The sequence below is a fragment of the Prenolepis imparis genome, unplaced genomic scaffold (genome assembly GCF_030444845.1).
Source record: "Prenolepis imparis isolate NDT839.2.m4 unplaced genomic scaffold, iyPreImpa1.0 SCAF_1, whole genome shotgun sequence".
Taxonomy (NCBI): domain Eukaryota; kingdom Metazoa; phylum Arthropoda; class Insecta; order Hymenoptera; family Formicidae; genus Prenolepis; species Prenolepis imparis.
The window spans coordinates 2,108,196-3,010,118 of record NW_028141159.1 but is presented as its reverse complement, the minus strand read 5'-3'; the positions used below and the strand labels follow the sequence as shown (position 1 = coordinate 3,010,118).

At 32.4% G+C, this 901,923-nt stretch overlaps 34 protein-coding genes and 9 long non-coding RNA genes across 97 annotated transcripts in view; 17 read left to right on the top strand and 26 right to left on the bottom strand.

Annotated features, from left to right (window-relative positions):
• Positions 1–41,249, bottom strand: part of Chi (LIM domain-binding protein 2 Chi) — a 151,056-nt gene extending 109,807 nt beyond the window's left edge. The window contains exons 1-2 of one of the 2 annotated variants that reach the window (XM_083048878.1): positions 38,266–41,249; positions 36,823–37,477 (exon numbers count right to left, since the gene is read on the bottom strand). In XM_083048878.1, coding sequence (XP_082905004.1) covers positions 36,823–37,477; positions 38,266–38,290 — 680 coding nt within the window. In that variant the 5' untranslated portion in view covers positions 38,291–41,249. The remainder of the gene's footprint in view (positions 1–36,822; positions 37,478–38,265) is intronic. The other variant, XM_083048886.1, reaches the window with a different exon arrangement.
• Positions 41,250–44,166: 2,917 nt separating this feature from the next.
• LOC145942306 (uncharacterized) lies at positions 44,167–55,154 on the bottom strand. The gene is made up of 4 exons (XR_014426347.1): positions 54,557–55,154; positions 54,250–54,295; positions 46,564–46,597; positions 44,167–44,791 (listed from the first exon to the last, which is right to left on the bottom strand). It is a non-coding gene; the product is annotated as an uncharacterized LOC145942306 (long non-coding RNA).
• A 2,712-nt stretch (positions 55,155–57,866) lies between these two features.
• On the top strand, positions 57,867–153,868 carry LOC145942252 (uncharacterized). The gene is made up of 7 exons (XR_014426341.1): positions 57,867–58,037; positions 58,203–58,724; positions 59,012–59,056; positions 81,475–81,685; positions 81,792–81,840; positions 128,201–128,267; positions 153,742–153,868. It is a non-coding gene; the product is annotated as an uncharacterized LOC145942252 (long non-coding RNA).
• Positions 65,147–216,073, bottom strand: LOC145942219 (uncharacterized). Of its 3 annotated transcripts, none has more exons than XM_083048725.1 (7): positions 215,859–216,073; positions 188,038–188,289; positions 75,890–76,367; positions 71,430–71,714; positions 71,041–71,191; positions 70,674–70,887; positions 65,147–70,288 (listed from the first exon to the last, which is right to left on the bottom strand). In XM_083048725.1, exons 1-7 carry the CDS (start codon positions 215,871–215,873, stop codon positions 68,063–68,065), a joined length of 3,621 nt encoding a protein of 1,206 aa, XP_082904851.1. In that variant the 5' UTR covers positions 215,874–216,073; the 3' UTR covers positions 65,147–68,062. The 3 variants fall into 3 exon arrangements, with proteins under 3 accessions (XP_082904851.1, XP_082904860.1, XP_082904870.1); XM_083048734.1 differs by having other exon boundaries at positions 71,472–71,714; XM_083048744.1 differs by lacking the exons at positions 75,890–76,367; positions 188,038–188,289; positions 215,859–216,073 and adding an exon at positions 73,350–74,184.
• On the top strand, positions 153,905–282,794 carry LOC145942258 (uncharacterized). The gene is made up of 3 exons (XR_014426342.1): positions 153,905–153,926; positions 154,027–154,068; positions 282,660–282,794. It is a non-coding gene; the product is annotated as an uncharacterized LOC145942258 (long non-coding RNA).
• On the top strand, positions 216,257–240,364 carry LOC145942232 (transmembrane protein 230). Of its 5 annotated transcripts, XM_083048756.1 has the most exons (5): positions 216,257–216,534; positions 224,263–224,353; positions 239,115–239,227; positions 239,370–239,492; positions 239,705–240,364. In XM_083048756.1, the coding sequence occupies exons 1-5, from the start codon at positions 216,490–216,492 to the stop codon at positions 239,840–239,842; spliced, it is 510 nt and encodes a 169-aa protein (XP_082904882.1). In that variant the 5' UTR covers positions 216,257–216,489; the 3' UTR covers positions 239,843–240,364. The 5 variants fall into 5 exon arrangements, with proteins under 5 accessions (XP_082904882.1, XP_082904891.1, XP_082904908.1 ...); XM_083048765.1 differs by lacking the exons at positions 216,257–216,534; positions 224,263–224,353 and adding an exon at positions 236,541–236,713 and having other exon boundaries at positions 239,705–240,363; XM_083048782.1 differs by lacking the exons at positions 216,257–216,534; positions 224,263–224,353 and adding an exon at positions 236,599–236,747.
• LOC145942204 (uncharacterized) lies at positions 241,077–248,721 on the bottom strand. 3 transcript variants are annotated; one of them, XM_083048694.1, is made up of 13 exons: positions 248,614–248,721; positions 247,475–248,308; positions 246,812–246,964; positions 245,613–246,503; positions 245,294–245,519; positions 244,684–245,080; positions 243,780–244,602; positions 243,391–243,627; positions 242,639–242,857; positions 242,193–242,375; positions 241,843–242,060; positions 241,490–241,645; positions 241,077–241,329 (listed from the first exon to the last, which is right to left on the bottom strand). In XM_083048694.1, the coding sequence occupies exons 2-13, from the start codon at positions 248,103–248,105 to the stop codon at positions 241,126–241,128; spliced, it is 4,338 nt and encodes a 1,445-aa protein (XP_082904820.1). In that variant the 5' UTR covers positions 248,106–248,308; positions 248,614–248,721; the 3' UTR covers positions 241,077–241,125. The 3 variants fall into 3 exon arrangements, with proteins under 3 accessions (XP_082904820.1, XP_082904829.1, XP_082904838.1); XM_083048703.1 differs by having other exon boundaries at positions 247,475–248,212; XM_083048712.1 differs by lacking the exons at positions 241,077–241,329; positions 241,490–241,645 and having other exon boundaries at positions 242,046–242,060; positions 242,193–242,219; positions 242,342–242,375.
• LOC145942197 (uncharacterized) lies at positions 278,153–281,491 on the bottom strand. 2 transcript variants are annotated; one of them, XR_014426336.1, is made up of 3 exons: positions 281,144–281,491; positions 280,624–280,803; positions 278,153–278,815 (listed from the first exon to the last, which is right to left on the bottom strand). It is a non-coding gene; the product is annotated as an uncharacterized LOC145942197 (long non-coding RNA). The 2 variants fall into 2 exon arrangements; XR_014426335.1 differs by lacking the exons at positions 280,624–280,803; positions 281,144–281,491 and adding exons at positions 278,919–279,092; positions 279,164–279,270 and having other exon boundaries at positions 278,155–278,815.
• A 1,138-nt stretch (positions 282,795–283,932) lies between the features above and the next one.
• Positions 283,933–285,760, bottom strand: LOC145939549 (hypertrehalosaemic prohormone). Its single transcript, XM_083043946.1, has 3 exons — positions 285,684–285,760; positions 285,227–285,431; positions 283,933–284,412 (listed from the first exon to the last, which is right to left on the bottom strand). Coding segments are annotated over exons 1-3 (252 nt in total). The 5' UTR covers positions 285,686–285,760; the 3' UTR covers positions 283,933–284,367.
• A 1,989-nt stretch (positions 285,761–287,749) lies between these two features.
• Positions 287,750–425,125, bottom strand: Shg (DE-cadherin). 2 transcript variants are annotated; one of them, XM_083048655.1, is made up of 17 exons: positions 424,681–425,125; positions 305,040–305,113; positions 299,924–300,059; positions 298,993–299,231; positions 298,047–298,070; positions 297,403–297,591; positions 296,675–296,976; positions 296,276–296,546; positions 295,578–296,157; positions 295,310–295,491; positions 293,876–295,217; positions 293,235–293,458; positions 292,944–293,159; positions 292,528–292,867; positions 292,275–292,427; positions 291,994–292,180; positions 287,750–291,752 (listed from the first exon to the last, which is right to left on the bottom strand). In XM_083048655.1, exons 1-16 carry the CDS (start codon positions 424,763–424,765, stop codon positions 292,038–292,040), a joined length of 4,500 nt encoding a protein of 1,499 aa, XP_082904781.1. In that variant the 5' UTR covers positions 424,766–425,125; the 3' UTR covers positions 287,750–291,752; positions 291,994–292,037. The 2 variants fall into 2 exon arrangements, with proteins under 2 accessions (XP_082904781.1, XP_082904792.1); XM_083048666.1 differs by lacking the exon at positions 298,047–298,070.
• Positions 295,388–301,769, top strand: LOC145942193 (uncharacterized). The gene is made up of 2 exons (XR_014426330.1): positions 295,388–295,516; positions 301,670–301,769. It is a non-coding gene; the product is annotated as an uncharacterized LOC145942193 (long non-coding RNA).
• A 123-nt stretch (positions 425,126–425,248) lies between the features above and the next one.
• LOC145942179 (uncharacterized) lies at positions 425,249–443,946 on the bottom strand. Its single transcript, XR_014426317.1, has 3 exons — positions 443,322–443,946; positions 442,682–442,715; positions 425,249–425,363 (listed from the first exon to the last, which is right to left on the bottom strand). It is a non-coding gene; the product is annotated as an uncharacterized LOC145942179 (long non-coding RNA).
• Positions 443,947–451,483: 7,537 nt separating this feature from the next.
• On the bottom strand, positions 451,484–454,261 carry Eif5 (eukaryotic translation initiation factor 5). Its single transcript, XM_083048616.1, has 3 exons — positions 453,188–454,261; positions 452,636–452,821; positions 451,484–452,205 (listed from the first exon to the last, which is right to left on the bottom strand). The coding sequence occupies exons 1-3, from the start codon at positions 454,259–454,261 to the stop codon at positions 452,068–452,070; spliced, it is 1,398 nt and encodes a 465-aa protein (XP_082904742.1). The 3' UTR covers positions 451,484–452,067.
• Positions 454,262–454,549: 288 nt separating this feature from the next.
• Positions 454,550–462,967, bottom strand: LOC145942142 (uncharacterized). The gene is made up of 3 exons (XM_083048621.1): positions 462,501–462,967; positions 454,889–455,258; positions 454,550–454,686 (listed from the first exon to the last, which is right to left on the bottom strand). The coding sequence occupies exons 1-3, from the start codon at positions 462,520–462,522 to the stop codon at positions 454,647–454,649; spliced, it is 432 nt and encodes a 143-aa protein (XP_082904747.1). The 5' UTR covers positions 462,523–462,967; the 3' UTR covers positions 454,550–454,646.
• Positions 462,968–464,838: 1,871 nt separating this feature from the next.
• Positions 464,839–467,409, top strand: LOC145942123 (uncharacterized). Its single transcript, XM_083048609.1, has 3 exons — positions 464,839–465,057; positions 465,463–466,051; positions 466,584–467,409. The coding sequence occupies exons 2-3, from the start codon at positions 465,544–465,546 to the stop codon at positions 467,048–467,050; spliced, it is 975 nt and encodes a 324-aa protein (XP_082904735.1). The 5' UTR covers positions 464,839–465,057; positions 465,463–465,543; the 3' UTR covers positions 467,051–467,409.
• On the bottom strand, positions 467,384–468,579 carry LOC145942128 (uncharacterized). Its single transcript, XR_014426311.1, has 2 exons — positions 468,173–468,579; positions 467,384–467,633 (listed from the first exon to the last, which is right to left on the bottom strand). It is a non-coding gene; the product is annotated as an uncharacterized LOC145942128 (long non-coding RNA).
• Positions 468,580–468,745: 166 nt separating this feature from the next.
• LOC145942106 (cytoplasmic 60S subunit biogenesis factor ZNF622) lies at positions 468,746–471,411 on the top strand. Of its 2 annotated transcripts, none has more exons than XM_083048595.1 (3): positions 468,746–468,935; positions 469,468–470,184; positions 470,700–471,411. In XM_083048595.1, the coding sequence occupies exons 2-3, from the start codon at positions 469,527–469,529 to the stop codon at positions 471,182–471,184; spliced, it is 1,143 nt and encodes a 380-aa protein (XP_082904721.1). In that variant the 5' UTR covers positions 468,746–468,935; positions 469,468–469,526; the 3' UTR covers positions 471,185–471,411. The 2 variants fall into 2 exon arrangements, with proteins under 2 accessions (XP_082904721.1, XP_082904728.1); XM_083048602.1 differs by lacking the exon at positions 468,746–468,935 and adding an exon at positions 468,974–469,080.
• Positions 471,412–471,576: 165 nt separating this feature from the next.
• Positions 471,577–475,896, bottom strand: LOC145942093 (arylalkylamine N-acetyltransferase 1). 2 transcript variants are annotated; one of them, XR_014426308.1, is made up of 4 exons: positions 475,231–475,896; positions 474,406–474,675; positions 473,900–473,984; positions 473,026–473,158 (listed from the first exon to the last, which is right to left on the bottom strand). XR_014426308.1 is itself a non-coding variant. In XM_083048584.1 (3 exons), the coding sequence occupies exons 1-3, from the start codon at positions 475,516–475,518 to the stop codon at positions 473,000–473,002; spliced, it is 717 nt and encodes a 238-aa protein (XP_082904710.1). In that variant the 5' UTR covers positions 475,519–475,894; the 3' UTR covers positions 471,577–472,999. The 2 variants fall into 2 exon arrangements, 1 of the variants encoding a protein (XP_082904710.1); XM_083048584.1 differs by lacking the exon at positions 473,900–473,984 and having other exon boundaries at positions 471,577–473,158; positions 475,231–475,894.
• A 351-nt stretch (positions 475,897–476,247) lies between these two features.
• Positions 476,248–478,352, bottom strand: Vha36-1 (V-type proton ATPase subunit Vha36-1). Its single transcript, XM_083048580.1, has 4 exons — positions 478,235–478,352; positions 477,565–477,682; positions 476,893–477,378; positions 476,248–476,819 (listed from the first exon to the last, which is right to left on the bottom strand). Exons 1-4 carry the CDS (start codon positions 478,273–478,275, stop codon positions 476,727–476,729), a joined length of 738 nt encoding a protein of 245 aa, XP_082904706.1. The 5' UTR covers positions 478,276–478,352; the 3' UTR covers positions 476,248–476,726.
• Positions 478,353–478,710: 358 nt separating this feature from the next.
• On the bottom strand, positions 478,711–480,230 carry Alkb (alpha-ketoglutarate-dependent dioxygenase AlkB). Its single transcript, XM_083043729.1, has 4 exons — positions 480,089–480,230; positions 479,930–480,029; positions 479,566–479,716; positions 478,711–479,339 (listed from the first exon to the last, which is right to left on the bottom strand). Exons 1-4 carry the CDS (start codon positions 480,179–480,181, stop codon positions 478,763–478,765), a joined length of 921 nt encoding a protein of 306 aa, XP_082899855.1. The 5' UTR covers positions 480,182–480,230; the 3' UTR covers positions 478,711–478,762.
• Positions 480,231–482,911: 2,681 nt separating this feature from the next.
• Positions 482,912–511,999, top strand: Atf3 (Activating transcription factor 3). The gene is made up of 4 exons (XM_083048543.1): positions 482,912–483,046; positions 502,851–503,135; positions 505,387–505,520; positions 507,703–511,999. The coding sequence occupies exons 2-4, from the start codon at positions 502,883–502,885 to the stop codon at positions 508,147–508,149; spliced, it is 834 nt and encodes a 277-aa protein (XP_082904669.1). The 5' UTR covers positions 482,912–483,046; positions 502,851–502,882; the 3' UTR covers positions 508,150–511,999.
• Positions 512,000–512,243: 244 nt separating this feature from the next.
• LOC145942062 (protein transport protein Sec61 subunit gamma) lies at positions 512,244–513,621 on the bottom strand. The gene is made up of 4 exons (XM_083048553.1): positions 513,495–513,621; positions 512,732–512,838; positions 512,547–512,649; positions 512,244–512,460 (listed from the first exon to the last, which is right to left on the bottom strand). The coding sequence occupies exons 2-4, from the start codon at positions 512,823–512,825 to the stop codon at positions 512,451–512,453; spliced, it is 207 nt and encodes a 68-aa protein (XP_082904679.1). The 5' UTR covers positions 512,826–512,838; positions 513,495–513,621; the 3' UTR covers positions 512,244–512,450.
• Positions 513,622–514,298: 677 nt separating this feature from the next.
• Positions 514,299–516,824, top strand: LOC145942049 (ecdysteroid-regulated 16 kDa protein-like). Its single transcript, XM_083048532.1, has 4 exons — positions 514,299–514,401; positions 515,760–515,873; positions 516,093–516,274; positions 516,461–516,824. The coding sequence occupies exons 1-4, from the start codon at positions 514,317–514,319 to the stop codon at positions 516,542–516,544; spliced, it is 465 nt and encodes a 154-aa protein (XP_082904658.1). The 5' UTR covers positions 514,299–514,316; the 3' UTR covers positions 516,545–516,824.
• Positions 516,825–517,225: 401 nt separating this feature from the next.
• LOC145942033 (NPC intracellular cholesterol transporter 2 homolog a) lies at positions 517,226–523,539 on the top strand. 4 transcript variants are annotated; one of them, XR_014426288.1, is made up of 5 exons: positions 517,226–517,388; positions 520,415–520,528; positions 520,776–520,957; positions 521,245–521,379; positions 523,215–523,539. XR_014426288.1 is itself a non-coding variant. In XM_083048513.1 (4 exons), exons 1-4 carry the CDS (start codon positions 517,241–517,243, stop codon positions 521,326–521,328), a joined length of 528 nt encoding a protein of 175 aa, XP_082904639.1. In that variant the 5' UTR covers positions 517,226–517,240; the 3' UTR covers positions 521,329–521,417. The 4 variants fall into 4 exon arrangements, 1 of the variants encoding a protein (XP_082904639.1); XR_014426290.1 differs by having other exon boundaries at positions 521,936–523,539; XR_014426291.1 differs by lacking the exon at positions 523,215–523,539 and adding an exon at positions 521,725–521,743.
• LOC145942022 (serine/threonine/tyrosine-interacting protein) lies at positions 522,085–524,364 on the bottom strand. Of its 2 annotated transcripts, none has more exons than XM_083048488.1 (5): positions 524,126–524,364; positions 523,541–523,654; positions 523,129–523,280; positions 522,556–522,744; positions 522,085–522,298 (listed from the first exon to the last, which is right to left on the bottom strand). In XM_083048488.1, the coding sequence occupies exons 1-5, from the start codon at positions 524,171–524,173 to the stop codon at positions 522,085–522,087; spliced, it is 717 nt and encodes a 238-aa protein (XP_082904614.1). In that variant the 5' UTR covers positions 524,174–524,364. The 2 variants fall into 2 exon arrangements, with proteins under 2 accessions (XP_082904614.1, XP_082904623.1); XM_083048497.1 differs by having other exon boundaries at positions 523,545–523,654; positions 524,126–524,363.
• A 10,574-nt stretch (positions 524,365–534,938) lies between these two features.
• On the top strand, positions 534,939–539,214 carry LOC145939417 (uncharacterized). The gene is made up of 4 exons (XM_083043716.1): positions 534,939–534,987; positions 535,505–535,567; positions 536,561–536,683; positions 538,395–539,214. The coding sequence occupies exons 1-4, from the start codon at positions 534,976–534,978 to the stop codon at positions 538,608–538,610; spliced, it is 414 nt and encodes a 137-aa protein (XP_082899842.1). The 5' UTR covers positions 534,939–534,975; the 3' UTR covers positions 538,611–539,214.
• Positions 539,215–541,454: 2,240 nt separating this feature from the next.
• Positions 541,455–543,608, top strand: LOC145942013 (uncharacterized). Its single transcript, XM_083048481.1, has 3 exons — positions 541,455–541,552; positions 541,959–542,006; positions 542,747–543,608. The coding sequence occupies exons 1-3, from the start codon at positions 541,541–541,543 to the stop codon at positions 542,963–542,965; spliced, it is 279 nt and encodes a 92-aa protein (XP_082904607.1). The 5' UTR covers positions 541,455–541,540; the 3' UTR covers positions 542,966–543,608.
• Positions 543,609–550,438: 6,830 nt separating this feature from the next.
• On the top strand, positions 550,439–582,433 carry Nep5 (M13 family metallopeptidase neprilysin 5). 3 transcript variants are annotated; one of them, XM_083048451.1, is made up of 17 exons: positions 550,439–550,723; positions 552,508–552,577; positions 552,712–552,809; positions 553,934–553,990; positions 554,173–554,230; positions 554,524–554,714; positions 554,917–555,154; positions 555,406–555,655; positions 556,050–556,326; positions 556,447–556,602; positions 556,820–557,055; positions 557,465–557,574; positions 557,665–557,723; positions 557,960–558,008; positions 558,156–558,342; positions 559,408–559,584; positions 581,952–582,433. In XM_083048451.1, the coding sequence occupies exons 1-17, from the start codon at positions 550,708–550,710 to the stop codon at positions 582,123–582,125; spliced, it is 2,403 nt and encodes an 800-aa protein (XP_082904577.1). In that variant the 5' UTR covers positions 550,439–550,707; the 3' UTR covers positions 582,126–582,433. The 3 variants fall into 3 exon arrangements, with proteins under 3 accessions (XP_082904577.1, XP_082904583.1, XP_082904593.1); XM_083048457.1 differs by lacking the exons at positions 557,665–557,723; positions 557,960–558,008 and having other exon boundaries at positions 550,440–550,723; XM_083048467.1 differs by lacking the exons at positions 550,439–550,723; positions 552,508–552,577; positions 552,712–552,809; positions 554,173–554,230 and having other exon boundaries at positions 553,942–553,990.
• A 963-nt stretch (positions 582,434–583,396) lies between these two features.
• LOC145939408 (uncharacterized) lies at positions 583,397–588,918 on the bottom strand. 2 transcript variants are annotated; one of them, XM_083043694.1, is made up of 7 exons: positions 588,869–588,918; positions 587,398–587,736; positions 586,767–586,832; positions 586,113–586,178; positions 585,886–585,933; positions 585,489–585,660; positions 583,398–584,547 (listed from the first exon to the last, which is right to left on the bottom strand). In XM_083043694.1, the coding sequence occupies exons 1-7, from the start codon at positions 588,893–588,895 to the stop codon at positions 583,721–583,723; spliced, it is 1,545 nt and encodes a 514-aa protein (XP_082899820.1). In that variant the 5' UTR covers positions 588,896–588,918; the 3' UTR covers positions 583,398–583,720. The 2 variants fall into 2 exon arrangements, with proteins under 2 accessions (XP_082899829.1, XP_082899820.1); XM_083043703.1 differs by lacking the exon at positions 586,113–586,178 and having other exon boundaries at positions 583,397–584,547.
• An 11,093-nt stretch (positions 588,919–600,011) lies between these two features.
• LOC145942593 (uncharacterized) lies at positions 600,012–603,325 on the top strand. The gene is made up of 4 exons (XM_083049464.1): positions 600,012–600,032; positions 600,834–601,016; positions 601,995–602,126; positions 602,961–603,325. The coding sequence occupies exons 1-4, from the start codon at positions 600,012–600,014 to the stop codon at positions 603,258–603,260; spliced, it is 636 nt and encodes a 211-aa protein (XP_082905590.1). The 3' UTR covers positions 603,261–603,325.
• Positions 603,326–605,054: 1,729 nt separating this feature from the next.
• On the bottom strand, positions 605,055–607,813 carry LOC145941991 (uncharacterized). The gene is made up of 3 exons (XM_083048444.1): positions 607,739–607,813; positions 606,847–607,143; positions 605,055–605,823 (listed from the first exon to the last, which is right to left on the bottom strand). Exons 1-3 carry the CDS (start codon positions 607,745–607,747, stop codon positions 605,530–605,532), a joined length of 600 nt encoding a protein of 199 aa, XP_082904570.1. The 5' UTR covers positions 607,748–607,813; the 3' UTR covers positions 605,055–605,529.
• A 9,519-nt stretch (positions 607,814–617,332) lies between these two features.
• On the bottom strand, positions 617,333–620,295 carry LOC145941981 (uncharacterized). Its single transcript, XM_083048433.1, has 4 exons — positions 620,223–620,295; positions 619,169–619,438; positions 618,652–618,861; positions 617,333–617,630 (listed from the first exon to the last, which is right to left on the bottom strand). The coding sequence occupies exons 1-4, from the start codon at positions 620,232–620,234 to the stop codon at positions 617,505–617,507; spliced, it is 618 nt and encodes a 205-aa protein (XP_082904559.1). The 5' UTR covers positions 620,235–620,295; the 3' UTR covers positions 617,333–617,504.
• A 7,727-nt stretch (positions 620,296–628,022) lies between these two features.
• On the top strand, positions 628,023–672,679 carry LOC145941961 (uncharacterized). The gene is made up of 4 exons (XR_014426267.1): positions 628,023–628,785; positions 633,670–633,922; positions 634,166–634,207; positions 672,400–672,679. It is a non-coding gene; the product is annotated as an uncharacterized LOC145941961 (long non-coding RNA).
• LOC145939401 (uncharacterized) lies at positions 640,247–646,129 on the bottom strand. The gene is made up of 7 exons (XM_083043681.1): positions 645,964–646,129; positions 644,701–644,804; positions 644,314–644,470; positions 643,072–643,194; positions 642,431–642,561; positions 641,528–641,804; positions 640,247–640,988 (listed from the first exon to the last, which is right to left on the bottom strand). Exons 1-7 carry the CDS (start codon positions 646,104–646,106, stop codon positions 640,616–640,618), a joined length of 1,308 nt encoding a protein of 435 aa, XP_082899807.1. The 5' UTR covers positions 646,107–646,129; the 3' UTR covers positions 640,247–640,615.
• On the bottom strand, positions 646,956–656,930 carry LOC145939393 (uncharacterized). The gene is made up of 5 exons (XM_083043668.1): positions 656,559–656,930; positions 653,330–653,410; positions 651,824–652,080; positions 649,394–649,625; positions 646,956–648,438 (listed from the first exon to the last, which is right to left on the bottom strand). Exons 1-5 carry the CDS (start codon positions 656,733–656,735, stop codon positions 647,809–647,811), a joined length of 1,377 nt encoding a protein of 458 aa, XP_082899794.1. The 5' UTR covers positions 656,736–656,930; the 3' UTR covers positions 646,956–647,808.
• Positions 666,082–668,388, top strand: LOC145941880 (very long chain fatty acid elongase 1-like). 2 transcript variants are annotated; one of them, XM_083048274.1, is made up of 4 exons: positions 666,082–666,398; positions 667,063–667,334; positions 667,547–667,874; positions 668,045–668,385. In XM_083048274.1, the coding sequence occupies exons 1-3, from the start codon at positions 666,359–666,361 to the stop codon at positions 667,847–667,849; spliced, it is 615 nt and encodes a 204-aa protein (XP_082904400.1). In that variant the 5' UTR covers positions 666,082–666,358; the 3' UTR covers positions 667,850–667,874; positions 668,045–668,385. The 2 variants fall into 2 exon arrangements, with proteins under 2 accessions (XP_082904400.1, XP_082904392.1); XM_083048266.1 differs by having other exon boundaries at positions 667,547–668,388.
• Positions 672,680–672,721: 42 nt separating the features above from the next.
• On the top strand, positions 672,722–870,879 carry LOC145941969 (uncharacterized). Of its 3 annotated transcripts, none has more exons than XR_014426268.1 (7): positions 672,722–672,767; positions 709,486–709,546; positions 721,189–721,399; positions 721,488–721,529; positions 732,393–732,591; positions 755,207–755,253; positions 870,680–870,879. It is a non-coding gene; the product is annotated as an uncharacterized LOC145941969 (long non-coding RNA). The 3 variants fall into 2 exon arrangements; XR_014426270.1 differs by lacking the exons at positions 672,722–672,767; positions 709,486–709,546; positions 721,189–721,399; positions 721,488–721,529 and adding an exon at positions 732,041–732,094.
• LOC145941952 (organic solute transporter alpha-like protein) lies at positions 673,579–682,318 on the bottom strand. Its single transcript, XM_083048385.1, has 6 exons — positions 682,113–682,318; positions 678,447–678,642; positions 677,173–677,404; positions 676,197–676,353; positions 675,413–675,553; positions 673,579–674,486 (listed from the first exon to the last, which is right to left on the bottom strand). The coding sequence occupies exons 1-6, from the start codon at positions 682,195–682,197 to the stop codon at positions 674,311–674,313; spliced, it is 987 nt and encodes a 328-aa protein (XP_082904511.1). The 5' UTR covers positions 682,198–682,318; the 3' UTR covers positions 673,579–674,310.
• On the bottom strand, positions 693,292–786,287 carry LOC145941893 (octopamine receptor beta-1R). 12 transcript variants are annotated; one of them, XM_083048288.1, is made up of 6 exons: positions 786,126–786,287; positions 774,733–776,431; positions 774,062–774,359; positions 705,617–705,728; positions 701,142–701,390; positions 693,292–698,130 (listed from the first exon to the last, which is right to left on the bottom strand). In XM_083048288.1, exons 2-5 carry the CDS (start codon positions 775,381–775,383, stop codon positions 701,180–701,182), a joined length of 1,272 nt encoding a protein of 423 aa, XP_082904414.1. In that variant the 5' UTR covers positions 775,384–776,431; positions 786,126–786,287; the 3' UTR covers positions 693,292–698,130; positions 701,142–701,179. The 12 variants fall into 12 exon arrangements, with proteins under 12 accessions (XP_082904414.1, XP_082904502.1, XP_082904436.1 ...); XM_083048376.1 differs by having other exon boundaries at positions 774,122–774,359; XM_083048310.1 differs by having other exon boundaries at positions 774,733–776,385.
• LOC145941835 (octopamine receptor beta-1R) lies at positions 799,223–870,224 on the bottom strand. 12 transcript variants are annotated; one of them, XM_083048198.1, is made up of 6 exons: positions 863,984–864,786; positions 863,431–863,738; positions 861,953–862,548; positions 848,400–849,757; positions 810,842–811,063; positions 799,223–803,693 (listed from the first exon to the last, which is right to left on the bottom strand). In XM_083048198.1, the coding sequence occupies exons 4-6, from the start codon at positions 849,128–849,130 to the stop codon at positions 803,387–803,389; spliced, it is 1,260 nt and encodes a 419-aa protein (XP_082904324.1). In that variant the 5' UTR covers positions 849,131–849,757; positions 861,953–862,548; positions 863,431–863,738; positions 863,984–864,786; the 3' UTR covers positions 799,223–803,386. The 12 variants fall into 12 exon arrangements, with proteins under 12 accessions (XP_082904324.1, XP_082904336.1, XP_082904301.1 ...); XM_083048210.1 differs by having other exon boundaries at positions 863,431–863,730; positions 864,621–864,786; XM_083048175.1 differs by having other exon boundaries at positions 863,431–864,786.
• A 784-nt stretch (positions 870,880–871,663) lies between the features above and the next one.
• Trbd (ubiquitin thioesterase trabid) lies at positions 871,664–882,858 on the bottom strand. 5 transcript variants are annotated; one of them, XM_083048099.1, is made up of 9 exons: positions 880,754–881,400; positions 879,773–879,906; positions 878,896–879,697; positions 878,236–878,517; positions 877,796–877,997; positions 877,158–877,435; positions 876,719–876,948; positions 875,842–876,271; positions 871,664–875,447 (listed from the first exon to the last, which is right to left on the bottom strand). In XM_083048099.1, the coding sequence occupies exons 3-9, from the start codon at positions 879,612–879,614 to the stop codon at positions 875,369–875,371; spliced, it is 2,220 nt and encodes a 739-aa protein (XP_082904225.1). In that variant the 5' UTR covers positions 879,615–879,697; positions 879,773–879,906; positions 880,754–881,400; the 3' UTR covers positions 871,664–875,368. The 5 variants fall into 5 exon arrangements, with proteins under 5 accessions (XP_082904225.1, XP_082904207.1, XP_082904200.1 ...); XM_083048081.1 differs by lacking the exon at positions 880,754–881,400 and adding an exon at positions 882,748–882,858 and having other exon boundaries at positions 878,896–879,906; XM_083048074.1 differs by lacking the exon at positions 880,754–881,400 and adding an exon at positions 881,882–882,398 and having other exon boundaries at positions 878,896–879,906.
• Positions 881,499–898,837, top strand: LOC145941796 (NADPH-dependent diflavin oxidoreductase 1). 6 transcript variants are annotated; one of them, XM_083048149.1, is made up of 13 exons: positions 881,499–881,641; positions 882,729–882,986; positions 883,399–884,898; positions 885,034–885,116; positions 891,956–892,073; positions 892,276–892,357; positions 892,443–892,582; positions 892,855–893,000; positions 893,184–893,269; positions 893,349–893,495; positions 893,725–894,030; positions 894,364–894,566; positions 894,723–898,837. In XM_083048149.1, the coding sequence occupies exons 2-13, from the start codon at positions 882,814–882,816 to the stop codon at positions 894,847–894,849; spliced, it is 3,111 nt and encodes a 1,036-aa protein (XP_082904275.1). In that variant the 5' UTR covers positions 881,499–881,641; positions 882,729–882,813; the 3' UTR covers positions 894,850–898,837. The 6 variants fall into 6 exon arrangements, with proteins under 6 accessions (XP_082904275.1, XP_082904248.1, XP_082904240.1 ...); XM_083048122.1 differs by lacking the exons at positions 881,499–881,641; positions 882,729–882,986; positions 883,399–884,898; positions 885,034–885,116 and adding exons at positions 886,088–886,370; positions 887,628–887,783; positions 888,228–888,516 and having other exon boundaries at positions 891,953–892,073; positions 894,723–898,832; XM_083048114.1 differs by lacking the exons at positions 881,499–881,641; positions 882,729–882,986; positions 883,399–884,898; positions 885,034–885,116 and adding exons at positions 886,088–886,370; positions 888,228–888,516 and having other exon boundaries at positions 891,953–892,073; positions 894,723–898,832.
• Positions 898,838–899,086: 249 nt separating this feature from the next.
• Positions 899,087–901,762, bottom strand: Kaz (E3 ubiquitin-protein transferase Katazuke). Its single transcript, XM_083048055.1, has 5 exons — positions 901,432–901,762; positions 900,655–901,066; positions 900,065–900,377; positions 899,544–899,853; positions 899,087–899,334 (listed from the first exon to the last, which is right to left on the bottom strand). The coding sequence occupies exons 1-5, from the start codon at positions 901,468–901,470 to the stop codon at positions 899,233–899,235; spliced, it is 1,176 nt and encodes a 391-aa protein (XP_082904181.1). The 5' UTR covers positions 901,471–901,762; the 3' UTR covers positions 899,087–899,232.
• Between the last annotated feature and the right edge of the window lie 161 nt (positions 901,763–901,923).

Below are 901,923 nucleotides of genomic sequence, written 5' to 3'. Positions count from 1 at the left end.
AAGCAGTGGTATCAACGCAGAGTACTAGGGAGGAAAGAGAGAGAAAGAGAAAAAAAAATAATAAGCTCTTTCTTCCTGTTGAAACTCGACCTGCTCCTTAACAAGTTCGAGGATAAGTCCTAAGAAAATTGATAATTGTAAATTCGCGCGTACGCGAGACAACGTTTGGTCGCGAAGGGAGCGGGAAAATGTAAATAAGTACCGTTAAATATTTTAGAGAAGAACGACTCATTAGCCTTTGACACGCCGAATAAACCGTATTCTAATTCCACGAGATCTCAGCGGCTAAATTAGATAGCGCGTGTAAAGAGAACAAAAAGAAGCTCTCACGCATGTGTTACGCGAAAAATACGACATAATTTTCCTTAAATACTACTTTATACTCATCTACTACTCTTATCTCGTTGTTTTTCTTGCCTTCTTTTTTTATATGAAACAGTCGCAACAGTGTTTCGTAACTTACTTTTGATTCACTCTCAATATAATAACCATATTTGCGTATATCAATATCAATATTTTAGTGGCTTTTTTAGCGACGAATTCCAATATCTTCTCGAGAATGCATTAGCATTAATTATTATCTCGCCAGCGTAAATCAACGTAAAATAAACGATCAAAGTTTACGTTCGACGACTGGAAATAATAAGCATCCTTAAACTGGATACGAATCACAATATTGAACTGTCACAAAATATTGTAAAAATATCTAATCTATATACTATTTAAATGTCTATCTGATATTAATTATTTAATTTATCTTACTCATTATTATTAAATCTATCTATTATTTAAAATCATGTCTCGATTTTGTCGAGGAAAAGCGAATTCCAGGTATGTCAAAGAATCGTTGGATAAAAAATTAAGTGCACGGTGCCTCAACGCGAATTATTTCCGTTGTGAGCGCGCCGACCGTCGAGAACGCTATTTCGAAAAAAAGACGACTGAAAAAAGAGCGAAAACGGCAAGAGCTAGAAAGAGAGAGATCCTGAAAATGAGAACGGCGTGTTTCCTTTGATGGATCCCCGTGTCGCCCTGGCCAGATCAACCAGATAGCGATGGATTGTGCGCGGCCACCCGCAGCGGAAACTCGAGGAGGCAGGAAGATCGAGGGAAAAACAGAGGTCGACATGACGAGATTCATGTATAATTGTATGGCCCATTCCTATCGCATTCAATTTCGCTGCCATTGACGAGTTTCGTTGCTCAAGAAAAATTTTGAGATAGTCTCTTAAAGATTCAAATGCGCGCGCATAAAAAGTTTCAGTAATTAATTCTTTACTTGAAATCTGAATAATTTTCATCGATAAAAGAGTAACGCTCAGAACATCTCCTCTTTGAGCAGAAATAAATAATATCATATAAAAGTTAATTTTTTAATGATTGTATATACTTTTATATATTTTTATCATGTTATCATTTTGGATCAATAAAATAATAAAAACTGATTATTCATAACTGAAATCTATTCAAGTCACTTGTAGATGGCAATAAGGAAATTGGATGTCTCGTTATTTTATTACACTTGATTATATTTTGTTTCGCGTTATTTGTTGCAAATTTTTAACAATATTCAGTATTAAATACCCTTTAAATTATATATATAAATTTAATAAAATAAAATTTAATTGAGAATGAGATTAAAATGAATAAGCTTCTTGTTCCGTCATTAAAATTTAATCGATAGAAGTAGAGTACACACTGTGTATATAATCCGACAATAGCAATATAATCTCGAACGTGGGTGGTTCGGCCTAATCCAGCGGAATATTTTGACACCAGGTCGTGCGCAATCATGCAAAGGAAGAAAGCCAGAATGAGCGGAAAAGGAACTCCGTTACACGGAGCTTATGTCGGAAGGACAGAATAGAGAAGCTTTCCCGCCTTGGGGATGATTCGCCTCGAAATATCAACAGTTTCGCGAAAAAAAGAGATGTTATGAGAATGCGCGGAAATTGTAACGTACTCGATTTGGCAAAGAAATTTATGGTAAATGTTAGAGGCCGACGTAAAAACCTGTGCTTGAAAATTTTATTCCGAGAATTTCGGAGATGCTTAATTATACCTCTATCAAATTTCCACATCATGGCATAATTATTTTTAGCTGTCGTGTTATTAAGATTGCATACACAGTGAAAAAAAAATTACTATATATTTTGTCGATATCAAATATATTATCGTAACATTGAGTTCGGTATAAGTTTGAAGGGTCCCAGTCTATAATTACGGTTCCTCCCTTTTTTTAGGTACCATCGTTAAGATACGAGAACGCGGAGTCGCCCTCAAAACTGATACGGCCGCAAAGTGTATTTACCGTGAATTATCGGTAAATAGAAACACGCGAAGTCGATATTCGATTGTCCTTGTCATATGGGTCGCGGGTTAAGATCGAAATGGAATTTAAAGTGCGGCTTAACGTCAAAGGCGCGGGGCAATCGCCGGCCGAATTTACGTTCTCGTGTTTCGCTTAAATTTGACGTCGGGGGGAAAACGTTCCCCGCGTATATACGGGGAACCGGTTCCTCGGGACTTCATAAAAATAACGTAGTTCCGCGCGCGCGAGAACGGAACGCACCGCCGCTCGATAAAGCGCGCCGCGTAATTTATTCGCGAACGATCCGCAGCCCGGTATCGGACGAATCCTCCTCGCGGTCCCTCCTCTCTCTCTCCTCTCTCTCTCTCTCTCTCTCTCTCTCTCTCTCTCTCTCTCTCTCTCTCCTCTCTCTCTCTCTCTCTCTCTCTCTCTCTCTCTCTCTCTCTCTCTCTCTCTCTCTCTCTCTCTCTCTCTCTCTCTCTCTCTCTCTCTCTCTCTCTCTCTCTCTCTCTCTCTCTCTCTCTCTCTCTCTCTCTCTCTCTCTCTCTCTCTCTCTCTCTCTCTCTCTCTCTCTCTCTCTCTCTCTCTCTCTCTCTCTCTCTCTCTCTCTCTCTCTCTCTCTCTCTCTCTCTCTCGACGGACGGCCGTCGTCTCGAGAGCAAACGGGATAACGAGCAGATTACGGGAGCGAGTATCATCTCGCGAAACGAAATGGCGCGTCTCTCTCTCTCTCTCTCTCTTTCCCTTCCCCTTTTCCCCCGTCGCGATTCGTTGCGGAACGCGGTAAACGCATACCTGGCATACACGAGCGCGAAGAAGCGCGTGCACGCGGCTTTTGCGCGCGACACACGCGAACGTGAGAGGAGCACGTGCACATCGCGAGTTGTGCACGATGAGAAAGAGAGAGAGATAACTTATGCGCGCGCGCGCGCGTACACACGCATACATGTATGCATGTATGATGCGGCGCATCGTATGCGCGCACACGGCTCATGTCCGCGTATATACCAACGAATGGCACATAGAGCTAGGTGATACATGCTGGGCTATGTGCACACAAGTATCTACATATTTGCTCGCACATCCGAGTATTTACACGGATGTACATGTACGCGTACATGTGTGCGTGCGTACGTGTGTACATCGTACATACATATATGCATTTATATATACATATATGTATGTTATATGTATATATATATACATACAAAGAGATAAAGAGAACGCGTGAGGAAGAGTGAGAAGAGAGGGAGGAAGCATAGAAGATGAGACAGAGAGAGAGAGGAAGAGCAAGAGAGAGTCCAGGGTCGAATGATCAGCCATAAACTGAATCAGCGGGGATAGTATTGTCCTGTGTTTCCCCTCTGGCCGCTGCAGAGGGCCATCGTCTCATCCCTCTTCTCCCAGAGGGTCTCCTCAGCCACCCCGCGGATGCCACCTCCGTAGATGCGGCTCGACGAGCGAGAAGCGCGAAAGGAGAGAGAGAAGAGAGAAAGGGAGAGATGACGCCATGAAACTATCGTGTATAGTACATGTCGTTGTCGCTGAAACTTCGTTATATTTGGAGCAAGATTCTCCGAGTCTCCGCGCGAGTTTAAATGGTTCCTACGACCCTTGACCGACATTATTTGTCGACGAAATAAGGATCTTATGCGCGCCTTACATGTCGAAATAGAATAGAATTAACATATTATTAACATATGCTTTATCGTAACGCAAAATATACAATTCTCTGGAAAAATAAGTCGTATTCAAAGTTTCATGATATATACTCGACGTAAGTCTGAAAATTGTCTATTATATTAAGAATTTTCACGATTCTTTTGCAGTCCAAAATTCAATCTCAAAAGAAAAAAAATTCCTTCGCAATGATCGTAAAGTCGCAAAGTCTTGTCGGGATCGCGCGAGATTCGCAGGTACGTAAATCGCCCGAGTTATCTGTTGGCTGAATCGAACGCCGTGAAGTATGGCGTGTCGAAGTGTTCGCCCAACTTTCCACCCCCGGCGAATGATTTTAATGGAATGCACTGTTTCCAATCTCTCGAGCGTGGTCCACGCTCCTCTCACGATATCATGCGCGCGCACGTCACGATTGACATTTTCGCCCACGAGTGCATTAATTTCGCTCTTCCTTCGTCTGGCATATAATCTTTCGAGGAGAAAAAGAATTTATTAATATCTCGCGAATTCCGGACAAAGTAAGGATTAATCTAAACGTGTTCTCACATCATTCATCTCATACTAACTTTTATTTATTTATTTATTTTTTTTTTCCAAAATATAAAGTGTTTTTTTTCATTGTCAGGAAAATCGAACACGACGATAATGAGAAACCTACAAGAAGTATTAACATTCAGTCGGATGGTAATAATACGCCGACGCTCGTACGTAAGCAGGTAAGCCTCCCTTCGGAGGTAATCCGTCTCACGCTCGTGTTACATGTTCGTTAGAGGTGAATATCGGCGAAATGTTCGATTAATCAATTTCGCCGCTCCATGACGGATTACGAGCGCTCACGGTAGACAAGGCGTGAGGGAAGGTGCGCGGTGACTTGTTGAGAGTACTTTGTCGACGTCTGTGGAAGAGAAAGAGACTGCGGGACACACGCGCGCGTCGAGCCCCCGACGAGTGTGAACCGAGCTTAAATCGATCATCGTGAGCCGCAGGAGCGGCTCAAGAAACACGCCCGGTGCATAACCGGAGGGCCGGTATAAGCAACGGTGGCATGCAACAGGCCACTAGCATCGCTAAAGAAAGAGAGGCGCGCGCGCTCTCCTCGAATCAAAGGCACTTACGACGACGGGTACTTATGGCTGCTCCTTTCGTTCAGGATAAAAACATTCCATTCATCACGGGCGCATCGCGGAAGCCAATTACCGTGCCGCTCTGTTTCTTAATTAGAACCGGTTGCAACCCCCAACGAGCGAGCGAGTCGCGTTCCAATTTACGGCGAAAGCTTACCGAACAATTTCGTACATCTCTCATTCAGTTCCGTAGAGCAAAAGTGAAAGCGAGTCATTGAGGTACGATTCGTTACGCGAAAAAAAGTTTTGATTTTATTGATAATTTGAAATGAGGACAAAACGTCATCGTTCCGTCATTCAGAAATCATTTAAAACCCTGGAATGATCGCGCTGATGACATTAGCCACAAATCTGTAATTTTCATTTTTCTCGCATGTCAACAATTTTTTCTTTTAATTTAAGTTTAATGATACATGTATTTAAATAAATAATATGCCCATAACATGTGTCTTTATTTTAATTTGTTTTTTAATTTATTTTGTCTTATTTTATCTTTTAAAAATAAATGACAGATGTCATCCATCAGACTTCCAAAGTTTTATTTAACAACGCGACTTTAAAATTAATATTGTAACATTTTCTCTGCTGCCTTCGATTTCTTTTCACAGCATAGCTTGTAGTATCAAGATTATTGATTATATAATGTTTTATTACCCTATATGTAATTACATAATTTGCGACGAATAAAACTAGCTTGCAGATACTCGTATCTAAAATTCGAATATAACTGCGTTCTAGATTCAAATATTTCGCAAGTACAATATTATAGTAAAATATTATTTTTTATGAGTATTATTCGAATTCTAGAAGTTGAAACTTACTTATTGGATTTAACTTGGATTTTTAGTACATATTGAACTTGATCCCACCACTAAATGAAACTTTAGTACTTTGCAACTTCATCATGTAATTTCGTGTCGGAATTATTTTCGATATATTTTTGAGATTCCAATTGTACGTCTTACGAATTGTCATCGTCAAGTATTCGCACTTGCAAAGCGCAACATCCGCGGTATTTCGCAAAGGGAGCCGTAATGCAATAACGTTCAATGCATTCGCGAGACTCGCTTAGGCAAAAGAGGTCCGAGAGTGCAGCGAGAAGACCGGCCTTTTCATCGATGTTGCACGTAATTGCGAAGACTAACTAAGTTACCGCTTCGCAGTAATGATAACGAGGATGTCACAACCCCCTAATTTGGGTCTACGTCGATTGACCATATCAGTGTTACGCGACACCCGATAATACTATCAGCCGAAATGAAATACGGTAATGTCAACGAGAAACAATTTGATCGAAATTTATTATTCGACATAATTTTCTGGTAAATTATGTCGAATTGCAATTTTTTCGATTAATTATGAAGAGTGATGCCCAGAAAATCTTTTTGAGCAGAAATTAAAAAATATGAAAAAAATATCAGATAAAGTTAATTTTTACTGATTATATATACTTTTACTGTGTTATGGGCCAATAAGATATAATAAAAATTGCTTATTTCACAATAAAAAGTTCATTCAAGTCTATTGTAGATGACAATAAGAGGAAATTGACACATTTTTATGCCACTTCTGTTCACTGATAAAATAAAATTTTTTAATGGGATTTATTATCGCTATTGATTGTGCATCACAATAATTAACTATTTAGGCCATTTTGGGCGTCACTCTTTATGCAACACATTACGAAACGATTAAGATTCGCGTCCATCGAGATACGTACGAGATAAAAAAATAAAACACTTGCGTAGTTAACAAAAAAAAAAACGCAGTTCGACGATCAACTGTGTACGAAACAATTTTCGAGAAGACGTGGGAGCGTGCGTGCCATAACTCGACGATTTTGACACCACTATACAAATGTACCTGGGGGGTTAACTTATGCATAAGCAGAGGAAGGCGGAGCGATTAAAGCTTGGAGTTGCATAAAACGATGAATGAGAACGTCGGGCCACGAACGACCGACGATCCTGCGGACGCCTTTCGTAAAACATAACCCGGCTTCGTCTCGTTGTGGTTTTATAACCGCAGCTACACCCACTGCTTAGCCAATAGATTCGCCGTCGAGATAGCTATCTACACTCGCTGTATACACGAGCGAGTGTATATAGAGTGTCCCGAGGGAAAGAATACGCGGCGGAGGATACGTACGTACCATTTCCACGGAAACGCCCTCGTCAAGGTCGCGGCGAGGTGAATGAGGCGAGTTTTCTCAGGCGATATTACTCGCGCCGCACGAATTTCTCTTATTAAGTTACATTGTTTCCCGAGGATGTTGTTTAGCGCGATTCTAACGAGCGAGAGAATCCGACGATAAAATCAGACGAAAGCAAAGTATGGTACTTCGTTCGAAAAATTTTATCCTGCTGGAATCTAAAATTTATTCTTTCTTTCACTCCATCTTTCAATTATCTCGTTTTCAGCATAAAGATCGATCGAATGATTACAACATTTTCGCGAATATCTGCTAATGTAGAATTGTATAATGATTCACTTCCCTAAACAATAAAGTGACTACGATTAAACTTTGAAATAAAATCTGAGTGTCGCCCAAGGATAAATTAAATTTGATTAATTATTACATTAAAAAAAAGATCTCATAATTTTAAAGATAATGATTTTAAAAAACTAAAGCCATCCGACTAATAAATCTCGTCTCGATCAAGAAATAGAGACACATTCGATGAATAATTAACATAAACTAACTTAGTAATACGCGACATTATGCGATGTTATATAACATTATATAACATTAGTCAAGTCAATTCTCAACCAAGGATGTTGTTTTCCGCCTTTATCATAATTACGCATTGTCATCAACCAAAGCTTATATTTGTATATTAACATCAAGAAAAGAAGTATCATATAATCAGATAAATATCATAATTTGATCGCACAGAGATCAAAGAATTTACAAAAGCCTCCGCTAAAGTATGTTCTGTAACATTCGATCACGCGAAAAAATGTTAATAAATGTTCATTTCCTTTTTAAATATTTTAACAAACTCTTCTGTGTCTCTTTAAAAAATAATCATAAATTTAAATAAAGAATAGTAATATATATATAAATTAAATTCACGCAAGAGAGAGAGAGAAAGAGAGAAAGACGATCATTAGTCTGTCGCTGTCCGAGGAGAAGAAGAACGAGAAAGGGTGAACCGCACAAGTGTTAATGGCATTAGCCAAACGATCAACGGCGAAAAGGGGGGATAGGGGGGGTCGTAACACAGGGGTCGTGGCATCGCGGCAAATATTTATTCGCCGTTGTGGCAGCGTAAAATTGAAAATCTTCATAATGCGGGGCCACCGCGGCGCATACTAAGTCCCGTATTAGCATACATCGCTTAAATCTCGATTCGAGTTTACGGGCAACGAGGCCGTAACCGCGCTAAGGGTGCCGCCCGGGGCGATGGCCCGTCGCCACTCGGGACTCGCTAACCGCGAGGAGGAAACTAGACGTAACGGGTCCTGTGGTGTGATGAAAGTAGTCGTCGGTTATATTAAAGGCGGGCCTGACAACGGTACGCATTATTATTTTATACCGTATATAGTAGAGAGAAAGAGAGAGGGAGAGAAACGGCGGCAAAACGAGAGGGGAACGAGCGAACGGACGTTTTTCTTGCGGTTTTCCATAGTTTTTCACGAAAATTCCAATGTGTATATACGATGCGTATGCACACGCGTATGTGTGTACGTACGCGTTACGAGCGTGTAATATTTAGGTAGGAGCCGATACGGTATAAATCAACATCGATTGTTTATCTGTGTCCGCGGTACAATATTTACCGTCAAACGAAGTATTTTTTTCACGACGGTCTCAAAGCATTTTTTTACATGCGTATATGCATACGTACGTGTCCGTGAGCGATAAACTACGCAGCATTACGTAATCGTCTATCGCGACGCACGTGGAAAAATTATTGCGAGCAAAAGTCTTGACATGTAAATGTTGGTTTTTTTTATGCGCGTGTCTGTCGATACGCAAAAATTCACTGGAAATAAATCTTTATAACAAATTATTTTTTTAAGTTTAAGATATCTTATTCGCGTCAAATTAACATATTTATATATACGCAAAGTAAATTGTACAGCCGATTAAAATTGCAAAGCGGAGATTCTTAGAGAAATATATCAAAATTTTTATCCCGTACACAATAATAAAAAAAAGTGATGCTTTTCAAAACGATTAGTCGATTTTACATTTATCATTCGAAATTGTCTATATATTTTGTGTCTGATTAATGTATTATTCGAAATAATTATTAATCTTGAAAATATTTTTGTCGTACAAAAAAAAATCAAAATTTAATTGAAGACAACTCTATCTCTCTCGAAAATCTCGAAAAAGTTGCGCTTGCCATCTCGCCGGTGGAGTTTACGATCGGTTGAGCGTCACTGGCAGAACGCGCGGGGCACGGACAAGTGCACCGATCGACGTGTGCACGTGTACGTGTACATGAATATAGGTGTGTGGACTAGCGTACGGACGCTTATGTACGTCGTCAACGTCGTTTCGTGCACGTGAACGCGCGCGCGCATGAGCGTGAACGTGTAGCCACCGACAGCTCCGCCCGCGTCCTCCTTCCGTTCGTATATCTAACTGGCCATGTACAAAAGTATCCAGCACATAATGTAATACATAAGCGCATTACATAGAAAGGGGGAGAAAGGGGGGGAGAGAGAGAGAGAGAGAGAGAGAGAGAGAGAGAGAGAGGAGGGGGAGGAGAAGGTAGTAAAAGGGAAGGGCGTTCACAAACAGGGTGTTCCCGAAAAAAAATTCGACGGGAGATCTCTGTCTCTTCTTCCTCCCAGCCTCTCTGCAAAGACACACCTACGTCGTCAAAAATCACGTTCCGTGGAGAAGTGATCGCGACGACGATTCCAGATCGATCGAGATACGTATGAGATCGCGCGAAATAAGGAAAATAATACAAAGAGGCTGCTTTGCTCTCTAGCAAGTTAAGCTCGTTTCGCCCCGATATAAGGCACGCAATTAAATTTACTCAGGTACACCAAGGAGAACCCTCCTGCGTACGGGGCGCGCGAAGGAAGTAAAGGGTACGCGTGTCGTTTACTTCTTCGCCACCACCTCGTACATCCGAGAGTACAACATGTACATGTTCGCGCGGGAGTATAACGCGTATATTTCATACATAAGCTATAGATATGTAGACCAACACGCGACAGTACATAATGTGATATAAACACACGTATCTGGCAGAGTATCTATGTGCCGGCGTACATATATATAGATGAGAGAGAGAGGAGGGGAAAAGATAGAAACAGGAAAGGTAGGGGAAGCTGAGAGAGAGAAGGGCGAAAAGCCGCAGGAGAACTATTGACCGGACGAGGTATTAACGAGCGGGAATGCTATTGACAAGGGATCGGTCCGAACATCGAGAAAAAGGGAGACAAAAAATCGCCGGCGACGCAATAGATCCTCGGAGGTATCGAAAAAGCGCGGACATGAATACGGTTGACCGAATTTCTCCGTGGAAAAAAAGTGGGAGCGTCGTTGTAACGAGAAGGGATGAAGAGGGGATCATCGAGCGCGAATCAATGGCCGTTCGTGTAATACAAACGTCGATTAAAATTAAAAGTAATTGAAAATAAATTATTTCAGATACTTGTTTCTTCTTATATTTTATAATAAAAATAATAATTCCCTTGTTTTTCGAGTATGTACTAAAAGAAAAAAATAAGACATACATGTGTTTGAAAATATTAAAATTCTTGGAAGAAATATGTATTTTAAAAGAATAAAGAAATTTACTACACAGTCCGCTTAAAACCTATCTACAACTACAAAATTCGCAATTATTGTTAAAAGGGAAAATAAAGGAATATACTGCAAGTTATATATATAACATATGCAAATATGCCTCTGTCTGCGATGCAAACAAGCAACGTAAAAGGCTATTCGCTGCTAATTATCGCAAAAAAATGAGCTCCGCCGATGCAGCGTTGTACCCTTTGATGCAAGGGCATTTTTCTCGTCTCACGGAACAAGCGTGGAATTGAAAACGGACGAAATATTAAAATAGAATAGAGAGAGAGAGAAAAAAATAAAAGAGTTTACCGAGAAAACTAGTTTACACTCTACGAATCGCGCGCGATGACGTATATCATATACATATGTACGTCCCGTAAATAAAACTCTTTCGAATGGGCATGCGAATACGCGACCGAGCAATCAAAAGACACGGCGAAGGCATCCTTTACGAATGTTAAAAGGGCTTTTTAATTATTTCCATCTTTTTCATTTATTTATCTGGGAGTCGCGCGATGCGGGGATCCCCGGTCAGGGAGGGCGCTGCCCTTTAAACGGAGGTGGATAAAATATTGCGACGCGCAAACGGCGGCGCACAAACGGCGGAAACCGCTGCGAAGAGAGAACGAAAGAGCTGGGCAATAGTTTTACGCTCGTTTCGCGAGAAAAGACAATTTCATCGCCGTCCAGGCGAGAGAGATGGAAGTCCTATATTTCCCGCGTTTCTTATAACGATTTTCCATATTTTCCTTACCGGCGGCGCTCCGCAGAACGAAATTAAAGCTTCGAGAAAGCGAGGTAGCGATATGAATTTCCCGCGACTTTTCTTATATCAAGTATTTCCATTCGTGGTCTATCAAATTAATCAACAAGTTCCTCTAATTTTATTATAAATTTGAGGAACCGTTATATTTTTTTTATTTTTAATAATTAACACTTACTGTTTAATTCATCTTATATTCACTTAAATAATAGGGTATCCTATTTTTTTGTAAACTTAATCAAATTCATTTTATATTAATTTATTATATTTTTCACCACAAATAAAAATTTTAAATAACTTTATAATTTAAAAATTTTCCTATTTCTTTACATAATTAATTCAATTAATTTTTTTCTATTAATTTAACTACAATTGCTGGCATCTACATTTATTAATAATTATTTTCTCTCTATTATAATTTTTATTCATATAATTATTTTAATTCTATATAGTGTATATTAATTTTATAAAATTAAAAATTATTTAAATGTTTAATTTGTTTAAAAAAAGTTATTTATATTCAAATTAAAAAATTAATTTTAAAAAAATCGCCGTTTGTTAAACCGACTTTCAAACGGAGAACGCGTGTCCTTTATACTAATTTAAATATTTTTGTCGGAGAATATTTTCATTCCCTAAAGAGGTATTTGATCTTTTAACACGTGAACAAACGTTTCTATAACGCGCTCACATAAATTATATTAAATAATTTTTGAAGTCAGTGGTTGCACGCATAAATGAAAATAAGAACACAAGCTAAATTGAAACAAGATTAAAAGAAAAAAGGAAAAAAATTATTCGTCTCACAATGTCACGAAATTGTAGGCGATAATTGCAGTTATTTTTAAATTAAAGAGTCGATACTTGTCTGTTAATAATTATCGGTAGAAAGTCAAATTATATATGTGTTTGCAATGGTTTAACGTAAATTAGAAAATGATTTCACGGAAATGGGGACTAAGAAATTCATGCAAAATAGAATTTACAGAAATGCATCAAAATCAACGAATTAAATTTTCTAACAACTGCGATAAAAATGTGTAACGAAAATTGCACGTTGCAGAAATTTGATAAAGGCAAGATGCAATAATTTTAAGAACTTTCCATTAAAAATATTGTATATCAAACATACAAGCAATCTTTATTTATCTTTAGAAAGAATTGAAATACTTTAATCTTTTTTAAAAATCCCTATTAATTTCATAGTATGCTATTATAATTAATATATCAAGCCTACAAATATCTATAGTGAGAAAGTGATTGATATTTTTATAGAATTTATTGATGATGGTTACAAATCACTGGCTATGTTTAAAATTAAATACATTCATTAGTAAGTTTATTAAATCTCAAACTTTTTAGAATAAAAATAAGCAATTAAATTAAATTAAGTCATCAGTAATTTTATAAAATTACAGATTGTACGAAAAGAGCAATTTTTTATCAACCTACCCAGTGTAATTCAAGATAGAAATATCCGAGATTTTGTAGAATATCGTCGAATTAAGAGTATATCTTCGCCATAACTTATACACTCGTACCTTTTTGTCATTAATTGAAAGCATAAATTTTCATTATTCCACCCACTTGTAACACTGTCGCGAAATAATATAATTGCATGATGTGTTTCCACCCACATTTGTATCCGCGACGACTTTCCTTAATAATGTCGAAACCTAAATCCGAATGTGAATCACGTTTTGCGTGCGCATTAAGCGCGTCGCCGATAATTATATTTTCTCGCCATGGCGTCGGGTCGGACCGAGACGCCCGACAGATCAATCCCAGGCAGCTGTATATTTATCCGCGAGATCGATCGCGGGATCGAGTACGTCGACTGAGAGCGACGTAACGTTGTTACGTCTCGCAAAGGTCGGAATTGGTTAAAGCGACATAGAAACAAACGTAAGAGGCGGTATAGAGAGAGAAAGAGAGAATAGATAGAATACGTAGAGACGAGAAAAGAAAGAAAAAGAAAGATTGCGAAGAAAAGGCGAAAGAAGATGATAGAGAACGAGAAGGATCTTTCTCTCCGGAGTCGAGAAAGAAATAGAGATAGGGAGAGAGGGGGGGGGGGAGAGAGAGGGGGGGGGTAACGCCGCAACAAAGGACAATGATTGTTCCGCCGAGGACGATGTGAACTTTTGCGCTGTCGGACAATACTATCGCTGTCAGCTGTGCACCGCGTGACAAAACTTTGCCCGGTTTTACATGAGGATCGGCTGGTCCTCAGCGCGCGAGATCTCCCTCCCTTTACCCACCCTACACTAAACTGCCCTCTCCCGCGCGATGCGTCTTCCTTCCTTCATTTGAGACGATGCCGGGCGAAGCGAGAAAGGCTCCGCTTCCGAGAACGAATCTACATCTCGAGAAACCGGCCGAATTTTTATACCGCTATGGACGACCCGAAAACAAAACGTCTGCTTTCCTGCCAATTATCGGAAACGAGGTGCGGGGGCGGAGAAGACAAACAGTCCGAAAGAGAGAGAGAGAGAGAAAAAGTGTAAAAGAGATAGAAAAAACGAGTGTTCTCTCGTGGGAACGTATAAGGGGATTTATCGAGTCAACAACAGAGGATTGAAAACAAAAAAAAAAGACAGCGGGCCAATTGGGCGAGAGTGTCGGAGAAGTTTCGGAACGGAAGTGAGCGGCCGCGATTATCGAGCACTTTTAAGCGGATTTAAGAATCCTCTTCGCGGGCGTCCGTTTACACGGCTCCCATCGTCCTCGTTGCGGATAAAGCCGCGAATTCAGCGGCGTCGAATCCCTTCGTCTTTGAAGACGAAGACGAGGTTGACACGGGTATCGCATCCCCCTTCGTTACCCGGCGAAGTAATAATCCGACATCCGTTGGAAATTTCTAGCCAAGAATCTCGACCGGGTGTACTACTCGACTTTTGCGGCGACGGCGACTGATGATCCCTTGCATTTATGTGTGTATACGTTGCCAAGGAGGAGAGAGAGGGTTCGGTTAGTCGGAGGAATCTAAAAGGAATCCCCCTCAAGGGTGAAAGCGTGGGTTTGCGAGAAATGCTGATTAAATCCTCTTTGGCTGCAGCCGATCGCATTAAATAGTTGCGGATGGACATTATCCGCGACTTTTATTCGCGTAAACGAGAGTTTCCTCACGAATTTTCGCCAACCAAAAAGCGGCTGAGTATAACGAACAGTCCTTCCGGTACTGACAAGAGAACCTCGCGAATTCGAAAATTCTAATTTTGATGAAAATTTATATACATATATAAGTGGGTCGAAAGTTATTCGAGATGTCAAAAAAATGTTTTATTCAAAAATTGGTACACCTGTATTCTGTATTTAACCATTAATAATATTTTAAAAGAATAATTTTTGAAAAACATTTTTTTAATTTTTAAAAGAAAAATGATTGAATTTTTCCTGCTATAATGTTTGTAGTTTTTAACATTATTCAGTTTTGTATATGTTTTAAGTCACGATAAAAGACTTGGTTTGAAATTAATTAATTATTAGATTTTATTCGTATTAATTATTAGCTTTCTTTCTTTTTGATTTCAGCCGTGGAAATTTAATTGCAAATTAATCAGTATACAAAATATTTATAGCAATGTTGGCAAGCTTATCACTTTAAGGCAGATAAACATATTTGTACGAAATAATGCAGTCAAAACATATCGGAATTATGTTTTAAATATACAAGCATTTTGTATTATAATCCTTTCTATCCTCAAAATTGGACTATAGCGAAATTAATACTTTATAAGTACAGTGATATAATTAAACCTGCAACGTAATACCTGAATGCAATATATTAATTTTTCCTACAAACTTTCTTTGTTATATCGACATCACTTGTTCGACTACATTAGTTTTGATTTTTTAATATAAAAGAAATGAAAAAGATATACCCATACTTAATCGGCATATGCTTAATTACGACAAAATTATATAAAACGACATACAATCATATAAAAAATTCTAGTAAAAATAAACTAAAGAATTGACAGCCAACAACCATAGTTTGAAGAAAACTCCAAAAAAAAATAGATTCCGTGCGCGCAAAAACATGGAATTATTCTACACGGTTATTCTCCACGAGAGAGTCGGCGAGATCTCAAGGACATCGAATACCCAGGCCTTTTGTCGGGAGAAAAAAAGAAAAGAAAAAAAACAGAGATGCGAAAAATGGCGGACGAGATGCAAATATATTCGCTTCACGGCGAAGTCAACAGGGCGAAAGTGTGCAGAGAAGGTCAGTCTCCGTCAGCGACAGGTGATCACATATACATATATGTATACGCACAAAGATGAAATTCAAGGTGGAGGTGAATTACCTGGCCACAATTTAAGGCTAGGTCACCACCTTCCCGAGTGACCCTGACTCGTCGAGCCTTTCCCTCCTTCCTCCCCGCCAAGTATCTCTCCAACATTCGTATATCCTTGATCGATGCGACGCGCGCGCGTGTTATCCGAAATATCTGCGGTTCGACGATCGATCACGCGCGGCACCCACAGACCCCTCGATTACGACTCACGCGAACTTCACGCATGCCAAGAGTACACGAACACATTTAAACGAAATGATACGCTGTCTTATACAAGATGTAACAAAAATCTGGGCCGCTACTTCAGAAGCGTATAAATAGAATACGCTTTTGTTATACTTCATGTATATCTATAAATCTATGTTATAACTTGCAGTAAAAAAAATTTTTAATCATAATTTTAATGTCACCTCCCTTGACAAGTCGCGTTAATTCTTAAAAACTCGCGAGACAAATGTTTGCATTATATATATATTTTTTTTTATTTTTGTGTGCTAAATTTATTCTTAAAGTTATATTCACATTTTGCGAAAGAAATAAAATGCAGAAATAAAAATTACACACGTGTAACATTTTTGTATTTCAATTAACGAAAATTGTTAAGTACGTACCATTACGCGTGTATAAGGAATTAAAGCAGCACAACCCGAGTTTTTTTTAGCCGCGGTAGGTGAATGTAAAAGAGCGGAGGCGCGTCAGTTTTTACGGCGGCGCGAGAAATCGCGGCATCGCGAGATACAAAGTAAATTTTTTTTTTTTTTTCGAAACGAGAGAAAAAAACGCGACGGCATATTCGCGTGACACAAGAAACTCGACCGCGCGTTTCAATTTTACTAATTGCTCAAGTTGTGCTTACGCTCGCGCGACCAATCTCCGCGGAGACCGCGTCCACGTGCTGCTGGAGTTAACTTAATTACAGCCAATTAACCGAGCGGCACGCGCGTATATACGTCAGCGTCCGTCCGGTTTTGTATGTACATACGTGTCAGATTAACGAGACGCGGCCCTCAAGACATCGCGAATGCGCGAGGGTCCTCCCTCCTGCGGAAACGGAAGCGTACGAATTAACGACCGCGACACGGTTCTTTGAAAACTCCGCGGTACGAAGATAGTCGGATGCGGACGCAGGTGTAAAAAATAAATGCATCGTAACCGGAACAGTAAGTATACGCGAGCGAAAAAAAGACAGTTGCATAAAATATCAATAACGCGATGCGGTAGAGAATTGTTCGCGGCTTTGCCGATGGAAGAATGTCATTTTTTCGTCAAATTCGGCGCAAAAATATCCTCTGCAACATCCTCAAAAAAAAATATCCTCGCGAACAAACACATTTATTTTGATATTAACTCTCTGTAGTGATCGCGCGAATGACATTAGTCATCCATGTCCACAAATCTGTATTTTTTTTCATTTTTTTATGTCTCAACATTAAAATTTAAGTTTAATGGTTAATATATGTATTTAAATAAATAATATGCTCGATAAAATGGATGACAGATGTCATCTAGGGTAAGAAATCTATTGATGACAAGCTCGAAGATTTTTGCTTAAACGAGGGTTTTTCCTATATATAACGTAATTAAATTAGGTATTTATTCGAAAACGTCGCATTAATATTGTTCATGTCAAGAGAGTCGACAGTCTTTTCTTCGACATCAAATAGATCCGTCCAACAGCGTCGATATCAGTCGCATTCGCGAGACAACGAGTCGCCGCAATAATTAATGACACTCGTCGAATCCTTCGCAAAAAGTTGATCGCTCAGTCGAGAGGAGAATGCGGACTCTACATGTTGTTCCAGAAATAAAGCTGTCATCCGTGCTCGTTTCGTACGAGATGGCGCGTCGTGAATAAAAATCGGAACATAAAAATACCATGTAATGTTACACCGGGCCAATTAGCCGAATTAAAATTTAACAAGACATACACGAGGTTTTTTTTTAAGTAAACACTTCAAATTAATTACAGAGTAATAAAGTACAAGCGAAAAATAAGTATGTAATTGATTAGTGGATTTTGGTATTTGTATGATTGTTAATTTTAATCTAACGTAAATTTATTAATAAATACAAAAAATTGCAAAGCGAAAAAAACATGTGACCGATAAGTAGTAAGTAAAAATCCGACTGAAAATAAAATAATAAATATGTACATATAAATAAACCGAATTTTCCACCGAAATGGTGAAAATCCGCTTTACTTTGGGTATCCATGCTTGAAGAGTATATCGTAAAAATCGTAAATACTTTTGACGTAAAACGCGAATGTTGTAAAATAATATATTATCGGATTGAAACAAAAAGCTGTCGTATATGTATTTAAATTTAAAAAAAATATATATATGTATAAATAATATATGTTACGTAGAGAAACCATCTGGCGAAATATTCTACATTAATACCAATATATCACGTATAATACCACGTACAAATAAAACGTGTAATGTTGCTGCGCGCGCGATCTAAAAAAAACACATTCTAAAATCCTAAATATTCTACAAGGCAAATGTATGCAGCACGAAGAGGGAAATTAGCAACGTGTGGTCGCGCTCAACAAATTTAATTCCCCTTCGCGGCCTTTGTCTGTGACTCATGCTCCATTTTTTCGCACCAGCAGGTCTCTCACTTGGAAGAAAACATTCCCGAGGCAAGAAAGACGGGAAAGCAAACGTTTTTCCTTATTAATCTCGGCCATTATACCCGACAATGTCGCGCCGATTAATACCGTCGTGGAACCAATTAAGCGGACCCACGCCAACGTAACGCGTTGTCGCTTTTATATCGCCGATCTTTTTTACTGGGCCGCTCGATCTCGTGCCTCTACCCACGTGCCGATTAATGAGGCGCGACCGGGATAGGAACCGGAAAGAATCGGTGATCTGGTTTTGGGAGACGGCAGAGAGAGAAAGAGAGAAGGCGGGAAGCAGTGAAAGAAGAAAGCAAGACGATTATAGCGAGGAGGAAAGGAAAGTGCATGAGAGAGAGAGAGAGAGAGAGAGAGAGAGAGAGAGAGAGAGAGAGAGAGAGAGAGAGAGAGAGAGAGAGAGAGAGAGAGAGAGAAAAAGAGAGAGAGAGAGAGAGAGAACGACGAAAGTATGTGTCGCTAAAAGCTAAAAGCGCCACGCGGTCGCGTGAATAATAATCCGTGATTAATAGAGTGCTAAGCCAGCAATGGCGCGTCCGCCGCATGAATGGCCGTAGTACTATTAAGCGGCGGCATCTATATTACACCTATGGTGATACGAGCGAGAGTGTGGAACACGGTTGTTGTATTCGGGCACGCGGCTAATTTTGTCGGCGCGACGTGATGCAAAGGTGCACGCCCGGAGTTATCTGATCGTCATCTGATCGTCGCGTGAGTTCGCACGTTAGAGATCTCCCGATCTCTTCTCGATATCGAATAACACATTTATTTTTAACACGGGACGAGTAATTCCAAATCATTGTTATAAGTAATCGCAGTGTAATTACTTGCGATTATTTTTTTATGACATATAATATAATGTTGTTAGGCCAACGTTGTGTTTTTAGATTACATGTATAGATATATATGCTCTTGATTGTGAATTAATTATATTTTTTTCATTTTTTAAAATAACTAACTAAAATTTTAGAAAAATATTAATTATTAAATACTTTAAAAAAATTTTTTTGATTATAATATATGTGTATAAAATAAATTCAAATTTCAACGGTAATGTATGTATGGACGGTACACATAATGCTACATAAATTTCGCATTGTTAGGATTAATGGAAGGTAACAATCGCTAATAAATGATATTTTGCGAAAATTGAATATCAGGAGAATGTTATGTTATCTATGCGGGTGTAACACCTAAGCTGCTCAATGCGCCGAATACCGCGGTGTCTCGTCAGGATTACGGCGCGAGGCGCGGATTCAGAGGGAACCAAGAACGTAATTTCGGAGGTAGCCGTGACCGCGGTCATCGGTTGGCGGTTCGCCTACGTAATACGTACTACGTATAAGTGGTAGATAGAGGTATGCGCAAACGGCAAACAAGAAGTTGCTACCGGCTGCTTCCACAGGTGGTCGGGTCACGAACTGACCCCACTCCTCTCGGCCCACCTTTCCCTCCCTCTCTCTCTCTTTCTCTTCTCTCTCTTTCTCTTTCCTCCTTACTTTAGTCTATCTTTTTTTCTCTCTCCTATTTCTTTTCTCTCTATCTATCGCGTCTTTGCGGTTTCTTGTACAGCGATCTCTCTTTTTCTCGATTGCTTCTTCTATGCTTCTCTCATGTTATTTCTTCCTCGCATTCTTGTCTCGCACAACGTTCTCGTTCGTTTTTCATTCTATTCTTTTTTTTGTCTCTCTTTCTCTCTCTCTCTTTCCCTCATCTTTTCTCTTTGTCGAAGCTCACTCGTCTACTGCTTGTGACCCATGGCACGTTAGGTTAGATGTGTAGGTATACATAGTAGGTCGAGTGAGCCATCGAAGGAAGAAGAAAATGACGCCATGACTACCTAGCATTCGCTAACGCTGACATACCATAATGTCTTCCCGACATTTTGACTTGGTTTCTGTTAGGCTACAAACTAAGCACGCTCTAATTTTCCCTGTCTCTCTTAGAAAGTACGCTCGAAAAGTATTTGTAAATTTACCAATCGCTAAACGTGAAATTGAACGTGAAATAACGTATCGTGTGTTATATTAGTAGGATATTTTTAGATGAAATTTACAAAAGAAAAAAACATGTAATATTTCATCGAGACATCAATTGCAAAATTTAAATTGTGACATAACATTGTGTTTCTATAATGTATATTATATATAATATATTATTTGATCATTTATTAATTTTTTTTTTATTTAAAAAACACGTTTACATTTTTCACGTTTAAATTTCTCCTCAGACGCGATAATTCTATTCTGAAAAAAAATCTGCACGTCGGTCTCTACAGTAGTTTTCGCACGACCCAATTTCGGTTATCTACTAGATAAAAGTTATCTCTGTACAACAATGCATTGCCTCTGTGAGTCAGCCGCGTTTAGTATTTATGATCGCGAAATAGCCACGAGGCTATATCGCGTTGGAACGAGTTGCGTATGTACACGTGAAGTGGCCTGGCAAACTTCACGAGGAAGTCAAGGCCGTGTTATGTCGAAACCTCAGATATATATTCTGCATCGCATTGGATGTAAGAGCGATTCGTCAAAGATCATTCGATGATATACTTGGTATATAACATGTACAACAGTACGAAAAATTGTTCGAGAATTGATCTTGCTAAATTTATAATTATAAATTTTATTTTAAATAAAATAAATTTTTATTATATCGATATTTATTTAACATTGCAATAATAATTTTAACATATTTCTGGTTTATATCGAAATCGTAATAATGCAAATTAAATGTATATGACATATGAATACGATCCCGTAATATTTTAAAAAATATTCCGTTCCTACAGAGGCTATCTTCATATTAAAAACCTACTATAATATTTATATTTCACTATAATATTCATAATTTCATATATATTTATATTATTGTATAATGTGCAGGGGGGGCAAAGATAAACAGATTTAATGTATTACATTTACATAGTAAAAATTTAAGCTAAAAAAAATGATGACTATTTTAAAATTACGATATTAGGAGTTTTCGGAGTTTAATGGGAAAGAGAGAGAAAAAGTAAAATCTATTTTAGTTTCAATAAAAATTTAATTAGATAGTTAATTATACCGAAATATTTTATATTGATAATTGACTGACAAACTAATATTTTCATTGATTCGTTGCCGAGAGAGAATAACTTGAATTTTTAAATTTACAAATAATTCTCGAATATATGTATCATTAATTTCAATTACAAGGTTTAATAAAATTATAGTCCATGCGAGTGTAAAAGATCCGTGTGCAATAAATTTATGCGACCATCTACCGAACTTTAAAGTTGATAATAAAAGATTAGAGATGCAAATGTATAATTTTGTCATATATATTCACTTGTATGTCCGCCTCTGAATCATTAATTAAACAAGAAATACTTGACAAATATTACCGTGAAATGAAATAATCAGGGGAGAGAAAGCATTTTATTATAGGGAACGCCCGCAAAAAATAAAAAATAAAAAAAAAGAAACGCGGAAAGTACATTCGCGGATTACCAATCCGTGGTTGTTTATTCAATTCCATCAACGGCGGTGCAAACGCGCCGCCGATGTCCGCGGAAAACCGTTTCCGACCGGTCGGCGCGCGCGCGCATCCGGATTCCGAAGTCCGCAGCAAGAGAACCGGGTTGCGCCGCCGCTCGGTTGCTCGGTTGCCTTCAGTCGTAGGATGCTGAAGGCACTGCGGTTGCCATGGCGACCCACCACCACCGCAGCCCGATGTAATTATTTGAAAAACGCCCGCCGCAGCCCCATCCTGCTGCCCACCACCCCCGGGGAGGTTACCGAGTACAGAGCGATGCAAAAGTAGCGGGGTGCGGACTTTTGCATCGATGCGTTATGTCGAGATATGATCAATGTCACCGTCTCCTTCCCACGGTCGCGTCACGAAGCGTCATCGAGATACGAAAAGATCCCCGACAAAGAGGAGGACATTTCTGTCGAGCCGCGTGACAATTTTGCGACCTGTCGATCTTCGTTGCGACACGCATACCTGGTCGCGATCGCGACGTAAGAATTTTTCTCTTTTTTTTTTCTCCGCACAAAGCAGCGTCGAGCACCGGGCAACGATTTCCGAATTTTGTCGCGGACTGTACAATAAATATGCGGGCTTCCGCTTCGTAAATTGGTTCGCTCGAAATAATTAAATGCGAAATTTCCCGCCGCTTTTTGAGATAGCGAAATTTTATTCGCGAATTTTTTGCGATCTCCGCGCGAGAGATCCGTCGAGAGTAGCGACTATTTTCGGGCGAAAATTCAACTCGCGGGGGGATTCGGTCGCGAGATCCACAATGTGGCAATCCGTAAATCCGCGTATCACGCTCGTATTGGATTCTGAATTTTTCGGCCAATTTTCCCGACGATCGGTTCAGCGGTTTAACTGCACGCACATACGCTCGTACGTTTCGGATTCTGGCCTTTTCCGGTAGATATGTGATTGGAATGTGACGTACCGAATCCACTCGACGATTATTACACAATGGCGTTCTTCGATTTAGCAATTTTAACGTTCATAATACATATATATATGTATATATACATATGTATATACAAATATATAATATAATATACGAGTATCGCAATATATATAAATTCGTTACATCTGTAATTAATCGTAATGGTATTAAAACGATTGTTATATATTTACATGTATGCAATTACAATTACCGCCCACGTAGCGTACGGAATTTAATGATTCAGCGGTCTATAATTTTCTTTGAACTTTTATTCGTCTACAGAAAAAAAATTTATTTTTTTCTACATTTATTAAAATATCCTGTTTCACATTTTTTCGCGTCAAGGATTCTCGAACCAATATTCAGACGTATAGTTTCAAATTTAAAAAATAACACATTCGAGACGTAAAAAAAACTCGTATTTTTAATTCTTGTGTCCTGAAAACGATCGATCTTTTCAAATCATTGAATATTCGCATTGGATTGTCAGGGGAAAATTCGAACGCAAATAAAAAAATGTGTCGGAAACGTATAACTACATAGAATGGTGAATATTTATTGCATAAAAAATTATTTCTTAAAAAATGAGGCGAAAAATAGAATATTCTTGCTACAATGTTTTTTTAAATATGTAATAGCCCCCCCAAAAAAATGTTTTCCTAAGTTGGCTCCAAATTGCATAACTATCTTCAATTAAAAGACGCTGTCGACTTCTGAGTCGGAATGTACCCAAACCCTTTACCACCCCTTTCTTCTTCGATACGTCTACGTCTGAATGCTCAAGGGTGTATATAACACGGCGAAGTCGGAGTGTGGGTCAAAAATCGCGTAAAACGCGCGGTAGTAAACTTCCTGTATCGCGGCCCCTCGCCCGCGCTTGGTCACCTCGTCAAGCACCACGTAGGGCGAGTATAAGTGCGACCTGCTAAAAATTATAATTAGAATTATGCGTCCTCGACGCTCACAACCCTCTTGCTCAGCGAAAAGGACCGTGACCCCGCTTATTTATACCTCGAATTTCCAAGGTGCATTATTATTGGATGAGAAAAGAAAATTATACGTGTCCTCGACTAAAATCGACTCAGTCCTTTAAGATAATATCGGTATTAATACGTCTTAATTTAATGCTAAAAATTTTTTAACAATATTTCAATTGATAGAAATTGTAAAATACAGAAAAGACGTAGAAAAATATTTCAAACTATTCGTAAGTGTAAAATGATATAACTTGCCGTAATTTTCTAGTCTACAAATTACATTTATTGACTATTATCAATTTAAAGATTTTCGAAAATAACTTTGCGTACAAATAGTAAAATAAAAGATATAATTGAAATGTGATAGAGGAACATGAAAATCGAATGAGTCAATCGCCGATCGGAAAATATGCTTTCCCGCGTATTTCGCGACCTATCTCGAGGAAGACTATGTCGATCTACGGAGAAAGGAACGGAGAAGGTGAGTCGAGAAGATGAAGGGGAAGGAGACTCAAGACGGAGAGAGAGAGAGAGAGAGAGAGAGAGAGAGAGAGAGAGAGAGAGAGAGAGAGAGAAAGAGAGAAAGAGAAAGAGAGAGGTCTGTGGTGATGCTCACTTGTTGCTCGCTCGACTAATTGCCAAGTAATTGGCCCCGTACCCCCGCTCGTATAAAGTTTGCTTCATTGTCTTTAATAACGCCGTGACCTGCGCTAATGGCTCACGTCGCATTCGTCGGAAAAGGGAGACCTACGGGCACTCGATAAACAGAATCCAGAGAACTTTACGAATCGGAGATACTCGAACAATTGAAAAAAAACTGATATAAAACGTGCGTAACTGATTCGTTAAGCGCTATTCTTATAAACATACGTAACATGGGTCGAAAAGTTATACGAAGGCTGTGCGTGTACGCTTTTGGAGGACATGTGCGAGTTTCCACCTAACTTTTCGAATCACGAAGGAAACGCGTTTGTCATTGTCGTTTACCCCCATCTGTTCTCTTTCTCCCTTGAGATCATCCCCTCGACCGGTCTGGCGCGCAATTAGCACAAACACTACCGTATTCGCGTCACATCAAAAACCTTTAGGATAGTTTCTTTTACGCGAATTATGAAAGGAACATCCGTTCCTTCCATAATTCGCGTAAAAGAAAAAATATGATCTTTTTTATGTCTAAATGTAAAAGCCTTTCAGTTGCTAGTTAAAAAACTTGGTCAATTATTCACAATTTTTTTTTTCTTACATATTTCTAAAAATTCTGTCAATTCTGAACTCGTTAATGGATATATTTCTTCTCGTTGTAATAAAGTATAATAAAAAAAAAAACAAATTAATGCCACAAAAATCATGACGTGGATTCGGGAACGATGCGCACTATCATCAAGCGCCAGCGAATTCAATGTACAATTGCCAATTAAAAAGAAAATCTTCAAAAGTAAAAATTGGCGGAAGCAACTTTAAAGATATAGAAACAACAATTAGCACATATTGCAAAGACACCGCGTCGTGAAATCCTTCAATGTAATAGTTTTCAATTATCTCAATTTTTCATATCTTTCTTAATAGCGAATTATTAAAGATTGTGACAGTAGATAGCGAAATGTTGAAAAAAATTATTAAGGTTGCATTCTTGACACACTTGATCACAGCCACTCACAATCTGTGCTGCATATTATCAATTATCAGATAGAATGGGGAAATTTTTAAGCGAGCGAGTAATTTCTCGTGAAAGGCGTGGCAATTAAAGCGAGTAGCCTGCATTTTTTTTTTTCAGTGTTGCCGGAACAAATCGCACTAGAAAATTACAGTGGAAGGAAAGCGCATATTACCTAGATACATTAATAATTTATAATTATACCCCATTAGGTTCTCATTATTATTTACTATTTAATAGATGTCTATTATTATCGGTTTCTCTGCTCGTATCCACGTCATGCATGGCATTGTCCCTTCGATGATAATTAAGATTATAAAGAATGAATTTCTATTCTAATAGCTAAAAAAATATTCAAGACGCAAAGAAACGCATAAGAAATCGCTAGTAGAATCTCATCGCGATTGTTTGCTTCAAATAATAGAAAAATAATAAAGAACATAAATGGTTTGCACTTGTTACAATGTATACTTGATATTTTTTATTTTATTTATCTTAGATTACATCGATCTACAAGTAAATGCCCTTACTTGTAGATCGAAATGTGAATAAATAAAAAAAAAAAAAAAAAAGACGCGAGTACGCACATAACTTTCCATCATATACGTACAAGACAAATACCTAAGGGATAACGGACATAACGAGATGAAACACTTGTCCCGCAGCGAGATACCTTGATGTACCGCGTGCGTCGCATGTGCGGAAGTAAGAAGCTGAGCGCAGCATCCGCGCGCGCTCCAGGAACCGGGGGGGACAATCCGTGCGTGACCAGATGTCTGATTGTGCGCGGAATCGCACGGAGTGTGACTCATGCCTCGACCGATATAAGGGGACAACAGACGTTGAAGGATCTATGGCATGCACATGACTACCTATCGGCGTACATCGCATAGATATCGCGATGATATGCGACCGATCGCTTTTTGACGTCGGCTTATTGACTACAATGTCCCCCGGATTACAATATCCCCGAGGATCGATCGTGATACCTTTTCTCGGAAATAAAAGTGCCAGATCCTTTACGCGAAATTGTTATAATTGTCATAATATAAAAACGTGAGAGTCGATTAAATGAAATTCGAGTGAAATCTGAGATGATAAAAAGAGCGAACGACGTATCGTAAATAATAGATATCGTTAATAATTATGCGATAATGATTTAAGCACGTATTTAATTCGTGAAGTGTTTTTAAAACCAGACTCGAGATGTTTCTCTGCACAAAATGATCAATCATGATTAGATGTCACGAATTACTTTACATCATTAAAACTTAAGCAAGTCAATTATTTTTTAATTATTCTTTAAACATATATATTCATGAATACAAGTTATTTTAAATTGAAATACATCTAAATTAAAGTAGCAATATAATTTTTTTTCTTTTCATCATTTTTTACTATTAAAAGTGTATCATAATATTTTTCTTTTTATCATTTTCTGTATCATTAAGACAATTTTTTTTCTTACTTTTACCAAGAGAAAATATATTATTTTCGCGCAACTGGTTGATCATGGCCCACATATGAAAATAGCGTATAATTCGTTAATTAGGCTTTTGACATATCATTGTACTATATAACGAGAAAAAAATCGCCGAGAATCTTCGAGAGTAAAACTATTTATGATTGAACAATATAAATTATGATGGCCTCTATTTTTTTCGCGGTTGAAGAGATAACATCGCTCTAACGAGACGGGCCTTTCGAGTCGGATTAGCGACGTCATCACTGTTGTAATTTTCTTTAAAATGCACAAAAGGTACTCGACATATATTATACACAAATGCGTAAGCTTCTCAAACAAATAAAATGATTGATCTCTCCTTTAGAAATCACGTTAAAATACTTGACAATATAAAATGGCAGACAATATAGAATTAAATTTTTTAACTGCTTAAATACTCAAGATTATATGGTTAAACAATTCAAACAGTTTAAGATGTAAGCTTTAAAATTCAAGATTAAATTAAAACTCAAAATTTGAATTATTTAAATTGTTCGCAAAATTTCTACAGTTAATATACATATATGTAAATTAAGAAACTATTTTTATTATAATGACGGATAAAATGAAAAAATTGGAAATCTTAAATTGAAAGAAATACGTTTCTCTCTATTTTTATCACTCTATTTTATAATGAGAAAATATTACTGTACACAGCGTATATAGGTGCAAAGAGGGTACTGAATTAAATATCTTTCTCCAAACTGCTTATTTACGATTTCATCCTTCAGAAGGAGGGCTTGACCTGTGTAAATATGTCGTTGGGCAAAACTAGCTTTGAACAGTTGAAATATTATAGCTTCGGAAATAAAACCGAAACCGCGCATCGCGAAATATGGCGATATAGCGATCCTTCGAAATATACAACAAATGAATTGAAACGCGTTTTTTTTTTAAAACTGCCGCAAACCTCGACGAGAGCCGCAAGTTTTGCACGCAAAATTTTCACACGATAAATCGTAACTATGTAAACGTGACAAAGCGGTCTCGACCGCTTGTCATTTTTCCAATTCCTGTAAATAAAACTTCCTAACCAAGGCAGTAAAAAATCGTGTGCCTCCCCATTGCAAACCTCCCCATTCACCCCTAACTCAAGGTGCTCATCCGGTGAATGAGAGAGATACACCATGTTCCAAATTAATAAAGATTCGCTCGTGTATAAATACATTCATATACAGATATACAAGATGAAAAGAACATTTAGAAAGGACATGGAGAAAAGGACGACAGGATGACGGGGGTGAAAAGTGAGGGGGATGGAGCAGACAGAGGAAACGGCGGAGACGAAGAATCTCAGCGACGCGCCGGCTAGACGGCATCGTAAACTCTGGCGAAGAACTTTTGAATTTTAGTAAGAGAGGCGCTCCTCTCTTTTCCCCTATCCCTCACTCTCCGATTCCGATGTGTCACTTCCATCCCTCTTTTTCTCGCGCGCGCGTTCTTTCTCTCTCTCGCTTTTAGTCCTCTATAAATTCGGATTCCTCCCACATTTTACCCCCTTTTGCAACTGTGCTACCTACGCTCGTACACTAGCGCCGATTAGGGGAATACCGTAGCAGAGTTTCTATATCCATGGAGTATCCACTTCGCGGAGTTCCTCATCAGGGTTGGCAGAGGTCGCCAGGGGCAACAAAAAAAAATAGGGGGTGGAAAAAGAAAGGTGATTCCGAAGGGGTTCGTGTCCCCCCCCCCCCCCCGGAGTGACGCGATATAATGCACCCCGGGTGCAAGGAGTCAATAATTTATCGTTAACACGGAGCACCGATGTTTCGGATAAAACACGATCGTCGATCTTGAAAACAAAGAACCGGTACAATATTAATTAGATTATAGACGCAAAATTGTTTTTAAATCGAAACATATCGCGTTAAATAGCAATCAATTTTCGAGCTAAATAAATAATTTAGAATTCTATTAAGGTGTTGCTAATGTTGGCTCGCGCGAACGATTCGTCGAAAGGATCAAAAGTAACAAAACGAGAAGACAAAGACTTACGCAACACACACTCAAGACATCTATGTTTATTATTTATAATTTCCCGTCGGGACGAATTTATCTCGTAACAGTGCATCGGGGAGTTGGAAACTCCGAAAAGTAACATGACTGTTGTTACAAAGCTACGTTCGAGGAAAAGAACCTAGTTTTTTCGTCATTGCTCAACGCGCACTTAGCATAGAAATGTCCTTCCGGGTCATAGGTATTCAGATTTTCTATATCTGGCACTCAACCTCTCTCCCTCTCTCTCTCCTTCGGGATACGCGAAGGGTGCCTGTGGAGGGTGGTTCGAAAGGAACGATGAAGCCAGGACGCGCGAAGCAGAGGGGAAGGTGAGCGGAAGGGGGGAGGAGGGAGAAGCAGAAAGGGGGGCGGAAGGGAGTAAAGGAAAGGAAGGCGGCAGCCATAAAGAGGGAAAGAGAGAAAGAGAGAGAGAGAGAGAGAGAGAAGGGGGGGGGGGGAGAGAAGGGATAATTCCACGGCTAAATATCGGTAAAAATCAATACTATCTCTTTTCCTCGACGCACTGCCGTCGCAGCTAATAATGCACGCAGAGAACGCGAATCCAAAGAACGATCAATAAATCATTTCTCAACGATTTCTATGCATCGATCGCGAACTATACGCGCTTCCTATCGCGAGAATTCCCTCATGCGAAATGCATTTCACGATAACGTCCTACATAGTCGGCGAAAACATTCGTCATCGACGAAATTATGGAGGTAGAAATTTGCATTGCCATTGCAAAATGGGAGATTTCCCCAGATACGTGCACATGCGCGACATTAACAAGTAATAATAATAATAATATATGTATAGGGGTATATTATTAAAAAATCCTATTTTTGCACCCCCTATTTGGAGTTACTTTAACAAAACTGAGCTCGTAATTCGAATGCTTTATATACGTGTTGTTTGAACGATATTAGATATATACAGGGATAATCTTTATCATCTTTCTCTATAACGCGACAGTTTGGGAGCCGGGAGTGATTTCAATGCAGCGAAGAGGAAGTTGGTCGTAAGCGGACGAATATCAATACGAATACAGTACAAACAAGTTGCTACCAAGGTAGCAAGGAAATACCCGCGTAAGAAGGGCGAGATATTCGAGCCAGGGGAAACAAGTTGCACGGCCCGAGAAAATTATCAACCATAAATTCAAGGCAGTGTCTGATACATGGCGCCTCGTTGCCATTTCTAAGTGCGATGCAACTTATACGCGTTTTCTATGCAGCTGCATCTCTGCGACGTTATAGTAGTATTAATGATCCCGTAAAAACCTCATCTCCCCACCCAACACATTGAGAAATTCTATTAAATATAGAGCAAAATCATTTTTAATGATGTAATAAATCGTAATTATAAAAATTAGATTACTTTATATAATACAGATAAGTGTGTTGATATCTCATATAATTTTTAAGCTTTATTCTTTGTCTTGTTATTATTTTTGATTTTATCTTATATAATGATAAAGTCAAAAATAATGTTCTTTTTCGCAAAAATATTAATATTATATATTTTTCCACAAAGCAACACTATCAGATTTCTATAGAACGCGAACGCAAGTCGCAAACTCGACTCGTCTTGCTAAAGAGATCCATTTCAAAAACCCGTACACAGTTCGCCTTCAATTTTATACTAACAATAAAATACCAAAGATCACGAATAGAGGTCCATTAACGAGTTATATCTCCGCGTAAATCTCTCGAAAAAAAATCTATTTTGCGAGATAAACATGTCGAATGTTTCTCCGGTCGTAAATTATATTTTTTTCGAGCACTGGAAATATTTACATATCACAGTAGCGAGATATGGAACGAGACGATTCGTGTCTCTCGCTGCATCTTTCGAGAGAGATCAAAAGAGAGCGAGCGCGAGCGAGCGAGAGAGAGAGAGATCAACAGAAAAAGAAGGGAAAGAGAAGAATCGCATTACAGAGCAATTCGAATTTTTGTTCATTGTTTTGTGAAATGCGGCGAAAGTAACGACGTGGAACCGCGAGCTCGACCACGACCTGAGACAAACGGTAACGAAACGCGCGCCTGCCGGAGATCCCCGCGACGTTCCGAGGTATCCCTTTGCACGCGAAAGTGTAAACGGCGGTGGCGGATGCATGAGCGAGAGCTACGTCAGCCCGAGACCAAGGGTCCGACCGACCGACCGACCAACCGACCGACCAACCAACGCCTCCTCCTGCCTGGTCCTTTCTGTCCCTGTCTCTCTTTCTTTCTCTCTTTCCCTCCCCCCTCCTCACTCACTCTCTCTCTCACTCTCTTTCTCTCTCTGTTTCTACCACCAAAGGAGGAATAAAAAGGAGAAGGAAACCCAAGTGGTTCTCAATAAGTATCTTGTAGAAAAATAACCTTTTACCTATTCTCTACCTCTGATACCAAGAATTCTTTTTTGGCACGAATATTGTAATAGTATCATCTTCAACCATATTTCATATGTGGATAATTAATAATAAATTTGAAAAAGCTCTGATATATATATAAACACAAAATCAGGTATGAGGGGGGCTAATAAGAGGGAGCTAAGGAGCTTAAATTGAATTAAAATTTATATCTACCTAATATATCTACGCCTGGCTCTTAGTCCTTCTCATACTTGATTTTGGATAATTAATATTTTTTTCTAATAATTATAATTAGATAGAAATTCGACAACGAAATAAAAATATTTAAGATATCTTGGGATGAGAGAGAGTGTAGCAATTTGTTATATTATTACATTGTTCCTTGTATGAAACATCAATGTTATACAATGACCAACGATGTATTATATTATCAACTTTTAGTAACGTTACGTGTTTCGTGTGATTTCCTCTACATTTTGGTCTATATTTAAAAAAAACTGCGCAGAGCAATTGTAATATAATATCGTCGCATAATTATTGTAAGAATTCCTCTTTCGCGAATAATATTATTCGGGAGCACAATAAAGGGACATATAATTTTCTCCTCTGTTCTACACTGCCATAGAAAAAAAGGGCACAGCGAGGCGGAAAAAGGGAGCGTTTTCGCGAAATTTGTGAAATTGCTGTAACTTTTGTGATACCTTTAACACGCTCTAACTATCGATCCGAGCGTCACGTCACGACAATCGAGAGTCCTTCGTCCGCCGTGCATCTCGTTTCTCTGAAGGAATCAACAAAAGAACGGCATTCGAGCGTGCTAAAAGGCGAAGAGCGTAGAACGGAGAATGACAAATAATTTGCAGACAGCAGTGCGGAGATATCGTGAAAAATTAAAACACTGGAAATATGAGAACCTCCGTTCACTCTTTTCCCCTCTCCCCTCCCCCTTCCCTCCTCACCCCATTCGCCTCCTTCATACCCCGACCCACCCTCCGTAACACGGGGTGGCTAGGAGGGTTTAGGGTGGAAGGGGGGAGAGTAGGGAAGGGGAAGGGAGGTGTACAACACTGTACAAAAGTCCGCGTCACCTCTCGCGCGGTACAACTCGTGCCAAAAGTTCACGTATACTTATTTTATTCCGTCCTCGGACAATGTGCCGGAGATACTTATAACATGGGGAGGGAGGGAAAAAGAAGAGGGAGAAACACATTTTATCCCGGCTAATTTATCTTACTGCAATTTCTCCATTCCTCCTCTTCGGCCCCAAGTGCGTGTACTCACTCTCTCTTTCTCTCTCTCTCTCTGATAGAAGAGAGAGGAGGAGGAGGAGGAGGAGGAGGAGGAGGAGGAGGAGGAGAAAAGTGTTAACTTAAGTTGTGACAGGTGGACGATTATTCAACGTCCACGAAATTATATAGGGTTACCCTATAATTTATGTAAGTTAATTAAGAGTGGACAGGAATTAAAATTTATATTAGTGCGAAACTGCATCGCACGATTTTGTCGTTTCAATTTCATAAATTCTTTGCAATGGCGCGTAACCATCATCTCGACTACTTTATAATCTTCGCATATATCGCTAATTAGAATGATTAAAGGCAATCTATCGTGTCTCCGAGATGTGGTGGAGCTGATTAATGACACGCGCGACTCCCGTACACCGCGAGGCTATAATAAATTTCATCTAGACGTGCGCCGATGTCGATTATGTTCCTAGTGCATTAATTCTTACTCGTAGCAAAAAAAATTATGATAATTCAATATATGTTATTATTTATTATTCAATATACGCTATTAAATCAATTTTACATCGTTACTGCCATAAATTTGCACAAGTCGGCAAAATACTTTCAAAAGAAATATTTTCTCAATTAGCTTAATAAATTTAGCGTTTATTAAAAGCGGTTTTTCTTTTTTCAACGTTCGTTGAAAAGAAAAAGAAATCGATAATTTTCGTTGCAAAACTTGCGACATTTACTTGATTACACGACGCGAGAGCGTTATTTATCTCGCGGCGCATAATAGCATCAATGGAGTACGAGATATTAATTTTCATCAAAGGATCGGTCGACCATTTCCACGTGCATTTAATCCAGAAAGAAACAAACGGCATTTGACTCGTGATATTAATTTCCTAAAGCCTCTCGATGCTACGAGAAATGAATGTGTGCACCACCCACGTGACGCGCCTTCGCAAGCAAAACTTCCTTTTTAAGTTGCGTTTATTCGCGGCTCGCCTCATTTCAATCCCCTCGGGGAAATAGAGGAGAGCTTATAGCATCGTACGCTAATGATGTTGTTCTACTTCCCTCACATTCTTCATCGACGTACTACCGAACACGATCCCTCAAAGTTGAGCTACATTTTCGGAGCGAGCCGATATCGAGTATCGTTATCGAATACATTAAAGCACATACACACATACAGACATATATATTACGAATATATTTATAAAATGTCAAAGGTTATATAAAAATGCTATATCAATGTAGTATTTCGCGATTACTTTACTCTTGTATAAATTATTTTATTCTCTTAAATGTCCAGTCAAAGTTTTTAAATAACAACGCAAAAGTCTAGGTCTTTTTTTAACTATATCAAGTAAATATCAAGTCAACGTTTCATTCCGCGGAAACTTTAGATAGCATCAAAGAATACAATTTATACTTTTGAAATTTTATGCACAATTCTTCAACTTTCGATGTAAAGTCTTTATAATAAATGAGTATTCAAATTCTTCTCGAAATTCGCCATTGAAATGTCGGGATTTTTCCAAACATTCACAGACTTACTATTGCTCTGTATATATGTATAGAAATCGGTAATATATTAATATATTATATATATATATATAAATTAGACATTTCTTTTGTGCAATTTCTATCGACTGTTTAGAATTTTATCGCTAGGAAAAGTTGCGTTCCTTTGCGTTACTCCTCGCGTACCGCGTCTGTTTGACGCAATCGGTTCGGCGGTTTACCGGAATTTAGAATATTCCGCACACACCGACGAGCACACATCGCTCGTTCGCACCCACACCGTGCACGCGGACACGTGCGGCGCGCAAAGTACACGTATAAATGTGTGTACGTGTTGCGCGTGTTCGGTGGGTATCGCGAGTGAATCTATACGTCGCGACCACACGTTTCCATCGAACGTGTCCGTGCCTAAAAATGTGGCCCAGGTTTATAGTACGGTATTAGCTCGGTGTGTATACCCATGCGCGCGTGTGTGTATGTGTGTATGTATATACCGATAGCTATTAGAGTCGTAACGGATTTTTTTCACCGATCCATCTCGCATTCCGGTTTCATCGTGGAAATTTCGAATAATACGTTCCGCCTCATTCCGCCTCATTCGGCCGATCGAACCGGGTCGCGTAACAGTCCCGGACGCTTGTTACAAAACTATTCGAAAAACTGGTTTCTGCCGTTCGAGCGAGCAACCCCGCGTTCCCCCTATATATATGCGAACATCTTGGCGCGATTTGTGCACGGACGTTCCAAATGCGTGATAAGTTAGTCGAACATAAGAGCGCACGAGCGTCGTCTGTCGCGATGACGACTCGTCACAAACGATTAAGACGGATCCTGAAGGGAGGTAAAGGCAAGCGTGCCCGAATAGGCCTACTATCAGTAAGAATGCGGACCGACCGGAAAATGAGCAATAAATAACTTAGCTACCTGTGGACCATGTCCTATCTAGGAATGTCAAACGACATAAGCGACATAAGTGCACGCTACTCTCTTATCTCGCGTATCATTGTCGTACCATTATTTTATCTTCACTTCTTTTGTTTAAGAAAGAGACGACGATATATTTATACGAACAATCATTTTTACAATGATTATTTTTACATGAAGAACGCACAAGGTTTCTACCAGACTTTGAGAAAAATGTTTCGAGAAAATTTGAATTTTCTCTTAACTAATTAATTTGTATTATACACTGAGAGAATGTTCTCTTAGAATTTACCCTGAAAATCATGATAATCGTGGGACAATATGGAAAGAATTTTATGAGAATTTCTCTGATTAATATTTATCACAATAAAAATAATATCTATCACAATAAAATATAAAATACGTTTGATTAATTTTACTATGCAGTTTAGTAAAATTAATCAAACATGTTTTATATTTCATTGTGATAGATATTATTATTTTTATTGCGATAAATATTAATCAAATTCTCATAAAATTCTTTCCATGCCCCATATTGTCCCACGATTACCGTGATTTTCAGAGTAAATTCTGAGAGAAAATTCTCTCTGTGTATTTCTCGATTATATTAGAATCTTGCATCAAAGTTTAAGTATATTATATTTTCAGAAATTTATGTAGATTTTTAGATTAATATTTTTTTTCGTTTTCTACACTTGTCTTATTTTGGGGGTTTTAGAAAAAAAAAATTAATGTATAGAAAAATAAATTGCATATTTAAAAAATTATTTTTCTGTATTTCTTAAAGATTTTGTAAAAATATAATATATAGTTATATATATTATATAATACTGTTCTCACGTTATGGTTCAAGCTATTATATTATTAAATGTTTAATAACATAATTGTCATTATGTTTATAAATTATTATTTACAAACAAGCTCTGTAGATATGTGGAATAGATTTCCCTAGTAATATCACGAATGTAAAGGTATATAACATTAATTTACTACGATAAAATATACATTGTAAAGTTTAACGTTGATGTTTCCCAAATACAACAATTTGCATTCTCTAACCCAAAATTACTGCAAATCAGAATAATGGCAACTTTCACTGCGATTAATAATCATTAGTGTAACCGCTGCTGTGTTCAACTTTCTCTACAAATCGCGCTCCATTTCTCGGTGCATAAAATCTTTCAAAAGTTTTCTATATAATTAAAAGATGCGTCTTAATTGAAAATAATATGTTTTAACGTCTGCGAATATTTATAATAAACTGTTCGCATTTGCATTCACGCAAGTAGGAACAATATTTGCGCGTTATTGCGCTCTTGATCGAACTTAATCGCTCGCTTCGATCAGTAAACGCACGAGTCTCTCGATCATCGGTTATCCAAACATAAATTTTACATGCAAAGCAAAAGCGAGTAAGGACTCTATATCTCAATATCTATAAAACTCTGTTGAAACGCCTCTGCATAGAAAAAACGCAAACATCTTCTCCAATAACAAACATTGCGCACCACGTATATTACGTATTTGATCGTTTGACAATTATTTTCCATACTTGAATATCGAATATAGAATAATTACTCGCTTCGTAAAAAGAAAAAAACACTCACCCTTGATCCAATCTCTCAACAGGTCCTCCAGGTCCCATTATCGCCGGATGTCCTGGACCCATGGGTCCCGCCATGGGATGACCTCCCGGTCCAAATGGACTTCCAGGTGGTATGCCGTACTGCGGGCCTCCGAACGGCTGACCATGCGAGGGGAAGTGCGGATTACCGGCACCAGGTGGTACAAACGGTGGTCCCGAGGAGCCGGGTCGACCGACGAATTGCGGGGGCGCGCCAGAGGGCGAACCGAACGGACTGGGCCCGGGCCCGTTGTACGGCGGACCGGTGTTATTCGGGGGTGGCGGAAAACCGGTGGAATTTGGCGGCGGTCCGGGTCCGGGGGTCGAGGAACCGCTCGGCGCGGGGGAGGCGGTGTATTGCGGCGTCGCCGAACCGGGCGGGGGGCCTTGATAAGGCGGTGCACCGGCCGGACTACCGGCACTGCCGGGAAACGGACTTGGACCTTGGAAGCCCGCATTACTAGGTGGACCGCCCGTGCTGTTGTACGGACCCGAACCAGGACCACCGCCCTGACCGACGGAATTGGGCGTAAAGGGCGATGCCTCTGAACCGGGCGGCGGGCCCTTCCAGGAGGCTGGCGTACCCGGATCCTCCAGCGTGGTGGTGGCTGCCAATGGCGTGTTCAGGCGGCTACAGCCTGTAAAGAATAATTCAATGTTAATTATTTTCACCGTATTCATTATAAATGCTTAATATCACTATTTTACATGCTAAATGTTACATATTCTCTATTGATTTGTCAATGTAACTTTAGTAATTCAATAAAACAATGAGAAATAATTTTAAAAATCAAAGTGTGAAAAGGAATGTGTAACTGCGTACTGATTCAAATAACACTTTCATGCTTAATATAATTATTATATATGTTGAATATTATATATTGATTCATCGATGCAATTTTAAAAAATGAGAAATAAAAAAAGCCAAAATGTAAAAAGGATTAGATTGTAACAGCGTACTCATTCAAATAACACTCTCTCTTTCACAGTATAGTCAATCGCAGTACATATACTGTGACATATAAAATGACTGTAATATATGTTAACGATAGCACATTGACAACCAAATTTGTTTGAGTACTGTTTTAACGTAAGAATTCAGGTTAGAGTACTGCATTTAAAATTAACAATCCAATAATGCTTCCAACAATCTTAATTGCATCATACTCATAACAGAAAGAGTAATTAGAAGCAACTAGTACAAACTGTCACAGAAATAAGCCTTGCGTACTACATAAAGACTACATAAAGATGTACGCTGACAAATATGCAACATCATGAAGAATCTCATTCTATCCAAATAACAATGTAATACGCAAGTACTATCATAGACTACTATTTCTCTAATACAGACTAAAGTCACGAATTCGACTCGATACATGATCACACAATTCCAGACATAAGTACACATATACGAGAAAATCACCATTGTTTGTCCCATTGGCCTTCATTGTCCCGTGGTCTCACCCAGTTCATTCCATCTCACCGATCACCCAATGCGCGGATATAACCAACACGAAACCCGGACGAACTCGACGCACGAACTCGTTTCGATTCTCTCCCGCGAACGACAATCCCGCGGATAAATAGCAACGCGCACAACGATGCACTGGCACTCTGGTACCGCTTTAAGGTTATGTGCCGGTACACCTAACCTACACGCAGTAGGCGAGACGCGCGACGTCCAGCCGGCTCGCGGCGAAGGCACACCAACTGTCAAACTCGCTGCTTCAGGAGTCCGCGGCGACGTCGCTCGTCGTCGGTCGCGACACCCCGCGCACGGTCGCGAACTCTCGGTGCGGTAGCAATATCGGCGGCGGCAACGACGACAACAACAAGGGCGGTCGCGTCGCCGGCATTTTTCCAACGATCGTCGATCCGCTGCTGGCGTACTGCTGCTGCCTGTCGCCGACTCAGGACGCCTCGGAGGCCGGCGCGCGTTCGTGTTTCGGTCGCGCATTCGCTCCCGGACGCGTGCACTGCTGCGACATGACGCTAGTAACCATTCATCCCCCGTGTCGTCACATTGCAGAAAAGTTCACGACGTTCCAAACACAAGAGCGACCCCGCGAGTGCGCCCGCCCGCGCGCGCACGCGCTCTCTCTCGCTCGCTCTTTTATCTATCTCTCTCTCTCTCTCTCTCTCTTTCGTCCGATGGAGAAAGAGAGAGAGAGGGAGAAACCGCCGGCGTCGTACGTGCGAGAAAGAGAAAGAGGAAGAGAGAGAGGGACGAAGCGAATCAGACCCGAGCGCGAATAAACACCACCGAAGTCAACAGACGAACTTTGCGGCCAGGAGTGTAACTTGTACGATGGCGCCCCAAACGTCATTCATCACACCATTCACGCGTATATATATGTGTACACTCGAATTCTGCAGAGTAAAAAATTCACACCAAAAAATTTGCCCATTCGAAATACTAGGAAAAAAAATTGCAGATATCAACACTTCACTAAGGATCTCTGTACGAAGACGTACGCGTTGAATCGCGAGAAAATTCGCGTCACTTGTATCACGACGTTGACAACCATTATTCGTAAACACTCACCGAGAAACAGTCATTCACGACGACGACGACACTTTGGGGAAAATGCACGTACGCACGTGCGCCAGGAGTGTAACTAAACCACGCACGCACCTCGCCCCTGCCTATTCCCTCGCGAACCACGTGTTCCACCCTCCTTTTCTCTTTCTCTTTCTCTCTCTCTCCCTCTCCCTCTCTTTCTTCTTCGTTCCTCGCGCTTCTCGCTACTCACGCCCGAATGTCAACTGGATTTCTTCCTCGGTCGCAGACGATAATTGCTATTCCACTCGAGGATGTCGAAGAGGTCTGCCATTTTTCCGCTATTTTACTCCGCTTTTCAAACGTCAAACGATATGATGACAGCCGATGGAGACTGAGAGTCGCAGCTGATCGCGAGCTTCGTCGCGCGACACGAAGATCTACCACTCCCGCGGAGAAACGTCCGTTGTTCTTCCACCTCCTCCCTCTCTCCGTCGTCGCCCTCGCCCTTCCACCGCCGCGTGGTTTGTTGTTTCGCGCGACCACCTCGACGCCGGTCTCGCGCGAATGGCGCCGCGCCACGCCGGCTCGCGTCACCGCCAGGCGTCGCGTCGACGTCGACGTGCGTGTCACCCCTCTTTTTCTCCCTCTCTCTTTTTCTCTCTCTCTCCGGACAGCGATCACGATATCGTCGCGAAAAAACGCACCGACGCCTTTCCTCCGCACTGCCGTTGAATCGTCGACGGTCGTCGGAGATTCCGTCCGCTACAAACCTCGCCGGGTATCGATTGTCACTCGCGTGCGCCGCGCTTCGCGGCTAATTTCACGGCTAATGTTCTCTCGGGGCGGTCGCTCCTCCTCTCTCGCGACGATTTCGTCGTCCTCGGCGACAAGTGTCTTTTTTTTTCCTTTCTCTCTCTCGCGTTGCTCGATTAATAATCTTTTTCGGAAGGATGAGAATTTTTTTTCCACGTCGATCCAGCTTGATCGCGATTTTTAATTCGAATTCACGAAACACGCGTGTTATATTACTCGGACGCAAATTTCCGATCGATTAAACAAGAGGAAACTTTGGCAACGCGGTGTCGCCTGTTGCATGCGAGCGACGTCGTGTGTTATACGCGTGTGGAGTCGATGGTCGTACGCGTCCGAATTCGCGAACGCGTGAGAATGTCACCTGGTGAACCCGAAGTTCGATGGACATTTCTGAAGGTGAATAAATTTCACGAAAATCCGTGGCTCTTTTATCGCTCTCCAAGAGCGATTCTCCCTTCGCGCACTTCACTTCGAGCGAGCACGCAAGATTACTTCAACATCCCGTTATTATTAAATCCCACGCGTGCCGATCCAAGAGCAGCTACTCCAATCGCTTCCAATTCTTCCGATCACACCGCGTGACTTTTAGAAACGATCCCATGATCGCGAATCGCGAGCAAGTACGTATAAAGGGATAGCTGAGAAGCCACGTTTTTCCCCCTTCACGCAGCAACTCGTACGTCACTCACGTCTGCCAGCGCGACCCCTATCTCGGAGCCGGGAGAGCGGAAAAATGTCGGGTGGGAATAAAAGAGAAATAAAAAAAAGGCTATAAAGAGCGAGGAAGAAAGAGACAGCACGGAAGAAATAGAAAGAGAGAGAGAGGGTAAACGACGATCACTACCACGGGGGGATTCGCCGTCGTCGTCGCTCGACTCGCACCTCCTCCTCCTCCCCCTCGGCCCCCTTTTCCCTCACGTTGTTTCCAACCACCCGCGTGTGGAGTATCCGTCCGACGCGAAAAAGATGTCAAAGACGAACGATTGCGTGCGATTACGTTACGAGAGGCACGCCGAGAGCACGCTTCCCACGTGGAGCGTCTCCCACGAAGTTATACGGCCCTGCGCCCCGAGAGAAAGCTGCACCCCCGACCGCAACGGGACTGCGCCGCGATTCCCCTTTATTCCGTCGGCGTCGCCGCCGCCGCCGCCGCCGTCGACGACGACGACGCACGAACGGCGGAAAAAACGTCGCGCAGCCTCGCCCGTGGGTGCGCGTATCAACTAAGCCTCGGGCGATCTTGGGGCAGTCGTCGACATCGACGGCACGCGATCTGTCCTGATCGACGCGCGACGTCGTCGACGGAGAATCGAAGGAAGACGTTTCCCGCCTGTCACCGAGGAATCGAAGGAAGACTCGACGCGAACTTTTATACGCGTCGCTCTCGGCCGCGGCGCATTTTTTTTCCCCTGATTCGTGGCTGTCGTTTCAAAGTCGCCCGTCGCGGGGGACTCGACACTCGCCGCCGGTTGACAGTGTCACCCTAAAAATCAATAAGGGGTTCACCCCCGGCCTTGCCCGCTCTCCTCTGCGACTCCTCTCCGCGTTTCTACTCGCTCTCGCTCTCTCGTTTCCTACGTATCTATCTACCTATCTACCTACCTACCTACCTATCTATCCCCTATCCCAGGAACGTCGACAGCGGGGGTCGACCGGTCACGGAGGTTACGAGACGACAGACGGCATGTCATTCTATCAAACAATGATGCACCGAAATTTCAGGTCGCACGTTAATGCCTTTCCTGCATTTCATAACATCTTACTAACAATGAGAAATACTTTTTTATTTCGAGAATGAATAAGATGTTAAAAAGTATAACAACGCTTGGTCATTACGAACAGATTCGAAAATCACGTGCAATTATCGCATTTTGCAGAGACAACCGAATTAATTTAATTTTTGCTCTACTTATAAAAATGTAGAATATTTCGAATAAGTCATTTAGAATTTTTTCTCAAAAAGAGATTCTTCAAAATTAATTTGCTTCGTAAGATATCATATCAGAAAAAAGACTTATAAGATTCAAATGACGAAATATCCGGATACTTGGTGTAATATCGCGGAAATTCAGTGTTGCAGATCCTACTGAAAAATTTAGTTCGCGTTAAATTATCGAAAAATATGCAGGAACTGCCATATACGAGAGGAAATGCGTCCTCTTTTCTACACGTGTATGTGTGTATGTGTTCAAGACAACTATTCCTACATTATTATGTCTTTTTCGATCCTTTCTGCTGTTATATATACTGTGCTACGGAAGATTATTATATACTGACTCATTGTCCCTGAAAAATTTGGAAGAAAAAATTTTCAGATTAGAGTTTGCAGTAATTTAATATTTTCTATAATGTGTGTGTGTGTGTGTGTGTGTGTATGTGTGTGTGTAGCAGTTATAGAAACAGATATTCGTGTCAAAATGATCTTTGCATAAGCAGATGACATTTAAAAATAACGAAAACGATTTGTATGGCTAATATTTAAATAATGTTTGTTATTTATATGTATATATTAAAAGTAGATTCACAAATCTATTTAACTCTTATAGAAACAGATATTCGTGTCAAAATGATCTTTACATAAGCAGATGACATTTAAAAATAACGAAAACGATTTGTATGGCTAATATTTAAATAATGTTTGTTATTTATATGTATATATTAAAAGTAGATTCACAAATCTATTTAACTCGGCTTAGTCTTTTGCGGCAAACAATCTGTTTTACATATACATATAATTTAAATAAATTAATCTAAATATATACATATATATATATATATATGTGTGTAAAACAGATTGTTTGCCGCAAAAAACTAACAAGTCGAGTTAACTAAATTCGAGAATCTACTTTTCACTACTTGTATATATATATATATATATATATATATATATATATATATATATACACACACACATATATACATATATACATATATTTAGATTAATTTATTTAAATATATATGTATATGTAAAACAGATTGTTTGCCGCAAAAGACTAAGCCGAATTAACTAGATTTGAGAATCTACTTTTGAATCCGATAAACATTATTGATCCGCGGTTTTCAAACTCGAACTTTATACGCCTTTGTAAAAAAACATGAAAATTCAGATCGCAGCTGATCATTCACTAGTGTGATTACTTTTCCTCGGATTATCTATGAATATTGTAACTTTATTGCAAACTCAATAGACATGTGACAATTCGCGATCAACTCGAGCTTTGTTCGAATCGGTTCGCGATTATTTTAATATGATACATGAATTACATTGACACACAATTGTTATCAAGTAGCCAAACTCTCGAGTGCGGACCGAGAAGACAAAATTTGACGTGCTTTCGAATCGAGAGATCACACCGGCTCTTCCCGACTCATTCACGTGGTTCCACGTCGTCGATAAATATCTTTTCGCGCGAAAACCTTTCCGGCGAAAAAGTTTTCCGGCTCATCATCCGTCCGCCGCATTTTTTCGTACACACGAACGGAGATGTAACGGGCAGAAATATCTTTCCGGCACACATACACACACACGTGGTGTACCGTGAGGTGAATGACAGTTGCAGACAGTTCGTACACACAAGCATGTTCCAGTGACCCTGCTCGCGGACAGCGATTCTCTCTCTCTCTCTTTCTCTCTCTCGCGAAAGCACGCACGTGCTCTTTCGTCTGTAGCCGCCTCTCGTGGCTACCCTATCTAGCGGGATAGCCGAAGAAAGCCGCACGCCGTTCAGAGATATTAGGATAAGTTTCATTCATACAAACTTTGGAACAAATCTCGACCTTCGGAAACTACTGGCCGCACGCTGGCAAAATGTGCGAGCGACTCTCGAGATGGAACAAGATCGTTTAATATACATGAAACAACGGTCGAGTATATGAAATTGTAATAATAACATAACAAGAATTATAAGAATTATGATAGAATTATGATGGAATAAAGATAAATATTTAACAAATGTCATTTACAATTAGTTAAATTTACTACAGGTGTTACTTGAGAATAGTGCAGATTTGTAAAGTTCAATTCTTTTACAATCAGTATCGAGTATTTCAGCGAAAAAGCAAATTGCAAATGATGTAAAAATACAATAATTGATATTATTGATGCATATATCTATTTTATACATTTTGCATCTCTCCTTAAATGCATTGGACTGCGATTGTCTCAGGGATAACAAAAAAGTTTCTCGAGGACAACTCGCGACCTTTCCTAACTGAACTCGGAACTCGGAAGCCTCGGGAGTTAAGGATACACAGAAGCAAGTTGAATTCGTGGGAAGACACGAAGGGAAGACCAGAAGAAGCAAGTTCGTGGTTGGCTGAGCGGAGTGGCACGAGGAGGTAGATGTGAACAAGCACGGCAGGGTCGAGGCGGCGGAGGAGGAGTGGGGAATAGGTCGATACGGTAAACTATTGTCTGGCGGGTGAAGTGCTCATGAGAACCGAGCGGAAGAGACGGAGACGACTTCGGCTTCTCGCGCAGTCACCAATTTCACACGAAATGCGAAGATGTGGCGTCACTTGACGCGATTAAGAAATCTGCATATCTCTATGTCCACGTGACCTTCCGTTGTTGTTGATCGATATACCCTCCTTACTTGATGACAATCCTGTCGTACGCAAACTAAGAGACTGACTAACGATATTTTATGTGACAAGTATCGATAAATAATTTATCAATAATTAAGATGACTTACTGTACAAAATTGCTAGATTTACTGCAGTAATAGCATTTTTTTGTTTTGAATATTATATTATTATTACATTTTCATGCTTTTAGATTTCATATAATTGCATTTTATCGTTAATTTTTTTTATTATTATTTTATCTTCTTATCATCTACCCTGTTCATATTATACTTGATATATTCGCCATTGCATTAATTTTATACAATTTTATAGCCAACTTCTGGTCATTCAGCTTTTCTTTGTCATTATAATAACGAAGGTAAAACGAGGGGTAAACCGCTGAGGGCATTGCGGTGTACAGATTTGGGGATATAGTGGGCATTAGTGGGCATTGGTGTACATTAATGGGCATTACTAGCCGGGTTTTATTAGCTATTAATTAACGTCATTATTATTTTTTTAGAACAGAAATAGTTTTGTTCGAGCTTTTCGTCCAATGCGCTTCATAAATAATATATTTTTTATACTTGAAATTTAGAGAAATTTTCATGTTTATTATAAGCGGTTAGGGTTAGGTTAGGGTTAGGTTAGGCATTATTACGCATTACTAGGGCACAGTAATGCCCAATAATTGGGCATTAGTAGGCATTGGTGTACACAATTTTGGTCAGCGGTTTACCCCTCGAGGTAAAATATATAGATTGTTGGATCGTTGCAATAAGTTTATAAAAAAACTGGATGCAAAAGCGACTATTTTTTCAAACAGATTTATATGAAATACATAAATTATATAAACTTCCCAAAAAAGTTAGAGAGGAAACCCTTGTTCCTTTCTAAAAAAGGCATGTTAAGTCGATTCTCGCAAGTATTGTTGTCTCTTTTCCGCGATGCTGATTGACTGTCTCGATTCGTTGCGTTATATTCCTAGCATCGAGAAGCTGTCATCGCGAGAGTTAGCAGTTTGATAGTTTAAACAAAATAAAATTAAATAAAATAATATGTTTTAAATAATATATTTTAATACTTTAAATTCAATTAATATTTTTGACAGTTATCAGCTGATGTCTGTCAAAAAATATTAATCCGCAGATAAAGTATTATAACATATTATATTACTTACAAAATATTATTATTTTAATTATAATATGTTGCAAATAATATAATATGTTATAATATGATATATACTTTTTCCGCGATTAATATTTTTTGACAGAAATCAGCTGATAACTATCAAAAATATTAATCAAATTTAAAGTATTAAAACATATTATTTAAAGCATATTATTATTTTATTTAATTCTATTTTAAATAAACTGTCAAACTGCTAACCCTCGCGATGACAGCCTCTCGATGAGAGGCTGTCCAAAATAAAATTAAATAAAATAATAATGTTTTAAATAATATGTTATAATATTTAAAACTCGGTTAATATTTTTGACAGTTATCAACTGATAATTGTCAAGAATATTAATCAAGTTTAAAGTATTATAACAAATTTAAAACATTAATAATATTTTATTTAATTTTATTGTGGACTAACTGTTAAACTGCTAAACCTCGCGATAAGCGATGACAGCCTCTTGATATTATGAATATAACGCACAACGCGTATCGAGATAGTTGATCAGCATCGCGGAAAAGAGGCACCAATATTTCGAGACTTTATAAATATATATATATATATATATATATATATATATATATATATGTATTAAAATATTTAATATAATTTTCACAAATACATTATCTTGAAATTTTTTAAAATAATTCAACACTCACCAATTTGATGTGCGGAATTGTAGACAATGTGAATCTGTAAAATATAAACGTATAAATATTATATAAAACAATTATTAAAATATTTAAGTCATTTATAATATTTCAAATTATTTTTTGAAATATTAAAATTAATTTGAAAATTTAAATATTCATTTTAATGTTTCAAAAAATGATTATATATATATGCGCATAGTTAACTTTTGTTTACTTTAAGATATTAAAAAACTACATGATTTGCAAAGAAATATTTTTAAAAGAAAGATAGAAATAAAAAATTTATATACGTATGTCAAGTCGAAAAATTTCTATGTTCCAATAAATAAAAATTTTTCAAAAGTTCTGATAATCAGGCTTCGACCATTAATAGTTATTGATAGAACTAAAAAAAAAATCAAAACCGTAAAGCTCTACCTGTTATAGTTTCCGAGATATCGATTTTTTAAATTAATATACAGTTTTACGAAACATTTAAAAAATCACGAAATCTTGTCGAAAATCTGGAGTTTTGAATTGTACACGATAAAACAAGAAAAAAAGTGAAACCTGCATAGCTCTACCTGTTATAGTTTCCGAGATATCGATTTTTTTTCTTCATCGAAACAGAAATTTTTCGACGTATGTCAAGTCGAAAAATTTCTGTTCCAATAAATAAAAATTTTTTAAAAGTTTTAATAGTTTTGTTGACAATTTTGGGTAGCACCTCACGAGTTCTACCAATAACTATTAATGCTCGAAGCGCTAAAATTGATATATAAAAAGTTATCGCAAATTTTCGTATGACAGGTCGAAAAATTTCTATGTCCGACGTAAAAGTGAATTAATTTTAAAAAATCGATATCTCGGAAACTATATAACAGGTAGAGCTATGCGGTTTTGATTTTTTTTTCTAGTTCTATCAATTATCAATAACTATTAATGCTCGAAGCGCTAGAATTGATATATATAAAAAGTTGAATCGCGGAAATGAACGAGTAATTATTATAATTTTGCAAGTAATAAATAATAAACGAAATAAGTTATAAATCTACTTACGTCAAGGTTGCTCCGTTGTTGCCCGATGCCACCCCGGGCCTGCTCCTCGTAGAAGCTTCGAAACACATGCACTCGCGTTACTTTTTTTCGTTCGCGACGCGCGGCCACGCTCGGATTTTAACTATCACAATCTTCGACGCGTTTCGGTAAAACGCGAGAAACGCGAGAGCTATTCGCGCACGACCGATGCTCCATTTTCACGTCGCCGCTGTTTTCAAGGCTAACTTCTCGAAGAGCCTCATCGAACGAAGATGGCGACTTTTCTCGCGACGCACTAAAAGTCGCCGATATTCCAAAATTGGCGCTACACTCGCACTATAATACAGTTTCACATCGTTCGTAATCACCGGTCGCGCGCTTCATCGCCGGGCCACAAAAGTACGGGTATTAATTAGGATCATTACGCCGTTAATTATCGTATAAATCCGATCGCGTCCCGTGAATCGACATCACGATCACAATCGCACGCGCGAAATTGATCTCGTCGGCCGTGAATCTCACATAACGGTTCGTTTATTACTGGTCAGTGGTCAGTGCCAGTTCCGGGACGCGCGACCCGTCTCGACAAGATGGCCAAGTGGAATGGAGGGGGTCGCCCGGGCCGAGCTCGCACGTACGCCGCTACCCCCTCCCCTCCCGCCGCCACCAAAACGACTTCGACCTTGGCGTATTGCGCGTCTCGAAATTGCGACTAGAAAACGACTACATTACGCGAGATTTCCGGCCGACGAGATCAATTTCGTACGTACGATCGCGATCACGATGTCAGTACACGCGACGCGATCGTATTTATACGATAATTAACGGCGTAAAGACACTAATTAATACTCGTACTTTCGTAGACCGGCGATGAGCGTGCGAACCGTTGAACACGAACAACTCAAAAGTGCAGTAGAGGGCAGCATCCTACTCCTCTAGATCGTGTTCGGAAATATAGTCATCAAAATGCAACATTCGACCGACCAATCAGAGACCGAGAATCTCTTTGTCCTGATTGGTCAATCGAGCTCTTCGCGCTAGATGAATATATTTCCGAACACAATCTAGAATGCTGCCCTCTTATACACTTCACATCGTTCATAATCAACGGTCGCGCGCTTCATCGTCGGTTCACGAAAGTACGAGTATTAATTAGTGTTTTCACGTTAATTATCGTATAAATCCGATCGCGTCGCGTGTACTGATATCGCGATTGCGATTGCGCGCACGAAATTGATGTCGTCGGCCGAGAATCTTGCATACGTTTACTCGTGCCAGTCTGTGCCAGTTGCGGAACGTGCAACACGTCGCGACAAGGGGTGCTTTCCAATTAGTGACACAAATTAACACAAGTCGACACAAGCGTCATTCTGTCTTTTTTCAACATTCAGGAATAATAAAAGTTAGAATGATACTTGTGTCGCTAATAGGAAAGCAGCCAAGGGCTGCGGTCGAGAATACACGAATGCTTTGAAACATCATTCTATCTTTATTCTTCTGGAATGTAGAACAAAGATAGAATGATGTTTCAAAGCATTCGTAGCGTATTCTCGACCGCAGCCAAGATCGCCAAGGTTGGAGTGGTGGGGGTTGCCTGTCTCGCCGAGCTCGCACGTACCCCCTCCATTCCGACTTGGCCATCTTGTCGGGATGTGTTGCGCGTCCCGTAACTGGCATTGACCAGTAATAAACCAACTGTAACGCGATATTCCCGGCCGACGACATCAATTTCGTGCGTGCAATCGCAATCGCGATATCAGTACACGGGACGCGATCGGATTTATACGATAATTAACGACGTAAAGACACTAATTAATACTCGTACTTTCGTGGCCCGTGGATGAAGCGCTCGACCGTTGATTACGAACGATGTGAAAATGTATTATAGTGTGAATGTAGCGCCATTTCGTGGAATATCGGCGACTCCTGACCTAACTTGAGTGCGTCGCGGGGGAGTCGCCGCATCTCATCGTCGTTCGACAAGGCCCTCCGAGAAGTTGGCCTTGAAAAAAGCGGCGACGCGAAAATGGAGCATCGGTCGTGCGCGAATAAGCTCTCGCGTTTTGCCGAAACGCGTCGAAAATTGTGATAGTTAAAACCCGGGCGTCGCTGCTCGTCGCGAACGAAATAAAGTAACGCGAGTGTAAAGTGTTTCGAAGCTGTGCTTCTACGAGAACATTTCCCGACGCAGAGGTTTCCCTACTGGTGCCGGCGAAATGTGAGTCGAATTATTTATATCATTATTTATTGATTGTAGAAAAATATGCTGCGCGTCCCGTAACTGGCAGTGCCAATATAACATATTATTTTAATTTTTATAACATATTCAGAAATCAGCTGATTAAGGAATTAATTTGCTAATTAATTATTAAAATAATAATATATTAAAATAATTAAAATACTAATATGTTTTAAATAATATGTCACAATTCTTTAAACTCGATTAATATTTTTGAGTTATCAGCTGATTTCTGTCAAAAAATATTAATCGCAGATAGGTCATTATAACATATTATTTACAACATATTACTATATTTTACATTTTATAACATATTTTTATTTTAAAATTTAATTAACAAATTAACACCTTATTAATATTTTTTGTCAGAAATCAGCTGACTAAGTAGTTAATTTGCTAATTAATTTTTAAAATAATAATATGTTATAAAAATTGAAATAATAATATGTTTTAAATAGAGAGAATGTTATAGTACTTTAAACTCGATTAATATTTTTTGATAGAAATTAGCTGATAACTGTCAAAAATGTTAATCGAGTTTAAAGAATTATAACATATTATTTAAAACATATTATTATTTTAATTTGTATAACATTTTTATTTTAAAATTTAATTAACAAATTAACACTTTATTAATATTCGTTGTCAGAAATCAGCTGATTAAGGAGTTAATTTGCTAATTAATTTTTAAAATAGTAATATGTTATAAAGATTAAAATAATAATATGTTTTAAAAAATATATCATAATTCTTTAGACTCGATTAATATTTTTGACAGTTATCAGCTAATTTCTGTCAAAAAATATTAGTCGCAGATACGGCATTATAACATATTATTTACAACATATTACTATTTTACATTTTATATAACATCTTATTATTTTGAAAATTAATTAGCAAATTAACGCTTTAATCAGCTGATATCTGTCAAAAAATATTAATAAAGCATTAATTTGCTAATTAAATTTTAAAATAATAAGACGTTATAAAATGTAATATAGTAATATGTTGTAAATAATATGTTATAATACCGTATCTGCGATTAATATTTTTTAATAGAAATCAGCTGATAACTGTCAAAAATACTAATCGGGTTAGAAGAATTATGACATATTATTTAAAACATATTATTATTTTATTTTTTATAACATATTATTATTTTACAATTTAATTAGCAAGTTTTTGCTCTATTAATATATTTTGACAAAAATCAGCTGATTAAAGCGTTAATTTGCAAATTAATTTTTAAAATAATGTTATAAAAATTAAAATAATATGTTTTAAATAATATTTTTTCATATTTTTAACAGTTATCAGCTGATTTCTGTCAAATAATATCGATTGATCAAGAATAAAATAATATAACATATTGTTCACAACATATTACTATTTTAATTTTTTACCATCTTATTATTTCAAAATTTAATTAGCAAATTAATGCTTTAATCTTTAATCAGCTGATTTCTGTGAAAAAATATTAATCGAGTCTATACAAACATATGATATATTATTTATTTTAAAATATCATTCTTTTTAACATAAGACCGAAGAATGGCGCGTGCTTGTATTATTCTAGTATTAAATATTTATTATGTTATTAATTTATTAATATGTTTAATAAAATAAATACTTGGATTTACGATCTGACAAAATTTTACTTGACGGAAAATTGTTCCACCACCGATGCGATATACATATTTTATTTGTGCATAATATAACACAATCACTCGTTAATTTGTTGGCATTGTTTATATAACGCCCTTATTTGTAGACTTCTGTGAACTTGGCACATCATACTTGAAAATTTAAAAGTTTTTTTAGAGTTCTGGCATTCTTTCGAATAGTTCTAGAGTTCTACGTAAATATTTTAAATAATTCTGATGATTAAATACAAAAAAAATCGAATTTGAAAACATGGTGCGTCAAGCAGCGCACCATATCATAAAAATAAATGATTTCTTCGAAGTTCTAGTTAGTTTTATAACAGTTCTACAGTTCTATGTTAATTATACCAATACTTCTAGCAATTAATATAAAAAATCAATTTTGAAAAACTCAGTGCCCAAATTGTAATTCGTATATAAGAAAAGTAACAGTTCCGATCGGATCATACGAATTCTAACGCAAATATATATTGCGATATATTCTTTCTAATATTACATCGTTAAATAACATGATAAGTGAAATAATATTTCAAATATTATTTCTCGATTTTCTAATGCGTGTATAAAAGGAGTTCGAAACAAGCAGGTGGCCTTGTACAAAAAATAGGCGAAATCGCAGTTCGCGGAAGCGAGCTCGCTGAGCTTATCGCGGATAGACGCACGTGCATTTCGAGGTGAGGAGCGTCAAAACGTGTACGAAAACAGGAAAATAAGTAAACGCTTCTTACCTAAAACACGTATAAAACGCAACCAAATTAAAATACTACGTAAATATTATATTAAATATTTATACAAAAATTAATATATTTTTATATATATCGAGGGATGTCTCACTCTCGCAATACATGTACATTTTTTCTGGAATTACGCATTACTTCGCATTGATTTACAAGCATAAAACAATAATAACCCAGGCAAGATTACTTAAAAATTACTTAAAAATAATGTTGTTATGTTTTTTTATATAATATATATTTTATTAAATATTATAATTTATGTGAAATTATTAATATTTGATATTTAATACAAATTTCTTTTATATAAACTTGAACACACACAAACTACAAATAAAATTAGATTAGATATGAACAAATTAAATATCAAATATTAATGATTTCATAAATTATAATATTTAATAAAATATATAATAAAAAAACATCATAACACACATCATTTTTACTTTTTAAGTAATCTTGTCTCGGTTATTATTGTTTTATGCTTGTAAATCAATGCGAAGTAATACGTAATTTCAGATAAAATGTACATGTATTGCGAGAGACACCTCTCGATATATATAAAAATATATTAATTTTATAGTATTTTTATTTGGTTGCGTTTTATACGTGTTTTGGGCAAGAAGCGTTTATTTATTTTCCTGTTCGTACACGTTTTGACGCTCCTCGCCTCGAAATGCACACGTGTGTCTATCCGCGATAAGCTCAGCTCGCTTCCGCGAACTGCGATTTCGTCTATTTTTTGTAAGGCCACCTGCTTGTTTCGAACTCCTTTTATACACGCATTAGAAAATCGAGAAATAATATTTCAAATATTATTTCACTTGTCATGTTATTTAACGATGTAATATTAGAAAGAATATCGCAATATATTTGCGTTAGAATTCGTATGATCCGATCGGAACTGTTACTTTTCTTATATACGAATTACAATTTGGGCACTCTGAGTTTCAAAATTGATTTTTTATATTAATTGTTAGAAGTATTGGTATAATTAACATAGAACTGTAGAACTATTATAAAATTAACTAGAACTTCGAAGAAATAATTTACTTTTATGATATATAGTGCGCTGCGTGAACTTGACGCATCATGTTTCAAATTCGATTTTTTTTTAATCATTAATCATAATTTTTATTTAGCATCAGAACTTTTAAAATACTTACGTAGAACTCTAGAACTATTCAAAAGAATGCCAGAACTCTAAAAAAATTTTTAGATTTTTAGGTATGATGTGCCAAGTTCACAAGAGTTATTTGTATAGACAATATTTATTTTTATTTAAAAATCATAACTTAGATGTGATAAGACAAATAATGATACTGATTATATTTTCTCTTATACATTTATACTCGTTCATATTCGATAGATCAAATCTGCACCACATAAGCATCTAAAAGCCGCAAATAACCACATGACTATATTATACAATTAAAAAATTTATATTTTCATGTTAAAAACGATCCCCGTTAAAATTTTTGTGTTAAATATTTAACACATTCATGTGTTAATTTAAAATATTGCTGTTATGTTAATTAAACTCAAATGTTAAATGTTGTTTATTTTATGTTGAAATATTAACACAATATTCCAGTCACCATTTAACATATCCGTATTATGTTAAATTAAATATACAAAAATATCTGTGGGCCGTTTGGGACATGTGATATTTGTTAAATTTAACACTTTTCAACTATGTACAATGGAAGATGAGACGACAGTATATGTATATCTTAACTTCCAATCAACTTCAAATTTTTTAATTATGTATAATCTATTTTTAATGATTATTTAGAATCTACTTATTTCATTCAAAAAATATTTCTTCAATTTTTAAATAATTTGTATATAAAAATTATAATGATATAAATAATTTTATTATATTTTATAATAATTATTAAATATAATTATATTAATTTTATAATTATGAAAGCTATTATCGAAATATTATATTGCAACATAAAAATAATCGCGAACGAAATCAATGGACAATCGCACACATACAGTCGTAATAAATGTAAAATATAAATTCACTCACCGAATCGACCACACACCGGTATTGTTGCATTCCTCTGCAGAGGATCCTGTAAGCATAATTATCGAAAATGTAAAATATCAATTTCAAATAACCGAATAGATGATAAAGGGAAAACTAAAATATATAATAATTTATTTAGATAATTCATAATTTTTATTTCCATAATTTAATTCACTGAGAATGCGAGATGAATGCCAAAGTTTAACAATTATTATAGCGAGCAATGATATATTAAATTACAAATTCGTGAACAAATTAAGCAAATACAATTCGTTGCACGAATATATGATAAATGAATTTTACTCACCAGCATCGCCATCGCCTTCTCTCACTCCAGCATCCTTGTCTTCTCTCGGACAAACACTTTAACACGATGCACTCGCCCGTTGATATTCACGATACTTTCGATACTTTTATTGCACTCGCGATGCGTTTTAAACAAGTAAATGCGAAAACCGACCGTAACTTTATTCAATCTTTCGGCGACGAATTCAATTGAGGCGATCGAATAATCCACGATCAATTAACGCGAAACGATAATATCCGTTTACACTTTTTACGACACATTTATGGCAGCCGCGACGCACTTCTGCCTTCTGCCCTGTAAATCACAATAAAATATTAATCAAAATATAATAGTCAAGAACACTCACGTTACAATAAACGGAAAATTCAAATCGAGCAAATTCACGTCGCTGTTTTATTATCGCAGGTCATAACCTCTCTTTTTATCACCATAGGGAAGCTTATTGTTAATAAATCTAATAACTATTAATTATTTCATAAGATGTATGAGATATTGGACAACTATGTAATCACTACTTTGCTCGATTGACGCGATTTCGTGAAGAGAAACCTGAGAAACACGCGCGAGCGACAATCCTTGGACGACGAATTGTCACGAAGAGAAGACAGAGAGAGACTGACTGACAATGAGATAAGCGCGCGATGTGAAATACGATGAGCGATGAAAGCGCGAGGGTGAGGGGCTTTAAAACAAAAAACGAGCGCGCTGCCCGGCACGATTCCGGGAATCGAAATTTCCAAGGGAGAGATAAGAATTTGTTGGCTATTGCGCGCGAGGGGAATTAGCTTTCTATCTCTCTAGAAAATGATCTTTCTAGAAAACTTTCTTTTCAGGAACGACAATTGTTATACAACGCGCGTACGCTTGTGTATAGTAATAATTAATAATAAATTATAATGCTCTGAATTTATATATTACTAATAAATTATATTGCAAATTATATTGCAGAATATATGCAATAATTACAATGATAGATTCTGTTTCTTTTCGACATTCACGAGATGCTCGTTTGCATTGGATTAATTAAATCTGTATCACAAACGTTAATAAATAATTGCACGTGGTCAAAGACGAGATCTTTTGATATAATCTAAATTTCCTGTGGAATAAAATCCCGCCTCAGCTAATTGCTTCTTAGAGTAATATTTCGTTTGAGACCATGATGCAAAACTTTGAAGATGAGCTTGATAAAAGCGATATTTTTAAGATGCTTACTACACAAAAAGCAGTAACGTAAGAATATTATTAAGAATAATAATGCTTTCATATTTTGTTTGTTTTTCGTAATTTGCAACAACATAAAAAAAACTGCCAGTAAATAATTTATTCATTTGTTCCACAGTATATAAATATTTGCAGAATAAGAATTATAGTGTTTTATTATCGCTATGTCAGAATGTTTAAAATTTTATGTAAAAAAAAAGAGTAAAATTTCCCACAAACCATCAATGTATACGGCGCTGTAAGTCTACTGCATTATAATAAATTCCTTCGCTATTTGTTTTTCTTTTCGGAATATATATATATATATATGTATATATATATATATATATGTATATATCAAGAAGAATGCTGCAGGAATTTTTTGTCACAAAGAGACAAAATGTTTATGTTTCGTAATACATGGATTTGGAGATTGCACATATTGAGCTATTTCTATAGTTGCTTATAATTGCTTAAATACTTTTTCTGTCCGCATAATTAAAAAAATTAAAATATAATGCGAACTAGTTCTATAATGCAAAATAGTTCAGTTTTGTATGCAAGTTAAATTTTCAATTAAGAATGTCATGTTTCTCAATTTTATTTTTTATTTATCTTGTTCCTAAAATCAGCTTTTTGTTAACCAACAGCTATCAAGCTATCAATAACAGTTCCGTATATTGACATAAAAATTGATCGAATAAACATTATAAATTATAAAACATTTGTAATATAAATTTATCGTAAAAGTATGAATTAAAATAATGAATCAGAGTGTATTCAATTAGTTTCAATAGTTTAAAATTATTTTAATTATAATCTATTTACTGCATGGTTGCTCCGCCGTTGCCCGATGCTTCCCCGGGCCTTCTTTTCCTCCGTCACTTTTATTCGTATTTATAGCCTCTTTTCGGCACTTACACAGCATCCGCTCGCGCATTAATTAGCAAAATAAAATAATCGCACGACAATTTGAACGACACTCCCGATGTAAATACGTTAATCGCATATACGCGACTCTATACGGCACTTCCGATTTTAATCGCGTAGTGATACTTTATGCGGAATTCCTGACATTAATCTTGACCTTTCATACTTGAGCATTCCCGCTTTTAATCGTACGCATATTTTATGCGTTTTTGTTAATTAATTATATACGACGCATATTTGAGAGAACAACACGCGACAATTATAATTATACGAAGGTTGATCCGCTGGGTGCGACGCACGAAATTCACGGGAAGTCGTAGTGATGCCAACTGTCTAATTAGAAATTATCAGTCTTTCGCGATTAATCGATCATTGAAAAGATCGATTAACATAGAGCGCTTTACTCGACGTGACAAAAGGTTTGTTCGCGTCGCGTGCCCCAAGCATGCCCCAAAATGCTTCTTCTCACTTCAATGCGCTTTAATGGAGCGCATTAGAGTGAGAAGAAGCATGTTGGGGCATGCTTGGGGCACGCGACGCGAACAAACCTTAGTGCATCGAACAATATTTTGATCGACCAATCAGACGAAAGAAACATTTTCCTTTTGCTTCAGAGCGGTTTACTTTTAATCGAGACAGAAACATTTTTTTCTTGTCCCGATTAAAAAAAAAATATTGTTAGGTGCATTTGTGACGCCGAGTAAGGGCCACCGCACAAGCTTTTCCATAACGCGTTACGTTATGTTAAATACTGAAAATAATTACGTTAATTACGTTACGATTTTCTTTGTGCGTTGATTAGAGTTTAAGATTACGTATACGAGTTTAAAGTCAGTACTTAACATAACGTGTTACGGAAAAGCTTGTGCGGTGGCCCTTAAGCGCTCTATGTAAATCGATCTTTTCAATGATCGATTAATCGCGAAAGATTGATAATTTCTAATTAGACAGTTGGCATCACTACGACTTCCCGCGTGAGTTTCGTGCGTCGTGTTACGTGAATCGTAGTTTCGTATAATCATAGTTATCGCGTGCTGTTTTCTCAAATATGCGTCGCATGTAATTAACAAAAAAGTTTTATTTTCAAATTTTACTAGACACCCTGAATTAGACAGTTGGCACCACTACGACTTACCGCGTGAATTTCGTGCGTCGCGTCGCGCGGATCGTAGTTTCGTACAATCATAACTTTCGCGTGCTGTTCTCTCAAATATGCGTCGCATTAACAAAAAAAGTGTCGCGCACAAAATATGCGTACGATTAAAATCGCGAATGCCGTATAAAAAGTTACGTACGATTGACGTCGGGAGTTCCGTACAAATAAGTGTCGCATGCGAGCGATGAACAGGTGAGGTTACTAATGGTGCAATATATATCTCAATATTTATTAATTACGTAGCATAAAATTTCCGCGTTTATTTAATCTGGATCTGTTTAAACATATATTTTATATAATTTATTCGACGTAATGATTAATCGCGAAAAACTATAATCTCTATAATAATTTTAACAGTTGGTATCACTACAGCGACTTCCGCGTACTTCGAGAGTTGGCTATTTAGAGTTGGCATCATTGCGGCGACATCTCGCGTAAGTTTCGTGCGTCGCGCCCCGCGGATCGTAGATCGTAGCTTCGTATAATTGTAATTGTCGCGTGCTGTTCTCTCAAATAAGCGTCGTATATATAATTAACATAAGCGCATAAAACATGCGTACGACTAAATGCGGGAGTGCCCAAGTATGAAAAGTCAAGTACGATTAATGTCAGGAGTTGTGCACAAAAAGTATCGCGCGATTGAAATCGGAAGTGCCGTATAGAGATTATAGAGTCGCGTACGATTAACGTATTTACGTGTCCGGAGTGTCGTTCAAATTGTCGTGCGATTATTTTATTTTGCTGATTAATGCGCGCGCGTGATTGTATTTTCGCGAGCATGTGCTGTGTAAGTGCCAAAAAGATGCTACGAGTATGAACAAAAAGTTGGAGGAAGAAGAGGCCCGGGGAGGCATCGGGCAACGGCGGAGCAACCATGTGGTAAGGTTATATTTGAGACAAATGTATATATGATATTATATAAATATATATAAATATATAAATAAATTATATTCATACATATATATTATATAAATATATAAATAAATTATATTCATACGTAAATAAATTATATAAATATATATCAATAAATATATAATTTAGTTACATATATAATTTATATAATTATATATATATAGTTTCATTGCGCATTATTGACTTTTTCAAATATTAATTATTTTGAAAACTATATTTCGTATACATATAATTTGTGTTTTTATATGTTATAGATCAACCCTTTGTACCATAGAGCTCCACTGCTGCTAGTCGTATCGGTGAGTGTATTGCATATATACATATACATATAACATTATCTGTAGATATATGTAGATTAATCACCCGAATTAACTAGAGCGCAATTTCGAAAAAGGAGTTAAGAAATTATACATTAACTTTATATAAAAAAAGATTTAAGAAATTTTATGTTGACTTTTTTATTAAAACAATTAAATACATAATTTTCTTAAAAAAAAAAAAAAAAAAAAAAAAAAAATTAGAAAGTATATGACAAGCAAATAAAAGTGTTAAATATTTTCGTTTTTTTGGTTCATGTACATTTACATATTCATGAATACGATTAAAACTTTCTGGCGATTATTTCTGTGTTATATATTGTGTGTGTGAAATATACAAATATTGTGCTATTATGAAATGGCTCACTCTAGAAACAAAATAATTTCGCACATGTTTGGCCCCGAAAAATTTGCAAAAACATAATACAATATTTAAATAGTTTAATGTTTCGATATTTTTCTAACATAATTTATTGAAATCGAAGTTTGCTTCAACTAAATATGAAGTTTTTGTATAATTTTAGAATTTATTTTCGATCTAGAGAATATTTATCTTATTGTTAGTTATCGAGAGCTCCACATTTACGAAAAAGATAAAATTGTCAAATATTTTAGTTTGTGATAATTTGCAACATTTGCCATAATTTTTGTAAGAAATAAATCCGTGATCGTAATTTTTTGATATACCTATATCTATCATGCGCAGATCAGAGATTCTTCTTTTTCTAATGAAGAATTATAATTATATATATTAATATATAATTTGCAGATGAAGTTATTATTAACAAAAACCGAATTTTATTGAACAGATTAGTCAGAATTTTGTCTTATCTTTTTATCGTTAACGATAAAATAATGTATGCATCTTTGTTTTGAGTAACACTTAAATGCTATTTTCACTTTTTTTATTTTGTTACCGATTTTACCTTTTACGAATATATATCAGCATTTCTTTATGGTTGATAAGCCAAGTCTTTTACTAAATCGTCCAGAGTGTTGCTCTTCTTTATAATATCAAATTTATAAAAATAATTGCTCAATCTCGGAGTAGTAAAAAAAGAGTAATGTCGAATTTGTTTTAAACTATTGAAACTATTGAACACACAATTCATTATTTAACGTTTATTAACATTGTCCCGTTTAATTGTCGTATCATATATTTCAATACTAATCTTTTCAATTTCAATTTTATTTTAATTCCTGTATGCGTTTAATTAATTCTAAACTGATATATACAAGGTATCAATAAAGGTATCGATAATAATCGCCGCAAACTCGTTTTTAGTACACCGCACAATTTTTTACATAATTATATAAAATTTAGTCGACAAGTGGAATTGTATAAATATTAAAATCGTTATTTAAAAAAGAGAATAGAGATGGCAAGGGTTTTCTTAGCATATATATTAATGTATATTAATTAATCCGCGATAAATTATCGTTTGCCAATTATCATAATTATTTTCTTCTCATGGTTTAATTGAAAAATCGTGGTTTGGGAGATGCATGTGATCCGCATGGCACGTGCATTTCACGATTTACGATGGAATTTTCTGACCTAAATAATACACGTGGAATCGATCTATATAATCCGCGCGGAGTCATCGAGCGATGACCAATGATCCAAAGCCGTTCGATTCTCAATCCAATAGAAAAGTCGAAATTTATTTCACTCGCAAAACATCTCGTTTCATTGGTGAAACAACGCGTCTTATTGGCGTTTCGAATTTCCTTCTTTCTATCCTTTTCATTCCTCGTCGCGTCTCATTCTTTTTCATTCGAGTCCACGCGGACTTGAGCTCGAGCCACTTTTTCTCGCGTCCTTCTCTATTCCCTTTCTCCTGTCTTTCTCGCACTTATCTTATCTCTTAGTCCTTATATGGCACGCTCGGCGAGCGAGCACCGGCTCGGCCTCGGTTCTTCGATAGGTAAACAAAAACTGAAACTAGATATGCCGAATACTTTTTTCACAATTTTCAGTGGTTTTAGGTATCGCACATCGCATCTCGAGGTTTGAAACTACATGTTGAGCTGTCATCGAGTTTCTTATTGCGGATTTTTGGCTTTTAGTTACTCGTACAAATTTTTTTCGTATGTACTATACACGCGAATATATCGTCGGTGTAGTTTCGAGCATTTTTTACGAATGTAGGAAATAAATGTATACACATCTTTTAATGTATCAAATCTTTTACTAAATCATCTCCAAAGTGTTGCTCTTTTTTATATCAAATTTATAAAAATAATTGCTCAATCTCGGAGTAGCCAAAAAAGAATAATGTCGATTTTTTGTCATTGAAACTATTGAATACACAATTCATTATTTTAATTCATACTTTTACGATAAATTTATATTACGAATGTTTTATAATTTATAATGTTTATTTGATCAATTTTTATGTCAATATGGAATTGTTGTTGATAGTTTAATCGCACGCAGTTAGTTAACAAAAAGTTGATTTCAGAAACAAGATAAATAAAAAATAAAATTGAAACATAATATTCTTAATTGAAAATTTAACTTGCATACAAAACTGAATTATTTCGCATAGAACTAGTTCGCATTACATTATACTTGCGCATTAATTTTTTTAATTGTGCGGACAGAAAAAGTATTTAAGCAATTATAAGCAACTATAGAAATAGCTCAATACGTGCAATCTTGAAATCCATATATTACGAAACACAAACATTTTGTCTCTTTGTGACAAAAAAATCCCTGCGGATATTCTTCTTGATATATATATTTCGAAATTATATATTCCGATAAGAAAAACAAATAAAAACGAAGAAATTTACTATAATGCAGTAGGTAGTCTTACAGCGTCGTATGCGCATTAATGTTTTGTGAGAAATTTTACTCTTTTTTTACATAAAATTTTAAACATTCTTACATATAGCGATAATAAAACACTAATTCTTCTTCTGCAGATATTTATATACTGTGGAACAAATGAATACATTACTTACTAGCAATTTTTTTTATGTTGTTGCAAATTACGAAAAACAAACGAAATATGAAAGTCTTTGAGACCTCAGTATTGTTCTATACGTTACTGCATTCCGTGTAGTATAAGCATCCTAAAAATATCGCTTTTATCAAGCTCATCTTCAGTTTTGCATCATGATCTCGAACGAAATGTTACCCTAAGAAGCAATTAGCGGAGGCGGGATTTTATTCCACAGGAAATTTAGATCAGATATGTTGTTTTTATTGCGACTTATGTTTGATAGATTTGGACGACAGCGATTCCTGCACTGAAAAAAAAAATTTGTTAACTTGACTAAACCTTTCAACTAAATATTATTTTGTTAATTGAACATATAGAAATATTTAAATTAAATATAACATATTAAATTTAACAAAACGTATATTTGACTCAAGTACTAATATATGTTCAATTAACAAAATAATAATTTAGTTGAAAGGTTTAGTCAAGTTAACAAATCTTTTTTTTCAGTGTGGGAAAAGCATTATTTTTGGAGTCGTAAATGCTTTTATATACTCGAAAGGTGAATTTCTATATTAACGGTTCATCACCTCCGATTTGCTTCAAAATTTACAGGAAGCTTCTTTTTGATCTATAAAGATATATGATGTTTTTAAGCCGGGCAAAAACAATATGTCTTTAGAAAAAAACGCCACTTGACGATTTTTCCCAAAGACAACATATTGTTTGCCCGGCTTGAGAAAATCATATATCTTAATTGTAAACTAAAAAGAAGCTTCATGTATAAATTAGAAAATAGAAAGGCTATTCGAGCCATACGCGGATGTCGGTGCGTCGATTCCAACGAAAATTAATTTTTCGTTGAAATTAACTAATTGTGCACGGGGCACGCTTCATGTAAATTGTGAAGCAAATGGGAAGTGATGACGTTAATATAGAAATTTATCTAAAAATTTTATGTAAAATAAATTTATATTATGTAAATTAATTTTCAATTATACATATAAGTAATATATTATAAATTAAAAATATAAATTATATAATATTTTATAAATTAATTTGATAAAATTTTATAAAATTGATTTATAATTTTCTAATTGCACAAATTAATAAAATAATCCACGTTTTCGGCGGCCGACAAGCACTCTCGTTATTCGCGCAAGCTCGGTTTGCATCGACGAAGAAATCAAAGCGTTTCCCGCGCGAGAATCGCCGTCAATGACAAAGCTCTCGCCTTAACCGCGATAGTAACACGCGGCTGCTCCAGCCGGATTCTCGTGGGCGAATGCGGGTCTAAACTGCGATCCCGCAGTGTACATAGGGGTGGTTTGGCATGCGGCGATGCGCGACAATACTACAACGACCGTGTGTTTGTCGATTGTCACCGGGGGGATCGAGAGGTAAACACAATTTTGCCCCACTACCTTAATCATCGCTCGTCGTGCGTGCGTGCGTGCGTGCGTGCGAGGAGGACCAACGCATACATACAGACCCCAACGTTCATATACACTTTAGCTATTATAACAAACGCGAAATCACGAGGAAACTTAACTTTTATTTTACAAGCGAGAGATAGGATTTCGTAGTAAATCGTACTATTGATTTGACGTATTATAAACATTAATTGACTTGAATTAATTATACACCCTGATAAAGTTATGTTGCATACGATTCTTTATGTATGCATTAATCATTTTTGTATATTTTATTTTTATTAAATATCACATAATGGATATCATAATTAAATCAAAGTGCCCCAAAATTATAATTATATGCTAAGGAGAACCCGCTGAAAGGAATACAAAACGATATAGAACGAGATGTAAGCACGACGCTCTTTGGTCGAAAAAAATAAATCTTTACCTCATAAGGCTTGTAAAATGGAGAGGACTTCGAATAATCTTGCTTTTCGCATAACTTTGTTGGCAATTAAAATTAAAAATACCCGAGCTGTGTGACAAATAATTATAAAACGGAATGTCTTTGTGACAAAATTTGACTTTAGAATGAGCGCGTTTGACCGCTGCCAAAAGTAATCTGTTCTAATATGCATCTATTATTTTCTAATTTCATATTCGCTAACGAAATCGTGAGAACTTGTGTAAGTGCAGAGCGCTACGTAGCGATATGTAAAACAAAGAGATCCGCCTGTCCCTCGGAATGAAGAAAAGAAAAAAAAAAATAATAAACGCGAGAAAGAGGAAACGGTGGAAAAAACGAAATAGGAATGATTTTGCGAAGGTAAAACGTCCGGTGTCCGCCAGTTCACCAGGGACTGGTTAAACAGGTTATCAGTTTATAGCTGCCGTAAAGAGATTTTAAATTTCGCGGCATATGTGCCCGTGCATTCCACGCCGCGATACTCGTGTCTTCTTTTCTTTCGTTTTTCGGTCGTTTTGTCGAGTTCAGAACAGACAGTCGTGCTAATGGAAGCGGTTTTCTCTATTTAGGGCGAGCCGCGCGATTTCTGCATAAAGCGCATATTCTCTCTCATAAGTATACGAAGCATCAAGCAGACATCTTAATCTCTAATCGTATTCTTCCCGCGATTTCTACTTTATATACGGCACTGAAATCTCGAGGCTTATCTTTATATATAGCTATAGCATAATTAACTTCTACGGCCCTGATGCGATAGTAATATGTAAATGTCAATTGCCAATGTCATAATGTGTATAATCAAAATTAATATGCAATCACATACAAAAGGATTCTTCTTATATATTTATTGTAAGATTACTCAGATTATTGATCTATTTTTTTAATGTATGATACTGACATATATATAACAAGCCTGGGAAAAATTTGATTTTATCAAATTATTAAATTACTATTAAATTATTATTATATATACATATAAACTATAAAAAAAGATATACCTACCGTATAGAAAATGTAAATATTTTCAGGATAAAAATCTCTCTATATATATTTTTATATAGTGTATTTCTCAGTGCTTTGGAAAAATTCTGAAAAGAAAAAATTTATATAATTTGCAAATACGCGCACGATATATATATATATATATATATATATATATATATATATATATATATATATATATCACTCTCTTGCTTGGTATTTGTGTTTATGCAATGAAAAAAAAAGTCCGTTTGTAGTAGATATTTTATTTCCAACTTAGGAACTGAAATGCCCATATAATAAAAAATATTTATATCGTAATAATAATAATTATTATTATTAAAACGGAAAAACGCGCGAGGGTTATGCTAAAATCGTTCTACTAAGTATATAAATTGAAAAAAAAAATTCGCAAGAACGAAAACAAATTGACTTTTTTCTTTGATCATTCGCCAAGATTCTTTCACGATTCATTCATTCACTCACTCATTGACATATCCCGTACACTCGCACACGTGCTACAAAAGGAGAGATTTACAGAATAATCGCGGCAACAGAATATAAACGAAAAAAAAATCATATAAAATCTTCCACATGGAATTTTGCACATTATTATTATTATTCTTTATTTTTTTTCGATTCACGTCTATCTTCTTAGTTTCTCTAACTGTTAAAGGGCTCGTCAAAAGCATATACAAATGACCGTCGCCATTGTTCGTAATCGCTATCTAATCAGTTTCTTTTATGGCACGTATTCTCGTACACAAGCCCTTTTCCTTCCGGATATTTCGACAATATCCGCTTTGCTATCCTTTTCGCCAGCGTTGCGTTTTGCTTCCTCGTCGCTGTACGAACATATGTATGACCCCGCGATATTACGGCGAGTCGCAACCATAACGAACTCGTATATATTCGACTTTACTCTCTTTTTTTTTACACATACGCTAGAACCCGTGGAGTCCTTTTAGCTTCTTCTTTTTTTTTTGTATACGATTATCAGACTTGGACGTGAAGATCTATTATATCTTAAGATTGTATAGTTCTTTCGGGCGATCGCGCGCCAGAGATCCACTGGTACCCAACAACGCCCGTTAAAATTTTCGAAAAAGACTTACTAATAGAATTTTTCGTCGCATAGCACCATTTCGAAAAGTGACGCGACGCGACGATGAAGAGTCGCGACGCGCCCGGATCGCCGGAAGTCAAGCCGCGGTCTTACAAAAATAACAACAGTGGTAGCGTATAGGTTTTTCGCGTCTTATCTTGTGCCCGATTCTCGCGCTCTGCAATCGATAATTCTTGTTTTCTCGACTCGTTGAATACCACTGGAAGGAAGGCTTGTTGTTTATCAGCCGCGGTCTCGCACTCGGCGCCGGAACGCCTACTTTCTTATCACGAAAGAACCATCCGAAAAAACGTGAACAACTCATACTCTTGAAAGACATCAATATAGAAATCTGATTTTCTTTTTTTTTTCTTCACCAGAGAATGACCCGGAATGGATCTTTTTCTTCCTTCTTGTACGTTTTAGGGTTACGAATGTTTTAACATTATTTTCATATTTATTTCTTTTGATCAGAATATTCCTAAAACGAACATATTCTATCAATATGTCTACATTTAACATGGATATACCGTCGGTAAAATTTTTTTAAATCTGTTTTCTCAAGGTATTGCGGTGGCCCGCGATGTCCGATCACGCGTTCGGCAGCGACCGCGTAACAATCAGTCAATTGCTTTAGTTTTCTTTAGTTCCTATCGAAATATTAAATGAAATAAAGTGAAGTGAAAGGATACTACGTGCTCTCCCGCGCATATCGATACACGGTGTTGAAAAATAAAAAGATCTTCAAATGTTTCTTCCGAGTGAAAAAAAAGAAAAGAGACCAAAATTGGAAATATATTCTCTGCAAAATATCGTTTTCGTTCTTCGTAAAGAAACAGCGATACGACAATCGTTGGCCACACGAGTAAGACAGCCTGTACATTTACTAAACTTAACTTTCTTACGTAATGTTGAAAGATAATGCAGGATTTATCTAGCTTAATGATTTACGTGATTATATACACTATATACATTTCGCTGCTATAACATTGCATGCGTGCGCTTATTAATCATTAGAAGTGACTACAGATCGGTGTATGCGATTGTGTGTGTTTACGTGTATGTTTGTACGAGTGCTTTTTTTATTAGAATGAAAATTGTCTAACTTATACATTACATAGGGTTTTCGCGAGCGTTACTACATAAGATTTACCATTATACAGTAAACAATTACACATTCCGATGATCCGCCGGTCACAAATATTAGCTATTTTCTTCTCTTTTTCTATTTCTTCTTTTTTCGAATCTTTATCACACAGTACATTCAAATAAATCATAATATGCCTTACAAAACGAAAACCGAAAATAAAAATTGAATGAACTTGAAATTAACGATAATAATACATCTGCATTTGTGTGTACGCTTTAAAAAAAGAAAAAGATAATTTTCATGGAAAATGTAACGAAAAATATTTGGAAGCTCTAACGTGACACTGAAAATGCAACCTTCTAAATCAGAATTTTTTGCCTTGCAATACAATTGAGAAACTGAAAAACACGCGTAAACAATTTACATAAAATAAACATATAAAAATAACAATTTTCCACGGTAATACTCCATCGAATGTCTTCTTGAATAATAATCTATTTTAACGCATTTTTTATCACAGGGAGTATCTTTTTTTTTTCTTAATATCGATAATCTTCCAAAATCTCGAGCGATAAAATGAACGATGAAAACTCTAACGCATTATTGCAATTCGTCGAACGCACATAATCTAAATTACATAAATACTTGTAATCAATTACGTAACCAATCCGTCCGTCCAATATTTCATTTTATCTTTGCACGAGACTCTGGGGGACTATTCTTGTTCCACCATAAACGAACACTGTGAATAATTACCGATTGTCTACTAATCGAATGAAAACAACATAACTGAATGATACTAGATAATCTCAATGTGCCGCATTTATATTCACCCATACAATACGCGCTTCGTGCGCGGCATATATTTATATACCTATATGTATATTTCGATAGCGAAACAGTCCGACGGATCCATGTTTCTCTAGTAATCGAAGCATCCCTCGCTATGCCGGAAACCCTACAAGTTGAGATCCCATTGTCTATTTAGACGTTGGGGCGGCCGGCTGCTGATACGGCGGCTGCCCCGTTATCCCCGTCAGTCTTGGTTGCGAGGAAACTAGTAATTCCTTGTAATACGCGCTAAATTCCGGCGGTAGAAACGGTGTCGCGGCAGCGGTGGCCGTGGGCGGAATCGGTGGCGGAAACAAGCCGTTGTAAAACGCAGGGTAGTACATAGGGTCCAGCATCGGTATGAATTTGCCGGGCGCGTTTGGTAGTTGTGGCAACGGGTATGCGGCACAATTGTTTTGTGGTACCGTCGGCACAAAACCCGATGGTATGCTGGGTAAACTGTGTCGTCGGCCGGTTTCACTCTGCCTGGACTCTTGCTGTTGTTGTTGTTGCGCCGTCAAGGACGACTTGTCGCTCTCGCTGATCCTACGATGCTGATGATCCCTACCAGACTCCGCGGCCGTTTTCCTCCTGTCAATGCTCATCTGTTGTTGCGGCATCGTCGTTGCCTGCATTCTGGGAAACGAATTTCCACTGTGATTTAGGTGATTCAGGTTCGGTACGTTTGGTATGACGGGATGACTCGGCTTCCTCGGCGTATACGGTGAAATCGGTTCGTTTCTCACCGCATACTTTCCATTCACTTGATGCTGTTGTCTTCTCTGCGCGCTACTACTGATCGTCCCCATTGCGTTACTTTTATTAGGTGGACTCGGTATCTGGACGTGAGATGGTGTACTTGGATGATGATTGTTTTTCTGCTTGGGATTTACGAGAGTAATCTCGAGGTTGTTCGAAGCGATTGTTCGACTGTCAATTACGTTCTGATAGGTAGGAAAAGGTACTCGCTTCGAACAATCGGCGGAAGATCTGTCTAAAGTCGGTTTGTCCTTAGCCGCGGAAAAATTCCGCACTTCCAGATTTAACGGATTAGGCCTCGGCACTACAGGTACTCTGACTATTTCTAGACTGGGCCTGGGGAACGGTTTCTCGTTGGACTTTTGCGTAAGATCGAGAACACCTCCTTGTCCGATGTCGTTGCTCATTTGCGAATATTGCGAGCGTTGCTGCGGCGACTGTTGATGCGGATGCAACGAACGATATTTCGGAGAGATAAGAACATCCTTGGGATTCCCGTAAACCATTCTTTCGTTATGCATGAATATCGACTTCGACTGCGTCACCTTAGGCGGCAACAACCTGCCATTCGGAACGTTTGGTTGTATGAAGCGATTGTTTGGCTGCGGAATCGTCGTCGGTGGTGCGACGTTCGCGTTCGCATATAGTTGCAACAGCGCAGCGTTGTTCGAATTACCGAGATTTATTATCCGACTGTTCATTACATTATTGTTGTTCATCGTGCTATTATTATTATTATTGTGATGAGCCGGTTGTTGCTTGCCTATCGGGGCTCGCGACTGATTATTCTGATGTTCCTGCGGTGACGGTAGCATGTGTCCTATGTCGGGCGTCACGGTGACGGATATTAATTTGGAAACGGAGTTGTTGGGCGTAGTCGGATACGGCAACATCGACGGTTGTTTCTCCTCGGTAGACTTCGTGGCCGGAGGTGGCGACTGTTGCGATGGTGTAGCGACGTTGCTCTGGATCACGCTCGGCCGCACATCCAGATCGACGGCGGTAACCTCGAGACCACCCTCGCGGAGAATCTCGAGCTTGCGTTTCTTGAAGCTGGGAATGATTATCTTGTCCCGACTCGTATCGCTCTCGTTCTCGAGGTCGATCACTTCGGGCGATCTGGAAACCGGCGGTATAATCGTCTTCTCCGCGAATTTCTCGCCGCCGAACAGCGGTATGTTCTCTTTTCCCTGCGCCAGTAGAGTCGTTTGCTTCGAATCCAATTTAATCTCCTTCATATCCTTCTCCGGCGGTGGTGTTAGGGTGACGACCGCCGACGCATTCGTCGCTACGCTGGTCACAGGCAAGCCCGGTGGCGAACACGATGGTGAAACTTGTTGGGATATCAAAGGACTGTTGAGCTGTCTCTCCAATACGCTCTGATTATTACTGGTACCGTTCGTTGGCGTTGTGGAGGGTGTGCTGCTCGGGGTCGAAATAGACGTGTTGGAAGATGGCGGTGGACTTGGCAGTTGGCTAGCTTGCTGGCTGGAAGGTGTCGCGCTATTGGCTATTATTGTGTTCAGGGACTTTAGACGTTCCGGTTTCACTCGTACGCTACGCAACGAAGACGTCTTGCCGGACTCTGCTTTGGGTTTCTCGTTCGAAAGGAGAGTCTGAAAGTGAGAGATACAGTATAAATAATCTGTGCCACAAATATAAGATACATAAGAAATGTGATAGACGTATCTCTATATATCTTCGTGTTAATTAACCCTTCTGTCAATGTATAACTTTCACCTTTCCATCAATGTATAAGTACCCGGATGTATCAACTATATATTTTTTAAATCTTTTTTTGACACATTGCATTGTAACAATTTCTTTATAGCACTTGCTGAGTATCGAACATTCTTTATATTTTAGATTTCCGAATACAAATACTCGCGGTATTTTGTTTCGGACGGAGAAAAATTCTGACACATTTTTAATATTGAAAATTGCTTTAGATATCCGGGAATCTGTTCATTGACAGAAGGATTAAATTAAAGCACCATTTACCGTCGTTGCTGTTGATATTATTGGCTGCAGAGGTGATATTGTGGTCGCGGAAATTGCTTCTATAGGTGGAGGTGTCTTTGATGGATACGAATCACTAGGCTCTTCCTTGATATCTGAATCCTCGAACACGCTCATACTCTTAGTACGTCGTCCGTGATTCAGTCTTACTTTTGTATCTTCGCCTCGCTGATACCTCTCGTAAGGTAATAACAATCTGCAAAAAATTCTCTGTTATCGTACAAGCACAGCTTAAAAACATTGCTACTAGGAAGAAAAAAGATATTTATTAATTAATAAATAGAAATATCAATGTTCAGTAGAAATGTAACAAGAAAATCTATTAAATATTTATTAGAACACATTTTACCTTTCATAATGTCTACGTGTAATAGTCGCCGCGCTCGTAGAACCCGTATTACCGCCGATGTCGTCGTAGATGGTCTTCCAAAGACGGCCGGCGCTGACGGAATCGTAACCACCGAGCATTTGCACCTTCGTGTAGAACAGGAACAGATCGACTGAAGATAAAAAAAAGACACACCGTTAAAATCGTCGTTCGGAATCGTAAACACACGGGGCGTGTGATCGTGAGATTTTGATTTTTGCGAGAAGGAAACCCTCTGCTGTACGTTAGCTCTCTGCAGTCTGACGGTCGAATCACGCGAATTGAAATTCGAAACATTGAAAAAAATCGATCGAGCCATCCGGTGGCAAGACCGGTCATCGGATACCGAGGAAAAAGAACTAGATACTGACTCTGCCTGTAGCCCAGCAGTGGCATCTTTCCGACCGGCGTACCCCGAGAGTTCATAAAATTCTGCACGTCGGTGATAAACTTCTTTTCCTCCGCGCTGGTCTTCCTCTCGCTCCGCCGTATCGCGGAGGAGGGCGGTCTCCCGACTGTGGGAATAACTAGGTTGGTAGTCGCAGGCGCGCTCCTCGACGTCGACGCCACCGAGGCCTCGCTCTCGTTCGAAGACTCGCCCGGCGAAGCGCTACGCTTTTTACGTTTTCGCCGAGGTCTGCCCTTTAATTTCGGCGCTGAAAAACAGAGATAAACATATTAAATCATTGTTAAGATTCACCTCCTCTCTCCCCCACCAGGCTCTTGCATATTGTGCAAGCTACATTCTCTATTCATAAATAAATAAATTTTCTTTTCTAAAGAAGACTCGACAGCCAAAGAAGTTAAAGTTACACAGCAATTTTATTGCTGCGTACATACATATTTCGTGTCACTAGTAATTGTTTCGATACCGTAACAATGCTAAATTATTTATCTTTCCCCTTAGGTTTGCATAATAAATGCTACATTCTCTATTCATACATATTGATTTTTTTTTAATAAGGCTCCATTAAAAAGAAGTTAGCTACAGCAATTTTATTACTGTGTAAATATTTTGCGTCACAACAATTGTTTCGATATATCATAAGAATGCTAAATTATTTATGTCACTTAATGATGACTGAAATAATGATCGCCAGCTAAAGCTAACAATAAGATAAAGAACGTCAGATATTTTGACCTAGGTTGGCAAATTAAATATTTTGACATTATTTAACGACTAATCGAAATTTATTAAATATATCGCATTAAGATAATTGAGACATTTTTCATTTCGCGTGTCATATCTGAAAATTAATTTTTATAATACATTTTATAATACATTTTTAAATTGAAGTATATATTTTTATGTACATGTAACATTTTGTTTACATGGACAGCAGACACTCAATGTTTTTAAAATTAAACACACATGTATTTTATACGAAACAATTGTTTCATGATAATAATCGTAAGCAATAGTAAATATTTCATGTGAATATTTCGGTTGAATATTTCATAGTAGTGTACGAGGTTACAAGGTCGAGAAAGTATCTGTCTATTTTGATGGGAACAATGTTATTGATAAACAGATTGGAACGTCGAAGTGTCTCGAAAATTCGTAGTAACATAATTTAATGCGATTTATTTATGATACACGATCGGTCCCATACGAAACTTTATTAGTTTAACTATTTAATAACACTCTTTACAACAAAATATGAATAAGTTGTTGTAATATCCACATAAAGCAATCCACAAATGCAATTTTCTCTCTCTCTCTTTCTCACTCTTTTGTGATTGCATAAGTATTATTAATTATTTAGAAACAATATTTACGAAACTGCAATCGTAATTTTGAATTATCTTTAATACCCGATATATGTTTATATCGTTTATTTTATAAGATAACAAAATGTCATGTGAAACGTGTTGTGTAAGTTTTTAATTATGTGCAATCATTCTAGACTATAAAATATTATATCGACAATTTTCAGAATTCAATTTTATCAGTAATAATAAATTTATTCGATTCTCTGCAAAAATGAATTGAAAAATATATATACATATATATATATATATATATATATATATATATATATATATATATATAAAGCAACACGTGCTTGACAAATGCTTTAAAAAAGTTCGACAATGACTCGTATATTTTTCATATATACATATTTAACACGAAGTGTCAACTACTTAACTTCCTGTTATATAAAAATCGGTCTTATGTATATGACGTTGACAAAATGTATGTCACTACGTTCAACAAAATAGATATGAGAACGCAAAATTCAGATTCATTTCGGCAATTTCCTTACAAAATATATTCCATTGTTTCTTACCAGGTATATTCAGATAAACTACTTGATTATTCCGAATTCTCATTACGATGGCCATTGCGTCAGTGTGTCGTAAAGTCCCAGTTACTCGCTATTATATCCTCATCGAGAATCGTACAATAATAATACTAATTTTCACAGCAACAGTTTAAACGACGTAAACTTCGCGGATAACAATATATAGACACTCCGTGAAAATACGATGAGCAAAAGAAAAACAGACGACACGTTGCGATTCTTTCTTTCATCGAGCTGTTAACGAAAATAAATTCGCCTATAAGCTTTTTAGTTTAGAGTTTTAGAAACTATTATAATCAGTCTATTCCCGGAAAATTGCACATGTAATCAACACAACACAAGTCAATTAGATCGCACGATGTTCCTTCGCGTTATCTTCGTCAGACATAAAACACAACTTCTTATGCACACACAAAACAATAGTACGCTCGTCGAATCGCGATAGACGATAAACCGTGACAACACAATAAAAGTGTCCCGATGGCGATGAATTAGATCGATGGAAAAAAAGAAAAAAAAAAACACTTAACGATCGCGACACGAACACTCCTCTTTGATGTCGCCGGCGTTTTCGATCCGCGGAATCGACGTGGAACACGTTGCACGGAGTAGGACGATTATTTCTTTCTTCGATCAGCCGATTCGAACGCAAGTGCACGTGAGTCGTCGCGTGTCGTCGCGCGCTCGCCTCGCTTGTCTCGCTTTACGCGCGCGATCGATGTGCGTCGGGAAAGAAAACAACGAATGCGAACGTCGGCGACGGATTCGCGCTGACAATGGGATCTAGGCTCTTAGCCATTCGATACCGCTCGTGACGCTTGGGCCTTATCTGATCTATTACATCCTACGGGATGTTGTTGCCGGCATCGCACACGCGGCCCAATGAAACGAGTTTACCGCAAAGTCAGTTTTTTTTGTCAGCGCCGGCGCGGACATCCCCCCCGGTCCTTCAATAGCTCCGTCCATCGTTAAGGTCGCGGCGCGGTGTGTTTGCAATCGGCATCTCTTTGTATGGATGTGTGTACATGTATGTTAGCTATTGTGTTTCCTCGCCAAAAAAATATATATATAAAAACGAATGGAAAATAATACCGCGCGCTCACTTTTCAAGATCGTTTCCTACTTTCAAATTCTTCTTGAAAATTGTGTACAAGGAGATAACGACGAATTTATGACGAATTTTTTTTTCTTTATCTCTCTCTCGCATGCAAAATTTCAAAAGATATTAGAAAACAAATTTATGGTTATATTATATTAAGTGAAAATATCAGTGCGAGATACATTATTTATTGACATATATAAAAGAATTATATTATTGATTTTTATCGTATTTGCACGACAAATTGACGAGATTTTAAATATTTGAATATCAATTACGGTCTAAAGTTTCCTTCCAATTACAATTTCACCATGTTCTCCGTATTATAATGTATTTATTAGTAGTTATTAATATTTAATACTTTTTTCATACGCGTCAATTATGGATTTTTTACAACCAGAAATGAAGTTATATTCAAAACATTGTTTTAAATAAAGATTATAGAAGAGAGAGACATCCATTCTAAATCATAGTATAACCGGTGAAAAAATAATTCTCCTTTTTATATGAAACAAGAAAAAATACGAAATAACTTTAGATAAAAGAAAGAGCAGAGGAAAAAAGAGATAAGAGAGAGAAGTATTATATAAAATTTTAATATCAAAAGGATACCAGTGCTTTCATGATTGCTAATATGTTTCAAAAGATAAATAAAAGTAAATAATAAATATCGATGCTTAATCGATATCTATGTTTATAATATTAATAGATAATGTGCTCTATATATAGGAATATACACATAACGTACACAGTATATATACGTAGTGTCGTGTAAGTAAACTTTATAAGGTCACGTATTACAAGCGTCTTACAAGATAAACGTACGCACAAGTGTTTCAATATCTAATTATAACAGATAAATATTTTAAATAAATACTTAAATTTTTGAAAGTATTTTTCTTCGAAATTATACGTACAAGCGATAAAAAAAATTATCATATACATTTTACTTGTTTTGAGGAGAATTATTTTTTGGTCGCACGTGATTGTATCACAATATTTACGAGACATTTTGTGTTATCTACAATTGTATAAAAATAGAAATATAATAAACATCGAAGCAAATTCCCTTGTAAAATCTTTCTCTGCGAATCGAATTGAAAACTAAATGATGAACAATCGTATATATCTATTATTAATTATAACACGAATAAATACATATTTTACATAAATACTTCAATTTTTGGAAGCATTTTTTTCAAAATTATATACACAAGCAATATAAAAATTATCATATACATTTTATTTGTTTTGAGAATTATTGTTCGATCGCACGCGATTGTATCACAATATTTACGAGACATTTTGCGTTATTTACAATTGAATAAAAATAGAGATATAAAAAATGAAACAAATTGTAGACTTTTCTCTGCGAATCGAATCTTGAATCGACTTCAAACCAAAAATGATAAACAATTATACATACCTAAATGATTACATAGTAGCTCGTGAGTTTCGAGATCGGGATAGTCGAAGGTGTCTCTGCAGAAGAGTACCCTGGTGCCGGGGGTCGCGGTAAAGCCCCCTAACGCGGCTGCAATAGATGAGCAGAGCCAGGAAGGCTCGCCACCCTCGAGTCTACGTAGGAGCGCTCGGTAACGGCAGTACCTGGGATACGAGAGCACCACCACCTTCGTCTGGGAGCTGTCTAATTTCCTCGAAGAATTCAGGTTGCTCTCGTATTCCTTCTGCTGTTTGTCGACGTCCGAGAAGTCGATTCCTGGGTCCGTTAGCACCTGGGGCTGCGGCATTTCGTATCGCAGAGGACTGGTCTCCGGAGATGACGTCGGGGTCGTCGGGTAAGACACCTCTCGACCCCATGACCATTCCAATGTAGGCGAAAGCCACGTGACGAGATCGTGTACACGAACAACCACCTTTTCCGATATCGTCAGCACCTCATCCTGAGAGCAAAAAAAGAAAATCGAAATTAGCAATATTTCTAATGAGAGAATTTCTTGAATTTATTTCATCAATTATATTTATTATTGATAATCTATCTGCTATCGATATTATCTTATCGTCTGTAGAAAATACGCGTTGAAACACAAGATAAATCTTTATTTTTGTTAATGACAACTGATACAAATACATGAGAACAAATACATGAGAACATTTTGCCAAAGCTATTGTATCTTCATTATAACAATTTAATAATATAATTTCTCATGAAAATTTTTATCTCGGCAACCAAGACAATTGCTATTAAGAATCAATGTAATATAAACGTTGCAATTCGGCAATTAATATCGATTGCGTATAATTAATAGAACTTTTATTCTACCAGAGAGAGATTCTTCCGTGTCTGATCGCGCGATAGAAATAAATCAAGATCGAGAGATCGAGAGATCGCGAATTGGCGCGAGGGAGAATTCGTACGAATTCGCTGATTTCGGCAGGAATCTGGGCAGGAATTTTGTTCGACAGGGCATCCTCTTACGTTTACCTATCTATAATGTGGCCCTCGTCGCATTTGCCGACTTTCAATTGAGAGGTAGCGACTCTACGTGAGAATGCCAGGAACTTTTGCGCTCGAGCTTTCGCGGAGAGATACAACTGTGTCGGGACGAAAGAGAGAGAGAGAGAGAGAGTGTGTGTGTGTGTGTGTGTGTGTAACAATCTCTCTTCTGTCTCTCTCCTTTCCTCCAACTACGTGGAATGTTATATATGCACATAATCCACGCGACATAACCCAGTGGTTTATGCTGCACCCTCGAGTGCATCGTTATCTACCGCGCCTCCCCGATAATTTAATTGTTCGCCTGCGCTTGCAGAGCGATGTCATTTTCGCCAAGTTTGACTTACTACTTGCCCCGTATGCATCCGCTTTTCACATTAAACGCATAAATTATTATCACCCATTTGAGCAGAGTTCAAACGTTGCGCAAACTTCAACGATATCATATCGCATGACTACCCAAATGACTTCATGATCTACGCTATGTATTATATATATACATATGTATAAAAATTTGTTTCATTGATTAATGTATTTGCTTATTTATTTTTTATTTTTCTCTCCGATACAAAATTATTATTCCATGAAGAATTATCTATTTATTTTTATATCTATTTTTAATATTATGTGTGTGTAAGAGAGAGAAAGAGAGTAAAATATAATAATTATCTGAAAAGAGCTATACATTTACTTATCGATGCACAGAGAGAATAATTTTCTTTTAGAATTAACCCTGAAAATTATGCTAATCGTGGGACAATATGGTATGGAAAGGATTTTACGAGAATTTCTCTGATTAATATTTATCACGATAAAAAATAATAATATCTATCACAATAAAATATAAAATATTTGATTAATTTTACTATACAGTTTAGTAAAATTAATCAAACATATTTTATATTTTATTGTGATAGATATTATTTTTTATTGTGATAAATATTAATTCTTATAAAATTCTTTTCCATACCATATTGTCCCACGATTACCATGGTTTTCAGAGGGTAAATTCTAAGAGAAAATTCTCTCTGTGTACATTTATCTCTTTACCACAAACGATAATAATTATATAAATGTATATTAATTTGTCGGAGCTTTTAGGGGGAACAAAAATAATTTTTCTCGTGTTTCTCCGAGCGTGGCTTCTCTCTTTCTCTCTCTTTCTCTATGGCCACTGACTCTATATAATCCGATAAATTTTCCGCACGAGTGAAAACCCGCGCGCCGTAAGAAAGACACTCTTTCGGTAATTGTGCAACGCGCCGAACGAAGCGTGATTTACCTCGTACACGCCCAGGGCGATTTTATACGGTAGCTAGCGGAAGATAATTTATTGGCGTTGCAATATCTATCGGGCCAAAGTTGGGAAACGACTTTATTTATACGTGACATAATGTTCTATTTGGCTTGGGAGCCACTGTTGCCCGGGTTATACTTTCATCTTTTAGCTCTCTGGTATGTGTGTATTCGTTCGTATTTTCCTCCCAACCCCGCAGATTCACTCTCCCCTTCCCCTTTCCACTACCACTATGCTTCCTCCCTTCCTCTTGTGCCCGAGAGAGTTCTTCCAATAGTAGTTTCCCTTCTACTATAACCTTTCTACCCCGGTCGGCTTCTATCGTCTCTCTCTATCGTTTCCTATCCTCCCTTTCGTTCTTTCCCCCTCAACCCCTTTCTTGCTCCCCTTGTCTTTGTTTCATACCACCCTTCCCACGCTACATCCCTCTGTCCCTGCGCACCCTCAACCCTCCCTCCCCCATTCCACCATGGGCTTCATTCCGTCGTCCCCACTTATTCGCTGTGCTTCTCCCCCAACGTGTGTTTCTCGTCTCTTTCCTTCCCGGCTTCCGAACTGACGCTAGCGATGGGCCCGATCCAATTCCCGAGCTGTAATTTTCAATCGATTCACAAGCGACTCTCTCTCGTCGAAAGCCATCGACGGACGTTAGAATAATCGCTGTCCGATCTAATAATTTAATCACGCTCGCATCGCATTTCATTACTTTGCGTTAATTCCTCGCGCAATGTTAAACATCGTTCAAAGTTGTCAAAGCGTAATTTTCGTTTAAGAAATAAACAGTCTTGGATTTTATTTTTTATTTCAATAACATGGAATTTTAGTCTGAAAATATATCAATCATAATAATCCCCTTTAATAATCGCCTAATTCCATGGACTCAATTTATAGTGCAAAATATAACTGAAAATATAAAGAGAGATTTATATTTTCTTGTGTATATATTTTATAGAATTGATTATAAATATGAGAAAATATTTTTAAAATATTTTAACGTGAACTAAACTAATTATTAGCTACTCATTAATTATTACGTTATTATTCTGAAATCTTACTGCAAACGGTTATAATTTTAAACAAGCGAATCGATATAATCATGAGAAATTGTACGTCTATCAAGGTGCAATGTACCTTGCAACGCGACGTTAGAGTAACTCACAGAAGGCTCTAGCTATGAAGCAATTCTGAATACGAGGGGTTAATTCCACGGAAGAGAAGGTCGCGACCTTCAGAACCGCGATTGACCTTCCGTATTCGATGCTTCGTCGAAAAAAAATATCAGTACCGTTTAAATCACGCTTGATCCCATCGCTACATTATCCTGCCTGCCGACTCGTTCTATCTCTCTTTCGTGTCCGGGCGAATTTCGATTCTGAAAACAAACCTTCCAGACGAAGACACGCGAAAAACTACGATTGAAGACGTCGCGTGAGACGGACAAACTTGACGGAAAATAAGCTTTCGTATAAGAAATTCGTTAAAATTTTTTTCTATTTCGAATATATAATATTTTGCGAGTTTTCCTCTAAACATTTTTGTAAAAATAATAAACGAAAATTTCTAAAAGTAATATATGAACATTATTCCTATATTCTTCTTCTATTTTTATTCTTATTGATTGAAAGTTTTATTTTCTCCTTTTTTCCTCTGCTTTTGAAGATTCCCTATAGATAGAAAATTTTTGGGGAGAAGTTATCTCAGTTACATCATTATTCCAACCAACGCGAGGCGAATTTTCTCCACTTTTAGTCGATTTATTACGGACGATTTCCCGAGAGTGTCCACGGAAGATTTCGGATTTCACGACACGACTAATCGACTTGCCGAGCACGATTCCGCTGATCGATTGTTTTTGTTCCCGTCTACGACGCCGGTGATCGTGATTTTTTGCCAAATCTGATGTAATTCAATCTTGAAGTTCGCGCAAAGTCGCGGATTTTGAACGTTGTTCGACGATAAAACAGCGCATGCGAAACAAATATATTGATTTAAAGTTGGAGTACTTTGCGAGAGAGAAGTTGGACTTATTATACGAAACTTCTTCGTTGAAAATATGACACCATTTTGTGCCATCGTATTGTATATTCTATTGTGCTGTAAAATCTTTGTACTGGCTGCAACTGAACGAAATCGCTTTTCAACTATAATGAACAAAGTGCGAGTTTAGCATAAGAGACGTCATTGGATCACTCTACTTTAGCAATAAAAAATTAATGAATAATTTCTATATACTAAAACAACATTCTTCGGTTTTATGTTAAAAAAATAATATTAAAAAAAAATAATGTAAAGTTTATTTAAATTCGATCAATATTTTTTCACAGAAATTAATTGATTAAAGCGTTAATTTGCCAATTAAATTTAAAAATAATAATATGTTATAAAAAATTTAAATAATAATATGTTGTAAATAATATGTTATAATACCTTATTTTCAATTAATATTTTTTGACAGAAATCAGCTGATAACTGTCAAAAATATTAATCGTATTTAAAGTATTATAACATATTATTTAAAACATTATTTTAATTTTTATAACATATATTATTTTAAAAATTAATTAGCAAATTAACTCTTTAATCAGCTGATTTCTATCAAAAAATATTAATAAAGCGCTAATTAAATATTCTAACTTACATATTTATATTTATATTGTGTATGTTATAATTTGCTAATTAAATTTTAAAATAGTAATATGGTAAAAGTTATAAAATAGTCATATGTTGTAAATAATATGTTATATAATACCTTATTCTCGATTAATATTTTTTCTTTCTAAAGCTATATCTTTTCGAACAAATCTCCTCCGAGTTTTAATTAATTATTAATATTAAGTCATGTATGTATATAGTATCGCGCGCGCTATTAGAATGAAGTTGCCGATGTTTATAGCCTCGGCCATTACCGAAACGCCGCGAGTATCGGGCAGTTCGAGCTGCGTCCCGCTGTAATTAATTAGTAAGCATAATCGTTAGAAACGATTTCTAACCTTTGTATTGTAATATTTATCAATCGCATATCATAATTTCAACGTTAATATGTAGGCGTAATTGTTCGAAACGCATATTTCGCGAAAAATTGGATGCAAAATCTCTTGCCAACATAACCCAACTTAATCTGTTTTCGCGCGCGCGGATGTGTTGCGATCCGTGGATATATTTATCGTTAATTCTAGTTTACATATTTATATTGTGTATGTTATAATGCGAAATAATAAGATTATTCTAATATATGTATGTATTTGATTTGTTACAGGTAGCATTGCGATACACAGTGCGATTCACGCGTCGTGTCGGGAGTGCCGTGTAAAGTATCGCGCGTCGGGAGTGCCGTGTAAAGTGTCGGGCAATCATAATTATTCGTATTTTCGCGAGTGTCGTGAGTGCTATGAAGGAGCAATGACGATCGACCAAGGGAGGAGGAGGAGGCCCGGGGAGGCATCCGGCGACAGCGGAGCAACTATGAGGTATGCGAAATAAAAACATTTTTTCTAAACTGCATTGTTTATGAGATATTCGACACACATGTGTATATGTGTATACATATGTGTAATTTGAATATTTTGTTTTCAGATCAACGTGTGCTGCGTACTACAACTCCGCTATTGGTGATCACGTATCGGTGAGTGAGAAATTATTTATTTTATAACTTTTCTATAGCGGTGTATATAATATGTTGAAAATATTAAAATATTAATGTTTTAATATGTTGTAATATCTTATCCGCGATTAATATTTTTTGACAAAAATCAGCTGATAATTGTCAAAAATATTAATCGAATTTAAAATATTATAACATCTCTTTCTAAAAAAGGCATGTTAAGTCGATTCTCGCGAGTATTGTTGCATCTTTTTCGCGATGCTGATTGACTGTTTCGATTCGCATTGTGCGTTATATTCGTAGCATTGAGAGGCTGTCATCGCGAGGGTTAGTAGTTTAACAGTTTGTTAAAAATAAAATTAAATAAAATAATATGTTTGAAATAATGTTATAATACTTTATCCGCGATTAATATTTTTTGACAGAAATCAGCTGATAACTGTGAAAAATATTAATCGAATTTAAAGTTTATTATTTTCATTATTATTACTAATATTATTATTTTATTTTATTTTATTTTATTTTGAACAAACTGTCAAAATGCTAACCCTCGCGATGACAGCCTCTCGATGCTACGAATATAATGCACAACGCGAATCTTGACAGTCAATGAGCATCGCGGAAAAGCGACAACAATAAACTTCGATATATGCGAATATCGACTTTACATATCTTTTTTAGAAAAAGAATCGTTTTTAATAGAGAAAAATATTAAACCGTTCTTAAATTATTATAAAAGCAAAAAATTACGTAGAGTGTAATCAAAAATTTATTTCGCTATCATATACATATATACTCATATATTTATTAATCTTCAATTTTTTATTTTTTTAAAAATATATTATAAAACATAAAATAATAATAATTCTAATATATGTATATAAAATACTAATTATTATTTTATATATATTCTTGTACACTGAAAGAATTTTCTCTTAGAATTTACCCTGAAAATCATGGTAATCGTGGAACAATATGGTATGGAAAGAATTTTATTGATTAATATTTATCACAATAAAAATAATAATATCTCTCACAATAAAATATAAAACATGTTTGATTAATTTTACTAAACTGTATAGTAAAATTAATCAAACATATATATTTTATTGTAATAGATATTATTACTTTTATTGTGATAAATATTAATCACAGAGAAATTCTCATAAAATTCTTTTCATACTATATTGTCCCACGATCCACGATTCACGATTATCATAATTTTCAGGGTCAATTCTAAGAAAAAATTCTCTCTGTGTATAGTATATATATATAATTAATCTTTTAATATAGAAAGAAAAAAAATATATAATTCTTTTTCATTTCATATATTAAAAGATTAATTACAATAACAATCAAGTAAAATTCAATAAGTATAAGACCGTACGAACTTTCGCATTTCCGATCCGCGTCTTCCGCCTTTCGCACGAGAAACGAGAGCTGTGTGTAGACGCGTAGTGTCATTATGATTGTCTTCACGTGGGTGCATCCGTGCGGCCGAATGCAACGACGTGCCACGCCGCGCCGACTCTAGTTCAGAGCTCTCTGTAGCGATATATACACTGATGCACACACATACAATAGATACAGATTCGCCGTGACATCGACGCGATGCCGTGCGTTGAATCAAAGTGGAAATGTATTCTGACGTTGCTATGGCGATTCATTCGCGTCCTAAGCACACCGATAACCTATCAATCCCCAAGCTTGTGCTGTACGTAAATAACACATGTAAAGAGCATATGAGCACCTGTTTTTATTGTAGAGAAATCGAGTATAGCTCCGATTACATTGGAGAGAATAATTTTTGAACTATCTTAATTTAATATTAATACAATTATTATAAATCATATCTCTCAGAAAAAAATTAATAATTTGTTTTGCCATTTTTATTTAAAATTTTCAATGCGACGTTTATTTAAAAAGTTTTCGTAGTTTTAATTTGGTTGAAATTAGCTCTTTGAAATATAACGATAATACGCTGTTTGGAATAGAAAAATTAACATTGGACGTTAATAAAAATATAAGAACTCGGTAAAGAAAGAGGAAGAGAGAGAAGTTTAAGTTTTGCATAAGAACTCAAAAATACTAACTACATCATTGCAAAACACCAAGAGGTCGATCAATGAAATATTATAAGCAACAATGTTTCGTATTACTAAACGCAGTAAAGAGGGGAGAATAAAGTTAGAGGCTTAGACTAACAATAAGTTTGGACGAGATTAATTATCAATACGAATGAGCGGATAAGGGGTTAAGGTTAAGGGGGGAATAGAAGGATGCAAATTACATGATTAAATTTCAAAGGGGGTTACAAAAATTGAGAGAAGTATAGATTTAAAACTTTCATGGAGGTTTAAATTATAAGCGGTTACAAGTTCGTAATAGGAACGTATGATCGATATATGGAAACTGAAAAGAGAATTTTATTTTTATCTTACGTTGCTTCTACATTTTATTATATCTCTATTAACGTTCAGTATTATTTTTATAGTACAATATATATATATATATATATATATATATAATCTTTTATACGAGATTATATATATATATATATAAATATTATATATTATATATATATATATATAATCTCGTATACACGCTGATATTCAGTTTTCTTTCTTAATAATGTATAGTAAGTGATACATATATTTTAAAATAACGAAGTTATCTCTCTTCTCTCTAGTAAATGACCTTTTGCATTATACGCAGCTGCTGGATCTAATTTTACAAACATATATGTTATCATGTATAAACAAAGGTGAAGTATATTCACTATATTATTTAGTGTAGCCATTAAAATAATATCCTTTTTCACTAAACTTCTTAAGCGGCCTTTTGCAACTTAAATTAAAATCAATTTCAAAATATCTCTCTCCCTCTCTCGAATAAGGGGTGGAAAAGAGAAGGGAAAGAGAAACATATGCATGCATAGAGAGAGCTCGAGTTTCGGCTGGCGATAAAAATGTTTGTGTGTCACGACGCGCCTGTACTCTTATCATTTTCCGAGTTATCTAGAGCTAGAGTCATATGTAAACGCGAGACATAATTACAAAATAATAATCTCAAATTAAAATTCAGTGTGTCGTTCGCTCGGCCGTCGTTGATAATGGATATATTCCTGCAAAACGCTATTCGAATTAAATAATGGCCTTCGTTTTTCACTGTTGCTCGGAATTATATTCCGCGTTTGTTACGAGGCGCATAAATTTTATCGTGCAAACGAGTAATTGTAAAATAACGAAAAAAAAAAACAAAGAATCAGAGTCCAGTATAAATCCGCGATACTGCAGTTGACATATTCGCCGAGCGTACATAACACATTCATACGCAGAACGGGATATGTAGCATCTCGACGCAGTGGTGGTCAATTTCTTGATCAATATTATAGAAAATCAAGAGTGATTAGAGAGATTACATCAGGTGATAAGAGATCTCGAAGTAAAATGAAAAAAAAAACCGTCAATTTTAATAAAAAAAACTTGCATCAAAAAAGCAATATATACAGTATATACACGATACATTGATTAATTGAAACCAGATTGATGAAGCAGTGAAATTATAAATAATATACGCGTATGAGATACAAAATTTTCAAAAAGTTTTTATAACCGTATTTTGAATCGCGACGCTGGAATTATTGCATTCGATCAAATGAAATCAATGCAACAAGAGACAAACATACTCCGCGCCATGTATTTTTCGATAACATGCAAGTACGAGTATCAAAAGTTTGCATCTATTTATCCACATCGCGCATTTCTTCTTTTAAAAGCTAACCATGCAAGGTAAAATGTAAACCAAACATTTTTGCGATACCATCGTAACAATGCCAACGTGAATTCAATATACCGGGCAGGGACGAGCAAACACAATTAGAGATAATAATAAATTGTTATCGAAGACGAAACGTGTTTTTCGCAAAACTGAAAAAATAAACGCGTTGACAGCAAGAGAGAAAAAGAGGAAAAGAGAGAGAGAATCGATAGAATTAATCTGAATCAACAGCAAGTAATGTGAATCAGCGTTATTGAGAGCCGCTGGGAAGCATAAATCACTGTTAGATTAAACCCTGGAGCACGCAGTAGTAGATGGGCCAATGGTATGCTTTCAGGAAATATAGGGTGACCCAAAAGTTCCGATCCATATTTCATCGACCCACGTGTAGTCACTGTGCAGACGTCAAACTCGAGAAGTGAATATCTATTACCTTTTATTAACATGCCAATTTTATTTCTCTAATTTTAAAGTAGTATAATTTTAATTGTTTATCATATATATATATATATATATATATATATATATATATTCATATTTAAAATATTTTTTTATATTAATACACACATTATTTATATAAAAATATTAAATATATTTCTCTCCCTCTAATTAATTATTATATTTTTATAAATATCGATAGTTATTAGCTAAATAATTTTATAATTAATTATACATCAGACACTTAATGAATACAGTTATATTAATTCTGCATCAAACACACAATATAAAAAATATTTTCACAATTATATTAATTATTATATTTTTTTAGAATCTAAAATTATGTTTATTCTGACAAATTTGCGAGCTACTCGAAAGGTAATAATTTTCGAAAGCGCAGTTCATCAAATCAATGCAAAAATTGTATGACTAACGATCGATTGTTCTTTAATTCCCACCAATCGACTGATTTGTAATTTTTCGCGCGCGCGCGCGAAATTGTATACTGTATAGACTGCAAAATTATTGCTAAACGAGGCAATTAAACCAGGCCAGCAATTAGAGCGCGCATAATGGAGACTTCTCGTCTCGTCCTAGCAAAAGTCGAATCTTAATTCTGGAGCGATAAACGAGAGTTTTTTTGTACAATTCGACTATTCTGTGAATAAAAACAGAACCATCTTGGTATATCGCGCACGAGCTCGAGCTAAAAGCAATTTGATTATGCTCGATGGTTTACACACGGTGCTTCTGGATCGATGCAGCTTCGTGGCTCCCTCCTCTATTTCTCTCTCTCTCTCTCTCTCACACATACACACATATATACACTCACTCTCATCGCCCTGTCCCTTCCGTTCCTCTCTTTTGCACCATTTGGCCTTTCGCCTTTTTCGTCCCGCTGCATATTATATATAACTCCAAGTATTGCCATGTAGTATGCAAATATTGCGTATGGGCGTGTACACAAAAATATTTGATTCACACACACACACACACACACACACACACACACACACACACACACACACACACACACACATATTTTTTATTTTAATCTAAATTTATATGACGCCATTTTCTCCCAACATATATATACAGATAATATGATAACTCTGTGATTCAATAAATGTTTAAACGGCAAACACACCGATTTTGCCAGCGATATAGCACGCCAAGAGATGGCTGAAGACGCTAAGAAAATCGTTCTTTCATGAGACGCGCATTTCAACACGCCATGTATACGCAATCCCTGTCGCTATATTGTGTAATACGCAGAGAATTAACGAAGTAACTGGATATAGTATTTCATTAAACCGGTAGGAGAAACGCTGGACGATTAAACATAATTGATTGCAGTCCTTCGCCAACGTCCTTAATCCAGCACGCCGGGCTTTATCGATTATTTCGTATGTATACACAAGTCGCGCCACACAAAGACACAAAGTTTATAAATACGCCATCAAATTATTAAAATTACTCTAGACATTTGCTGACAAATCCTCGAAACGATTGGATCGCACTCTCGAAATTAATTAATTAAATTAATACTTATCCTAATATATTTTATAGGTATTTGCTGATTTAAATGCGGGGGAAAGGGGGAAGGGGACGAGAAATATCGCGATCGGAATGAAATCAAATATATATATCCGTTACTGTCATCAAATTTTGCATCTCTTTCCACGGACTGTAATTAAACACGCATATGATACATTTCATTTCATTAATTAATAATAAAACGGTAATGGACACACATATTCATTTAACAAAATTGAACGAAATTGCACACATATTTATATGAATTTTATTCAATCTCTCTACTCCTAGATAGAGTATTCAACAGCGTGACGTTCGTTTTCTTCCTGTGAAAGTCTTGCTGGGAACTACAATAACAGAGGGATCGAGCGCGGTTGCTTCTTTAATTCAATAACCTCGTGAAACTGATACGAAACGTCCACACTGGAAATTGCAGCAGCGAGCTCAGCAATCGATACTCGCGTAGAATTTCAGATTAAAACCGACAGTAAATTTTTTCTTTATATTCCATCAATTAATTGGAAACATGTTTCTCCCATAAAAATTACATATAGAATTTACGTTCTTTGAAAAAAAAATGAAATGAAATATGAAATATTTGCATTACAGTATAAATTATACATATATACATATATGTGTGTGTGTTTTTGTTGCTCTAAATTAGCGTAAAAAAATTATATTATACAGAGATATCAAGATTTAATCATTTATATCGTGCATTTATGCAAATGTACGTCCGCTGAATATAAAATGTTATTAACGATCCATGAGGACAGTGTGGATTCGCGGCATTAGTTATTCAAGCGTAAATAAAAGACGACTTGAGTGAGAGGATTCCATTTGAAAATAAATTTAGACGAATACCTTTGAATTGGCATTCGGGCGAAATGTCTGTGACTATATCAAATGCAAACGAGTATATTCAACTGCGCGCAGCGATTGTCGACCTCCCCCTTCTCCCCCCCTTTCACGTCATCTTCTTTCGACCCTCTCTCCTTCGTCGTAGATTGTCGTAGGACTTGTCTAAAGGACGGACGAATTATCGTACTAACGTTTTAATTATCTACATCGAAATATATTTTAATGCTGGATCATATTTATCTCGGAAAGTAGACCAATAAATTGGAAAGATTGAATAATTTAATGTTATTAAATGTTTAATTTATTTTTAAATTTATTTATTTTTGCGCTATTTATTTTTAAATTTATTTATTTATTTTTGTTATTAATTTTTAAATTAAATTAATTTTTGCCATCTACTTATTAAATTTAGCAGATAAGATAAAAGAGTTGCATATAATTTATGTATATATGCGTTCTCTATTTTTCAACATGATCGGTATCGTTATTGGCGAGACTGTGAAACGATGTGTGTATGTAAAACGCGAAGGCCTTGTCCGCAGCCGGATAAGAGAGACGGACGAATGTTGCGGTCGATGCACGTGTATTTATCGATGCACGCGTGTTGGTGGTGCTCACGCAAGGTCAAGATGATTCGTCGTGCATCCGATTGATCATATTCTTTTATGGCTGTCGTTACCGTCACATTGTTGAAACGCCGCTTTAAGTATGAGTCTATGCGCGATAATTCGCACAACGTCCTTAAATGGGACTTTCGTGTTTATTTCCAGTGCATTTCGAGAAATACGCGTCGAGTATATATCGAGAGACACCATACGAAGGGTTAATATAAACCGGTACGTATTTTATCGGGTATAGTTGTACATCGAGTTGTTTCGCTGATCGCGAAATCCATCTCGCTCGGTAATCCCGACATTGTAAGGCCATTCCAGAACAGGTTTGGGCGAAGGCGCGCGTGTTCTCCATTTTCTTTTTTTTTTTTTTTTTTCTTTGTTGCGAAAATACCAAGAATATTTTAATAAACGATATTGTATGACAGGATATGATGTGAAAAGAATCAAAGGCATTAATGAATGAAATCTTGTCAGGTATAAAATGATTAAAAATAGTGTTTCTTATTTTTCGATTTTGATAAAATAAAATAAAATAAAATAAAATAAAATAGAAAATATAACGCGTCATGTAAAATCCATTAAACAAATAGAATTCATCGCAACACACACACACACAGACTTAATAATTATCATTGTTAAATAGAGGATTATGCAAATTATGCAAGAGACATGTGTACAAGATATCTTACCTACAACTTTTTCGCGAAGATACCAAGAATATTTTAATAAACGATATTATATGACAGAATATGATATGAAAAGAATCAAAGGCACCAAGAATTTGAATGAAATCTTGCCAGATATAAAATGATGAAAATAGTGCTTCTCATTTTTCAATTTTAATAAAATAAAATAAAATAAAAAATAAAAAAATCAGAAAATATAATGCATCATGCGTAAAATTAATTTAAAACATGGAATTCTCCGCAAAATACACACATACATTTAATAATTATTATTGTTAAATAACATTATGCAAATTATGCACGGGGTATATATGCAAGATGTTATCTACGATTTTTTCGCGAAGATACCAAGAATATTTTAATAAACGATATTGTATGATATAATGAGAAAAGAATCAAAGGCAAGAATGTGAATGAAATCTTGCCAGGTATAAAATAACCATTTGAAAATAGCTGCTTCTCACTTTTCAATTTTAATAAAATAAGATAAAATAAAAAATTAGAAAATATAACGCGTCATGTAAAATTAATAAATAAAAAAAATGAAATTCACCGCAACACACACACACATTTAATAATTATCATTGTTAAATAGAGAATTATGTAAATTATGCAAGGGGCATATGTGCAAGATATCTTACCTACGACAGTTGAATTATCTTAGCAACGAGCTATTTCATGAATATTTATGGAAGTGTGCGAAAGCGTTACGGGAACGTAGAATATCTCTCGCATGTTCCAATCTCCGCGCATGAAATTATTATTTGTTTAATAGTACTAGAAATTACAATCGTAATAAAAGTCTCGTACAGAATATACAGTGCGTTTAAGTAGCGTGTATAAGTATTATTCCTGACTGCTATACGCGGAAAAGAATAAAAAATAAAAGACAAAGGACTGTGACGAAAAAGAAAATACTTTCGAGGATATGATTATGCGGCTTATTTAAAGAAATAAAAATCTCCCGGCCAAAACAATAGCCGCCATGCCGCCATTATCGTACCCTTTTCACCCGCGTATAAGCGCGATAATCATCCTGTTGTGAGCAATGTCGGAAACGGCGCAATGTCAGGATGTCTCGTCTCGATCTTCGAGGCAATTAAAAATGGTTCGGCGGCCGTGACGTTGCGCGCGCGGAAAAGCGCAAGAAACCGCGTGAGAACCACTTTGTTTCTCGCTTTAGATTCCGCGAATCGACACGGTCCGATCACTAATTGCTAATGGAACTTCTGCTAATGAACCGATGATAAGACAATACAATTTTTACTCGCGTCGGCGATTTGTTTTGCTGTAAGCTCTATCTATATGTAATATGAATTCATGATTCTACTTATATAAATTTTTTTCTCAATATATATTATAAACTTATTTTTTTTTACAATAACTTCAGTTAAAAGTTAAAATAGTAAATTATGAATTTTTATACAAATTTAATGCAAATGATAAGGAATAATGGAAACGTTACACATATATATGTACATGTATATATATTTTAATTAGAACTCTAGTTGGACACTGTCGTAGATAAGTGTGTGATTAGAACATTTCGAAGATATAGACACAATCTCATAACGAAGCTTTGGCGACCGTATAACCGGTGAATGCGTTCTGCTAGACGCCAATTAGGAAGCGGTTAATGAGCGTGGGAATTAATGAGGCTAATGCTCAATCGGAATATCGGAGTAACGTGCTTCGAGCACAAGATGAGAGAAGTTCTTGTACCAGCGGATAGTGACCGGACCTTTACGTTCACCAGCAAGCTAAAAGCTATTCTATAAGTCTCAAACATAATAGATTACATGCATAACGTAGTCATGCAACATCGGCGCGGTTGCTATTCCTGCGGTATGACTCGTCTCCAGCGGTTCTCTATCGACGAATAATTCAATTTAAACGAATGATTCGAGTCGTTTAAATTGAAAAAATTAAATATTAAAAGAGAAAAAAATTGTAAAACAATATTGCGTTTATTTATTTATTTACTCATCTAAAATCTATTATTTATATATTATTTTTTTGTTTATAATTTAATTAATAGGCATTCTATTTTCTAGATAATCTTCCATATTATTTAAATAGGTTCTAAAATTATTTTATATGTTTAATTAATTACGAAGTCATTTTTTATTCACGCATTTGGTCAACAGATAACTGTTATTGTGACGTTGCCACAAATAGAATAGTTTAATAAGAAAGAGATGTCAAAAAGATGTCGATGTGTATAATAATTATATTATAATGATAATTTCAATTTTATTGATTTGATATTTTTAAATATTAAAATAATAATATAATAATATAATAATATTACCTTACATTTTGTTGGGAATAAAATATAAACAATTATAGATTCGGCATTTGGGACAATATTCGATCTTTCTGTACATATTTATTATTTGAAAAATGTATTTATTTCCTCCACTTTACGTATTATATCTACATATAAGAATTTGTATATAAGAATTTGAGTCACACATAAGAGAGTTTTATTGCTAATAACGTACCAACCGCACACAAAAGAGAAAATAATATTTTATTCCAATAGTGCAAGAGAAGAGAGAGAGAGAGAAAGAGAGAGAAATCGCACCTACACATCAGTTCTTTATAGCGATGTAAAAGTAATAAGCAAATTCTAGTCCGACTCGTGTCTCCTTTACCCTCAGTCATTTCGCCCACCCTTTGAGCACACCTTGGACAATTCCTGTGCCGCCACAATCCCCTTATGCCGTACAAAGCATGGCAAAAAGGGTCGCAAATTTACATTAAAGTCGCTGTCGTGACTCCTTCTTGTCTTTCCCACATTTTCCAACTTTCATGGAATTAAGAACAAAATATGTGTATCCGTAATCGTGATGAGTTGTAAACATAAATTACATAAATCTATGTGTTTCCGAATTATATAAATATATTTGCAATATGCGTGTGTATCTGTGTATATATGTACATATATATATATATATATATATATATATATATATATATATATCTTGAATTTAATTTCAATATTTCCAAGACGCTTATATTGCCATAATTGTACAAATGCGTACGTTTATTATATGTAAACGCAATGGAGGGGCTATTTGCAATAGAATTAAGGATAGCTTTCAAGCTCTCAAGTGCAATCGGAAATTGCAGAATCACGGTTTGAAATTACGTTGACTGTTGAAAAGATAACGAGTTATATGCATCGTCTCCGGTTCTCTTCTGATAAGAAGAGAGAAGATTAGCGTTAAGTTAATACGTACCGTTAAATTATTATCATCGTCCTTATCTTAATCGTCGCTTTGTTATTTCGGAAGTGCGAATACACGGATACACACATATATGTGGCAAAGATTATAAAAGAAAATCCAAACGACACATTCTGATAACAATATCCCGGGCGTTATAAGTAAAAATATATAACAGCAGAGAGATACGGCAAATGGGAGTAAAGAACTAAATTAGTAAAAACGTTCTCCAGAAATATTCCGCGCTGTTTTCTGCTATTTCAGAGATAATAACATAATTTTTTTAGGAAGATATATTTTAACGAGAGAGAAGATTCCACAGATTTCATCTCGCTGTACGACGAATTTGATGAGTCGCGTGCATCGGGAAAAAGGGGGTACAGTCGAGTATAAATTCATCAAATTAACGCTACGTTAAACGGCACGTTATGGCAATTGCTCATTACATTTTACGTGAAGCGTGTATGAGTGTGTATGTGCGCGGGCGCACGCTCGATTGTTAGATCTATCCCATTATCAGTCAACGTACTGAGCTATCTCCGGGCGGTTGCAGGAAGGGCATCGGTAAAGCAGTTACCTGCCTGCCGGTATCATTTTTCAAACGCTCTCCCGAGTTATTCTTTCGCGACGTTGATTGATGACGGAGACGTGTTCGCATAAAAGATTCCACGGGGCTTCGCTGTGGAGCGATGAAAGGGAAGATCTAAAGGATCTTTACCCGGCTATAAATTGCTAATGTTTTATTGCCGTAATATTGTGCGACGCAGAGAGGGGGGAGGGGATAAAAATCGCGCCGAAGGAACTTTAAACTATTTCGATCCGATCGATTAATATCGCAAGGTCGAAGGTGTCCGCGAAATTCGATGACGCGACAGAACAGAAGAGAAATCCGGTTATTAACAACAGCTGTTGTTGTAATGCAAGTATATGACTCGTTAAAAGGCCCGTTTGAGCTTAAAATAGCTTTGATGTAGTTGACACTAACGTACAAAACGCTATTGAGCTAAACATGCGCGCATCTCCTTCTCTCCTAAAGATTAACTCTAACAAATAATTTGCCAAACGAGAGAAATCAAAGTGCGCTGCAAACGAGCTTGTATTTCATATTAATTTGCATCGATGCACAATAACTGACACTGAATTGTTATAATTGGATTGGTAATTATATTATTAATTTAAAATCATTATCAAAAACCAATTTGATCAAAATTTTCTTGAGAAAAAGATTTATAAATAAAAGTTTCTATTCTCTCTAATACTTATATATATATATATATATATTATATTATAAAATTATTATAGTAAATAGCTTCTCTTTTTTGAAATAATATTAATTATATTATTAATTTAAAATCATTATCAAAAACCAATTTGATCAAAATTTTCTTGAGAAAAAGATTTATAAATAAAATTTTCTATTCTCTCTAATACTTATATATATATATATATATATATATTATATTATAAAATTATTATAGTAAATAGCTTCTCTTTTTTGAAATAATATATGATATCAACTAATGCTACAATGATTTTATAATTAATATTATATCGCGAGTAATAAATTTGTTAGCGTGTAATATTAATACTCTATTAATATTATTCCCGCCAATGATCAAAGTCGCGAATATTGTATAACTCGAGAGAATATTATAATTTTATTTTTAAAGAAAAATAAATATTATGCTATTTAATTTTTGAAAATGAATCCTTCAAAGTGAAAATTGAATATTGATATTATATTATTTCTCATTAAGTATACATATTATTAAGTATACATATCATTTAATATTATATGATAAAACATTTAGTTAATAAATATTGGATCATGTATACATTATGATCTAGTAAACAAGTTCTTGCGAATGCATAATTAAACCTAATATCCTTTGAAATAAACATCATATATATTATACATTTGCAATAAGAGAAAAAACAGGCATTTTTAAATATTATATATTATATAATATTTAAATTATATTATAATAATATAGATGTATATTATATGTACATGATTTAATCAAATCAATCAGTTAATTAATTGCTAGATAAATAATCTCGCGCATTGTATCTAATGAAAATGATTAAATCACGTTATACTCATTGGCCTCAATTAGCTTAAGGCGAAACATCGTTAATTATATTACAATATGTAATAATATTCCATCGCGAATGAATATATTGAGCAGCTTTTCATGTACTTATCATGAAGTTGTGAATCGAAGGATATTGATCGTTTTTGCACTGCTCGTTCAAAGTGTCCAATATTCTGTAAATGTCTTGTGCGAGGAGCAAATTCAGCCTTTTAAAGCTAATTACTTAAAAAACATTCACGCATTCAACTCGAATAATAAAAGCGACTTCATTGATTGAATTTTCAAGAGAATAACAGGAAAGATTTTCTTAATTTTCTACTTTCTACTTTCTAAAATTAATAATATCTAATCTATAATCTTATAAATCTATAATTCAACGTGCTTTTTCGATATTACCAAAATGAACTAGTAAATCTAAGAGTAATGCCTAGATTTTTTCGACAGGATTTATATTATCGTTATTGTTGATTGTTGCATGATAATAATTTACATCATTTGCGTAATGATATTAAGGAAATATTTGTATCATCTATAATAAAAATAATAACATTACAAAATGTTATATAGCTGATATCATAACAAATGTTATTATTATTTTTATTATAGATGGTACGAATATTTCCTTGACTCATCATTACGCAAATGATGTAAATTATTATGATGCAACAATCGACAATAGCGACAATATAAATACTGTCGAAAAAATTTATTTCATCATTGAACTGAAGTGGCATAAGAATATGGCAGTGCCAATTTCCTTATTGTCATCTACAAACTTGATTTCAATGGATATTTTAATTATAAAATAATCAACTTTTATTATTTCATTGATTCAAAACGGTCCATGATAACATGATAAAAGTATATATATTTTTACTTTTTCGTCAGTAAAAAATTAGTTTAAAAAAATTAATCTGATATTTTTTTTCATATTTTTTTTATTTCTGCTCAAAAAGGAATTTTCTGGGCGTCACTTTTTTAGTATAACTGTTCGCGAATGCACAGCTTTCATGCAACATTGCGGAGCAATTCTCAAAAAGTGAGTAAAACTGACTGACAGACAATGTCTGACAGCGTCGCGCGAATGAAATCTCGCGAGAATGAGAAAGGCGAGGGAAGGAAATTTATTATATACATTGGTTTGGATCGAGAGGAGGGGAGGATAGGGAGTTAGAGAGGATGGCGGAACAGGGGTCCGCTCGATGCCGAGTTAGAAATTTGTTTGCGAGGCACCGAAGTGGTGAGCGCGTTATGAGACGCGCATCCCGACGTTGTGAGAAACTTCTAGACGAGCAATTTTCGATCGCACGAAGAAGTAGTCAAGTTCTCTTTTCATCGGCGGCGAATTTCGGAACCGAAGATCTTCCGGAATTATATTCCGGTCATATTAAATTCTTCAGCGAGGTAGGATTTTCGCGATGGCGCGGCGACCGCATTGTGAAAAGGATATTGTTAAAAATAATTCGCATATTTCGATACTTTGTATAGCGTAGCGCGCGTTCCCGGATACGCGATATTAAAATAAACATTTTTTTTTAAACAGATGTATAAAAACATATGATATTGTGAAAAATATTTATCAAGTATTTATAATGATTAATATTTTATAATAATAATTTTATAAATATTATAATATTTATCATAATTACAATTATGTAATTTCGTGAAGATAAACCACAATCGAAATAATGCGAAACGGTAATAAATTATGATACTTAATTGAACATAAAATGAATTTGCCCTTAGAATATCTCTCAGTGAAACTAGGTTATCCTCCTAGTCGAGGTCGTTATTTACTGTTACGTACTAAGGAGGAAATTGCAAATTAATCAAATTGCTTAAGCAAATCAATCAAGTTACTCGCCGTCGCATTACGGAATTTCACGAAATATCATTCCGTATTTCTCTATATACCTCGAATATAATTATGCTTGAAATATAATTTCCCCATATAAGAAATAAGGGGGTGAAGTATATATGCAAGGTCCTTGGCTCTCCATAGGCAGCTGCATTTACATCTTTATATATACGCTGACAGGCATTAAAATTTGCGCATGTATGTCAGATGATTTTAGGTAGCCAGACCGCGCGCACATTTTCGTAAAATTCGTCGGTTTTGTTCCTTGTAACCGTGGGCGTTTTAATATCTACAGCGCGTTCTTTATTCAATTATGCCTCCTAAATTCAACAATTTTCCACGGTGCTCAGCGCGCGGATATTTAATGTAAGAGCGTAACTCGACTTGGAACATTGCCATGAAACTTATTCCAGAGAATCCTGTCGAATCGCGAGTGTATGACACGAGGCCAAAAGAGAAATACGCGGATAATTTACCGTGTACTTTAATTTCTTTAATTTTTAATTTTAATTTTTTTTTTGCGATATTTGATTTTTTTTTTTTTTTTTTTATTAAAAGTCTTTCTCGCGCGAATTAATTGCAGTGTTTCGTTAGAGCATCGCGCACTCAAACAGGTCATCGAGGCCAATTCATGGTCAGCGCTGTCACGCTGTCAGTTTGACAGCTGTTGCTGTCAAAATACTTAACTCCGCGCTTTTATGCGAAACGCTAATCTATGGAATCGTCCTGCGATGTAGCTCTCTGCCGGGTCGATAACACGCGAGACGTTTCAAAGCCGGTTACACCAATCCCGGTTAAAACTAACCGTGAGTAACGCGAATCCGCTGTTCCTAATCTGTTTTATAGCCGGAGCTATATTCCCAGAAAGAGAGAAAAACAGCGAAATTGGCTTATCCTCTCTCTCTTACGGACAGATTTGTTGAAATAAGATTTAATCAGATTATCTATAAAATAATTAAGATAGAGACGTGTATTATATATCGATAAATCCATATATCAAACTGACATTCGAATTCGTGCAAGTCTACGCAAAAGTTAACCGTGCCATGACAGGCGATCAGTTTCCAACGGTAATTCGAGAATTTCAGTCACAAACGTCGCTTTTCGAGGGAGTTTCCGGGTTGAAACTGCAATCGCGCGAGGCGAGATGAAAAAAAGAATCGGCGCTTACCAGTCCTCCCCAAAAAACGCGCGGTACAACAAAATTGGAAAATTGTATTGTATTTCAGAGGGACATACATGCATTGTATCCGCGTTTACATGAACAAATATTTATATCGCGTCGGTACGGTTTTGTTTATAAATGACAGCTTTTCCGCATCCGCGCTACAATATACTTTCAAGCTGGAAAAGGTAGGAATTGAGGTTTTTATGTTTAAAAAAAAAAAATTGGACGCTGTATTTTATTTGCCGGCAACAAAATATGAATAAATCAAAACAACGCGCGCGCAAGATTTTTATGCGATTTAAATTGATCATAATGTCTTGCTTCGCGCAGTAAATAACGGATTTTTCATTCTCGCGCGAATGAATCGTACTGAAGAAACTGTCAGTGTATTTTAGAAATACTCGCCGAGAATATCAATTAAAACTTCATCTGTCCAATTAAGAGTTCAATATAAACGAGCCAATTTCATCTCTTCCTCGCGATATCGGTTTATTTCAAAATACAGAGAGACTATTGAGAATATACGCGTGCAAAACATACATAAGTAACATGCGCGATGCAGCTGCATGTTATTACGAAATATTTCGTGATCCACCGTCTGGTTCTTAAAGTCGAGACTCTCAGACTCACGCGATTTCAAAGCAATATTCGTTGCTTGACGCCTTTTGAGCACTCCGCGTTCCAAATTACAGAGATTAGCCGTTCAGATAATATGGGAACAAAGTCGGAGGTAATTCTGATATCGCGATGCGAGGCGCAGATTAATCATAAGGGACTCTGCCCTTCATCGTGTCTGACAAGCGGTGCAGAAGCAGCTTTGCCTTCAATCCCGAGAGAACTCACGCGTGCGCATTTGTATGATCGATGCTCTTCCTTGCGATATACTAACCGTAATAAAGATAATAGTCAGATATAACATTATGGTAAAAATTAATTAATGCAAACGATCTAAAAAAAAAAAAAAAAAATGAATTGCGATCTGTATAGATAACATATGTGAAAAGTTCTGTATCTTATATAATTTTAATTTATTCGAAACTATTATTTTGGTAAATTAATGAAAACTAATTAACTAACCAACTTACGTTTCTAAGGGAATAGCTAAATATATGTATAGCGTCCTTCCCAGTAAACTTTATCGAAATCTTATCCAACATGCGATCAAGAGGAGTATAAAATAAATAGCAAGATTATATCAGAATTCTCGATAAAGATTACGTCAGATATTTTGCTTCATAAAGAAAAATTCTCATTTCTGCAATAACATTTAATTTTGCATTTATTACATTTAATTTTGCATTTATTAGATTACGTCAGATATTTTGCTCTTTAAAAGAAAAAATTCTCATCTCTGCCGGAATATTAAATTTTGCAAAGGTAATAAGAATGTTAATTTCAAAAATAATAATTTTATCAATTAAATAGAAATAAGAAAGATCGCGACGCTTATACGTATATCTGCATTTGATTGCAAAATACAAGATTGAAGATCTGAGAATCGTCGAATCGTCTATTGTAGATAATTGCGATTGAAATATACATTCGCTTGTGATTCTCTATTCGTAAGTGTCTCCGTTAACGAGATTCGAAACGCGGTTTTAGCTTGTCTCATATGCACAGTTCCCTCGCGATGGACCGTTAACGAGTATTGTTTGCGGACGACACATGTTGACAAATGGAACTCGCGACGATGAGAGACGTTAATATTGGCAGACGCAGAATTAGCGCTGATTTCACGAGACAATTTGGCAAAATAGCCAAATATTGAAAAATCGTCACATCGATCGATCGATAGCAAAATTTTGCAACGCGTATATTAAAAATTCCCGATACGTATTTGTTTGAAATTCGTCGCATTGTTTTTTCGCATTTTTTTCTTACATCTCGACGATCGTTAGACATCTCTAATGAAAAGTTCGATGAAACCACGATGTGCGATCGCATTCCCCGAACGCTATAAAGTCCACCGATTGATCCGGAGATTAATTAATTAAGCGTTGCTTAAATTCATGGCGATTGGACGTTATCGGAAGAGGAATGATGGGTCGATAAAATGCCGAGCTCGCTGTAATCACTCATTGGCACTCGCTTCTCGACAGAGACGAAAGCGAGTGTTTTACGAGCGAAATACGACGGTAAATATTAGGGGTGGAGTTATTCTTAACGAGTTTATTCGCGAAAAAGCAACCGGATAGATCTAATTAAAATCAGGGAGGGAGAGGGAAGACTCTGCGAAAAGATCGTGGACTTTCGAATTTTCGACTCCTCTCATTTGTCTGTGTATTCGGGTACTAATTAATAATTACGTAAGCGCGCGCACTTGAACACAGAAGGCACAAGACTACTTAATGTACGAACTGTGATCGATAGTCGTTAACATTAAAGTGACTACGTTAGCCTAACCGGGCCGCCTGGTAAACGGAAATGATTTATGAGAAGCGTAAGAGACGGCATGTAAAATGCATTCAGCTCTACATAAATAGTGTAACAAAGTTGCAACGGCGTAAACGAAGAAAAAAAGAAGTTCTTAACGATGACCTTCGCGCCGTTTTGTAAAAACGAGAGTAAAGCATACGCGGATGAATTCATATTTTTAATCGTTTTTAATCGACTATTTAATCTCGAGATAATCATATGAAAATGTCGCATTTTATGTCTCACAGCTATCTTTCTCAACAAGTCTGAAAAATATTATTACTCTACAATTTTATCGCAATTGCTTCAATGAATGCTTAATAAATATTTAATAATTGAGTAATGTAATGTATGCGCGAAGAAAAGGAAAATATGTACATAAAAAATTGTATTTGATGCGCATATAATCCAAATAACACATCTGATTTATGCGATACACGTGTCTTTTAATATTCTTTTATTATTTTCATGCTTATCGTGACTCACAAGGGTAGAATATACGATCATATTTGTCGTACATATCGTCGACCATTTTTTTAGGTAGTTTAGACACGTAGAGGGAAAACGAATGCAAATGAAACCGGATCGATGAAACTGAAAGCCATACAAAATTTTTGCGAACGACTATACTCGTCGCAAGTCGGCAGCTGGCTTATCGCGCAGACTGTATCTTGAGAGAAAGATAAAGAGAGAGAGAGAGATAGAAATACAAATTAATAAAGTTTTAATAACCGGCACGCCGTTATGCTGGCGAATAACATTGTCTTTGATTACGCGAATAGAATTACCATTGATTCCTCCGATTTAACGAAATTTAACTTCATCGTCGTACTTCTACATAACGAGAAGTAGACACTTTGAATTTGTCGAATGCACAAAGGAGGGAAAAATCAGCAGTCTCATCTCTCTTTCTTTCTTTCTCGTCGAAGAATTTCAAAATTCGAATTAACAGGCGTAAGCCGAGTCGACTATTTATAATTTACGCTAATTATAGCCTTACAGAAAGCCGGATGGCATAATTCGCTTTTTCTTTTTATTCTCGTAACGACGTCATGGCCTTTAAACTTTTCAACGCCGTTCACTCAGCTGCGTTGTTTGCATTTAATTACATCGTGATTATATCAAAATTGTAATAATAATCTATATACACACGCGAATGTAATTTAAATTAATTGATATTGCAATTTCGGTCGCTGAAAATTCCTACGAGCCAATAAACGGTCAAATACATTTGTTTTCCTTCGCAAAAAAAAAAAAAAAACATTCTACATTGATTAATCCTAAAGTGGTCGCGCTATTAAATGGGACGTTAAAGGTCGCATGGATGACATCTGTCATCCATTTTTAAAAGACGAATTAAAATATAAAGGACATATATTATGCGCATATTATTTACTCAATTACATGTATTAATCATTAAACTTAAAATTTAAATAGAAATCGTCGATATGTAAGAAAAATGAAGAGACTTGCAGACCCGTGCCCGTGGATGACTAATGTCATCCGCTCCAACCGGTTAAAACCGATAAATCGCGAAACAATAATTACGAACGTGATCGTGTCGAAAAAAGTCGGTCGAGTGAGATACAAGTGATTCTCAAAATTCTATGTTTTCTTTCTCTCTCTCCGTGAACTTTCCATGAAATCCGATATGAATACACGCCTTTGTAAACACGCGCGATGTAAATACGGTTATCGTATCTTATCGAGGCCGAGAGCTTACGGACAAAGCCGTATCGTAACGCAGCATCTTTTCTCGCTGCATAATTATATCCGATAGACCTCGCAGCGCGAGTGTGACATAAGAAAGGGTTAGCCGGCGGCGACACGATTTGATCCGAATCGAGCTCTCTGATTATGGTATAGTTAATGCTGGCTACAGATTTCGTGTGAAGAGAAAACTTTTCTAAGTCACTGTCGATTCTCATATATATATATATATAGGGTGCGCTTAATGCTCCGACTATAAATATTATCATCTCCGATATACCGCAGAAAAAGGAGAAGAAGAGAGGTTTCGATAGAATGTCAGAGGAGGAGAATGACCATTTTCGCCAGATTTTTTTTTTCCTCGCTGAGAAAATCCGTGCTACATGTTCTGTAGAATATTTTTCGTAATATAATATGGAGACTCTAGGAGCACTAAAAAATGAAATATTCTTTCTCGTACACGCGGAGAATTCTTCGAAAGGCTCAGATATTCGACAAATTGTATTATAGAATTTTTCAAAAGTAAGGTAGAAAATCTATTTTTCTCGTTCTTGATTCGTCAGCAAACAGAGGAAAGAACTATTATTTCTAACAACGTTTCTACTTTATAGCATTTTAATAAAAAAACCTATGATTGTTATATTATTTCATCATATTTATTGATATATTCACGGAGACGTTATTTCAATAAAATTTACTTTATAGCGATAATGAGATAATGCAATGAAATTTTCGACGGTAATATATAGCAATTTAAGTCATCAGCAATGTGTATCTGAAATGCGGTCTTTTTTTACATCTTTCTTTGATTACAGTTTTCAAACGTCCGTTTATTAATAAAGACCACGTTTAGCAACACGCTCCATTAGCAGGAAAATATAAATTCGCGAAATGTATATATACTGTCTCGCGATCTGCAAAATAACGCTTCGTTAAGAATGCCGCTTGAAAATGGTCGTTTTTAGCGGAGAAGAGGGAGCAAACGGCGCATCCTCTTTTAAATTGAATGAGAAAGAGAGATAGAGAAAAAGAGAGAGGGGGGAAAGAAGAAAAAAAAAGATACAAGCAAGATTTACAAGCGAGCCCGGGCTCTTTAATGCCGCACGGAGCGCTCTTTAAAGAGAAGTTCGATAGAAAGTTAAGCCCATCCAACAATGAAGACAAACTCCGCAGTAGACTTCAAATTACTCGCAAAACGAAGTTATTTGTACGATAAAGCGTTTTATGTTAAAGAAATATCGGCGAGGAGCACGCAACGCGCGAAAAAATATAATATAATACTATAGATATAGCGAGTGCTGTGTGTTTATATTCGCGTCAAATAAGTTGTATTAAAAAGGATTTCAACTTTCGATTTTGCTTTTTTTTTCTTCTTTTTTTCCCCCCTCTCGAGAAAGCTTCACTCGCCCATTCGATCTTCGTAACGATGGGCGTTTTTATCAACTTTCGCGATAAATAACAATTAAACCGCGGTTGAAAATTTACACGGGGAACGTAAGGGGAAGGCAATAGTGTTTGCCAGCAAACTGGTAATTAGTAATAACATGCGCTGGATTACGGACTTAATTAATTAAATGCGTATCGACCGGCTGGAAGGCGGTTCGCAACGTGTAACGTGGTCCGCGCTCTTTCATGGAATAAAGGGAACAAGGAGAGGAAGAGGGGACAGTCAACCTGCTAGCTGCAGCGGTTCTCATTTGCTATACGAATTGCAATTTTTCCTCATCATTTTCTGCGTTCTGGTTATATAAGCGCGATCATCCTGGCCAATGAGTCATAAAATTTCGCCGAGAAAGTCTCGGTGAACAAATAACGTTTCGCGAGCTTTTATTAGAGCCAATTATATCACTGCTGCATGAACGTTAAATGGCACAACGAGAACTGAAATACATATTCTCTTTATTGAAATAATTTTAAATTTTGCGAATGATTTTTCATACTGAAAAAAAAAACATGGCGACTCACGCTCGTTTTAAATTAAATTTTTATGATTAATTACACGACTATTATATATATATATAGTGTTTCCATAAATACTTTCATCCATGTAAGTGCGAACCCTCTTGTGTGCCGGCGTTGTATTAAGCCGTGTGGAATTTATAACGCGACGCCCACGGCTTCATTTAAAATAAACTAATACACGAGCGAATGGGCTTTCTACGTAATATATATTCGTATTTTTCACATTAATTTATTAATCTGATTCAGCATAAATTTTCCGTTTTTTTATTCGATAATTTTCTTTTGATATTAAAAATGTTTATTTTAAATTCTCTTTCAACGAAATTCGATTAAAAAAAAAAAAACACGATAGTTCGTTACAGTTTCACAAGAGAGTCGCGTTTACGCTATTACTATTTGTGTTTATTAAACATTCGACGGCGATGCATCGATATTGTTAAACAATGAAACAATGTTTAACGCGCTATCGACAATTAGCGACAACATTTGCATTTTTCACATTAATCTGATTAATTTTCCATTTTTGTATTCAATAATTTTTTTTTAATATTTAAAATTTTTATTTTAAATTCTCTTTCAACGAGATTCGATAAAAAACGAGTTTGTTTTAGTTTTATATGAAGAGTATCGTTTATACATTTTTATTACTATCTATTTGCGTTTATTAAATATTCAACGGCGACGCACCAATATTCTTAAACAATGAAACAATGCTTAATGCGCTATCAGCAATCAGCGACAATAAAATTAGCGGTCTTCATAGTGAATTAAGATTTCTGTATAATTATCGCCTACGTGTTTTCTCGCGTTCTTCATGAAGATAATAGTATCGATTACCAAGCAAAACAGCGACCTTAAAATCTTACTTCGTAAAAGCGGAGAAAGCGGAACGCGTTTATGCGGCACATACTCGTTTTCATGAACTAAAAATATCTTCTGTGTGTATGTGTTACATAAAGTATATAATTGTCTCGTCGTCATACTGTTAAATAAATACTACCGTCATGATCCCAAAATAAATGATGGAAGTCGTTCGCGCTAGACATGCTATCACAGATGCACACTTGAATATACATATATAAAAAAGCATAATTTTTTTTCCAAAGCAATATAAACATTTTTTACTCTTCTAATATTAGAAGTCAGTGCATCTCAAATGTCGTAGCTTTTAATTTTATGAAATAACGCTCTTATATAAATTAAATGTCTCGTCTTCTCGCAATCAAATATTAGATTAAAATTACATATTTTTTTTTGCAAATATAGACCAATGCAGTTTACGCAAAATTTTTACTATTCAAGTTATAATAAATTTATGGAAACGTAGAAAAAAAATTGGAAACATAAACTTTCTACTTTCTGCGATAGAAATAAAATTACGAAAGTAGCTTTCTCATTGAGAAAAACTTTTTTAAGTAAAAGTAAATTATTGAATTTCCTCTATTACATTATCTTCAAACATTTCTTTAAAAATTTTAATATAAGAACAATATATTTTATATAAAACGATCTGGAAATATAATATAATATATATACATAATATCTAGATAAATATATTAATATATATATAATATAAATAAAAAATAAATAAATAAATATGTATATATAATAAATATATAAATGCATATATTCAATATAGAGAGAATGTATTACAAAATTACATATTCACCGACTGTAAGCTTCATGGATCTCCTTATTATCGACGCTAACACCGATGTACTAGTTAACGTAACTATGATATAACTCAGAAATGTCGCATATACGTTATCGTCGACCGTGTCGACCTCGATATTAGCGCATGAATTAAGCGAAGACATAATTCGAGAAATTAGCGTGATCAATTCTAACAGCGGAGACGTATTCAGCGGGTTTTATATAATCGATGTCTCTCTCTCCAATTATTAAACTTGCAACTTTCGTTCGCGTATATTTATTTCTCAGATTATCAAAAAGCCCTTATTTATAACTCCATCATCCTATATATATATTGATATAACCGAGCTGTCAATCACTATCCAGTATATCGGAGAAAATCTGACACCGGCCGCTATAGTCTTGCATAGAAACTCTCTACTATCGAATATCAATAATGAAAATTCACAGAATTTTTCCACAGCATGATTTTTTCCCTTTTTTTTGTGAAGGAAATAAATAATTTTAATATAACTTTTCTATTAATTTAAAAGCTTTTCTGTTAGTAGTTGTTTCAAATTCAAATATAATATGAATCTGCGCAAATTATCTACCAATATTTGATGTTAAACAAGATGTAATTACGAAATGGAAAATCACGAGAGAGGCTTGTCAGTATTACACAAATAGAAAGGATTTCAAATTATTTGTAAACTTTATTATATATATATATACTTGTATATTATTGACATTATTTTATTAATCAATTCTTAATAATTATATATATATATATATATATATAAATCTATTAAAAATTTTTCTTTTTATACATGGTATGTATTAAGACTGACATTTTGTGTTTATTTATTGTTTAAAATCTCAATTCTGAATTTTGATAACTTCTTACTCCGCAATAAAGATTAATTTACCGAATCTATCGAGGAATTCGACGAAATAATATGCTATCCAGATACTCTGTATTTCTTCCCACGCAATTTTCCATTGAAGTTCACCCTCGTGGATCCATTCGCAGCTGCGGGCGTAAGGATCATTTCGAATCCGAAGAAGGTCGAATAAGCCGTGTAAAAGATTATGGGAAAGTATATATGCCTACGTGGGGAAAGTGAACTATTGTCGAAGAAGAAAAGGAGACAAAGATGTGAGAGGAGAGTTCGATATTATATGTAGTGCTCCATCTCACCCTCTGTCTCTCCCCCTTCCTCTCTCGCTCTCACGTGACTCTATCACATTTGTTTATTCTCTCCCGCCACTTAACCTTTCCAATATTGATGGCCGATCTGCAACGCGGTATTTCCGCCCTGCGGTGACATACAAGCGTAGTGTATGCAACAGCAATCAATAAACGTGAAATGTATCTGTTTGTGAGCCAAATGGGCGCGAATGTGATCGATAACTCCCTTTCTCTTCCTCTCACATCACACTCTGAATAGACATCTATTCTCGAAAAAGAGGGATTATCGCTGGCGAGAATTTGCTTATTACATTTCTTTATCGAGATCTAAAGATATATATTTTTTTGAATTTTTGCGAAATAAAATTAGAAAATAGAATATATTAGGTCGATCTCGATTCTTTTTTTTTTTTTTTTTTTCTTCATTTAAACATAAACGCGAATATGATCACATTCATTCTCGAGCAAAATAAATTTTTCATTTTTATATTTCTCATTGTTTCTTGTATTTTGTTCCTTTTTTTCGTAATAACATTTCTCGACCTTTTCACTCAGTATGAAAAGCGACACGCGTTTCAAAGAATTTGCTTATTAAATTTCTTTATCGAGAGCTAATGGTATATATTTTGTTGGAAGTTTTGAAATAAAATTATAAAATAGAATATATTAGCTCGAATTCAATTCTTTTTTTTTTCTTCATTTATATACACGAATATGATTGCATTCATTCTCGGGCAAAATAAATTTTTCATTTTTTTACATTTTTCCCTGTTTGTTGTATTTTTATTCATTTTTATTTTTTTCGTAACAACATTTCGTCTTTGAAATCTATTCAAATCACTTGAATACATTCGCATTTGTGAGTTTTGACCTTCTCACCCAGACATAGAAAGCGACACGCGTTTCAGAGAATTTGCTTATTAAATTTCTTTATGGAAAGCTAATAATATATACAATTTCTTTACGAGGTTTTACGAAATAAAATTAGAAAATAGAATATATCAGCTCAATCTCATTTTTTCCCCTTTATTTATACGTGAATATGATTGCATTACTCACATTCTCGAGCAAAATAAATTGTTCACTTTTATATTTCTCATTGTTTCTTGTATTTTTGTCTTTGTTTTCGCGTAGCAACATTTCGTCTTTGAAATCTATTTTGAAAATCTATTTTCCCTCTCGCATATATTCGCATTCGTGTATCTCGACCTTCTCACCCAGACACAGAAAGCGACACGCGTTTCAGTTTCGACGTAACACGCAGATTTCACTTCGTCGAGCTCGCTTGTCCGAGGTCATGTATATGAGATGTTACGGCGACTCGAATGAAAATGAGGTCTCGGGGATAGGACCCCTAGCGTTGTAAGAAGGTTAAGCAGATCCGAGCAACTCTCTATTGTATCCGCCTTTTTCGACGGTTATTATGCTCGGTGAGTTGAATAAACGATATTCCAGGAGAAGGGAGCTATAGTATACATTCGAATCCGGAAAGTTTCAAATCTGTTCAATGGCAAAGAAACGTTTCCCGTTAATACAAAAGTTTCCACTCGAGCTTCCATTCTTCTATTTATTATCAAATATTATTTTACTTGCATTAGACATTTATGTAAAATAGAGTGTAAAATAATTATTGTGTTACGTAATGAGATTTTTTTTATATTTTGACATTTAACAGGATTAAAAACTTTCCAATACATTAATTGTTTGTATGTAGTGTCATCAAGCATCATCTGCGTTGCCTTCGATGCTTTTTGCGATCGCGACATCACCGCTAGTAATTGGAAAACATGAGTCACTAATAATATTCTCCGCATCAATAGTGCGTCATTATCGTTGATTGATCTCACGAATCGCTGGGTTAATTCTTGTTTATTAAAACGATGGAGTGAAGAGCTACAATTTTTTCGTTCAATTATATAAATTGCTAAAATAACCAGACTAAATTAATCAATAAAAGAGAAATAATGAATTAATATTGCGCGATGACCAAAGAAATAATATCTGCTTCTATACATAATATACATATCGTATAATATATTAATTATAATTTGAAACTTTCGAAATGTTTGATAATAATAAAAAATACATGTCGTACTACGATTTCCCCGAGTTTAACATCGGATATCGGATACAATATCGTTGTTGAATTCTGTCGGGAATTAAACTCCATTTCTCCACCGGACGTAAAAACGTGCGCATTTAGGAATGAGAGAAGAACAGAAAAAAAAAAAGAAATGGTGAAACGCACGCGTGATAAGCGACGTTGTACGATCGCGTAGGGCGGCGGTAAATTTGCTTTTATTGCTTCATGAGTAAGCGAGAGACAAGGGAAGCGAGTGGTTTATTGAGAATTACTGTGATAAATAAGGCAAAGGCGAGTATGTGGAAGAGATCGGTCACGGGTGTATGTGTGTGTTGTGTGTACGCGTGGGACGATCATCACTTCTTGGATTCGTCACGCGTGCACTTATGCGCGTATACATGCGCCAACATACACACATACCAACGAGCAAAGCTCACCGCGTATGCAAATTGTGGCACTTTGAAGCCGAATGGAATTTCAATACCGCTTTGAGATTTCTTATCAGAGACGGATGAGAATATTTGCGAGACAAAAGAGCGAGATCGAGAGGAACGATTTGGAGGATCAACGGCTAAATGTAAATTTTGTAATAATACAAAAGAATTACAATCTCTCCTCTCATATACGTGATACATAATATCGATACTTTGAAACGAGCACAGTCATAACATTTCGCAATTTGAAAGTAAAATGTTATCTACGTATATATTACAAATTATAGAATATTTCTCTTCTCGTGAAATGAATTAATTTTTCTCTCGGTACAAGAAATCTTGATCTCGTATTTTATATGTGATATATTATTATATTATATATATCTCATATTGTATAATATCATACGTACTTTTACGACTGTATTAATTAATCAGCAGTCTATATATATATAAGCGAATAAGAACAATTATATTAATCAATTATTATACTGGCAACTCGCGATTGATAAATTTTACAAGATATTATCATAAGAGAAAATTCTAATTAATGATAAAAATGTTAATTCGCCATAAAAATTATTATATATATTATAAATTAATATTATATGTATAATATTATACAATATACGAGAGATATAATGTAATAATATTGTATATATGTGTATAATGCTTTTCATGGCGAATTGCATTAACATTTTTATAATCAATTAGAATTTTCTCTTATAATAATATCTTGTTAAACTTCATCAACTGCTCTTGCCTGGTATTTCTGCATTACATTTTGGGGCGGGCGATATCATATCCTATTACGGCATACCTTTGCGGGTAACGAGAAATTTATAATTTATCTCGGCGACTACTAAACAGTTTTAACGACGTATCTCGTTGCAAGGACAGCATTGTGCTCTACCCACTGCGCTTCGGTAATAACGAGTTCAGACGGCGAGTAGCAGTATTTTCCGGCTCGTTTGTAAACCGCATCTAGTCTCGCGAAAAATCTCGAGGGAGAATAAGTGTAAATTCTTCATTCTCGGATGATATACCTTTTATCATCTCGTTGAATAACACGTTGCCAATAATAATTCATTAATCTATACTGCTTAATTGATATTGATAGAGAATAGATCAAAAAGCACAATATAAAAGAACAAATTTAAATTGAAGAATAAATTTTCTACGTACAAGCATGGCTAAAAAAATTAATTATAAGTTAAAAATTAAAAGAGAGTTAATTATGTTATTTCTCTTTATTTAAGAGATGATCGTCCATTGTTGAGATAAGCATCATAATAACGTTTATCAGAATATGATTAGACGTTATAACTACTAACATTATAACAACGTTATCAGAATATTACTAGATAATAAAATACTTCCTTCTTTTTAAAAATAAGATTTTATTTTATATAATTATACATATATTATATACGTATACGTACTTTTTTTCATATATTCTTCTTTTCCTCTCTTCTAATATTTCAGATCATTTTCTTATTTTTCTTAAATGAATTATTAGAGAATACTAAAGATATATTTTTAAGCAAATTACAAATTGCATAGCACAATTGCTCTTTAATAAAAATGTCACAAAACGTCGAGCATTCCAACTTTATAGAGCGATAAAATGTATGAAATTTGAAAAACTTATTTATTATAGTAGATATTAAACCAGCCAAAGAGATATATGGATATCGTGGGACACATATATTGGATATCGAGGGGGAGAATATCCATTATACTATATCCCTATGCTAGCAAGAGTAGAATGATTCGTTACCATCATCTCAACGACATTTACTGAGAATCCGGAAACTGAATGAGGATAATAGTGAAAGGAAAAATAAGCATGACAATGAGATGGATGTATCGATCATTACCTACTATCACGTTCTCGGCACACATTGATTTCTACGTCTGACGTATAAAAATAATTGTCGAACTTAGCGAAAGTTCTCAATCTACGACTGCTGTTACGTTCGAATAGTTTCGCTAAAGCGATCGTAAAACCGCTCAATGCCCAATTCATGATTTCGCATAGAGGAGCTTACGTAAGCGAGCAGAGATGCAGGAAAAAGTTTGTGAATTTTCCACGAGCGACGAAAGTTTTCTCTTGTAATATAGAAACATTCATATTAAAAAGAGGGAAAAAGAAAGAGAGAGCTAATTTTCTCATTTCAAAATATATAAACTTTGGTAACGTTCGTAGATTTCTAATCTTATTAATTGCAAAATTCGTTTATAGTCGAAACGCAATAGACTTTTAGTAGAAATTCATGTAAATAATAAGAGCGAATATATATTTTTCTCTAATAAGAAACGTAATATCGTTTCTCCTCTCGAGAGCCAATTTGCGAGACAGATCATCGATATTATTAATCGCCAATTTTCTCCACCCACGGCATTCATCATTTCATTCCGAGAATTTTCTATCTCTCTTTGCCAGCGTTAATTATCTTAAGAATCTTATTGATTCTGCCGCAATTCGATGCGCGCAGACGGAAGAGACAGAAGGTTCTCTGTTTTTTTTATTAAAAAAAAAACTTGTATCTTACGTCGCGCGGGGTTAATTGTCGTTTTTTTACATTTATGGGCAAAGAAAATCAGCGGCCAGATATTCATAGGATGATCCGTGGTATTTCTGATACTTCTCATCCGGTTGAAATGCGAAAGGGTACAAAAAAAATCTGAAGAGAGAGAGAGAGAGAGAGAGAAAGGCGAGTACTTAAGGCTTATAAGGCTTATAATTCCTGCTCTTTCAGCAGTCCGTATCTCACGAAATCTTGCGTAAAATAAACCAATTTTCAAAATTTGTATGTGTATGCAAATTTGTCACAATGACATACACATACACACATGACTAATAAATTTATATTTATAACTTTAGCATAAATTCAACAAATATCATAAAATTTCAAATGATTAAAATTAGACATTTTTTCAAGAATGCATAGAAAAATAATTGACTTTTTAACGCATTGTATTTTGTTTTATTTATTCGACATCTATATTTGAATCGATCAAAATTAGTTTACCATTTACACCTCATCTCCTTCTTGCTGAAAAATTTATGATATTATTTTCCCGTTGATGGTGCGCTCTTGAATGGCATTTGAAAGAATTCTACACATTGATTTCTCCACGTTGTGAGTTACGACGCGAAAAGATGCTTCCGTTCCCGCAATCCAACAGAAAATTTATGTGGGAAAGCGAGGAGTTACGGAAGTCTTGTAAATATTCTAAGAACTCGATTGAAGAAACTCACATGTTTCCGATCTTTTATGTATATATAAAATTTATATTTTTGCGAGTACACAAAAGAAAACATCGTATACAGTGAAAACTATATTTTGTCAATATATCTCGAAAATACGTAGTGAATTGTTAAAAGTTTATGTTTCTAGATAGTCTTGTCAAAAATTTTCTTCTTTTGATTATATTATAATTATAATTATATCATAATTATAATTATATTATAATTATAATTATATTATATTATAAATATAATTATATTATGGCCGGATTTAAAAATCACATTTATTTATAATTATATTATATTATAAATATAATTATATTATAAATATATATTCTAAATATAATTACAATTATATAAATAATTATTTATCACTGATATTATATTACCAAATAGTAAACTGTATAAATGTCAATAATAATAGGAGAGAAAGATATCTTGATTATTCTTAAAAGAATTAAAAGTTTTTTCCGCTTAAAAAATAAGTTTTGCTCGAATATTTTGTTGCGGATCAATTTATCGTCATTTAATTAAATTTAATTAAATGACGATAAATTGATCCGCAACAAAATATTCGAGCAAAACTTATTTTTTAAGCGGAAAAAACTTTTAATTCTTTTAAGAATAATCAAGATATCTTTCTCTCCTATTATTATTGACATTTATACAGTTTACTATTTGGTAATATAAATTTTTAATTAAATTTAATTAAATTTAATTAAATTTAATTAAATGAAAAAAATAAAATAATAATGTTAACGCAAGCTTTTCTGCAATTTACATCGGTATAGTGAAATATTCATTAAACGGAATGAAGTAATCTTTTTATATTAACTATAATTTGCCATGGGAAAGTAAATTCAGCTTCCGCCTCGTGTAAAGCGAACTCGCCGCCACGATTTCATATTCCGAGGAAGAAAAGTATTTTGCATAATTTATTTTACTGCAACTTCTTTCCACCTTGTCCCCACCCCTCGAACCACATCACCTCCTCTTAAAACTCGTCCGACTATCTCCGCGCACACAGAACCCGAGACCTGAATTGAGTGTATAAGAATCAATAATCTTCTTGTCTCTCAAACAACGTGATTACTTTTTCGATATTGATATTATGCCAATATTTTCCTTTATTTGCTTCGTATTTTTAAAAGCACGTCGCTTAATTTGCAATTTGTATAATTTACACATACACAGACGTTTCTCTTTCTTTCTCTCTCTCTCTCTCTGTGCAATTTATTTAAATTATATAATTATATCTCTAGAGAGAGCAGAGCGCTGATTAAACTTCCTCATTGAATGCGAAAAGGTACAATACGAACTTTGATTCGCTGATGAAATTCTCATTAATTCCAAGCATCTGAATTTTATTCATTATCGGAATACCTGTCGCTTTTAAAATCCACTCTCGAATACGATATAATCATTATCGATATCCAGCGATGAATAATTTTTCGCCCAGCGTTTGTTCCGGAATTAAATCTTTCCAAAATTGTTTGCCCATAGATATTAAACAGGACGATTGATCGTACATCCGGAGAGCACCTCTCAAACATGGCGCCTATGAACACTTCCGCGCAAATTCTCTCGAATTCGTGTTCCCGATGATAATGTCGTGTAATTACGCAAAATTACGCACCCTACGCGCATTGTCAACGACATTTATGCCGGCACGAAATCAGGTTTGGCTTGAACGAGGCTCGGGGAGAAGGGATAGATTGGGGGACTGTGCGACCGCTAATTAACGTGAGATTAACGAAAGGTTATTAGTCACAATAGCAATAATTAATCCGTACGATCTACATCACAGATGCAGACGTGTAACGATGAGAGACAGAGAGGGAGAGAGAGAGAGCGGGCATTAGCATGTCAAGAAATTTTAAATACCAAGGACAATTTTAGTTTTTTCACCGATTATCATTCGATGGAATAGTGTCAATAACGCTCTACATTATTACGTAACTGGTCGTCATTACGTAAGCTGTCGTGTTATTTGTCCCATATACGAAGATATACTCGCTCCGAAATTGAGTTTGCGTTTGACGAGTTTAATTACGAAGAGTTACATCTCTATTTCTCTCTTTTTTTCTCTTTCTGTTTCTCTCTCTCTCTCTCTCTCTCATTTTCTCTTTGGCACGTGCCGCATATAGCGTCGCAGATTTTTCATTTAAATCCACGAGGTAAAATAATTAGTGGAATGGAATTAGAATGGAGATTATATCTCTGAGTCGAGTTACTGGATTGATTCCAGCAGCCGACTATTCGCGATCATCGGAGAAACAATATCGCGCCGAGTGAGATATATATCTGGGTTTGAATTCGAAATTTCTCTCTGCCTCTCTCTCAGCGCGAATTCCTTTGGCCACAAACTCGACATAGATGACTCATTGATTGTCAGAATCGGATCGCCGTTCGAGATTTTATTCATTTTGTCGTCGCATGACAGCGATGGTATATAACCGGGCGTGAGAAAAATAACAAACTTTGTGTGCCACACACAACGAGACGGCCGATGGCACGTGTACGTACATGTACAACGTGCGTGTTGTAAGCTTGGCGCCTCTTAAAAGCATGCAAATTGCAACGAGAAGTCGCGGTACGTGCTCGGCTTAAGTGCGCGGGAGCCAGCGACGATATGCATATAAAGTCATATATAACGTTTTTTTTTTTTTTTTTTTTTTTTACCAACACATTTTATTTTTCGCATTTAACTAACATTATCCGCCGATCTGACAAAGACAATCGCCTTCTCACGCTCTTCTGCAAACGATACACGCTGTTGCATTGCATTCTTCAACGACTCGTCAATGTTTTCGCACGCACTACTGATTAGTACTTAATTGTTTTTTCATTACATCATAGATCGATCGCGTTGAAAGGTTAAAGTGAAACGGGACACGCGAGTTCTAATTTAATGATTACATCGTTAATATTAAATATTAATCTATTCTGTTTCTACTCCTCTTCCTGAAAAATTAAAAAAATATTATAACTACCATTCACGTTATAAATGAATAATTAATTAAATTATTAATTAATTAAGATAATTAATTAAAATAATGTAATTCAATAACTCCAATAAAATTAACATTTTAAACTAATTTAAATATCACTATTTTTACTAGCAAAATTTATTATTAATTTAATACAATATATAATGATAAAATTAAAACGCTTCAAGGATAAATATGAAATGATAAAACTAAATAATCTTTTAAATAAATTAAAGTTAAATTTCTCTCCCTAGAGAACCGACCATGCTGAATATATGAATATATAATAAATATAATGAACAATCTCTCCTAAATAAAAATTTATTTGCCATTTCGCTAATTAATAACTTGGATGTAACTACTTTATTAATTAATTTAGTTTGTTGAAAAACTTTTACATCTATAGATCAACGTGTTATAAATATAAAATTATTATTTGGTCGATAAATTGTAATTTCTATATAGTTTCTGTAATCAAATTTATATCAAGAGAGGGGATAATCATTAATCTCTCATTTACATTGAAGCGCTGAAATTGATGACACGATGTAGCGATACGGCTAATATTATAAGCAATTCAAAAGCGGCGATGTGAATGCTAAATTATTGATAACAATGAGAACATCTTTAATTGATGCGGCTGATGAATTTTCATTTTTTTCTTCTATTCGCATAGACATTCTGTTTGCATAATTAAAACTGAGTTGTGTATCAAAACGCAACGAAGTCAATTACGGCCGACACCTGCCGACACGTCCAGTTTATCCGTCCAGCCTTCAACGCCGTTCATTTTGTTTATCAACGCGAATAAATTTAAAAATCGCTTTAAACAGGACTATGATTACGGCGGGTCATAAAGAGGGCAGAAGGGGGAGAGAGAAGGAGAAGGAGGAGGGTGTTCGTGCTATTCTAGTACAGGCATGGTGTGTCCCCGTTTGAGGTCACGTTTGATATTCTAATTGACTTGCTTTGCATATAAAAGGACATTCGGCCGACGCGAAACGAACTTTAATTACGTTGCGAGTTGGCGTTTGCATCGTTAGATACCGTGCCGTAATATCAGGTAGAAAATAATCTTGAATAGTAGGAAAACTTCATGGAGCTCTCTCTCTCTCTCTCTCTCTCTCTCTCTCTCTCTCTCTCTCTCTCGACGTTGTCTTTAATCCCGCGCCTTACTAGAGATAATCTTGAACTCCGAACGAGATAATATAAAATTATGAAAAGTTTGTTAGTTATGCTAGTTCGACAGCGCAATATCGGCAAAATTTACCAATTTTGATTATTTATCAGACGAGTCATAAAATATAATCAATTTTAGTTAATACCGCCACATGAAAAAAAAATTAATGTAAATTACTTCTCGGCCATTCATGGAATATTCAGTTCATGCTCTTAAAATTTTAAGCGAGAAAAACTTTTAAAACTAAATTTATAAAATAATAATAAGTTTAATCCGAGAAGATATAAAATGCAGTTTTGTATATTAAAGCATCGCGAATATATATATATATATACCAATATATCGTAGTTTCTTTCATCCTATAAAACCCAGTATATTTTTTTCCTCGTCTAACGTTATAAAAATAAGTCTTATGCGAAGGGGATATTCTTCGTGGAAACGGCTATTGACTGCAATGTTACACAATTATCTGCACCTGTCGCGAGTGCTCCGGAGTAAACGGACGTTTGCATAAAACAGACCCCCGAATAAGAATGCTTTTGGCGTATAAGTGTGATAACGGTAACAGAGGATATATCTGCGACTGTTTATAATTTTGTTCTACGCACCTCCGTCCCGGAGAAATCATTCTGAAATTAAATTTCACTCGCAAATTATTTTATCGTATTTTCCGCATTTCTCGAAGGCCGCACGCTTCCTTTATCGTCTTTTCCACTCGCATATTACTGCATTGTCAATGAAACAAAAAGGGAGGGAGGAATCGATAGAGTATATCATTCGGATCGGTTGCTATCGCGGAAAATATAGTTTCGATTACAGAATCGAGTTAATTTTAGCACAAAACGTTTATCCAAACATCGCACGCGAAACTTTGCGAGATAATTGAAGCCTAAGCACGCGATATAAATACGCATTCTCGACATATATATGCCGCGCTTTTAATTATCTCTCTATATGTATCAAAAACTCTAGATCCTGGAAATAAATATCTATTGTGTATTATATATGTAGAGGAAAAAGAAATAAAATTAGCAGAGTCTAAGCAGAAAACGAGAGTGAAAACGGAAGTTCGACAAAGTCGTATAAGCGCAGAAAACCGTAAAAGGGGAAGCTAGGGGATGGGAGGCACGCCAAAAGGGGGATGAGATTGTGATAAGAAAATGGAGAAATCCATCTCTCGACGTGAAAAGCTTGTAAAAGGACGCGACATTCAATTGGGCTCAAATACCATCTTTTATATAAATGCTCAGCTTCTTAAGGTCCCTTTATTACTTTCTGCTGGTGAATGACTCCAATGAGTCATGTGCGTTTCAATTTTATAAAGTATCTATGCTATTAAATATTGTGTATGTGTAAAGACTTACTGGGATAAAAGAGTAGTGCAAAGTTATCATGTAGGTATCTAGGTATATGTTGCATAAATAATAAAAATACTTGACTTGTGATTTCTAATAAATAATTCATATTCGGCATTAACATTAACGTTTAATGAGAACTCATTTAAACGCTTTAAGAAAAATATAGTTCATCGATGTAAAATATTTTCATTTTTTAAAATATTAAATAAAAATACTTGACTTGTGATTTCTAATAAATAATTCATATTCGGCATTAACATTAACGTTTAATGAGAACTCATTTAAACGCTTTAAGAAAAATATAGTTCATCGATGTAAAATATTTTCATTTTTTTAAATATTACGATTTTTGTATTAGACCACGAAAATAACCGTCTATATATATATATGATTTTCACATTATTATTCTATCATGATTTTTCGACACACTTTTCGATTTTCTCCGCGACACTTTCCTACTTATATGACACAAGCATAATAGATGGCGGATGAAAAACGGGATAAAAAACTTTGTCGACCCGAGAAGATATTCCACGATCACCGTCGCGAGAGAAACGAGTATTAAAAAAGAAAAAAAGAGAAAAGAAAAAAAATATCGTGGGGAGAGAATGACGAATAAAATGGACAAACAAACGGGCAACTAGCGGAGCGCGAGCGTGCACATGTACCAAATTGAATCTCGGGATGTATTCCGTAAATAAATAAAAGCCCCTCGAGTGGCAACAAAGCTATGACGAGCGGCGGGGCTGGAAGAGCGGGGGATTTACAGGGTCGTTACATGGCTTGTGCCCGTGTGCGTGCGCGCGTACGCATGCGCACACACCCGTAGTATTTATATCTTCTTCGCTGTATGAATGGCGATCGCTAGAATGTGCGAACGCACGTACGCTACACACGCAACATATGAATAACCCGGTGCGTAAAATCCCGATTACACGAGGCGGAAAAGATCATCTTGCTCGCGTTTCTTACGTGAAAAAAAAAGAGAAAGAGAGAGAGATCATGTAATGTTTCCTCGTGACACGAAATCGCATGATTATCACCATGCTGTTGAAAAAATCCACAGTGTTTTTCGAATTAGGCCCAAATTCTAGATTTTTGCGTTAAATCTTCTTACTCACAATTGTAGAATAATTACGGATTAATATCTCTCGTGAGATATCGAGATACAATTGATGATAATCCTCCTGTAATCCAAACAGTCAATTGTCGAGCGAAAAGGTTCTCTTTACCAAAGTCTGTGATTAAATTAAACGAATGACATCTCTCAGCACAGATAGTTTCTCTTATTCCTTAACTTTAACGCGCGGCTTTGTAATAAAGGTTTTGCAGAAACCATAGAGAGTAAGTGAGAAACTCTTTCTCGTTTCTTTTTCTCTTACAACTCCATCCTTATCAGAGTTACGTTAAATGGGATTTAAATTATGTGAAATAACGCGCAGAAAAATCAGCAAAATTGCTAAAAGGTTTGAAAATAAGAGAGAGAGAGAGAGAGAGAGAGAGAGAGATCATGTCAAGAAACATATTGGAACACTTCCGACATACAATAGTAAGAAGAAATTTATGAAATCCGATTGTGAGAAGATTGAATAGCAAGAGGAGTAAAATTTATGATGCTCTCACTGGAAGATTGGAAAGGATCAATATTCGTCCATTAATTATCTAGAAGAAAAAAAAATTGATCGACACGGGTAATGAAAGTAATTTTTCTACAGAAACATTCCATGTACACGCATCTTGAACTTTGAACTCCCAATATATCTGCATTATGCTAGCTCGTGTTATAAAATAAATGGCGATTCTCCCAACTTAACGGAATAGGACGGGTATAAACGCGAGGGTAACGACGCTTAATATTATTATATGAAATTCAATTACTTGGTGTGTGCGTATATGATGAGAGAACGGAAAACTTGTCCGTGTGGGCTGTGTCATTAACAGCACACCGGCGGATTAGGTTAGGCTAGGATTAGCGGAATGTTCCTCATTATAACGGCGCGAACTCCGATTCAACTTGATTCGCCCTGTACAAAGTAACGTCGAATGGAGGGCCAGAGGGCATTGTGGTTACACTCGCGTGTCTGTTCGTCCAGACTGTTATATAGGGGATGGGGAGGGACGGCATTTAGAGGATCGGAAGGGGTTGATGAACAAACGCGAATGCGAAGGTAACCCCGAGATTCCGACAAATCTGCGAGGATGCCATTACAATGACGCGTTGCTCTCGAGAAAGACGAATTCCGCGAGATATATGTATTCCAAAAAGCATTCGCGACTCGATCGACGCAAAAATTTCAACTTTTAAGACTTCCGAATAGAATCGAGCTAGACGAAATTACACATTAGCGAGGCTACACATTTAACGCAACACTGATCGCGGATAATGTGTTTATTTTATGCGGCCAATTGCAACAAGCATTAATGGGCACATAACGCGCGTAACTCGCATAAATAATTTATGCGCTCGATATATCCGTCCTCTCTCTCCGCTGTGTGCTAATATACATATTAATATGAAATTTATCAACAAATTTTAACTCGTGAATAATTTAACATTTAACCGCGCCCGTATCGATGACTGTTTAAAGTTTAATACCGGCTACAATTATTGCGTGAATCGTATAAAATCGATACGTCAAAATGAAAATCTTCTCGTCCCGTCCTCCGCCCGTTTCTCCACGCTCGACTTGCTTCTCTTTTTTACATCGCTCTTCGGCATAATGAAATAAACGCGCGTTATGCGTACTTGTTTGTACGTAGCCCGAACGCGAGTGTTCCGATTTATCGGGGGTAAAATGCGATTGACAGAAACATGCACGCGGAGGGTGCGCAACAAGAAGAGGGTGCCTCTCCAATATTATGAGCGCAATATTACGAAGGCGCTGCGAAATCATATTTACTATAATTCGTCGTTTTTATTCATTAATTATGCCATGAAATTCGATGTCGTGTTTAATAAAAAAATAAGATATCTTAAAATATACTTGAAATAGGCTGGATTTTTAGAAAATTATTTTATAGAAAGTTTATTTTAAATTATCGTTTATGCATACGTGGAAAAGATTCAAAAGAGTATCTCCAATATTATGAAAGCAATGTCACGAAAGGGATGCTATGAAATAATTTTTACTATCATGATTTGGCGGTTATTATTTATTGATTATGATGTTTGATGTCGTGTTTAATGAATAAAAATAAGTTCTAATAAAAAATATCCTAAAATATCGTTAAAGTAGTCTAGATTTTTAAAAATGTATTTTATAGAAACTAGTTTATTTTAAATTATCGCTGTGTGCACACGTGTAAAAGATTCAAAGGAGTATCGCTGGAAAATCGAAAGGATTAAGTGAAAGTTTTCTTGGCACAAACAGTTTTCTTGTCAAATATTCATCGAAGTTTAAAGCACTCGAGACAACAAAACCAAACGCTTCGGGACAGACGATGATTCTTTCAAGATCACGTCCATTCTCTGAAAACGCTCGCTTTTCGCGGACGTTTCATACAAATTTTGCCGACGAGCGGCTGATCGTGTTAGGGACAAATCGCTGCATAATAGCCGAAAGAAGTCGGTGGGAGGAATATGGGTCTCGCGAATGAAAAAGGAGCTTGGAATCCGAGCTTTCGGGAACTCGATGGTCGCCAAGCGGGTTGCTATAGCAACATGTTAGAGAAACCGATAAAATATTGTCCGCCAACGAAGATGAAGCGAAAGAAGCAGCAATGGCGAAAACGATGGAAGGTAACGGCAATGCCAAAGCAGGAAAGACCGGGGTAAATCAAGGCGTCGAGGGATGGTAAGAAGGGCGAGGGGGACGGGGGTACAAAAGAAAAGAGAATTACGTGGGGTATATTTATGTAGCTGCAAAATGCAAGTACCGGCTGAACAAATTCCGGAAATCGAAACAAAAATCGGATATTTCATATCTCACAGACATTTCTCAATTCGGAACAATGGTATTTTTATGTATATATATATATAGTCAATAAACTGTCATAATATATTAAAGCAAGTTTTTCCTGAGAAAGAAAGAAACAATTTTCTCTCAAAGTGCTTTCTAAATGTTTCGAGAATGTGATATTATTAAGAACGATATATCAATTTTTCAATATATTCAGAAGTGATTGATTCTTAGTATACATCTATAATAAAAACTAAATTTTATCTGAATCAATAGAATAGATAAAAACATAATGTATATCTTAGGAAAATCAGCTGATAATGTAAAAAAAAAAACATCGGATTAAGTAAAACCTCAAGTTGATAAATGGGACGCAATATTCGTTCGGCATTATCAGTCATCATGGATAAATCAATTTGTATCGGTTGATTATTTAGCTCAATGCGGGATATAACGGAAAGCTTTTACCGCGCAGAGATAATGACAGATGCCGGCGAGAGAGCACACGCGCGCGCGCGCGAGAGAGATAAACGTAACATATAATAATATATATTCGATGATGTGTATGCAAATGTAGAATATATCTCGGGATAGAATATCGCCGTCGATATTCTATGCAAACGTTTTGGTTTACGATGGAAATTTAATATCAGAGAGCGATACACACAAAGCTCCGCGCGGCAGCGTGTGCTTCAATAATATCTCACGAATTCGTTTCTTCGCGCGGAATGCAAATTTGCGCGTACCGCCATACGGATTGTTATCTGTTGTTAAGTCGTTTCGTTAAGCTTGAGGCATTTTAACTAAATAAATCACGAATCATAGCAAAGAGAGCAGCAAAATTGCAAACGAACGGGAAAAGGCGTAGAATAAAAGACGCGAATAAAAAAACTGAGAAAATCCCCCTTTTGAGCAGAAACAAAAAAAATATCAAAAAAATATCAGATTAAAGCTGACTTTTCACTAATTACAAATATACTCTTATCATGTTATTATGAGCCATTTTGGATCAATAAAATAATAAAAGTTGATTATTTCATAACTAAACTCCATTGAAGTCAATTGTAGATGGCAATAAGGAAATTGGCACTACTGTATTCTTACGCCACTTCTGTTCACTGATGAAATAAAGTTTTCCGACAGGATTTATATTATCGCTACTGTTGATTGTTGCATCATAATAATTTACATCATTTGCGTAATGATGAGTCAAGGAAATACTCGTATCATCTATAATAAAAATAATAATATTACAAAAATATTATTATTATTATTATTTGTATATACATATATTGCAGTCAAATAATGATTGCAATGTTTCATTTTATTTAAAAAAAAATCTCGTTTACTATTTATAAATTAAACAACTTAACTGGAACTTTTATCCACTTTAAATCTCGAATATACTTTGATATCTAAAATTAGACGTCGTAATAATTTGCAAATAATGATCTGCCTTTGAAAACCTTTCCAATGGTACCCCTTACTCAATTCAACATTTTCTGCTCAAAGAGGGAATTTTTAAAGGTCATTTAAGGGCATCACTCTTTTAATCCGACCACATATGTATCGGGAGCATCGAATCTACATTAAATTATGTTCATTACAATTTAAAATTCATGATTATTCAGTTTTTAATAGAAAATGACTTGTATAAAGAGAATAAATAATATATTTTTACTGGCATATTTAAGTTGAAAACAAATTATTAGTAAATTACTATATCTTAGATTGGGATATCTACATTTAATTATAAAAATGTAATTTTCAAAATTTCTCTTTTAAATATTTATAAATGCGACAATCTATATTTTCAAACTAGAGATATCGTTATTAAAAATTAAATTGCATTGAAATTTTAAATTATTTTATAATATAATTTTTTCCTTAAAAACATAAAACGTTATTATACGATGAAAATTTCGCGCACACGATATTTTCTCATACCGAAAGCTAAATAATATTGCATGATAAACAAGTCTACGGTCCATTGCGTTTATTAATTACATCAATGCATCGTCACAAAGCGACAAGTATTAATTATTGAGTTTGAGCATCGTGAATAATAAATTAAATGTGTATTACTAAAAGATGTAAAATAACATTATTATAAAACAACAAAAGCTTCCCCATATAATAATCAGTTAAAAAACATTATTTTGAACAACAGCCGTGTAATAATGGGTAATTAAGAGTAAAATGAAGCCGAAATATAATATATCGACCCGATAAAAGAGAGAAAGAGAGAGAGAGAGAGAGAGAGAGAGAGAGAGAGAGAGAGAGAGAGAGAGAGAGAGAGAGAGAGAGAGAGAGAGAGAGAGAGAGAGAGAGTCGTGCATTTAATTTGCATCTCTGGCTGGAAATAAATGTTATTGCGGATCTTTCTGTTCGTTACATTTCAGAATTTCATATATTTCTAATAAATATTTATTTATTTTATATAAATAATAATTTTAGAGATGTTATAAAATTATTATACATATATACATATACATGTGAAAATAATTATTTTTTAATCAAAGTAGTTATCTACAAAATAAAAAAAAATTGGCACAAAATTCAGAAGCGCAAATGTCATGTACCTATGCATTTTGCTGTGCAAATGCTTCCTAATGCATGTAGTAGATAGAATGGGGGAGACAAATCAAATGAACGAGCACTAGAGACGTGGCAATGACCGGATACACTCGCCCCAACGTTTTCCGTCTTTTTCTTTCTGTCTACCACTCGCCTTTTCAATCGTGTGCATTGGCATACTGGTTGTGTATTTCAATAGCTCCGTCTTCCTCGCATACTTGCGGTACTCTCTTCTCTTCTTCTCTACTCATGAGATATGCACAAACACGCATGTGCATCACGGCGGCGCGAAATCGATGGGTACGAGAGAAGGAAGAGAAGGAGAGAAAACCGATGTCTATTATTTCGAGTTAATTGTCATTGTCGACGATAAATCGATTAAAAAAAGAAAAAAAATAATAATAATCGCAAAAAAACATAAAAGGTCGAGATGGCACGAGATTTCACAGAAATTATTCATGATCTTGCGCGTTTTTCTTTTTCTTTATTCTATCACACAGATAAAACTTACGTAAAGAAGGAAAAGAAAGATTATTACGTAACGGGAGAAAAAGCAGAATTTATTTCACAATTATTATTTTATTTATTCTATTGTTGATTTATTCTATTCGCGTGCGCGCGATACGAAGTAACCATTTTCGGTTCAATATTTTCGTCGTTTGACGGCACGCAAACGGGTAAACTTTTACACAACGGATCAAAAATTCGGATACAATGGTCTGGCGTTAGTCACGTTGGACGACACCCATTCGAGACTAACGAAACGAGGCAACAACAACGGGACGCTCATAAAAAAATCTTTTTTCGCTGCCGCAGAGAGTCGACGATTTCCGCGCAGAGTCCGCTCTTTAAATTCATCGCTCATTCATACCCATTTTATTCGACGGAACGAATCCGGGACCCCGCCGGCAGCTGGCGTGCTTCCAATTCACTCCCTTATGTACCAGTCACGGTGATAATATCAGACGTATCGCGGAATTAATTTCCGTGATGGTAAACAACATTCTGTTTACCTAGAAAATATTTGACTACTTTCAACTCACAATATATATATCATATACGTATAATAGTTACACAGAGAGAATTTTCTCTTAGAATTTACTCCGAAAATAATGGTAATCATGGGATAATATATAGTATGGAAAGAATTTTACGAGAATTTCTCTGATTAATATTTATCACGATAAAAAATAATATTACCCATCACAATAAAATATAAAATATGTTTAATTAATTTTACTAAAAGTATAGTAAAATTTAAAGTACGGTAAAATTTACTAAAAGTATGGTAAAATTAATCAAATATATTTTTAAAATTTTGTCCATACCATATTGTCCCACGATTACCATGATTTTCAGGATAAATTCTAAGAGAAAATTCTCTCTGTGTACATATTTATGTAACGTAAAAAATGTGTTGCGTAAATAAAAAATAGTGTAATACGTTATTTATACATTTTTAAGGTAAAATAATATTTTTTTATACTTTTTTAAATTTAATTTTTTATTATTTTTTATTTGATATTAAATAAATGAAATATTATTTAATATAACAATATTGTAAAATAAATACTATTAACACACAAATAAACCAGCATTTATTCAAATAAAATTGTATTTAAAACACTAGCTGGAAAAAGAATATATGAATAAAAATATTGTTTCGCGAAATTCATTTAAGTTTTTTTTTGTGTTACAGAATATTTAAAAAAGCAACTGTAATTCTTTCTCTCCCATTAATAGTTAGTAAAATTAATTTCCGTGATAGTATATAAAAACAACATTTTGTTTACCTAGAAAATATTCGGCCAACTCTTTTTTTCACTCACAATATATATCGTATATAATAGTTACCTATTTATGTAACGTAAAAAATGTGTTGCGTAAATAAAAAAATGTAATACGTTACTTATACATTTTTAAAGATAAAATGATATTTTTTATACTTTTTTTTATTAAATATTAAATAAATGTAATACTATTTAATATAATAGCATTAAAAAATGAATACTATCAAACACAAATAAATCAACATTTATTCGAATAAAATTCTAATTAAGACAATAGCTGGAAAAAGAATATATAAATGAAAATATTGTTTCGCGAAATTTATTTAAGATGATTTTTTTGTGTTACGGAATACTCGGATAGCAACTATAATCTTTCTCTCCATTAATAGTTAGAAAAGTTGAAATTATCTCTCTCATGAATATTATGGAATATTTTATTTCATAAACAGATCTCGTGCTGTAGTATAACATCCATCCTATTAAAATAAAATTCATGTAGCATAATAGGAAAAATTACTTGCGAACGTAGCGCATATAATTCTATATACTTTATGCTTCGAGATCATGAAAAGCGAGTATTACATTTTTATTTCGGATTCTCATAGCTTCCTTTTAAAATGATAAACGTCACGCGCAAAATTCGGATCGGTACCTTTGTAACCGGTGACCTGTTTTCCACGAAGGCACTTTCATACACTTTTCGTCATTCTCCGACCGCGTGTTCAGATAAAATTCTTCGAGCCGTGTCGGTTTAGGTGTGATTGCTACCGGAGACAATCTTATATGTACACATACACATATGTAACACGTCCGGTTGTATCAATTGACGACGTAGGAGTTTCAGGTACAAATATTTAAATGAAACACGTGTTCAAATTCACGCTGCACATACAAAACAGATGCTCCCTCGCCCCGACCTTCTTTGGTCACCATGCTTGCGGCTGCCTTCCTCCCCTTCCCTTCTTAACCGCAGTCCGCGTTGCACTTGAATGTTATGTCTTGACGATGTGCGATGCACTTGACTTCGGTGTCGCCGAAGAAGGATTGCGCGCTTTCAAGCTGTCGTTGCAAATTGACAAAATATGAAATCCGCGGAATGTGTTTCTTTATTTCTTATGGCTCCTGGCTCCTTTCTGACCCATGTCGAAATCGTGACGTCAGAGGCGAGAAAATACACACTAAAATTTCTTAGATGCCATTTCGAAATAAAAAAATATTTCGATGACAGCACTTCAGATGGCTTTAGCACACTCTTAAAAAACCCTGAAAACTATCCTTTCCCCTTTATAATTGCTGTAAAATGTAATATTATGAAGCCCAGTCCGTCTGGTCTTTGCACATGCGCAGTCATTCCGCATGTCAAAGTCTGATATCTCGATCATTTTACAGATGTTGATTGATTATAAAGGGAAAAGGATAGTTTTCGGGGGTTTTTAAGAGTGTGCTAAAGCCATCTGAAGTGCTGTTTGATCGAAATATCTTTTCATTAAAAAATGGCATCTAAGAATTTTCAGCGTGTGCTTTCTCGCCTCTGACGTCACAATCCAATATGGCCGCGGTGAGCACCCAGGAGCCTTAAATTGCGAGAAAAAGTGCGCAATAATGGGGTATACTCAAAAAGAGATTTTTTTTTTCTTTTCAGAGCAATATTCACTGGAAGGGGAATTGAGTATCGAGAGCTGAATACAAGAGCTGTGCGAGAGAGAAAGGTAATAATTGACTATCATCCGTAATATGCATGTGCTGATATCATCGTTGAGACGGTTTGTTTGATTTGACACTGACTTTGAATTTGTCAAAATCAAATCATCCCAGTCAGGCTCATTCCCTGAAAATATAGACAAATCCCCTTCTTTTGATATACTACCTATGTTCTAAGATCGTGTTACGAAAAATTTTTCGACTCCTCAATTATTTATATTTTTAATATTTTTTATTTCTCATATTATACTCAAAAATAATTGCAAAATATCATTAATTTGCAATAGCAGAACAATATAACTTGCTATGCATACAACGTGCATGTATATGATGATTTTTTATAATTAAATAATTAAATTGCGTTACGAGTATATGTGTGAGGCATGAATGAGAGCTTTAATCAGTTTCAACACGCGCGTCTCGAAATCTTAATTATGTAATATTCAACTTGTGCGCGCAGCGACTGCAATAACAGCACTTCATTCCTGGATTCATTTTACGACGCGAGCGTGGAGGCCGTGATGCAGATATCGATCTGTGACCGGCGTTTAACTGTCACTTGCAATGTTGTTTCATTTAAAATACGCGACCGATGAAACTTCAATATTTAGCATGACCTCGCTCATCATTTAATAGCGAGCGATAAATCATTTTCCCTGCTGAACAAAAGCCACGGAAACATAATTAATCAGTTAAAAGACGCTCCATGTGTCATCGAAGATGAAAGATGCTTCGAATCGATCACAATCCACGTGCAATTATAAAAGCAAGGATATATAACGAGTTCTCTTGAAGATCTTACTTTTAATCTCTCTTAAAAGTCATAGCTTTCAAAAACCTTTCAAATATTTAATAAAAAAACATGCTTGTATAAATGCAACCGAAAAGCAAACAATTCAAATTTTAATTTTAATAAATTTTCTCCTTCCATACGCAGAGTTAAATACGTAGAGTAATGCACATTTGTGTATCTTGAGTATACAAACGAGGAGGAAATGGAAAGCCGAAAGGTACACATACATGTACTTTAGGTCGAAAAACGTAAAACACTTACCGAAAGAGAAAACAAATAGAAATTGTGAAGATGTATGTATATATTTAAAAAGTTTGAAAAAATATTTTTTTTTTTTAATGAGATGTGTCATTATACATATAATATTTAGCATGATAGATGGGAACGTTAGACGCGAAATGAAGTTTTCATGAATCACGAAATTATTAAGCGAGATTAGTTTTCGAGATGCCAAACCGTAAGTACGCAAACTTATATTCAGGTTTACTCGTCATGACAAACCGTAAATGAAGGCGCGCCAAATTAAAGCCAGACATCGTGGCTTTTAATTACAAGCTTAAGAACGTGCGTAAGTTAAGATCATGCGGCTTCCTCCGTAATTTTACGCGGCACGAGAGTGTACGATCGCAAAAGCCCAGTGGTTTTCAAGTCGCGCGAATCGACAGTTCTAATATTTCAAACGGCGACATTTAATTTTCTACGAGTGGGTCTTTTGTGCAAGAATTAAGGCCGTAGCTAACTATGTCGCATTCCATCAACACGTATTAATTTCACGTATTTAATTGAGAGCTATTGTTTTGACACATGCAATTATCAAGTAAAGTAATAGTTAAGAGACAACTGTGTAAGGAGACAAAGAAAGAGAATTAAAAATATATATATATATATATATACCGGGTGTCCCATTTTAAAGGACCCACTCAAATATCTCAGAAACACTGCGTTAAATCAAAAAATGTTTCCTACAAAAGTTGTAGGGTTTCGAGGGGGACATAACATAGTAATATTCATATGACCTTGGGCGGCGTCTCCAAGGTCAAGTGAAGGTGAGAATAAATTTTTTCAATGGAAACCCATATTTTTTATTATAACATCTTTTTCTACTAATTAATTTAAACAGCTTTTATCTGAAGCATTTTTTTATTTTCTTCAAAATTCACCTTCTCACCTTCAAATTCTCACCTTCACTTGACCTTGGAGATGCCGCCCAAGGTCAAATGAATATTACTATGTTATGTCCCCCTCGAAACCCTACAACTTTTGTAGGAAACATTTTTCGATTTAACGCAGTGTTTCTGACAATGAGATATTTGAGTGGGTCCTTTAAAATGGGACACCTGGTATATATATATAATCCTTTATTGTATATTGTTAGATATTAAATACGACACTTGTGAATAATTATCGAGCAAAATTAGCGAGACTGTGCGAATCGATAGCGACAAAACTGTAGCGAGTCAAGTGTGGCATAGCGATAGTCGGCACAGCAGCATTCTAAATACAGTAGCAGTACCGACGAGCAAGCGGCATAGATCACGCCAAAGTGGATTACGAGCGATTAACTACTCAGGATGTATTTCCAGATAGCGATAGATTTCTCTGCAGAGAAGCAATAAAAGCAATACGAAGCCATTTACTTCGGAATAAACGGTTCAATTTCGATTTCGTCGAGAAAACACGTACGATTATACGGGAACAAATAATATAAAAAAAGAAAGAAAAAATAGAGAGAGAAAAGATGTAATACATTTTTCTGAAACATAATAAGATTCCGAGAAATTTACTCGCATACATAGTATATATACATCTTAATTATATTTAATACTTTATGACAACAAATAACCTGCTGCACGTGCGAATTTCGAGGAAGAATGAGAACGCAATATTGCCGCTAATCTGAATAAATGGAGCGGGGAAAATCCGCGCTATGTTTCATTCAACGAGGCGATTTCGTGTAAAACAATACAGGCATTTCACATCCTACGGGGCGCCGTGAACTCGACTCCTAATGCTCGATTAAATTTTCCGTGTGAACGGGGTAAAGGTGCGAGTCGATTCTGCATTTCTCTAAGCGGCTTTTATATATGGCAAACGCACGCATTAACGAAGAGGTGATTAGCGGTCGCGTGGCTTTTTAATTGAACGAGTTTAATTGCGTACACGCTCCTTTCTTCCCCCTCTCTACCAATCAGTGAAATATTTCACTCGATCAGACGCTAAAAATAATGGCTGCTAATTCTGAGCGTATTTAGATAATATAATAGGTAATTTTATGTACTCTGTTCGATTACTCGTATTGAAATTAATGATTCTGTTGATAGTCCAAAGTGTAGAGATTGCGAGAATGTTAAAAACAAAAGTGTAAAAGGCATTAAACTGAGTAAATCGCGATAAATCAATATAAATGGAAAAATTAACCTTCAGAGATAATTGCGACGTCAGAGATAATATAAGACAGTTTTCGGTTTTGATAATACAGACAACATACTTCGCTATCGCTTATCGCACGCGATGTATAAACAAAAGAAATATCTTTTCATTATTTAGACGTTTACGAAAGGTATTCTAAGCATCTTTTAATTTCACAGATTTCTTTGTACCTTGCAGAAAAAAACCTAAAGAACTAAAAATTTTATTAGGAACATAATGACAGTATTTATTTTCAACTCGAAACCCTATGAAGTATCCGGTGGGTGGGTTAGCTTTTTCGCTCCATATGATGGGTATCGCGAAAGTTATCGCCGGAGATAAATCTACGGCTGTCAATCGCGCCATCGGATATGTGCCATCGTAATTTATCGAAGCACAGGCGCTTCTTGAGCTCTCCGAGATCATTCAAATTCCGCGATTACTTCAATCAGTCGGCCATCTCTCCTTCCCAGACGGGCGAAATAATCCGGAATGCGACGATTCGTGGAATTTCGCAAAATTCTTTGAAATATCGCCGGAGACTGCTGCGGGGGAGAATTGGGATCCGCTTAGATTTATTTCCCGGCGTCATCCGTCCGATATTTGAGAATGATAGCCGCGCGCGTGCGACGACCGCGATTTATCGTGTCACGCGTGACGAAGCGTGCGGCTACGTCGCGAATAAATCCCGAATTTTGCTGTCATTTAACTCTTACAAGGAAACCTCGCGCAAAACTCGAAAATTCGGATTTTTGTGAAACTTTACATATATGTGGGAGGGGGGGGGGGGGGGCAAATAGATAAATTTAGAAATCTTCAGTTGCTGCCCAAAAACTATTCTAAAGGGTGAGACCATTCCTCGTATGTAAAGCGACTCTTTGCTTTTTTCGATATATCTCGAAAAGCATTCGAGATATCAAAAGTATTTTATACAAAAGTTTCAGTTTAAGAACGTCTCTATTTAACCACATTAATAAAATTTTGAAAAAATGATTTTTTTCTCAAATTTGTAAGCTTTAAAAAAATTTTTTTTTTTTTAAATAATCCCTTGTTAATGGTGGTCTATTTGTATAATGTAATTAGTCACGCGGAGTCATTCGTATTATATTTTTTATCACATGTTATAGTCGTCACACTTTAGAAAATAATGATCTTACGTAACTTTTTTAAAGTAATATATTTATAACTTTTATTCTGCGCATTTTCTGCACATTTCCTGCACATTTTCTTCATACACCGTATTCATATAGGGTATGTATAGAGTTCTTATATAAAACTTCATGTTTGTATAATCAATTAATTAAAAGTTAATTTTCGAATGATGGAGCTATCGGAACATATTTGAGATTTCAGATTACTTGCAATTGGTTTTGCAGTTGCGTACTTGTAAACTTCGCTTATGGAGAATTAAATTGCTTTTTTTAATCCTTATTCTTATAAGATTTCCCAGCTGATCATCTCAAACCACCATTTCTTTATGGCACCCCTTGGATTCTTGGTATTTAAATTCCGTCATAGCAGCTGCGGCAAAATACCCCGCAGATTCTTTTTAAATTCCGCGGGTGTTCTTATGGAGTGAATCAATATTACGGAGAATATAAATTCTTTGGAACTGTGCAGTTTTTATCTCTTTCCCTCCCCGTTCTTGCGATAGCTATGCTATCATGTGTATTTCTTTCGAATAGATACCGAGTAAGTTATTCTTCTTTAATGTACATCCGCGTGTCTAATAAATAAATTTTTCGCGTTGTGAGCACGTTTTTCTTCTACAACGCATTTGCACGTTGTGCAAATTAATCTTTTGTGAAGCGCAGTGTGGTTAAGAAACCTTTTTAATATTTTTTAAATGGGATGCATATTTTCAAAGGCTGTAGGTATATTTAAAAAAAAATAGAAATAGAAAAGAGATATTATTTTTAATTTAATCCAGATATTACAGTAAAGCTCAAATTTAATTCAAAATTATTTAAAAACTTTTATTACCAAATAAATTTAATATAAAATATAATATAAAATAAAATCTCTTTTTTCATAATTTGAATAATTTCAATTAATTATATTCTAGGACAGTATAAAAAGATTTACTTTTGCAAATTTTTATCTATTTAAAAGATACAATAATATAAAATTTATATAGATGATGTTGTCCATTAGTAATTTTGATAAGACTAGAAATGCGTAATGCTAATGGTTGAAAATACTCTTGAGAAACAATATTGTAAATAATAAATGAATACACGCGAGAAAGCAAACTTTTCACTTTACGCGCTCGTGCATTATCTATAAAATCCGCGTATAGCGATGCGCGAGATCGCCAGAAAAATCTCGACGTAATATTTTCCCCACGGTGACTTTTCCGTAGTCTGTTTTAAAATAGATGCCGTATCGACGGCGGAGATTCCAATATTCTGTCGCGTACAATCGCGTTTAGCACAGCTGTATTATTCGTTTCAAGCGAATATTCCGTCATTGTATATATGTTTTACTGTCACAGGCGTGAATCAAATCGACGTTAGATGAATATGTTGATCTTCATTTTCTTTTTCAAAAACATTCACATATAATGAGCAATTTTTTAGATCGGGCTTGAAAAAATAAATCTCTATATTTGTCCGTCCATGTACCAAATCAAATATATCGTCATCTGTCATATTTAATTTTTTTAAATAAACTTTAATTAAATTTATAAAAAATAATTGTATAGATATAATTAAGATAATTATAATAGAATTATTATTATTATTAGAGAAGGGTACAATTACGCGAAACATAATCGAAAAGAGATGCACTGCTGTAATCCGTGCGTGCGAATACCTTGTATCGAAACCCGTTTAAATGTGTGTACGATAATTGGCACATGAATCATGCTCTCGAGTGTAACCACGTCCGTTGTGCGGGCACAAGCACAAACGTGTGCCACGTGTGCGTTACTAGTTCAAATTGCGCGATGGCGAGACTGCTGCTGCTGCTGCTGCTGCTGCTGCTACAGCTTATTATGCATACAATGCAAAATAATTATTGCTGAAACTTGGATCGAAGCAAGCTCAGCTAATAGCAAGTTCTAAAATTTTGTTAGATCGCGTAGATAACCAAAAGCAGAAAATTCCATCGCGAAAAGGAAATTTCTTGCTGGCTTCGAAATTTTTAATCAATAATAATGCAATTTTAGCCTGATTCAATAAAAGAGAATATGCCATTTCCACCATTATCACTAATTCACCAGTGCTGAATGAAAATCATATTATTATATTTACCATCATTTTCTGTAATTAAATACATATAAGAATTGTTTTATACAGGGAATTTAATCTATTATTATTTTCGAAGTCATCATTTAGAATAAGCAATATAGGTGTAAAGAGAGAATGAAAATACAAATATATAAAAAAGTTTAGATAAACGACAAAGAAATTACTAATTTATATATTATATATTATATATAAAACATTATATATATATAATTATTTTAATTAAAATATATTTAGCAATTACACTCGAAGCAACTAATTATTGCAACAATTAACTCCTGTGAACTTGGCACACCATACCTAAAAATCTAATAGTTTTTTTTAGAGTTCTGGCATTCTTTCGAATAGTTCTAGAGTTTTACGTAAGTATATAGGTCCGATGATTAAATACAAAAAAATTGAATTCGAAAATATGGTGCGCCAAGTTCACGCAGCGGATCATATCATGAAAATAAATTATTTCTTCAAAGTTCTAGTTAATTTTATAATAGTTCTACAGTTCTATGACAATTATACCAATAGTTCTAGCAATTAAACGCAAAAAATCAATTTTTGAAAATCCAATGCCCAAATTGTAATTCGTATATAAGAAAAATAACAGTTCCGATCAGATCGTATTTATGCAACATTTTAACCTGATTTTGTACGAAATTTTAATTATTTTCGTTCAGAAAAATAACCATTTTTCAAATAAATCCATTTGAAAATCAACTTTTATTAAAAACAATTTTTTTTTACGTTAATTTATTTTTAAATATTAAAAATGGCGTTAATTTGAAAAATAATTATTTTACGGGAAAAGTTATAAGCTCGATATACATATATAAAAATATATTAATTTTTATATAAATATTTAATATAATATTTACGTAGTATATTTGGTTGCGTTTTATACGTGTTTTGGGCAAGAAGCGTTTACTTATTTTCCTGTTTTCGTACACGTTTTTGTGCTCCTTGCCTCGAAATGCACACGTGTGTCTATCCGATAAGCTCGGCGAGCTCGGCTTTCGCGAACTGCGATTTCGACTACTTTTTGTATGGCCACCTGCTTGTTCCAACTCCTTTTATACACGCATTAGAAAATTGAGAAATAATATTTCAAATATTATTTCACTTATCATGTTATTTAACGATGTAATATTAGAAAGAATATCGCAATATATTTGCGTTAGAATTCGTATATTAATTATATAAAATTTTTAATTGAATTTTAATGAACCACGTATCAATATTATAATCAGTAATTATCATACCAGAAATGAATGTTAAACGCGAATTAGAATCCTTATCGCGGAATAATAATTTTGCGCGGACAATCGATGATTGCTTTTTTCAATTAATTAATTAATTGCTTAGAGTAAGATACTTTTAAGTAAAGCTGCCAGAATAAAATCACAAAGGAACTCGTTTTGAATTAATACATTGTTACATTTACTCTTTTTATTTTTCATTCCATTTAATTAAAAATAAAAATTTGAATGAGTAAAAAAGTTGACGTTAAACAATTAACGCATTCTATTGATGGGATTTTAATACGAATAATCGGTATTCCCTCCCCCTCTTCCCCCCCACAACATACACACAAAAGGTTATTTCCGGTTATAAAGATTTTCTGTAAAGAACTCGAGGAACGCAGAACTCTTGTCAGATCGGCAAAGACTCGTAAAAAAATTTTTTAAAAATAAAAGTTGATTTTTAAATGTTAAAAATGATTTTTATTTGAAAAATAATAATTTTACTGAAAAATATAATTAAAATTTCTTACAAAATCAGGTTGAAATGTTGCATATATAAATACGATCCGATCGGAACTGTTACTTTTCTTATACGAATTACAATTTGGGCACTGGGTTTTTAAAAATTGATTTTTTGCGTTTAATTGCTAGAAGTATTGTTATAATTGACACAGAACTGTAGAACTAGTGTAAAACTAACTAGAACTTCGAAGAAATAATTTATTTTCATGATATGGTGCGCTGCGTGAACTTGGTGAAAAAATACCTTATTTATTTTCAAATTCGATTGTTTTGTATTTAATCATCGGAACTATTTAAAATACTTACGTAGAACTCTAGAACTATTCAAAAGACTGCCAGAACTCTAAAAAAACTTTTAGATTTTTAAGTATGGTGTGCCAAGTTCATAGGAGTTAACAATTAAGAATAATTTTGGGTGCGTGTTTTTACATATATTAATAATTAGAATCAAGTTTATATATTATTATATTATTATATAGAATAATAATAAAAATAATCTTTCTTTTTACTTGTGTGTCTGTGTGTGAATGTGTTTAAAAATTTATTTAAAAAATACAAAAATAATTTTTCAACAATGAAATAATCAGAGAGCAATCTTTTTAGAGTTTTAAGCTTCAAAAGTGTTGCACGACACAGCAGAGCGTAATTAACAATTCATTGAACCACTCTGTTCTGCGAAACACGTACATTTTCCCGCGAACGCGCGTCTCCATTAAGTTAAAAATGAAATTCCAAAGGTGTGGGCGAACGGCCGCTTAGTAATACACCTAGCGTGACGGATAACAATGTCATATATACATTTCAATGGCTCCTTAACGATTCGTATCGCAGTCCGCAAACCTGTTTATCGAGTTATCTCTAAGCGCAATAACATCCGCGATGCTATCTTTACGCGCTTCTGCCGAGTATTAAGAGATTTAAATCGCGTCTACGGTACGGTTCATTAGCGATTGTTCTTATCGCGATACATATCATTTTAATGTAAAGAGTGACGCCCAGAAAATCCCTTTTGAGCAGAAATAAAAAACTATGAAAAAAAATATCGGATTATAAAGCTAATTTTTGCTTTGTTTGTTTGTTTTATGAAGCTCGTAAATAATTAATTTGCAAATAATGAGCTATTTAAAAAATTTTTTTTCCAATGAATATCTTACTTAATTTAAGTTTTTTTTTTGTTCAAAAAGAGGATTTTTAATTTTGGGTGTCAGTTTTTTTGGTCACCTTTATTATATATGTAAATACATCCAACGTTTTTTCGTAAGTTTGCAGAAAAAACGTATTGACCATTATTCATTGTTATCTATTTTTCTTCATTATTCATTGTTGTTTCTCTCTCTGTTTTTTTCTCTCTCGTCAATATATTTTTCTCATATATAATTACTATAATTATATACTACAATTTGCAAAGCGTCGCATTGTGTAGCGGAATGTTTGTGCTAACGCGGTAAAGACATGGCATTGTGAACGGGCAAAAAAAATATTACGCGACGTTTAAAAGAGAATAAACAAATATCTATCAATGATATTGCGTAAACAGAAACAGAGGTAATGATCTTTTTTACGACGCCACGCAATTTTACGCTCGTCCGCGCGAGTGAGCAAATATTGGATGTACCGCGATTATTATTACTTTGTTTTATTAGCCGTGCACGCGTATGAATTTCTGGCCGCGACACATCGTTCCATGTATGTAATGTAATGTAATGTAATGTACATACCCATCGTCGCACCACGCGTGTGTCATATGTAAATCAGAGTATGTAATTTCGATCGGAGCGCGCATATGCACTTTTGCGCACGCATTTGCGCGCGCCGGTGACGCCGATGACGCGGCATCTGTATGCATATGTCAGGCACAGGAACAGAAACGGACGGTAAATCGCTTTTACGAGCCGATCCGCCCCCTTTGTCGTGGCCTCGTGCGGACCCCCTGCGAACCCCCTTCGAGCGTGTCATTTACCGAAAATGTAATCGGCGCGACTGAGCGCATAAAATTTTTTTTTTAATCTCGTACACGATCGGATTCATTACAAGTGTCTTCGAAAAAGGGTTGAAAGCGTGCCGCTTTTTAAAAATAAATTGAATGTCCCCGTTGCAGACGGGGGAGGAGATAAACGGGGCGAAGATAATGTTTGAATTATTTTATTTTATTTTTTATAATAATTTGTGTAATTTATTTTTTTCATCCTCCATACACGATGTTTCGTTGTTCTTTTTTTTTCGTACGCATATATTTTTTTTATTAATATCGGCATTTTTATATCTTTATTTTGCGTCGAGAGTGAGTTCGATAGAAATTTATACTAGAGTGTAATAAAGCTAGTACAATATAATCGAGTTACATTCATGAATTTTCCAAAGTATCACGGTCGAGTAGAATTGTTGCGTGTTTCATATAACTCGTATCATTCTCTTCGCGAAAAAAAAAAAAAAAAAAAACGAATAAACACGACGCGCGTTATTGTTAATATATAGGAGTTTGAGAAACTATACGTGGCCTCATACGATCACCAAGATTACAAATTTCAATATTATCAATTCGTGCTCGCTATATCGCACTCGTGATATTGCTCGAGGGAGAAATTTTCTTTCTCCTCTGTGGGTATTACAACTTTTTTGAAGAAGCAACAGACACTTTTTCAGAGCGGTTATTTCTGCCCTGCACATACATACACACACATACATACGATCGCGGAAAACAAATTCCTCTGAATTTCAAAGCGACGCTCGCGCGAGTGCTTTTATTCGTTAAAAACTTGTATGAATCCGACACTGAAAGAAAAGAGAGAGGGGGACGGGGGATTTAATATTACAACATACATTTTCGAGCCATAGTCGAAAGCAACGTCACAACTACGCATTATTCCCACTTTGAGGAGGGGGGAGGTAACATTCACGCCCTGATTAGGAATAGTTGTTTACTATCCAATACGTAAACTGCCAACGTTGGAAGTAATTATTCGCCCACCGTTCATTTGGAAATAATCAAAATAGAGAGACTTGACGGCGTGGATTAATGCGTTTACTCAAACACAGCGCATTTCCATTGCGTTAACGCGACATAATTACACATACGTAACCGGCAAATGTATAAATGTGTTCGACGGAAATTAAATAAGCTCTGCGGTGGTGTCCTTCGGCCGAGAAAGAGAGTTGTGTGTTGGGCGAAAATTAAAGCGCCACACAGAATGAAAATATATTATGTGAAGCGCACTCGTGTCACACGCACTACGTTGACAGATACCGCGTATGCGCGTTCACTTTTTTTGGCGCAGTTATTAATCAACTAGACGAGGCTGCACTCTCTCTCTCTCTCTTTCTCTCTCTTTTTAAGCGCAACGACGATAAAGCAGCGCGACAATAAAAACTTGTTTCTTTCTTCGTGACATTATCTCGAGTTCTAAGTGTCAGGCACACGAATTCTCCTATTTTATCGGAAATTCACACGCCTCTCCTCTCAATCCCCTTTTATCGGAAAATTTAAATCGAACATTGCGTAATAAATGTACAAGAATCAATTCGTTTTCAACTCGAGTCGATTCGAAATTAAAAATCACACAACACCTGGCCTTTTCTATTGAATATCTCTGGAAAATGTTACAATATGAACTTTTCGTCGGTATGCAATTTCATTAAAGTTACGATTTCGCCGAGGGCTCTCAATAAGCACATACGATATTATTACAATATTTATTGCAATTTACAATCGACGATATATAAAGAATAAATAAATTTGTCTCTATAGTTAGTAATGCAATTAAAAAAAATAATAGTCAAAGAACATGACAATGATTGAGTAATTTATACTGAACTAAAATTAGAATTTAATTTTCTTAACGCCTCTCTCTCTAGTGTTTTATATCTGATCTTTTCAATTTAGCTAAATAAAGATGAAAGTATTTAAAACATTGATAATTTTGAGGCACTAGCAGATGAGATTGCTGAATTAAAAAATTCCGGCATACATTAAAGAGTACAGATACAATCGTTAATTCTGACAAGCCAAATTTCCAACAGTGACTATGCCAATTAGCCGAGAGAACTTCCAGTTATTCCGATAACTACTTGATCGAGTACAGCCGCTGCGAGGGTGTAACGAGATTGAATGAATCGTTAAAACTAATTTCGGTGACGAACCGTCTGTGTTTCGCTATCGTCGAATCACGCCTGTACGTTTTATTTCGGTAATGCTGGTACTCGATCATGTAAATCTGTAATGCAGAAAACGCTGATGCAAAAGCGGACATATTGCAGACTGCATGACAATAATTAACGGCGTGATTAACAAGTTGTATCTGATAATTATCAACAGAATATGAATTCATGCTGATAAATTTATTATTAAAGTTACTATTAATATAATATATTATATTAATATATAATATATTATAATATATTATATATTATATATTAATATAATATATTATTATAATAAAATATATTAAATATATTTATATTATTTCCTGTACAGTATTAAACTAAATATAATTTAATATCTACAAAAATACGAAAAAGATCTATCTTTATACATAAATAGAATTATTTTCTTTATTTTTTTCATTTATTGATGCATGCAAAATTTATCTGACATGTGTGCTAATAGAAATATATTATTCAGTAAAGTATATCTTTTTTTAAATTATCATATGACAGACAAATATCAATTATTATCAATATCATGCGAGAAACTCGCTCATTAACTCGAATCATTACCACATCACGCGTTGCATAATCGATCTGTGGCGCGGGAAGAAAAAAAATCTGATTTCTAGCGATGCAATGCACGTGACATCTTTTCTCTTCCGCGTGTCGCGTCTATATTTTTATCAAACTGACATCTCCGAACCAACTTAATTTCGATTCGATAAACACATGTATATGTATATACACTCGCGATCATCATCACCGCCCGTTATTTTACGTACGCGGTCGATAATTTTCCCACGCGAGTCGCATTTTCCGCGTTCGTCGGAAACGCACATTCGTGACCACCGTCGCAAAATTATTGTCCGCTCATAATATTTGCCTCTCTGCGAAAGAGGCACACACGGGCGCCCCTTCGATTTGTCACTTGTCAGATTTTTTCGTTTACATTGCCAGCACAGAGGGATCCGGTTTGCAAGACCGCAAACATCGTGATAATCATGCAGAAATAAAGAAAAAAAAATAATAAAACAGAAGGTTGCATAACCAATAGTTTCGTGAAACAATATAAATTTATCAACATATGCTAATTACCTGAAAATCATCTATCCAAACAATATTCAAACATATAAATCTTTAATTAATATTACTATATTGTTATTTTGTCTACATTTGATTTATATTATATATTATTTTTTAATTTTTATTTATTATTAATTTTTATTTATTATTCTATTTTTTGTTCGCGCTTTTCTTTATTTATACAACTTTTATACGGATAATGAATGTAACATATTTCGCGCTGCGTCCTTATTGTGTTCGCGATAAAAATCGTGCAGAAAAATCGTTGAAATCATCGAGCAGTTATTGTTCATTTATCCGATGCATTGCGGAGACGTATATATAGTCTGATGAATGGCTCCGATACTGTAAATTAATGTTGCAACGTGTCGACCGTCGATATAAAAGAAGGGAGACGGCGCGTGAAATTTGAATTTTAATTAAGGGAATAGGGTGTCGCGATGACGAAACGCACTATATATTTTTTTTAAAGATACTTTGTTGTTTCGCATTGTTCTTCTATGCATGTGCATTTGCTTCAATAGAGTGAAGCCATCCCGTTGCAGCAAAAGTCGTTTCATAGGATTGCTTTATACATTTATGAGATTTGTCGTAAATAACGGTGCTTGCTTTACAGCTAAACATGAATAAAATAAGCCCGTTGATTCATGCAAAGCACAAAAGCAATTATATTATTTATCCTTATTCTTTCCGTATACGACGTGTGTTGTGTGTCTATTTTTTATTTTTTATCGTACAATTATTTTTCATCATACAAAAATCATTACTAGTAAAATTGAAATATATCCTAGATATCGAAAAAAATAAAATTAATAAAATTGTGTTGTAAGTATATATGAGATAAAAATATACATTATGCTTATTAAAGTAATTAATAATCGATTAGGTTATATATTGCGACTTGTGTAATATAAAAAGAAGTCTATATTATGTATCCAAGGAAAACACGATAATCATGTGTATATAAAAAAATTCTTTCAATATCACTGTCACATCGTTTCTCTATACTTCTCTATATTTCTCTGACGTACTCGCATTATGAAATATTGATGTAATACTCAAAGATGGAGGAGAGGCGAGAAAGAGATTTTCGATACCAAAGGGACACCGACAAGCTTGATGTCTGTCTTATCGACAGCTTTTGATACAACGATATAACAATTATTATTATTGGCGTTATCCGTATACCGTAAAAATCAATAACCGTGCAAATTTAACTTGGCCGACCATTACACAAACCGACAAATTAAACTTGTGTCTTACTGTAGCTCGATACTCTCGCGAGCTTCTATCGCGTTAAAATTGGATAAGTGCTTTCGGTACACACACAAGTTTCTCTTATGTAACCACACGTTTCTGTATAACACGTATTATACTGCCGCATATACATATACGTGGATCATCATTTACCGTAGTAGTCAAGTTTCTCCAACGTGAATTTCAAAACGAGTCATATTCATTACGCCCCAAGGACGAGGAGCGCTCATTTATTTATCGAGTTTAAAACCTACGAATTACTTGCTTAGCACAGCACACGGTACATATAAACTTATATGAATAAAATATATTGAACCGATATATACGATTGCGAGCGAGCGAGCGAGCGTAATAATCATGCGCACGCGTGCGTTCATAAAATATGCGTTTCGGCGACAGTTGCGTTTAATGCTGCTACCGCTTAATTATTCATTAATGCGCGTTAGCGCATTGATGGTACAATCCGCCAATAAATAATTTTTTTTTATTAGTCCTGAACGCGTGCATATATCTATAAGGGTTAAAAATTTCGCCACTGATATATTCGATATTGCGTATATTATGCTACGATGGAAAAATTTAATAATGCATTGCGTATAATCGATATACAAGAGGAAAAAAATGTCATTTTCAATTTTATCTAAATTTTGACCATTGTAAAAATTCAGCCATCAATCTTAATCGCCCAAATATTTAATATTGCATAATTTAAAAAAATACTTTCACATTTGATCTAATAATAATATAATTATATATTAATAATAACATAATTATATTAATTAATAATCTAATATATAATTAATATAATTAAGAACCTAATAATAATGTAATATAAAAGTAATATAAAATTAATTATTATTAATATCCTAATAAAAGTAATTGAAATAAATTATTATTAATATCCTAATAATAATATAAATAAATAATAATATAAAATAAAAAATAATATAAATAAATAAATAATAATATAAAATAAAATTTGGTATAAATAGCAGTGACAGAACGTTTTATGACAGCCGCTGTTCGTGTGCGAAAAACCACGCCCGTATTGTCATACTTAATAATATCGCGCAGTTTCGATGCTGCTCGATCATTCGTTAATAATAGATAGAACGGCGAGATGGGCGAGGCCGCGCGCGCACACGCGTGTGCGTACGCAATTTGTAGTATATAACTCCGTGATACACTAATTATACATATATCGCGGAGCGCAATAAAATTTAATCAGTCGTATATACAGCGAGCGTATACGGAGAATCCAATAAATTCGTCGCGATCGGATAATCCGTCTGACATAGTCGCGAGATTCGTTCCCCCGTAATGCATTCTCCTCCCTCACCCCCGCTCGTTGCATCACTACGGTAATCCTTCGAGCAGCAGCCTCTTTTTCGTGTTATCGTTCTGCGCACGTCCGCGTTTCGTCATAATTTATAGTATCACGCGCGATAAAGTGACGCGTTAGCTGATATTACGTTTCTCAAACAATCGCGAGAATAAATAATATGGCGGCCAGAAAGAATAACTGATTCACACCGTGTCTAATTGTATCGTTAATTGCAGAGTGCAAAAAGAAAGAGAGAGAGAGAGAGAGAAAGCATTTTGTGAATAGAAACTTAAAGATTAATATCAGTAATTATAATATCTTAGAAAATAAAAATTTAAGCACATATACACAATCACGGCAAATTCATTTAATTAAACCTGTAAATGAATGTCTATAGAAGAATGGCGCGAAAATATGTAGAAATATTACAATGTGTCGGGCTTGCTCGTTTACTTATCTGTCAGTGGATAATAGCCTGAAGAAATTGTTCGTATGAAGATGTATGTAAATGCAAGGAGCTAAGTCATAAGATTTACGATCCGCCAGTCCAGTAAAATACATCTTTGCTGCGTGCAATTTAATGAACGGGAGAGGAGGCAGAGAGGTCGAATGCCTCGATTACATCTAATTTTGCAAAATAGATCACCGTATCGTTATACGTTATAATTTGTTCATAATTGTGCGATGAAAGATAAACGCGATGCTCTTGAAATATTAAACAAATGTTATCGTCATTCGCACAGTCGACTGCGATACGCGTAATCGAACCTGTAATTGCCATATTGAATACAAATTCTCCTGATATTTTTATTCACACGGAAAAAAAGCACATTAGATTGTAATATCGAATATTCGGATTGGCACATATTTCCACGGCTCTTGTTTAATTTTATTTTAATCCCGTTTATGCGCCGCGAGTGATTTATTCTGGCACGTCTCTCTTTCTCTCTCTCTCTCTCTCTCTCTCTCTCTCTCTCTCTCTCTCTCTCTCTCGTTTATCGTTCTTATCGTGCCAGTCGGATTTTAACTCGCTCGAAAAAGAGAAAGAGCTCTCTGTGCATTATTAAATCGTATAGTACGTCGAGTTGTTTCGTCGGTGCGTATATAACATTTGCAAGCCTAAATGCATTTGTAAGATTGCGCAATTATATCTTTAGAAACTGTGACTCGTTCCATCGACGACGAGTAAGATGTCAGTATAAATAATGTCGAAGCGTGACAGAAAACGCTGATAGCGATAATAAATTTTGCTTTAGACGCAGCGAGGCATTTATGATTAAAAAAAATAACATGTTAGATACTTTACATAATTTATATATAATATTTATATATTATCCATTTCCTTTTTACATAGCCACAAAGTGTTATGTAATTTTTTCCCAATATTTTTCGAAATCGTGATAGATCTAATTATTTTACATTGTTTTAAATTTTAGTCTGATTAATTTTTTTTTTTTTTAGTAGAAGATACTTAGATCGATAAATGTGCAAACACGAGCGACAAATATCAATATTGTACTTTCGTGAGATTGCATTTGCACGTGAAACAAATGTATCAAACGTGCGATATACGGCCGATATAAAGCATTGCATCACTGTGCATACAGTCAAACACAATTGAATGCATGTCTCTACTTATGAAGCGTCGATTTGACGCACAATCAGACCTCACCCACACTTTCGTGGTGAAGTGTCATCTCTCGTTATTCCTTTTTCAGGTCAACACCATAATTTCAGAGATACTGTTGGAGTTTTGTATAGTAACAAATAAGCTATGATATGCTAGTGTTTCATGAAAGAAGAAACCTCTACAACGCGATAAATTAATCGATGCATGTAATAAGGTATACAAAATTCAGGGATAATTTCTATTTTTTTTTTGTGAGCAAACAATATTTCTATATATCCAATTTAAAAATGACACATCTCTCTAAATCTGTCTCGCTTAACTATTTATCAAGCGAGTAATTATAAATTGATCGATGCGCGCATAATAATAATAAGGTATAATAAAAATTCATAATTTCTATTAGTTTCTTTTCGTGAGCAAACAATATATCTCTACATATCCAATTTAAAAGTGACACGTCTATCTAAAGTTGTCTCGCCCGAATCATTTATCAATCGAGTAATTATAACTCGTGATACTCGTGGATTACATTGTTATCTCTATTATTGTGTCTCGTTACAAGTGGGATCGGCGTAAACAAAATATAAGCAAAATCGCGTTGTTTGAGAAATTCGCGACGGCACAATTATTTTCACGCGGGGCCCATCCATCAGGCCGATGACATTTAGAAAAATGAAGAGCCGCCTTCAATGTGCGACTTGGTTAACTTTGCGTGACGTTCAGTTCGTTTTACACGCGATTACCGCGTGCGGAAACGATGACTCGGCGCCGATCGATATCGAGACAACGTTCAGAAACGAAATTAAACGCCGGAAGACAAGTATTCGGAAGAAGTTACGAAAACAAAGCGGGGGGAAAAATACATGATGAAAGAGAGAAACACGGCCGTCTTGAGAGAGAATTGCCGCTGTACGATCGGATGCAAATCCGCGCCGATCGTAAAAACAGATGCAAATTCGCGACATAGCTGGAGGATGATTATAAAAAAAAAGAGAGAGAAAAGATCGGAGCAAACGCAACAAAGGAGAAGGGTAATGAACCGCGAGCAAAGAAAAATCCGATAAACCTCGAGTTTCTCTATCCTTATCACTCTCCTTTCTCCTGTTCCCTATTCTAAACCCCGTGCAACTCTTTGCATGGTGTACTCACTCTATATATATCTCTCTCTTTCTCTCTCTCGCTAATAGCCAACTGCCTGTTATCGTTTTGCATCTCTCGCAATCTCCTTCTTCGTAGCCGGCTTTCTCGCGTCTTTTAGTCCCTTCGCTTTCATCTCGTCCCCTTTCACGCCACTTTTCCCTGAGACATTTTTTTTTAGGACTTTTACGCTTTGCCGCTTAATTTCACACTATAAATTAGTAAAATTTTCTCCCCTCCATACAAACGATATAAAGTGATATAATAGATGATGGAAATAAGCGTGATTTATGAATATAACTGCGTAGTAAAGAATTGATGAAATAAAATTCGCAGTAAACGATTCAGGCGAGAGAAATATGAACAAAGAATTATTTTTTTCTAAATTTTTTTATCATTATATAATATTAATTTCAATTATATTTATTCTGTCAACAAATATTATATTGTATATGTAAATACATCTCACTATTATTATTTTATTAATTCACTCTTTAAAAATTTATTTAAATTTATCAATATAAAATTCGAATTATATTCAAATTTATATTCAATTATACTATTTTAATTATAATTAAAAGTCTCTACTAATTTTTTTTACATTTTTCGACAATATCAATTCGATAACGTTAACTTTTATTATTTCCCGTGTGTCAATAATTAAAGACAGCATTGCGCAAATTAAAATTCAACACAATCATTATTAATTTGTTACATTTTTGTATAGAATATAAATAATAATATATTTCCCTAAATAAAATTATATAATAATATAAAAAAATATATTTTCCTAAATCTATATAGTTATTTCATCATATCTTGAAAGCTATTTGTATTAATTAAATGTTATTAATAATAACAATATATATAAAAATCTAATTAAGAATAACGAGCGCAAACAAACGATAAAAATAAACACAGTAAAGTATTCAGGAGTAAAATCATAACGAAAGAGAAAAAGATTGTAACAATACCAATTCAACGTTGCTTCGTAAAAAAATATTTAAAAAATAAAAAAAAACACGATGCAATATACGCGATACGCGTCCCATTTTTTGTTTCTTGTTTGTGTAAAAAAAAAACAATAGTGAAAGAGAAACGTAACATCGACAATCGATGATTGAGGAATATTCACGACATGTGACGCGCGTTATTCGTAGAATATAACCGATACGCATCGAAAAATAGCGATCGCGAAGTCCGTTTGCCATATTTTGAGATATTTGCCGTACATATATATAAGCGCCGTTGCGCAATTTTCGCTGATTTTAATCCATTCGCAGACGTAATGCACTTGCATAATTAGCGCGTTTTAAAACGCCGCAAAGAGCCGGATATTGTATTCACAGTCGCTTTTACACCTAGCGTTTTTAATGGTATCGTATATACGAACATGCGTTATTACGTTATGCTGATAACGCGACGAATACAGACGCCTGAGTGCACGCGTGTGTATATACGTGTCGAACATTCCTAATCGCGTGTAAGCAGAAACGCGATAAATCATTGTCACTTTCATAAAAGATGATACTCTCTAGCGATAGGAAGATATTTTTGCAATACGTTATTCATCGAAATTTTTCCCGACTTACGATAGATTTTATTTTATTATATTTATTATATTTATATTTTCTAACACAGAGTGTGTATTAAATTAATAACACTTTTTTTTTCGCACACACCGGTGTGGAAATATAATCAATTTAATATAATAAATATAAATATAATAAATATAATATATTTAAATTTGCGGTAATATAAATAGAGCATAAAGTATGATAAATGAATAGGTATATAATATAAATGAAGCATATATAAAATAAATCAACTCATTCTCCCAAAATTGTTTTTTTAACGAAACTAAAGATACTTGAATAATACGATTTATATAAAAATATCTAAATGTGTATATATTTAGGACGATTATTGATTTATGCAAAATGCACCATTTTGAGAGATTATCCTACACATCATATTCTCATGTTTTAAATTTTAATTTCATGATTTAAAAATGTATTTCTCTTATTATATATATTTTATATTATATAAAATATTTTATCCCTACTACCGATTTATCATTTTGCTAGCTTTACCAGAAAAAAAATTTTAAACTCCGTGGGAATGTAATAGAAAAGAATTTCTCGTTTGTAAAAATATCATTAATTCTATGAATTGTCTGTTACAAATGATAAACTATCTGGCATTTGGTTTTTATACGGTACGATTGTAAAGGTACGAGAAGAATTGCGGTGATATTCGCTTATGAATATTTATGACAAAATACGAAGAAGAACGAAATAAGATCTCTCTCTCTCTCTCGTAGTTATATATTAGCAATGTGCAGTCCGCTTTCGTTTCGCTTGCTTTGCATTCGCGAGCTCGTTCATTCGCTTGTTGGAATACTTAACACCTTCTGATACGCGATAGGTAAGGAACAGGTTTTTGCCGCTTATTTTTAGATCGGTAGGGGAGGAACCTCGCAGCATAATGTATCGATGTCGCGATATCTACGTGTCTAATTAGCAAAATTGCACAATTTTTAGGCATATCTTTTTTACACAAAATATATTATCGCTCGTTTTTGCAATAGAAGTTGCGAGAATAATCGTAATTTCACAATTATTCACTCGATCGTTTCGACGTGAAGCAATCGTGACAAACAAGCTGACGTTTATTGCTATTAGAGAGATTTATTTGATTCAGTCGAGATGTGAGAAACACGCACGATCGATAATAATTATGAGTACTGTCCGAACGATGACGTAACGCAGCGGGAAAATTAGTTACTTCCGAAAATTCGCTCGTGAAACTGCGTTTGCAAAAGCTCGCCATACATGGTGAGCCATTTTTATTTTTAATGTCCCATCGTAAATATCTTTTTTATGCCTTTTACAAAAAAAAAAAAAATATTTTTTCGCACAAAAGTTGTTTGACTAAGCAGATCTACAACTTTTGTTTAAAACAAAAATCGAAAGTGGCGCGATTTGTAAACAAATTGATCTCTCTATCTTGTGTCCTCCTTAAAGTCAATTTTTGTGCGAAACATTTTTTTTGTAAAAGGCGTAGAAAAAAGATATTGAAAATAAAACGTTAAAATGATCCACCCTGTATAATCAACGTCAAATCGTGACTTGTTTCAGATTCGCTGTGCAAAAAAGCGTAGATAGATGAGTATATATAATACACACACGATGCACGCCATGCGGTAATGAAACAATAAATATGACGTAAGAGTTTCCCCCTCTCCGTCGTATTAAATAACGATTTGTTTATTACGGCAAACACATTCGAAACGCTCGTATATGTAAAATGTAAATTACGATACTTTGTGAATAGAGCATACATATATCGACGCGCTCGCCGTGCGTGAATGCATGCAGAGAAATAAAAGCAGACAAGTGCACATACACACGAACGGCTGCACATACGTGCACTTGCAAGTGCAATCACGTATGGAGGAGTCAAAGAATTATTTTCCGACTACGCCGGTGAACGGATAAAGGGAACGACGTGTCCTCCCTTTGCGCGTCGTTCGTTTCCGCGTTTCGAGCTTCTAACACATTGTCGGCCCTCCGTTATTTTTTTCCCGCTACTTGTTCTTTTCTTCGTAAATAAATACAATATTTTATGGAAATAAAAGAGAGAGAAAAACTCTGTTACCTTGAACCGCCGCGCGTGAATTCATCGCGCGGTATCCTTCACGAAGACGTTCACGGAAGAATTATAATCAAGGCTGAACATATATACTTGAGTAATAACGTATATATGACAGCCGCGCGATAACGAAACATTAATATTCTCTTTAAAAATAGAAAAAAAAAAAAAAAAAAAAAAGAACGGATACGAATATACTATTTCTGCCTCGTCTCTCATTATATGTATATATATTTTATCTTATTTTCTTGTAATAATGTCACGTTGTCGCCACGCAATTTATTTTCGAAATTGAATGAGATATTGTTTTTGAATGCGGTTTATATGCAACATGCAATCAACGGGTGGGTACGGTGTTCCCAGGTTGATAATACTGCCAGTCTGTGAATAAACTTGCTCGATACAGCGAATATTCCGCGGAAACAGCGTCACGTAGATGGAATAATTAATTTGTATTTAGGGAAATATTATTACTGCGCGCGCGCGCGCGTGTATTTTGTAAATTGTAGTTAATACGAAATTAGTGCGTGTTAAATCGTTGCACGTATGCTCCAAAAAGTACGACGATCAATTGATAATAACTTTGATGGATGTAATTAAAATACCGGCGTATATATATATCGACATCGACATCGACGTGACTAATCGAGAATGATGCAATCGCTTGCATTTAATCTTTACTTCGACCTCGCGCTGCGATTGTGCTCGACATTTCAATGATTAATAAATTAATTATTATATGAAAATGAATTCGATATACCTGCATTATATATTGTTATATTATTCTATTTGACAATATTATTATTATTATTGTTCTTTAGTATTCTCGATGAAATATATTATTCTGACAAAATATAAATGTGGCACGATAATTAATGTTAAAAGAAAAAATATACGTGGAAATTTCAATTTTATGGGTATCATCCTCGTAATATGGTAGACTTTCAGAATTAAACGTATATCGGTAAAATAGAATTTTTGACCTGTGTGAATATTCAGATGGCAGTAATAAAATATTGAAGTGACCTAATTGTGTAAAATCGGAGGAATTGCGGATATGTGAAATGTACGCGCGTGCGTCTCGACATCTCGTCGAAAAACATTTCGTCGATTTACCTCTCTCGATTGTGCTTTTGCATACATGTGCGCTCGATATATTTTTCTCAAAGTAAGTAAATTCTCTCTTGCGAGATGCGTCATACCTGAAACAGAAAAAAAATACCAAGACCTTTAGTGTCGTCAATATATCATGTATTATTCAACACAAATATACAGTTTGATTTTTCAGCGTCAAACGATATAACATCAAACATCTTTAATCGTGATTTATTCGATTTAAGAGTAACTTGATAAAAGAACTGTAAAAATAATGTTTTTACAGCGAGTATTTCTGCAATTTCTCTGTAAATGTACTCAGCTTCTAACTAGAGAGATGTAATATATGTCGCCGAATGTTGATCTATTTCGCCTTTAACGGAAGATAATTGACTTTCAGATTATTACGTGCAAATTTAGTGTCCTCTCGTGCAACATGAAATTCAGATTTAGAACAAGCCCCGCGTGCGCGCGCGCTTGCTATCGTATTATATCTCATCCGTTATTGACCGTTCCTGTTTTCACGATAAATACTCGTTGCTGAATACGATAAAATAACGAAGATTATAATTTTCAAATTAGATGATAAGCCAAACACGCGCGTGACACAGAATTATTTTTCATTACTCAAATTACTGCGCGCTTCGCGGTTTTACATTTTGTCACGTGTAATAAATTTGCGGAATCGACATATAAACTCGCGTTGTATAGATGAGATTAAATATCTTACAAATAGATTCGAATTTGTTTGCATGATTTTAAAAATTATGAATTTGAATTCTATAATTTTACTTCGAAAAAAAGAAACAATACATCCAAGTAGACTCGAACTTGGACGAGACTAATTTCGAAAATTTTTATATATTTATATATATTATAAAAATATATTATTTATATATTATTTTTATATATAATAGAACAACACAAGTGCGCCATTCTTCGATTTTATATTAAAACGAATGATATTTTAAAAAATAATATAAAGTTTGTTTAAATTCGATTAATATTTTTTTACAGAAATCAGCTGATTAAAGCGTTAATTTGCTAATTAAATTTTAAAATAATAATATGGTAAAAAATTAAAATAGTTATATGTTGTAAATAATATGTTATAATACCTCATTTTCAATTAATATTTTTTGACAGAAATCAGCTGATAACTGTCAAAAGTATTAATCGTGTTTAAAGTATTATAACATATTATTTAAAATATTATTTTAATTTTTATAACATATTATTATTTTAAAAATTAATTAGCAAATTAACTCTTTAATCAGCTGATTTCTATCAAAAAATATTAATAATTTGCTAATTAAATGTTCTAGCTTACATATTTATATTTATATTGTGTATGTTATAATTTGCTAATTAAATTTTAAAATAGTAATATGGTAAAAGTTATAAAATAGTAATATGTTGTAAATAATATGTTATAATACCTTATTCTCGATTAATATTTTTTCTTTCTAAAGCTATATCTTTTCGAACGAATCTCCTTCGAGTTTTAATTAATTATTAATATTATATATAAGTCATGTATGTATATAGTATCGCGCGCGCTACTAGAATGAAGTTGCCGATGTTTGTAGCCTCGGCCATTACCGAAACGCCGCGAGTATCGGGCAGTTGGAGCTGCGTCCCGCTGTGATTAATTAGTAAGCATAATCGTTAGAAACGATTTCTAACCTTTGTATTGTAATATTTATCAATCGCATATCATAATTTCAACGTTAATATGTAGGCGTAATTGTTCGAAACGCATATTTCGCGAAAAATTGGATGCAAAATCTCTTGCCAACATAACCCAACTTAATCTGTTTTCGCGCGCGCGGATGTGTTGCGATCCGTGGATATATCTATCGTTAATTCTAGCTTATATATTTATATTGTGTATGTTGTAATGCGAAATAATAAGATTATTCTAATATATGTATGTATTTTATTTGTTACAGGTAGCATTGCGAGACACGCGTCGTGTCGGGAGTGCCGTATAAAGTGTCGCGCGTCGGAAGTGCCGTGTAAAGTGTCGGGCAATTATAATTATTCGTATTTTCGCGAGTGTCGTGAGTGCTACCATGGACCAAGAGAGGAGGAGGAGGCCCGGGGAGGCATCGGGCGACATCGGCGCAACTATGAAGTATGCAAAATAAAACATTTTTTCTAAACTGCATTGTTTATTAAATATTCGACACACACACATATGTATACAGTACATAATATGAATATTTTGTTTTCAGATCAATGTGCTGTGTACTACAATTCCGCTATTGCAAGTATCGGTGAGTGAGAAATTGTTTATTTTATAATATTTCTATAACGGTAATGGGGATATATGTTGAAAATATTAAAATAGTAACATATGTTTTAAATAATATGTTATAATATCTTATCTGCGATTAATATTTTTTGATAAAAATCAGCTCTGATAATTGTCAAAAATATTAATCGAATTTAAAATATTATAACATCCCTTTCTAAAAAAGGCACGTTAAGTCAATTCTTGCAAGTATTGTTGCATCTTTTCCGATGATTAACTGTTTCGATTCGCATTGTGCGTTATATTCGTAGCATCGAGAGGCTGTCATCGCGAGGGTTAGTAGTTTAACAGTTTGTTCAAAATAAAATTAAATAAAATAATATGTTTTAAATAATATAAACTCGATAAATATTTTTGATAGTTATCAGTTGATTTCTGTCAAAAAATATTAATAAAGCGTTAATTTGCTAATTAAATTTTAAAATAATAATATGATAAAAAACTAAAATAGTAATATGTTGTAAATATATTGTTATAATGTCTTATCCGCGATTAATATTTTTTGATAGATATCAGCTGATAACTGTCAAAAATATTAATCGAGTTTAAAGTTTTATAAAATATTATTTAAAATATATTATATTATTTTATTTAATTTTATTTTGAACAAACTGTCAAACTGCTAACCCTGGCAATGACAGCCTCTCGATGCTACGAATATAACGCGAATCGAGACAGTCAATCAGCATCGCGGAGAAGAGGCAACAATACTTGTCAGAATCGACTTAACATGCCTTTTTAAAGAAAGAATTTCGAAAAACAAAAGCACAGTGTTTCCAAGTATATTCCAACCTGGATCAAGTATGCTTGAATCTTTTATGAGTATTTCGAAACTTTATGTTGTTATACGAATAAATGTGTTTATATAAAGCAAAAACTATTTTAATATAATTAGAAATTTTTACAAATAATAAAAAGTATAACTAAATATTATATAATATATTATATAAATATATTTAAATAAATAAAAATATATAAAATATATTTTATAAAAATAAATATACTATATATAATATATTATTATATTTTATATTATATAATATTTAATATTATACATAATATCTAATATATACATAATATCTAATAATAAATTTGTCGCGCGTAATAAATCTTCGAAATCGACATGTAACTGGCGTTGTAATTCATAATGCGACTCAAAAGCCATTAGAGGTAACTTTCCAGCCGCAGTGCTGCTATATACCATTCCGCTTGTAATATTCTCAAGATCTGTGAGTATAATAAACGTAGATCTCATTTTTAGCCGCTTTCCGTTCTAAACTCGTCCGATTTCATATCCCCCGACTGTGTGTGAAAACGTGTGCGGTCCACAAATTCCATTCGCAATGCGGATCTGCAGATATTTAATGATCGGCAAAGAATGCATGGCCTAATTGCTTGGCAAACCTTCTCCGGAATCGGGGGAAAACGAATGTACCTGCAACATTCGCGTAATGCTTCTCGAATACGAAGGAAAATTCTCGTGCTATTCATTTCGACTTCCTGCTTGCACCTTGTCCCCTTTAGTTCGTTTCTCATCTTCTCTCTCTGCCTCTCTTATCCTCTCCTCCTTCTTCCCTTTCTCACATTTTGTACTACACCAGCAATCCCGCTCGTCTTATCCTCTCTCTCTGTCCTCTCTTTCCCTTCCTCGACTTCATTACGAAACGTCGGGGGCAAGCTTGTTTGCAGCGTGATTTGCGCCTTTTGTCGTGGTATATGAATATAACGTCCTTCGGGCATTCTATATCATTTAAGTATTCGCGAAAGATTACGCATGAGTCATTTATGAGCGAAAAAAATCGAATGACTCTCCGAATAAATAAAAACGCAAATATTTGCGGAAATTTAATTATAGCACAAAGTACAAATAGATGAGATCGTTTTATTACTCGTGACGCCCTCGCGATAAGAATGTTCCGAGAATATCGATTCTGACCGTATTCGCCGAGGCACAAACTCGTTAAAAAGTCAAGATTTATTACCAAAAGCCTTATTCAGAAATAATTCTCAATTTTATCCGCAGTTTCGTATTTTTTATACCCTGAAAGTAATCTTGAAAACCATGGCATTGCCTTTTAATATCGCTACCTGTTTTTATCCGCAACGCAAAACTTATTCATTTAAAAGTAGCCTGCGTGTATAAAACATAATATCGCTAAATTTAAATAGAATCCTTATCTTACCTAATATATATCTCGTCGTATACAAACATTCTAAAGTATATTAAAATATTTTCATTAGAGAAATTAAAATAATAATTTATTTACATATTAATATATATTATTTTATATTTAATTTTTAACAACACATTTTTCTACCATTTTCCTATCTTATATTATATTGCAATGATACATGATATTGCAGTTTCACATTGTTGTCCCACATAGTTTTATCATTTAAAAATAACGTGCGCATATAAAGCATAATATCACTGAATTTAAATGAAATCCTTATCTCATCGTGCAAAATTCCAAAGTATAATAAATAATATTTTTCTTGGATATTAAAATATCTTCATTAAAGAAATTAAATTATAATAATTGATTACACATAAATTAATATATTATTTCATGTTTAATTATGAATAACTCATTTTTCCACTCTCTTGTTATATTATATTGCAATGATATTCGATATTGCAGTATCCGTTTTACATTGCTGTCCTACATTGTTATTGTCCAACGTTCCTGAAGTGGAACGACAAGCACTGATCGCGCGCTCAAAGTTATGAAAACTCTTTCAAAGACCCTTTTCGAATCTATAAAGGGAAAACTCTCTGAGACGAAGTTGGGAAAACGCGGAAGTATTCTACGCGCGACTCTCTATTGATCCACAGAGGTCTCCGTGACGACAAATACAAGCGGAAAAGCTGACTGTGCGCCTAATTAAGTTAATACGTCCGATTAATATGTCAGTGAGATTGCGAGCACGCTGCTGCTTTAAATCCGTTTCCTCTCAGTAAAGTTGATTCGCGAGTGATTTTGTACGATGCCTGACTCTGACTCTAAACGAATTTAACGTTCGCGTGCAATCAATGTGAATGATGGACAAACCTTGGATGCATTTAACCCTGTCCTGGTTTTCAACTGGACTTTAATTTCAACCGAAGAAAGAACATACATATATACACATGTACATATATACATATACGTACACATTGCAACAAAAATATTACTTAAAATTTTTCCACAACTTTTATTTTCACCAGCAAAACACTCTAATTGTAATTTTTTAAATTAATTTTTTCAATTCTCTCTCTCTCTTTTCAAACATATCTCTTTTTTTAATTAACGTAATATTATATATAATATTGACATTATAAAAATAGAACGAGTTAAAAATTTAATCCATTTCGCTATATTATAAAAATGTTCAGCTCACAGATCCGGAATATTTTCCAACTCGGAGCTCTTTTTGCGAAAATGGATTTAAATGAATTTTCTACAAATGACGCTTATATACACACACGCATCGCCGATCTTCGTACACGATGTAAAACTGTGTCGTGTGGGACAACACGACACAGTAGAGAGAATCGTTTAGATTTCTCTCTGAGTTCTCGGTCCTCGCAAAGTTGCTTCTCGCGAATCAGTCGCGTTGATACTCGACACCGGGTGGTTTCAACCTTGTTCAACTTCGATGCGTAAAACCGACGAATGGAGAGGAAAAAAAAAGAGAGAGAGAGAGACACATAGAAGAGAACGCACGAATAGAAGCACAGATGAAAATTTGTTTAGCCCACAGAGTTCTCTACCTCGATATTTATCACCCGGAAATCGATAGTAATTGTCTGACATTTCAATTTCCATCGAATTGATCCCGATTAATTTTTCGCTATCATCGTGTATATTTTGTAACTCTTTCAAAACGAGTGCGGAGTCGTCATTTTACAGATAGTGGTATCATAAGTGTTGGCAATGATCGAGCTTTTGACTGGAAACATGGACGTATAGCTGCACTCCAGAGAGCGATAGTACCATTTTCCCGAGCTATTTATCAGGTTGTGGCGCACGGAAATAGCTGTTATATATATATATCAGTGACTTTCTGACAATTTAAAAAGAAATTAAATATATCACGTTGAATTCATATTTTTCGGTAATAAAAAACAATCTTCCAAGGAAGAATAAAATAATAATCAATATTATAATAATCTTTCTCACATTTATATGGTTTTAATTCCAAAGTGACATTAATCATGCACAAATCTGCAATTTTTTTCATTTTTTTATGTATTTAAATAAATAATACGCTCGTAAAATATGTCTTTACATTTTAATTCGTCTTTAAAAATAGATGACAGATTTTATGCGACCACTCTAGGAATAATTTACTAATTTTCAAAATCGGAAGGATTAAAAATCTCTTTGTATCTTTGTATCTCGAGGATACAAAGTTGAATCTTTTTCGCATAATAATAAATGTGTTTAATTACGAGAACGTGTTACAAAACGAGTCTTCTCAAAAAATCATTTATGCCACGACGACCTAATGAATAATTTACCATAATTTTCCCCTTTTCTCTTTTACGTATACGATCGCGATGTTAGATGAACTAACTTTTAGCACTTTCGAATTCATTTCCATTGGGGACGCGATATTTTTTGGGTTAAACGGATTATCGATTTGACCTAACCGCGCTCTAACCTCAATGCGAGGTGCAACATGCCGAGCTATAACACACACACACACACACGGTATACCTACATAGAGACACATCAAACACTTCTCTCTGCGCGCGTTCCATCCTAATAGAAATTGACAATTGCTGCTCGGCTCGTTGAACTTTCTCACTAATGTCTAACATATGTCTCATCAACCGTGACGCGAGAGATGCGCATCTCTTTTCTCCTCTTTCTTTTTCGTGGCTCCGATTCATCGTGACACCTCTGATCGAAGATTTGAGAAATAAGGGATGATCGTGGAATCCGGGACTTTAATGTAGATTGGTATGCGTGTCAAATCGCATCAGGTTAAAATATCGCGATGAGAGTGCGAATTAACGACGAGAGAACAGATAGGGAACAGAGGAGAAAGAGAGGGTTCAAGGCGCATCAATAATAATAATGTGTGCAACAAGGCCAAGAAGGCCAAGAGAGAGAGACAAGCGCGCTTTTGCCGATCACTGTATTCGACAGGGTGGTATATATGATCGTTTCTATCTATCTGTTTCCATCATACGTGGATCGCGCGGCTACGAAAGCGACGGTGCATTATAAATAACTTTCGGTATCCTGATGTGTAACCACTCGAAGAGCAGCGCGAGTAACACACCGTGGTCTCTCTCTCTCTCTCGTACGTTCCGCAAAATTATGGTCATGCGGTAAAGCAAAATAAGAGAGAAAGAGAGAGAGAGAGAGAAGTTGTATTAATTTTCAAGCAGCGATAAAATCTTATTTCTCTGATTTACTCAAGCCTCGCGCAGGTTACGTGAATTTCTCCCTCGCATATCGAATAGCACAATTAAGATGAAAAAAATATGCAACTGTCGGGAGCAAAGACAAAGAAGAGGGGGGAGAGAAAGATGGAGAGTGCGCGTGTGCTATATTAGAACTATTTTCGGCTTAAATGTCGGTCGGGTATACGTCCTCCTTCTCATCTATTTGCATCCCCCTCCCTCTCGTAATTACGAAAACAGCATCTGAGAAACGCTGTAATAACTAATAACGCGGCCTAAATTGATCGCAGATTGCGAGTCGAAGATACACTTTATTATCTTTCGTTTGAATCCATAAGTAACGCTCTCGCTACCTTTTTGATCGCGAATAATCTCTGAAAATAATTTTTATTCCTGACTTACACACACATACACACACATACACATTGGCTAGTTTATTTCCCGCGCTGACGTATCCTTGCACGCGCGATAAGCGTTTAATTCTCGCAGAATCATCTCAACCGTGACATGACAAAAGTGACTGAGGCAGAAAAAAACGGAAATTATGCAAATGCTCAAATAATTTTTAAAAAATCGTTACCTGAATAATAATACAAAAATATAGCAGTACACTTTACAATAATTTTAAAAATGCGGATTTTCTCTGTGTAGAGACATATACGAGACATTTAAAAAATAATATTATAATAAAATGTATGATAATATTATGATAAAAATATTATGGTAAAATGTATAATAATATTATGATAAAAATAAAATATTATGATAAGATATATACTATTATACTGAATGTGTGTGTACACAGTTGAAAAATTTGTGTTAAATTTAACAAATATCACCTGTCCCAAACGGTCCACAGAAATTTTTGTGTTAATTTAACATAATACGGATATGTTAAATGGTGACACGAATATTGTGTTAATATTTTAACATAAAATAAATGCAAACTTCAAATAAACTTAAAATAAATTTTGTGTAAAATTAACATAGTTTTAATGTAAAAATTAACTAAAAAAATTGTTAATTTTACGTTTTATCACCCCCACTTATATTATAAAGTAAAATTAACATTTTTTTTCTGTAAATTTTAACAGATAAATCTTGTCACTAATAATACGGAACATATTTATGGTGTAAAATTAAAAATAGATATACATTGTGTTATTTTTACACTTTTTTTTAGTTGTGTTAATAATTTAACATTTGAGTCCAATTAACATAACGGCAATATGTTAAATTAACACATGAATGTGTTAAATATTTAACACAAATTTTAACGGGGACCGTTTTTAACAAGAAAACACAAATTTTTCAACTGTGTATATACGCGCTGGAAAAATTGAATGACAAAAAACATTGAATATTGAGATCGTTGGAGATTCATATTTCGATTCCATTTTTCTTTCTCGGTACTATAGAGGAATAACGAATGTTTAACGCGGTAACGCCAATTTTTGCGCAATCAATTACGATGCGTCATACGGGAATGTATGCAGAACCGCGAATGACGAACATTTTGAGGAGATATATGCGACCGCGTTTTGACTGAATCGAATTGGGATGCGCATTATTTCCAATGATAATAATATTCTTGAGAAATTCCAATCCCACGGCGCATTTCTCTCTCTTTCTCTTTTCATTCTCTCATTCTTCTCCACCTTTCGGCCTCTCCCTTCTCTTCCTCAGGAGAGTGTGCACGCATACGCATGTGTTGCATGTGTGTATGCGTCATGTGCGCGGATAACGATTCTTCCGAGATGCTGCGCGAGCAACATGGAATTTCAGTAAAAACTTAATCCATCATACAAGAAAAAAAGCGAAAATGACTATAATTTATTATACAATATTTTTCTAAATGTAATTTTAAATTATATTGTATTTAATTATATTTTATTAGGTTTTTAATTATATTGTAATTAGAAAATAATAATAGTAATCTATATTATAAGAGATACAAATTAATAATATAATAAATTATTAAAAAAAATAATTTATATATATATATATATTATTTTTAAATTATAATAAAATATAATAAATTTTTATTTCTTTTTTTTTATTATATTATTAATATCATATTTTACTCTCTCTTTTTCTATCTTTTTTTCTTTTTTCCTCTCTTGTAAATAATAAAGTTTGACGTTTTTCAGCGCGTTATCAATTTTAAATATATATACTCACACAATACATATCTAAATCCATTGAACAATATTCGCTATAAATCCTTAAAAGATATTACAGAAATATTACAATTTTGTTGAATATTTTGATCGTATAAATAATTTGGTATATTCTCTTAGGGCTTTGAGTGTGAATAAGCCATCATTCGCTAATCCCAAGATAGCTTTACCGAGATAAGCAACCTCTTGAATTTGCGATGGTAAAATCTGTTGTTGCTATTCCTGATGCACCTCCGTCTGATGCATCTTGCGCCATGTAATACGCTTTGATGTATTAAATTTGATAGTTTTATAACTTGTTCTTGCTCATTAACGTTTTCTACATCGCGAATGTATATATGTGTACGCGTATATATGTGTGTGTGTAGAGAAACTCCACTCCGCGGTGTACAGTAATTGCCAAAAACAAATAATTAACCATTCTTAAGAATATGTATGAGTAATACGAGTATTTATACATGAATATTTCAAACGGCATAGTATAATATTTATTTACGAAAGTGTGCGATTGTGAGATTACGCGCCACGCATATAACAGAAGCGACGACAAATTTTTCTACTTTCTTCCGTGAAAGTTTGACTACAATACGATATTTCTCTGGAGCACTATTGAATTTAAAAAAATATATATATTATACTAAACTGAATAAAATAAATATATGTATATCCGTTTTGAAAGATATTCGTTGTACGTAACGTTAAAATTATATTTTTGTTAAAACTGCAAATTAATAATTAATTTTATTCCTTAATAAAATTCCTTTAATAAAGTTCCCCTTAATAAGTTTCCTTAATAAAATTAATATATCGATTTGATATTTTTATTTATAAACTCTCTTCTTACTTAAATTGATAAACTTTCAACTTCGATAAGAAATATTATATTACGACAGGAAAATAGAAATCTTCCATAAACAAGAACCGGTGTGATGTTTGAAATTATCGTGCTAGAAATAAGCGAAGATGCGCCAAGATACTTTTCAGATTGTGTATACCCGGTCATCGGAGTATGAATACATGACGTCAGGTAGATATACATTCCTGTGCATTGATGCTAAACACAATGGTCCCCTATTTGCCTTTTTCCCTATCTTTTAATATGACCTATCGAGCAGCCGCACGTTGTGAGATTGTGAGTCATTAAAGAATGATTGCATCAGCTGTACACAATAGTGCATCATTAATTAATTATTTTCTTGCTTAAATAGTAACGTAGTTCTTGTACAAGTACAGTAAGTTTCGGTATAAACATTAAGGTATAAGATTGCGTTGCAGCGGGAGAACCAAGAAAAAACGGAGAAAGAGAGTACCGAATTGTTTAATCAGTTAATTTTAATTAACACACAGAAACGCGCCGTACACAAAGACCCTGCGCATTAATTAAAGCGTCGCTCGCTATTTCCTCTCTCCCTCCTTCCCTCTGTTTTAATTACACGTCGCGGTCTCCCCTCTCCCCTCCTCAGCGGTTTCTTTTCTCTTCTCTTGTACGCGTTCACGCCTAATCGCGCGTACACGCATCATCGGGTACACGCAATAATAATGGCTCTCCTCTCTCGCGAAGACAGAGAAAACATCTTTTACAGATCTTCAAACTCCTACTCTCAGGACCGTCCGCTCTCGGTTTCTTTGTTTTATTCTACGCGGCGAGAGAGAACGCATAACTACCAACATGTATAGTCGTATATGCACAAATGCGTCACCGTCCGCTTTATCACTGTCGCACGCGCGCGTGCGTGCGTGAGTGCATGCGTGCGTGCGAGTCGGGCGATGCACCGCAACACCTGTATGCCGTGGCGCACGATGCAAGATGCTCGTCGACGAGAAAGAGAGAGAGAGAGAGAGCTCGCTTGAGTATGCGTTTACATTAACGACTATGCGCGCGTTACAGAGGCGCTAAACCGCTTTTACAGCGACGATACGCGTCGAGAAGAGTTCTTGAACCTTCAACGATCGGAGCAATAAAGGAATTGATTAGACGAGCGAAATTATATGTGGAGGTCAAACGAATTTAATGAGATCGTTTCTTACACGCGGCAATCGGTCGTACGAATAAAATAGAACGAATATTTGTTGAGCGCTTTGAAAAATAAATGTAAGAATCTTTCATTTTTATTTGATGCATCTAAAATAAAAAAAAAATCGCTCGTATAAATGAGAATTTACATGTGTATATGTATATGTAAATTCTTATAAGAGCGATTTTTTTTATTTCAAGTATAAATAAATGCTGAAATAAGAGCCTTATTTTTTTTCAAAGTTATTGTACATATTAATTTTAATATATTATATAATATATACTATTTTTAATATTTTAATATACATATATAGTATATATTACTTTAATATATACAATATTGATATATTATACATATATGTATATACAGAGATAAAATATTGTAAAAATAATATCTACAATAAAAAAAAATATAAACTGGATATTTTACAATAATGTTTGTTAAATTTAAAATTAACGTTGATACACTAGAATTACATTTGTAAGGCAACGTTTCGTAGCAAAAGAGATTATTCATGCAAAATGTAGGATACGCTCTCGCTTCAAGCTTTTACTTCAAAACAACTGCTTTTACTTTTACCTTCTGCTAGAAGCATTTGCTCCACTTTTATTCATACGACTGAATATTTCGCTCTACAGGAATATAGAGTAATGCCGATAAAAAAATAGCCGCGTTTGTCAAAATGTTTTGTATTTTTGGATTAATTAATTCGTAAATAAAAAAGCTATAAAATTTTCAGTCAGTCGATTGAATTTTCTCGTGCGAGACGGAATTATGCGTGATAAAAAGAGAGACAATCTCGTCTTTTATTGGATTTGACTATTTCCACAGCTCTGACTGCGATATATTTATCAACGTATACTATTTATTAAAAATTTCGAAAGCGATCAGCCCTTTCGAACGGTGTAAAATAATATCGTTATCAAAATACAGATCGTTATTAAATTATAGTGAGAAATAACCGCTTTGGGTCTGAATAGCGCGAGGGTTGCCTTTTTTTCCTATTATTGTGAAACCCTCGCCGACTATGTATCGGGTGATATTTTGTCCGTCGACGGGTGCATCAAGTGGTTTACACGCGGACAATAGTTGATCGGCATCCCAAGTACCAAGGACGGTACATAGGCGTCTGCATTAGTGGCTGCGAGAGCGGAGCCTTTCTCTATTTTTTTCGACGACTCGCATGTAAAATCAGAGAACTCGGAGGAGAGAGATGAGGAGCCGGGCGCACAGATTACGTTTAATTCGTACGACAAAAGCCGATCTTTTGAAAGTTTGACATACCGCGAAAATATACCGGAGAGAGAGAGAGAGAGAGAGAGAGAGAGAGAGAGAGAGAGAGAGAGAGAATGCAAATGCGCATTCGCGAATCATCATTATTTGTACCGCATTTAGTTTGCCCGTCATATGACAAATTTATTTAAGTGAAATATTAAAAAGATTCAACTTCTTTGTGAAATTTTTCGCAAAATTTTATGTCACAATATTATCGGACACAGCGCGACGGAAATTGTATTTTTCGATTATCAAACACATCGATTACGTCATTATATATAAATAGATGTCATTAAAATATACGTTTGTAAAAATATATTATTTCGCATCGCGTTTATATGAAATTTCAGTTTTGTTAATCTTCCATCGATGTAAAAACAAGCTTTCCCGCTAAATAGAATTTATAAAATATCGAAAATATGCACAACCAGCGAACATGAATCACACACTCGCGCATATGTGCAATAGATATGCGAGATATTTCCTTTGTTGTGTGAGCGCTTGTATTACCACTACATCTACGAAATGGCAATATGCGCAGGCATCAGGTTTATGGCAAAGATTTATTAAGCGAAATATTTCGCCACGATTCGAGGAATCGTTAATAAATCGTTTTATGACATGCAGGCACATAGACTCTTTGCCGGCGGTAAATATTAATTGGAAAAATTCGAAATTAATTATTTGCCGCTATTTATCCTTTCTCGCGATCGATTATAAAATCAAACGATTAAGAGGAGACTATAATAAACGCGAATGAGAGAATTTGCGCGATGGAAACATTAACGCGGAAGATGACGATGGCGTGGGCAGATTGCCAGCGGGGATTGTCGTTTGTCGATTTGTAAATTTGTAAGGTGTGTGCACCACGAGAATGCAGAGCGACATTCGCGCCGAAACGCGCTGACGCCAATGACTTTAAACAGACTGCAGCAGCCTCGCCTGTGTATCACCATTGGCGTATAACGTCTCGCTAATCGCCGCTATGTTTGCCGTCGTAACGCGTTATCCGTTCACCGCGATCATTCTATATACGAAATCATTATTTCCGTTATTTACCGTGTACCCGTAATAACAATAATTATAAGATGTAATAATAATTTTATGATCGCGCGCAGTCGATTAATTTTATTAGAAGTGACGTGAACCTGTTCTGAGGTAAACGCATTAGAATTTTAATGACGCGAATATAAATAATCGCGTATCGATTTTAGCATTTAATCTCAAAATTATATATATATATATATATATATATATATATATATATAGTGGATAAAAACCACTTTTTGAAATAAAGTCAATTTAAACATTTAATTGCTTTTTTTTGCTCAAACGTCGTTTCTCGAATAAAATCTCGCGAAAGTTCGGTTATATTATTCATGATTACAAACGGAATTCCATAAAGCTAAATCACTATTAATAAAAAATTTCTTGTTATATTTTATATTTATTTTATTTTATATTTCATTTTTTATTATTCCTATATATTTGCACAGTCGATTAATTTTATTAGAAGCGACGTTTTGAAACCAGTTTTGAGATAAATGCATTAGAATTTTAACAACGTGAATATAAATAATCGCGTATATATGGATTTTAGCATTATATATTCTCAAAATTATATATAGTAATAAGTAAAAACCACTTTTTGAAATAATCAATTTAAACATTTATAATTGCCTTTTTGTTCAAAAACGTATTATTTCTCGAATAATAATAAATCTCGTGAATGTTCGATTACATTATTCACGATTACAAACAAGAATAAAATTCCATAAAATCTTAATCACTATTAATAAAAAAGTTTCTTGTTATTTTATTTTTTTATTATTCCCATATTTCCGTGGCGGGTGCATTAATATGAAAATATTTCGCGACTACTTAATTAAATCCGTTGCAAATGGATATAAAAATCATAAATAACATATAAAATATAATACATAGAGAAATATGTGCTCGTATTTTCAACGAAGCACTCCATAATAAGCCACGTGGTCCTCTACATTTTCCATATTTTCGTTATCATAACTGTTATCTCTTTAGCTCTTTAGTGCATTTATTCTGCCTCATGCGCGCAAGTTATATATTTCCGGCACGTAACGGGCGGTTAAATTTCATAGTATTTATATATTTTTAATAATGTATAGTATACACACTTCGAAACTTTTTGCTAAAATGTAAAAAAATATTTTATTATAATATTCGCCATCGCGTAACAAGAAAGTTGCTGCTAATATAAAATTTAGCGTGATCAATGTCCTGCCTTTAAAAAATATCGATTAGATATTAATAGTTGGTAAGATATATTTTATCTAGTGCGTATTATCGAGAAATATCAAATTCCATGTATGCGAAATTTAATAACACAAACAAGATCGATATCGTCGACGTGGCGCCATCATTTCATTGTGTCATTTAAACGAGTACATTCTATTCGTGCTGTTTTTTTTTCGCTCTCTCATATCAGAAACAATATATATCGATGATAATCTAAATATTTTAAAAGGCCGCCAACGATAATAAACTCGACGTTAAAAGTTTCGTTTATCTCTCTTCGCGACGAGGAATAAAAATTTCTCAAAAGGTGTTGATTAATGTCCACGAATGGAAAAATACTTGATATAAAATTTTATATATTGTTGTTGAAATATTATATTAAAAAGTTAATAATAAATTAGATAAAGAAATAATTAATACTTTCAAATCAAAGTGTTATCAAGTTGTATAAATGAGTTATACAATAAAATAAATTTAATAGCAATGCAATTCTAATTTTAATTTTGTTCAAATTGATTTTTTAATGTAAAATTATACAAATTTATAAGTCGAATTTTAATTAGATTATGTATAAATTGCGCGTCATTCTTATTCATTTTAATTTAAAAAAAAAAAGATCGTGACAAAGTGAATATAATGGAAAGTGTATTTGGATTTTTAATATATTAATAAGGGAAAAAAAAATTAAATACAAAAATTTTACTTTAATAAAACTAATTCATTTATATAATGAGAAGATAAATAATTAAAAATATACTTATTAAAATTTTAATAAACTAATTAAATTAAATTACGATTAAAAAGTTTATTGATTAATAAAATTACATTTAAGATAAAAAGTATAGTTATGAGTAGAACATATATATCTCTTTTCACAGAAAGCTCTTCGCAAAATTATTTGTTTCTATTTTCCGAGATGTGTGTGTAGATACTATTACACCGAAAATTTATACGGTTGGCTGAAAAACAATTTCCGAAAAAAGATGCTCTCATCGTCGCGTATATTCACGCGACGTGGACACATCGCCGTCGTCGTGTCGCGTCGGAAAAAAATTTCTATCGCTTCGCTCGAGCGCGATTACACAAGCGACGAACTAATCAACGGACAATGAAAGTTATTTACCGTATTCCAGCGGGAAAACGCGCGTGGTTTTGACACCCAAAAGAAAACGTTACGTACATCTCCCGCTCTCTTCGCGCGCGAGATTACTATTGATCGTTGTCTCTGAAGCTAAATTGCGCGAATAACACGCCTTTTGTCTCACGCGTCGTCGTTGAAAATTTTGGTACTCACACATTCCAGAGTTCTTACGAAAGTATTTTATTCAAACAACATTTGTACGTGGTATTTTATTCAAACAACATTTGTCGCGAGTATTTTATAAATACATTTGTACTTTAAGATAAGGACAAACGACATTCCAAGAAAATGACTCTCCCGAGAAAATGATTATGACATGACGAATTAGATAAATTATATTTTCTCAACAAACTAGTAAGTTTCGAAAATCATATCGCGTGGAATCATCATCGCTATGATATATGATTCGTCATTGTACTGTTTCAATCTCGAGATTGAATCACACTCGGCGGTTTATCCGCATAAATGCGTGAGATCATAACCGTGACACGCGAATTTATCCCCCCGCGGTTGATTCGCTTACGGAAGCTTAAATAGACCCGTATGTTTCAAAACTTGAACGTACGTGTACATTTCGTAAATATTGCACAGCCTTCAGCGTAATGCAGTTTAATTTTGTTAGTAGAGCATATTTATAGCGATGCGATTTACTATCTTATAAGTAGATTCTAATTTATTTGCATGATTTCGTACTTTGTATGATTACTTCGGAAAAAAAATACTTTCAAATCTGAATCAATATTTAAAACTATTTAAAAAATTGGAGTAACATTCTCGAATATTTTAAAATTATTCGAAGCATCAATTTATAAATCTTCTTTACCACGTTATATAAATACTTTTTTATTTCGATTTTAATTCAAGATTTAAATATTTGAACCAACACAATGTACTAATTCTAAAATATCTTTTATATATAATAACACTTATAATAGGAACTAAAAAATGCGAAATATCGAATCGTGAATAAAAAAGTTAATATATATTCAAATTTATTCGACATTTAGTTTAACATATATACATATTTAAAATTATTCGAAGCGCTCGATTTTTTTATAAATCTTCTTTATCGCGCTATTCATTAATTAGGATTTAAATTTTTTATTTCAATTTTTCATTCAAGATTTAAATATTTGAACCAACACAAATGCACTAATTCTAAAATACTCTTTAGAAACTCAAATATCATGAACAGGGAAGCTAGTATATATTCGTATATTTAAATTTATTCGAATGTCCGAATAATATAATTATCCGCATATTTACGATTTGAAAGCAGAGCGACTCGGGCATTTCTGTCATCACGAGACAAATGTCGAGCCGTGACGACAGAAACGCGGCCAATAACGCGCGAAAGATTCACTCCTTGCCTCCTCACCGTCTTCCGCGGTTTTAATAAAGGCGACTATCGAAATATGTACCTCCTGGACGCGATTCAAACGAACGCGTACAATTATTGCTCTGCTTTCTCGGCGCGATTTGCGATGCGAGCCAATTTCTAACAAGTCAGCCATCGATGTCACGAAACGAGAAAGATCGATTTCCGCATCGACCAGCGAAAGAGAGGAGGGAAATTGCTAGACTCTACTAACTCCTGAGAGAGATGTCGAGGGTCAGGTTTAAGGACCGTAAGGGGAGAATAGATCCCGGCCTGTTTTCGAAACACACTACAATCAAGCTAAACTCCTCTTGAATATCAATTAACGTGAATCACATGGATATGCAAAATTTGAAACTGTATCATCCTTTCATTCTACCTTTCTTGGGTCTTTTCTTAGATTTTTCTTTTCTTCTATTTTTCTGTTTGTATTTTTTTGGGGGAGGAACGAATATTGAACAAAATTTTTTGGTGGTGATTTATGAATGGTCGACGAGGCAGAAAATCACAGCGGATGAATCTGTGCGTACGCCAGATCGTTTACAATTATGTAACCGTAATCGCGTTCTCGTAATTACTTGGAGATAAATCAATTCAGGAGAGCGAGTTTATCTCCGCGCGTGATCTCGACGGAATCTCCGTATTTGACCCCTGTCATTCTCCCCGCCTCTTCATAATTCTCTCTCTCAAGTGTGATAAAAGATCATTGACCTTTGGTAGGGTCATTAGAAAAAAAGAGAGAAAGAAGGCAGCTGAAAGAAGAAGAAGGAGAGGAGAATGATACCTTCATGAGAATCCGTCGTCGTGAAAAGAGAGAGAAAAAGAGAAAGAGAAAGTTGGTTTCACGGTCGGTGGATGTCGGGCCTCGAGTATTGACAATGAATAGTTTTCTTCCGTGGTGGCAAGAGCCGGGGAGGGTGAATCGAGGAAAAAAAAAGAAATAAAAAGAGAGCATGTGACTTGGAGTAAGCGGTGCGAGAAAGATGAGACTAGTAGATGAGGGTAAAGAGAGAAAAAGAGAACAAGAGAACAAGAGGGGTAGAGGAGAGAAAGAGAGAAACATGGAAAGGGAGGGAGAAATTTGATAGGAGGGGTAAGTTACCATGGAAACGCGTCGTTCTCTCCCATCCAGATACTCAGATAGGAATATATAGGAATATAGTTATACGTGTTTACACATGCTTACATTCTATATATACATAGGACCCTAACACGGTGTAAGTAGCGAGCATTCGTAGGGAAGTCATATTTTATGAGACGATTTCTCGTTCAGGATTGCGTTACAACGTGTCGCGGGATTAAATTTATATATATATATTTTTTTTTTTTTTGGAGACAGAGAAAGACGCAGAAAGAGAGAAAGATTATCAATCACGATCGGACACGACGCTGGATCCATCTGTTCATCGTGGCCGCATAATTTCCCGCTTAACGAAAATCTATTCGCGAACGAATTGATAGACCCGAGAAAATTATCGACATCGTAAATTCTGGAGATTCTTGTGCTATTCATTCGCCATAAGCGAACGTGCAGCAGAATGCGACACATTGGACACGCGAAGCGGAGACACTATATCATTAGCATTTATATTAAATTAAACTTTCATATACATTTTCATGTACTTTCGAACCGTAGCGAAATCGAAATTACCCACTCCGTTGCAATTAACCGCATGCTACGAACTTGTCAGTCATTGTCACGGAACGTAAAAAGTAGAGAGAGATGGAATTAAATTCAATATGTACTTAAAAATCGAGTCGAATCCAATAATTAAGTTTTATTTTCTAGGATTCGAATAGCACTCACAAAAAATATATTGCATATATTATACTTGCGAATTAATCTTTTACAAGTATTTTACAACTCTTTTACAACTATTTTTTTAAGTAATTTTTTAAGTAATTACAGGAAGTTCGAATCTATGTATCTCGTCCATGTTCGAGTCTACTTATTATTTTTTCCTAAGTAATCATAGAGAGTTTAAATCTATCTCGTTCAGGTTTGAGTCTACTTGAAAGTACTGTTTTTTTTTTCTTTGAAATAATTATAGAAAGTTCGAAACCATGCAAACAAATTGGAATCTACTTATAAAATACTTAATCCCATTGCTAGTAAATAAGATCGTTGGAAATAATAATAAAAACGATATAGGTCTATATAATGACAACGTTTGCTCAGCAGTTACCAAAATGTTATATAGGATCATAAATTTTCGAAAATAATCATCGTTCTTGCAGATAAAAACTGCAGACGAGAAGCAACGTCCGGTCACGAAATTATATCGCGCTAATTGCGCGTCGTAAGATAATTAAATTTGCCCGCTAAAAATTTTCAAGACTGATCTCATCAGTCCCTCCTCATTTACCTGTCAAAGGTAGAAATCAGTGGCGTGTCGCGTGTAAGGATGAACGATTCCGGAGGTCAATGGAGCCTCGGGGAGGAGTGCAAACGCGTCTTCCGCCCGCGCGCGCGCGCCGAACTCCGGGAGGGCACATTGGCGTAGATGAACGCGCGGAAATAGAAATTCGATAAATTTAAAAGCGATTATTATGTGACACACGCCGACGTGAACGTTTCCCGTTCAACGTGTCGACCGAGATAATAAGTACGTCACACATATTATTACCTGATGTAAATCACAATATTTCTCGCGCACTACTTTTTATTATATTTCTTTTATTATATAAAAGTCAAATTAAACTCTCTAAAGTTTGCCCTATTACGACTTTATAAAATAACGACATCATAAAGCAAAGATTAATCCACTTTTATATATATGTACGATGTTATTATAAAATTGTTTTAATTAATTTATTAAAAGTCGTCAAAGATTTATAATAAAATTGAGATATTATTTCTTAAATAACAGTTTGTTATTTTATAAGGACTATATTTCAAAATATGTGCAGCGTTAAATAATAATTATGATAATTTACGTATGTTGAATTTAATACAATTCATATCACATCTTGAAATTATTTGCTCGCAAATGCGCGAGTATAAAGCATACAGAAAAGCTTACCATGGCACAATATTCCAATTCGTTGAATACTCGCCGCACATATATGTATACATACATATATATACATATACAGATACATATATGTATATCGATCCCCCAGAGATCGAAAGCGAAGAAAACAAGCGATATAACCGGAGAATGCTTTATTATAAAAACTTATCAGAAGATTGAACCGCGTAATTTCAATAAGTGCAATACAATATTGAATTTTCACCGTAAATAAAATGGCACAGCAATAAAATATCAATTATCTATATATATAAATTGAGATAAAAGAAAAGATCTGAGTACTCGTTTTTGAAATATAATGTTCTGCATTTTTCATGAACCTTATTACTCGTACATTTATTTTAGCTCTTTTTTTATTTCGCTTGTTTTGTTTTAATAATTGAGAGTCCTATTATAAATTATAATCTTATATATTTTTACTTTTTAACTCAACATAACGTTTCTCAACAAAGCAAATACACCTTTGCCGCATTATTATATATTTTACTAAGAAAGAACTATAATTATATATATATATATTATAAAATAAATAATTATACACTGAGAAAACTTTCTCTTAAAATTTGCCCTGAAAATTATGGTAATCGTGGGACAATATGGTATGGAAAGAATTTTATGAGAATTTCTTTGATTAATATTTATCACAATAAAAATAATAATATCTATCGCAATAAAATTTAAAATATGTTTGATTAATTTTACTAAACTGCATAGTAAAATTAATCAAACATATTTTAAATTTTATTGCGATACATATTATTATTTTCATTATGATATAATATATATATAATCAGAGAAATTCTCATAAAATTCTTTCCATACCATATTATCCCACGATTACCATAATTTTCAGGGTAAATTCTAAGAGCAAATTTTCTGTGCATAATTATATAAATTATAAATAAACAATTATTAATTATTATATATAAATTATTATTTTTTTGTATGATATACAATAGTGTCTGACGATATCTCTCGTCTTATTGTTAGAGATTAAAAGGACCTGCGATATCAGAGTTTCATCAGTTTAGAAGAGGAGACTGATAATTTATTAACCTCGTCTCCATACGCGCATCGTTAATGAGGAACGTGATTATTTCCTCGCGTGTTAATCTTATTGTCGAACTCTTCTCCTCCCCCTCCCCCCTATCCCGTGCCTTATTCATTAACAATCTATTTTGCTCCGCGCTCCATGTGCAGCTTCCCCCCGGAGCGTGAACTGGTTTCGAACGAGTGCCATGCCTTTTACGTTTTCTGGTTTTTGTGCTCTTCACGGAGGGAGACAAGGGCCGACGACTTTTAATGGACGACAGGGCGAGCCGCATAGGCGTAAAACTGTGATTTTATCTTCGCTCATAGAGCGATAGGGCATGTCCCGCATTGTTAATTACGACAGCATTAATTACGGTAACTCTTGTATCTTTGTACATATTTACTATATCGATCAAAAAGAATTCTTTCTCCCTTTCGTCCCGCGATTCGCGTAATTCATCTTAATTTGATTTACATATGTGTTAGTATGATTATTAAAAAGTTATTTCACAAACATGCTTTTATATTTCAAATACAAATTTCAATATACATTTTTGAATTTATTGTTTCATTCAACAATAAAAATGTTTAAAAAAATATATAAATATAATCTTTCAATAAAGTAAAATTAAAAAGATAAAAATCGTACACGCGTGTGTATATTTGTGTTATTTTAAAAATATTAATTATATAAAATATACAACGTAAATATATCTGGGTATAACTAATTTATTGCACGATATATATTTATATACATATATTACACACGATGTACATATATCATATACAAATGAAAATGCTGTGACGTATTTTGTTAAAGGATATTTATTATATTTACGAAGGTATATTAAATACATATTTTTATTTCAATTGGAACAGATGCATAAAAAAATCCCAATTTTCATAGTTTGTTAAACAATACACAATTGGCAAAATCGGCATAGCAAAATCAATTATCGTTCGAAATTTTTAATTTTATAACGCCCATTAAATAATTGGTTTACGTTTACAATATTTCGTTTTCATCAAACACGGATATAAAATAAATAAATAGTAAACTGATGCGCAATGTGCTTTTCGGTCGACAGCCGATTATCGAAAGCAAAGCTCAAAAACAACACGTTTATATGTTTGAGCTCGTTGGAATGGTTCGATACGAGAAAATGAGGCCACACCCATACCAGACATTTCAATATAAAATAATACAGCTCCCCCCATTTCATCATTTTACGAGAGATATAATATTTGACGGCTCTATATATACAATATATATTCCGCAAACATTTCAAACAAGATTTAAAAAATAAAAATAAGCAAAAAACAATTTATTGTAAGATAGAAAATTAATTTGAGAGAAAAAAATAGTCAGAGATAGTGCGCGCTTTAATTGCTCGTTTCATTGAAATATTTCATGCATGAAATGTATTCGCGAAAAACTATACGAAATTGTATGGTATTTTAGCGCAATAGTTTTCCCATACGCGATTAAATGTTATTATTTCGAAATAATGGATGTGAGACTTTTAAGAGAAAAAAAAAGACGAACGAAAAACAAGTTGCGTTTCTTCGACGGGAATAATCTTCATAAATGATTTTGTGTGTGTGTGTTGTGTGTGTGTGTGTTGTATGTATATGTATGTAAGTATGTATTAAAATGTAACAGTGAGCGTGTAATTCTCCACCGATAATGCGCAAGGTAAACAGGCGACACCGGTGTTGGTATAGACTTTTGGAATTTGTTATCACTCCGCCCACACATCGCCGCTACAAGTAATCATTTTGCCGTGAAGGAGAGAGAGAGAGAGAGAGAGAGATCGGCTTTAAAAATACCGGGAGAACGAAAATAACCGAGGCACTCTTGCGCCTCGGAGCTTTAAATAAAATCTCCGTGCGAGAAAAATTGCAACCGCAAAAATGTTGCCGGCGGTCGATCTGCCAGTTGAGGATTACGCGAATTGGCGAATATATTTTACGTTGCGCGGTTTTAAACGATAAAAAGTGCAATTTTGGACATTTATGCGCGTTTGTCACAATTAGAGCACAAATATACGTACATAATTTTGTGCGCGAATAACAATTCACAGCATGTACGACACAAACAGTTTTACAGAATTATGATTACATAATTTATAATATTCTTCAAATAATTTGTATTTTATATTTGACATAATTTTAATTAAAAAATATATGTATAATATTTCTCGTCAAAAAGTAGAAAATTATTATACATTATTAAACATCAAACAGTACACAATTATTATTCATATTATAATTAGAGATTTATAAATTATTTATATTTCTAAATATTTTTTCATGATTAAGTGTCTTTAAAAAAAAAAAAAAGAAAGAAAGACAAAGTTTGTAACCTAATGCTTTTTCAATTACTGTCGCTTTAAAAGTTTTTTTTTTTTAATTGTGTGAGGTTGTAACTTTCTTTTTCAATTAAAAAATCATGATAAAGTTTCTTAGTAAGTGGTATCTTTTATCTTTGTCCTCATTTCTCTCTTTCTCTTTCTCTCTTGTTAAAATGACGAAAAATTATGATTTCTATAATACATGACAAAAAGCAAAAATTAACGATTTAATTTAAGAATTTCCCATTCAATAGGCTTCTATTGTCCTCTTATACATACAGATATAGATATATATATATATATAATCACGCATATATTCGTACAAGAATTCATGGACTTTCTCTGTTTTCCCCTCGAATGCGAAAAGACAAAATGCTCAGCTTTGGCGAAGCAGAAAGAGCGAGTAAGAAAGAAAAGAACAATTATAGAGCAAGCTCAGCTGTCCTTTTCTTTCAATCTTAGGATAAAGAAAAGACGATGAGAAACTCGGCTAAGAAAGATGAGAAACTCGACAGAAAGAGCGAGACGGGAGTATGAGGGAAGAAATCCCTGCCACATTCCTATAGTAGGAGAATCCATACAGTCGTTCGGGAGTTGGTTAAAACTTGTTACAAGCACAAACACGCGCATGCGCGATTATGTATCAAAATTACCAATTTTATCCAAGAAGGAATGTGTAAGCCATATACAAGTAAAATATATATAAAGTATATAAAGTTCGTCTTTTTTTTTTCCGCCGCCGTCATTCTTTTCTCTCCTCTTGTTTGATCAAATTTCGATTATACATATGATCGATGATGAAGCCCGCAACATCGATTCGGCAGTAGAAATAACGCGTCAAGGACAAAGAGGATTTTTTTCCCCTCAGTCTGGCTTGTTGCAAAATTATATGAGAGAAAAGGCGGGCGCAACAATTTGGCCGAACAACGCGGCAAGCTTAATGTTTTGTAGCAACGCCGGACTTTATTATGGAGCGTGAAGCACTCCGCGAGACTCGTTCGGTGCGGAATTTTAGCCCCCGACTCTGGGATAATTTAATGCTGCATCGATCGCCGGGGAGTTGCACGGGAAGCCGTAAATTCGAATTTTAAACAAGCACCGCGCTAATGATATTAGTATAATAATTATTACCACGCCCGTGTGCGATATTGCATTGAGCTGCGAGTATTTGTGGGAATGGCATTTTCATTAACCGGAGATTCGACTGTATCCCGCGTACATTTTTTTTTCGCAACGTTAGATTTAATTTTTGTACGCGACATAAAGCAAAACGGTTCAAGGTGATAATAAATTTTTTTAAGTAAAAAAAAATATTAAATTGAAGAAAAAAAGAAAGAGTGAATTTGTGAAATATTAACAAATATATATAAATCGTGCGACTAAATCTGACTTATCGTCGGAAAATAGATAGAGTGAGATAAAACGCGAGGGAATCGTAATTTCCCTCTCCTGACAATCCAGATAAATAGAAAAAGTATACGGAGAAATTGCAAGCTTTCCATTATAAATAGCAGTGCCTCCATTAAGAAATAATAAATAAAAACTATAATCGTTACATAAATGCAATTTCTAATTATCACCTAGAAATTAGATTTAATAATGAGAGATATCACAAAAATAAGAGGATTAGAGAGTTCAATATGTACTTAAAAACCCAATGTGGAATCCAATAATCAAGTTTTATTTTCTAAGATTCGAATAATATTTATAAAAAATTATATTTTTTTATATATAATTTTTATTTCTTTTATATCCTTTTCTATATATTCTACTTGCGAAATAATCGAATCTAAAACAATTATATTCGAATTTTAGATCGAGTACTTGCAAGGTTCAAAATAGTGTTAGTACTTTCTATCGTAAAGAATCGAATCTTTTAAATATTATATATATATTAAATATTAAAAATTATATAATATTAATATTCTATTATCTAAAAAAACTAAATATTATATCTTGAATATTTTGTGTTACTTTTTATTGTTTGTAAAACTTTCTAATTATAATAAAAGTAATATATTAAAAGTTTTAATTTTATACAAATATTTTGAATCTATAATATGATAATATTATAAATATTCTCGAAACAACATAAAATTTCCAAGTACTCATAAAAGTACTCATAAGTTTGTTTTTAAGTAATCGTAGAGAGTTAGAAACAAATTGGAACTTACTTGTAAGATATTTAATCCCATCGCTAATAAAGAGGATTACGCGAATTCATAAAATCGCGGCTCGTGCCGATCGATCGAATAATTGGCGTATAATAACGCTGATATATTCGCGATTACCATATCTTGTTGGCATTTCAGACAATCTTGAAAATGATGGAAACGATTTGAGAGCGCAAGTCGCTCGCGACTTGTGCGGCAACGTAATAAAGCTATTAGCGTAATGTTACGCGCAAACTTCGATGGAGTTACGTTACGTTTCGAGGAAACGCCGGGTCCCTTCGACACTTCCTGCCCCTTCCACCCCCCGGAAAATGTACACGGCATAAACTTTAGTCCATCTTGCGAAAATTACTGATTGCGAGCGTCAAAATACACGACTACGTGCATTTAATCATACCTGAGAATTAAACTCGCACGTTACTAATAATTAAGAACGATGTTTAGCAACGAAGCTACGAGAAACTTGATTGAAATCGCGCATGAATAGACACGCTCGGGTGTGATATATAAGTAAATACGTGATTACAAAATTGCTTTTCTAAATTAATCAGGAAATATTGTCTTTCGTTCTTTTTCTTCGCTTTCTCTAAAGATATATAAAATATAATAATATTACAAGAATAAAAATAAAAAGATAAAATGAGCTAATTATAATATATTAATATATATAATATACATATATTTCTAAAATTATAATATTAAGATTATATGTAAAATAATATATAATAATTATATATAAATTATAAATATAATATAATATATGTATATAACTATTATATAGAATAATATATATAATTAATTATAATATATATATTAATATATATATATATAATAATTTTATTAAAAAAGAATAATATAATCTATAGTAGTGTTAGATTGAAAAATAATCTAATAACAAATTCGACAGTCTATTTTTAGACGATTATCTAATTAGATTATTCCATTTGCATTTTAGTTTGTGAAAATGTATTGCGTATGAAATGTAAACGATTAAGCGGATTATTGTTGGATGTAAGGTAAACAGGAAGCGAATATACTGTTTAAGCAAGTTTCAACAATTCCACGAGAAACTTATCTCTTTGATCGTAAGCAAGCAAAATGTGCTCAAGATGCCTGTGAATGCGCTTTAAGGAATTGCTGCAGGTATCAAATGCACACTGATAAAAGCTACTTGTAATATGTGTATACATATATGCGCACACAAAAGCGCAGCGCATCAGCTAACATACACACCTATACACACACACACACGCATATAAACCGTCAAGCTATCCCTTGCTGCGCATCATCGTTCAGAAATGCTACCTGCTGCAATTTAAAGATTAACGTTGCTGGAAGAGTCGATGCTTCCTTCGGTATCATTATTGTCATTGACATCATCTCGAGACATAGTATAAATAAATCTTTAATTTTGCAAGAATTCGAAACATATCGAAAATTAAAATTCTAATTTCTTTCGGAGGAGAAGAGAGGGGAGAGGAAAGATTACATTTACCGCGTTTGTCTTTTATTATTCTCCGGTCGTCCTCTTTATAAAATCGAATTACACAAAATATTCGCATTTCGAGATAAACTTTCCTGACTCTGCATTAGCACTCATAATGATGTGTAAATTAAGCTGAGCAAGCTTACTGGGAATACTGATAAGATGCAAGTAACTGCGGTGCTTAAAATGTAAATAGAATATCACACATTTGCGTATTTATATGTATATTAAATAAGCCCTGCACAGATTCGGATAAACTAATAATTATTTAAGTATTTTTTAAAGAGTTGTGTGCGGTGGAAAAATATTACGAAATTTATTAAAACCCTATAAAAGTCTCGAAACTTGTGTAGGGCGAAAAAAAGATTTCTGGAGGGGGGGAGGGAGGAAACAGTAGAAGAGCGCGGTCTTGAAATTTTCGTCGATTCCCATCACATCGCAAACTTATCGAATGATTTTTTTTCCCCGAGATCCTCGAGATTCGAGGTTTGCGCAGTGAGAGGAAGGTATTAAATTGCCAGCTCCTGTCATAATCTATCTCACCTCCGGCCGGTTAAACTTGGCTAATAATTCGCCAGATTGGCGCCGGCAGTAGGCATGCGCAACAAAAACCAATAACACTGACTCTCTCTCTCTCTCACCCCCTCTTTCTCTCTCTTTCTCGTTTCCAGTTACCCCATACAGTGGCTCGAAACCCCTCTTACCCTGCTCTATAGGTTCTCTTCGACACCCCCGTTGGCCTCTATCTCCCTGTTCCTCCCTTCGTTTCCCTTCCCCAGTTTCCATACCCACGGTCGCTCTCTACCAACCATGCCGACCACATTGCAACGGCAACGCACCAATACCACGTTGCACTGTATCATAGCAAAGCGCACACGCCGAATTGCATTCGCATAAATCCATTCGAATACCTGATACTCACCAAATGCCAGTCGTCGAAGAAAGGGAGGAATCTCTGATTTATTTTATCACGATGATAAATGTAATTAAAAATTAAAAGATAATTGCCAGATAAAAATTCATAAGAGACTGTGGTGTGAGGGACTCCAATTATCTTTTGCTGATATTAATAAATGCAATCATATTTGTATAAGATCCCTAAAGAAACCCCTTTTCCTGTTTATAAATAAATAAATAATTATTTAATTAAATAACGTGTGTTTCGAATAATAATGTTAATTAATTTAATGTTATTTTTCTCGAAGCACATGCATAATTAAAGAGAAGAAAATGCTACGAGAAAGAGCTCTTGAAAAAAAACAAAACAGATGCAATAACAAAAGTGATAATAAAAGATTGTCGAAACACAAGTGATTAGAATGGCGGAAAGAGCGGGGGGGGGGGTGGTTAAGGGAGGGGGGAGGGGGGATATTGCTACGCGACGTCGCATCGCGGTCGAAAATCGATGACCGACATGTCCGACGAATCGTCCAAATCCAAAGCTTCGCAGCGATCTCGTTGCTTTGCTAATTCATCAAATCGACTCGATGAATATATTAATTGCCTTGTTGTAACACAACAGCGGGCTGGCTGATGAAATTACGCGTTCACTGACCTTCTATCGACGTGCACACCACTCTATTGTGCTTTCCCAATGCAAACGCAACAACATGGTTCTTGAATTGGTCGATTAATTAAATTCGCCAGACAAATCGTTCGATTAAGAGCAAGTTTTCAAAGGAAAAATTTTTAGAATCATTTCAATATCCCCTTTTAATCGTTCAATCCAAATATGCACAAATCGCTACATATTTTTTTCGACACACGCATACTAGTATTGCATATCTCATTTTTTTTTCTTTTTCTTCGACTCGTTACATCAAACTATCAATTGACATTTCTTACGTCAAGCTTTTTTTAAAAAAAAAAAAAAAATGAGTAATGGTTCATATTATTAAATCGTTCTTTTCTAAGAAAGAAGAGATTCGTTTTTTTTTATCTAATATTATATCGCTATATACAAGCAAAGTATTTCAATTTTCTCGTTAATGAGGAAAGTTGTAACAATAATAATGATAATACTGGCAACTACGTCGACATTGTTGTCGTTAATGAGAAGAGCTTGGCTAATGATAATGTCGCAAGGAGAGAGGAGCATTATATAATGTTGACTTATTCCCTTATACCATGTTTAATATCTCTTTCATATCTATATTTTCCGCCTTTTGCACCCAAGACACAAAATTATTCAAATGGAATGAAATTAAATATTGAATTTTATTCTCGTTGCTTTTATTGCGAAAAATGTACGCGATAGAATAATAGTACTTATAATTAACAAATAACGCGCTACGGAAAAAATAATTACCATAAATACGCTTTTGCACTCTAATTACTAAAAAATTTAATTATTAAATTTTTAAAATGCATGTTATTAATTTAATTATTTTCCTATTTGTTGTTTGTAATAGTAAAAAATAATTTATATATCTCTCTTCTCTCGCTTAGTCTGTATAGAATTCTCTAAAAACTAAATTAAATGGAATGAAATTAAATATTGAATTTTGTTCTCGTTGCTTTTACTGTGAAAAAAAGTACGCGATAGACTATAGTATTACTTATAATTAACAAATGCATTACGGAAAAAATAATCATCGTAAATACGCTTTTGCACTTTAATTACTAAATAATCTAATTATTAAATTTTTTTAAATGCTATGTTATTAAAGTAATTATTTTGCTATTTGTTGTTTGTAATAACAAGACATAAAAAATCTCGTTAATCTGTATAAAATCTTCAAAAACTAAATTTTTTTTACAACAGTAAGATTCTAAAAATGTAATGTATATAAATCTAATTGGATAATTAATGTAATTTGCTCACATATATACATATATATTTATATTTATATAAAATAGTTCCGTTAATTATATATTAAATATAAATTATAAAATTATTATAATATGTATTATAATTAATATAATAAATAGTAATTATAATATAATTTATTTCTTCGGTATTAAAAAGTACTGGAATTAAGATATAATAATAAGATATAATAATAAAGATATAATATTTAAATAATCATTAAAAGCCATAAGAAATCGCATTAAGAAATCAAATTTAGGGGCTATAAGTATATATAATGTATATATGTGTGTGCGTAATATAATATGTATTTTATTGTGCAATTAAATCAATGTGAAATATTCAATGCAGCTATTAATTCTAACGATTTCATTTGAGTGGATTTAATATACATAGCAGAATAGTTCCATTCCAATTAATTTTACTCTTGAAATGGATAATTTAATATGTTTCTCATGTGTATGTATGTGCAAAGCTCACAATTTGAGTAATGGAATTTAATATAATGGACATATATTAAACATAGCGAAAAGGAAACAATTGTACATAATGATACAATCGCGGTTCTCTCGTTTTCAAAATTCATCAAAGCGAACCGTGTCCGAGCGACATGAATCTTAATCGCGCGATCTCTCTCGTTGTGTGACGGGCTTAAGGGTACATTCACCCGTCGCAGATTCTCCTCCGTCCTCCAGCGGCCAAACAACAACCGCGTGCACGCGAATTCCGCGAGTTTTATTTAGAACATCGAATTATTCTAACGTGACGAGTGCGCCCGCGCGTTCCCGTATAAACAGGGTGGGGGTAAAAAAAAATAAATAAATAAATAAATAAAGCGATAGGGAGAGAGAAAGAAAGCGCGACGTAGGCACGTCGTAAATTCGCGATAGGGGAAGGTCGTAACAAATCGCGCATTCGTATATTTTCGCCGTATGTAAACTCAATTCGGGATGAAAAATGATAAAAGATTATCTTGTCTCTCGAATCTATACCTTGAAGATTAAACTTCCCTCCTCCTAATTGTATACGGCACGGTATAATGACACGCATAATTGCTTTATCGAACGAATCAGAGCGAGAACAAGAGAGTATGAGAATTTTAATTAAAATTTTGCACATTGGATAAAAAAATGCATACTTTCGCCCGTGCGCCAAGCAGGCGAATTTAAAATTACGAAAATTGCGGGAGGAGTGGGTGTGCGGTGTTCTTTGAACTATTACAAAGTAACGAGGCAGGATGCGCGAGCGCGAGCGTCCTATCTCTTTTCACGTTGGTAGGAAAGTAAAATCGTTGTTGCATCTGATAAAAGCCAGGCGGGTCGCGCACGCGCGAATACGCGTCTCCGATGCGGGTGTGTGTGTGTGTGTGTCGGTGCATTAAGACACACGTAAACAAGTTTGCTGCATTCCACGCGGACCGGCTGTACCTCGCTGCACGTAATCACGCTCGAATAATTAATTAGCTTATTTTGTATTACTTAAACGGAGTTAAAAACGACGTCTCGCCGACTAAATAAACTGATCGCGAAGAAATTTTTCATTTACAGCTTAATATTTATTTTTCAAACAGACACGACGGCCCGCGTATTATAATTTAGCACAGGATAATAGCAGAGATAAAAGTATTATGTAGTTTTTTTATTTGAAAATTTATAATTAAATATTTTAACGGTCTTGTGTAATTTAATCAACTTTTCTTGTCAAGAAACATTCTTGATTTTGAAACTCGATTAACTATATAGTTTCTCAGTAGCTTCATAATGAAAATAGTTTCGATGCAACGTCGTTGATGTACTGAAATAAATTGATAACGTATATATACGACAGATACAAGAAAATTAATTTAACGTCACTTTTCATTAAGTTTGTTTTTAAACGATTGATTTTATGATTATTAAACATTCACGAAGAGAAAAGTTTTATCTCTCTCCAATTTTATATTTTTCGATATTTCTTTATTTAAATTTACAATATTCGCAGTTTAGTGATGTTATATATATATATATATAAATATTCGCCGTAATTGAAATTTCTCATGACTTTATGCAAACTAATAGCGGTTACACGAAAATCAAGTTTCGCGAAACGGATTCTCGCTGAGTTTGTGCCAACTTTCGGTTGGCAACACCGTGCAGTAAAAATAGAGAATGCAATGTAATCAACTTTGAATTGCAGAGTAAACAATTTCGATAAAATTTTAATTAAGAATCGAATCAATGGAATAATATTACGGAATATATAAAAGTATTGCTGCAACGGATGTCGATTGCGATAATACGTAGGTATAATTATTGACTTAATACAACAAGGTTCCGTTCCAATAATCAACTGTACCATGCGAACCTGCTAAACATTCTTAGTTTCAGATTAGTATGTATAAATAAAGATAAAAATATAAAGTCATTAATTATAAAATATTTGAGTTATTTCGTTCGATATTTAAAAGTATTGAAAAATTACAAAAATATAATTGTAATATAATATTTTAAAGAATCATTAAGACATTATTAAAAAATAGAATTTAAAATAATTGAATTTATTTAAAGAATCATTAAGACATCATTGAGAAATTCAATTTAGAATAATTAAATTATCATGATGTAATTGCAGAATATTCGATTAGTACACAATCAATTTATTTCATTAGAAATATTTGAATATGCATATTTTTCAATTTAGAAAAAATCTGTTGTAATCATTAGAATTTTTATAATTCCTTTCAATTGTTACAACTTGTGAGACAATGTACCAAGTAATTATTCATAACATAATAATATTATAATAATATGCAATTATAATATTATAATTAATAATATTAAATTATAATAATATTAAATTACAATTACATTGCAATTATTATTCATTAAAATTATAATATTTCTATAAATATATCCGGTGTACACATTATTGTTATTTGTAACAATTTTTCTTCCCACGTTACAAAAGTAACCGAAAACCGGATTGCCAGCAGCTGTTGGACAAATATTTTGCTTCGATAGTCAAGATGAAGCAAAGTCCCCATTCCAACCGGGCTCATCAATCACGTCAATTACACACGACATGGTCGATTCGCGATAACATGCGTCTGCGCACGCGCGCTCGAAAGAAAATGAGAGAGTAAAATAGATAAAAAAAAGAGAGAAAGTACATATGACAAAATAAATAAAAAAATCAATAAAGTAATTTACAATATCGCTTTTGAAAATGGGACAAGGAAAAAGCGCTACAATGACGCCGAATAATGCTTTCTATCACATTGTTCGACATAATTGTTGGTGAGAAAACGTTCAGTTCTTTCTAGAGTAATTACGAGGAACAAAAGGGTCAAAAGTAACAGCCGCAGTTATGGGTTTTCTCTCTATCTCTGGTTCTCTCTCTTTCTTTCTCTATCTCTCTCATTCACCTTTCTCTCTCCCTCTCATTTTACTATCTGAATATGAATTATATTCCATGCCGTTGTTTAAAAAAAAACGAGGCTATTACGAGCAATTTCTAAACTCGCACGCAAACTCGAAGACAATAACGAAGGGGGATACTCACTATAGACGTTCATAATATTCCCATCAAAGAACAATCCCCCCTCCCTCTGGGCTCATTTTTTTTTTCCTATAAACAATATTTCTATTCGTTATAAATCGATCTATCGTCCCAACCGTGCACTAAATGCATATCGATCGTCTCGAGGGTTTTGCGACAAGAAAATTTCGTTTCGCGATTTGGAATAAAGGGAAGAAAATATATATAAAGAGAATTAAATTAAATTTATGATAAACAGAGCTGTCGGAGGAATTTATCTCGCGCATTTGTACGTAGCTAATATAGACAAAAGTGAAAAGAGAAAATGACAAAGACGACGATTCCGAGGGCGGATACTGATTACAGTCGACTTTGACCGCCCCTTCCGAAATAATCGGCCTGCAAACAGTGAAAATGACGAGCGAAGGGGTGCGCTTAATTGACGATGTCTCAATGGAACAACAGGGCGGGGAGCGTGACGACCCCAAAAGCTACCCTAACAGCAGACCGAGCCGAGGGGTTAGTCGTATCCTTTCAGACCTCCAAGTGGCTTTGAGGCCATACCAATATTTCACAAGTTTCGTTTGCCCGGCCTTTCCTCTTACTTATGCGCCCCGGGGCGTTCAACGTATTTCCGTATATTTGAATAATGCCTCTTTCGTGATTCGCGTGATTCGCGTTCGATTTAATCTCGTACATGAAAATAGTTACATCGATGCGCAATGTTGTGATTATATGATAATTCCGCCATCGCATTAAGTCGACCGAATATAATGAATATGTTTATAATGAATATGTTTATAATGAACATGTTTTTATAATGAATATTATATAATTAATGTGAATATAATAGATTTTCAATGTGTATGTATGTACACTTCAATATAAATATAAAATATATATATACAGAGAGAATTTTCTCTTAGAATTTACCTTGAAAATCATGGTAATCGTGGGACAATATGGTATGTAAAGAATTTTATGAGAATTTCTCTGATTAATATTTATCACAATAAAAAATAATAATATCTATCACAATAAAATATGTTTGATTAATTTCACTATATACATAGTTTAGTAAAATTAATCAAACATATTTTATATTTTATTGTGATAGATATTAATTAGAGAAATTCTTATAAAATTCTTTTCAAACTATATTGTCCCACGATTACCAAGATTTTCAGAGAAAATTCTCTCTGTGTATAAATTCCTTTATATATATAAAACTATATGTATATAAGATTTAAAGAGTGACCCTTTTATATTAATAAAATTAATAACTTAGGAATACACGTATATTTTCTCTCTCTCTCTTTCTAAATAAAAAAATCGATATACTCGACCAAAATGGCGAATAATATTCTATTTATTAACTTTCCGTAGAATTATACGCATCAAAATAATAGTGAACTAAAATAACACGAAGTATACAGGAAAATGATAAGGCTAAAGTATCATATAACACATCCGTTATCGACGATGGTCGGCAAAGGAGAAATTGCCCAAGTAATAAAGTTCAGGCACAACATTATAAAACATTGATAAAGTGATTTAACGGATATATTATTTAGATAAAGAGTTTATATTTTCAAATCGTATCAATAATAAAGACTTTGTGATACATAGTTTCTATTTGAAATAAAAAATATAGATTAAATTATAAATTTTATGAAAATTAAAATATAAATTTTATGAAAAATATAAATTTAAAATAGTTTGACAGACGTAAACTCTGTTTAAATGACAATTAGCGCGGTAATTAAGTGACATCCGAGAGTAAGGTATATACATATATTCGTTTGCGCCTCACGACCGTATATATATTAATAGAAAAATCCAGATATCTTTGAAATAAACTCACCTCTCCGTGCGTGTCCCTCCTTCCGTCCGGCGTGTTCTCAGGTAAGAAATAAAGCCGTAAAGACGCCAAAGGCTGATTCGGTCCACGACTGTCCATCCACAGCAGCTGAAGCTCCCCGATGCTGACGAGATCGGCATCGCTCCACAATTTCGTCAGGAAGAAACTACCGAGACGAAGGACGCGGCCGTTACCTATCCTTACCGCTTTGTAAAATGTGTAAGGGCCATGGCTGAAGCAAGCACCGCCCAATAACTGAAAGCAGAAGTCAAAAATAACTCATAAAAATTTACATTCGAGTTCATGTGTTCTCTCTCTAAAAAAAAAGAAAAAAAAGAAAAAATTACAAACGTATATTATATACGATGGGAAAAAAATTCGTCATGTAAAATACGTTCCCTCTATATAATTTTCCGCGCAATGTTGCTTCTAATAATACGCTTGCGGCATATATACGCCATTTAATAGTTATTCTCGTATTATTATTAATATTATAATTAACATACATTAATACTTAATGAGAAATCCGTTGGAATATTACAGCGTATTACCCTGCAATATTAATCGGGTGATAAACAGGTGCACATTTATATTAAAATAGGATGGATTAACGTAGCAAAGAGCATATTTCTGCGCATCGATAATTTTAGTGATTTAATTAAAGATTATTCGATTAATAAGGATATATGTACCTATAGGGGATATTTTTTTGAAAACTCAGCGAAAACTCGTTCAAGTCGGCTTTTAAAATATCATCTCCCCCGGATACGACCACCGCGAGAAAGATTCGTGGCGCAGGCAGGGGATGATCCCGCAGAAAAGCGGAGGGTTACGCCTCCCTAGAGAGTATTTGCAGTGCGAGGCACAAAGCACATGCACATTCGGACATGTTACACATGCGTGTGCACGCACATACGCGGGATAAGCGGAAAGAAAATCCTTTTTGCGTTAAAAGAGTGGCACGTGGATTTTTTTCGACTCGGGCGCGATTAAAGATCGATAAAGCGTGACCAACTCGTGACCGCAAAATAATAAAGGCTAAACGCGCGCGTGAGAAAAATTAATCGTCATCGGAGTTAAGAGATATATAAGATATATATCCGATAAAGAACGAATCTTGCTTGACGAAAAGAACATGACGTTTGATTTCTGTGATTTTCATAAAAGATAAAAAAAATAAATAATAAGTTAAAGAAAAGAAGAAAACTCGCGTACATGTGACGTTGATTTTACATCGTAGTTTTCTCTCCTCGTTGCCCTAGAAAAACTATTTATTATTCAATGAGAAAAATGTTTATTATCCGGCTCCTGAAAAAAATTCCGCAAACGAAAGAGCAAACGAACCGTGCACGCGGCGGGGTACAGTCCGTCGTAAAATTCTTGGCTGAATCTCTACGCGATTATCAGACCAGCGATTTGCATCCTAGTCTTTTACGCTTCTCGCTTCACCTTTTTTTTCTACTAAAATTTGAACTGTCAATATACGTTAATTTTAGCTCGATAGATATAGATTAGTTTTTTTTCTTATACGATTAAGACAACACGCCAGTTTTCTAAGATATTTGAATACGGAAAAATTCTCAGCGCAAGTTTGCAAAAATTTTAATGCCGTCATTTTTTTTTTTTTTTTTTTTTTTCTTTCTTCATACATTTTTATTCGATATATTTCTCGTGTGGTTAAATACTCGTGGCGCATGGAAACGACAGATGAAGATATTATGCGCGTCTTTTGCGACTACAGAGAACAGGATCGTCGTAATTGGAACACTCGATATCGAACCGATGAAAGAGAGGAAAAACACGATGAGAGAGGTCCGTTCACATACACACACATACTTACGACGCGGACTGTACGGACGTCTGCTGCTTTGCAGCGGAAACTTGTCCATTACTCCCTTTGCTTTATTTATCCGGGCGAAATTTCAAATGGATCGGATTTGGACGTAAAAGAGACAGGCGCGCAAAGATCGATGCTCGAGAATATTTACGTAAAATGCTCAACATTTTTATTCAAATCAATAAAATTTCTCTTTTGATTTATATTGTACATTTTGATATTTATCGTTTTATATTAACATTGAAACGTGTCTCCAAAAGAGAGGAAGGGAGAGAGAGAGAGAGAGAGCAATGTATCGATTTCACGTATCGAGAAAGATGATTCCGAAAGACTCGCCTCGAATAACAAGGTCCTTTAATTGCCGATGAAATGAATTCGATATTGGGTCATGTTGGTCGCACGCTTCGGGCACGGGTCAGTCAGTCTCGAAACTCATTTGTTGGAGGATTGAGCGACGAGCGAGTACATGCTTCGCTATGCAAAATTGTCGCTAAGTCGCTCATTACTGCGCAAATGGACGAGCGAGCGAGCTGAGCGACGTCGGCATCGCCTCGCGATATCAATCGAGCCCCGCATTACATAATTGAATCAATAATGGCCATCGAAGCGGTCGTTCGACGAAATGAGCACCGCTGCCATAACTATTTCCAATGTTTTAAGAGTACAGTCGCGGCCAAGAGTTCGCGATCCGGCCGCACAAGACGCGCGGGCGAAAGATCAGCCTGCCGATGGTATTTATAGCGGTTAATCTCGTTTCTTCGCCGCGAAACTTACTCGTCATTGATATCGCTGTTACATCTCCACCCGACGCTCTTTTATCTTTTATGTGTATATATACACGGGGACAAGTGCATCGATGCAAATCGCGCGCACGCATTTTCCCCCTTCCCTCCTCTGCCCCTCCACATTTAACGCATATACATATATGTACATGTGGACAAAATTTGCCAATTGATTTGATTTTTTGTTATTATGATTTTTTCATTATTTTTTATATTGGGACCACGTACCAATTATGTGTGCATATTCTCTCTCTCTCTCTCGCGAGTCGCTAAATATTTCACCACGCATCAATGCACAATGCCGCACGTATATGCATTATTCATTGTACGACGTTATATACGCGCGCTTTTCCTTTCGTAAAAACACTTCCATCGCGGATAAATAAATATATCCATATAGCGAGAGACCACTAATTCTCTCTTCTCATTGTTCGTTGCTTCTCGATGTGTTAAAGGAACGGGCGCGCAAAATACAAGCAAGCATATAAAGTGCATATTTAACACGGCGCATATTTAAATTGCCACGACGTTGATGAGGATTATTTCTTTTTAAATGAAAGGAACAACACACACATTATATATATATGATAATGAAATCGGACATTTATATCACATTAAGAACAAATAAAATATTGTTCTGAATTTAAAACATTGTTCTATAATTGTTCTGAATTTGAAAAATTTGTTCCAAGCATAAATTAACATAATAATAAATAATAATATAAATATATAATAAATAATAATAATAATAGTACAAAATATTAATAATAATAATAATAATAATAAATAAGAAACGAAACGAAAGCGTTGTCTCTTCAAAGATGTAGAATAACTAAAAAGTATATCGAGTATAAAAAGTTTATATACGAGAAATTCTTGTCAGCCACTATATATACGACGCGCGCAAAGATAATTGTTATCTTTCTTAATAATGCGTTATCCGTCGAGAATATACCGTAACATTACGCTCGAAACTTCTGCAGCTTTATATAATGATCGTTGTCTGTTTTCCTCTTGCAACAGAAACACTCGCTAAAACGGTCGGAAAGGGGAAAGAGAAGCGGGGGGGAGAGCGGCAGAAGGAGGAGGAGGAGGCGACAATAGTTAGAGGGAGAGAGAGAAAAATGCGTCACGTAACATTTTAAGGCCACCGCGAGTAGAATAATATATGTGTATGTATATATAGAGTTCTCTGTATTTTTCTTTCCAGTAAATGTTTAAGTTTGTATTTTTTTCATTTGTATGAATATTGAATACTAAAGACGAATATTAAAGATACAATTAACAAGATATTGATCGATTCCGTATAACATTGATCGAATCCGAGGAAGGAAAACAAATTCCATATATAATATATTTTTTTTTAATCTGACAATGAGTAAATTAATATACGTAACGCGTATGCTTTGTGTATATAATTTGTTCTTATAGAGGAATATTTTCCTCGCATTTATCCAAAATGCGGAACAAAAAGAAAAGGAAACGAAACCTCAAAAGAACGATCTTATTTACATAAGAATCGATTATGTCTGAAAAATATCTCGCGTGGAATTTTTTAAGACCATTATGCGCTCTCTCTCTATCTTTCTTTCTTTAAAATAATGACTGTGTCCCTCTTCTATTTAAAAAAAAAGCGTGAGAAAGAAAAATCAAACGCGATGTGAAATTAATCAAACATATACGAACAGTAGTCCAAAGCAGTGAATATTATAAATATTCAAAGCTCTCTCCATTGCTATGCCGATGCATTCGTCGATTAAAAGATACGAAAATGCTGAATAGTCTCGTATCACTTACGGAGTAACTTCATTCTACATGCGACATTGTATTCATTAAATATGCAAAAAGAAGGGGCGGACGGTGAAAAGGGTAGAAAGGTGGACGAGATCGTGCGCGAAATTAGTAAATGCAAACGACTAGAATAATGCGAATAAATCACTGTTGACAGCTTTCTTAATAGTACTGTGTACTAATGGTTTTTACGTAATGACTCGCATTGCCGGAAATATATAACCAACGAGACACATCATCGCAATCGTGTCTCATTATCGAGAGAAGATACGAATATAATAGAGACGTATTCAGATTATTAGACTCAATATTTTTACTGTTTTAACGATTTATTTGAGGAAATAATCTTAATTGAAACATATAGAATATTCAAAATTATATTTTATATATATTATATTATATAATAATATTATGTAATATTATTAATATTATATAATAATATTTAGTAAATAAATCTGTTTTCTTCCCCAAAATTTTGACGATTGTTTAAAAACATTCTTTGTTGTCAAATAACAATTATAATTCAATTAAAATTAAAGATAAATTATTATTTATTAAAAAAGATGTTTCCGAATAATCTCCAGGTCAAAAAATTAGAATAAAGAAATCTTCAATTTTTTATTTAAAAAAAAGCTTAAATAAATGTGACTATTAAGAAACGTGAAAAGTATGTCAAATAATTTCAACATAAAAATATGTTTGACTGTTTGAGTCATCAAATAATCTGAACACGTTCGTAAACGTCGATAATTAAAATATTTTCATCGAAGCGACAGAAGCGCACGAAAAAAAGAGGAAGAAAAGAAAATAAAATCACACGATACTAACGATTACAAATTGCAATCGCAGCACCGATTCCGCACGGATTCCGCGGATCTCCGGAGAAGGAGCTTCGGAAAATTGTCAAACGTAAAATATTTCATATTACATATCCCACGTCGACTGACATTTGAGATTGCTCGTGATTGCGAAACGCGACGTTTGCATTATATAATTAACCTTTCTCAGCGCTCGCGCGCGAATCGGATATCTTCATGCGTTCGGATATCTCGAGTAAAAAGATCTCGCACGCGCGCGCGCGCGGCGGGTCAATGAGAGAAGAGAGAGAGAAAAAAAACGTGGCCGCGCACCCAAGGGATCGAAAAAAAAAGACGGGATATAGGGCAATGCACCCCATCCCTCCGTTCACATTCCCCTCTCTCCCCTCTTCCACCCCTCAGTCATTGTATACCCTCACCGCGTGTAATCGCATATATATACGAAGCTGTCCGCCGCCAAGCCACCGTCCCTCTCTCGATATCTCCCTTTTTCATTTTCCCTCCTTGTTACTCTGTGTCTATATTCCTGCTCATCTGTCTCCCTTTCAGATGATTTTCTCTCTAGAACCCCTCGCGCTGTCTCGCTCGCCCTCGTGTCTAGATTCCTCACAGGGTTCTCTCTCTCTCTATCTCTCTCTTCCTCTTCAGAGGCGAATGAGTTTTACTAACCGCTTTAAAGCGTCCGTCACACATCGTATGAATCACCGTGGTCAGAGGATTAAGAAACACTCGAACACGAACGACTCAATGACGTTGTGTGTTAATAATGAGACTCGAGAATCCGACAAATAGAAAGTAAACGAGCTGTTATGTTCGATGACAATGCTATGTTCTTCGTTTGCTCTCTCATCGTAACATTGTTACGCGTGAAACAGAATTATATATATATATATTTTTTTTTTTAATATAAGACAGTTTTATAATCTCTAAATTCTGTTAAAGATAAACGATAAGATATATACGTCGCGACGAAACAAAAAGAATTATTAATTACACATTGATTAGATATGCAGTCCTTCGTTTTTATGACACCGAAATTAAGTACTCTACTAATCTGCGCGTGCAATATTTCATCGGAAATATAATATTTCATTCATATTTACGTCCGCGTCCGAATTAAATTACGTCTCATAAATTAACGTAACGAGTCCAAAGATAAGCCTCATAATAACGCCGCCTCCGCTACTTTTGTCTCATTTTCCGAAATGAAGATGGCGGATATATCTCGAGCTATCTTTCGACGCTAGTTTTTAATTAAAAACTTCCGTGAACTGTATCGTGTGAGCGGACCTTTAACCCGCGTTGCACGTGTGCACACACGCAGAGGGTCCCGTATGTGTCCCCCCTCGTCCCCTTCTATATGCGCGCGCGTGTATTGTATACGAGCACCATACTAGCACCGACCTAATGTACATGGAATTTGACTCAGGTACGTTACGCATACATATGTATACGCAGGCGAATCAACGGACAGGCACACTTGACTCATCAACGCACATAATCTCACAAAGCCCGTCTATGCGGACATTTAAAGATCTCATTTGGGAGAATAAGTATATATTGTGTCGAAAATGAAGTTTATCAATTTTACGAAAAAAAAAAAAAAAATTATCTCTCTCTCAGACGCTTCAGATTTTTGCTTATCTGTATTTGTTAGCGATCTATATCTTATCCCCTTGTGCGTGCTACGAATCAATTACGCGCGGTCGAGCGATGTTCTGCAAAGAAACCCTACATTAGATATTCCGTGCAAGTAAGGCACATAGTAAGAGGATAGGGAGCGAATGCAGCAATGCATCATACAATATTAATAACAAATGTAATATGTTTGCGTAAAGTGCGTCGCGCGCGGAAAGAAAATTTAAATAAATATATTTAAATTCGCACACACATACACACACACACCGGAGAATTAAATTGAATTTCGCAAATTTATATGCTGTGGATATGTGAAATTGTGTGATGGTTCAAAAGATTTTAATTAAAAATTAATGATGCGCTTTTCCGATTATATCCGCAGTTACTTTGAACTATTGTAGAAACCTGATATAACCAGAAATCGATTGTATGAACTCAGCAAACATTTCGTCAACGTATATTTTATCAGAATGTGTGTGTGTGCGTGTCTGGTTCTTGTATCAATCGATAAGCCAAATTATATTACTGAACACGCTGCATGATAAATATGCCATTTATCGATAACAAATGGACTTTTATACTTCCGTCTCAGTTGGAAAAATAAACAAAAGAAAACATTAGATGAAATTATTTTTAAACAAAGTAAAATTTAGACGTTTATAGATAACAAAGTTATCAGATATCATATCGTATATATATACATATATATACATACACACACACACACACACACACACACACACACACACACACACACACACATATATATATATATTACAATCATATTATATCTCAATATCAAGATTGTTAAAATGAACACAACTCACAAAACTGATTCGTTGAAGATTGCTAGAGATGTGTAACACTCACGCATATCAAGAGTGTACAGGGTGTTTCAAGTTTCTTTATACTTCATTTTATCTGCATTATTTGTTTAATTTGTAATTGATATCTAGCTGACGAAAATTTTCAATGTATTTTTTTTACACTCTTTGATGTACAACTCTTAATATAAATCTCCTAATCAATATTCTGATGAAATAAAACGCATTAATTATTATTAGAAAGAGAAATTTCATATTTTTTATATATTTAATATTTTAATATTATATTATAATATTATTAAATTTAATAAAATTAATAATTAAAAGTTTATTATTATTTAAATATGATAATGTTTAATTTCAAGGAAAAATATATTGAATTAACATTAATTAGAAAGAAACTTTATATTTGTTATATTTGATGAAAATCCGCTTGCATCAATTTCATTAAGATTTCCGTGTTCTCGTGTTGTGTCGATTTAAAAGTTTAATTTTCTTTAAATTTTTATTCAGACAGAAATTTCAAGTTTATAATATACCTACTTTTTTATCACAACACATGTATTTAAATAATCTTGATAAACTATTGCTATTATTTTTTCCTTCATAATAGTTTTACTCAAATAATTGAATTATTAATATTTAATTAAACATATTTGGAAGAGAGATAATGAAAATATTTAATTAAATATATATTTAATTAAATATATTTGAAAGAGAGATATTAATAAAGAAAATTATCTGAATTTTACAAACAAATTTAATTTTTTTTTTTTTTTTTTTTTTTTTCCCCCCATTTTGTTCTACATCAAAGAGTTGAAGAAAGATTTATTGAAAAATGCTCAAAGAGAGAGGATTCGCGCACGAAAAAGAAAGAACGCGCGAGAACACGGTGTATATCGTGCCTTTCAAAAGCACGCGTTGCGCTCGCACTGTTCGTTTTCTTGCCGACCGTATCGTCGTCCCTCTTCCTGCCTCCTTTCCTTCCGTTCCTTCTCGTTTCCCCGCTAAAGCCCCTTGGCATCGTTCTCATCGAGTTATTATTACACAGCATAGGGTCACTATCGTCGTTACTCTCGCGGAAGGTTCTCATTCGCGAAAGACGCGTCGCGTCGATCGGCAATAAAAGATATCCCGGCTTTGGCAAATAAATCGGTCCGTTTCCCCCGCATAAAAGGAAGGGAGGAAAGAGAAAGAGAGAGAGAGAGAGAGATCTTCATCTTGCAGATCAAAAGTCACCTTCACAACGGCATTCAAAATAAAACCGGTTCTTGAGAGATACGAAATTGGGTTCCTGTTTTGGTCGAGGGATATCCTTAATCAATGTTTATTTTCACATTTATCTCAGGTACGGAAAAAATGCAATCTCATTACGTAGCATTATCGGGACATAGATTACCGTCTACTGATTATCTCTATACTTAGACGATGATGAGTGTCGAGTATGATAAACAGGCTTAATTAATTTTCTTGACAAACTAGCTTAAAATATGTATAATCGCGCGCGCTGGCAGGAAAATATTATCTATTATAGAAAAAAAAAGACAAATTACTTTTCAAAAACATTCGCTCTTTTTTTGATTTATTTGTCGCAAATGTATTTTATATTAAATTTTTCTCTTCGTTTGCGAGGCGAAAATAGCATTTCATAAAATATCCTTTTATATAACATTTTGGAAAATTGTTGTTGTGTTTCCAATTTGCATGTTCTTTATATTCGCACTTGTAAAATATTTAATAATAGCGGACAAATGGCGTTTCATTTACGTTACACTCGCTTTAACGATATTACACGCGTTTGCAGCGAATAAACTGAACTATTAATGCAATTCCAGAAAAATAATTATTTTTTTTTTTTTTTTTTTACAAAGAAAACGAATTAAAGCCATAACGTGCAATGTGTTTGCATCGAAATATAAATACGTCCATCGAAATTAAAAAAAAAAAATCGCAAAGTGTTTATAAAATAAAATATTAAACAAAAGAAAACATTGGTGTATATAATCTCGCGAAGAATAATTTCATCATATATATATATATATATATATATATATATATATATATATGATATAGACAGGCTAATTTATGTCATCTTTGACACGAGGATAATCGTGGAAACGTTTGTGAAAACAGATATTATGAACATGATTTATCGGATTTTGTCCGGTATCGCGTTCCCTCGCATCATTCCTGGAATTTTTCAATGTTTTCCAACGTGACGACCAAGGTTTCATGTGTTTCTGGGACGAGATTTTTTTTTTTTTCAAATCGCATATGGTGACCGTCGATGTGTTACAAAGCGACTTCATCAGGCCGGCCCCGTAAATAAGTATACGTAAATCGCGAATTGTGCTGTCTTCATTAAAGTTTACGACGTCACGTGAGCGACCTACGCCTACGGAACTAACTATAGAGCAGAAGTTAAAAAGTTATGCGATTTTCCCCGTATTGTGGCAGTAGCACTAACGGAGAAAGAGAGAGAAAAAGAGAGAGAATATGCTGTAACGCTGGTGCAAAATTGTCAACGCCGAAGAATGTGACGAAACGATTTTATGGTTCGCTCGCGTACATTCCGATCTTATGCGCAACGAAAATAACGATAAGATACCGAATGCGGATGCGCGCCAAAATAACAAGACTCACAATTATTATGCATCGTGATAATCAAGCATAGATTAAGACGGATGAAAAATTTCGTGATTTTAAATATTGTAAAAAATAGATAAATAACGCTAGAGCAATCAAAACGGTGTGTTAACATATAATAAATAGCAGAGAGAAAAGCAAAGAAAAATTTTAAATTTCTAAATTTTTAACTTTAAAAATTTCATAATTGAGATAAATACTATAAAAATAAAATTATTTTATATGTTAATGTATAACGAAATTAAAATATATTTTAAATAATTTAAAATATAAATTTATTAAGTATAAGAAAATATATACCATAAATGTAATATAAATGCAACATTATAAATAACTAATAAATAAATGTACTATATATTCCAATATATAAATATTATAATATTTAAATGATATAGAAAAAAAAATTGTTAACTTGACTAAATCGTTCAACTAATTACTATTTTGTTGATTAAACATATAAAAGTATTTAAATTAAATACAACATATTAAATCTAATATGTGTTTTGACTTAAACATATACATGTGTTCAATTAACAAAATAATAATTAGTTGAACGATTTAATCAAGTTAACAACTCTTTTTTCTCAGTGTACACCCACTCATTTACATGGAATGCGATGTCCTAAAGATTTCGATAGAGACCATAAAGATAACATTTTGAGGGTAAAGAATGTCTAAAAAGAAAGTGAAGATTATTATTATCGCGCGTCAGAGAAAGAAACAGGGTCAAACTCTAAAATTATGATAGTTTTAATCCCTACTACCGAGAATATATGTATACGATGCTATCTCATCCGAGTCATTTTTGCATTTACATGCAGTTTCGCGCCGATAATGCAACGCGCTATTGCAGTCACGATTTCCCAATCGCGCACGGGGAAGTGAATGTACGGAGAAAGGAAGAGGGGATGTGTATTGTCGGTTAGATTCACTATGTGTGTGCGTGTATACACGAGAGGAGAGGCAAGAGGGAAGAGAGAAGGCAGAGAAGAGGGAATACATCGTACGCGAACTATGTATATACGCATGCGCACGCGTACACAGACACGCACGATATACGTGTTATAGATCCGATATCGCATTATTATTAAATTCTAACGCAAAAAATGAAAAAAAAAAAAAAAAAAACATTATTGAACCGCTCGCGAACCGCTTTCGAGAGACCGACCGCATTTATTCTTCTTTATGTCGCGTAATTGCGTAATTTGATTCGACTATGCTCGTTCGCACCACAAAAATTAACAAGTCGCGATATTAATAACACGACGAACTTGAATCGTTATTGGGACATTTTTAGAAAATTTGCAAAAAAAGCAGAGAGATCGAGTTATCTTCTCTTCATTTTTGTCTCTCTCTCGAATCTAAACTCGCTCTCTCGCGAGTTCTCGTGTATAAAAAAAAAAGAAATGCGCGTATAAACTTGACGTTCGAGGATTTTAGAAATTTAAAACACGCTTAACGCAAGTTACGAGCCTCGACTTGAATTAATCCGTGCCATTAACGGTAATGCTCTGGAACAACACTCTCGAAATAATGTTACCACATAACGTAAAAAAGAGAGAGAAAAATAGAGATGAGAAAAAAATAAAATATAAATTATTTTTAAAAAATTAAAGGAAAAATTATAATTTACATAAAAAAATTTTTTAAATATATATAATTTTATACATACATAATTGCATTTTGATGCAGTTTTATTTGCTACGCCGTTTAATTTATATTATACTTCGTTATTTTTCATTCTGTTCTCTGTGAAGAGATTAATCTCATCCCGCGTTTCCACCCTCTCTTAAGAGAGGGAAAGGGGGAAATCGTTCCCCCGTTCTCTTCCTCTCTTCTATGTCCGGGTCTCGACTCTTTCCGAGCATCTTTCCTCTCACCTACCCGCTCCATCGACTGGATTCAATTCACTTTTCTCCAAAGAGCAACTCTCGCTGGGCGACTTCTCGCCTCGTTTATTTACTTCTTCCGGCTCGTGCTACGCGTTTCCGAATATGAGCAAATTCGCGTTCAATAATAAGGAAAGACAGAGAAAGAGAAAGAGAAGATTGTGTGATATCAAAATTTACGATAATCTAAAGTTTATATCCTAGAATATATACGCGTACTGTAAATATTTGTATTAGGAAGTTTATTTCCTCTCCTACGCTTTGTGTATATATTCTCTTTTTAAATTTTTAACTTTAAAAATTTCAGAATTAAAAAGATATAAAGAAAAATAAAATTGTTTTTACATATTAATCTGTATAGCGAAATTAAAAAATATATTTTAAGTAATAAAATATATAAAATTTATAAAATATATAAGAAAATATATTAGATATCCCAATAAATATATGATGTAGAGAGAATCACTCACTCACTCACATACACAATACACACAAAACACACACATATATATATATATACACATTTACATGGAATGCAGTCTAAAATTCGATAAAGATTATAAAGGTAACATTTGTATATATACGTAGAATTTTGGAATAAACTCTGAAATGTTATTTTTGAGAAATGTCTGGACAAGAAAGTATAGAAAATTTGTGCATATATGTATATTGTGTGAATGAAAAAGAAACGAAGAAGAGAGAAAATGCGGATACGAAGGGACACACCGTCAGAGACAAAAAGCTGTTCTATATATATGTATATAGCGGCTATGTACGTGAATTCCAGACGACACCCTAGGGACGCTGCGTTAAATAAACTGACACTCAAAAAGCAAACAGTTTGACAATTCGAAGACGACGCGTGTGCAAAAATCACGAATCTCTCTGCGGAGGGAGAGAGAGAGATGTGCGTAAACTTCTATATATATATATACATATATGTATATATATTTATAACAAATTTAGAACGTAATTTAGAGAATTCTAATTAAACGCGCGCTCTGCTTATGTTTGTTTTTTTTTTTTTCACATACACTTACTGTGAAATAAAGATAACGATGTTTGTGCAGCGAGTTAACATATTCGCGGGCGGAGCTGGCAAGTACAAATATGCGAACTATGCCACGACCAATGCATTTCGTTTCGTCGGCTGTCAACGTCGATAATGCATTCGGGGAATCGCGGGATCGTGTATATATACACCCAGTTTCTATTAAGCCGAAGAAATAATGTGAGTTACACACCCCGCGATCTCCTCCACCCTTCGAATAATGTTATGGCGACGCGAGAGCGGAGGAGAGCGATCCTCCCTGTCCTTGTAGAGATGTATATGTCGATTGTATCTCGTTGCGTCGCACGCACGCGCGTGCCGCATTCACGGAACGTATGCACGCGTGTGCATACGTAAATATGTACATGGGTGTGTGTGTGTGTGTGTATGATGGTGTAAGTGCACGCGCACGCGACATATCTCGCAAAAGAAGAGAAGCTAATGTTTATATTACATTTCGCAAAAGCAACGCGCACGATCGATAAAAACCTCCCCTCCTTCTCTCTGTCTCTCTTCGAGAGAATTGCGTATTATTTTTCAAAGTAGTTCAATTTACTGTTCTCTCTTTCTCTCTCTTTCCTTTTAATAATAAAGGACGGATATTTTATCACATATATTTTTTTGTTTGCTTACGTTTTGTTTTGCCGAGTCCCCGATCGAAGATAGGAGGAATAGACGATCGATAGAATGCGCGTGAATAGGCGGATAGGAATTTTCGGTGGCACGCGATAATAACGAGCAATAAGATCGAACGTTTTTATTATTTATTATCTCGAAAATACAAATCGTTGCTTGTATTCCAAATCATTGTGCAACGAGAAATGATTATCATAACTTGTCATGAACATATACATATATACATATATATATGTTTATCCAGCGTTTATCCGCTACACTATAAAAGTGAAGAAATAATTTTCTGTGACGGCACGATAATTCAATAATATAGCGAAAAATATAAATATCGTTTGTCAAAAGTAACAAGATATATGTATATTGATTTCATTCGCTCTCGGCATCGAAAATTCCCGTTCGTGTCAATGTGTGTGACTAAAAAATCTATGAAGAGATAACAAGCTGCTTTTACGATCCTATAAATCAGCATTATTATAAATCACCGTTTCTCTCATAGCAAGGCTAAATATAGATGCGTATATACACGCAGTTGCATCATAGAATTTTTTTTCGCACTATTAAATTTATTAATATTATTGCTATAATATTATATTAATTATATTATATTATACTACATCATATTATATTATAATTTATATTAATATTATAATTTATTAATATAATTTATAATTTATAATAATATTATATAATTTTATATAATTCTATATAACTTTATATAAAATTTATAATTTATTAATATAATATTTATTTTTTCGTTCGTTGTGACATTGAAAAAAAAGATTTTGGAAACGACAGTATCGCTATTTACATTTGCGGAATATATCAACTGTACATTTTACGTTATCATTATTTTTGAGTAAACGATTCTCTTGCTATATCAACCTAACCTAACCTAACCTAACCTAACAAAAATATTCTCAATTTGTGATGTCAAATCCGATAAATCGCGATTGAGTAGTATTACGTGTTTTTTACTCAAATATCGATCCTCTTCGCACAGTGTGTTTGTACGTGTATATTACTGATATCAAAACATCAATTTTTCCATGAAAGAAAACACAAAGTTTATTCGTCACTCGATGTCGAATCACAATTACAATTCACTTGCGAGTCTAGAAATTTTCATTATCAATACAATGAAAATTTATCAAAATATAATATCATTATCAGTATAATGAAAATTTAGATTTTATCTATCGGAAAACATATTTAAAAATTAATCGTGATAAAGAGCATGCACATTACAATCTCTAACACAATCGGCATATAATACCCGTCGTTTAAGTAAAACCGGTTTCTCTCTCTCGAAGACGGAAGTGAGAATCGGAGGAGAGAAAAGTTCGCGGTCAAACATCACCGTGGCATCATTCTGGAGATTCGTCTTCCCTGAATTATTTGCTAAAGATCTTACCGCGTACGCGAATTGCGATTCTACTAACAAAACGCCGTCTATATACAAGTGATACAAAAGAAGCAGCAAAGATACACAATTCTGGCAGACAGCCTGCCTTTTTGGAGAGGAAGCTCGGCACAATAATAGGATGCATTTTCCATTTGTCCAATTCCCAACAGTAATTACATCGGGCCTTTCTATCGGCTTTGCCACCGTGTGTTACCTCCTCCTCTCATCTCTCCCTTCGTCCGTCCTCACCCTCCCCATCCCCATTAAAGCCTTGGCCGTCAAAGCAAAAATTGTTTACCCATTTCTTTCGAATGCGGATTTAAAGAAAAAAAAAACCTCCATTTTTTCGAGAAGTCGGACGTTTAATTATATTCGTGGGAATAATCGTTAAGTCTTTTTGTTAAAGCGATGACGACGACGCGAAGCGAGAAAACGGCGAGAAATGAAAATTTAATTAAGGTTAATACTATTTAACAAGCAACACAGAAGTGACACTTTCGTCGTTGCACGGCGCGTATCGATTTTAGGGGCACGCGCGCGTGGGGCTCGTCTTCCACCCTTCCCCTCCCCGCAAACGCGAAATGCTTTTATCGTCGGTCAAAACAATTTTCCCCACTTGATCCGATTTGAAAGCGGAGGGCAGGGGGTGGAGGGGGGGACTTGGAGCAATTCTTTACATACGGAAGAAATACTTTGGAAATGAATGAAGAAAAATATAACGAGAATCGGGACGAATTGTCACGATTACAAAGCACAGTCGCTCGGTCGACTGTAGAGTAATTTTGTAATTGTATGCAAATCCGGGAAGCTTCAAATTATTCAATCCAGCTGCACGCTGAAGTCTCGCCGGGCTTCGTTTCCATAATTATATTAACAAGATAGACAAAGCTGTTCTAAACAATTTATTCAATCATTTCCGTAGCGAATGATTGAAGAATCTCGCAAGTATATGCAAGTATATTATAAATATTCAGGAAAGATGATATATTCGTGTCGATCGTGACGAAATTCGTGAAAGCGATTGTTTGAAGCGATATAAAAAATTATCACGCGGATAGCATTATTTACAGAATGTGCTTTCAACTATTAAAACAAATTATTTTTCTCGGATTGCAACGAATACGCTGTGTAATAATATTCTAGAATATTATACATTTATTTTATATTTTATTTTTCTCGAGCAGTTTTTTGTACTTTTTTTATCTGTATTATTCTTGGAATAATAATCTGTGTTATTCTTAGGATAATAAATTGTTGCGCTTTTTCTATAGTAGAAATATATCTTTTAGGGACTAATGGATGCTAGAGACTAGACTATAGTCTCTTGAGCATTTATTTGTCTGAGTTTATTGCACGTTTAAATAGAACGGCAAAAGCTTTTTCATATCACTATTATGATACTGTATTCTTGTTTAAAAATTTTCGAAAAACCTTGGTTTTATCGTCTTATTAAAAAAATACAGGTATACACAAGACATGTGACATTTCATACAAAATAAATATATATTTGATATTGATTTTTCTTTTTTTAATAATGTTTGTATTGTAAAATAAATAAATAATATGACATTTTCAGAGAAAGAGAGCGAGAGAGAGAGAAAACTGACCATATTCGCGATAAAATTGAATCGATGCAAAAATAATAGAAAAAAAATGTTCTTTATAAATTGTGCGTGAACAAACAGAAATTTCCGGCACTCGAACAATGACGTTCGATGAACGCGGGGTTAATCTGTTTCCCTGGAAAGCCACTCGTCACATTCTCACTCCACCAATTAAATATCACACAGCCGTTTGTGAAAATGGAATCAGATAATGGTACAATGTCGCGAGATCGATACCGCACAATCGGGACACAACGCGATATTCTCCGCGACCGGTTTTCATAACTAATCCCTTCATAACAGAAAATAACAGTTTTGACATGGCCGTCGATCTTGAATCAGTTCTAAAAATATGTATTATTTAAACATGCTGTTCGCTCGGAAATTCTTTTCGATCCATATGTTCTCATTAAAAAAAAAAATGCCTAAACAGAAAGCTAGAAATTTACTGCTAATTACTGTTTATATTTAGAAACTTCATTCTTTCACGATTACCTGTCAGATCGCGTGGGAACCTGCCGATAAAGAAAAGGATGACGAATAAAAGGGGAAAAAGAGAAACCGAGGACAAAAGCAGAGTCCGATAAGGCAACGATGTATTATGTCTTTTAAATAGCATATATTAAATTTGGTCATTAAATATGAATCATGTTTTTTTCTAGAAATAAAAGACTTTTAATCAGCATGATGATAAAAATATTTTCGAAAAATTTCAACAATTTAGAAATCTCTTAGAAGCTAAGCTAATTAACTTCACTTTTTGTAAATTTTTTTTCTAATTTAATATCAAAGTAGTAATTATATGTATAATTCTGATATTAAAATTAAAAATTTTATAAAAAGTGGAGTTGATTAGTTATTTGACCTCTGAGACCTCTTTTTATATTTGTTTGTGTGTGTTTATATCAGACTGAAATATTTTAAGAAAAACATGTCGCAAGAAAATATCTCAAATTAACTCGGTAGAAAATATAAATATTCAACTTCCATTTATACTCGTTTTTTTCTAACTTTCGAGATATTGAAATAATTATCAAAATTTATATAAAAAAAATTGTAACGCATCATATCGAAGAAAAGACCTTTGTTATTTATACTTCCTGACAATTATTTAAAAAATTCATAACTTTCAAATTTATGTGAATAAAAATGAGATATTATCATGTATCATAACATCTTAAATTAAAAAGGCATATGTAAATGCATGGACGCTCTTGTATAGAAAAATACATTGTCGCGAGGAAGAATCTCTATTACAAGACTTCATTCATATCGCACTTAGCAAAATGGCGAAATCACAGCTCGAGCAATGACGCAACACGACTGTTCCTAAACTTCTCACGGTTTTGTCGATTTCTCCTGAATTCTCGACGTGTGTGAAACGTATCGATTAATCCTCACAACATGAGGGAGTTGCACAGCGAGGTACACACAGGTTCCGTGTTTAGTACCTTAGTGCGAAACGCTTGATTTTACATTTTAGAGGCAATTGCGCAAGCGCATTTCTTCGCGACAGAGTGCAAAAATTTCGCAATAGCATCATTGATCAGACGTATTTATTTCCTTGCCATTCATTGATCTTATAACTTTGAAACAATAGAAGATAATAAGAGAAATCAAATACATATAATATTAAAATGTATATAAATAGTAATTATAAGAATATTAACAATATTAATTCTGAATGTATTACTATTAGTATATTAATATTAATTAATATTAATATTAATATTAATCATTATTAATTATTAATTAGTATTAGTGTTAATATTTGTATATAAATATACGTATATTAATATTAATATATAAATATATTAATTAGTATTAGTATTAATATAAACATATATTATTATTATTAATTAATTATTAATATTTCAGTATACTGTACGTTAAATTCTAGTATTTATTTCAAGTTCGCTGTAGCTTATACTTAATATTTCGTTATGCCTCTAAAGCACATAATCGTACAATTCATCGAGTGAAGTGTCCCGTATGTATATACATACGCTCTAAAGATTCGTCAACGAATTTCGTGAGAAAGCGCGACGAGAGAATGTTGCCGAGACTCATTAAGGCCGTTTTAGAGCGGGTGACGATACCGAAACGAGAGAGAGCAGCTCGATAAGAGCGTACGTGTCAAGGCTGAATAAACATTAATTCAACTGTACAATGCGCTGCCCGATATAACAAAAGAAAAAAAGAAAAGAAAAAACAAATCGCGATTTGTCGCCGTTTTAAACAGATAAACAGATGATTTAGTTCAATTCTGCAAATAATGGGAACCATCGATTGATTCCGGTACCAAGCATATGTATGTAGACGTACGAGAAAGGGAACAAAGTATTACATGGCTCGGATCAATATAGCAATGTACATACATGTTTTATGGATACAACTATAAAAGTGCAGCACCTTTTGACATTATTCATTTCTCTTTTTGCTGAATATAAAAAGCAGCATATAAAATTCTTTAAAATATATACACGTGCGTTTCTCTCAATAAAATATAATATAAATCTATATATAAATAATATATAAATATAAATATATAAATAAATAATATAATAAAATAAAAAATATAAATATAAATAAATATATAAATAAATAAATATATATAAATAATAAAATAAAAAATATAAATATAAATAAATATATAAATTATATATATATATATATATATGTATGTATATATGTATATTCTTGAAAAATATAATAATAATCTAATTCGCAGTCACTATATACTTTTTATACTAGGCAATTTAAATGTTTATCGAATAACCTCGCATAATGATTTATAATGTATAAATTTTTTATATAGTTTTAAATTATATATTCATAAAAGAATTATAATTTATAACTCTCTCCATACAATTTATATTATACAAGACATTATATACGAGACTATTCAATACGCATTTAAATCGCTTAGTGCAAAAGATGAAGCAACTAGAACTGAATTAGATCTTATATACATTATTTATCGGTGATAATGTAAACTTTCAAAGATAACGGATGCACAGTTATAATTCATGTAGATAAAGAAGAATCAAGTCGACACAGGCGCTCGCTCACGTTTCCTTTTTACATTTACACATCGTAGCTTTCATTTTTCAACTTTTTCGTTTCAGCCGATTGAAACGAGCAATGTAATCGCACGGACGTATGTATACATACATACATATACGCGTATAGACGGTACAGTCCGATCAGCAAATAAGATACGTATAATTTGTTATTGATCGCAATAAGGAATATCATAAATAAAGAATATCGCGTTCGTCCATAATCAAGAATGAATAAAGCATATATGTAAATGCCACAGTTAAAAAGCACAAGAATATAAATATGATAAAAAATTATCAATATATATTTCTCGATATCGATTTAAAAAAAACATATATATATATGCAATTTAGTTTCGTTTTAAATTTTAATTTGAAACCTTTATAAAATTGTTATAAAACCCTTATAATTATATTAAAATCTTACTAAAGAATTTGTTTGCGAGAGGTCATAATAGTTAAAAATGTTAAGATTCTTAAATTAAATGTGGAATAAAATTTAATAAATCTAACAAAGTAAAAAAATATATGGATGTTTTAACTTAATAAAATGAATATTACGCTTTTTGATAAATAAGATCTTTTATATATGAAACTTATATAAGCACTCTAATGCAGGCATGCGGCAAACGAATCGGAAAAAGAAGGTAGAACGGTAAGTAATATGGAGTGGAACATAAAAAGATTTAACGAGAAATGTAAAAGGAATTATATTACGATTATAACCATAGAATATTAATGTACGGCTGAAATGGAAAAGATTTCCTAATCTACATTTTCATCTCGGTGAGCGAGGACTATCGACCGCGGCGAGATAATTAATAATTAAATTTCCTATTAATTGTTTTATAAAAACAAAAGGAAACAATCAGGCGCAATATTAACGACGAAATATTATTTATTATTTAAAAAGCCGAGACCGCATTATATACCGGGTCCCATTTTAAAGGACCTACTCAAATATCTCAGAAACACTGCGTTAAATCAAAAAATGTTTCCTAGAAAAGTTGTAGGGTTTCGAGGGGGACGTAACATAGTAATATTCATATGACCTTGGGCGGCGTCTCCAAGGTCAAGTAAAGGTGAGAATAAATTTTTAAAATGGAAACCCATATTGTTTATTATAACATCTTTTTCTACTAATTAATTTGAACAACTTTTATCTGAAGCATTTTTTTATTTTCTTCAAAATTCATTCTCATCTTCACTTAAGGTTAACCTTCACTAACCTAGGAGACGCCGCCCAAGGTCAAATGAATATTACTATGTTATGTCCCCCTCGAAACCCTACAACTTTTGTAGGAAACATTTTTCGATTTAACGCAGTGTTTCTGACAATGAGATATTTGAGTGGGTCCTTTAAAATGGGCCACCTGGTATATATATATATATATAATTCAATGACGCGACGATATTATTGAGGCACCGGATAGAATCGATAGAGAGAGAGATACGAAATACGCAAGAAATAATAAAAATAATAATTCTCTAATAACAGCGCGGCGAACTTTAAATAGCAATGACGCGACCGTAATTGCAAGGACACACGATCGGCAAGTTAACTAATGACTCAAAGTGGAAAAGCATTCGGTACCTTTATCTTCGTAATGACAAAATTTCTATGACGACACGCGCGGTCGAAGTCGAAGATTAAACTTTTAGCGGATGATGCTCGTCGCGTATGCATATATATGAGATTATTCATCCTGTACTGTAATAATGTATCGCAGCAAAATTCACAAACATCGTTCTTATGTTTTGCGACCGTAATCACGATATAACTATATACTCGCAATTGCTGACCTCGCGCGCGCTACATCCGCGAAACTAAATAAACAGGGAAATATTTCAATGTGCGAGTGATCGATAAAAAAAAAGAAAAAGATACGATATAATGTATGATAACGCGCTTATTGGAGAACACTCGCTACATAAATATTTTTGCACTAATACAATATCAAATGCAAAGTATACATGTGTGTGTATGCATTGACGTGTTTGTTAATGTTTAAACAGTATTTCAATGTAATTATAATATCTGATATTTAATTTAAATTACATCCTTTAATAACACATTTGTAATGTCAAAAAATTATTCAATTATTTAATTGTTCGAATTTGTCAAATAATTAATTATTATTCGTAATTATTCTTCATATTTAAAATGTTTAATTAGTCGAATTAATATTCGGTGCGGTTATTAATATTAAACTCATGAGAATAAATTTTTTATTAATTAACTAAATTAAATTAAGAAATAGATTGCAATCTTCTCTTATTTATTTCGCGAAAAATGGTATAATATATAAAATCGCGTTTCAGGTTGAATTGATTTCATAACTTTCTTGCTTCAGAATCGCGGTCAGGCAGATTTTCTAGCGTGACTGTATCCCCACCCGACTAATTTTACCGATTAGAATTTTAACATGATGTACAGTTCGCCGCAGAATTTCCGAATGTACAGTGGCATCCTCGACTCAGCAATTTTCCCTCACTGTGCGCAATGCACAATATCTATTTAATCGCATATATATTCATTAAATCAATTACATTCGATTCCAATGACAAACAATCGCGAAAACAATGTGCAGGAAAATTTTAATTTTAATACGGCGATTTCTTATATGGACGCGATGATAATAAGGTGAGAAGCGCGATAATAAAATTCAAAATATTCCGCGGATGGATAAGTAGATTTTTTTTTCACGCGTAATTTGCACGAGTTCAGACGACATTTTATAAATTCTTTGATCACTCCCAATGAATCATTCCGCTCTCGGCATTGTATGTCTTGTCTCAGTGTTTTATCACGACTAAATAAAAGATTCTTATCGCGCTCGCTCCCTCCTTTCTCTCTCACCCTTTTATTTCGATGATACTCTAGCGTGCGCTCGAACACGAAAGTTTAGAAGAAATCTGAGCTTATACCGATTAAATAGCTTAAAGGGGGGACACGGGGGACAACCTTGAAGCGACAATTTAATGGAGAAGTATACGAGACACACGGTTTACTCAAAATTCTAAAAGTTTATACCTGCTAAAATTACAAACGTAATGCGCCAAATTGTAATTATATGTCATGCAACGACAAAATACAACGCAATAAACGATCCTTAATCTCCGATTAATTAACCAATGTTGAATCATTTCGCGCGCTCTCTCTCTCTTTCTCTTTTTCTCTCTTTCTTTATCTTCCTCTCTCTCTCTGTTCTTCATTCTCTTATAATGCAATTCAGGCTGTGAGCTCTAGGAAGCTTCAAAAGTAAATTTCATTAAAGCAGCAGTGGGTACTTCCGTTTAATGTCGTTAGCTAAGAGAAATGAGAAATAAAAGAGCTCGAAAAAGACGACGAGACGGGTCAAATCAACGTCGAGGATTTAGAGATTAACGGCGTTAATATTTACAGACATTGACGCTGTAGTATGATGAAAAGGCTGGAGATAAGCGAGGAAAGACTAGAGAGGGTAGGATAGAGAGAAAGAGAAAGAGAGGCGGGCCGATTCTATAGATGGATAATGGGTGGCACAAAAAGATCAATAAATGTATGCACGTCCGCGCGAGTTATAAATTCGAATAAATACGCCGGTGAAACTTTTTCCATCAACACGATTAATTTTGTTTTTATTCCATTTGCGCTCTCTCTCTCTCTCTCTCTCTCTCTCTCTCTCTCTCTCTCTCTCTCTCTCTCTCTCTCTCTCTCTCTCTCTCTCTCTCTCTCTCTCTTCTTTATTACTTTTCGTATTTCAATCAAAAAGTCGTAGCTCCATAATAATATATATATCCAGCGTAGTTTAATGTAATAAAGTCAAGTAAGATTCAATTTGAAATGCACGCGGATAAATTAAATTCAAACAAACCGGTTTTGTGTGTGTGATCGGTTTAATTTTCTAACTGGGATTTTATAATTTTATTTTTACACGCACATTGAATTAATAAAATAGGTGCATATATAGATGCATTTTTCGTGCGCGATCATATTTCGGGAAAAATAGATTTTCCGCGACGAAAGAGCACAGTGTTTTTACACACTGTTTCCCATTATATGTATAAATAATGCATTTGTCGAGGGCGGGACACCTGTCCCATTTTTTTTCAGTCGACTGAATTTGATCCGTCCTGTATATAACTCATGCACGCACACTGTCACATCACGCGCACGCACGATCCTGATGATTTCACACAGAGATACAGGCGTGTAAACACGTCGGATATGCGACTCCACGTAATAGGCTATGTATGCACGCACGATTACTGGATAAATTAATATAAAAAAGAATACTTAGAAAATAGCGAGATAAAAAGAACTCGTCTACGTGCTCCGCCTTCGCACGTACGTTTGTAATATACAAGAATAGTTTCCGTATGCAAATAAATATATATATATATACATACTCCAATCGCGTATATGCAAAAAAAACTTACGTATACATATATGTATGTGTGTATAATGTATCGTGATTACAAATTTAATTTAATTTAATCGGAATTCTCGCAATTTTTTTAATAAAAACACGAGAGCGTCACTAGATAAAATATTGCGCAACGAATACAATATCTAATTATATATAACAATATATATTATATATCATAATTTTAATTAGCGAAGACTTTATTATATATGGTAAAAAAAAAAGAAACAATTATGACTAAACGTAAACGTTGCATTTGCATTATTTGAATAATGCTGATGTCGAAATAGAGAGATAATGAAACTTTGTATATTTTGTCATGATACGCGATATGCAGGACATATAGGAGAGAGAAAGGCTAATATATATAAAAATTTAAAAATGAAAAAAAAATTATCGAAGAATCGCATGTTATAACATGCCAGCGAATGTAAAAAGTCATGCTTTTTTCGCACGATTAGCATAACAAATATTAAACGTCGCATTTTAATGTCTCCGTTTACTATGCTATGAAATGCGATATTTGAGCGTCAATGTTGTGATATCGCTTCACGTGGAGAGCTTGGTATTTGATACAATTTCAAAAACAAAATCCACGTCGCGCGATTAAAGTAGCGTTAAGTAACCTTGCGCGTAAATAAAACACACTCTCGGCGAACTTTATTACTCTCTCCGAGAGAGAATTGCCGCGTCATTGCGCGGATTTTAAAATGTTTTCTATCGTGGAGAGTCTATATATATGTATACATATGAACCGATTGTGTACTGCGCGCGGATATATATTTCTCGTCGCCGATCGTCCGGAAAATCGTCGATTTTTATCGCGACGTAATACGCCAATGTCGCATTTCGCGAAGTCGGAACGCATAATAATATATCCAAAATTTAATGTCTTTTATATATCGCGGCTCTCTATATTCACTAAAATAAATTAAAATATTCCGAATTATTATTACATTTTTACCGCGCGACAAAAAGAAAAATAAGAGAAAAATACAAATTTATTTTCCACGTATTATTTTATACGTTTTGCTTACGGAGCGATGCAGCTCGCAAATATACGTGACATTATAAATGCAGCTGCGTGACCTTCCTCGCGACATTTTATTTCATCTCGCAATCCTTTCGCGAGTTAAACGTAAAAATAATTAAAGAGAAGTCTGGGAGAGAGAGATAGAGAGAAAGAAAACACGCGCGAATAAAATCCTATTCTGTGTATACGCTCTTACTCGATTTTCTCGAAAAGTTTGTTCGCACAGTACGGAGAGAATCCGCGCAAATTAGACGCGCCGATATAAATCACTACCATTGTTTTCGACGCGCGAATTTTATTTCCGCGCACGGATTCGCGTTTGTACCTCCGATCGTGCAAAAGCGAGCGAAAGCAAGGACGACTTGAATCGCAGCGATCGTCTTCCACCTTGGAATTTGATTTCGTCGTAGAATTTGCTCGCGAGAGAGACGGTTTTAGGCCCCGACACTGTTCCATTGTTCGCGCGCGCGAGTATAACTCACATAACAGCGATAAATATAAAAACAATAAAAAAAAAAAAAAAAGAAAACACAGGCAATATCTGTTTTGCATAATAAATGAGATGCATTTATCTCGACATCGCGAATTGCATAATATTTCACGTTATAAGGCAATTTAATTTTTTATTTAAAAATTTATTTTCCATTTTCTTCTTCCTCTCATTTTTCAGTTTTCAAAAATATATAAAATTTTTAACTCATCTCACTCCATACACACATTTTCAAAATAAATAAGATATAAGACCAAATTAAAAAGATACTGAATCATAGATGTAATAATTATTCGTGATTCAGCGTTTATCGATTTAATTCTGTGAAACGTATACTTTCAATTCGCTAGAACGCGAGCAGTGGGTGGGAAACGGAGAGGGGAGAGGGGAGGGGGACGAAAAGAGTTGAAGCGAAGCATCATGCACAGAGGGAACGTGCCGAAAAAAAACTGCATTTTCCCCCTCTCCGAGAAAATTTGTCACGCACGCGCGCGATATATTTATATATACATATATTGTCAATGACTCTGCGTCTATTGCAAATAAATATAGCATTACCGATATGTATATTCCGGTGTGGAAAATATCCGGTGTAAATAAATAGCGTGTACGTACTCTCTCTCGGCGAACGTATCAAAAAAAAGAAAAAAAGAAAAAAAAGAAAAACGAATGTCGCAATAACAATAACACTTTCATCACAATCAACTTTCTTCGCGGACTGTACATGCCTTTTTCGACAAAGCACTGCGAAAACATTTTTTTTCTCTCTCTCTCTCTCTCTCTCTCTCTCTCTCTCTCTCGCTCTTTTCTTTCCATCCTCGACTCTACACGTCATGTAGGATGGCCACGATTTTATTCGCGAGGTGATCTTAAAAAGCTTCGAAATTGGATTCGCATACAGGGTTGCACAAAACATATATAACGATATCCGCTTGTAATAACAACGTAACCGTTTATCGATTCAATTCTTGGACACGTGACGGATAATGTCGCTTTTCTCTATCGTCTTTTCCACCTCCCCCCGCCCCCCTCATCCTCCCTCTCATTCTTATGTTTGCGCAGCATTTGTCACAAACGAGCTCTGAAATACAGCATTCCAAAAAAAAAACTGATTCACAATGAAAGAGATAAGGATCCGAAAACAATGCAATTTCACATTAAATAGTCGTTAGGACAATGCGAGTCGAGTTGGCTGCGTTAAATCGGGTTAAGGCACATCTATAAATACCTCACTAACTGAGAGTGAGAGGGAAGGAGAGGGAGAATGGTATGGAGAAGTCGGAGCGAAAGGGACAGAGATATGAAGTATGGTAGAATAGGAGCGCGAGACAAACGGAGAAAGATACAGAGAGAAAGAGAGAGAAAGTATCAAGCCAATAGAGAGAGGGAGTAAAAGGCAGTATCGGCAAGAGACGCGCGAGTGCGAGATAAAGACGAAAATGAAACGGAGATGAACAGATAGACGATGATGGCTTAAAGAAAAGAGAGAGAAAAAGGAAGAGCGAGAGAGAAACTGTATAAGCCTATCTAATAGTATGGCACATTGAAGATATATACATTGATATTCGTTGCCAGATGTCTAACTACACGATAATCTTCCCACCATTCGCTTCCCCTTCCTCCCACTCGTCACCACGCTGTCACTTCTGTATTACAGTCGAGCGAATATTCGCCGAGGTAAATCTGACGGTTACACAGAAGGGGGAGGGATGTTGAAATGAGAAAAGGCAGGGGCAGAGGGGGGAGGGAAACAGAAACGCGCGGTGATTATTGAGAAAAAGAAGCACGAGAGAGAGAAAGAGAGAGGAGCGTTAAAGCGCGAAATTTGTTTATGGCGCGACGAAAGGAGATTGTTCAATTCACGCTTTTACTATATATATAAACCCGGCTTTTTAATTCGCGCGATTCTCACCTCTATCTTTTCCATTTCTTTGCCACACGAATGTCACTCACTATTCCCACAGTCATCTAGAATCCCTTGGCGCACACACACACTGACGTGCACACATAGCGCGCGGGTATGTATTATCACGAGCAGCTACTCGCGAGGACGCGGTGTGCGTGTATCGGAACGATATAGGTTTGACGCGCGCGGACCAGCGACTCACGGTGCGGCGCACGCCGCTGTCCCATCAAGACTACTTTGTATTTACTCTAATTATGTGACGTCACGGATACACTGCTCGCCCCACCACTCGGCTGGCGGAGGCGACCGAGCGCCGCCGAGCGCCGCCGAATCCGCCCGAAGCTGCGGCGACGGCGCACATGGCGCGGCCGCTCGGGCCGCCGATCAGTCACCTGTCGTTTCTCCTCGCATTCTCTTCGTGGCGGTCGTTCGCGACGGGTGTCGCGCGATCGTGCGTTGCGTACACGTAGCGTCGTCATCGTTCCGGCTTTTTCATACAACGTAGTAAATCCGCGAATCGAGAATCGAGAGTGTAATTCGCGACATATATTCTGCGATGTATTCCTATCGCCGAAAATTGTGCGACGTGCGAAAAAATCGTGTGCTGCTACGAATGACGAAATGATTTTTCGAGAACATGGTGGCAATGAGGCTGATCCTTGAACTTTCCGTGACACGTTCAGTGAGTGAATACCGTATCGTTTCCTACACACTTTGTGTGTGCGTACATATACAGATTAATTTGATACGTATAGCGTTATTCGTTATGAGTGTGTCTCGCATTTGTATTCACGAAAGTGTAACGATATAAACTTTGTCACAAGTGGCAGGAAATATCCGTTTATTTAGTGTAAAAATATTTCGTTCAATTCTATGAAATTCGTATAAGAAATAAATAAAATTGCGAGATTAGAAATATTAATATATATTAGAAATTAATATAAAGTAATGTGTGTCAAATTTTTACATCGACAAATTCAAAACACTAGTAAATATAGAAAATGATTTACTCGTTCCGCATTTATTGTTATGCTTTGAATTGAGAAAATATATCGAAAATAAACACTGTTTCTTTTATTTTTATTATTTATATTAAACACTAATTAATGCGGGGATAATAGTTTTGCGAAATAAAAGAAACATGTATATTAATGTGAAACAGTGTGTGAATTGCTTATTTTTGTCAAAATCGGAAAGTTAAAATTTTAAAAATTCCACTTTTTTTTCTAAAGCAAAGTATTGCAAAGCAAAGTATGTTAAGTTTAAGTCATAATAATCAAATTATAACAATTAAATCACTTTGCATTTATTACAATGCCGGAATATTCGATCTTTATTGTTAGTTATTGTTAATTCCTTTAAAAAAAAGGGAAAAATTATTTTTGGGAGATTTTTCTATTCTTTATAAAATCTTATAAAATTTAGAAAAGAAAGTAAAAATGTATCAATTTGTTTGAGTTGAATAATTAGTTGAATCGCTTATCAAGAGTGTTCTTCTGCTAAGTAGCTTATTTTTAACTGAATTGATAATGTTTGCAAGATAAACTAATATCCTGTATGTGCGGAAAATGCACTGTGTATTCATTGTTTGCAAATAAATATGAGATATGAATAAATGTGTGGCAATCAAATGCATAATAAACGACACACTATCGTTAAAAAATCATATTTGTTTGTCCCATTTATTATCCAAAGCTCTTTTATCCAATTTCCAATATTATCCATTTCTCATAAAACTACGGATTCTTCGCACATTATGGTTTCCTCTCGCTTACAGATTTTATATATATGTATATATATACATATATATATACATATATATATACACACACACACACACACACACACGTGTCTCGCCCGTTGTGATCGAGTTAACAAAAAAAAAACAGATTTTACGTCATCAAACGTTCTTCTCTTCCTAATCGCTCTGTATAACAAATATGAATATTTGAAACGTTTTACATAATTATTTCGGTTTCCGTGTAGCTTTCGTAAGGATCGAGGTTTAATTTTGCGTTTTGTTCTCTAGACAAAAAAGTTCTTTTTTGTTGCAACAGAAAGCAACGTGCACACAAAGAAAGAAAGAGAGAAAAAGAGAGAGGAAGAATAATATTATATATATTATATTTACATACGTATCAGATGCCTCTTCAGGCAGATTTTTAGATTTAGGCCTAATTCGCGAGACACTGATTTAACACAGCGCTAAGGATTAGCGTTACTACATACAGGCTGGTATAGTGTTGTAATAAGTTCGTTGTTCTTTCGCGCTTTTTAATGATGGGGCCAAAACGAATCTTTAAAATGTCTTCGGAGGCAAAAGATGATTGTTTTATCAAATATAGTTTTTATCAAATAATGTTATTGTGCGTAAAAGAATATCTCATGTCACATACAGAGGATATAAACTTATTTATACATGTTGAAGAGCTGAAAGATGTGAGGTTTGCTTATTTAAATCTATGCAATGGAGATGCAGATGTAGTAAGAGCACCATTGCGGAAAACTCAACTGTGCAATACATATAGTATGTGTATATCTTGTTTAACGATAGAACGATAAATTATCATCGTCTACTCTTTTTTTATCACCGTGATATAAAATTAGATATTGCAACACTTTAAAGGATACACTGACCACAATTGTACGAGAATTATTTCATTTTGTAATCGCGATATTCATGAGAAGTCTCATCAAGCAAAAGTCTTCGCTTTTTTTACGTCAAGTTGCGAGACAAGATATAAACATCTCTATCACACGTTTTAATTGACACAATTAATTATGATTGAAGTTCTTGAATTTTTCGCAATGGTCGAACCTTTTTCAAATCATATTTCAGAAATGAGTGTACATGGACAAAATTAAAAAATATCAAACTCTGTCTAAATTTATAAATTCATCATTTTGAGAGATCGGGAGATGCTACAACTTTTTGCATGATGCTAATTTGATTTATTTTCGTTGGTGATATCTCAGAAGAACCGAATAAATGAATGATTACGAAAATAGATACTGTATGTATACATGTGTGTTATGTTAATATCGCGAATCGTCACAGACTGATTTCGATTGATTGTTTGTGCCTATTACGTGACGCGGAATACCGAATAAACTCTCTCTTTGTCAGACTGAAATCGAATTCGAGATAATGTAACGGGCAAAAGGTATACATATATGGATTTGATCGAATTCTAGCGCATCGTTAACAACGACTGATCCTTGCTTAGACTAGACTTGGTACCACGACCAGAATGTAAATTGGGATTGGGTAAAGTATCACAGCTGGCCCCCGATATAATATTAAAAATTAAAAATTAAACGAGGAATTTCCTTGAATGAGGGAAGGGCGGGGAGGGGGCCTTAAAAAGAGTCACGCGGTCGTTTCGACTCCGTCCGTTCAGAGAACCGGATTTCTTACACATTTACCCGTCTTATTATTGTTGATAAGTCATCTATGAAACGTAGAAAAAATTATACAAATAGTAGAGCTATCTAAGATATCTCGAGGTCCTCGATGGACGGAGCTGAAGCGGCCAAACTCCTTTTTTGCGCGGTATTTATATCATATATCCGTCATATATATCATATAATTGTTATTATACGTATTAATAATAATAATATTAATCATGCTACTCTTGCTATCATTAATATTATCATTATTATTAACTCGCACGCTAAGGTAATCGCTGTGACGGTGCATAAAATCCGCAGAAAATTGCGAAGCAAAGCGTTTCTTTCTATAATACGATTCCGCGGTATAAGTAATTTTATATATTTAATCATCTGAGATAATTTCATCTCTACGATCTATTAATCATGAAATGTGTGTAACGTGTGTACGTAAATTCAAGAATATAAAATATTGGCGGGGACGTATTTCTTTTTTATCAAAAAAGAGCTTATCCACAACTTGTATCTGCATGATTACACCGACACAGCAAATTACTTTTATTAAATTGAGGAAAGCGTGTCGAGATCGCACGAGGCTTCGTCATTTCTCTCGAAATTCTACTTTATACATGAAAATTATAATCACAGCTTGAATCACCTCGCAGACTTTGCACATTTTGAAGAAAGTTAACGCGTTCTCTATTTTTACTGTCGATTTAGACTTAATACTTAAATTCATTGAATATATAAGCCTAGACCAACAGAATCATTTATTTATATATAACTTAAGTGTAATACTAGAAATCAATACATGTAAAATTTACGAGTTGTAAAACTCGATAAACATTGTAGGACACTAATTGTAAATACGAAATACTTCTAACAAATACATATCATTATGCACCGTACATGTTACAATATATATTTTTTTATTGATAAATAATTGTGGCGTAAAGTAAGCGAGGAACACACGTGGAAAGAACGCGTATAAACGGCCAACCGCGTTACATTGTGAGACTTAAATTTTATTTAATTTATTTAGAAATATTTGAATATATATATTAAAACGCGTGCGTTTTTCTGAACGCATTTCTACAACGAATTATTGATATAACATCGACGGGGGGGTGTTTTCTTTTCAAATTATATATTTACCAATACACGTAGTACGTAATAATATTTTTTCGCAGATAGACTTTGATGAGTTATAGGAATAACTTTGGCAACTCAAAGGTAACGTAGCTATTATATCCAATACCTGAGATTTTCACGACGTTTTTTTTTTTTTTTTATTTTTGGAAAGAGTCTGATATGAGGAATCATACGAGGAATTTTGATTCTTCGTACGTATAATATTGAAGCCTCGCACGAACGCGGTGCGTAATATCGAAATCTCTTAAAATATTCTCTATCTCTGACTCTTTCGTTTTTATCGCTCGAAGAAAGTAGCTCTCCGCGCACATGATATAGACCCACATTAATCGCATTACAATATATGAAACTGAAGACTCCCGATACGATATTTCTCATTTCATAAAGTTGCTATGTTTTTAATTAACCTCTTTGATAATAATTCAAAAATATAATGTTATATTATTCACTATGAGTTATTATCTTGAATATGATTCGTATTAATTATCATTAGTTTGTATGGACGTTTATTTCTATCGAACTAAATGTAAACGCAAGTAGCTGTTAGAAAATATATACAAATATAAGTATTCGCATATCATATTCCTAAGAGAACTTTACGATTTGCCGTATGCGATTTACCTAAATATTTCGCTGTTCATCAACGTTCCGCGGCGAAGAGCTTGTCTTCGAGCAAACAAAACGTGAATTATGGACCGTCGCGTCTAATGGTTTATAAACGTTCCCTATGTAAGTTTATTCGTCGCCAATGCAGTCGCAAGAGCCGTTAACTTCCACAACTTCCGATGCAGCTTCAGCTACCGTACTGTTGTCCTCCGCTGTGTTTATTCTCTCCTCAGGCTGTTCCTCAATGGTTTCAAGAAGTTCTTTTTCGTTGGTGTTATCCTCCTCACCTTCTACCTCCCCTTCGGACTTGTCGACGATCGACTCGTCCTCTGGGATTCCCGTAAGATCTCGCATCGTCTCCTCGCTCTCCTCCTGATCGCGCAGAGCTGTTATCACCCTCTGCTCGATTGTGAGCTGCCTGACGGCGTTCTCCAAGTTATCCCTAAGAATGTTTGAGTCACTCTCGCTCTCTTGCCATATGAAAGGCATAAAAGTCATTCGAACGAGTTGATAAAGCCGTCCGAAGCCCAGCTTCTTGTACAGACTTTGGCTAGCTTCATTTTCTGGACGTATCACTACAAACGGGTAATACCCTCTCTCGGTTACGCGTTTTGTCAGGTACCTGAAATTTTAAACACACGCACATTCTGTCATATATTCTAATTTTGGTATAAATATAATAAAGTTCGATTACAGCTAGATATTTAAAAAATTAAGTATCACAACACCGAGATCTTTTCAAGTCATTATTAATTAATCGCAAGCACGTGTACGAACACGTCGTTATTAAAGTTGACGGAATTTGCCTACCTTGCTAATTTCGTCCCATAACCTTTCCTACGATATTCCGGCTTGGTTTGCATGGAGAACATGGCCCCGTAATAGGATTGAATCATCCAAGCAGCCAAGCTGCCCTTCGCGAACACGCCCGCCGCAGGTAATGTCCTAATGAGTCGGAGAAAGAGCTCGTGGCACTCCATGTCGTTCGCCGGATATAATTCGTGTATTCCTTCGGCATGCTCGGTCTTGAGAGGCAGTATCTCGATGTCAGGATCAGGCACTTCGTCCTGGCGCTCCTTCTCTTCCTGCTCGAAGACGTCACACGCGAAGACATCACCCACGACCGTTTCAATGGTACCAGTACCTTCGTAAAGACGCGTCAACTCCTCAGCGATACCGCAGCGAACGAAATTAATGTACAAAGGTCTCGACCAGTCTATCAAAACGTCCTCCTCCCGGAGAAGGCGAAGCAGCTCGAGCCGATCATTCGGACAGAAGACACCGACGCTCTCGTACACCAAACCGTTTGGCTGAAAGCACAGCGGAAGACGCGATTAAAGCATCTATAGTTAGGAATCAAGTTCAATATATGTACTTAAAAATCCCAGCCGAATCCAATAATCAAGTTTCATTTTCTAGGATTCGAATAAAATTCATAAGATATATAAATATTTCATATATTGTACTTGCAAAATAATCGAATCTAGAACAGACATTCGAATTTTAATTTTGCAAATAAATTCGAACCTACTTGTAAAATACTTAATCCCATCGCTATCTGCAGTATATGCCTAGCATTATAAGAAAAATATACGTCGTGAACGAGGAACGACTTGGTGATCTGTAAAACTTTTACGAGTTGTTTATGACCGCTGTCGTAGCTGTCTTTTTCACACGTGGCATTTTCTGGGATCTAGGAGAGTTTAGAAATAGATTCGAAAAGGTGTTAGTGACACATGTTCCGTATTGAACGTTCATACTCAGAATCAGAATGTGTTTACGTTTGTGTCGAGATACACTCGCGCTTAATAGTAGTCGCTTAACATCGAATCCACGGATTAACACAGATGGGTGCTAAATGTCAGAGGTCAGAGGATACATCATAATTCTTCGATGCAGTAGCGCGTTGATATTTATGAAAAATAGCGTTACGTACGCGAACCTAATAACTAACGGCCATTGAATTTATGGCACTGCGGAAGTGGTAATTAACTAAAGAGCACACACAAGCAAAATCATTTTGGAGGACTGTATTAGGCGAATCGCGTCAACGACGACAACGAGAGCAACGAGAGGAAAGTCTGGCAAATAGCCAGACCTATAGAATATGGGCCAACCTATCTTTTGACCCATTCTACATTGAAAAACGACGCGCCCGAAATGAGTTTCCAGTAGTTAGAGCAAGAATTTTTTGTGTGAGAAGCAATACTTTTTTTTTATCATACACAGAGAAAATTTTCTCTTAGAATTTACCCTGAAAATCATGATAATCGTGGGACAATATGGTATGGAAAGAATTTTATGAGAATTTCTCTTATTAATATTTATCACAATAAAAAAATAATATCTATCACAATAAAATATAAAATATGTTTGATAAATTTTACTATGCAGTTTAGTAAAATTAATCAAACATATTTAATATTTTATTGTGAGAGATATTTTTATTGTAATAAATATTAATCAGAGAAATTCTCATAAAATTTCATACCATATTGTCCCACGATTACCATGATTTTCAGGGTAAACTCTAAGAGAAAATTCTCTCAGTGTACACACTATCTCGCGAATTAATTATTCATACAACCTACTTCATACAACACATCTATTAATGGAGGAATTACATTTCTATATGGACTCTAGTTCACTCAGGCTCGCTTTTTTCAATCTCTTACGTATGTATCTCATTGCGAGAGAATAGATTATATAGGTGTAACAAAAATGTGGGTCGCTATTTCAGGAGCATATTCTACTTATCGAAATCAACAAAAAAGTTTATATAAATATGTGTCCAAAAATGATTTTGAAATATGAAAATTATTTAATTACTGCTTTGTATTGTTGGAAATAAAGTAATACTAATTATTTTATTTCCTTCTAATTATCTTAAGTTTTACAACAACAGTGTGTAACGTGAAAACGACGCATATTTGGACATATGTTTATATGAATTTTTATTTTTATTTATTTTATTTTTGCTCATTTCGATGAGTAGAATATGCTTCTGAAGTAGCAGTCCACATTTTTGTTATACCTTTGCAGAAAACACGTTATACAAATCACACAAGTGTGAAATAAGTTAGATTAGATAAGTTTGAGATAGAACAATCTTTTGAATATAATTAAAGAAGTAAGAAAACGAGAATGCGTTACCGCAAGTAACATAATGTTGTTAGAAATTAGAACTTTTTGTTTAAGATTGCATCGAACTAACTTCTTTCATAATCTTAAATCATAATATAAATTTAATTTATACTTACAGATAACGTCATTCCGGGGAAATGTAAGCAGATTGCATCTTCAGGCCAATCGTTGGCCACGTAGAAATGAAATTCCCAGACTCTATCCCGCATGTAAGTTAATACGGTTTGATGAAACTGTAAGAAATTTATAATATTAACGAAAGATATTCTTTCTTTTTACATTAATAATATAAGTTACTGTATAATCAGCTTAATATACATATAAAAGAACGAAAGAGAAAGAAGAAAAGAGAAAGTCGTATTTATATTGAAATGGATAGAAGAGTTTTTTTGTAGACTCATATTATATGAATTTTACTCGTAGAGAAATAAAAGGGTAGATATTCTTTAAAGCATTGTCAAAGGAAAAGGGGAGAAAAAGGCACAATATCTGATCCATTGAACCTTATAACGTAATCATTTTAAAAAATCTATTGTAAAGATCTCCGGTTGTAAAAGAAATATTAGGTATTTTGTTTTAATCAGAAACTGCATACATTTTTTTGTAAACATATAGAAATTAGATTTTATATGTATAGTACAACTGAAACCAATTAAAAATTTTAAATGCTAACTATGTATTTGCGTCATATTTTTGATTGGATGAAAATAACAAGCAACACAAAGCATGCATACAAATCATTCCCAAAAATAGCATAATAGAGCACAAGTAGTGATGTTAATGCAGTTTAGATAGGAAGGATCGATAAAAGCAATTGCACTTTTGCACGATAGCTTTCTTTGACTTTCTGAATTATCAAGTTGACGTCAAGTCATATAATAATAATGAAAAAAAAAACAGTATATTTAGGGGATGTTTGGGAATTATGACAAACAAAAAGACCGTACAAGCTGTAGAATTTTGATTATCCTATAACATGAGATATGCATAAACGCGATAAACCATCGATCGTATTATATGGCTCATATATCCAAAGTAACGTTCATGCTTAAATCATTTTGAGAATCGTAAACAAACCGCAAAGGTTAATGGCGATATGGTAATCGTGCCGCAGATTATTGCACGAAGTCGTTACTTCATATCGCGAGTATAAAGAAGTTCATGACAAGTCATTTCAAAACTCGTCGCTAGAGAATTTCATTCAACCTCAGAAAGAATAAGAGAAATCCTAATCTAATCTATTATAATTTATGTACGATATATCAATCAAAATTCTCGTTTCAATTTTAGCGAGGATTACTATACTCTGTTATGTTTTACGCCTCGAGTTACTCTGGATCGCCGTATAATACATTGAAGCCCAGCTTTCTTTGCTTGCTCTAGCGTATACTCTGGCTTAGAACATTGCTTAGATTTCCATCTCATCGTTGCCCTCCTCGCATCACGCCATTTACCCTGGTGAATAAATTCCCGGCTCGCGCTTTACTCGCATACTTTTCGTCAGGATTGTTAAAGGTGATGGAGCTCTCTCTCTCTCTCTCTCTCTCTCTCTCTCACCCCTTCGGATACATATCGCACCTTTTGCGATTTTCGCGTGCCATTATTGATATATGCGGGACATTGCATACGTCCGATATACACGCGATTTAATCCGCATAGCTTTTAGAGAGCCGCGAAAATGATCCGGAAGAGTTAACAGGCGACGTGCTGTATGAACATCATTAGATCGAGTCGAGCACGAAGAGGATTGTGCGCAGGCCCCTGCAGTTTATCCCGGAATAAACCGCAGACACATACCGGTTCCTACAACGAGCGGCGAAAAGGTGTTCAGGGGTCAAGGTCGTATCCTGACGCACACGTAATGCTGCACACACCGCTTTTTCGTCGCTTGCACATGTAGCAGGCATATAATCGATGCACTTTGCATGCGCCGTATCGTCAGAGTTTACTGATGACTGATTGTCACAACAATAATACATGGCCGTGATCGTCGCGACGTGTTTTCTCTGTAGATACACACTCCTTATCTCTTCCTCTCTTCTTCGAGTATATATACATGAATACGTCCACCTACGCTACTTGCTTGCTTTTCTATAAATAATTTGTCAGGCGAATCGCTGATTGGTTTCTGGTTTGATGTAACTCTCTCCGGGATTCGAAGCGCGAAACCAGCGGGGAGAAAAGCCTGACGCGAGGACAGCCTGTTCGATTGAACAATATATTTTTCTCTCTTTGTAGGTCACAACTATGTGTACGGCGATTGAAAAGCGAACGCGACCTTTCACGTTGCAAAACAACCTAACTTCATCTAATCCAACCTAACTTTATCTAATCTAACCTGCTCGTCCTATCCGTGAGACGAAAATATATATCTCGGGGAGGATTTATAGCGTGACCGTTTATATAATCTAATCAAATAAATAAATAAATATATCGAATCAATAAATTGGTAATACAAATCATCTTTGTCTTTCTTGGAGGCGATCGCATGATATCATCCGTGACTCTTTATCCAGATGTGATTTCGATTTTGATTAATAAGCTTACGAAACTCGGCTGTATGTTCACGATTATTGACATCGATAGTAGCAGATTTCTCTGCACCGAAAGGGAAAACTCTGTATTGGTACCCCGTAGTCGTGCGCGAGGTCACGAGATCGGCACTGCGGCGATTCGCGAGTAATATGACCGCGACGTGTGCAAGCAACGACCCTGGCCTTGATTCTGGTGTACACGTGGCTTTCTTTTTTCTTTTTTTTTATTAAGGTAGCGTGGTTACGCGTCGTAATGTTGATTCATTTAACAAGCAGAGAATGAACAGAGTTTTCGGATTTGACGTAATCCGGTAGTTAAATTAGAACAAGATTATATAGATGAGGGAAAGAGGGAAGAGGAGAAAGTGAATTATTTTAATACCGTATGAAATGTGCAACTGATGATTTTAATAAAATAATAAAAGAAAAAATTATATGCGCAATATCAGTCCACTTTATGAAATATTTTATGTCCTCTATCAAATTTTAAAAAATTAATTCAATAAAAAAATAGAGTTACATTATAATTCCGCAGCTTGTTTGCATAATTGAATTGAGAGCAATATTGATATTTATGCTGAAGCGTGAAGAAATATAAAAAACGGGAATAAAGCTGAAGAAGCACAAGAGTATGCAATTATTCATATCGATCCATTAAATATATGCTCTTGTATATAGTTGCATCGTAGAATAAAAAGTTAATTATATACATATATATCTTTTCACACTAAACTGACTTTTCTCGATAAAGAGATATTTCTTGCCATTAAAAATTTCATATTTTTTTGCGATTGAAATAAAAAAAAACAGGAATTTGTTTGATAAGCTGATTATTTAAAGCATTTTAGCATTTAATGTTGCTTGCTCCGCTGCTGCACATAATAATAATGGTTTACGAGCAATTCAATAAGTAATTGAATTTACTATAAAATTATTGATCACTCCGGTATTGTGCAATGATCGATCGAATTTCACAAATATTTGAGCATCATTTCTATATTCGACGTATTACTTTCGCTACATAAAAGATTCGCGATATACACGTAATATGATGTGTGTATATATACACTACGCAAAACAATTAGGGGAGCGCTTTAACTTGCAAATTTTACCGATTTTTAAAAAGCCATATCTCAGCTTAGGGAGATCGTAGAACAATGGGCGGTTAATTTTTAGGCGCGTTTGAACGGGTGAAGCCTCGACTTTAAGGTGGGTAAGGTTGCATTATTCGCCTCATCGAACTATTTTTCTTGTGAGGCCCAAAATCAGATCGTGAAAAAAGTATGGAAATTTCATGATTTTGTAGCCGTCTATGGAAAAAGGAGGGATGGGACCAAAAATGCCACCACATTGGCTTTGAAGTAGGAAACTTCCTCTTTAAAATGGCACAAGAAACATTGCTCTATCGTACCTAGGAGCTATCGGGTCTCATAGTCACCTCTGTACTTTGCAAAATTTTTTGTAATGCCATCGGCATTTACGTTCTCAGATGAACATCACGAGGAAGTTGCTCGGTCGGATTTTGCACAACATGGGCGAGTTTTTTAATTCATTGATTCATCAATCGCATGATACGCAAATGCATCACTTTGCTGTATTTGCGCATCATGCGATTGATGAATCGATGAATTAAAAAACTCGCGTGAAATCGAATGTTTCTTGTTTTTCAACATATGTAGATTAATTAAGGTACGTTTCGTTTCACGCATGATGCGCATGAAACAACAGAAAATCTATAATATGCGTGACGTGAACTATAGATTTTCTGTCATTTTATGCGCATCATGCGTGAAATAGAATGTACCTTTAGGGCCAATTTCACCAACGTCGGTTAACTTTAATTTTCGGTTAAACTATATCTTTGTCTCTTTTCAGATACGTTCTTAAAAAGAGACAAAGATATAGTTTAACCGAAGGTTAAAGTTAATCGACGTTGGTGAAATTGGCCCTTAGTGTTAAATGCCTGATCTACATAAGTTGAAAACAAGAAACATTCGATTTTACGCAAATCACCATACACACGCATCACACTTAACATTAACGCACACTTACATCATACACATGATGTGCAAAATCCGACCGAGCAACTTGCTCGTGATGTTCATGTGAGAACGTAAATGCCGATGGCATTACAAAAAATTTTGCAAAGTACAGAGGTGACTATGAGACCCGATAGCTCAGCTCCTAGGTACGATAGAGCAATGTTTCTTACGCCATTTTAAAGAGGAAGTTTCCTACTTCAAAGCCAATGTGGCATTTTTTGTCCCATCCCTCTTTTTTCCATAGATGGCTACAAAATCATGAAATTTTCAGACTTTTTTCACGATCTGATTTTAAGTCTCACAAGAAAAATAGTTTGATGAGGCGGACAATGCAACCTTACCCACCTTAAAGTCGAGGCTTCACCCGTTCAAACGCGCCTAGAAACATTGTCCTACGATCTCCTTAAGCTGAGATATGGCTTTTTAAAAATCGGTAAAATTTGCAAGTTTTAAAGCGCTCCCCTAATTGTTTTGCGTAGTGTGCGTATATATATATATATATATATATATATATATATACACACACGCGCTTTAAAACTTGCAAATTTTACCGATTTATATATGTATGTATGTATATGTATATATATACACATTGTACATTATATATATATACATATATAATGCACGCGGGAGTGCGCAATCTTAACCCTTAAGCCCCTTGCACAATGCTAAGCGATAGCGATAGGAATAGCGATAGCGATAGAATAATATCTAACCTCTGTTCCTATTGGTAAATATTTTTTATTCCACCAATAAGAACAGAGAATAGATATTTTTCTATCGTTATCGCTATTCCTATCGCTATCGCTTAGCATTGTGCAAGAGGCTTTACTCTTTATAACCATCGGCACTTGGACTAGGTTACGACACGATTTAGGTATTGCACTTCTACTCTATGACGGTAATCTTATCTGGTTGATGTAGTGACGCTGGTCCGACGAGAGCAAACCGATCTCTCTCTTTATAGCGATCACGACGATGTGTGATCTTTCATTCACTCGATATCAAATATATGAGAGTCGGAAAATTATAAGACGCAAACGATAAATCTCAGAGTCTGGCTCTTTCTCTCCCCTGTTATTTTTCAAAATTATGTGACATTGTTCGTATGAAAGTTTACACTTTTATCCTAGAAGAGTTTTTCTAAATATACGCAGTTTCATCTCGCGTATATTTATTGAATTATATTGATTTCGTTGACGCTTTGTTATTAAACAAAACAAAAAAAAAACGTCGAATGTAATATGCAGAAAGCGGGAAATGTTTATTGTAAAAATAGCGAAATAACGGAATTAAGTTCATCGACTCGCGCATTGCAAACTCGCTTTCGACGGTCCTTTAATTGTATCATTGATCGGCAAAATAATCGTTAGTTCAATTTATTGCTCGCAGCGGAGGCTGGGGTCGTTTACAGACTAAACGGAAGCTAATTTGCACACTGAATAGAGTAATTAACCATCTTTGATGAACGCAATATCCCTTCTCTCTCTCTGCTTCCTCCTTAGGTCTCACAAACGTAGAATCTTCAATATAAGTATTCAACGGAAAATGTAAATAAATTGTAATATAGTAGCAAAATAAAATATTCGATGAAAATAAACGGTTGTGAAATATTTACAATTTCGAAATTTTTTTCGAAACATTTTTACGAGAAATGCAATACAAGTGGATTTAAATATTTGTTATCGTAGTATTACAATATCGACAATTTTAGCAGAAATACAATATTATATATTTTTATTATTTGCAGTTCTCTAAATTCCACTATATGCTGTTTTTTCTCATTACAGTGAACGTCGAGAATATTTATTTTCGTGTATGATACTTTTCCTATTTTCATCAACATTAAATTAAAAGTTGATGACGCTTTTATAGCTGCCACACTGAACATATTATCAATTTATAAGGTAATTGCATAAAGTAAGTGACGGCAGGAAGATGTAATATGCGCTCTAAATATAGGACTATATTTCTTAATAAATAAAAGTATAAATATTATATGTGACGCGCGTATATATCTCTCAACAATTTTTTTTTCTGTCGCGTCGTCATTGCGCTAAACAAAGATATACATAAGAAATATTTCCGATTACGAAATATTTACGAAGAAAACTCAATATCGATTTGCACGAGTTGCACGTGTTCGATTGCAATGAAGAGTGAATAGTTGCAGATAGAAAAGTACGTACCTTTAACGAATCAGGCAAGTATCCCGTAAGAAAATCTAAAAGATTAGACAGCTCTTCTTCAGCAAGTAGACGAAAATTCCGACCTCGTTCTACCGCTTCGGGACACTCCATGCTGAAACTAATTACGGAGAGATTATTACGTGATTGAAAGACGTGTCGACTTTCAAGTCTTCTCTTATAAATGCTAGGAACAAAATGGCAATTAACTTTGAGAATTGATTTTGAAAACACATATATATAATTCGTCGCTTTACTTTTTATACCGTAATCGATATTAATCTAATTTCGATTGCAAGAAATTAATACATGACTTTTCTCAAGGATGCTAAATCACTTGTTCGTGATACTTTGAAAATTTATGAAAGAAGTTGTGTAATATTGGCGAAGGCACGCAACGCGCGCGCGGTTTCACCTATCCATTATCGCCACGCGGGTTTCAGTTTCCGTGGAACCGTTGGCTGAGATGCATATCGGCGAAATATTTATATGTATAATTATAAATCGCGAACAATATGACGAGCTTAGCGTTAATGCGTATTATTAGTGAAAAATCTACAACTTGAATTTTTTTTTCAAGGCCTTACTTACATGCAGCGATTTAAAACCTGGCTAGACTTTAAGCCAATCTTTATTCTGGTTAAACGCAGTTAAACTCTCGAGATATCATACTGGTGAAATATGATTTAGCGATTAGAACGGATTTGTAAATTCTATCGTATTTATATCGTATTTATATCGATTTTTCACCGCGTAATACTAAATTGCTAAATATTCTGCAAACTTATTGTAAGATATGCAAAAATTATATATAATATATATTTCAATTAAAAGTTTTTTGACTATGAGGGGGACATAATAAGATAGTGTTATCGATTTGACATTGGATAGTCAAATGGAACCTTAATTATTTTTAATTGCATATTCTTCTAGCTTATCTGGAGAGCTTTCTAAAATACTATAATAAAATATTTTTCTCTTAAATACTTTTAGAGTTATAAGGCTTGAAGTTAACAATTTTTTGACATAAAATGTAAAATATCTTATAAAATATTCAGTTTTCGGTAATCTTATCTTAATACTTTTATGCACGGAATAATGAGACCAATCAATTGATGTAAAGAAAACAGATAATTGTTAAAAAAAAATTATGTAATTTGCAACATGCAGCTGCATACTTTTTCTTAAAAGCAACTATGTGATCTTCAAACGACTATCTAACATTAAATCGATGACACCATCTTATGTCCCCCTCAAAGTCAAAAAACTTTTGTCCGAAACATTTTTCTCTATGACCGCTCCCTGCAAAGTTACAAGGGGTGATAGATTAAAATAAAATTGGACACCCTGTATATACTGTGTATTGTATTATATACGATATATTACATTTATTTTTATAGAGATATATAAGTTAATATTAAATGTAATATTAAATGTAATATTAAATGTAATAGAAGAATATGCAATTAAAAATAATTAAGGTTCCATTTGACTATCCAATGTCAAAATTGAGTGTAATTGTACTCAAAATAAATGTTGAATCGATTGAAAAGTTTATTTCTTCTTTTTATTTTATTAATGCAATAGTTATATAATAATTTTGTTTAATTTTTGCGAATGCGGAAGAAATATTGGCAGTATTTATGTGTGTTAGCGTATAATGTAGGTCAGCATAACCTTTGTGAAATTTCCTTGAACAGTAAAGGGCTTCTTGTGTTTTAACGACGCGCACAATCTTAAATTTGTAGGATTACCACGTAACTGATTCAAGAACCACGATAAAAACTTGCATTGCGCAAATTCGAACATCCAATTGTCGTTTATATGGGAAATACATAAAAAAAAGAGACATTTATTACCGCTTTATATCAAAGGATAGAAAGCAGCGTTAATCGCGACGGATTATTAAAATAAAACGTATATTACCGGTACGCACATATCATATTAATTCTTGCAAATTGCTTGGATGAACGCCGTGAGATGCAAGTAATATATTCCGGATAAATATTCCGATCGCTGATTGGTTATACAATTTCGTACGGTAAATTTTATACAGTTTTATGCAGTAAATTTATTGGCTTTTATTCGCAACTCGAATAACAAAATACAATGCTAGTAAATAATTTCGCATTCGTATTGATTGTACAGACCGGTTACGCGAGCACAATTGTTTACAAGACAATGAGAGAAATTAGAGAGAATTCGCCTTATTTTTATTATATATCTCTTATATTTTTATCTTATACTTTTAATAAATACATAATAATTTAATATTAAATAAACTATAACATATATTTAATAAATAACTAATTATTTATTACTTTAATATAATTAACTTTAAATTAAAAGAAAAAAAAACAGTCTAACACGAATTTGCGCCGAATTGTACGCTCGAATTACTTACATCTCGTCTGCGTATTTTATCAGAAATTATAGAAGAGCAGCACAGTTTACTCACATCACATAGAAAGTGCACTTTGGGAGCATTCTTATAAAGATAATCGCCAAGTGCGATAATCAAACTGTGCAGGCATCAGGAAGCCAGGTATATCAGAGTCGTAACGCGAGAGAATACCGATACCTTTCACACGGAATTTGCAAATTACAAGAGTAGTAGTGGTTCATGGCGCGAGCGAGCGATTGCCATCGGAGATGAGGATACACTCGCTTTAGAGATAGATTTTCAAACCGCCGGTATGTCACGAGACCGCAAGCGGTGCCGGTTGCGCGTGTTGTGCAATTCCCAATCCACTCTCGACTCCCTGCCACCCCCTTTCCTTCCTCGGTCCTTCAAGAATGGTCCAATCTAGATGCTACACATCGCTGCGTATCCCCACGAACCCCACGAACGATCTCTTCTCACTTTGCCGGTTGCATCTCGCGGTAAATCCGCGAGATTGCATGCAACGTACGCTTAATAATCGATTTACCTGAACGAGCGGGAGCCTGTCGTCCGAGCACGCCGCGCGCGGATCCTCCTCTTCGGGAGAGGAGGACGACGGCGACGTTCGTGCACACCGGGAGATGGTCGATTGATCGCACTATCACCCACGTCGATTGATCGCGGATTGACACCGAGTGTGCGAAACTACTACGTGTGCAAAGCGTACGGGTTTTTGCCGCCGAGGGTGAGAATGGTCGCGGGCTGTTGTCAAGGGGCTGTAGTTCCAACGAAGGAGGCACCCACCCTCGCCGCCCCCTGAACCCGCACTGCCGCCCCTGGGCCATCGTCATCCTCCATGCACCGAGCGCCGTCGAGATAATGACGCGCAGGCGTCGTGACGCCGACAGTGCCGCGGTTCAAACACACGGCGCCCTTGAAAGATCCTGCAGGGCTGTATAAAGCATTGCGGTCGCGAACAATCGGTCGAGATTGACAAGAGAATCTTGCGAATCAGAAAATTCTAATTCTGATGAAACTTTAGGGATAAATAGATGAATTTAGGAATTTTCAGTTGTCCAAAAACAATTCTAAGGGATGAAACCACCCCTCATATGTAGAGCTTTTCTTTATTTATCAAGATATCAAAAAATATGAACACATTCTATTTAATCACGTTAATACAATTTTTAGAGGTACTTTTATTATGAAACTTTTATATAAAACAGTTTTTGATATCTCGAATGCTTTTTGAGATATACCGAGAAAAGCAAAAAATCGCTCTACATATGAGGAATAATTTCGACCCCTAGAATCTTTTTTGGCAACTAAAAATTTATAAATTCATCTATTTATCCTTCTTACATGTGTGTAAACTTTCATCAAAGTCAGCATTTTTGCGAAGTTTCCTTGTGAGCTGTATCGACCTTTCCTTAAGCTGTCACTTTTTATCAAGGAAGTGACGTCGCGCACGAACAATGCACGAGAGGATAATCGTCTCTGTAAAGTGGGCCAAAGCAACATTTATAATTATAGATACGAAGACGATGCTCGAAATATCATTCGAAAGCAACGCAGTTTATATCGATATTAATAATATAAAAAAAATTGACGAAGCCAATATACTTGTGCTTTTATTTGCGAAGCGTAGACGGTAAATCTTAGCTTAGACATAATGAGTAACGATATAAGCTTAGCTAATGTAAATGAGAAAAATTTTACAAAATATAATACTTGCGTGTCAATTACAGTGTGACGATTGGATGAAAGGGATGATCTTTAGATCCTGATGCGGTATATGTTCCAAGTCCTCGTTGCGCACAAAGCTACAGAGTTTCCCCGCATTGCTTCTACTTTCAAAAAAGTATAGTTGGAGTAGAAGCCAAGATTGCAGATCCCGCTGTCGCATACGCGTCATATAAGTTTATGAAAAATTGTTGCGGTTGATATATATCCGATTCAATTCCTTAAAGGATTAATATTGTCTCTCTATATTTTTTTCTTCTGCAAAAGAAGAACTTTATATACATAAATATATTTCACGATCAATTATATTTTTAAAATATAATGTAAATAAATAACTATATGTATAGGCAAAGCATCAACAATGTGCGGATTAAAATATCATACACTGTAAAAAATAAATTTTACTAATTTTAAATTTGTATAAATTTGTATTAATATGCTACTACTGGAAGAAAAAGATTAGAGAGACGAGCGCAAAATAACTTACTGTGAAATTGAGTCATATACATATATTATACAGTAAAACAATTGCAATAAAAATTCGAATAAGTTTAGCAATTTTAATAGAATTTTATTCCGCATATAAATTCTGCAGAATGATACAACGTCTTCTTGTTTCAATTTGAGATGCGATATTTGTCTCCTTATGTAAATCTTTACACGTGTATTCACGAAATTTAACTGTGATAAGAATCGATAGTAAATTCGCTTATAAAAACGAGTAAGAAGACACAAACGACTATGCATATATAAATTTATTTACCAATAAGTATTTTTTCCGCGTATATAATTAAAATAACATTAAAACTCGAGCACAAACCGAGTCCTCCTTCTGTGCAGAACTTTGTAATTTACACGAACAACGCCCATCATTCGCATTCACTGTCTTTCCTATCGTCCTTTTTCTCTTTTAATTGTTACCCTCCGGGATTATACTACTGTAACTTGCTAACTCAAGACGGAATAAGCGTATAAAAGACAATGTGCTTTATGCACGTGAGACCACGCCACGAACACTGTTATTGCACAAAATATAGCCGAAAGGAATTCGTTTTACGGTATAGAATCACGAAACATTAGAATGCATTTGGTATTTTCGAAATACTGTCAGATTTTATACTTGTGGTTTTGTACATTTAATTTAAAAGCGTTTATGTGACCATAATTTATCTCGTTTTTTTTAACAGAATATTGGTGTGTCCACAAGTTTTAATATATTGTTATATAAAATAGAGTGGATTTTATATCAGTCCATATTAAATTCTATCTAAATTGAACCTTGATTTATTTTACATTCGTGAACACATTATTGACTTCTACTTTACACACATATATGTTTAATTTATAAATAGCCACAGATATTATTTATCGACGGGATTCGATTGTCACGTTGTCCTTGATTTAATTCAATGATTTTTGTCGGCATTTATCGTTCGCAAACATGCTCAGTATTTACTGCGCATCGTGGGGTGCGAGCCACCCTCCATCCCAACGCAACACTGTCATCAGTGTCGCGACGCAGGGCGAAACGCAGCCTCCTGTAGTCTTTCCCGGATCGATCCGTGTCTGTGAGACTGGCAAGCAAACTCATCGAAAAGTCTCGAGGTCTAGAGTCTGCTATGTCAACGAGCAACACGTACAACTCTGATCGCTATGCCAGGCTACCGGAATTCCATATTCGGTATGAAACGCGAGAGGGAGGGAGAGAGAGACACGTGTGTAATCTTTTGATAATTACAACTATATAATCTCGAGACTCATCTGTCAGTGAGTGACATTGTATGACCGCATCCCTTCTTGGTCATCATAAATTTTAACTTGCGATTCAATCAAACGAGTGACTCTCGTGATGCATCGGCAATATCGACAAGAAGTTACATAATACTACTATTTTCTATGCTCCTATATTGATTTTAACCGATAGTTACAATTGATCGATTACTTTAAATGTCCTTTGAGAATCAGAGCAGAATTCTACGTACGCGGCTCTCAATTGCATTAAATTTAAATGATTTCAACGAAAAATTTTCATTCTCCTCATTGACATCTGTCACATTCAATAGTCGGTTTTTCCTCTTTTTTTTTTTTTTACAAAAATAATAACCGCATAAACATTATATATAAAATACACACACACATATGTATATATACAGGATGTTAAAAAATTAGACTGACAAACTTTAAAGGGAGAATAAAGACTTCAAAATAAACATTTTTTGTTAATGCTAATTTTCTCTACAACATTTAGTTTTAAAATTACATAATATAAGATATGAGTTTGTGACTTTTCAGTTTGTCACATTTATATTAAAATTAATGGAGGAATTTTTGAGCATTTACTGTAAAAAGAGTAAATTACTTTTATGTATTTATTCCGTGTTTTTTGTTCAAGATTAAGATACAATTTAATTTTTCCACTTATATGTTTGTTTATTGTTTAAGTCACAAACTCCTATTTCATACTATGTAGTATAAAACTAAAAACGTCGTAGAGAAAAATAGTATTAACAACATATATTTATTTTAGTCTTCTATTTTCCTTCAAAATTTGTCGGTCTAATTTTTTAACACCCTGTGTAATTGATAGATTAATAAGAATGTATATAAAGTGATCACGTGAAATCGAAAAAAAATTCTATTGTTATACAAAATCTATATATTAAATTTAAATATATAAAAAAACCGCATTTATACTAATAATTTTCTAGTAATATTATATGAGAAGAAATTCATTATTTCATTAAAATATATTATTAGAAATAGAGCTGCCACTATATATGCATAGCAAAAAATATTCATAAATCATTAAGAATCATAATATTATAAAGAATAAAAGAAACTGTTATATTCAGAAAATATCTAGCTTCATATGCACGCAATTTCTTTTACTAAACGAAAAGTAAAAAAGAAAAAGCTTTTTTCCAACATTCTATACTAAAAAAATTTTTAATTTTTATACAACACTGAAACACGTATTAATTTGACAAGAGTGATTTATAATTTTGATACTATATTACTATCATTCAGAGAGTGACGATTAAAGTTTATTAACATAGATGTAAAGTGAAAATCTATACAATATCTTGAATATATAAGGCCCTGCGCACAATAGAGAAAATATTAGGAATAAATATTAAATATTGAAAATAAGAATTATTTTAAAAAATAAAATCGAAAAAACTCTGACATATAAATACAAATTCGAATATAAAGAGCTCTTATTAGGCCTTTATATCCGAATTTGTATTTTTATATTAGTTTTTTTGATATTATTATTTTAAAATACTTCTTATTCCTAATATATTTAATACTTATTCCTAATATTTTCTCTATTGTGCGCAGGGCCATACATTTTTCAATTCATTACCTGTGATTATTTTATATTTGCTGAAATTTCTTTGTTCTTCATTTCTCTTTTCTCTTTTACGTTTAGAATTTTAGAACGTCTCTCGCTTCAGATTTCATAAATGGTTGCATTTTTAGCCACAGATAGCAGCGGTAGACAGATGGATATAGTAATGCCATCTTCAAGCAATTCGCTAAACAATATTTATCTCTGACGCACAATTTCTGACAGAAGCTGTGTGTATGACGTTAAAAAAAGTCGCGTGAATGATAGCGCGATTTTATACGTTTCATAACAAAATATTTCGAACGATTTTAGTGTACAATTTTATTTACAAACAAGAATTATGCTCTATATTCTACATACAACAAACATGAGTCTCGCGAGATAATTTTGATGGTAATAGCACTTATTATATTTATTTGTCACAATGTATAAGATGTACACAAGTAAAGAAATGTCAACAATCGACATTCTGTCACACAAAATTGAAAGGTAGAAAAAGAAGAGTCGGTATACAAAAAAACAAATTTTTATAGCTTTTGCATATTAATTATAGAAAGATACGAATAATAATATATTTCTCAAATAACATAAGCTTCTTTATATTTGTTGAAATTTTTAAACCACTTGATAATTTCGAAAGTTATTGTAATAATAAGTTACAATATTAGCAATAAACATTGTACATGAAAGTATTATTTGCAACAAATAAAAATAAAATGTCTCTTCACAGACTATATTCATAAAGCGAGCATGTGCAGAAAGAAAGTTCAAAGTGACAGACAATTTGGCAACGTGGATTACACACAACTTACAGAAGCCGATAATGGTTTCTTTGATTCACAAGTATGTGAAAAAAATATAAGCACTATAAAATACAACATATTTGCATCATTAAATGATTAATAAATGACTATCTTTAAATATGTCTTGTTACGTCTGAAATGTTTATTTTACATAACTAACAAGTGTGATAATTTTTTTATAGTTTGTAAGCCCACCAGTGAAGATACCATGGAAGGCTATTACATTAGCGGCTCTCCTATTTGTTGGAGGAATCGTTATGCTCATTATGGGAAGTTTGATTGTGAGCGGACACATTGATTCAAAAGTAAGATTTGTTTTATTATGGTAGATATTATATAAATTAATTATAATTACACATGTGATAGTATCTTTCAATCAGTAATTTTGAGCAAGTGTAAAATATAATTATTGCCTCATAAGTATATATAAAAATATAGAAGTCTGTATTTTTTTAGAGAGAATACATCTACGAGTTGTAGATATTATAGAAAAACAAAAATCTTGTTTCTGTTACAGTATTCGGATCGTATGTGGCCAGTGATAATTTTAGGGGCCTTGATGTTTATACCAGGAGCTTATCATATGAGGGTAGCTATTTTAGCATATCAAAAAGTACCTGGTTATTCTTTCGATGATATACCTGAGTTTGATTAAACGATTATGTATATATGCACATATTACTTATTTAAATAATTTTGATCTATATTATATATTGAAAAATGCATTTATAATATAAGAAATCTTTTATTTGCTTTATATGCAGTGAATAGAAAATTATATTTAAAAAATGTATAGAAATATGTAAAAAATATTTTTTTTTATCTTGAAGCATTTATATGTTTATTTAAATATTTTCTTATTAGGAAAAGATATATAAATTGTGTCACAACAATGTAATATTGCAGCTATTTTTTATAAAACATTTCAAAAAATCTATAAAGATTTACATGTGTGCTGATATTTTATATAATTAATATAAGTGTCAAAAACTATCATTTGATTGTATATGATATTTAAGATATTTTCAAAATATAACTTTATCTGTGTGGTATTTCCCAAAACAACTGTGATTATAGTATCGAAATACATATTCACTATACAATTCTGTGAAATTGTTTATATGTGCTTATACTACTGTTTTAGATTTAATAAATGTGCACTGTTAATAAGAATTATCATATATGTATACACATGTACGCATATATAAAATAAAAATTCTTAACTCTTAAATGCTTAATTTAACGCTCATGTCTCTCTTTATTTTATTTGTTTTGCGTATAATTTCTTTACAGGATAAAGATAATCATAATCTTTGTCTCAAAATTTATGTATAAAATTATGTAGGAGAATATACATTATATATTATTTACGTTTCTATGAAAAATAGTCGAATTATAAAAATGTAATAATAAATGGATCAACAAAATAAAAATTATATTATAAGAGAAGCTTGCGTCCCTTATATACATTTAAAGTATATATATATATATATATATATGTTTAATTATATATTTATAATATATTTATTATATATTTTATATTAATATATATTGATATATATTTATTAATATAATATATATATAACGGTATATATAATATGTAGATAACATAGAAAACAAAATAATACTTTTAAAAAATGGCAATATTAAAAAAATAAAAATAGCTTCATAAAAGAAACAAATAATTTGTATATACACTTTATATATATTGATTTTTATAATTAAAAAATTTCTCAATTGCAGTTAAATTATAAATGTAATTCAAATACATAAAGTGTATAGATGTATTATGTAATATAAAATAAAATATTTCTTTAAAAAAATTTTTTTTTGGGAGTAACTAAATTTCTTTCAATATTAAGCATTGAAGATTAATTTCTAATCTCTACTTGATCTCTTGTTTTCATACTCCACTATCGTTCATGGATAAGTATAATTTTAATTACAATGTTCCGATTTCAAATAATTTATAAGACTTGTACTCTGTAGCTTACCTATTCTACCTTTCTTTGGCATTAGTAATATAGGTGGATCAAATCGGTTCTTCAAAACACTTCTAATTAATGACTTTGCCTTCATAATAGTCTGATTATTATAACGATTTTGCAGTGCAGCACAATAAAATTGTTTCGTTGATTTTATCTGTAAATTAATAAAATATGATATAATAGTAGAAAAAGAAAAAATAAAGCAACGAGAGAAAAAGAGATTGTTTTGTTGTATACATTTTGCATCAAATGTGTGAAATGTTCTAGAAATTTAATTTTGTTCTTTAGAGAAAATTCTGTTTGTAAATGCTTACCTCCACAATGTAGTACACCTTGATTTGGGTAGGTTTAGCAAATTCAATCGCATGTCCATAGTTCATTATAAGACTTTTTAACAATTGCAGGAATAAAAGATATATTTCTTCCTCTGTTAAGTCAGTATTTATAATAATGTGTATTACTGGCAACAACTGTGTCAAAGACAAAAAAAGATTAAGAGAAAATAAAATAAGTATATCAAATAATTTAATAGGTAACTAAAATGTTGAGAAATAAAAAATAAAAGTAGTTTAGTGTCAGAAAAATTTTTTAATGAATTGAGATTAGAATTATATATTTTTTTCTCTCTATTATATGAATTTATAAATAAAATCATACATTTTTTTACCTTTATTGTTGAATATATACCTATGCCTTCCGCATAATTATATATCTGTTTCGCTAAAACTTCATCCGTGTGAATTATTGTTGAAATCAGTGCACGACACGTTATTGTACTTAATACAAAACTATGTTTAAGTACTAACTGGGCCATTTCTGTAGTTAAATTCGTATCCATTTTTAATAAAGATAATATTATTAATTTGTCCACGTAACGAGATAAGTCTAAAAACAAGATAAGAATCTTTATATATATATATATATATATATCAATTCAATTTTGTCATTACATAATTATAAGTGATATAATGACAAAATTTTCACGAAAATATAAAAATACATAAAAATCTATTTTACCTATTGGATAATGATAACTGGATTGATCTGTAAGTAAAAATTGAAAAAGGAAGACAGCATGTTCAAGGAATTCATTACAAAATGAATCCAACAGAATGTATATTAATTTGTTTCTTACACATTCATCATTAATAGTGCTTTTAACATACCACTTATTACGACTGGTACATATAATATTTTTGTCTGAAAAAATTAATATAGAAAAATAAATAATATGTATGTATGTGTAGATACATATATTTATCAGAAATGAATGTTGATAAAATTAAAGATAACAAATATATTTATCATATATATTGATTTATTAAAATCAATATGTTTAATAAATAATTTCATAAGAATATTATAGATATTTATGTATATACGTTTGATATGTATCTTTCCTATCATTTATGTGTGTATTTATACATTAAAATTGTGCATCTGCAAATAGAATATAAACTCACATTTGAGTAAATTGCATGCCTTCACTGCTTTTTTGTTAGCTAAATAAATTTCAGCCGATAATAGAAAATATTCTGCATTATATGGTAAATCGTATATGTTAAGTGTTTGCATCAATTGGAGTGCAAGTCCCGAAGCCTCCTCATCCATTAAATTGGCCAAAATGTCTAATCCTATATCGAATAAGATTTTACCTAAGATGTCGAAGGTACCCGTTTGGACTGAAATGTGAATTAGGTGAGATTATAAATGAAAAAAGAATTAGTCATATAGTAATTTATTTATTTTATACAACATAATATAAATGATAGTGATAACATAAAATATATATACATTTATAACGTATTCAATTAATAAAAAATATTGTAATTGATTTATTCAATAACATATGCATATTTTGAAATGTTGATAAAAATAAAAAAGAAATAAGAAGCTTTAATTGTAAACGTGAGATTATAATTTTGACATACATAACTCTTGATACTTAAAATCTATAAAAAAGCATATATTATTTGTATCAGAAATTATTAGTTGTATTTTTGTGTAAATGTGCACAAGTTAGCTGGCTTTATTTTATAGCTACTTGTTAAAAAAGAAGATAAAAAAATTTTTCTAAGTTAATCTGTACATACACACATATATGTATATATGTAAGTATATACATGTTATAGCATTATCTATGTATTATCTATGTATTGAACATATCCTCTCTCAGCTCTCTCTTTTAATGTATTTTTATTAAAATATTGGTTACCTGTTCGCCTCAGGATGTTGCTTAAGTGATATTCTGAACGTTTTATTTTTCGAAGTATAAGAGAACACTTACTAATAAATAACTCTCTTTCTCGTTTTTTTGAATCATAACCTTTTAAGATATTAATAACATAATCATAGTCTTCATGTATGAGCCCTTTTTCAAATAGCTCTAAATTCACAAAAAATTTCCAGAATTGTTCGTGATCTCTATAAGTAGATCGTGCACAGGGTGCATCTAGAAAAAAATATAATAAATATATTAATAAAATATAAATATAATGATAATGATGATAACAGTAATGTATATATATATATATATATTTTATACTTTTTTTAAAAAAAATGTATATATTCTCATAATGAACCGAAAATAAATAAAATAATTACCGATAGGTTGCAGAAAACCATACATATATGGTTTTACATTGTTTGTAGCTTGAGTAATCTGCTTCTCACTTTGATTACTCTCAGTTTCACTAATAGAATTATCGTATCTCGTTGAATATTCCTGAAGTGTGAAGCTTATATTTGGACATGGATCAGGAGAATCAGGAGAAGCAATAGTTTCTGCTGTTTCTCCAAAATTTTGAATCGATATTTTAAGATAAGAATTTTTTGCAGGTTTTTCAACCAACATATTTCGAAACCATTTTAGTGCATCTTGATCCAGTGTTGATATTATTGTATACTCAAGTTTATTTATCAAATTATTGTTAATATCTTGAATATCTTCCAAGTTTCCATTCATTTTGCATTCAAATAATATTTTGTCAATTATATATTTACGAACATTTGGTTCAACTTTTAAAATTAAATTTCTTATGCTGTTCCAGTGTTCATCATGTTTCATATACTTTCTTACACATATTATTATGTTGTAAAGTTCGTATAAATTTTTGCTGTGTAAGATGTATGTCATCATACGGTCGACGACCATTTTTATTGACATGTGTCTGTTTAATAATTCTTCAATAATATTACAAGCAATACAGTGCCTGGTTACATCTGTGAATTCCTTTCTACAATAAAAGCTCTTAGTTTCATAAAGCATTTTATATGTTATTAAAATCTGTTCAACAGTTAGTTTTTTTAATAAAGCTATATATACTTGTGCACAAAAGTAATTATAATTCTGGCGTAATGCCTCTTGTATTATATCGATGATTATTTTAACATCTTTTGAGTTAATTGTGTCAAATAGACTTTTCAACTAGAAATAAAAGATTATATTAATATATAATAAGTGCTTACATCAAACAATCATTATAAAAGCGAAATAAATAATACCTACATTATGGCTAAATGTACACTGTATCCTGTGGCATATTTTGTTTCTCAATGCATTATAACAATATCCCTTGAAATTGTAAATATTTTCCTTTATTGGATAAATTTTTCTAATTTGTAGCGAATTTGGTTCTGTTACAGTTGGTTTGGCACAAGGTATACAATCTGTATTTAAAGTTTGTGTCAATTGATTATTGGATTCTTCATTTAATTTATTAGACGTCAAAGGTTCTGTTTTAATTTCTGTATTATTTTCTATGCATTCTGCATACTCTTTGTCAAATTCATTATTATTTTGTTTCATAAATTTATCGAAACTGTTAGCAGTCATTTCGTATGGTACATCAAAATGTAGAGATTGACGCAATTTGTCTTTTTCACACACAAATTTATCTTCACACCTATAATAATACATCACTTTTAGATATTATGAGTCATGAACATTTATGTATAATGCATATGTGTCATTATTAGTATTAATAACAATTGTAAAATAATTTATCTAATAAAATGTTATAAATATAAAAAAAATCAATTCTAAATAAAAAAAATAAATTACAGTAAATATTATTATATATTATACTATTTTTGAATTTTTTTAGTCTATTACTTACCGGCTCATATCAAATTCTGCAAAAGATTCTGCAAAAAGAGAAATATAATCATCATCATCATCATCATCATCATCATCATCATCATCATCATCATCATCATCATCATCATCATCAAATACAACACTTGTATGCTCCTTTTGGGCACTACTTTTCTTTTCATACAAAGTTCCATTTGAAGTTGAAGTTTCTTCTTTTTCAGAAAGTTTTTTGCAAAATTCCTCGTTATCTGCCACATTTATTATAAAATTAAGAGAGAACAGTCATTTTTATCGATTAAATTTATTTTTAAAATACATTATTTCACAATTATTATACTTACTTTTAACTGTACTGTTTAAAGTTTTTTCTGATCTTATTTGATCCAAATACTTGCGTAAATCTGTACTTTCTTTGTCATTATGTTCTTTAGATATATTTAATTCTACTGCTGTATCTGTTGTATCTGTTGTAATAGATGCTCCTGAACTTGAAGAGTCATTACACTGTTTATGATTAATTGATTTAGATGTTTCATTACTTCGCTGCCAACTGTTTCTATTTAATTTAATCTTTTTACTATCCAGATTACTATCTTCATCATTTACTTCCAAAATACGCTTTTGAGTTTGTTTTATATCTCCTTCTTTGCTTGCAGATAATAGTGTACTACAATTTTCATCACTTATATCCATAAGATTTGAAATTTTTTGTATATGTTGAGTCTTGTTTAATGTGTTTTTAGTGCATCTTTCTTCACATTTTTCATTGTCTTGTAATGCATTATTCTCATGTACTTCAATATTACTAGTAAATCTACTTAATTGTTCCTGGTGATTTGAAGTATAATTTTCATGTGTCATTGTTGTTTTACTATCAATATTATTATCTATATTAATAATACCGTTTTTTCTTTCCCTTGTCCAATTGAGAATATTTGTAGTTTCATTGTCAGCTGTATCATTAATGTGAGAAGTTTGATCTGTATTTTTATTGTTATTATTATATCTGTCTTGTTCTAAAGAAATCTGCTCAGGAATATTGCTTTGTAAACTGTTATTTACTCTTAATTCGTCAACTTTTTCTTTTCTTACTTTTAGAACTTTTATTCCTTTTGATAAAAGACAGTTTCCAATAATTTTTGGTAGATTTTGTCTTATTTCTACTTTTGACTTTTTGATATTATTTTCTGGCGACATTTCTACATGACATGTAGGAGTTTGTACTATAATATCTACAGTTAAAAATATAGTTTTATTATTTAACTTTTATTTGCCCCTCTGGTCTTGCCTCTTATTTATTTTATTATTATAAGTAATTAAAAAATCAGGAGATTATAGATCTTTAAATTTTATATTTGCCTTCCTAATATTGTGCCATTTATAAAAATTCTATGTCTTAAGTTTTGAATTAATTGTATTCAAAGGTAAATTTAAGATTTAATTATTTAAAAAATATAGTATTAAATTATTTTTTCAACACATTTCCTCTAATATAATTGTATCAAGAAAAAATAAAATTAAAAACAATATATATACATACCTTTGCTATTTTTCTTTATTTTACACCGCTCCTGTTTTATAATAGATTTGCGGGATATCTCTTGTGTATTGCTATTATGATCATTTACAGTTAATTTTTTCTTATCCAAACAATTTGTATCATTAGATTCCAGCTTAGCTGATACGTCTGCATCTATTTATAACATAATGAAATGCAAAAATAAAAAACAAAGTTTAAGATTCTAATAATGAATATCCACAAGTAAGGGGAACGAGCTAATTGAGAACTAGATGCTGTTACTGATTTGCAATTTCTTTTCCTTCAAACATGATTGATCATTCAAATTCATACATTTCAGTCTACTATTTGGATCATCATTAGCAAATAAAAATTAGGTTGAAACAGGAGTACGCTTTTCTGTGATCTTTTACAATGGACAAAAAAAAATAAGATAAATTTAATTCTGGTACAGGAAGGAAATATATTCCAGTTCTGGAATGTTCGGAAGCATTACATAAAGTGTCCAAACAAGTAACAGATTATCGCATAAATGCGATCCATCACAGGACACATACCATAAATTAGAATACAAATAATAGTTGTGATATGTTTAAATTTAAATTCTTTGACAAAAGTAAGAAATAATGATTATAAATTTCCCTACTTGTGGATATGCAAAAATAAATAAAAATTTAGGTTTACCATTTGTTACACTTGGCTTATTTAAATGTTGAACCTTTTCAGAAGAAATCTTTTCTAATCTAATTTTTAAATTTGGTTTTTTAACATTTTTATCATTCTTCTTATTCATTAGTATAGTCATTTTTTGCATATAATTAAAATGTGTAACTGAGGATGAACTAGATGTTTCATCAGTACTTTTACTAGAAAATGGTTCAATGTTGTTATGATGTGTTAACTGTTGCCTCTTCAATTTGAGTTTTGGAATTGTTTCATTGCCTTCATGGCTTGATATATCTTTATTTACTTCTATATCTTTGTAGTCTGGCTGGGATTCAATTTTTTTAGAATCTTTTCTCTTTTTTTCACTAACTACTTCTTTTAAAAAATTTTTTATTGTCCATTTCTCATTCTCTATAGCCTTTTTTTTCTGTACATTTCCTTTTAATCGTTTCTTAGAATGTATAGACGTATTAATATGTGATTGTTTCAACAATTTCTCTTGCTTTAAAGGTAAATTTAATTGATAGCGTTGAATTAAATCTGTATCTAAAGCAATGTCACGCAGTACAACTGTACATGTACGTCCTTTTGTTATTTTCAATGTATCGATCAAGTTATTCTTTTGTTGAGTCTTCCTTGTGCGTGCCATTATGTCTTATTAATTAATAATATGCATAAATTGAATTAGTTTAAAAATCTCTCTTTTTCTATCAGCAGTAGTTTTTATGCATCTGGGAAGCACATGTTTTCATCATTCTGGTTTCCAAGACGTGTCATGTATGATAAAATATTTTGCGTTACAACATTACAATCAATGCCAAGTGGGTAAAAATCATAGATAAATTACAGAACCTAATAAAGAAAAGAAATGTCGTTGATACAATGAAATACAATATCTGTATCAAAAGGAAATTCATACACGCAATAAATTGCGTATAAAAACATCGTCTAAAAAAAACCTGCACGATATCTCGTACAATAAAAATTATCCTGAATAACAGATTTAATTATAAACAAAAAAATTATTATCGGACTCTATTTACGACATGCAATTTCTCTCCAATGCACACGTTTTACGTTACACCGTACAAGGTTCTTGCACGTTACACATCGCAATGTGGAATGATATATATTACTATATGTATGTACATACCTACCTTTAATGAAAATATATGCATATTCTATGCACGTAATCACCTGCACGTAATCACCTGCACGTAATCACCCTGCTCGGGGTTCACCGCGAAAAGTTTTAACTTACCTACTTCGAGAATCGCAAGCAAATGATATCGATACATGATACTAAAGATCGTATTACATTAAAGGCTCGGTTGCGATTGACGCTTGCGGTTGGACCAATCAGCTGGCAAGCTGCTTCGCTCTGATTCGTCGATCCCAGTTCCAATAATCCCAATCACAATACGTAGTGTAATACGGCCTTAACGCCGGCAATAATATTAATAGGAGTATAATTAAAATATTTATGTCGACTGGTTGTCAGATAAAGAATTTTTTAAAGGTCTAACAGGGTTTCCAAGAATTAAAGTCCGCTGGCGTCCTTCGACGTGTGCGGACGTGTTACATCGCGTTTTTACGCATAAAGCACAGGCGCCCATGGGGCGGGGGGGGGGGCAAGGAGGGGCATATGCCCCCCCTTGGATTTTAATATTTTAATTTTTTCAATTTAGAATAATTTTATAATTGTCAAGCAAATAATTTTTTGTTTGAAATTTATAACATAAATATATATCGAAATAGTGTGGTGTGTGTGTGTGTACATCACACACACGCACGCACACCTGAGTATATATGTACACTCCGCTCCCCCTAGAAAAAAGTTATAAGGGCGCCCATGGCATAAAGTATATTTTTTGGAAAGTATCCTGCTCAGATCTGCGAGCAGTTTGAATTATTTCAGTCAATTAATGGTGTATGAGCAATCCCTAAAGCTCAAGCAGCCATAAAAGAAGAAGAAGAAGAAGAAGAAGAAGAAGAAGTTTCCAAAAATTCTCCATTCGGTTGAATAAACTTTATCGCTTTAGTGAAGTTTAGTGTATATAATATCATCTTACTCTGCGTCAGACCGTAAAGGCCATTATCTCTTCTCAGAAGTGAAAAGAATAAGGCAGAGGGCTTCATGATGATTGTCAATTCATAAAACACTCTTCAAGTATTTATTTATGTAAGTAGTAATAAGTATATATAATATATTGACAGAGCGTAAAATACGATAAAAATTATTATAACATGCATCTTTGATAATAATATATAAAATTCAGGATAAATAAAATCAATGTATAAAATAGAGTATGTATCCTCTTGTTGAGAATCACTGTTTGTTTGAATTGCATTACGTCATTACTGATGATGTAATCTCTTGTACTAGCCATGCATATCTCATAAATATAACGTTATTAGCAAAAAAAATCTACTCCATATTATTATGAAAAGATATTTTAGAGCAATAATATTACAATCACATGACAAAAAGTTTGTTCGATTGGATTAGGCTGGGTCTACAATAGGTGATTTAAGCCTTAAGCTTTAATAAATTGACAAATCACGGTCAAGTACGATGAGAATACTCGATCGTGATTGGTCAATTTCTTAAAGCTTAGGGCTTAAATCACCTATTGTAGACCCAGCCTTATCCTATTGGATAGAGAATTTCTTAAATTCCACTAGTCAGGACTCTAGTAGGAACTTTCTATCCGACAGCCAATCAACGTGTCGGACAAACTTTTCTCGTTCAAATGTATTTCTCCTAAGTTGTCGGCACTGGTCGGCACTGGAAATTGATTTGTAATTCTCGAAAAAAGAAATTTGAATGTTTTGTGGTGAATCGGAGGAAGATTTTGTATAACTCGCTTTAGTTTGTGATATATAAAAAGCAACTTATATATTGTATATATATATATATATATATATATATATATATATGTACATTTATAATTTTAAAAACATTTATTGCATAAGAATTATTGATATAAAGGTATGTATAGAATGAATTAGAATTAATGGTTTATATTTTTATTTAACTCAATCATACACACACACACACACACACACACACACACACACACACACACACACACACACACACACACACACACACACACACACACACACACACACACACACACACACACACACAATATTTTTGAGGTGGTATAAAGTTGCACTTAAACATAAACTTCATCGTGATTAGTGATAAATATTTATGATTAATATTTAAATAATATATATTTCTTATTTTTAAATGTATGTGATGCAAGTTGTCTATTATATTATTTCTCTGTTTGCAAGATTGTTTAGCATATTGAATATTCAGTACGTTCGCAACGTCTTGAAACATTTGAAAATATTTGATCCATTGGAAGATTTAAAAGGATATCCTTGAAGTATATAAACCATATATATATCACGTTTTACATTTATAATACTAGAACAACACAAGCGCGCGCTACGCGCGCGCCATTCTTTGATTTCATATTTTAAAAAATAATTATTAAAATAATAATATTTTTTTGACAGAATCAACTGATAACTGTCAAAAAATATTAATCGAGTTTAAAATACCATAACATATTATTTTAAACAAATTATTATTTTAATTTTTAAAATATATTATTTAAAAACTTAATTAACAAATTGGCGCTTAAATCAGCTGATTTCTGTCAAAAAATATTACTAAAGCATTCATTTGCTAATTAAATTTCAGAGTAATAATACGTTATAAAAATTAAAGTAGTAATGTTGATAATACTTTATCCTCGATTAATAATTTTTGACAGAAATCAGCTGATAACTGTCAAAAATAATAACCGAGTTTAAAGTAGCTAATTTCTATAAAAAAATATTAATAAATCTTCACGTCCATAAAATCGTAATTAGTCTCGACGTTGTGATTATCTCGATTATCAAAACAGTCTTACAGAAAATTCTATTTTTTTTGTTCGCACTTGTTTTAGATTTAAATATTGAATTTTTATGCATTGCATAATTAATTAATATATACTTCTTTATGTATTGATTGCAATGCATGCATAAAAATATGTGAATTAATTATGCAATGCATAAATATTCATTACTTAAATCTTTAACAGAAAACCAAAAAAATAGAATTATATACAAGAATCTTTCGAACAAAATATCTATGCTTCTATCAGATTCATGCGTCTGTACACACACATCCAACACACTGCAGTCTCGCGCGAAACTGACCGCAAGACTCTGAGCAGCGGTATCGCCAAGCGCATCCGATACCCTACACATCCTCCACGCTGCGCATCTCGCGCGAGACTGATTCTCGAGACATTGTGATTGCGAGACTGATCGTCAGTCTCGCGCGAGGCGCGCAGCGTGATAGACGTATAGGCTGTGTTTGGCGATACCGCTGCACAGAGTCTTGTGGTCAGTTTCGCGCGAAACGTGCAGCGCGATGGATGTGTGTGTATGTACAGACGAACGAATCTAATAGAAATGCAGATATTTTGATCCAAAGATTCTTGTAGAAAATTCTATTTTTTTTAATTCTCTGTTAAAGATATAAATAATAAATATTTATGCATTGCATAATTAATTGACATATTCTCAGGCATGTATTGCAATCACGGCATAGAAAAATATATATTAATTAATTATGCAATACATAAAAATTCAGTATTTAAATCTAAAACAGAAGTGCGAACAAAATAGAATTATCTATAAGAATCTTTTGTGAATAGAGATAATCATAACGTCGAGATATGATTTTATAGACGAAAGTATTTATTAATATTTTTTCATAGAAATTAGCTACTTTCGCATGGGGTCAGCAGTAAAAAAGTATCGTTTTCTAATATTTTAAGACGAGCCAAAAATTCATCGATTATACATTTTAATAGTACATTGATTACAGAATCTTTTGGTACCAAGCTGACAACAGCGTACAAATTTTTTAATACGATAAACATAAATTAAGGATGCGTCGCACAGGGTCAGCGGTAATAAGTATCGATTTCCAATATTTTAAGACGAGCCAAAAATTCATCGATTATACATTTTAATAGTACGTTGATTACAGAATCTTTTGATACCATGCAGACATCAGCGTACAAATTTTTTAATACGATAAACATAAAATAAGGATGCGTCGCACAGGGTCAGCCGCAAAAAAGTATTGATTTCTAATATTTAAAGACGAGCCAAAATTTCATCGATTATACATTTTAATAGTACATTGATTACAGAATCTTTTGGTACCATGCAGACACCAGCGTACAAACTTTTTCATTTGCTATACATAAATTAAGGATGCGTCGCATGGGATCAGCGGTAAAAAAGTATCGATTTCTAATATTTAAAGACGAGCCAAAAATTCATCGATTATACATTTTAATAGTACATTGATTACAGAATCTTTTGGTACCAAACAGACACCAGCGTACAAATTTTTTAATACGATAAACATAAAATAAGTATGCGTCGCACAGGGTCAGCGGTAAAAAGTATCGATTTCCAATATTTTAAGACGAGCCAAAAATTCATCGATTATACATTTTAATAGTACATTGATTACAGAATCTTTTGGTACCAAACAGACACCAGCGTACAAATTTTTTAATACGATAAACATAAAATAAGTATGCGTCGCACAGGGTCAGCGGTAAAAAGTATCGATTTCCAATATTTTAAGACGAGCCAAAAATTCATCGATTATACATTTTAATAGTACATTGATTACAGAATCTTTTGGTACCAAGCAGACAACAGCGTACAAATTTTTTAATACGATAAACATAAAATAAGGATGCGTCGCACAGGGTCAGCCGCAAAAAAGTATTGATTTCTAATATTTAAAGACGAGCCAAAAATTCATCGATTATACATTTTAATAGTACATTGATTACAGAATCTTTTGGTACCATGCAGACACCAGCGTACAAACTTTTTCATTTGCTATACATAAATTAAGAATGCGTCGCATGGGATCAGCGGTAAAAAAGTATCGATTTCTAATATTTAAAGACGAGCCAAAAATTCATCGATTATACATTTTAATAGTACATTGATTACAGAATCATTTGGTACCAAACAGACACCAGCGTACAAATTTTTTAATACGATAAACATAAAATAAGTATGCGTCGCACAGGGTCCGCGTCAAAAAAGTATCGATTTCTAATATTTTAAGACGAACCAAAAATTCATCGATTCTACATTTTAATAGTACATTTATTACAGAATCATTTGGTACCAAGCAGACAACAGCGTACAAACTTTTTCATTTGCTATACATAAATTAAGGATGCGTCGCATGGGATCAGCGGTAAAAAAGTATCGATTTCTAATATTTAAAGACGAGCCAAAAATTCATCGATTATACATTTTAATAGTACATTGATTACAGAATCTTTTGGTACCAAGCAGACAACAGCGTACAAATTTTTTAATACGATAAACATAAAATAAGGATGCGTCGCACAGGGTCAGCGGTAATAAGTATCGATTTCCAATATTTTAAGACGAGCCAAAAATTCATCGATTATACATTTTAATAGTACGTTGATTAAAGAATCTTTTGATACCATGCAGACACCAGCGTACAAATTTTTTAATACGATAAACATAAAATAAGGATGCGTCGCACAGGGTCAGCCGCAAAAAAGTATTGATTTCTAATATTTAAAGACGAGCCAAAAATTCATCGATTATACATTTTAATAGTACATTGATTACAGAATCTTTTGGTACCATGCAGACACCAGCGTACAAATTTTTTAATACGATAAACATAAAATAAGTATGCGTCGCACAGGGTCCGCGTCAAAAAAGTATCGATTTCTAATATTTTAAGACGAGCCAAAAATTCATCGATTATACATTTTAATAGTACATTTATTACAGAATCATTTGGTACCAAGCAGACAACAGCGTACAAACTTTTTCATTTGCTATACATAAATTAAGAATGCGTCGCATGGGATCAGCGGTAAAAAAGTATCGATTTCTAATATTTAAAGACGAGCCAAAAATTCATCGATTATACATTTTAATAGTACGTTGATTACAGAATCTTTTGATACCATGCAGACACCAGCGTACAAATTTTTTAATACGATAAACATAAAATAAGGATGCGTCGCACAGGGTCAGCCGCAAAAAAGTATTGATTTCTAATATTTAAAGACGAGCCAAAAATTCATCGATTATACATTTTAATAGTACATTTATTACAGAATCATTTGGTACCAAGCAGACAACAGCGTACAAACTTTTTCATTTGCTATACATAAATTAAGAATGCGTCGCATGGGATCAGCGGTAAAAAAGTATCGATTTCTAATATTTAAAGACGAGCCAAAAATTCATCGATTATACATTTTAATAGTACGTTAATTACAGAATCTTTTGATACCATGCAGACACCAGCGTACAAATTTTTTAATACGATAAACATAAAATAAGGATGCGTCGCACAGGGTCAGCGGAAATAAGTATCGATTTCCAATATTTTAAGACAAGCCAAAAATTCATCGATTATACATTTTAATAGTACATTTATTACAGAATCATTTGGTACCAAGCAGACAACAGCGTACAAACTTTTTAATTTGCTATACATAAATTAAGGATGCGTCGCATGGGATCAGCGGTAAAAAAGTATCGATTTCTAATATTTAAAGACGAGCCAAAAATTCATCGATTATACATTTTAATAGTACATTGATTACAGAATCATTTGGTACCAAACAGACACCAGCGTACAAATTTTTTAATACGATAAACATAAAATAAGTATGCGTCGCACAGGGTCCGCGTCAAAAAAGTATCGATTTCTAATATTTTAAGACGAGCCAAAAATTCATCGATTATACATTTTAATAGTACATTTATTACAGAATCATTTGGTACCAAGCAGACAACAGCGTACAAACTTTTTCATTTGCTATACATAAATTAAGGATGCGTCGCATGGGATCAGCGGTAAAAAAGTATCGATTTCTAATATTTAAAGACGAGCCAAAAATTCATCGATTATACATTTTAATAGTACATTGATTACAGAATCTTTTGGTACCAAACAGACACCAGCGTACAAATTTTTTAATACGATAAACATAAAATAAGTATGCGTCGCACAGGGTCAGCGGTAAAAAGTATCGATTTCCAATATTTTAAGACGAGCCAAAAATTCATCGATTATACATTTTAATAGTACATTGATTACAGAATCTTTTGGTACCAAGCAGACAACAGCGTACAAATTTTTTAATACGATAAACATAAAATAAGGATGCGTCGCACAGGGTCAGCGGTAATAAGTATCGATTTCCAATATTTTAAGACGAGCCAAAAATTCATCGATTATACATTTTAATAGTACGTTGATTACAGAATCTTTTGATACCATGCAGACACCAGCGTACAAATTTTTTAATACGATAAACATAAAATAAGGATGCGTCGCACAGGGTCAGCCGCAAAAAAGTATTGATTTCTAATATTTAAAGACGAGCCAAAAATTCATCGATTATACATTTTAATAGTACATTGATTACAGAATCTTTTGGTACCATGCAGACACCAGCGTACAAATTTTTTAATACGATAAACATAAAATAAGTATGCGTCGCACAGGGTCCGCGTCAAAAAAGTATCGATTTCTATTATTTTAAGACGAGCCAAAAATTCATCGATTATACATTTTAATAGTACATTTATTACAGAATCATTTGGTACCAAGCAGACAACAGCGTACAAACTTTTTCATTTGCTATACATAAATTAAGAATGCGTCGCATGGGATCAGCGGTAAAAAAGTATCGATTTCTAATATTTAAAGACGAGCCAAAAATTCATCGATTATTCATTTTAATAGTACATTGATTACAGAATCTTTTGGTACCAAGCAGACAACAGCGTACAAATTTTTTAATACGATAAACATAAAATAAGGATGCGTCGCACAGGGTCAGCGGTAATAAGTATCGATTTCCAATATTTTAAGACGAGCCAGAAATTCATCGATTATACATTTTAATAGTACATTGATTACAGAATCTTTTGGTACCAAACAGACACCAGCGTACAAATTTTTTAATACGATAAACATAAAATAAGGATGCGTCGCACAGGGTCAGCGGTAAAAAGTATCGATTTCCAATATTTTAAGACGAGCCAAAAATTCATCGATTATACATTTTAATAGTACATTGATTACAGAATCTTTTGGTACCAAACAGACACCAGCGTACAAATTTTTTAATACGATAAACATAAAATAAGTATGCGTCGCACAGGGTCAGCGGTAAAAAGTATCGATTTCCAATATTTTAAGACGAGCCAAAAATTCATCGATTATACATTTTAATAGTACATTGATTACAGAATCTTTTGGTACCAAACAGACACCAGCGTACAAATTTTTTAGTACGATAAACATAAAATAAGGATGCGTCGCACAGGGTCAGCGGTAATAAGTATCGATTTCCAATATTTTAAGACGAGCCAAAAATTCATCGATTATACATTTTAATAGTACGTTGATTACAGAATCTTTTGATACCATGCAGACACCAGCGTACAAATTTTTTAATACGATAAACATAAAATAAGGATGCGTCGCACAGGGTCAGCCGCAAAAAAGTATTGATTTCTAATATTTAAAGACGAGCCAAAAATTCATCGATTATACATTTTAATAGTACATTGATTACAGAATCTTTTGGTACCATGCAGACACCAGCGTACAAATTTTTTAATACGATAAACATAAAATAAGTATGCGTCGCACAGGGTCCGCGTCAAAAAAGTATCGATTTCTAATATTTTAAGACGAGCCAAAAATTCATCGATTATACATTTTAATAGTACATTTATTACAGAATCATTTGGTACCAAGCAGACAACAGCGTACAAACTTTTTCATTTGCTATACATAAATTAAGGATGCGTCGCATGGGATCAGCGGTAAAAAAGTATCGATTTCTAATATTTAAAGACGAGCCAAAAATTCATCGATTATACATTTTAATAGTACATTGATTACAGAATCTTTTGGTACCAAACAGACACCAGCGTACAAATTTTTTAATACGATAAACATAAAATAAGTATGCGTCGCACAGGGTCAGCGGTAAAAAGTATCGATTTCCAATATTTTAAGACGAGCCAAAAATTCATCGATTATACATTTTAATAGTACATTGATTACAGAATCTTTTGGTACCAAACAGACACCAGCGTACAAATTTTTTAATACGATAAACATAAAATAAGTATGCGTCGCACAGGGTCCGCGTCAAAAAAGTATCGATTTCTAATATTTTAAGACGAGCCAAAAATTCATCGATTATACATTTTAATAGTACATTTATTACAGAATCATTTGGTACCAAGCAGACAACAGCGTACAAACTTTTTCATTTGCTATACATAAATTAAGGATACGTCGCACGGGATCAGCGGTAAAAAAGTATCGATATCTAATATTTAAAGACGAGCCAAAAATTCATCGATTATACATTTTAATAGTACATTGATTACAGAATCTTTTGGTACCAAACAGACACCAGCGTACAAATTTTTTAATACGATAAACATAAAATAAGTATGCGTCGCACAGGGTCCGCGTCAAAAAAGTATCGATTTCTAATATTTTAAGACGAGCCAAAAATTCATCGATTATACATTTTAATAGTACATTTATTACAGAATCTTTTGGTACCAAGCAGACAACAGCGTACAAACTTTTTCATTTGCTATACATAAATTAATGATGCGTCGCATGGGATCAGCGGTAAAAAAGTATCGATTTCTAATATTTAAAGACGAGCCAAAAATTCATCGATTATACATTTTAATAGTACATTGATTACAGAATCATTTGGTACCAAGCAGACAACAGCGTACAAACTTTTTCATTTGCTATACATAAATTAATGATGCGTCGCATGGGATCAGCGGTAAAAAAGTATCGATTTCTAATATTTAAAGACGAGCCAAAAATTCATCGATTATACATTTTAATAGTACATTGATTACAGAATCATTTGGTACCAAGCAGACAACAGCGTACAAACTTTTTCATTTGCTATACATAAATTAAGGATGCGTCGCACGGGATCAGCGGTAAAAAAGTATCGATATCTAATATTTAAAGACGAGCCAAAAATTCATCGATTATACATTTTAATAGTACGTTGATTACAGAATCTTTTGATACCATGCAGACACCAGCGTACAAATTTTTTAATACGATAAACATAAAATAAGGATGCGTCGCACAGGGTCAGCGGAAATAAGTATCGATTTCCAATATTTTAAGACAAGCCAAAAATTCATCGATTATACATTTTAATAGTACATTTATTACAGAATCATTTGGTACCAAGCAGACAACAGCGTACAAACTTTTTAATTTGCTATACATAAATTAAGGATGCGTCGCATGGGATCAGCGGTAAAAAAGTATCGATTTCTAATATTTAAAGACGAGCCAAAAATTCATCGATTATACATTTTAATAGTACATTGATTACAGAATCATTTGGTACCAAACAGACACCAGCGTACAAATTTTTTAATACGATAAACATAAAATAAGTATGCGTCGCACAGGGTCCGCGTCAAAAAAGTATCGATTTCTAATATTTTAAGACGAGCCAAAAATTCATCGATTATACATTTTAATAGTACATTTATTACAGAATCATTTGGTACCAAGCAGACAACAGCGTACAAACTTTTTCATTTGCTATACATAAATTAAGGATGCGTCGCATGGGATCAGCGGTAAAAAAGTATCGATTTCTAATATTTAAAGACGAGCCAAAAATTCATCGATTATACATTTTAATAGTACATTGATTACAGAATCATTTGGTACCAAACAGACACCAGCGTACAAATTTTTTAATACGATAAACATAAAATAAGTATGCGTCGCACAGGGTCCGCGTCAAAAAAGTATCGATTTCTAATATTTTAAGACGAGCCAAAAATTCATCGATTATACATTTTAATAGTACATTTATTACAGAATCATTTGGTACCAAGCAGACAACAGCGTACAAACTTTTTCATTTGCTATACATAAATTAAGGATGCGTCGCATGGGATCAGCGGTAAAAAAGTATCGATTTCTAATATTTAAAGACGAGCCAAAAATTCATCGATTATACATTTTAATAGTACATTGATTACAGAATCTTTTGGTACCAAACAGACACCAGCGTACAAATTTTTTAATACGATAAACATAAAATAAGTATGCGTCGCACAGGGTCAGCGGTAAAAAGTATCGATTTCCAATATTTTAAGACGAGCCAAAAATTCATCGATTATACATTTTAATAGTACATTGATTACAGAATCTTTTGGTACCAAACAGACACCAGCGTACAAATTTTTTAATACGATAAACATAAAATAAGTATGCGTCGCACAGGGTCCGCGTCAAAAAAGTATCGATTTCTAATATTTTAAGACGAGCCAAAAATTCATCGATTATACATTTTAATAGTACATTTATTACAGAATCATTTGGTACCAAGCAGACAACAGCGTACAAACTTTTTCATTTGCTATACATAAATTAAGGATGCGTCGCATGGGATCAGCGGTAAAAAAGTATCGATTTCTAATATTTAAAGACGAGCCAAAAATTCATCGATTATACATTTTAATAGTACATTGATTACAGAATCTTTTGGTACCAAACAGACACCAGCGTACAAATTTTTTAATACGATAAACATAAAATAAGTATGCGTCGCACAGGGTCAGCGGTAAAAAGTATCGATTTCCAATATTTTAAGACGAGCCAAAAATTCATCGATTATACATTTTAATAGTACATTGATTACAGAATCTTTTGGTACCAAACAGACACCAGCGTACAAATTTTTTAATACGATAAACATAAAATAAGTATGCGTCGCACAGGGTCCGCGTCAAAAAAGTATCGATTTCTAATATTTTAAGACGAGCCAAAAATTCATCGATTATACATTTTAATAGTACATTTATTACAGAATCATTTGGTACCAAGCAGACAACAGCGTACAAACTTTTTCATTTGCTATACATAAATTAAGGATGCGTCGCATGGGATCAGCGGTAAAAAAGTATCGATTTCTAATATTTAAAGACGAGCCAAAAATTCATCGATTATACATTTTAATAGTACATTGATTACAGAATCTTTTGGTACCAAACAGACACCAGCGTACAAATTTTTTAATACGATAAACATAAAATAAGTATGCGTCGCACAGGGTCAGCGGTAAAAAGTATCGATTTCCAATATTTTAAGACGAGCCAAAAATTCATCGATTATACATTTTAATAGTACATTGATTACAGAATCTTTTGGTACCAAACAGACACCAGCGTACAAATTTTTTAATACGATAAACATAAAATAAGTATGCGTCGCACAGGGTCAGCGGTAAAAAGTATCGATTTCCAATATTTTAAGACGAGCCAAAAATTCATCGATTATACATTTTAATAGTACATTGATTACAGAATCTTTTGGTACCAAGCAGACAACAGCGTACAAATTTTTTAATACGATAAACATAAAATAAGGATGCGTCGCACAGGGTCAGCGGTAATAAGTATCGATTTCCAATATTTTAAGACGAGCCAAAAATTCATCGATTATACATTTTAATAGTACGTTGATTACAGAATCTTTTGATACCATGCAGACACCAGCGTACAAATTTTTTAATACGATAAACATAAAATAAGGATGCGTCGCACAGGGTCAGCCGCAAAAAAGTATTGATTTCTAATATTTAAAGACGAGCCAAAAATTCATCGATTATACATTTTAATAGTACATTGATTACAGAATCTTTTGGTACCAAGCAGACAACAGCGTACAAATTTTTTAATACGATAAACATAAATTAAGGATGCGTCGCACAGGGTCAGCGGTAATAAGTATTGATTTCTAATATTTAAAGACGAGCCAAAAATTCATCGATTATACATTTTAATAGTACATTGATTACAGAATCTTTTGGTACCAAACAGACACCAGCGTACAAATTTTTTAATACGATAAACATAAAATAAGTATGCGTCGCACAGGGTCAGCGGTAAAAAGTATCGATTTCCAATATTTTAAGACGAGCCAAAAATTCATCGATTATACATTTTAATAGTACGTTGATTACAGAATCATTTGGTACCAAGCAGACAACAGCGTACAAACTTTTTCATTTGCTATACATAAATTAAGGATGCGTCGCATGGGATCAGCGGTAAAAAAGTATCGATTTCTAATATTTAAAGACGAGCCAAAAATTCATCGATTATACATTTTAATAGTACATTGATTACAGAATCTTTTGGTACCAAACAGACACCAGCGTACAAATTTTTTAATACGATAAACATAAAATAAGTATGCGTCGCACAGGGTCAGCGGTAAAAAGTATCGATTTCCAATATTTTAAGACGAGCCAAAAATTCATCGATTATACATTTTAATAGTACATTGATTACAGAATCTTTTGGTACCAAGCAGACAACAGCGTACAAATTTTTTAATACGATAAACATAAAATAAGGATGCGTCGCACAGGGTCAGCGGTAATAAGTATCGATTTCCAATATTTTAAGACGAGCCAAAAATTCATCGATTATACATTTTAATAGTACGTTGATTACAGAATCTTTTGATACCATGCAGACACCAGCGTACAAATTTTTTAATACGATAAACATAAAATAAGGATGCGTCGCACAGGGTCAGCCGCAAAAAAGTATTGATTTCTAATATTTAAAGACGAGCCAAAAATTCATCGATTATACATTTTAATAGTACATTGATTACAGAATCTTTTGGTACCAAGCAGACAACAGCGTACAAATTTTTTAATACGATAAACATAAATTAAGGATGCGTCGCACAGGGTCAGCGGTAATAAGTATTGATTTCTAATATTTAAAGACGAGCCAAAAATTCATCGATTATACATTTTAATAGTACATTGATTACAGAATCTTTTGGTACCAAACAGACACCAGCGTACAAATTTTTTAATACGATAAACATAAAATAAGTATGCGTCGCACAGGGTCAGCGGTAAAAAGTATCGATTTCCAATATTTTAAGACGAGCCAAAAATTCATCGATTATACATTTTAATAGTACGTTGATTACAGAATCATTTGGTACCAAGCAGACAACAGCGTACAAACTTTTTCATTTGCTATACATAAATTAAGGATGCGTCGCATGGGATCAGCGGTAAAAAAGTATCGATTTCTAATATTTAAAGACGAGCCAAAAATTCATCGATTATACATTTTAATAGTACATTGATTACAGAATCTTTTGGTACCAAACAGACACCAGCGTACAAATTTTTTAATACGATAAACATAAAATAAGTATGCGTCGCACAGGGTCAGCGGTAAAAAAGTATCGATTTCTAATATTTTAAGACGAGCCAAAAATTCATCGATTATACATTTTAATAGTACATTTATTACAGAATCATTTGGTACCAAGCAGACAACAGCGTACAAACTTTTTCATTTGCTATACATAAATTAATGATGCGTCGCATGGGATCAGCGGTAAAAAAGTATCGATTTCTAATATTTAAAGACGAGCCAAAAATTCATCGATTATACATTTTAATAGTACATTGATTACAGAATCTTTTGGTACCAAGCAGACAACAGCGTACAAATTTTTTAATACGATAAACATAAATTAAGGATGCGTCGCACAGGGTCAGCGGTAATAAGTATCGATTTCCAATATTTTAAGACGAGCCAAAAATTCATCGATTATACATTTTAATAGTACGTTGATTACAGAATCTTTTGATACCATGCAGACACCAGCGTACAAATTTTTTAATACGATAAACATAAAATAAGGATGCGTCGCACAGGGTCAGCCGCAAAAAAGTATTGATTTCTAATATTTAAAGACGAGCCAAAAATTCATCGATTATACATTTTAATAGTACATTGATTACAGAATCTTTTGGTACCAAACAGACACCAGCGTACAAATTTTTTAATACGATAAACATAAAATAAGTATGCGTCGCACAGGGTCAGCGGTAAAAAGTATCGATTTCCAATATTTTAAGACGAGCCAAAAATTCATCGATTATACATTTTAATAGTACATTGATTACAGAATCTTTTGGTACCAAACAGACACCAGCGTACAAATTTTTTAATACGATAAACATAAAATAAGGATGCGTCGCACAGGGTCAGCGGTAATAAGTATCGATTTCCAATATTTTAAGACGAGCCAAAAATTCATCGATTATACATTTTAATAGTACGTTGATTACAGAATCTTTTGATACCATGCAGACACCAGCGTACAAATTTTTTAATACGATAAACATAAAATAAGGATGCGTCGCACAGGGTCAGCCGCAAAAAAGTATTGATTTCTAATATTTAAAGACGAGCCAAAAATTCATCGATTATACATTTTAATAGTACATTGATTACAGAATCATTTGGTACCAAACAGACACCAGCGTACAAATTTTTTAATACGATAAACAAAAATAAGTATGCGTCGCACAGGGTCCGCGTCAAAAAAGTATCGATTTCTAATATTTTAAGACGAGCCAAAAATTCATCGATTATACATTTTAATATTACATTTATTACAGAATCATTTGGTACCAAGCAGACAACAGCGTACAAACTTTTTCATTTGCTATACATAAATTAAGGATGCGTCGCATGGGATCAGCGGTAAAAAAGTATCGATTTCTAATATTTAAAGACGAGCCAAAAATTCATCGATTATACATTTTAATAGTACATTGATTACAGAATCTTTTGGTACCAAACAGACACCAGCGTACAAATTTTTTAATACGATAAACATAAAATAAGTATGCGTCGCACAGGGTCCGCGTCAAAAAAGTATCGATTTCTAATATTTTAAGACGAGCCAAAAATTCATCGATTATACATTTTAATAGTACATTTATTACAGAATCATTTGGTACCAAGCAGACAACAGCGTACAAACTTTTTCATTTGCTATACATAAATTAATGATGCGTCGCATGGGATCAGCGGTAAAAAAGTATCGATTTCTAATATTTAAAGACGAGCCAAAAATTCATCGATTATACATTTTAATAGTACATTGATTACAGAATCTTTTGGTACCAAGCAGACAACAGCGTACAAATTTTTTAATACGATAAACATAAATTAAGGATGCGTCGCACAGGGTCAGCGGTAATAAGTATCGATTTCCAATATTTTAAGACGAGCCAAAAATTCATCGATTATACATTTTAATAGTACGTTGATTACAGAATCTTTTGATACCATGCAGACACCAGCGTACAAATTTTTTAATACGATAAACATAAAATAAGGATGCGTCGCACAGGGTCAGCCGCAAAAAAGTATTGATTTCTAATATTTAAAGACGAGCCAAAAATTCATCGATTATACATTTTAATAGTACATTGATTACAGAATCTTTTGGTACCATGCAGACACCAGCGTACAAATTTTTTAATACGATAAACATAAAATAAGTATGCGTCGCACAGGGTCCGCGTCAAAAAAGTATCGATTTCTAATATTTTAAGACGAGCCAAAAATTCATCGATTATACATTTTAATAGTACATTGATTACAGAATCTTTTGGTACCAAACAGACACCAGCGTACAAATTTTTTAATACGATAAACATAAAATAAGTATGCGTCGCACAGGGTCAGCGGTAAAAAGTATCGATTTCCAATATTTAAAGACGAGCCAAAAATTCATCGATTATACATTTTAATAGTACATTGATTACAGAATCTTTTGGTACCAAACAGACACCAGCGTACAAATTTTTTAATACGATAAACATAAAATAAGTATGCGTCGCACAGGGTCAGCGGTAAAAAGTATCGATTTCCAATATTTTAAGACGAGCCAAAAATTCATCGATTATACATTTTAATAGTACATTGATTACAGAATCTTTTGGTACCAAACAGACACCAGCGTACAAATTTTTTAATACGATAAACATAAAATAAGTATGCGTCGCACAGGGTCAGCGGTAAAAAGTATCGATTTCCAATATTTTAAGACGAGCCAAAAATTCATCGATTATACATTTTAATAGTACATTGATTACAGAATCTTTTGGTACCAAACAGACACCAGCGTACAAATTTTTTAATACGATAAACATAAAATAAGTATGCGTCGCACAGGGTCAGCGGTAAAAAGTATCGATTTCCAATATTTTAAGACGAGCCAAAAATTCATCGATTATACATTTTAATAGTACATTGATTACAGAATCTTTTGGTACCAAGCAGACAACAGCGTACAAATTTTTTAATACGATAAACATAAAATAAGGATGCGTCGCACAGGGTCAGCGGTAATAAGTATCGATTTCCAATATTTTAAGACGAGCCAAAAATTCATCGATTATACATTTTAATAGTACGTTGATTACAGAATCTTTTGATACCATGCAGACACCAGCGTACAAATTTTTTAATACGATAAACATAAAATAAGGATGCGTCGCACAGGGTCAGCCGCAAAAAAGTATTGATTTCTAATATTTAAAGACGAGCCAAAAATTCATCGATTATACATTTTAATAGTACGTTGATTACAGAATCTTTTGATACCATGCAGACACCAGCGTACAAATTTTTTAATACGATAAACATAAAATAAGGATGCGTCGCACAGGGTCAGCCGCAAAAAAGTATTGATTTCTAATATTTAAAGACGAGCCAAAAATTCATCGATTATACATTTTAATAGTACATTGATTACAGAATCTTTTGGTACCATGCAGACACCAGCGTACAAACTTTTTCATTTGCTATACATAAATTAAGAATGCGTCGCATGGGATCAGCGGTAAAAAAGTATCGATTTCTAATATTTAAAGACGAGCCAAAAATTCATCGATTATACATTTTAATAGTACATTGATTACAGAATCTTTTGGTACCAAACAGACACCAGCGTACAAATTTTTTAATACGATAAACATAAAATAAGTATGCGTCGCACAGGGTCAGCGGTAAAAAGTATCGATTTCCAATATTTTAAGACGAGCCAAAAATTCATCGATTATACATTTTAATAGTACATTGATTACAGAATCTTTTGGTACCAAGCAGACAACAGCGTACAAATTTTTTAATACGATAAACATAAAATAAGGATGCGTCGCACAGGGTCAGCGGTAATAAGTATCGATTTCCAATATTTTAAGACGAGCCAAAAATTCATCGATTATACATTTTAATAGTACGTTGATTACAGAATCTTTTGATACCATGCAGACACCAGCGTACAAATTTTTTAATACGATAAACATAAAATAAGGATGCGTCGCACAGGGTCAGCCGCAAAAAAGTATTGATTTCTAATATTTAAAGACGAGCCAAAAATTCATCGATTATACATTTTAATAGTACATTGATTACAGAATCTTTTGGTACCATGCAGACACCAGCGTACAAATTTTTTAATACGATAAACATAAAATAAGTATGCGTCGCACAGGGTCCGCGTCAAAAAAGTATCGATTTCTATTATTTTAAGACGAGCCAAAAATTCATCGATTATACATTTTAATAGTACATTTATTACAGAATCATTTGGTACCAAGCAGACAACAGCGTACAAACTTTTTCATTTGCTATACATAAATTAAGAATGCGTCGCATGGGATCAGCGGTAAAAAAGTATCGATTTCTAATATTTAAAGACGAGCCAAAAATTCATCGATTATTCATTTTAATAGTACATTGATTACAGAATCTTTTGGTACCAAGCAGACAACAGCGTACAAATTTTTTAATACGATAAACATAAAATAAGGATGCGTCGCACAGGGTCAGCGGTAATAAGTATCGATTTCCAATATTTTAAGACGAGCCAGAAATTCATCGATTATACATTTTAATAGTACATTGATTACAGAATCTTTTGGTACCAAACAGACACCAGCGTACAAATTTTTTAATACGATAAACATAAAATAAGGATGCGTCGCACAGGGTCAGCGGTAAAAAGTATCGATTTCCAATATTTTAAGACGAGCCAAAAATTCATCGATTATACATTTTAATAGTACATTGATTACAGAATCTTTTGGTACCAAACAGACACCAGCGTACAAATTTTTTAATACGATAAACATAAAATAAGTATGCGTCGCACAGGGTCAGCGGTAAAAAGTATCGATTTCCAATATTTTAAGACGAGCCAAAAATTCATCGATTATACATTTTAATAGTACATTGATTACAGAATCTTTTGGTACCAAACAGACACCAGCGTACAAATTTTTTAGTACGATAAACATAAAATAAGGATGCGTCGCACAGGGTCAGCGGTAATAAGTATCGATTTCCAATATTTTAAGACGAGCCAAAAATTCATCGATTATACATTTTAATAGTACGTTGATTACAGAATCTTTTGATACCATGCAGACACCAGCGTACAAATTTTTTAATACGATAAACATAAAATAAGGATGCGTCGCACAGGGTCAGCCGCAAAAAAGTATTGATTTCTAATATTTAAAGACGAGCCAAAAATTCATCGATTATACATTTTAATAGTACATTGATTACAGAATCTTTTGGTACCATGCAGACACCAGCGTACAAATTTTTTAATACGATAAACATAAAATAAGTATGCGTCGCACAGGGTCCGCGTCAAAAAAGTATCGATTTCTAATATTTTAAGACGAGCCAAAAATTCATCGATTATACATTTTAATAGTACATTTATTACAGAATCATTTGGTACCAAGCAGACAACAGCGTACAAACTTTTTCATTTGCTATACATAAATTAAGGATGCGTCGCATGGGATCAGCGGTAAAAAAGTATCGATTTCTAATATTTAAAGACGAGCCAAAAATTCATCGATTATACATTTTAATAGTACATTGATTACAGAATCTTTTGGTACCAAACAGACACCAGCGTACAAATTTTTTAATACGATAAACATAAAATAAGTATGCGTCGCACAGGGTCAGCGGTAAAAAGTATCGATTTCCAATATTTTAAGACGAGCCAAAAATTCATCGATTATACATTTTAATAGTACATTGATTACAGAATCTTTTGGTACCAAACAGACACCAGCGTACAAATTTTTTAATACGATAAACATAAAATAAGTATGCGTCGCACAGGGTCCGCGTCAAAAAAGTATCGATTTCTAATATTTTAAGACGAGCCAAAAATTCATCGATTATACATTTTAATAGTACATTTATTACAGAATCATTTGGTACCAAGCAGACAACAGCGTACAAACTTTTTCATTTGCTATACATAAATTAAGGATACGTCGCACGGGATCAGCGGTAAAAAAGTATCGATATCTAATATTTAAAGACGAGCCAAAAATTCATCGATTATACATTTTAATAGTACATTGATTACAGAATCTTTTGGTACCAAACAGACACCAGCGTACAAATTTTTTAATACGATAAACATAAAATAAGTATGCGTCGCACAGGGTCCGCGTCAAAAAAGTATCGATTTCTAATATTTTAAGACGAGCCAAAAATTCATCGATTATACATTTTAATAGTACATTTATTACAGAATCTTTTGGTACCAAGCAGACAACAGCGTACAAACTTTTTCATTTGCTATACATAAATTAATGATGCGTCGCATGGGATCAGCGGTAAAAAAGTATCGATTTCTAATATTTAAAGACGAGCCAAAAATTCATCGATTATACATTTTAATAGTACATTGATTACAGAATCATTTGGTACCAAGCAGACAACAGCGTACAAACTTTTTCATTTGCTATACATAAATTAATGATGCGTCGCATGGGATCAGCGGTAAAAAAGTATCGATTTCTAATATTTAAAGACGAGCCAAAAATTCATCGATTATACATTTTAATAGTACATTGATTACAGAATCATTTGGTACCAAGCAGACAACAGCGTACAAACTTTTTCATTTGCTATACATAAATTAAGGATGCGTCGCACGGGATCAGCGGTAAAAAAGTATCGATATCTAATATTTAAAGACGAGCCAAAAATTCATCGATTATACATTTTAATAGTACGTTGATTACAGAATCTTTTGATACCATGCAGACACCAGCGTACAAATTTTTTAATACGATAAACATAAAATAAGGATGCGTCGCACAGGGTCAGCGGAAATAAGTATCGATTTCCAATATTTTAAGACAAGCCAAAAATTCATCGATTATACATTTTAATAGTACATTTATTACAGAATCATTTGGTACCAAGCAGACAACAGCGTACAAACTTTTTAATTTGCTATACATAAATTAAGGATGCGTCGCATGGGATCAGCGGTAAAAAAGTATCGATTTCTAATATTTAAAGACGAGCCAAAAATTCATCGATTATACATTTTAATAGTACATTGATTACAGAATCATTTGGTACCAAACAGACACCAGCGTACAAATTTTTTAATACGATAAACATAAAATAAGTATGCGTCGCACAGGGTCCGCGTCAAAAAAGTATCGATTTCTAATATTTTAAGACGAGCCAAAAATTCATCGATTATACATTTTAATAGTACATTTATTACAGAATCATTTGGTACCAAGCAGACAACAGCGTACAAACTTTTTCATTTGCTATACATAAATTAAGGATGCGTCGCATGGGATCAGCGGTAAAAAAGTATCGATTTCTAATATTTAAAGACGAGCCAAAAATTCATCGATTATACATTTTAATAGTACATTGATTACAGAATCATTTGGTACCAAACAGACACCAGCGTACAAATTTTTTAATACGATAAACATAAAATAAGTATGCGTCGCACAGGGTCCGCGTCAAAAAAGTATCGATTTCTAATATTTTAAGACGAGCCAAAAATTCATCGATTATACATTTTAATAGTACATTTATTACAGAATCATTTGGTACCAAGCAGACAACAGCGTACAAACTTTTTCATTTGCTATACATAAATTAAGGATGCGTCGCATGGGATCAGCGGTAAAAAAGTATCGATTTCTAATATTTAAAGACGAGCCAAAAATTCATCGATTATACATTTTAATAGTACATTGATTACAGAATCTTTTGGTACCAAACAGACACCAGCGTACAAATTTTTTAATACGATAAACATAAAATAAGTATGCGTCGCACAGGGTCAGCGGTAAAAAGTATCGATTTCCAATATTTTAAGACGAGCCAAAAATTCATCGATTATACATTTTAATAGTACATTGATTACAGAATCTTTTGGTACCAAACAGACACCAGCGTACAAATTTTTTAATACGATAAACATAAAATAAGTATGCGTCGCACAGGGTCCGCGTCAAAAAAGTATCGATTTCTAATATTTTAAGACGAGCCAAAAATTCATCGATTATACATTTTAATAGTACATTTATTACAGAATCATTTGGTACCAAGCAGACAACAGCGTACAAACTTTTTCATTTGCTATACATAAATTAAGGATGCGTCGCATGGGATCAGCGGTAAAAAAGTATCGATTTCTAATATTTAAAGACGAGCCAAAAATTCATCGATTATACATTTTAATAGTACATTGATTACAGAATCTTTTGGTACCAAACAGACACCAGCGTACAAATTTTTTAATACGATAAACATAAAATAAGTATGCGTCGCACAGGGTCAGCGGTAAAAAGTATCGATTTCCAATATTTTAAGACGAGCCAAAAATTCATCGATTATACATTTTAATAGTACATTGATTACAGAATCTTTTGGTACCAAACAGACACCAGCGTACAAATTTTTTAATACGATAAACATAAAATAAGTATGCGTCGCACAGGGTCCGCGTCAAAAAAGTATCGATTTCTAATATTTTAAGACGAGCCAAAAATTCATCGATTATACATTTTAATAGTACATTTATTACAGAATCATTTGGTACCAAGCAGACAACAGCGTACAAACTTTTTCATTTGCTATACATAAATTAAGGATGCGTCGCATGGGATCAGCGGTAAAAAAGTATCGATTTCTAATATTTAAAGACGAGCCAAAAATTCATCGATTATACATTTTAATAGTACATTGATTACAGAATCTTTTGGTACCAAACAGACACCAGCGTACAAATTTTTTAATACGATAAACATAAAATAAGTATGCGTCGCACAGGGTCAGCGGTAAAAAGTATCGATTTCCAATATTTTAAGACGAGCCAAAAATTCATCGATTATACATTTTAATAGTACATTGATTACAGAATCTTTTGGTACCAAACAGACACCAGCGTACAAATTTTTTAATACGATAAACATAAAATAAGTATGCGTCGCACAGGGTCAGCGGTAATAAGTATCGATTTCCAATATTTTAAGACGAGCCAAAAATTCATCGATTATACATTTTAATAGTACATTGATTACAGAATCTTTTGGTACCAAGCAGACAACAGCGTACAAATTTTTTAATACGATAAACATAAAATAAGGATGCGTCGCACAGGGTCAGCGGTAATAAGTATCGATTTCCAATATTTTAAGACGAGCCAAAAATTCATCGATTATACATTTTAATAGTACGTTGATTACAGAATCTTTTGATACCATGCAGACACCAGCGTACAAATTTTTTAATACGATAAACATAAAATAAGGATGCGTCGCACAGGGTCAGCCGCAAAAAAGTATTGATTTCTAATATTTAAAGACGAGCCAAAAATTCATCGATTATACATTTTAATAGTACATTGATTACAGAATCTTTTGGTACCAAGCAGACAACAGCGTACAAATTTTTTAATACGATAAACATAAATTAAGGATGCGTCGCACAGGGTCAGCGGTAATAAGTATTGATTTCTAATATTTAAAGACGAGCCAAAAATTCATCGATTATACATTTTAATAGTACATTGATTACAGAATCTTTTGGTACCAAACAGACACCAGCGTACAAATTTTTTAATACGATAAACATAAAATAAGTATGCGTCGCACAGGGTCAGCGGTAAAAAGTATCGATTTCCAATATTTTAAGACGAGCCAAAAATTCATCGATTATACATTTTAATAGTACGTTGATTACAGAATCATTTGGTACCAAGCAGACAACAGCGTACAAACTTTTTCATTTGCTATACATAAATTAAGGATGCGTCGCATGGGATCAGCGGTAAAAAAGTATCGATTTCTAATATTTAAAGACGAGCCAAAAATTCATCGATTATACATTTTAATAGTACATTGATTACAGAATCTTTTGGTACCAAACAGACACCAGCGTACAAATTTTTTAATACGATAAACATAAAATAAGTATGCGTCGCACAGGGTCAGCGGTAAAAAGTATCGATTTCCAATATTTTAAGACGAGCCAAAAATTCATCGATTATACATTTTAATAGTACATTGATTACAGAATCTTTTGGTACCAAGCAGACAACAGCGTACAAATTTTTTAATACGATAAACATAAAATAAGGATGCGTCGCACAGGGTCAGCGGTAATAAGTATCGATTTCCAATATTTTAAGACGAGCCAAAAATTCATCGATTATACATTTTAATAGTACGTTGATTACAGAATCTTTTGATACCATGCAGACACCAGCGTACAAATTTTTTAATACGATAAACATAAAATAAGGATGCGTCGCACAGGGTCAGCCGCAAAAAAGTATTGATTTCTAATATTTAAAGACGAGCCAAAAATTCATCGATTATACATTTTAATAGTACATTGATTACAGAATCTTTTGGTACCAAGCAGACAACAGCGTACAAATTTTTTAATACGATAAACATAAATTAAGGATGCGTCGCACAGGGTCAGCGGTAATAAGTATTGATTTCTAATATTTAAAGACGAGCCAAAAATTCATCGATTATACATTTTAATAGTACATTGATTACAGAATCTTTTGGTACCAAACAGACACCAGCGTACAAATTTTTTAATACGATAAACATAAAATAAGTATGCGTCGCACAGGGTCAGCGGTAAAAAGTATCGATTTCCAATATTTTAAGACGAGCCAAAAATTCATCGATTATACATTTTAATAGTACGTTGATTACAGAATCATTTGGTACCAAGCAGACAACAGCGTACAAACTTTTTCATTTGCTATACATAAATTAAGGATGCGTCGCATGGGATCAGCGGTAAAAAAGTATCGATTTCTAATATTTAAAGACGAGCCAAAAATTCATCGATTATACATTTTAATAGTACATTGATTACAGAATCTTTTGGTACCAAACAGACACCAGCGTACAAATTTTTTAATACGATAAACATAAAATAAGTATGCGTCGCACAGGGTCAGCGGTAAAAAAGTATCGATTTCTAATATTTTAAGACGAGCCAAAAATTCATCGATTATACATTTTAATAGTACATTTATTACAGAATCATTTGGTACCAAGCAGACAACAGCGTACAAACTTTTTCATTTGCTATACATAAATTAATGATGCGTCGCATGGGATCAGCGGTAAAAAAGTATCGATTTCTAATATTTAAAGACGAGCCAAAAATTCATCGATTATACATTTTAATAGTACATTGATTACAGAATCTTTTGGTACCAAGCAGACAACAGCGTACAAATTTTTTAATACGATAAACATAAATTAAGGATGCGTCGCACAGGGTCAGCGGTAATAAGTATCGATTTCCAATATTTTAAGACGAGCCAAAAATTCATCGATTATACATTTTAATAGTACGTTGATTACAGAATCTTTTGATACCATGCAGACACCAGCGTACAAATTTTTTAATACGATAAACATAAAATAAGGATGCGTCGCACAGGGTCAGCCGCAAAAAAGTATTGATTTCTAATATTTAAAGACGAGCCAAAAATTCATCGATTATACATTTTAATAGTACATTGATTACAGAATCTTTTGGTACCAAACAGACACCAGCGTACAAATTTTTTAATACGATAAACATAAAATAAGTATGCGTCGCACAGGGTCAGCGGTAAAAAGTATCGATTTCCAATATTTTAAGACGAGCCAAAAATTCATCGATTATACATTTTAATAGTACATTGATTACAGAATCTTTTGGTACCAAACAGACACCAGCGTACAAATTTTTTAATACGATAAACATAAAATAAGGATGCGTCGCACAGGGTCAGCGGTAATAAGTATCGATTTCCAATATTTTAAGACGAGCCAAAAATTCATCGATTATACATTTTAATAGTACGTTGATTACAGAATCTTTTGATACCATGCAGACACCAGCGTACAAATTTTTTAATACGATAAACATAAAATAAGGATGCGTCGCACAGGGTCAGCCGCAAAAAAGTATTGATTTCTAATATTTAAAGACGAGCCAAAAATTCATCGATTATACATTTTAATAGTACATTGATTACAGAATCATTTGGTACCAAACAGACACCAGCGTACAAATTTTTTAATACGATAAACAAAAATAAGTATGCGTCGCACAGGGTCCGCGTCAAAAAAGTATCGATTTCTAATATTTTAAGACGAGCCAAAAATTCATCGATTATACATTTTAATATTACATTTATTACAGAATCATTTGGTACCAAGCAGACAACAGCGTACAAACTTTTTCATTTGCTATACATAAATTAAGGATGCGTCGCATGGGATCAGCGGTAAAAAAGTATCGATTTCTAATATTTAAAGACGAGCCAAAAATTCATCGATTATACATTTTAATAGTACATTGATTACAGAATCTTTTGGTACCAAACAGACACCAGCGTACAAATTTTTTAATACGATAAACATAAAATAAGTATGCGTCGCACAGGGTCCGCGTCAAAAAAGTATCGATTTCTAATATTTTAAGACGAGCCAAAAATTCATCGATTATACATTTTAATAGTACATTTATTACAGAATCATTTGGTACCAAGCAGACAACAGCGTACAAACTTTTTCATTTGCTATACATAAATTAATGATGCGTCGCATGGGATCAGCGGTAAAAAAGTATCGATTTCTAATATTTAAAGACGAGCCAAAAATTCATCGATTATACATTTTAATAGTACATTGATTACAGAATCTTTTGGTACCAAGCAGACAACAGCGTACAAATTTTTTAATACGATAAACATAAATTAAGGATGCGTCGCACAGGGTCAGCGGTAATAAGTATCGATTTCCAATATTTTAAGACGAGCCAAAAATTCATCGATTATACATTTTAATAGTACGTTGATTACAGAATCTTTTGATACCATGCAGACACCAGCGTACAAATTTTTTAATACGATAAACATAAAATAAGGATGCGTCGCACAGGGTCAGCCGCAAAAAAGTATTGATTTCTAATATTTAAAGACGAGCCAAAAATTCATCGATTATACATTTTAATAGTACATTGATTACAGAATCTTTTGGTACCATGCAGACACCAGCGTACAAATTTTTTAATACGATAAACATAAAATAAGTATGCGTCGCACAGGGTCCGCGTCAAAAAAGTATCGATTTCTAATATTTTAAGACGAGCCAAAAATTCATCGATTATACATTTTAATAGTACATTGATTACAGAATCTTTTGGTACCAAACAGACACCAGCGTACAAATTTTTTAATACGATAAACATAAAATAAGTATGCGTCGCACAGGGTCAGCGGTAAAAAGTATCGATTTCCAATATTTAAAGACGAGCCAAAAATTCATCGATTATACATTTTAATAGTACATTGATTACAGAATCTTTTGGTACCAAACAGACACCAGCGTACAAATTTTTTAATACGATAAACATAAAATAAGTATGCGTCGCACAGGGTCAGCGGTAAAAAGTATCGATTTCCAATATTTTAAGACGAGCCAAAAATTCATCGATTATACATTTTAATAGTACATTGATTACAGAATCTTTTGGTACCAAACAGACACCAGCGTACAAATTTTTTAATACGATAAACATAAAATAAGTATGCGTCGCACAGGGTCAGCGGTAAAAAGTATCGATTTCCAATATTTTAAGACGAGCCAAAAATTCATCGATTATACATTTTAATAGTACATTGATTACAGAATCTTTTGGTACCAAACAGACACCAGCGTACAAATTTTTTAATACGATAAACATAAAATAAGTATGCGTCGCACAGGGTCAGCGGTAAAAAGTATCGATTTCCAATATTTTAAGACGAGCCAAAAATTCATCGATTATACATTTTAATAGTACATTGATTACAGAATCTTTTGGTACCAAGCAGACAACAGCGTACAAATTTTTTAATACGATAAACATAAAATAAGGATGCGTCGCACAGGGTCAGCGGTAATAAGTATCGATTTCCAATATTTTAAGACGAGCCAAAAATTCATCGATTATACATTTTAATAGTACGTTGATTACAGAATCTTTTGATACCATGCAGACACCAGCGTACAAATTTTTTAATACGATAAACATAAAATAAGGATGCGTCGCACAGGGTCAGCCGCAAAAAAGTATTGATTTCTAATATTTAAAGACGAGCCAAAAATTCATCGATTATACATTTTAATAGTACATTGATTACAGAATCTTTTGGTACCATGCAGACACCAGCGTACAAATTTTTTAATACGATAAACATAAAATAAGTATGCGTCGCACAGGGTCCGCGTCAAAAAAGTATCGATTTCTAATATTTTAAGACGAGCCAAATATTCATCGATTATACATTTTAATAGTACATTTATTACAGAATCATTTGGTACCAAGCAGACAACAGCGTACAAACTTTTTCATTTGCTATACATAAATTAAGAATGCGTCGCATGGGATCAGCGGTAAAAAAGTATCGATTTCTAATATTTAAAGACGAGCCAAAAATTCATCGATTATACATTTTAATAGTACATTGATTACAGAATCATTTGGTACCAAACAGACACCAGCGTACAAATTTTTTAATACGATAAACATAAAATAAGTATGCGTCGCACAGGGTCCGCGTCAAAAAAGTATCGATTTCTAATATTTTAAGACGAGCCAAAAATTCATCGATTATACATTTTAATAGTACATTTATTACAGAATCATTTGGTACCAAGCAGACAACAGCGTACAAACTTTTTCATTTGCTATACATAAATTAAGGATGCGTCGCATGGGATCAGCGGTAAAAAAGTATCGATTTCTAATATTTAAAGACGAGCCAAAAATTCATCGATTATACATTTTAATAGTACATTGATTACAGAATCTTTTGGTACCAAGCAGACAACAGCGTACAAATTTTTTAATACGATAAACATAAAATAAGTATGCGTCGCACAGGGTCAGCGGTAAAAAGTATCGATTTCCAATATTTTAAGATGAGCCAAAAATTCATCGATTATACATTTTAATAGTACGTTGATTACAGAATCTTTTGATACCATGCAGACACCAGCGTACAAATTTTTTAATACGATAAACATAAAATAAGGATGCGTCGCACAGGGTCAGCCGCAAAAAAGTATTGATTTCTAATATTTAAAGACGAGCCAAAAATTCATCGATTATACATTTTAATAGTACATTGATTGCAGAATCTTTTAGTACCATGCAGACACCAGCGTACAAATTTTTTAATATGATATACATAAAATAAGTATGCGTCGCATAGGGTCAGCGGCAAAAATGTATCAATTTCTAATATTTTAAGACGAGCCAAAATTTCATCGATTATACATTTTAATCGTACATTTATTACAGAATCATTTAGTACCAAACAGACACCAGTGTACAATTGTTTTAACTTGATATACATAGAATAAGATTGCGTCGCATAGGGTCAACTGTAAAAAAGTATCGATTTCTAATATTTTAAGGCGAGCCAAAAATTCATCGTATATATATTTCAATAATGTATTGTTTGCAGATTATCTTTGTACCATAAGCATACCAGCGTACTATCTTTTTGGTCCAATATACGTTATATAAATCTGCGCCGTATGGGATTTGCGGCTTAAAAATTTTAATTTTCGATATTTCAAAACGTGCAAAAAATTAATCTTATATACATTTTAACAGTACATTGTCTGCACATTATCACGAGTTATGCTAGACTGCATGCATATATCGCGGTAATATATGTCGAATCTCATTTCTACTGCGCATTTCGTATGACAAAATCTGCATCACGATCATTTTACGATTGTTGATTGATTTTCGAAGGGAAAGAATAGTTTTCGGACTATTTTAAAAGTATGCTAAAGCCATCTGAAGTTATGTTTCATCAAAATATTTTTTTATCTAAAAATAGCACGCAATAATTTTTAGCGTGTATTTTCTCACCTTCGACGTCAAAATCCAACATGGCCGCAGCAAATGCCAAGGAACCTTAAAAAATTAAATAATATAATAAATATAAATAATATAAATAATATTTAAAACTTATTAATTATATTTAATAATATATTTTATAATTCTGAAAAAATACTACTTAATATTATATTCCTTCTTTCCTATTTCAGTCTTTTTCTCTCTTTCACCCTCTCTTTTATTTATTCTCTTTTTCTTATTTAATTTCAAATAAAACTTCCTCCTTTTTTCCTCTTCATTTTCCTTTATCTTTTTTTCTTTTCTTCTCTCTCTCTCCCTCTCTTTCTTTCTTTATCTATTAATAATATAATTAATAATATACAATTCATCTCTTTAACTTTAATAAAATATTTAAAGATAATTTACTTTATTTTATATTCCTTCTTCTCTCTTTTTCTATAATCTTTTTTTCTCCCTCTCTGTTGCTTAATATTTCTCTTCTTTTATTTTAAATAAAGCTTTGTTTTCTGTTTTCTCTGTATTTCTATCTCCCTCTTTTTCTCTCTTTCTATTATTCTTTATCTATAAATGATAAAATTAATGATATAATTAATAATTATAATTCGTCTCCTATGCCCTTACACGACAAAATTAAAATAATTCAAATTAAAATGAATTGTACGCTGTGATTAGTGTGCTGTGATTGATCAAATCTGAAATTATGATGATTCTAATAAAATTTCAAATTTAACAAATCATAGCCACGGATCATTTTAAACTGAACATTTTAATTCTGTCACGAAAGTAGCCCATTTAACTTTAAATAAAATATTTAAAGGATTATTAAAATTACAATAATATTCGAACAATTAAAAAATTAATACCTAATAATTATTATAATCTGATATATTCCTTATTCTCTCTTTTCCTTCAATCATTTACCTTTTTTCTTTTATTCTCCATCTCTTCTTTAATTTTAAATAAAACTTTTCGCTTTTTTCTACTTTTCCTTTTTCTTTCTCTCTCCTTTATTCATTTTCACTCTCTTATTTCCTTTTCTTATATTTTAAATAAAACTTTCTTCTCTTTTTCTCCTTTTCTTTTTTCTCTCTTTTATTTCCACTCTTTTTCTCTTTAGTCTCTTTCTTTCTATTCTTCTATATCTACTAATAATATAATTAATAATATAATTTATGTTTTCATTAAGAACTTTATAAATAAAACATTTTAAAAAACTATAATATTCAAATATTTAAAAAATCTAATAAAAATATTATTACCTAATTTTAAATTCATTCTTCTCTTTTTCTTTACCCTTTTTCACTCTTTCTTCCTATATTTTACTTATTCATCCTCTTTTCTAATTTTAAATAAAGCTTTCTCTTTTTTCTCTTCTTCCTTTTTTCACTCTTTTTTCTCTCTCTCTCTCTCTCTCTCTCTCTCTCATTCTTTCTATTCTTCTCTATTTATTAATAATATAATTAATAACATAATTAATAATTAATAATTAATAATTAGGTTCTTTTTTAACATTAATAAAATAAAACAAAAACAAATTAATTAAAAAGTTACTAAAATTATAATACTATTGAAACATTTAAACAATTCAATAAAAATTTTATTACTTAATATATTCCTTCTTCTCCCTTTTCCTTTTTCTTCTTTTCTTTTCTTCTTTCTCTTTTGCTTATTCATCCTCTTCTTTAATCTTAAATAAACCTTTTCTTTCTACTCTCCCTTTATCTTTTTCTCTTTCTCTTCTTCTATTTTTGTCTATTAATAATATAATGCATCTTTCCTTTATATTAACTATAAATAAAATATTTTAAAAATTATTAAAGATATAATAATATTAAAACATTTAAAAAATTTAATAAAAATATTACCTAATATTATATTTTTTCTTCTCTCTTTTCCTTCAGTCATTCAATCAATCCTTTTTCTTTATTTCTTTTGCTTATTCTTTCTCTTCAATTTTAATTAAAAAGCCTTCTTCTCTTCTTCTCCTTTCTCTTTTTCTCTCTTTTTTTTCCTACTCTTTTTTCTCTCTTTCTATTCTTCTCTATCTATGAGTAATAAAATTAATGGTATAATTAAAAAAATAATTGGTCTTTTCTATAACTTTAAATAAAACATAAAAAAATTTATTAAAACTAATAATATTTAAACATTAACGAAGTAATATATAATTTAGTAATATTTTAATATTTTAATATTCTATAAGTAAATTAAATAATATTAATTATCAATAAAATTAAATAACATTAATAATATTTAACTATAGTACTTTATTAATAATATCTACACAACAATAACGCATAAAACTCTTGATAAAATAATGTAAATTGGATTAAATAATGCTTTATTTATTACATTTATAAAATATATATACTTTACTACACATACCTTTCTCTCTATTCTTTCCTACTTCCTCTTCCTCCTTTCTTCGTCTTCTTTATCTATATTTTCTTTAATTTAATTTAATGATATGTACACATAATATCATGTATATCATAATATAAACCACAATAATTGCATTCACAAATTGAATACACTATTAACCTCTCAATATATACATTTGAACTGTCAAAATGCGTATATACATTTGAACTGTCAAAATGCGTCGCTCAACCTTGACAGGCTTTTATCAATATGAAGTAATGTACAACGCAGCACACATCGAGATAACCAATCAGCATCGCGGAAAAGAGGCAACAATACTTGCGAGAATCGACTTAACATGCACTTTTTAGAAAAGGGATACATTTGAACAATCTTCTTTATTATTATAAGGATATAATAACCTTCTCTTGGCCATAATTTTCTCGTAGGGGCTTCCAACTGAAAATAAAAATTGATCATATAAGTTTTCTCTTTCATAAATGCAATATTTTTAGACAAAATAATATTATATATATATATATATATATATATATATATATAAAATAAATTGTATAACATCATTATAATAGATAATTTTCAAGAAATGAATGACGATTTCTCTAATTGATTTCTATATAATCTGCATTAGCTCTATATAAAATTAACACTTAATCAAGAATCAATAATTTTGATAATTTAGTTATAGTTTCATATTTTATGAAAGATTCTGTAAGTTTTAGAATTATTTTATAATTTAAAGTTTTTATAAATGAAAGATAATTTTAATGTTTAATATCCCAAGTAGCAAAAAAATGTATAAAAAATGTTAAAAACTTATTAAAAATTCATTGTCAAAAATATTTATTTATATAAATAAAAATAAAAATAGAATATTTATTTAACGTTTATTAAATATTTATTTTATTAATATGTTTAATTAATAAAATATTAATAAAATAAATATTTAATAAACGTTAAATAAATATTTATATTACATTAATATTAAAATAAACGTTTTTTTAATGAATAAAAAGGGATTTGATCAATTATTTTAACGTTTTTAAAATATCTTTGAGAAATGAGTTTTTAATGAGTTTTAAACAATTTTTTATATATTTTTTTACTGCTTAGGATATTATATATTAAAACTGCATATTTAGGAAACGGGATTAAATTTTAAAATAATAATATGTTAAAAAATTAAAATAGTAATATATTGTAAATAATAATATATATGTTATATCTTATTCTTGATTAATATTTTTTGACAGAAATCAGCTGATAATAACTGTCAAAAATATTAATCGAGTTTAAAATATAACATATTATAACATATTATTTTAATTTTTATAACATATTATTTTAAAAAGTAATTACCAAATTAACGCTTTAATCAGCTGATTTCTGTCAAAAATATTAATAAAGCGAAAATTTGCTAATTAAATATTTTAGCTTACATATTTATATTTATATTGTGTATGTTATAATGCGAAATAATAAGATTATTCTAATATATGTATATGTATTTTATTTGTTACAGGTAGCATTGCGATTCACGCGTCGTGTCGGGAGTGCCGTGTAAAGTTTTGCGCATCGGGAGTGCCGTGTAAAATGTCGAACAATCGTAATTATTCGTGTTTTCGCGAGTGTCGTGAGTGCTACGAAGGAGCAATGACGGCGGTCAACCAAGAGATGAGGAGGAGGAGGCCCGGGGAGGTATCGGGCGACAGCGGAGCGCAACTATGAGGTATGCGAAATAAAAACATTTTCGATTCTCGCGAGTATTGTTGAGTATTGTTTTTTTTTGTATGTTATATACATATATGTATGTATGTATATTATACATATATGTGTATAATTTTTTTTATGAATGCAGTTATTATTTGGTTCAATCTCAGAGCAAAATATAAAAACAAATTTTCACGTTAAATTAATAACTTAAATGAATAACTTAAGTTAATTATTACTAATATTTGTATCTATTTTTTTCAAAAAATTATTTAAAAAATTTAAATTCTTACCATTCTCAATATTGTAAAGTTTTTGTTGATAGTTTAGATTTTAGATCATTCTCTGAACTAAATTCACCACAAGAATAATGAGTTAAAAATGCGATTAAAAAACAGATTATCTTTTGCATTGTATAAATTTAATTCATCTGTGAATTAAAAAAGATTTATGAAATCACTTTTATATTTTTTTATTAATATATATCTTTCTACGTCGCGCGCGCGTGAGAACAGAATATTAATTACAGTTAAAGAATTTTGATAAAAATAAAAATTTATTTGGAAAAAAATTATAAAAATTGAAATTTATTAAAAAAAAAAGAATTGTCAAAGATGCAGGAATTTTGCTCATCTCGCTGTCAAGTTTTTAACGATCGTATAACAACGAAATAATTCACACACTTTAAAAGTCCACAAAATTGTGAAAAATTGTTAAATTACGACATGCGTATATATTGAGTTTTAATATAATATATATTGTGATATGAATCGCATGTATGTAATGTTGGTAAATCAATAACAAATATCGATCTATTTCCAATTGAATACATCCGCAAAGCAAAATCTCTATGTATTCAGTTAACAAACGTATAATTAAAATTTGCGATTGCAAATGTTTATGACGAATACATATCTTAACAGATAATTCTGACATTATAAAATGTACAAGATATCCTGGATATTACAATTTAGATATTTTATAATGGAAAACAATATTAATGCGATACACGTCTACCGTTTGTCCATTTTCAAAAGATAAGGGAAGAAGGAGCGATAAAGGGAAAGGGCATATTGCATTAAGGCTATTTTTAAATGTATTTATTACCGGTCTACTTTCAGACTACAATTAACAATATCAGTTTATTTTGTTAAGACTACATTTCTGATAAAATAAAGAATTTATAAATAAACTGACACAATATAAATATGTTCGACCGCAGAAAAATCAGCTTCAGTGTCATTCACCACTTGCCTCAATATTAACTCTTGCTATAATAAATATGTACAAAGCATACAGCAAACAAATGCAAATATTCGATCTCAGATGTTCGTATCTTTTCCAACAGAAAAACTTCGTCATGATATATAAGGGATAAAATATCCGCAAAATTAGAACATATGGCGCTCCAATTACATTATATCTCTATTCAAATATCTTAGATATTTTGCTTGTTCAATTGTATCTTTGGGCAATGTTGGGACGAATCCGTTTGATAAGAAGACTGATGTTTTTTTTATTCATTTGTTCAAGTTTTGACAATCCAAGATTCTCTGCGCTTCGATCTGTAAATAACATAATCACGAAATATCAATATATATGTACTATATATCAACTCACAATCGCGTTCCAATAAATATTTGTCGTAATATTTGTGACAAATAAGAGAAAAAATATTATACTGTGTGTGTATGTGTGGATTTATATGATTTATTACTAATACAACACGATAACATGGGCGCCGCGAGGGGGGTGCAAGGCGGTGTACTTGCACCCCCTTGGCCCTGGTCTATGAAATAAGTAGGGAAGGGACAGAGAAAAAAAATTCAGTAAAAACAAGAAATCATGTAATATAAAATAATATCGATTATAATTTTTTTAATTGAACAAAAACTCAATGCTTAAATATTAATTAACATTGTAATAAGATTTTGGGAAATCAATTTTAGAAAAATCAATGTTTGAACAAAAACTTGAGCCGTCTTGGTTGCAATACTTGTAAACTATTAGTTGGAACTTTGTAACTATTTGCAATTGTAAAACTGAGATTCTTTAACATATTAACAGATCTGCAATATAAAAATTAGAATTTTTTAATTATTAATGAATTTTTATTAGGATTCAATAAATAACAACCAATGTTAACAAAAATGTAATTATGAACTGGGAAGAAACTGTTTTTCCAGTGCATCCTCTTTTGGGTGCACCCCTCTAAAAGTAATTCTGCCGGCGCCCATGCACGATAACAATTATAAATCTGTCGGAATAAAAACGTGTACAATTAAAAAATACACACACAAAATCAATAATCGTATTTTTATAATATATTTTTTTACGGTTTACATAAAACTTTTGAATCAATCTCACATCTTCATATACCTGAATGAACGTATATAATTTTAACAATTGTTCCAACGACGCGCTTTGCGACGAACAATCCGTATTACTCGATCTAATCCGCATGTCTTGGCTCCTTTTACCTTGGCCCCATCCGGTAGAAAAATTTAACTGAGCTTCACCATCCGAAATAAGGATTAAGAAAAGGAATGCTATAGCGAACAAGCTCACTGGCATCTTACAAAACCTTAAAAAGAAAAAAAAATCGAAAAGGTTGTTCAATCAATTCACAAGATTTTACACACATAGTTGACGTATAATTTTTGATAAAATAAAAAAAGATAACAGATTATCAATTTGTTTCACACTTGTTGTCCGTTTGCATAGCGAACAAACTATTAATTTGCATAGTATTATTGGGAACAAGTTTGAAATATAATGAAATAAGGAATAAATAATCACACTGTGTATACACACAAAAATAAAAAAAAGGACTCACATGATAACACTTTCGTATATAAATAAATGTATAGACTGATTTATTTTTCGCGAGACAATCTGCCGAGATGTGCAAAAGATTTCGTTTACGAGAGATCTAAGATGCGGTGCTGTTTTTATACATTGCTGACCCCTTACTTTAACGCGCGCGCATTACAACATCCCTATTCAATCACTATCCCAGAGAAATAATGAAAGCTCTGCGTCGGCGTTGAATCTTTTGCTCTGCAACAGTCTCGTTCAGAGTTTTGTCTTTTGCATGATTTTTAATATGGGAATTGAGGAATTCAAAAAAAATATATTTAGAGATAATTATCAATATTAATTATGTCTTTACAATTTTTAACTGTAGCCTTATCATTCGGATCCGAGATTATCAGCTGTTTTTGAACACACATCGTAATTCATATGTATTTGACGTCAGCGTCGAGATGAAATTGCAAATTGTACCATCATATATATTGAAAGAAGATGAATGTTGAATATTCATCTGCTATGTGACATTTAAATGTGGAATTATGTAATTCTCTATATCACTTTTCAGTGGTCTTCTTACGTATACATGGTGTTCTCTAATTGATAATATAATTGAAAAAGTACTGATTCTATAAAAAAAAGTTAAGAAAATCGAAGAATATAATTTTATAGAAGAATTTTATAGAATATAATTTTTTTATAGAATAAAAAAAAATAAAATAAAATTTTTTTATATGATGCTTTTCCAATCGGAAATCAATTTTGAAAATTACTGAGATCTTACAATTAGTTATATATAAGAGATTATATATACATAAATTATATAAAAATTTATATAACATTCTATTTGATATCTATTGTTAACGCGATATTTTTGTTCTTTTTTTTACAGATGAATCAATATTATGAATATATTAAATTGTTTAATATTTTTGAAAATTCTTTTTCAAATAGAAGCAATATAAAATATTTTCTAAAATACATGTATAAATGTATTGTAAAGATATACAGAAAAAAGAGAGATTATCAAATTTGATTTGCATGCATTTATAATATATAATCATTAATTTATTAGTTTGATTATATATAATAAAAAATTTAATATTTATTTCAAAATTATTTTAGTATAGTCAAATGTTTTACTAATACAATCAACATATATACTTTAGTGAAACATATAAACTAATATATTTACAGTTTATAATATGTAATTAAAAGTATATGTAACTACAACAAAATTAAATGACAATTTTTTATCTAAATTAAAATGACTTTGAGATTCGAGAATTCATGTTGTTAATTTCTCATTTCTCTACATCATGAAAAAAATCGTCGTAGCAACAGTTAAGACAACTTTTACACCTGTATAAATAAAGAAAAAAAATTGAATTAAATATGTAACATTTTAATTTTATATATAACGTTTTAATTTTACAATAAAAAAAAAGAGAAGACATCGATATAGATCTTTTGGTGTAATTACTTATGAAGAGACAATTAATTATTTTATTTTAATATATTAATATTATATAAATGGTATCATTGAAGTAAATTATGTCCGGAAAATTAAACTTTATATTGCATCATCCATGACATATATTGCCAAATGAAATTGATGTGTGCGACCGTGACACTTAAAGGCTTCTAAACTAATTTGCTAACGAGAGTCATAGCTGGATGTGAAGCCTCACAGATTATTTCATCAATCAGTTTTATATATATGCGTGTGTTAAATTTTATTTATAGTATATGTATATTAAATTTTCGTGACAATATCAAGCTAAAATATCGTGATTAAGAAACTATTTCTTCAAAATATTTTTTTCTGCAACTGTATGACACAATTAAGTTCACTTTAAACGATTTAATTTGCAACAAAATTCGGAATAGAGTTCTATTTTATTTTTTAATATTTAATACAGAAAAACTTTTGAGAAAGAGTAAAAAAACATATAATATAAAGTATATATGTATACAGGACACATATACATACATTAGAATATACGGAACATAAAATTATAATTAAATTTTGTCGCGAATGATAAATCGTTTAAAATCGACTCTAGAAATAGAAAGAGCAAGACATACATATATTCGAATCTCACTTTATTGCTACAAAAAAGAAATTACACATAACGTTTCCGAGCTAAGGGTGGATCGAAGATAAAGGATAATGGTGCGCTCATATGCGTTGCCGTCGATTATCACATATTAAATGGTTTCTTCGTAATAGTTCTTATTTTTCTAGATAATGTACAAGCCTGTGTATACACGCGCGCATTATATTTATGCGCGTGTATATATATTTTCGTATCTCTATAATTATTTACGTCTTTTTACAGTAAGTTTTTATTAAAGTGCAGAATAGTACCTGATTAAGATTTAATTATTAAAATCGCGCGTCAAAGAATTCATGATCTTCTTTCTATCACTTAAAGGCAGTGTTAAGTAAACATTTATCAACAGCGAATTCTTTATATTTTACTACCTATTGTTTGTGTCTGTACAAATAATATAAATGACGATATATAGGCATATGAAACTGTTGAAGAGTAACGCGATTATTTAACATTTTTTTACAAAGTTATTTTTGTTACGAAGTGACAATTATTATAAATTTGGTTAACGCGTGGGCAAGTTTTTTTGAGAGGATTTTTTTTATAAGGTAAATAAATAAAAAAATATCTTTATGCAGAAAAAAGTTATAAAACGTTTATGCTTCTCTGTTTATATGCGTAATGAGCTAATCTCATAAAATAATAGAGGAGAGTCGAGCATTATTTATCGTAAAAGTTGTTGTATGACGGATTAGCCTATTACATTATACACATTAATCTTTATATTTACTTTATCATACAAACTTTTTTTTATTGAAATAACATTTTGTCGCGTAACGCTTGCTTTCAAATATTGCCTTAATGAAAAAAGTGAATTTATGCGACACAACACAAAAAGTTAAATTTTAATATGGATAATAATCTTGTCTCTCTCTTTCTCTCTCTCTCTCTCTCTCTCTCTCTCTCTCTCTCTCTCTCTCTCTCTCTCTCTAGAAATGACTAAATTACAGCTTTGTTATATTCTATCCATTTTTGTCCTAATCGTTGTTCAATGGCAAGCGCCTAAGTAGCTTCATAAACATTCACGAAAGAAGAACATTTAAAATTCGCTCCTCAACTCTTGAGATCACATACATCCATCTAAGTTATGTTCCTTATCATACATATATAATAGATTTCTCGATATGTATTAAAAATGCGCGGTACGTTGAGATTTCTTTTTAACGAGCGAATTAACAAACAGCAAATGTCATCGGTGCTATTTTGATATTTCTTAACAGTTAAAGTTGATAAAAATTATTTTCGAACTCTTATACATAAAATATGCAAGGATCAATTTTATACTTTATGTACAAGAACATATCACTGTTTCTTATAAGAAAAACAGACAAACTAAAATTGAAAATTTGTCGAATATATAATTATATATACACATATTTTATTGCCATAATTTTGAATTTCTCAGAATGCATTTGAGGACATTAAAATATTTTTGTTTTTTTATCTATTATGACAAGTATTAAATTATAATAGGTTTCTTTCTATAATAGGTTTCACAATTATCTCTTCATTAATAACTAATAACATATGTCATATAAAACCTGACGAATCTTATAAGAGCACCAAAATAATCGAAAAAAACATTTGTTCTCGTGTTTCAACGTTTCAACGTTAACCACGCGCAGACAATACATATGTTATAGTAGCTTTATCGTGTACAATAAGCTTAAAAATAAGAGCATTCATAAATGATATATATAAATGCTTATCAATCGCATGAAGATATAATTATGAAAAATGATGATGGATTAATAATAATATGAAACAGGTAGATAACGAAGGACACGAACAATTATTTCCGTGATGAAACTAATTATCTCGAAATTATTTGCGCATCACGATACAAAGTGATCTTACTAATAGAAATTATATTCCGCGAAACGAGGAAAAAGCTCAATATTCAAAGCGCACTATGGCACTCGATCTTGATGCATCGATTCTTCATTCATTGTCCTACATTCGGTCGCAATAATGTGTGGAATACTCACATAATATACTTTGTTGTTTATAATCCTATTGGCGAAACAATATTACGGACAAGTCTGCGATGAGAATAACTTTTTCGATTTTCGCGAGAGAAATATACGTATATAAAGGGTATGTGTATCTATATGTATATATACATATAGTTATTGCGGCTTGCAACATATATCGAATGTAACAATACGCACGTAATAATATTGTACGTACGTGTGTTCATCTGATAATATATCGATACGCATACACTCATGGCATTTCATATCATGTACACTTTTTCTTCTTACTCTCACTCACATACATATAATTATTATTAAAATACTATATCAATTAAATATAGAAGAGTGACGCTTCACCTATCTCTCCTCTTTCACTCTTCTATTCACGCGCTGCTCTTTTTTTATTCTCATAAGAGTGTGCTCGGCATCTTCTCTTAAAATTATCTCATTGATCGCTGACATTATGTATCATTTTTCTTTCACATCTGTATATATATTTCTCTTTATATATATATATATATTTATTTATATAAGGTATGTATAAAAAATAGTCTGGAAACTCCCTTTGTAACTTGAAGATTGCCAAACTCAAGAACACACATTAGTAATCGACAAAACTTACTGTATCTATCTCATTATAGACCATTAGTTACAAAACTACAATGTATATTATTGACATTTTATAAACTGGCATTATCCAACTACATCCTTCGTTGCTGGAATGCACGTAATGTTAAAAGCTAATGATACAGAGGCGAGTGGTTATCTCTTGAATCTGGCAGTCAATTTTGCAGCTTTACGAAGTTACTCAGGTTTTCCTAGACGGCGAGTTATAAAGTCAGTCATATAGCATTTCACCGCTATTATAATACGCAACGTTAAAAAAAATATTAACAAAATAGACAATAGCTCTCTTTCTCTCATCCAGATTCAATGAATGAACAATTAAAACATGTGCTTAATACTTCATTAACTTTTTATATATTGAAAAGAAAAAAATATATATATTTATTATCAATAAACTATTATGTAGAAAAGTCTTTGATAATTTTAAAAGTCAAAATATAAAAAAGAAAAAAAAAGAGGGAACAAATCTATGTCAATATTACTGGCCCATATAACTACTTTTTAATTTTTATTTTAAAAGCATAAACAAAATTTTTATAAGTTTCCTTAAATCACTTTTTTATACATCATTCACTAATTATTATTAATAAATGATTTCTAATAATCGACAAAGTATTAAGCCGTCTATATAATACAATATAGTTATGCTGCAGATTATCTGTTTTTATACTCTTAACCCATGTATAGAACATCGCTTATTATAATTTCTCAAAATACAATATGTCATAATTATACTCGTAATTATGTAATTACGTAGAAAAAAAAGAAAGATCGCCTATGCATGGAAATGTAGATTGTCCAACAACTCGTCGAAGTACATACAACGAGAATACGATAATCCAGAACTTGTTTCAATGTTCATATATTCGTGCAACGTACAGTGAACGCACTATTCTCTCTCTTGTCCCACTTATTACACATATATCACTTCTAGTGTAAAATTATAACATAAACGCGCTAAGTTTTTTTTTATCGACACAATATAAAAATTCATTTTAAGAATCAGTATATGAGATACGCATCACTTTCCCGAATAAACGGAATTCATCTGTAGCGTCCATATAGTCACTCGCGAATTATAAAGTTTATTCCGTCTATATTAAATAAATCACGCTTATGCGTAATTATTACACTCGCGTCAATAGGATTGCGTATTATAATACGCTCTTCGTCTTTTGCAGTTTTTAAATTAGAGCAATCGATGAATGGAAACCACGCGTATCATATTAAGTACAGTTTAAGCCTTATTCTTTGACCGTTGTTAGAGGCCTGAGATTGTGGAAATGTACATATCTATGTAATACAAATCCCCTGTGGCATGTAGACTCTTATTTATGATTACATAGACCACACGTGCTGGAGCGAATCTGTAAGCTGTATATGCATTTTTTAGCAACATAATAATAATCACATTTACGTGAGTATTTATTAATTATATTAATATATAATTATACTATAATATATAATTCACATTTGCGTAAATATTAATTAATTATATTAATATATAATTTTATATAATTATAATTATATAATTATAATATATAATTATTAATTATATATTAATTACGTGTACAGAATTATGTGTTTAAAGATTATCCAAATAATTATATATTACCTGCGTTAAAATTTTATATCTACGAAGTTTTCAATTAAGAAAACTCAACACCAGCTTTCGCTTTCTCGTTCACCGACTCCGTCACTTTCCTCATCACTTGGATCCTCCCCATACATGTCTGCCAATTTTCTGAATCTTGGTCCAAAATTAGATAAATAATTGAATTTGAGATCTCCATCGTCGGTGCCTATAAATAAAAAGAACAGAAAACATAAAAAGTTGAGACGCAAGAAAAATATCTTTTATTTAAATATCTTGTATCTGTATTTAAAAATACTAACAGGATGCTAGCGATGATAGATCGCCTTCCGAGTTACCCTCTCCCTCGTAAGCATAATGTCTTACGTCGTCGAACGGATTCGTATCGGGATCTTTATCGCAGCTTTCCTTCTTTCCGTCTAGGAAACCGCAAATGTCTGGAACTTCATCGGTTCCTTTAAACAAACAGAATTCTTTTAGTTTAGTTTTTGTACAATGTTACGATCTATATGCAAGAAGCACATTATATATAGTATTATTTGTCGTTTTTTCTACCTCTACCCTGTAGGCCAATTGGAGCTATCTTAGAATCAATAGGCGGTGCATCGTAAATGGCTCTCAACACGTTCAAGTCAAATGCCGTATCAACTTCACCGCCTCCTTCGTCTTCGTAATTAATAATATTTTCCCTAATATCATCCATATCCTTGTACAAATCATCCGTCTTTCTTCTATGTACTACTACGGCGACGAGTAGTATTAACAATATCAATACGCAAACTAATATGGCTACTATAAAATTCGTGTCGATCCCGAATGAGATGGCCTTTGCCATACCGTGATTGCAACCGGGATCTGCATTTCTGGACAGCGACGGCATACCTAAGTTGTACGTCTGAAATAAACACATAGAGAGAAATAAAATTTACATCACTATATTTTTTTCATATCTCTTTTTCTTCGTCACTTACATTTCCATTGAATGTCATGTTACGTATACAGCCGACAAATCCTTTATCAGTTGGTTGATGATCCCATCCTAAATTCGACGCCAAGTGTGCCAGATTAGTTAATGTACCTCCTACTTGCATAGGACTATTGACGTTTAAAAATTCATTGGTTCCTTGCGGCGCAGTGAGACTCATACAAGCGGATATACCGCAATTGTCAACTCTCATCTCCATCGACTGGAAAAAAAATCAAGTACGATGAGATAATCGCACTTATTCAATTTTGAACAAAACAGTAGCGAAAGTTCTTACAGTTTTCGTATAGTAAATATCTATTCTATGATTCTTGCCGTCCGTCAATTTGATTTGTTTGTGATCTAGTCTCACAGTTCCCGTTCCATAGTCGATGTACAACACGGCGTAGCCTTGCTGAAGTTCCAAAGCCATGAAATCTCGAAGTCCAAGTTTAGGGCTGTAAGTCATGGGACCAAAGTAAAAGACAAGGCCATTGTCCACGTGTGGTGTTATTTCCACTCCTGTAATAAATTCATTTATATAGAAACGAGTAATGAAAATAACGTATAATAAATACAAAGTATTAGCAGGGTGTCTACTCATTAAAATAATTTATTATAAATATAAACGTCTTAAGATATTTCCATGAAATTTGCATGAAACTTTGATACTAAAAAAAAAAGAGATCGTTAATAATTTCACAGAGATTTTAATAAAAATTTAAATTAAATTATGATGGAGAAAAAATTTGAATGTTATAAATATAAAGATATGTTAATTAAGTGATATATATAAATAAAAGTAAAATTATCAGACACAATTTTCGAAAAAAATTCCCTGAGTGTCAATAAAATTCCGGAATTTTTCAAGAGGTAAAAAAAAATTCCTGATAATTCCCGGTTTTTTTTAAAAAATAGACTTGACTAGAGAAACCCTACCTATATGCGATTCGTCGCAGGCTTGATCAGGTGGCGGCATTATAGCCCAGCCGTCTCCGTGAAAGCCGATACCCAACAGTTCGCATCTTGGTCCTTCCAGACCAGGTGGACACTCGCATCGTTCTGCCAGAGGAGTGCCGCCATTTAAGCAGACGATAGGTTCCGCTACGGTGCAAGTGCATAGCGGATCGACAATCGCTCTAACACCGACGAACGAGCTGGTATTAGTGTATACGGAATACGGAATAGTGCTGACGTTTAAGAAACTGCGGCATGAACTGTTGCAATAAAGCTTCTCAAACAAGCACTCGTCGATGTTTACCAACAAAATGTCCGCTTTCATTTCCCGTTCAATCTGTTTCGAGTGTTGCGCTATAATCGTGTTCAGCTTTTCGGGAGCGTAATACGGACTGCCATGTGCCGAGAATCGGACGTCCAACAAACTCCTATTGTTGTGATGAGGCGAATGAAGCACCGTGAACACGTCGACATTCTCGACCGATGTGTTTAGCATGGTGGCCAGCTTCTCTTGAAAAATCTCCTTCTTACTAACCCCGGATTCGTCGGGTGCCACAAACTGTTCCGCGGTTATTCCGTAAAATCGCACGGAACCGGATCTGTCCACGGCTTCTTCCGGAAGCTCTTTAACGGTGACATTCACATATGCGTGTACTTGGTGAGCTTTAATAAGATGGCCTTTCTCAGTGACGATAAATTTCAATACGAAGGTATCGTTTGTTGTACCCGACTGCAAGGTGATCATGCCGGTGCTGGGATCTAGATGGAATCCGTCGTGATGGGAGGCCCAGTCGAAAGATTTATCCGGCAAATCCCAATCGTCCAAATCGTTAACGTAAACGCGTCCAATTTCCGTGTCGGGAGCTTCTCCCTTGTAATTGTAAACAAATATAGAACTCGAGCCCTCCTGCATAGGATTGTCATTTTCGTCGCCTATGATGACAGTCAGTGTCGAGGTACCCGTCATAGGTGGCATCCCGCTGTCCGTGATCGCGATCGGTATATCGTAGCTTTTCCTCTCTTCGCGATCGAACTCGATTCGCGCGTACAGATTAATCTCGCGAATGTCGAACTTGGATCTGATCTCATCGTCCGCACTGTCGTCGATTCGAAACTCGAACGGCGGACCGTTCTCGTCGGAATCGTAATCTCGCGCCTTGAGCTCGGTTATCTTGCCAGGCGGCTTGTTTTCGTCCCAGATTACGGGATAAGGCATATCGAGAAACGGTGCGTTGTCGTTTATATCTATGAGAGTGATGTTGACCATCACCAACTCGCGTAGAGCCGTAGGCGATCCGTCTTCGTCTCTTGCCATCACGATCACCTGCAAATGTAAGAATAAAGTAAGAAATTAAGTTTATATGATATACATATATATTTTAACTCGATAAAAATATCATTTATAGTCCAACTCACGGTCCACATTGAATAACCATTCGGCGGATCGCGATCCAGCGGCTTCTTCAACTTCATACAGCCCGATTTGTCGATTCCTATCAGGGGTTGCTGATCTTCTTTCACGATAAAGTAGGCGATATGCTGATCGGCATTCCTATCTTCGATATCGGGGTCGTGGGCCACCACAGTTGTGATGCATCCTAGTTAGACAGTAAGAGAAAGCATGTAAGTTTGTGTTAAAATTAAGATTAATTTGTTTTAATTACTAAAAATTACTGTGTCTTACCGTCTATCAATTTTTCCTCCTCTATCGTCGGATTTTTGTTAAAGTCTTCGAAGACTGGTGGGTTGTCATTGACGTTTTCGATAAAAATCTCAACCTGGGCGGTATCGTTAAATACACCATCGAACGCTCTTACTGTCAAATTGTACTTGGTGATTTTTTCATAATCGAGCGGCTTGTTCACCCGAATCTTTCCCGTTGTAGCTTCGATGTAGAAGCTATCGTCAGTGTTGCCCGAAATGATGCTGTAAGTGACGGGACTGGCTGTATCGGAATCGACAGCCTTGACTTCAGTCACAGGCGCATTGATGTTTGCATTTTCGTAAATCGAATTGTGGGTATAGACTTTTTGAGTGAAACGAGGTGGATTGTCATTCTTATCGGCAATCTCGATTCGAAACACCTGTTGCCCTTTATTGTGCTCTCCGGTTTTGAACAGAGCGCTCGGAGAATTATCCGTTGCTATTACTTTGACGTTGTACGTGTCTTCGTACTCTCTGTCGAACGTCTTCAAGGTCGTGATGTTACCAGTTTGCGGATCGATCGTGAAGAGATCCTTGAAGTTGTCCAATTCGTAACTGACCTTTTGAGAAAAATCAAATCGAGGTGTCGTATTAATAATAATCGCACAGATACAATCGTGTAATAAAAAATTCTCTTAAAGTACAAACAATATTATTATTATTAGATAATTTCAATACCTGATTATTAGCGGAAGTGCCATCGGCGTCGATGGCTCGCACCTGCATTACAGGAACTCCTTGAGGCTCGTTTTCTAACACGCTTCCCTTCTTGATATCACGAAAAACTGGAATATTGTCATTTACATCGAGAACTTCGATATCGATCACTGTTTCGGCGGCTAACTGATATTTATTTTGTACTCGTACTATTAACGAATACTGCGTGTTACTTTCGTAATCGAGATGTTGAGAGAGCTTGATATCCGCTATGTCCTTATTGGATTCTAATCTATTTATATATACACACACATACACATATCATAAGCATGATGGATAAAATTATATAGAATGCAATTGTATAAAATATGTTTTATTATGTAAATGCGATATAAAGATAAATAATTTACATAGACATACCTAAAAGTGTTCCCTTTGTTAGTCTGTTCCGTTCTACCGGTGACAAGCTCGAAGAGCAGATACGAATTGTCCGAATTGCTGGAGTTATCAATGTTGGAAACTGCTTTTAAACGGACAATACTAGCATCGAAATCGCTAAAATTCTCCTTAAGTTTAATTGGTTCCGCTGGCCTCGGTAAAAAAGCTGGTGCCTTCTTATGCGATTCCACAACCCGTATGTCAAGATCGATGACATTAAAGTTTGGGCTCTCGCCAATATCCTCGGCGGTAGCTATCATACTGAATTTATAATCTGGATTCCGCTGCGCAAATTCATAATGAACATAATATAAGAGATTTATGTAATCTGTTAAATTAAGCTTCGAAAACTCAAGCTCTCTTTATTCTTTTCTTTTTTGTTTTAAAATAAGTATAGTTCGATGCGTTGTATTATTTATTACAGCTTTTATAAGTGGCGTAAAATTTTTAGTAAACATGAAAAAAATATAAAATAACAAATTTAAAAAAATAGTATTTTATAGTATAGAAAAATAGTAAACTTATGTAGTTTACGTAATAGAGCTCGCTAATGAATAATGTGGAAATTCACGAACAAAGATAAAAATTACTCACTATCGCCACTTAACTATCAAGAAAATGTTGCAAAAGTGTTCTATTTTTCAAGACATCATTATAAAACAAAGTTACCCTCTTAACATCGCGTTCATCCCCTCTCTCATATTACTTACGTCTATAACTTTGTTGAGGAATATGACACCGCTCTCGCGGTCGATCCGAAAGTATACAGCATCATCCGGTCTCTTAGACGATAGACTGTATCGCACGACAGAATTATTGCCGTCATCGATATCGGTAGCGGAGACTCTCATGACCTCTCGACCAACAGGTAAATCTTGCGGCACGGATTCCGTATACGCCTGTGTTAAACGTGTGTAAAATTTAGAACATTGAACGAGAAACGATTATTACACATACACAACACACGCGAGGTGTACGAGATAATTTCTAAAACGTCATTTAGCGTAATGTATTACATGCAGTTTTCGTACAAATCATGCTTACGGTGCATTATCATTTCTAAAACCATTATCATTCCTTCCATTTCAGTACATGCACATGATAATTTCTTTAACACGGAGAGAGAAATGGCAAAAAAATGTTAGTTCATCATATTAAGTGCGGTGATTGCCTAAATATCGTTTTAAAGCTCGTACAGATAAAATTTGAACATTCAATATATAAAAATAATAGTTCGTTCCGTGAAAAAAAAAAAACGTAAACTGTATGTAAAAAGGAGACAAAATTTGTGAAATATTTTTTTTCATTCATCTCGCATATCGAGCAATGTTTACACCGCAAATTTAAAACCAACCTTCCATACGTATCCACGGAAGACCTGGGATTGAAGTAAAACAAAAAAAAAATTCAAGCAGAAAATGTTAGTAGCAGTAATGGATATTAGGTTATGAAAAAAGGAAAACTTATAAAATATATGTACATGAAAATTTCTCTCTCTCTATCACAATAATTCGCGATATAAAATTTGTCATTAAATTAATTTTGTTCATTTCTCTAAATGTACTAAAATATTTTCAAAAGTATTTTATTTTAGAAATTTAATAATTTATTGTAGAAATATAGATGTATATATATATATATATAGAATGTATATATATATATATAGAACCATATATGAGAATATATTATACACTGAGAAAATTTCCTCTTAGAGATTACCCTGAAAATCATGGTAATCATGGGACAATATGGTATGGAAAGAATTTTATGAGAATATCTCTGATTAATATTTATCACAATAAAAATAATAATATCTATCAATAAAATATAAAATATATTTGATTAATTTTACTAAACTGCATAGTAAAATTTATCAAACATATCAGAGAAATTCACATAAAATTCTTTCTATACCATATTGTCCCACGATTACCATGATTTTCAGAGTAAATTCTAAGAAAAAATTCTCTCTGTGTACAATTAAAAATTCATACAATCAAAATGTTTTTTTTTCTATAAAATTATATTTATCGATAATGTCTCGATTAAAAAAAGATTGAGAAAAATCAAAATTTTTTATATCGTTAAACGAAAAAACGCTTTGCTGTCTTCCTGTTAAGCCATGATGGATTTTTTCGATTTTTACGATTTCGGTACAATTATGATATTCGTATAAGCAGCGTACGTGTACATTATGTATGTATTCGTATCACATGCACCCAGTTTCTTTTGTAAATACGAATCATAAGAGAGTTAACGAGTTAGTAACTTTGGTAAACTTTGGGTAGTTAGCAACGTACCACTTTGTCGAAGACGGGCGAATTATCATTGACGTCCTCAATGGTGACCTTAAATGTGCACACGTCATCCAGCTGTGGCCTTCCATTGTCAGTCGCGAGCACTGTGAGATAAGCTTCCTTTTCCCTGGCGGGTTCATCCCTGTCCAGCATCTGGGTCGTCCTGATGAGACCCGTCTTATTGTTGATCTCGAATTTTAACCTCTCGTCGGGAGCGGTCACGAAACTGTAGGTAATAGTACCTGAAAATTCATGGTCCAGACATCGTCCGGATTAATGACTCGTTCTATGTTCGTTTTATGTTGAATTTCACTGCACTGTGTTGTGCAAAATAATGCACATCTTTCGCTTTATCAATTTATAAATGTAGAAAAGTGTTTCCATTCGTCTGATCTCGTTAATTTAATTAATTAATCTCCTCCCCATTTATATCTTTTCTTTTAATTTTTATCAATTTTATTTAAATTTAATTTCATTCGATTTAATTTTTGTAACTATATTTACTAATAAAAAAAAAGTTTTATTTAAATTATACCTTTAATCTCTAATATTAATATTCCTATTTTTATAATTACTTTTTGCCAATTTTTCCTATTAAAAATAAATATTTTTCAAATAAATAAAATTATAAAATTTAATATATATATAATATCCATATACCGTATCCATATACGTATTTGTTGCATGATTTCGCTCGATAAACCGGCAAAAACATATTGAGTACATCAAGCTTGTGTAATTAAAAAATAAGCTCAAATGCGAGGCAGATGTTTCTAAAGACTTGGTCCTCGCTCTTGTACCGATTCAGAGTTATAAAACTTTGAGTAGATCGTAAAAAAAAGAAAATTTAACTCTGTTTAACTACGCGCATAATTTACAACGACATTTTATATACAGTATATCCTAGTTATATCGTTGATGACGTATACAGTACCTCCTTCCTCCGTTGGATCTTTATCTTCGGCGTGCACCTGGATCACCACCGTGCCGGCCGGTTCCTCCTCCTTCACTACGGGTGCATAATTCGAGCAATTGGAGAACACCGGCTTGTGGTTGTGATTCTCATCGAGCTGAAAGCGCAAGAGAAACGGACGGCTATTAGCGCGGGTGTTAGCGAAGGGTAGAGGGAGGGCAGCCCCCGAAAGATATGTCCGGGGGATTAATCGGTAAAGTTGAGCGTGCGAGGGGGGCAGGAGGGGGAAAGAGCGACTTTAGAGAACAAGGCACTCGATAAATCAAAGCGCTCCTCATAAACCAAGCGCCATTAATCACGGCGCGGACTCCGAGCGGTATATTATGTCGCGTTTCCTCATAAAAGATCCAATAGCCTCGGGGGAGGGATACAAGTACAAAGAAAAAGAGGGAGAGGGAGAGGGAGAAAGAAAGAAGGTGGAAAAAACGGGGCGCCATATAACCAGGCGCTTCGTAATAATCATGCACGTTGGTGATCTAGAACATGTGGCAAGGTTAGTCAAGTTCCGCGGCTTTGCACAACGTTACGCGGTCTGTTGCGTTTTATGGTACAAGCCATATTCTCATAAATTATGGCTGCTACTGCCCTCGTATGTATATGTACGTCCCGTGTGTTACCATTTCATCGCGATTAAGGATCGATCCAACGACGTTTAACATACGTAATGTAAGATTGATCGACGTCGTATTTAACTTTGGACTATAAAGCTATAAATAATATATGCGTATATTGAATAGTGATAAGAGTGACTGTAAAATTTACACTAATCGACGTAGAAAATTGTATCTCCGACATGATAATAATATATCTATGTAGCATCCAAATTTTCATACCTTCTGACTTTGATAAGCACGCTCCAATTCGCGCTTAACACGCTAAAGTACATGGGTGACGCTTATAATAATGCCGAGAGTCTCTCTCTCTCTCTCTCTCTCTCTCTCTCTCTCTCTCTCTCTCTTTCTCCCTAGACGCGCTGCCTAGATAGTTATCTTCGATGTAATTAAATGCTCGCGACATTAATATTCATTACTATTTTCTGTCCCGCGAGGTAACGATATTCTCAGGTAAACAACATTTGGTAAGAAATATAATCCGCGTGTGCTCTCTTGCTGCGTTTGCTAAATTTTACAGCGAGACACGCCGCCTCTAGCATCTGGCAAACCCATCAGACCGCTTAGAATTTCGCGTTTGCACTTTGCCTAGGTCATATGTTACCTCGATATAGCACCGACGCTTGCTTCGCTCTCTCGTACTTTCCAGCCTCATTAACGATAAACAAGTTAGCCGTGTGTTTTAGCATATTAACTCCGTTATGCGTTATCCGCGGTTGATTCGTGCAGACTTATTCGGAGGAACGTCCCTCCGTCAATTGGAATTTGTAATCGCTTCATCACCGAGACCCGAGAGAAAATGACGAAAAAAAGCTCTCGAATGAGAGAGAGGATTATCACAAGAATCGCGTCGTCGAGCTATTTCGATCAGAGAACTAGCGATGGAATTAAATATCTTACAAGTGGACTCGAATTTGTTTGCATGATTTCGACTCTCTGATTACTTTGAAAAAAAAAAAAAACTCAATACTTTCAAATAGACTTGAATATAGATCAGATGTGTTTGAATCTTTTATGAAATAGTATTTAATATAATTAAATAATTGATTTAATATAATTAAATAATATTAAATATTATTTTGTATGTATGTTCCAGATTCGATTACTTCTAAACTTGATTATTGGATTTGACGCGGATTCTTAAATACCTATTGAACTTGATCCCCCATCCCCAGAGAAGACTGGAAAAGGCGAATGTGAGTACATCGAATTAATTATCAATGTTCTATTTAACGTTGACGTAAGTACGATACTTGAATAAAATCAGTGTCATAAATCGAGCGAGAAAACAAATAGCTGTACACGTAGTACTCGAATAAATGACCTCTTCTCTCTATGAGATACTTTGCGCCGAGTTTTAAAGCAATGATACACGTAGCGCGGTCGCGAGATACACTCTCGGCTGTTAATTAATATTAAAGGCGAAAAAGCTTTCGTAACTTGCGAATTGCTCACGGCGTCTTTTCGCAACAATTAATATGCGCAAAAGACTAACGAGCTTCGCCGCGATTACCATCTCCAATTCACGGTAGGAGCTTATATATCAAGGGTAAGCAAATTAATGGAATTTGACTCTTTAAAGGGAGCGAGAGTATTAAACGTTGTTCCATTAATGTAATATCTATAAGAAAACCGTTTTATTAATGATAGCAAAGAAAATGACTACATCACGCGGTAGCAGAATCTTATTATTCCTGCGTTTGACTTTTTCTTAAAAAAAAAGTTTTATCAAAATCAGAAATTGACGAGATGTCTTGTATTTAAAAAATGGAAGATATTTTATTATATTTAAAATTAAAAGATTATGTGCGACGAATTAAATACAAATAAATAATGATGCGAGTTTTCTAAAAATTTTCTAAAAATGTAAAAAATATTTAAACAAATTTTATCATAACAAAAAATTAATATTTATACAACTAACTGCACTATTGAATTATTAATATAAACGGTACGATCATATTTTCTCTCGCCGTACTACTTTTCGCGCATAAAAATATAAAATCGTTTCCATTAATTTACACATTAAAATAATATTCTACAACGCACGTGGAAATACTATATTTAATTAAAACGTCATTCGCTATACTTTATACTTTCCGTATTAGGTATAACAGACCTAATAAAAGTCCAATTATTAAAATATTTATATATATTTATTAATGCAGCAATTAGGGCGGTGCCCCCGTATTGGGCGCAAGTTTCAGGGGGGTGCAGTCAAGACAATAAAATAAAAAAGTTTGAAAAAAATGAAAAAATATATTTATTTGCAAATAAACTTTTTTTAGTTCAAAAGTTCAATTTTCTTTATTATAGGTAATTGGGAGAGGGAGGGGGCGAAAAATGAGCTTGCATCGGGCGCAACGCAGGCTAGTTATGGCTGATATTTATATATACATATTTATATACGTTATTGTACCAAGGAAGATTATCTATATTGTGGGAAAGAAGATTATATGTATCTTAATTACGAAGAGTTTCGGTATTATATCTGTCTAGGATACATCGCGAAGATTAGGTCTCAAACAACGTCAGTACCCCAATTATCGGTATTCGGCGAAGCGACAATTTTCACTCGATTGCCATTAGTCCAAGTTTCTATATGTATAAACGAATCATGCGCAGAAGATGGCCCCTCTGCAATTCTCCGTTCGCGATTCGCGTTCCTAAATATCCTACGCTCCGCCGAGCAAACTTCGGCGTAATGTCAAGGATTTACGAGCGATTCGTAAGCAAGTCTCAGGGGCCGCCAACCAAGCACTTCTCACGGAAGTGTCTCACCGAAGTGAACGTATGGGCGCGAGTAATGGAACGCGCATCTATTCATCGAATCACGAGTGATTTCGCCCGTCTGCAGCGAATCATTTATGCATGACGAACGATCGGAACGTGAAACACGTTCGCCTCGGTGAGGCTGTTTATGTTTTAACAGCGACGAAAAAATATCCCGAAGCTGCTGGAAATCACTTAACCCATCTGTCAATGAATGAGTACCCGGGTATCCGAAGCAACTTGAAATGTTAAAAATGTGTCGGAATTTTTCTTCGCTTGAAACAAAAGACAAAGGGCCTTTGTATTCGGAAATACACCTCTTCTAAAATATAACGGGAAAAAATGTTCGATGCCCAGCAGCTGCTATAAAAAAATGGCGCAATATTTCGAAAACGCATAGTTGGGATATCGATTCATTGGTGAAAAGGTAAAAAATTATATACATTGCCAGAAGAATTAAATACCTAACACAATATAAAAGTACAGGCAATAAGAACAGGGAATAGAAATATGGAATAAAAATTTAGGTAATACTAAAACAACGATTATTTTGCAACAAGAGTGTTCTCGGTGTTATCCAATCATTTGCTTCTCTGCTTGTGCGTCCATTTTAGAAAATACAATTGAATCACTGTGATTGCCAGATACAGGCAATATAGAGAACAGAAATCCAACACGTCGGAAATTTTGTTCCTATTGTCTATTTCATATTCCATTGTGCGTTGATACAGTTTTTCTGGTAAGTTGAAATGTGATTATTTCTGTTATTGCTTGTGCGTTACTTTCTGTTCCTATTGCCTATATTTTTGTATTGTGCGGTAGATCTTATTTTCGCGCGCGAACCTCAACTATTTTAAACCTTTTTTTTTATCAATTAACGGATATGCGGATATCCAAAGCAACTTTAAATATTAAAAATATGTCGGAACTTTTCTTCGCCCAAAACAAAATACAAAGGGTCTTTTTATTCGGAAACCTTCACAATTTAACGGGAAAGAATATTCGATGCCCAGTATAGTTAGTAGCTAATATAAAAAAAAATTGGTGCAGTGCATAATGTGTCGAAAACACGCAGTTGAGAGATACCTGGATATTCATACATTAATAAAAAGGTAAAAAATAATGTATTGAAACAAGCTTGATTCAATATTGGATACTTTTAGGGAGTTCCGAGAAAGGCCGCAATAAAGAAAGTTTATTCTGTTTATTAACCTAACACAGTATTTTTTCTGCATTTGCGAGAGCAAAGAGAGGAAATCCAGAGTATAATTCAAATTACATTATCATAATAATCAGATTCAAGTTTTCATTGAAATGATTAATTGCAACAGAGAAATAAGACGTCGTATTTCCGTCACTTCGCGATCGCGACTTTATAGACTCTATATATATTGAACGGGACAACAATGGACCCGTTGATGTCACGTAAAACCGAGGCGATGATGCGCGCGCGGTAAATATTTAATCGTTCGGAAGATTAAAGCGATGAAAGAGAAGGGGGACAAATCCATTATACACGCGGTGGAAGGATGGTTTATACGAGGAGATCTCGGTAGATCATCCCCCGTAAAAGGAATCCCGGACTTGACGTCTGAGACAGAAGGAAAGGAGTGTAAGTGGTATAGGAAGTTGTGGAGAGGAGATGAGAGGAAGGGATGAGAAATCGAATCAAGAATGAATCGAGAAGCACTCACCGGTAATTCTTCCTCGCTCAGAAACTGCGATCTCACGTCCAGGTGTCTCGAGTGCCTCAATCTCGTTGCAGTCGCTGTAACATAAAGAAAGAACGGGGGTTGATGATATCGTCCATTTGCGATATTGCGTTCGATAGGCACGGATCTCGCTGAGAGAGTCTCCGATTCGAGTCTAATAAGGAGATAACGCGTTACGAATGACACAGTTTCATTCATAAAAAGAGTTTGACCGAAAATCAGAATGGTATGCTATTTAAAATAAATTAAAACAATAAAAAAATATTGTGAAAATGTACGAAAAGTTCAAATATTCGTGTCCGCCTTCACGTACATTCCGTTGAATATATTATAGTTATGTGTGTTGAATAGAGAAAAACAGTATATTTAATATTATATATAATATATTTAATATTATATTGAAATATTTCTCTCACAAATGTTGAATTTATAATGTTTAAGATGAAGATTGCTCTTGTGTTAAATATTCCGCTTAATAATTATTTTAGCTCGCATTTATTCCTCGCCCTCTGTGTTTTTGGACGTACGTGAATTTTCTCTCTGATACGCGTTTTATATATTCGTCATTTAAAATGTTAAGCATTCCCACGATATTTTTACATGAGATTTAACTTTCGCGTAAAAATTTAACAATTACGAGAATACGCATAGTTCACAACGAAACAATATATATATATATATATATATATATATATACATATATTTCCATGATAAAAGTAATAATATAACTTTTGCAATGTAGAATAATTTTAATTAAATTTACAACTGCCAAATATGATATTAAATTAGAAATTGTACATATATATCTCGAGGCGGAACCTTGCCATAAGGATCTTTATGCATCATTCACAACAAAGATATATTCTACCAACAAGAGCGAAGAATTCAAGTTTGAATTAACTGCTTATGCTACTTCAAAACTATTCGCAAGTTAAATAAAATAGGCATTGCTAATGTGGCATTAGAGTTTCTTTAAGTTTCTTAATGCACAAAGACGCAAAGTCGGAAAGTACAAAGAAGAAAATACAGGCTTCAAGAATATGCAAAGGCATTACGTTGAGAGGCTCGTTAGCAACTGTCGTGTAGATATAGTATGTGACGGATTAAACACAAAAAATATTCGTTTGTAATTTTAAATAAAACTGTCTCGTTAACATAGATTTTTTAAAAAATTTATTATAATAATATTTTTCCTTGTACAATAATCTGCCTCTTCGATAAAATGTACGGGCAAGAAAGAGAGAAACGGATTCTGGTCGCGTTTATTCCGCGAAATATTTGTCGTCGATATTTTCATATTAAACGGAAATGTTTCGGTCTCTCTTTTGTTATTAATATGCTTTCGACTTTCCAACCACGCCACGGCGACGAAATGCTGTCATTCCGGTAGCTTGTGCGGCTCAGCCACACAATGCGGTTTACCCGCACTTAATGCGGGTTCTGTCCCGAATTTTAAGCAAATTTGTGCTGTCGTGAAAGCGATATCACCCGAATTGCATAAAATTCAACCAGACCAGTCACTCTCGGGGAACACGCCATCTCACTACGAAATACGGTGAAATAACAAAATAAATAAAACGCGACAAAATGAGAGGAAGTCGAAGAATATCTTCGACTATAAATTGTTGGCGCGGATTTTTCCCAACCGCGAATGCATTGAGTATTTTTTTTCACTTTTTTTTTGTTTGTTATTCTACTTCTTTCTATTCCCATTTTTTATACGAACTGATTGGTTGATTGATAAAAGTGACACATATATGCATATAATCAATGCAATCAATCGGTTTGATGTTAATGATGTAGATCTATCGCGACAAGATTAATAATATTCCTTCTTCTTCTTCGAGAGAGAATCGATAAACGAATCTTGTTCATCCTGATTAAAATACAACGTATAATAAGCGCATAATTATGCGCAACTCCTCGAATCGCCCGTGAAATTCGATATAATTGAATTGAAAATCTCTTCTCATCCTTTCTCACCCTCGTATTCCGTCTCGAAATCATTTAGGATAATCTGAAATCTCGTCGACGTCACCCGAATTTATTATCACTCAAACTTAATGGAGCACACTATTCGTATAACCATGAATCGATCTGTCCTCTCAAACATTCCAATTGACTTTAGCTACTATCTTGTTCCGCTCCAGTTGAAACACCTGTTTAGCAGAAACTATCTGTATTTCTCTACATTAGCTGCTGTGTTAAACATTTCTCTGTGCAGCGATGATGCTCTTTTCCCGAGAACATCTTCGAGGAAGGGATCATCTCTCTTTAGACTAGTTTCTTTTTCGCGTTAGATCCATTAAAGACTTCTTCCGATATTGCATTTGCTCTCATGGAGCTTCGCGTATTAAAAAATTTTATCAAAGTCACCTTTCTCATGGATTTTAGCAACTTTTAATACGAATCAGATAGTTCGATATTTGCGCAACTATATTTTTACGAAATTATGAAAAATGCAAACACGGAATTACAATTTTTGCTCCATCGATTACTTGCAATTAAAGTATGCATGGATGTAAAATATAAATAAAAGATAAGTCCATATCTTTTTTAGAAGAGACCATTCGCTTTAACATTGCGTTCAAATTCCAGAAAAAAATTGCATCACTGTGTGATTCAATTAAAAAATTGCCATTCCTCATTACATTTAACATAAATAATGCAGCTGTAAATACTAACCTTTTATTCAGCGTATCGATTCCGTTCGACCTATATATTCGAAAACTTTGAAAAATATTTATCTGATCGAGCGAAGAAATAAAGTATTCCGCAATTTCTCTACATTATAGAAATACCACAAATATTTAATGCGCATATTTAGCGCAAAAGTTACAGGAGTCGGGTCCTTATGATTATTTGATTACATACTTTAAAAAAAGAAATTGTAAGTCTCGACGAATCACAAAAAAGCAAACGTAGGATTAAGAAATACTCGCGATCGTAAGTCCAACTTAAGAAAAAGCAGATGACACTAAGCGTCAAGGTAGCACGAGATAAGAGAAGTGACACGAGACCCATTCGTTCGCGAGAAAAGATCTTTGCAAGAAAGAGAAAGAGAGAGAGAGAGACTTCGCGCGAGACTCACATTAGGAAGGGAATTCGTGTCAGAGTCGTCCTATATTCCATTTTGTGCCCAAAGAGACTCGACGACATTTATGTCACAAGCTGAAAACTGGGTACGTTATAGCGAATCACGGATGGAGTCCGCCGTGTTCCGTATCAAAACCATTTATCGAAACTATCAGCGAGCGAGATTTATTGAATCCGACCGCACCTCCTCCTCCCCTCTCGCTCCGATTTTTCCAGAGGTGGCAACGCTCTCTAAATCCGTACGAAAAAAAAAAAAAAAAAACTCACGAAAACTCTCTCTATGTAGGGGCACTACTGAACCGTCCGATCTCGTCATGGGGATCAAATTTTTTTGTTTTTGTTTTTGTTTTTTTTTCTTTCTACTCGTCGACGTCGAGTAAATGAGAAGTTGATCGCGCTCGCACTTTGATAATTGCTCTTCGATGATCGATCAATCGCGCGCGCGAGCGCACCACGTCAGCTGGAAATTATGGGAACGCGTCGGCCGGTTTATTTAACGCTCATGAATTCGCGAAACTTTATAGAGATACTCGGTAGATACGCGGTGCATAATTAATTTGCTGAAACGACGCTAACAAATTTCTCGACGATGTATTTGCTCGATGTATATATTTTAATTAGAAAAATTAATTAGGAATTCCGCGCGCGCACACTTTATCGTTCTATTCATTTGATCCTTTCCACCCATCGACTTTTGCAAACGTGATAAAGACTGTGCCAAAATCGAGTGAAAAGAGTAGTTATGTAAATAGCAAACGCGCGTGTAAAACAAGTTTGAACTCTCCCTCCTCCAGAATCGGTTCAATCCACCCTTATCGCGTCGGCGCGGCGCTTTCGACAGTAAATTTTCTTTTCTTTTTTTTTTTTTTCGTGGATCAGAAAGCACATGAGCGACGATATCCCGTTACATAAACTGCGAAAATTATTAATCCTCATTTCGCTAAGTGCACCGCTCGGGGAGAGCGTTATATTTGTGCCGCTTAAGCAGACTCCTGCTGGTTATTTCGCTAATACCGAAATCGCGTTTCAGCGAAAACATAGGCGCCTAAACACTTATAATGGTATAATATATATGTATATATACGCGCGGATAATCTTTATAATTTTTCGCGCCGCGCGTTTATCTCCACACGCGCCAGAGAACGCGCGTCCCCCCGGCGCGATAAAACGCGCCATTAACTTATATATACCTAATTAGGTTAAAACATTTTCCGAATTTATCGTCTTTTTCTCCCCCGCTTATTGTAGGAACTCGACGACCGTCTGCAGCCCATAAATCCACTGATTTCGCGCCATACATGCGCGCCGTCGAAAATTTGTCGGCAAGGGGGGGGGGGGAAGAGGGGGAAAGAAAAAAAGAACTTATGAAAATGCGGGTTTTTCCCTCCGGATTTGCCCCAAAACAGCGTGGATTGGCCAGTCGCGCCGTCGACAACGAACGCGGATCGACCCCCTCCCGTCCCCCCTTCCTCCCCCCGGGAGATGCCATTTCCGGCATTATCGTCGGCGCGGCGTTATCACGGCGACGTCATCGGAAAAGCGTCAACTGTAAAAGGATTCGCATCGGCCCGGGAGCCGTTTCGCATTTTTCATATCTCGCTCGCGGGCAACATCGGCGCGCACGCGCGATATTTCCTGCGGGGACCCCTGATAGGCGATCTCTGCACGATCTCTCGGGGACACACGCGAAAAAGCGAAATACGATTTTATTTCCGATACCATCGATGCTCTCATTATTCGAAACGAAGCCAATTATATTTCCATTGTTTTTGTATTTTTTTTTTTAAGCGCGTAATTGCGCGCGGTCGTTTGTTGAGCCCCCCATTGTTCCCCTCCTCTTTCCTCGCGAATTTAAAGAGGAATTAAAAATCGACTCGCCACGCTATGATTGTATCGGAGAGGGGAAAAAAAACAAAAAAAAAACTTTCGCGATAACGCGCCGCCGGAAATGTCCAAATTTCGCGAATCGTGATTCACGTCTTGGCTGGTTGAGCCTAATTGTTTGCCGTGTAGAACCGCGTAATTATTGAATCAATTAGCTTTTCATGAGAGCGGCGAAGATTACAATAGACCTGAAAGCGGTCAGATCAGAGGGAGATATCGAGAAACACCTTCGCCGTCCCCGATTCCCAGGTATCATTACACCCCGGGTTATTGTCAAAGTTAGATGCACACGACGGGGGACTTTAGGATGTAGAAACCGAATATATAGGAACGCGCGATAAGCTCTGCTAATTTAGATTCGATCAGCGTGGCACCGCTCTTCCGCATTATGTAATTCCTAAGATTCGTATAGAGATGCGAGGATTAATATACCATTCGACTGTGTGATCGCTACTTTAATTAAAACATTTTTAAAAAATGCGGGAGAGAGGGAATGCATAAAATGCTAATAAATAAATAAATTAACAAATTAAGCTCCGCGCGCACTCTTTTTTTTTTTAAATGTCACGCAGCGGTCTTCGGGAGTGAAAGGTACCAATTAATGATGCGTTTCGTTCAACAATGGTGCAAATTCGGCTTATTCCGCGCACGCATTTCCGCGTTCGCCGAGTTACGTCACGACAGCACATTTGACGTATCGCTTTGTGCGCGCGATTTCGATTTGGGGCAAACCCTCGAGGATGCTTGATTTTCCTGTATTTTTTATTTCCCACGTGAAGTTACACGGAGAAAGATTCTACGGAGCGATATATCCCAGTCGGCGCTGCAGAAACGACACCGGCAAGCTGAATTAATTTGTTGAAAGATTGGTCTCGCGCGCGAATGTGGGTGCGGCGCGGCTTTATATATGCCTTCCACAGGGGGGTTTTATCTAACTAGAGGATTATCGATAAATGACCAGGTCATCGCTACTTACAGCGTGACTAACAGCGATTATAACACGCAATGACACGCATACGAAACTCGCACGCATATTATTTCCCTCTGCGGCTCGATTTATAAACGCGATGCACGATCGGCGAGAAATAACTTTAGCTGGTGTTATATACATATACATAGGGTACAAGACAAAAATATATGTATACCCTCTCCGCCCACATATATAGGGCCGCTGCAATCTAGAACGACCGGTTATCAGCTGGTAACGATCGCGTGATAATTGAAGAGGCCGTGTTACATCACGCAGGTTTTAGAAAAAAAGAGAAAAAAATGTAAGTTTCGAAAGTTTCGGAAGCTTGTAAATTACTGCTCACCTCCAACCCTCTCCCCTTCTTCCCTTTCAGGTGAATAATATCGATCTTTATGCCGCGTGACTGTTCCGTTCATACAAGTAACACTATATAAAAGATATACCTTAATGCACCGCGGCACGATAGTAGTATAATTGCGGTTTATTCTGTACGGAAATTCGATACGCGCGAAACACGTTACGGTGATCCCTCGTGACTCGGTTTCGATCATGCATCTTCGCGCTGTCGCTGATGCATCGTGTTCCAGGGGGGCGAGAGAGAGAAGGGGGCGGAGGAAGCAGAGAGCGTTCGCGGGATGGATGATTATGGACGACGTCGATCGCTTGCGAAAGGGGGTGTATAAAAAGCGAGGCGATGCGGTAGGGTACGTACGTACGCGCGTATACGTGAAATATATCGTGTAAGGGTTCGCGGACACCTCCGGATACGCCTGACTGCGGGGGCGAACCGTACCCCCCTGCCTCGTGGGTGCATTATGGACCGTAAGTGCATTCCGTATCGATAATCGAAGCTAAACCAGGCCTCACGCGCGCACGTTACACACGCGAGACCAGGAGTACCCCTGAAGAGAGAGAGGGAGAAACCGCGGCACTATTTCTCCACCACCTCTTTCCACCCTCTAACCGGGGGTGACCGCTCTCGTTTGTTCGCGCGCGCGCATATGTGTGTGTGTTTGTGCATGCATGTATGGATTACTGTCACCGCGCCTAACTCAATTAAACCAACTTGTCGACTTACTTTGCCCCGCGGCCTCATAAGGCCCCCTTCTTCTCCTCCTGCTCGTATGTTGCAGTTTTAATATTCCTCGCGCGGCGTATCGAGGTCAATCTTTAGCCGCTTAATCAATCCTCGCGCTCCATCATCCTCTTTCAAGACTACTATTCTGCTTTTTATTCCCGCATAGTCATGTGTCTCGAGTTCCTTGATATAAAATAGCATCCACTGCGCGCAAATAAAACTTTTATCACATCTAATTAATTGAATTTAATCTTCAATGTGCTGCAACTTTCGATAGATTTATTATATAATTATATATATATATTGATGCAAAAATATATATTATTCCCGTGATTTTAGCTGCGACTACTATTCTGCTTTTTATATTCCCGTACAGTCGTGTGTCTCGGGCTCCTCGATATGAAATATTAGCGCATCTGTCACGCAAATAAAACTTTTACATCTAATTAATTAAATTTAGTCTTCAATGTGGCTTTTGAGATAGATTTATTTAATTATTCGTACAAAAATATATTATTCCCGCGATATTTTGGTTGCGACTTTGGAAGGTAACGAGCAATTGGAAAAAATATATGTACTGCTTCGGAAAATGTTGCGATAAAAGTGACATAATTTCTCGAGAACATAAAAATCTAAAAGCTTCATTAAAATCTACAAAAATCTAAGGGTCGATCAAATCTAAAATTAAAAAAAAAAAAAAAAAAAAAAAAAAGACATTTATGAAATTCATGAAATTTCATCTGTCAAGCAAAGCGAAAATTATCGTCGCGTATTTAACTGTCGAGATGTCGAAAGGAGATTCGCGCAAGTAAATTCGCAAAACTCTATCATTCGCGCTTGTTCGCTTGGATCCCAAAATATACGTGTCATGGACAACGTATGGAGACATCGTTCTAAAACTGCTTCATCGTTAGAAGTTTACGAGCTACTGCGGTACTAGGAAGTACACAGCTCCAAATCCGCTCGTCATCAAATCCGGCTTGCAACAGTGACAACTGTGACACCTTGCTATGCTCGTAAAAAGATATATCCGCGTGCATTCGCATCCGCTATCTATCTAGTAACTGATAAGAAACTTCTTTACGCGAAATATGAGGGAGCAATGAAACAATATTATGTTGTACTTAAATAACTTACTATTTATATGGAATCCACGAAATGTCCAATCTCTTTTCACCGAGTATCGAAATCTAATAAAAGATTATTCTTAAACAACTGATTTCTAACTCTTAAATGAAAGAATGACGTCCAGGATATCCCCTTTTTGAGCAGAAATAAAAAAATATAAAAGATATCAGATCAAAGTTAATTTTTTCATAACTAAAATCAATTCAAGTCAAGATAGTAATAAGGAAATAGTAATAAGGAAATTGGCACTACTGTATTCTTATTCCACTTTTGTTCATTGATGAAATAACATTTTTCAAGATTTATATTAGCACTATTGTTGATTGTTACATCATAATAATAATAACATTACAAAAATGTTATTATTGTTATTTGTATATATATTGCAATTAAATAATAATTGCAATGTTTCATGTTATAAAGAAACATATTTACTATTTAGAAAGTAGACAACTTAATTGGAACTTTGATCCACGCGATATCTCGAAAACTAGACGTCGTAACGTAATAATTTATTTGACAAATAACGATTTATCTTTGAAAATGATATCTTACTCAATTTTGCAGAATTTTTTTCTCAAAAAAGGGATTTTTAAAAGCCATTTTGGACGTCTCACTCTTTCAGCAAATAAAATGCTAATTTGATAAAACTAACAGTTTTTCATAAAAAAATCAAGATGTCACAGAAAATTTTTCGAGATATTATAAGCAGTGTGTACGAAATATTTTTTATACTGTTAAAGCTGACGAGTCGCGAGAGAAAAAAAAATCTCATCACTTTTCGTTAAATGGTTCTCGTTTATCAGGCTCATTTCGTAAAACACTGGACATTTCGTTACATATAAGCAGAGAGACACAAACGCGACTAACGTTTTACAACATACGTCGACAATACGCGAGGATGGGCGTCGAAATCACAGAGAGCACGCTTACACGTCGTAACGACCACGACGTGCACATTACTGCCAAGCTTATAATTTATTACAAACCGCATGCGTCGACGACCCCTACCTCATTTACGAGCTGAAAATGTGTGTTACTGGTGCACAGACGCATTTTCCACACGCGCGCCCGGTTATGGGGAGAGTATAGTATAACACATGATAGAGCAGAGAGTAGCAGCACTTCCTCATAAAACGCAGATTTAAAGTCGCCACTTTTGTAGTCTCAATAAAGCGCGAGAGCACGCAGACAGATGTATGTATATAGATTGCACGCGCGTGGACATGAAAACGCCCCCGTAGCGATTTGATCGACGTCTATGGGGATGATTGACATCGAGATCATGGTGTCCAATTAATCGCGCGAGTGTGCGGAAAACTTATGAAAACTGATATTGATCTCTTACTCCAAATATACGTTAACTGAAACTTTAATTTAGAAGAAAAATAATCGCGATTGTGTGTATCACACACATATTTTCCCGACAATATTGATCTAATTTCTTCTTCGAGAATCCGTCAACATGACGATCGATAAGTCGATAAACGCAATTATGAATATGTATAGCGTTTTCGTTTTCGAAATAGAATTATTTTAGCCGCAAAATTTTAGCTAATAATAGTATCTGTAGCGACGTCGAGAATCATCGTTGAACTTTACTCTCGCGTTGGATTGAAAAATAAATTAAATAATTGATGAAATAGTTTTTACTTCGTTCCACTTTATATCTTTTATGGCTTAAAATAAAAGAAAATTATATTAATTACAAATGATATAAAAATATCAAGAGAGAGAGAATCATATATCATTTAAAAGAAAATTAAAAAAAAAATGTATATTAATTACAAAATGATATGAAAATCCCTAAAAAGAGAGAGACTCGAATCGAATTTAAAAGAGGATGACCCACAACGGTTTTGCTTGTAAATAGAAATATGTCCAAGAAACAGCTTCATAATACGTGTCTGACCGACAACAAGAAAACGTCGCATTCCCGAAAACGCTTGAACCGTAGACACAAAAAGAAAGAGAGAGAAAGAGAGAGGAGACACGATGGAGATCACGGCTGGAACGCTTTTGTGTCGTCGGATGAAATTTTAGCCTCGCATGACCCGTCGTGTCGCGTCACGATATCTACCCTCTTCTTTCATCCCCCTTTCTGTCACACATACGCGCTCCTCTTTTTCTACGTCATTTTTCCCATCTGCGGTGTTCTCGTGTATCGTAAAAAATAGTGGAGCAGTGGAACGCCTTCACCATCGTCGTCGTCGTCGTCGTCGTCGTCGTCGTCGTCGTCGTCGCGTGTGCGGTTATCGTTATCAACGGTCGCGCTGCGCATCCTCCCGCCCGGAAGTGAATATATAGGACATCTCGGTATATAGAATAATCAACGCGGCTATGCACACTCACACCCCAAACCAAACCACCCGGACGGGGTCCTCCACCCCGTTAGAGGTCCTATATATGCGCGGATGCCCCGTGTATAACACCTATACATTTTCCGAATATACTGCTGTAATGGTAGCTATACCCTCGGTAGAACTACTGGTAAAGTATCGCGCGAGACGGAGAACGTTCGATCTCTCCGCCGGAGATGGCAATAAATACTTAAACCCTATACGAGATGTACGTAGGAAATGGCGAAAGCAGAAATTTCCGGTTATACATGTGATACGATGCTATGGAGAGTCAGTTATGTGGAATTTTTACGACAGAATAACACGACACAGACTTTCGATTCTCTTCTCTCCCTTTTTCTCCTCAAAAAATGTATGTTTTTCGCCGGATTTTACCTATAACGCCGCGTTAATCCACACGTCGATAGTTGATTGATAATATTCGAGATTAATTTTTTACGACAATTATGCAATACATCGTAAATATGGTAATGCGTGAAAATCTAATATTCATCAAATTGTTCGCGAATATTTTGCTAGGGGGGTGAATGCAAAATTAATACAATATAATGTTTGATTTCTATACAATAGTGACTATTATAAAACTGTTTTCTCAACTCTGTGTTAGAAGCAGCGATGGGTTTAAATATCTTACAAGTAGATTCGAATTTGTTTGCATGGTTTCGATCTCTCTACTTCAAAAAACAAGAGCAATATTTCGAAGTATTGGAATCTGGATCAAGTATATTTAAATCTTTTAATAATAAACTTAAGAGAAAATAGGAATATATATTATATATAGATAAATGAATGTGTAAGTGGGATGAAGAGCGTGCAAGTATCACAAATAGATATTTTTTATCTTAGAATTCAAATACTACTTGTAAAAGATTCTTTACGATAGAATTTACAAGTATTATTTATAAATATTAGTTGGAATAAGTATCTTGCGCAGATACTGAAGTTCTAGATTCGATCACTTCGCAAGTTCCAAATATAAAATATTACTTCTTATGAATATTATTCGAATCTTTAGAAAATTAAACTTGATTATTAGATTCAATTCAAATTTTTAAGTACATATTGAACCTGATCTCCCCAGTTACAAGGCACTTTAAATGAACTATAACGATAGCGCGAAGAAATTGCCTCGCTATTTTTCACTGATTGTCTTACAATGCTTTCCTCTCGAACACAATCTCGATTTCGAACAAATCTTCCGATGTTTCCGAAGAATAAAATACTGCGGTTCTCTCGATCGACGCTGTTGTTCGTTACCCGGATATAGAACATATACGCGGTTACGCGGACGCAAAAGAGAACAAAGATTCTCGTTCATGGGATAGGCTGGGCGAGGCTAAGCGAGGCCGCGACCACGCTTGGTTCGATGATAGTGGTACGATTAATTAAATATATCCGAGTGAACGCGATTATCGCGCGAGTGCAAAGACCCCATCGTCAACTCCATTCGAAACGTATTAACGGAGCATTGTACATACATCGAATGACTGTCCTCACACAAACAGAGAGGGAGAGGAGGTCGGGGTTCACGCGCTCTCTCTCTCTCTCTCTCTCTCTCTCTCTCGATATACAGGGTGTGTCTAAATAAATGCGAAAAATTTTAGAAGATGATTCTTTGTCGAAAATTAAGGGGGGTTTCTTATATAAACATGTACTCTTATCTGAGGAGTTAAAAATTAAATAGGGGTTGCTAGTTTCATCCCCTTATAACGATACAAAACGATATTAATAAATATCCTTTTTATTAGTGGAAAATATCCACCAAGTTTCATTTTTTTAATTTGTCTGTGAAATTTGAGAAAAAAAATAAAAACTTAATTTTTATCTCCCTCTTTAGAAAAGTGTAACTCCTCAGGGAGAGATAGAGTATATGTTTATATAAGAAATCCCCCTTAATCTTCGACAAAGAATGATCTAAAATTTTTCGCACTTATTTAGATACACCCTGTATATCTTCTCCCCTTTCTTTCTCTCTTCCGGAATTGTTTTCTTCCTCCGGATCTATTGTCTGCGGCTCATTGTCATTTTCCGTATCGGTTTAGAAGGATTTAACGCGCAAATATCTTCTCAGAGTTGATTTCACCCCCCTATCCCCCTCCTTTCTCTCACTCTCTCTCTCTCTCTCTCTCTCTTTCTCTGATACTCTTCTCTCTGGCTCCTTTTTCGCGCTCTCTCGCTCTCTCTCGCTCGCGAGGTGTTTCTTCGTTGTCCGAGAGGTTACTTCCGGAATCTCGCCGTTCGCACCGTTCGAAATATTGTGCCGAATCTCCGAAACGGAAGGGGAACACGCTCGATCGGCTTGCACGGACTCTCGCGCGATAACTCGGCGATGTACAACATTCCGCGGAAGGGCATTGTTACCTTGCTACGATGTATTGTCTATTGTGCCCGGCATTGTTGTCGTCGGATCCAATACAGTAGGACTAACGTTGAATGGCCGTTTTCTATAACGAGGGAGTCCCATCCTTTTCCGCGATAGACGGAAGAACCGATATATCTTGATGTTGGCGCCGAAAATCGTTTAGGATAAAGACTCTCTGGGGGGAAGAAGAGGTCGCGCGAGAAATTCACGTTTTCGATGCTTTTCGACGGCTTCGATAGCAACGACGAAAGAGTGGAAAGGCCGCTTAATTTCGTGATGGTCGGCAGTTACACCTGAGTTATCGTCTACTTACAATAGAAACGTAAATCACGCGAATCTCTCTCTCTCTTTCTCTTTCCTATATGAGTTACGTAAATGTGGAATTCCTTAGGAAACGTTCTATTGCATTTCTTTTTTCAATTTTATACCGCTTGACGTAAATGATATGAGTTATAACAGAAATTTGCGCTATTTAGATCGGAAGAATACAATTTGATTGCTGTTTGCATGATATATCCTCATATATATTTAATCTCATAATTTCGCGTTCTCTTTAATCATTAATTTAATCTCTTTAATTTAATCATTCGCGTGGCAACGTTTAGTGTTATTTATTTTGCTCCCCTCGTCAAAGATAATTGATTCATTTTCATGTTGTAACAAACATTTTTCCATGAAAAGTAACTTAATCTTATTATTCCATTATCGCATATATTTATTCTTATTTATCAGTGCACAATTCTTGTGATGTTCAAGAGAGAATATTTGCTCGTATCTATATCTTCTCATATATTGAAATCACGCTCTCCATACCTGTCATGATTCTTAAGTGACAACGTCGTCGAACTCGGTCTCTGGTGTCCCGACTTTATCGAGCAAAGCCTATTTATAGAAACTCGGCCCACATAGTGCATTCTACTTGATATACTGCGAGCATTACGGAAATTACCTGCAGAGACGAGCAGTGCAAAAAGTGACATATTTAAAAAGCATTTTTTCGTTTTCGATCGAAAGATAATAGATAAAAAGTGTTTAAAGTCTTGCGATGATCCGAAATTAATTTGAGAGAAAGAGAAAAGAGAGAGAGAATCTATATTTTAAACAAAACTTGATTTCGAACATCTCGATCAATGCTCGATAAGTGCTATTATGCTATTAATTTAATCATTATTATCGTTTATAATAATGATTGCAATTACATTTCGTATACGGTCTAATGAACAAAACACTATTAAATCCTTCGTTTTACAAGCATTAATGATAATTCGGGAAAAAATATAACGCCACATCACTACTTACAGATTAGTATTAAAATTCCACGCTGAGATTTGAAATCGATCGCAAAAATCACTTTATGCGTTCGGATATTGAATAAATAAAAATTCATCGCGATTACATCAATTAATTAATCATATCAGATTCATATCATTTCGCACGTATGATTTTAATTACGATAATTATCGATAGCTCACATCCACGGAAGAGATTTCATTTGCGGCATTAACAATGCCGATGATTATGTATCTCGATTAAATCCTCGTTGATATCATTTAAAGTTGAGTCCCCCAATACATACAATGAATTGGGAAACAATTTCGCATATAAATATCCGAAATGTCATATTGCTTTCTACAGCCATTAAAACTTATCTTCGTTTTTTTATAACATAAAAAACGTTCTTTCTTTTCCAAAGTACATAACATTTAATTAATTTTGACGATGTTATTTTAAAGTTCGATAATTTTTACGCACAACTGTCTGAAACGAGACAAAATTTCCTCATATCACATTTCTGTATCGCTCGTATGGAATTCGATAACGTTTTGACAGATGACGCCGCATTAGATATTTGGAGCTATCTGATTTTAAAGTAGACAACGATCCAGCCTTTATACTATAGCTTTTATACAATGTAGTATAATCGTCATGCATATTTCACACAGTGTCGCTGTGATAAAAGCAGTCCCTCTGCTAAATATAAATATAAATAAGGAGTCGACACATTTCTGTGAAATAATTATGGATACGAGATACAGTTATGGAGATTAATTCTCTATCTTCTATTATTATAGCCCTTTTCTCTTTCATCGTGATTACATATTTGTAAAAATTTTCCTTCATCTGTTAAATATACAATCATAATCATGCGAATAATGTTAAATCTGCATTTAATTAATTATTTTTATTATTAAGCGTATATTTGTCTCTTATTACTAGAATGTAAATAATTTCATGGAAAAAATGTCAAGCAAAATCACCGCACTCTCATGTCATCTCATATCTCTGTTTCTACTTAAATATGCATTAAGCATTTGTCGTATTCCGACGCCATGCTTGCCTCGTAATGATATATGCATAACGTACATAATTCGCGTTCTTTTTTTTATTTCTTTTAAATTGCTCGTAATGAATTTTACAATTAATAATGCACGATGCAATGATTCTTGACAAACATTTTGGAAAATTGACGAATTGACGAAAACAAGTGCCACAGTGACACAAAAGCGAGAAATGCGAATTAAAAAATTCAAAGTACCTCGTTACAATTTTAAGCAGAAAAGACATTAAAAATAAAATAAAATAAATTTTTTTCTATTCTCGTCTTTTAACGTTTTCTTTTATTAATCAATCGATAATCGTTCTTCTTTTTATATACTTTGCAAAATGCAAATGTGTTATTGCAAATGTGCAATTAATGATAATTATACAATTATGCAAAATGTTAATACACTGATTTGTTCAATCAACTGTCGAATAAGCCAAAAATATTTTTTGATAATTATTGGATATAACTTTTCAATTAAATTATAATTGAAATAATGTAATATAATTATAATTATAGTTACATATATATAATTGTAATTATAATTAAATTCAATTAAACACGATGTCAATAACATATAGCAATAATGATGTTTACGAAGCTTTATCATTTAAGTATTGTGTTTTGTTTTCTCAGCAGCCCCTCCTATTTTGATGACACATAGGCAAACAACTCAGATATCGTAATTTTGACGGGAAACGATAACGTAATTGAAAAAAAAAATCGATGATAAACGCCGTGGTGGAAAACATGCGGCGACAGATTTGATGTCGAAATAGTGAAATGTTAAATTTAGATCCTCGAAGCTTAATCGATTTTTGGTTGAGCGAGGGAAAGCCCGTTATAACTTGACACGTCATTACATTAATAACGTCAACAGAAATACCTGTATAGCTGAGTGTCATACAGTCTGTCGCTTAAAATATTTAAAAAATCTGGTTATTTTTTTTAATGACACGTCGCTAGTTTTTATTCCGTATCACGATAATCATACTTTCTTAAATGTAAACCAAATAGGAAATATACCCTCTGGCGAAAAAACACATATCATTATTTTCTATCTATTCATTTTTAAATAAATCGATTTATCTAGATAGAAATAATTTTTCCGCTGCTTGTTAAATTTAATAGCACTATTCATAGCCGCAACTGACCCAAGATTTCAAATTAATAAATTCGTTTCACAAATTAATTCAATCAAACTTGCAATTTATCAGCGACTCAAATATATATATATTTATTTATTTCAATTATTATTTAAACTATTTAAACGAAAAGAGGAATTATACAACGCGACAATTTTAATCTATCAATTTTATTCACTTAGCATATATAAAATATTGGAAAATTAACTTAGGCAAACGCGCGTATACTCTCTCGCGACATAAATGAATAAAGATCTTCGACACGTTCGCTCTGATGGTGTTCATCGTAGTTCATGGACGGACAAAGATAATAATATGTCACTATCAAGTCCGATTTAGAGTAAGCCGCGAATTTCCGGTTTGCGTGATTTCAGAACTCGTTATTCCACACACATATACTTGCGCGTTTTCCCCCGCTATGCGAGGAGACCATTCTATCGATAAAGAACGGGTTTTAGCTCCGCGAACCTGCAAATAAACGTTCTCTCGTAACTGCGGATTGAAAACAAGAAGCAAGAGCGTAATCAGTATCCGTTGGCAGCGGCGGCGATGTATTTTCTCATACCGAAGAAATAACTCTTGGATGAAATATCGATTGTGTGTACGGTACATTGCGACATATTGAAATCCAATAGGTTACGCCACCGCATAGAAATCAAATCGACGAAAATTAAAGTCTCGCAAATTAATCCGCTTTGGAATTTCATTTGTACATATATGTACGTATAAGTATCGTACGAAGAAAAGAGACTGCCAAGACGTTGTCACGTCGCCGACAATTATTATCAAAAGGCTTTGGGCTATATCTCCGATTTAACGGAGAGGAATGATTGATCATTTTGTGCACGATATACAAAAGTATTCAAGATTTTTCCACGACTAGCGAAGAGAAATGGGACACTTGTTGCTAAGAGAAATAGCTCTGTTCAACAAAGAGAGCCGGGTTTGCAATTTCTTGTTACTCCGTATATACGTCGCTTCCTAGAATGTTTCATCTATCGCGATTTCTTGCGTAAAGTCCAAAGAGATGAGTCCAGAGAGAGAGAGAGAGAGAGAGAGAGCCGGGGGTTGCGTGTCATCACGAATACTCGAACCTGCCAAATTGCCGTTCCATCTACCTTTGTAGCAAGCGAGTTACGAGACGGCTATATCCGTTTCATCGTCACGCGAATGACTTTCCACGTCTACTCGCGAGATTACATCGATCGACTGCGAGAAATCTTTCGTGATCTTCTCGACATCAAAGGGCAAAAGCCCAGTTACAAAAGCCCAAGAATAAGCGACGAAGTCAAACGCCCTACATAATCGCGATTACATTTCGCTGCCGAAAATCACACACGATTGGTTTCGTACTTCGTGTATCAATGGTCGTCAATTGTCAGCCGTTGACGCTGAAATTTCCACGGCTGGCCGCTAATCATCTTTCCCATCGCACCCGATTGACTCGTCACAAAGGCAAAGGGATCGATAGTGCACAACGGATTATAACGGACAATTTCGGCAACATCGATAACGCAGGGCTACTTGAGCAGGTGAAGAACGGAAGGAAGGAATATCGACTCGAGAATGATCAAGAACTGACCGAGAGTCGGATATCAATGATATTCTCATTAAACGAAACGCGGTCAAAATGAATGAATCATCCAAGACCACGTCATTATATATTTACATTTCTGAATAATTCAAGATATCGAGACAAAAATAATTTTACAATATTCTTTAATTAACAATCTGTTTTCGAGGTCTACTTATTTTCATCAGTACGTGTCACAGATCATTTTTTTGTCAATACATCATTTTCTCACCTCTTCATCAATGTATGAGTACCCGGGTACCAATTGCGTTGTTTTCGACACATTGCACCGTGACAATTTTTTTTATAACAGCTGCTGAACATCGAACATTCTTTTTCGTTATATTTTAGAAGGTTTTCAAATATCCTTGTTTCAGAGAAAAGTTCCACATTTTTAACATTTAAAGTTCGAGTATCTACCCATTCATTTCACAGAAGGGTTAAAGCTGTTTTGCTACTTTAATGGATCTCGGAAAAGTTTAGTCTGTCGGATATTAAACCGCTTTTGAGGAAAATCAAGAGCGTGTCTCCGCGGACAATTTGAGAATCGCCTCAAGTTATAATGAAAAATTGATATCGACTCTGCGCCGCGGAATACAGCCACGTCCACCATTCACCGCGTTTATACACTATACGCAGAAAGGGGCCGGGGAAATACCCGGCAACACGGTATCGATATTACTCCGCGCCCAACTTCATGGATCGCGGCGAATCGAACGAACTTGCGTCCAAACTCGCGGCACTTCGCGCCGCGCGACTGCACTATCTGATTTCGATATTGAAATTAATATCCCGCGTGAACCAGCCAGCCTCTCGTGTGCGCCGACGAGATATACGAGGCGCGACGAGGAGAGAGATGCCATTTTGAGGGTGATACACGGAAAACCATGTCCACGGGACATACATATATATATTATACGTATATACATATATACATGTTGCTTGAAAAAGTAATCGCAGAAACAATCTCGCTATCCACCCGTGTGCTACGATGTGTTTTCCACATGTGCGAACGTAATTTGTAAATTATACCGGCATTTGAATACATTGCATATTTTTCATCGCACGCATCAGATTAAGAATAATCATTTCGCAGCGCGACGTCATTAAAAGAACTGATTGTGTACGGTTTTTTCAATATTATACAAACCGACGACGATTAAATATTTTCGAACAAATGCGTGCGCCTGAGAAATGAGATTATGTACTAATTTAGCATTTCTCCATAAAAATATAATCGATTTCGATCGATCGTACGTACAATAAAAAAGCCGACAACGGTCGAAAGGTAAATTTAAGCCGCAAGAAAAATGGAGCACCTCGATTATTCATTACTTCAATAGAAGAAATCAAAGTGTTTGATAAAATTTCATAAAATGTCTTGTTTTTTTTTCAGATAGAGAGTTTTTCACTCTTTTAGAATACTTCAAAAAGGCTCGTCGTCTGCTTCATGCAATCAAATATTCAATTCCGCGCGCGCGCGCGCGCATTGAAAAGTTTTGCCGGATAGAAAATTCTTATAAAACTATATATACCTGCATGACTTTGCACACGAAAGCGCAAAACTGAAAGCGGTTGGACTGGAATTCGGATGTCCGGTGCACGGAAATCGGCAATAAGATAGAGAATACGCGAGAACTGGCGCGACCCGATAAATATCGTGTCCGCCCCCCTCTTATCGATGCGGATTTATCCCAAGATATTTATTGTCTGTTTCAAATGCGTCTTATCCGACCCTTCGAACGAGAGGATAAGTAAATGCGCCGTCAAACAACGAGATAAGCCGTGTAGGTAGGTCGAGCGTCACGAGACCATTCCGTTGACAAATAAGGTCGACCTAACGTCGCGAAATCTATGAGGAAGCAGGACTGAGGCGTAGGGATATATTTCCAATGCGCGAGGGTAAGTAAGCGCGAAAAACGCGGAGGAGTAGAAAAGACAGGGGTAGGAGGGCGAAAGGGGCTAAAGAAATAGAGTGGAACCGTAACTGATGTACTATAATGCGCGGAAAGATATCGGAAATGTTCGCGAAAGCGCATTTTACCTATCGTAAATGTTGGCTTTGGGCGCAGTCACGTTCACCTGCCACGTGGATGATCGATTTGTAAAACGGATGAATTTCATACGGGAACTGGAGAAAAAGTCGGACGCGATTAAAATATAAACTTTTAAACTCAAATGAAAATTTTCTTAAGATAGAAGGTTCGCGAACAATAGGATTAATGCCATTTTATGCCATTATTCTACCCTATTGTGGTTAGATTAGATTATATTAGGTCTCTCTTTAAATAAGAGATACACAGGGAGGATTTTCTCTTAGGCCCATATTCTGAATCCTCTTTTATCGATAAAATTTACCCTGAAAATCACACACACACACACGCATAGTAATCGTGAGACAATATGGTATGGAAAGGATTTTATGAGAATTTCTCTGATTAATATTTATCACAATAAAAATAATATCTATCTCAATAAAATATAAAACATGTTTGATTAATTTTTTGATTGATTTATTAACTGCATAGTAAAATTAATCAAACATGTTTTATATTTTATTGTGATAAATATTAAGAAAAATTCCCATAAAATTCTTTCCATATCATATTGTTCCACGATTATCATGATTTTCAGGGTAAATTCTAAGAGAAAATTCTCTCAGTGTAGTTATGATTTGTTGCGTTCTCTTCTGTGGTGAAAAGAAGAGAGTCGATTTTTATCATAATAATATATCTATATCGTAATAATATTGCAATATTTAATACACACAGAGAAATCTGAAATTTAAATCTGATATCAAATATATAATCGAGAGAGAGCTGCTCCGGAGAGATTAATTATCAGATTATAAGTACGCGAGATAGAATTATAAGAGATTATAGAACTACGAAAGTGCATAGTTTCAGCAGAGAGAGAGAGAGAGAGAGAGAGAGAGAGAAAGAGAGAGAGTTCAGGATCCAGTAGTTGTATTTAACAATCTCGCAATAATTTCATTATGGCGTACCGACGGCATGTTCGATTTCGCTCGGACCTTTAATGCCGAAAGCGCTCTGCGGTTTTGCCGGAAACGTGCTCGCAATAAAGGTGTGCGACTGACGACGCGCAGTTAACGTTGCAGTATCCAAATAAAAAAAAAAAAAAAAAAAAAAAAAAAAAACAAGCTATGACGGCACCGATCTACAATTGCATCCTAGTTGCACAGCCCAGTTTGGACCTCGCGGCGTTAATATCGCGCGCTTTATTGTGCCTTTTTGCAGCCCATATTATATAGGAAGCAAGGGCGGACGCCTCTGCGGCTTCCTTCTTCCTAATGAGACCATCGACATACATCGACGTTATGTGTAATATCCGACCGTATCATATCCGGTTTTCGCTCTTTCGAGAAATTCTCTCGAAAAATGAGCGCAATTAACCCTTCTGTCAATGAACGGGTACCCAAACCAACTTTAAGTGTCAAAAATGTGTCTCGAAACAAGATACAAAGGGCCTCTGTATTCGGAAACTTTCTAAAATATAACGGGGGAAAAATGCTATAAAATGCTATAAAAATGCTATAAAAAATTGTATCGGAAACACGTAGTTGGTATCCGACTACCCATTTAGCCCCATTTTTTTTTGACGGAAGGATTAAATGGATTGCGGAAAAAGATTTCATCGCGCTTCGTATTTATCAAGAGAGACAGAGAGAGATCTCTGGTCCGACAGGGAACAAAAGTTCCGCTTTTCCGTGAAAATAATTCACGACGTCGTACGTCGACGTCGTCGTAACGCTATTATAATAACGCGGACGGGGGGAGATGCCGGAAAGGGACAAAAATATGTCAGTCGCAGAGAGATGCGCTTCGTCGTACGTGGCGTGGATGTTTGCGCGATTTCGTTGACGTAGCCCGTTTCGGAAAGCGCAGGATATCCTCCGCCGCTCGCCTCCTTATGCAGCTCCCTTCGTGACTGCGTAACGTGAATGCAATTCCTATTATCAGAAACGGGAACGAAAAGAGAAACGTGACTCTTGCCATCGCTCCTCGTGATCTATGCAGCTCGCTTTTATTGTTATATCGTATATATACAATGTATATTGCGCGGAGCAATGTTACGTGGTGTATATACACACACACACACACACACACACACACACACACACACACACACACACACACACACACACCTCATACCATTCTCGGGAAAATATGAATATCTTACGTCAAAAGCTACCGGTGGTGAGTTCATCTTCGAAAAGTTAAAAAGTTCGCGCAAGTTTGCGTCGTAATTTGCGATCGCGTAACTCCGCGTGCATAAAGAGTCAGCGTGAAACTAAGTTTGTAGCGAAATCTATATGTATATATGTATAGTGTGTTAAGAAGATTACTTCCATTATTTCCAAATATTTTGTCTCATTCGATATTTTACCAAAATATTTCATCTGTTTACAGCAGGCTCTTTTCGCGGTCGATGGAAGAGAAATTCTCCCCTTATTTAACTAAACTAAATTAAAGCGTTTTGCGTTTACACGGCTATGGATATTGCGAGTACTCTTGATTTTAGTAACAACATAGAAGTTTCCAAAACTTTTGGAAAGTGTTCACACAAGCAATCTTTTAAACAACATCATTTGCTTTGCGAAGCATCGAACGTTTGCGAAGCAAACCGCGAAACTTTCCGGCAGGTAATTTGGCCACAAAGTACTTAATAACGTATACGATTGCATGAACGACCCCCTATCCTTCCCTATATCTCTGTTCGATATTTGGATCGCTCGATGATCCAAGGTTCCGGCGACGCTCGAGCCAAACAATAAGATTGATGCGGAATCTACCATCATTGTGCAACGCGAACGAGCCGGCGAGCCACGTCGGAATGGGGAATAAGTGGTTTGAGGGGGAGGGGGGGTCCACACGAGATTTCTCAGAAGCGGAGTTCGAATTGAATCGAATCGGGCACTCCCGCGAAATCGCAGAAATGGCGAATCCACCTCTCCGGCACCAAGTTAAATTTAGAACTCAATTGCGGTCGTTCGCGACCATTCGTTAGCCCCGCCATTATACTTCGCTCTGTCCGCTTTCACATCCTCCCTCCTCCTCTCCTCTCTTTCTCTTTATCTCTTCCCCATAAACCCACTAAACCAGCCACCCTTAACAGGCGGCCGCGACCGCCACTCGTGCGTCGTTACGTTCTTTTATATCCACTCGTCAATCAGAGACACAACACCCGGAAACACTTTTCATTCCTCGATATTTCTTTTTTATTACAAGCAGAAACATTCATAATCATGAGATCGATAAACTCCATTAATCATGAGATCATTAATATTAGCGATAAGATTGTATCTTACAAGTAGATTCGAATTTGTTTGCATGATTTCGAACTCTATCATTTTACTTAGAAGAAAAAAAAACCTTTCAAATACTGAATCTGTATCAAGTATGTTTGATTTTCTTACTTATAAAAATTTTTACGTTATATACACATTATATAAGTGTGTATGCGTGTAGATGTGTAGCAAGTACATAGAGAGAATTTTCTCTTAAAATTTACCCTGAAAATCATGGTAATCGTGAGACAATATGGTATGGAAAGAATTTTAAAAATATGTTTGATTAATTTTACCATACTTTTAATAAATTTTACTATACTTATAGTAAAATTAATCAAACATATTTTATATTTTATTGTGATAGATATTATTTTTTATTGTGATAAATATTAATCAGAGAAATTCTCATAAAATTCTTTCCATACCATATTGTCCCACGAGTACCATGATTTTCAGGGTAAATTCTAAGAGAAAATTTTCTCCGTGTATCATAAATAGATTCTTTTTTCTTAGAATTCGAGTACTACTACTTTAATAATCGAATATAATTGTTCTAGATTCGATTACTTTGCAAGTACAATATATGAAATGTTATTTCTTATGAGTACTATTCGAATCGATTGAAGAAAATGAAATTTGATTATTAGATTTGACTCGGATTTTTAAGTGCATATTAAACTTGATTCCATCCCTGATCAATATTCCATCCGCGAATTTTGGTCGTTCATTTTCTTTTTATTTTTTTTATATATTTGCAACATTTCCGTTTTTTTCGGTAAATCCCGAGCGCGTCATTATCGATTCCCACTGATCCTCCGCCATCAACTTCCTGTGATCCGTTTTATTTCATGGGCTGTTAAGTCCCAATTATATATCGCCGCTTTCCGAATAGATTTACCGCGCGTTAACAAAGTAAAGTACGTTTGAAAGAGGAAACATATAATGGTGGACTCGCAACAAGAAATATTTAAAAATAGAACATATCTGAAATATTCCAAATATAATACAAAATTCATTATATCTATTTATACCATACGCATTTTAAATAAAAAAAAAATATATAGAATACAGTTTCAATAAATATATGCGTATCTGCAGTGAAAACTATGAATCATATAATATTGGTCTGACATATTTTAGAAGGAAAATCGATACAAGTGTAAAGCTAATAATAAAGTAAATGTATATATATGGAGTACTATTATAAGAAGAGTAATGCAAAAATGCTTGAGTGAAAATGGCAGTAATATCCTGGGATTCTAGGAAAAGGGGAAATTTGATTGAAACACCGTTACCGAGCAGATGTGCAAAAGTAGAAGTGTAAACTTGAAAAGATCGATGGGGGAGGCTCGCGTGCCGTAACTCTTCATCCCCGGATTTATGAGTGAAATCGCGACCCTGGGGGCTAAAATAAGACTCTTCCGTGGCAAGCGTCGTGTCTATAGCATTTATATATCTAACTAAGCCCGGCCTTGAAGAAATCCAAGCGCATAAGCGGCCAGATGCAACACTATTCTGTCACTGGTAATCTTCCTGAATAATATCCGGCTTCGAAATACAAAGCATACAAACTGAAGACGTACCTAACAATAAGTATGGCAAGGACAGTTTATGCGCTTCGCGATGAGAGAAACTTGAACGTATGCAATTTTAGACATACAAAAATGACAAACGAAATTGTTACATATCACTTAAAATAGATATTGCGAAATCTGCTATAAACAAACGCAATTTTTGTGGTAATAGCGAAAACATGTATGACACCATCAATGATAATTAAAAGAAAATGTGAATCCGATATCTTACACTATATATCGATTTGTACGGATGTATTAATAATATACGTATAAATACATATATAAATAATTTTTAAAGCAGAATAAAATTATTAATTTCTAGTAAATTTCGACAAAATCTTATTCTGCAACATTGCAATGATTTCAATCAAGTGTGAAAAAAAAAAAGATACCAAATTATGATGGGTAAAAAAATATTTTTTCCGACAGTTGGATTGCACTTATTCAACCAATCCGTCCTTCCGTCTGAGCCGCTTCCGGCGATACTTCACGAAATCGTTAATCGCAAAGTTCGCAACAACGAAAGTTATTTCACGTCGGCGGTTCCAGTTACGGAAGTAGAAAGTACCAAGGGGACGAGGACCGTTGTCACGGAGCCAAAATAGCCATCGTCGGGGAAACTGGGCTAAACTTTTTTCCAGTCTCTTTCAGTCGGTGCCGAGCTTAGTTAGGAATATTCCGAGCGCGTGTATACGTCGAATCCAAGCGACAACATAATGCGATTCACGAAATAGAGAGGCGCGGCTGTAAATTTCAGCCGGTTGAGCCGGTTACAGCCGGCGCGAAAACGTGCTACCGAACACCTTGCGAATAAAAAGAATGGCGCATCTGCGCGCGCCGTCGCGTTGTAAAGAAAAATTATGTCCGACATAAAGATAATAGAGAAAAAAAGAAGGAGAACATGTTGTAAGAGGAGACGCACGGCGACTGTATGTGACAGCAAAGTGAGATTCGCTAAGAGATAATTTCCATCGTTTTATATGCTTGGCTTTATTGGAAAAATAAAAATAAAGATAAAAATTAGAAAAGAAGGGAACAAAATATAGTTGTATCCATATCTGTTACAATATAGGAGATGTAATATGCGGAGAAAATTTTACATTACAAATTACATGAAAAATACATTGTTCTTTTCTTTTTATCGCAAAGCTGGAATAAAACGATATTGAGATATTTATTACCAAAAAAATTGTAAACTACGCATTTGTTTATCGTTTGTTAACGATTATGCATTTGCTTGCGCATCAAATATTTAAATACTTACAATATACTCTTTAGTAAAATATAATATTTTTGAATAAAAATATGGCGATTTCTCTCATATATATGTTAGTACATATTTACGATTACAAAAATTATATTTTAATTTTTACTGTAATATTTTCTCCGTGTATCTCTCAATTTTAAACTACGACAAGTTTCGCAACTTAATCAGATTAAAACTTTATTCTCGTCATATCATAAAATAATTAAACGATTTGCCGCAACTCGTAGTACGATTAACAATGACGTGTCTTAACGTTGTACGAAATATTGTCAAAGGATATAAAATCATTTTGTGCGCTATATCTTTTAAACACATTTTCTTTCTTTCTATTTTTATTATTTTTAATTTTACGGCAAAATGAGCAAAACTTTAATTATTATATAATTTGTGCGAAAAAGCTTTTAATATATCACATTAACAAGAGCACTTCAATATAATTATATGCAAATAAGTTTATAAAAATTTTTTTGAAACGCGAAATATCTTTTTAAATAAATGGAAACGCGCACAAAAAGCACAAAAAGGAAAAACAAACTATAAAGTGACGCGCCGGTAAAATGTTGAAAAAACACGTTGTCAAAAATATTAAAAAATAGAGCTTGGTCCATTAAAATATTATGCAATTTACGATTTCGTCTAAGCTTTCGTGTGTGTGTGTGTGTGTGTACACGCTTCAACGAATCGAGAAAATTGTCGTGTGAAAATGAAAAAGGGACACTAACAGAAGAAATAAAATCGTCACCGAGGTCGGTGGCGATCTGTTATAGATTGCGTCACGAAACCAGAACGCATTAAGGTACTCTCTTGATTTCACCGCAAAATCGGTCAACTACCTCAGACCTTTACGAGTGTAAAAATCATGAACGCAGCTTTATCACCTAGGGCTATATAAAGAACAGGCTATATACAGAAGCGATACCATATAACTTCATAATTTCGCGAATCCGTCGTCCGTGTTTTGGCAACATATACATATCGCATTTCGATATGTACATATCTGTTTGTATATAGAGATATTTACGAGTTCAAAAATGCTCGGCTGTGCGCTATAGCTTTAGCTGAAGGCACACTTAAAAGCACTTAAAAAAGAAGTATTGAAAATGGAGAGAGAAAAAGAGAGAATTTTCTCTCTCTTGTTGTTTGTTTTCATGTGCGATTAGCAGTCCTGATATTATGATAAATTTAAAGCACGAGAGGCAAAATTCAAACACGAAACAAAGCATAAAATGTAATCATAAATAAAATAGATGCAATTAATTCACTAGATATTTTGTAATATGCAATAATTCAAAAGCGGACAGAATTATAAAACGTTACGTTCTTGCTTCGTAATTTTCAAGAAATGTGAAGAAATTTCCGAAAATTTTTAAAAGCATTATTATATGATTCACAAAATCACCTCGCAATAGAGAACTTAAATAAAATGCAGTAATATGCAAAATTCGGGCATATAAAAATGTAATATAAAATTGTGCTAATGTGTCTATTTCAACAGGGAATAGTCGTGATTGAAGGAAAAAAAATTTTTATGAACAGAGATAATTTTCGTCGACAATTTTGACGCGTATATATGTACTCGCCTTCGGCAATTCCATCGAGAGTCGATGAGAAGGAGAGAAGCCATTCAATTTATTTTTAATTCGACCAGGATACCTGTGCATTTGCTCGTAAACTCTGCAAACCTGCGTCTTCGCGCTTAGAAAATTTATACTCGACATTAAAAAGGACTATAACTCCGTCGATATCATTCACAGATAATTACCAGAAAATGTCTATAAATCGCGCAACGGTTTATTAGCACGTAATAAACGCCGATTCTCGTTATTTGACAGTTCTTTTCTGTCTCTCTCATTATCTCTTTCTATTTCAATAAACGAAAACGATCAACTCTTATGTCAATAAAAATGTGTTGGAAAAACTTTTCTCCGCTTCTCGAAGCAAAATACAAAGAACATTTGTATTCGAAAACCTCCTAAAATATAATGGGAAATAATATTCGATGTTCAGTAGCTGCTGTAAAAAAATGGTTGCAATGTGTAAAAAATACTCGTCAGTTGGTACCTGGGTACCAACATTAATACATTAATTGAAAGATGAAAAATTATGCATTAACAGATGATCAAAGTATTAAGTGTAACTTTGCCCATCAGCGGAATGACAAGCGACAAATAAGCTAATTTGTACAACGTGTATCGGAGGCTGCGCGAGTCCGCGATAGCGTTTAATCCATCAATTACTGCAACCGTATTTAAGAGATCCTCTCGTTTTCCAGCGCTCTCACTTACACACAGCCATATTCCTCGGATTACTTTCTAGAAACGTCTCATCCGGCGGAAGTAGTTCTACAAAAGAACTCTCGCCGGGGATTAAGCATCAGCTTGAGGAGTCCCGTTTCCTTCTCTATCAGTCTCTTTCTCTCTCTTTTTTTTTTTTTACCGAATGATAAGTACCCGGCCAATTTTTTCAATCTTCGCGCGCGTATTCTCACTGTCTGAGAGATCCTTTTTTTTCTTTATATCTCGTTACTACAACATACGACAACGACCTTACAAAGAGATGGGGAAAGCTAGGGAAAGCCATTCACGAACAAACGAAACGCGTGCACGAAGTAAGCGCGTGCTCAAGTAGCGGCACGTGGCGAGGGATCACAAATTGCAGAGACCGATATAGGAGGAAATTAAGAGTGGCAGATTGTGTGCTGCTGGGCCGGACCTTTTTTCCTCTCTCCGATCCATCGTCCAACACGCAACCGGTCCGCGGGGCGATTGATTTTCAAACGCGAGATACTCGCGCGCACCGTTATCCATTATCGTAAACCAACTTTAACCGTTGAAAACTTGTATGCATGTCCATGACAGTCGCAAAGTCCCCTTGGTCGCTTCCTGGTCGCCGGGAAACGTCGTTGTTCTTAACCGCACCAGCGCCATCCGCGCGCGCGGTTATTTATCGCCGCACAGTCTGCGAACGTGATTTATCGTCCTGGTGCTAAACGGGAAACGTTAAACGGCGCGGCGGACAATAACTTGGATCGATTCCTCCGAGCGAAAGCAACGGCCGCGAATCGAGCGGAATTAAGAGCGAAGCGCGGATATAAGAGGCGAGAGAATATTGACTTTGGGGGTGGAGAAGGGGGGAAGGGAGAAGGAAGATGAATTACGAGCTTTTCGAGGGACGCAACCACCGGCGGCGCAATCCCCCTTCTCGAGTCCACCCCCGGAGGAAACATCGTAAGTAACGAAATGACTTTCCGACCGATCATTTATTTAGCCAAACGATCGTTTCGAGAGCGCACGGGAACAAGACGGGAGTGACTCCTCTTTTCTGCCCCGTCGTCGTTTCCTCTCTCCAGGGGGACCGAAATTCCCGAAGTCACGCGCTCTCACCCCCCTGGAGAAAGAGAAAAAGAATTCGAGAAGAGGATGGAAGAGATACACGTACGGGTTAACCCTCTGTCAATGCATAATTTTTCACCTTTCCATCAATGTATGAGTACACTGAGAGAATTTTCTTTTAAAATTTACCCTGAAAATCATGGTAATTGTCGGACAATATGGTAAGGAAAGAATTTTATGAGAATTTCTCTGATTAATATTTATATCACATTAAAAATAATATCTATCAAATAATTATTAAACTGTATAGTAAAATTAATCAAACATATTTTATATTTTATTGTAATAGATTACTGTAATAGAAAATTCTTTCCATTGTAAGAGAAAATTCTCTCTGTGTACCAACTGTATATTTCTCACACATTTGCACTTCATTGACAATTCTTTACAGCACCTACTGGATCATCGAACATCTTCATTTCCCGTTATATTTTAGGAGGTTTCCGAATAGCTCTCTTTGTATTTTGTTTCAGGAGAAAGCTTTCGACACATTTTTAACATTTAAAGTCTTTGAGTACTCAGTTCATTGACAAAAGGGTTAAAGTGAACTCATGCGCGAGGGATTCGATCTGATGACATGTGATATCAGATTATGTAGAAAATTCCTCTCGTTTCACAATCTAGCGCCCGTTCACGATTTGTGAATTTACAACGGCAAATTATTCTGACGAGTCGACGAATTTCCGACGTGAATCAGACGGTTACATTTTCAAGGCTCATAAATTATCCGACGCGGTTTCGTCGGTACACGACGTCGCCGGAGGGTTTAATAAGCAAAGAGCTTGCAAAGAGGTTGTGGCAATTAGCGTAGGATCGTGTAGAAATTATTTCTACCTCAAATGACTGTATAGTCTCCCTGAAAAGTGTTATCTTATTGCGTTTTGGGCAAATGGATTTTAAACGACGTCGGACAGCAAAAGCGGGTTTGTTCTATTAATAATACATTTCGAAATTAATTCTAATATAAGAGACATAAAAAATTTCGTAAAAGACGTCACTACTAATAGTAGACAAAATATTATACATTGTTAAATAATTACGCAATATTCGAAAACTTAAACTTAACTAAAAAGAATTCTTTCCAATAGCTGTTAAAAATAATTGGTTAAACTTTATAAGAGATGAAAAGAAATCTTCCTAAGTTTAGCAGATACATGACGCTCTCGAGCTCTTTCTCGTTATTCAATCGTTATTGCGAATCTCAAAGTAGATTTATAAGTTTTATTAAGAAAACGAAAGAACGCGATCAGAATTTATCTCTCAGTTGTTTGTTTTTTTTCAAAACGGTGAGAATTAATTGAGCGCAGAATGCGGGGGATGAGCTACTTTGACGCGTCAGAGAGATTGATCGGTATAAAAAAAAAATACTTGTAAAATTATCAGGAATGTAGATAGATATGGAAATCGTAGCTTGTCGAGAGATACACAAACAACCCGCAATAAAACATTTCATACTTTTCACTTTTCAATGTAAAAAAATCAGGGATGGAAATATTTTTTTTTCAGAAAAAATAATTTTTTAATTAAAACGTCATTAATAAATATTCTTATTCGAATTATTGAACTATTGATTTGCTTGTTTCAACAAACATGTGTATTTTTAAATAATTTCCGCGCGGAATTTCGCTTTGCTTCACATTATGCAAAACATTTTATAACGATGAAATATTTATAAATATAAAAGTAAATAATTGCGATAATATATATATGTATATGTGAAGGATGGATGGAACATCCATCTAATCTTGTAATTACGGCATTGTTCGCCATGCGGTCGCGCATTAGCGGTCGAACAATGCATGTTTACGCGAAACGTCAAATTTTTCTTCCAACAACGCGGCAAAAGAGCCAGCCCAATGCCAAAAGTGGAATAAGCCGAGTAAGGTTTGAATAATTCAGCATGATAAAGCATATCGATTATCCTCGTTTTCGGCCGACGCGGCTGAATATCCGGAGCAACGAAACTTACGGCTTATGATATTTTCACAGGATGAATCAGCATCTCCGGGGGAGCGATGCTTTTCTGACTATCGAAAATACCACTGAAAATCGGACACAGCATGCATGCACGAGTTATTTGATGGCATACAATTTGTCGCGATTTATCATTATATCTTTATATACATATATATACCTATCAACATGATAAATAAAAAGATCATATCTTAGGAATGATAAATCATGACAAATATCTGAACGTCATTATATATGACATATAATTTAATGATAATTTATTTGGCGTCTCTCAATATTTTTAACCGCGCGTATTCTCTTGATTTTCATAATGCAAATTATAACACGCTCGTATTGTCCAATCACACATCGTATAATAATCTACAGAACGTTTTAAATTTCAAATCTAACATGGCGCGCGCAGAAGTAATAATTCTTTAACAAAGCAATAAATAGTAGCGTACGTTCTCTCTTTCGTTTCTCTCTTCGCATTTGATATTCATGTAATAAAACACAATCAGCTTTGTAACTAACCGTTACACAAACGGCCAGTTGTAACCGGCAATGAGAATATACAAATTAATTCATAGTACACTCTTGGGGAAAGCCTCTTGATTTGTGCCCAGCATCATCGGTGCCCGGCACAAGCAGCGGATAAAATTCTTGCCCCTTTGTTACGGTATATAATTAAACGAGAGCGGAAACGATAAAGCCGATTACAATATGTATAATAATAATACTAGGGTCGTTTTCCCAGTAGATATAACTATTTGGCACCGTAATAAATCCACAATGGATTAATTATTCTCTCGCGATTGAAATTAACAAAAATACGTATCTCTGCGATCACTTTTGCATGAATGGAGAAAAGTCAATGCTAATTTTATCCAATCAGATATCAGACAGTACACAGAGAGAATTTTCTCTTACAATTTACCCTGAAAATCATGGTAATTAATAAATAATTACTAAACTGCATAGTAAAATTAATTAAACATGTTTTATATTTTATTGTGATAGGTGATAGATATTATTATTTTTATTGTGATAAATATTAATCAAAGAAATTCCCATAAAATTCTTTCCATACCATATTGTCCCACGATTACCATGATTTTCAGGGTAAATTCTAGGTGAAAATTCTCTCAGTGATATACATATATATTAGTTTTCACTTGACGAAAATATGGGGTATAATTTCATATTTTTTTTACAGATAATTAAGATTTGTATTTTATAACATATTATACGTGCAAATTTCTCGTGTAATTTCACACGTTCGTAAATCGTAATTAAAATCCCGCGTATATAACCCATATTTTTCCCTTATCTTTATATTTTATTATATACACATAGAAGCCACAAAAAAAAAGCAGCATCGATGCCGTTTAACCTCGCCTTTTCCCCGCGGCGGAGTGGAAAAAGGAAGACCGAGCATGCTTTGCGCGCTCGCTCGATGTCGTTTACTCTGTATATCGGCGAACACAAAAGTGCGCGCGACCCAATGGCGCTCGTTTTCCGATATTCTTCCGCCTCGCGTTGCTCGATCCGGATCGAGTATCGCGCCTTCCTTCCCGCTATCGAGAGAGAGAGAGAAAGAGAGAGACTAAACTAAAACACTTCCCATAGTTTTTGCTCGCGCGATCACAACCGGCGCTCTATAAAAAGATTACATATTCCTCACTCCGCGGTGTTTCTATTGTCGAGAGCGGAGAAAATACGAGCTCGCGGTATTTATTTCGAGTTTTACGCACGTCGCACATAAAGGCGCGGTTCTTCGCCTTCGCGGCGGCGAAGGGGCTTTTCCGCACGTCGATTCGTTCAGCTTGAATAATTTTAAGAGCTGCATATCGGGGAGACCGGGGGAGGGAGAGGGGGGATAAAATCTCGGTCGCTTTCTCGCGGTGTATGTATGTACTCGTATTCGTATATCGACAACCGCGTGCGTTGTGTTCGATACACATACGGGCGAACGTATATCAGATCGATTCGTATCTCGCTTGTCAAGACGATCAATATTTTATGGCGCGCGAACAAAGAGGTTTTTCGTATTCATCGCCCGCGATGTGGATATGCTCGCGCGATATAATATATAATTTTATAATTTATGTAGATGTGCGAGAGCGGCGAAATTTTAACCCTTCTGTCAACGAACGGGTGGTATCTGGATATTCAAAACAAATTTAAGTGTCAAAACTGTGTCGGAACTTTTCTCCGAAACAAAATACAAAGGGTAGTATTCGAAAACCTCCAAAAATATAATATGTTCGATGCCCAGCAGTTGCTATAAAAAAACGAAAGCACAAAGCTTAAAAATTATGCATTGACGGAAGGGTTAATATTGTCTCTTCGAAATTTGTGCGTTACATTCATAATTAACCGACAATAATTTACTTTCCAAGGAGAGAAGGGCGAGAAGTGGCTTTAATAAAAGATCAACCCTTTGAGCGGTTAAAAATAGACTTTGAGAACATCTCTCTCTTTGCGGAAAGGGACTTTCAGGTCGTTGCCATTAGGGACAGACGCGAAGTAGTATTATCCGACCACGTACCCCTATTACTTGCGTTCGCGCACGTGCATTCAACTGGGTCTTAAGGACGAAGAAAGTTCATTCGCAAACTGGCAACGGACTTTATGTCCAGATTCACTGCGCGAAGGATTACGAGTCGAATTATGTAAGCTTAAGCTTAGGTTAAGAAGCTTAGGATCCTCCTCGTTCCTTATCCTTTACCTTTTATGATGATTGAAAACACATTATGATATCGTATACGCGATTCCTCCCGTTCCTAAAGTCGCAGTTTGCAAAAACTCAACATTCATTCTCTATCGCGACACTTTAATCGCCCATCACATCGGCAAAGAATATCCTCTGTTCCGGTTTCAAGCGGCTCAAAGCGGCCGTAGCGTTTTTTGGAGCGGCAAAACGGATTTCTAGTTAGCGAGTAATTGAAAACCATCTTTTTTATGCGCGGCACGTCCAATGTTTCGATAATTACAGCAAGCCTTTTTTTCGCGCCAACGTCCGTCCAACACAAACGAAAATCCCGCGCACTGAAAAGCTGCCTCGTGTCGCGCCGGACGGCGCGCAAAAGGAGCCTTTTAATTGTCACCGTCAGCTGACTTCTCTTTTACACATAACTAAAACCATCCGGACTAAGGCTCGTAATGGAATGGAGTTGCGGAAGAGGGAGAGACCTTAACGATCCATTGGAGCTTTGCAAGTATAACGAAAAAAAGAGATTACGTGCCACGCCTCTCTCTTTCTCTCTCTCTTTCTCTCTTGCGGGGAGACTAACAAACACCTTGAAGTGAAAATTGCTCCAAATTATTCGCAATGACGGAAAAACGCCGTGTTGTATTCATGCGGAGATGGAGGGGTCCGTGGAACAAAAGTTTTACGTGCGAAAAATACGAAAGAAATTTCCATCCCATTTCTCGCGCTCGCGCGTTATTTTCTCTCGTTTCGCGTTGACCAAGATTTCGCGAGTAGAAAAACATCGCGCCAAACTCATCCGTGTCGTCGTAAAGGCGTACTTTAATCGCGATACCTAGAGCTTGGCCTGCGGCGGGAGCTAAAAGCACGTGGACGATGCTCGTTCTAGAAATCATGCGGCAGGACGTGCCAGGAGCTTCCGGAAGTTTCCGGAAACAATGATATACGGTTATATCTATGTACGCGCTTATTCTCTCTCTCTCTCGTTCCTCGTCCGCGCGGCATTTGTACCCATCATCATGTTTACCTACAGTATCCATATATGTAGATGGACAAATCTACCGGGCGACTCGTAAACCACTCGTCCTATCCCATCAAGAGATCTTGGCCGTCCGCAAAATTACGAAACGAGAACGCTTCGTTATAACACCGAAACAAATTGTATTCTCGAAGTAAGAAGATTATAAATCTCTCTTAATAGATATTTTTAAACGTAAAACATCCTCTAAAACATATTTTTGCAACTATGTATATAGTTTTATAGTATTGCAATTTACAATGCAGGACAGTGTTTGTCACTGAATGATTTTAAATTATTAGAAGAATGGGTGAAGTTAAAAATTGACTCGTAAAAGAAGACTTGAGCAACTTGGGAGAAGCGTTCTTGGTCCATATATATTATGTCTATATCTATACTTTCTTTATAGTCTTTCTTTGCCTGTGTGTTGTAAAATAATGTACATTTTTGTTAATGTAAAAATAAATCTCATTTCGTCTACATTTTTATAAATTAGGAATATCTGATATCTAATCTTTAGAAGATTCCTCTTTTATGTAAAAGGGATCCTTTGTTTAAAACAGGAAAATTCTTAAAATGAGAATACAATTTTTTCAATGAAGCGTCGTGTAGCATCGCTACATGTTCAGGCCTTAAATTCTTTGTATAAAGCAAGCAACAAGATATGAAAACGCGAGAGATCGGTAACTAAAGTTTTCTTCAAACAATTGTACGCACAACTTTCCGTGGAATTTTTTTTATTCCATCACAATTTACCAAGTGAAACAGTTTATACAGTTCTATCGTATTATTATCATCGATGCGATTCGCGAACACCCTATGTATACAGAATAGTGTATCGACTGCAAGCGCCGCATAATCGTTACAAATACGTAGGCGCATCGTCAGTACATCCTACTTACGAACTGCGGATCGACCACGCGGCCATAGTCGCGAGGCTAATTGTAAGTTCTGCGGACAGTAATTGAAATTCTCAAGTCGGTAATGTATATTCCTCCGGCGAAGAATAGCTGCGCCGAATAATTAATAGCTCTATCGCGTAAAAAAGTGCTACACGTCTCATAGGCACACGCTATGCCGAACAACGTAAACTTTATTATTAGTTTGTAAGTATTAAGGAAATAAATATCATTAATGATATAAATGATTATTTCTGCAAATAGAGCAAAACGAAAACGCATCGGTAGGCAATCAACGAGAGCGCCAAATTCCCTAAAAATGGAAAGCGCATCGAGATGTATAGTATTTATGTACCGGTCGCTTGTTTAACCCTTCAGTGAACCAGATACTCGAGTACCTAAAGCATCTTTAAATTTTAATAAAAATGTGTAGGTAAGGAAAGATGAAAAATTATACATTGGCAGAACGGTTAAACTTATACTAAGAAGGAACCGCAAATTCGAAAATTCTGATTTTAATGAAACTTCACAATTTTAAAATTTTGAAAAAATAATTTTTTTCAAAGATTAAAAAATACTTTTTCAAAATATTATTAATATGGTTAAATAGAGGTGTTTTTATCATAAAACTTTTGTATAAAATATTTTTTGAAAAGTATTCGAGATATATCGAAAAAAAAATAAAAAGTCGCTCTACACACATATATAAGGAGTGATTTCATCCTTTATAATCGTTTCTAAGCCGCAACTAAAAATTTCTAAATTCATCTATTTATTCTTTATACATGTGTGTAAAGTTTCATAAAAATTAGAATTTTCGTGTTTGCGAAGTTTCCTTGTAAGACAGCTCATCTTTGCGGTTCACCGCAAGTCGCGTCCGCGTCTTCTACCCAGGCTTATCTTTGTCATTGCGCTTCGTGTCAATGATCGCGTTATGAATGCGCCACTTAAATAATCGCGATACATCATAACTCGACGCGAATTCCATCTATCACGCCGACTGTCTCGACGAGAGTGCTATTTTTGTCCAGACGCGCGTGTACGGAACGAATTGGCGATCGATATATACACATGCGTTTTTACGATCGTAATGAGAAACGATAGAGACGATGTCGAGGAGAATGTAGATAGCAGCTCTGACAAAGTTCAACGTATTCCTCTTTTATTTCCCCTCTCGTTTAATTCGCTCAAACGCGACACTCTCGCCTAAGTATAATACGAGGACGCGCACTTCTGTCGCATTGTTTTGCGAGTGGTTCGTTAAACGCGGATCTCGCGCGAAATTGCGGTTAATTGAAAAGGTCGGCTTGAGAGAACAGCAAGAAAATAAGAGAAAGTGAAAAGTAAGGATGCGCCCGACGTTCGCTTCTGGTTGTTAAAAGGCACCGCACTGTTCTCTATGTGCATCGACAATCAAAGAGATGATCCTGAATATTTGCCGAGGCTCGTCGGAGGAAACCTCGCTTAAGACTGACACGTTGCTCTAAGATTAAAGCATCGTCGCGTAATAATTGTAAGACGCTCTGTAAGGAAATTTAAACGCGTTAATCCTTTCGTCAATGAACGGGTACTCGAGTATCCAAAACAACTTTAAACGTTAAAAATGTGTCGAAATTTTTCTCCAAAATACACACAGAGAGAATTTTCTCTTAGAATTTATCCTGAAAATCATGATAACCGTGGGACAATATGGTATGGAAAGAATTTTATGAGAATTTCTCTGATTAATATTTATCACAATAAAAATAATAATATCTATCACAATAAAATATAAAACTATGCAGTTTAGTAAAATTAATCAAACATGTTTTAGATTTTATTGTGATAGATATTTTTATTGTGATAAAAATATTAATCAGAAAAATTCTTTCCATACCATATTGTCCCAGGATTACCATGATTTTCAGGGTAAATTCTAAGAGAAAACTCTCTCGTTGTCAGTGCACAATCTTTGTATTCGGAAACCTTCTAAAATGTTCGATGCTTAGCAGGACCTATAAAGAAATTGTCACAGTGCAATGTGTGAAAAATGTATAATCAATGTAAAATTGAAAAATTATGCATTGACAGAAGAGTTAAGTGAGTTTTTATGCGTTCCGCGTTTATGTTCGCTCGGACATTTTGATTCGATTTATCGCGAGGAACATTATTCTCATTGATACTTCTCGTCGCCCGCGGTCGACAGTCGATCATATCGCGAATACAAAAGAGGGGAACCGATGGTCGTGTTATGTCACTATGTATGATGATTAAGAGCGAATTGACGTAAAAGTCCAATAAATATGGTGCCTCGAGCGACACACTGAAAGCACAGTTGCCTGACAGACAGAGTAATCGCTTTTATAATAAAAGTTTTACAGGAAACGAGAGAATTTTTCCGGACAAGCGTAAGATGCAATTTCGTAGTTGCGATAAAAGAGAAAAGGGTAATGGCCCGTAACAAAGCTTCTCGATAAAGCGCTACGGCGGATTCTTTTCGTATTTCCCCCGCGTTGGATATCGAATCAAATCCGGCCGAATATGGAATTTTCATCAATATTTTATGAATGATTAACTACTCTGCGCGTATTTTTATCCCCTACATCATGATAATTAATGAACTTATTTACATGGTCATTTTACATGTGAATAAAATAATAACAGTTTCAAAAACTGATTAATGAGTAATGTGAGGAATTTATTATCCTACCATTACGAAAATGTCTATTAAGAGTGATTAATTTTACCGATAACGCAAGCAAACGCGCACGTAATTTGCTCTTTATGTTAGAGGAGGCCATAGTGAAAAATGACATGTATAACAAGATTAAGTAATTTGTGCAATATCGTGAATTCCTTTTGTCTTTTGTCGCACTTGGCTCAAATCGTTCGTTCGTAAAAAAAAAAAATAAAGAGAGAAAAAACAGAGACTAGCAATTTTTATCTAGACTATATGCAATTAAGGAATACATATATTATACTTACAGAATCGTCGATGCGATTTATACCAGAGCTATAATAGAATATTTGAGCGCCAATATTCGAGGATAATTATTCTGTAGACACAGCGAAATGCATTTAACTTTTTACAATCCTGCGACAGGAGGGAAATTCCAAATGGATTGCAATTATTATCGATTTCTATTACACTCGCTCGCGGTAACTTGAAATACGCTCCAATTGCACATCTCTTTCTCTTTTCCTCTTTCTCTCACCCTCCCTTCTCCCTTCCTCCCTCTCTTACCACGGGAATTGAAAAATCTATTCACAATTATTTACGCACAGGCCAACAAAATTGACCGATCAAAAACGCATAAAAAAGTTACGAATTTTGCCCGCGACAAAAGAAAGAAAAAAGAAAAAAAAAAACAAGAAAAAAAAAGCAAAATAAAATATTTCAATCCTTGTCCTGGACGAGAGAGGTTTAGCCGGGAAACCGAAAAGCCGCAAAACGCGATCAGATTAATGGGCGTGTAATCATTGCGGATTTCTTTTGCCTTCAAATGTGAGCCGCGCCGTTTCATCACCACGTCGGTCGAACACACCCCATCGAGGGAACACATTTTCATCCCCTGGCCTCGCCTCCTCGTTTCGACACGCCACCGCCATCCCTCCTCACCCTCTCAACCCCGTCTCTCGCGATCGGGATGGTATCGTGTTATTTCGCGGGTTGTATGTTGCCCGCAAAAGGGGCCTTCGGTGGTCGACGGTCGCGCGTTGTGGCATCCAACGATGACCGACGACGGCCCGAGTAATACCGGAGGTATTAGTAGTCAAAGTACAAAAGGTAACCGAATGATAGAGCCGCCGACCAGGCTGAGGTAAAGAGAGAGAAAGAGGAAGAGAGAGGGAGAGAGTTCACTTATAATTACAGACCGTCGTTGCTACGCTGCTCTATATTTTCCTGGCACCAGGCGCGAGAAGGGAGCGGTAACCTCTCCTAGGAAAAGGTACACGAACCCAGGATATATACGAGATTGTACGAGGCTGATATAACCCTAGCGTGCAAAATATCGCGGCGAAAAAAATGAAAATTAATTAACAAACTGTACATCAGTATCGTAATAAACATTTCTCGGTTCGCTGAACGGTCCAAGTGACACAACTCCACGATGCCATATGGCAGAAATCTCGAGCATGAAAATATGTATATATATATGTACGTAAATGCGATGCAATTGCATGTATAACGAGTAAGTGCATATAAACGAAATTCCGATAGATGTACGAATAACGTAATAACTTGCATTATTCGATTCGCGAACAATGGCGGCGGCTTTTGCGGATCGCAAGCGTGATTATATGTATATGTTGGCCGTTACAGAAATTCTGGAGCAGCAACAGCAGCAACACGGCGTTTGCAGCTCCGGCGATGCACGTGCATACTCGTATATGCGCGGCGCGATTTGTATGCGTGTCGGTGCACATGCGGTCTGTGTATAGCATGCGTGTGTATGCGCACCACACACACACACAATCACACGTATTCGCTGGACTTATAACTGCGAATACAAGCCAGTTCGGGCCGGCCGGTTGACGGCAGACGTACGAACGGAAGGACTGCATATAAAGGCATTCGTGCTTTCCGTGTCGAGTTTCATCAGGATGTACCTCTCTCAAAGGAACACACATATACTTTTCTCTATTCTAACATTTAGCGTACCGCGTTCGCTCGCGGTATTTTCTGGTCGCACGCGTGTAACTCTAACCGCCCCTTGCCACCCGTATTTTATCCGCCGCGCGCGCGCTTTTACATCGCGCGATGTCACATTTTTATTTCTCTATTTTTATATTCTCTCCCCCAACCAAACAAGGGATGAGCCGGGGAAGAGAGATCGACCGACGCTCGCCTCATTATTCTTCCCACCCGCATATAAACGCAAAACAAAAAGATCCCTTGGTTACTTGGCATTTCCATGCCACGGTTGTACTCTTTCGCTTAACCTCATATCCATGCGCCGCCGAGTAAAAGATAACTCTTGGTATCTCTTTTCCGATAATTCCGAGTATACCGAGCTTAAATAGCGTTACTGTGAAAGGTTGACCTCGTAGATCGAGTCACCGATTGCGGCGAGGAAAATACAAGATTTTTCGCGGGCAAAAGAGACGTCACACGTCGAGATCGTCCAGGTCGCCCTCGTGGGTGTACGTATACAATGCGCGCCTTTTTCGATAGCCTTCGGTTTGATAACCCCCATGCGGGTTTTCGCGTATAGCCCCGGGTTTCTCATCATGGCTCTCAAAGGAGAGAACGCTTTTCTATTTCTCCCTTCGCGTTTCACCTCTATACTCACACACGTGTACCAGCTGCGCGCTCCCTTCTAACTTTGGACCGACATCAGACGCCGTCGGAGATCGGCGTGCGCGCGTGTATACTCTCGACGGAGTGCATCTTCCCTTTAACCTTCCACCTTCGTGCATCCGTTTCTACAATTTGCTGGAACCGGCGCAGGCGAATAAGGATCGTTTCCGCTCTTTCCCGCGCGATGCACGAACGACGAACGCGTACTTTGAGTCGGAGGAATTAATTCCTGCCGCTTTATAATTTTATGCCACTTCCAAGAGGACGAGATATAACCCCATCGTAGATCTTGAAACGTTTTTCATCCCTCGGCACACACTCTCCGGCACCAGCTCTCTCGTCGTAACGTCATATATATTGTATATACACAGTTGAAAAATTTGTGTTTTCTTGTTAAAAACGGTCCCCGTTAAAATTTTTGTGTTAAATTAACATATTGCTGTTGTGTTAATTGAACTCAAATGTTAAATTATTAAAATAACTGGAAAAAAGTGTAAAAATAACACAATGTGTATTTACTTTTAATTTTACACAATAAATATGTTTGGTATTATTAGTAACAAGATTTATCTGTTAAAATTTACAGAAAAAAATGTTAATTTTACTTTATAATGTAAGTGGGGATGATAAAATGTAAAATTAACAATTTTTTAAGTTAATTTTTACATTCAAACTATGTTAATTTAACACAAAATTTATTTTAAGGTTACTTGAAATTTGCATTTATTTTATGTTAAAATATTAACACAGTATTCGTGTCATCATTTAACATATCCGTATTATGTTAAATTAACACAAAAATTTCTGTGGACCGTTTGGGACATGTGATATTTGTTAAATTTAACACAAATTTTTCAACTGTGTATACATATATACAGACTGGCCCACCGAAAACGTAACAGACATATTTTTTGGCATTTAATTATTTGGTCAAAAAACGCTCGGACAAGTCAACTTTGTTGTCAAGGGGGACATATTAATTGGCTATTTTCGTTTACCTAACTTCAACCCCAAAAAAGGGGTTAATTTCACCCTAAAAATATGTCTGTTTCGTTTTCGGTGGGCCACTTTATATATTTCTTCACTCGTGTGAATTTTGCGCGTGAAAGGAGAAAGAGAGAGAATCGCTCTCTGGCGAAACAGGCTCTTCGTTTTCTCGCCACCTTTTCAGCGAAAAAGTCGATTCTTTCGGAGAGACGGATCGCAAATATATGTATGTCGCGGTATTATTATTCAGTCGGGTTACCCTCTCCGGTGTAAGGATAGTGTATTCGACGTAATACAGTCTACCCGGGTCGGTATATACATATGTATGTATAACTATAGACTCGAAAATTTAAAACAGATGGTGCCCATAAGTAATGGCGGTAGCGAAAAGACACGACGGCGCCTGAAAACCGTGTCGCTTATCGGCGTCGTTTATTGCGGCACGCCCCTCCTCTATTCGATCCCCCATTTCCATTTTACATCGATAGCTAATGCCGTGTGGACCGACTTTAAATTGCCCTGTTACCCCGCTAAATATAAAGCGCTCAAGCCCACACGTGTTTAAATCGCTATGTAAATTTCATTTCGCGAATAACTGCAGTATTGTGTTCACATACTGTGATATGTAAAAAAATTTATATAAACTTTTCCCCCCATAGATTTGTCGCTAACGTCGCGGCAGCACTTTCAACGCGATATTATGATAACATTGTTAAAATACAGTACGGTGTCTGTTCGTACATTTTTTTTAAACGTGAAAATTCAGTTCGAAAAAGCTGCGCTCGTTATTCAATTTTGTTACAAAATAACTTTATAAAGCTTAGAAAAAGAAGATTATTATTATATTTACCCGCGTTTCTCTTTATTATTGTTTTCGAAAGTTTTTGAAAGTATAAAATAATCAGAACTGTTGTACCTAATTAGCGCAGAATATCTGCTACTATATTAAAGACAGAAAAATAGTTGGATTTGACGTGACGTGATATTAAATTTACTACTACAAAACGCCTCTAGAAATCTCATCAACAGCTACATGCATATTCGTATAAATAAACATGTCCGTGTAATAATAAATAATCCGATAATAATAATAAATTCCGATTTCGCAAAATGTCGAATTTCTTCGGGCTCGAATCGCCCATCAAAATGCGATGGTTGGCGTTAAGTCTGACATTAACATCCCGCTTGACACGAGGGATAGATCGTTGTCTCGCAGTGATTATTTTAATAGCGCAACATTAAGACGCAGATAACCGTCCTGTGACCTCGTGACTGGCTTTAACGGGTCAGAGCTTTCAACCCTTTCTCCGGCGCGCGGCGGCGTGACACCCTATTTTTACGTTCCGCATGCAGCGGATTGCAGCGGTATTCGCCTCTATTTTAACCCCTCGCGCGTCACTTTTTATTTTCCCGGCACGAAAGGAAGCGTGATATCCAGGAATGTCGGAGCAACACGTGCACGCGTGTACACGCGAGAAACGGGAGAGATTGTGCGACACGCGGCTGGACGACCAGGGGTCGACATTTGCATCCCGCGTGCACATAATTCCGGGTAAGTTCCGGGTTTGTTCGAAAAAATATCGTCGGAGAAAGATTAAAGACGTACGGGAACGAGCGACGATGAAATTTGCAAATTCCTTACTTATCCCTTATTTTTTAATTTTATTTAATATTTATTTATTTATTTATTTATAATTTTTTAAACGTGTTAAACGCAAATGTACCGAGAAAAATGCAATCTGTAGAGAGAGAAGAGGGGGAAGAATCTCTCGTTTTGTGTGAAGATTTTTTGCAATAACTCTTTTTGGCTTATAGCCCACACGGGACGAGATATTGCGGAAAAAACTGAGATTCGTCGCCATTCTTTACAGACGTCGGCAGAGGTGGCAGAACCGCGAGAGGCTGTAAAATTAATACGTTGTTATTTGTAGCAGCAGCTGTTGTTGCGAAAAGCCCCCTCCTGCTCGGGTTACGAAAAGAATAATGGGTCTGCGCGCATGGGAATGCCGTATTGTGCTTATGTACGTGTCTCGTTGGTAAAATGTATTTGAAGGATCTCCGAAAACGATAATATAGATGCGCGATTAAACTTTGCGTCGACGGAAGTAAACGTATGATCGGATGGAAAAAATGGATCTTGTGAAAAATAAAAGACACGACACACTTAAAAAAAAAAAAAAACTGCACCTACAACTGTTAACTGACTTCTGTCAAAATGCATAATTTTTCATGAGTGTATAGGCACCCGGGTACCAACTGCGTATTCTCAACAAATTGCACTGTGACAATTTGTTTGTAGCAGCTGCTAGATATCGAACGTTCTTTCTCGTTATATTTTAGGAGCTTTCCGAATATCAAGGCTGTATTTTATTTCGAGTGGAGAAAAGTTTCGACACATTTTTAACATTTAAAATTGCTTTGGATATCCGGGTATCCGTTCATTGGCATAATAAGGGTTGAACACGATTCACATTCGTTCCGAAAGCGTGCAAAGGCGAATGTTGACGAACCGTGATTTTTATTCAGCGAAAGACTGATCCAGGTATAAAGGAAAGACATTACGTTGTTGTAGGTCGATTTGTATGCGCGACGTGAACAAAATACCGACGACAAATTTCATTCGTTGAAAAATCCTCCCACCTCCCTCCCCGAGGGAGCAACACAATAGCCTCATAGACGTACACAATAGTTGGTTGCGCGATTAAAAGACCTATCAGCACAATAGAGAGCGGGATGTTTTATTCCGTAAATATGGAACATCTCGTTTACGCGACGCGCGCGCATGTTGTAATTTCTCGTCAACAGTCACTTTCCGCGCGCACGTGTAAACCGCTGCTCGCCGGTAGCGAGATGAAAAGGCCGCTTCGTACATATAAAATAAACGCGGCACCACCAACCCAGGGGAGAGAGAGAAAGAGTTGGCGTTTCCACGTGGCAATTATCGCGCGCGCGCGAGCTGGCACTTCCGCACGTAGGTTAGGGATATTCAGGAGAGGGCGATGTAGACGAAACCGCCGTCGACGTGCACGAACGCCCAGGCTCTCGCAGCGATTATCAGATCAAGCTCCCGCCATTGCCCATTTCCCGCGATTACATCCGCGAGCTTAAACCGGGATCAGACGCGATATAATAGCTTCGCGATCCACTTCGCGTGAAGCTCACCAGCCGCCACCTTTGGATGAAGTCAGGCGAGGCTCTCGTCCGACACGAGAACGTTAAAATTACCTTCGGGATATAACTCAAACTTGTACACACGATTCGTTACAATTCCGTTACAATTTGTCATAATTCGTATTATCTTCGAGATTCTTTTATATTGATTACAAATCGTCGATATCGATATATAGATATATATATCGTATATAAGCCTATCTATATATAGAGAATTAGCTGAACGATTCCCGGGAAAAGGAGTAATAAGAGCGAATGAAAGGAAAATCGGACATTGATGAGGATATACCTGATTGTGCGCATTGTAGAGGAAAATTAAGAACCGTAACTGTAACCGTGAGAGGAATAAGCAGACTTGGAAGGAAAGATCGGTGAGGAAGAACGAACGACGAAAATCTAGGATGAGGCGAAGTCCTTGTAGAAGAAAATTTCCCTCAAAGATGAAAGCAAGATCTTTTTGACGAGTAAATCAAAGTGAATCTTTCACGTTCTAGATCCTACCTGTTCAAGATGAGTTCCGGAAAGAAAACTAATCGGCTTGAATTAACATGGTCTAATAATCTATCCGTCAGCGAAACACAAATACGATAACTACGATAGTGACAAGTCTGTCTTAAAAAAAAAAAAAAAAAAAAAAGACAATTATACAGAAACAGAAGGTATATAAGAAAAGCCTATTATTGCGATTTTAACTGCGATTAATTATACGAATCAATTAATCGCAAACACTTTTGTTCGATATTAATATGAGTGTTAGAATTACAAAAATATGTTGCACCTACATATTACTGTCAGAAAAACAATTGCATTTTTAACTGACATTATTTACGTATAGCTTTTCAAAGTGAATAATTTTAGACTGCATGCCATTTCCAGTAATATGAAAATCGCTTTCCATCACCCCCGCCCTCTCTCTCTATTAATTTTTGTTTCATAAAATTTATCGAGTAACGAAGTAACAGCTTTGCCGTAGATGGGTTATTACATATTTTATTTAGGACCTTTCAGAAAATGTAAAAGTCTGCTATTTTCATTGATATTATAATATAAATACATAAAACTTCGTGTAAAAGATTTAAAAATGTCTAAAGACACATCCTTGCAACGACGGGATGAAATCGAGCGAATTTTACCGCATGGCATACTTTTTAACCACTAATACCCGATGCAATATTTAAGTACGACTCGAATATGTATGGCACTTATATGCTTCAACGCGAGATCGTTAACGATCGACAATATTTCATGTGACATAAATGGAGATAACGCTTCTTAAAGCCAATGGCAATCAATATACTGGAAAAAGAAACCGAATATAATCCTTATTTTTCTTCGCGAAAAAATAGCTTCTTTAAAAATTAGAAATGGTTATCTTTGTTTACCCTACATAAAATGTTTCCGCGTTGACAATCTGGAGGTAAAAGTGCCGGCAAAAGTTTTCATCGATAACGATAAAGGGATAATTGCAATTTTCTCAGTTCAATCATTATATTAAAGAAGCGTTTTATTATTATAAAGACCGGGGACAGATCGACGAGAGAAAGTGCGTCGTTAAATAGCTCCCCGGTATTATACATAATACGCTCCTCTTTTTCCTCTTCTCAACTATCGACCTCGCACGGATATAACCTCGTAACAATCATCTCATCTCTGACAAAGGAAGGAAACGCCGTGGACTAGAAAAACCATTCTGGGGCTATTTAAGGATTGAACAATTCACTTCCATTTGCCGACATTGCAAATCCGCGCGGCAGCGAGAATTAATCGGAAAAAGATTATCTCTCTGGCGAACGCCATTAACTGTTTAAATCTACGAGTTTCTTCCTTACGTCGATTCTGCGTTTTTTTAATACCTGTCGTTTTACCGCCCACTTTACATGCGCGTTTGAAAAAAAGAAAAAAAAGAAAAAAAAGAAAAAAAAGAAAAAAGAAAACCGCCGCTTTGATAAGTCGCGATAGTTAATTTACCGCTTAAATGAGATGTTACACATAATGAAAAATGATTGATTCTCGTTGTTAAGATAAGGATCGGTTTATTGTACCGAGCAATTAGCTGCCTTTATAATTGACGATCAAAAGGATAATACTTGGATATATGTATACCAAGCAAAATGCAAATTATCACAGCAACGAAGCGACGGCTTATTGACGATAAAATGATACCCTCGAGGCCTCGCTTTTGAACTTACGGTTGATTCGTAATGCATGTAATGAGCGAACATGTAATACACATATTGTATATAAACGCACATAATTATACGTACGTGCAGCGATCTCGATTATCTGATTTACCGGGACTCGCGTTAAATAAAATATGTATGTTGTAAATATGTACGTGTAACGAGCTTTTCTTACGTTCTTTTGTTATAAAGAGCGATACTTTTGCCAGAGAATTTATGAAATCAGAGAAAATTACAACTGAAGGGAATCGAAAGAAAGAAAAACGAATAGAGCAATCGATTAAAAAAAAAATAAAGCATAAAAATGTTTTGCAATTAAATTATAAAATATTGCATTTATATATATTGTGATATATTTTAATTACCTTATGTTATTCTGCCAACAGGTATTTTGTACAAACATTAACTAGTGCATCGTAAATGAACAAATTGGTCCAAGCTACCCGTGGATAATTCGTACTCACCTGAAAACAAATAAAACAAATAATTAGAGAAAGAGAAAACTCGAAATAGTTATTATTAAAATCATGTTTATATAAAAAGCGGAGATGAACATTTTTTTTTAATAAGCTTTAGCGACTGTAAAAACAAGCCTTTGTTACGATCAACAACGCATTAATATAATCTAAAAGGTAAAAGAAATATTATTAAAAAAATGTGTCTGTGTTAATATTATTAAAAAATCGTTGTAAATATTATTAAAAAATTATTTCTGCGTTTTCGTCCCACACACACACACACACACGCATAGACCCTTAAAATATCGTTTGTGTTACTCGAGAAAAATGTTTGTCCGTAACTTGTGAGAAAATATTAGTATCGATCTAATACATAAGTCATTCGATTCCGCATTCAAGGTAAAAGCGCGATTTTTCAAAGTTACGATTTACAGAGCGGATTTATCGAGTGCGATAATAAAAGCAGCATTGATTTTAATTCACACAGAATACTTTCTCGAGTCGAATCGTAAGAAGAGGTGCAAATACGAGAGAAGAAGGATAAAATTTTTCGGCACAAACAAGATGTACATACACACGTGGACACGATATCAGAATCGAAGGAGCGACAATTTTACAAGGGGATAAGCGCGTAACGAGATAATTTAATTAGAGATTTCGCGAACGAGGGAGTACAATTTTCTATTCACGTGAGGAACCGAAGGGAGAAGGGGAGGGAAAGGGAGACGATAGGGGAGAGTAGGACAGACGACGGGGAGCGAAGCAGCTCTCGTATGGCGGAGGAAGCGTGAAAGAATAGAATTTAATTTGGCGGGGAGACGAAAGAGAAGAGAGAGATGGAAAACGAGAAGGGGTTGTCGATAAATGGGATTGCACACCGAATGAGGAAATACAAAGGATTTGCGCGGGCTGACGCGATTAACGTATCCGTTATACGCAATACGGCGGCCAAGAGAGATTGAGGGAGGTACGTATATATCTCTCTCGTCGATGTGAATATGTTTATTGGATCAAGAAAATGGGAACATGATTAATTGAGATTCTATCTAATACGGATTTAAGAGAGAAAGAGATACGCAATTATTTGCGCGCGAAAAATTTCCATCCAAATTCGAGGATTATTACGTAAATAGAAAGTGATATTGTTACACGTTGAAACTCAGAAAGTTTGTCCGATACTCTGCGAAAAGAATACCAGAATGTGTGGGATTTTATCAATCCGAATGGTAAACATCGAGCATCGGAAAAGTATAGAGACCGTTGAAAAATGAATGTACAATATTTCCCATCACGAGTTTTGTATGGACGTGAGTATATGTGCGTATCAAATTTGTTGTATACACACATTTTTGTGTATAAAACATAATAGTGAATTACAAGAAAAAAAAAACACATAAAAAGGCAAAAAAAAAGACATAAAAGAGGACATTTTAAACAATAAAGTTAGAAGTCAGAACTAATAAACAATATTCACGATATCGTTTCCTTCGTCCTCGATGCTAAAAAAATCATCCCCAAAGAATTATGATTTAATCAGGGGGAAATGGGAAATCCGCCCTCTTGATTTGGAACTTACATTCGCGCGCGAGAAAATTAACGCGATTCCAGATCAAACTCAGAGAAGTGGAATCGTTTCGCTCAAATCCGAGAGAGCATTTCATTGCTTTATCGTGCCAAACTGTGTCGCGGAAAACCGTAACGTGAAAAGCAATTGAATTTGCCGATGTTGCTCGCGACGCCTGATACTCTATCGACGATGTTTGTGATTCGATATCTCACGATGCTCGATTCCAATTGAATTTTTTTTCTCTTGTAATCTCGCGCGAATCGTCCCCTTGTTCAAAGAATCAAAGTCGGAATTATCGAAAACACCTCTACCGATTCGACAGACTTTATCGTTTTTCGCGTCGAAAATATACATATATAAAAAAAATTAAGTATATTGGCATTTGGTGTGAGAGGTGTTGCTTGCACATTAGTATTCCCAACTTTTCACGAGGAAAATTTAGTTTACCAGACGTTCGCTGAGAGTAAAATAATGTCGCGCAAAATTTCGGTAGATACGAGCAACAGTACAAACTCGTTAATCGAGCACCGGTGATGAAATTATTAAACGCAAAATTCTCGCGGTCGCGGTGAGAGATCCAAAATAGTAAAAGGAATCAAAGAAATCAGACTTCTTAATAAAGAATGTCAGTTTCGTTTCAGAATTGTAAAATATTACGTCTGCGCGACAGAATGAAAATAGAATAAATTAAATTTAAATTTTATTCGTTAAAATGTGTGTTAATGTCGGTAATGTTATTTCTGGAAGATGTCAGCTGTTACATTATGAACCATGCTTCGCGTAATTCGGCTTTTTGGCGAAATTCAAGGAGTATTTCAAATGCAGATGTAAGTGGAGCGCGAAATGACAAATGGATTATAGATTAGGTTGATCCAGATAGACACTTTTATAGCTTCAGCTTTAAAGCTGGAGAGAGAAAAGCGATTAAAAACAAAGGAACATTGTCATTTATACATCAATGTATCGCCAAAAATATGATTTAAATGATAGTATTGGAGCAATTTTTACCAAATACGGTGCGACAAATTAATTTTTTCCATTTTGTTTATTTCGACGCGATGATTAATCCTCACCTTTGCTTGTGAAAAAGTTAGAAGTTAAAAACAAGCTCAAGAGACAGTTGCGACAAAATTTTTTTTAATTCGTAAAATACGATCTCGTACACGTAATCTCGAATTCATATCACTCAAATTTAATAACCGCGCTACAGGTGATTTTTGCAGCGATTCAAACATTCGCTAATCAATCACATAAGAAAAAAAAACGAAATGCATTTGGTGAGCAATCTCAAGTTTAGTAATTTCATTTCGTGGTTCATTCTACACTACGCAGAACAAATTGCCGTATGTCAATCGAATTTGTTGTAGCGCCAGATTAAATCTGGGCTAGGGGGATGCGTGTGCGTTATTGCCGCATAAAATCGGGGCGAAATGCCATTTCCGGCTAGCGCGATGGTGGCCACCATATACTTGGGGTGCGAGCTTAGGACATATATAAATGGAAGGAAAATTGAGTACCGAGTCTATGTTCAAAATCGGTGCGAGAGAGAAAGATAGTGGCTCCCCATTACCTGCAATAAGCATGCGCTGATATCTACACTGACAAAAGAAAATTTTCTCTTAGAATTTACCTTAAAAAAAAAAAAAAAAAACATGGTAATCGTGGGACAATATGAAAGAATTTTATGAAAATTTCTCTGATTAATATTTATCACAATAAAAATAATAATATCTATCACAATAAATTAATCAAAAATATTTTATATTTTATTGTAACAGATATTATTATTTTTATTGTGATAAATAACAATCAGAGAAATTCTCATAAAATTCTTTCCATACCATATTGTCCCAAGATTATCATGATTTTCAGGGTAAATTCTAAGAGAAAATTCTCTGTGTGTACCTTTCTTTCTCGCACCGATATTAGATACAGGTTGTTCCACAGGGGAAGGCACTTCCTCTCCCATTTATATATATATATGTATGTACGTATAATTAATTATAATTATTATATTATATATATAATTATTAATATACATGTAATTATTAATATATAAAAATATATAAAAATAATAATATATATATTATAATATATATTCGAACAATAAAAGTGCGAGTGGCACGATCAGCTCTGTAATGACAGAGGACGTATGTACACGAGAAGATATCGCAACATGCGACAATGCTCACGTAACTCGAAAAGCTCAATCAGATAAGTAATAACGTTTCGCGAATCCCACATAGGTGGTCTCCGATGGAAAGATAGATTGATGCGGTGGAGTTTTTTTACCGCAAAATTTGTCGCGCGTCTTCCTCGTTCGTGCATCGCAAACGTCAAAGCAAACAAAAAGCGGCGACACCCCTTCCGCCCCTCCTTCTTTGACGCGCGCGATCAGCAGATCCATCACGCGGAAATGTACGTGTATCGCGATGAATATTAGAGACGAAAGTCTGGATAATAGGACGGAGTCATGTGACGCGAACGCGCAATAAAACGGCGCGATTGATTACGTTTACGATTCGCGAGAGAGGCAAAATCAGACGTCGCGCACGTAAGCGCGCGGCGACTCAAAGGCTCGCTCGCATTCGCGTATATGTATATAATTTCAAATCGAGAGCATGTTACAGAAGCGGAGGCTGTATATATGTATATGCTGTATGTGTCGCTAATATTGCGCACATATTCCATTCGCCTCGGTCGCGCTCGTATCTTGTATATGCGCATGTAAGAAGGTGAAGCACGCACGTAGCTGACAGAAACGCATGTATAAGCGTAATAGAGCGTATAACTCCATCGTTATTAAGGGGCAAAGGGAAGGGAAGAAGAAGGGAGGGATATCGAAAGGAGTGATCGTTATCGATGTACTTCTCTTATGACTCCTTGCGCAAATTTATAATGCATCTCGCAACAAAAAAGTCGTAACGCCACGGCTCTTTCTCTGCAAGTAGGTAGATATACAGGATGTATAAAAAGCTGTATCTCTGTATATTTTAGAAAAAAATCTCGTTTCATCCAGAAGAATATATTTAGAAAGAAAGAGAATTTTACAATTTTTATAAAAATTGTAAAATCGTGATGTAATAATATGTAGAGACGCGAAAAATATCTATCATTCTACAAAGTTTTCCGCGATCATCAAGCAGATATTATTTCCATATAATTTTCTGAATATATGTATATGTATATGTACGTGTATAAATTTTCGTATTCAATCATATTTTACACTGCATGCATTGTATGAAATATTTTAGCGTCATATAATATTATACAAGAAGTACAATAGAGTTCTTGTGTAACTACACTACATGCATTTAGAAACTTGCGTGATACGATGTGAGAAAGTTAATTCGTGATTCTTGCTACTCTCGTAAAAGCCAAGTTTTTGTTCATTTTATTCAACAGAGGGATACAAGTTGGAAAAAAAGAATACAATAAAAAAAAAAACTTTCCGTCAATATTCCGACGATATTTAATGGTATTTAACGTCCGGCCATTGTGCAGTAAAATAGCAAGGAAATTTGAAATTGCGCTATTGTGTTGCAAGCACATATGTTTGACGAATTTGGAATGCACTTATATTTTATACATAGAATAGAAAAAAAACAGGGTCGAATTTGAATATGTGAGTAAAGCATTTCTTCCTTCATTATACAAAGATAACGATAAAATTTTATAGAAATATCCTCCCTCTTTTACGATTCTCGTTAATGTGATTAAACAGCTCTTAAAGCTGTGTTTAACTTATATATGCTAATGCGATCATGACAGAAGGACCGAGAAGCAAAACGTTTCTCCTTCTCCCCGTCGTCGGTCTATTGTTTCGCGCGCAGGGGAGGCTTCCGAGAGAGAGAGAATGAAAGTTATCCGGCACCAAGGCGTTATCGCGAGCGCTTCCGAGAGCGATGCGCAAACGCAGGTCGTGCATATTTCAACGCAATGACCGTCCACGTGCTCGCGCGTGACACGAGCGCGCTAGGTGCACAATAGGCTCGCGCTATGCAAATGGCGAATCAATTTGCTTAGACCCGGAGGGTGTCACTTGGTGCGCGGGGCACGACCCCTCTCTCTCTCTTGTCGGCGCCCATTGTACCCTTACGGCGTCAGAATCCCTCTGTCTCGCCGGCGAAACAAGTTTAGCTCGGTAGGACGATAGGACGGAGACCGGCGTGATTTAATATCGTAAAACAGGCCGTAACACCCCGCAGAATCCCACTTTGGGTTTTCACGAGTGGGTTGGGGAAAGGGGGATCCCCCGTTGTTTCCCTTCGAGACCGCGTGGCCGAACCTCCGAGAGACCGAGCTAAACTTCCCCGTCGAAATGAAGCTCCATCCCTTCCCCCTTCGCGACCACCCGCTTTCACGTGCCGACCTGGTCACGTGTCGACTGTACGCTGTGTGCGCATTCATGTGTGAGCCCCCTTCTCGGATACGAACGCCGCATATTGTGTCTACCGCATATGCATACATAGATTGCACAGAGTCAGTGTTGCCCGAGAATACATAGGCGTCGGACTTTGGAAAGTCATCGTCTAAGTATCTGAAATGTCATCCTAAACGTTTCACCCTCCATTAACGTTCCATACGTCTCATGTACAAGTATTAGAGTCTTATGATATAAGTATAGAAATAGTTCTTGTAATCGATCATAACGTTTCGACTGTGCAATCAAATTATTGTGTAAAATTATCAACGGTATGCTTCTCGTATTAAAAGTTTAATTGGTCGCGCTATGCGCCAACTCGCTCGGAAATTTAACTTAATTATGAATATACATTTACATTAAATTATACTCGAAAATATATATTTCAAATATTCACATAGAGATACATATATATACATTTATACATGTATATATTCGAGAAATGTATAAATTTTGCATTTTGCTCGCGCTGTATAATTAAAATGATAGTTTACTCGATCTCTCTGTATTAAATACTGCTAAAAAGCTAAAAGCATATATATATATATATATATATATATATATATATAAATAGCTTTGGAATTTATATTCGCGAAATTAATTCTCGTGTATTACCCGCGGACACGTTGCGCAGCGGCATTAAAAGATTAATAAAATAATGCGAATTAATTGCCAGTGCATGGAAAATTTCTAAGCTTTAACGACGCAGAAATCGAATCGGTGGTTATCGATATTTTCTCAGTCAGTGTGTCGACGCTCATGCGATCCTCGTATGCATCTTGATGCAGAGACCGGCTGCAGACTGAAGCGCGCACAACCGGTCAATATTGTAATATAAATTTCATTTCGATCAACATCGGGTCCACGTGTAATACACCGTTTCTGCCCCTTCCCACTGTAGTTTTGCGCTTTTATTTCCGCCCAACTCTTTTCTCGCACACCATATACTCTTGTACCCTTTAGGATTTATAATCGCCGTTAGCCCCTTCTTTTTTTCCGATCAATAGCGATTACGCCATTGACAAATATTACGTATCGGCCGGTACAACAATGCTGCGATCCGTGTAATTATGTACATTGCTATGAATGCTGTAAAATCGATAATTTACCGCGGAATGGAGGCATAATTTATACGAGCGCGTTATTCCAACGTAAACGAGGCGGAATAATAAAGAGAGAAATGCAAAAGGGGAGATGTAATAACACAGTTTGTACAATAATAACGGGGATTTTGCACCAGAGGATATATCTATCTATAATTCAATTAAAAATCAATCAAAAATATAGAATTAAAAAGCAATAAACTCCCTTTGATTTAATAATCGCTGCAATAAAGCGATAATTTACGTAAATCGTTAAAATCAATCGTATCCAAAGTGTCTGCGCTTATATGAGAGAAATCCAGTTAATTGTAATTGATCGATGTAAATAATACATCTCGGCATTGTAATATCCCATTAAAGCTCATCAATACCATGTGAGATTATGTTAACACTATATCAATCATGCAATTCGCCCGGGAGGAAGAGGATATATCAAGAATTCGCGATATTCGCGTCAATTTACATGCAGAGACCGAGATGTGGATCTAGGAAAAAATGTCCGTCAATAATATTTGATGTTACGGTGCATATTTTCTCGTATCATCGTCGTCGTCGTCGTCGTCGTCAAACACAGAATGCAGCTTATACGTCTCTATATTTACGATCTCACTTCAGCGTGTTTATGATAATCGTAAAATTCCTACCCGGCGTTTCTACATCGGAGTCGTTGTTCGTTTCTTTAGAGACTTACGTACGTTAATGTAAAAGATTCCGCTGCTGACAAGACACGTATAATAAGGGAATAAGGGAGCTTTTTAGCGACCTCCTCTTTGTTTTGCTTGAAACAATTAGAAATCGTATCAGTTTTCGAAATTTTATCAATTATTTATCTGACAGACAGATCTCATTTAAAAAGGATGCATCAAATATATATAATAAGGTACAACTAGAGTGTCTCTTTTTTTTTACATTCAATTGAAATTAAAATGCGAATTGAATATTAATGAAGCGTCTAAAAGGATAATCAATAAAATATGTAATCATGCAGGATGGATACTACAGTCGGGCGATTCGATTTCTCTTGATGACAACCTCATGTCGAACATGAGGCCATTCATGAAGAATGAAAATAAAACGAAGCTTAACGAACCGGTCGAAGCGCGCGGACGCTGATCACTATTTGCATTCAAGTATTCTGCTGGGTAAGTACGATTGCTGATCGAATGTTTCCGCATGGGAAAGATATTTTCCACTTAACAGCGGCTATACCTGCAGCTAGTCGAATTACTTTGGTCTATTGCCTCGATAATTTTCAAGCGAGTTCACGGAACCGTATTTTCTCACCGTTCCGCTAGTTAATATAGCCGCCGACGCCGTTCTAATTCTCCGGACGATATTTTCGCGCGAGAGGTGGACGACGCGCGAAAATTTCGGAAAGTTACGAAAATGAAATGATGTTCCTCCAGTGATACAGCACCCCTGAGAGATTGGTCTATAATTCAAGTCCGGAAGCCGGAAAGCGTCGTATTTTGCCACTTCATGTGGGCGCTTTCTCGAAAACACGCGAGAGATAAGATGGCCGATTAACCCTTCCGTCAATGAACAGCTATACCCGGGTACCCGACACAATTTTAAATGTTAAAAGTTAAAAAACCTCCTGAAATATAAAACATAAAAAATGCAATGCCCAGCAGCTGCTATAAAGAAATTGTCAAAAGTGCAAATGTGTCCAAAACCTGCAGTTGATACTCGCGGGTATCCATACATTGATAGAAAGATTGAAAAATTCTGCAGTGACTGAGAAGGGTTAAATTGGCGATAATTTTGAAGAGGGACGAATGGAGATCCCAGGGGTGATGGCGAAAGAAAATGCCGACGAGGAGAGGGAGGGGAAGGTCCAATTCGCAATCGCTGGGCGTACAATTGTCCCAACGCCTATTCGCCCTCCTCGCCGGCCGGAAAGAGAGGCGATGAAAAACAATTTCAATCTGGCGAAGTAGAAAGTTTCAGCAGAGCGTTCTCCTCGCCACTTCCATCTCCCTATTACTGGCTTATTTTTCTCTCGTTTTTCCCCGTCTTCACCATCGGGATATACCTCCCCCGGCCCGAGGGGAAAGCTCGCTCGCTCATTCGCACACCGTCCTCTCTCCGTCCCATTTGGAGTTCGACCTACTACGCAAACAATTCAAACGTCGTAACTACCGCGATATTAGAGCGACTTCCGGAGGAAGGACAAACGTGTAGAGGAGCGGGAGTCGAAAAGCGGAAAGAACAACTCGTGGAAGGCGAGCTCCATTCGTCGGGAGGGAAAATTAAATTAACGGTGAAATTACTCGCGAAATAATGAGCAAATATTATCGGAGATTCCGGTTGAAGCATGAAGAGGAAGTCAGCCTAGCGCATGAAAATATATGCGCTACGTTGGTGTTTTATCAAATATCTATCAATTATAGATTTTTATTTTTCTTCTCGCTCGGAATTTCGTTATCTTCTCACACCCCATCGAGAACGAGAGGGAGGGAGAGAATATACACTGTCGTTTTGTATCGTTTCGCTGACGGCGCCGATATTTTCGCGCATCGTATACTTGTAGCGGGCGTATCAATCTTCCGCAAATTACTGTTGTCCAAGGCAACAACCGCGCGCAGAGTACCAATTCTTTTAAACAAGCTTCTGAAATCGCTCACACCATCGCAAACACCGCGATAATCAATAAAGCGTCAAACCCGTTGACCCAGGTGCCGAATAATAATACCCGAAATATGAAAAATATATCTTCTCTACGTCTATTATTGCATCGCGTACGCCATGACGTATATACCTCTGTAATATATATTAATATTTAACCGCAAATGTCCGCATGTATTTAATAAAAAAGGATAAACTCTTAAAATATAAATATCAAATATCGCCAATTGATGTAAAGAAAGCACATAGTTGTTTTTAAGAAAAATATGTAGCTGCTAATTGCAAATTACATACTTTTTTTAAAAAAATAACTATATATATGTTTTCTTTACATCCTCTCATTATTTTACGCATAAAAGTATTGAGGTACATAGAGAGAATTTTCTTTTAGAATTTACCCTGAAAATCATGGTAATCGTGGAACGATATGGTATGGAAAGAATTTTATGAGAATTTCTCTGATTTATATTTATCACAAATAAAATACGAATTAAATATTAATTTTACTAAACTATTAGTTTAGTAAATCAGATAATTATTAATCAGAGAAATTCTCATAAAATTCTTTCCATACCATATTGTCCCACGATTATCATGATTTTCAGGGTAAATTCTAAGAGAAAATTCTCACTGTGTAAGATCGAAAAATGAATATTTTACAAGATATTTCATAGTATATCAAATTTAAGTATAAAATATCTTGTAAATTACATACGTTTTGGACATTTTACCCTTATGATCTTTATGTCGAATATTGCATCTCTGAATAGATTTAGCATCGATGGACCGATTTTTCTAGCAAACTTTCTGAGAGAATCATTCTCGCGTGGAAAAAAAATCACAAGTGTATTGTTCCATCATACGCTTTTTACGAAGAAAAAATACGAGAAAGAAAAAATCTAGAACAAAGTTTTCAAACGTCGTGACGTTGGCTTCACGTTGAGTAGTATATCGTTATCAGCGAATAGCGATACACGATGCAAACGAGGTAGTAGCGTATCCATGTCTGTTGCAACAAGAGCCGCAGCGACACGTAAAAATCCGTAATCCAATTTCCTAGCCCCCTATATACACGTATCGTCGTCGTCGTCGTCGTCGACGATAGCAGCTGGAAAAATTGTGCGCATGTGCATCCTACACCCCGGGATGCGTAATGCCGAGGTCTTTGTACCGGAGAGCTTATGTCAATGTTGATTTTACGGCCGATTGTACGGCGCGGCATTGCAAATACGTCGCCGGCCGCTTTCCGGGATGCGTGCAACGCGTAATGCTCGATATGGAAATATTTTAGTCGACTACGACGACGACGACGACGACGGTACATACATACAGGAATAATAATTAATGACGCCGCTGCGATAATTCAAATGGAGAACCCCCCGCCCGTCTGTCGGTTTCGCTCTCTCTCTGGTTACGCCTTTTACCGCTTAATAATATCGAAAACGTCATTAATAACCGAAACACCCTTGCAGGAAACCTGCGAAGAGATAATTTACAAAGTTGTATATACTGAGCTAAAGCTTTTCCGATAAAGCTTTGTTCATATTCTCCCTCTTCCTCTCTCTCTGCACGAAGCTTCTTCCCAATCATTCATCCCACGAAGACGAAGAACGTCTGGTGCTCCGAATTTAGCCTACCTTTATTTATTTCACGACGTTCTTCGCTAAGAGCGCGTTGGTTCTATATACGAGCTTCGAGTATCGAGAGCAACGCGTCGTGATACTCGAATATATGTATATCGATTCGATTATATCAAATTTTTTTTTTTTTCGACAAAAGATTGGTTTAACAGAAATATAACGCTCATCAGAGCCATCGATCGAGATAACTGGGCCATCCCATTGTTTAAAGATGAAAATGGCAAAGAAGCTTTTTTTTTATCGCTCGGAACTGCTCGTCTGTGGCTTTTGTTTACCTGTTAGAAGTTAGCCCCCCACTTTTAGAATTAACATATTTTCACGGTTGTGCTGAATTGTGCTAGGTTTGTGCTATATTGTGCTCGAATATTATAACCATAATATGAAAAATACGAAAGAAAATGGAAAAAAAAAAGAATTTTTAGGTCAGCCCCCCACTTTTCGTATTTTTCAATTTTTGCGATTGTGCTGAATTGTGCTAAGTTGTGCTAACATTGTGCTAAAATATTATTTAAAAAAAATAATAACAAAAAAAGTTATGATAAAAAAATCATTTTGGATAATATTGAATATAATTATCATAACTTTTTTTATTATTTTTTAAAAATAATATTTTAGCACAATGCTAGCACAACTTAGCACAATTCAGCACAACCGTGAAAATATGTTAATTCTAAAAGTCGGGGGCTAACTTCTAACAGGTCTTTTGTTTGCAACGTTAATAAAATGTATAAATAATGAAATGTGTGTGGGTGCGCGCGCTAATATATCTCTCGTACTAAATATTCCGCGAAAAATTACTGTCAAGTTTAAAGCGCCTTGCATAAATAACGAGATAAAGTTTACGCCAACATCTAGTATCGAACTTCTACGGAAGTAAGTATGACAAGAGCACTTATCCCGACGTTGTTCTCAAAGAAAATCTCGAGACGATTGTACTCTCGAGGAAATGGACGCAGATTAAACGAGAAGCCTTGGATGCGTGATATACAAGGCATATGGAAAAATAAAAGGGACTTAAAGAAGAAGAATAAGTTAAATTACAAAGATTTATCATAGTAGTTGTAACGATGTTATCGCGGCAAATATTAGAAAACGAGGAAAATGAAAATGATATGTAACCGAGATGCAAAAAGAAATATGCAAAAAGCTGAAATTGCACGTGTACATAATTTTTTTCATCACATTTGCCATTACTGCTATTATTGAGAAATTGTTACAAGATATTCTGACATAAAGAAAAAATACTCGTAAATCTTCTTAGTATATTCCCTGACATCTATTCTATGATTTTCTGATAGTTGAAAAAAGGCGATAATGCATAAATAATTTTCCACAGATTTCTTTATATGCTTGTCAGTCCGAATGAATCACTTTAACCGTTTTACGTTTTTTATCGTAATGTATTATAAATATGTGTCAATTACATCGCTCATCAAGCGACGTGTCACATTTTAATGGAATAGAGTGAAAAAGAAAGGAGAGAGAAAGAGAGAAAGTGAAGTACATGAAAAGATAATTATAGCAATTATGCACAGGAGACAATATTTGCATTGCATCAGAAATAATTCAACTGCTTCTTGAAGGAAAAGTGGAAGAGACGAAGCGAGACGGATTAGCTGCAGCATGCGCAAACATGTTACAGAAGTCAAGCGTGGTCTCATAAATCACATTTCCATAGATATAACGTATATGCCCGGACCTTCCATGATCTACGCGCACATATATGTACACGCACGTTTCGGATTTGCAGATGTACATGTGTGAGCGAGATCTTAAAGTTATATACGTACATGAGAAGAACGAAACCTATATTGTTTAAGACAGGCTAATTTGTCTTTTTTCTTCAAGTGCAGCTGTTGTTCATTGCATTAACTTCCTCTCTAAGTCGAGATCTTTTTTGTTTAAGTAAAACCCGTATAATCTTTGAAGACTTAATTTAATTGGAAAAATAATACACAGTGAACTCTCTTTGCAAAATTGTAGACTTAAAAAAAAATGCTGAAATTATTGTCAAACTATTAGATTAATTGTACCTTTCTGTCAATGAGCGATTACCCAAAGCAACTTTAAATGTTGAAAATGTGTTGTAACTTTTCTCCGCCCGAAACAAAATACAAAGAGCCATTGTATTCGAAAACCTAAAATATAAAGGGAGAAAGAATGTTCAATGCAATTGTGTCGAAAATATGCAGTTTGTACCCGGATACTCACGCATTGATGAAAAATTATGCATTGACACAAAAGGGTAAAATCTGTTGACATGAATAAAATATCTTTTTTTTTTATTCTTTGTGCGTGTATTAAGATTTTGATATTTTACATATGCTCAAAATATGCAGTTCTATAGTATGTATGTTATATATACATGCGATGTTTGCACTAGAACATCCTTCGTACGTCACTTTCCTAGGACGTCGGTTTCGTCTTCGTATCCTGCAGGAGTACTTCGTGCTAATAGAGATAGAGCCGGCATGCAATATAATCGCGACGGGCGGCAAAAGGGGAAGACTTGGATGCTGTCCTACCTAACGCTTCTTGATCCACTCGGGAATACAGACGTCGAACAAAGTTATTTCGACGACGTATACGTATACAACGACAATTCTCATCTCGAGTGATAAAAAAAGTGATCTTAAGTTCGAAAACATCGGACAAACAAACTTAAATGTACCCTTTGTATGGCTAATTCCCTTGTTAGCTTGTGATAAAATCATCAAAAATGTATCTCGTCTTGAGAAAACATTTTCCGAAGAATGAGCGTGAGAATATTTTTGTTTATTCATCAATTTTTAATGATATGTGAATCTCTTGATGATTAAAAAGGCACGTCGCATACTTTTGTTACGTACAAAAATATTAATTGAAATTGACGAAACAAGTAATTATAAACATCATATGCCCCCCATAACATTATGCGATTGACGCAACAGACATAATATCCATGTGCTATTTTGGCGTTTCTAAAGCCAAATGGCAATCCCGAGCGGTCGGACCGTGCGGCATAATCCTGCCCCGCGGGAATATATGCACATACGTATACCGATCGTGTCATTGATCGGCCTCGAACGTCCTCGTTATGTCAATTATTATCGAGCGTACGAATTACCGGAAGCGCCGCTGCGAGCACCGCTTTCCAGGCTAATTTCCCGTTGGAGTACGTGGGCTCGCGTCATCTCTCGTGTCGAATCTCACCGCGGACGCGTTTCGAACCATTTCGCGCGCGAGAACGAGAGGCTCAATGTATATAGGGTGTCCATTAATAATCGTCGCGCCTCTCGTACGCAGGTAAAGCGGGTAGGTTAACCGAGTAGTAAAGTCCTCTATCGTTTTGCGATCTTTGCGATAATTAATGAGAAATGATTAAAAAAGATGGGCCAATCCGAGAAGAGACATCCCACACTGAGAGAATTTTCTCTTAGAATTTACCCTGAAAATCATGGTAATTGTGGGACAATATGGTATGGAAAGAATTTTATGAGAATTTCTCTGATTAATATTTATCACAATAAAATATAAAACATGTTTGATTAATTTTACTATGCAGTTAATAAAATTAATCAAACATGTTTTATATTTTATTGTGATAAATATTAATCAGAGAAATTCTTTCCATACCATATTGTCCCACGATTACCATGATTTTCAGGGTAAATTCTAAGAGACAATTCTCTCATTGTTACGCGGTTGCTATAGGAGCTGTCATTGGGCTATCTTTCTTAATTAATTTCTCATTAATTATCGAAGATCGCGAAACGGTAGAAGTCTTTTCTACTCGAGTTAAGTCACTCTATCTGCGCATGAGAGATGCGGCAATTATTATTACTGGACACTCTGTACAGGCGGCTGATTACGACATGCGAATTTCACGCTCCAAAAATCCCGGGGACCTTTCACCTTCGAGTGGGCGAAGCGACGGACAGACGGAAGAATCTTTCCCTCTTGTGTGTCGAGAATACTCGAGAGAGAGAGGGGCCAAAGTTTAGTTATAAACTTGGAGCTGGAGGAGGAAACTTGGGTCCGCGCTTACATCCAAGACATCCAGGGCTCTCCTCTCTCTTTCTCTCTCTCTCTCTCTCTCTTCTTGGCATCGAGATTTATTCGTGCATGTGTGCCGCGAGGAATATGTTTTTACGGAGAAGAGAGGAGAGAAGCGAATCTATACCATAAATACGCGCGAGATGCTTCCGTACCGATCATATGCTTCCCGGTCAAATAGACGATGAGGGCGGGGATGTGCGAGGGATATATATACACAACGATATTTTATACACGGGATATATAAAGTTTTATTCCACCGCGCGCAATTTTCAGGATGCGGCTTTGCCGCGGAGTGATTGAACGCGTACACCTCCCGCAAAAGAAACATTCTATCTGTCGTCCCTATCATGCCAGAAAATTGTATTCCCTTCCGCTTGTTTATTCTTCGCCGTTATGCCTCGCATTGTGTCCCGAAAGCTCCTCTCCTCGCGACTCCGAGAAGAGAAACATATCTTTCGACGCAGCAGTAACGCCGTCGTATCCATCGTGTATCGTGAATGCGCATAGAATTGCGAAGGAATGAAATTTTCCGCCGGCATCGCGTGCAAATACAAATGCATTCGTTACTACTCGTGTACGTGCAAAATGACGCGTCTTTGTATCTCTCGAAAGCTCTCGCGCGCCCCTCCCTCTCCCTTAACAAAACACACGAATGGGGTAAGTTTCCCCGTATGTATACATATGGAGAAGCAACGATTACCTCGCGCAAATACAGAGCAAGTATAGCGCAAGTATTACAAATATAAAAAAATAAAGAGAAGGATATATGTGAGAGAGATGGATAATTTATATCGAAGGGGATGAATCACAGACAACGCGCGAATAAAAAAAAAGTAGCGATGGGATTAAGTATCTTACGAGTAGGTTCAAATTCGTTTGCATCAAACTTCTAATTACTTAAAAAAAAAAAAAAAAATTTAAGTAGACTCGAATCTAGATCAAGTATGTTCGAATCTTTTACGAATACTTATTAAAAATTGCGAAAATATTGCAGGTACTCGAATCTAAAATTCTTACGAGTATTATTCGAATCCTAGAAAATAAAACTGAATTATTGGATTCGATTGACAATGAGATTTTCAAGTGCCTATTGAACTTGATCCCTTAAAAAAAAGCGTAATTGGTTACGTCGACTTTATCGCGTCGTTCTACTATCATCGCACTTATAGCAGCGTCTGGCATAATTTTTTTACGGTCAAACGTTCTTTTCAATTTCCACGCCAAGCGGAATAAGTATATCCCACAGTGCTCGTATAAGTCGCACGGTCATAAATGCATCCTCGCACTATGAAGGACATTTCATTTCATTCCCGTTCCGCGCTTTTCAGTTACAATTTAATTCTCCAATGGTAACTTCGTTCGACCGCCTGTATACGTTTAACCCCTCTTAATCGTCTAAACCTTAGAAGCATTCTGCTTGAGCAGCGTCGCTAATAGCAGCGAGCTATCCGGCTCGGAAAACGCTTAAATGACAAATTGTATTATCATTACGATACGATAGCGCGCGAAAGAAATGCCCGTCTTTCGAATAAAAACAGTTTTCTCCCAAGTTCGAGAGCGAAAAATAACAGGTTCTAGCGATTTTTCTACTTTTATCGCATCACGATTATCGTCTCATGATTTGCATTATCGAATATCCTGATAATTCAAGTGTGATAAGAAAAACGATTGAATCACTTGAGATAAAAAGTGTCCGCTTAAAGTAATAGCGATGACAATTGCAAAATGAAAAGATTACTTCTATAACTATAAAAAAGAATGCTTCTTTTTCTATTTAAATAGAGAATTTTTTTTTATCGATATTGCATTAATTTTTATTCAATTTATTTCCCAGGTCAAGATTTCATTCTAAGCTAAATTATATCGATCTATTTAAAATCGCAAATTATAGATTTTTACTCATTTATTTTAAAGGTATAAGTTAGTGTAATTAAAGTAGAAGAAATAAAATTTAATTTTCCCTACAAATAATCCAAGTGCAGTTTATTTTAAAAGTTTAATTACGCCAAGATTTTCAAGCAAAAATATCTCTAACACGAAAATACGCGCAAGACTGCAACAGAGAGGGCTGAGATTAAAGATTTGTTAAAAATAAAAAACACTGACTTGAAATTATTTTTACATAATTTTCATCGATATACACAATTTTTCTTAAGATCCCGCTAGACATCGAATAAAAAACTAAAAACTCGTCAACGTAATGTGATTATTACGAGACTGGCATTATTCAAGTTGCAGTTGGTAAATAATTTAACCGGTGATCGCGAAAGCATTTGGACGCGTGCGATAACTGACCCGGGAATAAGGAAGAAAGAAGGGGAGATGATGTCACAATGAGTGATCGGGGACGCCTGGAACGAAATTAAAAAGGGCCCACGACATAGTGTATCGGGGGCATTTGATCGCGCTGCCGAAAATTACGATCGAAGGGAACGTTTGTGTGTTTGCGTGCACATGTGTGCGTCCTTTGCACACATAACCACACACACACACACATACAGCTTTGCTCGAGAGTTTCACACGAGAGGCGTACAGTAACTGTGTCGGCGGTACACGCGATACACAAGGAGCTCTCTCTTGCACGAGAGCTTCAAGAGAGTTTCGACTTATGCTATTACTACCCCACGTTCCTATAATCTCGAGCATCGCGAAAGGCGATGGGATGTCGTGCCGAGTCTCACAGCGAAACAACAAATTACCATCCGTTGCCTAAGCCCGCGAAGGATTTTAATTGCCAATGAATTAAAATTCTTCTCTCTTTCTCGCGAGCGCGCGATGTTATCGTACATATATTGGCCAAAGCTTTACACGATATTTTTGCATTAAACGTGCGAGATATGAGGAAATGTTTCGCGATAGTGTATAAGTAATTAGAGAAAATTTGCAACAAGATCCGATTGAAAATCGCGTACACGACAGATTATATGTATATTTTAAATAGGAATGCTATATTCAACGTAATAGTATACATTTTTAATTGTATGCGAAATATTTATTTTTACTCTTTCTGGAATTAATATATATAATCTCTGCAATAATTAATTATATCATTTTACCATTTCCGTTTTACATTTCCAAAGACAAATGAAATTTAACGGCGTTCGACCGAACCCCGTTTCAAAATTGGATAAATAAATTACTTAATTTACCGACGATCGCAAACCGAGTTATTATGCATACGCAATTTTAGAGTCCGTTACTGCAATTATAGCGGCATCAATGCACCGGCTGGATTGACTTTCCAGATAATCGCAGCCAGCAATCGTCGAAATGTCAACGTCGCGACAGAAAGCGGAAGCGGCATGAATTAGGCCCTGCGCACAATAGGAAAAATATTAGGAATAAATATTAAATATTAGGAATAAGAATTATTTTAAAATAATAAAATCAGAAAAACTGTAATATAAAAATACGAATTCGGGTATAAAGGACTCTTAGTAGTTTATCAGCCCTTACTAGTCCTTTATACTCGAATTTGTATTTTTATATCAGACTTTTATCGATTTTATTATTTTAAAATAATTCTTATTCCTAATTATTAATATTTGTTCCTAATATTTTCTCTATTGTGCGCAGGGCCTTACGCAACCCGTATTAATGATTAACGCGAACTGTCAGCGAGAATATACATAAGTGACAAAAAGAGAGAGAGAGAGAGATAGTGAGAGTGATGAAAGAAGTATAAACAAAAACGAGTCTGTCGCCAGAAAAGAGAATATATCTACTGCAATTTATATTGTTGAATATTAGATTTATGCGGTACAGATTTTATACGGTTTCAATTTTTTTTCCATCGATTGTCAATTCTTTCCCCATCAATTAAAGTTTAAAAAGCTATCGACAGTATCGACATTCGACATTAGAGTTTCAGTATTTTTGCCGAAGGATACAGAGAACGTAAATATTATTTTCCGAAAATTTATTTCAATTTATTTAAAATCCTGAATACAGAAAACACGTGTCTGATTCGCCCGATCGGTCGATTAACTTTGGATATTAAAAACGAGTGTTTCTGCGTACAAACATACATATACATACGAAGGAAACTTTACGCATGTTTTATTCCAAATCGCGTGAATTAGCTGTAGCGTTCGATAATTGCAATTATCCCAATGTTTGTCGAATTGTGTATGTATGTGTGTTGTGAGATCAGCCTAGCTAGCGCTAGAACCCTAAGCTAACTCATAATTGATATAACTGATAATAACTTATGTACTGTATAGCGTTACACAAACGTGCGTTATAAACTGAGCTTTGTTCGTGTGATCGTAATCGTGTTCTTAGTAATTTTAAAATTTGACAGACGCGTGACAAGCTATGCGCGCGATAAGTTTTGTTCCAATTTTTATTTTTACGTTTTAAAGACGCGGATCACTGTAAAAACGCGCGTCTGTCGGCCGCGCGCATTAATTAATATTTAAAATTACTTTTCTTCGCGCACAGTAGATTCCTACATCTAGCACTCGTGAACTCAAGCGAACGTTAATTATGCTAAAATGGAAGACAGCTCTGGTTTTACGAGAAACACGAAATCTATTGTAATAGAGTGGAAACTAGCTGAAGGCCGGATAGGATAAAACTTGCAACAACTTCTATTTCCATACTCCACCTTCGCAAAATAGGGATTTCCGTAAATTCCGGGGATAACAAAATTATTCAATAAATAGTATGTAATTGTTCGAAATAACATTACGTTATAATTGTAATATAATTTATGTATTATTCCATCTATTATTAACAGTTTTTAAATGCCGATAACAAAATAAGTAGAATTTGCTTTAAATAACTTTGCAAACTTTCGGTAAATAAATAACAAATGTATTTTTTCTTTACTAAGAGATTAAATTCGATAAGTAAAAATAAATATCCAAGTATAGATATGTTCTGCATATAATAGATAAAAATATCAAGAAATAGCGACTGTCTATGATGTTAGCGAACAATTTGGAACAATATGTCAACGTTGTTTATTTATTTTTGTTTTTCGTACGATTGCAACATATGAAAATATTATGAAAACGCCGTTATTTTTATGGGTAAAGAATAACATCTAATTGTTAAGAAAACTGACATTTTATTGTATATTCCGACAACTTGGCGAGGAGATTATTGGAAATTCTTCGAATTCTTTGAACTTTTAATGAATAGATCTCAAAAATTTTATGGCGGAAAGTTTTCGCGCAAATTTTTCATACCTGCCGGCGGAGAGAAGAACGGGCGGAGTTTCTGTTCGAAATGATTTGAATACGATTTTCGAGAGATATTCCAGCGGAACTTGCCCCCGCCGCCCCGCGAATGCACTGTCAGCGCGATGGACGGCGATATGCCACGTTGATTTTGGCGCTCCTGACTCAAAACCATGCCGTCGTTTCCGGTACGAGTAACGTCCAACAGCCGACACCGCAATGCAGTGCGCGACATTTCTGCATCTCTTTATCAGATTAAATCGATATCGTAATCGCCACGAATCAGATTACCCTATAAATCGATTATATGTATATATATTGTCGAGCTTTACAAAAATAATCTTGGAATAAATGTCGGATAAATATATATATTATTTTTGCATAAAGCTTGACTAAATATTTTTTCAAAAAATTAAAAGAGAAAAATTTCATATACGCGAATTTATATATTTTATATATATTTTATAATGAAACAGATTAAATGTGCTCTTATCATAATTTACTAAATCCGATTGCATATATTTTTTCTTAACGACAATGTTTTAAATAGAAAAAATTTCTTAAAGTTATGCAGAAAAATATTTAATGTTTTACATGTCTTGTGAATTTTGCGCAAACAATCCTCGATTTGTAGTCGAGTCTAAATAAGGAAAACGCACATCTGATGCGATCGAATAAAAATCACAATCGTACACTGAGAGAATTTTCTCTTAGAATTTACCCTGAAAATCATAATAATCGTGGGACAATATAAAGAATTTTATGAGAATTTCTCTGATTAATAGTTATCACAATAATATCTATCACAATAAAATATAAAATATGTTTGATTAATTTTAATATTTAATTAGTATTTTATTGTGATAAATATTAATCAGAGAAATTCTCATAAAATTCTTTCCATACCATGATGATTTTTAGAATAAATTCTAAGAGGAAATTCTCTGTGTAGTTTCTTTCGATAAATAAAATAAACAACGTTGGACCATAATCTTAATGAACATGAAATCCTATATAAGGAACGTTTGCCCCGTTCTCGTGATCGGTAGGCGTTCTCGCGCCGAGGGTCCTAGTTAACGGATACAGATCGATAAAAGTTATCCCTCCCCACTGATTCGGCCCTTATTTCCACCTCACGTGGCGCACACACAGACCGGAACTCTCCCTACGTGCAGATCTACCTATTTTCACTTTTGCCCATTCTTCTATCCATTCTATCTCCGCCGTTATACGTACCGTTCCCCACCTCTCTCTTGATGCATTAGCCGATCGATGGTGCATTCAGCCGCCGATGTTGCGTACACGCGCGCACACGCGTGTATATATATCGAGTGTACGCAACGGTGACTCATAGTTCGAGAATCCACTTTGTTCTATTGGTCTCTTTCCTTCTCGCTTTATTCCCCCCTCTCCCGCCCCCCACCCATTCACTCTCGTTCACTTCTATCGCAGTGTGCACGCACGATTGTGGGATACAAAAGGAGCTCTTTACATTGATTCGATGTGACAGCATCGCGGATAATGATGGATTCGAAAATGGCCTTGTCCCCCTTATTTGGATCTTAAGTAATAATTGTATTATAATTATTCAAGTTAACGCGTAATCGAGCTTCGATAAAGTTAATTTTTCTTCTGTCTCGTAAATATACATAACTTTTAATTAAAGAAGGATAATGTAAATCTAGACTGAATTTATTTCATTCAAATTGCGTTAGCTAAATCTAGGAATGAAAAAGAATGCACAAAAATGTATATTTTTAAAAAATTCAGCTTTTCTCGCTTGGATATTGCATTGCTTGTATTGTCTGCTGTGCACAAAATGCAAAATGACAATAATATAATCCTACGAAAATAATCGAATAAATAATCAAATAAATTATATTTCTAGAGAAATGATTAATAAAAGGAACACATACACACACAATTGACAACAGCTGGAAAATCGTGGAAATCGGTATCGCGGTTCGTGGAGGGGGAAAAAAATTGTATTTGTGCTCTCGTCAAGAGTATTTTGTCAGAGCAGGGACCAGAGTTTGCCTCTCTCGCGATTATACCCTTGATGAACGCATTTTCCACGCGCCATGTATTTCCATGCCAGATGTCTCGAATCCGTGCCGTATCGAGCATTCGCCTAATTTTCCTCCGTCGTTGAAATGCACGCGAGCGAAAAGCTCTCCCCGATTCCGTATGTAACTCGCGTCGTTGCAAACGCGGGAGAGAATGTCACGACAATTTGCCTTTTTAACCGTGTGACTCTTCCGACGGGGTAACAAACTTTGGCAAAAGAACAAGATTTAATATACTCGCCGAAGTAACTTGATTCAAGTCAACGTGGAATAAAAATGGATCTAATATTTCATATAAAAAAAACACATTTTCCAGCTTGTATTTTTTTTATCGATCCTTCGAGAGTTTTTATCGATGTAAATTGAATGCGGAAAAAAATAAAGCTGTAACGCGCCATAATTTTTTAAAAAGAAAAAATCACGAGAGATCGCAATGGAAACCTATTGCAATGTAAACGCAGTTTTCAAACTTGCGCGCGACAAATGTATTTTTTGCCTTTAAATTTCAAATTGACGGGCCAGCAGTGGACTCGGATTCGCCACGGACATCTCCCAACGCGTGTCGTACAATATTATAGGGATAATAAAACTTCTTCGGGTTTCGAAAATGGAACAAGAAACTTAGATTGAAGAAGGCATTCCTTTTGTTCGTTATATATCAAGAATTATCATACTAGAAATTCAATCTTTTAGGATCCGCGCCAGAGAAACGAGGAGAGAGAAGAGAGAGCAATTTTGCAAATATTTTTACGCTACACTTTTACAATTTCGAAAACTTTCCAAGACGAAGAAAAATCTGATTGGCCAACGAATATATTGTGCAATATCCGATAAAGCGATGTATTTTTCATGGTACGTGCATTGTATGTGTAATGTGTATATATGTAACAAAATAAACTCGTTCTCAACAAATTTTTTCATCATAAATTCAGGTCTGTTGCAACCAAGAATTTTCTTCTCTCGACATAATCGCAAGTACAACCTTGGGAATATCTAACAGCTATGCGAGATGACGCATCACTCTGAGAATTTCCGCTGCAGCGTCATGCTACTTTCGTTTTTTCCACGATGCTAGAGTAATAAAATGATCGAATAAGAATCTAGTCGATAAAAATTTCATTCCTGATAAGAAGCACGAGAAAAAAAAAAAAAAAAAAAAAAGAAAATAAAACTCGATCGAGCTACTTAAACTTCCACGCTGGGGGAAGAAAAAATGGCATACCGACGTCCAGGAGCGCGCCGCGAATATCCAAGAATACTTGGGCAATACTCGGTAGCACCGTACCACCCTTTTGGTCGGTTCATATCGATATCCCCCGGAACAAGGATGAGCAATGTCATTCCGTGACTCGAACGTGGAGAAGGACGAATATATTCTACAGCTCGCATAACATTTTCCCTTTCTACCGCTCGCGAGTAGCGTCTCGCTCCCTTCCAGTTGTCGCGGGCGAGGCTGCATAATAAAATAAGTTTCAACAGACTTGGCCAAGGTGACAGGCACGCCACGACGTACGAGTCTCGTGCGTATCGCGAGTCACGTGGAAATAACCTTCGGGTCGCGCCTGATGCACGCATGGGATTTATTTTTAGAGCCATTAGGAGGCTCCGGCTAGTTATCCTGTCCGCCCGGGCGCATCAAGAACTCGTTTCAAACACATACGCACATACATACACATATATGTACATATATATTTATATACACACGTTTATACGCACGCACGCCTCAGGCTGCACGAATAAATTATTGCGTCTACACGCGTGCATTTTGTATCGCGGCGTCAGCTGAAGGAATCCTTTTCGACATAGTATTTATAGAAGCCATGTACACTCATATATATATATATATATTAATAATAATATTTATTTAACTTCAGCATACATTGCCAAGAAGTGGATTTGGTTTACATAATATCCTTAACCACTCATACATCCATCCACGCACATACCTCACATATATATATGTATATAAAATGCACTATGTACATGCTACAATCATCACGCGTCCCTTTCAGCGCGAGAAGCTTCGCGAGCGATTCATTCAAATCCATTGGAAGAGGTCCATTGAGGACGCGAATCGTTTGCGAAAGACGCTTCCAAAGACTCAAGATGTACCACTCGTTCTCTCTCTTTCGCTCTCAAGATGCGCTGTCTAAAAAAATCGACTTTCGCAGCACTTAATGATAAAAACTACGCGGAATGATAAGAACGAAAGCACGATATTTATCTCAATCGGTCTCGCGCGTTTTCAATATCGGTCATTTATATAAATGTGTGTGAATGTTCCGCGCAGTTTCGTTCGCACGCGAGTTTAGCAATTTCCTGCGACGATTTCCTTCTATTCCAATTGAAATGTTGGAGAAATTCCAGCTGCGCCATATATACGCGATGAAAGACCCACAACATAGAGAATCATTTAGCGAGCTAAATGCTCGGCAATTTCGTTCCCTGATCGCTCGCACGATACGTTTAAAGATCTATTCGCAAAATTACATTTCGCGCGCGAGCAATATCGTTGCAAATTGAATATAAGTCATAAGCTGTAATTTCTGTTTTTTTTTGTGACATTTTATTTCGCGAAGAACACGCGTCATAAAAATAAGCATACATGTATATGTAAGCTACAAAATAAATAGGACAGATAAGAGATATTTTTATTTGGGCGACTATGAGAGTGTTGAGGACACTATATATTTTTATATTTCATTTTTTTCAGAGTTTTATATATCTTTGAGTTTTATGCACCTTTGAACCGATCAATATCTTGTATCATTTTTTGAAATTTAGATGCAAGATATCGGGAATGCGATGATATTTAGCGTATATATACATATATCATAGATTATATTCCACTTGCAGAGAGAGAGAGAGAGAGAGAGAGGAATAACGGTCCCCTGCCGTCAGTCGCAGGATCACCCAAATTGCCATAGGAGAACCATTAAGATCACGTGTTTGTAATTGGACGTAAATCCAAAATTTCTGTAAACGACATTTCGCATAGTACTATTATATATATAAAGCTTCTTTCGCATTGTCCTGAATGTGTAAACAAGGAAAATCTTAATCCTTCGAGTAAATTTATAATAAAATCAACATGTTTGCTGTGTGAATAAAATATATATCTTCATGCTCATATATATAGCCTCGTTTTTGCTACGAGAAGCTATATTAAATTTTCATATGCATATATATATATATACATGTAATATATATAAATGTAGGATAAAAATTTAAAATAGCTTCTCGTAGCAAAAAACGAAGCTACATTTTTCAGTTTGTTGCATTATACTCATTGAAAATATATGCTTTCACACAATGCTCTTTACCTCCTCGCTTTTAATTGCAATAGTTTTAATTACGCACTATTCTCATTTATCTCGCGATATTTATTCAACTATTGTTTCGCTTTTCAATTTCACTCATTTCTTTATTCTTATTGTTTTATCATGACTTGTAAGGAGCGATTCATCCCGGAACAATGCGAAGGAGAACTTGTGCGAACCGGTGTAAAACTTTGTAACAAAATTCTCGCATATATTCCAACGATAAAATGTTGATGCGGCAGTAAATTACGCAAAATTTCGTTGCTGTGTATAGACTATTTATCCGTGATCACGTGATACGAAACTCGTTTCAGGCCGGAGCGAAAAATGTTAAATGTATCATGTGTCATAAACTAACGTAACATTATTCTCTCGATCCCCCTCTATTTACCAATTTATAAAAATTGGTTTACCTAAACAAAGTTTGGCCGACGTCGATCAGATCGTTACATCGTAACGAAGTATGTATAAATTACATCGAGGCGAATATATTATTATTATACTCCACTCTGTCTGTTTAAAATCTACTCAATGCAATTCAATTTTTCACACTAATTTTCATCTCCGTCTTTGTATCGATTTATTGCGACATGCGAGCGAAAATCTGTAAAAACTGTGCTGTGATTTCTATACCTTCATTCGGAAAAAATACTCCCTTTGTTCCACCTTTAAATCGCGATCGATCTTTTCAATCATTCCCGCGCATATTGAATACGTTTTATCACAGAAACGGGTTTTTTTCTCCCCCTCTTTTTTTTTATTCATCCCTATCTACGCACGGTGGTGCCTGAAATTATTTCTTTCTTTTGAAATTTTTGCATATTTCGACCTATGGTATTATTTAAATTAGCGATATTATCGATTAAAAGAAACGCTCTCTTCGATTATTCCACATTTCACAATTCTCTTTCTTTATTCCGTATTTTTGCAATCCTTTTGAAAAAAAAATTGAAAAAATACATTTTAATAATATAAAAAAAAATAATCTGCGTATAATAAATTTCAAGTTGAAAAATACTTTTGTCCTCCGCACAAGCGACGAGTTAATTAATTATAACTCGAACTTTTTTCTACTGCTTGCAAAAGACAATACTTGTCGCTTTGTGTAGATTGTAAAAACTGTTTATTATAAAGATAAAAATTTTTTACGAGACTCGAGTAAATTTGTAAGGCGACAATCTATGCGCGCAGTTGGTAGGCAAGGTTGGTTTTCAAACTTTGTTACGATTTTACCGAATAAAAAAAAAAAAATAAAAAATAAAATAAAAGACCAGGCTTGCAATTATTACCATGTCCGAGGACAATGTCGGCTTGACGGTGCAATTAGAACGAGACGTAATAAATGTTTACCGCAATCTAGCATGTAAAAGAAGTACGGCGAAGAATCGTATAGTTTAATAAACAGCACGTCCGCTGCATCCTCGAATCGGATCGGAGTGCACGATTTCAACGAAGAGGAAGGACGATCTTCCAACTTCGTCATCGCCATTGTTCACCCACCTACCGACTTAATTATATGACGTCCCGAGTTTTCGCGAGCTTCCCCCACCCTTGCGTTAGATTATCCGGCGAAAATAATTTCGCCGCCGCGCACAGAGGGACGACGGTAATTATACTCCCTGCGGACTCTGAAAAACGAAAAGAGAGATCCGCATCCGGAATAAAAGCATCAGCCTGAATATTTCGGACCAATTAGCCTGAGTAGTCGGACGAGTGGCGGACGGACAGTCGCAAATTCATTTTGGGGTTAATTGCGCCGTATTGGTCATCGCCACGTCGCCAAAGATGGGGACTTTTCCGCGAGGAAAAAAAAATGGCCGCTGACAAGCCGAATTACGGTTCTACTTTCGAGCATAATTAGGCGTATGGACTATTATACTAATGCTCGAACCGGGGAAAGAGAGTAATCCGGAATGCTAATGTAGGCAACCCGAGAGAGAGAGAGAGAGAGAGACTTTCTCTCTCGGCGGACCGAAAATCACACGCGGACTTTTCGCGCTCCACCGATCTCCGAAAAAAATAAAAGATTTGGCACGCTCGGGTTTTTTTCACTACCGTCACCGGCGCAATTCAATTTCGGGGGTAGATTCGTGTTTGTCGTGTTCTCGCGTATATTTTTGTAAAAAAATGTTCTCCAGTAGATAACGTTGCTCACGTTTGCGTTGTTATTTCTTTTTTCTCCTATTTTTTGTTTTGTTTTTTTTTTTTTTGTTTTATTTGGTCCGGCATCCGTTAGATACCACAATTTTATATGCGAAACGTTCGGTTGCGCTCGGTCCTTTTATATATGACGTGCGAAAATCATTCAAATGATAAAAGCGCGATGTGAAAGAGCTACTATGCATTTTTAGGGAATCGGTAAGTGCCATTTTTATTGTAAGTTTTTTATACCATCTATTAATGCAGTCATCTATAATCTCGAGTAATTATTTAATTATATATATTTCCCATTGTCCCCCCAAATGTTACACGCAGATATCGATTCGTTTATTAATAACTACCATATTGCGCGCATGTGTGTTTATAAATATATCTTCGTCCTCATCATTGGGTGCATTATAAATATATGCATTCAAAGTAAAAGTTGACTTACCAGAATGTATCACAAGAAAAGTTTAATCATTTCAAGTATACATTATATAATTAAAATCTCTAAAGTTGCATACATTATTTTTAATATACACAATCTAAACGTACTTATGTGTTTTCCTCATTTCTGAATTATATTTTTAATTATATTAATTACACCTTTCGAAATAAACATATCAAACAACTGAAAAAAGTTTATTCGATTCGGATGAATCATCATTCAAGACTTTTATAAAACTCGACGAAATTTATTTTTTGAAAATTACAATATTTCCCGCATCAATTAAATATGATTAGTATTTTAAAAGTTATAAAAATAATTATACAGCAAACGAAAAGCGATTTAATCAACACTGAAAATTTATTCGACTCTAAAGAATTTTGGTGTCAAACCTTTTATAATTAAGTAACATTAATTATTAATCGGATCGCTTTCGATTATTAGAATAATTTTCATAATTTTTAAAGTACTAACCAAATCTGATGCGAGAACTATTGAAAATCGTCAAAATAATTTTCGCCGGAACTTGGAAAAATTCGACACAGAGGATCTTTGCAGTCGAATAACGCCTTAATTATTGATCGGATCGTTTTCGGTTATAATAATTTTATATTCTTGATTTACTAGCCAGAACTCATGCCAGAACTACTAAAACTCTTAAAAATTTATTTTTGTCAGAAATCAGAAAATTTCGAACGGACGTTCTTTAAAGTCGAATAACTCTTTAATTATTAATCGGATCGTTTTCGGCCATAATAATTTTTTTCAGAACTCTTGCATTACTAGCCAGAACTCACGCCAGAACTACTGAAACTCTTAAAAATTTATTTTTGTCAGAATTCAGAAAATTTCGAACGGACGTTCTTTAAAGTCGAATAACTGTTTAATTATTGATCGGATCGTTTTCGGCCATAATAATTTTCTTCAGAACTCTTGCTTTACTAGCCAGAACTCATGCCAGAACTACTAGAACTCTTAAACATTTATTTTTGTCAGAATTCAGAAAATTTCGGACGGACGTTCTTTAAAGTCGAATAACTCTTTAATTATTGATCGGATCGTTTCCGGTCATAATAATTTTCTTCAGAACTCATGCCAGAACTACTGGAACTCTTAAAAATTTATTTTTGTCAGAATTCAGAAAATTTCGAACGGACGTTCTTTAAAGTCGAATAACTCTTTAATTATTGATCGGATCGTTTTCGGTCACAATAATTTTCTTCAAAACTCTTGATTTACTAGCCAGAACTCATGCCAGAACTACTGAAACTGTGATTTAACGAGTCAAAGTGTCACGTCCGTGCTACCGAAGTTCGATTTTTTCAAAGCTATACTTCGAAAGTTTGGTTGAATGTAATTTTTTGAAAACTATCAGGAACTCTTCATTATATGTTAAAATGTTATAATTAATCATCAGAACTAATTTAAAAAAAAAAAATTTTTTTTTGGAATCTTTTCTTAAATTTTTTTAAAAAATGCAATATTTAAAATGTTTTTTATTAATCAGGAACTCTAGTGGACCTAAAAACAAAGTAAATGAGCTATTCAGAACTACTCGATCTCGATTTTCGATCAGAAGTTAGCACCCCATTTTTCAGACTTAAATTTGGAACCGTTAATCGACGGAACTCTTTATATTAATGACAAAGTACTCTTATACTCTTTAAAAAGAAGCCAGAACTCTGATCAAAACTATGAAAATTGCATGTTGGGGTGCCAACTTCACACACCCGATATATCATGTCAAATTAAAATATAAAATATCTCGCCAACTATTCACTTTTTGATCATCCTATCCTTATAATTTTTACCAAATATTAAGGAATTGATTTATATATAAAAAATATAGGATAGCTCCATTAAAAAAATTCAAGGCGACCTGAAAGTCAGTAAATTGATCTTTTTAAACTCAAAAATTTTTGTCTTAAACATTTTTTCAATAAAATTTATCGAAATATTTCGCTGTCCCGGGACTTTTTATACACCCTGTATGTAATACCTATGTATGTTCGACCCATTTGTGCCACGCATTGCACGGAGATGAAGGACCCGATCGAGTTCCGAGATATTTAAAAGCATGTCTTCCGTTTCTAATACGTCTCCCGTCTCGACCCCTCGTTCTCTCCCTTCGGAACCTTCGTTTCCTTTCTATGCCTTCACGAAAGCCTCCTCGTCCTCATCATTGTGCGCGGCCACGGCGAACAAAGGCTCGACCCGATTGGCCGTCACGCACTCCTTGGTACACAGGAAATGGACATACGTCGTCGAAGACGAGCGTTTTTCTCCTCCGCGCGAACGCCGCCGACGATAATGACGACTCCTTCCGTTTATATTCGTGATGAAAAAAAAAATAAATAAATAAATTTTATCGCTTTTTTTTTTAAATCGATCGCGCGTATGTATATACATACATACATATTTCGCTGTTGTTGTAACGCACGCGTTGGACGAATGATTTTGTAACCCAGTGAACGACAACCGCGCTCTCCGGCATTTTTACCCGAGCTTTTTACGATATGACGAGCACTTAACGAGGTTCCCGACCCGCCTTTGCACGCACACAAAACGGGTAATTTTCAATATTTTGCAAACACCGCCTTTCAATTTCTCCGCGCGAGCTTCGGCACCATCCTCCTCTCCCCGGTTTAGTTAGTATGCGTGTGCACCATCTGCGAATCCGGTTTGTATTCAAAAAACGTTTGAAAAGTGTTCGGCATAAATCTAGAATATATGTGAAGGAAAAAAAAGAGGGATGAGGATTTACAAGCAATTTGGCGGACTGAGTATTGACGCTCTAACAATGAATACCGCGCCTACATTTGTTCAATGCTATAAAAAGGTTCTCTCTTTCTCTGTCTCTCTCTCTCGCGTGTATGTATAATCGTCCCCGAGTCATTGCAAAAAAATTCACGCACACGTCAAGTTTTTATCGACGCTATTACGTGCGATCGCTCTCGTTCTCTTCCTGTAAAAATTCGTACCCTCCGACAGGTCGATGTCATTTATACGCGCGTTCGCGTATAAATGTAATCCGTTACATTTAACTCTACGTCACGCACCATCATTCTAACCGGCATAGTTGATCGTGTCGCGTAAAAAATGCGGAATGATTTCTTGCATCGAAAATTCCTAAGCAATTTGTTCGAAACTTGTGTTCGGATGCGTCAATGCGTTGGAATCTTCGAAGAAAATGAAATCGCATTTATTTTATTTCTAGATAGAAGCGGCTATATAAAAAAAAAATTTTTTTTAATCAGATTTTTACTTTTAATATTTTGCGTGCTCGATATATCGCGCAACAATGTAAAAAAATCGTGATTGAGTTTCGTGCGCGCGTAGAGTTTAATAATTCAAAGATTTTAAAATAAAAACGGGGCTAAGTGGTATGCGAAACAATAATATCGAGATTTACGAAACGTTTTGCGCGTGACGTATATTTTTTTTTAGGCCGGTAGTTTTCTATGTTCTGGCACTTAACACTGTGCGTTTTCGCTATAATCCTCTATTCGTTTGAAAATAATAGCCGATTTATCAAGCTTAAATTATACCTGACAATTGACTGTTGCAATAACTAATAAATAAGTATATATATTTTTTTTCTTTTCATACATCTTTTATTTATTTATTCATCTTAATAAATATATAACTTGGTAAAAAAAAATATATATATATAAATACATATTTAAATATATATTTTCATCCTATCAATATCATCGCCAAAACTAAGCATGGATATAAGGCTATATCCCACGAATAGAGGATACGACTACAAAAGATCGCGCGGGAACGAAAATTAGCATACTAATTAAGCCCGCAACAAGCCGGTGCGCATATGCGATGATAATTATGATCTAGTAACCTGTATTACGAGAGAGATACAGCATGGGTCAATATATAACAGATGCAGGATAATCGCCGCGGCATGCGATGTCGAATACTATTTCGATCACGCAATGCAATAATTTTCCACGAGACGAATGCGCATCCCAGTTAGTATCGAAAGACCATAATAATTCGCTGGCTTAATAAGTTTAACATACTATCTCTCGATAATCCTGCTGCATTAACTCACCCTCCGATTGACACATGTTAATAACGATACGAGCCGCTGCTCTTCTTGTTCACGCGGTGATACAAATTTGTTTAACTAAAATGATAGAAAATATTATTTTACATAAATTTTTGAATAAAAAATAAAATTTAATTTAAAAAAATAAAGATGAATATAAATATGTTTCCTCTCTCTCTCTCTCTCTCTCTCTCTCTCTCTTCCTTCTTTAATAATTATACGTATTTATATATATTTTTTTCGCACGTACTAATTTTTCTTTAATTACACGCAATCAACAGAAATTAAGGAACCGAATAAAATGCAAGTCGGATATATCGCGTCATCCAAGCGACTAGTGCAATTTCTGACGAGAGAATATTTCAAGGGGATATGATACACAGTTTCTCGAAACACGGAATGACACAAATCGCGAGGCAAATATACCGGAGGCCAAATACCAGCTCTATCACGCCCGTCCCTTTATTCGCAGAGTGAGTGTCAAGGGAGCGATCGCTAATGATAAATATTTAAATAAACGTGTCTGCCGCTTCCTCACCCCCCTTTCGTTCCCGTCACTCACTTTGAAGCTTACCGACATCGACCTTTGTGTTCCTGTTGCACTTGCACCCCGCTTGAAATTCCCAGCACAGGAAAAGCAAGCACGGAATAGAAGAAGCGGTGTAATCCGGTCAGCCACTAAAGTCATACTAACTCGCTATGTCTCTAGGAAATGCACGAATCGTACCGCGAGATAAAATTAGCGAATTTCTCCGACGAGAAAATGCCGAGTCGTTAATGTTACATACCCGAAGAGAAAATTTTTCAGACTTCAGAGAGAAAAAGATAGAGAGCGACGTGATATTACGTGCTAGCGCAGCCTCTTTTTTTTCCGTTCCATCCGCGAGGCTTATTTTAATCATCTTCGCACATTTCGCTGACCCGATAGGGAACTTAATCTCGAGTTGAATGAAACCGTGTCGCGCGCGCTTGCGTTTCATCTTCCGCGGCGCGCGTTCAGCGGAACTAAATAAACAAAAGAACTAATACCGCGAACGCGAACGCGCCGCACCTGGAAATCGGATTGGAACCAAATTCAATTAAGACTGGAGGAAAATTCCCCGGCGCGTTAACGCGCGATGAATCCGGTAGAGGTTTGTGTCGCCGCGATTCCAATGGATGGAATATTCCGCAGACGTATCGGTCGTATTTTCGCGTTTCTCAAAGAGCTCTTGTATTGTACTTAGGAATAAAATAACGAATTTGCGAACGAGGAGGAGAAAGGGGAGATCCGCGAATTTAAGTTATCCGCGAGATCTAGTACGAGGAAGAAATATCTTCTTCCCTATACCCTGTCTTCTCGTGCGCGCGCGCGGTCTCTAATGCGACCGTTCTCCTTCTGCGGCTAATTGAGTTACCTTACAATTTACAACGGTCGGGTCCGGCGGAGAGTGTCGCAATCTAGTACCGCTACTGTCACACATTGTCTCCGCCGTGGGAAAGCTATTTCAGCTACTTACATTAATGAATTACTGGTTAACTTGGCTAGCTACGAGTAGAGTCGCGCGACTCCCGACGCGTCTTGTGTTGCGCCAGGTGTACTGGCTTCTATTATACATATATACGTAAGTGTGCGAATATATTGTAGATGCATATGCAAAATATGTATGCACATATGTATAGAAAGTTGTATTACGATTTCCGTTAGGTACGTGTGTATATATGGCACAGATATATAATATATAAGTAAAATATATATAGAATATATTATAAGTATATTCATATATGTATATATACATATATATCTAAGACTTACAGCTGCCTCTAAGCACGTCTGTGTACATTATGCACGTTGTATAGTAGCGCAAGTGACTCCGGCGCATGACCTCGTGGTACACCAATCTCCATTATTTTAGCTCATTACTGCACCCGATGTAGCGTATTAGTAGCTCCCGCCAAGACGACATATCGTCTTTCCGACTTCTTCTTTTCCGCTCTTTCGCGGAACACAGTCAGAAAATTATCTAAGCTCTCACTCAACGGAAATCTCGCCGTCGCGCTTACCCTTTATTAAAGAAATCGAGAAGAGTTGCTGCTTCATAGAATGTTATAAATAATCATCGTTTGTCTTTAATCGCGCGATTGATTCGACTGGGTACACAAAGTATTTGCTGGCTTCGTGGCAAATTTTAACCATTTCCATCAATGAACAGGCACCCAAAACAACTTTAAATGTTAAAATTGTGTAAAAACCTTTCTCCGTCTAAAACAAAATATAAAAAGCCTTTGTATGTCCAGTAGCTGCTGTAAAGGAACACAATGTAATGTGTCGAAAACACGTGGTTGGTACCTATACATCGATGAAAAGGTGAAAAATGATGTATAGAAGCATTAATATAGATGATGAAATATCCACGAGAAGGAAAGAGACGCGGAGATTTTTTTTTCCTCGTAAAACCTGCACATCACGCATCGACAGGACTTATTGCGATCGTTAAAACGACGTTGTACGACGGCGGTTTTAGATCAATTTTATGCTCGGAGTGTGCTCACCGTTTGTAACGAGGTCCCGAGATCCGCCCCTGAAGTGCATCCGTCGCGTTTCTCACGAATCGCGACGGCCCTTTGTTCGCCATTCTCACGTTATGGCGAGGGACGTACAACAATTAAGCGAGAAATCCCCTACGCCCATAGGATTCATGCGCGACTCATCGAATGCACGGGGTCGAAAATGCGTGTGCGCGATTGTGGGATTGAGCGAGCGTCCCTTGACTTTTTGCGCCGCATACAATTTTAATGCGTCGGGAGGGAGGAGACGCGTTTACATTCATTACATTCCGCAAATCGATGTGTGTAGTAACAGGTGCGCGTGCACGACTCCCCTTAGCCGATCGCGCGCGGAGCATCGTCGCCCCGTTGTAATTTATCATACTAAGAAATGACACCCCGTGGTGTTTGATCGTCGAGAGAACAAGCCGCATCTATATTAAGCGTCACGTAAGCTTCGTGTACAAAGTGTGATATTCAAATTAGTACAATTATTATTGCTGCTATTATCGTTGGAGATGCGGCATCAAGTTCAATACATATATATACACCGAGAAAATTTTCTCTTAGAATTTATCCTGAAAATCATGGTAATCGTGGGACAATATAGAATTTCTCTGATTAATATTTATCACAATAAAAATAATAATATCTATTACAATAAAATATGTCATCAATCAATTTTACTATGCAGTTTAGTAAAATTAATCAAATTTGTTTTATATTTTATTGTGAGAAATATTATTATTTTTATTGTGATAAATATTAATCAGAGAAATTCTCATAAAATTCTTTCCATACCATATTATCCCACGATTGTCATGATTTTCAGGATAAATTCTAAGAGAAAATTTTCTCGGTGTATATATATGTATTGAACTTAAATTCTAAGAGAAAATTCTCTCAGTGTATTTAAAAATCCGAAGCGAGTCCAATAAATTTTATTTTCTAGGATTCGATAAATATTCATAAGAAATAATATTTTATATATATTACAGATTGAGTATCTGTTCGAAATAGTACTCTTATAAGTACTTTTTATCGTAAAAATTCGAATCTTTTATTAGTAATATTCGAACTCTAAGATGAAACAATTTATTTATGATACTTGAAAGTCCTATTTTTTAGAAGTAATCATAAAGAGTTAGAAATCATGCAAATTCAAATCTATTTGTGTAAAATACTTAATTCCATCGCTAGTTTTTTTTATTCGTGCGTTGTTTGATTCGTTCTTAGAAATTATCCATTTCTCTCACACATATTTTTCTCTTCATTTTCTATTTATATAATACTTGCGCTATACTTTCTTTAGGTATGTTTAATTATCATTAAAAGTTTTGCATATAATTTTGTTAGAATTTGTAAAGTTTGTAATAAATTTTAAAAAGGAAAAAAAAAAGATAGCGTGAAATAAACTCAAAGTAATGTAAATACGGTAAATAAGGTAAATTAAGAAGATGGAAAATGTTAAATATTGACGGACGTAATTATAATTGATATGCGCGCAGTACCTAAGTGTGTAAAAATAAACAAGTGCCCAATCGATCAGAAATGATACATTCGGCCAAACGATGAGTCAACAATCGCACATATATAGCTCTAACGATGATTAACGCGATGTAGATGTGTAAGTATAAAAGTACGAGAAACATTCGAGATATTCGCAATATATAATATTAAATATAATTTTATTAGACAGTATATATTAAAAAATTATTCCCGATAAATTTTTGATGTATTTTCGAGAACCGCGAGCAATGGAATATATGCGAAGCGAGGCATTAATTATGGAGCATCATGGAGTAATCAATAGCTCCTTCCATCCCCCTATTTTCCCACGACAGAACTGCCGTGTAGCATTGTTCCGAGTCTGGGAGATCAACTATCGAAATGAACGCGAAGACGAGCAACAGCAATGGCGGGTAAGTATCGACTACGGAAACTTGCCCGTAAGATTTGGTTTCTGTTAACAAAGTTTCACGTAACAAAGCCTGTCTCGGAGAGAGAGAGAGATGATATTCTCCTCCTCCTCCTTCTTCTATAGGACCTTGGGATGTCGGCCCTTACATTATGCAGGTTACCGCAAGTCTCGGTTCTTGTCATCTTTCGCCTTTGAAAATGTCACGCAAAGTATAGAACCGCGTGTGTGATCGCGCATAAAACGCCTATAGCGATATTCGGTTCCTACGTAACTGAACACGACTCTCCCTAATAAATAATACGAGACATGTTCGTATGTATATGCAACCGCAGCGTAATTTCCTGCGGATTCGCGTGGCCACGACGTTTATATAGGCACTTATGCTTCGCGAAATACCCGAGGTCCAAGGATGTGAAAGTAATTTCGCTTCACATTTCGATGCTGTGACTGGTTGCACCAAAATTACGATGCAAAAAGTGTATAAAACACCTCGTCGAGATTCCGTGAAACATATTTCGCGATTTTTCGCGTAATACACGAGTGTACGTATAGCTTCTGCGTCTGTCTATCGCAGACTGGAAAGTCGATCCGTCGATCGAAATTATAAGGATATTATCAAAGCGATTCACATCATACGACACCTAGATAACGATGAAAGAATTCGTGGGAGCGATACTGTGACAGGAAGTCGCGCATTAATTCCCACGCCTGTATCTCATCCTTATCAATGACTACACGTGACTGGCTCTAAAGAACCCGCATTTATCCATAATTACATTGCTAAATAAACCAATTGCAATTTCTAAAGCCGCATTATTTTGGCAGATTTTCTCCCCCCTTCCTCGTATTATATTTCATATATTTTTTACATCGTTGTTACAGCATTATTTTCTTCGTGTAAAATTATATTCCAAGGGAAACGCGCGCTTTTATGGATATCAATGTCGCAGAGCATGGCTTCGTCATTAAACGCACCCGATCTCGATCGATCGACTCCTTTCGTGTCGAAAATTCGATCTCCGCGACGTTAACGTAACCCGTATGAATCCATAACGCCTCGGCTGAGAGAAGGAACTCGTATAAGAGCCTCTGACTAACGATCGTAACGTGTGTGACACGGGAGTCAAGAATGCGGATGACGTCATCGGGCACACTCATCGCGCGCCGGGTATACCTGACGCGCGTCAACTTTGGTGCTTCCACAAAGGGAATTACGTCGGCTCATATCGCGAACTCTGCTGTGCGAGTGTATGAAACAGTCGCATTCATAGATGCGTATAGTATAATATATTGTAGAGAGCGTGGGAGATAATCAATTCTCGCACGTCGAAAATTCCGGCGCGGAAGCCGATGCACTTAAGCAAATCTCATTATAATAAGAGAGTAAACTTTTGGCACCATGGTATACATACTTTGAGAGAGAAAGAGAGAATGTTTAATTAAAATATGCATTCAGCATATGACATCTTAATCCGTTTCTCTCGCTTTCTAATTTCTACGCGATCTATTCTTTTTTAATGAGAAAAAACTCTTTAAAGGCAAGACTTAAAAAATGCATCGAAGTTCCCAGCATAAATGTGCACGCATTGCGCGTATAAGCTAGATCGCGGAAAGAGTCGGCATTTAAAAGTGGCATTAATATATACGTTACATGTGAAGAGGGAACCCAGCGATGCATTAAAAAGATTCAAATGGAAAAGCTAAATTGGCTCTCTTCTCTTTCTCTCTCTCCCTGTTTCTCTTGTTCTCTAGCATCCTGGTCCATCCCGCTCTTATTCCTCCCCCTTCTATCGCTCTTTCGGGACTTCAAAGGAAATTCAATGAGAGAGTTGCACGTGTGTGCGTTGAATGACACGTACGTACATGTGCATTAACGTAGCCGCGTGTATGAGAATGCACGTCGTAATGTGCACGGGGAAGCACGAAGTTACCACGTGCCAAGCACCGAATACTTGACATCCGTCAGAGTACTCGAACGGAGAGAATTGGTCATAGCTCGTCGGCGCCGCACTCTCGATAAGTACTGAACGCGCTCACCGAAGCTATCCTCGATAGCCGGACGATTTGCGTGAGTACGTCCTGTGATTCATTCCACCGAACAGAGGGCTTTCACGCGATAATTAAGCGGAGGAACCGCCGCGGTCGCACGAGCGATCCTTGAGAGACTGCGGAATTGCCGACGTTGCAGTATAACGCCCAAAGCAATCTCTTCCTCGGAAACTTTTCATCGTACGTATGTAATATCCAGGAATGGGATCGAGTTCAATATGTTAAAAATCCGAATCGAATCCAATAATCAAGTTTTACTTTTGAAGATTCGAATAATATAGTCGTAAGAAATAATATTTCACACATTGTTTTTTTAAGTACTCGAATATTTAATTATACACAGAGAGAATTTTCTCTTAGAAATTTATCCTGAAAATCATGGTGATTGTGGGACAATATGGTATGGAAAGAATTTTATGAGAATTTCTCTGTGATTAATATTTATCACAATAAAAATAATATCTATTACAATAAAATATAAAATATGTTTGATTAATTTTACTATGCAGTTTATTAAAATTAATCAAACATATTTTATATTTTATTGTGACAGATATTATTATTTTTATTGTGATAAATATTAATCAGAAAAATTCTCATAAAATTCTTTCCATACCATATTGTCCCACGATTACCATGATTTTCAGGGTAAATTCTAAGAGAAAATTTTCTCAGTGTACTCTAGAATATTTTTCGAATTTCAGATCGAGTACCTGCAAGGTTCGAAATAGTACTTATAAGTACTTTCTATTATATTGTAAAGAATCGAATTTTTTAGATATTATATATAATATTAAATATAAAATATTATATATTTATATTATATAAAAAAATTAATATATATATTAAATATTTTGTGTTATATTTCTTATCGTTTAAAAGTTTCTAATTATAAAAGTAATATATTAAAAAACTTGAAAGTAATTTTTTTTCGAGGTAATTATAGAGAGTTTGAAACCATGCAAACAAATTCGAATCTACTTGTACTTGTACTTAATCCCATCGCTAGTTATTACCTTATTACTTGAATTATTCCGATTGATATTTTCACTTTTTCCCGAAAGTCAATAACTTTCCACGTGACTATTACTGACACAATTATTTACATTAAACGATATCAATATCGTATCAATGATTAAACAAAGCATGTTCAAATAATATCGATATTTCGTATCTGAAATAATAAAATCAAATATGACATTACGCGACGCGCGATCATCATATGTGACTGTCAAATCATATATAAATGTATATAAATCGCGCGCTTCTCTCGATAATGCAATTTATGTCGCAATTTCCTCTCTGGATCGCGAAATTAAATGTTACACCGTATAAAGACTGCTGTACGATCCCAAGTACTTTTTCTTCAAACGTCTCCCTTTCTATCTCTTCCTCTCTCTCTTTCTCTCTCTCTCTCTCTCTTCTTTCTCCTCGACTTCATTTTCCGGCGAATCTAATTTAAGCGCAAAGTTGTTTGCTCTAACTACATCCGTGGTTATCGATTTACGATTAGCATTGCGGCTACAGACTATATGTATTTCGCGCAGCGAACTTCTTCGTTAACTGGAGAAGATATATATCCACTCTCTCTCTTCTCTTCTTCGACAAACTATCTCACGCGCTCTAAAAATAATTCCGCGCAACATTTTCTTCTTCTTCCTCTTCACGTTGATGAGGAAACCACGCGGTAAACTTCCGGTGATTAAACTCTTTTTTTTTTCTTCCGAAAGCTCTCTTCCCTTCCCCTCCCCTTCTTCTCGCCCCTTTTTTAGAGCATTATCCCCGGCTCTATTGACAAACGCAAACAAATATATCATATATGTATAACTGCGATATATATAACGGGAAACGCGCGAGTTCCATTACGAAATAATTACAAACTAATCACAAATATCTGGTTACCAGAGGAACTAAATTTACGTTAGGTGGCGCATGTTAATGAATTTGAATTTACGAAGCTAACGCTAATAGAATCGCGGCGTTTACGAAAGCAAAAACTTTTACACAGTGTCACGTATTTAGCGAGCCGTTATTACTAATTAACGATTCTTTTTTTTTCTTTTCGGACAGGGTGGTGCGCGTGACAATGATTTATTAAAAACTTTCGTTTAAAAAAAGAAAAGCCAGGGAAAAGTGCCACACACGAGACACGATAATATTTTAACGAGCGTTGTAACGCGAATTACTAATTTTACTAACGCGCGATGAGGACTCGGTAAAATTACCATCAGTCTGAAATCTCTTTCTCTCGCGGTACCGAGAATCTCGGTTTAAAAATTCAAACTTTGTTGCGAAAAAAAAAAAAGAGAAAAAAACAACGCGAGCGTGAAAGTGAAATAAAGAACAAATTTTCACCCCTCTCCCTTTTTTTCACTTCTTTTTTTCCTTCGGATAAAACGGTGCTACACATTACTGCGACGTGAGCCCTTGCAATATTCATTATATAAAAATGTCATTTGGTAAATTCTTCGTCTGGCAACTTCGCATATAATAAGCAATAAGTAAATGGAAGAGAGAGAGAGAGAGAACCTCCCAGGAGTAGGAGGAAGAGGTGGGAGGCGGAAGTAAATAGGTGAGCGCTGGTTCACGCTGACACAGATAAATTTCATTCTCCGTTTCGCGTCGCGAAACGGCGAACAAATTCCTTCCCTCTTTTTTTTTTGAAGGAACGACTAAACGACAGAACGACGATTTCTCGGCGGCTCTCGGTTTAACGCGGCGCGTCGCATTAAAACGCACGCGGCGGAGCAGAGCGCAGGCTGGTCCGCTGAAAGATGAAAAAATATTTTGCCGCGTGTAGTCGGGGGAGAGAGAAAGGGGAGGTTTTTCTAGATCGCGCTCTCATTATGTGTGCGAGCCACGTTCGTACTCTAAACACGCGAGACGTGCCCGTCACGTCTAGGGTCTCTCTAGAAAACGTTCGCTTGCGAAGGGCAGAGCTAGCCAAGAGAGAGGGCCGTCTCTCTCTCTCTCTCTCTCTCTCGTGTTATTCGTTGCGCTTTGCCGGGCACGGGAAAAGAGCCGCGGGAAAAAAAGAGCGAGGACGCGAAGGCGAGGGCCGAAGGTGAAGCCCGCCACCGAGGGAGAATGGTATAAGAAACGAGAAAGAGAGAAAGAGAGTCTACCGACTTAACGGCGAAAAGGCAGTTTCTCGCGGACGATAAACGACTGAAATCCCCGAGCCGAGAGCTCCTTTTACGAAGGACCAGCGGCCACTTTTGACCGGGTTTTATAAAGATTCGATGTTCCTCTCGCACTCTCGTGATTCGTGAAAGTAATGGGGCGCGATTTCGCGTATTTCTTTCTATATGTAAGAGCAGTACTCGGGAAGAGAGTCTGAATCTTTCGTTAATTCGGAGGAATTATCTCGTGTGACTCTCTCGAAATTTTTTTTCTTCCATCAGGATTAAGAAAAGGACAATAAGAGCTAATTGTAAACGCAGTAATTAAAGCGCGTATATTTTATCGTAAATAAAAAATTATTGCAAATGTAAATGTCATCGAAAAGGAAGGCGTTTTGGGGGATCATCCTTAGCGCAATTAAACAATAAATTTTACAAAAAACGAATAAACTCGCTAATTATTTATTAAAGTATTAGTTATTAAAGTAAATTCGGGCTGAAGTCTCTTTTTCTCTCACGTCAAGTAATGTAAAGATTTTTTTTTCTATTCCCATGCAATTATGCCGATGAATAAATTATTATAATTTAATTGCATTTAGAACAATGGCGCAAAATGATTAGCAATTTAATATTAACGTTACGCACAACGCTGCGAGAGGATTACGTTGATTTGCGCGGAAACGACTAAAACTCAATATTGATGATTAGTAATTGGTACAGAGATGTAACATTCATTTGCAATAGTTGTACAAAAAAAAAAAAAAAAACATCGATTCGCGAACTAAAAGTTAGCACGGATATTTGAAGCTAATTCCTATTTAACGTTCCGAGATTAAAATTGTGCGATGCGAGAGAGGGAGAGAGAGATATAGGATGGAAACGCTTTCAGCAGTCCGTTATCGATATGATTCTAGCAACGGAGAGACTCGTGAATCTCTCCGCGCGCCGGCAAAGCATAGAATTAACACAAAGGCGTCGGAAAGCACAGTACTTCCTGCTGCTGTGGAAAAGGATTCCCCTTTGGGGAAGCAACTATTCGTACACAGAGTTAGCTGTCACGGGCAAGAGCGGCCTTCCTGAATTTCCTCTCATCTATCATGACATATTCGCGTTGAGAGGATAGCGTGCGGGTGTAACGTAAACTCTACGAGAGAGAAGAACGCTCTATCAGTATACGACCCGAGTTTCGACTTCGATCGACTTTCGAACCCTCACACACAAATCAGATATCTCTCTTTGACAGGCAATGTCTGAAATTGAAAAACAGGCAGAAACAAATCACTCCGTTTTTCGAACGCTTCTCTCTCTCCTCTCTCTTTCTCTTTCGTCTTCTTATTTTACGATGTTATGAATCACTTGGTCGTCCAGGCATTTCGACGATACAAATTCTCAGGTGTATCAGAGGACTTTTGTCCTTTGCGTGTCGTAAGACATTCGATGTAAAGTAATTTGCAGAGTATGAATTGTAAATTATCGATAGAGAGGGACAGCAAACTCTCGAGAATCGATGTCAAAGTGAACGGAAACTCGCCTTCGCAACATAGTCCTCGATCGATGTGATCAGAAATTACCCGCTCAAATAGCACAAGAGACTGTTCAAGGATCGATAAACATTTACATTGGCTTTTTCGAGAGTGCGGACCGTAAAGATGGTACATTTAATACGAGAGAGGAGAAAGAGAGCTACGGAAGGGACGATGAGTCGCTCGGAAATCAAGAGCCAAACGGTGGAAAACGGTTAACGAACCGCTATAGAGAGAAGCTACGTCTACGAAAATTGCAGGACGGATGCAGCAGCCAGCCCTGGAGCAGCGTCCGAAAAGATTACGAGAGTAACATCGCGCCGAGAAATTCCCTCGACAGGAAAATGTACTGTACTGTACGTTACACCGCAAAGTCAACTCCTGCTGGTCTCTGGTCCCGGGAAGAAACACAGCTAGGTAGTCCGTTTAGATGTTTACAACGACACTCGCATTAGCGGTACAAAGTGGCCAAAGCAGCGCGCTACTCTAATTATCATTCGCGAAAAAACAAAAATTCTCCGCGGAGTCTCTCCTGATTGCGCGCAAATATCTTATCAGGCAAGCCGAGGACGGGGCAATAAGTGTAAAAAAGATGCACGGAGGAAGAAGAAAAGCTTTCCCCCGTTCGGAAATCTGTGGCATTTTTCGTCTTCGAAAGTTCGAGGAGAGAAAACGAAAATACGCCAACCACCAACTGCATCGCGTTATTTTCGCAGCGTAAACTCTTCTCGCCTTATTTACAAAGTTTCGCAACGTTGCTCTATATTTATGCGCATTGATAAATTTTCTGGTTTTTTTTGCTCGTTTTTGGGCAGTATTATGTACGTTATGATTTTTATTTCGAGCGTGTTACATGTCGCGGTTGACATTACATCTTGTCGCGTTAATTTTTCCTCCGGAAAGACCAAAATTCTGTTTCATAAAAGTTTCCACTCTCGAGTTAATTTCGCTAATTATTACCGACTACAAAATGCCGTGATGTAGAGTGATTAATGGCATGTAGTACCATAGAGGTAATATAACAGATCCAATCTCATAAAGTGATGTATATGTCTTACGAGGGTGACTATATATACTGTACAACTAATTGCGTTTTACCATAAATATGTTAATATGTGGGAAACTTTGCGCAAAAGTATACATTATTAAAAGTTCACCATCTGCTGAACTTGTAAACTTTTTACTATGGAATTTTGAGAAATATACATAAATACGCGGGGCAGCTCTCGAATAATTATACAAGGCAAGTTTCACAAAAGGTAAAGGTACCAGCAAATTATGTAACTATTACGTGCAACATTATTCATCATGCTAGAGGGGACAAATGCTTAAATCTGTTGGAAGATTATGTGAAGAAATAAATTAATAGTAAGCTTCACATTTTGATATATATATATATATATATATATATATATATATATATATATGTATGTATGTATATATAGAAAATTGAAATAACTTAATTTTTTTTTTAAATAAATTGCTGGAACTTTTTTTCGTATAAGATAATAAAAAAAAGATATAAATAAGGAGTTTTATTTTTATATTGAGACGTCATCTTCGCGAAAAGGATACGAGTAATTATTATAACACACGTCACGCTACTATTCAAAATTATCTTGAATCGCTAATTGAACATTCTTGATGCACAGACGGGCTTCAAGTTCTTGAACTGACTGACAGCTTTAGCTATATCTTGCACGCTTAAGCGGATTACGCGATGTATCCATACCCATACAAGCGTTTCAATAAGACGAGTGATCTCAAGATTAGGACTACTATTCGTGTGCAGCTTTTGATGACGTAATCATCCCAACGAACTAAGCCGTTCGATAGAAAAATAATGAATCCGTCAATCCAACGCGAATTACTGAAAGTGTCTGACCCGTTTATTTATTTATTTTTATCTCTCTGTTTATGTAAAAGAATTATAAAATTTCGACAGTGAGTTACACGCAACAATAATTAAGTCCATTTAAAATGTAAAATAAAAATTTCTAATAATTCGGAAATAATTAAAATACACTGAAGAAAATTAAATAAAAATTTTAATTTTGTATTAAAAAGAGATAACGTTAAATACGTAATGTAATAACACCTTATTCTATAAATTGAATTGCGCGCATATGGGTGACAATAAAGGTTCGCCCATTTTTTTGCGAACCAATAGCAGCAATGCAATCGGAAATCTCTTGCATCCGGTACAGACGGATTTCATTTAAAACGACGACAAGCAAAAAGCAGCAGATCTAAAGGCACATATTGTGCTCTCTAACTCGACCCTCTAATCGCCCTCCTTTAGTACACGCGGCTGTGATTAAAGGAATGACGGGTTACGCGACTTTTGTCATAAAATGTTCAAGGGACATGGGAGACGAGATTACAATGGATCAAGGGTTTCATAACATGATGCAAGTCTTCCGGCATATATATGTTTTAGTGATATATAAATATACGTTTTAGTGATATATAAGTTTGCTAAATAATATACTTAAATTTTCGTAGAATTTTCAAATTATATCTTAAAAGTTTCAATTTTAATTACTGAAATATTTTTCTAAGTTTTTGCGTTAAAAAATATTTCAATATATAAAATTTATCATATTTTTACAACGAGTAAGTCCGAGAGCAAGTCGATTATAAATTTTCGACGAAATCCATTACATATTCGTCAAAATATAAAATCGTAAAAATATAAATACGTTTTTAACGTTTTTAACATGTTTATAAAATCGTATTACAAGCAAGTTGCATTCTGCGGAAAATTCAAACATACACCTCATTGCGTAACAAGCATAGACGTGAAAGAGATTTTTCATATTTAAAATTAAATTTTTATTTTTTTATTATATTAGATATATGTATATTATAGTATATTATTAAATTTGTATATTTTTTAATTATTTATATATATATATATAATTTTATTATACACACACTTTGTGATTAAAATAATAATATAATTTAACACTCACTGGTACGATATACAACGGCGGAGTTGTAAGAGTGTTGTAATACTATGATGATATGTAAAATATAAATATATTCAATTTAAAGAGCAGTGTGCACGATAATTATAATTTCAAAAGCGCGCGTATTTGATTTTTTTTAAAAATTAATTAACATTAATTTAAAACAACATTTTAAATGAATATTTAAAGAAATTGCATAATTTCCGAAAAGATCTTTCTTTAAATATAAATTTTCATAAAATACAATGAAAATTAATGTTTTATATCGATAATCTAAATAATTATCCTGCAAATACAACGTTAAAATATTTTATATGTATACATATATATATCTAATATGAAAAAATATTAGTTATTAAATAATATTAGTTACAAATAATTTATTATGAATATTTTTAATGTAATATTTATAATGTAAAATAAATCATTGCTATGGTGATAAACAATTTCACAAATAATAAATAATAAATTAAATAAATGTTTACCTCACGGTTATTCTGTCGTCGCCTGATATCAACCAGGGTTTCCTCGCCTCTCTTTGTGACAAGAGAGGAGAGAACTCCTCTCTTGTTCATTCCTCGTTTTTTCATGGCACTCACACTTTTCACTCGCAAAAACACACTTAATTAAGATCGCGCGAGTGCACTAATCAGAATATAATCGCACGATATTTTGCACAGTGCTCTTGACATTAATTGCACGCGATGCGTATATTCTTTTCTTTATTATATTATGATGGAACAATGACAATATGATTCGCTCGACAAACGCACAAGCAAATTCATTCGCATATTCGCAACAATACTATATTGTTTTACGAATAGATATAGCATTGCTATGCGTTCTCGTTTTAAGACGACTACTATCTTGTATTATAATAAAAAAAATGTATATAATATATGAGTAAAAATCACACAGAAAAGTACCGAGATTGATATACTCGATAACATGGCTCGACTTCATTACATAGATTAGATTTCGAATCTAAAATTAAATACGTGTTTCGACAAATTATAGAACATATATATGAAACGCTCGGCAATGCGAGATGTATATTTGAAAATCTAAGTATTATCGCTCGTAAAGAACGTGAGAGTGATAATATCTACATATCTCGTACATGAAATGTATAAATCACGCGAAATATCTCCTTTGACAGATATAGTAGACTATCAACTTCCGTATGCCTTTTGTCAATCGCGGGAATTAATCGTATATGAACCGATAATCTCTAATTATGGGGAATGATCGTATCTCTCTGCTATCCCGTAAGTGTTTGTCGTGATCGTATTGAGTGAGTTAATACGGACACACGAAGCAGTTTGCAAGCAGTATACATCTTGCTCGAGTACCGCGGTGCGAATGACAACAAGACTATGGCACATAAACAATATATGTGTATACTGTATACCGCTACGCGTTGAAAAAACAAACACCGTGTACCATGTGACGATTAATTTGTTACTGCTACAAAATATTTAACGCGCTATAAAGTAAATGAATGCGAAACACATTGTTTTCCTCTATGAATTCCGAATTGATTATTAACGATTGATGTGCTTTACCCCGTTACTTTCCATTGCTTGAAACATTCGATGTTTTTTTTTCGAAATTGAAATCGCAGAATTAATGTACACGAATCATAGAATCGAGTGATTCAAAGGACAAAAAGTCGTAATCAATCGTACATCAATCGTTATAATTAATTCTCATAATAATTAATTTTTGAAATTCAAGGAATAGGGTATTTCGTATATATTCATTTATTTTATAGTATGTTAAATATTTGTAACAACGAATTAATCGTCTCATACAATATTTAACGCTTGTTTTTCGTGATGTATTATTTATATTCTCAGTCGTCTTGTCATTCGTACGATGAGACTCGAATAAGTAGGCAGTTGTGCCAAATGCTTCGTGTATCGTAGCTTTATCTTTTGCAATATGATGGTGACAAGTACTATGAGAGGTCAAATCATTCCCTACGAATTATTAGTTGCAATTAGGCGTAATTAATTTGTGATTGCCTCGAAAATGATGGCTTTTATAAAAAAAAAGATTTTGCGCAATACATTTTAAATGGCAATCAAAATGACAAATAGATGACAAATAATAAATAGAAATTATAAATTATCATTTTATTACGATTTTTACGGAGGATAATTGTTTCTTTAACAATTATATTCAAATATGTATTAAAATATATACATACATATCTCGCATCGCCGAGTGTTTACATTAGTGTAATGAATCAAAACTCGTATTTCGCTAGATTTATTCAACCAAAATCAGTATAGATGCAACCAGTCATTCGAACGAGCCATATTTTCGAATATATCTAGTCCATGAACATTTAAAAATTTTTTAACACGTACATTTATATTTCAAGATATGATAGTAGTCGTCCTAAAACGAGAGCGTATATTATTCGTTAGCAAAATGGAAGATAGTATTGTCGCGAATAATGCGTGAGCTTGCCCATGAATTTTTCGAGTGACGAGCGAATCATACTTTTACCTTGTTTCTTCGTCACTATATAATAAAATACACGTCCTGATTAACAGCGGGGAAGTGCTGTGCAAAATATCGCGCGATCATTTTCTGATTAGTGCGCGCGATCTTAATTAACTGTATTTTCGCAAGTAAAAAGTGTGAATGTACTATGAAGAAGGAATAAACAAGAAAAAGAGGAGGCGATCCTGGCTGGATGTCAGATGCAACCATGAGAGCGTTTATTTAAATTATTATTTCCTTCAATTGTTTTCCACGATTTTCCACGTTACATCATTGTATAGAATATAATGAATATAAGATAGTCTAGATTTTATTTTTCGAAAATAAATATAAATTTAAAAATTCGACATTGTATTTATAATTTATAATTATTGAGAGAATTTATATAAGAAAATTAGAGATTTCTATTTATCATATTTTATAAAAGTTTATAGGTATCTAAAGAAATTTTTTTCGAAAATTATATTTTTTAAAAATATTTAAAAAACAATAAAATAAAAAATTTAAATACGCGTTATAATTACTCTTTGAAGTAAAGTTTATCTCGAACACTGGGCTCTTTAAATGGAATTTATTTATATTTTGCAGAATCAATCGTTTACTACAACTTTTACTACAACTCCGCCATTTGTATCGGTCCATTTGCATCGGTGAATGTTAAATTTATTGTTTATTTTAATTTCAAATGGATATATGGAAATATATAATGTATACACATACATATATATATATTATGTATACATGTTATATTTTCATACGTCCAGTTGAAATTAAAATAAACAATAGTTGCATATATGGAGTGTCCTATTTAATTGATATAAGCAAATATATTATAAAAACTATAGTTACAAGCAATACAGAGAAAAATGGAATAAAACTTATGTTCTTTTACGTCCATGTCCTTATTAACTTTTCCAATAGCGCGTCAAACTCTGTCCCGATAAAGACGTTAATTTTCAACATATAAACCCCCGCACGCGCGACTATATTATATTTACAATATCGATGGTACATGTAAAACACAAACGCGCGAGCATGCAAATAGCGACGCATCTGTATCGAATATTAAGATTTCCATCGACGATAAATCACTTGTAACGTACGCGCGTGACAAAAGTTTCCTGCGGCGTATCCTCAGCTGAATTTATGAATGTAAAAATACTGTCGTGCTTGCGGAACTCGAGCGTTTACATCTACGAGATCTACGCGGCGATGTATGCGAAAACCGGACCCGTATTTCATCTTCGCGAGCTTCCGCGCTTGCGATCTAATCGCTCTCTCTCTCTCTTTCCCTCGGTCAGAAAGCCACAAATCGTTTGCAATTAAAAACGGAAGGGAAAAAAATCGGGAGAAAAAAGAGCAAGTTTCTCTTAAATAGTTAAATATATATACATTTTAATGACCCGCCCTAAATATCGCAAGAATTTTACAAAAAAATATTTCGCACAAAAAAATTTTGTTGTAAAAGGAAAAAAGATATTTAAAATGGAGGACATTAAAATGACCCTGTATATAATAATTGCAATAAAATCGCGCCACGCGCGATGTGAAAGTAAACGCGTCCATGAAGAGATCATATCCCAAGCGAGTCGCGACCGGCTTTTGCACAACCGGCTCCTTTCTTCATCCTCTCCCGAGTCTACTTTATACAAAGTATATGTATATACCGTGCCATGATACCCCTACGCTTAAATCCTACAAAGTACGGTAACATAGTAATAAAGTCTACTTACTATACTAGTATTCATATTTCGAATTATACGCATTTCGCGAATCACGTGTGTTATCGCCTATAAATTTTTTAATTAAAAAAATTGATCAATCAAAATTATAATTTAAAATAAATTTAATTTAAAATTGCAATATTAACGTCCGTGTAATTTTCCAACTTTCTCCGCTCCGACTTTTATTTACAGAACAACATAAAATCTCCCCGTGTATCGGTGTATCTCTACTTTGATTTGTAATCCGATTAATTGTAATTGTGCCTCGGCGGCGCCATTGAAAGCCGGCAATCGCGGATAACACAGATTCTAGGGCATTCTCCCTCTCTCTCTTTTTTTTTCTCTCTTTCTCCGTCTCTCTCTCTCGTCGGCACAACTGTATTTTTCCCAAGTGCACGCTCGCGGCAGAAAAGTATGACGCTCCAACCACGTCAGAGTGCGAATGGGCGCGCACATGTGTGTGTTATGTGTGCATGGATGTGTATGTGTACACATATTGTAACGTGTAGTCGCCGTTGTCCACGAACGGTGCAAAAGAGAGATACACGCGGTATGCCGAGGCTCTCTGGCAACGTCGCCAAGAGTAGATCTGTCAGCTTATATTCCCACTTAACCATTCTCTCCCTCCGGAGTGACTTTTATTCGTGTACAGACATACGATGGCTTGGAGAGTGGACTCGCGCTTCCACATACACTGACCTTTTATTTCCACACGCGTTACTCGACTCGGCGGAATGCCGGCTATTACCGAACGTCGTAAACGAAAGACGAGTTTGCGGCGGAGGATGTCGGATGGAACAGAAGGAAGCGGCATATAAGATTCCTCCTCCTCTCAAGGACGAATTGAATTGTGCACCTTGGAAAACAGTGTCATTCCAAGGTGTGGAAAATATTGTCTCGCTGACATTATCGCTCTGTCGTTTGTTATTTCCAAAGAAAAACGGAAAACCGGAGAGAGAGAGAACATCTAATCCCTTCCGTGTGTATATGTACATTTATTAAAGCCACGCTGCTGTGCCGGCGTCTACGCGAATTACTCTCCATTTCCTTCGGCGTCATTTATACGAGGCTGATGATGCTTTTGTGTCTGTGTCGGACGTTCAGCATTTCCGAGCATAATTAATTACATTTCCCTACCGCCATTCACCCTTCACGAGGTCACGATTACGAGGCCTATTTCCTTCCTTTCGCGAAAGGCGCGCCGCCGCCTGAATTTCTCACGAGAAACTTAAGCCCAGAAACTGACGGAAGAGGCAGAGAAAATCCGCGCAAAGACGGCTAGAATATTCGAGAGATTATATCAAGAGGAAATCTCATCGCCTGGGGAATCGCATATCGCCTGATGTCGATCGGCCCGTTCCCCGACCGAGCCCAAGCGGTAGTCGACCCGTGTAATCCAGTTACACCGCTCTTCAGGACCAGTTTTTCCGACTCTGATTATAAGGGGTCACCGTATATACACGCGGGATCTGTGGTACACGTCTCGCTCGTTCTCCTCCCGGGTATACGCGGATATACGTGTGTTTTATCCACCTGTCGCTTTTCGAGGAATTAATTTGCGAAATCCGCCTAATGAAACTCGCTCTAAGTTCACATCTCGAATGCAATGTCAAATTCAACGTTGTGAATGAATCGTTAAGGGAAACGAGATGTCAAGTATGATTTTGCCATCGACGTGTATATAAAGAGCGATATGTATAGAGTGCGATTTGAGAAAATTTCTCATTTTTAAACTCTATTGGGTTCTTATACGAATAAAATAAATATTGCGATGATATTAAAAGATTGATACTAAACTATTAAACGATATAAACGTTAATTAATAGTCAAATATATATAGTGCATATACTTATTTGCGTCATTAAAATTGTTTGCATCTTGAAATTATAAAATTAAACTTTAGAAATGTTTCAGTGTCATTATAATACTAAAAGGTGCAAATGTCGTAACTTCATGTATATGATACGAAGAATGTAAAATGAGAGAAATACACAACTTTCGACTTATATATAAAACTGTATATTCTTTGAGATATTACATTCTCTTTCTTCGTAATATTATATTTTATATAGTTCGTAAAAATAAAAAATTAAAATATAAATTAAGAATGGAACATAATGTATATATGAGAAAACGTTTTATTTTCATATAAGCCATTTAATTAATTTGATAATTTAATTTAAACATTTTTAATGTTAGAGAATAATATGTAAAAAATGTAATATATATCTTTATATATCAAATATATTCATATAAGCCATTTAATTAATTTGATAATTTAATTTGAAAATTTTTAGTGTTAAAAGACAATATGTAAAAAATACATATATCTTTATATATCAAATATATTCATAAAAAACATTTAATTAATTTGATAATTAATGATTTGAATATTTTTAGTATTAGGGGATAATCTGTAAAAAAAATTATAAAACAATCTTGTGCTAATTGTGCAAAAAAGCCCAGCTACAAAAATCAATATACATGCAACATAATACCTGTATCGCGAAAGTTTTCCACTCGAGAACGAGATAAGATAAAATTTCAACAGATTCCGAAAAAGCGCACGGCAACGGCGGACTCGCGAGATTTAAGATTGGCAGGTGAAGTAACGAGTAACGAGTTTCTCGATTTTCGTTAGAGCCGAGCTCATCCACAGCCCGGCCGTGAGTTTTCGTTTAAAAGCTACTCTCTCTCTCTGTCTGTCCGGAGAGAAAAGGCCAACGCGTGCCTACGTGCTTCCCTTCTTTCGCGCAAACTTTTAAATTCCTAGTTATACTCTTTGCCACCCCGAGAAGACAAGAAGGGAACGAGGGGGTGGGAGGGCGAAGGCAAAAGCTTCTCCTCTCCGACGCGCTACTTATGTTGCTCGTCCATCTCTCGCACAAAGTCCCGTGCAAATCTTCCACTCCTCTTCTCTCTCTGCTCTCGGCCGCGCGCCAAGTCGCGTAAGTGTAAAAACGGGTATTTCGTGACATGGTGAATCGCGTGGCGCGCGCACTTAGAGAGATCCGGTTTTTCTTTCTCATGACTCCGAGAGAGTATCAGCCGCGCGTCTAGTCTAACGCCAGTCTCTAGTATTAGATATATGCCGACGGCGAGAGAAGACGACTCCGCGAGATAGGTAGATAGGTAGGTATAGGTAGAGGTAGCAGCTGTTGGCTCCGCTCGGGCTTTAATAACGTCGATGTCGCGTTTCCGTCTCTCTGTGCCGAATGCACTAAGCTTCTTCGGGAGTATTAACACGCACGGAAAGCGGAATTCTGACAGATTGCCGCGTAAGATCCCGAACCCGCGCGTACGATAATCTTCATGATTCGATCTCGTCTTGCTTAATCTCTCTGCATGTAGAGTAAATAGCTTAACCCTTCTCAGTCAACGGGTACAACCCGGATACTCAGAGCAACTTTAAATGTTAAAAATGTGTCGAAATTTTTCTCTGAAACAAAATATACACTGAGAGAATTTTCTCTTAGAATTAACCCTGAAAATCATGGTAATCGTGGGACAATATGGTATGGAAAGATTTTTATGAGAATTTCTCTGATTAGTAATAGATATTATTATATATATTTTTTATTGTGATAAATATTAATCGGAGAAATTCTCATAAAATTCTTTCCATATCATATTGTCCCACGATTATCATGATTTTCATGGTAAATTCTAAGAGAAAATTCTCTCTATGTATATATACAAAGTCTTTGTATTCGGAAACTTTCTAAAATATAAAGAATGTTCAACGCGCCTAGCAGCTGCTATGAAGAAATTGTCATAGTGCAATGTCTGGAAAATACGCAGTTGGTACCTATATACATAGATGGAAAGATGAAAAATTGTGCATTGACAGAAGGGTTAATCTACAGTACATGTTAAATATATTCGAACTGTCTCTGTCTTCCAGGTGGAAAAAGACCACCACGATGCTTCAGATTATTTCGACATAGTTTCCCCCCGTTTTACTCGTCTTTGTAATTTAATGTATAGCGAGGAATTTAAGTGAACTTTTTTCTCGAGCACCTTTTCACGTCCCGATCATCGAACTTTGCTGCAGGTTGTATTTCTTCTCTCTCTCACGCAGGTTAGAAACTTAACACCGATCAAAAGCAGGCATGCAAGGGCGGCCGAGCGTGGTGAAAATAAAGCCCACTCAAGATCTGTTCTTAAATTTCAAGAGGCTGAGAGAGAGAGAGAGAAGTCGACGCGCTTGTTACAAAGATATAAAGGTTCCTTCTCTCTCTCTTTTTCTATCCGACCATTACTTGAATTTTCCACGAGAAATTCATCGACGTTGATCACCAAGAGTACAAAACTGACCTCTTTACATCTCCTTATTACTCTCGTCGACGACAGTATGCAGCATCTTCATAAGCGTACATACAAAGTTTACTGCGGATAGCACATGTTGCGGTTAAATATAATCGTTGATATTCCGCTGGGATACAACATGAGTGAAAAAGACGTCTCTCTTTTTTTATGCCGATTTCGTATCATAATCGTCAGAGTTTATTCGCGGTTAAAATTATACAGATATATATCCGATTTTATTTCAATATCGCGAAATTGTTGAAATAAAATAAACAATGTACAAATGAACAAAAATAACACAAATTGATGGCTTAATTATACAGGCATTGTTTTCGGAGAAAAAAGCGCTATACCTACATGAATGCAAAAGTCATTTCCCAAGACAATAAGGGTAAAACGTGGATAACGCGAAAGTAAAGCACACGTCGTTAGTGAAGTGCGAAACGAGTCGATTTCATATGGTTTTTTTTTTCTTACAAGCCGATTTCCGCGCATATCGAGAAAAGGAGCGAAAATAAAGAGTGGAAAATATATAGAGATGGATCCGCGCGCAAGGATATTTATCTTTTGCAACGATCTTGTCTACCTGGTTGCGTCGTGTGCCGCGACCTCTATTTAGAATTAGTCGAACGGAAACGCGATGCGATGTGTAATACAAGCGAGAACGTCGTCGCGCGGAAACAGTATCGCCACGTTTTCGGTATCCCGATACATTAAGCGTCATAAGCGTTTTCCCACAGTACCACTTGCACAATCCTTACACAGAGTGTAGTAAGGATCCACGCGAGTCTCGGCGCGCGAAGCAAAATATCTTTCCGTGCTAGAATATAATTTGCAATTTATAAACTTTGATAAATCGTTGATTAAAATAAATAAACGCGATATACGTGTGACGATGATGACATCATTTAGCAAATTCGTTTTTATAGAATAATATCGAAATTAAAAAGACGACGAGTGTCTTATTAAAGATTTATTCCACGCAATTGATGTACAATATTGTGAGGGATAATTTGTCGAATAGAATTAATATGCAAAGAAGAGAGAGAGAGAAGAGGGAAAAAGAGACAAAGTATATATAGTTGACGTTATAATGAATGTCACAATGAATATAAACGTAATGAACGTGAAGATGAATCTTTTACTATTGAATTCTTGAGAATTTTCATTCTCTGGTACATTCTTAAAGAGAGATAGAAAGAGAGAGGGAGAGAGAGAGAGAGAGAGAGCTCCTTTGATTATCATAAAATGCAAAAGAGAAGAAAAGTTTGCGCACAATTTCTCTCCTTCAACAAGTTCCAGTTTCCGTTCGCTTTTTTCTTTCCTTCTCTTTAAAGAACAACGGCCAACATTCCTGCACAAACAAGGCCTGCGTTCGTCAAATAGCAAAACGACAAAATATTCCGAGTGCATCTTGTAATTAAAGCGTCGCGATTGAAAAATTATTTACCATCTCGAATTTCTGAGAGCACCGACATCACCGACGAATAACGGTAAATTAAACGTGGCATATGACGTACATCATAAGTCGCTAATTCAACTCACTGGTAGAGACGAGAGTCTGCAAAGGCAATTTCGCTTCTCCCTCTCGCTCTCTCTTTCTCGTATCTCGCAGTAGCCAAAGGTAATTAGAACTGCGAATGCAAAAGTGCATATTGCATGCAGCCGATGTTGATACAAACAAACTTTTCGTGAAAATTCTGCTGAAATCTCGCCGTTTCAAGACGTAAAACACGGAGCGGAATACGTCGAATATACATATGTGCATATCTGGGACGATAATATTATCAGTCTACTCACTGTGAAAAATGCAATATTCCGATTAATTATGATTCTGTGCAAGGAGAGAGAGCGGCGGAAAAAACGTTACGTAAAAAAAATGGCCACGATGAACAGCAAGCCGAAATTTGCATTTGGGCGACTATCTCATTTGCAGCAATTTACAATTTTTTCCCCCCCGATTATCGTCATCAAAGATCTCACGTAATGGCAGTTAAGGTAATTTTCTCTTTCTGTCGTTTGAGTTATCTCGACGTGTAAATAAAAAAAAGTGGGAAATGCGAAAACGGGAATACGATAGAAAAGGAACGATAAAATTTCCGGACTCGCAACTATAATAACTAACAATAAGCAAACGATAACGATACACATCCTCATGTTCTCTATAAATTCGCATTTGCGGCAAACGGCAAAACTTGCTCTCGCACGAGTATATCGGGAACTGTTTGGAGTGAAAATTTACACTACATTTTATTGCTATCGTTGCTTTTTATCTCAGCCCGGTATCTGTTCTCCAGTAAATGCACATTATGTGTCGCATGCTGTATCGTTTATGATTTTATTGCGACGAATGAAAACAAATGATTGTTCTTTGGACAATTCTACGATTATTCGGGTCATCGTATATAGCATGGCAAGCTTCTTTTTCGCTTTTCTCCGTCATGTCGTGTCGAATTTTAAATATTAAAATATATATATTTAAAAAATTATGCCAAGAAAACATTACATGTTCCTAATTAAGTACTCTTCAAAAGTGTTGATTTAAGAATTAAAATTGTATATATAAGCATTTTCGTAGAGGAAGGGAAAAAAATTAACACCTAACATTTTATAACATAAATCCTTTGGTCGTTCATATAGCTTCTTAGTCCGTCGACAAACGAGCCAATTTCGCGTTTTTGCATAGAAAACACGATCCTATCGTCTCCGGCCTCATAGGAACGCTAATGAAGACTAACGACGAGCGTTAAAGTATCGATTCTCTATTCCACGCTGATAACAAATTTATATCGAGCACTATCGGATATACCGGGATCGTAAAATTATCGTAAGGATGCATATTATAAATGATTAAATGCATTATCGTTCCACACATTAAGTATATGTATAATATTCAATATTCTCATTCGTCTGAAAGACTCGAAGAAAAATCGATTTCGCGCTCTAGTTACGTTATGTTACATTTCTTTTGCGATTAAAATTATTAGTCATGTTATAAAAATTACCGCGTCACGCTACGTTACTCTCTTTCGCGATTAAAATTTTATTTGCGCTTCTTATCTCGAAATTTTATTTTCCAAAGTATAGTTTTATTATATATTTATATTTATATTTAATTTTTATATTTAATTATTGTATTAAATTTACTGAAGAAGGTCCAAAGAAAGGACCGAAACGTTTAGATTTAATAAATTTGTTATTCCAACAAGTTTGTTTTTAGTATTTGTGTACCTACACCCTACGCGTGGCTCCATGTAGCCTCCTTCTGAATTTGTAATTTATCAATGCAGGGAGCCTACATTGTTGACTTATTATTTATATTTAAGTGATAAAATTGAATATCGCGAAGAAGAGAAAGGAACAAGTTTGAGACGTACGATATATATCGAAAAACAGGTCTAATTGCAAGCAGGGCCTCGAACGCGTGCTTCAGAAAATCTGCATGCAAATCATTTACCTCTGTCACGAGTTCCGTTCATCACCAACGACTGACAGTCAGCGATGGGCGATGACGATTTTCGAATGCAAATGTATTTCACCCGCAATCGAACGGACGTCAACATCGCTTTCGGGCAGTCATTCCTGACGGACGGTCGCCGGGTTTCTAAACTCCGCGGTGCGACCGCTAAATCCAGCCAATTAGAACGGATTCGACGATAATGGTCGCGACATGAATTACTGCCGCGTCAGAGACCGAAGGCTCCTAATGTCCCTGGCGCCAAAATTATCCCTTCTCCATCAATTTATCATTTGCGCGCGCTTCCAAGATATACTCCCTCTCTTCCTCTCCCGATGTTTAATATTATACCGATTAGTTCTTTCAAAAATATATCGATAAAATATAGAGTGAAAGAGAGACGCGCGGAAAAACTGTAATACAATCCGCGTTGACATTAAAATACGCGCTGATTGCCGGTTCGTTTGCTGTATATTTTCACGGCGACGGGATCAACTGCGCTTAACTGAATAAACTAGACGCGGTGCACCGAGTACGTAGTTAATCGCTAACTCGACATAAACGCCAAGTTTCAGTTACGCTTTTCTCGCGTTATTATATTCGCTTTGGTTGTCGTATTACGGATATTTGCACTTTATAAAATGAACGTGTTTTACGCGCTGATTTTATCATAAATGCTATACACACGGTATGTTTGGAATGAGAATTCGATTCATCCGGGCATTAACGAACTCTCCCCCTTCCGTTACATATACTTATGCGTTACACTTCATCAAACGCTCCCGATGAAATGTAACGCCTTCGGTATTTGTGGTATGCGAAACATCTTTAACAATAGCGACTGTAATCGGATAGCTAAAAAAACAGGACGGCCAAGTATCGGTTCATCGTATCGTATAAAGCTAATTTTTTTACGTTGGATTTAACATGGTTTGTAAATTGCAAATGTAACAGCTTATTTATAGATGCTACTCAATTATATATTTAATTGTAATGAAAATAATAAAATTTTAAATAAAATGAGAATTATTTATCTTTTTTTGCATGGAAAGAAGCGAAATTTATGTTGATGATTTTATTTTCCGTTAAAGTAAGATAATTATATTATAATGTAAAAAAGGAAGAGAAGGGATCTCGATATGTCCAACTACGTTACTATCCCATTCAACGCAAAAAGTATGCTATAACGTGGCAGGTTGAATCCTTCGAGAAAACCCCCCGTCGTGACTCCACTGATTTTACCTTTATTAAGGATATTTCCTTGGGGTCGTCGTGGTGATATTCAGAGTAAAAAAAGGAGGAAGAGAGACAAGCGGAAATAAAGATACGAGAGAATGGACAGGAAAAAAAAAGATAAATAAATATTATACGCCCCAACCCCCGAAGCTCTTCCAACTAAATTCTCGACAATCGATCCTTTTCTTTTCTTTCGCTGTTTGTTTCGTGCTTGCTCGGAAGCAACTGCGCGAAAAACTTGCCAAGCTTGTTCAGTCTCCATTCTCAGTCTCTTTGCGTGCAGGTGGTTCCCGCCACAATTCCGAAATATATATCACGATGTACAGAGCACAAAGAAAAAATCCGTTCCTCCTTGTTTTTTTTTCTTCCGTGCCAAGTTTTCGCCCTCCCGAGTACTTTGTGTTCTCCGCGAACTCGCTGTCGCGTCACCTCGAGACGACTAAACTCGCTGTAATTGAAAGAGATAGCGCGATCTATCTTCCGGGTAAAAAAAATCAATCTTAACGACCCCGAGGAGAGTAGTATGCGGTTCCTCGAGACACACAGTGAAAAACCCCGGACTTATAAATCATTCGCACGCTCCTAACGTTTCTCCGCTTCGTATATAAGTAGGTAAATTCCATTACGGATATCTCGAGCTTCGCGTTGGCCGCGCGCATCTCGTAAACTTTTGCCCGCGTATATATAAAATTTGACGGATGCTATTTTTTTCTTCCTCATCGCGCATTACGTCCCGGCGCGCACCGGGGTAAAGTTCCTCGTATATGCTCTTCGAAGGACATATTTATCGCAAATATCGGTCGGTCACGTATCTCCGCGAGTATTTCGCAAGTATTCCGAGCGCGAGATCGATACGGGATCGTTGAGCGAAACAATTTTTATTTCTGTTCCACGAGGTCAGAGAAATGATATATATAAATATATATATTTCATACATTGTATACATATATATACAGGGTGTGAGAAAAAATATCTAGCTGCTAATTGCAAATTATTTTTTTTTTTTAAACAAACCATGTGTTTTTTTCTTTTACATCAATTGATTCCTCTCATTATTTCGTGCATAAAAGTATAAGATGATCGAAAAATGAATATTTTACGAGATATTTCATAATTTATGTAAGATTATGTTAAATTAAATATTTCGTAAACTATTCACTTTTCGAGCATCCTACTCTTGTAACTTTGTATGCCGAATATTGCGGGGAATCGACTTATATATAAAAAAATAGAATAATTTTATATTTAAACAAATTAAAGTGACCTTGTTTTCCAACTTTGGCGGCGCCATCCAAGGTCAAGCCGATAAGGCCACTAAATAAATAATCCTACAACTTTTATCTCAAACTTTTTATAAACTTACATTTTTCATTATTTCATTATCCCCGATTTTTTGTACACCCTGTATATTTTACATATACCGATAAAACGATACCGATATACCGCAACGATAATGCGCCCTTCCACGTCAGCCTAGATATAGTTATCGATATTTCGTTTATCTCGCGAGATTACTCGGAATCTCGAAGGCAAGAACGAGACACCGAAACGTGCCCGTTTATGCCCGTCCATGAAAAGTCCCGGAACTTTGACTCGAGAACGGCTGAGGATAGACACAGAATCGCGTGCCCATGGGGCACTCGCAATGACTCGAGGCAGCCCTGCGCTCGAGAAGTCTATCGTCTGCAGCTATACGTTCCGCAACAGCGTTTCTCAAAGCTGAGGACGAGGCTTTTGTATTCCGTGCAAAAAAAACACCTGTATACTTGACATGCATTATAACGCTAAACTTAGTCGCCCGATTCTAAATTTAACTAATAGAATTACTGCACGCTCCATAAACGATTATTCTAAAAAGGTCAGATTAAATCCGATTTTACGGACAAAAGCTATTTTTAGCGTTAACGTACCGAAGTAGCGCTAGATAAAGCGGCAGCGGAGTAAAAATAGATTGGTTGATGTAATTTTTAATTTGCTATTAATATACATATATATGGCATATTTTAAACGCGAGAATAAAAGCGAATTTTTTCTTTAATAAAAAAAATTTATTTTTCAATAAAAGGAACGATATCAAGACTCGCGTCGCAAAATTCGTGCTATTTATAATTCCAATCAAAATTGTTCCTCGACAGGGTAAAAAATTTACGCGATCGCGTCTCCGGCTGTAATTATACAAACTCCGGGGGAAACGAAACATTTCACGTGTGTTATAATGCACGGCATTAATTTCACAATCCCACGATGTCATGTGCAAAGCGTCCGAGGACGAGTATTTAAGCCACTCTTGTGGTGCGCATACGCGAAAAGTTAAAGGTACAGCTCCATTTACGAGTGTTTTGCAAGAGACGATTTTTGCACGAGAGAGAGAAAGAGAGTATCGCATACGCGCGTTCGTGCTGTGAGATTAAATACATCCACCCTGAGCGTCGTTAATGAAAAGCTGCGCGCACAGCTGTAAGCCGCTGTCGACAGTTGGCTCGCACAATTTTTTTTACTTGCAAACGAACGTATAAAGTTCAGAGCGATATATAGCAAAGTCTATAATTTCTCAAGTTTACTTTGAAGCGAATGAAAATTGTATTCAGAGAGAGAGAGAGAATTTTACGTACCAGCTGTACCGACATCACAATACCGATAGTTAGATCTCAGTTTTGATTAATTAAATTTCTTTTCTCTCTCTCTCTGATCGTGTCATAAGAAATGAGATTCTGATTTACACAAGAGAATGAAGGAAATCCTAAGGAAAAACAGACTTATTGTAAACACTTTTTCTCGTCCCAAACGCAAAGGTGCACGTTTAATGTCCTAACTGATTAAACTATGCAAACATTTCCTATAACTTGAGACTCGGAGATAGAGAGAGAGAGAGCTTTGAACAGTCGTGTTGAGAAACACTGCACCTTACACACGCTGCACCTACAACAAACGGCCGGCGACCCCAGGCGCTCTTTGTCCTCTCGACTCCTTTCCTACCCTTCTCTCGTCGTTCAGAGACCCTCTCTTTTCTGCCTTTGTCCCGTCTCACTCTCGCTATTTCTTCGCGCGCCCAGTGTCTTGGACGACTTGGACGTTCGATGGGCCGAGATTTCCGAGACCAAAAATGCATTCAGAACTATTTCGATCCGAAAAAAAAAAACCGACAAAACAAATAATCATTTTTACTATTGTCATTGTCCCTTTTTGTTTGCTGATAAAAAATTAGATAACGTTGCGAGTATTCGATATAATACAAATATTTCGTTCCTTCGTTTAAATAAGGCGCTCGACGTATATTTCAAAGTGCAAACATGAGCCGGAAGAAAAAAAAAACACACGGATGATATCTTGAATCTACAATGCGTTCGTCTAGAAACATAAATACAGAGATCCGCTGCAGGCAAAGAGAAAGAAAAAAAGAAAAAAATAAACATATCCAAGAAAGTCAATTCGCGTGCACGATGTAAAGACAAGTTAATAACGCAGGTGCTCCGTACAAAATCACACAATGTAGTCGATCGGCGAATAAGATGGATATACATACACATATACACGTATTATATAGTTTGAGCGTTTAATTGAATTTTCCAACTAACGTTTGGTGATTTTAGTCAACTATATCTCGAATGTGTACACACTGAACATTTATATATATCAAGCGCGAACGAGACGCGATGTCGATTTATGTTATATAGAGAGCCGGGTGTATAGTTTCTATACTACTTCGGATCGAGAAATCGTCGATGATTCAAGCGCGAGACGTGACTAACCAGCTGTGATGTTTCATCGCCGTGAGGCACCCAGGAAACGGAACCCATTAAATTCGCAGAATATTTCGCGAACAATCGTGGATTTCGGTCCCGAGAGCTCTCTCTTCTCTCTTCCTCCCTCCTCCCCTTTAACCGTCCGTCCGTCTGTCCTTCCGACTACGGCCAATTAAATCAGCATATCCGCGTATTAAATCCGCGCTGAAGTCCTGCAAGGAATCTTAAGCCGCTAATCTGCGGACGTATTTAACTTGAGAGAACGGGTGCAATTTAACGGTTGTCATCGCGTCTCCATGGTCGTCCAAAGGAAGGATTCTGCGGTTCCTCGAATCTGCGATTGTGAGAGAAGCAATCGGCGAACGAACTTTTCCGACTGAAAAGCGTCGAAATTGATTCGGCGTAATGATTTCTCAATCGATACGTGGATCAGGTCTGATGACTTCATTACTGACGTCACGCGCGATGAGTTATACATCCTCTGATAAATAGTGTATATATGAAACGAAACACGTATCACAGCGATATAAATAAAATTTAAAAAAAAAACATACGCAGACAAAATTAAAAATAGATAATTTCTCTTAATTTGGTATTCAAGATATCAAAATCAAGATAACTTAATTATACATCATCAATCTGAATAGTGTATGTAAAACGAAACACGTGTATCACAGCGGTGAAATAAAAAACAAATAAAATTTTAAAAAGTTACAACATACACACATATGTACAAAATAAAAAATAGATGACTTTTCTGAACTTTTTATCATTCAGATGTAAGATATCGAAATGGAGATAACTTAATTATACATCATCAAGTTGACCGCAATAAATCATTTCGCGAATTTGAATTGCTTTTCGGAACAAAGGCGACGCAGATATGAATACCATTCTCGGCACGCGAATCCATCTTCACGAGAGAATCTACGCGCGGCACAATTTTCGAAGTCAGCCCGAACTTCCAACCGCGTGACTTCTATGTTTCCGAGATTCGCACGGAGTAAGCGACTTTGGTGCGCCCTTAAAATATGACCAAGCCAACCGGTGAGATTGGTCGAAAAGTACGCGACCCCGCTCTCTCTCTCTCTCCTATCCTCTTCCGGTCGTCCATTCGGCGACTATGGCTAACGTAATTCTAAAATCGGCCGAGCGTTTCCCCGATGTTTGCATAATCCCCACTGGATTGTACACTTGTTTACTTCTCTCTCTATCTTTCTCGCATACCGACATTTACGATCTCCAAACCGGTTAGGAAATCGAATAAGGACAGTGAGCTTGGTGCAAATATTGATACTCTTTTGATAATATATGTATCATTGCATATTTCTGTCTTAAAAATAATACAAATGAAAAATATATATTTTTCTATTTTATATACAATTTTTTATAACATTTTATAGTTTTTACAAATTTATAAATTAGCTTTTTCTTCTTTATGCGATATCATTCATTTTTATTTATTTCAATGTGAAAAGAGTAAACTAAAATGCATACGTGTATTTTTACTTTTCTTTAAAGCGAGAATAAACATTTTTTATCGCTTTTATCGTTTCAAAGTTAGTCTTAAACATTATCGATATTACTTTTAATTGTTTTATATAATTACAATAATTAAAACAGAAGATAAGCCAACATATAGGTATATGTATAACAATATTATAGCAGAGTAAAGGAATGTATATGAATATTTTTGTAGGAAAACGTTACATCACGCTTCCGACCAGAACTCGGAGGACACAAAAAAGAATTCAAGCTTTCAAGGAGAAAGTACAAAAAAAAAAACTACCTGACAGTGCTCAAGATCACGCCACCGAAGCCATGGTCAAAGGCTTCTTGGGCCGAATACTTATACAAAACGATGCTGATTGGCTCAATGAAGACGTTCACAGATAGAGATCTCGTGTCAATTAATATTAATAAAAGTAGCGCCGATTCTATACAGGGTTGTATAAAAAAATCCAGGGACAGCGAAATATCTCAAGAAATGTATATTTTATAAAAAAATGTTTCAGACAAAAATTGTAGAGTTTAAAAATATCTTATTTACTAATCATATCAGTTTGACTTTGAACGGAGCCATTCAACATTTAACTGATATGGCTAGTATATAAATAGACCTTTTTAAACCTGCCTACAACTTTTATCTAAAATATTTTTTATAAAACTTATATTTTTCGATTAGAGAAGATATTCCGCAGTCCGGAAACTTTTTATACACCCCGTGTATATACACATACCTACACATAGACATAGATGGACGTAGACATGGATCGTTCGCAGAATTTGATTTCGCATGTATCACTTGGAATTCACCTGTCGAGAATAATAGACACGGAAAAACGGATAATTTTTCGAGCGTGCAGCGAAAAATACACGGCTTATTGAACTCTCAATTCGATCGATATAAAGACGAAATAAGAACAATTGACAGTAATCGTCTAGCGGGGCTGGAAACAATTTTAGCGACACTGATCTACTTGATAGCTTCTCTGTTCCGGATATGAATGTTACAGTCCGATATTACGATAAATGCACGATGTTACGGTTTATTCTAATACATTTCTCTGCTACGCACCGTTATCGCAGAAAATTGCAAGTTAAATTTGCACGACATACAGGGAGTCAGTCTTCTTTTCTCGAAATCAATCTTCTATGGAATTAATATTTGCCTTGATAATGCCTTGATTTTTTATTAGTAAGGATCGTTAAAAAATTTATTGAAAAAATAGAAAAATGTTTTGAAATAAAACTTCAGAGGTGATAAGATCTTATTTTTCATCTAATTGAAAACATTAACAGATTTGCACACAATGGTAAAGAATTAAAAATATTTTATGTTGAAAAATTCGTCTCTCGACAAATATGCTCTCCTATTATGCGACATTTTCAATGAAGAAATATCGACTACATATTACGCAAAGATTTCACGTATGAAAAATGGATCCGAGAAGACCCTGCATACCGTGCTTTATATTTTCCGGCGGGAAAATGCTACCGCCAAACACGAAGTCACGCATATGAAGACAAAGACAACCGGAATACCTTCCAAGGATTACCACGGCGCGAATACAGCTACGTAGATAATAAAACCGCAACACACAGAGAGTACAAGAGAGACCCGGGGCCCCGTGGATTCCCTTCCTCGTCGTTACTCTCCTCGCTATAGCGAGACTCCGAAATCGTTTACGGTGCTTTCCAGCAGTTCCGGACTCTGGAAGAAAGGCCATTTCATCCCGGCCTTTACGACCCGGCACATCGTAACTTTTATCCAATTACCAATTTTGTGCCAATCGCCCCGGCCAAATTTTGAACCACCCCGTGTGAGAGATACAAGCCTGTGACGATCCAAATCGCTGCGATTCACCAAAATTTCGCGATACGAGGGAGATCGATAATGTGCTATTTCTTCGATCGTCCCCGATTACGTGCGAGTCTCGTGTGGCCTCCGACCTTTTAATCCATTGTGTTTGAGACGGAACGAGATATTCCATTAAGTTTTCACGTAAGAAAGATGTAAAATTCACCAACATTAGTATTTAACATTCTCTAATACTAAAAACTGCTTTAAATATGCATTTTTTAATATCTTTAGAAAGCAATTCGCCATTCTTTTCGTGCAGCACGATATCTTTCATACATTATTTGCGCGACTTTCATGTAGAAGGGAAGGAACGCGAAAGAATATATTTCAGGATATTACGCAGCCAACAGAAACGGTCACTGTGTTATTAGTCACACAACTCTGTTATATACAAACCCTGTCTGTATACAGGGATCTACAACGAGTGTAAAAGACTTTTCGACAGCTTCTTCGTCATTTTAAATAAAAAAATGTTATATGAACATAGATCCTATTTCAATTAATTATATAGAAGACTACAAAAGATCGATTTTATTAACATGGTAATAAAAAAAGATCGATTTTATTAACATGGTAATAAATAATGGATTTATAATATCTAGTTACAATTTAAAAAACAACACATTCTATTTATAAATTCACAATTATTATTGGAAAATAACAATCTAATGTATGAGTTATAAAGTATTCAAAATGTACTACTTGAGCTCGAATGCAAATTTCATTGAGTCTATAATTAATTGAAATAAGACATGTTCATATAATTTTTTACTTAAAATTATCTCCCGAACAAGCTGTCGAAATTTTTTTTGTTCTCACTCGTTGTAGATCACTCTTTATAGAGAGATGCTGAAATATCGCGCTCGTGGCATTTTATGATTGAACGCTGATGTTATTACAAGTGTTTCTAGAGAAATATTGATTGACAGACCTTTTGCGCTGATTCGTGGTGTACAAATTGCTTTAAAAACGACTTTCACACATGTTTTTCACGATACTCGAAAAAAAATGCTGTTGGATTTAATGAAGTGTATATCGACATATTATTCGTTAACTCTAGAATGTGATTAAATAGGACATTAGAGGTTGTATGGATGACATCCGTCATCCATTTTTGAAAGACGAATATAAAATATAAAGACATATGTCATGAGCACATATTATTGTTTTCAAAATGTATTTTTGAACCATTTTTTAAAGATTGATGACATATATAAGAAAAATGAAAAAAATGCAGATTTGCAGATAAATGTGACTAATGTCATGCGATCACTTTAGGCTTAATTATCGCGAAGCGATTTGAAGCTTCGATCACATTTTCGTCAGACTCGTGCAGCAGTTCGTTAGTTGACAAGTCATCAGGAAGGAAAGTCGGGGGAACATCTTACATCGCGTTGTAATTCACCGCGGGTTTATCGCGACTCTCGCATCAATATGCGACGCTCTGTCGGCAAACATCGCGGGCATTAGGCGTGTCAGCTAAACTAATTCCGCGTGCGAGAATTTCAACGAGGAAAGACAACACACACCTTCGCAACCGAGCGACTCTATTCTTCGCTTCCCCTCGCGATTCGCGCCATGATAAGTCGCGTATCGCGTCACCTAATACGGCGGTAAACCATCTCGTTAGATCAAGAGAGAAAGAGAGAGAGAGAGAGAGAGAGAGAGAGAGAGAGAGAGAGAGAGAAGACATTCAGAAGGCGTCTCAAGAGGAATCCTCTCTGTGTATATAATCCCTTTTGTGCTCGTTGCAGGTAAACAAACGGCGACTGCGAATCAATTTCATCCCAATTCGCTCTCTCTTCATTCTCCATCGACTTCTTTTTCATCAAGTCTATCAATGGATTCTCATTTAATTTTATGACGCGTGAGAGTCTTTGCAACCCGACGATATTCTTATTCTGAACTTTATTCCATCCTTTTGCCTAAATCTAAATCAAATTTTGAGATTTTGTTTGTAAATCACATATTTTCAAACAATTTTTGGAGAAGCCTCGGGTTAATTCTCTGCAATATCTGAATTAATTTTCAAATTAATTTTTATCTTTTATTTTAGTTTCTCAATCCTTTGTTATGAGAGCGTGTGTAATCAGTCCGGAATAAAAACATGCATATAATACTTCAATTATAAACATGCGATATTCTATAAACAATAACGAATTATATAAAAAAAAATAATAAAAAGTTTATGGAAACTATATGTTTCGATGTTTAGACAACAAAAGAGTTTTATTTGCGATATAAAACATTAGTAAAAAAACAATTCCCTTGCTTGATATCATATTTGAAAAGAATTTGTGATTCGAAATAAAATACGCAGTTTTTGCAAGATCCAATATCTGTGGCAGATATCAAATTTCTAATCAAATTTGATATCTTTATTTAAAAAATGTGTAATTAAGCAATTTACGTGTATTTATAATTGCCTTTTATTTATTTTTACATTGCATTGTATTTATTAACAATTTATCAAAAAGCGATATATATATGAGTAATTTTTTTCCCTCAAGGTAAACAAACAGATTAACGATCCTAATAAAAAAAAAAAAAAAAGAAAAAAACACGATCGGCAGGAGCGAAATTAGAAACTGCCGTCTGACGTTCATCGATCGATTTTCGGAATCGTGACGGGAAAATTTTTCGCAAAACCTACACATTTCTAGCGTCACGTGCGGCCGAAACAACATTATTCGCTCGAGTGCATCTTCTTTTAGCGCAAATCGCCTGGCGAGCAACTCTTTTTTTCTCGGAAACTTTTTATCTAGCTTGCATCCTAACAAGACTTGATTTTTCTAGCAATTTTCCTACTTCTCTCCTCTCCTCCCGCGTACACGTAGTTTAAAAGACGCGAGTCGTGCATCTTGATTAATAAAATTGCAAAGCGATTCAAACCAAAATCAGAAATAAACGTGAAACGTGTGGAACGGTGGTTAATATAACGGTTAAATAAAATGTATTATCGTTAGAAACTATTTTAAATCTCTGTGTATTGTATACGTTGGGAAAATATCTGGGTTAACCCAGCGGCATCGTATACGATTACGTAAGCATTGCAAAGAGTCATTAACCGTACGTGGAAGTTTGCAGCTATTGCTATTGATTATGGTACGGAAATATAAGTTGCAATAATTGATATTCAATGTAATGAAATTTTACAGAAAAGATAACATCTTCACCAAATTTATGCCAGTCGAGCTCTTAAAAATTACTTAAGCTTTTGAAATAACGGAGACACAAATTTTTTTAGTCTGATATCTCTCTCATATATATTCTCAAATATAGTATTTCTAAATTAATCAAAACAAAATCTCCGTCAAGTAAAATATCAAGCTAAATTAAATATAATGAGAAGACCGATAAGTTAAGCAAATTGCAAAATTAAAATGTAATTTAATTATCGACGTAATATATTATTATTTGATAATATGTGAGATTCTATATTTTAAATTATCCAAAAATATTTCGAATTAACCGAAACAAAGTATTCCATCCGTATTATTATTACATTGTCCTACAAAAATCCATCTTTGCACCGTCTGATTGTAATATAAAAATTGCAAAGATTACGCCAGCATAGATATTATAAATATCCGATATACGAATGAAAAGAATTTCAATTAATTATTAATTCAGTCGAACTCCGATTAAATTTCCGATTCGCGGCATTTCTTTCATTTCGCCATTATTTATCGTCCAACGTTTTTCGTTGCATTTACGAAAGTCGGAACACCGAGATGACGCTTCGGAGTGCCAAGATCTAGAGTCCCTATAATCAGAGTCTGGTCAACTGCTAGTTTTGGCAAAAAATTCTGCGAGAGAGAGAGAGAAATATACGCCATCTTACTCTAACCTAACGCATGCATCAAGTTAGAGTAAGATGGCGTATATTTCTCTCTCTCTCTCGCAGAATTTTGCCAAAGCTAGCAGTTGTCCAGACTCTGATTATAGGGACTCTACCAAGATCCAGCAGCGTCGTCCATGGCGTCCATCCGTTATTCGCGTCCGCGTTGTGTTCTCACGAAAGACGAGAGCACGCGGTTAGCACCGCGCCAGCTCCTCTCTTCTCTCCCCATAGTACGCGTTTTACCTTTCCTTCGTCTTCCCGGGCATGTCGGTCTAACGACAAGAGAGCATGACCGCAACGCGAAGCACGCAGAAACGCGTAGCTTCGTTTCGACGAATCGCGGCGGTTCGTAAATAAGTCCCCGGCCTAAGGCCCCGCTGTGAGAAAGATCCCTCTCCTTCTACCTCCCCCCCTAGTACTTTCACATATATACACCAACACGCAGGCGCATCGCGCTCGCGCATGCGCGGTGAGCACGGATTTAAACACATGGACGAGACACACAAAGAAACGGCGTCTTGTAACGAACGCCATAACCTTACGAGAAAGATATGCTTCACTCACCGAAAGTTCCGCAGAATAGCAGGGCGACGAAGGCAGCAGGTAGCAGTCTCGTCCCGCAGGATCGCGCGATACATTTTCCCATCATCTCGTCGATGAGTTTCCTCTTCTCCTCTTCTATCCTTTTTTTCTTCGAAGAAGCCTCGCCTTCTTCTCTCTCTCTCTCTCGTCGCGCAATCAGTTTCAACGATCACCACACACCACCTGCACACGCGCCTCTCATCGCGATGTCCCACTCTCTTTGCGAATGAAAAACCAAGCGAAACGCAAACACACTCGATCGCACACTCGCGTTTATTAATCCCGTATAACTAACTCTCGCGACGCCACGCGCTAACGTCTCGTCGTCCCGGCGAGAAAACTCGTTTATCTCAAACACATCCAAGTAAGACCGACGCCGTGCAAACGCGCCTAACCGACTGAAGCCAGCTACAGGAACGCGTTCAGCTCGGTTCCCTTCCCGCCCGTCAGCCCAGAATCCTCCCCCTCCGCCCGTACAACACTGTGCCGCGCCGTGCGTATCCCCACCCGCTCGGCCTCGCTCTATCCCCCCCCCCCCTCTCGCCAATGGCACACAACAGAGTCTCTCTCCCACTACGTCTCCCCCACTATATCACTCTGCTACTTGTTGATCTTCGTTCAGGAACGCGCGACCACGCGCCGCGCCCCTTTCTTCACGTCTCGACCTAGAAAGAAACACACAAAGTGTAATATTGTGGTTTTTTTTTTCAGACACTCGAATTTCTGCAGCGTGTATTGTATACGTATACACGACACTTTCCGCTATTTTCAAAACAAAGCTTATGTATAATTTTAAATAGGATAATTTGTAATTCTTCAAAAATTTGCACTTTCTTTGAGAATTTCTCGCGAGTAATATATCATTTTAAAAAGCATCAAATATTTCATATTTACTTTTTAAAAATTTTACTTTAGTTTTACATAACGGAAGTGTCAATTTAAGTAAATGGAAATATATGTGTATAATTTCAGAAAAATGAGATAGATTCCTTTTTCTCCCTTAGAGAGTTTAACAGTAACCTACTTTTTTTTAAGAAAAAATATTTTAAAACAAAAGAAATTGTATCATTATCTCTAATAATTTAAAAAATATATATATTTTGCATTTTTTATTGCACATTGTATCAAACATTTTTATATGACTTGAAAATATGTTTATTTTGTACAAGAATAATCTATTTTCACATATTCCAAACTGTGCATGCGCGAAATATAGATCATGTATTATTGCACTTTAATAATTACACGACTATATAGCTTATCTCTACGCATTGAAAATGAGGATAACATACACATTTCGTATTCCGCATATCGCCTGCAATTAAAATCCTCGTTCGCAATTTGTTAACACGTAATTATTTTAATAACAAAACATGAAAAATGTATCCATCGCGCAATGAGCAGCGCACCCAACATTACACAGACACATCATGACATATGTATATAGGTATGTACAAAAATAACATACTATGTCCCTTGATGACTAAAAATTTCATAGAGTAACAAACGAAATAATTTTTCAAGAGTTATAATGCGCATATAATTTCTGTCAATTATAATCTAATAATTGACTTGACAATTATCGCGATCAGTATAGCAATCGTGACTCCTCTAGTCTCAATGTTTCGTAGAATTAAATTACAAAAAATTGTTGTAAAATTAAATAAAAAAATATTATAATAACGCTATCACATGTCTTTGGATAATTACTTACAAAAATTTATATCTCACGAGTCACTATTTTAATCATAATTATACTGAATTGTTTTGTTATAACTATCACTGTAAATAAAAATTATTTGTTCTTTCTTTATAATATTTATATTTACGTACGCTATAGTCTGTCATTAACATTTAATTCAGCTTGCTTTGAAAATAAATTCAACAATATGCTTTTACGAATCTCTGACTGTCTACTGTTGAATGTATAACCTTGATCTTATTTTTTATGCGTGCCCATGAACAATAAATGTAATTTTCAGATGGTGAAAATTATTATACTTTAAAGCATCATATATATCTCCGAAACCGGAAACGATCCCGACATAACTAAAAGCACACATGATTCAAAAGAACGCATATTATATGTGTAAATCAAAATGATTCGTGAGAAATGTAAATGTATTTATATATTTTATTCGTAAATTGACACGTTTTGCATATTTAATTCAATTATTATTGCGAATGTACAGAAGATGTATCATTACTTTTGTGTTCTCTAAATTGAATCGTCATCATAAGGAGGATATGCAAATATTAAAGAGAGACAATTATCCAACATTATTCACCAATCAAGCCAATTTGAGATATTCGTATCGAGACATACATCTCGGTTATCTCAATTATAATCCGACTTCTTACATGGAAGGCAATATATTGTAGATTCAACAATCGTTGTAATTTGTGAAGCTTGATTGTACAGAAGCACACATATATACATATATCTACTAATAAGTAAATTATATGTTAAACATAGGACTGTGCACATACAAGAGATATGCAAATATTATGTAATTGTAAATAGAGACTAAGTTTAATGGAAACGATTAATGAGATAAATGTGATATTTTCCAATAATAAATATAATAATGCACAATTATATCTAATAAATGTGTGTAACAAGAGTTATAATAATTATTAAATGAATAATATGCTCTTGATTTGAACAATTTTATATATATTTATAATTTTAAATATTTTTTATATTTTTTCTTATTACATATCGAGTATCCCATGTAGTACATCAATTTACTATAATGTGTGTATAAATAATAATGCTTAAAGCATTATTATTTCAAATTTCACAAAGGAATATCCCTAATAGATCTCTCTCTCTCTCTCTCTCTCTCTCTCTCTCTCTCTCTCTCTCTCTCTCTCTCTCTCTTTCACATACACATATCCACACAAACACACACACACATCTAATCTAAAGGAGCAGTTAATCCAGCTACGGAAAATTGTCTTTGATTTGACTGGAAAGGTTGACGTGTATGTTCATTAATAATACGCAACATAATGCTCTCGCTGCTACGGAAACAGTTGCGAGAATAGACGCTCTGCTAATGACCCGGCCGACTATAGTCATTTCGATGTCGCATGCAGTGCACGTTTATTCGCAACCAATTACCGTAATTATCGCGGTTTTCTATCAAATTAGAGGTTCGCCCGGCACTTTCGTTTCTTCCTATCTCGTTTTTCGCCCGTCAGTCAGAGATCGCGGAGGACCGAGAAACCAAGGATGCAGAAACGGAGAATGCACAGAGTTGACCCTTTGGACACTCCTGCGAAATTCAATTCCGCGCGTTTCCTCGCGCGGGGTTCTCGAGCTACAGCGTTCCTTGCAATTAAACTTCTCAACAATCCGTTCGCGATCAATTAAAAGTCCGACGAAGACCGATTTAAGCGAATAATTTTCTCGAACGGAGAATGTTTACGGCGAAAATAAGGAAATTAGATTTTAGTTGCTCGTATCTTCCCTCCTACCCTCTTAAGAATAACGTCCCTCGAGTCCTCGAGTTTGGACGAGTGGGCGGTTGATAAAACCGAGCTGCTCCGACAATGTCAGATTATGCAATTGACCCTTGCGGTTGTCTCGAATCTCAGAGCCTCGGCCATTTGAATCTCTTTGGGCATAGTCTAATTGAGTCTCTCTCTCAGCGCCCTAAATCGGATTCATTAAAAGCGACGATCACTGCGAGAATCCCTCAGAGGACCGAGAGTCCCTCTTTGACCCAATTGATAAGACGGATTATCCGGTAACAAATATATAAATAAAATTTATCAGACGTAAGAGCGTAAATTACAAATATGTGTGTGTTAAATAAATTATATAATTAAATCCATAGAATCTCAAATTTATTTCAGCTCGCTCGACTACAAACGGATGAGCGCGAATCGACTCTTGGCAATGGTATTTCGGCAATGTCGAAAATTCCGCGCGAATCACATTAATCAACATTACAACAACAAAACTCGCGCGTTGTTAGTTTGGAGTTTGGAGCTTTTAATAATTGTTACAGCATCGGGATACCGCCGGTAACAATACGCCGCTTGTCGATCGCACGTGTCGCGTTAATTATTCTTTATACGAGAAACACTTGCTTTCATTCGATACGGCTCATTGTTTCACATCTTTTGCGCATTTATTGCACAATGTCAATGTAAAGAACGATCGATAACGCATGAATTATATTGTTGCAATAAACCAGCAAAATGAAATGAAAATAAATATTCTCACTCTGTCGATATTCAGTAATATTTATAGAATATATAACAGACTTTTCTCTCTTAACGCATGAGAATAATATATCACGTAGATAAATATGAATCTCTTGTATCACTCTCAGTTATTTCATATTAATCAAATATTACGCGACGAAGGGATTTTATCCGATAGGAAGGTTAAAAGTTTTATTTTACAGAATACTTTTTTTAATCCTAGAGCGATCGTGAAGTTAAATGGGATGTCTTTCTCAGCGATTCGAGCAATTAGTTTGAGTACGAATTTCGTCAACGCGAAAAATTGTCTCATTTTTTAATGGCTAAATTACGCTATTTGAGCCAGAAAACTTTCGAAACGTTCCCATTGATAAAAGAGGTATGCATTTTAGGAGGAGAGAATCAGCGAATTACTCACGTTGCATGCATACGAAGCGTTGTGTACGTGAATGATTAATGTTATCTGGAGTTAAGAAATGAATTAATCATTTTTAAAAGACGAATTAAAATGTAAAAATACATGTTACGAGCATATTACTTATTTAAATACATATATTAAGCATTAAACTTAAATTTATATTAATTAAAAATTGTAGACTTGTGCACACGTGGATGACTAATGTCATCCGTGCGATCACTCCAAGTTAAGAAATTTCTCCTTTTAAGGAATATGCATTTACCCGTTGCGGCAAGACCGTGCAAAAGCTATGAAAGTAATCTTTTTTCGGTTAAATGTAACATTTTTTTTAAAGAATGGTTTAAAAAAGAAACTCTCTCTCTCTCTTTCATTTTCTCTCTGAGCGATTCGAGCGATTAGTTTTTGAGTACAAATTTCGTCAACGCGAAAGACTGTCTCATTTTTTAATGGCTAAACTGCGCTAAATGAAACTTTCGAAACGTTCTCATTGATAAAAGAGGTGCGCATTTTAGGAGGAGAGAATTACGCACGTTGCATAACTTTTCCGTCGAGTAATAGCCTTGAATTTCACGTTAAATAGAACGCGTACGCGGGTCATAATACATCGTTTTCGCGCCTGTTAAATAGCCACTTTCGTGTTCTCACGGAATAATAATTAATTCCATTTAACTATCCGTTAAATCATTTTATGTGTACGAATATGAACAGAGCGCCGAAACAGCTCTTAATTATTACGAGCGGAAAACGACTTGCACCTGTGTAATCGAAAGAAAAAAAAAAGAAAGGGAAAAAATACAGTTATATGTCGAAGGACAGGCTGTCAGGCGTACAACAATTTTCGACACATATACTAACGTTTGTTGCACGAACCACTTGTGCAGCAATTGTCCCAGTTGCTCGTCAGGTACTAGAGGACCTTTTTGTCAATTTCACATACACTGGGGCGTTACATTTACACTCGTCATCAATGGTGCCGCGAATTCAAACAAACAATCCAAACATTTCGAAAATATATTTCATTTTCCGTCAAATGAATTAATGATCGGTCTCTGTGCTGCTTTTCGTAATATACTTGATGATTTCGATAATCGCGCTTGATAAACTTCATAGTTTTCATTTATTCACGACATTTAATTCGATGCGCTTTCAATGATATTATGACAGGAAATGATTATGCAAAATCTATTTCTCTTAATATTTTAATTGCATTATCTCTCAAAAGTGATGACAGAATAATTTACAGAGAGAGAGAGAGGGGGGGGATTTAATTACATTATGCAAATTAAAAATACGAGATTTGCAGAAAATTTTTATAGAAATATCAAAGGCTATTATATGTGTCTGTGTTCTAAAATTTGATAGATGTAATTTGCATGGGATTATTATGACGTATATAAGTAGCGAGAATATGTATAATTTATTTAATGCTATAATTTGTGATACCGAAGAGAATCGAAATATTCCACGAATTTCGTTCGTTAGACATTTACGTATATGTGCAATGCCGCAGGCGCATTCATTGTAACATTGACGTGAAATTGCAATTCATATCTCAATGCTCTCACGTAAATATATATAACAAAGTATAATCGCATGCTTGTAATATTTGCTTAACATATGTGTTTATTTTTCAACACTCTCTCATTAATTGAATTTATTGGCTTTGATTGCAATAATAGCACATTTCACAATGCCTATCATTTTCGGTAAAATCCGAGGGCATTGCGGTGTACAGATTTGGGGAATTAGTGGGCATTAGTGGGCATTGGTGGGCATTAGTGTACATTAATGGGCATTACTAGCCGGGTTTTATTAGCTATTAATTAACGTCATTATTATTTTTTTAGAACAGAAATAGTTTTGTTCGAGCTTTTCGTCCAATGCGCCTCATAAATAATATATTTTTTATACTTGAAATTTAGAGAAATTTTCATGTTTATTATAAGCGGTTAGGGTTAGGTTAGGCATTATTACGCATTACTAGGGTACAGTAATGCCCAATAATTGGGCATTAGTAGGCATTGGTGTACACAATTTTGGTCAGCGGTTTACCCCTTGGTAAAATCTATACGTGAAGTGCACATATAATAATTTATACTTTTTTTTCATAAAAATAATCAAATAACATTTCATGAAAATTAAATATTTTTCTTAATTCTTTTTTTACCGTACTATTGTTTCCATTATTTGTTTCTATATCGTAATTAAATATATATGTAAAAGGGAAAGACTTTCATATATAAATAATTTTGTGACAATTTACTTTTATATATAGGATATGTATAATTGTAATATATGAAATACATATATATTTAAAATAAATGTTGAAAAATCCTCTTTATGAAAATATAGAGACCCTACAACCATATTTTATACTATTGTACTTCATTGGATATGCAATTTTTAATATAAAGTAGCAATAATGACAGAGTTGAATTAGTATGGCAATTGAGTTAATGGATTATCTTTTTTCTCAGTTTCTGATAATATTACTTTTGTAAGCAAAACAATTTTTATAGTACCTACGCTTGACATTATTCGAAAAAGTATACTCTCATTACGGAATATGTGAGTGTCATTTGGATAATTGTATCAGATGGAGATCATATTATATATGAATTAGCATATTGAGTGATCAAACACAATTTATGAAATAACTGTCCTATAATAGGGATATATTAATAGAAATAAATTCTCGTAATATAACGTTTACGTTTACATAATACATGATATACATAATACACATCGAAAGCGATATTATATCGATTGATATAAAAATCATAGTCTATATATACTATGTAGTTCATAGTTTTATATACATCGTGCGTCGCATTCTTATCAGATGGCGTTGTAACATTTGCGCTATAAATAATCATACGAAATACAACATCGTAGTCGTAAATAACAATTTATGTTGTTTATCGTTGCTGCATCTCACAGCGTGGCACATTTTGCAACATGTAGACGAAGAAACGATTTAAAGCTGATGATGTAACGTTAGCTTGAAACAAAGTCGCATGTAAATTTAACCCGAACCCCCGAGTCAGTATATTCCCGATATATACATACATATATTTTACGCGATTCGAGGAAATAAATTTCGGTATCGCGAGTATATTTCATTCCGGCGCGTTCGACAAATATTGTTCATCAAGACTGGTTCATCAAAAATCGTCGGTCAGGTGGTTTCTAAAAATGATAACGTGGCGTTACGCCATCGAACCGCGGCCGGATTCGATTCCTGCGTGCGTGTCAGGCGCGAGAATCGATATCGGCACATAATCGAGCTAACGGAGAGCCTCCTCGACGCGTTGCCGATCGAAAGGAATAATTGACGCGAATAGTAAGATCGGCAATATTAAAAGCCGGCCGCGCCTTTTTACGCCGCGCGAACGATATAGCATATAATCCCCGCGAGAGAGAGAATGCGTTCGCATTACCATTACCAGGCAGAAAATAAATTAGATGATAGCGTATATCGTATACGCACGACATAGCGTAAATTCCCATAGCGTCCCGCTATTGTATTTTTTTTTCATTTTGCAATTCTTTATATAAATGATGCTTTATGTAAAAAAAAAAAATACGGGTGTTGTAATGACACGCGCGTTGCAGTATCAATCCACTCATCTACGTGTCTCTATCTGAATAACCGACGTGTCTAGCATGTTCGTGATCAAATTAATTGGAAATTTATCTAGACAATATAAACGAAAGTATCAACGTAAATATGTAAAATATTATTTACGGATCTCTCGTAAAGTAGGTCGTATGCGGCAATATAGATGATATAGATTACATGCGATACATCATCGTACAATTGCAATTTTCTTTATTACGTCATATCATTTTTGCTGATTTCTATTTTTTGGTAAAAAATTGCGAATCGTTAAAAATTGCGCTCTAAATCAAGATAATGCATAATTTATAAATAATACCATAAAAATTATGTCGAATCACGAGATTTTTGACAAAGTAATATAGTTAATAAAATTTATAGGTAATAAAATTTGACGTAATTATAATCCGAAAATCTGGATTATCGAAAACAGATAAATTCGCGGCGACTCTGATAGAATATTTTCGAAAATTAAAAGAATTAATTAAAAAATAATGTAATATTGTTATATATATATTGCATTCTTCAGAATGTATAAACGATGCTCGTTCCACATTAATAATCGTAGCTTTCGTTCTAATAATTTCCTAACAATGTGCTTTAACCACACCGATAACGAATTACGCGCGACATCGAAAAACAGGCGGTCAGGCTATTCAAGTCGTAATGCATTTTCTGGCAAAGTCCGGCGGATGGCACGGCCGAGCGTTTCGTTGCCGTAAATTACATTCGGAAGCGGTTCCGGACCTATTTTGATTTGCATATTGGGGACCGCAATGTGCCATCGAATGGTCTGCAAGCACTATTTGCCGCAGCGCAATTCGCCGACACCGCGCTAACTAATCGCGAGAGCGCTTGCGTCCGCATATCATTACCAATACTGTAACGTGCGCGAAAGGGAGATCCTTAATCAATTCGGATTTTAAATTTCCGATTAGAAAAAAAATGTGCCCCGATCGAAGCGTGTCAATTTGGTGAACGGAGAATCGATGCGTCGCGGTATATCGCGATCGCGTATCGTAATATATATACGCGTCGATCATCGATGAAATGCCCCCGTTGACGTATAAATCCTGCAAGCTTATCTTTCCATTTTCCGCGCAAGCACAGAAGCAAGTTAAATAGATGTGCCATTGTTCACCGCAATGTGACCTCCGATGTGATAAATTCGCGAGTTTTAGTTAAACGTTTCGCGACTCACGCTCTTCTCTATGCAATCGAACTTGTTTCGGGAATACGAAGTGTTCGCATCTATCATTTTTTTTTTTCTTTTTTTTAGAATATTATGTATATTGATACAACGCCGGAAAAATGTGACGTATAAAATAAAAATATGTAATAATTCCGGTAAGCGTAATGCTTGAAACACACGAGCTATTTGTGGCGAACAATATACCGGAATACGCGGATAAATATTGTCAACCATATTTACTACAGCTGCGCTGAATGTGTTTGGAAATTTTTTTTAATACATAACGTTTCTGTAAGCCCGTATTATTTTATAAAAATTTGGCGAATATTTAAATTGGAAATATTTCGAAATAATCAAGTGGTAAATGACAGGGAAGTAACAATCGCGAAAAAAAAAGAAAAAGAATAAGTGTAAATAAAAAGTGATGCCCTTAAATCTCCTTTTCAGCAAATAAAATTTGTATTGGAGTAAGATACCATGGGAAAGATTTCCAAAAATAGATCATTATTTGCAAATAAACTATTACGTCTAACTTTCAAGATATTATGAACAGTTCCAGTTAAGTTGCCTAATTTGTAAATAGTAAACGTGATTTTTTTGAATAAAATAAAACATTGCAATCGTTATTTGACTGCAATATATATATATATATATATATACACAAATATCAATAAAATTTTTGTAATGTTATTATTATTTTTGTTATAGATGGTGCGTAATAAAAAGTCAAGGAAATATTCGTAATATTTCGATGTTATGATGCAACAAACAACAATAGCGCGCGATAATATAAATCCTGTCAAAAAATTTTATTTTATCAGTTTCCTTATTGTTATACAATTGATGTTAATGAATTTTAATTATAAAATAACCAACTTGTATTATTTTATTGATTCGTAACTGTTCATGATAGTATATTTGTAATCGGTAAAAAATTAGCTTTAAAAATCTGATATTTTTTAAATATATTTTTATTTCTGCTCAAAAGGGGGATTTTCTGGGTATCACTCATTATAAATGTTTACTCGATGAAAACTCAAGTTGAAGTATATAGCCCGATCGTCGTGCCACAACGCGAATATCAGACTTGGTCTCCCGAGAGAGACACACATACAATCTCTATCCCTCGAACATATGTATCCACATCGAGCGCGCGGTGTCCCCAATCCGGGATGCATAGGTAAGCGCTTTCAGTTAAACAACTTTCCAAATTAGACGACCAGCGGGCAAGTTAGTTGCAGGGGGAAGAACCGGGCTAATGAGACACGGCTAAACTCAGCATGACCAATCCCGTAATTATGGACTGTAATTGACTATAGTTCGACACTCGTTGTGCTTCGTGCATACCTATGAGATCATCTTGGACATACAGCTCGGCAAGTTCCGTCCTCTCGTATTTCCGCGACGCTTGTGTTTGCTTTCCTTTTCCTAAGCCGCGCCCCATATGAAGAATGCATATCGATATGACAAAACTTTGTTTCCCGAAGGAATTATATGTATATCGACAATATGTATAACTTTGATACTTCTCCATCTGCTAGAACTTTTCAGTTACATATTTTAGTGATACTGGTAAGTAATCTTCATTTCTCAAAACTCCATTTTCCTAAGTTTGCGCGCGTGTAAGTTAATCGATCTATTTTTCTATGACGTAGCGAAAGCATAAAATGTCATATTTTCGGATGCGATAATGTTGCATCCTGCAATAAATATTCAGTTGAATATGCTGGTATATTTATAACATTTTGTTCTCATATGTTTATAAGTAAATATATGAGAACGTGTACCTATTCATTTTCCGCACTTCGTTTTTAATCATTATTTTCATCATCATTATTCAATCAATATTTTCGTTGATATTTCATTATTATATGAAAAATATCAAGTTATTTAGTTGTACATATCTACAGCCTATTTGCTATATTATTTTCCATATTGATGACGCGTATCTAATTTATTTTCCCGATGATAAGTCAAACGATAAAATCCTTAAAAATATGTGATGCGATGCGATGTGATCATTTTTATTTGATCGCCATAGTCTTTTACCCGGTTCTCCCGCATCGTGAGAACAATTAGAGAAATGACGGAAGACACTGAGTAATCTTGCGATACGATGCGGATAATAAAAGAGTAGCGCAAAGTCTACTATAAAAACTCCATCACTGTCCGCGGTAACGATGCTCGAGCCTTATACTTTGTCGAGCGAATTATGATTTATGGATAGCACTACGGGGTGACCGCACGGGAGATGCGAACCTACCCTAACCGTGCGACGCGTCAAACAAATCCCCTTCGGGATTCTCCATTTATTCCGCGTTATACACGTGCTTCGCCCCCTCCCCCTCTTCCTCCTCGCTGTATACACACGTATTCGCATTACGTATTCAAAAGAAAAAAAAAACGATGATATGTGGCGCTTCATGTAAAAGTATACTACATATGTATATGCTATACACACAATCTCTCGAAATTATATTTTATATATTTTGAAAAAAAAAAACAAGTATCTCTCATAGTTTTTCAAAACACAAAAAGGGAGTGACTTTTACCTCTGTGAAGTTGGCACCTCATTTTTTAAAAAATCAATTTTTTTTGAAGTTCTGAGTGCACCCCGAAGAGTTCTAGAGTTCTTTATTAATTTTAAAAATAGTTCTGGCGAATTAAGCTAAAAAAACAACTGATGAATTTTGGGGGTGCTAACTTCACAAAATGAAATCTTTAAATCAGCGATAACATCAAAAGTATTTAAAAAAATTAATTTTGTCATTAGGATTTCTTTTAGAACTCTTGAGGTGCTATCCAGAACTCTCAACAGAACTGCCGGAACAAAAAAAAATTTTTTTTTAATATTCAAAATAAGAAAATTTGCGATAACTTTTTATATATCGGTCCTAGCGCTTCGAGTATTAATAGTTATTGATAGAACTCGTGAGGTGCTACCCAGAACTGTTAACAGAACTGCCGGAACTTTAAAAAAATTTTTTATTTTTAGAAATTTTTAGATCTGACAAAAATTTGCGATAACTTTTTAAATATTGGTTCTAGCGTTTCGAGTATTAATAGTTATTGATAGAACTCGTGAGGTGCTACCCAGAACTGTTAACAGAACTGTCGGAATTTAAAAAAATTTTTTTATTCGTCGAAACTAAAATTTTTTGTCTTGACGTACAAAAATTTGCGATAACTTTTTAAATATTGGTCCTAGCGCTTCGAGCATAGTTTTTGATAGAACTCGTGAAGTGCTACTCAGAACTGTTAACAGAACTGCCGGAACTTTAAAAAAATTTTTTTGCAAATTTTTGTATGTCAGATCTAAAAATTTCTAAAAATAAAAATTTTCAATATTTAAAAAGTTATCGCAAATTTTCTTATTTTAAATATAAAAAAAAAAAATTTTTTTTTTGTTATGGCAGTTCTGTTGAGAATTCTAGGTAGCACCTCAAGAGTTCTAAAAAAAATCCTAATGACAAAATTAATTATTTTTAATACTTTTGATGTTATCGCTGATTTAAAGATTTCATTTTGTGAAGTTAGCACCCCCAAAATTCATCAGTTGTTTTTTTAGCTTAATTCGCCAGAACTATTTTTAAAATTAATAAGGAACTCTAGAACTCTTCAGGGTGCACTCAGAACTTAAAAAAAAATTGATATTTTTAAAAATGAGGTGCCAACTTCACACAGGTGTGACTTTTATATATCCAGAGTCTCTTCACCAAAAATATTACCCTGCGAGAAATAAGTTGGATACATGCAAAATCCTTCTGAAACTATATATTTTATGTAAAATGTAGCTGAATAAATGTGTATGTATATATATATGTATGTATGTATGTATGTGTGAGTATGTGTGTGTTTGCAGATGTATGACGACTTCTCGTTGAACCGATTATATAACGCGTCAATTGTGTTGTAACACAATCACAAATCTTTATTATCTTTGGTTTCGAAATATTTAATAGCTCTTTAAATCTTTTAAAGATTCATATAGTTTAATTTAATGTATATTGGGCGAAAAATATATTAATTTATAATAAAATGTAAAAGTTTCGGGTATTACAAAATATATCTGATGCTTGAATTAAAATAATGTTTGTCATATATATTTTTCGGCAAACGATTCGCGTGAATGCCCAAGAACAAAATCCATTATTACGGTAATTTACAGATATAATCGATCCCATTTTCGCGTTAAATCATATTTCCTCGTATTTTTCCGTTCGTTTATCGAAAAATTCTCTTGAGGCGCTTCATCTATTTTCCTGTCGCCGATAAATTTAACTGGTTGCTCGCAATTCGGGCCAAAGAGTAGAAGCCGCCAAATATGTTGGATTAAAAAACAAGATTTTTTATCGATAGTTTAGTAAATGTATTCTAAGCAACACATTTATATGTGTGCTCATCAATACATAATATCGCGTGTGTATATCTTGGAGATAGTGTTTCTTTGGTCCTATATATTTTATAATATAATATTGCTATGTTTTTTTTTAATCTTTGAAAAAAATAATTTTTTCAAAATTTTATTGTAATTAAATAGAGATATCCTTATCACAGATATCAAAAAATGTTTTATACAAAAGTTTCATATAGTAAAAACATTTCTATTCAATCACATTAAAATTTTGAAAAAACCACTTTTTTCAGATTCAAAAAATTTGCTTTCAAAAATTATTTTGAGATAATACGTTTGTATCGAATAATATTTAAATTAAAAAAAATATATATATTTAATATTTAAATATATTGCGAGCAAGAGATGAAAGTGTCGATAATAGAAATTAAAGATATGCCATGTAACTTACTGACGCTTATGTCAAAAGTCCGAGATCGCGTCTTTATACGGTCGGATGAATCTCAATGGAAATCTCGTTTAAAAATAACAATCATGAGTTTACAATATCTAAGTTGGCGTGAGTTTCAAAGACGACTACACGACCATTGCTCTTTAACCATTAAAGGGGAAAAAATGTCTTTATAGACTAGCTCTTTGAAGAAGCGAAATGAGAGAACCCGGGCTTCGCGTTTCAAACTGCTTTCAGTATATGCCGTTTATTTAGAACCGCGCTTGCATGTGTAGAAAATTCAATTCTCTATCTCGCGTTCTTTCTCTTGGTCTCCTTTCGGCTCTTCTCTCGTTTTGCCGCTTTGTCACTTTGTCTCGGTGTCGCACGTTCGTTTCCTAGCCTAGTACGGAAAAAGACGTTCTGATACGGACATTATCTCCCGGAAAATAAATTGCATTCGATGCTGCGGGTTTTACTTCGTTCGTTTGAGGAGCAAGATACCGAGCCGCTTTCGCGTATCCAAACGATAACGAATTTCGAAAAATTAGAAAAATATAGTGCCCGGTACAAAATAATACGACGAGACATACTAGCTAACAATTTAAATAAAATGAAGGCAATTTGTATGAAAATAAAGATTTAAGAATGACAAAAATATACATACATTTCGATTTTTTGCTTAATATACGTTAAAATTATTCCAGTATTTTCAGAACTTGCTCTTCAATTCTTACTCGCAATATAAATGATAAATTGTTTATTTTATACAAATACGTCTGTATATTTTATGTTACATTTCACGGAATTTTTAACGACTCTAAAATACGCTATAGAGATTACGAAATTATATTGTTATATTGTTATTACTATTTAATGCGATAAAAATGCATCGCAACCGACTAAAACATTATATCATAACTTGTTCCCTCGAGTAGAAGGGAACATTTTCGTAAATTATATATGTAAATAAATTATGTCGTAAATTATATATGAGTAATATGTAAGATAGTGAACATATCTCTGTATATGTGATGGTTATATACGTACGCAATAAAAACAATCAAAAATAGTCACACAGAAGTTTATCAAGAGAAATATAAAACGCATTATTTTAACTATTCCCCTAGAGGAACTAGATACAACTATTAAAATTATACGCCAACAACATTCGACAGAAACATATAGAGCTGCTTGTCCTCGTTTCATATCATCCTTCCCATGTGTCATCCACCTCATTCAGACACGTGACAAACTTTTGAAAGGGCAAATGGAACTAGAAGTTTCAATTAGCCGGAAATTTTGTTAACTGATTGTTTGCCCGAAAGTTTTGAACTGACACGTTAATCTATAATTAATTGGCAAAAATAAACTTAGAAATTAGTCTTTTTATCTAAGCATTGTAATTTAAATAAGCATAAAATATTAATATAGCAATAAATATTAATATATCATTCACTAAAAAATGTATGTAAATGTAAATGGAGAAACTATTATAATGTAAATTATAATTTTTGTAATTATGAAACATATATATACGAACATGAAAGAAAAATTTTTTACTCAGCATATTGTATATGTATTATATTTTACAAAGAAGTATTAGTAATTATTCAAATATTTTAATGCACAAACAAATGCATAATCATTAATAAACAATAAAACAAGTGCATAATTTACAATTTTTATAATAAATATTCTAACGTCGTTATATTTCAATTTTACAATAAATACTGTAAAAAAAAATTTCATATATTTATACCGTAAATTTTTTCGTGTAATTTTATCCCTTTCTCAAAAAAGGCATGTTAAGTCGATTCTCGCAAGAATTGTTGCCTCTTTTCCGCGATGCTGATTGACTGTCTCGATTCGCATTGTGCGTTATATTCCTAGCATCGAGAAGCTGTCATCTCGAGGATTAGCAATTTGAAAGTTTAAACAAACTAAAATAAAATAAAATAATATGTTTTAAATAATATATTTTAATATTTTAAATTCGATTAATATTTTTGACAGTTATCAGCTGATGTTTGTCAAAAAATATTAATCGCAGATAAAATATTATAACATATTATATTATTTACAAAATATTATGATTTTAATTATAATAAGTTGTAAATAATATAATATGTTATAATATGTACTTATAATATATAGTTTTTCCGCGATTAATATTTTTTGACAGAAATCAGCTGATAACTGTCTAAAATATTAATCGAACTTAAAGTATTAAAACATATTATTATTTTATTTAATTTAATTTTAAACAAACTGTCAAACTGCTAACTGCTAACCCTCGCGATGACAGCCTTTTGATGAGAGGCTGTCCATAATAAAATTAAATAAAATAATAATATTTTAAATAATATGTTATATTCAAAACTCGGTTAACATTTTTGATAATTATCAGCTGATAACTGTCAAGAATATTAATCAAGTTTAAAATATAACAAATTTAAAACATATTAGTATTATTTTATTTAATTTTATTGTAAACTAACTGTTAAACTGCTAATCCTCGTGATGAGTGATGACAACCTCTTGATACTAATATGAATATAACGCACAACGCGTATCGAGATAGTTGATCAGCATCGCGGAAAAGAGGCAACAATACTTCGAGACTTTCGAGAATCGACTTAACATACCTTCTTTTAGAAAAGGAAAATGTATTTAAATAAATAGATATAAATTTGTTTGAATTCTCAAGAATGTATAATTATTTTTAATTCTCAATACTTGGATATTTAAAATTTATTAACAATATAAAAAAAATCGTTATTTTTATAGTAATATCTTATTTTATCAACTGTAGTAATAAACATGTAGGTAGATAATTCCATTAAAAAGTAACTCAATAAGTTTCTTAGAATTATTTTCATGACATAATTTATTTAAATAATTTATTTAAATAAATTATTTAAATAAATTATTTGAATAAATTATATCATAAAAATAATTCTAAGAAGCTTATTATCTTTTGATAAGTATAAAAATAAAAAAGGTAAATTTAGATATCAAATAATTTGCAAGAATTAAAATAAGAATAAAAAGAATTTTACCGATGCATCTATTATTGCAAATTATATTATAATTATCAGAGAAAAAAGGTTTATTCCTAATATTTTTATATATATATATATATATATATATAAGTATATATAAGACAAAAATATTAGGAATAAACCTTTTTTGATAATTATAATTATAATATAATTATAATATAATTATAATATAATTTGCAATAATAGATGCATCGGTAAAATTCTTTTATTCTTATTTTAATTCTTGCAAATTATTTGATATATATATATAGTATATATAAGATAAAAATATTAGGAATAAACCTTTTTTCTCTGATAATTATAATATAATTTGCAATAATAGATGCATCGGTAAAATTCTTTTTATTCTTATTTTAATTCTTGCAAATTATTTGATATCTAAATTTACCTTTTTTATTTTTATACTTATCAAAAGATACAAACATATATATTTTTGATGGTGAACAATATATCTTACATTGTCTATTCGAGTGCATTTTCTATATATGCACAATAGCTTATAAATTAAGCGATGTTTGACTGTTAATTAGCTCACAATTATAATTTGTCATTTTTTATAATGTAAAATTATTTTTAATTATATATATATATATATATATATATATATGTATAAATGTATTAAAATATTTCTAATATAATTTTCACTACATTACCTTAAAATTTTTTTTTAAATAATTCAACACTCACCAATTTGATGTGCGGAATTGCAGACAATGTTAATCTGTAAAATATAAACGTAAATATAAATATTATATAAAACAATTATTAAAATATTTAAATCATTTATAATATTCCAAATCATTTTTTTAATATTAAAATTAATTTAAAAATTTAAATATTAATTTTAATGTTTCAAAAAATGATTATATTATGCGCATAATTAATTTTTGTTATTTACTTTAAGATATTAAAAAACTACATAATTTGCAAAGAAATATTTTTTAAAAAAAGATAAAATAATTATAAAAAATATTTAAATTAAAATATTTTACTATTTATTTTTACTATTAAATATTTTAATTAAAATATTTAATAGTAAACGAATCTAGTTACACATTACATAAATAATTATATCTACATATCTTTTAAATACAATGTCGAAATTGTACTTTATACATATACAAATATTTATTATTATTAAATTATTAAAAAAATTATTATATTTATTATTAAATATTCCAAGTATTTTTCAAAATATAAAATCCAGGATATTTTATATTCATCATTATTATACAACAATGTAAAATTTGAATTATTATCGCGAAGATAAATAGATAATCTCACAAATAACAAATGAAAAGTGAAATAAATTGTAAATTATATTTACCCTATCGTTGCTCCGTCGTTGCCCGATGCCTCCCCGGGCCTCCTCTCTCCTCGTAGAAGCATCGAAACACTTGCACTCGCGTTACTTTTTTTCGTTCGCGACGCACGGCGACGCCCAGATTTTAGATATCACATTTCGACGCGTTTCGGTAAAACGCGAGAATCGCGAGAGCTTATTCGCGCGCGAATAAAACCGATGCTCTGCTTTCGCGTCGCCGCTTTTTTCAACGCCCACTTATCGGAAGATCTCATCGAACGATGATGCGGCGACTACTTCACGACGCACTCAGGAGTCGCCGATGTTCCAAGAAATGGGCACTACATTTCACTATGTTTTATATATCACAATTCAACGACGTAGAAATCGGATCGACAACGCCAAAAAACTTCGGAAATTCGCGTCGAAAGCGCAACGGTAATTCGATCCGCCCGTGTACATAAATAGACTCGCTCATGAAATGGCGTCGCGTCGCGTAACGGACTCGCCCGTGCGATGTCGGTACACAATTTTGCGACGCGATCGAATTTGTACGATAATTAAGTACGTAAACACACTAAACTCACACTCGTACTGTCGCGGACCGGCGATGAGCACGCAAACGTTGATCGCGAACCGAAAATGCATCTAGCAATAGACACTATAGACAGGTTTGTGCCAGTTACGAGATGCGCAGCACGCCAAGGCCAAGGTCGAAGTGGGAGAAGTCGCGGCGTACCCGCGTACGTGCAAGCTCGGAGCTCGGCTCGGCTCGGCTCGGCTCGGCTCAGCTCGGCTCGGCTCGGCGGTCCGAGCAATTCCGACTGTTAGCGAGAATAACTGGCAGTGCCAGTCAGACACCAGTACTGTTATTGTGTCTGAAACATATTAATGTAATTTTTATAACATATTATTATTTAAAAAATTAATTAGCAAATTAACTCCTTAGCTGATTTCTGACAAAAAATAATAATAAGGTGTTAATTTGTTAATTAAATTTTAAAATAATAATGTGTTATAAAATATTAAATAGTAATATATAAGTTGTAAATAATATGTTATAATGCCCTATTTGTGATTAATATTTTTTGATAGAAATCAGCTGATAACTGTCAAAAATATTAATCGAGTTTAAGGAATTATAACATATTATTTAAAACATATTATTATTTTAATTTTTATAACATATTTTTATTTTAAAATTTAATTAACAAATTAACACCTTACAATATTTTTTGTCAGAAATCAGCTGATTAAGGAGTTAATTTGCAAATTAATTTTTATAATAATATATATATGTTATAAAAATTAAAATAATAATATGTTTTAAATAATATGTCATAATTCCTTAAACTCGATTAATATTTTTGACAGTTATCAGCTGATCTCAAAAAAATATTAATCGAGAATAAGATATTATAACATATTATTTACAACATATATTACTATTTTAATTTTTTAACATATTATTATTTTAACATTTAATTAGCAAATTAACGCTTTAATCAGCTAATTTCTGTGAAAAAATATTAATCCAGTTTAAACAAACTTTATATTATTTTTTTAAACATAAATCGGAAAAATGGCGCGCCCTTGTGTTGTTCTATAGTGCTATTGTATTATATTTTACAAAGAAGTATTAGTAATTATTCAAATATTTTAATGCATAAACAAATGCATAATCATTAATAAACAATAAAACAAGTGCATAATTTACAATTTTATAATAAATATTCTAACGTCGTTATATTTCAGTTTTACAATAAATACACTGTAAAAAAAATTTTCATGTATTTGTACCGTAAATTTTTTCGTATAATTTTATAATATGTAAAAAGAATCTTATTCTTGTAATTGACGAAAGAAATTAATATAAAATGTGTAATAATATTCGCTGAGATATAAAAAAAATTATTTCGGAAAAAAATCGACTTTTTATTAACACATTTTATTAATATTTGTACATATTTTGATTAAAATTTAAACATGTTTGTCAGAAAAATTGGAGCAGACTTTTGTAAATTATTTTTAAAGTCAAATATTAGACAGCGTCTTTAAAACAACTCAATAATTTCTGATTCATATCTAATTTCGTATCTCGAGATACAATTTTGAATAAAGTAATGGCAAATATACATTATATAATTTCTATAGTAATTTATAGTGATTTATAGTTATTGTGACGAATTTTATTGCCATGTTTTAGATATGTAGCTATTTACATACCTATTTTTAATACCGTAATTATTTTTCGGAAAATGTTGAATTTACACGAAAGTATTTGTGTGTGTGTGTGTGTGTGTTTGTATTGAGGAGCGAACATGTTTTTATCGAAGAACTATCGATAAACAGAGAAACGCGACACACACTTGTCACGTTGCGTGCTCGAATGTATCCGCAATAATCTGCATTCGTTGCATGAGTCTTCTCGCTTCTTAGATCGAGTTTGTCGGGAAACTCGTTCGAGGAATATTCCTGCAGGAAATTTCGCTCGTTTTCTTACTCGTTTGTCTAAATCACGACTGGAACGTACGCACGCACGTACGCACAAGAGATCGAATCTTCTTTAGAAGATGTATGGATACGGGAGTAGAGAATCGTCCCCTAAAACGAACTCAATCTCTATCATCACATACCGCGGTGGGAATAAAGAAGACTATCAAAGATTTTTTTTCAGATCACATACAGAACGATTATATATATTCTTGTTCTTAATTTTTTTGACACGTTTTTTTTGCGGCAAACTTATTCGAAGCAGAATAAGCAATAAATGTTATATTTCAATGGAATGGTAATTTAAATAAAAAAACTTTTATATTATTAATTAAATAGAAACATCAAACTTTTTTCAATTGCTACTCCTATATAAAAAAAAGAGAAAATATTTCATATATATCAATAGTTACGCAATATAGTTAGTCTTAAATTTTGTTAAATTAATATAAATAACTATTAATATAGTTTTTAAACACAAATTAAAACTCCTTATAGATAGTAGAATGATATAAGTAATGTTTCTAAAATATCATAAATTTGTAAAAATTTGTAACAAATTATATGCGCATCTCTCTTTCCCGTGTATTTCTATGTATTGTTCACATAAAACTATCGTCATTTTTATATTGTGCATTTTATATATTGTCAAGGTTTTTTATGTGATACATTATATATATCAAAGAATGTCTTTTTAATAAATTAATCCAGAAATTATCGGAGAATTTTGTCATGTGTCGAAATTTGGTTACAGATATTGTTGACTCTACATTAAAATAGAGATATTTCCTGAGAATAATAGATCGAAAAAATAATTTTCAATTAAATCTCCCTCTCTTTTTAATAAAAAAATATCTTAAATTACTTAAAGATTTTTTTAACATTAGTAAATACCTTTTTTTCTCTAGCTTCACATCTCTTGGGGGAAAAAAAAAAAAAAGATCCACAAGTCTTGTCAATATATTTTGAAACATTTTTAATGACATATTTTTAAAAATACCATGTGTTGTGCATTTATACACACATAGGTATATATAAATCCTATTGTACAAGATATAGAAAATTCGTATCTACGCGAGCAAAAATTAATTTAGTGAAAAATTCTGTAACATTTAACGATATGCGTCACATGAGCCGAATACCGATATTTATCGGGATATTTTCGGATCATTGCACGAAGTTGTCGAATTTTTATTATTCAAAAGGGCTTTTACCAGAAATTTATACGCATCGTTAAAACGCTGTTTTGCGAAATTTGGACTTATTTTCGAATTGTTAGAAACTCGAACTATTTTTCTCGATAATATATCAATTATTATTACGTGTGCATTATTATTGCTACCTCAATTACATATCTATTTATTTTCTTAAATAGAAGAAAATATCCAAAAAATATTTAATTAAAAACTTATGACATCTCTGAAATCGGTATATCTTTTTTTGCTTTTCGTGTGAAATTATTTAATTAAAATTATTATATATATAGTGCAATATACCGTCAAATTTCACAAATCGATATTTCTGTTTAATCTTAGCACACACATAAAACTCTACAAATACTAAAAAAAATGTTTTTTGTTTCTTATCAAATAGATTTTATATTTCAGCTATTTAAAAAAAATTTTAATTTGATGTATTATGAATACCAATAATATCAAGTAATTTAATAATTAATTTTTTAATATTCGATATTTTGTATTTTAAAATTAAATTAAATTGAAAAATTTGCGGTAAACGATATTTTATCAAATGTATAATAAATTTATATCGATCGTTATTATTTGAAATAAATTCTAACGCGTTTTTTAGCAATATAATTTATAAGGAAATCGAATGAATTGTTTCTTTTCGATTTTTCTAAACTTTGGATAAGTTGTAGTCTAGATCAAAATAAGAGATAAATTTTTTTGTGTTGATGTTACTGTTAAAAGAGTAAAACATCTCTGGAAAAAAAAAAACAGTTTTTATATTTTTGAGCGAATACCGTCAGTAAAAAAATATAAAACATTGTTTTAAATAAAAGTTTTATGGTTTTTAATATACTTTATAACAATGTAATCAGATTTTTCGAAATTTTTCTTTCTTTCTTATAATTTTTGAAATTTTGAAATTTATCTTATGACAAAACTTAAAGCATATTTTACCCCAAATTTAATCAATATAATAAAGTATTCCGAAAACGTATGTTTTAGAAATAAGCTAGAAATATCTTTATGCGCCCCATTAATATATCCGCTTTATAGCGTTCGGTACTTATGACGAAAATTTTTTCTTCTTAATCTCAAAAATATTTATAAGTCATTAATAAATAATTAAATTAATAAGTAACTTAACATTACACATTACAATTTATGTAGTTATATTTATTAATTAAAATAATAATTTATAAATTTATATTTAATATATAATTTATATTAAATAATTTACATATTACATTTTTTTTATATTTATATATTTACATATTATAGTAATTGTGATGGTAATAAATATAATAATTCACACATATGAAAAAAATAATATATTTTTATGCACTAAAAATAGAACTAGCTAAACAAGGAAAAATCTATTTGATGAGATAACAATAGCTTAATAGATACAATGATACGGCAAATAAACAAACAAAAGATGTTTATGTAATCGCAAAATTGAAAGGATGACATGAACGCAATAATATAATCGTATTTATAACTGCGTGTAACGTAACACGTATATACGCATTATTATAAAAGCATTCATCGTTATGAATGAAAATTAAAATTCAGTATACGATTTTATTTGATCAGTAATTACGGTTTCAATAAGGAATGACTTATTACATATACTGAGCTTTTGAATCACAACGATGAATGCTTTCACAATAATGCGTAGGCGTTATGTTACACGCAGTTATAAATACAATTATACTATTGCATTCATGTCATCTTTTCGAATTGTACGATTACATAAGCACATTTTGTTCGTTTATTGCACCGTATCATTGTATTTATTAATCTATTGATATCTCGATAAAGAGATTTTTCCTTGTTCATCCTCATAAGAACATATTATTTTTTTCATATGTGTGAATTATTTATTGCAATCATAATTACTATAATATATAAATATAAAAATTGTAATATGTAAATTATTCAATATAAATTATTAAATATATTTTATAAATTATTATAAATTTAATTAATAAATATATATAAATATGTAAATTGTAATGTTTAAGTTATTTATGATTATCTCTCTCTCTTTATGAGATTATGAAGAAAAACTATAAGGCGAATACAAATGTATAGAGATACGGCGTAAATAGATATTTTTAGCTTATTTTTCTGAAAAATACGTTTTCACGAGATACAATTTTATTATATATAATTGAATTTGGCGTGAAATATGCTTTAAGTTTTAAGTGTTGTTATAAGATAAATTTTGAAAAAATATGAGAAAGAAGGGAAATATCGAAAAATATGACATTTAAAACAAATTAGAGATAGCATTATTATAAAGTAAATTAAAAACCATAAAAACTCTTACATTTTTTAAATATCTTTTACTGTTTCGACGATATTCGTGTTTAAAAATATAAAAACCGATTTGTTTAAAGGAGTGTTTTATCCTCAACGCGGCAATATGAAGACAAATAAAAAAACTTTCTTATTTTGACTTACAATAGATTACAACATATTTCAATGTTTATTAAAATTGGAGGGGGATTCTTCACCCCCTCCTTTATTAGTTGAGTACATGCATATCTCAATAATAATATATATATATTGTTTATCATAGCTTATGCTATCAATATTATCAGTTTGAATATCAATTTCATTAACGGAATATAATAATCAGCAATATAGATCCGGTTAATAAGTCATCGTAAATCGAGACGGATGAAATAACAGAATAGAATATCCATCTATAAATAGCACTTTCATCAATTCCGCTTTTTTCATACCGCGATTGTATCGAAAAAATGCAACATTAATTTTCATAATTAAAATATATTAATCTAGATATTAAAATTTCTAATTTTTTCTCATCCAAATATGATATATACGTGACATTTAAATGATATATTTTTGTCTTTTATTTATATTTTCCCAAACATATTTATATTAAAATGACCTATATTTGCATTTATAAAATAAATGAAAATTTCTCAAAACTTGTTCTATCTTGACTTTAACACAGAGACAATTGAATAAAGTCATACATGTACTAGAATGGAGTGGATTTGAATATATCCGGATTACGTCCAATCGCGCGAGCAATATTTGCTAAACATCAAAATATCAATTTATGAAATGAAAAGAAAACAATATATATCTACCTTAACCGCCATTGAAAGGATCCTCCGCGTAATATTCCGGTCGCGCATTGAAATGGATGCAAATTCGGATGCGAAAATTAATATCCGTCCATCGTCCTGAACCGACCGCGATAAACGCACAATTGATGCGGTTTTTAATCTATCGCGATTCCACAAAACCACCGACACACAATTCATCGCCGCGTCCGAATACCACAACCAAAGAACGGTTAACGGTTGCTCGCGCTTAAAACTCGACAGGAGACATTGTGGAGCCCTCTATCGATCGGTCGTGAATTACGGATTTGGTTATTCTTTAAGGCCATTGCACGTACAAAAATTTTAGTCGTAATCGTAAAGCCGTAAGCAAATCGTCCAATCATAGAGAAGAATTATCATAACGTAATAAGAATGCTTGACTGTGATTGGACGATTTGCTTACAGCCTTACTATTATGACTAAAATTTTTGTACGTGCAATGGCCTTTATGACGGCCAAAAAAAAAACGGAGAGAATCATATTAAAATCGTGATATTTGTAATTTGTAGGATCATCCGCGAGTTGTGCTAAAGCGATTTTCTGAAAAAAAAAATTAAAATAAAACTAATAAACGTGGAGAATTTGTCTTGAGCGAATTGAAATTTTATTTCTTAGTGTTGGTAACTTGAAACCGGAGTCCTAAAAGTCCTAGACTACTAGGGACTAATCAGAATCTCAATGACGTCATTTTACGCGGGAACTTTGATTCTATGATGCATCTTGCAACGTTTATATTCGATAATTGTTATCTGCGCGTTTTATGAAATTGCGATAACAGGGATTAACGAAAGATTCTAAAAAGAATATTCTATTATTCGAAGAAAGGAATTCAGAATTTTATTTATGCATTTCTTATTTTATGTCTCTTGTTCTTTTTCTTTACTTCACATTTATAAAGTATGTATTTCTATTTTATTTTAAGTGCAGTGTTTAAAAGAACAAACTTTAATTTTATCTAAGTAGTGACATGTAAGAATCTGGATAGATAGAAGTTCAGCACTGATTTGCAAATACAATACGAAAAGCTTTTTCCAGATTTTAATACGTTGTCCATTATTTAAGCATGAATTTTATATTTATATCGTTTCATAAAAACAAACATTTATGTAAACTGACATTATTGAGATATTTATATCAGCATTTTAGAAATTCATGGCATTATATAAATTGCACAGCAGTATATGTATAAATCATATACTATTGAAAAATTACAGCTGAATAAAGTTAAATGAATGTAAATAATTTAGTATCAATATTATTACCAATTAAATTATCAATATTAATGCACAATTAGAACATAATTTTCCTATTTTCCTATTTCATTGTTTGCTGCGAGAAATAGAAAATAATGTAGGATTCATTGCAATAAACCATATTTATTTGAATAATTAGAATAGTAAATAGATACAATAAAGAACACTTTTAGCAGGCCAATTTCCCAGTAATGCTCGTGAATTCTATGAATGTGTTTTCTACTTTTTTTTCTTTTTTCATCTGAAACGAATGCAGAGAACATATTTCAAGATAGGCGCATGATCATGCCTATTAAAAAATTGCGATAACAATCAATAATAATAGAACTAACGAGTTTTCGTTAAACGCGCATTTACCGTATCGTTAAAACAATTAAAAATATTATGGATACACACTGTACACAGAGAGAGATAAATCATACTAAACGCTTGGGAACAATTAAAATTTCTTTTTTTTTCATTAACATGTAAACGGCATTGTGTATTAATTATTGATCTCGTCGGTCTAAAACAACAAAAAACCTTATATTTATTTGCACATAACTTGAGATTGCATTTGCATGGCTCTTTTTGAGAGAAAAATGATTATTCGGTTTGTATTACGTATCGCATCAGTATTTTTCATCATCCAATTGCGCGTATGTGTGTATGTATGTGTTGTATTATGTGTGTGTGTGTGTGTGTATGTGTTTTAAATGGCATCAATATCGAAGTCTTCCTCATCAGAATCATCTTTCACGGCGGCGGTGGCAGCGGTGGCAGGTTTCGGCACAGTTGCCGGTTGCTGCTGTTTCAGGGATTCTTGTTTGGCCCTGTCATCGTATTCAATCTGAAAGAGAAAAGTGCAAAACATTAAAAAGTTACATTAAGAATTTTTTTTGAAGTTAAATCACAAAATTATGTAACATATGGAGATATAAAATAAAATAAATATAGCAAAATAAAATAATAATAAAAATAATAAATAATAAAATTAAGTAAAAAATACAAAAAAAAAATAATTCTTGAAAACTTATAGCGTTAAATCCAACAGAAAGATAACTCTTGGAAAGAAGAATATATTAATTCTTCAAATCTCGTCGAGAAATTTTAATTGATTTAATTATCTCAAAAGCAGAACAAAATAAAGATACAAGATATATATTTAATAGAAAAATTAATCCTAAAATTAAAATTAAAATAAAATTAATTAAAAAATTAAATTAATTTTGAAGAATTAGCATTTGATTGATAGCACTTGTGTGTAGCGAGATACTTACTTCCAAATCGTCATCTTCTTCCTCGGACTCGGACTCTTCTTCCTCAGCAACTTTTAACCATGTTAGAAATGGTGCAGCTCGATCGTGAATCTCTTGCGACAAATCCTTCGAGACGTATTTCTTACTGACTTTGCTCGACCATTCGTCAAATGCCTTTTCCTCCAGGATATCAGCGTCGTAAAATAACTGAAATAGATGCAAATACTTTTATTATTTAATATAATTTAATAATTATAATAATAATAAATATAATAATTATAATTATAATAAAATAATTAAATAATATAATAAAATACATAAAATATATAATAATAAAATAATTACAATAATAATTATAATGATAAATATAATTTAATAATTATAAAATAATTTAATATCGATATCAAAGAAATATGAGATGTAAAAAATGCTCAATAAAAAGGAGAGATGCAAAGTATATATTTTTAAAATGTGTAGAAAAAGTAAAGAAAGATCATCTTAATAAATAGATTCATAAAAAGAATAGAAGTGAATCTATAAGGTAAATAAATTCTAAAGTTGTAATCCTTTTACCTTGAGGATTCCGGGAACCTTCGGCATCAGGGCATCCTTATGCAGCGCAATGACCTGTTCAATACCTCTGATCAAATATTTCTGCGCCTTGATGTCATCATGGGTAAAACGCAGCAACAGCACGCGAAACTTCTTCGCCTGTGCAGCGATTCCCTGGTCGAATAACAATTCAGCGAGGATCAACGGTGCCTTGGTCTTGATTTCGAGACGTTCCGCTTCGGCTACGAGCTCTTTGTGATTGTTGTCGAGCTGGCCGGCATCGCGGCGGCACTTGACCAGTTTGTAGAACATATCCATGCGCTCTTTCTCACTCTTTTCGAGGTCATCGCTGATAGTCATGCCCTTCGCGCCATCCGTCAGATCCTGGAGACGAGCTCTGACCGCTTCTTCAGACACATCGACCGCCCATTTATCGTCATCCTCGTTCTTGTTGATTTTTCTTTCCAGCGAAGGCTCCACCACGATATCTCCAGAGTTGTTGACATCATTTTCTGGCGAGCAGGATCGATCGTTGCCATTGGTAGTGGCAGCAACGGTTGTGGATGCAGCCGCGGTGTCACCATTGGAGCGTTTCGAACGTTTGCCGCGTTTGCCCTCCGTTAATGAACTACCCTGCACCGCTGGATTTAGACTCGGCGGATTCTTCAAGATGTAAGTGTTCAGCTTGTGGTTGCTCTCTAGAAGACCATGATGACCACAGGCTTTGCAGCCTTGCGAGATCGTACCCTTCTTTGAACTGACCATCAACTCGGTTTCCGGATTGTCGCAAGCTGGACACAGAACATATTTCCGGATAAAACCATCGAGCAAATCCTGCAGTTTCGTAGCATCATGCGAGCCGTTGACGATAAAGCGCTCGTTCTTGAAATCAAATTGGGTCTGCGCACCCAGCTCGCAACCGAAGTACTTGGTCGGATAAGTGGCCGGACGGCCGATCGCCTTAGCCACGTCCACCATATTGACGATCACTGTCTTGATGCCGTTTCCTTTGCCCTCCACCTTGGCCTGAATCCGCGGCATCTTATAGCGGTAGAAGGCATCGCTGACATTGCGATTGACATTTAAGCTTGCCATGATGACCGTTGTTTCCGCCTTCTCTTACTTTTGACGAACTTAACTTCTCCGATTGATAGTAACCTCCGACGAGACGTCGTTGTGAAAATGTTAACAAATCGCGACGAAAAAATCAACTCTCAAGCAGTGATGTTGAATCCGCTATTCGATCTTTTCCTTTCAAGTAGGTAATGTTTTCGTCCTGGTTCGTCTAGATCGCCTTTGTCGCGCGTTTCCAGCCAGCGGCAGTTTGATAGCCGGCAGTGACCAATGGTAGGCAACGGCTGCCGCCTGTTTGTGGTCGCTCGTAACAGCAGCGTGTCGAGTCAGGGTGGTTCTGCCTGTTTTCAGGGTTGTAATCCTTGTTAGCGGTAAGGCGTGCCGCGCCGCTACCCGCTGACGCCAGTCACGTTTCTCTGAATGGCTGTAACTTCCGATGCCTATTACTGCAAGAAAAGAAAACTTGTCTTTAGTTTATTTAGCTTGTCTAAAACTTATCTTATTCACAAGAATTCGAAACCTCGTCGTTAATAGTTAATATAATTTTAATCATTTTTTTATTAAATTAAAAAAAATATTTTTTAAATTTAAAAGAACTTTAAAGTTGCTGTTTTGGCCAAACCGGTTCAAAAATTGACGACTACAAACCTGGAAAATTTTGAGGTCCTGTGCTTGGGCAGGACCAGGTGGAGGTTTAGGAATCGTTGGGTGGTATCTTGATGCCTCGAGTGTTGCCTCGGTTTGGCGGTGGCGGGTGGGGTAGGGGGATAGTCTTCAATGATCATACACGCTGCGTGTCCGTTGCTCGTCGCCCTAAGAAAGCCCGGTAATCGGTGGCCTAACCAGGTTGGTAATGATGTTGATGTTAACTCGCTGGTTAACTCGCGCGAAAACCAACGAACGTGGGTGGTGATGGTGTTGCCGTTTGATGATCGTCGGTCAGATGATAGTGTCCTGCTGTCGCCGCCGCCTTTGCTACACGCCGATCCTTTCCCTCTGGATGATATCCTGGATGTTTCTGTAAAGAAGGACAAGACGATCTTGAAGTATGATCAGTTTAGAGAGCATAATTTTTATAAATTATTCCTTTCCTGAGAATAAATAATTAGCGTTTAGAAAAATGTAAGGGAAGATAGAAATTTTGTTTTAAAAATAAAGAAAAAAATGAAGGATATTATTTATAAAATTTTATTTTATATAATAAAATATTTAATCACGCGTATTTTAAATTTTAATTTATGTAAGAAAAGAATTATTTAGAATCTGAAATTAAAACATTTGTAACTGTTTAAAGAGCTATTTAGTTTTTTAATGAAGCTAGATTATAATTATTCAATTCAAATTATACAACGCGTACAATTAAAATATTTTTTTTTTTTATCGAGCGCACTATCTTGCCTTCTATTTATCTTTAGCCTTGATCTTATCGGATTCATTTCAAACGCAAGATCGAAGGATGAATTGTGGATACAGAGAAAAACAAAAAATCTTGCAAATTGCTTTTATCCATGCGAGTTTGATCTGCTAAAAGCGTTCACGGGATGTGCAGGACCATGTGAATGACATTTAAGGGAATTTTTCAGGCACCAGATGATCATCGGACCGGTGTAAGTTTCATCTGGCTGTGCTGCTAACGATCATCCGGATGATTTTCGTGCGGGACGGGCCGTATTAGGATCATGATAGCGAAAGTCGCGGACAGACTGGATGTCCTTCTTGAAGATCGCGGAAGCTAAATCGCGAATTTGATCTCTCTCGATAATCGAACAAATGCAATCGCAATAAATGAAGATTCGCTTGAAGTAAAATTAAATAGAAGTGCGTTGTAATAATAAATAAAGGTACACACATGTAAAGCTGTTGTCAAGTAAAATATATGTAACATATATGTTTGCGCGATATAACTCAATTTAGCCAGATTTACTTGAGTATTATTTTAATTCAATTAAAAAAAAAAAAAAAAAAAAGAAAAAAAAATAGGACGGTAAATAATTTAGCGCTGTCAATAAATGTTTAATTGATATTATCTTATCCTAGATTATATATGATATGACAATATACACAGATAAGTTTTTCAATGATAAATTTTTTCATTAAAAAGTGAATTTTTTTTTTAATTACACGCACTGTAAAAAAATGTAATAAATCATAAATAATAAGTGTAAAATGTATTTTCATTATTTATCGCGTAATTTTACATATTTTTATGTAATACTTGTGTAAATGTAAAATTTTTTTTACAGTGCGTACTGATTTCGCGAAATCGATCGCAAATTGATCATATATATGAGAATTTGTGATTGTCACAATAGTGAAATTGATATCCCTCCCGATAATAATGAGACATCCTGTAGAATATCCTATTGATTTAGCGTTGGAGGATACCTGAGAACGCAATGCGTATTATAGTCTCGCGTTTCTGCAAGTGTACCATTATATACAATAGTACGCAAATAGTTTGTAATTCCATGCCCGATCGCAGCCGGTGCAGTTGTTTATAATAACTATATGCATTATTAATATTGATTCTCGCGCTCCATTTATCGCGCAATAAGCGGTGTGCTTTCGCGATTACTGTTAAGATACCTTATAAGAGACACACGTATAGACGAGCACAAAGTCCTAAAACGGAATAATCACAGTTGCAAACTGTGTCTCGTCCTCTATTCGGCTAACACATGTTTAAAGAGAATGATAAGAATCAATTACGGAATAATTCTCGCCCTTACGACTTAATAAGTGCAATCTGCTTCGAGAACGACGAGCGAAATTTCGTTTAACGAGAATAATTACCTAGTTTATTCGGTCAGAACTTTACGCAGTCTAATAGCAAATCTTGGCACTACAAAATCCACGCGGGACAGACAGCGATTGTTCGGGGACGACCTCCCGAAGGGATCGCGTGTACCGGAAACGAGTGAGTTTACCTGCTCGGTACAGACGCATAAGTCGTGATTTGCGACGTTGACGCGTCTTCCGCAGTCGCTGTCGTTGATCACCAGGTGTACCCAGATTTCTTCTCCAACGGCACTCTCGAAGAGCAGAGAGGAATAACGATGACGAGGAGGAAGAGGGAGGACGAGGAGATCCGAAGGCGGACAGAAATGGAGAAAAAAAAGTGGAGCAGATCCGTGGCGTCGTCGAGAGAAAGAGAGAGAGAAAGAGAGAGAGCGAGAGAGAGAGAGAGAGATAAGGAGAATCGATTCTCGCGCAAGGGGGTAGTGTAGCTCTTGGGAGTCGAAGAGGTCGGCCTCTCGCTAGCGCGCAACTAGAGTACAGAGTCACTCGTCGGTCTCTTCGTGGTCTGACAGCTCTCGGGACCCGGATCGGCCTATCCCCGCGACGCGCACGCGTCCTCGACGTCCACCGTGTATATTGATCCGGGCGCCGACGCCGATCCGGACGCCGACGTCGTCTCTTCTAGAAAGAGAGCAGCCTTCGGACAAGGTCACTCTACTCCACTCTCGAGTAGCTAACCGGCACGTAAGCTCGAGCAGTTCGCCAATCGCGAAAAATCTTTGCCAATAGCTACAGGCACGTCGATCGATTGTATTTGTGTATTCGTGAGGTTAAATTTAATCTTGAAATTCACGAATCGAATAAATTATTATTCATAGATTTAATCGTATTTTGTATTGCATTTTTTAATCTCGAATTTTTTAATTTATGTTAAATTAATTTTCTAAAAGTTTAGCTGCAGTATCGCGAGAGAGAGAAATGAAATTTCTCGATCAGTATCAATCGAATATCGTGGGAAGATCTAAGAAGAAATGTAGTGGGATAGGTCGGGAGGGATAGATTGACCCAGGTCCAGGTCGCGTCGACGTGGTTTGGCTATCAGTTTATATCGTTCCTTGTGCAATCGTGTGTTTAATTGAGCGTCTGAGAGAGAGAGATTAAATTAAGTAACAAATATATCTCTTACGATCTCGAAGTACCGAATAAATAAATATTTAATTATTCAATGCACACAATTTCATTAAATTTATATACATATATAAATTCATTGTATAAATACATATAACGTTTTTAATATTAATTTAATAACGTTTTGATAATTTAATAACGATTTTGCAATAATGTAAAACTAATATTACTATATTGTTTCGATTTTAAATCGAATTGGAAGCAAAGTTAAATTTCACGAAGAACTTTCGACAGACTATATATATTCATCTATATATTTCAACATCGTTAATGTTGCTGGGTCAATAAAAATGAACGATTACATACTGATAAACTGAAATCAAATTAGAACTTCCAACAGTCGTTTCCATCTTACATCTCGTTGCGACGCAATAACGCTATTATTGCATTTCTCTTACGAATCTTGTAAACTTCAAATCGACAAATTTTAAACCTCTTTTTCCTTCCTCTTTTATTTTTTTATATGTTGCACAATTTTTTATTTATTTTATTTTTATATAATAATTAATTTCGATAATATTTATAAGTATCTTAGAAATTCTATAATTCATTAATTATTTACGTTATTTTTATATTAATTTCCATTTTCCATTTCAATCAATCTTTCAATACACTTAAATTCTTTTAAAAGAAAAATTCTCGATTTGTTATTCCTTATTGTAAAAATTTATTTACTCGCCAGATGGAAAGTATAGTTAGCGCGTGCAAGTCGACATCGTATGTATAATTTTCCAGCAACCAGTTTAAACAATTAAATTCCGTTTAAGAGTGTTGTTCTTGCCGGTTTTGATACGCAGTAATTAACGATCCCGGACCCCGGACGATCTTCGGTAAACACTTTCCTCATCGCAAAACCCGTTCCGGCATACTTGCTCCTTGCTCGCGATTCGCATCAGATTTGGAGAAAGTGAGAGAGCGAAATTCATCGACGTTATTTTATCGCTTTAACCGAGAGACACGTTATAAAATGTAATCGTATAATTATTTCACATTATCGAACATTCTCTCGAGAGAATTTCAAGCGCGATTTCGATTGCGTTTCCTCGCCAATTGCAGGGGCAGTATAATTTATGAATTTATCGCTACGGATTCGCTGACGATAATAAATCTCAGTGATAGATATTCGCTCGCTCGAGAGATCAGGTTGCAGAAATTGCAGCGGGAGAAATTATGCTTGAGAACCGCTGCATGTTACTGATTAAGAGGTATTATTTTGCATCGTTATCGTACGCATACTTAAGGGTCAAAGTAGCAGGCCATCTTACAAGCCAGATAAAAAAAGAAAAAAAACAGCATGAGCGATTCTCGCATGAACAAAGAGGAAGATTTAGATTTAAAACCTGTGCCTGACGCAATCGTCTGGAAATATTTCTAGAACTCCGAAAAAACCAGCGTCTTTTAAAATTTTGATTAAAGCAAACAGAATATATACACTGAGAGAATTTTCTCTTAGGATTTACCCTGAAAATCATGGTAATTATGAGACAATATGGTGTGGAAAAAATTTTATATAAAAATAATATCTATCACAATAAAATATAAAACATGTTTGATTAATTTTACTAAACTGCATAGTAACATTAATCAAACATATTTTATATTTTATTGTAATAGATATTATTATTTTTATTTGATAAATATTAATCAGAGAAATTCTCATAAAATTCTTTTCATACCATATTGTCCCACGATTACCATGATTTTCAGGGTAAATTCTATAAGAAAAAATGTTCTCTGTGTATATATCGATGGGAAAGAATTTTTTTCAGTTATATCTAATATTTCGTTATTATTTTCATTATTTCCATTATGTATATTTTTCTATTATGTATATTTTCTATTTAATTATTATGTTCGTGTATGTATGTAAATAATAATATAATAAAAAACCTACATTTTCTTATAACAAAGAGAAGAAATATAAATCTGTATCCATAAGAATCTGTATCTAAGAAAAATCAGTATCTATAAGAAGAAAAATTATCTGTATAGCATTTAACAAAACTACCTGTTACATATAAAAATTACCAATGTAAATTTCGAATTTGCAACGATCAATCTTACGGACTGACAGCTCGACATTGCGATAAAAGTTTATCGCCGATGGAAACGTGTATTTAGAAATAGGATTCGAACGAAATTGCCGATCACGATGAGGCCGAATAACATGAACTATAAAATGGTGCCGGAAGAATATATTATCTGCGATTATCGGCGTTATTTACAGCGTTATCGTGGCGCCGTATGTACACCGGTATCTCAGAATATTCCTATGAAATGAATTCCTCATCCCTGGAAATGTACCGAGAAAGATACTCCACTTGTCGAAAGAGACTCCCTGTATATAAGGAATGAGTTTAACTCTATAACAGATTCAATCGAATATACATATTGCTTTATATGCAATATATGTAATATAAACTGAAAAGATTTGATTTATTAAATCAAGAGTTAATTAAATGGAACGATACTGTCTCTATCTAATATCGTTTAATAAATAAAAGATAATGCGCTCCGATTAAAATCGGATATGCATTGTAATATCAGCCTTAAATAATACGCGAGTCGCGATTTGAATCGTTATTGAATACTCGATGTATGGTTATCATTAGATGACGCAGCAATTTGCTGTTTGCGTGATATGCAAATGACATGCGAGACAATTGCTTCTTCCTTCCTTTTTCGTAAGCAAGTACGCGTCAAGTTCAATGTTTTGAACCTATATTACAAGTATAAAATATAAAATATTCTCTCCCCTTCCTTCCTTTTTCTCTCTCTTTCTCTATCTCTTTTTGCGCAAGCGATATAAGATAATAAATACATATGTATACATGTGATACATATATGAATTTTAAATAAAACAGATCCAGCCGATATTGTATGGATAATTAAAATGATTAAGAAAATATTTATCTCTTATGGATAGACGAATTATCTCGCGCGAAACTTTCCATTTCAAAGCATAGAAGATAAAGAAACGGATAATCAATAACATTGATTATCCGTTATAAAAAAAGTCAATTCAGTAAATCTTTACGAGGATTCTTATCTTCTCAAAACAAATGTCATATCGCTGTATTCGATTGTCGATATTTGAAAAAAAATAGAATAATGTATCTCATCATAAATATGTATCAGAAATATGCATCTCATTATACAATATATGTATATTTATATATGTATACATTTGTCGCGCATGAATTTAAAAAAAGGAGATAAATTAAGATAGTCTTTTAATCGTTCGTAAATAGTCAATGTCCAACAATAATAATACAACTAATATATTAAAATAGTTTTTCCTTACATTTAACAACTGCAAAGTCTGACAGCTGTCAAATATTATCTATCATATTATTTTTTCATTATTTGTAATTTTTTTTACAATTACTAATTATAAAAATAAAAAATCATTCGAAAAAAATTAACTATCGACATATAAATGCCATATTACAGTTAAATCCCTGTATTGGTCTATTTTAAGATTTCATATGCTTATAAATTTGTTTATTACATCGTATTCTTACGTAATTTTTTTTATTACTTCGCACTTGCGCAGATTAACTAAATGTAACACGATAGGAAAATAACGAAGGTCAGAAGTGATAAAAATGCAAAAGGGTCCTATTATTCGAATATGCTTGTTTATAATCGGAGCTCTTCGTTTGAGTCGCACTTTTCACAATTTTCAGAGTTCGAAAAGTTTAAATATCCGTTCGTCTTTCGCAAAATACGATTTTTGCCATACAGCTGTTTTGAACAGTTTCGTCCTTGCTCCTTTACTTACACTTCACGTGTTTGTCGGATGATTTGTCTACTTGAATTTAGGAAGAGATTAAACATACACGCACCGAGAGAGAAGGCGCGTATCTCTGAGAATAATAAATCTGCAGGAAATGTGCGCCGAGCAGAAAACGAGCGGACCCACGTTGAGTCGAGACCCGGCATGGGAAAGCTCGTTTCCTCCTCCGGCTGTGACGCATCATGCGACACGCACGCGAACATCGTTCGCTGCCGCAGAAGAGGAGATGGAGGAGGAGGGACACGCTCATTTCCGCAGGCGAGGGCCCGTTGCGGCTCCGCACGCCTCGTGTCGTCCAAAATGGCTGTTCGCTAAAATTAGCGGGCGTAAGTGAACGAACGGGAACGCAGCAAGAGAGAGAGAAAGAGAGAAAGGTTATGGTGTTAGGGGGGAAAAAAAAAAAAAAACAACTAGGGGGTCTCGATCGTTCTAACGATACTGGATTAATATAAATCGGATTCGCCATTTTAATGATTAAAATTCACGAGAGAACGAATGAGAAAGAGAAAGAGAAAGATAGAGAAGAAAACTTACCTCGTCGTCGAAGTAAAGTCATATAAAATGGTATCGCCCTGCTGGACGGCCGCTTTCTAGCGTGAAAATCCGCCGCTCGGGAGAGCCGAGACCTGAGACAGATGGATGGATCGCCCTCCTCTTAGGGAGGTGTCCGATTATACGTCTCGCGACGAGTGTCCGACGAGAAGTCGACGAGCTGCGAGCGAGAGGGATAGAGCGCGTAGGGAATAAGAGAGTGACAGAGAGAGAGAGAGAGAGCCGGCCTTCTGGTGACTTCCGTCGTCGCTCTCGATTGCTCCCTTGACGTTTCGCCAACGAATTCGAGTCGACCGATTTACGCTGTCAGCTGTGGTGTTCGCGGATTCGCGTGGAGATCGCTCGGAGGTTGAACCTGAGACGTGTTATGCTAGAGACTAACTGAGAATACTCCGATACTCCGATTAACTCGCGCTGCGCGATGGCTACTTACTACTTACTGTCGGACAAACATGAACTGAGCGCAGTCTGCGCAGTCGCGAGCGCCGCCACTTCGCGGTAGAGATATTCGGTACTAACGAGCGATTTCATCGATAAAACAGAGTGAAGATAAGGAGTTTTTAAATTAAATTAAAATTTGGTTAATTAAAAATTTCAAGTTTTCTATGGCCGGTATTCATAGTCAGTTCTTATATTTAAGACTGTCTTAAGTACAATCTTAAGATGTAATTAACCAATCACAGAGCCGTATTTGCATCTTAAGACATTACTTAAGACGGTCTTGAAAAAGGAACGGACTATGAATACCGGCCTATGAATTTTGGAATGTATAGTGATGAGAATAGATTATCTTTTTATTGTCAGTAATAAAGTGATAGGGCAAAATATTCATATTTGGTATTCTTGAAACAGTTAGATGTTAAGAGCTATACATTTTTAAAAAAGAAAGAGTGAGAATTGGATAAGATATATAATATTTATATGAATAAAAAATTAACTTGTGTAATTATTATATTTTCTCCATTTAGCCAAAACGATTGATAAATGTCAGCACTTAATTATCAAATGGCCGTGTTCAGCAGACTCAACTGCTAAGTAGCAATCGAACGTGATTGGTTCCTACTTTAAGATCCAGCCAATCACCATCGAATGACATCGGAAAATTGCTCAACTGTTGAGCTGTTGAACGCAGCCAATGGCCGCGTTCAGCAGACTCAACTGCTAAGTAGCAATCAAACGTGATTGGTTCCTACTTTAAGATCCAGCCAATTAACATCGGAAAATTGGCTGCGTTCAGCAGCTCAACAGTTGAGTAATTTTCCGATGTCATTCGACGTTAATTGGCTGGATCTTAAAGTAGGAACACGTTTGATTGCTACTTAGCAGTTGAGTCTGCTGAACGCGACCATTGTCTTTAAGGTGATGCTTAACGAGTTTGCCTTACCGACTGAAAAAGTGAGGTTAGATTCGAACATAACTCTATTTATTGGTTATACAGATTGTTTTTTACCTGAAATTATTGCGCCTCCCCGTTTGATAATATTAATACTTTAATTGTGCAAAAGGATTTATCTATCTGTATAGTCAATCAAAATATAGATACTTAAACTCGAGTTCAAGTACGTATATTTTAATTGACTATGCAGATAGATAAATCCTTTTGCACAATTAAAGTATTAATATTATCAAACGGGGAGGCACAATAATTTCGGCACAATAAAAAACTCTGTATAGCCAATAAATAGATTTATGGTCGAATCTAACCTCACTTTCCGTCGATAAGGCAGGACCACGTTTAGGATCCCTAGTTATTTTTTCGATGGTTAAAGGCCCTTGCACAATGTCAGGCAACAGGCAATAGGAAAAGGGAATAGAAAATATCCACCAATAGGAAAAGGGAATAGATGTTATTTCCTGCTTTTTTGGGGTAGACTAGTCTCCAGTCTATAAATAGAAGTGAATGTGCAGCGAGACTCAACATTGAACTGCATTTGACTTGACTATTGACTGCAACTGGCCACAGTATAACTACATACAGTAGTGACAGTAGCTGTCGGCTCCTTTGATGTAGCCGTGAGTCGATCACGTGACGGTCAGCCATGTTGTAAGCCTTACGGGCGCTTCATTTGAACATTAAGAATCGCGATAACGTCTTACGCAAAGTCTTTTTTAATGAGATAAAGATAATAATGCAAATTATTTTCTGTTTTTAATGTTAGTATATTTTAAAAATGTATTAATAAAATTATAAAACAGTATATAAAACGTGATACATACAGTAGTGACAGTAGCTGTCGGCTCCTTTGATGTAGCCGTGAATCGATCACGTGACGGTCCGCCATGTTCTTAGCCTTATAGCTAACGCATGCGTAAAAGAAAATTTACTCGCTGATTTTCTAGCACTGTCACTACTGTATGTAGTTATACTGTGAACTGGCTGTGAAGATGGCTGTGAAGTTGGCTTAGGAGGATATGCAGTTGGCTGTGGATCTAGTAAAATCAAACTCGGGGAAGAACAGAAACACGTTGCACGTCGTTTTTAAGATTATTTGCTTTTTCGCAAAAATTGCATTTTATTTATTAAAATATCGTATATTAGGTAAGTTAAAATTTAAGACTTATTGCGAATTAATGGAGATTGCATTGGGCACTAATCTCAAAAACACGTGTTTTACCATATATGTACATTTGTTAATAGCAAGAAACAATCACATTCTCTTCTTTTACATATATTAATAGCAAAAAACAATTACATTCTTTTTAATATTATTCGAATATATTTAATCTTATCTGTTGATATGTTATATAAATCTTTTTTATAAAGTAAACGGAGATTTCTCGCTTTGTTTGTTTTTCATATACTCTTTTCGCTGTTGAATGAATTAGTTAATAAAATTTGCTCGAAATACGGAAAAAAAATATTGCTTATAAATTGTATCTTCAATTCGAATAAACCTGGAACAGGAAACTAAAATGTTTAATTATAAATATTTTTCTGTTACAGAAAAACGTTACTGTGATTTTAATTTTACACTAACAATAAGAAAAGAATTACTGAGAAGAGAAAAATTTAATAGATAGCAATATGGGCAGTATTCATTTTACATTTAAACATATAAGAGATTCGCATACTTGTAAAACATGCCATATAATGTTCAAAAATTTAGAAGCGCATAACATACATTACAAGTCTGAATGGCACAGATGTAATCTGTATAGGAAGGTGCATGTGTTACCCCCAATTACACTCGAAGCATTCGAAAAAGAGAGCACAGTTTATAGCACGGGCAGCGTATACAAACACAAAGAAAAGAAAAACCACAAGTGTATAATATGTCGAAAGAAGTTTGGCAATGAAAAACAGTACTATAATCATTTGGTTTCAAAGAATCATAAGAAAAAGGAAGAAAAAAATAAAGCTAAAGTTGATAAAGATCAGAATAAAGATTTGACAAACACAGAGAATAAAATTGAAATTGATACAGATTCAAACGTAAAGTCCCTGGATTTGGAAAAGTGGCTTGATGACTTAGAAAATCCTATTGATCGGAATGATTGTTCGTTTTGCGACCATCACAGTAGATCTACAACACGTAATTTAAAACATTTAATCCTGTTTTTTAATTAAGTATTTTTTTTTATTATGCTTGCTTTTTTTTATTATATCAAAAATTTTGCAATAAAGTTAAGTTTCAATTATAAGTTAAAATATAAAAATAAAAAATAAATGAAGCTCTTGTACTATGTACCATATAATGTAAATTATATATGATATATTATCGGCATTTATGTTGTTTAGTGAAATTTCTTTTTGATGAATTTTGAACTGCATCTAATATATAATAAAAGAATTTATTCATTAGAAATAAAATTAATTATTAAAGATTTCTAGAAAATATACTGATTGAATTTTATAATCTGTTTACAGAATTGTCAAAAATGTCTTCTTGGATATTCCTGTATTTTTACTTTGTTATATTTAAAAAATTGAATTTAATTAGAAACAAAATTGGGAGAACAATAAAATAAAATAAATTAATTTTATGTATATTAAAAATACTTTCACATACACAATTAAAGAGTTCAATTTTAATCACTGTCTAAAATTTTTATATATTTTTGTAGGAAGACGAGTGGAAAGCGTAGAAGAGCTGATGTATATGCTTGATGAGGCGTTTTCGACGCCACTCTATGATATTCCGTTGTTCTATGATTATTTGTTGAGATATCCAGACGCAAAAGACGCCGATCCGAATATGGAACCACCAAAAACGGATCTGAACGTCGAGGGTTACGAATTGAAATTACCGTTCGTGATAGCTACCGGTGCTTTAATGCACCGTTGCAAGCAAAATCTGAGCCTCGGTTCGAGTTTAACCGATTCGGTTACGAGGACTAGAAAGGACGAGGAAAAATTACTCAAGTTATTGATGCAGTATAGAGCACCCGACGATACCAACATGCAGATGGAAGCTTCCCGAAGAAAAGGGGTGCCATACTCGCAGAAAGTTCAAACAAAGTATTCGAAGCAACTACAATTCAAGCAAAACAAATTGCAAAAACATTTTAGGAAACAAACAAACTTTTTTTAGAATAATTAGCGTTATTTGCACTATCAGAACATATCCGATGTCTAAAAGAAACTTATTTCTTAGAAACTCTAGCTAATTTTGTTTTTAAAAAAGAGGAGAACAGATTTTTTTAATTGTACATCAGATCTGTTCTACGAATTAGAAGAATTTTCTCGACATATTTTAAACTTTAAACACAAGTCACAAGAAGACTTCGATATTTTGTTATTGTATGCATACAAAAACAACGAAATAAACTCAATTTGAAATTAATTGCTTGTATATAAAATTATGTTTATCTATGTAAATGATTAATTTAATATTAAGTTAAGTGAGTGCAGTCGTACCATCAATTCAGTTCCAACGAAATCGAAATTTATTATTTTCTTTAAAGGATACATATTATTACGCTATACAAATCATTATAATTCGCATTTGGCGGACGTTCCAATCCAGCAGCTTCACCATCAGTTTTAACGCTTGATGGGGCGGCACCGGTCTGATGGACTTGTCCAACTCCGCGTATGGGATCTTCGCTTCTACTTGGAAACCATGCTTCAAGCAGACTCTATGAGTACACCCCGGTTGCGTCAGCTTTACATAACTGTGGTAATATAATATATGTATATTAATACAATATGTATATTTGTGCAAAAGATATTTATTGTTTCTCTATTAAATTCTATTTGGATAAAAATTGAGTATCTATCTCCTTTTCAAAAATTTAAAGGTTTCTAGATAGAAGAAATGTATCCAATGATGTAACAATGATTGTTTTGATGTAAAAATACTTCGAAACTGGCGTAATATTTAGTTTCCAATTTTGATAAATAACGATAAATTTTAGTATAATCTAATAATGCGGAATATAAATGAACAATATAATAAATCGATTACTTTTTTAACTTGAAAATTTAAATCAAACAGTATATATCAGAAATAACAACAATGATAGTTTAATACTGATCAATCAATTTTATATAATTTTATTTATTTTCCATTTATTGTCACTTTTCCACAATCAAAGTCGAGATATTTTTAAATTTAACATCACCATTTTTATGTAAATATAATTAATTAATATTCTGACCATTGGATTTTGAAAAAGTGATTAATAATAAATAAATAAAGCAAAATACATACTCGTAACTCATTTTCTTCATATATAGTACAGATATTGCTTTATTCATTGTATTATTTATTAATTCGAATTTAATCGTATGTTGAGTTATTTATTATATTAACTCTGCCTCTTTGCTTCTGTGCGAGGGATTGTGTATAAAAGTATCTTTCAAAGAAACCAATAACGTGCATTGCAATTATACACCTTGGGAAAAGGGAAAATCATCCCATGCATATTAACTGATTGTGAGCATGCTGAAACAAAAGAAAAACTGTACAGTATATATGTAAAGCAGGAATTGCGCCAACGCGACGTCCTTAAATTAATAAAACAAAAATAAAAAATAATATTATCTCGTTATGAGATCTGATCCTCTTTGCATTTGACTAGAGAACCTCAGAGAACCTCAAAGAGAGAGAAGCGACAACTGGTCACGTGACTAGCTGTATTCGTGATTGGCTGGCATAATATGTACTATTTGGATATTGCGACGCCAATGCAGGCACCACCCGGCGGGTGGGTGCGGGAGGGGGGCCGAAGCCCTCCTTGCACCCCCCCGTGTGTGTGTGTGGTGTGTAAGCTGTTCTACTATGACCACAGAGCATGCGCATGTGACCGCAGAGAGTACTTGTGTCATCGGTATGACAGATATCCTAACCCAAAAGTAGTCAACTTTAACTGTTAATATTTCGCTTTGCAGGGCAGAGCGACGCTTTTTTCTGCCAGATTCTTTCATTTTAAGCAAAAACGCGTCGAATGAGTGCAAATTTATTGATATCTGAGGTGAGGCCGCTAAACTGAATAATTACCCAAATTTTTGTTAGTAAAAAGGGAGATTTTTCTCTTTGTTCGCTAAACGTGGTTTTTAAGATTGTTTCTTTTTTTGCAAATATTTCTGCATTTTATTTCTTAAAATATCGTGTATTAAGTGAGTTGAAATTTCAGAATTATCGTGATATTGGAGAAAGTTGTAATATTCATAATAAAACTGTGAATACTTTTTATGAAGATCGCGTGCGTGATTAACCTCAAAAACACGTGTCTTTATATATTAATAGCAAAAAACAATTATATTCTCTTTAATATTATTCGAATATATTTAATGTTATCCATACGTTCATATTATATCAAATCTTTTTTGTAAGTGAACGGAGATTTCTCGCTTTGTTCGCTATTCGTATATTTTTTTTTTTTGCTCGAATGAATTAGCTTGAAATAGGGAAAAAATATTGCTTATAGATTATAATCTTCGATTTGAATAAATCTGGAACAGGAAACTAAAATGTTTAACCATAAATATTTTTTTTTGTTATAGAAAAGCGTTTCTGTGATTTTAATTCTACACTAAGAAAAGAATTCGAAGAGAAAAATATAATGGATGACAATATTGGCAATATTCATCCTACACTTGAACCTATAAGAGATTCGCTTACTTGTATAACATGCCATATAATGTTCAAAAATTCAGAAGCGCATAAGGTACATTACAAATCTGAATGGCACAGATATAATCTGCATAGGAAGGTGAATGCGTTACCCCCAATTACACTCGAAGCATTTGAACAAAAGAGCACAGTTTATAGCACGGGCAGCGTAAACAAAGACAAAGAAAAGAAAAACCACAAGTGTATAATATGTCGAAAGAAGTTTGGCAATGAAAAACAGTACTATAATCATTTGGTTTCGAAGAATCATAAGAAAATGGAAGAAAAAAATAAAGATAAAGTTGATAAAGATCAGAATAAAGATTTGACAAACACAGAGAATAAAATTGAAATTGATACAGATTCAGACGTAGAGTCCCTGGAATCGGAAGAGTGGCTTGATGACTTAGAAAATCCTATTGATAGGAATGATTGCTTGTTTTGCGACCATCACAGTAGATCTATAACACGTAATTTAAAACATATGATGGTGGAACACTCGTTTTTTGTGCCTGATCTTGATTACTGTATTGATCAAAGAGGCTTACTGACGTATTTGGGACAAAAAATATATAGCGAGTACAAATGTATCTGGTGTAATGAGTCAGGTAAATGAATTATTCAATCCTTTTTTTCAATTAAGTATTTTTTTTTATTATGCTTGCTTTTTTTTTATTATATCAAAAATTTGGCAATAAAGTTAAGTTTCAATTATAAGTTAAAATATAAAAATTAAAAATAAATAAAGTTCTTGTACTATGTACCATATAATGTAAATTATATATATGTTATCGGCATTTATGTTGTTTAGTGAAATTTCTTTTTGATGAATGTTGAACTGCATCTAATATATAAGAGAATTTATTTATTAGAAATAAAATTAATTATTGAAGGTTCCTAGAAAACAAATTGATTGAATTTTATAATCTGTTTGCAAAATTGTTAAAAATGTCTTTTTATATGTACATTCCTGTATTTTTATTTTCAATATTTTTAAAATTGAATTAGAAATAAAATTGGAAGAAAAATAAAATAAAGGAAATGAATTATGTATATTAAAAATACTTTTACAATTAAAAAGTCCAATTTTAAATCAATTAAAAATTTGTATATATTTTTGTAGGAAGACAATTGCAAAGCGTAGAAGCGGTGAGGTCGCATATGATTGATAAGGGTCATTGCATGATGTTATTCGAAGGGGAGATGCTACTCGAGTATATGCAGTTCTATGATTATTCGTTGAGCTATCCAGACGCAAAAGACGCCGATCCGGATGCGGAACCACCAAAAATGGATCTGAACGTCGAGGGTTACGAATTGAAATTACCTTCCGGCAAGGTGATAGGTCACCGTGCCTTAATGCGCTATTACAAGCAAAATCTGGGCCTCGAACCGGTCACGAGGACTAGGAATAACGAGGAGAAATTACGCAAGTTAATGATGCAGTATAGAGCACTTGGCGATGCGAACATGCAGATGGAAGCTTCCCGAAGGAGAGCTCGGGATGTGCAGTACTTGCAGAGAGTTCAAACAAAATATTCAACGCAACTACAATTAAAGCAAAACAAATTGCAAAAACATTTTAGGAATCAAACAAACTTTTTTTAGAATAATTAATTAGCGTTATTTGCACTATCAGAACATATCCGATATCTAATAGAAATTTATTTCTTAGAAATTCTAGCTAATTCTGTTTAAAAAAAAGGAGAGAACAGATTTTTTAAATTGTACATCAATCTGTTGTTCTACGAATTAGAAGAATTTTCTCGACATATTTTAAACACAAGTCACAAGAAGACTTCGATATTTTGTTATTGTATGCATACAAAAACAACGAAATAAACTCAATTTGACAAAATTAATTGCTTGTATATAAAATTATGTTTATCTATCTAAATGATTAATTTAATATTAAGTTAAGTGAGTGCTTTGCAGTCGTACTATGAATTCAATTCCTACGAAATCGAAATTTATTATTTTCTTTAAAGGATACATATTATTACGCAATACAAATAATTATAAATCGCGTTATAATTCGCATTTGGCGACGTTTTTACAAAATAACTCGTATATACTTTATATATATACTCTTTTGCAAAACGTGACATTGATAAAAATATCTTTCATTTTCTCTCTTCTATAAATTTTTTAAAAAATTTATATGGACCCACTTATAATCCAGAATAACAACTTCGAATTGCGACAAAAAATTGTGCCGCTTTCGATAGAATGTAGTAAATATACAAGTTAGAAAACAACTCGCACCATTGCATTACGCATTGCATTACGCATTGCATGTACGCATGAGAGAAAGAGAGAGGAAGAAGAGATATAACTAGACCTTATGTGTACCCCCCTCATGGACCATTTCTCACGGTGACGCGACATTGGCGAATCGTGAGACATATAAACATGGGATAACGTTTGACACTTTGCAACTTTCTTTTTCTTTCTTATTTTCTATTATCGGATCGGTACTTTGCTGCACAAGGGACTATTAATATCCTTTTTATAATCTTTAAATATCTTTATAAGATCTCTCCTTTTAGATATCTCAATCTTTTAATTTTATTTTACGAAAAAATAAATAATTGCAGTATATACGTATAATATCACGGTGTAGAACCGATAATGTAAAAATGTTTTGTCCTCTTAAAGGCGTCAAAATTGTAAAGCAACGAAAACCTTTTAGAAGACTCTTATTTAGTATATGTATTTTTCATTAAATTATATTTAATTATATTGATGCGTTTGCTTTAACACTTTGACTGTCACGCTATATTTGCTGAGAATCTTATCGCACATATACGTATGTGTCATTCCGCAACACAATAATAATATAACAATTAAAAATATAAAATTTTTTATCTCGCAACAAACTGTACGTACTACTCGTATATAGATCGTATGACAGTCAATGTATTAAACATTAAACGCTTAGGTACAAGTTAAACGATATACTATGATCTATAAATATTTCGTACATCTCCGATTTTTTCGCCTGATTGGAGCGATTGGCGGAACGGAAACGGAAAATCCATGCGATTTGCGAGACAATCGTAGACTTTCAGCGGACTCGATTACATCGAATTTTTCAATTTCATTATTTCATTAAATCAATCAATATTTTTTTCTCCTCATATACGTATATATGGAGAGGGCAGTAATACCGGATACCATTTGTGAAAACATTTCGACACATACTACGCGATACTTTTGTCTGTTTTCTCATTTGCTAAGTAAATATTCTATGAGACAGCGTCACATGTCTCGCGATACTGAGACATGCATATTATTAACAGAGCTGTTATTGTCACGACACGACGATGATACACATATCTATTTTGCGCTTTGAGCGCTTTCGTGTTGATGACTTAATTTAATTAAATTGTATCGAGAGAGCAACTTTCTTCTTTTTTATCTTCAATCCAGCAGCTTCACCAGCAGTTTTAACGCTTGATGAGGCGGCGCCGGTCTGATGGACTTGTCCAACTCCGCGTATGAGATCTCCGCTTCTACTTGGAAACCATGCTTCAGGCAGACTCTCTGTGAGTACACTCCGGTTGCGTCAGCTTTACATAGCTGTGGTAATACAATATATGTTTATTAATACAATATGTATATTTGTGCAAAAGATATTTATTTCTCTATTAAATTCTATTTGGATAAAAATTGAATATCTATATCTCCTTTTCAAAAAGAGTTGTAAAGATTTCTAGATAGAAGAAATGTATCCAATAATGTAACAATGATTGTTTTGATGTAAAAATACTTCAAAACTGGCGTAATATTTCGTTTCCAATTTTATTTGATAAATAACGATAAATTTTAGTATAAATCTAATAATGCGGAATGAATGAACAATATAATAAATAAATCTATCTCACTTTTCTAAAATATCTTTCTTGAAAATATTAACCCAGATAGTATCAGAAATAACAACAATGATAGTTAATACTCTGGCTCAGTCAATTTTATATAATTTTATTAATTTTTTTCATTTATTTATTGTCACTTTTCCAGAATCGAGATATTTTCAAATTTAACACCACCATTTTTACTTAATATAATTAATTAAATAAAATATGTAAAGGCTCTTTTAAGTTAATATAATTAATTAATATTTTGACGGATTTTGAAAGAGTGATTAATAATAAATAAATAAAGCAAAATACATACTCGTAATTCATTTTTTTCATATTTAGTACAGTATTGCTTTATTCATTATATTATTTATTAATTCGAATCGAATCATATATTGAATTATTTATTATATTAACTCTGGCTCTTTGCTTCTGTGCGAGGGATTATGTATAAAAGTACCTTTCAAAGAAACGAATAACGTGCATTGCAATTATACATCTTGTGGGAAAAAGGAAAATCATCCCATGCATATTAACTGAGCATGCTGAAACAAAAGAAAAGTGTACAGTGTATATGTAAAGCAGGTATTGCGCCAACGCGACGACCTTAAATTAATAAAACAAAAATAAAAAATGATATCATCTTGTTGTAACATGTAAAATCGATAAAATAACTGCATAAATATATATCGTCACTTTGATAAAAAGACATCTTTTCCGAACTTGGTAAATGTCGCAGAAATATCTTATATTATATTTACTTTCTGTAAAAAGTATTGAGAATAATTTTTAAACATAATAATAAACATGCAAAAGATGAAATTAAACATATAGAGAGTAAATTAAGTTTACAATTTAATGTCTGTGTACACGTAAAATATATAGACAAATTTATTTATATAGATATATAAAATTATTTAAATATAAAAATGATTTAAAAAGTAAATATAGGATAAATTAAACTACCTTGAAACCGGCATCTTTGGCAATTTTTAAACTGTCGGCCATGAGGATGCTAGCCAAACCTCTGCCACGATAGTTTTCATCGACGCTAAGGATCCGGCACTCGAACAGCTCGTCTACGTCGTACTTGGCGAACAGATCGATCTTTTCATTCACCTTATAAAGCAGCCCGAAGATCGTCTTGAATTTCTCGTCATCTAGCTCGGCGAGGCGTCGCTCCGCTTCCTCGCGCTCGCCCTTTTTCAGGGTACCGTTTAGTGCCATTCCTGCTATCTGAGATAAAGCGATTCTGATAAGAATACATATCCTAAATGACGATATTGAAACTTGATATTATGAGTAAAAGTTTTATAAATTAATAAATAAATAAAAATAAAAATAAATAATTGTAATTGCGTGAAGAAAATTGTTATGTCAACAGACAAAGAAGATAATTATTATTGTTTCAAGAATATTAAATTAATTAGAAAGAGTTCTATCGATTATTCAATTTATAAAAATTACAATTTATTAATAAATAAATAAATAATTGAAAATAAGAAATGAAGAATTAATATCTATGAAAAGAAAATATAATGCAAAAAATATTTATGAAAAATAGAGAAAATAATTATAGCTATTTTTACATAATTATAAATAATTATTATTGATTACAGGAAAAATATAGAATTATTAAGACATCGTGATGTTAAAAAATAAGCAAATAAAAATAAAAATAATATATAAGTAATTCATTATTTCCAAAATAAAATAAAAAATGTGTACGTAAAAGTAATGAATAAAATAATTGTTATATGTTGTTTCGCGATGTAAAGGACTATCGCTCACCGCTCCCTTTGGATTCACCAACATCCTGGAATAACCCTGCTTCAAGGTGAGCAGACAGTGCTGCTCGAGTTCGTGTTGGGATTCCCCCTTCGTGCAAAGTCCCACAGCATTGTTGAGTGGCTCATCAGCGAAGAAATTCCATCTCAAGTGGTGAATCGCCTCGTCGTAGCGATTCTCTGGTACCTCGACAACCGTCAAGCAATCCTCGCCAGAAGATGACGGCATGTCTCGGACGAATTTTCCAACGCGCACTGGAAATATATACTGGGAGTTCGGCTGGGCGAACATCTCCCCTTAGTGAAGAAGAGTGGTCACCTCTCATGTAGGAAAACCACCCCTTTTTCCCTCCTCCTATATAATATTGATCGACCCAGTTCACTTACGAATACACTGGGTCAGTTGTACGTCGATTGTGCTCCATGTTAAAATTCGTAAATTAATTTAACGAAATTAATGAAATATCAATTAAAATAAGATTAGGATTAATCTTATACCCTTCCTTTTCTCCTTCTGCCATCTGATACCATCTGCAATTAAAATTATGTTGTAAATCAGATATTATTAAATTATTTTCTATATTTTTGCTGAAGCTATCGCTCTTCATTTATCGAATTTCAATTGTGTATAAAGATTATTTGTAAATGTATATAGCAGATAAATTTCAATTTTAATCGAAATGATCAATTATTGATTTTAATTTCATTCGGATATAAATTTTTAGTTTTAAAATAATTTTCGAGTAAAATAATTTAGTATTAAAAATATTTTCCGAAATAATTTTTAGTATTAAACAATTTTATCTGCAAATTGTAATTGATATAAAATAAATTTTATTAAACTGATTGAAATATAAAACGTGAGCAAGATTTACGTTTTAATAATTTATCTGTTTTCTCTTGTACAAAATTTTTTATGTATTTTTCTAGAAATTTTAAAGAACTTGAGATAAAAAGAAAATAAGAATAAAGCAGATGTATATGTTATAATAATTGGAGATATGAATGATACAGAAAGGAATATATATACATATATTTATTACATATATCCCTAATTAATAGAGATAGAGAATTGAATTGTACAATTCCTCACATCATACAAATCAGAAATGATTTGAATGACGATGGAATAACTTGCGATATATATGATTGAAATACTTTTCACAATATAGAGAATTAAAATATCTGGAATACTTTTTTAAAAAATAACAACATTGCTATTGTATGTAACTTAACATAATTGCTTATTTTTATAAATTGCTACATATGATATTTCCCGTAAAATTCATTTTCATAAAAACAGTAAGATTGAAAAAGTTATTCTCCCAAAATTATAAGGAAAAATAAAGGCTGCTAATGACATTCTTTAAAATATACAATTAAGACTGTCATTGTGCCACAACATAAAATCATAAAAAGCTCAACGGGAAGAGAAGTTCTTTTCATCTTTTGGGGGCTATTAACACCTTAATACTTATTATAACGCATTATTTACAATATTTAAAACAGCACATCATCATCGCTCTCGTCGAGCAGATTTGTGGCCTCGAAATTGTGCCCGGCTGCAATAAATGCTGCTCTTTCCACTTCAAGCTACAACCGCGATTCAGAGGTTAGATAATATATAATTACTAAAATAGATGAAGAATAAATTAATTATGCGTACCTTTGCCTTGGCGATCTTCTTCTTATCTTGAATCTTTTTCAGCCGATAGAACTCTTCTCTTTCAAGTTCATCGAGCTCCGAAATAATATAGGCTAGAGTTCTCTCAATTCGAGGAATGATAACGTGTTCGATAGCATTAACACGTCGATTCGTGATCTTGATAACTTCATCCAAAGTGACGAAACTCGTCTGTAGTGACGCCAGCTCTACCAGCAATTTCACTGCCCGTTGATAGTTTTTCTTCAGTTTAGCCAATTGCTGACCACCTCTTGCCAGACCTGCTAATTCATATGTATCTGTTCCATCTTGATAGGACTCGAATATTGGTAGATTAACACCGGCGACATTGTCCTTCTTAGAACGAATTTTGATCTGAGCTTTCGTCACATTCTGCAGAACCACCTGATTGAAGTCTCCTGTAGCAAACTTTGCTTCTGCCAGTGAAAAGGCTGCCTCCTTCATCACTTCGCCCATCAAAGTTTTGGTCTAAAAAGCAAAGATGCAGAGATAAATAATGAATAAATAATAATGTAGAAAAAGTAAAAAAAAAAATACTATAAAGAGAATTTATAGAATATAATAAAATAAGAAATAAAAGAATAAAAAAATGGAAAAACATTAATATAGTAAAATAATAGGAAGATAAAATTAATAACAAAATTAATTTTATACCTCTATAATTTTCCCCAAGATCATTCTGAAACGCATTTGCAATGCATCAGCCTTTTTCTTCAATAAACCATGTCCCTTTTGCGCTCCTTGTAAGCGAAATTTCATCAACATTTGCGCCCTAGAATACAAATATATTAGTTGTAATTTAATAACAACGCATTATACATAAATTTAATAAAACACATTATTATTATGCATGTTATATACTTAAAATATATTAGGCACTATTAGATACTATTAGGTACTACTAGATATTAGATATTATTACTTTCATAATTATTGCATTATCTCATTAAATATTTTGTGTAAGAAACAATTTTGCCAGTTAGATTTTTATGCTTAAAAGAAACATTTTATGAGACAGAACAGAGTGTGAAAATATACATTCGCACACTCAAATATCTGAAAGTCTCTTTAAAATATGCAATAAATAAATCTGTGATTACAATATTTTTTTATTAATAAAGCAATGTGTAGTGTGAGATAAAAGATAATTAAAATGTTTGAATAAAAATTCAAAAGTCTTCTTAACAATTGAAGACAGGGTTACACCCAATGTTGTAGTGTGTTTTAAAGTGAAAGCTTATTCGAAAAAAAATAGTAATACATGATATATGAATGAAATTGTAAAATTTTCGTGATAATCAATTCGATAAAATAAAATACTTACCCCCTAGAGGGGAAAATCGGTAATTTATCTTTGCTTGCCATTCTCTCGACTACTGTGCAACAGCAAACAGGAACGGGATTAATCAGCTGACTCGTGAGACCGGAAGTCGTGACGTCGCGTCTCTCCAATGGCGCGCGATATAAAGGAAATGAATGATCATGATTATGAAATAATCATCGAAGAATAATAAAGATCTAATAAAATTTAATTAAATAAAATAACAAATGTAATATAAATGAATTTAAATATACATAACTCTTATTTAAATTTAAATATATGTAACTCTTATTACAATATATGTATATATAAAACCGAAAATTTAAATTGAATTATACAATTTCAAGAGAGATGTATATAAAATGCAATGTATGATTAATTTGACAGATAATTTTTGTATTAAATTGAATATAACCTAAGACACAGATGACCTTATTACAATATACAAAATGATATATATATATATAAAGCAGTTGAAATTTTTGATAAAATAAATATTTTTAATATTTCTGTACAAAAATACAATGCGGTTTAATATAATACAATTTGTCCTGGTTCCAGAACTTGTCGTACATTCATATTAATCCGAGCCTCGGCGATGTAAGTTCGCGCTTTGCGCCAATCGTCATAGTTGTACGTAAAAGTTTCGCTTATACTGTCCTCACAATTATCATCCCACGGTGTTTTAGAAGCTGATAAAATCTTTGGCACTCCGTGATATCTGAGACGAGAGTTTCCCGACATTATCACTACATCTCCACTCCGTAGAAAGATTGCGTTGGCTGGATCTTCTTGTTTTGGTCCTCCGATCAGAAAAATTGCTGTCTGTCCAAAACTTATAGAGAAAAGTGGCGCTGCTACGTTCATCTCCGAATGATCCGTGTGTCCAGCCAATGTTGAGTTCATCCGATAGTAATTCACAATTGCTGCTTCTGCTTTAAAATCTGTGAAACCTAATGTTTTCGCCAAAATGGATGTTAGACTGGATAATTCCATCGGCATGTCGCTCTTGGAGTTTTCGGAGTATAATTTTGTGTCCCAATTATGATGATATCCCAATGTTGCCCATCGTAATTTAGGTAGGAGAATTTTAGCTCTCTCCGACTCTCTGATAACAAATTGAAGTAATTAAATATCGATACAAATATGTTAATGATTTATATAATATAGATATGTTAATGATTTTTATAATATAGATATGTTAATAATTTTTATAATATAGATCTTTCTGAAATAATTGTGCATTTAATCAACATAAAAGTCTACATTATTGATAAATTAATTAGTAAAAGTTATTACTATTAATAAATTTAATTGTATAATTGTTCTCTTACTGAAAACAAATCTGCCACCATGTTTCGTTAGCTAAAATATTATGAGCATCTATATTTAACTTGTATGGCTCCTTAGAATAATCTTTTAAACATTTTGTGATCCAATATCGTTGACCGTTTGGTGTAAATGGATTCTGAATAAAGATGAGTCCTGAAAATAACAAGAAAAGTATATAAGGATATAAAATATAAAATATTATTTATAATATTTTATGAAAAAGGACAAAATTGTTACTTAGAAGATCTTAATCCAGAATTAAATATATATTAATGATATTTCATGAAACACTATTATGCACAATATTTTATTTAGGAATAATTTCAATTTTTATAATGTAATTTTTAGTATAATCTTTATACGTACCTGGGATATTTAACAACTCGTAAATCGTCCATTTCTTCGCCGATTTCAGACCGAAATTCTCGGTCCGTTTATCACTTATGATTGCCTCGATCTTCCTAACCTAAAATAATATTTGCAATTAATCTTTGAAAGAACATGTCAATCGCAATATTTACGTACTCTAACATAATCTGGACTTTCAAGATCGATTACATCACCGAGATCGGGTGCGGGATTTCGACTTTTGTAATATTTGAAACTGTCCCGAAACATTTCCCAACAACCTTGTGGGTCGCCATGTTTTCTTCGCTTTTTCCTTTGGGTCACGAGAGATGGCGCCTGCGACTAATTTTCGCGCCAGAAAATTTCTATAAACACCATGTTCAAGTCAGTAAGTAGTTCAGTACTTCAGTACGCGAAGAGGTTAAGAATATATAAACAATCGTAAAGATTATGCAGAGAATATACATATATTAATCACATATGAATATGACGTTTAATATAAAATGATAACAATTTTATATAATAGTATTATTAAATATAAATATTTTATATAGACGTAAGTATATTGTATGGAAAATTAAAAAATAAAAATTAGTATAAAGATTGTAAAAGCGTTTGCAAGCGTAACAAAAAATATAAAAATTATTTTAATTTTAAAATGTAAATTGTAACAGTAATAGTGGCAAGATATGTCAAATATGTTGATTTAAGGGGAGAGATAAGAATATTTATATAACTTTAATATTTGCAGAACTTTATATTGCCGTTTTATATGGAAGATAATTCGGTTGTTAGATCATGTGTTATTATAATTTGTGTGATGGAGCATATCGACATATGGTCTGACTAAGAGCGGAAAAACGTACCCGATGACAGATAGACACGTAAACCATGCGCCACCCAGCATTATTACTCAATATACTTTGCATATCTTCATCGAGAAGAGATCGCATCGGGAAAGTGCGGCAGTTTTTCTCACAGTGGCGTATCCAAAGTTTCAAAGACTTTATTAGAGCCTCTGACATCAAATTTCGTAAGTTTGTTTATAATTAAAATATAATTTTTTTAATAAGCGAAAATTGATCAATAAAAATTCTCTTTTTGCCAAAATTAAACGCGTATAAAGGCGAATAATATAATTTCTCTAAAAATTAATATCAAAATTTATTAATATTTATTGTAAGATTTATATTATTCATAGTTATTGCGAATTTATATATATTCATTGAATTTTCTTGTTCTTGCAAAGATTATATTAAAACATTAATCAAAGGTTTTATTTAAACATAATCATATATGCAATTTGCGAGAAACATATCGGTTTACTTCGCGATTTCAAATGAATTATTTTAGGAATAGATCATTAATTGGGAATCCGTACTCATTTTTAAGAATCTTTCAGGAGACTTGAGGCATCATTTATCAATAAATCTCCGCCACTGTTCAACCCGGCGTGGCTCGTTTTATATGTCAGCGCGTGCAATAATAATCGTCTGTGACTAATTTTAGCGTACGATTTTATAATGCAATATTGCCGGGAAACGTGATTTCATAGTCATAGAGTAACAGTGAGTAGGGCAGGACACCGAGCAAAGCAGCACCTTTCAAGGCTTTTCGAGAAAGCCTAACGCGAGTAAATTAATAGACGCGGTAGGCCGCGGTGTAATAATGATCGTTCATTACCGCTTCTATTCGCCGTAAATTTCACCCACCCACCTGACCTGATCGCACCAGCTAAATCTGTATTGTTCATCCATGTGATCGATGGTTACGTCGATCCAATTAATTTGAGCGTCGACCCGAATCTTCATCGCGAACATTAGAGAAAATCAGTTATGATAGAGATAGTTATCAATTAATAAAAAGACAAAATATTGCAAGGTGTCGTGGTCAAAGAATAACGATCTTAGATATTGGCAAAATTATTAACTAATAGAAAAATCGTTAATCTATTTATAGCATCGTTTATTTCTTTTATAAAAAAACGGCTTTTTATTTCGAAGAATTAGGTAGTATCAATGTTTTTTTTTATCTATTCTATCTATTCTATAAAATGTTATAGCTAAAACATTTGTGGTAAACATTTATGTTATCTTGCAAAAATATGCAGTATTTTATTAGAACACTGATTATTTGTATATGTGCCTTTATGTTTTATGACGAGAAAATTCAAGAATATATTCAATATATGTAATTTTTTAAATTTAGTAACATATTTGTAACATTGGCTATATTGGTTTATTTGGTAATATTAGTTTATTTGATTTTTTATAAGTTGGTATCTCGAACGATATGAAGATATCGATATCATTATGAATCTAGCAGTTTCTCAATCGCGTCTTTATTCACTCGCATCAAAAAGACTAGTCAATTTGTATCGCGTAGTTATTCGATAAACATTTTAAAACATTTAATATACTTAATTGTTATTCAATTTAACTGTGTGACACGGTTGCCACCATTATTTCAAAATCTGTGGAGGTAATTACAATTTTATCAATCATTAATAATAAAGAGCTGCCTTCTATAAGAACGTTTTAATTTCGCCGATTAGAGAGAGGTTATAATTAATATTTCCTTTCCGTATTCCCTCTCTCTTTCTCTCTTTCTTTTCAAGCAACCAACTTTTAATTTGAAAACATCTTTTTTGTGTCACCAGAAGACCGACATTTCTGGCAGTATCGAGTACTCTAGGAGTGTCTACTAAGAAATGCGACACGCACGCGGATTGAATATACCGGGTGCGTGGCGCGGCGAGGGAGCGGAGCGCGTACTCTCCCTGACAGTTTCATGTCAACAAATGTCGCGGACGTGGAGTCGCGCCCAGCCGAGCCAGCACGGCCGCGCGACGAAGTCCGCCGGCGCGTATTCGCGAGAGATTCGCGGGGCCAATCGCGAACGCGCGCTACGTCACCGCCGGCCAATCGGCGCGCGACGCGGTGACGGCGCGGGCTAAATATAACCGGTATATATCTAGGCCGGTCGCGACCGCGAATTATCCACAGTCGTGCGCCGGCGGCCGACGAGGGAGGATCAGTAGTGGATTACGAGCGAACGGAGGAGATAAGTGCGTGCGAGCAGTGCGCGAAGTGCGAACGGCACCGGAAACCGGAACACGGGGAAACGCCGCTGAAGGTAAGAGTTTGCAAATTTTTGAATTAAAAGAAAAATCTGACTGTTTAGAGTTGGCACGTAAACGTAAATCTTCGTTGAAATGGTCGCGAGAGGAGGGGAAGGTATATAGATGAGATACTGTCGCGGTAGATTCGGAGCATACGTGTGTTTCGTTCGCGCAATAAACATTTGTGTTCGCAATAAACACGGTTCGTTCGGCTATTCTCGGTTCGTATTATGGCTACGTGGTCTCTCGACGTCTGAAGCAGATCAACGGCGAATTGTCGCTTCGTGATTTTTGGCCGGACGCGAATTTCGGGTACGGCGCGAAGTGCGCGCATTGTGCGACGTGACGTTGCGCACGCGAAGCGACCGAAGCGCGCGCATTCGATAACTTCGCGCGATCTGTATGTATACACATTCGTTCTTTAATTGTACTCTCTCTATTTCTTGACTTCTTTCTCCGAAGCTTGAAGCTATTTTATGTTTAATACGTAAGTACAATGAGTAAATCTTGAGTTTTGTCATTCGACCAATGCGTTGTGCGTCATCGAATGTCGAATTATAATATATTAAAAATTGTCATGATAGATAAAAGATCCGTTTTTTTCATAGTCTTACATTTTTTGCACTTCAAATTAAATAAATATATATAAAATTCAGGGAGAGAAGAAAACTGATAGAGATGCATCTGTGTGTGAAATCACCAATAATATATTATATATCATATCTATAAAATATTACATCTCATATCAATATACTATATTGTTGTCAAGAACATCAATATAAATAAATAATCAAGTAATAAATATTAATTGCAACAACAAAGTAAGAGGGATGCAACAATCCTTGCAAATCTGTATGCGAGATATCGAGATTATATTCGATATATCGAGGACGCTGTGTCGTTGCCGGAGGGAGGTATAGTGACGATGTATTACGTCTTGATGTTATACATTCGATAAGGTTATTACGTGTCGGATTGACATAACGCCCTCGAGATCGTTCATATAAATTATACTTTTGCATGGTCTTTCTCGCAGCTCTACGCGCGAGGCGATTAATTGTTCTCACGAGAATTTTTCGAGCGAAAATCTTGCGCATATCACAAAAATTCAAATCGAAATACTCTGACGTTGCCAAATAGATCAATCGCGATTATGATTTGGATTGATTTACGTGGGCTTTATCGTCGCGAGTTTGCAATTGCTCAAGGTCACGACGCCACGAAGTAGAACTTCGTTACCATCATAGTTGCAATGTTGCCACAAGAGCTCGTGAGAGAACACACGTTAATCACACGTCTCGTGTGTGCTCGCTCCTATTCGCTGGGAAAATATTTGAAGAGTAGGATTTTAAAATTTGTTTGTTTCATTTGAGGTATGATTCAGAAACATTAATCCAATTTTTGCAAAAATGTATCGTATTTTTTTTAGACATGCCACGCTGCGATGTCACTTGTTCATTATAATTGGAGAGTTTTTTTTTCAAACTGTTTTAAATCCTTCTTCTGATTAATATTATATATTTATTGTATTTATTACATACGAGTTGTTCACAGTTTTTTCTTCAAAATATTTAAGACCAAAGGATTTAAGACGATTTGTAAATAATTTCTACACAATTAAAACAAAATGTGTTCTAATAATATGTCACATAATAACATAGCTCTTTTTATATTGATATAATATTATTATTTTATTATTATAATATTATTATCATACTAAAATGCAAAATATAGTTTGCTCGAAAAAAAAAACGCGTATAAATAGTTAATTATAAAAATTTATATATTATATTTTATCACTTTTCGTTTTTTTAACTTTATCCAAGAAATTATTCTCTAATTATATGATTAATATTGAACTTTTATATTAAAAAATGAAAAATATCTTTACGTCTTATAACGAATATCAGTATCTAATCAGAATATCTTTGCTTATCAAAGATTCAGTTTTTGAAGAGAGTAATTTTATAAGTAATATTTATTAAATTTATTAAATAAATTTTTTTTATAATTATTACTTTATTTTACTACATACTGTGCATACATTTCGTTAAATGTTAAATTCTACATATCATTACTGTCCCTTTCTCTATTTATCTTACATTTGTTTTTCATTGTCTCTGAACTTTTGAGCGAGTTCTTTCCACAAACCGATGTTCGCTAAAGAGAAGAAGTGGGACGAGGTACTCTTGTATATTGTACACCTCACTCATGAATATGAATGCGCAATCGTCTGTGTCTACGCGCGTCTTTGAAGTTGCCTATCTATTATCGCGTTTACGAGATACACGCAGTTGCAACGGACAGATGAAGGAGAGAGCAATCGCGCGATTTGTGTTAATTAGCCTGGAATAAATTATTTTAGAAATTTAGAGCACCCGAAAATAATTTATTTGTCAAAGAGAGAGAAAAAGAGACAGAAATTCATCCGCGTGTTCCTTTGACATATCGACATATAACATATGAGTCACGATTTCATAAATTACACGCGGTCACCGTGTTTAAATTGAATACAGCGAAAGGAAATTTTTAAAATGTCAGATTAATTCATGATGAATACTCGGTTGGGCTATATAATTAACGTTTTTTTATTAGATCTTTTATTTTTTAGATCTAGAATAAAGCTGAGAGATAAAAAAAGAATTAAATACATCCACAATTATTAACGTAATAAGATAATTTTACAAGAAATTAATACTTTATATATGAGACATAGACGTATAATCATTCAGGGCAGTTGTTGATAATTATTCTCCTTGAAGAAAATTGCTTATTTACACACACGTGTGCGTGCATCTATACATATGTACTTTTGCGCGAGGCAGTTCAATTTCTATCTTTTGCCTTTGAGTCAAGTATGTATGTATGTATAATAATGTTCAGAAATAGTCTACGGTACTTTATATATGTATACATTTTATCTAAATAACGCGATGATAGCGGTTATCGTGCATCTCTTTTTCGATGGAATGAATGAATGGCTTGGGATGGGCATATAACGTGTCGTAAAAACCGTCTTTACTAAATTATACGATGGACGATGGACGAGTACCACTCACATACGATACATTTATGTGCGGTTATCGGATAGCAATCGCGTGGGTGGAAGCTCTAAAAACGTGACATCGATCTTGCATCAAATTTTCTAGCAAAAAGAATTTATCGTAGTATATATATGCGTGTTTTTAAAATGGATTTATATAAAAAGCAGAAATTTAAAGAATTGGAAAAATAGATACTTAAGAAATACAAATTTAAGAGGCATATATTATTGTGTGATACTTAAAGAAATAGAAGTGAAAATTAAAGTAAAAATGTCTATTGATATGATGATGTTTAAAGTAAAATTATTTTCCGTGCGTTTTATGCAAAATTTAAATTGCCTCTGAGAGAATATTTTCTCTCCTTGCAATATTATTTTCTCTCCTTGCAATAAAAAATAAATTATTCTTAAAATCAAGGAAGAAAATTAGGAAGTTATAGAGAAAATTAGCCAATTTTTGCAGCAATTCTTTTATGCACCACTGACAAACTTTGGCATTAAATTGTCTTTGATGTTTGCTTTCGTCGACAAACTTCCTCCGTCATTGATAACCTTTGCGAAATAATAATCTTATCTCGCGCATTTGCTATGCAAAGTTACGAAGGTAACCACCTCGCGAAGAAGGTGCCATCCGCTATTTAACGTTACTATCGTTACAAGCTTAAAGGCAGCGTGCAATAACAATAACATTTTTTTAAAGAATCTCAAAGAATTTTGACTAATTATTTCGATTGATAATTTTCAATCAATAATTTATTTCGATTAATAATTATTTATAAATATATTGAATGTTGCTCATAATATATCGTAGTTGTTTTATATATGTAGTTTTGGTATTATGGTATTATGTTACTTGCGTCGTACGAGTGAACGCCAAGTTGGCGCCAATCGCCCCCATATATCGATGCTGTAATAAACTGATTACTCTAGCGATATTAAGCGAGATTATCAAAGTGCTATCGAATCGCCGCGCGAATATCTTTTTTTATGTCAAATATAAACGAGATCTAATGTATCATAAACGATCATTAATCAAATAATAATATTTGATATCACACAAAATGATATCAAATATATGTAACAAATTAAAAAAAAAAAAGATATGAAACGAAAGCATTATATGGAAAAGTAAAAAAATTATTAGTTTAAGAATCAGAGAAAGATAATAAGAGATAAAAATGAATTTATTCGGTATTTGTTGCACAGATTGAAAATTTTTCACGCATTAAATATCTTTTATCTATTTAATTTTTTATTTATAATTTTATCAAAATTTAAAGTCTACTGTATAAATTGAAGATACAGTGGTTTTATTATATGTTTGAACTTTTTCAACTTAATTGATGTTACTTAAACTTAACAACCGCGATTACATAGTTTGATAAATTATTTTGTATAATTTGATTCTTCTGACATCATCTAGCTTTATTTGAGGCCAGATTTGCATTAAAAAGCATTGAATCGAATGTGGATAAACACTCGCAAAGAATATATTATACATACCCCTTCGGAGCACGCGAGAAATGTTTCTGTCTCGTTTTACGCGAAACATGGATATAATCATCGTGCGTCTTAAATCACACGTTTCGCGTTCGCTAATAAATGGCTATTTTCTCCGGTACACCATAATTTTTTGTCGCCTGAATGAGATGTTAGACGTGTTTTAAATATAGACAGCAGATACTTATTTATTCTGGAGCGAGAACTTTATGAACAAAGTATAGTTTAATAAGTTACGAAATAAACGTATTTTCGTGCATTATTTTTGATATTACAATTATATTTTATTTTATATTTTATATATATTTTAGAATTTTTTCAGATTTTTAGCTTCTTTTCCTTTTTTAAAAATTACTTTCGAATCTTGAATTTTGCATATATTTTTATATTTTAATTGTGAAAAATAAACGTATATAAAATAAAACTGGTTATATACGCGCAATATTATCTATCATTAATGATTGTAAATAAGATCGGTATCGTCTAATGGCGTATACGAGTAATCTCGCGCGATAAAATCGCGATCGTAACAATATACGGACCGATACGGGTTTGTTTAACGCGTGCATCGTGCTGCGAAGGCGTTTATCTGAATACGTAAGGTAAATCTCCCCTTCTCTCTTTCACCCTTCTTTTCTCGAAGGAGAATCGTATACTATCATTTTTCTCTCTCTCTCTCTCTCCCTCTCACTTTCTTACTGTGTCGTATTAGCATTTTAAATTCAATCGCGAGACATTGACGCCCTTGAGCACTAATGGACTCTTTCTTTCTTCCCCTTCTGCCATCGCGTCTCCGTTTCCTCTCTCTCTCTTTTCCTCTGCTTGCAAATCCAGTTATATCATCTCGCGACTTTACTGTAAGGCGAGTGGCTCGTCGTTGATAAATAGGCTGCCGCTTCTTTAAACCCTATTTTTTTTCTTAGTACGCCCGAAATCCTAAATTTAACTCTAACCCGCTTCTTAACAACACACGGAAAAAATATACGCACAGGACGTTTCTAGGGAAATACAGAACGTTAAAAAATTATCATTCGTATTTCGCGAGTTTTTTCGAGTAAATATCAAAACGAAAAAATTGCATCTTTAGTGAAAAAATAAAATAAAAAATAAAACTGCATTTTTACTATTTTCTTATTCTACGCAATATCTATTAATAGCAAAATAATCGGAATACAAAGTAAATTGTATTCCGATTCACATTGCAGTTTAATTTGTGATATTAAATATCGATTTGAACTACATTAAAAACAACTCGTAATAAAAGATAAAAATAAAATGGGGAATAAACTAAAGAAATAGAATACAAGTGAAAAAATAAAACAATTTTTTTGTCGAAGATTTCGAAAGAGCGAAATTCTATATATGCTTATTGTTAGTTCATTTTTCATTCTAAATCTTATAATTTTATTCATATACTTATTATTAAGATATTTTATAAAAATTATTTATTTTTTAAAATAGGAACGAAGTAAAGTCGACCCAACTAGCCAAAATTATATTTATTTAAAAAACACACAACGTTTCGACCATATGGATGTGGTCCTTATCAAGTGTAATATTCATTAGTAGAGGTGCAGCCAAATTAACGATAACGTCAACTTTTCCATAATATAGTTACAACATATTTAAATAAAAACTGTTTTTGACGAATCATCATAACGATAGGATCGTTTTCTCTTTTTCTCTCTTTCAAATGGTTTGACAAAATTGAATTTATGTTATGTTTATTTAAATATGTTGTAACTATATTATGGAAAAGTTGACGTTATCGTTAATTTGGCTGCACCTCTACTAATGAATATTACACTTGATAAGGACCACATCCATATGGTCGAAACGTTGTGTGTTTTTTAAATAAATATAATTTTGGCTAGTTGGGTCGACTTTACTTCGTTCCTATTTTAAAATTTTACTAGCGACTTTTTAAGTATCTAATTATTATTTATTTTTTACTTGTATATATATTCTATTTCTGTAAATTCTCTAATTTATTTTTATTACTTATTTTGTTATTTACTTTTTTATTTTATTTTTCCCCATTTTATTCTTAACGTTTATTACGAGCTGTTTTTAATATAGTTCAAATTGATATACTATTTAATATCACAAATTAAACTCTGAATTTTGTATTCCAATCATTTTGCTATTAATAGATAATTGCATAGAACCGTAAAAATGCAGTTAAGCTTTACGATTATGTGTAAATCTCTCTCCCATGGGCGTCCGCAGAATTTTTTTCAGGGGGGGGGGCATATCACTTGCTGATTAATTGGGAGGGGGGGAAGGTTTGCTTTAATATTTTTACATCTTTTAGTATTAAAACTTTCTCACCGCGACAAGGTAGATGTAAATCGAGAAAGTTTTTTTTAAATATTTTTTTTATTTTTGTATTTTTTTATATTTAAATTTAATTTTTTTAATTATAAAAATTTTTTTTTATTTTCCAGGGGGGGGGCAAGTGCCCCGTTTGCTCCCCCCCCTGCGGACGCTCTCTCCATATTCCTTGGAGTAGAGTTATCTCACAAATTCATGCCCGTATACCGGCTCCTTATGAAAAGGGAGAAAGATGCGGGCTTGGTAAGGTCTCGATCCTCCATTAATCGTCTCCATTAAAGTTTCGTCCCTCATTGTCAGTTTCCCCGAAATGTTAGCCGTTCTCCTAATTCGGAATCATCATCAATAGATCAGATATGACCGGCGATTATGACTAATTACTTTGTAATTCGTAAAACGATGTTTATGGCATGTACAGAATAGAAGCTTGATTATTCGAACGCTATTTATTTGAATGTCCATTCCCGATCAGTGTGAAACATTCGATTAATGAATGGTGCTATCTTATAGTGACACTAATGGAACATTCGATTAAATAACATTGAAGTAATCAAGGTTCTACTGTAAATCGTGTTTAAAGCGATCGATAAGAGAAACGTCGAATCGCAAAATGTGTACCTTACGTTGGCGGATCATCCGTTGCTGATGCTCGAAAAACATCAGGCTTGCACCCACCTGCGTCGTTTTCCACCCACGCAACGATTCCGAATCGCTTCATTTTCGCCTTTACGTATATAAGGGAGCTCGATATCGCATCGTCGTAAATGCAACTTTTTGTCTTGAACATTTTTTTTTCTACACCGTCCTACAATACGTTTAAATCATATAGTCTTGTTGCGTAAAATTTTAATGATATCTATTTTTTTATTTTACGCGAATATGAATGATATTTTCATCATATACATGAAGTTATGTTTTTACTTTTAGACAAAAAAATATATAATTATAACTTCAAGTAAAGATATATTTATATCACTATTATTTTGTGTGTGAGACAATTACATATTTAAAATATATAAATAAGAAAGAGGGAGAGAGAGAGAGAGAGAGAGAATATAAATATAGTTATAGAAAATATATATAGAATAAGAGACTAAGAGAATATAGGATGTGATTACATAAAATATCTATATATTTGATATTTATATGTTTATGATATTTTTATGACACGCACACATTTGCACGTTTAATGTGCAAATGTAGTAGCAATAAAACGAGTGGAAAATGGGTGAAGGAAATCGTGTTTTGCAGCAATGGTGAAAATTCCTGAAAATATATTTCTTGTCAGAAAATAATTTTACGAACGTGCGTGCACGCACAATATGCCACTTGAGAAAATGTAAACTCGTTTCGGTGATTTCCCTCTTCCCTCCATCTCTTTCAATTGGCGGCGATAAAACCATTGCGAGTCTTAAACTCATTTTAAACGATCATTTACGGTAGAATTTGAAATGAAATTCTATGTATGATTTTCTATTTTTATAAATAGAAATACATATATTGTGGATAGTGAATAATTGCTAATTTTATGAATATACCTAATTCAAAGAAGTCCAATATTTTTAATAATTCGATAATTAAAACTTTCAATTCTTAACATACTTTTTCAGCTTGATTTTGTTTTTAATTTTTTATTTAATTTTAATTCATTTACAATAGCAATTTTAAAACAGATAGTATATTAGCAGAAAACAAGAGAGAATTAAGTCATTTGCATTCGTAATAATTTTGTTGAATTTGATAGAAAAAGTTATATACATACTTAAAGACTGTGCGAATAATAGGTCGCAATAAAATATGTGTTTCATTGACGAACGCGCGCACGCTCGGTCGCAAGGACACAAAGATGAGCACGCACGTAAACACAGCCGTGGGGAAATACGCAGGACTACGCACGAGTACACTAGTGCTCGTCGTGCTCGAGCGTTCGTCCATGAGTGTGGACAGGAAGCATAAATTTCATCGCAAATTTCAACGCTAAACACAGCGCGAGTGAGAGAATACGACAACATAACGTGCGTGCTTTTTTTATGTGCGCTACGTTTTTCTTACGCTCTTAACTTTATACGAATAAAATATCTGCGCGAGTCTTCGAGCCAAAATTCCGTAAGTTTAAAAGAATGATATTTCGACGTTATTGTGTCTGTGAAAGTCGATTTTAGCATAATATATAACTTTATGTTCTATAATTTACGACGGAATTATGTGTAGGAAACGTTTAAAAATTGTGATATTTTACATATGTATATATCAAGAATACATATCTCTACAAGAACACACACACATATCTCCAAGAATACATATCTCTCTTAAATTACATATATAATATTATAGAGTATACAGCATGTAAAACTATACATCGTGCAAATTCTCCTCAGTTTTATATCATAGGTCTTCTCGAATAAAATTTACAATTTCTTGAGCAGCTTTTATCATTTTTTGAAAATTCAAGATCAACTCTCTTTCTTATTGATTAATGAAAATTTGATTGGATGCTACGCTTTCGTATCTTCTGAATTTTCAATTAATAAATTAAATAAACAAAAAAGTCGTTTTAAAATACATAAAATAGATCCAACTTTTAATTAGCATTTAAGTAAAATCTTAGCATCTAAATAAAATAAAGAAATAATTTTTTGAATCTTTAATTATAGTAATTAAAAGTCTCTCGAATAAATAGAACAAAATTCTTAAATAAACAAATTTACAAATTTTTAATTGTAGTAAATATTCAAACTTAAATTTTTTCTCTTTCTCTTAAATAGATTCTCTTATAGATAGATTCAAAATGTTTTAATTTTTTGCTGGACGAAAAAAATTATTAGTTAAAGTAAATTACTGTTAAAATAAATTTGTTACTATCCAAAATTAAGCACGAGATTCAAATCTGCAAAGTGCAGATATGCTAGAGATTAGGGTGTCGTGTCACGGTTTGCAACGCTAATAAAAAGAGAAGAAGGACGGTAATTTGCCGTAATTAAAGTGGTATAATTGGGGCAGATAGCGTCGTGCCGCGTCCCTCGTCAGGCCTTTGTATGTATTGTTTGCTTTCCTCTTCATCCCTATTTGGAGTGGCAGAACGAAAATAATCCTGTCCTCTCTCTTTTAAAGTGCGACATTCCGCTTAATCGCGCGTATCGCCAATTTTCGTACATCACGCCGGACATAAAGGACTGACGTACGTTTTTTACCTCATAATCTCCCGAAATTCAGTCTATAAGCCTTATATTCCATTATGAAGATTTAGAAAACTATGTTAGAAAAGTTCTATTTTAGAAAAATTTTTGAGAAAAACAATTCCTTTAAAAAATCTGAAAATCTCGATTAAATATTCGTGAAAAATAAATCTTTTATTAAATTTATTGAAAAATTAAAAATCTCAGTATGGTTCTTATATAACAGCTGCTATAAGATTTTATTTATATGTATTGTTACAATAATATAAAAAATATTATTGCCAATATATTAATAATGTACATACTTCTCTCTTCCATTGCAGTTTCATAACAGATTTTAGTTAATTTTTTTTAGCAAAAAAACGTTGACACATCTAGTTAAGAAATTGTTATCGAAAATCATACGTTTTTTTACAAGCTAAGTTTTGAGAAATAAAATACATAAGATTTATTGTTTACTTAATTTTACGTGAATGCTATTCGAATCAAATGTTAATTCGGAACTTTTTTTCCTCTGCGTGCACTCGAGGTTTTGAGAGTTATTTTTTTTTTGCAATTGCAAATTTTCGAGTTACGCGTGGCATATATTCTCGAAAGAGTCGCCTCTCCCGAAACGGGATTCGTATTTTTAGAAAGTACACTTTGCAAGATACCGCGTAAGACTCGCGTGTAATTCCCCCGAGGGGAGAGGCATTGACCTTTCGAACTCTTTTCTCTCTCGCGCAAGCATATTGTCCTCTCCGACAGGTTCGTGCTTTATCACCTTTTCCGTCGCAAGACAAGAGGCGCGTTTTACCTCATTTCTTTCTCCTGTCTTAGTCCTGGAAGGCATAAATCAATTGTTATATCGGAGATACATTTTATTAAGAATAATTGCAAAATTATTTTATATGAATGTTTCTGTGTACTTGTATTATTATTATTATATCATATATTTTTTATATTAATATATTTTTGTTATATTTTTTTCTCATTTTTTTATATTATAATTATTCTTTTGTTTTTTCGATTATAACGACCCATGGAATTGATGGAATTTTATGCGGTTTTTTTTTATATGGAAAAAAACGTGGTGATAAACATCGCGATAAAAGCTTCGAGAGATTATATATTTATCGATTGCGGCGCGTTTGTGTAAGTTACACAGTTGGTCCGCCCGCATACGAAAAAAGATAAATATATCCTATAAATCTCTCTATCTTATTATCTTGATTTTTCCGCCTTCGCAATAAATAGCGAATATCCATCACTTGCTATAATAAATTTTGAACAATTGTAACTTATTTTTTTTTCATTTCTTTTTAGCTTATTTTTGTAAGTTTCACGTTTATTAAAAAAAAAATTTAGAAACATTTTTTTGAAATATTGTACATATATATTATTGTATAAAAAATGTGTATTATTTGTTAAATAGAAATAAGTTTTATAAATTATTTTGACAATTTTATAAATTATTTGGCGAAGATTTAGGCGCATTTTTTAACTTTCTCAAGGTTAAAAATCTGCATATCTCTCGAAGCGAAAATAAAATGTCCGTTAGTCTCCGATTGTTGATTCTTACATGTTCATTTTTGGGTGGACATCTCTAAAACAGACGGCAGGCGGAAATTTGCTTGTAGTCTAGATTCGCGCTTTTTGCGAAAGAGGCAAAAACAACATTGGCCCTCGTCATAAATTGATGCTCGTAAAACTGCTCGACTTTCACGCGGCTTCCACGGGATTTCGATATGAGACTCAAATCGCCTCCTCCGCAGAATCTCTCACTACATACTCTCTCAAAGCTCCTCCGATAGTCTACTATGCATGTACGTTATTTACGAAAGTAATTAAATATTTTAAAGTTAAATATTTCCAAATATATTTAAATTTAATTGTATTGAAAATTAAATAATACGTTTAATTGCACAGAATATTTTAGATTTTAATATTTTTTCTTAATTAAAAAAAACAATTAAAATAAAATTTACATTAAAATTTCTTCTAGATTTCAGAAAAGAGAGATGTAATCTTTTTTTCCTAAATATCAATAATATTCTTGCCCCTCTTAAATCGAAATATTATCCGTAATATTTCGATTTAAGAGGGGCAAGAATATTATTGATATTTAGGAAAAAAAGATTACATCTCTCTTTTCTGAAATCTAGAAGAAATTTTAATGTAAATTTTATTTTAATTGTTTTTTTTAATTAAGAAAAAATATTAAAATCTAAAATATTATAAAACTCCGGTTCTGTATGAACGGCTCTGAGGAATGTATAACACGATGATCTTGGATCGCGTGCTTGATCGGTTCACTAACCTCAGCCGTCCGAAATATGTATCCGATGTCGGTTCCGCGTTCTATATTACGATATGTAATTATTCTAAAGTCTGCACTCGAGATCGCACGCACGTAACACGCGGTACAATCTCGTCGTCGGAATTAGGCCGCCCACGTTCGCTCGTCGTCGACACCGAAAAAGCGCGATAAAAGCTTTCAATGGCCAGATGGGCACCGGTTGCGCAAGCTCTTTCTTTCTCTCTCTCTCTCTCTGCTTTGATTTGATTTGATTTTTTCCTTCTTTTCGTGAAAAACGGGAATGCAATTCGCAATGATACGCTATTATTAAGCAGTGACATTTATATAGTAATATTGACGTTATTTAAATTTATTATATTTAATGAAAAAAGAGAAAAGAAAAATTATTTAAAAATTATTTAATTTTATCGTAATTTAATTTAAAAAAGAAAGTTGTATATATTTGCTGCTAATCTTATTTATTGTTATTGTTTTAAAAATTGTAAATGTTTTCTTACTTATTCTTTCTCTACTATTGATACAAGTTATAAATTTTTCTATACGAGAGCATAGAAAAAAAATACAAAAAAAGTTCAGAATATTTTTATGCAACAAATATATTTTTATCTAACAATAAGCTAAATTGGATTATGGAAGGAAGGAAGGAGAGGGAAGAATAATTTCATACCATAGTGCAGAGTTCGGGGCGAGAAATGCGAGACACATGTGTTCCTCTGAGGGAATCTCCTCTTCCGATTCTTTCTCTCTTTCTCTCTCTCTTTCTCTTTTTCTTTGGGAAAAGATTAATTACCGTCTATTTAGTATACATAAGAGAGGGGATGATGCTGGGATTGAGATTGGTTGCGATGCAAGGGTTCTAAGAATTAGATATCGTCCGCTTCCCAGAAATGAGGCGAGACACAACATGGTAAATATATATATGTATATTTTTTTTATAAATACAGTCTGAAGAGAGGAGGCTATTGAGATGCATCACGCTAATGCTCCTCCGAGAGACATTTAAGATGAGAATCAATTATATTTTTTTGTATAATAATGTTTTATATAATAATTATATATATGTTTATATAATAATGTTTTATATATAAAAAAATATACATAATATATAAAAAAAAGAAAAATATATAATAAAGAATAATGTGATAAACTATATCTCGAATTGCACAAAATATGAAGGCGATTGGATATGCTAAACGCAATTGTTATAAATTTAGTAGTTTTTTGAGATAAGAAATCCTGAGTAGAAAGAAAATCGAGCGAATACCGATGCGTCCGAATGTGCCATATGTCAAAATCAAACGACTGCTATTTATAAGTTTAACGGGCGGGCTAAGCCAGCGGCGGTTTCGATCGGACACCTGTTCCCATTCAAACAAACGCGAAAGGCGGCCCGATTATTATTTCAAACTGCAACGTCGCCTGCAAATCCGTGAATTTTCCTTGTCACATCTAGTATCATCTTTCAACAAAATCGGGAAGCTCTACGAATATTATCTGTTGAACTAGGATTTATAAACACGTGGTAGAGCTCTTAATATAGTTTGCGACTAAAATTAATATTTGGTGTTAGACTATCATTCAGTTGCTAGTCGCGACATATGCTCATTATTTTCGTATCTCCCTTAAAAAAATCACTTTTTATTTTTATAGCGAAAATAATTATTTTTATTATTTTTTTGTTAAGAAATTCTAAAACTACTAAAGACACATTTGAGATTCGATTATTATTAAAATTCTTCTAATTCTTCTAAAATACTTATGTTAATATTAATTAATGTCAACACATTATCTAAAGTATTTAAGATTATTTAAAGATATTTATAAATAATATCAAAATTATATACACAAATACATATACGCATACATACAGTACCGGCCAAAATTATATCACCTTTTGATTTTTTCAGCATAACTTGTTTTAAAGTGCACGGATCTCTACACGAATCATAACATATTTTGAAGGACGGTATAACATATATTGAATTATAATTCAATGTTATACCAACCTTCAAAACATGTTATGATTTGATAGAGATTCGTGTACTTTAAAACAAGTTATGCTGAAAAAATCAAAGGTGATATAATTTTGGCCGGTACTGTACATATACATACATAACATTTATTTAAAATATTTAATATATGTATTTATATTCAAAATATATCTTTTTGGAATGTATATATTAAAAATTCAAATTAGAAATTTTTATTTTAGCTTTTTAATAGTTTTATTGTTAATTGAAAAATTAAAGGAGTACATTATATTAAAAAATCGCCATATCTGATTTTGACCTCTATTAAAGGAGAAAAGAGAAAGAGAAAACACCAAAATGTTTGCTCGAGCTCTTGTTCGTTTCGAGCACATCCCACGTCTTCCATCTCGGCACATATAGGTCATTGGGTATGTTACCGAGGGGACCCTTTGTCACGCGCATATACGGACCCCGAAATCTCTCAGGCCTGAGGAAGTCGTTCCTTCTTTTTCGTCCTCTTATTTTCTTTCTTTTTTTTTTTACTCGCGAGCAGAAGAAAAAGGCGGAGGTGGAAGAAGGAGGTACTGTAGAAGGCCAAGAAGGAGGAGAAAGAGAAGGAGTTGCAAGGGCATTTAGGCCCGTCCGAATACGGAATGATAAAATTCTTACGAAATACCAGCATGCAGAGAGCGAAAGGGAAGAGAGCGATTCTCCTTCTCTGCGATTAAGTAACTCCGCGATTGCTATAGTTAAAAAGTTTTATGTCCTCTAAAAGATTCAACCGTTGAAATTTTTGAAACCGTCATTGAATCTTTTTTTAATTTTTCCCGCAATTCATTATTATAAGAATGTGATAAGCATCAATTTTTATTCGAAAATTCTATTCAGATAATTTTAGATTTTAATCTAGATTTTCGAAGAGATAGTGCTAATTCTTTTCAAAATGCTATTTTTATTAATTAATTTATAATATTCTTTTCGTTTTCCTCTCTTCTTTTCATTCAATTTTAAGAAATCAATAAAAATATAGAGTGAAAATAAATTTTAATTCAGTTACATCATATATTGCATATTATATTATTACATATTATTGTATATTAGAGTATCAACGCTAAATACATGTGTTTATTTAAGTGAAATCGATTGCTACAAAAGCGACAGAATAGCCCGGTAGGAAGCTGAGAATCCTTTCCAAGAGAATTGTCAGCAAGCGCGATATGACGAGCTACATCGCGAGATCACCACATGTTCACGATTCGGAGAAAATATGTATCTCTTAATAATATCTTTAATGATTTATTTACGGAGATAAAACAGCGTTACACGAGTACCAGCGCGATTGAGAGGAATGTAGCGAATTGAGGTCGAAGCGAAGTGGAAGACGCGAGGATATAGAGAAGCGCGAGATGTAAAGAAAAAGAGAGAAAGAGAGAATGTTGAGAGTATTAAAGATGCTGAAAAGAGGTACATGTGTGAGCATTAATTGAATCGCATTATATAATTCAGCGAGAAATTATAAATTCACATTTCTTATAACAAATTCATAGATTGTTTTAAGTTTTAATAAATTTTTAAACACATCCTCTCACATACATAATATATTTTAATATAATAATAAATTTTAATATAATTTAATGTTATAAAAGCCATTTAAAGAGAATTATAAAGAACACATATTTTTCAAATATATATCTTTAAAAATGTTGATTATTTACGAACAGTTGTGCCTACTCATTCACTGAGAGAATTTTCTCTTAGAATTTATCCTGAAAATCATGGTAATCGTGGGACAGTATGGTATGGAAAGAATTTTATGAGAATTTCTCTGATTAATATTTATCACAATAAAAATAATAATATCTATCACAATAAAATGTAAAACATGTTTGATTAATTTTACTAAACTGCATAGTAAAATTAATCAAACAAATTCTCAAAATTCTTTCCATACCATATTGTCCCACAATTACCATGATTTTCAGGATAAATTCTAAGAGAAAATCCTCTCTGTGTTGTCATTAGAAATTCATTGCTTGTGCAAAATTATTTATATACTATTTGAATAAGTAATATTTTCTTTCTGTGAAACTTTAGACAAAGTAGTTTTGCAATAATAAATCGGAAATTTTTGTTCGTAATCATGAAATCGGGATTCTTTTTATTATATTTCTTTTATATAATATCCTTTTTAAAGAACCTGTTGCGAAATACGAACAAAGTGGAATTCTGTCATGATAGCAAATTTCTTGCATGTAATCGATACGTAAGGATCTCTCAATACTTAAGAGTATAAGTAGGATTTAAATTTATTCACGATCAGTATATCTCCGTTCGAAGTCAGTGATCAACGATTCATTACCTCTATCTGTTAGGATAAGGTTAATCAATGATTTATAAGACCGAGAGAGACCGTGAAAGTGACGGGGCAACGAATCATTATTAAATACGAAAATTGATAGTAATTGAAATCAATCTCTTGAATCCCGCGAGTCGAGCGCAATTACAAATATTATATCAAATTCACAATATATGTATTATATAGGTATACATATATTTAAAAAAAAATATATTATTATTACTTTATGTTATTATATTTACACTATTTAATTGATAAAATTTATAAAAAAATATTTTACAATTATAAATAAATAAAAAACAAATTTATAAATAATGTGTAACATTATGTATCAATATGCACGATTTAACGTCAGAATTTAAATTTTATTTTTAAGAGATATTAAAAACTCTTTAATATAGAATCTAAAAATATACTAAAAACTTTTAGTACATGAAATATTGAATTAAAAACTCTTTATAATTTACAAATTCAGAAGGAAGCTATATGGAGCCACGAGTAGGGTGTAGGTACGCAAATACTAAAAACAAACTTGTTGGAATAACAAATTTATTAAATCTAAACGTTTCGGTCCTTTCTTTGGACCTTCTTCAGTAAATTTAATACAATAAATTATAATGTGGACTCTACATACTGACGCACGCAGCGCAAAAAGCCGTGAGCCCCCCGATTGATACCCCACTAAGTAGACAAAGTGAAATAATATGTCATGAGGTACTCAAAAGTGGACTCTAATGAAGAGTATAGTGAGGAATTTCCGACAGGGAGCTCACTCTTACTCACACACTCATCCATCGCACGTTCACACGACCGTACGCGGACGCGTCCGACGCACGAGTGAATCTTTATAATTTGGAATGGCAATCTAAATTTGCAGATAATACTCCTTTAGATTTTTATCATCGAAACATACGGATTACGTAATAACTCTCATTAGTGGTCCGTGCTCGTAAAAATATCGAAATATAATGAATACTCGGTGTATCCGGCGCTGAAAAAGGTGGCGAGAAAACTCACTGTGGGTGGGCAAGCAAACGAACAAGTGAGAACTAAAAGGTTGTCAATCCCTGTCAAGTATAATTTTGATAGATGCGTTCACCAGAGACCAGCCAAATACGACCAGACAGAGAAACGGTTCGTTTTTCAGCATAACTGCTGTCGGAAGTATAATATTGAAAGAAATACGGTATGCGTATATGTAAAACTTTAAAATCCTATTTAAGAGAAATAAATACTTGAAAAATATGATTACATACACATAATTTGTATATATAATTTATAATTTTTATATTATTTATCACAATCATTTTACAAATATTATTTTATAAATATTAATTACAATCGCATTTATACATAATTTATTTTAAAGAGAAATGCTTTAAAGAAATCTATTTGAAAGAAAAAAAACAAATGCTTATTACTTTTTAGTTTTACTTGTTAGAAAACTTAGTTAATAATTATAATTTTTTAATATTAAACGAGCATTAAAGAGTGATAAATGTAAAAAATATTAATTTTTTAAATTAATAATTTAAGATATATATTATAATATTAATTTCTTAAATTATTAAAAAAAAAAATATGAGTTGCGATTATATTCAACGAAATTAATAGAATTTTCAAAATTGGTTGAGAAATTGGACGAAATTGTCTTTCCATGTCTCGTTATCGGCAGTTTAATTGTACAGGTGTTGAATCAAATCGATTCGTGGGCGGGTGCATCGATCATTGATAGATCGCGAAGGTCGCGATCGCATCGATAACGATTAGCAATTTTCGACATAACTATGATACTATTATTTTCTACCAGGAAAAAGGACAAAAATAAATATATATAAGTGTAATTTTAATGTTTATTTATGAAGTATGATAATAAGATATTTAAGATATAATGTTTGGATGAAAGTTATCTTTATACCATCAGGAAATTCCAATCAAAGTGATAAAGATAATCTTTATTCATAATCTTCGATTTTTTATTTTAATAAAAGTAAGGTTGTAATTATATATAATGTGCGACGATATTCCTTCAAAATATAGACATGAAAACAGCGAATTTTGATCAGGAAATTACGAGAATGAAAATAATTATATTAATTATGATCACATAATCGTAACATAAATCTAACTAAAATATAATATAAAATAAATTATAATTATAAAATAACAATTGATTATACTTATATAACTAAGGAAAAATAATATTTAATGAGACAAAAAATTACTCTTACAATTGTAACAAATTCACTAATTGGTGCTTGAATGAAATGGTCAGGATGTATGAATTTTTCGATAATGCACGAAATAAGATTGCAATTTTTCTGATATTATTCATTTTTGCGATATTGTCTCAAAATCACGTTACTTTGCGGACATTTCGTGCAATACAGTATAACGAGATTCGCGCCAATCTTTCTTGGGAATTCCGGAAAGACAAGTCAGAGTGAAGCGATAGAGAACGGACGACATCCTTGATTGCGGTTTTCGCAGAATAATTTATTTCGAGAACTCGCGCGGGTCTCCTCTCGACTTATAATTATAGGCCACACTGGAATGCTCAAAAATTTTAGGCTCGTTTGCGATGATTTTTATATCAATCTCTTTCTCCTTTATTTTTTACTTTCTTTTATAGTTACATTGTTTCAATAATGTATATATGTATGTTGGATTCGTTTCAATCGTAATAAAGGCAAATACTAGTCAAATTTCCTTTATCACTCTATTATATTCTGATATTTTATTCTCTTTTTTAATTGTAAGTTTATTTTTCATTTTTTTCTATCTTTATATCACAATTTTTTTTCAATTTTTTTATTATTTGGATTTATTGAAATTGAAAATTTATTAAATTTATGTTTGAAACATTTTATTTAATATCCTTCATTAATTTCAGTTAGACTGAAATAAATATAATGATGCCAAATGCAACGCGTTTTATTCCTAATCAATCTTTAATTATTTCAATATTTTTCATATTGACAACTTTACTTAATCAATTTATTAAAACTAAAATTAAAAAAAAAAAAAAAAAAAAAAAAAAACTAAATTTATCCTCGAAACATCCAATTACACTTAGCGCGCTTTCAGGCTTAATTACCTTAGCTTGTTTCACGCAATGACCTCTCTGCTCGTGTTTCCAGGTTAGATAAATGGTGAAAGCCTGGCGTAAACCATGTACAATCTGAACGTGAACGTGAATCCCAGTCCGACCGGGGCTATGGGTCTTCTCGGTGTCACGACGGCTGCTGCCGAGGTCACGCCAAGGACACCGGAAATCGTAAACTCGCTGATCGCCATGACCAATCCCTTCGAGGGCTACGGCAGCGGTAACGAGAGGGGCATGAGGGATCGTACGGACTCGACTAGTAGCGGCGAACCGAGCCCACCTAGCGTCCAGCACACCTGTAGTCAGCTCATCAAGGAAGGTGAGTAGATGACACGCATGACTGTCATACTGTGCCGCGTAAATAGATCTATGGACGTATAAAGTTGTATCTTTACGAGTGAAAGGACCTCGCATACTTCTTATGTGAAAACCGGCTTCCGTCGAATTGCCTGATCCTTGCATGTTGTTGTTTTCATGATTCTGATCAAGTCTCAATAGGCACAATCTTTGAAAATCTGTTCATTAAGTGATTTCATTACATTGATTTGGAATGATCGAGTATGTCACAATAACGTGCGTGTCTTTGCTCTTTTTCTATAAACACTTTTCTATAAACACCTCTTATCAGAACTTAGAAACAGCTTCAAATAGGTCATTTTGGATACTTTTTCGCACAAAGCATTAAAGCTTTTTCATAAAATTCTCTCTTCTGTGATGTTCGATCGGACCACTCTAAACCTATGTAACACTAAAGAAAAGGTTTTCAAAGATTGTGCCCATTGAGACTTGTTCAGAATCATGAAAGCAACAACATATGTAAAAATCAGGCAATTTGACTGAAGCTGCTTTTTACATAAGAATAAGTGTGCGGGGTCTTTTGCAGAGAATTTCTCTTCATAAATTTGAAAACAAAATCGCGACTTTCCTTTACATAATAAGCGATAAAGATATCAAGGTGTCAATTTTATGAAAGAAAATCATGAATGAATAAGAATACTCTTCTCGAAAGATTAAGAAATTGTAAATACATCGCAAGAGATCTTCGAATAATTCTGAAAGGTTTTATTTCTACAACATGTTAAGGATTTGTTACCGGAAGATTTCTTGAAGATTGAGTAATGTAAAATAAAATAATATGATATCTGTATATTTATTAAACAATTTAAATTATTATGTACAGTTTTTCATAATGAAGATATTTAATAATAATAATTTGATTTAATACATATAACAAATAATATATATTAATAATAATTAATTTTTTTATGTATCTCTATTTTTTACAAATCTAATGTCTCTTTTTATCTTTATATATTTTTTATATATAATTACAGATATAAATTTTAGATTGTGTGAGGAATATATGTATATAATCGCGACATTTCTCTTAAAACATGAATTGCACGAGAAGAGAGAGGGAGAAAGAATCTAGATCAAATCTGAGTGAAATTATTTCATCCACTTTATCTACATTTAACGAATATCAGTGAATGACACTGTTAGATGTTCATTCCGCAGTAATAAATGCGTTCTCTCTCTCTCTCTCTCTCTCTCTCTCTCTCTCTCTCTCTCTTCTCTTTTTTTCTCTCTTTCTATTTCACTCTTGCGTTCACTCCGTGTAGTACATAGCAACGCATTAAATCGCGAATCCTGTTCCTTTCAAATTACGAGTTACGCAATATATGCGCACGTGTATACATATATATACATATATCTCTATATACGTATATATGTATACAATTGCAGAAGAGAGGATTGTTATCGTAATTACTTTGGCGGTTTTGTTTGCCCAGATCGCATCGATCTGTTATACTAATCATCAAATTAATTAGTTGAAATTGAGTTGATTCTCGAATGTAGAATTTGCGTAGAGTAACGCTTTGATAACGGATTGTATGTCGTGTGAGCTCTGACATAAAAAATTCTTCTAATTATCGCAATTTAGTTCCACGAAGGTTACGAGAATGTCCTTGTACATACCGTGGAAATGTTAACGATCACTGTCATTTTCTATGGCAGTAATATATTGTGCGTTATTTTTTCAAGTCTACTCTCCGGCGGAAGTCTACAATCTATCTCTATAATGATAAGACATATATATGCGAAATAAAATATGATTACTTATCTTGTGTTACATACATAATCTATATCGATCTTTTTATCTTTTATAAATGAATAACATTTCTCGATTCTTATATTTACATATTTACACAATATAGTTACTTTTAAAATTGATAACATTGTTTATAATATTTTTGATAAATACGAATCAAATTTTATTTTTTTAAATTAAATTAAAATAAATATATTAAAATTAAAATTAAAATTAAATTGGATTTTAAACGAGAAATACGAGAGTTTATAATTCAAATAATATATATCTTATTTTCATATTTTAATAAAATAGTAAGAGAGAGGACATCATCTCCCTTCTCTCTCACACATAGCGTGTAATTTCTAATCACGTCTTTGAGAACTCCCAATGGATTCGCGATCTTCTTATGAACGCCTTGTCGATGTATCTGGGAACGAAGTTAATCAATGAGAATCAATTAAATTGCTTTGGGTAGGGCTGAAGCTGACGCTGCAGACGAAGAGGCGGGCGAATGGTAGTGGCGATGACGGCAATAAGAAGACGAAGAAAGAGGACGGCAGCGGCGCCGACGACGAGGAGGAGGACGAAATCGGCAACAACAAGATTAGCGTAAGTAAATTTTGAAATTTTATTATTTTTTTCCGAGACGAGCCAACTTTACGTACATTTTGTGCGAAAGTAAAAGTTGATACCGTTTCGTTCTTAATCCCTTGTAAGATTTTTTGACAATTTTTCATAATTTTTTACGTTAATTTAATAATTAATTAATTATATTAAGAATTACGAGAAATTCTCGAGAGTTGATAACTTATTTTTTTGAAAATTTTATAAAATGTCATAATAATTACTCAGTTAATGATATTGACATCATTTTGAACGAAAGAAATATGGAAATTGTAGCTAAAAAGGACAGTTGCACTGAATGAATATCTACACAGTTCCATATCTCTCTTGACAGTCTCCTAGCGATGGAGTTTGGAGACGATCTTTCGATCCCAGACGTCGAATCCTTTCGATCCTTTCTTGTGTCCTTGACTGCCGTTGCGACTATTCGCGTGCGCGAATAGATTAATTCCGACAGACGCCGGCGGGCTGTTTCGATAGTTTCGGTATTCGCGAATTTGCATGCTACGCGCAGGATCGTTTGTGTTTACGATTCGAAGTGCACGCTGCTAAAATTAGCAGAATCTCAAAACTCGAAGAAATAACGCGCTCGTATCTTAATCTCTGTGAATCGCTCATTTGTAATCGTAAGACATGTGTTTTCAATTTTATTTTAAAAGATATTTTTATTTCTCTATTTTGTCCTACCTATTTTTTTTTATTTTTAAGCAGATTTAATGTTACTAACATTATTGAAAATACATAGAATGATAATAATAAGTATACATAATTTTACAAGATAAAATATCTAGTGAATATACATGATTTATTAAAATTTTGTACTAATTGAAAATTCATTGTCATGATATATTTTATTTTTGAATAACATAAGCGCGTGTAATGTCAAAATAAATTATTCTTTAGAGAATTCCGTACATTGGAAATTTCGTAAACGACTTCAGATATTGCAATGAAATTTATTATAGGTGAGAAATGTCAAGGCAAAAAAATATATATCTCATGATATATAAATAAAAAAAAATGAATAAAATAAAACCATATGTCTTAAAAGCAAAAATTCAAACGGGAATTAATTAATTTTATTTCTTCGACGCATGTGCTTTATTCAATCAGAAAGAATTATTTTAAAGATAGAACGTGTTATTAGGTTTTTTATTAGACGGAGTAAAATCTTTTTAAAATAAAATACGAATTTTGTTCTCTCCCTGGAATAAAATATTGAAACTTTGTCTTAACGACAAAAGTTTCAGTCGAGATTTTGCGGGTATTTTTTATTCTAAAGTTGCGTAACTCGAAATTTTATAATATAATTAATAATATAATATAATTTATATAATATAATTATATATATATATATTTTTATAATATAATTATAACAATATAATTTATAATGTATAATGTAATATTTATAATTTTAAAATATATTTTTTTTTACTTATTGTTAGAAGCTAAATGAGAAATAATTTTAATTCAAAACTTTGCTTAAAAGTTTTGAAAATGCAAAAATTGAAAAAATATTACTCACATATTTTCTGTCGCTATATAAAGATCGAGCCAAGCTTTAGGTGAAGCATTGATTAACACCTTTATATGAATTCTTGCTAATGCGCGTGAAAGTGCAACGAATTGTGAACGATTAACATCCTTTCTCAAATGGCTTATTGGTCATTTTTATTCAGCGGGAAACAGATGGAGTTTTACGGAATACATGATTTATGTCGATTGGAATTACAGTTTCGAAAGCTTTAAAATAAAAATTGAAATATGTAGACGAACTTAAAGATTGGATTATTCTGTGAAAGCAATCGGTCGTATTAATATTTCCTAACATCAAGAAAATTGAGAAGATCCAAGAAATTTCCTCTTACTCCTAAAAGAAGATCCTAAAAGAAAATAGAAAACGAAAATGCAGAATCTTTTACCAAATTGCCAAGATCCAAAAGTATTTCCGAACTTTTTTTTAAGGCTTCCTTTCAACATTTCCAAACCTCAGGACATCGAAGATGATTTCGAATCCGAAGAATCGGAATAAATAGAAAATTTCCTAGTGACAAAAAAAAAAAACGAAGATATCCAAGAAATTTCCTTCCTCTCTCACGAAAGGCAGAAGACGTCAAGATCGAAAAAAAAAAAAAAAAATGCAGAACACATTCCTTGTCGTTTGCAGCTGACACCGGAGGACGAGGAGCGACGACGACGGCGACGCGAGCGCAACAAGATCGCGGCGACCAAGTGCCGGCTGAAGAAGCGGGAGAAAACGGTAATCCTCGTGCAGGAGTCCGAGATCCTCGAGACGCAAAATCACGATCTGAAGTCCCAGATCCAAGAACTGGAGACTCAGAGGCGCAGGCTGGTCGATATGTTGAGTCTCCACAGCCCAACCTGCTTGAAGCAGGGTGTGGACACAACGTCTTTCCAGCAGTACGCCGAGCCCCTTCAGTTGCCCAGCTATCAGGACAACTTCGTGCAACAGCAGCAACCTCCACCGGCCCTAAATCAGCCGCAGAACTGCGTGACCGACTATCCGGTGAAGGTCGAGGAATACGAGACCGATTTCTACCGGCAGGCTAGCCCATTCGTGCCGACGACGTCGGACGCTGGTTGCACGGTTTAGCGAAATGGCGAATATCGTTTTTCTTCGCCGTTTCCTTTTAAAGGAGAGAGGATCGTTGAGAAGCTCGGAAAGTGTAACTGACATAATCATTTTTTGAAGATTCGATGAAGGTACGAAAAGAAGCTAGTATTACAATTTGGTTTTTTCAATATTAATTGGCCCTAACTGTGCTTAAATGAAAATTTGGAAAGATATCTGAGAGATTTGAAGAACAAATTCTTCTATTAAATTAAAAGTATAGATATATTCTTGTTGCTCTATAGTTTTACAAATGTGTAAATGATAAAATTAAAAGAGATTGAAAACTATATAAAAGTTAATCAGTGTTAATAAAGATGAATCTTTATATAAACAGAATTTAATTTTGTGGCTGTTGAATGTTATTTAATTTTTTCTATATTTTTGCTGTTGTATCTTCATCAATATTTTTTGAAGATAGTAATACAATATTTCAATTATGATTTGAAAACTAAGAGTTCTCGAGGAAAAGTCTGAAAAAAATATTCTGATATTTAAAATAGAAAAAAATTCTATATTTTATATTATTTACATCAATTCTCTGTTATTATTCTACAATTTATTTTAATTATACATATATATATATATGTATACAATATATTACATAAAATTTTATTTTTTTATTAGATGTTATGTTTTGAGTAATATATCTTAATGAATGAAAAAATGGTTGGTGTCGTAATGGCGAAAGCAAGATTATATATGCATTCCAAGATATTGCAGAACTGTAAAAAGGAATTTTGATTTCCTATTTTTGAAATTTAATATTTTTAATTTAAACTTTAATTTTTCTTCGAAACAAGCAATCCGTGCTTCTCTTCGTTAGTCTCTCTCGGTCGTAAAAGTCCGTAGTTTGTAAGTCGATTATTATATTATAAACGCGAACAATGATTTTTATCTTTCGTCTTCCTCATCGTTCACCGATCTTTCTCTCCCCTTTTTTCATTTCATTTGTTTTTCTTCCTCTTTTTCGAATGAGCTCTCGTTATACTCGAAAAAACGTTCGACGTAGAGAACGCTTGAAGACATTCCTTCGTAATAACCGTACTGTGACATTCTTAAGGCCTTATTAATAATATAATCGATAATGTAAGATAGAAGAACGGACTATACGTCTAGTGATGCTCTCTCGTAACTCTACGAAAATTATTTAAAAAATTATTTAGAATATTTAATAAAGAATTCTTTTATTTTTTTTTCTTTATTAAAAATTATTTGTGAATTAAACATAGGTATATTATTAATTTTAATTATATCATTAATTTTCTGATTTTCATGATTAAAATTCTCAAATTATTCAAAGAATATTCTTAATTTTACTCATTTCGCGATTATTAATTCTCAAAACGAAATTATAATTTGAGTTATACTTAATTAAAAAGAAATACGTTTTTATACCTTAGTAGACGAAATTTTAAAAGTCTTTGCTATTTGACGAATATATTATTTTCTTTCTTTACCTCTTTTTTACGATTGTCGCGCCAATGAAAAAAGTTAGCGAGGCGAGCGAGCATTGCTAAAAGATATATTCCGTCATTAAATAATAAGCGAGAACCGAGACACAGCGCGTTGAACATTTGGTCATTGAAAAGAATATTTATTTTTAAACTGTCTTTAAAAATTTTATTAAATATTAAAAAATTTTTTTATATATAAATTATATATTTTTCTTATAAATAATATGTTATTAAAGTTGTGGAAAAGTTACAAAATATAAAAAAATAAGCACAATCTCAATTTACGTTTATTATAAAAAAGAATTCGGTATATTTTGAGCATAAGCTCTTTAATTATTTGCGAAGTGCGTGTCTCGGATTCGTGAAACAGTGAGACAAAGAGAGTATCCCGGTGTAAGTAAATTTGTCATTGATATTGATTATCAAAGTTGATAACATGCGTTCAAAGGATACTTATAATTACGAATAACACGAATGATATTTAATATTATGTACGTACGCACATATATTTTATACAAACATATATATTATATAAATATATGAATATATATATGTATATAAGGTGTCTCAAAGATGGCGTATCATTATCCAATCGTGCAGTTATATAAGTGCAAGAAATGTATCAAGTAAAGCATGTAAAATTTTTATTTTAAAAAGATTTTATGTTATTACAAATCACTTATTAATTATATAAGAGAGTTGAAAAATAATTTTTCGTAAAAATAGTGATTTAGCATATTTGAGACACTTTGTAAATATATATATATATATATATATATTACATATATACATACGCAAAAAACGATCGCATAAATAAGCCTATATACTGTTAACAGTTAACGAACACTTAATTACATGACGATTATTAAATGTTAGACTCTGAAGAGCAGAGAATTACGTGCCTAACGAATATACCTCAATTTGTTACCCTCCCTTAGTGCGTTTGCAATATGAGCTTTTACTGCGGTTAACATTATCTGGTATTGAACTCACAATCAATTTCAATGTTTATATGAAAGATTATTACGTAAAGAAGATAGAAAGAAAAACAAAATAATGCCAAAGAGAACTGTGAGCAAGTACAATAATATAATATATATAACTCACTCTGCAATAAATATAATAATTGTCACAAATTTGCTGAGAGAGAAAGAGAGAGAGAGAGAGAGAGACATCAAGTTTTTTTTTAGAAGATTTGAATTTGATACTTTTAAAATCAAAGAAAGAGAAATTTTAATTTTTGAAATATATTTATCTCCTATATAATTAAAACAGAAATTTTAATTTTTGTTGAACCTCATAATAATTTTAGATTTTGAATCGATGAATTCTTTGATGATCTCATTCTCATTTTGTTTTTTATTTTGGCAAACGCACTTTGGGCTATGCTTATAAGATTTTTCACGTAATTTTTTATGGAAGTTAGTTTGATCTTTAGCGAAATGCTATAATTTTTAATTAACGAAACAAACGCTTACAAAATCGCAAACTAAATACCTTTCCCTCTTCGGAGTGTTGCCATCAGATTAATAAAACCGTAAGATTTTCCTAGCGCTTTGCGAGCAAAGCAAAGCGGGATTAAGTCTTTCGCGTTTTTCCATTCTCTTCCCTACGATAGTATACGGAATTTACAAAATTAAGTAAAATCCCAGTATAACTTGTGTGTAATATCGCGAAAATATGGCAATCATGCCGGTATCACATAACACACAGCGACACGTGTGAATGGTGCTATAGGATTATTTACCCTCTTTTTTATAGAATTTTTATTAAGTTGCCAGAACAGAGTATTTAATAGTTTAATTTTCAACTGATTAAAAATGTGTCAGATCGAGATATTTAATTTTGAAATAATATTAAGTTAATGTATCAAAAGAAAATATGTTAAAGAATCCGTTAAAAGCGCTTCAATAAATTTACGCTGTATTTAAATCGTAAATTTACATTGTACGCAACCTCCGTGATTCTAAATACATAATCCTTTTTGTTATTTGAATACTGCCAGTGCTAAGATCCCAGATAATGTGGCTTCTAGTATCTAAAAACTCGTCTCCTTTTTTTTTTATCAGCAAACAATCAAGAAATTTTTTCTTTTAGAAAGTAAGCGTCATTTCTTGAAACAAAGCTGCAAATTAGTAAAATAAACTTGCCAGATTTTCACTAACAAAGAGAATTGGCGTTATTATATCTTCTACATATATTACTCAGTACCTGGCTGGTTCTCCATGCATTATGGCCGTTTTTCCTGCAAATTATTCTGATTAATACACTGATTGTGCGAGCGAGGTGGAAAAAACGGCCGATAAAATTTTATCGTTGTAACCTGACAAAAATTTTATTCTTTAAATAAAAATGCCTTTAATACTAAAAAAAAACCTAAACTTTTAGAATCCTCTCTTATATATGTTAATATTTTATTCAAAATTTAGATTTGAAAATTAAATTTGAATTAAATTTGAAATTTTCTAATGATAAAAAATAATATAAAACAGAAAAATCAAAAGTATCGATTATATTTACTTTGAAACAAAAATATTATAATTATATTTTAGATATTTTCTTGATTTTTATTTTTTTTTCTTATTTTTGGGAAAAATGATTAATAAAGAGAAAGATAGGTGATTTTAAATTACTGTTTTATTATAAAATTCATTAATATTATGCACACATCTCTCTCATTTATCTCACTTGCCAAATCAATTCAGTACAGAGTAAACACATTTTTGTGTTATAAATAAGAATAAAGGGACATACAACAACGGAAGTAGTCTTATGGAATCTTAACAATAATCTTCTTAAAAGTAACAAGAATCTCAGGGATGTAATTTATGAGCCTCTGAAAGAAAATATAAAATGGATATATTTAAATATAAATTTATATTAATGATTAAACAAAGATATACCAATATTGTAAAGACTTACACAATGATGTTGTTGATTGGAATATGAATTAATTTAACAAAGAATCCTATGAAGCCCATTATACAGAAGCCAATCGCAGTGGCAATAGCAATCTTCTGGAACTCTGCAACACATACAAGCGCAAGTTAGAAATATGAAATATATATTTTACGTTTATATGTAGGATAATCAAAATTACAAATTACCTTTGCGATCTGGCTTGGTGCATCTTTTGACAAGCCGAATACTGTCCTTGGCGAACTGGCGACCGGGCTCGGTGAGCTTCTTAATTTGATCCATAGTGATTGAGAATCTGTACAAAAATAGGATTTATTAAAAAAAACAATTACGTACGCCCAATTTATCAAGTAATATAGATATTCGAAACATTGAATTTTTAGGAACATTCTAAACTCTTAAATAATATATGTATGTATTAACTATATTGTTTATAACATTATTATAATACTATCACATTATGTCACTATGCGGTACAAAAATATTTATTTTATATTAAATATATTTTATTTGTTGTATTAAATATTAATGTGTTAAGTATTAAATATATATTTTATTTGTTATATTAAGTAAAAATATTTTACTTAATACGAATTTAAAAATGCTTAACTTTGTACTTTGACAAATTAAGCAAAATGTAGGTTATGAATTTTTATACCTATATATGTGTATGTGAACAATATTGAGCTATTTTATAAAACGTCATCAAATTTATATCACGCAATACGGTGCACCAAAAATATTTTACTCAACATATATATATATATATATAGAAATCACAATTTTGCACTTTACTAAGGTAAATAAGATTTGGGTTATGTGATTTGTCAGAAATGTCTTTCATAGGAAATTGTAGCACAGCAGCAGTATTTCGCGAGAAAGAAATAAAATTTGTACCAGAATGAGGAAAGAAAAAATTATAAGTAGGAGAGAGAGAGACGCGATACTTACGTTACACGTTACTCGAGTACGTTGCACGAAGTGAACTGTCAACGGGTCGCTACGGAATACTTTGCGCGAGTACTCGAAACGCTACGTGGATGATGCGCTGTACGGACGTCACTTCCTCACGACTGATGCTGGCACTATCGGGGCGCTGCGATGTTGTAATAAAACGCGCGGGAAACGATTCAAACAACTGCGACGAAATCTCGCGTCTCTCTTATTAAAAAAGCACAATGATTCTTTTTTCAAAATTATTTTTTATCTAAAAATTAGAGTTGAATTAATATATATATATTTCTATCACGCGTTGTAAAATTTTCAAATATTAAAATGAAAATTTTGCTTATTTCTAAAATACTTCTATAAAAGTATTTCATATTATAATAAAAAATAATATTTTTTAAAATATAATATACTATAATATTATAATAGAAAAAAAATACATTTAACATATGAATTTATAATTTAAACTTGTGTATCCTTTTTCAGACTTACATCTCTTTTATATATACTTACAAATATAGTTTTAATTTTATATCGAAAAAGATATATATTTGATCTTTTATATTTACATTCTTGTTATTGTAAATGTTATTGTAAATCTTTGATATGCATTTTGATAATATATGATTTGATATAACATTTTGAAATTGCTATAAGTGGTATGAAGCCCACATTCATTTGGAACTATACACATCAATAATCTCACTATCATTAATTGTAATGAGATATTGTGTTTTCGCGTTAGATAAGCGCGCGATCTTATAAATTAGACGCGCGAATCTCACGCGGATACATTAATATTCACGTGGAAGTCGTAGAAGCAACATGACACGAAAAGATATTGCTTTTTCGCTATTGTGCGTCCTGTGCTGCATAGTATCTTCTCTCGCTTTCGTTTTCGAGGATTGTGGTAAGTTATTTGCATTTTAATAATTTCTAAATATTTTGTTTGTGCAAGAATATCATCAACTATTATTAGAATATGTAAAATAATGTTTGATTTTTTGCTATTATTTAATTATTATTTAATTTTGTATTATTATATTTTTTATATTTTAATGATTAATTATTAAGAAGACACCAATATCTTATTTTTATGTATGTATTATATATATTTATAAAGTATTGTACCAGAATTATGTTCTTTTTTTTCTTGAATTTGAAACCAACTTTTTCTGAACTAAAATACCAACACATTTTTAATTTTCGTCTAATTAATTATGTAAAATAGAGGAATTTTAGCAAATTGAGCTTTAGAAAAGTGAATACTTTAATAAAATTTTAATTTAAAATGTAATAAACAAAGCTATATAAATATTCAATGTTAGAAAAAGTACGAACATTGGAAAAATAAATAATTTTATCTATTATATTATTTAAGGAAAAATTGTGTCTAAATTACTTTATGAATTAATAATTAACATATGATTTTGGAATATTTTATATAATTATATATTATATTAGTTTAATTTTGTTAACTTAATCTTTTTTTATTTGTTCAGGAAGTGCTCATAAAGATTATTTAAATAATTATCAAATACTGTTTGCATACATCATCGTTATGTCTATACGATAAGATTTTTAATAACTTTTGTGTATATATATATATATATATATATATATATATATAATATATATAAGTATATTTGAGCTTTAAAATTGACAAAACAAAAATATATTGTATTTTATTGCTTTTAATAATGTGACTATTATAATTAAAATTATTTTTCAAAAAAAAAAAATAATTAAATTATTTTAATTTCATAGATATATAAGAATTTTATAAAAATTGCATGAAGATTTCTATCATTAATAACGTGTATTATCAATTTACTTTGCTTTTTAACCATCAATTATAGAAGAATCATTTACATTGAAGATTCTCTTAATTAAGGATGTAACATCGGAAGCTATTAGCAACATTAGACGGAAAGTCATTTAATTACATAGCATCTTGCGTGTTTGTTAGATTATGCGTAATCAAACCACAGTTTACCTGTTATTGTGTATTACAAGGTGTAATTGTTACACTATTATTTGCTGTAATAAGGTATAATTGTATAGCAAATTATCGATACATTAGCAAACGCCTTCACGCGACGTGTTTATGCAGAGCATATATTTATTCAATTAGATAAATACTTATGATACATACTTATTTGTAATATTAATAATGTATAAAATAATATATTTATAATAAATATTTATAATAAATATATTATAAATATTAAAATTATTTATATTGAAATTATTTTAAATCAATTCCAGGCTCGGAGGTGGGTAAATTCAACGAGATATCGATTTCAAGCTGTGAGTTGTCCGAAGAAAAATGCTCAATGACGCGTGAAAATGATATACAAGTGTCCATGAAATTTACACCAAGTTAGTAAAAAAATTGTATCTCATATCATACATTTTTGCAAATTTTTGCAAATTTTACGTTGCAGAAAAGTATAGTATTAAATGCTGTATATTAAAATATGCTGGGTTTTATTTAGAAAACAGATTTAAAATTGTAATTAAAAAACATAATATCACTAATAATTTGATTTCGAATTTTTTGAGTGCTAATATAGAAATCTAATTAAATTTTTTTTGTAGGTGTGGATATTTCGACAATTGAAGCACGTGCATTTGGCATATTACTCGATGTGCCTGTGCCTTTCCCTTTAGAAAAACCTGAGATATGCACGGACCCGGATTCCGGGATTAATTGTCCTTTGAAAAAGGATCAGGAAGTTGAATACAAAACCAAGTTCTTCTTGGACAAGAAAACTCCAACGGTATATATGCATGAAATTTCAATGTTGATATATATCATTCTCAATCTATTTATATTTTTTAAAATTTTATTTTCCATTTTCTCATATTTTTGTTTTGTTTTATTTTAATGAATCCTCTTATCTATAAAAATATTTTTTTTTTTGTTGTGTCAATATAATAACGCGCTTATTTTTTCTACTTTTTAGTTGAGTGTTGATGTTATGTGGGAGTTTAGAAATGAAAAAGATGAGAAGATAATATGTGTAAAATTTCCGGTGAAGGTTAAATAAAACATAGCTGACATTTTTACGGCAACTATGATGAATTATTGGCTCTAATGTTGAAGAGTGAACACGTTATCAGCTTTATTTATACAGTAAATTCCGTCATGTTTCCAACACATGTCGATAATAAATGGCAGAGAGAGAGAGAGAGAGGTTTCTGTAAAATAAAATATTTTAATATATGTAGGAAAACTTTTAAAATATGTACACCATACTTATTAATATTGTAGCGTTACAGAAATAAATAACATAAGACACGTTTTATCTTTTATGCAATTTGTCAAAAAAATAACATTTTATTATTATTTATTTCTGAATATAGCGCCGTTTTTATTTTTCATCCCCTATACAGCATATATATATATATTCAAAAGATTATAAGAATTAAGATATCCCGAATATAATATCTTGCCATATGTGTGTGTTAAATATATTTATATAATTAGGATATATAATTTCAAAGAAGATTTTATTCTCTAAAAAATAAGATACTAAAAATAAAGTAAAGAACATCGACGTGAAGAAAATAAATTGTTAAAAAAGAATAAGGAAAAGAGTATCTGTTTGATCGCGCGAAAATTGTTCATTTCCGGCAGCAGCTCGGTTGGTATCACATAGTGACAGAAATGAGATCGGAGGCGCTCGATTCGCTGTTGGTGATGAATGCGGCGCGCTTTGTATATAACGCTTTACAGCGATGCGATGTCGTTAATAGCGCGGAAGTCGTACAAGCAGCAACGTCGGCCTAGATTTGTAAGCAACATGAGACAATTGGCGAGCGTCGTGTTTGCACTTTTATGCGTTCTGTGTTGTGCTGCGTCTTGTCTCGCCGTCATCTTCAAGAATTGTGGTGAGTTACATATATACGCACATATGTGTGCATTTTACAAAAACTTTGACAATATTCTTAAGAGAAGGGACAAGGGCGCTGCATATTTGATCATACTGATTTTGGAAATCATAAAAACTTTGGTAGGAAAAATTTGAAACCGGATTACCGGATTACCGAATGTAAATCATCCGTAAGAAATGAAATTAAAATTATTTTGTTACAGTTTTGATATATTAATGACAATTGCGGCCTTTTAATAATAAGAGTATATATTGTAGTATACTTTTAGGCTATTATATTTGTTGCACATTTAGAATATCTTAAAACCTTGATAGAAAAATTATCGAGAGAGATATGCAAATAACACGATATATATGTTAATTAACATCGCAATTATAAGTATTATCGTAGAGTCATCGTAATTATATAATATGATAAAAAGGAAGGTGTACAACATTTTTCATAAATATGTTATCATATATCGTTTAAAATCATAAAAATTTTATATACTACGTACGCAGTGTTTGCTGTTATCTAAATAAAATTATATAGATGATCATCTAGATGAAATTTTGGCGTTATCTTATCTTTATATAGATAATTTAAAAATGTATTATCTATATCTGCATCTTAGATAAAAAAAAGTGTTATCTTTACTAAATGATCTAAAATAATATTCAGATAATTTGATTTAGAGTTTCATAGCACATGAAAATATTTTAAGTAGTAGAACTTGAGCAGTAAACGATAAAAACTTATAAATAAAAACTTATGAATATATTTTTATATCTCTTTTATAATTTCCATTTTTTTTATTTTACATTACATTTTTATTTATTTACATTTTTTAACTGTTTACATAAGCGATTTTAAAAATAATATTATCTGGAAGTTATTTAGATGAATCGTCATATAATTTTATCTTTTATCTAGATATATTTAAAACAAAATTATCTTCATCTTATCTAACAATGAATTTACATATTTTTATCTCATCTTTATCTAGCTAATTTTAAAATCATCTAAGCACAACACTGTACGTACATCTCGAATGAGATAAAGAATTCGAAGATTCCATTCGAAGAAAGAAAGATACTTTTAAGAGGTTCTCTCTCATTCATTTTAGTTATACTATTCTTAGAATTTATTTTTTTTATTTGCCTTCCAAAGTCCTTTTATTAGTGCACGTCTGTATGAATGCAAATAGAGCAGAGACGTGGAAGTATAACGTGGAAGTGATAGATCTAATTTCAGTGAGTTCAGATTACAATAAGAGACAGATAAGCACATATATAAATACTTAACAATAAAAGTAGAATGCGTCAATGATTTTTATAGCTTTTTTTTTATGACAACGTATACACGCATCTATTTTGTTATAAACGCGTCTGTTATTTTTATTTGTATATTTGTCGTAGGAAATAATTAAGTTCTCTTCGATTAAGGTAAATGCTAATTACGAGAGAATCGTCATTGCTATTTTTATTTAAAAATTTTATGTTTTATATTTATGTATCATGTTTCTTTGTTTCAGTAAGTTTAATTTCAAAATTTTTTACATTTATTTCTCATATTTCTCATATTTTATGTACATATTTATCTCTATTTTATTTTAAAGACGGAAATGTAAACAACTTTTCATTTTTACAAAAGACAATAAAAAATGTATTTTTTATTTATTATAATTTCTAACAACCTTCTTTGTAAAATAAATTATACAATTTTTCTTTTCAAAGTCATGCATCGCATTTTGTCTTGTCTTATTTACTTTCGAAAAACTCACTTCCCGCGATTACATTATCTATTCGATATATGTGCACGATTTGTCAAAATGAAGATATGTATACATTACAGACATGTAATTCATTCTTGTGCTATTTTTACTGAAAAATATTTATGATAAATACATGCATATTACCCGTCTTATGCGATGATTGAGTTATCGTTTCAGATAAAAAAGAATAAAGAATGACAAAGTTTGATGTTAGTGTCAGCAGAACTACCCAGATAGCACAACCCAGTAAACACAAAATAAAAGTAACATAACATTAATGTTATAATTTCCTACTCAACAATGTAACTGCAATATAACATGCCTTGTACATAACAGTTACATTGTTGAGTGGGAAATTATAACATTGATGTTATCTTACTTTTACTTTGTGTTTACTGGGAAATGATCATTATGAGTTCAAAAAGAATTCACTTTTCCTAATTCTTTAAGAATTCACGTAATCTGTTCGAAATGAGTTCAAAAAGGATTCAATAAATTGCGAATTCTTATGGAACATAAAATGAATTTTATATATATGTATTTAAAAAAGAACTCAGAATTGGTGACATACAAAATGAATTTCTTTCGAACTCTTAAGAGTTCTTTTGGCACAGAAATGGGTTAGAAAAAGACTTCATTTCAGAATTCAGGTGTTCAAAAAGAATTCTTCTCGAATTCGCTGTGCTATCTGGGTAGGAATTATTTATTTAAGAAATTTCTTTAAAGACACTTCCATACCGGAAGTTGTGTAATTAAGCTTGTTGAAATTTTAATAATATATGTAAACATATATACATATTTCTGGGATTTTTCTTATATATCGTTAGTGATAAATATAAATAAATTTCTTGAAATTTTATTATAGAATATTTTATTATCGATAACGTATTGATTATAATTCGATTTAATATAAAGATTTATTGTATTATTTTTTTTATATAATTATTTTATATATAAATTTACATATAAAATTAAATGATTTTATTGCAAAGAAAGAAAATACGTCTCTCTTTTTTTCTCTATGTGTCTTTTAATATATGTAATATTTTAAAAATATATTTAATATTTTGTTGCTCAATAGGTTTGTGACATATTTATCAATATCAACTTTATATTATCATACTATCATATTTTATCTGTGATATATTTCTTCATACTATCATATTACACTTCATAAACTTCATATTATATCTGTGATATATTTTTTCACTATATAAACATATTTGGACTTTGATATAATTTATATTTATTTTTCTCCATTCTATTCCAGGTTCAACATTGGGCACTTTTACGGAAGTATCGGTCTCGGGATGTCAAGCGTCTGATGCAAGATGCGCTTTAGTGCGCGGTACTAACGCATCGATATCTATCAACTTTACACCGAGTAAGTAAAATTAGAAGAAAATTATATTTGAAAAATCAATCGTTCAATTTATGTGTTCATATAAATAAAACATTAAATTTATAGTGTGTGTTAAATAATATAACTTAATTTATGTAGATATATATATTATTTTAGATTTTTAATAAAAATATTAATATTAATATTAATATTAATAGTCATATATTTTATTACTTCTATAATAGTGTTATCTATTCATATAGCGACTATTCGCACATTTTATTTGCAGACCAAGACATCGCGGATGTCAACGTACAAGTATATGGCGTATTGCTTGACATCCCAGTACCTTTTCCTTTAGACAAACCTGACGTATGCCAGGACCCTAATGCTGGAATCCAGTGTCCTCTGCACAAGGATCAAAAGTATCAATACACAACCTCATTGTTCGTGCAGAAACAATTTCCTAAGGTAATTGGCATTTAAAATTCATATTTATTTTTTTATATTTTTTTGGATCTAATTTTGAATTTTATCTAATTTAGATTTGCTTTATATATTTAAGTTTACTCTATATATATATTTTTTTCGTACGTTAATAAATTTTATCTTAATAAACCAACAATTTATATGATTTCTTAAATCCGTAATTTATTAAATGTAATGTATTAATTTAGTCATTAAAGTATTTTCTAATATAAATAAATTAAATTTTTTTTAATATTTAAAAATGTAATCTTTTATTACCTCTTCTTTAGCTGAACGTGGATATTATGTGGGAGCTCGTGAACGAGAAAAAAGAGAAAATAATATGCATCGAGTTTCCAGCCAAAATTAAGTAATTCAAAGAACACTGTTTCAAAAAAAAATGAAAGAAACTTACTTTACTAAAGGTAAGTTTGTGACTTCAGAATAAAATATTTCTATATAACATATTGTTTAAACTCAAATATCGTGTCAAAATGCGTCTATAAAGAAAGTAAATAATAACAAAATGAAGTTTTAAAAAAATATAATTTTTATAATATACATGTATATATTTTCCAAATGTCATTTTTTTCAACAATAGTTACAAATAATTGAGGATCTCCATAAACAAAAAAGAATATTAAATGTTATTCTGATATATTAATCTTTTGGATATCTGTTTTATTAGATTTATTTTATTTCTCAGATTTTTATTAGATGTTTTCTATATTAGATCTAAAGTTTATAATAGTTAAGATAATTCATTCTAGGACTATCTTGAAACTTTACATTAATACATTACAGCCATAAAATTATGACATCAGAAGTGAAAAAACTACACGAAATATGTTTAATTTATTTCGTAAAATAATTTAATAGTTAATCAATTCGATTAAGCTGTCATCAAATGTTAGTTATTGTGATTAAAATACTGAAAATATTGGTCTTCGCATTTAGCTCCAAATTTTACTTTTTTTTTAGATACTATACATACACTTACGATTTTTAAAAGAATAGAAAAGGAAAATGATTGCATAAAGCGCGGTTAAAATGAAAAGTAAATTTTGTCAGTTTGATTAAATACAAATATTGGTAACTTTGGTCTCCCTCCTCCCTGCTGTAAATTATTATCAACTGTTAGTCACATCTCCAGTCCTTTCTTGTTGATTATTTGCATCCATTTGATAGATCGTTCGTTTCCTATGTTGACCTTCCCAACTTTGTTGACTATGTTTCAACATCTGCTCGGCTTTATAGATAGGCTCGTACTCTCTTAGTTGCATCATAAAGCCATCGTTTGGATTTATACAGAATCTTCGCTGCTGCACTACTAAGTATGCTTCCCTGTAATAAACATTACAAGGATTTATTGTTTACTGATTTATGAAAATACTGATTTATTGCAATTTCAGTGCAAACAAAAATTAATTATAAAGTAATTCATGAAATAAATTTTTTACACTATTGGTCAAAGAGTAGAATATGAGCTAAAATATTTCTATATTTTTCAATTATAAGTTTCATATAATTTTATATTTAAAATTTTTAGATAGCTTTAGATTTTGAATGATATAATGTATAGATTATAAAAAAAAACTTACACTTGAGAAAGTCCATATGTTTCCATAACGTACGCCAAAACCAATGCGGCAGATCTCGAAATGCCAGCATTTCCATGAACCAAAACCCGTCCGTTTGAATTCAAACTTTCGTCAATGAATACCTTTACCTTCTTGAAATGTTGAATGATATTTTCTGTCGCCGTATCGGCAATGTCCAAAACTAGATATCTTTAAAAGATATAGTAAATTATATACAAAATGTAATGATTAAAGGAAATAAAAAAATTCTATAATATAAAACTACATTAAAAATTAAAAAGGGGGAGAGAACTAAGAATATTAATTTTAAATTAATTAAATATCTTAATAAGATCTTAATAATACTAAAAAATAAATATAAGATATGAAGATTATATAGCGAGATCAGAAAATAATATAAGAATATTAAGATTTTATTAATAAAATTAATAACTGAGAATATAAAAAATAAAATATAAAGAATCACACAGGTTTCAATAGATTTTCAAAATTTGTGTAATTCTCTTTTGTGTGTGCGTTAAATAATTTTATCAATAACTTATTACTATAATATATGATTAAGATTCTACGTACTTGAAGTTATGCGGAAAGTTGGGCTTTATAAGATTTGCCTCAATAGCTTGTCTGATGCAAATTATATGTGTTATTCTATTATCCAGCAAAGATTGTAAATTGGAACGACTGGCAGCACTATATGGGCCAAGAAATACACCAGGTACCACCTCCTGTGTGATGCGCAATAGATTTAATTATAGTAATATTCTCTCTTTCTTTCTCTCTTTTTAGTAAAAGTAAGAGAAATGACAAATTTAACCATACGTTATTTTTTTTTTATAAATTTTACAGCTATATAAAAGTCAAAAAGTAAACGTTTTTGCAAATTTGTATTTGCATGATGTTTTTTATCAATTAAAATTAGCAGAATATGCTGATAAAATTTAATCTTTGTTCTAGAAATATATTATAAATTGTGTTTAATTATTACTTGCATATGCCTTCTCATTGTGTAAGTCCATTCTATAGGTCTACCTAAACCTAAAGATTCTCCTACATATTCTTCACATCTCTCTCGGCTTTCTTGTTTTACCCTTTTGAGGTCCTGCAATGTTAATATACGACAATATTATTTATATTATTCATTAAATATAATGAGCAACATAAAATATTAAAAATGTGTATGTGTAACATTGTAAGATATTATTATAAACTATTATAAAAACATATCTTTTAGCTATATACTTTTCTATATTAAAAATAAAATATATATAAATTCGTTTTAGAAGAAAAAAAATTTAATACATAAAGAGTATTTAAATAAAGCATATAATATAGCAGCATCACGGATAAATTTGGATATTTTTCATATTTATATTGATAAATGATCAATATATTTCAGTTGCATCTGTGGGATAATTTTATTTATTTATTTTTCTTTTTTTTTCTATTGGTAAGCCTGAAACTTGAATTTCGCGCTTTCGCCGTACGAGGTCCTCAAGGTCATTTCGGAATAGCTCATTCTATGCCCCTGTCAATTTTTTTTTAAATTAACGAGATGGTTGACGGATTTAACCTCATAGCGGATGTTGTTGCTGATGCTATTGCCGTCCATCGACAACATCAGAAATTTTTTTTTTCACGCACACACGACGACCGGGGAATTTGCGAAAGGCCGAATTTAGAAACGTATTCGTATTGTTGTTGCAATCACGCTGTTTTTTTTCACGACGGCCATTTATAGGATGCACTTGTACGATGCGGAAGATGTACTCTCAGATGCACTCTAGTCGAAACCTCTGTCGACATCGACTATTGAATTGATGCTGACGACAGATGTCGCCAGCTGTCAAAAACATGTGTTTACATTTTTAATAATAATATAATGTTAAAGATCGTAATGATAATATAAAGAATTTTATAATCAAAAATTAATATTAAAAATATTTTTTTAACGAAGAGATATTTTTCTGAGATAAAACATTGCAATTATCATAAATATATAAATAAATTTATATTAAATATAAATTAATTGATATAAAAAATTAATATAAATTAATAATATTAAATATAAATTATACTCTCAGAGGTTTTAATAATTTAATTATTAAAATTATTATTAAATATCTAATAATTTGATGTTTGTTTCAAACTTGTTAGATACTGTGAAAGGTTTAAGGTAAAAAATTATTTTTTACCGATATTATATATTTTCTTCGTAATGTGAAAATTTCTGCCTCGAATATGGAACGTTTTGGAACGTTAGTGATTAACGTTAGTGATTAATGCCTCTTTTTTGCACGATATTTCATAGCGTACACGCCGTCGATCTCGCGTTTTGCCAGGAAAAAGGCGATAAATCATGTATAAAACCAACATTAGCGAGATCGCTGGTGAAACGTTCTAAAACTTTTCAGTGCGAGCTGTTATAAAAAAAAGTATTATATAACTCTTTTTTTACAATAATTGATACATTGAGAAAAATATTGTCACATGATTCGATATCTGGCATTAAAATCTCGCAACTATTTTCTAAGTAAATTAATAGAAAAGCGTTTTCGATGTATCCATATTTTCTCCAAATCTTTAATATTTTTTAAAATTATATCTTTTAATATAATTATTTCTTTATATTAATATAATTATATCTTTTAATATAAATATAATTAAAAACCTTGTATAAAACGAAGATCTTTTATTATCTATCATTTGCCTGCCCAGCTTTTTGGAACATAGTTGCTTAACTTTTCAAAGAAATTCATCGAATCAATGATTATTTTTCTTACACAATCGTACAAACAACATCGCTAATTATACATACGTTATATGATTAAACATATCGTTACATATCCCATTGCCAATTAGGCGGCGAGCAATAAAAATTAATAACTTGCAAAGCACTCGACAGGATGTGTGATTACAGAGTTCGCGAGTTCTTATCCTTTCGCGTATCGGGCAAAAATTTTCGAATGTAGAAAATGTATGAATATGCATGTGCAGAGCGCTTTCGGATATATTAGGCATCGAGAGAGGGAGACCTATTATATGTATGTAATTTAGTTACGAACTATTTAATGCGTTTTACGACGCTTCTGGTTGCGGTAACCACCCGTTTTCTTCCGGGATACGGTAATACAATCTTATTTCGATCGACGACGTGCCACGCTTTCGCGATGAAAGTCCGTGCGTGTGTATGTATGTCTTGCACATGTGTCCAGCTTGTGTAGTTTCAGCTCTTATATATATTCGGCTTATATATACATTCCTCGTAACGCGCGTTTCGCACCGATGAGGCTTTTTTTTTACAGAAAATGCGAGACTGATCACTTCCGCAGAAACTATGATATATGTATATTTCGTACGCTCGGTTGTGCATTTTCGATTCAAATAGCACTTTTATTTTTAGCTTTTGCATTTATTTATTTATTTAATATCCAAAAGCGGCTTTTTGATATGTGATATAGACAAAAAACATATATATGCATATGTAGTTGCTGGCTATATAAAATTAAATTATAAAAATCAGAGAATTAATTATAAAATTAAAATAAAATTTATATATATATATATTCATATTTCTCTGGATTTGTTACAATAAGTCAAGAATTTTCTAATATATTTATGAAAGAACTAAATTATATTATTTCTAATTATTGATTATATATTGTATATGTATATACACACACATATCTAAGAATTTTAAATACTTTTATATTCCCTAAAAACAGGAATTTTATCATCTAAAATTTAATTATTATATCTAAATAAATATTCAATTTTAATATTGCTTTATTTATACAAGTATTAATTATTATTTTTTATTATTGTTATACATATATATATATATATATATATATATATAATTTAACGTTTAATTTAAGAAATTCAATATTGACAATTATTTTTTTTATTTCACTTTATTTTGTTTAATTGTTGCTGCAATTAAAAATGGATGCTTTACACTTTTGGTCAAAGATATATATATATATATATATATACATATATATATACATATATACATATATATGTATAGAGAGAGAGACAGAGAGAGAGAGAGAGAGAGAGAGAGAGAGAGAGAAAGAAAGAAAATGGAATATTAAATTTTTTTTATTCGTTCTCTTTATATTTTTATGTTAACTGAAATAGGTCAGGTTTACATTTTACTGGTTCTCGTATTTTTTATTGTGGAACATGAATAAATTGCACGATACGGTAACATTTCTTTGCGGAGTGAATAGCGCTGGCAATAAATCGTTGTCATTTGCGCAGCGCAATCCGAAGTGCTTGCGAGTGAAGGGTATTGGATAGCACCACCCATTTCATCACATAGAGAACTGTATTATTTCACACGTGTACGAAGCATCAATTCCATGTTTGTCGATCTCAAAATCATTGCTAACAAGTAAACCTCGGGGAATGTCAGACGTCAGACTAATATTTTTCAAATTTTTTACAATTGTTTCTTATGTCAGAATATAAAGAAATACGTCATTGTTTTTAGCTCAAATTGATTTTTTTGAAATTTTTTAATTTTGCGCGAATATATGACTTTACACCTTTAGTTTAAGACATTTATTTTTCAGGAATAAATCTATCCGATTTTTTGAAACTCGGCACACATATAGAACATTAAATAATAATTTATCTGTTTTCTTCCTAGAGTACTAAGCTATTTTGAGGATAGTAACTATCCTTCGAAATTCTTCTTCCCTATTTCCATATAAGTGGATCTGTAAAGAAAAGTTGAAAAAAAACATGATGTGCAGGTTTTGAGGTCGCCGATTATGAATTAGAAATTTATTTTGCAACATTCAAATCGGATAGATTTTCTCTTAAAAAATAAGAAATGTTTAAACATGTGTAAAGTCGTTTATTTGCACAAAATTAAAAAATTTCAAAAAGAAATGAAAAAATCAATTTGATTTAAAAATAATGACAGATTTCTTTATATTTTGACATGAGAAACAATTGTAAAAAATTTGAAAAAAATCGGCGTCTGACGTTCTCCGAGGTTTACTTGTAAGCATTCTGAATTAAATAAATTTATAATAAGATGCATTAAATTCTACTTGAGTTGTATACAATTCGTAAAAAAGCAAATTAATAATCTAGAAGATTCTGATAGTATTATAATTAATATATAAAATAAATATAAATTTTTTGTAAAATTGAATATGATATTTTATTTTTTATTTATTTAATAATTCTCACAATCAGTATAATAATCTACAATTTAATGGACTTGTAATTATAATTGTATAAATGGGAAAAGTTTTTTATACAAGAGATAAAAATCAATCTTTATAGATTATTAATTATGTATTATTTAAAACAAGCTTGATTCGCGCTCGTTTTATTTAAATTTCAGACTGTCCTGTATTTGTTTATTGTTACTGTCTTTAACTTAATGAAAAATCGGATAAAATTATGTATAATTTACTAGATTAATTTAATTTACTTGTTGATTTACTCTGCTTACAAATAACATCATCATTCCGCAGATTTCTTTTGTTCGGACATTCTCAGTGTATTCAAGGCGAGGATTTATCGCTCTCATCATCCGAGAATGGACCGACAAGCGCGTGTCTTACACGATTTCATTATATATTATGACCATTGTAGGGATAATCATAAAAATATTTGATGACAAAAAATCTTTCGAAATATATTACATACATATATTGCTTAATAATACTTTAACAATATATAAATATAGAAAAATGTCCATATTTTAATATAAAAATATCTAAATAATATAAATGATAAAAATTTGGTAATCTGTAATTTTTTTGGTGTCTGCATTTTCTGATAAAAATTCTGCAATCTCGCGATCGATCGAATCGCGAGTTTTACCGTCTTCCTCAAGCTGATAGGTCAGGTCAGTTTCCAGCACGTCAAGCACACTGGAGCACGTTGCTCTAGATTCGCGTCCAAGGATGGCAATTGCGCCACAATTCCCGGCGGCTACACGGATTCCCATATCTGCGAGGAACGCGAGCAAACGACAACGTCGCTCTCGCCTAGAAAGTAAAACTTCTAAGCCGTCCTCGGGGGGCTACGGCCCCCGGGCCTGGTCAAGTTTTAATTATTTAATTATGTTCGTGAAAATGTTGTCGAATGCCGACGGTTTGAAACGGAGGAAGTAGATGGGGAGAACCGAATGATCAGAAAATCAGTTTCTAAGATTATATACTATCATTATTTCATTTTATATTTTCTTAGAAAAATATTTCTGCCATTTATACAAGGGAATTATATACCTTTGCTAGTAAATTGCCTTGATAATCGTATCATACACACACGCATTTATCGTGTAATTGGTTTTTGATCCAATCAATTTCTACATGTGTTTATTGAAAGTCAAATCAACATTTAAAAATAATTATATCATCAATTCAATTATTTAATAAATAATTATAATATTTTTGTTTGAATTTAGAAAGATAATGGACTTGTAATAATACAATATTTAATTAAAAATATTTAGGGAACTACCTATTTTCTCCATGCATTGTACATACACACACAAACATGTAAAATGTATGTATGTATATATACATATATATATTATAAAACTTAGACTAAAAATAAAAAATTGAGAGATTGAAACTAGATATATATTGAATGAATAAGATTCTTCTAACGATCATCCCGCCCTTGGATGGAAATGTAGAGCACTTGACTTGGCGGACATAAAAACTGATCGTCGTCGACATTGCTCGTTTGATGAAAACGAGGCGTCATCGATCAGCATTCAAGTCGATCGTCAAGATCGCAGATTCAGCGCACCTGGCAATTTTTTTAATGACTGTCATTTCCTCTGCCTTTAACGTAAAAATATTGGAACACTTTGTATACACGACTTCACAGCCGGAACATGAGATCTTTGTTAAAAGTAACGAACGTAATATATGGTAATAACGTAATAAATAGTGAACGAAGAGTAATAATTATTATTTACATGTATTTTATATCTAATTATTATCACACACATTTATAATTATTAATTCACGATTATTAATTCTTAATTTATATATATTTGTAATTTTTGCCAATTATATATATATATATATATATATATATATATATCAATATATCAATATATAGTTTAATGTTTAAGATGTTTCTCTGAAATTTCAATGATATTATGACTTTTTTAAAACAATAATCTTGCCGATTTCTTTTTGTTGGATATTCTACATTCATTCTTTGTATGTGTGTACAGAGTATTTTTATCATGCTTCATTAATTTAAACGACTTTAATCGCCTCATTTTCTCTTTTAGTGTTATTCAGAATTGTTTTCTGTGTATTTATTATTTTTATAGGTTTTTTTATTATTATCTAATTTCTTTAAAGAGTTTACGTATATAAAACGAGTTATGTTAAGAGAAAGAGTTTCGCTATATTGGTTTTTCTCAAATCAAAAGTTAAATTTATGTAATATTAGTTAAATTAGTTAAAATTATGCGATATTTGATATTTTACATTTTTCACGTATATAGATACGGGAAACTTAGGTAATATAAGTATCGCGTATTAATTAATTTTTCTTTTTATCGAAGAATCGAAAAAATTTTACGTCTGCATATGTATATACATTTTCTCTCTGTTGTATAAATTCGAATCACGCACGATATGAATTCATTTAAGTGAAAGCTCAATACCCTAATAAATTGAATCCTAGATCTTTATATATCGCGATTTTTTTCGACGAAAGTTCCTTATGCAATATCTCCTTACATAAAGAATCTCACTTGCCTAAATGATTTTCTCGTCGGTAATTATCCGCGAATATTTTCGCGTTTTGCGAAATCGCTTCTCCGCTCCTCCCAATGGAACAATCAAATTCTGTCATGAATACAATGCAACGTGTTACGTAAATGCAATCATTAATAACGAGCGAGATTTGAATATCAATACATCGAGATTATATCCGCGATAGAGAGATCCTGAAATGATCTACGATTCAGCGATTCTCCTCTTGTTGCGTCCGTTTGATTCTTGATTTTCACGGTCAGATGCGCGTAAATCATGACTCCGATAGATGATTCACCTCGCGATGATTCGTGCGCTTATTAACCGCTAATTGCAACATCCACTTTATTTAGCGTTTACGTCGGCTCTGGCGAGCCTATTGCGTTTTCGCGATTGTGTCTCGACTCAGCGCGCAAAAGGAGATAATGAACGAAAACAGATAATTACGATAGTTCAAGGACATTTCGACATCTCGATGTGTGGGAGATCTTTTTTTAAAATAATTTAGCAACATTGTGAAAGCTGGAGTCACGAAAACGCTGATAATTTTTAATGGCATGTCGTAAGAGCTTTGAAATTTTACTTATTTTGTAAAGTTACTATGTTCGTTTTTAGAATATCGGAAAGAGCTTTTTATTTAAACGAATTAAGGAACCCTTTAGGAGAAAAAGATGATATGTCCGAAATGTGACAATTGTTATTCCAAAATAATTTCTAAATTAAATCTTTCTAAATTATATTCTTCTATTTTGATATTCTCTTACGATATATGATTTTATTCAAACGAGCACAGAATTTTATTTTTATGTAAAATAAAAAATTTAAAAAAATGAACGGCAAAAGATTAACATATGACATAGCCGCGCGATCTCCGATTAATGTATTATGTATTACAGGCAGAAGCTGCTTTGTTCACGTGCCGGAGATCGGTTTATCGAGTGCAACGATGCGCGAATTACAGCAATGTGCTTCCCTGCGGGGGAAAGTGCATTCGAGCTGCGGTGTAGTGATATGCATAGGCGAGCTAATCTGCATTTTTGAATTTTTTATGTCCAAAAACCATTTATATTACAAGTATTTATATACAAGTATATATTTTTACATAATCTCAAATTTTAGATAATTTTAAAAATATATATAATACAATATATATATATAATATAAGATATATACATATAAGTATATATATATATATATGTTAAAAATAGAGATATATATATTTATTAAAAATACATATCGCTTATTTGCTGCAACAATGACATTAAAAATTTTTGTACAGGGAGAAAGATTGCTATATATACTATTATTAAATCGTGTCTTCTGAAAAATTACAATTTTTGAGTTATGTCATTGTTGCAGCAAATGAGCGATATATATTTGTTTATATCATTATATATTAGAATTTTTTGTTGTGCTTTATTGATGTTTTTCTCTCATATTATCATATATACAAACATGAATAATATTAATAAATTAATTAATATTAATCAAGTTGATAAGTAATAATGTTTTCTCTCTCTCTCTCTCTCTCTCTCTCTCTCTCTCTCTCTCTCTCTCTCTCTCTTTCTCTTCCAATTTGATGTGTCTTAAATTTCATAGAATCTTATAAATTATAAAGTATTGTTTATAAAGGTCTTGTATGTAAATTCTTTTTCAGGCACCACTGCGTGATATAACGCATTAGTATTTCTCGCGCGCTCCCTGCACCAACTCGCTCCTTTATTCCCTCTCTCTCTCTTTAATTTTCTTTCTCGCTCTCTCCCTTTATCCTGAATCTGTTCTGATTCAAAATCAACGCGAGCGCGAGGCGTTACAAAATAATTGGAATCGTTAAACTTTCCAGATTTTGCAACGCGCGTGATTCTACCGCGCGCGTTCAACATCGCGTAGGGTATTAATGTCCGCGGTGAGACCAGGGTTGTTCTCCAACGCGAAGGTACACTCGCGGGAGAAATATAACGGATCGCAAGTGGTTGCGCAAAATACCATCGCTCTCTTATAGCTGCGTCGATCTTATATATACCGTCTTGGTAATTGCTAATCGGTCTGAAATAAAAAAAAGCGCGGTCGACGACGAAGAAACACGCGGGCGTTCACTTCCATATCGTTCGGGAAACAACGATATTCGCACTCGCGAAAATCATTACTACGCTTTTACGGAGGGAGAGAGAGAGATAGATAGATGTACTCTCCGATGTGACCCAGAAGTAAATGCGTTCATGGCTATAACCACCTCTGGCTGGCTACTGTTAGTTGCGAAATTAACGTCGCTCGTTAAATGTGCGTTTATTAGACCCGAGGGTGAATGACGCACGGAGGGAGAATTGCTAGAACTGCTAAATATTGAAAGATCGATTCGTATAAGAAGTTCCTCAATTAAAAAAGCTATCTTATTCGTAATATTACGCTTGTTATCTAGTCCACACGGTAATAATAATATCTATTATATTAGCGGAATGCGCATGTACTTCTCAGGATAAAATAGCGGTTTCAACACGATTCGAGCGAAACGAATGAGACTAGAACAGAGGAAAAAGATCGCACGGTTTTCCTCCGCACAAAGAGTTGATGGAAAAAAGCATAGATTGCAAAATTAATCCACGCGTATAATAAAATAAAATAGGACTATATTGTCAATTAATGAAACTAGAGAGGCGAGAAATTGAAGAAATAGCAGACTTCGCTATTGCGAAATTAATATACGATATCGAATGTTACAAATTAATTAAAAATATTAATCGGAAAGATTTCACATCGCCGAAAAAAAAAGATTTATCACCGAAACGACGCGTCTTTTTGAGCTGCGATTGTAAAAAATCAATTCTCTCGTCTTTTTTATCGATATTACGCCATCATTTTCACACGTCGTTTCTTCTACAAAATACGTATATCGAGTGCATATTTCATAACTGCGAATATTGCATAATTTCGACAGCGACGCAAAAATCGCGCTGCGGAAATTCATTTTGTGTTTCTCTGCCAAATTTGCCTTAATCGACAGTAAATTCCATAAACGTTAATCCACTGTCGCGGGAAAAATCAACTGAGAAAGGTAGATGATGACCGTATTTTCTATTTTCAGGGAGTTGTAGCGCGCGATTGCGTTGTTACACGCTTATTATCTTCTTATTTGATGAAATTACAGCGCGTGATAGCGAGATAGAGAGACGATTGTTTTACATTAGACACACAAAGCCTATGTCCCTTTTACGCAAGCTGCAAAAACGTGCTCCGACATTTTCCCATGCCGCATTTTCCTCGACACTGCGTGTTACATCCTAATCAGAGTTGTTCCATCAACTTGTACGCTCAACACATACGCCGGACACTTTACGAGTCCTATGATTTAACGTATTCTTCAATTGTGATCAATATACATCACGATTGTGATCCGTGAATCTAAGGTGATCGATCGACAATGCTCGTTAAGACGATTGTGATGCGGCGTTGGAGGTTGGGCTTGTATAATTTATTAGCGCAATAAATCTTTTATATAGCAACCTGTATTTTGAAATAGCAACTTATTTTGAAATAAAACAATAAAAACGTATTTGAATATTAATAAAGTAGTAGCACGCAAATTAGACAGATTTGTGATTATTATAAATTTAAAATTATATCAAAAATTAAATTACATAATTGAAAACACTTGAATTACACAATTAAAAATTGCGTTTGCAATTAATAATATTAATGATACTAATACATACAATTAATAATCTAATAATATCAATATTCTAATTACTATTATTTATTTTTATAATATTTTGCAATGCTCTTTAATATTTACACGTAGATACACACAAACATATGTGTTGGTTTTCCTCGTAAAAAAATTTTATCTTTAATAGAACTTATTTTTTTAGTTTCTCTCTGAAAATTTGAGAAAATTATAAGATTTAATACAGTCATGTTTTTGAGTGTTATTTATAATTTTATTTGTGTGTTTCAGCTTTGATATTTTAAATTAAATTATCAAATTACAAATTAAATTAGATTAGTATTTTATATATTTCTTATAATTTAATTTTTTGATTTAATTTTGTAATTTTATTTTTGATGTAATTTAATCTTTTCATATTTAAATTAAATTAATAGCTTCACGCAATAAATCTCTTTGCCCGTGAAATCTTGCGGAACGCTACAATTTAGCTTTACATAAATCTACTTTCCTTTGCGCGAAGCACAATATAATTTTTTTGAAATAGAAAATACTTAAATTTTGTAAATTGCTGATATAGCGAATCTAGAGTGATTTAACTCGTGATTTAACTCGCATCTTTCGACGCGAGCAACAATCTACTTTTTCCAACAAACTAGGTTAATGACATGCAGATTTCGTCTACAGAATCCCGTGGCCCATCCTTCTTTGATGGCCCCTCGGTATTCTTAAGGGTGTTTGCGACGATACCGGAAGTTACTTAATTGATCGTCGTTAATTGGTGCTCTTGAATTCCCGATAAGGGATCCTGAAAGGGTTTGATCGATAATATACTAGTGAAAGGGGTCCGCATCCGAAGCGGTGCAATCGTCGAGTGCCTTCCCCCGGCCTCATCCCTGGGTCCCCATGGGCCTGGGCAGGGTTTCGCTATAAAAGCATACCGCGTTGCCCCTCAAACACGTAGTGTTCTCCCGCGTAGCGAGCAAAGAAAAACTATCATCACACACCATGAAGTTCTTCGTAAGTTTCTTCTCGCGCAAGTACATGTAACGCGGGAAGTTAAGAGTTTGCCGACCCGTCGCGAAACCCGTTGCGGGAATAATTCACTCGCGATTGTTCCCCGAGGATTCTCTCTGTTACGCGATACCGTTGCACAAGTATTAGCATTTATCCAGTATCTTTATACAGTATTTACCCTTGCTTTATGTAATATAATACAAAGCGTAACTTGCTTTTGTCGCACGGTTCGCAATCTAAATTTTCTTACTTAATACATTCAACAGTCAAATATAAAAAAAATTATAAAATATTTATTAAATTAAATTAAATTAAATTTTATAAAATATTTATTTAATTTAATTTATTAATTGGACGGCTCGCCTATAAATATTATATATAATATTTATTTCTTTTTCTCCGCTTTATATCACGATAAATATTTATTTTATTAAAATACGTGTCAAAACACTGAACGTGTGTTAACTTATTACATATTATTTTATTTTATAAATTGCAATATGTTATTGTATTCTTACAGATTGTTTTGTTCGCCGTTGTAGCGGCCGCTAGCGCCGGCCTTATTGGATATCATCATGAGCCAGTAAGTACTTTCTTAATAATTACTATTCACACATATTATAAATATTAAATATTATTTTTATTGCAATATAATATTATCCTTGTTCTTTGTATGCTTTATATGTACAGTATATATATATATATATATATATATATATATATGTGAAATATGATATATACATGCATAATATAACATTGTAACACAATGTCAATCCTTTGTAGACGTTGCTTTCGCTTCTCTGAATTTAATCATCGTGATTAATCAAACTTGAATTTGATGGAGTTATTCAACTCTCATTAGTTTTCATCCATTTACTATTAATATTTTAGCGACCTTTGACGATTCTGTCATCTTAAATAACTAAACATTCTTCATTACCCGAGTAAGAATCGATTCGGGGCTTTAACAAGATATCCAATGTGTAATCACTCTTCTTCAATCATCTTCAAGCAAAATATTTGTAGGTTTTTTAACTTTTAGTTTATACATTTATCTTATCAAAGATTATTAATCTCTCAGTTCGCAAATTAATCTTACGAAAGAAATTCGTCGCCATTGTCATCGTTGTCAATCAAACATGACTGATATTTCGCCTAACAGCATTAATTCTTTTATCTCGACATTCATTTTTGACATTCTGTATTCTCGATAAAAAAACTCCCGGTTTTTCCATATTCCTATCGATAATCCAAATCGAAACATGTAGCGACCAAAGTGTTATTTAATCTTCATTTATCATTCTTGTCTCTCATCGATGTCTCTGCATTAAACATCATTCTTATTCCGCTCTTCGTAATTCTCTCGATCTCTCTGTATGTGTGTAACTCACCATCTTTTTAAAACTCCATCGCTGATCGCTGTACTAGAGTGACTCCCCGTCTATCTCGCTTCCGGCGACCGAGTAGTTTTGGACGTACTCGGCGGCGAAAGTAACTTCACGTAACACCCGGCTGTGTTAATACATGCGATCGATTCTCCAATCGTATTGAGAGAAAGACTGTTTGACGCACTCAGATCGTGCAACCCTGGGTGGCTCCTGCGGTGCACGCTGCTCCGGTGGTGCACGATGAGCCCTTTCCTTGGGTCGCGCCCGCACCGAAATACGTCAAGGTCGCCGCTCCGGTATCGTACGGCAAGGTAATGATGGTGGAGAGATTATCGTCGAGATCGATTCTGTATTAAATTACACGGTGGACATGTGCCTAATCGTCTCCGCTGAATTTGACAGGGGAATCGAAATAACAGAAATAAATCGAATACATTATTTATTTATCCGAGAGGATAATGATAATGAAGAAAAATATTGAGGGAGAGACGAAGTTGTCAAAAAAGGGATAAAATGATAGCAGAGAATTATTGCTAAAATATATTCAAAATTATTTTATTTGACATATTAAATTAATTAATATATTGCGTGATTGTATAAGCAAGAGTATATCGGAATATTTGCTAAAAAGATCAGCTTCATCTCTTTGTCGCGTGCTATCATTTTTGTTTGTTTTTTTAAATAATAATTTTTTAGTAGTGAAGATATATTATTATAATTAATGAAGCTAAAGATTTTTAATTATCATTATTATTAAATAATTATTATTGAAATTGAAATCCTGTGCAACTTTTATGATATTAATGGGATTATATTTATATAGCGTGGCTTGAAATTACAGTTGATAGCAATCTGCATCAGTAATTACGGATTTCGGAGAATGACGTGCAACGGGAAATCTAGTAAGCACCGTGATTTTGTGTCATGTCACCAATTGCGCCTTCCCTTCCGTTCAATGATCGGTCGATTTCTAATATTACGTTACATTGTAAGATCTGATCGATAGTTGCGTGTCTTTCTTGCCTGGCATTGCAGCTGAATCGGCAACGGAATATACGTGTTTTCGCGATCGTTAGCTAATTGGATTTCCTATTTAATCGGAGACCTATAAAGAAGCTGTGACGAAATCCCGACTCAATTGCATCGAAATGATTGGTGCAGCGTCGTTTATGTAATGCTTGTTCCGCCTTCAAATTCTCGTTACTTTTAGTTAATGATACGCATCCTAAATTATCTTTGTTTTCACAATTATTATGCAGAAATTTTGTAATAATGTTAAGTCTCGTTGGAAAAGTAACATTTTTTTTTCTATAAAATTTATATATAAAATTTATCTATAATATTTATATTTTATATTCAATATTTCTACAAATATTTTTTATTTTTATAAAACTTACTATTCTACATTATTTTTTATTATTTTATGTTATTATTTTTTACATCATATTATAAGTTAATTACATATGGTTTTATTACAAATTTTGCAAAGTTATTCGTTTTTATGCGAGAAACTTTTCAAGATCAAAATTGCTAATAATCAATTTTATTGATAAAATATATATTTTAAATTAGCATTTATATTTTATAGGAATTAAATTGTTATGTGTCAACTGTGATATTATTGAGTCGGTTTTAATTGATCGCAATATTACTTTGCTACTTACTATTAAAATAATGCGCTTTTAAATTAAACATGATTTTTTCATGAGAGAAATTTATCGCATTTCGTTGAATAAAATCGATTTAGGCACAAATAGATTTCTTTTACAATATTCGTATACATTAATACACACATACATAATATATATACATAACATATGTTTTTTAAGAGCATTAAATGTTTTTAATTGTTCACAAAGTCGTGTTTAGAAAATACTGTTAATAATATACTATTATATTATTATATATTAATACTACTATAATATTAAATATATTAATTAGTATTAATATTAAATATATTATATTAATACTATTATATTTTATTATAATATTAATATCATTGTATATTATCGTTTACTACAGGAGTATCATCATGTGCTTAACATCCCCCAACATACCCCCATTCCACCTCCGCATCCGAAGCCCCTGAACATCAAGGCGCACGACCACGTCACCAGAATACATTACGACGTTCCGCACATCCCGCATCCGCATCTCATCGGCGTTGAGCATTATGTGCCCGCTCCGGAACCTGCCATCTCCGTCGTCAAGGCTGGACACGGACACGGCTGGGCCTAAAATCACCGGCGCGACACGACGTCCGTCAAACCCGTCGGTTCCAAGCGGTCCACACTGAACCCCAGTAGTCATCCCGAGGCCTAATAATCCATGACAGCAGACAATTTCGTCGTTGACGTATAAATATGATCTTTTCTATTCTCTTCCCTCCCTCACCTTTTTTTCCAAGTCACTTTGACTTAAATAAATAGAAGTAAAGGACACATACGAGGATCGTCAGAATCAGAATTCTTCGAGGCTCTTCCAGAAGAGCTGAAAATCGTGGACCGCTCGCGGATCGCAGACCAAGGCAGCCACAAATCTCAAGGAGGAAAAATATATTTTTGACTTGATTTTTACCTTAGAGCTATACATATGACACGTTTCACACAAATACACTTGGACAACCGCGTCTTTTCCCCGTTTCTTTTTCTTATTTCTCTGTCTCAACACCGAAAAAATTTCCCATGCGGCTATTATGATACTGAAGAAGACATCGCAAGACAGTAGAAGAGAGAGCGTTTTTCCTTTTGTCCAATTTTTCTCTGTCGTTCGCAGCAACACTTTTATTTATTTTCTAATAAAGGTTGACCTGTACGTCTTTTGTGATAAATCAGGAACTGTACTGTTATTTTTTATTCAATTGCCCAATACATTCCGTCCTCTTCCATTTTGTTTATTTACTTATTCTATTTTTTTTAACTTTTTTCTTTTTTTTTCGAAGAACATTACGATTGCATTTTTACATATTACGATTGCTCGATTGCGACAAACAAATTGCATAGTAATACGTATGAAAAATAAATTATTCAATATATATAGGGTGTCCCAGAATGATGGGGACTAAATTCGTGTGCAGATTCCTGGGATCATTTGGAGACGATTTTTCCTCAGCGAAAATGTCGAGGGAAGTCATTATTTTTTGCATGTTTCCAATTTTTGCCATCATGTATATTTGTAACTAAGCCTTAAATTAAAATTCTATTAAAGTAAACTCTACCTGAAATTAACTGAAGAATGTGAATTTATTATTAGTTTATTTCCACAAGGCTTAGTTTGCGAAAAACCCTTTATTTTCAATCGCTTATAACGCGAAAATTATTGGTATCTCGACATTTTTGCTGAGGAAAAATCGTCTCCAAATGATCCCAGGAATCTGCACACGAGTTTAGTCCCCATCATTCTGGGACACCCTGTATATAATATAAACAAGTTGATATGCATGCCACATCGTTCTATAATTTTACCTCTCAAGTTTCTCCGGACAACGTTCTCAAAGTCCCCTAGATCAGTCATGTGTTGCAAAATGTAACTACTTGTTTACAAGTTAATATGCTGTAATGAAATTGCGTATAAATGTTTGTGAAAGTTTGATTGTAAACTAGGTTGCCTTGTATATAAAAGAGCTAATTATTATTTAATTGGAGAATAAGTTAGTAATAAATTTTATCAACAACAAAATAAATTTACTGTGACGACAGATTAAAGATAATATGATTGCAATATATATGGCTTATTAAGATATATTAAATTCATATTATGTATTTTCAATATACATACATATATATACATATATACATATATATATATGTATATATGTATATATAAACAATAATATATTATATGTATATATAAACAATTACGTTTAATATATATACGTATAATTACACGGAAAAAACAATATGGTAGGTTCACACATAAATCTGATTGTGCCAACCAGAGATTTAATAGTAAATCTATATATATATATATATATATATATATATATATATATACATATATGTATATCGAAAATACATAATATAAATTTAATATATCTTAACAAGCTTAATGTTTCGTAGTAAATTTAATTTACTATTAAATCTGATTGGCACAATCAGATTTATGTGTGAAACTACCATAGTGTTTTTTCCATGTACGTATAATGTACGTATAAACAATTACATTGGGAAGATATCAATTTAATACACACATATGTGTCAGTAGTAAAAGTTTATTTTTGAAGAAACACGCATAATAGTACTTTTCTGTTTCGCCAGATTTCAATATTTGTATATTCAATGTTTATTACTGAATAAATTAATAATTAACTTACATAAAGAAAATTGTATTTAAATAGAAAATGTGAAAAAGAAAGCTCAGCTAAGCTATAACCTGTAGTTAAGATTGAGTAATATTGATGTGCAATCGATTTGCAATAAAGCCGACGATACTCTTAAAAGTTTGTGTCATCGATTGTGTAATATATATAGAATATATAATAATATTATATACACAATATATTATGTAGAACGTAATACGTAATATATAAAATTAAAAAGAAATAAATTGATTAGAAAATCATATTAGAAAATTACTTTAGAATTAATTTAGAAATTAAGTGCGCGCACAAAGAAACAAGTCGACTTTGTTCAACATAAATTAATTCTCCCACACAATCTTGCGAAACGCTGTAATTCTCTAAAGTATAAAAATTACAGCGATTTCACAAATATTATATTGTCGATTTAATCATCGCGATTTAGCGTCACGATGATTCATTATATATCGTATTTTTTCATCTAATGTTACTTAAACTTTTACATCACTCATTTTCTCACTCACGTTCACCGATCATTTTAAGAACGACGAGATGCGACTGTTCGAAGGTACACGTCCTGCTAATCTACGAAGGGTCTACCGTCGTGATATCGGTATTATCGGAAGCGTGACGAGGCGTGACGTCGCGGTTGGGCGAGCACCCAACAAGGGGGGAACTTGCGAGAGGGTGTCGGTCGCGTGATTAGTGAAAGGGGTCCGTGTGACGTGCAAAGCCGTGCCCCCGCTTGATGTCCTGAGAGTGGGCCTGGACTTGGGCAGGGACCTGCTATAAAAGCATACCGCGTCGATCCTCGAACACATAGTGTTTGATTCTCGCTTAACACGCAAGAAAAACCCCATCGCCCATCACCATGAAATTCTTAGTAAGTTGTCCCTTTGCACGTGACGGGTTCGCTCGCCGATTTTACGCTTGTTTTTGCATGTAAAAAATTGTAGACCTTTATAAAGAGACGTTGAAACTTTGTGTATCTCTTTAATCATCTGGATAATTTTACTTTTTCTCAACATATTTTTAATTCAAAATTTTTGTAATAATTCTGATGATATTATTTGTTAGATTTTATTATATCTCTCCCTGTATCTTTTTTATTTATTTGTTTAAATAAGCAATCTTGAGGACTCTCTAAGTGTTAACAGCAACTCGAGTAATAAGAGTAATAAGAGAGTAAATGATTTATTTTTATTATATTATTGTGGGTGTGCAATCTTTATTTGTTGATGCTAGTACTAAAATTTTGAATTGCATTAAGTTATATTTTATTATTACAGGTTGTTCTGTTCGCCGTTGTGGCAGTCGCTAGCGCTGGATTAATAGCTGTGAGTATTTAAAAATCTCCACTTTCAAAAACTTGATCTCGATAATTATTTTGCAATTCTATCATATGTGTAATCTTTATGATTTCTCTTTTTATCGATTTTCAAGCTAATAATACATCGATCTTTACATGTTAAAAATTACATTTTACATAAGCGTACGTGTTGCAAAATCATACTTAAATAAAAAATAAATGTATGCCTTCTAGAAATTGCGTACATATCGTGTATTATAATTTTTATAATTATATAACAAATAGTTCAAGTCTCTCCGTCAAGTCATATATATACATATATAATATCCTATAATAATATAATAATGAAACAAAGAAATTTAACAAATTTAATTATTCCGAGATAATTAGATAAAATAAAATAATTGTAGTATTGATATCCATTTATCCAATTTAATTAAATTGCTTCATTATTTGATTTTCTACTTAATTGAATTATAAAGCCACGAATTATGAAAGCCCCTCGCAATTGCAATCAAATTGATCACGCCCGTTTGTGCAACTTCCGCCATTGCAGTTGCTCAAGCTAAACTCCCTCGCGTTTACTACCGTGGTTTCGCGATCGAGGAATATTTCTCGGAGAAAGAGACTATCATTTTCATCGAGATTGCGCGTTGCGTAAATTTTCTAGTCACTCGTGCAACTCGAGTGTTTCTTCGCGTAATATTTCAGGTATTATAAGATATATTATATCATTAAATTAACCCGTTCTTTTTTTACGCTTGTCAGCATCACGGCCCGGAATTAATCCACGTTGGCAACCAACTCTCCATCCCGAACCCCAAGGCTTCTCCGCTCGCTCTTCATGGTAACGATCACGCCACCCGCATCCACTACGACGTCCCGCATATAGGGCATCCACACTTGGTGGGCATCGAGCATTACAACCCGGCGCCGCATTACGAGCCCAGCGTCACCAACGTGGCTCTTAAACACGACTCGCATTAGATCCCCGCATCTGAGCCAGCAGACCCGCTGGTCCGGAGTGGTCCACGCCGAACGCATCATCCTGAGGCTGATATGAGGCAGCTAATCGGCGAATTCGCCGTTTAATCGGTGAACGAACTGAGCGACATTGAGCAATCTCTCGCCAAACGATCACGGAGCAGTCTCTCTTGTTCCTTTTTCTTCGGCGAGATACTGATTCTTCGCGTCAAGGATTGTGGATTTTCTCGGTTCGAGATTCGAGAATCACATATATACGCGCGGAGGAACACGTGAAAATTCAGCAGATCGATGGAAATTCAAACTGCCTCAGGATAGCTGCAAGTCTTGGGCCACTTCTGGAGGACCACCCCAAAAAAGACCAGGCAGTCAGACTTGAAGAAGCCCTCCCCCATCTTCTCCCCTTGTCATTCTTCGTTTTACCTTGACACTACATATGACACGCATTGTACGACGAACACAATCGGACTCTTCCCCATTTATCCATTTCACATTCTGTCCAAAATGAAAAATCGTGTGCGGCAACAGATTGAAGAGGAAACAGCTGAGCGGCCATCTCTTTTTCCCCACCATTCGTTTACGGCAGCGCAATACTTTTATTTATTGTGTATAATAAAAGTTGATTTTTACTTCTCTTGTGATAAAATGAGACGTCTATTTTATTCCATTTCGCTCAATTATTCCCGCTTTTAATTATCGCAGAGAACAATACGAGATTTATTTTTTATTCGATCAAATATAATTAGATTGAATAGGAAAAAAAAAATTTTTTTTAAATGTAAATTGCAATTAAATGGAATTCGGATTGAAGATAATAATATATTACATTGAATTGAGATCGGAACGAATTCGCGCGCAATTCATTTGCGGAAATGCGTGGAATTCATTGGAAACCGCAAATGACGCAATGCGTATCGAGTCAATTATGCAAAACGGCTCAATAGCACGTCGTTCTGGCGATGGCTGGCTAAAGGCCTCAATAATGACCGATGATCAATGTCAATTTTAGCTTCATTAATTTTCCCACTCTCGACTGCATCTGATGTGGTTCCGACCGCATAATTCGATCACGTAGATTGAATTGAACCGAGCGTGGTTTCCCGTTCGGTTTGCTCAATTATTCATTTACCATAATTCATCTAAGGCTACGACCTCGGGATAAAGATCTTTTCGACGAAAGATCTACTGGATTTTCGTTCAAATAATACACGAGACTCGCAGCTTCTTCGCATCATCCGATCGAATTGCATATTTGTCGGGCCACTCGTGTCTATTTAATGCGATAAGCTCTTCTTGCGAAGAGTCTATGCAAAGTTCTCGACGCGAAATCAATCTAACGTCGCCGAGCAACGGATAATCCAAACAAAGCTACCCTAAAGCCGGTTGCCATCTCTCCATCGCGGTGTCGTTCGATGAACGTGATGCGAATCGCGTCTGTTTTTTTATCGTTTTTTATCATACATATACATGTAACTCGGGCCGGGTTAGTCGGAATCGTCGCGATCGTGTCTCATCGTTGTCCTGAATTCCGGAGAGCCGAGAAAAGGACAACGTCCATTCGCGAGCATCCGTGAAAACGCACAATTAACAGTTTAAATGTGACTGATCGTCGAGATGCGCCTCATCGAGATAGCTCGACAAGGTCTCCGCATCCCACGATTTTTAGCTCCTAGACGTCTTCTTTTATAAAACGCCTATAGGGTATACGTATTTCAAACGCTAGTGACTTCTTAAAATTTCTTTAGACGTAATCTTTAGTTTTATTGCACAGATCTTAGTGGATTCTTTTTTACAATAGCTTTTCCATGTAAGAGAGAAGGAGAATATTATTAAAAATATATATATTTTTTTTTAGATTAGAGCGTTTTCTGTGCAGACTCATTTTGTGATGCTGACTTAGTGAATTTGATACGTGCTTATATTTACAATTATCGACAATTGTTGTATTTTTCATTAAGTTTGTTTTTCGTCTTTTTAAGTATTAATACATTATTAAATTTATATATGTATTGCTTCGTTAAGATTAATATTTTCCTTAATATATTGAGTTCTGATATTATTATATAATACAGCATATACTTTTCTCTCTTGCAATTTCTATATATATTCTAAATATTCGTCCTTTTTAAAATATTAATACAAATATCTATTTTTGTGTTATACTATTATATTCTCTTTTTAATTATTAATATCATTTTTATCTGAATATATTAATCATGAATGGTTTCAAAGATTTTCGCTTTAAAATTAGAGAGCGATTACCGATTAAATTTAGCAGCACAAATTTAGCTAATTTATTAATCTTATTAGGTTTCTTAGACTTCGCTTGTGCGATTGCACAGTACGATTTCAGCATTACGTAGAGTAGTCGCTGTTGCGAGTGTCTTTATGGTTCGGGAAGCACTTCGAGCAATAAATGTGCAATGGGAAAGGAAGTATTACATTTACTTGGACGAAATTGTTTCACGAGAAAAGGAACACGATCGTATCAGAGGAAGGCTTTTCTCGATGATAGATAATCAGGAGCGTTATACCGTATATCTCTTTAGATGTTTGCGAATATTACGCAATTATTTCAGCAGTCGTAATCACTAGCGTGCGTAATCTGCTGTTACTATGTTCCTGATGCAAATTCTTGCAAGGATTCTCTCGCACGTTTGCAAGGGAAAGCAAAATGCAGCTGCGTTTTATGCGTGACATTTATCAAGCACTCGGAAACATTCAATGTTTCAAAGCAAATTGAGAAAAATATTAAATAAAATTATGCACGTATTTAATTAAAATATTTTTATTAAAAAATATCAAAGTTAATATTGAAATTAAAAAATAGTATACAATTAAATAAAAAAATTAAATATATAATGTATTAACATTTGTACAACTTTTCTCTCTCTCTCTCTCTCTCCGATAATAATTTTTATTAAGAAAATTATATACATATGTACAGCTGCTGCGTTAATTAATGATAGGGCTGCAGGATAAATTTATGATCTAATTTAGGATCTAATTTATGCCATAGATACATAGAAGATCAGAATGTTAGAACATAATTATAAATTCTTAATTTTATTAATTTTTTAAAAATTGTATTAATTTTATTAATTTTCCTCTTAAATCAAAATTTAGAATGTAAATTTGAATTTTTTTATCGGACGTTTTTTGTGCTCTTGAATGTAATTTAAATTAGATATTACGTTGTGAGAGGAGAAAAAAAAATAAAAATAGACATGTGTGTGTGTGAATGTGTATGAGACGGTATCTATTAAAAATTCTTTCATTTAATTTACTGAAACATTACGAACGAGTCATTTACATCAAAGTGAACTTTACCGTGGCGTCGACGTTTCCCACCCACATAATTACGCGGCACGTCGTCGTAGCTTAAGAATTTTCAATTTTTTCGTGAAAACCCGAGACTGCAAAATGTCGACGAATTTATGTAAAATAGTATGAAAGGAGCAGTTTTTTTCTTATAAAATGATCACTGCGAACTCAAGTAGGCGTATGCAATTGCCGCAATAATTAGGTGTGTTGAGCGGATTACTACTTTGCAACAAGCTTTCTCTGCTTTATAGATAGCGCGAAACATATATAGTGCAAAAAGAAAATCATTGCAATTCCAAAATGCAATCACCCGAAGTAATAAGTATGTATCGCGATCGAAGTCGCCTGCGCGTTTTATGCAATGCGTTTTTTATTATTCACTTTATTAAAACAATTTTACATACTATTTGCTTCAATTTTTTATTAAATTTCTATTGAAAATTTGATCCACATCTGTATAGTATATATTTGAATTTTATCTATTCTAATTTAATCTCATTTTATCTATAATATTTCAATTTTGATAATATTTCTTTTTATTACATTTTTATAGATTTATTTTCTATACATTTTTTAAAGGATTTATTCTTATTATAATCTATTTCAACTTTATTAATGATTTTTTCTTTTGCTGCATTATGAGTTTCCTCTTTCTTATAAAGTAAACTCTAGAATATCATATGACATGCCCCAGCCAGAAATGATTGTCGAATCGACGTCAATTCGTCGTTGAATCGGCGTCGAATCGTCGTTGAATCAACGTCGATTAGGTCAAATTGACGTCGAATCGATGTCGATTCAAACAATCATTTCTGGCTGGGGCATATTACTAAACAATGTAGATTAATCCCTCTATTATCTCAATCTCTCAGCTAATAATTATTGAAACGTTTACACTCTCGCGGATCGGTTGGCAGTTAATACGGCGTCAATTTTGTGCTAGTGGTCGTTAATGATTACTGACCAAGCCGGTATAATAATCGCTCGAGCGTAGTATTCGCCAGTGAGCAAGCGTGAGGCACTAATGCCTTAATAATTTATTATATATGCACGCGGGCGTTTAATTAGATTCGTAGTCGCGTAGCCTGCCAGTAGCATATACCTCACGACGATAAATCTCGATTATTATCCTGGGATGCATGTATCCTTCAAAGAAACTATTAATACTCGAGTTCCAACCGCGGTTTCTATTCAAAGATCTATTCAAATTTACATGGCAATTTAAGACATGGCAATTTAAGATAGATATATTATCTTGATAGATTTTGATACAGGCATATTACGACTTTGTGAGAAGTAAAACACTATAATATAAATGTACTTGAAATGTATCTAACACAACATTTTATGGATCTTTTCCCTTCAATCTGAATTTTCCTACAGTTATATCATTATTACCGTGTGATTTTGAAAATATTTTTCTGTATTTTTTTTACTTAATTTTTATTTTCCTTTTGCTTCATATTTTAATCATCAAATCTTATCGGCATTTTTATATTATTTATTATCTCTAAAAAATAAAATCTGACATTTTTGTAATGTCTGATCGAGTTTCCTAGTCGGTTTGCTTCCGACGATGAAGACAATTATCGATTGCGATGTCGTATCCATGTCACGTTGTCTCGAAATCATAACAATTCCGACACGAGCAGCGATTCTATTTGAAATTTTCCTTTTAAGAAAATTAAGAACTTGATTGCTTTTGCTCGGCAATCGGAGCCATTTCCCGAATAACGCGAGCACATTCATGCGAATACACACGGTCTCACGCTATCTATTCGATAGAACGATTGCATGAATAATGAATGCAGAGCACGATGCATTACGTAGCTCGCGTTGTTGCATACTTTCTCTCTTCGTAATAAGCGTTTTTCTGTAATAGACAGCGTTTTCTCGGACGTCGCCCGCTGCGCCGTCAAGCAATCTTGACACATCCTGTCGATTTAATATTCATTCTATATCAATTACATAATCTATATTGAGAGAACACAGTTCCCTAGTAATAATCAATTATATGATTTAAATTATCGATTTTCAAACTAATTTTTTTTTGCGATTTTTAAGCGCAATTTAAATTCTCTTATATGCGCTAAAATATTAATTATTTTTATAAGTATAAGAATATATAATTATCATATTTTTATATATAATAAAATAATAAAAAAATATGTGTGTGTGTTAACGTAATCAATAAAATTATTTACAATCTTTTTCAGTAGGATCACTTTAAAAAGATAAAGAAGTTATTTATTCTGACTTATCTTTTCATTTAATATGTAACTAGATTTTACTATATCAATTTATTTTTCTTAAAAATGAGTAAGAAATGGAAAATACGATGAAATTTAAATCCAATATATGCTGCTTTTGCAGGTAGAAGTTGGATGGACGTGGAATTACATAATTACGTTTACTTATATACTTCATAACTATCTCGAGGAAGTATTTCTACGCCAGCGGAGCTTCCTAATAAAGCGGCTATAGTTCACAGGTGAGGCTCATGCCTTCCGATCCAACTGCACTCGTGCTTCATATCGTAATCATAATTGTTAATCGTTTTGTTCTTTTTAATTCATTCGCTATGATAAGATCGATCGCGTGCTGCGAAAGGTGGATTTCACTTTGCGCAAAGTGGAAGTATAAAAGAAATAGTTACAAAATTATTTTAAATTTATTTTTGTCTGTGGAAAGTCAGTATTATCGCTACAGTTATCTGTTTTATTGTACGATCATACAACTACAACATGATTTAAAGAAGAATTAAAAGTTCAGAGGCATTTATTATTTACAGAATAAATAAAAAATATTCTTAATATTAATGTTAATATAATTGTTTTACATAATTCGATCTTTAAAGAAATAATCTATATATTTTTGTAAAAATGTAATTTAATTTAATAAATACATTGTACTATTAAAAATTTAATTATTTAATTTTATTATTTATTAAATTTTATTGTATAGTCTATTAATTATAATTTATTTATAAAGTTTTTATATATAAATTTTTTATAGATTATTTCTATAAATTACTATGTATTTATGTCGCTTTAAATGTCATACACGATGAAAAGTCATGCATGATTTTTAATCTGATATAATTCATATTCATGATGTAGGTATGTACAAGTAAAACATAAATATCAACATTCATTGATTAACGATTATTAAAATTGTTTTGAAGAAAAAAACGATGATATCTACGGCGACACGTGTTTAAAAAAATATACGTCTACGAGAAACAAATATTATCTTTACCAATAATATTATATCAAGAATATAATATAATAATTATATATTATATACAGGATGTCTCAGAATTAGTGGTACACCTGTTAATGGCAGATTTCTGGAATCATTTGGAGACGATTTTTCCTCAGCGAAAATGTCGAGGGAGGCCATAATTTTTTGCATGTTCCCAATTTTTGCGATCGTGTACCTTTTGTAACTAAGCCTTAAATTAAAATTCTATTCAAGTAAACTCTACTTGAAATTAATTCAAGAATGTGATTTTAATATTTCATTTCCACAAAGCTTAGTTTGCGAAAAATCTTTTATTTTCAATCGCTTATAACTTGCAAATTGGTGCCTCGTCATTTTTACTGAGAAAAAATTGTCTCCAAATGATCCCAGGAATCTGCCATTAACAGGTGTACTACTAATTCTGAGATATATAAAATATTTATATATATATAAAAATATATATAAAATATTTTTTAAATATAGTTGCAAGAAATTATTATCGCGAAAGTAATAAACTTTGATAACGAATATGTTTCTTTTTATTTTCTCTAATTATATCTCGTCTAAATTATAGGTATCATTATAAAAAAATAGCTTATGAATACTAATAATTCTTTGAATAATTAAACAATATAAACGTGCATACGCAGGTGAACATAAAAATGTAAATTTATAAAAGAGAACTAATTTCTTGTGTTATATACATATGTATATAATTTTTAGTTTTCTTATATTATATGAAGTTAAATATAGCTATTTCTGAACCTGAGATACAATACATGCGGTTCGATAATTTGCATTAAAACAAAACTTCTTGTTTAATATTTTCTTTTTATTCCTTTTTTTTTCTAGTAAAATTTTGCTATTATTATTCGGCACGTGCGTGTACCGTTATATCGAATGGGTACGATAATATCGAAAGAGCTGGAGACCTATCATCAATGGTCGAAAGACATCGGTCGTCGTCCATCGGTTCTCGCAGGCGCGTTATGCGTGGGTGTTATCGCGGATAGACGGATGGGAAAATTGACGTTCAGGTCGTCGTTATTTCTGTTGGTTCGACGAAGAAACACGAGCACCACTGGGAAAATGTGAACGTATGGACACCCGACGTTGTCTGTACGACCCTACTCGGTATTCAGTGTCGTCAGTTCGATCCGGTCAGTGGGCCATTCAGGATGAACAACGAGCGCAGTGAGTTATATTTTTACGCCAGCCTATCTTTGGCAACCTTTTCTTTTCCGGTGCCGTATATATAATTTGCTAGAGTTCTTGTATATCTCGCTATGTTTTATCAAAGTTGAAGAAATTAATTTTTTTACTTCCATAATTATTAAAAAAATAACAGGGAATTTAATAATTATAATGGTAATAATAACAATAATAATAATCTAGCTTTTATTAATAATAATGTCTGTTTCTTTTAATTGCGCACATTTGCATCTTTCGCTTAAGAAAAATTTAAGAATAGAATTTAAGAATAAAATAGGAAATATGTTGAGATCTTCTAGGAACAAATCTCATAAAAATCGAGTAAAATATAAAAATATAAAAATTAATTAAATAAAAAAAAAGATAGATCTACAGAAGTGGATTCTAATAATTTCTTATAATAATTTAAGTCCGCTTTGTTTAATTAATTTAATTATCACATATTTGATAGAATTCGTTTTTGTTCTTACTATTGCGGTAAGAAACATTATTTATATACTTATTAAAGATTTGGATTAAGATTCGTGGCGAGAAAGATTTATATACATATATATATATATATATATATATATATATATACACATTCTAATATTATAGAGATTAATATAAGAAAAGTAACTTTTTTGTTTACTTGAAATCCTTTAAATAGATCGGAAGAAGAATATAAAATCTTTGATATATTAATATTAAAAAAAATTAAGTCGATATTTTTAATATGTAATATTTAATAATTGATTTTATCTTCATTGCCTTTTAAATGTCTATTGCATACATAGATGGCCTTATTTTGATAATGCAATAATAAAACCAGGCTATATGAAAATAGATATATTGTTGCATGTGAATCGCACAATATCATATTTCTTTTTTAAAAGAATATATGTATAGTAATATCTTCTATCATTTTGGGACAAATTAAAATTAAGATATACTATAATTAAATATTAAACATTGTTAAATTAATTTTTTCATATATGTATACAGAGTGTTACAAAAGCATCGGATTTGCTTAGCACCATGCGATAGAGAATGAAAATCTAAGAAGATTTTTCATCAACGAAAATGTCGAGGGAGGTCATCATTTTTTGCAAGTTCCCAATTTTTGCCATCATATATCTTAGTAATTAAGCCTTAAATTAAAATTCTATTAAATTAAACTCGACCTGAAATTAACTGAAGAATGCAGTTTTGTTAATATTTTAATTCCATAAAGTTTATTTTGCGAAAAGCCCTTCATTTTCAATCACTTATAACTCGAAAATTATTGATGACTCGACATTTTCATTGAGGAAAAATCTTCTTAGATTTTCATTCTTTATCGCATGGTGCTAAGCAAATCCGATGCTTTTGTAACACCCTGTATAAATATTATTTAAAATTTAATGTAAAATTTTTTCTAAAAAAAAATTTAAACAAAAATTCAAATAAAAATAATTAAAGAAATAAAAATAATAAATTAACAAGTACAAAAAACTACATGTATATTTCTTTTATCCATAAATTTGTATCTATAAATGTTTCTTCATAACATATTAATTTTAATTTTTGTTTATCACATTATAAATTAATACATGATTATAAACGTTTGAAAAATAAAACAGATCTATTATTAAAATAATAATTAATTTTAGATAAGCAAATTTAATAATTTTTTTAGATAATAAATATTAATAAATTTAATAATTTTTTGATGCCATTTGATATTATTTGATATACTTGATTGCAATTAGCCGCTATTATGACTTTTGCATTTTTATTTTTCCTAGAGGATGAAGGATCGGTTTACTCGATCGGAAGCCAAAAGCACTTGGTTTCTGTAAGATCCAACCAAACGTAGTAAGTAAGAGATTGATTGATAGTTTTTTAGCTAATGCCGGTTCATTAAATCGTTTCATTACCGAAAATGTGCATTTGCTCGCCGCAAATAGACCAATTTGAGTCTTCGCCAGTCAGATTCATCGTATTTGCAGCTTCAAGAAACGGATTCAACTCTCCTACTTATTGGTGATAATTCTATGTCTCCTGGTGTGTTCCTTGTTCGTAACAGTCCTGGTGCTCGCAATACTTTGTAAGTTTTCTCTTTTAAATATGTTGGAGTATTACATCTTTAAAAATTATACATATAAGTAAAAACTAAAAATTTGCAAAAAAATAAAATAAAACGTATAAATTAAGATAAAGTTAAAATAAATTATACATATATAATTTTTTATTAAATTATTAATTATAAATATTATAAACATAATGTAAATTGATAAAAGCAATATGATATTTTTCTACGATATTTCGAGATTGTTAAATCTCTAATTAAATGTCATTTTATAACTCAATGTTATACACATATGAAACCTTCAAACATAAGTCCTTGTGAGTTAACTTCATTAAAATTATAGTAGGTATAACTTGATAACAGATACGACAACACCGGAAATATTTTTTATTGAAAAAGAAGTGACTCAATTCGCTCATGATATTTTGATATATCTTCTTTACTCGCTTGAAATTACATTAGTCATCCTTGGCGAATTATTGGAGAATCATTTAGTATATGTTCGATCGCCATTGACATTATATGTAAATATTTTAGCGAGAGAATGGCTATAAATAGTGTAGTAACTCATCATGTGTGTTGTTTGAAACAACTTCTTACTGCGTGCTTATCACATATGACGATTCTACGTGGGTACCGCTTCTATAATCAATTTATGTTATGTACTTTCTTTGGAATTGCCGCGGATATCCTTCTAACTATAATTTTCTCGGACAATTTCGGCATTAATTCTTCATCGTTGAAAATATCGCATTTTCGAATATACAATATTAAGCAAATTGAAAATCAATCATACAATTACATTTTCTAACCAATTTTATATTTAATTAATTTTAATCTTATTTAATTTATAAAGTTTCAAATTAAATAGATACTTTAGATACGTAGAAAATGAATAAAATTACAAAAATTATATAAAAAATAAGACTAAATATAATAAAAAAAGTGATATATAAAAGTTTTGAATATATACATACATATACACACAATGTATGTATGTGTATATGTACATATTAAAGAAAAATTGAAAATATGTGATAAATCGATATTTTCCATTAAAAAAATTAAAGAGAGAAGGTATATGATTAAAAAGGCATCTAGTATTATTGGAACACTCTGTATATCGATTATTCTTATTGCAGATGCGCATAGCGGCATGATGATGAAGATATGTGATAGCGAGGATTGCGTGCGAATAGGTGAGTCACAACATATAATTATTATCATCCACGATTATTTACGCTGTCACTCGTTAGATAAAAAAAACTTGGTGCGAAACGGTAAATAAAACTGAAAAGAAACTGAAAAGAGAACTGTATAGCACACAATCACATATAATTCCGGAAACAATTATTTATTTCTTTTTCTTCACCTATAATAGCTGCAAGTTTGAAGGAATCTATGGACACCTCTGTAGATCCTTGCGATGATTTTCATCAGTGAGTAGATTACTGTTGTATCGTGCTTTAGTTGTGCGATTCACCTGCGTGTGCGAGATTTTTTTAAAGATTAATTAATTCTTTACGTTACGCAAAATAGATCGCACTCGCGCGTTTTACTTTCACTCGCTTGTGTGAAGCACCGCGTGTGAATTTACGCGCTGGAATAGCGTAGTAATTAATAATATCTTTATTATTTTTGATTCACACAGTTTTTTCTTCTTGACAATTATTATTAAATTATTACACATTTATATCGTTCTTTGTGCGAAACGCAAATGTCTCTTCTTTAGATATGTGTGCGGCAGATGGCCGGAGGAGCATCCCATTCCGGATTTCAGCATGACGAATTCCTGGTTCGACGAACGTGGTGATCGCGTGACCAGGAAGATCAGGGATCTGTTAAAGGTCAATATGTCCGCCAGCGAAGTACCTTGGGCGATAATGCAGGCCAAGATGCTGTTCACCAGCTGCATGGACGTGCGTACGTTGCCGTTTTTGTTTAATTAGGTAGATGTCAATCAGAATTATGATGAAAAAAATTAATGCTGCAAAGAGAAAAGAAAAAATATAACTAAGATATATAATATAATACAACATATTTATAAATAATATATATTAACAATTTTTAATTATCTTTTAATAGCTGTATAAGTGTTTCTTATATAAAAATTTAAATTTGTTAGAAACAATGAACGAGCTCAATTTGTCCCCATTGTTCGATCTGTTGGAATTACTGAATTTACCTTTAATACCCGCGGCTCTCAGTAATGAAACGACTAATTATATCGAGCAAATGGCTAAGGTGAAGAGAATTCTGGGTATTGACATTTTCTTTGGCATTAAAGTCACGTCCGATCCGAAGAACAACACCAGGAACGTGATTTATTTTGACATTCCAAATCACTCTAGTCCTTTTCCCAGGTATAATTATTTTTATTAAAAATTTTTAAATTATTTTAAAATTCTCATTGTGTGTATGAGTTAAAATGCAAATTAGCGTATTTATATATGTATATTAATTTTAATAATATTAAATATTTAATTTTAATTTTACTTTTCTTTGTATTTTAAATATAGGAATAATTTTATTAATATAAAAATAAATATATATATATATATATATATATATATATGTGTACATAAAAATATAAAACTTTTTTTTTTAATAATAGCGATAGAGAATTGGAAAAACGGCTGCATACTATTAGATCACGATTGCGAAAGCTGGAAGATCTAGATGATGAATTTATATTTAGCGATAATGAAGATGCCGAATTGGTTTACATGACAGACGTTATTAAACAAGTTATCAGTAATGGCACTGTTAATGCTTGCACTCCGGAAGGTGAATTTAAAGTGTCAGCGGAGAAATTAGAGGAATTTGTTGAAACGCTTTATGGAATTAGCCATATGATTTATCACGTAAGAATAGTTTTTTAATTAAATTATTTTTAAATCAACATCTTTTTGCGTGAAGAACAGAGAAGATTGTTGAATTAAAATTTAAGAAATGATTTGAGAGAAGATGTTGGTATCCACATAAGTATATTTGTCGATGCAAATAATGTATTGTTTTTGTAAATACACAACATTGACATCTTTTAAAAATATTTTAAAAGATAATAGTTTTGCGATAATACTATAATTCTTTTCAAGAAAAAGGTGAAAATAAAGGAAAGAAAAATCTTCTTTTTATTATACTCTATCGTATTTGTAACTATATTATTATATTAAAAACTAAAAAAATGTCTAGTTTTTAAAAATATTATATTACGTATTCAATTCAAGAGAGAATAAGAATTTACTTTTCTTGCAGATGGTTAATAAAGATGAAAATCATACCATTTCTGAAGAGGACGTCAACGATAAAGATTACATGCTGGTGGACGATCTCCAAAAATTGACGGACGAATATATCATGGAGGTTAATTCATCTCTTACACTTAAACCGTTTTGGCGATCCTTCGTTGAATCTCTTTTCGATGGAATCGTTACATTGGATCTCGATGGAAAAGATAAAATTCTCGTCGGCAATTTGGATTATTTGAAAGACGCAGCGTTAATTCTCACTGCTTTTGAAGAAGAAGATCTAGGTATGTATGTTTTTGCTAATTAGTTAATTTTAATTTAATTAATTCAATTTTAATTTCTCGATATTCGAATTTGAAAATTTTACTATTTAAAAGAAATCTAATATTTAATTTTGGATTCAGAAAGTTACATTTGGTGGTCCGTCGTAGACGTCGTGGTACCTCACTCTTCCGAGAAGGTCAGAAACATTTGGTCTACATATGTGAATACACTAATGCCAGTGGAGATAAGAGAATCCAAATCTTTGCACTGCGCGTCAATTGTCAATGAATTAATGGGTATGTGCAATGATATAATAATTATATTTAAATATTTTTTAATTAATTTTTTATAAATAATTTATGATAAATAATTAATTTTTTATGAATAATTAATTTTTGTAACATTAATGTAGAAAAACTGCTTTTTTTCTAAATTAGATTTATTAAATATATTGAAATTTTTGTAATATATTTTTTTGGTTGCTTTCAATAAATGATATTCATTGATTTGCAGGGATGGCGGCATCGTGGTTATTCGTAGATCCAACAATCCATAATAATAAAGCTCGTAAAATGATGGAGATGTGGGAGGACATAAGAGAAGCATTCGCTTCGCTTGTCGTCAAAACAGACTGGATGGATCAATCGACGAAAATGGCGACGCTTGAAAAAAATTGGAAAATGAGTTCTGAAATCGGATTTCCTGAATGGCTTTTTGATGAGAAGAAGCTTAACGAGTATTACGAAGGCGTAAGATTTGTAAAAATTTATATAATAATTATATATCATATAGAGCGTAACAAATTATTATATATGAATAAAGAATGCAAGAAATGCAATTGAAAAAAAGCATATAAACGAAATCTTGTTCTGTACAGGAAATGCATATGAAAAAGAGCGTGCTTTCTTTATTCTATTGTAGCTTATTTTTTATATTTGTTTTTTTATTTATTTTATTTTACATGTAAAATATTTAATAAGAATTCTATTAATACAGTATTATTTTAGATATTTTATAAAGAGGAATTAAAATAAAATAAATTAATTTTTTACTCTAAAAATTTATTTAATGTGGCGTTGCTTTTTGTTTAACTTTAAATATATTGATTTGATTTGCAAACAATAATATATTATGTAACATTGATTTGTTAATGTTTAGATAGATTTTTCAAAGACGAAGTATTTGGATAACATGATACAGATCATTCGATTACAATGGAACACTACATGGGGGTGCCTGCACGACAATAATTTTGAAAAGTGGTCAGAGTAAGTAAAAGTTTAGCAAATTGTTCTATATAAAAAAAAGAATAAATGGTAAAGTTCTATTTCTTTGCATGCCTTTCTTTGGATAATCAGCTGGGCGGCTGATCCTACTGATGTAAATGCGTTTCATACCTTTCAAATTAATCGCATAAGTATGTAATAATCTGATTCTCGTAAAAAAAGGAATTATTTAGAAAAAATAAAATAAAATAAAAATAAAAATAATTAAAATTTGGATTTTTTCTTGAAAAAAAAAATTTATTATTAAAAATGAAGATACAAATATATTAAGCTATTAATAATATATTTAATTTAAAAAAAAGTTTTTTATTGTTTTACATTTATGTTACGTTAATATAAATCTTCCGTTTTTTCACTATTCATGCAGCTGTACCTATCGGAATCCTGCAATTCCCATTCTATGAATTGGGTCTCGAGTAAGAATAGAAATAATTATTTTATGTGATTATAAAAGTAGAAAATAAAAATAAAAAAGCATAAGTTTTGTTAGAGGGGCGTTTATTATTTACACATCGGATAAGAAAGAGATTGACCAGTAATTTTTGTAATGATTTAAATCGCAGAGCCTTGAATTATGGCGCCATCGGTTCAATACTTGGACATGAATTAACTCATGGATTCGATAACAGTGGCCGGCATTACGATAGCAATGGAAATCTTCGGGAATGGTGGACCAACGAGACGATCTCCAAGTACACCGAGAGAACTCAATGCTTTATAGATCACTACAATACTTATTACCAGGACGAGGCAAGCACATATCACAAGTAGCAGTTTTATAAATTGCGATATAAAAAAATAATTTTATAAAATTTAATTATAAGAGAAACAAGAGCAATTTTTGAAAAAATTAAATTTTCCATATATATTCAATATTTGTTAAATTAAATTAATTTTTAAATATTGTGAACAAATAAACATTTTTATTTTAAAATTTTATTTAATTTGAATTTAAACTTTAATTAAAAATTTTTAATTTGATATAATTTCTACTTTTTTATTTTATATTTTAGAGAAAACTTCAAAGATATTTAGAAAAATATTTAATAGATATTTAAGATATGTATAAAGATATTTAAAAGATATTTAAAAGAAAACTTCAAAGATATTTAGAATAACATTTATATTATAAAATAATATATTTTTTTGATTAATTATTCAAGTCGCTAGTAGATAAATAATACGAGTTTAGAATAATCGACCCAACTAGCTTGAAAATGATTTCTTAATATTCTCTACTAACGACTTGAATAATTAATCAAGATTTTGACACACTCCTGGACCTAGATATGGAGTATACACATCTATTATATATCGAGCCTTTATATTCTTAGTGTTTAATTCACGCCGGCGGAAAAAAGGCGTTATTTACAAATAGTTGTTTATCAAAGCAGAGAAAAGTATAGAGTCGAAGGGTCTGAATAGCTCAGATGATGAGAGCAGTCGCCCGGCAAGCGAAAGGTCTCGGGTTCGATTCCCGATTCAGCGACTTTCGGATCTATATTTTTCTAACCAACATATCTTTAGGGGGGACAGAGGGGATCTTATATATGTAAATTTTCAGTATATTCACTCGTAAAGGACCACAACCACATGGCCGAAACGTTGTGAATATTAAGAAATCATTTTCAAGCTAGTTGGGTCGATTATTCTAAACTCGGAATATATTTTTTAATGTGCACTATTTAATATGTATCCTCTTTCTCTACTATGAATTACATCCTAATTCTAAATAAAGTTAATATTTGCGTTTCGCATCTGAAGAGTTGAGTGACCCGCGCATACGTCGAAATGTTAAAAATATATCTCGCATAGATCGACGATTACATTGACGGTGAACTGACGTTGGGCGAAAACATCGCTGACAATGAGGGCCTTCGCGAAGCCTTCGTCGCTTATGGAATATGGAAGGCTCAGCATGGTCAAGAGCCTTTACTTCCGGGCTTCACACAAGTCACGCACGAGCAGTTATTCTTTCTCGCCTTTGCACATGTAAGTAAAAAATCCATATAATAGTCAGTTTTTAACTACAATTTTAGAATTAAAACGTTGAATAATTCTATGACACTATCGATGGTTAAAATATTTAATTTACAAAAAATAAAAAAATAAATAAAAAAAATATGAAAAAAAAGTTAAAAAAGGCTGCGCTGTATGGGGCCGCAACGAAAATTTCATGATACCTAATATTTTAAAACGCGGAAAAATTTTTTATTAACATATTTCGATTGCATATACCAAAAAGTTTGTAGGCTGGTATGCTGATGGTACCATCATAATGTGCAGGCAATGTATTGTCGAAATATATAAAAAATTAATTTTTGGATTGTTTTAAAATATTAAAAATTAAAATTTTTATGCCGCGGACCCCATACGGCGAACAATTATATTACCTATATTATAACAAAAAGTTTGTAGGCTAGTATGCTGATAGTACCATCATAATGTGCAGACAATGTACTGTTAAAATATATGAAAGATTAATTTTTGGCTCATTTAAAAATATTAAAAGTTAAAATTTTTAAACCGCGAACACCATTCGGTGCAAATTTATTTTATGTATATTAGATAAAAAAGTTTGTAGGCTGGTATGCTGATGGTATCATCATAATGTGCTGACAATGTACTGTTAAAATATATGAGAGATTAATTTTTGGCACGTTTAAAAATATTAAATGTTAAAATTTTTAAACAGCGAACCCCATTCGGCGCGCATTCATTTTACGTATATTAGATCAAAAAGTTTGTAGGCTGGTATGCTGATGGTATCATCATATTGTGCAGATAATGTAATGTTGAAATATATAAAATAATAATTTTTGGCTCGTTTTAAAATATTGAAAATTAATATTTTTAAACCGCGGACCCCATACGACGTGGATTCATTTTAAGTATATTAGATCAAAAAGTTTGTACGCTGGAAAGCTGATGGTACCATCATATTGTGCAGATAATGTACTGTTGAAATATATAAAACAATAATTTTTGGCTCGTTTTAAAATATTGAAAATTAAAATTTTTAAACCGCGAATCCCATACGGCGCGGATTCATTTAATGTATATTAGATCAAAAAGTCTTTACGCTAGCATGCTGATGGTACTATCATAATGTGCAGGCAATGTACTGTTGAAATATATATACAATTAATTTTTGGCTCGTCTTAAAATATTGAAAATTAAAATTATTAAACCGCGGACCCCATACGGCGCGGATTTATTTTACGTATATTAGATCAAAAAGTTTGTACGCTGGTATGCTGATGGTACCATCACAATGTGCAGGCAATGTACTGTTGAAATATATATAGAATTAATTTTTGGCTCGTCTTAAAATATTGAAATCTGGAATTTTTAAACCGCGGAACCCATACGGCATGAATTCATTTTACGTATATTAGATCAAAAAGTTTGTACGCTGGAATGCTGATGGTACCATCATATTGTGCAGATATTGTACTGTTGAAATATATAAAACAATAATTTTTGGCTCGTTTTAAAATATTGAAAATTAAAATTTTTAAACCGCGGACCCCATACGACGCGGATTCATCTTACGTATAATAGATCAAAAAGTTTGTACGCTGGAATGCTGATGGTACCATCACAATGTGCAGGCAATGTACTGTTGAAATATATATAGAATTAATTTTTGGCTCGTTTTAAAATATTGAAATCTGGAATTTTTAAACCGCGGAACCCATACGGCGCGAATTCATTTTAAGTATATTAGATCAAAAAGTTTGTACGCTGGAATGCTGATGGTACCATCATATTGTGCAGATATTGTACTGTTGAAATATATATACAATTAATTTTTGGCTCGTCTTAAAATATTAAAAATTAAAATTATTAAGCCGCGGACCCTATACGGCGCGGATTCATTTTATGTATATTAGATCAAAAAGTTTGTAGGCTGGTATGCTGATGGTACCATCATATTGTGCAGATAATGTATTGTTGAAATATATAAAAAAATAATTTATGGCTCGTTTTAAAATATTGAAAATTAAAATTATTAAACCGCGGACCCCATACGGCGCGGATTTATTTTACGTATATTAGATCAAAAAGTCTTTACGCTAGCATGCTGATGGTACCATCATAATGTGCAGGCAATGTACTGTTGAAATATATATACAATTAATTTTTGGCTCGTCTTAAAATATTGAAAATTAAAATTATTAAGCCGCGAACCCTATACGGCGCGGATTTATTTTACGTATATTAGATCAAAAAGTCTGTACGCTGGTATGCTGATGGTACCATCACAATGTGCAGGCAATGAACTGTTGAAATATATAAAACAATAATTTTTGGCTCGTTTTAAATTATTGAAAATTAAAATTTTTAAACCGCGGACCCCATACGACGCGCATTCATTTTACGTATATTAGATCAAAAAGTCTTTACGCTAGCATGCTGATGGTACCATCATAATGTGCAGGCAATGAACGGTTGAAATATATATACAATTAATTTTTGGCTCGTCTTAAAATATTGAAAATTAAAATTATTAAGCCGCGGACCCTATACGGCGCGGATTCATTTTATGTATATTAGATCAAAAAGTTTGTAGGCTGGTATGCTGATGGTACCATCATATTGTGCAGATAATATACTGTTGAAATATATAAAAAAATAATTTATGGCTCGTTTTAAAATATTGAAAATTAAAATTATTAAACCGCGGACCCCATACGGCGCGGATTTATTTTACGTATATTAGATCAAAAAGTCTGTACGCTGGTATGCTGATGGTACCATCACAATGTGCAGGCAATGTACTGTTGAAATATATATAGAATTAATTTTTGGCTCGTTTTAAAATATTGAAATCTGGAATTTTTAAAACGCGGAACCCATACGGCGCGAATTGATTTTACGTATATTAGATCAAAAAGTTTGTACGCTGGAATGCTGATGGTACCATCATATTGTGCAGATAATGTACTGTTGAAATATATAAAACAATAATTTTTGGCTCGTTTTAAAATATTGAAAATTAAAATTTTTAAACCGCGGACCCCATACGACGCGGATTCATTTTACGTATAATAGATCAAAAAGTTTGTACGCTGGAATGCTGATGGTACCATCACAATGTGCAGGCAATGTACTGTTGAAATATATATAGAATTAATTTTTGCTCGTTTTAAAATATTGAAATCTGGAATTTTTAAACCGCGGAACCCATACGGCGCGAATTCATTTTACGTATATTAGATCAAAAAGATTGTACGCTGGAATGCTGATGGTACCATCATATTGTGCAGATAATGTACTGTTGAAATATATATACAATTAATTTTTGGCTCGTCTTAAAATTTTGAAAATTAAAATTATTAAGCCGCGGACCCTATACGGCGCGGATTCATTTTATGTATATTAGATCAAAAAGTTTGTAGGCTGGTATGCTGATGGTACCATCATATTGTGCAGATAATGTACTGTTGAAATATATAAAAAAATAATTTATGGCTCGTTTTAAAATATAGAAAATTAATATTATTAAACCGCGGACCCCATACGGCGCGGATTTATTTTACGTATATTAGATCAAAAAGTCTGTACGCTGGTATGCTGATGGTACCATCACAATGTGCAGGCAATGTACTGTTGAAATATATATAGAATTAATTTTTGGCTCGTTTTAAAATATTGAAATCTGGAATTTTTAAACCGCGGAACCCATACGGCGCGAATTCATTTTACGTATATTAGAACAAATAGTTTGTACGCTGAAATGCTGATGGTACCATCATATTGTGCAGATAATGTACTGTTGAAATATATAAAAGAATAATTTTTGGCTGGTTTTAAAATATTGAAATCTGGAATTTTTAAACCGCGGAACCCATACGGCGCGAATTCATTTTACGTATATTAGATCAAAAAGTTTGTACGCTGGAATGCTGATGGTACCATCATATTGTGCAGATATTGTACTGTTGAAATATATAAAACAATAATTTTTGGCTCGTTTTAAAATATTGAAAATTAAAATTTTTAAACCGCGGACCCCATACGACGCGGATTCATCTTACGTATAATAGATCAAAAAGTTTGTACGCTGAAATGCTGATGGTACCATCACAATGTGCAGGCAATGTACTGTTGAAATATATATAGAATTAATTTTTGGCTCGTTTTAAAATATTGAAATCTGGAATTTTTAAACCGCGGAACCCATACGGCGCGAATTCATTTTAAGTATATTAGATCAAAAAGTTTGTACGCTGGAATGCTGATGGTACCATCATATTGTGCAGATATTGTACTGTTGAAATATATATACAATTAATTTTTGGCTCGTCTTAAAATATTGAAAATTAAAATTATTAAGCTGCGGACTCTATACGGCGCGGATTCATTTTATGTATATTAGATCAAAAAGTTTGTAGGCTGGTATGCTGATGGTACCATCATATTGTGCAGATAATGTACTGTTGAAATATATAAAAAAATAATTAATGGCTCGTTTTAAAATATTGAAAATTAAAATTATTAAACCGCGGACCCCATACGGCGCGGATTTATTTTACGTATATTAGATCAAAAAGTCTTTACGCTAGCATGCTGATGGTACCATCATAATGTGCAGGCAATGTACTGTTGAAATATATATACAATTAATTTTTGGCTCGTCTTAAAATATTGAAAATTAAAATTATTAAGCCGCGAACCCTATACGGCGCGGATTTATTTTACGTATATTAGATCAAAAAGTCTGTACGCTGGTATGCTGATGGTACCATCACAATGTGCAGGCAATGAACTGTTGAAATATATAAAACAATAATTTTTGGCTCGTTTTAAATTATGAAAATTAAAATTATTAAACCGCGGACCCCATACGGCGCGGATTTATTTTACGTATATTAGATCAAAAAGTCTGTACGCTGGTATGCTGATGGTACCATCACAATGTGCAGGCAATGTACTGTTGAAATATATATAGAATTAATTTTTGGCTCGTTTTAAAATATTGAAATCTGGAATTTTTAAAACGCGGAACTCATACGGCGCGAATTGATTTTACGTATATTAGATCAAAAAGTTTGTACGCTGGAATGCTGATGGTACCATCATATTGTGCAGATAATGTACTGTTGAAATATATAAAACAATAATTTTTGGCTCGTTTTAAAATATTGAAAATTAAAATTTTTAAACCGCGGACCCCATACGACGCGGATTCATTTTACGTTTAATAGATCAAAAAGTTTGTACGCTGGAATGCTGATGGTACCATCACAATGTGCAGGCAATGTACTGTTGAAATATATATAGAATTAATTTTTGGCTCGTTTTAAAATATTGAAATCTGGAATTTTTAAACCGCGGAACCCATACGGCGCGAATTCATTTTACGTATATTAGATCAAAAAGTTTGTACGCTGGAATGCCGATGGTACCATCATATTGTGCAGATAATGTACTGTTGAAATATATATACAATTAATTTTTGGCTCGTCTTAAAATTTTGAAAATTAAAATTATTAAGCCGCGGACCCTATACGGCGCGGATTCATTTTATGTATATTAGATCAAAAAGTTTGTAGGTTGGTATGCTGATGGTACCATCATATTGTGCAGATAATGTACTGTTGAAATATATAAAAAAATAATTTATGGCTCGTTTTAAAATATAGAAAATTAATATTATTAAACCGCGGACCCCATACGACGTGGATTCATTTTATGTATATTAGATCAAAAAGTTTGTACGCTGGAATGCTGATGGTACCATCATATTGTGCAGATAATGTACTGTTGAAAAATATAAAACATTAATTTTTGGCTCGTTTTAAAATATTGAAAATTAAAATTATTAAACCGCGGACCCCATACGGCGCGGATTTATTTTACGTATATTAGATCAAAAAGTCTGTACGCTGGTATGCTGATGGTACCATCACAATGTGCAGGCAATGTACTGTTGAAATATATAAAACAATAATTTTTGGCTCGTTTTAAATTATTGAAAATTAAAATTTTTAACCCGCGGACCCCATACGGCGCGGATTCATTTAATGTATATTAGATCAAAAAGTTTGTAGGCTGGTATGCTGATGGTACCATCATATTGTGCAGATAATGTACTGTTGAAATATATAAAACAATAATTTTTGGCTCGTTTTAAAATATTGAAAATTAAAATTTTTAAACCGCGAACCCCATACGACGCGGATTCATTTTACGTATAATAGATCAAAAAGTTTGTACGCTGGAATGCTGATGGTACCATCATATTGTGCAGATAATGTACTGTAGAAATATATAAAATAATAATTTTTGGCTCGTTTTAAAATATTGAAAATTAAGATTTTTAAACCGCGGACCCCATACGACGTGGATTCATTTTATGTACATTAGATCAAAAAGTTTGTACGCTGGAATGCTGATGGTACCATCATATTGTGCAGATAATGTACTGTTGAAAAATATAAAACATTAATTTTTGGCTCGTTTTAAAATATTGAAAATTAAAATTTTTAACCCGCGGACCCCATACGGCGCGGATTCATTTAATGTATATTAGATCAAAAAGTTTGTAGGCTGGTATGCTGATGGTACCATCATATTGTGCAGATAATGTACTGTTGAAATATATAAAACAATAATTTTTGGCTCGTTTTAAAATATTGAAAATTAAAATTTTTAAACCGCGGACCCCATACGACGCGGATTCATTTTACGTTTAATAGATCAAAAAGTTTGTACGCTGGAATGCTGATGGTACCATCACAATGTGCAGGCAATGTACTGTTGAAATATATATAGAATTAATTTTTGGCTCGTTTTAAAATATTGAAATCTGGAATTTTTAAACCGCGGAACCCATACGGCGCGAATTCATTTTACGTATATTAGATCAAAAAGTTTGTACGCTGGAATGCTGATGGTACCATCATATTGTGCAGATAATGTACTGTTGAAATATATAAAACAATAATTTTTGGCTCGTTTTAAAGTATTGAAAATTAAAATTTTTAAACCGCGGAACCCATACGACGCGGATTCATTTTACGTATAATAGATCAAAAAGTTTGTACGCTGGAATGCTGATGGTACCATCACAATGTGCAGGCAATGTACTGTTGAAATATATATAGAATTAATTTTTGGCTCGTTTTGAAATATTGAAATCTGGAATTTTTAAACCGCGGAACCCATACGGCGCGAATTCATTTTACGTATTTTAGATCAAAAAGTTTGTACGCTGGAATGCTGATGGTACCATCATATTGTGCAGATAATGTACTGTTGAAATATATAAAACAATAATTTTTGGCTCGTTTTAAAATATTGAAAATTAAAATTTTTAAACCGCGGACCCCATACGACGCGGATTCATTTTACGTATAATAGATCAAAAAGTTTGTACGCTGGAATGCTGATGGTACCATCATATTGTGCAGATAATGTACTGTAGAAATATATAAAATAATAATTTTTGGCTCGTTTTAAAATATTGAAAATTAAAATTATTAAACCGCGGACCCCATACGACGCGGATTTATTTTACGTATATTAGATCAAAAAGTCTGTACGCTGGTATGCTGATGGTACCATCACAATGTGCAGGCAATGTACTGTTGAAATATATATAGAATTAATTTTTGGCTCGTTTTAAAATATTGAAATCTGGAATTTTTAAACCGCGGAACCCATACGGCGCGAATTCAATTTACGTATATTAGATCAAAAAGTTTGTACGCTGGAATACTGATGGTACCATCATATTGTGCAGATAATGTACTGTTGAAATATATAAAAGAATAATTTTTGGCTGGTTTTAAAATATTGAAATCTGGAATTTTTAAACCGCGGAACCCATACGGCGCGAATTCATTTTACGTATATTAGATCAAAAAGTTTGTACGCTGGAATGCTGATGGTACCATCATATTGTGCAGATATTGTACTGTTGAAATATATAAAACAATAATTTTTGGCTCGTTTTAAAATATTGAAAATTAAAATTTTTAAACCGCGGACCCCATACGACGCGGATTCATCTTACGTATAATAGATCAAAAAGTTTGTACGCTGGAATGCTGATGGTACCATCACAATGTGCAGGCAATGTACTGTTGAAATATATATAGAATTAATTTTTGGCTCGTTTTAAAATATTGAAATCTGGAATTTTTAAACCGCGGAACCCAAACGGCGCGAATTCATTTTAAGTATATTAGATTAAAAAGTTTGTACGCTGGAATGCTGATGGTACCATCATATTGTGCAGATATTGTACTGTTGAAATATATATACAATTAATTTTTGGCTCGTCTTAAAATATTGAAAATTAAAATTATTAAGCCGCGGACCCTATACGGCGCGGATTCATTTTATGTATATTAGATCAAAAAGTTTGTAGGCTGGTATGCTGATGGTACCATCATATTGTGCAGATAATGTACTGTTGAAATATATAAAAAAATAATTTATGGCTCGTTTTAAAATATTGAAAATTAAAATTATTAAACCGCGGACCCCATACGGCGCGGATTTATTTTACGTATATTAGATCAAAAAGTCTGTACGCTGGTATGCTGATGGTACCATCACAATGTGCAGGCAATGTACTGTTGAAATATATATAGAATTAATTTTTGGCTCGTTTTAAAATATTGAAATCTGGAATTTTTAAAACGCGGAACCCATACGGCGCGAATTGATTTTACGTATATTAGATCAAAAAGTTTGTACGCTGGTATGCTGATGGTATCATCATATTGTGCAGATAATGTAATGTTGAAATATATAAAATAATAATTTTTGGCTCGTTTTAAAATATTGAAAATTAATATTTTTAAACCGCGGACCCCATACGACGTGGATTCATTTTAAGTATATTAGATCAAAAAGTTTGTACGCTGGAAAGCTGATGGTACCATCATATTGTGCAGATAATGTACTGTTGAAATATATAAAACAATAATTTTTGGCTCGTTTTAAAATATTGAAAATTAAAATTTTTAAACCGCGAATCCCATACGGCGCGGATTCATTTAATGTATATTAGATCAAAAAGTCTTTACGCTAGCATGCTGATGGTACTATCATAATGTGCAGGCAATGTACTGTTGAAATATATATACAATTAATTTTTGGCTCGTCTTAAAATATTGAAAATTAAAATTATTAAACCGCGGACCCCATACGGCGCGGATTTATTTTACGTATATTAGATCAAAAAGTTTGTACGCTGGTATGCTGATGGTACCATCACAATGTGCAGGCAATGTACTGTTGAAATATATATAGAATTAATTTTTGGCTCGTCTTAAAATATTGAAATCTGGAATTTTTAAACCGCGGAACCCATACGGCATGAATTCATTTTACGTATATTAGATCAAAAAGTTTGTACGCTGGAATGCTGATGGTACCATCATATTGTGCAGATATTGTACTGTTGAAATATATAAAACAATAATTTTTGGCTCGTTTTAAAATATTGAAAATTAAAATTTTTAAACCGCGGACCCCATACGACGCGGATTCATCTTACGTATAATAGATCAAAAAGTTTGTACGCTGGAATGCTGATGGTACCATCACAATGTGCAGGCAATGTACTGTTGAAATATATATAGAATTAATTTTTGGCTCGTTTTAAAATATTGAAATCTGGAATTTTTAAACCGCGGAACCCATACGGCGCGAATTCATTTTAAGTATATTAGATCAAAAAGTTTGTACGCTGGAATGCTGATGGTACCATCATATTGTGCAGATATTGTACTGTTGAAATATATATACAATTAATTTTTGGCTCGTCTTAAAATATTAAAAATTAAAATTATTAAGCCGCGGACCCTATACGGCGCGGATTCATTTTATGTATATTAGATCAAAAAGTTTGTAGGCTGGTATGCTGATGGTACCATCATATTGTGCAGATAATGTATTGTTGAAATATATAAAAAAATAATTTATGGCTCGTTTTAAAATATTGAAAATTAAAATTATTAAACCGCGGACCCCATACGGCGCGGATTTATTTTACGTATATTAGATCAAAAAGTCTTTACGCTAGCATGCTGATGGTACCATCATAATGTGCAGGCAATGTACTGTTGAAATATATATACAATTAATTTTTGGCTCGTCTTAAAATATTGAAAATTAAAATTATTAAGCCGCGAACCCTATACGGCGCGGATTTATTTTACGTATATTAGATCAAAAAGTCTGTACGCTGGTATGCTGATGGTACCATCACAATGTGCAGGCAATGAACTGTTGAAATATATAAAACAATAATTTTTGGCTCGTTTTAAATTATTGAAAATTAAAATTTTTAAACCGCGGACCCCATACGACGCGCATTCATTTTACGTATATTAGATCAAAAAGTCTTTACGCTAGCATGCTGATGGTACCATCATAATGTGCAGGCAATGTACGGTTGAAATATATATACAATTAATTTTTGGCTCGTCTTAAAATATTGAAAATTAAAATTATTAAGCCGCGGACCCTATACGGCGCGGATTCATTTTATGTATATTAGATCAAAAAGTTTGTGGGCTGGTATGCTGATGGTACCATCATATTGTGCAGATAATATACTGTTGAAATATATAAAAAAATAATTTATGGCTCGTTTTAAAATATTGAAAATTAAAATTATTAAACCGCGGACCCCATACGGCGCGGATTTATTTTACGTATATTAGATCAAAAAGTCTGTACGCTGGTATGCTGATGGTACCATCACAATGTGCAGGCAATGTACTGTTGAAATATATATAGAATTAATTTTTGGCTCGTTTTAAAATATTGAAATCTGGAATTTTTAAAACGCGGAACCCATACGGCGCGAATTGATTTTACGTATATTAGATCAAAAAGTTTGTACGCTGGAATGCTGATGGTACCATCATATTGTGCAGATAATGTACTGTTGAAATATATAAAACAATAATTTTTGGCTCGTTTTAAAATATTGAAAATTAAAATTTTTAAACCGCGGACCCCATACGACGCGGATTCATTTTACGTATAATAGATCAAAAAGTTTGTACGCTGGAATGCTGATGGTACCATCACAATGTGCAGGCAATGTACTGTTGAAATATATATAGAATTAATTTTTGCTCGTTTTAAAATATTGAAATCTGGAATTTTTAAACCGCGGAACCCATACGGCGCGAATTCATTTTACGTATATTAGATCAAAAAGATTGTACGCTGGAATGCTGATGGTACCATCATATTGTGCAGATAATGTACTGTTGAAATATATATACAATTAATTTTTGGCTCGTCTTAAAATTTTGAAAATTAAAATTATTAAGCCGCGGACCCTATACGGCGCGGATTCATTTTATGTATATTAGATCAAAAAGTTTGTAGGCTGGTATGCTGATGGTACCATCATATTGTGCAGATAATGTACTGTTGAAATATATAAAAAAATAATTTATGGCTCGTTTTAAAATATAGAAAATTAATATTATTAAACCGCGGACCCCATACGGCGCGGATTTATTTTACGTATATTAGATCAAAAAGTCTGTACGCTGGTATGCTGATGGTACCATCACAATGTGCAGGCAATGTACTGTTGAAATATATATAGAATTAATTTTTGGCTCGTTTTAAAATATTGAAATCTGGAATTTTTAAACCGCGGAACCCATACGGCGCGAATTCATTTTACGTATATTAGAACAAATAGTTTGTACGCTGAAATGCTGATGGTACCATCATATTGTGCAGATAATGTACTGTTGAAATATATAAAAGAATAATTTTTGGCTGGTTTTAAAATATTGAAATCTGGAATTTTTAAACCGCGGAACCCATACGGCGCGAATTCATTTTACGTATATTAGATCAAAAAGTTTGTACGCTGGAATGCTGATGGTACCATCATATTGTGCAGATATTGTACTGTTGAAATATATAAAACAATAATTTTTGGCTCGTTTTAAAATATTGAAAATTAAAATTTTTAAACCGCGGACCCCATACGACGCGGATTCATCTTACGTATAATAGATCAAAAAGTTTGTACGCTGAAATGCTGATGGTACCATCACAATGTGCAGGCAATGTACTGTTGAAATATATATAGAATTAATTTTTGGCTCGTTTTAAAATATTGAAATCTGGAATTTTTAAACCGCGGAACCCATACGGCGCGAATTCATTTTAAGTATATTAGATCAAAAAGTTTGTACGCTGGAATGCTGATGGTACCATCATATTGTGCAGATATTGTACTGTTGAAATATATATACAATTAATTTTTGGCTCGTCTTAAAATATTGAAAATTAAAATTATTAAGCTGCGGACTCTATACGGCGCGGATTCATTTTATGTATATTAGATCAAAAAGTTTGTAGGCTGGTATGCTGATGGTACCATCATATTGTGCAGATAATGTACTGTTGAAATATATAAAAAAATAATTAATGGCTCGTTTTAAAATATTGAAAATTAAAATTATTAAACCGCGGACCCCATACGGCGCGGATTTATTTTACGTATATTAGATCAAAAAGTCTTTACGCTAGCATGCTGATGGTACCATCATAATGTGCAGGCAATGTACTGTTGAAATATATATACAATTAATTTTTGGCTCGTCTTAAAATATTGAAAATTAAAATTATTAAGCCGCGAACCCTATACGGCGCGGATTTATTTTACGTATATTAGATCAAAAAGTCTGTACGCTGGTATGCTGATGGTACCATCACAATGTGCAGGCAATGAACTGTTGAAATATATAAAACAATAATTTTTGGCTCGTTTTAAATTATGAAAATTAAAATTATTAAACCGCGGACCCCATACGGCGCGGATTTATTTTACGTATATTAGATCAAAAAGTCTGTACGCTGGTATGCTGATGGTACCATCACAATGTGCAGGCAATGTACTGTTGAAATATATATAGAATTAATTTTTGGCTCGTTTTAAAATATTGAAATCTGGAATTTTTAAAACGCGGAACTCATACGGCGCGAATTGATTTTACGTATATTAGATCAAAAAGTTTGTACGCTGGAATGCTGATGGTACCATCATATTGTGCAGATAATGTACTGTTGAAATATATAAAACAATAATTTTTGGCTCGTTTTAAAATATTGAAAATTAAAATTTTTAAACCGCGGACCCCATACGACGCGGATTCATTTTACGTTTAATAGATCAAAAAGTTTGTACGCTGGAATGCTGATGGTACCATCACAATGTGCAGGCAATGTACTGTTGAAATATATATAGAATTAATTTTTGGCTCGTTTTAAAATATTGAAATCTGGAATTTTTAAACCGCGGAACCCATACGGCGCGAATTCATTTTACGTATATTAGATCAAAAAGTTTGTACGCTGGAATGCCGATGGTACCATCATATTGTGCAGATAATGTACTGTTGAAATATATATACAATTAATTTTTGGCTCGTCTTAAAATTTTGAAAATTAAAATTATTAAGCCGCGGACCCTATACGGCGCGGATTCATTTTATGTATATTAGATCAAAAAGTTTGTAGGTTGGTATGCTGATGGTACCATCATATTGTGCAGATAATGTACTGTTGAAATATATAAAAAAATAATTTATGGCTCGTTTTAAAATATAGAAAATTAATATTATTAAACCGCGGACCCCATACGACGTGGATTCATTTTATGTATATTAGATCAAAAAGTTTGTACGCTGGAATGCTGATGGTACCATCATATTGTGCAGATAATGTACTGTTGAAAAATATAAAACATTAATTTTTGGCTCGTTTTAAAATATTGAAAATTAAAATTATTAAACCGCGGACCCCATACGGCGCGGATTTATTTTACGTATATTAGATCAAAAAGTCTGTACGCTGGTATGCTGATGGTACCATCACAATGTGCAGGCAATGTACTGTTGAAATATATAAAACAATAATTTTTGGCTCGTTTTAAATTATTGAAAATTAAAATTTTTAACCCGCGGACCCCATACGGCGCGGATTCATTTAATGTATATTAGATCAAAAAGTTTGTAGGCTGGTATGCTGATGGTACCATCATATTGTGCAGATAATGTACTGTTGAAATATATAAAACAATAATTTTTGGCTCGTTTTAAAATATTGAAAATTAAAATTTTTAAACCGCGAACCCCATACGACGCGGATTCATTTTACGTATAATAGATCAAAAAGTTTGTACGCTGGAATGCTGATGGTACCATCATATTGTGCAGATAATGTACTGTAGAAATATATAAAATAATAATTTTTGGCTCGTTTTAAAATATTGAAAATTAAGATTTTTAAACCGCGGACCCCATACGACGTGGATTCATTTTATGTACATTAGATCAAAAAGTTTGTACGCTGGAATGCTGATGGTACCATCATATTGTGCAGATAATGTACTGTTGAAAAATATAAAACATTAATTTTTGGCTCGTTTTAAAATATTGAAAATTAAAATTTTTAACCCGCGGACCCCATACGGCGCGGATTCATTTAATGTATATTAGATCAAAAAGTTTGTAGGCTGGTATGCTGATGGTACCATCATATTGTGCAGATAATGTACTGTTGAAATATATAAAACAATAATTTTTGGCTCGTTTTAAAATATTGAAAATTAAAATTTTTAAACCGCGGACCCCATACGACGCGGATTCATTTTACGTTTAATAGATCAAAAAGTTTGTACGCTGGAATGCTGATGGTACCATCACAATGTGCAGGCAATGTACTGTTGAAATATATATAGAATTAATTTTTGGCTCGTTTTAAAATATTGAAATCTGGAATTTTTAAACCGCGGAACCCATACGGCGCGAATTCATTTTACGTATATTAGATCAAAAAGTTTGTACGCTGGAATGCTGATGGTACCATCATATTGTGCAGATAATGTACTGTTGAAATATATAAAACAATAATTTTTGGCTCGTTTTAAAGTATTGAAAATTAAAATTTTTAAACCGCGGAACCCATACGACGCGGATTCATTTTACGTATAATAGATCAAAAAGTTTGTACGCTGGAATGCTGATGGTACCATCACAATGTGCAGGCAATGTACTGTTGAAATATATATAGAATTAATTTTTGGCTCGTTTTGAAATATTGAAATCTGGAATTTTTAAACCGCGGAACCCATACGGCGCGAATTCATTTTACGTATTTTAGATCAAAAAGTTTGTACGCTGGAATGCTGATGGTACCATCATATTGTGCAGATAATGTACTGTTGAAATATATAAAACAATAATTTTTGGCTCGTTTTAAAATATTGAAAATTAAAATTTTTAAACCGCGGACCCCATACGACGCGGATTCATTTTACGTATAATAGATCAAAAAGTTTGTACGCTGGAATGCTGATGGTACCATCATATTGTGCAGATAATGTACTGTAGAAATATATAAAATAATAATTTTTGGCTCGTTTTAAAATATTGAAAATTAAAATTATTAAACCGCGGACCCCATACGACGCGGATTTATTTTACGTATATTAGATCAAAAAGTCTGTACGCTGGTATGCTGATGGTACCATCACAATGTGCAGGCAATGTACTGTTGAAATATATATAGAATTAATTTTTGGCTCGTTTTAAAATATTGAAATCTGGAATTTTTAAACCGCGGAACCCATACGGCGCGAATTCAATTTACGTATATTAGATCAAAAAGTTTGTACGCTGGAATACTGATGGTACCATCATATTGTGCAGATAATGTACTGTTGAAATATATAAAAGAATAATTTTTGGCTGGTTTTAAAATATTGAAATCTGGAATTTTTAAACCGCGGAACCCATACGGCGCGAATTCATTTTACGTATATTAGATCAAAAAGTTTGTACGCTGGAATGCTGATGGTACCATCATATTGTGCAGATATTGTACTGTTGAAATATATAAAACAATAATTTTTGGCTCGTTTTAAAATATTGAAAATTAAAATTTTTAAACCGCGGACCCCATACGACGCGGATTCATCTTACGTATAATAGATCAAAAAGTTTGTACGCTGGAATGCTGATGGTACCATCACAATGTGCAGGCAATGTACTGTTGAAATATATATAGAATTAATTTTTGGCTCGTTTTAAAATATTGAAATCTGGAATTTTTAAACCGCGGAACCCAAACGGCGCGAATTCATTTTAAGTATATTAGATCAAAAAGTTTGTACGCTGGAATGCTGATGGTACCATCATATTGTGCAGATATTGTACTGTTGAAATATATATACAATTAATTTTTGGCTCGTCTTAAAATATTGAAAATTAAAATTATTAAGCCGCGGACCCTATACGGCGCGGATTCATTTTATGTATATTAGATCAAAAAGTTTGTAGGCTGGTATGCTGATGGTACCATCATATTGTGCAGATAATGTACTGTTGAAATATATAAAAAAATAATTTATGGCTCGTTTTAAAATATTGAAAATTAAAATTATTAAACCGCGGACCCCATACGGCGCGGATTTATTTTACGTATATTAGATCAAAAAGTCTGTACGCTGGTATGCTGATGGTACCATCACAATGTGCAGGCAATGTACTGTTGAAATATATATAGAATTAATTTTTGGCTCGTTTTAAAATATTGAAATCTGGAATTTTTAAAACGCGGAACCCATACGGCGCGAATTGATTTTACGTATATTAGATCAAAAAGTTTGTACGCTGGAATGCTGATGGTACCATCATATTGTGCAGATAATGTACTGTTGAAATATATAAAACAATAATTTTTGGCTCGTTTTAAAATATTGAAAATTAAAATTTTTAAACCGCGGACCCCATACGACGCGGATTCATTTTACGTATAATAGATCAAAAAGTTTGTACGCTGGAATGCTGATGGTACCATCACAATGTGCAGGCAATGTACTGTTGAAATATATATAGAATTAATTTTTGGCTCGTTTTAAAATATTGAAATCTGGAATTTTTAAACCGCGGAACCCATACGGCGCGAATTCATTTTACGTATATTAGAACAAATAGTTTGTACGCTGAAATGCTGATGGTACCATCATATTGTGCAGATAATGTACTGTTGAAATATATAAAACAATAATTTTTGGCTCGTTTTAAAATATTGAAAATTAAAATTTTTAAACCGCGGACCCCATACGACGCGGATTCATTTTACGTATAATAGATCAAAAAGTTTGTACGCTGGAATGCTGATGGTACCATCATATTGTGCAGATAATGTACTATCGAAATATATAAAAAAATAATTTATGGCTTGTTTTAAAATATTGAAAATTAAAATTATTAAACCGCGGACCCCATACGGCGCGGATTTATTTTACGTATATTAGATCAAAAAGTCTGTACGCTGGTATGCTGATGGTACCATCACAATGTGCAGGCAATGTACTGTTGAATTATATATAGAATTAATTTTTGGCTCGTTTTAAAATATTGAAATCTGGAATTTTTAAACCGCGGAACCCATACGGCGCGAATTCATTTTACGTATATTAGATCAAAAAGTTTGTACGCTGGAATACTGATGGTACCATCATATTGTGCAGATAATGTACTGTTGAAATATATAAAAGAATAATTTTTGGCTGGTTTTAAAATATTGAAATCTGGAATTTTTAAACCGCGGAACCCATACGGCGCGAATTCATTTTACGTATATTAGATCAAAAAGTTTGTACGCTGGAATGCTGATGGTACCATCATATTGTGCAGATATTGTACTGTTGAAATATATATACAATTAATTTTTGGCTCGTTTTAAAATATTGAAAATTAAAATTATTAAGCCGCGGACCCTATACGGCGCGGAATCATTTTATGTATATTAGATCAAAAAGTTTGTACGCTGGAATGCTGATGGTACCATCATATTGTGCAGATAATGTACTGTTGAAAAATATAAAACATTAATTTTTGGCTCGTTTTAAAATATTGAAAATTAAAATTATTATACCGCGGACCCCATACGGCGCGGATTTATTTTACGTATATTAGATCAAAAAGTCTGTACGCTGGTATGCTGATGGTACCATCACAATGTGCAGGCAATGTACTGTTGAAATATATATAGAATAATTTTTTGGCTCGTTTTAAAATATTGAAATCTGGAATTTTTAAACCGCGGAACCCATACGGCGCGAATTCAATTTACGTATATTAGATCAAAAAGTTTGTACGCTGGAATACTGATGGTACCATCATATTGTGCAGATAATGTACTGTTGAAATATATAAAAGTATAATTTTTGGCTGGTTTTAAAATATTGAAATCTGGAATTTTTAAACCGCGGAACCCATACGGCGCGAATTCATTTTACGTATATTAGATCAAAAAGTCTGTACGCTGGTATGCTGATGGTACCATCATATTGTGCAGATAATGTATTGTTGAAATATATATAGAATTAATTTTTGGCTAGTTTTAAAATATTGAAATCTGGAATTTTTAAACCGCGGAACCCTTACGGCGCGAATTCATTTTACGTATATTAGATCAAAAAGTTTGTACGCTGGAATGCTGATGGTACCATCATATTGTGCAGATAATGTACTGTTGAAATATATATAGAATTAATTTTTGGCTCGTTTTAAAATATTGAAATCTGGAATTTTTAAACCGCGGAACCCATACGGCGCGAATTCATTTTACGTATATTAGATCAAAAAGTTTGTATGCTGGAATGCTGATGGTACCATCATATTGTGCAAATAATGTACTGTTGAAATATATATACAATTAATTTTTGGCTCGTGTTAAAATATTGAAAATTAAAATTATTAAGCCGCGGACCCTATACGGCGCGGAATCATTTTATGTATATTAGATCAAAAAGTTTGTAGGCTGGTATGCTGATGGTACCATCATATTGTGCAGATAATGTACTGTTGAAATATATAAAAAAATAATTTATGGCTCGTTTTAAAATATTGAAAATTAATATTATTAAACCGCGGACCCCATACGGCGCGGATTTATTTTACGTATATTAGAACAAAAAGTCTGTACTCTGGTATGCTGATGGTACCATCATATTGTGCAGATAATGTACTGTTGAAATATATAAAACAATAATTTTTGGCTCGTTTTAAAGTATTGAAAATTAAAATTATTAAACCGCGGACCCCATACAGCGCGGATTTATTTTACGTATATTAGATCAAAAAGTCTGTACGCTGGTATGCTGATGGTACCATCACAATGTGCAGGCAATGTACTGTTGAAATATATATAGAATTAATTTTTGGCTCGTTTTAAAATATTGAAATCTGGAATTTTTAAACCGCGGAACCCATACGGCGCGAATTCATTATACGTATATTAGAACAAATAGTTTGTACGCTGGAATGCTGATGGTACCATCATATTGTGCAGATAATGTACTGTTGAAATATATAAAACAATAATTTTTGCTCGTTTTAAAATATTGAAAATTAAAATTTTTATACCGCGGACCCCATACGACGCGGATTCATTTTACGTATAATAGATCAAAAAGTTTGTACGCTGGAATGCTGATGGTACCATCATATTGTGCAGATAATGTACTATCGAAATATATAAAAAAATAATTTATGGCTCGTTTTAAAATATTGAAAATTAAAATTATTAAACCGCGGACCCCATACGGCGCGGATTTATTTTACGTATATTAGATCAAAATGTTTGTACGCTGATATGCTTATGGTACCATCAGATTGTGCAGATAGTGTACTGTTGAATTATATAAAAGAATAATTTTTGGCTTGTTTTAAAATATTAAAAATTTCAATTTTTAAACCGCGGACCCCATACGGCGTGGATTCATTTTACGTATATTACATCAAATAGTTTGTACGCTGGTATGCTTATTGTACCATCATATTGTGCAGATAATGTACTGTTGAAATATATAAAAGAATAATTTTTGGTTCGTTTTGATATATGGAAAATTTATCTTTTTAAGCCGAGGATCTCATACGGCGCACAATTATATTACGTATATTATACATTATACCAAAAAGTTTGTTGGCTGGTATGGTACCATTATAATGTGCAAATAATGTACTGTTGAAGTATATAAGCAAATAATTTTTGGCTCGTTTTATGATATTAAAAATCGATACTTTATAGCCACGAACCCATTAAAACTACCCATTAAACCCAGATTCATATTATGTTTATTAAATAAAAAAATTTGTAGGTTTGAATATATTTGGTTACAGAAATAATCGTCATATAATGTACTATTAAAAAAACAATCAATTAATTGTGGCTCTTTTTAAAATATTAAAAATCGATACTTTCTTAACGCAAATCCTATATAACGAAGAATTATACTTTGTGTATTAAACGAAAAAATTTGTACCCTCGAAGTTGTTTGGTATAAAAGCGATCTGTATATAGTGTACTACTAAAAAGTACAATCAATTATTTTTTGGCTCTTATTAAAATATTAAAAATCGATATTTTATTATCGCGGACCCTATATAAAGCAGAATTATATTATGTGTATTAAACGAAAAAATTTGTATGCTTGAATCTGTTTGGTATAAGAGAAATCTGCATAAAATGTACTATTAAAAAACACATTCGATTAATTTTTGGTTTTATTTAGAATATTCAAAATCGATACTTATAACCGCGGTCTTTATATAAAGCAGACTTATATTATGTGTATTATATAAAGAAACTTGTATGCTCGAATCTGTTTGGTATAAAAATAATCTGCATACAATGTACTATTAAGAAAATACAAGCAATGAATTTTTTTTTTTTTAGTATATTTAAAGATGAAACTTTGTAGCCGCGAACCCTACACTGCGCAGACTTATATTATGTATATTATATAAAATAATTTGCATGCTCGTATTTATTTAATATAAAGAGCCAATATAATTTATTGCTTGTTTTTTTCAATAGTATGTTGTTTGCAGATTATTTTTATACCAAATAGATACGAGCGTGCAAATTCGTTTATTTGATATACATAATAAAAGTTTTCGCCATATAGGATCCGCTGCTACAAAGTATCGATTCTCGATATTCGAAGAATAGTCAAAAATTTATTGCTTGTATATAATATATATATATATATATATATATATGTATATATATATTTCGATAGTATATTGTATTATATATATAAAAGTTATCTGCAAACAATGAAATATATTATTCGAGTTTTAAGTAGTAAACATATTATTTGTAATATTATTTATAACAATTTTAATTTTTATAACATATTTTTATTTTAAAATTTAATTAGCAAATTAACGCTTTAATTATTTGATTTTTGTCAAAAAATGTTAATCAAATTTAAACATACTTTATATAAAAATATCATTTTTATAACATCATTCTTTTCAATATAAAATTGAAGAATGGCGCGCGCGTAGCGCGCGCTTGTGTTGTTCTAGTACTAGTGTAAAAAAAATATACGAGAGCCTACACACGTTTTTAATTAATATACATAGGAAAAGGCTGCGCTGTATGGAGTCTACAGTTATAGATAGATGTGTACTAATTATTTAAATTAAATTAATTTATATAATCAAATTAAATAATAATAATAAATACTTGAATAATAATAAATAATGAAATAATTAATTAAATTGTAAATAATCTAACTAAATTAATATTTAAATATATTATATAATATATTAAGAAATAAATAACATATAATAATAAAATATGAGAGAGAGAGAGAATAAGTATATAAAATATAATATATAATTTAATATAACTTATCATGTTTACGATAGATTTTTTGTAGAGAAAAAATCAATTCTTGGTTGACTCAAAAATCTAATGTGATCAAATAGTTTTTTTTTAAATAGTGATAAAAGAAACGTTCAATAATAGAATTCTGGAATAAGTTGAGCAATTTGGTTCATATAATTTATTTAAATTATAGAAATCACATATTTTTAAATCTTAACATTTTTTAATGATTCGGTAATCATCAATTTAAAGAATACTGAGGATTGTTTTCTTTTTATTCTATTTATAGTTGTAAGAAACTAAAATTCACATTATAGCTGATGACCTTCGCTGGAAACATGGCTCTCATTTAAATGTCATCTCTCAATCATTCGTGATAAATCAAAGATGTTTAAAAATGGCGAGATCAATATCAATAAATCGCAGTAGGCATTAATTCCAATCAATGGCAATAAATTGTGAATAATATTTGAGAATTTCGACTCTTCTGAATCTTATCATCGTGTCTTAAGTTTGTCTTTGTCTCATTCCTGATTCCTCGTCTAATTATAACATATATTCCCCCTTATCTATATTATTTTTGTCCTCGAGTTTTAAGTTCTTCTCGCAAATAACTTCAAATTTTTTAAAGGTTATAGGCAAATATTTATTGATTTTAGTTGTGGTGCCAGTCTTACACTGCTGCGTCACTAAAGTGGATGCTGGAGGACACTCACAGCCCCGCCCACGTGAGGCTTCAAGCAGTATTGAGAAATTCCAAAGAATTTAGCGTTGCATGGAATTGTCCTGTAGGATCGAACATGAATCCATCGAAGAAGTGTCTCCTGTGGTAGCGAATGCAGCTACGACACACAGAAAAAAGGTAGCCTTGGTGCTATTTAATTATCGTTGATCAATCAAATATTTATCATTCGAATTCTCAGTAAAGCTCAAGTGCAAAACATATGCGCAAGAAAGAGAAAGAAAAAAAACAGTGTATATAGCCATTCTCTATTAATTTTAATAATTAATTTCAAGCACCAAAAATTAATTTAATCAAATAATGATATGCATATTTTTATATTTTCAAAATAATAATGAGTGATAGTCAATTCAATTTATCATAGAATTTAACGTGCGATTGAAATTTTAAAATATAAAGATTTTGATTAATATTTGATAATTCTGTTAATGCAACATCATATAATATGCTTGTATTATTTTTTTAGAATTATATAATAGGATTAAGAAAGCAAAAAAGATATTTGAAAACATATATTTTCAAAAATATATATTTTATTTCTATGTTGATTTGATGATTAATTTATATAATTATAGAAAATAGCAATTAAATAGCAAACTATTTAATTAATATAATTTAATAAATATTTTCAATAAGCTCGTGAAACTTAGAATATATTATAATAACGCAATATTTTTTTATAGTACAGATCTCAATTTTTGTGTGCTATTTAGATTAGTAATGGGAAAATTGTTATAGAGTTTTGCACGTGAGCTGCAATTACTTTAATTGTTGTTACCCTATCATTGCATAAACTTTTGTGACGAATCGTTTCTGTATCAATCTTCATAAAATCTTTTGCATTGATACATTTGAGAAACCAAATGTCATCGTATCAATAAGTGGTCCAATGTTTGTAATAAAAGAATTTTATTTACGTATAAAAAGTGTTCTCTAATTTTATAATTCTTCTGACGGCATCTGGCTAGCATTTATGTTTTAAACGTTTAAAAGACGTCAATTAAATCTTGTGCTATTATTTAAATCGTATCACATCTAAAATTTATATGCTATATTTTATCGAATAATTTCTCTCTGTGTGTATCTTATATTATGATATTCATTTATATCTATTTCCGGTGAAGACAGAAATATTAATTTGATCGCAAGAAGTAAATTTATTTTTATTAATGTTTTATTAAACAAAAAGTTGAGAATTAATTCAAAATTATAGACACATTTAAATGGAGTAAATAATTGAATAACACAATTAAATGTTAAAAATTACATATTTTTTTCAAGAATAATTATATAATAGATAATTGAGAGATAACTTAAAAATATATATAGGAAATTTATATTTATTTAAATATATATTAAGGCAAAACAGGAACTATTTAACTCTTGGATGGTGCATGCATTGTCTTCTAGCAAATGATTTTATCTAAATTTAAACTATTGTGTGTCAAGATATAACTTGCAATTTCTCTAAAAATTATCCGAAATAAGAAGATACTTTCAAATTATAATCAAAAATATTCTTCTCTTATTATCTATATCCAAGAGTTAAATATCAATGAGAGTCGACTGGTTTGAAGGGAACAAACTTTTCAATCCAACACTTTAGAAATAAATCCTCGCGTCGAGCAATTGTTTGGTATTTTCACTGAGAAATTCCATTACAACGTTCATTACAAGATAAACATTTTAATAATTATAACCATCGTTGGCGTCGGTGGAGTGCACGTGTTCCTTCTGCTTGGTGCTGATGTGGGTAGCGCTGACGCTACAACCGGCGCACGTGGTAGCGGGTTTAAATTGTGTCGTTTGGTGAAGCTTTGCGTGATGCGTAACAACCGGTTGCACGGTCTTCGTGACTGTGGTCTTCAGCACCGGATTGTCGATCGCGATCGAATCGGTGCTGGTCGCGGCCGGCACGTTAATGTTGTTGCCCGTAGCTGGGGCTGGGGTCTGAGTCACCTGGGGGCTGAACGATGGCAGTCCGGGGAAACTCGGCAGCTCGAAGTTCGGGAAGGGATTCTGGAAATTCTCGAACGGGTTCGGGAAGCTCGGTAGGTTGCCGATCACGTTTTGGAATGACGACTGGGTGTTCTCAAAGAAGCCCTCGATCGGATTGCTCGCCTTAGCGTCCAGCGTGGTTAAGTGCTGCTGCTGATAAACCGGAACGTTGGTTCTGACGTATTGGGGAACGGGGTACGGCACCGCACGGGGCACTTCCACGGCGTACGGACGATTCACGGTCACCTGAACAGGCTGGGCCACACGGACGTAGTAGGGTTTGGGTACTTCGACAGCGTGGGGAACCGCAACGGGGTATGTTACTTGTTTGGTTACTGGTACCGGATACGGTTGGGGCACTTGCACTTGTACGCGGTGGTCCACGGTCCTCACCGGTATGTTGCTGTACGAGGAATACGAGGGGTACGAGGGGTACGAGGAGTAGAAATAGTTGGGAAAACTGCTACTGATGGAGGAAGCGTAGGAAGGCAGGCTGCTTACGCTGTGTTGGACTCCTGAAAAAAAGTATATATTATTTTTCATAAAGTATTGTTTATTTGACGTAATTTTTGCTATAAATAATAAGTTTAGTAATAATAAAAATGTTAGTTTAGTAAAAATAAAATATTACAATGAATAAAATTATATTGGAAATTTATATTATATAATTTATAATAATTCACAACTTTGATATGACTTTGATATTTCATATGACATTTCTGATAATTGCTTACAATCTTTGGACACAATATTATTTTGAGTTTACTTTTAATTTGTAATTTTTCAAGAAAAATTAACTGTAAACAATTTTCTTTTTCAATCCCGTGAAAAAAATTTTCAAAAAGATAATTAAGAAATTAATTATATGACAACATATATATATATACCTATATATTTTTTAATATTTATCATGTTTTAAAAATATTTACTTATATAATGATCTATCTTCAAATATTTTTTTTTCAATCATTTACTGTTATCTAACACTGTAAAAAAATTTACGGTTTACACTGGAAATAATAAAAAATTTTAAGAACGTAAAGAGAAATATGCAAATTTCTGATGAAACATGAAGTGAGTCAATACCATGAAAAATTAAAGAAACACTCTTTCTAATTGTATAACACGATTAATATTCATGGCGAGCATACATTTGCATTTATTTTCGAAAGCAAAGCAAATTATTCAGATTGTGACAAATAACAAGTGTTTTCGTGTGTCATTCTGACATTCGTCAAGCATTAGAATATTTCTATATGGCTTCTATAAACGACCTCGATGCGAGAAAAAGATTCGACTCTCAGAATCTGTAAAAACTTCTAAAATCTTATGTAATGCGACGCGAACGCGTTCACGCGCGGTTTTACAAGAGACAGAACTTAGATTCTTTGGTAAGAACCGTAAATCCTCACACGTCGTCGTCGTTGTCGTAAATTTTTGATAGGTCAACGCTCACCTTGAGTCTTGACGGGCAGGTGAGACGTTGTTGCCTTCACTTGTACATTTGGCACAGAGACAGTCTCTTTGTGTACTTCTGCGGGCTGTACATGATGAACTTCGTGGTGGACTTCAGGAACAGTCTTTTGCACGTGCACAGATTCGATTTGAGGATGCTCATAGACGGTGGTCTAGAAAAAATTTAAGTTACACGAAATGTTTACAAATATGACGAAAAACTGCTATAATATTAGAAGATCTAGTATATAATTAAAAAATATTTTCTTAACATTAGAACAATTTGAATTGAGTAAGTAAGATAGCAGTAAATATTTAATAAGATGAATATAATCGGTTATTTACAATAAAATATTTCCAGTTGAATAAATAATTATTAATTTAATTAATTATTATACCTTCACCTCGGTTCCGTACGAAGTCTGTGGATGAACATGCTCCTCGTGCTGAAAGCAAAAGAATGCATAAACATATATGTTAACTTTTATTAAAATTAATTCACTAAATAATACTGGGACTTTTTTCTAATTATTTCGTCTTTATTAATATAATGCTTTACGTCTTTTTATTTATTTTTTCTAACAATTATGTTACCTATTCAAACTATACTCAGAATAGTGCTTACATTAGCGAAGTAAGAAGTGATAGGCGCTTCGACGGATGGTGCTTGATAGTCGGTGTTCAAGTTGGTCTTTAATCAAACACAGTAAACGCAGTAAGAAAGTATTCAAAAAATTCTGATTAAATTAAATACTAAAAATTAAATTGTACCTACTTTGTAATATTAATTAATATTTTCTATATGTTCTTGAAAATAAAAAATATACGTAAATTATAACATTAATTTATAATATTTATGCGCCGCATATTCATTTTAAATTTATTTATTATACAATTATGCTTAGAATTCTAATAACATAATAAAATAATTTAATAAATTGTTATTCTTAAAGAGACAGCAAGAAAAAAAATTATATTTTTTTACATTGCATATATTGCGTGCATTTTTTTAAAAACGCGGGAAAGACTTTTAGTTGTAAACTTTGTAAACTTTAATAGTTTATCCCATTATCAATAATTTTAAAACTCTTTATATGGTTTGATATTGATTGATATATTAACGAGTAACCCAAAAAGCGAAATAGATTGCAGGGTTATATTGATTATTTTGAAAAATATTAATTCGATGAAGAAAATCGTGATATTCTCTGCGGGTTAATTTATGAACTTGTAGAAAGTAATATTACGTGATCGCGAAGACATAACATGATTGATGTACCTGGAGAATTGTCAATGGAGCACTCAATTTTTCTTCGGCTGCAGGTTCGACGTAATTGTTGTTAATCTGCACAATGGTAAAGTCTAATTAGTATATATAACTTTTTGTTGAATAATTAAATTTTATAACATATTTTTATGAACCAAGCCTATTAAATTTAATGTAATGAATTAAAGAGCGATTTTATGTTTAAGAGATTATTAATTATTGTTATACGTAGATTAAACATTTGACTTGTATAATTACTTTGAATAATAGAGTATGTAATGGATTTTTTAATCCCCATAATTTTAATTAAAATTAAAATAATAATATCTTTTAATGTATTATTTTTCTTAATTTTGATAATTTTAATATATGTATTATACATACATATATTATATTAAATAGCTTACTAATAAACTGAATATAGCTTTGTAGCTGTTTCAATATTATACCTAACATTGATTGCAATCTATGAATTTCTGCGCATTCTTTTATTAAAACTATATTTAAAGTAAAAAAATAAAAAATTACTATATTCAAATTGACGTAAAAAAAATGGTAATTAAAGCCAAATGTATTTCATTTAATCCACGATTAAACGACGTCAACAGAATTTTCTAATCGACAGATTAGATTTCCTGATTACCAGAGTGTCGGGTATTCCGTAAGAGGTGGCTGGCACCTGGACAGTATTTTTGCTAACGTCGCTGGACGCAGCGTAATCGGAGCCTAAGGGCTTGCTGGGAGTATAGTTGGGCGGTCCATAGGACGTCAGAGATTGTACTTGGAGCGAGTGGTCTTCTGTCTCTTCGGGAACTGTGGTAGAACCTACGTAGCCGCCGACGGCTTTCGAGATCTGTACTTCGTTGTCGTGGTCGTGATGATGATGATGATGATGGTAGTCGGTTCCGTAGCGCGGATCGCCCGGCAGGATTTCCCTCTTCTGCTTATCAGCCGGCGCTGCTAGAACTGCCGCGAAGCAGACCTGAAAACAAGCAATTGGTATAATAAAAAATTAATAAAAAATACTTGAAGGATATATAATATTACAGTTTAAAGAGTATATAATATGTATATAATATGTTTAGAGCGAACATATTTAGAAGATTGAAGAGAATACATAATAAGAAAGAATACATTTAGCGACATTTAACAAACTATTATTTAGATTTATTACATTGCTCTTTACACGGCTGTAGACAAGATGGATTGGATCATCTTTATTTATTTCGTCTTGACGCAATTCTGCATTGATTTCGGCAATTAAATTTGAATATTATGAAATCGATACAGGATTCATGCATTTTAATGAATGACTTAATGCAAGAATTTATCGAATTAAAGTGTCGTTTGCGATTTATTTCTTGAAAATTCAAGGATGCAAACGTGATAATAATTAATATTTCGCGGTAATCTGCTAAATATATATACATATAATAATTTTTTATTAACAATTTCTTATTCAAAAAATTTATCTGATGTTCTAATAGAATATTTATTTATATTGATATAATATAGAAATAAAATATTTTTTAACAGTGAAATAATAATTAATAATAATTACACGCGGTTAATTTATTATACAATTGATGAAAAAAAGAATATAAAGAATATAATATTAAGACTAAATAGAATTATATATATAATTATATATATATATTTTTTCTTTTAAAACATCTTTCTAATAAACGAATTTAATATATTATAAAAATTATTACAAATGATTAGTTTTATTAGAACATACTAAAAATTATTATTGTCATTATTATACCGAGAATGTTTGACTTCCTAAAGATAAAATATCATGATAATGATAATTATTACAAGTTAATTATAAATATTATTCGAAAAAGAACTTTTTATATATTAAAACTATTACTATATGATATATACGAAAGAAAAATTTGTTTTACTGCTATATCTCTTAAAATATGTATTTTATATTATATTAACTATTAGTCAAGTCACAGAATATTAAATTTTGACTAATTCACTTAATTGATCACAATGCACTGGTAATTGCCATTTAGTTTAAAACTAAATCACTTAAAAAGAAGACACCTTCAATCGCAATCGCGGGGTTGAGACGATATCGCGGAAGTAAGGCGGTCTCTTACCACGGACGTGATCAGAAGGAGCTTCATGTTAGCCGTGTGGTGTCAGGGCGATGAGTTGAGCATCTGCCCGGAGACATTTCGACCTTTTATACTCCGGAGTCCGTGGTCCTTCTCTCCTCTTCCTCTCGAACGATCTTCCTTCGCGTGTCGCAATTCGGCGTGGCATTGGCAGACTAGATTTTTTTAATTGACCGAACCGACTTCTCTCGCTCGCTGCTCTCCGAAATCATGAATAGATGAGGAACCTCGGATATATTATGGTAATTGTGGTGATGGTGTCGTTGTCTACGAATCGACGGCATATTCCATTGTCCATCCTTATAAGAAAGATTCTCAAACTTCAACGAGAATCTTCACTTTCGGCTGGAACTAAATTCAGGTAAATGATGATGATGATGATGATGATTTATGCAAATGATTCTCACGCCAATCTTACGTTTCGCGGGGATTTTGCAGGTCCATTGGCTTTTCGCTTCTTCCTGTATATTCCTTATCTTCTCTTTCTCGAAATGCGATTTAAACTGTGTTTGTACATCTCACTCGTCGTTATCTCCAGCAAAAGCGTGGGAGGCTTTTAAAGGATTCGATATCGAATGAGCGGCGAATTTTCATAAGGTTTAATGGACCGTATTGCATCTCGATCATGAGACAAGATTTGTGGATCAATCCTTCGATCGGACTCGCTGAAGTATTTTTCTTGTAGCCTGATTGGATGCTGTTACTCTCTTAATGGTAGTTTAATATACTTTATAGTCATTCTCTATATCGGATTAAGTGATTAGTTTGCCATTGCTTTTATAAGTTAAAAAGCATTGCGAATCGATGTGATTAATGATCTGTTGAGTGGCCAACTTTTGCATTTATATTAAAATAAATAATAAAATATCGTAAATGTGTGAGAGTCAAATTCTTTTAACTACAAAAGATAGTTCTACATTTATTATAGATGTCTCTACATTGTTGTTGAAAAAGTATCGATTTCTAATTAATCACCAGAATCTGTAATAACGTTTTGTGATTTTGGAAGACACTCTATAATGGAATAAATTATGATATTATAACATACATAATATACATACTATATTTTTTATCGAAGATTATATTCCTAATATATTGGCAAAATAATTACAATAATATACAATAATAAATGTGTGTATGCATGTATATTTTTTTACTAATAATAATTAATAAATCTTACAAAACAATAAAGAAAAAATAGAAAAGATTACTATTATTTAATGATAATAATTATAAATAATATATTATTAATAAGTGTGTATATATAAAAAAGTTTTTAGTAAGAATAAAAAAAGGTTTAAAAATGAAGAACGATTGATTATTTTCTTAATCAAATCCTGTTTCGAGAAGGAATCTGAAACCGAAACTTGCAAATTCGTCAAAATGTCGCTGGAACAAGGCCATTGCTTATAAATCGGTTATTAGGTGGCGGTGACTTTTAGATTCTTTTGCAACATGCACTGTGAGCTATACCCTTTATATTTATCATGTAAACATATAAAAATATTTTATCTATATATATCATTATCAATATAAAAGAAATCATATATATTTTCATATTTATAGAAAAATTAATATCTAAAATTTTATATTTAAATGTATCTTCACATGTTTTAATACATCGTAGATCAATAGGAACATTTAAAATAAAAATTCTTTATAATAATATTTTGTAACACATCTCTAATATATCTCTAATAAATTATCTATTATAATAATTAAACATATTATCTATAATATATTATGTTCTATTTTCTGAAACAAATTTAATATTGTCGATGTAATTCAATTTATTTATAAAATAGAGCATATGCAAAAGACTTTATAATTAAAAAGAATCAAGAGAACGGAAAGTTTAAAATAAGAAAAGTTTAAAATTAAAAAGAATCAAGGGAGAACGGAAAGTTTAAAATATTATTTTTAACTTTTTATCTCTTTGAGAGTTTCTCACTTTTATTTTGACCCACTTGCGATTGAAAGTAAGCATGGAAGAAGAGCTTGAGAGTATTAACCTGTCATAGTAATGTTTTATACTTGGATTCGAAGGATGTCAAACCCTATCGAACACGAAAAATCGATGTACGCAGATTCCGAATATATTTTGCATAAACTTATCCGGAAGCAATTGTTGGGTGGTCCCTTTTATGAGTGAAAACGAGATAATAAGATAACAAAAAAATTAAAATTTGTGACGATCCACTCTTTTTCTGTTTCTCTCTGGGCATGAAATTTCCATGTTCCTCTGCGATCTACTTATTCAATTATCTTCAATCTTTCCCGATTCGAGAATACGAAAACAAGCGGCATAAAGTCCATTTTAGACTATATAAAATTTGTATAATGAAATTGAAGAGTTTATTTTCACAAACTATCTTGTTGCAAATTTTCTTTTTACATATAGAAATTGTGTGTTATAAAGCTTTTCGTAGCTTTCCATAATTCTTTACAGTCTTTTTCATAATTTTGTATAACTCACAAACACACATATAGTATAATATATGTATTATATTACAATATAACATCTGAAAATTTAATTAATATTTAAGATTAATTAATTTGAAATAAATATGTAACCTAAAATTTAGATTAGAATTTAAATTATATTAAAATTTATTTATCATTAATATATTTTGCGCAGATATAATAATAAGTCTATTTTTCTACAATTAAGAATTTTTTATATTACACATCATACAAATGTTATATTTTAAATTATAGTAACTATAATTATTATTAAATTTTGTTTTCTAAAGAAACTGTAAGAAATTATGGATCGTGTAAAACGGGTTTGATCTGAAAGCTGAAAAAATAAGAAAGCATCTTATCAGGAAGATCATCCGGGAAGAATCGCAAATGGGATGCACCTGCGAAACAAAAATTCGTTACGCGCTAATCAATCGATTATCGGCGAGAGATTGGGCGTTTTTGGGACGTTTATATATCGGATAATTATATATTAATTTGAAGCATCAAAATATATATTGTTTCCGATAAATATTTTCACGCAATAAAGACAATTTCGGCATAAATCAAATTGTTCAATCAATATTTCTCATTTCATCAAGTTCACCAACAACAAACTACACTGCAAAAAAATATGTATAAAAATATGTATAAAAATATGTAAAATTACATAAATAATAAGTGTAAAATTGCACGACAAATAATGAAAATGTATATATATTTTACATGTAGTTTACATATTTTCTATGTAATTTTACATATTTTTTTACAGTGTAGTCTTCTTCATATGCGTGTCCTTTTGCATAAAGGAAGCAAATGTATGTTGTAAATTTTTTTTATCAGAAGAAATCTCTTGCAATGTTTTATGTTTCATAATAAAATCAGAAATTTCATGCAAAGAACTTGAATTTTGCATTCTAATTTTTAAAGATATTTACTGACATAACTTACTGATCTTTAGTTGCGATTAAAATATATTTTCGAAGTAATAAAGATATTTATACAAAATAATTTACACAAAAACTAATGAAAAAAAAAAACAAAATGAAAATGAGGCAGCTAAGAATTAAATTCCAGCATACTTGCATAATATGCGTACAAATTAATTCTATGTGACCAGGTCTTCTTGTACATAGTCGAGGACAGATGTGTTCCCTACAGATCAACCGAGTTACATCTTTTACGATCGAAGCTTGAATCAAACGTTAAATATCGCAACCTTGGCATCAACGATCGACTTGTCTCGGTCGAAACTCGTAATATTTTGATCGCATCCGGTCAAACTCGTTCGTAAAAAGAAGAAGAAAATGAAAAAATTATAGTAAGTCTAACTGATCAATCTTAACTCCTCGAGAAGAGAGTTGCACAATTGAATTTACTTATTCAAAGCTGTCTTAAATTTATTTCTTTCTAAAATACATATCTCACCATACTCTTAAGAAATAGAAATTATGTTTCTCATAAAGTTATAAAAAGCTTATAATAACTTATAATAACTAGAAATACTTTTTATTTTGTGTTTTTATTTTATTTTTATTATTTTATGTTTAATTTTGTTATCTCTTCGTTTTTTCAAAAATGTGGATTCCAGATGTTTTGGGAGAAAGTAAGTTCTTTAATTTATATATTTTGATAATAGAACAAATAAAAATAGAACAAATAAAAATAGAACAAATGACATTTAAAATAAATAAATATACGATAAATTAACAATTATATATATTAGTAATAGTTTTTTATCAATTAATAATTAAACGTAGTAATATATTTAATAATTTTATAAGTTAAAAAAACAAAAATATTAAAAAATATTAAATGTAAACTGTTACATAATCCGTTACTTTGGACTGATTGTGAGACTTCACACGTGTACACGTGTGAAAGTATCGGGAGGGATATGTAAATCGAGAAATCGCAATCAACTAGCACGGATCGGATCAACATAATGCATAATGAGGCCGCGAAAGAAGAAAACTGGGTTGTGCAAGGCGGGCACTTAGCGAGATACAACAAGACTTATCGTAAAGAAGACGCAAAGGCGATTATTTTTTTTAAAAGGCGACGTAAAACACGATGTAAGAAAGCGTCGAGCTAAAATTTCGTCGCCGGCTCTTTGTGAACGAAACAAGAGATTCCCGCGCGCGGACTTTCACTTTATGGAGTGCTTTTGTCTATGCACGTTGTTGATGCGCGTCGTGCAATGATGCGTTGATTTGCGAATGATACAACACTTTCGCGAAACACACCGAATAAATAAAGAATCAAAGATAAACGATAAAAATATTATTTTCGTTGCCTCTGCACATAATTAATTAATGATTTAACGATAATCGAAATGGATATCATCTCTTTTTGGTAATTTCCAAGAAAACTTTTATATAAAATATGAATGTATACCATTGTATAAATTATATATATTACACATTTTTTATATTAATTTAATAAAAATTTTAAAAATAATGCTTACAATTTGTATGTGTGAATTACTATTATTTATTAAATTTTGCAGACTAACTTGTGGTAGCTACTTTTACAAATTCTATAAAGCAACGTAACAGACAACATAATAAATTCTTTAATACAAGATTTTAACATATTTTTAATTATATATTATATAACATTAATTAATTATTATTAAATATATTCTCGATCATTATAAAGATGGTGCCATCTATGTAGATAACATCACATACGTTCGATTAATTCCGCCTGTACATGAATTTCTTGCGATACACTGCTGTACCAATATTGCGTGCTATTAGGAGAAACAATCTAAACTACAACTATATTATAAAATAATATATAAAAAAAATCTAGATATATATATTAAATATAACATATTTAAAAAATTTCAAAATTAAAAAGATATATAAAAATTGTTTTAAAAATTAAATCTCCTTTTTTATATAAATTAAATTTTCTTTTCCATTTATATCTAAACTATTACAATATCCTTGAAATATAAAATTATAATAATTCTAAATTAATAAGCAAGTTTATTAAGATTTTTATATGTTACTAGCACAACACAAGGGCGCACTACGCGCGCCCCATTCTTCAGTTTTATATTTAAAAAAATAATATGTCTAAAAAAATAATATTTTTTTGACAGAACCAGCTAATAACTGTCAGAAAATATTAATCGAGTTTAAAGTACCATAACATATTATTTAAAATATTATTATTTTAATTATTCTAACATATGACTATTTAAAAATTTAATTAGCAAATTGACGCTTTAATAAACTGATGCTTTTGAAAAATATATATAATATAAAAATGCGCCGCACAGGATCCGCGGCAACAAAGTATCGATATTTAATATTTTAAAAGGAGCCAAAAATTCATCGCCTGTATATTTCAATAATACATTGATTACAGAATCTTTTGGTACCAAGCAGACACCAGCGTACAAACTTTTTCATTTAATATACATAAAATAAGGATGCGCCGCATAGGGTCCGCGGCGACAAAATATCGATTTTTAATATTTTAAGGCGAGCCAAAAATTCATCGATTATACATTTTAATAGTACATTGATTACGGAATCTTTTGGTACCAAGCAGACACCAGCGTACAAACTTTTTCATTTAATATACATAAAATAAGGATGCGTCGCATAGGGTCCGCGGCGATAAAATATCGATTTTTAATATTTTATAAGGCGAGCCAAAAATTCATCGATTATACATTTCAATAGTACATTGTTTGCAGGAAATTTTGGTACGAAGCAGACACCAAGCGTACAAACTTTTTCATTTAATATACATAAAATAAGGATGCGCCGCATAGGGTCAGCGGCGACAAAGTATCAATTTTTAATATTTTAAGGCAAGCCAAAAATTTATCGTTTGTTTGTTTAGATAGTACATTGTTTGCAGAATATTTTGATACCAAGCAGACACCAGCGTACAAATTCTTTCATTGAATATATATAATTTATGTTTACGCAGATTAGGGTCCCTCCCCCGCCCCCCCCCCCCCCGGCAACAAAGTATCGATTTTTAATATTTTAAGGCGAGCCAAAAATTTATCGTTGATTAGCTGTCTCGATTTGTGTTGTGCCTTATACTCATAGCATCAAAAAGCTGTCATTGCGAGGGTTAGCAGTTTGACAGTTTGTCTAAAATAAAATTTAATAAAATAATAATACTTACTATAATATGTTTTAATACTTTAAATTTGATTAATATTTTTGACAGTTATCAGCTGATTTCTGTCAAAAAATATTAATCGCGGATAAAGTATTATAACATTATATTATACTTACAAAATATTATTATTTTAATTATAATAATATGTAAACAGGGTTGGGCAGATATGCATCTTAAAGTATCTGAGATACGTATTTAGATATGTATCTTATTTAAATACAGTATTTAAATACCGAATAATCAAGTATCTTGAATTTTGTAATTAATTATTTAATCTAAATGTATCTTGTATTTAAATGTATTTATTTAATTACATTATTATCCCACGTGTGCAAAAGGCGTTTATAAAATTTAATACTAGTCTATGTTCTTCTACGCTTCTGTAGAGAGACTGTTTTCTTTTACGGGATTTATACATTCGTCTACTCGTGATCTTCTATATCTGACAAAATGTTTGAAACATTGGTATTTTTAAAAGGCAATAAGAATTACCAAAGTTCTAGTTTGTAGTGATGATAAATAAATATTAAATTACTATAATATATGCTATTATATATAATATATAAATTATATAATATATGCTATTATATGTCTATATAATATTATTTTAATTATTATTATTTTATGAAGTTTAAAGTTAAAATAAATAAACTTATCTTTCAAAGTGCTGATTTTACTTTTGATTCTATTTTTATACAATTCTACTTTCAATATATAATCAGAAAATTTAAAGAATAATTGTATTTAAAAGTATTTATAAATGTATTTAAATATATGTCAAAACCAAAGTATTTAAATAGTATTTAAATATATATCAAAAAGTATCTTGTATCTTGTATTTAAATATTTTGTTTTGAAGTATCTGCCCAACCCTGTATGTAAATAATATAATATGGTATAATATATACTTATATTATACTTTGTCCGCGATTAATATTTTTTGACAGAAATCAGCTGATAACTGTCAAAAATATTAATCGAATTTAAAGTATCGTAACATATTATTTATGTTTATTATTTTCTAATTTTTATTACTCTTGGATAAAGCATTATTTTAATTTATTGATAATTAATTTATTTTAAAATCGTATCAGAATGATAAAATTTATTTTTAAAATAAAATATAAATTTACTTATTTCATCACAGTAATCCAACTTTAATGGAAATTTCTTGATAATATTTCTACGTTGTTATTTTTAATTTTGCAGTTTTTAAGAAATTATTAACTAGAGTATTTTAACTTGAGAATTAATCTTATTTTGAACTTTGAAATTTATTTGGAACTTTATACTCACGATACTCAAATGTGCAATTTGTGATGTATGCAATTCAAGTTAACGATCAGGAAAGATATTTTTTTAAAAGTAGGTTAAGCGCCATTAACTCTCTGCAAGTTATAATTTTTGATATAAAACTGGAATTTGCGGTTATACAGTGAGAGCCTCAATCAAACTGGAGATCATCGACCACACATAAATGTATGATACCAGCTTTTGAATTAAAACGCCATCACGCGAGCACTTTATATTGATTCAACTTTGTGGTAAACATGCATTAGTTTCCGAGTTATTTATTTAAAAAACAATATAACTTTCGCTAAATTTCTGCATGGTATTTAAAAATCCCCGCTGTCGTGAAAGTTTCCAGAGTCGAGATGTTTTGCATTTAAGTTTGTTAATCTATATTTAACTTATGGGTGTATGGTAAATGATTTGTAAAAATTGTACACATAGAAAGCTTTTATAAATAATGCATATTTTTTTATTTTAATTCTAATTTAAATAATTGTGATAATACAAAAATGTACATATTCTTTCATAATAATATAATATTTTCTTTTTTTAAATATAGAGAAGAAAGAAAAATATATTATTTATTATTGATATAAATATTATTTTATTTTTTTTGTATCTTTAAATTTTATTGGAAGTTTCAGCGTAATTTCATTTAGCCATTTACTATTGTTCAATTATGAACAATCGCTTTCGGGATCTTTGTAGCTTCAAGCGAGCTCTAACAATAAGTCAATCGAGACAGCGATAGTTTCGATTTGTACATTTTGCATTTTTATACTTTTCTCTGGCTTTGCTGAAAAAGCAAATTACGTAAAAATGGGGCTTTGTTCTGCGTGAACTATAAGTTAAGTGAAGGTAGGAAGTGCTTTATTGCACGCGCTCACTTCCGCATTCGCCTGCAAACTCTGATCTTATCACAATTTAAATTCTCGAATAATTGTTTTTTAATTTAATAATTATTTTACGTAATTAAATTATACATACTTACATATATACAATACATACACAATATAAAATAGAATAATATACTTTTATTTCTTAATTTTTGGTATTTTTTTACAAATAATTATATAAATAATTAAAAAACTAATTTAATTATTAAATTGTTTAATTAATAATCTTTGTTCTGCGTGAACTATAAGTTAAGTGAAGGTAGGAAGTGCTTTATTGCACGCGCTCACTTCCGCATTCGCCTGCAAACTCTGATCTTATCACAATTTAAATTCTCGAATAATTGTTTTTTAATTTAATAATTATTTTACGTAATTAAATTATACATACTTACATATATACAATACATACACAATATAAAATAGAATAATATACTTTTATTTCTTAATTTTTGGTATTTTTTTACAAATAATTATATAAATAATTAAAAAACTAATTTAATTATTAAATTGTTTAATTAATCATTTATGCAAAGAGAGAGAAAGAGAATAGTTTAAAAATAAAAAAGTTATAAAAGTTAAATTCTAAACTCTCTCTGTCGTATAATTTTATTTGTAAGATTGTAAAGTTAATAATTATAATTTATTTAAGTTTATAATAATATTGAAACAATAATTATGCGATTTAACCGATAATTATGCGAATAGAATGTTAAAAAACAAAAACTAGTTCGGTACAAAAGCAAAAGTAAAATTATCTGCACTACCTTTCTTTCTCCTCTCACTTTCAATGAAAGTGGGTAAATCTATCCGCCAAGATAATTAATAATAATAACATATTAATTGAAAAATCAGAAACATTATGGCTGCAATTAGCTTTGTATGTTATAGATGCGCACGTTTGCGTTTGCCTTTAAATCGCTTATGTAAAAAAATTCGAAGATTGATATTAATTCAGCAGCTAAAACTAAGATTTTTAGAAATTATATTTATATTTATATTTTTTATAATTATATAATAGAATATTAATTTTTGAACTAATATATAGATGTATATATATGTATAATTATTATAATATTTATAATTATTATTAAATATATAAATAAAAATTATTAAATTAATATAATTAAATAATTTTATAATAATAAGTATTAAATTATTAGAATTAAATAAATATTGTAAAAGCAACAATAATCGCATTGAAAATGCTACAAGCATATAATCTGAAGGTAAAACATAAATAAAATTAAATTAAATGACATTGTAAAAATACATATTAAATAAATTAATAAAATAAGTTCTATATGAAAAAATACCGGAAAATATTCTAAAGCTATGGATTCTTTACAAGATTATCCATCATTATAATGAATTTGAATTAATATTATCGTCATGATTGGTTGATAATGAACTTGCGCGTTCTCTTGCGGAACAAATGCATTCTTACGTATCTACAGTGAACGTCGAACTGAAACAAAATGATCAAGCAGATTGCAGGTCCTCTTACTTTGTGAGTTGCTGCTTTGTGATCGCCGTCTTTCGATAGCCCCTTCACTCTCTTCTTCATATCACACGTTTCGTTTTTCAATTGCATGTAATTCGCATATTATTTATGTATATGTATAACATCGGAAATTAAAATGTGAGTTATGTCTCAAAATTACTAATTTCTAATGCTGGTGTTTCCTTGCCTTTTCATATTTTATCAAACAAAAAACTACGCGATCACTATATACTTATAAATAACTATAAATTTCTACAATATTTTTAAGATATTTTCTTATATAATATGCAATTATTATAAGAATTTATCTAATTTTAACTTATATTTATATGTAATTTATAATATACTATATTGCTTAATATATTATAATAATGAAAAGTTTTTATTTATTAATTATTATAGATTGGAAATATATAAATATCTTTAATTCATCTAGTTTTAAGATATGTATTATCGGTCTTTTTGCCAAGATGTGCTTCTTCGTGATTGCGTGCAATTCGTGTTGAAGAGAGAAAGACACACATACAGACACCTTTTACCTATATCTTTTCTTTCCATTACGCCTATCAGGTTCCTTGGGTCGTTGAACCCGCTTAGTAGTGCGAGAGGACTAATCACAAAAAGAGCAGAAGATGGAGAGTAGAGACGAGATGGAAGGCGAAAGAGATCGGCTGGTCGAGAAGAGAGCGAGCAAGTGCTTTCTTCGTGAACTAACCCACCTGGTGAAGGTCCTCGTATATAAGCCACTCTATAGACGATCCTATAATAGTCAGTGCGACTTGATCAATTTTCAAACATCATCCAGAGAATCACAGAGATGACAATCGCATTACGAGCTGTAAGTTTCTTCTTCAAATGCAGTTGGAAATTTCAAGATTATCGGAAAGATTTCAAGACTACACGACTATGATTTCTTTCAGAACGAAATCAGCGAGTTTGTGACAAACGTGCTCGATCGAGTGTTATCAAGGTCTCTCGCAACTTGACAGAAACTGCTTGAATTTATGACGGTGTAAAAATATAGAAATGTTCATGATCATAAATTGTGATTAAAATTTATCTCGGTGAATTAATGATTGATCCTAAATACAGATAAAATTTGTGGTTTTTTTAAATAAATGATTGAAAACAATTAAAACAATTATTTAGAAAAATTTGTTGCTAAAATTTAATTATTTAAAGAACAAAATATTTGTTCTTAATTAATTTTAAATATTTAAAATATCATTATTTTATTATATTTTATAAAAACTCGTATATTAAAAATTGAAAAAATATAATTAAATTAAATTTGAAAATAATGTATTATGAATCTAATTTATCTCTCTCTCTTTTTCTTATTGCTATAATATATTTATTCAAACAACATAAAAATTAATAATTCTTTAAAAGCTAGGAAATACAGGAGTTACTATATCTTTGTATATTATATTACTAATTGCTATTATATTCTATTATTTATTCAAGCTATGTAAAAAAATCAATAATTGTGTTGAATTTTGATTGAAATTTAACATTTATTTAAATATTGAATTAAATCTTTTTTGCTAGTAATCGCAGTCATTTCACACAGATGTGTCAAATTGTTCGTTTTTTGTCAAGTTCGTTACACTCTTACAACGATGTTACATCTTTGCAGTTTTTATTCGTTCTGGCGACAGCAGCGGTCACGGCTGGGCCCTTGCATTATGAAGGCCACGGTCTTGGACCAGATGAGCCCAAGCTCATCTCGCAATCGGTACATCTGCGCGAATTGCCAACCAAGGTGATCAAGATCACCAAGACAGTGGCTATCAAGGTCCCCGTGCCGTATCCCGTTAAGGTGAGTAGTCTTTTGGGAAAATGACAACTCGAAACTGAGTCATCTATCGACACGACAATTTAAACTTTACAAGTCTTTCTTAACAAGAGTTTAATTTCGTTATTTCACAAAATTAAACACGGAAATTATTAATCTATCTTATTTAAATGCAGTTATTTGAAAAAATAATAATGTACAAATATAAATTTTTGAAACTTATATATTTAAACACTAAGAATATAAAGGCTCGATATATATCAAATATAAAATCGGTAATAGATAGGCTATTCGAGCCGTACGCGAATGTCGGTGCGTCGATACCAACGAAAATTAATTTTTATATATATCGAGCCTTTATATTCTTAGTGTTTAATTCACGCCGGCTGAAAAAGGCGTTATTTACAAATAGTTATTTATCAAGGCAGAGAAAAATATAGAGTCGAAGGGTCTGAATAGCTCAGATGGTGAGAGCAGTCGCCCGGCAAGCGAAAGGTCTCGGGTTCGATTTCCGATTCAGCGACTTTCGGATCTATATTTTTCTCGCCTATAATTCTGTAGGGGGGTTAGAGGGGATCTTTAGAATTAAAAATCTCGAATTGAGATTATTCCGTAATAAAGTCTTGGCGGTGTACCAAGCAAAATGTGTGCCCCGTGCACAATTAGTTATTTCCAACGAAAAATTAATTTTCGTTGGTATCGACGCACCGACATCCGCGTACGGCTCGAATAGCCTATCTATTACCGATCTTATATATTTATTTTCATAAATATATATTTATATATTTATTTTTCATCGTATTGAGATTATTCACGGATAATAATATGAATATACATATATACGATAATTTTTATTATCTTAATATTGGAATGCACGAGAGAAAAGAAGTATCGCGAGATATTTTGTATTGTTTTTATAAATCTCAATGCATAAATGCAAATAGATGCATTTATCTCTCGCATAAATGATAGGTTGTAGTCTCTTTCTCCGTTATTATTTAGGTCCCTCATCACATCCCGTTTCCAGTGCCTGTGAAACATCCTGTGGCGGTTCCGGTGCCGCAAATAGTGAAAGTACCACAACATGTGCCGATACCGGTGGAGAAGCCGGTCCCGGTGGAGCTGCATCAGCAGGTATTAATAAAGGAATCTCTCAATAATTTTATTTTTTAAAATATCTCAGGGGACTACTACGCAACTCGTTGGGTTAATTATATATTTCTGTTACATTAAAATTCCAATATACGGAGAAGTCCTTGGAGATATATATAAATTCTGTAGAATTTATTTTTTAAATAATTATTTTATTATATTTATGCTGTGAAAATTATTTTCACTTGTTATTGTTTTGTTGTCTCTTAAGAGACAAGAGAAATCGATAATGATAATTATGGTACTGCAATTTCAATAAACAGTATAATGCCTATATTTTATACGCGCTCTTTTAGTTGCTGAGGAAAAAAAAGATTTATTTTAAATTCTACAGAATTTATTTTTTAAATAATTATTTTATTATATTTATGCTATGAAAATTATGGCTTTTCACACATAACAATTGTTATTGTTTTGTTATCTCTCTAAGAGACAAGAGAAATCGACGATGATAATTATGACTTTCTGGTACTGCCATTTCAATAAATAGTAATGCGTATATTTTATACGCGCTCTTTTAGTTGCTGAGGAAAAAAAAGATTTATTTTAAATTCTGCAGAATTTATTTTTTAAATAATTATTTTATTATATTTATGCTGTGAAAATTATAGCTTCTCACACATAACAATTGTTATTGTTTTGTTGTCTCTTAAGAGACAAGAGAAATCAATGATGATAATTATAACTTTCTGATATTACAATTTCAATAAACAGTATAATGCGTGTATTTTATACGCGCCCTTTTAGTTGCTGAGGAAAAAAAAAGATTTATTCTAGAATTATAAGTAAAAACGATTGACTTAATTCTCAATGTAGGTGCCGTTCGTGATATCTAAACCAGTGCCCGTGCCACATCCGGTCCCGGTGCCGCATCCGGTCGCTCTGACCAAACCAGTCTTCATCGCGGTGCCGAAGGTGATCACGATCCCGCAATCGACTCACAACGAAGGGGGTGTCGGAGCTGATGCTGAAGACAATCATGCCGACCACGAGACGGTCAACTATAGCTCCTATGCTGACAATGTTCAAGGTCACGGAGTGGTCCACGATCAGCAAAACGGCAATCAAGTCCATTTCCAGCCTTCCCAGCCCGACTACTCGGCGGCGAATCATTAACTTTCGAAATGCGACAGGTCGGCTGATTATGGCGGTATAGGCCTCTGTTGAAAGGCTGAAAGGAAAAGTACATACATCAAGAAGCAAATCATTGCATATGATATGCGCGAGCTGATCACTTTGAAAGTTTAAGTCAGATGTTTTTCAATTAAGAAAAAAATACGAGTACTTGAGATATTTAATGATAATGGTTTCTTTTAAAAACTTAATTTATTCCATTTTCAAAATAAATGGCCAGATACGAAGCGTTTTCTAAGGTATGACGAAAAGACACGAGTGTCACTTTAATAAACTTTATTTAAAAGAAAACAAAAGAGCGATAAAAAATTTGATAAGGAATTTATATCATTTTTAAATCTGCACAGATTTATAAAATACTAATTACAATTCCGCGATCATGATCTTAATTATAAAAATTTTGAATTTTTAGATTTATTTGGTAACAATTGGAAAATATCACATTAAAATAATTATATCTAGATGCAATTTGTTAACTATAAATGACTAATGCTAATGACGACTATAATTGACAATAGTTTCTGTAACACATAGAAAGATTTTTAAATCATAACTTGTAGAGTCATAAAGTCTAAAATTTCTTGAAAACTTTGCGACTGGATCTTTGCCTTAACTTTTTTTACTAACTTAACTTTTTTTACTATATATATTCACTGGTCGAATTAAAGGATAATAAGGATAGTTTCAGAAAAACAAATGTTCGCAAATTTTAAACTCTGAATTATAATACTTTTAATTGGCTTTAGAAGAAAGAGGGGAAAAAGATATGAAGGAAGAAAAATGTTATAACGATTTTCTTCTTTTATGCTATTATTTCTATCAGAGTTGCTAATTACAGAATTAAAATACCTTCGATCATTAACAAATTAAATTGAGATTATATATTTTCATATATAGACTTTCTTTAATCAATTTTTTTTTGTTTGCAAATGTTGAGTTTTTGTTTTTTGTTATGTGTTAATGTTTTAAATTGATGTTATTATATGTATATGAAATTTAAATTAATAATGTAGCATTTTATTTTGTAATAAAACATTTACTACATATTAATAATGTCTTATATTCTGTGCTCTTTGTTCTTTATATTTCATTTTTATTTCTATTGTCATTCGCAAATCCTAAATATAGCTGTAAATATTCAATTGCAACACCTTCTATCGGGCAGATGGAAGGAACAAAGCATCATGAGACTTGGACTTACCTAACGGGATTGCTTACGATATATACGTGTACATTTCATGCGCGGTATGCGTTCTGCATGTAAATTCCATTAATCGCGTGTTTAATGTGTCCCCGTTCTCCATTTAATGGACATTTCACCATCGCTGCCGTGTTCATGCAACACGCCTCTCATAATGCGACCTTAAAAATTTCCCTTTCGTGTATGCAGATTTCGATTTCATTTCACGTTCTCTCGTGACCCGCAAGAAATTAGCTATCCAAAAATTACTCTCTAATTTGTCTGTCAAGCGCGTCGTCAATTAATTATCGCATTGACAGATCGACTGTCTTATATAAAGTCTTATATAAAGTTACACATGTCGTTATTCAATAAAATATATAAGTAGGCAAAATATATATATAGGTATACATATATACATATAGTTCTTATTATATTAAAAATATATATAAAAAATATCTCTAATTCCCCTTTTTTTAAAGGAAATTTATTTGCATCATAGCATGAAACAACGAATATCTTTCATAACTTTTAATTGAAAAGAAATATTGTTATTGCAACAAATAGTGAGAGGGAATAATAATACACTATTTTTTCGTAGGAAAAATTTATTTCAGCATAATGAAGTTGTAGATAGAAATATATACCTAGTAAGTATAAGTCACACTGATGATCGAAAACCCACTCGACCGCATTCGCTCGCGAAAATGTCTATTAAAAACCAGAGGACGCTCTTCTTTCTCTCTCTCTAAGACACTCGATCTTTTTCTCTATCACAAAAAATGCCCAAAAGAATCCTTTAAAAATCCGTGAAATGGTCCGTTTTGAAATGAGAGGAATGTATTCACCTTTTAGTTGCACTGTGTGTCGTGTCGACTCTCTCGAGGAAGAAAAATATATATATTAACATACATTAATATACGCATATTTCTCTTCGAAGGTGTTTTTCCGTCGAGGAAGACGTCATCGAACTTTCACACGGTTCACTGGAAGAATCCGCGACTTTCCGGGTGTTTATTTAAACGTCGATGAAGAGCGTCGCTCGGGAGGAGCTTCACGAGGATCGCCGTTTTACCAGGAGGAGGAGTATCCGCCGTAGTATCCAAGACCGGTGTTCAGTATCGGTTTCGAGTAGATGAGCGGCTGGGTGGCGATCGGGACCGGCACGTGTTTGACGACGGGAACCGCATAGGGCTGTGGCACCTTGACGGCGTACGGAGCGGGAACCGGGATCTTAACGGGAACGCTGTAGGGAACGGCCACAGGACGGTCTACCGGGATAGGAACGTGTTTGGTGACCTCGACTGGGTATGGCTTGGGCACGTGGACGGGGTACGGACGGTCGACGGGCACTGCATAAGGCACCTAGGTACAAAGAGACGATAATTAGATATTTCTTCGTTATTAATCATCCGAAAAATCTGATGTTAAGTAAAATAAATAAATTAAATTAAATTAAATAAATAAAAAATAAAATAGAATTTAACTTACACTACAGACTAATTATTTAGCTTGTCAAATAGATGTTGGAAATTAATTTCTCTCCATTTTATGTCATTAGGGATTTAAAAATGCTTTTTTGCTATTCACTCATTCTCGTCTTATTATGTAGGAAGAAATAAATTATCTATGAATTATGAATTTTTCATTAAATATGATTATAGATTTAATTTTGTTTAAGATATCGTGGGTGATATCTGGATCAAGGCAATTACTACTAGATAACAACACACGAGACGTGGCCCACGAATGCACAGCGAAGACCTTGTGCTGCTAATCATGCTCTACTTGTTATAAAATATTTCTCTTTGCACGACTGCTAACTTTGTTTATAGATATGTTTCATAGCATTATTCATACATGTTTCGAAAGTTTCTCTAGATTATTATAGTTTATGCAAATCCACGTATGCGTCACTTTAGAAACGTACGCACATTTATTAAAAAGAAATTTTTTTAAAGATAATTCTTGTGACAAAAATTCATGAAACTAGTAGTACTTGATAAAATTACACAACATGCGTTTCGATGCAACAATATTGAAGAGAATATATATTTATAAATTAAAAAACACAATGTATTTGTAAAATTTGAAAGACTGAACTTTTAAGTAATTGCGAAAAAGCCATTATCTAGTTCGGGGATGCAATTCTCTTTGTCGATTTATTTATAAAAAAATTGAAAAAGTGAATAATGAAGCCATAGTTACTCAAACGAGTCATTTGTTAATTGCTTCGCTTTCATCTAACTTTCCAGTAAATCAACTCTCAGAGATGTTACTTTTTTTGCGAAACAAGAAGAGGAACCGGCTCAAAGTGCCTATCTCGCTGACGAGTTTTCACACGCTTTACACGTGTAATCACGCGAATACTCTAACGAGAATCGGTACCTTAACGGGGACCGGGACGTGCTTCTCGACGGGTACGGCGACCGGATGGGGTACAGGTACGGCGACCTCCTTCGTCAAGATGTTGGTGGTGGAGATGCTGGGGCTGCTCAAGCCGTACGGAAGTGACGAATACGTGCTGAGTCCGCCGAGACCATAGCCGAGTTCACCTATACCGTAACCGTAGCCCAGGCTTCCGATAAGCCCGCGCTTATCTTTCTTTGTATCCAGAGGATTCTTTTCATCGCTCTTTCTTTCTTCGGCGAGGGCGAGCACCACAAGGGCGCAGAGGATCACCAGCTGCAAAAGTCAGAGTTAGATTCCGTATAATTTTATATTAATCGCATAATTATATGCTAGTATTCTTTTTCATAAAATTTAATTTTACGAAAATTCATATAATAAAATATATAATAGTAATTTATTTACAGAAATTCAATTTAAATAATAAAAATAAAATATAAAATATTATCACACATTTAATTTAGTTCATTATTAGTTAATTAACTAATATGTTTATTATTTTTACGTATCCTATTAAAAAGGAAGTGAACAAATTTTTCAATATCTGTTTAATATATATTAAATAAAGAAAAAAATAATAAATCAATTAAAAGTATTTAAAAAATATTTATTATAAATATTTTTTATTATTATTAATTAATTAAATTTACGTTTAATTATAAGTTAAAATTTCTTAAATTTTATCCGCAAAAGTATCTACTTTTCACGGCGTATCGATCTTTTTTTTCTCGAGCACATGTTTCACCTTCGCGCACTATCGATCTTTCTTTGATTCTGTTTGAGATATTATTGATGTTTTTTAGATTCTTCGATTATAATATTCTCCATGTGAAAGCGATTTTTCCAAAAGAACTCTTGTATCCGATCATACCTTATTCATGATGCTGCGCGAGTTTTGGACGCGATTCGTCGTGTTTGCGACTGATGACTACGATGAAGATTTCCGTGCTTTTATACGATGAACCCTCAAGGAGAGACGGCAAGAAGAGAGCGGGGTGGTGGGCAACCGGGCCTGCCGCCGAAACGCGGTTAGGTAAAAGAAACCGAAACCGGGCCTCGTGCGAGTAGGGGATCGCCGAAAAACTCGCGCTCGCGCGACTCTTCTCGCCGCTCGCAAGCAAGTCTTGCGTAAATGCACCACCTCGCACGCGTCGAAATTTATTAAGTCTCCTTTACACGGTCTATGGGAAATTTATATGAAATTGTATGAAAGTCCACGATTCTGTCGGATAAAGAATATTTTATAATTTTTTTCATTAGTAATTTTATATATTAACATTACATTACATGTGTATAAAAAATATAAAATAGCAAAATATTATAGATTGATAAATGCACTGTAGATCTCTCTTTTTCTCTTTCTCTTTCTATATTACATTTAAAAAATATATACAAATTAATAAATAGATTAATAAATTATAGAATATTTAAAAAAGTATTTTTATATTTCTATCTTTTGTAATTTTTATGCATCAAATTGCAGTTAGTAAATTAGAGGAAAATTTTTATCATTAATCAACAAATTTATAGATTATAATTATTTATTATTATATATAAATGTGTAAATAAATCTATATATAATGTTATATATAGTTTTCAAATTAAAAGACTTACATTTTATATAAATTTCTTATAGATATAAAATAAAATTTTCTTTAAGTATATTTCTGCTGCGAATATGTAAAGCGTAAAATGGCTTTTATACAGCACGGCATGACGCCGTCCAAATACCGATCCAATCTTTATGGATCTTTGTTTCACGATTGCGATCGCATACATCGGGTGTTCTTTCAATCATCTGTGGTTGCGCAATTCTGTGTTTACCCGACTTTATAATTGAAAATCTGCGAATATGAAATAATGAGCTTAGCTCTATCTCTTTCTCTCTTGACCAATCATTGGTATAAAATTTGCAAGTGAAATCATGTTGTAAATTGTGTGAATTAAATCGGTTTTTTGTATACAAAAAATATAACAGGTAGGTATAATATACTATAATAATTTTTATTTTTTAAAATCTTTTTCTATTTACTTTGTATTAAAATATTTAAGTATTTTTTCTTGCTATAATAATTTTTCTAATATTTTTTACGGTTTATGAGAGAGAAAGTTTTATTATTTTATTATTAATAAAGTAAAATTTGATTTTTTTCACTAGCAATTTCAGTACAACTTCAATAAAATTTCATTAAAACATTTTATTTACAAATATACAATAAGATATATACCTATATATATATTTTTTATTATAATTACATATATAATCTTTATATATGATTAATTACTATTTGATTTTATTTTTCAATAATTTTTTTTATATTTTATTAACTATTAACGCGTGTATTAAAAATAAAAGACAGAAAAGATTGTGTGCGCTTCTTAAAAGACTCTTAATTCGAATTACTTAATTACTTGACAGAAATGACACAACAATATTGAGCGCATAGCGCAATATTATGCCTGGATTCTTCGCGTTCATAAATCATTGCATCGTTTATTATCACGTAACAAGACCATGTCTCATTTTCTTCTCGAAGTCGGCAAAAAAGACGACAGGTGTAAGATACGCGTTTGATCAGATCTCATAAACCTTGGAGAAAAATTACTCGAATAAAAAGATTGAAAAGAATCGATTTTGCGGTGTTTTTGTACTCGATAAACTTGATAAACTTGATAAACAAATATATAAAGAAAATTATATAAAATAGAATTGTATTATAAAATTATAACATGTATGTAAAATTATATGGAAAGAGAGAAAAGTATATAAAAATATATACAAATCTTTTGCAAGATGCTATGGAATAAAGAAATATGTTACAAGGAAAATATAGAATATATATAGAATAATAAAAAAATTATAAAATCTAAAACACAACATAGAAGAAATATACAAAGAATAATATAAAGAGAAATCGATCGATCATTTCTTATAATACTTTTTATAATCTTGGTTGCGAGCGATAGCTATAAATATTCTTAATATAGAATATTTTATGACCTGAATATTTAAATAAATCTCGAAACCGTATAAAATACACGACCGTGAAATAATTTTCGTGTTCACGGAAAAAAATTATAAAATTTATTCGACATCTATTCTGTATATCGCGATTTTATTTCTTTTCGAAAAAATGGACAACCTTCATCATTTATTTCCTTTGTTTCGTACGTTTTCGAGAGATGCTTATGAAACTTATGAATCTTATGGGAGACAGGCTAATATTCCTCTTTTCAAGTTAAACCGTGCTATTACCGAAAGTGGTCCGACTTTTGGGCAGCTTCGCACAACTTCGCCGCTCGTTAATTGGCTCACCTGTCTGGCCAGTTCCACAAAATTCGTGAAGAACATCGTGACAAGGCATCGTTAATACATATTTCTGAGAGCTCTCATAGACGAACGAATGCAATTACAGTTCAAATTATATTACAGCGCTCGACATTGTTATAAATAATTAATATTTATAATTTATTTAATTTGCATGCTATTTAACATGAATTTATGTTACTTATGGATCATGTAAATTTTGCATTATAATATATTACCTATAATATTTATATTATTCCAATATGTTGTTGTTATTAAATATTGTATAAAATGCAACGATGAAAAATATAAATAAAATTAATTGCATTGTTTTGAAAAGATATAGGACAATTGTCTTTAAAATTAAAATTATCAAGAATTTTTTTAAAAAAAGAAAAAAATTTTTCTTAAAGATATAAAAACATATTATTTATAAAATGCAATTATAAAAAAACTACGCTTTCTTTCTATTTTTTAAGTATAGCAAAATTCTTATGTCATAAATGGAAGAAATTTTAAAGTGCAAAATTATATTTTTTTTAAAAATTTTATTTTATAATACTTAGAAAAATATAAATTAAGATATTTACAGAAGATATTAATTTAATTGTATATAATAATACATGTATTCAATAGCAGATTAATATAAGAATAGAAATACAATATCGCACGATAATATATGTATAATACAACTTATATATGTCGTCAATCGGGAAAAGAGAAATATCGGTCGGAATGTTGTCATTAAACTAGTTTGTGAATTCCCGAATGGCGTCAAAATCATGGCATGCAAGGTCACGTCGCTTAAAATACATTTAGATTTTTTAACGATCTCGGGACCAATAAAACGAAGCCAAAAAAATATGCGCTGCGTTGCTCATAATATCGTTCTCACTGACTTTATAATAATTGATGGGAATTTTTATTGCTAGATTGACAAAAAAAGAAAAATTCATGAAAAGGATTCTTTTCACTTAATAAAAACGGTCGACGTTTATGCAGATTAGTTATTTATATATGTATAATATACATATATCGTGGGGGGCGAACGAGATTGAAATGATCTAGAGAGATTTTCGCAGAACTACATTCCAGCGAAAGTGTAAATTGAAAGTATAAATAACGAAATAATCTTTTTATCTCCCAATTAATCTTACGCGTGAGTAGATGATGAGTTTCGATTCTCGAAGGCAAATTGCTTTTAAATATTATTAAATATTAAATATATTTTATTGAATATTCGCTAAATAAAACATTATTCTACATGAATCGTCTAGAATTTTGAAAATAAAGACATGAAAAAAGCGAAAAATTTGAATAAATATGTACAATAAATAAAGAAGACCTATATGAAAAAATGTTTTCCTTTTATAAAATATCTTTATTGTATAAAAAATTAACCGACAATAAATTTTATTACCAGTTAATTAAACAGATATTATATTAATCTTATTCTTATTATATATAACATTACTATATTTATAATTCACTATATATTTAATCGACATATCAATCAGGGAATGCATCTAAATCGACATTCCTTCATAATTTTCGTCGCGATGCAAATTTTTGAATATAAATTCGTGATCTTTGCGATTAGCGAACATCAATAATCGATCGGAAGACGTTTACAGTTAGTCCAGACTTATTTAAGATAGATTTAATTAAAATGTTGGCTTGTGTTACTAAAATGCAGGCGATGAGTGTGCATTCCCAAATAAATTTATAAATTACATGGCTCGCGAATTAAGATTGACGAGTGTATATAATTTTGTCTTCGCGTCGTTATATTTTAAATGATTACCTGTTTTAATTTTGAAAGCTTTTTTTTCGAGAGATATTAAATATAATTTATGAATAGAATTAAATTTTCTTGTTATTATATTTTATTCAAAATTACTTCGGAATCGACATTATATTAGATATATTTTAAATTTAAAAAAATAATATAAAATAAAGTATTACATATAATAAAATAATTAAATAATTAAATAAAAGATACTGAATTATTACATTAAATATATAAAAAATGACAAAATATAAAAAAATATATTGTATTAAAAATACATATAATGTTTTGTCTATATTAAATTTGTTACTTCTTCAAGATGTTAGATAATTATTGAAATGTCACTTTTTATATAATAATGCAGCGAAATTTTACGCGCAGTAAAGATTTTACGTTAAATTATTATGGAAAAGCAAGAAAGCGTTTTCAAGATAAATAATAAGGCGTCCCGAACCCGGATTTTCGCTTTGATGAAAAGAAAGAGGCCGTCTGGTAATTCTTGAATAATGATGATGATGTTATGGATGATCCGAATTTGCATGTGACATTTATCGAGGCCGGCGCCAACGGGTCTTTTCTTACTTACAGATGAAATAAGTGGGTCTTGCCCATCGAGAGAAAGAATGATCGAGATCGTAATATAAATTTCGTGGATGGCGCTCGCAAAGATTTATGCCACTTTATCTATCATAAATCTTGCGGAATTATATTTATGCTGAAAAAAATACTGCGGGAGACAAAGATACCTGTTAGCTGACTAGCCTATCTTAGTAATTCGATTTCTATTGCTGCAATGTTAATTATACAAAGTATAAAACGTACAAATATATTTTAATCAAATTAGTACTCGTTCTTTATTTATTTTACTTAGATAAGTATGGAAATAAAGTATACAATATAAAGCATATTCCTAAGAAGTAAATTCAAATTATTATTTATATTTAAGAAATAAAATATATATAAAGAAATTAAACAATTAAAAATAAATTAATTAAAATTAGAAATTAAGTCTATTGTATATTGTAAAATTAAAAAAAAAACATCCTTAAAACTAAGAGCTGAAAGAAAGGAGATAGGTATCATTCAAATGAGCCTGATCATTGGTCCAGTTGACAACTTGAATCAGTAATTTCCGGGTGAGAGAGAAACGGGGGTGTTCGCGTGAATTGCATAAATCGGTAACCGTCTCCGATTTCCACACCGGAAACTGGTTGCCGTCCTATCATTTGTTACGCGCGAAATGAGTAGTCGTTCATAACGATTGCATAATTGCGGGTGCCAGGCTTGGGCTGGACGGGCCCAGCGAAATCGCCGAAAATTCCACGTTTCGTGCGCCTCGCACCGGTTATTTACGCACGTTCTTCACGTCACCTCGATGTACATATATTGTACGTGTGCACGCATTCTGCATCGAGTGCACACTGTATTATACAAGCGCCCCGACGTCCGCTTTCTTCGCATCGATAAGACCCAAGTTGCAAGTGGAACCTTTGTTGAAATTGCGTTCTTCTCTTTTATACGCACTTTTGTTTTTTTATTAATTATTCGTCAAATTTATTAATATAATTTATTAATTTTATTTAATAATTGTTTATGCAGAGTAGAATGCAAAAGCAAAGACAAAAAATTATTAAAAATAAGATCCCTAAGAGTAAAAATTAATATTTTGTATAATTATATTCTTTGTGTGTGAAAATGTTTAGAGTTTTATAATATATATATTTATTTAATATATATTTATAGAAATTATTTAATGTATCTAAATTATAATTTTATAATCTATAATATAACATAAATGACCAAGAAGTGCTGCGCGCAAACATGATAATCACATATTTATCAGTGATATTTAAAAATTTAAAGATCGTACTTGTTACGTCGTGCCACAAAATTATCAAACTACAAATTATTAATTGCTAAATACGTCGAGAACCGGGTGTCTCATTATTGTTATGTAAATTGATGTAATCGAGAATTCATTATGTAGGCGGCACGTTTCGCGCCATTCAAGAAAGAAAGTCATGTCCTCGAGATCAAGTAGCAAGAAACATATTACAAGAAAGCTCGTCTTTGTCTGCTTTGGATCACTCGCACCATTATGCTACAGCAGTTACAGATTGTTTCATAGACCTTGTAACATTATGTAATATAGATCTCTATTCTTTTTAACACGCACGTTTTTTTCGCAAGTTACTAAATTATAGCTAATTAATATCAAAATTAAATTACAAATATATATCAAAATGACATTAATAAATAATTTAAAAAGTTATATTAATATATACATAATTTTATTAGTTACTCTAAAAAAAACAATATGAAATAATAAAGATATAAAGACAATATAAATACTATATACATATAAGTATATATAAATATATAAATATATAAAAGTGTGTGTAGCGCGAGGAATTTTATTTTTATTTCGTCTACATTCCACGATTGCGTTGAAAATCTGTGTAGATTTTATGCAATAAGCATAATAATAAATCTTAATTATTATTAACGATCGCTAGTCAGAGAAATAGGAGTAGTGGAAATGATCGACCAAAACTAGCAAATAATAAATTTATTTAAATTTCACAATTCTGATAAAATTAATCCATGCCTTAAATGAAGACGCGATCTTGTCGTCGTAGTGTGTTGATATGTGTTGAAAAAAGCCTTTGATGCGTGTATTCTCCATATCCAGGTCCAGGAGTGTATCAATAAATCTTAATTATTATTAACGATCGCTAGTCAGAAAAATACACTACGACGACAAGATCACGTCTTCATTTAAGGCATGGATTAATTTTATCAGAATTGTGAAATTTAAATAAGCATAATAATATTCATTTTTTTTTATCTCAAAATAATTCGAAATGTATGCAAGCATTTTCGATTTCGTATTTAAATCTTGCTTTCCAATTTTGCTGCGAATGAAGAAATATGAAAGATTATTGAATCCTTGAACAATAATTTGATACTAGATCTTTTTAATTATATATTTAATATTCTGGATTTTTAAATATAGATTTAATATACAAACTTGCTTTTTGAAATTAATGTTTATCAGCAAAATCAAAATTTTTACATCAAAGGATCATAACAGAATGTGTTTGAGAAATACCTGATATATCTTATGTAAAATTAAAAAATTTGATGTAAATTATGGATTAAAAATGTATGAATTAAAATCCTTCGATAGCTTTTGAAATCCTTCTCAGCACAGCTACAATTTCTACATTGTGCAACAAAATATAATTTCGCGGTTCGAAAAAATATGATTTCAACTTTCTTCTCATCAGAACAAGATGTTTGCTCAATCAGCTTAAGCGAAAATAAGGCATTTCAGTAATAAAACAAATCAGTAAAACCTATCAATGACAGGTGACAGATAATAATTATTATACATCAATGCAAAAATTTGTTATTTTGCTACTTCATCTTTCTTCATTTCACACTTTAAAAAATTAAAATTTTATGACCATAAGTTCACATATATTTTATTTATATATAAAACGTCAAAATAATAAAAATTAAGACAAAATATTTTTAGCTAAAGTTTTATAAAAGAAATATATATTATATCTGAAAATGTTCTTTACATATTTTAGAAATAAAATATATTATAGAATTTGTTATATATGTATATAAGAATAAAATAAAAATAAAATATGAATAAAACAAAATAAGATAATTTTTTTTAAAGTTACAATTAGATTAAAAATTAAGATAAAGAGAAAGTTAAAATTAAAGAGAAATTAAAATCAAATTAAAATTAAAACTTAAAATTGTTTTAAATAAATAAAAAATCTATGAAAATATTATCAAAAAAATAGAAAGTTTCTTAAAAAGAGAAACTAATACGTTTGACTTCTGATTACAATATTTAATGCTAATATATTGGTATATTTGAACTGATCATTTATTAGTTTGGAACGATAAATTTTTTGGAGCATTGAATTCCTTAAATTCACCATTCACATTCCGTTCTATTTCTAATCAAGGTGAACTGCTTAAATCTAAGTATTATATAAATAAAGGAGCACATATTGCCAAAATTTTATGTAGCAATTTTACAATCAAGTCTCTGTCGTAATATGCCTCTTCCTTATTTCGTGGCGTTTAAAGACGTTGTTTCTCACGTTTCTTACATACAAATAGATTGAGCGAACGTGAAAGGCGGGTATATTTGGGTGGAGTGTAAAACGAAGTGCGAAGTTCTGTTGCGAAAGACAACTGACAAGTCAGTAGCAAAAGCGAGCCGAGATAATATGAAGTCGGAGCAGAGGTATAAATGCAACATTCTATAATAACAAACATTCTGACGTTTTCCAAGCATGGCAACAACACGTATAAATATCTAATTTTATACTGTATGTGAATATATTATGAATACTATTTTCATACACATACCTACTATAATTAAAAAATTTATAAAAATAAAAGATAAAAAAAATTAGGATAAAAAAATAATTTTTTGCTTGTTATCTCAAAACAAATCCAAATAACAATGGCAAAGCAAATTCAAGCTTTTCCAAACAACCAATTTATAATAAAATTTTGATGATCCTATAATTAAAGTCAATCCATCAATTTAAGTTTGTATCGATTGCTGAAATTTTGTTCGATAAAATTGAGAAACAAAAAATTGAGAACAAAGTATATAATTGTAATTTATATACTATTGTGTATTTTTTATATAATAAATTTAATATAAATATAAATATGTATTATGCATTTATACATATAGTGGAAATTATGAATATACCTTTTGAATAGACAATCTCTTGTATTGAATCTATTCTGCGATTTGCGCAATCCGAGGTTTGCCTTGGTTCTAATTAATTTCGTGTATCCACGGTTTCCACAAACGATTGCGTTGTGTTGAAAACGCAATAGAGTGGCCTAGAAAAATAGTGTAAGTCTAGATTCCTAGAGAAACGCTAAACGCTCAATCTTTGTTAGATACATATATGTAATAATATTATATATACGCAAAATTAAATATAAATATAAAATTGCGATAGAATATCTATTATATAATATTTCCATGACAATATACAAAATTAATAAAAAAAATTACTCGTTAATCTAATAAAAATATATATAAAATAGCAATTTTTTATTTCTATTAATTTAATAACAAAATGTGAAAATTCTATATCTTCTACTAATTTTTATTAAAGAGTTTTTCTTTAAACTCTAAAAAAAGTCTTAAACATTCTTTTGTTAGTCTAAGAAAATATTTAAAAGAATTTAAAATATCGCAAGATTTTGATACAATATGAGATTAATAAGTTTTATGCTTTAGATAGTATTTGCATAATCGAGATGAAAAATGAGTTATAGGCGCAGGGGAAGAAGAAAAAGTCTATATGTAGTTTCTTTATGAAAACATTTACAAAATTGATTTATTTCATGAATTCAAGGTACTACACGACAGAAAAAAAGTATTCTGCTTGTCGTGATGGATTTTGCGCTGTTGGGAAGAAAGGTCGCGAAATGGAGCGGGGTGGCGTGTAGGTATGTGACTTTTTGTAAGGAGAAATTCATCTAGTGTCCCCCCCAGGAGTGTCCTTTAATGAGAATGGGAACCGTTTGTTTGACGAGGATCGGCTGCGGAACCGCAACTGGAACTGGGTGGGGTACTGCAACTGGGACTGCATGGGGCACTGCAACCTAAAACAAAAAATGAAATTAATTAATTAAGAGATCAATTGACAATTGATTAAGAATAAATAATTTCGTCCTAATTAAATAAATATAATTATATTTTTCCAAAATTTGATCAGACTATTATTTATATTAATCGCAATCTTTGAAACATTTAAAATATTAAATTTATAAAATTAATTATCAAAATATAATATTAGTTTTTTTCAATATAATTAATATAAATAATATATAATAAATAATACGAATAATACGAGTAATGTATATAACACTTTTCATAATTATAAATTTATTATCCACGTATGACTTAAAAACGAAGAGCGAGCAATTAGTTTTCTTTCATAATGATGGAATAATTACGACCGATAGAAAAGGGTTTGCAATTATTAATTGCGTCGGTCAAACACACATATTTCAATCATCAATTACTATCGTCATTCGACGTAGCTTCAAGCATAATTTTCGTTGTAATATAATGTTAATCACAACGGTGATTGCAAATCATATAGGATATAGGTATTTGACCTGCGACCGATTACACATGTCTCCTTTATATGCGTTTACCTAATCGTGTAACACCTGTATAAACGACGAAAACAATGATCCTTATCACAACATACCAAACCCAGATACCAATCAATTAACATAGTCAATTAGTTAAACTAGGAACCGAGAGCTCTCGACAAGGATGTTGTAATCGCTATCTCGAAATCGATTTCTACTTGTTGCATTCGGAAGCTGAAGGATTATAATGAGACACGATACATTAGCGTAATGAACTAGATGTTCTGTAATGATATAAGATAATTAAGATTTATCAGAAATTATATTCGAAAGACAATATTTTTTTTTCTACGAATTGTGCAATATAAATTCTAAATATCGAGTCCATAAAATTTGTATGGCTTTTATCTTTCGTAAAATCCTTTGTTATCTCCAATTGTTTTATCTTCCGATTATATATAGAAATATAAATTTTGTACAAAGAAATAGATTATTTTTAAATTAAAATTTATTATTAGCTCACCTTAACGGGGTATGGGGCGGGTACTGGTACTGGCACCTTGACAGGAACCGTAACTGGATATGGCTTCTCTACGGGAACCGCGATGGTTTTCGTCTGGATAACTGGATAGGGTTGTGGCACTGGAACGGCGACTGGATACGGCTTCTCTACGGGAACCGTGATAGTTTTCGTTTGAATAACTGGGTAGGGCGCTGGAACGGCGACTGGAACCTGAAAGAAATAACAAAAGATTCAGACGCAATTGCATATTTGTTAAAATAAATTATAAAAAATTTACTATGAAATTATGAATTTAATATATTAATTTATAATAATTATAATATAATTATATTTACTATTATAATATTCAAAATTAAATTAATATTTATGTCATTTAAATCTATTGAACTGTACTGATTTAATTTGCTGCTTAAATAGTTTACAAATTTTATAACTCAAGTAGGTATATTTGAACAAGAAAATAATTAATGAAGCAAATATGAAATTGTCGCGAAAAGTTGAAGGAACTAACTCTTACCTTAACGGGGTACGGACGATCAACTGGGACGGGAACTGGGTGCGGAACCGCGACAGGAATATGCTTCTCTTGGATGGCGACGGCGACGCTCTTGCCATGTCCCTCTAGTCCACCTAAACTAAGTCCACCTAAACTGAGTCCACTGAGTCCACTAAGTCCACTAAGAGACAGGCCATCATCAAGTCCACCCAATCCACCCAGAGTCAGGCCACGCTTCTTGATCGTCTTCTCTTCGGCGGCGAATGCCGCGGAGATCAGCATCAGGCAGATCTGCACAACATATCAAAAAAGACACATCGATTAAGAATAAAAAGGAAAAACAAGTTTGCAAAAGAATCAATAGAGAAATCTTTGAAAGGCAATAATGACGAACAAAAATATTTAATAGGTGATTATTAGAGAAAAACAGATAAATATAATTATGCGTGAAATAGCAATTATCAGAAATTATCACAATTTTAATTGTTTAAAGTCAAGAACAATATGTCGATAAAAAATTTGTGAGTCGAAATCTATGAACGAATGGATCTCTTAACATCGATAGAGACAATTATCATTAAAAATTTTATCCAATCTAATTTTTATAGCGAAAATCTATAGAAAGAATCGAAATTGATAAAGATGGGGAAATTATTCGACATATTAATTGGAGCACAAAGACAAATTTGCGAACTGTAATACTTGATGTACATTTAAGATGATAATTTTTAATTTTCCAACAGAATTGATCGAAATCTATGGATCAATATTAATAAATAGAAATCGATGATTATCATTTTTATCGTTAAACATTAATCATTTCTGTCAAAAGATCTTTGCATTGCATTCACAAATGTTAAGTTTTGGCAAAGAAACACCATAAAAAAGCGCGGGAAGACATAGGAAAGTTAGATCGGCACAAAGACTTTTAAACTTCGATCCAAACAATTTCGTTAAATATTATATCCGGAGGAGAAACGTCTTTCGACAAAATCGAATCGACTTCGGCGACGTCACCGGATTCTCTCGCGCGCGACACAAGAATTATTACAACTGTAATCGAAGATGCACGTACCAGAGCCCTCATGTTGAAATACTTTGGCGTGAATGATACTCGCGCGTGAGTAAAATAGATCGGTTTCTGTCGTCGTTGTGCTGGAAAACCACCCTTTATATAGGGAACGGACTTTCATTTCGCACACCCTGCACCCCGCCAATAGCGAAGGAAGCCAATGGTTGGCCTATCGCCACACCTACCTAGAATCTAACGCTATTTACACACGATATATCACACGGGTATATATATGTATATATTATAACGCATAATGTGCAACGGTTGTATAACATGCTAAACGTGCGCGAGCCGCCAGTAAGTAAATGGAGCTTGGCGACTTTATGCAGATATATGCATACATATGTATGTGAGCGCAGTTTGATGCAGCAGCTTTAACGAGATTATTTTTTCATTTGGCGAGAATTTTACTCGTTTCAACTATGAAATCATGTGAGTCAATCGAAAAGAATCTCATTGAGAGCCGCATTGCGGCAATCGTTTCCTTCACATTTGTTTCATTGAAGTCTCTTGTAAAATCGAAGAAATATGAAGCAAAATTTGATCGAATTATTCAGATTTTTAAATTGTCGTTTATAAAATTGTTTCGTGATATTTTTGAATGTAAGAAGGTATGGTGAAACTGTTGAATATCCTTTAAGATTCGTTGAAAGATTAAGGGTTGATTTTTTTCTCAACAGAAATATTGAGAAAAATTTTAATAATTTAATTCAAAATTAATTAAAGAGATTAAGTTATAATTTAATTAAATTCAAGATTGAAGATACAACTTTTTTGACGAATTAAGTACATCTTAAAAGTAAATAAATGAATATTAAATTATAGTAATATAAATTATTAGAATAATTAAATAAATGAAACTTATAAGTGATATGTTAAAAATAAATTATGTTCTTTAACTAATTTTGAATAGTTTTATTTTAAATAAATTTTAATTTACTCATATCCGCTCTAAAATATTGCTATTAAATATATAATTATTATTGTCAATAACAATTAATTATTAATAATAATGGCAACGATATACAGAAATGCATATATGAATAAAATATTTCTTCGTAATATCGGAATGTATTTATATATACATATATATGTACGTATTATATATAGGTATAAATGCCTATTAGACATAGTTCTAATATGTTTGAACTCTTTTCTGAAATATTTTTTTTACATCACTAAAAAATATGATGAAATATTGTATATGTAGGAAACAACGAATTTCTATTTAACGCAATGCACGCAAGGCGCGATACTAATTGTAACGAGCGAATTATATTCACTTATGTCCGGCGATTGTGTCGGTTTGCGTAAGATTGCCTAATGCTTCATTACCAGGGTAAAGCATAGCCGGCTCCGCCGCGCTAATATAAATCATGTGCGACGGTGTCTTCTATTGCCGTGCACTATCATTACATCACGCGCTTACTACACAAGATGCAAATTGTCTATGTCTATAAGGTAGCAATTTCGCTGGTATTATCATTGTCATCTGTGCGAAAGACTATGTTATGCTGAGATATGTTGGTTTAAGCTTGTAAAAATGATCTTTATCGGCATGAACCGGCTGCTAATTGATCTACAATGATTATATCCCTGCTTTGTCAATTGATTTACGGCGATTTTATTATCCTCGAGAACATAATTATTCATTTATTCTTACATCCGGTGTAAATCTTGTTAGCTATCGTATCTGCGATTCGACAGCTAAGAAAAACGAGAATTTTCCATTATTTTTACGCAAATGTGTGTATTTTATAAAAAAAGATAAAATAAATAAATACATAATTGTTACCGTTGCAATGATTTCTACAGTAAGAAAATGCTTTGCATTACTCGCGGAAGAATAACAGGGAATTGTTTAAGTTACGACGGCAATAAATAACAATCCGGAGATAACATTCCGACGTAGACGTTAGGTGATTGGGTCTGTCACTTTGGCACGCAAAATGGGTTCTCTACCGGTTTTCTACCGCCCAAACAGACATTTCCTGATTTAATGTTCATTTGTCTTTCGGTACGAGCACACTCTCCGAACATCGTAAAAAGTTACTCGTATATATTTTACGAGTGGCGGTTTAAGTTCTCAGAATATCAGCGACTGTTTTATATTGTTATATATACATTCAATTTTCCTAATTTGTAATTTCGTTTGTTTTTTAATTTACTTGTTTTAAATATTTTTTAAATTATTTCTGAAGTTTTTAATCAACAAACTTTTATTAATTGCATTTTTTATTATGATATATATGTAGTTTAATTTCACAAAATTTAGATAACTTTAAAAATGCGATATTTGAGATTAATACTAAACTTTGAATTAATTTGCATTTGAACTTAATAAACATTTAAATTTATTGTTAAATATTGCAAGCTTTATTATGATTAATATTACTTTATCCAAATTACTTAACCAAGACATCTGTCTTTCGACTGGCAGAATAATTGTATTCTAGCAATTTCTGTACTCTCGTGAGACAAGATCTTGTTAGCTATTAATTCACATGTATTGTGTTGCTTGATAACGCAATAATAGAGATATCCAACACGCTATTCGGGAAAGGATCGGTTTTACTGTCCCCTGTGATTACTTAGCGCGAGATCTCTGCATGAGCGCAATTTGTAGCGGAATGTAATGGCTACACAATCGCATTCTCTTGTCTATTTGTGTGCCTTTGATCTCATAGAGCGCAGCTTAATTCGTTAATCTAATGCCACGCGTTTTGATTGATCGCATTATCTGACGCTCGCTTTAAGATCGATATTAGTTAATGAATATTAGTAAATGATATTAGTAAATAAATTATCGCAGTTACTAGTACTGAATTGTCTATATTACAGACAATGATACCTACAGAATGAAATAAAATGATCTTATTGCAATTGGGAAATATTATTATTTCGTTAAATTAATTGTTTTTTACTAATTAAAATTTAGCACCGCGGATCAAAATTAAATAACAATTTTAACTGAGTGTTTTTGTATATACATATATCGAAAAATACAATCAATTTAATAAAGTAATAATTTCTAAAGTAATTTAGATGTGTGCAATCATTAAAAAGTGCGTTTAATTTTCTTAAATCAATAGTAATAATTTTGTGCGTATTAGACGTTTTTATCGAGCATGCAGGCATATTTTGTCAATCTTTGAATTAATGATTCGTTCTAGTGTGCAAAATATAAATGTCAGCATGACGATTGATGACGGTGATCAATAATCCATCTTCGTTATTATTTATATTGTTATATAATTGTTCGCACTTTACAACAAATAATAATAACGTAAGTATGCATAATTAGTGACTTATATTTATAAAAAAATGATCAATATCTTTATTGAAAAACAATTAAAAATGAAAATAAGCACATATAACATTTGGCAAAAAGAAAGCAAAAATCGCTTATCTTACGGTATTAAACTCGTGTTTCAAGGATACTACTCAATATTTCAACATTACCTTTATAAAATCGACATTATTCACGCAATGTTTTATTATGAGCCGATTATAATTTAGACGAATAGTATTATATTGTAATTGCACCGCAAGGGTATCCTTTTCAAATGAGACTTGCTGTTGTAACGAAATATGCAATAAAATATATTATTAGAATATATTTCTATAATTATTAAATTATATAATAAATTATATTCTGATAAATTTAAAGTTTGTTATTAACTATATGTAAATTAATGTTGTGCAATCCAGGAAAAATCATAGAAAGAGACTTGATGTAAAAGTAATATTGATGTTATGTATTGAGGAAAAGAGGCCCGAATCACTTCGTATCACTTTTATGGATTTTGATGTAAGAAAATTTTGCTATTTGACATTAGTTCATTATTTCGTTATTTTTCCGAGTTTGATTGCGATTACATAAATAAGTGAGATAGAACGTATGCGATATAATCATAAAAAATCATAAAAAATGTAAAAGAGAAATTTCAACGATTTTTATATATAATTATTATATACATATCTATCTGCCGATATCTGTGCCATAATATATAGAATTATATAATAGATGAAATATAATTTTAAAAGATTTAAACAAAAGTAAAGTCTTATGTAAATCAAATAAGATAGTTGAGTGTTCGTATAATGGCTTGATATCTCATAAACTAAAATGTATTGACTAACTAAATATAATTCTTAGAGGTTATCGGATTGTAAGCACCTTTGTGTCGAAGATATGCTTAAGATAAATTGTATTAATCCAACTTATTTTTTGTGTCTACGAAATCGCCCATGCGTAAAGCCAGAAAAGCCTGTTTTTCGACACGCTCGAGCTCGCATTTATATCTAATATGGTGTAATAATCGGCCGAAATAATATTATATAGAGAAATGTTGAAAAGCGCGTCACAAACTTTTCCGATGACACATCTTCGGAAATTATTTCTGTTTGGCCACAGAGAGAGATTGATTATTTATATAATTTTAGTACAAGAAGCATCATTTTACTGTCTATTGTTCTCAAGTCTTTCCTACAAAAATTATATAAATAAAAAGAAAGACACCAATTAAAGGTGCGGAATAAAAAAAATATTTAGAAAGAATATATAAATTTTGACTACTTTACTATATTTTACTTATGTGTATCAATTACTTTATATCTTAATTTTATCGTACTCTATCTAATAAAATATACTTAAAATATCTAAATAAATTAATATAGAAAAAAATATCAAGTTAAAGAGAAAAAGTATAAAAATACGATTTTAACTTAGATTTATTATTCAAGTTATTTATTCAGGTCGGTTTTTTGCAAGATTTTCTCTCGCACTCGTTATTCACCGGTAAGAGCTTTTAGTATTACGGATAAAAAGACGCGAACGCATTATTTTCGGCGATCGGATCGACGTGTATGCACGTAACAAACGACGCGACCGGACCCGATCCTGTGTCGCACTTACGTAAGATGCAGATCTTGATGTAAGTGGCAGCATGCTTGCAGTTTTCACCGGTCAGAAAGTGAGAGTCACAGTGGTAGGATTTGCATTACCATGTAATTTTTACAAATGTATCAAAGAATCGATTAAAGAAGCCAAGACATATTATATTTATATAAAAGTTTATATATAAAAATTAATCAATTTAGATATAAAAAAAGCCCCAAAAATTTATAAAAATTGATCAAGATTGTCAAGATAGAAAAAAGCTACGAGAAGAAATGTATAGAAAGATTTTTGCAGAATATTTCTATAATCATGTTAGAAAATTTTAATCAATCGGATATATCGATATCATACACTGAGAGAATTTTCTCTTAGAATTTACTTACCCTGAAAATCATGGTAATCGTGGGACAATATGGTATGGAAAGAATTTTATGAGAATTTCTCTGATTAATATTTATTACAATAAAAATAATATCTATCACAATAAAATATAAAACATGTTTGATTAATTTTACTAAATTGCATAGTAAAATTAATTAAACACGTTTTATATTTTATTGTGATAGGTGATAGATATTATTATTTTTATTGTGATAAATATTAATCAGAGAAATTCTCATAAAATTCTTTCCATACCTTATTGTCCCACGACTACCATAATTTTCAGAGTAAATTCTAAAAGAAAATTCTCTGTGTATACTATGTTTAAATGTATGATAAATGAATGACATAATAAGATTTTTCGAGAAAAATTGTATATAATATTAATAATAATAATATATATAATTTTATTTTCTTTCTCTCTATAGAATTCATGCACTCACCATTTCTATTTTTCTCCTTTTTGATTTAAGGCCTTTCTTTGCACGAGCGGTGTCTCCTTTGTCTTTTGACTCGACGTGCAACGCATGCACGCACCATTGCACTTCGTTGCTATGATGCAATTGCAACGACTTCGCGCATTCTTCGCAAGGACTCCGAGAGCAAGGCGTGGTTGTGCGACCGCAGCTTATCTTCCTCGAAGAATCGCACGTACGCACGCACGTGTATGTATACGCACGCTTATTTTAGGCGCGATCTTTTTTTAGTCAGGAGAAAGAGAGAAGTTAAAAAAATAATATTACCCTCTCAGTGAAATCGTATCGCATAACGAGGCACTTAAATTCGTAAATAAGATACATAAAGTGCTTTCTTGCTTGTCAGAATACAATGATATCGTTTTGAACAAAAAAGTCACACATTTTCTCTCTTCCACAAAATAAAAACGCGTAAAAAATTAGAATAAATAATATATTTTTATATCTTAATAATTATAGTAAAAAGAATGAGTAATAGCAATGCTAATAATATAAATAAAGTTAATATTAAAATTACTATTTTTATTAATATTATTAATTCTGTAAAATTTTAACTAGAAACTAATGATTGACAACATGATAAATAAGGATAATTGTTTAACAAAGTCGCGTGTGCTCGTTATTTCTCTTAATTGAATCGTTGTTGCATATGTAAACCGGATAACAGTTGATTATTTTTATATGTGACTTAACTATAGCAAAATTACTAACAAGCAATTCAAAATGTATTAAAACGATTATGAGATATTATACCTAAATTAATTATATCTACATAAAATAGCATAAAACGATGAAAAATATGTTATAAATTTTGGTCAATTATTGCCTAATTAAACTCATAAAAAAATAATTAACTCATTATTAGAAATTAATAATTCAATCAGTGTTTAATAGAAATGTTTAATATATGATATGCTTTGAATATACAAATATTACACAGTATGTATTTTTTAATTAGTACGACACGGGAATATTTTATTCGTTATATTGTGTTAAATATAAAACATTTTTAATTGTTCATCATTTAATCATTATGTACTGATAAAAATAATAAAAGCTTTTTGCACAAATTGAAATAAATAATCAAATATTTAATGCAAAATAACAAATCCAGCAGCTTATAATAATAGTTTACGGTATAAAAAATATATCTAATTTTATTTGTATTTAAATTAAATATTAAATAAATATTCAATTTTTGAAAGGAGAAAAAGCGACGAGAACATAATTGAAAGAAATAGGGTTAGGGTTAGGTTAAAACAAATCTATCTAAATAATCTATCTAATATATAAAACAGACTATATTATAGACATTTTGGAAGATATATATACGTACGACGAGAAAGTTGTACGAAGCACATAGACACGAGACACATAGGCACATCGATCTCTAAAGCGCGCCAAAACAAGACGCACACTAAGGAGTTTTCTCGCGCAAAGATGAGACGTGACGTCATTGTTCCGAATTTCGTAAGCATCGGCCACTTCACGCGCCACCACCGAAGGGATTAGATGAATTGGTGACTGTTCCGCGTTCGCGTGTGTATATTTCTTATCCATCCTAAGTAAAGATTCTACAGGAACGAGCCTCTCTCGAGTATGTATTGATATATTACGATATATATTAATTAAACAATTGTCTCTATGCGTATTAATTTATACGATGTATGTACATACAAAACATTTCGCGACAATGAATCATAACAACGTCTCGTAAAGCGTGACAATAAAAGTACGATTGATCAAATTTTGATGTTGGAATAATAAATACGACGATTTCAATCGTATTTCGGTAATTTTCTTATTAATGTCTTCATTAATATTCTAACTTGTCAGTATGCTCTCTTTTCGATATCATTATATATTCATATAACCTGCCATATTTCTATCCCGCCAAGATCGAAATATTTTCCAAGGTTGCGTTCGAAAATCTGTCTGTCAAATAGCAGCGCTCGATTGTCCAATCAGGGCGAAGGGATTACTCCGTCCTGATTGGTCAATCAGGAACATCGCTCGAGCTCGTACTCAGTTATGAACGTGACCCTAGGCGATACGATACGCACACAAAACGGCGCAAACCGCGGATCACGTGATCGCCGAAATTTTCGAATCGCTACTTCGCGTCTCGCATCTCCGGCAATTAGACGAGTTTCGACATCGCTGCGTGTTTTATTCGCCTACACGTTTTCCTACATCAAATCTTGCCCAAATTCCGCGGACAGTTATCGGATATGGTGCCGCGTGCAGTGTCGTCCATCTCGTATTTGGACATCGGTTGTACGGATTCGGTGACGATCTACGTAACCTCGATAACCAACCTCTTTGTCGATTCGTCGGAATCCGTATTCGCGTGTCTCCCGTTTATTAAGGCCACATTTCGTGTCATCCTAGTTTCGAGACGAGCATCGTGAGACGTCGAGGAGCATCGTGTAGAGTGTAGAACATTGAGAAAGCGGGGTATCGCGGAGTGAGACAGACAGAGACGGCCATATTGCATGTATGCGTGCGTGTGTGTTCACCATACATGTGTGTGACTGACGCCGGCGACGTTTAGCCGCTTCCTGGACTTTTTGCGCGACGCGAGTCGGATCGTAATCGATATCGTTGTTTATTTAGTGGGTTGCTCGTACTCCTTATCGTCGTCGAACGCCTTTTCTTTGACGTTTTATAACGTGAGTAATATCGCGTACGTACGTACATTTTCAGGAGTGTATCGTGTATCGCGAGTGCATCGAGAGACACGAAGGTGATCTTCGGAGAAGGATCTCGAGGTGCAGGATATTTTATTCATCGGTTTCAACGATCGGTGAGTGTCTGGATCTTTTATATTTAGCTTTTAAATCGAAACATTAATTTATTATATTCATTTATATCCTTATACATTTTATCTACTTTTTGGAGGTTATAAAAAAATTAATCAAATTACTTACCGCATATTATTATGCATATGTTTGTGTGTGTCAGTTATTTATCGTTACTATATATTATATATTTATTATTATCATATTTTTGAATTTATGTTTAGAATATATTTTTAAGTATAAATATAGCGATTATATATTTTATACATTATATTATTAAAATGTATATATTGAGATGATGGACATAGAAAAGGCTTTAAAACTAGCTATATGTCTTTAAACAAATTAAAAAGATTAAGAGATATTTCGATTTAAGAATTAATTTTTTATAAATTTTTATAAACATTTCGGACGAGATGCGTGTGAAACCGAATAAAATACGCAAAAGATGAGAGACAGAGAGAGATAGAGACTCGGGAAAGAATGAATGATCGACGAATAAATATATCGCGACAAGCGTGTTAAAATATGTTCGGTCACGTGGAAATTTATGTTACGTACGAATAGATCGCGTTACAAAGTTGCTCGAAAGCGCACCATTGCATAATTTCAAGAAAATTCAATCAAATATCACGTAAAAACGGCGTTGCATATTTTAAATATCGCTCGGTTTGTGACATATTACACGCGTCATTTATTACGTTTTGTAACATTAATATGGGAGAATTATTATATAAGAATTATAATTATTATCGGCGAAACGCGATATTGCAATAAATTTCTCTCCATCGCCTAAACTCGCGCGCGTGCGTTTTCGATACGAAACTAATAATTATTTATAAAAAAGCATTTAGCATATCGAAAGTGTATGTGAGAAAGAGAGAAAGAATTGGCTTTCGCAAATGAGAACCACGGATAATTATTTCGTGTGTGTATGAATTATTCCTGTAATTTAAAAAATAGTTCAGAGCAAGTGATAAGTATTGTGCGGATATTATATTTGTTGCAACTATTTATAAAATATATAATATATTTAGTAAAATTGAGAAATCAAGTTTAATTTAGTATTTAATATAAATATTTAATTATTTTTAAATAAGAGTTTAAAAAGTTAAATTTTTTTTGAGAAATTCTTAACTTTTATATGTGTAACGCGTTATATATATTATTATAAAATATATATTATATATTATATTATATATTTTATAATATATTAAAACTATCGTTATTTATTATGTATATATAATATTAATATATGTATACTATATATAATATGTCATATATTATATATTAATATATAACATGTAATATACATTTATATATATTATTATATACACATATTAAGATGAAAATATAAATTATCATTACATTTCTATTTTTGTTGAAACCTTTTTAAGAAAACAGTTTTAATGTATTGCTATGATCAAGAAAGATAAAATATGAATATAATAATGAAGGAATTAATGTTGCCTCTTGCATATTTTTTCTGTCGCACTCGGTGTCTCGTAAGATGGATCGGCAATGATGTAAATTAAGTTTTACGCTTACGGGACAAAGATACATCTACGTCGCGAGGCGTTCATATATCATTCTCGTGTCGATTATTTATCGGATTATCTCGCTATCAAATACGACAGGGCACGCATGAATGCTATCGATCGCGTACAATGATATCCGTGTGTGGATGAAAGTCGGCACGTTTGTATATGTGTTTGCGTGTACGCTCGTGCTACGAGGTTGTCGCGTTTTATCAGCATAGCATGCAATTTGCTGTGAAAAGGCGGGAACCTGTTAACGTCTGATAATGACCTCGAGCACGGTCAGTTCGGGGTCACAATAGCGCGACGAACAATAGCAAGGTCAGATACGAGCGCGCAAGATCGAGGTGAGTCGTTACGTTTTAATTCACGCTGCCGGCCGTGGCAGAGAGAACCTTTTGCGGTAGGTCGCGGGCGTCCGAAAGATTAGCTCTTTCTCCCTCTCTCTGTCTCTCCGGCTTTCTTTGACATGGCAATAGCCGCCGGGCATTCCCTACTCACTATAATTCGCCTTCAGGCTCGCTAGCCTGTCTGCCGGCGTGATTGACTCAACGAGAGGCCGAGTGCCTGAGGGTTACGCTAATAAATTGCATCAACACGGAGAGTGAGTGGTTATATCAATTTCATTCGCCGCGACACGTCAGAAATATTCAATTTGTATTTTGTGGTGATGGTACATATGTATTTTCGATGCTACGAAATATTTGTAGCGAAAAATCAATTGGTTTTTATGCGACGAATATTCATATGAACATTTAAGATATATTTAAGAAATATTTTTGAACGATAAATATAGTTTTTTCTGTATTTTAACTCTGCAATATGTCTTTCTTTCCTATGAAAAAAAGAAAAATACTAATTTTTTTTTAATTTAATACATATTTAAGCTTTTTAAAAGGTACATACTTCATATTTTAGAAAGTTTTATAAAAAATATTTGACTCAACATTTAAGATATATTTAAGAAATATTTTTGAACGATAAATATGGTTTTTTCTGTATTTTAACTCTGCAATATATGTCTTTCTTTCCTATGAAAAAAAGAAAAATACTAATTTTTTTTTAATTTAATACATATTTAAGCTTTTTAAAAGGTACATACTTCATATTTTAGAAAGTTTTATAAAAAATATTTGACTCAACATTTAAGATATATTTAAGAAATATTTTTGAACGATAAATATGGTTTTTTCTGTATTTTAACTCTGCAATATATGTCTTTCTTTCCTATGAAAAAAAGAAAAATACTAATTTTTTTTTAATTTAATACATATAATTTAAGCTTTTTAAAAGGTACATACTTCATATTTTAGAAAGTTTTATAAAAAATATTTGACTCAACATTTAAGATATATTTAAGAAATATTTTTGAACGATAAATATGGTTTTTTCTGTATTTTAACTCTGCAATATATGTCTTTCTTTCCTATGAAAAAAAGAAAAATACTAATTTTTTTAAAATTTAATACATAATTTAAGCTTTTTAAAAAGTACATACTTCATATTTTAGAAAGTTTTATAAAAAATATTCGACTCAACATTTAAGATATTAAGAAATATTTTTGAACGATAAATATGGTTTTTTCTGTATTTTAACTCTGCAATATATGTCTTTCTTTCCTATGAAAAAAAGAAAAATACTAATTTTTTTTAAATTTAATACATATAATTTAAGCTTTTTAAAAAGTATACTTCATATTTTAGAAAGTTTTATAAAAAATATTTGACTCAACATTTAAAATATATTTAAGAAATATTTTTGAACGATAAATATGGTTTTTTTCTGTATTTTAACTCTGCAATATATGTCTTTCTTTCCTATGAAAAAAAGAAGAAATACTAATTTTTTAAAAATTTAATACATAATAATTTAAGCATTTTAAAAAGTACATACTTCATAATTTAGAAAGTTTTATAAAAAATATTCGACTCAACATTTAAGATATATTTAAGAAATATTTTTGAACGATAAATATGGTTTTTCTGTATTTTAATAATTTAATTTCAATATATGTGTCTTTCCTATGCAAAAAAAGGAAAATTACTATTATATAATATTTTTTAAATTTAATACATATAATTTAAGCATTTTTCAAAGTATACTTCAAATTTTAGAAAGTTTTATGAAAAATATTCGATTCTCATATTACATATATATATTTCTGATCAGATATTTTTTATTGAGCGCAATATTTCTTCATAAAACTTAGAATGAAAAGTAACAGCTATAAATATCTTCCGACAACATATGCGATATTTTATTAATTAGCGAACATGTAAAAGCCGCGAAATCTTACGTACGCACGTGAGGTTAATTCGTTCCGATGAACTAATCAGAAAGCTCACATACCTCCAGTTTCAGGCAAGATGCCTACTATTAAATCTTGCGATACGATCTTGCCACACGATCGTTCGCCGATTTCTATTTTCACGCGATCGCGATCGCGATCGAGTGAATTTTACGATTCAGCCGCGCCGGTTTACTTACTTATGTAGACTATTATATGGACACCTAATGGAAAGGAAGAGGAATTATTGGATTATATGCACTCTTACGAATATGTAACGTATATGACGTAATAATGAGATGCAAATTTGTCACATTTTTTTGGCGTGAAGCTAAAATGGGTATATATTTAATTTGATAATTATATAATTTGATAAATTTTATTTTCCATTAATATTTTCCATTAATATTTTCCATTAATATTTTTCATTATAAGAAATCTGTCAAAATAATTGACTTTCTCGTCATTTAAAGGCGAATCAGCCAACAAGATTTAACAAAAAAATCAGGTATATTTTTTATAAGATAATTTAGATAAATTGAATAAAAAATATTATTAATAAAATCTGCATCTTTTGATATATTTTATTCGATATATTAAATTCTTCGAATCTCTTGTTTAAGCAGACAATGTTGTGCTTCTTATTATTCCGTTACTATAAATTTATTAAGTAAAATCGATTTCTTCGATTTTTTAATCGAAGCCTACCAATTCCATATACATGACTATTTATTATTGGCATGTGATAATATTTGCGCAGTTGACCTTCCACAAATGATATATTAAGTGTTATTGCAATTCCAAGCACTTGTCTTAATTATAAATCAAGTTACAAGTTGCAGAATGCTAATAGTTTGCTATTCTGCATATATGATTTTTCGAGATTTTGCGTAATGGGGGGTGTGTGAAGCTGGCATCTGAGATTTCATGGAAACTCATAAATAATTAAGAGTCGCAGTGGATATATCGATCATTAATTCTAACTTATATATTTATATCGTGTATGTATAATGCGAAATAATACATTATTCTAATCATGTATGTATTTTATTTGTTATCACAGGTTCTCGCAGTCAAACTCGCGCGCCGCTTATCAACAATAATACCTGTACCGAATGAATCGTTGCTTCGTGTTTTCGATTATAGTTTTCTTATTGTGCAATGTACGCGAAATTCCGTGCGATTCACGCGTCGCGTCGGGAGTGCCGTGTAAAGTGTCGGGCGATAATTATTCGTGTTTTCGTGAGTGCTACGAAGGATCAAGAGAGGAGGAGGAGGCCCGGGGAGGCATCGGGTAACAGCGGGACAACTGTGAGGTATGCAATTTTTTCTAAACTGCATTGTTTATTTCGTTTCCAGACTTTAAAACACTCTATCAATTATCAATAAAAAATAAAAAATTAGTTACAAAAATAACCTATGTATATAGATTATTTTTGTATCTAATTTTTTACTTTTTGTTGGTAAATTTATTTATTATATATATAATAAAAAAAAATATATATATATACACATATACACACACATGTATATATATAATTTGAATATTTTGTTTTCAGATCAACGTGCTGTGTACTACAACTCTGCTATTGCACGTATCGGTGAGTGAGAAATTGTTTATCACATTCATTCTGACCTGACATTAATTATGAGCAACAATAATAAGTAAATGAATTTATCAATAAAAAATATAAAATTAGTTACAAAAATAACCTATGTATATAGATTATTTTTGTATCTAATTTTTCACTTTTTGTTGATAAATTAATTATTATATATATAATAAAAAGCGCACATAAATATATAAAGATATAGAGAAACAAGTCTGATATGTATTCGCATGCAACATTTTGTTGCAAACGCGATATATTATAAGTATAATCACGATATCGATTTCATGCGGAATCCGGTGAAGGGTGCACTTAAGAAACAGAAGCAACCGCTGTGTTAATTACTGTAACGTATAACCATCTTGCGCGAATGCTAATGTGAGAGGCAAGGCCTCGTCGGAACTTTCCGTAAAGACACTATGCTTCGAATAACACAATTTTGTTTAGCCTCGCGATTAATCCTTCTCGTTTTCATTTTTTTTTAAATCACAGTAATCACAGCTGAATACGAGAGAATATTATTAGAACGATAATACAAATTACATAAATCATGTAAATATATTAAGATAGTATATCTAATGTTATATTTTTCGATTATTTTTCTTTGTCTCGAAATGTGCTGCGCAAACAGATTTTTAATATAATTATAGAACTCACAGAAATATATTTTTCTCTTCTTTAATGAATCGAAAGAATTAATTTCAAAATCTCTTTAAAAGAAATTAAAGATAAATTTAGATTATTTAATGTATATAATTTTTGAAATTATTTTATAACTGTAATTTGTATTATTTTCTCAAATTTTTCTCCTAAAATATTTATATCAATTTAGCATAATTTGAACTATCGGGTAAGAAAAAAGATTTCTTATCGTCCATCTCCCTTTGTCCGGAAATATTACGTAAACATTTTCTTTTGCTCCGGATGTCGATTGGAATCTCGAAACGTGCGTTCTGGACTAGTGGAGAACAGGAAAAGCGAGATCGTTTGAGCGGAAGGGGGAAGAAGGGGGTCTTTCATGAGAGCGCGGTTTCCCTTTCGCCCTTCGCCGTTCTCGCACTCGCGATCAAAAAATTCCAGATCCGCAATTGCGCCAGTCTAACTTTATGCCGTTGATCGTGCTTTCCGAGCGATTGTCGTAATGAAAATCGAGTCGAGCATTTAATTATTTAATAGGAGCGATTAGAGGAGGAAGGGGGCGGGAACTAGGGCTGATTTCGTTTTTAACACTCGCATTTAATCGCAGTATGTATTGGAAACACGTGATAGATACCGATCTCTTACTGGATTTTGCGGAGAATCCAGTGGAAATCAAAGTGGAAGTATAGTAGAATTAACAGTTAAAAATATTTTGATTTAATTATTTAATTTAATTAATTTCATCATGTATATGATGAAAAAATAAGATCCGCTTATATCTACGTTGATATAAAGAGCTCTGATTAACATTTTATGATTAAAAAATTCTCTCTTCTCGATTTATAAATCTATATTAGATGAAGTCGTGATTATAAAGGAAAATTAGAAAGAAAATAAATCTTATCAAAGATTTTATTTAACATTATATTTATTGAAGTTTTAAGTTGACTGAGATAATTATAGATACAGTATTTAAGGATCAAGGGTTGAAAATACTCTATGTTCTTGAATATGTCTTAAACTTAATTAGTCTCTCGGTAGCCCTTCGAGATTATTTGCAATGTGGTAGCAAATATATCATGATTTTACGCCAGTATATATTGCTTTCTGATGTAATACCACTTTTATTACACGCGCGTACCTTAGAATCTGGGTCGTTTCGCTCTGGAAGCAGCCGGCCGATCGCGTCATCGGTTTACTCGATGCACTCTTGCGTTTTTTTTTCCTTTTCATCTTGATCTTACATGTAAAGAGCGTCAGTGAAAGCGCAATGTATTTTGTTTAAGTGCTAAAAAAAAAATAAGGAACGGTTGTAAAAATTTTTAAACGCGTATCGGATTTTATTAAATCATTTATAATTATAGCAATTTGTATTATGCTGTTTATTATTAGCATTTATAATGTGTGATTACATAGTGTATCTCACATTCTTCGTCGTAATTAATAGTAGAAAAAAGTTGAAAATGTTTTTATTTATTTTTTTTTTTTAATATGCATTAAGAAGAATATCTCTTATTTTGCATATATGTGTTATATTAGTTTTGCGATTTATGATTTATATGAAATAATTAAACCCTCCTATACAAAAATTAAAGGAACTCGATCTTTAAGTTATCGATATACGATAGCGATTAGATAATTACTTACAAAACCGCGTAAGCAGCTTTGGGGTTGAAAGAGCAGCTTTCACATTCTCGTCGATGGCTTCTATTTTTCGGCGACTTCGTTCGAGAGTAAGAAATCGCGATATTTTTCAGACACGCGGCGTTCACCGTTCATTCTCCGCACACTATTGCGAGGATAATAGTTACGTATTATTCCGTTATTTACTGGCTACCTCGTTATTTCGCACGCATGCAGATTTTATCTGCGTGACGAATCTGATGAATTAATGCTATAAATTTTAGTATAGTTAATCTTGTATTACGCACCACGTTAAGTATGGCGCAATAGCACAATTATGATTATCGCAAGTATTTCTGACCAAATTATATATATTACAACTGTTACTTATTTATATACATATTGTAGTTTAAAGATATGTATATGTATAAATAAATAACAAAATTGTGATATATAATATATTATGTATTGATAAAAAAATTAATATTATTATTTTAATATCAAAACTATAAATAATGAAATCATTTTCGTTATTTCTGAAATTTTTCTCAGCATCATATAAAATTCTAATATAATTTATAAGACGATCCAAAATATTTCATTTGAGACATAATTAATCCTGTGTATGTAAACACAGTCTAAGTTTGAATTTTACGGTTTTTTCGTGTTTAAAATTCTTCGTATTTCTTATCTCACGAGTGCGATGATAAGATCGAAACGATTGATGAATTTAATGAAACGTGTCGCAAACAACATCGGTGCGTTTAACGTCAGCGTTTATTTTATTCGGCAGCTACTTTTGATATCACTACACGAGTTAAGGTGTTAATAAAGATTGTAACAGTAGCATTCATTCAACATCAGATTTTTATAAGGCAATGAGAACCTTGCGTGCCAATTATATCCATCTCTGACAGATCGTTGTCCTTTGTTCCGTTAAGCGCCGCGGTTAGCCTCATTTCGCAAAATGCGATCGCCTCTGCGGCCTTGCATTACAAAATATGCAATTATTACTGTTTTATTCATAGCATAACATTAATTAGGAAAACAGAATTTTTAGAAAAATAAATAAAATATAGTTATTTTTAATAGAATATATAAAATAAAATATATATAATTATTACTATTTTTTATTGTTATATATTTTTAGAGAGACTGTACAGATAGAAAAAGTATATAATTAAACGAAATATAATTATAAGATAATTAAAGATAATTTTTATAGACAATGATATAATAATTTTATATTACGTTATCACATACATAATTAATTTTATATTCAATGTTTATTTATTTTATTATTTTACATGACAACAACAAGCATGTGAATTTACTTATTCTCTTTTCCAATCAATATTCGGTTTATTAAAAAGTGAAAAATAATTCGTAATTGATCGCATTCTTCATTTAATTTTCTATATACAAGAGAAAGTTTATAGTGTGTTTAATAAAATTTTTTCTCTTTCTCTTTTTCTCTCACTCTATCTCTCTTTCTTTTTAAAACAGCTTGGACATTTTTTAAGTATATCGATTCGGTCGAGTAATAAGCAACATATGTTAATTAGAAGCCGCGAAAAAAGCGTTGAACCACATTCCGCGAATAATTAAAATGAAAATAGCAACGTTGTGTGTTATGCGTGCATGTAGCAACATGTTATAGAAAGTTATTTTATCAGCACATTATTGCAAAGTGCAACAAAAGATGCGAAATCAGAAGAACTGAATGATATATGCGAAAGATAAATCGATTTCTTATAAAAAAGAAAGTGTATCAAATGCTAACACTTCGATTTATAGAGTATTTCATTAAACTTTATTTCCTATAACCTTTTTAAGAAATTTTTTTATTTACAAAATTTTTAAGAAATTTTAAGAACTAGATTTTAAAAAAAATTTAAACATCTGAATCGATATAATTTTTAAGTTACAAATTATTAAAATTTAAATTATAAATTATCAAAAATAAATGGCTCTTTTCTTTTGCTCGAAATTAAACTTTTAAATATAATGGAAATATAAATATGAAATAAAAAATAATAAAAAAATTTAATTATTAAAGTAAACATTACTTTGATAAAAAATTATGATTTTGAAGAAAGTAATTGTGAAATAATTTAAAAGTAATTATGAAGATATTAATTTTGTTTATGTAGAAATATAAATTTTTGGGAAACAAATCTCTCTCTCTCTCTCTCTCTCTCTCTCTCTCTCTCTCTTTCTATTTAATCTATATAAAATTTATTTATAAAAATATTTATTATTTAATCAGAAAATTGACAAGTTTCAATAAGTGATTATTTTCTTAAAGAAATATTTTAGAAAAAAATGACTATACACAAATTGGTCGAAGAATTTGATCAATAAAAAGGAATTCGTTAGAGCACCTCATATAATATGATGCAATGCAATCGTCAATCGGAATGTAATAAAGTAAATTTCATAATCCATTCGTTATCTGTGGCTGTGCTATTAATAAATCATTATTAAACGTCATGAAAATATGCGGGATGAAAGAAAAATGCAGCTGTTTGAATCGAAGTTTCGTTAATCCGCTATTAGTAGTCATAAAATAATATGAATACATTAATATTTAATTAGTATGTTAATTTTAACTATGACTCATCTCTTTATTTTATGATATACAAAAAAATACTCTTAATTTTATGATACATAAAATTTAATGAAGAAAATTGCAGAGTATAACGATAGAAAATTGAATAAACAATGATATACATATATTTATCTGAGAACAGAAGCAAATACGTCACGCGATTCCAGATTCGATTTTCCATATATCCCGTCCCTTTATCCAGCGAAATGGAGGGCGAAATGTAGTCAGTATTGGCATTACGTAAGCGCAACGCATGTAACTCTCTCGGTTGCGTTTGATTATGTGGGAAGTCGATCGTAGCAGCGTATCTGTGAAAACGGCACATGCATACGTACGATCGAGGGATCGAATCGAACGTATAATCATTGGAGCGTGACTTCGAGAACGTTTTATGCACCCAGAGTGCGGATTCGTGTCTCTCTCTCTTTCTTTCTTTCTCTCGTAGAAAATGTACTTCAGATATCTTATGTTTTGCATCCCACTTACGTATATACTCTAGTGGATGTGGTAATAATTGGCTCCAGAGATTGCCGGGTCGTTTTCTCGAAAATCTTTGTTCTGTCAATCTGGATCGCGATCCAGGATCTCTTATCAGGATCTCTCGCCCACATATAATGGCGAAAAAATTTGATAGATAGAATGAGAAATATTATTCAAATTTTGAAGTATAGATGTGTAGGTGTACTATAGAATTTATTTATAGAATTTATCGGCCATTAGTAAGAGACTATTATTAAATCTATGTTTATCTATAAAACTATCTATAAAATAATGTAATACGTAATACATAAGGTGATATCATCCGATATCATCTTTCTCGATAAACTTGTAATTGCAATGTAATAATGTTACTCTGAAATGTTGCGGAATAGTAAATTTTGAAACAGAAAGTTTTAATATACTATTTCACTTTGATATGCAAGACGTATGATTTCACTTTTATTACTAAAGTTTTAATAATATAAGAAGAAAATAAAATTTTAGACATTTTTCATCTTTTTGCACATATGTAGGAAATAAAGTCTATTTTAGAACTTTTTGGCAGAGAAATAAGTTTTTACAACAGTTATATTTTTGCTATTTTATTAACAATAAAGATGAAAAGAAACCAATAAAAGTGAAAAACATTAATAAATACAGCTGGAAAATAATTCTATTTATAAATAAATTCCTATAAATATCCCTAAACACCTAATATCGTGTAAATATACACATTAGATATTGTACAATTGTATGATAAACTATAATGCAACAAATCAATGAAAAATTTATCTCTATCAGTATATCAGTGTATATATATATATATATATATATATATATATATATATTAAAAAAACATTTTTAATGCATATAGTTTAAAATGTAATGAAATAAAGAATAAATACTTTTCTTAAGAGACACCCGGTTTTTATCGAATAATTTTATCAATAGAGAACGATTTCAAATAAATAAATAAATAAGTAATGAAATAAATAAACGTTGTGGCTATTAGATATAATTATTAGATATAATAGATTATCTCTATTTTATGTCTCGTTTTCGTCGTCCCTTTCGCTTGGCTCCGTTGCTGCTTCCGTTGGCCATTTTCCCGCGGTCGCGGCCGGATCTATGGTAGTGGTAATAATAGTGGTGTCGGTGACGTTGATAGTGGTGGTCGGTGGGTCTGTGATCACGATAGGCCCGAGAGGCTCCGCGGTCTGCTCTTCTTCCATGGGAGGTTTTTGCTCGTGCTTTATGTCCTCGTTTGAAGTTTCTTCGATACTCGGCTTATCCGCGAGATCCTGCATCTCTTGCGATAATCCCGCGGTGGTATTGAACATCGGTGGTAGCAATTCCATAGACGGTACCATAGTTTTTATCTGGCATTGGCGACCCATGTAGCCCAGAGGACAAATGCATCTGCGGAAAGAGATCCTCTTTTTCTAACATTTCTTCATATGATATTATCAACATTTGTGTATAACATTAATATTTAATTTTAATTATTAATACGTTGATACGCAGAAAGAATTTTCTCTTAGAATTTACCCTGAAAATCATATGGTAATCGTGGGACAATGTGGTATGGAAAGAATTTTATGAGCATTTCTCTGATTAATATTTATCACACAATAAAAATAATAATATCTATTATACAATGAAATGTAAAACATGTTTGATTAATATTTGTTTACTAAACTATATAGTAAAATTAATTAAACATATTTTATTGTAATAGATATTATTATTTTTATTGTGATAAATATTAATCAAAGAAATTCTCATAAAATTCTTTCCATACTATATTGTCCCACGATTACCATGATTTTCAGAGAAAATTCTCTCTGTGTATAAAGGGAAATATCATCATGTTTATGACACTCTGCGGATTGCAATGATCGTTCGCGTCCTTTCGTTTCTCGGCTATAGAATCGAAATCCCTCGCGGCATAATCTCACCTGTAATCGCCGTCCTCACGAATCATGCTAATACAGGTGGCACCATTTTGACAAATATCGGGATGTTCGTCACAGTAGGTGAGCTTCTCATTGCACAGCTCGCCGGCCCAACCCGGCTTGCATCGGCATTCCCAAGGTCGTTTGCATGATCCATGTACGCATCCGGGGTATTGTACGCACTCGGTGCAGTTGGGTCCGGACCAGCCGACGCGGCATCTGCACGTGCCCGGTTTCCTGCAGCCGCCGTGTTCCCGGCTGCACCCTTGCGAGCAGATTGCTAGTAAAGGCAGCATATTATTAGTGTCTTACCGTATTATTAATTCATAACACAATATTAAAAATTTTTAATATATTATGTTATCACAGAATCAGTAAAAATCGGTAAAAATTAAAGTAATATTATTATAATTGAAAAATACGTTTAAATATTTAAATCTTTTCTGAATAGAATGTTTGCTCTAGATATCTATATATACTTTTACTTTTCAATTATTAATTTTTTAAATAATTTTATATTTTGATATTAATTTATGATTCTCTTTCTTTTAATTTTATAAAAATAAGCATTAAAAATGCAATGTTGTTTCTATCTGTTTTATTTAGAGGTTTTGAAGAGTGAATATTTATTTCGAGCGATTTTTCACAAAAGATTTTTGATTAGCAAACATACGTAGTGCTTTCTTTCTTGAACAGATCTCGCGTATATATAACTCATTGTATATGTTTTTTGTACATTGTCAAAGTCGGTCAACGAAGGATTCTGTGTACACTTAAGAGAAGGATTATTTTTCTATCTTTGCGCGAGTTGAAGAAAAATATGAGATTCTCATTGATGGTCACGTTGCCGTTTATTTTAGTAAGGGCCCCTTTGTTCTCATTGTCGCGTCTCGAGAATAAACTTACGTGTTTGACAAAGCAGTCCGGTCCAACCCGGATCGCATCGACACTCCAGAGGTCCTTGACAGGTTCCGTGAACACAGCCCGGCAGTACCGCACACTGTTTGCATTTCGGGCCCTGCCAACCTAAACGACATCTGAAAAAGAGAACACGTCAAGTCTTAATTTCTCTCTTTCTGACACACACACAAAAATATATTCTGGGCTGATAAAATCTCGGCGATTATATATTACATTTAATGTTCCAAAAAATTTTTTTAATCTATTTTTAATATAATAATTATGTTTCTTTTTATATTTATAATATATTATAATTTTTTTCTGGTGATATACTTATCAATTAATTTTTTTTATAAATCTTAATCGTATACTTTGGTTTTTAACAATTTTATTTTTTAATTAATATGGAAATTTTCATTTTTTTTGTTATAGTTGAAATAGCAAATAATAAATGTCATTAAAAACTAATGAAGTTAAAAATTATCTTTATGCAACATGTATATATTTTGATTTTTAATAGTATAAATAATAAAATTAATGTCTAAATAAGAAAATCTTTAGCCAGAAAATTGCAAAAATATGTAATACGCACACATATACGAACATGCATATATATATATACGAATATGTGCAATAAGATTAATTACCTGCATTCGCCGGGTTTTTCGCAGTAGCCCTGACTGGACAGACAGTCGGGCGCACAAACGGGTTCGGAGCAAAACATGCCCTTCCAACCGGGATCGCAGGAACACTCGAAGCTCACATTACATCTGAAAGCGAAAATCACGATGTCAAGAGCCTGTCTATCTATCTATCTATTGATCGAAATCGATTAGCGGTCACGAGAGACCATTCTACGCGAGGAAGCGTTTCGCGTTACACGGAAATTATGCTCGCTCGTTCACACAAGGTGAAAGCAAAGCGAAGCCGATACGGGTTGTTGTTTCGGAGTTTATGTGCGTAGTATGTGATACGATAAATCACGCATTATGATCACGTGGCTGCTTTTCGTTATCAAGCATAATTGTTATCGACAAAAGGCCGATGAAGGATTTAGCCGATATATGTCGCGTGCTTCTCTTAATTTGATAAACATATCTATAGGTAATTAAATTTAATAAAATATTGATTAAACACACAAAATCGAATCTTTAATCTAATCTAGATTTAAATAGAATCCGATTTTTTTAAAATTATGTATACATATATTCTTTGAGAGAAAGTATAATTAAATTGTATTTAATTCGAGTTATAAAAAAATAAAACAACAGAAAAATATTAAGGAATAAATAAAAAAGTTAATATATTAATAATAAAAATTAATAATTTACTTATTTATATGCTAAAAGATATTAAAAGTTTTATAATAATCATGCATGCATAATAATTGGATTTAGTAAATAATACTTTATATTCTACAAATATACATATATTGTACTTTATATGTATATTGTACTTTATATACTACCGTATACTACAAATATATATTAAATTAGTTATGTTAAATTATAAAGTAAAATTAAATTTATATTATATAAATTTATTTTATTTTATAATTTAACATAACTAATTTAATATATGTATATTTGTAATATACGGTAGTATATAAAGTACAATATAAGTACAATATATGTATGTATATTTGTAGAATATAAAGTATAATTTAATAAATTAATTTTACAATAAGTCTCATTTATAAATAATAAAAAGAAGAGTATATATATATACTGTCAGATATTATACATAATATATATATTTTTTAATTGCTAAAGTGTCTTTTAATTTTTTGCAAGAGATTTCATAATAATTTGATTCGATAAAAAATTTATATACGTGTCAAATTGTACTTTCTCTTCATCACGGTATGCATATCAATCGATTGATTATACCTTCCATGTTGACATCCTGGTAAGGCCACGCATTTGTCACACAGTTCGCCATAGAAACCCAGTTTACAACGACATTCCCCTGGTCTTCGGCAATAACCTTGAAGGGGATCGCAACCCTTGCGACAAATCGGAACATCACACAGATCTCCAGTCCATCCTAAATAATAATATTTTATTGATATTATACATTGGGAAAGACAATACATTTTAATTATCTTTCGTTGATTTTTCTATAAAACTTATTTAGATATTTTTTATCTTACTATTAATTCATTTATTCTTATACTATATTAATTGAGTTAATTTAATTTAATTTACATACATTTAATTTAATAAAATAATGCATAAAAATGAATTTATGATAGTGTAATTGTTTTTTGTACATACCGGGTAAGCATTTTACTTCACCAGCTTCGTCGCAAATATAATGCGAATTTGGATGTTGAGACGCTGGTATTTCGCACGCTTGCTTCTTCCATTTTGGAACATATCTAGATGATTTATATAAATTTAAAAAAATATTAATGGGGGAATATATAAGAGAGAGTGATAAATTGAATATAAATAATAAAGACTTATATATGTTCTGATTAATACGAGGAAATAGTGACATAAATACCTATCGATTTGTCATCAATATGTAGAAGTTGCAAAATGTCATTGCCAGTGAATATTTTTTCGTAAATTCGAGTTTTTATCGCGTGATATATATGGAATAAATCAATTTATATATGCAAATATTTATAGTTATATGTTAATATAACTATAAGTTGTATTAACATAAGTTAAGTTCGAGAAATGTTACTTGTGAATGTACTTGGGTGAAAAATTGTATTGCCATTATGCTAAGGAAAACGACATTCAAGAATAATCTAAGTATATATGTCGTAGTTAACTGATAGAAAGGATTGTCGTCTACTTATTTATGTTGTGTGTGTATGTGTGTGTGAGAGAGAGAGGGAAAGAGAATTTAACTTAAAAATTACTTATAGTTAAAACATTTTTGGAGATAAGAAAGCTAGAAAAAGAGAGAGAATCATTAAGAAAGTTAAATATATATAATAAATTTAATATAATCTAATTAAAAATAAATAATTTTGAATAATAAAATAATATTTAATTATAAACGAACTTTTTAATAAATTTCTAATTAAAATTTCTCCAGTATTGAGAAAGAAAATTTTTTTTTCAATATTTATAAAATTTTGATAGTTTCATATAATTTTATAATTTTATAACAAATAATTCTATAATAAAAACCATGAAACTTAAAAATTTAAATTTATTGAAAATTGGAAAAATATTTTTTTTTACAATTATTTATATTTTAATATAACAAATATCTTGATGTACAAAATTGTATAATTAAATTGATATCTTAAATATTAAATAATATATTTAAAATTATTTTACAATTTTGCTATTTATAGACAATATAATTGATCACAATATACATAAACTAATTTTTTTTATATTTTCGATATTACAATCCCAATCTTATAGAGAACTTGAACTTTAGAGCTAATAAAAAAAGAAATGCTAGGCTTTTTTTTTCTGAAAAGTACCTTCAACTTTGAAAAATATCGAATCTGAAAATAACTTACTGTCTCTGACTGAAACATGTTAATTTGAGATCGTGATTTATGATACCTGGGCCCGGCGGCGAATCCGATGGGCAGCACAGAGGCCCCTAAGACCACGACAGTCGTAATTAGTCCATTGTTCACGTCCGATTGTGCGAGTTGATGAGGAAAGTTGACGAGGAAGGTAGCGAAGAGCAGTGGTATCATCATCTTGGCTTGACTTCCGAGTCAAGACTGGGAGGATGAAGACGTTCAAGGCGATGCCTAGGATAACGGGACCTTGTTCGAGGCCACGGCACACTTTTCACCATAGGCGCGTGTATACGTGTGCGTGCATGAGTGCGTACGTTCGCCTGGTACAGCTCGAACTTTTTCGTCGACTCATCGCGAGTTCGCCATTCGAGTTCAATGCACTTTATGAACAAGATGAAAGAAAGGATGAAGAAAGAGAAAGAGAGGAATTTCCTCGAGAACAGTTCTTTCCAAACAAACTTTGAAAATCCTCGAGAAAGGCCTCTAATAATAAGATCTTTTTTAGATCCAGCAGCCGTAAAAAGCTCTTTGTTCATCGATTTTTTCTATTCGAAAAGAGACTCAATTGTTGTGAGGTTTTTGACGAAACCATCTTAAATTAAAATTGATTAAAATAAGAAAACAAAAAATTAAACGTACGATTAGAACTTGTCTTGAAAGAAATTTCAGTACATCTGTTTTCTTGATAAATAGATACATTAAATTTTCAAAAATAATTTTGAGAATGCTTTCTTTTACGAGTTTTTTTTTTATATGATTAATTAAATTCTTATAAAAGATCAAACTTTTTTATGTACTTTTACATGCACAGAGAAAAGATATAACTATAACATAAAATAACAGAAATAATAGAAATAAGAAACCAATAAAAAATAAATACTATTAATATAGTAATATTATTAAATACAATACTTAAAAAAAATATAAGTACAATATTATAATATACATATATAATATTAATAATATTATGAAATATTATTGTATAGAGACAATAAGTAAAAGAAAAGTGTAAAGTTGATCTTATAATTTATTTCGCTACGTATTATACAAATATATACATACAAGTATCATCTGAGTACAAGATTGCAGCTGTGTATTTACAAATAAATACTTAGAGCTCGACGCTGCTGTCAATTTTCGGCAATAGGAACTCTTGGAATTCAGTCTATTCGTTACATTGAGCTAGAACGGAGTTGTGTTTATCATATATTCTTTATTACATAAAAAAATATCTAAGAGTTTGTAAAATTTATTTTTCTCTTCCTTGATTAATATCGTTATTTCCTTATTCGCTATATGTACATTTACATAAGCTCTCACATTTGTACGTTTGATTTACCAACATTCTTCGTCTCTCTTCTCATATACGATTATCAAGAATTTTTACAAAAACTATGATACAATGATAATATATTTATCGATAATATTCGCAATATTTCGCAACGTAAAAAATACATTCGTACATCTTATCTTTTTCAATATTATTTTGCCCGAGGCAGAGGAATGTTCCCATAAAATGCAACATTGCTATACGAAAACAATGCATTCTGATCGAAATGTTTTACGATATTTTTTCTTCTCGTATAAAAACGATGAAATACGAGAATATCTTTTTCACTTTCTCTATATTTCTTTCTATAGAATTTACATTTCCTTTATACTCTTTGAAATCTTTAGATAATTATATTTTAGAAATTTTTAGGAAGCGTGAATCATTAATCTTTACTTGTCGCTAGTCCTTAAAACAGAAGGAAACTTTCATTATTGCATTTTTGTTAAATATAAGTATATATGTATATACTTATATTGCTATGTTCGCGATCTCATTATGAATGTTTACATCTTGCACGTTTGCGTTCACATTTTGCATGTTCGCATTTTATAAATTCTTATTCTCGTCCAGACTGGGAGTTAACGATTGGTCGCTTGTACTTGAACAGCTACATGCACAGTTATGTAAACAGCTATTTGAACAGCTATGTAAATAGCTACGTGAACAACTATGTGAACGGCTAGCCAAACAGCTATCTGAATAGCTATTATATATAGCTGGATAGGTATTTGGACTGATACTTGAATGTTCATTATTTTTTGATGTATCATTATTTGAAGTATTTGAGGTATCATTATTTGAAGAGTTATTCTTGTCCGCATTATTATTTAGGTCAGGCTTTTTCATATATATATTATTTTCTTCCGTATATATATTTTTTCGTTTTATAACACAATACCAAATACCAACACCAATTACTGCCAACAACACTATTACAACTAATATACTGAAAATAATAATACCGATGGTTTCTGCGAAAGACACTATTGGCGATGAAGTATTTGTATTGATGGATTCGGTCTGCCAAACAGAGTTATTGGGTAAATATCTTCTAGTAGTTCTGAATTTGTTGGTGTCGATAATGATCGAATAGCTACCGGGACCGTCATTAGTAGCTATTCTGACCAAATATTTGCCGGGTGGTACAGAAATCTGTGCCGATTCGCTATCTGCTACCTATAGGAATGGGATCAAATTTAATATATACTTACAAGTCCGAGTTACATTCGATAATTTTTATATAATTTATAGATTTAATAATTATACTGAATTATATTTAATTATATAATTTATATATATACATATACATATACAGGGTGAGGCAAATAAAGCGTTACAACTTAATATCACAGAAAATTTATTAATTGTAGAAAAAAAAAGTTTGAAAGGAAAACTGTTTGATATGAAGAGGTACGTATGATAATACATGGTTCCATCTAAAAAAATGTCTTGTTACCTTAATTTGACCTTAGCATATCAATCGATAAGAAAATTCCTTTTATCATCATATCCCCCTTAATTTGACCTTAGCATATCAATCGATAAGAAAATTCCTTTTATCATCATAGTCCCCTTTTTACTAAATAGTTTTCCTTTCAAACTTTGTTTTCTACAATTAATATTTTCTGTGATATTAACTTGTAACGCTTTATTTGTCTCACTCTATATATACATACATATATGTATGTAGGTATACATATATGTATATATATATATACACATACAATAAATATTTTATAGACGTATAGGTATTAGCATTTATAGATATTTTAATTTTACTAACATTTTTTGGATTTCTTTTTGTGAGTATCAGAATATCACTATTCGAAATATTACTGGATTTTTGTTATTTTATTTTCGTTTATTTAAGGTTTTTTCACTGAAATCGTAGCTTTAATTCTCTAGATTTGTGTGCTACTCGGAAAGAATAAGCTACGATTTTGCTGGAATTATATGGAAGTAAGAATAATAATCCACAGATTATTATTGTGTGGCGTCTGATAAAATATTTATAAATAATTCAAATCTACTTGTAAATATATTGTTTTAAAGTTGAATTAAAAAGAAGTAGAATTAAAAAGAAAAATCGAAATATATTATGTTAATGTATTTAATAAATGGTCTTAATTACCTGGTTGCCCATAATGCCGTTTCCCGTTTTTTCTTGCCAAGTGACGACGAAAAATGGTTTGCTTTGTGCCTTTTTTTTATTTTGACGTTCCAAAATGTTCTTATCTGCAGATATGCTAATGTTTTCCTGTTGCTTTTCCAATTGGGCCTGCCAGTCTGTCCACGTAATGTTAATTTGAAATAGGGGACCATTTTTCTTGCCAGACTGTATTGTAGGCTGCCACTTTTGCCAACTATAATAATAATAATAATTATTATATATATATTATACATATAATTATATATATATATTATACATATAATTAATTATATATTATATATATATTATACATATAATATAATTATTATAATAATGATTTTATGTTGCAATAAATGAATGTAAATGTAGAAAATTTGAGAAAATATGTAAAATTTTTAATCTAAAAATTTAAGGGGTAATGCCACTCTAGTGCCTGAAAAAACAGCCTAACTTTGATAATTTTTTGTGGGAATATAGTGAATGGAATACAAAATCTGTTTAAAGGCCTTTATTGTACATACTTTAAAGTGTATTCACAAATTAAAAAAAAATTTTTTTTTACAAAATGGCGGCGCCAGAGAAAGCCTCTTCTCACGGATAGTGTTCCGCGGCCGGAAAGATTTCTCCTCCAATTTTTGACCTGGAACAAAAGACTAAAAATTTTTGAGTCTTATATAAGATTAGCTCGGGAAGTACGTACGAATTTTAAGTTTCGTTGTAAACTTTTTTTGTTATAAACAATTTTTCACGTAATTTTTTTACCTAAAATAAAACTTTTTGTTCAAACGTGTATCATTTTTACAAAAAAACGGTATTTTTAAATTTCCGTATGTACTTCCCGAGCTAATCTTATATAAGACTCAAAAATTTTTAGTCTTTTGTTCCAAGTCAAAAATTGGAGGAGAAATCTTTCCGGCCGCGGAACACTATCCGTGAGAAGAGGCTTTCTCTGGCGTCGCCATTTTGTAAAAAAAAATTTTAAAAAAATTTGTGAATACAGTTTAAAGTATGTACAATAATGGCCTTAAAACAGATTTTGTATTCCATTCACTATATTTCCATAAAAAATTGTCAAAATTAGACTGTTTTTCCGGGCGCTAGAGTGGTATTACTCCTTAAATCAGATGTGAGATATTTGATACTTTTATGAGACAAGAAAAAAATTAATTTATATAAAAGATGGAAAAAGAGACGATTCTATATACTATTATATACAAAATGTTTTATTTTTTTAAATAATGCATTACTATTTTTTGAAAACCAAGGCTTTTATCGAAAAATATTTTATACAAAAGTTATAAAATTTTCAGGGGGACATTTTATCGTAAGCATAGTCTTATTCTAAGTAGATGTATTTTTGAGATTTCGAGATCATTATTTTTATAAACGAAACCGCTATAATTTGCTTACATAAATCGATTTCTCGTAATATTTGGCGTAAAAAAATTGTTAGAATTGAATAGTCGAAAAATGAATTTACGAGATATTTTATGTTTTATTCTGACATATTTTAACAAAAGATATGAAATATCTCATAACATACTTATTTTTCGATAATCTTATTTTAATAATTTTCTAGAATAATGAGATAAATTAATCGGAAAGAAAAGCATATACTCTTCTGATTAAAAAAAATGTGCAATTTGCAATGTGCAACTGTATATTTTTTTTAAAAATAATTATATGTTTTTTTACACCAATTAATTTATCTCATTATTCTATGCAAAAAATTATTAAGATAAGATTATCGAAAAATGAATATATTCGGAGATATTTCATATTTTTTGTCAAAATGTGATAGAATATAGAATGAAGTATAAAATATTTCGTAAACCATTTATTTTTCGATTACTCCATTCTAACAATTTTTTATGTTGAATATTACGAGGAATCGATTTATGTAAGAAAATTATGGTGGTTCCGTTTAAAAAAAATAATAACTTTGAAATCCCAAAAATGCTTTTACTAACAATAAGAATAAAACTGCTTACGAGAAGAAGACGTTCCTCTCGAAATCCTGCAACTTTTGTATGAAACATTATTCGATGGAAAATTTGTTTTTGAAAAATAGCAATGCATATTATTTAAAAGGACATCCTATATACATATATGTATATATATTGATGAGATATTTCTTGCAATTTTTTAAGTTATAAGTTTTTTTAAACAAATTAGTATTACATAAAAAATAGCAGAGATAGAGCGATCGACGAAACATTTGTATATTAAGTATCTCTTATTTTATTCAACTGTTAGATTTTACATTTTAATCCATTGAATGTGTCAAATAGCAACTTTATAAATGCTGTATTTCAATTGTGTTTATTTCTGTGTGCAAAATTTTTTGTATTTTTATTTGATGTCATTTGTTTTGCATCTTCTGGCGATGAAAAAAAATGAGTAAAATAATACCTGTACTGTTTAATCGTTCCAATCTCGTTGGTGATGATAATCCAGTTGTCTGATTGCAATTCAACCTTCCGATTCGCGGTATAATGATGTTCCATTTTCCATGTTTCTAGATTCTTATGCAATGTTACGGCCACATCGTGCTTATTCATGTTGATAATATTGGTCTCCTCAGGAGCCGGTAGTTTGGTTGGTTCGTACTGCTCTTCCTCTATTCCATGTGTTTGATAAAATGTACAGGCAATTTTGCAACCCGGAGACTGAAAGAAAAAAGCATTACGAGATCGACAAACGCACTATATCTATATTTCGCACATAATATGGTTACCGATATTATACAGTTTTCTAAAAATTATATTAAACTTTTACGATAATTTATCAAATAATTTATTTATTATGATCGAGAAAATGAACATATTTTTTGCAATAAATTAAAATTGGGGAAAAGTCGCTTTCTTTTCTAAATATTTTAGAGAGATACTGATTTATATTTCCGCCAACACTTTCTGTGCGACTCTGGACCTTCCGTGAAAGCAGACAGGTACTCGTTTCCAAGGATTTCGTCGTCTACCCTAAATTTTATCATCATTGTGGGAGACCGTCATTTCTTTTCTATGAAATTGAAAGTTACCCCCGAGTGACAGTCGAGATTTTCCTTGCGCTTGATCGTCTAACACTTTCAACTCTCGCCTCGAGAATATAACGAGGGACTACAAGAATATTGACCTGGATTGCATGTGCACTCGAAAAAGGTTCGAAAAAGATTCGGAAATTTGAGACCGTGATCACGACTTAGACCTTGCCAATCCGTCTTTAAAAGATTTGTGAAATCGAGAAAATAGCGATATAAAAATTGTATGAGAAAAATTTTGATATACATATATCAAAATATATTAGAACTAAATTATATTAAAAATAAGAAAATTAGTCGACCAAACTAGCAAAAAATATATTTATTTGAAAATCGACTTTATTATATAAATTAATTATTATATAAATTATATTAAAAATTATAAAAACTAATTATTATATAAATTATATTAAAAATTATAAAAAAATAAATAAACTCTTATAATAAAAGTATACATAATTAATATATGAATATAAATATAAATATAAAAGTAAAAATATATACACAAAATAATATGAAAATATCAGAAATATTAAATAAAAAATAATATTAGATGAATAAAAATTATACCTGTGTTATTTAATCAGTAATAATGGACATGTGACAAATATTTTACCTTAAGTTAAAAGGGACATTTTGTTTCCAACGAATGAAATTGAAAAGTGGTCTCCTGATAGAATTTTGCCTAAATTAAAAATAAATTGAAAATAAGAATATTATGTGATTGTATGTGATTGTATGTGAGTGTATGTGAGTGTATGTGAGAGTATGTGAGAGTATGTGATTTATCTTGATTCAGTTTATTGAAAAGTTTTTTATTCAAAATAGCTTGATTTGAAAGACAAAAAAAGAAAGAAAGAGATATTATTTTTACTTACATTAAAATAAATTCTCTTCTTGCATAGGCCGAGTCTTAGACTGTTTCGAAAAGGACTGAGGAATTCGCAGGTTTCCCAGCACTGTAAAAATAAGCATATATGAAGATTTAGTTTTCAACTTTGAAACAGAAAATTATTCCTTTTTTTTTAATTTTTTAATTTTTTTATATTATCTTATGTTTAAATATCTATTTTAAATTCTCAGATTTTCAAATTTTTAAGTATATTTATTTTTCGAAAGACTCTAATACAAAGAGCTATATAGAGCAAGAAAAATTCAGAACAAAAACTTCTCATGCCATATGAATTGTGTGAGAAGAAAGCGGAGTTATACTAGAAAGAGACGAGGGAGAAGGAGGGACAAGGGAAAAGAAAAAAGCTTGATGCAGAAGGAAAGGGTAGAATAAAAAAACGTTGAATCCAGCCGATTTAAGGAGAGAAGAAGAGACCGAGGGAGGAGGCAGAGGACGAAACATTGCGAGAAAGGTAGAAAAAGAGGAACGGGGAACTGAATTAGCTCCAACCTGTTCCGGACGCACAACAGGCACCTTCGTTGTTGTTGTCTTCATATTTATTGGGGTACCGACTCTCGAGTGGGCTCGCCCTGTTCCTAAATTCTTTTTTTCTTTTTTTTCTCGCGGTTTATTTCTTTCTTTTCCTTTCTTTTACTCTTTCTTTTGATTCCCGATTACCCTTCTCCCTCGCGTACCCTTCTTAAGACCGATTCTTTGCTTCGTAGAAGCGAAGGATCCAGTGAGCCCTCACTAATGACATTTCCCGAAAGCCATGAGATCAGTTGGCTGGCTCCGAAAAAAATTCAAGATCTAAAGAATACGTTTTCCTCTTAGAATTTATACATTTTACACAATTTAAACAGTATTAATTTTATTTGCAGCATTTTATATCACGAAATTAAAGTAAAATAATATGTAAATAATTGACAAAAGTAGTATATTTATCGATAATTGCAGGATGATGAATATATTTTTTAACTGATAAAAATTAAGAGCGCGGAATCTGAAGTATTAAGCAGATGAAATTTAAAAAATAGATATTATAATGAAGAATATATGCAATAATTTCTTCATCTTTTATTTCTTTGGCGACATTAGATTTCGAATTCTATTGGTCAATGATCAAGCCCAAGTTATCGAGATACAATCGGTTGAGTCGTAAAACAAAAAGCGCCGTGACAATCCAATCCGGAAATCAATGATTCGTCTGTCCGACGATATTAGACTCGTAAAGAAATAAATGGAAAAAGCATTCTCACAGTTGGATGATATATTTAAAAAAAGAACGGAGATTTAGTAGTACGCAACTAGAAGAACTAGAAAAATGGAGTTAGGAAAGGATAATGTTAACTAAGAAAATATTTAATAAATAATTGGGAATATTTAATAAATATTCCCAATAAAATATATATTAGGAAAATATTAGAAAAAATAATTTTGAAATTATTTCTTATTATTCATCTATATTTATATTTTATGTTTATATTCTCATCTTTTATATTTTATATTTTATATTATTTGTTTCCTATTTAATTTTATTTTATGCTATTTTTTATGCATAGCGCTTATTATTATTATTTATATATTATAAATAACGTATTATGTTTTGATATGAATTTGGTTCAATTAAGTCCAAATCAATTTATCAAAAAGTTTAAATTATTACTTTCTTCACGAATGTTTATTTTCTACATCTTCCGCTATTATCATGTGCGCACGTACTTAAGTTTTTATTAATTACAATCCACTACATAGGTACAATACATACTAACAATAATTTATTTTGATGGAGCGAGCGTCTTTTTTTCAAAATTTTTCTACTCCCAAGGGATTAAGACAATAACGAGTCAAGTCGCGAAAAGGCCTCTTCCCTTTCTGAAGTCATCGTGCCATTATCGTGCGTGAGTCGTCTCTTCTTTTTCATGGAGAGAGTAAGGGGGGATCGACTGTATAGCATTTGTTAAGAACTATTTGCGTCTCCTCGACAGGCTGTTATTCTAATGCGACGTATCCTCTCTTTTTCCCTCGGGATGCATTCGTCACAATGGGGGCCGGCGCATAAATTTGAATGTACGGCCCCCTAGTTCTCGCGGGACATGGAATCGACGGATCCCCCGAAATTAATGGACACCCCTAGCAGACCCTCCGTAGCATCAAATGAGCAACGCCCTCGCGCGCGTACGTTCGCGTTGTTAGATATTCCCTGATCGCTTTTAATCGTGATTCTCATCTGTATGAATCGAAGAGGTGGCGACCACACCTGGTGATTTTCTTTAGTACTCTCTTCTAGTGAAATCTCTCTCGACATCCAAAGATTTATCGATATTATCTATTCGATTTCCGGCTTTGATCGGTGCTCTCTTTGGGCACTTATGCATAAAATGCACATGAGATTTTGTTGTATGACTTTTACTTTTTTAAAAATATTTTAGGAGAGTGATATAGTAAAAACTTAAATAAGACGAATTTAGCTTTTCAAAAATTTCGAATTTTCGCAGAATTTAGGTTATAATACTAGAAAGTTTTGAAATACAGAAATAATTTTTGCGCAAGTGTTATCGATTCTACATTAGTTTTTTTATACATACCGAAAATTTTGAGCTTTACTTTGTAGAAAATAATTGTATAAAATACTTAAGGGTACCACAATATAAATTTTTTTTTATTCATCCACACGCGCGCACACAGAAAACAGAAATATAATTTTTTTTTATTAATTATTTCTTTTTCTTATACTTTGACTTCTGATTGCTATTAATTGAAAAATTAAAAACAAAGGAGTTATGCGAATATATTGCGAATTTATCGTGTTATTGGAATATTTAATATATAAAACTTGATTATACACATACCTACATCAAGTTTACGGATAAATTTTACATTAATCGACTTGATAATATATAAACATAAATTATTTTTATCTACTCTCAATTAATTATTGAAATATTATATCTCGGTTTTATATTCTAATTTCAGATTTTTTTTAGAAACAGGAAAGAGGAAATACATATTTATTATTCAGATTATTTTAAAAATTATTTTAAATGCTGTGATTAGATTAGAAGGAATAACTACGTTGTATGTACGAGTTTTGTTTTTTGGAATTTCTTTCTAAGCAATTATCACACACGTTATCTCGTGTCGAGAACTCGCTGAAAGGCCATTAAAATTTTTAAAACATAAAAAAGAGCACGATTAAAGCAGATCTTAGTTACCTTCTGGCATTGTCTGTTCTCATTTATCCCGATGTTCCAGCATTCGTCGTCAATAGTCAAATTTCGCAGACATGACGATTGACACTGTGCGGTCCTGATGATTTCTCTGAGATCCAAACCTGCTATTAAGGGCAGGGTCATGCAGAATAACAGTCCCACTAGGTGCACGGCCTTCATCTTGGAGAATCCAAGAATCTCGTTCTCCGCGCACTTTTCTCACTGCACAATATTAATTATTATATATCCACGTGTAACTTGTTTTTCTTAATTACAAAAACACTGTGACTTTTTTTTAATTATAAAAACACCGTGACGATTTGCGATCGAATCGAGTAAGGCATAAAGGCTACGAGCGTGAATTCCACGGACGGAATTTCGAAAGCGACTGCGGCCCTTCGGGGTTCGGAACTCTACTTGTATAGCCGGCCCCTCCACTACGTGTTCCCAGGATTTTCGTGAGTCCCCACCCTTACCGTGAACAGCATCCCTTGTAATTATACATTATTTCGTGGTATATAGGCTGCCCTCCAGGTTTTAATCATGACCGAATTATTCGACCTGTGCGAAATGTAGGCCAGTTTGCAGAAGAAATCATAATATTTTTCCAAGAAATAACTTTTTTATATATCTATAGTTGAATAACGAGTGATTTTTCAAATAGTGATGTGGAGGATTATAAATTAATAAATAACATAAATTATAATGCTGAATAATGAATAATAATTATTACATACATATAATAATATGTGTGTATGAAATATCATAAATAATAATTGAAGAGAAAATTTTTTTTGTAGTAAGTTGCGAGAATCAAGTGTCTCAAAAATTTCATAAAGTTAGTTACTATATAAATATGATAGGAAAAATATAAATTAACATATAATTAATATAGAACTTAATCATAAATGTATCTACATGAAATAATAACTAATGATTTTAAGTGATTGATGTACCGATTTCAAATCGAAAATGATTGATAATATGTTTTTGGATATTTATTTTGATTTTTTTCCTCGAAAGCAATTTCCCATAACGGTTTCCCGATATAATAATAAGAAGAATCGATGAAACATCATTAATTTTCCAAACAACCAAGTCTCGTTTTCTTCAGTCCTTTGTAACTCAAAATGTGCCTCGCACAGTGTGACATCAGGTCATTGTACAACAGAAAGAGAGAAAAAAGAGCGAAAGGCAGAGGAAGAGAGAGAGAGAAAAAAACATTCTAAAATTACGTACATAAATACATAAAAAAGACAATCAGAATTTTAATTATTATTAAACTTTACATTGTTACGCAAGGGAAGGAGAAGAAAGCCACGAAATGATTTCACGAATGGCTAGAGACGAAATTTAATTTGTCCTGCGAGCAGAGTCCATTTCGATCCATATGTTCAAGCGTCGCCGAATGACCGGTTTTTCTTCTTTTTTTGTGTGTTGCGGTAGAAAAGTGGTTAGCCGAAAGTAAAATGGCTCCGAACCATATGCCGCATGGATTTCGCGTCGTGGGCTATACGAACCGCGGATAATTACGGTGGGCCTCAGAGAGTGTGCGGTCGTAATACGAGAGTATAGCGAAACGTTCGCTATATATTATCGAGATGCTCCGCACAACCTCGTCCCGTTTCCTCGAACGAGTTCCTGTATATAAGATGTCGATGCACCGTCTTTCTCTTAATGGGAAAAAAAAAATTGTGGAAAAAGTTTTTCAATCTTACGTGCTTTATCTCTTATACGATCCTGTTTACGAAACTTATATACGGCGAGATTCAGTCGGACATCTCGTCTATCCAGCATCTGGGTTCCATATTTCCATCGGAGCGGAGAACTGAAGCGATGTAAGAAAGAGTACAGAGAAAAATCTAGCGGGAATCCTCGAACGGAAGGGATCGCGAGGATCAAATGATAGATCCACCCATCGAGACTTGATATTGCGTTTAAAAAAATTCGTCGCGTGTTCTCTTCCTCCCCTTCCTCGGAATCGAAGAAGAAAAATATAGGATGTGAAGTATTTAAAGGAAGGAGAAACGGAGGGCGAATAGAGATGGGCCTTAGTCTGTCGTTTGCCGGAAGTCGGAGCCTGGGTGCCCCGCGCTATACTACATCACAATGCACAGGATGTGTACAAATAAGGGTATATTTGTCCTCGGCAGCCGATTGTGGGGTGAAATATACGTGACGTTAGAAACGCGAGAGAACGCAATAGGGCCCGGGACGGGAAGGGCGGTTACTGCATCCCTCGCGAGCTTGTGCCCGAGCGCAACATAGAGGAAACAGGGGCCTCGATCCATTCATCTAGGCGTAGTTTAGGGATGGTGCTCACGGAGGCTGTTCCAATGGATGCGAGAGAGCGACGCGTTTCATTGTGTGCCGCGCTTTTCTCACATCTGGACCAGCTCGGCTTAACTTCGCTTCGCTTCGCTCGATAGACGCGTTCGGAATGATGGAAATATTACAGACTTTTAATCTGTTTCGATAAAGCCTTAAGCGCTGAAAAAAAATATATATGTATATATATATGTATAATAAAATATATAATAAAATATATAACAGAATATATATAACAGAATATATATAACAGAATTAGGTTATTTAGACTTGCCGACTTTTAGTGTGAAAACGCGAACTTGTGATAAATATATTATATTATTTATGACAAAAATATTATATTATTTATTATATTTTTATTCTGAAAGAATTCTGAAAATATTTTCACAGGAACCGAAAAAACTATTTTTTTAAGAGAGATTCAACGCAAGATAAAATTTTTCCCAAATCTGTGGAATATTCGGTACAAAATCAAATTGCTTGAACCTTCTTATTTCACGTTGATACTTTTCTCCAGTTCTATCCTAGTCTTATTCGCGTTTTTATCCGTTTCATCAACGTTCCACGTATACTTACTTGTTTTTGTTTTCTCGTAAAACTTTGTCGGCTGTTTTTGTTTGACGATGTTCACAGTGCAATATCCATTTTCTGAATAAAAAAATTATCTTTTTTTTTCGCCGTAAATGCGAGATGTTTTCCTAGAATCTGATAATCTCATTGTTAGTTGCATACGTTCCTTCCGACTGTCTTCTTTTACGAAGGAGTATTTATCGCATTGTCACATCTCGTATTTTTTTCAGTTTCTTGCATGCTCCGATTGTTTATCGATCCTGTAAATCTGGAGGAGAGAAAAAGAAAAAGAACACGAGGGATTACTCGGGGTCCTGCGATTTTCCGTGAGATTGCGTCCGTTTTCCAGAACTTGGACGGAACGACATCTCGTTCTATGAGAGCCTCGTTGCCGATCGAGATTTAGATTCTATCTGCGACTCGCATTTTATCACGGTCGTTTTTCTCCGCACGCGTCCCGTTTCGTATTCCGGCACTGCAGAGACTTCATTGTTTGAGATATATAGCATTGTATGGCCTCGTAAAAATTGAAAAATATTCACGACAAATATTTCAAAGAACGCGAGAAATATCCAGAGAGAAAGATTTACTCTGAAAGAAAAACTCCATTTATATCAAAGAGATATAAAATTCTGCATTCTATGGAGATATTTATTCATCTTACATTATCGTAGATAATTTTTTGCGCACAAAAATTATATATTATCTGTATAACGTAAATCGCACAATTAATGTCAATCAAAAATATATTTCTTAAGAAAATCTTAATATTAAATTGCGTTTATTAAAAAAAGAAAACTTATGATTTGTTTTTTTATTTGATTCGCGCGATGTCATTTTTGAAATGCATTAATCTTCCTCGCAAATTCTTCAAATTTGCCTCGTGAAGTATCTTATTGTCGGATGAAACGTGTTTCTCATCATTCGCCAAATGATTTGAACAACTGACCGTCGATCAAGGAGACTAACAAAGCGGAAAATTCCGACCGTCATCGAAGGCGACGGGCAAGGTTTTGAAAGGCAGTTTTCGCGTCAAATGCGGCGGCGACAAATTTTCATTGTAACCGCATCGCCTCCCTTCATTTCTCGCGTTTGTGCCGCGAAGCGGAATAAGCAGCAGCACAGACATTTCTTTACGAAACGACAGGTGAGACGGTAGAAGTCGCTTTATTGAGAGGGTTCGGGGTCTCATCTCCTTTCCGGGGGAAGGGGAACGCTAACAGAGACCGGCGCAGCTATATATACATCTGACAAATTCTCGAAAGGCAGAATTTATAGCCCGTCCGACTCGGTAGTCGGGTCATCTCCGGGTCAGAACGTGGTGGCTCGAGAGTTTACGACTTTGTCCAGCGGGGAAATGGACTTTCTGCCTTTCTTCGCGCAGCTTCCATTTCTCCGCTCATTTCATTGTAAATGTGCTATATTACGGTATATTACTGCTGGCGTTGATGTTATTCAGTTTTGGAGCTTCTCGCTTTCGAGGTCAAACTGGCACACTGGTTCTTTGTAGTATAAGGCAAAGGGAGACAAATATTGGTCTCCCGAATTTTAGAATCGATGTTGAGATATACTAAAGATCGAATATCAATTATTTTGAGAGTAGTATATTATATCTTTCCAATATGTAGAAAAAAGTGCAAGTTTCTAAAGATATGATACTGAAATAATGATAAATTAATAATATGATTAATAATTAATTATGCATTTTTAACATGTGAATTTAATAATTTATTTATGTATAATACATAATTTAATTGATCTTATAATTGAAGATATAAATTTTTAGAAATGAGAAAAGAAGAAAAAATTCGTGTTCAAAGAAAGAATCAATCAAGAGCATATTTTTAAAATTATTTCGAGATTATTATTATATGTATATCTTTATTATTTTATTGTTTCAAAATTATACGCGCTAATCCAAATAAAATCGAGATTGATATTCCGAGCAATATTCTTTTTCTTTTTTTTTTACTACCAAAGGAAGCAGCAGGTAGCTTGAAAATTCCAAGCTCTTTTAGATCTTTTTATATTTTTTACGGTACATATTTTTCCTCTAAGACATTCTTTTTACTAATAATTTTCCGAAGTATTCTTTATTTTTCCCGGAAATTATGCTTGATCATTTTTTAAAAAAATTAGAAAAATACGGTAAAAATTTTTTTGCTTTATCTATAATGAGGGCTGTATAATTTATAATTTCGAAAATATGAATTTTTTGAGAGTTTGTAGGTGCGGTAATTTCAAAGGCGAATCGTTGGAAAAGATTCTGGAGGCTGCAATGGACATTAGGTGGTCTGGTTAATCTTTTTTCGCAAAAGAAAGATTTATACGGCCTTTTTTTCAGGGTCTCGTTTTCACGACCATTGTCGTGCGCTGCCATGCCAGTCTTTTGTCCTTTTTTCTTGTCAATGTGTCGGAATGATTGTCGGTTCATTTACTGCGGCGCCATACCGAGAGAACCGCGACAGACGAGTGGTTTCCCTTTCGAAAAATCATTTTTATTTCAACATCGTTCCATATTATCAAAATATTATTAAAAATGTCTTTATAAAATTATCTATTATTATGAAAAAATTATGTATCAAAATATACCCAAAAACTAAAGTTTTTCGAACAAGATCTTTTGAAATAAATTAAAAATTAACAATATCTTAAAACTTATTCAAAAATATTAATTTAAAATTAAAATATATGTTATATACTGTTTACTTAAAATGTCAAAGATATAAATTGTACGCAATATTTTATTATATATTTAAAATTTTTATTTGGTCAAAGTATCCGCGAAAACTTGTCAAACTGGCTATACAGAGCATGATTTTTGTATTCCATATAACATTGCGTTTGTACGTACATCGTACACAAGCGCGAGCCGCAGGTATAAAGCCGCATGCAAATCACCGAATTGGTCGATGCACAAAAGAACAATGCGTTTCGTGTTCTTCGCACGCCGTTAATTTACCGCACGCCTCTCGTGATTGCGCCGGCAATGTCTGCTCTCGCATGACAAAGGCGCACACAAAAGGTAACGCGGAAAATATTTGCATATGTGCAGTTATACATTCCGTATGTTTCAATGGATTTCGCTTTTCGATAAAAAGAAGAGAATCGTCGGACATTGCGCCGTTTAATCGTTACTGAGGGAAAATTCCTGTTCCAATTGCAAATCGCGGAATCGTTGAAAATTCTTTACACGAGAAAAAGCGCCAATTTTTTTCTTTATTCAGAAAAGATAATCATAATCTATGAAATGAGTGGATTCTACGAAGTTAGTTTATGCACGTATTTTCGTATCAGAATAACTAATTTTTCCAAACTGTCTCCAGATATTTTTTTATACATTTAAAATGTATTTATTTGCGATATAAATTTTTTTCTTCATATTTAAAGATTGAAAATATGTGATACAAAATTGTGTGGATTATAAATTAAGGCCCTTCGACTTCAAATTGATGATTGAAACATGCTCGGATTAAAAGTTTTAAGAAGATTAAAGGATTTTAGAAGAGACATGATTTTTCGAATGCCTGAAATAGATCAGAAAGTAACACGTCAGCGTCGTAATCGAGCGAGGGGTCGATCTTAGGAATTTATGTATAGTAAAATTCGAAGCAGTGAAATTGGCCAAGGACTCATCGCGCGATTATTATGCTTCTTCATCTTTTACAACGTTCGTAATTCGTAAATAACAGTGTTGGTAGGAGCTTCGCGCACGTTTAGCATATTTTATAGAGGAAAGGAACAGAGCGTATAGAGAAAGAAAAAAAGATAGGTAGAACGCTGTCAGATGCGAGGGACGGAAATTAAATTCGGTAAGAGATGGATACACACAGACGGGATTTTATTTTATATATGATTCGAATTTGCCATTGTAAATCTGCAAATTTTATTATATTTATATATTATATTTATATATTATATTTATGAATTTTACACAAAATAAAATTATATTTGCTATATTATAAATTAATAGTTCGAGCAAAAATCCAAAAAAATTAAAAATATAACAAGAATTACTTTTAGTACTTTGTACTTTTAGTACATTATAATTGCATTAAGAAATAAGATATAAAGATTAAAGTAATTATTCTATTTTTGTCATTTAAATTTTTGTTTAATTACTTTAATTTACTTTTATATTATAATATTGTATAATTATTTTATTGGGGTGTTCTCATCTGAAAGACGAGAGTTTTTATCGAAAAGCATAAATCGACCATTCGAGTGATCTGGAAAACTCGAACGCGTCCTTAGAATTTCTGCCCTCGTCCCGGCTTCGTCACGTTCGGAATCAGAAAGGCGCGTCGATCCATCATTCGGGGAAGAGAGGTAAAAGTATCCAGCAATATCTGGGATACGTCAAAGTGGGCCTGAAGTTTCGCTCGTGCACTTCATCTTTTAGGAGAAGCAGAGGACCATTCTGTGCGCGACCATATGGTCGCCGGCGGCGCAGGTCATTATTTTCTAGCAGGATCTCTCTCGAGAAGAGCCGTGTCCAGAGGGATGGAAGAAAGGGGGCTGGTAAGGGGAGACCGAGCCCACCACGAAATTGCTCGAAAATTGCTCGGCGCGCCTCGCCTTGGTTTTTCGTTTTTCAAAAGATAATTTTATGATTCGGGATTTTTAATTTGTATTTCAATACCATGCGAGGCGAAGAGGAGGAAACGATTTTCTCCGTGCCACGTTCTTCTCCCAAAACGTAATATCTCTGTTGCTGCGATGAAAGTCTCGATTCGTCCGGATTTTAGTGTATCTGTTTTGGTTGTTTCCGCAAAAATTGATGATCAGCTTTGTTAAATGTTATTATCAATTTTATTAGAAACAAAACTCTTATCAATTTTTTATTAAATTAAAATATTAAATATGAAATAAGTTTAAAGTATTATAAATATAAACGATTTTTATACACACAATGTAGAGATATATCTTTGTCTACGATATATCACATAATGTAGATCAGAGCTGTCCACGTTTTGCACTTTTCGGCCGATTTCCGAGGCTCACCGCCTAGCGGCTCCCACTTACGCTCGAGACCTTAGCAACTACGGTGATGTAGATGAATCATAATTTTTTTACACGCTAATTGTAAACTCTCTTCGACGTGTCAGCTATATGATACATCGGTAGTGCTTACAGTTAGAATTTAATGCATCGTTTTTTATTGACGTATTAAAAACACGGATCGCTATTAAGATCATGTCGACAGTCATGCGAGGATAGGGCTTAAAATATCGTGACGAGGATCGTATACACGCAGGATCGTGACAGCGTTTAATAAGTGCGTTGTCGTGTACACACTTTTGTCGGTTCGCTACTTAAAAGAGCATCTCGAGACTCTATAAGCAGCCACTTCTCTCTCTCCGTTCTTGAGAAATCTTAGAGAGTCCTCGGCATGTCTCTTTTACTCCGAGAAATGCAAAGAGCTCCTTGCACAAATCTTATCCATTCCCTTTCTCTCTCTTTCTCTCTCTGAAATGCTCCGAGGGGGCGTATGTATATTTTGATTTGCATGTCTATTTCAAAATACGTGTGAAATCGCAATCTGGAATGCTAAACTGTTTTTATGACTTAGTTAATCGTAACATTGAATAAATACACAAGCGTGTAGCGATAAGCGCTAATTGCTCAATTAGTATTCCTTCGCGATTATGAATAGCAGTTATAAATACTTATTCGATACGATATCCCGCTCGAGCAATATTTTATGCATCTCTGTTGCAAGTTGCAATAATATTCGATTGCATCAACGTAGCGCTATCGATTGCTTCAGTACGGATGTATATCGTTACTTTATTGCAAAAAGATTTTTAAAAAAACTTTATTTAATACGTGCGCCATAATTGCAGAGAACTTTGATCGTTCCTTTTTTTGTTCTTTTGCATCACCGCATAAAATTCTAGCCTTCTCATAAAATAGAAGACGCTCGTTTTCCTTCTTCTCGCCCCCTCGACATTTTCGACGGGCGGAGAATCCCTCGACACAACGCCGACACACTGTATTTTTTTCTTTCTAAAGATAAATCCGTCCCTCTACCCGCGTGCCATATGTCGATTCGTTTCTGGAAAGTATTTCCCGATCTTTTACGTACAACAGATGGTCGCGTGGGTCGATTCTTTCCTCCTACCGAAGGATGAAAATCCTATGAGCATAATTTTCTGACAGGTTTTCCTTAAATAAAATATCCATAAAACTGGCAATTTTCATTTGTCAGAAATGTCGTTTGTGAAAAATCCCTTTTAGTCAAATCTTATTTTGCGAATTAGTGAATTAAAATTTTTTTTATTTCAAAAGATTGGTATATCTTTTAAATATCGTTATTGATAGAAATTAATATTTATTAACTAAAAATTATAATTATAATGTTAATTATAATTATAATTTTCATTTTTAATTAAAAATTAAATATTAATTGTAAAGAGAATTATTATAAAATGTATAAGTATTAAGTACAGATCTACTGTATTTATACTGTATTTCAGAGCTGTCCACGTTTTGCACTTTTCGGCCGATTTCCGAGGCTCACCGCCTAGCGGCCCCCACTTACGCTCGAGACCTTAGCAACGCGTGGCCCGATAACCGTAGTTGCTAGCCGTAGGTTATCTTTTTGCTTTCAATGTCGAGGAAAAAAGATAGACTCTGAACTAGTGCAGCCAGTTCAGTCAACACAAACAGACCTAAGGTCTCGAGCGTAAGTGGAGGCCGCTAGGCGGTGAGCCTCGGAAATCGGTCGAAAAGTGCAAAACGTGGACAGCTCTGGAGTATATTAAAGTGCGCAATAAAGCAGTTGCTTATTCACTATCAAAGTGACTGCAGGAACGACATAATCGCGATTTATCTTCAATACGATTCGATACGATCTTCGATACGATCAGAAGTGATCATAGTTATTGACATTTGTAGTCATAATGAAAAAAATGTATAACTATTTATTTGTCGAGCTCTCTGGTAAGTAATTCTATCTTTTTAATCAAGTTAATGCATTCTTTAAGATGCTACAAAAGTATACGTATATATTAATTCTAAATTCTAAAGACTGTTACATTAAGATAAAATTTGTGCTATTAAAACAGAGTGTTTTATACGCGATATTCTTGAATAAACTTCAAAACTTATTCTTATTTACGTCAAAGTAAATACCCCGTATAATTATTAAGTAAAAATTACCTTTTAATTATACAAATCTCATTTTTTTGATATTTCATAAATCTAAATATTATATAAACATTTTATAATACAGATAACTCATCATTCTTATTAAAATTACATTTAGAAAATAATAAAGATTCAAGAATTGAAGAAAATGTGATGGTAAAAAATAAATAAAATTGAAAGTTTGAATTGTCACGCTTTCTTTACCTAAATGGTAGAAAGTCCGCATTATCTTCTTGAAGTGTTTAAAAGCGACTTTGTTTTATTAGCGATACAAATTTCTTATACTTATATAAATGTTGGCGCAAGAAAGTATAATATTATTTAAATAATGATACTCTATAATATACAAAATTGTAAATATTAATGAACGAACTCTCCGCCTTTAAATTTGATTACCAAAGATATTTGTGCACACTGTATATTATATTTCAAAAACCATTTTGCATTTTTTTTACAGCTTTACAAACTCGCGAATGGCCATTGATGTCTTCACTATTTCCGTTAACGTTCATAATTTTTGTATATTTATTTTTTGTTCTTTACGCTGGTCCTCGCTACATGAAAAATCGATCGCCGTATCAATTGAGAACCATTATGTTACTTTATAACGTAATACAAATTTTAGCAAACATATGGGTCATACAAGAACATATATCTTCCGGTTGGTTCTCAGAATATGGTGTAATAATGCATCCAGTGTCATCTCCGGATTCTTCCAATGCGATCAAAGTATATTTTCACAATATATAATAATAATTATTACTTGTTATATTGTTTGCTAGAAAAGGTAAAATTATATGTAATTATTAAATATGTAAGAATACATAAGCAGAGAAAATACGATAGTGGTATAAGATCCATAAGTGACTCGATCATTTATATAGGCAATATTCTTTTTAAATTCTTTAGTAGTACTTTGTATTATCAAAGTTGAATTTCAGATCTACAATATTACGTGGTGGTTTCTATTATTGAAAATATTCGATCTTGTTGACACATGCATATTTGTATTAAGAAAGAAACAAAATCAGGCTTCCTATTTTCACTTGTACCATCATGTATCAAATATATTTTTCGCCTGGACTTATTTAAAATATGTTTTGGACGAAAGAACGGCATTAGTTACTCTGCTTAATTGTGCCGTACACGTAATGATATATATGTATTATTTGATCTCTTCAAATAATACATATATATCATTACGTGTACGGCACGAAATATCAACAAATATTGTCTCCTTTTAAGCCTTTTATAACTAAAATACAAATGGTAAGTTGTATTATATAATATTTTATAACATAACTTAACACATAACTTTACACATAACTTTACACACACACACACACACACACACAACATATACATATTTCAATAATTTATGTTTCCGTAATATAATGCATATTTGTATAATTATTTTGTTTTTCTGTTTGCGAAATTAGACACACCTTATTGCAATAATAATATACCTAATGCAGTTTGCAAATCCAGCTTGTCAATCACAAGCGCAGTTTTATTTAGTTATACATGCTATTTTTAGTGTAAATGTATTAATAAATCTTTACTTATTTTATGATTTTTATAAGACATGTTATACTAACGTATCTAAAGAAAAGAAGAATTGATATCAAATTAGTACAAATAATTATAATGACTATTTTTTTACGTAAGCGACTAATTAGTTATTTATTGAATAACAATAATGTTATTTCAAAACTTTAGTTATTTTAATCATTTCTTGTGTTTATAATCACTTATTAATTTCTTGATATTAGTCAAGAAATAATATTATTGTTATTCACAATTGTTATTTAATAAATAACTATAATTAATCGCTTGAATAAACAATTTACAATTTTTAATTATTTGTATTTAATTAATATTTAAAAAACTAATTATGTATACATATATGTATATTTCATGAATGTTATTAAAATATAAAAATAATTGTATACAAATTGAGTATAACACAGTGTTATATTATTTAATACTATTTATTTGTTTTTTCGATGTTATATATGTACATATATAATAATAGATTTTGTTGCTAAATAAATATTTTTTAATGACCATATAATTATTTTCTTTTGAATTGCGTATAAACATATAAAGTATGTCAAATTTTAGAAGAATATAATACGCTGAAGAATTATTACTATATGTATATTTATTGAGTGAATATTGCGGGGAATCGATTTATATAAAAAAAATTTAGATAATTCCATTTAAAAAAACATAAATGACCTTCAAATGACCTTGAAAAACGCCACTCAAGGGCAATTCTTGATTACGATGTTATGTCCCCCTCGAAACCCTACAACTTTTGTTTGAAACATTTTTGTCTAAAATCAATATTTATAAAGATATTTAAGGTGCTAATAATTATTGCCTCACCCGGTATATATGTATATATTAGAACTGTATTTAATACTTAAAAAAAATCAACGTGTTTAAACATCAACTTAAAAAAAATACGGCAGGACGAAATCGTTAAACTGATGGGGTTACAAAGACGAGTCGCTTCACGATTTTCACATCCCCGTCCCGTCATTCTTCCACGTCCACCCTCCACGAGAGGACAGACGATTATATCGCGCTCGAATGCAAGAAAAAGCGAAAAAGGAACGTTCCCGAGCTCTCTGGGCGCCCCCTCATTTTTCGGACGATTTCAGGGGACCGTTCGCCGCCTACCTGCGACCTGGTCCACCGTACAACTACAAAACATACTTCTCTCTGTCTCCCTCTATTCTGTTCTTTCCATCATACATACTAACATAAGATACACCTCGCCGTTCGAGACTTGATCCTCGACCCTCTTCACAGGACGTGATCGTGATCGAGCTTTACAGCCGTAATAGATTTAACAGTTTCCTTAGGAGGTATCGACTTAGGCGCGGAAGGGGGAGAGTAGCAGGAAAGAGGAAGACTTGCCGAAGAGATTTGCCGAAATTGAATGGGTTTTTTTCCTTTTCTTGTTTCCGCGCGAATAAATCGCAGACTTCGGAGTTTTAATTCTATCGGATTGAAAAGCGATCATCTTCTCGGATAATTCCGTATTTTCATGAATTATTCATGCAATTATAATTTTTAATTTAAAAAATTATTTTATTTTATATACTTATATACAAATTATTAGGTATGTATATAAATTATTAATAAATTACAAATTCAAAAGGAGGCTATATGGAGCCACGCGTAGAACACTTCTCTCTACGCGTGGTTCCATATAGCCTCCTTTTGAATTTGTAATTTATCAATGCAGGGAGCCTACATTGTTACTTATAAATTATTAATGTATATAAATTAAAGCAATTTTTAATATTTATAATACAATTAAATTTATATTTTAAAATAATTATATTTGTTTTATTCGTACTCACATATTTCGCGTTTCATTATTATTTTGTAAGAATCATATACAAAAAACAAAGAAAATTTTTTAAACTGATATATATTTGAATATCTACATATTTTTTTATATATTTATAACATGCAAAAAATATAATGACGTCTGATAAGCGGAAAATGAGGAGAAAAGTGCATTTTCATGTATCTTATCGGTACAGCTTCATTATTCCGAAAAGGACGCTGCGGCAAGCAGCTTGAAAAATCACCGCATCGTAATTCCTCGATTGCTGATTGGTAATCTTCTACGGTGGGACTAATTAAGGCACTACCCACGTCTCAAATGGGGCGTTCAAATTGTTTTCTATGCCGTCCATCTCGTTTCCCGACTAGATAGCCTTGAGGAAGACGAGATAAAAAAACTAGCTGGATGATATTTCGCGAACTAATGAGCCGACCCTAGCGAATTTTAACATAATCATCCTTATGATTTATAATAGGAGATCGTCCCTTCTCAAGCATTCCTCTCTCGCATCGTGTTATTTCTATTTCTTCCAAAGTTCGTTACGTATATGTAGTATCTCAAATCCCAACTTATTTTTTTAAATTTAAAACCTTTAAAAAGTTATTTTTTTTTTAATTTTAAAATATGAATTATAAATTAATATTTTAATATATAGTTTTGAAAGAGAAAAGAGAGAGAGATTTTATTTTCCAATTTCTTGGAATTATATATCAAAAATGAAAAAAAGAAATATATAAATATGAGATTCTCTCTTCTGTTTTAACAATTCATATCCCTAATTATAGGTATATTGTTAAAGATTTTTTCTCTTTTTTCTTTAAAATTTTATTAAATAAAAAATCACTAATAATCTTCCTTTTTTATTATCTAAATTATTATCTGTTTTTCAAGTAACTTGCGATACGCTTAAATCATTATGTATACTAAATATCATTATATATACTAGATAAAGATATACGCGTTACTTTAATTGCCTCTTAGAATTCGCTCATTAATTGTCTTAATAGTTAATTCTTCATTCAAGAGAGAATCGAGAAAATGTAGCGCAATTTCCTATTTAAAGCAAACGTCTACCTAACGCAATCAAGTTCTTCACCGATTTTCTAACCGTTCCGGCGCGTCTATAAATTCTTTTATCTTTGCCACGGCTTATTTCATTCTGAGAGAGAAAGAGAGATACATATACATACAAAATATATATACTTCTGATACTTGTTAGATTAACATTCACCCTCCAGTCAATGTTATTATTTTATTAAAATAATATATCTATGAATAATTTTTATATTAATATATAAAAAGATCGTATCGATCATATATAGATATATATGATATTTAACATAAAGAATATCAGAGTATTTACAATATTAATCATTTTATTTTTTACGAAAACACACTCAAGCGAAGGATGAAAGGCTTAAACGAAACGGAAGGATTTAGGAAAAAATAATAAGCAAGGAAGATTTTTCGTGTAAGCTTTTATCTATGGCATGTTTATTTTTTCCTGGGACAAAGGTTGTTAAAACAGAGATACCTAATATATCTATATGGAAATACGTTATCGGAATATTAACGTATCTTTTCAATTATACGGAGAACGCGATGACACTTTCGATAAAGTGTAAAGAGAAGTGAAAAATACATTACTATCTTTTATTTCTTATTAATCTCACATAATTATTAAAAAGAGATTTTTTAAAAAGAACGCAGTTGATAATAAAGCAATTCTTGCAATTTTATATTTTATATGTTATATTTATATTTACACTCTTTTTCTTTCTAAACATTTGTATTTTTTTTATATTCTTGAATTTGTTTCGACAATCTAGAATTTTTTACAATTAATTTTAAATTGTCTTAAATGCAAACTTAAAAAAATAAAAATCTTGCAAATTATGCACATACATACATTATATTTATTGTATTTTATTACAACTAGAACAATCCAAGCGCGCACTATTCTTCAGTTTTGTATTTAAAAAGAATGATTGATATTTAAAAAGAAAATAATATAAAGTTTATTTAAATTCGATTAATATTTTCTTTACAGAAATCGGTTGATTAAAGCGTTAATTTACTAATTAAATTTTAAAATAAAAATATGTTATAAAAATTAAAATAGTAATATGTTGTAAATAATATGTTATAATACTTTATTTCCGATTAATATTTTTTGACAGAAATCAGCTGATAACTGTCGAAAATATTAATCGAGTTAAAATATTATAACATATTATTTAAAACATATTATTTAAAAAATTAATTAGCAAATTAACGCTTTAATCAGCTGATTTCTGTCAAAAAATATTAATAAAGCGAAAATTTGCTAAAAGAATATTCTAGCTTACATATTTATATTTATATTGTGTGTTATAATGCGAAATAATAAGATTATTCTAATATATGTATGTATTTTATTTGTTACAGGTAGCATTGCGATACACAGTGCGATTCACGCGTCGTGTCGAGAGTGCCGTATAAAGTGTCGCGCGTCGGGAGTGCCGTGTAAAGTTTCGCGTATCGGGAGTGCCGTGTAAAGTGTCGGACAATCGTAATTATTCGTGTTTTCGCGAATGTCGTGAGTGCTACGAAGGAGCAATGACGGTTGACCAAGAGAGGAGGAGGAGGTCCGGGGAGGCATCGGGCGACAGTGGGGCAACTGTGAGGTATTTTTCTAAACTGCATTGTTTACGAGATATTCGACACACACATATGTATACATATAGCATAATTTGAATATTTTGTTTTCAGATCAATGTGTGCTGTGTACTACAACTCCGCTATTGTACATATCGGTGAGTGAGAAATTGTTTATTTTATAAGATTTTTATAGCGGTAATATGGAGGTGTATATGTATAATATGTTCAAAATATTAAAATAGTAACATTTTAAATAATATGTTATATAATATCTTATTCGCGATTAATATTTTTTGACAAAAATCAGCTGGTAATTGTCAAAAATATTAATCGAATAAAATATTATCGAATTAAAATATTATAACATCCCTTTTTAAAAAAGACATGTTAAGTCGATTCTCACAAGTTTTATTGCATTTTCTCCGCGATGCTGATTGACCGTTTCGATTCGCATTGTGCGTTATATTCTTAGCATCGAGAGGCTGTCATCGCGAGGGTTAGTAGTCTAACAGTTTGTTCAAAATAAAATAAAATAAAATAATATATTTTAAATAATATGTTATAATACTTTATCCGCGATTAATATTTTTTGACAGAAATCAGCTGATAACTGTCAAAAATATTATAAAATTAATCGAATTTAAGTATTATAATATATTATTTAAAACTAATATTATTTTATTTTATTTTATTTTATTTGGAACAAACTGTCAAACTGCTAACCCTCGCGATGACAGCCTCTCGATGCTACGAATATAACGCTCAACGCGAATCTTGATAGCCAATGAGCATCGCGGAAAAGCGACAACAATAAACTTTGATATACGCGAGTATCGACTTTACATATCTTTTAGAAAAAATAGAAATATATATTATTTCTAACAATAAAAATAAAACTACGAAGAAATAAAATCTAAAACTTTTTCTTTAAATGTGGTTTTTTGTAAATAGTTTGTGTGTATCTTATACACACAAACTATTTACAAAAAACCACATTTAAAGAAAAAGTTTTAGATTTTATTTCTTCGTAGTTTTATTTTTATTGTTAGAAATAATATATATTTCTATTTTATATATTTTTTTTTTCTAAAAATATATTCTTTAAGATTATCGACGCTCAATGAAATTAAAAAAAAATAGAAAAGATGTAATATCTCTTCTAATTAATTCTAAGAATTACTCTCAGTATGCGATAATGATTTGAAAAATGAAAAGGCGTAAAACATCGAAGGGATGAAAGGGAATAACACTTATTTAAAAATTAAAAATTTGCAAAATTAAAAATTAGTCTAAATAATCGAGTATGATCGACTTTTGTATGCCGACCTCTATCTGTGTGAGCCTCTTATAATATCGTTTTACTAATTAATAATGTTCCTCGTGATAATTAATAACAATTGATATTTACATAAGGGAATTTCTGATGTAGAAGTAGAGAGAGGAGTTGTAATAATAAGTCTAAAAGTTAAACTATCCAAAAGAAGAAGCCAACATGCTCTATATCTACATAATCTCGTTTTTATCTTGTATCGATTAATATCAGCTTATTTTACTCATATTTATCGATGTTTGCTGATTAAAACGAGAGATACGATTTTTCGTCAAGGAAATTTTTTTTCGACATAAATAGTACGTATATACAATCGACATCTCTGATGTCACTAGCTTGACAATCTCACGCGATTATCTCGTTGCAAGCTACTTGTTGCCATCGTTACTATTCATCGGGTCTACCTGAATCGTTATTCTTGACACCCGTTCTATTGCCCCGTCTTCTTTCTGTTCTTGATTTTTCTCCGGGTCGACGTAATATACATGTCGAGCAGCGTAGCAAAGTAACAGCATTTCGAGTAACATCAGTGAGTTGTACGTCACTGAAATCGAGAAAAGGAAAATCATTAATAAATCTGTTATCTGTCATATTTACTAATTACGATTAAAATCTTGCACGCTTTAAATCAACACCTATTAATTTATACAATATTTATATATATTTAAAAAATAGGCTTAAGAGATGGTTTAGAAATATGCTCTTTAATTGGAATCGAAATTGATATAATTTTAAAATAATATATTTATATATACAATAATATAATTATTAATTTTATTGAAAATAATTCATGAAAAATATAAATATTAAATTATAATAATATATAATTATAATAAAATAAAATATATAGCACAAAGAATTTTTTTTGCTAAGCGATGCGTTATCTCAGTGTGGTTTCGAAGCAAAGAAAATTTATTCACGACATGTGTGTGTAACGGGTGAATTTTTATGGCGCTCGCGCGGATGCTGCGTGACGTCTCTGTTTTCTATGTGAAACGAGTTTCTTTGTTACATTCGATCGTGGGTCCGGTACGTAATGAAAAGAAGAGACGTATTCTGAATTAGGAGATGAACGATCTTATCATGTTATTTGAAGAGGCTACCGTGAAATCATGCTCTTTTATTGGTCGAAATATGCGGTATAATAGCAAATTAAATGATAAATGACGGTCGACGATACACACAATTAGCATAATTTATGCAATTCCAGCAGCTTATTTATTCTTATTTATTCTTATTTATTCTAATGTTAAATAATTAATCATATATTTATATATACATCTATTTAATCATATATAATGATAATGATTCAAATCTCTGAATGGTGGAGACCTATCTAATTATAATTATAAGGTTTACTTTAATCGATAATATTGAAATCATCGATTCTCTCTGAGCATTTAATTTTCTGAGTGCAAAAATGAATAAAGAGAATAAAAGTAAACAAAGAAACGGAAACTTATATATTACCATTGGCATAAATGATCGGGGTAAGAGGTGGGTTGCACGGAAATACGCCTGTGCCAGGCAGTCCCTTAATAATGCCGGCCTGTAGTTTAGAGAACAACAGCACCAGTTGCGACACCAGTGTCTTCAAATGTAGGTTGGCCTCTGAAACAGAAACAAGCGATATCGATCAAAAATTTAATTCGTTGCATTTTATTACATTATAGGAGGATAGGAGATAACTGATCTCGAAGATATAGCTTTTCGTTGTGATATTCGTGATATAATGTTAATGATACGATCATTCTTCGGCAACTAAATGTATTGGATTAGAATTCTTATCTTTAATAAGCGTACTGAACGTGATTAATAAGTGTAGGAATTCTTGGATTTGTATACAAATTTAAACTATTATCTCGTAAAAAAATGAAATTCTGTTAATAAAATTAAAAAATTAGAAATATTGAAAAAAGAGATAAAAATTAGATTATATAAAAATTACTATATTAAAAAATAATGAAGATAAATTATAACAAAACACATTTTTAATTTAAACATCTTTCGGTTACAATATATGGCAACAAAGAGAATATGGAAGAAATATTATGATAAATAAAAATATGTGGTCTGTTAATATAAATAATATTAATATAAAACGTATTTTTTTATTTTGTTTTAAAAAATTTCTACGAAAAAAAATAAAAGAATGGTGAGAGAGTAAACTAAATGTGCATGCGAAATACTAAAAACAAATCTGTTGAAATTAAACTAACGAAAGAATTCTTGAATAAATATGCATATTCATTACCTGGGGCTACCGCATGCAGAGTCTTCGTAGCAACAGTTATACTATATATTCCAAGGAGTATGCTGATTACCATGACCGGCTGAAGATATACGTTGTATTGTGTGGCAAGAGTCGTTTCTTCCGCTGCCATGAACAGCAATATGAAATAGAAGAGACCCTGAAAATTCGAACATTCTCTTAGACTCAAATTTCCAAAATTTTTAATATTTTTTTGTTGAAATATTTATATTATATAAATATTTATTGTAAATTATTACATATTATTTTTTATTAAAATTAATCAAATAAATGAAAATACTTGCCATTGAATATTTTATTCTGGGGTTGATTTAATGTGCGCGTGTGTTAATATTTTTAAAGATATTGGATGATTGCAAAAGTTCGTGCCCGATTTGAAGTTACCACCATCTATGCAAATCGGGCACGAACTTTTGCAATCATCCAATATTTATAGTTTCAAAAAATAAATTATAGAGGTATTTATGTGATTCTTCTATTTTGAAATGCACGATATGATACAGAAAATGTGTGCTACATAGAAAAACCATAAATTTATATACATTTTATATAAAAATAAATATTCTAAAAAAATTTGAAAAGTATTTAAATTTTAAGCGAATCATGTTGCGCTGTAGATTAAAAGTTTTTTTTTTTTGCTTCAATTGTGGCAGTAAAGTTTGAAGAACGAAGGAAATTAATTTTGACACGTAACTTTTTACATAATTGATTTTAATTAATTTAAATATCAATTGAATTAATATAATAAATGAGATCTTTAGGATTGTGTATATTTCAATTGCATATTTTCTGCATTGTAAAAATTCAAATCAATGCGATACTGTATATGTGGATAATATTATAAATTTTAATCAGCCTGAGAGTTAATTAGGATAACTATTTAACGCGAAAGAAGAGTTAGATAATCAGAGCATGAAGAGAGGAAGGGATAAAGAGGGGAGTGGGGGAGATTTTTTACCTGGATGATAGGAAACTGGAGGGCCAAGATTCTTAGCCAAGACAAATTAGCGTCGGTCATCTGAAGGTTCGGAAAGGGCAGACAGGGCCAGCAGCAACAGGGCCCGACTCGTAGCATCAACGTCGGCGTTTCGCTGATCTTTCGACGACCGACGTCCAACAGGAGTAAATAGAGCCGATAAAATGAGATTGTTAGGAAAATCTGGGTTACCGCCTCCGAAAGTAGCTGACCCCTGTCGAAAGTCAGACGAATGTCATTATTTTTATGAATTTTACAAAACTTTCAATTTTAATGTGACAGGAGTTGGGGAGGGGGGTGGGGGGGGGAAGGAGATTACAATTATTGCAATCAATTAGAGTCATTGCATGAGTAATGTGTAAAATGTGTTTTTATTTTCTATTTAGAGAGATATATTTAATTTACTTTTTATTTTTTATTTAGACAATTTAATTTTTATATAAGTATACTAATTTCCATAATCTTTTTCTTGTTTTTGTATTTTAAGACACATTAAGGCTCCTGGCTCCTTGCTGACCATGTCGAAATCGTGACGTCAGAGGCGAGAAAACACACGCTAAAATTTCTTGGATGCCATTTCAAAATAAAAAAATATTTCGATGAAACAACACTTCAGATAGCTTTAGCACACTCTTAAAAAACGCCGAAAACTATCCTTTTCCCTTTATAATCAATTAACAACTGTAAAATGTAATATTATGAAGCCCAGTCCGTCTGGTCTTTGCACATGCGCAGTCATTCCGCATGTCAAAGTCTGATATCTCGATCATTTTACAGCTGTTGATTGATTATAAAGGGAAAAGGATAGTTTTCGAGGTTTTTTAAGAGTGTGCTAAAGCCATCTGAAGTGCTGTTTAATCGAAATATCTTTTCATTAAAAAATGGCATCTAAGAATTTTCACCGTGTGCTTTCTCGCCTTTGACGTCACAATCCAATATGGCCGCGGTGAGCACCCAGGAGCCTTAAAGATCTTTTTTAGATCTTTATTTAAAAATTTCATTTTGTACCAAAGAACAGGAAGCTAATTGAATACTCAGATTCAAACAAAATATGTCAATAATTTTTCTACATACGTAAAATTATAGAGTCTCGACTTTGGTCGCCTATGATAGATTGTTTAAAATAAGCAAGTGTGTAAAAACGAAAAAATAGAAGTGACGATGTGCACGTGATTTTATTTTACACTTTGTATGTGGCAAGTTTCTCTCGAAATTTCGATATCGTCAGTGGATTGCGATAGGCTTTTACTTTTTACCTTGGTATCGCAATCGCCGTGAGACTGCATACACTCGCGACCGGATACACTGACATGATCATCATGACATTCCCTTTGTAAAATTTTGAGTCCTTCTGGTGCATGGTATTGATACATGCATCGACAGCGAAGTATAGTGTGAGAACTGAAAATATCGATCCGACACTCAGCAATCCGGTACCTAACGCATCCAAACCTGCAAAAAGAAACCATAATTAAAAAAAAAAAGATAAAAATTATTGATGATTTTTTTCAATGAAATTCGACAAATATATTTAATGATCTAAATAATTTTGCTTTTCTCTGTTTGAATTTATTTTTAATTTTTTAATACTAATTATTTCACTCTTATAACTATTTAGTTTTTATTATAAAAAATTATATATAAATATTGATATACTTATCATTCTTTATTATTAAGCGTTTTAATTTTTTTTTAAATTTTATCTTTGTTTTTATAGAGGATGAATATAAATAAAGCTATTTGAATATTGACAATATATCTATGACAACGTATCTTATCCATGACTTTTGTGTATATTTAGTGATTTCCGTGATGATGCTTTTAACAATCTATAAATCTTTATTATCACTGTCATCATTTTTTTATCTTATCTATGACAAGTAATGATGATAAAATGGATGTTTAAATTTTTTAAGCAACGTAATTAAAAGTTTTTTTTAATAATGAGTGGTTAATGCGACTCAAAACATTGATATTGATGCACGCAGATACTTCTATTATTAAAACATCTAACTCTTTCTCAAATTGTTGCTAATTCAAGTTATTATCAATCACAAAATTTATATAATAAAATTTTATATAATAATATATCATTTTGATCGAGATGATACAAAGAAGCTGTAGCGCGTTCTTGGAGGACCACTTTATTATGCAAAATTAAAGAGCAAAATCGCTAATTACTAATTTATTCATCCAACACATTGTGATATAATCTTTTTAATTAATATTATCGCATAATTCTTTTAAGAAATAAGTTTTGTAAGAGAGCTTCGTAGATGTTAAGAAGCTTATTATCTAAAGACAATTGAAGGCAATTGATAAAACTATCTAAAAATAGTTTGACGTCATTTTCATTAACTTGATACAATATTCATACATCATTAAATAATTCATACATCATTCATGCGTGAGAAGAGGAAAAAGAATGAGAATGTAGGAATATTTATTATATAAATCAATAAAAAAGTATATATAAACATATTAAGATGTGTGTATGGATGTGTGTATATTGAAATTTTATAGAGTTATATAGAGTAAAATTGATAATCGCAACGCTTATCGAGAATGAATCGTCGCATTGTTTAGATTTCTCATTTAATAAACTTTGCGATGTGTAAAACAAATTGTACAATTATGTTTGCGAATTTATACAATTATTTATCAAAAGTCTGCAAAAATTATTCACTCAGTTTACCAATCGCTTATTTGTGCCTTGAGAAATACTTTCGCACCGCTATGTGAATATACCGGTTACAACTTGGGTATAAATGCTTTAGTAAAGTATACGATATACAAGGTATCGTAAAAATATCAGGTGTTTAGAAATCACGAATATATTTATCTTGAATCTCTTTTCTTTTTTGTACTGTATTCTTTATATTTATGTTTTATAATTTATGTGTGTATGTGTGTGTTTTATAATTTTTTATATTATTTATATTTTATTTATATTTTATGCATTTTATTTGTATAGTTCATCTTATATATTACGTCTTATATATTACGCTTATTAAATTCTTTTTTTATTATTTTAATTTATATATTTTATAAATTTATATATTTTATATATTTTATACAATATTTTTTTATATGATTATTGGAAGCACAGAAATTAAAAAATGCTTTCTATTTATCTGCTTTTAAATTTATCTTAGAAATATGCGGAAGAACAATAAGTAAATTATTTGCATAAGTTATGTTTGAGGATTTTCGAGGTTTAAGTCTCATGCATCTGTAATATACATATATAAAACTCCGTGTATACTCTGTGAACTTAGGTTTAACTTTCACCGATGCGCCGACATGTCGCTCGATGCAAGTGTACATCGTATATATTACTATAAATTAATTTGTAATATAATACGAAACGACTGAGTATATTAATATTATATGACATCAATTTCTCGCAGTCGTTTTTTATTTTAAATGAAAATTATTTTATTTACAGTCTTAAATAAATCTCTGGCGTGTGTTTTATGTGATATTAATAGAAGAGAATCTCTGGCGTGTGTTTTATGTGATATTAATAGAAGAGAGTCTGGCGTGTGTTTTATGTGATATTAATAGAAGAGAATACTATACTGAATATAAATAAATATTAATTTATATAATTAATTGTTAATGAACATTACATAATATAATATCATTACTAATATTAATTAAGAAAAATTTCTTTATATATATAAATATATTTCGAGAGTCAAAATAATATTACAAAATAAATATAAATATAAATTGATAATTATAGAGACTATAAATAGCGTTGTAGGGCTTTAAATGGCGTATTAAATAGTAATATTAATATGACTATAAATAGCGTTTTTAAGGCCGTGTAAAAATTACTTTGAAATTTTTAAATGAAAACCTATTTTTTATTGCACATTCTTGTAGCTTACAAAGTTTTGAAAAGCTCTTAAGATAAGCTACATGAATATGTAATTAAAAATAGGGGTTTCCATTAAAAAATTTCAAAGTAATTTTTACATGGCCTTAACAACATTATTTATAGTCACATTAACATTACTATTTAATGCGCCACTTAAAGCCCTACAACTTTTATTTGAAACATTTTTCTCAAAAAGTCTTTGTTCTTTCAAGATATTTAACTATCGCATGACATATTTTGGGACATCCTGTATATGATCTTATTTGTTAAATTTACATTGGTGTAAGTACATAAGAATGTCGCAACAATTCCTAATGCATTTAGTTCCGTATTTAATGCAATGTTATTACGCTATTATCGTCACGTCAAAAAAACTCGCAATACCCACTTCAAACACGTAACTCACCACTTTCTATAATCATTATTCTACAATATCTCGAGTGAGCTCGAGAATAATATTATCCACCGTAAAAGTGCAATCGATATTTTCTTAATAAAGAAATTGATGTCAAGTTGATCAATAACGCTATTAAGTAATGGGTCAACATAATTATTATTATAATAATAAAAGTCATAGCCATCAAAAAAAGTTAAGAAATGTTTTCAGCGATTTACTAACTTATCAATAACTATTTAAATTCGTTATTTAATTTAATAATTAATTGTTTTTCACTTTCATATATATATTTAGCTTTATCATCTTTTATTTTTTATATTTTTTAACACGTTTTATATTTTTTAATTACTGTTTTACCAGAACATAATTACTAAATATTACTAGCATTACTAATAAAATTACATTTATTCAAAAAAATTACTGAAAATTACAGATAATTATCACATAACAATCATTATTAGTTTTAAACAGTGCAATAATGGAAAAATTATTATGCATAATTATTGCATTGCCTCACTAATTTCGAGATTATTAATAATTCCACTTGACTCTCTTTCATTTCTCGTTTAAGAAACGTATTCCAGTACTTTTAACACTTGACTTTCGCGGAATTATTGCATGGACTTCCGGGGAACTCACTTTCTACAAGCTCAATAGCGGAGGGCACATAATTCGTATCGCAACTGACATCCGCATGAACATCGTCGTTCTTTGTGTCATCCATGATCACGAATTTTTCACTGAACTCGAATTAAGTAAATTCTGGAGCAGTTTCTTACGCCGTCGTACAGGGCTCGACCGTTCGCCACTCGCGAGCTTGACAAACTCGAAAGGCGTACTCGCGAGGTAACCTCGCGAGCAATTTCGCGCGCGAGAGAAAGAGAAAGAGAAATAAAAAAAAAGGGGGAGAAAGATAGAGAGAGAGAGAGTCGGTCGCAGCTGCGAACAGTGAGAGTGAGTCCCCACTTTTATCTTGCTATCATTGGATCGCGATGTTGTAATGAATTATCACTTGCAAGAAGTGCAAGAGAAAGAAAGAGAAGAGGGGTGGAGGGAGCAGAAAAGAGAAAGAGGAGAGAGAGAGAGAAAGAGAGAGAAGGACAATGAGTAATAATAAAACGAAATCTTCTCTTTCCACAAACTTTCTCCCTTTCTGCAAAACTTTTAATACATTGAAAACTTTGCGGGTTTCAATTTTGCGGAAGATTAAATAAAGATTGAAAAGACATAACAAAATTGCTAATTAGTAATTATGGATATGGATATATTAATTTATTAAGTCATTAATAAATCGTATATTTAGATCATGTATAGATTTGTTGCTAATTTTTTGAAAAAAAAAAAAAAATATATATATATATATATATATATATATATATATATATAAGATAAAATAAAAGCAGAGAAAAAATTACATGAAGAAATAAAAAATGGATAGGTTAAAATCAATTTTTATATTTTTTATAATATTTTGTTAATTCAATTCGTTATATTTTTCGCAAATTTTGTGAGTTTTTTTTTACGCTATATCTTTGCATATCGCGTTGATCGATGATAATACAATATGGATTAGGTCACTTGTATAAAATGCATACAGGATACATCAAATTCGGTCATTTCAAATATTGAGGTCGATGTTAATTTTTGTTGGCATGTAATGCTGGAATAGCTAGAGAGATATTAGAAAATATATACAGCATTAAACATGTTTATTAAAGTATTCATATGCCGGTAAACGCGTTAAACAACATTATTTCGCTGAAAGTGCGCTAGAATATTTGCTTTAGTAGAAAATGATATGCATATGACCCTGATAAGCGATTTGACTACAATACTTCGTACAAGGAAAATTCAAATAATGCCCTGTCATTGCATTTCGAAACATAAATAGGTTTAAACATTCTGTCGGAATTCGACTCTAATTATTATTGTTCGAAGATTATCTGACTTTTTCTAGTTTTTTCTAAAAAGTTGATTATTTTAGAGTACGCGCCTAATAAATAAAAGTAAAAATGTAAAAATTTAATTGAATGAAACAAAAATATAAATAAATATAAATATCATAAAACTTATTATAATGTATGATTTATTTATAGTATAAATTGTGCAATATATATTTTTAATTGATAAATCTTTAATAGAGAATTTTACAATTTTATGTTATATTTATATTTTATTTGTACACTTTTAATAATTGAATTGTGTCGTAACTATTTATATTTTATAGATTTAATTGACTCTGTAAAAGAGTTTTTAACATTCTTCATTTTTTAATCGAGCTATTAATTTATATTGATATAATATAGAAAATTTATTGTCATCATAATATTTTCTGACTTACTGTTAGTAACTTTTATTGATAACTTTTACTGGTTAGCGGCATTCGGTGGCTTATAATTCTGAAAGAAAGTGTTGATCGTTATGTATCTTCAAATGATATTCGTTACCGACCGATGTTTGAACCAATTTCTCAATAATAGATTTATAAACGTGAATATATAAATGTGTTGGGGAATAAAATTGCAATTTTTATATTATTAAAAATTAATTTCGCTGAAATCAAATTTATTTTAAAATATTTTTTACACTCTGGCGTTTATAAATGTTCTTCAAAACAATATTATACTGTGTCCTATATTAATAAACGCGACTTTAAAAAATTTTTTTTTATCGTCTTTTCCTATTATCTTTTACAGGAATGCGAGATTGAATTTTATAACTTTTGATTAATTTAAAATAGCTTGAAGAATCTTATAAGAATTTGAACTTAAGTAAGGATGAGGTTTCCTTCTTCTAACTTTGAATTAATAATTCTTTAACGAAATATAAAGGATTGATCTTTATAGATTTTCAAGATTAAAGTAACTTTGTTAGAAGATTGAGAAAGCAATTTCTAATAATTATAAATATAATATTCATCTATATATTTTCAAACGTGTAATAAAACGTTTCTACTTCAATTTTTTTTAACTGTACATTTGACTGATTGTGAGATATAAAATGCACGTTTATAGAGTTTTTGCACGTTTTTTACAACTTGCAATTCACAATATTATCTATAAAAACTGCTTTGTAATATTGAATGGAAAACGTTCAACGTTTGACTTGAACAAATTCACATTACATACCTGCAATACGTGGGGAGCACAAAAAATTCCGACATGTCACTACAGTGGGATTGGGAGAAAAAATTGGAATTCAGAGAAATGATTGATGGCAAGTTCGATGCTGCAATTTCGATTTGTACATCTGATTCGTTAATATTTTCTTCAGGTCTTTATTGCTTCAGTCAAAGCCAGCTGTGATATATAATATATTGCATGTATTCAAATATGCATACACATACAAATAAACATATAAATAAATATATAAAAAAATTTATGTTTTAGTTCAATGTAACAACTAAAACAAGATAAGAAAGTAAATAGCTCTTAATTTAGTAGGAAAGGAAATTAAATAGGAATGACATTTTATTTAATAAAACTCACAGTCGTTTTAAAACAATTAAAATATAAATCTTTAAATAAAAATTGTACAATAATTCAATTAATAAACTTTATTGTAATATTTTATATTATTGTAATTATCTTTTATAATTTTTTTAATATAATTCTTTTTTTTAATTTTATTTTTTCTATTATATGTTATATAAGTTTTGAATTTAAATTTGTTAGAATTAATATATTTATAATTTAAGTGCAACCAATTTAACTAGAATTTGACTTTGTTCTCGCTCTTGAAATGATACGAAACGTTCACGAAATTGAAATTAATTTGCAATTATGTAGATCGAATTTAATTAATTCGCTAACCACGTGTCACTCCTCTTTCGGTTTTTGATCGTTATTTGGCGGCGAAGGCGGGGTGGAATGCCGTTCTTGAAAACCAATATCTCGATGATGTCTCCCGCTGGGGGAGAAGCTTGATAAATGCTTTTTAGATTTAAGAAGGAAAATAGGCGCGACCGCGATTTGACTAGTTTTCTCGATACGGTTTTGTGAGTCGGCCTAACCGTCTTGCCCTAATTAAATGATGCGAATGATATAACAGGGAGGGGGAAAATACGATCGATTGAGAAATTGAAATATCAGGTAGACTAATCTCTCGCTAGTTTGAGCTCAGAAAGAAGGTCTGTGTAAGGGAGAATCTTTGGAGTTCTTGTATGTGTAACCTTGAGAAGAAATATATTAGAAGGAAGGAGGGAGTCGAACGGAAGGGGTCGATTCCTTGGACAGATTAAACGCATGCATGCAAGACTTGCTTCCTTTACTAGCAGTGTAGCTCGGCTTTTTAAAGGTTGAAAGGCCTGTTCGCGAAATTAATTCCGTCGATACATATTGACATTGACATGTAGACAACTGTTAGTTTACTACAGTATAACAATCTAATAACGATACGTATACATTTTTGTATAGTAATATATTTACTTGCGACATATATTATACATATATATTATATGTATATTCTTGTGGACAAATATATATGTTTACAAGAAAGAAAGAGAAAAAAGAGAAAGTGATAAAAATCATTTTTCGTAATATTATTATATACAAAAAAATTCCTTTATCACATTAAATATCACATTTTTAAAGATGTAAAATTTATTATTATATATTTTTTAAGAAAAACTAAGAATAATATGAAATCTGAAATATAATAAAATATATGAGATAATTAAAAATATTAATAAGTTTAGCATAAGCTTATATCGTGTTTTAATAAAACAATAAATTTTTGACAAAAAAAGAGATGTAACATTTTAGGAAGTTTTTGAATTTTGTGTAAAATTTAAATATAAGAAGTCTGTGCGTGTATGTGTGCATATGAGAAGTGGAATTGCTGAAAAGTTTATCACGATTTTATTGTCAAAGCGGTCACGTAAAAACAAAAATATGTGAATTATAGAAGTAAGATAGATGCAAGGAAAGAGATCTTACTGAATTCAAGTCACGTTTAATCTTTTGGGTATTATGCATTCTGTCGCCTCGCTTTTTGTGAAGTTATTTGCTCCTAAATTAAGCACCTAAAAAATTCTTGAATGACACTGAGGTATCGTATTATTCCTTCAGATTTCTAATTTATTTTCTTAATTATATTTTTTAAACCAAAAACTTAATAATTCTTTTCTGTTCTTTATAAAAATATATTCACTTCTTTCTTGAATTTTTTTTGTTTTTCTATAAATGTTTTTTTTTTTTTTTATAATTTCCTGCTCGGTGATGCTTTATAATGCCTCTAAACTCGAAACTTGCATATGTATAATCCAATTCTGCTTATAAATATTTAATGAATTGATGTATTTTAATCCAAGTTAATTAATCCACGTATAATTTTTCAAATATTCGAAGAGATGACTGACTAACTTGGTGAACTTTTCAGGATTTTCATGAATTCACCAAAAATGTAATGTATCGCATACATACAACGCATTGTTAATGTTAAAATTAAAACAAGGTATTTAATAATGGGTTTTCCGCTGTAATTAATTTGGAACCGCGAATATTTTGCTAATATTTCGCATTTGCGACGAGATATTAAGTCGGTCACGTACAGGCACGATCAGCCTTGACGTGCATAAAAGTGGCCTTTACACTAGCAATAAATATTGAAATCGTATCGATCTCGCTCGCGAATCAACCGCTCTCGCACTCTGACATCGTTGACAAACGCGATATATCAACATTATCATCACTAATAAAATTTTGCTTGCATTGTAAATGTAACTTAAAGTTACATATTCCGATTTGAGAGCATTTCGATCTTCATTCTTGCTGATAAAAATCGTCAGCGAAACACAAGAGATTGTTTGTCTTTCTCTTTATTATATTATAGTTATTTAAAATAATTTTAATACAAAAGAAAACTATGAAACATTTTTTAAAACAACTATTGTTTCTTTAAATTTTTATAGCTGCATTTTTTGGACTTTTGCTTTGAGAAGCATCCATTAATCATTGATTTTATCATAAAAAATTAATCTTTATTTTAAATCATAAAATTTAATTCTATTGTAAACCATGTGAAATCGTCAAATTCTCAGGAACCGGATTGTCACGTCGGCACGTTCGACAAATTCCGCTCATTCAAGCGACTGCGTTGCTACGAATTTGCGTCCGACACTTTCGGAATTTCGTTGGGACGCTAGACAATGGCTCACTTTCGCGGCCGTGTCGGTAGCGTGTGAATTCGCAAATAAATTTTGTGGGCATCGTTATCGATTTCCGCTTGAGAATTAGGACAATCGACTGGATGCGACAGATAGAGCAGGCTTATATGTGTTACGCTGATGGTCCCATCTGTGTCGTGACATAACCGCGAATATTAAAATTGTAAAGCGCTTTATACGTGTATATGGTGTCCCAAAAATAACTCTGCCATTTTTGATAGCCAAAAAAATAAAATGTAAACAAATATGTACATATATAATCTGTTACACACCTATATAACTATTTATACGTAAATTTTATTATTTAGATATATTATTATTTATCTTTATTTTTTTTTTACATTTAATTTACACAAATTCTCTTTTAACATTTTATAAATTTAAATTATTTAGCAAGGATATAAGATTCTCTTTGCATAATATTGATCTATTATTCATATATTACATCATTAGCTTGTGATTATCATTACGCACATATGTGTATTATTTCTGGATTTTATGATAAATGTACAATATGTGTTTTTATATGCTCCGAATCTCAAATTCTATTTTTATCTAAAGATCCATTTCTATTAAAGATTCTTTGTGAGAGTTTTGTACTTGGCGACTTAATGAATTAATCTAATCTGCCAGCACAAAACGGAAAGTTATCAGAGAACATGAATATATCTGCACAGCTTTATTACCTAATGACTGACGTATCAGAATCGCGCTGATAAGCTTACAAAGAAGCAGTCGATAAATTCTTTCATCCTTTCTGTAATATAACACTAATTACTTCTGCGAGCTACTTGAGAGCAATCATCTATCGAAAGCTCTTAAGTTTAACTTCATTATTTCGAAGAAAAAGGAAATGAATTGCAAGGAATGCTTTTCAATTCGCGTACAGAAATTGTATCGCAATTGTAAATATTTTTATTTGAATCTATATATATTATTTTTTTACTATATTTTTATTGATATTTTTATTAGTATTTTGAAAATATTTTTATATTTTTTTCCCGTTTTGCCATTTAGCTTAACCTATCTGACATTTATTTTCTTTTTCTTTCGTTACATCTATTTTCCCTTTTCTTGCGAAGTACGAAGAATTATGGAATATCATAATCTGCTTATATCTCTTGTTTACCATAAAGCGAGACTTAAGCAAAAATTATGGCAGCTTCTCAATCTCTCCAATTTAGAGGCCTGGAACCTTTTCACCCTTCTTGGGATCTTTTCGTATCTAAATCTGAAGCCATATTTTGAGAGATTTTTTCCACGTAAAAGAGGATCGCAATATATTAAAAAGTATCTTTCAACTTGTTTACCCTTTTTCCGTGACTTTTTATTATTTGTTTTCTGCAAAGCTCGATACTTTTATCAAAATAATAAAACATGAATATTTGTCAATAACAATTAAGATTAAATGATTGATTTTTGCATACCTCTTTTTTTGTAATTGTATTTTTCAATTTTAATATACGTATATCAATTTTGATTGTTATTTTTGATTTTAAGATTAATATTTAATTCTCTAATAAACCAAAAAGCGTTTATTTGGTATAACCTTAAAATTAACCTTAAAATTTGGTATAAGTATATATTTAAATGACTTATTTTTTAACCAATTATGTTTGTATTACTTTATAGAAAGACAAACAGGAGCAGTCATGATTTATTTCAATTTATTACGAATGGCGTATCTTTTATATTTTATTTTAATAAAAAGATGATTATTATCTATTGATCTGTTGAATATAGTTTAATGCATGAGAATCTGATGAACGATTATGAGAAAGAATGGTCGACGCGATTAATTATTCATTGGGTGACAAGAACGGATCTTCTCGAAGATATATTGAATGAGAAGTAGAAGAGCAAGGAGATCGTTCTTATGTATATTGATGCCTAACGATATTTCAGCTCTGTCGCTGTCATTTCAAGTAAATAAAAGATGCTGGACTAATAATAATTTGATTTAATAATTATTTATCTAATATAATTGTAATTATGATAATAATCAATGATGAAAAAATTCTAGTATTATCACTTATCTATTAATCATAATCATATAATCTAATAATCATAATTAATAATCAATAATAAGAAAATTCTAGTATTATAAAAGGAATGATATACATCTGTAATTTTATATATACATTTATATAATCTCTTGTATTATTAAAAATTTATTCTCCCATTTTTATTGCAAGAGTTTCAATTATTATAGTATTTTATTAAAAGATTAAAAAATTAACGAATATTTGTTTACTACATATCAGAAAATTAAAATAAATAAAATTAAATATGAGATTAATAAACGAGATTAATAGATGCAATTAATTATAAATTTTTTTTAATTTTGAAGATTTTCACACACGATTACTTACTAGAATTATTGTCCACTTAAAATGTATTTCATTGAGAGCGTCCCACGCCGTCTACAACGTATTATTCGCGATACATCATTTTCCACCTCGTCATGCACCTCGTAAGCATGATTACATTCGTCACGCCTTAGGCACTTAAAAAATGAAGAAGAAAAATGCTGCAGTTTTTTTATAATAATATAGAAGCATTTTTATTAGAACGGTAGCTAAAGGTGAAGATGCTCAACAATGCATCAAAGTACACTGCGCATATTACTATTGACTTTACGCGTGCATTTACGGTCATTGCAACATACTGACACGAGTAAAAACACGAAAAGAAATAGTTTGGCTTTCAATACTAATATTCTTAAGAATTTTATTTAAAAAAAATAAAAAATGTATTTTTAAAAGTGAATAACATAAAAAAAGAAGAAATTTAAAAGAGAATTATTTTATAACATTATTAAAACCAAGATATAATATTAAATATAAAACTAATATAAATAAATAATTTTATAAGAGATTATATATGATTAATTATACAATATGTCTAATTATATTCTTATACATTATTTGTAGGAAATTATTTTATTTTATCATATGAGATTTTGTATTATCTTAAAGGTGTTTTTTTTTTTAATGTTAGTCCATTCATTCTACTTTATTTGATTGCTCGGTCATTAGGACCAAGAACCATTTTTCCTATGCCACCAGATATTCATCGCGCGAAGACGGTCATTTTTCAAATTGCTTATTCTTGAGTGTTGCGTTGCGTGCATTTACGTTGCATTAAATGAGAAGAAAATAAAAAAAACTTGCGTAGGCGCAAAAAAGAAAGAACATTGGATTTCGTTTAAATAGAATACACGTCGTAGCATCCAGAGAGCTCGTGATAAATGCTCGTTCCTTTCTTCTCTCTTTCCAATGAAAATCCACTTTATTGTTTGTTGCCTTGGTAAGAGTTGTTAAGGAAAGGTAGTTGCGGGAAAGTTGTTGCGTGTTTCCTGGAGAGCAATCAGTCTGATGTTACGCAGAATCCTACTCTGCTGCACTTCACGTGGCAGATAAGGTTGTTTTATCTCCGATTTGTAAGTCGCAATTACACGCGGTTCCCCGTGATACGACACGATTGCGAATTATCGTAAAAATCCACGGCAATGCAAGAATTGCGCAGCGGGATTAAATCAGATTAATGGAAATGGAAAAACAAGTGGGAAAAAAGAAGAGAAAAAAAATTGATGCTTTTTAAGAAAATTTTTTTACCGCGACATCGAAAAACAAGTCACACAAAATAAAATAAAGCTCGAGTATTTCAGTTTAAGATGTTACATTCTTAATAAGAAATGTGATAATTTCTAAAAGTATACTTAATTTTTTTATTGGAGAAATTTTATATAGCTTTACCCTTTTTTATTTAAATTTAACTTAATTTTAATTTTACATTTAATATTAAATATTCCATTTTTTCAATCTAAAAAATTTCCCTTTATTTTTTTTTCAATTTTTCTCTTTTTTCTCTCTTTTTTTCTATATCTTTTTTACATTTTTTCATATTTTTCTATTTATTTTTTCTTATATTTTTCTCTATGTATATTTTTTTTTTAATTTTGTGAACGTAATATATTTTGATTTTTTATTCATAAAATTTTTTATATAAATATATATTAGGTATTTTTACAAATTCTTTCTTTTCAAATTTAAATTCTATATTAATTTACTTTAACTGAAATATGAAAACGAAGAAAAATGTTTATATGTTTTTACAATCAGAATATTTTTGTCTTCCTACAGTGGAAAATTTCATGCTGATGTTGGACAGATAGATCAGTTTGTGAGGAATGCTTTTTTTTCTCTCTTAAGAGGAGACAGGGAAAATATTTTTCTCATTTTGACGTAATCTTTCTGCGCAAAATACACGCGCGCGTGCATGTGTGTGTATATTTTGCGATGAGGGTTCGATATAAGGCAAAGGAGTAAAGTAAAGAAACGTCTTTTTGCGGCTGTCAGCACGCCTGTCGACGCGAGACACGACACAAGTATCGATGATTGTTCTCTCTCTCGCGAAATCTCGTCTCCCGTTTCTCGGAGCGTTTCCCCTGGACGGAGAGAGTGAAAGGGGATGAGGATGGTCTGTCAGTTGCTTTGCGTGCAATTTGTCGTCGTTGATCGGAATTTTGTCAGGCGGAATTGTTATTCTGATCGCCTCGATAGAATTCACCGTGAAATTCAATCGTCGACGCGAATGCATAATGTGCACAGCTGTGAAGGAAAATATTGTAATGGCGAGTAATATAATAACACGAGAGGGATATTATTATTCACGCTTGCAATCTTCTTGACCGTTATAATTGTGATTTTCTCGTCTTTTTCTCTCTTATAATAATATCTCTTTTTCATTATTAGAGAATACGAGGAAAAAGTAGGCGTTCGATAAATTTACTGCGTTATTTGTTCAGTTTTGGGCATAATTATCAGAAATGATTGAAGATAATGTTTAGTTTGTTTTATTTATGTGTAAAATTTACAGAGAAACGAGACAGAGTTTCAACGATAAATAAAAATACATATATCGAATATCTGAAAAATGAATATAGAGAGGAGGAAACTTTTGCTAGAGAAATATAAATATTTTTTTCCTCTTTCTCTTGCATCTCTTTATGTAGAAAAATTGCGCGAAAATAAAATTGCTGGCTGCGGATAATATAGCTCGAAATTATTCTCGGTGGATTTTATTTAGTTCTTTTAAGCGTCTCTGCGGAGAAAGAGATGCATTTTTCTAGATCATTGCATTTTTATATTTGTTACTCTCGTTCGTACATACTTACATTTCTGTATTTATTACTTTCGTTTATATTTATTTATTCAAGCGAATAAATTAATTTTTTTCGGAAAAATGACCGAAGCAAGTTGCAAAAGCGTTGGATTACAATATCGATTAATTAGATACTGCGTTACAGATATTAATATAGCAAAAATATTAATATAGCAAAAATATTAATAATAACATATTGATTCGCTTTATTAAGAAATTATATATTATATAATAAAAAATATTGAAGGGGAGGAGGGAAGAGGAACCGAAGGATAACTTTCGACCGTCGCACAGTCTGTTAGACTATCGATCAATCACGCTCTTTTCCGTCGTCGGTTAACCGCAAACAAGCCCGACTACCGTGACGATGTCGCCGCTAAATTAATTCGCCACGTAAAATGCGGGAACTCATAAAATATTGACGCGGGGAATGTTACAGGGTAGATTGGGGAGCGAAGATGTGATTAAAGACTGCATCGTGCTTCCTTTCGTAATATAACATCGTTTATTTTCCATTCCTCTCGTTCTCACTTTATCTGTCATTGGCTATTACAATCGAATGGAACAGAATTGACTCGCGTTAGATGAAAAGGATACATATCTTCCGCTCTTAATTCTTAATTTTCGATAGTCTAGTATTCTTTCTGTGGAAAAATACCTAATAAGAAAAATCTATATTTTATGTAGAAAAAAATAAAGAAAAATAGATATCTCATAGTAGAAATAAAAATTATATGTATAAAAAAATCCTTAATTTTCGATAGTCTAGTATTCTTTCTATGGAAAAATACCTAATAAGAAAAATCTATATTTTATGTAGAAAAAAATAAAGAAAAATGGACATCTTATAGTAGAAATAAAAATTATATGTATAAAAAAATCCTTAATTTTCGATAGTCTAGTATTCTTTCTGTGGAAAAATACCTAATAAGAAAAATCTATATTTTATGTAGAAAAAAATAAAGAAAAATAGACATCTTATAGTAGAAATAAAAATTATATGTATAAAAAAATCCTTAATTTTTGATAGTCTAGTATTCTTTCTGTAGAAAAATACCTAATAAGAAAAATCTTTATTTTATGTAGAAAAAAATCAAGAAAAATAGACATCTTATAGTAGAAATAAAAATTATATGTATAAAAATTGTATTTGTATAAAATAACTTAAAATCGTAAGAGATATAATTTGCATAAAAATACTTTAGTCGAGTCAATTTTATTCCGATTTCGATTCACTTATAGTCGCACTTTTTCTCTCTCTCTCTCTCTCTCTCTCTCTCTCTTTCTTTCATTCCTATTTTTCACTCTCGTATTCACGCAATTTACATAGATTATCTACATATCAGTTCTTTCGTCGCGTTTTTCCATTCGCACTTAGTAACTCTATTTGCTGCGTGTTCGATTTGTGCCGCTAGACACTTTCAAACGTCTATGCCGCCCTAAAATTGCCATTGCAGTGAATCGCTAGAATCGCTCGTTTAAACACTACGCTTTTTTTTAGGCCCAGTGTACAGCGCGCGTTAAACTGTTGTTTCTTTACAAGATGCAATTTTTTTTTTAGCGTCACTACATGGATTGTCAGACACAACATTGCTTTTGTACGAACGAACAGTTATCGATTGATTATTTCGCTGATCGAAAAGTGTCTCCTCTACATTCTCTGTGGTATGTCTTTGCGAAAAGCTGATATCGTTGATAGAAACTTCTTTCGAAATGTCACGACGTGAGAAATTCGAGAGTTTCTTCGTCCAATATCTTTTTTAACAGGTTTCTTTCGAGAAAAAGAATTTACTAAGGTCCATTTTCGCATTTCTAGTTCGATGAAGATCAAATGATCGCTATATATTTAAAAAGAGTGTGTGTATTTTATTTTGTAAATATTTTTTTGTTATATTTTCTATAAATTTTCTATAAAAAATGAGATAAATTTAATAATAACTCGACAAAAAGTGATAACATCATATTTATACTTTCAGATATATTTTTTTAATATTGTTTTGTACTACTGTATTTTTTAAAAATTATTTTTGCTAATAGCTTTTAAATGTATGATTTTAGCTTTCCTCTCTTTTAACGTTAACGCATTTTCGGATCTGATGTAATTCGAATGCGCGAAAATAGACCTTTAGACGTACTTTTTTTCTTTCGTATGCATTATATACGATCAGCTGAAACTTACTTGAACGGAAGCCCGGATATAAAACATGTCTAAACGCCTCGACGGCGAAAACTAATCTCACGATGTACACCTAGAAAAATAAAATCCTTGTCGACGCGCGTCGAGAAAGGAACACTTGTGTCAGAAAATTGAAAGCCCGCATGTTCGCTTCAAATTTGCACTGTTTTTGGATCAGTTATGTTCTTTATGTTTCGATATCGATATAATAGAGATTAATTATTCGAATTAGAAAAATTGTTATTACGACAATTAAGTGTACTAATTATAAAGTATACAAATTAGAAATACATTCTTATTAATTTATTAATGCTAATACTCTTGAGCTGATTGATATAATTAATGTAGAAATTAAATATTTTCAAATGTAGTATTAGTACTTCAATTGAAACCGCGCGTTAGCATAATTATTTGTTGTCAATTTCTCAATAATGACCGACCACACAATTTTATGTGTGATTATTCTTGTATTTCAAGAGACTCCCGTATTTTACGAATCTTTTAATAGCCTGTATCGCTTTTTTCGATGCTAATTATGTCGTGCAATTGTGTTTTCCTTTAAATTTAGCGAATTTTACTTGTTTACTAGTGACGAGATATTTCGATAATTTCATTAAGCGAACGTAAAACTGAAATATGATTTGACAGAAATTGCACGAGAAAGTCGTGCCGGTCAGGGAATTACGCTAATTAATGTCTTTACTCGGACGGTCCGCGTAACTGCGCGCGTTAGCATAATCTCTTGTCCACATTCACTCTCTCATTCGCGCGCGCTCGGTTTCTCTTTCTCGTCGAATAATCATCCAGGAGCAGATGAATTATCCTGGAGCAGACGATCGATTAAATAAACCATTGATGCAGAAAAGGTATTCCGTATATCGCATTAATTTTTCTATATTTATGGTGTGTTCTATTAAATAAACTTTTTGTGCGATATTCCGATGTTTTATTAAAAAAAACATTGCGTAAGATAATGCTCTGTAATAAAATAAAAAAAGTAATAGAATTAAAAAGTATAGCCGCTTGTTTACAGATGCATTGAAAATAACAGCTTTATAGTAAAGGTTTTAATATAAATCTTCCGTTTTAAAATGCTCTTTGTTCAATTATATTCTTTAATTATGAAAGTTGTTGTTTCCAATCGACCTTTATTTCTTTATTTTTCTATTTTATAATTATCGAGAGACAGTTTCTTCACATTTTTACTATTTTTATTTTTATTATCTGTATTGTTGAAAAAGGAATCATAATAGAACGAGAATTGATAAGATATTATAACTTTTGTATCCAAGTAGTATTCTCGGAAGCGATATTTCTCAATAATCTGAAAAACAAGTGTGCAAATTGGAAACTTGCACATTGCTTCCTCACCATTCTATTTCACTCATTAATCTTTCTCTATGAGCAAGCTAGTTTTTCAATTTTGGCTTTCTCATAGAGGAAGCTTAATGAGCGAAATAGAATGGTGAGAAAGCAATGTGCAAGTTTCCAATTTGCACACTTGTTTCATATAAAATAACATTTTTTGTCACGTATATATATGTGTGTATGTATGTATGTATGTATGTATGTACTTCCTTTTATATGTACTTCCTTTTATATGTTCCTTTCGTATGTTTCTTTCGTAAAATTTTCATTTTTTGAAAAATTTAAAATTTCATAAAAAATAAATCCCTTTACCGATTTTCATCAAATTCAATACCAACCAACCTTTAATGATAATCTATTCATGTAAAAAAATTTAAACCGATATCTCAAAATTTACGGAAATTAGAGCAATCACGCCCTTTTTTTAAAAAATTCAAAATTTTATAAAAAAAGAACCACTTAGCCGATTCAAGCCAAATTCAATACCAACCAACCTTTAATGATAATCTATTTGTATAAAAAAATTTAACCCGATATCTCAAAATTTACGGAAGTTAGAGAAATCACGCCATTTTTAAAAAAATTTAAAATTGGATTAAAATCTAAAACACTTTATGATTTTTTCTAAAAATTACAGTAAATAAAAGTGTTGTACTACTTTACTTGTGTACAAAATTAAAGCGCTGTAGCTCAAGCAGTTCTTGAGTTATGGACGTTTGAAAAATCCGTAGATGGATACATACATATACATACATACATACAGACATTTTGTAAAAATGTGATTTTTCGATGTTTTGGAACATTCTAAACACATTGGCATAGAAATCCGAAAAAAAAAATTTTTTCACGAAAACAAAGCTTCCTCTATGAGGAAGCAAAAAATATGGATAAATCAAGCGCATCGAAGAATACAGAATACAGAATACCTTTACGGATACATATATGTGATGGCACAAATAAATAGAGACGTCTTATTGGTATAAAATATATATTTTTATTTCTTTAAATAATGAGCTCTCTATTTACTAATATGAATACTATTTATATTAATATTAATGATATTAAAATCATTTCTTTTTTTTTATTCAACTGCGAGATCCTCTTACGATTTAAAGAAATAATGATATATATTTGAACACAAATGAGATGCTCATTTAATTATGTCATCGTGGTATGTTCTTGGCTCAAGTTCTCTATTGTGTACATATAAGCAACACATAAGATACGCAAATCTTAACGCCAATATGTGTGTATAATATATCCATTATATCTATTATACTTACAAAAACAACGAGCACGAATGTGTACACACACACATACTTACCCACACATACATACACACAACATGCACACACATCTCTAACCGCTTTTATATTATATATTTACAATCTGTCTCCCAATTTTATTGCTATATGGTACATTTATACAGGCAATATGGCGCACAAGATGGACGTCTCTTTATAAACTCTGCGTGCTGATCCATCGTGGCGTTATTGTTTCGTGATTACGGTAATATTACACACACACATACGCACACATACACACACACACATGCGGTCTTGTTACTAAATGCGTTAAGTATCTCGCATTACACATATTACAGCCTTGCGTGTGCCGGTGCGCTAATAATTACATCTAATTAGCGCTAGCCGGGCATCTCGACGTATTTACAGAGTAAGCATAGATTAACAAATCCCCTTGTGTAATCTCGTGCATACCTTGCACGCGTTTATCCATGTTCCGCTTAACTTTCGGCGTCGCTGACTTTGCGCGAAATCATTCTGCCTATACGATAGTAAAAAAAAAAAAAATATATATATAAGAGTTTATTATTATTAATTTACAAACACACAGAAAATTGCATAAATTTTTGCTAGGAAAATAATCTGTACCCGCTTTTTGTGTACATTTATTATAAATAATAATATCTAATAAATAACAATAAAAATGTATATAATAATATATAAAAGAATATAATAGAATATATAAAGAATATATAAGAAGAATATAATGTAAATAAAAATAATATAAAGTTTAATAAATTTTTTTATAATAAGCATTAGAATACATTCTATTTTAGGAATTTTAAGAAACTATAGGATTTTATTATAAGTTATATATTTTGTACGTTTTGTAAATCACAATTATTTAAAAATTTGAAATTACATTAGATTTATTTAAATAATGATATAATGTTTGGGCACTTGATACTGAAATATTAAGGGAATTTATTTATTGTTATAAATTTATTTTATTTTTATGAAAATTATTGAAATTTTACTCGTGACAAAATTTTGAATATTTTCAGAAGAAAAAAAAGATTAAAACATTGATTGTTAGTTTTTTAAAATAATTTACTTTCGTTTATATAAATTATTATTTTTATCTTTAAGAAAGATGGAGAAAAAGAAAAAAATTTATATATTTAAAAACTCAATCTAATTGATATAGAAATTGTTTTTTTTGTTCCGAATAAAATCTCGTAAATTTTCTATGGATATTTAGCGAATTAATAATCGCTACTGGAAATTTTTTCAAAATTGCTAAAATTTGCGAAATCTTTCATTAATATAATATATTTGATTTGACGGATTTCTTCCGTTATCGAAATGCGAAATAAAAATTCCGTCTTGAAATCACAAATTGAAGAATATCGATGATGATCGCTCAGTAATAGCGTCTATTATACTCGTTAATACCCGTTTTAATGACCCCGCTCTTCGGGAGCATTAATTTCGATCTCGAATCTCTCGAAAGCGTTTGTCGTGTGCTTCCGCCAGCGATATGATAGCGGGGATTATATTACCGGATATATTTCGGGACAGCGATTATATGGGAGGCAATTACGTGCCGATCGTCGCCCTAAGAAGGACGACCATGGTAATTGATAGGCGCTTACTTTAAAGATCGTAAATCCGCGATTAAATTGTTTTAATTCGAGAATTTTTACTTCAAATTAATTACACAATTACACATGTATTTATGATTAATATTCTGTTGAAATTAAATATTAAAACTTGAAGAAAAGTCCCTCAAGCCATAAAAGATAAAAGTCATACACGCTCAGCGATAAAATTTTATTTAAAAAAATAATAAAATTTAATAATTTCCAATAAAAATATATACATTGTATCTTTTGTGTTTATAGTAATATATGTTTTTTTCTTTTATATCTTTTCTTGCGGATCTTCTTTTATTTAAAATAAAATCATACTTTTTTAAAGTATTATTCATAGTCCAGGTAATGGGGAGTTTTAAATGGAATTAGTCGCGAAGTTTTGAAAATTGGTGAAGCTGTATATTTTTGTGATCCTAACAACATACTAAATTTGCAACCTCGACATTTTTCCGCCAGCGCCGCTAGCTTGTTAAAATGGCGGCAAAAACCTGTTTTTTCAAAATATCTCGGGTCTCATGCATTCTAGCGCAAAAATAGTTATTATGAAAAAGAAAGAGAATAAAATTTGCTACAATTAAGGTCGTATACAATTTTATCGTACAATCAATAGTTTCATTGAATCAGCCCTAGGAAAATGAAGTATTTTCTTTCGTATCTAGAAAAAGCATTTTTTCGTACTCATTTTATTTATTATCAGTTTTTTTATCAGGTGCTGTCAAATAATATTACAAAATGATAAACACAATGCAGAAAGTAAAAACAGTACCACCTGATAAAAAAACTGATAATAAATAAAATGAGTACGAAAAAATGCACTTTTTCTGGGTACAAAAAAAAATATCTTACTTTCTTAGGGCTATTTTACTGAAACTATTGATTGTACGAAAAAAATGTATACAACCTTAATTGTAGCAAATTTTATTCTTTTTCTTTTTTATAATAACTATTTTTGCGCTAGAATGCATGAGAGCCGAGATATTTTGAAAAAACAGGTTTTTGCCGCCATTTTAACAAGCTAGCGGCGCCGGCGGAAAAATGTCGAGGTTGCAAATTTAGTATGTTGTTAGAGTTACAAAAATCTACAGCTTCACCAATTTTCAAAACTTCCCGACTTAATTCCAAGTAGACCTTCTTTTTTCTCCCCGTTGCCTGGACTATCATATAAGTAGTTAAAACGAGAATTGTTATACATGGTCGAATAAAGAGAGTATAGTCGCTAAGGCGTGCATCGCGTGACGATTAATAATCAACGTTAAGGCCATCGCACACGAATTTCCGTAACCGTAAGCATAAGACGTAAGCATAAGCTCGAGAACCAATCAAAAACTAGCTTTGATCTAAATAATTCCGTAAGATCAGAAATAACCATAATCTTAAAACGTAACGTGAATTTCAGTCGGTTGAAATTTTTACGTATACAAAGAATTGTATACATATATATGAGTATTGCTACTAAAAGGTTATGGCACATCTCTATTCTTCTACTCGATTTATGTTCATTGCATGACATGTGTATATACATATATCTGATTTATGTATGATTTGATATTTAATAATTTTAAAGAATATTAATATGTAATATATATAAATACGAGTATATACACATATTTTAGACATAAAATAATTCTTACGTTACTTCTTATGCTTACGGTTACGGAAATTCGTGTGCGATAGCCTTAACATGTGCGCCTCGCACAAAGTTACGGAATAACGGAAAAGCCAATGGTGTATGAAGTCAATAAATCCGGGCAATAAAGGTTAATTGTGAACAATGGTATATCGATTGATGTTGAAAAATCACTGGAACGAAGTGGCTTGATTTTTTACTTTAGCTGGAAAATCGTCGGAAAAAAATAAGAGAGAGAGAGGTAGATCGTAAGAGGGATGATAAACTCGCCTTTCAGAAATGGATTTCTTGAAATCTTGTCGCGCTACACGAATTGCGACGGTGTCTTCCAACAATTGGCGCAACAGGGCAGAGCACTCTTCAGCGTGTCCTTGAAGGCGTCGCGAAAGTCGCGGTTGAAATACGCGTAGATGAGCGGATTTAGGGCGCTGTTGAAGTAACCTATCCAGAAGAGCACCGATACTACCGTGTCCGGGCAGTAGCAGGCCTCGCCACATAGCGACGTCGTTAGATACCTGAAAGAATGACAGAAAAGAACCATTCTTTACATCTGCTTGAGAATGTTAAACGAAGCACTTAGTTCCGGAAATCATTTTAAACCTATTTTCGGAGAATAGATGTATGTAAAGCTGTGGAGAAAGATAATCTCTCTCCCCCTGCGATACATCTCACACAATCAAATCTATATTTCTTAAAATTAAATTTATAATTATATTTTGTGTCAAAAATCAAGACATATAACTCGATACATTTTTAGGAATATATGATTTAAAGTATATAAAAAAAAATAAAAAAAAGAAATAGAGTTCAATTTATAGAAAGCATATACATATATAAATTTTGTAATATAAAATACTAACGAGATAAACGAAATAAAAATAGGAATCATAATAAATTAAAGAATATAAGAATTAAAAGCATGTATGCAGTAAAGAAAGATCCATAAATAAAGTTCTCTGCTTTAATCTAAAAAAAACGCAACATAACATAAATAATGCAATAACGTAAATCAAATCAACAACGTTTCATCGAGGAAAGAGCTTTTGGGAGCACCGCGGTAACATTAATAATCGGCATCGAGATTCGCAGAGTAAGAGGCTGTAAATTTAAGAAAAAGGTCAAGAGATCGCGGCCAAATACGGTGCGCCATAATTTTCGATAAGGATATCTCATTGCGGTGTTAGCCGCGTATCTTGGGAGGTGCGAATACAGATATGGCGTTTAGATATTTATGGATTTGTTCTACGTCAAAATTATGGCGGAAAATGTATTCTTTTTTTTTTGCCTCTTGTCTCTTCTTGCAGTATGCGCGCCGAGTATTTTGCATATATGTAGATACATCTGTTGCATTATGCGGAGATTTTAAATCAATGTTTCGATATTGCCTTTTCCAGGTGCGCGATTGGTGTGAAAATAAGATTCGTATTTTCAATTCTTCACGCGCAGCATCTATAATTTTCATTTTTTTCTTACGATTTTGAAGTGTTATCACATTTAAAATATTGTTATTCCAAGAATTTTATTTAACGAGGTTTAAATAGTTGGAAATATACATTTATTTAACAGAAGCGATAATTACCAGTTCATACTGACAAGAATGTCTGCATTGTGTGTGTGTGTTTTATTTCATACACATTTATTTTTAATAATTCATACACATTTTTTAAAAATTAAATTAAGATATCAAAGATATTTAATAATTTTGAAGTATTACACATTTTATTTTACTTTTATTACAGAAAAATTTATTCTATGAGTAGAGTGCTTTTGAATGTGGCCACTTTAAATAAAAATTAAAAATCTAAAAATTAAATAAGAATATTTTTTCATAAAAATAATCATTTAAAAATGTATTTTGATATGCTTTTATTGCAATCTAATGTTTATTAAAGTTTACATTAAAGTATGATATTTTTTTAAAACTATTTAATTATATATAGGTACAAATTGTGAAATAAATGTAATGTATATTACAATTTTTTTTAAGTTAGATGTTATAAAATCTGTTTTCTCTTTAATCTAAATACATTTTAAAATAGAATAATTTTAATAATTTGTTCCGCAAATTATTAAAAAATCATGTACAGAAATTAAATATATTGTAAAGAATTCAATAATTTAAAAAATATTGTATTGCGAAATTTCTGCGATTTTTTTTTTCAGAAAAGATTTATTTTAAATATATAAAAAAATCCACAAATCACATGCACAATAAAATATTATTGGTTAGATTGGATATATTTTGTATAAATCGAAATGACATAGAGAAATTCTAAGAACGTAATGCGATTGTATTTTCGACCACAGTCATATCATTATTAATGCACGAAACATTGATCGCGATACCAACATAGAACAATATTAACCAGATCGACATAGATTTGTGGTATAGCAGCTATCTCCGTTTGACGAAAATTGCAAAGCCACCGATATCAATCGAACAAATTGGACTCTGAAAATGCAGTTGATCGCTGCTACTATTACATATATACATATATATGTTCTTACGAATTAATTTCACAGTAACATTGTCTTATATTTCTCTATTGTTATATATTTTTATCGTTATTCTTATATGTGTCCTGTGAATAGATGATAATATCGATTTCTTTTTCTAAATAGAGAAAACAATAGAAAAATATTCATAGATCTTTCTCTCTCTCTCTCTCTCTCTCTCTCTCTCTCTCTCTCTCTCTCTCTCTCTCTCTCTCTCCTTTTTTTTAAACTATAAATCCATACGAAACGATACAATATGAAAATAATTATTACAAAAATATATTTACTATATGCATGTATATTTATTTATTTATTTATTTATTTATTTATTTATATAGAAATCGACAAGAGAGAGAGAAGAAAATATTTTTTATTAAAAGATTTATATTTTTATCTTATTTTTATTAATTTTTATTAATCCTTTAATTTTTGTTATTTTGGAAAAATTCAAACCATTTTTGTTTTTATTTTTATATATTTTTTTGTTTATCTTTATATTCTATTTTTATTCTTAGAAATAATTATCTGTTAAGACAATTATATTTAAAAGTTATAATAAGTAAAAATAAATACATATATCTCGATGAATCTAATAATTTTTCATTTCAGTTTAATACAAAAACAATTATAAATATTAAAAAGAGTATTAAAGAGACTTGCTAAAATTCAGAATTTTTTTAGAAATGTAAAATTATTCATGTGATAAGAGAGCCGATCATCCAAAAATCGATAACGCGATTTGGGAAATGGCCGAACTACGAAACTAATGCGAGCTTTTAGGTCAGTAGAGTGATGCGCTTTGTGCATTTGCATGAATAAAAACCGAGCAAAATGGAGATGTCTTGTTAACATTCATATCTACATCACTTTGCTCTATTTTTGTAGAGAGCAACATTTATCTATCATTTATTATTCAATGAAATGTTTCATCGCTGTACTGTAATGTTACATTTTACCAAGAGAAGTAAGCTGATTTGTGTGCATGAATAAAACAACAGAGTGACATTGTGATAATTTTACAAGGACACATTTAACTCTAATTTTGCCGTACCAATTTCATTAAAACAATTTAACGAAATAAAAAAATATTTTATTACCATTTTACATAATTTAGTACAATTTTATATAATTTTTAATAGTACATAATTTTACAGAAATACATATTATAATTTTTTTATAAATGATGAATTTTTATAGAGATATTTCAAACAAAATTTTATTTTCATTCTTTTTATTTAAAATAAAAGTTTCTTATTTTTTTTTATTTTTTAAATAGAGTTTTAGAAATTTTTTTACTGCAAAATTATTCATTTAATGATAATCACATTGTAATTATTGGAAAAATTTCTAAAAATTCATCGATTAATTTGCTGGATCATAGTATATTTCTTCTTTTATTCTCTTGCTATTTTAAACTTCTCTCCGAGATAAGGTTTTTCCTGTCTCTCGTGTCCCTTTCTAAAAAAGATCTTCATATTCTGCTACGGTCGCGGCGCTTAGTCAAGCAAATAGTCAAACTGCGAGCAAGCTTGTGGAGAGAGTAGGGTAAGCCCTCAGCAAACTCCATAGAGATGCATTTTCCGAGCTTGCATTAATAAAACATAAGACAGACGAGACTATCCTCTTCTCTTTCTCTCTCTTTCTCTCTTTGTCTGTTAACCTTAGACATTCGGGATCAGTGGAGCTCTCGTTCTTAACGACGGCTTGATACATAAACTTCACAGCAAGAATTCTTCAAAGCAAAGTCGCCAAGTTGGTTCCACTAAAACTATTTTGCTCGATGAGATTTGGTTGCGTTTTCTCTTTTGAAGGGAAGTTTATGATGACACATTGACATTTCAAAATTTCAAACATCTCTCACTTAATGCTATGAAAGAGGAAGAGAGAGACAAACTCAAAATTTTGAAAAAAAATGATTAATAAAAATGATTTTATATAAAAAAAAAATATTTAATGTATTCACACTTTGAGTTTTTAATTTATAAGAACACCTTGATCAATAATTGCAATTTTATCTTTAAGTTGACAATAATCAAAAATAAATATTGAAATCAAACATTCGCATTTTTGTTTAACTTTGAACTTTTTTTTATTTTTGTCAAGAAATTTTTTGATAATCTGAGATATAAAGTAAAATCTTAATGTGAAATAATTATCCAAAAACTTATCGATGAATTTTTTTTTATAAGGTCCTGAAAAAAATAAGAAAATTAGTCCACTGAATTATTTCATAATTAATGCTCACCAGATAAAGAATGGCAGCCAACAGAGAAGAAACGCCCCCATAATTATACCGAGTGTTCTCGCTGCTTTGTGTTCGGCCCGCCAACTTCTTGTTTGCTGTCGTATCGAAGTACCTGAAACACAAAAATAATCAATTAACTTTACAATGCTGGTTTGGATAAAGACAATTCACATCGGTATTCTACTTTCATTAAACGAACAGAACTTTCTCTCTCTCGTTCAATGAATCTCAATTTAACCCGCATGGAAAACAGGACGGAGCAATTATGCTAGATTTTGGAATGGATGACAGAAATATCGCAGTCTTTGCGCGATAATTGTTGCATTTGTAATTATACATTAAGTATTCGTGCCGTGTAATGTAGATTCAAAGTATGAAGCCCGAGTATTAACACATTGCGTTTTCGTGCGCGTGTACACGTTGCGGATTGGTAAATTTTAATATAATATAATATATTCCGACGAGAGTAACGTTGTTTACATAATTACCGCTATAAAATAAGCTGAATCTACCGACATGAAGACCGCTATAATAACAGCAATAATGTTGTGATGGTTCCCGTAACGTAATGCTCAACGTCCTTCTACACAAGTCTATTGCCATATTAATGAGGCAATTGCGCGCATGTAGCCTTCAACTCTTAATTATTCACACGGGAATGAACGCATTCATTTTGTAATTTGGGGCGAAGTCAAGTTGGTTATTGATTATTTGAAATTTAAATTAGGTTATTTATTTTTATAATTAATTTTTTACAATAAATCTTTTTCCCCTCATTTCTCTCTGTTTAATAATTTTTAGTTTATCAATCGTAATATTAAAGTTGGAAGAAAATTAAATACATCAATCAGATTGCATTTCAAAATAATTCAATTTCTGTAGCGTGCAATTTTTTTTGTTCTTTTAATAGGAGTAGATGGAAAAATATAAAATAATTGCAAAATTATCGCAAAATTTTTGCTTTAACAGAATTTCGTTTCAATTTTATTTTTTATCTATTTTTTGCGGTGCACGCGTTAAAGAATTGATTAGAGTAAATTTAAAAATATAATTAGGTACATAATTATTGATTGACGATAAAAATTCACATCGTCGAAGGTTAATCAGCGAGTTCAACAGCGAGATTTAATGAGGAACTACTCTCTCATACCATCGCTATTATTTCTCCCTCGAGTTTCTTCTGAGAATTTTCCCGCAGAAGCCATTAAAAGCTCTGGCCTACCTAATTTCTGATATAATTACTTTGCACAACGTGCCATCGAGCGTTGTTATCGTAGCGCGCAACTGCGATAATCGCACTACGGCGCGACGCGAACATCATCATATACGGAAATTTTTCCACGTGCTATTAACACACACTCGCCATTTAATCTTCTCGGCTGCTATTGTGAGAAAGTTCACTTCGACGTGAAAAAGCTTCTTCTTAGAGTGGAGAATAATTTTCATGCAGAAAAAAGTAGCTATAATATAGTTATAAAAGACCCTTTTTCTTTTGTTATTTAAATTGAAAATATATAAAAGTATATATATGTATATTTACTAGAATTTATAATTCAGTATAAATATGTTATTTTTACAAAACAATTAATTGGTTTGGGCATTTGTTTATTTTTTAAATATTTTTTATACATTTTATATGCATATATTATAGTTTAATTCTTATCATATATAATTGAAACAAAATTGATAAATATATTTTATAGAATTATTTGTCAATTTGTGTGAACTCTTGCCCCATTGGGCAATAGCAGCTTAAAAGTTTCGTTAGTTTGTACGGAAATCCCAAATTTCTAAGTACCCTTGCGGATGTGCAGCGGGACCTCGAAAACCGCAGACAGAGCGAATTTACTCGGGTGGAGCTATATTCAACGGGTAGGGGAGAGGAAAGTTGTTGTTTAGATAATACGGGAATAGAAGGAAGGGTGTCCGTCCGGATAGAAGGCTGAAGGGTTCGCGTGTTCGGGCGCATTGAGGCAGATTTAGGTTGGTTGATCGATGCTCAGCGCTTTCGTGCAATCAATGCACTCGTCTATCAAGATATAAGAAGCACCCGTGCATACAGGGTGATCTTAGCGAGGGAATGTAAGTGCACGAGAAAGTGCATTATCAATGTATTCTAAAGCCGATCCTTGGCGAAGGATATATATGTATATATTACATTAGAATTAAGCATAAAGGTACATAAAGGCATAGCGAAAGCACATATATCATCCGGATTTTAGATTATCGATATTTTAGATTATTATAATAATTTCTATAAATATATATTTAAAGTTAGATAACATATTTATGTTGGAAAATTATTTTATTAATACTTCCATATAAGATGGTTATTTTATAGGTTTAATATTTTTTTATTTAGTAGACCAAAACAATTTTCTTTCTCTAATATACACTTATTCAAGCTCATTAATTTTATAAAATTATTTATCCGCGTTACTTTTTTTTGTTTTGTATTTTATTATTTATTATATTTAGTAGGGAGAAAGAAAGTTTGAGATACTAGAGACAATTTTTAATATAAGAAACAGTCGACAAGACCGCGCTATTTCTCAAAATGTAAAATATATCTTAAAAATAATTTTAGGATTCTGTATAAGTATAATATAAAGTACTCGCATTTTTTCTCGCTACGGATTACCCTGTATATGGACACGCACGCGCGGGACAACTGGAAATGCAAGACAATCGCGACCCTATTTCGCATCGCGTAATCTCGCAGTCTAAAGCTGCGTCTTAATACGGTGCTCGTTACTTGGTATCTCCAGGGAAATATCTTTAACGCTTTTGCGGCCCAATTCTCTTTCCCGTCTTTTTAAAACGAGTGGGTAGCGACAAGCGAGAATAATGTCAGACAATGATGCAATATCACAATTTTTTTCAATTTTTCTAGAAAAAAGAAGCTTCTTGTATGAATTATTGTGTTTTTTTTTAACTAACTAGAACAACACAAGCGCGCACTTATGCGCACGCCATTCTTCGATTTTATATTAAAACGAATGATATTTAAAAAAAATAATATAAAGTTTGTTTAAACTCAATTAATATTTTTTGACAGAAATCAGCTGATAACTGTCAAAAATATTAATCGTGTTTAAAGTATTATAACATATTATTTAAAACATTATTTTAATTTTTATAACATATTATTATTTTAAAAATTAATTAGCACACAAATTAACGCTTTAATCAGCTGATTTTTATAAAAGAATATTAATAAAGCGAAAATTTGCTAATTAAATATTCTAGCTTATATATTTATATTTATATTGTGTATGTTATAATTTGATAATTAAATTTTAAAATAATAATATGGTAAAAGTTATAAAATAGTAATATGTTGTAAATAATATGTTACAATACCTTATTCTCGATTAATATTTTTTCTTTCTAAAGCTACATCTTTTCGAACGAATCTCCTTCGAGTTTTAATTAATTATTAATATTAAGTCATGTATATAGTATCGCGCGCGCGTTATTAGAGTGAAGTTGCCGATGTTTGTAGCCTCGGCCATTACCGAAACGCCGCGAGTATCAGGCAGTTGGAGCTGCGTCCCGCTGTGATTAATTAGTAAGCATAATCGTTAGAAACGATTTCTAACCTTTGTATTGTAATATTTATCAATCGCATATCATAATTTCAACGTTAATATGTAGTCGTAATTGTTCGAGACGCATATTTCACGAAAAATTCGATGCAAAATCTCTTGCCCAACATAACCCAACTTAATCTGTTTCCGCGCGCGCGAATGTGTTGCGATCCGTGGATATATCTATCGTTAATTCTAGCTTACATATTTATATTGTGTATGTTATAATGCGAAATAATAAGATTATTCTAATATATGTATTTATTTTATTTGTTACAGGTAGCATTGCGATACACAGTGCGATTCACGCGTCGTGTCGGGAGTGCCGTGTAAAGTATCGGTGAGTGAGAAATTGTTTATTTTATTATAATATTTCTATAGCGGTAATGAGGGTATATACATATACATATATAATATGTTAAAAATATTAAAATAGTAACATATGTTTTAAATAATATGTTATAATATCTTATTCTTAATTTTTGAAATTATATCTCTGCATTTGAAATTTATGCAACTATGAAATAGTAACATTAAATTATTTTTTAAATCCTAACTAATGTTGTTTTTAAAAAATGTGTAAAATTGTTATATGAAAATATTTGAAAAGATTCTATTTCGAACATAATGCGCTTTAATTGTAGTTTCTATATCAATGGAATCGTGCAATACATGGTTCTATATTACAAATAATACGATAATGGATAATTAGACTCAATTAAACTGCAGTTAATAATGGATCGTGAAATCGACTACTCGAATTACATGTCGGCTCTTTGATACAAAATGTACCGTTAAATGTTGCTTTTTTTCCACATGAACTCCGAACATTTCGAGCAAAATATAATCGCGTAAAATCGTGCTGAACTTATGTAATTATGGCAACAGAATTCCATCGTGAGAATTATCAGGCGAAATTTCGCCTGCGGCAAAGAGATGTTCTTGTTGAACCTCGCGGAAATGCACTGTCCGCTGTTCCACTTTCATCTACAATATGTGGATCTTGTCGGGAATTACATCAGTTTCATTTCTCACTAACTGACAGACAGATGCACAGAAATTGACCATTAAAAAAACGTACAACATAATATATCTCAAAAAATGGACAACTTTTTAGATTTTTTGGATGGAATCTATCCTTCTTCGACAAAAATGTCGAGATCTCTAATAAAAATAAGAATCTTTTGGAGACATATTTTTTATTATTATTAATACTTATTAATTAATTTAATTAATTTTATTATTAATTGTCTATATATCTCTCAAAAATTTATTCCTTAATTATTTTTAATTGTACTAATGAGATTTTTAATGTGAATCTCTTAAGATATGTATAATAAGAAAAATACAGTAAAGAGGTGTAAAATATTTATAAAATATATATTTATAAAAATTTTTAAATAAAATTATTATATAACTTCTATCAATTTACATATGCAATAACATATGCAACTTATATTAAAATTGTATATGAAATATTATAAGATAAATGAAATATATAATTTATTAAAAATTGAAAAAATTCGATCAATATCTAATTGCAGAAAGAAAATAATTTCAAAATTGAACGAATTGAATTGGTTAAAAAGATTCGATAGTTTTATTTTAAGCTATTCCATATTCAACACAAGTAGCTACTTGGTATTACTGTCAAGTTTCTCATTGTACAGTTCGTTGCGCAAATGGCACCGCGAATTTGACACCATCATCCTTGTATTCAGGTTGAATCCTAGTGAATATGAGACTTACAACCGAATGCGATAATGCATATACATATAATCATAACGGATGATTAGGTACACACAATTTAAAATATTTGTGAATAATAAAATATAAATTTAAACCAATACAATTATTTTTATAATTAGATTAATAATATTAAAGCGGAGACAAAATAATTTGTACAATAATTATCTAGGGATATGTTATTACTTTTGATAAATTATAATTTTTTAGTAAATCTTTTTATTGCAATATATGTATATAATTTTCTAGCAATACACATATCAGAATACGTAAATACATAATTCAAGAATTATATAATTGGATTTCATTTTAATGTGTAATTAAAATTTGATATTTGTGTGAATTTAAAATATTCTATCTAGAAAAATATTTTATCGTATAAAACTTATTATAAAAAATATATTCTGAGATATAAAAAATATTACTCAGTTATCCTTAATAATCTTATTTTTTTTTTTTTTTTTTTATGTAAGTAATTTTGCGCGTCATCCGCTAACTGAAAGGAAAGGGAACTGATTTCTTCTTTCCGGTCGCGTCTATTATTGAGAACGTGATTCGCGAGAAGATGAGATTGATACAGATGTTGCATATCGAATTGCCGTCACAGAGACAAAACACGCGATATAGATCTCAATGTTTCGACGAGACATTATTTCCTCTCTCGTAAGAGCCAGACACTATTGTGCTCTAGAAAAGACTTCTATGAGAAAAGAATATAAAATAATGATATTGGAAACTACATTTATTTTTAGAAGTTCCTGATTTTTATGATAACTATATAAAATACAGATTTTCTTTTATTGTATTTTATTTTAATGATTTAGAAATTATATTTTATTTTTTATATGTCTATAACGTCTAAATTTTTTAAATAAAAAAACGAAAAGAATTTATTTCTAACATTTCAGATGTATAAAAATAAGGAGCACAGAAAATGTATATATGATTTTTAGTATCTATAGAAATATATGTTTTTTTTCTAAAAGATTCCAGGACTTTTAAATTAAGTTTCTAAATTTTTCAGAATTTTTTAGAATTTTTTAAATTCTAGTTTTAATTTTTAAAAATTTGGAAACTGAAAAACATTATAAGACTAAAATTAAAAAACTTTATAGACAAAAATAATATATAAAAATATAGAAATATCTAGAAAAAAACAAAATCTAGAAAAAATTAATAGAATTTTTATTTTTTATTTTTATAAAGGAGAGAATAAAATTTTTGTTGGAGTCTCTCTCTTCCCCCCCCCCTCTCTGTACATTACTCTCTCTTTATTATTCTTTATCATTATAACATATTTGTTATTATTATTATATTTTTTCTATTGCTATTATATAATAATTTTTTTTTTGCTCGCCGCAATAAAATGTACTTACGATTCAATCACTTATAGTAGTTCTAACAGTGAGACGCGATAATGTTCTTCGAAGAGGAACGAAGTTTAACGCGTGCTCAATCGAATCCGCATCGAGATTCGACCCCGTGATATCGCTCGCGAGGTTAATAGGCATGCAACGTGCAACGTAACTGGTGAAGTGCACCATCCTCGGAAATCGGTCTACGGTTGCCTTCCATATAACTGCTTTAATGCAACAATATCCCCGACGCCGCTATACACATATGTATGTAGACACGCATCAGATCGCATCACACATGCGCACGGGGGAATGATATGTACTTAGCTAAATGTCGACGTCTCTGAAAGGCCTTTCGCAAAATTAGGTCACGAAGTATACGAGGGAGGAAGCGTGTTGTGCGGCCTATGGCGCAAATCAGGTCATCGTGCTGTATATCGATTTGATTCGATTGGGCGATCTCTAGGCGCATTCGAGAAAGTAAAAAATAAAATAGACATTGTTTTATAATGTAGTCTATATATGAAAAATGATTCGGCAACTGAACATATAATTAAATTGTGGCCGTTGTAAAGATGTAATAAAATTAAGTTTATATAATACCCCTTAACATATATATTATTTTATACTTTATACGGATAATACTGTGCTCAAATAATTAAAGTAAAATCCATATCAAAAAGAAGAAATGAAAGCAAATACATAATAATCAGAATCATAAATTAACACCTACCTAACTTCTAAATGCAATGTAACAGACTAGCAGCAGAAAAAAGGGCCATAAATCATTTACGATACATGGTATTCTTCTTAACAGTATCTTTAATTATTCCTTAATATAGTTTTTGCAAAAAGAATACCATAGAGAATATCAAAAGAACTGAAAAAGAGAACGAGATTTCTATGAAAAAATTATTTTTTAATAAAAATCTGAATAATTTAAATCTATTCTAAAATTATAATAAAATTTTAATAACCTATATATTATAAATAAGAATAAAAATGATAAAATCTGAATAAAATATTAATAAAAGAATTAAATTTCCTTTTCTAAAAAGTTTTTTCGAATTTATCCTTTTAACAAAAATGATAATTCTAAAAAAATATAAAATAATCTTACTCTCCCATAATAAATTAAATCCATTAAATAATATGATTGTAAAATGTCGTGCGGAAAAATGTATGACTACTAGATTTTTTAATAAATTGATATAAATTGGCAGTATTCTCTTCGCAAGACTAAAAGATAATTTTCGTCATGTTATTGTAGACTGCTTCCATAAAATTGAAGTTCACCTAGACACATTGCGTTAAGCTGTCGATACTTCACGATCGATTCGCCTGCCAATAAGCTTTTCATTTAACCGCCACGCTTTTATCATCGGTAGACACACATTATGGCTTCGCGAGAGTCGTAAAATAGAAAATGAAAAAGATCCGGAGCCCTTCTCGTGAATGTCCGGAATGATGAATCGTATAAAATGGCAGCTGATCCAGCGCTGTTCATTTTGCGGAACGAGAAACCGTAATCCGGAACAGAGTCATACGGTGTATTAGCCTGCACGACAATTTTCTCCGGGATAAAACGTCTAATCTCCGAGGCAAGCCCAGATTAAGTAAGATTAGAAAAATATATTAGACATTTAAGTATAATAATTAAAAACTTTTAGGTACACCCACCGGCAGAAATGGTGTCCGGCGTTAGATGTGTGCGAATACGTGTATGACAGCCGAAAGTCATACACGTATTCGCACACATCTAACGCCGGACACCATTTCTGCCGGTGCGCGTACACATACATTGTATATATGTACATATACATTAATATCTAGATTTTTTGAAAGTTAAAAATATTTGTCAATTACATTTTATTTTTGCGGAAGTCTTCTTCGACTTAAATATAACGCTTTCGCTAGAATCCATTCTTCATTGTTCTGCAATTACGGTAATTTTTCTCATTAAGTGAGGATTATAAATCTTTTGTCTATTAATTCTTTTGCCGCCTTTTATGCCCGGTATGTAATTACTGCCAGGATGGATTGATGGATTAGGCTGGCAAAAAATTGGAGGAATCTTTTGTTGGCGAGGAACGCACACACATGTCATTTTATTGCGGATACGACTTCCTACGTACTAAATTAGTGCCAAAGCGTCACTTTTTCAAGCTTCATTGGCCATAAAAATCTGATCCGGATTTATCTGACTTATTCATGGTGGGGGGGATGAGGATGTCTCAGCAAACCACTAGCTAATATTTCTTTTTTATTACGTATTCAAGATTTGGAGATAATTTTATCCCAATAAAAATGTCGGCGGATATTTATACATTTTTATAGAATGAATATAGTTAATTGATAAATTTTTATTTTATGAAAAAAATCTTTAAAAATTTCTATTATTTATTTCGATAAATTTAATAATTTTATTATTTTTATATCTGATATAAATCTTATCATTTTCGAAAGTTAATAATTGAAAATAATTAGAAATTTCTTTTAAATCAGGAGCGAAAATATCAAAGTTCTCTCGATTAATTAAAAACTATAGATGAGAGGGATGTGTCAGGGACAACGTTGGACGATTTAGTTTTTCATCTTGACGAAATACATAGATATTGTTTATTTATTTATTTTCGATCTTTCGCGTTGGATTCGATCCCGTAAATGAATCGGCAATGAGATGAAGCTGAATCGGAGAGCAATACCAGCAAATTACTAGCTAATATTTCTGTTTTATTACGTATTCAAGATTTGAAGATAATTTTACCCTATCAAAAATATCGGCCCATATTTATACATTTTTATAGAATGAATAAAATTAATTGATAAATTTTTATTTTATAAGAAGAATCTTAAAAAATTTTTATTATTTATTTGGATAAATAAAATAATTTTATTATTTTTATATCTGATATAAATCTTATCATTTTCGAAAGTTAATAATTGAAAATAATTAGAAATTTCTCTTAAATTAGGAGCGAAAATATCAAAGTTCTCTTGATTAATTAAAAACTATAGATGAGAGGAATTTGTCAGAGACAGCATTGGACGATTTAGTAGGATCTTGACGAAATACATAGATATTGTTTATTTATTTATTTTCGATCTTTCGCGTTGGATTCGATCTCGTAAATGAATTTGCAATGAAGTGAAGCTGAATTGGAGAACAATACCAGCAAATTACTAGCTAATATTTCTGTTTTATTACGTATTCAAGATTTGAAGATAATTTTACCCTAACAAAAATATCGGCCCATATTTATACATTTTTATAGAATGAATATAATTAATTGATAAATTTTTATTTTATAAAAAGAATCTTAAAAAATGTTTATTATTTATTTGGATAAATAAAATAATTTTATTATTTTTTCTCGTTTTATATCTGATATAAATCTTGTTATTTTCGAAAGTTAATAATTGAAAATAATTAGAAATTTCTCTTAAATCAGAAGCGAAAATATCAAAGTTCTCTCTATTAATTAAAAACTATAAATGAGAGGGATTTGTCAGGGACAACGTTGGACGATTTAGTATTGGATCTTGACGAAATACATAGATATTGTTTATTTATTTATTTTCGATCTTTCGCGTTGCATTTGATCCCGTAAATGAATCAGCAATGAGATGAAGCTGAATCGGAGAGCAACGCAGCATCGCGAGAAAGACAGACTCGATCTCTCGACCCAGCAGCGGGCTGAGGTAGGTCAGTGAACGCGACTGCAGCAGGCTGCCAACCAGCCAGCCAGCCCCGACGGGAACACCCTCCCGTCCGGGGTAGCAGCCCGCGACTCGTTCGCTCAATATCTGGTGAATGCGTTGCAAGAGTGAGACGAAAACGAAGTGAAAGAGCAGAAGAAAAATGTAAAAGAAAGAGAGCGAGAGAGGAAGATGCAGGAATGAAATTCCAAGCAGCGAGTTGCTGAGAAAGAATGGGAGAGGAATGGAAGGATGGCGATTTTTATATTCGGGCATTCATAGAGGATTGAAACGGGGTATCTCGAGGTTTCGAGATAGTCACTTATTTATATATAGATATATTAAACTCCGATTAATCTTTTGAAAATAATTCCGCGATAGTGGTTTAATGACAGCGAATTCTTTGCGTCGCAATTACGATCCTTAATGAGAATTGGTAATTCTGAAGTCCTCAACTTCTGAGGGCTTTAAAAACTATTGCCGACACTTCCGCTCGCGTGGAACTTTTCCTTCAACGAACTTTTAATGGGGTTGGTGGCGAGGATACTCGAAGTTGAATGTTAAAAGTGGCGAAACGAAATGAAGTTTAATCGAATTTCTCATTTTTGTAACGTTGTATTGTATTTCTCTTTAAGTCTCTAAAAACTTTAGAGCAAAATTCTAAAATAAGAGATACATGCGCGTGTACACGCGCATACATACACATACAATTTTAATTTATTTTTTAAATATCTCTTTTGATTTAAATCTTTAAAGAATAAGAAGAACAATCTTTCAATATATTATAGACGTAATAAACAATTTCTTTTTTAATATAAACCTCAAATTTACATATAATAAATAATAATAAATTAAATTTAATAGACTAAAGACCATTTAATACTCTAGGCTAAAAAAATATTTCCTTGAAATTATTTAAATTGAGTTTACATATATTTTCTAGGTTTCTAATTTTTTTACGCACATGTGTATCCAACAATAAACATGCATGCGCAATATTCTAATCAAAATGTAATTTGTATAGTGAGTGTTGCAAATCGTGATAGAGTTGCGAAATCATCTCGATTTGCGGTACGAAACAATGTCTATTGTGATTCAAAATTCGTGGCGCGTGCACGCGTTACACATATATAAATTAATTGCAATCTGGTACAATCAGATTATATATACCTGCAATCTGGCAGCTTTATGTCTCTCCGCGATATATAGGCCCCATAGAAGATATCATGTAAAGTAATCGATACGTTTGCATATCTTGCTCGTGGAACAGTATTTTTTTTTCGGTGAGACAAGATGGTAAAGTGCCGATTGAGGTCGTTATAGAAATATTTTTGTTATATATTTTATGAATTTTTCAAACGATGCCAATTTTTAGTCGTGCTTTTTATAAACGAGCGCAAAGTTTCGATAAACGTGCGAGAGAGGATAAGTGAAAGAGTTGTTGAATAACGAAAATTCAACGGTAAAATCGCGCAATATTTCGAAATATCTCTCTTTTTTTTCTCCCTTTTGATATCGCAATATATTTGGATGTATTTACACAATGTTGATATTTATGTTTCTATGCGTGTTTATTCATTTTTGAATGGAGAAATCTTCGACGTTTTTTACTGAGAATTTATAACGAAGTTTTTTGAAAACGAATGACATTTTGAAAGATTTTTGCGTGGGCGGGACAGTTATGATTGCAGTTACGGTACTTCGTTTACATCTTGTCTGAAAAATTAAAATAAATTATGTTAAGAACTTTTATATATTATGCAGGTTCTTTATAACCCGTCATTTTAGTTAAAAAATGCCTAGTCATTTTATAAAAGCGTTGAGTTTTTATAAGATTTTGTTTCATCAAAAGAAGAACCTTTTTAAAAAATGGTTAAATTTACATATAAAGAGAGAGGGTGGAAGGTCGGAGGAAAGAGAGAGAAAGTTTCGGAACAATACATATATGTATACAGTTTGTACATTTGTTCATAGAATTTTATTCTGTAATGAAAATGATATTATTTTATCAATTAAAAAGTTATTTAGAAAATGTTTATATGTTGTCATTAGAAACATTTTTTTTATTATTTATAATGTATTACAGGATAGATTTATAGACTTTTTTTTTATAGAATTAAATTTTTTTTAGTATAAGATTTATTTATAAAATTTTATTATTTGATATTATCTAGAATTTGATACTATTTATATAGGGGAAAGTCGCCGATATTGTACCGGCTCCTAAATTGTACCATTTCTATATTTCATAAAATCCGAAGGTCTAGCGCCATTTGTGTATTATGCGAGGTTCACTTAACGCCATAAAGTTAGTACACGGAAGCGAATGTTTGTCCACGAAAGCATTTGTTTAAAAAGATCAAATAAAAGTTTTTTTAGTTTTAGAAGTAAGTTTTACCCACTTTTACATAAGGCATTTAAAAAGTTTCAATAGGTGTACTAATTTAGCTGCTTGTCATTTTTATACTACATTAAAATTGGCATATTTGCATGGCATTAGTAGACATAGCCTCACTCTGTGTATATTTTGCTACCATAATTTGAAAAACACGGCTAGTCTCTTAAATCGTACCACCTATTAGTTGCCTATATTGTACCGGTACAATTTAGGAATTGTAGGATACAATTTCTCTTCTTTTTCTTGTGCTAACATTATTCCCGGAAAAGACTACATCTGTGACTTTTGTTCTCTATAGAAAGCAGTTTATATGATTTCTTTTGTGTTACCTATATTAATTTTTTGTTTTAATTGAAAAACAGATTTTTGTTTAATAGTTGTTTATTTCTTAATTAAGTTTTTAAACATAAAAATGTTTTATTTTTGTAATTTTAATGTTTATTTTTTAATTAATTTTTTTTTTTTTAGTTTTGTATAGGTACAAACTGTGATCTCAATTGATTTTTAAGTTAAGTTTTTAAAAACGAAAATGTTTCATTTTTGTAATTTTAATGTTTATTTTTTAATTAAAAAATATTTTTTTGTTTTGTACACGAACTGTGATATCAATTAAACATGTATTTATTCAAATTGTTTGTATTTTATTTTTATGCCTTCACGGTTTTTAATTAAATCATATCGGTACGATAAAGGAAACACGGTACAATTTGGGAAACCCCATGGTACAATTTGGCAACCGGTTGCCAAAATTGTACCATTTGCAGAGGTTTTAAAAAAGACGTATCCGCAATAGAAATAGTTGTGCAAAAAATCTCAAAAAAATATAGAATATTACCAACAGATCAAAGATAAATCCCAATCAGTTTATAATCCATTTTTATTAAGTTTTTGCAAGTTATAAAAAAAAACTGAAAACTGGTTCAATATAGGCAACCTTACCCTATTATATACTGTGATTAGTTAAAATTATTTATATTTTTTAATATTATTGTATAACTTATTATTCAAAAATTAAATTAAATTAAATTATTATTCAGAAATTACAGAATTTATTATACAAAACAAGAGAGAGAAAAAGTTTTAAGAAAGAGAGAGAGAAAAATCATATGCAGTTATTTTATTTGATCGAACGTTACGACACTATCACTGTGTAGAGTATAATATGATGCATTGCTGAGGATGTGATCTATTACTAGATTACATGATCTATTATTAGACGTGTTCATACTTGGTTCGTAAACGACGAATAAACTTCACTACACTACTCTACGGATTACATGTCAAAATTAGAAACACGACTTCCTGATGTTATTTTCACGAGCGAAACGATTTGACGCCAGTTGAGAGAGGACAGAGAGAAAGATAAAAAGAGAGAGAGAGAGAGGGATGGAAAACTGTCGTGAACTTTCAAGCACATCGCTTTGAGGATGCGAGAATTGCGAGAAATGTAATATCGCGCCGAAGTATTAAAGGGGGGATGCCGATCGAAATGCGAGGAGTTTATTTTGATTTCGATGATAAACATTTTACTCCAATCGTGAGTTCTCCGCGCGTGCTTGATATTATTCACGAGTGATTTATTTTGGAATATTGCTAAGAGATTCCAATTTCGAAATTTATTATTTTTTTTTTAAATTTGATCTTATATGTTAGATCTTTCTTACAAGTCTAATTTGATAATTATTTTATTCAGAAACATTCAGAAGTATAAAAATATTATTCCTTAAATATTTAAAATTTTTAAATGTTATATTTGACTTTTTTTATAAACTAGAACAACACAAGCGCGCGCCATTCTTCGGTTTTGTGTTTAAAGAAATAATATTTTTTAAAAATTATAAAGTTTGTTTAAACTTGATTAATATTTTTTCACAGAAATTAGCTGATTAAAGCGTTAATTTGTTAATTAAATTTTAAAATAATAATATGTTAAAAAATTAAAATAGTAATATGTTGTAAATAATATGTTATCATATCTTATTCTCGATTAATATTTTTTGACAGAAATCAGCTGATAACTGTCAAAAATATTAATCGAATTTAAAGTATTATAATACATTTTATTTAAAACATATTATTATTTTAAAAATTAATTAGCAAATTAACCTTTTAATCAGCTGATTTCTGTCAAAAAATATTAATAAAGCGAAAATTTGCTAATTAAATATTCTAGCTTACATATTTATATTTATATTTATATTGTGTATGTTATAATTTGCTAATTAAATTTTAAAATAATAATATGGTAAAAGTTATAAAATAGTAATATGTTGTAAATAATATGTTACAATACCTTATTCTCGATTAATATTTTTTTTTCTAAAGCTATATCTTTTCGAACGAATCTCCTTCGAGTTTTAATTAATTATTAATATTAAGTCATGTATATAGTATCGCGCGCGCGTTATTAGAGTGAAGTTGCCGATGTTCGTAGCCTCGGCCATTACCGAAACGCCGCGAGTATCAGGCAGATCGAGCTGCGTCCCGCTGTGAATAATTAGTAAGCATAATCGTTAGAAACGATTTCTAACCTTTGTATTGTAATATTTATCAATTGCATATCATAATTTGAACGTTAATATATGTAGTCGTAATTGTTCGAAACGCATATTTCGCGAAAAATTTCATGCAAAATCTCTTGCCAACATAACCCAACTTAATATGTTTCCGTGCGCGCGAATGTGTTACGATCCGTGGATATATCTATCGTTAATTCTTACATATTTATATTGTGTATGTTATAATGCGAAATTCTAATATATGCATGTATTTTATTTGTTACAGGTAGCATTGCGATACACAGTGCGATTCACGCGTCGTGTCGGGAGTGCCGTGTAAAGTTTCGCGTGTCGGGAGTGCCGTGTAAAGTGTCGGGCAATCGTAATTATTCGTATTTTCGCGAGTGTCATGAATGCTTCGAAGGAGCAATGTCGGTCGACCAAGAGAGGAGGAGGAGGCCCAGGGAGGCATCGGGCGACATCGGGGCAACTATGAGGTATGCAAAATAAAACATTTTTTCTAAACTGCATTTTTTATGAGATATTCGACACACACATAACATAATTTGAATATTTTGTTTTCAGATCAATGTGCTGTGTACTACAACTCCGCTATTGCACGTATCGGTGAGTGAGAAATTGTTTATTTTATAATATTTCTATAGCGATAATGGGGGTATAATATATTGAAAATATTAAAATAGTAACATATGTTTTAAATAATATGTTATAATATCTTATCTGCGATTAATATTTTTTGACAAAAATCAGCTGATAATTGTCAAAAATATTAATCGAATTTAAAATATTATGACATCCCTTTCTAAAAAAGGTCTGTTAATTGTAAGTCGATTCTTGCAAGTATTGTTGCATCTTTTCCGCGATGTTGATTGACTGTTTCGATTTACATTGTGCGTTATATTCGTAGTATCGAGAGACTGTCATCGCGAGGGTTAGTAGTTTAACAGTTTGTTCAAAATAAAATAATATGTTATAATACTTTAAACTCGATTAATATTTTTGATAGTTATCAGCTGATTTCTGTCAAAGAATATTAATCGCGGATAAAATATATTAATTAGCAAATTAACGCTTTAATCAGCTGATTTCTGTCAAAAAATATTAATAAAGTGTTAATTTGCTAATTAAATTTTAAAATAATATGTTAAAAATATTAAAATAGTAAAAATATTAGAATAGTATTGTAAATAATATGTTATAATACTTTATCCGCGATTAATATTTTTTTACAGAAATCAGCTGATAACTGTCAAAAATATTAATCGAGTTTAAAGTATTACAACATATTATTTAAAACTGATATTATTATTTTATTTAATTTTATTTTGAACAAACTGTCAAACTGCGAACTCTCGCGATGACAGCCTCTCGATGTTAATAATAACGCACAACGCGAATCTTGACAGCCAATGAGCATTGGAAAAGCGACAACAATAAACTTTGATATATGCGAGTATCGACTTTACATATCTTTTTTAGAAAAGGATCTAATTTTGCAATTGGTTTTTTATTCTAAAAATATTCGCGATTCTTTTTCTAACTTCTAAAATTTCTTAAATTTATGTGTTGTATTTCAAACTTTTTACAAATTTGCATTGTTTTATATAAATTTTCATTTAATATCTACCGCGTATTTGTTTGTCGTTTAAAAAATGCACAGAACTCTGTAAAAGAGAAGTCATTATCAAATGAGCAGTAGTTCATTACATTACGAGGGAAACTTATAATGAAGATTCACAGTAGTAGGTGGTATAAATAAAAGCTACCGTGTAAAAATCACGATATTACGCAGTTGATAGATACCTGAGCAATTACTGGAAAATGTGAAATATATACACACCACTAATAATTTTAAAAATGGTTATATGTTGCATTTTATACCAATATATAGGCATATGTATCTTTCTCTTCTCTTTCCTGTCTCTCTTTTTTTAATAATTTATCTAACTAAAGAATTTTTTTTTTAAATCTTAAGAAACTATTTTTTCTCTCTATTTATTAAACGATATACAACTAGTTTTTGTATTCAGTAAATCCACCGCAAATCCACCGCAGTTCTTGCCACGTGCAAGTCGCAAAACGCATTTGCGGAAAATTCATGGTGACGTGAATTTTCGCGCTTTTTTCTACGCGATCAGATATAAAACGCAAAAAATATACACGAATTTTTGTTTTTCTTTTACGGAGCTGTCGTCATTCTTTTTCGAGATGGGGAAAATAACAGCCGGAAAATCTGTCGGGATGTGCATTTTGAATAGAATACTGCGTTGGTGTCATTGTGAATCGTGTTGATTGGGACGAGATATTGTTACACGTATATAATAATATAGACAATTAATTCACTTTGACATTAAACTCGCATTTGTAGATATACAGTCGTTTTCTAATGTGACGTTTGGCGTTTATAGCGTTTGTGCTATACAATGGCAGCATATCAATCAATATGTTAAAAATTTCGTATAAGATATACATTCACAGAATATACAATCTATGATGTAAAATTTCACAAGATAAAGATGCTCTGGAAATAAAATTCAATTCGCGTTGCAATGATGTGATTTATATCAGAACTTATATATTGCACATCTCTTTTCATGGTCGTGAATATCGACGATCATATAGAAAAATAGCTTGAAATAAGATATTGTGTATTTTAATATATTTTAAGAAATATCAATATTATATAAAAATATATAAACTTAAAATTAAATTAAAAAAATTTTAATCTAAAAAATTAATTTAGAAACAGCTTATTTATATGGTAATAAATAAATTATTTAATTGGTGAAAATTTGAAAATTGGTTCAAAATTAAAAAAAATACAGTACCTAATTAAAATTAATGACAATAAAATATTTAAAAGTTTACAACTTTAAAGATCAATTTATAAAATTATTAATTAAATTTAAATTTTTACTTATCTATCTCTTTTGTAGAATTATAAAATATTAAGAATTAGAAATTTCAAAATAAAATATATCTAATCTAAGCATGTAAGCGAATAACACATTTTTATTACCCAAAATTACACACATACATATAAAATTTTACTTTCTTAATTTTTCAATATTTAATTTTGTTTTTAACATTAATTTGTTTTGTATTAATTTATCTGGTATTAAATATTTCAAAAATTCAATTAAATTATTATTTTTTATAGAATTTTCATAAAAGAGAGTTTAAGTAAGTTTACTTTGATTTGTCGAAGAATCTGTCTCCAAAGTCTCAGCTCAATCACTCAATGAAAGTTTTTAGAACATACTGTATATCGTATTTCTAACAGCAGATGTTTGACATGATATGTAATTTGCGGCATTCATTTCAAAATCGGATTCTGACAGCTTTATATAATCTTGCTCGCTTACCGAGATTTCCAACACCGTTTACCATTTAAAGGTTAATTAAACACTTTATTGACCTTTATGAACTCGTAAATACTTCTGTCATTGTTAAATTGAGCGTTATAAAGCGGTGCTTTTAACTGTCAATCCGATATGGAAATAAATTTCTTGTCGATCTCGTTATATAAGCGATTAACTTATTCATTTACAAAGTATGGATATTATTTCGTTGTAGCGTTGACATTTTTAAAAATAATTTTAAAAAATTTTCATGTTTTTATGAAGCTATTTAAAATTATATTATTCAGATAAAAAATATTGATTTATTTTTATATATTTTACGTTAGATATACTTCTTATTCTTTTTTAATTAAAAAAATTTTTTTAATTAAATAATGTATTTTTGATTTTTAGTTTTAAATTGTCATTTTTTAAATACTGAAATAGTGCATATCTATATATATATATATACATATATGTATATATAGAAAATATAAATATATTTCTTATAATTATCTATATTTTAGTTATTTGAGATTGTCACAAAAGGTTAGGTAGGGAGAGATATCAGAACTTTAAATTTGAAAAATTTAGACATTTTTTTTAAATTAAATCTTTAATATTGTTTTTAGACTACTCTACAGATGAAAAGAAAAATAAGAGTTTATTATTGTTATAATGAAATATACGTGTGAATGTTTGTTTGTGTGCCGGAGAGTGTAATACACGTGTCGAGAGAGTTTCATTAATGTTCTTTGTGTCATTAACGACCGTCATAATGGCCATGCAGTTTTGCGCCGCGTGTCATTTGGCCACGAAATTCGAACGAAATTTCTCCTCGGATCGATGATTACACGGTTGGTTTCGACGTATCGGCCGTAGCGAGAGAAAAAGGCAAATCGCCGCGGGCTAAAGTAATAATCTTCGCTTTGTGCACGTCGGTTGAAACGTGCATTAAGGCTTTTTGGACGAGAGATGGATGGGGAATGGAAAAGCAATTGAATTCGCCACCGCTCAATTTCACCGATAATTGAGGGACACCATTTTCGCTCCAATGCTTTCTGTACATTCAGTGTACAAGATTTGACGTCGGAATCTCACAATATTTTCTTTAGCAAATTTTCTCTTCATTTCTGTTCATTTATATTCTATCATTCTTCATTTATATTTTATTATATAGATATTTTTTTACTTTAATTTTGCGAGTGTCTTAAAACACATAAAATAAATTTATAATATATACGTTTAAATAAATAATCAAATATCATAGCTTATATTCTGTTTGCTAAGTCGTAAAATCCTTTGTATTATCTTTTATTTTACATATACATTTTTTTATCTTATTTTATTTTTCTTTTTTCTTTTTATTTTTTCATTTTATTATTTCATCTTTTGTTTTATTCTATTCTTTAAATTTTATTTTATTTTCTTCTCTTCTCTCGACTGGTTCTTTTTCGCACTCACCGTTCTCGATGTTGAGCTCTGCCGCCGATGCCCTATAAGAGAGCGGTCTTCCGTAATCGCTGGCATCGCTCGGATGCAGCAGCAGCTGATGCGACGTCCTGGAGTGGTGCCTGGAACCACCGGAGGAGCGGCGCACGTGAACGCTGTTCAACACTGTGCTGCTGGATGCCCTACTGAGGGCCGCTCTTTGCCTGACCGCTTCTTTGTAGATCTTGCAGTACATGATGATCATCACGATACCCGGGATCCAGAAGGACACGCAGGAACTGATCACCGCGTACGGAAGGTTCACCACGAACATGCAGATCTAAGATCGCAGAAGCCGAAAGCTTTCAATCGCGCGAAACACGTAGGATTATCACGTAGTCGGAATTTCCTTCTTGAATTATGTATGAATGGGTTTTACGAAGTAACAGTTTTTAAAAAAATTCCTAAATAACTCTGGACCCTATGGAACATGAAATCTAAAGGAGTTCTCCATTTTTTAATTAAAAATGAAAAAAAAGAACCTCGATAGATTTGTCGTGCAATATTAATAAATCTAAGATTAAACGAATCGAAGATGTCGTAACTTTATTGCTTTCAATAATAGCAGTATTAATAATATAATAGTTATCTGTGAATGAAATTGAGGAAAATTATGCTATTAAAGAATCGCTGGAATAAGCTGGATAAAATGGATAATACTAAAAAGTTAAAAATTCGGAAATGTTTTTATAGTGAAATTTAATTTAGGATATGCTTTTCTCTCTACTGTTCCTCTGTGTCGCGTGCGATTTGTCTTTTTTTTTTTGTAAATTCTCAAATTTCTCATGCTTCTTAGAGAGAAGCTGCGATGCTGCAACTGATTTATCACTGCAACTTCAACGTTAATGAATTGCTTTTTTTCAAAGTAATGTGATATATCTCACACTAATTATACACGATTAATTATAAGGACTTTGAAAATAACGCCCTTTTTTAAACGTGATTGATTTTTATTGGCTTTTACATAATTAGCTTTCAAAAACGATGTGATATTAGTAGCATATAAATTACGATATGTAATTAATTTCTTTGTAATTAAAAAGTACTAGTCAAAGTAATACCTACAGTTTTCATAATGACTGACAAAACGAGATTATGAGAACTTAATCATAAAAAATATGAGTTAAAGAGAAGATAAATATAACAATTAATTTATTATATTTTTGGAAATTCATTAAATTCTAAATTGATATTTTTTTTGCAAAATAAATAATTACATTGATGCTACTTAAGGAAATGGTAATGCAACACAAATTACGAGAGAATTTAATCATAAAAAATATATTAATTGCAGAGAAAATAAATATAACAATTAATTTGATACATATTTGGAAATTCATTAAAGTCTAAATTGATATTTTTATTGCAAGAAATATTGTAAATAACTACATTGAAGCCAGTTAAGAAAATGATAGCAAAATACACGATACTCTATTGATTTTGCCTCCTGTTGAGATATCCTGACATGATAATACAATCAATTGTGAAAAACAAGGAACATTAATTGGTAGTGTAAGTGATAAATGTAGCGATTAGTTCGATTCTATTTTTGAAGATCAATTAAATTTCGAATCTCGGTAATTATTACGAGGGAAAGAACGTCGTAAGAAACTTATAATAGTTATAATAATAAAAGTTGTGTGAGAAATGAACCCTATCGCTGGCAGTTTTCCGACGGTAAACTGTATCGATTGGATAGTTTACGGTTCCAATGTGGATATAATAGTTGATACAAATCACATCATTCATAATATCGCATTTTATATTATTTTCAAATACTCAGCGAAATATATCAATGTGACACATATCTCTTTTTATTTTTACAACTGTGTGCTTCTGTTCTACTATTTTACTATTATTTTAATAATTTTGTAATTTCAGATATCTGAATTTTTTTTCTATTATTAAAGATTTTATAATACTTATGTTATACTCGTATTTATAAATTACATTTAAAAATGTTTTCATATAAATTATTTAAAAATTATTCTTTCTCAAAATACATTATAGAATTGTACAATATTTATATTATTCAATTATTGCGATAAAGCTAAAATATTTCTACAAAAAATAATATGGAAAATTTATATTTGGGAAAATAAATCACTGATATTGATTAATTTTCTCTGAAGTAAACTTCGTGAGAGAGATATTAATCTTTCTGCGCTCTCTCTATATCTCGTAAATACAATAGCCAATGTCACGAATGTGAATCGAGACTAGAGTCGGGTATAAATAGACAATGGGATCGGAAAAGCGATAAATAGATTAATGTTTATGAGATAAGAATGCAATCAAAGCTATAGAGGAAATCGAAACAAGGAATAATCACCTCTTTATAATATCACCTCATATAATTCTTAAGAGAGCGCAATAAGCAGGGAACTAGAAACATTAATAAACGAGGGTTTAAGACATTTTGCGAAACAATATATCGATTTGCTCTGAAATTGTTGAAATATTATTTCATCGAGTCTAGATTTCGAAGAATTAATCGATTTTTGAACATTACAATTTAAGGAAACAATTTTATGAATGATGCGAGGTGTAATTTATTATCAAGACAAAAAATAAATCAGCTGAATAAACATTTGAATTCTGAAATATATCGCGCTGAACTTCGCTACCTGCGGATTTTTCCGGCGAAAATCCAAATGCTGCTGCGTAGTATACCACCCCATGAATATGGGTATGAAGCTGATAAGGGCCGGTAATATCCAAGCGCTGCTTAGCATAGCAGTAACTGTCACTGTTCTCATAATGGCCGGATACTCGAGCGGTCTGACTATCGCATAATATCTATCCACGCTAATGCAACAAAGATGAAGGATGCTGGCGGTGCTGAAATATACATCCATCGAATTCCACACGTCGCACATAATGCTTCCTAGCAGCCAAGTACCCCCGGAAAGCTCGACGGAGGCGTTGAATGTCATAGCGCACATTGCCACCAGAAGATCCGCCATTGCCAAGGACACTACGTAGCGATTCGTGGGCACACGTAACTTCCGGTGTCTCCTGACGCTTGCGATCACTAATGCGTTGCCTAATAAAGCGGTGACGATGATGCTGATCATTATGACGCCCTTGAAGGCGATTAGAATTACGTTGTTTGATTCGGCATCCGGATTGTCCGATTGAGAAACGTCCTCGAGGTTCGAAGAAAGATTAATTCTAAATATTGTGTGGTTTACCTCCTCGTACGGAGGCTCACTTACTTCCATCCCAGACCGGAAGTCGTAATATCATGTTAAGTGTCTATTCACGAAAGTCCATTGACAAGTTCGTCGGCTTCCACAATCGTTTCTCGCCATGATGGCGATTCAAGCACCTCGTTTTAAGTAAATTAGATCTCTATATGGTATATATAAAAGCACGTCACATATAAACGTCATTCCAAGTTTAACTATATTTATCCATTGTGATTCAAGTTGGCCATATCGCTTTCCATGATAATGATTTAAACTACTTTTAAGTTGGAGAGACAATATAATTTCGTATTTAAGATAAGTCTATAATTCGTATATTGTTCGCGAAATTCTTTGGATTTTTGAGATTTAATCATTCATTGTTTTTAGATTGCTGAACGATGATGAATATAATCTGTTTTTTAATTTAATTAAGAGACAAATTTATTTTTTTTCTTTTTTATTGAAAAATTAATTTTAAATGTGGAAATATATTTATTAGCTATGATGTAAAAATCATTAAAAAAATTCTCTGGAATAAAATAATAAGATTAAACGCTAATTCAATCAAATTAGTTAACAAAAAAGATATTCCTATGAGTAAAAAAATTCTTTAAAGTTAACTTGAAATAAATATAATAAATTTAAAAAATTATTGAATTAAATTAGATTAAATAAAAATAATGAATGGTTATATGTATACATTAGTTTCTCTCTTTAACCGTTTTTATGTTTGACTATTTTTTTTGTACATCTGAAAATATAATGAAAACGATGTCGATTAATCTATAGCAATGTCGCAAGAAGCAAAAAAACGAGGCAATAAATCCGACGTGGATGCGAGTAATGGCGCTTTTTTGACGGAAACTTTCGTCCCCTTCTCGAAGCTACTCATCGCGATGGCGGATGTCGAAATTACAATCGTACCAGTCGTATATTGGCCGTTATATATGCCACATGTGGCTTCGCGAGTGTATTATCTGCAAATACATCTGACTGTATTATTAACGACAAGACACGATCGTTATGACGAAAACGTCCCATCAACGATTTCTCCTTCGCTTTCTTGGAAGTGCTTCGTTTTATATTCATGATTACGAACGTATAATTTAGGGTTTCTTCCGGCTCTTTTTAACAGCAGATCAACGAATCGAGAATTTAAGATTCGATGTGTGAATATAGCATTCTATTACTGACATATTTACGGATCATTACAACCAATTTAACCATTAATCTCATTTTTATCGTCATATCGATATCCAATTTCTCCATTAAAATATAATACCTATAAATGATTTATATATATTGTATAAAACATTCTAAGTATCACATTATTATCACTTGATCGAGATTAATGTAATGTTTTACTTCAATATAATTAATGTCTTATTTTTTTAAATATTTAATATTATGGTTTTGTATTTTTTTGATATGCTATTTGTTCTATTTTCATGTTTTTATTTTAATGTCTTGTTTGATTTTAATGTTGCAGTTTTATTAATCTAGATTAAACTTAATATATACGAATATTCAATTAGAGTTCTTTTCTTAATTATTAAAATATGTTAAATAGCAAATGTAATATATTAAAAATTGATATCTTCAACGAGAAGCAGAAAATTGAGATATATTCTGTTCCACCTCCGTAAAGACGCGTCGAAGCAGCTTTGCAGCAAAGTTAATTTACAGCCAATTAAGCAATATATCAAATTTTCAGTTGGAAATGCGAAAAGCGACAGTTCCTAACCGCCGACAATTGGTTTATGACAAAATTGCCGGACATTGATGTCATATATCAGCGTGACTTCCTCGCGTGAAACTTCCCCGGTATTGGAAAGACGACTTGAGCACGAACGAGGGTTCTCGAGCAATTACTGCAATTTCGAAACCTGATTTACCGTAATCGCCGCGATCGCGCATCGGCGCGGTTTTGTCATGGCGAAACTAATTGTAAGTTGCGTGCAACATCCAATGTATTACTAATTAAAACAAGACAGATGGCTTCACGCATTTGTATAGGGGCAATCTTTTTCTTCTTTTTTATTTTCTTATACATATAAATTTCTATTACACGATTAATCATAATGAATAATGCAATATAGTAATTAATAACGATTATTCTTGTACAAATTGAGCTTGAATGAAGACACCGTATTATATTGAACAAAAATCAAAATGAAATATTCCATAGTAGTTTTGCAAATAGCACGGAGATAAATTTAATAATTTTGCACCTCTTTCTATTAATAAAATATATTTACGATAATATTTTTTGCAATTTTGATAACAATATATAGAAACGCATCTCTCATAATTAACAGCAGATTGTTTATGTTAAAAAAAGGATGAAATTTATTATTTATTTATTACATTTATATAAAATTTATATTACTAGAACAACCCAAGCGCGCGCCATTCTTCCGTTTTGTATTAAAAGATAATATTAAAAAAAAATAATATAAAGTTTATTTAAACTCGACTAATATTTTTTTACAGAAATCAGTTGATTAAAGCGTTAATTTATTAATTAAATTTTTAAATATAAATGTTATAAAAAATTAAAATAGTAATATGTTGTAAATAATATGTTATAATACCTTATTTTCGATTAATATTTTTTGACAGAAATCAGCTGATAACTGTCAAAAATATTAATCGAGTTTAAAGTATTATAACATATTATTTAAATTATATTATATTATTTTAATTTTTTATAACATTTATATTTAAAAATTAATTAGCAAATTAATGCTTTAATCAGCTGATTTCTGTCAAAAAATATTAATAAAGCGAAAATTTGCTAATTAAATATAGCTTACATATTTATATTTATATTGTGTACCTATGTTATAATTTGCTAATTAAATTTTAAAATAATATAATATGGTAAAAGTTATAAAATAGTAATATGTTGTAAATAATATGTTATATTACCTTATTCTCGATTAATATTTTTTCTTTCTATATCTTTTAAAGCCATATCTTTTCGAACGAATCTCCTTCGAGTTTTAATTAATTATTAATATTAAGTCATGTATATAGTATCGCGCGCGCGTTATTAGAGTGAAGTTGCCGATGTTTGTAGCCTCGGCCATTACCGAAACGCCGCGAGTATCAGGCAGTTGGAGCTGCGTCCCGCTGTGATTAATTAGTAAGCATAATCGTTAGAAACGATTTCTAACCTTTGTATTGTAATATTTATCAATCGCATATCATAATTTCAACGGTAATGTGTAGTCGTAATTGTTCGAGACGCATATTTCACGAAAAATTCGATGCAAAATCTTTTGCTCAACATAACCCAACTTAATCTGTTTCCGCTCGCGCGAATGTGTTACGATCCGTGGATATATCTATCGTTAATTCTAGCTTACATATTTATATTGTATATGTTATAATGCGAAATAATAAGATTATTCTAATATATGTATGTATTTTATTTGTTACAGGTAGCGATGCGATACACACGTCGTGTCGGGAGTGCCGTGTAAAGTGTCGCGCGTCGGGAGTGCCGTGTAAAGTATCGGGCAATCGTAATTATTCGTATTTTCGCGAGTGTCGTGAATGCTTCGAAGGAGCAATGACGATCGACCAAGAGAGGAGGAGGAGGCCCGGGGAGGCATCAAGCGACATCGGAGCAACTATGAGGTAGGGCAAAATAAAATATTATAACATCTTTTTCTAAAAAAGGCACGTTAAGTCGATTCTTGCAAGTATTGTTGCATCTTTTCCGATGCTGATTAACTGTTTCGATTTGCATTGTGCGTTATATTCGTAGCATCGAGAGGCTGTCATTGCGAGGATTAGTAGTTTAACAGTTTGTTTAAAATAAAATAAAATAAAATAATATTTTATAATATTTTATCCGCGATGATTTTTTGACAGAAATCAGCTGATATCTGTCAAATATTATAATCGAGTTTAGTATTATAATTAAAACTATTTAATAATTAATAATATTTAATAATTAAAAATATTTTAAAATATTTTATTTAAAACTAATATCATATTATTTTATTTTATTTAATTTTGAACAAACTGTCAAACTGCTAACTCTTGCGATGATAGCCTCTCGATGCTACGAATATAACGCACAACTCGAATCTTGACAGCCAATGAGCTATGCGAGTATCGACTTTACATATCTTTTTTAAAAAAGGATATGTTAATCGTAATAAAATTTATATACATGCGATGATTTCTTGTCACGTATGAAGATGACAAAATTTGATTGCAAAATTTTTTGCAATATGAAATCTAAGCTGTAGCTTTCTTAGTTTGTGTGCAAATTTGGCATCGCTTCCTTACCGAGGATCGTGTCTAGGGTTTCGTGGCAACTCTTGGGAGAGATATTTCCTTATTAAACATTAAACATTAATAACGTAGCCTTCACGAATTTGGTCTCCTCGAGGCGATGGAAACGCGAAACGATGAAGTGAGGTAACCGAAGGGATCAGGATAAGTAGAAGTTAGGATAGAGCAAATCAAGCCTCAAGAGAGACCTGGATTTAGATACTGCAATATTCATAGAGAAATGGCTCGGGGTTTTGCCATATTAGATATTGTGAGCTATGCATATATGTATGAATATGTACGCATAAGACGTTAGTGTCGCTTCTCTCTTATCAATAACAGCGACTTGGAAAATTAACGAACCTGTTATCAATAATAACGTCTGGGAAAGTATTAATTAATTGATTTAGACATGGAAGATACTACATTTTTTTCATTTTAAAGAATTATAAAATTATTATTATGTTTCTTATTATAACTTATTTAATTTATTAATTAATACTCGATATTCAAAATAATTAATTTTATAATTTAATAAAAATATATTTTAATTTTTTCTTTGATTATGAAAGATGAGAAGAATATTCATGTTTTTTTATCGTTTATTTATATTTTATCGGACATTGTATCGTTTAACATTGTTATTTTTTGTATCTTCGATTGGCGATTGGCATAATTTTCTCGCGACATATTTTCTATTTGATCTATTTGATGCGTAGATAAAATGGCTTTAAGTTAACCTTTCGATTGGCGAATGACAGAATTGATTCCTTCGTTCACTGTGCCTCGCAGCCGAGGCAACATTGAGGCAAACAAAGTTTCGAAGAATCGACAGACACATATTCGTGCTGTCAATTTACCGATAGATTTCTTCTCTTCAGAGATTAAAATTTTAAAATGTCATCGATGATTCGACTGTCGACAAGATTGTCGACTATTGTGCGTGCATGTTTCTCACTTGACAGTTTATTTGGGAAAAAAGTGTCATCTTGATATGTAGCTGACTTGTATTTGATGGATCGCCTATAAGGTCTAAAAAGAGTTAAGCGCTCTAAGGAATTTGAGAGTCCGGAAAATATAGAACTGACGTCAGAGAACACAGAGTTAACCGTCTTCAATTGTAATGAGAGTGTGCTTATGTTTCCGATTTATAACCTGTCGTGTCATTTCGTACATCAGTTATGCTGAAATACGAAGTTTTCAGTTTGAGTGCCAACTCGTTTAAACGTAAATAGGAATGACGATTGAACCACGGCCAAGGCGTTTTATGCGCCTGAAGAATTGAAGAGTTTACTTCCAAACTGCTCAAATTGCTTTCTTTTAGAAACAAATATCGATTTTAAGATATATTTTTTTTTAAATATAGAAAAATGAAAAAAATATTCAACATAAAGAAAATATTAAAAAGAGATATAAAAAATATTAAATTGAGATTTTTCTTATTCGATAAGAATTAATTATATCATGAAAATTAATATCAATAAAATTAATATTAATAATAATCAATTATCAAATAAATAGCGACAAGAAAATTAATATACGAGTTACATAAAAAATGCTCATTTAAATATCATAATATTATCACAAAGAGAAAATTTCGAATATTAATAATATAATGTAATACACATCTCATTATTAGTTTCGAAGTTATTTCACTATCTGCGCAAAATGGATTAAAATTTTCGCATGATTGTTGCAGTATTATAATCGAAAAATTTCGTATGTTATCGGTTAGAATATATATGATATGATATAATTACGTCAATTTAAAAAACCTACGTAAAGTTAGCCTCCCGATATTTGAGAAAATTAAATCTTAATACGCCATTTGATTGCACATTGTTTGCGTATATTTGCATATTATTTTTTTTATTTGCACACCATCTAAAAAAAAATTCAAAAAACGGCAAACGTTTACAAGCAATGTGCAATCAAATGACGTATACGGAAAATTTAATTATTCCGAATGCTGGGGTGGGCTAACTTTCACGTAGGTGGTAGGTTTAAAAATACATAGAATTGAGTATATCTCCAGCTCGCTACGAAAGACTTCGTCGATAAATTGAAGAGAGGGACAAAAAACGTAGGTAGGTCATCATTCGTTATTCATCCGCCATCCCATCTATCAATCTCAGAGAGACGTGAAGAAATTAAAAGCGCGTCTGGACGCTACTACGAATCGGTATTCCCAGACGGGCAACCGCGTCCAAGGACACCAAGTAAGGGGTGAAAAGCGCAGGCGTCCCCGCGTTAGGTTCTCCACGTTTCTAACCACCTTCGCGAAGTTTCACAACAAGCTTCTGAATAAGCGTTATCGATGCCACGGATCAACTCGACACCGATTGTTTTATAGAGAGTGAAGCAATTGCTCTTTCACTTTATGTCACTTTTACAGTTGAAATAGTTTATGTAATTAAACCATTCTTGAAAGGACGACATCCCCCTCACTTTTAGCGGTTTAAAATGAAGCGCCAATCTTCACACTCGCGATCTCGATGCAGTCTAGGATCGATTCTACCAAGTTCGGTTACTAGTCCCAGTTTATCAAATGCCATTATTATGTTTTACTTAACATTGTATTCCGTATTATATTCAATACTATTTATCATTTAGCTGCACGAATACACGTGATTATATACGTTCACCAATTGAGATATTTTTTGTAAAATCAAATCAAATAATATAATTATGAATAAAACATAATAAAATTTTGAATAATTTTTAATAAAAAAGTCTTGTTTCTAAATTTTAAATGCGATATATGCCAATTAATATGGAACCAATCAGAGAACAAGATATATAGCACAATTGCGATACAAATCAAATGAGATTAAATTTTCCACATTACACCATCTCTCTGCTTAAAAAATTGTTTATTTTTTTTACTATTGAATTGTTCACTACAACTTATATTATATTGTACGTACTATCGAATAATCCTTACTATTTTCAATTTCACTGTTTTTACGTTTAGACAATCGGATATTTTTCTCAAGTCTTCCACGAGCAATGACTTGTACAGTAACCATTGTTCCGTAAAGGGTTAAACTACGTTGCTAGTAGGTCGACGTTGGTAGAACCGGGCTCTAGGACGCCGGAGTTCCGCTCTAATCCGCGACATGTTGTCAGATCGATGTTTCGCGGGCAAGGTCGCGGCTAGACCGTCGTCGTCCTTTTCGTCGCCGACGACGACGACGACGACGATTTCGAGTGGCAGCGTCGTCGTCGAGTAGCAACGCGTTGACGGATCGTACATGTTCGGACGACGCCGGTAGACTGAGCGTCGCGACGTTCGCCACGGCGCCGTGTTTCTCTCCCCCTCGAGCTCTCTCGCTTTCTCTCTTTTTCACGCTCTCGCTCTTTCTTTTCACCTCTCTCTTCTTTTTCCGCATGGTACCGCGCCCTTTGTCGTATTCCAAAATGTAGATGAGGAGATACGAATGTGGAACGCTGAATCATTTTACACGAATCAATTTTATATTAAGTTTCGAATACAAGTGTGAAAATATATCAGTTTTTGTTTTACATTAGCGCGCACATAAACATATATAGATAATATTAAAATTCGAAAGAGAAAATAATAATATAAATAAAATAAAATTTTATTATATGTATATACATATATATAATGTAATATAAATTATACAGGGTGTTCCATTTTAACTTTGCCATCGAAATATCTCGTAAAGTCTAAAAGATACGAAAAAATGTTTCAAACAAAAGTTGTGTGGCTTCAAGGGGGACATAAGATAGTGGACAAGATTTGACCTTGCATAGTCATTTGAAGGTCACGTGAAGGTCACCGTCAATTGCTTAAATGGAATCTTGCCTTCACTGGCTGGATCAATCACCGATCTTGTCTTCACTAGCTGGATCAATCACCAATCTTGCCTTCACTGGCTGGATCAATCACTGATCTTGCCTTCACTGGCTGGATCATTCTCTAATCTTTCTCTGAACACAAGAGAGGTGTAAATCCGACTAGGCAACCTCCGCGTGGTACATCTTGAGTAATGGGTATTGTAACTTTCAAGCCTTATCACTCAGGAAATTCTGAACGAAATTCAACTCATATATAAGGTTTTGGAAAGCTCTCGAGATAAGCTACAAGAATATGTAAAAAGAAATAGTAGGTTCCATTTAAGCAATTGACGGTGACTTTCACGTGACCTTCAAATGACTATTCAAGGTCAAATCTCTTCCACTATCTTATGTCCCCCTTGAAGCTACACAACTTTTGTTTGAAACATTTTTTCGTATCTTTTAGACTTTACGAGATATTTCGATGGCAAAGTTAAAATGGAACACCCTGTATATATAATATATAATAATATATATAGATTGTATGTATAAAATTAAATTTGTATAATTATTTTAAATCTGTATCAGTATATTTGCATTTTTTATTATACATACATATTGCTGTAATTATATATTTTTTCAAATATTTTTAAAAATATTTTATTGCATCTTAAATTAATTTTGTTAAATTAATTATATTTAAAAATTTGAATACACGCGACAATCATAAACTGGAAGTTATATCAAACTGAAATATGTCAAAGGAATGGAAAAAGAAAGATCGTGATAGAGAAATGCAAGCAAAATAAATGAATCTATTGTTTCTCCTTTGTCAGTGACTTCTCCGAACAATTCTATTGTCGGGATGATACAAAATTGCACATCCGGGTGCGCTTAAGTTTGGATATGCATGAGAATATGCAGTGTCTTTACCATGCAAACATTTACAAATATGAGTCATAACTTAAAAAAGGTGCAGTCAATGAGGCTAATTATAATGTGGAAACCCCATGTGGTTATCTAAGAAAGATAGTTGACGAGTTTTATTTTTACCACTTATGAGTAATCATCACAAATTTAAATCGTTTGAATCGTATAAATGCAAATAATAACAGTCTAATTATTTACGTTAAAAAGCGAATTATATAAAAAAAATTAGTTTTTGTTTAATATCTCTCAAATGTCGATCTAATCTTAGAACAAAGTTTTTATTTTCAGCAAAAATGATATTTTTTTACTTATCTGTCTTTTTAGTTTAGATGCATTAATTTATAGTTATTTATGATCCAATAATTATGTTACACACACATAATATTGATATAATTCATGTTATATATAATTTAGTAAATATTTGCATGATCATAAAATAAACATGCTGGTCTACTAATATCTCGAATATTGAAAAATGCGTTTTTCGTACAAATAAAAAAAAATTTTTTTTGTGAAATCCGGAAAGGAAGTATTTTATAGCATCAATTTTTAAGCTACTTCATAAAAAAAAATTTCGCAAATCATATTACGCAGAAGCATCATGATCTTAGGAAATCTTGATCCGAGATCGCGCGGAAAGAGGCAACGTCTTTTATTGTTTCAACCTTAGCAACATATTATATACTAATTTGTTTCAAGGACATACATTACTTGCTCGCGCTTACAATTCCCGGTTTAATCGATGCCATATTTCGCAACATCTCGTCTCATCGGATGCATCTGCCGCGAAAGAGATAATAAAAAAATATACATCATATTTACTTATATTCAGAAGCCGAATAGCACGAAACAGATCTAATCATCTATTCGTTAAACAGTTTCTCTTGTTAATAATGGATTAATTTGCCGCAGAAAAAATTTTAAAGTTGTTACACAATATTTGGAAAATCTATATTTTATATATTATATACATATACATATAATATACATATAAGGGACATTTTTTTTATTAAATTGTTAAATCTAAATATATATATATATATATATATATATATATAATATAATTGTCGTATATATAATACAAGAATTATATATTCAGATGTATAATTCAACAAAAGAAATAACTTATATAAATTTATTTTCTATTTTGAACTATTTTATGTGCATTCGTTCCATTCTTTTATAAATATATATTATATTATAAGTTAAAAGATTGGAAATATATATATTCTTCTTGGATATCATTGTTCAAGCCTCGAATGCGTGGGATCGATCGGTTCACAGAACACGTAATAACAACGAGCGGCCTTCGCGTTAAAGTACCGAGGTTGCGCACGTGTTCCCCTTTACGATTTTGCCATAACCGCACGCTCTCGAAATCGCTTCTTCGAGGGTATCGTTTCTTTCTCGAGGGCGCGAGCCACCCGAAAGGCGGCGATCACGCGAAAAGCAGGAGCGACCGCACGCAACGAAGAGTGAACGCGAGTTTCGTGTAAGTTCTCTTTCAAGGTTTTCTCGTTGCTTCGTTAAAATTTAATGTCGAAAACAAACACTAAATATAAATTTAATTGCAGCAACTTAATGCGATACATCTAATATATATGTATATTTTGTGTGTATAAAATTTTAATTTTTATATTATATAGAAATAGATACAAAAATTAGTAAAATAAAATAAATTATAATAAAATTAATTATATAGGTATAATAAAATTTAAAAAATAAATTAAATTGATTATACTTGTCATAAATTAAAAATAAATAAAAATTCAAATGTATACATATAAATTTTAAAATAAAATAAATTAAAAATAAAAAAAATTAAATTATATTTATTATAAATTAAATAAATTAAAATTTTAATATAATATATATAAATGTTTAAAAATACGTTGTATGTATTTTTCTCAATAGTTGTGTGTTGCAAATGAATGATTTGCACACGCGATTTCTTCAATCAGAGAGAGAGAGTGAGAATGAAAATCACACTGAATTCCTTGGATTGCTATCTCGTTCGAACTTCTTACTTTCTGCAAGAAACTTAGGCACACGCATTCGTGTAATAAGTAAGAAATTCCGATCCAATTCGAACGAACGATCATCATAGAAAGCGAAAAGTTTCCTCGATCCACTCTCGAATTGCGTATGCCGAACAACTACGAAAGAGCTTTACTCAAAATTATATGTCGTAAGTATTATCTACGACGGATATTTGGCTCGTACATATCAAGATTGATTTCTCTTTTCGAGTTTGGGATTTACGAGATATGTAGTAAGAGCGAAATTTAGCGAATAATTTATAGGTACTCTGACATTTCTTGCCAAAAATTAAAATAATCCTTTCTCCAACAGAATTTAATTGAATATTTTTTCATTATGCTGTGGATTTTCAACGTCTAATAATATTTAAAAATATTATTAAAAAATTGAGGCATTCTTAGAGAGAAAATTGAAATAAAACAAAATAATCAAATTTTAATAATGCAATTATTAAAGAAACATGTTTTCTTTATTCTACGCAAATAACTTTTTTTACCTTTGTTTATTAAGAATTGATTAACGTATCTATGAAATTAAGATTTCAATTTTAATAATTATATACATATATGTATGTACATACATACATAATATATATACAATTATTGAAGAAAATGCATTTATTTTACATGTAATAATATAACTTTATTAAAGTTAATAAATTAAAAATTGTGTTACAAAAGCCTGGAATATTAATTTCCGTAATTTCGTTGTTAAAAGAGAAGTGTTCTATCATTTTTTGCAATAATATTTGTACTTTATCAACATTTAACTAAAAATTAAAAATGTATATAATAAATATTTTAATAATTTAATTATTAAAGGAACACACAAAGCACGTTATATGTCAGGAGGTTTGGCACTTACTTTTGTTTACACTTTACGATACACATGTATAAGCTTTACGCGCAGTCATCTTGTCGTCATTTACACGGTAGAGCTTGAATGGGAAGGTAGGCAGGCGACTATCCGTGCGTCGTATAGTAACATTTTTTTAGGTATATACGTATCTTGAGACACAATAATTGCCGAGAGTTGCCAAACGTTTAATATCGCAAACATAACACATAACACTTTTCCAATTCGCAAATCCCGCGTGATATATATTTATTATAATAACAGTCGATATACTTCATCTTGTCATTTTATTACCTGAACTTAGCCTTCGCCACGATACTCTTTTATGTATCGTTTATCGTGGCAGTTAATTAATCGCACGGACAGATAATCCACGATTGTAACCCGGGAGACGCGATTATTCCCTGTAAACAACTGGAAATTTTCAACCTCGCGCGATTAATTAGTTTTCACGATTGACAAAGTAAACAGATACTGAAGCAATGATTATTTATCAAAATAGAAAATTGTCAACATATTCAAATAAGAAACGAAATGTGACGGAAAAATTACAAATTATTGTTTTATTAAATAAAAATCTATCTCTTCACAAGCGATAATTATTCTATATAGGTATTAAACAAGGTATTAAATATCCTCGAATTTTTAAATATATTTCACGTCATACTTTAAATTTTTCGTTGATTTTGATATAATTTGCTTATCATTTTCGAATTTAGATCGCACAGTAATACATCAATCGAGAAATTAAAACAGCGTGCGAAAAGCAGTGATATATTAACATTAACCATTTACTTATAATTAATTTGAAAGAATCAAGGAACATCGATTATTCCCTGTAAATAACTGGAAATTTTCAACCTCGCGCGATCAATTAGTTTTCACGATTGACAAAGTAAACAGATACCGAAGCGATGATTATTTATCAAAATAGAAAATTGTCAACATATTCAAATAAGAAACGAAATGTGACGGAAAAATTACAAATTATTGTTTTATTAAATAAAAATCTATCTCTTCACAAGCGATAATTATTCCTTGTAAACAACTGGAAATTTTCAACCTCGCGCGATCAATTAGTTTTCACGATTGACAAAGTAAACAGATACCGAAGCGATGATTATTTATCAAAATAGAAAATTGTCAACATATTCAAATAAGAAACGAAATGTGACGGAAAAATTACAAATTATTGTTTTATTAAATAAAAATCTATCTCTTCACAAGCGATAATTATTCTATATAGGTATTAAATATCCTCGAATTTTTAAATATATTTCACGTCATACTTTAAATTTTTCGTTGATTTTGATATAATTTGCTTATCATTTTCGAATTCAGATCGCACAGTAATACATCAATCGAGAAATTAAAGCAGCGTGCGAAAAGCAGTGATATATTAACATTAACCATTTACTTATAATTAATTTGAAAGAATCAAGGAACATCAATTATTCCCTGTAAATAACTAGAAATTTTCAACCTCGCACGATTAATTAGTTTTCACGATTGACAAAGTAAACAGATACCGAAGCGATGATTATTTATCAAAATAGAAAATTGTCAACATATTCAAATAAGAAACGAAATGTGACGAAAAAATTACAAATTATTGTTTTATTAAATAAAAATCTATCTCTTCACAAGCGATAATTATTCCCTGTAAACAACTGGAAATTTTCAACTTATCATTTTCGAATTCAGATCGCACAGTAATACATCAATCGAGAAATTAAAACAGCGTGCGAAAAGCAGTGATATATTAACCATTTACTTATAATTAATTTGAAAGAATCAAGGAATATCGATTATTCCCTGTAAATAACCGGAAATTTTCAACCTCGCGCGATTAATTAGTTTTCACGATTGACAAAGTAAACAGATACCGAAGCGATGATTATTTATCAAAATAGAAAATTGTCAACATATTCAAATAAGAAACGAAATGTGACGAAAAAATTACAAATTATTGTTTTATTAAATAAAAATCTATCTCTTCACAAGCGATAATTATTCCCTGTAAACAACTGGAAATTTTCAACTTATCATTTTCGAATTCAGATCGCACAGTAATACATCAATCGAGAAATTAAAACAGCGTGCGAAAAGCAGTGATATATTAACCATTTATTTATAATTAATTTGAAAGAATCAAGGAACATCGAATATTCCACATTTTGTAATGCATTAAATATTTCGTAGTGATAAAGAATGTCACACACACGATATTCGGCATTAATTTGTACGACGTATCGCACGCTATTATTGACATCTGTGACTTTGTAGTCATTCGCGTGGCAAAACTTGGAGCGAACAGACAGCTACGCGAGTCGCTCCGTATAATATCGTATTATTTCTCGCGAAGTACGATCATTCTCCATCATTACTATAATCCAATCCGTACAATTAATTAAATCCCGCGATAATTAGCGACATGTAAGAATATATTTGATCCAAATAACGAAATGATATATTGATTGTTTATTAATGATACGTATATTTCGCGGGATCTGTGTATTGGAAAAATGTTGCCATGTTTGCAATATCGAATTTCGATTATATAATATATTTTCTGACGATAAATCTTCTCTTAGCTAAGCGTTAAATTGACTTGCGCAATATTGTGGGAAAATTGCCCTGGGATATAATAACCTATATACATATATAATATACCTATATGTACGTATTGTCGCGCAACGTGTCGTTTATGAATTTGTTCGTCTAATTTTTAAGTGCTGAAGAAATAGAGTTTTCGCATTTGTTTTTCTAGTGCAATATAATAAAGCGCGTAATTAACGTCGGGAGTGTCGTGCAAAGTACCGCGCGATCGTAATTAACAGTGTTTTCGCGAGTGTCGTGTGAGCGCTATGAAGGAGCAGCAAAAGAGATACAAAAGAGGAGGAGAAAGGGGAGGCGTCAAGCGACGACAGAGCAATCGTGTAAGCAATGTATAATTGATTTAATTTAGTATTTTTTGCTTATGAAATCGATTATTCATTTACTTTCGCGATAGTAATCTATTTTTAATATTATATTGCATAATATAATATATAAGATATATTCTAAACATTTTGAGCATTATTATTTTTATATTCTCTCTTTTTTTATCTTGTAAAGATCTATTTTTAATAGACTGTATAAAGATAATTGTGTTGTTAATAATAGTTTAAGATTTTATCAAGTTTTTTTTACTCTGAATAATTTCCTCAAGGAAAAAATTACTTCCATCTGCCTTCTTTTTTATATTTTTACCAAAGAGAAATATTTTTACTCCGCGGTTTTTGTTCGGTAAAACTCTCTAGGAAATCGCGTGTTTCAGCAGTATTTAAATACTATATACTATGTTCCTTAGACTACATTGAATTTCTTAGACTACATTGAATCGGTGAGGTCTTTTTTCGACAAAGTACAGTATGAAACACAGGAAAGTTTATTCCGCTTTGCAAGGAAGACGAAGGAAAAGACGATGAGAAAAGCGAAATTTAAGAATTTTTACAAGACAGCGGACTTGTCTCGAAATTGAAAAAAAAAATGATGAACATCTAAAAATCAATTCGTAAAATTTTTACTAAATTGAATTTGTTACACATTTATATTTGATTAAATGTTCTGAATTACATTTCTTGTTTGAAAAATATATATTTAAAAAATAATTCTGTTTATAAAATTTTGTTTATACATATTTAAAAAAATCTAAAAACTTTATAAAAACCAAGGAAATGTAATTAAGAAACAAGAAATTTAAAAAGTAATGAAATAAAATCTTAATTTGTAAATATCCTAAATTAAATTTTTCTATTTAAAATATCAATTTTTTTCAAAGATGTCACAATAGAAACTGAAGAGAAAGATATATATAAAGTTATATACATATATATATTTTTATGTATAAAATGATAAATTTTATAAAATTATATAATTAAAACTTGTATTAATTTTAGAATAGTTCCAAGTACATACATACAGAAATGTTGCTTTCTCTTTTTTTTCTTTCTCTCCCTCTTTTGCTCGAATGAAAGCGATCTTTAATCAATAATGTCGTAAAATTGACAGCAAATGCCTCTTTAATTTATGATCCTTTACAATTTGATACTACTACCACATCGCTGCTCGTGTAATTACCCGTTTCGGCAAATTAATCAAACGAGATGCGAGTCGACGCAATATGCAGTCGCTTAGGCGATATTCCGGAATTCTGTTTAGCGGATAGTGTCGAACTCGAAATCGAATTCGAACATTCCGCAGGCTACACGCAGCAATATTAGTACTGACCATTCTCGTTGATCTCCCTCTCCCCTACATTCCGCGAGAGAGAGAAACATTATAAATATAATAATGTTCGATTATATAATAATAATTTAATTATAATAAAATTTATTTGTTACATTTATTCGATGCAGTAGAAATGCTATTTGATAAAGAATATAAATTACAACTAATATATTATATTTATAATTAATGAAAATTTATCACATACTCAGTGGAGTTTTAATAAATGTTAAAAGAAATATAATTATCTAAAATAATATATATAATTATATTATATATCAATATTATATACATAATTTTATTATACCTATATCAATATCAATATATTAATGCAAGAATTTTTCGTAGTTTTATAACTCTAGAATGGTATAAAATTAGAAAATTAGACATAGATTATTAAAAAAGATAGTGCTATTTTTACGAATTTTGATTTATTGAAATTTATTTTTAATTTATATGTTTAATGTTTTATTTGTTTTGAAATGACGATTTTATAGTTACTCGTATTTTTGATCGCACACAATGATACAAGCAATTTAGGCTGTGCATATAATTTTATAATGTGTAATTATTATTTTATTTTATTGTTATTAAATTAATTTGAATAATATAATTGAATTCCAGAAAATAATTTACTGCATTATACCTACTTTTCTTCTTAATACTCTTGAATTCTACATACGCAAAATTATTTCTGCACTGGGAATTTTTTTACATAAATTTAAATTATGTAATATTAAAAAATTAAAAAATTTTTAATATTAAAATTTTTTATATTATACTATAACTACGAAAAGAAAGTGATATAGAAAAAAAGAGATATTTTTATATTTTAAATTTATAATAATTTTTAAATAACTTGATTTTTCTCTTTGTGTACGCATGTGTGAGCTTCCAACTATTTTAGAATTACATTAATTGTATTTTAACTAATAATATATTTTTATTATATTAATATATTTTTAAAACTACTCTTCAGCCGCAATTACTTGTATTGTTGACAAGGTAAAAATAAAATATAACATCTGTAAAGTTATTATTTTGAAACAGAAATTTTGTAAATAATAAATTTAAATTATAATATATTAATTAAACATAAAGATTATAATTTTACAAAAAAATGCAGAATAGAATTTTATGCAAAAAGCAAAATATGCTTGTTATGTTTATTAATTTACATTATAATGTTTATTAATTTTATTTAATTATATAAAGAGAATTCTATAAATATCGAATAAATGTAGAGAAAGTTTCTTTTTTTTCTCTTTTTCTTTCTCTTTTTTTTTAAAAAATATGTAATATATAAGAAATATGTACATATTGATTGATTGAGCAGAGAGAATGTCATTATAGAGGAAATTATCCATATTTTACAATTGAAATATTTGGATTGTGCAGTAATTTGTTGCTAATTAATAGCATATTCGCGTCCCGCATCCTGCCAGTAATATGGCAGTCCAATTTTGTTTGTTTAATACAAACTGCTGGCGGCGTAATTCCATCATCACTTCCGCCGGCGACGCATGTAAACAATTATCGAGTTACCACTGATCGCTTTGACTCAAAGATGAATTAATTCAAGCTTTTTTGCAACTGATTGTTAAATACATTTTATTAATTGACAATATTTTTTGATTGCAATCAATTTTGCATTCAATAGAAAATAAATTTTGTGTACTTTATAGATGTCTACTATTACACAATTTTGCAACGCTGAAGTTAGTTTTATGCTGCATTTACATTAATTTTGCATTAAATTTAATTTTGCGAGAGTGCTTGCGAATATCTCGATCTGCCTTGTACAATTAACGAATCGGCCGGAACTTGGCAAAAGAGATTGAGAATTGAGAGAGAGAGAGAGAGAGAGAGAGAGAGAGAGAGAGAGAGAGAGAGAGAGAGAGAGAGAGAGAGAGAGATTATAGTTGCAAATTGCAATCTAGGATTGAATAGCGAGACATCGGACAAAGGATCCATTTGATGTTGCAATCTAATGCAATATCACGTCAAAGTTCTGAATTTTGCGATTAAATCTTAGATTGGTCCTAAATTTTACAATATATATTTACATCTGCTTATTTTATTTATTATATAATTATGTAATTCTGTTTCTTATTCTCTCTCTCTTATTATTAAAAGCAATATAAAAGTCTCTAGTAAGAATATTTTATCCCTAAATGCTTTAAAAATAAGAGATTAGTAAAATCGAAAAATTATGTGCATTTCCATATAATTAATTCATTTATACAAATTATATTAACGTTAAATTCTTCTATAAATATTTCTCTAATTATTTTTTATTGCTCTTACATAATTAAACTAAATTAAATATTATTTCGAATATTATTACGTTGAAGTGAAAATGAGAGAAAAGTTTACGATGAATATTATGAGAGAGAAAAGTTCATAGTACACGTTACATACTGGAAATCGTCATAGGGGGGATATGTAGGATGCAATTTAATATTTAAGCTCTGAGTTGCTGCTTTGAGATAGTGCGGCGATGCGCGATGTAACAGCATTCATTAATTTGATAAAATAATGTCATAACTCAAATTAGGACATTCCACGGGATGACTAATTATGTGCATTATCGATTGTATATTTGGGCATTTTATGACAGACATGTGTACGTATATGTATGTGTGTGTGTGTGTGTGTGTGTGTGTTTGTCTGTCTGTGTATCGTTATAGATTTATTTCGGGAAAAATGTAATTGGACGGATATGGACGGGAAAATGATTTCCGCTGATATTTCCAGTTTCTCGAACGAAATAATCTACTTTCCTGCATTCCCTTTCGCACACACTTTCTCATATATGTGTCTATGATTTATCTCTTTCCTAGTTTTAGGAAAAAAATTATAAAATATACATATATATTTAATAATATAAAAAAAAAAATATATATATATAATTACAATCCTTATTTTAATCATTTTTAATATAAAGTTTAAACTTAACTTTTTAAACACTAAGAATATAACTTTTTAAGCACGAAGTTTCTCCATTAAATGAAAACGATTATGTCTTGTCAATTCTTAACACAAAGTTCAAAATTTATAGCGACGTCTATAATTTTGTGAAATCTTTTAAAATCATAAATGTCATCGTAAAATTTCGAACTTTGTGCCAAGGACTAACAACATATTCAGTATAAAGAATATTGTTCGAATGTTATTACATTCAGTCTCGATAATATCTAAAAGTCGAAAATAGAAATTTCTCCCATGTCGAATATAAAGTGTTACTTTTTCGCAAAAGAACATATTCAAACGCGAGAAGTTACGTTATGAAAAGCGATTCGCATCGTCTTCCTTTGACACAAAGGAATTTCACCTTCTCTGGCGAGGAAGGAAAGCGAGGGAAGATTCAGTCTAACTGAGAGTTGAGGAATTGTCGCGGTAGCAAAAGAAAGAGACTCAATCCGCAAATCGCTCTTTTACGAATAACGAACCGCGAAAATCCGAGTTGCATTGTTACTCATTACAGCTTAATGAAAATGTCCTTTCCCTTCTTTAAAGGGAATCCATTTATATCCATGTACACCCAGATACACGACAATGAGATCCTCAAATGATAAAGGAAGAAACGACGCGCGTTTTCTGCTCAACCGAAATTAAAGCAGGACACAATTGCGAAAGTTTAAACAGACGAGAGCCATTCTTTAGGTGAATTTGCCTTTGCAGTAAAATTATAGTGTCAGTAAGAAATCGACAAATAAATCCTGCCAAGTTGCATGATTATTGTGATTTCAGTCTAAAGTATTTTAATATGTACATAAAAATTGTAATATATTTTATAATGAATATAGTAGAAATAAAAATAAAAATAAAAATGTAACATATAAACAAGATATTTGATAAAAGAAAGACATGCATTAATAGAAAGTATATATGAAGATTAATTTTTACAAAGTTCTTTATACTTATCTAGTTATTACAATTCAAAGAAAAAGACAATTCTAATTAAAAAATTTAAATTAAAATAATATATTGATTTTCTTTATTTCATTACTTTTTTATCAGGGAATAAAGTTTTATTTTTAGATTTAATAAAAGATGGTATTATAACTCTGTAACTTTGAAACTTCTGTATATATCATTTTAACGCAGCAATCGTAAACACAACACAAATAAAATCTATTTTCGTAATGCTTCTTCTGTGTAATATATTGAATCATTGAAAGAAATTCTTCTTACTTTTAAGAAGAATACTTCCCAGCATAAATTGGCAGATCGATATAATCCTGCAGGCATTTTGCCAAGACAAGACAGAGTATACTATAGATAATCCGGTGAAGATAAACAGAAGCCTATTATAACTTTCAAATGCTATAGGATAATAAACTTACTCCCGTTTTGTAGGAACAGCGAATTAACGGCGAACTAATTTCCGAGATATAACGATTTAAAATAAGATTGCCTTCTTTCCAAGTAGGATGAAGTTTTAATGTTGTAATAACAAATAAATTCGCGATGACTTAAAAAGGTACAAGCAAGTTTTTCGTTAAAGAAAAAAGTGACAACCGTGATATTCGGATGTAAAAAAAAAGGACAATAATTGAAAGATGTAGAATAAAATTGTAAGGATTATCCGAAAAACATATAGCTTCTGTATATGTGATTCGCTTTTAACGCATATAGTTCGTCGATCAAGAAAGCCGATTAAACCACGCCAAGCTTCATTTGACTATCACTTTTATTCTCAATCAAAGTTTTCTCTAACAAGCGACACGCCATTCCTTCCGGAAGGGAAAGCAAAAAGCGCATTCACTCCACCCACCCTGTGATATTCTCGTAGCGAATAGAACGAGCATCGCTGATAGAAAGGAAACGAATGACAAAGTTTCTCGAGGCCGTAGTCAAGACGAAAGTTTCTGAAGTAGATACGCCAGCTATGGGATAAAATAACGTTTGTTATCCGCGAATTTATAGGTTTTTGTCCAAACTTTTGTGATATATAGTATAGTTTCCCAAAATTATTCCCTCCGTCACATATATAACGCACATAAATAAATATCGTAAAATACGAAAAGTAGTTTCTAGAAATGAAGGTTGAGAAGAGAAAGTATACCAAAAAAAAAAAAAAAATTGCTTTTAAAAATATAAAAGAGCTGTGAAGATATTTTCTTCGTAAATTCTATTTGCACGACAAACACTTGACATAATTTAAAACGCCAAAGTCCATCGCGCAAGAATTCACATATGAATACTTTTGCAAAATCGGAATCGACTTTCCTTTAATGCAGCTATAAAGCTGTGCAGCTTTGCAGTTTTTAACTTGCAAGCTAAAAATTTAGCTTTAGGGATGTCGAAAAAATAGAAAAATAAAATGTTAGTCTCAATCAAATTTTAAATGACAATTTAATTAATGTAAAAAATATAATTTTTAACGTTAAAAATATTAAAGACATTAATTGTTGCATATTTAAAAAATAAAGAAATGTATACTTAATTTTTATTTAAGAAAGAATTTATTACAATCGGTCAAAGAATGAATAAAACGAGAAAAGAATTACACATTGATCCGAGATATCTTGTATATAATCTTTCATTCACGCTAAGCTTAATTCTCTTGTTTACCATTGAAGAGGGCTTTAATTAAACATCCCTTCATTGAGAAAAAGAAGAATGAGAGAGAGAAAGAGGGAGGAAAGCGGAAATTGCACAACGAGAAAATACCGGCGGATCGATGGAAATGAGTCACCCGGTGTGGTGTCCCGGCGGGTCTACATAGGTAAATAGGTTAGCACCATTGAGCGTGCGCCCTTAAGGCCGCTTCTTCCTTACGGACCGCTTAGTGAATCGATAGAGAGGAGAAAGCGAGCGAGATGTCCCTATATGAGAATAGAAAATCCTTCGCGGTTCACGCACACATACACGGTGCAACTATTCTGTCCACTTCAAATGTTTAACATCTACTGCTTTTTACATAATACAAAAGGAGAGTATATATTCTCTGTCGCCAAATGTTCCATATTTTTGCGAAATAATGCATCTTTAATCAGCTCTAATTTTTTATTAATAAAAATTATATTTATTTTTATATCATATAATTTTAATTATGCCAAAAATGAAAAATGAAATATTTTATACAGTTTCGAAGTAATTCTTGTCAATTAAAATAATTATTACTAATATCCCTAATTTCTGTTTTATCTATGAAAAAATATAAATTTTGCTTGTAGAGCTTTTTTATTGCGTTAGATTTTCCATTTTTCTTTCTTGAGACTTAGGATTCCGATTCTTGTCTTGATCAGTGATTCAGTTTCGAGATAAACACCCCCGGGGAAAACCCTCTGTTAAGCGCACTGCCGGACTCATGAGATTCCTCGATAACTCCCGTAAAAGTATCGTCAGAAACGCAAAATTCTCTCGGGAAGCGAAATTTCACATAAACGCGAAACTTATAAACGATAATCGTTCTCTCAATATTTAATATTATAGGTGCGCGAAGTGGTCGGAGAATAGAAAAGTGCGCGAGAAAGTTAAAAGCAAGAAAGAGAGTAGCGAAAATGTAATAAAAAAAATCAGTGCTATTTTTCATGCATTCTATCTCATACACATACACACACACACACACACACATATATATACATACAATTTTCTATATTCTGATTGCATTCTCGATTGCGCTGTCGCGTTAAATCGCGTCTGCAGATGCAGTTGTATCCAAGCAAAAGACAGTGATATCCGAGGGAGATTTCGCGCAAACAAAATCTAGCAATTTTTATTATTTCACAAGAATTATCTCTATTACAGCACATTTTTCAACAACATTATTAGAAAATTTAAGATAATTTTAATTTCGATTCTACATAATAAAAGCTTGGTCAATTATTTAATAAATGGGAAAGAAATTATATATTAATTGACATAATTTTTAAATTATTTATTACATTTCATTAATAATAATTATTATTATATTATATTTTATTATATTATATTGATTTCTTTCCCGGCTTCTTTACAATAATTTCTATAATTATTTCTTCTTGAGATTAACGATTCAAGATATGCGAATATTTGAATATTTTCTAGATAAATTCAAGTACTTAAGTTCATTTATGCATTCGTTATTATGCAATTGTAACGAGGTATAAACACGTGAGAAGAATATCGGAAATGGGAGAGGAACGGAGAACGAAGAAATGCAGCGAGAATAAGTAGAGTGGAACCGCCTGATTGCGAGAAGCGTAGAATTGACGTTTCATTTTCTGTGCAGTTTCGTTTGAGTTCCTCTCTATCTCTTATCTCAAGTTCCTCTTATCGATGCTCGATCATGCGGTTCATGATGTGTTCCAATCGTTCATGCTATTTCAATGTCTTTAAAGTAATGTGAGAATCAGAAAAGTAATATTACAATAAAATATAAATGTATATACTTATATAAAGGATATAGAATTTATGAATTTATACGATATAGAATTCCGATAAAAACTTACATATATTTTTTATTCGTGTATATAATAAAAGAGAAGAATTTATAACTCTCTCTCTTTTTCTCTTTTTCTTATTTAATACTACTATTGATATACTACTAATTATATACATATTTTTTAATAGAATTTATATAAAGATTTATAGAAACTGTTGCGCGTGTGGTTGTAGCTTTTATAAGCTTTTTGCGTAAAGTTTACTTGAAAAATATAATATTTTTTTAAAATTCATATTTTATATATGTATATAATATGAGAAAAGAGCAGATGTTGAAATATTTTTATTTTTTAAAGAATAATGATTTACATATGCAAAATTCTTCTTTAAATATATGTAAAAATAAATTATTTACAGCTTTATTTTGTAATAAATTATTTTAGCGAATAATTAGACACACGGACAAAATATTTGTACACCCTGAATTGTTCCATATACTGTTCATTTTGCCTTTTTTTTTTTTTTTTTTCTTGCGGGAGAAGCACGTTTGACGTTTGTAATCGTGATTACAAGTTGCTCCGCTGACTTTGCTGGAGTTTAGGAAGGATTATCGACTTTTTCCAACTTATCATTCTTTATCTTTCCGAAAGGGGAGAAGAGAAAGAACGACGACTTCGCCGTTAAAGTTCATACCGCCCACTACTTGTTTCGCGATTTTTACGCCAATGCGGAATATCCGTTCTTGCAGTGTTGATTCCTTTCGAAAGCCTGGCTTCTCTCGCGGTGTGTGTTTTGTCTAGAAACACTCGTTATTTCTTTTTAACAATTTTCCTTATCTAATAGGGGAAAAAGCATTTTATTATTGTTATTAAAAATATTTTATTACCTCAATTATGAGATAGTTACGTATAATACTCTTTAGAATTAATTTTGCTTTATAAATGTAAAAGTAAAATAAAATTGAAAAGTATGTAAAGTAAAAAATAAATTCTTAAAACAAAGTTTAAATAAAAATACAGATTTTTTTATGAAATTCTTGAAATCATTTGTTATTACAGATGGAAATTGTTAATAAAGAGATGTGTCGTATCGATATATCTAACAATAAGTAAGTGTACTGACGCAATTCTGAATTTTCTACTTTGGATAAGTCTTTAAACGAAGTCTTTAAACCAAATATTAATCTTTTCGAGCCACTCTCTTAGGTATCGTTCTAATTTTCAAAGTGAAAAACAATGGAAGGAGTGAAGCGTCATTAGCGATTTCGTCATTAATTTTCGCTCGCGGATGACCTGATTTTCATTGCGTTTATCTCGAGCGCGAGTTGCCTATAGTTCTCTATTGACAATTCGATCCTACTTCCTCTTGGACTGCGATATAAATCTCATATCAGCGTATATTCGACTTTGGATACTCGCCAATGACCCTGTTATCTTTCGATTTGATACGCGAACTGACTTCCGGGAAAATTGCCTAATCTTTTCTGGATTTTTTTTGTCGGTGTTGCACCGAAAATATCATGCACGCGCATCAAACATCGTAAATTGAAATTAGCGGGGAAGGCTCTGTTTAAAGTTAACATAAATATTATAAATTTACATTTTTTCTCATCATGTTGGAAAGATTAATCGTTTGAGATTCAAATTTTTAAAAATTATGAAACATTAAGGCAGCTATTTACCGAAATAAATATTTCGCGCAATTCATTCATTCGCGAAGTAAAAAATCAAAGCTATAAATAAGAGAATCATAAATTATATATTTTATCTTTTTAATTACAACATATTTACAAGGTAATTATTTCTTTAACGATCTGTATATACAAATACATATATCATTGTGCATCGCGATTAACTTGCATCATCGAGCGATGCAAATAATTAAGAGTCGTTGTATCTCGACCGTTTATTAATAATTAATTTATTATGAAATAAAATATTTAACATTTATATTATATTATATTTCACAATATATGTATTTTATAATGTCTGTTATAATTAAGAAAATATTTTATAGCGACGAGGAAAGAAGTGGCCAGTGTTCGGTATTTATTTTCTCGAAGCATTTCTTTTCGACGAGAAAATTTTCCCTCCCATTGGATACACCTTGACGTTGGTGGGAGGGCTCGGTACCCGAAAGCTTTTATCTTAAAGGGAAAACTAAGTACTCAAACGGTTTTTTAACTTTTCCGATCGATATCGTGTCTTTCGTCTTTTATTAATTCGGGAGGTGCCGTGGAAAAAGTCGCGCCCTTCGCGAATTCGGGAATGTCGTGGAACGTCTCGCGCGAATTCGAAATATCGCGCCTATAAGTGCCGTTTAAAATGTCGCGCGTGTGAATCAAATCTTGATGACCCCGACAACCCCAGAGGAGAAGCAGGCTTGGGAAGCATCGGGCGATAGCGAAGCAACCTTAGGATCACTGGATAGGATTTATCATTTATATATTATTTTTTATTAATCGCTCCTGTTTATTGTAATGTTAAAAGAAAATGGAGAAAAAAGATTTTTACATATGATGTATCATTTAAACGTTTAAGAATAAAATTTTGTTCGGAAATTGTTTAATTATTTCATTAAATATCTGCTTATTATTATACGCATTGTGATTTTTATATTTATTTTGTACAATAATAATTTTTCGAAATATTAATTGATTTGGGCGCCATTATAATTTGATTTTTATATTTCTGTGTTACAGATCGACGTAGCTTCTCTGTCATCAACTTCGTTGTTGCGCATCGATCGGTGAGTGAGAAAACTTTTATTTTACGGTAAAATTCGCCAAACATATATAAGTATGTTTATATTTTATTTTTTTAAACTTCTATTTGTTGCGTAAAAGTTTAGATAGTACGTTGTTGTGTACTTGGCGTATGCTTTTTACGCTTTTTGTAAGGTGTTTCTTATCTTATGATGTATCATCTGACTATCTCTTTCGTTTTCTTTAAATCGAGTAAAATAAGAATTCAAGTTTGAATTATAATATAATATATTTTTTTAAATTTTACTTATGGTTAACAGATTATTATAATCTTAATTTTAAATTAATATTTATATTCATAAACACGCGCGATTAATTTTTAAAAATTAATTAACGGCACTCAAAGACTACAAAAAAAAATGTCTCTTTCACGCGTCTTTGACAGGGATGTAGAAAATAGCGTACAAAAATCGAAAAACTGACGTCAATCGCATCATTGTTGAGTCAAGCAAGATTGCGATTATGTATTAATAATACATCTATATCGATTTTCCTATCGCGCACATTAAGTCTCAGCAAAGTTGTTGCAATGCCAGTTTGTGCTATTTCTGGCCTTTGGCCTTGAAGACTTACTCCTTTAGGGCAAAACCCAGTCCTTGTATGCGAGATAACATCTCAGATGACTTCGCGTACGTAATCCGTCGTAATCCACTTGCCGAAACACTTGCCGATTAAAGGTAAAACTATTTTATTGTTCTACATAAAGAACATATATATTGCATAATAAAAGTAATAATAAAATAGCAAACCAACTATAATAATAAATTACAATATACCAGGTGTCCCATTTTAAAGGACCCACTCAAATATCTCATTGTCAGAAACACTGCGTTAAATCGAAAAATGTTTCCTACAAAAGTTGTAGGGTTTCGAGGGGGACATAACATAGTAATATTCATTTGACCTTGGGCGGCGTCTCCTAGGTTAGTGAAGGTTAACCTTAAGTGAAGGTGAGAATGAATTTTGAAGAAAATAAAAAAATGCTTCAGATAAAAGTTGTTCAAATTAATAAGTAGAAAAAGATGTTATAATAAACAATATGGGTTTCCATTTAAAAAATTTATTCTCACCTTCACTTGACCTTGGAGACGCCGCCCGAGGTCATATGAATATTACTATGTTATGTCCCCCTCGAAATCCTACAACTTTTGTAGGAAACATTTTTTGATTTAACGCAGTGTTTCTGAGATATTTGAGTGGGTCCTTTGAAATGGGACACCCGGTATATAATGAAATATAAAATATATAATACATTAGAATCATAAAAATATGATATAAAAATATATATACTAAAAAATAACTTGCAGATATTTTTTCTTTTTTTTTTAACTTTTCCACTTATTTCCAGATCTTTAAAATTCTCCTACAATAAAGATTTTATTATGTGTTAGGATAATAGATAGAGAAATGGTGAGAAGCGTTTCTCAATCGATAGTCTTAAATAATTTAGTAAAACGATAGTAACTATACACTCGCGCGTGTATATACATAATAGAGCCTGGAAATAAAGATTTATTTCCGTCTCCATGTTTTTGAATGAGTCTTATTTATAGCTGATACTATTATACTTATGAGCTCGCTTGGAGAAACCGCATTTATTTCGCAATAAATCAATATTTTTTTCAACGCCATATATGTGAAGAGAGATGCATAGATTTATCATGTGTATCTGTATTATCAGTATCAGAATTTAAATCGCACAACATTAATAAGAGATGGACAATGATTATATAATATCCAAATTAAAAATTTGGGCATATTAAACAGATGCGGTGTTTTAAGATTATTAAATAGATTAGTTATAGATTAATTTAAATTAGAATTTGTGTATAATATATATATTTCTATAATATATAGATGGTATTAATAGAGAGATATTAAAATAATATTAATCTATTAAATTATTAAATATTGATAATATCTATATCCATCATTATTTAACGTAATATCAATAATATTGACAATGTCATTAATAAATAATAGCCACAATAGTAATTTAATATAACATAGATTAATTGGACTAAATGTTGATTTATTTGAGATTGAGAGCAATATTAATATTAACGGAATGCGAATTAAAATCTCTAATTCGAGCATGATGATCCGTCGTAATTAATAATTTCCAAAAACTCGAGTTTTTTAGAACTTAAATTCCGCTCTTAGCATATCTTAACAATCAGCAACTCACCCATAAATATTTCGTCGAAAGCTCCCTGTCTCTCACTCCATTCTTTTTTCCCCACTTTTTCCTACCTTATCTACGTCTCGGTTAACAGCAGAACTAGGTCTTTCCGATTCGATTCGAGGATCGTATCTTAGGACCGACAATTTATACCCCCTTTGGAAACCGAGCACACGCCATCAGGACAAAGCCTATGCGCCGCGACGTATGAAAAGAAAAAGCGAGATTGATAGTAGATGGAAACACGAAAATCCCACAGAGATTACGATGTTGTCCCAATTTTGGCGTATCGAATTTTAAGAATCGCGAAGTCGAGATATCCAGGGTAGATTTCGACCTCAATGATCTCCCCAAAAATCTCTCTCGATCTCATAACGTTTGAATGATCTTTATATGACTTAATAGAATTTTTAACACGATAATTAATTGTTTCTTCTCATCGTAGTTTATTGTATAATTAAAATTATTAATTATACAATATATATGAATATAAAAATTTATTAGAATATTGAGTAATTTATCAATTTAAGATAATTTCTGGTAGGAGCCTAACAATATTTCAGAAATATTAAATTTATTACTGCTCTTATATTTTTTAAATAAAATTCTTAGAATAAAAATTAATTTAAATATTTTTAAAAACATAGATTTAGATAAATATTGAAAGATGTATGACAGTTAATAATACATAGATATTACTATTTTCTTTATTTTGTTCTCTTGTCTTCGTTTGGGCGAATTGTGCTGCAACAACAATGTAGCAATCGATAAAATCCGAGCGCGAAATAAAAATAGCGGAATATTTAGAGCGTATACTCTTGAGAGATAGAAAGAGAAACGACGATCTTTGGCCGTGGACGAGAATACGACTTCGTTCGATCCAGTCAAGGGCGAACAACGAGCTTCCGGTTTCCTAAAGCTTTCTTCATCCACCGAAAGCTTTCCACGCGGAAGCGAAAGGGTACACATTCGCTGCACGAAACCGTTCGATCTAACCCGAGGGAACGAACGTGATTATATAGAAGCGCTATTATGGTGCCTGATCTCACTTGTGTAGAAAATGAAAGACGCTAGAAGGTGAAGGAAATAAGTTTTGCGCGACCCCCATTGTGTATCTCGGTATTATTTCTCGCATTCATATAAGCTGTCTTAGAAAGCTAGCTTTCATCTATGAATTCTTTGATTAATTGATTTGAGAATTTATTTAGTTACGAGAATCTATTTTCTCTTAGCGGAAATGTATATCTGAATATTGTGCACAATATTTTTATTTAGTACATAACGCATATAGTATATAAAATAATTTATATAAATATTATATTGTCTATAAAGAACAAATAAAATTTATCAAAGAATTTATATTTAAAATATGCATTATTTATCATTTTATAATGTTAAATGCTGTTAAAAATGTTGTTAGGGATAGAACAATATAACGATTTCACAATGATTTCGCATGATATTAATAATTGCTGCAACATATCTTTTTAGAAAAAATTATCGTTTAATAATCGCAAGAAAAATAATCAAATTTTACGACAGGTAATTTTCTTATTGGAAAATTCTTCTCTCGATGACAGGTATCAGAAAGCTCGTGTAATCCTTACGTTCCACGCGCGTGTCATGAAAGAATAATGGCGTGACACACGAAGCTTAAATCGACTATAACGGAAAATTTATCCTTGAGCTTATCCTACGCATAAAAACGACGCGATATCATTACATTCCCATGAACGTTCTATCGATATCAATTATGCGGGTGCCCCAAGATATTGCAATATAAATATTTCAGCATCGTATACCAGCAACACATTAAAGAACTTTAAAAAACATTTCGATATATATAATAACATATATCATCTTGCACGTATAGTTTTATTGTTTAAAAAAAAAGAATAAAAATAAAAGTGCAAAATAAAATAATAATTTAATATAAAGATAAATATGCGACAGTTAATAATAATTTAAAGAACGTGGAAATATAATATTAAAAATGAGAATATGAATCTTTAATAATAAAACTAGCTTTATAAAACAAGAAAGATGTGAAATGAAATAAAGATAAAAAGAAACAAGCGAACGCGATTAACAAGTTAACAAATTCTCGCATTGTTTATATATCTGATCTCCGAGCATTGTTATCAAGGCTGACGTGAAGTACGCGCGCTTTGATAAAAGTTAAGCAACCTGATGCGCGCGAATACTGATTAAAATTATGAGTTACAAAGGGTAGCTACTTCTCAAAAGGATTTCTGTACATTGAAGCGAAGGAAAAGCCAGCCAGCCGAGCTGCGCTTCGCTTCGCGATGTAACGGCAAAGAAGAGCCATTTGCATATTCCGACATGGATTACGATTTGCTACCGCTTGATGCTATCTGCTTTGTGCGAGCAATGAAATACCTCACTACTGGGCTATACCTTTCGAATATCCCGCATTGTATCCATTTAGAATTTACGAACGCAAATTCTTTTGCAAACTCCTTATTACATTATTGCTTTAACATACCGAAATATTGCACAATAGATAACTCTCTCTCTTTTTTCTTTTTATCATACAATAATTATAAAACTTTATTAATATATGTATTAAATGTATCACAGTATTTGAGGCTTAATACTTGAGATGATTTTTCAATCAGTTATCTTAATTAATATTTTTATTTTCATTATATAGTTATAGTTAATAATATATTGATATAAATACTGATTATTTTTTCTGATAGTAATAATTGTTTTATTTTTTGATAGTAATATTATAATTTGTAATTAACTTTAAAAACTCTGCAGTGTCTTAATTTGTGTGTACTTACTTTTTTCTCTATAAATATTAATAAAAAATTCTCATTTTGTGATATATTTTATCCAATTCCGGCTTTCTACTAAGATATATTTCATTTATCTTATATAAATTCTTCCTTGATAAACACATTTTGATAAATTGCTCATCAGCCATCAGAACAAACAACGAACAAAATTAAAAGTGTACTTTACAAATAAACACGCAACGGACTGTCGCAAATAAATTACCATCGAGCATGCGTATAATCAAAAAGCAAAGAACGTTCTGTGCAACGTAGACAGTGATATTCCCGAACAAATAAACCAATTAGCAGCAACCATTAATCAAGCTTCATTCAGAATATTTGTCCATTACGCTGGCAAATAAGCTTTTCGATAATAAAAACCTATATAATCACAGTGTCCCAATAAAAATCTATCAATTAGAAGCACATGCAGATCCAATCTCGCAAACAGCTTATTAATTTACAGACAACTTATTAATCAAATGTCAATGGCAAAAAAATGAAAATAAAAAAGAAACGAATATAATATCAATCTATATTGTTTTATATTTTAAAGTCTTAATTTTTTTAAATATAATTTTATTTTGTTTATTTTATCTGTGTTTTCTTTGTTTTGAATGGCAAGTTAATAACTGTTTTATATTTTTCATCTTTTTATCTTTTTTATATTTGATTATTTGATTAATTGTATTATTAATTACTTCGCGCATAATCGAAATAAGCTTCAGATTCAATTTGTTGCCAATTAGTTGAATTTATTTGGCCGTAATTTAGACTAATATTTATAATACTCATTGCGCTAAAATTGCAACGGGAACGTGCGTAAATATAACCAATTATTAGACTATGATAAATTACGCGATAACAAAAGGACGATATAACTACATTATTATTTATTTTACTATTTATCCTGGATGACTGAATTTTCCATAAATTTGAAACGTTATAAACGAATAAACGAAACGAAACGAAACTCACGCGCTCTTGATTTTATATTTGCTATTTAATTTTGCGTCATTGAAATATTATTTGTCACGAAAAGGGAAATCGATCAATTGAGTATATAATTCATGCGCGAGCGCGCGCGCGCGCGCGCGTTTAAGTAAATTTTGTTTGTGTTGCGGCTATGCAAATTTTACGTACTGCCGCCGTACTGCAGATTTCCGTATTATACGCTTAACAAAGGGCGATTATAATTAGCTTTCGAACGATAAAGAAGAACAATGGAACGCGACGTACAATGGGGAACAGTAGAGCGGGCAGAAACTGTCAACTGACGCAAACATTTTGCGAAATACCCCGTGTATTACTACATACGCATTAATTAGTGCCAATTTATATTTACCTGAGATGTGTGACTCTTAATATATATTTATTATACAATATTAATATATATAGAATGTAGCTTAACATTTAGTTTTTTATTTTCAGTATGTACTTTTGTATATACTTTTTTGTGCATAATTTGATTTTTTCGGAATCTTCTTCTCCTTCCATTTCAACTTTCAGTCAATCTTCCCTTCGCAAAAATCTTTGGCAAAAGTATTATTTATTTTACGCGAATATTTATTTAAGATAACAAAGATTGACGCAAACATTTTGCGAAATATCCCGTGTATTACTGCATACGAATTTAGTGCCAAATTATATTTACCTGAGATGTGTGGCTCTTGTATATTTATTATACAATATTAATATATACATATATGTAGAATGTATCTTAACATTTAGTTTTTTATTTTCAGTATGTACTTTTGTATATTCTTTTTTGTGCATAATTTGATTTTTTCGGAATCTTCTCCTTCCATTTCAACTTTCAGTCAATCTTCCCTTCGCAAAAATCTTTGGCAAAAGTATTATTTATTTTACGCGAATATTTATTTAAGATAACAAAGATTGACGCAAACATTTTGCGAAATATCCCGTGTATTACTGCATACGCATTTAGTGCCAATTTATATTTATCTGAGATGTGTGGCTCTTGTATATTTATTATACAATATTAATATATACATATATGTAGAATGTATCTTAACATTTAGTTTTTTTATTTTCAGTATGTACTTTTGTATATTCTTTTTTGTGCATAATTTGATTTTTTCGGAATCTTCTTCTCCTTTCATTTCAACTTTCAGTCAATCTTCCTTTCGCAAAAATCTTTGGCAAAAGTATTATTTATTTTACGCGAATATTTATTTAAGATAACAAAGATTGACGCAAACATTTTGCGAAATATCCCGTGTATTACTGCATACGCATTTAGTGCCAATTTATATTTATCTGAGATGTGTGGCTCTTGTATATTTATTATACAATATTAATATATACATATATGTAGAATGTATCTTAACATTTAGTTTTTTTATTTTCAGTATGTACTTTTGTATATTCTTTTTTGTGCATAATTTGATTTTTTCGGAATCTTCTTCTCCTTTCATTTCAACTTTCAGTCAATCTTCCCTTCGCAAAAATCTTTGGCAAAAGTATTATTTATTTTACGCGAATATTTATTTAAGATAATAAAGATTGACGCAAACACACACACACACACATTTTGCGAAATATCCCGTGTATTACTTCATACGCATTTAGTGCCAATTTATATTTACCTGAGATGTGTGACTCTTAATATATATTTATTATACAATATTAATATATATAGAATGTATCTTAACATTTAGTTTTTTATTTTCAGTATGTACTTTTGTATATACTTTTTTGTGCATAATTTGATTTTTTCGGAATCTTTTTCTCCTTTTATTTCATCTTTCAGTCAATCTTTCCTTCGCAAAAGTCTTTGGCAAAAGTAGTATTTATTTTACGCGAATATTTATTTAAGATAGCAAAGATTAAAGATTAAACGATTAAAAGATTAAATAAATATCAAGATATATATTTGATATAATGAATTATTTAACTTATTGATTCACGTAATGCGGTGAATTATTTAATATGATTAAAATTTAATATAACGCAATTTACTTAATTTAACAATCTATTTAATAATGACATGTTTAACGGGTAATAATTTATTTAGTGTGATGATTTGTGTCAGTGATAGTTTTGCTCGTTACATGAGCGATTTTGAACGTTGCAGTGTCAAAGAGGCTTTATCCACAATTATTACCATAGTTTGCGTTCGCCTAAAATCAATGCAGCCGAATCATTCTGTTGTAGTATTTGATTCTCGTCATTCGAAATTCACTCAAAAGCGCTCTCGCGATAATATTCGCACAAAGTTTTCCTCTTCTCGATTTGATTAAAAACTAGATCAATTTTTATAGCTAACAAAGATATTGTACATATATGATTGCGACAGACATATGTTACATTTTTAATTTTTTATATTTATTTTATGAAATGTATGAGAAAGAAGCTCTTTATTATTATCACACTTTCTCTTTATATATTTTTTAAATCTTGATAATTAATTTTACTAATTATCAAAATAGGATGAATTTGATTTTAATTGACAAATTTTGATTTTACATTAAAATTAAATTCTTTAAAAGATTTTATTTTATGTGAAACAAAAATTTGCTTTGTGAATATATAGAATAAAAACAAATGTATATAAAATAAAAAAAAAATATATTTCGATTTTATTTTACAACAACTATATTTCAATAGAATTTGTGAGTTTGTCAACGAATTGCTGCGGTGACACGCGATTTTTAACCGCGCCGGTGTGATGCAAAAATAAAACGCTCACGGCCGCGCGATTTATATCGATAATCGCGCAACCGTTATCGCGAAATGCATATTCCGAGAAAGGAAACGATGAGTTTCGCGACGATAATAAAACGATAAATTCAGCGCGTCGCGATGGCGCGTCGACAAAACGGCGATTCGCCATGGCCGCGAAAAGCTTTCGTGGTCGAAGGTTAAGGTTGCGCACGAGCCAATTTTTGCTAGTTTCTCCTCTTGGCTGACTGCGCTGGCAAACAAGCCAACCAATGGCGATCTATTGAACTTGACATGCGATGGATGTGAGAACGGAACGCATCTCTTTTCTCTCTCTCTCTCTCTTTCTCTAACTTCTAACTCTTGCTCCGTGACAGAAACGTCCTTTGGCTATTTGTCTTACATCTCACGCGTTTATTTGTCGGCAAACAGTGGGAGAGAGGAATTTTCCTCGCGTTTATGAGAGCGAAACAGCTGTCCTTTTCATAATGTGATATAATTTTTAATAAAATAATTTTTTATAATTTTTTTATAATTTATATATTAAAAACGAAAAAATTTTTAATGATTATATATTTTATATTTGTGGAAATCGCTTATATCAACATTAAATTTTGTACACGAATTTGTAGGTACACCCTTCATATATATTTCAGTTTTCGAATAATTTTTTAACACAAAATATTAATAGAATTTTAATTTGAAACGTAATTACTTAATAATAAAGATATGGATAAAGAAACATTATTTAATAATATTATTTAATGATATATATATTTATTTAAAATCTACCTTTCTCTTTTAAAGAGCACAAATTTTAGCATCTTTTTATTCTCTTTCTTTTTTTTTCTTTCTGTTGGATAAACAATAAAAGCAGTCGAACGAATTCGGTTCTCCTTTATTCGCAGAGCGTGAACAAAGACTGTGGAATGAGAACATTGCTGCTGTATTGTCACTGATAGCTTTCTCCGCGGTATTCACTATTCGAGTTTGCGGAAAAATTCATTATCCAATATGCGTTCCACGAGAAAAAAAAAGGCACGATTGTTTAGAATCAATTAGAGCGGCATTAAGAGTTAAAACTAGATTACATTCAAATTAGACTAAGAATTTAAATTTAAAAAATTTCCAGTATTATAATTATTTATTAATAAATTAGTATTTGTTGTGTTAAATATAATATATATATTTTTTATATTCTATTTTTATACTTGTTTTTTTTTTATTTTGTTAAATTCTTGTTTGACTGGGAAAAAAATGCTGTTTAAATTATTCTATATTATGAAGATGGCTTCCCATCAAGTCTTTCTTTGCTCCCTTTTTTCTCTTTCTCTCTTTTTTTCGCCAGTTTCGGCATTGTTCTACACATTTCGTTCGTCGATAACTACAGCCTCACTCGGAGGGAACTCTGACATCTGTACCGTGCCAAGTCCCCTGGCTGGCTGCTGGAAAATTGGAAGTTCCGTACTGACCGTGTTTTACGTCGTTTATCACGTCGTGCGACACAAAAAGCTCTGCTTGCTCCCCGCGAAAAAGTTGCTAGGACACGTTCAAATGTGATTTATATATAAAATACAACGGCATTATACTTTCATTATTGAAACAGCTAGAAACACTCTCGCGAAATTTTTGTGCTGGACAATGTTTTTATGTCATGTAAGCCATCATTTTGTATAATAAATTTTTTTTTATTTTTATTTTTATGTTTATTCCCATTTATATTTACAATAATTAATGAATGATGTTATAAATATTATATATGGAGATATGTATTATTTTTTTTCTTTACAAACTTTTTTCTTTTTATTTAAAGCCTGGATTTTTTGTAATCTATAAAAATTTGTCGTCTGATTGAAAGACAAAGGCTTGTTTTATATAAAATGACTGACTTTTATATATGTTTAATACATGAAATATATTTTACATTATGCATTGCAATATGTTTATAATATTCGCGTAATATATTAATATATCATACGAAATTTGTGCAATCTTTTAATCTTATTTGAACTTTACAAGAATCATGTAATCATGGATATTGAGTTTGTCTGTAAAATAATTTATCTGGTTGATTAGATATTAATAGATTTTTCCAATTAACTTCCAGAAAGATCTGTATTTAAATCGCATTCGGTGAATTTATATAATCTCGTTTTTGCGATAATAATAAATTCCTTAATAATGACAATTATTATTAAAATGACATATAATCGGAAGATTCCAACAAAACAGGAGAAAAAGAGAGTAAAGAAAATACTGTATTTTAGCAAATACTTATATTTAAGGAACGTTTGTGTATAAAAAAAGCTGTTTTCAATTTTTCCTAGATGCATTATTCTTTTTGAACTAGAAATATATGTATATTGTGGAGAAAAAAATAGGGGAGGGAGCGACGGTCTCGGTCTCGGTCACGACTGTCAGAGCTCATTGCACGCGTCGTTTATACACGGTGGACCTTGCCACCACTTTTACTGCCACATATATCGCCTCTCTCTCTCTCCCTCCTCGAGATTCTATCTAAACTACCGCTTTTTACGGGCATGCAACCGCTTGCGCGGCACTGATGCACGAGCGCCCTTAACCTCGCGTGGCTTCGATCGGGGATGATAGCGGTGGCGCACAATAGTGCATCTACACGGACAAGAACTGCATTTTTTTGAATATATTTAGGAGATACTTAAACGTAATTACTCAAATTCGTGGCTAACGAAATTGTCATAGATAAAATATAATAAGAGATTATTATGAAAAATTATCATACGTTTTATATGAAGAGAAGATCTAAATTAATATATATTAATTATTAATTAATATATAAAATTTAAAATACAAAATTTGAATTTTGATATGAATTTATATATAATATAAAAAATTGAAGAATATATAAATATTAATATCTAATATAAAAAAAATTAAATATCTAATAGATAATAATGGGAATGATTCTTTCAAAGTGACATGATATTGCTTGGTTTGCCCTCTACATGTGCGCAAATTTTACGTCCAAATAAACTAAAAAGCTCGACAAATCAGTCGTGTTTGTTCTCAAGTACAAGTCTCTTCTCGATACAAGTATCGCCTTTTAAAAGTTTGAAGCGAGGGAAGTTTGCGCAGATGCGTAATCAGACTTCCATTTACCACACGGTGAAGTGATTTCGAGCGTAACTTATCGTTATATCGAATCGCGGAGTCTTCTTACCGAAAGGTAGAACCGCGGTAGAACGTGATATGCTTGTACTGTATGTACATACTAGGCAAACTATGCGTCTATCAGTGTTCCTCGCGGAGCTGAAATTGCATTTGTCGTTCGCCTTGTCGAGAGTTTGTCAGCGAGTAAATTTACAATTGAGCTATTTAATTCCAACAATTAAATAGTGAAGGTGTATACGTGTGCACAGAAAGGGAGAAATAAAGCTACCTCTCTCTTTTCTATCTTCTATGTATAAAAGAACAAGCATGCATGTACATATATATATTTTTTTCTTTTTAAATCTTTTATATATATGTATAAGATAGAAAAAAAGTATATATACACACTAAAAAAATATAAGAGCAATATTTTATAAAACAATTATGCGATATAACGAAAATTATACTAGTTCACTGCAGACTACAACATTTCTCCTGACATTTGTTCACAATTAGCGCTATCCATTTTGATCGATCGACATTTTACGAGCGCAAATATCTCTCTCTCACATTTCATTACACAACTCCTGAAAGAGTTTTCAAGCAAACATTTGTGCGACACATTTTGTCGCGAGTGTGGTTGTCGGATATAGGCGATACAACAGCACTATTGTAAATCAAATTCTCGCGATTAAAAGCGAAATTGGACGTGTATTAATCCGCTTCGCAATCATTGCAATCCCTGCAAGCTACGCTTGTATTTTATTATAGTTGACTCAATCGTTTATTTGGATAAAAAAAGAAATTTGTCCGCTGATTTGTTTTATCCCTTTTATAGCTAATTCAACTATTTCTCTCTATTTTGTAACAGTTTGTAATTATTTTAAATAATCTTTTTTTGATTGATTATTAATTGATCTCTTTTGTACAAATTTGTATTTTTAATTAGATTTCCAATTTATTTTATACACACATTTAGCGAGAAGTTTTATATTTGATATATAAAGAAAAAAAAAAAAAAAACAATATGAACTTATATTTATAAATTAATTGTGAGAATAAAAAAAGAAGAAAAATTAATGAATTTAAAAATATATAATTTAAAATATAAGTATCAAAAGAATAAAATATTATTTGAAAAAATAAAGGATAGAAGGCATAACTTAAAATAAATAAAAATAATTTCAATGATTTTTTTAAACATACACATTTTTCAAGGAAATATAAAATAGATATTTTTTTTTTAAATTTATCTTATTAAAGGATATGAAGATGGTGAAATTCGATAATTTGCTTTCTCTTATGTCATTCGTGGTGTACTTATACATGGTATGGAAAATTAAATTTAACACTGTGCTGAGTTGCAGACAACCCCAATGTATATATACCGTGTGAGAAAATAATGTTTACCTAATTAAAGCTCGCGTGGCGAGGGTCAAGTCGCGTGCCAGCGACGGAGTTACAGTGCAATTCTATTTCGTGTGGCGAAATTAAGTTCTCACCTTCCTCTTTCTTACGCGTCTGCTTAGCATAACCGCGGTTAGCGACGTATTTACATTTATTACGCGTGTTCCTTAATTTATTCCTGTTGTTACGTCCCAGCTCGTTCTTTCCGTCAGATTCACCTTTTGAATTACTAACGCAGAGCTTTCAGCATGAAACATAGGATGTTATATAATATATTCTAAGGATAGAATTTCAAAATCGAGCTAATATAATGAAAAGAAGTAGGTTAATAAGTTGGGTAAAATAAAGATATGTACATAAAGATGAACAAATTTTAATCAAGAAAATTTTAATTTAATAAATAATAAATAATATAAAGAAAATTAAATAAAATAATATATAATATAAATAAATTTTAATTTAGTAAATAATACGAAAACAAATAAAATAATGTATAACAATAAATATTATATGTTTTAAATTATATAACAAATAATAATATAATAAGAAGAAAAATAATTATTTATATACAATTACAGATTTGTCGTATGAAAGTGCAATATATAAGTAAAATTCTTTTCCTTTACATTGTGAATAAAAATTACACAAATTTATGAACAAAAATCGATTTAGTATCTCATGTCTCTTATCATTTTAGAATGCAAATAAGGGATTAAACTTAGGGTTAAATTTATTGCATTTGATTTCGTCGAACTTTGGGATATTACGTCGTCGTTGGCGAAATTCCTGTGACAATCGATGTCCTTAATAACGCATTAGCGATCCAATTAATACGCCTCCAAAACTAATTTAATGAGGCTTGTTCTGTGAGGTTCGCGCGATATTATTTGCGAAATTCGAGCGAGCGAGCAAAAGAGAGAGAGAGAGGGAGAGAGAGAGAGAGAGAGTGATAGAGAGAAAGGAAGCGGTGGTTTTAGTCCGGGTTTCTATTCGGGAAATAGCTTCCGATTTCGGAAATTGCCAGACGGGATATTGGTTCTCGTTCCTCGCCGATAATATTTACGATACCTTCCGCCTTCCATGTGTGGATCTCACGTGGATCCATTAGGCAAGCTTGCAACACGGCGATGTATATTGCAACAGCTATCCCATTGAGAGTTCCGTCTGGTACTACATAATTTCACAAAAATAACATAATTTTCGTTCGCACGAAATTTTCCGTCTTATTTATTCCATTCCAATTCTCCAATATCTCTATTGTATTGTAGCTTTGTTTTCTATCTATTGTACGATTACTTATTCTATACAATTTTATATGATATTTGTTGCCTCGATGATTGCAAAATAATCTTTAATTTAATTGAAGCATATTTATCATTATATAAGTATAGTATTTTTATATCGATAATATGTACTTGAATATATTATCAGAGTATAGAATTGAGATCATTGTTGAGTAAATTAACAATTACAAATCAACAACATAGAATTTAAATATAGTATATTTTTATAAAACATTGTTTTGAAACAATTAATTGTAAATATATATAATATATATGTATATAAAATAAAGAATTGAAAAAAAGTAATATTAAAAGATATAGAAAATTGTGAACAAAAGAATTATATTACCTATATAAAATTGCATTTTGTACATCTATCAATTTTAAGCAGTATGACATTTTATTTTATAATTTACTTTATGTGTGTGTGCTTTTTAAATCTCTTTGAGAGAATTTAATTAAAAAGAAATCTTTAACATATATGAGATGTTGGATTATATAAAGAAGCGTTTACATGACTTTTCCGATAATCTTTTTCAAGAATAATAAATTATTTTTATAAAAAAAGTAGTTGATTATTCTTAGAAAAGGCCAACAAAAATAGCTCCAATTTCAATGAAAATTTTTTCTCTCATCGAGAGTGAAAAGTTGCACTGCCGGCACGGGAGCACTGCCGACTTGATAGGATTTAATTGAATTTTCAGACTGTCCAAGTCTGAGATAAAAGCCCTAACGCTAATGAAAACGCCCGATGAAACGGGCTGCAGCCATATGCAAATCTGTTGATTACTCTCCCGTGTATTCGTCCCGTGTATTCAAACTCCTTCCGCAAAGGTCCAATCTCTGAGGTGTAGCTTCATACTTTTTTCTCTTCTTTTTTTTCCATCTTTATCTGTCTAGCCATCTCTATTTATTAAAAGGCATATAATAATTTATATCTTCAGATAAAAGTAAGAATTTTTTTCAATTAACTTTTTTCAAAGCACACAAAACTATCCTAAAGTAAAATCACTCTACTTATATTAAGCATATTCGGAATTTTTAAATAAATTAAAAATAAATTAATTTAATTATAAATTGAAAAAATAAAAACATACATTATATGAATAGAATAAAAGTATAGATGATAACTTTGCTCAATCTGTTTTGCTCCCTTTATTGAATAACTACGCAATTACACAATTTCTATAGACATGTAGATCGCGGTAAAAAATTTCGCGGACGTGAATTTTATCGTGCAAACTTACGCCAATATTACCGCATAATAAAACGATCAGTCGACACTTCGCTTTAACAACTTGACGTTAAAATGAGATAACTTCCACGCTGATCAGAATAATGATCATATTTGTGGCAAAGTTATTTCAAGTGAATGTATAATTGCAAATAATTTTGTTTTGTTTTTCAAATTGTTTTAAAATGTCGAAAAATGCAGATGAATTAAAATATATTTAATGCATGATAGAGAGAGATTTAAAAAATTGTAAATATATAATATGTATTGTATAAAATTACTAATTCTGACTTAAACATTTATTTAAATAATTATTAATAGCAATTACATAAACAAATATATAACTCGTTTATACAAATATTAATGTTAATAAATATTGAAACACATACTGATTAAGTATTAAAATTAATTATTTTTATAAAAGTATAGGAAATGAAATAATCCCAAGCGATTTGAGGGTTAAATCAAGTTTTAGAAAACTGGGGGACACTCATGAAAGGTTTCTCTCATTATCATCGTTTATAATTATTATTTCAAAATACGGTTTTGATGGTGGCAAAAGTTCGAACTTTATGAAAGCATGTATTCATGAAACATATATTCGATCGTCTGCATGTATGTCAGCGTTGGCAGCTAATTTCGGCATTATTTCACAAATGAACTAACTTTACATATATGTATACACACAGTGAACGTGTATATGTATGAAGATAGTTTATCCGCAAAATATAATCTTGTTGAAGTACAAATACATGTTCACGTTCAATCATTCAAGTTGTCGAAATTATGTACAATTTTCATTAATCAGAAAATATATTATCTATTATTTTTATTTATTTAGATATGTAATTAAAACTTTTATTTTTAATCAATTTCAATAGATTGTCATCAAAATTATTAAAATTTCGTATCGTTAACAAAAATATTACTTATTATTGATTTTTATCTTTATGTGTTTTAATTCTATAATTTATAATTTATAATTCTATAATTTTATCAAATTTTTAAATTAATATTAAATATAAATTTTATAAATTTTTTATGTAGATATTTGATTATTTAGGAAAAATAAAAGAAATACTGTTAGATTATAAAGGACTTAAGAAATAAAAATTCTATATCAAACTATATAAAACTTTATATCACGTCTATTAATCTCTCAAATTTTATATTACATTGAAAAAATGGAAAAAATGAAGGAAAGTTTAATGTAAACTGTAGATAAAATATATATTTTTTAAACTATTGTTCTGAATATGGTAATTTTTATAATAATTTTAATAATTTTACTTTGCTTTTTTTAAAAAGATGATGAATTTAGCAAAAATGATTCTTTTTGAGAAAAAAATTCGAGGAAATAATTATTTAATTCAGCTTTACTATAAATATTACATTTATAAATTTGCAAATTTCTTGAATATTACGGCTCCATAGAATATACCCACGTGGATTGTTATGACACTCATGGTCGATGAGAATAGCTGGAACGGTGATTTTATTAATGGACCACGAAATCCTATTTTCCCGCGCGAATAATGTTCACTACCATTTTCGATTGCCAATCATGGGATAATTGCAAACCGCTTTCATCATTGCATAAGCTGTATTAAAGCTTTTGTATCCTATAAATTTTATACTTTGACCAAAACAACAAAATACATATTTTTAAAAATTTCTGATTGTGAGAAAAATATATCTATATTCAAAAATATGTGACATTTTAATCTTTGTATTTTTTCGTTAAATAAAAATTGATTGTAAATTTTTTAAAGAATCTTTATAATTTTCGTTAAGAAATGTTATATCATTATAATAAGATTATTGAAATTATTGTTATAAATAATGTATCTAATAATAATCAAATATATTCTGTGAGAGAGAATATATATTATCTTATTTATGTAATCCATATTAATTATGTTCTATAAATAGTCTATATTGTATATTGTATATTATTATACAAATTGTGTGTGTGTGTGCTCTATTGATTATATCAGATTGATATCATCAATAATATGAATTATCAATTGGAGAAGATATTAGTAGCGAAATCGTATATATAGGGTGACAAAGCATTTTGTTGTGAAATTGCGCGAAATGCATCGCTGTGAAAATCGTGAATTTTATTCCATTACTCTTTTTCGCGCTGTTCGGGCATCTTTTTCCCACTCACATAATGGTTTAAGGAGATAAGCGGATTTCCCGCGAGCGAATATTTACCATTTTCGTCAAAATATGCGATAACAGTCGTATAGCGCGAGAATACGCATTTTAAATCTCGATTGTTGCGCAAAACTTACGACGTGAATAATATCGTTAATTGTGTTAATTCTTATCACTTCGTCACACGAGTCGAGTTCGAAATTTCGCACAGGTAAGACATGGACGATTTAAAATTCAAATATTTAATTCACAACATTGAGCAATGTGTGTATAACATCTAGGTATATTTTATTAAAGATTTTTTTATGTAAAGATTTATCTCCTTTTTATGTTCTTTATTAAATATATTTAATATATAGTATATACATATATACAGGATGTAACTGAAAAATCATATATGGAGCACACCATCAGATTTTCTGGCCAATTTGGAGACGATTTTTCCTCAGCGAAAATGTCGAGGGAGATCATCAACTAAGTTTTAAAAATTCTATTAAAGTAAATTCTACTTGAAATTAAATGAAGACTGTAGTTTTGTTAATATTTTAACTTTACAAAGTTTATAGATTGGCGAGAAGCCCTTCTTTTTCAGTCATTTATAACTTGAAAATTATTGGTGCTTCGACATTTTCACTGAGGAAAAATCGTCTAAATTGGCCAAAGAATTTCATGTGTTTCATATATGTTTTTTCAGTTATAGCCTACATATATTTTTCTTCAAGAGAGCTTTTCTTTATTTAAAGATTTCCTTTTCTGGATTATCGAGAGCTTAAGAACTACTTAAAAGAAATCAGTTACTAAAATCCGTTTTTACTATTTGTCAACCCGATGAAGTTTCGCGTTGCGTTTCTGTCTCGAGCTACTCGTTTATCGCATACATACACAGACGGACGGAGTTCCACTCACCGTTAACGGCGTGGAGCTCCGTGGGCACCGTGAAGTGTGCCGTGTGAAGGGCTAGCTCACCGGTATCGGCGGCGGCCTGCAGCAACATCTGCTGATGATGATGATGTCGGGTGGACGAGCGATGATGGTGCACGCTGTTGAGAACGATGTTGCTGGACGTCCGACTGAGAGCTTTCCGTTGTCGGACCGCCTCCTTGTAAATCTTCCAATACATGATGATCATTACTAGACCCGGAATCCAAAAGGACACGCAGGAACTGATGACCGCGTACGGTAGATTCACTCGAAACTCGCAGCTCTGAAAGAACACGGAAAAATGTTTTAAAAATTGTTTCAATTATTAACATTAATTAATCCTTTTGATGGTTGATAAGTAATATAAAAAGAGTAGATATATCTAAATGTGAATTACGAGAAAGATTTACAAAAATTGTTCATTAACGGTGAAATAAAATCTTAAAATTTTTAAAAGCTTCGAGCACAGCTGATCACAGTTTCTCTTTTTTTTTTAGAATAAAAAAAAATTTAATATTTGCAAAATTCGTAAAATTGTCAGAGTTCTCTTTCTTTTTAAAAATTTTAAAATGTTTCGTGCGTCAACGAGGATTTCCGCACATTAATAACTCTTACAAGAAAGAAAGAAAAAAAGGAGAGAAAAAAATTACACCTACCCCCGGGTGCTTCACCATGTAATCCAAATGTTCCTTGGTCGTGTACCATCCCATGAAAATGGGAATGAAGCTTATCAGTGCCGGTAGGATCCAAGCACTGCCCAGCATGCACCCGACAGTACTCTGTCTCATGATCACTGTGTACTCGAGCGGGCTCACTATCGCGTAATATCTGTCCACGCTGATGCAACATAGATGAAGGATGCTTGCGGTGCTAAAGTACACGTCCAGCGAGTTCCACAAGTCGCACATGACCGCTCCGAAGAGCCATTTGCCGCCGGAGAGTTCTACAGAGGCGTTGAAGGTCATGGCGCACATCGCTACCAGCAGATCGGCCGCCGCCAGACTGACAACGTAACAATTGGTGACCACGCGGAGTCTGCGGTGTCTCCGCACGCTGGCGATCACCAGTATATTGCCGAGAACCGCCGTGGTGATGATCACACCCATGATGATGCCCTTGATCACCGTCGCCGGCATGTTGACATCCTCAGGGAGGTTCTCCACCGTCGGGTTTTCCGCCGTCACGTTCGCGGCTGTGGTTGTCGTGGTTGTCGTTGCACTGGTGGCGGTGTCGTTGACGAGGACCGACGAACACGTGGACTCTATTCGAGGCAGTCTCGTCGATATCGTCGCCATTACGTTTAGCATGGTGAGAAGGCTGATGTTTGGGATTCACCGTTTATGTCGCGAAGAACGGTTCTTTCTCTCGCACGTTCTGGACTTCATGGTGGATCGAAAGTCCGCGACGGTGGAAGGAAGGTCGTCCGGTGGATTATCTTTTAGCGATCATCGCGAATTGCTTGACCTTTCCTCGTTCGAAACCGTCATCGTGACGAAACAAAAATAATTAATCAGTTAAAATATTACGGTGATTGATATCTGGGATTCCTCGAAAGTCGAGTTCGAATTTCGAGTTAATTATTGATTGATATTTTGTTGCATTTTTGAAAATTGAACGAGTATTTGCTTAATATTCTTCGAAATTCTTTGCAAAAAATGTTTCTCGTCTTCAGTTTGATGATTTTTATTTATTCCTTTCGCTGGTCCAAGTTCATTTATACAACCACAGATACTCGCGATATATGTCATCTTGTGATATAAATAATGTTACATTACGTAATATTATCATTGTGTTCGTCGTTCTTGTCAAAAATAACTTAAATATATACATATGTCTTTTATTTATATTTTAATCTTTTTTTTAAATTTCTCTTTTATTAAAGGTAATATTCTCTTTTATTCTTTTAATTTATTGTTTTTCTTTTTTCTTATCTTTTATTCTTTAAAATAATCTCTTAGGATCTTTTCTTCTTTTATATTTATACATCAAATATATTTTTTTATACACTACACAGTCATCCCACGGTGTGCGATTATTATTGTGGATTGTTTCTTGCGGGTTGAGAATCATCATCCTCAATTTCCGAATCTAGTCTCTTGAGTATTTCCGCAAATATTTCGCCATTCTCCGCACAATTCAGTCTAACTTGTACTAAACTGTCCCGCGATAGTTGTGCACGAATCACTGTTAATTTTCGTACATCCATGATTGCGTTTTACTGGTCCGAACGTGAATTGTACAAATTGCAAGAATGAGATGTCAATCGAGACGATAAGAAGGATCAAAACTCCATTTTGATCGGTTTAGCACTATTTTTTGACACGTCGAAATTTTTCGTTATATCAAATTACATCACTGTAAAACGACGAGAGGTTACATAATACATAGGATACGTCGTGAATGCGATTTATCAGAATTTATTTTTCGATCAATGGAAATAGATTCGTTTTAATAAATTTTCGCTTTGGCCGGCAGGAAAACTCGAAGGATTCTCATTAATCGTGCGCGTAATTTAATCGCTTAAATGATCCCTTTAAAAGAATAATATCTCGGATATTTGCTTGAATACCTCTAATATATTAATATATTGAATTTATACATCAATATTGAATATACGTCATCGGTAATTTCTGCGACAACGCCGTCTGAACGTTTCGTGAAAATTTCATGCGAAATGCTATCAACAATTATGATTAAAGATTAATACGCTTTAAACTTTCACTTCAAACTCACTCGAATGTGCGGTATTCTTATTAACGTACTTGTTAACGTACTTGCGCGAGATATATGATAGGTATTAATACGCGAAGAGCGCTCTTAGAAACTTTCAGCTAGAAAGAACGAGAGAGAGAGAGAGAGAGAGAGAGGGCTATCTAAATGTTTCAGTAGATATATATGTATATGCGTTGCAAGTGAGAGATGTCATTAAGAGAATTTGCTTGTGGACGAACCCCTTATAATGCAATCGCGCCTCTAGCTAGTTATAATTATACGAAACCTCGCTATATTTCTCAGTAAATCCCTATCGAATCTAGAACTCTATAACTAGAATAAATCTATATTAGAACGTGTATAACAGTTCACCATACACAAAAGCATTTGTGCGAAATCCGCGTCTCTCTTCTCCTTTCCATAAATGACGAAAATGTATCATTTTGTGCGAATCTCGCGATGGATGCATCGTCACGAACGAAATTTATATTCAGCCTCCCATTCTAAATTATTATTCCCGTTTTAAAAAAATTGTGTTTCTCTCAATATTAATTTTGATATATTTTAAAATTAAATGTGAGATATAGAGACACATTAAATATACATTAATAACTAAGAAACAATATACACAGATACTGAAATAGTTGATAAAAAATTAACGACAGAATAAAAACCTCGATGGGAAAAATATGAGAAAGGAAAAGGGAAAACAAATATGAATAATATACAACTTGTGTATATTTTTAGTATTATATTGTTCTTTCCACTTCTAACTTTCTTCCTTATTATTTACACACAACATCAAGATATGAATTATAATAGAAAGCATATGTATATATCGAGTCATTACTTGTTTTATTCAGAAAATATATATATTTAAATTACGACGAATTAAAGAAAGGAAAAAAGCTATTAAAATGTATAATAAACATATTTTCTCTTAGTACATGTATATCTTACTTTCTTACATGATTTTTATTGTAAGTAAAAAGACGAAAAAGTTTCTTTTTAACAAAAACTGGGAGGAAACGCGCTATTCAAATTGATTACATGAATCTCAGGCGCGCTATCGCTTTTAAAAAGAGGCCAGCGTGTAGCGCGCAAGATTACTTTATCCTATTTTATTCCTCGGCATTATAAAGCGGCAAGAGATATCCCCGGATGCGAAGTAATCGCACGACTGATATGTCGACCTAATGAAACGGCGGGCGGATTCTCGAGATACCGCTCGCTCGCTCGCGGCAATCTTTAATTACTACGTCGTCGTCGGCGGAATGGTGACATAGTGGCAGCGTATTAGAGGCAAAAAGGAGGTTAATAACTTCCCGGTTCTCGCGGCAGAAATATTCGGAAAATGGAGAAAAGAGGATTTCTTCCTCGTTTCTTGAATAGCGATCAACGAGACGGGAGCATACCGACGAGAGATGCTCAGCTCTCAGCTTACTTTTCATTCATTACCAGTAGTAATTATTCTCTGCGCGATAATAGATAATAATGGTACCAATCCTTTTTTTATATTCATATAATTGACTTTTATGTAATAGCACTATTGTTCGATGTATAAGGATATATTGTTTAAAATAAAAATAGTCTAATAAAGAAATAAAAAATATTGAAGGAATTTAAAATATCTTTGTTTTTACTATAACTAAATTTTTATTAAAACAATAAAATTAGCCTGCATATTAAATAAAGAAAAATAATTAACGTATTTATTCAAATTTAATAGGATAAGCTTATTTTATAAAAAAATATTCGAAAAGAGCTTGGATAGGCGCACACTTTAAATCTCTCATAAATCTTTATTTCGATTTTCACTTTGAAGACGTGACTTTTATAAGAAATATTCAACAATATTCGTACAAAGGAATCTCGAAGTTTCTACCTTGAATCTTTTATTCTAATTTTTATCTCAAGAACTCGATTACTATTAAAAGAAGCATTAAAATATGTCTCAAACAGGGGAGTCTTCAAATCTTCTCTTTGTATCTTTCAATAATTTTTACTTTGAAATTTGTATTTTTTATTATTTAGAGAGGATTATTATTTACGAGTAAAACCTTTTCGTTTGTAAGGATATCAATATCATTTTTCTTTGCGATTTAAATGGGTACTACTACATCATAAATCCTTTTAACGGCAGAATAAATATGCGGTACTGTAGAATTTAAATCGCTCTCGATTCGAAGCTTCAAGTAATTATTAGATATGGCAAAAGTAAAAACAAAACTTTTAATTAAACAACGATTTTCATTTAAAATGATTTGTCGTAAATTTTATGATTTATCATAAAATAAGGAAAAGACCGAAATATCTCGAAATGTATAAAGCAAATACAAAGTAATTAAATAACAAAGAGTAAATTAATAAATTAAATTGAAAAATTAGAAAAAATCTGAGAGAATTAATTTAATGGTAATAGATACATAGTATATTCAATTCGATGTCTAGCTTTCTACTATAAAATTCGTAACATTCTACTATCGAATTTTTATAAATGTGTACGTAGGCAATCTCTTAAAAAGGAATTAAGTTCTTTACACAAAGATAGGTAGAAGGGTAACCGTAGATGCAATTTATGTTGATATTACCGTGGTAAGACCAGCATGAATAAAAAGTTTTACACATATAAATGAGCGGCCGTAAATATTAAATAATTTGATTTAAATATTGTAGAATGTTTTAATGGTGTCTCAAATATAGAAAAAGGAGTTAGATGATGTTTTAGCGATAATAATTAAAAATAGATTTTGCGCGTATTTTTTTTATTTGATATTTTTCTCCATGATACCGTATGCATTAATTTTACAACATTTTGACTCTTCTCTGTTTCTCTCTCTCCTTGTGTGTGTGTGTGTGTGTGTGTGTATGCAAACAAATATATACATAATTCTCTATATTAAAAATAATAAATTAAAATGTGAATTTATGATGAGAAGAGAAATAGGAATACCAGAAACCCCTATTTTTTTTAGACGAAAATTTTATTATGAAGAATATAATTTTAATAATTAATGATTTTCCTCTCTTTTTTATACATATTTTTCAGTACCTAAAAATTTCAGAGTACCTATTTTTAAATATTTATTAAAATTTCTCAGAAAAATAATCATATATTGTTAAAAAGTAAATCTGAAGCATTTAGAACATAATAATGATTATTTAATTCTTTCTTTTTCTTTATAAAATTCTTTATATTATAATTTATATATATATATATAATTATGTATGTAGGTAATCATAAAAAATTGATTAATATTGTTATTTTTTTATATTATATAATGAATTTATAATAGCTCTTTTGATGCTTTGTTATCCTTTGTTATATTATAATTTACTATTTATAAAATATCTATAATATATATAATACAATTACGCTCTTTTTAGTGAATAAATGAACCAATTAAGTGTACTCCTGCTAATACAAATACGCAAATAAACGGAGTGCGTCGTTCTCCGCAAATTTGTGTTATATTTATACATAAATCACACTTTACAAATTGTAATCGAATGCTCGCGTGTTTACGCGGAATCCAATCTCGAGAGTGAACGATCAGCATTCTCGTGAGGTAGAGTTTTCTTGTCGGATCAAGAATTTTATCCTACGCGTGATGTGTAAAAGAGAAAAGAAAATCCGCGCATATCAGAATCAATGAATCCCTCATTGTATTAAATCTTAAAAAAAAAACTTTGAAATTGAAAATACTTGAAAAGTAAAAGAAATACTTTAGCAAATAAAAAAATGTACAAATACTTCAGAGAAATAAATGAGAGAATATACTCGCCAAAAATCTGAAAAAGTTTTGAGTTGTAAAAATTTATGTATTTACTATATTATGAATATCGTTATTTATTTTTGCATTTATTGAGAGAGAGAGAGAGAGAGAGAGAGAGAGAGAGAGAGAGAGAGAGAGAGAGAGGGAGAGAAAAAAATATCGTAATTGTAATCGATATGACGAATAAATTTGTTGATTGTACATACAATACTATTGCAATCATAATTTGCGTTTCAATTGTTGCGCTAGGATGACAAATATTGAGTAAATTCTCACCGCTTCGATTTGTCAACAATTTCGTTTTATTTTTTTTTTTTCTTACAAATAACCATTCTGTTCTCGTTTCGTTCAATCAATTCGACAAAATTGTGAATAGAGTTAATCAACGGGAACAAGAAACTACAAAGCTGAAATCCAAGAGCATTGGTTAGAGTATAATGTTACAAAGCGCATACGGTGTAGAAAAATGTGCAATACAGGTACAAAAGAATGTTCGACTTATCATATATTAAATGTTTATGTCTCTATGCTTTGTTTATGTCTCTCTCTCAATAAATGCAAAAAATATATATAATATACTTCATTATTATAAATTCATTATTTAAATTCATAATTCGCATATAATTTTTTTTAAGTTTTTTCCCACAGATTAGAATATTATCTTAAATTTGAAGAAATTTGGTGTCAAATGATATTGATGATTACATTTAATATGTGGAGAATTAGACATTATTGTTATTAATTACACTGAAACACTACGGAAACATTTTTCTGCTGTTGTAGATCACGCAAATTTCGCGCGAGATGGGCCGACGCGTCATTTTCCGGCGTGTCGGAAAAGTGCAACTCTTAAATTTCGTAGATATGTGTGTGTGTGTATAAATATATATATATATATAAATGTGTGTGTATGTGTCCTCCTCTTTCTTTTTTCCGCGAACACTGTATAAAACTTCGTGCTGAAACGCAACACGATGTAATAATCGTCGTACTGGCTGACAGCCAGGCAGTTTTCGTTAGGACGAAAGAGTCCGAATAAAATTATACGCAAATAAAAAAGAAAAGAAAGAAATTGCGCGGCACTCCGTAATAACGGGATATTTTAATCGGGTATTACTCGTGTATTTTAATCAGGTGATATCCGAGTGGTAAAAGAACACCGTAGTAAAAAAGAACGCCGTAAAAAATATAGTAAAAAGGCACTATAATAAAAAAAACGTGATAAACGTCAGGTGGGAACTTAAAGTATTTTATAACGAGATATTCTCTTATTATTTATTATGGCTTTCAGCAGCTTCGCAATCAGAATAATAATTAACAAGACAGTTTAACAGTTACATAACAATTGTTAACCAGACAGATAATTACTGACACAAGATTAAACTAAAGTAATTACAGTAATATTATATTATATATTATAATAGTTGCGCACTATGACCTTTAATTATAAAATTTTGTTATAAATTTTTTATCGGGCAGCATATTATATATTTTTTGCAAATTATGTAATAGCTAAATAATATTTCTTTAAAAAGAGTGATTCGAAAGTATTGTGCTAGCAATGGATTTTGATATACATTGTGTTGCATAAAAGTAGGTCGCAATGGTAGCGGTGCAAGCACCGCTTTTCACGAAGCATTAGTTAGATAATTACCGGCAATTAACTGCATCTTCTGAGTGCGGTAATGCATCTTCTCTCTGTCATCGGCATAGTATGCTACTGTCGATCAAAGTATAGTTAACGAAAGTATAGAATCGAATTAAATATAAGACTGAATTGATCCTTTCATTTTTTGTCACGCCGAGAGGAAAGAAGAAAAATTAATATAATAACGCTCATATAGATTGTACTATATAATCACATACGATTAATATATATATTTATTACATAATAATATATTGTAAAAGAAGGAAAAGAGAGATTTAAAAAATGCGTATAAAATGTAATATTTATATATTCCAAATAAAATTTGTAGATTTGAAAGAATAGAGTGATAATAGTATATATATTTATAAAATTAGTTATATATACAATTTTTTATAATATTTACTGAATTCAATTACTATAAAAAATCTTAATGCAAATACTAAGAAACTATATATATATGTATATTAATATATTAAATGAGAGAAGCAAGTTTCGATAAGATCGCCTTTGAAAACGTCATGATTACGGTCAGAGAACTTCTGTTTGATACACGAAATTCTTTACGATCCGACTTTAATTACAATTTACAATTAGTTGCTATCCTGCAGAAAGATGCATAAACAGAATAAAAAAATTGCAGCCGACTTATCTCTTCATCGAGATCTTCTCTTTGCAGAGTACCTTGAGATTTTTATATTATAATTTAGTTTTTAGAATTAAGTTGAGACTTTTTGCGTCTTGCGTATCGTAAATATTATATAAATATATTAAGTGTCTATTTAGGCAAATTGAGGCTCTTTCTCTTCTTATTGAAAATTGTTTATTAATTAGTGTAATAAACATCTTGCCGTTATTTAGCGCGAATTTTTCACGTTTAATTGCTGAGATAATTACGTTAAAAAAGGAAGTAATTTGCCGCATAGAAGAAATTAAGTAGTTCTTTTATTGCACACAATAATTATCCTAAATGGCGGACTTTTGAGAGCTTTTGAAGCAGAAAAGTGAATTATGCACGTCTTTTAATTCATTCCGGCTAATTAATTTTGACAAAATCAGTGTTCTATTTTTAGTTAATATGAATTTTTAATAAATTTTACACACAACTGGCAACACACACACACACACAATTTAGATTTGTATTTATTTACTTGAAAGATATTAAAGATTTAAAAGTTATATATTTAAAGACTGTAACGACGCGTTTCAATATTATTTTTACATTGTGATGGAGTTATCTCGAGATTAAATTGCCAAAAAATTAGATTTAATTATACACTGTAATGAGCGCACTTCCATCGCATTAGTTTTTAATGAGAGATAAGATGAAGTAGATTAATTATCGATAATAAATACCTTGGTAATCAAGAATGATGAATTAAAATTCTATTTTAAATAAAACAGAATTTTATTTTTTTTTTCTGATAATTTAATTATCCCAAATTTAATTATACCAAAAGGTATATCGAAATTTAAAGAGATTGCGATTAAATTTTTGCTAGGGAAGAATCGATTTCAAATTGACCAAAGTGTAATCTATCTCAAAGTTCCACGTGTCACTTTGTATATAAGAACGTATAGCATGTTTCTTCCTCGCGAGAAAGCATTCCAGTCGTTCCGAAGAAAACATCTCGACGTTTTCTTTTCATAACGGGTGCACATCTTTGGCTTACAAGAAAGATCTTTGGCACGAAAACATTTTCGATGGAAAAATATTAGCGATTGACTGTACTTTAGGAAACGTAAACTTGATTCTTGACTTTAATAACGTCAATGTGAAAGCGACTGATTTTTTGCTTTACGCAGCACAATTAGGTATCGCTAGATTATTCAAACTTAATTACATTTCAATATAATATGTATAGTAATAAATAATTTTTAATAAAAATGAAATATTTATTTATGTATATATTTTAATTTTTAATTAAAATGATAAATAATAAAAATACGTATACATCAAAATTGTATAAATGATGATATAATATATAATAAATAATATGCAATAAATAATATTAACAAATAAATTATATTTGAAAATTATTGAATAAGAAAAATTTTATCACAGTGCACAGAAAAATTATAATATTATTAAGTTTATTAATATCTTAATATTAAAAAATTATTAAAAGTTATTAATATATGTTCAGAAATTTTATATATATATATATATATAAGATTCGCAGAGATTATATACATAACGATATAGAGAAAATAATCGAGATGGGGATCTGTGTAGAAGATTTCTCTTATTTCTCTTATTTTTTCCGAATAGCTTTTGTTAAGGTACCATTCGAAATGAAAGCTACATTCTCTAGAGAGAAGAATTAAGTTTCTCTTCAAGTGTATGAGAAAAATAAGCGATACAAGATCGTTACAAAGACCTAAAATCCTTTTTTACGTGCTACATCGAGCATGTAATCTTGCGTTGACAGCTCCCGAAGCTCTTATTATAGGGATAGCTCATAGGGAATCCAACAAACGAAATTACACGAAGAAAGAGTCTTATTATGATTGCTCTTGAGACCCGAAGAAAAATCGAATTATTGCGCGAGCTATCCGAGGAATTACATGATGTCTTATAAATTAAATTTGCGTCCAAATTAAATACGTAAAGAATATACATTGTATATAACATATTTAAAGAATTATAATTGAGTAATATTAATTTTACGAATATTAATTTATAATTTTATATTATTAAGTATAATAATATAATAATAAATTGGGGATTATACACGATTATATAAAATGCGATTTATCTCGTAAAATGGTTAAATGTACAACGTGTTTCTTTATTATTGCGATTATGAATTATTGTGCTTATGGAGGACGTTTTATCATGCAAAATGGTGATGTAAATGACTTTTCATAAATAATTTGGTACACGTTTAACACACGTACGCGAAGGTACACTTAACGTTAATCTACTTCTAACAAACGAACAAGAACCCGAAATACCGGGTAGCTTCAACGAACCGCACTTCAGAGCGAATGAAATTTATCAAACGGTGCATAATTACATTTTTGGATCTAAACTGCAATTTACTATTCCATTTCTACCTACTGAAGAGATGTAATACGTTGCATATTGCAAAGTTTTTCAAGAAATCTTCGACCGAAATTTTTTTCGAAGAATAGTTTCCTTGAGGTCTCATTAAGGATCATTAAGAGGCCGTAATTATACTCTGTATTTTTGTTAGAAAGTTAAATATCTGCGAGGTATCGCCGTGTATTTTTTTCCGGTGCAAAATAGCACTTTGTAGAATGATCTCTCTTTGAAAAAACACAATGCAGAATAAGTTCGACGAATCGATCAGAAGTTCTATCCGAGGAAAAAAATCATAAGTTAATAATGAAAACAAGAATATTGGTATTCCTTTTTTTTTAAAGAAATTTTAAAGAGTCCTTTTTAGGCAGGCGGAACATCAACAAAGACATCTCAGTATCTTCGATTATACGTTGACATTTTTGAGCGAATCGTACCGTGAATTTCCGCGACCTACTCTACCTAGATCAGCGAGATCCTCGCGCTGAGTACATCCCCCTTAATGCAACCCCGATGCGGTAGCTTTTAGAATGCGAAATAAAAAACTCTCGAGAAACCCTCGATCGCACTAGCCGTGCCGGCACAAAGCATAGTTGACGAAAATTAATTTTTCATAAAAAAACAAAAATTATTCCTATCGGAGTCAAAGAAAAGGGGGGAAGTAGGAATCGGATCCCGGAGTTTCGTTCGGAACAAAACGACAGATCGAACTCTCGCCGAACGACACACTTCCGCGACAGCTCGATCAAATTATATCGGTCCTTCTCCCCCCCTGTCCCCCCTTTCCCCTTTCCGTATCACCGAGAAGATTCGCGAAGCCTTTAGGTTGCGCTTATTAAATCGCTCTACTTGCGATTCTCTCGCACGAACCGTTTAACGAGTTGATCGTGTGGGCCGCTTTCGTTGCGATGCGCATTTAGTGTAATGGGGTCGCGCACATTTTCATTCATCGTTTCCGGCACACCGCGTCGGAGGAAACGAAACGCACGGCGGACGCGGACGGGGTGCCGGCGATTTGGCCGGCGCCGCGGATCAGGCCGCACTGTCCTCCCAGAAGGGTGAGACGACCGTCTGTTTCCGGCACCCTCCGTCCGATGGCGCGGCCGTAGTCGAAAACAATCCCCCGCGGATCACCCCCGGCGCAGGCAGAGGTGCGTTGCACCAATTCCCGCCGTGGAATGCGGGATTTGCCCCGATTTTTCATCGGGAGGCACGAAAATTGCCAATTTTTCTTCCTTTTTTATTTTTATCAATCAATGTTTTTATATAGCGTCGTCGAATAAAATGCGATAAGTGTTTCGTTTACATTTATATTGCGCCGAAATTATATAATTAATAATATTGTAATTATATAATAATATTATTTTTCGCGCTCTGAATTTCGCTAATAATGAGTATGAATTTTTTATTCTGCTTGAATTTAAGTCTCTATAGGATAGTTTGTGCACGCGATAACTATTTATAGAAATTCTTTTTCTTTCTTTTCACGATTATTATAATTGTTATTATATTTTTGTAATTGCATAATTTTTGTGACATAATTTATATACTTTTTCTAATTTTCTCTCTCTTTAATCTTTAACAAATAAAAAATAATTAATGTTCCAAAATTTTGAAATAATAAATTTCTATCACGACGCTATAATATCTCGAATATTGCACGCTCGTATCATAAGATGCGAGAGAGGGGGTGGCGTTTCTAAAATCTTGCCGCGAATCGAGAGCTGCGAAGAGAGTCGAGGAAGCGATCTCGGAGAAGTTTACGATGCTCGTCGCATCGCTCAGAGAGACAAGTCCCCCGAGGGCAGCGAGCGGCGATAAACTGCGATCAGCGTGTAAATAGCTTTTACTCTGTGCTAACTAAACAGGCAAAGGGGTGATAAATCAGTTCCACTGAAATTTCCTAAGTATTTACATTCCCGGATAGAACGCGTCGAGCAAACTTCCGTGCGGGTCCTAACTTTCAAGATAATTGTAATTCGTGACAAATAAAAAATTAAGTGTTGAAACTCTACCAATAAGAGTAGCGCAGAGACCTCGAACCGCGCTTTAGTCAAGAATGGATATACATACATATATATGCACGGAAAATTTCCAACTTTTTCCGGTTTTCGTATATACAGGGTGCGTCACCTAAATCCGGACAAATTTCAATTTGAATTTCCCGCCATATTTTATTTTAGCGCTAGGTTGGTATTTGTGTCCGAGTAAGCTAAAACAATGTTCTGAACGAACATAAACTCAAAATGGCTGAGCATTCAAAATTGAGCGCGGAATATAACAGAAGAGCAGCGATTGTTGAAAGTCTTCGCGCAGGACGTTCGCTGGCCGAAATAATTGAATTCTTTAAATATCCGAGATCGACAGTTTACGAAGTTTCCGCTAAATATAGGGCTTCGGAGAAGTCTAAAGAAGGTTCCGCAAACCCGTCGAGGAAGAGCCATTCAAGGGAGAGGTCGACAAGGACCCCGGAAGTTGTCCAAAGGGCCCAAGAACTGATCGCAGAAGACCCAGGGCAGTCTCTTAGGAAATTGGCGACAATTTTGGGTGTGAAAGCTACCATGCGCCGAATAGCCGAAGAGGACCTACGCTACAAGTCATACGTCATAAGGGTACGACAGATACTGTCTGAGGCTGCAAGAATGAAGAGAGTTGCTCGCTGCAACTTGCTTGTGTGTTCGTTAAAAACCGAAGCTGCGGGACGCGTCATCAGGTTTTTTTCTGACGAGAAAATTTTTACCGTCGACGCAAAAGTGAACCGGAGGAACGACCGTTGGCTCGCCTACGACCCCGAACATGTCCCCGTTGTAGCTAGGACAAAGTTTCCGGCCAGTATTCATGTCCTAAGCGTTGTCTCCAGCGAGGGTGACGTCATGCCGCCGCATTTTTTTAATAAGAGAGAAATCGTTACAAAGGAAGTATATTTACGCGTTCTGACAACAGTAGTCAAGCCATGGATGGACACTGTGGCCTCCGGGAGGCCGTACATCTTCCAACAGGACGGCGCACCAGCTCACACGAGTCATTTGGTCCAAAACTGGCTGTCGGAAAACGTCGACATGTTTTGGAGCAAAGAGTTTTGGCCTCCGAATAGTCCAGATTTAAATCCGTTGGACTATTACGTGTGGAGCGTAATTGAAAGGGTCACCAACATGTCGAAACATCCTAATGTGACATCTCTCCAAGCCGCTATTGAAGCAGCATTCTTAAATATGGACAAGCCGGTGTTGCAGAAAGCGTGTAATCGCTTCAGGCCCAGGATCGAGGCAGTAATTGCGGCAAACGGTGGTTACATTGAATAATTTTTCTCTATAACGGTTCCACAAATGACACGAAAAAAGGTTTTTATGTAATTTTGTACTTTTGACCAATGAACTTTTATTTAAATAAATTGTTTATTTTGTCCGGATTTAGCTGACGCACCCTGTATACAATAATATTCCGTAGAAATTCGAATAGAAATCCGTATTATTTATTTATAGAGTTTATTTATAGAGTCATCGAGCATTGTGTCGCAGGTCTATTGTATAGAGAATCACATTGTCGTCCGTTCCCTACTTGTTTCGTCAAAAAGTTCCCCGTCCATTCAGTTTATACGGTAAACTCTGCCGTTAGAGAGAGAATCAGCCAGAATCTTGCAACCGATACGCATATAGATGCATTCACACGCTATCGCGTCGTATGTAACGTCTCTACGACGTTAAAGTTAGATAGCGCGCATTTAGATGCGGAACATGTGCCGGAGCAAACTTCTCTCAAGGCGTCGCGTCGCACGAACAAGTATCGAACAACCTTGCGCACTGTCACGCCAGCAGCTACGGACACCTGGACATTACGGGTCTACACTGTTGGTATTACCTTGATTGTTTCGGCGACAACGAGCGGAAGTTAGCGCTTGAGTAACTCGATTATTGCGGTCTCCTACGTCCCGATAATCAAACACTTACGTGCATTTCGAGGACGAATTATTAAATTAATAATTAACGTAACAAACTAGAGGGAAAGATAGATAGTCATTTATTTGTATCCTGGGTTGGATAAACCCTTAAGAGCACTAAAACAGAAAACCATAAGTACAATCTTTTGTAATTCGGTCCATAATCTCTATTGTGTAATTTTGAGAGAGAAAGAGTTTTAATTTTTCTGAGATTTTGAGAAGTCTCGCAGAAAGTTACAGATTTTGTTTGAATTATGAGAGCAATGTGTTTCTTCAGACGAAATTTTATTAATTGTATATGTGTTATTTATTATTTTAAACAATACGTTTTGTTATCAAAATTTTATTTTTGCGTATAAAGTGTACGGTTACATATTACGCAACATGATAAAATGTTATCCAACATTTTCAACAAAAATATTATATTGTTCTTCTCTCGATATTTTTCAATAGCATTGGTTTCATAATGTTGAAGGATCATATACAGCTCCAGGGTTGTTTTTCAAACCGGACTAATGAATGGACGATCGTTCTCGGAAAGTCGCTGGATAGTAAAGCTATATATAACATAATTATAAATGAGATATTATAAGGATTGATACATAATTCCGGCAACGGACCTTGGTAATTAACTTCGCCATTGACAGAATCGACATATGCACTGGGACAAGGTTCATACGTGCATAATCGATGCGACAACATGGCCCACTGCAACGCGTTCTCACCTTCACTTCTCTTCCTCCTCCCTCGTCTCCGGTATTCATTGACTTGGTCGACGATCGACCTTGTCAATTTGATTTAACGATATGGAATTGCCCCTAGAAAAAAAGAAACTCATAGATTTGATCACTCCTTATTCAAATTTTGATTTTTAACTCGGCTAAAAAAAGAGACCAATTTAAGAATATCTTTGTAACTATAGCCAGAAATTGTTGTAATTGAATAATGACAACTATATAAAAAATTTTAATATTAAGAATATTAAAAAAAAAACATAGATAATTTTAACACACTTATATGATTAAATCTATACATCTTTTGTTTAGTTTTCATATTCTGCTAACGGAAATGTACAAATTTGCTATCACTTCTCTGATTTGTCAAAAATCACTTTGTCCGATTTTTAGAAACTAAATTATAATTTCTATGGAATTTACCTAGCTGAAAGAAAAATGTTAAAAAATTAAGCCAGAATACTTTTCTAATAAATTTAGAACATTTTCTTATTATATTGATTTCAATAAAGCAAATTTTCAAACTATTAATATAAATCTGATATTAAAATATTGAATTTATTATAAACCCCACATCTATTCTCGATATGTTGGATTTTGAGATGATCAAGTTGATATGTAATAACATTAAAAAACTGCAGGCTTAAATTCTAGATATTTTGTCTCCAAGTCTTAAAGTCTTAAAGAATTTATTATAATCTTTAAAAAAATACTTTATATCAATAAAAATATATATTCTTCATTCTTATCAATTATTGGTTTAGAATACAACTTTTCGTTCTTTCGTTATTATCGCAATAAAACCCTTTGCTTATCCGCGAAAACTATTCTAATGTCATCTGCAGAAAGAAATGAAACTCTACTCCTCTATCATCGACTTTATAGAAATCTTCAATATATTTCCATTGTTGTAAATTTACTTGCTATTTTGCTCTCTTATCAACCACAGGCAATTCTATTATTCAGACTTATACCTAGGTCCTTATCGATTATCAGCAAGGAAAAGTACTAAGTTGAATACTCCCGGTGATGCAGAAAACCCTCACATTCTGTCGATAAAATGGCGTTCTCTTCCTCTTTAGAGAATATAAAATATCTACCCAAATTTCTATGTATCCGTTTGCGTTTACGTTCGTCTATCGTTTGATGGCAATTTTAGTTTAGATTTTACTTAGAAAAAGAAATTGACTTAGCAAATAAAATGTATTGAATTTCTATTACTTTGCTACTATGTTTGGTTGCTTGAAATATTAAGAAAGTGGAATGAAAAAGGGAAAAACTGAGAGAAAAAAATAAACCTTTTTCCAAAACATTTCATATTACAAATCTATGAAATTTCTATATTATTAAATTTTTACGTTAATGAAATATATGTATAGTATAAAACATAAAATATTTCTTAATGCTCAACTCATTATATAAATATATAAAAATATATAAAAATGATTAATATTAATACTATTATTTATATTCTATTATATATTGTATGTATTTTTTATTTATTTAACTTATATATTATATAATTTTAATTTATAATGTATAATTTTGCACATAATCGTTTGTATAAATTACGAAAGATTTTGACATTTGAGATTCAGTTATTTATATCTTTGCATATATAAAACTAATGATATCAAATAATATTCCAAATCGCACGGAGCAATTGCAAAAAATGGATTAAATTAACGCTTTAATCACGAAAATGTCAGCCAGCTCTATATCCGGATCTGAATTATTAAATCGAACTGGGGCCGTTAATACTCTCTCACGAACATGTAAAACTATATTTATCTTTGCTAAAACTGGAAATATGCGCCGCGTATAAAGCATATTTTATTTTCTTAATCCCGCTATTTTAATTACTCATTTTTCATCTATATACTGTCCATTTTGACGCGATCAGTTGCCGGATATAATCAGATGACGAACAATAGGATGGTCGGAATACAACTTGCCTAATTCGATTTACGCGAGACTAAGCCCTGGATTCGTGTCACTAAACTCCATGTAACTGACATCGCGTCACTGGACCGAGCAAACGCGCTGGATTAAAGAGCCGGATTTAACGCGCCGCATTTCGCATTAACAGGCGAGAATCAGTTGTTTTCGATGCATAACGCATCACTAATCTGCTAATTAATAAGACTAATTAATGAACGTCAGTGGTTCTAGCACAAAGTATTTCACAGAATCATAATATGTGTTCCACAAACTGTTATATGTATGTATTAATATGATGAAAACAGACGAAATTCGTTTTCTAAACTTAATAATTGGTATAAAGATAGACATATTATAAAAGACTTTATTGTACGTATAATAAGAATTAATACACAGTTGGAAAATTTGTGTTTTCTTGTTAAAAACGGTCCCCGTTAAAATTTTTGTGTTCAATATTTAACACATTCATGTGTTAATTTAACATATTGCTGTTATGTTAATTGGACTCAAATGTTAAATTATTAAAACAACTAAAAAAAAGTGTAAAAATAACACAATGTATATCTATTTTTAATTTTACACAATAAATATGTTCCGTATTATTAGTGACAAGATTTATATGTTAAAATTTACAGAAAAAAAATGTTAATTTTACTTTATAATATAAGTGGGGGTGATAAAATGTAAAATTAACAATTTTTTTAGTTAATTTTTACATTAAAACTATGTTAATTTTACACAAAATTTATTTTAAGTTTATTTGAAGTTTGCATTTATTTTATGTTAAAATATTAACACAATATTCATGTCACCATTTAACATATTCGTATTATGTTAAATTAACACAACAATTTCTGTGGACCGTTTGGGACAGATGATATTTGTTAAATTTAACACAAATTTTTCAACTGTGTAGAAATTAACATAATAATGTAGAAAATCATAAAATAAGAGATATAGATATAAAAAGGTATAGAATATATATATACACGTAATTATTATACATAAAATATAATGAGATATAATAAACAACGTAAAATTAAATATGTATTATATGTCGCACAATTGTGAAATTATCGAAAAGAGAATTAATTTTCTGTACTTCGAATTTAAAAGAGATTAAAACGCAATTTAGTACAGAGAGATTCGCTCTATCACTTTTAAAAATATAACAAAAAAAGTGTAATTGTTAGGATGATGTTGTTTTGATAGTCTCCATGTCTCGCCGCAAGGTATTACGTTTGCAATTTTAATGGAATCGTATCATTTTTCCAAAAATATATTTTATCAAGCTATTACACTTCGCAAACTCTCTGTGCGTTTTATTAAAAATATAATGTTTAATTCTTTTGCGTCATGACGTCTTAGTAATCAAAGACTTTTCGAACAATTTCTTAAATATATGTTTCTTTAGAAAATGTAAAAATTACAAAGTTATAGAAAACTTTGCTAAATTTTTTTTAGTTTTGGTTTTACAACCGCGTTTTCTTTTTTAAGAAATAAGTCTTTGTAACATGATTATAGTTATGTATATATTACATACATTATTTTATTATATATTTTTTTAAATAACTTGATTTGAATAATTACATGGTTTTGAACAACTATGAATTTACAAATTCGATTAAAATTTAAAAACGAAACATTAAAAATCTTTATAACATATAATTCTTATATTAAGTATAAACAATGCGGAACATTATTCGGAAAGTGATATATATCAGTCAGTTAATTATTTTACGTGTTTCACATGATTTCAGACAATAAATTAAAAAATAGGTTGCATCAATTGTTTACGATCAATTTTCGTGGTTTTATGCACACAAACTGCGATAGAACTTTATCGTAAACTACTCCGCGTTAATTAAACGCGTACATTAAAAGCGACGGTTCGCGATTAAACTTTCATCACCAAAATTCCGATTTTAATTTTGCCAGCACAACGCATATTATAACCCCTCGAATTATTCCGAGTTATTCGGGATGCGAACTTTCGAATCCCGTTGTTATCGGTCTCCCCCTTTTTTTTATTGGCTTTTCCCATTGGGGTTGGCTCTTGTTTTACGGATACCGCGTTGATATAAATCCGCAAAAGTTTTCGACGAAGTTTTGCACTCGGGGAATCGAAAGCATGCTTCGCCATTACGATCGAAGGAAACCAAAACGAGAATCTTATACTTAAATATTTTAAATTTACATTATTGTGTAATAAATATTCTTTATTTTATACATCTTATATGACATATAAAATTATACTATATTATGCTATATTTTAAGACAAAAGAAGAACCATCTGTCTTCCCCTTTCTCTTTTTCAATTCTTTTGCTACCACATTGCAATAATTCATCCATATTAAAGCATTAGTGATTTTTCTACTAAAAAGTTTCTTTAAGCAGAATATCTTTAGTTGGAAATATGTAAAGATTTTCTTGTTGAAACTAAAAGTGTGAGAAGCAATTTTTAATAATTTTAAAATTATTTAGAAAGATTTAATCTTTAAAATATCTATTTTCTGTCTTGATCGAATAATATTAATATATATATTTTTTTAAACTAGCATAATTTCTCTATTTTAAGTTCTTTGAATAAACGATTATAAAATAATGAACCATAAGCGTTATAAAGTCTGGAGGTCGTTTCACGATCCGTAAGTTTTAATGAAGCACACGTGCGATATGTTCTTCGCCTTGCGTTATTTTTACCGCGCAGTTTGGTCAATCCATATTTTCGATTCCGAAGGTTTCAATAATATTTTATTGTCTTTATCGACAGTGTACTTCTACATATTTAAATGTTGGCGAAAAAAATCGGCAAAATAATATTACAGATTTTAGTTTGAAAAATTAAAAATGTGACTTTAAATGGTGGGGGGAGAAACACTGCATAAATGAAATATTACATTAAAGAGACTAGTACAAGGCAGATAATTTTTGATATTATTGGAATTTCATATCGACTAAAAAAAAAAAAAAAAAAAAAAAACCATATTGCGATAGGTGATTACTTATTGTATTGGTGCTTTTCTATACTTGCGCAAATCAAGTATATTATTATTAAAATAATTTAACATTTGTCTTTGAAAACATTATTGTAAATGAAAAAACTATTGTAAATGAATAGTTATTTTATAACATTTTTGTTTCCCAATAAAAATTATACATAAAATATTAATGAATTATAAATATGAATTATATAATATAATATAAATTAAATAATAAAGTTATATAGTACAAATTAGTTTAGTTACACAATAGTCAACAATTTTTAAATAAATATTATGATATTGATTTATATATAAATAAATAAAAATTATACACAGAGAGAATTTTCTCTTAAAATTTACCCTGAAAAATCATGGTAATCGTAGGACAGTATGGTATGGAAAGAATTTCTCTGATTAATATTTATCACAATAAAAATAATAATATCTATCACAATAAAATATAAAACATGTTTGATTAATTTTACTAAACTGCATGGTAAAATTACTCAAACATGTTTTATATTTTAATGTGTAGATATTATTATGTTTATTGTGATAAATATTAATCAGAGAAATTCTAATAAAATTCTTTCCATACCATATTGTCCCACGATTATCATGATTTTCAGCGTAAATTCTAAAAGAAAATTATCTCCGTGTATATATACATATATATTAAATTTTTTATATTTATTTTATTTTTTATTGGGTTTTTATATATTAATATAAACACAAATACACACACATACATAATGAAGCAGTCAATGAGAAATCCGCTGCACTATGACATTCTGGTTCTGACGAAATTGTATCGAAAGTGCATCGATAAATGAAGACTGCTTGTATATTTTATATATATACTCTGACCTTTTTCATTCACGGACAGTCCTTAGAAAATTTCTGAAACGCATATGCATAAACGTGGCTGTCTGCGAAGAGCTATCCCTGGGGCGAGCTGGAAAAAACTAGAACCAGCATCAAAACCGGGACGGCACCGGGTGCGTGTCCCACATTCCCCAGTCTCGCTTTTCGAATAGGAAAAGATGAAAAAAAAAGAAGAGGAAAAAGAAATTCCGCCTCCTAGAAATTATTCAAGGGGGAGAAATTTCTCTCGCCCGATTTAGAACTCTATCAATGTTTCATTCTCAAGCTTATTTTTGAATTAAATTTTTATCAAAAGTTCTTAGAATTTTTAGAAATGAAGAGAAACCTACAACTCAACACGTTGAATTATTAAAACAGAATAAAATTGAATTTTTTTAAATTACAAGAAGAAGGTTACGTCTGGGCATGATAGGAGATTACTTTTAGAATTTACACGTGCGAGAAAAAAACAAATAAAAAAATGTTTATAACAAACGAAAAGATTTTGTGGATTATTAAAAGAAAGAGAAATGAATATTTAAAGTTATCGAAGAAGAAAAATGAATTTGGAACGAGAAATGTTCATATATCAATCAAGACTTCGAACGGGTTTAGGTTGTTCTCTTCCCTGAGAGTAGGGTTTAATTGAATCTCCTTCACCAACATGGGAATGGCGAATATTCTACCGTGTTACACGTCTATCTACGTCGACGGGATAGCGTCTTCGAGAACATTCCGACGTTTGACGATGGTACACGAATCGGGAGGCAAACATTTGACTTTGAGAGTGATATTATATTAACCCAGTTTCATTTCCACATTAATTATCGATTCTGTTATTACGGCGAAAACGCGCCCCCCTCGTTATATTCGCGCGATTTGTGTAATTAATAATTCGCTAACGCGTTAGTCGTAGAAGAGAATCGAGTAAGGAATCGCATTACAATGCATACATTACAACATTTTAGAGAATATCTTAGCAATAATAAACTTTTATTGCTTTTTATATGTGTGTAAAAATTGAAAACACGATAAACTCGATAATTTCGACAATTTTTTATCACGTCTTTAGAAATCCAATTTTATTCTATTTGATTTTTTTATATCATTTTTAAAAGGGAATCAAAAATTTTGGTATTATTTATTTTTTAAAATTTAAAGACATTTTCTTAATTTTTTTAGACTACTATGTAATATAAACTTGTTCCAATAACGTATATATATATATATATATATATATATATATATATATATATATATATATAATATAATATGTTATAAACAGAACACTTTGATATTAAAGATCCAAAGAGAAATATTAAATACCGAAACTGTATCGACACTATATTAAAGGACTCGATTAAAGGGGAATATTGTATTTAAACTGGAGCAATATAATAAAATACGAGAACTTAGTGATGTGAACTATATAGTATGCAAAACTTCGAAATTTGTTTCGTTTATATGGCTCATTTTTCTTTATATATTTTATGAAGCCTTAACTTTTCTCTCTTTCTAATTGCAATAAAACTTCAGGCGGTAAAATACAGGTATTTTTCAGTAACTTTAGATTTTCTACTGACTTCGTGGAGGGAACAACTTTGAACATTTTCTACTGTACAATTTCAAATTAAAATGGCTATTAGTAGACATCTTCTAGTAATTTTTTGTGATTATATAAAATTTTTAATTTAATTTTTACTTTATTTTGATTTATATTTTATTAGCTTAATTGTGAATTAATTTTATTAGTTACATTATAATTAGCTAAAAAATTTATCATTAAAAGAATGTTTGATAGTTTTAGACACTTTATATAAAAATCAAGAAATCTATAGTTTATAAGATATTTCATATTTTATTCTGGCATATTTTTTTAACATAAAATATTAAATATTTCGTTAATTTTGTTTTACTATAATATATTCATTAATAATTATTTTATTTTTATAACAAATATATATTGTATGTGTGTATTTATTGCGTTTAATATTAGTATGTATATATATGGGAGATATATCAGAATAAAAGGAATTGTTACAAGTCATTGTTTAGATTTCGATTTATTGGAGACGAAAGCAAACATTGTCAATTTATGCGCATTCGAAAATTCTACAATAATACGAATATACAGTTCTCGATGCAGCAGTTACGTGTATTCTGCAACAATAGCGAGAGGAAGCTATTGTCCCGGATGCTAAGCAGGTGTCGCAGTTTGACTACCCATGAAATCTTGACAAGCTTTCTGGAACGAGATGTCGCATTTCACGCTTTGTAAGGCGTAAACATTTAGAATGTTGCATAGAATCGAATCGGTCGCTGTTAAATAAGTAAATAATTTCACATATCTGCTATTTTTCTGCTCTAAAACCCATATCATCAACTGAAAATGTGAAAAGAAATAAATTTCATATATACATATATATATATAAACTCGAATAAAATTTAATAAAAAATGTTAAATTAGTTAATACTTATTATATCATTACTTCTTTCTCTAAACGAAATCTACTTTTAAATATTTTATATAATTTTAATTAATTAAAAATTTTTTAATTTTATTTAATTAAAAATTTTTATATAATTTATATTATTTAGAGATTTAAATTTTATATTTATTAATATAAATTTTATATATGTATATAATTTATATATTTAAATTTTAAAATAAAAATATTGTGTGATTTTTAAGTTTTATTTATGAATAAAAAAAAGCTTCTTTAATTTTATGGAAATTTTATCACGCGTTGCATACGTACGCGTTTAGCATCAAGCAGCTCAATTATTTCCGTTACTCTTTATCCCAAGTTACAAAATTTTTATGGGATTTGCCGACGCGAATTTATTTGTATGAAAATAGCTTGCACGACATAATAACATATATTTTGTAGAAAAGATTAAAATTTAATTCAAACTAAAATAGAGTCACCAGTGTAATTTAAATTTAAACAAGAATGTGGGATTGTTATTTTTAGAATGAATTTATTACAGGAATTAGGAAAGAGTACAATTGTGGATTTCATGAAGGAAAATGAAAAGTCAAGAGAAATGTAGAAGTTTCTTTAAAACATTGTTATTAATTTTCTACACAGATCCACATCTTCAAACACAATCATCTCAATATGTTTGCACTCTCAATACATTCTCACACGATACATAAGGATTTTACTTCGTACACATATATACGTATTCTTTCATCATTGGCATTTAAAAATGCACTATTTTGAAAATATGTCATGCATTAGGCTTTTATTATGATGGATGCGTAGTCACGCAAGTAACTTTTGAAATTTTTGCTATGAAAGAGAAAAATATATATGTAAATACATATACTTACGAATTGGTTGAAGTATATCAAATTATTTATAAAAAATAATTATTGCAAATATGCATAAATCTGTAAAAAATAAATATATATTAAATTAATATATATATTATTATTTACTTACATATTATTAAGATATCAACCAAAGATCTTTGATGCTCATTTTAATGAATATATGTATTTCAATGTAATCGACATATAAATATTAAATATATATATATATATATCCATATATAAATATATACATATATATATATAACATTATTGAATGATGTTATCTTTGTAATTGAATAAATAATTGCATAAATAAATCAATAAGTAATCGAATAAATAGATAAATTATTTAAAAATAATTTATAAATATGAATTATAATATAATAATGTAATAAAATAAATAGATATACGATAAGGAATAGATGCATATTCATCTTTTCGTGTAATATGACACTGTTAATCGCCACAAATTAGTCGCATATGGCAATCTCGCGATAAATTAGCCTCTCAATCATTAGACAACACGATCCATGAAACCACATTACAGTAAATATAGTTATGTAACCTGCAAATTCCGCCACATGCGTATGACCATGCATCCAAAATAATCACAATCTCTCGCAAAATTATCTCGATATCAATCTGCAGTCTACGAAAATCGCGCGCCCGTAAAACTTATGATAAATTCTCTCATTCGCGCTATTGTCATTAAAATACTACGTGTTTTTCTTTTCGTCGAGGATGCCTCAGGTCAAATTTTAGACGATCAATAATTCGAATATATGTGTATCAAATATATATAACGTAAAATTTGTATACATTTTTAATATCTCTTATGTTTCTTTTTTTTTTTTTTTTTTAAATATGTAACTCTTTTTTTCGTAAATTATAGATCGTCTGAAATCAGTTTTATATCGCTTTTTCTCACTAATATCTTTTTGCCGACACCGGTTGTTCGCAGCAGCCGTTTTTACGGCGGGAATGTGTCTCGTAAACATCGATTTACAACGTTGCACATTACGTTACATTAGGGGGGGCACTAGTCGCCTTTATACGTAGCCTAACAGATACGTGATATACGAGTGGATCGAACCGACGAACGATTTCATAGCGATTTCATATCCCGACGATCGTAAATAAATAGGGAGGAAAGAAAAAATTATAAACCTCTTTAAAATCACTAAAATTGATTTTCACACAACATTATTTGTTGTTAAAGCTAATATAATGCAATATATTAAATATTATAATATAAAATAATTTAAATTATTGTTTAAATTAAAATATTATATATTTATAATTGAAATAAAATTTCTATGAATCGTTAATTTTTACAATCGCGTGAAAAAAATGCGTCTACGATATCGTCCATCGTTCAATCTTGCTTACGTTAGTGATTGTTCTGCACTCTGAAGTATACATAACTATATATATGTGTACCGTTTTCTTTGATCTGTCAACCGACGCTTAAAAAAAAAAAACTAATAAGAAAATAAAAAGAAGCAAAAAGTATTGAAAAATAAGTCATGCGTTTGTCGTGACGCAATCGCCATAACTCACTCGTGACTATTGATTTTTTTAACATTGAAAAAATTCACGCAAACATAAAAATTTCTCTCTTATTCCAGAAAAAAGTAAATTTTATTATAAAGAATATCGAAAAATGGATTGTACGTGATATTTTCTTCATTCTATTTTATCTCATGAATTATTTAATTTATTATCAATGTTGTCAAATGCTTTTTCATGTTATCTGAAAATTAGAGATATTGCGTAATACTCCGAAATAGATATCTGAAATATATTTTCTGTGAAAAATAAGGATTCTAATAAATTGAAAGCCTTTTCTAAAGTAAATCGATTCAAGTGAATAATTTCGACTTTGTTATTTCCTAAAACACAAAATTTACGCTTTGAAGACAGGACTGTGTAATGGATGACGCATCTATGGAAATTACGCATAATTCCTCCGCCTTCCTTTTTGTTTTTCCAAAAATTCAGGCTAAAATGGATATCGAAATACTACACTACATTCATCTTAAAATAAACAATATACAATAAATTACATAATTATTATACATAACAATCGTCGAGCAACGTAACAGCAACATTCTTACGTTCTATTGCTGTACATATAGATTCATATACTGTGTGTGTGTATATATATATATATATATATATGTATATAATATATTCTCTGCTTCATTTTTTTTTTTTTTTGGCATTTCAGTGATTCTCTTTAACGAAGTGCCTTCGTAAATCTACCTATTTCAGTAAAACGATTTGTCTTGCGAGAGGGATGATACGGATTCAACATTTATACACGAAGTTACTCGAGCCTAAGGATACGCAGATTCGTATTTACAATAATCCCTCGTTTAAGGTCTCGTTATTATAAATCCCTTTGATTAGAACGAAACGCGCTGCCGCAGCGCAATTATGTACAAAATGATCCCCTAAACGAGTAATACAGCTTTATCTCCCGCCTTCCAACCCTTCTTCTTGGTCTTTCCCTCTCGTCTCTTCGTTTCTCCCTTCGCTTCTCCTCCAATTACGGGACAGCGTCTATAGGACGTCTCACAACATCCCTCGAATTAATTCTTTAATATGCTTTCTTGAAGATTCCTCCATCGATCTCGAAGCAGTTCCTTTTTACAACAAAAATCTTCGCTACGTATACAGTTTATTGCCAATTTTAATCTTTGAAATTTAATCCTGAAGATTAATCTTTCTGCTAATTTATGAAAACATAAATAATTAAGAGCGAAAATAATTATTTGAAATAAGAAAATTTGAAAAATAATAATCTTCTCGCAATGATTTTCCAATTTAAATTACTAACGTGTGTATATATTCATTTTATTTGTTGTATAATATTATGTTACTAATAATCGTATTATTTTTGGTTCATTTCACATGGGATAGAAGTTAAATTTATAATTACAAAAGTGTACAATGCCCCAAATGACACAGTGAAATAAATAAGTATGCGCGCAAATCGAATGTTGGTTCGAAAGTTCATTCCGACGTTATCGAATCGGTGCTAAAATATTACTGTTGAATCGGAACATCAATCTGCCGACGGACAGGAGTCTTATTTACGGACCTGATAGAACGCTGCCTGGACAGAAATAGACCCTCGGGGACTAGGCGGCAAATGTGTCCCTTAAAATAGGTCGGCCGCAGAACGAAACAGGCACGAGCGCATAGCATACATACTCTGTTCGCGTTCTCTTTGGGACTGTGAACTTCTCTCTTGCAAATTGCTTACGCCGAGTACGTACTTGCGAATATGTACTTAGTGCGCGAATATCGCAGATATCGCACATTCTTCCGATCTTAATTTTAATGACGAGAAAATTGAGAGAGCAACCTTAATTTTAATTATAAATTTCTTCGCGAATTTTCGAACAGTCTTAGTTTTCATGATAAATTTTCCGATGATCTTTGAGCAATCTTAATCTTTTCATATGACTTGAGGTTCTTTAAATGCGATATAAACGCATACCAAATCTTAAAAATAAAAAATATATAATTGCATATTTAATACCTTGTTTTCTTAAAAAATGTTCTCTCAAAAATGTTGTCATGAATTTTACGAAAAGACTTTCTTTTAACACAATTTTAATTTTAATAATGAGAGATTTAATCTTCAACTGAATTTTAAAAATTAAATAAATTAACCAACAACAATTCATAATTAACATTTAACAACAATTATCAACAATTAACAATAATTAATTATTATAGGAATAAATAAATAATGATATTATAGTTTATAATAATTGTTCAATTACAAACGCAATTCACTCTATATATAATATATACATCAAAATTTCTTCAAATTTATTTTTCACAAATATTTATTTTTTATATTAATATACTTATTTTCTTTTTCTTTTCTTATCCCTGAATATTCCTTTTTCCAATTTTATCTGAGAAGATAGTCAGAGGAGGATCGTAAGGAAAACGAAGACGCGGTAACAATAGTGAATACAGCCTTAATTCCCTCTAATATTAGATTGATAAAAAAGTTTGTTGTTTTGTAATCAATATAAGAAAAAGATACCTATTATATATTGAAATGAATCTGTGGGAAAGAAATTGAATCTGTTTCATATTAAATTTTCTCTTCAAGAGAATTTTAAATCTGCTCTTTTATACACATTAATTTTTTCTCAAATATTTTTATACGAAAAAAAATGATTAAATTATTGTTAAATTAATGTTAAACATATCTTTGATCGGCTTGGATACACTTCGCGAACTCGTCTGTCCTACCTATTCTTTTTTTCTCGCGCTCGCAAGAAGTCGGCCGTTTATTTTTGCCCCGCCGTATCCGCGAGATCCGTTTAAATGCACGCCTCGATGTGGACATTGGTCATCTCGCTGTTGCGCAGCTGATTGTTGACGTGCAGCTCGGACGAGGCGTTGCTGTGCACGAGATCCTGTTTACGGTGTACCTGACGTAGATCGTGCACCGGACCGAATGCGCGGCAGCAGCTCTCGAGGGTTTTGCGAAAGGCCGCGCGAAACTCGCGGTTGAAGTATGCGTAGATGAGTGGATTAAGGGCGCTGTTGAAGTAGCCTACCCAGAACACGATCGCCACCACCATATCGCCGCTTTTGCACGAGGTGCACAACGCCGTAATGATGTACCTGCATCAATCGAAGAGATACTCGTGTGATTATTATTAATTAAACAATCGATATAGATTATTAATATATTATTATACACAAATCATGTGAATTAATCTTATAAATGGATATAAATATACCGGGTGTCCCATTTTAAAGGACCCACTCAAATATCTCAGAAACAGTGTTTCCTACAAAAGTTGTAGGGTTTCGAGGGGGACATAACATAGTAATATTCATATGACCTCGGGCGGCGTCTCCAAGGTCAAGTGAAGGTGAGAATAAATTTTTTAAATGGAAACCCATATTTTTTATTATAACATCTTTTTCCACTAATTAATTTGAACAACTTTTATCTGAAGCATTTTTTTATTTTTTTCAAAATTCATTCTCACCTTCACTTAAGGTTAACCTTCACTAACCTTGGAGACGCCGCCCAAGGTCAAATGAATATTACTATGTTATGTCCCCCTCGAAACCCTACAACTTTTGTAGGAAACATTTTTCGATTTAACGCAGTGTTTCTGACAATGAGATATTTGAGTGGGTCCTTTAAAATGGGACACCTGGTATATCTATAAATATATATCTATAATCTATAATATATTAATATATTAAAGATATTAATTATATAAAATTATTAATCGGCAATTAATTTTTAAACTTTATTGATAAGAAAGGTATCGATAAAAAGGATTGCATAAAAATGATTAAATGACAAATTAAATGCGAAGAGAAGAAAAGAAAATACGTTTATCTTATTGTTTATAGTTATTTAATTCGCGATTGTAAAATGCAGTAAATCGGTAAATTATATATATTGCGGTGGGAAAGAAGAAACGAAGTGTATCTCTTTTTCTGGCTGGGCTGACCTACATGCACCTGACATCGAAATTGTTTCCATCGACAAGAAAAGAATAGGTTTACAGACTTTCAGGAGAAAGGAATTCTTTTCGTCTCAATTTTTCTCGATTCGCTTTATATACGATTTTTCCCCAATACCATTATCGAGGCTCGATTCAGAATAGTAGAAATAACTATGTCGAATGGCTTCCATATTAAGAGTCGCAATTCTATAAAGCTAAGCCGTCCGCTTAGAAATTTACTAAATCTACTCGGAATCTACTTAGAATTTTATCATCGAACAAAATGTCCTGTTGTTCGCGTATAGAAATTGTACATAAGTCGATTCTACAATTCCGTAGATTCTAAAGCAGGCGGATTTATTGAAAATCTTTACTTCTCCCTTAATGATATACAAAATTTTATTTGGAAATAAAAAATAATAAATCTATATATAGATTCTAAGTAAAATTAAAGGAAATTCTAAATGAAATCTCAGTGTGTCACAATTGTTTTTCATTTTAAATATACATATAACCATAAATTAATCAAGACGAATAAAAATTTGAACCGAGAAAAATAATTTTTATTCCCGTGGCATAATTTTTATTTTCGTGCATCATAGCGCTATTGCATTGTCACACACGTTTACATCGGTCGATACAAATCGAATTATGTGTTTCGTAATAGTGCATTAGCTGCGGAGACTAAGAATAGAACGACTACCGGTTAAGGTCAAGCTTCTTTCCCATGTGAATGGCTAGAATTCTTTACACATCGAGACATTCTCTCATTGACCGTCGCAACCGTTCAATTTCTTTAAAACTTTCATCCACATTTCTCTTTCTCTAACAATGAGCGGCGCAACGTAACTCCTACGGATCGATACTTGATTTCTCTTGCCTACTTTCCATGCAATAGTCTACGTCTTTATTTATTCAAGGCAATTTTTCATGCAACAGACTCTGCATTAGATCGATAAAATATAATCGATGACAATGTAGCGCGAAACATTGCGGCATACATAGATAACGATTGTGAATAATTTTTTGCTCCAAATGCATTTAAGTTCACTTACGTGTAGGCGTGAATGTAAAATCATAAGAGACAGATATAAAATTATAAATAGAATTTCCGCGCGTCCTCGAGTTCACGTCTCGGATTATCTAAACATCGTCTAAAGTGATATTAATGAAATTAATCCTTACGCTCTCCTGCTGCATTGACAAATTCAATTTGTCTCGAGAAAGTATACGAGTAGTGACACCTCGAGACGTGTCAGACAGGGATAAATAGAGTCGAAAAAGCTTGCCACAACAGATGCGAGGGAAAAAGTGGGTCAAGGGTTTGTATCTTAATTAGGCCGGAGAGAGAAGGAGAAAAAGAAGTAAAATATTGGTTTGTATTATTTAGTGGAGTAATAGGAACACGAAGATCCGATTGGAAAATAGGAAAATTGATAGCCGTGTGATAGATATAGCGGGACAATATATACCACGTCGCCAGATCGATGACGAGAAATCAATTTCATTGTTTTTCTGATGGAGAAAAAAATGGAATTCACGGAACTATCACTTACACACACACACACACACACACACACACACACACACACACACACACACACACACACACACGGTGTAATAATAATTGAAAACGAGGAAATTGAAAGCTGCAAATTACCTTGTTTCTTCGTAGCATTTATCACTCTACGCGCTCGTCGAATGGAAAATATTAAAATATTCTGAGATAATATAAACATTTATAATGGAAAAAGATGTAACGCCGTATAAATATTCTATACGGAATATAGAGAATAATAATAATTTTTTGAGAGATATTCAGACACACACAAAGGAAAATATTATTTTTCATGGCTCCTGAATTTATTATAAATTTCATTAAAACTAATTATTTAAAAAATAAATAGATTTCGGAATTTCACAAAGAGAGTCTCGCATTTTACTCTCTAATTGCAAATTAATTATTAGCCCGAAATATCCGGGGATTAATACATTTCCGTAAATGTTTAACGGGAAACAGCGTTGTTAAATACCGTTGATGAATCCTCTCAAATGAAACATTGGATTACCAGATTGTCGCGATTTACTTTGACATGCATCACTGGCGGGAGATCAAAGAGATTGCGAGAGAGCTCACCGAGATATTCGGAATATGTATATGAAATTGGATGGAAATCTAACTAAAACACCGCGAATACATTGCCGGAAGGATTCATCTTTCTCTCATCTTCTCTAATCTTGATGACTTCCGAAATCGATTTAAAGTTATCTTGAAACATTTTTCTGCACTTTTCTTTCCTAGTTCTCTATCGAATTATTGAACTTCTTCAATGTCCGCGGGGAATTTCTCACCAACTATTGTGAGAAGCGATCGAGTGTATTTCCGCGATTACACGGAAAAATACTTGGGCAAGAAGTGTCCATATTTCGGGATTATTGTTAATATTTCATTGCCCCATTTTTCTAACAGAAATCTTACATTACTATTTTACAATTAATTTTTATTATTTATTTTTATTTATCCCTTCCTGTCCCATAATCCTTTTCTTTATAAATTCTAAAAATGGGATACGCTTTTTGAAATATAAGATTGATGTAAAAATTATTTATTTAATTTTTCATATTATAATTATATCTAATTTATTTTTATACTTTTATATTATTTTTTATTTTATGTATTATTTATATATCTTATTTTTTATATGTTTTATATAATTATATGATTGACTTAATTTGCAACTATGTGATTGACATTTTTGATATTAAAAAGGCGTTGTTTATATGTAAATTCTACGTTTTACTCCAGATTTTAATATTTAATATGTTTATAACAGATCTGCAATGGGAGTGGATTATATTTGCATATTTTTTCGAAATCTTGCGCGGTACCTATGTGTTTTGTAAAACAGCAACGTAACCATTGGTATCCATTAATTACAAAAACGATAAATGTTTATCGCGCGTTGAAAGCTCGTAATAAAAGCGTTGAAAATTAAAAATCAATCAGATAGCCAATGAGAAGAAGTGTAAATTTAGTTTTTCCTTTAAATATACATGCTTTCCGCTTGGCATAAACAAACACATTCAATTAAGGATTAAAATTAAAAATATACAGAGAGAGAAAATACATAAATAAATATTCAAATGATTTTATTTAAAAATTTTTCAACACGTGTGTATCTCCTTCGATCCCCTTCGATTCCCATTAAAGCCTGGCGTTTGCCTCATCATGCACGTGCTAAAGAGTAAAATTTAAAAATGGCTGACTTTCGGTCTTTCACTATCGTCGTCGGTCTATTGTGACACGTCGTCGTGCGATCGCGTTATATATCTGGAGAGAAGGCACTTGACACAGACCCGGGAACCAACCACCCTTCTTCCGCTTCGAGGTGGTTGCACACAACCCTCGAGCTTCTCCCGCTGCAAATCTCCGGAGATCGGCGGCGGCACACGCTACTTTTCCCTATCGATCGCGACTCTCTATATAACCGTCCGACCGAGTCTCACCTCCTTCCCGCGTTACTGCACCCTCAGGAATTTCGGCGCGACATGGCGCAATATCCACCCGTTTTCATTTGGATATCGTTCGATAATAATGGACAACCTTCGCGAGGTCGAGCGTCGCGTCTATTTGACCTCCGGCAACTTTTACTTATCGTGTATTGTATGTCACAGGGATCTCAAATTATTTAATAAGTATAGAAATCTATATCAGAGATTACAAACGATTATCTACAATAATATAATTGTCCATTTTTCATTAGAATCTTCATAATATAGAGCGTCTCTTACTAAGCATACTTTTTAACCTGATTCTTTGATCAATTTTCAATTGACTTTTTTTAATAAAAATATCGAAACATCTATTTTTTAATTATTTGAAATAAGTAATCATTAGAAATAAACCATTAGAAGAAATGTTTAAAAATTGCACACTTTGAAGGAATGAATAGATAATAATAAAGTTATATTCTTTAGTTAATTTTAAATAAACTTTACTTTGATGGAAAAATTTGATTTTATAATGTTAAAAAACTTGGGAGCTTTGCTTTAACCCTTCTGTCAGTGAACGGATGTTAAAAATGTGTCGGAACTTTTCTCCGCCCGAAACAAAATACAAAGGGCCTTTGTATTCGGAAACATTCTAAAATATAACGGGGAAAGAATGTTCAATACCCAGCAGCTGCTATAAAGAAATTGTTGCAGTGCAATGTGTTGAAAACAACGCAGTTAATACCGGAGTACTTATACGTGAAAAGGTGAAAAATTATGCATTGACAGATCAAATGATTGATCTCGCGCGAAGAGAAAATCGACATAATTAAAGAATTGTTAGTTTAACAAAAGTACTCATTCATGTTGTAATTTTAATTAAGTCGTAATTCTAATAAAATCAGCATGTAGTCGATTCTGATTGCCAGTTTTTATAATAATATATTATAGAGATTTCGAATAATATTCGAAAATTGTCTGTATGTAATATTATCGAAAATTACGAATGATTGCTTATATTGCATATGCATAACTATCTACATTTATTACAATTATTGTGATATACTACGTATTAAATAAAATATGTTATGATGAAGGAATACTTAATTCGATGATTATATAAAATTCTTTGATGATTCCTTAGAATTGCAGGCTATCTTAATAAGTATAAAAAAATTCTCACTTTTTTTGTACAATCAATGTAATTTCATAAAATCACCTGTAATTCTATAAAATCGTCGGTAGTTTCATAAAATCATATAATCGCGAATTCAATAAAAAGAATTGATTAGTATTTCGTCAATAATAATTCGAGATATAAAATCCCTGGTGAATATGTTTAATTTCACATTTTTATTGCATTTGTTAATATTATATGTATATATATATATATATATAACCATAAACTTATTTTAAGTTTATGGTTCTATATTCATCAATCTGTAGAATTATAAAAATTTATTTTTTTATAAAATTTTGTATTATTTCTCTTTCTATTATTCTACTATTTTTTCTTATTTAATTTTTATTTTTATTATATGTATTGTTGTTTATTTTATTTTACCTAATTATTTATTTATATCCCTATGCATCATTGCTCTACTTTTATCCGTTAATTCATATCTTTCTACAATTTGTATCTGATTCAATTTGTGTCACGATATTTCCCGTTCGAAAAAGTCATGTGGATCGATGAAATGGTCGTATCTACGTAGCAATTAGCGAAGGTTGCAGTTAATATCCGCAATATCTTTTTTGTTCGTTTACACCTCGTGTTGTTTGCATCAAAAAGGGAGAGAATAAACATACGTCTTACGCACGCACTATGTATGCAGTCATAATTCTATGTACATTTTGTGAAATTGATTATCGAATTTTCTATTCTTATCGAGAATATTTTGGTCTCTAAAATGCTTTACTATGCAAACGAAATTTTTATTGAGTTTGAAGTAGAATTAGACATATAATATTTTTCGTCCCTCTTTTTTAACTATTACTAATAATGTTCTAAAACAGCGTAAAAAATAAAAGAATAATATGATATTAAGAGTAAAATGATACGCGTAATATTCTTTTTTTAATAATATTTTAATATGGTAATAATAGGATTGATAGTATAAAAATAACGTTAAAAAAATAAAAGATAAATGCATATTCAAATCCCAATGGACGTGTGTGTCTCTTTAAAGCACGTTTAAAAGTCCTCTCAATGAGAGAGATAACGCAATGTCACGCCAACGCTTTACCCCACGTAAGTTATTCTACCTACGTAATTAAGCAAAGCAGAACACGAAGCGAATATGATATATTGTACATTATTTAGCGCGAGAAAATAACGTTAATTACTATGACAGATTGCGCGCGTGTGTCTCACATGACGTTGATAAGAAAAACAAAGCACATGTTTTCGTCACAATGTATCAATTTTTTTTTACAGTTTAATAAAAAAATATAATTAAAGAAAATATATTAAATAGATTAAATATATATGTATATCTCTCCAAACTTCTTTCTTTATTAAATAATATTTAATTTTACTAAACAAAAATATTTTATTAAAAAGATTATTAATCAAAGTATTTTCAATATAATACTGTGATTGGTTTTTTCTTAAATTCTTTTATATTTCTAATAATAAATAAAATTAAATAAAGAATTTTTATGAATATATATAGACAAAAGATATAAAAAAAGAATATACACATGCAAAATACAAGAGTGTGAAATTGTTATTGAACTCGTAGTAGTAGTAGGGTAGAACGATAAATATTTTGCGATAAGGTTGAGGAAGTGATATTGAATGTGCATTACCACAGGAAGAAGGGAAGCCAACAGGCCAGAAACGCCGACATAATGATGCCGAGCGTTCTGGCTGCCTTCCGTTCTCTTTTCATCTTGCTGCTACTAGCTATCGGCGGCTCTTCCGGTTGCGGATCAGGTGATGACTGGTCCACAGTCGGCAGAGAGGTCAGACCGGCCGAGATCCCGTTGATCTGCAAATGTTTGTTTAACAGAGCGGCCGCGACTTTGCTCCTGTAACATAAACAGCAGAATAAAATTGAATTTTATATTCGGTAATTTATAATAATAAATTTTAACAATGAATATTCTGTAATAAATAATAATAAAATTTTATTAGATAAGATAAATCATTATTATTATAATGATTTATGAAATAAAATATACATGTAGAAAAGCATGTAATATTGTAAGGAGTATAACATTTATCATGTGTTTTATGTGATATATTTTATCTTATTTTTATATCGTACTTTAGTTTCTTGATATCTTTTTCGAGGAGAAACAATTCAGACCCATATATTTTTCATTATGTTTTAATAGAAAATTTTGCAAGTAATATTAAAAAAATATAACTATGTCATAAATTATTTTTTTTTTTTTTATTATTCTAAATTATGTGTGTCAATTTATATATATTGATTATTATTTAATATATAATTATGTATACAATAATCATTGATATTATTGATATATTTTATATTAATAATATATAAAATAAAATTTAATAGAAAATATGGTCTAGCACGATTATAATTTTCCTCGTCTTTCTCTAAAATTAGAATAATTTCTGCATTAAACCTGAAGCAACTCGCAGTTCTGAGAAAATGTTGCAATGTACATGATATGCTTCCGTTTCTACATATTGCGATGAATTAAAATCTAACTAGAAAATTGCGCGCGTCATACACGCTCGCTGTCGAGCGACAAATATTACATTTGTTATTGGATTAGAGAGAAAGAGAGAGAGAGACAGAGAGGGGTTGATTCGCGCGCACGTGATTTACCAACACGGCCAACCGTTTCACCGCTCTTGTATTTAATTCGCAGACAAACGCAGCGTTCAGTTAAACCTGCATTCGCGAAAATTGAAATCGCAAAACAAACGCAAGCTTGGATTATATTTATAAATCAATAAAAAAGCCTTTTCATGTGTGTTGTTTTTATTAAAAAAACATCTGATAAAATCTTTAAAGAAGATTTTTTTATTATATTGAGTTTTTTATTCCCTATCTAATTATATATAAATTGTATATAATTTTTAAAAATATTTTATTGATATTTAATTTATATATACCAATATCAATTTTGTCCCATTTTAAAGGACTCATTCAAATATCTCAGAAACACTGCGTTAAATCAAAAAATGTTTCCTACAAAAGTTGTAGGGTTTCGAGGGGGACATAACATAGTAATATTCATATGACCTTGGGCGGCGTCTCCAAGGTCAAGTGAAGGTGAGAATAAATTTTTTAAATGGAAACCCATATTTTTTATTATAACATCTTTTTCTACTAATTAATTTGAACAACTTTTATCTGAAGCATTTTTTTATTTTGTTCAAAATTCATTCTCACCTTCACTTAAGGTTAACCTTCACTAACCTTGGAGACGCCGCTCAAGGTCAAATGAATATCACTATGTTATGTCCCCCTCGAAACCCTACAACTTTTGTAGGAAACATTTTTCGATTTAACGCAGTGTTTCTGACAATGAGATATTTGAGTGGGTCCTTTAAAATGAGACACCTGGTATATTAAAATATATATAAATTAAATATCGATAAAATATTTTTAAAAATTATATACAATTTATATATAATTAGATAGGGGATAAAAAACTCAATATAATAAAAAAATCTTCTTTAAAGATTTTATCAGATGTTTTTTTAATAAAAACAACACACATGAAAAGGCTTTTTTATTGATTTATACTGTTAAACTGTTAAAAGTTTTCTTACTTATTTATATTTTTAAAAATATAATTGATTGTTTTATTTTTGTTTTTTCATTGTCGACAATATTAAAGAGATACCCATTAGTGTTGTTTAAATAATGATCTTTTAAAATATCTTGTAGAGAGAGATGATTGCATTCGTATTAACAAAAATTTGCAGCTGTAATAAAACTCGGGGATGTTAGTAATCTAATTACGAATAAAACGCGGAAATATCAGAGTTCTCAAACTTTAAATTACTAATTAGCATATTTTAAATAAGTAGTTTATAAATAAGTTTCCCTCATTACACTAAAGCAGTGCAAACGCAATTAAACTTTAGTAGTTCGTCTCGGCGCATCTCGTTATCCATCAGCTCAGAAATCCGGGTGAACCGTGTGTAGATATTAATATATCCTCAACAAATATCTTCAGCATTCAGTAAATAATATATTACATAATAAATATGTGTACTTGCGTCACGTTATATACGAGTTCTAAAATTTACTCTCACGTAATTAAAAAGGAATCTCCAAACGAGCGTAATAACATAAAAGTTAAAAAATTGAAATTTTTATATATTTCTTCGTTTATCGGAAAAGAAAAATCCATGAGGTTTGATCTCGTAATTCGATAAACTATTCGGACAAGCTAGTTCAATTAAAAAGTTCGAGACATTCGATTAACACTGGGAGCTTCTATAGTACTTCGTACTTCAATGGCAACCACGGCTTTTAACAAAAACAGTACAGCGTCGAGCCCTTGTTTCAGCTTCGAACTCGCGTTCCGAAGTTACGCTCGTTCTCGTTACAGGCGTAAACTTGGAAGACGCTTGTCGAGCTAAGCTTTTTTTTATGAACACTCACATATAGGGCATAGAACGTAGGAAGCTTCGGCTGAAACTAAATTCGATATTACACGAGTACCGAGCGAGATTGGAAACTTTTCAGACTCGCGCAAATAAACGCTCACGGGACTTTTGCCGATATAAGAATGTTTCATCTCTTCGTTATTTTCGTCACGTTATCGATTTATCGTATCTAGAACTGACTAACTACAGAATATTAATTCAACACACTAGCGGATCCTGACGTCGATAATGGGAGGGGGTTTTGCAAAATTATTTTATTTAATATTTTTGGTTTCATGATTAGCTTTTATTCCAGCATCAACGACGTCGATAGCTCTTTAATGTTTGTTTTTCTTTACTTATATTTTTTAAACAAATTCAGCAAAACTGTTTTTTTTTTATTTCCAAGGGGGGGGTTTAACCCCCCCCCCCCCCCTCAGGATCCGCTAGTGATTCAACATATTGCAATTAAAAATTTTAAAACATCGAGATATACTTTTGTATAATCAAAGTTTTGACGTGAATTAGAATTGGATTTCGATTTTATATTTTTTTTCTTTTTTTTTCATTATTTTGTGCACCTTTGTCAACTTTAATTGTACAAGTATCGTTAAATGCAAATGCTGGGGTTTCGCCGGACTACGATCAGCGAGCAAATTAATGGTTTTGCTGAACAATGCGCAACATATTCATCTTCCTTACCGCAAAACTTGCATCCGCATTATGGTTTGATCTAGAATATGCATTTAGTCGCTGTATAATTATGAATCTTAGCACGAAATTATGAATCTTGGCTTATGCGGTGCAACTGGTCCCGCAATCGTAATTTGTGCGAAATAAGGTCGCGACGCCGCGCCGGTGAAATATCCTTCGAAAGATTACGGCGACTAGATCATTTATCGCCCGTCCGTTTTAATGTAGCTACGTTAAGTAAATGTTCAAGAAACAGCCCGTGAATGTGCGCTTTAATATCACATTGTAAAACGGATACCACGCTTTTGTAAAAGGATAATCATACAAATGTTTGACTTACATAACAAAACTTGATTTTTCCTTTATATTGTTTATTATATTCTTATTTTTTTCTATTTCTTTTCTTTATAAAATATTATATATATTATAGATAAATCATCATTATTATAGATATAAAGAAATGAATCAAGAGGTTTCAGTAAATCTGAAATCGGATTTTTGTTCTTATTGTTAGAAGCGAAATTTCTTCTTGAAACTTAATATTTTTTGTTCGTATTATAGAAAACGATCAAAGAGTATCGCATAATTTTGAAATCTTTAAAAAAGGGAAATATTCTCACTTAAAAAAAAATGGCATCACATTTTCTGTTGGAAATTTTCCTTTATACTAAAAGACCGTGTAAAATTTTCAGACGATGTTAAGCGATGACGGAATTTGCATACGCATATTTGCAAATAATATAGATGCGTCGGAGAGACATCCTTTTTCCCCGATAGAAATGCAACAGATATATTTATACTATTTGTATACACAAGCGATGAGATGGAAAATCGGTCGGTTGGTCATGAAAGCGGAACAGACTGAGAATGAGGCATATGATTACGAAGCAAGGATATAAAGCGAAGAATACGGCCGCGGAAAATAGCGAAAATCGCTCGTGAAAGGCGTTTGATGGCGTAATCTGGAAATATAATGTGTTCTATAACCGCAGTAACAAACTAATCCTGTGGAAACAAGCAAAAAATGAAAAATGAAAATAAATTAATATAATTAGGTATAAAATATGTGGAATAAAATTATATAATATATAACAATAAACATTCAATTTATATATGAGAGAAAATATGCATAAACAAGTAGCTGATAACAGCTGACAAAATATAAAAATAATGTTATCTCTTTATTTATTTAAAAGAAAGTTTCTTAAATAGATATAGGAGGACAATCTATGATTTTTGGTACACCTAGTGTATTGAATTGAGCAAACAAGGCATGACGAATCCATCTCTCACCGAAATCATCTCTAACAAAAAAGGTTACATTCGAAGCGATTCGGAAAGCTCACGCAGTGAAGAAGTTGAAAGCTTCCTTTAACCTTTGATCACACTCAACCTCACTTTGCGAAACTTTTTGCAGATTAGATTATGAGTTCTCTTTGATGTGAGTATTTTCGTATTTTTCGCGAAAACAAGTCGCTGATTGAATCGAGACGCTTTTCAGCATCAGCAAAGAAAACAATAAAATTTGACTTACTCTTCGGAAAAGTTTTAAAGCCAGGATGATGTCATGCTTGATACAGCAAAAGAATCGCTACATGTCTTAGACTTTAATCTAATGGCTTTACTTTAGTAAATTTAGAAAGAAAGAGTCTTAGAGAAAAATGTCACAAATTTAAAATATACCAAAATTAATTTTGTTTGTAGTTATATCATAATGTACAGAATGGAGAAGAAGAAATACTAATTTCTCAATTATCTTTAAAAATGCTTTACTTTGTTATTTTGTTATTATTACTTATCATTATACTCTTTTATTAAGTCTTTACGATTTAATTATTACAAAAAAAGGTTTATTGATTTTTATTAAGTTTTATTAATTTCTCTCATTTTTATTTTTCCATACTTTTTTGGTTCTTTTAATTAAACTGTTCGAATAACTGTAAAACTTTACTACTACTTTGTGAACGCGGCGCATTGGTATTTTAGCTAACTGCCCCTCGGAGCAGGTTGTGATGTTTCGAGGCCTTCCGGAGGGAGAGCTTATCCCGACTTAAACAAGTGCGTCGCAAACTGTAAACCTCGCCTCGCCTCGCCTCCTTTCAAACATACATATCACAGTCCGTTCCACGTGCGCTATTTGCAATTCTTTTCAACAAATCTTTACGTCGCGCGCGTCCTAGTTTCCGCCACTAGCCTTCGGTACACATCTCGACGAAATCCCCACATCCGCGCATACAAACACACATGGCACAAGTTCATATTATTTCGAGGAGTTATCTGAAGGTAAGCGAAGTAGGCCGCCTGGAAATCTCGTGTGTTTGAATCGCTCTATAATGTAATTGCACTCCTCCTTACAATGTGTGCATTTTCAAATAAACAGATTTTTATTACATTTTTCTTTAAATATTATTCAATGTAGATGTATATAACGAATAGAAAAAAAAATTACTCGCGCAGTTCATCTTTTGTGAGATAATTTGATTTGAAGAACGAAAATTGCAAAATATTTGAATATATTTTGTAAATATCCCTCAATTTTTGTAAAAGTTATATTAATGTATCAGTTATATTATAGTAATATATATATATATATTTTTTTAATTTTTTTATAATAAATAAATGTATATATGTATATATTTTAATTTTTTTATAATAAATAAATTCATATTATATATATATTTACATTAAAATTAAATTATAATTTATCGAAAGAAATTTATAGAAAAATTATAAACTTTTTTACGATATAATAATATTAAATAATAATAATAAATTTAATAATAATATTAAATAATATTTTTGAAGACAGAATAAATAATGAATTTACATGCGCACTAAGCAGAGATTATTCGACTTAAACTTTGATACAAATATTCGCAATATTATCTGTTATTATTATACAGTTTGTACGAAATTGATGTTAAGTAGCCTAGTTATACTTCATAGTTAGTTTAGTGATAATTATCACTTGTTAGAGTGCGCGATAACGAACACTTCATGATGTCGAGCTGCAATCTTCGCCTTTGCCATTAGCGGTGACCCCGCGTAATTGAACTTCGATAATCGTGCGATGCACAATCCCGTGTGAGATCATTCGTTATTAAAGCTATTGTTTATATTTAGCAAAATTGTGTCATTACAATCGATAATGGTACGATCCAAAAATCGAAAGAAAAAGTTTACGAAATATCAAACAGTGAAAGATAAATTTAAAAAATTAAATAATAAATAAGATAAATTAAAAGATAAATTTAAAAAAAATTCTCAATTAAGTTATTGATATGAATATATGTATACCGGGTGTCCCATTTTAAAGGACCCACTCAAATATCTCAGAAACACTGCGTTAAATCGAAAAATGTTTCCTACAAAAGTTGTAGGGTTTCGAGGGGGACATAACATAGTAATATTCATATGACCTTGGGCGGTGCCTCCAAGGTCAAGTGAAGGTGAGAATGAATTTTTTAAATGGAAACCCATATTTTTTATTATAACATCTTTTTCTACTAATTAATTTAAACAACTTTTATCTGAAGCATTTTTTTATTTTCCTAATATTTTTTCTTCTTTTCAAAATTCATTCTCACCTTCATTTTACCTTGGAGACGCCGCCCAAGGTCATATGAATATTACTATGTTATGTCCCCCTCGAAACCCTACAACTTTTGTAGGAAACATTTTTCGATTTAACGCAGTGTTTCTGACAATGAGATATTTGAGTGGGTCCTTTAAAATGGGACACCTGGTATATATGTTATGAATTCTTATTTATATATGAATGTTACATGAAAATTATTTGCAAATTTTTTATCTTAAATTTATTATATATTTAGAAATCATCCGATAACGATATGCTCACACATCATTATCGCCAATTTTCTACAAAGTGATTCTTTCCCCTATTTTTTGCGCGCTCGTGGAACGCGTCTTCCGGGACTCATCGAGGAAACAGTAGTCATAGTCATACGAAATGTTTCTTACGTGGACGAAAAGCGGATACCTTGTGAGCTTGGAAATTGCCGAGCGACATCGGAATTGCTAAAGCGATTTCGCCAGCAATTCCAAGGCGAGGAAGAAGGTGAGGATATCGTACATACATATTCCAAACGGAGGAAATAGCGACCGATATTCGAAGACTAAAATCGGTCTTCGCTATCGATTCGAATTGAAAATAGGACGAATTGAATAGAAAATAGGCCATCGGGACGGATTTCGCAATTCAAACGTCTGCCGACGTTAAAGATTATTCTTCCGATTTCTTACGAATACACGCACATGTACATATTTTTCATTGCGCCATTGTGTAGATAACGGTTTTGAACTCGCTTCTCCTTCTCGGGATGAATAAGTCAAATATTAAAGCGAATCTTTTTTCATTATGTTGCGAGAATCACGATTCCTTTCACTCGCCACTTGGTAATGAATATCTTTAGAAATTTCTCAAATAAAAGCAGAATATCTCTAATTTTAACTAATTGCAACATATAAAGCAGAGAAAGAATACGGTATTTAAAATATGAAAAATATGTGATAATCATGATAAAGCTTAGTTTTATGAAGTTAAGAATTTTTAAGAATTTAATAAATCTTTAATTCTATAGAAAAATCTCTTATAATAGGAGAGAGATTGCAAGAAACGAAATAAAAAAAAATTATTTCGCAGAATTTAGTCTTTTTCATGCTCTAGAGAGAAAAATTACTTAAATTTATTACGAAAATTATTTAAGAAAAAAATTGGAAAAATTTAGAAAAAAAATTATAGATAATAGATTAAAAATAGAATTTCTTGTATGTGTGCGTGAATGGCTTTATATACATATATACCAAAAATGCTAATAATTTAAGAATAATTATGTGATAACTTTAAATTTAATATTTCGCAAAAATATTAGAGAGAGAGAATTTTAAAATTTAAAACCTTATTAATAAGTTATACACAAAAAAGAAGATTTTTACTTTTCTGCAAAATAATAGACAAGTGAGAAGTAGGTTTCATAAAAGCTGATATTTGATATTAGTGGAATTTCAGTCTTCAAGCAAGTCATTTGATTTTTTTTTTACAAGATGACGGCAGATATCTGAAGCTCAATTACCGAAGATTTAAGCTAAAACGCTTTTCCTTCGAGGAAAGAACCTCGATAATCCTTTTGACGACGGACGTCAAAAGCCAATTTGCACATGCCTTCGATTGCTGATGAACTTCATTGAATCGCGATTGAAAGAACTGAAAGAAGCGGGATCTGATTTAAGGCGTGCGTGGCAGTTTTCTTTCGTAACAGGATTCTTCGGTTTTAGCATATCAAAGAGAGCGGAAATTACATCTGCATTTTGCTTCAGCTTCTTTTTATTTCGAAAAGAAGCTGCTCTGTTGCGTAATAGGCAACGATTTGCCGAGAGAATTGTGGAAGAAAATCCGTATTTAAAATTTAAAACCGCCAGAATTAATAATAAAAATAAATAAATAAGTAAATTGTCAGAATATTTTTTTGCGCACAATTAATTTTTTTCAAAAATGGTTTTTTCAATTTTGAAATAAAGTAGAAAAAAACTATTTTAAAAATTTATAAATTAAACAAAATATTTTTTCATAATATTTATAATAATATAATATTTATAATATTTTTTTCATAATATTTATAATAATACAATAATTTAACACAAAGATTGTACATGTATATATACAAATTACATTAAGCTTCAAAAGCTTTAAATTAAATGCTCTTCTCTTGAAAAGAATCAATTAGTTAATTAAAATGTTTGTCAATAGAATACATGAAAAAAGATCTATATAAAATTATAAATAAGCGGGTTTGCGAAGAGCTGCCATAATAGTCTGATCAGTTTTACTCGATGTCGATCAAACTCGATCACGTTAACATCATGCATCGGACAAAATTGGTGAACACTCTTGACACCCTGACACGCGTTATTATCGAGTGCGGCTGACGTCATCGCGTTTCTGACCGCAGCCGAGTCTCTTCTACTTAGGACTAACTAGATATGACAGTCGATACTTCGATCGATCTTTAGAACTTGTGTCTTCTGTCTTTCTTCTTACAAACTTTGTAAAAATTTAAGACATATACAGGGTGTTTCTTAAACATATGTCAAAAATTTAAGGGGTACGATTCCTTGGATTATTTTATGAAAATTTATACCTCTGATGATTTTTCGAAAACCGCTTCGTTTTGAAAATACAGGGCGATACAAATTTATAAAAAAATAATTAATACCTGTAAAAGTTATTAATGCAGTGTTCAAAGAACTTCTTTATTGTTATCAGTAATGCTAAAATGTGTTGAAAATATTATAATGATATTATTGTTGTGAAAATATTGTATTTCTTGTAAATTTTTATCGCCCTGTATTTTCGAAATAAAATGATTTTTAAAAAATCATCAGAGGCATATTTCCCATAAAATGACCCAAAGAATCATCCCTTGAATTTTTGACATATGTTTAAGAAACATCCTGTATATACTACATACACACACACATATAATATAGAATGTATCTTTTTTCTCAGTTCTCAACCGTTTATCTCTCAAGAAAAGTATGAAGGAAAACTCATATAACTCATATAACTCTTAAATAATTAAATAACGATCAAATAAAGACTTATGGCAAAAAAATTAAGTTTTAAAATTTAATTGGCTGCAAGTTTCTTATTATCGTTAATTACCTGAATTTAATTTTATAGGATTTTAGTGTAAAATATTACTTTAAAACACTCTTTCTCTCTCCTAAAAAATTTTAATTTTTAATTTTTAAATACATAAACATAAAATGATAATTTTGATAAATTCAGAACTATATATTTAATAATAACAGTAACAATAATAATAATAATAAATAATCGAAATGAGAGGAAAATAGCTCTCAAGAGGATTTGCAAATGCAGTTAGAGCTTGATAATAGTTTCGAAATGCGGGCACGATTATTGTATGACAACATTAATGCTCGTATGAGACTATTAGCAGGGAAGGATGCATGTATGCCTAACTTAATCTTCAGTGGTCATCAGACTGTGCAGATAGTTATAGTCTAGCGGCACGTGCTCCGTTATATATACTGGTCGCAACAGCTGCAATTGCAACTCGAAACATCGCGTTCTAAGAGGAAAGTTTCGAAGTGGATGCGACAAGGACTTTGTGATGAGGAAACTGTTCAGTAAGAATAAAGTTTTTATCGAATCTATATTCTAAACAAATAAAAAATGTAGTAGGAGAAATTTATTCTTATAATTACATTAAATAGATATAGATAGATGAATTTATATTGGAGTAAATATAATCTCAAAATAGGGTTTGTGCTTTAGGGAGCATATTTTTTTTTTTTTAATTAATTTATCAATAATAATAGTTAATAAATAATAATATAGTTAATAATAAAGAATAAATATAAGCCTCTCTTAAACACATAATTTTGATTATTAATTTTATATTATTATTGTATCTTATGGCAATTTTTATCTTAATTTTTTATTTTAACTATTAAATTTTTTATAATTTTTTTAGACATTACACAAAATATCACGATATACTCTATGCACAATACAATTTGCGATTTTACGTTCTCATAATTCGCGAAGACGTGCAACGTAATCTAATTTTATCAAACGATTTTGAATCGCTAGACCGCCGATCTCCTTCCGAAAAAATCTTACGCAAGCTATCGTTCTTTGCAAGATCGTATCTTTTTAAGGATAAGATGGGGGAAAGCGAAGAGTAATGAGAGTGACAAGGAAGACGGGTTCCGAAGTAAGTAATAATCCCTCAGATTAAGGCCAGGAGCTGCTAAATAACGCTGGAAAGTTCAATTTCCAGCCGCTAAAAGAGCCATCCCCCTCTATCTTTCTTTCTTTCTCTCTCTCGCGAAAGAGATGAAACTCGCGAGATGGAATTCGCTTGTGAAAGAACATCGTAAGATAATTAAACAGACAACCACTGTCAATCTCTTTCTTCTCTTTTTTTTCTTTCTCTTACAGGTACATCTTTATTATAATATCGTCTATAAATTATATGACGTATAAAAATGTAATTATGCGATGTGTTTGACAGTTAGATTATATGTCAACTATATTGTGTCATAATATTCGCAAATATTTGATAAATTAATGAATACTTATATGTTTTCAAGTCAATTTTATTTTCATCAACTTGTCCGATAATATATAAACTCGATTATATATGTTCTATTTAGTATACATATTATTGTTGAATTTTTACATATATTTACATTAAAATTAAATAAATTAAAGAAAATTAATATTTTGCGAAGTTAATGAATTAGAAAAACTAGATTAATTAGAGAGAGACGTTATGTCTGACTTAAGGCTCCTGGTACCTTGCCGACCATGTCGGAATCGTGACGTCAGAGGCGAGAAAACACACGCTAAAAATTTTTAGATGCCATTTCTAAATAAAAACATATTTGCATAAAATAACACTTAAGATCTCTTTAATACACTTCTAAAAAACGCTGAAAACTATCCTTTTCCCTTTATAATCAATCAACAGCTGTAAAATGTAATATTATGAGGCCCAGTCCGTCTGGTCTTTGCACATGCGCAGTCATTCCGCATGTCAAAAGTCTGATATCTCGATCATTTTACGGTTGTTGATTGACTGTCAAGGGAAAAGAATAGTTTTCGGCGTTTTTTAGAAGTGTATTAAAGAGATCTTAAGTGTTATTTTATGCAAATATGTTTTTATTTAGAAATGACATCTAAGAAATCTCAACGTGTTATTTCTCGCCTCTGACGTCACGATTCCAATATGGCCGCGGTGAGCACCCAGAAGCCTTAATAATGACGTAAAAAATATTATTCACTGTTCCATAGTATAATTAAATATTAAAGTTTTATCTTATAATGTTCCTTCGCAAATAATTGTATTTATCCGAAAACATAATAAGTTTCGACATTTAAGGAGCGGACGGAACTTTAAAATAAGCCCGCATTCTGTGATTGCAACTATGGTTCTTTCACGGATTGTCATTGGATGTCGACAATAACGAAAGTCTCTCTTTGTTTATCTTGTTCTATTGACAGAAGAGACGAGAAACACGAATGGATATCTTGCTTCGAATTCTCTGTCTCAAAATACGTCAACACAATATAAGCTTTATGAGCTATTGCACCAACAAAAAACTGCTTGGCTTTTTTTACGATTATAGAAGAGAATTACGAAATCTTATTGCAGATTATGTAGAAAGAATAATGTGATAAAAAAACTAATGTACTAGTAATGTGCACTGTATAATTCTTTAGAAACCTATTCGTTTTAGAAATATATTCGTAAAATTAATTAAAAAGAGGGAGAAAGAAAGAGAGAGACAAATGATGAAAGACAATGATAAAGATAAAAACTATATTTAATAATTTAATATTATAATATATATATATATATAGTAAATTGTATATAGGAAAATTTTAACAAAAATATAAAATAAATACAGAAAAACAAAGTTTAATATAATATGTTCTATGAATAAAAATATCAGGGGTTAATTAAAACATTAAATTAGCAAAAATAATAAGTTTGAGTAATAAAAATATGTGTATTAAAAGTACTTTTTTTCTCTATAAATTTTTTAATAATATACATTTGAGTGATTTTTAACTTATTATTTTCCAACTCCTTTTGGGTAAAGAATAGCAACTATTAATTTATATATATACCGTTCTCAGAGAATCGTGATTACTCTCCCACGTCTAAAAACAGCAAGGTAACGAGTTAAAATCACGGGTTAAACTTGTGGCGATCGTGCAAATCGCATTTGTGAAAAAATATAATCAGCGGAACTAAGATCAATATCGCGTGTAACGATACGTTTATTTGCGATATTATCCGGGTCCAATAAATCCTCATTCTCATTCGAAACACTGGGGTATGATTCACGGTAAGAGGACAGATGGTCGTGTGTCTGCACCTGAAATTTGCTTGGACCTCTGGCTGTAGGGTGGTCCACGACGGTTAGATTAATGGCGCGATGTCAAGCGCGCGGAATTACGTAACAAGTTCATCCCAAGGAGAAACGGGGAAGGGGGGAATTGCTATAACAATTTAAAACGCTTCGCTGTAATTCTCGCAGTAGCCTTAATCCGCGGGTTAACTTAATCCTTAATAAAGAAGGATTGTCGGGCTAAAACTCGCCCACGTCGGGGAAACCGCGGTGTCTAAAAATCGATCTGGAATGAAGGAGGTACATCATAATTTTTTTACTCGAAAAACTACGTTTCCGTTTATTTCCTTTTATTAAGCTTGGCATTTATTTCTTACCAAGCTTAATTTCTCATCTCTTCGGTCTCCTTTGTGATGTTAATTTTAAATAAATTATTAGTTTGCCTTCCCGTTTGAATATGAGGTTTCAATTATTTCCAGTAACTCGGTTATGAAAAATACAGGATAATAATGGATTGTAAAACTTAAACCAATTAGAATCGCAGTTACTTCTTCACTGGTGAATTTTCTACGGTATATCCTCGTTCCCCGCTGGGGTTAGATTTCAGTGGTATAAATTTTCACAGAATTTAAAATGCAGGTCAGAGCAACCGAAGACGCGAAGAGAAAGAACGAAGAAATTCAATTACACCTTTCCGCGTCGTTTTTCCTTCATCATTTCGTTTCTTTTTTTTTTCTTTCTTTTTACAAACGGTTTGAACGCCGCAATTGCGATGCCTAAAGTGAAGAAAGCTATCGTTTTCATAACTCGCCTTTTTGTTCGTGAATCGTCAAGCAAAGGGGAGTGATTTATCGGCAACAATTAAATCGGTCAAAAATTGATTTCCTCTCTTCTTTTTTTTCTTCTCATTTTGATGAAACACCTGGCGACGAAAATTGATCGCGCAAAATTCGTAGACACTCACTTTGGAATATCGAGCGAATTTCAGAATCTTGATATTACGCGCGGAATTATTATTCTATATTCTTTCTCTTTCTCTTTCTCTTTCTCTATAATTTGTTAATGATATTAACGTACTACTTGGCGCACAACTTTGATTAAGTCTTTTATAGAAATAATTAAAATAAGTGATGTGTGTGTGTATGTTAAAGTTTGATGGGACAATTGAAAGAATAGTGGCAACTCTTTTATTGAAACTTTGACCTTTATATACAAAGCCGTGTAAAGATATTACTGACAATAAGTCGAGACTTTGTTACCGCAATTTGCATAACTCTTGTTAAAGTTAGGCGGATCTATATTGTTCGCTGTTGACTACACACAGTGACCTCAAGTTTCGAGACACAGCTTGTCCCGAAATTGCATTGAAAATTTAGTGAGCTGCACTGTGTTTACAAGTCCACCTTTCATGACTAACATTGTTTATGGGTAAATAACTAATAATTTTGTAAAGGAAACCTCGTCTTTTTTGATTATTATATATAAACTTTATCAAGAGTAAAAATAATGTATGTGTATGGGTAGAAAAATTGACTTACTTGTAAAATATTTGAAAATAATGAAATACAATGCAGAAAAAGACAAAACAAAAGTAAAAATTTAATAGAATTAAGATATATTTATCTATATGTGCTGTAATAATTAGTCAAATTATATTTTTTTGAAATAATCTTTTTATATGAAATATCGACAGTGACGTAAGTATCGATTGATTTAGATAAACAGACAGAAGATTCTGCAAAGAAAGCTGGTAGTTGCAAGTTATAATGAAATTTACCATACGAATTTCGAAGTTTTGTTCAAATAATACTAAATTATGCAAGCATATAATTAGAGTGTATGTACTTATCCGCGCTCGGTTTAATTAACCAACTTGGATGTATCACGCGAAGTTCTAATTGCACTTGTGGGCGTTACATATCGATTTCCAAGTACTAGCAGCTACCTCGATATATACCGAAGGATAAAAGTGTACAAGCGAACCGGAAATACTTCGTCTTGCAGGGAGCGCATTATCCGCGCTCTCGCCTGTTAATTAAAACTTAACAGGATGCTGCAGCACGTACATCGCGTCGTATTATGCAGCTCTACGTAATGGTGCACTTAACCCGAAATAGATTCCACGGTACAGGCGCTTAAGTGCAGGATTAATGTTCCACATATCGAAATGTGATATATTTATAGCAAATTTTTATTATTTGTTATTTGTCAACTTAAATATATCACTTTATTTATGTTATTAAATTTTGTCCTCTTTTTTTCTACTCTTTGCAGTTCTCAAATTTTATCTTTCTGCTTAAACCCACAATATCACGAGTCAGTTTCTTGCATACTTTTTTATTTATTTTAATATCAATATTTTTATTTATTTGTTTACATATGTTACAATATTGTTTAATAATGAATTAATAACAATTTTTAAAAATTGAACAAAAATAGTATTATTTGATAATGAATTAATAACAATTTTAAAAAATTTAATATCAAAATAGTATTATTACATTTAATTAAATATATTATGCATGTGAGATATTGTGTTATATATTATTCTAAAATAATAAATCGAAAAAATTCTAATTTTTAAATACAAATTTAAATATGAAAAGGACTAGTAAGAATCAGGCACAGATATTAGGTGCAACAAAATTATCTTTAAAGTCCTCTATATTTATTTTAAATGTTTTGGTCCTTCTTTTGGACATCCTTAGCACATCAATTAGTAAAAAAAACACGAGAATAAGGGGCGAACGTTTTGATTTTCGCAATAAACAAATAATATTGAATAGTCAGTAGCCACTTTTTATACCTGAATTTGTATTTACATATTATTCTATTATATTTGCGTTGCAAATATTAGATATTGTATAAATAAAATAATGCTGTTAGATGTTGTACTTATAAATAAAATAATACGAATTAAATATAATTTGTGAATAAAGAACCTAAAAATATTCTTTTAAATAATGATAACTTCTGGCAGAACAGAGGAATGGAAAGGATTCGTTTTACCGCTGTCAAAAGTGCTTCCACGTGCACCTGCGGCGATTTATTTGTTACGAACTCAAACATTTCTTATAACCTTTTTGGTTATAACGATGTTGCACAAGTTGACGAGTCGTTGCAAATTGAAAGCAGGAAATCTATTAAAATTTACGGCGAAATGCAAAAAATGTGGTGTTCTCTTTTGCTTCGAGAGGGACTGTATATGGGTGAAGGTTTTCATAAAAATTGCTTGTCGTAAAAAGTTCTTGGATTAAATATATGCGTGTAATTTTACATCTCTCGTATTTCTGCTGATGTTGTTTTCTCGTCAAAGATTCGAATAAAGAAAATATTTGCGGGAAAAAATGTATTGTCTTTGACAATATATAATCTTTTTTTATATTTAATATTAAATTCTATTATTTTTTATTTCAATATTTTTATATTGTATTTTATATATTCTAAAATATGTACTAAAATATTACCTTATATTCTATTTTATTATTTTCTACTTTCATTTACTTTAGTAAATTAAAATCATATAGTTACACAATTACATTATTATTAAATTTATTTATTCCCGCGTGCTTAGTTGAGTTATATAAGTTATGTATATTTCGTAAAAATTCTTTTATTTGTAAATTTAATATTTTCTATGTTGCGCAGCTAAATAACATATATTATTTATTAAACTTATATTTTTCCACTTTATCAAAGTTTTATTCGAAAGAAAGAGAAGATAAAACTGTCTACTCTTTGTTATTTGTGAAATTGGAAGGGTTTGTCTTGTCTATCGTGAACAATTTAGTTTCCTGGAAATTTCGATCTCAAGGCAGAAGATCCCTAACACGTGACCATCCGGCCGCCGACCATCAGACTTCTGAAGTCTCTAATACAATCTTTTATGTCTATACCTGTCCCTCATGAATCGTTGCTATCAATAATAAGAAAGAGAGAGAAAGAAAAGAGAAATATTACTCTGACTTTCGGCAATTGATCAGAAAGGCATCGGCAAGATCGATCTGTAGTATCTATTTTAAAAAATGCACGTAAAAATTCTTACCAATATCTGTCTCAATGATAAGTGTGCTTTTTTTTCTTGAGTTTCGCAGATAGAGTCACAGCAGTATTATATAATAGAGGTATAATTTATTAATATGAAAATTAAAACGTACTAATATATCAAAAATAATTGATGAGAAACATTAGAAATATAGAAATTAGAAATCATATAAAAATTATGAAATTTTGTCTACAGTTTCAAAACAGTATTTAAGAATTATTTGTTTTATATATATACATATATATATATTATATATATATATTAATATAAATATATAATATATTAAAGCTCTTTAAGAAATAAAATATCTTACAGCGTTACTTTGAGCGCGTCATTTCTTGAAAAATCTATATTCGTTAACAGAGCACTTATCGCAAATAAAACAATAAAATAAGCATTAATAAGACAACAATAAATACATAAAATTAAACTATAAATACATATAATATATAATATTTATACAAATTTTAATAACATAAAAAAAAGATATTTAGTATCTCTCTTTCTCACAGACAATCTATAATCTCATAGTATCTCGAAGTTCTTTTTTTTTATCTTTTTTTTGCGGCCGTGAGATAAACTATGTGACATAAACGCGATCGCGAAAGCGGAAGGAGAGTGGTGTTTCGCGGTGTGACAAAATTACCAACTTTAAGCTACGGCTGTCACGATCTTTCGTGGAAATCATTTTGCGACAGGAATTGCATGTTGCTGCTTGCGCAACATGCTGCTGCTTGCGCAACATGCTGCTGCTGTTACCAGCTTTATCAAGATGCAGGCACGTAGAAAATGGCATTTTAGCTATCGTCGATAACGCGATAACGCGCGCGCCTTTAACGAAAACGGCTTCGCCGTCCTACGAGCTAAAGGGTTTCGATACGTAACATTTTGCACGTGCACGTGAAATGAATGCAAATATAGAGAGAAAATATGAAGGCAAATATAAGTAAAAAAATATTATAATAATTATATCGATTGATCTAATTAAATTTTAATATATTAATGTATTATTGATATTATTAATTAATTTATATATTAGGGTAATTCTACAAAAATAGGAATTATTTGACATTATTTGTGTCCACATCCTTTTTAATATATTTAATGGATTTATAACTGGCATATGATGTGAAACTAGATATGTTATTATAGTTATAAAAGCGGCCAGTCAATAAAATATGTATTTAAGATTTTATGAGCATTTTTCCAAAACATATGGTCAGGAGACTGGGAAGACTTCCAAGGAACTAAGATTTAAATAAAAAAATTAACGAATAAGTATTTAAAAATTTATATTGAAATTAAAAACTGGTATCTTTTTTACAAAAAAAAAAATCTACACTTACAATCACAAAATTTCTTTCATAGGAGAATATTGAATAAGTAAAATAATAAAATAACTGCCAATAACTTTCAAGAAACAATGCGAAACGCTCTTTAAATACAAAGATACATTCGTTTTAATATACATTTATCAATCTCCCGGTTAGTGCCTAGTCTCCTGTCATATTGTTTTCCAAGGAACTGAGAATATAGGGACTGAAAACCAGAGGACTGAGAACCAGGGGACTGAGAATTTTGAGGTTTATAAATAAAAAATATCTCGTTTGATTTATATAGAGGTTTAAATAGTTGAGGAAAACTTAAAAGTTAAACTTATATATAATTTACATTAAATAAAAGTTAATAAAAACAATAAACTTTTAACATAACACTTGCCAAGGGACTGAGAAGTTGACTGACCCAACACGTATTCATTATAACAAATCACGCGAAATGAAATAAATAAAAATAAAAATAAATAAAAATGACTGACGTACGTTAACTTTACTTCAAACTCATTCATTCGGTACAAATAGCTATTTCGCTGAGACCGTATATGACTTTACAATGCAAATAATTTTAATGTCAGGGGACTGAGAATTAAATCTTGGGACAAAGTTTAATAACGTTGTTTATCAATAAAATTAAATTAAATAACATAAATAATACAGTTGTTGATATCAGTGACTAATGTAAATTAGTTATCACACATAAAAATTTTATATAATTCTAAAATTATTTTGTAACAATGTATTATAATTTGCATTCTGGGTTTGTGACACACCAGGGAACTGATAATTTCTTATTTATAAGATAAGTTTTGAAAATAAAAACATTACTTTACTTCTTTTTTATTATATGTCTATATGTATTCAAGTATTATCTTTATTTTAATTCAAAATAAAATCCAATTTAATGTTAATTTAAGTATAAAAATACAAGAGCCGCAAAAAATTCCTATTTTTGTAGAATCACCCATTAATTAATTCATTAATTCATTGAACCTATTATTTTTTATTATCTTTTTATGCCATGCATTTACTCTTATTATAAGGATATGTAATAGTGTTTAATCACGTGATGAGCCATACAATATAAAAGAAATTTAAAAATTAAAACATGTTAATAAATAATATCTTCTGTCCGCGAAGAAAGCTTTATACGGAGCCAACTTACAGCCTTGACCTGACATACAGTGCATTAATCTATCGGAAGCCACCAAAGTTCAGGAAGCTGTCGAAGTAATGAAGCGAACATTTGTTGAAATTCCGGCTGGGTCGTCACTTTTGGTCCAGTTTTGCACTACTTTCGGGTCGGAAAATTTATCGAGGATTGAAAGAGAAAGAGAGGATCGCTACTGAATAATGGATGCTGGCCATGTCTTATCGCGTTTGTCATTATTTACTGTTGGTTCGTTAAGGAGGAGACAGTAGAAGTGACTTCTAACTTCCTAAACTCCTAAATCTAGATGTGCTAGGTCCAATTCCAATTGTTCAATTGAAGGGAGAATAGAAATACATTTTATATAATTGCACAATGATATATAGTATTTAATTAGTATTATTTCTTGATATATTAATTGCTAATACAATATATATATATATATATATAATATATTATATATATGTATATTATATATTATATATATATAATATAATATATTATATATATATATAAAATATAATATATTATATATATATATGTATAATATAATATATTATATATATATGTATATATATATATATATATATATTTATATCTTTCTATAATCATTTTTTTTATAAAATTCAATTTATTGCGTGACGCAAGAAATACTTATGGAATTGAAGAACTATATTTATAAATAGCGATATGAAATTGCAAGGTCACCAGACGATAATTAAAAAATGACAGTAATTTAATCGACCAATTCTGGCAAAATTCAGTTAAGAACACAGATTTGTAGTGAAAAACGTGCTTATTACCATATTATTGTTATTTTTATTTTTACTCTACTCCTTTATTCATACTTGTAAATGTATATTACAGCACACTTGATAAGGAAACCCACGGTCGAAACGTTGTGAAAAATAAAACTGAATTTTGCCAGAATTGGTCGATTAAATTACTGTCATTTTTTATATTTATAAAATTGGAGCGTTCTTTCTTGATGGATGAGTACCTTGGCGAACGTATTACATGTCGATTTTCAACGTCAAGTTCGAGGAAGATAAAAACACAATAGAGACACAAAAATCGAAACATGATACAAAAGATCGCTACACAAAAAGGAAGCACTCATGCTTACAAGAGAGAGGATCCATGGAATATAATGGAAATCTACTTCTCACGAATAAAGTGGGGAAAATCAATGCCGGTGTTTCTACTTCTCAATTTCTTCTTCTTCGAGATATTTTTCCCGTGTTATAAACGAAGTTATTATAATATATACACATAATGTATATATTAAATTTGCATTTTACTTTTAATGTTCAACATTTGATATTATCGTTAAATGATGACGAGTCTACGAATATTCGAATTGCTTAATATTTAATATTGAATTAATTATTAATTAATTCTTTATTGGGTTAAATATAACATTGGGAATTATCGTACGTTTCACGAAAACTTTATCGAGCGAGCGGAAAGTGAGGTTTTTGCTATAAATAATTTCTTTCGTGCTTCATATTTTTCTATCCGAGACTTCGCTTTCTTTTCCCTTTTCATTTTTTATTTCCTTCCCTAACACCTTTCCCGGTTAAGTGATCCCGGCGCCTGAATTCATTATATATTTAATATATACATATAATATATTTTCAACAAAAAATATCTTATTAGCGAATTAATAAAATATGAATTATATTATTCTCCATTTAATTTTTAATTTTAATTTAGAGAATTTAATTCCAAAGGTGTGTACGAATAAAATTATGTGAGACGTGAAAAATGATTTTAATTTTATCAGTCATTCTTAGTAGCAAATTTTTTATTGAATTATTAATTATTAAGATTATTTACATTGAAAAACAGAAAAAATCTGAATGTTTACTAGTAAGGATATAATATATATTCTGGCTAGAGCCAAAGAATTCATTTATTTCAGAGAGATGTATTCAGAGTAATTATAAATTTATTCCATTAACGAGCTGTGAAACGCACTCTAATATTATATAACAGAGAGATAACTTCGAAAAACTAGCAACTTTATTTGCAAATATAATTTTACCGCGTATCGTCATTGCCGGAAATTCATATTTCAGATTATGTTGCCGGCGGCGATACAACCCGGTAAAATTAGTTAACTGTCAGTTCGTTTATTTACTTGGTTAATGAAACAGGATAGGAATAACAAACTTCTCTCTTTCTCTGTTTCTCTCTTTTTGCCTATCTCTCTTTATTTTTCTTTATTTTTTTCTAGCGCGAGAATTTCCGTTGAAACACTCATTTATTATATGTACATCTTTCTTCACATTTTTATTTTAGCATTTTATTTTTCTAGATTTCTAGATATATTATCACAAAGAATAAGTCATATATTGATAATAAGAAGAAATTAAAAATAAAAAATTAAAATATATAAAAAAAATATATAAAAATATAATATACAAAAGAATACAGTCGACAAAAATTACTTAATATAAATTAACATCATGAAATATCGGTGATTTTATTACTCTGAATTACAACTCTATTATAATTTAATTTTAATAAAATTATAATATTAAAATTAGATCTATTGTATATAATTATAATTAAAGGCAAAAATATTTTGGATAATTTTTTAGAGATAAAGAGAGATAGATGTAGAGAAAATACGAATTATAATTATAATCAATCAAAGTTTATTATTCAGTTTTCGTTTAATTGCAATTCTGGTTGTCAAACGTCAAAAATCAAATCATCAACATCAGCAAACATCACCAAAAGGATAAATAAATATTATAAGTTTATATACAATTGTTATAATTAAGTATACATTCCAAGAATATAATAAATAAAATCACACAACACATAAGTATCTTTGTAAATTAATAAATTTTTTAATTGAAAAACTAACTTGAGAGAAAGAATAATTGACAAAATAATTAAATAAATAATAGATAAATAATTTATAATAATTAATAAATTAATGAGATTATTAGTAATAAATAATTCATTAGCTTATATATATACATATAATAAATTCATAATTCTTCTTTCTGTTGTTCCTTCTTAATAAAAAAAAATTGTTATCGTCTCTTAAATTTGAATAGTCATTATTTCAAGGAATTCATTCGTTGGGTAAATCCATCATTACAGTTTCCATACCTCACTCGCGAGAGCTGTGCCATTCGCATACAATGAAAATTACTAGAGCGCGCGTATTGTATATATGTATGTATATGTACAATGTTGGATGTTGCATACAACAGCGGGTGTAAGCGCTGCAGTTCGATTGTGTACAGCGTATGTTTACGGCCGTTTCGCGCTGAAAATGCATTACGGCAACTGGAATGAAAATTGGGGAGGCTGCAATGACAAAGAGGAACGCAGCACGAGCGAGACGTGTAGCTTTCATAGTACTGTTTTCTAACACTGTTTGTACTACCAACAATAAGGAACATTATAAGGATTCGTAGCAGTGGAATTTGCGTTTACGTGAATATGATGACTTCCGGATATATCGCGAGTATCTGTAAAATTGAACCATTTCAGAAAGTCATCATTAACATCGTTCTCATACAAGTCATTTGTCCGATGACATAATTTGACTTTTATTTAATATTTTATTTCTGACGTTTAGTGGTAAAAATAAAATATTATCTTTCTTTTATTTCATTATTTAAAAAATTTTTTTTAGAATATGTAGACGCAAGATTATTTGCAAAAATAAACTCTTCGAAACATGAATTTTATAGATAGAGTCTAGAATCTTTATCGCCAATCGCGAGAACATCACGGATTTGAAGGAATTAACTAGAGCTTTTGGCGGAATCGTTTTTTCGGTTTTTTTTCTCTTTTCTCTGGTGTTTTATTTCACCATTGCACGTTAGTTGCGACTTATACAGCTTTCACGTGACTCTTGTATTGCGAAATACGATCTAGCACCGCAATTTTGCAGCGGCGATTTTTCGAGTGTCGTGCAATTGTCGAGTCACTCCATTTACGAATTGCAAACCGATACTGCTTCGAATTTCGAATCGTGAGGCAATCAAAGAAGAATTATTTAATCTTCTAGTATGTTATTTAATTGACACCCAAATGATCTTTATTTAATAGTAAACCAAATTTAAAATGAAATTTTTAATCAAATTGTATACTAATTGTATACTTTTATACTATCTTTTTCTCTCTTTCTCTAATATACATAGTTCTTAAATAATAACGCTAACTAAATTAATTTTTCATTTTGTTTATTTATTTATAATAAAATTTTTATTATTTTAAACAGTCAAAAATATTATACGTATTTTATACAAGTACTTTGCACACATATCGATCGGATACGTGCCGTTCAATTGTGCGACGAGCTTTTGCGGCTAAGAGCAAAGCTTTCGATCCTTGCAACCAACGCCGTTTCATTGACCGCAAACACTGCAAACTGCAGGTTAAGGCTGCTCCGTTGCAGTTTGGAGCATGGCTCTCATTCGCGCCGTTAAAACTGCGTTCAATGTATCTCGTTCTATTGTTATTACTTGGGATACTTGGGGTTATTACTTTTAGATTGACCTATCTAGTGTATAAAATGAATGTGCACTAGCTATTATTGTTCGATTAATTATATTCGATTGATATTACATTCTCTAATGATATAATTTTTCTGTTATTACAGACTTTTGTATATTACATGATGATGTTATGTCGAAAGAAAAATTATACAATTAGAAAAATCGATTCATATATATATTTTTTGTATCATGTTATTATATAATGAAATCATATATATGAAATTTTTCTTTTTATATTTTACCGCGTTTAAATTATTATTTTATACGTTTTATACGTTTATATATTACATATACACACAAACATATATTTTTATGTATGTATGTATATGTAATATATAAACATATAAAACATATAAAATAAAGTTATATTATATGTTATATATATGAAGTTAAATAAAGTTATATAAAGTTATACATATATATATGTTTTTATAAATTTTGTTATCTAAAATTTAAATCAATTATACACACAATTTTGATGAAAATTATAAAACAGTTTAATATAATAAAATATTATTTCTTAATGCTTAATTTTTACTACTCTATAATTATAACAACGAATAAATAAACATATTTTAGAATTGCTTTTTTTAAGTGCTAGGCATATGTAATATAGATGTAATATTAATTAACATTATACAACGGTAAAAAGATAATATTTATTGACATCTTCCTATATTACTATCAGTCTATCTAACAATTTTTTCTCTTTGAAAGATGAAATTATTAATTAATCTAATTATAAAAGAGATATTAATCTGTTCGATCATGATGATTAATATTATAAATGTGTCGACTCGAGATTTTCTTTGATGTTATGTGATCCGCTTTTGAAATAAAATGTGCGTATAAAAGAAAATTTGTAATAATTAGTCGATAATTAATACTTAATTATTACTTGATAAATTATAGGCGGTAATGCAGAATGATAAGAGATTATCTATAAGAACGTGCCTATAATGCACATAAAAGAAACCTGGCAAGTGCTTTAATAGGAAGCCCCGTTTAATTTGGAGAGGAGAAATCGATAAAACGACCGCGAAAATTGCAAGCGAGATGAATTGATTTATTAAAATATTTCATGCAAAAGAATTTAATATGCATAGATATTTAAATGAAATTGGCTACTTTTAAATAATTACGGCGTATCAAATTTTACGTAATCAATGCAAATAGAATCACGAATTGCAAATGCCGCTCGCTTAACTTTAATTTTCTGAATATTGTCGTCTGCTTTCCGTCATGTATTTTTTTTTATTTTATGCAGTTAAAGGCTCATATGTTATTAAATGGAAATTGTATATTAAATTCAATTTAAATCGCAAAATGCCAAATTTAATTTGGTGCCCGATTACCATAATAAATCACTCTTACGGATTTTTACGAATAATTATATAATTTTAATAGCACAGTGATAATATACATATATTACACATATACATATATATATTTAATAATTAACAAAATTAGTATAAATTCGATAATTCAGATTTTAATTGTGCATGTAATATATCGATAGATTAATAATAAATTAATTGCGCAATTTGGCCGAATCGCGTTATGCATTTCTCCGCCTACCATTTTAATAATAATAATGCATCGCAATAGCAAGAAATAATAAAACGCAACAAAAAGAATAATAAAAATAATGATATGAAATTATATATTTTCTAAAGTAATGACCTAAGGGAAAACAGAGTCAAAGGACGAAGGGAAAACAGAAATAATTAAGGATCGCTGACGAAATTTCGGCGAGGAGTTTCTCGTCCGCCACAAAGCAAATTGTCTACCGCTGTTTCCGCGTCGCGATCAAGCTGTGACATCGTGCGACGTAATCACGGTAGCGACCATAGAGGCCTAATGGATCTTTTGATCATTGCCGCTGGACACGTGACCCACAAACCGCGCTTACGTTGCGCTGCATGCAAAATTCAATTCAGCGCCAAGATCGATCGATTTACGCGAGAGGATACTACAGTTATAAGGACTCCGCACACTTAAACGTACAAAAAATAACATGAAAAGAAAAATATCTCCCGAAATCCTCGAAAAATTGGAAAAATATTGCACGAATATGCATTGATTTTAAAACGTTTTAAAATATCTTGCCGTAATATTTTAAAGAAGCGTATATAAAGAAAATTCTTGGAAAAATCATATATATATACCAGATGTCCCATTTTAGGACCCACTCAAATATCTCATTGTCAGAAACACTGCGTTAAGTCGAAAAATGTTTCCTACAAAAGTTGTGGGGTTTCGAGGGGGACATAACATAGTGATATTCATTTGACCTTGGGCGGCGTCTCCAAGGTTAGTGAAGGTTAACCTTAAGTGAAGGTGAGAATGAATTTTGAACAAAATAAAAAAATGCTTCAGATAAAAGTTGTTCAAATTAATTAGTAGAAAAAGATGTTATAATAAAAAATATGGGTTTCCATTTAAAAAATTTATTCTCACCTTCACTTGACCTTGGAGACGCCGCCCAAGGTCATATGAATATTACTATGTTATGTCCCCCTCGAAACCCTACAACTTTTGTAGGAAACATTTTTTGATTTAACGCAGTGTTTCTGAGATATTTGAGTGAGTCCTTTAAAATGGGACACCCGGTATATATAATTTTAAATTAGATTTAATTAATAATCGTAAATTTTATACACATTTTTTGTTCAAAGTTAAATTTAATTAAATTTCATAGGATGGATGCTGGGGACGGTATCCTCAAAGAGAGCCAAAGACTTTCAATTCGTGTATGCGCTTGGATTCAATATAAATAAATCCTCTTATCGACATCGAACTCTCTCGATGACGGTTCCAGGGACGAGCTCGTTAAAGTGAAATCCCGCTCGCTTTGAAAGCTCCTGACCACGTGAAAGTCGGCTTCTACCTCATGGGCCTCTTATACTTCGCATTACGCTTCAGCTGTCATCAGCATCTTGCGAGGAAAACGACCTTGCGTATCCCGACAGTCAAGGAAAGTCTTCGAAGCTCTCCTTTTCTTTATCTCTTTTCTATGTGCCGAGCTTTCACCATAATATCACTGCAAATGGTGACGAATGAACGTCACACGACAATCGTGGCGACGTATATATGACGCGATAAGGAAGAAAAACGAGACGCTGTTCCCGTTATCCCGGTGAGAAATCACGATTCTAAGTTATCCTTGTGAGAAATTTTGGTTTCCTGGTAAATCAAAATAATCGTCCACGATATAAGAGATCCAAATTCGATATATCTTGAGTGTTTTGTTTCAAATGATGTCTTGCATTTCGAAAATGCATTTTTCGTCTGTATAATTTAATTTAATTTAATTTAACTATAAGCTTTAGTCACACATACATATACACATTTCTAGTTCTATTCTATAGGAATTAAAATTTTATTCTACACGAACTAAAAAGTAATTATTGAAGACACGAAAAATCCGAATATAAATCGCCTTAGTCAATACACTAAACGACAAAAAGTACATTTGGGTTTTTCAGTCAGCTGCATTCATTAGTTCTAGGGCATTCACAGTTGCATGTAATTCAGAAATCAATATATGCACGCGAATATGTGTAAATGACATATGTAATTTAGCACATTATGATTGTATAAACTCTTCGAAATTTGATGATTTTTGGAATTGACTTTTATTTTAGCCAAGTGTGAATTTTTTTAAATATTTTTTATTTACTTATAAATAAGTTTAATTGTAATTTAATAAGGAGATTTATTTCTAGCTAGAAAAAATTTTTTGTCCAAAACTGAGATATTGTAAGCAATGGTCTCCGTTTATGTAAATTAAAACATAATACTTACAAATTTAAAACACATATGTGTGTGAAAAAAAAAAAAAAATGTTATTTTCTATAATATAAGAAAATTTTAATGTTATTTTTAACATAATATACTTTTTGATTATTTTTCTTCTAAATAATGGATAATAAAATTCGATCCCAATTAATAGAAATTAAATAATATTGATCAGAATTCCAACTAGTACTGTAGACAAAAGTTTTTAGTCTAAAAAATGTTTTCCGCATTATATATTTGTCTTGTGTCTTTTAAAATTACACGAATTTTGGTCTCAATATTTTTTTACCTTCAAATCTAAGAGTTATTTGAACTTTCTTTTCTTGGCGTATCATTCTGTACATATGTATATCGCTCTCAAATGAGATTATATGTGACATAGTTTTGTTATTAATTTCCGCTCGCTCGTTTCTGGAGAGAATCGAAATAGCGTGCATTTCGAAATTATCTGGCTGGGGGAATAATGACGTCGGTTAGGGCACGATATAGCGCTCGATATCACGAAGAATAGGAGGGCTTCTTGCCTCAGGCTGGGTTTTCTGGACCTGGCCGAAGCGACGAACAACCCATGAATCACCGCCATCACATCGCAAGCAGCGATATATCCACCGGCAATCCTCGCTTATATCCAGTCCTTTATTGACGTGAAACGCTCGTCGAATTTCTTTCGAATGAAATATCCTGACCATTCGAGTTACTTAATTATTTTTATTAAATTCTACATTTTCACAGAGCATTTTGCAATTCCAAATATACATATTTCTACAAATATTAATATTCTATATCTAATGATACCCATAATTCATGTGTGTGTGTAAAATATTCAGATCTAATATTAATATTTAATAAAATCGAAATATTTATGTTACATAATTTTGAAAATTAATTAAATTAATACTAATCCAACAATCTATTATTATTATGATAAAGTTCTGAAATAGTGTGTAAAAATGAATAAAACTGAGTTATTTTTTTCATATGTAATAAAAATCTTTTCTCTTTACAATCAAATGCTGATGTATTGCGGTAATAATGAATGAAAGGTGCCGCTCATAAAAGAAAATTAATCAATGCAACGCAACGTAATACAGATGCTTTTACTGTTTTATTTTTAAAAAATGAACGAAAAAGATCCAAATTTTTTTTCATTAGCAAATAGTAACATCAATAATGTGATATCAATAAATCTGTTAATCTGCGAAGAACGTTAGATCGGTAGAATTTATATCCGGGAATTAGTTTCAATTTTAACGAAAATGGGTAAAATGAAATGAAGCAAATAATAAAAAACGAAATAAATATATAAAGAAAATGTAATAAAAGATGGAATTGAATATATAAAAACAAAACTGAAAAAATAAAATTTCATAAAAATTTCATAAAATAAAATAAAATAAAATAATAAATTTTATGAAACGAAATAATAAAATGTAAAATGTAGAAAAAATGTAAAACTGCATATAAATGGTAAGATAAAATGTAAAATAAAATTTTAATTGAAAAACGTGCAAAACACATTTTTAAATTAAATGGTATAATTTTGGAGTCTTTTTAAAGTGTGTGTGAGAGACGCGTTTGACAAATAAAAATGATAGTATGTACATACACATGCTTTTTTTATCAAAAACAAATGACACAGAATGATAAAATAAGTTATTCAATTTTGCTTTGTATTTTTTGTACATTTCTTGACTGACGTCAAATGATCTTTAGACGACTGAAAAAACTATGTAACTATATTAGAGTACAAAGCGACGTTGAAGAACCAGATGTTCGTCGAGATTGGCAAATATCTCGACAGTAAACGCACCACTTTTTCTTCAAAGGAATAAAGATATATTTATGCAATTTCTAGAAATACTGTACGACTTGAAAATTATAGAGAGAAAGAAAAAGAGTCATGCAAAAATTTTGTCATATTTGTCAAATAAAATAATTATATTTGTTAAAAGGAAGAATTGTATAATAATAGGAGTTTAATATTATGAAAGAGAGAAGATTCTTTTTTTGTCAGTAATATTATTAGATAACATTTAATATAATATATAAATATATAGTATAAAAATGTTAGTGAAGAAGGAAAGGAGAGAATGTGTGCTTCATATATTATATATTTAATATAATATATTTTGTGAAGCAATATTCACAAAATATTTAAACTAATATTTGCGGTTAATGAAAATTTATTTAATTAATAATAAGTAACATATTAAATATCGAATCTTCTGAAATAATCGAACGCTCTAAAATCGACCCTTCATCAACATACTTTTTATCGCGAAATGGAATTAGCTTGTGGAAAGAAATGGCGATAAAACAACGTGGAGAATGCGACTTTAAATTCTACTAAAAAATTAAACGCCGAAGATCCGAGAGAAACAGAGATGTTTAGAAAGCCAGGGAAACTTTTGCCGCTATTTCGCACGAGGTGCGAAATGTTCGAAACTTTGTCCTAGAAACTTTATAGCGGAGATATACCACTTCGTGATACTATCGAAACAATGAATAAAATAGAACGAAAGAGGATGTGTGCAAGAAGCGTCTCGGGAAATCAGTTGCCAAAAAGTTGCCATCGTCATTTTCTCAGGCGACAAGTCAATGCTGAGATCGGGGGGTGCGACTTTCTTCATTATTCTGCATTTCTACGGAAGCTTCGACGAGAAGATTCTCAACTTTGAGGATGTTGACAGCGTAAAATGAATAAACTTTGCAAGACATGTTACGGGGATTGCATGAATAAAAAAGTTGCAAGTTTCACGGTGAGAACAGGAAGGAGTAGAGTATCGACGGTGGAATATCGATGCGCTGTCTTGCGCGTCAAAGGTCTCCTAAGGGTATCGAGGAAGTAAGATGGAGGGTGAATAGGAGTGTCATTGATACGATGCAGAAGGACTACATCGGGAAACTCTGTCAAGAGTATCTTGATCCGAATTCTGATCTTGGGATTGGCGCAAAATCCACCTACCCTCAGCAATTCAGTACATAGATATACATAGTATCATTTACTTGAAACAGCTTGACGGTATACAATACAAAGATGTAGCACATTATTTTATTTAGACAAAATTTTTACATATATGTATTTTTTTACTATTATTTCTCAATATTCTATCTTATAACTATATTTTTTTATTTGTTATTTATATCTTGTATTATTTATTATATTATATTTTTATTTTTCTTTTGTTTGTATCGATTTTATTAATTAAATATTTATTTTTATTTTTTATTTTCTTTATTTAATTATTTTATCTAGTAAAAAATATGTTTATTTAATTTGGTTCTTTAAAAATGGAATTATATGGAAATTGTGAGCTTTATATTATATTATAAATTATGTATGCGATAAATTTTTTATTTTTTTCCTGCTTTACCTCATTGTAAAAGGCCTAGCTTGCATAACTGCCTACTTCAATCACCTTCATGCATTTAAATTGCCTTTCTCAGCATGTTTACGCATGCTATAACACACATATTCTATGTTCACTACGCATCCAGAAATCTCATAGCTTTATCAGAATGTTTGATGGCAATTTTAAAGATAATCTCTACGAGCCAGAGCAAATATAATATTTAATTTACTACTGTGATATTCTACAAAGAACTCTCTGCAAAATCTATAAATATTTGAAAGATCTATGAAAGAGGGAATTTAAGTTTGTCAGATGCTTTTATATATTTTCGACATTTATGTTATTCAGAATTCATACAATATTTGTATGGAGCATTTCGAAACTACTTATCTTTTATAATAGAATACTTTTCGAATTTAGAATCAATTTTTTATCAATGAAAATATCGAATTATTTATTATTTTCGAGATGCTAATAAATATAACGAATAAATAATTTATTTTTAAAAAAATAAAGAAAGAAAAAGTAAAGAAAAATTATTTTTTGTTTTAAAGAAGTATAAACCTTTTTATTTCAAAGAAGTATCACAATTATTATTTAAAAAGGATAATTTTAACTGTAATAAATGTCAAAAATATTTCAACTAAATTGATTAATTGAAAATAATTTTCTAATTAAATTCTAAGTCACAAATTCTAGAAAAATAATATTCAATTTAATCAAAATTAAAAAAATAATTTTGAGTTAAATTAGATAAAATCAAAAATAATCCTGCATTCTAAATTGAAGAAAATAATTTTAATTATATTTTATGGAGATAGAAAAAAAATGAAATTAATTTTTGGAAATATTTCGTAATATGTAACGAAAGATTAAAAGCATCTATGTATCTACTATGATCAGAAGCTATACAATTTCGTCGTGTCATCGTATTTCCTCTATGCATCTGATTTTCGACATTAATTACTCGGTGAAGCATACTGCCGTGTCGAGAGATGCGGTCTTTCGAGTTTAATTGTACGAATAATTGGACGCCGTATATACACGACATCGCGTAAAAGCCAATGACAATCGGAGGATTGCACAGAGACGAGTTCAATCGCGAGAGAGTGGAAGCACTCCTCGACAAAGAAGAGCCTCTTCAGCGTAAACTGGAACGCGAAATTATTCTTAAGATACAGTTAGGTTGCTCGTTAAAGCTTTACTTCTCGTAATCAGAGTTTTCCTGCGAATTTAGAAACGGGAACGGAACTAGGAATCGATCAATCAGTAACCTATTAAACGTGCTAGAGTAGAATCGTTAGAGTAAAATCGAAGTACACATGTACATACAGTGACTCGCAAGAAACGTGTTTTTAAATTTTTGGAAAATTTTATTTAGACTAATATTAATTTAAAGGCACATTGTACATATGCACTGGCGGATCCTGACGTCGACAGCTCTTTAATGTTTGTTTTTCTTTATTTATATTTTTTAAATAAATTCAGCAAAACTGTTTCTTTTAATTTGCAATTTTTGGGGGTTTTACCCCCCCCCCCTTCCCAGTGTATATATATAAGTATAAGATACACTGTAAATTATACTCATTACGCATTCAAGGAGTTAAGTGTAGATTAAGTCAGACATACGACGAAATGATGAGATAATTTTGTTGCACGAAAATAATTAGGTAAAATTCTTTATATCTATATAATATATATTACATAAATACAAAGAATTTTGCCTAATTATTTTCGTACAACAAAATTATCTCATCATTTCGTCCTATGTCTGACTTAATCTATACTTAATTCCTTGAATGCGTAATGAGTATAATTTACAATTTACAGTGTACCTTATACATACATATTGTATATATTATATAGATATAAAGAATTTCGCCTAATTATTTTCGTGCAACGAAATTATCTCATCATTTCGTCGTATGTCTGACTTAATCTACACTTAACTCCTTGAATGCGTAATGAGTATAATTTACAGTGTATCTTATACTTTTATATATATATATATTTTATATATATATTTTATATATATATTATATATATATAAAAAAGTATAAGATACACTGTAAATTATCTCATTACGCATTCAAGGAATTAAGTATATATTAAGTCAGACATACGACGAAATGATGAGATAATTTTGTTGCATGAAAATAATTAGGCGAAATTCTTTATATCTATGTAATATACATACATATATATACATATATATATATATATGTATATATAAAAGTATAAGATACACTGGAAATTATACTCATTACGCATTCAAGGAGTTAAGTGTAGATTAAGTCAGACATACGACGAAATGATGAGATAATTTTGTTGCATGAAAATAATTAGGCGAAATTCTTTATATCTATATAATATACATACATATATATACATATATATATATATATATATATGTATATATAAAAGTATAAGATACACTGGAAATTATACTCATTACGCATTCAAGGAGTTAAGTGTAGATTAAGTCAGACATACGACGAAATGATGAGATAATTTTGTTGCATGAAAATAATTAGGCGAAATTCTTTATATCTATATAATATACATACATATATATATAAAAGTATAAGATACACTGGAAATTATACTCATTACGCATTCAAGGAGTTAAGTGTATAGATTAAGTTAGACATACGACGAAATGATGAGATAATTTCGTTGCATGAAAATAATTAGGCGAGAAATTCTTTATATCTATATAATATATATACACTGGCGGATCCTGGGGGGTTAACCCCCCTCCCCCGCCCTTGCAAATTAAAAGAAAGTTTTGCTGAATTTGTTTAAAAAATATAAATAAAGAAAAACAAACATTAAAGCGCTATCGACGTCGTTGATCCTGGAATAAAAGCTAATCATGAAACCAAAAATATTAAATAAAATAATTTTGCAAACCCCCCCCCCCTCCCCCGTTATCGACGTCAGGATTCGCTAGTGTACATATGTATCCTTTTATGATATATTTTATTATATATGTATATGTATGTATAATAGTTACAAAAATATTTTTCTATATGTGTCCTTTTTCCTTTCGTATTAGAAAAGTTTAAAGCAATATAATAAACTCTTTTTTTGCATACCAAGAAATAATTAATTTTTATTAAATGCTGTAATTATAAAGATTTTTTATGTAAATTTTATTCCTCAAAATAAATAATAAAAATTTTATATTATTTTTCTTTAAAATTTATAACATTAAAACGAAGCAAAATACTTGTACGTATATCGGATAAAATATTTGTTCGTTTTATATTTGGAAAATATACACATCGTGCATCATGTTTCTAAACTGCTTGTAACGTGTTACATGCATTCGTAAACCAAATGTAACTTTTCAGCTCGTCAGTCACGATCGATTTTGTGAAATTTACAACGCAACTCCCGCAAAAGCGGAACGCAAAATTGATACGCGTTTTCCAACGCGACGCTGAGCAGTATCAGTTTTGGCATCGAATCCGAAACTCATGTAAATTGAAATCGTCAAATAGACAAGACACAATCGAGCTCTCGAAGATTGCAACTCGTCATAGGATTGAAAATATCGGAGTCACTTGGCGTGCTGAAATTGATTTGACACGCAGCATAACTCTGACATAAAATTAAATACGAGATATCGCAGTGTGATGTTATCATTTTAATGCCTCAACATTTTCATCGCATAACATTTCATTTCCCTCTTTATTAATAATAAAGTTTGATTTAAAATTAAATTTAAATTAAAGTGAATTTTCATCGAATTAATCCACACACGTTTATCATCATTCAAAAGGGCATAATGTGAAATCGACGTGTGTGCAATTTTTTTTAAAGAAAATTTTTCTTATTTATTTAAGATTAAATATCGTTATGCGCAAACCGCGGCTGGCTGCGTCAAAACTCCAGTCGTTACTTTGGTGTTTGCCAACATGAAAAATTCGAGAGCGCGACATGAAATTTCTATTTTATTCTGTTTGCCTTTTCTCGTTGTTCGTTCATAAGCGGATGTATGCGAACCTACATCTGTCCATTTTCTGCTCTTCTCCGCCGTCACAAAAACTAAATTTTCGCAATGTACATATATGCGGAATTAAATTTGACCTTTCACATCATCAGCGTGGCGTATTAAAAATTTGTCAAACTTTTCTTGAAAATATTTGTCGAATTGAAATTTAGTGAAACTCAAATGAAATATTAAAGATTTTTGTTATGCTATATATATGTATTGTACTCGTATATCGACTCTGTCAAGCCGTATTTTTATATACTTGTCAAAGCTCCGGCGGGTCTTTTGATAGTCAACACGGCGAATGCGAGAGCGACGCGAAATTTCCATTCCGCATTTTGCGTTCGCATTTTCCCGTTGCCGTTCATAAAACGGACGTTGGGGTGTCTGGGTGCATTCAAAATGTGACGGAATGACGTGTGTACGCGAAATGCGACGGGCACCGCGTTGCATAAAGAGCGCGACACGCGACCTTCCGCGGATATGTAATTTATGAAAATACAGAAAACTGCGCGACACAAGGTCGCGAGTCGACAGCTTCATCGATCGATCGCGAAAAAGAAGATAACATCGTTCCGAACAAAAATAAAACTGAAAGGTGTTATTTTTATCGGTAAGAAAAATCACAGTCTCTTCTCTCTCTCTCTCTTCTCTCTCTCTCTATTTCTCTTTCGCGTTTTTTAAATTAAAATCGAATTATTCGCTGCAACGTAGAGACCATATCGCATGATAAAATTGAAAATGAAGTTACACGAGGCGCAATAATAATCACATTGTAGAAAAGGTGCTATTGTTATTAATTTTTAATTAAAAATTTTTTATCGAATGAAATAAAGGAGGATCTGGAAGCTTGTAATGGCGCGCAAGCTGCACAATACGGGGAAGAATGGCGAGGTATTATTTCGGAGTGCTTCCTTCCTCTCGAGAAGTACATTTGTTGTTCGTCGGCCACTCGTCTGTAGCTTCTTTCGCGCCTTTTACCCTAATTGGACATTCAAGAACGGTACGAGGCTTTCGGGAGCATCTTTTGGGAAGAAACTAATGGGGAGTGCTCGTTTCTTCCTCTCTCTCTCTCTTTCCCCTCTTTCTTTTTCTTTCACAGATGAAAGTGTCTTTTCGAGATTTAACGACCACGTATCGTCGGACTATTGTAACAACACAAAACAGTCTCGCTATCTTACTCGGATTTTACACATTAGGTTCTTTGGCAAAGAGAACTATTTAAAAAAAAATATTTTTAAATTAAATTGTATGACATAAACGGCGCTATATCTTAAATCTACGCATTGTTCGCAATATTTATCATATTATTTATATAATATAATAGAAAACGTTATTTTAAAAGTTAGTATATGAATATAAAATAATAAAATAAATATAAAAATTTTATCGAGAAAATCGAAAGAAGTCAAAAGTTCACACAATTCATATCAATCTTTTAGATTTAGATAATGATGGACTGAGCAATTTGTCATTCGTGTCTCCCGAACCATTCTTCATGTTTGGTCAAGAAGTTAATCAAACTAATCAAAAGAATCGTGAAATAACGGATAAAATTATAAATGTTTTTATCATTAATAATGATGTGTTAAATTTTAATTTATAAAAAGTGTTTTAAGCATACAAAAAATGATAGGATTAACATCACTGAATGGTACATCCTTCAGTGTCAGTTTATGGGAAATATTTATGATCTCATCCATCTCGCGAGTATATCACAAACATTAAGATGCACTTATAGTTTTATATATAGATTGATGGCAAATGCATATCAAATTAGTCAAAGAGAGAGTCTTATGCTTTTATAATCTCCTTTAAAATAGACTAATTGCAAATATATTGAAATATTAAAAATTGAAATCCCTAAAAATGTATAGTTCTGTCTGTAGAAAGATATTAAATCTAATTTATCTGATCGTAAGTATTATTTGCCAATATCTTATAATAACAACAACTGAAAAAAAAGTTACTCACCGATACATCATGCGCTCCTGACGATCGGCCTCTACATAAATTCTGTAGTACATCGCGATCATGATTATCCCTGGTACCCAGAAACTGACGCTGGAACTAACGATGGCGTAGAACTTGTTGACCTCAAACACACAAACATCCGGATAGGTCCGCCTGTACTCCAAGTGTTCCTTCGTGGCGTACCATCCCGCGAAGATCGGTAGGAAGCTCATAACGGTCGGGGAACACCACACGACGCTCAACATGGTTCCCAGCCTCACGTTCGTCATGATTAACGGATAGTCGAGCGGTTGAACGATCGCGTAATATCTGTCGACACTGATGCAGCACAAGTGAAGTATGCTAACAGTGCTGAAGAAGACATCCAGCGAGTTCCACACGTCGCACATGAAGTATCCGAATAACCATCGTCCAAAGAGCTCGACCGAAGCGTTGAACGTCATGGCGAATAGCGCGACCAGCATGTCCGCCAAAGCCAACGATACCACAAAGTAATTGGTAATTACCCGGAGCTTTCGGTGTCTCATTACCGAAACAATGACCAGTAGGTTGCCCAAGAGCGCGCAGAGAATGATGAAGCCCATAATGAAGCCTTTGAAGGTTAGTAGGAGGATGTACTCGACCTCATGATAGTTGTTGCTGCTGTTGCGCTGGCCCGTGTCGAGAAAGAGCTTGTTCGGCAGGTCCGTCGTGTTGTCCAGGTTTTCCTCCAACGTCTCGTTGAATCCCATTTTGACCAGCTGCTTTTTTCTTCTCTCTCTCTCTCTCGACTGGCTACCGTCGTTCGTCCACGGCTTCTTCTTCTTCGTCGTTTTTCGTTTCTTCCTTGACGCGACGGACGACGTGTAACCGGTCCATTTACAAATGCCGGATTACGATTTCGCCTGAGCGATGTCGTAAATCTCGAGATTTTTCAATTGCAGCATCCAAAATGATGATTTACTCGGAATGTTTTTTGATCCGCCTGATGTCGATAGAGTCCATTCTGAGGAAATGAAATAGGAACGCATTTCGAGAAATGTGCGTATGTGAGCTCCGTCAAATTACTTAAATTGATATTTGAATAGTAGAGTACTCTTGATTACTCAAGTTTTTCTTTTTTTTTTTTTTCTAGAAAAGTGCTTCGTATATTTGGATCTTCTTGAACTATTCTAATGATTGTCCGTTTCACGTAGATCACAACTGCGATTAGATAGTCTTTCTTTATCTTTTTTCTCTGTTTTCGTAATTTTAATTATAGTTTTACGCAGTTGCAAATGTCAAAATCTTGTTTCAGGCGAATTTCGAACTGACGACGAAACGGTATTTTCGAAAGTGCATTTTTCGCAGATTTTGTAGTCTCCTCGCACAATGATAGTCTGCAAACAAAATATACACAAATGTGCATAAATAAGTAAATAATGCATAACATTAAAACTACATAAAATTGTATTTTTATATATTTATGTACAAAAGTATTTTCTATAATCATAAATCTACGTCGGAAAAAAATTCTGAAATAATTTTTTAAATTAACACATGATAATACGATTGATAATATGATACAGCACATCGCAGACTTTTTAAAAAGTATAATAATAAAAAATTCTTATTGTATTTTTCAAGTGTGAATTTTGAAAGTAATATTACTTTATATATCGGCTATAATATACGCCTAGACTTTTTTTATAATTTAAAAGAACTTTATCATTTGAAATATAGTTTTAATTTAGTTAATTAATAACGGATACACATTAAACTAATAAAAATATTAAATTTCAATAATTGCATTATTAACACAAATTGTATATAATATACACAAAATTAATATAACTTTTTCTAAATTTATTAATTGAAAATTAGTTAAAGTGTTTATAAAATTATAATTTAGTACAATTTTTTATCAAAGAAAATAATTGTAATTAAAGCCTTTCCATTAATTTTATGTACGATTATAAAACTTTATTAAAATTAGCTGATTAAAAATTGTCTTATAGCCTGAGATATTAAAACAATTAATTATTTTATTAGAGATATATTATCTCTCGTTTTCGCAATAGTACGATGTACTTCATTAAAGTTTGGTAATTAAAAATTAACAAATGCTTAGGAATCTGAGAGTATTCAATAATTTCATTGTTGAAGGAATCATATTCACACATACATACATGCATACACAGTATTTTATACGCCCCAAAGTTCAATGCTCGTTTTTTGTTTACATATAGTTTGTATATACATATACATGCCGTACACATAACTTGTTGTCATTCACGCGGTGAAATTTTAACGAGAAGGTAATGGTGCGACATGATCCATGTCGTCATAATAATAATATCTCTCGAGATATAATCGCAATAAAAATATCGGGAGGAATTAAAAATTATTTAATATTAACAAGAGCATAATATAATACATTTTCAATACACAAATTCCGCGAAGCATACGTATTATTAATAGACAGTTAATATATCATGCCATTTACATAATTACTTGGATCAAATAGTCCGTCGCGATACTCTTATACGTGTCGTTTATCATAAGAGTTAATTAAATGCATAACACTTTATGAATCGCTAATCTAGAGACATGATTCTTCGCGAGCAATTAGAAATTTTCAATCCGCACGATTAATTAAATTGCACGATCATGGCGCGAAATAAATAATTATCAAACTAAATATCTTTTGCGATATATTTTCATTTCAAATAAGAATCAAAGTGTGACGGAAAAATTATTGTGTTCTATTGAAAAATTCTCTCACAGACGATCATTATTTCTTCAAATACTCGGATCTATGTAAATATGTTTTACATTGCGCTTTAAATTTCTCGCCGATTTTGAAATAATTTGTTAATTATTTTCCGATTCAGAACACGCAGATTTACACGAATCGCAGAATCGATAGATTAAAATAGCAGAGAGTCGTGATATATTAATTTCTGTATAATATATTAATTTGAAATCTAAGGAACACTCAATAATATGTCGCATTTATTTTATAGTATTAAATATGTATATATTTTGTAGTATAGAGATAACTATTATTATGGTATTTGACGCTTGTTTTTATAGCGCGTTGTTATTGTATGTGTAATCCTATAATCATTCGCACGGCTAAATTCGGACGAGCAAACAGCTGCGCGAATCCATGTATCTCTCGATCATTTTCTATTATTATACTTGTGTTGTTAATTAACTCTCACGATAAGCGATACGTAAGAATATGAAAATGACGATTATTTGCTCTAAATAACGAAATGCCATAATACATTTGACAGTTTATTAATAATACCTTTATGTATATTTCATATGGGATTTGTGCGTTGAAAATGTACAACGATTGCAATATTGAATTTTAATTATGTGTACATTTTCTGACGATCAATTGTGATTTGATTAACCATTAAATCAACTCGTGCAGTATTGTCGGGATATAAATGGTTTGTGAATTTTTAACGTTTTCGAGTGTCGAACGGAGCATAGTTTTGAGTGACGTGTAATAATAGTCGTATTTTGTTATTGTTCGTGCGATTATAATTAACCGTGTTTTTGCATGTGAGTGCCACGAAGGAACAATGAAAAACGAACGAGAAAGAAGAAGAAGGTCCAGGAAATATTAAACGGAACAACCGTAAAGTAAATAAGAATTTTTTAAATTTATATTAAAATTAATTATTAAATTTAATAAACAATTAGTCAATATGAGTTGGCTCTGAGAGCCTGGGCGCGGTTAATAAAGCACATATTTATACATATATTTAATAGATAAATTTAATATAAAGAAAATTTACAAATATAATGATAGCGGATATGTTTAAATTTAATTTATATTAAATAAATATTACTTATTAATTTATTACTATTTATTTATTTGAAATTAATTATTCGTTTATCTCATGCATTATATGTATAAGAAAATAATTTAAAATTATTCAATTTAAATATTATTATGCAAAATAATACATATTTTGGATATCGCTTTATAAATATTTTAAATATATTAAATATATTTGTATTTTATTGATTGCAACGTCGATCCGATATATTGCGCATTCTATTGTATATTCTCATAAATGTATATTCTCGTGTAAATTCGTTATCTCTATACTAAAATATAATAAAACTTTACCAGTGCGATGCGCACCAGCGGAGTTGATTAACATCATAGTCTGTAAAATATCATATGTAGTCATGTGCGTCCTAAAATTCATGAAGTGAAATATGCCGTAATAAATATTTCAAGTACGCTATTATTACTGTACGTACGATTCATGACAGACCATAGCTGTTTAAATGTAACACAGTAAATCAGCCAGTTTTAAACCACTATATTTTAAAAACTATTTCTTGACATAAAAACATTCTAAATTACTTAATTATTAATTATTTTAGTTTTAAGGAACTTTTTTGTTATAATTTTGTTTCGCGAATTTAGGAACAATATATATAATATAATTTTATTAAAATTTTATCACACAAGAATGGTTATAAAATTAAAAATAAATTTATATTTAAAAGACTTACAATTTAAATTTTAATAATTCCAGAGAAATATTTTACCAAAGGCAATTTTCCATCTGCATTTGATTATATGGATTAAAATCAATTCAATTCAAATATTTTAATATAAAAAATATATATTTATCTACTTATTTACGTAATAATATAATAAATTTTATTAAATAAAAATTTATTAATATTAATAAATTAATTGTAATATTTCATTAATATTAATAAATTAATTGTTATAATATTTCAATTGTATTAATTTTATTATTTGAGAAAAACTAAAAATTAATAATATTATAACTTTGCATTTACATAACTAATTTTACAAAATTCATCGAGCAAAAAAGTTGTGATATTTCTAAAAGTCCAATTTTAATATTTGAAAGTTCAAATTTTAAAGATTTTGATAGTATCTGAAGTTTTAAATATCATTAATCGCTGTAAATTTATCACTGGCTGAATTTCTTTATCGTAAATATTCGCAACTAATTTGGATTATCCACAGTCAATGTATTTAAATGTATTCCAGCATGTATGAGTACATAATCCGCGTTAAAAGGCCGTTGATTTACCAGAGGAATATGCTTGTATGTTCTACGCAAAATTGGATTTACACGGCGAGAGACGCGCGAGAATAACAAATCGCAACAATACAATATAATGCTAAAGTAATATGTTGTATATGAATAAGTAATATGTATATCAGGCAAAATGAAAATAATAAATGCAAATTAACACGCGGTCAAACATTATGTTCGTAGAACAGCTAAAACTTTATTTCAAACTCGATCTAGAATTTAATTATTACGACGCTCCCCCCCACACATACATCGAGATTACACCACATGAAAATTCAATTATCATGAGCGACATATAAATAATGTTAACAATATTAACAGTAACAAGATATAAATAACGATAATGGATATAAAATTTAATAAATGGATACTGTAAATATATAACGATAAAGAATTTAATATACGAGGGCAGTTCGATAAGTCAGTGACTTTTACAAGATATGGCACTCAAATCGCAATCTAATTTTATTTCTGATATTTACCATCTTATTTAAGTATACACACCAAGTTTCAAGTAGATCTGTCAAATAGAAATTTTTTGACAGCGTTCTAAAGCGGATAAGTTTGTGTTTTTTGCTAAAATGGAAAAAAGTGAATTTCGTGTGCTAATAAAACATTACTTTTTGCGTGGAAAAACCATTAAGGAAACTGAAGAAAAGCTAAAAAAGTATTATGGGGACTCTGCTCCGTCGCATGGAATGGTTCACAAGTGGTTCACTGAATTTCGTTGTGGTCGTCCAATACAATATCATGGATTTTATTGACTGTTTCTTCAGTTGTGACCTCATTCGGACGTCCCGGGCGCTCAGCATCATTCGTGCTTGTACGACCACAACGAAATTCAGTGAACCACTTGTGAACCATTCCATGCGACGGAGCAGAGTCCCCATAATACTTTTTTAGCTTTTCTTCAGTTTCCTTAATGGTTTTTCCACGCAAAAAGTAATGTCTTATTAGCACACGAAATTTACTTTTTTCCATTTTAGCAAAAAACACAAACTTATCCGCTTTAGAACGCTGTCAAAAAATTTCTATTTGACAGATCTACTTGAAACTTGGTGTGTATACTTAAATAAGATGGTAAATATCAGAAATAAAATTAGATTGCGATTTGAGTGCCATATCTTGTAAAAGTCACTGACTTATCGAACTACCCTCGTATGTATAATAAACGTATGTAAATAGAGGTGCTATCAAAAACATGTCACATACAAAGTTAACACAATTTTCTCTCATGTTTAATATTTAATCAAACTTCAAACTGATACATTTACTTTTTCTCATTTTCCATGATATGCTAAAAATAATCCATAAATTTTCTAGATTTTTTATTCAAATGTGCTGTTCGCGTATTTTAATACATGCAGACGTATAAAAATATATTATCATCTTAGTGTCAACATCATAATACAAATTTTATTAACACAATGTCTTAATATTATATTTTTTAATATGTGCATGTTATTTTTATGTATATAATTTGTATTTTTTATTATTAATATTATTATTCATAATATAATTATTTATAAAAAGTTATTTATCTAACATAATCTCTTATTAAAACTTTGTATTTTTATTTTTATTATTATTTGCAATCTTATTTATTTATTATTATTATTATTATTATTATTAATATATATTCTAGTAAAAATATTGACACTAGTTCTAAAACTCTGACTTATGTATTTTATACGTTATTCTATATTATAATTCTATATTATATGTATTTATGTTCTTCTCACAAACGTCAACAAATTCTTAAAATAAATATGAGAGATCTATTTGTTTCCAAAATATAGTTTTATAAATATATAAGGTCATCCATTTTAGTTACACTCTCTTATTAACTTATAACTCCATACTTATATGCATCTCTGTGCTATTTTATATATATCCAGAAGATATATGAGAAAGTACACACACATACACAAACACACACATACATTTAAAACGAACATCCGGTCGATTGAACGCAAGAAAATCTTCTATCATGTAAAATGAATCAGGCTGAATGATAGAAAATGAAAAGCGATAGAATAATATATCATTGACGTTTCTCTTCATATTAAGAAATTTACGTTTCTATTATAAAAAGCTCGCTTCATTTCTATCGGCTCTTCTATTTTGGTACAAATTGAATTAAAATTGGATGCAATTTTTTGCGACTGTAATGCGAAATGTTTTGTTCGATTTTTATAGATTTGCTTGAATATAAAATGTCCTAGATAGCTAACTTTTATCCGAGGATTTTTTCAAATAATTTGTTGATTTATCTGTAATAAAAACATCAATGCAATTATTGATGAATCTTTTATTTTGACACATCAATTATATATTTTTTCAATTATAATCTAATAAATAAAAATTTTTCTATTTAAATTTTATCTTTTTAATATTGTAATTAAATTTTTTAGTTAATTTTTTAAATTAATTTTTTAGATAAAAATATTTTTTAATTTGATTTCCAAAATTTAATTTTTAAGAAAAACTTTTCTAAATAAAAAATAAATAAGTAAAAAGAATAAAATAAAATTCGATTGAATGATAATTTGAGAAAAACCTAGCATGTGTTTTCCTATTAATGCATTAAATATCTTGTTAATGTATTATTGATTTTCACAAGTTTTAAAATAAAGAAAAAAAAGAAAATATTTCTACAAAATTATTTCGAGATCTTTAATATTATTTAAATAAATATGCGAATAAGATGGAATTAAATAGAATAAGCTTTGCTTGTGTGTATATGTGAGAGATTAGTCTAGTGTAGGTATATAACATTTTTATTTGCAATATATATTGTTAAACTAATTATATCTGTGAAATGTGAGAAATGTCATTGTCAGAATTTTAGAACTATTTTGAAAAATTCATAAAAAATCGGCGACAACGATGAAAAAAAAGAAAATATACTGTGAAGTTTATTATATACATTCACTTCATCGTGTCATGATGAAAATTCTGCAACGATGGAGAAGTTGGCGCGCGAATAATTTTTCTCACGCGAGAAAAATCGCTCTTTTTTTGTTATTAACTCGACTAATAATTTCCCGGAACACGAAACGTGTAACATAATTGTTAGCGTGGAATAATTACGCAAATCACGGCCGTTTGAATGCAATTTATGCGCTTAGCTATACTTTTTGTAATTATATCCTGCCCATTAATAATTTTATCATAAAACAATTTTCTCTTTCTTTCTCTTCTCTCTCGCATATTTCTAGAATTGTACAAATTAATATTGGTTATTAATAATTTTAAATATACTTTTTATTTCTTTTAATTTTTTATTAATAATCTGTTTTATTATTAATTTGTATCATTTTTAATCTTGTGATGTAACATATATTTTAATATTTTATATTGTTTGAAATATTAATTCAAAAAATTAATAAAAAATATATATACATATATATAATTATTATTCATAATAATATAAAAAATTATTAATTATTATATGTATATTTTAATACTGCTATCACTATATACATTTCAAAATTTTTAGAAATAGTGATAAAGAGATTCTACATATGTTTAGACATTATTATACATATATACCTGTCGCAAGATGTCGCATCTCTTAAGATATCTAAAAAAAATAATTCAAAAGGGATAAATAATCACCGAGAGTTATTGATAGCTTCGAAGATAAAACGCGAAGGAGGCAATTGAAATGTGAAACGCGCGAAAGTAAAGTGAGCGTACGTTGACGTCGTGAAATCGGCTTACCTCATTTCTCGCTTTGCTTCGCGTCGGATCAAACGTGTGGATGTTCTACTGGAGCGCGGCTATAAAGTACCATCGCGTCGGGCGCTCATCGTCATCGCAGTCATTTTCTGCGTTTGAGCTATGAAATCCGAACACGCAATACGAGACGTCGTTCGCGCGAATCACCACGATTTTTGTTTTCACCTCGCGATTCGACATAATAATAATTCCGGATCCTTTTGCATCGAAAAGCAGCGCGAGGAACGCGCGCGTACTCGGTATCATCCTCGACGCGAACTGCGGTGTCAATTTCAGAACGAATATTGAACAAATTGGAAGAGGGTGGCGCGCAGCATCAAGTTAAATCAACATATAGGAGAATAAAAAATTGAAGTTGAATCGAAAATAAGAGAGAAGAAAAATATTTTATTCAGCGTACGCGTCGCGCGCAAACATAAGCTGTGCAAATATTATGTACAAATTAAATGGTGTATATAATATATATATATATATATATATATATTGTTTCTTTCTATTTCCAATTTTCCAATTTAATTTTATAATTAGTTTTATGCCATATATTGGATGTCGTAAAATCGACTTATCGTTTTCTCCCATCGAGTTATAGACGCGTGGATATTCCACTGACGCGACTACAAAGCATCGCCACCCCCGGTTTCCGTCATTTCTGTGTTTCCGTTTGTGAGATACGAGCGTGGAATTCAAGGCGTTGTTCGCGAATCACGATTTCCGCCTTCGCGACGCGATTCGGCATAATAATCCGGACTCTCGCGTCATCTTCGATACGAACGGCGTCGTTTATTTTAAGGCGAATGTCAAACGACTTAAAGCTGCGCGCGGTCTGGAAAGTATATTTATAAGATTTATATCTTTAAAAAGTAATAAATATTAGGCCTTTTCTCGAGCAGGAAATAAATAAATAAAGTGACGATGTTAATGTCTAGTATTGTAACTTAATTTATTTAATGCGGAACGTTTCGTGCATTTACTTATGACTTCTTCAGCCGCAATTCAATCTACAAGTATGATACAAATTTAAAAAAATTTTTTTATATATAAATTCTTATTAATCTTACAAACTATTAATGTGTATATGTTACCCATGTATACGATCACATTTTCTCAGTCCTTATTTTTCTTCGAGTATGTCAACCAGTAAAATATAAGTACGGAAACAGAAGTAAAAAGACTATTGGTACGAATAACATGTTTTTTAACTTGACCGAAGCTTAGTATGTCTGACAATGATATCAATTTCTAGCGGTGGTATTCTTATATCTATGTCGAGTATATGACTAAGAGGCAATTAGAACACAATATTATTTGTTTATTTTTTATTATTTACACCGAATCGAGTAACGGAAAGTAAGAAGGATCTAGATATTCGCTATCTTCCATCACATTAAGCCCGTTTTTTTGTCGTTTTATGAAAATGCTTTCTGAGATCAACCTCTTATAGTAATTCGTTTCGTGATCCATGATCTTCATATTATCCCAATCAAATTCATGATTGTTTTCAACAATGTGTTGAGTGACCACAGAGCGTTTTGTCTCATTTTGTCTGATGTTTGACATATATTCCTTAATTCTAGTTTATAACCGCCTCTTAGTCTGTCCTACGTATGACGCTGTACAATCTTTGCATTTGATTTTATATATTACATTATTATTTAAATTTGTTGGAGAAAAAAAATTTTTTTAAATTTGTATCATACTTGTAGATTGAATTGCGGCTGAAGAAGTCATAAGTAAATGCACGAAACGTTCCGCATTAAATAAATTAAGTTACAATACTAGACATTAACATCGTCACTTCATTTATTTATTTCCTGCTCGAGAAAAGGCCTAATATTTATTACTTTTTAATTTCTAATTATCGAGCCAATTAATAATTGTATTTATATCTTTGTTATATTTTTTTTTTGTCATATTTTGATATATTATTTGCTCGATATTTTGCTCATTTGAATATAAAATTATGTGAGACAATAATAGCTAAAAGTTTAGGAGACATTTTACAGTGAATCAGGCATGCAAATTTTGCGGATATTTGAATTCGAACCTAGACGTGTTTTAGTTCGTCAATGAAAAATGGCCAGTCGCGGTACGCAACTTTATTCAAATGACGGTAATAGGATTCGTGAATATGGAAATTTACGACCGAATCTCCGTGTAGAACATGACTGAACTCTCGTAATAAGAAATCGCGGAAGTGAATAATGCACGATGAAATTTGAAAAGTTTACGTATTTTCAAAGCAAGAACTTGTTAAAAAGTCAAAACTGTGTTAAATAGCTTCGTGATATTCCTGTTGGAAAATCATCGAACACTTGTAATATTACATTTTTCTAACAACGTATAAATAAGTTATATAAAAAAGTACAGTATGTGTATAATAAAGTTTAAAATTAAAAAATAATATATGCATAAACATGTCGTGAAATTTTATCGAAACTTTTATTTACCAGAATTTTCAATATTCTATTATATGTATATGTTTAACAAAATTAAATAATTAAATCTATATATTTACTGGTATTTTTAAATTAATTAATATAATTAAATCAAAAATCTTATATTGAAAAATAATATAATTTTACATTAATTTTAAATATATATGTATATATTAATTATATATGTAGGTATTATATAATTATATATATTATATATATAATTATATATATATATTAATGATATTATAGTAAATAAAATTTACATATTTGCAATTCTTGTCTTGATCTACACAAGGTCATTGGCATCGACTATTATAATCCTGTTTCGACTTTTTCTTTAAGACGGGAAGCTTTACAACGCTAAAATGTATTCTTAGAGAAAAAATCGCTTCTATTATTACATTTAGCCATTTACCACAAGCATACGAACATTCAAGCCTACAGTATACGTATATGTTATGTATAACCAGATTGTAGAAAGGTATCGCGATGCCTTTGATACCCACGTGACACTGTAACCTTATGAAAATTTTAAAGGCGAAATGATTTCCTCCAACAGTACACGGTATAGTTTTTAAACATTATTTTTTAATTATTTTTTAGGATGTAATCTTCCATTAATTTGTTCATAAATATATATTTCTTTACATTGAAATTTATTTTTATGGCATTATACCATCTTTATTAATTATGAAGGGAAGTATATATAACTAAATATGAAAATCTGTAATTAAAGCTTAGACGCGAGCTGTAATTTTTTTTTTAGAATTCTATTTATAATTTGTTTATGTTAAATTAATTAAATGTTCTTGAATCAAAATATATATATTATCAAAATTATATTATTTTTTAATTATTATTTTAACATAATCTAAAATTATTTCTCTATCCATATAATTATACTTATTAATACATATTAATGCTTATTAATTATTAAATCGATAGAAAAGATTAAAGATGAAAGTCTGGTGTTGAATTTAGCCTTGAGTTTATAGATCACGTATGAAAGATGGGATTTTTAAATTGAGAAGGTGAGTTTTACCGCGCGTTATGAATAATGGAAGCTGTTTATATTCTCAGCAACTAAAACGTAACCATGAAAATAGATATATGAGCAATAATGTGTTTCAAGGTGGAGGCAGCTCTCAACATTTATGTGTCAGCCACATCGAAAATCGATCGGCACGTATAAAACGAACGCGACGCGACGCGATTGTTTTAACCAGAAAATTACGCCGATTCGCCAAATAATTCGATTCGTTGCGTTTGCATATTTATTATATATATTATAGTGGCGCATTATACGAATACACATAATGTTTGATGTAATCGTGAAAAAAAATTTCAATTATCGATATCGACATTTGAAAATCGATTTCAATATTAGCATCACGGCTGCAACGGAGATTTAAATGAAGCTTTTGTAATAGAACGGTGAAATATTGCATCCAACATCTTGCGCTTGCACACTCATATACACACACACACACAAAGATAAAATCCATTTTAAATGATTTATAATTTATGATAGAGAATTTGAAATAATTCTATTTATAATTTTATATGTCGCGTAATGCAGAAAATATTTAAAGAATTGATACATATGCAACTACGCATTTCAAATTGCACATATATATATATATACATATATATATCTATATACACGACCTAATTAAACAATTATAAGTAAAATTATCCTGAAATCTACGGCGAATTATAAATTGTCTAAAGTATCTTTAATTAATTAAATGGAAGACTGCGCGTAACCACATAAAATCTTATTAAATTTTATTAAACCACATAAAATTTTATTAAATATTTTAAACATAATAATTAAATATAATATTAAATTAAAGTTAAATAATTAAACGGTTAGGTTAGGTTCAGTTAGGTTTTAATTATATTTTTTACAAATTTTTAAAAGTTTAAATTATTACATGATATTTATATTGTAGATTCTTTAAAAAATATTCATAAAGTATTTCTTTTTCATTGTTAAATATAGATCTATCTCACATTACTCTATCTTTTTAAAAATTCTTATACTATGCGTATTATGCGATTACGCTGAATATTAATTATAATAATATTTACATTCATGAATCCATTATATTCATTGCACTTATCGAATTAACATAATAGTCGTTGATAAAACATGTGCGCGATTCCATAGATATTAATAAATAGCAATAATATAGATTAGTTAATGTCAGAGATAAATACGCGAATGCACTTGTCGCGCATGGAAGACGAATAACACTCGTATTTCGTCTATATTTTAGCTATATTAGATATAATGTCTTACCTGAGGATTCTCTCAGTTGGTTTACATTTTCCGATCTAGCTACTTCCAGCGCGTCTTGCCCACAAGAAAAAATCAATTTATAGTATTTTAGTTTCATGTTTCAATGTTCCACTCGCACACATAAATAATGTCATAATGTCTTTCACGTTGATTAATCGAGATTCCGGGAGATAAAGACATCTTCCGATATTATACGTTTCAGTTATTATACGTTTGAGATTATTCGATTCGACGTTATTATTTCTTCTTTTTATATCTTGTTATTGTTTCATTACATTTATTTTCCTTCTGATATTTTTTGCTCTCTCAGTTACATTTATTTAATTACTCATTAGCTCCTCAGTTGTATTTATATTCGAGTTATTTCTTCAGTTATTTGATCACATTCTGCTCGCACTGTTTATTAAGAAAGTGAAACTTTTTGTCTTTCAATGGATGGTTCGTGGAAAAGCATTGTGCGACACAAAGTAAATTTCATTGAGCTTATATTCTATTGAATGAGCAGACAGTGTTGTTTGCAAATAGTCTTAGCGGAAATATGCGACTGAGTCGATGAATTAATCGCCTTTGCTGTTGCATAATATACTGTATAAATACTATTAATTCGTATTATTTACACAGCTATATATATATATATATATATGATTGTGAATAAAATTATGAAATCGCATTGATAATTTTGCTACCAAATATCATATATTTATAACATTACGATTTGCTGAATAAATTATTTATGTATAATAACATCATATATACACCAATCTCAAATTAAAATCGTAGTATTACATTAATAGCACAAGAGCTATAGACTCATAAATCATTTTCTCTTATTATTCGGATTTTACATCAAAGAGCCTTTTTATTAAACTCGTATTATTCTATTTTAAAAATGAATGAATTTTAGAATAATGACATAGATCAAAAGATAATTTCTCATGTCGATGAATAATATAATCGGAAAATAATTTCTGTCTGTTTTATCAATTTAAAGTCTATGAAATTACGTAAAGAAAAGTAATTTTTTTATCTGTATTTCTTTTTCACAAATAGATTGGTAGCGAAAATATTAATTATTAATGCGATAAATATTAAGAAACTATATGTGCGATTATTATCCGCGTTGTTGCTTCGAATTAAAAATTAAAAAATATTAAACTGTGAAAGTTGTCCATGAAAATATCGGCATATTTGTCATTATTATAGATAGTACAGCATAGACAACGTGTCGCATTTAATAGATGGCTAGCGTAATTACAAAATATATCGAATGCCAATGTTACAACATTAATGCCTTTGATCTAGAATAGGCCATCTCTAATTAATTTATAATTTATTAAACGAATTTTTCATTAATTGTCAGTTAATATTCCCTAAATGATATATCGCAAGGAGCACTTTCTCAGAGCGATAAATTTAAAACGTGCAATCTACATGAATCGATCTTGTAAAATCGTCGATGCGTATTAGAAGATAGATACCTCCTTTGTACAAACACTTAATGCACTGTCATCTTCCGAAACTTCGCACGAAGTCGCACCTCGTCACGGTACCCGCACTATCACAGATATCACACGAAACACGTGGTCGGGATTAGCAAAGACAGGCTTCTACCTTCTCGAATGTCCGCGTGTACTTAACACATCGCGGTATAAACAGAATCCTCGTCCTCCTCATCCGTTATCCGTCTTCTCGCAAATAGAGAACGTATACCAGTTCTATAGTTGTCAACTTTTTCTTTACAAAATGTATTGTAATCGAGATATTAATGGTGCTTAGATCTGAAACACTGATCATCGATTACGAGCAACGAGGAAAGCACATGTAGTACCATCGGTGTATGATGAAAGCCGTGATTTGATTTATATCCGTCCTGATTAAACAAGAGAAATGTTTCGGCTGAACGGGGGGAAATGATATAATCTTCTCCAGTTTGAATAAATTAAATTTTGCTGGAAATTAATGCGCAGATCCCGTGAATGCTGATTATTGGAAATTTTAATAGAAATTGTTATTAAATTTCATAAAATATACACTCGGGAGAATTCCAGGACGTGTATATGATTATCGCGAAAGTTAGTGCATCAGCCTCGACTTATCGAACAAATATATCTCTTCAGCAACTGTTATAGTTTTCACTATCAATCATTGTCAGTCTATTAATTAGAGAAATGTCTTCAGCATTTCTTTGCAATGTCCACACATAGAAAATCGAAGTCGAGTCATCATCATCATTGATCTATTAAATATCTTAAATATCTCTTGCGTTCGCGGCAAGATAATGTTCAGGAGCGGAAGATCAGAGTTAGAACGTCAGTCTTAAACGAGACACTTCTCGGATTCATTGACTCATATGCTGACATTAGGATATCCAGGAACAGTGGATTGAAATTAGACCATTGATTAGTCATCATTGATCTCTCCAACGACGGGATACGCATCCTCGAGTGCGACACCTCAATCTACCACTCAACATTTGTCACTGCGGATTCCTCTTACGGGAAAAAGAAAGATTTCGCTTTTACTCTAAGTAATTTTCGCGACGATGCATAATAACGAAGGCTCCCCATCGCCACGTGTTGTATCTTCTCTGTGAATATTCGCGAGATATATGTATCTGTGACAGAATTCCCGCATATATATCCCGGGCCCGGGCTAATGCTTTGCTTACACGACTCGAGAAGGCTTGGAGAGAGCCTGTCCAGGGAGAACGAAGACGAGCAGTTGAACGACGCGACACACAGTGGCCCGACGTGTGTGTGGCTAACACGGCTCGCGAGGCCGCAGTGAACTGTGGGTGGTCGCTTCAGAGGCTTTCCCGCTTTCCACCAGCGACGCACCACTGCGCCACCCTGTCTCTGCGTCTCTCACTCTGGCCCTCTTCGCCCCACATCGGATGGGGGTGCCGCTTCCACCTTCCTCTTCGAATCCCTCACTGCCACCACCCTGATCCACCCTGATCTCTCCCTCTCTCTTTCTCTCTACCTCTTTGCCAGCGAATTTCATGCCCAGTTCACCCTCTTTATCGTACTTCCACCACCCGAGCAGAGAAAGGTGATTTTCCGACGCCAACGAACGCCCGCGACTGCCACCTCCGCGAGGTCGACAGTGAATCTAATTCGCTAAAATCGAGACGTCAAGTCTCGGATCAGTCAGACATTGCGATTATCAACTATTTTGGGAACATCCGTACTAATCCATTAAAAATTGATTAGACGGCCAATTATTGTATAAAATATGAGATGCATTAGTACAGTATATAGAAAATATTTTAACAAAAGTTTAATTTTAATGTAAAATCAATCAGCTTATCAAAAAACTGTAATTATAAAGAGAGTATGTAAAGAACTTTTCTTGAGCAACCTAAACGAAATATTTTTTATCTAAATTACAATAAAAATGAAATAGAAATTATATGATTACATCACATATCGCTTAATTTCTGAAGCGTCCATACATATTTCAACAATATTTCAGTAATACGATCTTAAAGCAACATTTTTTTACTTTTCTAATAAAAATATTAATTAAAAAATTCTAATTAAGTTTAATTTACCACAATTAATTGTCTTTTTTAATCAGTTTCCGAAAGGAAAGTTATCTTTCGGTATTTCTGTTAGAAAAAGCGACTATATCTCGATCGATTTCGAGCGTGTCCGTAATCATCTAAAAATTGACACAAAGCTGCGAAGCGGAACTCATCAACTCTGTTGTACCATTTCCTACACACCTCTGTCTATCCTCTTGGCGTACAGATGTATAAGCATATGTGTCGTGTGTATAACGTGTGTGTATCGAGTGCATATGGCAGAGAACAGAAAAAGTTTAGCGCGATAAAATAAAGCGGGACGCGCGGAAGAAAATTGGATTGTCCGCCAGATAAAATGTCCCACATATGTATTCTAGATGCCAGAAGTCGCGTACTTCCTCCCTTTCATAAATAGTAAAAGTCAAAAATATAAATAAAAACGATTAATCTAAAATATAATAATATTGTATTACACGTAATATAATATAATTTAAATACACATTTAATCTCATTATGTTAAAATATAGCATTTTCGGTTGCGCGAATATTAAGAGACTATTAAAAATTTAATAAATCAAACTGAAGCAAAATATTTTACTTGTTTTTCTGTAGCCTCGATAAATGATTATACATTTAGGGAATTATTTTTCTCTCGGTTATCATACAATTTTTTTTAGATTTTTCGCCGTAGCTCTAATAAATCTCGTGTTTGTACGTCTCGTAAAATCGAAAAGTTTCTCCTTGCTAGCCGCGGGAAGAGTAAGTCCTGACAATTAATCCGTCTCGCAATTATTAATCATACCAACCGACTTGATTTTATCCGCCGTGGTGCGTGTATAAACAATCGATGGCTGTTGCGGTAACGAGGTTCGTTATTTTCGCCAATTAGAAGAGAAGAAAAATATTTTCGTGTCTTTTCGCAAACTTCTGCAAACTACGCGTCTGGAAGTAAGAAGTAAGTTTGCCGAGACACGAAAAAATATATATAAGTATTATGTATTATTAGAGTATAATTATTACTGTAATTATATATAAGTATATACATACATACATACATATATAAATATATATATATATATATATATATATACAGGGTGTTACAAAAGCATCGGATTTGCTTAGCACCATGCGATAGAGAATGAAAATCTAAGAAGATTTTTCCTCAATGAAAATGTCGAGGCATCAATAATTTTCGAGTTATAAGTGATTGAAAATGAAGGGCTTTTCGCAAAATAAACTTTATGGAATTAAATATTAACAAAACTGCATTCTTCAGTTAATTTCAGGTCGAGTTTAATTTAATAGAATTTTAATTTAAGGCTTAGTTACTAAGATATATGATGACAAAAATTGGGAACTTGCAAAAAATGATGACCTCCCTCGACATTTTCGTTGATGAAAAATCTTCTTAGATTTTCATTCTCTATCGCATGGTGCTAAGCAAATCCGATGCTTTTGTAACACCCTGTATATATATAGCATTTGTATATCGGATATATAAACAATTTTCAAGTATAATCTCTAAAAAAAACATATAAAAAAATATATATAATATATATAAATAAGAGAATACAACGACATAAAAAAAAAAGATTATTGACGGTATGTAATAATTAAATTTTTTTCAAAAGATGTATACATACATTAACGTAAACACATTACAAATAAATTCTCAGTTGTTTGAAAAAGCATTTAATTACATTACGCATCTATGCTTTGGCTTTTATTGGTTGTGATTATCATTCGTTATCGATTCTATTTATAAAACGTTGCATCTCCCTCCCCATTGTTAATTTGAAATGGATACAGTTTAACAAGTATATTTCTTCGTATTGTAAAATCGATTATCTAGTGTTTCTCTTAATTGCAATTGTTACAGATTTGTCTTTTTTTATTATTGTCTTCTTTCTTGAACCAAGCAAAACTAACAGTAAGTCTTTTATCTCGATAAAAATCCTTTTTCATGGAATTACAGCAAGAAATACAATAATATTCGGAAGTAGAAATAAAATCGGAATCTATGTATTTTCTCTCGCTCTGTGCTTTCTCTTTCTTTCTCTCTCTTTCTTTTTCTGAATTTTGATTCTTCGTGTAATAAAAAAAAATAAAAGGAAAACAAATTTTTATAGCAATATGTACAGTAGCGCGAATTTAGAGACGATAAACCGTATATATGTAAAACTCTTTGAACCTAAATACTTATAAATATGTAAATATGAAATTTCACTTAAAAAATGAATTTTTACGTAAAAAAATTAATTTCCATAGAAAGACAAAATTTAAACAAATTTAAATAAAAAGGAAATAAAAATCAGGATCAATCAAGAACGAGCATAGTATTTTTTCAACGCAATTGCAGAACTATAATAATATTAATAATACGTTCGCAATAAATGAGGTTTATTAATAATGGATTATACGTTTGCAAGAATATCTTATATTCATTAAATAATCAATGTTCGATTTTACATCAAACATATACAAATAAATACGCATTAACATAATTTCGGTGCAACACCAAAATTGTAAATTATTTGTAAATTGCGCCAATCGCAAATAATTAAACGACTCAGATGACAAATGATTTGATGCCTGTCGAGTATCGTTATAATTTCACTGAAATTATTGAAAATGGCACATATTAAACTTTATACTTCTCTTGAATATTTTTTATATATTTATAATAAAAATAAAATATAATCTCTTTCTACGTTTTTAATATTTTTATTCAATCTGTGTATATTTAAAATATTCTTCAATATTTATAGTAACAATTGCCAGCATATTTATACATTCATGAAATTTTTTGTTTTATGCAACCATTAAATCATTCATGATATTTGAATTATTAAGTTGAAAATAAACCTTTATTTCTTTAAGGAGATGTTTTTAAATTCTTTTCTATATTTATATATAATTTTTAATAATGATAGAGCATTTTATTTTTCTTTGGATACATTAAATATTTATATCCAATATTTTTCGAGAGATATTTAAAGTCACAAAACTTATAAAATTATACTTATAAAATGTATAGTCATATATTAAACTTTTAATTACTTAATTACTATTTATATAATATAATTCCTATTTTTAAAAATGCGAATTTAAGATGTTCGAAAATGAATTTTTCAATTTTTTTCTTATATTGTAAAAAGAAATATTTATAAAATAAAAAAAAATAATATAATAGACAGCTGTATCACACTTTTCCTGCAGCTATAAAAAAAAGATGACCCTCTTGTTATCTGGGTCTCGTTTCACAAATTGGAATGACATCAATTCGTGTACAGTCTCTCTAGTCACATATTCTTCGCCTTCTCTATAAATCTCTAAACGCTTATTCTCGATTTTATTATACGCAAAAATCGTTTTATAACGCATATGAAGATTGGTTTTAATAAAATATAATGGATAGAATTATTATTAATTATTACTATTAATATTATCAGCATATCTATTAAAAGTATTTATTAACGTATTTAGAAATATTACAAGGAATTATCAATTTTATTAGTTGTACAAATTATTTTATCATTATGTTTTATTATAGGTACATTATTTTGATTAAAATATGATTTAAATGCATGAGAAGAGGATAAATCTAATGATTAATTATAATATCAAAAGAGAGAAAAAGGGAAAGAAAAAGACTTTTTTATCTGATATATGTGTGTATATGTATAAATATTTTAATTATTATTTTTAGACATTTTTTTTTTTTAATTATTAATATATTTTTCTTATTTATATTAAAAAGTCTATGAAAAAAACATTTATTAATTATAATAGCATGCAGAAATAAAAAGATATCAGTATCCAATGCAATGCTTGACGTAAATTTTTTAAAAATCTTACTTGTTTTTCCAAACTATTTTTCTGAACGAAAAAAAGAAAGAATGATTATTTATTTTTGTCTTAGTATTTTGTTATTTATTAAATATTATTATTATTATGATGCTCGGTGAAGATTAAAATGGCAATAACTGAGGTAGGGTGTGACGCAAATTTCGGGGAAATCTCTATGTTTCCCCGGGTTATTTCCTCGACAAGGGAAGCAAGAGGGTGTCAAGGAAGAGATGAACTGCTTTTTCGTAGGCCCTTACATATTACAAAGCTACGTGACTAGATTATTGACGATGACCAGAGTAGTAAATATACTCAGATCTTGTCCATTTGCGACGAACATTATATTTTCAAGGAACTTATCGAAACCGGCAATCTCAAATTCCATTTAAATAATTGATTAAACAATTTGTTAATATTTACAGCTTTAAAAGATCCATAAAAATCAATGTTAAAAATAAGCAATTTATTCTGCTATGATGTGTGAATAGCACTTTTTCGTTTAACCTGATTTGAAAACTTTTTTTTTGATGCGATATTCTTGTAGATAACATGTGTGATATAGTCACAATTAGTAATTTTAATTTTTAATTTGACTTGATTTAACTTTTAATAGAATTTTCAAGGAGCTCCTTACATATGTGCGGAAATGGCTTTTTGAAAGCCAAAAGTCCATTTCACTGGAAGTTAACCTTTTACTTTTAAAGCAACGTTAAATACTTCTTACATAAATATTAACGCGTAGCGCTCTATTACTAATTCAATTAATTATAATTGGAAGTCTTCATAAAACTTTTTAATAACTAAATATAAATGGAAAATCTTTTTTATCCGTTAAATTGTTAACATGATATTTTAAAGACTAAAGAATGTACATACCTATACGTATGAAGTTTCGCGGAAAATCATCTTTTAAATCATTTATATTCTTCTCTTTCTTTGGGATATCTTCTTTCAGTTTCCGTAGAAATGTTGAAAAATAAGATGATGTACTTCATTATATCATAACGTAGTTTTTAATATTAAATTATTTTCTACGTTGCTGTGACCGAATAAATTCTCGATAGTCAATAAACACGGTATTTGCGACGAACGAATCCGTTCGACTAGCATGTTTACATGTAGATTGAAACTACATGAAGTCGGATTGAGATGCCGTTACAAACGAGTGACTTTGCTATCTCATGTTACGAGAGTATTATTACAAAAGTTATTATTATTACGAGAGTATCTCAGATTTACGACTTTGTTTGCACTAAAAAAACCAAGATATTTACCAAGAAAAATTTATTGTTAGAAATTGTTAGATAAAAACTTTGAACAGAGATATTAATATTAATTTTTTATTTTTATAGGGAGTTTTTTTCGACCAACCGCATCACTACCCAATTTTGAATTCTTGGAGGAATTTGCTGCTAATTTTCTTGATGAAGATTGAGGATCATATCATCCATCACGATTTCTTTATTGATCGCGATAAAATTGTAAGTTAACTTGAAAATTAAGTTTTATTCTAAGTTTTATCTCTAACAAAATTATATTACATATTTTGTAATTTAAGACATTTATTATAGTAAAATCTCATTTTGAAAAATTGTATTCCCTTAAGATTATTTTTGGAATAAAAATTTTACATGATAAAAAAATAATTTTTTCGAAAATTAAATAACATTATAAAAAAATAATAAAAAGAGAATTTTTTAATTTACAAAGATTAATAAATATAGATATAAATTATTAACAGTTTCTCGTTGAGATCAATTTGAGATAATTAAAGAATAAAAAAATATAATTTAATTAAAATCCTTTATATTATAATTTGCCTTTTTAACAATTTGATGAATTAATCGCAATTAAAAAATAGAATATATTGTAAGATTAAAGATAGGTTTATAAAAAGAAAATAAGAATTAGTTTAGGAAGAAGTTTGTGAAGTTTAATTTAACTGAAAGAGCATATTTAAAATCAAATTATAAAATCATCTAGATTATAAATAAATTATCTTAAGTCTTCCAAAATAATGTAATTAAAAATAATTTTATATATAATTAATTTGTTAAAATAATTTTTAACAATAATATAGATTTTCTTTTAACAATTTTATATTATTTTAACAATTAAAGTTATATTTCCCTTTTCCTCTCATTCTGAAAAATATTAGAAAGATATCTTGAATTTGTTTCCAAAAGATTTTTCTAAATTATATGAAGAAGATAATATATAAAATTCGAGCAAAAATTATCATTATCTAAAAAATATTCTTCATCTAATAAACTCAGGAAAGAATTTCTTTTTCAATAAGGATAAAAGTGACGTAAAGTAATTCAGTAATTTATTGATTCACACCTCTCGATGTTTCCTTATTATAATATTTATAATAATAATCATCATAAAATTATTATAATAATAATAATAATAAATCGTTATTTCGAATTATTGTACATCGATATATTATCTCATATATATAATATCTATATCTCGTGTATGTATATATATATATACTCTATATTAATATTTATATTTATATATTTATAGACTTTTCTATCTGCGTTTCCCGCGATTAGAGAATAGATTCTTAAAACTCTCTATATTTTATCACCTGCCGAGAGCAAATTCTGGCAACAAGAGATTGAGAAAACTTCGCGTGCTTAAAAAGAAAACACGCCACCGCCAAACATCGCGCTATATTCTTAATTTTTTTTTTAAACATTTTATTCTTATTTTTCCGACATAATTCGCTGTGTCCACCGAGAATTAATCCGAGAATTAATGAAAAGTTAAAATTACCTCTTTCGATATCAATTATTATTAACAATAACTAATTAGTGTTTTCTATATTAAATTCAATTGAAATAATTAGTAAATTTCTGACTATAAAAAATTAGAAATTAGATTTTATAAGATTATTATTATATATTTCAAAATGTAATATATACTAAACATAACTAGAATATTTAATTAATAATAATTAATATCGAAGAGATTAACGAGAAGAAAGTTCGCTACTTTTTCCTTTTCATGTAGAAACCAGCATTACCGCACTTTATGACAAAGAAAAAAGAATTTTTTAAATAAGAATGTGGCCTAAGTCCGTAGTTTGTGGGGTTTACTCTATTGATACGACTTCGTACTTAAAACGAGCCTTATAAAATACGGACTTTTTTTATTCTTGATATATATATATATATATATATATATATATATATATATATGTATGTATATTAACGATTGGAATAATAATAAGAATGATAATGATTGCGTCGATGTACATTATGCTATAATGACAATGATAGCGGTGAATCTTCCGCTTCTGTCGCTTTCGCAGACACGATAATGTGAAATTGACTTATACCTGTTGTCCCTCAAATTACGAATTCGGAAATCGATATAATTTCCGTCAATCTAATCGAAATTTTGTAATAAAAATTTTCGTTAAAAAATTTATTAATTTTTTTCTATGAGAGATATAGATAAAATTAATTTATTTACATAGTCTGCATAAATCTTTGTAAAAAATCTGTAAAAATTTTCTTTTTTTCTATTTTCCTAATCCAATATACAGGGCATGAAGGGATTAATCGTGGTACAATCGAAAAAGAGAGGTAATACTTCACGTAAAGATAAATCAAAATAGTAATAAATCGAAAAATTAATAATATTTTTTCATATAACTTCATATATATTCAAAAATTTACATTTTATTTAAAGTTATTTATAAAATTTTATCTAAAAATGTATTTTCTATCATCAATTTTTCGAGAAAAGATTTACTTCGAAAATTGAAAACTCGATATTCAACGGAATTATACCGATTTCTAGATCCAGTTTGGATCTTTTCGATTCTTCCTTGCTAATTTTTATCACGTGACTTTCGCAATAATTGATTATCATAATTAGAAGGAAAGAAGAACGCGATGTGGTGCTATATGCAAAAGGACTAGACACTACGTTGTTGTGTTGTTGTTATCAGAATTAAGTAATAAGAAACAAAGACTATCATTATTATATTGAATAAACAAAGAAGAGCGTTTTCAAAGAAACGTCTCTAGCGATCTTTTGTACTTTTTTGATTAAAGATTTGTTACAATCGCTCATTCGTTCATTAGAATGTGTTGTTAAATGTATGAATGAGTGAGTGAATGCATGTGTGTATCGGATGTTCGATAATAATCTTAACGCTTAAACATACGTACTACTTGTCTCTTTAATTTCTTCCTCAACGCTTTTTATAAAAGTTCGCATAGTGTTATCTATAATATTTAACACAATTGTGAACCATACTTATGCGGAGAATTTAATATATCGTCATCATCATTATTATTAAATAATAATACATTATATTCCCCGCATAAAAATTAAACTACAATTTTTTTTCTTCACAGAGCACAAAGCACAAATTTTCAAGTCCATTAGATATTTATTTTTTTTCCTATCAACATACCGTTGGAGATAAACGCTCTGGATAATCGCGCGATCTTTTTTGATCATTAAAAAGAAGACAGATCGTTGTTTGTGTGTATTCAGTTGCTTCAACTCTTTAACGCAACTCCGAGTTGTAATAGGTGAAACAAATTAAGAACGATTATACACGGAATTTGTTGACTTTTCTAAATTACTATCCTCGAAGATCTTGTCAAGTGTGTCGGAATTCGCGTGATTGTACAGGGTGTCCTGTATTGATTTTCAGTAATAGATTTTTGGGCTAAAAAAGTAAGAGAAATAAAATATCTGTATCTATTTAATCTAATTTAAATCTTTCTTTTTAGGAAAACAACGACACCCTGTATTATTTTGTTCGTTATAATACAGTAGAACTCCTCTATTTTGTCTCTGCTATTTTGAATTACTTCCTCAGTAAATTGGAATTCTTGCACTGTTCTTCCACTACATTTACTACATGATTACCTAATCATATGTAAAGTGAAAGAATAAGTGAAAGAGAAAGAACGCAACATTTTCATCCTGCCTAGGTGCCATCAGAATAGAGTCGAAATTGAAGAAATTCCAGAATAACCAGGAAGCTGACCGATATTTTAAAATAGAGGAATTCAACTAATGGAACACGCGTCAAAAAATCGCTCGAAAATTTATTCATCCGAACGTTTTTGCAAAATTCCGCAATTTCGTAAGAGAGAAAATTTTAAGTTTTTTTTCTCTCTCTCTCTCTCTCTCTCTCTCATTCGAGATTACATTTTTACAAACTATCTGTGAAAAATGTTATTTTCAATAGCCTAACAATTAAATTTCTATTATGCAAAACGGTTCGATAATGTATAACAAACGACAATGTTTTCCACTTTTGCTCACTGTCACTGGCAATGGATTGTATAACACTTACATGTATAATGTATTGTTTAAAGACTTTTATGCTAATATAACATACTCAACATTCTTCACCTTTCACTTCAAGAAATTAAATATGTATTTTCTTTTGACGTTTCATTCCGATAAAATAATTATTGCATTAACTTTCTTGAGTAATGTTATTTAGGTGCACATAGAAAAAAAAATAATTTTAATAGAAAAATAATTTCCTTAACAAAAAAAGTTTTTTCACTTTCACGTTATTTTACTATTTTATAACTGAAAATTTCGAATTTATGGTAATTTAATTATAAATGGAATTTGTAATAATGTATGGTAATAGTTCAATAATTAATTAATTATTCTAATTTCATATTAATTCAAATTTATTAGAATTATGTCAATAATTAATTAATTTTTGAATAATTAGAAATTGATTTTAAAGCATTCAGAACAGTTCACAAATCTAAATTCAAATTTCACACAATTTTAATCGCACGGCGATTAATAGCAATATAACAGAGCTTTCAACCTTTTTAAATAGTACATTGCCAGTGAATATGTATGGACGTAGTAGTTTCTCTGTATCGAGTTATCCATAAAGTACAGAATTCACGTGTATTATAGTTTACATTTTATATAATTCTAGCTATTTTAAAATTTTCAGCCGAGAGTAAACTTGTGAGAACGGAGATGCTTTCTCATGTCAGTCGCAATACTTCTTTCTTAGGATTATCATACTACTCATCTTCAGTATCACCATCACTGCTGTAATCCTGCAGAATGGGTGGTCTCGAAAAGGGTGCTTCGTTGGTTTGACTGCAGCATTGGAAAAGAAAAAGATGTTACCGCTAACATGCTAGGATAATCTCCATTTTATCCTCTTTTAAATTTTCAGTACTTGATCTCCAAGCATCAAAAGTTGTTAACTATTTAATATCTATTTTAGTATTGTAAGCTTTGATTTTTTTTCGAAATTAAAAATCAAAATATTCTTTAATTATATGATTATATTAGTTATATCAATTATTATATATTATTAGTTATAATTATATATGATTATATTTAAATTATAAATATATTCATAATATTCTTAATATTCTTAATTGTATTAGGTTTTTGACTTCTTTCTTAATTTGTTTTATCTTTTTTTAAATTTCTCTATATTATCATTATGATTTTCAATGAATTAACGAAACAAGACATTACTCACGCTAATCTACGATAATGATTCAACCATTCCTCTAACATTTGCGCAACGAGTAGTGGTCTTTTGTGAAGCTTCTGATGCGCGACAAGAATTCCACCTTCGGTCCTGCACACGTCCAGCCACTCCTTGTAGATGGATTCCTCGCGGCCGATTTCATCCGCCGTAAGGAAGTGTATCGGTAGGAGTTTATGCTCGCGGTCCATTAGCGGCATAAAGGTGGTTTGCATCTGAATCTGCATTTGTTCGAGCGAGCTGTTGTTGCTGCTAACCACCCCATGGGACGCTAGGGGTGGTATTCTGGACGAGGTGTACGGTTCAATTGGCACCAACGCCGTGAAGTGGCCGCGAGTATAACCTAAGGCGATCGGTGAACGGATGCAAAACGAAGGTTCCCAGAGCAACGGAAGATAGACACCTTCGAATCTCGCATAGCCTACGAAATTGACGCAAATAATCGATTATATGTATATTATATCTTAAAATCAATATTATCTTTGATATCTTTAAATCGATTAAAAATTTTTGAAACCTTCGAAATTTTTGTGTGTATAAAGTTTGCAAATTTTTAAAAAAGAGAAACATTTTATATAAAACTTTCTATGGGTTAGATTAGGTTTTTACAGGAGCTTGAGAAAATAATTTTTAATTTAAGTTTAATTATAATTATAAATGTTTTTAATAGAAAATCAAAAAACTATTGGAGATTTAAAATTTAAAGAAATTATACACACAAACTTTCTCAGTAGAAGATTAAAAAACTAATGGATTTAGATTTTTAGGATTTTAATTTAACAAAATTATTTCACTTGGTTAAAAATATACTTGGAAATTAATTATTAATTACTAAGTAAACAAAAACAAAATTTTTTTTTTAATTTACCTATATCTTCACCGCGAAAGCTCTTAACATATTTAACTCCATAGACGATAATAGGTCGTCTTAAAATATGGGCAAGAGCAAATACATGCAATTGTTCTAACGCACTTCCAGGTTGAGCGGCCGTTGCCAATAAACTTTCCCAGTCTTCTTGCCATTGTGTCTCCTCTAAAGTAAAATCTAACATTCTAGCTGCCTGCGAGGCTTCATATTCTCTCCAACGAGGATAAAAGCTGAAATAATATTATATATATATATATATATTAATATTATATATATTTGAAGGAATAATTTTATCAGTTTGCATATTATTCCAGTATTATTACTAGTATCTTAAATTTTATTATATATAAATGTATATGTTTCTATTAAATTATTAAATTAATCTAATGATATTAATAATATACATTACATTATATTAAATTGATTATAAAGCGCTTACAATTGTCCGGCTTGTTGCAAAGTGTCAGCAAGCGCCCTTCTCAGAGCGTTGTCCCTATCGAAGACACCCCAGGTTGCCTGCATGGCGGAATCTAGGAGGCAGTCTCCGGCCGATCGATTCCAAAGTGCGTGTAAACGACTGCCTAACCGTTCAGTAATTTCTAAGGACCAATTTAGGGCTGGCGGTTCACCGCCGCCACCCTCTAGTTGCTGTTGAGCTTCTTTATCTAACAATTCCTCCAGCATCTGTTCTTGCACGATACTCGGTAAGTCGTCGACCTTAAAACATATCCAAAAATTTCAAATATAGAAAAATAATATTTATATATTTGTCTTTATAAGTAAATATTGAATGAATATTGAACATTCAAAGAATTTTAAAAGAAGATAAAGGATAGAAAAGATAAAAATTCAAAGAAAAGAAACAAAATATAAAATGAGATTTAGAGACGTTAAAAAAAACCTATTTAAAGGAAAATTAGAAGTTACTGAAGTTTAAAGCAATACTATTTATTATTTAAAAATTATATTGACTTTATTGTTTTGGTATTTATTAGAAATATTGACTCTCTCAATGAATTAAACTTTTACTTATCGATTAAAACTTATATTAAATTGTTATGTATGTATTATAGTAACCTCGGCTGGCAGCGCGAAAGTGGCCATGTCAGTGACGAAATAACAGGGAAAGGAACCTTTGCGTAAGCGTATACTATTGGTGACATGTCGGCGAATCTGCACAGCAAGATCTGGCGCGACGTAGCTCGGTACCCTCTTTACTCCCGAGCCCGAACCCTCGATTTGCGACAGTAATGTCGCTAAAATATCTTCTCTTTGAAACCTTAAAATTGTACCAAATTATAAGAATGAATAATGAACGGTGTTTATTTGCAGAGTGTCGGCAAGCATCCTATTCAAAACCTTATTGAAAATGTCTCAAATAACTTGTATGATAAAAATTTTATTTATAATTTTAATATTTATAATTAACAGTATAAATAATTAAAAAATATATTAAAATATTTAATAATTTATTATTATTACAATAACTTATTAAAATATTAAATTTATCTATTTACCTTATAGCCAAGTGCACTAAAGTATGCCCGACGTCAAACGCGCTGCTTCTATTGAGGAGCAAGACCTCAGAATGCGTCAATTGGCGGGCGGGATCGCCTCCGCTCGCCAGGTAAGCTTCGACGGGAGTGTTGTCACCTTCGACAATACCGAGACAAGCGTTGAGCCAACACCAATCGGTGTGGCGTCTCAGTTGCTTCAATCGGCGCTCGTAATCACAGTTATTCGGGGATTGAGGGGTCGACAGGCTGTCATTTCGGCTGTCTGCATACCTATGTGAACCTCTGAAAGATTTTACATTGTTGTAAATAAGCGTTCTAATATATATTTTTAGAAAAATATTAATATCATATATTCTCACGATACTAAAATATATTGCATATATAAATTTTATGAATATTTAATCGATTATGTGAACCTATGCATAGGTTTACAAAAATATGTAATTAATTCGAAATTTCTACATCTCTTTCTCTGAATATTATATACCGTATATTTAATATATATAACATTATATGTATTATACGTGCGTTGTATATATTTATATTTATATATAGAAAGATATAACACTGGATATTATTATATAATAGGAAAAATTTACATCATTCCGAGAATATATAATATTCACAAAGAATGCAACTTGTAAAACATAGTTTATTTACCTCCTTCCTATCGCTAAATTATCCTCCCTCTGCGTCTGATGAATATAGGACGCGTGCAGCGGAGGTGACGGCAGGCTCCGTTGACTATGCTCTCTCTCGGGACTCGGTAAGATCACTCCTACATTTCCTTGTGTACCCTTATCCCTTCTATCCTTCTCCTTTGGATGACCGCACATGATGCATTTGGTCGCCTTGGGCCAATTCTCATAAGTACACACGTGGCAAGACCACTTTTCTGGATGCATATTATACAACCTTTCCGGATGGAGATTGATTGGCGAAGAATTCAATTGAGAATTCGACCCCGAGTTTGGCGGCCCATCGGCTAATCGTAGCGGCGCTAAATGTTCATGCAGATTCGAGGCTAACGAATTGACGGATTGATTGACTGGCTTGCGATTGCTGCACTGAACGCAACGCGTTGTATTCTGATAATTAAGATAAGTGCATATGCTACAGACCCACTTCCCCGCAGAAGGTACATTCTGACTATAATTTTGCGAGATGTAGTTGTCTGTAGGGCTTATTTGGGGCACAGGACCGGAAGCGACGTTGGAGGAGCATCTTTGAGGACTAGGATCCCGAAGACGGTAGATGTCTTCATTTAGAAGAGGTTTAGTGCCCCTGCACATAGTGCATTTCAAAGAGGAGGGCCAGTTCTTGTAAGTGCAGTACTCGCAGATCCATTTCTGCTCTGTTTCCTCGAGTCTGCTGGTCATCTTCACCGGATGGAAGTTGATCGATGGAGTTTTTTTTGGTCTCTGCTGCGAAGAATGCAGTACTTCTTGACGAAGGAGAAAATCTTAAGGTAAAATATGTGCAGTGAGCATTAAATATCCTAAATATCCTGACTGAATTTTTCTACGCGTTGCCGTACATGATCTATTGGGAAATTTGTATCTAAGTGTTTGGTTTCTATGATCCAATTTCTGCTACGTAATCAGCATTATGTTTGATTGTGATGAGACAAAGCTGCTAGAGATGCGCCGATGTGGACATTGGTGGAAGAATCTAAAAAAGAAAACAAAATTTATATGTAAAGTCTATCATAAAAATTTTATACAAGATATAATACAATATATTATACAAGATTTTATATAAGATAGAACAATCTTAATTAGTCTAACTTAAAGATATATCTTGCACATAATATACATATATATATATATATATGAAGCAAAATACAAATAGTTCTATTAATTTCAATTGTTGAGGACTTTCTGTATATAAAAAATTGAAACAAGCATACATAATTAATAAGACGTAACATTATAAATCAATATATTTATATTAAATATCCATTATACAAAATAACATGACATTATTATCTAATTTAGTTGTACTTCCTCTTTCGCTTTACTTTTTTTTAAAATAGATGAAACATTGATTCAGCTTTCATATGAATTCGAATATTAATATTCAAAATTGTTTAATTTTTTTATACCATGCTACAGTATATACAAATATTTTGTATTTATATATTTACTATGGCTCTTTTTATTAATGTGCACACATGACTTTTTTATGTACGAACATGTCTGTATGACCGATGTACTTGTTCTTAATTTGTTCATTTCTCTCAAAAAGCAAATCTGTACATAAGCATCTCGAAAAAACATTAAAATTCAAAACGCCTCTATTCTTTTTCATTTACACTCGACGAAAAAAAAGAACACGCGACACCGCGTGATTCCCTAGACCCTTTATCCGCGCTCATCGAAGCGTCTCGACGAAGAACCTAACCTAACCTATCGGAGAACGAGAAACTCATCTATCGAGGATCGCGAACAGGACGGAGGATTCGCCAGTTTGAAAATTAAAATTGCATCATTTCGAGATAGTCGAGAGACCTCGTTACCTCGTTGGACTGGTAACCTCGATGTTATCCTGAACCACCTTGGAGCTTCTCGCGCGGCGAAAGCTATCGTCACACTGGACTATCCTCCATTGAAGGATCTTTCAAATTGACACTATCCAGTCGACTCGCGTGTCATTCGTCCACCAGCGAACATTCGCACCACCTCGCATTCGGAAAACGGTAGGGTTAGAGGATACCCGATGTACGCGGGGCGCACTTATACACGCACGCGACTTCGATTTCACGCGAGGGGAACGAGGAGAAATAAAAGGAGAAATATCCGGAGAAATATCGCGCGCTGCGCGATTCTCCCCCTTTCCCCCCTCCCTTCCTGCGAGAAATTATATTTCAACAACGTCGCCGGGGGCCACCGAGTAACGGAGACGCGGAGAACGCGGAGTCGTCTCCTCGACGAAGACACGAGAGAAGACACGAGAGAGGCGCGGAGCTGTCACTGTGAGCGACCGCGTCACGACATCGTCTACGCGAGCGTTCCCGAGCCAGCAAGCAGTCTGTCCCGAGATGTGATGCCGGGGGCGAGTTCCGCTTCGCGAGATCCGCTGCGACGACGACGACGACGACGACGAGGTCGACGATGTCGTTCACGCTAGTCACGGAGGAGGTAGGTTTTGACAGTCATCCGCAAACAGACGGACGCCAGTACTGCCAACCGCGCGCGCGCGAGAGCTCTCTCGCTCGCTCGCGTACCGTTACGTCACGCGCGCGCATGCGCGCGCGAGCCTCCATCTCTCTCGCGTTCTGTCAAAGGTGCTCGCGAGTGGCGCGGAACGAGATACGGACTCTCTGACCTAACCTCACTTTCTCTTCTCGCGGAGATCGAATATCGTCGGTAAATATCGCTCGTTCGTTGGAAAACGTAATCTTCGTGTGAGTTTCATGATTATTAATAATTTAACCTCGATCTTGAACTCCGAGAATGAATCGCGCGGATATTTCAGTATAACTTAAAACACTACTTAACCTCAATCTTTGCTGATTTTTGTACAGCTTTCTTTTTTTCGTTTTCTTTCATTTTCTCCTTTTCGCGAAAATTAAAATCGCGATAATATATAATTGCAAACGCGAACAGTTTTAATTATTAGTATCGATTGACTTTTGATATCTAACCTCAATCGCTCCTCGTGTTTCTCTCTTTTCTCGACTTCTGTCGAGAGATGCAAGTAAACTCCAGGACACAAGTAGGATTTTAACTCACGTTTTGATTATTTATGCGACGATATAATATATGCCACTGTTGCCAACTGGTTTGTTGATCCCGTTACATCACGCGAGACTGACTTCGTCTCGAAACGCATTCGCGCGTGTTCGTATAATTTTACTGTCATTCCTATTTCGTCGGCAAAGATGAAATCACTGATAATAATTCAAAAGAGAGATTCCTCGTCTTTTTTTTTTTTTTTTTTCACTTTTTCTTAACATCCGCCTCGACGATATCCGTTTTCGAAGATCGCGGAACAAAATATTATCCGGCGCGTTTTTAAATTCAACTCCAAATTACTCGTAAATTTGTTATAAATAACGTCCATAAATTAAATTTGCGTCTTTAGATTTTTGTTTCCACCTTGATTGAATGAATCACAAATTCCAATTGAAATTAAAAACCCGTGGAAAAGCCCGAGATGCACTCGATGATTCTCTCTAGAGCGGGGCTATTTTTTTTATTTATAAATATATCTCGGGCCAGTTGCCAAACATCGGGGACCTAAAACCTAAACATTTATCCTTGACATTTCGTCAACGAGATCGCAATATTGTACGGACCTCTTGGCGAGAAGCTATAAAAGCCGAAACGTTTTCCCGCGTCAAATATATAATAGATCATTAAACACGAGTCTATTCGTTTCAGTTCTACTTTTCGATGTGAAATGATTAGTTGAAGAATACAGTTAATAAACTTTTTTTTCTCTTTCCAACGCTCAAATATATATATACATATATTATATTTGTCTCGCAGAAATTGCAAGCAAACAAACCTCGTGCTTCACATGTCGTCTGCTTGACTCGTGACGTCACCGGCAATCAGCTGAGATACGTCAGTCATGGAGTCAACCACGTGTCTGCCAGGAATGAACAGCGTAAACTCTTCATCCGGTTCATCGTCGTCGTCGGACGTAAGGACAAATATGAACAGATTGGTGATGCGGGTGCTATACGGAAGTGAGACCGGAACTGCACAGGATGTCGCTGAGCAGATTTGGAAGAGCGCCCAAAGGTTTTGTTATTGTTTCCCTTCCTGGCACACACGAACTTTAATATCTTCTCTAGGAAAATTTTTGGCACACGAACCCCCATTACTCTTATATATTTAAATGATCTTTAAATAGATATTCGAATTCACACTGTCATCCTTATCATGTCTTTTTATTCTTTCTGTCTTCGTTTGTATATAAGACTTTATATTCGATGGAAGATAAGTTATCTATTCTTACTTTATGAATTTTGAGATATAAGAAATTATAAGCATTATCCTATCCTAATTTAGAAAATAATTAAAACATATATTTTATGATAAAAAAAGTACACAGTTTTTATATATTTTAAAGTTTTTTAATTTAGTATAACATTCTAGTTTAAAACTTTGAATACAGACATTTAAATACAAATATTTGTTTGAAATTTTAAAGAAAACAACTGCAAAGCACTGTCTCATCTTTGGAGGAGTACGAGATGCAAAATCCCTCTTCCGAGCAACTAATTGTTTTCGTTGTTGCAACTACTGGGCAAGGAGATCCTCCAACTAACATGAAAAAATTTTGGAGACGTCTACTAGGCAAGAGTCTTCGGCCAGATCTGCTGCAACATTTAAACTATGGTGTACTTGGTTTGGGTGATAGTTCCTATTCAAAATTCAACTTTGCTGCAAAGAAATTAGACAAACGTCTTGCGCAATTAAGTGGTAAAGAGTTATTACCCATAGGACTTGCCGATGACCAACATAATTTAGGCATCGATGCTGTAGTGGATCCCTGGATTAAAAAATTGTGGGAAGAAATTGCAAACGTTTTTAAAATTTCTGTAGAAGACAAGATTCAAGAAAACTTAATAATTGAAAAATATCGCACTTTAATACTAGAAAGGAGTTTTTTCTACACGTCAAATACATTAATTTCAAGTGACGGATGGGTAATATCCCCTCCAAATATATCAGAAAACATCTATGAAAATGAAATATATGAAAATGTAAATGTTAAAATAGGAACAATAATTAAAAATAAAAGAACTACCTCAGAAGATCATTTTCAAGATGTTAGATTAATAAGTATTCTATTACCATATAATATTAAATATGATCCTGGAGATGTTATTTATATTAGACCAAAGAATTCTATGGAACAAGTAAACCGTTTCTTTGATATACTTCACAGAAGCAATGTAGAACTGTATAAAGATATGATGGTTGTAGTAACGAAGAAGGAAATAAAAGTTCCATCTGTTTTGAAAAAGTGTTTAACTTTAGAATCACTTGTTGAACAATATTGGGATTTGAATTTCAAACCACGAAGATCTACAATGCATTATTTGTCTCTTATCAGTGAAAATGAGTTGGAAAAGGAAAAATTATGTGAATTTGCTAGTCCGGATGGCCAAGAAGAATTTTATGATTACATAAACAGACCAAGAAGAAATATTTTGGAGGTTTTAGCCGACTTTCCCTATACCACTAGTAAAATAAACATTGGAGTGTTATTTGAAATTATGTCACCCATAAAACCACGCCCTTATAGCATTGCCTCCAGCTCAAAAGCTACTCCAAATAAGATTCAAATTTTGGTAGCTGTAGTTCAATTCAAAACTAGATTGTTAGAGCCAAGATTTGGTTTATGTTCGAATTGGTTGGCAAGTTTAAAAAAAGATGACAAAGTAATATTTTGGCTTCAAAAGGGAACTTTTCGATTTGAAGATTATAAGCCGAAGATTTTGATTGGTCCTGGAACTGGAGTTGCTCCGCTTAGGTCCTTTCTTTTGGAGAAAGCAGTGGAAAATAGAGATTTGAAGGAATGCGCTCTGTTTTTTGGATGCAGGAATAAGGATAAGGATTTTCATTTTAGAGAGAATTTTGAACGCTTAAGGGAAAATAATTTGAATCTGTTCTGTGCATTTTCCAGGGATCAAAATTATAAAATGTAAGTTACATGTCCACAATTTTGCTTATAAAAATATAATCGTGATGATAATAATAAAAGTACAAAACTTTATAAAATTTTAGTATTTAATTGCCTTGATTGTTAATTATACACATATATATTGTATCTTTTCAGATATGTGCAACATATTATTCGCGAACAAAAAGAGCTATGCTGGCAATTTTTACAAAATGGCGGCAGCATTTATTTAGCAGGAAATTCTAAAAATATGCCAAACGACGTGTACAATGAATTCATTTGTTTGGCAATGGAAATTGGTAAAATGACGATAGAACAGGCGCAAGCGTTCATCAAGGATCTAGAAAAGAACAATCGATATCAAATTGAGACTTGGGGTTGATAAAATATAAAAAAAAATCACAAAGATTTGTCTTCAAGAAAAGAGAAAAGTGTATATATATTTATTTTTTTCACGTTTTATTCATATATAATATAAAAATATCTGTGCATTGTTTTATTCAGACACACATGATTGATACATATGTATATGTATTTGTTTTAAGTATCAATGTATGCATGTCTGAATAAATTTTGAAAAGGAACAAATACTTTTATTGCAATTATTGATTATTTCTTCTTGAATAAATTTCTTATTTTTAAAACACATGCATGGGTAAATATGTATAGATATATATATTTATATGTATATTTATCATTGATTATTTCTTCTTGAATAAATTTCTTATTTCTAATTCTTATTTCTAATGCATGCATGGATAAATATGTATAGATATATAAATTTATATGTATATATATTTATATATATATGCACATATGCATATAAATAAAAAATAAACAAGAATTTGTTATATTTATACTTATGTATCTGATATATTTCTTATATTCAAGAAACTAAAAGATTAATCGATAATCCTTTTTATTTATTTACATACATATTATTATAAATTACATTAATATTATTATATATATATATATATAATTTATATACATATAATATATTATTATTTATTATATTTGTAATTATATTATATATATATATATATATATAATATGAATTCGCTATTTTTACCTCTTTCTCGAACTTCGTAAACATTCGGCAATCTCCGGCGCTCTTCGCGACGAGAGACACCGAGCAGCGCCGAGCGCCGAATTGCGTATCTCGATAAACTCTTGACCCCGCGACCTAACCTAGGAAAATAGTGGGCGATACGGAAACATGGTACGGACGCTCGCGTGTCTCGCAGTGTTCCTGGTATCTCGAGCGATCTCTACTCCGTTTAGTCGTTAACTGCATTTATTTGTTTTTCCTTTCGCGCGCACGACGCTACGAAAGAAGCGAATAAAAACACTCGACTCGAGACGCAAACGACCGATGGACATTGGCACGTGATTTTTTTTTTTCATCACGCTCCGGACGGTTCATTAGCTGAACAATAAGCTTAGCAAATCCGTGATCGGTAGTCGAGTTGGAGACGAGCGAGCACAGAAAGGTTCGGTATAAGATTTGTCTTCTTTTCCGCACGACTACACTTTCCTCTCACTTATAACCTGTCTACCCTATCTCGAGGAGACTCTCCTTCAGAATATATTCATTTTTCGGCTACGTCTTTATACGTAGAAGAGAGCATTTATACTCTGATAAAGTATTTATCTTTACTCTGCTAGATTATACTCTTAACCTACGTAAAGAATACTAATACAAATCGGATATGTACAATTTCGCAATTGAATGTAATATCTAAATTTTTTGTCTAGATATGAAAAAGAGATTTTATTTATAATTGATTTAGTTAAAGATCGTTTATATTTTAATATTATATTAATACTTTCTTTATTTAATCTTACAATTATGAATACTGACATGAAGTGTATTTGATTCCTTAATCGTTACATAGATTATGTAATATCTAAGAATCTGAAGAATATTTTATGCACTTTTTTTTTTATCTTTATATATCTTGCATTATTCCGATATACACTGTTATCACTTGATAATTGCTTAAAATATTTGAATATTTTCAGTGTGTATACAGGGTGTTACAAAAGCATCGGATTTGCTTAGCACCATGCGATAGAGAATGAAAATCTAAGAAGATTTTTCATCAACGAAAATGTCGAGGGAGGTCATCATTTTTTGCAAGTTCCCAATTTTTGCCATCATATATCTTAGTAACTAAGCCTTAAATTAAAATTCTATTAAATTAAACTCGACCTGAAATTAACTGAAGAATGCAGTTTTGTTAATATTTTAATTCCATAAAGTTTATTTTGCGAAAAGCCCTTCATTTTCAATCACTTATAACTCGAAAATTATTGATGCCTCGACATTTTCATTGAGGAAAAATCTTAGATTTTCATTCTCTATCGCATGGTGCTAAGCAAATCCGATGCTTTTGTAACACCCTGTATATTATTTATCTTAACATTCTTAGATTAATAATCCTTACGATGATATTAAATTTCATGAAACTTTCATGTAGAAATATCACGCGTTCTATCAAATTGTCAAAATTGTGAAATATTTCAGAATATAAATATATAAAATAATTTATGTAATAAAATATTGCTTTTAAAAACAGGATACAAATTGTTAAATACTGTTGTATATTATACTATATTATATGTACCGCATGTTCTCTTCTCATATTATTTATGTCGCTCTTCAATTAATCTTTGTAATAATATTAGCTTTTACTCAAATCTGCTTTAACCAGAAATAGGCACAATGAATTAAGATGTTTGTGTAGTGTGTAGCAGAAAGTGTATCCAGTGGTCAACGATCTCTTACAAATAAATCATTGGAATCGTAGTGTTTACGTTTCTTCATGCAAGAATCACGTGATCCCATCTTGTTCTAAGAATAGTCAACTGAAGTTTGATCTTTAATTCAAGAAAATCTGATTGTGAGCAATAGGAACCTAATACTATTATAAATATCAATTATAACATGTGCATCATTGTGTTTAACAGCTTATATTAACTTTATAATTATTATGTTGTTTTTGAAAATATTTCTTGCAATATTAATTTACATTAAAAAAATTATCTATATATAATTTAAGAATATCTTATTTATTTTAACAATTTTTTTGATAATATTATTTAGGTTTTATGAAGAGATTGCACGAGTCATTTTTCATAAAATTAAATTTATACCCAAACTTTTTATAATTAAATTTATATATATTTTATTTTTATATTTTCGTATAATATTTTTGCAATAACATTATCTATGAATTATAAATTAAACGAAATTAATATTATAATATTAATAATATTAATATATACGAAAATTTTATGCGAACTATGTGACATTTGAATAATAAATAAATATTTACATTTTTCAGACGAAGATAAAATCACGAGAAAGAGTGCAGAAAGTGTAGATAAATCTACATTCTTTCTGGGAACCGATCGTCGAAAGATGCACTAAAGTCGTCGTAAAGTCATCGCTGAGATCATCATTGAAGTCCGTTTGTCAGCGTTTGAAGAATCTCTCTTGTGTAACGAAAAGAAAGGAGTAGAACAAAAATAGAAAAATGGCAGGCACTTACACGAAGAAGGAATTTGGCGCGGGGCCCGAGGAGCAGACTCTGTTGAAGGATTCCAACGGGACCCGCATCGTGGCTTCGAAAGGTAATAGTGGGACGTTTACAGGGGAATGCAGTAGCTTTCTTGGAATATCGCTGTTTTGTCCTTTTATTTTATCCTGGTGTATACCTGCCCAAACCAGTCTGTAGAGGAGGCTTTCAGGCTGCAGATGCAGCATTCTTGGCAGTGAAGTGTTTGTAGGCTCAACATTGGTCTGTGTAGTTGATAGTTTCTTGGATTTTATTTATTAGAAGCTTATACTTTTTGCATTTTCTTGTGTGTAATATATATAATATTCTATTATATATTTATATATATAGTATAATAATAAAAAAAACTTTAATTTGACAAGAGCATATATAATAACAAAGAAACTAGACTGGTTTGTTTATATAATTATGGCAATTTATAATTTTCATGCATGATATATAATTTTACATACCTTACTATTTATAATAATTCTGTGAGGTTTAAGTAGCTTTAAGAATTCATTTTTCCTTAAAAGACATTTGTAAATAATAAGTTTAAAATAATTCAATATTTCTATAGTAGAAACATTTTCAACTTTGCACGGCCTATTATTATATCAATTCCATCTTTTTTCATTAAAAACTTTTTGTATGAGCTTTAAAAATTTCGATTTTTCTAGCATTGATATTATTTGAAAATACATAATTAATCTTATCAATTATTTTAAATCAGAAACTTCTAAGCTTTCTTCACCAATCTCAACAGTCTTTCTTAGATGTCTAATTTACATACTTATTTTACTTTACTAGAACAAAATCCATTATTAAAAAGATGTCAAATCGATACTCGCATATATCGAAGATCATGTCACCGCTTTTCCGCGATGTTGATTGGTTCATTGGTTGTCCCGATGTCGAATAAACGCGCGAAGAAACCTCTTGACAAACATTAACTTTTATTATTTCCGAGTTATTTCGCGTTATAAAAAACGGCATTGTCTCAAACACCGCACTGTTTGACAGCTGTCACATATCTAACATGTCCGCTGTGAGATGTAAATTTTGCTTAATATTCTTGAAATTGTCTAATTATTGTGCTTATTTTAAGATGTTGATTTATTTTGTTATAAACGTTTAAACTTTGAATTCCAAAATTAAGGCCTGTGTAAGTCGTAGAACATTTTCTTCGGGCTCATTTTGTAGGCCTTGAAGAGACCTTTAAAAGGCGCCCACAGAAAATGTTCTCCGACTTACATAGGCCTTGATTTTCGCCAAAAACGTTTAAACTTTGAATTCAAAAATTAAGGCCTGTATATATTATAGAACATTTTCTGTAGGCTCGTTTTGTAGGTCTTGAAGAGACCTTTAAAACGAGCCTACAGAAAATGTTCTAAGCTTTATAAAGACCTTAATTTTCACGAAAAAACGTTTAAACTTGATTGCAAAAATTAAGGCCTATATAGGTCCTAGAATATTTTTTGTAGGCTCGTTTTGTAGGACTTTTTGACGTTAAATGTAAAATAGCTTGTAAAATATTCAGTTTTCGGTAATATTACTTTAATACTTTTATGGACGGAATAATGAGACAAATCAATTGATGTAAAAAAATACATAGTTGCTTTTAAGAAAAAGTACGCAGCTGCATATTGCAAATTACATAAATTTTTTTAAAACAATTATTTACAAGAATATGCATATGCTTATATATCATACAAGAATATGCAATTAGAAATAATAGGTTCCATTTAAGAAATTGAAGGTGACCTCTATGTGATCTTTAAACGACTATCCAACGTCAAACCGATTTCACCATATTATGTCCCCCTCAAGGTCAAAAAACTTTTTGTTTGCGATTATTCGATATTGGGACAACTTGTACATATATTTTCTATTTATATAATTTCTCTATTTAAATTATTCTCTTATTCTCTCTTAAATTATACTTTTTTTATTATATTTTTTATTTATTTTATATACATTCTATGTTTTAACTTCCAAGCTTCTTTTAAATTAAACTAACTCAATATCTAACATTATTAATGGTTCATTAAAAAATTGTTTAGAATTGATATTAATAACTTTATAATTTCTATTTTAAAAAATGTGTGGAATTTTCAGAATAAGTTTTTGACATTATTTAATCTATATATAAACATATTTAAAAGTGTTAAATATGTGTAATGATAATATGATAACATTAAAGCATTTTAGCATAGCTTATATACAGACGAGACATTTTTATTTTGCTGATATATCATGCTGATTTAGCTGAATAAAAAACGCGAGCCTTTCATGCAGTCACTGACAGAATGAGAAGTATGAGACGCACTCGCGAAATAGTATCTCACAGACGATGAATAAAAAGTAATCAGTAGTAATAATTCACTGAGCAGTGATATAAGCTTCTTTATATACTATCTATCTGATTATTATTCTTTATTTTTTTTACTTTTAAATTAAAAACTAATAAAATGTTTATTAATGTTTATTACTTTGTGTAAATAATTCAGTGCAAGACAAATGGCTGGAAAAGGTATTTTTTCTCAACTGCTAATTTTATCCTATAATTTGTTTTTCCAATTTTTTTCCAAGAGTTTCTAGTAACTTATACTTTTAACAACTTATATGTATATTAATACTATGTTAATTTTATGTTAGTTTAATATAAGTCATTGTCATTTATTATAACTTATTATATCTCAATTTTAACACATATTTATATATATATATATATATATATTATACAATAGATATTCGAGTAATTTTGTTTATCAAGAGATTAAACGATAATTTAGAATGTAAAATAAATGTTTATTTTACAGGTTGTATTTGCACATCTTATAATACTTTTCTTCTGTTTATCGGTAATTCATAATTAATTAATGTACGATAATTAATTAATGTACGATAAATCACGAATGCATGTGCATTTTTTTATTACATTATTTATTTTTTTGTTATTAAATTGTTATTAATATCTCATGTATTATGTCAACTCAGACAACATCAATTGATTTTAATGGATCAATTTATTACAACGTTCTATTATAACAGCTGCACACAATTATCTTTTGATTGTAATCAGTTATCTATGTGTCTAAATTAACTCTCTGTGTGTATCAGCTATGTGTCAAAATTTTTTGCACATAATACTATCAATTGGAATATTTAGTGATTATTGAAAGGAATGTGCATGCTCTGTTAAAATGATTTTTATTTTTAATTATAATTTTTAGTTATAATTGTAAAAGTCAAAATTTTTAATAAATCTTATTTTTTAGAGATTTTTTATATAGAATATCTTTTTTAATTTAATATATTTAATTTTTTCTTAATATACCTATACAATGCAAAATAATATATTTGAAAGTTTTTTTTTTTCTAATTAAAAATAATTTAAAAATAATTATTTAAAGGTATTATATTAGAGCACATAATTATAATTAATTTTTTAATTTAGAAACTAAAAAAAAAGAATTTTAATTTAATTTTGAAACTAATTTTTATTTAAGGTTCAGAACCTGTGCGTCTTTCACCAGGATGGGAAGGCACAGGTAGACCTGACGACGAACTTAATTTTAAAGGCGTTACAATGGATCAAGCAGATCTTGAATTGAATCCTCCTAGAGATAGGTATAACTATATTATTCGTTTGTTGTATTATTTAATAAGGATTATCTATGTATTTAAAAAAATATAAGCTTTATATTTAAAGAATAATGATAGAGAATTATATATAATATATAGTTATATGTATTATATATAAATATATGTGTTAATTCTATATATTTATTTCTTGTATAAAATTTCGTTAATTTAAACAAAACTGTTTTAGATTAAATTTAGTATTTTTCATACTCTTACTTCATGGAATCGGTGCCTTGATGCCATGGAATATGTTTATAACAGCTAAAGACGTAAGTGAATCAAGTACAATAATTCATAATAATACAGTTGAAATTATAATGCAATCTATATGCAAAATATTGGTATATTTTGCAGTATTTTGTGAATTATAAATTGTCTAAGGAGTACACTGATGTAGATACAAACTATGCGACAAATTTTCTCGCATATCTAGGATTCGCGGCGCAAATTCCGAATCTACTGTTTAATTGGCTGAATGTGTTTTTACAACTTGGGTATGTATACAAAATAAAAAAACGCATTTTGTAATAAGAGATTTTTACAATCTTTCTTAAGTGAATGGTTTACTTCATTATTAATAATGTGTATTAATAATGATCAAATTATAAACGTAAATTTTGTAATTGATTTTATTTTATTGAGTATATTATTAATTAAATATTATAAGAGATATAATAAAAGAATTCTCACTAATAGTAATAAAAATATAATTTGTTAAATAATAATAATATAGTTTGTTGAAGACATGCGCTTTTGACTTTTTCAGAGGCAACTTAACAACGCGCATAGTATGGAGCATTTTTATACTGGTTGTAATATTTGTATTTACTGTCGTCTTAGCGATGATTGACAGTTCTGGTTGGCCCGGAGTATTCTTCTGGACCACTATGGTATCCGTTGTTATATTAAATAGTAAGTAACATATACATTTCTATGTATGTCTATTCTATGTAATTTATCAATATTAAAAACTATTATACATATACATATATCAAATTAAATTATTATATTAAATTAAGTCATAATTATTAATTATTGACATTATCATTAATTATTAATTGGTATTCTGTTCATAATCGGAAATTTATGTTTCAGCTGCCAATGGCATTTACCAGAATTCAGTGTTTGGAATGGCGGCGAAACTGCCTATCAAGTACACAGGCGCTGTTATCTTAGGCTCAGTAAATATCAATATCAATATCACATCTGACAAAGAATCGTTGCATAATGTATAAATCTCTATCATCTATTATTTTTCAGAATATTAGTGGAACTTTGACAGCCATAATAAACTTCTTTGCACAAATAATGGCGCCGAATGCGCGTACTGCTGCTATATATTACTTCATCACGGCTTTGTTTATCCTACTGGCTTGCTTTGACACATATTTCGCACTTCCAATAAATGTAAGAGTTCATCGTATCTCTTGTTTACCAATATTTATTCCAATATATGCTTAACTGAAAAATAAATTCATAAATCTCTTGATAAATAAGTAATGAATTAGAATAAATTATTAATTTGTTAGAGAGTTCATTAATTTTATATATGCATCATAAAGGAGTGAAAACAGAATTTTTTAGTTAAGCATATCAAAATAAACCAGCTAAATAATGTTAATAAATTAAATTACAGAGGTTTTATCGATATCATGAACTGCTTCATCAGAAAGAGACAAATAAAAGACAATTAGAGAACAGTTCCAGGGGAAGCAACAGCCCACCATATTGGAGAGTGTTTAAGGGGTGTTTCCCGCAATGTTTTAACACATTTTTAGTCTTCTTCGTGACTCTAGCACTTTTCCCATCTGTTCAATCTGATATACAACCTTCAGATAAGAATTTCGTGATTCCATCTGAATATTATAGCAGTGTTATGTGCTTTTTAACATTTAATATCACTGCTATGCTCGGAAGCACAATCGCATCATTTGTTCAATGGGTATGTAGAATCTAGAGTTTTCTATTTCATTATACTTTATATGTAAATGTGTGTATGTATTATATGTATTTTATATATATAATTATTTATATATTTATATATATAATTTATATATATTTGTATTTATATATATAAATTATTATTATGTATTACATTTTACATTTTAAATATTTTGTATTTATATTTAAATTATATTTTATGGTTTTATATGACATTAATTTATGTGTGTGTGTGTGTGTGTGTGTGTGTATTTTTACGTATTTTATATAACTATTGTACGTAAAAATATAAAATTTTTATATACTATACATTTTAATTATTTTTTTTTTATAGCCCAGCCAGAAATATCTGCTGATTCCAATAGGACTGCGACTTGCTTACATACCACTATTTTTATTCTGTAATTATCAACCGGCTCGTATAGAGAGAATCCTACCTGTATTTATTGATAATGACTGGATTTTCTGGGTTATTGCCCTTACTATGGGTCTCAGTAGCGGCTACTTGTCATCATTATCGATGATGTACTGTCCTATGTAAGTACAATTAATAAAAAAATTAAGAGAAAACTAAAACATACGAGAATTTCTGTATATACTTATAATAATTATATTATTGAAATGAATAATACACAATGACAAAAAATAAAGAACATAAAAATGATATATAATAATATGTACTTTGTACTTCAGAATGGTGGATTCGCAGTACGCGTCAACGGCTGGCATGTTCGGGGCAGCATCTTTAATCACGGGGATCTTTACAGGAATCCTGTTTTCCATGGCAATGCCGAGTTTGGTGGCCAACGTGGCATTTTGATTGTTTTAAAGATGAAATTTAGCATCGCGATATGCTCGTATTTACTCAGGAGTTAGAAAAAGGATTGACAGTTGAGATGTTGGAATGTTTCTCTTATTCGAGTTAAGATGAGCAATTTCTATTCCTTAAGAAAAAGAAAAAATAAAGTTTTAGGAAATACTAAAGCTACTGCTATTCAACACGAAATAAGAGAAACACATTTTGAAATGTTTGCTTATATACATATATATATATATATATATATATATATATATATATATATATATACACGTTGAATACATATACATATATAATCGTACAATTCTTTAAATAACAGATTATGAATGAAAACAGCTTTTAATTAAGTAAGAACTTTTAAAAGTAACATTGCATGTTTTATATAAGAGTGTGATTTGAAGTTTTCGGATTGATTGATTTTTGATGTCCCATTGATAGGAAAAATAGTTATGGAAATTAAATAAGACCATCTGAAGTGCATTAACGACCAGAATGATCGTTTCACAACAGATCTGTGTAGAAAACACCAGGATCTATCAGGTTTTATCAGGATTTAGAAATATATTACTACTGCCCTTATTAATAAAAACCGGACCAATAAGCCTTATTAATAAAAAAAAAGCTGTACGGTATTCCCATTTTTCGCATTGTTCGAATAGTAAACTGCTAAATTATTATACTTATAGAGATACATTTAAATCTGTACAATTCGTCACGCGTTTAGCACTAAACGTAACTTTTATTTTATTAAGATTACATTTAACATATATAGTATTATTATCAAACACTCCCACATCTGTGGCGCTAAACGCGTAACGAAAATATATGTCTCTTAATAGATAAACATTACATTTTTAGATAGAGTTTATGCTAAAGTTGCCATGCTGAATTTTCCTGCAAAGAGATTTTATTTCTTGTAAGTTAATCTTGCTATTGGTATGTAACAATAGAGAATAATTTTAAAGACATGACAGATTTAAAAAAAACAGTTATAGTAGCACTCCTGTGAATTAAACATTTATAATTTTATTTAGTTACATTGAAAAATTAAATTTTGAATCTTAATTTAAAAGTCAAATTTGAAAATAATGATAAAAAAGACCATAATAATTGATAAAGTTTTATAGCAGGATTTAATGTAATAGTCACGTAAAAACTTCCATATTAGTTTTAATATTACAAATCTACTCTGTAATTACACGGTTACAAGGTTGTGTTTATCACTTTTTAATACTATCTAGTACGTTATTCAATATTTTTATAAAAATAAAAAATATTGACACAATGTATTTACACAAAAAAATTGCAACGTCTTGAATTTTATTAAAATTATGAATATTTCAAAGCAAAAATTTTGGTAATTGTTCAATTTCACGATGCCTTTATAAATTTTCTGTTTTATAATACTTGATATAAAAATCATATTACAAAAGATATGCAGGAGAGTCAAGACTGTTGGCCATCCAATTAATACTAGTCCTTTCAGAACTTTGATGACGAGCTTTCCATCTTATCTGAGATTAATGCTAGTTTAAAAAATTGAAAATATTTACACATTTGCTTGGGCTATGATTATGTCTTACAATAATCTTCTTTTGCCATATGTACATGTGTTCATACTATTTATGTTCTAATTATATATTAGTCATGTAAAAAGTAATGATGTTTTACACATTTCGAATAAATGCGATTAAATTGTGCAATGCACAATATTCTTCTAACAAAACAATATTTGAACAATCTGTACAATTTTTTTTTAATTAAAAGACATTGCTTTAGATAAAAATCTAATTTTAAACTTGAACTTTTGTAGCTTAAGCTTATAGGACATAGGAAAACTTATTGATGTTTTTTTAAACTTATATTAGAAAATTATATTTTAGTATCATAATTACAATTAGTATTATTTTATTAAAACTATTAGTAAGATATAAGGATATAACGGAGCTGCTTGTGAATAGTTTGATATAATTTTTTTTAAATCGTTATTAAATAATGTATATACATTCATAAAGATTCAAATGTAACATTACATACCTCAGAATCAATGCGCACAAGTGATAGATTTGAATACTGTCTTGTTATTTATAAGTAGCTCCATTGTATCTTATAGCAAATTGAATCTTTCATCTTTGTAGACTAATTTAAAGGTCTTTACTAATTTTATAATGTAGAATTTGCATTATATTGAAAGTTAGTACAGAGTATGTCGTGAGAGACGACTCGAATGTCTTTTTATATTTTGTATTTTTCTATAAGAGTTTCGCCTTGAGTGTAAAAACGGAGTGTTTCTAAAATGTTTGATTAAATTTTATCGAACTGTATTCAATAATTCCGTTCAACTAATCGTATTATAAATTTTTTTATTAATTTTTTTATTATCCAATTTTACCTGCCGATTATATTCTATTAATTGTACTGGTAAAAACCTATAATATCATTACAAATTCGTGATTACGATACGGTAATATAATTTATTCAAATATTTTGATAACACCCTGTATATACAATGTGGGATATATTCAGCAAGAGAGCATTTATATATGCATTTTTAATTATTCTAAAATGTAAAATGTAACCTCTATAATTATTGTCTCATCTAATAACTTTCATTCTCAATTTACACTCTACTAATTGATAAACGTAAAAAGTTGCATTACAATTGCATTTGAAAGATTTCCTTATTTGCGAAACAGTGATTCTACAAGAAACTTTTACAAATTAGATTAAATCTAAATTTAATACAGTAAATTTAATTTAAGCTATATATATTAAATATAAATTTAATAGATTATCATTGTAACATAATTGTAAGTTATAATTGTGTCCTTTAAGACAATTATAAAATAATAAGCAAATTATTTCACATACATCGAATCACTGTGTTGCAAATAAAAATTTGCTCTTTTTTTATTATTATTTTATAAGAATGTAGAAGGGATTTCTTACACTTTAATTGTTATCAGATTGACGAAAATGATGATTCTAAAATAAATTCTGAATTCGTACAAGGACAATCCTCCGTATAAAGCAGCAGACAATAAATAATCAAGGGAATTCAATAAAAGCTAGTAATCCAATAAAATCGGAACATTCATTGAATTTAAAGAAGAAAAAAGAAAAATTGATAGAGAATAGATAGAATATTTTTATATGGATTCTCAGTCATACATAAATAAATTTCATTCGACGAATTGTTTCGTGCGCATTATATACCGTTTAGATTATATACATATAAGCAATCTCTATTTAAAAAAAATTCACGCATTAATATTATACGTATTATACATATATAAGATTTAAATACGTATTTATTTCCACATAAAAATGACATATCTCTTTAAACAAATTCCTTCTATAAGGAGTTTTATCATTTTTATGTCGAAATATAATAATATATTGATTACATATATAAACCTACAAGATGTCTAAAAAATCGCAGATTTCTCTCATTATAGATTCATCGAATAAGATAACAATTTAACAATTTTTTTAAAATCTATATTCTATGCTATTATATATATATATTTCAACTCTTTAAAATTTAAATTTAAAAGATTAAATTGAATCCATACATTTTATAGCTAATTGTCAATTTTATATATATATTAGATTTAAATTTTTAATATTTATACTTGACTATTTTAAAGTATTTTAACATCCGAAAAATCAACATTCTCTGAACATTGTTTGAATGTTGTTTGATTTCTGTTATCTGCGATTTTTAAAAAATATAAATTCTGTAAAACATCCTGTATATGTAAAAATTGAAGACCTTGTAAGATAAGAAATGGTTGCATTTTATGAATAAGTAGATTTATGGAAACAGTTTGAACTATTCAATTTATTGTAGAAAGAACGTTAAATAAATGAATAAGGACTAATTATTCCCATTGAAAAATATTTAGTTAATAATATAATAATAAATTGTAGCAATAATATACATATAAAAGAATAAAAATTTATTAAACTTAACATCAATATAAAGCTCATTCATTAAAGCATAAAAAATAACAAAATTTTTATTATAATTAACTGTAAAAATTCTGTAAGATTTTTAATCTTCTAATTATTACATTTAAAAAAAAATGTCCATAAATAGTTTATTATATAATTATGAATGAATATACTTTTTATTATAATAAAATATGTAACTTAAATATTAAGAATTAATATTTCTTTATAATTGTTTGTATTTCTTATGCAGGATATGATGAACAATAAATGAATTGATCAAAGATTCTTTCTTAAAAATAAATGTTATTTTATTCCATATTAATGCTGTATACAATCACTATTAAATAACAGAAAGATTAGAGCTAGAAGGAGACCATTAGAACGTTAAGCATATAGTACAACGTATGTATATACTGTGTCAATATAAGTTTACATGACGTAAACTTTTTCGATCTTTTTATATGGAAATACTTCTTTAGTTTTTGGACAAATCACTGTGCCGTTGTTTTCCTGAGCCATCTTTTCTAATGCCTGTAACAATAATTGCAAATATGTGTATATTTTGTATATAATATATACCATGTTTAATATACCAATAATTAATACTTATTATAACTTGAAATTATTTTAATACTTTATATTAGCAATTAGAGTAATTATATATTATATTATCTTAATATTTATTTTTACGACAATAATTTCTAATTGTTTGATTAATGTTTCAAAGTATTTTCACATACTTGTTCACCATATACATATCCATTAGGCATCATCATCGGTTGATTATATTCATTTAATGGTTTCCCACTTATACTACAAACAAGTCGCGATTGTGAGCAATGAGCGAAAGGCAGCGGTGCGGCCAATTCATTTAATGCTTCGTTGCAGACTGGGCAACTAGGATTTCGGCCTTCCTTATTTGCGCTGTAACACTGAGGAGTTTTAAGAGCCGACAAACCGGCTTGCAGAGCCACTGTAAATACACTCTGGCTCGCCAATTGAAATAATCTGTAATTCTCTTGACGAAATGTTTCAATCAGCTTGTCCCATCTGCAAATGAATTTTTATGAATTATGTTATGATTTATTATATAATTAAAATTATTATTATGCTATATTATTAAATTGTTGAATTTTTACAATTATGTGATTGATATAAATCAGACAAATTTTTATAATTATCTATTATTATAAGTTTTTTTAAATAAATATTTATGAATTAACCATAATTGTGATACATGTCTTAAATATCGATTACAAACCTTTTTTCATCTAATAAATCTTTATAGGGACTTAAATATGCATGGGCTGGAAATGCTAACTGGCCCATACAACACTGAATCTCTTGTAGTTGATAGTCATCGTAATTGGCGAAGTACTTCCGGGCGTGTTTCACCGCGTCCAGTCGTCTATCAGTTCGTACTAATTCGATAAATTCCTGTACACGCAAATTGAACTCCATTGTGCTGCCCAATTTTCTTAATTTTGAACGATTATCATGACACCACCCAATACATCTCGCAGTTTCGTGATTGGCCAGAGATTTCTCCACTTCTCTCGATACCATAAATACATCTATAAGCATTAAAAGTATTGACAATATGTATTAGTAATTGTGTTGAGAGTTTATATATAAAAGTTTAGAAACTCGATGATTATAAAAAAAGAATCAAGAAAATATTTCCTTGAATTTTTATTTTTCAGAATAATTTTAGATTTTTTTTCAACCTATTATCCTATATCATACAACTTGAGAAAAGAGATTAACAATCATCTATTAATAAATGATCTTTTAAGAGATGGAATAAATAAATTATATATATATTAATTAGCTCTTTTTATATTTAAGTACCAATATTTGTTAAATCTCTGAGCTCGTTACTGTCTGCCAATTTAGTCGCCGTTTTGTAATATCCTTTGCGAAGAAAATATTCTACTAGCATTCTGTCTAATCTCTGTCGTCTCCACTGATTCACAGCACTTGGAGAGGTATTAGCATGTTCCTTTAAGTGGTCCAATCTTCTTTTGCACACCATGCCTGCTTGTAACTCTTCTGCTATAGATTCTTGAGCTTTACGCTTTAAAACTTGAAGCCTGGCAACCACACCACCAAGTAATTTGCTGATTTCTCCAGTAGCTACATAAGATCCATCAGTTTTAAGACTTTTCTCAAGTTCATTAGATACTGCTTGGACATGTGACACTTCTCTGTCGAGAGTCTTCTGGGCAGAGCGGAACTTCTTGTTGAGAAGCTCGTATGGAACCTATATTTTAAAAATACATTCCTCAAATACATATGCAGATTTTGATATATGTTTATAAAAAAATGTAACTAGCAACATTATTGTAATAAAGATAGTGTTGTATATTATTTTATATTGGCTTGGAATGTAGAATAATATTTATTGTTATTTTTTATAGATTATTTATTTTTATAAATTTATATTTAAAAAGTGTTTTATATGTATATATAATATATATATATATATTTAAAAAAATTTATTTATAAATCTATTAAATATATAGGGTACACAATTATTACAAAACATAGCTAGAATAAAATTTCCAAATATTTCGTTACACTGTAATGAGAAAAAATTATTAATAAAATGAGAAAAATATGGATTACCTTCAATGTAGGATGCTCAAGGCTCTTCACGTCTGACATGTTGGAGTTAATAGTCCAAGATTAGCGGAATAAGCGACAAACAGAAATATGATAAAGAAGCCGATGGAGTAGGCAATATCCGATTGCGCGTCAATTATTACGTGATATAATATCGATATTCATGTCGATGTAAAGAATCGACAGGGAGAAATGACACTTGGAACGAATTGAAAGATTCTCATCAATTCGCATTATTACAGCGCATTTTTCGATCACATATGTGTGCCTTTGTTTACGCGTAATTTTGGAGTTTAGTTTAGTCAGAGAGGTCTGACAAGTCTGAGAGAAGAAAGGCCATTCGGGGAACGTTTTTATACAGTAGCGCCATCTACTTTTAGGAATTGGAAACATTAATTACTTTGACGTTTGTACCGACGAGTGACGTTTCCGCGCTACGTATAAATTGTGGATAAGACATATGGGAATAAGTACTCTGCGTTGATACCACTGCTT

Bases quoted from the DNA above. Each gene is read 5' to 3' on its own strand.
- LOC145939549 (XM_083043946.1), bottom strand. The intron at 284,413-285,226 runs GTATATGAAGAT...TGTTATTTACAG, and splicing joins AATTATATACGTTCATTCAG to ATCGAAGCGCAGAGAATCTT.
- Eif5 (XM_083048616.1), bottom strand. From the start codon at position 454,261: ATGGCAAGCTTAAATGTCAATCGCAATGTCAGCGATGCCTTCTACCGC. The intron at 452,822-453,187 runs GTAAAAGGATTA...CATCTATTTCAG, and splicing joins AGGTTCCCGGAATCCTCAAG to TTATTTTACGACGCTGATAT. The intron at 452,206-452,635 runs GTAAGTATCTCG...TTTCTCTTTCAG, and splicing joins AAGAAGATGACGATTTGGAA to ATTGAATACGATGACAGGGC.
- LOC145941880 (XM_083048266.1), top strand. From the start codon at position 666,359: ATGAAAAAAATGTATAACTATTTATTTGTCGAGCTCTCTG. The intron at 666,399-667,062 runs GTAAGTAATTCT...TTTTTTTTACAG, and splicing joins TTTATTTGTCGAGCTCTCTG to CTTTACAAACTCGCGAATGG. The intron at 667,335-667,546 runs GTATATTTTCAC...GTTGAATTTCAG, and splicing joins ATTCTTCCAATGCGATCAAA to ATCTACAATATTACGTGGTG.
- LOC145939417 (XM_083043716.1), top strand. The intron at 535,568-536,560 runs GTAAGTACTTTC...TGACGCACTCAG, and splicing joins TTGGATATCATCATGAGCCA to ATCGTGCAACCCTGGGTGGC. The intron at 536,684-538,394 runs GTAATGATGGTG...CGTTTACTACAG, and splicing joins CTCCGGTATCGTACGGCAAG to GAGTATCATCATGTGCTTAA.
- Vha36-1 (XM_083048580.1), bottom strand. From the start codon at position 478,275: ATGGCAAGCAAAGATAAATTACCGATTTTCCCCTCTAGGGG. The intron at 477,683-478,234 runs GTAAGTATTTTA...TTTGTATTCTAG, and splicing joins CCGATTTTCCCCTCTAGGGG to GGCGCAAATGTTGATGAAAT. The intron at 476,820-476,892 runs GTACGCATAATT...TCGCGGTTGTAG, and splicing joins AGAAGATCGCCAAGGCAAAG to CTTGAAGTGGAAAGAGCAGC.
- LOC145942204 (XM_083048694.1), bottom strand. From the start codon at position 248,105: ATGGCACGCACAAGGAAGACTCAACAAAAGAATAACTTGATCGATACA. The intron at 245,520-245,612 runs GTAAGTATAATA...TAAATGTGGCAG, and splicing joins TTTAAACAGTACAGTTAAAA to ATAACGAGGAATTTTGCAAA. The intron at 241,330-241,489 runs GTAAGCATTTAC...ATTAATTTACAG, and splicing joins AGGTGTACTACATTGTGGAG to ATAAAATCAACGAAACAATT.
- LOC145941991 (XM_083048444.1), bottom strand. The intron at 605,824-606,846 runs GTACCGATTCTC...CTTTGTACCTAG, and splicing joins ACGTCCCGGTCCCCGTTAAG to GTGCCTTATGCAGTGCCCGT.
- LOC145942142 (XM_083048621.1), bottom strand. From the start codon at position 462,522: ATGACTTTACTTCGACGACGAG. The intron at 455,259-462,500 runs GTAAGTTTTCTT...CCTTCTTTACAG, and splicing joins GACTTTACTTCGACGACGAG to AAACATCCAGGATATCATCC. The intron at 454,687-454,888 runs GTTTGTAGTCGT...CTTTTCTTGCAG, and splicing joins AGGACCTCAAAATTTTCCAG to TAATAGGCATCGGAAGTTAC.
- Atf3 (XM_083048543.1), top strand. From the start codon at position 502,883: ATGTACAATCTGAACGTGAACGTGAATCCCAGTCCGACCGGGGCTATG. The intron at 503,136-505,386 runs GTGAGTAGATGA...TGCTTTGGGTAG, and splicing joins TAGTCAGCTCATCAAGGAAG to GGCTGAAGCTGACGCTGCAG. The intron at 505,521-507,702 runs GTAAGTAAATTT...TGTCGTTTGCAG, and splicing joins TCGGCAACAACAAGATTAGC to CTGACACCGGAGGACGAGGA.
- LOC145942049 (XM_083048532.1), top strand. From the start codon at position 514,317: ATGACACGAAAAGATATTGCTTTTTCGCTATTGTGCGTCCTGTGCTGC. The intron at 515,874-516,092 runs GTTAGTAAAAAA...TTTTTTTTGTAG, and splicing joins GTCCATGAAATTTACACCAA to GTGTGGATATTTCGACAATT. The intron at 516,275-516,460 runs GTATATATGCAT...TCTACTTTTTAG, and splicing joins TGGACAAGAAAACTCCAACG to TTGAGTGTTGATGTTATGTG.
- LOC145942013 (XM_083048481.1), top strand. The intron at 542,007-542,746 runs GTGAGTATTTAA...TACGCTTGTCAG, and splicing joins CTAGCGCTGGATTAATAGCT to CATCACGGCCCGGAATTAAT.
- LOC145941796 (XM_083048149.1), top strand. From the start codon at position 882,814: ATGGAGTCAACCACGTGTCTGCCAGGAATGAACAGCGTAAACTCTTCA. The intron at 885,117-891,955 runs ATTCTAAAAATA...TTATTTAAGGTT, and splicing joins CAGCATTTATTTAGCAGGAA to CAGAACCTGTGCGTCTTTCA. The intron at 892,074-892,275 runs GTATAACTATAT...AAACTGTTTTAG, and splicing joins TTGAATCCTCCTAGAGATAG to ATTAAATTTAGTATTTTTCA.
- LOC145942062 (XM_083048553.1), bottom strand. From the start codon at position 512,825: ATGGATCAAATTAAGAAGCTCACCGAGCCCGGTCGCCAGTTCGCCAAG. The intron at 512,650-512,731 runs GTAATTTGTAAT...TATGTGTTGCAG, and splicing joins CACCAAGCCAGATCGCAAAG to AGTTCCAGAAGATTGCTATT.
- LOC145941952 (XM_083048385.1), bottom strand. From the start codon at position 682,197: ATGGATGACACAAAGAACGACGATGTTCATGCGGATGTCAGTTGCGAT. The intron at 677,405-678,446 runs GTAAAAAGTAAA...GACTTTCGACAG, and splicing joins ACGGCGATTGCGATACCAAG to GGGTCAGCTACTTTCGGAGG. The intron at 676,354-677,172 runs GTAAAAAATCTC...TCGAATTTTCAG, and splicing joins TCCAGTTTCCTATCATCCAG to GGTCTCTTCTATTTCATATT.
- Kaz (XM_083048055.1), bottom strand. From the start codon at position 901,470: ATGTCAGACGTGAAGAGCCTTGAGCATCCTACATTGAAG. The intron at 899,854-900,064 runs GTTTGTAATCGA...ATTCATTTGCAG, and splicing joins GATTTATTAGATGAAAAAAG to ATGGGACAAGCTGATTGAAA. The intron at 899,335-899,543 runs GTATGTGAAAAT...TTATTGTTACAG, and splicing joins GATATGTATATGGTGAACAA to GCATTAGAAAAGATGGCTCA.
- LOC145942106 (XM_083048595.1), top strand. From the start codon at position 469,527: ATGGATGACAATATTGGCAATATTCATCCTACACTTGAACCTATAAGA. The intron at 470,185-470,699 runs GTAAATGAATTA...ATATTTTTGTAG, and splicing joins TATCTGGTGTAATGAGTCAG to GAAGACAATTGCAAAGCGTA.
- Alkb (XM_083043729.1), bottom strand. From the start codon at position 480,181: ATGTTTCGGGACAGTTTCAAATATTACAAAAGTCGAAATCCCGCACCC. The intron at 480,030-480,088 runs GTACGTAAATAT...ATATTATTTTAG, and splicing joins AAAGTCCAGATTATGTTAGA to GTTAGGAAGATCGAGGCAAT. The intron at 479,340-479,565 runs GTAAGAGAACAA...ATTTGTTATCAG, and splicing joins TGGTGGCAGATTTGTTTTCA to AGAGTCGGAGAGAGCTAAAA.
- LOC145942093 (XM_083048584.1), bottom strand. From the start codon at position 475,518: ATGTTCGCCCAGCCGAACTCCCAGTATATATTTCCAGTGCGCGTTGGA. The intron at 474,676-475,230 runs GTGAGCGATAGT...GCTTTATCTCAG, and splicing joins TGGTGAATCCAAAGGGAGCG to ATAGCAGGAATGGCACTAAA. The intron at 473,159-474,405 runs GTAGTTTAATTT...GTATTACCACAG, and splicing joins CCAAAGATGCCGGTTTCAAG to CTATGTAAAGCTGACGCAAC.
- Trbd (XM_083048081.1), bottom strand. From the start codon at position 879,614: ATGACCAGCAGACTCGAGGAAACAGAGCAGAAATGGATCTGCGAGTAC. The intron at 877,436-877,795 runs GTTACTATAATA...ATATGTTTTAAG, and splicing joins CTTTCGCGCTGCCAGCCGAG to GTCGACGACTTACCGAGTAT. The intron at 876,949-877,157 runs GTAAGCGCTTTA...ATATTATTTCAG, and splicing joins TTGCAACAAGCCGGACAATT to CTTTTATCCTCGTTGGAGAG.
- Nep5 (XM_083048451.1), top strand. The intron at 555,155-555,405 runs GTATAATTATTT...TTTTAATAATAG, and splicing joins CACTCTAGTCCTTTTCCCAG to CGATAGAGAATTGGAAAAAC. The intron at 557,575-557,664 runs GTAAGTAAAAGT...TTGGATAATCAG, and splicing joins AATTTTGAAAAGTGGTCAGA to CTGGGCGGCTGATCCTACTG.
- LOC145939393 (XM_083043668.1), bottom strand. From the start codon at position 656,735: ATGAAGGCCGTGCACCTAGTGGGACTGTTATTCTGCATGACCCTGCCC. The intron at 653,411-656,558 runs GTAACTAAGATC...TTATTTTTACAG, and splicing joins AGAACAGACAATGCCAGAAG to TGCTGGGAAACCTGCGAATT. The intron at 649,626-651,823 runs GTATTATTTTAC...TTATTATTATAG, and splicing joins GGAACGATTAAACAGTACAG to TTGGCAAAAGTGGCAGCCTA.
- LOC145941835 (XM_083048246.1), bottom strand. From the start codon at position 849,130: ATGGGATTCAACGAGACGTTGGAGGAAAACCTGGACAACACGACGGAC. The intron at 811,064-848,399 runs GTGAGTAACTTT...TTTATGTTACAG, and splicing joins CAGGAGCGCATGATGTATCG to GAGCAAAGTCGCGGCCGCTC. The intron at 803,694-810,841 runs GTAATGCACATT...CGATTGATGCAG, and splicing joins TGGCTTCCCTTCTTCCTGTG to GTACATCATTACGGCGTTGT.
- LOC145942123 (XM_083048609.1), top strand. From the start codon at position 465,544: ATGGGCAGTATTCATTTTACATTTAAACATATAAGAGATTCGCATACT. The intron at 466,052-466,583 runs GTAATTTAAAAC...ATATTTTTGTAG, and splicing joins TCACAGTAGATCTACAACAC to GAAGACGAGTGGAAAGCGTA.
- LOC145941893 (XM_083048288.1), bottom strand. From the start codon at position 775,383: ATGCTAAACGTAATGGCGACGATATCGACGAGACTGCCTCGAATAGAG. The intron at 774,360-774,732 runs GTAGGTGTAATT...GTGTTCTTTCAG, and splicing joins ACATGGTGAAGCACCCGGGG to AGCTGCGAGTTTCGAGTGAA. The intron at 705,729-774,061 runs GTGAGTGGAACT...TTTGTGTTTCAG, and splicing joins GGAGCTCCACGCCGTTAACG to GTACTTCGATACGACAGCAA.
- LOC145942232 (XM_083048756.1), top strand. From the start codon at position 216,490: ATGGTGGCAATGAGGCTGATCCTTGAACTTTCCGTGACACGTTCA. The intron at 216,535-224,262 runs GTGAGTGAATAC...TTATACTTACAG, and splicing joins AACTTTCCGTGACACGTTCA to ATAACGTCATTCCGGGGAAA. The intron at 239,493-239,704 runs GTAAGATTTGTT...TTTCTGTTACAG, and splicing joins GCGGACACATTGATTCAAAA to TATTCGGATCGTATGTGGCC.
- LOC145942219 (XM_083048725.1), bottom strand. The intron at 70,888-71,040 runs GTAAAATGTGTT...AATTTTTTGCAG, and splicing joins ACACGTAGACATTATGAAAG to ATTGTTATTACCTTACGAGA. The intron at 70,289-70,673 runs GTAAATGGTGCT...TCTCACTTTCAG, and splicing joins TAATATCAACAGCAACGACG to ACTCTCCTTTCGAACGAGAA.
- LOC145942022 (XM_083048488.1), bottom strand. From the start codon at position 524,173: ATGTTGTCGATGGACGGCAATAGCATCAGCAACAACATCCGCTATGAG. The intron at 523,281-523,540 runs GTAATAATTAAA...CGCATCACACAG, and splicing joins CAATGAGAAGGCATATGCAA to GAGGTGGTACCTGGTGTATT. The intron at 522,745-523,128 runs GTACGTAGAATC...TATCTTTTAAAG, and splicing joins AACTTTCCGCATAACTTCAA to ATATCTAGTTTTGGACATTG.
- Shg (XM_083048655.1), bottom strand. From the start codon at position 424,765: ATGATGGGAAAATGTATCGCGCGATCCTGCGGGACGAGACTGCTACCT. The intron at 292,868-292,943 runs GTAAGTGACGAA...TGTTTATTTCAG, and splicing joins ACATGACATTCAATGGAAAT to ACGTACAACTTAGGTATGCC. The intron at 292,181-292,274 runs GTTAGTATTTTT...TTTTATTTATAG, and splicing joins TCTATCATCGCTAGCATCCT to GCACCGACGATGGAGATCTC.
- LOC145939401 (XM_083043681.1), bottom strand. From the start codon at position 646,106: ATGATGATACCACTGCTCTTCGCTACCTTCCTCGTCAACTTTCCTCAT. The intron at 643,195-644,313 runs GTATAATCAATC...TTTCGCTTTCAG, and splicing joins CCAGGATGTCAACATGGAAG to ATGTAATGTGAGCTTCGAGT. The intron at 641,805-642,430 runs GTAAGTTTATTC...TGCCTTTACTAG, and splicing joins CGGACTGCTTTGTCAAACAC to CAATCTGCTCGCAAGGGTGC.
- LOC145941981 (XM_083048433.1), bottom strand. The intron at 618,862-619,168 runs GTAAGAGTTAGT...TATTTCTTTCAG, and splicing joins ATCGTCCGTACCCCGTTAAG to GTTCCAGTCGCCGTTCCAGC. The intron at 617,631-618,651 runs GTGAGCTAATAA...TTTTTGTTTTAG, and splicing joins CCGCCCCATACCCCGTTAAG to GTTGCAGTGCCCCATGCAGT.
- LOC145942593 (XM_083049464.1), top strand. From the start codon at position 600,012: ATGACAATCGCATTACGAGCT. The intron at 600,033-600,833 runs GTAAGTTTCTTC...ACATCTTTGCAG, and splicing joins TGACAATCGCATTACGAGCT to TTTTTATTCGTTCTGGCGAC. The intron at 602,127-602,960 runs GTATTAATAAAG...TTCTCAATGTAG, and splicing joins CGGTGGAGCTGCATCAGCAG to GTGCCGTTCGTGATATCTAA.
- LOC145939408 (XM_083043694.1), bottom strand. From the start codon at position 588,895: ATGAAGCTCCTTCTGATCACGTCCGTG. The intron at 585,934-586,112 runs GTAAGCACTATT...TTTTGCTTTCAG, and splicing joins TCACTTCTTACTTCGCTAAT to CACGAGGAGCATGTTCATCC. The intron at 585,661-585,885 runs GTATAATAATTA...AATTTTTTCTAG, and splicing joins CGTACGGAACCGAGGTGAAG to ACCACCGTCTATGAGCATCC.
- LOC145942033 (XM_083048513.1), top strand. From the start codon at position 517,241: ATGTCGTTAATAGCGCGGAAGTCGTACAAGCAGCAACGTCGGCCTAGA. The intron at 520,529-520,775 runs GTAAGTAAAATT...TTTTATTTGCAG, and splicing joins ATCTATCAACTTTACACCGA to ACCAAGACATCGCGGATGTC. The intron at 520,958-521,244 runs GTAATTGGCATT...CCTCTTCTTTAG, and splicing joins TGCAGAAACAATTTCCTAAG to CTGAACGTGGATATTATGTG.